The following is a 1,153,433-nucleotide window of genomic DNA, read 5'->3' on the forward strand; positions in this document are numbered from 1 at the left end:
CACCCCGCTAATGGCCACAGTCCACAGATTAGGTGGTTGAAGGGAAGTCCAGAACCAGGTATTATTGTCTACGATTCCAGAAATGCAGACATTGTAGACACTAAATATAAAGGCAGAACTGAATTAACCGGCGACCTTAGCAAGAAACAGTGTTCCTTATTGATCAATGATATCAGAAAGAGTGATGAAGGTGACTATTACTTGGCTCTAAGTTTGACCAACTCCCAGAATACTACAGACCGATACACTGCCTCAACTCCTGTATCTCTTTCTATTCCAGGTAGGTTTCTGTTTTCTTTTGCTTCATTCGTGTTTTTCCCCGTCTCCTCAATGCTATTTAATTTAAGCCTAAAATAACAATATATTGTCCTGTGATTGTTCTATATGACAGGTTTCAGCAACAGGGCTGGTCCATTGAGTAATATCCAGGTGTGTGTTACCTTTTCACATGAACAGAAATGTATTGCTGACATTCTGATTAACATCAGGAACTCGCTGAGCTGTTCAGTTGAGAAGTGTGACACTGGATGTTTTATCGAGCTGGACAGACCAAAAAGTCAAAATTCCCTCCTCACTGGCAGCACATCCATCAGTAAAGATTTGTGTTCCTAATGAAGATATCAACAGACACGGACCTGAAACGTTAACTCTGCTTCTCTCTCCACAGATGCTGCCAGACCTGCTGAGTATTTCCAGCACTTTGTGTTTTTGTTTCAGATTTCCAGCATCTGCAGTATTTTGTTTTTATATAATTGTTCCTGATGTTGTTCATTTTGAGTTGTGAGCAAGTCGTGGATGAAAAGCTGATCATTCCTAGACCAAGAATTTGAATAATTCATGTGATAAAGTGACAGAATATTAATTGAACACCCAGATATGAGAGCAAATTGACTCTGTAACTCTCTGGAATTCCGGGATCTTTCCTTACAGCAGAGAACAGGAGGGGAATAACAGAAGCAATGTATTAAGATGATAATTTCTCACATTGTGAGTTGAACTGTCTTGTATATTCTCCCCAGTTTATGAATTGGAATGTACGGTGTGGTGAATTTCCTTCTCTCCTTCCAGATAAACCATGGATATCAGTATCTGGAAAATTCATTGCTGGACAACCAGCACATGTGACCTGCTCAGTCAACTATAGTTGCCCATCCGCCAACTTTAAACTGATGTGGATTCCCGAGGAAAGTTTATCTTTTTTGCCAGCCACTGGAACTTCAGAACAAACTACTAACAGTTTCGACGGTTCCAGGACACGTTCATCAACTGTCACCTTCATCCCATTACTGGGTGATCATGGGAAAAGACTGGGATGTAAACTTCTAACTGCTGGTGGATTAGGAACTGTTGGAGGAACTCTTAGACTGGACGTTCAGTGTAAGTAGCTCCTTGTAACAGTCTCTATCACGAGGGACAAAGTATTTGATAAACTAATGGGACTAAAGGCAGACAAGTCGCCAGGACCTGATTGCCTGCATCTAAGGGGTTTAAAGGAAGCGGCTGCAGAGATAGTGGAGGCATTGTCGAAATATTTCGGAACTCACTGGATTGCGGGAGGGTCCCAGCGGATTGGAAAACCGCTAATGTGAGGCCCCTGTTCAAGAAGGGAGGGAGACAAAAAGCAGGTATAGACCAGTCAGCCTAACATCAGTCATTGGGAAAATGCTAGATTCCATTATTAAGGAAGAAATAGCAGGACATTTAGAAAAGCTTAACACAATCCAACAGGGTCAACATGGTTTTGTGAAAGGGAAATCATGTTTGACAAATTTGCTAGAGTTCTTTGAGGATATAACAAGCAGAGTTGATAAAGGGGAACTGGTTGATGTGGTGTATTTAAATTTACAGAAGGCTTTCGATAAGGTGTCACATAAAAGATTATTGCACAACTTAGGAGATCACAGTTTTTGGGGTAATGTATTAACATGGATTGAGGATTGGTTAACTCACAGAAGACAGAGAGTCGGGATTAATGGGATTTTTTTCAGGTTGGAAAGACGTAACTAGTGGAGTGCCACAAGTATCAGTCCTAGGGCCTCAATTATTTACTATTTATATTAATGACTTGGAGGAGGGGGCAGAGTGTAATATATCCAAATTTGCTGACTATACAAAAATAGGTGGGAGGGCATGTTGTGATGAGGACATAAGGAACCTGCAAGGGGATATAGATAGTTTGAGTGAGTGGGAAGAAACTTGGCAGATGGAGTTTAATAGAGGAAAGTGTGAGGTCATGCAGTAAAAGCAAGCAATAAAAACAAGAAATGCTGGAAACACGCAGCAGGTCTGGCAGCATCTGTGGAGAGAGAAGCAGAGTTAACGTTTCAGGACAGTGACCCTTCATCAGAACTGGCAAAGGTTAGAAATGTAATAGGTTTTAAGCAAATAAAGTGGGGGTGGGGCAGGAAATAACAAAAGCGAATTTGTTGATAGGACAAGGTCACAGAGAATAACTGACCAGAAGGTCATGGAGCAAAGGCAAACGGTATGTTAATGGTGTGTTGAAAGGCAAAGTGTTGGTGCAGAGAGGGTTTTAATTGACAGAAAAATGAACAGCTCGGGCCCAAAGCACAAACATGAAAAAAAACCAGTGGGAAGGCACATGGTAAGAAAAATGAATGATGAAACAAACTAAAATAAAATAAAAAGAAAAAAGAAAATAAAACTGAAAATAAAAAGGGGGCCCGTCATGCTCTGAAATTATTGAACTCAATGTTCAGTCCGGCAGGCTGTATCATGCCTAATCAATAAATCAGATGCTGTTCCTTGATGTTCACTGGAACACTGCAGCAATCCCAGGACAGATATGTGTGCTTGAGAGCAAGGGAGTTTGTTGAGGTCATGCACTTTGGTAGGAAGAATCAAAAAGCAGACTATTATTTAAATGGAGAGAGACTTCAAAAAGTGCAGCACAGAGGGACCTGGGTGTTCTTGTGCATGAAACACAAAAAGTTAGCATGCAGGTGCAGCAAGTAATTAAGAATACAAATGGAATTTTGGCCTTTATTGCTAGGGGGTTGGAGTTTAAAAATCGGGAAGTCTTGTTACAACTGTACAGGGTGTTGGTTCAAAAGAGATTCACTAGGCTGATCCCTGGGATGAAGGGGTTGACTTATCAAGAATGACTAAACAGGTTAGGCCTTTATTCATTAGAGTTTAGAAGAATGAGGGGTGATCTTTTTGAAACGTACAAGATTCTGAGGGTGTTGACAGGGTAGATGTTGAGAAGATGTTTCCACTAGTGGGGGAATCTCGAACTAGGGGACATAGTTACAGAATAAGGGGACACTCATTTAAAACTGAGATGCGAAGGAATTTCTTCTGTCACAGGGTAGTGAATGTCTGGAATTCTCTACTCCAGAGAGTTCTGGAGGCTAGATCACTGAAAGTATTTAAAAAGGAGGTAGATAGATTTTTGAAATATCGAGGAGTTGAGGGCTATGAGGTGCTGGCACAAAACAGGAGCTGAGGTCTGGGGCAAATCAGCCATGATCTTTTTTCCCCCCCAAAATATACTTTATCCATAAAAATCTGTAAATAAAAAACATTACAAAACAGTTCAAACCAGCACCAAGTTGGCATTCCAAAAAGTGCAAAGGAAGTCATTTTTTTCCAATATCGGAGTGAGTTGCCTCACAACCCTTCCATTGCATTTTACATGCCATGTACATTTGACAGATAAACCATATTCAGTGTACACAGCCTGAGGGGTTTCCCATGGATCCAGCCCCTCAATTCACTATGGCGGGAGGACCTTACACTGTGGTCTTTCCCTATTGAGCCTTTGCTGCGGCTGCCCCAAGCTTTAGTGCATCTATCAGCATGTAGTCCTGGACCTTGGTATGTGCCACTCTGCAACATTCGGAGGTGGACAACTGTTTGCACTGGAAGACCAGCAAGTTTCGGGCAGACCAAAGAGCGTCTTTCACCGAATTGATGGTCCTCCAGCAGCAGTTGATGTTTATCTCGGTCTGCGTCCCTGGGAACAGTTGGTAGAGCACCGATTCCTGTATTACAGAGCTGCTCGGCATCTCATACCCTGATCTGACTGAATGGCGGGATAGGCTTGAGGAGCCGAATGGCCTACTCCTGCTAGAATTTTTTATGTTCCTGTGTTATGCAATCATCCTGTTGGTAAACAGCTTCAGAACATATCTTTGTGTTCAGTGGAGTGATCGCCCGCCTGGAAAATTCAACATTTCAAAACTGGGATTGATAGATTACTTTTATTTAGTAAAGGTATTAAGGATTATGATAAACCAACGCGGGTGGGTGGAATTAAAATGTAGATCAGACAGGATCTATTTGAATAGCGGAACAGATTCGAAGAGATAAGTGGCCAATGTATAGTCTACCACACAGAGTATCTGCTATTTCTAGTCAGATGTAATATTTAGCATTGACCTCGACCAATGGAGTAATATTGCTGGTTCCATGTGTGTGTTTTCTGTCAGATACTATTCCAAACGCTACTGATTCCTGATACCGTTGAAGTCAGAAAGTAATTTAAACATCGTCTGTTGATTGGGGGAGGGGGTGTTGATTAGTGGGGTGTTCATTGAGGTTTGTGGGGGGGTTTATTGGGGGGGTTTGATTCGGGGGGTGTTTATTGGGGTTAGTGGGGGTATTCATTGGGGGAGTTTGATTCGGGGGGTGTTTATTGGGGTTAGTGGGGGTATTCATTGGGGGAGTTTGATTCGGGGGGTGTTTATTGGAGGGGGGGTTGATTAGTGGGGTGTTCATTGAGGTTTGTGGGGGTGTTTATTGGGGGGGTTTGATTCGGGGGGTGTTTATTGGGGTTAGTGGGGGTATTCATTGGGGGAGTTTGATTCGGGGGGTGTTTATTGGAGGGGGGGTTGATTCGGGGGGTGTTCATTGAGGTTTGTGGGGGTGTTTATTTGGGGGGGTTGATTCGGGGGGTGTTTATTTGGGGGGGGTTGATTCGGGGGGTGTTTATTGGGGTTTGTGGGGGTGTTTATTGGGGCGGTGGTTGATTCGGGGGGGGGCGGGGTGTTTATTTGGGGTGTTGGTGGTCGGGATGCTACAATTGAGCTGAACAGCACCTGGGAACAAATGGGACATTTCGCCGTTCTTTCTCAGGGAGGAGAGGCTGTTTGATTGATATTTGAGTGCAGTAGAAATCTACCCAACACTTTGAAGAGAAGTGGAGAAATATGTTCAGTGAATACATGATTAATTTGAAATATGATGAAGACTGGAATATCAAAAAGTACAAACTGTTTTTTTCCATTCACAGTTAACAAATTAAACACCATATCAGAATAATTTTCTTTGCTGTAATATGAATTATATTTTTACTCTGCTGCTCGGATATTTTCTTTTCACACCAACCACCTCGTGTATTTCAGATTCACTCTGGAAACCAACCATCAATTCTTCTCTAGTAACAGTAGAAGGAAGTTCATTATTATTGTATTGCACAGCCCGGGGGAAACCGCCGGTTAGTTTAAGATTGGTCCGAAATGGCAGAGAGATTAACAGGTCTTCCAGCGGTGAACTGAAACAGATGTTTCATCGTATTAGTTCTGAAGATGACGGGGAATATTGGTGTGTGGCTGAAAATAACCTGGGCACCGCAAACAGTTCCACACAAATTTCTGTACAATGTAAGTACTGAGTGAACCTATAAAATGTATAAAGGGACATTAATGATGCCGTTTACATGAGAGGACATTGGTATTTTTCCCCAGTGTACACATAACTATCTCAGTGATCAATATCAGTAATATTCTCAGAAAGATCAGTAAAATCAGCAGAGTTTGACCGAATTGATGGAGAAAAGAGCAGGGAAAAACATATTTCGGATTGGTGCAAAGCAAATGGTGGAATATGTGGGGTGTGCAGAGGGAATATTTCTATTTAGTGACACACTGATCCCTGCAGTGACTGGAGAGAGATGTGGATTAGCTCAGCAAATTTCAACATGAATTACAGGGGAGACTCTTTGTGTTATTGCACTGTCAGCTGGACCCTGAAGTGAGAGAAATTATTTTTCAATTATAAATGAGGAATTTTACAGCATTAAAAACAGACAGCAAACTGCATCAATGTTACTGAGGTGTTTCTGAGAACTGACGGATGCGGTGAGTTAGTCGGATATTGTTCAGAGATTGTTTCTCAGGAATACCTCATAACTTGCAGGACAGTGAGAGTTGAACTACCTGCTCATTGGCTCGATGTGAACTTATAATTAATTCACAAGTTTACTGAAAACCAGATAAATGGAAAGTCTGGTGAACAATCACACCAAAATAATGACGACTGATTCATGTTGAATCATGGGCTCGGGGTCCAGCAATGGTTTTCATATTTTAAAAAAAAGCCTTGATTATAATCCCACAATGGCCTCGCTCCTTCAACCTTCTCCAGCCTGACCACCCTCTGAGAACTCAGCATTCCTCCAGTTCTGGCCTCTTGTGCATCCCTGACTTTAACCGCTGTGCCAATGGCCGCAGTCTTCTCAGACACCTTGTTCCCACTGTTTGGAATCCCATCGTGAAACTTTCGCCCTCCTTTAAGAACTGCTCGCGTTAGCCAAATAGTGCAAGTTGATTCTATTGAAATATTATCATTATATTAAAAAAATGATCTGATGTGGAACTGTCATGTTTTTAGATAAACCCACAATAGTATCAGGTCCGACCTGCCACAGTTCCAAGAATGGGGTTTCTTGTACCTGCAGTGTCAGAGCCAACCCCCCAGCAAATATCACATGGAACCTCAATGGGAGAAACATCACTGGGAACAGTTCAAATGTGGAATTCCTCTCCTGGAGAGAGACTAGTCACCTGCTGCAGAGCTCCCTGAATCTGACTCAGCCAAATGGAAGTGGAAACCTGATCTCATGTATTGCAGCAAATGAACACGGCGTTAGTGACAGTGAATGTCAGCTTCATCCACCAGGTAAGTTCCTAAATACCCTGCTATTTAATTCCTGTAGACAGGTTACTGCATCACTGGTCAGTCATGAAGTTAATGATGTTAGTGTCAGGAAGTATCATTGAGCTGGAAATCCCAAACTTCACTGTCATTTCAAACTGAATTCATTGTTATTTTCAATTGTGTTTGGGTCTGATTCATGACTGATCACTATCTTAATTTTCTTGGAATATCCATATTAAGTTTATTCGCTGACTCTCTGAGTACATTTATTGCCGCACTGTTAATGTTAGCTGGGGTGTGGGGGGGAGGGGGGGGGAGGTGGGGATTTGATTCGGGGGGTGTTTATTGGGGTTAGTGGGGGTGTTTATTGGGGGGGTTGATTCTGGGGGTGTTTATTGGGGTTAGTGGGGGTGTTTATTGGGGAGTTTGATTCGGGGGGTGTTCATTGGGGTTAGTGGGGGTGTTTATTGGGGGGGTTGATTCTGGGGGTGTTTATTGGGGTTAGTGGGGGTGTTTATTGGGGAGTTTGATTCGGGGGGTGTTCATTGGGGTTAGTGGGGGTGTTTATTGGGGGGGTTGATTCTGGGGGTGTTTATTGGGGTTAGTGGGGGTGTTTATTGGGGAGTTTGATTCGGGGGGTGTTCATTGGGGTTAGTGGGGGTGTTTATTGGGGGGGTTGATTCTGGGGGTGTTTATTGGGGTTAGTGGGGGTGTTTATTGGGGGGGTTGATTCTGGGGGTGTTTATTGGGGTTAGTGGGGGTGTTTATTGGGGGGTGTTTGATTCTGGGGGTGTTTATTGGGGTTAGTGGGGGTATTCATTGGGGGGGGAGTTTGATTCGGGGGGTGTTTATTTGGGGTGTTGGTGGTCGGGATGCTACAATTGAGCTGAACAGCACCTGGGAACAAATGGGAAATTTCGCCGTTCTTTCTCAGGGAGGAGAGGCTGTTTGATTGATATTTGAGTGCAGTAGAAATCTACCCAACACTTTGAAGAGAAGTGGAGAAATATGTTCAGTGAATACATGATTAATTTGAAATATGATGAAGACTGGAATATCAAAAAGTACAAACTGTTTCTTTCCATTCACAGTTAACAAATTAAACACCATATTAGAATAATTTTCTTTGCTGTAATATGAATTATATTTTTACTCTGCTGCTCGGATATTTTCTTTTCACACCAACCACCTCGTGTATTTCAGATTCACTCTGGAAACCAACCATCAATTCTTCTCTAGTAACAGTAGAAGGAAGTTCATTATTATTGTATTGCACAGTCCGGGGGAAACCGCCGGTTAGTTTAAGATTGGTCCGAAATGGCAGAGAGATTAACAGGTCTTCCAGCGGTGAACTGAAACAGATGTTTCATCGTATTAGTTCTGAAGATGATGGGGAATATTGGTGTGTGGCTGAAAATAACCTGGGCACCGCAAACAGTTCCACACAAATTTCTGTACAATGTAAGTACTGAGTGAACCTATAAAATGTATAAAGGGACATTAATGATGCCGTTTACATGAGAGGACATTGGTATTTTCCCCCAGTGTACACATAACTATCTCAGTGATCAATATCAGTAATATTCTCAGAAAGATCAGTAAAATCAGCAGAGTTTGACCGAATTGATGGAGAAAAGAGCAGGGAAAAACATATTTCGGATTGGTGCAAAGCAAATGGTGGAATATGTGGGGTGTGCAGAGGGAATATTTCTATTTAGTGACACACTGATCCAAGCAGTGACTGTAGAGAGATGTGGATTAGCTCAGCAAATTTCAACATGAATTACGGGGAGACTCTTTGTGTTATTGCACTGTCAGCTGGACCCTGAAGTGAGAGAAATTATTTTTCAATTATAAATGAGGAATTTTACAGCATTAAAAACAGACAGCAAACTGCATCAATGTTACTGAGGTGTTTCTGAGAACTGACGGATGCGGTGAGTTAGTCGGATATTGTTCAGAGATTGTTTCTCAGGAATACCTCATAACTTGCAGGACAGTGAGAGTTGAACTACCTGCTCATTGGCTCGATGTGAACTTATAATTAATTCACAAGTTTACTGAAAACCAGATAAATGGAAAGTCTGGTGAACAATCACACCAAAATAATGACGACTGATTCATGTTGAATCATGGGCTCGGGGTCCAGCAATGGTTTTCATATTTTAAAAAAAAGCCTTGATTATAATCCCACAATGGCCTCGCTCCTTCAACCTTCTCCAGCCTGACCACCCTCTGAGAACTCAGCATTCCCCCAGTTCTGGCCTCTTGTGCATCCCTGACTTTAACCGCTGTGCCAATGGCCGCAGTCTTCTCAGACACCTTGTTCCCACTGTTTGGAATCCCATCGTGAAACTTTCGCCCTCCTTTAAGAACTGCTCTCGTTAGCCAAATAGTGCAAGTTGATTCTATTGAAATATTATCATTATATGAAAAAATGATCTGATGTGGAACTGTCGTGTTTTTAGATAAACCCACAATAGTATCAGGTCCGACCTGCCACAGTTCCAAGAGTGGGGTTTCTTGTACCTGCAGTGTCAGAGCCAACCCCCCAGCAAATATCACATGGAACCTCAATGGGAGAAACATCACTGGGAACAGTTCAAATGTGGAATTCCTCTCCTGGAGAGAGACTAGTCACCTGCTGCAGAGCTCCCTGAATCTGACTCAGCCAAATGGAAGTGGAAACCTGATCTCATGTATTGCAGCAAATGAACACGGCGTTAGTGACAGTGAATGTCAGCTTCATCCACCAGGTAAGTTCCTAAATACCCTGCTATTTAATTCCTGTAGACAGGTTACTCCATCACTCAGCCAACAGTGTTAGTATCAGCAAATAACTGCTCCACTGAGCTGGAATTATTAAACTTAGTTATAATATTGGACTGAATCGATTATTAATTTCACTTGTGTCTGGGTCCAGTTCATGACTGACCATAAAAAGTTACAAAGAGAATAATGCACGTTAAAAGTGTTCTCTGATTTTCTGCACCTTGCTTCTGAATGAATTACCCTCTTTCTGAAGTTCGGCTTCCTCTCACTGCAACAGTAGATGGTTACTGGGTATCATTCAGCTCATACAGGCTGAGTTCTTTCTGTTTCATACAGCTGAAATAAGCAATGCTTGGAGCTATTTCAGACTATCCCGGGATGCGTGTCCTGGTGATATTCAAAAGAACACAAGAACATTAGAACCTGAGCAGAAATAGGCCATTCAGCCCCTCGTGCCTGCTCTGCCAGTCAACAAGATCTTGACTGATCTTTGACCTGAATTCCACTGTCTCGCCACATCGCCCTATCCAGTGATTCACCTACAGCCTAAAATCAAGGTCTCAGCCCTGAATATACTCAACGAGTGAACAGCCACAGCTCTCTAATAATAGCTCTCCACAACTTCCCCAATATCAACTGGAATAGTCTTAGTGTAAAAGGCTTAAAGGGGGCGGAATTCTTAAAATGCATACAGGAGAGCTTTCTGAGCCAGTATGTAGAAAGTCCTACAAGAGAAGGGACAGTACTGGACCTAATCCTAGGGAATGAAGCCGGACAAGTAGTAGAAGTGTCAGTGGGGGAGCATTTCGGGGATAGAGACCATAACTCTGTATGATTTAAGATAGTTACGGAAAAGGACAAAGACGGACCGGAAATAAAGGTAGTGAATTGGGGGAAGGCTGATTTCAATATGATAAAACAGGATCTGGCCAAAGTGGACTGGGAGCAGCTACTTGTAGGAAAGTCTACATCAGGCCAGTGGGAGTCACTCAAAGAGGAAATAGTGAGATTTCAGAGCCAACATGTACCAGTTAAGGTGAAGGGTAGGACTAACAAGTCCAGGGAACCCTGGATGTCAAGGGATATAGAGGATTGGGGCAGGAAAAAAAAGGAGGCTTATGGCAGATTCAGAGTGCTGAAAACAGTGGAGGCACTAGAGGAGTATAGAAAATGTAGGGGGGGGGGTACTTAAAAAAGTAGTTAGGAGTGCGAAGACGGGACATGAAAAAACACTGGCGGGAAAAATAAAGGAAAATCCTAAGGCATTTTATAAGTATATTAAGGGCAAGAGGATAGCCAGGGAAAGAGTAGGGCCCATTAGGGACCAAAGTGGCAATCTGTGTGTGGAGCCGGAGGATATAGGTGAGGTTTTAAATGATTAATTTTCATCTGTGTTCACTATGGAGAAACGACAATGTAGGTGTAGAGATCAGGGAGGGGGATTGTGATATACTTGAACATATTAGTATTCAAAGGGAGGAGGTATTAGCTGTTTTAGCGGGCTTAAAAGTGGATAAATCCCTAGGCCCAGATATGTATCCCAGGCTGTTATGTGAGGCAAGGGAGGTGATAGCAGGGGCTCTGTCACAAATTTTCGAACCCTCTCTGGCCACAGGAGAGGTACCAGAGGATTGGAGGACAGCAAATGTGGTACCAGTATTTAAGAAGTGTAACAGGGATAAACCAGGTAATTACAGGCCAGTGAGTCTAACATCAGTGGTTGGGAAACTATTGGAAAAAATTCTGAGGGACAGGATTAATCTCCACTTGGAGAGGCAGGGATTAATCAAGGATAGTCAGCATGGCTTTGTCAGGGGGAGATTGTGTCTAACTAACTTGATTGAATTTTTCGAGGCGGTGACTAGATGTGTAGATGAGGGTAAAGCAGTTGATGTAGTCTACATGGACTTCAGTAAGGCTTTTGATAAGATCCTGCATGGGAGATTGGTTATGAAGGTAAGAGCCCATGGGATCCAGGGCAATTTGGCAAATTGGATCCAAAATTGGCTTCGTGGCAGGAGGCAGAGGGTGATGGTCGAGGGTTGTTTTTGCGAGTGGAAGCCTGTGACCAGTGGTGTACCACAGAGATCAGTGCTGGGACCCTTGCTGTTTGTAGTGTACATTAATGATTTAGACATGAATATAGGAGGTATGATCAGTAAGTTCGCAGATGACATGAAAATTGATGGTGTCATAAATAGTGAGGAGGAAGGCCTTAGATTACAGGATGATATAGATAGGCTGGTAAAATGGGCAGAGCTGTGGCAAATGGAATTTAATCCTGAGAAGTGTGAGGTGATGCATTTTGGGAGGACTAACAAGGCAAGGGAATATACAATAGATGGTAGGACCTTAGGAAGTACAGAGAGTCAGAGGGACCTTGGTGTACTTGTCCATAGATCACTGAAGGCAGCAGCACAGGTAGTCAAGGTAGTTGGGAAGACATATGGGATACTTGCCTTTATCAGCTGAGGCATAGAATATAATAGGTTATGATGGAGCTGTATAAAACGCTAGTTAGGCCACAGCTGGAGTACTGTGTACAGTTCTGGTCACCATACGAGAGGAAGGATGTGATTGTACTGGAGAGGGTGCAGAGGAGATTCACCAGGATGTTGCCTGGGCTGGAGCATTTCAGCTATGAAGAGAGACTGGATAGGCTAGGGTTGTTTTCCTTAGAGCAGAGAAGGCTGAGAGGGAACATGATTAAATTAAACAAGATTATGAGGGATATAGATAGGGTAGATAGGAAGAAACTTTTTCCCTTAGTGGAGGGGTCAATAACCAGGGGGCATAGACGTAAGGTAAGGGGAAGGAGGTTTAGAGGGGATTTGAGGAAAAATGTTTTCACTCAGAGGGTGGTTGGAATCTGGAACACACTGCCTGAAGAGGTGGTAGAGGCAGGAACTCTCACAACATTTAAGAAGTATTTAGATGAGCACTTGAAATGCCATAGCTTACAAGGCTATGGGCCAAGTGCTGGAAAATGGGATTAGAATAGATAGCTGCTTGATGGCTGGCACAGACACGATGGGCCGAAGGGCCTCTTTCAGTGCTGTATAACTCTATGACTCTAGGGTGGAGAATCCCAAAGATTTGCAACCCTCTGAGTTCAGAAATTTCTCCTCATCTCAGTGCTAAATGATCGACCTGGTATCCTGAGATTCTGCCCGCTAGTTCTATACTCTCAAGGAGGACTGTGAAGCGAGATAATCCTAAAAATAGAATACGAGGGACAATGGAAAAGGTTGATTAGAGATGGAATTGATATATTGAATAGGAAGAGAACCGCTTTGGTTATAATGTGGCTATATATACACTATTGGGTTAATACCTGGAGACCTACTGTAAATAAGAGTGTTAATTGCCTCCTGTGAACTTGCTTGTCACCCTGGTAATGTAAATCATGGTCTGCATGTCCGGTGCTCGATAGTTGTGTCAGGGCCCAATGTTACAATTCTGCAAAGCCTCTCAGTTGCATTATCAGGTTCACAACATTATCGAGGGTGAGATGTATCCACGACCTTGTGTCCATACAGTTCTTTAGCTTTCATTTCCTATGAGCTTAACCTATATGAAGCCAAGCTTAAAATATTTCTTACAGCTTTACACAGGACACAAAATAAGGCCAAAAGCATGGGTGAAATCCGATTTCAGTTTGTGTAAAGAGAAATCAGTTCAAATGTTGCCCTATCCTTGTTTATTGAAGACTTTCCAATACATTAATAAACTACATTAAGGATTTATATAGAGATTGACTTGGGATGATTTTTCAAATAGTCCATCCCATGATCACGGGGGTCAGTGACCTGAGTTTTTGGGAAAGGAGAGAATAATTCAGACTCCTACTTTTCTGCTGTCACTATGTAGGAAACATGCCTATACTTACAGGTAACATTTATTTTACTCCCATGTTATAATCCTGGAGCAATAATGAACAGCAAGATCTTTTTGAATATTTTAGGAACATTTCCTTGGACAATTGTCCTCTCAGTAGTAACGGTGACTGTGGTTATCATTCTGATTCTGATCGCAGTGAAGGTACACAGGTATGTGTTGTTCATAAGTACTTAAACTCATGTGTTGATCAGAGATTTTAAATGGGTTTTGGCATCAGGATTTCTGCATATGTGGAACGATCGCTTCAAATGGTTAACGCCTGAGAGCCTTGACCCTGAAAATCAGCTCAGGGTTGTGAGGGTGAGGGTTACTGGAGGCCATGTTTGTATGTGGGGAAAATAAGGGAATGTCAGAGGGTCGTTGTCCCCTGTCCAGTCTATCAGTGGTCTATTGCTGGTCTATCACTTCTGTAACAAACTGGAATAATCAGATTCCAGACTTTGTCTCGGTAGCTTTCAATGTGAAAATAAAGCATAAACATTGAATCTACCCTGGCACTGTAGTGGAATGGGACATTGTGAGAGATGCCATCTTGCATACCAGTCAATTAAACTGAAACATCCTCCGTCTGCACAGACACAAGTGGAAGATCCTGTGAAAATATTGGTGTAAGGGGAGGGAAGTTCTCTCTGAATCAGGTCAGATATATCTCCTCAGTCAACCCACAAAAAACTGATCATTTTCACCTGGCTGGTTATAGCATCTGCACTACACAAAATGGCTTCCATGTTTCTGTTGAAAACAATTGAATGCACTTCCAAAAATAACGAATTGGTTGCGAAGTATTTTGGGAGATGGTCAGGTGAAGGAGGCACTAGATAATTACAAGTTCATTCTTATTAGTTTGGGCTTTAATAGCCAAGCAACAATTTTCAATGATATACCTTGTAGCAACATTTCCAAGGACTTCACAGGGGTAGAAGAAAACATAATTGGGACATGAATTCAAAGAAGGAGATAGTATAAGAAGTGATGACAATCCTGGGCAAAGATGTTTGTTTATAAAGGGTCTTTATGGAGAGAAGTGGAAAAGCGGAGGGCTGTCCTGAGGTAATTCCAGTGTGTGGGTAAATGGCAGGTGAAGCCAAGGGGAAAGCTGGAGTCTAGAATTAAAACAGAGGAGGTAGAAGTGGTGGGGATTGTTCTAGGGTCAGAGAGAGTTACGGAGGTAAAGTGGGGTGTGGGTGCGGGGAGGCAGGGAAGTGGTTTGGGGAAGACCATAGAGGGGGGTTATAAAAAGTATTAAAGCAGGAAATGGGGCAGTTTTATAGTAGTTGTGTGTTGTTGAAAATATGTTAGGATCAATGTGTTATTTTTATCTGGCATTTTTCCCTGCTGAAGTTATTTAGTTTCAATATGTTTCTTGCAAGGGTAATGTCCAAATTTCTCAATTGGTAAAAATACAGGCTGTTAAAAGCTTGGAGAAAGTAACAAGTCAGGAGTGTGATGGAATACTCCCCACTTGCCTGGATGGGTGCAGCTCCAACAACACTCAAGAAGCTCAACACCATCCAGGACAAAGCAGCTCACTTGATTGGAACCCCATTCACCCCATCCCAGACATTCATTACCTCCACCACTAGTACACAGTGGCAGCAGTGTGTATCATATACAAGATGCACTGCAGCAATTCACCAAGCCTTCATTGACAGCACCTTCCAAACCTGCGACCTCCACCACTTAGAAGGACAAGGGCAGCAGATGCATGGGAACACCACCACCTGCAATTCCCCTCCAAATTACACACCATCCTGACTTAGATCCTTCACTGTCGCTGGGTCAAAATCCTAGAACTCCCTTCCTAACAGCACTGTGGGTATACCTACCTCACATGGACTGCAGTGGTTCAAGAAGGCAGCTCACCACCACCTTCTCAATGGGGAATTAGGGATGGGCAACAAATGCTGACCTTGTCAGTGATGCTTGCATCTCATGAAAGGAGAAAAAAAACTGGGACCAATTGAACTGAAAGAACTCGATAATTCAGAAGAAGCTGCAAATGCAAACATATTTTCCAAAATCACAGGAAATGTTTGTGTTTGAAAAGAGAGAATTGTCTCTTTCCTCAGACCAATGCTTGATCCCAACCACAGACAGGGTAATCAGTGTATCTCAAAGAACTCCAACATTCTTGTATGAGAGAAATTGTTAGTTATCTCCAATTTACTATGACAGAATGAGGAAACAATAACACGTTAAATTTGACAAAAACATTTGGAATATAGGGAAACAAATTCCAAGTTTCCAAACTGAAGTAATTTGATTTATTCCTGAAGTCAAATTTCCAATAGTCAGTATTTAACCCGTGTAATATCAGTAATTAATATTTTAGAGAGTACTAGAATTCATTGTCAGTGTGATAGGTGCTGATGATCCTCATGCCTTTAAGTGGGAGGAGGATCAGCTCCTGACTGGGGCAGAGCTCACTTTATATCAAAGGTAAATGTCTTTAAGGGTGATGCTTGATCCAGGTGATATCCTGGACTGGTTTCGACCACCTGACAGGGTTTGAGAGGAACGTTAGTAGGATATTGTTGCCCGTATTGCCCCTTTTTTGTCTCCGCTAGGAGATTGCATGGCTGTGAGAGTGAGTGTGAGGAGGGGGTGATGTGTGCAGCTAGAGGAAGGAATGAATATTTTTCCATGATGGTTCAGACATTGTGGTGTGGGGCAACTTTGAGAGGCCCCCAAGAACTTTCACCACCTGTTATTTCCATTTGTTAATACTTGAAAGTCCAGTTTGAAGTTTTAAAAGTTTTTAGAATCTTGCATTAAATTTTCCTGTCTGCTCTTTAGAGAACGTGTTGAGCCCCAATGTCTGAAAATCCTGCTTGTTAACAAGGCGTGGACTGACTCCATGAAACGTTTGTTTTGATCCTCACTACATTGTTAAGTCTATAGAGTCATAGAGTTATACAGCACGGAAACAGGCCCTTCGGCCCATTGTGTCTGTGCCAGCCATCAAGCACCTAACTATTCTAATCCCATTTTCCAGCAGATGGCCTGCAGCCTTGTATGCTATGGCATTTCAAGTGCTCATCTAAATACTTCTTAAATGTTGTGAGGGTTCATGCCTCAACTACCTCTTCAAGCAGTGAGTTCCAGATTCGAACCACCCTCTGGGTGAAAAACATTTTCCTCAAATCCCCTCTAAACCTCCTGCCCCTTACCTTAAATCTATGCCCCCTGGTTATTGACCCCTCCACTAAGGGAAAAAGTTTCTTCCTATCTAACCTATCAATGCCCCTCATAATTTTGTAAACCTCAATCAGGTCCCCCCTCAGCCTTCTCTGCTCTAAGGAAAACAACCCTAGCCTATCCAGTCTCTCTTCATAGCTGAAATGCTCCAGCCCAGGCAACATCCTGGTGAATCTTCTCTGCACTCTCTCCAGTGCAATCACATCCTTCCTATAGTGTGGTGCCCAGAACTGTACACAGGACTCCAGCTGTGGCCGAACTAGTGTTTTATACAGCTCCATCATAACCTCCCTGCTCTTATATTCTATTCCTCGGCTAATGAAGGCAAGCATCCCATATGCCTTCCTAACCACCTTATCTACCTGTGCTGCTGCCTTCAGTGATCTATGGACAAGTACACCAAGGTCCCTCTGACCCTCTGTACTTCCTAGGGTCCTACCATCCATTGTATATTCCCTTGCCTTGTTCGTCCTCCCAAAATGCATCACCTCACACTTCTCAGGATTAAATTCCATTTGCCACAGCTCTGCCCATCTTACCAGCCCATCTATATCGTCCTGTAATCTAAGGCTTTCCTCCTCACTATTTACGACACCACCAATTTTCGTGTCATCTGCGAACTTACGGATAACAATAGTTACAGATAAGAAGTTGACAAAATTTGAGAAATTAAAGCTGTTTGTAAAATAGCGTCTGCAATTTGTGACGATAAAAGCAGAATTAAAGAAAAGCAAGTTTTTAAAATGGGAACTAGATTTTTTTTGGTGCTTTTGATGTACTCTTCCAGTAGATCACTTCCTTCCTCCGCTAAAATTGGTGGCTTTTTCGAATTCAAATATTCTCCCAGGCCGACAGCTTCAGCCAATGATTTGCTCGATGTTGTGATTCGAGGCTCTGCGATAAGATTAGATTAGAGATACAGCACTGAAACAGGCCTTTCGGTCCACCGAGTCTGTGCCGACCATCAACCACCCATTTATACTAATCCTACATTCCTACCAAACATCCCCACCTGTCCCTATATTTCCCTACCTATACTAGTGACAATTTATAATGGCCAATTTACCTACCAACCTGCAAGTCTTTTGGCTTGTGGGAGGAAACCGGAGCACCCGGAGAAAACCCACGCAGACACAGGGAGAACTTGCAAACTCCACACAGGCAGGACCCAGAATCGAACCCGGGTCCCTGGAGCTGTGAGGCTGCAGTGCTAACCACTGTGCCACTGTGCCGCCCCATAAGTTTAGTTAACAGATAAGTTTAGGTAACAGAGCTTGTGACCGTGGGTCCTGATGGATAAGACTGTGGTGTATATCTCGATGTGATCAGAAGATTGGAGGTTTGATTCCTGCCGTTCAAACACAGTTTTCACAAACAGTAACATTCCCTTATAATTATTAGGTGTGCACACGCTTGTGTAAAAAACAATTTATTTGTTAGTTAAACAGTGTGAATTTAATGTGCAGAATGACTGTGTCCAATATTTGACCAGCTATGAACACTGTCTACATGTACAATGGGACACTGTACTGCTTGATAATTTATCCCAGTGGAGGCTGCACCAAGTCATTAAACAGCTTTATGGGATAGAGGGAAATAGTCATGTGGAAAGTGAAGGTGGAGGGACAGAAAGTAAACAGGAGTCAAACTGTCTGTGTTAATTCCGAAACCATAGACACACAAGTCCCTGATAATACAGCACACAACAATAATTCAATACACTGGCACTGGAAAATTTATTAAACTTAATTATAAGCTGTTATGAGATTTGCATTATTATTTATTTTTTTTATCAGGAAGAGGAGACGTGACATCACATGTGTCCCTGCAACCAACAGCGATTCAGTGACTTACGCTGTGGTGCAACAGGCATTGAACACCAAGGTAAGTGAGCAAATGGACACTGAGCAACATCCCAAGGAGAATCCGCCTGGCCCTTTGCTTTGTTTGTAACCAACGGGAATCACATTAAATGTACAATTCAACGGTACTTGTGCAAACTTGTTTGATGAAGTTTTTAAATAATGGACAGGCCTCCCTCAGTCCACTGACTGGAGCTGATGTGCTGGTCATGGGCTGGTAAATGAACATTTTCTGTCCCGGGGGATTTCTACTGAAATTAAAGATGGTCTCAGAACAGATTTCACCCTGCCTCAAATTCTCAACAAGATCACATAGTATGAGGGCTTTGAGAGGGTTAAACAGAACCACAGTTTTTGTTGTAATTATCTGCATTTTCTGCCCTGGATTTACACCCCGATTTTAATCGTGGGAGAGGGGGGAAACATTCAGTGCGCAGGGGCTGGACAAGCAACAGGCATCCATGTGCAAGTCTGGAGAGATTTTAAATCCAGGGTCTCACTTCCATATCCAACTTCCGACTCCCAAACCAAACCCGCTTTATGTTAGCAGCTGGCAGAAGAATATGGATTTCTCTCAAAGTTGTAACTAAAATATTTCCAAACATCACATTTATTTCCAAAAATATACTTTATTCATAAACTTGGTAAAAAAAATAAAATACAGAACAATTCAAAATGGGTATTTCATAAAATGCAATAAAGATCAGTTTCTTTCAATACAGTACATGAGGTGTCTCACTATCCTTTCATTCCACGTGATATTTACAATGTATATTTGCATTACATGCCAAAAACGTTCTCTGGTGTATACAGCCCGAGGGGTTTTCCCATGGGTCCAGCCCCTCAGTTCACTGTGACGGGAGGACCTTACACAGTGGTCTTTCCCCATTGAGCCTTTGCTGCGGCTGCCCCAAACTTTAGTGCGTCCCTCAGCACGTAGTCCTCGACCTTGGAATGTGCCAGTCTGCAACTCACAGTCGTGGACAACTGTTTGTGCTGGAAGACCAGCAAGTTTCGGGCAGACCAAAGAGCATCTTTTACCAAGATGATGGTCCTCCAGCAGCAGTTGATGTTTGTCTCGGTGTGCGTCCCTGGGAACAGCCCGTAGAGCACAGACTCCTGTGTTACAGAGCTGCTTGGGATGAACCTCGACAAAAACCACTGCATCTCTTTCCACACCTGCTTTGCAAAGACACATTCCAGAAGGAGGTGGGCAACTGTCTCTTCCCCACCACAGCCACCTTGAGGGCAGAGTGTGGAGGGGGTGAGACTCTGGGCATACAGGAAGGATCTGACGGGGGGCGGGGGGACCTTCTCATCACCAGCCAAGCTACATCTTGGTGCTTGTTTGAAAGTTCTGGTGCTGACAAATTCTGCCAAATGAGTTTGACAGTCTGCTCGGGGAACCATCCGACAGGATCCACCATCTCCGTTTCCCACAGGGCCTTGAGGATTGGTGGTCAAAGGTGTTTTTCTGCACAAACTTTTCTATGAGGAACAGATGGTGCGGCACGGTCCAACTGGATGGAGCGTTCCACGGCAATGTGGCCAGACCCATCCTTCACAACACCAGGGACAGATAGAACCTCAGCATGTAGTGACACTTGATATTCATTTACCAGGGTCTACACACAGCCACAGACAAAGGTGGCCATCAGGGTGAGAGTGATGTTGGATCCATTTTCCCCCCCTTCATTGCCAGGCCATTTGCGAAACATTTTTGTGTGCAAATTAACTGATTTAGTTTAAGTGTATCTCATCAGTTACCAGGCTCTGTAAATACAAGATATTTATTAGAATTTAATGTGTTTTACTCACTTAGCAGGAACAATACATTGGTACCAGAGATTGAATAAAACAGAAATTACACTGCATCTGTTTCAGTAGTTCCATATCTTAACGTACAGTTTTGTGTTACAGAACCATGGTCTGGACAGTAATAGTCATGTAGGAGTAGCAACATCTCAATCAGTTCAAAGTGAAGAGGTACTGTATGCAGCTGTCACTAACTCAAACATTCGCAAACCTGAAATTCATCTCCAAAATGAAGAGTCCTGTGAATACGCTGACATTAAATGGAAATAAAATCCAGGGAGATTCGCCCGATTCAGACAGGTGTGGTTCATCAATAGCTTCAAACAACTAGTTTTATGACTCTGAACAAGAACTTCACTTTGCCGAATGTGTTGTGAGAATAGAGATCTTTCAGAAATAAATTGCTAACATTTTAAAATCTCATTGTGAATAAATTTGATTTACAGTCTCAAATGTGTTTCCACATACTTCTGAAATGAAGCAGAATGGGGCTTGTTAGAGCAATATCACTTTAAAACTTTCACAGTTGCTGTAATAAAATAACTATTTTCGTATTTCAAACATTGTTTCATTTCCAACTCTCTTGTGCCTTGTTAAATAACCCTATTGCACAGGATGTTGGATATTGTGACCTGGAATGTTTTCAACTTCATCCCACAGTATCCAGTTAGAGACAAGTTCGGAACTCACCATGATTGTGACAATCTTCAAGAAAGGTGTTACGGCCAGACGAGGAGGGGTCTCAGGCTCCCCTCTTGCCCCTTCCTCTTGTTTGACCACAACAGGGTTTATTCCTTTTAAACAGTGGTGGTGCTTCGCACCTCTGTGAGTGCTTTACTTTTTTCCTGTGCTGTGATTGTGAAAGAACCAATCGGGCAGGTTTTCTTGAGTTTAAACAGGAAATAGTTACGTTTATTATACTTAACACTCCAATCCAATTTAAAAATACTAAAAATACGCTACACATTCACGCACACATTCATATGAGAATTACACACACACACAGACAAGTAGAATACAGGAGGGAAAATAGATTAGGTGGTTGGATTAAAATTCGGAATAAATGGAACTTATAATACAGTCTGTAAAATGGATGGTCAAGTAGTCCTTGGCTGAAGCTGTATTCTTGAAGTTCTTGGTTAGTCAAAGTGTATTTTGGCTGGCTTGCTTTGCTCAGGGTTGCTTGAAGGTAGCATTGCAGTTGGCTCTCTTCCCCTGGTTTCTGGCTGTAGCAGTTTGTAGGCTTGGAGGGTCCTCCAGTTGCAGTCGGTTTTCACTTGATGTTTTCTGGGGTAAGAGAGAGAGAGAGAGACCGGACAGCAGCAGCTTTCTATGCTGCTGTACACTCAGTTACTGCCTGTCTGCTTGTCTGTGTAACAAAACTTCCAGTTTCTTCAGAGATGAACAGATGGTCACATGGTTCTCTCACTTCCCCTTTGTTTTTAATGAAGTCCAAATTCTAAAACCCTAAACTTCTCTTAGGTGGGCTTGTCAGTGTTTACCCCCTGGAGGGACATCTTCATTTATGAATGCCTTGAGATGTTTTGGAATGTCCCGCTCATGAGGGTGATTTGGCTAATCTACTCAGTTAGCTAAAGTATTGTTCTGGTTGTGCTTCTTGTTAGACTTTTTGTCTCCAGTTCAATCTCCTGTTTTTCTGTCAGCAATCACCCCCTGTTGAATATAGTTGGTATCACACACTATCCACACCCAGTCATATACACTCACACCCATATACATACCCACTCACTCAGACACTCACACTCATATACATACCCACTCACTCATATACACACACACTCACACTCATATACACACTCATTTGCACTCATATACTTACCCACTCACTCAGACACTCACACTCATATACATACCCACTCACTCATATACACACACACTCACACTCATATACACACTCATTTGCACTCATATACTTACCCACTCACTCATACACACACACTCATACACACATGTTGACAGTTTCACACACACTGTCAGACTGTCAGATACGCACACAGGGTTACACAATCAGGCACAATCACATAGTCTCACACACACACACACACACACACACACAGTCAGACACACACACACACAATCAGGCACACTCACATAGTGACACACACACACACACTCACACACACACACACTCAGGCACACATACATGCACACACACACTCAACAAATGAGCTTCACCAGCAACTGGGTAACTGGATAGAAAGAAGTTGCATTGATCCGGCACCTGTCACAACCGTGGGACGTTCCAAAGCACTTCACACAAAATTAAGCTCTTTTCCAAGTGCAGTTACTGTTTTAATGTCGAAAAAGCGGCAGACAATATGTGCACAGCAAGATCCCACAAACAGCAATGGGATCAAGAACCAATCTGTTTTTAGTGATGTTGGTAGAGGGATAAATGTGGGTCGAACACTGGAGAGAGCTCCCCCTGCTGCTTCACAAACAGGGGCCCTGGGATCTTATACGTTCACCTGAGAGGGCAGACGGGGCCGAGGTTTGACGGCTCACCTGGAAGACGGAACCGCCGACAGTGAACTGATAGAAAACTGAACGGAATCACGGCGCAAGAGGAGAGTCGGGGAAGAGTCTCAGTTCAGTTCGGACACAGATAATCCCAGCTGAAGTCAGACTGCTACAGGGCAAAGGGTGAGGGGGATGGCACTGTAATCACCATCCAGAGGGTGAGGGGTTGGCACTGGAATCACCATCCAGAGGGTGAGGGGTTGGCACTGTAATCACCATCCAGAGGGTGAGGGGTTGGCACTGTAATCACCATCCAGAGGGTGAGGGGTTGGCACTGTAATCACCATCCAAAGGGTGAGGGGGTGACACCATAATCACCATCCAGAGGGTGAGGGGTTGACACCATAATCACCATCCAGAGGGTGAGGGGTTGGCACTGTAATCACCATCCAGAGGGTGAGGGGGTGACACCATAATCACCATCCAGAGGGTGAGGGGTTGGCACTGTAATCACCAACCAGAGGGTGAGGGGTTGGCACTGTAATCACCATCCAGAGGGTGAGGGGTTGGCACTGTAATCACCATCCAGAGGGTGAGGGGGTGACACCATAATCACCATCCAGAGGGTGAGGGGTTGGCACTGTAATCACCATCCAGAGGGTGAGGGGGATGGCACTGTAATCACCATCCAGAGGGTGAGGGATGACACTGTAATCACCATCCAGAGGGTGAGGGGTGACACTGCAATCACCATCCAGAGGGTGAGGGGGTGGCACTGTAATCACCATCCAGAGGGTGAGGGGGTGACACTGTAATCACCATCCAGAGGGTGAGGGTTAACAGTGTAATCACCATCCAGAGGGTGAGGGGGTGACACTGTAATCACCATCCAGAGGGTGAGAGGGTGGCACACTAATCACTATCTAGTGAGTGATGGGTGACACTGTAATCACCATCCAGAGGGTGAGGGGTGACACTGAAATCACCATCCAGAGGGTGAGGGAGTGACACTGTAATCACCATCCAGAGGGTCAGGGTTGGCACTGTAATCACCATCCAGAGGGTGAGGGGGTGACACTGTAATCACTATCCAGAGGGTGAGGGGGTGACACTGTAATCACCATCCAGCGGGTGAGCGGTGACACTGTAATCACCATCCAGAGGGTGAAAGGGTGACACTGTAATCACCATCCAGAGGGTGAGAGGGTGGCACTGTAATCACTATCCAGAGGGTGAGGGGTGACACTGTAATCACCATCCAGAGGGTGAGGGGGTGGCACTGTAATTACCATCCAGAGGGTGAGGGAGTGGCACTGTAATCACCATCCAGAGGGTGAGGGGCTGGCACTGTAATCACCATCCAGAGGGTGAGGGGTGACACTTTAATCACCATCCAGAGGGTGAGGGAGTGGCACTGTAATCACCATCCAGAAGGTGAGGGGCTGGCACTGTAATCATCATCCAGAGGGTGAGGGAGTGACACTGTAATCACCATCCAGAGGGTGAGGGGTTGGCACTGTAATCGCCATCCAGAGGGTGAGGGGGTGACACTGTAATCACCATCCAGAGGGTGAGGGGGTGACACTGTAATCACCATCCAGAGGGTGAGAGGGTAACAGTGTAATCACCATCCAGAGGGTGAGGGGGTGACACTGTAATCACCATCCAGAGGGTGAGGGGGTAACAGTGTAATCACCATCCAGTGAGTGATGGGTGACACTGTAATCACCATCCAGAGGGTGAAGGGTGACACTGAAATCACCATCCAGAGGGTGAGGGAGTGACACTGTAATCACCATCCAGAGGGTGAGGGGTTGGCACTGTAATCACCAACCAGAGGGTGAGGGGGTGACACTGTAATCACCATCCAGAGGGTGAGGGGGTGACACTGTAATCCCCATCCAGAGGGTGAGCGGTGACACTGTAATCACCATCCAGAGGGTGAGGGGTGACACTGTAATCACCATCCAGAGGGTGAGAGGGTGGCACTGTAATCACTGTCCAGAGGGTGAGGGGTGACACTGTAATCACCATCCAGAGGGTGAGGGGGTGACACTGTAATAACCATCCAGAGGGTGATGGGGGTGACACTGTAATCACTATCCAGAGGGTGAGAGGGTGGCACTGTAATCACTATCCAGAGGGTGAGGGGTGACACTGTAATCACCATCCAGAGGGTGATGGGGGTGACACTGTAATCACTATCCAGAGGGTGAGGGGTCACACTGCAATCACCATCCAGAGGGTGAGAGGGTGGCACTGTAATCACTATCCAGAGGGTGAGGGGTGACACTGTAATCACCATCGAGAGGGTGAGGGGGTGACACTGTAATCACCATCCAGAGGGTGATGGGGTGACACTGTAATCACCATCCAGAGGGTGAGGGAGTGACACTGTAATCACCATCGAGAGGGTGAGGGGGTGACACTTTAATCACCATCCAGAGGGTGAGGGGTGACACTGTAATCACCATCCAGTGGGTGATGAGTGACACTGTAATCACCATCCAGAGGGTGAGGGGGTGACACTATAATCACCAACCAGAGGATGAGAGTGTGGCACTGTAATCACTATCCAGAGTGTGAGGGGTGACACTGTAATCACCATCCAGAGGGTGAGGGGGAGACACTGTAATCACCATCCAGAGGGTGATGGGTGACACTGTAATCACCATCCAGAGGGTGAGGGGGTGACACTGTAATCACCATCCAGAGGGTGAGGGGGTGACATTGTAATCACCATCTAGAGGGTGAGGGGGTGACACTGTAATCACCATCCAGAGGGTGAGGGGTTGGCACTGTAATCACCATCCAGAGGGTGAGGGGTTGGCACTGTAATCACCATCCAGAGGGTGAGGGGGTGACACCATAATCACCATCCAGAGGGTGAGGGGTTGGCACTGTAATCACCATCCAGAGGGTGAGGGGGTGACATTGTAATCACCATCTAGAGGGTGAGGGGGTGGCACTGTAATCACCATTCAGAGGGTGAGGGAGTGGCACTGTAATCACCATCCAGAGGGTGAGGGGCTGGCACTGTGATCACCATCCAGAGGGTGAGGGGCTGAAACTGTAATCACCATCCAGAGGGTGAGGGAGTGACACTGTAATCACCATCCAGAGGGTGAGATGGTGGCACTCCGATCACTATCCAGTGAGTGATGGGTGACACTGTAATCACCATCCAGAGGGTGAGGGGTGACACTGAAATCACCATCCAGAGGGTGAGGGAGTGACACTGTAATCACCATCCAGAGGGTGAGGGGGTGACACTGTAATCACCATCCAGAGGGTGAGGGGGTGACACTGTAATCACCATCCAGAGGGGGAGAGGGTGGCACTCTAATCACTATCCAGAGGGTGAGGGGGTGACACTGTAATCACCATCCAGAGGGTGAGCGGTGACACTGTAATCACCATCCAGAGGGTGAGGGGGTGACACTGTAATCACCATCCAGAGGGTGAGAGGGTGGCACTGTAATCACTATCCAGAGGGTGAGGGGTGACACTGTAATCACCATCCAGAGGGTGAGGGGGTGGCACTGTAATCACCATCCAGAGGGTGAGGGGTGACACTGTAATCACCATCCAGAGGGTGAGGGAGTGGCACTGTAATCACCATCCAGAGGGTGAGGGGCTGGCACTGTAATCATCATCCAGAGGGTGAGGGAGTGACACTGTAATAACCATCCAGAGGGTGATGGGGGTGACACTGTAATCACCATCCAGCGGGTGAGCGGTGACACTGTAATCACCATCCAGAGGGTGAGAGGGTGACACTGTAATCACCATCCAGAGGGTGAGGGGGTAACAGTGTAATCACCATCCAGAGGGTGAGGGGGTGACACTGTAATCACCATCCAGAGGGTGATGGGGTAAAAGTGTAATCACCATCCAGTGAGTGATGGGTGACACTGTAATCACCATCCAGAGGGTGAGGGGTGACACTGAAATCACCATCCAGAGGGTGAGGGAGTGACACTGTAATCACCATCCAGAAGGTGAGGGGTTTGCACTGTAATCACCATCCAGAGGGTGAGGGGGTGACACTGTAATCACCATCCAGAGGGTGAGGGGGGTGACACTGTAATCACCATCCAGCGGGTGAGCGGTGACACTGTAATCACCATCCAGAGGGTGAGAGGGTGACACTGTAATCACCATCCAGAGGGTGAGGGGGTAACAGTGTAATCACCATCCAGAGGGTGAGGGGGTGACACTGTAATCACCATCCAGAGGGTGATGGGGTAACAGTGTAATCACCATCCAGTGAGTGATGGGTGACACTGTAATCACCATCCAGAGGGTGAGGGGTGACACTGAAATCACCATCCAGAGGGTGAGGGGGTGACACTGTAATCACCATCCAGAAGGTGAGGGGTTTGCACTGTAATCACCATCCAGAGGGTGAGGGGGTGACACTGTAATCACCATCCAGAGGGTGAGGGGGTGACACTGTAATCCCCATCCAGAGGGTGAGCCGTGACACTGTAATCACCATCCAGAGGGTGAGGGGTGACACTGTAATCACCATCCAGAGGGTGAGGGGGTGGCACTGTAATCACTATCCAGAGGGTGAGGGGTGACACTGTAATCACCATCCAGAGGGTGAGGGGGTGACACTGTAATAACCATCCAGAGGGTGATGGGGGTGACACTGTAATCACTATCCAGAGGGTGAGAGGGTGGCACTGTAATCACCATCCAGAGGGTGATGGGGGTGACACTGTAATCACTATCCAGAGGGTGAGGGGTCACACTGCAATCACCATCCAGAGGGTGAGAGGGTGGCACTGTAATCACTATCCACAGGGTGAGGGGTGACACTGTAATCACCATCGAGAGGGTGAGGGGGTGACACTGTAATCACCATCCAGAGGGTGATGGGGTGACACTGTAATCACCATCCAGAGGGTGAGGGAGTGACACTGTTATCACCATCCAGAGGGTGAGGGGGTGACACTTTAATCACCATCCAGAGGGTGAGGGGTGACACTGTAATCACCATCCAGTGGGTGATGAGTGACATTGTAATCACCATCCAGAGGGTGAGGGGTGACACTGTAATCACCAACCAGAGGATGAGTGTGTGGCACTGTAATCACTATCCAGAGTGTGAGGGCTGACACTGTAATCACCATCCAGAGGGTGAGGGGGAGACACTGTAATCACCATCCAGAGGGTGATGGGTGACACTGTCATCACCATCCAGAGGGTGAGGGAGTGACACTGTAATCACCATCCAGAGGGTGAGGGGGTGACATTGTAATCACCATCCAGAGATTGAGGGGGTGGCACTGTAATCACCATCCAGAGGGTGATGGGTGGCACTGCAATCACCATCCAGAGGGTGAGGGGGTGACACTGTAATCACAATCCAGAGGGTGAGGGGGTGACACTGTAATCACCATCCAGAGGGTGATGGGGTGACACTGTAATCACCATGCAGAGGGTGAGGGGTTGGCACTGTTATCACCATCCAGAGGGTGAGGGGTTGACACTGCAATCACCATCCAGAGGGTGAGTGGTGAAACTGTAATCACCATCCAGAGGGTGAGGGGGTGACACTGTAATCACCATCCAGAGGGTGATGGGGTGACACTGTAATCACCACGCAGAGGGTGAGGGGTTGGCACTGTAATCACCATCCAGAGGGTGTGAGTTTGGCACTGCAATCACTATCCAGAGGGTGAGGGGTGACACTGGAATCACTATCCAGAGGGTGAGGGGTGACACTGTAATCACCATCCAGAGGGTGAGCGGTGACACTGTAATCACCATCCAGAGGGTGAGGGGGTGACACTGTAATCACCATCCAGAGGGTGAGGGGGTGACACTGTAATCACCATCCAGCGGGTGAGCGGTGACACTGTAATCACTATCCAGAGGGTGAGGGGATGACACTGTAATCACCATCCAGAGGCTGAGAGGGTGGCACTGTAATCACTATCCAGAGGGTGATGGGTGACACTGTAATCACCATCCAGAGGGTGAGGGGTGACACTGTAATCACCATCCAGAGGGTGAGAGGGTGGCACTGTAATCACTATCCAGAGGGTGAGGGGGTGACACTGTAATCACCATCCAGAGGGTGAGAGGGTGGCTCTGTAATCACTATCCAGAGGGTGAGGGGTGACACTGTAATCACCACCCAGAGGGTGAGCGGTGACGCTGTAATCACTATCCAGAGGGTGAGGGGGTGACACTGTAATCACCATCCAGAGGGTGAGAGGGTGGCACTGTAATCACTATCCAGAGGGTGAGGGGTGACACTGTAATCACCATCCAGAGGGTGAGCGGTGAAACTGTAATCACCATCCAGAGGGTGAGGGGTGACACTGTAATCACCATCCAGAGGGTGAGAGAGTGGCACTGTAATCACTATCCAGAGGGTGAGGGGTGACACTGTAATCACCATCCAGAGGGTGAGGGGGTGACACTGTAATCACCATCCAGAGAGTGAGGGGTGACACTGTAATCACCATCCAGAGGGTGAGGGCGTGACATTGTAATCACCATCCAGAGGTTGAGGGGGTGGCACTGTAATCACCATCCAGAGGGTGAGGGGCGACACTGTAATCACTATCCAGAGGGTGAGGTGGTGACATTGTAATCACCATCCAGAGGTTGAGGGGGTGACATTGTAATCACCATCCAGAGGGTGAGGGGGTGACACTGTAATCACCATCCAGAGGGTGAGGGGGTGACATTGTAATCACCATCCAGAGGTTGAGGGGGTGGCACTGTAATCACCATCCAGAGGGTGAGGGGGTGACACTGTAATCACCATCCAGAGGGTGAGGGGTGACACTGTAATCACCATCCAGAGGGTGATGGGTGACATTGTAATCACCATCCAGAGGGTGAGGGGGTGACATTGTAATCACCATCCAGAGGGTGAGGGGGTGACATTGTAATCACCATCCAGAGGTTGAGGGGGTGGCACTGTAATCACCATCCAGAGGGTGAGGGGGTGGCACTGTAATCACCATCCAGAGGGTGAGGTGGTGGCACTGTAATCACCATCTGTGACCCTGTTCCTCTAAGCTGCGGTATCCACAGGAGCTGAGGATATCAACATTGAGATCCTTGTGTGTTGTCTCTCAAATTTAAAATCACACGGGACAGAAAGAGGCTATTCAGCCCATTGTACCTGTGCTGTCCCTTTTAAAGAGCTTTCCAATTAGCCCCACTCCCTCTGCTCTTTCCCATATCGTCCTGTAAATTTCCCACTTCCAGTATTTCGCCAATTCCCCTTTTGAAAGTTACTATTGAATCTGCTTCCACCACCCTTTCAGGCAGCGCGTTCCAGATCAGAACAACTCACTGTGTAAAAACATTTCTCCTCATCTCCCCCTCTGGTGCTTTTGCCCATTATCTTAACTCTTTGTCCTCTGGTTACTGACCCTCCTGCCACTGGAAACAGTTTCTCCTTATTTACTCCGTCAAAATCCTTCCTGATTTTGAAAATCTCTATTCAATCTCCCCTTAACCTTCTCTGCTCTAAGGAAAACAATCCCAGCTTCTCCAGTCTCTCCACATTAACTGAAGTCCCTCATCCCTGGAACCATTCCGGTAAATCTCCCTCCGCACCCTCTCCAGGGCCGTGATGTCCTTTCTAAATCCCAGAATTGGACAGAATGCTCCAGCTCGGTCCTAACCAATGATTTATAAAGGTTTAGCATCACTTCCTTGGCTTTGTACCTGCAGAAGATGATTGGACGAGAATATCTCGGACCATCACTGCGTTGAAAAACTCCGAGAGACTGACGAGTTTCCGAAAACACTTTATATTAAAGGGGGAACCCTGACAAAATGGTCAAAGCCAGATGAACCCTTTGGTTTACAGAAGGATTCACTTTGAATCGAGGAATCCGTACAGAGTTTTCCAGTATCTGCACCAGTCTCTCCTCCAGAACACTCCAGAGAATACATAAAGACAAAGACAGTTTGTAGCTGATTCATGAGTGAACAACTCTTTAATTGATAGCAAGTTTGTGGTACATATGTGATATTGGATAGATTGATTTTATCAGACAAGCAATACATGTTTAACAATGGCACATAGGTTACATTCAGCAATCAATCCCTTGAAAGAGAAACCCTCACCATCAAGATCTACTTTAAGGAGGGAATATAAAATCAGGGCACTCTTTAAAGTGACAGCCTCAGTATTAACTCTCTCTGACAAATGGCAGGTCATTTTCTTCTCGACTCTCACTCATTAATTTTAACCTTATTCTACCAGTTGGGGCACTAATGGGATTAAGTGCAATGCTGGTTCTATACCCTGCCTGCTTGTACTATCCACTGAAGTCACTGCAGAGTAATATTGAATGGCCTGTAAAACTGCTGTGGGTTTCCTGCCCACCGAGTTACCTACAAATCACTCCCATTGTATGCAGCCCCCCAAAGCGCTCGGCCAAGGACTGTACAGAATATTGACCAACATTTGTAGTGTTGACTGCAATGACTGCAACGCCTCTGGGTTTTAAGGTGAAACATTACAACAGATCCTTGCAGCGCACTCAAACCCCACGTTTAACATGGACCAGTCGACAAAACTTTCAGATGCTAGTTTCCTGTGAAAGGTGTCGGGTTGGGTTACTCCCTGGATATTAAGGATCATCTCTAACACAGTCCACCTGATATTCCTCCCATTTCAATCTCAATCAAGCCAGTTTAATCAGCACCCCATCCACCATTGTAAACGTACACTCCCCTCCACCACTGGGTGCACTGTGGCAGCAGTGTGTTCTACAAGATGCAGTGTAGTAACTCACTAAGCCTCCTTCGACAGCATCTTCCGAACCCGCGATCTCCACCACCCAGCAGTGCCTGGGCAGCAGGCGCATGGGGACACCACTGCCTGCAAGTTCCCTTTCCAGCCACACACCATCCTGGTTGGAAATATATATTATCGTTCCTGACACCGCGGGGAGCACCTTCACCACACGGACTGCAGTGGTTCAAGCGACGACCCACCACCACCTTCTCAAGGACAGTTAGGGATGGGCAATAAATGCCAGCCTTGTCAGCGATGTCCACAACCCATGAATGAATAAATGATTAAAAAATTGAATGGAGGAGATTTCAGTGACAGAGCCTCACAACCAGTTTTCCTGTTTCTGCGGGGTCCCTTCACTGTTCAAAGCCCAGCTGAAAAAGATGCTTTAAACTGTATCCCTCCCACACTTGCCAGACTTTCACTGAAACAGGAAGGTATCAGTCTGACCCTCCTGGTTTCAGGTGGGTTTTGTGAGCCGTTACTTTTGGAACTGTTCCTTAATCCTATTTCAGATTCTGATCCTATCCTGTTGGTGAAGGCTCCCTGTTTAAATCCATTAGTACAGCAATTAAGCATTGAAGCTGCAGTGTTGTATTCAATGCATGAACATCACATTGATGGGAAAAGGCTCATTAGTGTGAACTGCTGGTGGTGACTCACTGTGGAGAACATTTATCAACAGACTGGAGCCAGATCTCCAGGGTTCTGGGTTGGAAAGGGGAGGATTGGGATTGTCCGGAGCCTTGGTCAGATCCCCATCTGCAATAACTGCGTTCAGTTTTCGGTTCCTCACCTCGGGAAGGATAGATTGGCTTTGGAAGGGTTCGGGGGGATGGGTGCAGCACAGATTCCTGCAGCTCAGAACATTCAATTCTGAGGACAGGTTACATAATCTTCCCGAGTATTCCCTCGATTGAGGAGTGAACTAACCGAGGTGTTTAAAATGATGCAAAGTTTCAATAGGCCAGATACGGATAATTTATTTCCAATGATGGAGGAATCCAGAGTAAGGGAGCACAATCTTAAAGTTAGAGCCAGGCAGAGCAGGGAAGAACTTTCCCACACAAAGGGCAGTGGAATTGGGAATTCTCTCCCCCAAAGACAATGTACTCTGGGTGATAATTGGAGATTTAAAGACTGGGACTGATAGATTTTTGTTGGGGGTAAGGATATTAAGGGATATGGAGTAAAGTGGGGTAAATGGGGTTGAGGTACAGATCAGCCATGATCTAACTGAAAGGCAAAACAAGCTTGAAGGGCTGAATGGTTGACTCCTATTCTTACGTAACAGGCTCGAGGGACTGAATGGCCTCATCCTGTTCCTGTGTAACAGGCTCGAGGGGCTGAATGGCCTCCTCCTGTTCCTGTGTAACAGGCTCGAGGGGCTGAATGGCCTCCTCCTGTTCCTGTGTAACAGGCTCGAGGGGCTGAATGGGCCTCCTCCTGTGCCTAATGTTCCATTTTTTCATTATTTCTGTAATGTTTTGCCGTACCTTGCTTTCTAACTGAGAGACAAGGTTTATTCCTTTCTCTAAAGACGGTGCTGAATTTACTCAGACCACTGGGGACCAGCTTGTCCATGTTGATTTGTTTGTCCCACTCCACTCCTCCCCTCAGCACATGGGCTGTGATTGGGAAGTCAGCACCAGGGAACCATCCTCTGTTTGTGGGATGTAACAAATGGGGACTGTAATCTGGAGGCCCTTGCAGTTGTCTGGCAGTCCTATCTTCCTGGTGTACATATCATGGTGTAGAGTTGGAGGGAAGGCCAAGGAAGGCTCGAGTGATTTTGACTCAATGATTATCGCTATCAGGTTGAAAGCTTCCTATATCGCTCAGTAAAATGGTCCCAGCTATATCCTGGCTGATAGGAATATGTTATCATCAGGAGATGTGAAATGTCAATATGACAACCATGGGAGTGGGAATAATGATCTGCAGTTGCCTTGGCTCCGCATTGTGGATGGGAATGTGCACCTACGGGTGTTTTGATTGTAATTTCCCATCTCTTACCAAGGATGACAGGAGCAGTTCTTTCCCGATTAGCTCCAGAGTTTGTTACGTTGACAGAACTGCAATGGCACTGTTGTAATGTCGGAAATGTGGCAGCCAATTTGGGCACAGCAAGATCCCACAAACAGCAATGTGTTAAGTGACCAGCTTATCTGTTTGTTTGTTTTTTAAGTAATGCTGGTTGATGGGTAAATATTGATGCTGGACATCGGGAGCAGGCCCTAATTCATCTTCACAATCATGGCTCTGGGATCTTTTACATCCATTCAAGGGGCAGATGGGGCCTGGGTTTAGTGTCTCATCCGAAAGACGGCACCGCCAACAGTGCAGCATTCCCTCAGTACTGGCTCTGGGAATGTCGACCTGGATTATTGGCTCAAAGCTCCGGAGTGGGATTTGAACACATGACTTTCTGACTCAGAGCCATGGCTGACTCCAGGGGAAATCTCTCTATGTTTGTGGGATAAGGGAGTGAATTTCAGGGAATGACAATGCTCACCACCGGGATAGTTTAATTTGCTGCGTTGAGGCTCTGGTTTGAATTCCTTGGGGATTGTGTTTAAAGTGGTGTGGGAATTAAATCGACCGGAATACAGGGGATACATTTCTTGGCTCTGTGCCATGTCTGCACACAGTAGAAGTATCTCTTGCCTCCCCAGATAGCTTTCCCTGGCTTCAGGCAGTAACCCTTCTTCTTCTCCATTTGATGGGAATTCTTTCTCTTCTTCGAATAAACAGCTATAAAAAAAACCCATTGCAAACATTTAGTGAAAGTCTGGATAGTATTTATTCATCGCTCCCTCCACCACCGACTCACAGTGGCACAGGATCCATTCAGCACACCTACTCACTGCAGGATATGACAGACATGAGGTAATCGACTAATGGTAACTATCAGTCTCTCTCACTGAGTCTACAACAGACCCAGACGGACAGACAGAAAGAACAAACTAGCATTTGTACTGACACTTCACTATCGCAGGACATCCCAAAACACTTTACCGTCACTTTCGAAGTGTAGTCACAGTTATAATGCAGCAGACAATCTGTGCACAGCAAGCTCCCGCAAACAGCGATGTGATAATGACCGGATTATTGCTTTTAATGCTGTTGGTTAAGGAATATATACCGGGCCTGGACACTGGGGGCAGCATTGTTGCTCTTCTTCAGAATAGTATCATAGGATTTTTTACATTCACCGGAGAGGGCAGACAGGTGTTGGTTTAACACCTCACCTGAAAGATGTCAGTTCCAGCAGGGTAGAACTATCCCAGTACTGACACTGGGAGCGTCAACCCGTATTACACCCTCAACTCTCTGGAGTGGGACTTAAACACACAACCTCATGACCCAGAGGTGAAAGTTCCACCCACTGAGCAATGACTGACATCTACAGAATATCCCTCAGTGATGGAGAGTTTTGGGAACCATTGGTCCAAGATCACTCGTTCCTCCCAGGCTCGCTCCACTCTCACACATCAGACTCACACACTGCATCCCACATGATACTTTCCGAAATTACCCGCTCTCCATTTCTTCCTGATAATCTTTTTAGCCTCCTGACATGGGCACTTGTTCCCAATTCGAGGGTGGGATTTCTCCATCTTGTATCCAAAGTGGAGCTGGTTAACTGTAGGTTAGAATGATCATTTGCAGTCAATAATTAAACGGATGCTGTGACTGAGAGAAATATTTAATACAGTGAACGCGGAGCCAATGACCAGACTTCCTAATCCCAATCAGACCTCACCCTGTCTTGTTTTCCAGTCCCTGGTTTAACTGTCCCATGTTTTCCTGGTCTCTGTTTTAACTGTTCCCGTGTATTCCCAGTCCTGGGTTTAAGTGTTCCTGTGTTTTCCCGGTCCCTGGTTTAACTGTTCCTGTGCTTATCCGGTCCAGGTTTAAATATTCCTGTGTTTTCCCAGTCCTGGGTTTAACAGTTCCTGTGTTTATCCGGTCCATGGTTGAACTGCTCCGCAGCTTTCCCGGTCCCGGGTTTAACTTTTCCCTTGTTTATCCGGTCCCAGGATTAACTATTCTTTGTTTATCAGGTCCCTGGTTTAACTGTTTTCCTGTTTTCCCGGTCCTGGGTTTAACTTTTCCTGTGTTTACCCGGTCCCAGGTTTAACTATTCTGTGTTTATCAGGTCCCTGGTTTAACTGTTTTCCTGTTTTCCCAGTCCCTGGTTTAACTTTTCCCGCATTTATCCAGTCCCAGGCTTAACTGTTTTCCCGGTCCTGGGTTCGCCGTTTCCTGTGTTTACATGGTCCCGGGTTGAACTATTCTGTGTTTTCCCGGTCCCTGGTTTAACTGTTCCCATGTTCATCCACTCTTGGGTTTAACTGTTCCTGTGTTTTCCCGGTCCCTGGTTTAACTGTTCTCCTGCTTTCCCAGTCCCGGGTTTAACTTTTCCCATGTTTATCCGGTTCTGGGTTTAACTTTTCCTGCGGTTATCCGGGTCCCAGATGTAACTGTTTCCCTGTTTTCCCAGTCCCGACATTAACTTTTCCCATGTTTATCCGGCCCCAGGTTTAACTGTATCCCTGTTTTCCCAGCCCCCGGTTTAACTATTCTGTGTTTTTCCGGCCCCATATTTAACGATTCCCATGTTTTCCAAGCCCCCGGTTTACTGTTCCCATGTTTATTGAGTTTGAGAGTAATTGAGGTCCAGGTGATGTCTCCTCCTACCTTTACATACACAGTGGGTCTCATCACTGGTGGGAGAGCTCACACTGTCTGTGGACAATTCCCTGTTGGTCACATCCTCCTTCACCTCGGATGTATCTGAAAATAGAGAACTGCCAGTAAAAATATAAATCCTGGCAAATCACGTTTACCATCAAATCAATCTTCATGGTCTCCACTTGTCATTGTGGTCATCTTTTAAAACACACTAAACAGCCCTCTCCATCTGCAGACAGGTCACTAACTCAACAGAGAGTCTCTCTCAGCTTCACTTGGTTCAATGGTTCATTGTTGGGACAATTGTTTGCTTGTTTGCAGCTTTCCTGTTCTCACTGACATACACTGGCTCCTGCTTCAGAAACAGCTCGAATTTAAAATTCTCTTCCTTGTTTTCAAATGCCTTCATTGCCTCGCCCCTCCCTACCTCTGTAACCTCCTACAGCCCCACAACCCTCCCTATCTCTGTTACCTCCTCCAGCCCCACAACCCTCCCTACCTCTGTAACCTCCTCCAGCCCCACAACCCTCCCTATCTCTGTTACCTCCTCCAGCCGCACAACCCTCCCTATCTCTGTAACCTCCTCCAGCCCCACAACCCTCCCTATCTCTGTAACCTCCTCCAGCCCCACAACCCTCCCTATCTCTGTAACCTCCTCCAGCTCCTACAACCCTCCCTATCTCTGTAACCTCCTCCAGCTTCTACAACCCTCCCCATCTCTGTAACCTCCTCCAGCTTCTACAACCCTCCCTATCTCTATAACCTCCTCCAGCCCCACAACCCTCCCTATCTCTGTAACCTCCTCCAGCTCCTACAACCCTCCCTATCTCTGTAACCTCCTCCAGCTTCTACAACCCTCCCCATCTCTGTAACCTCCTCCAGCTTCTACAACCCTCCCCATCTCTGTAACCTCCTCCAGCTTCTACAACCCTCCCTATCTCTATAACCTCCTCCAGCCCCACAACCCTCCCTATCTCTGTAACCTCCTCCAGCCCCACAACCCTCCCTATCTCTGTAACCTCCTCCAGCTCCTACAACCCTCCCTATCTCTGTAACCTCCTCCAGTCCCACAACCCTCCCTACCTCTGTAACAAAAACAAGAAATGCTGGATTCACTCAGCAGGTCTGGCAGCATCTGTGGAAAGAGAAGCAGAGTTAACGTTTCGGGTCAGTGACCCTTCTTCGGAACTGACAAATATTAGAAAAGTCACAGATTATAAACAAGTGAGGTGGGGGTTGGGCAAGAGATAACAAAGGAGAAGGTGCAGATTGGACCAGGCCACATAGCTGACCAAAAGGTCACGGAGCAAAGGCAAACAATATGTCAATGGTGTGTTGAAAGACAAAGCATTAGTACACATTAGGTGTGAATATACTGAATATTGAACATCAGCAAGTGCAAACCTGAAGAAAAACAACCTGAAAAAAACAGTGGGTAAGCAAACTGAACAAACTAAGATGAAATGAAATAAATGCAAAAAAAGATTGTAAAAAATGTAAAAAGGAATGCAAAAAAAAAGGAAGAAAAAAATAACTAAAAATGACTAAAAATGAAAGTAAAGTGGGGGGCTGTCATGCTCTGAAATTATTGAACTCAATGTTCAGTCCGGCAGGCTGTAGTGTGCCTAATCGGTAGATGAGATGCTGTTCCTCGAGCTTGCGTTGATGTTCACTGGAACACTGCAGCAATCCCAGGACAGAGATGTGAGCATGAGAGCAGGGGGGAGTGTTGAAATGGCAAGCAACCGGAAGCTCAGGGTCCTGCTTGCGGACTGAGCGGAGATGTTCCGCAAAGCGGTCACCCAGTCTGCGCTTGGTCTCCCCAATGTAGAGGAGACCACATTGTGAGCAGCGAATACAGTATACTACATTGAAAGAAGTACAAGTAAATCGCTGCTTCACCTGAAAGGAGTGTTTGGGGCCTGGGATAGTGAGGAGAGAGGAGGTAAATGGGCAGGTATTACACCTCCTGCGATTGCAAGGGAAGGTGCCCTGGGACGGGGACGAGGTGGTGGGGGTAATGGAGGAGTGGACCAGGGTGTCGCGGAGGGAACGATCCCTTCGGAATGCTGACAGGGGAAGGGAGGGGAAGATGCGACTGGTAGTGGCATCACGCTGGAGGTGGCGAAAATGGCGGAGGATGATCCTTTGGATATGGAGGCTGGTGGGATGAAAAGTGAGGACAAGGGGAACCCTGTCACGGTTCTGGGAGGGAGGGGAAGGGGTGAGGGTAGAGGTGCGGGGAATGGGTCGGACACGGTTGAGGGCCCTGTCAACCACAGTGGGGTTCCTACCTCTGTAACCTCCTCCAGCCCCACAACCCTCCCTATCTCTGTAACCTCCTCCAGCCCCACAACCCTCCCTATCTCTGTAACCTCCTCCAGCCCCACAACCCTCCCCATCTCTGTAACCTCCTCCAGCCTCTACAACTCTCCCTACCTCTGTAACCTCCTCCAGTCCCTACAACTCTCCCTACCTCTGTAACCTCCTCCAGCCCCACAACCCTCCCTATCTCTGTAACCTCCTCCAGTCCCACAACCCTCCCTACCTCTGTAACCTCTTCCAGCCCCACAACCCTCCCAATCTCTGTAACCTCCTCCAGCCCCTACAACTCTCCCTATCTCTGTAACCTCCTCCAGCTCCGACAACCCTCCCTATCTCTGTAACCTCCTCCAGCCCCACAACCCTCCCTATCTCTGTAACCTCCTCCAGCCCCACAACCCTCCCTATCTCTGTAACCTCCTCCAGCCCCTACAACTCTCCCTATCTCTGTAACCTCCTCCAGCTCCTACAACCCTCCCTATCTCTGTAACCTCCTCCAGCTTCTACAACTCTCCCTATCTCTGTCACCTCCTCCAGCCCCACAACGCTCCCCATCTCTGTAACCTCCTCCAGCCCGATAACCCTCCCCATCTCTGTAAAATCCTCCAGCCCCACAACCCTCCCTATCTCTGTAACCTCCTCCAGCCTCTACAACTCTCCCCATCTCTGTAACCTCCTCCAGCTCCTACAACCATCCCTATCTCTGTAAACTCCTCCAGCCCCTACAACCCTCCCTATCTCGGTAACCTCCTCCAGCCTCTACAACACTCCCTATCTCGGTAACCTCCTCCAGCACCTACAACCCTCCTTTTCTCAGTAACTTCCTCCAGCCTCTACAACCCTCCCTATCCCTGTAACCTCCTCCAGCCCCTACAGCCCTCCCCATCTCTGTAACCTCCTCCAGTCCCACAATGCTCCCCATCTCTGTAACCTCCTCCAGCCCCTACATCCCTCCCTATCTCTGTAACCCCCTCCAGCCCCACAACGCTCCCCATCTCTGTAACCTCCTCCAGCCCTACAACCCTCCCCATCTCTGTAACCTCCTCCAGCCCCACAACCCTCCCTATCTCTGTAACCTCCTCCAGCCCCACAACCCTGCCCATCTCTGTAACCTCCTCCAGCCCCTACATCCCTCCCTATCTCTGTAACCTCCTCCAGCCTCACAATTCTCCCCATCTCTGTAACCTCCTCCATCCCTACATCCCTTCCTATCTCTGTAACCTCCTCCATCCCTACAACCTTCCCTATCTCTGTAACCTCCTCCATCCCTACAACCCTCCCTATCTCTGTGACCTCCTCCATCCCTACAACCCTCCCTATCTCTGTAAGCTCCTCCATTCCCCACAACCCTCCCTATCTCTGTAACCTCCTCCATTCCCCACAACCCTCCCTATCTCTGTAACCTCCTCCAGTCCCTATAACCCTCCCTATCTCTGTAACCTCCTCCATCCCTACATCCCTCCTCATCTCTGTAACCTCCTCCATCCCTACATCCCTCCTCCATCCCTACATCCCTCCCTATCTCTGTAACCTCCACCATCCCTACAACCCTCCCTATCTCTGTAACCTCCTCCATTCCCCACAGCCCTCCCTATCTCTGTAACCTCCTCCATCCCTACATCCCTCCTCCATCCCTACATCCCTCCCTATCTCTGTAACCTCCTCCATCCCTACAACCTTCCCTATCTCTGTAACCTCCTCCATCCCTACAACCCTCCCTATCTCTGTGACCTCCTCCATCCCTACAACCCTCCCTATCTCTGTAAGCTCCTCCATTCCCCACAACCCTCCCTATCTCTGTAACCTCCTCCATTCCCCACAACCCTCCCTATCTCTGTAACCTCCTCCAGTCCCTATAACCCTCCCTATCTCTGTAACCTCCTCCATCCCTACATCCCTCCTCATCTCTGTAACCTCCTCCATCCCTACATCCCTCCTCCATCCCTACATCCCTCCCTATCTCTGTAACCTCCACCATCCCTACAACCCTCCCTATCTCTGTAACCTCCTCCATTCCCCACAACCCTCCCTATCTCTGTAACCTCCTCCATCCCTACATCCCTCCTCCATCCCTACATCCCTCCCTATCTCTGTAACCTCCTCCATCCCTACAACCCTCCCTATCTCTGTAACCTCCTCCATTCCCCACAACCCTCCCTATCTCTGTAACCTCCTCCAGTCCCTATAACCCTCCCTATCTCTGTAACCTCCTCCAGCCCCACAATCCTCCGAGATCTTTGTGCTCCCGTAATTCTGGCCTCTCGTCCATCTCCTGATTTTAATCACTCCACCATTGGCGGCCGTGCCTCCAGCTGCCTGGGCCCTAAGCTCTGGAATTCCCTCCCAAAACCTCCCCGTCACTCTCTCTCCTCCTTTACGTCGGTCCTGAAAACCTATCTCTTTGACCAAGCTTTTGGTTGCCTGTCTAAATTTCTTCTTACCTGGCTCGGTGTGGAATTTTGTTTGATATTTGCTCTTGTGACGTGGCCTGGGATATTAAAGGTGCTATATAAATGGAAGCAGTTGTTGGAGCTGTTGAGGGATCATGATAGAGAAGCAGTGGTTGACTCCTGCTGTCTAATCTGGGACTACATCAGTGAACCACTCATGCCCCAGCCCTGGCTGTGGTCTATTAACTAACCTCTCTTGTGGAGAGTGGAATGACCTTGGGAGTAAAAGATTCGCCAACCTCTCCATCACTGGGGGTTTTCCTCACCTCATGTCTGGCTCTGTCGTAACCTCATTGATCGAGATTTATTGAAATGAGTAGTCAATAATTCCATTATCATTCTAGGAGTTGACTACTCGAATGGTAGAAGGCGAACTGGATTGGCCTTTTGATGGAGTAATTTCTGCATTCCAATTTTCCTACTGGGAATTCCTGGATTTTTGTTTTTGGTTTATACTGCCTTGCCCCCCCCACCCCCACTAGCTGTAAGAGAGCCCTTGAGATTTACAGTTCTAAGCTAAGAGGCCGTAGTGTGTAAGTGCGGGTAGCAAAGTGCTCGGTTTGGTGCCAGGTAATGTGTTGAGTTCGGTGGCCATTTAAGTGGACAATTCTGAGCCGATAATGAGGTCAGGTTAGCTGCAATCCATTGCAAATTGCAGCAGTACCTTTCTGCACAGCAGCCAGGGCAGATCAAGGAAGCTCAAGGCGACAGCACGTCATTTTCTAAAACGTTCTGGGAGCTTCAGAACGCCCATCAGTGACTCATAAATCATGTCCCCCGATGTCAGAGTCCATCTCTACCACAGGTCACAGTGTCCAGTGTGGACCTGATTGTGATACTGCACAAACCCCGTCACCCAGACCACAATCAACTCATCCTCTACTGAAATACCTCAATACAGACAGGGCGTTGGGACAGAGTCGCCTATCACAGCTCCTCACGGCTTTCCCCAGTCTCTCCACAAAACTGAACTCCCTCGTCCCTTATGACAGTGGCTGTTCGGCATTCCTCGCTTCTGACAACAAGAGTTGAATTTCTCAAACAAACGTTCAGATTTTGGGCCAATTTAGGCGCTAGCGTATGGGTCAGTGATAGAACTCTTCGCTCCCAGTTAGAAGATGGTGGGTTCAAGTCCCACACCAGAGACTTGAGTGCATAATCTAGGCTGGCACTCCAGTGCAGTACTGAGGGAGTGCTGCACTAGCTGAGACATTTAAACTAAGGCCCTGATCTGACCTCACAGCTGGATGTAAAAGTTGTCACGGCTACTATTCTAAGAAGAATGGGCGGGCGGGCGGTGGGTTCTCCCTGGTATCTTGGCCAGTATTTATCCTACAATCTCATTATCACATTGCAGTTTGTGGAAGCTTGCTGTGCACAAATTAGCTGCTGCTTTTCTTACACAACAGTGACTGCCCTTCGAGAGCAGTGAAGTAGCTGTAAAGTGCTCTGGGACACCCTGAGTGAAAGGCGCTATATAAATGCAATTACTAGTGTTCATGATACTGGGCGAGCAATCCAGAGAAAACTTGGCTTCAAATCCCATTGTTGCCAATTAAGAATTTGAATCAAGTTTTTTTTTTAAAACGGGGGAAATAAAAAAAAGCTGCTACAAGTAAAAGTGGCCACGAAGTTGTTAGATTGTCACGAAAATGGAACTGGTTCATCAATGTCCTTTACGGAAAGAGAGCTGGCACCCTTTCCCAGTCTGGCCTACACGTGACTCCAGACACACAGCAGCCCAGTTGATTCTGACCAATTCATCAGTGGCCTCACAAGCCCCCTCAGTTGTAATTCGGAGACAGATAATACTTGCCGGCTTACCAGAAACACCCTCAGACCGAGAATGAACTTTTTTTTTAAATTGTACATTTGAATAAACACCGGGATTTGTTTCTCTCTCCAAACCTAAGCCAAGTAATTACAAACATTAAGTGGTCTTACCATCTGAAAGGACAGAGATCGTGGCCAGGGCAAACACAACGAGTTGGAAAACAAGCTGCATCTTCAGATCGTAGGACTGACGCAGAGGTGCTGCGGACGAAAGTTTAATCGACACCTCAGAATGTTTGAGTTCTTATATTTCGCTCCTGTTCAGTCATGCATATCCCCGACAGCTGCTCAGAACGGAGAGGAGCTACTGGCAAGGTCCCCCACCTACTGATAACACCATTACCGGGAGCCTGGTGAACTGCGCAGAAATACACCCATCTTCCCTTGAATGTGGACCTCACAGTGTGTCGGGGAGTTTCCATGTGAAATATCATTTCCTTTAACGTCAGGGACAGTCTGAAATGTTCCATTATAAAACAAATTGAAAACAAAATGTAACATTTCGAGAACTCCTTTCACCAACTCAGAACGTCCCAAAAGTGTTTCGTAACCAATGAAGTTCTTTTTGAAGTGCAGTCATTGTTGTAATGTAGGAAACACAGCAAGATCCCACACACAGTATTGGGATAGATGACCAGATAGCCTGTTTTTTAGTGATTGGGGAATATATTTTTGTGCCAGGATACCCAGGAGAACTCTTTTTCTTTATTTGTTCATGCAATGTGGGCATCACTGGCATTTGTTGCCCTTCCCAAATTGCCCTTGAGAAGATGCCAATGAAGCCACCTTCTTCAATGCCAGACCAGGTAAGGATGGCAGATTTCCTTCTCTATAGGACATTAGTGAACCAGATGGGTTTTTATGACAATCCGGTTTCATGGTCATCATTACTCTTCCCTGCTCTTCTTAGAAATAGCAGGATCTTTAGGTCCACCTGAGAGATCAGGCAGGGTCTCGGTTTAACGTCTCGTCTGAAAGACAGTACCTCTGTCAGTGAGGCACTCCCTCAGTACTGGCACTGGGTGTATCGGCCTGGATTATGGGCTCATAGCGCCGGAGTGGGACTCGAACCCACGATTTCTTATCGCAAAAGTGAGCATTATCCTGAACATGCTGTCACTACAATGGCCAGTTAGGGGCAGTCGAGAATTAAAGTGATTCTTATCACTGTCCCAACATTATCGGCCATGGATTCCAAGGAGAAAAAGCTGATTCAGAGCTCAGGGTGAATGCATCATGTGTGTGTGACGCAGAGAATAGGGTTTGATCTCTGTGCTGAACCATCAAGGGCCATTTGGCTAAGGAAGGGAAAACTCGAACAGGATTCCCATTCCTGACTGCTCTCGGAGGAGTAGCTGACATTTCCTCTTCCGTGGCTACACTTAGATAGCAGCTGCAGCTCAGTGTGTGGCCCTCGCGCCTTGGAGTCAGCTAAAGCTGTGGGTTCAAGCCCCATTCTTGAGCATATAATCCAGGCCAGCACTCCCAGTGCAGTACTGAGGGAGTGCTGCCTTCTGGTTGAGACATTAAACCGAGGCCCTGTCCAGTCCTCTCAGGTGGATGTCGAAGATCCCACGGCCACTGTTTGGCACTAAGAGCAGGGGAGCTCTCACCGATGTCCTGGGCCGATAATTATTCCTCAACCAACATCTACAAATAGATGATCTGGTCATTATCATGCTGCTGTTTGTGGGAGCTTGCTGTGCACAAATTGGCTGCTGTGTTTCCTACACTACAACAGTGACAATACTTCAAGAGTATTGGCTGTCCTTAGGCTGTGATAGGTGCTATAGAAATGCAAGCTCTTTCTATCTTTCCAGCCGCTATAAGCACAGTCCCACCCCTGACCTGAGTCCAGTTACAGACTTGGCTCAATGTAAGAGGGGTCGGTGGGCTCCAGGTGGGGTTCCTCCTTCCTGGTCTCTCTAATCCTGCACCTCCTTTACCATTATACTATTCTGTGACCGTACTCTGTGCATGGCTGCTCAGATACAAACAATACTTTCCTTTAGGTCAGCTTGTACTATAGCTTACACAGTAACTTACAAAGACGGTGTTCCTGCAGGCCAGGGGAAAGCACATCTCCTATACTGGTGTGGTGTGAAATAATTACCCAGGCCTTCTTTTTAACTGAGGTTTAGATCTGTCTATGCCAGGGTGCCTGGACTTACTCCCATTCCTAATCTTCCGCCATTCCTAATCTTCCCTTTCAGAAAGTGTTTACCTGAGAAATGAGGCTTATTCCAAAAGTCTTGCCTGGATGGGTGCAGCACCAACAACTCTCAAGAAGCTCGACACCATCCAGGGCAAAGCAGCTGCTTGATTGACACCTTCAACATTCACTCCCTCCACCACCAACGCACAGTGGCAGCAGTGTGTACCATCTACGAGATGCAACTCACCAAGGCTCCTTCGACACAGCACCTTCCAAACCCGCGACCTCTACCACCTAGAAGGACAAGGGCAGCAGACGCATGGGAACACCACCACCTGCAAGTTCCCCTCCAAGTCACACACCATCCTGACTAGGAACTATATCACCATTCCTTCACTGTCACTGGGTCAAAATCCTGGAACTCCCTTCCTAACAGCACTGTGGGTGTACCTACCCCACATGGACTGTAGCGGTCAATTAGGGATGGGCAATAAATGCTCTCAGTCCATGAACAAATAAAAAAAGGATGTGTTGGCAGGATATCTGAGCAAAGGGAGTACTGCAGATAACCTACTGGCATAGATGTCTCTAAGGGGAAGCTAGATATGTACATGAAGGAGAAAGGAATAGAAAGATATGGTGATAGGGTGAGATGAAGAGATGTAGGAAGAGGGTCATGTTGAGCAGAAAGACCCAGCATAGACCTGTTGGGCCGAATGGTCTGTTTCTGTTGATAAAGTCTATATAATTGCTCCTACATAACTGCTCCCCATTCTCACTGCTCTCTGGGTAAAGAAGTTTCTGTGGAAATCTCTAACATCGTACGAAATCCTTTTTGCACCTTCTCCAGTGCGTCCACATCCTTTTTATAATATGGAGTGCAGAACTGAGCACAGTGCTCCAAGTGTGGTCTAACCAAGACTCAGTACAAGCCGAACATAACTTCTCTGGGGCTCCAGTTCTATTCCTCTAGAAATGAATCCCAGTGTTTTGTCTTTCTAATGACCTTATGAATCTGCAGCATTGCTGTTAGTGATTTGTGTGTCTGTTCTCATGGATCCCTTTTACAGATGAGGTGAAATCTTTGCCTGTTCTGCTGGTGGTCAGGGTCTGACATGCAGCAACCACCCTCATTCCTCACAGGAACAGCTCCGTGGCATAAAACAGCAGGCACATTTGGCACTAAGTTGAAAATTTGCATGGGGCACATAGATGCGGGAAAAACAAATTTATTCTCATGTAATAGAAGACACTTAAGATGTACTGATAGGAGGTAGTGAAGAAGCAGAAGGAGAATTTAATCTAGTGAAATGTCCCAAGAGGCTTCACAGAGGCATAAACAGGGAAAAATGGCTGCTGAGATGCAGGGGGAGATATTAGGAAGGGTGAAAAAAACCGTGGTTAGAGGGGTAGAATTCAAGGAGGGTCTTGAGTTCAGAAAGGTGGTGATGAAGAGGTTTTAGCAAGGGAATTCCAACGGTTGAAGGCACAGCCTCCAATGGCGGGACAAAGAGAGGAAGCAATTCACAAAAGACCCGAGTCAGATGAACAGAGAGTGTAAAGGAGGGCTGGGGGGAGGGAGTGATGGGGGTTATAAGGTGTGAGGAAGGTACAGAGAAAAGGACATGAAGAGATTTAAAGATGAGATTTTTAAATTTGATGTGTTGGTGGACCAAGAACCAAGGTAAGTCAGCGAGCACAGGGGAGCTCGGCGAATGGGCTTTGGTGCGAGTTAGGAGTCAGGCAGCAGAGTTTGAGTGTATGGAGGATGGAGAATGAGAGACCAGCCAAGAGAGCATTGGAATTGTCAAGTGACAATGGGAAGTGACAAAAGCACGGATGAGGGTTTCAGCAGCAGATAGGTTGAGGTAGGGGGCGAAGATGCATGATGTTACAGAGGTGGAGGCAGGTTATATTAGCGATGGAGAAGACATGGGGCTGAAAGCTTAGCTCAGGATCAAACAGGAGGCCAAGATTGTGAAAGGTCTGGCTCAGTCTTAGATAATAACTGGGGAAGGGGGGATGGAATGGCTGGTCAGGATAGAGAGTTTGTGCTGGAAACAGAAGACCATGGGAGTGTTTGATGGGGACAGTGTAGAGGGAGCTTTACACTGTATCTAACCCCCGTTTTTTTGTTTTTTTTAATATTTTATATGTCGAGGGGGCCTTTATTCCTCAGGCCCCCTTTATATACACACTTATATTTTTAAAATAACTTTATTAAAACCAGATAAATAAACAAAAAACTCAAATTAAAATGCCATTCTCGGCGTCGACAATGCACTCCAGTCCCTGCGGTGCCCACCGGTTGCGGAAGGCCTCAAGCGTACCGGCGGACACCGCATGCTCCTTTTCCAGGGACACCCGGGCGCGAACGTAACCGCGGAAGAGGGGCAGGCACCCAAGCCCCTCCGCACCGGGTGCCCAAAGATCAGGAGCGTGGGACTGAAGTGCAGCCAGAATTTGAGGAGCAGCCCCTTCAGATACTCAAATAGGGGCTGCAACCTCGCACACTCCGTATAAATGTGGAACACGGACTCGTCCAGGCCGCAGAAAGTACAGGTGGCCTGGGAGTCCGTGAACCGACTTAAAAGCCTATTGCACGGGACAGCTCTGTGCAGCACCCTCCACCCCAGGACCCCGATGTAAAGGGGGAAGACTCCCGCGTAGAGAGACCTCCATCGGGGTTTCCCCTCGCTGCCAGATGGCAACGCGGACCGCCAGGGCGTGTCCGGCCGGCTGACGAGGGCGAGGAAGTGGAGAGTGTGCAGGAGCAGCCCGTACAGGAAACCCCTCCGCGCCGATTGGAATGGCACGGAGGGCATTTCCGAGAGGCGGCTCGGGTTGTGCGGGACCGGCTCCCGAGGAGGGTTTCGGGGCCTGGGTCCGATGAGCAGTTCCGGCCGAGCGGGTGTCAGCTCGGACGGGATCGCTCCTCACTCCCGAGCCCCCTCGCCACCCGCAGTGAGGGGCGTCCCGGGGGTTTCGGCTACTCCTCCGCCCGCTGGACCGTCCCCGGAGTCGGCCGCCCGGACAGCCGAGGCGCTCTCCTCCGCCGGCGGGGGAGCGCCCTGACTGGAGGCGACAATGTTCCAGACTCGGAAGAGATCCCGGTAAAAGACAGGCAACTCCCTCAGAGAGGCGCGGCTAACGGACTCCACCGGGAGCTGCGTGTCGTCTTGAAGGCAGTGACACTGGCGGAAAAAATACGTCGCCAGCGCACACCATCTGGGAGGACGCTTGACGTACAGGTATCTCTGCAGGGTCCGAAGGCGGAGAGTCGCAGCCTGGGTGCGGACGCACACCAGCGACTGACCGCCCTCCTCGATCGGGAGACTCAGGACCGCGGCAGAGACCCAGTGTTTCCTCTTGCCCCAGAAGAAATCGACGAGTTTCTTCTGGATCTTGGTGGCAAATACAGGGGGCGGGGCCAAAGTGATCAACCGGTACCACAGCATGGAGGCCACCAGTTGGTTTATGACCAATGCTCGGCCCCTGTAGGAAAGCACTCGGAGCAGTCCTGTCCAGCGCCCCAGCCGAGCGGTGACTTTCGCCTCCAACCCCTGCCAGTTTGCCGGCCAGGCTTCCTCAGCGGGGCTAAGGTGGACTCCCAGATAGAGGAGGTGCGTGGTGCTCCACGCAAAAGGTGTCATCTCCTCCGGCAGGGAGCCCACCCGCCACTGACCAACCAGGAGTCCAGAACATTTCTCCCAATTGATCCTCGCGGAGGACGCGGCAGAAAAGGTCTGCTGGCAGTCGCGCATCCTCCGCAAGTCAACGGGATCTGTGATTGCGAGGAGCACGTCGTCGGCGTAAGCCGAGAGGACGACCCGCATGGCCGGCTCGCGCAGAGCCAATCCCGTCAACCTCCTGCGAAGCAGGCACAGGAAGGGCTCCACGCAGATGGTATACAATTGGCCGGACATGGGGCACCCCTGACGCAGTCCTCTCCCAAATCGAAGGGGCGCCGTCAAGGACCCGTTAACTTTGACTAGACACTCTGCGGCGGCGTATAAAAGTCGGACCCGGGCCACGAAATGCGGCCCGAGTCCGAAAGCGCGCAGAGTCCCGAAAAGGTAATCGTGATCCACCCTGTCGAACGCCTTCTCCTGATCGAGGGAGAGAAAGGCGACCGACTGACCAGTCCTCTGGGAAAGATGGATCAGGTCCCGGACCAGGTGGATGTTGTCCTGGATGGACCGGCCCGGGACCGTGTAGGACTGGTCGGGGTGGATCATGTGGGCCAGCACGGAGCACAGGTGGGTAGACATAGCCCGGGCAAAGATCTTATAATCCGTGCTGAGGAGGGAGACCGGACGCCAGTTTTTAAGCAGGCGGAGATCGCCCCTCTTCGGCAGCAGGACGATGACCGCCCTGCGCCACGAGAGGGGCATCTCCCCGGTCGCCAGGCTTTCCCCCAGGACCCGCACGTAATCGTCCCCCAGGACATCCCAGAACGCCCTGAGGAACTCCACGGTCAACCCATCCAGCCCTGGGGATTTGCCCCTCGAGAGTTGGTGGAGGGCGCCAGTCAGCTCCGCCAACGTGAGCGGAGCCTCCAATCCTTCGGCGCCCTCCGGGCTGACCTGCGGCAGGTCCTCCCACAAAACTCTGCGCGCATCCTCGCTGGACGGATCCGGAGAGAACAACGCACTGTAATACGTCCGGACCAGGAGGCCCATTCCCTCCGGATCCGTGATGGAGGATCCGTCGTCGGCCAGCAGCTCGACGAGCTGCTTACGGACCCCCCGCCATTTTTCCAGCGAGTAGAAGAAGGGTGAGGCGCGGTCCAAATCTTCCAGGATCTGGATCCGCGACCTCACGTACGCGCCTCGGGACCCTATGAGCTGCAGGTTCCTCAGCGCGCCCTTCTTCTCTTTGTACGCCTGCCACAGGGCCGGGTCCGCGACGGCATGACCGAGGCGGGATTCCAAGTCGAGCACCTCCCTCTCAAGGCGCCCGATCTCGGCTTCCCGCCTCTTGGTCGACCCCTTCGCGTACTCCTGACAGAAGACGCGGATGTGAGTCTTGCCCACATCCCACCATAGCCTCAAGGAGGGGAAGCCCCCCTGCTTCCTTCTCCAGTCGGCCCAGAATCGACAGAACGAGTCCCGAAATCGCACGTCCTCCAGCAGCCGGTTGTTAAAGTGCCAGTACGCGGACCCCGCCCGCGAGCGGAGCGGAGTGAACTCCGCCCACACCAGGTGGTGGTCCGAGCACAGCACCAGCCGCATGGAGGCCGCCGAAACACGGGAGACGTACGCCTGCGAAATGTAGAGGCGGTCGATTCGCGACCCCCCTCCTCCAGACCTCCACGTGAAGGCGCTGGAGTCGGGATGGAGATTCCGCCAGACGTCCACCAAGTTAAGGGAGCTGATCAGTCCCCTCAACTTCTCCACCGACGCTTGGCCGCGCTGGGGACCGGAGCGATCCCCCACCTCGAGGGTGCAGTTAAAATCCCCCCCGAGGATGATGCACTCGCCGCTATCGATGGAGCTCAAGAGAGCGGACACTTCTTCAAAGAAGCGCGCTTGCAAAGCGCCGGGCCTGGGCGCGTACACGTTCACAAAGTGGAGCGGCACGCTACCCAGGCGAACGGCAAGGTGGAGCAAGCGGCCCGGCACTAGCTCCTTGACCCCCAAGATCTCCGGCTGAAAAGTCGGGGCCAACAAGATAGCCACCCCACTAGAAATAAGGGTGAGGTGACTCATGTAGACCCCACCCTGCCACTCCAGGAGCCAGGTGGCTTCGTCTCCCGGAACAGTGTGGGTTTCCTGCAGAAAGCTCACCGCGTATCTCCCTTCCCTGAGGACTGAGAGATTGTGAAATCTGCGGTGAGACCCCTCTGCTGCCGTTGATGTTGAGGCTGGCTATGGTTATCTTCATGTCAAAGGTACTTAAAACCCGTCACCAACACCTCACTGTGAGGAGGGAGTGGAAGTGCACCTGGCCCTCCACTCCCCCAGCAACCCATTGAGGAACACATTAAAACGGCGCCTCTCAACCAGTTTCACGTCCGCGCGCTTGCCCGCTATCTTAAGGGCGGCACGGACGGACTGGTTGATCAGCGCCAGATTCGACCAACGGTCGAGGGCCAGCTGAACTTTATTGCGGCAACCTCTGCAAGCCGCGAGGAAATCCCGGAGTTCCGCCGTGGGGATGAGAGGAGATTCGGTGGGAGGCACGAGGGACTCCACCACCTCACTGGCGATGGAATCAAGATCATCCTCCGTGCCCCGCACCGAATCCCCATCCTCCTCCGGGTCGTCACCGCCAGCGGCCGACACATCTACCACACACTGTGGGGCGGACGTCCCGGCCGCGCCAGCTGGTCCCGCCTCCATCACGATCCCACCCCCAGGATCGATGGCGGAGGAGTCCTCTCTAGGTTCTATTGTGAAACTGGAGCCTGTAGGCACCAGCGGTTCAGGACCCCCCTCCACCTCCATCCCCAGGCCAATGAGTGGTCCAGGGGAGACAGAAGTTCCGGACTCCGGGAAACCAGCCGGAGCCAAGACTGGAGGCGGCGAGAGGAGGCCAACTCCCGCTCCGCCAGCACCCACAGGCCCAGCAGATGGGGCAGCATTCTCAGTTATAACTGGGTCGGGTGTCTCCTGGTTGGTGGTGGACTCCGGCTGGGAGGCCCGACCCTCTGGGGCCTCGCCCTCCCCTTCATTCAGGGCACCCGACCCAGTAGCAGTGGCGGAATGGCCGGTTCCCCCGGGCTCCCCCACCACAAGCAGGGCCCCACTTACTCCTTCAGGAGGGGCCTCACGTACCGGGGCCATCCCCTCCCCTCCATCCTGAGGAATAGGGAGCACCTGCCCGGACTTTGCAGCCTTGGTGGTGGCGGTAGGGGGAACCTGAGGACCAGAAACAGGAGGCAGCTCCCCTCCAACAGATGGGCCCTGCACCTCAGGGCCCTGTGTTATTTCTGTGGAGGGGTGCCTTCTCCTCTTTTTCGCACTTGGGCGCGGAGACTCAGAGACCTCCATGTCATCAGAGGCCTCCGCCTCCGCACCCTTTTTTCCCTTTTTAGTCACCCTGGGCCTGAGCCCAGCCCTGGGACAGGTGGATTCCATGGGAATGGGCTTTGGGCTGAGCTCAGGCTCGGGTTGAGTCAAAGTGTCCAGGGGACGCGCCTCACGATGTTTCTTTTTTCCCCGCGTCTTCCTTCCGCTCGGACGGACGCTCCTCTCCCCGCCAGAGGCTGTGAAAACCACAGCCTCCGGAACCGACTGAGCGGTGTTTGTTGGATGTGCGGGGGGAGTGGGAGGAGGTGCTGTGGAACCACTCTGGGCCGCCGAGGTGGAGCTGGCGGCCGGGAGGTTGGGGCAGTTCTTACGAACATGCCCCACCCCCTTGCAGGCGTGGCACCGCGCCCCGTCTGAGGTCCAAAAGACGCGGTAGGCCGTCCCCTGGTACTCCACATTAAATTGGCCCTCCGTGTCCTCCTCCCACGCCAGCTGCATAAATAACTGGCGGCGGAAGGAGTAGACATGTTGGAGGCTGTGCTCCCAAAGACCAAGCCGGACTGGGGTGATCCCCAACCTCACCTCCCCCAGATGGTGCAGGTGGGGGAGGAGGAGCTCACTGGGAATGAAGGGTGGGACGTTGGACAACATTATCCGATGCGCAGTGGCCCCCAGAGGGTCCACTGGCAGGAAGGTCCCCCCCACAGTGAGCCCTTTACTCAGGGCCAGGGACACCGCCCGCTCGGTCTTCAAAAAGAACACAGCCTTCCCATACATCTTTGAGGCCGCAACAATGGCCGAGGGGCCGACAACCATGGCCATTGCCTTAACGCAGGCCTCAATAGACATGTTGGGGTGGGGATAGCTCTTCACCCCATGGCTGCATGTCAATAATTTAAAGGGTGACGAGGCCACGTGGGCAGCCACAGAAGCTGCAGCTGCGTAGGTAGTAGAGGGCCCCGCCACCGGTGATGAAGGGCTTGCCATGGGTCTAAGAGCTAAACCCACCCCAAATTGTGGACTTGCACACTAAATAACAGCGACTCACAGAAAAATTTGAAAAGACAAACAAACAACAGGTTAGTGGAGAGGCTGAGGTAAGAGAGGAGAGGCAAAGGCAGGCTGGAAGGGATGACTTGCTTTCTGGAGGTGGTGCTCACAGTACACTTAAAACAAACAGTCTTTGAAGTTGGTCTTCCGGTCTTCTGGTTGGGGAGTCGTCTACACCTGGGTCAGCTGAAGCTGCCCAGGCACTATCTATCCCCTTCCGTCTGTTTAGCTGGGCAGCTTCAGCTGACCCAGGCTTGGCAATTGGGGTGGGGAGGGAGCTTCCCTGTGTGCTTTTGCAGCAGCACAGATTCCTGCTGAATTGGCAGCCCCACCCCTTGTTGTTCCAGCCACTTGTTCCTCCCCCAACAGTCCAAAGTAAATTACTGGTGTTCAGCACCCACCTCCAGACAAAGCCTTGTTTCCAAAAAATGTCTCTTTCTTCTCTTTAATGGAGACTGTTGTTGGAGTTTTCCTCTACTTGTTTGTAGCTGCTCTCCCTTGCTCAGTGCAGCTCCTCTCTCCACCTCTGCAACCTCCAACTGCCACCAGCACTCTCAGCTGCACCTCGTTGAGGCTCTCAACACTCAGGCTCCCAAATCAGAGAGCAGCCAATCCCCGTGCTGTACCTGTCCTGGGAGTGTTTGATGGGGACAGTGTCGAGGGAGCTTCACTCTGTATCTATCTGGGAGTGTTTGATGGGACAGTGTAGAGGGAGCTTTACTCTGTATCTATCTGGGAGTGTTTGATGGGGACAGTGTAGAGGGAGCTTTACTCTGTATCTAATCCCGTGCTGTACCAGTTCTGGGAATGTTTGATGGGGACAGTGTAGAGGGAGCTTTACTCTGTATCTATCTGGGAGTGTTTGATGGGGACAGTGTAGAGGGAGCTTTACTCTGTATCTATCTGGGAGTGTTTGCTGGGGACAGTGTAGAGGGAGCTTTACTCTGTATCTATCTGGGAGTGTTTGATGGGGACAGTGTAGAGGGAGCTTTACTCTGTATCTATCTGGGAGTGTTTGATGGGGACAGTGTAGAGGGAGCTTTACTCTGTATCTATCTGGGAGTGTTTGATGGGGACAGTGTGGAGGGAGCTTTACTCTGTATCTATCTGGGAGTGTTTGATGGGACAGTGTAGAGGGAGCTTGACTCTGTATCTATCTGGGAGTGTTTGCTGGGGACAGTGTAGAGGGAGCTTTATTCTGTATCTATCTGGGAGTGTTTGATGGGGACAGTGTAGAGGGAGCTTTACTCTGTATCTATCTGGGAGTGTTTGATGGGGACAGTGTAGAGGGAGCTTTACTCTGTATCTATCTGGGAGTGTTTGATGGGGACAGTGTAGAGGGAGCTTTACTCTGTATCTATCTGGGAGTGTTTGATGGGACAGTGTAGAGGGAGCTTTACTCTGTATCTATCTGGGAGTGTTTGATGGGGACAGTGTAGAGGGAGCTTTACTCTGTATCTATCTGGGAGTGTTTGATGGGGACAGTGTAGAGGGAGTTTTACTCTGTATCTATCTGGGAGTGTTTGATGGGGACAGTGTAGAGGGAGCTTTACTCTGTATCTAATCCCGTGCTGTACCAGTTCTGGGAATGTTTGATGGGGACAGTGTAGAGGGAGCTTTACTCTGTATCTATCTGGGAGTGTTTGATGGGGACAGTGTAGAGGGAGCTTTACTCTGTATCTATCTGGGAGTGTTTGATGGGGACAGTGTAGAGGGAGCTTTACTCTGTAACTAATCTGTGAAAGCTTGATCGGACAGGGGTCTGTATAGAGGGTGTTTTACTTAACATTTAACGTGCGCTGCTCCTGACACAGAAACTCTCAGTGTTAATATTGTGAAGCAATGTGACAACTATTATCTTAACAGCTAGAAAATCCTTTCTCTGAAATAATCAATGCTTGTGATGTGATGTCCAGAGATGATACAGAGACCAAGTTGATTGAAGCAAAAACCCAAAATGCAGGTAACACCCAAAATCTGTGGAGCAATGAAAACTGTTAAGACATGAGCAAGCAGATTGGCTGCTGCATTTTCTACATTACAACAGTGACTAGACTTTGAAGGTACTTACTTGCCTGTAAAGTGCTTCATCAGTTACATGTGAAAAATGAACTGACCTGCTGAATACCTCTGCTAGTTTCTGTTTGCCTTTCAGATTTCCAGTATCTGCAGTGTTTTTTGCTTTGTTTGTGGAGTTGAATGATCTGTGCTCATCAAACTGTTCTGATGGCTTCGGCTGAACACACATGCAGGGCCACATATTTCCCAGTTAGTTGTTAACTTTCAGTCACTGAACTGAATCGGACAAATCTCTTTCTAATGACTGTCTCCCACTGTTTCTTTGATGTTAGTGCTCAGGTTAAGGGCGGCACAGTGGCGCAGTGGTTAGCACCGCAGCCTCACAGCTCCAGCGACCCGGGTTCGATTCCGGGTACTGCCTGTGTGGAGTTTGCAAGTTCTCCCTGTGTCTGCGTGTGTTTTCTCCGGGTGCTCCGGTTTCCTCCCACCACCAAAAGACTTGCAGGTTGGTAGGTAAATTGGCCATTATAAATTGCCCCTAGCATAGATAGGTGGTAGGGGAATATAGGGACAGGTGGGGATGTGGTAGGAATATGGGATTAGTATAAATGGGTGGTTGATGGTCGGCATAGACTCGGTGGGCCGAAGGGCCTGTTTCAGTGCTGTATCTCTAAATTTAAAAAAAAATAAAATTAATGCTGGGGAATGGAAAACAGTTGCATTTCGGACATTCACTGTGACTGTCACAATGGAACACCGGAACAGATAAACTGGAGGAGGCCTTTCAGCCCCTCAGACTTGGTCCGTCATTCACTTACATCATGGCTAACCTGCATCTTATCTCCCTCTTTGGTTTCACAACCCTTAGTACCCTTTACTAACAAAAATCTTTCGATCTCAGCCTAACCTCAGAAGACAGGATTCCCAATGGGGCATATTCCATGTCTACATCAGTCATCCTGCACTGCAGTACCAGTGCTAAGTAAGTGCTAGGCTGTCAGAGGTGCTATCTTTCAGATGAGATATGAAACCAGGGCCCTGTCTACATGGACACTAAGAGATGGGGAGTTCTTTCTGGTGTCCTGGCTAACAATTATCCCTCGAACAACATCATTAAATGGTACCTCTGTCCATTATCACATTGCTGCTTGTGGGATCTTGCTGTGCGCAAACTTGCTGCTGTGTTTCCTACATTACAACAGTGACTACACTTTCAAAGTACTTCATGGGCTAGGAAGTGTTTTGGGATGTCCTGAAGTGTTTAAAAGCACTGTATAGATCTAAGTATTTACTGGGTGATAATCGTGATCTGGTATCTTTATTTAGGAAAACTGAGCCGATCACAGCAGATAAGGAACAGGTTCAGAAAGGAACATTGTGTAATCTGTCACAGAGGCATGAATCAAAGAATTTCCACCTGGCTGCATTTCTATCTGTTCTTATTATCTACCATCTGAATGTAAACAGAGCTTTATTCAGCAGAGGAGATTTACTGATGTGTGACATAGATTTTGGGGAACTGGAAAGTGTCAGGTTTGAACTCATGCTGGATTATTACTCCAGTAACCTCATTACTGCTGTACCTTATTCCCCTAAAGACTGGGCTTGTGTAGGAAACTGAGGGGGATTTTATATATTTGTTTATGGGAATTGTGCTGGCAGATTAGACAGGGGGCCCTGCTGTAAACCTACAGAATTACAGGGAACTCTAGACAGTGCTCTGGATATTGCAATCCAGTGAAAGAGAGACTTGCATTTCTGAAGCATGTCTTCCCCGTCCAAGACAGGACATCCCATAGTGCTTTAGAGCCAATTAATTAATTTCAAAGTGTAATATTACTTTACTATAGGAAATGTAATTTTCATAAGCAGTGTCCCACAAACTGCAATGTGATTCTGATCAGATAATATGGTTCTTTTTTAATTCATTAATTAGATGTCGCATTACTGGCAAGGCCAACATTTACTGCTTATCCCTAACTGCTCTTGTGTTAGTTAGTCATAGCAGTCAAGTGTAGGTACTCTCACAGTGCTGTGAGGAAGGGAGTTCCAGGATTTTGACCCAGAGACAGTGAAGGAACGTCGATATAGTTCCAAGTCAGGATGGTGTGTGGCTTGGAGGGGGAACTTGCAGGTGGTGGTGTTCCCTTGCTCCTGCTACCCTGGTCCTGCCAGCTAGTAGAGGTGGCGGGTTTGGAAGGTGCTGTCTAAGGAGCCTTGGCGAGTTGCTGCAGTGCATCTTGTAGATGGTACACACTGCTGCCACTGGGTGTCGGTGGTGGAGGGAGTGAATGTTTGTAGATGGGGTGCCAATCAAGCGGGCTGCTTTGTCCTGGATGGTGTCGAGCTTCTTGAGTGTTGTTGGAGCTGTACCCATCCAGGCAAGTGGAGAGTATTCCATCACACTCCTGACTTGTGCCTTGTAGATGGTGGACAGGCTTTGGGGAGTCAGGAGGTGAGTTACCCGTGTATTGAGCTGGTTAAAGGATAAATATTGGCCCAAAACAGCAGGGAATTTCCCTGCTGTACTTCGAGATAATGCAATGGGATCTTTAATGTTCACCTGAGAGAGCAGTTGGGGCCTCGGTTTAACATCTCACCTGAAAGATGGCAATACCAACTGTGTAGCACTCCCTCAGTACCGGCACTGCAGGATTAGCTTGGATTTTGTGCTGAAGTTTCTAGAGTGGGACTGGAATCCACAATGTTCTGACTCGGAGGTGAGAGTGTTACCCACCTGAGCCACTCGGGGTGGGGGCAGAGCGGGGGCTGAAATCTTGGCCCGCAGTTCGCCTTTGCTTTGGGCAGTTTGTCTAATGCACGCATATCCTCCTTTCAATGAGAATTCAAACCAGATATGCCCAAACAGTTCAGTGTCTCTTGTTGTCAGTGAAGTGTCAGAACATCACCCCTGTTCAGCATTGTGTTCTTGCAAAAGCAATGGGACGGAATGAAAACATTCAAGACAAAACTGGTCCAAAGCTTCAGATTCTCACAAACAATCTGCTGGCAGTGTGATTGCATATTTAACACATTGTACCCGAAACACACAAACAAACCCTTCAGAACTCTATTAGTATGCCTAGTGATAGGACCCCTGCCTATCCTGATTTATAGAAACAAGTGTCAGCTAAAGCAAGTCTATCAACTGTCAAACACTAAATACTGTTGTGTGTGACTGGGGATTATTAACAGTATGTATATTAAAAATTATCCCTAGTCTCTTCCCTTCTTGCCCTCAAGAGCTTGACACTTGCTGGGGTACGATTGTTTCTTTATGATTATGGGCACCCGCGGGTCCACCAGTGCTCTACTGGTTCGGGACCATGGTCCATGGGCACCCACAGGTCCACCAGTGCTCTACTGGTTCGGGACCATGGTCCATGGGCACCCGCAGGTCCACCAGTGCTCTACTGGTTCGGGACCATGGTCCATGGGCACCCGCAGGTCCACCAGTGCTCTACTGGTTCGGGACCATGGTCCATGGGCACCCGCAGGTCCACCAGTGCTCTACTGGTTCGGGACCATGGTCCATGGGCACCCACAGGTCCACCAGTGCTCTACTGGTTCGGGACCATGGTCCATGGGCACCCACAGGTCCACCAGTGCTCTACTGGTTCGGGACCATGGTCCATGGGCACCCACAGGTCCAACATTTAAAATTGAGTTTAAAAGCAGAGAGGTTATGTTGCAGCTGTATAAGGTACTGGTGAGGCCGCACCTGGAGTACTGTGTGCAGTTTTGGTCTCCTTACTTGAGAAAGGATATACTGGCACTGGAGAGGGTGCAGAGGAGGTTCACTAGGTTGATTCCGGAGTTGAGGGGGTTGGCTTATGAGGAGAGACTGAGTAGATTGGGATTATATTCATTGGAGTTCAGAAGAATGAGGAGGGATCTTATAGAAACATATAAAATCATGAAGGGAATAGATAATATACAAGTAGAGAGGATGTTTCCACTGGCAGGTGAAGCTAGGACAAGAGGGCATAGCCTCAAGATTAGAGGGAGCAGATTTAGGACTGAATTAAGAAGGAACTTCTTCACCCAGAGGGTTGTTAATCTATGGAATTCCTTGCCCAGTGAAGTAGTTGACGTTTCTTCAGTAAACGTCTTTAAAGCTAAGGTAGATATCTTTTTGAACAATAAAGGAATTAAGGGATACGATGGGAGCGCGGGTAAGTGGATCTGAGTCCACGAAAAGATCAGCCATGATCTTATTGAATGGCGGAGCAGGCTCGAGGGGCCGGACGGCCTACTCCTGCTCCTAGTTCTTATGATCTTATCTTATGATCAGTGCTCTACTGGTTTGGGGCCATGGTCCATGGGCACCCGCAGGTCCATCAGTGCCCTGCGGGTTCGGGGCCATGGTCCATGGGCATCCGCAGGTCCATCAGTGCCCTGCTGGTTCAGGGCAATGGTCCATGGGCACCCGCAGGTCCATCAGTGCCCTGCTGGTTCAGGGCAATGGTCCATGGGCACCCGCAGGTCCATCAGTGCCCTGCTGGTTCAGGGCAATGGTCCATGGGCATCCACAGTCCATCAGTGCTCTGCGGGTTCGGGGCCATGGTCCATGGGCACCCACAGGTCCACCAGTGCTCTACTGGTTTGGGACCATGGTCCATGGGCACCCACAGGTCCATCAGTGCTCTGCTGGGTTTGGGTCAATTGCCCACAGGTACCAAAGGGTCCTTTCAAGTCTTAACCAAGGGACTCTTCACATGTGACCTTGAGAGTGTTGAAGGATGTTCAACTTTGAAGGGTTGGGCATCAGTGCCAACCTGGTCCTTTCTGTGCTCAACTTCCCCACTATTATTTCCAAATGGGGGCCTGGGTGTTATTTTTCCCCACCTTCTAAACTGAGCCTGAAGTCTGCTATACTATCCCTCATGGCTATGGGAACAGTGAGTTGCAAAGGGACACTGATAGATTAAGTGAGTGAACAAAACCGTGGCAGATGGAGCTAAGTGTGGGGGAAGTGCGAGGTTATCCACTTTGAACTGAAGAAAAACCGATCAGAATATTTACTAAATGGCGAGAGACGAGGTACTGTGGAGGAGCAGGGAGATTGAGGGGCCCAGGTAGAGAAATCACTAAAATCTAGCAGAGAGCTAAAAGTAGAAATGAAAAAAGTTAATGATACAGAGTCACAGAGTTGGCCTTTATCTCAGGGGCCAGAATTCAAATGGGTGTAAGTTATGTAGAGTTACAGAAAGCTCTAGTTAGACCCCAGCTGGGGTAACTGCAGTCAATTCAGGGCCCCAGGAATTGATCTTGGAGGGGGTGCAGTACAGATTCACCAGAGTGATACCCACCACAAAAAGGATTAAATTATTAGGATAGGAGGCAAAATCTAAGCTTGTAGTCAATTGTGATCTAACTGAGGTGTTTATGCTGATTGAAGTATTTGTTTGAGTAGATAGAAAGAAACTATTTCAACAACAACTGCAAATGTCCTCTGGTGGGGGGAGAGTCCAGAACAAGGCAACAGAAGGTGATACTTCGAGCCAGGCCGTTCACGGGTGATTATGAAGAAGCATTTCCTCACACAAAGGGGAGTGGAAATCTGGAAGTCGCTACCCCAAAAAGCTGTCAAGGCTGGGGGTCAATGAAAATTTCAATCCTGTGATTGTTAGATATTTGTTGGGTAAGGAGATTAAGGGTTACAGAACCAAGGCGGGTAGACAGAGTTAAGATACCAATCAGCCAATGTGTAATTAAATTGTGGAACACACTCGAGGGGCTGAATGGCCTCTTCCTGTTCCTATGCTCCCAGTTTCCTATCGGTGATTGTGAGATTTGTTCTCCGAATTCAGTTTCTGAATTACACAGCAGCAGCCCGAACACATTGAAAAGGCATTGCAGGGAGAAGCAGATCTTATCACAGTATGAGAGTATTAGTTTATCTGTAATGATATTGTTCAAATGTGGAAGTGTCAGTTTTGTTTCGTCATTACTCTGTATTCACTGTCCAGCAGAATCAACTGAATTCTGCTCAGTTCATTTTCTGTTACAATGAACAAACTGCTCATCAAGATGCTAAATCTCTCACTGATAGTGATGTACATTGGGATTAATACTTACCTCCACCAGCTATGTGCAGTGATTTTTACTGGCTGTACACATTAGAGGGTAAATTCTTCACCTGGGAGTTGTCAATACTCTGAACATGGGCAATGTTTTTTGATTTATTGCCGTTGTTTCAGTGTGGTGACTGACAGGGACAGAAAGCAGAGAAATAATCTCTCCTTATCTTTCCTTGCATTTTTTTTAATCTCCCTCTCTTGTTCTCTCTTTTCCTTTTTTCTCTCTCTCTGTCTGTCTGTCTCTTTCCTTCTCTCCTTTATTCCTGTGACTTCCATTAACTCAATAGCATCAATCAGAAAGTCATCCCCACAGTCACATTAGGTTGGCATCGCTGTGAGTGAGCTGACTGTAAATGCCAAGAGGTCGAGTGCCCACAGACTCTCCCAATGATCAAAACCCAAACTCTGCTGTATTTCACTTCCCTCCTGAAACTGCCCTGACCAAGTGTTGCAGACTGGCACATTCCAAGGTCCAGGGCTATACACTAAAGCTTGGGGCAGCTGCCACAAAGGTTCAATGGGGAAAAGCCACTGTGTAAAGTCTTCCTGCCACAGTGAACCCAGGGGCTGGAACCCGTGTAAAACCCCTCGGGCTGTAGACACCAGGGAATGTTTGACATGAAATGTAAATGTACATTGTAAATATAACCTGTAATGGTAAGTCTAGTGAGGCACCTCATGTACTGTATTGAAAGAAACTGATCTGGATTGCACTTTGTTGTGTGAAATTTGAGTTGTAAAGTAATGCATTTTTACAAATTTTATGAATAAGGTATATATTTGGAAAAGAATTTCCCTTCTGAAACTGGAAACGTTTCATCTTGGAGTTATTTGTACAGCAATGTGATATTTAAACCACACATTCAATTAGTGTTGGGTTTTTTTGCGTTGATTCCGAATGTATTTTGCCTTGTTCTTGCCCTCTCTTTTCCTCCGATACATCAACTCTTGATGGGATTGGACTCCAGGGTCACAGGTAGACCCTCAAATGCCTCGTCGGAATAACCGTTCTTTGTCTGCGAAACTGTGCAGTGAGTGAAGGCCTTCACAGTTGAGCTTCATTCATTCTGTGTAACCATCTTTCCGATCAGCTGTTAAACCAAGGCCCAGCCTGCCATATCAGGTGGGTGTAAAAAAATCCAACAGCACTATTTGGAAGAAGAGCGCAAAGTCCTCCTCACTGTCCTGGGCAGATATTTAAATCTCAACCAATCCCTCCTTCCCTGCTCCCCCACCCACCCACCCCAAAAAAAAAATCCCTGGCCATTAGCTCATTGCTATTTGTGGGATCTCGCTGTGCATAAATTAGCTGCTGCGTTTCCGACATTACAGCGGTGACTACACGGGAAATGTACTTCATTGGCTCTGAAGCATGTTTGGAGGTTCTGGCATTGTGAAAGGCACTATATAAATGCAAGTCTTGCTTTAATACCGTCTCCAACAAGAATGATAAGACATGATTGAATCTGAGGATGAGAGAAGCTCACTACTCAAAGGGTAGTGGAAATATGGAACTCCCTCCCCTACAAAGCTGTTGAGGTTGGGGGTCAATTGTATTTTTCAAGATTGAGACTGATAGAGTTCAGGCAGGTAAGGGCATGAAGTATTATTGATCCAAGGCGGGTGAATGGGTTTACGATATGGATTATCCATGATCTAACTCAATGGCAGAATGGGCTCGAGGGGTTGAATAACCTCCTCCTGTTCCCGTGTTCATAGTGCAGCATCTAGAGCACTGTTCTGACGTATACCTGCTGAGATGGAGCTGTGTTGAACCTGGATTCTCCCTGTCAGTGCCCTGCTCAGGGACTTCAGAGTGGACAGGGGTTGGCAGGTACATTCAGAGGCTGTTAAAAGGCTTAATAGCTGGGAGATGTCCCTCTTGTTTGGAGCTGCACTGACTGAGAGCAGCTAGTTGCTGCAACCTGTCGGCTATCAGCACCTGCTCCCTAAGGGCATTTTCAACAACAACAACAACCTGCAATTATGTAGCGCCTTTACCACAGTAAAACACCCTAAGGCATTTCACAGGAGCATTATAAAGCAAAGACTGTACACCCAGCCACAAAATGAGATATTAGGGCAGGTGACCAAAAGCTTGGTAAAGAGGTAGGTTTTTAAGGAGCATGTCAAAGGAGGAAAGCAAGGTAGAGAGGATGGAGAGGTTTAGGAAGGGAATTCCAGAGTTTAGGGCCCAGGCAGCTGAAGGCTTCACCACCAATGCAAATGTTCATTGCAGGTAAAATGAAATTGCAAGAGTTGTGAGGAAACTCATATTCTGTATTGAAGGAATCTGATCTCTATTGCACTTTCTAAAATGTCAAATTTTTATGAATAAAGTATATTTTAGGGGGAAAAAACTAATAGTGGAGTGATTAAAATCGGGGATAATCAAAAGGCCCAAATTGGAGGATTGCAGAGATCTCAGAGGATGGTGGGACTGGAGGAGGTTACAGAGATAGGGAGGGTTGTAGGGGCTGGAGGAGGTTACAGAGATAGGGAGGGTTGTAGGGGCTGGAGGAGGTTACAGAGATAGGGAGGGTTGCAGGGGCTGGAGGAGATAACAGAGATAGGGAGGGTTGTAGGAGCTGGAGGGAGGTTGCAGACATAGGGAGGGTTGTAGGGACTGGAGGAGATTACAGAGATAGGGAGGGTTGTAGGAGCTGGAGGAGGTTGCAGAGATAGGGAGGGTTGTAGGGACTGGAGGAGATTACAGAGATAGGGAGGGTTGTAGGGGCTGGAGGAGGTTACAGAGATAGGGAGGGTTGTTGGGACTGGAGGAGGTTACAGAGCTAGGGAGGGTTGTAGGGGCTACAGGAGTTTACAGAGATATGGAGGGTTGTAGGGACTGGAGGAGATTACAGAGATAGGGAGGGTTGTAGCAGCTGGAGGAGGTTACAGAGATAGGGAGGGTTGCAGGGGCTGGAGGAGATTACAGAGATAGGGAGGGTTGTAGGGACTGGAGGAGATTACAGAGATAGGGAGGGTTGTAGGGACTGGAGGAGATTACAGAGATAGGGAGGGTTGCAGGGGCTGGAGGAGATTACAGAGATAGGGAGGGTTGTAGGAGCTGGAGGAGGTTGCAGAGATAGGGAGGGTTGTAGGGGCTGGAGGAGGTTACAGGGATAGGGAGGGGTGAGGCCAAGGAGGGATTTGAAAACAAGGGTGAGAATTTTAAAATCGAGGTGTTGCTTATCGAGGAGCCAGTGTAGGTCAGCGAGGACAGTGGGTGATGGGTGAAAGGGACACAGGCAGCAGAGGTTTTGCGTGACCTCAAGTTTACAGAAGGTAGAAAGTGGGAATAAAAGCAAACTTCTGCAGATGCTGGAAATCTGAAATAAAAATGGAAAGTGCTGGAAATACTCAGCAGGTCAGGCAGCACCTGTGGAGAGAGAAACAGAGTTAACGTTTCAGTACAGTGATCCTTCATCAGAACTGATGAAACGTGAAGGATATAGAGCTGCAATTCATAACTGCCCTTTTACAATGAGCAGTCTTTCCCAGGCCTGTTAATCAGGTCTGGACATGTACAAAGACACCTGTGCTCACAGATTGAGGCCCTTATTTTAACCTAACATGCCCAGTGAAAAGAGGAGAGTTTTGGGTTGTACTCCCGTTTTACACACCACACTTGTTTAAGTTTTTTTGTGAGCTAACAGGGAAAGTTGATGCAGGTAATGTGTTTGATGTTGTGTACATGGACTTCCAAAAGACGAAGAATAACGTGCCACATAGCAGGCTTGTCAGCAAAGTTAAAGCCCATGGAATAAATAAAAGGGATTGTAGCACCAGGATCCAAAATTGGCTGAGTGACAGGAAACAGAGTAGTTGTGAACAATTTTTTTCCGGACTGCAAGTCGGAATATAGTGGGGTTCCGCAGGGGTCAATTTTAGGACCCCGCTTTTCTTGATATATGTTAATGACCTAGATTTGGGTGTACAGGGCACAATTTCAAAATTTGCAGATGACACAAAACTTGGAATTAAAATTTGCAGGGCTTCGGGGAAAAGGTGAGGGAGTGTGACTAGGTGAGTTGCTCCTGCAGAGAGCTAGCACAGACACAATGGAGTGAACGGTCTCCTTCTCTGCTGTAACCATTCTATGATTCTATGACTCTATGATTTTATGCTCCCTCTCCGAGCTCACCTTGTTCTCTCGACCCTATTCCCTAAACGGCTGACCATCCAACTTCCCTTCCTGGCCCCCATGCTAGGTAACATTGTAAATGGTTTCCTCTCTTTGGGTGTTGTCCCCCTCTCCGACAAATCTGTCGTCACCATTCCTCTCCTCAAAAAACAACTAAACCTTGATCTCTATGTCCTTGCAAACTACTGCCCCATTCCCAACATCCTTTTCCTCTCCAAAGTCCTTGATCATTTTGTCACTTCCCAAATCCGTGCACCTCTTTCTTGGAATGCCATGTCTGAATCCCTCCAATCAGTTTTCTACCCCTGTCACAGCATTGATACAGCCCTGTCAATGTCACAAATGACCATTGATTGTGGTAAACCATTCCTCCTCATCATCCTCAACCTTTCCAGCCAATATATATTCCTCGAGCAACAGCACTAAAAATAGATGATCTGGTCATTATCACATTGCTGTTTGGGGGAGCTTGCTGCATTGCCTGCTGCATTCCTATATTACAACAGTGACTACACTTCAAAAGTACGTCATTGGCTGTAAAGTACTTTTGGATGTCCTAAGGTTGTGAAAGGTGCTATACAAACACAAGCATTTGCATTTTTGTTTAAGGTGATGTTGTGAACCTGAGAGCAAAAAAATAGGCATTAACAATTAGAGTGAAAAAATCCCCAAACACCAGAACTCATCCAATCCCCTGACAACAAATACACAGCAATAAAAAATACTATAATAAAAGTAAAATACTGCGGATGCTGGAAATCTGAAATAACAATTATTACACTGTCATAGACCTTAATAATTGAAAAACGATAAATGTTGCTGAAAACGAGCAATCTGTTCAGTCTTGACAGGATCATACTCGCCAGCATTGACAAGGAGAGAACTCTGCTGCCACATGCTGGTCACATTGGACATGACACGAAGCTCATTGAACAACAGCTGATGATCAACATAACAAGAACAGAATAACAGACGCCCGGGAGTGAGTTACAGGCTGGAATCTAATCGAGGGGTTCGGGTGGTTTATATATAGAATAACAGATACCCGGGAGTGAGTTACAGACTGGAATCTAATCGAGGGGTTCAGGTGGTTTATATATAGAATAACAGATACCCGGGAGTGAGTTACAGACTGGAATCTAATCGAGGGGTTCAGGTGGTTTATATATAGAATAACAGATACCCGGGAGTGAGTTACAGACTGGAATCTAATCGAGGGGTTCAGGTGGTTTATATATAGAATAACAGATACCCGGGAGTGAGTTACAGACTGGAATCTAATCGAGGGGTTCAGGTGGTTTATATATAGAATAACAGATACCCGGGAGGGAGTTACAGACTGGAATCTAATCGAGGGGTTCGGGTGGTTTATATATAGAATAACAGATATCCGGGAGTGAGTTACAGGCTGGAATCTAATCGAGGGGTTCGGGTGGTTTATATATAGAATAACAGACACCCGGGAGTGAGTTACAGGCTGGAATCTAATCGAGGGGTTCGGGTGGTTTATATATAGATTAACAGATACCCGGGAGGGAGTTACAGACTGGAATCTAATCGAGGGGTTCAGGTGGTTTATATATAGAATAACAGTCACCCAGGAGTGAGTTACAGACTGGAATCTAATCGAGGGGTTTGGGTGGTTTATATATAGAATAACAGACACCCGGGAGTGAGTTACAGGCTGGAATCTAATCGAGGGGTTCAGGTGGTTTATATATAGAATAACAGTCACCCAGGAGTGAGTTACAGACTGGAATCTAATCGAGGAGTTTGGGTGGTTTATATATAGAATAACAGACACCCGGGAGTGAGTTACAGGCTGGAATCTAATCGAGGGGTTCGGGTGGTTTATATATAGAATAACAGATACCCGGGAGTGAGTTACAGACTGGAATCTAATCGAGGGGTTTGGGTGGTTTATATATAGAATAACAGATACCCGGGAGTGAGTTACAGACTGGAATCTAATCGAGGGGTTCGGGTGGTTTATATATAGAATAACAGATACCCGGGAGTGAGTTACAGGCTGGAATCTAATCGAGGGGTTCGGGTGGTTTATATATAGAATAACAGTCAACCAGGAGTGGGTTACAGACTGGAATCTAATCGAGGGGTTTGGGGGGTTTATATATAGAATAACAGATACCCGGGAGTGAGTTACAGACTGGAATCTAATCGAGGGGTTCGGGTGATTTTTCTAAGGAATAACAGATACTCCGGAGTGAGTTACAGACTGGAATCTAATTGAGGGGTTCGGGTGGTTTATATATCGGATAACAGATATCCGGGTGTGAGTTACAGACTGGAATCTAATCGAGGGGTTCGGGGTGTTTATATATAGATTAACAGATACCTGGGAGTGAGTTACAGACTGGAATCTAATCGAGGGTTCGGGTGGTTTAAAAATAGAATAACAGATACCCGGACGTGAGTTACAGACTGGAATCTAATCGAGGGTTCGGGTGGTTTAAAAATAGAATAACAGATACCCGGAAGTGAGTTACAGACTGTAATCTAATTGAGGGTTCGGGTGGTTTATATATCGAATAACAGATACCCGGGAGTGAGTTACAGACTGGAATCTAATTGAGGGTTCGGGTGGTTTATATATAGAATAACAGAAACCCGGGTGTGAGTTACAGTCTGGAATCTAATCGATGGGTTCGGGTGGTTTATATATAGAATAACAGAAACCCGGGAGTGAGTTACAGTCTGGAATCTAATCGAGGGGTTCGGGTGGTTTATATATAGAATAACAGAAACCCGGGAGTGAGTTACAGGCTGGAATCTAATCGAGGGGTTTGGGTAGTTTATATATAGAATAACAGATACCCGGGAGTGAGTTACAGACTGGAATCTAATCGAGGGGTTTGGGGGGTTTATATATAGAATAACAGATACCCGGGGGTGAGTTACAGACTGGAATCTAATCGAGGGGTTCGGGTGGTTTATATATCGAATAACAGATATCCGGGAGTGAGTTACAGACTGGAATCTAATCGAGGGGTTCGGGGTGTTTATATATAGATTAACAGATACCTGGGAGTGAGTTACAGACTGGAATCTAATCGAGGGTTCGGGTGGTTTAAAAATAGAATAACAGATACTCCGGAGTGAGTTACAGACTGGAATCTAATCGAGGGGTTCGGGTGGTTTATATATCGAATAACAGATATCCGGGAGTGAGTTACAGACTGGAATTTAATCGAGGGGTTCGGGTGGTTTATATATAGAATAACAGATACCCGGGAGTGAGTTACAGACTGGAATCTAATTGAGGGTTCGGGTGGTTTATATATAGAATAACAGATACCCGGGAGTGAGTTACAGACTGGAATCTAATCGAGGGGTTTGGGTGGTTTATATATAGAATAACAGAAACCCGGGTGTGAGTTACAGTCTGGAATCTAATCGATGGGTTTGGGTGGTTTATATATAGAATAACAGAAACCCGGGAGTGAGTTACAGTCTGGAATCTAATCGAGGGGTTCGGGTGGTTTATATATAGAATAACAGAAACCCGGGAGTGAGTTACAGACTGGAATCTAATCGAGGGGTTTGGGTGGTTTATATATAGAATAACAGAAACCCGGGAGTGAGTTACAGTCTGGAATCTAATCGAGGGGTTTGGGTGGTTTATATATAGAATAACAGAAACCCGGGAGTGAGTTACAGACTGGAATTTAATCGAGGGGTTCGGGTGGTTTATATATAGAATAACAGAAACCCGGGAATGAGTTACAGTCTGGAATCTCATCGAGGGGTTCGGGTGGTTTATATATAGAATAACAGATACCTGGGAGTGAGTTACAGGCTTAAATCTAATCGATGGGTTGGGTTGGTTTATATATAGAATAACAGATACCTGGGAGTGAGTTACAGGCTTAAATCTAATCGAGGGGTTTGGGTGGTTTATATATAGAATAACAGATACCCGGGAGTGAGTTACAGACTGGAATCTAATCGAGGGGTTCGGGTGGTTTATATATTGAATAACAGATACCCGGGAGTGAGTTACTGACTGGAATCTAATCGAGGGGTTCAGGTGGTTGATATATAGAATAACAGTTACCCGGGAGTGAGTTACAGACTGGAATCTAATTGAGGGGTTTGGGTGGTTTATATATAGAATAACAGATACCCGGGAGTGAGTTACAGACTGGAATCTAATTGAGGGGTTCGGGTGGTTTATATATAGAATAACAGATACCCGGGAGTGAGTTACAGACTGGAATCTAATGGAGGGGTTTGGGGGGTTTATATATAGAATAACAGATACTCCGGTGTGAGTTACAGACTGGAATCTAATCGAGGGGTTCGGGTGGTTTATATATAGAATAACAGATACCCGGGAGTGAGTTACAGACTGGAATCTAATCGAGGGGTTCAGGTGGTTTATATATAGAATAACAGATACCTGGGAGTGAGTTACAGACTGGAATCTAATCGAGGGTTCGGGTGGTTTAAAAATAGAATAACAGATACCCGGAAGTGAGTTACAGACTGGAATCTAATCGAGGGGTTTGGGTGGTTTATATATAGAATAACAGATACTCCGGTGTGAGTTACAGACTGGAATCTAATGGAGGGGTTTGGGGGGTTTATATATAGAATAACAGATACTCCGGTGTGAGTTACAGACTGGAATCTAATCGAGGGGTTCGGGTGGTTTATATATAGAATAACAGATACCCGGGAGTGAGTTACAGACTGGAATCTAATCGAGGGGTTCAGGTGGTTTATATATAGAATAACAGATACCTGGGAGTGAGTTACAGACTGGAATCTAATCGAGGGTTCGGGTGGTTTAAAAATAGAATAACAGATACCCGGGAGTGAGTTACAGACTGGAATCTAATCGAGGGGTTCGGGTGATTTTTCTAAGGAATAACAGAAACCCGGGAGTGAGTTACAGACTGAAATCTAATCGAGGGGTTCGGGGGGTTTATATATAGAATAACAGATACTCCGGTGTGAGTTACAGACTGGAATCTAATCGAGGGGTTCGGGTGGTTTCTATATCGAATAACAGATACCCGGGAGTGAGTTACAGACTGGAATCTAATCGAGGGGTTCGGGGGGTTTATATATAGATTAACAGATACCTGGGAGTGAGTTACAGACTGGAATCTAATCGAGGGTTCGGGTGGTTTAAAAATAGAATAACAGATACCCGGAAGTGAGTTACAGACTGGAATCTAATCGAGGGGTTTGGGTGGTTTATATATAGATTAACAGATACCCGGGAGTGAGTTACAGACTGGAATCTAATCGAGGGTTTGGGTGGTTTAAAAATAGAATAACAGAAACCCGGGAGTGAGTTACAGTCTGGAATCTAATCGAGGGGTTCGGGTGGTTTATATATAGAATAACAGAAACCCGGGAGTGAGTTACAGACTGGAATCTAATCGAGGAGTTTGGGTGGTTTATATATAGAATAACAGAAACCCGGGAGTGAGTTACAGTCTGGAATCTAATCGAGGGGTTCGGGTGGTTTATATATAGAATAACAGAAACCCGGGAGTGAGTTACAGACTGGAATTTAATCGAGGGGTTCGGGTGGTTTATATATAGAATAACAGAAACCCGGGAATGAGTTACAGTCTGGAATCTCATCGAGGGGTTCGGGTGGTTTATATATAGAATAACAGATACCTGGGAGTGAGTTACAGGCTTAAATCTAATCGATGGGTTGGGTTGGTTTATATATAGGATAACAGATACCTGGGAGTGAGTTACAGGCTCATATCTAATCGAGGGGTTTGGGTGGTTTAAAAATAGAATAACAGATACCCGGAAGTGAGTTACAGACTGGAATTTAATCAAGGGGTTTGGGGGGTTTATATATAGAATAACAGATACCCGGAAGTGAGTTACAGACTGGAATCTAATTGAAGGGTTTGAGTGGTTTATATATAAAATAATATACGAACATACGAATTCGGAGCAGCAGCAGGCCATTCGGCCCCTCGCCCCTGCCTCGCCATTCAATAAGATCATTGCTGATCTGTTTGTGTCTCGAATTCCACAGTCCCATCTACGCCACCCCCCCCCCCCCGCCCCCCCCCCCCCCCACCCATAACCTTTGATTCTCTGGCCTAACAAGAATCTATCTACCATCGCCTTAAAAATATTCAATGACTCTGCCTCCACTTGCCTGGCTGGGTACAGCTCCAACAACACACAAGAAGCTCAACACCATCCAGTATAAAACAGTCCGCTTGATTGTCACCCCATCCACAAACATTCACTCCTTCCACCACCGACACACAATTGCAGCAGTGTGTACCATCTACAAGATGCACTGCAGCAACGCACCAAGGCTCCTTCGACAGCACCTTCCAAACCTGCGACCTCTGCCACCTAGAAGGACAAGGACAGCAGACCACCTGCAAGTTCCCCTCCCAAGTCACACACCATCCTGACTTCGAACTGTATTTATTTATTTATTTATTTAGAGATACAGCACCTGAACAGGCCCTTTGGACCACCGAGTCTGTGCCGACCATCAACCACCCATTTATACTAATCCTACATTAATCCCATTACCCTCTCACATCCCCACCTTCCCGCTACCACCTACCTATACTAGGGGCAATTTATAATGGCCAATTTACCTATCAACCTGTGGGAGGAAACCGGAGCACCAAGTGGAAACCCACGTGGTCACAGGGAGAACTTGTAAGCTCACCGTTCCTTCACTGTCGCTGGGTCAAAATCCTGGAACTCCCTTCCTAACAGAACTGTGGGTGTACCTACCCCACATGGACTGCAGCGGTTCAAGAAGGCAGCTCACCACCACCTTCTCAAGGGTAATTAGGGATGGGCAATAAATGCTGGCCTGGCCAGCGACGCCCACATCCCATGAATGAGTAAAAAAGTTATCAGCATTCCTCTAATTCTGGCCTCTATAGCATTTCTGATTTTAATCGCTCCCCCACTGGTAGCTGTGCCTTCAGTTGCCTGGGCCCCAGTCTCTAAAATTCCCTCCCTAATCCTCTCCGCCTCTCTACCTTGCTTTCCTCCTTTAAGACACTCCTTAAAATCCACCTGTTTGACCAAGCTGGGTCATTGGTCCTAATATCTCCTTATATGGCTCACTGTCATATTCTGTTTTATAATGGTTCCTGTAAAGTGTCTAGAGACTGCATTAAAGGTGCTATATAGATATAAGTTGTTGTTAGTGTAAATCCTGACTCCTGGTCATATGCATTTCCCTGCTATAGTTGGTTGCTAATGGTGTCCAACCCTATCTGCACGGATTAATCCAGACTGACAGGACTGGATAGTGATCAATGACAATTCCAGCACTTTTTCCTCAGTCACTTCTGCTGGCTGTCTGGGGAGATTAACTTAACTCAGCACCAAATTAAACTTGGCGCATTCCTGCTATACACAATCCATCAGGGGAGGGATACAACAACAACTTACATTTCTCTAACACTTGTACCTTTGCAATGTCCTTTGCAGATGACCAGCATGTGAGGCGCTTGTGAAAGAGTTCAGTTAAGTGGTCAAGTGTCAGGCATGGGCAGCACACTCCCCTCTGAGCCAGTAAGTCACGGGTTCAAGAATTTGAACACTTAACCCTGGCTGACACTCCCAGTGCCAATACTGAGGGAGTGCTGCACTGTTGGAGGTGCCGTCTTCCAGATGGGGCCATTAAACCGAAGCCCCGGTCTGTCCTCTCGGGTGGGTGTAAAAGATCCCATGGTCACTATTTCGAAGAAGAGCAGGGGAGATCTGGGTCGATATTTATCAACTTGTGGGATCTTGCTGTGGGCCAATTTGCTGTCACATTTCCTACATTACAACAGTGACTACACTTCAAAATCCCCTCATTGGCTGCAATGCATTTGGGATGTCCTGAGATTGTGAAATACCAGCATTTCTTGCCAAAGCATGATCTAAAAGACGAGGCTTTGAATCAAAGCCGTAGAAAAGGTGCAAGAGTTTAGTGAGGGAGTTGCAGAGAGCAGGGCTCGGACACCTGAACACTGGCAGTGGGTGCCCAGGAGACAGAACTGGAGGGACAAAGGTCTCGAGGGCTTGAGGAGGGACATTGAGGCTATGGAGCAACTTAAAGAGGAGTTTCAGTTGGAAGCACTGGGGTGTTGGAGAGCCAATGCACCTCAGAACTGGAGGAGGGGATGATGTGTGACTGGGACTCGAAGGGACAGGGTAGGACAGTTGGGTCCAGGTGAAGTCTCTATATGGACAGCATTTAGGAGGCCAGCCATTGGTGAGGTGCGCCTGGGCTTTCTGATTGGCCATTGTGCTGGCAGACGTGAGACAGATGGTGGGCTCCACCCACCCTGGGGATACTCCCCCAACCCCAATGATCCTGACTGCACATCCATCACCGGGGTCTTTACTGTGCGTCAATCTGTGTCAGGCCTGGAGAGAGAGAGCTGGCCAGCATGCTGCCTGTGCAAAAAAAGTTAAGCTCATTACCCTGCGCTTCCTTGCCGGGAGAGGTAGGGGCCTGGACTATCTTTCTGCAGGATACAGTAGTTTGTTGAGAAATCCGTCTTGGATTGGCTTTTCTCTCCACTATTGTCATGGAGTAGGAGGAGTGTTTGAGTGAGGGTTGTGGGGGGGAGGTGGGGGGCAGTGACATTGTTCTCTGCCAGTCCAGATCGATGGAAAAGATCATTGGGCTTGGTGGCAAACGGGCAGCCTTTTCAGACTGCTGGCAGAGACCAATTCCACCCCTTGTTCATGGAAAGAGAATAGCAGCACCTGGGATGGTCGAGTGAGATCCAGTAATGGACAACCAGCCAGTTATTCACTAAGTATGCAGGGGTGAGAACTGCATAATGCACATTGTGGGATGGGAGGGAGGATCATTAGGGATGGGAACTGTACAGTGGAGAGAGGGGAATGTCAGGAGTAGGAACTACACAGGGAGTTGGGGGGGAATACCAGGGGTAGGAACTCCAGAGTGCTCAGGTTGGATTGGGAACATCAGGGATGGGAACTGTACAGTGGAGAGGGGGGAACGTCAGGGGTAGAAACTGCACTTGGAGTTGGGTGGGGGGAGGGGAACATCATTTGTGGGAACTGCGGAGGAGGGCATGAGAGGGAACATCAGAGATTGGAACTGCACAGCGGGGGGGTGGGGGCGGGGAAGTATTAGGGATACGATCTGTACAGGGATGATGATTTTTTAGAAGTTTAGCCTTGGGATGTAGGCATCACTGGCCAGGCCAGCATTTATCACCCATCCCTAATTGCCCTTGAGAAGGTGGTGGTGAGCTGCCTTCTTGAACCACTGCAGTCCATTTGGGGTAGGTATACTCACAGTGCTGTTAGGAAGGGAGTTCCAGGATTTTGACCCAGCCGCATGTAAGATAGCATCACTGAGCAGTGTGCCTGCTGGGGATCTTTGGGAGGAAGTTCAGAATAATTGAAGAAGTGTGGTTTTCTGTTAATCACTGATAAAGGATCAATTATGCAATTTGTATTACCACACAGCTCTGATGAAAACACTGGGTTATCAGATATATTGCAGCACTAGCTTGAACTGAACTCCATATAACGCAAAACTCTTGTGCTTTGGAATTGTGGCAAAGCTACTAAAGGAGGAAGTGAAGCTGGGGGTCAGAATTCTCAAACTCGCTTGTTCATTCCTCAGCCTCGTTTCTTGTAGAAGCTGGTTGGCCCATGGGCAGAAGGCAAAGTGGTCACATGTTTCGTAACAACCTGTTAAACTGGAAATTTCGCAAATCTGGAACCCACACCACATCTACTGTTTTGACTGATGTGTGTGACGGGGAAAAGGGGAAGGTATGTGTCTTGAAGCAGTTCGCAGCCAGCGGAGCACATTTTCAAGTGTAGGCGGCGCACAGCAAGATCCCACAAGCAGGAGTGTGGCGATGACCAGATCCTCTCCTTTCGCACCTTGCCATCAAGTGGGTAGAGGGCTGGTTTCTCTGTATATTGTCCCTGGGGAATGGCCCGTTCACAGGTGCAATGAGCAAGAGATGGGGCCAGAGTCCTCTTATAGTGAGTCTCCCTCCTAGGGAACGTCTCCAAACTTGCGTCAGCTGAATCAGCAGACTTCAATACATAGTGTAAATAAGGCCAGGGGTCAGGACTGGAGGAGAGAAGCAGAAATAAAGCATAACAACTACTGAGAAAATGGTTTCCTTCTAATAAGATGTCCTGACTTCAATTCCTCATTGTACCAGTAGGTGTGAGTGGTGTTTCAGTGCAGCTTGAGGGTGGGGTTCAGTCTGTTGGTGAATGGGAATTAATCCTCTCGATTTCTCACTCCCACTAAAACACACACAAGCACAGTGGTGCGTGGAAACTCCAAACCTACATCTCCAAGGAACTATCTGGTGCCACGTGACATTATTACAAAACAACAAAGCTCGCTGAGATATCTATGTTACACAATCTGTTTTTATTGTTGGTGTTAACGTCCAGCAATTCTTTAAAAGGAAAGAGTAGATTTTATTGACCTGTTTTTCAGCAGGATCTAGTCACCTGCTCCTCCCACAAACGTTGTTTTCTTTTCTCCAGAGGCTCAAAAAGATTTGCATTTCTGTAGCGCCTTTCATGTCCCTCAGTTCATCCCAAAGTGCTTTGCAGCCAATGAAATGCCTTCGCAGTGTCGCCACTGTTGTAACGCAGGGGCTTTGGAAACGGATTGTACTTCATTAAACGGTGCTGTCTTTTGGGTCTGATGTTACACTGAGACCCCGTCCCCCCACATCAAATACCTCCCACCCCACCCCTTCCTGGCCACTATTTTGAGGGGAGGAGGGTTTCTCCTCAGAGGCCTGGCTGATCTTGCTGTGGGTAAATTGGTTGCTGCATTTGCTCCATTGCAACAGACTTCATTGACCGTGAAGTGCTTTGGGACGGGAAAGGCTCTATGTAAATGTCAGTTCTGATGAAGGGTCACTGACCTGAAACGTTAACTCTGCTTCTCGATCCACAGATGCTGCCAGACTTGCTGAGTATTTTCCAGCACCTTCTGGTTTTTATTTCAGATTTCCAGCATCTGCAGTATTTTGCTTTTATCGATATAAATGGCAGTTTATTTTTCTCACCAGCTCGAACGTCGCAGCACTTTCCCCACTCTGCTCCTGCTGGAGATGCAACGGGGGAGATGAGGAGGGGTGGTTTTGTGGATGTAAAACACCACGCCCCCCGATTCGCACTGACACATGAGGCTGCTTAGGCAGCCACCTCAGCTCCCTGCCGAGCCCTGCGGGTTAGAATGACAGGCGGCAGGACCAGGGGACTCCTGACCAGGTAAGTAATGTCCTCGGTTTTTCAGTGCTTGCCCAGATTCAGCACCTCTGACAGTGAAGTATTCCCTCAGGCCTGCACAGGCAGTGCCAGTCTGGATAATGGGTTCAATGGGACTACACAGCACAATCTGCTGCGTGGGGGCAGGTGCTGTACCCACTGAGACATGGCTGACACAAGTTCCACTTGTGCAGTATGTATGGTCAAAACAGATTCTTTTTTTCAAATGTGGCTTGAAGAGAAAGATAATTTTGAGGTAACTCCCCGTTCATTCATACAGATTGAGCTTCTGTTAGAAGGGATGGTCCCTGCAGCCAATACAATGAACAGTGTCTCATAGTTTGGGAGCCAAGCAAAATGAAATCAGGATGAAATCTGCTTATTCACCTGTGGTTCCCCCCACGCTGTATCACAATGGACTCCAGTGAGCTACAATGTGAAAAACCCAAGGTGTCCCTAATGTGAAGTAAGCTAGAGGGGAATCAGGCGGCCTAGTGACAGCAGCAGCGTTATTGGGTCTGTGCCCAACTCAACAATGTGGGGCTGGGTTGTCCCTGGGGGCTTCTGAACCCCACTGTCAGGCTCAAATGAGGGACAGAAGGCCTCACTGTGTGGGGAACTGTGATTTACCCTGTATCGGCCAATTAACGGCGAGAGGGTGGGCTCGCTGTCGTCTTGCAGTGTTTTGAAATTCCGTTGTGCATTGTGTACACATGGAGCTGCCGTAGAACACGTGCTAGCAAAGGGAAAGTGAAAGTAAGACAGAATAAAGAAGAAGCCTTCGCGTTCAACAGCTTGCTGCTACTGTCTCAGTCTCTGCCTCACATATGTTGTACTAAACTGGGCGAAGCCTCACTTCAGTCCCAAGGACATCACGCTCACAGGGCAGCCTGTCAAAGCTCAAGGGGACAATAGGAGGTCCTCCAGCTAGGAAGGATGGGGTGAGGTGGGGGGGGGGGTGGCGTTTTGGGGAGAACCTCTCCACAGGGCAGCCAGTTTTTTTCGTGAGCTGTCCCTTGAAATTTTTGAAGAATCTTTGAAAACGTGTGCTATTTATTTTGGAATAGGATCTTCGGGGGACCTTTGAGGCTGCTGCACGCAGATTTGCAGGAACACTGACCGACACTCTCCCTCCCAATCTCTTCCTCTTTCTCTCTGGTACTCTCTCTCCCTATTGCTATCCTTCCCTCTCTCTGTTACTCTCTATATCTATCCCTGTCTTTCTCACTGTTACACTCTCCATCTAGGATGGAGGAGGAGAAAGAGAGGCATTTTTAGAGGCAGATTTACTCTGTATCTAACCCCACACTATACCTGCCCCCTAGTTCCAGACTCCCCCACAAGGGGAACATCCTGCCAGCATCCGTCCCCTCAACATCTTGTATGTTTCAATATGATCACCTCTCATTCTTCTAAACTCCAATGTGTATAAGCCCAACCTGTTCCACCATTCCTCAAAGATAACCCCTTCATCCCAGGAATCAGCCCAGTGAACCTTCTCTGAACTGATTCCAATGCATCCAGGCCTGACCATTTATCCACTTTCAAAGCTGCCAAACACCTTAATATTTCCCCTCTCACTCTGTTTAATCCCATCCAATATTTCACACTCCTCCTCTTTAACTACAATGTCTGCATCGTTCCCCGTCTTTTATGAAGACAGACACAAGGTATTCATTAAGAACCATGCCCACATCATCCACCTCCACAGGCAGGAAGAAGGAGGAGAGGCAATCTAAACTAAAGGATACAGTTATAAAGGGGTTAACGTTATCTGCCTTTTCCTTTGCTTTGGGATAATCTTTGATTTCTATCGTTAGCAACGGTTGGAACAATTTACTGAGGTTCTGTCAAGGTCCCCTCACATTCTTTATCTGTGTCTCTCTGTCTCAGAGAAATGGTGAAAAAACTATTGATGTGTTTTGTTCAGTTACGTTTGATGTCAATGTTTCCCCAGGATGTTGATGTTGGGGATTCAGCGATGGGATAATGCTTTGAATGCCAAGGGGAGGTGGTTGGATTCTCTCTTGTTGCAGATGGTCATTGCCTGGCACTTGTGTGACATGAATGTTACTTGCCACTGGTCAGCCCAAGCCTGAATGTTGTCTGGGTCTTGGTGCATGTGGCTCTGGATTGCTTGATTATCTGAGGCAAAATACTGTGGATGCTGGAAATCTGGAAAACATCGAGCTGTATCACTACCTCTGTTTCTCTCTCCACAGATGCTGCCTGACCTGCTCAGGACATCCAGCATTTTCTGCTGGGATTTCACCATCTGAGGAGTTGCGAATGGAACTGAACACTGCGCAATCATCAGAGAACATCCCCACTTCTGAGCTTATGATGGAGGGCAGGTCATTGAGGAAGCAGCTGAAGATGGTTGGGTCTAGGACACTACCCTGAGGAACTCCTGCAGTGATGTCCTGGGACTGAGATGATTGACCTCCAACAACCACAACCATCTTCCTTTGTGCTCGGTATGACTGTAACCAGCAGATTCCCACTGACTTCAGTTTTACTCGGGCTCCGCGATGCCACGCTCAGTCAAACGCTGCATTGATGTTAAGGTCAGTCTCTCTTCCCAGTAGCAGACAGGAGTGAATCATTCCCATGGACCAGTTGTGTACTGAACATGCTCTGCTTCTTCACAGGACTGTACGTGGCCGATTAATGTAGCCCATCAAACACTGCCAGAGCAGGTTCAGCACAGCTTAGGAACAGAGTACAGTTCCTTCAAAGTGCTGCACTGTCAGAGGGACAGTGCTGAGGGAGTGCTGCACTGTCAGATGGACAGTACTGGGGGAGTGCTGCACTGTTGGAGGGTCAGTACTGGGGGAGTGCTGCACTGTCAGAGGGACAGTACTGGGGGAGTGCTGCACTGTTGGAGGGTCAGTAATGGGGGAGTGCTGCACTGTCAGAGGGTCAGTACTGGGGGAGTGCTGCACTGTCAGAGGGACAGTACTGGGGGAGTGCTGCACTGTCAGAGGGACAGTACTGGGGGAGTGCTGCACTGTCAGAGGGTCAGTACTGGGGGAGTGCTGCATTGTCGGAGGGTCAGTACTGGGGGAGTGCTGCACTGTCGGAGGGTCAGTACTGGGGGAGTGCTGCACTGTCGGAGGGTCAGTACTGGGGGAGTGCTGCACTGTCGGAGGGTCAGTACTGGGGGAGTGCTGCACTGTCGGAGGGTCAGTACTGGGGGAGTGCTGCACTGTCGGAGGGTCAGTACTGGGGGAGTGCTGCACTGTCGGAGGGTCAGTACTGGGGGAGTGCTGCACTGTCGGAGGGTCAGTACTGGGGGAGTGCTGCACTGTCGGAGGGTCAGTACTGGGGGAGTGCTGCACTGTCGGAGGGTCAGTACTGGGGGAGTGCTGCACTATTGGTGGTGTTGTCTATCAGATGAGATGTTAAACGAGGCCCCATCTGCTCTCTCAGGTGGACATAAAAGATCCCACAGATACAATTTTGAAGAATCTCTGTGAGTACTCCCTGGTTTCTGGGCCCAATATTAACCATCAACCTGTTATTTGTGGAAACTGACTGTGCCGAAATTGATCAGAGACTTTAGACAAGGAAACGGAAAAGGTCGTGGGGAGAGATCAAAATGGTCAAATTGACAGAGTTGGGAGAAGAGATCGGGAAAGTCAGTGGACAGAGATTAGAAGGGTTGGGGCGGGTGGGAGAAATAGGAAGAGTCGGAAGAGATGATTGGAATGGTTGGCGGAGGTCGAAAGGGTCGGGGAGGGGGAGATTGGGAGGGTGAGGGAGGAGATCGGGGGAATCCGGGGAGATTGGGAGGGTCGAGGGCAGAGATTGGGAGGATACCTGATCACTGTCCCACTCCTCTCCCCCCGCCCCGTACGCTGTCCCACTCCTCTATCCACCCCCTAAACACTGTCCCACTCCTCTCACCCCCCCTCGTACGTTGTCCCACTCCTCTCCCCCCACCCCGTACGCTGTCCCACTCCTCTATCCACCCCCTAAACACTGTCCCACTCCTCTCCCCCCCCGTACGCTGTCCCACTCCTCTATCCACCCCCCTAAACACTGTCCCACTCCTCTCCCCCCCCTCGTACGCTGTCCCACTCCTCTATCCACCCCCCTAAACACTGTCCCACTCCTCTCCCCCCCCTCGTACGCTGTCCCACTCCTCTATCCACCCCCTAAACACTGTCCCACTCCTCTCACCCCCCCCCTCGTACGCTGTCCCACTCCTCTATCCACCCCCTAAACACTGTCCCACTCCTCTCACCCCCCCCCTCGTACGCTGTCCCACTCCTCTATCCACCCCCTAAACACTGTCCCACTCCTCTCCCCCCACCCCGTACGCTGTCCCACTCCTCTATCCACCCCCCTAAACACTGTCCCACTCCTCTATCCACCCCCCTAAACACTGTCCACTCCTCTCACCCCCCCTCGTACGCTGTCCCACTCCTCTATCCACCCCCTAAACACTGTCCCACTCCTCTCCCCCCCCCCAAACACTGTCCCACTCCTCTCCCCCCCCGTACGCTGTCCCACTCCTCTATCCACCCCCTAAACACTGTCCCACTCCTCTCCCCCCCCGTACGCTGTCCCACTCCTCTATCCACCCCCCTAAACACTGTCCCACTCCTCTCCCCCCCCGTACGCTGTCCCACTCCTCTATCCACCCCCCTAAACACTATCCCACTCCTCTCCCCACCCCCCCCCCGTACGCTGTCCCACTCCTCTATCCACCCCCTAAACACTGTCCCACTCCTCTCCCCACCCCCCCCCGTACGCTGTCCCACTCCTCTATCCACCCCCTAAACACTGTCCCACTCCTCTCCCCACCCCCCCCCGTACGCTGTCCCACTCCTCTATCCACCCCCTAAACACTGTCCCACTCCTCTCCCCACCCCACCCCCATACGCTGTCCCACTCCAACCACCCCCTAAACACTGTCCCACTCCTCTCCCCACCCCACCCCCATACGCTGTCCCACTCCAACCACCCCCTAAACACTGTCCCACTCCTCTCCCCACCCCACCCCCATACGCTGTCCCACTCCAACCACCCCCTAAACACTGTCCCACTCCTCTCCCCCCCCCAAACACTGTCCCACTCCTCTCCCCACCCCCACCGCCCGTACGCTGTCCCACTCCTCTATCCACCCCCTAAACACTGTCCCACTCCTCTCCCCACCCCCACCCCCCGTACGCTGTCCCACTCCTCTATCCACCCCCTAAACACTGTCCCACTCCTCTCCCCACCCCCCCGTACGCTGTCCCACTCCTCTATCCACCCCCTAAACACTGTCCCACTCCTCTCCCCACCCCCCCCCCGTACGCTGTCCCACTCCTCTATCCACCCCTCTAAACACTGTCCCACTCCTCTCTCCCCCCCGAACGCTGTCCCACTCCTCTATCCACCCCCTAAACACTGTCCCACTCCTCTCCCCACCCCCCCCCGTACGCTGTCCCACTCCTCTATCCACCCCCTAAACACTGTCCCACTCCTCTCCCCACCCCCCCCCGTACGCTGTCCCACTCCTCTCTCCCCCCCGAACGCTGTCCCACTCCTCTATCCACCCCCTAAACACTGTCCCACTCCTCTCCCCACCCCCCCCCCGTACGCTGTCCCACTCCTCTATCCACCCCTCTAAACACTGTCCCACTCCTCTCCCCACCCCCCCCCGTACGCTGTCCCACTCCTCTCTCCCCCCCGAACGCTGTCCCAGTGCTTGACCCTCCTGACGACTGTCCACCTCTTGTATTCCCTCTGCTCCAATCACCTCCTCAGCCCCTACAGCTGTCACTAAGAAATGGAGATGTGAAATATTAATCTGCTGCTGCCCTGTGTGTCCTGGGGCAGGTGAATGGGATCACCATCACTCCATGTTCCCCTCCGAGTCGCACACATGATTGTCACTGGAACAAAGTCGTGGAACCCCCTCCCTGACAACACTTTCAGAGCTTCTTCACCACATGGGCTGCAGCAGTTCAAGAAGGCAGCTCACCACCACCTTCACAAGGGGCATCCAGGGATGTGCAATAAATACCAGCACTGGCCAGGCACTGGGAAGAAATATCTTTTGCAATGTAACTTTATATTGCAATAGGAGACTTGGGGCTTGAGAGGAATTAGCTTCAGTTGGGCTGCGAGAGATTGATTCATCCTGAAATTCTGTAATGTTCCCATGATTGATGGTGGTGAGGTCGAGGCGTATTTGAAGACCACAGCACAGAGGTAACAGAACACATCAAAGTAGCAGTACTGCAGAGAGGCTCAGCAATAATGTCCAACAGGAACAGTGATCTGCAGCAAGACATCAGGGACAGCAATCTCTCCCATTGGAGTCCATCAAAGGCAGGAGAATGAGACACTTCATCGGAAGTAGCATTGGTAGTATGACCATTCACTGAATTCGGTACTCAGAAGTGTGTGAGTACACAAAAGGCAGGAATGAGGCGGAATCAGGCTCGGGAGAAGTGAGAGAGTCCGTTCACGTCAGGGCTGTGGAGCACAGTGTGTTTTCCCACCACAATTGTGGTGAACAATCAACTGAATGTCAAGATTCATTTTAGAAACCATCGTCTGGGGCTGATGGTATACAGACTGCAGTCCAAGGAGATCATCAATCAATTTGTCAACAGATGCCACAGTAAAGGAAAAGCCTGTGATTTCTCAGAAGTGGAGTTATCCAAATGGATAACGGAATTGGTCAGTGCATCTACCCCGATGTGACCTTTTCAGAAAGAACGCTAAGACAAAGGAAAAGGATCTGACATTGGAAGTCTCCTGAAAGAAGACATGAAACAAACACCACCTTGAGGGAGAAACAGGGATGCATTTGTAAGAGGCCAATCCAAGTGCAGACATATCCACGAGATAGACACAGACATGAGTGACAAAGACAGCACTAGTGGTGATCAGCTTTTCACACAGTAATGAAAACCAGATGGACTCAGTTACTCAGCAGGAACCATTCAGCACCATTGACATCATCTAACCAAAGAATCGCCATCGCAAACTGCAACTCAGGATCAATACAGGGGCAAGTACAAATGTTTTGCCACTATTGTTTATTAAAGAAACCTGCTTGGCAGATTTTTCTGCTGGAACTAATATAAAGTATGTAATTGGCCGTATCGGTAACTGGGTAAAACATTTAAATATATTGCTGAAAATAGAGACATGTTGTCGAAGCTTTTCATCTTGCACTCATCAGGGCAATCTGAAAGAATACCAATGTAAGTTACATTGTGGAGTAGTGAAGTAGTGGAACTAGAGAAAGACAGTGCATTCCTCCAATCTCGGTTGTAACATGTAGCATCTCCTTTGAAACTTCCCACTGTATCAAAACAATCCAGGTACCTTTCTTTGTAAGTCTTGGATGGATTCAATGGGATCACATCTGTCTTGGACATCTGTCCTTGCCACACTGCTAATCTCATGGATTGTCACAATTCGAAGCTCACTACGTGCCAATGGCTCTGCAACTGCTGGAGCATTAGTGTCGACAATGTGACCATGAAGTACATTCCAGTGTCAGTGCTCCCATACAGTAACTCGGAGTACTGTTGTACACAGTGAGTCTTGCGTTTGTAGGTTGCATCTTGGCTTCCCATCTAACAGGTGCATGTTCTTCAGTATTCGCTGTATAATTGCAGCAAGACATCCCTGCTCCTGTACTCGAATCCTCTCGCTATGAAGGCCAACATACCATTTGGCCTTTTTTTACCACCTGTTGCACCTGCATGCTTACCTTCAGCGACTGGTGTACGAGAACACCCAGGTCTCGCTGCATATTCCCCTCTCTCAGTTTATAGCCGTTCAGATAATAATCTACCTTCCTGTTTTTGCAGCCAAAGTGGATAACCTCACATTTATCCACATTATTCTGCATCTGCCATGCATTAGCCCACTCACTCAACTTGTCCAAATCACCCTGAAGCCTCTCTGCATCCTCCTCACAACTCACCCTCCCACCCAGTTTTACGTCATCTGCAAATATGGAGATATTACATTTAGGTCCCTCATCTAAATCATTAATATGTATTGTGAATAGCTGGGGTCCTAGCACCAATCCCTGCGGTACCCCACTAGTCACTGCCTGCCATTCGGAAAAAGATCCATTTAGCCCTACTCTTTGTTTCCTGTCTGCCAACCAATTTTCTATCCATCGCAATACACTACCTCCAATCCCACGTGCTTTAATTTTACACACTAACCTCTTATGTGGGACTTTGTCGCAAGTCTTCTGAAAGTCCAAATAAACCACATCTACTGACTCCTCCTCATCAACTCTACTAACTAGTTACATCCTCGAAGAATTCTAGTCGATTTGTCAAGCATGATTTCCCTTTCGTAAATCCATGCTCTCTCTGTCTGATTCTACCACTGTTCTCCAAGTGGTCTGCTGTAAGATCTTTGATAATGGACTCCATTTTCCACACTACCGATGTGAATGTCCCCCACTATCAGTGTCAGACTGACTGGTCTATAATTCCCTGCTTTCTCTCTACCTCCCTTTTTAAATAGTGGGGTTACATTAGCTACCCTCCAATCTGTAGGAACTGTTCCAGAGTCGACAGAATCTTGGAAGATGACCACCAATGCATCCACAAGGAAGGCCTCGTATTCAACAACAGGAAGTGTATCATTAACGTGAGTCATATCAACTTCTTCAGCTTCATCTACCCTGATACAGGCGTAAGACTGAATCCCAGCAAGGTAGAGAATACCCAGTCCATGCCTAGTCTACAAGACAAGGAAGACTTACAGAGATGTCTCAGTTCTATTTAACTTCCTAGTTCCCTACATCTCAAACTTTTCAGAGAAGTCTTCACTTTATGGGAACTCAAAAAGGATACATCGTACTTGTGGCATGAGGACCAGAAGAAATCACTGTCGACACAGGCATGTTTACAGTATTATGACCCAAATATGGATACTATTCTTGAAGTCATTGAAAGGTCTTGAAGCATGCTTACTGCAAGAGAGTGGTCCAGTTGCTTTTGGATCAAAGAACTTGTCATCCACACATCCCAGTTATTCTAACATAGAAAGGGAAACACGAGCACTGGTATTCAGCATCACAAGCTTTCACAATTAGCTTTTTGGCAAGTCGAAACAGATCATAAACCATTGGCTATGACATTTTAGAAACCGTTCACCAGCACACCACCTCAACTACAACCGCTGCTAATAAACTGCAAGGCTATGACTGCAAGGTCAGATATAAGCCTGGGAATCATATGGTGACGTCTGACACTCTTTAGCAGACAACCCACTGCCAGAAACTGTGAAGGGATTCCATTAGATGTCCAGGTTGATCAAGTCGACATGGAATTTGAAGATAGATTGGATGCATTTCGGAAACCTGACATAATACAGGAAGTTCCTACAGAACTCAGAATCCTCTGGCCGTATCAAGGCAAGTTGGGGGTTTCTAGTGGTGTCATCTTCGAGGGAAGACAACTGCTAATTCCACTAATGCTTCACCTTGACATTATTTCACATTTGCACCTAGGTCATATGGGCGTTGAAAAATCCAGAAGACTTGCATGTGAAACAGTCTACTGGCCAGGAATTAACAACAAGTTAAGAGGTGGTGGTGTAGTGGTGCTGTCATTGTGTTACTGGTCGCGAGGTCCAGTCTAATATCTTTAGGGTGGCACGGTGGTGCAGTGGTTAGCACCGCAGCATCACAGCTCAAGGGACCCGGGTTCGATTCCGGGTACTGCCTGTGCGGAGTTTGCAAGTTCTCCCTGTGACCGCGTGGGTTTTCTCCGGGTGCTCCGGTTTCCTCCCACAGCCAACGACTTGCAGGTTGATAGGTAAATTAGCCATTGTAAATTGTCCTGACTGTAGGTAGGTGGTAGGGATTATGGGATTACTGTAGGGTTAATATAAATGGGTGGTTGTTGGTCAGCACAGACTCAGTGGGCTGAAGGGCCTTTTTCAGTGCTGTATCTCTAAAATAAATAAGTGAGCAGTATCTTATGTGACACATGCCGAGGGCATCCACCAAGCCAACATAAAGAGCCACTTCTCCTGCATGAAGTTCCAGCCCTTCCATGGACATGGATACCCACAGACCTCTTCTTTGGCCCTTCAGAGGAGATAGTATCAGACAATGGACCACAATATACCAACAAACTGTTCAAAGACATTTGTAAGAAATGGGCAGGGAACCATGTCACGTCATCACTGCATTACCCGGGTCGAATGGCTGAGCTGAAAGAATGGTACGCACAGTCAAATCTGATTGTGAAGTGTCAAGAAACTAAACAAGATCCAGGACAGAGGAAGGAACTCAGCTGCACTTTCTCGGAACGGTGCCATGGGATCTTTTGTGAGAACAGATGGGACCTCAGTTTAATGTCTCATCGGAAAGACAGTCACACAGGATGAGGCTCAACTGAGATGCCCTCTGCTCACTGCACAATTTCACAGACCAAGAACAGTTACTGGGACAAGGCACTTGGGGGATTACCCGTGACCGTGCAGTCAGTTCATTGCAAGAGTCTGCGGCTTGGCAGAGAGCAGACAAAGAGAAGTAAGCAAAATAAATTGGAACCAACTCCAAAAATCTAACAATAATTGAATGTGTGCTTTAAATATCACACTGCTCTACAAATAGCTCCAAGATGAAGCTTCAGCAGTTCAGAAGGGAAGTGGAACACAGCAGAGTTTGAGTTTTGACTGTTGGGAGAGTCTGTGGGTACTTGACTTCTTTGCCTTTACAGTTAGTTCATTCACAGCGATGTTAATCGAAGGAGACTGGGAACAAGTTTCTAGAACAAAGAAAGAACAAAGAAAATTACAGCACAGGAACAGGCCCTTCGGCCCTCCAAGTCTGCGCCAATCCAGATCCTCTATCTAAACATGTCGCCTATTTTCTAAGGGTCTGTATCTCTTTGCTTCCTGCCCATTCATGTATCTGTCTAGATACATCTTAAAAGACACTATCGTGCCCGCGTCTACCACCTCCGCTGGCAACGCGTTCCAGGCACTCACCACCCTCTGTGTAAAGAACTTTCCACGCATATCCCCCCTAAACTTTTCCCCTCTCACTTTGAACTCGTGACCCCTAGTAATTGAATCCCCCACTCTGGGAAAAAGCTTCTTGCTATCCACCCTGTCTATACCTCTCATGATTTTGTACACCTCAATCAGGTCCCCCCTCAACCTCCATCTTTCTAATGAAAATAATCCTAATCTACTCAACCTCTCTTCATAGCTAGCGCCCTCCATACCAGGCAACATCCTGGTGAACCTCCTCTGCACCCTCTCCAAAGCATCTACATCCTTTTGGTAATGTGGCGAACAGAACTGCACGCAGTATTCCAAATGTGGCCGAACCAAAGTCTTATACAACTGTAACATGACCTGCCAACTCTTGTACTCAATACCCCGTCCGATGAAGGAAAGCACTCTATTGACCTGCGTTGCCACCTTCAGGGAACAATGGACCTGAACACCCAAATCTCTCTGTACATCAATTTTCCCCAGGACTTTTCCATTTACTGTATAGTTCACTCTTGAATTGGATCTTCCAAAATGCATCACCTCGCATTTGCCCTGATTGAACTCCATCTGCCATTTCTCTGCCCAACTCTCCAATCTATCTATATTCTGCTGTATTCTCTGACAGTCCCCTTCACTATCTGCTACTCCACCAATCTTAGTGTCGTCTGCAAACTTGCTAATCAGACCACCTATACTTTCCTCCAAATCATTTATGTATATCACAAATAACAGTGGTCCCAGCACGGATCCCTGTGGAACACCACTGGTCACACGTCTCCATTTTGAGAAACTCCCTTCCACTACTACTCTCTGTCTCCTGTTGCCCAGCCAGTTCTTTATCCATCTAGCTAGTACACCCTGGACCCCATGCAGCTTCACTTTCTCCATCAGTCTACCATGGGGAACCTTATCAAACGCCTTACTGAAGTCCATGTATATGACATCTACAGTCCTTCCCTCATCAATCAACTTTGTCACTTCCTCAAAGACTTCTATTAAGTTGGTCAGACATGACCTTCCCTGCACAAAACCATGTTGCCTATCACTGATAAGCCCATTTTCTTCCAAATGGGAATAGATCCTATCCCTCAGTATCTTCTCCAGCAGCTTCCCTACCACTGACGTCAGGCTCACCGGTCTATAATTACCTGGATTATCCCTGCTACCCTTCTTAAATAAGGGGACAACATTAGCAATTCTCCAGTCCTCCGGGACCTCACCCGTGTTTAAGGATGCTGCAAAGATATCTGTTAAGGCCCCAGCTATTTCCTCTCTCGCTTCCCTCAGTAACCTGGGATAGATCCCATCCGGACCTGGGGACTTGTCCACCTTAATGCCTTTTAGAATACCCAACACTTCCTCCCTCCTTATGCCGACTTGACCTAGAGTAATCAAACATCTGTCCCTAACCTCAACATCCGTCATGTCCCTCTCCTCGGTGAATACCGATGCAAAGTACTCGTTTAGAATCTCACCCATTTTCTCAGACTCCACGCATAACTTTCCTCCTTTGTCCTCGAGTGGGCCAATCCTTTCTCTAGTTACCCTCTTGCTCCTTATATATGAATAAAAGGCTTTGGGATTTTCCTTAACCCTGTTTGCTAAAGATATTTCATGACCCCTTTTAGCCCTCTTAATTCCTCGTTTCTAGCACTGATTGTGTGGTGCGAATGTTAAATGACATTTATCAGCCTAAGACTGAATGTTGTCCAGATCTTGTTGCATGCAGGCATGGACTGCTTCAGTATCTGAGGCAAAATACTGCAGGTGCTGGAAATCTGGAAATCATTGACCTGAATCTCTAACTGTTTCTCTCTCCACAGATGTTGCCCGACCTCCTTAGTATTTCCGGCATTCTAGCACTGACTAGTTTACCAGAACGGAACACTAGTGCACATTGCACCGATTGTTCAGCTGGATAATCCTACTTATGGTGCTGGGAGGTGGGTTTATCTGGAGCAAAGTGGGAAGGATTCTAGACCCCAGTGAAGGTCTACCCACCACCCCTCCCCCTCCCCCACCTCCACCCATTCTCATTAGTCAGGTATACAATATTCAAGTGTGCCGTTGGTTGAAGATGATTACGGGATTTGGTTGGGAGGTTGAGAGGAACTATCCCCTCTCATTGACAGTTATGCATGTTGGGGTTAATGCTTAGCTCCTCCATTTATGTGCAGTGGCTCTTTTACCAACTGTGTGTTTTATTCCAGAAAGCCAGTTGGTGAAGTATAGTACTGGAGCCAATCTTTACTTAGTCTAATATTTATTTGCAGAGTGAAACATTACAAGCATGCACCTCCTAACTCAACCGTACCAGTTTCAGTAAGTGTCTCTTTATGTGAGCTCAAGTGAAACCTCAATTAATGCCCTCCACCTGCATATAATTAAACATAAATTGATATACAATTAACACAGTGCACAGTACAGGGTTAATTCTTTAACTGGGAGGTACCGACACTCTTGAACATTGGCGATGTTTTATTGATTTAATGCAGTTGTTTCAATACGGGTGACTGATAAAGATAAAAGGCAGAAAGAGATAATCTCTCTCTTTTTCTTTTGTTATCGCTCCTTCTCTCTCTATCTTTCCCACTTTTTTCTCTCTCTCTCTTTGTCTCTCTTTTTCTTTTATTCCATCTCTTTTTTTTCCTCTCTCTCTCTCTCTTTTATCCCTGCGACTTACATTAGCCCAATAGTGTCAATCAGAAACTCGTTCCCAGTCTCATTCAATTAGTGTCGCTCTGAGTGAGCTGACTGTCAGTGCAATGAGGTCAAGTGCCCACAGACTCTCCCAACGACACTCCCTCAGCACTGCGCTGGGAGTGTCAGCCTGGATTATGTGTTCATGTTTCTCACAACCCGGAACAGAGGAGTGTTGGCCAATGAGGCACGGCTGACAAAGAGCAACTAATGTTTTTTCTTGCCACAGGACATCACTGCAGGAGTTCCTTAGGGCAGTATCCAAAGTCCAACAACCTTCAACTGCTTCATCAATAATCTTCCCTCCAACATAAGGTCAGAAGTGGGGATGTTCGCTGATGATTGCACAGTGTTCAGTATAATTTGTAACTCCTCAGCTAATGAAATAAAAATAAAAAATGCCGGAAATACTAAGGAGGTCGGGCAACATCTGTGGAGAGAGAAACAGTTAGAGATTCAGGTCAATGATTTCCAGATTTCCAGCACCTGCAGTATTTTGCCTCAGATACTGAAGCAGTCCATGCCTGCATGCAACAAGATCTGGACAACATTCAGTCTTAGACTGATAAATGTCATTTAACATTCGCACCACACAAGTGCCAGGCAATGACCATCTCCAACAAGAGAGAATCGAATCATCTCCCCTTGACATTCAAAGCATTACCATCATCGAATCACTGACCATCAACATGCTCAGGGTCACCATTGATCAGAAATTTAACTGTGGTTACAAGAGCAGGAATTCTGTGGTGAGTAACTCACCTCCTGACTCCCCAAAGCCTGTCCACCATCTACAAGGCACAAGTCAGGAGTGTGATGGAATACTCTCCACTTGCCTGGATGGGTGCAGCTCCAACAACACTCAAGAAGCTCGACACCATCCAGGACAAAGCAGCTGCTTGATTGACACCCCATCCACCACCTTAAACATTCAGTCCTTCCACCACTGACGCACAGTGGCAGCAGTGTGTACCATCTACAAGATGCACTGCAGCAACTCACCAAGGCTCCTTCGACAGCACCTTCCAAACCTGCAACCTCTACCAACTAGAAGGACAAGGGCAGGAGATGCATGGGAACATCACCACCTGCAAGTTCCCCTCCAAGTCACACACCATCCTGACTTGGAACTATATCAGCCGTTCCCTCACTGTCGCTGGATCAAAATCCTGGAACTCCCTCCCTAACAGCACTGTGCGTGTACCTACCCCACATGGACTGCAGCGGTTCAAGAAGGCAGCTCACCACCACCTTCTCAAGGGCAATTAGGGATGGGCAATAAATGCTGGCCTGGCCAGCGATGCCCACATCCCATGATTGAATGAAAAAAAATATATAGATTGCTGTTTCTCAGCCGTGCCTCTCTCCCCTGTGTTCTGGGTTCGAGCCCCACTCCACAGACTTGATCCCATAATCCAGGCTGACACTCACAGTCCAGTACTGAGGAAGTGCTACATTGTTGGGGATGCCAGTTGTCAGGTGAGATGTTAAACCGAAGCCCTGGCTGTCCTCTTAGGTGGATGTAAAAGATAAGATCCATCGACAGAATTTTGGAGCAGAGGAGAGAAGTTTTCCTGGGTGTCCTGGCCCAATATTTATCCCGGAGGCAACATAACCGAAACAGATTACGTGATCATTATAATATTGCAGCTTGTGGGATCTTGCTGTGCACCAATCAGCTGTTGCATTTTTACATTACTGAAATAGTTACAGTTTGAAATTACATCATGGGCTCTAAATCGCAATATAAATGCAAGTTCTTTCTTTCTGTCGATAGAGAAGTTGGGAGGCAGCTTCAAAGTTACAGGAAATGTAGTAAATTTAAAGAGTGCCAGCAATTCTCAAAATAGAAAACCACTTTGTAAAGGAGAAATTCTGATCTGTTGGGAGACTCTTTTCTCACGTTTTCACAACTTCAAACGCCTGAATTCTGCACGATCCCCCTGCCCCCCCCCGGGGGTTGCACTGTTCCCCATTTTGATTCTGGTGAAATGCGACACATCGCTTCCTTGCCCTTTCTTCTGATCCACTCTTGACTCCAGCAAAGGCAGAAATGTATGTTCAGGACACCTGCTGGACTGTCCCTCTCATATGAGTGAGCTGGTGGCAGTGGGGGGAGTGCAGAAGTCAGGGGGTGAAGATGGTACAGCGGGATGGAGAGATGGTCAAATATCAATATGTGTCAGTACAGTAACCTTAGTGTTCCAGTGGCAGAGCCTTTATAAGTGTGAAAAGCTAACTCATCAGCATCAGAACCACAAACAGGATTTTGCCCAGTCAGCGTAAACTGTTAAGATCGAGTGTGACATCTGTTGACATGCGAGAATTGAACAAAATGTATTAACTCTTTCTGAATCTCAAATTTAAAGTTCTCGTCCCTCGTGTTCAAATCTCTCATCTCACCCTATTTCTGTAACCTCCCCCAGCCCTACAACTCGAGGAGGTCTCTGCACTCCACTATCTCCAGCCTCTTTCACAGTCCTGATTTTCATCGCTCCACGACTGGTGCCCGTGGCTTTAGCCTTGAAGATTCTAATCTCTGCACTTCCCTCTTTGAGCTTCTGCACCTCTCCATTTCCTTCCCCTCCTTGAAGATGCTGCTTAAAACTGATCTCTTTCACCAAGTTTTTGCTCACCACTTCTAATATCTCTTTAATGATATATAATACAAACATAAAATACTGCGGATGCTGGAAGTCTGAAATAAAAACAGAAAGTGCTGGAAAATACTCAGCAGCATCTGGCAGCGTCTGTAGAGAGAGAAGCAGAGTTAACGTTTCAGGTCTGTGTGACTTTTTATCAGAACTGGGAAAAGTTAGAAATGTAATAAGATTTAAGGAAGTGAAAGGGGAGAGGATGGGAAGAAGAAAAAAAGGGAAGGACAGGAGAGATTAAATGACAAAAGGTTTCATGGTGTAAAGGCCAAAGGGAGAGGTAGTGGGACAGGTGAAGAAGCAGATGTGTCAAGAGGAGATGTAAGTGGTACAATAGCTGCCGTCTGAACACAAAGTAAAGGAAATAAGAGAGAAACAAGAGAATAAAAGCAAACTAGCAAAGAAACACAAAACAAAATGGGGGTAGAGGTTATGATGTAAAATAGTTGAATCAATGTTGAGTCCAGAAGGCTGTAAAATACCCAGTTGAAAGATGAGATGCTGTTACTCAAGCTTGCTAATATCTCTTTATGTGGCTTGTTTGATAGTTTCTCCTGTAAAGCTTTGGGACGTTGACTTTGCTAAAGCCGCTGTATAAATGCAAGTTGTTGTAACGATGCCGGTTTTTTCTCACCCCCTTTGCTTAATTCTGCAAATATAGATATAATTAGTCAGTACAGCAAGGGGAGATCTTGGGCAGGGCAGGAAGGACGATAATATAGATCCTGAGTGGAGTGCAAAATGCTATTTTGCAGCTGACATGTGAAGTTCAGGACTTGGCAAGTCAGGGAGGGCAGAGAGCAGAGGACGTGAATGGGTAGAGGAGTGCAGCAGTTGTTTGGGAATGCTCACGAGAAAGAAAGACTTGCATTTATATAGCGCCTTTCATGACCTTAGGGGGTCCCAAATCACGTTACAGCCAAAGTACGTTTTGAACTACAGTCACAGTTGTAATGTTGGAAACCACAGCAGCTAATACATGCACAGCAAGCTCCCACAAACAGCAATGTGATAATGACCGGTTTTTTTAGGGATGTTGAGTGAGAGATAAATATGGACCAGGACACCAGGGATCAGTCTCTTTCTCTCCTTCAAAGCGGTGCCTTGGGATCTTTTTTATGTGCTGGTGAGTGGATCAAGTGAGATCCAGGAGTCAATATCAGCTTGAGAGCAGTGTGGAGGGCAGATGGGAGAGGCAGAGGAAGGGGTAATGTCCATTGACCCAGGGAAGAGGCTTGGCCACTCCAGGATGTGGAGGAACCTGCTGTCTATGCCTCTAAAGAAACCTACAGAGGTATTAAAATAGCTCAAAATCGTCTTAAAAGCTGGGACTACGATTTGAAAGTCACATTTGGAGTGCAACATGAGTCCAAGAAGCTTGAACTATAATATTAGAGAATTAATATAATAATATTTGAAAATAATTTTTAAATAATATAACGGAAGGATTAAAGTATCATTCGAACATGCACTGAACTTATTTCTTCCTATCTAGACTCTATCTTTTCTCCGCTGGTCCAGTCTCTTCCCACCTACATCCGTGACTCTTCTGACGCCCTACGTCATTTTGACAATTTCCAGTTTCCTGGTCCCAACCGCCTCCTCTTCACTATGGACGTCCAATCACTCTACACCTCCATCCCCCACCAGGATGGTTTGAGGGCTCTCCGCTTCTTCCTGGAACAGAGGCCCAACCAGTCCCCATCCACCAACACCCTCCTCCGCCTGGCTGAACTTGTTCTCACATTGAACAACTTCTCCTTCAACTCCATGCATTTCCTTCAAGTAAAAGGTGTCGCTATGGGTACCCGCATGGGTCCTAGTTATGCCTGTCTTTTTGTGGGATATGTCGAGCATTCTTTGTTCCAGTCCTACTCAGGCCCCCTCCCCCAACTCTTTTTCCGGTACATTGATGACTGTATCGGTGCCGTTTCCTGCTCCCGCCCCGAACTAGAAAACTTTATCAACTTTGCTTCCAATTTCCACCCTTCTCTTACCTTTACATGGTCCATCTCTGACACTTCCCTTCCCTTCCTCGACTTCTCTGTCTCCATCTCTGGGGATAGGTTGTCTACCAATATCCATTATAAGCCCACTGACTCCCACAGCTACCTCGACTACACTTCTTCACACCCTACCTCCTGTAAGGACTCCATTCCATTCTCCCAGTTTCTCCGTCTCCGACGCATCTGCTCTGATGATGCTACCTTCCATGACGGTGCTTCTGATATGACCTCCTTTTTCCTCAACCGAGGATTTCCCCCCACTGTGGTTGACAGGGCCCTCAACCGTGTCCGACCCATTCCCCGCACCTCTACCCTCACCCCTTCCCCTCCCTCCCAGAACCGTTCCCCTTGTCCTCACTTTTCATCCCACCAGCCTCCATATCCAAAGGATCATCCTCCGCCATTTTCGCCACCTCCAGCGTGATGCCACTACCAGTCGCATCTTCCCCTCCCTTCCCCTGTCAGCATTCCGAAGGGATCGTTCCCTCCGCGACACCCTGGTCCACTCCTCCATTACCCCCACCACCTCGTCCCCGTCCCAGGGCACCTTCCCTTGCAATCGCAGGAGGTGTAATACCTGCCCATTTACCTCCTCCCTCCTCACTATCCCAGGCCCCAAACACTCCTTTCAGGTGAAGCAGCGATTTACTTGTACTTCTTTCAATGTAGTATACTGTATTCGCTGCTCACAGTGTGGTCTCCTCTACATTGGGGAGACCAAGCGCAGACTGGGTGACCGCTTTGCGGAACATCTCCACTCAGTCCGCAAGCAGGACCCTGAGCTTCCGGTTGCTTGCCATTTCAACACTCCCCCCTGCTCTCATGCTCACATCTCTGTCCTGGGATTGCTGCAGTGTTCCAGTGAACATCAACGCAAGCTCGAGGAACAGCATCTCATCTACCGATTAGGCACACTACAGCCTGCCGGACTGAACATTGAATTCAATAATTTCAGAGCATGACAGCCCCCCACTTTACTTTCATATTTAGTCATCTTTAGTTATTTTTTCTTCCTTTTTTTTACATTCCTTTTTACATTTTTTACAATCTTTTTTTGCATTTATTTCATTTCATCTTAGTTTGTCCAGTTTGCTTACCCATTGTTTTTTTCAGGTTGTTTTTCTTCAGGTTTGCACTTGCTGCTGTTCAATATTCAGTATATTCACACCTAATCTGTACTAATGCTTTGTCTTTCAACACACCATTAACATATTGTTTGCCTTTGCTCCGTGACCTTTTGGTCAGCTATGTGGCCTGGTCCAATCTGCACCTTCTCCTTTGTTATCTCTTGCCCAAACCCCACCTCACTTGTTTATAATTTGTGACTTTTCTAATATTTGTCAGTTCCGAAGAAGGGTCACTGACCCGAAACGTTAACTCTGCTTCTCTTTCCACAGATGCTGCCAGACCTGATGAGTGATTCCAGCATTTCTTGTTTTTGTTTCAGATTTCCAGCATCCGCAGTATTTTGCTTTTATTTTTGTTTTTGTTAATTTTATTTCCACTGGCTTCGGTTGGGAGAGATGTAAATCAAGCTCCTGAATTGCTGTTACAAGTCAAAGTGACCCCTCACGAGCTGAACAATGTTATGGGAGGGGGTTCTGCTGAAAGAGGGAACGACAGGTTTGCTTCCACATTGAGTCTTCCATGACCTCCGGACGTCTTTTGGGACTGAGACATTTTGGAGGAGCTCTGAAAATGAGAAAGGGTAGTAGGATGTAAACAAGTTGTTCACCACTCACTAATGGAGTAACACCTCCTTCAGACAAGCATTACCAAGCTGGCTTTTCAACCAAGTCAGAAGTTATGCAGCATCTGCCCCTTGCTCTCGACTTACTGCAGCTTGACCACTTGTTGTTGAAATGTATGAATGTTGAGGTTTGACACAGAAGCTGCTTTAAACATTGTCTATTAGGAATAGAAGGAGGCCATTCAGCCCCCTCCCCCCCCCACCCCCCCCCCCCCCTCCAAGCCTGTTCGGCCATTCAGTGAAACCATGGCGGATCTGTGACCTAACTCCATCTATCCACCATGGTTCCATCACTTGGGAGAGTCCAGGGGATAGTGAAGAAACCGGATGATTCACCAGTTGTGAATTCCAGCAACCTCAAATGATGTTTGTTGGTTATGCTAATGATTGGTTTTTTTTGCTGCAAACGTAATGTTGCGCTGGAACAGAAAAAGATGTTTGTGATATTTGGACCCACATGGGAACATCCTCTTTCAGTGATGAATAGATTGTTCTGGAGGGTTGTAGACTTAAATGAGATGGAGCATCCTGTTTATTACAGATGTTGTAATGTTAGTTATACAAAGATCAGATACCGCTGAAAGTGTTCTCTTGAGTTTGCTTCACATCTCTCTCCCAGCTGCTGACTCCAATGAGTCCACCTCACGTCCAACTTTGCTTTGGGCCAAGGGATCAGTTTTTGGTTCCGTCTGCTACTCAGGGATCTCAATTTCCACGCCTTTCTGAAAAGAGAGGTTGTGGAAGAGGCAAAAAGTCACCACAATTCACAAGACAACACTGGGAGCTGCTGGGAAAGAGACAGACTTAACCAGATGCCTGTGATTTCCCATTGTCATGCTAGTCGTCTGTTCCATTTTAATTCAAGTATAGATGTCAGCCTTTTTTTGCAGCATCTCTCCACTACTCTGGTTAAAATAGCCTTTTTTGTTGCACGGGCAATGTATGTAAAAGCAAAGAAGTGGGGGATAATTGTAATGAAACTCACACTTGGGAAACTAACAGCATTGGGTGCAACTTTGGTTTTACACCAGGCCTGATCATAACCTCCACCGAAGACAGCAGAGACCAAGAGTAAAACCAGCTTTGCAGCTAATTCCATGGGATTCCCCCTCGGTGAGGTAGGTTGAGAGGCGTCCATGATGTTACTGTTTCACAAGGCATTGGGGAGAGTTACTTCTGCAATCCAGTGGTGTAGTTTGGTGAACAGCCTCAGGATTATTATTTGGAGAATGACTGGGAAAACGGGAAGGAATCTTTTCACTCAGTGGGTTATCAGTACATGGAATGCTTTTCTCACAAGCGGTTACTGAGTGAAGCACTAAAACGGTTAAAATTGAATTTGGAAACTATTTGAAAATGAAGATTATAAAAGGGTGTGTGGGGACAGGGCTATAGAAATGGGATTAGAGTTTAAATAAAAGCACCAGTGTGAGGGGTCAAATAGACTCCATCTCATCCTTGTGTTCAAATTCCGTAATGGCCTCGAACGCCACCTCTCTATAAACTTCTCCGAGCTGCCTTACCAATCCCTTAATCCCTTGTAGTTTCGGTGATTTGATAATTGGAGCAAAAGCTTTGACTAATCTAAGAATCGTCACCTAAAATAATAGAAACTACAGCAAAGAGAGGGGAGCAACAATTCAGACTCGTGAGTGTCGAGGACCTTCTGGTTATGGTTTACAGGATCAGCCAAGAACCCCTCTATTAATTGAAACCCTCACACCCTGGCTTTGTTTGCAAGTCAGTCCAACAATAACATCCACAAATTGTATTTATTTTGCCCTTTAAACCTAATAAAATGTTCCACGACACTACCCAGGAGCATAATCAGCTAAAAATTGACACTGAACCACATGAGGAGGTATTACAATGGGTGACTAAAAGCTTGGTCAAAGAAGCAGGTTTTAAGGAATGTTTGAAAGGAGGTGAGCAAGGTTTAGGGAGGGAATTCCGGAGCTTAGGGCCCCAGGCAGCTGAAGGCACGGCCGCCAATGGTAGAGCGATGGAAATCAGGGATGATCAAGGGGCCGGAATTGGAGGTGTGCAGGATTCTCGGAGGGTTGTAGTGGCTGGAGGAAGTTACAGAGATAGGGAGGGTTGTAGGGGCTGGAGGAGGTTACAGAGATAGGGAGGTTTGTAGGGGCTGGAGGAAGTGACAGAGATAGGGAGAGTTGTAGGGGCTGGAGGAGGTTACAGAGATAGGGAGGTTTGTAGGGGCTGGAGGAAGTGACAGAGATAGGGAGAGTTGTAGGGGCTGGAGGAGGTTTCAGAGATAGGGAGGGTTGCAGGGGCTGGAGGGGATACAGAGATAGGGAGGGTTGTAGGGGCTGGAGGAGGTTACCGAGATAGGGAGGTTTGTAGGGGCTGGAGGAGGTTACAGAGATAGGGAGGTTTGTAGGGGCTGGAGGAAGTGACAGAGATAGGGAGGGTTGTAGAGCTGGAGGAGGTTACAGAGAGAGGGAGAGTTATAGGGGCTGGAGGAGGTTTCAGAGATCGGGAAGATTATAGGGCTGGAGGAGGTTACAGAGATAGGGAGGCTTGTCGGGCTGGAGGAGGTTGCAGAGATAGGGAGGGTTGTGAGGATTGGAGGAGGTTACAGAGATAGGGAGGATTGTGAGGATTGGAGGAGGTTACAGTGATAGGGAGGATTGTGAGGATTGGAGTAGGTTACAGAGATAGGGAGGGTTGTGAGGATTGGAGGAGGTTACAGAGATAGGGAGTGACGAGGCCATGGAGGGAATTGAAAACGAGGACGGAGAATTTGAAAATCAGGGTGTTGGTCAGCGAGCACAGAGAGTGTGGGTGAATGGGGCCTGGTATGAGTTAGGATACAGAGCAGTATGATGATCTGAAGTTTACAGAGGGTGGAAGATGAGAGGCTGACGAGGAGAGTTTTGAATGGATTAGGAGCAGAGTCCTCTCGGTCATTTTCAAGGTGGAGTAAGTATCAGTGCTGGGACTGGAACTCTGTCCTGTATTCCATGACTGGCTGTATGGTAACACACACAATTCAAGAGCAGCAAGTCTTTCTCAGTATTGCCAGCAAACGGTTTCCAGTTGATTTTTGCAAAGCTATAATTCAGAAAATATACTTTAATTCCTGGAAGTTTTGGTAGGTTTCTTTTTACAACAGCAGGTTGCAGGACCAAGAGCAAGTACAAGCAGCCCAGAATTATTCTGTCCTGTGAGCAGCTTGGTTGTGTGAATTTGCAGTAAATGTTTCCTCCCCACTGACGCCAACAACAACTTTCATTTATATAGCCCCTTGAATGCAGTATAATGTCCCGAAGTGCTTGACAGGAACATAATGAGACGAGCCATGAAGCTGATATAAGGACAGATGAGCGAGGTTTGAAGGAATGTCTTACAGGTGGAGAGAGAGGTGGAGAAGTGGAGAGGTTTAGGGAGGGAATTCCCGAGCTTAGGGCCCAGGGAAAGTACGGCTGCCTCTGGTGGAGTGATTAAAATCACTCTTTCATCCTGGCCCTGAGGAGGAAAATTGAAGCCTTTATCTTACCAACGTTTCCTATCAGCTTCACTGATGGCCAGTTGGTACAGGTAGTGTGAAGCTGCTCTGAATGTCCAGCCTGTGCAGAGTTAACAAGTGTGTGGAGCCAACTTTAGCATGGTCAGACTGGGAGAGCAGCACTTTGACAAGAGCCAACACCTTCCGGACAGAATGACACAGACAGGAGGTAAAAAAAGAAACAATTAATATCGGGACAAAACAGTTAGTTCTTTAGCTCCAAATGTCTTACGTACAGAAAACAAATTACTGGTTGACAAAATTAGCAGGGTGAGGCCTTTCCTGCTGGCACACAAGAGAACATGGAAAAAACAAGCACTAATTTCTTCTTTGCAACGCTAGTTCACTTCCAATAAACAAAGCAAATCCAAACTTAAAACAACTGCCGCTAATTCGGGAAGCAGGTATTCTGACAGGAAGTGACTTGAGGAGGTCAAAGTCCAGGCAATATCCAACCTTGGTCTGAAAAACAGCATTGATCAACTTTACACCTGCACTATCAACTTCAGGTCAAAGTTCGTGCCCCGCACTGGGGGCAGAAACTTTAGTCCAGTACTAATGGATGGGGCTTTAATTCAAAGCCTTTGTATACCTGGGAATACTGGAATGGGACAATGGTGGGGTTGCTGTTCTTGGAGGATTCAATTGTTCAGGAAGATTATTAAGGGTTACAGATTCAAAGTGGATTGAATTAAAGTATAGATCAGCCTTCATCTAATTGGATGACGGAAAAGGCTCGAGGAGCTGAAAAGCCTCCTCCTGTTCCCATGTTCCGAAGTGGATAAAGGGCCAAGTCTGTCCAAACCGATCTTGTGATCTTCAGGATTATGAATTGCAACATTGTTTTGAACCGATGCCATCTGCAACATCAAAACTGACAACTTCCAACTTCATAGTATTGTCTGACTGTCTACATACTGTGCGCACGCTGCCCCCACTCACCACACTCCGCTCCCACTCACTGCACGCTGCCCCCACTCACCGCACTCCGCCCCCACTCACCGCATTCCGCCCCCACTCGCTGCACTCTGCCTCCACTCACTGCACGCTACCCCCACTCACTGCACGCTACCCCTACTCACCGCACTCTGCCCCCACTCACTGCACGCTACCCCCACTCACCGTACTCCACCCCCACTCACTGCACGCTGCCCCCACTCACCGCACTCCGCCCCCACTCACCGCATTCCGCCCCCACTCACTGCACTCTGCCCCCACTCACCGCACTCCGCCCCCACTCACCACACTCTGCCCCCACTCACCGTACTCTGCCCCCACTTACCACACTCTGCCCCCACTCACCGCATTCCGCCCCCACTCACTGCACTCTGCCTCCACTCACTGCACGCTACCCCCACTCACTGCACGCTACCCCTACTCACCGCACTCTGCCCCCACTCACTGCACGCTACCCCCACTCACCGTACTCCGCCCCCACTCACTGCACGCTGCCCCCACTCACCGTACTCTGCCCCCACTCACCGCACTCTGCCCCCATTCACCGCACTCTGCCCCCACTCACCGCATTCCGCCCCCCACTCGCTGCACTCTGCCCCCACTCACTGCACTCTGCCCCCACTCACTGCACGCTACCCCCACTCACTGTACTCCGCCCCCACTCACTGCACGCTGCCCCCATTCACCGCACTCCGCCCCCACTCACCGCATTCCGCCCTCACTCGCTGCACTCTGCCCCCACTCACTGCACTCTGCCCCCACTCACTGCACGCTACCCCCACTCACTGTACTCCGCCCCCACTCACTGCACTCCGCCCCCACTCACCGCACTCTGCCCCCACTCGCTGCACTCTGCCCCCACTCACTGCACGCTGCCCCCACTTACCGCATTCCGCCCCCACTCACCACACTCTGCCCCCACTCACTGCACGCTGCCCCCACTCACCGTACTCTGCCCCCACTCACCGCACTCTGCCCCCACTCACTGTACTCCGCCCCCACTCACTGCACGCTGCCCCCATTCACCGCACTCCTCCCCCACTCACCGCATTCCGCCCCCACTCGCCGCACTCTGCCCCCACTCACTGCACTCTGCCCCCACTCACTGCACGCTACCCCCACTCACTGTACTCCGCCCCCACTCACTGCACGCTGCCCCCACTCACTGCACGCTGCCCCCACTTACCGCATTCCGCCCCCACTCACTGCACTCCGCCCCCACTCACCGCATTCCGCCCCCACTCGCTGCACTCTGCCCCCACTCACTGCACTCTGCCCCCACTCACTGCACTCTGCCCCCACTCACTGCACGCTGCCCCCACTTACCACATTCCGCCCCCACTCACTGCACTCTGTCCCCACTCACTGCACGCTGCCCCAGTCACCGTACTCTGCCCCCACACACCGCACTCTGCCCCCACTCACAACACTCTGTCCCCACTCACCGTACTCTGCCCCCACCAACTGCACTCTGTCCCCACACATCGCACTCTGTCCCCACTCACCGCACTCTGCCCCCACTCACTGCACTGTGTCCCCACTCACCGCACTCTGCCACCACTCACTGCACTCTGTCCCCACACATCGCACTCTGTCCCCATGCACCGCACTCTGTTCCCACTTACCGCACTCTTCCCCCACTCACCGCACTCTGTCCCCACTCACCGCACTCTGCCCCCACTCATCGCACTCTGCCCCCACTACTGCACTCTGTCCCCACTCACCGCAATCCGCCCCCACACACCACACTCCGCCCGCACACACACACACACACATACACTGTCGCAGTGTTCCTCTCTCTCTCTCACACACAAACACACAGACCATCCCAATGTTACTCTCTCTCTCTCCCACACACACTGTCCCAGCGTTTCTCTCTCTCACACACACACACACTGTCACAGTGTTTTTCTCTCTCTCTCTCACACACACAGTCCCAGTGTTTCCCACTCTCTGTCACACACACACACACTTAACTGTCCCAGTCTCTCCCTCTCTGTCTCACACTGGCCCAGTGTTTCTCTCTCTTTCCCCTACACACTGGCACCCAGTTGTTTTCTCTCTCTCTCTCTGTTACACTGGCCCAGTGTTTCTCTCTCTCTCACACAAACACACATGCTGACTGTCCCAGTGTTTCTCTCCCTCACACGCACACACACACTGGCCCAGTGTTTCTCGCTCACACACACACATTGTCCCAGTGTTTCTCTCTCTCACACACACATATTGTCCCAGTGTTTCTATCTCTCTCTCTCACACTCACATTGTCCCAGTGTTTGTCTCTCTCACACACTGTCCCAGTGTTTCTCTCTCTCACACACTGTCCCAGTGTTTCTCTCTCTCTCTCACACACTGGCCCAGTGCTTTTCTCTCTCTCTCTCACACACACACAGACACACACACACACTGTCCTAGTGTTTTTCTCTCTCTCTCTCACACACTAGCCCAGTGTTTCCCTCTCTCTCTCACACACTGTCCCAGTGTTTCTCTCTCTCATACACACTGTCCCAGTGTTTCTCTCTCTCTCACATACACAGTCACAGTGTTTCACTCTCTCTCACACACACACAGATACAGACACACACACACACACACACACACTGTCCCAGTGTTTCTCTCTCTCACACACAGTCACAGTGTTTCTCTCTCTCTCTCTCTCTCTCACACTGGCCCAGTGTTTTTCTCTCTCTCTCGCACACTGACTGTTCCAGTGTTTCTCTCTCTCATACACACTGTCCCAGTGTTTCTCTCTCTCTCACACATGCAGTCACAGTGTTTCTCTCTCTCTCTCTCACACACACTGGCCCAGTGTTTCTCTCTCTCTCACACACACACAGACACAGACACACACACACACACTGGCCCAGGGTTTCTCTCTCTCTCACACACACACAGACACAGACACACACACACACACTGTCCCAGTGTTTCTCTCTCTCTCTCGCACACTGACTGTCCCAGTGTTTCTCTCTCTCATACACACTGTCCCAGTGTTTCTCTCTCTCTCACACATACAGTCACAGTGTTTCTCTCTCTCTCTCTCTCACACTGGCCCAGTGTTTCTCTCTCTCTCACACACACACACACACACTGTCCCAGTGTTTCTCTCTCTCACACACAGTCACAGTGTTTCTCTCTCTCTCTCTCTCTCTCACACACTGGCCCAGTGTTTTTCTCTCTCTCTCGCACACTGACTGTTCCAGTGTTTCTCTCTCTCATACACACTGTCCCAGTGTTTCTCTCTCTCTCACACATGCAGTCACAGTGTTTCTCTCTCTCTCTCACACACACACTGGCCCAGTGTTTCTCTCTCTCTCACACACATACAGACACAGACACACACACACACACACTGGCCCAGTGTTTCCCTCTCTCTCTCACACACTGTCCCAGTGTTTCTCTCTCTCATACACACTGTCCCAGTGTTTCTCTCTCTCTCACATACACAGTCACAGTGTTTCTCTCTCTCTCTCTCACACACTGGCCCAGTGTTTCTCTCTCTCGCACACACACACAGACACAGACACACACACACTGTCCCAGTGTTTCTCTCTCTCACACACAGTCACAGTGTTTCTCTCTCTCTCTCTCTCACACTGGCCCAGTGTTTTTCTCTCTCTCTCGCACACTGACTGTTCCAGTGTTTCTCTCTCTCATACACACTGTCCCAGTGTTTCTCTCTCTCTCACACATGCAGTCACAGTGTTTCTCTTTCTCTCTCACACACACTGGCCCAGTGTTTCTCTCTCTCTCACACACACACAGACACAGACACACACACACACACTGGCCCAGTGTTTTTCTCTCTCTCTCGCACACTGACCTGTTCCAGTGTTTCTCTCTCTCATACACACTGTCCCAGTGTTTCTCTCTCTCTCACACATGCAGTCACAGTGTTTCTCTCTCTCTCTCACACACACACTGGCCCAGTGTTTCTCTCTCTCTCACACACACACAGACACAGACACACACACACACACACTGGCCCAGTGTTTCCCTCTCTCTCTCTCACACTGTCCCAGTGTTTCTCTCTCTCATACACACTGTCCCAGTGTTTCTCTCTCTCTCACACACACAGTCACAGTGTTTCTCTCTCTCTCACACACACACAGACACAGACACACACACACACACTGTCCCAGTGTTTCTCTCTCTCACACACAGTCACAGTGTTTCTCTCTCTCTCTCTCACACTGGCCCAGTGTTTTTCTCTCTCTCTCGCACACTGACTGTTCCAGTGTTTCTCTCTCTCATACATACTGTCCCAGTGTTTCTCTCTCTCTCACACATGCAGTCACAGTGTTTCTCTCTCTCTCTCACACACACTGGCCCAGTGTTTCTCTCTCTCTCACACACACACAGACACAGACACACACACACACACTGGCCCAGTGTTTCTCTCTCTCTCACACACACACAGACACAGACACACACACACACACACTGGCCCAGTGTTTCTCTCTCTCTCACACACACACACACACTGGCCCAGTGTTTTCCCTCTACCCTGCTTCTGTGCATTTTTCACGGTCTTGTGCTAACAGCCTTGGCCCCTGTTTTATCCAGAACCCATGTTGCTTTCAGATCTACAGGCTGTGGGACGGGACTTCAACCATTGGACACTTACGTCTTAGCTGCTGACTCACAAGGTAATATAAAAACCTGCTGGTTCATTAAGGCTGGAAACTTCCGTGGCCTCCACAAGGGAAAAAGAAATTAAGAATTTTCTGAAGAGAAAGGGAAGACCAGCAGCTCTTTGCAAAGCTGCTGGGTCACTGCTCTCTGCAATCCCTGCGGAATCTGCACAGCAATAGGCAGTGCGGGCAAACATGTTATTTAATCTGCAGCAGAAAAACAGGCTGAAACAAAACACCTCCCAGCTCGAACCATCCTCAAACACAAGGAAGTGCTTCAAAAAAACACCATGGCTATAAATGGGATTGGCTCAATGCTGATTAGCAACCGTAGCGTAAAAGTCTGTTTCCTGCTGGGTCAATGGGGGAGGATATGAGATTGATTCCTGCTGGGTCAGTGGGGGAGGATATGAGATTGATTCCTGCTGGGTCAGTGGGGGAGGATATCAGATTGATTCCTGCTGGGTCAGTGGGGGAGAATATGAGTTTGATTCCTGCTGGGTCAGTGGGGGAGGATATGAGATTGATTCCTGCTGGGACAGTGGGGTAGGATATGAATTTGATTCCTGCTGGGTCAGTGGGGGAGGATATCAGATTGATTCCTGCTGGGTCAGTGGGGGAGGATATGAGTTTGATTCCTGCTGGGTCAGTGGGGGAGGATATCAGATTGATTCCTGCTGGGTCAGTGGGGGAGGATATCAGATTGATTCCTGCTGGGTCAGTGGGGGAGAATATGAGTTTGATTCCTGCTGGGTCAGTGGGGGAGGATATGAGTTTGATTCCTGCTGGGTCAGTGGGGGAGGATATGAGATTGATTCCTGCTGGGACAGTGGGGTAGGATATGAATTTGATTCCTGCTGGGTCAGTGGGGGAGGATATCAGATTGATTCCTGCTGGGTCAGTGGGGGAGGATATGAGTTTGATTTCTGCTGGGTCATTGGGGGAGGATATGAGATTGATTCCTGCTGGGTCAGTGGGGGAGGATATAAGATTGATTCCTGCTGGGTCAGTGGGGGAGAATATGAGTTTGATTCCTGCTGGGTCAGTGGGGGAGGATATGAGATTGATTCCTGCTGGGTCAGTGGGGTAGGATATGAATTTGATTCCACCTGGGTCAGTGGGGGAGGATATGAGATTGATTCCTGCTGGGTTAGTGGGGGAGGATATGAGTTTGATTCCTGCTGGGACAGTGGGGTAGGATATGAATTTGATTCCTGCTGGGTCAGTGGGGGAGGATATGAGATTGATCCTGCTGGGTCAGTGAGGGAGAATATGAGTTTGATTCCTGCTGGGTCAGTGGGGGAGGATATGAGATTGATTCCTGCTGGGTCAGTGGGGGAGGATATGAGATTGATTCCTGCTGGGTCAGTGGGGGAGAATATGAATTTGATTCCTGCTGGGTCAGTGGGGGAGGATATGAAATTGATTCCTGCTGGGTTAGTGGGGGAGGATATGGGTTTCATTTCTGCTGGGACAGTAGGGTAGGATATGAATTTGATTTGTGCTGGGTCAGTGGGGGATTCTTCTTTTCTTCTTCTTCTTCTTTGGCCTCCTTGTCTCAGGAGACAATGGGTAAGCGCCTGGAGGTGGTCAGTGGTTTGTGAAGCCGTGACTGGAGTGGCTATAAAGGCCAATTCTAGAGTGACAGACTCTTCCACAGGTGCTGCAGATAAAATTGTTTGTTGGGGCTGTTACACAGTTGGCTCCCCCCCTTGCGCTTCTGTCATTTTTCTTGCCAACTGCTAAGTCTCTTCGACTCGCCACACTTTAGCCCTGTCTTTATGGCTGCCCGCCAGCTCTGGCGAACGCTGGCAACTGACTCCCACGACTTGTGATCAATGTCACAGGATTTCATGTCACGTCTGCAGACGTCTTTAAAGCGGAGACATGGACGGCTGGTGGGTCTGATACCAGTGACGAGCTCGCTGTACAATCTGTCCTTGGGGATCCTGCCATCTTCCATGCGGCTCACATGGCCAAGCCATCGCAAGCGCCGCTGACTCAGTAGAGTGTATATGCTGGGGATGTTGGCCGCCTCGAGGACTTCTGTGTTGGAGATACGGTCCTGCCACCTGATGCCAAGTATTCTCCGGAGGCAGCGAAGATGGAATGAATTGAGACGTCGCTCTTGGCTGACATACGTTGTCCAGGCCTCGCTGCCGTAGAGCAAGGTGCTGAGGACACAGGCTTGATACACTCGGACTTTTGTGCTCCGTGTCAGTGTGCCATTTTACCACACTCTCTTGGCCAGTCTGGACATAGCAGTGGAAGCCTTTCCCATGCGCTTGTTGATTTCTGCATCGAGAGACAGGTTACTGGTGATAGTTGAGCCTAGGTAGGTGAACTCTTGAACCACTTCCAGAACGTGGTTGCCGATACTGATGGATGGAGCATTTCTGACGTCCTGTCCCATGATGTTCGTTTTCTTGAGGCTGATGGTTAGGCCAAATTCATTGCAGGCAGCCGCAAACCTGTCGATGAGACTCTGCAGGCACTCTTCAGTGTGAGATGTTAATTCAGCATCGTCAGCAAAGAGGAGTTCCCTGATGAGGACTTTCCGTACTTTGGTCTTCGCTCTTAGACGGGCAAGGTTGAACAACCTGCCACCTGATCTTGTGTGGAGGAAAATTCCTTCTTCTGAAGACTTGAACGCATGTGAGAGCAGCAGGGAGAAGAAGATCCCAAACAGTGTAAGTGCGAGAACACAGCCCTGTTTCACGCCACTCAGGATAGGAAAGGGGTCTGATGAGGTGCCGCTATGCTGAATTGTGCCTTTCATATTGTCATGGAATGAGGTGATGATACTTAGTAGCTTTGGTGGACATCCAATCTTTTCTAGTAGTTTGAAGAGACCACGTCTGCTGACGAGGTCAAAGGCTTTGGTGAGATCAATGAAAGCAACATAGAGGGGCATCTGTTGTTCACGGCATTTCTCCTGTAGCTGGCGAAGGGAGAACAGCATGTCAATGGTGGATCTCTCTGCTCGAAAGCCACACTGTGCCTCAGGGTAGACGCGCTCGGCCAGCTTCTGGAGCCTGTTTAAAGCGACTCGAGCAAAGACTTTCCCCACTATGCTGAGCAGGGATATTCCACGGTAGTTGTTGCAGTCACCGCGGTCACCTTTGTTTTTATAGAGGGTGATGATATTGGCATCGCGCATGTCCTGAGGTACTGCTCCCTCGTCCCAGCACAGGCAAAGCAGTTCATGGAGTGCTGAGAGTATGGCAGGCTTGGCACTCTTGATTATTTCAGGGGTAATGCTGTCCTTCCCAGGGGCTTTTCCGCTGGCTAGAGAATCAATGGCATCACTGAGTTCCGATTTTGTTGGCTGTATGTCCAGCTCATCCATGACTGGCAGAGACTGGGCTGCATTGAGGGCGGTCTCAGTGACAACATTTTCCCTGGAGTACAGTTCTAGGTAGTGTTCAACCCAGCGGTCCATTTGCTTGTGTTGGTCAGTGATTACGTCCCCTGATTTAGATTTGAGGGGGGCAATCTTCTTGATGGTTGGCCCAAAAGCTCTCTTAATGCCATCATACATTCCTCTGATGTTTCCGGTGTCTGAGGCCAGCTGAATATGACTGCATAGGTGTTGCCAGTAGTCATTTGCGCAGCAGCTGGCTGTTCTTTGTGCAATGCTTCTAGCAGCTTTAAGTGCCACGGATGTTAACTCGCTGGGAGCTTTCTTGTAGTTCAGCAGTGCAATGCACTTAGCGGCTATGACAGGTTCCAGCTCTTCAATGTGAGATTGAAACCAGTCTGCATTTCTCTTCACACGTTTGCCACAGGTGGTTATTGCTGAGTCATAGATGGCATCTCTGATGTGGGCCCACTTGGTCTCTGCATCCCCTGTGGGAGTGTTTTGAAGGGCTTTTACAAGTGAATTTAGAAATTTTTGTCACAGCTGTGGATAACAAATTCTGCTCGTGTTGATGCGCGGGCGGCCCTTCTGCTTGGAGTGATGCAGCTTCTTTGTTTATTATATATATTAGTCTTAATCCTGGTGGGTCAGTGGGGGAGGATATGAATTTGATTCCACCTGGGTCAGTGGGGGAGGATATGAGTTTGATTCCACCTGGGTCAGTGGGGGAGGATATGAGTTTGATTCCACCTGGGTCAGTGGGGGAGGATATGAGTTTGATTCCACCTGGGTCAGTGGGGGAGGATATGAATTTGATTCCTGCTGGGTCAGTGGGGGAGGATATGAATTTGATTCCACCTGGGTCAGTGGGGGAGGATATGAGTTTGATTCCACCTGGGTCAGTGGGGGAGGATATGAGTTTGATTCCACCTGGGTCAGTGGGGGAGGATATGAATTTGATTCCACCTGGGTCAGTGGGGGAGGATATGAGTTTGATTCCTGCTGGGTCAGTGGGGGAGGATATGAGTTTGATTCCTGCTGGGTCAGAGGGGGAGGATATGAATTTGATTCCACCTGGGTCAGTGGGGGAGGATATGAGTTTGATTCCTGCTGGGTCAGTGGGGGAGGATATGAGCTTGATTCCTGCTGGGTCAGTGGGGGAGGATATGAGTTTGATTCCTGCTGGGTCAGTGGGGTAGGATATGAATTTGATTCCTGCTGGGTCAGTGGGGGAGGATATGAGTTTAATTTCTGCTGGGTCAGTGGGGGAGGATATAAGATTGATTCCTGCTGAGTCAGTGGGGGAGGATATGAATTTGATTCCTTCTGCGTCAGTGGGGGAGGATATGAGTTTAATTTCTGCTGGGTCAGTGGGGTAGGATATGAATTTGATTCCACCTGGGTCAGTGGGGTAGGATATGAATTTGATTCCACCTGGGTCAGTGGGGGAGGATATGAATTTGATTCCACCTGGGTCAGTGGGGGAGGATATGAGTTTGATTCCTGCTGGGTCAGTGGGGGAGGATATGAGTTTGATTCCTGCTGGGTCAGAGGGGGAGGATATGAATTTGATTCCACCTGGGTCAGTGGGGGAGGATATGAGTTTGATTCCTGCTGGGTCAGTGGGGGAGGATATGAGCTTGATTCCTGCTGGGTCAGTGGGGGAGGATATGAGTTTGATTCCTGCTGGGTCAGTGGGGTAGGATATGAATTTGATTCCTGCTGGGTCAGTGGGGGAGGATATGAGTTTAATTTCTGCTGGGTCAGTGGGGGAGGATATAAGATTGATTCCTGCTGAGTCAGTGGGGGAGGATATGAATTTGATTCCTTCTGCGTCAGTGGGGGAGGATATGAGTTTAATTTCTGCTGGGTCAGTGGGGTAGGATATGAATTTGATTCCACCTGGGTCAGTGGGGTAGGATATGAATTTGATTCCACCTGGGTCAGTGGGGTAGGATATGAATTTGATTCCTGCTGGGTCAGTGGGGGAGGATATGAGTTTGATTCCTGCTGGGTCTTTGGGGTAGGATATGAATTTGATTCCTGCTGGGTCAGTGGGGTAGGATATGAATTTGATTCCTGCTGGGTCAGTGGGGGAGGATATGAGTTTAATTTCTGCTGGGTCAGTGGGGTAGGATATGAATTTGATTCCTGCTGGGTCAGTGGGGGAGGATATGAATTTGATTCCACCTGGGTCATTGGGTGAGGATATGAATTTGATTCCTGCTGGTCAGTGGGGGAGGATATGAGTTTAATTTCTGCTGGGTCAGTGGGGTAGGATATGAATTTGATTCCACCTGAGTCAGTGGGTGAGGATATGATTTTGATTCCTGCTGGGTCAGTGGGGGAGGATATGAATTTGATTCCACCTGGGTCAGTGGGGGAGGATATGATTTTGATTCCTGCTGGGTCAGTGGGGGAGGATATGTTTTTGATTCCACATGGGTCAATGGGGGAGGATATGATTTTGATTTCTGCTGGGTCAGTGGGGGAGGATATGAGTTTGATTCCTGCTGGGTCAGTGGGGGAGGATATGAGTTTGATTCCTACTGGGTCAGTGGGGATGTTATAAGTTTGATTGCACCTGGGCCAGTGGGGGAGGATATGAGTTTGATTTCTGCTGGGACAGTGGGGGAGGATACGAGTTTGATTCCTACTGGGTCAGTGGAGAAGTTATGAGTTTAATTCCTGCTGGGTCAGTGGGGGAGGAAATGATTTTGATTTCTGCTGGGACAGTGGGGGAGGATACGAGTTTGATTCCTACTGGGTCAGTGGGGAAGTTATGAGTTTAATTCCTACTGGGTCAGTGGTGGAGGATATGATTTTGATTCCTGTTGTTCAGTGGGGGAGGATATGAGTTTGATTCCTGTTGGGACAGTGGGGGAGGATATGAGTTTGATTCCTACTGGGTGAGTGGGGAAGTTATGAGTTTAATTGCTGCTGGGTCAGTGGGGGAGGAAATGATTTTGATTTCTGCTGGGACAGTGGGGGAGGATATGAGTTTGATTCCTGTTGGGACAGTAGGGGAGGATATGAGTTTGATTCCTACTGGGTCAGTGGGGATGTTATAAGTTTGATTCCACCTGGGTCAGTGGGGGAGGATATGAGTTTGATTCCTACTGGGTGAGTGGGGAAGTTATGAGTTTAATTCCTGCTGGGCCAGTGAGGGAGGATATGATTTTGATTTCTGCTGGGACAATGGGGGAGGATATGAGTTTGATTCCTACTGGGTCAGTGGGGATGTTATAAGTTTGATTCCAACTGGGCCAGTGGTGGAGGATATGAGTTTGATTTCTGCTGGGTTAGTGGGGGAGGATATCTGTCTTAATCCTGGTGGGTTAGTGGGAGGGGATTTGGGTCTTATTCCTGCTCGGATAATAGGGAAGGAGGTTGAATCCTTTTCCTGCTGGGCTAGCGGAGAGTGGGTCTGAGTTTGATTCCTGCTGGAGTGGACTGTGGCATATTCCAATTGCTACAAGGAGAAATACACTCTCTGACCCTCGCTGCCAAAGCAGGAAAATTTCTGTTTTTAACGTCTGTGTTGAAATCCCAGTTTACCTGCCCACGCAGCTGTCTCCCGTCACTGTTATTTCTCAGAGAGCTCAGCTGTGCTCTAACCTTCACATATCTCTAATCAACAGTGAAGACGTCAAAGCTCAGCTGATTGTACAAGCAAGTTATAAACAGCACACCTGATAATGATCTGATCATTTTACCAAATTGTGACTCTACAGAAGTCTCTGCATCGATTGGCTTGGTGCAGAGATGTCACTACCTCATGCTAGTCTTGTCCTGGGGCAAGTTCACCATGGATGAGTTGGTTTTCCTCATGGTCAGGTGGGACACCTGGCTCTTGCTCGAACTCACTCGTGGCAGTGGGACATTTTCCCTAAGTCATTAAGTGCAAAGAACAGATTCAAGAGCAAGCTTACAACTGCAAGGGTGGACAGTCAGGGAGGGGTGTTGCATTTGGGTCTCCAACCCTGGTTGAATTGTATCCCCAGAGGTTTTGTCACATGACCCTCCTGCCTGCAACTGCCCCGCCCTCATAGTTGTGCCATTGGTCATCCATGTCCATCCTCCCATGACCAATTGCAAAGCCAAAACCTTCTTTGTTACCTGATTGGATATTTCTTGACAGTCAACCAATATTTTTATTGTACAAATGTTCAAAGAGAATGAAAAAGCAGCGTTATTTTTAGCACCCAGGTTTTTCTCCTGGGCATTACTTGCGGCAGTGTCCTGGAGATGAATCTTCAATTCCTGCAGACTCCTGGACAATTATAGGACACCACAGTCCCTTAGGGAGTCTCACTTCGGTTCAGTGCTGTTCTTTGTCCATAACAGGAATGAGTGACTCAATCCCAAATAATGTGTTAAAATAATATTTTTTGTTAAATAATTGTTAAACAATTACTAATGATAAAGAACAAATAAGTTTATTCACAAAAAGAAGGAAAAGAAACACTCTGTAGAGAAGGACAATGTTATAACTCCAAATTAGTCTGTTTAAGACAGCTCCCTAAAATGGTACAGTCAACTTTCTTATGGCACAAATGCTATAACCCCAAATTAGTTTGTTCCGGGCAGCTCCAAAATGGGACAATTGCCCTTGGTACATACATCACCAAGTCTCCGAAAAACTTTTGCATGGGGGTGGAATCTCCGGTCAGTCACTCCGTCAACATCCCTTCCTCCGTAGTCTTTAGTAGTTGACCAGACTGCTCCGGCTGCAGCCTGAATGTTGGATGCTGTGCCCCCTTTAAGTCCAATTTCTGGCTCAATTCAGCCTTCTGAGGCCTCCACCCAGACTTTCTCAAAACAAGAGTATGATAACCATGAGTCCTTCTCAAATTCTTCTCTCAGGCACTTCGAGGCTGCTCGGGCTGTTTACATATCCTTTAATGGCGTCTCTCACCTGCCATCGATCAGTCCATCAATGAAACTCCATCTCCTGACTCCACACCATTGTGGGTCACTCCATGTGCAGGGCTATCCGTGGTCCTGTCTTGTAGGCCATTGAATACTGTAAGAGCTGACTCCTGTTTAAAGAATAGGAAACAACCTTTATTCCTTAACAATCTAGTAAAGAGAAAAACAGTAGTTTGGACAAAACAACAGCTGCTTTGACCAGCACGAAAACAAAACGCAGGAGTTCTTGGGAAAAACAAGTTCACAGTTCATAATATTATTACTGATTACCATTGATTATATCATTGACTTAATCAGAACACAATCATACTTAGTTTTAAATCAATGTCTGCAGAGTAACGTTTCAAAATTCAAGACAGGTTTAATACCGTTTTCTTTTATTAAGAGCAAAGCAGAAGTAAAATGCAAAAATATAGAAGTGCAAAAAGTAATGGCTGCAGGCCTCAGGCCTACACATTCCTGGAGGGTTGGCATCCCCATGTTGCACTGATCTAAAGGTTGTGCAAAAGGTCAGTTAGGCCCAGTGAGCAGCACTGTCAGTTCCAGTCTTAGTCCAGGCTGTAGTGCTGGTGTATTACTGAAGGAGTGCCTTTTGGCTAAGATCAAGTGTAGTATCTGTTCTTATCAGTGCTTATTTGATTGAGAAGAGACCATGATCATTGCCTTTTGATCCTGGGGAAGCTTTGAGTAAAATGGCTATAACCAATTTTCGAGCTTCGGGCCAGGGAGTGCGCAACACCGTACGGGTGGTCGTGAAGGACAAGGAAGGAGATGCACCGGTCGATCGCACCTTCTTCATCAAGAAAATTCTCTTCGATTGCTGCGGATTTCAAGCGACGGACGTCTTCTGCCTGCAGGATTTCCCCAGCAGTGGATACTTCGACGTGACGTTCCGGAACGTGGCGGGATGCATCAAGTTCCTGAAGGCGTTCAAGGAGAAAGGGGACCGGGCGCCACTGTCGATCCTCACAGCGGAGCCGCTCTTCACGCTTCCGTCACCACGGGACCGGGTGGTGACGATTCACCTCTACAACCCCCATGTTCCGGTGGTGGATGTACTCACCTTTCTCGCCAGGTACGTCGAGGTGGCCGGCAGCAGCACTGATGTCAAGGACCCCTTTGGGATCTGGACCAGCAAGCGGCAGGTCAAGGTGACCTTGAAGGTAGATCCCAGTGGAGCCATCATCCACCCTCCCTCCAGCTTCGCTATCGGGGGAAGTCGAGGCTTCTTGGTCTACGCTGGGCAGCCCAGAGTTTGCCGCACCTGTGGCAAATCTGGTCACATGGCAGCCAACTGCAGCACGGTTGTTTGCAAGAACTGCAAGGAGGAAGGCCATCAGACCAAGGACTGTAAGCAGACTAAGTGTTGCAACTTGTGCGGTGCGGCAGGCCATCTCTACAAGACTTGTCCCAAACGTTGCCTCAGCTATGCTCAGGCGACAAGGTCCAAGGAAAGGCCGGGAGAAGGTTCGACGAAGGCGTCCGCTGTTCGAAAGGAGACCAGCAACCTTCTCCGCAGTGAGGAACTTCAACCTGAGAAGGAAGGGGAGGCGGCTGAAACCAACGACCCAGCACCTACCCAGCGCCCGGAAACCCCTCCTCCACAGACAGAATCAATGGAGGAGGAGGCAGCAGATGGACAAACAGGTCAGTGGCAAGTGGTCCAGAGGAAAACCGCAAAGAAAAAACATCCCAAAGCCGCCACCCAAACCAGTGGCAAGAGGAGGCTCTCTTCTGAATCAGACTGCAACAACTCCTCTTCACTGGACGGGGAAATGCTGGAACGACAGCCCCTTCAAAAGAGGCGGCAGAACTCCGAGATGGATGATAAAGCATCCCAGCCCCCGGGCACTGGAAGCTGTCATGGGCCCAGCGTGCCCCAACCCCAATGCTCCACACGTAACGAAGTGGCCAACGCATCTCAGCTCTGCGACACCGGGAGCAAAGACACGTCTGGCGCACCTGAGCTCCGGGAGACCGGGAGCTGTGATGTTTTCGAGGAGGAACAGATGGAAGCAGCTGAGGACAACCCAATCCTCTCTGCCTACAAGACCCCCCCGATGTCACCCGAGCGACACAAACCCTGCATGAAAAATCAGGAGGGGTTTCTGAGCCCAACCAACGTGAAACTGCTTGCGCATACGATGGGTATGCAGGAACATCCCGAAGGGGAAGGACTGGGACTAGCGAGGACAAATGGTATGGGAAGCAACAACTAATTTTTAGTAAAAAATGGGTGTAAGAATTGCTTCCATTAATGTGCGTAGCATTAAATCTACTACGCGATGTGTTTCAACCTTGGATTACCTCGCCAAGGTCAAAGCTGACCTACTGTTTCTGCAGGAGTGTGGAATACCACACCTCAGCACCGACAGGCAGTGGTCGCGATGGTGGTCCCACGGGCCATCGATCTGGTCGGGGGGGTAATGATTGCCGTTCCTCCGGCCTGGGTATTCTGCTGCGGGGAGGTAACTTCACCATCTCCGAAGTTAAGGAGGTGGTGGGCGGTCGCCTCCTTGTAGCAGACGTGATGTACAACAACGCTCCGCTCCGGTTGATCAACGTGTACGCCCCGGTACAACGCAGCGAGCGGCTGACCGTCTTCCAGCAGCTCCCACTGCTGCTGGCGACGTCCAGGCCGGTCATCCTAGGCAGTGACTTCAACTGCATCATCGAGGCAGCTGGACGATCCGGCAGTGACGACAGCAAACTGGACGCTACGTCCAGATTCCTAATAGAAACAATTAAAGATGCCAAACTGCACGACGTCTTCAGCAAACCTGCAGACGGAGCGCAGCGCAGATACACATGGTCAAGATCGGACGGGTCTGCCCGTTCCAGGATTGACTTCCTGTTTGTGTCCCGTGCTGTCACGGTCGGATCCACCGACGTCAAGCCGGTGTTCTTCTCCGACCACTGCCTCTTACTGGCCGACTGTCACTTACAGGACGACCAGCGGGTTGGCAGAGGGACGTGGAAGCTCAATGCGACACTGCTGACCCCAGAGAACGTTGAGGAACTCAAAAGGGATTACAATGGTTGGAGGACCGTGAAACCCCTCTTTGAGTCTCCAGTTCACTGGTGGGAAGCGATTAAGGAGAATATCAAGAGGTTCTTCATCCACAAAGGTGTTCAGAAGGCGAGAGAGAGACAGAGGGAAATGTCCCGACTCCAGAAAATTATGCAAAATCTACTCCGGTTGCAGTCAATGGGGGTCGAGGTCAAGGAGGACCTCCAAGAGGTGAAGAGCCAGCAGGCCTCGCTCTTTGCCAAGGAGGCCTCCAAGATCATCTTCCGGTCCAGAGTCCGCTCCATCGAGCAGGATGAGACGTGCTCGCGTTACTTCTTCCAAAAGGTACACAGAGAGAGCTCTGTTATCAGCAGCCTGAAGGAAGAAGATGGCTCGGTAACGTCTTCGCAGTCCAACATACTAAGGATCAGCAAATCCTTTTATGCTGGGTTGTATGACGCGAAGCCCACAGACAGCAGAGCCTCCCAGTCCTTCCTGTCATCTATCACAGAGGTCTTAGATGACAGCAGGAGGGAGGGACTGGACAAGCCGCTAACTCTGGACGAGCTGACAAAGGCCGTCGAGTCTTTCGAGGCGAGTAAAACTCCCGGGAGCGACGGCTTACCGGTCGAGTTGTACTCGGCCCTGTGGGACTGGGTCGGCCCGGACCTGCTGGAAGTATACGAGAGTATGCTCCTGGCCGGCAGCATGTCAGAATCCATGAGAAAAGGCATCATCACCCTCATTTACAAGCAGAAGGGGGAGAGGGTAGAAATCAGAAATTGGCGGCCCATCTCACTGCTTAATGTTGATTACAAGATTCTGTCCAAAGTCATAGCCAGTCGAGTCAAGTCTGCTCTGGAGCTGGTGATTCACCCCGATCAGACCTGTACTGTACCCGGCAGGAAGATCTCTGATAGCCTCGCGCTACTCAGGGATACGATCGCCTACGTACGGGACAGGAGGGTGGACACCTGCCTCATCAGCCTGGACCAGGAGAAGGCTTTTGACAGGATATCGCACACCTACATGATGGACGTGCTTTCCAAAATGGGGTTTGGGGAGGGAATCTGCAATTGGATACAACTGCTCTACACAAACATCAGTAGCGCAGTGTCAATCAACGGGTGGGAATCGGAAAGTTTCCCGATCAAATCTGGAGTCAGACAGGGCTGTCCTCTGTCCCCGGTCTTGTTTGTTTGCTGTATTGAACCCTTTGCTGAGTCTATTAGGAAGGATGCGAGCATAAGAGGGGTGACAATCCCAGGCAGCGGAGGCACTCAGGTCAAAACCTCCCTGTACATGGATGACGTCGCCGTCTTCTGCTCGGATCCGCTGTCCGTGCGCAGACTGATGAGCATCTGCGACCAGTTCGAACTGGCCTCGGGAGCCAAAGTTAACCACGGCAAGAGCGAGGCCATGTTCTTTGGGAACTGGGCTGACCGATCCTTTGTCCCCTTCACCGTCAGGTCAGATTACCTGAAGGTGCTGGGGATATGGTTCGGAAGGGCCGGGGCGTGCACCAAAACATGGGAGGAGCGAGTAGCCAAGGTGCGACAAAAGTTGGGCATGTGGGGGCAGCGATCTCTCTCCATTGTGGGTAAGAACCTGGTCATCAGGTGCGAGGCGCTCACGTTGTTGCTCTACGTGGCGCAGGTCTGACCCATCCCCCACTCCTGCGCCGTGGCAGTCACCCGAGCCATTTTCCGCTTCGTCTGGGGATCTAAAATGGACCGGGTCCGGAGGGACACGATGTTCAAATCTCTGGACATGGGCGGGAAAAATGTACCCAACGGGGCCCTCATCCTGATGACCACCTTCGTGTGCGGCTGCATCAAGCTATGTGTAGATCCCCAGTACGCAAACTCCAAGTGTCACTACGTGCTGAGGTTCTATCTGTCCCCGGTGTTGCGAAGGATGGGCCTGGTCACATTGCCGTGGAACGCACCATGCAGTTGGGCGGCGCCGTACCACCTATCCTTCGTGGAGCAGTTTCTGCGGAAAAACACCTTTGACCACCGGTCCATCAGGCAGTGGTCTGCACGGAATGTCCTCAAGGCCCTACGGGAAAAGGAAACGGTGGATCCTGTCGGATGGTTCCCCGAGCAGACCGTCAAAGTCATTTGGCGGAATGCCTCATCACCAGAACTTTCAAACAAGCACCAAGACGTAGCTTGGCTGGTGGTGAGAAGGGCCCTCCCCGTCAGATCCTTCATGCACACCCGAAGTCTCGCCCCCTCCGCACAGTGCCCCCGCGTTGGCTGTGGTGGGGAAGAGACGGTCGCCCACCTCCTCCTGGAATGTGCCTTTGCAAAGCAGGTGTGGAAAGAGATGCAGTGGTTTTTGTCAAGGTTCATCCCAAGCAGCTCTGTAACACAGGAGTCTGTGCTCTACGGGCTGTTCCCAGGGACGCACACCGAGACAAACATCAACTGCTGCTGGAGGACTATCAATTCGGTGAAAGACGCCCTTTGGTCTGCCCGAAACTTGCTGGTCTTCCAGCGCAAAGAGTTGTCCACCACCGAATGTTGCAGACTGGCACATTCCAAGGTCCAGGACTACGTGCTGAGGGACGCACTAAAGCTTGGGGCAGCCGCAGCAAAGGCTCAATGGGGAAAGACCACAGTGTAAGGTTCCCCCACCAAGCTGGACTGAGGGGCTGGATCCATGGGAAACCCCTCGAACTGTATCGTTAATATTCTCAATTGCTGTAAATGTAAAACTGTAATTGACATGACAATTGTGAAACGGAAGGGTCGGGAAGAAACTCATGACATTATTGAAAGAAACTGATCTCTTTTGCAATGTTTGTATTTTTTCGTGCTGTTTGGAAACTGTTTGGCAATGTAATTTTTACAGATTTTTATGAATAAAGTATATTTTGGAAAAAAAAAGAAAAAAAAAAAAATTACTGAAGGAGTGCTGTACAGTCAGAGGTAATCTCATTTGGGTGAGATATTAAACTGAGGCCCTGTTTGCCCTCTCAGCAAGATCTCATGGCAATTTATTGAGGAAGAGCGGCAGAGGTTTCGCTGGGTCTATATTTATCCCTCGATCCACATCACAATTTATCTGATTATTATCACATTACTGCACGTGAGACTCTGCTGCTGCAGTTCCTACATAACAACAGCGGCTAAAGTTCAACAGTACTTATTGGTTCTAAAATGTTTGGTCCTAAGGTCGTGAAAGGTGCAAGATAAATGCAATACATTTTCAGTTTTCCTGCTACCATCCTGGGAGTCACATGATTGGATGTGTAACTTTTTGGGGTATACATGAAAGGTGAGGAGGCCAAGACTAGGCTCTCTCCCTCCATCCAGCAATTACGGGAGCTTTCCCCTGTTACTGCATAGACCGCAGCCTCTGTTCTGTCTGTGGTTTATGGAACCACTGGAGATAGCGGCAGTGAGTAAAGAAACCAACTGGTTTGCAAGGACCCGCTCCCCCATCAACATTTGCCTAAAATCTTCTGATTTACAGCATAGGTTATATATCCTTGTGCTCAAATCCCTTCATGGTCTCATTTCTCCCTATCCCTATAACTTCCTCCAGCTCTGGTCTCCTAAGCATCCCATAATTTCCATCACTCCAACATTGGCCTTCAGCTGCCTGGGCCTGAAACTCTGGAATTCCCTCCCTGAACCTCTCCACCTCTACCTCTCTCTCTTCCTTCCTTTAAAACCTACATCTTTGACCACGCCCTTGGCCATCTGCCCGACCATTATCTGGCTTGGTTTCAAACATTGTTTGGTAGCGCTCCTATGAAGCACATTGGGTCATTTTACTATGTTTAAAGTGCTATATAAATGCAGGTAGTTGTTGTGCACACATAACACGTCAAGAGATGCCCCTATGACTGAAACTTCAGGCGTAAGCTTTACAAATAGAGACACAGAACACACAAGTTATGCTAAACATTTATAAATCAGTGATTAGGCCACAGCTGGAGTATTGCATCTAATTGTGAGCACCACAAATTGGAGGTTATGTAGACAGACCAGAAAAGCTGGGATTATTCATGAAGGATTCTGGAGATCAAGAGAAACAGTTTCCAGTGGCAGAAGGGTTGACAAGACTTAAAGTAATTGGGAAAAGAAACAGAGATGGGATGAGAATTTTTTTTTACACAGCGAGTTGTTGTGATCTGGAACGCGCTGCCTGAAAGGGCGGTGGAAGCAGATTCAATAGTAACTTTCAAAAGGGGAATTGGAAAAATATTTGAAGGGGTGAAAATTTACACAGCTGCAGGGAGAGAACGGATCGGGGGTGTGGGGGGGGGTGGGGAGTGGGGTGGGTGAGGGGTAGCAGGACTAATTGGACAGCACTTTCAAAGAGCTAGCACTGGCACGATGGACCAAATGGCCTCCTTCTATGCTGCATCTTTTCCTGATTCTCTGATGTTAAGCTGGTAATTTGCATATTGTTGTCTTTGTTTAGAGGTCTTGGATTCATTCCAGTTGGAATAGGAGCCGAGCATTTGTCAAAGTTGTCGATGCACATTCCGGAGTATGACAGATGGTTAAACCCCAGAGGGCAGCAAACCCGGAGTGTTTCCATTCCACTTTGATCATTCATTCATCAGTGAGAGCACAGCAGCAGAAGGAAATTATTGCACTGAGCATCAACTTCCTGCGAACTCACTGACTGTCAAACTTGTTCCCATTTCAAACTTTAATCCCCAGTTTCCGAGAAACATAACCTATAACCATCTCCTTAGTTCAGTCAACAACTGCTAGAAATGATCTCTATAGATTTTCAGCCCTGAGTACAAGATGGCAGGATCATTATACAGCATTCAAAACACTGAGAGAATAACAGATACTCGGGAGTGAGTTACAGACTGGAATCTAATTGAGGGGTTCAGGGGGTTTATATATAGAATAACAGATACCCGGGAGTGAGTTACAGACTGGAATCTAATTGAGGGGTTCGGGGGGTTTATATATAGAATAACAGATACCCGGGAGTGAGTTACAGGCTGGAATCTAATCGAGGGGTTCGGGGGGTTTATATATAGAATAACAGATACCCGGGAGTGAGTTACAGACTGGAATCTAATCGAGGGGTTCGGGGGGTTTATATATAGAATAACAGATACCCGGGAGTGAGTTACAGACTGGAATCTAATTGAGGGGTTTGGGTGGTTTATATATAGATTAACAGATACCCGGGAGTGAGTTACAGACTGGAATCTAATCGAGGGGTTCGGGTGGTTTATATATAGAATAACAGATACCCGGGAGTGAGTTACAGACTGGAATCTAATCGAGGGGTTTGGGTGGTTTATATATAGATTAACAGATACCCGGGAGTGAGTTACAGACTGGAATCTAATCGAGGGGTTCGGGGGGTTTATATATAGAATAACAGATACCCGGGAGTGAGTTACAGACTGGAATCTAATCGAGGGGTTCGGGGGGTTTATATATAGAATAACAGATACCCGGGAGTGAGTTACAGACTGGAATCCAATCGAGGGGTTTGGGTGGTTTACATATAGATTAACAGATACGCGGGAGTGAGTTACAGACTGGAATCTAATCGAGGGGTTTGGGTGGTTTATATATAGATTAACAGATACCCGGGAGTGAGTTACAGACTGGAATCTAATCGAGGGGTTCGGGTGGTTTATATATAGAATAACAGATACCCGGGAGTGAGTTACAGACTGGAATCTAATCGAGGGGTTTGGGTGGTTTATATATAGATTATCAGATACCCGGGAGTGAGTTACAGACTGGAATCTAATCGAGGGGTTCGGGGGGTTTATATATAGAATAACAGATACCCGGGAGTGAGTTACAGACTGGAATCTAATCGAGGGATTTGGGTGGTTTATATATAGATTAACAGATACCCGGGAGTGAGTTACAGACTGGAATCTAATCGAGGGGTTCGGGTGGTTTATATATAGAATAACAGATACCCGGGAGTGAGTTACTGACTGGAATCTAATTGAGGGGTTCGGGTGGTTTATATATAGAATAACAGATACCCGGGAGTGAGTTACAGGCTGGAATCTAATCGAGGGTTTCGGGGGGGTTTTATATATAGAATAACAGATACCCGGGAGTGAGTTACAGGCTGGAATCTAATCGAGGGTTTCGGGGGGGTTTTATATATAGAATAACAGATACCCAGGAGTGAGTTACAGACTGGAATCTAATTGAGGGGTTCGGGTGGTTTATATATAGAATAACAGTTACCTGGGAGTGAGTTACAGACTGGAATCTAATTGAGGGGTTCGGGTGGTTTATATATAGAATAACAGTTACCTGGGAGTGAGTTACAGACTGGAATCTAATCGAGGGGTTCGGGTGGTTTATATATAGAATAACAGATACCCGGTGTGAGTTACAGGCTGGAATCTAATCGAGGGTTTCGGGGGGGGTTTTATATATAGAATAACAGATACCCGGGAGTGAGTTACAGGCTGGAATCTAATCGAGGGTTTCGGGGGGGTTTTATATATAGAATAACAGATATCCAGGAGTGAGTTACAGACTGGAATCTAATCGAGGGTTTCGGGTGGTTTATATATAGAATAACAGATACCCGGGAGTGAGTTACAGACTGGAATCTAATCGAGGGGTTCGGGTGGTTTACATATAGAATAACAGATACCCGGGAGTGAGTTACAGACTGGAATCTAATCGAGGGGTTCGGGTGGTTTATATATAGAATAACAGATACCCGGGAGTGAGTTGCACACTGGAATCTAATCGAGGGTTTCGGGTGGTTTATATATAGAATAACAGATATCCAGGAGTGAGTTACAGACTGGAATCTAATCGAGGGGTTCGGGTGGTTTATATATAGAATAACAGATACCCGGTGTGAGTTACAGGCTGGAATCTAATCGAGGGTTTCGGGGGGGTTTTATATATAGAATAACAGATACCCGGAAGTGAGTTACAGGCTGGAATCTAATCGAGGGTTTCGGGGGGGTTTTATATATAGAATAACAGGTACCCGGGAGTGAGTTGCAGACTGGAATCTAATTGAGGGGTTCGGGTGGTTTATATATAGAATAACAGTTACCCGGTGTGAGTTACAGGCTGGAATCTAATCGAGGGTTTCGGGGGGGTTTTATATATAGAATAACAGATACCCGGGAGTGAGTTGCAGACTGGAATCTAATCGAGGGTTTCGGGTGGTTTATATATAGAATAACAGATACCCGGGAGTGAGTTACAGACTGGAATCTAATCGAGGGTTTCGGGTGGTTTATATATAGAATAACAGATACCCGGGAGTGAGTTACAGACTGGAATCTAATCGAGGGGTTCGGGTGGTTTACATATAGAATAACAGATACCCGGGAGTGAGTTACAGACTGGAATCTAATCGAGGGGTTCGGGTGGTTTATATATAGAATAACAGATACCCGGGAGTGAGTTGCAGACTGGAATCTAATCGAGGGTTTCGGGTGGTTTATATATAGAATAACAGATATCCAGGAGTGAGTTACAGACTGGAATCTAATCGAGGGTTTCGGGGGGGTTTTATGTATAGAATAACAGATACCCGGGAGTGAGTTACAGACTGGAATCTAATCGAGGGTTTCGGGGGGGTTTTATATATTGAATAACAGATATCCAGGAGTGAGTTATAGGCTGGAATCTGATTCAGAGCTTTTCTGTTATTTCACGTTGCAAAAGCACTTTCCAGAAGGAGGTGGGCAATGGTCTCTTCCCCACGGCAGCCACTTCGAGGGCAGCGTGCGGAAGCGGTGAGACGCCAGGCGTGCAGGAAGGATCTGACGGGGAGGGCCCTTCTCACCAACAGTTACGTCTTGGTGCTTGTTTGAAAGTTCTGGTGATGACACATTCCACCAAAGGACTTTGGCGGTCTGCTCGGGGATCCATCCAACAGGATCCACTGTCTCCTTTTCCCACAGGGCCTGGAGGACATTCAGTGCAGACCACTGCCTGATAGACTTTTGGTCAAAGGTGTTTTTCTGTGTAAATCTTTCCACGTGGGACATGTGTTTTGCCACGGTCCAGCTGAATGAAACATTCCAAGGCAACATGACCAGACCCATCCTTCACCGGGACAGATAGAACCTCATTATTTAACCCTTTCAGCCACTGGACCACTCTGGTGAATCCGCACTGCAGCCCCTTCAAGGCCAGTATATTCTTCCTGAGGTGAGGTGCCCAGAACTGAACTGAAAAGCTGGTGACCAGGGTTAGGAAAAGGCCAAGTTTTCGCACACTGTTACTGGCGAGAGAGACATGAGAGACAGATCTGCTTCTTTCTTTGTAGATTTTTATCATTACCACCCAGGTATAAAATAGGTGCGTGACTCGAGTGTCCATTGTAGAAACAACCTGATTTTTTTCAATCAATGAAGACAGTGACTGGAAGTTTCGATAACAGGGGCCTGATATTGCCAGTTTCAAAACCAGGTAGGAGATTGAAAATCTGTACCGAGGATTTGAGGCTCTAACACTAACTGGAAAGAAGAAGGTGAAAGGGTTAATTCTGTCTGTTTAAACAAGTAGACTAATATTTCAGTGTTTGTGGTAATGGGGTGAGTGTAAGGTTATTGCTTTGCAGGAAAGGGTTGATATAAAGTCATTCTCCTTTGCCTGCTTTAATGCACTACAACAGGAAGCAGTAGGCCTCCAGGATTCCTGCTCCACTGATTCAATCAAGTGATTCCATTGATAAGGTTGGGGAGGGTTTTAGAGCTGACACTTTCACAGCCATGAGAGGCAGCTGCCAGCGAAGGATATACAGGGTGTGTCAGTGAGTCTCCTAATACACAAAGAAGAAAGAACTTGCATTTAAATAGCACCTTTCACAGCCTCAGGGTGTCCCAAAGTGCTTTACAGCCAATGAAGTACTTTTTGAATCTGGGATTAAAAAGCTAGTCTAATGGTGACCATGAAACCATTGTCGATTGTTGTAAAAACCCATCTGGTTCACTAATGCCCTTTAGGGAAGGAAATCTGCCGTCCTTACCTGGTCTGGCCAGCATGTGACTCCAGACCCACAGCAATGCGGTTGCCTCTTAACTGCCCTCTGAAATGGCCTAGCAAGCCACTCAGTTCAATAAATGCTGGCCTAGTCAGTGATGCCCACATCCCACGAATGAATTTAAAAAAAAAGTCAATTTGTACACAGCAAGATCCCGCAAATAGCACTGAGATAATGGCTGGGTAATCTACTTTAGTGATGTTGGTTGAAGGTTGGATATTAGCCCCAGGACACTGGGGAGAACTCCTCAGCCCAATTCCAATAGTGGCCCAGGGATCTTCTATATTCACCCAGGAGAGCAGGCAGGGCCTGGGTTTAAGACTGATCTGTCAGTCAGCACTTTCAACAGTGTCGCATCTCTTCAATGCTGCACCTGGGATGTGTCAGCCTGAGATTAGGAGCATGATGCACCAGCTTCTACTTAAGAGGTAGTCACACTGCCCACTGAGCCACAGCTGTGAGCGTTGCTGTGTGTCCCTGTTTCATAGCTTCACTCAACATACTGGGGTGAAGATTCCATTTTGCTGCTCCTTGACAGCCTCCGGGAGCATTTACTGATCCATTAGATGCACCCAGTCAGCAGTTTTCTAACCGCAAAGTGTGCTCAGCATGTCAAAGGAGCAGTGAAGCAGAATTGTGAAGCAAAGTGAGAAGGAATCGGAAGGGGACTGTTTACAATGTGCATCTTGCATGTTGGAAACTCAGAAAGTGTTTAAGTCGATCATTTTGACACAATGGTTTCTGCTCTACTTTCATGCTCCACATGTACGGGAGTTAAGCATAGGATATACGCAACATTAAAGTGCTTCCGTTTTTAACCATTGTTCTTTTTAATCTATTACCTCACTCAGGATGAACACTGGGAAGCTCCAGTCTGATATTCAGTGCTGCGTTATTGTAAATGAATGAAAGCAGCTCTGTGTTGCAAAAGAAACTTGGCCAGGAAATGGGATGGTCCTGGTGAAATTGACTCTTGTTCAACGTCGAACTGACTTTCTGACCCACTCTCCCTTTGGCCATCACAAGTAACCTCTACATTCACCTGGTTTGCATTATATACCTTCCCCCCTCACACCCCCCCACCACCACCTCTCTGCCTCGGTCTGTCTGCCACTGCCCCAAAGTGCCTCACAGGAACGTTATCAGACAACATTTCACACTGAGCCACGTAACGAGATGGTAGGGCAGGCGACCAAAGGCTTGATAGGTTTTAAAGAGCCTCTTAAAAGGAGAGAGAAAGGTTTGAGGGAGGGAATTCCCAGAGCCCACGTGGCTGAAGACACGGCCATCAATGGAAGGGAAAGGAAATCGGGGACACGTAAGAGGCCAGCATTGGAGGAACATAGTGATCTTGGAAATTATAGAGGAGGTTACAGAGATAAGGAGGGTTGTAGGGGCTGGAGGTGGTTACAGAGATAGGGAGGGTTGTAGGGGCTGGAGGTGGTTACAGAGATAGGGAGGGGTGTAGGGGCTGGAGGAGGTTACAGAGATATGGAGGGTTGTAGGGGCTGGAGGAGGTTACAGAGATAGGGAGGATTCTAGGGGCCGGAGGTGGTTACAGAGATAGGGAGGGTTGTAGGGGCTGGAGGAGGTTACAGAGATAGGGAGGGTTGTAGGGGCTGGAGGAGGTTACAGAGATATGGAGGGTTGTAGGGACTGGAGGAGGTTACAGTGATAGGGAGGGTTGTAGGGGCTGGAGGTGGTTACAGTGATAGGGAGAGTTGTAGGGACTGGAGGAGGTTACAGAGATAGGGAGGGTTGTAGGGACTGGAGGAGGTTACTGTGATAGGGAGGGTTGTAGGGACTGGAGGAGGTTACTGTGATAGGGAGGGTTGTAGGGACTGGAGGAGGTTACAGTGATAGGGAGGGTTGTAGGGACTGGAGGTGGTTACTGTGATAGGGAGGGTTGTAGGGACTGGAGGAGGTTACTGTGATAGGGAGGATTGTAGGGACTGGAGGTGGTTACAGTGATAGGGAGGGTTGTAGGGACTGGAGGTGGTTACTGTGATAGGGAGGGTTGTAGGGACTGGAGGAGGTTACAGTGATAGGGAGGATTGTCGGGACTGGAGGAGGTTACAGTGATAGGGAGGGTTGTAGGGACTGGAGGAGGTTACAGTGATAGGGAGGGTTGTAGGGGCTGGAGGAGGTTATGGAGATAGGGAGGGTTGTAGGGACTGGAGGAGGTTACAGTGATAGGGAGGGTTGTAGGGACTGGAGGAGGTTACAGTGATAGGGAGGGTTGTAGGGACTGGAGGAGGTTACAGTGATAGGGAGGGTTGTCGGGACTGGAGGAGGTTACAGTGATAGGGAGGGTTGTAGGGACTGGAGGAGGTTGCAGTGATAGGGAGGGTTGTCGGGACTGGAGGAGGTTGCAGTGATAGGGAGGGTTGTCGGGACTGGAGGAGGTTACTGTGATAGGGAGGGTTGTCGGGACTGGAGGAGGTTACTGTGATAGGGAGGGTTGTCGGGACTGGAGGAGGTTACTGTGATAGGGAGGGTTGTCGGGACTGGAGGAGGTTACAGTGATAGGGAGGGTTGTAGGGACTGGAGGAGGTTATGGAGATAGGGAGGGTTGTAGGGACTGGAGGAGGTTACAGTGATAGGGAGGGTTGTAGGGACTGGAGGAGGTTACAGTGATAGGGAGGGTTGTAGGGACTGGAGGAGGTTACAGTGATAGGGAGGGTTGTAGGGGCTGGAGCTGGTTACTGTGATAGGGAGGGTTGTAGGGACTGGAGGTGGTTACTGTGATAGGGAGGGTTGTAGGGGCTGGAGGAGGTTACAGTGATAGGGAGGATTGTAGGGGCTGGAGGAGGTTACTGTGATAGGGAGGGTTGTAGGGGCTGGAGGAGGTTACAGTGATAGGGAGGGTTGTAGGGGCTGGAGGAGGTTACAGTGATAGGGAGGATTGTCGGGGCTGGAGGAGGTTATAGTGATAGGGAGGATTGTCGGGGCTGGAGGAGGTTATAGTGATAGGGAGGGTTGTAGGGACTGGAGGAGGTTACTGTGATATGGAGGGTTGTAGGGACTGGAGGAGGTTACAGTGATAGGGAGGGTTGTAGGGGCTGGAGGAGGTTACAGTGATAGGGAGGATTGTAGGGGCTGGAGGAGGTTACAGTGATAGGGAGGATTGTCGGGGCTGGAGGAGGTTATAGTGATAGGGAGGGTTGTAGGGACTGGAGGAGGTTACAGTGATAGGGAGAGTTGTAGGGACTGGAGGAGGTTACAGTGACAGGGAGAGTTGTCGGGACTGGAGGAGGTTACTGTGATAGGGAGGGTTGTAGGGACTGGAGGAGGTTACAGTGATAGGGAGAGTTGTAGGGACTGGAGGAGGTTACAGTGACAGGGAGAGTTGTCGGGACTGGAGGAGGTTACTGTGATAGGGAGGGTTGTAGGGACTGGAGGAGGTTACAGTGATAGGGAGAGTTGTAGGGACTGGAGGAAGGGAGAAGTCCATGGGGAGGTTTGAAACCAAGGACTGGAAAACAAACTTCAGCTCATCCAAAATTCTGCTGGGCAAATCCTATCCCAAACCATGTTCTAATCTCATACCCGCTTCCTCCTTATCTTACATTGGTTTCCAGTTGCCCCAGTGTCTCAAATTCTAAATTCTTAACCTAATATTTAAATCCATCAGTGGCCTTATTTCTATTGTCTCAGTAACTTCTTCCTATCCTGCAACACCCACACCCAAACTCTCCCTTCTTCTGACTCCCATTTCTTGTGAATCATTCCCCGCCCCCACTTCCCTTCTCTTCTCCCTCCAATCTGTGCATCATCCACTGTCACCTCAGCCACCTCGGTCTCAGTTTCTGCAATTCCCTCACGACAACCCATTGATGCCTTGTCCTCTAAATCTCTCCATTTTCCACACAGCTTCTCTGAAACATCCTGGAATAATTTTTGGTTTTAAGGTGTCGGCTGTGTCTTCGTGGGTAGCATGTTCACATCTGGAAGTTTGTGGTTTCAAGTCCCACCCCAGAGATGAGCAAAGCTGGATCTGGGATGCAGTACTGGGAGAGTGCGGTGCTGTTGGAGGTGCTGTCTTTCAGATGAGAATTTAAACTGATACCCTGTAGTTATAACAGATCCCATGGCATTGTTCCCAGGAAGACCTGATGTCCAGGCAAATATTTATCCCCCAAAGTAAAACTGAGAAAAAAACAGGTTATCTGCTCATTAACACATTGCTGTTTTTGGCATCTTGCTATGTGTAAATTAGCTGCTATGTTTCCTGCATTGCTGCAGTGCAAAACATATGTTGTTGCCTGCAAAGCACTTTGGGATGCTATATAAATGCAAGATGGTGTTGATAAATCTGGGTAGAATATTTGATCTTGATTGGAAAGTTAACATGTTTTTTTTGTTCATTACACTGCCTCATCAGCATTTTCATGGCACAGTATTGATTTGTTCTTGTTCAGGCCTGATTTTGTTTGCATTGCAAGATTTTTATTTGCAAGCCTTTTGTTTTTACAGCCAACTTGTTTCAGAATGTTTCACTTGTGTAACTGTGGGCAGGCTGTGAGCTCTTGGGAACTCTGGTGACTTGTCTTCGATTTGGGGAAGGGGGAACAGTTCAACAGGAGATGAGAATGTGTCAGCAAACATCACAGATTCTGTGTGCACCCATTTTTACTGAAGGACCAGCACCTACTTGTCTGAAGATTTCCTCTTTGGTAAGTTGGACAAGTGTTGCCAACCTCCCTGGACTGTCCTGTGCTCTCCAGATATTAAAGATTAATTAAAACAACCTAAACGGAAAATCATAAGAGGCATTAAAAAAGACAATGTTGTGCCTTTTTCATTTTCTTTGAAAATTTTTGTTTATTGGTTGTAAAAATATTGGAAATAGCTGTTTGGATGATTCATCACAGTCAGCCAATCAGGTAATGAGGAATATATTTGCTTTCTAATTGGCTGTGATATTTGAGGTACAACATACTGGGCGTGTGAGGTGACAAATGGCTGGAGCAAGGCGGTTGGAGGTCATGTGATGGAACCTTCTGGAATATGTACAAACGGAGCTACAGCAGATCTGTCTCCACTTGCCTTCAGTCGGTACAGGAGACCACTGCATTGCTGAACCATCTCCTGTCTGACGGGGTTGGCTGCTCCTTTCGGTGTGAAGGACACTATTGTATGAAATGTTTATCCTATCACATCATTCCAAGGCACCCTTGCATCATATGCCTTTACGTCAGCTGTGTCCAAAAATGCATCCAGTATGTGGTTGCAAGGCGCAACAAGTTGGTTCCTTGCTCCGCAGAGAGCTTGACTGGGTTCACAGTTGTTGCTGCATTGCAGGGTTCTCAAGACTACACTGCATCTTAGTTGGTACCCGTGCTCCATTGGACAAGACTAAATATCCCAATCATACAGAGTTATAGAATTATGTAATGATAATGCACAGAAAGAGGTCACGGGCGCATCATGCCAGTGCCAGATCTCCGAAAGAACCACCTAATTATTCCCACTCCCCGCTGTTCTTTCCTCAGAGCCCTGCAACATTTTTCTTCTTCAAGTATTTTGAAAGTTACTACTTAATCTGCTTCCACTGCCCTTTCAGGTAGTGCTTTCCATCCAGATCATAATGGTTAGCATTCTTCCATCTACAAAAGGTGAAGGACACGTAGCAAACAATCCATTTAGGTGGGCTGTCTTCTCTTGGTGCATCTAGCAAGGGCACAGAATGTACTCTGAGTGGGGTTTTTCAATCACTGAAAGTGGCTCGGGAGCACCACTTTTGACCGAGCTGGCCGAGTCCTAGAGGACGTAGCTGCTAGACTGGGTCTGCGGCAGGTGATGAGGGAACCAACAAGAGGGAAAAATATACTTGACCTTGTGCTCACCAATCTACCTGTCACAGATGCATATGTCCATGGCAGTATTGGTAGGAGTGACTACCACACAGTCCTTGTGGAGACAAAGTCCCGTCTTCACATTGAGGATACCCACCATCGTGTTGTGTGGCACTACCACCATGCTAAATGGGATAGATTTCGAACAGATCTAGCAATGCAAAACTGGGCATCGATGAGGCGCTGTGGGCCATCAGCAGCAGCAGAATTGTATTCAACCACAATCTGTAACCTCATGGCCCGGCATATCCCCCACTCTACCATTACCATCAAGGAAGAGTGTAGGAGGACAGACCAGCAGCAGCACCAGGCAGCACAGGACTATTTGAATGCCAAACAGCGAAAGCAGCATGTAATAGACAGGGCTAAGCGATCACACAACCAACAGATCAGATCGAAGCTCGGCAGTCCTGCCACATCCAGTCGTGAATGGTGGTGGACAATTAAACAACTGACAGGAGGAAGAGGCTCCACAAATATCACCATTCTCAATGACGGGGGAGCCCAGAACATCAGTGCAAAAGACAAGGCTGAAACATTTGCAACAATCTTCAGCCAGAAGTGCCGAGTTGATGATCCATCTCTGAGGTCCCCAGTATCACAGGCCCCCTCCTGAGGTCCCCAGTATCACAGATGTCAATCTGATCCACTCCGTGTGATATCAAGAAATGACTGAAGGCACTGGATACTGCAGAGGCTATGGGCCCTGACAATATTCCAGCAATAGTACTGAAGACCTGTGCTCCAGAACTTGCCGTGCCCCGATTCCAGTAAAGCTACAATACTGGCATCTGCCCGGCAATGTGGAAAATTGTCCAGGTATGTCCTGTACACAAAAAGCAGGACAAATCCATCTTGGCCAATTACCCCCCCCCACCCCCCCCCCCCATCAGTCTACTCCCGATTATCAGTGAAGTGATGGAAGTCATCAACAGTGCTATCAAGCGGCACTTGCTCAACAATAACCTGCTCAGTAACGCTCAGTTTGGGTTCTACCAGGGCCACTCAGCTCCTGGCCTCATTACAGCCTTGGTCCAAATATGGCTAGAAGAGCTGAACTCAAGAGGTGAGGTGAGAGTGACTGCCCTTGACTTCAAGGCAGCATTTGACCGAGTATGGCATCAAGGAGCCCTAGCAAAACTGAAGTCAATGGGAATCAGGGGAAAAACCCTCCGCTGGCTGGAGTCATACCGAGCACAAAGGAAGATGGTTGCGGTTGTTGGAGGTCAATCATCTGAGCTCCAGGACATCACTGCAGGAGTTCGTCAGGGTAGTGTCCTTGGCCCAACCATCTTCAGCTGCTTCATCAATGACTTTCCTTCAATCATAAGGTCAGAAGTGGGGATGCTCGCTGATGATTGCACAATGTTTGGCACCATTTGTGACTCCTCAGATACTGAAGCAGCCCATGTCCAGATGTAGCAAGATCTGGACAATATCCAGGCTTGGGCTGATAAGTGGCAAGTAACATTTGTGCCACACAAGTACCAGGGAATGACCATCTCCAACAAGAGAGAATCTAACCATCTCCCCTTGACATTCAATGGCATTACCATCGCTAAATGCCCCCACTATCAACATCCTAGGGGTTACCATCGACCAGGAACTGAACTGGAGTAGCCACATAAATACTGTGGTTACAAGAGCAGGTCAGAGGTTGGGAATTCTGTGGTGATTAACTCACCTCCTGACTCCCCAAAGCCTGTCCACCATCTACAAGGCACAAGTCAGGAGTGTGATGGAATACTCTCCACTTGCCTGGATGGGTACAGCTCCAACAACATTCAAGAAGCTCGACACCATCCAGGACAAAGCAGCCCGCTTGATTGGCAACCCATCCACCACCTTAAACATTCACTCCCTCCACCACCGACGCACAGTGGCAGCAGTGTGTACCATCTACAAGATGCACAGCAGATACTCACCAAGACTCCTTAGACAGCACCTTCCAAACCCACGACCTCTATCACCTAGAAGGACAAGGGCAGCAGATGTATGGGAACACCACCACCTGCAAGTTCCCCTCCAAATCACACACCATCCTGACTTGGAACTATATCACCGTTCCTTCACTGTCACTGGGTCAAAATCCTGGAACTCCCTTCCTAACAGCACTGTGGGTGTATCTACCCCACAGGGACTGCAGCGGTTCAAGAAGGCAGCTCACCACCACCTTCTCAAGGGCACACATCCCACGAACAAATTTGTTTAAAACCTTTACTGATGGCTGTGAAGGCCAATCCTTGAGAGACAGGTTCTGCCACAAGTGCTGCATGTGAAGCTGCCGAGAGACTGTGAGTTGTTGTTTCTCATGTCGGTTGCCAAGATGCTGTAGTGACTGATCATCATGGTAGTGCACACCAGTCCACAGGATGTGTCGCCATTTCCCTCTTCCTCCAGCTACTGAGTCCCGAGTGCGATTGTCAACATTTAGGGCCTTCATGTAACCCTTGCAAGCATCCTTGCAGTGGAGCTTTGGGCATCAACTGGTTGTCTGGTCCCGCCTACCACACCATACAGATGGTCCTTGGGTGTGTGAACGTCTTCCGTCCTGCGGATGTGTCTGATTCACCGAAACCGCCTCTGTTTGATTAGTGCCAGCACACTTGGGAGCTCTGCCTTTGAGAGAACTGTCACTTCTGTGATTTTGTCCTGCCAGGATATACCCACAATGCACCGCAGACAGTGAAGATGGAGATTACTGAACTTTTATTCCTTGGAGCTGTAAGTCAGCCATGTTTCACAGCAATTGTACCCAGAAGCACAGTGCTGTTTCTGTGCCAGCAGATTTACTGTGCATATGATCATCTGCAGAGACCAACTACAAGAGAAGTGTAGGGAACAGAGCCTATCCCTTTACCTTACTTTTGTAGATGTCACTACGGCATTCAACAGCATCAGCAGAGCAGGGCTCTACAAGATTTTGGGAAAGATTGGCTCCCCACTGAAGCTCCTCAGTTTCATTCACTCCTTCCATGACAACATGCAGTGCACTATACAGTTTGATGGCTCCACTTCCAACAGTTTTGGCGTGAAGAATGGAGTGAAACGGGGTTTTGTCCTAGCCCCCACTCTGTTTGCTTTCTTCTTCTCCCTGCTCCATCCAGATCATAACAAAATGTTAACTTCTGGTTCTGTTTCAAATCAGCTTAAATCTGTGTCCTTTGGTTTCTGACTCAGAACAGCTTCTCCTTATTTACTCTATCAAAATCCTTCATGACACCTCTATTAAATCTCCCCTTAGGTTTCTCTGCTGGAAGGAAAACAAGCCCAGCTTCTCCAGTCTCTCCACATTAACTGAAGTCTTTCATCACTGGTACCATTCTAGTAAATCTCCTCTGCATTTTCTCTAACGCCTTGACATCTTTCCTAAAGTGCGGGTGCCCAGAACTGGACACAATACTCCGGCTGAGGCCTAAACCAGTGATTTATAAAGGTTTAGCATAACTTCCTTACTTTTGTACTCGATGTCTCTATTTATAAAGCCAAGGATCCCTTATGTTTTTGAACAGCCTTACACAAAGATTTGGACAGACACCACCAGGTCCCTCTGTTCCTGTACCCCCTTTAAAATGCACTGCCGTCCTCTGGGGGAAATAGCCTCGAATGTCAGAGAGGTCAATAGGTCAATCTTCCTCACAGTGACCTCATGCAGTAGTGATATTATCAGGGCTCCGAGGATTAGATCATGTAAACTCAGGTTGTATTCCCCGGAATTTAGAAGGTTAAGGGGTGATTTGATTGAGGTTTTTAGGATCTTGACAGGAATTGATAGGGTATATAGAGAGAAACTTTTCTCACTGAGACAAGGGGTCGTACCCTTGGGGGTCCAGCCATTCAGGAGAGAAGTTAAGAATCACTTCTTCACACAAAAAGCTCAATTAATAATTTAAAATCTGAGATTGATAAATTTTCACTAGCCAAGGGTATTAAGGGGTTTGGAGCTATAAGGCTGGATGGAGTGAGGATATAAATAAGCAATGATCTCATTGGATGACCAAACAGGATGTTCAATCCCACGTCACCAGCCAACAAGCAGGAAGTTGGATGTTGTTCCACTCCAACATTTCCCCTCAGCTTCCCCTTGTGTGCTTCAGAATGGGGTTTCCCTGGCTTCATGTTTCCCTGGCACTAGTTCCCCCCTCCCCCCCTCACCTTTCCAATTCAGCCTCAGCAAAGGCTAATCCATATGACAAATTCATACTGAGCTTTGACTAAAGTCGAAACAACATTTGGAAGAAAATGGGCTTATCAGTGATAGGCAACATGGTTTTGTGCAGGGAAGGTCATGTCTTACCAACTTAATAGAATTCTTTGAGGAAGTGACAAAGTTGATTGATGAGGGAAGGGCTGTAGATGTCATATACATGGACTTCAGTAAGGCGTTTGATAAGGTTCCCCATGGTAGGCTGATGGAGAAAGTGAAGTCGCATGGGGTCCAGGGTGTACTAGCTAGATGGATAAAGAACTGGCTGGGCAACAGGAGACAGAGAGTAGTAGTGGAAGGGAGTTTCTCAAAATGGAGACGTGTGATCAGTGGTGTTCCACAGGGATCCGTGCTGGGACCACTGTTATTTGTGATATACATAAATGATTTGGAGGAAAGTATAGGTGGTCTGATTAGCAAGTTTGCAGACGACACTAAGATTGGTGGAGTAGCAGATAGTGAAGGGGACTGTCAGAGAATACAGCAGAATATAGATAGATTGGAGAGTTGGGCAGAGAAATGGCAGATGGAGTTCAATCAGGGCAAATGCGAGGTGATGCATTTTGGAAGATCCAATTCAAGAGTGAACTATACAGTAAATGGAAAAGTCCTGGGGAAAATTGATGTACAGAGAGATTTGGGTGATCAGGTCCATTGTTCCCTGAAGGTGGCAACGCAGGTCAATAGAGTGCTTTCCTTCATCGGACGGGGTATTGAGTACAAGAGTTGGCAGGTCATGTTACAGTTGTATAAGACTTTGGTTCGGCCACATTTGGAATACTGCGTGCTGTTCGCCACATTACCAAAAGGATGCAGATGCTTTGGAGAGGGTGCAGAGGAGGTTCACCAGGATGTTGCCTGGTATGGAGGGCGCTAGCTATGAAGAGAGGTTGAGCAGATTAGGAATATTTTCATTAGAAAGACGGAGGTTGAGGGGGGACCTGATAGAGGTGTACAAAATCATGAGAGGTATAGACAGGGTGGATAGCAAGAAGCTTTTTCCCAGAGTGGGGGATTCAATTACTAGGGGTCACGAGTTCAAAGTGAGAGGGGAAAAGTTTAGGGGGGATATGCGTGGAAGGTTCTTTACGCAGAGGGTGGTGGGTGCCTGGAACGCGTTGCCAGCGGAGGTGGTAGACGCGGGCACGATAGCGTCTTTTAAGATGTATCTAGACAGATACATGAATGGGAAGGAAGCAAAGAGATACAGACCCTTAGAAAATAGGCGACATGTTTAGATAGAGGATCTGGATCGGTGCAGGCTTGGAGGGCCGAAGGGCCTGTTCCTGCGCTGTAATTTTCTTTGTTCTTTTTTTTTTAACATTGCCCCTTCTTTACACCTATCTGTAAGTGGGTGCATCCCTTTAAATTTGAGCTGCTGGCCAGACTTTGTGAGCTGGAAATTGTCTGTCACTGCCCAGTGTGTCTTAATTTTATTCAGGCTGCAAAAATCAGCCTTCACATTTGTTCGAGTTGGTTCCTCGGACTGTCTTGGGTAAGCGGCTGAAGGAGAACACAATATGCAGCAAGTATCGACACATAGTCAACACGAGAGGAAATGTGAAAGGTATTTTACCGGTGTCTGAAACTAGAGTGTGTCAACATCAATTCTTGGCAGTGCAGTGGCTGGCTTGGTCAGTGAATCCATTCTCTACATCTTGTGCATCACGTACAGTGATTTGAATTAAAGGCCTGCTCGGGTCTGCAAATGAAACCCAACCCGAGCCAAACAGAGCCACATCTGACCCGAGCCCGACCCGACTCAACCCGAGGCCTTCCATTTTTCCCCGACCGGACCACTGGAATATAATCAACTTTATTGAAGAGGTTGTGCTCTACCTTGGATGGAATCGCTCACTGCAGACTAGCGCGGAATGTTTCCTGCCTTGACGTCCTGGCTGTCACTGTGTCCGATCTGGCCCGACTCGACCCGAGCCCGAATGCTGGACCCGGAAGAGCGAACCGCCCCGGACGAACCTGATGTGTCGTCGGTTCCCGTCGTGTCCGGGTCAGGTAGCCATGCGCTGATTTGAATATTCCTTTAATTTGTTTATGTAATACTTATGTCACTGCATCTATTGTTTCAGTTTATCTGGAACGGATAATTTTTCTGCTAAACAAGCTATTATGCAAAACCAGGAAGTTTGAGCAGGGCAGTTCGATTTATTCTGAACAGTACATATCAGAACATAAGAAACAGGTGCAGGAGTAGAGCCTGCTCCACCATTCAATATGATCATGGCTGATCTACCTCAGCTCCCCTTTCCTGCCTGCTCCCATATTCCCTGATTCCTTAAGAGATCAAAATTCTATTTATCCCAGAGTTGAATATATTTAATGATGGATCATCCACAGCCCTCTGGCGTCAAGATTCACAAAATGAAGAAACTTCTCTTCACTTCATTCTTTGATGTGGAGACCAAAAGTGCACACAGTATTCCAGGTGTGGTCTCACCAAAGCCCTGTACAATTGCAGTAAGACTTATTTATTCTTTTGTGTGGCACCTTATTGAAAACCTTTTGGAAGTTGAAGTATGCTCCATCTCCTGGCTCCCCTTATCTACCCTACTAGTTACATCCTCAAAACAATGATGATAAGTTTGTCAAATACGATTTCCCTTTCATAAAACCATGTTTACTATTTGCATTGTTAAGATTTCCTTAATAATAGATTCCACCATTTTCCTGACGACTGATGTCAGGCTAAATGGCCTGTAGTTCCCTAATTTCTCTTCCCCTCCTATCTTGAATTGTGGTGTTACATTTGCTAACTTCCAATCCGCTGTGACTGTTCTAGAATCTGGGGAATTTTGGAAAATCATAACCAGCGCATCCACTATCTCTGCAGCTAGCTCAGATTCCTAGGATCCAGGACATCAGGTCCTGAGGATTTATCAGCTTTTAGTCCCTTCAGTCTGTTCAATACTTTTTCTCTGATGATATTAATTACTTTAAGTTCCTCACTCTTATTAACCCCTTTCTGAGATGTAATTTGTGTCTTCTACTGTGAAGGTATAAATGGTACAATTTTAAAGGGGGCGTTGGATCAGACAGACTTGTATCGAAACAAATCCCTAACGCAAGTTGTGACGGCTTTTTTTCTCAAAAAACACAGAATCATAGAAACTCACAGCATAGAAGCAGGCCATTCAGCCCATCATATGTGTGCTTGCTCTTTGAAAGAGAAGTTGTGCTCAGCCCCACATCCCTGCTCTTTGTCCGTAGTATCAAATGGTCAAGTGGTTTGATAACGCTCCAGTGAAGTGCCTTGGGATGTTTTGCTGCAATAAAGGCTCTATACAAATGCAGGTAGTTGTTGTTGTAGTGAGGGAGCAGATTGGAGAGGGCAAAAGTAGGCATACTGAAGTTTTAATCCAACAAGGTGAAGTAGTTGGCTGGAGGACGTTTACAGTAAATTATTTGTTTATAGAGAAAGCGTGAGGTACCTCTGTTGTTTTATGTATTGAGGGGTAGATGGAAAAATCTCTCGGTGTCGGACTCATCATTCATCTGTGTTATGTAAATAAAACCAGATATTGTTTCAAAGTCTGTATTTGGATGGCAAGAACATTTATCCAGACAGGAGAATTGATGTATATGTCAATAGCTGGTCAACAGAGTAAATGTTTTCTTTTACAAACCTTGAATCTCGCTATTGCTTACTTAGCTGTCAGGCAGCTCACATGAGGTCCATATATTGGACTGAGAGTCAAGCTGCACCCAAGAAAATATCTAGTGTGATAACGCAACAGTTATGACACGGCCCTACAGGGAACCATCCGACAGGATCCACCAACTCCTCCATTACTCCCACCACCTTGTCCCCGTCCCACGGCACCTTTCCCTGCAATCGCAGGAGGTGTAATACCTGTCCATTTACCTCCTCCCTCCTCACTATCCCAGGCCCTAAACACTCCTTTCAGGTGAAGCAGCAATTTACTTGTACTTCTTTCAATGTAGTATACTGTATTCGCTGCTCACAATGTGGTCTCCTCTACATTGGGGAGACCAAATGCAGACTGGGTGACCGCTTTGCGGAACACCTCCGCTCAGTCCGCAAGCAGGACCCTGAGCTTCCGGTTGCTTGCCATTTCAACACTCCCCCCTGCTCTCATGCTCACATCTCTGTCCTGGGCTCGCTGCAGTGTTCCAGTGAACATCAACGCAAGCTCGAGGAACAGCATCTCATTTACCGATTAGGCACACTACAGCCTGCCGGACTGAACATTGAGTTCAATAATTTCAGAGCATGACGGCCCCCCGCATTAGTAATTTTTTTCTTTTTTGTTTTTTTTGTGTTTATTTTATTTTATTTCATTTTAGTTTGTTCAGTTTGCTTACCCACTGTTTTTTTTTCATGTTTGTACTTGCGGCTGTTCAATTTTCAGTCTATTAACACCCTATCCATACTTTGTCTTTCAACACACCATTAACATATTGTTTGCCTTTGCTCCATGACCTTTTGGTCAGCAATTCTGTGACCTTGTCCTATCTACACCTTCTTTGTTATCTCTTGCCCCACCCCCGCTTTACTTGCTTAAAACCTTTTACATTTCTAACACTTGCCAGTTCTGAAGAAGGGTCACTGACCTGAAACGTTAACTCTGCTTCTCTCTCCACAGATGCTGCCAGAGCTGCTGAATATTTCCAGCATTTCTTGTTTTTATTCCAGCTGGGATTGTTTACCCACCTTTAATTTTTTTCAGTGGAAATATCATATAGTGTTTCAGCTTCTTTTTTCAAACTAATAGTGGCATCACTTTTGTTTCAGAGTCAAATGGTTGCGGATTCAAGGCCCCCTGTATATGTTTGAGTCCATAATCTGAGTGCAGGACTGAGGGAGTGCTACACTGTTGGAGGTGCTGTCCTTCAGATGAGATGTTAAACGGAAGCCCTATTTAAATGACTGAGTTGCTACTGATTGGTTACTCTTCATGTCAATCATGGCAAGTCACGCCCATTTTCATTTTAGCTCCAAAATTAGGGAAAACAAATGTTGTGGTTTCAAAAACACAGTGAACCAGTCGAGGCAATTTTTTACATGAAAACTTTAAAACTGAATAAGTTGTTAACTATTAAATGTTTTATGAGGTACTTTTAATTTGTTGATAGAAATAAATGTTTGGTAGCAAAATTGATGTCAATGGGAATCAGGGAGAAAACTCTCCACTGGTTGGAGTTACACCGAGCACGAAGGAAGATGGTTGTGGTTGTTGGAGGTCAATCATCTCAGTCCCAGGACATCACTGCAGGAGTTCCTCAGGGTCGTGTCCTAGGCCCAACCATCTTCAGCTGCTTCCTCAATGACCTTCTCGCCATCAGAAGGTCAGAAATGGGGATGTTTGTTGATGATTGCACAATGTTCAGCACCATTTACAACTCCTCAGATACTGAAGCAGCCCATGTCCATATGCAGCAAGACCTGGACAACATTCAGGCTTGGGCTCATAAGTGGCAAGTGACATTTGCACCACACAAGTGCCAGGCAATGCCCATCTCCAACAAGAGAGAATCAACCCTTTGACATTTAATGGCTTTGCCATTGTTGAATCCCTCACTATCAACATCCTGGAGGTCAACATTGACCAGAAACTTAACTGGACCAGCCATATAAATACTGTGGCTATTACAGCAGGTCAGAAGCTGGGACTTTTGAAGCGAGTAACTCACCTCCTGGCTCCCCAATGCCTGTCCACAATCTACAAGGCATAAGTCAGGAATGTGATGGAATACTCTCCACTTGCCTGAATGGGTGCAGCTCCAACAACACTCAAGAAGCTCGACACCATTCAGGACAAAGCAGTCTGCTTGACTAGCACCCATTCACCACCTTAAACATTCACTCCCTCCACCACCGATGCACAGTGGCAGCAGTGTGTACCATCTACAAGATGGACTGCAGCAACTCACCAAGCCTCCTTCGATAGCACCTTCCAAACCTGCAATCTCTACCATCTAAAAGGCAAGGGCAGCAGACACATGGGAACACCACCACTTGCAGGTTCCCCTCCAAGTCACACACCATCCTGACTTGGAAATATATCGCTGTTCATTCACCGTCGCTGGGTCAAAAACCCTCTCTAACAGAACTGTGGGAACCTGCACCGTATGCATTGCAGCGACTCAAGGTGGCTCACTGACACCTTCTCAAGGTCAATTAAGGATGGGCAACAAATGCTGGCCTTACCAGCAATGCTAACGTCCATGAAAAAATCCAAAACAAATTAGTGATTAGGCCTCAGCTGGAGTATTGTGTCCGATACTTCAGGAAGAATGTCAAGACGGTAAAGAGGGTGCAGAGGAGATTTACTAGAATAGTACAAATTATGAGGAACATCAGTAATGTGAAGGGATAACTATTTCTATTAGTTGAGGAATCTAAAACTAGGGGGCATGGTCCAAAAATTATAGCCAGACTTTTCAGGAGTGAAATTAGGAAACACTTCGACACACAAAGAGTGATAGAAGTTTGAAACTCTCTTCCAAAGATGGCATTTGATGCGAGATCATTTGTTATGAAGGGATATGGGGCAAAGGTCAGTCTATGGACCTAGATCACGGACCAGCCATGATCTCACTGTCTGGCAGAGTAGGCTTGAGGAGCCAAATGGTCACCCACTGTTTCTATGTTGTTAGATGAGAGAAGCTGGGATTGTTCTCCTTAGAGCAGAGATTTAATATCAATGTTCAAAATCAAGAAGTGTTTTGATAGTAAATAAGGAGAAACAGTTTCCACTGGCAGGAGGTTGGTAACTTTCCGGCAAGTTTAACCAGTGAGTAATTGAACCCTGCAGAGCAGTAAAGTCCCAGGAGTTAACTGCCTCAGGAGTAGCTCACTCGACTGGGACCTGAGCCAATAGACTATGAGTGACCATATTTAATATAATCCAACAATACCATTTATATTTCATCATTATTAAATATGATTTAAATCCAGAAAATAATCTATAAATAAATCCACTCATTCAGAGACAAACTCTTCTGAAAAACACAATCATCAAAATAATATAATAAAGATTCTATATTACTCCTGATATAATCCCTAAACACATTCCATAATAGATATGATTAAAAGCTACTTATATTTATAACTTTTTGGAATATAAATTAGGATATTGAATAAATATTTAATGACAAATATAAACACCAATTGGACGTCAAGTAAATTTAAATAGCAAATACATAATTTACAGTTTCAAACTGTATCACACTGGGGTACAGTATCAAACAGGGGTACAGTACTGGTGGGTACAAATCTATCACTGTGTAACACTGGGGTTTAGTACTGGTGAGTATAGATTTGTCACTGTACAATACTAGGCTTACTATGGTGGGTACAGGTCTATCACTGTATAACACGGGTACAGTACTGGTGGGTACAGGTCTGTCACTGTCTAACTCTGGGTTACAGTACTGGTGAGGACAGGTCTGTCACTGTATAACACTGGGGTACAGTACTGGTGGGGACAGGTCTGTCACTGTATAACACTGGGGTACAGTACTGGTGGGTACAGGTCTGTCACTGTATAACACTGGGGTACAGTACTGGTGGGTACAGGTCTGTCACTGTATAACAGTAAGGTACAGTACTGGTGGGTACAGGTCTGTCACTGTATAACACTGGGGTACAGTACTGGTGGGTACAGGTCTGTCACTGTATAACACTGGGGTACAGTACTGGTGAGGACAGGTCTGTCACTGCATAACACTGGGGTGCAGTACTGGTGGGTACAGGTCTGTCACTGTATAACACTGGGGTACAGTACTGGTGGGTACAGGTCTGTCACTGTATAACACTGGGGTACAGTACTAGTGGGTACAGGTCTGTCACTGTATAACACTGGGGTACAGTACTGGTGGGGACAGGTCTGTCACTGTATAACACTGGGGTACAGTACTGGTGGGTACAGGTCTGTCACTGTATAACACTGGGGTACAGTACTGGTGGGTACAGGTCTGTCTTTGTATGACATTGGGGTACAGTACTAGTGGGTACAGGTCTGTCACTGTATAACATTGGGGTACAGTACTGGTGGGTACAGGTCTGTCACTGTATAACACTGGGGTACAGTACTGGTGGGTACAGGTCTGTCACTGTATAACACTGGGGTACAGTACTGATGGGTACAGGTCTGTCACTGTATAACATTGGGGTACAGTACTGGTGGGTACAGGTCTGTCACTGTATAACACTGGGGTACAGTACTGGTGGGTACAGGTCTGTCACTGTATAACATTGGGGTACAGTACTGGTGGGTACAGGTCTGTCACTGTATAACACTGGGGTACAGTATTGGTGGGTACAGGTCTGTCACTGTATAACACTGGGGTACAGTACTGGTGGGTACAGGTCTGTCACTGTATAACATTGGGGTACAGTACTGGTGGGTACAGGTCTGTCACTGTATAACACTGGGGTACAGTACTGTTGGGTACAGGTCTGTCACTGTATAACACTGGGGTACAGTACTGGTGGGTACAGGTCTGTCACTGTATAACATTGGGGGTACAGTACTGGTGGGTACAGGTCTGTCACTGTATAACACTGGGGTACAGTACTGGTGGGTACAGGTCTGTCACTGTATAGCACTGGGGTACAGTACTGGTGGGTACAGGTCTGTCAGTGTATAACACTGGGGTACAGTACTGGTGGGTACAGGTCTGTCACTGTATAACACTGGGGTACAGTACTGGTGGGTACAGGTCTGTCACTGTATAACACTGGGGTGCAGTACTGGTGGGTACAGGTCTGTCACTGTATAACACTGGGGTACAGTACTGGTGGGTACAGGTCTGTCACTGTATAACACTGGGGTGCAGTACTGGTGGGTACAGGTCTGTCACTGTATAACACTGGGGTACAGTACTGGTGAGGACGGGTCTGTCTTTGTATAGCTCTTGGGTAGCGTACTGGTCTGCATTGTTTAGGACTGGCAGTTATGCCACCTTCTGTCGACTAGCTGACTGGCAATCAGTGGCATGGATAGTGCCTGGTACATGCCCACTTGGGCAAAGTACCAGGTAGTGATGAGTGCCTGGGCCATTCGGCTTTGACAATGAGCAACGAGCTGAGGAGAGCCAGGGCCAAGAGTCAACCATCGAGAGAAAGCCGGGAAGGAATTATCACATCATTGTTTCTGAAAATAAACTGAAGTGTTGCGTTGGTTCATACCGTGTACCTCAGCCTGTTGTGCATTTCATATTTTCCTGATTTCTTCTCCCCCACAGTAACGTGTTTGTTCAGTTACTATAATAAGAAAGCTAATGTGTGACACTCAGTGACGAGCAGTGCTCCAGGTCACCTCATTTGTTTCCTTCTGTTTTGTGAGCTTCTGTTTGGAGTACTCAATGAGAATTGGAATATCTATTTTTACAAAAACATTTGTTACACACAAAGTGATGGATAGCTGATCCTGATTGGTTGGGTCAATCAACTTATCATCAAGACTTCAGTTGACATCTAAACCCTGATTTGAAGTTATGGTTTTGAGTCACTCGCAAGTAGCTGTGTATTTTTTTGTGCGGTGTCGTCTCTGGTTTCAGCTCAATCTGAACCGGAATGATATGTCAAAGAACACCGGGGGAGTTCTCCCTGGTGACTGCGTAAGTTCCTATCCCTCAATCAGTATCACTAAAAAAAAAGCAGATGATCTGCTTATTATCACATTGCTGTTTGTGGGATCTTGCTGTGCACAAACTGGCTGCCCGTGTTTCCTGCATTACAACAGTGACTGCACCTCAAAAGTACTTCATTGGCTGTAGTGCGCTTTGGGATGTGAGGTCAGGAAAGGCACTATCGAAATTTCTATTTCATGGGATGGCAGAGCAGACTCAATGGGCCGAATGACCTCCTCCTGTTCCTGTGTTATTGTCTTGGTGGTGGGCATCATAGCCTACATTTGTGCTTCTTCTCAATCGATAATAACACTGGTAAGGTTGAAGCTGTGTGAGCTAATTTAGGTCTTACATTTCCCTCCAGTTTGATCACAGCACAGGTATTAATACAGAGGCGCAGATATTGATCCTGGGGTCTGGGCAATGCTAAGTTCCCAGGCATTGCTGACAGGATAAGTAGGTGGAGCCTGTTGCATAATGATTTCTGGGATTTTCCCGAGAGCCTGTTAGTGGTAGAGGCTCTGTGTTGCTGTGGTGACAAGGTAGGAGGGGCTGAAAGCAGCCCTCAAATCCCAATTTCCTCCAGTTACATTCAAAGGGTGAAGCTCGGCCTTGAGCCTGCCCCAATTCTGACCGAAGGACAAGGTGGCAAGAGGGTAAGTGGCCTACCCTTTGCCCGGGGACACTGAGGCCAGCGGGTGGACTGTGATGCCCGCTGGTGGGCAGGGCATACTGGAGAGGGGCGGGGTGGTCGTGTTGTCCAGTTAGCACACAGCTGAAAGGCACAGACCAGTTGGACCAGCTAGTCTTCGTCTGCCTGTCTTTATCACATGTTTGTGGGTTCGGAAGAAATTTTCTGGCATCGCTGGAACTCGCTCGTCAGCAGGAAGTGCCTTCAAGGGTTTCATATTTCCATGAAAAATCCCCACGTCAAACTATCCAAACCGGTTTGAAATTCCAGCCCTGAAATCAAATTACATGATTTACATTCAATGCAATTGGTCTATGTCAGTGTTTGTGTTCCACACAGGTCCCCTCCACACCCTGCTAATCTCATCAAAATCTCATCTCTTTCCTGTATTTATTTCATGATTTTCCAGGAAATCTATTGGCGACTATCTGATATTAAGGCCTCCAGTTTTGGTCTCCCCCACAAGGGGAAACACCTTCATATGTTTAAAGACCTCGATCAGGTCACCTCTCAGTCTTTGCTTTTCGAAAGAAACGAGCTCCAGCCTGTTCAGTCTTTCCGAGAAGTTACAAGCTCTCAGTTCTGGTATTGTAAAAGGCTTTAACTGGCATCTTGGAATTGACGTCGCAACAAGTGGATAATGGTTATCACATTCTGACCCCACATCCCATCAATGAATCCAAAAAAAGATAAACAACTGCAGCTTTAAAACTGGGCCTTTTAGTGGTAGGTGATGTATTTTTAATCAGCAAAAGATGCACATTTTCCATATCCTTTCACTTGGCTATATGAAGACTTTGCAGATCAGAGTGAGCGCAGTGGAAGTTTTACATCCAGGTGGGTTGCAACTTCATCTCGGACATTGTAGGCTGTATGGCAGTGGTGTCCAAGAGACAGCTCATGGGCCAAGGGTGGCTCACAAGCTTCTTTAATCTGGCCCTTGCACCTCTGCTAGTTCCAATCTTGAGATGATTTTCCTCACCTTTAACAACGCTAACTTGCATTTATATAGTGCCTTTAACGTAATTAAAAAGCCCCAAGGTGCTTCACAGGAGCGGTATTGGTGGCACCGAGCCACAAAAGGAGATATCAGGACTGCTGAGCAAAAGCTTTGCGAGAGAGGTAGGATTTAAGGAGAATCCGAAAGGAGAAGAGAGGGGTGGAGAGGTTTCGGGAGGGAATTCCAGAGCTTGGGACACAGGCAGCTGAAGGCACGGCCTCCAATGGTGGAGAGATGGAAGTCGCAGATGTGTGATGCGCCCGAATTGCAGCAGTACAGAGATCACGGAGGGTTGTAGGGCTGGAGGAGCTGAGGGAGAAAGGGAGGGACATCATTTACAATGTCCTTTGTGAATTTTTATCTCTGCTTTCAGGGTCCTTGAGGAAGTGAGACTCCATACTGAAACAAACAGCTGAGATGGGTGTTATGCAACACAGAGACTATGAAACCAGATACAAAAACAGTGCAGATAAAGGCTACATTCTTCGAAAGTCAGTCATCATTCAGTTCCAAATACAAAGCATTTAGCTTTCATTATTTCTTTCCAGTTTAATAATGGCACATATTTTACCAATGTTGCAGCACATTAAACAAAAACTATAACGACAGTGAATGACGAACATGATACAGTTCCTTTATTGCCAAGATAATTGTTATTTCTAGATGATTACCCTTTCGAAATGTCCATTAATTATGGTGAGGAATAAAACAGGAGCCTGATGCAAAAGGTATTGTGTGCATTAGAAAAAGATTGCCTGTTGCACTTCTGAAAGTATATCTCCACTGAACATAGAATCAGAGAAAGGTTGGAACACAGAGGGAGGCCATTTGGCCAACCTGTCCATACTGGCTCTTTGCAAAAGCAACTCACCGAATCTGACTATTCTGCCTTTTCCCCGTAACCCTGCAAATTATTTCCCTTCGGATAATTATCCAATTCCCTTTTGAAAGGCATGATTGAATCTGCCTCCACGACACTCACAGGCAGTATATTCCAGATCCTAACCACTCACAGGCAGTATATTCCAGATCCTAACCACTCACAGGCAGTATATTCCAGATCCTGACCACTCGCAGACAGTATATTCCAGATCCTAGCAACTCACAGGCAGTATATTCCAGATCCTAACCACTCCCAGGCAGTATATTCCAGATCCTAACCACTCACAGGCAGTATATTCCAGATCCTGACCACTCACAGGCAGTATATTCCAGATCCTAACCACTCCCAGGCAGTATATTCCAGATCCTAACCACTCACAGGCAGTATATTCCAGATCCTAACCACTCACAGGCAGTATATTCCAGATCCTAACCACTCACAGGCAGTATATTCCAGATCCTAACCACTCACAGGCAGTATATTCCAGATCCTAACCACTCACAGGCAGTATATTCCAGATCCTAACCACTCACAGGCACTATATTCCACATCCTAACCACTCCCAGGCAGTATATTCCAGATCCTAACCACTCGCAGGCAGTATATTCCAGATCCTAACTACTCCCAGGCAGTATATTCCAGATCCTGACCACTCGCAGACAGTATATTCCAGATCCTCACCACTCGCAGGCAGTATATTCCAGATCCTAACAACTCACAGGCAGTATATTCCAGATCCTAACCACTCACAGGCAGTATATTCCAGATACTAACCACTCCCAGGCAGTTAATTCCAGATCCTAACCACTCACAGGCAGTATATTCCAGATCCTAACCACTCCCAGCCAGTATATTCCAGATCCTAACAACTCACAGGCAGTATATTCCAGATACTAACAACACACAGGCAGTATATTCCAGATCCTAACCACTCCCAGGCAGTATATTCCAGATCCTAACTACTCACAGGCAGTATATTCCAGATCCTAACCACTCACAGGCAGTATATTCCAGATCCTGACCACTCGCAGACAGTATATTCCAGATCCTAGCAACTCACAGGCAGTATATTCCAGATCCTAACCACTCCCAGGCAGTATATTCCAGATCCTAACCACTCACAGGCAGTATATTCCAGATCCTAACCACTCACAGGCAGTATATTCCAGATCCTAACCACTCACAGGCAGTATATTCCAGATCCTAACCACTCCCAGGCAGTATATTCCAGATCCTAACCACTCACAGGCACTATATTCCACATCCTAACCACTCCCAGGCAGTATATTCCAGATCCTAACCACTCGCAGGCAGTATATTCCAGATCCTAACTACTCCCAGGCAGTATATTCCAGATCCTGACCACTCGCAGACAGTATATTCCAGATCCTCACCACTCGCAGGCAGTATATTCCAGATCCTAACAACTCACAGGCAGTATATTCCAGATCCTAACCACTCACAGGCAGTATATTCCAGATACTAACCACTCCCAGGCAGTTAATTCCAGATCCTAACCACTCACAGGCAGTATATTCCAGATCCTAACAACACACAGGCAGTATATTCCAGATCCTAACCACTCCCAGGCAGTATATTCCAGATCCTAACCACTCACAGGCAGTATATTCCAGATACTAACCACTCCCAGGCAGTTAATTCCAGATCCTAACCACTCCCAGGCAGTATATTCCAGATCCTAACAACTCACAGGCAGTATATTCCAGATCCTAACAACACACAGGCAGTATATTCCAGATCCTAACCACTCCCAGGCAGTATATTCCAGATCCTAACAACACACAGGCAGTATATTCCAGATCCTAACCACTCCCAGGCAGTATATTCCACATCCTAACCACTCCCAGGCAGTATATTCCAGATCCTAACAACACACAGGCAGTATATTCCAGATCCTAACCACTCCCAGGCAGTATATTCCACATCCTAACCACTCCCAGGCAGTATATTCCAGATCCTAACAACACACAGGCAGTATATTCCAGATCCTAACCACTCACAGGCAGTTAATTCCAGATCCTAACCACTCCCAGGCAGTATATTCCAGATCCTAACCACTCCCAGGCAGTATATTCCAGATCCTAACCACTCCCAGACATATATTCCACATCCTAACCACTCCCAGGCAGTATATTCCACATCCTAACCACTCGCAGGCAGTATATTCCAGATCCTAACAACTCACAGGCAGTATATTCCACATCCTAACCACTCCCAGGCAGTATATTCCGGATCCTAACCACTCCCAGGCAGTTAATTCCAGATCCTAACCACTCCCAGGCAGTATATTCCAGATCCTAACAACTCACAGGCAGTATATTCCACGTCCTAACCACTCCCAGGCAGTATATTCCAGATCCTAACCACTCCCAGGCAGTTAATTTTAGATCCTAACCACTCCCAGGCAGTATATTCCAGATCCTAACCACTCCCAGGCAGTATATTCCAGATCCTAACCACTCCCAGGCAGTATATTCCAGATCCGAACCACTCACAGGCAGTATATTCCAGATCCTAACCACTCCCAGGCAGTTAATTCTAGATCCTAACCACTCCCAGGCAGTATATTCCAGATCCTAACCACTCCCAGGCAGTATATTCCAGATCCTAACCACTCCCAGGCAGTTAATTCCAGATCCTAACCACTCCCAGGCAGTATATTCCAGATCCTAACCACTCACAGGCAGTATATTCCAGATCCTAACCACTCCCAGGCAGTATATTCCAGATCCTAACCACTCCCAGGCAGTATATTCCAGATCCTAACCACTCCCAGGCAGTATATTCCAGATCCTAACCACTCCCAGGCAGTTAATTCCAGATCCTAACCACTCACAGGCAGTATATTCCAGATCCTAACAACTCACAGGCAGTATATTCCACATCCTAACCACTCCCAGGCAGTATATTCCAGATCCTAACCACTCCCAGGCAGTTAATTCTAGATCCTAACCACTCCCAGGCAGCATATTCCAGATCCTAACAACTCACAGGCAGTATATTCCAGATCCTAACCACTCCCAGGCAGTTAATTCCAGATCCTAACCACTCGCAGGCAGTATATTCCAGATCCTAACCACTCCCAGGCAGTATATTCCAGATCCTAACCACTCACAGGCAGTATATTCCAGATCCTAACCACTCAGAGGCAGTATATTCCAGATCCTAACCACTCCCAGTCAGTATATTCCAGATCCTAACCACTCCCAGGCAGTTAATTCCAGATCCTAACCACTCGCAGGCAGTATATTCCAGATCCTAACCACTCCCAGGCAGTATATTCCAGATCCTAACCACTCACAGGCAGTATATTCCAGATCCTAACCACTCACAGGCAGTATATTCCAGATCCTAACCACTCCCAGGCAGTATATTCCAGATCCTAACCACTCACAGGCAGTATATTCCACATCCTAACCACTCACAGGCAGTATATTCCAGATCCTAACCACTCCCAGGCAGTATATTCCAGATCCTAACCACTCACAGGCAGTATATTCCAGATCCTAACCACTCACAGGCAGTATATTCCACATCCTAACCACTCACAGGCAGTATATTCCACATCCTAACCACTCACAGGCAGTATATTCCAGATCCTAACCACTCCCAGGCAGTATATTCCAGATCCTAACCACTCGCAGGCAGTATATTCCACATCCTAACCATTCACAGGCAGTATATTCCACATCCTAACCATTCACAGGCAGTATATTCCAGATCCTAACCACTCGCAGGCAGTATATTCCAGATCCTAACCACTCCCAGGCAGTATATTCCAGATCCTAACAACTCACAGGCAGTATATTCCAGATCCTAACCACTCCCAGGCAGTATATTCCAGATCCTAACCACTCACAGGCAGTATATTCCAGATCCTAACCACTCACAGGCAGTATATTCCAGATCCTAACCACTCGCAGGCAGTATATTCCAGATCCTAACCACTCGCAGGCAGTATATTCCAGATCCTAACCACTCACAGGCAGTATATTCCAGATCCTAACCACTCACAGGCAGTATATTCCAGATCCTAACCACTCGCAGGCAGTATATTCCAGATCCTAACCACACCCAGGCAGTATATTCCAGATACTAACAACTCACAGGCAGTATATTCCAGATCCTAACCACTCACAGGCAGTATATTCCAGATCCTAACCACTCCCAGGCGGTATATTCCAGATCCTAACCACTCGCAGGCAGTATATTCCACATCCTAACCACTCCCAGGCAGTATATTCCACATCCTAACCATTCACAGGCAGTATATTCCAGATCCTAACCACTCCCAGGCAGTATATTCCAGATCCAAACCACTCGCAGGCAGTATATTCCAGATCCTAACCACTCCCAGGCAGTATATTCCAGATCCTAACCACTCGCAGGCAGTATATTCCAGATCCTAACCACTCACAGGCAGTATATTCCAGATCCTAACCACTCCCAGGCAGTATATTCCAGATCCTAACCACTCCCAGGCAGTATATTCCAGATCCTAACCACTCGCAGGCAGTATATTCCAGATCCTAACCACTCCCAGGCAGTATATTCCAGATCCTAACCACTCGCAGGCAGTATATTCCAGATCCTAACCACTCACAGGCAGTATATTCCAGATCCTAACCACTCCCAGGCAGTATATTCCAGATCCTAACCACTCCCAGGCAGTATATTCCAGATCGTAACAACTCACAGGCAGTATATTCCAGATCCTAACCACTCCCAGGCAGTATATTCCACATCCTAACCATTCACAGGCAGTATATTCCAGATCCTAACCACTCCCAGGCAGTATATTCCAGATCCTAACCACTCGCAGGCAGTATATTCCAGATCCTAACCACTCACAGGCAGTATATTCCAGATCCTAACCACTCCCAGGCAGTATATTCCAGATCCTAACCACTCCCAGGCAGTATATTCCAGATCGTAACAACTCACAGGCAGTATATTCCAGATCCTAACCACTCCCAGGCAGTATATTCCACATCCTAACCATTCACAGGCAGTATATTCCAGATCCTAACCACTCCCAGGCAGTATATTCCAGATCCTAACCACTCACAGGCAGTATATTCCAGATCCTAACAACTCGCAGGCAGTATATTCCACATCCTAACCACTCCCAGGCAGTATATTCCACATCCTAACCATTCACAGGCAGTATATTCCAGATCCTAACCACTCCCAGGCAGTATATTCCAGATCCTAACCACTCCCAGGCAGTATATTCCAGATCCTAACCACTCCCAGGCAGTATATTCCACATCCTAACCATTCACAGGCAGTATATTCCAGATCCTAACCACTCCCAGGCAGTATATTCCAGATCCTAACAACTCACAGGCAGTATATTCCACATCCTAACCACTCCCAGGCAGTATATTCCACATCCTAACCATTCACAGGCAGTATATTCCAGATCCTAACCACTCCCAGGCAGTATATTCCAGATCCTAACAACTCGCAGGCAGTATATTCCACATCCTAACCACTCCCAGGCAGTATATTCCACATCCTAACCATTCACAGGCAGTATATTCCAGATCCTAACCACTCCCAGGCAGTATATTCCAGATCCTAACCACTCCCAGGCAGTATATTCCAGATCCTAACCACTCCCAGGCAGTATATTCCACATCCTAACCACTCCCAGGCAGTATATTCCAGATCCTAACCACTCCCAGGCAGTATATTCCACATCCTAACCATTCACAGGCAGTATATTCCAGATCCTAACCACTCACAGGCAGTATATTCCAGATCCTAACCACTCCCAGGCAGTATATTCCACATCCAAACCACTCCCAGGCAGTATATTCCAGATCCTAACCACTCCCAGGCAGTATATTCCAGATCCTAACAACTCGCAGGCAGTATATTCCACATCCTAACCACTCCCAGGCAGTATATTCCACATCCTAACCATTCACAGGCAGTATATTCCAGATCCTAACCACTCCCAGGCAGTATATTCCAGATCCTAACCACTCCCAGGCAGTATATTCCAGATCCTAACCACTCCCAGGCAGTATATTCCACATCCTAACCACTCCCAGGCAGTATATTCCAGATCCTAACCACTCCCAGGCAGTATATTCCACATCCTAACCATTCACAGGCAGTATATTCCAGATCCTAACCACTCACAGGCAGTATATTCCAGATCCTAACCACTCCCAGGCAGTATATTCCAGATGCTAACCACTCCCAGGCAGTATATTCCAGATCCTAACCACTCCCAGGCAGTATATTCCAGATCCTAACCACTCCCAGGCAGTATATTCCAGATCCTAACCACTCCCAGGCAGTATATTCCAGATCCTAACCACTCCCAGGCAGTATATTCCAGATCGTAACAACTCACAGGCAGTATATTCCAGATCCTAACCACTCCCAGGCAGTATATTCCACATCCTAACCATTCACAGGCAGTATATTCCAGATCCTAACCACTCCCAGGCAGTATATTCCAGATCCTAACCACTCGCAGGCAGTATATTCCAGATCCTAACCACTCACAGGCAGTATATTCCAGATCCTAACCACTCCCAGGCAGTATATTCCAGATCCTAACCACTCCCAGGCAGTATATTCCAGATCGTAACAACTCACAGGCAGTATATTCCAGATCCTAACCACTCCCAGGCAGTATATTCCACATCCTAACCATTCACAGGCAGTATATTCCAGATCCTAACCACTCCCAGGCAGTATATTCCAGATCCTAACCACTCACAGGCAGTATATTCCAGATCCTAACAACTCGCAGGCAGTATATTCCACATCCTAACCACTCCCAGGCAGTATATTCCACATCCTAACCATTCACAGGCAGTATATTCCAGATCCTAACCACTCCCAGGCAGTATATTCCAGATCCTAACCACTCCCAGGCAGTATATTCCACATCCTAACCATTCACAGGCAGTATATTCCAGATCCTAACCACTCCCAGGCAGTATATTCCAGATCCTAACAACTCACAGGCAGTATATTCCACATCCTAACCACTCCCAGGCAGTATATTCCACATCCTAACCATTCACAGGCAGTATATTCCAGATCCTAACCACTCCCAGGCAGTATATTCCAGATCCTAACAACTCGCAGGCAGTATATTCCACATCCTAACCACTCCCAGGCAGTATATTCCACATCCTAACCATTCACAGGCAGTATATTCCAGATCCTAACCACTCCCAGGCAGTATATTCCAGATCCTAACCACTCCCAGGCAGTATATTCCAGATCCTAACCACTCCCAGGCAGTATATTCCAGATCCTAACCACTCCCAGGCAGTATATTCCAGATCGTAACAACTCACAGGCAGTATATTCCAGATCCTAACCACTCCCAGGCAGTATATTCCACATCCTAACCATTCACAGGCAGTATATTCCAGATCCTAACCACTCCCAGGCAGTATATTCCAGATCCTAACCACTCGCAGGCAGTATATTCCAGATCCTAACCACTCACAGGCAGTATATTCCAGATCCTAACCACTCCCAGGCAGTATATTCCAGATCCTAACCACTCCCAGGCAGTATATTCCAGATCCTAACCACTCCCAGGCAGTATATTCCAGATCCTAACCACTCCCAGGCAGTATATTCCAGATCCTAACAACTCGCAGGCAGTATATTCCACATCCTAACCACTCCCAGGCAGTATATTCCACATCCTAACCATTCACAGGCAGTATATTCCAGATCCTAACCACTCCCAGGCAGTATATTCCAGATCCTAACCACTCCCAGGCAGTATATTCCAGATCCTAACCACTCCCAGGCAGTATATTCCACATCCTAACCACTCCCAGGCAGTATATTCCAGATCCTAACCACTCCCAGGCAGTATATTCCACATCCTAACCATTCACAGGCAGTATATTCCAGATCCTAACCACTCACAGGCAGTATATTCCAGATCCTAACCACTCCCAGGCAGTATATTCCAGATGCTAACCACTCCCAGGCAGTATATTCCAGATCCTAACCACTCCCAGGCAGTATATTCCAGATCCTAACCACTCCCAGGCAGTATATTCCAGATCCTAACCACTCCCAGGCAGTATATTCCAGATCCTAACCACTCCCAGGCAGTATATTCCAGATCGTAACAACTCACAGGCAGTATATTCCAGATCCTAACCACTCCCAGGCAGTATATTCCACATCCTAACCATTCACAGGCAGTATATTCCAGATCCTAACCACTCCCAGGCAGTATATTCCAGATCCTAACCACTCGCAGGCAGTATATTCCAGATCCTAACCACTCACAGGCAGTATATTCCAGATCCTAACCACTCCCAGGCAGTATATTCCAGATCCTAACCACTCCCAGGCAGTATATTCCAGATCGTAACAACTCACAGGCAGTATATTCCAGATCCTAACCACTCCCAGGCAGTATATTCCACATCCTAACCATTCACAGGCAGTATATTCCAGATCCTAACCACTCCCAGGCAGTATATTCCAGATCCTAACCACTCACAGGCAGTATATTCCAGATCCTAACAACTCGCAGGCAGTATATTCCACATCCTAACCACTCCCAGGCAGTATATTCCACATCCTAACCATTCACAGGCAGTATATTCCAGATCCTAACCACTCCCAGGCAGTATATTCCAGATCCTAACCACTCCCAGGCAGTATATTCCACATCCTAACCATTCACAGGCAGTATATTCCAGATCCTAACCACTCCCAGGCAGTATATTCCAGATCCTAACAACTCACAGGCAGTATATTCCACATCCTAACCACTCCCAGGCAGTATATTCCACATCCTAACCATTCACAGGCAGTATATTCCAGATCCTAACCACTCCCAGGCAGTATATTCCAGATCCTAACAACTCGCAGGCAGTATATTCCACATCCTAACCACTCCCAGGCAGTATATTCCACATCCTAACCATTCACAGGCAGTATATTCCAGATCCTAACCACTCCCAGGCAGTATATTCCAGATCCTAACCACTCCCAGGCAGTATATTCCAGATCCTAACCACTCCCAGGCAGTATATTCCAGATCCTAACCACTCCCAGGCAGTATATTCCAGATCGTAACAACTCACAGGCAGTATATTCCAGATCCTAACCACTCCCAGGCAGTATATTCCACATCCTAACCATTCACAGGCAGTATATTCCAGATCCTAACCACTCCCAGGCAGTATATTCCAGATCCTAACCACTCGCAGGCAGTATATTCCAGATCCTAACCACTCACAGGCAGTATATTCCAGATCCTAACCACTCCCAGGCAGTATATTCCAGATCCTAACCACTCCCAGGCAGTATATTCCAGATCGTAACAACTCACAGGCAGTATATTCCAGATCCTAACCACTCCCAGGCAGTATATTCCACATCCTAACCATTCACAGGCAGTATATTCCAGATCCTAACCACTCCCAGGCAGTATATTCCAGATCCTAACCACTCACAGGCAGTATATTCCAGATCCTAACAACTCGCAGGCAGTATATTCCACATCCTAACCACTCCCAGGCAGTATATTCCACATCCTAACCATTCACAGGCAGTATATTCCAGATCCTAACCACTCCCAGGCAGTATATTCCAGATCCTAACCACTCCCAGGCAGTATATTCCACATCCTAACCATTCACAGGCAGTATATTCCAGATCCTAACCACTCCCAGGCAGTATATTCCAGATCCTAACAACTCACAGGCAGTATATTCCACATCCTAACCACTCCCAGGCAGTATATTCCACATCCTAACCATTCACAGGCAGTATATTCCAGATCCTAACCACTCCCAGGCAGTATATTCCAGATCCTAACAACTCGCAGGCAGTATATTCCACATCCTAACCACTCCCAGGCAGTATATTCCACATCCTAACCATTCACAGGCAGTATATTCCAGATCCTAACCACTCCCAGGCAGTATATTCCAGATCCTAACCACTCCCAGGCAGTATATTCCAGATCCTAACCACTCCCAGGCAGTATATTCCACATCCTAACCACTCCCAGGCAGTATATTCCAGATCCTAACCACTCCCAGGCAGTATATTCCACATCCTAACCATTCACAGGCAGTATATTCCAGATCCTAACCACTCACAGGCAGTATATTCCAGATCCTAACCACTCCCAGGCAGTATATTCCACATCCTAACCACTCCCAGGCAGTATATTCCAGATCCTAACCACTCCCAGGCAGTATATTCCAGATCCTAACAACTCGCAGGCAGTATATTCCACATCCTAACCACTCCCAGGCAGTATATTCCACATCCTAACCATTCACAGGCAGTATATTCCAGATCCTAACCACTCCCAGGCAGTATATTCCAGATCCTAACCACTCCCAGGCAGTATATTCCAGATCCTAACCACTCCCAGGCAGTATATTCCACATCCTAACCACTCCCAGGCAGTATATTCCAGATCCTAACCACTCCCAGGCAGTATATTCCACATCCTAACCATTCACAGGCAGTATATTCCAGATCCTAACCACTCACAGGCAGTATATTCCAGATCCTAACCACTCCCAGGCGGTATATTCCAGATGCTAACCACTCCCAGGCAGTATATTCCAGATCCTAACCACTCCCAGGCAGTATATTCCAGATCCTGACCACTCGCAGACAGTATATTCCAGATCCTCACCACTCGCAGGCAGTATATTCCAGATCCTAACAACTCACAGGCAGTATATTCCAGATCCTAACAACTCACAGGCAGTATATTCCAGATCCTAACCACTCCCAGGCAGTATATTCCAGATCCTAACAACTCACAGGCAGTATATTCCAGATCCTAACCACTCCCAGGCAGTATATTCCAGATCCTAACAACTCACAGGCAGTATATTCCAGATACTAACCACTCCCAGGCAGTATATTCCAGATCCTAACCACTCCCAGACAGTATATTCCAGATCCTAACCACTCCCAGACAGTATATTCCACATCCTAACCACTCCCAGGCAGTATATTCCAGATCCTAACCACTCACAGGCAGTTAATTCCAGATCCTAACCACTCCCAGGCAGTATATTCCAGATCCTAACCACTCCCAGGCAGTATATTCCAGATCCTAACCACTCCCAGACATATATTCCACATCCTAACCACTCCCAGGCAGTATATTCCACATCCTAACCACTCGCAGGCAGTATATTCCAGATCCTAACAACTCACAGGCAGTATATTCCACATCCTAACCACTCCCAGGCAGTATATTCCGGATCCTAACCACTCCCAGGCAGTTAATTCCAGATCCTAACCACTCCCAGGCAGTATATTCCAGATCCTAACAACTCACAGGCAGTATATTCCACGTCCTAACCACTCCCAGGCAGTATATTCCAGATCCTAACCACTCCCAGGCAGTTAATTCTAGATCCTAGCCACTCCCAGGCAGTATATTCCAGATCCTAACCACTCCCAGGCAGTATATTACAGATCCTAACCACTCCCAGGCAGTATATTCCAGATCCTAACCACTCCCAGGCAGTTAATTCCAGATCCTAACCACTCACAGGCAGTATATTCCAGATCCTAACCACTCACAGGCAGTATATTCCAGATCCTAACCACTCCCAGGCAGTATATTCCAGATCCTAACCACTCCCAGGCAGTATATTCCAGATCCTAACCACTCCCAGGCAGTATATTCCAGATCCTAACCACTCCCAGGCAGTATATTCCAGATCCTAACCACTCCCAGGCAGTTAATTCCAGATCCTAACCACTCACAGGCAGTATATTCCAGATCCTAACAACTCACAGGCAGTATATTCCACATCCTAACCACTCCCAGGCAGTATATTCCAGATCCTAACCACTCCCAGGCAGTTAATTCTAGATCCTAACCACTCCCAGGCAGCATATTCCAGATCCTAACAACTCACAGGCAGTATATTACAGATCCTAACCACTCCCAGGCAGTATATTCCAGATCCTAACCACTCACAGGCAGTATATTCCAGATCCTAACCACTCCCAGGCAGTATATTCCAGATCCTAACCACTCCCAGGCAGTATATTCCAGATCCTAACCACTCCCAGGCAGTATATTCCAGATCCTAACCACTCCCAGGCAGTATATTCCAGATCCTAACCACTCGCAGGCAGTATATTCCAGATCCTAACCACTCACAGGCAGTATATTCCAGATCCTAACAACTCGCAGGCAGTATTTTCCAGATCCTAACCACTCACAGGCAGTATATTCCAGATCCTAACCACTCCCAGGCAGTATATTCCAGATCCTAACCACTCGCAGGCAGTATATTCCAGATCCTAACCACTCACAGGCAGTATATTCCAGATCCTAACAACTCGCAGGCAGTATATTCCAGATCCTAACCACTCACAGGCAGTATATTCCAGATCCTAACAACTCGCAGGCAGTATATTCCAGATCCTAACCACTCACAGGCAGTATATTCCAGATCCTAACCACTCCCAGGCAGTATATTCCAGATCCTAACCACTCCCAGGCAGTATATTCCAGATCCTAACCACTCCCAGGCAGTATATTCCAGATCCTAACCACTCCCAGGCAGTATATTCCAGATCCTAACCACTCCCAGGCAGTATATTCCAGATCCTAACCACTCGCAGGCAGTATATTCCAGATCCTAACCACTCCCAGGCAGTATATTCCAGATCCTAACCACTCACAGGCAGTATATTCCAGATCCTAACCACTCACAGGCAGTATATTCCAGATCCTAACCACTCCCAGGCAGTATATTCCAGATCCTAACCACTCCCAGGCAGTTAATTCCAGATCCTAACCACTCGCAGGCAGTATATTCCAGATCCTAACCACTCCCAGGCAGTATATTCCAGATCCTAACCACTCCCAGGCAGTATATTCCAGATCCTAACCACTCCCAGGCAGTTAATTCTAGATCCTAGCCACTCCCAGGCAGTATATTCCAGATCCTAACCACTCCCAGGCAGTATATTACAGATCCTAACCACTCCCAGGCAGTATATTCCAGATCCTAACCACTCCCAGGCAGTTAATTCCAGATCCTAACCACTCCCAGGCAGTATATTCCAGATCCTAACCACTCACAGGCAGTATATTCCAGATCCTAACCACTCCCAGGCAGTATATTCCAGATCCTAACCACTCCCAGGCAGTATATTCCAGATCCTAACCACTCCCAGGCAGTATATTCCAGATCCTAACCACTCCCAGGCAGTATATTCCAGATCCTAACCACTCCCTGGCAGTTAATTCCAGATCCTAACCACTCACAGGCAGTATATTCCAGATCCTAACAACTAACAGGCAGTATATTCCACATCCTAACCACTCCCAGGCAGTATATTCCAGATCCTAACCACTCCCAGGCAGTATATTACAGATCCTAACCACTCCCAGGCAGTATATTCCAGATCCTAACCACTCCCAGGCAGTTAATTCCAGATCCTAACCACTCCCAGGCAGTTAATTCCAGATCCTAACAACACACAGGCAGTATATTCCAGATCCTAACCACTCACAGGCAGTATATTCCAGATCCTAACCACTCCCAGGCAGTATATTCCAGATCCTAACCACTCCCAGGCAGTATATTCCAGATCCTAACCACTCCCAGGCAGTATATTCCAGATCCTAACCACTCCCAGGCAGTATATTCCAGATCCTAACCACTCCCAGGCAGTATATTCCAGATCCTAACCACTCCCAGGCAGTTAATTCCAGATCCTAACCACTCGCAGGCAGTATATTCCAGATCCTAACCACTCCCAGGCAGTATATTCCAGATCCTAACCACTCACAGGCAGTATATTCCAGATCCTAACCACTCACAGGCAGTATATTCCAGATCCTAACCACTCCCAGGCAGTATATTCCAGATCCTAACCACTCCCAGGCAGTTAATTCCAGTTCCTAACCACTCGCAGGCAGTATATTCCAGATCCTAACCACTCCCAGGCAGTATATTCCAGATCCTAACCACTCACAGGCAGTATATTCCACATCCTAACCACTCACAGGCAGTATATTCCAGATCCTAACCACTCACAGGCAGTATATTCCAGATCCTAACCACTCCCAGGCAGTATATTCCAGATCCTAACCACTCAGAGGCAGTATATTCCACATCCTAACCACTCACAGGCAGTATATTCCAGATCCTAACCACTCCCAGGCAGTATATTCCAGATCCTAACCACTCACAGGCAGTATATTCCAGATCCTAACCACTCACAGGCATTATATTCCACATCCTAACCACTCACAGGCAGTATATTCCACATCCTAACCACTCACAGGCAGTATATTCCAGATCCTAACCACTCCCAGGCAGTATATTCCACATCCTAACCACTCACAGGCAGTATATTCCACATCCTAACAACTCACAGGCAGTATATTCCAGATCCTAACCACTCACAGGCAGTATATTCCACATCCTAACCACTCACAGGCAGTATATTCCACATCCTAACCACTCACAGGCAGTATATTCCAGATCCTAACCACTCCCAGGCAGTATATTCCACATCCTAACCACTCACAGGCAGTATATTCCACATCCTAACAACTCACAGGCAGTATATTCCAGATCCTAACCACTCACAGGCAGTATATTCCAGATCCTAACCACTCACAGGCAGTATATTCCACATCCTAACCACTCACAGGCAGTATATTCCAGATCCTAACCACTCGCAGGCAGTATATTCCAGATCCTAACCACTCCCAGGCAGTATATTCCAGATCCTAACCACTCACAGGCAGTATATTCCAGATCCTAACCACTCACAGGCAGTATATTCCAGATCCTAACCACTCCCAGGCGGTATATTCCAGATCCTAACCACTCGCAGGCAGTATATTCCACATCCTAACCATTCACAGGCAGTATATTCCACATCCTAACCATTCACAGGCAGTATATTCCACATCCTAACCACTCGCAGGCAGTATATTCCAGATCCTAACCACTCGCAGGCAGTATATTCCAGATCCCAACCACTCGCAGGCAGTATATTCCAGATCCTAACCACTCCCAGGCAGTATATTCCAGATCCTAACCACTCACAGGCAGTATATTCCAGATCCTAACCACTCGCAGGCAGTATATTCCAGATCCTAACCACTCGCAGGCAGTATATTCCAGATCCTAACCACTCCCAGGCAGTATATTCCAGATCCTAACCACTCCCAGGCGGTATATTCCAGATCCTAACCACTCGCAGGCAGTATATTCCACATCCTAACCATTCACAGGCAGTATATTCCACATCCTAACCATTCACAGGCAGTATATTCCACATACTAACCACTCGCAGGCAGTATATTCCAGATCCTAACCACTCGCAGGCAGTATATTCCAGATCCTAACCACTCGCAGGCAGTATATTCCAGATCCTAACCAATCCCAGGCAGTATATTCCAGATCCTAACCACTCACAGGCAGTATATTCCAGATCCTAACCACTCCCAGGCAGTATATTCCAGATCCTAACAACTCACAGGCAGTATATTCCAGATCCTAACCACACCCAGGCAGTATATTCCAGATCCTAACAACTCCCAGGCAGTATATTCCAGATCCTAACCACTCGCAGGCAGTATATTCCAGATCCTAACCACTCCCAGGCGGTATATTCCAGATCCTAACCACACCCAGGCAGTATATTCCAGATCCTAACCACTCCCAGGCGGTATATTCCAGATGCTAACCACTCCCAGGCAGTATATTCCAGATCCTAACCACTCCCAGGCAGTATATTCCAGATCCTGACCACTCGCAGACAGTATATTCCAGATCCTCACCACTCGCAGGCAGTATATTCCAGATCCTAACAACTCACAGGCAGTATATTCCAGATCCTAACAACTCACAGGCAGTATATTCCAGATCCTAACCACTCCCAGGCAGTATATTCCAGATCCTAACAACTCACAGGCAGTATATTCCAGATCCTAACAACTCACAGGCAGTTAATTCCACATCCTAACCACTCCCAGGCAGTATATTCCAGATCCTAACCACTCCCAGACAGTATATTCCACATCCTAACCACTCCCAGGCAGTATATTCCAGATCCTAACCACTCACAGGCAGTTAATTCCAGATCCTAACCACTCCCAGGCAGTATATTCCAGATCCTAACCACTCCCAGGCAGTATATTCCAGATCCTAACCACTCCCAGACATATATTCCACATCCTAACCACTCCCAGGCAGTATATTCCACATCCTAACCACTCGCAGGCAGTATATTCCAGATCCTAACAACTCACAGGCAGTATATTCCACATCCTAACCACTCCCAGGCAGTATATTCCGGATCCTAACCACTCCCAGGCAGTTAATTCCAGATCCTAACCACTCCCAGGCAGTATATTCCAGATCCTAACAACTCACAGGCAGTATATTCCACGTCCTAACCACTCCCAGGCAGTATATTCCAGATCCTAACCACTCCCAGGCAGTTAATTCTAGATCCTAGCCACTCCCAGGCAGTATATTCCAGATCCTAACCACTCCCAGGCAGTATATTACAGATCCTAACCACTCCCAGGCAGTATATTCCAGATCCTAACCACTCCCAGGCAGTTAATTCCAGATCCTAACCACTCCCAGGCAGTATATTCCAGATCCTAACCACTCACAGGCAGTATATTCCAGATCCTAACCACTCCCAGGCAGTATATTCCAGATCCTAACCACTCCCAGGCAGTATATTCCAGATCCTAACCACTCCCAGGCAGTATATTCCAGATCCTAACCACTCCCAGGCAGTATATTCCAGATCCTAACCACTCCCAGGCAGTTAATTCCAGATCCTAACCACTCACAGGCAGTATATTCCAGATCCTAACAACTCACAGGCAGTATATTCCACATCCTAACCACTCCCAGGCAGTATATTCCAGATCCTAACCACTCCCAGGCAGTTAATTCTAGATCCTAACCACTCCCAGGCAGCATATTCCAGATCCTAACAACTCACAGGCAGTATATTCCAGATCCTAACCACTCCCAGGCAGTTAATTCCAGATCCTAACCACTCGCAGGCAGTATATTCCAGATCCTAACCACTCCCAGGCAGTATATTCCAGATCCTAACCACTCACAGGCAGTATATTCCAGATCCTAACCACTCACAGGCAGTATATTCCAGATCCTAACCACTCCCAGGCAGTATATTCCAGATCCTAACCACTCCCAGGCAGTTAATTCCAGATCCTAACCACTCGCAGGCAGTATATTCCAGATCCTAACCACTCCCAGGCAGTATATTCCACATCCTAACCACTCACAGGCAGTATATTCCAGATCCTAACCACTCACAGGCAGTATATTCCAGATCCTAACCACTCCCAGGCAGTATATTCCAGATCCTAACCACTCAGAGGCAGTATATTCCACATCCTAACCACTCACAGGCAGTATATTCCAGATCCTAACCACTCCCAGGCAGTATATTCCAGATCCTAACCACTCACAGGCAGTATATTCCAGATCCTAACCACTCACAGGCAGTATATTCCACATCCTAACCACTCACAGGCAGTATATTCCACATCCTAACCACTCACAGGCAGTATATTCCAGATCCTAACCACTCCCAGGCAGTATATTCCACATCCTAACCACTCACAGGCAGTATATTCCACATCCTAACAACTCACAGGCAGTATATTCCAGATCCTAACCACTCACAGGCAGTATATTCCACATCCTAACCACTCACAGGCAGTATATTCCACATCCTAACCACTCACAGGCAGTATATTCCAGATCCTAACCACTCCCAGGCAGTATATTCCACATCCTAACCACTCACAGGCAGTATATTCCACATCCTAACAACTCACAGGCAGTATATTCCAGATCCTAACCACTCACAGGCAGTATATTCCAGATCCTAACCACTCACAGGCAGTATATTCCACATCCTAACCACTCACAGGCAGTATATTCCAGATCCTAACCACTCGCAGGCAGTATATTCCAGATCCTAACCACTCCCAGGCAGTATATTCCAGATCCTAACCACTCACAGGCAGTATATTCCAGATCCTAACCACTCACAGGCAGTATAGTCCAGATCCTAACCACTCCCAGGCGGTATATTCCAGATCCTAACCACTCGCAGGCAGTATATTCCACATCCTAACCATTCACAGGCAGTATATTCCACATCCTAACCATTCACAGGCAGCATATTCCACATCCTAACCACTCGCAGGCAGTATATTCCAGATCCTAACCACTCGCAGGCAGTATATTCCAGATCCTGACCACTCGCAGACAGTATATTCCAGATCCTCACCACTCGCAGGCAGTATATTCCAGATCCTAACAACTCACAGGCAGTATATTCCAGATCCTAACAACTCACAGGCAGTATATTCCAGATCCTAACCACTCCCAGGCAGTATATTCCAGATCCTAACAACTCACAGGCAGTATATTCCAGATCCTAACCACTCCCAGGCAGTATATTCCAGATCCTAACAACTCACAGGCAGAATATTCCAGATCCTAACCACTCCCAGACAGTATATTCCACATCCTAACCACTCCCAGGCAGTATATTCCAGATCCTAACCACTCACAGGCAGTTAATTCCAGATCCTAACCACTCCCAGGCAGCATATTCCAGATCCTAACCACTCCCAGGCAGTATATTCCAGATCCTAACCACTCCCAGACATATATTCCACATCCTAACCACTCCCAGGCAGTATATTCCACATCCTAACCACTCGCAGGCATTATATTCCAGATCCTAACAACTCACAGGCAGTATATTCCACATCCTAACCACTCCCAGGCAGTATATTCCGGATCCTAACCACTCCCAGGCAGTTAATTCCAGATCCTAACCACTCCCAGGCAGTATATTCCAGATCCGAACAACTCACAGGCAGTATATTCCACGTCCTAACCACTCCCAGGCAGTATATTCCAGATCCTAACCACTCCCAGGCAGTTAATTCTAGATCCTAGCCACTCCCAGGCAGTATATTCCAGATCCTAACCACTCCCAGGCAGTATATTCCAGATCCTAACCACTCCCAGGCAGTTAATTCTAGATCCTAGCCACTCCCAGGCAGTATATTCCAGATCCTAACCACTCCCAGGCAGTATATTCCAGATCCTAACCATTCACAGGCAGTATATTCCAGATCCTAACCACTCCCAGGCAGTATATTACAGATCCTAACCACTCCCAGGCAGTATATTCCAGATCCTAACCACTCCCAGGCAGTTAATTCCAGATCCTAACCACTCCCAGGCAGTATATTCCAGATCCTAACCACTCACAGGCAGTATATTCCAGATCCTAACCACTCCCAGGCAGTATATTCCAGATCCTAACCACTCCCAGGCAGTATATTCCAGATCCTAACCACTCCCAGGCAGTATATTCCAGATCCTAACCACTCCCAGGCAGTATATTCCAGATCCTAACCACTCCCAGGCAGTTAATTCCAGATCCTAACCACTCACAGGCAGTATATTCCAGATCCTAACAACTCACAGGCAGTATATTCCACATCCTAACCACTCCCAGGCAGTATATTCCAGATCCTAACCACTCCCAGGCAGTTAATTCTAGATCCTAACCACTCCCAGGCAGCATATTCCAGATCCTAACCACTCCCAGGCAGTTAATTCCAGATCCTAACCACTCGCAGGCAGTATATTCCAGATCCTAACCACTCCCAGGCAGTATATTCCAGATCCTAACCACTCCCAGGCAGTATATTCCAGATCCTAACCACTCACAGGCAGTATATTCCAGATCCTAACCACTCCCAGGCAGTATATTCCAGATCCTAACCACTCCCAGGCAGTTAATTCCAGATCCTAACCACTCGCAGGCAGTATATTCCAGATCCTAACCACTCCCAGGCAGTATATTCCAGATCCTAACCACTCACAAGCAGTATATTCCACATCCTAACCACTCACAGGCAGTATATTCCAGATCCTAACCACTCACAGGCAGTATATTCCAGATCCTAGCCACTCCCAGGCAGTATATTCCAGATCCTAACCACTCAGAGGCAGTATATTCCACATCCTAACCACTCACAGGCAGTATATTCCAGATCCTAACCACTCCCAGGCAGTATATTCCAGATCCTAACCACTCACAGGCAGTATATTCCAGATCCTAACCACTCACAGGCAGTATATTCCACATCCTAACCACTCACAGGCAGTATATTCCACATCCTAACCACTCACAGGCAGTATATTCCAGATCCTAACCACTCCCAGGCAGTATATTCCACATCCTAACCACTCACAGGCAGTATATTCCACATCCTAACAACTCACAGGCAGTATATTCCAGATCCTAACCACTCACAGGCAGTATATTCCACATCCTAACCACTCACAGGCAGTATATTCCACATCCTAACCACTCACAGGCAGTATATTCCAGATCCTAACCACTCCCAGGCAGTATATTCCACATCCTAACCACTCACAGGCAGTATATTCCACATCCTAACAACTCACAGGCAGTATATTCCAGATCCTAACCACTCACAGGCAGTATATTCCAGATCCTAACCACTCACAGGCAGTATATTCCACATCCTAACCACTCACAGGCAGTATATTCCAGATCCTAACCACTCGCAGGCAGTATATTCCAGATCCTAACCACTCCCAGGCAGTATATTCCAGATCCTAACCACTCACAGGCAGTATATTCCAGATCCTAACCACTCACAGGCAGTATATTCCAGATCCTAACCACTCCCAGGCGGTATATTCCAGATCCTAACCACTCGCAGGCAGTATATTCCACATCCTAACCATTCACAGGCAGTATATTCCACATCCTAACCATTCACAGGCAGTATATTCCACATCCTAACCACTCGCAGGCAGTATATTCCAGATCCTAACCACTCGCAGGCAGTATATTCCAGATCCTAACCACTCGCAGGCAGTATATTCCAGATCCTAACCACTCCCAGGCAGTATATTCCAGATCCTAACCACTCACAGGCAGTATATTCCAGATCCTAACCACTCGCAGGCAGTATATTCCAGATCCTAACCACTCGCAGGCAGTATATTCCAGATCCTAACCACTCCCAGGCAGTATATTCCAGATCCTAACCACTCCCAGGCGGTATATTCCAGATCCTAACCACTCGCAGGCAGTATATTCCACATCCTAACCATTCACAGGCAGTATATTCCACATCCTAACCATTCACAGGCAGTATATTCCACATACTAACCACTCGCAGGCAGTATATTCCAGATCCTAACCACTCGCAGGCAGTATATTCCAGATCCTAACCACTCGCAGGCAGTATATTCCAGATCCTAACCAATCCCAGGCAGTATATTCCAGATCCTAACCACTCACAGGCAGTATATTCCAGATCCTAACCACTCCCAGGCAGTATATTCCAGATCCTAACAACTCACAGGCAGTATATTCCAGATCCTAACCACACCCAGGCAGTATATTCCAGATCCTAACCACTCCCAGGCAGTTAATTCCAGATCCTAACCACTCACAGGCAGTATATTCCAGATCCTAACAACTCACAGGCAGTATATTCCACATCCTAACCACTCCCAGGCAGTATATTCCAGATCCTAACCACTCCCAGGCAGTTAATTCTAGATCCTAACCACTCCCAGGCAGCATATTCCAGATCCTAACCACTCCCAGGCAGTTAATTCCAGATCCTAACCACTCGCAGGCAGTATATTCCAGATCCTAACCACTCCCAGGCAGTATATTCCAGATCCTAACCACTCACAGGCAGTATATTCCAGATCCTAACCACTCCCAGGCAGTATATTCCAGATCCTAACAACTCACAGGCAGTATATTCCAGATCCTAACCACACCCAGGCAGTATATTCCAGATCCTAACCACTCCCAGGCAGTTAATTCCAGATCCTAACCACTCACAGGCAGTATATTCCAGATCCTAACAACTCACAGGCAGTATATTCCACATCCTAACCACTCCCAGGCAGTATATTCCAGATCCTAACCACTCCCAGGCAGTTAATTCTAGATCCTAACCACTCCCAGGCAGCATATTCCAGATCCTAACCACTCCCAGGCAGTTAATTCCAGATCCTAACCACTCGCAGGCAGTATATTCCAGATCCTAACCACTCCCAGGCAGTATATTCCAGATCCTAACCACTCACAGGCAGTATATTCCAGATCCTAACCACTCACAGGCAGTATATTCCAGATCCTAACCACTCCCAGGCAGTATATTCCAGATCCTAACCACTCCCAGGCAGTTAATTCCAGATCCTAACCACTCGCAGGCAGTATATTCCAGATCCTAACCACTCCCAGGCAGTATATTCCAGATCCTAACCACTCACAGGCAGTATATTCCACATCCTAACCACTCACAGGCAGTATATTCCAGATCCTAACCACTCACAGGCAGTATATTCCAGATCCTAACCACTCCCAGGCAGTATATTCCAGATCCTAACCACTCAGAGGCAGTATATTCCACATCCTAACCACTCACAGGCAGTATATTCCAGATCCTAACCACTCCCAGGCAGTATATTCCAGATCCTAACCACTCACAGGCAGTATATTCCAGATCCTAACCACTCACAGGCAGTATATTCCACATCCTAACCACTCACAGGCAGTATATTCCACATCCTAACCACTCACAGGCAGTATATTCCAGATCCTAACCACTCCCAGGCAGTATATTCCACATCCTAACCACTCACAGGCAGTATATTCCACATCCTAACAACTCACAGGCAGTATATTCCAGATCCTAACCACTCACAGGCAGTATATTCCACATCCTAACCACTCACAGGCAGTATATTCCACATCCTAACCACTCACAGGCAGTATATTCCAGATCCTAACCTCTCCCAGGCAGTATATTCCACATCCTAACCACTCACAGGCAGTATATTCCACATCCTAACAACTCACAGGCAGTATATTCCAGATCCTAACCACTCACAGGCAGTATATTCCAGATCCTAACCACTCACAGGCAGTATATTCCACATCCTAACCACTCACAGGCAGTATATTCCAGATCCTAACCACTCGCAGGCAGTATATTCCAGATCCTAACCACTCCCAGGCAGTATATTCCAGATCCTAACCACTCACAGGCAGTATATTCCAGATCCTAACCACTCACAGGCAGTATATTCCAGATCCTAACCACTCCCAGGCGGTATATTCCAGATCCTAACCACTCGCAGGCAGTATATTCCACATCCTAACCATTCACAGGCAGTATATTCCACATCCTAACCATTCACAGGCAGTATATTCCACATCCTAACCACTCGCAGGCAGTATATTCCAGATCCTAACCACTCGCAGGCAGTATATTCCAGATCCTAACCACTCGCAGGCAGTATATTCCAGATCCTAACCACTCCCAGGCAGTATATTCCAGATCCTAACCACTCACAGGCAGTATATTCCAGATCCTAACCACTCGCAGGCAGTATATTCCAGATCCTAACCACTCGCAGGCAGTATATTCCAGATCCTAACCACTCCCAGGCAGTATATTCCAGATCCTAACCACTCCCAGGCGGTATATTCCAGATCCTAACCACTCGCAGGCAGTATATTCCACATCCTAACCATTCACAGGCAGTATATTCCACATCCTAACCATTCACAGGCAGTATATTCCACATACTAACCACTCGCAGGCAGTATATTCCAGATCCTAACCACTCGCAGGCAGTATATTCCAGATCCTAACCACTCGCAGGCAGTATATTCCAGATCCTAACCAATCCCAGGCAGTATATTCCAGATCCTAACCACTCACAGGCAGTATATTCCAGATCCTAACCACTCCCAGGCAGTATATTCCAGATCCTAACAACTCACAGGCAGTATATTCCAGATCCTAACCACACCCAGGCAGTATATTCCAGATCCTAACAACTCCCAGGCAGTATATTCCAGATCCTAACCACTCCCAGGCAGTATATTCCACATCCTAACCATTCACAGGCAGTATATTCCAGATCCTAACCACTCCCAGGCAGTATATTCCAGATCCTAACAACTCACAGGCAGTATATTCCAGATCCTAGCCACTCACAGGCAGTATATTCCAGATCCTAACCACTCCCAGGCGGTATATTCCAGATCCTAACCACTCACAGGCAGTATATTCCAGATCCTAACCACTCACAGGCAGTATATTCCAGATCCTAACAACTCACAGGCAGTATATTCCAGATCCTAACCACTCACAGGCGGTATATTCCAGATCCTAACAACTCACAGGCAGTATATTCCAGATCCTAACCACTCCCAGGCGGTATATTCCAGATCCTAACCACTCACAGGCAGTATATTCCAGATCCTAACCACTCCCAGGCAGTATATTCCAGATCCTAACCACTCGCAGACAGTACATTCCAGATCCTAACCACTCGCAGGCAGTATATTCCAGATCCTAACCACTCCCAGGCAGTATATTCCAGATCCTAACCACTCCCAGGCAGTATATTCCACATCCTAACCACTCACAGGCAGTATATTCCAGATCCTAACCACTCCCAGGCAGTATATTCCAGATCCTAACCACTCCCAGGCAGTATATTCCACATCCTAACCACTCACAGGCAGTATATTCCAGATCCTAACCACTCCCAGGCAGTATATTCCACATCCTAACCACTCCCAGGCAGTTAATTCCAGATCCTAACCACTCCCAGGCAGTATATTCCAGATCCTAACCACTCACAGGCAGTATATTCCAGATCCTTACCACTCCCAGGCAGTATATTCCAGATCCTAACAACTCGCAGGCAGTATATTCCAGATCCTAACAGCTCGCAGGCAGTATATTCCAGATCCTAACCACTCGCAGGCAGTATATTCCAGATCCTAACCACTCCCAGGCAGTATATTCCAGATCCTAACAGCTCGCAGGCAGTATATTCCAGATCCTAACCACTCCCAGGCAGTATATTCCAGATCCTAACAACTCGCAGGCAGTATATTCCAGATCCTAACCACTCCCAGGCAGTATATTCCAGATCCTAACCACCCCCAGGCAGTATATTCCAGATCCTAACAGCTCGCAGGCAGTATATTCCAGATCCTAACAGCTCGCAGGCAGTATATTCCAGATCCTAACCACTCACAGGCAGTATATTCCAGATCCTAACCACTCCCAGGCAGTATATTCCAGATCCTAACAGCTCGCAGGCAGTATATTCCAGATCCTAACCATTCACAGGCAGTATATTCCAGATCCTAACCACTCCCAGGCAGTATATTCCAGATCCTAACAACTCGCAGGCAGTATATTCCAGATCCTAACCACTCCCAGGCAGTTAATTCCAGATCCTAACCACTCCCAGGCAGTATATTCCAGATCCTAACCACCCCCAGGCAGTTAATTCCAGATCCTAACCACTCCCAGGCAGTATATTCCAGATCCTAACCACTCCCAGGCAGTATATTCCAGATCCTAACCACTCCCAGGCAGTATATTCCAGATCCTAACCATTCACAGACAGTATATTCTAGATCCTAACCACTCCCAGGCAGTATATTCCAGATCCTAACCACTCCCAGGCAGTATATTCCAGATCCTAACCACTCCCAGGCAGTATATTCCAGATCCTAACCATTCACAGGCAGTATATTCCAGATCCTAACCACTCCCAGGCAGTTAATTCCAGATCCTAACCACTCCCAGGCAGTATATTCCAGATCCTAACCACCCCCAGGCAGTTAATTCCAGATCCTAACCACTCCCAGGCAGTATATTCCAGATCCTAACCACTCCCAGGCAGTATATTCCAGATCCTAACCATTCACAGGCAGTATATTCCAGATCCTAACCACTCCCAGGCAGATAATTCCAGATCCTAACCACTCCCAGGAAGTATATTCCAGATCCTAACCATTCACAGGCAGTATATTCCAGATCCTAACCACTCCCAGGCAGTATATTCCAGATCCTAACAACTCGCAGGCAGTATATTCCAGATCCTAACAGCTCGCAGGCAGTATATTCCAGATCCTAACAGCTCGCAGGCAGTATATTCCAGATCCTAACAGCTCGCAGGCAGTATATTCCAGATCCTAACCACTCACAGGCAGTATATTCCAGATCCTAACCACTCCCAGGCAGTATATTCCAGATCCTAACAGCTCGCAGGCAGTATATTCCAGATCCTAACCATTCACAGGCAGTATATTCCAGATCCTAACCACTCCCAGGCAGTATATTCCAGATCCTAACAACTCGCAGGCAGTATATTCCAGATCCTAACCACTCCCAGGCAGTTAATTCCAGATCCTAACCACTCCCAGGCAGTATATTCCAGATCCTAACCACCCCCAGGCAGTTAATTCCAGATCCTAACCACTCCCAGGCAGTATATTCCAGATCCTAACCACTCCCAGGCAGTATATTCCAGATCCTAACCATTCACAGGCAGTATATTCCAGATCCTAACAACTCGCAGGCAGTATATTCCAGATCCTAACCATTCACAGGCAGTATATTCCACATCCTAACCACAGTATATTCCAGATCCTAACCACTCGCAGGCAGTATATTCCAGATCCTAACCACTCCCAGGCAGTATATTCCAGATCCTAACCACACCCAGGCAGTATATTCCAGATCCTAACCACTCCCAGGCAGTATATTCCAGATCCTAACCACTCGCAGGCAGTATATTCCAGATCCTAACAACTCACAGGCAGTATATTCCCGATCCTAACCACTCCCAGGCAGTATATTCCAGATCCTAACAACTCACAGGCAGTATATTCCCGATCCTAACCACCCCCAGGCAGTATATTCCAGATCCTAACCACTCGCAGGCAGTATATTCCAGATCCTAACAACTCACAGGCAGTATATTCCCGATCCTAACCACCCCCAGGCACTATATTCCAGATCCTAACCACTCACAGGCAGTATATTCCCGATCCTAACCACCCCCAGGCAGTATATTCCAGATCCTAACCACTCACAGGCAGTATATTCCAGATCCTAACAACTCACAGGCAGTATATTCCAGATCCTAACAACTCACAGGCAGTATATTCCAGATCCTAACAACTCACAGGCAGTATATTCCCGATCCTAACCACTCCCAGGCAGTATATTCCACATCCTAAACACCCCCAGGCAGTTAATTCCAGATCCGAACCACTCCCAGGCAGTTTATTCCGGATCCTAACCACTCCCAGGCAGTTTATTCCACATCCTAACCACTCCCAGGCAGTTTATTCCAGATCCTAACCACCCCCAGGCAGTTAATTCCAGATCCTTACTACTCCCAGGCAGTATATTCCAGATCCTAACCACTTGCAGGCAGTATATTCCAGATCCTAACAACTCACAGGCAGTATATTCCAGATCCTAACCACTCCCAGGCAGTATATTCCACATCCTAACCACTCACAGGCAGTATATTCCACATCCTAACCACTTGCAGGCAGTATATTCCAGATCCTAACCACTTGCAGGCAGTATATTCCACATCCTAACCACTCCCAGGCAGTATATTCCAGATCCTAACCACTCACAGGCAGTATAATCCACATCCTAACCACTCCCAGGCAGTATATTCCAGATCCTAACCACTCACAGGCAGTATATTCCACATCCTAACCACTCCCAGGCAGTATATTCCAGATCCTAACCACTCGCAGGCAGTATATTCCACATCCTAACCACTCACAGGCAGTATATTCCACATCCTAACCACTTGCAGGCAGTATATTCCAGATCCTAACCACTTGCAGGCAGTATATTCCACATCCTAACCTCTCCCAGGCAGTATATTCCAGATCCTAACCACTCACAGGCAGTATATTCCACATCCTAACCACTCCCAGGCAGTATATTCCAGATCCTAACCACTCACAGGCAGTATATTCCACATCCAAACCACTCGCAGGCAGTATATTCAAGATCCTAACCACTCCCAGGCAGTATATTCCAGATCCTAACCACTCACAGGCAGTATATTCCAGATCCTAACCACTCCCAGGCAGTTAATTCCAGATCCTAACCACTCACAGGCAGTATATTCCAGATCCTAACCACTCCCAGGCAGTATATTCCAGATCCTAACCACTCACAGGCAGTATATTCCAGATCCTAACCAATCCCAGGCAGTTAATTCCAGATCCTAACCACTCACAGGCAGTATATTCCAGATCCTAACCACTCCCAGGCAGTATATTCCAGATCCGAACCACTCACAGGCAGTATATTCCAGATCCTAACAACTCACAGGCAGTATATTCCAGATCCTAATCACTTGCAGGCAGTATATTCCAGATCCTAACCACTCACAGGCAGTATATTCCAGATCCTAACCACTCACAGGCAGTATATTCCAAATCCTAACAACTCACAGGCAGTATATTCCAGATCCTAACAACTCACAGGCAGTATATTCAACATCCTAACAACTCACAGGCAGTATATTCCAGATCCTAACCACTTGCAGGCAGTATATTCCAGATCCTAACAACTCACAGGCAGTATATTCAACATCCTAACAACTCACAGGCAGTATATTCCAGATCCTAACCACTCCCAGGCAGTATATTCCAGATCCTAACAACTCACAGGCAGTATATTCAACATCCTAACAACTCACAGGTAGTATATTCCAGATCCTAACCACTCCCAGGCAGTATATTCCAGATCCTAACAACTCACAGGCAGTATATTCCACATCCTAACAACTCACAGGCAGTATATTCCAGATCCTAACCACTTGCAGGCAGTATATTCCAGATCCTAACCACTCACAGGCAGTATATTCCAGATCCTAACCACTCGCAGGCAGTATATTCCAGATCCTAACCACTCACAGGCAGTATATTCCACATCCTAACCACTCACAGGCAGTATATTCCAGATCCTAACCACTCGCAGGCAGTATATTCCAGATCCTAACCACTCCCAGGCAGTATATTCCAGATCCTAACCACTCACAGGCAGTATATTCCAGATCCTAACCACTCACAGGCAGTATATTCCAGATCCTAACCACTCCCAGGCGGTATATTCCAGATCCTAACCACTCGCAGGCAGTATATTCCACATCCTAACCATTCACAGGCAGTATATTCCACATCCTAACCATTCACAGGCAGTACATTCCAGATCCTAACCACTCGCAGGCAGTATATTCCAGATCCTAACCACTCCCAGGCAGTATATTCCAGATCCTAACAACTCACAGGCAGTATATTCCAGATCCTAACCACTCACAGGCAGTATATTCCAGATCCTAACCACTCCCAGGCGGTATATTCCAGATCCTAACCACTCACAGGCAGTATATTCCAGATCCTAACCACTCACAGGCAGTATATTCCACATCCTAACCACTCACAGGCAGTATATTCCACATCCTAACCACTCACAGGCAGTATATTCCAGATCCTAACCACTCCCAGGCAGTATATTCAACATCCTAACCATTCACAGGCAGTATATTCCACATCCTAACCATTCACAGGCAGTATATTCCAGATCCTAACCACTCGCAGGCAGTATATTCCAGATCCTAACCACTCCCAGGCAGTATATTCCAGATCCTAACAACTCACAGGCAGTATATTCCAGATCCTAACCACTCACAGGCAGTATATTCCAGATCCTAACCACTCCCAGGCGGTATATTCCAGATCCTAACCACTCACAGGCAGTATATTCCAGATCCTAACCACTCCCAGGCAGTATATTCCAGATCCTAACAACTCACAGGCAGTATATTCCAGATCCTAACCACTCACAGGCAGTATATTCCAGATCCTAACCACTCCCAGGCGGTATATTCCAGATCCTAACCACTCGCAGGCAGTATATTCCACATCCTAACCACTCCCAGGCAGTATATTCCACATCCTAACCAGTCACAGGCAGAATATTCCAGATCCTAACCACTCCCAGGCAGTATATTCCAGATCCTAACAACTCACAGGCAGTATATTCCAGATCCTAACCACTCCCAGGCAGTATATTCCACATCCTAACCATTCACAGGCAGTATATTCCAGATCCTAACCACTCCCAGGCAGTATATTCCAGATCCTAACCACTCACAGGCAGTATATTCCAGATCCTAACAACTCGCAGGCAGTATATTCCACATCCTAACCACTCCCAGGCAGTATATTCCACATCCTAACCATTCACAGGCAGTATATTCCAGATCCTAACCACTCCCAGGCAGTATATTCCAGATCCTAACCACTCCCAGGCAGTATATTCCAGATCCTAACCACTCCCAGGCAGTATATTTCACATCCTAACCATTCACAGGCAGTATATTCCAGATCCTAACCACTCCCAGGCAGTATATTCCAGATCCTAACAACTCACAGGCAGTATATTCCAGATCCTAACCACTCACAGGCAGTATATTCCAGATCCTAACCACTCCCAGGCGGTATATTCCAGATCCTAACCACTCACAGGCAGTATATTCCAGATCCTAACCACTCCCAGGCAGTATATTCCAGATCCTAACCACTCCCAGGCAGTATATTCCACATCCTAACCATTCACAGGCAGTATATTCCAGATCCTAACCACTCCCAGGCAGTATATTCCAGATCCTAACAACTCACAGGCAGTATATTCCAGATCCTAACCACTCACAGGCAGTATATTCCAGATCCTAACCACTCCCAGGCGGTATATTCCAGATCCTAACCACTCACAGGCAGTATATTCCAGATCCTAACCACTCACAGGCAGTATATCCCAGATCCTAACCACTCACAGGCAGTATATTCCAGATCCTAACCACTCACAGGCAGTATATTCCAGATCCTAACCACTCCCAGGCAGTATATTCCAGATCCTAACCACTCGCAGACAGTATATTCCAGATCCTAACCACTCGCAGGCAGTATATTCCAGATCCTAACCACGCCCAGGCAGTATATTCCAGATCCTAACCACTCCCAGGCAGTATATTCCAGATCCTAACCACTCACAGGCAGTATATTCCAGATCCTAACCACTCCCAGGCAGTATATTCCAGATCCTAACCACTCACAGGCAGTTAATTCCAGATCCTAACCACTCCCAGGCAGTATATTCCAGATCCTAACCACTCCCAGGCAGTATATTCCAGATCCTAATCACTCACAGGCAGTATATTCCACATCCTAACCACTCACAGGCAGTATATTCCAGATCCTAACCACTCACAGGCAGTTAATTCCAGATCCTAACCACTCCCAGGCAGTATATTCCAGATCCTAACCACTCCCAGGCAGTATATTCCACATCCTAACCACTCACAGGCAGTATATTCCCGAACCTCACCACTCCCAGGCAGTATATTCCAGATCCTAACCACCCCCAGGCAGTATATTCCAGATCCTAACAACTCACAGGCAGTATATTCCCGAACCTCACCACTCCCAGGCAGTATATTCCAGATCCTAACAACTCACAGGCAGTATATTCCCGAACCTCACCACTCCCAGGCAGTATATTCCAGATCCTAACCACCCCCAGGCAGTATATTCCAGATCCTAACAACTCACAGGCAGTATATTCCCGATCCTAACCACTCCCAGGCAGTATATTCCAGATCCTAACCACTCCCAGGCTGTTTATTCCACATCCTAACCACTCCCAGGCAGAAGATTCCAGATCCTAACCACTCACAGGCAGTATATTCCAGATCCTAACCACTCCCAGGCAGTATATTCCAGATCCTAAACACCCCCAGGCAGTATATTCCAGATCCTAAACACCCCCAGGCAGTTAATTCCAGATCCGAACCACTCCCAGGCAGTTTATTCCAGATCCTAACCACTCCCAGGCAGTTTATTCCACATCCTAACCACTCCCAGGCAGAAGATTCCAGATCCTAACCAATCCCAGGCAATTTATTCCAGATCCTAACCACCCCCAGGCAGTTAATTCCAGATCCTTCCTACTCCCAGGCAGTATATTCCAGATCCTAACCACTCCCAGGCAGTATATTCCAGATCCTAACCACTCCCAGGCAGTATCTTCCAGATCCTAACCACTCCCAGGCAGTATATTCCAGAGTCTAACCACTTGCAGGCAGTATATTCCAGATCCTAACAACTCACAGGCAGTATATTCCAGATCCTAACCACTCCCAGGCAGTATATTCTACATCCTAACCAATCACAGGCAGTATATTCCAGATCCTAACAACTCACAGGCAGTATATTCCACATCCTAACCACTTGCAGGCAGTATATTCCAGATCCTAACCACTCCCAGGCAGTATATTCTACATCCTAACCACTCACAGGCTATATATTCCACATCCTAACTACTCCCAGGCAGTATATTCCAGATCCTAACCACTCCCAGGCAGTATATTCCAGATCCTAACCACTCCCAGGCAGTATATTCCAGATCCTAACCACTCCCAGGCAGTATATTCCACATCCTAACCACTCCCAGGCAGTATATTCCAGATCCTAACCACTTGCAGGCAGTATATTCCACATCCTAACCACTCCCAGGCAGTATATTCCAGATCCTAACCACTCACAGGCAGTATATTCCACATCCTAACCACTCCCAGGCAGTATATTCCAGATCCTAACCACTCGCAGGCAGTATATTCCACATCCTAACCACTCACAGGCAGTATATTCCACATCCTAACCACTCCCAGGCAGTATATTCCAGATCCTAACCACTCCCAGGAAGTATATTCCAGATCCTAACCACCCCCAGGCAGTTAATTCCAGATCCTAACCACTCCCAGGCAGTATATTCCACATCCTAACCACTCCCAGGCAGTATATTCCAGATCCTATCCACTCCCAGGAAGTATATTCCAGATCCTAACCACTCACAGGCAGTATATTCCACATCCTAACCACTCCCAGGCAGTATATTCCAGATCCTAACCACTCCCAGGAAGTATATTCCAGATCCTAACCACTCCCAGGAAGTATATTCCAGATCCTAACCACTCCCAGGCAGTATATTCCAGATCCTAACCACTCCCAGGCAGTATATTCCAGATCCTAACCACTCCCAGGAAGTATATTCCAGATCCTAACCACTCCCAGGCAGTATATTCCAGATCCTAACCACTCCCAGGAAGTATATTCCAGATCCTAACCACTCCCAGGCAGTATATTCCAGATCCTAACCACTCCCAGGAAGTATATTCCACATCCTAACCACTCCCAGGCAGTATATTCCAGATCCTAACCACTCCCAGGAAGTATATTCCAGATCCTAACCACCCCCAGGCAGTTAATTCCAGATCCTAACCACTCCCAGGCAGTATATTCCAGATCCTAACCACTCCCAGGAAGTATATTCCAGATCCTAACCACTCCCAGGCAGTATATTCCAGATCCTAACCACTCCCAAACAGTTAATTCCAGATCCTAACCATTCCCAGGCAGTATATTCCAGATCCTAACCACTCCCAGGAAGTATATTCCAGATCCTAACCACTCCCAGGCAGTATATTCCAGATCCTAACCACTCCCAGGCAGTTAATTCCAGATCCTAACCACTCCCAGGCAGTTAATTCCAGATCCTAACCACTCCCAGGCAGTATATTCCAGATCCTAACAGCTCGCAGGCAGTATATTCCAGATCCTAACCATTCACAGGCAGTATATTCCAGATCCTAACAGCTCGCAGGCAGTATATTCCAGATCCTAACCATTCACAGGCAGTATATTCCAGATCCTAACCACTCCCAGGCAGTATATTCCAGATCCTAACAACTCGCAGGCAGTATATTCCAGATCCTAACCATTCACAGGCAGTATATTCCACATCCTAACCACAGTATATTCCAGATCCTAACCACTCCCAGGCAGTATATTCCAGATCCTAACCATTCACAGGCAGTATATTCCAGATCCTAACCACTCCCAGGCAGTATATTCCAGATCCTAACAGCTCGCAGGCAGTATATTCCAGATCCTAACCACCCCCAGGCAGTATATTCCAGATCCTAACCACTCACAGGCAGTATATTCCAGATCCTAACCATTCACAGGCAGTATATTCCAGATCCTAACCACTCCCAGGCAGTATATTCCAGATCCTAACCATTCACAGGCAGTATATTCCAGATCCTAACCATTCACAGGCAGTATATTCCAGATCCTAACAGCTCGCAGGCAGTATATTCCAGATCCTAACCATTCACAGGCAGTATATTCCAGATCCTAACCACTCCCAGGCAGTATATTCCAGATCCTAACAGCTCGCAGGCAGTATATTCCAGATCCTAACCATTCACAGGCAGTATATTCCAGATCCTAACAGCTCGCAGGCAGTATATTCCAGATCCTAACCATTCACAGGCAGTATATTCCAGATCCTAACCACTCCCAGGCAGTATATTCCAGATCCTAACAACTCGCAGGCAGTATATTCCAGATCCTAACCATTCACAGGCAGTATATTCCACATCCTAACCACAGTATATTCCAGATCCTAACCACTCCCAGGCAGTATATTCCAGAGCCTAACCACTCGCAGGCAGCATATTCCAGATCCTAACAACTCACAGGCAGTATATTCCCGAACCTCACCACTCCCAGGCAGTATATTCCAGATCCTAACAACTCATAGGCAGTATATTCCCGATCCTAACCACTCCCAGGCAGTATATTCCAGATCCTAACCACTCGCAGGCAGTATATTCCAGATCCTAACCACCCCCAGGCAGTATATTCCAGATCCTAACAACTCACAGGCAGTATATTCCAGATCCTAACAACTCACAGGCAGTTAATTCCAGATTCTAACCACTCCCAGGCAGTATATTCCAGATCCTAACCACTCCCAGGCAGTATATTCCACATCCTAAACACCCCCAGGCAGTTAATTCCAGATCCGAACCACTCCCAGGCAGTTTATTCCAGATCCTAACCACTCCCAGGCAGAAGATTCCAGATCCTAACCACTCCCAGGCAATTTATTCCAGATCCTAACCACTCACAGGCAGTATATTCCCGATCCTCACCACTCCCAGGCAGTTAATTCCAGATCCTTACTACTCCCAGGCAGTATATTCCAGATCCTAACCACTCCCAGGCAGTATATTCCAGATCCTAACAACTCACAGTCAGTATATTCCCGATCCTAACCACTCCCAGGCAGTTAATTCCAGATCCTTACTACTCCCAGGCAGTATATTCCAGATCCTAACCACTCCCAGGCAGTATATTCCAGATCCTAACCACTCCCAGGCAGTATATTCCAGATCCTAACAACTCACAGGCAGTATATTCCCGATCCTCACCACTCCCAGGCAGTATATTCCAGATCCTAACAACTCACAGGCAGTATATTCCCGATCCTAACCACTCCCAGGCAGTTAATTCCAGATCCTTACTACTCCCAGGCAGTATATTCCAGATCCTAACCACTCCCAGGCAGTATATTCCAGATCCTATCCACTCCCAGGCAGTATATTCCAGATCCTAACCACTCCCAGGAAGTATATTCCAGATCCTAACCACCCCCAGGCAGTTAATTCCAGATCCTAACCACTCCCAGGCAGTATCTTCCAGATCCTAACCACTCCCAGGCAGTATATTCCAGATTCTAACCACTCCCAGGCAGTATATTCCAGATTCTAACCACTTGCAGGCAGTATATTCCATATCCTAACCACTCCCAGGCAGTATATTCCAGATCCTAACCACTCCCAGGCAGTATATTCCAGATTCTAACCACTTGCAGGCAGTATATTCCAGATCCTAACCACTCCCAGGCAGTATATTCCAGATTCTAACCACTTGCAGGCAGTATATTCCAGATCCTAACCACTCCCAGGCAGTATATTCCAGATCCTAACCACTCCCAGGAAGTATATTCCAGATCCTAACCACCCCCAGGCAGTTAATTCCAGATCCTAACCACTCCCAGGCAGTATCTTCCAGATCCTAACCACTCCCAGGCAGTATATTCCAGATTCTAACCACTCCCAGGCAGTATATTCCAGATTCTAACCACTTGCAGGCAGTATATTCCAGATCCTAACCACTCCCAGGCAGTATATTCCAGATCCTAACAACTCACAGGCAGTATATTCCAGATCCTAACCACTCCCAGGCAGTATATTCTACATCCTAACCACTCACAGGCAGTATATTCCACATCCTAACCACTTGCAGGCAGTATATTCCAGATCCTAACCACTTGCAGGCAGTATATTCCACATCCTAACCACTCCCAGGCAGTATATTCCAGATCCTAACCACTCACAGGCAGTATATTCCACATCCTAACCACTCCCAGGCAGTATATTCCAGATCCTAACCACTCACAGGCAGTATATTCCACATCCTAACCACTCCCAGGCAGTATATTCCAGATCCTAACCACTCGCAGGCAGTATATTCCACATCCTAACCACTCACAGGCAGTATATTCCACATCCTAACCACTTGCAGGCAGTATATTACAGATCCTAACCACTCCCAGGCAGTATATTCCACATCCTAACCACTCCCAGGCAGTATATTCCAGATCCTAACCACTCCCAGGCAGTATATTCCACATCCTAACCACTCCCAGGCAGTTAATTCCAGATCCTAACCACTCCCAGGCAGTATATTCCAGATCCTAACCACTCCCAGGCAGTATATTCCAGATCCTAACCACTCACAGGCAGTATATTCCAGATCCTAACCACTCACAGGCAGTATATTCCAGATCCTAACCACTCACAGGCAGTTAATTCCAGATCCTAACCACTCCCAGGCAGTATATTCCAGATCCTAACCACTCCCAGGCAGTTAATTCCAGATCCTAACCACTCCCAGGCAGTATATTCCAGATCCTAACCACTCCCAGGCAGTATATTCCAGATCCTAACCACTCCCAGGCAGTTAATTCCAGATCCTAACCACTCACAGGCAGTATATTCCAGATCCTAACCACTCCCAGGCAGTATATTCCAGATCCTAACCACTCACAGGCAGTATATTCCAGATCCTAACCACTCCCAGGCAGTTAATTCCAGATCCTAACCACTCACAGGCAGTATATTCCAGATCCTAACCACTCCCAGGCAGTATATTCCAGATCCGAACCACTCACAGGCAGTATATTCCAGATCCTAACAACTCACAGGCAGTATATTCCAGATCCTAACCACTTGCAGGCAGTATATTCCAGATCCTAACCACTTGCAGGCAGTATATTCCAGATCCTAACCACTCACAGGCAGTATATTCCAGATCCTAACCACTCACAGGCAGTATATTCCACATCCTAACCACTCACAGGCAGTATATTCCAGATCCTAACCACTCACAGGCAGTATATTCCACATCCTAACCACTCACAGGCAGTATATTCCAGATCCTAACAACTCACAGGCAGTATATTCAACATCCTAACAACTCACAGGCAGTATATTCCAGATCCTAACCATTCGCAGGCAGTATATTCCAGATCCTAACCACTCACAGGCAGTATATTCCACATCCTAACCACTCACAGGCAGTATATTCCAGATCCTAACCACTCACAGGCAGTATATTCCAGATCCTAACCACTCGCAGGCAGTATATTCCAGATCCTAACAACTCACAGGCAGTATATTCCAGATCCTAACCACTCCCAGGCAGTATATTCAACATCCTAACCACTCGCAGGCAGTATATTCCAGATCCTAACCACTCCCAGGCAGTATATTCAACATCCTAACAACTCACAGGCAGTATATTCAACATCCTAACTACTCGCAGGCAGTATATTCCAGATCCTAACCACTCACAGGCAGTATATTCCAGAACCTAACCACTCCCAGGCAGTATATTCCAGATCCTAACCACTCCCAGGCAGTATATTCCAGATCCTAACCACTCCCAGGCAGTATATTCCAGATCCTAACCACTCACAGGCAGTATATTCCAGATCCTAACAACTCACAGGCAGTATATTCCAGATCCTAACCACTCGTAAGCAGTATATTCCAGATCCTAACCACTTGCAGGCAGTATATTCCAGATCCTAACCACTCCCAGGCAGTATATTCCAGATCCTAACCACTCCCAGGCAGTTAATTCCAGATCCTTACCACTCACAGGCAGTATATTCCAGATCCTAACCACTCCCAGGCAGTATATTCCAGATCCTAACCACTCACAGGCAGTATATTCCAGATCCTAACCACTCCCAGGCAGTTAATTCCAGATCCTAACCACTCACAGGCAGTATATTCCAGATCCTAACCACTCCCAGGCAGTATATTCCAGATCCGAACCACTCACAGGCAGTATATTCCAGATCCTAACAACTCACAGGCAGTATATTCCAGATCCTAACCACTTGCAGGCAGTATATTCCAGATCCTAACCACTTGCAGGCAGTATATTCCAGATCCTAACCACTCACAGGCAGTATATTCCAGATCCTAACCACTCACAGGCAGTATATTCCACATCCTAACCACTCACAGGCAGTATATTCCAGATCCTAACCACTCACAGGCAGTATATTCCACATCCTAACCACTCACAGGCAGTATATTCCAGATCCTAACAACTCACAGGCAGTATATTCAACATCCTAACAACTCACAGGCAGTATATTCCAGATCCTAACCACTCGCAGGCAGTATATTCCAGATCCTAACCACTCACAGGCAGTATATTCCACATCCTAACCACTCACAGGCAGTATATTCCAGATCCTAACCACTCACAGGCAGTATATTCCAGATCCTAACCACTCGCAGGCAGTATATTCCAGATCCTAACAACTCACAGGCAGTATATTCCAGATCCTAACCACTCCCAGGCAGTATATTCAACATCCTAACCACTCACAGGCAGTATATTCCAGATCCTAACCACTCCCAGGCAGTATATTCAACATCCTAACAACTCACAGGCAGTATATTCAACATCCTAACTACTCGCAGGCAGTATATTCCAGATCCTAACCACTCACAGGCAGTATATTCCAGAACCTAACCACTCCCAGGCAGTATATTCCAGATCCTAACCACTCCCAGGCAGTATATTCCAGATCCTAACCACTCCCAGGCAGTATATTCCAGATCCTAACCACTCACAGGCAGTATATTCCAGATCCTAACAACTCACAGGCAGTATATTCCAGATCCTAACCACTCGTAAGCAGTATATTCCAGATCCTAACCACTTGCAGGCAGTATATTCCAGATCCTAACCACTCGTAAGCAGTATATTCCAGATCCTAACCACTCCCAGGCAGTATATTCCAGATCCTAACCACTTCCAGGCAGTATATTCCAGATCCTAACCACTCACAGGCAGTATATTCCAGATCCTAACAACTCACAGGCAGTATATTCCAGATCCTAACCACTCGTAAGCAGTATATTCCAGATCCTAACCACTTGCAGGCAGTATATTCCAGATCCTAACCACTCACAGGCAGTATATTCCAGATCCTAACCACTTGCAGGCAGTATATTCCAGATCCTAACAACTCCCAGGCGGTATATTCCAGATCCTAACCACTCACAGGCAGTATATTCCAGATCCTGACCACTCACAGGCAGTATATTCCAGATCCTAACCACTCACAGGCAGTATATTCCAGATCCTAACCACTCACAGGCAGTATATTCCAGATCCTAACCACTCACAGGCAGTATATTCCAGATCCTAACAACTCACAGGCAGTATATTCCAGATCCTAACCACTTGCAGGCAGTATATTCCAGATCCTAACCACTCACAGGCAGTATATTCCAGATCCTAACCACTCACAGGCAGTATATTCCAGATCCTAACAACTCACAGGCAGTATATTCCAGATCCTAACCACTTGCAGGCAGTATATTCCAGATCCTAACCACTCACAGGCAGTATATTCCAGATCCTAACCACTCACAGGCAGTATATGCCAGATCCTAACCACTCCCAGGCAGTATATTCCACATCCTAACCACTTGCAGGCAGTATATTCCAGATTCTAACCACTCCCAGGTAGTATATTCCAGATCCTAACCACTCACAGGCAGTATATTCCAGATCCTAACCACTCCCAGGCAGTATATTCCAGATCCTAACCACTCCCAGGCAGTATATTCCAGATCCTAACCACTCCCAGGCAGTATATTCCAGATCCTAACCACTCCCAGGCAGTATATTCCAGATCCTAACAACTCGCTGCATAAAAAAATTTTTTCCTCATGTTGCAGTTCGTTATTTTTGCCAGTCATCTTAAATCGGTGTCCACTGGTTCTCAGCCAATGCGAACAGTTTCTCTCTATCCACTCTGTCCAGACCCCACATGATTTTGAACACCCCAATCAAATCTTCCCTTAATCTTCTCTCAGGAGAACAGATCCAGTTTCTGAAACCTATCCACATAAGTGAAGATCCCCAACCCCGGAAATATTCATGTGAATCTTTTCTGCACCCTTTCTAATGCCTTCACTTCCTTGCTGGTGTCGTGTCCAGAACTTGACACAATCCTCCAGCTGAGGCTGAACCAGTCTTTTACAAAGGTTTATTGTAAATTCCTTGCTTCTGCTTTATGAACCACTTTCTCAACCTGCCCTGTCACCTTCAATGATTTGTGCACATATACTCCAAGATCCCTCTGCCCCTGCACCCCCTTTTAGAATTATACCCCTTATTTTATATTGCCTCTCCTCCTTCCTACCTAAATGAATCACTTCACACTTCTCTGCATTTAATTTCATCTGCCCCTTGTCTGCCCGTTTCACCAGTCTGCCCATGCCCTTTTGAAATTCCTCACAGTTCACAATACTCCCAGGTTTTGTGTCATCCACATTCTCCTGTGTTTATCCAGCTTCCCCTTAAACGTATCTGTGCTTTGTGTCTCAACCACTCCCTGTGATAGTGAGTTCCACATTCTCACCACTCTCTGGGTAAAGAAGTTTCTCCTGAATTCCCGATGGGATTTATTAGTGACTATTGGTGGTCCCTGGATCTGATCTCCCCACAAGTGGAAGCATCTTTCCGTCTACACAATCAAAACTGTTCATGATTTTAAAGACCTCTATCAGTCTTCCCTTTACTGGAGTATGGAGGCCCAGACTCCAATGTCTTTTGCAGTGCAAAACTTTATCGGTATTGTCAAAAGCAAGTCATTTCCTTCTGCTTCTCTAGGTGGTTAAGAGGATACTGCAGTTTGGTTTATTGTCCAGTCTCAACCGGGAACATGACAGCACTCTGAATCGCTCTGACATTGTCAAACAGCAATACAGGAGTTTCCAGCTGGAGCAGAGCAGAAGCTACTCATGAGCATGAGCAAAGTGGAGCAAGTTCAACAAGAGATTTCAGATATGTCGAGAGACTGGACAAGTTGGCGTTGTTCTCCTTAGAACAGGGGACGTTAAATAGACGTGTTTCAAATTGTGGGGGGTTTTGATCAAGTCGATCGGGCGAAACTGTTTCCAATGGCAGGACAGTCAGTAGCCAGAGGAAACAGAGTTAAAATAATCGGCAAAAACAGCCAGAGGAAGATGAGGAGAATTTTTTTTTTTAGGTACTGTGTTGTGATCTGGAATGCGCTGCTAGAAAAGAAAGTGGATGCAGATTCCATAAAACTTTTAAAAGGGGAATTGGATAAATACTTGTAAAGGAAAAAATTGCAGGGCTATGGGGAAAGAGTGGGACTAATTAGATAGTTCATTCAAAGAACTGTCACAGGCATGATGGACAGAATGGCCTTCATTTGCGGGGTCGGTCTATGATGCAGGGCCAGCCTTTCAGGTGGCCGATCGCCCAGGGCACCATGGTCAAGCGCGTGGCGACTGCAGGTGTTCTCCTGGTCTCCCTCCCATGCTCCTGCTCTCCCCCGATCCTCTAGTGCTTTCTCTGTAATCTGCTGGCCCCCTGATCCAATTCTCTCCATGCCCTTGCATTCCCTGACTTTCTGTTCTCTCCGAGCTCCTGCTCTCTCTGAGCTCCTGCTCTCTCCGAGCTCCTGCTCTCTCTGGGCTTCGGCTCTCTCGGAGCTCCTGCTCTCTCTGGGTTCCTGCTCTCTCTGGGCTCCTGCTCTCTCTGAGCTCCTGCTCCCTCTGAGCTCCTGCTCTCTCTGGGCTCCTGCTCTCTCTGAGCTCCTGCTCTCTCTCTGAGCTCCTGCTTTCTCTGGGCTTCGGCTCTCTCGGAGCTCCTGCTCTCTCTGAGCTCCTGCTCTCTCTGGGTTCCTGCTCTCTCTGGGCTCCGGCTTCCTCTGAGCTCCTGCTCTCTCTGAGCTCCTGCTCTCTCTGGGCTCCTGCTCTCTCTGGGCTCCTGCTCCCTCTGAGCTCCTGCTCTCTCTGAGCTCCTGCTCTCTCTGGGCTCCTGCTCCCTCTGAGCTCCTGCTCTCTCTGAGCTCCTGCTCTCTCTGGGCTCCTGCTCTCTCTGAGCTCCTGCTCTCTCTCTGAGCTCCTGCTTTCTCTGGGCTCCTGCTCTCTCTGGGCTCTTGCTCTCTCTGGGCTCCTGCTCTCTTTGGGCTCCTGCAGATTCTGAGCTCCTGCTCTCTCTGGGCTCCTGCTTTCTCTGGGCTCCTGCTCTCTCAGAGCTCCTGCTTTCTCTGAGCTCCTGCTCTCTCTGAGCTCCTGCTCTCTCTGTTCTCCTGCTCTCTCTGAGCTCCTGCTCTCTCTGTTATCCTGCTCTCTCTGAGCTCCTGCTCTCTATGAGCTCCTGTTGTCTCTGTTCTCCTGCTCTCTCTGAGTTCCTGCTCTCTCTGAGCTCCTGCTGTTTTTGGGCTCCTGCTCTCTCTGAGCTCCTGCACTCTCTGAGCTCCTGCTCTCTCTCTGGGCTCCTGCTCTCTCTGAGCTCCTGCTCTCTCTCTGAGCTCCTGCTCTCTCTGAGCTCCTGCTGTCTCTGGGCTCCTGCTCTCTCTGGGCTCCTGCTCTCTCTGTTCTCCTGCTCTCTCTGAGTTCCTGCTCTCTCTGAGCTCCTGCTGTTTTTGGGCTCCTGCTCTCTCTGAGCTCCTGCACTCTCTGTTCTCCTGCTCTCTCTCTGGGCTCCTGCTCTCTCTGAGCTCCTGCTCTCTCTCTGAGCTCCTGCTCTCTCTGAGCTCCTGCTGTCTCTGGGCTCCTGCTCTCTCTGAGCTCCTGCTTTCTCTGGGCTCCAACTCTCTCTGGGCTCCTGCTTTCTCTGAGCTCCTGCTTTCTCTGGGCTCCTGCTCTCTCTTGGCTCCAGCTCTCTCTGTTCTCCTGCTCTCTCTGGGCTTCTGCTTTCTCTGGGCTCCTGCTCTCTCTGGGCTCCTGCTTTCTCTGAGCTCCTGCTTTCTCTGGGCTCCAACTCTCTCTGAGCTCCTGCTGTCTCTGGGCTCCAGCTCTCTCTGTTATCCTGCTCTCTCTGGGCTCCAGCTCTCTCGGAGCTCCTGCTCTCTCTGGGCTCCAACTCTCTCTGAGCTCCTACTTTCTCTGAGCTCCTGCTTTCTCTGGGCTCCTGCTCTCTCTGGGCTCCTGCTTTCTCTGAGCTCCTGCTCTCTCTGGGCTCCAGCTCTCTCTGTTCTCCTGCTCTCTCTAGGCTCCTGCTTTCTATGGGCTCCTGCTTTCTCTGAGCTCCTGCTCTCTCTGGGCTCCAGCTCTCTCTGTTCTCCTGCTCTCTCTGTTCTCCTGCTGTCTCTGAGCTCCTGCTTTCTCTGGGCTCCTGCTCTCTCTGGGCTCCTGCTTTCTCGGAGCTCCTGCTCTCTCTGGGCTCCAGCTCTCTCTGTTCTCCTGCTCTCTCTAGGCTCCTGCTTTCTATGGGCTCCTGCTTTCTCTGAGCTCCTGCTCTCTCTGGGCTCCAGCTCTCTCTGTTCTCCTGCTTTCTCTGGGCCCCTGCTTTCTCTGGGCTCCTGCTCTCTCTGAGCTCCTGCTTTCTCTGGGCTCCTGCTCTCTCTGAGCTCCTGCTCTCTCTGGGCTCCTGCTGTCTCTGAGCTCCTGCTCTCTCTGAGCTCCTGCTTTCTCTGAGCTCCTGCTTTCTCTGGGCTCCTGCTTTCTCTGAGCTCCTGCTCTCTCTGAGCTCCTGCTTTCTCTGTTCTCCTGCTTTCTCTGAGCTCCTGCTCTCTCTGAGCTCCTGCTTTCTCTGTTCTCCTGCTTTCTCTGGGCTCCTGCTGTCTCTGGGCTCCAGCTCTCTCTGAGCTCCTGCTCTGTCTGAGCTCCTGCTGTCTCTGAGCTCCTGCTCTCTCTGAGCTCCTGCTCTCTCTGAGCTCCTGCTCTGTCTGAGCTCCTGCTGTCTCTGGGCTCCTGCTCTCTCTGAGCTCCTGCTGTCTCTGTTCTCCTGCTGTCTCTGAGCTCCTGCTCTCTCTGAGCTCCTGCTGTCTCTGTTCTCCTGCTCTCTCTGAGCTCCTGCTCTCTCTGAGCTCCTGCTGTCTCTGTTCTCCTGCTCTCTCTGAGCTCCTGCTCTCTCTGAGCTCCTGCTGTCTCTGTTCTCCTGCTCTCTCTGAGCTCCAGCTCTCTCTGAGCTCCTGCACTCTCTGAGCTCCTGCTCTCTCTGAGCTCCTGCTCTCTCTGAGCTCCTGCACTCTCTGAGCTCCAGCTCTCTCTGAGCTCCTGCTGTCTCTGAGCTCCTGCTCTCTCTGAGCTCCTGCTGTCTCTGAGCTCCTGCTCTCTCTGAGCTCCTGCTCTCTCTGAGCTCCTGCTCTCTCTGAGCTCCTGCTCTCTCTGAGCTCCTGCACTCTCTGAGCTCCTGCTCTCTCTGAGCTCCAGCTCTCTCTGAGCTCCTGCTGTCTCTGTTCTCCTGCTCTCTCTGAGCTCCTGCTCTCTCTGAGCTCCTGCTGTCTCTGTTCTCCTGCTCTCTCTGAGCTCCTGCTCTCTCTGAGCTCCTGCTGTCTCTGTTCTCCTGCTCTCTCTGAGCTCCAGCTCTCTCTGAGCTCCTGCACTCTCTGAGCTCCTGCTCTCTCTGAGCTCCTGCTCTCTCTGAGCTCCTGCTCTCTCTGAGCTCCTGCACTCTCTGAGCTCCTGCTCTCTCTGAGCTCCAGCTCTCTCTGAGCTCCTGCACTCTCTGAGCTCCTGCTCTCTCTGAGCTCCAGCTCTCTCTGAGCTCCTGCTGTCTCTGTTCTCCTGCTCTCTCTGAGCTCCTGCTCTCTCTGAGCTCCTGCTGTCTCTGAGCTCCTGCTCTCTCTGAGCTCCTGCTTTCTCTGAGCTCCTGCTTTCTCTGAGCTCCTGCTCTGTCTGAGCTCCTGCTGTCTCTGGGCTCCTACCAAGTGTAGACAGACTCTCTTGTGAGACGTGGGCACACTTGTATTACGGATTTTGTAAGCAAATACCTGCCTTCCTAAAAACAGTGTTAAAACAATCTTTACAGACAGTGCCTTCATATTATGAAGATTATATAATTTAGATGGAGGAGTGGTCCTTCACTGAAAATGTTTGAGAACAACTTCCTTAAGGTTGCTGACAGAACCACACCTGTCCTCAAATAGACTTCCAGCTGAAGTTGCAAAAGTTTTGTGATGAGCTCAGGAGCCAAAATTCATCAGGCCCGTTTTCAGGCCTACAATCAGTGCTGTGCACGCCCAGTCACATCAGTGCAAATAGAAGGCAAAATTGGTCAGTCCCCCTCATGACCATGACCATGAGGTGGTCTGCTAGCGCTAGTTATTCAGAGACGTGAATATGGAGCATTCCTTACATTATGTAAAGGCAGCATGCACCTTTTAAAAGGGAGGTGCATTTTAGCAGCAGGTAACTGGAAGGAGATAACACATCAAGGTGAAGCTTCAAATATCCTTTATTTCTCAGATACAGTATTGGAGGTCAAGGTGGAGGAGTCCCACAGAAGGAAGGAGGTCTCTTCCTATTATGCAGCTGGAATGTACCCCACCAAGATGCTCCAGTGGGCACAGGTGGCAAAGCAAGTCAGCGCCTGGAACATCACTCTGTGGGCCAGGCTGCAGTGCAGGAAAAAAGTTGAATGACCTGACTTGGGTTGCTAAGGTAAGACTCCTAACTCCTATCTTGCATCACTCTCTGCATAATCCTGCACTACCTGAAGTTAAAGGTCTCACCATCTCCCCTCCCCGATTACCAGCACTCTCCTCCATTCATTTCCTCACACTTCACTCCGTCTCCTCTTGCTCCTAATGCCTAACACTGCACCTTCTATTCTCCTCACTAGCCTGGTGCCTTCACCTCCTCACACTACTGCTACCCTTCACACACCAGCACCCCAATGTCACCTTGGCAAGCACGTCCTCAAAACATCTCACAAGGCGACCACTAGCACTCTCCCATCTTTCCCGCCATGCAAAGCTAGAAAACGATGGTAGAGAGGAGGTGAGGTCAAGGGTGACAGAGAATCAATTCAGGTCCTCTCCCCATTCAAGGGGTAAGTCAGAGAGATCGTGGGAATGGGTTGTGTCAGACTGTGGCAAGTAGTGAGGTGGGAGGATGCATCCTGCAGGCTTTCTTGGCGATCCTGCTCACTGAAATCGACGTCTAAGGAGCGTCGTAACCAATATGGCAGGTGTCAAGTTTTTGTGTAATTCTGGCGCAGGATGTCCCACGGTGAGATTGATTGGCGGAACGCCAATGTTGTACCTGAAAATTTGGTGGAACGCAAACGAGTTTAAGCTCGGTATGTCTTTGGACATGTCCTGGTACGATTGTTGGCCTTGTTCAGATGGTGAGGGCCTCAGATACACCTGCAACTGTCTGACATCAATCTCCTGTACTTCCTCTTCCACCTCTTTCAAATCCTGCAACAACAGAGTTATACATGCAGAGACAAGTGTGTAGGCAGTCTAACAGGAAATGTCCACAGGGAAACAAATAGATCTAACAACTGGAGTGCTCCTTTAAGAAGCAAACTTTACCACATCTCATGTCCTGATGCAGCTAAACAGTTGCATCACATCAATTGTTACAAGCTGGGTCACAAAGCACAGCAGGCACTGGCAGTAACTGAGAAAACCCAAGGCCTAGAGAGCTAAGAGGGTCCCTTCTGGTCCCCATTTCATACAGCATGATGGAGCGCTCCCCGAACATCGATTCTTTCCTTGGGTATAATTGACTTTGTGCACTTTATACACACACTCACACACATAGCCACTCATACACACAAACACACACAGCTACAAATACACATTCACACACAAACATACACTCAAACACGGACACTCATACACACAAACACACACACACACACACACACACACACACAGCTACAAATACACATTCACACACAAACATACACTCAAACACAGACACTCATACACACAAACACACACACAGCTACAAATACACATTCACACACAAACATACACACACACAAACATACACTCAAACACACACACACACAGCTACAAATACATATTCACACACAAACATACACACAAACACATACACACAGCTACAAATACACATTCACACACAAACATACACACACACAAACATACACTCAAACACACACACACACAGCTACAAATACACATTCACACACAAACATACACTCAAACACAGACACTCATACACACAAACACACACACAGCTACAAATACACATTCACACACAAACATACACACACACAAACATACACTCAAACACACACACACAGCTACAAATACATATTCACACACAAACATACACACAAACACATACACACAGCTACAAATACACATTCACACACAAACATACACACACACAAACATACACTCAAACACACACACACACAGCTACAAATACATATTCACACACAAACATACACACAAACACATACACACAGCTACAAATACACATTCACACACAAACATACACACACACAAACATACACTCAAACACACACACACACAGCTACAAATACACATTCACACACAAACATACACTCAAACACAGACACTCATACACACAAACACACACACAGCTACAAATACACATTCACACACAAACATACACACACACAAACATACACTCAAACACACACACACACACAGCTACAAATACATATTCACACACAAACATACACACAAACACATACACACAGCTACAAATACACATTCACACACAAACATACACACACACAAACATACACTCAAACACACACACACACAGCTACAAATACACATTCACACACAAACATACACTCAAACACAGACACTGATGCACACAGCTACAAATACACATTCACACACACACAAACATTCACTCAAACACACACACACAGCTACAAATACATATTCATACACAAATATACACACAAACACATATTCACACAAATACACATACACCATAGATACTTATAAACATACAGAAACACACAAACATACACTCATACAAACATACACATACATACAAACTCATACACACAAACACACAGAGACACATAAGCATACGCTCACACACAGACACACATACAAACACAAATATACACTCATGTAAACACATTCACACACAGATGCTCATACAGACACACACATACACACATAGAGATACAGACACACACTCACACACAAACACACACAGGCACATGTATGCACACTGACACACACATACATAAAAACATTGAAATTCACACAGCAACGCAGATTCATGCACACACACAAACATACAGACAAACACACATTGACAAATACACACTCACACATAGACAGACAGACACACACATACATTCATACACACACTCACACACACACTCACACAACACATGCACCACATATATAAATACATACAAACACGATACAGCCATGTAGTAATTAGGGATGGGCAATAATGCTGGTCTAGCCAGCGACGCCCACATCCCACAAAGGAATTTTAAAAAAACACACACACATTCTTTCTTACACAAACACCTACACTCACGTACTCACATAGATACCTACAGACATGAACACATACACCATACATGCACACAGATACATATGCACACATACACTCACACAGATACATATGCACACATACATGCATAAAGGCAAGTAGTGCCACAGCATTCCCATGACACATTTTTAAGTGTGAATCAGGCATAGACAGGCCTCACCCTCTGACAATAAGGGACATCAGGTCCCTAAACAAAGGCCACATTGTTGGTCCCATGAGAGTCACAGCTACTCTGCTTTGATCTGTGAGGTTGCAGATGGCACCAGATCTTGGAAAGTGCTTTACGCAAACAATTAGTGTCAATCCCCTGGAAGGCTCTTTGAGCTTAGCTCAGTGACTCATAAACTGGAAATAGATTGTTCTTTCTGGATCGTGTTTCATAATAATTTCTTGCTGTATCCCCTACACACAATTGCATATTAATAAAGTTAAACAAGTCTCAAACTCAAATGGATTATTTGGAATTTGTTTTACTTGTTTAATATATGGTGTACCAATAACTCAAACTGGGCCTGTATTCTCTAGTTTTTGGAAGAATGAGAGGCGGTCTCATTGAAACTTACAAAATTCTTACAGAGCGTGACAGGGTGGATGTGGATAGGATGTTTTCCCCTGGCTGGTGAGTCTAGAACCAGGGAACACAGTCTCAGAATAAGGGACAGGCCATTTAAGACTGAGATGAGGAGGAATTTCTTCACTCAGAGGGTGGTGAATCTTTGGAATTCTCTGCCTCAGAGGGCTGTGGAAGCTCAATCAGTGAGCATGTTCAAGACAGAGATTGAAGGATATTTGGATACGAATGACATCAGGGGATATGGGGATAACAAGGGAAAGTTGCGTTGAGGTAGATGATCAGCCATGATCTAACTGAATGGCGGAGCAGGCTCGATGGGCTGAATGGCCTACTCCTGCTGCTATGTTCAGTATGAGTGTGGGCTTGCTGGCAATATTCCCATCTCTGAGTCAGCTGGTTGTAGATTTGAGAGCTGCTCTGACAGCCCTGGGGATTAGAGATTAGAATGCAGTCTCTAAATACTAGGGGTACATGAGTCAGGACGGTGTGACCACTGTGTCTGGGGTAGTATTCCCCCCTCTGTACTCCAGAAGGGTTTGGACTGAGCCCCACTCCAGCTAGCTCAGATCTCTGGTGCTGTGTACCACAGCAATGGCCACCCAGTGGGAGACACTTTCCTCCAATGGGTGCAGGTGCCCATACCCCCAGTATAAAGGGTATCCGGGACTTGTTCATTCAGTGAGAACATACTTTGAAGAGAAAAGTTGGGAAGGTGAATATAAGACAAAAAATTTCGAGGTCAGTTATGTCAGATTTGTAGCCGAGCTCCAGAAAAGGACCATTAGGGGAAGGAATATTAAGGTTTGCTGTTGGGAATCCAAATGCTGTTGTGTGGTTAAGCACAACTTCATTCATTTCTGGTGCACTTTGATCTGCGAGATAGGAGTCCCTGGAGTATCTGTGGATCAGAGACAGGGCCCACAGTCAACATCCAGAAAGCCCTCCCAGACTAAACTCTGTACTTTCAGACCTTCCAACAATCGGAAATCAGATAACCATCTGCAGCCACCTTAGCCGATCATCCCCATCCTGTTGATATTTACTGCTGGGCAAATCAACCATTTCCGCACCTTAACTTTCGGACTCCTACAGCGCTCTGACTCACTGCGGAGACACACGAGCTTCTTTTAAAGGGATACAGGAACAGAGAGAAAGGGTTGCCTGGTTCACATCTGGAAATCTCTGAAGGTGGCAGGACGAGCCGATAAGGCTGTACATCAAGCAGATGGAATCCTTGGATTTATTTGTGGAAACATGGGGAGAACTTTAACCAAAGTAAAGGCAGGTTTGGGTCGGGGTGGGGGGTGCGGGAGTTAAAGTCCAAAGCCGCCTGCAACTCACCCACTTCTTGCTTTAACTGAGGCGGGAGGTGGCTGGGCAGACAATGCAGGCGGGTTGGCACTTACAATACGATAATGAGGCTGCAAGCCTCGTTGTTATTCTCTTTTCAGCTTTAACTGTGGTCGGCCTCAGGACACCTGGACGCTACATCAAGGCAAGGGCTGCCAGATTGAGGTCACCAGCGCCCCTGCCCAGATTGCATTTCCCCCACCTGCACAACTGATAGAACACCATTCCACCCCACCCTGACCGAACCCCTACCCCCTACCCCTCCCCCTCACACTGATCAGCGCCCCTCCCACCCACCCACTCACCCCCAGGATTCACCACCACCCACCCCCTCACCTTGTGCTGCAGCCTCCACCAAGCTGTTCCCTCTCCGACCAGAAACCTGTCAATCAGGCTGGCATCTGGGCAGAGAACCTATCAGTGAACTCCAACCTCCTGGTTAGGCCTCAGCTGGAGTATTGTGTCCCGTTCTGGGCACCGCACTTTAGGAAGGCCTTGGAAGAAGGTGCAGAGGAGATTTACTCGGATGGTTCTGGGGATGAGGGCTTCAGTTAATGTGGAGAGACTGAAGAAACTGGGATTCTTCTCCTTGGAGCAGAGATGGTTCAGGGGGAGATTTGATAAAGGTTTTCAAAATCAGGAAGGGTTTTGATAGAATAAATAAAGAGAAACTGTTTCTAGTGGCAGGAGGGTCAGTAACCAGAGGACACAGATTTAAGATAACTGGCAAAAGAACCAGTGGGGGCCGGGGTGTGCGATGAGGAGAATTTATTTGCAAGTAGTTGTGATCTGGAACGCGCTGCCTGAAGCAGGTGGAAGCAGTTTCAATAGTAACTTTCAAAAGGGAATTGGATAAATCATTGAAAATAATTGCAGGGCTATGGAGAAAGAGCAGAATGTGGGGCGAATTGGATTGCTCTTTCAAACAGCCAGCACAGGTACGATAGGCAAATGACCGCATTCTGTGCTGTATCATTCTTTTTTTTTCATTCATTCATGGGATGTGGGTGTCGCTAGCCAGGCCAGCATTTATTGCCCATCCCTAATTACCCTTGAGAAGGTGGTGGTGACCTGCCTTCTTGAACCGCTGCAGTCCCTGTGAGGTAGGTACACCCACAGTGCTGTTAGGAAGGGAGTTCCAGGATTTTGACCCAGCGACAGTGAAGGATATAGTTACAAGTCAGGTTGGTGTGTGACTTGGATCACCGCGTTGGGGTTTGAACTCATATTTCCAGATCATTCATCTCAACCTTTTGATTCTTAGTCCAGTAACATATCCAGAATGCTCCCTGTACTAGTTGATCCCAGCACTGCATTTCACTGTGAATGCACTAGCAGATTTTGACTGCATAAATTATATATAGTCAGGATGCCTTGTTGCAATAAGTGAGACAATGTTATAACTATCTTCCATTCATGGAAGATCGTGGTTCAGATTTCGTTGTCAAAACAGCAGTGAAGCTAATGACGCTGGCCCTTATTTTTGAATAAATGCTACAGCAACTTTGGGGAGGGGCAGAGGTACCAAAACGCCCCTCCACTATTAACTTCACGGAAACCCCATCTCGCTGTCTGCTGCACTACTGAAAGGCATTGAACAGTGTGAAGTTGCTATATTTGTGCAATATATATGACCTAAAGTAAACTTAACAGAAAACTAAGTCTTGTTCACTTCAATCTAAGTACCCATTTAACAACGTGACAAGTGTTAATTACTGCAAATCAACATCTCGGACATTATAAATTATTACCAAGTGTGGAGTCTCGTTCCTTCAGGTTTTAATTGTTGGTGAAGATTAAAGAATGTAAAATTTTACATTTATTTTTTACTTTTCTTTTCTCTTTTTTTCTCTCTTTCTTAGTCCAATCTTTCTGTCCCTCTCATTGTTTCTGTTTCAGGATCTGGTTTGACATTGAATTCACCCACTCTAAATTAAACTGCCTTCTTAGTCCTTGACCTGTTCTTTCCACAATCCTTCAACCTGGTTGGTTAAGGAAATACACAGCTGCTTGCTCTGTTCGGTCAAGTCCCACATGTCCTGATTCCCCCTCACTTCCAGCAAAAATCAATTTACAAACTGTGTAAGGATGTGTCTAATTAACGGCAGACATTTTGAAGTGTTCTGCTGAGATAGGATTTGGGCCAGCAACAAGGAGGATAACTTCTGCAATTCAAGTTGGGAAGCAGTCCAAAACATTGGGAGGGAGGATAACATCTGACAGAGCTTGAGGCACAATTGAAATTCCAGGATATTGAACTCAAAGCCAAACAACTTTGGAATTTTTGAAAGGTGGGTCTGCACTTGACTGAGCAGCTTACATGACTAAATATAGAGGAGTATTTTGGAATCTGGCCTGTGTGTGTACGTTTTATCTGGTATACTTCATTTGTCATTTGTTGAAGTTTCCTGTCCTGGAGAAGCGAGGGGCTCTTATCTCGACAGCACATAAGCAGCCTGCAATCCGTGACGCTAACCCGTGGAGTTAAGTGGGCCCTATCTCCACACAACTTCACCAGCCAGTGCGTCTCACCAAAAGAATTGACAACTTCCATAATCTGCTGAAGGCTAGTAGTCACCGAAACAGCTACTTCGTTGCGGACTGGTCAAGCAGCTGAGAATGACTGTCCTTCTGTGTTAGGAAACATCTGCCGTTTATCTGTGGAAAGCAGTCAAGGCAATCATATTATGGGCTGTCAGAAGAAAGTATATGACACTTGTAACAAGTTCACTTTGCTGCATGGTGCCGAGAGTTGGAGCCCATCAAATAGTAAAGAATAATGATTGGATGCTGTTAGGTAACTCTGTACAAGGAACATAGTGGGTGTCTGCTGGGAAGGACAGAGTGACCAACAGGTGAAACAATGAGAGGAAACAGTTTGCATTCAGTCGCAGAAGGTATTACAGCGAGGAAAGAGAAAAAGAGGGAAGAGAGAGAAAGAAAGAAAAGAAGGAAAGCAATAAAGAACAAACTTGTGTTTATATAAAGCCTCAGGACACCTCAAAGCACTTTACAGCCAATGAGATACATTGTGCTGTTGGAAACACAGCAGTCAATTTGCACACAGGAAGCTCCCACAAACAGCAATATGATAATGATCAGATTATCTGTTTTAATGATGTTGGTGAAGGCATTGGTTAACTATTGGCCGGGACACCGGGAGAATTCCCCGGCTTGTCTTTGAATAGTGCCACGGAATTTACATCCCCGAGAGCAAACAGGGCCTTGGTTTAGCTTCTCAGTTCCTGCGCTGCAAGTGTCAGCCTAGATGTAGGCCTCAAGTCTCTGGAGTGGGACTTGAACCCACAACTTTCTAACTGAAATGAGACTGCTACCCACTGAGCCATGGCTGGCAGCAGAGCATTAGTGATTTATCAGAGCATGCAGAGCCTTCCATTATTATCTGTCCAGTCACAGCCAAAGACTCACTTGCAATGGCGTCACTTCCCACTTCCTGTACCATTATCTCTGCTGTCCCCCAAGGATCCATCCTTGGCTCCCTTCCTATTTCTCATCTACATGCTGCCCCTCGGCGACATCAGCTGAAAATACAACATCAGATTCCACATGTATGCTGACAACACCCAATTTTACCTCATCACCACCTCTCTCGACCCCTCCATTGTCTATAAACTGTCAGACTGCTTGTCTGACGTCCAATACTAAATGAGCAAAAATGTCCTCCGACTATATATTGGGAAGACTGAAGCCATTGTCTTGGTCCCCACCACAAACTCTTCTCCGTAGCCACTGTCTCCATTCCCCTCCATGACAACTGTGTGAGGCGGGACCAGGTTGCTCGCAATCTTGGTGTCATATTTGACCCGAAGATGAGCTTCCGACCACATATCTGCACCATCACTAAGACCGACTATTTCCATCTCTGTAATAACTCCACCTTGCCTCAGCTCAACTACTACAGAAGCCATTACCTCTAGACTTGACTATTCCAATCTACTCCTGGCTGGCCTCCCATGTTCTACCCTCCATAAACTTGAGGTCATGCAAAACACTGCTGCCCATGTCCTGACTCGCACCATGTCTTGTTCACCTGTCAGCTCTGGACCCACTGACCGAAATTGGTCCCTGGTTAAGCAAATCCTTGTTGTTGAAATGCTTACCCTTGTTTTCAAATCCATCCATGGCCTCACACTGCTCCATCTCCAACACGTCCTCCAGCCTTACAACCCTCTGAGCTATCTGCACTCCTCCAAGTCTGGCCTCTTGAGCATCTCTGATTTCCATCGCTCCACCATTGGCGGCCGTGCCTTCAGTTTCCTGGGCCCTAAGCTCTAGAATTCCCTCCCTACACCTTCTCCATCTCTCATTCCTTTCTTCTTTTGGGCCTCCTTATCTCGAGAGACAATGGATACGCGCCTGGAGGTGGTCAGTGGTTTGTGAAGCAGCGCCTGGAGTGGCTATAAAGGCCAATTCTGGAGTGACAGGCTCTTCCACAGGTGCTGCAGAGAAATTTGTTTGTTGGGGCTGTTGCACAGTTGGCTCTCCCCTTGCGCCTCTGTCTTTTTTCCTGCCAACTACTAAGTCTCTTCGACTCGCCACAATTTAGCCCTGTCTTTATGGCTGCCCGCCAGCTCTGGCGAATGCTGGCAACTGACTCCCACAACTTGTGATCAATGTCACACGATTTCATGTCACGTTTGCAGACGTCTTTATAACGGAGACATGGACGGCCGGTGGGTCTGATACCAGTGGCGAGCTCGCTGTACAATGTGTCTTTGGGGATCCTGCCATCTTCCATGCGGCTCACATGGCCAAGCCATCTCAAGCGCCGCTGACTCAGTAGTGTGTATAAGCTGGGGGTGTTGGCCGCTTCAAGGACTTCTGTGTTGGAGATATAGTCCTGCCACCTGATGCCAAGTATTCTCCGAAGGCAGCGAAGATCCTTATGCTCCTTTAAACCTACCATTTTGACCAAACTTTTGGTCATCTGCCCTTATATCTCATAATGTGGCTCAGTGTCAAATTGTTTTTGATAATCACTCCTGTGAAGTGCGTTGGGTTGGTTTAATACATTGAAGGTGCTATATAAATGTACGTTGTTGTTGTTGCTGTGGTGCTGGTGCCCATGGACGTGAACCCTTGCATGAAGTAGACCTTCAGGAAAGGAGGAGAGAAAATATACAATAAGAAAAATGACCAAAGAAAATGTCAGACTGACCTTTACGGGGGATGTTCCTCGAATCCCTGTATGACATGATATTTCAGCATATTGAACGCTATGCAGATCCTCAAGCTAGTTTCAACACGCCCAACTATTGAAATAAATCTCTCCAACCAGCTTGTCCCTGGGAACAAAAGAACTAATTTCTGCAACCTCATCTAAATACATGGATTTATGAACTGCAGAAGTCACCAGAGAGACTTCTGCAGTTCATAAATGCAGCTCACCACCAGCTTCTCGAGGGCAATTAGAGATGGGGGATAAATGTCAGCCTTGTCAGCAACGCAGACAGCCCGAGAATCATCTTTTGAGAAAAGATGGGGTACAAACAAATCATTTCTGGAACTGGTCAGCAGGTCTGGCAGCATCTGCAGAGAGAAAACCATAGTTAACATTTCAGGTCAATGATCTTTCATCAAAACTGGGAGAAGTTAAAAGTAGAGGCAGGGAAAGTGGGAAGGTCTGTGACTGGGTGGGAGGCAAGAGTGTATAAGCATTTATTTCCAGCATTTCTTGTTTTTATTTCAGTGTATAAACATTTTCTGGTGAAAGATCATCAACCTGAAACATTAACTCTGTTTCTCTTTCCACAATACTGCCTGATCTGCTGAGCGTGTTCCAGCATTTTCTGTTTGTATTTCAGATTTCCGGACTCTGCAGTATTTTTCCCTTGTATACCAGAGACATAAAGTTATGCCAAAAATATAAAGATGACTAAGCATAACATCATGCGTGTCCAGGGAATTTCCAAGTTGCATTACACTATATAGTGTGTAAAAGGACAAATATGTTGGACCTTCGATGCAAATCAGCATTGTGAGTGACTTTAGGCAGTGTTCCTTATATTTCATCCATTGCCAAACCTACTATTTACATCACTGCAGCATGAACCATATTCACTCATTCCGAGCTTCCGGTTGCTGCCCATTTCAACACACGCCCCTGCTCTCATGCCCACACCTCTGTCCTGGGATTGCCGCAGTGTTCCAGTGAACATCAATGTAAGCTCGAGGAACAGCACCTCATTTACCAGTTAGGCACTCTACAGCCTGCCGGACTGAACATTGAGTTCAATAATTTCAGAGCATGACGGGCCCCCTTTTTATTTTTAGTTCTTTTTTCTTTGTTTGTTTATTTTATTTTAGTTTGTTTCTACGGTGCCTACCCACTATTTTTTCATGCTTGTGCTTGGGGTCAGGGCAGTTCATTTTTCTGTCAATTAACACCCTCTGTGTACTAACGCTTTGTCTTTCACCACACCACTAATATACCGTTTGCCTTTGCTCCATGACCTTCTGGTCAGTTATTCTCTGTGACCTTGTCCTATCAACACCTTCTCTTTTGTTATCTCTTACCTCATCCCCCACTTTACTTGCTTAAAACCTATTACATTTCTATTTATACATTACATTTCCAGCTCTGAAGAAGGGTCATTGACCTGAAACATTAACTGTGCTTCTCTCTCCACAGATGCTGCCAGACCTGCTGAGTATTTCAGGCATTTCTTGTTTTTAGATTTTGTTTTTAGATTCTTGTTTTTCAGATTTCCAGCATCTGCAGTATTTTACTTTTATATAACCATATTCACTCCTTCCTTTCCCCCGCTGCTATCGGAAAACTCATGCCCTCCTTTGCCACCTCTAGCAGCTCCAGGGATGATCTCCCATGTTCTTCAAACCTCACATGAACAGCAACATATTTGAATTTTGAGTGTGCCACCCCTTCCTGTCTCTCTAGCATGGACTCATCCAATTGGCATGGACTGGATGGGCTGAATGGCCTCCTCAGTGCTGTAAATGACGCTATGACTCTAGTAAGTGTCAGCTGTGGGTCAACATATGCGCTCATGCCTCTGAGGCAGAAGGTTGTGGTTTCCAGTTCCCATTCCAGAGACTTGAGCATATAATCCAGCCTGACACTCCCAGTGCCAGTACCGAGGGAGTGCTGCACTGCAGGAGGTGCTGTGTTTCAGGTAAGATGTTAGGCCTGTCTGCCCTCTCAGTTGGATGTAAAAATACCATGCCACCATTTTGAAGAAGAGCAGGGGAGTCCTACCCAGTGTCCTGGGCTAATATTTATCCCTCACCCAGCAACTGAAAGGGCATTTCAGAGGGCAGTTAAGAGTCAACCACATTGAGGTGGAACTGGAGTCATATGTAGGCCAGACCAGGTAAGGACGGCAGATTTCCTTACCTAAAGGAGATTCGTTTTTACAACTATTCATGATAGTTTCATGGCACTATTACCAAAACTAGCTTTCAATTCCAGATTTGGGCGGCACAGTGGCGCAGTAGTTAGCACTGCAGCCTCACAGCTCCAGCGACCCGGGTTTGATTCTGGGTACTGCCTGTGCGGAGTTTGTAAGTTCTCCCTGTGACCGCGTGGGTTTTCGCCGGGTGCTCCGGTTTCCTCCCACAGCCAAAGACTTGCAGTTGATAGGTAAATTGGCTGTTGTAAATTGCCCCTAGTGTAGGTAGGTGGTAGGGGAATTGTGGGGATGTGAGAGGGTAATGGGATTAATGTAGGATTAGTATAAATGGGTGGTTGATGGTCAGCACAGACTCAGTGGGCCGAAGGGCCTGTTTCAGTGCTGTATCTCTAAATAAATAATTTTTTCTTAATTAAAATTAAATTCCACCAGCTACTGCGATGGTGGGATTTGAACTTGTGTCCCCAGGGCATTCGCCTGGGCCTCTGGATTACTGGCATTACCACTACACAACCACGCCTCCCCCTCCAAGTAGAATAAGTACTTTGCCAAACCAGAAAGACAGCAGCAACAACTCCTTTTGTCCTAGTGTGTTCCGGAAGGATCAGGTCACATGAGCTGGAAGGCTGTTTTGAAACTAATTTGCTTTGTGGCTGCATTACACTTTAAAATAAGGAAAGGGTTCGACAGGAAGCTCAGAAAAATCTAACTAACAGTTAAGGAAATATCACACACCAATGTGTCCCGTTCTGTCTAATACCAGTCCACGCGTACTGGCCTGTAAAAACAGCTTTGTACGCACATGAAGCATTGCACGTACTTACAAACAACAATTGCTGGGCACAGTAAATTATCTACCATGGTAGAGCTACCATATCTCTAAGTTTTGATACTGGATGTTTCAGTTGGTTTACAGATACATTGGGGCCAGAGGGTTCTCAGCAGGGACAAAAGTGGGAGGTTGGAGGGACTATTCCATTGTACTTATTGCACAATTATAATGACGACCTTCAGGCATTTACAGGTATTGGAACTATTAAAAATGGAACAAGGAAGCTGTCCTGGGTGCAGGTATGTTTGCACAATGGTAGGGTGGAGGTGGTTATTTGAACAGGAAACAATGTGGTCGGGAATGCAGTGCTGCGTGCCCCACAAATAGGTGGAAGGCATTTCCTGGAAACCTTGTACTCTCGACACAAAACTGAAGAAGGCCATTTGCGCCTGTGCATGGCTCTTTGGTAGAGCTATCCAATTAATCTCAGTCCCCTGCTCTTTCCCCATAGCCCTGTAAATTTTTCAAGGGATGTGGCCTTCCCTGGCAGAGCCAGCATTTATTGTCCAACTCGAGTTGCCTGCTGAGAAGGCGGCACTGGGCTTTTGTCTTGAACTGCTGCTGTCCATGGGGTGAAAGTGCTCCCGCAGTGCTCCCACATGGAGCAGTTGAGGCAAATAACATAGATGCATTTAAGAGGAAGTTGGTAAACACATGAGGGAAAAAGGAATAGAAGGATATGCAGATGGGGTGAGTTGAAGAAAGGTGGCAGGAGGCTTGTCTGGAACATAAATAGCAACTTGGATCTGTTAGACTGAATGGCCTATTTCTCTACTGTAAATACTGTAATTCTATGTCATATGATTCAATGCAGGCTGCCTTGCAAAGCTGCACAATGATGTGTCAAAACACAGTGCACCTTATCTTCCAGAACAGCAAGGAATAATCAATTTGGCTAACAGCCCCATGGCAATGAGGAAGCTGACTCTGATGATTTAATGAGGGTTAAAGTATGATCATTTAAAAATCAACCCCACTGCTATCTTATTTTTGCTCTGATCAATGTCTAGTGGGAGCATAAATAAATGAACTAAAAATTGGGAAGTCACGCCATTGTTTTCAACATAAGTGAGACCGTTGATAAACTGGGTTGTTACTCTGCAGTAGTTATGAATCCCTGTTCTTGTTATGCTATGGCTTGCCTTTCATGCCACAGATTGACATCACAGGGACAAAATGTCAAGGAAAAACCACAATGATAAGAAACTAAAAACAATTCCGTTGGATCTTCTGATACTTCTTGTGGTTTGCAAATGATCAGTCACTTCTAATGATCAAAATCTGTTTTCGGAAACCATAGCATGTCTCAGTCAGGCTTAGATATTCCATGTTGTTTTTGGAGTAATTTCAGTTTACAATCGACAGCAGCAACTTTGGGGAGATGGTGGTGTATTAGTAATGTCACTGGACTAGTAAACCAGAGGCCCAAGCTAATGTCATGGGGACATAGGTTCAAATCCCAACATGGCAGCTGACGAAATTTTAAAAAAAAATCTGGAATTGAAAGTTAGTCTCAGTAATGGTGCCATGAAACTATCAATTGTTGTAAAAACCCATCTGGTTCATTAATGTCCTTTAGGGAATTTTCCATGGGCCTGCAAGCCCCCTTGGTGTCGGGAGACAGCCTCCCGGTGGCAGACTGGGATTCAGCACTCCAGGATACCTCTGAGGTACCCTCTGCCTACCTGGCCTACCAGCTGTGGCCGCAGGCTGCCCTGTGGAGGGGTTTCCCACAGCTCTGGCCATTTTTCATTTCAAATTTGTTGAAGTTCCTGAGAGGGCACCTCAAGATGGAGGTGCCCTCTCTCCCATACCTGAAATGACAGGCTGCAGTTCCTTCTGTGCTGGAGGGCCTCCTATTGGCCCTCCCAGCTTTGACAGCTTACCCAGCGTCCTTAATAGGACACCGAGCATGCCTCTGGCCACTAACTGGCCAATTCAGGCAAAAATCACTGTCAATTGACTGCCCACGACACAGTGCGAGGGCAGGACCCCCATTTGACCCTGACATCAGGGTCCTGATCCAAAACGCAAAATCCTGCCCATGATGTCTGCTTCAATCACTAACCCCAGTTGTGCATTCCATAGCCTCGCAACACTTTTCTGCTCTCTGTCCTAAATCCCTCATGTTTAGTCTTTCAGACCCCTCAATGTAATTCTCCCAGCCACTAGAAACAGTCTCCCCATGAATTTCTACAGAGATTAGAATCATGGAATACTACAGCACTGAAAGAAGGCCACTCACTCCATCATGCCTGTACTAACTCTTTGGTAGAGCCATTTAATTAGCCCCACTCCCCTTTGCTCTTTCCCAAGAACTCTAATTTTTTCCCCCTTGAATTATTTATCCAATTCCCTTTAGAAAGTTACTATTGAATCTGCTTTCACCGCCCTTTAAGGTAGTGCATTCCAGATCGCAACAACTCATGGCAGAAGACTAATCTTATGTCCCCTCCGGTTATTTTGCCAATCACCTTTAATTTATGGACTCTGATTACAGGCCCTTTTGCTACTGGCAACAGTTTCTTCTTATTTACTTTATCACATGATGATTTTAAACACCTCGATTAAATCTCCTTTTAAGCCTAAGAAAAACAGCCACAATTTCTCCAACTTCTCACTCATCCCTGGTATCATTCTCGAAGGCCTTGACATCCTTCCTTAGGTGCGGTGCCCAGAATTGAACACAATGCTCCAGCTGAGGCCGAAAGAGTGATTTATAAAGTGTCACAGAAACCTTGCTTACATTGATAATCAATCACCCGATAGTCTCCTCTGATCTAATAAAAAAACTATTTTCCCACCTTTTCTTCGGATTTATACTTCTTACGCCAGGCATGTGCCTCATTGTGGCCTCTTTGCATTGTGAAGGTGCTCCTTCAGGGGTGATTTTGACACTGGGTGATAATGTAAAATAGGTGATGTCTACTTCACTGCCTGCCATCCACCACGTTTGATTCTCATTTTTAAGACGTCCCTCACCAAGATATGACTGTCCTGAGACAGCCAGTGCCATTGTGGACTATACTTAGGGAAGTCAGCTCTCAGGATCACCTGCAGCAAAGAAAATCGGTGACATTTAACTACTGTCCTGATCGGCACAGCACCTGAACTCCAAACTCCCTCACCCAACTTCCTCTCCTTAACTAACTACCCTGCTGTCACTGCCCCCATACAGCTCCTCCCTCCCTCTCATCTCCCTCTCCCTGATCTCCCAATCACCTTCGGCCCCAAACCACGCGCACCCCGCCCCCACCAATCTTTTTACCATGTGAGGCAACGAGTATAATCGCACTCATTATTTTATCGTTCTCCTTTTCCATCAACTATTTGTTCTCTTTTTTAGAATAACTGACCACTGCTTTCTGAGCCACAGTCTTTGACAGAGAATGTCAAATTCTAACAGCTTGGCCGAGGTCAGATCATTTGGGAAATTTCAGTTCCATGTTGCTCAAGTTCCTATCGAGGAAAGCACACTCCACTGAGCTATAGCAAGCATATAGAAACTGCTCTGTGGCTCATTAACCTATTAACCTGCAACAGTTCACTGTAGGAATCAAAATAGCAGCAAGAAATGGGTGTCCTAAAATGACACACAAACCAGCAGTGTCTAACGGGTGATCCATTGTGACTGTGGGATCTGCTCGTGTCAAGTAGTGTTGCGTGAAAAGAAAAGGCACTCTGTTGCCTTCAAAATAACTGGCTGGGTCTTGATTTTCCAGCATGATACTTTACTACCTGGTAAATCTTGCAATGCAGAAGTTCACAGCCATTTAGAAATCAGGAAGGTCCTGACTCATGGGGCAGGATTTTTGTGCGGGCTTTGGGACCTCCGATCCCCATTGAAACCAAATGGGGTCCCGAGCCTGCAGCCGTTGGCAGCCAGATCAGGGGAGCTATTTTCCCGGAGGCAGCCTCCTAATTGGCTGCCTCCGAGCTCTCCATCCAAAGTCAGGATGGCGAGCGGGCTCCTGATGCTCCCGGCCCAATCACAGGGCCATTTGTTCCAGAGCCTCGGCAGCCCCACTGAGGGAGATGGGTGCTGCTGAGCCAGGGCGGAGAATCTGAGGTCGCCTTAAAATGGAGCCACCCTCGGATGGGTGAAAGTGAATACAATTTTCAGAGGGGCCAAGCAGGCAGGCCCTCAGATTGGAGTGGAAACCCTTCTGGTGCCAGCGTTTAAGCCCCCACTTTGGGGGATGGAGTATCTGATTCTGATGACCCCTGGACTTCATTAAGCTGGCGGCCTCTGCACGCAATGGTGGGGATGGGGGGGGGTGGGGAAGGGCGGGAAGGGGGCCCTCGGGGGGAGGGGGGCCCTCCGCCACCGGAAGAATGTCAGTGAGCACTCTAAATGGCCCCTAAATGGGGTATTTTCAGATTGGCAGCCTGCCACCTTGCAGCAGGCAGCATATCTGCATGCTGGTCTGCCCTGGGAAACTTCCCTCGCAGCGGGAATGCATCAGAGAGCGGCCCCAATGCAGGTCCCGCTATTTTCCCGAATCCCTACCCCACCCCCCCACACTCCATACACAACTTCCCCCACCCCAGGACCGAGAAAGTCCTACCCACAATAGCACCATAAAAAGCAAATTTAATTATTTTTTAAATTGCTTGTCGTGTCTGATCTGATTCACAGTGTGGGGTGGGATGCATGGGAGGGTCATAGACTTAGAAAATTGAGGATAACTTCAAGAAGCTGAGGATTCAGCCAAGTGCTGAAAGCAAGGTGCAGCCAAATTTTCCATGATTCAGTGATAGCTTTAATCTTCCCAGAAACTTTGCATCTTGCTATTTGTCTGCAATGCTGCAATCCACTTCTCTATGTTCTCTCCTGTTACAGAAAATTGTATGTGCTAAGGCTTGGTGGGAGCACCCTTACCTGTGAGCCAGAAGGCTGTGTGTGTTCAAATCACACTCCAGGGACTTAAACAAAAAATCCAGGACACTCCCAGTGCAGCTACAGGGCTGAATTTAATGGGCCCCCTGGGGATGGACTAGGAGGCAGAGGAGCCCTTGGAATGGGAGTGGAGGGACCATCATTTTTCCATTGCACCGCAAGTTTGTCAGGGATGGGATAGACTGAAGACAGCCTTCCACCCAGGGGCCAATAGAAGCCCTCAAGAGGCCTATTGAAAGCCACTTAAGGGCCTCATTCCCCCAGCTGCTGGCATTAAACCAGCAAACAACCTACCTCCCTGGACACTCCCTGTACTGAACACACACCCTCCCCACCCTCCATTGCTGGGGCCTCACTTACCTGAGTACTGGGTCTCCAGCACTTCCCCCGGGTCCAGTACCGGCAGTGGCCACTGCTCCTGGTGGCACTGCCGGACCCCTGATTGGCCAGCAGCTCTTGGAGGCGGGATCCATTTAAAGGGACTGGTGCCAGGTTGTTAATTGGCCTGGCGCTGTATGATTGTGCCGGGGGGCTTCAATTGGCCGAGGCAGGATTCCCCCATCTTTTCGGTCTGGAGCTAAGAGCCCCAATAGCACCACAAAATTCAGCCCACTGAGTGAGTGCTGCACTGTCAGAGCGTCTGTCTTTCAGATGAGACATTAAACAGAGGGCCCTGTACACTCTCTCGGGTGGACATAAAAGATCCCATGGCTACTGTTTCACTAGAAGAGCTGGGCAGTTCTCCCTGATACCCAGACAAATATACGTGTATTTAAATAATATATACGTATATTTATAATAAATAATTTATGTTCGCTGATGGATGTATTTATATATATATATATATATATATATATAAATACATCCATCAGCTAACATAAATTATTTGGTCATTAACACATTGCTGTTTGCGGAATCTTGCTGTGCACAAAAAGGCTGCTGAGTTTCCATTATAACAGTGACTACACTTCAGAAACGTACTCCGTTGGCTGTAAAGTGCTTTGGGTCATCCTGAGGTGATGAAGGCGCTATTTAGATGCCAGTCTTTCTTTAAGGTTTTGACAAAAGTGTTGGGCGAGGAAGTATCTGGGCAAGTTAGAAACTCACCCGCTGCTCCAGAAATGAAGCCAAGCGGCATTTTAACTCCAGGGCTCACTTGTATCCACGGGCAGGAGGTTAGCACAGGACAGTTGCTGCTCCCGTTCCATATCTGGAGTTCCCTGTTGGGAAGTGAGAACATGATCAGACACGGCTGTGAAATACTTGATCAGCTTGTGTTGTGTATCTAGCGTCAAACAAGATGAATGGCAGTTGGAGTACCAAAGGGCAGACTGTGCCCATAGTCACTATTACCCTAGCAAGACTTCTGGACTCTCTCAGAATGTTGTGTGCCTGGTTGATGGAGGCACGACTGGGGGTTATGGCTGCAACCATGAGCAAATGAGGCAGGCTTGGTGGACTAGCTGCTCTTTTCCTGTCCATTATTTTTGTACATTCATGTGGTTGTTGGTTAGATTTCAGACTTTCAGGAAATGAGAGCAGGAAAGTAAGAAACTAGGGTGGATTTGAAGGGTGTCGGGAGGGAGTATGACCTTCAAACACCAGACAGTGGCACCTATATTGTACCTTTAATCATTGCTCACACAGTGAGATATGACCTGATTCTGCACTGCATAAATTACAGAGCAATAAGGAAATAGATTGAAAACAAAATTCACTACACCTGTTATCTTGGAAACATATTATCTCTGACCTCCAATGACATACGATACTGCTGTGACAGCTTTAAATGGCTTTACTGCAAACTGCCATCTATTTCTCCTTCCCTCTTCCTCCCTTCGAACATATTTTTGGTTCAATTAGAATGTGAATTATGATGACTTGTGTCAGTCTGCTCATCACTCCAAAGGCAATTTGTTTTTATGCTGAGTCATTGCCGTTGCATTATTCCAAAAGTGAAGTCATAATAATAGAGCAGAACCTCCTCTTGAGCTGCTGGGCACGGGTGTGGGGGAAGGGAAGCCTTTGTGAAATAATCAGGCACCCTGATCAGACCTGTACTGTACCAGGCAGGAAGATCTCTGATAGCCTCGCATTACTCAGGGATACGATCGCCTATGTACGGGACAGGAGGGTGGACACCTACCTCATCAGCCTGGACCAGGAGAAGGCTTTCGACAGGATATCGCACACTTACATGATGGACGTGCTTTCCAAAATGGGGTTTGGGGAGGGAATCTGCAACTGGATCAAACTGCTCGACACAAACATCAGTAGCGCAGTCTCAATCAATGGGTGGGAATCGGAAAGTTTCCCGATCCAATCTGGAGTCAGACAGGGCTGTCCTCTCTCCCCGGTCTTGTTTGTTTGCTGTATTGAGACCTTTGCTGAGTCTATTAGGAAGGATGCGAGCATAAGAGAGGTGACAATCCCAGGCAGCGGAGGCACTCAGGTTAAAACCTCCCTGTACATGGATGATGTCGCTGTCTTCTGCTCGGATCCGCTGTCCGTGCGCAGACTGATGAGCGTCTGCTACCAGTTCAAACTGGCCTCGGGAGCCAAAGTTGACCACGGCAAGAGCAAGGCCATGTTCTTTGGGAACTGGGCTGACCAATCCTTTGTCCCCTTCACCGTCAGGTCTGACTACCTGAAGGTGCTGGAGATATGGTTTGGAAGGGCCGGGGCGTGCACGAAAACCTGGGAGGAGCGAGTAGCCAAGGTACAACAAAAGTTAAGGATGTGGGGGCAGCGATCTCTCTCCATTGTGGGTAAGAACCTGGTCATCAGGTGTGAGGCGCTCACGTTGTTGCTGTACGTGGCGCAGGTCTGGCCCATAACCCACTCCTGCACTGTGGCGGTCACCCGAGCCATTTTCCACTTCATCTGGGGATCTAAAATGGACCAGGTCCGGAGGGACACGATGTTCAAACCTCTGGATAAGGGCGGGAAAAATGTACCCAACATGGCCCGAATCCTGATGACCACCTTCGTGTGCGGCTGCATCAAGCTGTGTGTTGGCCTCCAGTACGCAAACTCCAAGTGTCACTACGTGCTGAGGTTCTATCTGTCCCCGGTGTTGCGAAGGATGGGCCGGGTCACATTGCCGCGGAATGCTCCATGCAGTTGGACCGTGCCGTACCACCTATCCATCGTGGAGCAGTTTCTGTGGGAAAACACCTTTGACCACCGATCCATCAAGCAGTGGTCTGCACGGAATGCCCTCAAGGCCCTACGGGAAAAGGAGACGGTGGTCCTGTCGGATGGTTCCCCGAGCAGACCGCCAAAGTCATTTGGCGGAATGCCTCATCACCAGAACTTTCAAACAAGCACCAAGATGTAGCTTGGCTGGTGGTGAGAAGAGCCCTCCCCGTCAGATCCTTCCTGCACGCCCGAAGTCTCACCCCCCCCTCTGCGCAATGCCCCCATGGTAGCTGTGGTGGGGAAGAGATGGTTGCCCACCTCCTTCTGGAATGTGTCTTTGCAAAGCAGGTGTGGAAAGAGATGCAGTGGTTTTTGTCGAGGTTCATCCCAAGCAGCTCGGTCTGTGCTCTACGGGCTGTTCCCAGGGACGCACACCGAGACAAACATCAACTGTTGCTGGAGGACTATCAATTCGGTGAAAGACGCCCTTTGGTCTGCCCGAAACTTGCTGGTCTTCCAGCGCAAAGAGTTGTCCACGACCGAATGTTGCAGACTGGCACATTCCAAGGTCCAGGACTACGTGCTGAGGGACGCACTAAAGCTTGGGGCAGCCGCAGCAAAGGCTCAATGGGGAAAGACCACAGTGTAAGGTCCACCCACCAAGCTGAACTGAGGGGCTGGATCCATGGGAAACCCCTCGAACTGTATCGGGAAAATTTTCATTTGCTGTAAAATGTAAAAATGTAATTGGCATGACAAATGTGAAATGGAAGGGTTGTGAGGCAACTCATGATTGTAATGAAGCAAACGGACCTCCTTTGCACTGTTTGTATTTTTTGACTTGGTGCTGTTTGAAACTGGTAATGTATTTTTTACAGATTTTTATGAATAAAGTATATTTTGGAAATATAAAAAAAAAATCAGGCACAAGCTGCTTACCATTTTCTGCCCATTCATTGTGAACATCATGAACAGCCCATGTCTGCTTTGGCGGTAAGGGTCTCTGCCCCAACAGGCTACACACGACACAGTAAACCAAATCTGGTATCTTCTGCCTTCAGCATAATGGGACCCCATTCAACAACAGGATAAAATGACCTCTGGGCAACAGAGTGCATGAAGTTAAACATAGTAATATGCCCCAATCTCAAATTATGTGTATATTAACTTTCAGAAACTTCTTAACCCAGAGAGTGGTGAAAATGTGGAACTTGCAACCACAGGGAGTAGTTGAGGTGAATTGTGTAGATCCATTTAAGAGGAAACTAAGTAAATGAATAGAAGGCTATGGTGATACAGTTAGATGAGGAAGGATGGGAGGGAAGAAGCATAAATGCCAGCAGGAACTGTGCTTTGTATTCTGTGTAATGTGAGTAGAGTTTTTCTTTAAGGGTCTTGACTCGCTTAAAAAAAAACTTACATTTATATAGCACCTTTCATGGCCACTGGACATCTTTACAGCCAATGAAACACTATTTTAAGTGTAGTCACTATTGTAATGTAGGAAATGTGCCAACAATTTACACACAGCAAAGTCCCACAAACAACAATGTGATAGAGACCAGATAATTTGTTTTTCTGATGTTGATTGAAGGATAAATATTGACCAGCACACCAGGATAACTTCCCTGTTGTTCTTTGAAATAGTACCATGGGATCTTTTACATCCACCCGAGCAGGCAGATAGGGCCTCAGTTTAACATCTCATCCAAAAGATGGCACCTCTGACAGTGCAACATACCCTCAGTACTGCACTGGAGTGTCACCCTTGATTTTGGTGCTCAATTGCCAGAGTGGGACTTGAATCTGGAACCTTGTGACTCAGGCAAGAATGTTAACCAGTGAGCCACAGCTGACACTAAGAGCTAAAGAAAAGAGCTGCGAGTCTGTAAGGGCCAATGCAATGATTATTTTTATTTGTCTGTTTTATTGTTCTACACTGTGGTTTTAATCTGCAATTGCTTCCATGCAGTCAGGCTTGTGTACAATCAAGCAGAAGAACAAGGAGAAAGATAAAAAGTGAACTGTAATTCCATGAGGTTAAAATCTGAGTTAAAATGCTTGATTTAAAAAAAATGGTCAGAAAATACCTTGGAAGTAACAAAAAAAATTGTGAGCAACAAATTTGACTTGGACAGTCCTGCTAAACTTCCAATTTTTTTGGTATGTAATACAAATGTTATATTGTAAAAATTATCTGGAATGGTAAGGGTAGTGAGGGCACCTGATCTTTATTGCACTTTATGGAATATCCAATTTGAATTGTTTATTCATTAAAAAAATTGTAAAAATACATTATATGAGTATATTTTTGGAAAAAAGGGAACTGAATATTGGACAGACCTATAACAGGTGGCTGACACGAGATCAATGGCTTTGCGCTGCCTCTCAAGTCGAATTTCTATCTCAAAATTTCTTAGGTGACAGCAGCTTGATTCTTTCTCAAATTCAGGGAATATTCATTTTAACCAGCTGAACAAAATCGCTTCTGGGCAACAGAGTACATGAGCAGATTAATCGGAACCTTCCACTCATTCTAAGAGTATAAAGAAAGTTAAAATCTGCTAGCTGATTCTGTTGTATGAGCTGTGGGGGAGTGAAGCTGCGTTAGTCTAACTGCTTCTCTCCTCATCGTTCTATTTTCCCTGCCTTTCTCGTAATTTTCCTCTCTTGGTCTGTCCTCCCTTGTTTCTCTTCCACTCTGCCTAGCTGTGTGATTTTTACAAAGAATGTCTTACCGAGAAACAGGCATTCAACCCAGTTGGTTTATGCTTGTGTTTCTGCTCCACATACCCTCCTCCCACCTGACTTCATCTCACCCTATCAGCATAATCTTCTATTCCTTTCTCCCTCATGTGATTATTTAGCTTTCTCTTAAATGCATCTGTGCTATTTGTCTCAATCGCTGTTTGTGGTAGCAAGTTCCACATTCTCACCACTCTCTGAGTAAACAAGTTTCTCTTGAATTCCTTGTTGGATTTTTGGTAACTATCTTATATTTTTGATCCATAATATTGAATTCTCCATGACCACCCTATTAAATCGCTTCATAATTTCTAGAGTAAAGAGCCCCAGCCTGAACGGTCTTTCCTTACAGTTATACCCTCTAAGTTCTGCTATCACCTTTGTAAATCTTTTTTACACCTTCTCCAGTGCCTATTTCCTTTTTGTAATAATGAGACCAGGACTGTTCACTGTACTCTAACTGTAGTCTAATCAAGGTTCTATGCAAATTTAACATAACCTACTTGGTTTGCATTTTTACAAGTTTTCTTTTGTGTTCATTTAATTAAGAGGCAAGGATAGCATAGTGGTGGTGAATGCCTTTGCTTTCTATTCTGCAATGGCAGAACCCAAGAATCCATAAGCAGGGTCTATATGCTGGGAAATCACAATATTTAGATGGGATATTGTGCCTAAAATTTCAAGCAAGACTCCTGATAAATGCAGGTTGTAGAAGGCCTGGTGGTGCTGTGAATTTGTGTAGCACTGTATGTAAGGGAAATTGATAATCTAACATCCTAATTATTGGCAACTTGGCAGTTGGAGCACCAAGGTACTAGCGCTGATCAATAGAAAGAAAAAATAAAAAGACTTGGATTTATATAATGCCGTCCAGGGCCTCCCAAAGTGCTTTACTACCGTTCAAGTACGCTTGAAGTGTAGTCACTGCTGTGACACGGGAAGCACAGCAGTCAATTTGTGCACAGCCAGTTCCCACAAACCGTAATTAAATAAATGACAATAGAGTCTGTTTTAGTGATTTTGGTTGATGGATAAATATTGCCCAGGGAAAACTAGCCTGTTCTTTGAAATAGTGGCCATAGATCTTTTGGTTCTAGCTGAGAGGGCAGACAAGTCTTTAGTTTAAATTTAATCTGAAAGATAACGACTCTGACAGTGCTGCACCTGTTTCAGTACCGGGAGGGTCAGCCTGGATTATGTGCTAAGGTCTCTGGAGTCAGGGTCAAACTCACAATCTCCTGACCCAAAGTCAGAAATATTACCCATTAAGCCACAGCTGCCCCTTAAGATGAATGGAGGTTCCATTGCATTCAGCTGGCTTGGTAGTCAGACTTTAGGCCACAGGAAGGTCTCTTGATCCTCAACTGGATAGTGTAAGTTTCAAATCTGCGCTGCCTGAACTAACGGGTGCAACCCTTGTCACTGCTTTGCTGGTTAACAGGAGACTTTAGAGCTAAGGCATGAAATTCAACCTTGGACTCAGGGGATTGATATTGTTTACTGACCATGTTACAAGCATGTTGGGGTAATTTTAACTTTGGTCAATAGTGTATAATTTATGATATGGAATTGGCTAACCCATTAAACACCATGTCCAATTTGCCTTCCATTGATTTAAGATTTAAGACCACTTTGACATCAGCACACACATCTTGCAATGATAAAAACGAGCCGACAACACTTAGGAAATGTTCAGAATTTATAATAGTTGGAATCCTTCCATCTATGAAAAGATGATGGACGCACAGCAAACAATCTACTTAAGTAGATTAGATGGTCTTCTCTTGGTGCACCTTTGCTGATGGCTGTGAAGGCCAATCCTTGAGAGGCAGCTTCTGCCCCAAGTGCTGTACATGAAGCTGCCAAGTGACACTGGGAGTTGCTTTTGACATTGGTGCCTGTTGTCAAGCAGCCGTAGCAACTGGTCATCGTGGTAGTGCACACCAGTCCACATGATGTGGCGCCATTTCCCTCTTTTGCCAGCCAGAGACTCCCAAGTGCGATAGTTGACATTTAGGGCCTTCATTTCACACTTGCAAGCATCCTTGAAGCGGAGCTTTGGACGCCCCACTGATCATCTGACCCCGGCTACCTCACATTACAGATGGTCCTTGGGTATGCGACCGTCTTCCATCCTGCGGACGTGTCCGACCCACCTCTGTTTGATTAGCGCCAACACACTTGGGAGCTCTGCCACATTTGTGATTTTGTCCTGCCAGGATACACTCATAATGTTGGATATTATTGAGCTTCTTTTCCTGGTAGCTGTAAGTCGCCCATGTTTCACAGCCATACAGCAAGGTGATGAGAACACAGGCCTTATAAACCATGAGCTTGGTCCTAAGCATCAGCTTGGTGTTATTCGATGTGCATTTCACAAGTCAACCAAAGGTGGTAGCTGCTTTCCCTATGCATGTATCAAGCTCTGCATCAAGGGACAGATGTCTGTTACTGTGGACCCAAGGTAGCAGAATTTGCTAACTACTTCCAGTGGGGATGTTATTAAGTGTGATCAGAGGTGGAGATGCAAAACCTTGTCCCATGACCACAGTTTTCTTGATGCTTGTAGTCAAGGAGAACAAATTGCAGACAAGGGAGAGACAGTCCATGAGTCTTTGTAGTTGAGGTTCCATGTGAGCCACTAGCCCAGCATCATCAGCGTCGAGGAGTTCTCTGATCAGGATGTGATGTGTTTTTGTCTTTGATTTCAGCCTTGATAGATTGTCGAGCTTGCCGACTGACCTAGTGTGCAAGTAGACTCCTTCCATAACTTAGGGAAGGCAAAGGGCAGCAGCATGGAGAGGAAGATGCCAAACAGAGTGGGCTAGGACACAACCCTGTTTCACTCTATTCTTCACTCCAAAACTGTTGGAAGTGGTGCCATTAAACTGTACAGTGCAGTGCACGTTGTCATGGAAGGAGTGGACGAGACTGACGAGCTGCTGTCGGTGAGTACTTCACCATCTGCCGACTTCAGGGGAACAACTTTGGTGATGGCAGGGCCAAGCACCCTCTTGATAAAAATGATCCAACCACACTTAGCAAATGTTCGGAATCAATAATATGAGCAGCAAAAGCAGTATAAATCCATTTAAAACCCTGAGTCATGCTTATTTTTCAGGAGTGATATACACCAGCATTAGTTTCATTTTTAAATTAATATGAAGCAGTACACCACACTCCTTATTTCTTGGTAAATGTATTAACATGCTTGGTTAACTGGCAACAGCAATCGTTTTAACACTCGACAGTCAACAACTAATATCTAGTGAGCAGATAAAAATGGATTGTGCCTCACAATGTGTGGGGAGTTTCCACACCTGTATAGTAACACCTTATGCTTGCCTGTAACCACAACAGGAGTAGCAGACAAACTGCTGCTTCCTGGGATTTACAGGAATGTAATTATATAAGCAGATTCTGTTGATTATACCATGCTCCAGGCACTCCATATATTTCTCTGGCGACCTCGGCTCCTGACTTGATTACTTAAACACTTCTTATTTTTTTATTTATTTAGAGATACAGCACTGAAACAGGCCCTTCGGTCCACCGAGTCTGTGCCGACCACTAACCACCCATTTATACTAATCCTACACTAATCCCATATTCCTACCACATCCTCACCTGTCCCTATATTCCCCGACCACCTACCTATACTTGGGGCAATTTATAATGGCCAATTTACCTATAAACCTGCAAGTCTTTTGGCTGTGGGAGGAAACCAGAGCACCTGCAGGAAACCCACGCAGACACAGGGAGAACTTGCAAACTCCACACAGGCAGTACCCAGAATTGAACCCGGGTCACTGGAGCTGTGAGGCTGCGGTGCTAACCACTGCGCCACTGTGCCGCCCAAAAAATTCTAGATTTATTAATTGAATTCAAATTGCACAATGTTCCCTGGCGTGATTCGAACCCATTCCCCACAGCACTAGCCTGGGCCTCTAGATTACTAGTCCAATGACATTACCACTACACCATCACCTCCCCCTCTCTCTCCAGAGGGTTGCCTTTTAAGGTCAAAATCCATCAAATTAGAGTCTTTGTTAGTTGGCACATGGCCCTCTCCCCTAGTGTGACCACACAATGGATCAGGATGTGGAATCCATGGCCACCCATTGATGTCTGGATGGGTATAATCTCATGATTATGTGGCTACTTCAAACTGTCTTTGTTTCAAAAGAACCCATTCATTTCAGGACTGTTTCTTGATGGTTTTAGGATAGGTGTAATTGACACCTCATAGTCTGGAATTTATCCTTTTGTCCTTTCGTGACAGCGAGACAGTTTGAATATACAGGCCACCTCAACTAACCTTTGGCGGCCATCTTGCAGCACATTGTCCACTTTTTAAAGGTAAAGTCAAATTCCAGTCGGCCTCTGGTAATTGACCTGTCACCTACCTTAATTGGCTACCCGCCACTTGCGGGATGGTAGCCCTTTTGCACCTGATCCCACCTCTGGGAAAATGACCCGGGGGTGGAATGGGGGCAGCCGGGGGAAGGTGTGAAACAGGAGGAAAAGGCAAAGGGGAAGGTGTCATGCCCAGTAGAGACATATATTCCTACTTCTAAGATATGACTTTATTCAATGTGGAATCTTTAAAATTGACTTTACCTTTAAAAAATGGACAATGTGCTGCAAGATGGCCGCCAAAGGTTAGATGAGGTGGCCTGTATATTCAAACTGTCTTGCTGTCTCAAAAGGACAAAAGGATACGTTCCAGACTATGAGGTGTCAATTACACCTATCCTGAAACCATCAAGAAACAGTCCTGAATTGAATGGGTTCTTCTAAAACAAAGAAGGCTTGAAGTAGCCACATAATCATGGGATTATATCCATCCAGACATCAATGGATGGCCATGGATTCCACATCCTGATCCATTGTGTGGTCACGCTAGGGGAGAGGGCCATGTGCCAACTAACAAAGACTCCAATTTGATGGAGTTAGACCTTAAAAGGCAACCCTCTGGAGAGAGGGGGAGGTCACAACAACCTTACAGAGTCCAGCCAAGTGCTATGGAAAGATCTAACTAAACAAGAAGAAGCCCAGCTACTAATTCAACATTTCAACCTCGTGCAGCAAAGAACTGTAAGTGACCTCCACCTCCAATCTGAAATCTTACAAAACCTCAACAAATTTATGACTACTAACAACACAAGTCTGCACCTTTAAAAGAGACTGTCACATTTGGAAGATTCAACAGGTTTACCGTAAACCACAAACACCTACCACACCTTGAACACTTACCCTTTGCCTTCTATCTTCTCTTGCAAATGCATGAAAGAGTGAATGTGTGCATGAATGGTGTTGTGAAACTTTCAGGGAATGAATATTGTTCAATAAATTGTTAATCTTCTGTTTTAAATCTGCAAGAAAACCTGTCAATCTGTTTATTTGGCAAGTAAAACACTCAGGGGAAAATTCATCATTTTAAACAAAACATGATTGTGGTCAGTTGGGAGGTGAACTTTAGGATCCACCCACACCCCTTACCACGTGCTCATAACAAAGGTCTGAGATTGGTGGAGGGCAGGAATGAATAAATGTTAAAAAGACCGATGGCGCAAGGTAAAAGGGGCTGAGCATGGGACAAGTACAGATGGATCCAGAGGATGGCTAAATGATACATAAATTCATCAACATATCCTTTCATTCCTTTCTCTCCCTTGTGTTTATCTAGCTTCCTCTTAAAATGCTTCTACGCTACGCCTTGTGATAGCACATTCCACATTTTAACCACTCTCTGGGTAAAGGATTTTAAAGGCACACGCAATGGGACAGTGCATCAGAAATCCTGGACCAGCAAGGACATGTCCCCAAAAGATTGCATGATTGATGCTTGTGACAATGAGCATCACAAGCCTAGGGCAATGCTACTGAAACACCTAGGACCAAATAGACTCAAGGGCCCAGGATATTTGCCTCCTATCCACCTGGGATCTCCCTGTGCCTCTGCAACCACAAAGAGCTAGATTGCAACTTTCTTCATTCATTTCATAGAATGAAGATTGAGCAAGCAGCAAAAATAGTTGGTTTGAGATGGCCTTTTTAATCATCAGGTGATCATAACGTTAATCATAACATGTGTCAGCTGTGGCTCAGTTGGTAGCTCTCTCATCATTGAGTCAGAAGATTGTGATTTAAAGTCCCCCTCCAGAGACTGGAGTACAAATATCTAAGCTGACAGTGTGGTGCTGCCTTTCATATAAGATGTTAAACTGAGGTCCCATCTACTCTCGTGGGGAATGTTAAAAATCCCATGGCACTATTTCAAAGAAGAACAGGGGAATTCTCCTTGACCGATATTTATCCCTCAATCAACATCATTAAAACAGATTATCTGGTCATTATCACATTGCTGTTTTGAGAACTTGATGTGTGCAAATTGGCTGCTGTGTTTCTTACATTATAACAGAGCTTGCACTTCAAAAGCTACTAAATTGACTATAAGACACTTTGGGATGACCGGGGGCTCATGAAAGGCACTATATAAATCAAGTCTTTCTTTCATCATTTACCTCCCTGAAAATGAACTGTGAGAATTTACACTTATGGGGGAGGGGAGGGCAGGCGTTAAAATTGGGCTGTGCAGCATCTGTTTTTTAGTTGCTAAGTAGTCACATAAGGAGCAAAATTAGGGTCCGAGATGCTAGTGTACATATTCAACAGGAAATGCGCAAGACGTCCGCCACGTTAGGAAAAGACAAACAAGAGGTGGCCTTTACCCATGTCTGAAGCAGGGGTTAGCTCTTTGCAGATGCAAATCGGGGGCCGAATGCTGCTTCTGGGGAAACCAATTCTAAACATCACATACGTATGCAAAGGCAAGTAATTGCCGATCCCGCTCTCAAGACCTCTGACCTCACTCTTGACATTGACTTCCAGGCCCTACCAACTGATCTCACCGAGACTTGGCCCCGGCTGTGACCTCCTAGCAAACTCCCCTGCACCGCCCATCCCCCACCCCCATCAATACTCGCAGCTCCCCAACAATTACCCCCATGCCTGCAATCTTGCTATCTAATCTCCCAGCGAACCCCAATCATGGACTTCCGAGGCTCACCCATCCCTCCTCCAAACTCGCACGCAATCCAAACACATCACTTACCTAGAAATTGGAGCAGTAACTTTTGTGGACTCTGCATTATGAACAAGTCCCGAGGACCAAAATCTGGGGCTCCTCGGACCTCATAATTTGGCGTGGGCTGTTAGCACTGTGCAGGTTAGGCACCCAATAATGGACAATCCCAAATTTCTCCCTCACTATGTCCAAAATCAGCAAAAATAAGATAAAAAAGTTTATTCCTGAAGATACAGCTTCCTGTGCATTATCATTGCCTGCAAAATGGCTCTCTTGAAAGGCCTACTCCTGCACTAAACCAAGGTCTCATTTCAAGTATTTGGCTTAAGTTCCAATTATTGGGGTTGGAATTTGTTCAAGTTTTTTTCCTGTAAATGCTTTAGTACCTCCCAATTGGTTGGAGTTCAAGTCAATCACAGGAAGCCCCTTCCAATTTGGATTTGGCTCCAGAATTTGCCAACGACCCAATGAGTTCCTACTGCTGCTTGCAGCAGCTTTATTTCACTAGAACTATGGGACACAGTTTAAAAATAAGGGGTCGCCCATTTAAAACTGAGATGCGGAGAAATTTTTTCTCTCAGAGGGTTGTGAGACTTTGGAACTCTCTGCTTCAGAGAGCGGTGGAGGCAGGGTCATTGACTATTTTTAAGGCAGAGGTAGATAAATTCTTGACTAACAAGGGAGTCAAAATATCGGAGGTAGGTGGGAAAGTGAGTTGAGGCCACAATCAGATCAGCCATGATCTTATTAAATAGCGGAGCAGGCCTACTCCTGCTCCTAACTCGTATGTGCATATGACCTGACCCATTCAAGATTAGTCACAACCAGTGCATCCCAGCCTATCACAACCTTGACTAGACCTGCAGTTCTTTACGGTCTGTCTAACCCTGCCTGGTGCTGTTCAGTGTTGTTGCTGGCCCACTCAACCAGCTTAGGTTCCTCATAGCTCAGCCTACCTTTCTTTTAATTCATTCATGGGATGAGTGTCGCTGGTAAGGCCAGCATTTGTTGCCCATTCCTAATTACCTTTGAGAAGGTGGTGATGAGCTCCCTTCTTGAGCTGCTGCAGTCCATGTGGTATAGGTGCTCCCACAGTGCTGTTTGGAAGGCAGTTCCAGGATTTTGACCCGGCAACAGTGAAGAAACAGAGATATATTTCCAAGTCAGGATGGTTTTTCACTTGGAGGGGAACTTGGAGGTGGTTGTGGTGTTCCCATGTGTCTGATGCCCTTTTCTTCTAGATGGTAGAGGTCGTGGGTTTGGAAGGTGCTGTCAAAGGAGCACCTGTGATCATTCTTGACATCTCCGATCGACCCTAAGATTTTCACACTCAATTCCTTCTGCCTCTGCATTTTTTTATCAAACTGTATCAGTGTTCGGATCTTCTATTATACTTGACAACTGTAAGGATGGTTGTGGTTAACAAATACAGAAAGAGAGCTAACACAGCAACAGCTGATTGGAACACTCGGGGTGAGCAACAGCTTTGATGGGGAGTGGGCTAGGAATCACTCAAGATCCCACATACTGTGAATGAGATAATTGCTTTTGTTAGTGTTATTTGAGGGGAAAAGTCAAGTTAGATGACAGCTACAACTTCAGGCTCTTCTTCCAATACTGCCATGGGATCATTTGTATCCAGTTACACCACAAATTGCCTCTACTGAACAGGGAGACAGATCAATAGTTTAATGCCTGCATTGAAGGTAAAACCTTGAACAATGTAGCACTTTGTCAGTATTGCACCGAAATATCAGTTTAGATTACGTACTTGAGTCTCAGAGTGGAATGTGAACGCACAATCTTCAGACTCTGAGGAGAGAATACTATCAATCAGCCAACTTGACACTGAACCACCATGTTGCTGCAGCCTACTATTAACTCTATGTTGACAGCTCTACACAATTTAGATGAAACATAATTGCTTAATTAACAGTTGCTTTGTCACATTCCTTGCAAGTTATCTTACTAGATTTGATGTCATCATGGAGTCACAATGTCAGGAAGACATAATTGCATCTAAATTATGGCTCTGTTGTGCACTGTTCCGTGACAAGTCTGGATCTCACAAAGGAACAGAAGTAGGGCATTCAGTCCTTTGATCCTGTTCCATTCTATTAGATCATGGCTGATCTGTACCTCAACTCCATTTACCCGCCTTAGCTCATTATCCCTTGATCCTTTTCCTCCTTTTGGGCCTCCTTATCTCGAGAGACAATGGATACGCGCCTGGAGGTGGTCAGTGGTTTGTGAAGCAGCGCCTGGAGTGGCTATAAAGGCCAATTCTAGAGTGACAGGTCTTCCACAGGTGCTGCAGAGAAATTTGTTTGTCGGGGCTGTTGCACAGTTGGCTCTCCCCTTGCGCCTCTGTCTTTTTTCCTGCCAACTACTAAGTCTCTTCGACTCGCCACATTTTTGCCCTGTCTTTATGGCTGCCCGCCAGCTCTGGTGAACGCTGGCAACTGACTCCCATGACTTGTGATCAATGTCACAGGATTTCATGTCGCGTTTGCAGACGTCTTTGAAGCGGAGACATGGATGGCCGGTGGGTCTGATACCAGTGGCGAGCTCGCTGTACAACGTGTCTTTGAGGATCCTGCCATCTTCCATGCGGCTCACATGGCCAAGCCATCTCAAGCGCCGCTGACTCAGTAGGGTGTACAAGCTGGGGATGTTGGCCGCCTCGAGGACTTCTGTGTTGGAGATACGGTCCTGCCACCTGATGCCAAGTATTCTCCGGAGTCAGCGAAGATGGAATGAATTGAGACGTCGCTCTTGGCTGACATACGTTGTCCAGGCCTCGCTGCCATAGAGCAAGGTACTGAGGACACAGGCTTGATACACTCGGACTTTTGTGTTCCGTGTCAGTGCGCCATTTTCCCACACTGTCTTGGCCAGTCTGGACATAGCAGTGGAAGCCTTTCCCATGCGCTTGTTGATTTCTGCATCTAGAGACAGGTTACTGGTGATAGCTGAGCCTAGGTAGGTGAACTCTTGAACCACTTCCAGAGCATGGTCGCCAATATTGATGGATGGAGCATTTCTGACATCCTGCCCCATGATGTTCGTTTTCTTGAGGCTGATGGTTAGGCCAAATTCATTGCAGGCAGCCGCAAACCTGTCGATGAGACTCTGCAGGCACTCTTCAGTGTGAGATGTTAAAGCAGCATCGTCAGCCCTTGATACTCTTACCTAAAACAAATGATCAATCTCAGTCTTGAAAGCTTGGATTGTCCCCCAACAATTCCTGCCTTTTGGGGGAGACAATTCAAGATTTCCACAACACTTAGTATGAATAAACTGCTCCCTGATATCACTCCTAAATGGCCTGCAGCTAGTTTAAATGTATGTCCCCTCATTCTTGATGTCCCCACCAGAGAAAATAGTTTCTCTGTATCTACTCTACTGAACCTTTTTAACATTTTGAACACTAATCAGATTAACCTCTCAATCCTCTATGCTCGAGAGTATACAAGCTAAGTTTCTGCAACCTGACATCATAATTTTACCTTCTAAGATCTGATATCATTCTGGTGAACCTGCACTGTACCCCACACCAAGGCCAATATATCCTTCCTGAGGTGCAGAGCCCAAAATTCAGTTCTCCAGATGAGGTCTGCCAAGGTTCGATAAAAGTGAAGCAGAACTTCCTTCACTTTGTAATCCAGGCTCCTTGACATAAAAGGCCAGCATTCCGTTAGCCTTTTTATATTGAGTTTACAGTGCAAAAACAGACCATTTGCCCAAATGGTCTTTGCTGGCATTTATTCACCACACAACTTTTGAATAATTTTTGTAGCTGTCCACCAGTTAATTTGTATACTTAGACTCTCAAATCTCATAGTTCTTTCAGTATTAAGAAAATATTCTGATACCTTCACACTTTCCCACATTAAACTCCATCAGCCATACAGTCTTAGAGTTATACAGCACGGAAACAGGCCCTTCAGCCCACCGTGTCTGCGCCGGTCATCAAGCAGCAGTCTGTGCTAATCCCATTTTCCAGCACTTGGCCCGTAGCCTTGCATGCTATGGCATTTCAAGTGCTCATCTAAATACTTCTTAAGTATTGTGAGAGTTCCTGCCTCTACCACCCCTTCAGGCAGTGTGCTCCAGATTCCAACCAAATATTTTCACAAATCGCCTCTAAATCTCCTGCCCCTTATCTTAAATCTATGTACCCTGGTTATTGATACCTCCACTGAGGGAAAAAGTTTCTTCCTATCTAACCTATCAATGCCCCTCATAATTTTGGATACCTCAATCAGGTTCCCCCTCAGCCTTCTCTGCTCTAAGAAAAACAACCCTTGTCTTTTCTGTCTCTCTTCATAGCTGAAATGCTCCAACCCAGGCAACATCCTGGTGAAGCTCCTCTGCACCTTCTCCAGTACAATCACATCCTTCCTATAGTGTGGTGCCCAGAATTGTATACAGTACTCCAGCTGTGACCTAACTAGCGTTTTATACAGCTCCATCATAACCTCCCTGCTCTTATATTCTATGCCTCGGCTAATAAAGGCAAGTATCCCATATGCCTTCCTAACCACCTTATCTACCTGTGCTGCTGCCTTCAGTGATCTAAGGACAAGTACACCAAGGTTCCCTCTGTTATTCCTAGGGTCCTACCATCCAATGTATATTCCCTTGCCTTGTTAGTCCTCTCAAAATGCATCACCTCACACTTCTCAGGATTAAATTCCATTTGCCACTGCTCCGCCCATCTTACCAGCCCATCTATATTGTCCTGTAATCTCAGGCTTTCCTCCTTACTATTTATGACACCACCAATTTTCGTGTCATCTGCGAACTTACTGATCATACCTCCTATACTCACGTCGAAATCATTAATGTACACTACAAACAGTAAGGGTCCCAGCACCGATTCCTGTGGTACACCACTGATCACAGGCTTCCAATCGCAAAAACAACCATCGACCATCATCCTCTGCCTCCTGCCACTAAACCAATTTTGGATCCAATTTGCCAAATTGCCCTGAATCCCATGGGCTCTTACCTTCTTGACTAATGTCCCTTGTGGGATTTTATCAAAAGCCTTACTGAAGTCCATGTAGACTACATCAATTGCTTTACCATCATCTACACACCTAGTCACCTCCTTGAAAAATTCAATCAAATTTGTTAGAATTGATCTCCCCCTGACAAAGCCATGCTGACTATCCTTGATTCGTCCCTGCCTCTCTCAGTGGAGATTAATTCTGTCCCTCAGAATTTTTTCCAATAGTTCCCCTACCACTGATGTTAGACTCACTGGCTTGTAATTACCTGATTTATCCCTGCTACCCTTCTTGAATAATGGTACCACGTTTGCTGTCCTCGAGTCCTCTGGCACCTCTCCTCTGGCCAGAGAAGATTGAAAATTTGTGTCAGAGCCCCTGCTATCTCCTCCCTTGCCGCATGTAACAGTCTGGGGTACATCTCATCTGGGCCTGGGGATTTATCCACTATTAAGCCGCTAATACCTTCTCCCTTTCAATGCTAATTTGTTCAATAGTTTTGCCAACCTTAATCTGCCTAAGTTCCTTTGCAATTCCTTGCTCCTATCACAACAACTTTGCTTCCTGGAAAGACTTGCATTTATATTGGACTTTTCATGACCACGGAACACCCCCCAAGCGCTTCACAACCTTTGAATTACATTTGAAGTGTCATTACTATAATAATGTAGGAAACACAGCAGCCAATTTGCACGCAGCACTGCTTTTGTGATGTTGACTGAGGGTTAAATATTGGCCAGGACACTGGGGATAACTCCCCTCATCGTCTTCGAAGAAGTTCTTATGGGATCTTTTCCGTCCAACAGAAAGAGTAGACCGGGCCTCAGTTTAGCATCTCATCCTGTGTCACCTGCAAACTTGGATATACAGCTCCCCAATCTTTCCTCCAAATCATTAAGAAATATGGTGAAAAAGGTTGAGGCCCCAATGCAGATCTCTGGGAATCCCACTTGTTACATCCTGCCCATCTGATTGGGTATCCTTTATCCCCACTCTCTGACATCGACCTTGCAACCAATTTCCAACTTAAGTCAAAAGGCTACCTCCACGTGGGGGTGGGCAGGTGCAGAGGGATTCAGACTGCATGCTATTTCCGTCAGGGTTGCACCCAAGGAGCTTAGGGAAAGGTCCAGGACCAATTTAGAGATAAGGGGTTGAGAGGGAGCGACGGATAACCTGCTCAAATAACTTGTGTGGGGGCAGGGGTAAGTAGAGCAATGCCAAACATGCCAAAGTGCAGAAAGAAAGATGGCACCCAAAATGCTTAGGAAAAGGTCTGGAAGAAACACATAGATAAGGAGTGGGTGAATACTATGGTGGGGTAAAGGGAGTGGCATCTCAACAACCCAGTGACTTGTGGAGCGTGGGGGTGGGAGTAGAGCAATGCCAAGCAAGCCTAAGTGCAGCAGAAAAAGATGACACCTCAATAGATTACCATTAAAGTATACAACCTAGTTACTCAGAGAAGAAAACGGGTTCTTTGCAGAAAACGAACGCAAAACGGCGGGCATGCCGGAAAGGCCGATGCGAAAGGGCGGGAAACCAGCTGATCTGGCGCGTGCTCAACGGTTGCAACGGTCGAAAAGGACTGCGCGCGAACGTGTGGCGCCTGGCGATTGGCTGAGGACGGAGCGAAGACGAGGCACGCGGCGGAACGGGGCCACCCCGAGCGTGACTGCAAGCAGGGGCAAAGCGAGGTGTTAAAAAGGGGGCGAGGAGCGACGGCTAGGAGCAGAAGCGGGAGGGAGGAGAGGGTAGCGGTTATTGCTGAGTAACAAGAGAGCCCGGCTTTCAGGCGCCTGGGAGGCCCGCCTCCTTCTGCAGGGTTATTTTGTCTTATCATGGAGTCAAAACCAATTTTGCCCTGGAATGCTCATCCTTTCACTATTAATTACTAGTCAGTTGGTAAAATTACCCTGAGAAGTTTCAGATTATAGAAACAAGAGTAGGCCATTCAGCCTCTTAACCCTATGACACTTCTCCCTCAGTTCCAAAAGGTAATGGAGCCAAAAAAAAAAGTATAGGATATCATTACAGTTGACATTGTTCAGCTCTGACAGGTGCCTTGCCAGGTGTGATTGCTGGGCAAGAGATTCATCTTAGGTGGTAGCCATTTGGTAGCACGTTTTGCCCTACCTCTCCCCTGCCCCAGCTGAATTTCAATCCCAAGATCCCAACATGTCTACGTTGCCATGCGTTTGACATTGGTTATGCTGTTTTCAGGCACTGAGCGCGTGCCCCAACTGGGAGGCCCAGCATTTGCTTGAAATTGGGCCTCAGACCTCTTTTCACATAATTTGGGTAGGGTGCTGTTGCCTGTTGCACCTCCAAAGGGAGCTAAGCTGCTTATCGTGCCCCAGTTCACAGTGGCCTGCCTCACTGGCAGCAGCACGCAAGACAAGTCGTGGGAGAAGGAGAACAGGAGGGGGCCAATTGTGGGCTGGCAGTGACTCTCAAAATGGCTGTGGAGCCAGAAGGAGTATCCCCTCCTCCTCCTCCTCCTGGCCCCACAGGAAGGATTTTAAAAACAAAACAAAAAAACTTACCTTCTGGTGGCGGTCGCTTCATAGCCTGCAGACTAATATGCATGGAATAGGTCTAGGACCTGCACTACTTATTGGTCACAAGTTTGAGGTGGGGAGGCTTTTATATACGTGAGGGGCCTATGTAAGCAGCCTAATGCATTCTTTAAGTGGCTGCTGGTGGCACTTAAAAATTGGCTCGATCTGATATTTGGTAGCTTGTCTTTCCGGTGTCTTGCTTTATTCCGTTTTAACAGGCGCAATGAGACTAAATTTCTTCCTCAAACTGAAGGACTTCAGTCTGTGTCTTTGATATCAAGGTATTTTACCATTTTTTTAAAGAAATGTTATTTGACATGACATTAACTCCTTTGATGGGATATCCAGTACTTTGTTGGAAATCTTTGCTTCTCCTCGAGATGCATTTCTTTCCTCATTAATCATCCTTTCCTTCTCTCTCATTGCTGGAATACTGTGGCAAAGGGACCTTGGCCAAGTCGCCATTGTGAGCCTTGAAACTGCAGGTCGCTATACCTCAACAAGCTCACTGAGTCATTACATGGGCCTTGTTAATTTTATTCCTGTGCTGTCTTGCATAATTACATTTTAAGTTAAACCAAGCTAACAAAATCAGCCTTTTTTGTGTAATTCATGTCTTTCAGCATTTTACATTGAAATGAAAGAACTTGAATTCTCCAGCAAGTAACACATCAGCTTGTAAAGCAAAGACACAAGAACAGGCTCAGGGTAAGGCAGTGCAGATATCGAGTACGTCAGCTGCGATAAAGTACACAAAAGTAGGTACCACAGAGAATTCACAGACAAATGTTAATTTTATGCACTGAGTATATAATGTATAATTTAATTTATGTGGGGTTGATTTGCATTGATTGTCTATGGCGGTTATTGTGCTGCAGGAATAATGAATGAATGTAATGGTCAGAGCTGACTCGTGGCTTGTAAGATTGGATTGAGGTTTTGGGAGCTGTAATATTGGATCGCTACTGAGGAGTTGCTATTATCTCTATGGTTTAGGGATACATTTCACAAAGTAAGGCGTAGCTGCCAACTGTCCATTTGTTGGCTTCAACATGAGGTCACTGTTTGCACTGTTCATATTGGGGGGTTGGGGGGGGTGGTCGGGTGGGAAAACAATGGATAATTAAAGTGACCCCAGAAAGGACTGTGGCGGTGACGGATGACAGGGTGAATTCAGCAATCAGCTACTTTTCAGGCCCTTGATTAAACCTCGCAAACAGGGACCGGCAATGTTGTCAGCTGTGTTTATAGTGTTGTCTTTGTAGACGTTGTGATTTTCCTCTTGTTTCTAGATAAAACTTGCTTATATGCCACGCCATGCAGCCTGAAGAACTTTTCTGAATTTATTGAAAAGGAAATTTGTCCTCTGTTTATATGGATTAACTAGTTTTTGGATAATCTGTCTCTTGAAAAGGCTGTCGAGTCACTTAAAATGTCATAAAGTGTTAGAAGTATTTCCTTATTTGACCTTTAAAAAAATACAATTATAAAGTTTGATAATTTGAAAAATTGACTGTGTTCTTTGATCTTTGGAAATGTTTTATTCTAGCCATGCTTGGTATATAGTGTTACAATCAGGTAAGGAGGGGCCAAAAGATTCCCCTCTTGTCCCTCTCCTTGTTTGACCGCAACAGGGTTTATTTCTTTTAAACAGTGGATATGTTGACTAAATCAGGTACTAAATGAGTACTTTGCATCAGTATTCACCAAAGAGAAGGACTTGGTGGATGATGAGCCTAGGGAAGGGAGTGTAGATAGTCTCAGTCATCTCATTATCAAAAAGGAGGAGGTGTTGGGTGTCTTGCAAAGCAGTAAGGTAGATAAGTCCCCAGAATACTAAGGGAGGCAAGGGAAGAAATTGCTGGGTCCTTGACAGAAATCTTTGCATCCTCATTGGCTACAGGTGAGGTCCGAGAGGACTGGAGAATAGCCAATGTTGTTCCTTTGTTTAAGAAGGGTAGCAAGGATAATCCAGGAAATTATAGGCCGGTGAGCCTTACGTCAGTGGTAGGGAAATTATTAGAGAGGATACTTCGGGACAGGATTTACTCCCATTTGGAAACAAACAAACTTATTAGCGAGAGACAGCATGGTTTTGTGAAGGGGAGGTCGTGTCTCACTAACTTGATTGAGTTTTTTGAGGAAGTGACAAAGATGATTGATGAAGGAAGGGCAGTGGATGTTATCTATATGGACTTCAGTAAAGCCTTTGACAAGGTCCCTCATGGCAGACTGGTACAAAAGGTGAAGTCACACGGGATCAGAGGGGAGCTGGCAAGATGGATACAGAACTGGCTCTGTCATAGAAGACAGAGGGTAGCAGTGGAAGGGTGCTTTTCTGAATGGAGGGCTGTGACTAGTGGTGTTCCGCAGGGATCAGTGCTGGGACCTTTGCTGTTTGTAGTATATATAAATGACTTGGAGGAAAATGAAGCTGGTCTGATTAGTAAGTTTGCAGACGACACAAAGGTTGGTGGAGTTGCGGATAGTGATGAGGATTGTCAGAGGATACAGCAGGATATAGATCGGTTGGAGACTTGGGCAGAGAAATGGCAGATGGAGTTTAATCCGGACAAATGTGAGGTAATGCATTTTGGAAGATCTAATGCAGGTGGGAAGTATACAGTAAATGGCAGAACCCTTAGGAGTATTGACAGGCAGAGAGATCTGGGCATACAGGTCCACAGGTCACTGAAAATGGCAACGCAGGTTGATAAGGTAGTCAAGAAGGTATACGGCATTCTTGCCTTCATCGGTCGGGGCATAGAGTATAAAAATTGGCAAGTCATGCTGCAGCTGCACAGAACTTTAGTTAGGCCACACTTAGAATATTGCGTGCAATTCTGGTCGCCACACTACCAGAAGGACGTGGAGGCTTTGGAGAGGGTACAGAAGAGGTTTACCAGGATGTTGCCTGGTCTGGAGGGCATTAGCTATGAGGAGAGGTTGGATAAACTTGGTTTATTTTCACTGGAACGACAGAGGTGGAGGGGTGACATGATAGAGGTTTACAAAGTTATGAGCGGCATGGACAGAGTGGATAGTCAGAAGCTTTTTCCCAGGGTGGAAGAGTCAGTTACTAGGGGACATAGGTTTAAGGTGAGAGGGGCAAAGTTTAGAGGGGATGTGCGAGGCAAGTTCTTTACACAGAGGGTGGTGAGTGCCTGGAACTTGCTGCCGGGGGAGGTGGTGGAAGCAGGTACGATAATGACGTTTAAGAGACATCTTGACAAATACATGAATAGGATGGGAATAGGGGGATACGGTCCCTGGAAATGCAGAAGGTTTTAGTTTAGGCAGGCATCAAGATCGGCGCAGGCTTGGAGGGCCGAATGGCCTGTTCCTGTGCTGTACTGTTCTTTGTTCTTTGTTTGTTTTCTTTAACCCTTTCATGTGCTATGATCATAAAAGAACCAACCGGACAGGTTTTCTTGAATTTAGACAAGAAAGGGGTTAGTTTATTGTTCTTAAAACCAAAACCCTATCTGAGTAAAATAATAAATTTCGCTCCAATTTACACACACACAAAAATAGGTTCGAGTGAAAAATAGGTTGGTTAGATTAGAATCCAGAAGAATAAAAAGAATACAGTCTGTGGAGTCTGGTAATTCAGTTGCCTTCCGGCTGAACTCGTGGTCCTGAAGTTTCTGGCTGGTAGAGGTGGCCAACTGATTCAGGGTTTTCTTGGAGATGGTGATGCAGCTGTTTTTTACCCCCTGGGTCTCTGTCTGCAGCAATGATAGCCCTAGATGTTTTGCAGCCAGCAGACAGGGTTCAGACTTTCAGGGTGGCACTGGTCAAACGCAGGTGCTTATCTGCTTTGGAGAGAAGAAACTGCAAGTTTTCACACAGATGGGGATTTCACATGATGGCCCAGTGTATTTGCTCTTTTGCATCTTAATTAGTTCAAATCGAAGAATTCCAATCTCTCTTGGATCCCATTGTTTCAGTGTTTACCCTTTGGAACATAGGAGCAGGAGTAGGCCATTTGCCCATCGAGCCTACTCCGCCATTCAATACAATCATGATTGATCATCCACTTCAATACCTTTTTCTCCATACTATCCCCATATCCCTTTGCGTCATTGGTATTTAGAAATCGGTCAGTCTCTGCTTTAAACATACTCAATGATTGAGCTTCTACAGCCCTCTGGGGTAGAGAATTCCAAAGATTCACAACCCTCTGAGTAAAGAAATTTCTCCTCATCTCTGTCCTAAGTGGCCTCCCCCTTATTTTGAAATTGTGGCTCCTGGTTCTACACGAATCACATTTACTGCTGCAGAAACACCTGTCTAATCCCCTGATTATCAAATCCCTTATCACTATTGCTCTTCTTCCTCCCCACCTGTGTAGCTGAGCCACCTGTGGTGCCACAGACTTTGCTCTGGCTGTACTCCCCTGAGGAACCATCGCCCGCACCTGTATCCAAAATGGAAAACCGATTAGAGAGCAAGATAGACTCAGTGGACTCCTGCAGTACCTGCCTGGTTCTCTTAGACTGCCTGGTGGTCACCCATTCCCTCTCTTCCTGCATGCGCCTAACCTGCGATGTTAACACCTCTTTAATAACGCTGTCCATGTAGTCCTCAGCCTCGCAGATGCTCAACAGCTGCCGCTCAAGTTCCGAAACCTGGAGCTCAAGCTTCTGCAGCCAGTGACACTTGCCACATACTACAGGATGTACATTCCACTTGGCTGAGCTGACCTGCCGTACCATAACTTTAAAAACTATTTGATACAAGTGGAATAATTTACCAGTTACTCACCAGTTTCTTCCCCTGTACTGAAGTAAGAGCCAGCTGGAGCCGGCAAAAGGGTAGCAAAAGCACTCACTCACTCACCCACCCACTCACACACATACACACTCACTCACTCACTCACTCGCTCACTCACTCACCACACACCCACATTACACTCTGTACACTCAAAGCAGCATTGAGGGAGCCCTGTGTTTATAGTGTCTGAAAACCAACTGATTCATACTGCTGTAAACCAGTTTAAGCCAGCTACCTAAGTAACTAGCTGCAGTCGCTCCCAGAGAGCTTGTATACTCCTGTTTTAACGCTGGAATAAAACTTAACTTCTCTTAACTTAAGGAATAATTTTTAATTAATTGCTAAATTGAAGCAAAAACTGGACTTTACATAGAAATTAACCCTTAAAACTCCTTCTCACCAGACTCACCAGCTCTCAGTGCAGAGCAAATTGCACTGAGGAAGCCTTGCTTTGAGGTTCGTCTCCACCAGTGTTAATGTTCCAAGATGTAGGATATCTTGTTAATGGAGGTAAGGCAGGTAGTTCATTCAAAATTCGCAAGCCACTGTTCTGGTGGGAGATTAACCAGACATTCATCTCCACCTTGATATCTTGGAATGTAAGATATTTCGATACAAATTGTGGTGGGCATTTTAGCTGCTAGCAATGATCTTTTTATCAGTTTTTTTGACTCCTGTTTCTTTTTAAAATTTAATTCAAGTTCTTTGTCTCCTGCGTTCTTTTTAACGTTTAATTCAGGTTTCCAACCGATGGAATTTAAAAAATCATCATTCGTCATAGCACATGTTCATGGCAACAGCTTTAAGAGACAGTAATATCACTATTGAGTTAATTAATTAACAAATGATGAATTGAAATAATGGCTTTGTTACCTAATTGACCTTTGTCAGGGTTTCTTATGCTACTTTGGTGTGTAATCGCTACTTTGTCACATATGTTGGATAAACTGATAGTAAACAGAATAGTAAAAAAAAATGAATGTTATAGATTACAGTCTTTAGATTTAAATTGAATACAATTTTTTATAATTTTGATGTGGTCTGCAAACACTTGCAATCAAGCATTCTTCCATTAGTGGGGATTTTAGTCAAAAATGTCCTCATTTTTTATACCCTTAAACAATGATGTGAAGTGTCCTTTGTTTCAGAACAATTTTTCACAGAATCACAGAATTGTTACAGTGCAGAAGGAGGCCATTCGGCCCATCATATCCACACCGGCTCTCTGAAAGAGCAACTCCCTCAGTTCCATTCCCCTGCCTTCTCCCTGTAACCCTGCACATTCTTCCTTTTCATATAATTGTCTAAATCCCTTTTGAATGCTTCAATTGAACCTGCTTCCACCATGTTCTCAGGCAGCGCATTCCAGACCTTAACAACTCACTGTGTTAAAAAGTTTGTCCTCATGTCACTGTTGCTTCTCTTACCAAATACTTTAAATCTGTGCCCTCTCGTTCTCGATCCTTTCACGGGTGGGAACAGTGTCTCTCTGTCTACTCTGTCCAGACCCCTCAAGATTTTGAATACCTCTATCAAATCACCTCTCAGCCTTCTCTTCTGCAAGAAAACAGTCCTAACTTCTCCAGTCTATCTTCATAACTGAAATTTCTCATCCCTGGAACCATCCTTGTGAATCTCTTCTGTACTCTCTCCAATGCCCTCATGTATTTCCTCAAGTGCGGCGCCCAGAATTGGATGCAACACTCCAGCTGAGGATGAACTAGTGTCTTATACAAATTCAACATAACTTCCTTGCTCTTGTACTCTATGTCCCTATTAATAAAGCCCAGGACACTGTATGCTTTATTAACCGTTCTCTCAACCTGTTCTGCCACCTTCAATGACTTATGCACATATACACCTAGGTCCCTCTGCTCCTGCACCCCCTTTAGAATTGTTACCTTTATTTTATATTGTCTCTCCATGTTCTTCCTACCAAAATGAATCACCTCACATTTCTCTGCATTGAACGTCATCTGCCACCTGTCTGCCCATTCCACCAACTTGTCTGTGTCCTTTTGAAGTTCTACACTATCCTCCTCACAGTTCACAATGCTTCCAAGTTTCGTATCATCTGCAAACTTTGAAATTGCACCCTGTACACCAAGGTCTAGGTCAGTTTTATTCTGAATTTTAAAGGATGTATTTTGTGGCTATCAAAAAGAAAAAGATATTTCATACAATTGTTCATCGTTCCATTCAAATTTATGATATGCACTACATGTGTGAGCAGTACATTTAAGAAGATTGGGTAATGGTCAGTCGTTCTGTTTAGTTGCTAAATTGAATTACAGACTATTCTATTCTTTTTTTAAAAAGCAGATATCAATACTCTATCCCTCTAAATTAAGTAAAGCACTGAAGTGCACCATTAAACTAATTTTATAGTTGGCAACCATCCGTTTTTGCACAGATAGCTTGCTTTTCCAGCCACTGCTTGCAGGAAACCAGCTGCTTCCTCATACTCTACTGCAGTGCATAATGGAAGAATTTAGATAGAGCAGGAGGTGAATGAGAGGGAAAGAAAGGGAAGCCTTCTATGGAATGAGAGACAATGGGGTAGAAATTTGACTTTGGCGCTAGTGCAAAATGGACGATATTGCATTAGCCGACTGTTATACATGCCATCTGATATCAGTCAATGGAATTGAATAGTACGTGGAGCACATAACAGACAGCCAAAGTGATATCTCCCCCTGTTTTGTGCCCAAGACAGATTTTTACTCCAGTGTAAGATTTTGAAGGTGGAGGTCCAGACAGCAACTCAGGAGATACAAGACCATCCTTTTCTAATGAGTGAGATTGTACCCAGGACAGTGAGGTGGCTTGTATCAGTTCCCTGTTTTATTTTGGCATTAAGCTGCCTTCATGTGAAACCTTGTGTGGTGGCTTTTGAATAAATATCTTACCACCAGAGTAAAAAAGACATTATTCCCCTGTGATTCTTTGTGCCTGAGCCTCAGCACCAAGTGCTGAACTCAGGATTGCTGGCCGTAGAGTGTTAGTCTGCGCCATTCCTATAATTTTCACAGAAAAGTATAGTACATGGAATGAAAGGGAACCAGAGTAGGAAGAGATAATATAGCTATACATAGATAAATAATACGAAAAGAATTGACAGAACTCAATGGAAGTGGCACTCGCTTCTTAAGCCAGGGTGAAGTAACCTGGAACAGGTTAAAGGCTCTATCTATTGAAGAGTTGAGGAATGTAGCTGGGTAGTTAGGGATTACTTTTCATTCAAAAGCTAAGAAATCCAAAATCCTAAGGCCTGTGGCCAGCCATTTTTCACTTGAACCTGAAGGTTCAGAAACAGGGTTAGAGTCAGAAACAGACAGGGTAATGTTTTCAAAAATACAATTAGAACAGAGGAGATTAGAATTCAAATTCCATAGAAAGAGCAAGAAAGGGAAAAAGAGAGAGCTTTCCAGAAGGAGAAAGAGGAAAGAGAGTTAAGGCGGCTTGAATTGACTAGGAGAAGACCCAATGCACCCAGTGAAGGCACGGCTAGTGAGGAAGCTACCCTCCAGCTCCAGACCATGTGCTGAGCTCTTAAAGTTATCTCAGTTAATTCCAAAGTTCAATGAAGGGGATGTGGAAGCATTTTTCGTCACTTTTGAAAAGCTTGCAAAATAGCAAGAAGTGGCCGGCAGAGAGCTGGACTCTGTTGTTATAAAGCAAAGTAACAGGAAAGGCCCATGAGGTTTATTTACTGTTGCCTGATGACAGTTCATTGGATTATGAGATGACTAAAAATGCTATCCTGGGGGCATATGAGCTAGTACCGGAAGCATACCGCCAGAAATTCTGAAATATCCAAAAGCAGCCTGACCAAACATACCTCAAGTTTGAAAGAGTTAAGCAGCTTGCTTTTGACCAGTGGATAAGGGCACTTAAGGTACAGCCCACATATAAAAACCTCAGAGTGGTGAACCTTCTTGAGGAGTTTAAAAACTCACTTCTCCTTTCTATTAAAACCCATGTAGAGGAACAAAAGTTTCAAAGAGCCAGGCAAGCTGCAATTCTGGTTGATGAGTTACCCTTGTACACAAGCCCTTATCCCAAGGGAAACCTTCCCTAGTCACCCCCACAAACCTGAACATGATAAAAGGTAGGAGGGAAGGTGATAGGAGCCCGAACAGCCCTGGGTGAGAACAGAAAGCTGGACACAAAGGGGGCCCTCCTCAGGCCAAAAAGGACGGTGCTGAGAGCAGGAGCAACACCTGAAGACCTGTGCGTTTCCACTGTAACAAGGCAGGTCACCTATGAGTTGACTACTGGAATTTAGCGGGGAAAACCTGTAGGATTAATCAGGGCATATTAGACCAGTGCAGGAGAAGGGGCCCTGATGGAAAGCACAGCAGAGCAGGCTGTGGGTTTAATGGTGGCAGTTAAGACACAGTAAACCTACTGCTATGAGTGCAGGAAAACTTAAAGTCCCTGAAAGTTACCAGAATTTTGTATCACATGGAAAAGTGATCCCTTGCGCCTCGAGTAGGGCAAGCTAGCCCATCGTCATACTCAGGGATACAGGGGCGACCAAATCCCTTCTGCTGGGAAAAGGCATAAACTTTCCCCCAGAGAGTGCAGTTAATGCTAGAGTATTAGTATCAGAGGGTGGTGTATGCCCATACCTTTATATCGGGTACACATGGAGTGCAACCTAGTTTCAGGACTGGTAACCGTGGGCATTGTTACTAGTTTGCCTGCGGATGGGCTGACCTGCTCCTGGGTAATGATCTGGCGGCGGCAAAGCTGGTAACTTCCCTAGTAGTTTTAGAGAGACTGAAAGAGGTCAGGGAGACAGAGCAGTTGTAGAAGACAGTCCCCAGCATTTTACCTGATTGCTCCTTCAGAGGAAGCTGAACTGGCACTGCAGACAGATGACCCTATTGTCTAGTTATCTGAAACCTTATTTGGGAAGTTAGAGGACCTAAAGTTAAACAGATCTTCCCTGGTTGAAGCTCAGCAAGCCGACCCAGTATGAAAGAAGTTAGCACAGACTGCCAAAACTGAAAATTAAGCAAAGGGAGCCCCTGAGTACTACTATTTAAAGAATGAGGTGCTGATGTGGAAGTGGAGACCTCCTCACAGACGAGGAGTAGACAGTGGTTCAGCAGATAGTGGTGCCACTGAGGTACCATAAAGAAATTCTAAGAATGGCCCACGAACTTCCAATGGCTGGACATGTCGGTGTACAAGCCCACATAAGACAGCATTTTGACTGGCCAAAAATCCACAAAGATGTGGTGGAGTTTTGTAAAACTTGCTCCACATACCAGGTTGTGGGGAAGCCCCAACCTGCAATAAAACCTGCCCCCATAATTCCCATACCAGCTTTTGGGGAACCCTTCAGCAGAGTGCAGGGATTTTGTGGGATCCCTGTCAAAAACAAAAGGGGACAGACAAGCACAGGTCTGTCAGACAGTCAGGAAGGAAGGGGATGAAAGAGACAGTGAGGTCAAGCTAGAGGAGGCCTGGGGGAATTCCCAAATTAACCCCCTACTGTCCGGTTAGCCAACCCTAAAATGTTAGAAAAATTAAACCTTACACTTTCCTATGTAAATTAGGCCAAAGAGGCACCCTATCAGAAACCTGCAGGGACAAGGAAAGTTTCCAAAAAGACAAATCAACAGGGAGGGAAATGCCTCAACTAGTTGAAGTGCCACAGGAGAATACAGTGAAAGCTGCACAGACGCCTGCGAGCAGGAATGTCCCAGAGGACATGGGGCAGATTAGCCAAAATGCCCTAAAGTAAACAGCACTGTGTGACTCACCAGAAAACTAAAAGTGAGGTCATTGTGGATCTACCCATTGAAGGACCCAATGATCAGGTCCCAAACCCAAAGCTAATCCAACACCATAATTTCAATTCAGAATTTAGCAAGGAAAGGGCCCAGAGGACATCTCAGACACCTCACAGGGGCTCAAAACCAATTTTATCCACTGTCACTATAGGGAGAAAAAAATAACAAGGTGCTGGAACATGAATGGTTAAAGCCACATGTTGCAGAAACAGCAGTTGAAAAGTTAAAGCTTGTACATACAGGAGAACTAGTCTTAAGCAATAATGGAAATTTGCAGATCCCAAGCTTCACCAACAACCACATGTTCATTGAGATGCAAATTCCCCAGGTATTACAAATTGATACTAGAGAAACTTTGACCCCATTTGATGACACATAATCATCCCAGATAAACTCCAAAAAGAAAATTAAATCAGCATAGCTGTTGCAGACAAAGTCAACTGCAGCAATTTTAAGGTTAATTTGTGAATTTGAGGAGTGAGTGTTGAGAATTAATGTGTTTTCTTTTTCCCCCACAACTAATGAAATGTTCCTGTTGTCACATTTCATTCTGCGTGGTGTGGAGGTGTCAAGAAATCACAATATGCCAAATGAGAATTATTAATTAATCGGTTGGAAACTTACATTAAACTTTTAATGGAAAAAATCCTACAGTTAACTTTTTAAAAAACTGACAGCCAAGACGGCGACCGCAATTTGCATCTGAAATACCTCACGTTCCAGGACATCGAATTGGGGACAAAAGTCTAAAAAGAAGCCCAGCCAAGACAAAGCTTTGGCTAACTGAGTAGATAATCCAGATCACCCTCGTTACGATGACTTTCAAAGACATCTTGAGGTATTCATGAGAGGAGATGTCTCTCAAGGGGGTAAACACTGACAATATCACCCGAGAGAGGTTTTGGGTTTTAGACTTTGGACCTCATTAAAAACAAAGGGGATTGAGAGAACCATGTGACCATTGCCCCAGGCTGTGTAAAATGGGGAGTTTTGTTACACAAATGAGCCAAACAGTAATTGAGTGTGCAGCAGCAAAAAAGGCTGTGTGCCTCCCTTTCTCTCTCTCTCTAGAAAACATCAAGTTTGAAAACCGTCTGCGACTGTGGTCCTTCCAAGCCTACAGACTGCTACAGCCAGAGACCAGAGGAAGAGAGCCCCTACAAGTCTGCCTCCAAGAAAACCCTGAGCAAAGTGGGCCAGCCACAAAGTGCACTTTGACCAGCCAAAGACTTCAAATATACAACTTCTTCTGGAAAACCACTGAATCATTCAAGCTCACAGACTGTGTATTTAAGTTTCATTTATTCTGGACTTTAATCGAACCACAAAACCTACTTTCCACTCTTCAATCTGTTTGTGTTTGTGTGATCCTCATGTGAATGCGTAGTTTTTTTTATTATTTTTAAATTGCATTTGGATTGTTAAGTATAATAAACTTACCGCTTTGTTGTTTTAACTCAAGAAAACCTGCCCGATTGGTTCTTTCCCAATCACATTAAAGGTAAAAGATAAAACACACACTGAGGTGGTAAGTGCAACCATTGTTTAAAAAAGGAATAAACCCTGTTACAGTCAAATAACAGGAAGGGCAAGGGGGTAACTGTGACACCCCTCCCCACCTGGCCATAACAATAAGTATATAAAAAGGAAGACAGCAGCTAAAGTAAACGCTGGTCCCTTAGAAGCAGAGACAGGAGAAACTATCATGTGGAATGAGGAAATAACAGAGGCAATGAACAAATATTTTGTGTCTGTCTTCAAAGTAGGAGACATAAGTTTCATACCAAAAATAGACAATAACCTAGGGGCTAAAAAGAGTGTGGAAATTGAGGAAATTAATAGTAGAGAAAAAGTATTGGATAAACTTTACGGGCTAAAATCAAGCGAATTCCCGGGACCTGATAACCTACACCCTAGAGTTCTAAAAGAAATAGCTGCAGAGATAGTGGATGCGCTAGCTCTGATTTTCCAAAATTCCTTAGATTCGGGAATGGTCCCATCAGATTGGAAGTTGGCAAATGTTACACCGCTTTTCAAGAAAGGAGGGAGAGAGAAAACAGGGAACTACAGGCCAGTTAGCCTAACATCAGTCGTTGGGATGCTGGACACTATTATTAAGGAAGTCTCAACAATGTACTTAGAAAACCATGGTATGATTAGAACAAGTCAACATGGTTTTACGAAAGGGAAATCCTGTTTGTGGCAAATTTATTAGAGTTTTTTGAGGATGTAACTAATAGGGTAGATAAAGGGCAAGCAGTATATGCAGTAGGCATACAATAAGGTGCCACACAAAAGGTTAATAGGCAAGATAAGGGCTCATGCAGTTGGGGATAATATATTAACATGGGTAGAGGAATAGTTAACGGACAGGAAGCAAAGAGTGTGCATAAACAGGGCATTTTCAAGTTGGCAGGCAGTGAATAGTGGCATGCCGCAAGGATCACTGCTGAGACCTCAGCTATTTACAATCTATATTAATGGCTCAGATGAAGAGACAGAGAGTAATGCATTTAAGTTTGTTGATAATACAAAACCAGGTAGAAAGGTAAGCTGTGGGGAGGACACAGAGAGGCTGCAAGGGGATATTGGCAGGTTAAATGAGTGGGCAACAAGATGGCAGATGGATTATAACGTAGGGAAGTGTGAAGTTATTCACTGGTTGTAAGAATAGTAAAACAATATTTTTTAAAAGCTTTGAAACTTGCAGTGTTGGTGTTCAAAAAGAGTTGGGTGTGCTCGCACAAGGAACGCAAAAAGTTAGCATGCAGATACAGCAAGCAATTAGGAAGGAAAATGGCATGTTGGCTATTATTGCAAGGGGATTGGAATATAGGAATAAAGAAGTCTTGCTGCAATTGTACAGGGTTTTGGTGAGACCACATCTGGAGTACTGTGTGCAGTTTTGGTCACCACATTTAAGAAAGGGTATACTTGCATTGGAGGAGGTACAGCAAAGGTTCATTAAATTAGTCCCTGGGATGAGAGGGTTGTTCTATGATGAGAGGCTGAGTAAATTGGACCTATATTCTCTGGACTTGAAGAGAATCAGGCGGTCTCGTTGAAACATGCAAGATTGTGAAGGGGCTGGATAGGGTAGATGCTAAGTAATGTAGCGTACATTAATGATTTAGACTTTAATATGGGAGGTAGGATCAGTAAGTTCGCAGATGACACAAAAATTGGTGGTGTTGTAAATAGTGAGGAGGAAAGCCTTAGATTACAGGACGATACAGATGGGCTGGTAAGATGGGCAGAGCAGTGGCAAATGGAATTTAATCCTGAGAAGTGTGAGGTGATGCATTTTGGGAGGACTAACAAGGCAAGGGAATATACAATGGATGGTAGGACCCTAGGAAGTACAGAGAGTCAGAGGGACCTTGGTGTACTTGTCCATAGATCACTGAAGACAGCAGCACAGGTAGATAAGGTGGTTAGGAAGGCATATAGGATACTTGCCTTTATTAACCGAGGCATAGAATATAAGAGCAGGGAGGTTATGATGGAGCTGTATAAAACGCTAGTTAGGCCACAGCTAGAGTACTGTGTACAATTCTGGTCGCCACATTATAGGAAGGATGTGATTGCACTGGAGAGGGTGCAGAGGAGATTCACCAGGATGTTGCCTGGGCTGGAGCATTTCAGCATTGAAGAGAGACTGAATAGGCTAGGGTTATTTTCCTTAAAGCAGAGGCGGTTGAGTGGGGACCTGATTGAGGTATCCAAAATTATGGGGGGCATAGATTGGGTATCTGGGAAGAAACTTTTTCCCTTAGCGGAGGTGTCAATAACCAGGGGGCATAGATTTAAGGTAAGGGGCAGGAGGTTTAGAGGGGAGTTGAGGAAAATATTTTTCACCCAAAGGGTGTTTGGAATCTGGAACACACTGCCTGAAGGGGTGGTACAGGCAGGAACCCTCACAACATTTAAGAAGTATTTAGATGAGCACTTGAAATGCCATATACAAGGCTATGGGCCAAGTCCTGGAAAATGGGATTAGAATAGATAGGCTTGATGGCTGGCATAGACACGGTAGGCCGGTTTCTGTGCTGTACATCTCTATGACTATTATTTCTGCTGGTCGGGGAATCTAAAACATGGGGACAGTCTCAGGATAAGGGGCCGATCATTTCGGACTGAGATGAGGAGAAATTACTTCACTCGAAGGGTTGTGAATCTTTGGAATTCTCAACCCCAGAGAATTGTGGATTCTCCATCGTTGAATACATTTAAGGCTGGGATAGTCAGATTTTTGGTCTCTCGGAATCGAGGAATAAAGTGGGCAGGAAATTGAAATTGAGGCAGAAGATCAGCCATGAATTGAATGGCGGAGCAGGCTCAACAGGCCACATGGTCTACTCCTGCTCTTATTTCTTGCATTCCTGGCGTCAGTTCCTAGCACTGGCTTCAATTTCTTTCACAAGATAGCGTCTTGCATTAAGTATGGGCTAAACTGGCATTTAGGCTGACCACCCTATCTTGTCCAGCTCTTTAGCAACCAAGTACTTGACAAAAATCGGCCCCATTAACTCTTTTTTCTTCCACAGATGCTGCCAGACCTGCTGAGTCTTTCCAGCATTTTCTGTTTTTATTTTAGATTTCTCATATCTGCCTTAGTTCTATGCTTGCTTGTAGGTTTTTTTTTCCGGTGATTAGAATGGCTGGATGGGCAAAGTAGTCCAGCAATGACTTATTGAAGCTTTTACTATGGAGAATAAAGGGAGTCACTTCATCTGCTTGCACACCTGTTGGCAGTGATACCATATGAAAATACAGAGTTTGCGATTTGTTGTATCCTAATTAGCAAATCCAAGTATTCGGGAAGACTCTGAAGTCTACATCCTCGCTTACATTCAAAATGTGAGCAATAAATCTCTAAGTGACTGTTATTTAAGCTGCTTAATTGAAGTGATTGAATAATTGAAAATTTTCAGGGAAAAATAATCACAAAGTGTTCTGGAATGGACTGTACTGCAATGCTGAGCTATGTATCCTAATGCATTTTTAAAAAAACAAATCTACAGCTTTCTGTGTGTATCTTCTATGTTGCCCAGCTAACATTTAGTAGCCTGGTATTACTGCCTCTACTTCCCCTACCAATAATGTGTTTTAACTTTGATCTCTGCCTTTTCTCCCCACTGCAACATTTCCATTTTCACAATAACCATCCGTGTCGCTTCTCTGCATGTGTGAAATATCAGTTTTTTTTGCTGTTGAATCATAACCATTCAGAGCTACATTGAAGTCGATTTTCTGTGGGGGTTCTCCTGGTCTACCTGAAATCTTCTGGTTCTTGTAAAGTTAAGAGAGAGAGCAAACTTTAAATCATGTGTGCCAGTGTATAAATTTCTATTGGTTGAATTTGAATGTAAATCCCAGAGGTGAAGGGAAAGTACAATGCAAACTTTACAATGATTGATATTTAATAAAATATACAACTTCAAAATGTTTTGAGTCAATTCTCTTTATTTTCTTCCAATAGATATCAGACATGAACAAAACAATATACAACGAAGAATGTAATTTGTTAGTTTTGGATCTGTGGACGAAGCAATAACATTTTTAAAATTTGGTGAAAAGCTAGCAAGATTAATTAACATTTTCACTCTTGACCTCTTGCTTTCCAAAAAGATTGTAAACTAAGAGAAGTTCAGCGGATAGTTTAATACATATCCTATCTGGCTGAAGATTGCAGTTTTTATAAGCCATTTGCCTTTAAGAACATATTTTGTTTGTTTTAAATCTGTTAAAATCATCAACTTTTGAACATTAACAGGAAGGCAATATATTATGTATGGAGCCAGAGGAAATGAGCGAGGTACTAATGAGTATTTTGCATCAGTATTCACCAAAGAGAAGGACTTGGTGGATGATGAGTCCAGGGAAGGGAGCGTAGATAGTCTGGGTCATGTCGTTATCAAAAAGGAGGTGGTGTTGGGCATCTTGTAAAGCATTAAGGTAGATAAGTCCCCAGGGCCTGATGGGATCTACCCCAGAATATGGAGGGAGGCAAGGGAAGAAATTGTTGGGGCCTTGACAGAAATCTTTGTTTCCTCATTGGCTACAGGTGAGGTCCCAGAGGACTGGAGAATAGCCAGTGTTGTTCCTTTGTTTGAGAAGGGTAGCAAGAATAATCCAGGAAATTATATGCCAGTGAGCCTTACGTCAGTGGTAGGGAAATTATTGGAGAGGATTTTCGGGACAGGATTTATTCCCATTTGGAAACGAATGAACTTATTAGCGAGAGGCAGCATGGTTTTGTGAAGGGGAGGTCGTGTCTCACTAACTTGATTGAGTTTTTTGAGGAAGTGATGAAGATGATTGATGAAGGAAGGGCAATTGATGTTGTCTATATGGACTTCAGTAAAGCCTTTGACAAGGTACCTCATGGCAGACTGATACAAAAGGTGAAGTCACACGGGATCAGAGGTGAGCTGGCAAGATGGATACAGAACTGGCTCGGTCATAGAAGACAGAGGGTAGCAGTGGAAGGTTGCTTTTCTGAATGGAGGGCTGTGACTAGTGGTGTTCCGCAAGGATCAGTGCTGGGACCTTTGCTCTTTGTAGTCTACGTAAATGATTTGGAGGAAAACGTAGCTAGTCTGATTAGTAAGTTTGCGGATGACACAAAGGTTGGTGGAGTTGCGGATAGTGATGAGGATTGTCAGAGGATACAGCAGGATATAGATCGGTTTGAGACTTGGGCGGAGAAATGGCAGATGGAGTTTAATCTGGACAAATGTGAGGTAATGCATTTTGGAAGATCTAATACAGGTGGGAAGTATACAGTAAATGGTAAACCCTTAGGAGTATTGACAGGCAGAGAGATCTGGGCGTACAGGGCCACAGGTACTGAAAGTAGCAACACGTGGATAAGGTAGTCAAGAAGGCATACGGCATGCTTGCCTTCATCGGTCGGGGCATAGAGTATAAAGATTGGCAAGTCATGTTGTAACTGTACAGAACCTTAGTTGGGCCACACTTGGAATATTGCGTGGAAGGACGTGGAGGCTTTGGAGAGGGTACAGAAGAGGTTTACCATGATGTTGCCTGGTCTGGAGGGCATTGGCTATGAGGAGAGGCTGGATAAACTCGGATTGTTTTCACTGGAACGGCGGAGGTGGAGGGGCGACATGATAGAAGTTTACAAAGTTATGAGTGGCATGGACAGAATGGATAGTCAGAAGCTTTATCCCAGGGTGGAAGAGTCAGTTACTAGGGGACATAGGTTTAAGGTGCGAGGGGCAAAGTTTAGAGGGGATGTGCAAGGCAAATTCTTTACAAAGAGGGTGGTGAGTGCCTGGAACTTGCTGCCGGGGGAGGTGGTGGAAGCAGGTACGATAGCAATGTTTAAGAGACATCTTGACAAATACATGAATACAATGGGAATAGAGGGATACGGTCCCCGGAAGTGCAGAAGGTTTTAGTTTAGATAGGCATCAAGATCGGCGCAGGCTTGGAGGGCTGAATGGCCTGTTCCTGTGCTGTACTGTTCTTTGCTCTTTATACTGTTTTGCTCTTGTTATACAGGACTCCTGACCCCAGTTTTATCATGGCCTGGATTGTCCTCCTGAATTGCAGAGGGACAAGATTTCTACCCACCCACATGATACTGCGGGAAGTTTTTATCATTTGACGGATACAGACCTAATTTTGTTTGCAGGTGCATTTGGAGTATTATCTCTGTTCCTGAGTGGCTTATTGTTCCTGGGAGGGCAGGAAATGGCTGTGCAGCTTCTATCTATAAAATCCTGTCAGGGGCAGGTGCATCAAAATAAATCAATTTCTGAGACATCTGTTCTGTCCACAGGTGCTGCCTAACCTGCTGAGTCTTTCCAGCATTTTCTGTTTTTGTTTCAGATTTACAAAAATCCATACACTCATGAAATTTACATCTGTTGTAAAATATTCTGATATAGCATCACAGTATTCGGAAGAGCGTTTTGTTGCATTACACTCATATGTTGGAGAAAAATATATATTTTAACAGCTTTAAAACAGCATTGTAAAATAGTTTTCAGGAAAGCTGGTAAGGAGCATGATAATTGAAGTCCATATGTACAAGCTGGTGGATATATATATATACAAATGAGTAATCATATAAATGGTGCAGTTTTGGGCCTTATATTCACAAAGATGTCAAATGTGGGTTTGAGTCTGCAATTCCTCACAAGAGTTGGAAATCTCAGCTGTTCCACCATGTGGCGACATTAAGAGAAGGCCAGACATTTCCCATAGGGAGAGAAAAGATTATTAGAGGAGAGTCACTCCTGAGGATCCTGTTTGCTGTTTTCCATTGTACGTAGCAGCATAGTAAGTTTAGTTGCTTCACCTTACTTGGGGAAAGTGCATGGCACAAAGAGGTGAAAAAACTTACAAGAAAAGTACATACATATATAGGCATATGGGCTTGGTTTTGAAATGATAAATTAAAACTGACAAAGTAGCCCACACAAAGCTTTTCTGTCGTATATGAATACTGTGCACACTTGAATAGTTAGGCTGTATCTTTAAATTGATAGATTTTAGTTACTTCTTTAATGGTGGTTAAAACAAGAACTTGTTCAGTTGTACCAAGTTGAACAAACATTGAGAGGCAAATAATTCAAATATAATTTGGAATAAAGTTGATCCAAATAGCAATTTGATTCTTAGAAAATGATTTCAGTTTTGAGTTATGAAGCCTGCTTACATATTCATTATTCAGTACAAAATAGGAGCTTGGATAAACCCGTCTACTGAAGTACAGTCTTTCCCATGTATGCAGTTTTACACGTACATGTTCATATTCATATATAGAGTACACTCAAAGTGCTAATAAGCTGTATTTTGAATGTGCAGGCCTTTGTAGATATGATCTGATCGACAATTATATATTAGCAAACCTTAGCAAACTATAATTGGAACTATTTGGTGTATCAGCAATTTGTCATGCTTTATTTGTGGAAAATGTGGCCCCAGTTTGAACTAATCTTTTGATTAATAAGTGCAGCAGTTTGAAATAAGTGCAGCTGTTGTTCAGGTCTTGTAAAAAGACAATGTTGAGATCTTGTAAAGAGACTTGCTCTGGAACTTTCCTGTTTCTAATAAATTAATTGGAAACCAGTTCAGTCCTGTCATTGCATGTCTGAGTCTGAAGCTACACCTCAATTACACTGTACCAGGAAAACCATTATAGATGTCATCCTGGTCTGCATTGAACATATTTCTCTGTGGCCAGTCATAGCATTGTATTGGGAAGACAGACTGGGTGAGATCACCTTCCAGTGCCCTTGGATAGAGTATAAGTGTGCGCCATAGAATGAATGGGATGAAAATAAATTGGGGTTGAGGAGAAACAGGAAGAATGAATGACGCTTTACTAACAAAATAGGAAAAATATGCTGATTGTCAGAATACATGGAAATAGTTCTGATAACTAGTTTTATGTGCAAATGATTGTATGCCTGGAATTAAAGGGCTAGCCACTGCTTTTAGCTAACATTTTATTTATATGTTACATTTTAGCATATATTAATAGTACTGATTATATTTAACTCCACCTTAAATATATTTATATAAATGCATTTCTTAAGCTATCATTGAGAGTTAAATATCATAGTTATTTAATACTTGTTTAAACCACTTTTTTTGGAGATTGTATTTTATATGCTTTTGTGATTATTTCTTGTGAGATTTTTCATTCCTCATAACATTAACTTCATAAAATGTGGGGCAGAATTTATGTTTGACTGTTTCAAACATTTGCATTTATAGTGGCGATGAAAACATTTCCCCTTTCAGTGTGATCTATTAGGTATAGGATGATACTTCTTTAGTGTGCTGGTCACAAGAGTCATCTCCAACCAGGAAGGATAAAATACACATCCTCAGTTTGCCCAGGCAGTACTGCAGTGTAGATAGCAATAGTGCTGCAGCTGAGTGTAACAATGCAACAGAAACAGATACATAAACTCTCAGCTACCTTCACACATCACGATATTGGAATTCCTACTTATGAGCCCATATCATTTCTTGCAAAACAGGAGCACTATCAGAAGATTGTCAGAGGCTAAGGAAAACTGGAAAAAAGAATTCGAGATTCTTATGGGATTTTACGTTGGGTGGACGGGAGCTGGCCACGGACTGAAAAGTAAAATCCATGTGGAGGCGGGCAAAGGCCCTTAAGTGGCCATTAAATGGCCACTTAAGGGCCTTGATTATTCTGGGGTGGGCGGCCCGTTTTTCGTCCCCCCCGGCCCTATGTAAAAGGTGACAGAGGCAGAAGTGGGTCGGGAAAGCCTCCCGGAGCCTCCCGTTCCATTTTACGCCACCATCCTCCCCCGCAACCCCCCCCCACTCCCCCCCCCCCCACAGCTTGTTGGGGTGGTGTAAAATTCAGGCCTTCTCTTTTATTTCAATACAACTGTTTTGATCCCATTTTATGATGCAGTGTTGCACTGGTGTCACAATATTTAATGTGATTCAGTCCCTTTAAGAATCCTTTTTATAAAATTACAAAATTAATTGATGTTATATGTCTTCCTATTCTGTTTTAGAAGTTTTTCACTCTTAATTTTTAGAAACTTGAGAAGTAAAGATATAAAATGCATCTATGTCAAATTTAGGGTTGGTAGCATTTTTTTTTCAATTAAAATCATATCCAGTCCTTTTTTAAAAAAATAAACTCATCTGAACTTCAATTCGGCATAATCAGTCTTATCAACGGCTGTTGCATTTGGGGCCTTTGGACCTTGTTGAAAAATGCTAGGTTGGGCATAAACAACATCTGGGTTTGTTGGCTGAAATAAAACAAAATAATGATAACACAATTAGGATAATGTATTCATTGCACATTTTGTACACTAATATATAGGTTTTGAAAATGGCAAGTGCTGTGGTGTTATTACTCAAATGTTGTGAAGACCAGATTGCTGCAAACTGCAGCATCAGGCATTTAACTAAAAAGACCTGAAGCTAATCTACTTTGATAATTGCAATAGAAAGTTCCTGATGTGTAAGATTTTCAAATGCTGATTTCCGTCTTCTAAGGCAAAAAGACACAATTGCTGGAAATAATGAACTTTCCTACTAGATTGAGTAAGAGCTGCCATTGATGATTTGCATGAACATGCTTCAGGTTAGCCTATTATTTCTCAGCTCAAAGTGAAGAAAATAAAAGAAAACATGTTTATTTGATCTTTTACACAAAACAGTTGTGTCTTGAGATTTATACATTATAAGTCTTTAAAGCTGTGTGACGTGCTTGAATAACTAGATTGTGATTGCAGAATGTTCTTATTAAAATGTATTGGACTCTAGTATATGATGGGACTTGATTCATAGGGATAGAAATTCTTCAGCGTCTAGTTTTATGCATAAAGATGGTGCTGAGATTTTAGCACATGCTTGAACTGGGAAGGCAGAGGCCGGCCGAAAATTGGGCCTTGGGCCTCATCTAAATAATCTGGATGAACTGCTGCCACCTGTAGTGGTGGTCGATTCCTAGACTGCATCCATGTCACAAAAACCTTAGCAATGGAGACCCAGCAATGACTGCTTTGCTCAGGGCAGCCCACTTTCACAGACTTAAAATACTACAATAGTTTGTGGAAGAAATTGACACTCATGACATATAATTGGGAACTGAACTTAGCTGTTGTGTTCCATGAAGCAAAATTTGTATGAAAAAAGGATTTCTCATGCGTGGCATTACCACATTCAGGACTGAGCTAATTTACTTTGCTTTATCTTTAATTTGTAATTAATCATTCAGCAATAATTATTCAATTAGTTTTTGTGTTAATAATAACTTCTAGTCACTTCTTTAATTTTTTTTTAAGGAAAGAACTTGCATTCACACAGCACCTTTCACACCCTTAAGATGTCCAGTCACATCTCACAACCAATTAAGTACTTCTGAAGTGTAGGCACTGTTATAATGTAGGAAATAGCCACATCCAATTTCTATATAGCAAAATCACACACACAGCAATGATAAAATTATAAATATAGAACAGTGATAATTGGGGACTTTGATTATCCTATTATAGACTGGGAAAATAACAGTGTAGAGGATAAAGACAGGGAGGAATTCCTGAAATGTGTATAAGAGAACCTTCTTGATCAGTATATTTCCAGCTCAACAAGGAAAGAAACAAATTTTGGATCTAGTTCTAGGGAATGAAGTGGGGTAAGTGGAGCATGTTTCAGTGGGAGAGCGTTGGGAAGTAGTGATCATAATATAATTAGATTTAGAATAGTTATGGGAACAGAGAAGGAACAATCAAACGTAAAAATACTGAACTGGAGGAGGGCTAATTTTAGTGAGTTGACAAAGGATCTGGCCCAGGAGGATTTGTAAAAAACAGAACTGAACATCAGGCGCTGCTTATAACTGGCAGCTAATCCGATACTGCCTGTTCTGGGTCACCACCGGAGATTAATTTCTACCCCACAGTTTCTCTCCATCTACTCAATCAAATCCTTTAAACGTCATAAACACCTCAATTAGATCACCCCTTAATAGATAAAAGTCTAGTCTATGGAACCTGTCCTCATAATTTAATCCTTTTAGTTGGGTTAAGCAACGCTATGAAAGATTCGAAACAAATTCAACAGTTAGCAACAGCTGCTGTTCACTCAGCTCCTAATCACAGAATCACATTAGCAGAGGTCATAGAATATGTTGGATCCTTGCCTTTCAGCTAAAGTATAGTTGTGGCAGAAATGCTGGCCAGAACAATTACCTGCTTTTCTTTAACCAGTGCCATGTGATCATTTACATCTTTTAAACAAGCATAACGACTCAGTGTAACATCTGAACAATAATGCTGAAGCATCGCCCTGGATTGTGTGTTAAGACTTGGAATGGTCCTTGTACCTACAACCCGCTGACTTGGACAAAATTGCAAATAGGTGAGCCAAACGGACGTGAATACAGAATAAAAGGGAGTGAACTAGAAATATAATTCTTTAATGCAACTATCATTCTGCTTAGGTTCCACATGTACACTGACGACACTTGGCTCTTACCTGATCACTACCTCTCTTGACCCCCTCCACTATCTCTAATTTGTTACGCTACTTGACTGACATCTAGCAATTGATGAACAAAAATCACCAACTAAATATTAAGAAGACCAAAGCTATTGTCCTTGGTTCTCGCCATAAACTCCATTCACTAGCTATGGACTTCATCCCTCTCCCCAGCAATTATCTGAGCTAGACCATTTGCAACCTAAAGGTAGGATTTAGCCTGAGATAACTTCCGGCCACATATTACCTTCATTATCAAGACTGTCTACTTCCACCTCCATAACATCTCCTGACTCCACCACACCCTCAGCTCTTTGCTGTTCAATCCATCATCCATGCCTTGTTACCTCTAGATTTGACTATTCCAGTGTTCTCCTGACCAGCTTCCCATCTTCTAGCATCTATAAACTTGAGCTCACCCAAAACTATGCTGCCTGTTTCCTAGATTGCACCAAGTTCCTTTCACACATCACCCCTGTGCTTGCTGAGTTACATTGGCTCTGGACCCGCAATGCCTCAGTTTTAAAATTCTCAACTGAGTTTTCAAATTCCTCCATGGCCTTGTCCCTCCTATCTCTGTAACCTCCAACTCTACAACCGTGCAACATTTCTGCATTCCTCCAATTCTGGGCTCAAATTCTGTTTGGTTACACTCTCGTGAAGCATCTTGGGACATTTTAATACATTAAAGGTGCATTATCAATGCAAGTTGTTAGAAATTAAGTGTATAGGGAATGATTAAGAAGGTGACTTTTTGGTATAATTTTCAAGATCGTAGTGCCTTTATATAGTGCCTTTAATATAGTAAAATGTCTCAAGATGTTTCACAGGAGCCTAATCAGACAAAAATTGACACAAGCTCAATGAAGAAGACACTAGACAGGTGACCAAATGCTTGGTCAAAGAGGTAAGTTTTAAACTGTCTTAAAAGGAGGAGAGGTGAAAGGCTTTAGGGATGGAATTCTAAAGGTTAGGGTGTTGATGGTTGCAGGCACGGATGGAAAAGGAAACAGGAAGTGTAGAATTCTTGGAGGATTGTCAGACTGGAGGAGATTAACAAAATAGGGGGGAGCAATACCATGGAGGGATTTGAACACAATGAGAAAATTTTACTCGATGTACTGGTAGACTAATGATGAGTGAACAAGACTTCATGTAATTTAGAATAAGGCAGCAGAGTTTTGGATGAGTTCAAGTTTATGGAAGATGGAATAGTCAAGCCTGAAAGTAACAAAGGCTTGGACAAGGGTTTCAGCAGCAGATAACGTAGCAAAGTAGGTGGTCAGAAGCTCAGTTCCAGGTCAGACCAAATACTGAGACTGCTATCAATCTGGTTCAGTTTGAGATGGTGGCCTGAGTGGGTGAGGGAATCGTTGACTAGGGAACAGAATTTGTGGTGTGGCCCGAAGACAATTGGCTGGATTTTGTGTAGGAGGAGAGGGTCCCTACGCCAGGCTGAAAAGGCGGGTGTGGGGCGGGGGGAAGCCTTCCTCTGCATTTTTGTGGCCCCGTAGAGCGATCCTCTGGTCCTTTTAAAGGTAAGTTTCAGGAAGCAGTATCCCTGTCCCTTTAAAGACTTTAAAGGGTCAGAGATCCCGCCTCCATGAGCTGCTGACCAAAGAGCAGCTCAGCAATATTCGCAGCACCAGTGGGAACGATGGCCACTGCTGGTACTGCAGAGGCCTTGGACGCAAGGTAAGTGAGGCGAGGTCACCGAGACCAGTCCAGAAGGCCCCAGCGGGGGTGGGCGGGGGGGGGGGGGGGGGGGCGGTGTGGGGAGGTGGGGAGTGGTCTTGCAGTCCATGAGGAGGGGGGCGATGAATTGGTTCCTGGTGGGGGTCCTCCTTGGGCCACAAATTGCCCACGGAGGAGGGACACCCCCAAAAGCCCGCAGGAAGGGCGCCTCATTTTAGAAGGCAAGATCGCTGGCTGGAACAGGCCCTTAATTGGCTGTTAATAGGCCAGTTAGAGACCTCAATTGGCCTCTAGGTGGGAAGGTCCTTGGCCTATCCTGCCCCCCGGGAAGATTGCCGGGCAACGGGCCCTGTGCCCCACCGCCTTCCGCCATAATACTCCATGCCCCACCCCCTGCCTCCATTCCCGCCTTGGGGTTGGGGTTTGGGGGTGGTGGTGAGCCTGTAAAATTCACCCAATGGCTTTGATTTTCTTAATGTTTAGTTGTTGAAAATTTCTGCTCATCCGGGGCTAGAAGTTGGACAAGCAGTCTGAAAACACAGAGGCAGTGGAGGAGCCTAGAGAGGCGGCGGTGAGGTAGAGCTAGGTGTCATCAACATACCTGTGGACCTTGACATTTGTCTTTGAACGATGCTGCTGAGGGGGAGGCATGTAGATGGGAAATGGGAAGGCGTTAAAAGGTAGATTCTTGGGGGACTCCAGAGATTACGTTGTGGCGATGGTAAGAGAAGCCATTGCAGAAGATTCTCTGGTGATGACTGGATAGGTATTGCGTGTAGTAAATTATTTTTACACTTCTCCACAAATGTCCCCATCCTCAATGATGGGGAAGCCTAGCTCATCAGTGTAAAATACAAGGCTGAAGCATGATCCATCTTGGCCTCCTCCTGAGGTCCCCAGCATCCCAGATGCCAGTCTTAGCCAATCCTGTTCACTCCACATGATATCAAGAAACGGCTGAAGGCACTAGATACTGCAAAGTCTATGGGCCCTGACAATATTCCGGCAATAGTATTGAAGACTTGTGCTCCAGAACTAGCCACACCCCTAGCCAAACTGTTCCAGTACAGCTACAACACTGGCATCTACCTGGCAATGTGTAAACTTTTCCATGTATTTCCTGTACACAAAAAAAGCAGGACAAATACAACCGGGCCGATTACGCCCCATCAGTCTACTCTCAATTGTCAGCAAAGCGATGGAAGGGGCCATCGACAGTGTTATCAAGTGGCACTTGTTCATCAATAACTTGCTCACTGACACTCAGTTTGGGTTCCATGAGGGACACACAGCTCCTGACCTCATTACAGCCTTAGTCCAAGCATAGCCAAAAGAGCTGAACTCCAGAGGTGAGGTGAGAGTGACTGCCTTTGACATCAAGATAGCATTTGACTGAGTATGGCATCAAGGAGCCCTAGCAAAACTGGAGTCAATGGGAATCACGGGGAAAACTCTCCACTGTGTGGAGTCATACCTAGCAGAAAAGAAACATGGTTGTGGTTGTGCTGATGACTGTACAATGTTCAGCACCATTCGCTACTCCTCAGATACTGAAGCAGCCCATGTCCATATGCAGACCTGGACAACATCCAGGCTTGGGTTGATAAGTGGCAAGTAACAGTCGCGCCACACAAGAGCCGGGCAATGACCATCTCAAACAAGAGAGAATCTAACCATCTCCCCTTGATGTTCAATGGCATTACCATCGCTGAATCCCCCACTATCAACATCCTGGGGTTACCATTAACCAGAAACTGAACTGGACTAGCCACATAAATACTGTGGCTACATAAGCCGATCAGAGGTGGAGAATTCTGCGGCGAGTAACTCACCTCCTAACTCCCCAAAGCCTGTCCACCATCTACAAGGCACAGGTCAGGAGTGTGATGGATACTCTCCACTTGCCTGGCTGGGTGCAGCTTCAACAACACTCAAGAAGCTCGACACCATCCAGGACAAAGCAGCCCGCTTGACTGGCACCCCTTCCACCACCTTCAATATTCACTTCCTTCACCACTGACACACAGTAGTAGCAGTACGTACCATCTACATAATGCACTGCAGCAACTCACCAAGGCTCCTTCGACAGCACCTTCCAAACCCGTGACCTCTACCACCTAGAAGGACAAGGGCAACAAAAGGCATGGGAACACCACCCAAGTTCCCCTCCAAGTCACACACCATCCTGATTTAGAACTATATTGCGGTTCCTTCACTGTCACTGAATCAAAATCCGGGAACTCCCTTCCCAACAGCACTGTAGGTGTACCTACACCCCAAGGACTGCAATGGTTCTTAAGGGTAATTAGGGATGGGCAATAAATTGTGGCCGAGACAGCGACACCCATGTCTCAGGAACAAATTAAAAAACTTTCCTCTGTGGTAGATAAAGCATTTGTTGCAGTCATAGAGAGATACAACACTGAAACAGCCCTTCAGCCCACCGGGTCTGTGCTGACCATCAACCACCCATTTATACTAATCCTACATTAATCCCATGTCCCCTACCACATCCTCACAATTCTCTTACCACCTACCTACAATAGGGACAATTTACAATGGCCAATTTACCTATTAGCCTGCAAGTCTTTGACTGTGGGAGGAAACTGGAGCACCCAGCAGAAACCCACGCGGCCACAGGGCGAACTTGCAAACTCCGCACAGGTAGCACCCAGAACTGAACCTGGGTCACTGGAGCTGTGAGGCTGCAGTGCTAACCACTGTGCCACTGTGCAGCCTGGATATGTAATATCCAACAAGGTGACATTTCATTGAAATTTTAAAGCTATCAGATTTTGTTAGAATAGGTAAATTGAAAAGAACGAAGTGGGAAACTTCTGATAGCTTTTGTAAACCAAGTAGTTCTGTAAAGTTACTGAATTTCAATATTACAGGAATCTGTTTTGTTATTTTGCTCCCATTCTGTCTCCCATTCTGTCTCCCCCAATCTAACCAAATTGGTCCCACCTCCATTCTCAGTTAAGAAAGCAGGACAATTCATAGAGCTGAATGGATGACTCCATTGATAGTAACTGGTCAATTTGCTGGGAAGCTTGCTTGTGCACTGCAGGGTGAGGTGAGCGCTTAAAGGTGATCCCCACCCCAGTAAGTCTCGAAATGTCATTAACCTGCAAAGTATTTTATAATTGGTTTCATGCAGCCTCATCATCAGAATGTTTCAAAACAGCACATAATGAACTACTTTCAAAGCACAGTGCTTTATAATTGTAGGAGAGGAAGATTATTCCATCAATATAAACATAATTCTTACATGAACCTTCCTGATCAGGAACTTGGAACAGCACTGCTTAAAATCAAGATCTATTTAGTAAAACAGTTTGCTTTATTTTTACTAAACTTGCAAGATCTAGAATGCACTCATACATCTGAGGTTGCTTTCCCACTCCATGCCATATTTTACAGTATTGGTTTTAAACATGATTTCAATTGCATTCAGCCTTAATTATTACATACCTAACAACCTACAAAATTTGGAAAAGCTGTCAAGCTGTTTCAAAAAACCTATCACAGCTCCTGAAAATTAACAACTCATGAAATAATCAACAACTGAAAAATAGCCTTGAATAAATGCATTTTTTCTGTGACAGATGAAAGGAAACAGTTAAACTGGGAGTACAGTGGGTCATGACCTTACAATGACATAAACTACAGCTATCACCAATATTCTCAGTTGTGACCAATACATTAAAAACAATTTTTGCAGTGTGGGATTTAGAGGGAGTACAATTAGGTAGGAGCGTGCAGCAGCCACCAAATGATAGGGGGGTAAGCAATGAGGAAGGTAAAGTCTAGAGTAGTCAACAGACTTAACGGAATATGCAGGAAGGTCAAAGGTGAGAAATTGGATAGTCTTTGAGGAAATTCAGAAGAATGTTTTCTCTATTAAAGTTTGACAAGTCTTAGTGTGAGATAGTACTGGTTCAAGTGGTCCTGGCTCCTCAGACTTTTCAAGCCTGGTTCCTGCTTATCCTCTTAGAACTTTGAATGTCAGTCCACATAGTGGATTCCTTTCTCAATGACTATGTTGTACAGAATGCAGCAAGCTATTGCAATCCTTGAGAAGTTTGCAAGACTCTCCTAAATTAATCTGGGCAGCAGAAGCTGTGCTTCACAATGTTTGTGGTTTGCTTGATGCACACTGGAATGGTGCCAGGGGTTTGTTGTATTTGTGTTCTATTGGTGTTTTATGCCACATAGGGTCAGGAGCCAAGACATCAGAACATGAGCCCAGACACCCCAATAACCTACCATTCACTCCCTGGCTTTCTGCGTATAACAGGAATATGGTGGAACACACAAGAAATAGGAGCAGGAGGAGACCATATGGCCCATTGAGCCTGCTCTTCCATTCAAAACGATCACAGCTGATCTTAGGATTCAACCCCACTTTCCCGCCCACTCTCTATATCCCTGGATTCCCTGAGAGACTAAAAATCTGTCTATCTCAGCTGTCACGGAACTGTATTTATTTTCTCCTCGGATTAAACATTGTGCCTTTAAGACTCTGTTTAAAAACAGTGCGCCTTTAAAAACTAAGAGGCACAGTGTGCCAGCAGCTGTGCCTGTCCTTAGGCCACAGCAGGAGAGAGAGGTCTCATGGTGTACTGGAACAATTTGACTGTGTAAAAACTGGCTGAGACCAGTTTTGAGAGACATGAGCGAAGCGTGCTTACTGAAGGAAAGAGCTGTCTATTTCTCTCAGCAGAAATTCTACAATGAGTTACTGGCCATGTTAATTGCCTAAGGAGGAAGAAACCCTTTGAAGAGACCATCTGTATTGCTGGAGGTAGCAAAATTCCTTTACTTCCAACCCAAGAAGTCTTTGCTTCCAAGATTGAATCTCTCTTGACTGTGGTTTTTGGAATTCACTGTAAATTTTCAACTGAGAGACTGTTGTTTTTTGGACCCATTGCTATATTCTCTATTGCTATATTCCTTGTTTAAAGAACTGTTTGATGTCTGCTGCAGCCGAAGTGTTTGAATGCCTATCTACTGAAGGATTGTTTCATCAAATCTGCGTGGAGACTTTGAGTGGCATTTGATTATTTTTACACTAGGATACCTCACCCATCAGGGACATAATCTGAACAGTAGTTATATTATTGGACAAAACATTAAATGGGAAATTATCAGAGCTTGTAACAAAGGTAATGTATTAATTGTGGGGGACTTTAATTTGCATATAGACGGGAACAATCAAATTGGCAACAGTAGTGGAGAAGATGAATTTGTAGAATATTTTTGTGACAGTTTCTTGAAGGCAATATACTGTAGAACTGACTGGGGATAATTCTATCTTGGATCTTGTGTTGTGTAATGAAACAGGGTTAATTAGCAACGTCGTAGTAAAAGATCCACTGGGAAACAGTGATCATAATACCATTGAATTTCATGTTAAGTTTGAAAGTGGCACATTTCAATCACAAACAAGAATCTTAAACTTAAAGCCAATTATGAAGGTATGAGGAGAGAACTGGCTAAGGTTAATTGGGCAAATAGACTAAAAGGGTATGGCGGTAAATGAAGAGTGGGAAACATTTAAGGAAACAATTCAAAAGATTCAACAAAAACACATTTCACTGAAAAACAAAAACTCGTCATTAAAGGCTCATTCAGGAAGGTAAGGAGAGTACTAGACTAAAACAAGAGGCTTACAATGTTGCAAAAAATAGTAGCAAGTCTGAGGATTGGGAGTGATTTAGAAATCAGCAAAGGGCCACCAAAAAGTTGATGTAAAAAGGGAAAAAATAGAATGAGAGTAAACTAGCTAGCAATATTAAAAAAAGATTGTAAGAGCTTTTATAAGTACATAAAAATGAAAAGAGTAGCTAATGTAGACATTGGTCCATTGGAGGCAGGGACAGGGGAAATCATCATGGAGATAAAACTATCTTGGATCTCGTATTGTGTAATGGTAGAGGCAATGAACAAATATTTTGTGTCTGTCTTCACAGTGGAAGACAGAAGTTCCATACCAGAAATAGGCAGTAACCTAGCAGCTAAAAAGAGTAAGGAAATTAAGGATATTGATATCAGCCAAGAAAAGGTATTGGAGAAACTTGAGGGACTAAAATATGACAAGTCCCCGGGACCAGATGGCTTATGCCTTAGGGTTATAAAAGAGATAGCTGTAGAGATAGTGGCTGCGCTAGCTCTGATTTTCCAGAATTCCTTAGATTCAGGAACGGTCCCATCAGATTGTAAGTTGGCAAATGTTACACTGCTTTTCAAGAAAGGAGGGAGAGAGAAAACAGGGAACTACAGGCCAGTTAGCCTAACATCAGTCATTGGGAAGATGCTGGAAACTACTATTAAAGAAGTCTTAACAATGCACTTGGAAAAGCACAGTATGATTAGAACAAGTCAGCTTGATTTTACTAAAGGGAAATCCTGTTTGACAGATTTATTTGTGTTTTTTGAGGATGTAACTAGTAGGGGAAATAAAGAGTTGATGTATTATACCTGGGTTTCCAAAAGTCATTCGATAAGGTGCCACACAAAAGGTTAGTAGGCAAGATAAGGGCTCATGCATTGGGAGTAATATATTAGCTTGGATAGATGTTTGGTAAACAGACAGGAAGCAGCAAGTAAATCAGCAGATAAGGCTAGAGGTTACAAAGATAATAAAAAAGGACAAAACTAATGGCTCTGTAGGTTACAGTCTATTTCTGGTATGGAACTTGTGTTTTCTACTGTGAAGACAGACACGAAATGTTTGTTCAATACCTCTGCCATTTCCTCATTCCCCTTCATAATTTCTCCTGTCTCTGCTTTTAAGGGACCAATGTTTACTTTAGCTACTCTCTTCCTTTTGATATACCTATAAAGGCTCTTACTGCCTAGTTTACTCTCATTCTATTTTTTCCTTTTCTATCAACTTTTTGGTGGCCATTTGCTGGTTTCTAAAACACTCCCAATCCTCAGACTTGCTACTCTTCTTTGCACTATTGTAACCCTCTTCTTTTAATCTAATACTATCTTTAACTTCCTGAGTGAGTCACAGATGGGTCTTTATTGCTGAGTTTTTGTTTTTCAATGGAATGTATTTTTGTTGAACGTTTTGAATTGTTTCTTTAAATTTTTCCCATTGTTCATTTACCGCCATACCTTTTAGTCTATTTGTCCAATTAACCTTAGTCAGTTCTCCCCTCATGTCTTTTGGCTTTGTTTAAGATTCTTGTTTGTGATCAAACGTAACATGGAATTCAATGGTATTATGATCACTGCTTCACTACACAATACTGGATCTAAGTTAGCTTTATCCCTAGTTGCCTCCACAACATATTGCTCCAAGAAACTGTCCTGAACATATTCTGTAAACTCATCTTCTCGACCACTCCTGCCAATTTAATTCTCCCTGTCTATAAGAAGATTACATTGTCTTTGATACAAGCTTCAATAATTCTTGTTCAATGCTCTGTCCAACAGTATAATTACTGTTAGGTGACCTATAAACTACTCCCACCAGTGTTTTCTGCTTCTTGCTATTCCTTATTTCCACCCCTACTGATTCTACTTCATGATCTTCTGAGACCTCAATGTCTGATTCACAACAACATAAATTATTCCCCAGGAAAAGAAGCTTATTTAAATGACTTAAGATTATTCAGGAATATTTCATGAAATCAGGTCTTTTCCAGGATGGTATTTTGCCTCCCTGGTGCCAGGGTCAAGGTTGTCACTGAGGAGCTGCAGAGCACTCTGAGGGGGGATGGTGAACAGCCAGAGGTTGTGATACATCTTGATACAAATGACATAGGTAGAGAGGAGGATGAGGTTCTGTAGGCAGATTTTAGGGATCTAGAAAGAAGACGAGCAAGCTGGGCCTCAAAGGTAGTAATCGCTGTATTACTACTGGTGCCATGTGCTCGTGAATATAGAAATAGGATGATAGAGCAGATGAATGCCTGGCTGGAGAGATGGTGCGGGAGGGAGGGCTTTAGATTCCTGGGATATTGGGACTGGTCCTATACAGGCTGGACTGGTTGCCCTCATCCCAGTGAGTTCATATAGAGAATTGGCCCGGTGGGGCGGTTTGCCAGTGCCGTTGGGGAGGGTTAAAACTAATTTGACAGGGGTTGGGAACCAGGATGTCGCATTAGAAAGGAGAAACAAGATGCACAAAGGATTGGGAGAGGCAGATAGCACTAGAGTAAGAAATAATAAAGTATTAGGTGAAGTCAGAGTAAGAGAGAATGCAGCAAGGTCATTGATTTTATATACTGCAAGGTGTACTCTATCCTCTATATTAACTCAAGAATGTGTTTAAAAAGATGAAATAACACTTTTTGCTGCCTTTTCCAATTACCGATTTGCCAAATAAAAGCATGAAGCACTGAGAATTTTACCATCTTTTGTTCCAAATGAAATCTACTACTCGAGAAATCAACATATTCCCACAAGAAGAAAAGATGGTCCTGCAAAAGCTGGAGTTCATTGGACTAACAGAAAAATTAAAATTAGACTTATGAAAGAGGCATTTGACAAATCAAGACTTAACAATATAAAGCTCCATTGTCTAGTAATCCCCATTGTTACCTGTGGTCAAGTAGCCTTCACCCTTGAGGAAACACTTATGACAAGAGTAGAATGTGAGCAAAGGGTGTCAGTGAGTGGGATGGATTATTGACTGTGGGATTACTTTGTGCTGGGGGCTGGGGTGGGCACAGGGTTTCAGAATTGGTATGCCAGATGACTGCATTGCCTCAGATCAGCTGATGCGTGCCTGAATGAACTTGTCCCATGCATCCCTGGCAGCTAATTTTGTAGCTGCAGGTACCCTGGCCTAAAGGCCTGCTTGGGTCTGGAAAAAAAAACCCGACCCGAACCCGACAGAAGCGCATCGGACCTGAGCCTGACCCGACCCTGACCATAGTACACTCACTGTACTTACCACTTTTGGATGGATGGAATGGAAGGAAGCTGCAGCATGAGCGTGATGACATCATAGAGATGCTCACTCGCTCACTGTGCAGACTCAGAGTCTTTGGAGTCCGGATGCACGTTTCCCTCCTTGACGTCCCGGACTCCCAGCTCAGGCAGGCTTTTCAAATATTGACGCTTACTTACTCGACTTCCTTTTTCCTCCCAGCAGAGAAAAAGGTAGTATGGCGTGTGTCCGACCCCGACCCGGACCCAGACCGACCCGGACTGACCCGAGCCCGAAAGCCGGACCCGGTAGAGCGACCCAACCTGCCTGAACCCGACACATGTCGTCGGGTCCTGTCGGGTTCAGGTCGGGTACCAGGCCTTGACCCTGGCTATATCAGGCTCCTCTTGTTGCTGTTTCTCCTCCTCCTCCACTATGCGCTTTGTTGTGAATGTGGCAGCACTCCACTATTGCCCTGGATGCCCTTGCTAGTGCGTACTGAGGGGCTTCCACAGACCTGTCCAGATACTGGAATCACATCTTCAGCATCCCGATGGCCTGCTCAATTATCAGTCTTGTGTTCACATGGCTTCTGTTGCATCTTACTTGTGCGTCTGTGGTAGGGCACCTCACAGGTGCCATCAGCAACGTCTGTAGAGAGCAGCCCTTGTCTACAAGGAGCCAACCACTGAATCTGCTTGGAGGTGCAAATATCTGTGGGAGACTTGACTGCCACAGAATGAAGACATCATCGCAGCTTCCCGAGTATCCTGCACAGACATGCATAATAATCTTTCGGTGGTTACATACCAACGGAACAATAATGGAGTGGTATCCGTTATGATTGATAAATACTGGTGGTTAATCTGAGGGTCCTTTGATTGCCATGTGTTCAATCTATGACTCCCTGTACCTGTGGGAATCCAGCCAAGGCAAAAAATCCGAGGGCCATCTCATTCTGACTTGCTTCATCAGTGGAAAAGTGGATATAAGTGGCAGCCCTGGCAGACTTGGCATCCATCACCTTGGAGATGCAGCAGTGCGCAGCAGACTGAGATCTACAGATGTCACCACCAGATCCCTGGAAACAGTCAGAGGTGAAAGATTTCAGGGTAGTGGTGATTTTGACCGCCACCTGCAATGCTTGCCCACCTGATCCATTTGGCAGAAGGTCTTCTTCCAAGAGGATGCAAACAACAGCAAAGTCTTGATTTGAGAACCTGAGCCTCCTGAGGCACTGCTGCTCAGTCATGTCCGGAAAGCTCATCCTATGCCATATATCCTGGGCTGCGGGTATCGTCTCCTGCGAGCTGGAGCTCTCTGTCCATCTCCTCAATCCTGTGGTGTGGCAGATGGCTGAAGAGAAGGCAGCTGCTGCTCCTGCTCCTAGTGTTGCTGGTGCTACTCCTCCTGTTCCTCATCAGCGGTCCAAAGTAAAGCTGCATAAGTGGCTTGCATGCTGTTGTGAAGGCTGACAGATGGGAAGTGCAAAAAACTCCTGGGTAGCAGGTCTTGCTCAACCTGACGAGTTCCAGGAAACCCAGTAAACCCCAGCACTGGCAGTTGAAGGCAGTATCCATGGTCAATTGGCTTTTAGGATGTGTTAATGGCAGACCTGCCTGTAGCATGGGGGTTTCCGGTAGGATCTTAAATGCCCTCCAGTTAAATGTGGATATCAGTAAGTTCTTGCCAGCTTCTAGACCTTACAGCAGTTTTTGAAGTTTTAATCTTTCGCATGCACCAACACCAGCCTATCCCAATGTCACCCTGGCAGAACAAGCTTCCCGTAGAAGACCAGGACGGTATTTCAGCCCAACAACTGTGCAACAGTTTGCGAACACTATGGCTTTGCAGGAACATACCAAAGGGCTGGGACTAGCACAGACACCTGGAGTGGTAAGCAACATACAGTTTTAAAGAGTCTGAAGATTGCCTCCATTAATGTGCATAGCGTTAAGTCCGCTATGTGATGAGTTTAGACCTTGGCGTACCTTGCCAAGGTCAAAGCCGACCTGCTGTTTCTGCAAGAGTGTGGAAACGGCACCTCAGCACTTTTCGGTGTTGGTCACTATAGTGGTCCCATGGGCCATCGATCTGGTCAGGGGGAAATGATTCCCGTTCCTCTGGCCTGGTTATTCCGTTGTTTGGAGGCAACTTCACCATCTCCAAAGTTAAGGACGTGGTGAGTGGTAGCCTACTCATAGCAGACGTAATGTACAGAAATGCTCCACTCAGGTTAATCAATGAGTACACCCTGGTTCAAAACAGTAAGCATCCGCCCACTGCGGCTGGCGATGTCCAGGCTGGTCCTTCTGGGCTTCAACTCTATCATCGATGCAGCTGGATGATCCAGCAGGGCCAACAGCAAACTGGACGCCACGTCCAGACTCCTGATAGAAATGGCAAAAAAAGACACGGTGCTGCACGACGTCTTCAGCAGCCCTGCAGATGAAACGCAGCGTAGATACACCTGGTCAAGACCAGACGGGTCCATCCATTCCAGAATAGATTTCCTATTTGTGTCCTATTCACGGTCAGATCCACCAAAGCCTTCTCTGTCCCCTACTAGCTGACTGTCACTTACAGGAAGGCCAGAGGGTTGGCAGGGGGACATGGAACCTGAGTATGAAATTGCTGACCCCAGAAAACATCATGGAACTCAATGAATTAAAAGGTTGGAGAACCGTGAAACCCTGCTTTGAATTCCCGATGCACTGGTGAGAAGCGACCAAGGCAAACATCAAGAGGTCCTCAAAGGTATTCAGAGGGCAAGAGAGAGAGAGACAGACAGAAATGTTCCAACTCCAGAAAAGAATGCAGAACCTGCTCCTGCTTCAGTCGATGGGGGTCGAGGCCAAGGAGGATCTCCACGAGGTGACGAGCCAGCAGACCTCGCTCTTTGCTGCGGAGGCCTCCAAGAATATCTTCCGGTCCCAGAATTCACTCTGTGGAGCAAGATGAGACATGTTCGCGCTTCTTCTTCAAAAAAGGAGAGCTTTGTGATCAGCAGCCTGTGGGAAGACGACGGCTCAGAAACGTCATTGCAGTTTGACAAACTAAAGGATCAGCAAATCCTTTTATGCCAGGCTGTATGATGTGAAGCCCAGAGACAGCACGGCCTCGAAGTCCGTCCTGTCCTCTAGAAGGACGTCTTAGATGGAAATATGCGGGAGAGTCTGGACAAGCCACTAATTTTAGACAAGCTGACAAAGGCTGTCAGGTCCTTTGAGACGAATAAAACTCCTGGCAGTGACGGCTTACTGGCCAACTCTGTGGGACTGGATTGGCTCAGACTTGCTGGAAGTGTCCGAGAGAATGCTTCTGGCTGGCAGCACATCAGAATTTATGAGAAAAGGCATCATCACCCTCATCTATAAGTGGAAGGGGAGAGGGAAAAAAAAATCAGAAATTGGAAACCCATTTCACTGCTTAATGTGGACTACAAAATTCTGTCCAAGGTCATCGCAAATTGAGTCAGGTCTGCTCTGAAGTTGGTGATTCAACCCGATCAGACCTGTACTGTACCAGGCAGGAAGATTTGTGACAGCCTCATGCTGCTCAGGGATACGATCGCCTATGTCGGGTCAGAGGGGTGGACACCTGCCTCGTCAGCTTGGACCAGGAGAAGGCCTTTGACAGGTTATTACACACCAACATGATGGACGTGCTCTCCAAAATGGAATTTGGGAAGGGAATCTGCAACTGGATCCAACTACTCTACACAAACATCAGTAACGCAGTCTCAACTAATGGGTGGGAATCGGAAGTTTTCTGATCAAATCTGGAGTCAGGCAGGGCTGTCTTCTCTACTGTCGTTTGCCCGATTGAACCTTTTGCTGAGTCCATTAAGAAGGATGCGGGCATAAGAGGGGTGACACTCTCAGGCAGCGGAGGAACTTAGTTCAAAGCATCCTTGTACATGGATGACAATCGCCATCTTCTGCTTGGATCCGCTGTCAGTTCACAGATTGATGAGCGTTTGCCACCAGTTCGCACTAGTCTTAGGAACCACAGTAAATCGCGGCAAGAGTGAGGCCATATTCTTGGGAACTAGGCCGACTGATCCTTTGTCCCCGTCACCATCTGGTTTGATTAACTGAAGGTGCTAGCAATATGGTTTGGATGGAGTGTGCTGCAAAAACTGGAAGGAGCGTATAGCCAAGGTGAAACAGAAACTGGTCATATGCGATGCTCCCTTTCCATTTCGGCTCAACCTGGTCATCAGATACGAGGTGCTCTCGATGTTGCTGTACATGGCACAGGTCTGGCTCATACCCTGCTCCTGCTCCATGGTTGTCAGCTGAGCCATCTTCTGCTTTACCTGGAAATCGAAAATGGACGGTATCTGCAGGGACACTATGTTCAAACCTCTAGATAAAGGGGGAAAAAACGTACCCAGAGTCACCTTGTCCTAATAGCCACCTTTGTGTGTGGCTACATCAAGCTGTGCATAGACCGCAAGTACACAAACACCAAGTGTCACAATGTGCTGAGGTTCTGTCTCCGGTGTTACGAAGGATGGGACTGGCCACGTTGCTGCTGAATGTTCTATGCAGTTGAACCCTACTGTACCACTTGTCCTTTGTGGAAAAGTTTGTACAGAAAAATACTTTTGACCACAAGTCCATAAGGCAGTGATCTGCACATAACATCCTCAAGGCCCTGTGGGAACAGGAGATAGTGGATCCTGTCGGATGGTTCCCTGATCAGACTGTCAAACTCATTTGGCACATTGTCTCATTGCCAGAACTTTCAAACAAGAACCAAATCGTAGCTTGGCAGGTGGTGAGAAGGGCCTTCCAGTCAGATTCTTCCTGCACACCAGGAGTCTCACCACCTCTGCACACTGCCCTCATGGCAACTGCAGTGGGGAAAGAGACTGGCACCCGTGGGAAAGTAGCAAATGTAACCCCACTATTTAAGAACGGACTGAGAGAGAGAAAGAAGGAGAACTACAAACCTGTTAGTTTGACATCAGTAATATGGAAGATTTTAGTTTAGAGATACAGCACTGAAACAGGCCCTTCGGCCCACCGAGTCTGTGCCGACCAACAACCACCCATTTATACTAACCCTTCAGTAATCCCATATTCCCTATCACCTACCTATACTAGGGGCAATTTACAATGGCCAATTTACCTATCACCTGCAAGTCTTTTGGATGTGGGAGGAAACCGGAGCACCCGGCGAAAACCCACGCAGACACAGGGAGAACTTGCAAACTCCGCACAGGCAGTACCCAGAATTTTAGAATTTGTTATAAAGGATGTGATAACTAGACACTTAGAAAACAATTTCATTGGGCAGGGTCAACTTGGATTTAAGAAAGGGAAATCATGTTTGACAAACCTGTTGGAGTTTTTTGAGGATGTTACTTGCAGCATAGATAAAGGAGAACCACTGGATGTGGAGCATTTGAATTTTTAGAAAGCTTTTGATAACATCCCACAAAGGAGGTTCGTAAATAACATTAGAGCTCATGGGATTGGGGGGTAATAAAAACATAGAAAATAGGAGCAGGAGTAGGCCATTCAGCCCTTTGAGCCTGCTCCACCATTCATTATGATCATAGCTGATCATCCAACTCAGTAACCTGTTCCCGCTTTTGCCCAATACCCTTTGATCCCTTGAGACCCAAGAGTTATATCTAACTCCTTCTTGAAAACATACAATGTTTTGGCCTCAACTGCTTTCTGTGGTAGCGAATTCCACAGGCTCACCACTCTCTACCATTTCTAAAGGGCAGCACAGTGGCGCAGTGGTTAACACCGCAGCCTCACAGCTCCAGGGACCCGGGTTCGATACCGGGTACTGCCTGTGTCGAGTTTGCAAGTTCTCCCTGTGTCTGCGTGGGTTTTCTCCGGGTGCTCCGGTTTCCTCCCACAAGCCAAAAGACTTGCAGGTTGATAGGTAAATTGGCCATTATAAATTGTCACTAGTATAGGTAGGTGGTAGGGAAATATAGGGACAGGTGGGGATGTTTGGTAGGAATATGGGATTAGTGTAGGATTAGTATAAATGGGTGGTTGATGTTCGGCACAGACTCGGTGGGCCGAAGGGCCTGTTTCAGTGCTGTATCTCTAATCTCTGGGTGAAGAAATTTCTCCTCATCTCAGTCCTGAAAGGTTTACCCCGTATCCTTAGACTATGACCTCTGGTTCTGGACTCCCCCACCATCGGGAACATCCTTCCTGCATCTACCCTGTCAAGTCCTGTTTGAATTTTATAGGTTTCTAAGAGATCCCCATCACTCTTCTGAACTCCAACGAATATTATCCTAACCGACTCAATCTCTCCTCATACGTCAGTCCCGCCATCCCAGGAATCAGTCTGGTAAACCTTCGCTGCACTCCCTCTGTAGCAAGAACATCCTTCCTCAGATAAGGACACCAAAACTGCACACAATATTCCAGGTGTGGCCTCACCAAGGCCCTGTATAATTGCAGCAAGACATCCCTGCTCCTGTACTCGAATCCTCTCGCTATGAAGGCCAACATATCATTTGCCTTTTTTACCGCCTGTTGCACCTGCATGCTTACCTTCAGCGACTGGTGTACGATAACACCCAGGTCTCGCTGCATATTCCCCTCTCTCAGTTTATAGCCGTTCAGATAAAAATCTGCCTTCCTGTTTTTGCTACCAAAGTGGATAACCTCACATTTATCCACATTATACTGCATCTGCCATGCATTAGCCCACTCAGTCAACTTGTCCAAATCACCCTGAAGCCTCTCTGCATCCTCCTCACAACTCGCCCTCCCACTCAGTGTTGTGCCATCTGCAAATTTGGAGATATTACATTTAGTTCCCTAATCTAAATCATTAATGTATATTGTGAATAGCTGGGGTCCTAGCACCGATTCCTGTGGTACCCCACTAGTCACTGCCTGCTATTCAGAAAAAGATCCATTTAGCCCTACTCTTTGTTTCCTGTGCCAACCAATTTTCTATCCATTGCAATACACTACCCCCAATCCCATGCGCTTTAATTTTACACGCTAATCTCTAATGTGGGACTTTGTTGAAAGCCCAAATAAACCATATCCACTGGCTCCCCCTCATCAACTCTACTAGTTACATCCTTGAAGAATCCTAGTAGATTTGTCAAGCATGATTTCCCTTTCGTAAATCCATGCTGACTCTGTCCGATTCTACCACTGTTCTCTAAGTGCTCTGCTGTAAAATCTTTGATAATGGAGTCTAGAATTTTCCCCACTACCGACTTCAGGCTGACTGGTCTATAATTCCCTACTTTCTCTCTACCTCCCTTTTTAAACAGTGGGGTTACATTAGCTACGCTCCAATCTGTAGGAACTATTCCAGAGTTTATCGACTGGTATAGATTGAGAATTGGTTAACAGACAGAAAACAGAGAGTAGGAGTAAATGGGTCAATCTCAGCATGGCAGGCTGTTATTAGTGGGACACCCAAGGATCAGTGCTGGATGTGGGGATCAAATGTAATATTTCCAAATTTGCTGATTGTACAAATTGTAGGTGGGAATGTAAGTTGTGAGGAGGATGCAAGGAGGCTTCAAAGGGACTTGGGTAGGCGAAATGAATGGGCATGAATGTGGCAGATGGAATATAATGTGAATAAGTGTGATGTGATCCACTTTGGTAGAAAAAAAACAGAAAGACAGAGTATTTCTTAAATGGAGAGAGGTTGGGAAGTGTTGATGTCCAAAGGGACCTGGATGTCCTTGTTCATGAATCACTAAAAGCTAGCATGCAGGTGCAGCAAGCAGTTCGGAAGGCAAATGGTATGTTGGCCTTCATCATTACAGGATTTGAGTACAGAAGTAAAAATGTCTTGCTGCAATTGTATAGAGCTTTGGTGAGACCGCACCTGGAGTATTATGTATATTTTTGGTCTCCTTATCTAAGGAAGGATATACTTGCCATAGAGGGAGTGCAACGTATTTTCACCAGACTAATCCCTGGGCTAGCAGGATTGTCTTATGAGGAGAGATTGAGGAGACTAGGCCTGTATTCTCTAGAGTTTCGATGAATGAGAGGTGGTCTTATTGAAACTTACAAAATTCTTACAGAGCGTGACAGGGTGGATGTAGATAGGATGTTTCCCCTGGCTGGTGAGTCTAGAACCAGGGAACATTGTTTCAGAATAAGGGGTAGGCCATTTAAGTTTGAGAAGGAGGAATTTCTTCACTCAGAAGGTGGTGAATCTTTGGAATTCTCTACCCCAGAGGGCTGTGGAAGCTCAATTAAGCATGTTAAAGACAGAAAAATTGATACATTTTTGGATACTAATGATATCAAGGGATATGGGGATAGTGCGGGAAAGTGGCATTGAGGTAGATGATCAGCCATGATGTAAATGAATGGTGGAGCAGGCTCAATGGATTGAATGACCTCTTCCTGCCCCTATGTTCCTATGCTCCTTCTGGAATGTGCCTTTGCAAAGAAAGTCTGAAAAGAGATGCAGTAGTTTCTATCCAGGTTCTGGAACGCAGGTCTCTGTGCTCTACAGGCTGTTCCCAGAGATGCACACTGAAATAAACACCAACTGCTGCTGCAGGACCATCAACTCGATGAAACACTCACTTTAGTCTGCCCAAAACCCGCTGTTCTCCCAGTGCAAAGAGCTGTCCATGACTGAGTATTGCAGGCTGGCACATTCCAAGGTCCAGGACTATGTGTTGTGGGACGCACTAAAACTTGGAGCAACGCCTCAAAGGCTCAGTGGGGAAAGGCCACTATGTCAGGTCCTCCCGCCAAAGTATACCAAGGGGCTGGAAACGGTGTAAGACTCCTCGGGCTATATGTACCAGAAACTGTTTGGCATGGAATGTAAAATGTACATTGTAAATATAACCTGTAAAAGGCATGTGTAGTGAAGCACCTCATGTACTGTATTGAAAGAAATTGATCTGAATGGCACTTTTTAAATGTTATTTAATATATTTTTAAAAATTTTATGAACAAAGTATACATTTGGAAAAATAAACCTGGTGGGTTAAAATTCCCATGTATTGAGTATCTTTGCTTTCAGAGAACTAACGGTTGCAGCCAGTCCATCCATGAAAAACTCTATCCAGGGTGTATAATAGGCAACCAATCCACAACCTCCAGTTTTCCGCCCACTCAGAGTTAAAATCACCCCTCCACTACCCAGCAAGAGATAGTTCGCAAGAATAGGAACATGAACTAATTTTTCTCTACCTAACCCAAAAGCACTGAAGCCAATTGTAGTGACCTTAATACTACTTCAGCTGGCATCAGCTATTTCCGTACAGATCAGGGATCAAACCCGGAAGTTTCCTTGTCTGTATAATAGAGCTATTATCTACATTAGTTTAATGAACTATTAAGGGAGCCATATTGACTTTGGTTTTCAGTTTTTTTTATCTCCATTAGTTGGTAAAGACTGTTGAAGGACAATGCAGTAATATTTTAAGTTGCTAAAACTCTAAACAAAGCAATAATACAGCTTCAAAAATGAATTTTGTTTTTACCTTTGTGGTGTCTGTACTGGTCCCATTGCTAGATTGCACTGGTTCTGTAAAGACAAAATATATATCATTATTAGTCATAATATCACCTGAAGAAATTTGGGATTTCAGTGATTGCTGTGTCCTTGTTGGATGAGCTTCCCATTTTTCCCAAAAAATTTGCATATTAGGAATTCATCTGCTTCATTTATTGATTAATAGGAAAATAATAGGATATTCAAAGGTAACCTGCAAAAGGAGTTCTCCATAACTGTTGCCAATACGACTCTGTTTAGCAGCCAGGAGGTTATAATCAAACCACTACAAAGTTCTCTTTTTCTGCATTACAACAGTAACTACACTTCAATAAAAGTACTTCATTGGCTGTAAAGCACTTTGAGACATCCAATGGTTGTGAAAGGAGCTATATCAATGCAAGTCTTTCTTTCATTCTTCCATTACTGCTTTCAAATTTTGAGCAAATGACTCACTAGTTCATTCTCTGAAACAAAGGGGAATCATCTTTGAACTAGAGACACTCCAACGATTGAAGTTGGAGCTGCAATTGATGAGTCAAGAAGTGTTGATGAACCTAGCATATTAATACAGTATTAATAAATAGAGCATTATACATGTAGAATGACAACTCAAATGGTTAAAAGAAAATATACTTAACAATCCTCCGAACACCATTATCCTCCTTAAATTATATTGCTTTGATCATTTTTTGTAAGTGTTTAACTAAAGATGGCAGCCACCCATTTCCATTTTGCTGAAGGCATGCATTTCAGTTAGTTTAGGAAATTGTACACCATTTCTAAGTCAGCTGCTGTAAATGGCACACAAGACGCTTTTGTTGCTGGTTGCCATTTTCCGTGAAGAGAAATCTGTAGATAAAGTTCTAAAAAAGTGACAATCAAGTTCAATTTATGTAGTATTATGTCTGGTTCCATTTTCATTAGTTATTTATATTTTTCTTCACAAAAATAATGATGTTATATGGAAAACAAGCAATGAAATAATTTTCCTGCCCATTATTTTATGTCATGTCTGAGAAATACAATATTTGAATATAAAATAATGTAATATTACCAAACTAGAAGGATAGGCAACAGTATCCTTGTTAACTGATGCATTTTTCCCAGGGATGCACTTTTGTAAGGATGAACTGCCTCCAACCAGAGTATTTACAGTTTGCAGCTGGTTGTTAGGGATCCAGTGTCTGGGACTAAGTCAGTAGAAAAAAACCTCTGAATCAAGGTAAGCACTTAGTCTATAGTTTAGACAAAAATCCCTAGGTGATATCCCTTGGCCCAGTTGACTACTGCCTGTAAGTGTGCTAGGAATCCACCTCTGTCACACAGGCACTGGTGGCTGTCATAGTGCGTGTTATACAAATACAGTTACAGGTTGCACAAGCTGCTATATGGAAAGCCTTATAAAGATGCATCAAAGCAATGCAAATGCTTTTTTCCAAGCAACACCAAAAGCTGCCAACTAATCTTGGTGGCTATTAGATCATGCCATCCTGGCACAGAAAATTTGGAAGTCCCTGGTGCAAAGAGGAACTGAATGGACATTGTTCTTATGAGGAATGCATATAGCAGATTATGGCTTGTAGAATGTAAAAGACTCATGGAAAATACACTTATATTGCTTTAATTTATCCTCTTGACCATGTCTGACTGATCTACCATTGCCAATAGCTCGGAAAGGTGCTTAAAAACGAATGAGTGCATTGCTATTCAAAAAAAATATATCTGCCCCAATGGCACATTGGTTCAGGAACAGAGTGACCTATGGGAATCACTTCTTGATGAAGGGTGTTAATTGGGGTCTTACTTGAACACTTATAAGCAGACATTCTCAGACTGGTGGAGGGTTTTAAGTGAGGAGCTACATGTTTGTAATCCATTTACTCTGCACAATAAATGTAAAATTGAGTAAAGATAGGCTCCAGCATTATCCTTCCATAACACACTTTCTGGTGTTGAACACCACTTTATTTATTTTCCTATACAATCAAAACTACAGATGTAGCACTGGCACGATTCTCCAGTTTGTACACCCCTGTGATAAGCTTCTGTAGTATTTTGCGAAACTGTTCCGAAGTGAGAAGTATTATACAGTTAATAGAGAATTAACATACTATCACTGATCCTTTTGAAATTCAAGTTAATGGGGAAAAAAACAGGCATGGTGTAAAACAAGCTGCTAATTCACCATGTTATGTCCCGGCAAGGCAAGGGTGGTCGTTTGAGGGGGAAGGCGGCGTCTTGGGTCCTGGGGGTAGTTGGGGAAGCGGGGGCGGCCCTCAATCGGGCACCCTGTGTGCATTTGTCAGGGCCCCATCTCCCCCACCGGGGCGCATAGAGGCCGTCAGCTTTCATCGGGCGGCCTTTCCCGGCTCCAGGACACCCGCTTGCCATGGGTAAAATCCCCATGGAGGCAGGCGAAGGCCCTTAAGTGGCAACTTAATGGCCCTGATTGACCTGGGGCGGGCAGCCCGTTTTCCGCCCCCCCCCCCCCCCCCACCCTACGTAAAATGGGGCGGAGCGGCAGCAGGTCGGGAAGGCCTCCCAGAGCCTTCCGCTCCATTTTACACTACCACCCATCCCCGGCCACCATCCGGCTCGCTGGGGTAGCGTAAAATTCAGGCCGCTGTATCTAATTCTGGGCACCGCACTTTAGGAGGGACATGAAGAATGGCTTCAGAGATCAGGGACTTCAGTAATATGGACTGATTGGAGAAGCTGGGGTTGTTCTCCTTAGAGAAGAGAAGGTTGAGAGGATGTGTTCAAAATTATGAGGGATCGAGATCGAGTAGATAGAAAGAAACTGTTCCCATTGGTGGAAGGGATGAACAAGAGGGCACAGATTTAAAGGAAGAAATTTTTTCAGGCTGTGAGTGGTTAGGAACTGGAATGCACTATCTGAGTGAGTGTGGTGAAGGCAGATTCAACCGTGGCTTTCAAAAGGGAACTGAATAAGCACCTGAAGAGAGAAAATTTTCAGGGCTATGGGGAAAGGGCAGAGGACTGGGACTAGCTGAGTTGCTCTTCCACAAAGCAAGCATGGACATGATGGACTGAATGGCCTCCTTCTGCACTGCAACCATTCTATGATTCTATTGCTTGGACCAATTTCGGCTCCATTATCTGCGAACCCAAACAGAAATTTGTTGGCAAAATGAACTGGGATAGAAAGAGCTCAAATCAAACAATATAGGATCCAACAAAACAATGAATCAGAATACAGATGCAACCTTATTTTCAGATGAGCAATATTGCAACTATGAATGTTATAATGATGCAACCACAAATAATGCATGATTAATAAAAATACTTCTTGCTTCAGTAAGAATTCCACACCCTTGTCTGCTGAGTGCCTACAGTAAAAATATTAGTTCAACTGAGCAATCGTGATGTCTTTTCAATACTAGTTCACACTCTGAAGATGGGATAAGAAATGCAAAGTATGTGCATGATGGGAGTCATCATATTAACCTTATTATGAAGAAGTAGGGAGTATAAATTAGGAAAATAAAGACACTTTGATTCGAATGTACTTACTTTGAATGTAGGGCTGTTTTCTTTCAACTGCTGCATATTCTGTTTGTGACGAAGGGGCTGCTTTGAAATATATAATAGAGCTTTCAGCTAAACATGTGCCGTTGCCAAATTTTGCCAAGATGACATCAACTTTTGTTATCAACTGATAGTAATATGCGAGTAATTTATTTGCAAAGCATGATATAGTTAATGCATTAGTTTCTGTTATTCAGGTGCAGAAATGTGTTAAAAAAGCGTTATTGAAGTAATTTAAAACACTTCAATCAATAAGAATTGCACTGGCATAGCGATGTGGTGAATGCTAAACTATTTTACTTACTGTTTCCTGGCGAAGCCATTTTGATTTCATTTTGTTGTGATCCACCTTTTGCCCTAAATGAATATTACACAACAGATCGGCTTGTAGGTTTCGCAGCAAAATGTTATATTTTGTAATTTACATTCACTAAGTATATGATTCACAACCAAGTTAAATGTTATATTTAGTAATATCCTCAATATTAATGAGAACTGTTAGATTTTGCTGACTAGCATTAAAAGTTCATTAACACAGAGGCAGATCTTTCTAACGTATATGTTATATGTATAAAGAGTCCAAAAATATTGTTGAAGCTAAATACTTCAAGTAATGGTGACAGGTAACTGAGAAATGCATCATCATTATCTGCAATTCAGTGATAGTAGATGTAGCTGTTTCTGGTTATGGACAGATGACAAACACACTGCCATTTCAGGGTGTTGCTAAATGGAGTCAAGGTCAAGCAACTATAGTTATAGGTAGAATAATATTTTGCTCCCAGATGTGGGTGCAGTAGCTTGTATCTCCTTGTCCTGACAGAGAGAGCGAGAGAGAGAGAGAGAGCGAGAGAGAGAGGTGTGCTAGTGAATGTGGTGCAATGTGTTTGGGTGATTTGGCTGTCATGGTTGAATAGCATGTGCAAGCTGTGAGACGTGGGTGTGAAACTAGAAACAGTGGAAAGTGTGTGAGGGTGAGGTGAGCATATGAATGGCTGGTATGAGTCATAACTGATAGAGATATTTTGTAGGTAAAAGATGGGGGTGTGATGCATTGGGATATGTGAGGCTAATGGTGCAGTTGGTGGGATATGGTATTTGACGATGCATTCAATGCCCTTGGCCACTTGTGTGAGGTCACTAAACATCGTATGGCACACTGTCCAGGTCCTTGGGGTGCTCTGCTGGCACTGACATTCACTTCCATCTGCTCCCACTGCCTTTGCAGTGTCTGTCTGGAGGTCCTCCTGGACCCCTGTGGAAATAGGACCTGTCTCCTCTCCTCCTCCGACACTAAAGCCACTAATGCAGCAGTGCAAAACCTTGGAGTCCACTGTCCGGCATGTTGTGCCATCCCTGTGTCTTTCCCAGGCCAAAGTCACTTCTGCAATGAATTCCAGTACCTACACTCATCACACTGCACCTCTCCTTTAAGGGGTGCAGGTTGGGCATGCAGCCACATAGAAGTGCGCTCATTGCTGGGCTGCACACTGTAATTATGTAAATTAGCAAGCAGTGCAAAGTTCAAGTAGTGCCTGCATTGGAAGGAACAGGTGTGGGTTGATCACGCATTGCGATTCCAGTTTTCATTTTTGGACCTTACCAATTTCCAGGCCATTATGTTTAAAAAAAAAATCTTCATTGTCATTCCAAAAAGTGTATGTTCCTATTCCTCATAGGAACCTATTCCTCGTAGGAACATAGAAACAGCAGTAGGCCATTCATTCGCTGGACCCTGTTCTGTCATTCAGTTCGATAATTGCTGATCTCTACCTCGACTCCATTTACCCTTGTTGGTTTCATTTACCCCGACACCCTTACCTAACAACAACATACTAATCTCAGTCATGAAAGCTCCAATTGACCCAGCATTTACAGCCTTTTGGGTGAATGAGTTCTGAATTTCCACTACCCTTTGTGTGAAAAAAGTGCTTCCTAATTTCTCTCCTAAATGGCCTTACTCTAATTTTAAGATTACACTCCATGTTATTGATTCTCCCACAGAGAATATAATTTCTCTGCATCCGCCTATCAAACCCCTTTATCATTTACCAGACCTTGAATAGATCATCCCCTAACCTACAAATATCAAGGGAATCCAAGCCAAATTTATGCAACTTATTCTCAAAATTTAATTCTTTTAGCCTTGGCATTTTCTGGTGAACCTGTGCTTTACGTTTTCCAAGACTAATATATCTGCCCTGTATCCAATGGAAAAAAACTGAAAGCAATCCTCCATGCAAGGTCTGACCAAAGCTCTAGGCAACTGAAGCATAATTTCTCCAGCTTGTCCAAGAATAGATGCACTGAGTGAATAGTTTTTTAAAATAATATCTATTTCAACACCTTTAAGCTAAAGACTAACATCACATTCACCTTTTTCGTTTTTCTATACCTATACAATATTTTAGTGATTTGTGTACATAGCTAAATCTCTTTGCTCATTCATAGCTCCTAGAGGAAGGAATTCGTCTAAGGCATCAGTGCAAACAGGCAATATCACATCTGACCCTTGTTATACAACCTGCCCGCTATTCAGTTCCAGTGACTTACATAGAAACATAGAAAATAGAGCATGAGTAGGCCAGTCGGCCCTTCGAGCCTGTTCTGCCATTCATTATGATCATGGCTGATCATCCAACTCAGTAACCTGTTCCAGCTTTCACCCCATACCCTTTGATCCCTTTAGACCCAAGAGCTATATCTAACTCCTTCTTGAAAACATACAATGTTTTGGCATCAACTGCTTTCTGTGGTAGTGAATTCCACAGGCTCACCACTCTCTGGGTGAAGAAATTTCTCCTCATCTCAGTCCTGAAAGGTTTACCCCGTATCCTTAGACTATGACCCCTGGTTCTGGAATCCCCCACCATCAGGAACATCCTTCCTGCATCTGCCCTGTCAAGTCCTGTTTGAATTTTATAGGTTTCTATGAGATCCCCATCACTCTTCTGAACTCCAGCGAATATAATCCTAACCGACTCAATCTCTCCTCATCCGTCAGTCCCGCCATCCCAGGAATCAGTCTGGTAAACTTTCGCTGCACTCCCTCTGTAGCAAGAACATCCTTCCTCAGATAAGGACACCAAAACTGCACACAATATTCCAGGTGTGGCCTCACCAAGGCCCTGTATAATTGCAGCAAGACATCCCTGCTCCTGTACTCGAATCCTCTCGCTATGAAGGCCAACATACCATTTGCCTTTTTTACCGCCTGTTGCACCTGCATGCTTACCTTCAGCGACTGGTGTACGATAACACCCAGGTCTCGCTGCATATTCCCCTCTCTCAGTTTATAGCCGTTCAGATAATAATCTGCCTTCCTGTTTTTGCAACCAAAGTGGATAACCTCACATTTATCCACATTATACTGCATCTGCCATGCATTAGCCCACTCACTCAACTTGTCCAAATCACCCTGAAGCCTCTCTGCATCCTCCTCACAACTCACCCTCCCACCCAGTTTTGTGTCATCTGTAAATTTGGAGATATTACATTTAGTTCCCTAATCTAAATCATTAATGTATATTGTGAATAGCTGGGGTCCTAGTACCGACCCCTGCAGTACCCGACTAGTCACTGCCTGCCATTCGGAAAAAGACCCATTTATCCCTACTCTTTGCTTCCTGTCCGCCAACCAATTTTCTATCCATTGCAATACACTGCCCCCAATGCCATGCGCTTTAATTTTATACGCTCATCTCTTCTGTGGGACTTTGTCGAAAGCCTTCTGAAAGTCACATCCACTGGCTCCCCCTCATCAACTCTACTAGTTACATCTTCAAAGAATTCTAGTAGATTTGTCAAGCATGATTTCCCTTTCGTAAATCCATGCTGACTCTGTCCGATTCTACCACTGTTCTCTAAGTGCTCTGCTGAAAAATCTTTGATAATGGACTCCAGAATTTTCCCCACTACCGACATCAGGCTGACTGGTCTATAATTTCCTGCTTTCTCTCTACCTCCCTTTTTAAATAGTAGGGTTACATTAGCTACCCTCCAATCTGTCGGAACTGTTCTAGAGTCTATAGAATCTTGGAAGTTGACCACCAATGCATCCACTATTTCCAGGGCCACTTCCTTAAGTACTCTTGGATGCATACCATGAGGTCCTGGGGATTTATCGGCCTTCAATCCCATCAATTTCCCCAACACCATTTCTCTACTAATACTGATTTCTTCCAGTTCCTCTTTCTCACTAAGCCTTGTGTTCCCCAACATTTCTGGTATGATATTTGTGTCCTCCTTTGTGAAGACAGAACCAAAGTATGCATTTAGTTGGTCAGCATTTCTTTATTCCCCATAATAAATTCCCCTGTTTCTGACTGTAAGGGACCTACATTTGTCTTCACCAATCTTTTTCTCATCGCATACCTATAGAAACTTTTACAGTCAGTTTTTATGTTCCTCACAAGCTTGCTCTCGTACTCTATTTTCCCCTTCTTAATCAATCCCTTGGTCCTCCTTTGCTGAATTCTAAACTGCTCCCAATCCTCAGGTCTGTTGTTTTTCCTGGCAAATTTATATGCCTCTTCCTTGGATCTCATGCTATCTCTAACTTCCCTTGTAAGCTATGGTTACCTTTCCCGTTTTACTTTTGCGCTAGACAGGGATAAACAATTGTTGCAGTTCATCCATGTGCTCTTTAAATGTTTGCCATTGCCTATCCACCGTCATCCCTTTCAGTAACGTTTCCCAATCCGTCATGGCCAACTCGCGCCTCATACCTTCGTAGTTTCCTTTACTAAGATTCAGGATCCTAGTCTCAGAAACAACTATGTCACTCTCCATCTTGATGAAGAATTCTATCATATTTTGGTTGCTCGTCCCCAAGGGGTCTCGCACCACTAGATGGTCAATTCTTCCTCTCTCATTGCACAATACCCAGTCTAGGATGGCCTGTTCTCCAGTTGGTTCCTCAACGTATTGGTCCAGAAAATCATCCCATATACACTGCAAGAATTCCTCCTCTATGGTCTTGTGACTAATTTGATTTGCCGAATCCATATGCAGATTAAACTTATCCATAATTACAGATGTTCCTTTATAGCATGCATCTCTAATTTCCTGCTTAATGCCATTCCCAACATCACCACTACAGTTTGGGGGTCTATATACAACCCCCACTAACATTTTTTGCCCGTTAGTGTTTCTCAGCTCTACCCATACAGATTCCACATCGTCAGAGCTAATATCTTTCCTCACTATTGCGTTAATTTCCTCTTTAACCAGCAATGCAACTCCACTGCCTTTTGCTTTTTGTCTGCCCTTCCTAAATACTGAATATCCCTGGATGTTCATTTCCCATCCCTGGTCACCTTGCAGCCATGTCTCCGTAATCCTGACTATATCATACCCGTTTACATAAAGCCTAGAGCCATTCACAATCAGAAGACTGACCAGAAAAAGTTAAAGTGTAGGTATACATGGGAATCAAGCCCGTGAAGGTTTGGCAGGGGGAGCAATCAGAGTACAAAAGGTTGATATTCCTGATATGTGCCAAATACTAGTTCCCTGACCAATCAGGGAAGGACAAGCAGGATGATGCATCCATCTGTTAATGCAAGGATTTCTAATTAAAGAGACCACAGCATGAGTTATAAGGGCTCACCAGCACTTGAATTTTTCAGACTATAGCAACCACACGAATGGAGAGGAGATGTGGGAAGGCTGCTTCCTGGGTCTCTCTCACTCTTAGCTGAAGGTCTTCTTGTGGGATCTGAGGGGCTGCAGTGAGGTGAGCTCTCCCAAGGATAGGAGGGAGAGGACAACCTCTCCAACCAAGCAGGAGTGGATGGAAGTGACTGAGGAAGTCAACAGCAGATGTACAGATGTACAGTCCATCCCACCTAGAGACAGTGCACCAAGAGGATCCAGGACATAAGGAGAGCATGACAGATGAGTGACACAACACTTTCAGGTGCCAAGTTCCACACTCTAACTTGCCCAGCATTCTCCTGCACAGCACAACACAACACCCCTTGTACTTCCACTCATTTCTATCTCTCCAGGCATCTCACATCGCCATCTGTACATCCAATATTCACCTTCACCCTCAGCCTATTGCCATTTCACACCCATTTCTTGCAGTCACCCTCCACAAATGTTGCCCTTCCCTCCTCTGCAAACAAGCCATTACGATTACTCACACCTCTCTGCTTTCTCTCCTTGAAGGAGGAGAGCAGTGACAGTCCAAGATTCCTGGTGTTCTGGTGTTCAGGCATGTTGCAAGACCTTTACCTGCAGACTCCATGTTGGGGGTTTCGCTTCATTCTAGCTGGATCCATTCCCTCTGCCCTTTGGAGGGGAAAGAAGCTGAGGAGAAGGCAGTTGGTGCTGCTGCTGGTGTTGTGCCTGCTACTGTTGGTGCTGTAGGCAATGGTGTTGCTTCTGCTCTTGCCCCTCATCAGAAGTGCAGGGTGGAGCAGGGAAATGAAGCTGAAGGTGAGTGAAGTGCCAGACAGGTGAAGTGCCTTCCATAAAATTGACAAATCACCAGTCAAGCAGTGAAAGCACTCACTGAGAGAAGAAGTACTTTGAACAGCAGCCTCTCACCTGGCTATGCCTGGAACTCTAAAGTCTGACTGATCAAAGCCTTCCCAGCTTGTCAGTTTCAATGAAGAAGCTCTTCCCACAGTGCACTTGCCTCAGTGACCCAGGTCAGTTGCTGAAAGGTTGGGAAACAAGTGCCCTGGCTGGGAAAGTCAGAATCCAGGGTTAAAGAAGCTCTTAATTTCCTTGATTGGTTTCCTGCCTGATGCAAGAAGTTTCTCACTGGCCTCAGAACCCGCCCTGGAGAAACCCAGAAGAGGGTGGGGTGATGTCGGGATCCTGACCCGACATCAATTTCAGGGATCATCTGGCTTTAGTCTATATTTTCCATTAAAAAGTGAACCATTTCTCTAAATGGCTTCACAGAATTACATAGAATTTACAGCATATAAATAGGTCTATATTGCTGTTTGTGTTCTACACGAACAATTTCCCACCTTTCTTCATCTTAGCCTATTAGCACATCCTTTTATTTCTTCCTGCCTTATGTACTTACTTCACTTCCCCTTAATTGCATCTTTGCTCCTCGCCTCAACCTCTCCATCTGGTAGGTTTCAGTTTGTGATCTTTAAACTTGTGCAAAATCAATCATTGGCTTAAGACACAAATAGTTAAAGATAATTCATTTGCAAATCCTTTCTGTGACAGTCAAATATGGAAAAATGTCTGACTCAAACATTGTACTGCAAACATTGTATACATCATACAGATTCCTGCAAAAGCCATTTTAGAACCCTTGTATCCACAGAGGAGGTTCCTTGGTTCCAATTTAAATAGGCTTCCAAAAAGGTCAACCAGCACAAATACTGCTGAACTATATTGTGTGTATATTCAAATAGCTTTGCGTTAAATCTGGAGTTTTAATAAGGATGGCTTAGAAAATAAGCATGTTGAACTCAATAAAAATGAAAGTATGATATTTCAGGACAAAAAGATATTGGTGCTTGCTCCTGTTCAGATGCATATCTCTGTAGTAGACAGGTACTACAAAATTGGTTCAGTATTCTCAGGAGTTGTATATAAATGTGCAAGGTTTTTTGTTGTGTATGAGACATATATAATTATTAGATTGGAAGTATTGGTGCTAGATTTAGGCTATTGTACTAATTAGCTGCATTTTTTGTGTTCTGTATCTTCTGTACTACTAATCAGGCAAGATAATTATTTTGCAATGACCTACATGTTTGCAGTCAGTGATATCTCAGTCTTACAAAATGCATGTAATGGTGCCAAACTGTCTCCATCTCTGCAAATGTTAATAAGCTCCTTTGATGAAATAGTCAGTGGCAAAAAATGTCAGGATCGCTCCAGATGGAAGCAGAGCACTTCTGGCCAAAGAGGAGATGTTAAAGGCCTGCTAGCATTTGACATAGTTCAGTATTTGTCTTCCTGGAATTCTTATAGATCATAAGAACTAGGAGCAGGAGTAGGCCATCCGGCCCCTCGAGCCTGCTCCGCCATTCAATAAGATCATGGCTGATCTTTTCGTGGACTCAGATCCACTTACTCGCACTCTCACCGTATCCCTTAATTCTTTTATTGTTCAAAAAGATATCTACCTTAGCTTTAAAAACGTTTACTGAAGAAGCATCAACTACTTCACTGGGCAAGGAATTCCATAGATTAACAACCCTCTGGGTGAAGAAGTTCCTTCTTAATTCAGTCCTAAATCTGCTCCCTCTAATCTTGAGGCTATGCCCTCTTGTCCTAGCTTCACCTGCCAGTGGAAACATCCTCTCGACTTGCATCAGTCCAAGTTAAGACACTCTGGCCTTGGCGATATTCTCCTTGGAATATTGTTGTTGCTACAGAGTCTGTGACAACAGGAACTTGTAATCTCATTCTCCAACACACAGGTTAGCATTACTGTTTGGACTGTTGCTCACAGGCAAGTAAATAGAATCAGCTAAATCTGATTGAATGGTGGAATCGGCTGAAGGAGCTGAATAGCCTACTCCTATTTATAGTTTCCTTTTTACATCTCGATGCCCCAGTTTCTTTAAATTTGGGAAAGCTACATTTTTAATGTGATCTCTCCAAATATATTTTACTGCATTTTGAGCATCCGAATTCCTGACCAGCCCCAACAGTCATAGAGTCATAAAGTCAGAATTATACAGCACAGAAACAGGCCCTTCAGCCCATCATGTCTGTGCTGGCCATCAAGTACCAATCTATTTTAATCCCATTTTCCAGCACTTGGCCCGTAGCCTTAGTGTCATAGAGTTATACAGCACAGAAACAGGCCCTTCGGCCCAATGCGTCTGTGCTGACCATCAAGCACCCATCCAGTCTAATCCCATTTTCTGCACTTAGCCCGTAGCCTTGTAAGCTATGGCATTTCAAGTACACATCTAAATACTTCTTAAACGTTGTGAGGGTTCCTGCCTCTACCACCACTTCAGGTAGTGTCTTCCAGATTCCAACTACCCTCTGGGTAAAAAATGTTTTCCTCAAATCCCTCTAAATCTCCTGCCCTTTAGCTTAAATCTATGCCCCCTGGTTATCGATCCCTCCGCTAAGGGAAAAGGTTTCTTCCTATTGTGAGAATAAGAAATACTGAAATGTTGTTTCTACAGCTTGTGGAAAGTTACCAAGAAGTCATTTGTGCACAACATAATGAAATCACTGAAAAAGAGAACTGATAAGGGTATGTGGAGACCTTAAGACAGTACATCACTGACAAAGAGAATTGATAAGGGTATGTAAGTACAGACCTTGGGACAGTACATCACTTAAAAATTGTGCTTAGGCAGATAACAGAGAAACAGCAAGAGTTAGAACAAAGTATGTAGTGAATAAGAAACTGCCCCACTAAGATAAAGGCTGACAGCTGCAAGTTAAAACACATAATGGAGAGCCAAATAAGGTAAAACAAAAACAAGAGTTAGGGGCTAGAAAGTTAGAGTAGGGGGAGAAGTAAACAGAGGAGGAGACTGTAGCAACCATAGGATAGGTTAGTGTCATAATATGTTATAACCAATAATGTAAAATAAAGGCGTGGACAAATGGATTTGTATTGTATAAACATGAACTGAATATGTTGATGGGTGTGCCTGCTTGTTGGACACCCGATCTTGCAAGAACGTTAAATAAACTTACTTCTTCAGAGTTTGACTTGGTGTAAATTATTATTAAGTGGGCTACGTTTCTCACAATTGGGGGCTCGTCCGGGATCTCTTCATCATTGCCGGGACCGCGGCCGACGACAGACGAGAAGACGCGTCCCGTTAATTTAAAAACGGTCTCGTTTCTGTCGTTGGTAGCAGACCCGAGTAATCGACTGAAAATGATCCTAGGGAAGTCACTCTGAACGAGTATTTAGTGCGGCAGGTACACACGTGAAGTCAGGCAACTCCGTGCACGGACCAAGGTAAGAAAAACGACTTTTAAGTATTATCTTGGTGACTTATGGTTAACTGTAGGATAAGACCTTCTAAGTACTAAAAGGCCTTGAGGAGTGAATTTTACAGTCCTGCAGTATAAGACCCTTCAGCTAGGAGGTGAGTACTGTATGGTATAAGACCCTTCAGTTAGGAGGTGAATACCGTAAGGTATAAGACCCTTCAGCTAGGAGGTGAATACCGCAGGGTACAAGATCCTTCAGTTAGGAGGTGAATACTGTGGGGCAGTATAAGACCCTTCAGCTAGGAGGTGAATACCGTAAGGTATAAGACCCTTCAGTTAGGAGGTGAATACTGGTTAACTGTAGGATAAGACCTTCTCAGTACTGCAGTATAAGACCCTTCAGCTAGGAGGTGAGTACTGTAGGGTACAAGACCCTTCAGTTAGGAGGTGAATACTGTGGGGCAGTATAAGACCCTTCAGCTAGGAGGTGAGTACCGTAGGGTATAAGACCCTTCAGTTAGGAGGTGAATACCGTAAGGTATAAGACCCTTCAGCTAAGAGGTGAATACCGTAGGGTACAAGACCCTTCAGTTAGGAGGTGAATACTGTGGGGCAGTATAAGACCCTTCAGCTAGGAGGTGAGTACCGTAGGGTATAAGACCCTTCAGTTAGGAGGTGAATACCGTAAGGTATAAGACCCTTCAGCTAAGAGGTGAATACCGTAGGGTACAAGACCCTTCAGTTAGGAGGTGAATACTGTGGGGCAGTATAAGACCCTTCAGCTAGGAGGTGAGTACCGTAGGGTATAAGACCCTTCAGTTAGGAGGTGAATACCGTAAGGTATAAGACCCTTCAGCTAGGAGGTGAATACCGTAGGGTACAAGACCCTTCAGTTAGGAGGTGAATACTGTGGGGCAGTATAAGACCCTTCAGCTAGGAGGTGAGTACCGTAGGGTATAAGACCCTTCAGTTAGGAGGTGAATACCGTAAGGTATAAGACCCTTCAGCTAGGAGGTGAATACCGTAGGGTACAAGACCCTTCAGTTAGGAGGTGAATACTGTGGGGCAGTATAAGACCCTTCAGCTAGGAGGTGAGTACTGTGTGGTATAAGACCCTTCAGTTAGGAGATGAATACCGTAAGGTATAAGACCCTTCAGCTAGGAGGTGAATACCGTAGGGTACAAGACCCTTCAGTTAGGAGGTGAATACTGTAAGGTATAAGACCCTTCAGCTAGGAGGTGAATACCGTAGGGTACAAGACCCTTCAGTTAACCTTGGGAAATAAATCGTCTAAAAAGGAAGACGATGGGAGACAAGGAAGGTCTGCCGGCAACATCCCTCCAGAAAGTCCATTGGGACGGATGTTGGAGTATTGGGATTTAGAGTCAAAAACCAAGGAGAAAAAGACCCAAATATGATCTAAGGACAGCAAGAAGGACCACCCCTAAACCCGACGATAACGACGACGATAGAGACAGAGAGTCTCCCAAGACAATGATGCCCTTGAGAAAGGTACCAATAGGAAATAATGAAATTGGATTTGTTAGTGCACCATTAACGTCAGGAGAGGTAAGAGTGTTTAAAAAGGAAATGAAAGTCCTCGTAGAAGACCCCTGAAAATTTGGGAAAGAGAAAACCCTCCCGGGGTAGGGGGAAACGAACCAGCTGAACAAAAATACCCTAATCAAGACCCGCAGTGGCAGAACAATAATATCGGCCATAGGGGCCAGATGAAAGACCTTAGAAATTTGATAGTAAAAGGCATTGTTGTAAACAAGTAGTTGAAGCCCCTGCAAAACGTATGCCTTTACAGAGTTACCGCAGGCCCCTCTTATGGCACAAGCAGGCGACATATTGAGTGCGACCCCTCTGGGTGTTGAAGGCTGTTTCTAGACAAATAGAGACCATTAAAGGCACCTAGGTGGGATCAAGGGATTGATTTTTTTAAATGTTTTGAAGAATCAAAGGGGGACTGTGAGAACAGAATTTAGATTTTAGAATTTTTAAGAACAGAGTTACATGGGGACATTTAAGATGAAACAATTAATCAGTCATGTATTGCTAACAAGGAAGCTGACTTCATAACTTCAGGGCTGCAGAGGCAACTTGGCCTTGCAGCTGGTACAGCGAGAGAGAGAGAGAGAGACATTATACTTCAACAGCACTCTTCTTATCACCCAGACATGACAATCCTAGGGAAAGGCTAGAATGAAAAACATACCGACCAGGCTAATACACGCCCCCTTGTTAGAGGGTGGCTCAGCCTACCCTGAAACAATTAATCAGTCATGTACTGCTAACAAGCTAGCTTCAGTGCTGTAGGGAGGGACAGCTTATCAGAAATGACTTCATAACTTTAGGGCTGCAGAGGCAGCTTGGCCTTGCAGCTGGTACAGCGAGAGAGAGAGAGAGAGAGAGAGAGAGACATTATACTTCAACAGCACTCTTCTTATCACCCAGACATGACAAAGTTAGAATGAAAAACATACCGACGAGGCTAATACACGCCCCCTTGTTAGAGGGTGGCTCAGCCTACCCTTCTGATTCAGCAGTTGCTGAGTTTTTTTATATTTGCTTTTAGGCATGGCACAATGCTTAATGGGAAACATAGCCAAGTTAGGAATGGTAGCTTTGCTGAGCTTTGATTTTAAGTGGCAGAAACCACAATGAAATAGCTAAAAGGGATGGCCAGAGTGTGTACAAGCTGTGGCAGCCACAGCACTTCAGACCAAGGAAGTCATTTTACCTCGAAGCTATTGCAAGAAATAGTTAGGGGATTGGGAATCCAATGGGACTTCCATACCCCTTGGCACCCTCCCTCTTCAGGGCGGGTGGAAAGAATGAATCAGACCTTAAAGAAACACCTGTCCAAACTGATACTTGAAACAAGGTTACCCTGGACAAAATGTTTACCTATAGCGATACTCAGAATTCGGACAGCCCCTAGAAAAGATGTGGGACTGTCCCCCTATGAAATGCTATTCGGAGTACCCTATATGGGAACCAGGGGCGAGATGCCAACCTTAGAAACTAAAGATTCGTTTCTAAAGAACTATATACTGGCGTTGTCTTCCTCATTGTCATTCCTCAGGAAGCAAGGCCTGTTAGCACAGACACCACCTCTCGAATTTGCAGTGCACAAGATCCAACCAGGAGATTGGGTTCTGGTGAAATCGTGGAAAGAGACTAAACTACAACTGAACTGGGAAAGACCATACCAGACTCTCCTAACCACTGAAACAGCCATAAGAACGGCAGAAAGAGGTTGGACCCACTACACAAGAATCAAGGGGCCGGTACAACCCCCGGCCGAGGAAGGAACTTGGACAACCGAATTAACAGAAGAACCATTGAAAATAAAGCTAAAAAGACTTTGAGTAACAAATTTTTTTTAATATAACGGCGCGAGCGCGGAAATACTGTCTGTAATATTGTGTGCCTTCTCTCTTTCTTTTCAAAAGTAGCCAGGAAATAAAATGGGTTGGATGTTTTTGTGTTACCCACTTCCAATTAGACAACAAGGTGTTTGGAGTAACAGTTAGAGAAGGGAAAAAGAAAGGTGAATTAAAATGTTGTTTTCAGGTAACAATAGATAAGACTGGTAAACCATCTAACAAACTAAAAGGGACCTCTCATAACGATCCTAACATAGTAAAAATAATAGAGGTAAAGGACCTGAGAAAGACGATTGAGATAGAAACCAGTTACGGGGACACAAATGCCTGGGTAGAATGGATAAAATTACCTGTAAAAAGTTTGAACAATAACAATTGCTATGCTTGTGCATCTGGTAGACCGATAGCTCAAGTAGTACCTTTCCCGCTGGGGTGGGAGCGTGACCGAAAGGGCATGGAATGCATGTTAGCCCTATATCAGGATAAGACGGCTTGGGGTATTCAAACTTGCATATCCTTGTCAATAATGTTCCCTCCCCTAGAGAAAGAAGATTCAAGGACTCCCCCTTCATTTTTAGCCACCGGTGTGAATCACACATCATGCGTACATCGACACGGTGCGGAGCTAACCAGAAATATGGGAGAGTTGAAGTCATGCATAGAGACTGAGGACGTAACTGGAAGAGTCAGGGGAGGGAACTAATCATCATTGAATGTCCCCAGAGCGGATTTATGGTGGTATTGCGGAGGAAAAATCCTGAGACAGACCCTACCCTCCCAGTGGAAGGGGACGTGCGCAATTGTTCAATTGGCAATACCATTCACCTTGGCATTTGAGAAACAAAAGATAATAACGAGGGAAAGGGGTAAAAGGGAAGCGATAGCGAACTCTTTTGACGACCAGGTATACATGGATTTCATAGGGGTCCCAAGAGGGGTACCTGATGAATTCAAGGCCCGAAACCAAATAACCGCCGGTTTCGAGTCTTTGTTTTGGTGGGTCACTATTAACAAAAATGTAGATTGGATAAATTATATTTATTACAACCAACAAAGATTTATAAATTATACTAGAGATGCGGTAAAAGGTATAGCTGAACAATTAGATGCCACTAGTAGAATGGCTTGGGAAAATCGACTGGCTCTAGATATGATCTTAGCAGAAAAAGGAGGCGTGTGTATAATGTTAGGAGGGAAATGTTGCACATTTATCCCAAATAACACAGCACCCGATGGTTCAATCACCCGAGCACTGCAAGGGTTAACAACTTTAGCAGAGGAGATGGTCGAAAATTTAGGAGCAGACACTTCCCTGACGGGGTGGCTTGAATCCTGGTTTGGAACATGGAAAGGCATGATAATCTCGGTTTTTACCTCCTTGATCATGGTTGTCGGAATACTAACAGCCATCGGGTGTTGTATTATTCCTTGTGCAAGAGGGCTGACTCAGCAATTGATTGAGACAGCTTTGACGAAGCAGATGTCAATACAAAGAGGCCAGGAAGAAAGTATATACCTGTTAGGTAATGACAAAGTGGATAGTATCAACGGAAATACAGACATTGAAAAGGCGGCTGAAATAATGCTCAGGGGATTTGAGAGGACATATGAGAACCCTCCGCAGTATGTAGAAAACAACAAGGATTAAGTAAAAGAAAAGGGGGAATTGTGAGAATAAGAAATACTGAAATGTTGTTTCTACAGCTTGTGGAAAGTTACCAAGAAGTCATTTGTGCACAACATAATGAAATCACTGAAAAAGAGAACTGATAAGGGTATGTGGAGACCTTAAGACAGTACATCACTGACAAAGAGAATTGATAAGGGTATGTAAGTACAGACCTTGGGACAGTACATCACTTAAAAATTGTGCTTAGGCAGATAACAGAGAAACAGCAAGAGTTAGAACAAAGGATGTAGTGAATAAGAAACTGCCCCACTAAGATAAAGGCTGACAGCTGCAAGTTAAAACACATAATGGAGAGCCAAATAAGGTAAAACAAAAACAAGAGTTAGGGGCTAGAAAGTTAGAGTAGGGGGAGAAGTAAACAGAGGAGGAGACTGTAGCAACCATAGGATAGGTTAGTGTCATAATATGTTATAACCAATAATGTAAAATAAAGGCGTGGACAAATGGATTTGTATTGTATAAACATGAACTGAATATGTTGATGGGTGTGCCTGCTTGTTGGACACCCGATCTTGCAAGAACGTTAAATAAACTTACTTCTTCAGAGTTTGACTTGGTGTAAATTATTATTAAGTGGGCTACGTTTCTCACACTATCTATCCTATCAATGCCCCTCAATTTTGTATACCTCAATCATGTCCCCCCTCAGCCTTCCCTGCTCTAAGGAAAACAATCCTAGCCTTTTCAGTCTCTCTTTATAGCTGAAATGCTCCATCCCAGGCAACATCCTGGTGAATCTCCTCTGCACCCTCTCTAATGCAATCACATCCTTCCTATAGTATGGTAACCAGAACTGTACACAGTACTCCAGCATTTTATACAGCTCCATCATAACCTCCCTGCTCTTATATTCTACGCCTCGGTTAATAAAGGCAAGTATCCCATATGCCTTCCTAACTACTTTATCTACCTGTGCTGCTGCCTTCCGTGATCTATGGACAGGTACACCAAGGTCCTTCTGACCCTCTGTACTTCCTAGGGTCTACCACCCATTGTATATTCCCTTGCCTTGTTAGTCCTTCCAATATGCATCACCTCACACTTCTCAGGATTAAATTCCATTTGCCACTACTTTGCCCATCTTACCAGCCCATCTATATCGTCCTGTAATCTAAGGCTTTCCTCCTCACTATTTACGACACCACCAATTTTCGTGTCATCTGCCAACTTACTGATTGTACCTCTTATATTCACGTCTAAATCATTAAAGTACACTACAAACAACAAGGGTCCCAGCACCGATCCCTGTGGTACACCACTGGTCGCAGGCTTCCAATCGCAAAAACAACCCTCGACCATCACTCTCTGCGTCCTGCCACGAAGCCAATTCTGGATCCACCCCCCCCGCTTTACTTGCTTAAAACTTTTCACATTTCTAATATCTGCTAGTTCTGAAGAAGGGTCACTGACGTGAAACGTTAACTCTGCTTCTCTCTCCACAGATACTGCCAGACTTGCTGAGTATTTCCAATATTTCTTGTTTTTATTTCAGATTTCCAGCATCTGCAGTACTTTGCTTTTATCTGGATCCAATTTGCCCTGGATCCTATGGACTCTTACCTGCTTAACCAATCTCCCATGCGGGACCTTATCAAAACCTTACTGAAGTCTGTATGGACTACATCAACTGCCTTACCTTCATCTACACATCTAGTTACCTCCTGAAAAAATTCAATCAAGTTTGTTAGACATGATCTCCCCCTGACAAAGCCATGCTGACTATCCCTGATTAACCCCTGCCTCTCCAAGTGGAGATTAATCCTAAAACTCAGAATTTTTTCCAATAGTTTCCCTACCACTGATGTTAGACTCATTGGCCTGTAATTACCTGGTTTATCCCTGCTACCCTTCTTGACTAATGGTACCACATTCGCTGTTCTCTAGTCCTCTGGTACCTCTCCTGTGGCCAGAGAGGATTTGAAAATTTGTGTCAGAGCTATCTCCTCCCTAGCCTCACATAACAGCCCAGGATACATCTCCTCTGGGCCTGGGGATTTATCCACTTTTAAGCGCACTAAAACAGCTAAATACTTCCTCCCTTTCAATGCTAATTTGTTCAAGTATATCACATTCCCCCTCCCTGATCTCTACACCTACATCGTCCTTCTTCATAGTGAACACAGATGAGGAGTAATCATTTAAAACTTCATCTATGTCCTCCGGCTCCACACGCAGACTGCAACTCTGGTCCCTAATGCGCCCTACTCTTTCCCTGGTTATCCTCTTGCCTTTAATATACTTATAATATGCCTTGGGATCTTCCTTTATCTTTCCTGCCAGTGTTTTTTCATGTCCCCTCTTCGCTCTCCTAATTACTATTTTTAAGTACCACCCCTACACTTACAGCGCTCTGAATCTGCAGTCAGCCTCCTTTTTCTTCCTTATCCAATCCTCTATATCCCTTGACATCCAGGGTTCTCTGGGCTTGTTGGTCCTCCCCTTCACCTTTACGGGAACATGTTGGCCCTGAACATTCAATATTTCCTTTTTGAATGACTCCCACTGGTCTGATGTAGACTTTCCTACAAGTAGCTGCTCCCAGTCCACTCTGGTCAGATCCTGTTTAATCATATTGAAATCGATCTTCTCCCAATTCAGTACTTTTATTTCCGGTCCCTCTTTGTCCTTTTCCATAACTACCTTAAATGTTACAGAGTTATGGTCACTTTCCCTGAAATGCTCCCCACTGACACTTCTACCACTTGTCTGGCTTCATTCTCCAGGGTTAGCTTCAGTACCACCCCTTCTTTTGTAGGACTTTCTAAGTGCTAGCTCAAAAAGCTCTCCTGTATGCACTTTAAGAATTCTGTCCCCTTTAAGCCTTTTGCACTAAGACTATCCCAGTTGATATTGGGGAAGTTGTTACTATTATTACCCTATTATTTTTACACTTCTTGAAGATTTGCCTTCATATCTGCTCCTCTATCTCTCCCTGACTGGAGGCCTGTAGTACACACCAAGCCAAGTGATTGTCCCCGTTTTGTTTTTAAGTTCTACTCATATGGCCTCATTTGAGGAACCTTCGAATATATTATCCCTCCTTACTGCAGTAATTGACTTCTTGATCAACAGTGAAATGCCACCTCCTCTTTTACACCCTCCCCTGTCACACCTGAAGATTCTATACCCTGGAATATTGAGCTGCCAGTCCCGCCCTTCCCTCAATAATGTCTCTGTGATAGCAATAATATCATATTCCCATGTGTTAATCTACGCCCTCAATTCATCTGCTTTACTTGTAAAACTCCTTGCGTTAAAATAGATGCAATCCAGCCTTGCATTATTTGCTTGTGCTTTAGCAGGTCTATATTTGCTTTGCCTTCCAGACTGACTCAGTTTCTCTTTTATATTTGACTGTGCATCACTCCCTACTGTACCTCCACTCTGTATCCCATCCCCCTGCCAAATTAGTTTAACACCCCCCCCCCCACCCAAACAGCACTAGCAAACCTCCCAGCAAGGATGTTGGTCCCGTTCTGGTTCAGGTGCAACCCATCCAACTTGTACAGGTCCCACCTTCACCAGAAACAGACCCAGTGATCCTGGAAACTAAAGCCCTCCCTCCTGCACTATCTCTTCAGCCACGCATTAATCTGCTCTATCTTCCTATTCCTATACTCACTAGTATGTGGCACCAGGAGTAATCCAGAGATTACAAACTTTAAGGTCCTGCTTTTTAATCTGCTACCTAACTCCCTAAATTCTTGTTGCAAGACCTCATCCCTCTTTCTACCTATGTCGTTGGTACCAAGCGACCTCTGACTGTTCACCCTCCCCCTTCAGAATGTCCTGCAGCTGCTCTGTGACATCCTTGATCCTAGCAACATACCCGTGCCCAACATAGGCAACATACCATCCTGGAGTCATGTTTGCAGCTGCAGAAACACCTAGCTGTTCCCCTTATGATTGAATCCCCTATCACTATAGCCCTGCCACTCTTCTTCCTCCCCTCCTGTGAAGCTGAGCCACCCATGGTGCCATGAACTTGTCTCTCCCCCAACAATATCCAAAGAGGTATATCTGTTCGAGGGGGGGGGGCGGGGGATGGCCACAGGGGATTCCTGCATTACCTGCCTCCCTCTACTCCACCTGGTGGTCATCCGTTCCCTTCCTGCCTTTGCAGCATTTGCCTGCGGTGTGACCACTTCGCTAAACATGCTATCCACAACAATCTCAGCATTGCAGATGATCCCCAGTGAATCCACCCGCAGCTCCAGCTCCATAATGCAGGTAGCCAGTAGCTGCAGATGGATACACTTCCTGCACACATGGTCGTCAGGGACACTGGAAGCATCCCTGATTTCCCACATAGCACGGGGGGAGCATATCACAGGTGCGAGCTCTCCTGCCATGACTTACATGTAGATTACTTATTTAGTCCCTTTAATTAAAAAATACTCATTACACTAGGAGCCTCGTTCTACTTCAAACACTACCCACGACAATCTAAAGTAGGCACAGTGGCGCAGTGGTTAGCACCGCAGCCTCACAGCTCCAGCGACCCAGGTTCAATTGTGGGTACTGCCTGTGTGGAGTTTGCAAGTTCTCCCTGTGTCTGCGTGGGTTTCCTCCGGGTGTTCCAGTTTCCTCCCACATGCCAAAGACTTGCAGGTTGATAGGTTAATTGGCCATTATAAATTTCCCCTAGTATAGGTAGGTGGTAGGGAAATATAGGGACAGGTGGGGATGTGGTAGGAATATGGAATTAGTGTAGGATTAGTATAAATGGGCGGTTGATGGTCGGCACAGACTCAGTGGGCCGAAGGGCCTGTTTCAGTGCTGCATCTCTAAATAAAAATAAAGTCCTTAATAAATTATAATGATTTTTTAAAAAAACACACTTTAGTAGTACTCATCCTATCACTTATACAGTAGGTTTTGAGGTTTTCTTTTAAAAAATAACTTTCCCGTTATTTTTTAAAGCTATTTACAGGCACTAACAGTAATGAGATGATATAGTATTTACAAGATACTACTTGGCACTAAACATTGGCGATTTATATCAAGTTAGATGAACAACATATTTCCAATTTACAGGATTTATCCACGAGACTAAAATGATCAAAAGTGCTAATTCTTCACCACAAATAAACAAAAGCATTAACAGGTGTAATGCATCTTCAAGAGCCTTGATCAGATCCTATTTGGAGAACAGTGATTAGTTTTGTCACTGCACCACGGGAAGGATACACTGACCTTGGAATGGGTACAGCGCAGATTCACCAGAATGATAGCAGGGCTTAGAGAATGTTAAATTTATGAGGACAGGTTGTATAACCTTAACTTATATTCCCTTCAGTGTAAAAGATTGAGGGGGTGATCTGATCGAAGTCTTTAAAATGTTGAAAGGATTTGATAGTTTCTCTGTGTCTACCCTATCTCCTCTCATGGGGGAAATCAAGAATGAGGGGGACATAATCTAAAATTAGAGTTAGCCATTTAGGAGGGAAATCAGGAAGCACGTTTTTGTATACAATGTAGTAGAAATCCGGAATGGTTTCCTCAAAAGGCTGTGGATGCTGGGAAAACTGCAGCTTTCAAGACTGAGGTTGATAGATTTTTGTTGGGCACGGGTATCGAGGGATAGGGAGCTAAAGTGAGTAAATGGAGTTAAGGTAAGCTATGATCTAACTGAATGGTGGAGCAGGCTCAATGGTCACTCATGTTCTTAAGGGATTAAATTCATCTGAAATAAATATTTTTTTTAGATCAAAAGTCCTGAAATATTGGTTAATGACTTATGATCCTTGCAACACTTTCATTTGTACAAGTAGACTCCTTCATTGAAAAAAAAAATGCCTCTTATTAGTGTTGGCCACAGCCTGCTGATGTCGTTACTAGGGATTTGGCATATTAAGTGTTGGGGTAAAAGAAAAGTTGAAACAAAAAGTAAACTGAATCATAAGTGAGAAACTGGACATAAATGACAAAGTACTGAAGTGAAACCATATAGATTCTATAAAACAAGAAGCACGTAAACTCTCCACAATGAGACTTATTAAGATCAAAGTAGAAACATGTATTTAATGGAACTATAATAACCCTAATACAGTCTCAGTGCCTGCACAAGTTGATGTCAGCAGAGCCCAGAAAGCTCAGTTGGGCACAAAGCCCCACCACTCAATTTAGTTTGAAAAGATGGGGGTGGAGATAGGGGGGTGGGGAAGAGAATTATGGGGAACAATTGATAATAAGTGAAGGCAGACAGAAGATTAACTGGTGTTTAAAACATGAGAAACAAATTCAGTGATGAATAACTGAAAATATGCTTTACAAATTCAGATATCAGGAATGTGAAATAAAATTATTTGTGTAAATAATCTGTTTAATTTCAAGTTAACATGTCTATAGGAAAAAAAATAAAGATATGTGCAAAATTTGAATAGAATATATTTACCTGCTTGTTTTCCTCTTGATCAGCCATATACTTATCCCAATGATCACAATAACAGCAACAACAGCAATCACTATGCCTATTATGGCTCCAACAGACAAGGTGGGTTCTTTCAAAATTGGATCTGAAAAAAAAAATGAGCATAATGACATAATAAGAAACATATATTGATTTTTGTTCTGTAATTTTATTCCTTCAGTTTCAAGAGTTAGAATGAATGATTGAATCTTGCATTGCTAAATGATGTGATCAACTCATTATTAAATAATTTTGCAAACCACAATCAATAAGTAGACTCTGCAGCTTTTGTTTGTACAAAATAATAGCACTACCAAGGTTGCCGAACACAACCCAATAGCAAAAATCACATTTAGATGATTTAAGGATTCGCATGAGATAAGGATCACAACTTCTGGCACTTAAAGGGGGCATAGTAGGAAATACAGTAAAGTGAAAATTACCAGGATGAAAGAATATTAAGAATGGCAGAGGGGTACACAAGTCAATTAACCTACAGCACCTTTTTTATTTAAAAAGTGTAGCAGGCTACTGCTTTGCCATTTGATTATCGGAAATTCATGAATGAAGAACATCAAGGGGAATGCTTGCTGTTCAAAATATCCCCATTTCTCTACAAGGAGGAATGTTGAAGAGGATCTCCCTTCCTGAGGCTGTGTTAGCAAAGTCACTGGCTGTCTACAGTGAAAATAGTGTAAAGTAGTATTTCAAAGTTGTCTGGGAAAACACGATGCATGTTAAGAATTATGCATGCTTGGCTGGTAGCATTGAGTTCCTGGTTCCCTTGTCTCTGGTTTGATGTTTTTAAATTGGCCTGTTCCAGGATGAGGACACTTCCTAATGGTGACCATCAGAATACTCTTCAATGGAAATGAAAGCTGAGTGGTTTTGTTTAACAGGTGACCAATCCCCTATGCCACTACTATGCCTAAGCAGCAAGTTAAAAAATCTACTCCCTGTCTTGGTTAATTATATAAGAGAAAAGAACAGGCTATGTTGATGGGGCTAGATAAAGGAGGGTAGGAGAAGGCATGTGTGGCATCTAAGCATGGTCCTGTTGGGACAAATGGCCTTTTACAGTGCCGTAAATACTATGCAGTGTAGTTCAGATAATTCTTCTATGACTACCAACTGTTATCCATCTATGTGGTACAGTTTATTAAGTATTAAATATTATGCCATTATTGTATAAATATTAATGGGATGCTATAGTCAGAAACACATGTACATTGTTTGCACTGGTAGTTACAGAATGGATTTATAGCTGGTATTAATTGAGTTATGCTATCTGATTGTGAATGGTAATCTCAGGATCGGGCGAGAGTTCTACAACGCACAAAATAATACTATTAAATTTTCCTATTAAATTTTCAATGTACCGATTCCATCAGTGGGGGTGGGGAGAAGTATTTATGTTGTGAAAACATCATAATTTTATGTTCAGTTTTTAGTAAAGTGTTTGGGAGCTTACAGGAGTACCTCTGACACTTAAAACCTAGTTTAACACCACACTGGGTCATATGTCATGCAGTATCAAGCTGAACATTCAGACCATCGAGCCTGCCCCGCCATACAATATGATCATGGCTGATCATCCACTTCAATGCCTTTTCCCCACACTATCCTCATATCCCCTTCTGGTCATTTGTTTTCGAAATCTGTCAATCTCTGCTTCAACATACTCAGTGACTGAGCTTCCATAGTCCTCTAGGATAGAGAATTCCAAAGATTCGCAACCCTCTGAGTAAAGAAATTTCTCCCCATCTCTGTCCTAAGTGGCATCCCCCTTATTTTGAAATTGTGTCCCCTGGTTCTAAACTCCCCAACCAGGGAAAACATCTTACCTGCATCCACTCTGTTTAAATATTTTGTAGGTTTCAATTAGATCACCTCTCATTCTTCGAAAACCTAGAGAATACAGGCCTAGTTTCCCCAGTCTCTCTTCATAGGACAGTCCTGCCATCCCAGGAAAAAGTCTGGTGAACCTTCATTGCACTCCCTCTATGGTAATATTAACTTTCCTAAGATAAGGGGACCAAAACTGCACACACTACTCCAGTCTAACCAAGATTCTGTACAATTTAAGCAAGACTTCAATACTCCGGTTCTCAAATCCTCTTGCGATAAAAGCAAACATACCATTAGCCTTCTTAATTGCTTGCTGCACCTGCATGTTAGCTTTCAGTGGCTTATTGACAAGGGCACCCAGGTCCCTTTGTACATCTACATTTTCTAATCTCTTACCATTTAAGAAATACTCTGTATATCTGTTCCTCCTACCAAAGTATATAACCTCACAATTTTCCACATTATATTCCATCTCCGCATTCTTGCCCACTCATAAGTCTTTCCAGATCCCCTTCAAGCCGCTTTGCATCTTCCTCACAACACACATTCCCATCAAAGTTTTGTGTCATTCACGAACTTGGAAATACATTTGGTCTACACATTCAAATCATTGATATAAATTGTGAACAGCTGGGGTCCAAGTACTGATCTTTGCAATCACAGTCTGCCACCGCGAGAATTACCCATTTCTGCCGGTTAACTAATCCTTAATCCATGCCAGTATATTACCTCCTATCTCATGTGCTTTAATTTTGCTAACCGACCTCCTGTGGGAGACTTTATCAGAGGTCTTTTGAAAATCCAAGTATACCATGTCCACCAACACCCCTTTATCTGTTAGTAACATCCTCAAAAAACTCCAACAGGTTTGTCAAACATGAATTCCCATTCATAAATCCATGTTGACGATCAGATCATTATTATGCAAGTGTCTATTTATCACATCCTTTAGAAGAGATTCTAACCTCATCCCAATGACTGATGTAAGGCTAACAGGTCTGTAATTCCCTGTTTTCTCTCTCCCTCCCTTCTTACATAGTGGGGTGACATTTGCTACCTTCCAATCTGCAGGAACTGCTCCAGAATCTATAGAATTTTGGGAGATGATCACCAATGCATCCACTATCTCCATAGCTACCTCTTTCAACACTCTGCGATGTAGAATATCAGGTCCTGGGGACTTATCAATGTTCAGCACCATTAATTTCTCCAATACAACCTTCTTCCTCATATTAATTGCCTTCAATTACTCACTCCCCCAATCCCTTGGATCTTTAATTCTGGGAGATTTCTTGTATCTTCCTCAGTGAAGAACAGACACAAAGTAATCATTTAGCTTCGATGTCATTTCTCAATCCCCTATTATACATTCTACTGACTGCCTGTAATGGACCCATATTTGTCTTAGCCAAACATTTCCTTTTTACGTACCTATAGAAGCTGAAGTGGTATTAAATGGTCTCTGAGATCAGTCTTGTATAACGTGCCAGTGGAAAAGCCCCTGGAAAGGACAGCATTGCCCCTGAAATAATCAAGAGTGCCAAGCCTGCTATGTTCTCAGCACTCCATGAACTGCTTTGCCTGTGCTGGGATGAGAGAGCAGTACCACAGGACATGCGCGATGCCAATATCATCACGGCACAGTGGCGCAGTGGTTAGCACTGCAGCCTCACAGCTCCAGGGACCCGGGTTCGATTCCGGGTACTGCCTGTGTGGAGTTTGCAAGTTCTCCCTGTGTCTGCGTGGGTTTTCTCCGGGTGCTCCGGTTTCCTCCCACAAGCCAAAAGACTTGCAGGTTGACAGGTAAATTGGCCATTATAAATTGTCACTAGTATAGGTAGGTGGTAGGGAAATATAGTGACAGGTGGGGATGTTTGGTAGGAATATAGGATTAGTATAAATGGGTGGTTGATGTTCGGCACAGACTCGGTGGACCGAAGGGCCTGTTTCAGTGCTGTATCTCTAATCGAAACAAGGGTGACTGCAGTGACTACAACAACTACCGTGGAATCTCCCTGCTCAGCATAGTGGGGAAAGCCTTTGCTTGAGTCATTTTAAACAGATTCCAGAAGCTGGCTGAGCGTGTCTACCCTGAGACACAGTGCTGCTTTCGAGCAGAGAGATCCATCATTGACATGCTGTTCTCCCTTTGCCAGCTACAGGAGAAATGCCACGAACAACGGATGCCCCTCTACATGGCTTTCATAGATCTCACCAAAGCCTTTGACCTCTTCAGCAGACGTGGTTGCTTCAGACTACGAGAAAAGTTCAGATGTCCACCAAAGCTACTAAGTATCGCCACCTCATTCTATGACAATATGAAAGGAACAATTCAGCATCGCAGTGTCTCATCAGACCCCTTTCCTATCCTGAGTGGCGTGAAATAGGGCTGTGTTCTCCTACCTACACTGTTTGGTATCTTCTTGTCACTACTGCTCTCACATGCGTTTAAGTCTTCAGAAGAAGGAATTTTTCTCCGCACAAGATCAGATGGCAGGTTGTTCAACCTTGCCCATCTAAGAGCGAAGACCAAAGTACGGAAAGTCCTCATCAGGGAACTCCTCTTTGCTGACAATACTGCATTAACATCCCACACGAAAAAGTGTCTGCAGACACTCATCGACAGGATTGTGGATGCCTGCAATGAATCTGGCCTAACCATCAGCCTCAAGAAAATGAACATCTTGGGACAGGACGTCAGGAATGCTCCATCCATCAATATTGCTGACCACGCTCTGGAAGTGGTTCAAGAGTTCACCTACCTAGGCTCAACTATCACCAGTAACCTGTCTCTCGATGCAGAAATCAACAAGCGCATAGGAAAGGCATCTGCTGCTATGTCCAGACTGGCCAAGAGGGTGTGGGAAAATGGCGCACAGACACAGAACACAAAAGTCCGAGTGTTTCAAGGCTGTGTCCTCAGTACATGGCTCTACGGCAGCGAGGCCTGGACAATGTATGTCAGCCAAGAGCGACGTCTCAACACATTCCATCTTCGCTGTCTCCGGAGAATCCTTGGCATCAGGTGGCAGGACTGTATCTCCAACACAGAAGTCCTCGAGGCAGCCAACATCCCCAGCATATACACCCCACTGAGCCAGTGGCACTTGAGATGGCTTGGCCATGTGAGCCACATGGAAGATGGCAAGATCCCCAAGGACAGATTGTACAGCGAGCTCGTCACTGGTATCAGACCCACCGGCCGTCCATGTCTCCGCTTTAAAGATGTCTGCAAACATGACATGAAGTCCTGCGCCATTGACCACAAGTCGTGGGAGTCAGTTGCCAGTGATCGCCAGAGCTGGCGGGCAGCCATAAAGGCGGGGTTAAAAAGTGGCGAGTTGAAGAAACTTAGCAGTTGGCAGGAAAAGAGACAGAAGTGTAAGGAGAGAGCCAACTGTATAACAGCCCCAACAACCAATTTTATCTGCAGTGACTGTGAAAGAATCTGTCACTCTAGAATTGGCCTTTATAGCCACTCCAGGTGCTGCTCCACAAACCACTGACAAGCTCCAGGCACTTACCTATTGTCTCTCAAGACCAGGAGGCCAAAGAAGTCTACAAGCATAATCTAAGGTGCAACTTGCAGTAAGTTACTGAGTTTCTGAGGCAGTAGGACAGAAACAGGAGTCAAATGGCATTCTGATAGAGTTGATGGGCAGTTCTTGAAAATAGGCTACCAAAGTTTTTCTCAAAATTGATTTAAACTTTATCTGTTGCTATGATGTCATTGGAGAAATTAAATTAACAGGTAGATGTCTAATGTTATGTTTAATGTCTTTAGAACTTATCCAAACTCCATGGTCTAACACCTTTGAATCATATTTCATTATGAAAATCTTAACAATTCTTTTGTTATTAAGTTAGAAATAACAGTATGGACGAACATTTGTAAAGTAAAGCACATCAGGGTTACAATTTTTTTCCAAAGATCTTGATGAAATAAATATATTGTGAAACATTTACTTACCTTGAACAGTTACCTGTACGGTAGCATTACTGTTCTTTAGGGTTATGACGTTATTAACCTGACAAGTATAATTCCCAGCATGATCCGAGCTTATTGAGGCAATGTTGTAAGTTTGTCCTGTCTTTAACAGCCTAGTCCCAATGTACCATTCATATGCACCAGCTGGGACTGATGGAGCAGAGCAATGAAATTCAAGAGGTTTTCCTAGTTCTGCCCAAATTGGCCCTGGGGGTGCAATAATGACATTCTCTGGTCCATCTACAAAAAAATTCAAGAAAATAATGGGGTTTCTGTGTAACTAAAATTATCACTAATATTAAATACAAACTAATGCTTTGAGCTCCCTGTGTACTTACAATTAATTAGCAGGATGGTATCTCCAGAATCGCTGCTAAAATCATTGCTTGCATTACATTTATATCTTCCTGAATCGTTTCTGTTAACGCTGACTATAGTCAGTGTAACATTGTCCGGAGATGTTAGTATTCTGTCATTATCCCAGATAGCCTGATTATCCTTATACCATGTCCACAATTGTACAAAGCCCGAAGCGTGACAAGTTAGTAAAATGGTATCGATGTTTTCTATTGGTTTTGAATTGTTGGACGATACAGTGACGTTAGAAACTCGTTCTGTAAATACAATCAAAAAGGAAACGGGGTTACATAATTTTCTACACCCCATTCAGTGGTTGACAGGGTAGTAAACTTCCCATCTTAAATTCATCATCTTTATTTTTTAATGGCTTTCAATTCAAATTCAATTAGAAACCAGACAAACTAGATCTGATTTAATGTCAAGATAAAATGTGACATGTAGGTAACGATAAAATCTGCAGTTATGTGTGATAATGATGATTTTAAATTGTTGTTTTGGTTAGAAAAGGACATAAATAACACTTGCAAAATGATGATAAATTAGTGAGATTGAGTAACACAGAGAAAAATATGGTTTATCGAAGCATAGCTAGAGTTCTGTCGAAGGTGAAAGAATACTGTCGCACTTCGAGATGAATTTGCTTTTTACCATTGCTTAAATTTTGTTTCGAGTTTAATGGTTCTGGTGTGTTTTCAGCATCTCTAGTTGATGGAAGTCAGTGCTCCCTCCTCATTCAAGTTCATTTTGTTGGTTTCTACACCATCTGTGGTGATTTTTGTCTCATTGGATTGTATTTTTATTGATCACATATATTCCCTTATCATCGAAAGTAATCGCACAATAGTGAGAAAAATACCATTCATTCCATTGAATGGCAAAAAATCTGATTAAAAACATGAGCTGAGAATTTACAGTTGGTAAAGATTTATGGCATTGGTTTAACATTCTGTCTTTGCTTTTTTAAAAGAAGATATTAAGCCATTAAAATAAACAAGTTAAGATCTATTTTAGCATTAAACAGAACTATCACGCAACTGCATGAAGCATTGATCCCTTATAATATCTATTGAGATTTGATTTGAAGACCAACAGTTAAGGCAGCAATTGCTTTCAATTATATTACAAGTCGAAAGCTTAATGTAATAAGATATTCCTCTGCAGATTATTCCAGCAGCAATGTTGACCATTAAAAATATAGAGAGTAACACTTGTCTAAAAAAGGTAGACAATAATATCACAAAACAAAATCGGCTTGGACACCACCACCCCCAACACCTCTCCCCTTTCCGATGGAGCATTTCCATGCAAGCACAGGAGATGCAACCCCTGCCCTTTTACCTCCTCCCTTCTCACAATCCAGGGCCCTAACCATTCCTTCCAAGCGATTTACTTTCAATTTAGTATACTGGATATGCTGCTCACAATGCGGTCTCCTCTATATTGGAGAGATTAAATGCAGACTAAGTGACCGCTTTGCAGAATACCTCCTTTCAGTCTGCAAGCATGACCCTGAGGTTCCTGTTACTTGTCTTTTCAGATGAAAGAAACTCTTTGGTCCACCCAAAACTTGCTGGTCTGCCAGTACAAAGAGTTGTCTATGACTGAATGTAGCGGACTGGCACATTTTTTTTTATTTCCAAAATATACTTTATTCATAAAAATCTGTAAAAAATACGTTACAAAACAGTTCCAAACAGCACCAAGTCAAAAAATACTAAGAGTGCAAAGGAGATCAGTTTCCTTCAATACAGAAGCGTAAGTGCCTTACAACCCTTCCATTTCATTTTTCAGGCCATGTACATTTTACAGCAAACAAATATTTTCCGGATACAGTTCGAGGGGTTTTCCATGGATCCAGCTCCTCAGTACAGCTTGGTGGGGGGACCTTACACAGAGGTCTTTCCCCGTTGAGTCTTTGCTGCGGCTGCCCCAAGCTTTGGGTCTATTAGGAAGGATGCGAGCATAAGAGGGGTGACAATCCCAGGCAGTGGAGGCACTCAGGTTAAAACCTCCCTGTACATGGATGACGTCGCCGTCTTCTGCTCGGATCCGCTGTTTGTGCGCAGACTGATGAGCATCTGCGACCAGTTTGAACTGGCTTCGGGGGCCAAAGTAAACCTCGGCAAGAGCGAGGCCATGTTCTTTGGGAACTGGGCTGACCAATCCTTTGTCCCCTTCAACAAGCTTTGTGCCTCCCTTAGACCATAGTCCTGGACCTTGGAATATGCCAGTCTGCAACACTCGGTCGTGGACAACTCTTTGCACTGGAAGACCAGCAAGTTTCGGGTAGACCAAAGGGCGTCTGTCACTGAATTGATAGTCGTCCAGCAGCAGTTAATGTTTATCTTGGTGTGCGTCCCTGGGAACAGCATGTAGAGCATAGACTCCTGTGTTACAGAGCTGCTTGGGATGAACCTCGACAAAGATCACTGCATCTCTTTCCACACCTGCTTTGCAAAGACACATTCCAGATGGAGGTGGGCAACTGTCTCTTCCCCACCACAGCCACCTCAAGGGCATTGTGCGGAGCGGGTGAGACTTCGGGCGTGCAGGAAGGATCTGACGGGGAGGGCGCTTCTCATCACCAGCCAAGCTACATCTTGGTGCTTCTTTGAAAGTTCTGGTGATGAGGCATTCCGCCAAATGACTTTGGCAGTCTGCTCGGGGAACCATACAACAGGATGCACCATCTCCTTTTCCCGGAGGGCCTTGAGGACATTCCGTGTGGACCACTGCCTGATGGATTCGTGGTCAAAGGTGTTTTTCCGCAGAAATTTTTCCATGAAGGATAGGTGGTATGGCACGGTCCAACTGGATGGAACGTTCCGCATTAATGTGACCAATCCCATCCTTCGCAACATCGGGGACAGATAGAACCTCAGCACGCAGTGACACTTGGAGTTTGCGTACTGGAGGTCTACACACAGCTTGATGCAGCCGCACACGAAGGTGGTCATCAGGATGAGGGCGATGTTGGGTACATTTTTCCCATCCTTATCCAGAGGTTTGAACATCGTGTCCCTCTGGATCCGGTCCATTTTGGATCTCCAGATGAAGCGGAAAATGGCTTGGGTGACCAGGAGCGCCAGAGCATAGGAGTGGGGTATGGGCCAGACCTGCGCCACGTACAGCAACAACATGAGCACCTCGCACCTGATGACCAGGTTCTTATCCATAATGGAGAGAGATCGCTGCTCCCACATGCTCAGCTTATGTTGTACCCTGGCTACTCACTCCTTCCAGGTTTTGGTGCACGCCCCGGCCCTTCCGAACCATATCCCCAGCACCTTCAGGTAGTCTGACCTAACAGTGAAGGGGACAAAGGATTGGTCAGCCCAGTTCCCAAAGAACATGGCCTCGCTCTTGCCGTTGTTTACTTTGGCTCCCGAGGTCAGTTCAAACTGGTCGCAGATGCTCATCAGTCTGCGCACAGACAGCGGATCCGAGCAGAAGACGGTGACGTCATCCATGTACAGGGAGGTTTTAACCTGAGTGCCTCCACTGCCTGTGATTGTCACCCCTCTTATGCTCGCATCCTTCCTAATAGACCCAGCAAAAGGTTCAATACGGCAAACAAACAAGGCAGGGGAGAGAGGACAGCCTCTCGGATCGGGAAACTTCCTGATTTCCACCCATTGATTGAGACTGCACTACTGATGTTCACGTAGAGCAGTTTGAATTGCAGATTCCCTCCCCAAACCCCATTTTGGAGACCACGTCCATCACGTAGGTGTGTGATATCCTGTCAAAAGCTTTCTCTTGGCCCAGGCTGATGAGGCAGGTGTCCACCCTCCTGTCCCGTACATAGGCAATCGTATCCCTGAGTAGCACAAGACTATCAGAGATCTTCCTGCCGGGTATAGTACAGGTCTGATCAAGATGAATGACCAACTCCAGAGCAGACTTGACTCGACTGCCTATGACTTTTGACAGAATCTTGTAGTCAACATTAAGCAGTGAGATGGGCCGCCAATTTCTGATTTCTGCCCTCTCCCCCTTCTGCTTGTAGATGAGGGTGGTGATGCCTTTCCTCATGGATTCTGGCATGCTGCTGGCCAGGAGCATATTTTCGTATACTTCCAGCAGGTCCGGGCCGACCCAGTCCCACAGGGCTGAATACAACTCAACCGGTAAGCCATCGCTTCCGGGAGTTTTACTCGTCTCGAAGGACTTGATGGCCTTTGTCGAGTCGTCCAGAGTTAGCGGCTTGTCTAGTCTCTCCCTCATGCTGTCATGTAAAACCTCTGTGATAGATGACAGGAAGGACTGGGAGGCTCTGCTGTCGGTGGGCTTCACGTCATACATCCCAGCATAAAACGATTTGCTGGTCGATAGTATGTCGGACTGCTAAGACGTTACCGAGCCATCCCCTTCCTTCAGGCTTCTGATCACAGAGCTCTCTCTGTGTACCTTTTGGAATAAGTAACATGAGCACATCTCATCCTGCTCAATGGAGCAGACTCTGGACCAGAAGATGATCTTGGAGGCCTTCGTGGCAAAGAGCGAGGCCTGCTGACTGTTCACCTCATGGAGATCCTCCTTGACCTCGACCCTCATCAACTGCAGCCAGAGCAGATTTTGCATATTTTTCTGGAGTCGGGACATTTCCCTCTGTCTCTCTCTCTCGCCCTCTGAACACCTTTGAAGATAAAGAACCTCTTGATGTTCTCCTTGATCGCCTCCCACCAGTGAACTGGAGACTCAAAGAGGGGTTTCACGGTTCTCCAACCTTTGTAATGCCTTTTGCGTTCCTCATCATTCTCTAGGGTTAGCAATGTAGCATTGAGCTTCCATGTCCCCCTGCCAACCCGCTGGTCGGCCTGTAAGTGACAGTCGGCCAGTAAGAGGCAGTGGTCGGAGAAGAACACCGGCTTGATGTCGGTGGATCTGACTGTGAGACAAGTCACAAACAGGAAGTCAATCCTGGAACGGGCGGACCCGTCCGATCTTGACCATGTGTATCTACGCTGCGCTCCGTCTGCTGGTTTACTGAAGACATCGTGCAGTTTGGCACGACTGGCACATTCCAAGGTCCAGGACTATGTGTTGCGGGACACACTAAAGCTTGAGGCAGCCACTGTGTAAGGTCCTTCCGCCATAGTATACCGAGGGGCTGGAGCCCGTGTAAAGCTCGTCGGACTGTATGCCCCAAAAATGTTTTTGCTATGTAATGCAAATGTACATTGCACATAAAATGGAATGGAAAGAGTTGTGAGGCACCTCATGTTCTGCATCAAGGAATCTGATCTCTATTGCACTTTCCGAAATGTCAAATTTGAACTGTTCTGTAATGTATTTTTTTTTACAAATATTTATGAATAATGTATATTTTTGGAAAAAAAAATTCAATTCTCTGATTCTTATCTTTCTATCCTTGGCCTGCCACAGTGATCCAATGAAGCTCAACACAAGCTCAAGGAACAGCACCTGATCTTTCGACGGGCATTTAAAGCCTTCGGGACTCAACACTGAATTCAGTAATTTTAGATCATAACCTCAGCCTCCATTTTTCTTTTCTAGTGCTTTTTTTGTTGGTTCAGTTCTTTTTCCCGCGTCCTTCGTTTCTTTCTTACTCGCTTTACTTTGTATTTGTACAGCTGCTATCCTGTCATTTACACCTCATCCAGACACATTGTTTCTTTACTTGTCTCGTTGCTCCCCACTTTGGCTTTGTACTATGAAACCTTTTGTCATTTAATCTCTCCTGCTGTCCACCCGATCACAGACCTTCCCTTTTGCTTTTCTTCCCCCCTCCCCCGTTTCACTTGCTCAAAACCCATTACATTTCTAACTTTTGTCACTTCTGATGAAAGGTCACACAGACCCGAAACGTAAACTCTGTTTTTCTCTCCACAGATACTGCCTGACCTGCTGAGTATTCCCAGCATCCACAGTATTTTGCTTGTAATAATATCACAAGGCATCCTGAGCTAATATTGCCAATCTTAAACTTAAATTTAGGTTTGTGGTACCATCTTTAATCTGGAAGCATTTTATTACAATTAATTTTATTGTTGGTATTCATTTAGCAGGATATCACATTACATTCCTGAAATGTGTACAAGATGGTTTTCTCAAACAGTATGTTGAAGAAGCAACTAGAGAATGGACTATTTTAGTATTGTGCAATGAGAAAGGCCTAATTAATAATCTTATTGTAAAGCAGCCTCAGGGAAGAGTGACCATAATATGAAAGAATTTAACATTAAGTTTGAAAGTGATGTAGTTCAATCCAAAACTAGGGTCTTAAATCTAAACAAAGGAAACTATGAAGGTATGAGGGGAAAGTTAGCTGTGGTAGATTGGGAAACTACATTAGAAGGTATAATAGTAGACAGGAAATGGCTACCATTTAAGGAATTAATACATGGTTTACAATAAATTTACATTCCTTTGAGGCACCAAAACCCAGCAGGAAAGGTGATATAACCATGGCTAACAAGAGAAGTTAAAGATTGTATTTAGTTCAAAGGAAGAGGCTGATAAAGTGCCAAAAAGTCGTAAGCCTGAGGATTGGGAGCATTTTAGAATTCAGCAAATTAGGACCAAGAAACTGATAAAGAAATAGAAAATGGAATATGAAAGTAAACTAGTGTGAAACACAGAAATAGACTGTAAAAGCTTCTATAGGTGTGTAAAAAGGAAAAAATAAGCAAAGGCAAATGTAGGCCCACTCAAGGCAGAGGCAGGAGAATTTATAATGGGGAATAAGGAAGTGGCAGAGAAACTAAACAAATCCATTGTGTCTGTCTTCTCGGAGGAAAATACTGAAAACCTCCCAGGAAGACTAGAGAACCAAGGGACTAGCAAGAATGAGGAACTGAAAGAAATTAGTATCAGTAAAAAAGTAGCACTGAAGAAATTAATAGGACTGAAAGTTGATAATCCCCTGGATCTGATGGTCTACATCCCAGAGTGTTGAAAGAGGTGGCTGTAGAGATAGTAGATGCGTTAATGATCATCTTCCAAAATTCTATAGATTCTGGAACAGTTTCTGCAGACTGGAAGGTAGCAAATGTAACCCCACTATTTAAGAAAGGAGGGAGAGAGAAAATGTGGAACTGCAAACCTGTTAGCCTAACATTATCAGTAGGAAAATTCTTATTATAAAGGATGTGATAACTTAGAAAATAATTGTCGGATTGGGCAGATTTATGAAAGGGAAATCATGTTTGACAATCCTGTTAGAATTTTTTGAAGATGTAACTAGTAGAGTAGATAAGGGGGAACCAATGGATGTGGTGTATTTGAATTTTCAGAAGGCTTTCGATAAGGTCCCACACAGGAGGTTAGTAAGCAAAACTAGAGCACATGGTATTGGGGGTAGTATACTGGCATGGAGTGAGAATTGGCTAACAGACAGAAAATAGAGAGTAGGAATAAATGGGTCATTTTCAGGTTAGCAGGCTGTGACTAGTGGGGTACCACAAGGATCAGTGCTTGGGCCCCAGCTATACACAATCTATATCTATGATTTGGATGTGGGGACCAATTGTAATATTTCCAAGTTTGCTGATGACACAAAACTAGGTGGGAATGTGAGTTATCAGGAGAATGCAAAGCGGCATCAAGGGGATTTTGACAGGCTAATTGAGTGGGCAAGAACATGGCAAATGGGATATAATGTGAAAAAATGTGAAGTTATCCACTTTGGTAGGAAAAACAGAAATGCAGAGTATTTCTTAAATGGTGAGAGATTGGGAAGTTATGTCCAAAGGAAGCTGGGTGTCTCTGTTCATAAGTCACTGAAAGCTAAATGGAGATGCAGCAAGCAATTGGGAAGGCATATGATATGTTGGCCTTTATTGTAAAAGGATTTGAGTACAGGGGTAAAGAAGTCTTGCTGCAATTGTACAGAGCCTTTGTGAAACCACACCTGGAGTATTGTGTACAGTTTTGGTCTCCTTACCTAAGGAAGGATATACTTGCCATAGACGGAGTACAAAGAAAGTTCACCAGACTGATCCCTGGGATAGCGGGATTGTCCTATGAGGAGAGATTGAGGCCTATATTCTCTAGAGTTTAGAGGAATGAGAGGTGATCTCAATGAAGCATACAAAATTCTTTGAGGGCTCGACAGGGTAGATGCAGGAAGGATCTTTCCCTCGGCCGAGGGGCGGGGGGAAGGGTCTAGAACCAGGGGACAGAGTCTTAGAATAAGAGATAGGCCACTTAGGACTGAGTTGAGGTGGAATCTCTTCACTCAGAGGGTGGTGAATCTTTGGAATTCTCTACCCCTGTGGGCTGTGGAGGCTCAGTCATTGAGTATATTCAAGACAGATCGATAGATTTCTAGATATTAAAGATATCAAGGGATATTGGAATACTGTGGGAAAATGGCATTGAGGTAGAAGATCAGTCGTGATCTAGTGGAATGGTGGAGCAGGCTCAAGTGGTCAAATGGCCTACTCTGCTCCTATTTCCTATGTTTTCTATGTTTATTTTGCCTGTGTCCTTGTGTGCTGTGTTTGTCTGAGCCACTGACCAAATCCAAGTGTTCTCATCCCCCAGAAAGAAGGCATCGCTAATACAGAACAACCTCTCTACAAGCTAAAAATGCATGTCATTGTTTCCAGAACTGAGTTCCACCAACTATATATCACAGTATTGTGATGATTGATTCTTTCTATTCAATGTGTTGGAAAGGGAAGGCCATAGGCATGGACAGGATTTCATTTCTTGTAATCTTGCAAATAGCAGGTCAAGCACAAGTGAATTGCTTATCGAATGCATTTAACGAAGGTGTTCCCGTCTCCACAAAACAAGATTGGGGAAAACAAGTAATAATTAAAAATAAAATCAGTTTTAATACTTCGGCACTCAAGCGGCATTAGATTGTTACTTTCCTTTTGAACTAACGGAAGGGAAATATTTGTTTAAGCATGTCAGTGATGTTAAAAATAATGCAAATGCATAAGATTGGGGAATCAAAGAGTAAAATGATTATACATTTGTATCTGTGGATTTGAAATGTTTAAAACTGAGCTAGTCACTGGGTAAATATTACAAATGATGCCTTTTGGTAAGTACAGTAACAGATTGATCATTAAACTTCTACTGCATGAACATGTAACTTGATTACTGAGACCTTGCTCATTCCAAGAGGATTTCCAGGTTTATCTATAGAAAAATGAATATTCAAGATAACATTAATGATTACGCATGACTTAGAGAAAACATTTCGGTTTGGAGAAATTTAATAGTTCTGCTGAGACTGTAGTAAAAGGACAATTAAGTAACTTCAATGTAAGCATCAAGAGGGTGAAATTCGAATTGGGAGGGAATGCAAAATGGGCGGTATCACATCTGTCACTATTGATGACGCTTTGTCTGAAATTATTGAAGTCAGATTTCACCCTAGGTGTTTATAAACTAATATTACAACATCATTAGATGTCTAAATGTTAAATTTCTGAAATCGTAGTAGACAAGAAGTATTCGTGTTGAAATTTATTCATGTCAGTATCTATTCTGCTTGTGGTTTACTTGAAGAAACACAACATAAATTTTAACTCTCTGTACTCAACTCTGTGAATGTCAGCAGCAGTCTCCCTTCAGCACCAGGTAAAAATTAAATTATGAGGAATAAGGTTCATTATTTGTAAACAATTAACGAGCAAACAACAGCCGACATGAATTCAGAGGCGGAAATATCCTGCCTTGCCAAATTGCTTAACATTACTGAGGAAGAAAGCAAAATACACGGTGTCTCTAGGCTTGCAAATGTTATTTGATGAAGTTCCACACAGGACTACTAGCTACGTTTAAGGATCTGAGATCTCAGGGCAAGTTTGGGGAAAGATCAAGATGCTGGCTGAAACACAGAAAATGGCAGAGTCTTACAGCACAGAAGTAGGCCATTCGGCACATGATGTCCGCATGGCTCTTTTGAAACAGCTACCCAATTCATCAAATTCCCCTGGTCTTTCCCCATTGCCCTGCAGTTATTTCCTGTTCAAATATATAATCCAATTGCTTTTTTTAAATTACTGTTGAAATTCCATCCGCCATCCCTTGAAGTAGTGCATTCTGCATCATGACAACTTGCCACATTAAAAAAAAATGTCATCTCACTCTGGTTCTTTTGCCAATCACATTAAATCTGTCTCCTCTGGATACTGACTCACTTTCTCCCTTTTTACTCTATCAAACATGCACACAATTTTGAAAACTCTATTAAACCTGCCCTTAACTTTCCCTCAGGGATAGACACCAATATGTTGCACCACGGACATTTGACAAAATTATTGACTCAGCCACGGAAATGGGGGCAATTAATCTGCATTAAAGTGTACAGCCAACCTCATGCAATCAAAACACAGTCTAATTTAAAACAGATTTATTCCTATTTAGTAAGATACCTGGCATTGCCTTTGCTTGCACAAGTAGTTAATGTCTGTCCGCACACTTGATGTAGCGATGTGGAGAATTGGGATAGATGTCCATCTGAGACAAGTGAACGTGATCTCTTCCTCTCTTTTTCTCATTCTCTCCCCCTCTCTGTGTCCATCTCTTTCCTGTCTCTTTCTGTCTCTCCCTCCCCCCTCGCCCCTCCCTCACCCCCCCCAACTCCTGCCTCACCCACCTTGCACTCCCTCGTTCTCTCTCTCCCCTCTCTCTCTCTTCCTCTCTCTCTCTCTGTCCCTCCTCCCCCACTCCCTTCGCCCACTATGCACCAGGAGCAGAAATGCATTGCCATTTGGCACCAGCCCCACACTCTGATAGAAACCAGGGCTTTTGAAGAGTTGAAAATGTGGATTATCTGCCTAAAAAAAAGCTTGCTCTGGCTCAAGGCCTTCCTTTTCCAGTTCTCTCATTGCATTCCTGTGCACTATCCTATCTGTTCTACTCACACGAACACTCTCCATGGCTGATTCCGCAGGTCAGACAGGCAGGGAGCACTTGATTGACGGCACCAATCTTCCCAGTGAGTCCTGTTCTACAGAGATCTGCTCTCAGGCAAACCATTTGTGTTTTTTATTGGTGGATTGGCGGGCCGGATACAAAACTTTGGCGGGCCATTGGATCTAGTCCAATCCCCAGTGATCTTGATCCTTTGTAATTACTTTCACTCCTTTGTAATTTTAAATGTCTTGCTTCAAGCCTTTAAACTTGTGTTTTAAAATGACCTAGCGACAAGATCCATGTACCTGGATTCTGTACTACAAGTACTACAGTTTTGGAGGAAGACAATTAAAACTACCTGAACAGTTGCCGACTCCTGCTTTCTCTGCTTGAATAACAACAACTTATATTTATATATCACCTTTAACATAATAAAACATGCCAAGGCACTTCACAGCAGCATTACAGAACAAAACATGACACTGAGCCACATAAGGAGATATTTAAGTCAGACGACCAAAAACTTGCTCAAAGAGGTCGGTTTTAAGAAGCGTCTTAAAGGAGCAGAATGCGGAGAAGTTTAGGGAGGGAATTCCAGAGCTTAGGGCCTGGGCAGCTGAAGACACAGCCACCAGTGGTGGAGTGATTGTTTGAAGGAGAATAATCCCGCCTTCTCCGGTATCTACATAACTAAAGACCCTCACCCTCGTATCATTCTGGTAAATCTCCTCTCCAAGGTCTTGACATACTTCATAAAGTGTGTTGTGCTTCATGGGGATGTAGAAGTAAAGTGTAAAGTACTGAATGTAGGAAGGAAAAGAATGGGTGATATGTGTACTATGTGAATGTGTGAAAATTGCTTGGGGTCAAGTTAAACTAATATAGGATTCCTTGTGGATTTGATACTCCAACCACTAAAGACCAGCAATCACAAGCAGCTCACTTTGGGAGGGATGGGAGGGATGTGAGGGCTTTGGAGGGGGTGCAGATGGGATTGACAAGAATGGTTCCAGGGATGGGGGACTTGGGTTGCCTGGGCTGGTCGCAGGGGCTAGGGCTGTTCTCCTTGGGGAGGAGGCAGTTTGGGGGGAGATTTGATAGAGATGTTTAGGATGATGTGGGGTCTGGCCAGAGTGGATAGAGAGAAGCTGTTCCCATTGATGAAGGAATCAAGAACCAGAGGATACAGATTTAAGGTGATTGGTGAAAGAAGCAAAGGCAATATGAGGAGACACATTTACATGGTTAGTGGTTGGGATTGGAATGCACTGCCCGAGAGTGTGGTGGAGGCAAATTCGATCATATGGCTTTCAAAGGGGATTGGATAAGCATCTGAAGATGAAAAATCTGCAGGGCTATGGGGAAAGATCAGAGGAATAGGACTAGCTGAGTTCCTTTTGCAGAGAACTAGCAAGGACACATAATGCTAAGAGAATGTCGAACTGTATAGTCAACACAATGGAGTACAAATTAGACAAGGACATGTCCAAACAATATAGTGCTCTGATCAGACTATTCCTTCAGGACTGTGTGCAGTTCTAGTGACTTGAGACACAGAAGACCAATTCATATGGTGGAAGCAGAGCAAAGATAACCTACGAGTGCTGATGGTAGGGCTGAGGGCAATAGTGGGCTGAGTTTAGAAACAATGAAGAAATTTGTGTGATGAGCCTTAAAAGGATTCAAAGAGATTATCTCATTGTAAAGAAGGAAAAGTAAATTCGATGGAAAAGGTAAATCCAAAAAAGTACTTCAAAATAAATTGGTAAAAGGCAGATTGTGAGCTGACATCAGGAATTTATTCATGCTCCTGAATGTATGGAAGGGGGTCCCAGATAAAGGAACAGAAGATAAATGTCTGATCCCATTTACAAACCACTTAGATGGTTTTAGGGTCTTTTCTGGATGGATGAACCAATGCCTTCCATATCCAGAAATATCTTGTGATGTTGTGAAATTATATACCTCACATGGCTGGTTGAGGTGGTGAGTGTTAGATTGCTTTATTGATGGGTAGATAGATCGGTAGATAAGGTATAATTTTGATCATAATTTATCAATAAAAGTTTCAAATTTATTTCACTTCAAAGTATTCAAAGCATGAAAAGCAGACAGACATTTATTTATTACTAGGTTCTATTGATCTGGAGCTGGACCACCAGTCTGAACCACCCACCAATCTGTAGAATTCCTTTCCTCACCAAGGGTAAATAATATTTCATTACCTACAGGATCACCTGTCAAAAACAATTACATATTGAAACTTTACAGTAACAGGCCTGGTTCGTCACACAGCTTCACCCGAAGAGGGATAAATGTATTCAGTGCATTTTTAAAAAAAAACATGCTATGGGAGAATGTGTTCGTGTTGATCAGGTTAATCAAATGATGATGTATAATAATAGCAACATTATCACATTCAACACATAATGTATAATATGATGAATGTTTACATTTGATTGCCTTTTTCCAGTGGGCATCAAAGGATTGGGTTGAGGAATGATATATGCTGCTAATGTATAGTGGTTGGCCTGTCCATTTTAGACCAAAAGGCATACTGAAGTAAAATACACTCAACAGGCACACTTTGATGGCCACCTTTGTCTGGCTGCACATAGCTGTGCAAAGAGCCGCAGTACGCAAACACCAAGTGTCACTACGTGCTGAGGTTCTATTTGTCCCTGGTGTTGCAAAGGAATGGGCTGGCCACAGGCTGTGGACCGCTCAATTCCATCGGACCATGTTGTGTCACCTGTCCCTCGTGGAAAAGTTTGTACAGAAAAACACCTTTGACCACAAATTAAACTCATTTGGCAGAATGCCTCATTGCCAAAACTTTTAAACAAGCGCCAAGATATAGTTTGGCTGGTGGTGAGAAGGGCCTTCCCCGTCAAACCCTCCCTGCACCGTCTCTGCACACTGCCCTTGAGGTGACTGTGCTGGGAAGAGACCATACCCACCTCCTTCTGGAATGTGCCTCACAAAGCAGTTCTAGAAAGAGATGCAGTGTTTTTTGTCGAGGTTCATCCCGAGCAATTCCGTAAGACAGGATTCAGTGCTCTACGAGCTCAGCATTCAGTGTTCCTAAGGATGCACACCGAGATAAACATCAACAGCTGCTGGAGGAATTTAACTCAGTGAAAGATGCTCTTTGGTCTGTCCAAAACGTGCTGGTTTTCTAGAACAAAGAACTGCCCACAACCGAGTGTTGCAGACTCGCACATTCCACATTCCTGTTACCGGGGGCACAGATTTAAGGTGATTGAAAAGATGCTGAGGGACGTACTAAAGCTTGGGGCAGCCACTGCAAAGGCTCAACATGGAAAAGGCACATATAAAGCCTCTGCCATAGTATACCGAGGGGCTGGAATCTGTGTAAAACCCCTCGGGCTATATGCACCAGGGAATGTTTGACAAGAAATGTAACCGTACACTGAAATATAACCTGTAATGGGAAGTTTAGTGAGGCACCGCATGTACTCTATTGAAAGAAACTGATCTGTATTGAACGTTATGTCATGCCAAATTTGAACTGTTAAGTAATGTAGCCATATAAATTTTAATAAATTTATATTTATGAATATATTTTAGGAAAAATAATCAATGTGAGCTTAGTTTGTGTCTGCTGAGAGGAATGTTGCTGTTGCTACATCTTTTGAGGGACCTAGATAGAGTAGACAGGAAGGACCTGTTTCCCCTAGTGGAGAGATCAATTACCAGGGGGCACAGATTTTAAGGTGATTGGTAGAAGGATTAGAGGGGACAGGAGGAAAACTTTTTCACCCACAGGGTGGTGGGTGTCTGGAATTCACTGCCAGGAATGGTGGTGGAGCCAGAAACCCTCAATTCTTTGAAAAGGTACCTAGACATGCACCAGAAGTGCTGTAACCTGCAAGGCTATGGACCAAGTGCTGGAAGGTGGGATTAGATTGGGCGGTAGGCTGAATGGCCTCCTTCTATGCTGTAATTTTTCTATTGTATTTTGGTTCTAAGCTAATTGGTATGATAGATCAACATTTTCAAGTTATAATTTGTTGCTGGTTACTAAGTAGGATATCTGAATCAATCAAGTGCATGTGGGATAGTGACTTTGCATCTTGAATATGTTCTACACTGCAATGCTGCTTTAGGAGACTGGTGGCTATAGGGTATATTCCAGCCAGGTAATTTAATATACTGTATTCGCTGCTCACAATGTGTTCTCCTCTACATTGGGGAAACCAAAAACAGATTGGGTGACCGCTTTGCAGAACACTTCTGCTCAGTCCGGAAACATAACCCTGAGCTTCCTGTCACTTGCCATTTCATTATACCTCCCCCTGCTCTCTTACCCACATCTCTGTCCTGGGCTTGCTGCAGTGCTTCAGTGGCCATCAATGCAAGTGGTGCAGTGGTTAGCACTGCAGCCTCACAGCTCCAGGGACCCAGGTTCTGGGTACTGCCTGTGTGGAGTTTGCAAGTTCTCCTTATGACCGTGCCAAAGACTTGCAGGTGATAGATAAACTGGCCATTGTAAATTGCCCCTAGTGTAGGGAGGTGATAGATAAACTGGCCATTGTAAATTGCCCCTAGTGTAGGTAGGTGGGAGGGTACAGGGGATTACTGTAGGATTAGTATAAATGGGTGGTTCTTGATCGGCACAGACTCGGTGGGCTGAAGGGCCTGTTTCAGTGCTGTATCTCTAAATAAAATAAACAGCACCTCATTTATGATTAGGTAAGCTACAGACTGAACATTGAGTTTAATAATTTCAGAGCATGACTGGCCCTTCTTTATTTTTATTTTTTATTTTATTTCACTTTGTTTCATTACTCATTTTTTACCATGTGCCTGCAACTGTTTTTTTCATGTTTGTGCTTTTGGCTAGGGCTGTTCATTATTCTGTCATTTAATACCCTCTCTGTACTAATGCTTTGTCTTTCATCATACCATTAGCACACTCTTTGCATTTGCCCCATGACCTCCTTGTCAGTTATTCTCTGTGACCCTCTGTCCTATCAACACCTTCCCTTTTGTTCTCTTTCCCCCCAGCCCCACTTAATTTGCTTAAAACCTATTACTTTTCTAACCTTTGCCAGTTCTGATGAAAGCTCATTGACCTGAAGCATTAACTCTGCTTCTCGCCACAGATGCTGCCAGACCTGCTGAGTACTTCCAGCACTTTTTGTTTTTATTTTGTGTTTATATTGACTATTCTCATGCCCAACGCCATCTGTGTGCATCTGTGCTTAAAGTAATGCAGTGAACACTCCTGGACATTATAATTACATTTGAAAGGATTTTTTCTACTCTTTCATGGGGTGCCAGTGTTGTTGGCAAACCCAGCATTTGTTTCCCATCCCTAATTACTCTTGACATGGATGTGCAAGTGTGTGTGAAATTATATTTTAAATAACCTTTGTGAAAGTTTCTAAAGGTGACCAGGGCTTCTGGAGACCCTTTGTGCACTTTTTATTATCAGATTTGGGTAACTTATGTATAGACGTGGATAAGACTATTTACAACATCAAAACCAGCCAGTGAAACTACCTCCTACGACAGTCTGACACTGCCCTCCTCCGAAGTCTCACACTTCTAAAAATAAGGCCTCACAGGAAAGTTTGGGATACATCTCTGGACTTTCACTACAAATGTAACATTACTGCTAAGCAGAAAATACTTTGCAACAATGCAAAATTTAAAATGTAAATGTCCACCTAAAAAGTGTTTGCGGGAGTATTGGAGACAGCAAACCAAAATGAGCTGAATATATCCTTTGGCTTGGAGATAAGAACATGATTAGGTAAGCAAATCTATATTATTAAAAATACATTTGGGATTCAGTAATATAATTAGAATGACACATTATGGCAAGTGTGAGATGCTACAAAATACAAAATAACAAATAGCTTTCATCCTTGATATGTCTCATTTTCTCAGAATTCGGTGTTGAAGTCTGCATTTGGAAATGTATTTACAAGTAGAGATAGATCAAGCATTAAAGCAGTTTGATATTTTGATTCTTATAGCATCAATATGAAGATTATTTGAATATGTTAGTTAAGTGAAACAAATGCAAAGTTATCACAAGTTTATCAATAAAACGAACAGGACCAAGGAACTGCATTTTCTTTATCAATGACCTATCCAAGTTCAATCTGTTTGTAGAATTAACTACTAGACAGCTTCACCATTGCACTGCAAACTAAAGAAATAAAATGGGGAAATGTGTTACTTACCTACTACAACTATTTGTTTTGTTGAGGCACTGTATCTTTTTGTCAAATTGTTAAAGCCTGACAGGTATAATTTCCACTGTCACTCAAAGTAATGCTAGTAATGATAAGTTGTTGCCCTTTTTGTGGGAGAGGTATCATTGAGATACCATTCCAATTCATCAGGTGGGCTTGAGTCCGCAGTACATGAAAAAGTAACGGTTCTTCAAATCAGAATTAATGGACTTTCACTACAAATGTAACATTTCTGCTAAGCAGAAAATACTTTGCAATCCGGAGATCCGGTCCCTCTAAAATAAATGCACAAATGTATTGTAATATAATTATGTTAAAATGAAAATTAGTAGTGGACTATAGTATATCACTACCATCACCACAGCAACTACACACCCTCATGTTTTTGACACACCCTCAATCCTACAAGTATATAAACTGAAGTCACTAAACTGTAGAGATAACATTTACTGTCAAATCATTCACATATGTGTTTTCAGCCTTTTAATTTCCAAAAACGTTCCAAGCACAGTTAACCCAACCCTCGCCCTGCATGCAACACCACCCCTGTGCCCAGCCTTGATGAGTAAATGCATGGTGAGTTACTGAGCTGTACAGGCGGTGTCAGTTCCAAATTGGATTCCGGGACTTTAAAACTCTTGGGTTGGGATCCTGGTATTAGAGTATATTTAAAAATTCTATGACATCATTCAAAGGCATGACTGGGGGGCTGATATTGGCTGGAGTCTTCTTGTTCCCACAGGAGTGGGTTGAGGGCGGGAGCGGCAGGCAAGTCAGAAATATTAGCATCGGGCCAGCAGGCCATCGGATTCCCACATCTGAGTGATCTTCCCAGAGGCAGGTTATCACCGGCAGAGGCTGCTGCATAAGTAACTATCCATTTGTGGGAGATTGGTGACGCTGCTGAGAGCCAAGCCCAGCAGGCGCCTGGAGGCGGCTGGCCTGAGGGGCCCGCGAATCTTCCTACACGCACTTCTCCACTGGAGCCGCAGCCACCAGCGGGCCACCAGTCATCCTGTGGAGGGGCTTTCTCTCCACGGGGGTGGCCTGGCCAGCTGTGGGCACTGTTTAATTTTATTAATTTGAATACCTCTTCAGATGGGGCCTCTGGGAAGATGCTAACCTGACAGCCGGTGCTAGATCTGGACCTGGAGATCATCCCAACCCTCAATTATTTTTTAAAGTGCACAAGATTACACCCATTCTTTGACAGAAATCCTGTCAGTTCTGCCTTTACTGATGTCAATTTAAAGTACACCTGCATGAAGCAGGTGTAATTGTTGCTCCAATGTAGTCATGGGGCCCAATGCCAGTTTCCCAGTGTGTCGTGGTAGGACCCACCAGCGTCAGCATCACAGTGTGAATGGTTAGGGTCCGATGCCAGTTTCAGTGACTCACTGAGGGCCCAATGCCAGTTCTGCATGAACTTGTAACTTGATTACTGAGTCTTTTCCCATTCTAACAAGGTTTTCTGGGTTTATCTATAGAAAGATGAACATTTAGAATTATAAGTAGTCGTTTGGTAGTACGGAACTTGAGTATTGTGGAAAATGGAGACATGTTGTTGAAGCTTTTTGTCTTGCATCCATTGGGACAATCTGAAAGAATACCAGTGTAAGGGAAAGCAATAACTTTATACTGATGAGAAGAGAGTGCTGATTGGTATAGGCGTTGCCATGGAGGATGCACCCATTTATGGTGAATGACAGTTAACTGCCAAGCTTTGTTTGAAATTTAAACCAGGCAGCCTGACTCTGATTGGTCAAGGCAGTGCCTTGGGGAATGAACCAGCGAATGGTTGTCACTTGTTTTGTTTAGCCGAAACAGGTGAAATGTGTGTACAGATTTTACTTGTCAACCAATCAGCACTCTCTTCTCATACAGTATAAAGTTGTTGCTGTTCCTGATATTGGTATTCTTGCAGATTGTCCTGATGAGTACAAGACTAAAAGCTTTGATAACATGTTTCTATTTTCAGCAATATTTAGAATTATATGAATGATTCCATATCATTTTGATAATATATTTCAATTTGGAGAAGTTTAGTAGTTCTGTTGGGGCCATACCAAAACGGCAATCATACAAAAACATCAAGAGGGTAAAATTCAACTTGCGAGGGAATGCAAAATGGATGGTATCACATCTATTGCCACTTGTAACTCTCATCTGAAATTCAGTACCACTGAAGTTGAATTTCACCCCCAGGTGTTTGTAAACTAATATTATGGCATTATTTTAGAGATACAGCACTGAAACAGGCCCTTCGGCCCACTGAGTCTGTGCTGACCATCAACCACCCATTTATACTAATCCTACATTAATCCCATATTCCTACCACATCCCCACCTTCCCTACACTAGGGGAAACTTACAATGGCCAATTTACCTATCAACCTGCAAGTTTTTGGCATGTGGGAGGAAACCAGAGCACCCAGCGAAAACCCACATGGTCACAGGGAGAACTTGCAAACTCCGCACAGGCAGTATTCAGAATCGAACCCAGGTCACTGGAGCTGTGAGGCTGCAGTGCTAACCACTGTGCCACCTGTATAAAATATCTAAATGTTAAATTTCTGAAATTTAAATGGAAATTAAGTATTTGTGCCGTAATTTATCAATGTCCATATCTATTCTTATGGTTTACTTGAAGAAACACAACAGAAATTTTAATTCTCTGCGCTCAACTCAGTGACTGTCAGCAGCAGTTCACAAATAGTCAGCAGTCTCCCTTCAGCGCCGTGTAAAAAAACTTCATTATTTGTAAATTGTAAACTTGCAAACAACAGCCAATGTGAATTCAGAAGGGGGATGTATCTTGCCAGACCAAACTCTTCAAGATTATTGAGGAAGCTGCCTGTGAAAAGGTAAAACAGGCTAGCATACGGCATTCGATAAATTTGCACATAAAAGACTATGAGATAAGCTCAAGGATGTGAGATTTCAGTGCATATTTGGGGAAGGACCAAGAAACATTTATAAATAGCAGATGACATTTATAAAATCTTGCAACACAGAGGTCGGCTATTCGGCCCATTATACCTGTGCCGCTTCTTTGAAACAGCTATCCAATTAGATCCATTCTCCAGGTCTTTCCCCATTGCCCTGCAATTATTTCCCATTCAAGTATATATCCGATTGCCTTTTTTAAAACTACTGTTGAATCTGCATCCACCCTGCTTAAGGCAGTGAATTCCAGATTATATCAAATCACTGCTTAAAAAATTCTCATCTCAACTTGGTTCTTTTGCCAGTTATCTTAAATCTGTCTCCTCTGGTTGCTGACCCTCCTGCAAGTGGAAGCAGTTTCTCCCAATTTATTCTATCAAGCCCCTCTTAATTTTGAAGCTCTCTTGAATCTTCCCTTAACTTTCTGTGCCCTAAGGGGAACAATCCCAACTTCTCTTGTTTCCCCACAGAACTGAAGTCGCTCATCCCTGGTATCATTTTGGTAAATCTCTGCAGCCTTGCCAAGGCCTTGACATCCTTCCTAAAATGTTCTACATCGATGGGGGATGAGAAGTAAATTGTAAAGTACTGTATGTAGGAAGAAAAACAAATGAGTGATATATATATGTATAGTGTGAATGTGGCTTAAATTGCTCAGGATTAAGTTAAAACATATCGGATTCTGAGTAGACTGATGCTCCAACCATTGAAGACTAGCAATCACAATGCTAAGACAATGCTGAACTGTATAGTCAATGCAATGGAATGCCTGTCAGACAAGGACATGTCCAAATGGTATAGCACCCTGATCAGACTGCACCTTGTGTACTGTGTGCAGTTCTCGTGACGTGAGACACAAGGTACCATTCATGTGGTCGAAGCAAAGCAAACATAACCCATGCTTGCTGGTGGTGGGGGCAGGGGTGATGGTGGGGGAGACTGAGTTTAGAAACAATGAAGAAATTTGTGCTGATGAGCTTTAAAAGGATTCAAAGAGGTTATCTCATTGTAAAGTGGGAAAAGTAAATTCTATGGAAAAGGTAAATCCAAACAAGTCCTTCAAAATAAATTGAGAGCAGGACCAAGAGGACACATGTTCAAATTGGTAGAAGGCAGATTGTAAGCTGGCGTCAAGAATTTATTCATGCTCCTTACTGCATTGAAGGGAGTCCCAGCAGAAGATAAAAGTCTGATCCCATTTAAAAAACAATTAGATAGCGCAGTGGGGGACTTTACGGTCTTTTTTGGATGCATGAACCGATGCTTTCCACATCTAGAAATATCTGGCGATGTTGTGATATTATATACCTCACATCACTTGTTGAGGTGGTGAGTTGTCAGATTGGTTAGTTGACAATAAGTAAATAGTTGGATAGATAAAGTATAACTCTGATCATAATTTAATCTGTCAGTAAAAGTTTCAAATTTATTTCACTTCAAAGTATCCAAAGTATGAAAAACAGACAGTTATTTATTACTGGGTTCCACTGACCTGGAGCTGAACCACCCACCAGTCTGAAGAATTAGTGTCCTCACCAACAATAATTAATTCATTAATTTCAGGATCACCTGTCAATAGCAATTACATTTTGAAACTTTACAGTAACAGGCCTGGTTCAGCACACAGCTTCACCCGAGGAGGATATAATGCATTATGTGGTGCAATACTTCTCTTGTTTAGAAAACATGCTATGGGAGAATGTTAGTGTTGATCAGGGTAATCAGATGATGATGTATAATCACTGCAGTATTGAAGCATTCAACAGATAATGCATTATACAATAATATAATGAATGTTTACATTGTGATAGTCTTTATCCAGTGGACAGCAAGGATTTGAGTTGAGGAATGATATATGCTGCTAAGGTGTTGTTGTTCGCATGGCCTGTCCCTTTAGGATCACAAGGGTATACTGAGGGAAAATGTTCTCAACAGGCAGCTATTCAGATTATGTCTGTTGAGCGTAATGTTTCTGTTGCTAACAACAAACTAATTGGTATTGTAGGTATTGGGGTGCAAAGTTTAATTGCCTCGATTTTTGGGCATGGGGGCTGCAGTTTGCAACATGCCCACACTTGTTGGAAATGGCTGTGTAAGACATAAAATTCATCTACCACCTCATTTCTATGATTGTGCCACGGAGAGATGTGGCCCCCATGCAGCCCTGGTCTCTGTTTCTGTACAGATGTCCTTTGCACACTCTAGGGGGCTGAGCAGCATTCAGTAAAAAGCATATGCTCCAGGCAGCTTTACTTATTTAAAGGTGCAGTCCCTTTAAAAGATAAGTTGTAGCAATGCACTGTAGGCTGTTGGATAATTGCTTTTGGCCACTGACTGAGAAGCCATGTCATGCTAAGAGAAGGGGAGGGCCCCAGATTTAGGGACGCTGTTCTGGACTCACTCAGCCAAGAGGCTGAAGCCAGCAAGGAGCCCATGTTTCTGGCTGGGGGTAAGAAGCCCTCCAGAGTGACCCTGAGAAGGGAGTGAGAGCATAATGCTATGGTAGTGAATGCACACTACAGACCTGGCAGCAGTGCCGAGAAAGGTTTCATGACCAACCGCTAACTCTGGATAAGCTGACAAAGGCTGTCAGTCCTTTGAGATGAGAAAAACTCTCGGATGTGACAGCTTACTGGTCCAGTTGTATTCAACTCTGTGGGACTGGATCAGCTGAAACCTGCTGGAAGTGTACGAGAATATGCTTCTGGCTGGCAGCATGTCAGAATCCATGAGGAAAGGCATCTACAAGTGGTGGGGGGAGAGGCAGCTTGCACGGGAAGCGGTCAACGGTGCCTACTGTCCTTCTAGGATGGAGGTGTGTTTGCAGATGCTGTGCAATTGCATTCCGTGCCCATGATTTGTTGGGTTTACTAATTAGGACATTTGAGGCAATCCAGTGCATTTCTGATATTCACTTTTCATATTTAATATGTTCACCACCACAATGCTGCTTTAGAAGATTGGTGGCTACAGGATACATTCCAGCCAGGCAGCATCCTGTTTATATTACATTGTGCGCGCATCTGTGCTTAAGATCTTGCATTGAACACTGCCCTACATTATAATCTACATTTTGAAAGGATGTGCAAGAAAGTCTTAACTTACCATATATTTTAAATAATCTCTGCAAAAGCTTCAATAATGGCCAGGACTCTTTGAGCACTTTTTAATACCAGAGTTTGGTAATGCTGTGTATAAATGTGGGTAATACTATTTACAGCATTGAACCCAGCCTGTGTGAAGTTACCATCCTACTGCAGTCTGATACTGCTCTCCTCCTGATTCACACACCACTTTCTAAATAAGGACCCACAATAAAGTTTGGGATCCATCTCTGAACTGTTACTGCAAATGTAATATTACTGCTAAGCAGACAATACTTTCAACAATACAAATGTAAATAACCATGTAAATAGTGTTTGCGGGAACATTAGAGGCAGCAAACCAGTCTATCCTTTGGCTTGGATATGAGCAAATCTACACAATCAAAATAATGTTCTGGGCACTGTAATATAAGAAGAATGGAAGGTTATAGCGAGTGTGAGCTGCATTCAGGTGCCACAAGAAATAAAATAACAAATGGTTTTCACCCTTGATATGTTTCACTTCCTCAGAATTCGGTGTTGAAGTCTCCATTTGGAAATGTATTTACAAGAAAGTGGAGACAGATCAAGCATTAAAACAATTTGATATTTTGATTATTATAGCATCAATATGAAGATTATTTGAAAATATTAGTTAAGTGAAACAAATGCAATGTTATCCACAAGTTTATCAATAAAACTAACAGGACCAAGGAACTGTATTTTCTTTATCAATTACCTATTCAAGTTCAGTCTGTAGAATTAACTACTAGACAGCTTCACCATTCCACTAAAAATTAAAGAAATAAAAATGGAGAAATTTGTTACCTACCTATTACAGCTATTTGTTTAGTTGAGGCACTGTACCTTTTTGTTAAATTGTTAAAGGCCTGACAGGTATAATTTCCACTGTCATTTAAAGTAATGCTAGTAATGATAAGTTGTTGCCCTTTTTGTTGAAGAGAGATACCATTCAGATACCATTCCAATTCAGCAGGTGGGCTTGAGTCCACAGAACATGAAAAAGTAACAGTTCTTCCAGTAATGTAAGCAGGTAAATCAGGGTTAATGGATATATTAAGGCGTTCCGGTCCATCTAAAATAAATGCACAAATGGATTGTAATAAAATTATACTAAAATGAAAAGCAGTAGTGGATTATACAATTATGGAATAGATCACCACCACCACAGAAACTAAACACCCTTGTATTTTCTACACACCGTCAATTTCACTGGTATAAATTAAAGTCAAATCATCCACATGCGTGTTTGTTTTTTCCTCTCTAATTTCCTAACATTTCACAAGATGGTTAACTCCCCTGCCCCCTCTCCCCTGCCTTCATGAGTAAATTAATGGTGAGGTACTGAGCTGTACAGGCTGAGTCAGTCCCAAATTGGATTCCAGGACTTTGAAATTCCTGGTTTGGGAGCCTGGTATCAGAGTATATTTTGGGGTAGGACCCAATTCAGACACACCTCCTTTCATTTGTTAAATTGTGTCGTGACATAATTCAGAGGCAAAACAGGTGGGCTGATATTCTGACCGAAATCCTTTCCGTTCTAAAATAAAAACAGACAATGCTGGAAACACTCAGCAGGTCTGACAGCATCTGTGGAGAGAGAAACAGAGTTAATGGTTTAGATCAATGATTTTTTAGCACTCATCGACCTGAAACGTTCGCCCTGTTTCTCTCTCTATAGATGCTGTCAGACCTGCTGAGTATTTCCAGCATTTTCTGTTTCTTGATTTGATTTCCAGCATCCACAGAAGTTTGCTCTAGCCTGTTCTGCCTTTGCTAACATCAATTTCAAGTACACCTACATGAATCAGCTGTAGCCATTGCCACCTCCAGCCTATAATGTGGTCGGGAGGAACGCGGGATGGAGGGAGCCAATTTGCTCATCTATAGTAGTGAAGCCCAATGCTAGTTTCCCTATGTGTAATGGTGGGGGCCCAATGCTCGTTTCCCAGGGTGTAATGGTGGGGTCTGATGCCAGTTTTTCAGTGTGCAGTGGTGGGTGGTCCAATGCTAGTTTCTTGGTGAGTAGTGGTCAGGGCCCAATGCCAGTTTCCCAATGTGAAGTGGATGGGGGCCCAATCCAGGTTTCCAGTGTGAAGTGGATGGGGGCCCAATCCAGGTTTCCAGTGTGTAGTGCTGGGGGCGCAATGCCAGTTTCCCCATGTGTAGTGGTGGGCGCCTACTGCCAGTTTCCCAGTGTGTAGTGGCATTACAAAAGTGGCAGTCAAGCATTTGGAAGAGAACATTTGGAAAATAAACTATTTTGGCCACAGTAGCTGTCTGGCATTGAAAAAGCTGCAGAGCACCATACAGATTTGGCATAGAGTCAATACAAGGGCACAATGGCAGCTGGAGTCCTGTCCCTCCATACATTCAGCATGCCTCCGGCAATTTCAGGCTCCTTCACCAAACCAGCTGAACTCAGCCAGGGTAGCAGTGGTAGAGTTGAAATTGGCAAAATCATGAAAGCATCCTGCTTCTGATGCTTTTTGGAGTTCAGGGGTGAAGAAGATCTGCTTCCTGTAGTGAGCTGGAATTTGGGCAATTGCCTGTTTTCTGTTAAAATGTGTAATCTGTAAAAACTTGCTTGAGACATACTGCAGCATTGTTGAATCAAAATTTATTGTTTTGAAATAAACTTTCTGAAGAAATTATACTTTGATTTGCTCAATTCTGATTTTCTTACCCCAAACAAATCTGAATTTCATTGTTTTGGGATCTAAAAATGAACTAGTTAACTTCATTGCAAATATCAACTGCAATTTAATCCCAAACTGATGCTGAAGTAACACATAATTATTCTGATAGTACTTAACTTAAACTCGTCTAGACTACATCATCTGGTATCTTCTTAGTAGAGTTAAAATTGAATAGCTATGGGCAGTGGCTCTGGAATCATTGCTCAATAGTGTGCACTCCCAAAAAATCTTTTATTTTACGTTATTTTGTAAATAAACTGATGCGTATGCAACAGAAACCGATCAACACCACGATCTATCAATGAATATTATTGTTATTACCAGTCCTGCCTCAAAAAGGTCAAATTATTTCAAGTATACTTATTTAAGTAGATAAACTCACAGCAAATTATCCTTGGTATTGTAGAAGTGCAAAAGATAATTTATTTTCTTTTTCCCAATCACAAATTCTGCAGGATTGGTAATAAATTATTAAAATAATGATCTGCCGGGACACTTACAGCTAACATTTAGATGATATAAGTCACTTGTCATTCCATTAATGAAGTTGAATGCATAGCATGTGAATCCTCCATCAGTTCGTAACACTCCAGATATAGTGAGGGTGCGATTATCATCACTTAGACCAAACCTGTTATCAGGAATAATAGTGCTATTGTCCTTAAGCCACTGATATGAAACCTCTGTGCCTGATGCGAAGCACGTCAGAGCCACGGTGTCATTGTGTTCTACTGGGTTGGTGGCATTGGCTGTAATGATAGGCTTGGAAACAGGTTCTGTCAAAACACAGGAGAGTAGTTATCGCAATCGAAAAGCAATTTGGAGGATGCTGGATTTAGCGTGAGATTCTAAATACAGCATTTCTACACTGAATTTTTTTCTGTGGGTTCTTCTAGAAAATAATTCCCATGATATTTTCAGCTTAAACTGTGCAAGTTCCATAAGTTAATACCTGACATTCAGGTACTGCACAACAGAGAAATAGAATTTGTATACCCATCAAATTGGCACTGTCATTCTCAAAATAAGAAAGTTTAAATTGCGATGCTTCACTTTTATCTGGAGTGTGATAGTATGCCCAATCCATACAACAGATATTCCTTAGTTCTTGTGTGTGAGCCAGTTTACAAAAGTGTCAATGTAAATAAATACAATGTCAAATGTTGGAATCTGACAGCTATTAGTTCGTACCTTGTGGAGCAATGAAATCTTGTATTAATGTGGATGGAATTCAACAAACTGGATATTTGAACAAAGAGGGCTGAGATTTTTCACGTTGTGGAAAGGCAAATTAACAATTCATGATTAATTAACAGCTGAAGAAAAACATTAGTGAAAAATATGATGGCATTCTTGCAAGAGCCCTCCATGTTATTAAAGGGTAAAAGACCAACAGAGGAAATTAAAGTAAACTTTTATTAAGAAGCAGTTAATGCTTTGAATAGACCATTAAATAGAAATTCTGTGCAAGTTGTGAGGATTTTTTTTTATTCATTCATGGGATGTGGGCGTCGCTGGCCAGGCCAGCATTTATTACCCATCCCTAATTGCCCTAACTGAGTGGCTTGCTAGGCCATTTCAGAGGGCATGTAAGAGTTAACCACATTGCTGTGGGTCTGGAGTCACATGTAGGCCAGACCAGGTAAGGACAGCAGATTTCCTTCCCTAAAGGACATTAGTGAACCAGATGGGTTTTTACAACAATCGACAATGGTTTCATGGTCATCATTAGACTAGCTTTTTAATTCCAGATTTATTAATTGAACTCAAATTCCACCTTCTGCTGTGGTGGGATTTGAACCCATATCCCCAGAGCAATACCCTGGGTCTCTGGGTTACTAGTCCAGTGATAATACCACTACGCCACCGCCTCCCCCTTTCCTCAGGGGCAATCTTAAATTTTCCTTTCAGAAATATTAGTTAGCCAAACGTTATTGTAGAGATGTGCCTCGATTGGCAGTTTCAGCAAATGCTGGTTACACTGTCACAGTTACCACTGATACCATCAGCTCGAGCTCTACACTCAATCCACTCTACAACAGCTTCAGTATCACCCTACATAAATCAGGATGATGGCCAACATCTCATGGTAGCCCATACTCCGCAATGAATGAAGTTGGAGTTGATTTCAAGCTGTTGCATTTCTCAACTTATTCATTACTTTCATATGTTCCTGAGACATGCACTTCTTTCCCAATTAAGATAATCTTTTTCATTTAAAATTAGAAAAAAAAGGCTTGCATTTTATAAAGTGGCTGATGACTTCAAGAAGTTGTAAAGTGCTTCACAGTTAATTAAGTATTTTTTAAATGTAGTTACTGTTGTAATGTTGGGAGATGCGGCAGCCAATTTGTGCAAGGTCCACAAGTAGCAATTAGATAAACTGTTATTGGTGTTGTTTGACGGGTAAATGTTGGCCACCACAGTGGGAGGACAGCCCTGCTCTTTTTCAAATAGTGCTATTAGATCTTTCTATCCACCTGAAAGTGCAGCACTCCTTTAGTATTGCACTGGTGTGTCAGCTGAGACTGCTCAACTCTTTAAGTGGGTCTTGAAGTTCTGCATTAAAGGCTTGTTTGGGTCTGCAAAAAAAAAACTCTACCTGAGACCGACAGAACCACATCCGACCTGAGCCCGACCCGGCCCGAGTCTTTCCATTTTTTCTCACGTCCAACCCGACCTGACCATCAGTTAACTTACTTTCCGTTTTTCACTTTGTTGCTGATCTGCACAAACTTAAAATAACTGCAACAAAACCACCTTTCTAGTCAAAAAATTACATTAACAGTGGAGCCTGTCGGATCTGCAAAGCTGTTCAGAAGGCAAGAGAGACAGAGGAAAATATACTGACCCCAGAAAAGCATGCAGCATCTGCTCCTGTTGTAGTCAATGAGGGTCGAGGTCAAGGAGGATCTCCAAAAGGTGAACAGCCAGTTGGTGTTGCCCTTTGCTGTGGAGGCCTCCATGATCCTCTTATGGTCCAGAGTCCGCTCCGTGGAGTGGAATGAGATGTGTTCACATTTCTTCTTCCAAAAGGTACACACACAGAGCTCTGTGATCAGCAGCCTGAAGGAGGAGGAGGCCCCAGTAACGTCATGACAGTCTGACATACTAAGGATCAGAAAATCCTTTTATGCCGGGCTGTACGACGTGAAGCCCACAGACAGCACAGCCGCCTAGTCCCTCCTGTCCTCTATCATGGAGATCTTAGAGGACAGTATGGGGAAGAGTCTGGACAAACCGCTAACTCTAGACAAGCTGACAAAGGCCCTCAAGTCCTTCGAGACGAGTAAAACTCCCAGAAGCGATGGCTTACCAGTCGAGTTGTATAGTTGATTAGATCAGCCCAGACCGCTGGAAGTGAACCAGCGTATACTTCCGGCTGGCAACATGTCAGAATCCATGAGGGAAAGCATCATCACCCTCATCTACAAGCGGAAGGGGAAGAGGGAGGAAATCAGAAATTGGCGGCCCATCTCACTGCTTAAAGTGGACTACAAAATTCTGTTCAAGGTCATCGCCAATCAGGGCAAGTCTGCTCTGAAGTTGGGGATTCACCCTGATCAGATCTATAATGTACCCGGCAGGAAGATCCTTGATAGCCTTGAGGACAATCACCTATATGCGGGATGAGGAGTGGACACCTGCCCCATCTGCTTGGACCAGGAGAAGGGCTTTGACAGGATATTGTACACCTACATGAAGGATGTGCTCTCTAAAATGGGGTTTGGGCAGGGAATCCACAATTGGATCCAAATCCTCTGCGCAAACGTCAATTTCAATCAATGCGTGGGAATTGGAAAGTTTCCTGTACAAATCTGGAATCAGGCAGAGCTGTCCTCTTTCCCCTGTCTTGTTTGTTTGTTGTATCGAACCTTGCCAAGTCCTTCAGGAAGGATGCGGGCATAACAGCGGTGAGAAACCCAGGCAGTGAAGGCACTCAGGTCAAAACCTCCCTGTACATGAACAATGTCATTGTCTTCTGCTCGGATCCACTGGCAGTTTGCAGACAGATGAGCACTTTCCACCAGTTTTGAAATGGCCTCGGGAAGCTCAAGTAAATCTTGGTAAAAGTGAGGCCATGTTCTTTGGGAACTAGTCCAGTATGTCAGACTGTCATGACGTTACTGGGGCCTCCTCCTCCTTCAGGCTGCTGATCACAGAGCTCTGTGTGTGTACTTTTTGTCCCATTCATTGTCAGGTCAGACTACCTGAAGGTGCTGGGGTTATGGTTTGGAGGGGCTGGGGCGTGCACCAAAAATGGGAAGGAATGTCTAACCATGGTGAAACAGGAACTGGGCATGTGGGAGCAGCAGTCCCTCTCCATTGCAGGCAAGAACCTGGTCATCAGGTGCGAGTTGCCCTTGGTGTTGCTGTACATGGTGCAATTCTGGCCCATAACTCACTCCTGTGCCATGGCGGTCACCTGAGTCATTGTCCACTTTATCTGTGTTTGCAGGGACACCATGTTCAAACCTCTAGTTAAAGGGGGAGAAAACATATTCAGCGTTGCCCTCATCCTAATGGCTATCTTTGTGTGCAGCTGCATTAAGCTGTGCATAAACACTCGGTACGCAAATGCCAAGTGTCACCTCATGCTGAGGTTCTATCTGTCCCCGGTGTTCCAAAGGATGGGTCTGGCCATGTTGCTGTGGAACAGTCCATTCAGTTGCACTGTGCTGTACCACCTGACCCTTGTGGAAAAGTTTGTACAGAAAAACACCTTTAACCAACAAGTCCAACAGGCAGTGGCCCGTACATAACGTCCTCAAGGCCCTGCGGGAAAAGGAGATGTTGGATGGTTTCCAGAGCAGACTATAAAAACTCATTTGGCAGAATGCCTCATCACCAGACATCAAGAGCTAGCTTGCTTGGTGGTGAGATTGGCCCACCCGTCAGATCCATCCTGCATGGCTTGAGTTTGACCGCCTCCAAACACTGCCGTCAAGGCAGCTGCAGTGGGGAAAAGACTATCGTTTACCGCCTTCTGGAATGTGCCTTTGCAAAGCTGATCGCGAAAGAGATGCGGTGGTTTTTGTCGGCGGTTCATCCCGAGCAGATCCATTATGCAGGTCTCAGTGCTCTTCAGCTGTTCTCAGGGACGCACACTGAGATAAACATCACCTGCTGCTGGAGGACCATCAACTCGGTGCAAGACGCTCTATGGTTTGCCTGAAACTCGCTGGTCTTCCAGTGCAAAGAGTTGTCCATGACCGACTGTTGCAGACTGGTACATTCCACGGTCCAGGACTACGTGCTGAGGGATTCACTAAAGCTTGGGGCAGCTGTGGCAAAGGATCAATGGAGAAAAGCCATTGTGTAAGGCCCTCCTGCCATAGTATACTGAGGGGCTGGAACCCATGTAAAACTCCTTGGGTTGTAGGCACCAGGGAATGTTTGGCATGAAATGTGAATGCACATTGTAAATATAACTTGTTATGCCAAGTGCAGTGAGGCACCTTAGATACTGTATTGAAAAAAACTATTTTTTTATTTATTTCATGGGATATGGGCGTCACTGGCAAGACCAGCATTTGTTGCCCATCTCTAATTCCCTTTGAGAAGGTAGTGGTGAGCTGCCTTCTTGAACTGCTGCAGTCCATATGGTGTAGGTACACCCACAGTGCTATTAGCGTGGAAGTTCCAGGATTTTGATCCAGCGACAGTAAAGGAATGGTGATATATTTCCAAGTCAGGATGGGGTGTGGCTTGGAGGGGAACTTGCAGATGGTGATGTTCCCATGTGTCTGCTGCCCTTGTCCTTCTAGGTGGAAGAGGTCGCGGGTTTTGAAGGTGCTATTGAAGGAGGCGTGGTGAGTTGCTGCAGTGCCTCTTATATATGGTACACACTACTGCCACTGTGTGTCGGTGGTGGAGGGAGTGAATGTTTGAGGTGGTGGATGGGGTGCCAATCAAGTGGGCTGTTTTGTCCTGGATGGTGTCGAGCTTCCTGAGTGTTGGAGCCGCACTCATCCAGGCAAGTGGACAGTATTCCATCACATTCCTGACTTGTGCCTTGTATATAGTGGACAGGTTTTGGGGAGTCAGGAGGTGGGTTACTCGCCACAGAATTTCCAGCCTCTGACCTGCTCTTGTAGCCACAATACTATGTGGCTGGTCCAGTTCAGTTTCTGGTCAATGGTAACCCCCATGGGGGGATTCAGTAATGGTAATGCTGTTGAATGTCAAGGGGAGATGTGTAGATTCTCTCTTGTTGGAGATCATCTTTGCCTGACAGTGGTGGGGCACAAATGTTACTTGCCACTTATCAGCCCAAGCCTGAATGTTGTCTAGGGTCTTGCTCTATATGGACACGGGCTGCTTCAGAATCTGAGGAATAGCGAATGGTACTGAACATCATACAATCATCAATGAACATCCCCACTTCTGACCTTATAATAGAGGGAAGGTCATTGATGAAGCAGCTGAAGATGGTTGGGCTGAGGACACTATCCTGGGGAGCTCCTGCAGCAATACCCTGGGCTGAGATGATTGGCCTCCAACAACCACAGCCATCATCCTTTGTGCTAGGTATGACACCAACCAGTGAAGAGTTTTCCTTCTGATTCCAATTGACTTCAGTTTGGCTGGGGCTCCTTGATGCCATATTCAGTCAAATGCTACCTTGATATCAAGGCCAATCACTCTCACCTCTGTATTACACTGTATGTTAATGTAAAATTTGAACTGTTATTTATATACTTTTACAAATTTTATGGATAAAGTATATTTTTGGGAAAAAATTATGGATTTTTTTTTTGTTAAACTGCTTCTTTAGCTACTTGAGTATTGTATAAATAAGCATAATAGCCTTATAGCACTTCCACCTGAATGCATTTAAATAATTTATCAATCAGGAACCTAACAAGGAATAAAGTAAAAGAAGCTTATCGATTTGCAAGTTAGAGTCATAGAGTTATACAGCATAGAAACAGGCCCTTCGGCCCATCGTGTCTGTGCCAGCCATCACGCACCTATCTATTCTAATCCTATTTTCCAGCACTTGGCCCATAGCCTTGTATGCTACGTTTCAAGTGCACATCTAAATACTACCTAAAAGTTGTTCACATTTAAATTTTCATGAGAAAAATAGGGTATAAATGCGGAAACAAAACTGGAATAGAATATTAATGAAGCAAAAGTTGCCATATTCAATCGTCCAATGCCAGCAGATTGAGAAGTAAAAGTTAACAAAATGAAAATTCTGGCAATAATTGATGTTTGCAAGGATAATATTGAAGCAAAACAGGGAGCCAACAGTCAAGAAAAATTACACCATATCTTTCTGTTTTAGTTATTATCAAATGTGAATAGACACATTTTTAAAGCACTCATAATTTTTATTCTGGTACTAGAACATTTTTTTTGTGAGTATTAATATTGTTGAACCAAGTTGTTATTATCTCACCATGTCATGCTCTTCATGTCTTTTAAATTGAACAATGATTATTGCACACACAATTACTGTGTGAAATTGTATTACTATTGCCGACTATACATTACTCAATACTAGAAAATACCATACAATAATGTACTCAAATATAATAATCAGCAAATACAATTTCTCTATTTCGACAAGTAGAACAATGAAACAAAAATAAAATTCACCACAAGAAAAAGGAACACTTCTACCTTCTCGAGGCATATTACGTACCTACCACAACCATGTCTGTTGTTGTCACACTGGATCTTTTTGTTGCATTGTTAAAGACCTCACAAGTGTAATTACCAGTGTTATTCAAGGAAATATCAGGAATGATTAGCTGCGGTCCATTTTGCTGAAGAGAAGTACCATTAAGATACCACAGAAATTCAGAAGCGGGGTTTGAAACGGCAGAACAGGAAAAATTCACATTTGACCCCAAAATGTAGAAAGCAAGTTGTGGGTTGATGGATATATTAAGGGATTCTGGTCCATCTAAAATAAACGCATAGGTCGATTGGAGTATGTTAGTTAGAAATTTCCGATGGTAAAACTAACATGCAACCCATCACCACAGAATTAAATCCTACTAAATCCCAGTGAAGCCTTTCCACAGCTAATTCTATCTACTACTAGCAATATCTATATCAAGATAAAGGAAATACATATGGAAACAAACTACTTTCAGCAAATGTAGGCAATGACTTATACTTGGCAGCATTTTAAATATTTTGTTTTAAATTGTCTACAAATATTACAGGACTATGATTACCGATTGGCAACAAGTCTGAAAAGTCACACAGTTATTTTACATTTGTTTCTTTACCCTTTTTAAATAGTCAGTTCCTTTTTCAGATTTACATTTTTCACTTATTTACATAATTTTTTTTAAAGTTATCAAATTTAGTCCAAAAAGGTAATTGATATCTTTAAGTTTGAGATTTAAAGAAAAGTACATGTTTATTTTCATTTGGCTAATTAGCTCTCCATCCTGAAAACATTACTTTGTTTCTGTTTTAGAATTCTGCCTGTCAGTTTCCCTCTGCTATCTCTGGAAAATGGTCATTATTCACGTGTGAGCCTTGGCTGTGATTGTTTTCAGTTGTAGAGAGCATTGTTGCCAATGTAATCCTATCATGGAACACAAGTCCAGTCTAAGAAATTTGTGATCTGGGATGGTAATCCTATCTAATTTTCCTCTCCTGAATTTAAGGTGTTGAAGCCCGTTACATTAATCCCTATTCAATATTCACATTTGCCCTGAATTTTTACCCTTGGCTGTGGTCAGGTAATTCAGGAGAATTGTACGAATTAAACTGGAAGTATTTGGTCTGAAATGATCAGCTACCTTTTAATACCTGCATGAGATATCGGCAAGCAATGTGTCATCTTTTTACATCAATTGCACTTTAATTTAGAGAAAAACGTTGGACGTGCAATCACCATTTTCAAATTTTACGCCAATTTCACTTTAATATAGATACTGTGGTAAAATGATCATTGAATCAATTTTAATGACTTGTACTGTGAAGCCCAAGTTTGTGTGACTTCAATAAGGTAATTTGACAATTGTAATTAATTTTACAGTTCTTGATGACAAATTCCTTACAGGTGACTGAATTCTGACGAGTTAGTTACGTGGTTAATTGCCAAGAGATGTGAGCGCTGAAATGAAGCTTGTTTTCATAATTATTTAATTATAATTTGATTGTATCAACGCAAGACGACTGACAGATATTCAGTAGAATGATGGAAACAATTGTGGATCATACTGTCTGGGATCCATATGGAATACATAATAAGGAAGGATTATTCATTTTTGGTTTCAACTATATTAGTCAATACAAAATGTAAACAGGCTTTAAAAAGGGGACAGCAGAACCTGTTGTCATTTCCATCAGTCAGCATTATCATGCTAATGAAAGTGAAGTTTGGTACAATTTAATAGAGGCACGATACATTGTTTCAAATGGTGCAGTGTAAAAAATCAGCAAGTTTGATCATCAATTAGATCAAATGAGATACTTAAGTGATTTATTGTGACACTTACAGTTAACATTTAGTAGATATGGATCACTTGTATTTTCACTAAACATGTTGGACACATGGCATGTGAATTCTTCATCAGATCTCAACACTCCAGATATAGTTAAGGTGCTGTTATCATCACTCAGATCAATCCTATCATCAGGGGTAATAGTCTTATTGTCATTAAGCCACTGATATGAAACTGCTGTCCCCGATGCATTACATGTTAGAGCCACTGTGTCATTGTATTCTACTGGGTTGGTGTCATTGGATGAGATAGTGGGCTTAGAAACAGGTTCTGTCAAAACACAGCAGATTGTTAACTGTACGTAATATAATGTAGAACAAACAGGATTCAGTTAATAGTTTCCAAAGAATGTAGCTGGCCATCATCTTTTGATGCCTGAATTGCTTTGAATATTTTATCATGATACATGGATATAACTCAATATAACAGAATGTGGAATCATTTGTATTTAATACACATTACATTCACCAGAAATGTACAATAATTTTAATGCTTCTCCAATGGGATGTCATAGTAAAAATGCAGCATGTATGGCTTTACAGCTCCATATAAATTTGGCAATGGCAATAAATATATTTTATGAGATAATTTAAGATTACGCTCATCTTTATTTTAATAAAAATACACAGATGTCACAGGAACTGAACTTGCTTAAATCAATATGTACAAAAGAGTAAAATGTGAATCAACAGAAATGAATAGATAGTGGTGTATGTTTTCCACTTTTCATTTTTTCTTCTTGGGAGGTGGGCAATCCTTAGAAGGCTCCATCTCTTGTCCATTGCCAGTTACCGTGGCAAGGCACTGGGGAGCCCTCTTCTTAAGTCACTGTAGTCCTGGTGATAGATGGCTGGTGGGAGGTGGAGAATTCCAGGATTTGGACCCAATGCCAATAAAGGAACTGTGATATTTGCCCAAGTCAGGATGGTGCAACTTGGCAGAGGACTTGGAGGTGCTGTTCATGTGATATTCCTGCTCTAGTCTTTTTCAGTGATAAAGGTAACAGGCTTGGAATTGTCACTGTGGTTGATAATTTGTTGCAGTGTCCTCTGAAACTAGCCACAATGCATTGATGATGGTGATTAATGCGTGGCTATTGAGTCCAGTAGCAAGAATGCTGATCAGGCAGATTGATCTGTCCTGTCTTGGTACTGAGCTCTTTGTGTGTTGCATCTGCACCCATCCACGTGAACAGTGAGTATGCCATCATATTCCTTGTAGGTGGTGGAACAGGAGATGTGTCACTTACTTCAATGTACCCAGCCCTTGCCATTCTTCTGTAGTCACATTGTTTATATGTCTAATGCAGTTAACCTTTTGGGATAATGTTGACTTAAAAGATTTTGACAGGGTTTGGAGGGGCGGGCAGGGTAGGGAGGTGGTGCGGGTGGTTGGGAATTCAGTGATAGTGGCTCATTGAATGTCATGTGGAAGTGATTAGGCTTTCCATTGCTGTAGGCAGTCACTGTATGGTACTTATGCAGTGTGACCATTACATGCCGCTTGTCAGCCCAAGCCTGCATGTTGTCTAAGTTCTCCTGCAAGATGGTTGAAACAGCTGCATTATCAGAGAAGTAATGAATGGAGATGAACGTTGTGGAATCATCAGTGAACAACCCATCCTGACCTGAAAAGATACTTAATAAAGCAGCTGAAGATGTCTGGGTTGAAAATGCTGCTTTCAGGAACTCCTGCCATTCTGGGCTGCGATCATTGGCCTTTGACAACCACAGGTTTTTCTGTATGAAAAACATACAGAATAGGGAAGACTTTCACGAGGGCCCCTTGGTGTCATACTTGGGTGAATGCTGCCTTGGCTTTAATCAGTTACTCTCACCTCTCCTATTGATTATTCCCTAAACCCTGGACAGTGCTGCTAATTGATAGAAACCTGCCACTTTTGTGAATGGATGTGTTGCTTCTTGCCAAAGTTAATGCAGTCGTGAGCTTCCAAACAGCACATCAGAAACTTCCATTTATACAGTGCCTTTAACGTAGTAAAATATCCAAAGGCGCATCAGAGTTATCAGACAGTGTTTGAAATTGAACCACATTTTTTTTATTTATTCATGGGATGTGGGCGTCGCTGGCCAGGCCAGCATTTATTGCCCACCCCTAATTGCCCTTGAGAAGGTGGTGGTGAGCTGCCTTCTTGAACCGCTGCAGTCCATGTGGGGTAGGTACATCCACAGTGCTGATAGGAAGGGAGTTCCAGGATTTTGACCCAGCGACAGTGAAGGAACAGCGATATAGTTCCAAGTCAGGATGGAGTGTGACTTGCAGGGGAACTTGCAGGTTGTGGTGTTCCCATGCATTTGCTGCCCTTGTCCTTCTAGTTGGTAGAGGTCACGGGTTTGGAAGGTGCTGTCTCAGGAGCCTTGGTGCGTTGCTGCAGTGCAACGTGTAGATGGTAAACACTGCTTCCACTGTGCGTCGGTGGTGGAGGGAGTGGATGTTTGTGAATGGGGGCTGCATGGTCCTGGATGGTGTCGAGCTTCTTGAGTGTTGTTGGAGCTGCACCCATCCAGGCAAGTGGAGAGTATTCCATCACACTCCTGACTTGTGCCTTGTAGATGGTGGACAGGCTTTGGGGAGTCAGGAGGTGAGTTACTTGCCGCAGGATTCCTAGCCTCTGACCTGCTCTTGTAGCCACGGTATTTATATGGCTAACTCCAGTGCAGTTTCTGGTCAGTGGTAGTCCTTAGGAAGTTGATAGTGGGGGATTCAGCGATGGTAATGACATTGAATGTCAAGGGGAGATGGTTAGATTCTCTCTTGTTGGAGATGGTCATTGCCTGGCACTTGTGTGGCACGAATGTTACTTGCCACTTATCAGCCCAACCCTGGATATTGTTCAAGTCTTGCTGCATTTCTACACAGACTGCTTCAATATCTGAGGAGTCACAAATGGTGCTAAACATTGTGCAACCATCAGCGAACATCCCGACTTCTGACCTTATGATTGAAGGAAGGTCATTGATGAAGCAGCTGAAGATGGTTGGGCCTAGGACACCACCCTGAGGAACTCCTGCAGTGATGTCCTGGAGCTCAGATGATTGACCGCTAACAACCACACCCATCTTCCTTTCAGCTAGGTATGACTCCAGCCAGCGGAGGATTTCCCCCCTGATTCCCATTGACCTCAGTTTTGCTCGGGCTCCTTGATGCCATACTCAGTCAAATGCTGCCTTGATGTCAAGGGCAGTCACTCTCACCTCACCTCTTGCGTTCAGCTCTTTTGTCCATGTTTGAACCAAGGTTGTAATGAGGGCAGGAGCTGAGTGGCCCTGGCGGAACCCAAATTGAGCGTCACTGAGCAGGTTATTGCTAAACAAGTGCTGCTTGATGGCGCTGTTGTTGGCACCTTTCATCACTTTACTGATGATTGAGAGTAGGCTGATGGGGCGGTAATTGCCTGGGTTGGACTTGTCCTGCTTTTTGTGTACGGGACATACCTGGGCAATTTTCCACATTGCAGGGTAGATGCCAGTATTGTAGCTGTACTGGAACAGCTTGGCTAGGGGCGCGGCAAGTTCTAGAGCACAGGTCTTCAATACTATTGCCGTAAGGTTGTATTGGATGACCAAAAACTAGGTCAAAGAGGTAGGTTTTAAGGAGTGTCTTGAAGGAGGTGGAGAGGTTTAGGGAGGGAATTACAGAGCTTAGGGTCAAGGCAGCTAAAGTCACAGCTGTCAATGGTAAAGCAAAGAAAATTGGGGATAAACCAGAAGGCGGAATTGGAGGAACCCACAGTTCCAAGAGGGTTGTAAGGATGAGGAGGTTACAGAAAGAGGGAGGAGGGATGCCATGAAGAGATTTGAGCACAAGAATGTTATATGTTTATGTACTGTGTGGCTGTTTCAACCAGATGGATCTAGCCCTTCATTCCTCCCTTCAGCTGCCAGGTTTCCCAAGGCCTGGGAAGCTCAGCCTGCAGGCATTAAAACTAAAAGTCAAGTTAAATTGGAGACACATGGCCTCCATAAAATATTTGTGACCAATGCATCTCCTGTGAGCGGAATGGTCGCCCACTTCTGTTAAAGCTGGAAGTGTCGGGGTAATGTTGCAGTATTTCTCATTTTTAACCCCCGCACCCCAGTTCCCCCCACTTCCCCCCAATGATAGGCCCATCCTGGTGGGTTAAAGCTGAGCCCAATACTCCAGCTGAGGCCTAACTAGTGATTTTGAAAGGTTTGGCATAACTTCCTTGCTTGTGTACTGCCTGTATTTCTAAAGTCCAGGATCTCATCTGGTTTTTAACAGCCTTATTGACTTGTTCTACCATGCTCTGTAACTTGCAATCCCTTTTAAAATTGTACCATTTAGTTTATATTGCCTCGCCTCATTCTTCCTTTTACAAAATGCACCACTTCCCACATCTTTAATTTAAATTTCAGCTGTCATGTGTCTGCCGATTTTACCAGTCATCTATGTCCTCCTGCAGTCAGTTACCACCCACTCATTGTTTACTATATTTCTGAATTTTTGTGTCATCTGCAATTGTTAAAATTGCGCCCCTGGTACCCAAGTCCAGGTCATTCATATATAGAACAAACAGCAGTGATCCTAATCCTGACCCCTGGGAGACAGCACTCTATACAGCTTTCAGACAACTATTAACCACTACTCTCAGCTTTCTTTCAGCCGACTTTGCAGCCATGCTGCCACTGTCCCTCTAATCGCTTGGGCCTTGATTTTGCTAATGTCTACCATGACACACTTTATTGAATGTCTTATGAAAGTCCATGAACAGAGCATCAACTGAAGTACCTTCATCAACCCTTTCCATAATTTCATGGAAAAACTCAAGCAAATTTATTAGACATGATTTGCCTTTAACAAATAGTTGTTCCCTAAAACAGGAAGCTCTATTCTGAACATCCTCTATTGCCAGGTAACACACATTTGCCAATGACTGAGGTTATGAAACAAAACACACGGGTAGATTTTCAACTTGTCGCCTGCGTGTTAAACTGGCATTGTAGATTGGCTGTCTATTGTAGAAATTGTCCCATTTTCTTTTCCAGTTCCTCAAACTCTATTTAAAAAAATATAGGCACAAACAGAAAATAGAGGCATTTTTCTTTTTTTTGTTATAATTTCACAACTGACACAGACTAACCATATAATTATGTGAAGTATAAAATTAAACAAGTTTTCAAGAAGACACAGTGATCTCCAATTCCAGCTACAACAACTACTGCTACTACTAGTACTACTACTACGAGTACTACCACATGACAACAACAGCAAACAAGAATAAAGTCCACAAGTGCAATCAACAATTCTACTTTATCCAGATAATCATCATTACGTACCTACCACAACGATGTCCCTTGTTGTCATGCTGTATCTTTTTGTTGCATTGTTAAAGGCCTCACAAGTATAATTACCAGTGTTACTCAAGGAAATATCAGAAATGATTAGCTGTGGTCCATTTTGCAGAAGAGAAGTACCATTAAGATACCACTGAAATTCAGAAGGAGGTTTTGAAATCGCAGAACAGGAAAAATTCACATTTGACCCCAAAATGTATATAGAAAGTTGTGGATTGATGGATATATCAAGAGATTCCGGTCCGTCTAAAATAAATGTACAAGTTGGTTGCAGCATGTTATTTAGAAATTTCAGATTGTAAAACCAGCATGCAACCCATCACCACAGAACTAAATCCTACTAAAGCCCAATGAAACCAATCCACTACTAATTCTAGCCACCATTCATATAATTCACTATATTGAAATAACACTAATAGGTATGAAAACAAAGCTATGAGGTAAGTGCACATGTAAAACAAAGCTTTGTTCCAAAATAGAGTCCACTTTTCAGGCTCATAATTTGCAGTAATTTGTTCTTAATTTATTTGTTCTTAATTTTACTTTTAAACATTAATCAACATTGAAGAAGAGTTAAAAGGTTTATATCCTGAATGTGGTCATCCCTATCTGTCTTACTCACATGGTTACGGATCACATGAGGGGGAGGCCACTGGGATTATAGTTTTTGTAAATACCAGAGATGACTGAGAAAGTTAAGGTTCAGAAACATCTCAGAAATACTGACCACAACAGAACTGAGTTTAGTGTCAAAGACATCTGGATATGAAAAGTAACATGATGATTCATAATATTTTAAAGGTGGACTTTGGGGGAATTTGGCTCAAATTTTTGGATGATGTGTGCCTCACCATGTGACAACCTAGCTATCTCTATTGGAGTCCCCATTGAGGTGTGTGTGTCTGTATTGGGGGAGGGTGCACACCTGTCATGTGACAATGCTTTCTCAGTGCACCTCCTCTGAGGATGCCTCAGATTCCTCTCACTCCTGCTCCTTGTGTCATATTTAATGGACCTTTGGGAGATGAAATGCATGAACTAGAATCGACATGAAGAAAGGCTTCAAAGTCACAATTGTGCTGATGTTCACATTTCAGCTAGTGGTGACAGTCAATCAACACTAGTGGTTGTGATGTGTCATGTGGCAGTGTCATTTCTAATTCTGCCACTAGGTAGTGGGGAGCCCCAATGGCCATGCACTCTGCCACCCTGCCGATCTCCAAGGTGTCCTCCACCACAGTGGCCAGTATGGCTATTACTAGAGGGCCACCCCCCCCCCGGTTCTCTGTCTCTTCCTGGAGTTATGCACTCTCTTCTGCAAGGTAAGAAAGCAGAGAACTGTGAGTGTGAGAATTGGATTGTGTGGACAGAATGGAACGACAACATTTATGGAGTGTGACTGTGAGGGACGGATGTGTGATGGCATCAAGATGAGGGTGAGTGTCAGTGTTGGCTGCTCCGAAGGGGATGTGAGGAGGTGCTTTGACAGAGAGGAATGAGTGGAGCTGCAAGGTACATTGGTCTAAGGAATGCTGTGCAGGAGAATGCTGGGTACATCTGAGAGTGGGGTTTTGCACCTTGAAAATGGAATGCCACTCACCTTTCCTGCCCTCATGAGGACATTGAACCTCTTGCGGCACTGAATCCAGATTCAAGGGATCATATTCCTGCTGCTGATTTTGTCCATCATTTCCAATCATGCCTGCTTGATTTGAGAGGCTGGCATCTTCCTCCCATCTATGGGAAACAACACTTCTCTGTGGGCCCTCACAGCCCACAGCAGGACCTCCAGGGAAGAGGCAGAGAACCAGTGGTGGGGGTGGAGCAGCATTCCCATGTCTTTCTTCCATTCTTTTGCTTTCTGAAGCCACTGAAATCTAAATAGAATACAGCCATTCTGATCCCCGTGAGGCTCCCTTAAATAGGAATTCTTCCATTGACTGGTGTGGGTTGTCATTATGCCCACTCTCTGTGATTGGGTGGGAGTCCCAGAAGTGGGTTACTAATGCCTTCGCTGAGTTAAACTGCCATGGCAAAGTCCGCCTCTCGGAAAAATGAGTTCCTGATATCTGCTGCTGCTCCCCTCACCACCTGCTCTCCCGTTGTGAGCAGATCGGTTTGGTGAAATTCAGCTCAAGGTCTTGGACCAGATATGTTGCACATAAAGAAACTGGGCAACAAAATTGATGCTGTTGTATTGGGAATCTTAGGGAATCATTAGAATTGGGAATTTAATGAAGCATTGGAGAGAAGGAAACTCAATGGTTATCTTTCAAGAGCCAACCAACAGTCCTGGAAATTACAAGCCAATAAGACTATGGGTCAAATGTTAGAGATTATTTTAAAGAAAAGTGTGACTTTATTGGCATTATCTTCCTAATAAAGTCACACTAACTTTCCCTGAACACTTCAAATTTCTCTGGATGTTTCGCAACACTTTTCTTTAGGATAATCTCTAACATTAAATTGTGCATGACATATGAACAAATCACAAGATGGAATACAAAGCCTATATAGGACTTTTGTTCAGCCCAATCTCAGAATAAGAAATAAGTCATTTAAGACTGAGATGAGGAGGAACTGCTTCACTCAGAGGGTTGTGAATCTGTGGAATTCTCTACCCCAGAGGGCTGTGGAGGCTCAGTAATTGAATATGTTCAAGACAGAGATCGATAGATTTCTAGATATCAAGAGATATGGTGTGTACCATCTACAAGATGCACTGCAGCAACGCACCAAGGCTCCTTAGACAGCACCTTCCAAACCCATGACCTCTACCACCTAGAAGGACAATGGCAGCAGATGCATGGGAACACCACCACCTTCAACTTCCCCTCCAAGCCGCACACCATCCTGACCTTGGTGATTTGGGTGGAAATAAGGAATAACAAGGTAAAGAAATCACGGGTGGGAGTGGTCTATGGGACCCGGGGAGTTGCCTCTCTGTAGGACAAAGTATTAATTAGGAAATAATGGAGGTATGTAAGAAGAACACTACAATTATCATGGGTGATTTTGATCTGCATATAGACTGGACAAATCAAATTGGCAAGGGTAACATGGGAGACGAATTTATAGGGTGCATCAGGAATTGTTTCTTACAACAATATGTTGCAGAACCTACCTGGGAACAGGCTATTTTAGATTTGGTAATGTGTAATGAAAAAGGATTAATAAGAGATCTCGTAGTTAAGGATCCTCTGGGGGAAGCGATCATAACATGATAGAATTTCAAATTCAGTTTGAGGGTGAGCAACTCGGGTCTCATACCAGTGTCTTCAACTTAAAGAAGGGCAATTACAGAGGTGTGAAGAAAGAGTTGTTTAAAGCGGGCTGGGAAAATACACTAAAGGGAAAGTCAGTAGATTTGCAGTAGCAGACTTTTAAGTAGATATTTCATAACACACGGCAAACATTTATTCCGGTCAGAAGGAAGGACTCGATGAACCACCCGTGGATAACAAAGGAAGTTAAGGAGAGTATCAAATCAAAAACAAAGGCGTACAAAGCGGTGAAAGCTAGTGGTAGGCCAGAGGATTGGGAATTTTTTAGGAACCAGCAGCGGATGACTAAAAAACTAATAAAGAGGGAGAAAATTGATTATGAACAGTAAGAACGTCTACAGATATATACAAAGGAAGAGAGTAGCTAAAGTAAGTGTGGGACCCTTAGAGGATGAGACTGGGGAACTAATCACAGGGAACAGGGAAATGGCAGATAATTTAAACCAATATTTTGCATCAGTCTTCACGGTGGAGGACATGATAAACATCCCAACAATAATAGATGAGCAAGGTGCAAATGGGAGGGAGGAACTTGTAACAATTTCTATCATGAGGGAAAAGGTGCTGGACAAACTGATGGGACTAAAGGCAGACAAGTCGCCAGGACCTGACGGCCTGCATCCAAAGGTTTTAAAAGAAGTGGCTGTAGAGATAGTGGTTGTAATATACCAAAACTCACTGGATTCTGGTAGGGTACCAGTGGATTAGAAAACTGCTAATGTGACGCCCCTATTCAACAAAGGAGGGGGACAGAAAGCAGGAAACTATAGACCATTAGGCTTAACATGTGTCATGGGGAAAATGCTAGAGTCCATTATTAAAGAAGAAGTAACAGGACATTTAGAAAAACATAATGCAATCAGACAGAGTCAACGTGGTTTTATGAAAGGGAAATCATGTTTGACAAATTTGTTAGAGTTCTTTGAGGATATAACAAGCAGAGTGAATAAAGGGGAACTGGTAGATGTAGTGTATTTGGATTTTCAGAAGGCTTTCGATAAGGTGCCACATAAACGATTATTGCACAAAATAAGAGCTCTGGGTATTGGGTGTAATGTGTTGGCATGGATTGAGGATTGGCTAACACACAGAAGGCAGAAAGTCGGGATTAATGGGTCTTTTTCAGGTTGGAAAGCCGTAACTAATGAGGTGCCACAGGATCGGTCCTAGGGCCTCAACTATTTATTATCTATATTAATGACTTGGAGGAAGGGACAGAGTGTAGTGTATCCAAATTTGCTGATGATACAAAAATAGGTGGGAAGGCATGTTGTGATGAGGATACAAAGAATATGCAAAGGGATATAGATAGGTTAAGTGAGTGGGCAAAAACTTGGCAGATGGAGTTCAATGTGGGAAAGGGTGAGGTCATCCACTTTGGTAGGAAGAATAAAAAGGCAGATTATTATTTAGATGGAGAAAGACTACAAAATACTGCAGTACAGAGGGATCTGGGTGTTCTTGTACATGAAACACAAAAAGTTAGCAGCAAGTAATTAGGAAGGCAAATGGAATTTTGGCCTTTATTGCTAGGGGGTTAGAGTTTAAAAATAGTGAAGTCTTGTCACAACTGTACAGGGTGTTGGTGAGGCCACACTTGGAGTACTGCGTGCAGTTTTGATCCCCGTATTTAAGGAAGGATAGACTAGTATTGGAGGCAGTTCAGAAAAGGTTCACTAGGCTGATTCCTGGGATGAAGGGTTTGTCTTATCAAGAGCAGCTAAACAGATTAGGCCTTTATTCATTGGAGTTTAGAAGAATGAAAGGTGATCTTATAGAAACATATAAGATTCTAAGGGGGCTTGACAGGGTAGATGTTGAAAATATGTTTCCACTGGTGGGGTAATCTCGAACTAGGGGACATAGTGACAGAATAAGGGGATACACATTTAAAACTGAGATGCAAAGGAATTTCTTCTCTCAGAGGGTGGTGAATCTATGTTTCCATCTCTGGAATTCTCTGCCTCAGAGGCTAGGACACGAAATGTATTTAAGGAGGAGGTAGATAGATTTTTGAAATCTCGGGGAGTCGAGGGTTATGTGGAGCAGGCCAAAAAGAGGAGTTGAGACCTGGGACAGATCAGCCATGTTCTTATTGAATGGCGGGCAGAGTTGAGGGGGTGAATGGCCTACTCCTGCTCCTATTTCTTATGCTCCTATATTTCTAATTATTGGGCTGAACTTAATCAGTCCTCAAGGGACAGGCTGGAGATGGGGGCCCTTAAAATGGTAAAGAAAGTTGGGGGATGGACTGCCTGTCACCTTCCCGAAACCATTGAATTTTATCCGGTGGGTAAGGTCGAATTAAACGGCCTCTGTCTGCTGATACTGGCATTTTACCAGCAGCTGGTGGGCTCCCTGCCACATGAGGAGACTGCCCAGTAAAACCAGGAGGCCTCCTGTGGGCTGAGGTGGGGGGTGCCTGTGGGCTGGGGTGGGGGGCCTCCAGCTTGGTCAGTCTGTGCACCGGTGGCAAAGAACACCCCCACACCAACAAACCTCCCTGCCCTCACCATCCATACCCCCTCCCTTCGCCGGGGCCTGCCTGACTGGTCCTAGCTAACTTCCCCTGGTTACCTGCTTCTGAGTCTGGAGTCCATTGTGCCTCTTCTAGCTGGGTACGGTCCCAGCAGTGGCCACAGCCCTCTGATTGCAGCTGTTAGAGGCAGGATCCCGGTCCTAAAGGGAGGGAACCCTGGTGCCAGGCAGTTAACTGCCTGAGTGCCATAAATTGTGGCTGGGGACCCCCCAACAGCCGAGGTGGGGTTCTCCAACCTCTCTGGCCATGTCAGGAGCCCCGCCGCCTGCAGGAAATTCAGCCCAATGTGTGTCACCATCAGATTACAAGGAGAACATTATACCACTGAGAACATAGGAACACAGGAACAGGAGAAGGCCATTCAGCCAATCGAACCTGCCCTACCATTCAATATGATCATGGCTGATCATCCACTTCAATGCCTTTTTCCCACACGATCCTCATATCCCCTTATGTTATTGTATTTAGAAATCTGTCAATCTCTGCTTTAAACATATTCAATGACTGAGCTTCCACAGACCTCTGGGGTAGAGAATCCAAAGATTCACAACCCTCTGAGTAAAGAAATTTCTCCTCATCTCTGTCCTAAGTGGCTTCCTCCTTATTTTGAAATTGTACCCTGGTTCTGAACTCCCCAACCAGGGGAAACATCTTACCTGCATCGACCCTGTCTATCCAAAGACCAAAGAACAGTACAGCACAGGAACAGGCCATTCAGCCCTCCAAGCCTGCGCTGATCTTGATGCCTGCCTAAACTAAAACCTTCTGCACTTCCAGGTCCGTAGCCCTCTATTCCCATCCCATTCATGTATTTGTCAAGATGCCTCTTAAACGTCTGTATGGTACCTGCTTCCACCACCTCCCCCAGCAACAGGTTCCAGGCACTCACCACCCTCTGTGTAAAGAACTTGCCTCCCACATCCCCTCTAAACTTTGCCCCTCTCACCTTAAACCTATGTCCCCTAGTAACTGACTCTTCCACCCTGGGAAAAAGCTTCTGACTATCCACTCTGTCCATGCCGCTTCTAACTTTGTAAACCTCTATCATGTCGCCCCTCCACCTCTGTCGTTCCAGTGAAAACAATCCGAGTTTATCCAACCTCTCCTCATGGCTAATGCCCTCCAGACCAGGCAACATCCTGGTAAACCTCTTCTGTACCCTCTCCAAAGCCTCCACGTCCTTCTGGTAGTGTGGCGACCAGAATTGCACGCAATATTCTAAGTGTGGCCTAACTAAAGTTCTGTACAGCTGCAGCATGACTTGCTATTTTTATACTCTATGCCCCGACCGATGAAGGCAAGCATGCCGTATGCCTTCTTGACTACCTTATCCACCTGCGTTGCCACTTTCAGTGACCTGTGGACCTGTACGCCCAGATCTCTCTGCCTGTCAATACTCCTAAGGGTTCTGTCATTTACTGTATACTTCCCACCTGCATTAGACCTTCCAAAATGCATTACCTCACATTTGTCCAGATTAAACTCCATCTGCCATTTCTCTGCCCAAGTCTCCAACCGATCTATATCCTGCTGTATCCCCTGACAATCCTCATCACTGTCCACAACTCCACCAACCTTTGTGTCGTCCGCAAACTTACTAATCAGACCAGCTACATTTTCCTCCAAATCATTTATATATACTACAAACAGCAAAGGTCCCAGCACTGATCCCTGCGGAACACCACTAGTCACATCCCTCCATTCAGAAAAGCACCCTTCCACTGCTACCCTCTTATCTTCTATGACCGAGCCAGTTCTGTATCCATCTTGCCAGCTCCCCTCTGATCCCATGTGACTTCACCTTTTGTATCAGTCTGCCATGAGGGACCTTGTCAAAGGCTTTAATGAAGTCCATATAGATAACAACATACACTGCCCTTACTTCATCAATCATCTTTGTCACTTCCTCAAAAAACTCAATCAAAGTAGTGAGACATGACCTCCCCTTCACAAAACCATGCTGCCTCTCGCTAATAAGTCCATTTGTTTCCAAACGGGAGTAAATCCTGTCCCAAAGAATCCTCTCTAATAATTTCCCTACCATTGACATAAGGCTCACCGGCCTACAATTTCCTGAATTATCCTTGCTACCTTTCTTAAACAAAGGAACAACATTGGCTATTCTCCAGTCCTCTGGGACCTCACCTGTATCCCTTTAAGTATTTTGTAGGTTTCAATGAGATCACCTCTCATTCTTCGAAACTCTAGAGAATACAGGCCCAGTTTCCACAATCTCTCTTCATAGGACAGTCTCGCTGTCCCAGGAACCTTCTTTGCACTCCCTCTGTGGCAATAATATCCTTCCTAAGGTAAGGGACCAAAACTGCACACAGTATTCCAGGTGTGGTTTAACTAAGGTTCGATACAATTGAAGCAAAACTTCACTACTCCTGTACTCAAATCCTCTTGCGATAAAGGCTAACATACCATTAGCCTTCCTAATTGCTTGCTGCACCTGCATGTTAGCTTTCAGTGACTTATTGACAAGGACACTCAGGTCCCTTTGTACATGTACACTTCCTAATCTCTCACCATTTAAGAAATACTCTGCATATCTATTCCACCGACCAAAGTGGATAACCTCACATTTTTCTGCATTATATTCCATGTGCCATGTTCTTGCCCACTCACTAAGTCTGTCCAAATCCCTTTGAAGATGCTTTGTATCTTCCTCACAACAGATTTCCACCAAGTTTTTTGTCATCTGCGAACTTGGAAATACTACATTTAGTCACCTCATCCAAATCATTGATATATATTGTGAACAGCTGGGGCCCAAGCACTGATCCCTGCAGTACCCCACTAGTCACAGCCTGCCAACGCGAAAATGACCCGTTTATTCCTGCTCTCTGCTTTCTGCCTGTTAACCAATCCTTAATCCATGCCAGTAGAAAGATACAGCAAAGTGCCCTTCTTGATATCTGGCTTCAGATACTATATGAAGGTAGTACAGAAATGTTTTCTTCAAAGTTGAAAAGATACACTGAGAAGGATCTTATTGAGTTATTCAAGATCCAAGTATGGACAAGTTGAACCCGGAGAATCTGTTTACTATGACCATCAAAGACAACAAGGGGACACAGGATTTAATTCAGAAGAGGAATGGTGAAAGTTCAACTACTTCCCACAGAGGGTGATGAATCTTTGGAATGGTCTGCCCAGGGAGGTGATTCAGGCTGAGAACATCAGTAAATTTAAGAGTTGGACAGACAGTGGTGATAAAATCAGTCAAGGAATTTAGCCAGTGAACATTCAGATGGACTAAACTGGGCTATTCACCTTCCTGTTAATTCATAGGTTTACAATTTTTTTTAACTTATTTATTTACCCTTTTTAAAAAAGGTGTGTCTGATTTAAATTTAGAATATTCCACTTGTTGACAACATTGCTCAAATTTCAAAGTTTATTCACAAAAGAAATGCACATGAAAGTATTTTATCTGTGTATTACCCCTAGTAAAAAAAAGGTTTATAATTTTGATAGTGTTAGTGCACGTAGAGAATCCTCCCAACAGGCTCCCCCAACCATATGTCTAAATTAGTTGCCTTTTAATTTTAGAGAAAGACAATGGGCTGAATTTTACGGATCACCTGACATAGGGGGTCATGGTGGGGAGGCCGGAAAATGCCTCCAGCAGAGGCCCACCAGGGGCATCGACGGCAGGAAGGCCCTGCCTGAAATTCCTGGCGGCAGCAAGGCCTTGTGGCAACCTCTCCGCCGTTCGGTAACGGGAGCCAAATTTAAACATGTAAGGTAATTTAAATAAAGGAATAAATTGCCTTCTTGCTCCCACCGTCTGTCCTGGTGCGATATTAGTGCCAGTAGCCGGCACTGCTGTGCCTTTGGATCCCCATCCGGCAATTCGAGGCGGATCATTGGTGGGGAGGGGGGAGCAGGTAAGTTTTTCAGTGTGGGAGAGGGGGGAGCAGGGTCACATTGGTGTCGGGGAAGGTGGGAAGGGGTAAAGTGTAACGTTGATGCTCTTTTGGGTGAGGGGGGGAAGTCAGGTGCACAGGTAAGTGTTTTGAGATGAGAGGGCAATTAATTCACTCTATGGTTACTGCGGGGGTGGGGAGAGGGGCAGGATAAATTTATTTAATTTTTAAAAATCACTTCCTTAATTATTTAAATTGAACGATTAGGGCTCGAAGCCCTTTAAAAATGGCGTCAGCACCTGTACAAAGGCTGCTGACGCCATTGCCGGGGATGGACTGCCCACCCCCTCTGTGTCATCGGTGTGGGCGGTCTGCCCCGGCTATTTAAATGAGCCGCCGCGCTTAATATCGCAGTGGTTCCGCAACGTGCAGCCCTGCGGGTGGACCGCCAGTGTTTTCGTCCTGCCCAATCAGTGATGCTATGCCATTTTAGATTTTATATTGATTTTAAGTATAAAACGTGATTTGGAAAGTTGGGATATGTTTAATTTTAACACTTACAGCTTGTTCTGATTCCGTTGATAAGGATAAGAGTAATTTGTTTGAGTTTTTGACAACAAGGTAATTATCAGTGACTTTGCATTGCAAATACAACAATTCATTCAGTAATTTAATTGTTGAGAGATTATGATCAAAACTAAAGCTTTCTTTCACACATCCTTTGCCAATTCTAACATGATTCTATCACTCACAAGATGACTGATAGGTTTTCAGTAAATTCAGCAAATTCCAGGCAAATCAGTCCTGGATCATGATATTTGTAATAGGTAATATATAATCTTTATATTAAGTTGAATATATAGCACATTACGGAATGTAAATTACTATTTTGAGTAGATATCATGACATTGAATGCCCCATCAATCAACTTTCTCATATATTACCAAACCTACTGAAGATACAATTGATTAGAATTGTATATAGTTTAAACCCAAAATGTAACGGAGAGGCCATATTTCATTTGCAAAGTACATATTAGAAACCTCAATCAGAAAAGTAAAACTGACCTCTTCCAATGCTCCCCCATACTAAACTCACTAGGTTTGGTAATAATTAACAAAGAAAATTAGGTATTTAAATAATTTGCTGTGACACTTACAGCTAACATTTAGATAATATGGCTCACTTCTTCTTTCATCAATAGCACTATATGCACGGCATATAAATCCTCCATCATACCTCAAGACTCCAGATATAGTAAGGGTTTTATTATCTCCACTTAGACCAATCCTACCACCAGGGTTAATAATTTTATTTCCTTTGAGCCAGTTATATGAATCCACAGGCCCTGAAGCACTGCATGTCAGAGTCACTGTATCATTGCGCTCTACAGGATGTGTGTTATTGGATATGACGACAGGCTTAATAATAGATTCTGTCAAAATACAGGAGATTATTGTTCATATGCATAATATGATGAAGAGAAGCTAGATAGTCATTTCAGTTATATTAATTCTTTTTGGAATTTCTAATACTGTTGCATCCTTGTGAATGAAGACTAAAATTACAATGTACAACAATGTCAAACGGTCGTGCTTTGTACATAGGTATACAACTATATAAATATGCTGCTTTATATTATGCAAATACAAAATGGAAGAACAGTGCAAGAAAACCATAGATTGTTACCTTGGAAATTGAACTCAAAGAATTATGCAAAAAATATTAAATGAGTATTTATGACCGAGAAGTTGATATAATTTCAAATAACACCCGATGTTAGTTTTAGAATATTACAACATAAACAAGCCTATAAGTAAGTTCACTGAATTAGTACAGTTATAATGAGTGCATTAAATCAAACAGGAAAACACAGACAGAGGAATGTTAACTAGATGAAACCTTCAAGATGACAGCTCACTCCAAGTAATCACCAGAGCAATTCTTCCCCAAATGTGACAAATTGAAAAATTTCTTCTTCAATAAGGTAGATGTTTTACCTACTGCTTGAGAGTCCTGGACCAGGATAAGTCTATGGAAACATCATTCACTTTGGGGCCAACTGAAAATGTTTGTGATATCAGTCCATTAAAGGAGGAGATGAACGGTGTCCCATTGCTTCTGGGCTTGCTGCCACCTCAATTAAATAGAACCCTTGAACATTTTTTTTTAAATTACTCAGGAGCACAGACTCCCTTCAAAACCTTCAGTAGAATGGTAATGTCCATAAGAATGAAATGATTGCCATGTGATATTACTGCTCTGCTTAAGAATTTGTAGTTGTGTTTTCCAAGCACTTTTTTCCCTGATAGTTTTTTTAAAGTATCAATGACTTTTTTATGTTTTTTAAGTACTATTGCCTGAATATTTATGAGAGCTGGGGAGTGCAGTGGTGGTGGGGAGACCCAGAAATTCTGGTGACATGGAGATCCTGATGAATTCAATGGTAGAACCTCATCCCAAAGGTCCTTCAGATCTGGAGTCAGACAGGGCTGTACTGTCTCTCCTGTCTTGTTTGTTTTCTGTATCGAACCCTTTGCTGAATTCATCAGGAAAGATGCAGGCATAAGTGCGGTGACAGTCCCAGGAAGCAGAGGCGCGCAGGTGAAAACCTCCCTGTACATGGATGACGTCACCGTCTTCTGCTCGGACTGTGCGCAAGCTGGTGAGCATCTGCGACCAGTTTGAATTGGCCTTTGGAGCCAAAGTAAATCGCGGCAAGAGCGAGGCCATGTTCTTTGGCAACTGGGCCGACCAATCCCCTTCATCGTGTGGTCAGATTACCTGAAGATGCTGGGGATATGGTTTGGAGGGGCCGGGGCATGCGCCAAAAACTGGAAGGAGCATGCAGCCATAGTGAAACCGAAACTGGGCATGTGTGAGTGACACTCTCGCTCCATTGTGAGTAAAAACCTGACCATCAGGCGTGAGGCGCTCATGGTGTTGCTGTATGTTGCACAGGTCTGGCCCATACCCCACTTTTGCAGGGTGGTGGTTACCTGAGCCATATTCCGTTTTATCTGGAGATTGAAAATGAACATGAGCTTCTCATGTTCTGTACAGAAAGAATCTGGTCCCTATTGCACTTTCTGAACTGTCAAATTTGATCTGTTTCATAATTTATTTTTACAAATTTTTATGAATAAAGTATATTTTTGGAAAAAAGGTTCTGAAACATCAACTGCTGATGGATGACTATCAACTTGGTGAAAGACTCATTTGGTCTGCTTGAAATTTACTGGTCTTCCAGTGCAAAGAGCTGTCCATGACCAAGTGTTGCAGACTGGTACATTCCAAGGTTCAGGCCTATGTGCTGAGTGATGCACTAAACCTTGGGGCAGCCACTGCAAAACCTCAATGGGGAAATGCCACTGTGTAAGGTCCTCCCATCATAGCATACCAAGGGGCTGGAAACTGTGTAAAACCCCTCAGGCTGTCTACATCAAAAATGTTGCCATTCCAGTTTATATGCAATGTACATTTGCATTACGTAGCAATGGGCGGCACAGTGGCGCAGTGGTTAGCACCGCAGCCTCACAGCTCCAGCGACCCGGGTTCAATTCTGGGTACTGCCTGTGTGGAGTTTGCAAGTTCTCCCTGTGTCTGCGTGGGTTTTCTCCGGGTGCTCCGGTTTCCTCCCACAAGCCAAAAGACTTGCAGGTTGGTAGGTAAATTGGCTATTATAAATTGCCACTAGTAGAGGTAGGTGGTAGGGAAATATAGGGACAGGGGGGGATGTGGTAGGAATATGGGATTAGTGTAGGATTCGTATAAATGGGTGGTTGATGGTCAGCACAGACTCGGTGGGCCGAAGGGCCTGTTTCAGTGCTGTATCTCTAAAAAAAAAAAAAACATTTTCTGGTGCATACAGCCCGAGGGATTTTACACGGATTGCAGCCCCTCAGTATATTATTGCCGCAGGTCTTTACACAGTGGCCTTTCCCATTAAGCTTTTGCGGTAGCTAGCCCAAGCTTTAGTGCACCTTTCAGCACGTAGTCCTGGACCTTGGAATTGCCAGTCTGTAACACTTGGTCATGGACACCTCTTTGCACTGGAAGACGAGAATGTTTCGGGCAGACCAAAGAGCGTCTTTCACCGAGTTGCTGGTCCTCCAGCAGCAGTTGAAGTTTATATCGGTGTGCGTCCCTGGCAACAGATAATAGAGAACAGAGTCCTGTGTTACAGAGCTGCTCGGGATGAACCTTGACAAAAACCACTGCATCTCTTTCCACACCTGTTATGTAAAGGCACATTCCAGAAGGAAGTGGATGACAGTCTCTTCTCCACCACATCCACCTCGAGGGCAGCGTGTGGAGATGGTGAGACTCTGGGCATGCAGGAAGGATCTGATGGGGAAGGGCCCTTCTCACCATCAGCCAAGCTACGTCTTGGTCCTTGTTTGAAAGTTCAGGCGATACGACAGACTGACAGTCTGCTCAGGGAACCATCCAACAGGATCCAACATCTTCTTTTCCCGTAGGGCCTCGAGGACATTACATGCAGAACACTGCCTGATGGACTTATGGTCAAAGGTGTTCTTCTGCACAGAGTTTTCCACAAGAGACAAGTGGTACGGCATGGTCCAACTGAATGGAGTGTTCCGTGGCAATGTGGCCAGACCCATCCTTCGCAACACTGGGGACAGATAGAACCTCAGCACGTAGTGACCAAAAATGTTTTTGCTATGTAATGCAAATGTACATTGCATATAAAATGGAATGGCAAGAGTTGGGAGGCATCTCATGTTCTGTATCCTAGGAATCTGATTTCCATTGCACTTTCTGAAATGTCAAATTTGAACTGTTTTGTTATGTATTTTTTACAACTTTTTATGAATAAAGTATATGTTTGGAACAAAATCCCCCAGGTCTGTCAAAATGAGTAAAACTCCTGGAAGTGACAGCTTACTGATCAAGCTGAAAACTACAGGCCAGTTAGCTTAACATCTGTTGTACGGAACATGTTAGAAGCTATTATTAAAGACAATGTAGCAGGGCAGTTAGAAAAGTTCAAGGTAATCAGGTTTTGTGAAAGAAAATTATATTTAACCATGTTATTGGGAGTTCTTTGAGGAAGTAATGTGCTGTGGATAAAGGGGAACCGGTTGATGTACTGTACTTGGATTTCCAGAAAGATTTGCTAAGTTGCCACATCAAAGGTTATTGCGGAAAATAAAAGCTCATGGTGCAGGGGGGTAACATATTGGCATGTATAGAAGATTGGCTAGATAACAGGAAACCAAGAGTAGGCATAAATGGGTCATTTTCTGGTTGGCAAGATGTAATGAATGGTGTGCCACAGGGATCAGTGCTGGGGTCTCAACTTTTTACAATTATATAAACGACTTAGATGAAGGGACCGAAGGTATGGCTGCTAAATTTGCTGATAACACAAAGATAGGTCGGAAAGTAAGTTGTGAAGAGGACATAAGGAGGCTACAAAGGGATATAGAGTGGGCAAAGATCTGGCAAATGGAGTATAATGTGGGAAAATGTGAAATTGTCCATTTTGGCAGGAAGAATAAAAAAGAAGCATATTATCTCAATGGTGAGAGATTGCAGAGCTCTGAGATGCAGAGGGATCTGGGTGTCCTAGTGCATGAATCACAAAAGGTTAGTATATAGAAAGTAATTAGGAAAGCTAATAGAATGTTATTGTTTATTGCGAGGGGAATTGTATACAAAAGTAGGGAGGTTATGCTTCAGTCATATAGGGCATTGATGAGACCACATCTGGAGTACTGTGCACAGTATTGGTCACCTTATTTAAGGAAGAATGTAAATGCCTTGGAAGCAGTTCAGGAAGATTCATTAGATTAATACCTGGAATGGGTGGGTTGTCTTTTGAGGAAAGGTTGGACGGGCTGGGCTTGTATCCACTGGCGTTTAGAAGAGTAAGTGGCGACTTGATTGAAACATATAAGATCCCGAGGGTCTTGACAGGGTGGATGTAGAAAGGATGTTCCCTTTTGTGGGAGAATTTAACTAGGGGTCACTGTTTAAAAATAAGGGGTTGCCCATTTAAGACAGAGATGGGGAAAAAATTTTCTCTCAGTGGGTCATGAATCTTTGGCACTCTCTTCCTCAAAAGGCGGTGGAAGCAAAGTCTTTGAATATTTTTAAGGCAGATGTGGATAGATTTGTGATAAGCAAGGGTGTGAAAGGTTATCAGGGGTAGGCTGGAATGTGAAGTAATCAGATCAGCCATGATGTTGAATGGCGGAGCAGGTTGAGGGGCCGAGAGACTATCTCCTGCTCCTAATTCATTTATTCCTATGTTCGTATTCTGTGGGACTGGATCGGCCCAGCCCTGCTGGAAGTGTACGAGAGTATGTTTCTGGCAGGTAGAATGTCAGAATCCATGAGGAAGGCATCACCACCCTCATCTACTAGTGGAAGGGGAGAGGAAAGAAATCAGAAATTGGCAGCCCATCTCATTGCCTAATGTGGAATACAAACTTCGGTCCAAGGTCATCGCCAGTTGGGTGAGGTCTGCTCTGGAGTTGGTAATTCATCCTGATCAGACCTGTACCTAGCAGGAAGATCTCTGATAGGTTCACACTACTCAGAGATACGATCCCCTATGTACCAGACAGAGGGGTGGAAACCTGCCTCATCAGCTTGGAACAGGAGAAGACCTTTGACAGAATATTGCACACCTACATAATGGACATACTCTCCAGAATGGGGGTTGGGGAGCGAATCCACAATTGGATCCAATTGCTCGACACAAACATCAGTAATGCAGTCTCAATCAATGGGTGGGAATCGGAAAGTTTTCCGATTAAATTTGGAGTCAGACAGGGCTGTCCTCTCTCTCTTGTCTTGTTTGTTTGCTAAATTGAACCCTCTGCTGAGTCCATCAGGAAGGATATGGGCATAAGAGATAGTGGAGACACTCAGGTCAAAGTCTCCCTGTACATGGATGATGTTGCCGTCTTCTGCTCGAATCCGCTGTCAGCTCGTGGACCGATGAGCATCTGCGACCAGTTAAAACTGGCCTCAGGAGCCAAAGTAAGTTGCAGCAAGCGTGAGGCCATTTTCTTTAGGAACTAGTTCGTCCGGTCCCTTGCCCCCTTCGCTATCAGTTCAGACTGTCTGAAGGTGCTGGGGATATGGTTTAGAGGGGATGGGGTGTGCGCCAAAAACTGGAAGGAGTGAGCAGCCATGATGAAACAGAAACTGGTCATGTGGGAGCGGCGCGCCATCTCCATTGAAGGTAAAAACCTGGTCATCGGGTGTGAGGGCTCGGTGTTGCTGTATGTGGTGCAGGTCTGGCCCATACCTCACCCCTGCGCCATGGCGGTCACTCGAGCTATCTTAAGCTTTATCTGGGGGATTGAAAGTGGACCATGTCCAGAGGACACGATGTTCAAACCTCTGGATAAATGGGGGGAGATACTTATCTAACACATCTTCATCCTGATGGCCACCTTTATGTGCGGCTTCATCAAGCTGTATGTAGACCCCTGGTATGCAAACACCAAGTGTCACTATGTGCTGAGGTTCTATCTGTCCCCAGTGTTGCGAAGGATGGGTCTGGCCATGTTGCAGCGGAACGCCCCATTCAGTTGGACCATGGCAATACCAGCTATCCCTCACGGAAAAGTTTGTGCAGAAAAACACCTTTGACCACAAGTCCATCAGACAGTGGTCAGCATGTAATGTCCTTGAGGGCCTTTGAGAAAAGGAGATGGTGAATCCGATAAGATGGTTCCTCGAGCAGATTATCAAACTCATTTGCCAGAACTTTCAAACAAGCACCAAGCTATTGCTTGGCTGGCAGTGAGAAGCACCCTCCCCATCATGACATTTTGGAAGGACAGGAAGCTAATTAAAGGCGGAGGTGTGGCCCTGTTAATTAATGATGCTATTAGCGCAATAGAGAGGGATGAGCTAAATTCAAGAAACTAGGATGTAGAAGGGTTTGGGTGGAGATGAGAAATGATAAAGGCAAGAAGTCACTTGTGGGAGTGGTGTACAGGCCCCCTAACAGTAAATTCATGGTAGGGGTATAAAGGAAGAAATAATGGAAGCTTGTGAGAAAGGTATGGCGATAATCATGGGGGATTTTAATCTACATACAGAGTGGAAAAATCAGTTGGGCCTAGATGAGGGGTTCATAGAATGTTTTCAGGATAGTTTCTTAGACCAGCATGTTCTGGAGCCAGTCAGAGAGCAGGCTATACTAGACCTGCTAGAGATAAGGTTAATTAATTACCTCATAGTGAAGGTGCCCCTAGGCAACAGCGATCATAATATGAGTGAATTTTACATTCAGTTTGAGGGAGAGAAGAGTGGATCTAAGACTAGGATCCTTAACTTCAATAATGGGATTAGCTTCCATGAAAGTTGATCGATCACCAGGGCCAGATTAAATATTCAAAGGAGGAAGACTGCAAACAGTGGAAGGTCTGACCATCATTTTTCAGTCCTCACTGGATACAGCTGTGGTGCCAAAGGATTGGAGGACTGCTGACGTTGTGCCTCTGTTTAAAAAGGGAGCGAAGGATAGACCAAATAATTCCAGGCCAGTCGTCTAACCTCAGTAGTGGACAAATTATTGGAATCTATTCTGAGAGTCAGGATAAACTATCACTTAGAAAGGCACAGGTTAATCAAGGATAGTCAGCATGGATTTGTTAAGGGAAGATCTTGTCTGACCAACCTTCTTGAATTTTTTGAAGAAGTAACAAGGAAGATAAATGAGGGTAGTGCAGTTGATGTGGTCTACATGGATTTTAGCAAGGCTTTTGACAAGGTCCCACATGGCAGACTGGTTAAAAAAAAATCCCATGGGATCCAGGGAAATGCAACAAGGTGGATACCAAATTGGTTCAGTGGCAGGAAGCAAAGGATAATTGTTGATACACTGGAAGGCTGTTTCTAGTGGTGTTCTGCAGGGCTCAGGACTGGGTACCCTGCCTTTTGTGGTATATATTAATGATTTGGATGCAAATGTGAGGGGCATGATCAAGAAGTTTGCAGACAACACAAAGATTGGTCGTGTGGTAGAAAGCGAAGAGGATAGCTGTAGGCTGCAGGAAGATATTGATCGTCTGGTTAGATGGGCAGAAAAGTGACAAATGATCCTAACTCTCCATTGATCCTCAGCAACCTGGAGCAGCACAGTGGTGCAATTGCCAGTACCGCAGCCTCACAGCCCCAGACACCTGGGTTCGGTTCTGGGTACTGCCTGTGTGGAGCATGCAAATTCTCCCTATGACTGTGTGGTTTTCCTCCAGGTGCTCTGGTTTCCTCCCACATGCCAAAGACTTGTGGGTTGATAGGTAAATTGGCCATTCTAAAAAAAAATTGTCCCTGGTGTAGGTAGGTGGTTGGAGAATTGAGGGAAGGTGGGGATGTGAGAGGGAAAAATGGGATTAATATAGGATTAGTATAAATGGGTGGTTGATGGTCAGCATGGACTCAGTGGGCCAAAGGGCCTGTTTCTGTGCTGTATCTCACTATGACTCTGTGAAGTGATGCATTTGGAGGGAGGGGTCAAATAAGGCAAAGGAACACATAATTAATGGGAAAATACTGAGAGGTGTACAGAAAGTGAGGGACCTTGGAGTAAATGTCCACAAATCCCTGAAGGTAGCAGGACAGGTTGATAAGCTGGTTAAGAAGGCAGATAGAATCCTTTTCTTTATTAGTCGAGGTATAGAATACAAGAGCTGGGAGGTTATGATGGAACTGTAAAATCATTGGTTAGGCCACAACTTGAGTACTGTGTGCAGTTCTGGTCACCTCAGTACAGAAAGGATGTAGTTGCAGTAGGGAGGGTACAGAGGAGATTTACGAGCATGTTGCTGGGACTGGAAAAATGCAGCTATGAGGAAAGATTGGATAGGCTGGTGTTATTCTCCTTGTAACAGAGAAGGCTGAGGGGAAATATGATTTAAATGTACAAAATTCTGAGGGGCCTGGATAGAGTGGAGGTGAAGGGCTATTTACCTTAGCAGAGAGGTCAGTGACTAGGGGGCATAAGTGATTAGTAGAAAGATTAGAAAGGAGATGAGGAAAAGCTTTTTCACCTAGAGATTGGTGGGGGTCTGGAACTCACTGCCTGAAAGGGTAGTTGAGGCAGAAACCCTCAACTCATTCAAAAGACGTCTGGATATGCACCTCAAGTGCCTTTATCTGCAGAGCTACGGACCAAATGCTGGAAGGCGGAATTAGAATGGTGGAATGTTTTTCAGCTGGCACAGACCCGATGGGCCAAGTGACCTCTTTCTGTGCCGTAAACTTTCTAGAATTCTATGAATCGATAAGGGAAATTATGAGAGCATGAAAATAGAGTTAGCTGAAGTGAACGGGCAAATCAGATTCAGGGATCGGTCAATAGAGATGCACTGGAAGACATTTAAGGGGATATTTCAGAATACACAGAATAGATGCATTCCAACAAGAAAGAAAAATTCCAAGAGTAAGACCCACCATCCATGGTTAACTAAAACAGTTAAAGATAGTATCAAACTTTAAAAAAAAGTATATAATTGCACAAAGATGGGTGGCAGATCAGAGATCGGACAGAATACAAAAAACAGCAAATAATGAGTAAAAGATTAATAACGAGAGAAAAATTAGAGTACAAGAGAAAGCTAGCTAGAAATATGAAAACAGATAGTAAGCGTTTCTTTGTGGATTTTTTAAAAAGTAGAGTTAACAAAGTGAGCATTCGTCCTATAGAAAGTGAGTCTGGGAAATTAATAGTGGAAAATAAGGAGATGGCAGGTGAATTGAACATGTACTTTGCATCAGTCTTCACTATAGAGGATACAAATAACATCCCAGAAGTAGCTGTAAATCACGAATTGGAAGGGAGGGAGGAACTCAAGAAAATTACAATCACCAGGGAAATAGTACAGAACAAATTGTTGGAGCTGCGGGCTGACAAGTCCCTGGGTCCTGATGGACACCATCCTTAAAAGAAGTGGCTAGTGAGATAGTTGATGCATTGGTTTTAATTTTCCAAAATTCCCAAGAATTGGGGAAGATTGGAAAAAGCAAATGTAACTCCTTTGTTCAAAAAGGGAGGGAGACAGAAAGCAGGAAATCTCGTGATATGCTCCTCCTGCACTATGTGGGAAATCAGGGACGCTTCCAGTGTCCCTGATGACCATGTGTGCAGGAAGTGTATCCAGCTGCAGCTACTGGCTACCCACATTACGAAGTTGAAGCTGCGGGTGGATTCACTGTGGAGCATCCGTGATGCTGAGGACGTTGTGGATAGCACGTTTAGCAAGGTGGTCACGCCACAGGTAATGGCTGCACAGGCAGAAAAGGGATGGGTGACCACCAGGCAGAGTAGAAGCTACAGGCAGGTAGTGCAGGAGTCTCCTGTGGCCATCCCCCTCTCAAACAGATATACCACTTTGTATACTGTTGGTGGGGGGGAATAGCCTCCCAGGGGAAAACAGCAACAGCCAAGTTTGTGGCACCATGGAAGGCTCTGCTGCATAGCAGGGAAGGAAAAGGAGTAGAAGAGCTATAGTGATAGGGGATTCTATCATAAGCGGTACAGATAGGCATTTCTGTGGCTGCAAATGTGACTCCAGGATGGTATGTTGCCTCCCTAGTGTTAGGGTCAAGGATGTCACGGAGTGGTTACAGGACATTCTGAAGGGGAGGGTGAACAGTCAGAGATCGTGGTACACATTGGTACCAATGATATTGGTAGAAAGAAGGATGAGGTCCTGCACCAAGAATTTAGGGAGCTAAGTAGCAGATTAAAAAGCAGGACCTCAAAGGTTGTAATCTCTGCATTACTCCCGGTGCCACGTGCTAGTGAGTATAGGAATAGGAGGATACAGCAGATGAATGCGTGGCTGAAGAGAAGGTACGGGAAGGAGGGCTTTAGTTCCCTGGATCACTGGGTCTGTTTCTAGCAAAGGTGGGACCTGTACAAGTTGGACGGGTTGCACCTGAACCGGAACGGGACCAACATCCTTGCTGGGAGGTTTGCTAGTGCTGTTGGTGGGGTGGGGGGTGGGTGGGGTGTTTAAACTAATTTGGCAGGGAAATGGGATACAGAGTGGAGGTACAGTAGGGGGTGATGCTCAGTCAAATATAGAAGAGAAACTGAGTCAGTCTGGAAGTCAGAGCAAATATAGACCTGTTAAGGCACACGGGAAAATTGCAAGGCTGGATTGCATCTATTTTAATGCAAGGAGTCTTACCAGTAAGACAGATGAATTGAGGGCATTGATTAGCACATGGGGTTATGATATTATTGCTATCACAGAGACATGGTTGAGGGAGGGACAGGACTGGCAGCTCAATATTCCACGGTATAGAATCTTCAGGTGTGACAGGGGAGCGAATAAAAGAGGAGGTGGCATTGCATTGTTAATCAAGAAGTCGATTACTGCAGTAAGGAGGGATGATATCTTAGAAGGTTCTTCAAATGAGGCCATATGAGTAGAACTTAAAAACAAAAAGGGGGCAATCACTTGGCTCGGAGTGCACTACAGGCCTCCAAACAGTCAGGGAGAGATAGAGGAGCAGATATGTAGGCAAATCTCAGAGCAGTGTAAAAATAATAGGGTAATAATAGTCGGGGATTTCAACTTACCTAATATCAACTGGATAGTCATAGTGTAAAAGGTTTAAAGGGGGTGGAATTCTTAAAATGCATACAGGAGAGTTTTTTGAGACAGTACGTAGAAATTCCTACAAGAGAAGGGGTAGTACTGGACCTAATCCGAGGGAATGAAGCTGGACAAGTGGTAGAAGGATCAGTGGGGAATCATTTCGGGGATAGTGACCATAACTCTGTAAGATTTAAGGTGGTCATGGAAAAGGACAAAGATGGACCGGAAATAAAGGTACTGAATTGGGGGAAGGCCGATTTCAATTTGATAAAGCAGGATCTGGCCAAAGTGAACTGGGAGAGGCTACTTGTAGGAAAGTATTTATCAGACCAGTGGGAGTCATTCAAAGAGGAAGTAGTGAGGATCCAGCATGTACCTGTTAAGGTGAAGGGTAGGACCATCAAGTCCAGGGAACCCTGGATGTCAAGGGATATTGAGGATTGGATCAGGGGAAAAAAAGGAGGCTTATGGCAGATTCAGAGCGCTGAAAACAGCAGAAGCACTGGAGGAGTATAGAAAGTGGGGTGGGGGGGGGGGTACTTAAAAAAGTAATTAGGAGAGCGAAGAGGGAACATGAAAAAACACTGGCGGCAAAATAAAAGAAATCCTAAGGCATTTTATAAGTATATTAAGGGCAAGAGGATAACTAGGAAAGAATTGGGCCCATTAGGGACCAAAGTAGCAATCTGTGTGTGGAGCTGGAGGACATAGGTGAGGTTTAAATGATTACTTTGTATCTGTGTTCACTATGGAGAAGGACAATGAGGGTGTAGACATCAGGGTTGTGATATAATTGAACATATTAGCATTGAAAGGGAGGAAGTATTAGCTGTTTTAGCAGGCTTAAAAGTGGATAAATCCCCACGCCTAGATGAGATGTATCCCAGGCTGTTATGTGAGGCAAGGGAGGAGATAGCAGGGGCTCTGACACAAATTTTCAAATCCTGTCTGGCCACAGTAAAGATACCAGACGACTGGAGGACAGCGAATGTGGTGCCTTTATTCAAGAAGGGTAGCAGGGATAAACCAGGTAATTACAGGCTGGTGAGTCTAACATCAGTGGTTGGGGAAATATTGGAAAAAATTCTGAGGGACAGGATTAATCACCACTTGGAGAGGCAGGGATCAATCAGGGGCAGTCAGCATGGCTTTGTCAGGGGGAGATCGTGTCTAACTAACTTGATTGAATTTTTCGAGGCGGTAACTAGACGTGTAGATGAGCGTAAAGCAGTTGATCTAGTCTACATGGACTTCAGTAAGGCTTTTAATAAGGTCCTGCATGGGAGATCGGTTAAGAAGGTAACAGCCCATGGGATCCAGGGCAATTTGGTAAAGTGGATCCAAAATTGGCTTAGTTGTAGGAGGCAGAGGGTGATGGCCGAGGGTTCTTTTTGCGAGTGGAAGCCTGTGACCAGTGGTGTACTGCAGGGATTGGTGCTGGGACCCTTGCTGTTTGTAGTGTACATTAATGATTTAGACAGGAATATAGGAGGTATGATCAGTATGTTCGCAGATGACACGAAAATTGGTGGTGACGTAAATAGTGAGGAGGAAAACCTTAGATTACAGGACGATATAGATGGGCTGGTAAGATGGGAAGAGCAGTGGCAAATGGAATTTAATCCTGAGAAGTGTAAGGTGATGCATTTTGGGAGGACTAACAAGGCAAGGGAATATACAATGGTTGGTAGGATCTTAGGAAGTACGGAAGGACAGAGGGACCTTGGTGTACTTGTCCATAGATCACTGAAGGCAGCAGCACAGGCAGATAAGGTGGTTAGGAAGGCATATAGGATACTTGCCTTTATTAGCCGAGGCACAGAATATAAGAGCAGGGAGGTTATGATGGAGCTGTAAAATACGCTAGTTAGGCCAGAGCTGCAGTACTGTGTACAGTTCTGGTCACCACACTATAGGAAGGATGTTAATTGCACTGGAGAGGGTGCAGAGGAGATTCACCAGGATGTTATCTGAGTTGGAGCATTTCAGCTACGAAGAGAGACAGAAAAGGCTAGGGTTGTTTTCCTTAGAACAGAGAAGGCTGAGGGGGTACATGATTGAGGTATGTAAAATTATGAGGGGCAATGATAGGTTAAATAGGAAGAAACGTTTTCCCTTTGCGGAGGGGTCAATAACCGGGGGGCATAGATTTAAGGTAAGGGGTAGGAGGTTTAGAGGAGATTTGAGGAAAATTTTTTTTACCTAGAGGGTATTTGGAATCTGGAACACGCTGCCTGAAGAGGTGGTAGAGGCAGAAACCCTCACAACATTTAAGAAGTATTTAGATGAGCACTTGAACCGCCATAGCATACAAGGCTACGGGCCAAGTCCTGGAAAATAGGATTCGAATAGTTAAGTACTTGATGGCCAGCACGGACACAATGGGCTGAAGGGCCTGTTTCTGTGCTGTATAACTCTATGACTCTATGAAACTACTTAACATCTGTCATAGAGAAAATGTTAGGAGCTATTAAAGGTTTTATAGCAAGGCACTTTGAAAATTACAAGGTAATCAGGCAGAGACAACATGGTTTTCTGAAAGGGAATTCATGTTTAACCAATTTATTTGAGTTCTTTGAAGAAGTAGCATGTGCTTTGGATAAAGGGAAACCAGTGGATGTACTGAACTTAGATTTCCAGAAGGCATTTGATAAGGTGCCACATCAAAGGTTATTGTGGAAAATAAAAACTTATGGTGTATGAGTAACCTATTGACATGGATAGAAGATTGGCTGGCTAGCAGTAAACAGAGGGTAGGCATAAATGGGTTATTTTCTGATGGGCAAGATGTAATGAGCAGTGTGTGTCGCAGGGATTAGTGCTAGGCCTCAACTTTTTACAATTTATATAAATGACTTGGATGAAGGGTCCAAAGGTATGGTTGCTAAATTTGCTGATGCGACAATGATTGGTAGGAAATTAGGTTGTGAAGAGGATATAAGGAAGCTACAAAGGGATATAGATAGGTTAAGTGAGTGTGCAAAGATCTGGCAAATGAAGTAAAATGTGGGAAAATGTGAAATTGGCCATTTTGGTAGGAAGAATAAAAAAGAAACATATCTCAATGGTGAGAGATTGCACAGCTCTGAGGTGCAAAGGGATCTGGGTACCGTGGTTCAGGAATTGCACCAGGTTAGTTTTCAGGTGCAGCAAGTAATTAGGAAAGCTCATAGAATGTTATTGTTTATTGCGAGGGCAATTGAATACTGAAGTAGGGAGGTTCTGCTTCAGTTATACAGGGTATTGGTGAGAACACATCTGGAATACTATGTACAGTATTGGCCTCCTTATTTAAGGAAGGATGTAAATGCGTTGGAAACAGTTCATAGAAGGTTTACTAGACTAATGCCTGGAATAGGTGGGTTGTCCTATGAGGAAAGGTTGGTCAGGCTGGGTTTGTATCCGCTGCAGTTTAGAAGAGTAAGAGGCGACTTGATTGAAACATATAAGATCCTGAGTGGTCTTGACCGGGTGGATGTAGAAAGAATGTTTCCTCTTGTGGAAGAATCTAGAACTAAGGGTCACTGTTTAAAAATAACAGGGGTCGCCCATTTAAGACAGAGCTGAGGAGAAACCTTTTATCTCAGAAGGGCATGAGTCTTTGGAAGTCTCTTCCTGAAAAGGTGATGGAACCAGAGTCTTTGAATATTTTTAAGGCAGAGTTAGATCGATTCTTGATAAGCAAGGGGGTGAAGGTTATCAGGGGTAGGCGGGAATGTGGAGTTGAGGTTACAATCAAATCAGCCATGATCATGTTGAATGGCAGAGCAGGCTCAAGGGGCTGAGTGGCCTACTCCTACTTCTAATTAGTATGTTCATATGTCAAATCTTTCCTGCATGCCTGGAGTCTCACCGCCTCCGCATGCTGCCCTTGAGGCAGCTGCGGTGAGGAAGGGAGCATCATCCACCTCCTTCTGGAATGTTTCTTTGCAAAGCAGATCTGGAAAGAGATGCAGTGGGTTTTTGTAGAGGTTCATCTCAAGCAGCTCCATAATGCAGGACTCTGTGCTCTGAACATCAGCTGCTTTTGGAAGACCATCAACTTGGTGAAAGATGCTTTTTGGTCTGCCCAAAACTTGCTGGTCTGCCAGTGCAAAGAACTGCCCATGACCAAGTGTTGCAGACTGGCACATTCCAAGGTCCAGGACTACGTGTTGAGGGATGCACAAAAGCTTAGGGCAGATGCCGCAAAGGCTCAGTGGGGAAAGGCCATGGTGTAAGGCCCTCCTGTCATAGTATAACAAGGGGCTGGAAACTGTGTACAACCCCTCAAGTCTATGCACCGGAGAATATTTTGGGACATAATGCAAATATAAATTGTAAATGTAACCTGGAATTGCAAGTGTAGTGAGGCACCTCATGTACTGTATGGAAAGAAACTGATCTTTATTGCACTTTATGAAATGTCTAATATGAATTGTTTTGTAATGTATTTTTACAAATTTTATAAATAAAGTATATTTTGGAAAAAAAAATCAATTACTTCTACTGTTTCCCTCCCAGCAGCCGACCAGATCGCTAGCCTGGCCAGCTGCTGTGTGGGAAAACCAGCAGCAGGAGGCTTCAACCTGGACCACTGGGTTTCAGGAAGCTCGAGAATGGAAGTTGGGAGTGACGGGAATGTTGTTGATCGCCCCATGAGGAGACGTCGCTATCAGCAGTCGTGAGGCTGGAAGGTTTGCTTGAGTGGCTGGTGGGACCATGATCTTCCTGGCCCACAAGCAGTGCTCTAAAAAGCAATAACCTTCTACAGCTAGCAGCTCCCATCTTAGTTTAGCTGTCAGATGTTCAGAACTCTGGAAAACCCGGCCCAATGCTGTTAAATTTAAATCTGGCTCCCAACTGCACTATGCAAACCTGATATTATAATGAACTGTTGTGCCTCTCCAAAAAGGGACACACTCACGTATGCAATCCACTGCCATAAGGCAAGTTGGGGACACATTCATTGATATTTAATTTTTAACCAATTCCCCCCCCCCCCCCGCCCCCCAACCTGTTCCAGCCTGTCATGGGAAGAGCTAATATTAACCCCTATCAATGCTCACAGACTTTCTCCCTTGGGGATAACCATGCATCTATTTCCAATGTCGTCATTATCCATATGTTCATGCATTATCTGTCTGGGGGAAAGAGCACGTGTGTATCAATTGGTACTGAAGAGGCTCCCACAACACCTGGATGATTTATGACTGAAAGTTGCAGGAGCTCAAGGAAAAAAACAAAAGACTGCAGATATTCTCTCAGTAGGATTCCCATCTCCCAAGAAAAGCCCATTAAAACGCCCATTACCACAAGCACACACTTCTATACTTGCCTGTGACCATGTGCTCTGAAACCCAGTTACCTAACCTCAACTGCCTTTGCCCAAAGAGTCTTCTTCAAACTGTAACTTTTCACTTCCCAGTTTATCTGGCACTCTTCTCTCTCCCACAGATCAGTTTACTCTCCCATCCAGAGTCACTTTTGGGTGCTTCTCTCCTTCTGTGTTGGCAGCACTCTTGGCCCGTTGAGTCAGAAGGTTGTGGGTTTAAGTCCCACTCCAGGACTCGTGCACAATAATCTAGGCTGACACTCTAGTTGCGGTACTGAGCGGGTGCTGTGCTGTTGGAGGTGCTGTCCTTTGGTTGAGATGTTAAACAAAGATCCCATCTGCCTTTTCAGGTAGGTGTGAAAGATACCATGGTACTATTTTAAAGAGTCCTGGCCAATATTTATTCCTCATTTTTTTTATTCTTTAATGGAATGTGGGCCAGCATTTATTGCCCATCTCTAATTGCCCTCGACAACTAAGTGGCTTGCTAGGATATTTCAGAGGGCAGTTGAGAGTCAAACACATTGCAAAAAACAGATTATCTGGTCAAGATCATATTGCTGTTTCTGGGAGTTTGCTGTGTACAAATTGACTGCCCTGTTTCCTACATTAAAACAATGACTACACTTCAAAATACTTCATTGGCTGTAAAGTGCTTTGGGACATCCGGTGGTCATGAAAAGCACTATATAAATGTAAGGCTTTCTTCCCTTCTAGTACATGCTGGCATTTTCCACCCAGTTCCCTCCTTATTTCCTGCTAGCACTTGGTTGCCTACCCTCTACCATCTCTGGTCTCCACCTGCTGCTGCACTGGATTGGAGCCTGGAATTCTTGCAATAACTTTGCAAAATTGGAAATCACTCCCTGAGCCTCCCATCCACCACAGCAGCAGCAGCAGAAGCAGAAAATTGAAACAGGGAGTACCCCAAGGTGGGCGAATAAAAGTATAGAAAGTTGCATACACATGCTTCAACCAAGGTGAAGAACAACTTTGGTGCTGCCTGGTACCAATATTTAGGCAGAGACAGCCAAATCAGATTAAATCAATTGAAGTTGATTAGTGGGCCACAGGCTCTGGAGAATATCTTCACTTTTAGCAGTACCTGCTGAAGATTCCATTATTCCCAACATCTCAATTAGAACTTTGAGATTTGTGCCTTTTCAATGTTGTCCCTCAAGATCAGAAGATAAAGATGGCCACACCAAAACATTTCCTAAAAAACCCTCTTTACCTTCTTCCTGTTTTCATGTTAGTTTATATTGAGGGATTATAACGAGATTTGCACAAGCAGACTCCAATTGTGCTAAATACATAAAGTACACCTATCCACCACAATAAGATTATATTTATTTCCTCTTATAATTACCTTGTATATCCCCAATTTTCATTTCTCCACACTTTGGCAGTTGGAATTCCCTCCCTAAACCTCTGCCTCTCACTTCTCTCTTTGAAACCTAACTCTTGGACCAGGTTTTTGGCCACCTATCCTTGCGTGACTCGGTGTCAAATTTTGTTTGATAATGGTTCCTGTGAAGCACCTTGGAATGTTTCACTGCATTAAAGGTGCTACATAAATGCAAGCTGTTATGCTTACAGGATTTCTGTTGTGGATTAATACAGCAGTAGCATCTTTGTTGTTCTAACATTTCAAGGAGAATAGTAAAATTTGTATATGACTAAATTTGTCCTGTTTGTGTTTAATACTTAATAAATATGTTTTTATGCAAAATATAATCCTTTGGTTCAGCATCGCTGGCTCCTCCTGTGCATGGACATCTTTTTCCCTAAAAACCAGGGTTTGCCTGTCAAATATTCAGAAAATGTAGTGAGACTGATGGATTGAACATATCATGTGTCATCATGAGCAGCACAGTGGCGCAGTGGTTGGCACCCCAGCCTCACAGCTCCAGGAACCCGGGTTCAGTTCTGGGTACTGCCTGTGTGGAATTTGCAAGTTCTCCCTGTGTCTGCGTGGGTTTCCTCCCACTGCCAAAGACTTGCAGGTGATAGGTAAATTGGCCATTGTAAATTGCCCCTAGTGTAGGTAGGTGGTAGGGAATATGGGATTACCGTAGGGTTAGTATAAATGGGTGGCTCTTGGTCGGCACGGACTCGGTGGGCCGAAGGGCCTGTTTCAGTGCTGTATCTCTAAATAATAAAATTTTTAAAATAAATAAATAATAAAATGACATCTTCTCCACTTTGGTTGGCAGAAATATAGCAAATATAAATCCACAAGGTGGTTTACCAGGACGCAACCTGGGATAAGGGACTTCAGTTATGAGGAGAGATTGGAAATGTCAGGACTGTTCTCCTTGTAAAAGAGAAAGTTAAGAGGTGACCTAATAGAGGTTTAAGATGAGAGGGTTTGATAGAGTAGATAGAGAAAAACTATTCCCTCTGGTGAATGGGTCAATAATCAGAGGACATAGATTTAAAATCATTGGCAAAAAAATGAGAGGGGAAATGAGAATTTTTTTCATTCAGATTTGGCAGGATTGGGAATGTTTGACCCGAAAAAGTGCTAGAAGCTGATTCCATAAATAATTTTACAAGTGAGGTGTACAAGTATATGAAAATAAAAAACTTAGTGTTACAGACAAGAAGCAGGGCTGTGGGACTAAGCATGACTGCCCTTTCTGAGAGCCAGCACAGGCATAACTGGCCGACTGGCCGCCTTCTGTGCTGTACGCTGTGATGATTCTACAAATTTGTGACTTTTGGTTACTGAACTTTTCATCAAGAAATTATGGCCCTGTCTCTCCTCACAAACTTGACTCAAGTCTCAAACAGCAATATAGCAGCCTGTCCTTTACTTTTACAATATTACTTGGGAGGAAGAGTGTTTAATGAAATATCAATTGGACAAGATAAATACAACTGTAAATTATTGTGGTCAGCAGTCTGTTTCTCAAACCTGTGCTTTCAATGATTATCAGAACCATAGGACAGGCTCGTACTAATAATAAATTAGTAATATTAGACTATGCAGTATGATCAAGATAAAATTTACAATCCTTTGAATTTCACAAAGTCTGCAATGTAGTTGAATCCAATTTAATTTGAAACTGAAAACTTAAATCCTGATTGCCTTGGAATATTTAATTGTACTATTGTACTCTAGGAAAGTACACCTAACATCACCTCTTCTACGTTACCTCAAGGATCTCAATTTCATTAATTGTTCAATAGGAAACTCATAACATTTACCACTGAGGATTAAGTTATTATGATTTTATAACCTTCTGTGATGCCTCAAGAAACATATCTCTCTAATCCAGAATATGATCTTTTCAAATCAAAACTTAGTTTTCAAGAGGACAGAACATTATTGAAACATAATTTTTTTATATTTTATACATGTTTTACTTTGCCAGAGCTGGACATTCAACCAATTACATCTGTTGAGTGGTTCTTTAGCTACTTCAGAATGTGAATGGAACATTATATTCTGATTGGCCAATTACAATTCAGATTACTTCCCAAACAAAAACAAGAAATGCTGGATTCACCCAGCAGGTCTGGCAGCATCTGTGGAAAGAGAAGCAGAGTTAACGTTTCGGGTCAGTGACCCTTCTTCGGAACTGACAGTTCCGAAGAAGGGTCACTGACCCGAAACGTTAACTCTGCTTCTCTTTCCACAGATGCTGCCAGACCTGCTGGGTGAATCCAGCATTTCTTGTTTTTGTTTCAGATTTCCAGCATCCGCAGTATTTTGCCTTTATTTTACAGATTACTTCCCAGTTCTCTTGACTTGATTTTTGCACTAAGCTTGAGTAAATATGCACCTACTATAAAACAAAGATTTGCATTTATATAGCACAATTCATCAAGGCCAATGAAGTTATTCTGAAGCGTTAAAATGTCAGAAACTACAAACTAAACTCAACCTTTCTGCACAAAATAACTGGCACAGCTTTTCCACAAGGCAAAAATTAGATCTTCCATTGATGGGTTATACACAACCCACACAAAAATGATCAAGATATCTTCAAACCTCACCATGCTGCAGAACAAATAGCTCAGGTAAAAAATATTAAGAGGGAAAATTAGAAGCAGAAATAAATTGATATGTTAGATAAAGTAGAGAACATCACGTAACTTCCAATCACTGGGTTCAAACAATAAACATGGTAATATATCAGCAGTTTTCTTAACTTTTGATCAAGAGTCTGTAATGGGAACTGTTACATGAGAAATAATCCCCAGAATCTCTCAATATGCCTCCCAACCCATCTCCTGGAACAGCAAATTTGGAACCTGAAGCAATCACCAACGGCTGCAAAATTTACTCTTAGATTGAAACAGCTTCCCCATATGGAATTGTTCATCAAAATCAGCCTAAAAGATCTTCACAATGCATCAGCTGAATTGAATGCTGATCCACACCTTATTCAGGCCTCACATACATTGGTATAAATTGTGGAAACATAAATAAATATGCAAGGGAGATAGCTGGCTGACCTGCAAAACAAAATACCAGGGCCGCAGCCTTTGGATTTTGCATGACTCTAGCATATGTTTGTAGATGATGAAGCAAGATAACTTCCATCAGTGTCATAGACATTTCCTCTGATAATTAGAGCTATCAGAAAAGAAAATTATTGTCCTTTCTTAAGTTATACCATTTAAATAGGCATAGGTCAAAGGTTACTGGAGTATCAAGCAAGTCAAAGCCTGGGATTTTATGTTTCAGCACTCTTGACTATACTAACCATGGCTCTGTTGCTAATACTCTTGCCTCTCAGTTAGAAGGTTGTGTATTCAAGTCCTATTCAGAGACTCGCACACAAAGTCTGAGCTGACAATTCAGTACAGTACTAAGGGAATGCTGAATTGTCAGAGCTGCTGCCTTTTGGATAAGACATTAAACCGATTTCTATCTGCCCTCTCAGGTGGAGGTAAAGTATTCCAGTGAAGAGTAGGGGTGTTATTTCTGGATTTCTGGTCAATATTTATCCCTCAACTAAATCCTAAAACAAATTATTTGGTCATTTTCATATTGCTTTCTATGGGAGCTTCTTTTGCACGAACTGGCGATTGTGTTTCCTACGTTGCAAGCGTGACTGCACTTCAGAAGTACTTTTTTGACTCCACAGTATTTTGGGAGGTCTTGAGGTTGTGAAAGGCAGAAATGTCTTTCTTTCTTTACCTGTCAGAGTTCATGAGCTGAGGTGAGGAATTCTGCAGTATGTGCTACAGCTGGACATCAGCCACCCAGTAGGCGTATTTCACTTACACAACAAAGGTAAATTACCCCTGCCACAGTAAGCAGTAACAGAAACTATTTTCAAATTAATGGAACCTAGCTATTATTCATTTTCGTATATTTATTTTTTATTTATTTAGAGATACAGCACTGAAACAGGCCCTGCAGCCCACCAAGTCCCTGCTGACCATCAACCACCCATTTATACTAATCCCATTGACATGCTGTTCTCCCTTCGTCAGATACAGGAGAAATGCCGTGAACAACAGATGCCCCTCTACATTGCTTTCATTGATCTCACCAAAGCCTTTGACCTCGTCAGCAGACGTGGTCTCTTCAGACTACTAGAAAAGATTGGATGTCCACCAAAGCTACTAAGTATCATCACCTCATTCCATGACAATGTGAAAGGCACAATTCAACATGGTGGCTCCTCATCAGAGCCCTTTCCTATCCTGAGTGGTGTGAAACAGGGCTGTGTTCTCGCACCCACACTTTTTGGGATTTTCTTCTCCCTGCTGCTTTCACATGCGTTCAAATCCTCTGAAGAAGGAATTTTCCTCCACACAAGATCAGGGGGCAGGTTGTTCAACCTTGCCCGTCTAAGAGCGAAGTCCAAAGTACGGAAAGTCCTCATCAGAGAACTCCTCTTTGCTGGACGATGCTGCTTTAACATCTCACACTGAAGAGTGCCTGCAGAGTCTCATCGACAGGTTTGCGGCTGCCTGCAATGAATTTGGCCTAACCATGAGCCTCAAGAAAATGAACATCATGGGGCAGGACGTCAGAAATGCTCCATCCATCAATATTGGCGACCACGCTCTGGAAGTGGTTCAAGAGTTCACCTACCTGGGCTCAACTATCACCAGTAACCTGTCTCTAGATGCAGAAATCAACAAGAGCATGGGTAAGGCTTCCACTGCTATGTCCAGACTGGCCAAGAGAGTGTGGGAAAATGGCGCACTGACACGGAACACAAAAGTCCGAGTGTATCAGGCCTGTGTCCTCAGTACCTTGCTCTATGGCAGCGAGGCCTGAACAACGTATGCCAGCCAAGAGCGACGTCTCAATTCATTCCATCTTCGCTGCCTCCGGAGAATACTTGGCATCAGGTGGCAGGACTATATCTCCAACGCGGCCAACACCCCCAGCTTATACACACTACTGAGTCAGCGGCGCTTGAGATGGCTTGGCCATGTGAGCCGCATGGAAGATGGCAGGATCCCCAAAGACACATTGTACAGCGAGCTCGCCACTGATATCAGACCCACCGGCCGTCCATGTCTCCGCTATAAAGACGTCTGCAAACATGACATGAAATCGTGTGACATTGATCACAAGTCGTGGGAGTCAGTTGCCAGCGTTCGCCAGAGCTGGCGGGCAGCCATAAAGACAGGGCTAAATTGTGGCGAGTCGAAGAGACTTAGTAGTTGGCAGGAAAAAAGACAGAGGCGCAAGGGGAGAGTCAACTGTGCAACAGCCCCAACAAACAAATTTCTCTGCAGCACCTGTGGAAGAGCCTGTCACTCCAGAATTGGCCTTTATAGCCACTCCAAGCGCTGCTTCACAAACCACTGACCACCTCCAGGCGCGTATCCATTGTCTCTCGAGATAAGGAGGCCCAAAAGGACAATAATCCCATATTCTCCTGCCACATCCCCACTTTCCCTCAATTCCCCTACCACCTACCTATACTAGGGGCAATTTATAATGGCCAATTTACCTGTCAATCTGCAGGTCTTTGGCCATGGGAGGAAACAGGAGCACTCGGCGAAAACCCACGCGGTCACAGGGAGAACTTGCAAACTCTGCACAGGCAGGACCCAAAATTGAACCCGGGTCGCTGGAGCTGTAAGGCTGCGGTGCTAACCACTGCACCACCCTATATCATGCTGAGTTTTTTAAAAATCTAAAACAGGACAGATTTTGCTGTGTGTTACAACTGTTTTACTTTCATTCTGCGATACCATTTTTCGGAATTATCTGAAGTAAAACCTTCTGCATCTGTCAATTTTATTTCCTTCTGTTGACTTTTCTGACACAGGTCAATTAAGCTTATTTGTGGACAGAAAGAGGAAAATACATGGGGAAAAAATACCAGAAATATTAACCAAAAGTTTCCGTAGCATCAGCATGATGGGAAACAGTAATTTAGTTTTACTTATTATGTGATACTGTAAGACAGAGAATGTCGAGGAATCATTAATTCGTTCCAACAAATCTTGAAATATTAAGATGTGGAATTTCCACAAGTTTCAAAATCATCAAAATGCACCCAGAATGCTCTGAACACTGCACCAGTTTTGCCAAGGTGAAGTTATGTTAAGGTTACCATGCAAACCTAATAGTAGAAGTCCAAATGTAAAATCTCCCAGTGCAATCAAGCTGTGTAATTGATCATAATTAATTCGTAACTGTAACTTGGCAGTAACACTGGATTCTATGGATGTCTATACCTTTGGGATTTTGGGTGCAATGTGATGAACACTGTGAACAGGCGCAATCAGTGGAGACCCATCATTCAAACCTGTGGGGAGGGGGAGGTGATGAGGAAAGTGGTTGTATGGGTTCAGATTCCTTGTGCACCTGTCAATTTTATTGAAAAGATTGTGAATACACCAGCTTTAAGTGATAATGGGTGTAACTCACTTGCATTTAAAATTGCACTATCTTTAGTTCTGTTTTGTTTGATTCTACCCAGATTATGCTGATAGCTTGGTGTAAATCATATGGAAATGCCACGCCTAAATGAGGGTAAGAAATTTAGGGTTAGGGGAGGTGGTGGCGTAGTGGTATTGTCACTGGACTAGTAACCCAGAGACCCAGGGTATTGCTCGGGACATGGGTTCACATCCCACTACAGCAGAAATGGGAATTTGAATTCAATTAATAAATCTGGAATTAAAAAACTAGTCTAATGATGGCCATGAAACCATTGTCGATTGTTGTAAAAACCCATCTGGTTCACTAAAGTCCTTCAGGGAAGGAAATCTGCTGTTCTTACCTGGTCTGGCCTACATGTGACTCTGGACCCACAGCAATGTGGTTGACTCTTACACGACCTCTGAAATGGCCTAGCAAGCCACTCAGTTGTATCTAACCACTAAGAAGTCAATAAAAAGGAATGAAACCGGATGGACCACTCGGCATTAACCTAAGCACCGGAAACGACAACGGCAAACCCAGCCCTGTCGACCCTGCAAAGTCCTCCTTACTAACATCTGGGGGCTTGTGCCAAAGTTGGGAGAGCTGTCCCACAGACTAGTCAAGCAACAGCCTGTCATAGTCATACTCACGGAATCATACCTTACAGACAATGTCATAGACACTGCCATCACCATCCCCGGGTATGTCCTGTCCCACCGGCAGGACAGACCCAGCAAAGGTGGTGGCACAGTGGTATACAGTAGGGAGGGAGTTGCCCTGGGAGTCCTCAACATCGACTCTGGACCCCATGAAGTCTCATGGCATCGGGTTAAACATGGACAAGGAAACCTCCTGCTGATTACCACCTACCACCCTCCCTCAGCTGATGAGTCAGTACTCCTCCATGTTGAACAGCACTTGGAGGAAGCACTGAGGGTGGCAAGGGCACAGAATGTACTCTGGGTGGGGGACTTCAGTGTCCATCACCAAGAGTGGCTTCGTAGCACCACTACTGACCGAGCTGGCTGAGTCCTAAAGGACATATCTGCTAGACTGGGTATGTGGCAGGTGGTGAGGGAACCAACAAGAGGGCAAAACATACTTGACCTCATCCTCACCAATCTGCCTGTCGCAGATACATCTATCCATGACAGTATTGGTAGGCGTGACCACTGCACAGTCCTTGTGGAGATGAAATACTGCCTTCACACTGAGGATACCCTCCATCATGTTGTGTGGCACTACCAATCTGCTAAATGGGATAGATTTCGAACAGATCTAGCAATGCAAAACTGGGCATCCATGAGGCGCTGTGGGCCATCAGCAGCAGCAGAATCGTACTCAACCACAATCTGTAACCTCATGGCCCAGCATATCCCCCATTCTACCATTACCATCAAGCCAGAAGACCAACCCTGGTTCAATGAAGAGTGCAGGAGAGCATGCCAGGAGCAGCACCAGGCATACCTCAAAATAAGGTGTCAACCTGGTAAAGCTACAACGCAGCCTCACAGCTCCAGTGACCCGGGTTCAATTCCAGGTACTGCCTGTGTGGAGTTTGCAAGTTCTCCCTGTGTCTGCGTGGATTTTCTCCGGGTGCTCCGGTTTCCTCCCACAAGCCAAAAGACTTGCAGGTTGGTAGGTAAATTGGCCATTATAAATTGCCACTAGTATAGGTAGGTGGTAGGGAAATATAGGGACAGGTGGGGATGTGATAGGAATATGGGATTAGTGTAGATTAGTGTAAAATGGGTGGTTGATGGTCGGCACAGACTCGGTGGGCCGAAGGGCCTGTTTCAGTGCTGTATCTCTAAACTAAACTAAACAGGACTATCTGTGTGCCAAACTGCATAAGCAGCATGCGATAGACAGAGCTATGCGATCCCATAACCAATGGATCAGATCTAAGCTCTGCAGTCCTGCCACATCTAGTGGTTAATGGTGGTGGACAATTAAACAACTAACTGGAGGAGGTGGCTCCACAAATATCCCCATCCTCAATGATGGGGGAGCCCAGCAGATCAGTGCAAAAGATAAGGCTGAAGCATTTGCAACAATCTTCAGCCAGAAGTGCCGAGTTGATGATCCATCTCGGCCTCCTCTTGAAGTCCCCAGCATCACAGATGCCAGACTTCAGCCAATTCGATTCACTCTGCGTGATATCAAGAAACGACTGAAGGCACTGGATACTGCAAAGGCTATGGGCCCTGACAATATTCCGGCAATAGTACTGAAGACCTGTGCTCCAGAACTTGCTGCACCCCTACCCAAGCTGTTCCAGTACAGCTACAACACTGGCATCTACCCTGCAATGTGAAAAATTGCCCAGGTATGTCCTGTACACAAAAAGCAGGACAAGTCCAACCTGGCCAATTACCGCCCCATCAGCCTACTCTCAATCATCAGTAAAGTGATGGAAGTGCCATCAAGCGGCACTTGCTCAGCAATAACCTGCTCAGTGACGCTCAGTTTGAGTTCCGCCAGGGCCACTCAGCTCCTGACCTCATTACAGCCTTGGTTCAAACATGGATAAAAAAGCTGAACTCAAGAGATGAGGTGAGAGTGACTACCCTTGACATCAAGGCAACATTTGACCGAGTATGACATCAAGGAGCCCTAGCAAAACTGAGGTCAATGGGAATCAGGGGGAAAACCCTTTGCTGGTTGGAGTCATACCTAGCTCAAAGGAAGATGGTTGTGGTTGTTGGAAGTCAATCATCTGAGCTCCAGGACATCACTGCAGGAGTTGTGTCCTAGGCCCAACCATCTTCAGCTGCTTCATCAATGACCTTCCTTCAATCATCAGGTCAGAAGTGGAGATGTTCGCTGATGATTGCACAATGTTCAGCACCATTTGTGACTCCTCAGATACTGAAGCAGTCTGTGTAGAAATGCAGCAAGACCTGGACAATATCCAGGCTTGGGCTGATAAGTGGCAAGTAACATTCGCGCCACACAAGTGCCAGGCAATGACCATCTCCAACAAGAGAGAATCTAACCATCTCCCCTTGACATTCAATGGCATTACGATCGCTGAATCCCCCACTATCAACATCCTGGGGGCTACCATTGACCAGAAACTGCACTGGAGTTAGCCATATAAATACCGTGGCTACAAGAGCAGGTCAGAGGCTAGGAATCCTGAGGCGAGTAACTCACCTCCTGACTCCCGAAAGCCTGTCCACCATCTACAAGGCACAAGTCAGGAATGTGATGGAATACTCTCTACTTGCCTGGATGGGTGCAGCTCCAACAACACTCAAGAAGCTCGACACCATCCAGGACAAAGCAGCTCGCTTGATTGACACCCCATCCACAAACATTCACTCCCTCCACCACCGACGCACAGTGGCAGCAGTGTGTACCATCTACAAGATGCACTGCAGCAATGCACCAAGGCTCCTTGGACAGCACCTTCCAAACCCACAACCTCTACTAACTAGAAGGGCAAGGGCAGCAAATACATGGGAACACCACAACCTGCAAGTTCCCCTCCAAGTCACACACCATCCTGACTTGGAATTATATCGCCGTTCCTTTACTGTCGCTGGGTAAAAATCCTGGAACTCCCTTCCTAACAGCACTGTGGGTGTACCTACCTCACATGGACTGCAGCGGTTCAAGAAGGCAGCTCACCACCACCTTCTCAAGGGCAGTTAGGAATGGGCAATAAATGCTGGTCTGGCCAGCAATGCCCACATCCCATGAATGAATAAATAAAAATTAGGGTAAGGTTATTTAATATTTGGAGCATTAATGTGAGATTTCTTCATTTTGTAACAATGTGCAGTCATAGGGTGATAGATTAATTGGCCATTATAAATTGCCCCTAGTATAGGTAGGTGGTAGGGAAATATAGGGACAGGTGGGGATGTGGTAGGAATACAGAATTAGGGTAGGATTAGTATAAATGGGTGGTTGATGGTCGGCACAGACTCGGTGTGCCGAAGGGCCTGGTTCAGTGCTGTATCTCTAAACTAAACTAAACTAAACTACAAATCCAGCCTGACCAGAGATGACTGGAATGAGAGGCCTGAGAAAAGAAAGACTTGCATTTATATATCGCTTTGAGACATCCAGTGGTTGTGAAAAGCACTTCATAGCTGATTAAGAACTTTTGAAGTGTAATGATGGAAACACAGCAGCCAACTTGCACACAGCAGGATCCCACAAACAGCAATGTGATAATGACCAGATAATCCGTTTTTTGTGATGTTGATTGATGGATAAATATTGGCCAGGATACTGCCCTGTTTTTCTTCGAAATCTGGTCATGGGATCTTTTAAATCCAACCGAGCAAGCAGAAGGGGTCACAGTTTAATGTCTCATTCAAAAGGCAGTACTTCTGAAAGTTCAATACTCTACTGGAGTATTAAGCCTGAAGTGGGATTTGAATCCAAAGTCTTATAATTTACAGGGCAGAGGGCAACCCACTGAGCCACACCGTTAATGGTGAACAATAGTAAAGGAAATGCACCCATGGACCCGGACCTTTTTCGATAAGCTTTTTTCAATGCTGTGGATTGGAAGCTGTCGATATCTTCTACCTTCAGGACTTCCTCAGCAGTGGCTACTTTGACGTGACATTCAAGCTACCTAACAGCTTGAGAAGAGAGATTCCCTGCATCTCAGTGCACTTGACTCTGTGGTTAGGTGCGCCTTAATTCTAGATTTACACTATACAACTTCAGTGCACTGACTAAATTTGTAGCGCCATAAAACAGCTCGAGAAAAAGGGATACATTTACATTGCAGCCCAGTTGAGGCACCAGAAGTCTTTGTGATCAGGTCGTACTGCATGATTTTATGCTGATAGACAGACGCCTCAGGAGAACAACATAACGTAATTCCAACATGTTAATTATTTAATATATGTACTGCCTGAATGTCCCCGATCGGAAAATACAAGAAGTCAGTGATTATGCAGGGTATATTGCAAACTTTACATAAATTATGCTGTTAAGCTAAGGGTGTTTTACATATATTAAATTATCACACGAACAGAATTCCAATAATAATTTTTAAACAAACAATCCTCCAATTTAAACATGTTACTTACCAAGAACACGCAGAGTGATGCTTGCTGTTGTTTGACTGCCGGTATTTGGAACCATGGTCACAGTGTATTCTCCACTGTCCGAATCTGTCACTGATTTCAGCAGGAGTGACCCGTTAGTGGGGAATATCTCAGCCCGGGATTCGTATTCATTACTGAGAGAAACACCTGTACCGATCCACGTACCGATACTTTTCACTCCGAACATCCAGTTCCCATTCTTCACCGCAGCTGACGGCTTCACTGAAAATAATGCATCGCCTCCGACGGTCACATTAATCCGACTGTTTTCTATCAGGATGGTAAAATCCTGGGATTCAGCTGAGGAAAGAACATCACATGAAGGAAGTAAAGAGAAACAGTCAAACTCGACACAATATCTACTTTTTTAAAGTGATAATAACGTCATTTCTTGTATCTCAATCTGATTTTCTCTGACAATCCCTTTGCTGTCTTGTTTCTCTAATCACTAAAAGAAATGATACGAGACAGTGATCCTTACCCACAGATATCAATAAGCAAACAGCTACCGCAGTAAGTGACAGTCTCACCATCTTGAGAGAACAGTCCCAATCCCTGTTACACTCAGTGACTGACCTGCTCTTCCTGGTTTGCAGAACACATCAGTTGAGTCATTTAGTGAAGTGTCAATGCTGATTGGACCGAGTGCTGTTCACCTGACTGGAAACATTTTTCATGATAATTCAATCTAAATGTTATGCAGCTTTTCAGATGCAGACGGGCGTTCTGTGTATTTGCAATATACTCTGTTTTTCTATCAAATTCTGTAATATTTTATACTTGTAAACACTTCTCCCAACGAAGACAAAACAGCTCGGTCGTTCATCGTCCGTACCAACAAAACGCATTCCTCCAGGATCAAATTCTGAGCAAGTTTATGGAGAATGGGTCACTCCTTTTAGATAGTGACCGTTAAAGTCCAAAATTGTTCGTGAAGCAAGTTAGAATCTTTGATATATTTTCACCCATGTAAAATTAGAGATCTTGTGGGCCAGTGTTAGGTGTTGGGACTGTACCCAGGGGTCACTAGTTTGAATTATGTCGCATACAAAAAATAACTGCACGAATAATCCCAGTTATCGACCGAACAGGGTTGCTGCACTGAAGTATGAAAATGCCACCCAATGGGCAGGAACTGAGGAAAGTGATACAGGCGTCCACTATGGTTCAATTTTGACTGTGAGCAACTTTGCAAACCTTTTACAATTGAAATACAAACGCAGCTTTTCAGATATATATTTGATACTTGTGGTTAATTTATATGAATCGCCATGTCTAAAATCATATAAAAATAACTGTAGAATTATGAGACAAAAGCAGAAAATGATGGATGAATTAAGCCAGTCAGGAAGCATCTGTGTAGCGAGAACGTATGCTCAGTTTGATGTGAGGACGCTTCCTCTGAACAATCGGGGATGGACAATGTTGGCCTTGCTAGCGACGTCCTCATTTAGAGAATGGATAAAAAAACTGGAAGATTTTACATCGACGAGATTTTAAAAGGAACAAAACAAAGGGAAAGAAAAAACACAGACACAAAACATATTTACACCCGCCAGAAGAAATAGAATGAAATGTAAAGAACTTAATGAGAAAATAGGAGATAGTTAACTGGCAGAAATTATATTAACAAGAAACAACAGAAGATATAATTGAAGAAATTAGTATTTATGAGACACGGAGCAGATGACATGGACTGGAGATGGCAGGTAGAAATAGAAACACAGAAAATGGCGAAGTGGAACCGAAAAAAATCAGGTGGACACCAAGGGTGCAGCTCACCCTGTCAGTACAGTGAAAGTATCAGTTCAACACCAAGGGTACAGCCCGCCCCATCCCCCCGATTCGAAAGAATCATAGTTTCTGTGATATCCTGGTTCCTGATTCCACTGCACCTACCAGCTGCTATTTTACCCCGTCACCTACTCGTACAAGCAAAGGAGATGCAACAATTTACCATTCACCTCCTACACCATTGTTCGGGGCCTCACACACTTTCTGGGCTGCACAACAATTTATATATACTTCCTCCAACCCAGTACATTGTACCAAAACAAAAGCAAAATGATGTGGATGCTGGAATTAAAAACAGCAAATGCTGACAATACTCCAAATAAAAACAAAAAAAACTGCTGGAAATACTCAGTGGGTCAGGCAGCACCTGTGGAGAGAGAGAGAGAAACAGTTAATGCTTCAACATTGGCTCTGTTTCATTCTCCAGAGATACTGCCTGACCTGCTGAGTATTTCCAGCATTGTCTGTTTTTAATTATAACATATTGTGCCCACTAATCACACTATGGTCTCCTCTATGCTCGGGAGACCAAACGCAGATTTGATGATCACTTTGCTGAGCTGCTCTGTTCTGCCTTCAAGTGTGAATCAGACCTTGTTGTTTGTTCTTCATTTCCCTATCCCACTCCCAAACTTGCTGATTGAATGAAGCATATTGCAAGCCTGATGAATAACATTTTATCTTATCCTCTATATTAGGCACTTTGCAGTCCTCTAAGGTAAATGATAACTTTACTAACTTCAGACCTCAGCTCTCACTTCTGCTGCTTCTTCGTCGGGCTGTGCTCAGTAGTGGGATGGCTGTATCAGCGGATTCTTTTGGAGAAAAGGGACGGGTTAGTGATGAGATAGGGATTCTCCATCGGAACACCATGCTAGCTGGGTGGTCTGTACCCTTTGTTTTCACTTACTTTATACCTGGGCCGCTGGAGCCTACACTGCCACGTCGCTTTTAGAATCATAGAATGTTTACGGCACAGAAAGAGGCCACTTGGCCCATCGTGTCTGTGCCAGCCGATAAACGATCCACCCATTCTAATCCCACCTTCCAACATTTGGTCTGTAGCCCTGCAGATTAAGGCACTTGAGGTGCATATCCAGACTCCTTTTAAATGAGTTGAGGGTTTCTGCCTCAACTACCCTTTCAGGCAGTGAGTTCCAGACCCCCACCACTCTCTGGGTGAAAATGTATTTCCTCAACTCCCCTGTAATGTTTCTACCAATTACTTTAAATCTATGCCCCCGCGTCACTGACCTCTCTGCTAAGGTGAATAGACCCTTCACCTCCACTATATCCAGGACGTCAAAAATTTGTATATTTCAATCAGATCTCCCATCTCCTTCTCTATTCCAAGGAGAACAACCTCAGCCTATCCAATCTTTCCTCATAGCTGCATTTTTCCAATCCTCGTAAATTTCCTCTGTACCCTCTCTAGTTGTACTTTCATTTCTATATACCTTACCCCCAAACTCCCCAACTGTTTGTGTCTTTAAATTCTTTCATTGTTCTTACTCATGAAAATAATACTTCGGTTATTTAACCATTTCTCGTTCGCCAATTAAGCACTGGATTGACCATTTTATTCGTTCTGATGTGTGTGGTTTCCCCTCCTGTCTTTTTTGTGACTGCTTTTCCATAATATCTTTCCGTTTTAACCACATGAAACATTAACTTGTCTGTTCTCGCCACAGATTTATGTCTATAAAACCATTCTGTGTAGATAGTACACTTGTTGTAGTACTACTTCGAGCTTCAATGAAATAACTTCCTCAACAAATCCGAAGTAAATTAATTAAACTTTAAAATTACATTGATTATAAATGTAGTGGATCAGCTACTCTAATTTCAGTATAGAATTTAATAAACTTCCTACTCTGTAGTGTCAAAGCAAGGTAACCTCACCATTCAGCGTTTCAGTGATATTTGGAAACAGAACAGCGAAAGACTGGAGATAGTTATTCATTATTTAGACATTAGTAATAACCTGTAACAATACTCTTTCAAGCTGGTCTGTGGTATGGTTAGAGGTGCAACAGCGCAGAACACAGGTGAATGAGCGTTACTACAGGATAACGAGATTGAAGTAGCGCTTGCCAATTCTAAAGATTTACGTTTGTAAACAAAGCGCTAAAAATCATAAATTTATAGCAGTAACGCTAGAACAATTGAATAGTTGCAGTAATTATGCGGTTTATTGAAGGGTTCACTGGGAAACATGTGAAAAAAATCCTGAAGGTTTGAAATAATAATGTGCTTTTATGTAGGGCCTTTCACGACATCAAGACTTCCCAAAAAGATTTACAGCCAATTAAGTACTTTTGAAGCATTGTCACTGTTGTAGATGTAGGAAACACGGAATTCAATTTGTGCACAGCAATGTGCAAAAGATCAGATAATGTTTACAGTGATATAAAAGCAAATTACTGCAAATGCTGGAAATCTGAAATAAAAACAGTAAGTGCTGGAAATACTCAACAGGTCTAGCAGCATCTGTGGAGAGAGAAGCAGAGTTAACGTTTCAGGTCTGTGACCTTTCATCAGAATGTTTATAGTGATGTTGGTTGAGGGATTAATATTGGCCAGGATACCAGGGAGCGCTCCCCAGCTCGTCTTCAAAATACCATGAGATCTTTTACCTCTGCCTGTGAAGAGAGATTTGAACGTTTCATCCAAAGACGGTACCTCTGACCATGTGGCACTCCCTCAATGCTGCCCTGCAGTGTCAGGCTACATTTTATGTTCAAGTTTCTGGAGTGGGACTTGAACTGAGACAGGGACCAGACAGAATGCAAATACATTTCAATTTTGTCACATATTGAACTTTTCACAGCTCTGGCAGATTTATCATCCCAACAAATCATACTACTTTAACGAACCCAACCCAAAACCACATTAACCTCTCTGCAAAACAGTGCAAAGGTTGAAATACTTAATTATATGAAATAATTGGGTGAAGTCATCTGCCTTCCACCTTGAGATGTTATACTTCAGCCTAGACCAATGAATTAAATTGTCAATTTTATGATTACAATATCCAGATACAGAATGATTAGGGTTGAGAACATTGGACCCAGTATAGTTTTCCATATGGCAAATCCCCAAAATCCTCCCATTGCAGAATCTCTTTAGTTGCTAAATGAGTCCATCAGGGTTTTCTCCTCTATTCTATTGAAGTTGTCATTCCATTTGTTGATCACTCTGTGTGAGGAATAACTTCCTGATATTTCTCCGGAAGTTACTGGATTTATATATTCCATTTCCTTAACTATTTCACACTCTCATTTAGGGGCTCATTGCCAGCCTGAAAACCCCATGTTTCTCCAGCCTTTCCTTAAACTCAGACCTTTAACTATAGCAATTAGTGGTCAGCCGCATAGCTCTTCTCTGCAATTCCCCTTTGTTACTTGACCTAAACTGGACACGGTACTCAAGGTGTGGTCTGACTGCTATACTGTAGAGTTTGATCACAACTTCCTCTGACTTCTAACTTACTGATTTGGTTATATAGTTCACTCTTTTATTTTCTTTCTTGATTTCTGTTCTGCATTGGTTGGAGATATTAAGCATTCAGTCTATTAGGACACTTAGGTCTCTTCCAATTTCATTGTCAGTTATTTCAATACCATTCATCCAGTATGTGTGTTGTCCATTGTTTCAACAACAGCAACTTGTATTTTATAGCATTTTAAACATAAGAAAACATCCCAAGGCACTTCACAGAGTCATTATAAAACAAATATATGACACCAAGCCACATAAGGAGATATTAGGGCAGATGACCAAAAGCTTGGTCAAAGATGCAGGTTTTAAGGAGTGTCTTAAAGCAGGAAAGTGAGGTAGAGAGGCGGGAGGGTATTCCAGAGCTTAGGACCAAGGCAACTGAAGGCACAGCCACCAATGATGAAGCAATTAAAATTGGAGAAGCTCAAGAGGCTGGAATCAGAGCAGCACAGATATCTCAGACAGTTGTCGAACTGTGGAAGATTACAGAGCTAGTGAGGGGCCAGCCATGAAGCAACTTGAAAACAAGGATGAGAATTTTAAAATAGAGGTGTTTCTTAATCGGGAGCCAGTGTAGGTCAGCGAACACGGGGTGATGGGTGAATGGGATTTGATGTGAGTTAGGACACAGGCAACAGAGTTCTGGATGACCGAAAGTTTACGGAGGGTAGAACATGGGAGGCTGGCCAGGAATGTGTTAGAATAGTCAGGACTGGCAGTAACAAAGGTATGAATGAGAGTTTCAGCTGCAGAAGAACTGAGGCAAGGACAGAGTCTGGCAATGTTACAGAGGAGGAACAGGACTGTTTTGTGGTTGAAAGCTCATCTCAGACTCAAATATGACACTGAGATGGCGAACAATTTGGTTCAGCCTCAGGCAGTTGCCTGAGAGTGGGAGTTTATGGTGGGAACCGGAGACAATGGGTTCAGTCTCCCCAACATTTAATTGGAGGAAATTTTTGCTTGTTCAGTACTGGATGTCAGATGAGCAGTCTGACAATAGTGAGACTGTGGTGGGGTCAAGAGAGGTGGTGATGAGGTAAAGCTGTGTGTCGCCAGTGTACATGTGGAAACTGACATTGTGTTTTTGGATGGTGTCGCCGAGGGACAGTATCTAGATGAGAAACAGAAGGGTGCCAAGGATAGTTCAGAGGTACAAACAAGAATTGCCGGAAATACTCAGCAGGTCTGGCAGCATCTGTGGAGAGAGAAGCAGAGTTAACGTATCAGGTCAATGACCCTTCTTCAGAACTGGCAAATATTAGAAATGTAATAGGGTTTAAGCAAATAAAGTGGAGGATGGGGCAAGAGATAACTAAAGAGAAGGTGTTGATAGGACAAGGTCACAGAGAATAACTGACCAGAAGGTCATGGAGAAATTAACACCCTCTCTGCACTAATGCTTTGTCGTTCAACACACCATTAACATACCGTTTTCCTTTGCTCCATAACCTTCTGGTCAGTTATTCTCTGTGACCTTGTCCTATCTTATTCCTCTTTCCTACTTCTATATGCTGGTGCCGAACCACCTGCCAATTTCATTTAAACCCTCCCCAACCGCACTCACCACGATGACGTTGGTCCCAGTTTTGTTGAGGTGCAACCCGTTCATTTGAAAAGGTGCCTTCTGCCCCAGAACTGGCCCCAATGTCCCAAGAATCTTAAGCCCTCCCTCCTGCACTATCCTTCAAGTCCACACATTGATCCTCCCTATATTCCTATTCCTACTCTTGCTATTGCGCATCACTGGGAGTAAATCCAGAGACTTTCAAGTTCCTTGTTTTTAACTTTCTCCTTAGCTCCTGAAAACCCGACCATAGGACCTCAATATCTGCCCTCTCTATGTCGTTGGTACCAATGTGTACCAGACCTTCATACTCACTGCCCCCCTGCAGAATATTCAGCAAACTATCTGTGATGTCCTTTACTCTAGCACCAGGGAGGCAACACACTCATGATTACAGTTACAGAAATGCCTGTCTGTCCCCTAACTTTGGAATCTCCTATAACAACTGTGTTTCTACTCTTTGCTGTTCTCTCCTGTACATTACCTTGCCCATTGGTGCCACGGTCTGTACTGCACTCCTTCAAGGTGCTGTCACTCCCAGCAGTCTCCAGTGCTGAGTACCAGTTTGAGAGTGGCACACACTCCGAAGACTCCTGCAATTCCTGCCTCTTCCTACTCTGGATGGCTATCCATCTACTATCCTGAACTCTTACCACCAGGAACGTATGATCCAGGAAACTCTCATCCTGTCTGCTGTTCGGCAGTCACTCCAGCTGCTCCTCAAGTTCGGAAACCCCAAGCTGGAGCTCAGTTGGGTACTGTTGTAATGTAGGAAATGCATTAATCTGTGCAGAGCAAGGACTTACAAACAGAAATGTGAAAATGACCACATATTTTGGGGATGTTGCTTGAGGGATAAATATTGGCCAGAGCAGAGGGGAAAACTCTCCTGCATTCTTCTAAATGGTGGCATAAGATCCTTTACATCCACCTGAGAGCGCAGGCGGGGTCTCAGGTTAACATTTCATCTGAAATGCAGCAGCTGTGATAGCACTCCTTGGAATGGGACTTGAATCCACAACCTTCTAACTCAGTCACAGGAGTAGTGCCATGGCTGTTCAGGAACTCATCCCCATTATACTTGCCTTTGATACATATCCCCGATACTCTCAAGATCAAGAGGTTATGCACCCATGCTATTGACGATGCTGTGTGGATGATTGCAATAGCGGAGGTCAGGAAAATTAGACTGGCACCTTGCTGCTCCTTCAGGGGGAAGGGACGGGCAAGCAGTCAATGTTATTTTCTTTCAAATGTTACTGAAATGCAGTGTTGTCACATACTTGGCAGTAATTGATTTCTCTGCAATTGTTTATTGCTGAGCAAAAGCAATAAGCTGTACCACCACATTGGCTTTATGCAGTCATATTTTATGTTGGCTCCAGTAAAGACAGAACTGTTGGAGTTTCTGGTGACAATGTGATCCTGCTTCTTTCAGTGATGCTAACATGGTAGGGAGCTGGTACAAAAAGCATTCAATCCTACCGGAATTTCTCATCTTAGAAGAGAAGCTAATGATCTGGATCCCACCGCAAATTGCATTCTCCCCAGAATCTTCCTTTGACATCGCAGTGCCAGGAATTTTGGAGCTTTTTTATTCCATGACTGTTGGGGAAATTATTTTAATGCTAGTTGATTTAGTTTACTACATAGAAAAGTATCTCGTGAAACATTTCCAGAACTGATTCATGTTCTATGTAAAACAGGCCTACAGCAGTTCAGGACATTGTAATCTACTTGACCTCATCTTCATAAATCTACCTGTCGCAGATGCATCTGTCCACGACAATATTGATAGGAGTAACCACTGCATTGTCCTTATGGAGTTGAAGTCCCATATTTACACCGAGGACACCCTCCATCATGTTGTTTGGCACTACCACCATGCTGTATGAGATATATTCAGATAAGATTCAGGAGCTCAAAACTGGGCATCCATTAGGGGCTGTAGACCATCAGCAGCAGCAGAATTGTATTCTACCAAATCTGTATCTCATAGCCCGGCATATTCCTCACTGTACCATTACCATCATGCTGAAGGGAGACTGTAGGACATAAGCACTTAAGAAATAGGAGCAGAAATAGGCTATTCAGTCTCTCGAGTTTGTTCCTCCATTTATTAAGATCATGGCCAATCCTCGACCTCAACTCCAATTTCCTGTTGGATTTCCTTATCATTGGTTCCCTTGGAGTCCAAAAATTGATCAGTCTCAGATTTGACTATAATCAACATCTGAAGATCCACAGCCTTATGCGGTAGAGAATTCCAAAGATTCACAATCCTCTAAGTAAAGAAATTTCTCCTCACCTCAGTCCAAAATCGTCGACCCTTTATCCTGACTCTCTGTGAACTACTTCTGACATCCACTCAGTTAAGCACAGATAGTTAAAATTTGTTGTCTTTCTTCAATTAAAACTCAGACAGAACAGATATAGACGTTGATATATTACAATCAAAGTACTTTATCTAGAATCATAGAATCATAAGGTGCTGAAAGGAGGCCATTTTGTTTAGTTTTTGCACAGATCTAATTTGTCTGGCTTCCCCAAGGACAGATTGTACAGTAAGCTCGTCACTGGTATCAGACCCACCGGCTGTCCATGTCTCCGCTTTAAAGACGTCTGCAAACATGACATGAAGTCCTGTGACATTGGCCACAAGTCATGGGAGTCAGTTGCCAGTGATCGCCAGAGCTGGTGGACACCTATAAAGGCGGGGTTAAAGAGTGGCGAGTCGAAGAGACTTAGCTGTTGGCAAGAAAAAAGACAGAAGCGCAAGGAGAGAGCCAACTGTGTAACAGCCCCGACAACCAATTTTATCTGCAGCACCTGTGGAAAAGTCTGTCACTCTAGAATTGGCCTTTATAGCCACTCCAGGCGCTGCTTCACAAACCACTGACCACCTCCAGGCACTTACCCATTGTCTCTCGAGACCAGGAGGCCAAAGAAGAAGAAAGAAGAATTGGATATAAGATCGAATCTGAATTAAAATTACAAAGGAAGGAAGGTGAAGAATTTAGAACGGCGAGTTTACTGCTCGAAAGACCACTGAACAGGGTATACAAAATGATGTATCCCCATTTTCTTTTAATTGTTTCTAACAATTGTACCAGCGAACAATTCAAAACCAGTAGAAAATATTGATACCAATTTACTAACTTGTCACACCTCGGGCTTTGGATAGTCAGGGATCTGGTTTAAGAATAATCTGTGCTATCTCGGATAATGAATGAATACTAACATCTCCAGATAATGTTACACTGACTATAATCAGTGTTAACAGAAAGGATTCAGAAACAGATAAATCTAATTCAAGCAATGATTTTAACAATGACTCTGGAGATACCATCCTGCAAATTCATTGTAAGTTTGCAGAGAGCTCAAAGCATTAGCTTGTATTTAATATTAGTGATTATTTTAATGATACAAAAACACATATTTTCTTGAATTTTTTGCAGATGGTCTCGAATACATTATTATTACATGCCAGGACCAATTGGGGGAAAATCTCTTACATGTGATTGTTCTGCCCTATCAGTCCCAGCTGATGCATATGAATGGTACCAGGGGGCCTGTCTATTGAAGACAGGGCAAACTTACAACATTGACTCAATAAGCTTGAATCATGGTTACTAACATATAACAAAAAAGACAATTACACCACCATACAGGTAATTGTACAAAGTAAATAAATGCAACATTGCACATTTCATTATTTAAGAAATTTGGCCAGACTTGTAACCTGAATGCATTTTCTTGATTTGAAGGAGTCTGATGTGTTGTTGAAGCTGTCTTGGAAATTGTAAGGAAATTCTCAGTAAGATTTTGATTGGGATATATTATCCAAGGGTATGTAAGCTGTCCCAAATGGAATAATCCAAAAGGTTTCATACATAATAGCACACACTTTGTTCTCAGCAGCAAAAGAATTGTGCTTTCAGTCACCTTGCTAACATTTGCCCACAGAGTTTCCTTGGGCTTGTCAGTGAAGATTTCCCTAATTCTGTGTTTATTTTAGCACAATGCCCTCTACAAGGGATCTATAATACGTATGAGCAGGAGAAGAAGCAGTGAGGCTCTTCAAACAACTTGATTGTAGAACCCTCACTAAGACACAAGGGGGTGAATGTTCCCTTTTACCACCAAAATGAAAATTGAGTGGCATGTAAAATGGGCATTATTGCTACAACCTGTGGTAAAAGGGAACATTCACCCCAAACTGTAATTTTGGGGATAAGTAATTTAGGTAAGTCATTCTCATCTTTATCATGGAATATATGATGTTATGCTAACCATACTTAATTCTGAACCAACTACATGTGATTTTTTTTTGTGTACCTTTAACCATTTTTTAAAATTGCTTTTGTACAGGAGAGAGCTATGGAACCACTTGATGAAAATGCTACTTATATGGTAAGGACATTATATTTTTTATTCCTTTCAAGCATTCACTTAGTTTTTTCTATAATTCATGTCAGTTCTCGTGCCAAGCTCTATTTCTTGGCCAAAATGTTAGTTAAAAATTACTACCGCTTTCTTTTCTTTTGGGCCTCCTTATCTCGAGAGACAATGGATACGCGCCTGGAGGTGGTCAGTGGTTTGTGAAGCAGCGCCTGGAGTGGCTATAAAGGCCAATTCTGGAGTAACAGGCTCTTCCACAGGTGCTGCAGAGAAATTTGTTTGTTGGGGCTGTTGCACAGTTGGCTCTCCCCTTGCGCCTCTGTCTTTTTTCCTGCCAACTACTAAGTCTCTTCGACTCGCCACAATTTAGCCCTGTCTTTATGGCTGCCCGCCAGCTCTGGCGAATGCTGGCAACTGACTCCCACGACTTGTGATCAATGTCACACGATTTCATGTCGCGTTTGCAGACGTCTTTATAACGGAGACATGGACGGCCGGTGGGTCTGATACCAGTGGCGAGCTCGCTGTACAATGTGTCTTTGGGGATCCTGCCATCTTCCATGCGGCTCACATGGCCAAGCCATCTCAAGCGCCGCTGACTCAGTAGTGTGTATAAGCTGGGGATGTTGGCTGCTTCAAGGACTTCTGTGTTGGAGATATAGTCCTGCCACCTGATGCCAAGTATTCTCCGAAGGCAGCGAAGATGGAATGAATTGAGACGTCGCTCTTGGCTGGCATACGTTGTCCAGGCCTCGCTGCCGTAGAGCAAGGTACTGAGGACACAGGCCTGATACACTCGGACTTTTGTGTTCCGTGTCAGTGCGCCATTTTCCCACACTCTCTTGGCCAGTCTGAACATAGCAGTGGAAGCCTTACCCATGCGCTTGTTGATTTCTGCATCTAGAGACAGGTTACTGGTGATAGTTGAGCCTAGGTAGGTGAACTCTTGAACCACTTCCAGAGCGTGGTCGCCAATATTGATGGATGGAGCATTTCTGACATCCTGCCCCATGATGTTCGTTTTCTTGAGGCTGATGGTTAGGCCAAATTCATTGCAGGCAGACGCAAACCTGTCGATGAGACTCTGCAGGCATTCTTCAGTGTGAGATGTTAAAGCAGCATCGTCAGCAAAGAGGAGTTCTCTGATGAGGACTTTCTGTACTTTGGACTTCGCTCTTAGACGGGCAAGGTTGAACAACCTGCCCCCTGATCTTGTGTGGAGGAAAATTCCTTCTTCAGAGGATTTGAACGCATGTGAAAGCAGCAGGGAGAAGAAAATCCCAAAAAGTGTGGGTGCGAGAACACAGCCCTGTTTCACACCACTCAGGATAGGAAAGGGCTCTGATGAGGAGCCACCATGTTGAATTGTGCCTTTCATATTGTCATGGAATGAGGTGATGACACTTAGTAGCTTTGGTGGACATCCGATCTTTTCTAGTAGTCTGAAGAGACCACGTCTACTGACGAGGTCAAAGGCTTTGGTGAGATCAATGAAAGCAATGTAGAGGGGCATCTGTTGTTCACGGCATTTCTCCTGTATCTGACGAAGGGAGAACAGCATGTCAATAGTCGATCTCTCTGCACGAAAGCCACACTGTGCCTCAGGGTAGACGCGCTCGGCCAGCTTCTGGAGCCTGTTCAGAGCGACTCGAGCAAAGACTTTCCCCACTATGCTGAGCAGGGAGATTCCACGGTAGTTGTTGCAGTCACCGCGGTCACCTTTGTTTTTATAGTGGGTGATGATGTTGGCATCGCGCATGTCCTGGGGTACTGCTCCCTCGTCCCAGCACAGGCATAGCAGTTCATGTAGTGCTGAGAGTATAGCAGGCTTGGCACTCTTGATTATTTCAGGGGTAATGCTGTCCTTCCCAGGGGCTTTTCCACTGGCTAGGGAATCAATGGCATCACTGAGTTCCGATTTGGTTGGCTGTATGTCCAGCTCATCCATGACTGGTAGAGGCTGGGCTGCATTGAGGGCAGTCTCAGTGACAGCATTCTCCCTGGAGTACAGTTCTAGGTAGTGCTCAACCCAGCGGTCCATCTGTTTGCGTTGGTCAGTGATTATGTCCCCCGATTTAGATTTGAGGGGGGTGATCTTCTTGATGGTTGGCCCAAGAGCTCTCTTCATGCCATCATACATTCCTCTGATGTTTCCGGTGTCTGAGGCCAGCTGAATATGACTGCATAGGTGTTGCCAGTAGTCGTTTGCGCAACGCCTAGCTGTTCTTTGTGCAGTACTTCTGGCTGCTTTAAGTGCTGCGGATGTTAAATCGCTGGGGGCTTTCTTGTAGTTCAAAAGTGCAATGTGCTTAGCGGCTATGACAGGTTCCAGCTCTTCATTATGAGATTGAAACCAGTCTGCATTTCTCTTCGCACTTTTGCCGTAGGTGGTCAAAGCTGACTCATAGATGGCGTCTCTGATGTGGGCCCACTTGGTCTCAGCATCCCCTGTGGGAGTGTTTTGAAGGGCTGTTACAAGTGAATTTAGAAATTTTTGTAACAGCTGTGGGTGAGAAATTCTGCTCGTGTTGATGCGCGGGTGGCCCTTCTGCTTGGAATGATGCAACTTCTTTGGTCTGAGTCTAACCTTGCTGCACACCAGGGAGTGGTCGGTGTCGCAGTCCGCACTGTGGAAGCTGCGTGTGATTTGAACACTGTTTAAGGCGGCTCGCCTTGTGACAATGAGGTCTAGCTGGTGCCAACGACGTGATCTTGGGTGCCTCCATGAAACCTGGTGACAGGGTTTAGTGTGAAAGAACGAGTTGGTGATGCAGAGGTTATGATAGGTACACAACTCAAGCAGTCTCTGCCCGTTCTCATTCATCCTTCCAACGCCATAGCGCCCAAGGCAGGAGGGCCATGAGTCATGGTCGGCCCCAACCCTGGCATTAAAGTCCCCCAGCAGGAATAGGTGTTCGGTGTTGGGGATGCTGCTAATGATGTTATGGAGTTGTTCATAGAACTGGTCTTTAGCTTCAGGTGCGGAACAGAGTGTTGGAGCATAGATGCTGAGTAGGTGTACTGGACCAGAGGTGGTGAGCAGTCGGATGGACAGTATGCGTTCCGAGCCATTTGAGGGAGGCTCCGCTTTACTTTTAACAGAATTAACAGGGGTGGTGCAGTGGTTAACACCACAGCCTCACAGCACCATTGACCTGGGTTCAGTTCTGGGTACTGCCTGTACGGAGTTTGCAAGTTCTCCCTGTGACCGTGTGGGTTTCTGCCAGGTGCTCTGGTTTCCTCCCACAGCCAGAAACTTGCAGCTTGATAGGTAAATTGGCCATTGTAAATTGCCCCTAGTGTAGGTGATAGGAGAATTGAGGGAAGGTGGGCATGTGGTAGGGAGTATGGGATTAATGTAGGGTTAGTGTAAGTGGGTGGTTGATGATTGGCACAGACTCAGTGGGCTGAAGGGCCTGTTTCAGTGCTGTATGACTCTAATTACAGGATCAGTCATTTTAATGTGATCTGATGAGGTATGCGGGTAGAAGATTTTATAAGTGATCCACCACGTTAAGAAAACATGAAATATAAACATTTTTTTAATTTGTTCTCAGGATGGGGGTATCACATGGCAAAGCAATGTTTATATCTGATACGCAGATGCCCTAATGGCATGAAGTGTTAACTATGTAGTGTTGGACATGAAACACGTGTAGGCTTAGTAGGTTGACATGATTGTTTCCTGAAAGGACATTACTGAACCAGTTGGGTTTTACAGCAAATGTGATTTCATTACATTTTTATGTTATGCCATAGAGAGCTTTGAACTCTAGACTTTTGGGTGAGTAGTCCACTTGGATACTGTGCCTATTTGAGAGTAATGTATGTCGGATGAGTACATTGTGAGAGTATTGAATACTGATCTTTGCTTTGTTTCCCTAAATGTTGTTGTTTTGGACCAAAGACTTCAGACATTGTACAGAATGCAAACTAATTTACATTGCAACAGAGAATGTTGATTTCAGGTAATGATTGTAAAGCTTTGGATCAGTGATTTCTCTGATCTAAGGACAACATACTGTTTTGTATCGAGCGTTAAATAACTTAGTTGAGTAGGGTTCATGTTTGTTCCATGCTTTAGCAGACATCTCATAAGTTGGTGAACAGGGGGATGGGGGACTCGGTAACATTAATCTAACATTCCAGATGTGGAGAGCAGGAAAATCAATATTTACGTTCCTGATCAACAACTACAGATACCTTTTGGAAAATGTGCCTTTGCTTGTGTCTATCAACTCCAGTTTCTCCACGTGCTGTTAAGGTGGTATTTTTCTAAACTAATCAATTCACAACTGGAGCCATTATGTTATATGTATATTTTAAAAGGATGTTGAATTTATCCTTGACTGGGCATGCATTCCAAGCTTGCAGGACACAAGAAAAAAATTCCTAATTTCTTTCAATTTCTAGCAGCCAGACAAATTTCACTTTCTGAGCGCACCTCACAACTTGTCCAGTGCATTTGGTGGCTTTATGTAATATCACACACTTGACAATCTACTCCTGCCTTGCAGGAGCAAAGATTGCTGCTTCACATTAGCAATGAAATCAGTTGCTACTTACCAAAAGCAATACATTTTTCTGAAATTATTCATACATACTTAGAATCAACATTATCTGTATTTTTGTTTCCACAGCATTAACTTTATTATAGCGCATTATTGGTTTGTGACTTGCTGCAATAGAAGGACAACTAATTCAGGAAGATATTGCTGCAAGATTCTTTTCTTACGTTCTTTGAAAAAATCTTGTTTTCTGCCATCACCAAGATTCTGATTGAAATATTCTCCCAGCCTCTACTGAGCGACTCTTCATATTTATGATTTCAATCTCTATCTCAGCTCAACATGCCTTTTCTCCTCTGTTTTCAGTCCCCTTCTTCCCTCAGTAATCCTCTCCCTCCATATAAACCATCTTTCTGATATCCATTGCCACTCTCAAACTAGCCATCAAACGTGGCCTCTCTACTTCAATAGTCTTGATTACATCCTTACTCATCTCTGACTGTTTTGCTCCGTGTTTTCCTCTAGAAAAGGTTGTCCCCAAATCCTTGATGATGCCTTTTTCAAACGGCTAACTGCATTCATCATGATGCATTTGCAACTGTTGATGTTTTCAACCTGTGCCTCAGCTCCACGTTTGTCCTCTTGTACTCTTTTCCATCCTGATTGTTCTCCTTAGTATGGTGCTAATTGTCATTTCATCAGAGATTCAGACATACGTGCTTCAACTGGTTGAGCCATCCATAACTGATTCTCACTGGACCACATCAAGCCACACTTAACTGTCCCAAAACTTCCCATTACTCTGGGGTCAGTCTGGAGAACAATGGTAAGACTCAGCTTCTGTTTGCCTCTTCCGTCCATGTCCACATTTCCTGCAACTCCATGTTCGAAACTCACAAATCAGTTTTCTGCCCTGTCAGAGCAATAACGTTGCCCTAATCAGTCACAAATGGCATCCTCTGCTACTTTGAACATCATGCATTTTCCCTGCTCATCCTCCTCAATCTTCCTGCAGCCTACAACAGGTAAGCACTCCAGCCTCCTCCAACAACTCTCCACTGTTGTCCAGCTCAGTGGGAGTGCTCACGCTTGATTTCACTCTTACCTATCAAACTGTAACCTGAGTACCTGTAGCGATGGCTTCACTTCCCATGCCAAACTATTACATCTCTAGGTACTCAATGTCCATGTTTTGCTCCTTCCCCTGACCTATCTTCATGCTGCCCCACACTGACATCATCCACAGGTATCTGGCCAGATGAAGCTGCAACCTCCACCATCTAGAAGGACAAGTACATCAGGTGCTTGGGACCATTGCCTCCAAGTTCTGCTCCAAATCACACACCATTCTGATTTGAATATGTATAGCAATTTCTTCATGGGTGCTGGGTTAAATTTGTGATATTCCCTACCAACAGCACTATGGGTGGATTTTCACCACATGGACTGTAGTGTTTCAAGTACAAGGGCTATTCACACCTTTTCAAGGGCAACAAGGGTTAGGCAATAAGTGCTGGTCTTGTTAGTGATGCCCATTTCCCCAGAAGTAATTTTAAGAATTAAGATAAAGTCCTTTTGTTTTGATTGTTTAAATATCTACACTGCCCTGCCCTCACCAACCCCACCACCTCCCAACAGCCAACCCGCACACCCTCCATGGAGTTGCAGGAAATTTGGACATGGACGGAAGAGGCAAACAAAAGCTGAGTCTTACCATTGTTCTCCAGACTGACCCCAGAGTAATGGGAAGTTTTGGGACAGTTAAGTGTGGCTTGATGTGGTCCAGTGAGAATCAGTTATGGATGGCTCAACCAGTTGAAGCACGTATGTCTGAATCCCATGGGATGTGGGCATTGCTGGCAAGGCCAGCATATGTTGCCCATCCCTAATTGCCCATGAGAAGGTGGTGGTGAGCTGCATTCTTGAACCGTTGCAGTTTTGAATTTTGATTCCCCCACCAGAAGCAATAATTATTCTGTATTTACCTGATCAAATCCCTTTAACATTTTACAAATGTCAATAAGATCATCCCTCAGTCTCCTGTACTCAAGTCAATGTTATGCAACTTAGCCTAATAATGTAAACATTTATTACTCAGTATAATTCTGGTGAATCTACACTGCCCTGCTGTCACCAGCCCCACCACCTCCCAACAGCCAACCCGCACGCCCTCCAAGGCCAATATAGTCTTCCTGAAATATGGTGCCCAGAACTGAACACAGTACTCTGCCTAGGGCTCTATAGCAATGAAGCATGATATTCTCCCCTTTGTATTTCAGCCTCCTTAAGCAACAACATTCCATTAATCATTTTGATTTTTGTACCTGTTATTTAATGTTTTGGTGTCCCAAATCTCTTTGTTCTTCTACATTTCATGGTTTAGACCACATCGGAAGTGCTGTGTACAGTTATGTATACACTATTTAAGAAGGGAGGGAGAGAGAGAACAGGGAACTGCAGACCTGTTAGCCTTACATCAGCAGTAGAGAAAATGCTAGAATCTATTCTAAAGGATGTGATAAATGGCGACTTGGATAATACTGATCTGAATGGCACAGTCAACATGGATTTATGAATGGGAAATCATGTTTGACAAACCTGTTGGAGTTTTTTGAGGATTATACTAACTGAATTGATAAAGGGAAGTCGGTGGACGTAGTCTCCTTGGATTTTCAGGAGGCTTTTGATAAAGTCCCCCACAGGAGGTTAGTTAGCAAAATTAAATCACATGAGATAGGAGGTAATATACTGGCATGGATTAAGGATTAGTTAACAGGCAGAAAACAGAGAGTAGTAATAAGTGGAACATTTGCTCTTTGGCAGGCTGTGACTGGTGGGGTATCGCGAAGATCATTACTTGGGCCCCAGCTGTTCACAATATATATCAATGATTTGGATGTGGGGACCAAATGTAATATTTCCAAGTTTGCAGATGACACAGAACTAGGTGGGAATGTGTGTTGTGAGGAAGATGCAAAGTGGCTTCAAGGGGATTTGGACAGACTTAGTGAGTGGGCAAGAACATGGCAGATGGAATATAATGTGGAAAAATGTGAGGTTATCCCCTTTGGTAGGAGGAACAGATGTGCAGAGTATCTCTTAAATGGTAAGAGATTAGAAAGTGTAGATGTACAAAGGGACCTGGGTGTCCTTGTCAATAAGTCACTGAAAGCTAACATGCAAGTGCAGCAAGCAATTAAGAAGGCTAATGGTATGTTAGCCTTTATCGCAAGAGGATTTGAGTACAGGAGTAGTGAAGTCTTGCTTCAATTGTTTAGAACTTTTGTTAGACCGTGCCTGGAGCACTGTGTGCAGTTTTGGTTCCTTACCTTAGGAAGGTTATTATTGCCATAGAGGAAGTGCAATGAAGGTTCACCGGACACCTGGGATGGCGAGACTGACCTATGAAGAGAGATTGGGGAAACTGGGCCTGTATTCTGTAGAGTTTCAAAGAATGAGAGGTGATCTCATTGAACCCTACAAAATACTTATAGGGATAGACAGAGTAGATGCAGGTAAGATGACTCCCCTAGTTGGGGGCTCTAGAATCAGGGGACACAATTTCAAAAAAAGGGGGAAGCCACTTAGGGCCAAGATGAGGAGAAATTTCTTTACGCAGAGTGTTGTGAATCTTTGGAATTCTCTACTCCAGAGGACTGTCGATGCTCAGTCATTGAGTATGTTTAAAGCTGGGACTGACAGATTTCTAAATATCAATGACATAAAGGGATATGGGGATAGTGTGGGGAAAAAGGCATTGAGGTGGATGATCAGCCATGGTCATGTTTGAATGGCAGAGCAGGCTCGATGGGCTGAATGGCCTACTCTCTATTCTATGTTCCTAGGGGCACTGCACCTTCGAAAGAATACTCCTCAGATTTTGCAACTAGAACGATGGTGAAACTGTACATGGAAGTTTCACACGGAATTACAGAGGTTGCTGTCAGTGATTCCTTGATCCTCAACAGAGTGTGCTGTTGAAGTCCCCACAGATGGAAACCTTTAAAAATCAATTGAATTGACATGACCTCCCGCTTTTACACTATTAGTTTCACTATAAAAAAAACCTTGTAAAAGCTATGCCTTGTTGAATGACGTGTAACTATGGTTGTAATGATTTACTACATTCATAATTATTGTTGAACCTTCTTTCTGACCCTGAAAAACTAATTTTATATTTGTGAAATGTCAAATTTCTCCATTATGATAAAAATGACTGATTTTTAAAATAAATATTGTTATTGTTTGTTTATGATATTTCAGCTTCCAACTTGATCCCATGTATATGTCTGATGTTTATTTTGCTGTCTGTAAAATGATTAAAAAGTGAAAGATAACCATTGCTTTTTACTTCCTGGTTTTCTGTCTGTGAGAATTTTTCAGTGTGATTGGCTGCTTAGCCTCCTTGATGACATCACTGATACTGGATGACGACAATGCCCTTGAGCTGATGTCAGAATAACATTAACATCGGGAAAGGTGAAATCCATGCCACAGAGATTGCTACATCTTTGTAGGCAGCTTTATTCAAGGTCAGCGATGAGTGCCATCACTTCGTCACTGACCACAAAATCTGGGCCACTGGCCTTGGTAGAAATGCAGTGCAGATTCACCAGAATGTTACCAGGGCTCCAAGGATTAAATTATGAGGAGAGATCATATAGACTTGGCCCATATTCCCTCGAAATTAGTAGATTAAGGGGTGATTTGATTGAGGTTTTTTTGGATTTTGAAAGGAATTGATAAGGTAGATTGACAGCAACTTTGTCCACTGGTGGGAAAGTCTCATACAAGGGAACATAACCTTCAAATCTGAGCCAAGTCATTCAGGAGAGAAGTTCGGAAACATGGCTTCAAAGCATGTAGTAGTTTGGTGCGCTCGCTCACAAAAAAGCAGTAGATATCCGCTCAATTAATAATTTTAAATCTGAACTTGACAAATCTTGCTACCTAAGGGTATTAAGAGATATGGAGCCAGTATGGATGGTTTGAGTTAGGATATAGATTAGCCATGATCTCATTAACATGGGATGGTGGGACTGTCATCTGCATGTAAGAAACCAAAACTGCACATAGTGCTCCAGGTGCGGTTTAAACAAGGTTCTATCTAATTGAAGCAAGACTTCAATACTTCTGTACTCAAATCCTCTTGCGATTAAAGCTAACATACCATTAGCCTTCTTAATTGCTTGCTGCACCTGCATGTTAACATGGCTTTCTCCTGTTTCTATGCTTCTCAACATTTAGAAAATAATCTTGGCTACAAACTTGATGATCCCTTACTTTGCTACATCAAACTCCATTTGCCATAGTTGTGCCCAATCGTGTAATTTTTGAAAATACCGGTTACCATCAACACTACTTCATGTCTATCCTATGCTAGTAGAGTCTGCTAGGGGACTAGGGAACACAGTTTAATGTTTTGGGCAAGAGTTTCAGGGAAGATGTGAAGAAGAACATTTTTATGCAGCGGGTGGTAATGACCTGGACCTCGCTGTGTATGAGGGGGATGGACGACCAATGATTTCAAAAGGAAATTGCACGGACACTTAAGGGAAATAAACTTGCAGGGCTATGGGGATACAGTGGGGGAATGGGACAGACTGAAATAAAAACAGAAAGTGCTGGAAATACTCAGCAGGTCTGGTAGCATATGTGGAGAGAGAAGCAGAGTTAACATTTCAGGTCTGTAACCTTTCATCAGAACTGGCAAAGGTTAGAAAGGTTTTTAAGTAATTGAAGCAGTGGGGGGGGGGGGGTGCAGGGGGGGTGGGGATGGCTCAAGAGAACAAAAGGGAAGGTGTGTGATAGGGGAGAGGGCAGGAGAGACTAACTGACAAGGAGGTCATGGGGCAAAGGGAGTGTGCTAATGATGTGGTGAAAGACAAAGCATTAGTGCTGATGTTCCTCGAGCTTGCGTTGATGTTCTCTGGAACACTGCAGCAGGCCAAGGACAGAAATGTGGGCATGGGAGTAGGGTGGTGAATTGAAATGGCAAGCAACCGGAAGCTTGGGGTCATGCTTGCGAACTGATTAGAGGTGTTCCGCAAAGTCACCCAATCTGCGTTTGGTCTCTCCAGTGTAGAGGCGATTGCACTGTGAGCTGCGAATACAGTATACTACATTGAAAGAAGTACAAGTAAATCACTGCTTCACCAGATAGGAGTGTTTGGCGCCTTGGATGGTGAGGAGAGAGGAGGTAAAAGGGCAGGTATTACACCTCCTGCGATTGCATGGGAAGGTACCGTAGGAAGGGGACGAGGTGTCGAGGTAATGGAGGAGTGGACCAGGGTGTCATGGAGGGAGCAATCCCTTCGGAATGCTGACAGGGGAGGGGAGGATGCGTTTGGTGGTGGCATCAGGCTGGAGGTGGCAGAAGTGGCGGAGGATGATCCTTTGGATGTGGAGGCTGGTGGGGTGGAAAGTGAGGACAAGGGGAACCCTGTCACGGTTCTGGGAGGGAGGGGAATGCGTGAGGGCAGAAGTACAGAAAATTAGTTGGAAACGATTGAAGGCCCTGTCAAACACAATGGGGGGGTGGGGGGGGATCTTCGGTTGAGGAAAAAGAAAGGCATATCAGAAGCACTGTTGCAGAAGGTTGAATTATCAGAACAGATATGTCGGAGATGGAGAAACTGGGAGAATGGAATGGAGTCCTACAAGAGGCAGAGTGTGAAGAAGTGTAGTCGAGATAGCTGTGGGGAGTCGGTGGGCTTATAATGTATATTAGTGAACAGTCCATCTCCAGAGATGGAGACAGAGAAGTCGAGGAAAGGAAGGGACGTGTCAGAGATGGACCATGTATAGGTGAGAGAAAGGTGGAAATTGGAAGCAAAGTTGATGAACTTTTCCAGCAGGAAACGGCACCAATACAGTCATCTAAGGTTACAACAGGATATAGATAAACTGGGAAAGTGGGCAAGGGAGTGGCAAATGGAATTTAACATAGACAAGTGTGAAGTGATGCATTTTGGGAAGTTAAACCAGGGCAGGACATATACAGAGAATGGCAGGGCCCTGGGGAGTGCTCTTGAGCAGAGAGACCTTGGGGTGCAAGTACATAGTTCCCTGAAAGTGGCAACACAGGTAGACAGGGTGGTGAAGAAGGCATATGGCATGCTTGCCTTCATCGGCCGAGGCATTGAGTACAAGAGTTGGGACGTCATGTTACAGTTGTACATAACGTTGGTTAGGCCGCATTTGGAGTACTGTGTGCAGTTCTGGTCGCCGCACTACAGGAAAGATGTGATTAAGCTAGAGAGAGTGCAGAAAAGATTCACAAGGATGTTGCCTGGTTTGGAGGGCTTGAGTTATAAAGAGAGATTGGATAGGCTGGGTCTGTTTTCCCTGGAGCGAAGGAGGCTGAGAGGGGACATGATAGAGGTATATAAAATTATGAGAGGCATAGATAGGGTAGATAGCCAGAGTCTGTTTCCCATGGTAGGGGTGAGTAAAACTAGAGGGCATAGATTTCAGGTGAGAGGGAGGAGGTTTAAAGGGGATCAAAGGGGTAAATTTTTCACACAAAGAATAGTGGGTATCTGGAATGAGCTGCCAGAGGAGGTGGTGGAGGCAGGAACAATAGCGACACTTAAGAGGCATCTGGACAGGTACTTGAATGAGCAAGGCATAGAGGGATATGGAATTAATGCAGGCAGGTGGGATTAGTATAGATAGGCATTATGGTTGGCATGGACGTGGTGGGCCAAAGGGCCTGTTTCTATGCTGTCCGACTCTATGACTCAATGCACTGGAAAAAGAGTTGGGGGAGGGTGCCTGAGTAGGACTGGAACCAGGAATGTTCAACACAGCCTACAAAAAGACAGGCATAACTAGGACCCATGCGGGTACCCATAGCAACCCCTTTTATTTGGAGGAAGTGAGTGGAATTGAAGGGCGGCACAGTGGCGCAGTGGTTAGCACCGCAGCCTCACAGCTCCAGGGACCCGGGTTCGATTCCGGGTAATGCCTGTGTGGAGTTTGCAAGTTCTCCCTGTGTCTGCGTGGGTTTTCTCCGGGTGCTCCGGTTTCCTCCCACAAGCCAAAAGACTTGCAGGTCGATAGGTAAATTGGACATTATAAATTGTCACTAGTATAGGTAGGTGGTCGGGAAATATAGGGACAGGTGGGGATGTTTGGTAGGAATATGGGATTAGTGTAGGATTAGTATAAATGGGTGGTTGATGTTTGGCACAGACTCGGTGGGCCGAAGGGCCTGTTTCAGTGCTGTATCTCTAATCTAATCTAAAATCTAGAAGTGGTTCAATGTGAGAGCAAGTTCAGCCAGGCGGAGGAGGGTGGTGGTGGATAGGGACTGGTTGAGCCTCTGTTCAAGGAAGAAGCGGAGAGTCCTCAAACTTTTCTTGTTGGGGATGGAGGTGTAGAGAGATTGGACGTCCATAGTGAAGAGGAGGCAGTTAGCGCCAGGAAATTGGAAATTGTCAAAATGACATAGGGTGTCAGACGAGTCATGGATGTAGGTGGGAAGAGACTGAACCAGGGGAGAAAAGATAGAGTCAAGATAGGAAGAAATAAGTTCAATGGGGCAGGAACAGACTGAAATGATGAGTCTGCCAGGACAGTCCTGTTTGTGGATTTTGGGAAGGAGGTAGAAGCGGGCTGTGCGGGGTTGTGAGACTATGAGGTTGGAAGCTGTAGGGGGAAGATCTCCGGAGGAGATGAGGTCAATGACAGTCCTGTAGACAGTAGCTTGATGTTCAGTGGTGGTGTCATGGTCCAGGGGTAGATAGGAAGAAGTGTCTGTGAGTTGCTGCTTAGCCTCTGCAAGATAGAGGTCGGTACGCCAGACAATAACAGCACGACCCTTGTCTGCAGGTTTGATCGCAATGTCAGGGTTAGACCTGAGAGAACGGAGTGCAGCAAGTTCAGAGGGAGACAGGTTAGAGTGACTGAGGGGAGCGGAGAAATTGAGATGGCCCATGTAACGCTGAGATGAAACGATCAAGAGCAGGTAAGAGGACAGAGGGAGAGGTCCAGATGGAGGGAGAATGATGGAGGTGGGTGAATGGGTTTGCTGGTTGAGGGAGGACTCCTGGTCAAACAGTGAGCCCGGAGGCGAAAGCGACAGAAGAAGTGCTTAATGTCATGCCAAGCTCGAAATTCTTTGAGGTGGGGGTGTAAGGGGATAAAACAGAGTCCTTTTTTGAGCACAGATCGTTTGGCGTCAGAGATTTCAGATTTCCAGCATCTGCAGTATTTTGCTTTTATTTTAATGGGACAGACTGGATTGATTGCTCTACAGAGAGCTGGCATGGACTTGAATGGCCTCCTTCTGTGCTGTAATGATTCTATGACTCTCTAAGTGATGTAACCTCCACATCTGAATGCAATAAATCCCATTTTCCAGCTCCCTAGTTCCATGTCTATCTCTCTTTGATTGACTCTGTCTCCGTTGCTCTGTGACTATCTCTCTTTCTCATCTGCCTGCTTCCATCTCCATCTCTATCTCTCTTAGTTTCTCTCTATTTCTGTCTATGTCTCTCTCTATCCCATTGTCTATCATTCCCTCTCACACACACTGAATCTGTCTCCGGTTCATTTCTGTCCATCTCTGTCTGACTTCCTCTCCCTCACACACATGCTGAGTCTCTCTCTCTCTCTCTCTTTGCCTCTATCCGTCATTCTCTCTGTATAGTGCAGTATTGAGAGTGGTAAAGTGAACTGGTTTTGAGAAACAGAACTTGCAGCTTTCCTTTGTAGTTTGAACTGTTGTATGGCTCTGTTTCAAGAACTTGTTGGGCTCAGCGACAAGCTGTTCCTCTTTTCCTCCGAATTCTTCTGTCTTTCCTTTGGCCCTGCGAGCACTTCAGCTTCATGTCAAGTTGCTATGACCGGACAGAATGTTTGAAACTCAGCTTTCAAAGTTAACAAACACAGAAAGTTCTGGAAATACTCAGCAGGTCAGCCAGCATCTGTGGAGAGAGAAACAGAGTTAACGTTTCAGGTCTGTGACCTTTCATCAGAACATTGATGAAAGGGTTCTGATGAAAGGTCACAGACCTGAAACATTAACTCTGTTTCTGTCTCTACAGGTGCTGCCAGACCTGTTGAGTATTTCCAGCACTTTCTGTTTTTATTTCAGATTTCCAGCATCCGCAGTATTTTGCTTTTATTCAAAGTTAACACTTTGGGAGCTATGCTACAGGGTGACATATAAACTTTATGTACAGTACATTCCTTTTCTAAATGATAGCAGCAACTTAGATATTGATGTAGGTTGTACTTAGTAAGCTGTAACTGTTTTTAATCCCAAAAGAATTACAGACCTAAATCTTCTAAATGTAAACTACATAATTTACAAGGATGATGCCAGAAGTGACAGGTTATAATTATCAGAAAAGACTGAACAGGCTGGGGCTTTTTACTATAGAAAGGAAAAGCCTTAGCGGCGATCTAGTAGAGGTCCTCAGAATTATGACGGTGTTTGATAGGGTAGATATAGGGAAGACGTTTGCATCTGTTGAGAATCCAAAATTCAAGGCCATGAATATGGGATAGTCATGAATAAATCCAGCAAGGAATTCAGAAGAAAATCTATGCTAAGAGAATGGTTAGATGTGGAACTTGGTACCACATGGAGCAGATGAGACGGATAGCATAGATGTGTTTAAAGAGAAGCTAAACAAATACATGATGGAGAAAGGAATAGAAGGGTTTGTTGATATGGTTAGATGAAGAAGGATGGAAGGAGGATCATGTGGCCCATAAATATTGGCTTGGACCTGTTGAGCTGATTGGCGTGTTAAATGCTCTAATTGTCTGTATACTATTTCACACATTATGAAAAATTTATCCCAAACAGTGGTGAATTTAACCTTTTATCTCTCAGCATTGTTGTATATTTCAGTCCCCTGCCCCCTTCATCAACTGCATTTGCAATAAACAAGCTTTTTTTCATATTACCAGCAGGAGCCTGTTATTGCCTGCCTGCATCCATCCATTTGCCATTTTCTTTGTTTTCTGTTTATTCATGTGATATGGGCGTTGTTGGAAAAACAGCATTTATTCTCCATCCCAAATTGCTCTTGAGAAGCTGATGGTGAGCAGCTTTCCTGGAGCTTGTGAGTTCCAGGATTTTTACCCTGGGAAAAGGGCATGACAGTGTGACTAATGTGACAGCTCTTTTAGAGAGTACATACAGGGATGGTGGGACAAATAGGCTTCTTCTCTGCAGTATGATTCAATGAATTAAACAGAATTTACAACATGGAAAGGAATATGAATTTCCCTTGAATGCCGGGTACATTATTCTCTTCTCTGTGGAGTGACACAAGTAACTGTTCAACAAGTCTGCTATTTTCATTTGCAAAATTACCCTTATCTATTTTTAAAGGAACCACATTACCCCTGACTACCCTTTTCCTTCTAATAGAATAATAATCTTTTTGTGTTAATCTTGCTATTTCTAACAAGTCTCTTTTCATATTCTGTTTCACAGCTCTTACTATCACACATTTTTGCCTTCCTTTGCTATTGTTTATACCTTGCCCAGTCCCTTGCATCTACAAGATTCTTTGCACTTGTGTTTGTTCTAAAAGCTAACTCTTGTTCCTTTTTTTATTTCTGATGCTAAAATGTCCAGACATCTATCCGACTTCAGGAACAGAAGGCTAACCTTTCTGAAGATGTAGCATCATGGAATTTTGATCCAGCAAGGTTCAGATCAGAGACCCGCACCACATGTACCTTAGAGGGTAGGTTAGAGGAGGGGTCTTCATGTGGTGAATCATGGGCCATACACGTACAGGAGCTATTGCAGGGGGATCGGACACCACAATTTGCCAGCTTCTCGAGGAGATCTACTGCTGAGGACTCAAATGCTGAATTGAGGGTCCAGGCTACTGTAGAAGACTGATGGCCACGCACCAGAAAATGTTGGTTGCATTGGGAAGTCTGTGAGCCAGCTTACACACAATGGTTCAGAGCATGGAGGAGTCCAGTTCTAACTTGTGTTATTGCTTCCAGCAGAGCATGGAAAAAAATTCTGTTCAATAAGGGAAAAGTGGTCAGCTGCATGAAAAGATCACTGGCGCCCATCACGCTGGTGACAACACTGACAGCTTCCATGGGAGCTCACCTTGTGGTCATGGAAGGTCATATGAACAATGATGGACAGATAAAGACCCTTAGTTCCATTAATCTGGTCCATACAACTGAGGTATCTTGTGTATCACAACATGTACACTCCACCCCCGCCCAAAACTATGTGATCTCTTGGGATACGAGACCAAAAGTCAATTTAGGGAAAAGATCTGGGAAATTCCTCTCTGACCCATTAGGGGAACGAAACTGATCCAAGAGATCCCTCTGGCCCTGAATCCCCTGTCGTATTTACCATTTGCAAGAGGAAATGCCCACCTCAGCCAGAGACAGGTCCAGCTCTCGCTTGAAGGAATTCAGTATAGCAGTGGCCACAGCATGAGATGTCATCCCGTTCCAGTGGTCCATTATTCTCTGGGAAAGTCATCTTCTCCTCACATCTAATCTAGATTTGGCCTCATACAACTTAACATTGTGACCCCTGGTCCTCCCTAATCAATTTAATTGGACCATCCTGGCCCTGGGGACTAGTGTCAACAGAGCTTTCACAGTATTGCATTACTTCTGTTCTCATGCAGAGCCACAAGAGTACTGATGCGCAGTCACCTGCTGAGATCTTTCAGGTCACAGCATGCCTGCAGCATGGTACCCACTCCACCAGTGCCCTGTTAATATCACACAGCCAGCTGGATCACACTGCCCTGGCTAAAGCTGACCACCTGTAATCTGCAGATAGGCCCTCAAGACCCAAAGCTGCTTAAGTGTCAATTGTGAAATCACAGCATCCTTCCAGCTCAAAGCTGTGTCTCTACCCAGGTCGCTTTCTTTAAAACATTCTTGGGATATGGGTCCACTGGTAAGGCCAGCATTTATTGTCCATCCCCAGTTTCCCTAGAAATGCTGCAGTCCATGGGGTGAAGATGCACCCACAGTGCTGTTGTATAGGGAGTTCCAGGATTTTGACCCAGGCCTGATGAGCGGCGATACAAATCCAAGTTAGAATGGAGGGGAACTTGGAAGTGACGGTGTTGCCATGCACTGGCAGTCCTTGCTCTTTGAGATTGCAGCTGTGAAAGGTGATATCGAAGTAACCTTAGTGATTTGCTGCAGTGCATTCTGTAAAGAGCACACACTGCAGCAACAGTGAAGGGACTGATGGTGAAGGGACTGGTGTTTAAACTGGTGAATGGGCTGCTGATCTAGTGGACTGCTTTGCTAGGATGGTAGTGGAATTCCTATGTATTGTTGCAGATGCAGCCATCCAGGTAGGTGGTGAGTATTCCTTCACACTGTTGGCTTCTGTCTTGTAGGTGGTGGAAAGGTTTGGAGTGTCAGCAGGTGAGCCAGTCATCATGGTAAACCCAGCCTCTGGCCAGCTCTTGTAGCCACAGTATTTATGAGGCTTGTCCGGGTAGGTTTCTGATCAATGATGACTCCCATAATATTGATGGTGGGGGATTCAGCATTCGTGATTCCAATGAATGTTAAGCAAGGTGGTTACACTCTCATGTTTAAAATAGTCAGTGCCTGACTTTTGTGTGGTATGAGTGCTACTTGTCACGCATCAGCACAAGTCTGGATGCTGTCTAGGTTGTGTTTCATTTAGATATGTACTGCTTCGTAATTTGTGGAATTGCGAATGGAACTGAGCACCGTGCAATATTCAGGGATCAGCCCCACTTCTGACCTTATAATGAAGGAAAGGTTATTGATGAATCAGCTGAAAATATTGGACCTAAGACTCCGAAGAAGTCTTTACAGGAGTCATAAGCCACATCTAGAGGGGCTACTCCTTGACATCCAGTAACTAACCTGTGATCTGATGGCCTGTTTGCAATAAAGGCAGCACACAGAGAAACTCTCTATTTATTTCTAACACTCACAATATAAAAAAAACCTCAAAAAACTTTCTCAAATTTGTCCTGTGTCTTTTCTTCAAATAAGTTCTCCACTAGCTGCTAGAATCTTAGAAAAATATTGCATCAGTTTACCTGATTTAGCAATGCTGACACATCCTAGAAAATTAGATAAAATATAGTGTATTATCTAAATTCAGTTCACAAGATCACAGCATTGGAGAAAAGTACAAGCCCAAGCTAAGGCTTTTGGGAGATGCTGAGGAATTTTATGTGGCAACATGAATGAAGCTGCAAAAGATACTCTCTGTATTATACTCAATCATGTTATCCCAAAATATGTATTTTTGTAAATGTTTAAACCTTTATCTTGGACATTCAGAATTTTACTTACTGAGAAAGAGTGATTGATTAAAACTTTCAGACCATTTCTTTTCACAGGCATCTTAAGCAATTTGTGAGTAAAAGTCACCCTGTGATCAGACTGGCCAGTGATAGGGTGCCAAATTTACCAGGGAAATTTCCATTATGAATGTGATGTAGGAATTTATAATGGTAAAAACACTGACACAGAAGTGTGACAAAGAGAGTGACAATCGGGAGTAAGATTTTTTAGACAGGGAGTGCGTGGAAAAGTAGCATTTTTTTTCTAATAGGATTTAGATGTCAAATTATTGTATAAAATGAGGAACAAAATGCGCACTATTAAAACAGAACTAAATTATACATGTGTTGCCTTGTTCTGCTCCACCCTGTAACATTGCCTCATCTGAACATTTCACTCTTGGATATGCAACGTCTTGGAAGATCTGCCATGTTAAATAGGGAAAATTAAGATTAAAGCTCCCTATTGTATTTTACCAACACCTTCTGATTTCAGATTTTGCCAATGTCCCTTAAACTTTGAGGGAATGTTTTTATTCTCTCTCTGAGGAATGTTCAATGTGGGTATCAGCTTGAAAATATAGAGATGTGCTAGTTACCAGTGATGAGATGGGAAATCTGCAGTGAAAACAGCAAATGCTGCAAATACACAGCAGGTCTGTCACTGTCTCAAAATGATCATAGCACATAAGGAGGTCATTTGGCTTGGCTATATAAAAGAGCTAAGCAATTTGTTTCACTAACATAATTTAATCCACAGCCCTACAATTCTTTACCTTTTCAAGTATTTATCCAATTCCTTTTTGAAATTTACCATTGAATCTGCTTCCATCCTCTTTGCAGGCAGTGCATTTCATTTGGTGAAAGAAGGGATAATGGTCAGTATTTTGCAATAAGAATAATGAGGAGGCTAACAGCACTCACCATTATTATGGAGTTAATCGGATAGCAATTTCTGGAATCTGCACATGCACAGTTAAACAGGGAAATCAGGAACTTTTTGTCGATTTACCCTGTTCCTCCACTGGCTGCAATACACTGCTACAGTGCAAGAGAATTGGCATTGAAGTCCACATAAGGGCATGAAGTTTCGGAACTTTCAAATTAGGAGCTGTGAAAATAGTAGCCTCAATCAGAGTGAGTATAACAGTGAGTGAATTAATAAGAGTAGTAGCACAGAGCAGTTCCAGAGGCATTAATTAAAATTAATAGTTTAAACAAGGTACCAACTAGATTCTAAAAGAGGGAATAGAATTTTTTTTTAGATAATGAATGGGTAGCTGCAATCAGTTCCTTGCAATTCCTGCACCATGTAGGAACTCCAGGACATTTCACGTGTCTTGGATGACCACGTTGTAGGAAGTGTCTCCAGTTGCTTCAGCTTGACCTCAGGATTTCCAAGCTTGAGGGACAGCTGGAACCACTACGGAGCATTAGGGAGCATGAGAATTTCCTGGATTGTACTTTCCAGGAGGTGGTCACTCTACAGGCAGTAAGTGTTTAGGGGATGTGATGGCATAGTGGCAATGTCCAGAGACCAAGGCTAATGCTCTGGGGATATGGGTTTGAATCCCACCATGGCAGATGGTGAAATTTAAATTCAATTAATCAATCTGGAATTAAAAAGCGAGTCGAATAGCGGTCATGAAACCATTGTCAATTGTAAAAACCCATCTGGTTCACTAATGCCCTTTAGGGAAGGAAATCTGCCGTCCTTACCTGGTTGGCTTACATGTGGCTCCAGACCCAATGTGGTTAACTCTTAAATGCCCTCTGAAATGGCTACTCAGTTCAAGGGCTATTAGGGATGGGCAATAAATGCTGGCCTAAATGGGCGAAAAGTTGTGATACTGGTTGGTACCAATGACATAGAAAGGGCAGGCATTGAGGTCCTGTGGTCAGATTTTCAGAAGTTAGGGAGGAATGTAGAGGGTAGGACTTTGAAGCCGTAATCTCTGGATTACTCCAAATGCCACACACAAGCAAGAGTAGATATAGGAAGGTAGGGATGATTAATGCCTGGCTTGAAGCATGGTGCAAGAGGGAGGGCTTCAGATCTTTGGGGCATTGGGACCAGTTCTGGGGCAGAAGGCACCTATTCAAAAGGGACAGGTTGAACCTCAACAAGACTGGGATCAATGAGCTCATGGGGAGGTTCACTAGTGGGGTTGTGGAGGATTTAAAGTAAATTGGCAGGGTGATGGGCACCAGCATATGGAAGTAGAAAAGAGGAATAAGGTGCATAATATGAGAGGGTTGGACAGTACAAGAGAAGGGAGTAGTTCCATATTAGATAGGACCAGACTGAGAAGGGCTATGAGGAATGCAATGACAGGATTTCATTGCATGCATGTTGTTACGACCGTGCAGGACAAAGCCCCCAATTAAAATATGTGATTCTGATTGTGGTGGAAGCAATGCATTCTTAATTCAGTCCCGTCACTCCACAGGTCGCAGCATATTTCTTTAAGCTTTCCAAATCGGAAAAAGCGGCCAAATTGAAAATTCTAGTAACCCCCCGAATGAAGCAGACCAAACCAAATATCTTTAGATATCAAATAATTAACTGTTTATTTTAAAAAAACTAAAAATCTTAAATACTACTAAGATAAGCCAATGTCTAAAGACCTTATAACTTCTAACTCCAGCATTCGCATTTGTATAAAGTTACAACTGAAAAAATAAAAATAAAGTCTTTGCAAGTTACATTCCTGACGAATGAAGTCTTCCAATGTAGAAACAGTCCAAGGTTGCTTGAAGTCTTCACAGTGGTCTGATGGAGAAAAAAGGCCCTTCAAAGATAGGAATTTAGCAATTCGGCTGTTGTAGCATTAACTGTCCCTCAATGATGAACACAGCAATACCGATACTTTGTAAAGAAAGAAAAGCTTTTCTTATTTTCTCAGGGAATAAATTTTGCTTGTTGCTTGGTAGAATCTTGAGAGAGAAATATCACAGCTCCTTCTGTTTAAATCTCTGCTCAAACCAGTCTGTGCACGCTAGTTTTCAAAAGTCAAATTGCAACATTGAATCACGTGACCTCTCTCTTGTTGCTGTTGCTTGGCAACCAAAATGCACTCGGGCAGACTGAGTCACTGGAACTTTCTGTCTTAAAGGTGCACTGATCTTTTTACAGTCTTAAAGGCACACACAATATTTCTGAGGAGAAAAGAAAAAGATCGTGACAATGTAAATGTACAAAGTGTGGTGAATAAGGTTGGTGAGCTACAAGCACAAATAGCAGTATGGGTATATGATGTCTCAGAAATAATGGAAATGTGGCTTAAAAATGGTGAGGACTGGGCACTTAGCATACAAGGATATAGAGTTTTCAGAAAAGGTACAGAAGGAGAAAGGGGAGGTGGGGTGAGGTGGCAGTACAGATTAGGGGAGACATTGTAGTGTTGGAAAGAAGGCATGTCCTTAAGGGGACGAGAACAGAATCAATTTGGTTAGAGTTGAGAAGCAAAAAGGGTATGGTCACATTACTGGAGGTATTCTATAGGCCTCTGAATATTGAGAGAGATAGAGGAGCAAATCTGTAGGAAAATCACAAGGATGTGCAAGAACTATATATGGGTGATACTGAGGGACTTTAGTTAACCAAATGTCAATTGGGATAATGTTAGAATAAAGGGAAAGGAGGGGGTTTCTGGATTGTGTTCAGGAGAACTTCCTTGATCAGTATGTTTTCAGACCAACTAGAAAGGAGGCATTGCTGGAACTTGTGCTGGGAAATGACATGGGCCGAGTGAACCAAGTGTCTGTGGGGGAGCATTTGGGTAAGACTGATCATTGTATCATAAGGTTTAGACACTTAATGCAGAAAAGCAAGAAATGATATGAGGTAGAATGTCTAGGTTGGAAGAGGGCTAATTTCAATGCGGTGGGAAGGAATCTTTATTGGATAAAATAGAACCAAAGACTGACAGGAAAAACTTAACAGAACAATGGGTTACCTTTAAGGAACACATGCTTCAGGTACATTCCAACAAAAGCGAAAGGTAGGGATCCAAAAACAGGGCTCCTTGGATGACGAGGGCGATACAGATTATGATGCAACAAAAATGAGGGTGTATGATGCATGTCCGGTGAATTCTTCATGTGAGAACCAGGTCAAATATAATGAGTTGAGAGGGGAGGTGAAGAGGAAAATAAGACTGGCAAAGAGAGAATATGAGACTAGAATGGCAGTCAACCTAAAAGGGAACCCAAAAATCTTCTACCAGCATGTAAATAGTATTCGCGTAGTGTTACGTCCAGGTGAGAAGAGGTCTAGGGTTCCCTCTCAGCCTTCACCTGGTCTTAGATTTAATTAGCCCTAAGTTGGAATTTTTTTTTTTCTCAGGAGAGTCAGTAGTGGGTGGGTCTATCCTGAACTCTCTTTCAGTGTTTTGATGAGTCATGCAAAGGCTTTGATTTCAGGGGATAGGTGGTTCTCTTTTTCTCAGACTGTGGGGCAGGATTCTTTGCTAATCTCCCCTTTGTCCTCTGGGACACTCCTGCCTGCAGGTATTTGTGCAGGCTCTGCTGCAGTCCTCTGTGGCACTTTGACTAGGTGAGGCATTACCCTCGCAGTTTCTCTGCCCCCTAGAGGTCTTTCTTTGTCTCTGCATGTTCCTGTAAATGCTGTTAGCAATTCTGGTGGGACGATTCTGGTGTCTGCATTTATATAGGAGGATGTGGGGTCTAACTTTTCAAATTTTCTGGGTTTAGCTGACCGGACAGTAGGGGTTTTCATCTGGGATTTCTCCCGGACTTCCTTTAACCTGCCCTCTTGGTCGCTTTTTCCCCTTCCCTTTCTAACGTTTTGCCAGCCTTGTGTCTGCCTGTCCCCTTTAGTTCTTGGCAGGGTTCCCTTACAGTTCACCAGCCCTCTGCTGGAGAGTCCTCCTAACACTGGTACAGGACTTAGGGGTGCAGGTTTCACTGTAGGTTGGGGTTTCCCCTCAACCTGGCCCATATGGCAACTCCTGCAATACTCCACCACATCTTTGCGGAGTTTTGGCCAGTCAAACTGCTGTCTTATGCGGGCTTTGGTCTTTCGTATACCGGCATGTACAGCCACTGTAGTCTCGTGGGCCCTTAATATTTCTCTCCGGTACCTCTGCGGCACCGCTAACTGGTGACCTACAGCCCACTCCTTCCTCTGAGGTCTGTGAGGAGAACTCCATTTTCTCATCAGTACCTCATTCTTTAAGTTGTAGCAATCAGGGACTCCCTCTGCTTCAATTTCAGACTGGGCAGCCTGTGCTAACTCTTTCAATACTGGGTCGGCTCGCTGAGCCTCAGCTAGGGAAGATTTATTTAATTCATTCCCTGGGTCTCCTAACTTTCCAAAGAAAGTCTCAGATAGACAGACCTCATGGTCATCTGTCTGCAATGCCAATGCAGTCTCCTCTGGGGGAGCTAGTTTGATCATGGCCTCACTCATTACACATTCAGGGAAACTGCAGGGGACGGTCTTCTGCCACTGCCCTGTCTCTCTGACCTCCTGCGGTCTTTCATTCACTACTGGGGGTGGAGGGAGGGGTCTACCACCTTCACCCCCGCCAGATCATTACCTAGGAGCAGGTCAACTCTGTCCACAGGCAAACTAGGGACAATCCTTGTGGTCACTGGTCCCGAAACTAGGTCGCACTCCAGGTGCACCCGGTGTACAGGTACCGGCATATACTGCCCTCCAATACCATTCACCACCATTCTGGTGTTCACTGCACACTCTGGGGGAAATGTCAGGCCTTTTTCCAGTAAAAGGGATCTAGTGGCACCTGTGTCCCCGAGAAGTACTTGCCCCACTCGAGGGATATGGGGTTACTTTCCCTTCAAACACAAAACCCTGATAGCCTTCAGGAATCCTATTAACTTTCCCTGCACTTGCAGTACTAACCTTCCTGGGTTGCAGTTTTACTGCAGTTAAAGCTGCAGCTTGCCCTGTTGTGCTCTCCTCCAAGATTCCTTCTTCACTGAGTGGATGTGCCCTGATTAACCCTACAGGTTTTCCCTTTAGTTTCCAGCAGTCAGCTTTTAGATGACCTGCCTTATTACAATGGAAGCACCCAGATCTCTGGGTCTCACTCCTGCTCACAGCACCTTCCTTTTTGGCTGGAGGAGGGCCCCCTGTGTCTCCTGCCTTTCTTTCTCTCCCAGCACTGCTTGGGCTCCTATCACCTTCCCACCTTTTGACCTTTTCGGATTTGTGAGGGTGGCTAGGAAAGGGAAACCAACTTATAAATTAAAGCAAACTCATCAGCCAGAACAGCCGCTTGCCGGGCTCTCTGAACCCACTGCTCCTCTACATTGATCTTTGAGAGTGGGAGAGAGTGTTTAAATTCCTCTAACAAAATTACTTCTCTGAGATTCTCATAGCTGAGCTGTGCTTTAAAAGCCCTCAGCCATTGGTCAAAAGCTAGCTGCTTACTTCTTACAAACTCCAGATAAGTTTGTTCAGCTTGCTTCTTGAGGGTTCTACACTTTTGGTGGATAGGCTATGGGTACCATTTCATATGCTCCGAGGATAGCATTTTTTGTCAGTTCATAATTTGATAAACTTTCATCTGGCAACAGGGAATAAACCTCATGGGCTTTTCCGGTTAGCTTGCTTTGTAATAAAAAAGGGCAGGTCTCAGCTGGCCATATTAGCTGCCTTGTCACTTTCTCAAAGGACACAAAAAATTCTTCCACATCTCCCTCATTGAATTTAGGGATTATTTGAGATAGTTTTAACAATTCTGTACCTAGCCCTGAATTACGCACCTCCATATTGGCTATGCTTTCACTGGGGTTATTCTGTCGCCCCCTAGTTAACTCACGCTGCTTCAGCTCGCTTCGCACTCCTTCCGGAAGATTCTTTCTCTTTCTCTATCCTCCCTCTCTTTGTCTTCATGTTCCTTCTGGATGGCTTTTTCTTTCTCTCTCTCCTGTCTCTCTTTTTCTTTTGCATTTAATTCAAGTTTCCTCTGTTCCAATTGTATCTTTGCTAACAACACCCAGTCTGGGTCTGCTTCTTACCCTGTTTCTGCTTCTTCAAATTCAAGGAAAAAATGGTCATCAACTAGTCTTAGGAGTTCAGACTTCCTAGCCTTGCCACGTACAGTGATCCCACACTGTTCAGCCATTTTCCTCAACTCCTCCGTAGACAGTGCTTTTAACTTATCCCAAATTACTTCACCCTGGCTTGGGGAGCTACTCGCTTCAGTTGCAGACATGTTAGTATTCAATCACACACAACCACAAGAAAACCTGTATTGAAATCTTGCTCTTTTTTGATTGGGAACAATTTGGCTTCCTACTTCCAATTTCTCTCATTTGTCTGTGGGTAAAATCCAGGACAGTAGCTCCCAAATTTCTATTACGACCAGGTGACAAGGGGTCTAGAGTTTCCTCTCAGCTTTCACCTGGTCTTACTGTAACAGGGTTTAATTTTAAACACACCATGTTTTTAACTCCCCCTCGGTGAATCCTTGTTCACTGCTTTCCAATTGTAAGGCAGGGAAACCAGCCGAACAGGTTTTCTTAGGTTTAAAGAAGAAAGGTTGAAATTTATTGAACTTAAACTCAAATTCGGTCAACGCTAATGTATACACGACGCGACCACACTAACATGCATATGCGATACACACATGCAGATAGAGACAGAAAAGAGCAGAACAAAGTGGAAAACTTTGAGGCAATATCTGAAGATGGTTTTGGTTACTGCTCTTCAAGCTCGTTGTAAAATCCTTGATTGCAGGTAGGTCTTGCTTCTTACTTTTTGTTGGGGCCCAGTATTCTTCTTAAACCTTGTTCGATGTAGGAGACTTTTCTCTCTTGAGGTTCAAGTGTCTTCAGTGGATTTGAAGGTGACAAGATGTATTGAGAGAGCGGTTAGCAAAGCATATGGGATCTTGGGCTTCACAAATAGAGGCATAGTGTACAAAAGCAGGAAAATTATGCTGAACCTTTATAAAGCTCTAGTTAGGCCCCAACTGGAGTATTGTATTGTGATGAGTCTCAATTACTGCCAAACAACCTCTCTGACACTGAGAATCTGAATTTAAAAGTGCAGAGTCCAATTGGTTTGAAATTGAATTATGGCCTTGGATTGAAGACTGACCACGCTGAGGAATGTGAACTTACCTAGTTTGTTGGCTACAGTGAGAATTTCAATCTCTGCTTGCAGCATGGCCCACTGATGAAAGGATCTGCAAGGCCTACCAGTGAGATGCATTCCCGATGAAGCCACACACCCCCAGGACATCACAAGTGGAAGACAGGTGCCTTGAGATCATTCTTCAGCTCAAAGGCAGGTGAGAGTTTTATGATGATTTTAAATGCTTTTAAACAGTTTATGTACTTTTTAAAACCTTTATAAACGTTTAAATATTTAAAGAAACTGACTGCCCAGAACTTTTCAGCTTGACTCAATTTATTTTCTCCTCTGGTTTCTGCAGTTTTACCAGCTCGGTTTAATTACATCATTTCTTTGCCTATGAGACTTTATATAAAAATTATAATATTTTATATCTTTTCTTATCTGTGAGATTTTTGCATCATTTAATTTTGATCCCTTTTACCTCCCATGTCTTTTATTTGAACTTCAGCCCGAGTATCACTTGCAGTTTTCCCAAGGAGTTTAAATTCTCTCCCTCTCTCCTTCTCCCGACCTCTTGCTCCTTTCCCATGTCAGAGCTGATTGCACTGTGGGATCTGGGAGATGAAAAGGGGCCAGACGGGTCTCTGATACCCGGCAGCAGCAGGTTGGTTGACTGCTTAATGGGCTTGGAGAGGACCAACACCATGAGCATCCACCCCCAAAACCTGGGCATTGAGTGTCCAGAGCTGGACATGAGCAGAAGAATCGCCTATTGCTGCTGTTAGACCAGGAGCTGAGACTGACCGAGAAACCAGCAGACGGAAACGACTTCAACCGCTGCAGCCAGACTCAGCCCAGCAACCTGTGTGGGAACTTTGCCTGGGGATGAACAAGCAGAGCCTGCAGTGTGCAAGTAAGTCAGAAATAATACACACACCCAAAAGTATCTTGATATTTTACAAACATAGGGTAGACAAAGAAAAGCTGTTCCTATTAGCTGATGGTACAATGACTAGAGGATACATGGACTTTTCGCTCATCAGCAGGCTTTATGCCTGCTAACATCATCTCTAATTTAAATAGTGTTAAATCCAGTGTTACTTGTGGACAATCAGCTCAATTTCTTCCAAAGCGTCATGGTGGGACCATCATTGAGGTTACGGAGGAGCGCATTCTTGAGTACTATAACTTTCTGTTGCCAGTATAGGTCTATGCATCTGCACATGCTGGTAGTTGCAACTTCCTTCTGATCCTGACGTTCGCTACTGTTGGGACTGCAAAATCCGGGCCATTGTTGGGGGTTATAATTATGTTTTAGCTTTGTCTTTCTGCCCTTTTGTATCTATCTCTCTTAACCCCATATTTCTTTCCCTATCTTTATCATAGAATCATAGAATAGTACATCACACAACGAAGCAATGCAGCCCACTGAGTCTGCACCAGCTCTTTCAAAAAGTGATCCAATCTTAGAATCATGGAAATTTACTGCACAAAAGGAGGCCACTCAGCCTACTGTGTTTGTGCTAGTCAAAAAAAGATCTATTCAGCCTAAACCTACCTCCCAATACTTGGCCTGTAGCCTTGTCGGTTACAGCACTTCAAGTGCATATCCAAATATGTTTGAAATGTGATGAGGATTTCTGCCTCTACCCCTTTCAGGCAGTGAGTTCCACACCCCCACCACACACACGGAGAAAGGAATTATCCTAAATTCCCCTCTAATCTTTCTAACAATTATTTAAAAACTATGCTTCCAGGTTATTGACCTTTATGCTAAGGGGAATATGTCCTTCCTATCCACTCTATCTAGGTCCCTCACAATTTTTTGCACCTTAATTAAATCTTCCCTCAGCTCTCCTGTTCCAAGGAAAACAACCCCAGCCGAAACAATCTTTCTTTCTAGCTAAAATTCTCCATTCCTGGCAACATCCTTGTAAATTTCCTCCATATCCTCTCTCGTGTGATCACATCCTTCCTATAATCTGGTGATCAGAACTGTATGCAATACTCCAGCTGAGGCCGAACTGGTACTTAATACACTTCTAGCATACCATCTCTGCTCTTATATTCTATGCCTCAGCCAATAAAGGAAAGTATCCCATTATGCCTTATTATCCACCTTAACTACCTGCCCTGCTACCTCCAGGGATCTGTGGACAAACACTCCAATATCCTCCATTCCTCTACACCTCAGTATCTTTACCATTTATTGTGTACTCCCTTGCCTTGTTGGTCTCCCTCAAATGCATCAGCTCACACTTCTCTGGTATTCCATTTGCCACTTTTCTGTCTATCTGACCAGTCCATTGCTATCTTACTGAATTCTACAGCTTTCTTCCTCATTATCAACCATACAGTCAATCATCTGCAAACTTCCTAACCATACCCCCTGCATTTCAATCTAAATTGTTGATATAATGAGCCTTGTGGAACCCCACAGGACACAGTATTCCAATCACAAAAATACCCGTCGACCATAACCTGCCATTGAGCCAATTTTGGATACAGATTGGCACTTTCCCTTGGATCCCTTGGGCTTTTCCTTTTCTGACCAATCTGCCACATGGGATCTTGTCAGAAATATTACTGAAATCCATGTAAACTACATGAGACTATAGCTGGTGGCTGCACTAAAAAAATATTTTGCCTCTGACTGTCACATTTATCTGACTATTTTCTGTCAGGATGGTAAAACCCTGGAGTGTAACTGAGGAAACAAAATCACGTTCAGGGAGGAGTAAAGATAAACAGTCAAACTCAACAGTATATATGCCTTTCTAAAGAGATAATAATGTAATCATTTGTATCTTACTCTGATATTCCATGATACTGCCTTGCTAGGAACTTAGGAACGGGAGTAGGCCATCTAGCTCCTCGAACCTAGTCTGCCCTTCAGTGAGATCGTGACTGATCAGCAACTTAACGCCATATAGCTGCTTTTGCCCCGTATTAACTGGGCATCCATGAGGCACTGTGGACCATCAGCAGCAGCAGAATTGTATTCAACCACAATCTATAACCACGTGGCCTGGCACTCACTCTACTCACTCACGCATGTCCCTCACTCTACAATTACCAACAAGCCAGGGAATCAACACCGGTTCAATGAGGAATATAGAAGAGCATGCCAGGAACAGCACCATGCATGCCTAAAAATAAGGTGCCAACCTGGTGAAGTTACAGCACAGGAATACATGCATGCTAAACAGCATAAGTAGCATGTGATAGAGCTAAGCGATCCCACAACCAATGGATCAGATCAAAGCTCTGCAGTCCTGCCACATCCAGTTGTGAAGGGTGGTGGACAATTAAAAACTAACTGGAGGAGGAAGCTCCACAAACACCTCATCTTCAATGATGATGGAACCCAGCATGTCAGTGCAAAAGACAAGGCTGAAGCATTTGCATCCCTCTTCAGCTGGAAGTGCCAAGTGAATGATCCATCTCAGCCTCCTCCTGAAGTTCCCGACATCATAGATGGCAGTGTTCTGCCAATTCAATTCACTCCACGTGATATATAGAAAAGGCTGAAGGCACTGGATACAGTAAAGGCTATGGGCCCTGGCCAACATCCCAGCAGTAGTACTGAAGACTTGTGCTCCAGAACTAGCTGCACCCCTAGCCAAGCTCTTCAAATATAGCTACAACCCTGGCATCTACCCAACAATATAGAAAATTGCCCAGGTATGTCCTGTCCTCAAAAAGCAGGACAAATCCAACCTGTCCAATTACTGCCCCATCAGTCTACTCTCGATCATCAGCAAAATGATGGAAGGTGTTGTCAACTGTGCTATCAATGGCACTTATACAGCAATAACCTGCTCACTGATGCTTAGTTTGGGTTCTGCCAGGGTAGAGCAGGGCTACCCAACCCTAACCCGACAGGACCTGACAACATGTGTCAAGTTTGGGTCGGGTCGCTCTTCTGGGTCCAGCATTCGGGCTCAGCTTGGGTCGGGCCAGGTCGCACACAGTGACAGCCAGGATGTCAAGGCGGGAAACACTCCGCACTAGTCTGCAGTGAGCTATTCCATCGAAGGTGGAGCATAACCTCTCTAATATAATCAACTTTATTCTGGTGGTCATGTCCAGTGTTCAGTACCATTTGTGACTCCTCAGATACTGAAGCAGTCCATGTCCACATGCAGCAAGACCGGGACAACATTCAGGCTTGGACTGTTAAGTGGAAAGTAACATTTGCGCCATACAATTGCCAAGCAATGACCATCTCAAACAAGAGAAATCTAACCACTGACAGTAAATGGCATTACCATCGCTCAGTCAACATCCTGGAGGGTTACCATTGACCAGAAGTTTAAATGGACCAGATTTAATACTGTGGCTGTAGGAGCCGGTCAGAGGCTGGCAATTCTGTGATGAGTAACTCACCTCCTGTCTCCCCAAAGCCTGTCTAGCATCTACAAGGCACAAGTCAGGAGTGTAATGGAATACTCTCCACGTGCCTGGATGAGTGCAGCGACAGTAACACGCAAGAAGCTTGACATCATCCAGGACAAAGCAGCCCACTTTATTGTCACCCCATCCACCGCCTTTAACATTCACTGCCTACGCCACTGACACACCGTGGCGGCAGTGTGTAGCATATACAACAGGGTTGTCCAACCTTTTCGGGCGGAGGGCAGCATTATGATTTTTGCTTGGCCCAGGGGGCCGGTGAGCAAATTTCAAAAGATAAACGCACTAAAAATTTATCTTACTAATAAAAACAACAACAAATGTGCATTTTTGTGAAGAGTGCTTTAAATGAGAAGACTAATTTGTTGACTTACTTTCTCGTCACTATGCTGAAAACTAATTTAGTGAACATACCTGGCATTGTTTTTGCTTGCGTAAGTAGTCAATCTCTGCCCACACACTTGATCTAGTGATGCAGAGTATTCTGGATAGATGTCCATTTTTCAGGAGTGTGTGTGTGTCTGTATGTGTGTGTGTGTGTGTGTGTGTGTGTGTGTGTGTGTGTCTCATTCTGTCTTCTGCACAACCCCCTCCCCCACCTCCCCTCTAGGACTAGGAGACACAGATTTAAAGTTTGTGCAAAAGATGCAGGGGGAATATGAGGAAGCACTTTTTTACACAGGGGGTGTTAATGACCTGAAAACCGCTGCCCACAAGGGAGGTGGAAGCGGAGATGATCAATGACTTTAAGAGGAAGTTGGATGGACACCTGAGAGGAATAGACTTGCAGGGCTATTGGAATCAAGCCAGGGAGTAGGACTGACTGCATAGCTCCATGGAGAGCCGGCATGTGCTCGATGGACACAATGGCCTCTTTCTGTACCGTAAGTAAATGACTCTCGACTCTTTGTCCCCACTCACTATCTCTGTCTCTCTTCCCTCACCCCCCCTCTCTGTCTATCTGTCTATCTCTCGGTTTCCCTCTCATTCCTCTCTCTGTCTCCTTCTCTGCCCTCTCTGTCTCCTTCTCCTCCCTCTCTCTGTATCTCTCCCCCCCTCCACCCCCATGTTTCCAGTTCCCCACTCCCCACTCAGTATTCCCCACTCAGTGTTGCCCCCATTCCACTGAGTGTTCCCTGCTCAATGTTCCCTTCTCCCCCATCTCTCTGTCCCCCTCTCTCTTTCTATTCTACCTCTCTCCCCCTTTCTCTCTCTCTCTCCCTGCCCCCCTCTGTCTCTCTTCCCCATCTCTGTCACTCTACCCCTCTTTCCCTTTGTCCCCCCCTCTCTGTTCGTGCCCATTTCTCTCTCTCTCTCGCTGTTCCCCCCTCTCTCTGTCTCTCCCCACCACCCTCTCCCCCCTCTCTCTGTCTCTTACACAGTTGCAGAGTGGAACGCTTAGCAGATGGTTGTCCAGCTGTTTTAAAAACATCGCTGTCATTTTCACAGCTGACAGCTGCTGACATCGGGAACAGCGGATTCTCAGCAGACTGGAGATTTTCCGGCAGCCTTTTTCCTCTTCACTGTAGCTGGGTAAAAATCCTGGAACTCCCTTCCTACCAGCACTGTGCTGTACCTATACCACATGGACTGCAGCATTTCAAGAAGGCGGATCACCACCACCTTCTCATGGATAATTTGGGACAGACAATAAATGCTGGCCTAGCCAGTGATGCTCACATCCCACAAAAGAATGTTTCAAAATCCCTTAATACTTTTGGATAACTACCTTGTTTCTCTAATTTCTCAAATAAATAATTTGAGAAAGTGATCCTCACCTACAGATATTAACAAGCAAACACCCACCATGGTAAATGGAGGTCTCACCATCCTGACAGAGCAGTGCCTGTCCCTGTTAAACTCAGAGACTCACATGTCTGGTGTACAGTTTACATTTAACAAAGCGTGAATGCTGATTGGATCTTGCGCTGTTCACCTGACTGGAAACATTTCGCAAAGAGTCCAAACTAAATGTTATTTATCAATGTGAATTGGTGGCAATATACGGGAAATAGGAGGAAGAGTCGGGTAAGCTTTGGTATCTTTCGGTAATTCTTCTCAGAACTTCAAACAAAACGATCTGGATTTTCACAGTCAGCAGCAAAGGAGCAGAGCCCACCATTCATCAAGCTTACAGCTGCCCATAAACTTTTTGCAGGCTTTTGAGCAGCAACTTCTGGTTCCTACAGATCATTTTTGGCGTTGCCTCTTCTCTGAGGGATCTGTGGTGTTGTGAGTAAGGCCAAGCAACAGTGTTTGTCTTCAACCAATCAAAGACACGCATAGTCTGAACCAGGAAGTATGCATTAGAATATGTAATTGATTGTAAAATCATGTACATGAAAGGGAAATAAAACACTTGTTCAGCCCAAGCTGGAGTATTGTGTCCAATTCTTGTCACCATACTTTAGAAAGAACCTTCGGAGAAGATACAGAAGAGATATACTAGAATAGTTCCAGGGATTAGGAATTACAGTTATGTGGATAGACTGGAGAGGCTGGGGTCGTTCTCCATTGAGCAGAGGAGATTTGATAGTGGTGTTTAAAATCATAAAGTGAGTAAAGAGAAACCATTTCTTATAACTGAAGGCTGGAGAACCATAGAGCACAGATTTAAGGGATTGGCAAAAGAACCAGAGGAGACATGAGGAAAAATTATTTTACACAATGAGTGGCTAGGATTGGGAATGCAATGCTCGTTGGGGTGGTAGATACAGTTTGTATAGAGGCTTTCGAAAGAGATTTGGATAAATACTTGTAGGAGAAATGTATTACAGGGATATGTGAAAATAGATTAGTCCTGGATATTCTTATCCTGCCATATTAATTTACAGGAATGAAACAACATCACTGTCTCCCCACTGTATTGCCTGCTAAAATGTATTCTTGCATGCAACATGAAAATGCTGGAACTGCACAGCAGATCATTCAAGAGAAAACCGGGTAATAATTCATGTGGCAATGTTGCAAAGTGGCGATATATTTAACAAATTGTCTTAGTTCTCAAGAGTTAAACAGATGGAAATGGAATTAGAAATTGTGAAACATTTTGGGTTGCATCATTTGCAACACCAGTGGATTGGACCAATTTTCTCATTCCTCCCCAGTTGGAGACAAGACACCCCGACATTTTGTCTGGAATGTCTAATTTGATCCTGTCTGCTGCAGAGCAATTAAAGGTACCTGCAACAGGCAATTTCAACCTTTTCAAGGGCAATTAGGGATGGGTAATAAATGCTGACCTTGCCAGTGACATCCACATCCAATGAAGTATTAAATAAAAGCTGATTAAGTCATTATCAGGCAGGTAACAGAGATCACATTGCGTAAACTACTGCTTTCAGATAACAGAAAGCATTTACTCTCGGGCCAGGAGAATACTCAATGCCCACACTGCTGTGTTCAGTGAATGCAAATACAGCACTGACACTGCTGATTTCAGAGAACACTCGCAGAGCACTTAGAGTCATAGAGAGAGTCATAGAGTTATACAGCACAGAAACAGGCCCTTTGGCCCATCATGTCTGTGCTGTCAATCAAGCACCTATCTATTCTAATCCCATTTTCCAGCATTTGGCCCGTAGCCTTGTATGCTATGGCGTTTCAAGTGCTCATCTAAATACTTCTTAAATGTTGTGAGGGTTCTTGTCTCTACCACCCCTTCAGGAAGTGCGTTCCAGAATCCAACCACCCTCTGGGTGAAAAGATTTTCCTCAAATCCCGTCTAAACCTCCTGCCCCTTACCTTAAATCTATGCCCCCTAGTTATTGACCCCTCCACTAAGGGAAAAAGTTTCTTCCTATCTATCCTATCAATGCCCTCATAATTTTATATACCTCAATCAGGTCCCCCCTCAGCCTTCTCTGCTGTAAGGAAAACAACCCTAACCTGTCCAGTCTCTCTTCGTAGCTGAAATGCTGCAGCCCAGGCAACATCCTGGTGAATCTCCTCTGCACCCTCTCCAGTGCAATCACATCCTTCCTATAGTGTAGTGCCCAGAACTTTACACAGTACACCAGCTGTGGCCTAACTAGCGTTTTATACAGCTCCATCATAACCTCCCTGCTCTTATATTCTGTGCCTCGGCTAATAAAGGCAACTATCCCATATGCCTTCCTAACCACCTTATCTACCTGTGCTTCTGCCTTCAGTGATCTATGGATAAGTACACCAAGGTCCCTCTGACCCTCTGTACTTCCTAGGGTCCTACCATCCATTGTATATTCCCTTGCCTTGTTAGTCCTCCCAAAATGCATCACCTCACACTTCTCAGGATTAAATTCCATTTGCCACTGCTCTGCCCAACTTACCAGCCCATCTATATCGTCCTGTAATCTAAGGCTTTCCTCCTCACTATTTACAACACCATCAATTTTCTTGTCATCCGCGAACTTACTTATTATACCTCCTATATTCCTGTCTAAATCATTAATGTACACTACAAACAGCAAGGGTCCCAGCACCGATCCCTGCGGTACACCACTGGTCACAGGCTTCCACTTGCAAAAAGAACCCTCTACCATCACCCTCTGCCTCCTGCCACTAAGCCAATTTTGGATCCAATTTGCCAAATTGCCCTGGATCCCATGGGCTCTTACCTTCTTAACCAATCTCCCACGTGAGACCTTATCAAAAGCCTTACTGAAATCCATGTAGACTACATCAACTGCTTTACGCTCATCTACACATCTCATCACCTCCACGAAAAATTCAATCAAGTTTGTTGGACACGATCTCCCCCTGACAAAGCCATGCTGACTATCTCTGATTAATCCCTGCCTCTCCAAGTGGAGATTAATCCTGTCCCTCAAAATTTTTTCCAATAGTATCCCTACCACTGATGTTAGACTCACTGGCCTGTAATTACCTGGTTTATCCCTGCTACCCTTCTTGAATAATGGCACCACATTCGCGGTCCTCCTGTCCTCCGGCACCTCTCCTTTGGCTAGAGAGGATCTGAAAATTTGTGTCAGAGCCCCTGCTATCTTCTCCCTTGCCTCACATAACAGCCTGGGATACATCTCATCTGGGCTTGAGGATTTATCCACTTTTAAGCCTGCTACAACAGCTAATACTTCCTCCCTTTCAATACTAATTTGTTCAAGTATATCACAATACCCCTCCCTGATTTCTACACTTACATCGTCCTTCTCCATAGTGAACACAGATAGAAAGTAATCATTTAAAACCTCACCTATGTGCTCCGGCTCCACACACAGATTGTCACTTTGGTCCCTAATGGGCCCTACTCTTTCCCTGGTTATCCTCTTGCGCTTAATATACTTATGGAATACCTTGGGATTTTCCTTTATCTTGCCCACCAGTGTTTTTTTATGTCCCCTCTTCACTCTCCTAATTACTTTTTTAAGTACCCTTCCACACTTTCTATACTCCTGTAGGGCCTCCGCTGTTTTCAGTGCTCTGAATCTGCCATAACCCTCCTTGTTTTTCCTTCTCCAAACTTCTATATGCCTTGACATCCAGGGTTCCTGGACTTGTTGGTCCTACCTTCACCTTTACGGGAACATGTTGGCCCTGTACTCTCACTGTTTCCTTTTTGAATGACTCCCACTGGTCTGATGTAGACTTTCCTACAAGTAGCTGCTCCCAGTCCACTTTGGCCAGATCCTGTTTTATCATATTGAAATTGACCTTCCCCCAATTCAGTACTTTTATTTCCGGTCCCTCTTTGTCCTTTTCCATAACTACCTTAAATCTTACAGAAACAAAAACAAGAAATGCTGGATTCACTCAGCAGGTCTGGCAGCATCTGTGGAAAGAGAAGCAGAGTTAACGTTTCGGGTCAGTGACCCTTCTTCGGAACCCGAAGTTCCGAAGAAGGGTCACTGACCCGAAACGTTATCTCTGCTTCTCTTTCCACAGATGCTGCCAGACCTGCTGAGTGAATCCAGCATTTCTTGTTTTTGTTTCAGATTTCCAGCATCCGCAGTATTTTGCTTTTAAATCTTACAGAGTTATGTTTACTATCCCCGAAATGCTCCCCCACTGATACTTCTCCCACTTGTCCAGCTTCATTCCCTAGGATTAGGTCCAGTACCGCCACTTCTCTTGAAGGATTTTCTACGTACTGACTCAAAAAGCTGTCCTGTATGCACTATAAGAATTCCACCCCCTTTAAGTCTTTTGCACTAAGACTATCCCAGTTGATATTGGGGAAGTTGAAATCCCCTACTATTATTACCCTATTATTTTTACACCTCTCTGAGATTTGCCTACATATCTGCTCCTCTATCTCTCCCTGACTGTTTGGAGGCCTGTAGTCAAGTGATTGCCTCCTTTTTGCTTTTAAGTTCTATCCATATGGCCTAATTTGAGGAACCTTCTAAGATATCATCCCTCCTTACTGCAGTAATTGATTCCTTGATCAACAATACAATGCCACCTCCTGTTTTACACCCTACCCTTACTGCAGACTTCAGATAGGAAGGGGTGAGGCCATGGAGCGATTTCAATTTTGGGGTGAGAATTTTAAAATCACAATGTTTGTGGACCATGAGACAATGTTGGACTGATGTGCAGTGAGTTAGGATACGTGAGGCAGAATTTTGGATGATCACAGAGGATGGAAGATGGGAGGCCGGTCAAGAGTCCACATGAATAGTGGAGTCTGCCAAATAAAACAGAAATGTACTGTCATACATGTTGGTAGGCAATACCAGCACCTTTAATATATTTCTTCATTCTCGAGGTGCAAGCAAGGCCAGCCAGCATTAATTGCCCATCCCTAGTTATTCTTAAGAAGGTGGTAGTGAGCTGCCTCCTTGCATTGTTGTAATCCATAAGGTGGAGGTGCTCCGAGAGAAGGTGCAGTTAGAGAGAGGGAATTCCAGGATTTTGACTTGGAGATGATGAAGGAATGATAATATATTTCTAGGGCAGGATGGTGTGTGGTTTGGATTGAACTTACAGCCAGTGACATTCCTATATGCCTGTTGCCCTTATCCATTGAGGTGGTAGAGATTGTGGGTTTTGGGAATTGCTGTCAAAGAAGCTTTGGTGAGTTGTGGTCGTGTATCTTGCATGACAGCTATCATACACTGGTGATAGTGGAAGTGAATGATTAAGGTGGTGGATAGGATGCTGATCAGTTGGGCTGATTTTGTCTGGGATGATGTTGAGCTTCTTAACTGTTGTTAGAGCTGCACACATCCAGGTGTTGGAAAGTATTCCATCACACGCCTGCCATGTAGATGGTGGAAAGGCTTTAGGGAGTCAGGAAGTGAGTCACTCACCACTGAATACCCAGCCTCTGACCTGCTCTTGTCACCACAGTATTTATGTAGCTGGTGCAATTAAAATGGTGGCCCCCCAGGATGTTGATTGGGGGGATTTGATGATGAATATCAAAAGGAAGTGTTTACACTCTCTTTTGTTGGAAGTGGTTATTGCTTGGCACTTGTGTGATGTGAATGTTACTTGCCACCTATCAGCTCAATCCTGTATATTGTCCAGGTCTTGCTGCATGCAGACATGGATTGCTTCATTATCTCAGGAGTTGCAAATGGCACTAAACACTGCTTGAGCATCAGGGAACATCCACACTTCTGACCTTATGATGGAAGGAAGGTCATTGATGAATCAGCTGAAGGTGGTTGGGTCTAGCACACTACTTTGAGAAACTCTGCAGTGATGTCCTGAGGCTGAGAGGATTAACCTCAAACAACCACAATCATCTTCCTGATCATGTATTTATGCAATTCCCTTTTGAAAGTTACTCTTGAATCTGCTTCCATCACCTTCCCGATCATAAAAGAGGGAATAATGTTTTAATGTTTTAATTCCTAAGCAAAGATCTGCACACTTTAACCTGAGTGCTCTGCACATTTCCAACAATTTCTCTGAATATATAACAGCTCGGATTCTGTGGAATGAGTTTCCAGTCAGGTGAACAGCACTCGGTTCAATCAGCATTGACACTTCACTAAATGACTCACTGTTGTGTTCTGTAAACCAGGAAGAGCAGGTCGGTCACTGGGTGTAACAGGGACTGGGACTGTTCTCTCAGGATGGTGAGACTGTCACTTACTGCGGTAGCTGTTTGCTTATTGATATCTGTGGGTAAGGATCACTGTCTCGTCTCATTTCTTTTAGTGATTAGAGAAACAAGACAGCAAAGGGATTGTCAGAGAAAATCAGATTGAGATACAAGAAACGGCGTTATTATCACTTTAAAAAAGTCGATACTGTGTCGAGTTTGACTGTTTCTCTTTACTTCCTTAATGTGATTTTCTTTCCTCAGCTGAATCCCAGGATTTGACCATCCTGTTAGAAAACAGTCCGATTAATGTGGCCGTCGGCAGCGATCCATTATTTTCAGTGCAGACGTCAGATCCGATAAAGAACGGGAGCTGGGAATTCGGAGTGAAAAGTATTGGTTGGTGGAACGGTACAACTGTTTATATAAGTAGTGAATACGAATCGCGGGCTGAGATATTCCCCACTAACGGGTCACTCCTGCTGAAATCAGTGACAGATTCAGACAGTGGAGAATACACTGTGACCGTGGTTCTAATTACCGGCAGTCAAGCAACAGCAAGCATCACTCTGCGTGTTGTTGGTAAGTGAGAGTTTTTATGAGGAGAGGGTTATTGATCAAGTTTTCACTGGGAACTGAAACACCGCCTCCGTTCCACTCCCATCGACTTCTTCCGTCTTAGGCAGTCCCTCGGGAACGAGGATGACTTTCTTCCACTCCAGGGTTGTGGGTCCTGAGGTGACTGAATAGTCCTAGTCTGGATCCACACACACTGCCGCAGGTGGAGCAGGTGTTGTTTGGTGAGGTGATTGAATGTAATGCTCAAATTTCTGAACGTTCCTTCCGCTGTTTGCTCATGGTCCCTGCTTAGGAATGTCCACGTTGTTCAAACTGGGTGGCACCATCCCGGATGCTTCTTCTCCATTTTGGGCGGTCTCAGGCAAGAGATTCCCACCAATCAGTGGAGATGTCACATTTTTTCGGTGAGGCTTTAAAGACATCCTTGTAGTGTTTCCTCTGCCCTCCTGGTAACCTCTTGCTGTGACAGAGCTCAGAGTAAAGGCCTGCTCAGTTTGCAAATGAGACCCGACCTGAGCCCGACAGAACCCTATCTGACCCTGACCCGGCCCGAGTCCTTCCATTTTTTCCCGCATCCGACCTGACCCAACCCAACCATCAATTAACTTACCTTCCATTTTTCACTTTGTTCCTTACCTGCACAAGTTTAAAATAACTGTAACAAAACCACCTTTAAAGTCCAAAAAGTAAATTAACATTAAAGTCATTTACCTGAGGTGGTGATAGAGCGTGTCCAATCCGGCCCGACTCGACCCGAACCCGAATGCCGGACCCAGAAGTGCGACCCGACCCAATCCGAACCTGACACATGTCGTTGAGTCCCGTCATGTTCGGGTTGGGTAGCAGGCCTTTAGCTCAGAGTAGAAAACTTGTTTTGGGAGTCTTGTGTCAGGCATGCAGACAATGTGGCCCACCCAGCGTAACTGACTAGCCATGACCAGTGTCTCAATACTGGGGATGCTGGCCTGAGAGAGGATGCTGATATTTGGAGCGCCTGTCCTGCCACTGAATTTGCAGGATTTTGCAGAGACACAACTGGTGCTATCTCTCCAGGGCTTTGAGATGTCTGCTGTACAGTGTCCATGTCTCCGACATATACAGGAGAGCAGGTAACACTGCGGCATTGTAGACCATGAGATTGGTGCCAAGTTTGAGGTCTTTGTCGTCAAACACTCTTTTCCTCAGATGAGCGAAGGCTGCACTGGCACACTGGAGGTGATGCTGTGTTTCATCGTTGATGTCTGCCCTTGCTGAGAGGAGGCTCCCAAGGTATGAGAAGTGATCCATATTGTCCAGTGGTTCGCCGTGGATCTTGATAGTCTGGGGACAGTGGTGCACTGTGGGAGCAGGCTGTTAGAGGACCTTTGTCTTCCGGATGTTTAGCTGAAGGCCCATTCTTTCATACGCCTTCATAAATGCATGACCGAGGGTATGAAGCTTGGCCTCTGAGTGTGCGCATATGCAAGTGTCGTCAGCATACTGCAGCTTGATGACAGAGGTTGTAGAAGCCTTGGTTCTGGACTGGAGGTGACATAGGTTAAATAGTTTCCCACTCATCCTGTAGAGTAGATCTACTCCCACAGGGAGCTTCAAGGAGATGAGGTGGAGTATTCTGGTGAGGAAGATGGAAAAGAACATTGGTGCAATGACACAGCCTTGCTTGACCCTGGTTTGCAGTCGGATTGGCTCAGTGGCAGATCCATTGGCAAGGATTAAAGCTTGCATGTCGTTGTGCAGCAGGCGGAGGATGGTGACGAATTTCTCCAGGCAGCCAAATTGGAGGAGGATGTTCCATAATCCCTCCCGGTTGATAGAGTTGAAGGCCTTTGTGAGGTCAAAGAGGAATTCTGCTCCAGCCTTGATCACAACTGTCCCGCGTTCCCAAGGAAGACAAGCTGGTCCTCCTCGGAGACTTCAATACCAGAGTTGAGAGGGACACAAACCTTGGAAAGATGTGATTGGCAAGGAAGGTGTTGGAAGGACCAACATCAACGGAGTCCTTCTGATGAAATGCCTTCTACATGGCCTGATCATAACAAACACCTGAGACAAATACAAGACCTGATGGCAGCACCCTCACTCCTGGCATCTGCATTTGCTTGACTATATCATCTGTTTGAGGGACTGCAAGGATGTTTGTATTACCCATGGCATTATAGGAGCTGATTACTGCTGGACTAACCATAGCCTAATCTGAGCTACTATCTCCATAAACCCAGTCTGAAAATGGCAGAGGCAGCAGAAGCACTGCCGCAGGAAAATCAATGTTGATGGTATCAAGGACTCTGTGAAGACAGACCTACTGAGGCAGCATCTTACAAGCAACTTGGCAATGCCCAACAAACAGGAACCACAGAATGTCCGCAATGCCTGGTCTGCACACAAAGCTACCATAATCAGCACTTGCAAAGATACTCTTGGCTTCACGACCAGGAAACATCAAGACTGGCTTGATGAGAACAACCAGGAGATCCAGGATCTCCTAAATCGCAAGCACAAGGCATATCTGAACTGAAAGCATTGCCAAAATTCGAGGGGAAAAAACGCAGGTATGCAGACAGTTGAAGGCCGAGGTTCAACAAAATACCCGTGTCCTAAAGAAGAGCTGGTGGGCTGAAAGAGTGCAGGCAGTACAGCAACTCGCTGATAACCACAAGGTGTGGACTCTTCAGCGCAGTCAATACCATTTAAGGTCCAAGGACCCAAGTACCTAGCCCACTGAAAGCAAAGAATGGGGAGGCACTGACAGAGAGACAGTCAGTGCTTGTTAGAAGGAGCACTTCGAAGGTCTCCTCAATCATGACTCAGTCCTTGATGCGAGTGCCCTCGACCACATTCCACAATATACCAAAGAAGGGTCACTGACCCGAAACGTTAACTCTGCTTCTCTTTCCACTGATGCTGCCAGACCTGCTGAGTGGTTCCAGCATTTCTTGTTTTTATTCCACAATATACGACCCACCATGACCTCAGCACATCCCCAGCCTGACATGAGATCGATGTCAGATCCGATGTCTGCGGTCTCACTCACTTTTCCTCCCTGTTACCAGTCGTTGCTGTTGAAGTTTGCTGATTCTCTGCAGAAGGCCAGCAGATCGGATCGGGGAGAGGGCGGTGCATTGACGTGGGGGGAAGAGGAGAATAACATCAACTTGTATTTATATAGATAGTGCTTTGAAATCATAATGTGTGACAAAGCATTTCACAGGAGGGATTATCAAAATTCAACACCGAGTTACATAAGGAGCTGTTAGGACAGAAGAGGGAAAGATGGTCAAAGTGCAGGGTTTTAAGGAGCATCTGAAATGGGGAGAGAGAGGGATGGAGAGGTTTAGCGAGGGAATTCCAGAGCTTAGGGCCCAGACAGTTGAAGGCACAGCCGCCAATTAAAGCCTGGCTACCTGACCCGAACCCGACTAGACCCAACTACATGTGTCGGGTTCGGGTCGGATCGGGCTGGACAGTGCTGCTTCCAGGAAGTCACGGGATCAGGCTTACCCATGATTCCCCACAACTCCATATGCAGGAAGAGCCTGCTGCTGGAACGGATGAAGGATATTTGTTTCGGTTTAGGTCGGGTCGGGCACAAAAGAAATTAAAGGACTCGGGCTCGGGTCGGGTTCGGGTTCGGGTTGACTGTGGTCGGGTTGGGCCCAGGTCAGGTTTTAATTTTACACCCAAGCCAGCTTTACCACCAATGGTGAAGTGATTAAAATCAGGGACGCTCAAGAGGTCAGAATTGGGGGAACACAGAGATCTGAGGATTGTAGGACTGGAGGAGGTTACAGAGACTGGGAGGGGTCTGACCATGGAGGGGTTTGAACACCAGGATGAGAATTTTAAAATTGAGACATTATCCTGAAGCCAGTGTAGGTTGGCGAGGCAAAAGGTGATGGATGAATGAGACGTGGTATGAGTATATGGGCAGCAGAATTTTGGGTGACCTCAGGTTGACAGAAGGAGAAGCCATTGCAGATGATTCTGTGGTTACAATTAGATAGAGAAAATGGAACCAGGTGAATACAGTCCTATCTAGCTGGAGGACAGTGACAAAGTCTGCAGACAGGTCGAGAAGAACGAGGAAGGAAGGCTGGTTTACCTTTGTCACAGCTACAGAGCATATCATTTCTGACTTTGATAAGAGCAGTTTTGTGAATGTGGCAGGGGCAGAAACCTGATTGAAGGGATTCAACCATGGAGTTCCGAGAAAGACAGATATGGATTTGGGAGGAGACAACATGTTCAAGGACTTTGGAGAGGAAAGGGAGTTTAGAGATTGGATGGTAGCTTGCAAGATGGAGGCATGAAGAGTTATTTTTTGGAGGAGAGGGTTGATAGTGGCAGATTTGAAGGAGCAGGAGATATTACAGTCAGAGAGCGAACCTTTACCAATATCAAGACAGAGGATCAGAGCAGGGGAGAGGAGAAGGATCGGAGCGAAGAAGAGGATGGGGGTTCAGAGTGGGGGAGAGGATGGGGGTTCGGAGTGGGGGAGAGGATGGGGGTTCGGAGTGGGGGAGAGGATGGGGGTTCGGAGTGGGGGAGAGGATGGGGGATCGGGGCGGAGGAGAGGATGGGGGTTCGGAGTGGGGGAGAGGATGGGGGATCGGGGCGGAGGAGAGGATGGGGGTTCGGAGTGGGGAGAGGTTGGGGGTTCAGAGTGGGGAGAGGATGGGGGATCGGGGCGGAAGACAGGATGGGGGTTCGAAGCGGGGGAGAAGATGGGGGATTGGAGCAGGGGAGAGGATGGGGGATGGGGGATCGGGGCAGGGGAGAGGATGGGGGATCAGAGCGGAGGAGAGGATGGGGGTTCTGAGCGGGGGAAGAGAACAGGGGATCAGATCGGGGGAGAGGATGGGGGTTCAGAGCAGGGGAAGATGGTGGGGGGTTGGAGACGGGGAGGAGACGGGGGATCGGAGCTGGGGAGGGGACGGGGGAGCAGTGTGGGGCTGAGGATAGGGGATCCTAGTAGGTGAGGGGCCATGGGATTATAGTGGGGGAGGGGACAGGAGATCGGAGCACTGGAGGGGCAGAGGATTGGAGCAGGGGAGAGGATGGGATCAGAGCAGAGAGGGGACAGGGGATTGGAGCAGGGGAGATGGTAGGGGATTGGTGCGGGGCTGAGAACGGGTTTGGAGCAGAGGAAGGGACAGGGGATCGTAGCACTGGAAAGGGGACAGGAGATCGGAGCACTGGAGAGGACAGGGGATAGGAGCGGGGGAGGGTACAGGGGATCGGAGCAGGGCTGAGGATAGGGGATCAGAGATAGGGAGCGGACAGGGGATTGGTGGGTGGCGGTGAGGATGGGTCAGAACGGGTAGAGGAAAGGGGATCAGAGTAGGGGAGAGAAAGAGGACGGGGGATCGGAGTGGGGAGAGGGAGGACAGGAGATCGGTGTGGGGAGAGGGTGGACAGGGGATCGGAGTGGGGAGAGGGAGGACAGGAGATCCATGTGGGGAGAGGGAGGTCAGGGGATCGGTGTGGGGAGAGGGTGGACAGGGGATCGGAGTGGGGAGAGGGAGGACAGGAGATCCATGTGGGGAGAGGGAGGTCAGGGGATCGGTGTGGGGAGAGGGTGGACAGGGGATCAGTGCAGGGAAGAGTACAGGGATCGGAGCAGGGGAGAGGATGGATGTTCGGAGCGGGGGAGAGGATGGGGGATCGGGGCAGGGAAGAGAACGGGATCGGAGCAGGGGTGAGGATGGAGGTTCGGAGCGGGTAGAGGATGCGGGATTGGAGCAGGGAAGAGAACAGGGATCGGGGCGGGGGAGAGGACAGGGGATTGGAGTGGGCAGAGGGAGGACAGGAGATCAGTGTGGGGAGAGGGAGGACAGGGAATCGGAGTGCGGAGAGGGAGGGCAGGAGATTGGAGTGGGGAGAGGGAGGACAGAGGATCGGAGTGGGGAGAGGGAGGTCAGGGAATCGGAGTGCGGAGAGGGAGGTCTGGGGATCAGAGTGGGGAGAGGGAGGGCAGGAGATTGGAGTGGGGAGAGGGAGGACAGAGGATCGGAGTGCGGAGAGGGTGGACAGGAGATCGGAGTGGGGAGAGGGAGGTCAGGGGATCGGAGTGGGGAGAGGGAGGACAGGGGATCGGAGTGGGGAGAGGGGATCGGAGTGGGAAGAGGGAGGTCAGGGGATTGGAGTGGGGAGAGGGAGGTCAGGGGATCGGAGTGGGGAGAGGGCGGACAGGGGATCGGAGTGGGGAGAGGGAGGTCAGGGGATTGGAGTTGGGAGAGGGAGGTCAGGGGAGTGGAGTGGGGAGAGGGAGGTCAGGGGATCGGAGTGGGGAGAGGGCGGACAGGGGATCGGAGTGGGGAGAGGAAGGACAGGGGATTGGAGTGGGGAGAGGGAGGATAGGGGAACGGAGTGGGGAGAGGGAGGTCAGGGGATTGGAGTGGGGAGAGGGCGGACAGGGGATTGGAGTGGGAAGAGGGAGGACAGGGGATTGGAGTGGGGAGAGGGAGGTCAGAGAATCGGAGTGGGAAGAGGGCGGACAGGGGATTGGAGTGGGGAGAGGGAGGACAGGGGATTGGAGTGGGGAGAGGGCGATGAGAGGAACGGAGTGGGGAGAGGGAGGACCGGGGATCGGAGTGGGGAGAGGGAGGTCAGGGGATCGTAGTGGGGAGAGGGCGAAGAGAGGATCGGCGTGGGGAGAGGCCGAAGAGAGGATCGGAGTGGGGAGAGGGAGGTCAGGGGATCGGAGTTGGGAGAGGGAGGACAGGGGATCGGAGTGGGGAGAGGGAGGTCAGGGGATCGGAGTGGGGAGAGGGAGGTCAGGGGATCGGAGTGGGGTGAGGGTGGACAGGGGATCAGAGTGGGGAGAGGGCGAACAGGGGATCGGCGTGGGGAGAGGGAGGACAGGGGATCGGAGTGGGGAGAGGGAGGTCAGGGGATTGGAGTGGGGAGAGGGTGGACAGGAGATCGGAGTGGGGAGAGGGAGGATTGGATCGGAGTGGGGAGAGAGAGGACGGGGGATCGGAGTGGGGAGAGGGAGGACAGGGGATTGAGGTGGGGAGAGGGAGGTCAGGGGATCGGTGTGGGGAGAGGGCGGACAGTGGATCAGTGCAGGGAAGAGTACAGGGATCGGAGCAGGGGAGAGGATGGATGTTCGGAGCGGGGGAGAGGATGGGGGATCGGGGCAGGGAAGAGAACGGGATCGGAGCAGGGGTGAGGATGGAGGTTCGGAGCGGGTAGAGGATGCGGGATCGGAGCAGGGAAGAGAACAGGGATCGGGGCGGGGGAGAGGACAGGGGATTGGAGTGGGCAGAGGGAGGACAGGAGATCAGTGTGGGGAGAGGGAGGACAGGGAATCGGAGTGTGGAGAGGGAGGGCAGGAGATTGGAGTGGGGAGAGGGAGGACAGAGGATCGGAGTGGGGCGAGGGAGGTCAGGGAATCGGAGTGCGGAGAGGGAGGTCTGGGGATCGGAGTGGGGAGAGGGAGGGCAGGAGATTGGAGTGGGGAGAGGGAGGACAGAGGATCGGAGTGCAGAGAGGGTGGACAGGAGATCGGAGTGGGGAGAGGGAGTTCAGGGGATCGGAGTGGGGAGAGGGAGGACAGGGGATCGGAGTGGGGAGAGGGGATCGGAGTGGGAAGAGGGAGGTCAGGGGATTGGAGTGGGGAGAGGGAGGTCAGGGGATCGGAGTGGGGAGAGGGCGGACAGGGGATCGGAGTGGGGAGAGGGAGGTCAGGGGATTGGAGTGGGGAGAGGGAGGTCAGGGGATTGGAGTTGGGAGAGGGAGGTCAGGGGAGTGGAGTGGTGAGAGGGAGGTCAGGGGATTGGAGTGGGGAGAGGGAGGTCAGGGGATCGGAGTGGGGAGAGGGCGGACAGGGGATCGGAGTGGGGAGCGGAAGGACAGGGGATTGGAGTGGGGAGAGGGAGGATAGGGGAACGGAGTGGGGAGAGGGCGGTCAGGGGATTGGAGTGGGGAGAGGGCGGACAGGGGATTGGAGTGGGAAGAGGGAGGACAGGGGATTGGAGTGGGGAGAGGGAGGTCAGAGAATCGGAGTGGGAAGAGGGCGGACAGGGGATTGGAGTGGGGAGAGGGAGGACAGGGGATTGGAGTGGGGAGAGGGCGATGAGAGGAACGGAGTGGGGAGAGGGAGGACCGGGGATCGGAGTGGGGAGAGGGAGGTCAGGGGATCGTAGTGGGGAGAGGGCGAAGAGAGGATCGGCGTGGGGAGAGGCCGAAGAGAGGATCGGAGTGGGGAGAGGGAGGTCAGGGGATCGGATTTGGGAGAGGGAGGACAGGGGATCGGAGTGGGGAGAGGGAGGTCAGGTGATCGGAGTGGGGAGAGGGAGGTCAGGGGATCGGAGTGGGGTGAGGGTGGACAGGGGATCAGAGTGGGGAGAGGGCGAACAGGGGATCGGCGTGGGGAGAGGGAGGACAGGGGATCGGAGTGGGGAGAGGGAGGTCAGGGGATTGGAGTGGGGAGAGGGTGGACAGGAGATCGGAGTGGGGAGAGGGAGGATTGGATCGGAGTGGGGAGAGAGAGGACGGGGGATCGGAGTGGGGGGAGGGAGGACAGGGGATTGAGGTGGGGAGAGGGAGGTCAGGGGATCGGAGTGGGGAGAGAGAGGACAGAGGATCGGAGTGGGGAGAGGAAGGTCAGGGTATCGGAGTGGGGAGAGGGCGAACAGGAGATCGGAGTGGGGAGAGGGAGGGCAGGGGATCGGAGTGGGGAGAGAGAGGACAGGAGATCCGTGTGGGGAGAGAGAGGACAGGGGATCGGAGTGGGGAGAGGGAGGACAGGGGATCGGAGTGGGGAGAGGGAGGTCAGGCTATCGGAGTGGGGAGAGGGCGAACAGGAGATCGGAGTGGGGAGATGGAGGTCAGGGGATTGGAGTGGGGCAGGAGAGAACAGGGGATTGGAGTGCGGAGAGGGAGGACAGGGGATTGGAGTGGGGAGAGGGAGGTCAGAGGATCGGAGTGGGGAGAGGGAGGACAGGGGATTGGAGTGGGGCGAGGGAGGGTAGTCATACAGATTGTTTTTAAATAACACATTTAAGCCTTGAAATATTAGTTTACAAATACAATGGGCTGAATTTTGCCACAGAGGCAGAGATGGGTTCGGAGGACTTTCAGGCAATTTTGTGCAAGTGGATGGTGTGCCAGTTGCCTGACTTTTTCCACCTCTGTGCAATTTTTCTGGAGGCAGCTTTTCAGGGATCACGGCTGTCTGCCTGGAAGCAGTGGGCAGTCAATTAAGGTGATTAAGCGGGGAATTGACACGAGGCATAATTTTCTCAGCAGCACATGGGCCCCATTCTGTATCAGCACCTCATCCAAGCAGGTGAGGCAGCTGCACAGCAGGAAGCCATTGTCCAAAGTGACAGCCATTCAATCCTTTGTATAAAAGGGGGAATCATCAAAGAGGATCTCGTGCATTGTCCCACATTTTCCATTGTGGAAGCAGTGCTCTCGGACTGCGATTGGTGAAAGTGAGGGGGGAATTTGGAGTTGGGGTCAGTCTGGATCACTGTAAGGTGCCAGGGAAATTCTGTAGCCGAGGTGGTTCCAATTGAGGCTGTCTCTGGACATGGGGGCCATCACAGAATCACAGAATTGTTACAGTGCAGAAGGTGGCTATTCATAGAACATAGAACAGTACAGCACAGTACAGGTCCTTCGGCCCACGATGTTGTGCCGAACATTTAACCTACTCTAAGATCAAACTAACTACCTACCCTTCATTCTACTATCATCCATGTACCTATCCAAGAGTCGCTTAAATGTCCCTAATGTATCTGCTTCTACTACCACCGCTGGCAGCGCATTCCACGCACCCACCACTCTCTGTGTAAAGACATCTCCCCGAAACCTTCCTCCAATCACCTTAAAATTATGCCCCCTGGTGATAGCCCTTTCCACCCTGGGAAAAAGTCTCTCGTTATCCACTCTATCTATGCCTCTCATCATCTTGTACCCCTCTATCAAGTCACCTCTCATCCTTCTTCGCTCCAATGAGAAAAGCCCTAGCTCCCTCAATCTTTCTTCGCAAGACATGCCTTCCAGTCCAGGCAGCATCCTGGTAAATCTCCTCTGCACCCTCTCTAAAGCTTCCACATCCTTCCTATAATGAGGCGACCAGAACTGAACACAATATTCCAGGTTGAACCAGGGCCTTATAGAGCTGTAGCATAACCTCGCAGCTCTTAAACTCAGTCCCCCTGTTAATGAAGGCCAACACACCATATGCCTTCTTAACAACCCTATCAACTTGGGTGGCAACTTTGAGCGATCTATGGACATGGACCCCAAGATCCCTCTGTTCCTCCACACTACCAAGAATCCTGTCTTTAAGCCTGTATTCTGCATTCAAATTCGACCTTCCAAAATGAACCACTTCACATTTTTCCAGGTTGAATTCCATCTGCCACTTCTCAGCCCAGCTCTGCATCCTGTCAGTGTCCCGTTGCAACCTACAACAGCCTTCCACACTATCCACAACTCCAGCAACCTTCGTGTCATCGGCAAACTTGCTAACCCAGCCTTCCACTTCCTCATCCAAGTCATTTATAAAAATCACAAAGAGCAGAGGTCCCAGAACAGATCCTTGTGAAACACCACTGGTCACTGAGCTCCATGCTGAATACTTTCCATCTACTACCACCCTCTGTCTTCTATGGGCCAGCCAATTTTGTATCCAGGCAGCCAACTTTCCCTGTATCCCATGGCTCCTCACTTTCTGAATGACCCTACCATGGGGAACCTTATCAAACGCCTTGCTAAAATCCATATACACCACATCCACTGCTCTTCCTTCATCAATGTGTTTTGTCACATCTTCAAAGAATTCAATAAGGCTTTGTGAGGCATGACCTGCCCCTCACAAAGCCATGCTGACTGCCTCTAATCAAACCATGCTTTTCCAAATAATCATAAATCCTGTCTCTCAGAATCCTCTCCAATAATTTGCCCACTACCGATGTAAGACTGACTGGTCTATAATTCCCAGGGATATCCCTATTCCCTTTCTTGAACAAGGGAACAACATTTGCCACCCTCCAATCATCCGGTACTACTCCAGAGGACAGTGAGGACGCAAAGATCATTGCCAAAGGCGCAGCAATCTCGTCCCTCGCTTCCCGTAATATCCTTGGGTGTATCCCATCTGGCCCCGGGGACTTATCTGTCCTCATATCATTCAAAATTTCCAGCACATCCTCCCTCTTAACCTCAACCTGTTCGAGCATATCAGCCTGTTCCACGCTGTCCTCACAAACGACCAGGTCCCTCTCACTAGTGAATACTGAAGCAAAGTATTCATTTAGGACCTCCCCTACCTCCTCCGACTCCAGGCACAAGTTCCCTCCACTATCCCTGATCGGCCCTACTCTCACTCTGGCCATCCTCTTGTTCCTCACATAAGTGTAGAACGCCTTGGGATTTTCCTTAATCCTACCCGCCAAGACTTTTTCATGTCCCCTTCTGGCTCTCCTAAGTCCATTCTTCAGTTCCTTCCTGGCTACCTTGTAACCGTCTAGAGCCCTGTCTGATCCTTGCTTCCTCAACCTTAAGTAAGCTTCCTTCTTCCTCTTGACTAGCTGTTCCACATCTCTTGTCATCCAAGGTTCCTTCACCCTACCATCCCTTCCTTGCCTCATCGGGACAAACCTATCCAGCAGTCGCAGCAAGTGCTCCCTGAACAACCTCCACATTTCTGTCGTGCATTTCCCTGAGAACATCTGTTCCCAGTTGATGATCCCCAGTTCCTGCCTAATCGCATTGTAATTCCCCCTCCCCCAATTAAATATTTTCCCATCCCGTCTGCTCCTGTCCCTCTCCATGACTATAGTAAAGGTGAGGGAGTTGTGATCACTATCACCGAAATGCTCTCCCACCGAGAGATCTGCCACCTGGCCTGGTTCGTTGCCAAGCACCAAGTCCAACATAGCCTCCCCTCTAGTCGGCCTATCTACGTATTGAGTCAGGAAACCTTCCTGGACACACCTGACAAAAACTGCTCCATCCAAACTATTTGCACTAAGGAGGTTCCAATCAATATTAGGGAAGTTGAAGTTACCCATGACAACAACCCTGTTACTTCTGCACCTTTCCAAAATCTGCCTCCCAATCTGTTCCTCCGTGTCTCTGTTGCTATTGGGGGGTCTATAGAAAACTCCCAACAAAGTGACTGCTCCTTTCCTGTTTCTGACTTCCACCCATAATGGCTCAGTAGACAAACCCTCCTCGACGACCTCCCTTTCTGCAGCTGTGATACTATCCCTGATTATCAATGCCACTTCCCCACCTCTTTTACCTCCTTCCCTATTCCTTTTGAAACATCTAAACCCCGGAACATCCATTCCTGCCCCTGTGATATCCATGTCTCCGTAATGGCCATAACATCGTAGCTCCAAGTACTGATCCATGCTTTAAGTTCATCACCCTTATTCCTGACATTTTTGCGTTAAAATAGACACACTTCAACCCATCATACTGGCTGCAACTTTGTCGTGTCAATTGTCTAACCTTCCTCACAGACTCTCTGCACTCGGTATCTGCCTGTTCAACAGCTACCCCATCCACTGATCCGTAGCTCCGGTTCCCATCCCCCTGCCAAACTAGTTAAACCCTCCAGAAGAGCTCTAGCAAACCTCCCGCCCAGGATATTGGTGCCCCTCCAGTTCAGATGCAACCCGTCCTTCTTGTACAGGTCCCACCTTCCCCAGAAGGTATCCCAATGATCCACATATCTGAAATCCCTCCCTCCTACACCAGTTCTGTAGCCACGTGTTCAGCTGCACTTGCTCCCTGTTTCTCGCCTCACTAGCACGTGGCACCAGTAACAATCCTGCGATTACTACTCTGCTCGTCCTGCCTTTCAGCTTCCAACCTAACTCCCTATATTCGCTTTTCAGGTCCTCATCCCTTTTCCTAGCTATGTCATTGGTACTGATATGCACCACGACCTCTGGCTGCTCCCCCTCCCCTGTATAATAATAATCCTGTCGACTCGATCCGAGACATCCCTGACACTGGCACCCGGGAGGCAACATACCATCCGGGAATCTGGTTCACGACCACAGAATCTCCTGACTGTTCCTCTAACCATTGAATCTCCTATCACTATTGCTCTCCTATTCTCCCCCCTTCCCTTCTGAGCCACTGAGCCAGGCTCAGTGCCAGAGACCTGGCCACTATTCGGCCCATCGTGTCTGCACCGGCTCTCTGAAAGAGCAATTCACTCAGTTCCATTCCCCTGCCTTCTCCCTCTAACCCTGCATATTCTTCCTTTTCATACAATAGTCTAATTCCCTTTTGAATGCCTCAATTGAACCTGCCTCCACCACACTCTCAGGCAGTGCATTCCAGACCTTAACCGCTCGCTGCATGAAAAAGTTCAACTCATGTTACTTTTGCTTATCTTAGCAAATACTTGAAATCTGTGCCCTATCGTTCTAGATCCTTTCATGAGTGGGAACAGTTTCTCCCTATTTACTCTGTCCAGACCCCTCATGATTTTGAATACCTCTATCAAATCACCTCTCAGCTTTCTCTTCTTCGAGGAATACAGTCCTAACTTCTCCAATCTATCTTCATAACTGAAGTTTCTCATCCCTGGAACCATTCTTGTGAATCTTTTCTGTACTCTCTCCAATGCCTTCACGTCTTTCCTAAAGTGCGGCACCCAGAACTGGACACAATACTCCAGTTGAGGCTGAATCAGTGTCTTATACAAGTTCAACATAACTTCCTTGCTCTTGTACTCTATGCCCTTTTTAATAAAGCCCAGGATACTGTATGCTTTATTAACAACTTTCTCAATCTATCCTGCCACCTTCAATGACGTATGCACATATGCAACTATGTCCCTCTGCTCCTGCACCCCCTTTCGAACTGTACCCTTTATTTTATATTGTCTCTCCATGTTCTTGGTCCGAAAATGAAACAGTTCACATTTCTCTGCATTGAACTTCATCTACCACCTGTCTGCCCATTCCACCAACTTGTCTATGTTCTTTTGGAGTTCTACAGTATCCTCCTCCACAGTTCACAATGCTTACAAGTTTCGTATCATCTGCAGACTTTGAAATTGTGCCCTGTACACCAAGATCTAGGTCATTAATATATATCAGGAAAAGCAAGGGTCCCAACACTGACCCCTGGGGAACTCCACTACAAACCTTCCTCCAGCCTGAAAAACATCCATTAACCCCTACTTTTTGTTTCCTGTAACTCAGCTAATTCCGTATTCATGTTGTTCCTATCCCTTTTATTCCATGAGCTATAAGTTTGCTCACAGGTCTGTGTTGTGGAACTGTATCAAACCCCTTTTGAACATCCATGTACACCAGATCAACAGCATTGCCCTCATCAACCCTCTCTGTTACCTCCTCAAAAAACTCCAGAAAGTTAGTTAAACATGATTTTCTTTAATTAACCTGTATTTGTCCATGACTGTTAATTTTGTCCCGAGTTATTTTCTCTAGGAGTTTCCTCACCACTGAAGTTAAACTGACTGTCCTGTAGTTGCTGGGCTTATTTTTACACCCTTTCTTGAACAAGGGTGTAACGTGTGCGATTCTCCAGTCCTCTGGTACCACACCCGAGTCTAAGGAAGACTGAAAACTTATGACCAGTGCCTCTGCGATTTCCACTCTCACTTCCCTTAGTATCCTTGATGCATCTCATCTGGTCCTGGTGTATTATCCACTTTAAGTACAGACAGCCTATCTAATACGTCCTCTTTATCAATTTTAAACCTTTCTAATGTCTAAATTACCTCCTCTTTCGCCATTGCCTGGGTGCATCTTCTTCCTTGGTAAAGGCAGATGCAAAGTATTCATTTAATACCTCAGCTATGCCCTCTGCCTCCATGTGTAAATCCCATTTATAATTCCTAATTGGCCCCCTCCTCCTTTTAGCACCCTTTTATTATTTATATGTGCATATAAAACTTTGGGATTCCTTTTAACGTTAGCTGCCAGTCTCTTTTCAGTCTCTCTCTTTGCTTCTCTTATTTGCTTTTTCACTTCCCTTCTGGACCTTCTACATTCAGCCTGGTTCTCAATAGTATTTTTGACCTGGCACCTGTCATAAGCACAGTTTTTCTTCCTTATCTTAATCTCTATCTCTTTTGTCATCCAGGGAGGTCTGGATTTGCTGCCCTATCTTTCCCCTTCGAGGGAACATACCTTGACCTTGCCCAAAGTATCTCTTCTTTGAAGATCGTCCATTGTTCAGCTACTGTTCTTCCTGCCAACTTTTGACTCCAATGTATTTGCCCCAGCTCCATTCTTACTCTATTGAAGTTGGTTTTCTCCCAGTTAATTATTCTTACCCAGGATTGCTTTTTGTCCTTTTCCATAGTCAACATAAACCTTATGATACAATTGTCACTGTCCTCTAAATGCTCTCCTACTGATACTTGATTCACTTGGCCCATCTCATTCCCAAGAACCAGGTCTAGCAGTGCCTCCTTTTTCACTGGACGAGCAACATACTGCTGTGGAAAATTTTCCTGAATAAACTCTAGGAACTCTTGCCCCTCACTGTCCTTTACATTACTACTATCCCACTGTATATTTGGATAATTAAAGTCCCCCATTATAACTACTCTGTAATTTTTGCACCTCTCTGTAATTTCCTTGCAAATTTGGTCCTCCACGTCCTTCCCACTAGCTGGTAGCCTATAGACAACACCGAGCAATGTAACTGCACCTTTTTTGTTCCTTAGCTCGATCCAAATTGATTCTGTCCTCGACCCCTCTGGGACATCCTTTTTCTCCAACACTGCAATACTCTCCTTAATCAATACCACCATCCATCGCACCCTTTTCCCTTTCCTATCTTTCCTGAACATCTTGTAACAGGAATATTTAACACCCAGTCCTGCCCTTCTTTGAGCCAGGTCTGTTATCGCCACAACATCATATTTCCACATGGCAGTCTATGCCTGTACCTCATCAATCTTATTAACCACACTCTGTGCCTTCACATACATGGTGCATTAACCCGGATTTAGATTTTATTAATTTCTCCCTTACTCTGATCCACCTACTAACTTATTATCTTACTTTCATGCTATCTATCTCTTTCAGTATTCTGTGCACCTTGGTATTTCACTCTGATATTTGCTCCTGGTTCCCACACTCCTGACAAGTTAACAGTTTGGCTTCCCTCCAATCTGAGCTCCCTCTCAGGTTCCCAGCCCCCTGCGAATTCAACAAAAGAGGACCAATAAACTAATAAAGGAAGAGAAAATAGAATATGAAAATAAACTAGCAAGAAGCATAAGAATGGACTGGAAAAGCTTCTCCAGATATGTAACAGGGAAAAGATTAGCAAAGACAAATGTGGGCCCATTACAGGCAGCAATAGTGGAATTTATAATGGGGAATAAGGAAATGGCAGAGCAAGTAAACCAATATATTGTGTCTGTCTTCATAGAAGATATAAAAATCTCCCAGAAATACAAAAGAACTAAGGCACTAGCAAGAATAAGGAACCGAAGGAAATTAGTATTAGTTAAAAAGTGATACCTGAGAAATTAATGGGACTGAAATTTGATAAATGCTCTGGACCTGATGATCTACATCCCAGTGTGTTGAAAGACATGACTGTAGAAATAGTAGATGCATTGATGATCATCTTCCAAAATTCTATAGATTCTGGAGCGCTTCCTGAAGATTGGAACTCAGCAAATGTAACCCCACTATTTAAGAAAGGAGGGAGAGAGAAAACCGTGAACAGCAGAACTGTTAGCCTGACATCAGTAGCAGGGAAAATGCTAGAATTTATTATTCAGGATGTGATAGTTGGACACTTAGAAAATAATGGCAGGATTGGGCAGAGTCAGCACGAATTTATGAAAGGGAAATCATGTTTGATAAATCTGTTGGAGTTTTTTGAGGATATAACTAGCAGAATAGATGAGGAGGAACCAGGGGATGTGGTGTATTTGGACTTTCAAGAGGCTTTTGATAAGGTCCCACACAAGAGTCTAGTAAGCAGAATTAGAACACATGTGATTGGGGATAATATACTGGCATGGATTGAGAATTGGTTAACAAACAGAAAACAGAGGGTAGGAATAAACGGCTCATTTTCAGGATTGCAGGCTGTAACTAATTGGGTATTACAAGGACCAATGCTTGGGCCTCAGCAATTTCACAATTGATATCAGTGATTTGGATGTGGGGACCAATTATAATATTTCCAAGTTTGCTAGTGGGAATGTGAGTTGTGAGGAGGATGCAAAGAGGCTTCAAGGAGATATCGACAGTCTAAGTGAGTCTAAGAACATGGCAGATGGAATATAATGTGGAAAAATGTGAATTTATCCACTTTGGTAGGAAAAACAGAAATGCAGAGTATTTCTTAAATGGTGAGAGATTGGGAAGTGATGTCCAAAGGGACCTGGGTGGCCTTGTTCATGAGTCACTGAAAGCTAGCATGCAGGTGCAGCAAGCGATTGGAAAGACAAATGGTATGTTGGCCTTTGTTGCAAGAGGATTTGAGTACAGGAGTAAAGAAGTCTTGCTGCAATTGTATAGAGCCTTGGTGAGACTGCACCTGGAGTACTGTGTACAGTTTGGTCTCCTTACCTAAGGAAGGATATCCTTACCAAACAGGGAGTGCAAGGATGCTTCATCAGATTGATTCCTGGGATGGCAGGATTGTCCTTTGGGGGAGATTGAGGAGACTGGACCTATTTTCTGTAGAGTTTAGAAGAATGAAAGGAAATCTCATTGAAGCATGCAAAATCTTTACAGGGCTCGACAGGTTTGATGCAGGAAGGATATTTCCCCTGGCGGTGGGGGGCGGTGTCTAGAAGCAGGGGCATATTTGCAGAATAAGAGCTAGCCCAATTAGGACTGAGATGAGGGGGAATTTCTTCACTCAGAGGGTGGTGAATGTTTGGAATTCTCTACCCCAGAGGGCTGTGGAAGTTCAACATTGAGTATGTTCAAGACAGAGATTGATAGATTTATAGATATTAAAGATATTAAGGGACATGTGGATAGTACAGGAAAATGGAATTGAGATAGATGATCAGCCATGATCTATTTGAATGGTGGAGCAGGCTCTAGGAACCAAATAGCCTACTCCTGCTGCTATTTCCTATGGTCCTATGAGCCTTTGCAGCGGCTACACTCAAGCTTTAGTGCGTCCCTCAGCACGTAATCCTGGACCTTGGAATGTGCCAGTCTGCAACACTCGGTCATGGACAGGTTTTTGTGCTGGAAGACCAGCAAACTTCGATTGGACCAAAGAGCATCTTTCACCTAGTTGATGGTCCTCTAGTAGCAGTTGATGTTTATCTTGGTATGCGCCCCTGGGAACTACATCTCTCTGCATTTTCTTTGTGAAGGCACATTCCAGAGGAGGTGAATGGCGGTCTCTTCCCCAGCACAGCCACCTTGAGGGCAGTGTGTGGAGTTGGTGAGACTCCAGAGGTGTAGGAAGGATCTGGTGGGGAGGGCCCTTTTCACAACCTGCCAAGCTATGTCTTGGTGCTTGCTTGAATGTTCTGGTGATGAGGCATTCTGCCAAATGAGTTTGACAGTCTGCTCGGGGATCCATCCGATAGGATCCACCATCTTCTTTTCCCGCAGGGCCTCGAGGATGTTACGTGCAGACCACTGCCTGATGGACATATGGACAAAGGTGTTTCTCTGCACAAACTTTTTCACAAGGGGCAGGTGTGATGGCGCGGTCCAAATGAATGGAGTGTTCTGCGGCAATGTGACCAGACTCATCTTTCGCCATACTGGGGCCAGATAAAACCTCAGTAGGTAGTGACATTTTTTTTATTATTCATTCACGGGATATATGTGTTGCTGGCAAGGCCAGCATTTATTGCCCATCTCTAATTGCCCTTGACAGTGTGGTGGAGGCATTGGTCATAATATACCAAAACTCACTGGATTCCGGTAGGGTACCAGCAGATTGGAAAACCGCTAATGTGACGCCCCTATTTAAGAAAGGAGGGATACAGAAAGCAGGAAACTATAGACCAGTTAGCTTAACATATGTCATTGGGAAAATGCTAGAGTCCATTATTAAGGAAGAAATAGCAGGACATTTAGAAAAACATAATGCAATCAAACAGAGTCAACATGGTTTTATGAAAGGAAAATCATATTTGACAAATTTGTTAGAGTTCTTTGAGGATATAACAAGCAGAGTGGATAAAGGGGAACTGGTAGATGTAGTGTATTTGGATTTTCAGAAGGCGTTCGATAAGGTGCCACATAAAAGGTTATTGCACAAAATAAGAGCTCAAGGTATTGGGCGTAATGTGTTGGCATGGATTGAGGATTGGCTAACACACAGAAGGCAGAGAGTCGGGATTAATGGGTCTTTTCCAGGTTGGAAAGCCGTAACTAGTGGGGTGCCACAAGAATCGGTCCTAGGGCCTCAAGTATTTACTATCTATATTATTGACTTGGAGGAAGGGACAGAGTGTAGTGTATCCAAATTTGCTTATGATACAAAAATAGGTGAGAAGGCATGTTGTGATGAGGACACAAAGAATATGCAAAGGGATATAGATAGGTTAAGTGAGTGGGCTAAAACTTGGCAGATGGAGTTCAATGTGGGAAAGGGTGAGGTCATTCACTTTGGTAGGAAGAATAAAAGGTCAGATTATTATTTAGATGGAGAAAGACTACAAAATACTTCAGTACAGAGGGATCTGGGTGTTCTTGTACATGAAACACAAAAAGTTAGCAGCAAATAATTAGGAAGGCAAGTGGAATTTTGGCCTTTATTGCAAGGGGGTTAGAGTTTAAAAATTGTGAAGTCTTGTTACAACTGTACAGGGTGTTGGTGAGGCCACACCTGGAGTACTGCATACAGTTTTGGACCCCGTATTTAAGGAAGGATATACTGGCATTGGAGGCAGTTCAGAAAAGGTTCACTAGGCTGATTCCTGGGATGAAGGGGTTGTCTTACCAAGAACGGCTAAACAGGTTAGGCCTTTATTCATTGGAGTTTAGGAAAATTAAAGGTGATCTTATTGAAACATATAAGATTCTAAGGGGGCTTGACAGGGTAGATGTTGAGAATATGTTTCCACTGCTGTGAGAATCGCGAACTAGGGGACATCTTCTTTTTCTTCTTTGGCCTCCTTATCTCGAGAGACAATGGGTAAGCGCCTGGAGGTGGTCAGTGGTGTGTGGAGCAGCGCCTGGAGTGGCTATAAAGGCCAATTCTAGAGTGACAGGCTCTTCCACAGGTGCTGCAGAAAAATTTGTTTGTCGGGGCTGTTACACAGTTGGCTCTCTCCTTGCGCCTGTCTTTTTTCCTGCCAACTGCGAAGTCTCTTTGACTCACCACACTTTAGCTCCGCCTTTATGGCTGCCCGCCAGCTCTGGCGAACGCTGGCAACTGACTCCCACGACTTGTGATCAATGTCACAGGACTTCATGTCGCGTTTGCAGACGTCTTTAAAGCGGAGACATGGACGGCCAGTGGGTCTGATACCAGTGGCGAGCTCGCTGTACAATGTGTCTTTGGGTATCCTGCCATCTTCCATGCGACTCACATGGCCAAGCCATCTCAAGCGCCGCTGACTCAGTAGTGTGTATAAGCTGGGGATGTTGGCTGCCTTGAGGACTTCTGTGTTGGAGATACGGTCCTGCCACCTGATGCCAAATATTCTCCGAAGGCAGTGAAGATGGAATGAATTGAGACGTCGCTCTTGGCTGACATACGTTGCCCAGGCCTCGCTGCCATAGAGCAAGGTACTGAGGACACAGGCTTGATACACTCGGACTTTTGTGTTCCGTGTCAGTGCGCCATTTTCCCACACTCTCTTGGCCAGTCTGGACATAGCAGTGGAAGCCTTTCCCATGTGCTTGTTGATTTCTGCATCTAGAGACAGCTTACTGGTGATAGTTGAGCCTTGGTAGGTGAACTCTTGAATCACTTCCAGAGCGTGGTCGCCAATATTGATGGATGGAGCATTTCTGACATCCTGCCCCATGATGTTCGTTTTCTTGAGGCTGATGGTTAGGCCAAATTCGTTGCAGGCAGCCGCAAACCTGTCGATGAGACTCTGCAGGCACTCTTCAGTGTGAGATGTTAAAGCAGCATCGTCAGCAAAGAGGAGTTCCCTGATGAGGACTTTCCGTACTTTGGACTTCACTCTTCGACGGGCAAGGTTGAACAACCTGCCCCCTGATCTTGTGTGGAGGAAAATTCCTTCTTCAGAGGACTGGAACGCTTGTGAAAGCAGCAGGGAGAAGAAAATCCCAAAAAGTGTGGGTGCGAGTACACAGCCCTGTTTCACGCCACTCAGGATAGGAAAGGGGTCTGATGAGGAGCCACCATGTTGAATTGTGCCTTTCATATTGTGATGGAATGAGGTGAGGATACTTAGTTCCAGAATAAGGGGTCACACATTAAAACTGAGATGCGAATGAATTTCTTCTCTCAGAGGGTGGTGAATCTCTGGAATTCTCTACTTCAGAGAGTTGTGGAGGCTAGATCATTAAATGTATTTAAGGAAGAGGTAGATAGATTTTTGAAATCTTGGGGAGTCGAGGGTTATGTGGAGCAGGCCCAAAAGAGGAGTTGAGGCCTGGGACAAATCAACCATGATCTTATTGAATGGCGGGGCAGGCTTAAGGGGCTGAATGGCCTACTCCTGCTCCTATTTCTTAGGTTCTTATGGTGAGTGGTCTTCTTGAACTGCTGCAGTCCATGTGGTTTAGGTAAACTCACAGTGCTGCTAGGAGGGGTGTTCCAGGATTTTGACCCAGTGACTGTGATGGAATGGCAATATAGTCGCATATCAGAAAGGTGTGTGGCTTGAGGGTAACTTGCAGGTGGTAGCATTCCCATGTAACTGCTGCTCTTGTCCTTCTAGGTGGTAGAGGTTGGGGTTTGGAAGTTGCTGTCTAAGGAGCCTTGGTGAGTTGCTGCTGTTCATCTTGTAGATGGTACACACTACTGCCATTGTGCGTCAGTGAATGTTTGTAGCTGGGGTGCCAATCAAGCAGACATCATTGGCCTGGATGGTGTCCAGCTTCTTGAGTGTTGATGGAGCTGCACACATCCAGGCAAGTGGAGAGTATTCCATCACACTCCTGACTGTGCCTTGTAGATGGTGGACAGGCTTTGGGGAGTCAGGTGTGAGTTACTCGCCACAAAATTCCCAGCCTCTGACCTGCTCTTGTAACCACAATATTTATATTGCCAATCTAGTTCAGTTTTTGGTCAATGGTAACCCCCCCAGGTTGTTGCTCGTGGGGGATTCAGTGATGGTAATGCTGTTGAATATCAAGGGGAGATGTTTGGATTCTCTCTTGCTGGAGATGATCATTGCCTCCAATAAGAGAGAATCCAACCATCTGCCCTTGACATTTGGTGTTTATGTACCGGGGGGCTTGATGCACCTGCAGACAAACGTGGATGAGGGAGACGAGACGTTGGGTACATTTTTCACTCTTTTATCCAGAGGTTTGAACGTTGTGTTCCAGTAGACACAGTCCATTTTCAAACTCCAGATAAAGCAGAAGATGTTGGAAATCTGAAACAAAACAGAAAATGCTGGACCACCACAGCACAGGAGTGGGGTATGGGCCAGACCTGCGCCATGGACAGCAACACTAAGAGTGCCTTACACTTGATGACCAGGTTCTTACCTGCACTGAAGAGAGAATGAAGCGCCCACATGCCATGTTTCTGTTTCACCATGGCTATACGCTTCTTCCAGTTTTTGGGACACGCCCTGGGCCTTCTGAATCATATCCCCAGCACCTTCAGGTCACCTGACCTGATAGTGAAGGGGACAAAGGATCAGTCAATCCAGTTACCAAAGAACATGGCCTCGCACTTGTCGTGATTAACTTTGGCTCCTGAGGCCAGTTCAAACTCATTAGCCTGTGAAATGACAAGAACCGAGCAGAAGATGGCGGTGTCATCCATGTACAGGAAGGCTTTCACGTAAGTGCCGCCGCTGCCTGGGATTGTCACTGCTCTTATGCCCACATTCTTTCTGCTGGTAAAGGTTCAGTACAGCAAACAAACAAGATGAGGGAAAGGAGACGCCCTGCCTGGGACAGCCCTGCCTGACTCCCAAGTTTAATTGGAAAACTTTCTAATTACTACCCATTTATTGAAACTGCGCTACTGATGTTTGTGTAGCGCAGTTTGATCCAATTGTGGATTCCTTCCACAAACCCAATTTTGGAGAGCATGTTCATCATGTAGACATGTGGTATCTGTCAAAAGCCTTCTCCTGGTCCAAGCTGATGAAGCAAGGGTCCATACATAGGTGACCGTATCCCTGAGGCATTGAGATCTTATGCCAGGGTTACAACATGATTCTATCTCCCTATCTCTGTAGCCTCATCCAGCCCTATAAGCCTTAGAGTTGTCTGCATTCTTCTGATTCTGGGCATTTGGCATCCCCTATTTTAATTGCTCTATGCTTGGCCCTAGGCTCTGGCATTCCCTCCTTCCAAAACCATAACCTATATCATTTCTAATCTTTGTCAGTCCGGATGTTAGATCACAGTCCTGAAACGTTAACTCTGTTTCTCTCTCCACAGATGCTGCCTGACCCGCTGAGTATTTCCAGCATTTTCTTTTTTGTTTCAGATTTCCAACATTTGCAGTATTTTGCTTTTTTGCACAATTTCTCTTTGCTGTTCAACTGGAAGCATTAACAGCTCCTTAAAAATGTTTCTTTTCTTTTCCTTTTCTTCCCCCTTTAATCGCACAGAGGACCTTGCAAACAATGTCAGCACATTCTTCACTAACCTTTTTTTCCCTTTGCTGTATAAGTTGTTCATTTGCCTTTTCACAAAGTGATAAATCTCAGCCCATATGTGACTGTTGCCTCTTTGTTCAAATATCCAGTGTTTTGAATTCCATCTACATTAATACAACACATTGCTCCACATGGTAAGGACTAAAGCTGGTTAGATCCAACATTTTACATTTCATCCTCTCTGTTTAAATTGACACTTTTTATAAGCTGATTCACACATGAGAACTAAGGAATATCTAATTAGGCAATAGGTACTAATTTGTCTTTTGGTTGCAGTAAGATTTATTCATTGAAACGTGTATGTCCAAACCTCATTGCTTCAATGAAGCAAGGATAATTTATTATGAGTTTATTTACCTGGAGAAGTACACTTGAAATAATTTGACCTTTTAGAGACAGAACTTGTAAGAAAAATGATAGGCAGTGATATTTATCAGCTCATGTTGCATAGACATCTGCTTATTTACAAAATAATCTTAAATGAAAGAACTCTTTTGCACTTACACACCATTGAATTAAGATAACACTACCCATTGCTATTAAGTCTATTGCTAGTGATATCATCTATACCAGCTTCATGTAAGCAGTATGAGAATAGTTTTGTGATACTTCAGCGGGAGCTTGGGATTAAACTGCTGTTTAATATTTGCCATGAAGTTAATTATTTAATTTTTAGATCCCAAAAACTGGAAATCTGGTTTTGTGGAAAAGCGTAAATGAGCAAATCAAAATATAATTTTGCAGAAATTTTCCTTCAAAATAATAAATTGTGATCCAACATTGGTACAATTTGTGCAGGACAGAAACAGTCCAGTGGGTGATTTTACAGTAAATGTTGTCTCTACAATTTGTTGACTTAAGTTTATATACCAGTGTGATTGATAGTGTGTAGAAAACACATGGGTGTGTAGTTTCTGTGGTGGTGGTCTTCATATTTATACAGTCCGCTACTGCTTTTCATTTTAGCATAATTTTATTGCAATCCATTTGTGCACTTATTTTAGATGGACCAGATCTCCCTAATATATCCACTAACCCTGATTTACCTCTTTACATTACTAGAAGAACTGTTACTTTTTCATGTTCTGTGGACTCAAGCCCACCCACTGAATTGGAATGGTATCTGAATGGTACCTCTCTTCAACAAAAAGAGCAACAACTTATCATTGATAGCATTACTTTAAATGACAGTGGAAATTATACCTGTCAGGCCTTTAACAATGTAACCAAAAGGTACAGTGCCTTAACTAAACAAATAGCTGTAATAGGTAGGTAACACATTTCTCCATTTTATTAGATTTGTTTGTTGTCCACCAGTGGAATGGTGAAGCTGTCTAATAGTTAATTCTACAAATAGACTGAACTTGAATAGGTCATTGATTAAGAAAATGGAGTTCCTCGGTCCTGTTTTGTGATAAACTTCTGGCTATCAATGTATCGGTTACACTAACAAACATTTCTAAATAATCTTCAAATTGATGCTATAAGAATCAAATTATCAAATAGTTTTAATCCTTAATCTGTCTCCCACTTTCTTACTTATACATTTCTAACTGGAGACTTTGACATTGAATATAGGAGAGATAGAGACACACTCACATATCAAGGGTGGAAGCTGTTTCGTATTTTGCTTCTTAAAGGATCTTAAAAGGACCTGCATTCGCCAAGAACTTTCATTCTAATTGGTTTTCCAAATGTCTATCAAATCTCCCTGTCGCCTTCTCTACTGTAAGGAGAACAACACCAGCTTCTCCATTATATCCACATAATTGTACACCCTCAACTCTGGACCCATTCTAGTAAATCTCTTCTGCACCCTCTGCAAAGCCATTCAGCTTTCAGAAAATTAACATTTAAATATAACATTCCACAAATATATTAATTTAAGAACATTTAGGAGGTGAAATGTTACTTTGGGGACACAAAATGGTTGTTATTGCATCTGGCACCCATTACACGTTCCATCCCGAATTCACTTCCATTGACTTGGTGACCACCACCAATTATTGATGCTGCAAATACACAAGAATCATTTTACTCAAAATAAAATTTAAACAAAGGTTCCTCTAAAAAGTAAGTTCCTTCCACAGTTCTTTTCTCCTTCTAAACAACTCTTATTCTTCAATAAACTATTATTTTTCTGTGAATTCTTCAGCCTCACTAATTTATCACCAATTCATGAGTGTTATTTATGTTTTTGTAAACCAATAACACCTATAATTGCAGAATTTAGTTATCCGTATATCAGATTTAACAACGTTAAATTAGATCTAGTTTGTCTGGTTTCTAGTTGAATATCAGATCGAATTGGAATTAAGTCATTAAAGAAGAAAAGTGACGTGTTTAAGAAGATGAATTTATTACCGGAACAACCGCTGAATGAGGTGTAGAAAATGATGTAACCCGTTTCCTTTTTAATTGTATTTACAGAACCAGTTATAACCGTCACTGTATCATCCAACAATTCAAAACCAGTGGAAAACATCGATACCATTTTACTAACTTGTCACGCCTTGGGCTTTGTACAATCACGGATATGGTATAAGGATAATCACACGATCCAGGATAATGACAGAATACTAACATCTCCGGACAATGTTACACTGACTATACTCCGTGTTAACAGAAAGGATTCAGGAATATACAAATGTAATGCAAGCAATGATTTTAGCAGAGATTCTGGAGATACTGTCCTGCAAATTAATTGTAAGCACACAGGGAGCTCAAAACAGTAGTTTGTATTTAATATTAGTGACTATCTTAGTTACACAGAAACCACATACTTGATGTTTTTTTTTAATAGATGGACCAGAGAATGTCATTATTGCACCCCCAGGGCCAATTTGGGCTGAACAGGGGGAACCTCTTGAATTTAATTGTTCTGCTCTATCAGTCCCAGCTGGTGCATATGAATGGTACAATGGGACTAGGCTGTTAAAGACAGGACAAATTTACAACATTGACTCAATAAGCTCGAATCATGCTGGGAATTATACTTGTCAGGTTAATAACATCATAACCCAAAAAAGCAGTAATGCTACTGTACAGGTAACTGTCCAAGGTAAGTAAATATTTCACTGCACTTTTTATTACTTTGAAACTTTTACCAGAACTGTAACTGTGAATGCATTTCCTTCATCTGAAATAGTCTGATGTACTGTTCTAGCTGCCTAAGGGATAAGGAAATTCTGAGTAAGATTTTGATCAGGGTATGTTATCCAGGGATATGTAAACTATTCTAAAGAGAATAGTCCAAATGTTCTCATACATAATGTAATATGATTTGTTCTTGTTCTTTGGCCTCCTTATCTCAAGAGACAATGGATAAGCGCCTGGAGGTGGTCAGTGGTTTGTGAAGCAGCGCCTGGAGTGGCTATAAAGGCCAATTCTAGAGTGACAGGCTCTTCCACAGGTGCTGCAGAGAAATTTGTTTGTCGGGGCTGTTACACAGTTGGTTCTCCCCTTGCGCCTCTGTCTTTTTTCCTGCCAACTACTAAGTCTCTTCGACTCGCCACACTTTAGCCCCGTCTTTATGGCTGCCCGCCAGCTCTGGCGGACGCTGGCAACTGACTCCCACGACTTGTGATCAATGTCACAGGATTTCATGTCGCGTTTGCAGACGTCTTTAAAGCGGAGACATGGACGGCCGGTGGGTCTGATACCAGTGGCGAGCTCGCTGTACAATGTGTCTTTGGGGATCCTGCCATCTTCCATGCGGCTCACATGGCCAAGCCATCTCAAGCGCCGTTGACTCAGTAGTGTGTATGATGTGTCATGTATATAATTCTTGTGTTATCAGCACATACACATTCATTTGTGCATGTGTAACTTTTTGTTTCACAAGGGCACTCGATTCTAGTCGATGCCCAGAAATAGCCTGTCCACATTATCCCAAATACTGCCTTGTTTTGTGACTTCACTGTCCCTGCTATTTCCCCTTAAATTTTCAACTGTTGCTTGAAATGTGTATCTAGCTCCCGCTTCGGTGTCATGATTGAATAAGGAACAGTAGCTCCATATTTTAATAATCTTTGCATGAGTAATCGATTATCACCTTCTCCTTTTTGGTTTCTAGATCAAAACTAATGTCGATGCACCGTTTCCTAGTTTATGGAAATGAGACTGCAGTCTTTCTCTATTTAAACTCCTTTCACAATTTTGAGCACTTGCATTCTCTCCTGCCTTAATCTTCGCAGTTGCAGTGAAAAAAATCTAGATTTTGAATCCTTCAGCTTATCTATATCCTTTCATTATTTCCCAGTTATACCCAGAACTGCACACAATGCTCTATAACCAAACGTTGGTTAATGCATTGTGAAGACTTTTCGTCACCTCATTGATTTTTGCATTCAATAGATTTAGGTGCATAAAACCTAGAATATTATTTGTGGAGTTTAAATCCTGCTTTTAGATAATTGTGTAGCTGCACCACAACAGAACTCAGTTCCTGCTCTTCTTCTTTCTTTGGCCTCCTTGGCTCGAGAGACAATGGGTAAGCGCCTGGAGGTGGTCAGCGGTTTGTGAAGCAGCGCCTGGAGTGGCTATAAAGGCCAATTCTAGAGTGACAGACTCTTCCACAGGTGCTGCAGATAAAATTGGCTGTCGGGGCTGTTACACGGTTGGCTCTCCCCTTGCGCTTCTGTCTTTTTTCCTGCCAACTGCTCGGTCCCTTCGACTCGCCACACTTTAGCCCCGCCATTGTGGCTGCCCGCCAACTCTGGCGATCACTGGCAACTGACTCCCACGACTTGTGATCAATGTTACAGGACTTCATGTTGCGTTTGCAGACGTCTTTAAAGTGGAGACATGGACAGCCAGTGGGTCTGATACCAGTGGCGAGCTCGCTGTGCAGTGTGTCCTTGGGGATCCTGCCATCTTCCATGTGGCTCACATGTCCAAGCCATCTCAAGCTCCGCTGGCTCAGTAGGGTGTATATGCTGGGGATGTTGGCCACCTCGAGGACTTCTGTGTTGGAGATACAGTCCTGCCACCTGGTGCCAAGGATTCGCCGGAGGCAGCAAAGATGGAATGAATTGAGACGGCGCTCTTGGCTGACGTACGTTGTCCAGGCCTCGCTGCCGTAGAGCAAGGTACTGAGGACACAGGCTTGATACACTCAGACTTTTGTGTTCCGTGTCAGTGCGCCATTTTCCCACACTCTCTTGGACATAGCAGTGGAAGCCTTTCCCATGCGCTTGTTGATTTCTGCATCGAGAGACAGGTTACTGGTGATAGTTGAGCCTAGGTAGGTGAACTCTTGAATCACTTCCAGAGCATGGTCGCCGATATTGATGGATGGAACATTTCTGACGTCCTGTCCCATGATGTTCGTTTTCTTGAGGTTGATGGTTCGGCCAAATTCGTTGCAGGCAGCCGCAAACCTGTCGATGAGACTCTGCAGACACTCTTCAGTGTGAGATGTTAATGCAGCATCGTCAGCAAAGAGGAGTTCCCTGATGAGGACTTTCCGTACTTTGGTCTTCGCTCTTAGGCGGACAAGGTTGAACAACCTGCCACCTGATCTTGTGTGGAGGAAAATTCCTTCTTCAGAGGACTTGAACGTGTGTGAGAGCAGCAGGGAGAAGAAAATCCCAAACAGTGTAGGTGCGAGAACACAGCCCTGTTTCACGCCACTCAGGATCGGAAAGGGGTCTGATGAGGCGCCGCTATGCTATATTGTGCCTTTCATATTGTCATGGAATGAGGTGATGATACTTAGTAGCTTTGGTGGACATCCGATCTTTTCTAGTAGTCTGAAGAGACCACGTCTGCTGACGAAGTCAAAGGCTTTGGTGAGATCAATGAAAGCAACGTAGAGGGGCATCTGTTGTTCGCGGCATTTCTCCTGTAGCTGGCGAAGGGAGAACAGCATGTCAATGGTGGATCTCTCTGCTCGAAAGCCACACTGTGCCTCAGGGTATACACGCTCAGCCAGCTTCTGGAGCCTGTTTAAAGCGACTCGAGCGAAGACCTTTCCCACTATGCTGAGCAGGGAGATTCCACGGTAGTTGTTGCAGTCAACACAGTCACCCTTGTTCTTAGAGAGGGTGATGATATTGGCATCGCACATGTCCTGTGGTACTGCTCCCTCGTCCCAGCACAGGTTGCATTTGATTAAGAATCTACCATTTAGCTTTCATTTCCTTTCAGTTCTTGGAGGGAAAATCGGGCATGGTGTGTAACAGGTGGTGGCTCTGCTATCGCTTGTTTTTACCAGTAGCTGAGGTTCCCAATCCCAGTGGCTTCAGTGTCAAGGAAAATGTGACTCAGACTAAAATGGACTATTGAATCAGTCTCACCAATTCTGCACATTGTTGAATACCTAATGCCAATTTCATCCAGTTTTTGATTGTGACAAGAAAATCCACCCGATTGCAAGACTCTGAGAATGGAAGATAAAAAAAAAAGTTTGAAAGATACGTTGCAGCTGAGACAACATTTTAGTTTGGGGAGTGACAAAGAACCTAATGCTTCGTGGAGTTTTGGAAGAAAACACGAACAACAACCGGGATTGTATTCAGTGCTGGGCTGGGCCAAGGAACAGCAAGAGCTGTAGAGAATAACGAAAAATGTATTGTGAGATCAACAGCATAGGGACTGAACTAACTTGTCAATCATGCAGTTACACAGACTTGTATTTAAATGAGGTGACTATTAACTGTGCCAGATTTAATCATGGCCATTTTTATTCTTTGTAATATTTGCAACTTGGAAACAGTCAAACACTATGGCAATAAAATATGAAATATATACACATTGCAACTGAAGTGTAATTCTTTCTGGCGTGTGACAATCACGTTCAATATTTTCCCTAATTGTATTTTCAGCTCAAACCAATGGCGACAATAATATCAGCAGCGGCGGCAAAGCAGGGATAGCGATTGCTGTTCTTCTTAGTCTGGGTTTGATCAGCGGGTTAATTGCATGGTTGGTCAGAAGGAAAGCAGGCAGGTAAATCTTGCACTCAAATTTTACCTGTACCGTGAGTAGTTTTGGATTAAAGTTAAGTAGGTTTTGTAAAAAGTTGTTTCCAAATATTTCTGTGTCACTGTTCAAATGTATATAGTTATAAGGTATATTCCTGCAGTTAATGATGATGGTTTATTTTTCAGACTGATCGAAATTTGCTGAATTATCTCCTCATTTTGGTATTATAACTGCTCCACTGTTGACTTAGTTTTGCATCTCCCAGCCTTCAAACTGTAGTACAGAGAATCATTTAGATTTCCAACAACTTTTCTCTTCTTCCACAATAACCCCATGTTTTGATATTTGACTATAAATAATAACATAAATAATCGTTTAACAATAAGGACACAATGTACAGCTTTATACTGGGAATCTCCAAGTTCTGTTTAAATGATTTGCTCTATCCCACTTCACCTGAAGATATATGAACCTGATTGCTGATCCAGAGATCGATTACAATGCATGAAATTTGTTCCCTCCAGTTAGCAGAACAGTTCTCATTCATCATTTATAAATAGAATTTCTGTTGCAGATCATATTTAATGAATCATTGCAATAAAATATCTTCTTGAAAAGTTCACATTTTGGTCTGTTGCATAACATTTGTTTAGGATGAAAGGTCCAACACAGGAGCAAAATGATACGAACATTAATTCAACAGTAAACCGTAAGTGAAATATTTCAGCATTTCCAGGTTGCTGTGTCAATGCAAATTGTAACAGTTTTTGTTGTTTCGAAATTTAATTTAACTAACCATATATCATACAGATTTTGAAGCTAAAGCTTTGTGTTTGCACCTACATGAGGATAACCTCACTGAACAAGCCCTCTTGCAAAAGAAATAATCGCATGCTGGTTTGGAACAAAGATGACATTAGCACATGTTTAACTCAATGTTCTGTTTAACACCGGTTTTCAACACAACACTAAATTGTGAATGGTGAAAGGAAACAATCCTTTATAACGTCCAATCTCCTTCTGTCTCTATTTTCACGTGATTTTCTCATCTTGCATAAACTTGTGTATTCCTTTTAACAGCTCAAGACCTAATCGATTTATCCAGACATACAGAGTTGTCCATGAGATGGAAGTTTTACTGAGGCTAAAACATTTGTTGTTTACTAATCAGGCGCTCCATTTGTAATGCCACTCAGCTCCACTAACACCCACATAATGAAGTATTGGGGATAATTTTTCCCTTGTGTCTGAGTGATAGCGAATTGGCAGCCCATTTTATATCTCTCCCGATTTATCTTGAAAAATATAGGCCGGAATTTTAAGGTGGATGGACGGGAGCTGGACTCTGATGTGAAAGTCGTTGGCGAACCCACTTCTGCCTAGCCCGAAAATCCGTCCTGTATTTTATGGATCCCCAGGCTTTAGTTGTCCCGAGGCGGGACTTGCATCCACTTGAGGGAGGAGGTCCCGCCTCAGTGAGCTGCCAGCCAATCAGTGGGCCGGCAGGAGTGGTTGTCACTGCTGGGATTGCAGCCAAGCCGATGCCATGGATCGAGGAGGGAAGGTAGGTAGGGGCATGCCTCACCAGGGGGATCGGTCCTTCCCTGGTGAGGCTGGAGTGGTGCTCTGGGGGGAGGGGAGGTGTCTTGGGCCCCAAGGTAGGTTGGGAGGCAGGGGGTGACCCTCAATCGGGCACCCTATGCCCGACTGCCATGCCCCCACGAAAAGGCAAGCAGCTATCACTGGGTGGCCTTTCACATCTCCGGCACACCCGCTTGCCTTGGGAGGCGGGCGAGGGCCCTTAAAGGGCCATTAAGTGGCCACATAAGGGTCTTGATTGGCCGCGGGCGGGAGGGTGGGCCGTTTCCCACCCCCCCGCCCCGTCCCCCCCGCCACCTGACCTCTGTAAACTTGTCCAGAGGCAGAATCGGGTCGGGTAGGCCTCCCGGAGCCTGCCGCTCAATTTTACGCCGCCCGCATGCCACCATCTGACCCGCTGTTCCGGCCATAAATTGGGATTCCGACTCGCTATCTCATTTCACACGATCGCACAAAGTCAAAATGACCCTTGTTATTTGGTAGATTGACTTGATTTGTATTCCTTGATTAAGTCTGTTCCAGCTGTACCCTTTAATCATAAAATTAATCTTACTACCCCAGTAACCTTTAAGTTGGTAAGCACAGAATCCACTCAAAAAAACAGCAACAGAAGAAAAAGAACGAAAAGCTGTAATTTCTTCCCATATAAATCATTTGTTCTAATTCTGATGGGATCTAGAATGGTTCATTGATCTGATCTGGAATGTACTGCCTGAAAGGGTGGTTGAAGCAAATTCACTGGTAACTTTCAAAAGGGAATTGGATGAATACCTTATGGGAAAATTATTTGCAAGGTGATGGCAAAAGGGCTGGTGAATCAGATTAACTTGACAGCTCTTTCAAAGTGCTGATATTGGCACGATGGGCTGAAGGGTTTCTTTCTATGCTGTGTTATTCCATGATTATATGATGATATTTTCAGGACTGATTATACGTTTTGTATTCTCACAGACATTTATGCTACAGTCATTGAGAATTCAGTAAGGCCCGATGAAAATACCCCAGGAACGCAAAAGGTTGGTATAATTGTATTAACATCATCACATTGGTGAACTCATTAAACTAAAGACAATTTATGCTCATTTACAACCATCACAACCACAGAGGGTGGCGGGGGGGCGGTGAGGGGGGGAATCCTCGGTTGAGGATAAAGGACGGTTGACAGAAATGGGCCTTCAACCATGTCTGGCTCATTTCCTGCACTTCTGTCCTCACCCCTTCCCCTCCCTCCCAGACCGTGACCGGGTTCCCCTTGTCCTCACTTTCCACCTCACCAGCTTGTGTACCTGTTTACAACTTGTTTTTCCAAATTGTTTTTGTACAGGAGAGAGCTACACAACCACTTGATGAAAACTCTACGTACACGGTAAGGACATTATTTTATGTATTTCTTCAAAGCATTCACTTGCACTTAATTCTATATTTCACTTCAGTTCTCTGTTGTCACGCTGTATTTCTGTTAACTAACAACTACCTTTTTATTTTAACAGAAACTAAAACTGCAGGATCGGTCAGTTTATGATGAACTGGTGAGGTATGTGGGTAGAAAAATTTACAATTTTAACATTGACCATAGGGTTTTACAACAAATATAATTTCATAGCAGTTTTCCAGTGCTAGCTCACAAATGACCAGATATGGTGAGTTCAATTTCAGAACATTCCATGGTGAGCTTTGAACTCGAGACTTCTGGGTGGACGGTCCACTCAGATACTGTGCCCTTCTTGATAATAACGCATGTAGTTTGGGTTTATTGTGAATGTGCTGAATATTGATCTTCGGATCGTTTCCCTAAATGTTGTTGTTTTGAACCAAAGATTTCAGACATTGAACAGAATGCAAACAAAGTAACAACTGAGAATGCTGATTTCAGATAATTATTGTAACGTAGAGCTTCCAATTAGTGAGCTTCCCTGCTTCTAAAGATAACCTACTATTCTGTGCCAAGCACTAAAGATGTACGGTGGCATACTGGTATTGTGACTGGACTAGTAACCCAGAGACCCAGGTATTGCTCTGGGGACATGGGTTCGAATCCCACCGCAGCAGAAGGGGGAATTTGAATTCAATTAATAAATTTGGAACTTAAAGCTAGTCTAATGATGGCCATTGTTGATTGTTGTAAAAACCCATTAGGTTCACTAATGTCCTTTCGGGAAGGAAATCTGCTTTCCTTACCTGGTCTGGCCTGCATGTGACTCCAGATCCACAGCAATGTGGTTGACTCTTACATGCCCTTGAAATGGCCGAGCAAGCCACTCAGTTCAAGGGCAATTAGGGATGGGCAATAAATGCTGGCCTGGCCTGCGACGCCCACATCCCATGAAAGAATATATATTTTTTAAAAATTGTTTTGGGCTTTGGCAGACATCACATGATTTGGGGGTTTTGGAGACTCTAACATTCCAGATGAGGAGAGCAGGAAAATCAATGTTTATGCTCTTGATCAACACTGAAGACCCAGCTCGTAAAACATACCTGTGTTTGGGCCAATCAGATCATGTTTCTCCATGTGCTGTCAAGGCTCTACTCTTCTGTGCTAATCAATCCACAGCTGAACAACACCACTGAAGAGCCATTATTTTATACAGCTATGTTAAAACTACATTAAAGTTATCCCCTATGAGGCATGCATTCCAAGTGTACATGACACAAGAAAAAAATCCTAATTACTTCCAATTTTCAGCAGGCAAACAAGTTTCACCTCCTGACCACAGCTCACATTATCTTTTCCAGTACATTCAGTAGCTTTATGTAATATCTCACACCCAACAATCCACTCTAACCTTGCAGGAGCATAGATTGCACCTTCACATAAGCAATGAAATCTGTTGCTATTTCCCAAAAACAGGACATTTCACTGAAATTATACATACTTAGAATCAACATTATTTGTATATTTGTTTCCACAGGCAGTAACTTTATTGGTGACCAGGACACTGTCGATTTGTGACTTGTTGCAACAGAAGGACAGCAAATTCATGAAGATGTTGTTTCAAAGATACTTTTCTCATGTTCTTTGAAAATTCTTCTTCACTGCCACCCCCAAAATTCTCAACTGAACCATTCCTCATAGTAATGATTTCAATCTCCATCTTACCTCAGCTTTCCTTTTCTTCTCTGATTTCAGTCCTCTTCCAACCTCAGTACAACTATCCTTCCAAATGACTATAAATTGATATCCATTGCCACCACTCAACCTAGCATTGAACATGGCCTCTCTACTTCAATGTTCTCAATCATCTGCTTGTCCATCTCTGACTACTTGCCTTCCTGTTTTTCTTCTGGAAAAAGCCGTCCCTAAATTATTGTTCATGTCACTTTCAAACTTCTAACTGCCTTACCTTTGGTCTTCCATTCATGATGATGCATCTGCAGCTGTTGATGTTCTTGACCAATACTTTAGCTCCAAGTTTAATGCCCCTTGTTTCCAGGAAGAACTTTACTCTTTCCCATCCCAGTTGTTCCCCTTGGTATGGCACTACTCTTTGTTTCATCAGTGATTCAGGTATATGTGCTTCTGTACACAACTGGTTGAGCCATCCATAATCAGATCTCACTCAATCACAGCAAGCCACACTTTCCTGTGCTGAAACCGCCCATTACTCTGGGATCATTCTGGAGAACAATGATAAATCTCGGCTTCTGTTTGCCTCTCCTATCCACGTCCATCTTTTCTGCAACTCCATGTTTGAAACTCTCAAATCAGTTTTCCACCTTGAGAGATCAATGACACGGCCCTAGTCAATCACAAATGGCATCCTCTGTTACTTTGACCATCATGCATTTCCCTCCTCATCCTCCTCAATCTTCCTGCTGCCTATAACGGGTGAGCATTCCAACCTCCTCCAACACCTCTCCTCTGTTGTCTAGCTCAGTGGGAGAGCTGGTGCTTGATTTCACTCTTACCTATCAAATTGTAACCACAGCATCTGCAGCAGTGGCTTTGCTTCTCACCCCAAACTATTGCTTCTCAAGGCACTCAATGTCTATCTTTTACCACTTCCACTGACTCATCTTCATGCTGTCCCACATTGACATCATCCACAGGCATCCAGTCGGGTTTCACAAAGTGGCAACCTCCACCACCAGAAAGGACTAATGCATCAGGTGCTTGGGACCATCACCTCCAGGTCACACACCATCCTGACCTAGATATATGTACTGATTTCTTCATGGGTGCTGGGTCAAAATTCTGACATTCCTTACCAAACAGAACTATGGGTGTATTTTCACCTCTGGGACAGCGGTGCTTCAAGCAGAAGTGTCATTGTCACCTTTTCGAGGCCAACTCGGGATGAGTAATTCATGTTGGTCTTGTTAGCAATGCCCATTTCCCAGGAATAATTTTTAAAATTAAGATTTTATCCTCTTGGTCTTGATCCCCAAACAAGAGGCAACAGTTTCTCTGTACCTATCCTCTGAAATCCCTTTAACATGTTAAACACATCAACTAGATCATCCTGCAGTCTCGCATACTCAAGCAAATAGAAAACAGTGTTATACAACCGGTCCTCAGAATTCAACCATTTAGTCCCTGGTATCACTCTAGTCAACCTGCATGGTTTCTTCTCTTTGTACTGGATCCTCCTTGTGATAAGCACCAATATTCCATTGGACAGTTTGATTTTTGTAACTGTCTTTTAATGATTTGTGTACCTGGACTACTGAATAAATTTGTTGTTCTACATTTCCTGGTTCAGATCATATCTGGAATGCTGTGTATAGTGATGGGCACCCCACCTTAGAAAGGAGATTTTATGGATTTTGCAGTTGTCATGACAGCAAAATTGCACATGCACAGTTAAACACTGAATTGCTGTCAGTAATTCACTGATCCTCAACAGGGTGCACTGATGAAGTCCCCATTGATGAACATCTTTAGAAATCACTGAATGGATGTGAAATTCCACTTTTATGCTATTTGTCTTGCTGTAAAAAAACAAACCCTTGGAGAAGAGATGTCTTGTTGAAAGGTGTTTAACTGCAAACTGAGTACATGATTGTTGCCGAACCATCTCTCTGGCCCTAAAAATCTATTTTATGTTGTGGAATGTCAAATTTCTTCATTGTGAAAAAAATTCAACAGGTTTAATTTTTTTTTTTGAAGTCTGTGATATTTCAGCTTCTAACTTAATCCCATGTGTCTGACCCAATTTTTATTTTGCTGTCTGTAAAATACTTAAAAAAGTGAAATAAACAGTGTTTTTTACTTCCTGATTTGCTCTGTGTGAGAATTCTTTGATGTGATTGCTTAGCTTGCTTGATGACAGTATTGTTGCTGGATGCCTGTAATACCCTTCAGGTGACACCAGAATGAAATTTGCATCGAGGTTGGTAAAATCCATGCCACAGAGATTGCTGGATCCTTGTGGGCAGCTTTCTTCAGGTCCAGCAGTGAGTGCCCTCACTTCACAACTGACTGGGCAATTAGCTTTGGTAGAAATGTGGCACAGATTCACCAGAATGTTAAATTATGAGGATCATAGACTTGTATTTCCTTGGAATTAGAAGGCTAAAGGGTAATTGAGGTTTTTGGTTTGTGAAAGGAATTTTGTTCACTGCTGGGGAATTCTGGGACAAGGAGTCATATCCTTAAAATCAGAGCCAGAAAACTCAGGAGAGAGGTTCGGTAACAATGCTGCAAACAAGTGATGGCAGAAGTTTGGAGCTCTCACCAAAAAAAAGTTATCTCAATGAATAATTCCAAATCTGAGAGTGATAGATTTTTGTAAGTCAAATGTAGTAAGAGATATGGAATTATTCAGTTCACACAAGTCAGTTGTGATCTCATTAAATGGTGGAATGGGCTTGTTGGATGCAATGGCCTACTTCTGTTCCCACATTTCTCACTGTTCAGAAATTAATCCAATTCTTCTTTCTTCATTCCAATGTAGGTGGCCTCACATTTTCCCATTTTGAGTATCATTGCCATAGTTGTGTTGACCCACTTAACCTGTATCTGTACATCTGTCTATTCTTTTTTAAAAGAATGCAGTCATGCCACATCTAATCGTGAATCGTAGTGGACAATTAAACAACGAACAGCAGTAAGAGGCACTACAAATATCCCCAACCTCAAGGATGGGGGAGCCCAGCACATCAGTGCAAAAACAAGGCTGAAGCATTTGCATCCATCTTCAGCCAGAAGTGCCGAGTGGATGATCCATCTCGGCCCCTTCCTGAAGTCCCCAGCATCACAGAAGCCAGACTTCAGCCAATCCAATTCACTCCATGTGATATGAAGAAACGGCTGAAGGCACTGGATACTGCAAAGGCTATGAGCCCTGACAACATTCCAGCAATTGTACTGAAGACTTGTGCTCCAGAACTAGCTACCCCCTTGGCCAGGCTGTTCCAGTACAGCTACAACACTGGCATCTACCTGGCAATGTGGAAAATTGCCCAAGTATGTCCTCGATACAAAATGCAGGACAAATCCTGGCCAATTACCGCCTTATCAGTCTACTCCCAATCATCAGCAAAGTGATGGAAGGGATCATCGACAGTGCTATCAAGCAGCACTTGCTCAGCAATGTCCAGCTCACTGACGCTCAGTTTGGGTTCTGCCGGGGCCATTTGGCTCCTGACCTCATTACAGCCTTTTTCCAAACATGGACAAAAGAGTTGAATTCCAGAGGCGAGGTGAGAGTGATTGCTCTTGACGTCAAGGCACCATTTGACTGAGTAGGGCCTTAAGGAGCTCTAGCAAAACTGGAGTCAATGGAAATCAGGTGGAAACTATCCACCAGTTGGAGTCATGCCTAGTACAAAGGAGGATGGTTGCGGTTGTTGGAGGTCAATCATCTCAACCCAAGACGTCACCACAGGAATTCCTCAAGGTTGTGTCCTAGCCGCAACCACCTTCAGCTGCTTCATCAATGACCTTCCCTCCATCACAATGCCAGAAGCGGGAATGTTTGCTGATGATTGCACAATATTCAGCACCATTCACGACTCCTCAGATATTGAACCAGCCCATGTCCAGATGCAGCAAGACCTGGACTACATCCAGCCTTGGGCTGATAAGTGGAAAGCAACATCCACTCCACACAAGTGCCAGGCAATCACCATCTCAAATAAGAGAGTATCTAACCATCTCCCCTTGATTTCAATGGTATTACCATCACTGAATCCCCCACAATCAACATCCTGGGGGCAACCATTGACCAAAACCTGAACTGGACCAGCCACATAAATACTGTGACTCTCAGTGCAGGTCAGAGGCAGGGACTTCTGCGGCGAGTAACTCACCTCCTGTCTCCCCAATGCCTGCCCACTATCTACAAGGCACAAGTCAGGAGTGTGATGGAATATGCCTCAGTTACCTGGATGAGTGCATCTCCAACCTCACTCAAGAAGTTCAACACCATGCCAGGCAAAGCTGCCCACCTAATTGGCACCCCATTCACCACCTTCAACATTCACTCCCTTTACCACTGATGCACAGTGGCAGCAGTGTGTACCATCTACAAGATGCACTGAAGAAACTCACCAAGGCTCCTTCGACAGCACCTTCCAAACCCGCGATCTCTACCACCTAGAAGGACAAGGGCAGCAGATACATGAAAATACCACCGCCTGCAAGTTCCCCTCCAAGCTACGCACCATCCTGACTTGGAACTATATCACTGTTCCTTCACTGTCGCTGTCAAAATCCTGGAACTCCCTTCCAAACAGCACTATTGGTGTACCTACACCCAAGGACTGTAGCAGTTCGAGAAGGTGGCTCAGCATCATCTTCTCAAGGGAATTAGGAATGGGCAATAAATGCTGGCCTTGCCAGCGATGCCCACATCCCACCAACGAATATAAAAAATCCCAACGTTTTTTGGACAATTGGGACAAGCTGGAGCATGCCAAAGTTGGAAGCATAATAACAATGTAGTGAATTAGAAGATATAACCACTTTTTAAAAAATATATTGAAAGCAATATGAGATTCAGTGGAGCTGTTAGTTTTCGATGAGGCTCTAACAGTTGGTGTGTCAGTTGCTGAGGATGTAAACATTGAACTACATTTTTAACACTCTCAGAAAAATACAGAAGTTGTTTTTGGGAAAGTAGAATTTCTGACTGAATGCAAGAAAGAACTAAAATCTGAGAAAGCCGATTTGAAAATAAACACAAGTACATAAGAATTATGAGCAGAGTAGGCCACTCAGCTCCCTGAACCTGCTCCACCATTCAATAAGATCAAGGCTGACCTGATTGTGGCTTCAAACCCACTTTCCTGTCTGCTCCCAAATGTTCCATTGTGTTTTAAAATGCAAATGTTTATTGTGTACAAGATTAAATTTTAATCCAACTTTTACTTTCCTGTGCCAATTAGCTGTGTTTCACTGAACTCAGCAACATGTTCTTGATAAATGACCAGGAACCAGAACACAACTCAGCAGAGCAGTAGGTGGTGAGATCTTTCCTTGAATGTATGAGTTCATATAAAGTGCAGTATCAATTAGGGTTTCTCAACTATCACCAGTAACCTGTCTCTAGATGCAGAAATCAACAAGCGCATGGGAAAGACTTCCACTGCTATGTCCAGACTGGCCAAGAGAGTGTGGGAAAATGGCGCACTGACACGGAACACAAAAGTCCGAGTGTATCAGGCCTGTGTCCTCAGTACCTTGCTCTATGGCAGCGAGGCCTGGACAACGTATGTCAGTCAAGAGCGCCGTCTCAATTCATTCCATCTTCGCTGCCTCCGGAGAATACTTGGCATCAGGTGGCAGGACCGTATCTCCAACACAGAAGTCCTCGAGGAGGCCAACATCCCCAGCTTGTACACACTACTGAGTCAGCGGCGCTTGAGATGGCTTGGCCATGTGAGCCGCATGGAAGATGGCAGGATCCCCAAAGACACATTGTACAGCGAGCTCGCCACTGGTATCAGACCCACCGGCCGTCCATGTCTCCGCTTTAAAGACGTCTGCAAACGCGACATGACATCCTGTGACATTGATCACAAGTCGTGGGAGTCAGTTGCTAGCATTCGCCAGAGCTGGCGGGCAGCCATAAAGACGGGGCTAAAGTGTGGCGAGTCGAAGAGACTTAGTAGTTGGCAGGAAAAAAGACAGAAGCGCAAGGGGAGAGCCAACTGTGTAACAGCCCCGACAAACAAATTTCTCTGCAGCACCTGTGGAAGAGCCTGTCACTCCAGAATTGGCCTTTATAGCCACTCCAGGCGCTGCTTCACAAACACTGACCACCTCCAGGCGCTTACCCATTGTCTCTCAAGATAAGGAGGCCAAAGAAGAAGACAAGACATACCTGGTCAATTTTCCACATTGCCGGGTAGATGCCAGTGTTGTCGCTGCACAGGAACAGCTTGGCTAGGGCGTGGCAAGTTCTGGATCACAGGTCTTCAGTACTATTTCCGGAATATTGTCAGGGCCCATAGCCTTTGCAGTATCCAGTGCCCTCAGTCGTTTCTTGATATCACGCGGAGCGAATCGAATTAGCTGAAGTCTGGCATTTGTGATGCTGCAGACTTGAGGAGGAGGCCGAGATGGATCATCAACTCGGCACTTCTGGCTGAAGATTGTTTCAAATGCCTGTGCCTTATCTTTCGCACTGATGTGCTAGGCTCCCCCATCATTGAGGATGGGGATATTTGTGGAGCCACCTTCTCCAGTTAGTTGTTTAATTGTCCACGACCATTCACAAATGGATGTGGCAGGACTGCAGAGCTCAGATCTGATCTGTTGGTTATGGGATCGCTTAGCTCAGTCTATCGCATGCTGCTTATGCAGTTTGGCATGCAGCAGTCCTGGGTTCTAGCTTCACCATGACATCTCATTTTGAGTTATGCCTGGTGCTGCTCCTGACATGCCCTCCTGCACTCTTCATTGAACCAGGGTTGCTCTCCTGGCTTGATGTTAATGGTAGAGTGGGGGATATGTCGGGCCATGAGGTAACAGATTGTGGTTGAGTACAATTCTGCAGCTGCTGATGGCCAACAGCGCCTCATGGCTGCCCAGTTTTGCATTGCTAGATCTGTTCAAAATCTATCCCATTTAGCACGGTGGTAGTGTCACACAACACCATGGAGGGTATCCTCAATGTGAAGGTGGGAGTTCATCTCCACAAGGACTGTGCAGTGGTCACTCCTACCAATACTGTCATGGGCAGATGCATCTACGTAGGCAGATTGGTAAGGACGAGGTCAAGCATCTCTTTCACTTTTGTTGGTTCCCTCATCACCTGCCGCAGACTAGCAGCTATATCCTTTAGGACTTTGCCAGCTCGGTCAGTAGTGGTGTTACTGAGCCATTCTTGGTGATGGACATTGAAGTCCCCATTCAGAGTACGTTCTGCGCCCTTGCCACCCTCAGTGCTTCCTCCAAGTGCTATTCAACATGGAGGAGTACTGATTCATCAGCTGGGGAGGGCAGTAGGTGGTAATCAGCAGGAGGTTTTCTTGCTCATGATTGCCATGAGATTTCATGGAGTCTGGAGTCGATGTTGAGGACTCCCAGGGCAACTCCCTCCCGACTATGCTGCCGCTTCCGCTGGATCTGTCATGCTGGTGGGACAGGACATACCTGAGAATGATGATACCGTTGTCTGGGACATTGTCTGTAAGGCATGATTCTGTGACTATGTCAGGCTATTGCTTGTCTACTATGTGGGCCAGCTCTGCCAACTTTGGCACAAGCCCCCTGTTGTTAGTAAGGAGGACTTTGCAAGGTCGAGAGGGCTGCGTATGGCATTATCATTTCCGATGCCGAGGTTGATGTTGGGTGGTCCATCCGGTTTCATTCCTTATCAACTTTGTAGCGGTTAGGTACAACTGAGTGTCTTGCTAGGCCTTTTAAGAGTCAACCACATTGCTGTGGGTCTGGAGTTATATGTAGGCCAGACCAGGTAGATTTCCTTCCACTGAAGAACATTAGTGAACCAGATGGGTTTTTACAGAAATCGACCAGTTTTTTATTCCAGATTTATTTATTGAATTCAAATTCCACCTTCTGCCATGGTGGGATTCACACCCATGTCCCCAGAGCAATACCCTGGGTTTCTGTATTACTAGTCCAGTGACAATATCACTATGCCACCACCTCTCCTATTCTTGTGCTATTGAGAAAGATGCCAGAATGACGATTGGCAGCATCAAGGCAAAGTGGGTGCAATGTATGACATCCTGGTAACTGGGGAAGCCTGCAATACAATTCGATTTGACTGCTTCCCAGTTGCATTCTATTTTGCAATTTATTTAGGAATAAAAAGTGGTTTTATCTCTTGTGAAATTGCAAATGAATACGGAGTACATTTTTAACTTGGCCCCTGGGTAAAATGGGTGTAGCAGATCAGTCACCCATTATAGAAACCACATGATTTTGAATTCCACTGATTTAAATGGAAGCAAGAATTGAACGATTTCTTTATTTAGTGTTAATCACAATCCCAGTTGTACAGCTGAGCGACAAGCTGAAAATCTATGGTTTCTTTCTTAGCTGTCTGTATTGTCTTTATGTTCTTGTTTCTATTTCAGTCCCTCCTCTTTATCTTCCACTTCAGCATCTCTCTCTCTCTCTCTCTCTCTGTTGTTGGGTCATTCGTTTTTACTATTTTTTTCTTACAGTGCTCTGTTCTGCTTCTGTCTTATTCCTGTATTCTTCAGTGTGGTTGGGTGCAGCTCCAACTAGAGGCCTGCTCAGTTAGGGAAAGAGGAACTCAATCGAACCACAGTGGACCCGAGCCCGACCTGGCCCGAGTCTCTCCGATTTTGCCCCGAGCCCGGCCCGACCCGAGCCTGACCCAACCATCTGTTTACTTACCTTCCTGACACCCAACATGTAAGAAGCTGTAGCACATGCGTGATGACGTCATAGTGATGTCACTTGCTCACTGCGCAGTCTCAGTTTCGTCCTGGACTCCCAGTTCAGGTAAGTTTTTTAAGTTCAATACTTACCAGCACAGCACTTACCTTGTGTGCCCAGCCCAACCCGACCCAACCTGACCTGGACTCAGCCCGACCCGACCCGAGCCCAAAAGCCATACCCTGAAGATAGGCTCGACCCGAGCCAACCCGAACCCGACACATAGGACACAAAACTGTGTGGGAGGGTGAATTGTGAGGAGGATGCAGAGAGGCTTTAGGGTGATTTGGACAAGTTAAGTGAGTGGGCAAATGCATGGCAGATGCAGTAGAATGTGGATAAGTGTGAGGTTATCCACTTTGGTAGCAAAAACAGGAAGGCAGATTATTATCTGTATGGTTATAAACTGAGAGAGAGGAGAATATGCAATGAGACCTGGGTGTTCTCGTACAACAGTCGCTGAAGGTAAGGCAAATGGTATGTTGGCCTTCATAGCAAGAGGATTCGAGTACAGGAGCAGGGATGTCTAGCTTGCAATTATACAGGGCCTTGGTGAGGCCATACCTGGAATATTGTGAATATTGAGGAAGGATGTTCTTGCTATAGAGGGAGTGCAGTGAAGGTTTACCAGACTGATTCCTGGGATGGTGGGACTGACGTATGAGGAGAGATTGAGTTGGTGAGGATTATTTTCGCTAGAGTTTAGAATAGTGAGGGGAGATCTCATAGAAACCTATAAAATTCTAACAGGACTTGACAGGGTAGATGCAGGAAGCATGTTCCTGATGGTGGGGGTGTCCAGAACCAGGGGTCATAGTCTAAGGATATGGCGTATACCTTTCAGGACTGAGATGAGCAGACGTTACTTCACCCAGAGAGTGGTGAGCCTATGGAATTCACTCCCACGGAAGTGTTTTCAAGAAGGAGTTAGATATAGCTTTTGGGGCGAGAGGGATTAGGGGATATGGGGAGAAAGTGGGAACAGGTTACTGAGTTGGATGATCAGCCATGATCATAATGAATGGTGGAGCAGGCTCTAAGGGCTGAATGGCCTACTCCTGTTACTAATTTCTATGTTTCTATATTGTTGGTTTCCGTCAGCTACCAGGCCTCTAGCTCCAACAACACTCTAAAAGTTCAACACCATCCAGGACAAAGCAGCCCGCTTGATTGACACCCCATCCACAAACATTCACTCCCTTCAGCAGCAATGCACAGTGGCAGCAGTGTGTACCATCTACAAGATGCACTGCAGCAATTCACCAAGGCACCTTTGGGGTGGCACAGTGGTTAGCACCGCAGCCTCACAGCTCCAGCGACCCGGGTTCAATTCTAGGTACTGCCTGTGTGGAGTTTGCAAGTTCTCCCTGTGTCTGCGTGGGTTTCCTCCGGGTGCTCCGGTTTCCTCCCACATGCCAAAGACTTGCAGGTTGATAGGTTAATTGGCCATTATAAATTGCCCCTAGTATAGGTAGGTGGTAGGGAAATATATAGGGACAGGTGGGGATGTGGTAGGAATATGGGATTAGTGTAGGATTAGTATAAATGGGTGGTTGATGGTCGGCACAGACTCGGTGGACCGAAGGGCCTGTTTCAGTGCTGTATCTCTAAACCAAACTAAACTAAACTAAACCTTTGAAAGCACCTTCCAACCCCACAACCTCCACCACATAGAAGGACAAGGGATAGAAGGACAAGGGCAGCAGTTTCATTGGAACACCACATCCTGCAAGTTCCCCTCCAAGCCACACATCATCCTGACTTGGAACTATATTGCCTTTACTTCAGTGTCGCTGGATCAAAATCCTGGAACTGCCTTCCGAACAGCACCGTGGGTGTACCTAACCCACAGGCAATGCAGCAGTTCAAGAAGGCAGCTCACCACCACCTTCTGAAGAGCGCTTAGAGATGGGCAATAAATACTGGCCTTGTCAGTGACGCCCATATCCCAGGAACGAATAAAAAAAAACTGTGCGCTTAGTGTGGTACAGAAATACAAATCAGTGGCTGTAGGTTGAATTTAAGATGCAAATGCAGGGAAAATGTAGCCCTCAGTGGCAAAGTTCCAAACCATTTATGTTTAACTCAGTTATGTTTAACTCACCTCCTCATTGCTCTTCCATTGCTAACCTATTCAACTCATTCCCTCCTCCATCGACCACTCTCTCAATCCTATTACTGTCTCTACTCCTTGCTTTTTGAATGCTGAGTCATCCTTCATGTTCCAGTTTCATTCACTTTACTTTCATATCTCCATTCACTCCCCAACTCCCACTTGCTTTCCCAAAAGTGGAAGGGGTGAAGCCAGGCTTCTCACTTTCGACCTGTTTCTCTCCTTGACACACCCTCAAGTCCCTTCCTATCCACACCCTCAGGTCCCTTCCTATCCTCACCCTCAAGTCCCTTACTATCTGTATCCCCAAAAAGGGTTTTATTTACTATCCAAACTGAAATTTAAAAAGAAATCAAATTGGAATCAGGCAATACACTCTATCTGTCTTTCTTTCCTCTCTGTATCATGTAGCTGTTGAGTCAATGAACACAGATGACATAACTTTCTGCCTTCAAAATGATTTTTTGGAAAATAGTGGCAAAAATGTTCTCTCAAACACTAATTATCCATGCAAAACATTTTCTTTGGGACACAGTGTGAGAGATCCACAGTTCTGGAATCAGTACTCATTCTTTCCTTGTCGCACACACAAATGTCTTTTTATTAATAACACCCTTGATATGATAAAAGAATATCTTTGCAAAATTTTTCAGATTTCTCCTGCAGCCTTTCTTCAAATACATTAACCATAAACTGCTAGAAGATCAGAAAATGTTGTCCATCAGTTTAGCTGATTGAACAATGTTAATGAATCCTGGAAAATTAGATATCAGAGAGTGTATAATCCAAAAACAAGAAATGCTGGAATCACTCAGCAGGTCTGGCAGCATCTGTGGAAAGAGAAGCAGAGTTAACGTTTCGGGTCAGTGACCCTTCTTTGGAACTGACAAATATTAGAAAAGTCACAGATTATAAGCAAGTGGGGCAAGAGATAACAAAGGAGAAGGTGCAGATTGGACCAGGCCACATAGCTGACCAAAAGGTCACAGAGCAAAGGCAAACAATATGTTAATGGTGTGTTGAAAGACAAAGCATTAGTACAGATTAGGTGTGAATACACTGAATATTGAACAGCAGCAATTGCAAACCTGAAAAAAACAGTGGGTAAGCAAACTGAACAAACTAAGATGAAATGAAATAAATGCAAAAAAAGATTGTAAAAAATGTAAAAAGGAATGTAAAAAAAAAGGAAGAAAAAATAACTAAAAATGAAAGTAAAATGGGGGGCTGTCATGCTCTGAAATTATTGAACTCAATGTTCAGTCCAGCAGGCTGTGCCTAATCAGTAGATGAGATGCTGTTCCTCGAGCTTGCGTTGATGTTCACTGGAACACTGCAGCAATCCCAGGACAGAGATGTGAGCATGAGAGCAGGGGGGAGTGTTGAAATGGCAAGCAACCGGAAGCTCAGGGCAGTGTATTCACACCTAATCTGTACTAATGCTTTGTCTTTCAACACACCATTAACATATTGTTTGCCTTTGCTCCGTGACCTTTTGGTCAGCTATGTGGCCTGGTCCAATCTGCAGCTTCTCCTTTGTTATCTCTTGCCCCACTTGCTTATAATCTGTGACTTTTCTAATATTTGTCCGTTCCGAAGAAGGGTCACTGACCCGAAACGTTAACTCTGCTTCTCTTTCCACAGATGCTGCCAGACCTGCTGAGTGATTCCAGCATTTCTTGTTTTTGTTTCAGATTTCCAGCATCCGCAGTATTTTGCTTTTATTTTAGTGTATAATCCAAGTTCAGCTGCCAAGATCATTGGAGAAAAATATACGGCCAAGCTGTGCATTTGGAAGATGCTGAGAAATTCTGATTAAAAACTTGAAGGAATTGGCAAAAAATACTCAATGGATCAATTCAATCAAGTTATCTTAAAATATCCCTGTTTTAAAATATTAAATCCTGGACATTCAAAATGTCACTTTCTGAGGAGGAATAGCTGATTAAAATGTTCAAACATTTCTTCCAGATGCAGACTGAGCAGATTGTGTGTAAAAGCCACCCAGTGGTCAGATTGTTCAGTAAGAGGGTGTCAAATTTACATAGGTAATTTCCATTCTGAATGTGGCCAGGGGAAATTTATAATGGTAATCAAATGGACACAAAGGTATGGCAGAAGAGTGACGAAAGGGAGAGCGTTTTTTTTTGGGATAGAAAGCGTAAGCGAAGTAAGATTTATTTTCGAATAAGAAATCCATATCAGATTATTTGATAAAATTGTAGGACGGAATGTAAGTATAACATTAAAACAGAAGTTGAATTGTCTGTGTGACTGCCTTTGTTCACTTCTCCCTGTCCTCCAGGTGGTGGCGAGCTGCCTTCTTGAACCGCTGCAGTTCATTTGGGGTGGATATACCCACAGTGCTGTTCGAAAGGGAGTTCCAGGATTTTGACCCAGCGACAGTGAAGGAATGGCGATATAGTTCCAAGTCAGGATGGTGTGTGACTTGGAGGGGAATTTGCAGGTGGTGGTGTTCCCATGTATTTGCTGCCCTTGTCCTTCTAGTTGGTAGAGGTCGCATGTTTGGAAGGTGCTGTCTAAGGAGCCTTGGCTGGGATCATGGAAAGAGTGATCCGATTATTCTTTCATTGTAATCCTGAATTTTCTTCCCTGTTCAAGTGCTGATTCAATTCCCTTTTGCAACTTACTACTGGATCTACTTTTTTACCGAAAATATGGTTTATGCATAAAATTTGTGGAAAAAGTACATTACAAAACAATTCATTGTAGACATTTCAGAAAGTGCAAAAAAGATCAGTTTATTTTGATACAGAATGTGGGGTGCTTCATAAATCTTGCCACTCCATTTTCTGTGCAATGACATTTATATTACATACCAAAAACATTTTCTGGTGCATACAGGGGTTTAACTTGGGGTGAAACCCCTCCTTATACTATGGTGGGAGGACCTTACATAGTGGTCTTTCCCCATTGAGCCTTTGCAGCAGCTGCCCCAAGCTTACTTAGTTTGTTACTCAGCACATAGTCCTGGACCTTAAAAAGTGCCCATCTGCAACACTCGGTTGTTGACAAGTCTTTGCACTGAAAAACCAGCAAGTTTCGGGAAGTCCAAAGAGCGTCTTTCACTGAGTTCCTGGACCTCGAGCAGCAACTGATTTTTTATCTCAGTTTGCGACCCTGGGAATAGCCCGGAGAGCACAGAGTCCTGAGTTAAGGAGCGACTTGGGATGAACCTCAACGTAAAGCACTGCATCTCTTTCCAGACCTATTTACAAAGGCACATTTCAGAAGGAGGTGGCCGACAGTCTCTTCCTCACCACAGCCACCTCGAGGACAGTGTGCAGAGGCGGTGAGAGTTCGGGCATGCAAAAAGGATCTGACAGGGAGGGATCTTCTCACTACCAGCCAAGCTATGTCTTGGTGCTTGTTTGATATGTGTTTGATCACCTGCTCGGGGAAACATCCGACAGGATCCACCATCTCGTTTTCCTGCAGGGCCTTGAGGATGTTAAGTGCCAACCAGTGTCTGATGGACTTGTGGTCAAACATGCTTTTCTGCACAAACCTTTCCACAAGGGACAGGGGGTAAGGCAATGGTCCAAGTGAATGGAGCATTCCACAGTAAATTGGGCAGACCCATCCTTCACAACAGTGGGAACAGACCGAACTTCAGCACGTAGTGACACTTGGTGTTTGTACCAAGGATCGATTCAAAGCTTGATGCAGCCACAGACAAAGTTAGCTATCAGGATGAGGGCAACATTGGGTATGTTTTCCCTTTATCTATAAGTTTGGACATCATGTCCCTGCAGACATGGTCCACTTTCGACCTCCAGATCAAGAGGAAAATAGCTCGGGTGACCGCCACACAGCAGGAGTGGGGTATGGGGCAGACCTGCGACACATACAGTAACAATGCGAGTGCCTCGTGCCTAATGACCAGGTTCTTACCTGCAATTGAGAGAGAACGCTGCTCCTACATGCCCAGTTTCTGCTTCACCATGGCTACACGCACCTTCCAGTTTTTCACGCACAACCCTGCACCATTAAACCACATCCCCAGCACCTTCAAAAAGTCTGACCTGACGGTGAAGGGCACAGAGGATGAGGCGGCCCAGTTCCCAAAGAACATGGCTTCGCATTTGCCATGATTTACTTTCGCTCCCAAGGCCAGTTCGAGCTGGTCGTAGATGCTCATCAGACTGTGAACTGACAGCGGATCCGAGCAGAAGACGGTGACATCATCCATGTACAGAGAGGCTTTGACCTGAGTGTCTCTGCTGTCTGGGATTATCACCCCTCTTACGGATCAAAGTGCACCCCACCCTTTCAGGTGCTGCATTCCAGGTGACAAAAGGGGAACAAAGCTTTGATTCCTGAGCAAACAATTTCTATGAGTATTTCACAGCTCGGATTCTGTGGAATGAGTTTCCAGTCAGGTGAACAGCACTCGGTCCAATCAGCATTGACACTTCACTAAATGACTCAACTGATGTGTTCTGCAAACCAGGAAGAGCAGGTCAGTCACTGAGTGTAACAGGGACTGGGGCTGTTCTCTCAAGATGGTGAGACTGTCACTTACTGCGGTAGCTGTTTGCTTTTTGATATCTGTGGGTAAGGATCACTGTCTCGTATCATTTCTTTTAGTGATTAGAGAAACAAGACAGCAAAGGGATTGTCAGAGAAAATCAGATTGAGATACAAGAAATGACGTTATTATCACTTTAAAAAAGTAGATATTGTGTCGAGTTTGACTGTTTCTCTTTACTTCCTTCATGTGATTTTCTTTCCTCAGCTGTATCCCAGGATTTTACCATCCTGATCGAAAACAGTCGGATTAATGTGACCGTCGGAGGCGATGTATTATTTTCAGTGAAGCCGTCAGCTGCGGTGAAGAATGGGAACTGGGTATTCGGAGTGAACAGTATCGGTGCGTGGATCGGTACAGGTGTTTCTCTCAGTAATGAATACGAATCCCGGGCTGAGATATTCCCCACTAACGGGACACTCCTGCTGAAATCAGTGACAGATTCGGACAGTGGAGAATACACTGTGACCATGGTTCCAAATACCGGCAGTCAAACATCAGCAAGCATCACTCTGCGTGTTCTTGGTAAGTGAGAGTTTTTATGAGGAGAGGGTTATTGATAAAGTTTTCACTGTGACTGCAGACACGGTGCCTGGGAACTGAAACACCGCCTCCGTCCCACCCCTATCGTAGCCGCACATGGACACCCGATGTCTGCGGTCTCACTCACTTTTCCTCCCTGTTACCAGTCATTGCTGTTGAAGTTTGCTGATTCTCTGCAGAAGGCCAGCAGATCGGATCAGGGAGAGGGCGGTGCATTGACGTGGGGGGAAGAGGAGAATAACATCAACTTGTATTATATAGATAGTGCTTTGAAATCATAATGTGTGACAAAGCATTTCACAGGAGGGATTATCAAAATTCAACACCGAGTTACATCAGGAGCTGTTAGGACAGAAGAGGGAAAGATGGTCAAAGTGCAGGGTTTTAAGGAGTCTCTGGAATTGGGAGAAAGAGAAGTGGAGAGGTTTAGGGAGGGAATTCCAGAGCTTTGGGCCCAGGCAGCTGAAGGTACAGCCACCAATGGTGGAGTGATTAAAATCAAAGATATTGAAGAGGTCAGAATTGGTGGAACACAGAGATCTGAGGATTGTAGGACTGCAGGAGGTTACAGAGACTGGGAGGGGTCAGTCCATGGAGGGATTTGAACACCAGGATGAGAATTTTAAAATTGAGACATTATCCAGAAGCCAGTGTAGGTTGGTGAGGCAGAGGGTGAGAGTTCTGCTGAAAGGTCACAGCCCTGAAACGCTAACTCTGCTTCTCTGTGCACAGCTGCTGCCTGATCTGCTGAGTATTTCCAGCACTTTCTGTTTTTATTCCTTGACCAGTATTTTTTGGGATCAACTGGAAAGGAGGCATTGCTGGATCTGGTGTCGGGGAACGAGGTGAGCCAAGTGGACCATGTTTCTGTTGGGGAATACTTGTGCAAGAGTGATCGTCCGTTTCACAAGGATTTGATTAATAATGGAAAAGAGCAAGGAACCATCTAAAGTAGAACTTCTAAACTGATAGAGAGCTACCTTCGATATGATGTGAGGGGATGGAACCAGAGTAAAATGGAATCAAAGATTGACAGGAAAAGCTGTAAAGGAACCAAAAGGGCTCCTTGGATGAAGAGAGAAATAGAAAAAATGATAAAAACAATAAAATGGTTGTATGATGCATGTCGGTTGAAGTCTTCAAGCGAGAACCAGACCAAATATAATAATTTCAGAGGGGAAGTGAAGAGGAAAATAAGACTGGCAAAGAGAGAATATGAGAATGGAATAGCAGTCAACATAAAAAGAAACCATCCACTCAGAAGTGGGCTGGAGCAGTGATGATGTGCAGTGGCCTCAGTAACACAGGCAAACCCCCTGATGCAGAGGGACACAGAGGTGCTGTTGGAGAGACATGAAGGCGCTACCTGCAACATACGCTGAACAACCAAAGGTTCAGCTTCATGAACATGTCTGAGCACCAATGCTGCCGATGGATACACCTACTGAAACAGGTGGTTGCTGATCTGTGCACACTCCAGGCGGAAAACCTTTAGGTGGACATCCACAACCAGTAGATGTCAAGGTTTCAATGGTCTTGAATTCTCCAGCATCTGGCTTGTTTCAGGGGTCAACAGCAGACCTCCATGGGATATCGCAAGTGTCTGCCCATAGCAGCATCGCTCAGGTGATGGATATCCTGTATGAGGAGGCATTGAACAACATCGTATTCACCACAGAGGTGGCCAGTCAGGCACAGAGGGATGTGACAGGATTCACTCGGATGTAGGGCATGATCGACTGCACCCATGTGACCATGAAGGCCCCAGCGGAGCAGCCCAGTGCTTTCACCAAAAGGTAGAGGTTCCATTCCTTCAAAGTGCAGCTGGTGTTTGCTCATTGCAGGTATTTCCTGCAGGTGTGCACCAGGTTTCCTGGCAGCTTCCATGATTCATTCATCCTGAGGCAGTTGCAGATGCCACAGCTGTTTATTCCACGAGACAGTCTCTGCGGAGGGCTCCTGGCTGATGAGGATATCCATTGAAGAGATGGCTGCTGACACCTGTGTGCAACTCCACAATGGAGGCCCCGGAACAATACAACCACTGCCAGGACAACAAGGGCCACCATTGATCAGGCCATTGTCTTCCTTAAGATGTGGTTCTGATGCCTTTACCGTTTGAGGGTTCCGACGACAAGCGGAAAAGATGAGGGGAGCTTAGTCTCAGCCCTTTGGAGCCCCCCACTGGCGCAATTCAACGACACTGCTTGACACCATGGTCCCTGTTCCTTTGAGGACGGGGATCCTGCCTCCAGAGCTGCTGGAAATCAGAGGGCCAGCAGCTCAGTAGTATCGGCAGTGTCACTGGGATTGGAATCAGGCCTAACGCTGGAGTCCTGGACCCAAGGTAACTGTGAAGGGGTTGCTGGCACAGATCTAGCAGTCCTTTTACATTTCTGGATTGAATTTTGCAAATGTTTAAAATGTTACTGACAGATGGGAAAAATCTAAATCTGACCAGGAAACACTATTTAAAAATAATGAAACTAATGCAAAATTACTATTCATGTGGTGACTTTTAAATATGTTGCCAAACAGTAATCGTAGTTGTGTAATGTTTGAGAACAATTTAATATCAAACATTTAAAATGCTGCCAAGTATGAACCATGACCAGCATTTGCTGAAAATAGTTTGTTTCCATAACTATTTGCTTCATCTTGATACAGATAGGAATAACTAGTAGCAGGTAGAATAAGTAGCAGAGTTGCTTCACTGGGATTTAGTAGAACTTAATTCTATGGTGATTGACTGCATGCTAGTTTTGTGGTCTTCAGCTTTTAAAGAAAGTAATTTTACATGGAACTGGTTAGCTTACATTCTGTATCTTTACTATGGCATTGCACTGGAGAAGCATTTGAATCATTGCCAATTCATGATGAATATAATGTGTATTAAATACAAATGATTTCACATTCTGTTATATTAAGTTATCTCCATGTATCATGATAAAATATACAATTCAGGTATCAAAAGATGATGCCTCGCTATTTTCGTTGGAAACTACTAACTGCATCCTGCTTGTTCTCCATTATGTTACATACAATTAACAATCTGCTGTGTTTTGACAGAACCTGTTTCCAAGTCCTCTATCTCATCCAATGACACAAACCCAGTAGAATACAATAACACAGGGGCTGTCATATGCCATGCATCCGGGATGTATCAGTGGCTTAAGACCAATAAGCCAATTAACCCCAGCAATAGGATCGGTCTGAGTACTGATAGCAGCACCTTGATTATATCACAGGTGTTGACATCTGATGAAGATTCCCATTTCCCAAAATATATTTTATTCATAAATACATGACATAACATTTCAAAATGGACATTACATAACGTGCAATACAGATCAGCTTTTTTCAATAGAGTATAGGAGGTGCCTCACTACATTTGCCATTTCACTTTATATTTACAATATACATTTGCATTACATGTCAAAACATTCTCTGTGCATTCAGCCCGAGGGGTTTTACACAGTTCCCAGCCCCTTGGTGTACTATGGCGGGAGGGCCTTACACAGTGGGTTTTACTTTAAGTTTGAAAGTGATGTAGTTCAATCCAAAACTAGGGTCTTAAATCTAAACAAAGGAAACTATGAAGGTATGAGGGACAAGTTAGCTGTGGTAGATAGGGAAACGACATTAGAAGGTATGACAGTAGGCAGGCAATTGCTAGCATTTAAAGAATTAATACATGGTTTGCAATACATTTACATTCCTTTGAGGCATAAACACCCAGCAGGAAAGATGATCCAACCATGGCTAACAAGAGACGTTAAAGATTGTATGACAGCAAAGGAAAAGGCTTATAAAGTTGTCAAAAAGTAGTAAGCCTGAGCAATGGGAGCATTTTAGAATTCAGTAAAGGAGGACCAAGGAACTGATAAAGAGAAAATAGAATATGAAAATAAACTAGCAAGAAGTATAAAAACAGACTGTAAAAGCTTCTATAGGTATGTAAAAAGGAAAAGATTTGCAAAGACAAATGTGGGTCCATTACAGGCAGAGATAGTAGAATTTATAATGGGGCATAAGGAAATGGCAGAGCAATTAAAAAATACTTTGTTAATAAAAGCAAAATACTGCGGATGCTGGAAATCTGAAACAAAAACAAGAAATGCTGGATTCACTCAGCAGGTCTGGCAGCATCTGTGGAAAGAGAAGCAGAGTTAACGTTTCGGGTCAGTGACCCTTCTTCGGAACTGACAAATATTAGAAAAGTCACAGATTATAAACAAGTGAGGTGGGGGTTGGGCAAGAGATAACAAAGGAGAAGGTGCAGATTGGACCAGGCCACATAGCTGACCAAAAGGTCACGGAGCAAAGGCAAACAATATGTTAATGGTGTTTTGAAAGACAAAGCATTAGTACAGATTAGGTGTACTGAATATACTGAATATAGACCATCAGCAAGTGCAAACCTGAAGAAAAACAACCTGAAAAAAACAGTGGGTAAGCAAACTGAACAAATTAAGATGAAATGAAATAAATGCAAAAAATGTAAAAAGGAATGCAAAAAAAAGGAAGAAAAAATAACTAAAAATAACTAAAAATGAAAGTAAAATATGGGGCTGTCATGCTCTGAAATTATTGAACTCAATGTTCAGTCCGGCAGGCTGTAGTGTGCCTAATCGGTAGATGAGATGCTGTTCCTCGAGCTTGCGTTGATGTTCACTGGAACACTGCAGCAATCCCAGGACAGAGATGTGAGCATGAGAGCAGGGGGGAGTGTTGAAATGACAAGCAACCGGAAGCTCAGGGTCCTGCTTGCGGACTGAGCGGAGATGTTCCGCAAAGCGGTCACCCAGTCTGCGCTTGGTCTCCCCAATGTAGAGGAGACCACACTGTGAGCAGCGAATACAGTATACTACATTGAAAGAAGTACAAGTAAATCGCTGCTTCACCTGAAAATACTTTGTGTCTGTCTTCATAGAAGATACAAAAAACCTTCCAGAAATACTAAAGAACCAAGGGACTAGCAAGAATGAGGAACTGAAAGAAATTAATATTTGTAAAAAAGTAGTACGTGAGAAATTGATGGGACTGAAAGTTGATAAATACTCTGGACCTGATTATCTACATACCAGAGTGTTGAAAGAGGTGGATGTAGAGATAGTGGATGCATTGGTGATCATCTTCCAATATTCTATAGATTCTGGAGCGATTCCTGAAGATTGGAAGGTAGCAAATGTAACCCCACTATTTAAGAAAGGAGGGAGAGAGAAAACAGGGAACTGCAGACCTGTTAGCCTGACATCAGCAGTAGAGAAAATGCTAGAATTTATTATAAAGGATGTGATAAATGGACACTTGGAAAATAATGGTAGAATTAGGCAGAGTCAACTTGGATTTATGAAAGGGAAATCATGTTTGACAACCTATTGGAGTTTTTTGAGGATGTAAGTAGCAGAATAGATAAGGGGGAACCAATGGATATGATGTATTTGGATTTTCAGGAAGCTTTCGATAAGGTCCCACACAAGAGGATAGTAAGCAAAATTAGAGCACATGGGATTTGGGGTGATATACTGGCATGGATTGTGAATTGGTTAACGGACAGAAAACAGAGGGTAGGAATAAACGGGTCATTTTCAGGGTTGCAGGCTGTGACTAGTGGGGTACCGCAAGGATCAATACTTGGGCCCCAGCAAATCACAATCTCTATCAATGATTTGAATGTGGGGACCAATTATAATATTTCCAAGTTTGCTGATAACACAAAACTAGTGGGAACGTGGGTTCTGTTGAGGGTGCAAATAGGCTTCAAGGGGATTTAGACAGTCCAAGTGCGTGGGCGAACATGACAGATGGAATATAATATGGAAAAGTGTGAAGTTATCCACTTTAGGTAGGAAAAACAGAAATGCAGAGTATTTCTTAAATGGTGAGAGTTTGGGAAGTATTGATGCTCAAAGGGACCTGGGTGTCATTGTTCATAAGTCACTGAAAGCTAACATGCAGGTGCAGCAAGTAATTGGGAAAGCAAATGGTATGTTGGCCTTTATTGTAAGAGGATTTGAGTACAAAAGTAAAGAAGAATTGCTGCAGTTGTATAGAGCCTTGGTGAGACCGCACCGGGCGTAATGTGTACAGTTGCTGCAGTTCATCTTGTAGATGGTACACACTGCGGCCACACTGTGTGTTGGAGGTGGAGGGAGTGAATGTTGAAGGTGATGGATGGGGTGCCAATCAAGCAGGCTGCTTTGTCTTGGATGGTGCCGAGCTTCTTGAGTGTTGTTGGAGCTGCACTTATTAGGCAAGTGGAGAATATTCTATCACCCTCCTGGCTTGTGCCTTGTAGATGGTGGACAGGCTCTGGTGAGTCAGGGGCGAGTTACTCACCACAGACTGAAGTCCCTGGATACTATAAAGGCTATGGGCCCTGACAGCATTCCAGCAATAGTTCTGAAGCTCTGTGCTCCAGAACTTGCTGCGTCCCTAGCCAAGCTGTTTCAGTTCAGCTACAACACGACATCTACCTGGCAATGTGGACAATTACCCAGGTATGTCCTGCAGGCAAAAAGCAGGACAAATCCAACCCGACCAATTACCAACCCATTACTCTACTCTCTCATCAGTAAAGTGATGGAAGGTGTTGTCAACAGTGCTGTCAAGCGGCACTTGCTTAGCAATAACCTGCCCAGTGATGCTCAGTTTGTGTTCTGCCAAGGCCACTCAGCTTCTGACCTCATTACAGCCTTGGTTCAAACATGGACAAAAGAGATGAACTTAGAGGTGAGGTGAGAGTGTCTGCCCTTGACATCAAGGCAGCATTTGACCAAGTATGGCATTGAGGAGCCCTAGCAGAACTGGAGACAATGGGAATCAGGAGGAAATCTCTCCGACTGGTTGGAGTCGTACTTAGCACAAAGGAAGATGGTTGTGGTTGTTGGAGGTCAATCAGCTCAGCTCCAGGACATCACTGCAGGAGTTCCTCAGGGTAGTGTCTGAGGCCCAACCATCTTCAGCTGCTTAATCAATGACCTTCCTTCAATCATAAGGTCAGAAGTCAGGATGTAGGCCAATGATTGCACAATGTTCAGCACCATTCATGGCTCCTCAGATACTGAAGCAGTCCATGTAGAACTGCAACAAGACCTGAACAATATCTAGGCTTGGGCTGATAAGTGGCAAGTAGCATTCGCGCCACACAAATGCCAGGCAACGACCATCTCCAACAAGAGAGAATGTAACCATCTCCCCTTGACATTCTGTGGCATTACGATCGCTGAATGTCCCACTATCAACATCCTAGGGGTTACCATTGACCAGAAATTGAACTGGAGTAGCCATATAAATACCGTGACTACAAGAGCAGGTCAGAGGTTAGGAACTCTGTGGCAAGTAACTCACCTCCTGACTCTGCAAAGCGCAGGTCAGGAGTGTGATGAATAATCTCCACTTACCTGGATGGGTGCAGTTCCAACAACACTCAAGAAGCTCAACACCATCCAGGATAAAGCAGCCCGCTTCACTGGCACCCCATCTACAAACATTCACTCCCTCCACCACCAACGCACAGTGGCAGCAGTGTGTATCATCGACAAGATGCACTGCAACAACATACAAAGGGTCCTTAGACAGCATCTTCCAAACCCGCAACCTCTACCACCTGGAATGACAAGGGCAGCAGATACATGTGAACACCAACGCCTGCAAGTTCCTCTCCAAGCCACACACCACCCTGACTTGGAACTATATCGCCGTTCAATCACTGTTCTGGGTCAAAATCCTGGAACTCCCTTCCTAACAGCACTGTGGGTGTACCTACCCCACATGGACAGCAGCAGTTCACGAAGGCAGCTCACCGTCACCTTCTCACGGGCAATTAGGGATGGGCAATAAATGCTGGCCTAGCCAGCGACACCCACATCCCAGGAACAAATAATCATTAAAAAAATTCCCAGCCTCTAATCTCCTCTTGTAACCACAGTATTTAAAAACAAGAAATGCTGGAATCACTCAGCAGGTCTGGCAACATCTGTGGAAAGAGAAGCAGAGTTACCGTTTCGGGTCAGTGACCCTTCTTGGGAACTGACAAATATTAGAAAAGTCACAGACTATAAGCAAGTGAGGTGGGGGTGGGGCAAGAGATAACAAAGGAGAAGGTGTAGATTGGACCAGGCCACATAGCTGACCAAAAGGTCACGGAGCAAAGGCAAACAATATGTTAATGGTGTGTTGAAAGACAAAGCATTAGTACAGATTAGGTGTAAATACACTGAATATTGAACAGCAGCAAGTGAAAACCTGGAAAAAAAAAAGTGGGGAAGCAAACTGAACAAACTAAGATGAAATGAAATAAAAGCAAAAAAAAGGATTGGAAAAAAAGGTTAATAAAAATGTAAAACAAAGGAAGAAAAAATAACTAAAAATGAAAGTAAAATATGGGGCTGTCATGCTCTGAAATTATTGAACTCAATGTTGAGTCCGACAGGCTGTAGTGTGCCTAATCGGTAGATGAGATGCTGTTCCTCGAGCTTGCGTTGATGTTCACTGGAACACTGCAGCAATCCCAGGACAGAGATGTGAGCATGAGAGCAGGGGGGAGTGTTGAAATGGCAAGCAACCGGAAGCTCAGGGTCCTGCTTGCGGACTGAGCGGAGATGTTCCGCAAAGCGGTCACCCAGTCTGCGCTTGGTCTCCCCAATGTAGAGGAGACCACACTGTGAGCAGCGAATACAGTATACTACATTGAAAGAAGTACAAGTAAATCACTGCTTCACCTGAAAGGAGTGTTTGGGGCCTGGGATAGTGAGGAGAGAGGAGGTAAATGGGCAGGTATTACACCTCCTGCAATTGCAGGGGAAGGTGCCCTGGGACGGGGACGAGGTGGTGGGGGTAATGGAGGAGTGGACCAGGGTGTCGCGGAGGGAACGATCCCTTCGGAATGCTGACAGGGGAAGGGAGGGGAAGATGCGACTGGTAGTGGCATCACGCTGGATGTGGCGAAAATGGCGGAGGATGATCCTTTGGATATGAAGGCTGGTGGGATGAAAAGTGAGGACAAGGGGAACCCTGTCACGGTTCTGGGAGGGAGGGGAAGTGGTGAGGGTAGAGGTGCGGGGAATGGGTCGGACACGGTCGAGGGCCCTGTCAACCACAGTGGGGGGAAATCCTCGGTTGAGGAAAAAGGAGGTCATATCAGAAGCACCGTCATGGAAGGTAGCATCATCAGAGCAGATGCGTCGGAGACGGAGAAACTGGGAGAATGGAATGGAGTCCTTACAGGAGGTAGGGTGTGAAGAAGTGTAGTCGAGGTAGCTGTGGGAGTCGGTGGGCTTATAATGGATATTGGTAGACAAACTATCCCCAGAGATGGAGACAGAGAAGTCGAGGAAGGGAAGGGAAGTGTCAGAGATGGACCATGTAAAGGTGAGAGAAGGGTGGAAATTGGAAGCAAAGTTGATAAAGTTTTCTAGTTCGGGGCGGGAGCAGGAAACGGCACCGATACAGTCATCAATGTACCGGAAAAAGAGTTGGGGGAGGGGGCCTGAGTAGGACTGGAACAAAGAATGCTCGACATATCCCACAAAAAGACAGGCATAACGAGGACCCATGCGGGTACCCATAGCGGCACCTTTTACTTGAAGGAAGTGCGTGGAGTTGAAGGAGAAGTTGTTCAATGTGAGAACAAGTTCAGCCAGGCAGAGGAGGGTGGTGGTGGATGGGGTGAGGTTGGGCCTCTGTTCCAGGAAGAAGCGGAGAGCCCTCAAACCATCCTGGTGGGGGATGGAGGTGTTGAGCAATTGGACGTCCATGGTGAAGAGGAGGCGGTTGGGACCAGGAAACTGGAAATTGTCAAAATGACGTAGGGCGTCAGAAGAGTCACGGATGTAGGTGGGAAGAGACTGGACCAGCGGAGAAAAGATAGAGTCCAGATGGGAAGAAATACTCACAGACACCTCTTCCTACCTCCCTCTGGACAGCAACAGAGAGTGCCTCACACCTGATGACCAGGTTCTTACCCACAGTGGAGAGGGAACGAAGCTCCCGCATGCCCATTTTCTGTTCCACCATGGCTTCCAGTTTTTCGGACATGCCGCAACCTTTCCGAACCATGTTCAGGTCACCTGACCTGACAGTAAAGGGGGCAAAGGACCAGTTACCAAAGAACATGGCCTCATACTTGTGATTTACTTTGGCTCCCGAGGCCAGTTCCAACTCATCAGCCTGTGAACTGACAGCGATTCCGAACAGAAGATGACGGCGTCGTCCATATACAGGGAGGCTTTGACCTGAATGCTATGATTGTCACACCTCTTGTGTCCGCATCCTTTCTGCTAGTAAAGGTTTAATACAGCAAACAAACAAGACAGGGGAGAGAGGACAACCCTACCTGACTGCAAGTTTAATCGGAAAACTTTGATTGCCACCCATTTATTGAAACTGTGCTACTGATGTTTGTGTAGAACAGTTGGATCCAATTACAGATTCCCTCCCCAAACCCAATTTTGGTGAGCACGTCCATCATGTCGGTGTGCGATATCCTGTCAAAGGCCTTCTCCTGGTCCAAGCTGATGAGGCAGGTGTCCACCCACTATTCCATACCTAGGTGATTGTATCCCTGAGTAGCACAAGATGTTGAGATCTGATGACAGTTCACATGCCATGGGTACAACATAATTCTTTCTCCCTATCTCTGTAGACCCCTCCAGCCCTATAAGCCTTAGAGTTGTCTGCATTCTTCTGATTCTGGGGTTTTGACGTCCCCTATTTTAATTGCTCCACAGTTGGCAGTTGTTCTTTCAGCTGCCTTGGTCCCAGGCTCTGGAATTTCCTCCTTACACCTCTTCAGCTCCCTACCTTTCTTCTCTTTTAACATGCTCCTTACAACATACCTATTTGATCAGTACAAATTTACGTACTGATATTGCATACAGTAATTACTGCCAGCTGAAGACATTAACAGTATGACGTGGTGAAAGAACAAGGCAGCCATTTGTTCTGGGCGTTCTCATGAACAGGTATTTCATCTGTAGCTTATTCTGCGGCTGGTCTGATATTCAGTTCTATTGAAGTCAATGGAACTGAGTATTGGACAGGGTGTATAATGAGCGAGTGACATGTTCACCACCCACCCCCCTTCCCCAGCTCCGATTTGCACTGCGTGCTAAGATTATTTTCTATTCCAACAACTTTAATTGACTGAACAATATTAATACTAACAAAATAATATGTTGTTCGATTTTCATCAAAAGAATTGTTTAGTTGTTGAAAAATGGTACTTTAAAAAGCACCATAAATTCATTAGCATTTGGTAATAACTAAAACATAAAGAAATGGTGTAAGTTTTCCTCAGTATTTGCTCAGTGTTTACTTCAACATTATCATTGCACACATCACATTGTCAGAATTTTCATTCTGTAAACTTTTACTTCTCGATGTGCTGGCATTGGACTACTGAATGTGGCAACATCTGCTTCATTAATATTCGAATCCAGATTTGGTTCCTTATTTGAAATCTATTTTTGTCAAGACGTGTTCAAACCTGTAGGTTTGTTCTTGATTTTTTTCCCCTGTTTCTTTCCTGATTGACAATTTATTTTATCGTATTCAGCTACAGCAGCTATCAGGCTATGATGCTGGCTTGTACAATTCTCAAGTAGTTAAAGGAACTGTTTAACTTGAAAACAGAAGGGAGAAATCACATTAATCAGCAGTATGGTCAGCAAAGGAGAAGCAAGAGTCAGTGTCAGAAGGAGCATGTGAAAAGAGGAGAGAGGTAGGGAGCTGAAGAGGTGTAAGGAGGAAGTTCCAGAGCCTCGGGCCAAGGCAGCTGAAAGAACATCTGCCAACTGTGGAGCAATTAAAATAGGAGATCCCAAAAGCCCAGAATCAGAAGAATGCAGACAGCTCTAAAGCTTATAGGGTTGGCGGAAGCTACAGAGATAGGGAGATCGAGTCATGTTGTAACCATGGCATGTGAATCGTCATCTGATCTTTTTTTTAACTGTATGCAGCCTTTGCCCAACACAGTTCCAATCCACAAATGGTGACTCACAATAGAATCCCCAAAAACAATCAACATACTTAAACAAATGATCTGATGTCTGATTTGTTCCCCGATTCATTTCTATCTGCAAGTTATTCACCAATTCTTTTCATTCCTCTATTTCTAAAACTAATACTTAAATGTTCTCCATCTGCAAATTAAAATTAGTGAGTTTACATCTGAGAAGTCAGCTATTTTACACTGTATTGGGTGTGTCTCTGTGGCAGCAGTCTCACTTCTGAGGTAGAGGTTTGTGGGTTCAAGGCCCACTTCAAGACCTCAACACAATCTCAGCTGACATACCAAAGGCAGTACTGAAGGAGAGCTGCCCTGTCAGAGGTGCTGTCTTTTGGAAGAGATGTTAAACTGAGATCCTGTCTGCTCTCCCAGGTGGACATAAAAGAGCCCATGACACTATTCGGGGAGCAGCAGGGGACTTCTCCTGGTGAAGTGGAAACATTCACCCTGAACCAACAACACTGAAACAGTTTATCAATTTGCAGTTTCTGGGACCTTGTACAAATTGACTGACACTTCCCCCTGCATTGTAACAGTAACAACACTTCAAAAGTATCTAATTTTCTATTCAGCATTTTGGGACATTTTGAAATCATCAAAGATGTTTCATGAAATGCAAGCACTTACTTTCCTGTTTTTAATTGGGTGGGGGGTGGGGGGGGGGGGGGGGGGTGGAGTTTGCGGACATGCTAACCTGCCATTTACACTTCATCCAGACACATCTTTTGTTTCTTTACTTGTCCCAATTATACTCCCTTTGGCATTGTACCATGAAACCTTTTGTTATTTAATCTCTCCTGCCCTCCACCCGATCAGACCTTCCTTTTTGTTTTTCCTCCCCTTACACCTTTCATTTGCTCAAATACTATTTCATTTCTAACCTTTGTAAGTCCCTATGTAAGGACACAGTCCTGAAATGTTAACTCTGTTTCTCTTTCCACAGATGCTGCCTGACCTGCTGAGTATTTCCAGCATTTTCTGTTTTTGTTTCAAATTTCCAGCATCTGCAGTATTTTGCTTTTGTGCACAACCTCTGTTTGATATTCAATAGGAAGCCTTCACAGCTCCTGTTTCTTTCATTTTCCTTTCCTTTTTTCCCCCTTTAATAGCATGGAGGACTTTGCAAATAAGGTCAACACATTTTCACAAACTTTTTTTTCCTTTTGCTGTATAAGTTGTTCACTTGCCTTTTCACAAAGTAAAAAAATCTCAGCCTATATGTAACTGTTGCCTCTGTTTAAATATCCAGTTTTTTTGTGTTCCATCCACATTAATACCACACATTGCTCCACATGGTATGGACCTATGCTGGTTAGATTCCAGCATTTTATATTTCATCCTCTCTGTTTAATTTGTCACTTTTATAAGCTGATTCACACATGAGAACTAAGGAATATCTATTGTACTAATTAGACATATGTCACACTGCAGATAACAGTGAAGCATCACAATGTAAACCTATTTAATTTGAGAATGACAGTAACAACAAAGAGTCAGGTTGATGGAGTACAAAGTCTCAGATATCATCACATGGAACTTGTAGACTTTAAACTGAAACTATCAGGATTATTTTCTATAAAAACCCACAGATAAAAATTCAGTGCACAAATGCTGTCTTTAGATTCTAATACTAAATCCAGAATCCTCCAAATTACCTTTCGATGATGCTAACTACTCTCCTGTGTTTTGACAGAACCTGTTTCCAAGCCTATTATTACAGCCAATGCCACCAACCCAGTAGAACTCAATGACACCGTGGCTCTGACGTGCTTTGCATCAGGCACAGAGGTTTCATATCAGTGGCTTGAGGACAACAGCACTATTATTCCTGATAACAGGTTTGGTCTAAGTGATGATAATCGCACCCTCACTATATCTGGAGTGTTACGAACTGATGGAGGATTCACATGCTATGCATTCAACTTCATTAATGGAATGACAAGTGACCTATATCATCTAGACGTTAGCTGTAAGTGTCCCAACAATTCATTATTTTACCAATCCTAGTGAACTGGTAATTGTGAAATAGAACACTTTGTCTTTTGGTTGCAGTAAGGTTTATTCATTGAAATGTGTTTGTCCATAGTTCATCACTTCAATGAAGCAAGTTTAATTGAACATGAGTTTATTTACCTGGAGAAGTATACTTGAAATAATTTGACCTTTTAGAGACAGAACTTGGAAGAAAAATGGTCCTCACTGACAGGCAGTGATATTTATCAGTTTATGTTGCCTCTGCTTATTTACAAAATAATCTTGAACAAAAGAACTCTTTTGGGAGTGCACACCATTGAATTATGATTCTCAGATAACATTGCCCATCGCTATTAAGTCTATTGCTAGTGATGTAATCTATACCAGCTTTTTGCCATAACGTTAGTTATTTAATTTTTAGATCCCAGAAACTGGAAATCTGTTTTTGGGAAATAAATCATAATTGAGCAAATCAAAATATAATTTTATAGAAATTTTATTTCAAAATAAATTGTGATCCAACATTGGTACAATATGTGCGGAGCAGATTTTTACAGATCGTGCATTTTGAGGGAAAATTTGCAGTTACCCAAATTCACCCTCACTACAGGAAGCAGATCCTTTCCGTTTCTGAACTCCAAAACATACACGTTCAACAGGAGTCACTGGATAGCTTCAGAAGCAGGAAACTTTGGTGATTTTGCCACTTTCAACTCTTGTGCTGCAATTCCTGGACCTAGCTGGATTCAACTGGTTTGATAAAGATCAGGGGCCTGAAATTGCTGAAGACATGCTGCATAGCTGTGACTGGCGTTGACTCCATCCCAAATCAGTGTGGTGCCCTGCAGATCTACCACTCTATCAAAATTCACTTTCAAATGCTTCATTGCCACTTTTGTAATGTAAATTCATTGTTCTGTAGTTGATTATGACTGGGAAACTGATTTCCAGGCCCTGCCTCTGAACACTGGGAAAATTGGCATTGGACCTCCCGCAAGACCACACACTGGTGAACCAGCATTAGTCCCCCACTATTACACACTGCAGTAGTGCCATTGGACCCCAAAACTACATACTGGGGAAGGTGGCATTGGGCTCCAGCACTACACACTGTGAAGCTGGCGTTGGAAACCCGTCAATTGTTCTCCTTCAGAAAGCCAGATGGTGAAGGTAGAACTGGAGGTGAATCTTTTCATTCTTTATAAGCTTTTGTTTTTAGAGACGCACATTAAAAACATGCGCCTCCAAACACCATCCACCATAGTTTCAGTCTGCTCCTATATATAGGAGCACAAATGAATCCCACTGCCATGCTAGGCCCGCACCTACCAAGAATGAGGAGCATTTATTTTGTCATGAACATTGATTTTAAACTGTTACTGGAGTGAAGAAAGGACTTGTTAAACAGATCAGCCGTGGCTGGAAAAGATATTTGCATATTAACAGGCGGTGCTTGGAAGGACAAAGGACCATTCCCTGACACATTCAACCCACAATGGACTTTGATCACCAGGTATTGTGTAAGAGGAACATTCCAAAGACTGCTAAGGTGATACAATCCAAGATGTGGTCTGACCAGTTAGTCACATGACTAACTGGCTTGGCAACCTGGGTTTTTCTGAATTGTAAAAACAGTTTGAACTGAAAGGGTCCATTTGCTCCTGGACTGAGAAGGTCTGTCCTATCTGCTCCCATCTCTTTCTCACAAGCCTCTGAATCCACTGAAGACACATGAACCCCAAGAGAGCAGCAAACAAGGTTTAAGAAGAATACAGGGCCCCAACAAAAAGCAAGATCTACCTACAAACAAGGACTCTACAATGAGCTTGAAGAATCATAATAAAAACTCTTCAGATATTGCCTCAAACTTTTCCACTTTATTTTTTTTTCTGCTCTTTTCTGTCTCTATTTGCATGTGTGTATCACATATGCATGCGATCGTGGGCGCATTGTGTATCCATAGGCGTTAACCAAATTCGAGTTTATGTTAAATAAATTTCAACTTTTCTCCTTTCAACCTAAGAAAACCTGTTTGTGCTGGTTTCTTTGTCTTATAATTGGAAAGCGGTGAACAAGGATTCACCAAGGGGGAGCTAAAAACACTGTGTTAAAAATAAAACCCTGGTACGGTAAGACTAGGTGAAGACTGAGACGGACCCTCAGACACCTTTCTCACCTGATCGTAACACCCACTTTATGCCCACCACGTGAACACAATGAAATTCTCATTTGCTATACAATTAACACCATTGCAAGCTTGGAAACTGACATTGAACCCTCATTATTACACTGGGAGAGTGGCATTGGAGCCCCCACCATGACACACAGTGGAAACTTGCTTTGAGTCTCCACCACTGCATTCTGGGAAATGCACAACAGGTGCCCACCAGTACACACTGGAACTGGTATTGCGTTTCCACCACTACATTGGTGCAGTAATCGGTGTCAGTAAATGCAAAACGAGCAGGATTTCTGCCAGAGGCTGCCAACCCATCAATCCTGCCTGTCAATGATGCCATGATGGAATTAGTTTCACAAATGAAAGGTGGTGTGTCTGGTCCAAACTATACTCTAATACCAGGCCCTTTACTCAGGAATTTCAAAGCCCAGAATCTATCTTAGGACTGACTTCATTTGTACAAATCAATAACTCACCATGTGTTTATTCAACAAACCAGAGTTATGGTGTTTAACTGGTCTTGCAACATGCTATGAAATTAAAGGGCAGGAAACAGACATGTGAGTAATTTTCCAGTAAATGTTGTCTCTCCAACTTATTGACTTAAGTTTATATACCAGTGTGATTGATAGTGTGTAGAAAACACCTGGATGTGTAGTTTCTGTGGTGGTGGTCTTCAGTGTTCCTGCTATTTCTCCTTAAATTTTAAATTGTTTCTTGAAATGTTTATCTAGCTCCAGCTTCGGTGTCATGGTTGAATCATGATCAATAGCTCCATATTTTAATAATCTTTACATGAGTAATTATCACCTCCCCTTTTCTGTTTCGAAATCAAAACTAAAGTCTGTGTACAGTTTCCTCGTTTACGGAAATGTGGCCACAGTCTTTCTCTACTTACATTCCTTTCACAATTTTGTGCACTTCTATCATATCCTCTCATAATCTTCACAGTTGCAGTGAAAAATAATCTAGATTTTGTGTCCTTCATCTCATCTATATCCTTTCATCAATTGCATCCCAGTTATACCCAAAACTGAACACAATGCTTTATAACTATGATAAAAACAAGAAATGCTGGAAATACTCAGCAAGTCTGGCAGCATCTGTGGAGAGAGAAGCAGAGTTAATGTTTCAGGTCAGTTATCATGAAGAGTCACTGACCTGAAACATTAACTCTGCTTCTCTCTCCACAGACGCTGCCAGACCTGCTGAGTATTTCCAGCATTCTTTGTTTTCATTTCAGATTTCCGGCATCTGCAGTATTTTGTTTTTACTCTATAACTATGTCCTGGTAAATGCATTGTGAAGACTTATCGTCATCTCCTTGATTTTTGCATTCAATAGATTTAGATGCATAAAACCGAGAATACTATTTGTGAAGTTTAAATCCTGCTTTTAGATAGTTGTGTAGCAGCACCACAACAGAACTCAGTTCCTGCTTTCCATGAAGAATCTACCGTACTACTTTGGTTTTCCTTTCCGTTCAGTGAAAATCGGGAATGGTGTGTAACAGGTGGTGGTTCCGCTATCGCTTGTTTTACCAGGAGTTCAGGTCTCCCAACCCCAGTGGCTTCAGTATAAAGGAAAATGTGGCACAGAGTAAAATGGGCTGTTGCATCATTCTCGCCAATTTTGGGCATTGCTGAATATCCAGTGCCAATTTCATTTAGTTTTGATTATTACAAGAAAATCCACCAGTTCAAGACGCAGAAAATGGAAGTTAAAAAAAAAAGTTTGAAAGATACGTTGCAGCTGAGGCAACATTTTAGTTTGGGGAGTGACAAGGGACCTAATGCCTCTTGGAGTTTTGGAAGACAATGTGGACGACAACCGGGATTGCTTTCAGTGCTGGGCTGGGCCAAGGAGCAAGAGCTGTAGAGAATAACTAAAATATATGGTGAGATCAACAGCATAGGGACGGAACCAACTTGTCACTCATGCAGTTACACAGAGTTGTATTTAAATGAGGTGACTATTAACTGTGCAGGATTTAATCATGGCCATTTTTATTGTTTGTAACCTTTGCAACTTGGAAACTGTCAAACACTATGGTAATAAAATCTGAAATATATACACATTGCGACTGAAGTGTAAATCTTTCAGACGTGACAATTACGTTCAATATTTTCTCAAATTGTATTTTCAGCTCAAACCAATCACGATAATAACATAAGCAGCGGCGGCAAAGCAGGCGGTGCGATTGCTGTTCTTCTTAGTCTGGGTTTCATCATTGGGTTAATTGTACGTTCGGTCAGAAGGAAAGCATGCAGGTAAATACTGTATTCAAATTTTACCTGTATCATGAGTAGTTTTGTCCATAGCTAGGTGGATTAAAGTTGTCAGTTTTGTAAAAAGTTGCTTCCAAATACTTTGAAATATTATATAAATGTAAATAGTGTCATGGAATTGTATTTAATTTTTCCCTCTGTTTGAAACATTGTGCCTTTCCGACTGTTTACAAACAGTATACCTTTAAGACAGAGAGAGAACTTTTAGATTTCTGATGCACAGTGTGCCAGCTGCACTTGTTACCTCGGCAACTGCAGGAGAGTGAGGAGGTGTTATGGTATTATCTTTCAATTTAACTGTGTGTAAAAACCAGCTCAAACCCGTTTTGTTGGACACCATTGAAGCATGCTTACTGGAGGAAGAAGCTATCTATTTCTCTCAAAAGAAATACGACAGTGAGCTACATACAGGCTGTGTTAATTGCTAAGGAGGAAAAAACTCTTTGAAGACACCATTTGTATTGCTGGAGGTAGCAAAATTCTATTTCTTTACTTCCAATCCAAGAAATCTTTGCTTCAAGATTGAATCTCTCTTGACTCATTGTATTTTCTGGAATTTGCAGTAAAGTTTTGACTGAGAGACTGTTGGTTTTAAAATCCGAGTGGACCCATTGCTATACTCCTTGTTTAAAGAACAGTTTGACACCTGCTGCAGCGGAAGTGCTTTGAATGCCTATCTATTGAAGGACTGTTTCATTGCATCCGCATGGAGATTCCAGTAGTATTTGATTATTTTTACACTAGGATACCTCACCCATCAGGAACGTAACCCACAAAGTCATACAATCCAGTTATTTATTTATTCTTAAGAAACAGCTAATTTATAAAAACATCATTTTTTAATCAACCGGTTAACTGTTGATTTTTGAGTGTTTGTGTGTGAATAGGGGGAGTTAGGTTAAAATTTGAAATTATCAGGTCTTTAGACATCGGGTTATCTTAATAGTGTTTAAGATTTAGTTTTAATAATTAGTTAATTTGTTGTTGTCCAAAGATACCTGCTTTGTTCTGTTTTATTCTGGAGGTTATTAGAGTGTTTAATTTGGCTGTTTTCCGGTTGGGTGGGAAAACGTTAATAATATACTGTGACCTGTGAGTGATAGGACTGAATTGACAGTGCATTGCTTTCGCCACAGTCGTAACAATAGTTACAAAGGGCTGCGTTTTATCCTTGTCGGACGAGAGCAGTCCACTGACTGAAAAGTCGGTGGCGAACCCACCTCTGCCTGGCCAAGTGATCCAGACCGCATATTATGGTCCCCAGGCCTTTAATTGGTCTAAGGTTGGGCTTCCACCTCATTGAGACAAGAAGTCCCGCCTAATGGAGGTGATGGCCAATCAGCAGGTCGGCAGTGCTTAGTCCCAGCAGCGCCACCAGGGGCGGTGGCCATTGCCAGGACTGCAACTCAGTTTTGTGAAGAACAGGAAGGACAGCCTCAGTGAAAAGGTAAGTTTTTGGGGCCTTGCCGAGGGTGATCGGTCGGGCCCTGGCGAGGCAAGGCTGATCGATTGAGGAGACGGGAGGCATGTTGGGTGTTTGGGGTGGTTGGGCATTGGGGAAGCCTTCCATCAGGCACAGGGTGCCTGATCTTGAGGAACTACCACAGGCCAACAGATGGTCACCTGCTTTTGTCAGGTGGTTTTTCTCAGGTCTGGGCCACCCAACCAGCCAAGGGTAAAATCCCCTTGGCTGTGGGTGAAGGCCCTTAAATGACCGTTAACTGGTCACCTAAGGGCCTTGATTGGCCTGGGGAGAGCCACCCTCTCCCACCACCAGTCCGCTTTTTGGGGGGGGGGAGGGGTGGCGGGGGGGAGGTTAAAATTCCAGATAAGGTATGTTTCCACTGTTAATGTTAATGGTTTATTTTTCTGCTGAATTATCTCCTAATTTTGGTCTTATAACTCCTCTACTGTTGATGCAGTGACTTTTACAGATTACAGAGAATCTTTTAGATTTCCACCAACTTTACTCTTCTTCTCCAATAACCCCATGTTTTGATATTTGGCGATAAATAATAATATAAAAATTTAAAAATAAGGACACAATGTACAGCTTTATGCTGGGAATCCCCAAGTTCTGATTAAATGATTTGCTCTATCCCACTTCACCTGAGGATATTTGGCCTTGACTCCGATGTGGGGATCGATTCTGAAGCATGAAATCTGTTCCTTCCAGTTAGCAGAACAATTTTCATTAATCATTTATAAATAGAATTTTTGATGCAGATCATATTTAATGAATCATTGCAATAAAACATCCTCCTGAAAAGTTCACATTTTGGTCTGTTGCACATTTGTTTAGGATGAAAGGTCCAACACAGGAGCAAAATGATACGAACATTAATTCAACAGTAAACCGTAAGTGAAATATTTCAGCATTTCCACATTGCAAATTCCAACAGTTCTTGTTGATTTAATTAATTTAATGAGCCATATATCACACAGATTTTAAAGTTTTATATTTGCACATCTTGAAAATATTTTCAAGATGGCTCCTGGGCTGGAAGCTCCCTAGGAAGCTCCCTTGCTGTTCAACTCTATCCATGGCCATCTGCTCCCATCCCTAACGTTTTCTCCCCCAATCTGCCCTCTTAAACTGTTTAAATTCCCCTGGCTCTTTAAATCAGTTCATTTTAGCCCTATCTAAAAGTTAACAGTTAGTTTAGTTTATGTTACCTGGGCCCACTGCCCTCCCCCAGCCACACCTGCTCTTTGTTTTCTCAATGAAATTGATCCGGATGAAACTGACGAGCACAGCTGCCGATACTTTAATCTCCGATCCTGCTGTCTTCACAGTCCAGAGTGTCTGCAGCCACGGCATGCGGTAAGTCCATTGAGGTGAAGAAGGAGCTGCGGGACCCGAGACAAGTCCTGTGAAAAGGTGCCCCGAACACCCAAAAAATCCACGAACGGCCCCCCCCCGGCCGCAACTTCAAAGCGCCCGCGGGAGATGGCTCGGAGAGCATCTGCAGCGCACTGTCGGCAATGCTGCATGCCTTTATTTAAACCACTGCAAAAAAAAAACCCTTAGCAAATGTAATCACCTCTAAGTCTGCCAAATGATGCTTCACCTCCCGAAGGACGTGGATGAGCTTTCCGGACGTCGATGGTGGGCACTGAGGAAATGGCTTATTACCTGCACCAGATTCCACCCCCCCCTCCCCCCCCCCTTTTACCCCCCTTCCACCCCCCCCACCCCCGTCCCCTTCCCTGCTCCACCCTCTCAGCTCACCCCCTCACAACCCCGTCCCAGCCCGCCCCCCCCTCGCACCATCTTCACCCCGCACCCCCTTCCCCTGCACCCCCCCCCCACCCCCTCCCTCTACCCCTCCCCCTTGCATCCCCTCCTCCCACCGGCACCATCCTACACCTGTGTAGGGGCCCCAACAACCCCACTGCCTTGTGGGCGTCTCGGGAGAGTCCAAGGCTAAGGGAGTAAACCCTAACAGAAAATCCGGAGCGGAACCCCGTAGGCGGTCATGTGTCACCTTTGGCATGTTTCCGGCAGTTCCTGCAGCCATACTGGTGCCAAACGTCGTGTCCTGCACTCCTTTGGACCCCACCAGAAAGGCCGAGAGGGGGGTTTTGACGACTGGGCAACTCTCAACCTCCATAAATTTGCCCAGGCATGCGCCATGGAGAGGTCACTCCATAGTTGCCTCACAGCGACTGAAACAACACGGAAGGCAGCAGTTACGGGTTATAAGTCCAGATAAATTGGCGTAGAAACTGGGCGCCACGGGTTGCCTTTGTCGGTGGGAGAGGTCATTGCACCTCACTGGACAGCTACCGCCCGCCTCAAACCGGGCAGCCCCCGGTCAATAAGGTTCTGTCCCGCCACAGTCTGCCTGCTTCAATGGGTGCTTGGAGCTCAGGGTCATTGCCCGAAAGGTGGACTGATACACCGCACCAAACAACATGAAAAAAGGAAAGAAGGTACCAGCCCTTCGCTTTGCAAGCTGGAACGTCAGAACTATGTGTCCTGGCCTGTCGGAAGACCTTACACAAATCAACGATTCTCGGAAGACCGCCATCATTAACAACGAGCTCAGTAGACTCAATGTGGACATTGCAGCACTTCAGGAGACTCGCCTCCCCGCGAGTGGCTCTCTAGCAGAGCAAGACTACACCTTCTTCTGAGAACTCCTCTTTGCTGACGATGCTGCTTTAACATCTCACACTGAAGAATGCCTGCAGAGTCTCATCGACAGGTTTGCGTCTGCCTGCAATGAATTTGGCCTAACCATCAGCCTCAAGAAAACGAACATCATGGGGCAGGATGTCAGAAATGCTCCATCCATCAATATTGGCGACCACGCTCTGGAAGTGGTTCAAGAGTTCACCTACCTAGGCTCAACTATCACCAGTAACCTGTCTCTAGATGCAGAAATCAACAAGCGCATGGGTAAGGCTTCCACTGCTATGTTCAGACTGGCCAAGAGAGTGTGGGAAAATGGCGCACTGACACGGAACACAAAAGTCCGAGTGTATCAGGCCTGTGTCCTCAGTACCTTGCTCTACGGCAGCGAGGCCTGGACAACGTATGCCAGCCAAGAGCGACGTCTCAATTCATTCCATCTTCGCTGCCTTCGGAGAATACTTGGCATCAGGTGGCAGGACTATATCTCCAACACAGAAGTCCTTGAAGCGGCCAACATCCCCAGCTTATACACACTACTGAGTCAGCGGCGCTTGAGATGGCTTGGCCATGTGAGCCGCATGGAAGATGGCAGGATCCCCAAAGACACATTGTACAGCGAGCTCGCCACTGGTATCAGACCCACCGGCCGTCCATGTCTCCGTTATAAAGACGTCTGCAAACGCGACATGAAATCGTGTGACATTGATCACAAGTCGTGGGAGTCAGTTGCCAGCATTCGCCAGAGCTGGCGGGCAGCCATAAAGACAGGGCTAAATTGTGGCGAGTCGAAGAGACTTAGTAGTTGGCAGGAAAAAAGACAGAGGCGCAAGGGGAGAGCCAACTGTGCAACAGCCCCAACAAACAAATTTCTCTGCAGCACCTGTGGAAGAGCCTGTCACTCCAGAATTGGCCTTTATAGCCACTCCAGGCGCTGCTTCACAAACCACTGACCACCTCCAGGCGCGTATCCATTGTCTCTCGAGATAAGGAGGCCCAAAAGAAAGAAAAGAAGAATTTGCACATAAATGAGGATAACCTAATAGAACAATACCTCTTGTGTACTTTGCAAACAAAGTTATTGCATGGCATGTTTAGTGCTAGTTTGGAACTAGATGACAAAACAATAATGTTTAACTCAACGTTCTGTTTAACACCGGTTTTCAACACAACAGTAAGTTGAGAATGATGAAAGGAAACAATCTTTTATAATGTCCAAGCACTGTTTCTGTATCTATTTTCATGTGATTGTCTCATCTTGCACAAACTTGTGTATTCCTTTTAACAGCTCAAGACCTAGTCGATTTATCCAGACATACAGAGTTGTCCATGAGATGGATGTTTTGCTGAAGCTAAAACATTTGTTGTTACGAATTGGCTGCTCCATTTGTAATGCCACTCAGCTCCACTAACACCCACATAATGAAGCATTGGGGATAGTTTTGCCCTTGTGTCTGAGTGATAGCGAATCAGCAGCCCATTTTATATCTCTACTGATTTATCTTGAAAAATATAGGCCTGAATTTTTCGTTGGGTGGATGAGAGCTGGCCTCCGATGTAAAGGTTGGTGGCGAACCTGCTTCTGCTTCACCTGGGGATCCATTCCGTATTTTACGCCTCGCGAAGCTTTAAGTGTTCCGAGGCGGGACTTCCACCCGCTTGAGGGAGGAAGTCCTGCCTCATTGAGCTGCTGGGCGATCAGCGGGCCGGCAGCTCTTCGTCCCAGCAGCACCACTAGGAGCAGTGGGCACTGCTGGGAGTGCAGCCCAGCATCAAGAAAAGATGTCGGGAAGCCGAGAGGAATGGTGAGTTTTGATTACCTTGCTGGGGGTAATCAGTCGGGCCCCAGCGAGGCAAGGATGGACAGTTGGGGTGAAGGGGGATGTGTTGGGTGTTGGACGTGGTTGGGGTCTGTGGGGGGCGGTCATCCATTGGGCATCCGATCACAGCCGCCTGGTTTTCCCAGGTGGCTTTTCGCAGCTCCAGGATGCCCGTTGCCATGCGTAATATCCATATGGAGGCAGGCGAAGGCCCTTAAATGGCTGTTAAGTGGCCACTTAAGGGCCTTGATTGGCCTGGGTGGGCGGGCCGTTTCCCCACCCCCCCACCCTCCCTCACTACCCTCTGTAAAGCGGGAGGAGGTGGGAGCAGGTCGGGAAAGCCTCCCAAAGTCTGCTGCTCCATTTTATGCCACCCCCTCCCCCCCTTCTTCTTTCTTTTCTTTTGGGCCTCCTTATCTCGAGAGACAATGGATACGCGCCTGGAGGTGGTCAGTGGTTTGTGAAGCAGCGCCTGGAGTGGCTATAAAGGCCAATTCTGGAGTAACAGGCTCTTCCACAGGTGCTGCAGAGAAATTTGTTTGTTGGGGCTGTTGCACAGTTGGCTCTCCCCTTGCGCCTCTGTCTTTTTTCCTGCCAACTACTAAGTCTCTTCGACTCGCCACAATTTAGCCCTGTCTTTATGGCTGCCCGCCAGCTCTGGCGAATGCTGGCAACTGACTCCCACGACTTGTGATCAATGTCACACGATTTCATGTCGCGTTTGCAGACGTCTTTATAACGGAGATATGGACGGCCGGTGGGTCTGATACCAGTGGCGAGCTCGCTGTACAATGTGTCTTTGGGGATCCTGCCATCTTCCATGCGGCTCACATGGCCAAGCCATCTCAAGCGCCGCTGACTCAGTAGTGTGTATAAGCTGGGGATGTTGGCCGCTTCAAGGACTTCTGTGTTGGAGATATAGTCCTGCCACCTGATGCCAAGTATTCTCCGAAGGCAGCGAAGATGGAATGAATTGAGACGTCGCTCTTGGCTGGCATACGTTGTCCAGGCCTCGCTGCCGTAGAGCAAGGTGCTGAGGACACAGGCCTGATACACTCGGACTTTTGTGTTCCGTGTCAGTGCGCCATTTTCCCACACTCTCTTGGCCAGTCTGAACATAGCAGTGGAAGCCTTGCCCATGCGCTTGTTGATTTCTGCATCTAGAGACAGGTTACTGGTGATAGTTGAGCCTAGGTAGGTGAACTCTTGAACCACTTCCAGAGCGTGGTCGCCAATATTGATGGATGGAGCATTTCTGACATCCTGCCCCATGATGTTCGTTTTCTTGAGGCTGATGGTTAGGCCAAATTCATTGCAGGCAGACGCAAACCTGTCGATGAGACTCTGCAGGCATTCTTCAGTGTGAGATGTTAAAGCAGCATCGTCAGCAAAGAGGAGTTCTCTGATGAGGACTTTCCGTACTTTGGACTTCGCTCTTAGACGGGCAAGGTTGAACAACCTGCCCCCTGATCTTGTGTGGAGGAAAATTCCTTCTTCAGAGGATTTGAACGCATGTGAAAGCAGCAGGGAGAAGAAAATCCCAAAAAGTGTGGGTGCGAGAACACAGCCCTGTTTCACACCACTCAGGATAGGAAAGGGCTCTGATGAGGAGCCACCATGTTGAATTGTGCCTTTCATATTGTCATGGAATGAGGTGATGATACTTAGTAGCTTTGGTGGACATCCGATCTTTTCTAGTAGTCTGAAGAGACCACGTCTGCTGACGAGGTCAAAGGCTTTGGTGAGATCAATGAAAGCAATGTAGAGGGGCATCTGTTGTTCACGGCATTTCTCCTGTATCTGACGAAGGGAGAACAGCATGTCAATAGTCGATCTCTCTGCACGAAAGCCACACTGTGCCCCTCCCCCCCACACCCGCTACTATCCAGCTCATTGGGGTAGCATAAAATTCCGGCCATAGAACAGGATTCCGACTCGCAATCTCATTTCATACAATCGCACAAAGTCAAAATTACCCTTGTTATTTGGTAGGGTGACTTGATAAAGTCTGTTCCAACTGTACCCTTTAATGGTAAAATTAACATGACAACCCCAGTAACCTTCTGGTTGGTAAATACAGAATCCACTCAAAAAACAGTAACAGAAGAAAAATAAATATTGGCTGCAATTTCTTGCAATATAAATCATCTTGTTCTAATTCTGCTGGAATCTGGAATGGTTCATTGATTTAGGAATAATGTTCGTGCCTTGAAGAGGGTGCCGTGGAGATTTACTAGAATATTACCAAGGAAGGTAGGACTTTGTTACCTGGAGAGATTGAGATGCTGGGCTTGTTCTTTTTCAGAGTGTAGAAGTCAAGGGGAGTGGTGTTCAAAATCATGAAGCATTTTGATAAGAGTAAATAAAGAGAAACTGTTGCCAGTGATAGACAGTTAGGTAACTGGAGGATAGGGATTCTAGGTAATTGTCAAAAAATGAAAGCTGCAAAATTCGGAGTGTTTTGAAGCAGTGAATTATTATGATCTGGAATGTACTGCCTGAAAGGGTAGTGGAAGAAAATTCACTGGTATGTTTCAAAAGGGAATTGGATGAATGCTTAATGGGAAAATATTTACAAGGCTATGGCAAAGGGGCTGGGGAATTGGATTAACTTGACAGCTTTTTCAAAGAGTTGATACTGACATGATGAGCCGAATGGATTCTTTCTGTGCTGTGTCATTCTATGATTATATGATTATATTTTCAGGACTGATTAAATGTTTTGTATTCTCACAGACATCTGTGGTACAATCAGTGAGAATTCAGCAGGGACCTATGAAAATATTCCAGGAACTCAAAAGGTTGGGACAATTGTATGAATATAGTTATACTGAGCTCATTAAACTAAAGACAAACTATGTTTATTTACAACCATCAAAATCTTACTTCATGTGGTAGAAGTAAACTGGAGTTATATATAATCCAGACTGGGTTAGGGGTTTCAGCCTTCCTTGTCTTACTCCATGACCAATTGGTTTTGAAGACAATTCAAAAAGGTTCCTGGTGCTGGATGGAATATTGGGGTGAACTTTCAATTTGAACACGAAAATGGAAATCGAATGATATATAAAATGGGTGTTCAGTGTGCGATTGCTCTTCTTCCAACACATGGTAAAAGTGAACATTCACCTCCTGAAATTTAGTTTGGGAGATAGATAATTTCTGGAAGTGTTATAACTTTTATCGTGGAATATATGATACGCGAACCATACTGAATTCTGAAGTAACCACATTGCTTACTTGTGTACCTGTTTACAACATATTTTTCCAAATTGTTTTTGTACAGGAGAGAGCTACACAACCACTTGATGAAAAATCTACATACATGGTAAGGACGTTATTTTGTGTATTTCTTTTAAGCATTCACTGACACTTTATTCTCTATTTCACTTCAGTTCTGTTTTGCCACGCTCTATTTCTGTGAACTAACAATTGACTTTTTATTTCAACAGGGTTTACAACTGCAGGATCGATCCGTTGATAATGAACTGATGAGGTATGTGTGTAGACAATTATACAATTTCAACATTTACCATGTTAAAAAGCAAATGAAATGTAGGTATTTTTATTTGCTCTAAGGATAGGGGTATCACGTGGCAAGGCAGTGTTTAAGTCTGATGACCAGGTGCCCTAATGACATTTAATGTCAACCATGCATTGTCAGACTGGAGACTGATGTAGATAGGCCGGATGACATGATTCTTTCCCGGAAGGACATTATTGAACTAGTAGGGTTTGACAACAAGTATAATTTCATAGCAGTTTTCTAGTGCTAGCTCACAAGTTACCAGATATGGTGAGTTCCATTTCAGAACATGTTATGGTGAGCTTTGAACTCTCGACTTCTGGGTGGACAGTCCACTCAGATACTGTACACTTCTTGAGAATAACTTCTTTGGGTGGCACAGTTGCGCAGTGGTTAGCACCACAGCCTCACAGCTCCAGCGACCTGGGTTCAATTCTGGGTACTGCCTGTGTGGAGTTTGTAAGTTCTCCCTGAATCTGCGTGTGTTTTCGACGGGTACTCCAGTTTCCTCCCACCACAAAAGACTAGCAGGTTGATAGGTAAATTGGCCATTATAAATTGCCCCTAGTATTGGTAGGTGGTAGGGGAATATAGGAACAGGTGGGGATGTGGTAGGAATATGGGATTAGTGTAGGATTAGTATAAATGGGTGGTTGTTGGTCGGCACAGACTCTGTGGGCCGAAGGGCCTGTTTCAGTGCTGTATCTCTAAATAAATAAAAAAATAAATAAGGCATTTAGTTTGGGTATATTGTGAATGTGCTGAATATTAATCTTTGGATTGTTTCCCTTAATGTTGTCGTTTTGGACTAAAGACTTCAGACATTGAACAGAATGCAAACAAAGTAACAATTGAGAATGCTGATTTCAGATCATGATTGCAATGTAAAGCTTCTGATTAATGATCTTTCTTGCTTCTAAAGATAACCTACTATCCTGTGTCAAGCACTAAAGATCTTGATTAAGTAAGTTTCATATTTGTTCTGTGCAGACATCACATGAGATAGTGGACAGGGGGTTAAGAGACTCTAATATTCCAGATGGGGAGAGCGAGAAAATCAATGGCTTGGATTCTATGTGGCCGCCACCGAGCCGCAAAAGATGGCGGCCCCCATACACGGCGTTTCCTCCGCGGAGCTGTCATTGTTCCATATGCGGCGGCTCATTAACATGGTCAGGGCAGTCGCCTTCCGATGACATGATAGGTGGGCGAACCATCCCTGGCAATGGCGTCAGGCGCCACTGTGCAGGTGCCAGAACCCATTTTTAAAGGGCTTCAAGCCCTTCAGTTACATTTAAATTTTGAAAGGCACAGGGTTGTTTCAAAATTGAACAAAAAATTTGTTCACACCTGAAATCCCCTCTCCTCCCATGAATAACCAATTGATTTTTTGACCTATTCCCCCAAAAAAGTGTTTTCACTCACGACCTGTCCCCCACAACTTCTTTCCGTTTGGTCCTAAACCCCTTCCCACCATTCCCGAAACCAATCGGAGTGGTTTTCACCACTCCATCACCCCGCCCACCATGAAATTTTCACTCCTACCCCCTCCCCCATCCCCACCAGTGTCTCGCCTTGAATCCCCAAACAGGGTTTGGAAGGTGCAGGAGTGCCAGCTAGCGGCACGAAGATCGCAACGGGACCAGAGGCAGAGGTGGGCTTGCAATTAAGTCAGGTATGTAAATTTATTTTACTATGTAAATCACGGTCCCGTCGTCAAGCGGCAATGTGATATCTACGTAATATCTCATACCCAATCCACTCTACACTTGCAGGAGCTTAGATTGCTGCTTCACATAAGCAATGAAATCTGTTGCTATTTCCTAAAACAGTACATTTCACTGAAATTATTCATACATACTTAGAATCAAGGTTATTTGTATTTGTGTTTCCACAGGCATTAACTTTATTGGTGACGAGAGCACTGTTGGTTTGTAACTTGCTGCAACAGAAGAACAACAAATTCCTGAAGATATTTCAAGATACATCTCTCATGTTCTGTTAAAATTCTTGTTGCCAACGTCACTTTCAAACTGCTAACTGCCTCCTCTTTTGGTCTTCCATTTATTGTGATGCATCTGTTAGTTTAGTTCCAAGCTCAATGCCCCTTGTTTCCAGTAAGAACTTTACCATTTCCCATCCCACTTGTCCCCCGTGGTATGGCACTACTTTTCATTTCATCAGGGATTCAGGCATGTGTGCTTGTGCACACAACTGGTTGAGCAATTCATAATCAGATCTCAATGGACCACTTCAAGCCACACTTTCCTGTGCCAAAATCACCCATAGCTCTGGGATCAATCTGGAGAACAATGATAAACCTCAGTTTCTGTTTGCCTCGCTCATCCATGTCCATCTTTTCTGCAACTCCATGTCTGAAGCTCACAAATCAGTTTTCCACCTTGTCAGATCAATGACACTGCCCTAGTCAATCACAAATGGAATCCTCTGTTACTTTGACCATCGTGCATTTCCCTCCTCATCCTCCTCAATCTTCCTGCAGCCTATAATGAGTGAGAATTCCAACCTCCTCCAACACCTCTCCTCTGTTGCCCAGCTCAGTGAGAGAGCTTTCACTGGATTTCACTCTGACCTATCAAAGTTTATGGTATTTCAGCTTCTAAATTAATCCCATGTATATGACCCAATTTTTATTTTGCTGTCCGTAAAATACTTAAAAAGTGAGATAATCAGTGCATTTTATTTCCTGATTTGCTGCCTATGAGAATTCTTTGATGTGATTGGCTGCTTAGCTTTCTTCATGACATTATTGTTGCCAGACTCCAGTGATACCCTTCAGGTGACACCAGAATGAAATTTTCATCAGGGACGGTAAAATCCATGCCACAGAGATTGCTGGATCCTTGTGGACAGCTTTCTTCAGGTCCAGCAGTGAGTGCCCTCACTTTGCCACTGACTGGGCGATTGGCTTTGGTAGAAATGCGGCACAGATTCACCAGAATGTTAAATTATAAGGAGGGATCACATAGTCTAGGCTTGTATTCCCTTGGGATTAGAGGTCTGAAGGGTAATTGAGGTTTTTGGGTTGTGAAAGGAATTTTGTCCACTGGTGGGAAGTCCAGGACAAGGAGTCATATCCTTAAAATCAGAGCCAGATAATTTAGGATAGAAGTTTGTTAACCCTGCTGCAAACAAGTGGAGACAGAAGTTTGGAGCTCTCACAAAATTATTTTTTATCTCAGCGAATAATTCCAAATCTGAGAGTGATAGATTTTTGTAAGTCAAATGTAGTAAAAGATATGGAATCATTCAGTTCATACAAATCAGTTGTGATCTCATTAAATGGTGGAAGAGGCTTGTTGGATGCAATGGCCGACTTCTGTTCCCACATTTCTCACCGTTCAGAAATTAATCCGATTTGTCTTTCTTCATTCCAAAGTTGATGGCCTCACATTTTCCCATATTGAAAATCATTGCTATAGTTGTGTTGACCCACTTAACCTGTATCTGTACATCTGTCTATTGGTTTTGAAAAGACTGCAGTCCTGCCACATCCAATCGTGAATGGTGGTGGACAATTAAACAATGAACAGGAGGAAGAGGCACTACAAATGTCTCCAACCTCAAGTCCAACCTCAATCAGTGCAAAGACAAGGCTGAAATATTTGCATCCATCTTCAGCCAGACGTGCCGAGTGAATAATCCATCTCGGCCTCCTCCTAAGGTCCCCAGATTCACAGAAGCCAGTCTTCAGCCAATCCGATTCACTCCATATGATATGAAGAAATGGCTGACGGCACTGGATACTGCAAAGGCTATGAGCCCTGACAACATTCCGGCAATAGTACTGAAGACTTGTGCTCCAGAGCTAGCTGCTCCCCTAGCCAAGCTGTCCCAGTAAAGCTACAACACAGGCATCTACCTAGCAAATTGAAAAATTGCCAAAGTATGTCCTGTGCACAAAATTCAGGACAAATCCAACCCGACCGATTACTGCCTTATCAGTCTACTCCCAATCATCAACAAACTGATGGAAGGGGTCGTTGTCAGTGCTATCAAATGGCACTTGCTCAGCAATAACCTGCTCGCTGACGCTCAGTTTGGGTTCTGCCAGGGCCGCTCAGTTCTTGACCTCACTATAGCCTTAGTCCAAACATGGACAGAAGAACTGAACTCCAGAGGTGAGGTGAGAGTGACTGACCTTGACATCAAGGCAGTATTTGACTGAGTACAGCATTAAGGAGTCCTAGCAAAACTGGAGTCAATGGAAATCAGGGGGAAAACTCTCCGCTAGTTGGAGTCATGCTAAGTGCAAAGGAAGATGGTTGTGGTTGTTGGAGGTTGATTCCAGGGCATCACTACAGGAGTTCCTCAGGATTCTGCCCTAGACCCAGCCATCTTCAGCTGCTTCATCAATGACCTTCCCTCCATCACAGTGCCAGAAGTGGGGATGTTTGCTGATGATTGCACAATTTTAGCACCATTTGCGACTCCTCATACTGAAACAACCCATGTCCAGATGCAGCAAAACCTGGACAACATCCAGGATTGGGTTGATAAGTGGCAAGTAACATTAACGTGACACAAGTGCCAGGCAATAATCATCTCAAACAAGAGCGAATCTAACTATCTTTCCTTGATTTTCAATGGTATTACTATCGCTGAATCCCCCACTATCAACATCCTGGGGATTACCATTGACCAGAAACTGAACTGGACCAGTCACAAAAATACTGTGGCTACAAGAGCAGGTCAGAGGCAGGGAATTCTGCAGCCAGTATCTCACCTCCTGTCTCCCCAGTACCTGTCCACCATCTACAAGGCACAAGTCAGGAGTGTGATGGAATCCTCCCCAGTTGCCTGGATGGGTGCATCTCCAACCACACTCAAGCAGCTTGACAGCATCTGGAACAAAGCAACCTGCATAATTGGCACTCCACCACCTTCAACATTGACTCCCTTCACCACCGATGCAGAATGGCAGCAGTGTGTACCATCTACAAGATGCATTGTAGCAATTCACCAAGGCTCCTTAGATAGCACCTTCCAAGATCTCTAACACCTAGAAGGACAAGGGTAGCAGATGCATGAGAACACCACCATCTGCAAGTTCCCCTCCAAGCCACACACTATCCTGACTCGGAACGATATCTCAGTCTCTTTACTGTTGCTGGGTCAAAATCCTGGAACTCCCTTCCTAACAGCACTGCTGGTGTACCTACCCCAAAGACTGTAGCAGTTCAAGAAGACAGCTCACCAACACCTTCTCAGGGGCAATTAGGAATGGGCAATAAATGCTGGCCTCGCCATGAACGAATATAAAAAAACACATTTGTTGGACAATTGGGACAAGCTGGAGCATGCCAAAGTTGGATGCATAGTAACAATGTATTGAATTAGAAGATATAAACACTTCTTTTTATACTTAATGCAGCGTGAGATTCAACGGAACCATCGGCTTTCAATGAGGCTTTAACAGTTTGTTTGTGTGTCAGTGGCTGAGAGAGTAAGCACTGAAGCACATTGTTCATACCCTCAGAAAAATACAAAAGTTGTTTTTGGGAAAGTAGAATTTCCGAAGAAAATTCCGTGTGGAAGAAAGAACTAAAAACTGAGAAAGCTAATTTGAAATTAAACATAAAAACATAAGAATTAGGAGCAGGTGTAGGCCATTCGGCTCCTCAACCCTGTTCCGCCATTCAATAAGATCAAGGCTGATCTTATTGTGGCCTCAACCCCACATTCCTGTCTGCTCCCATAACCCTTGACTCCCTTGTCCATCAAAAATCTATCTGAAAACAATAAACTGAAGGTTGGCTCCAGTGAGATTTGAACTCACAACCCCTGAGATCCCATTGTGTTTTAAAATACAAATGTTTTTAGCATACGATATTAAATTCGAATGCAATTTTAACCTTCCTGTGTCAATCAGCTGTGCTTCACTGAACTCAGCAATGTGTTCTTGATAAATGACCAGGGACCGCAACACAACCCAGCAGAGCAGTGGGTGGTGAGATATTTCCTTGAATGTATGAGATCAGGCAGATGAAATCATATAAAGCCCTGTATCATTGAAGGTTTCACAAATATCGACATAGAGGAAAAAAAATCAAACAGGCAATTGTACGTTTATACAAGTCAGGCCGCAGTTTGACAACTAAATGTGATTTTGCACATCCTCTTGTCAAGGAGACAATAGCCTTCGGGATTAAACAGTGTATATTCTGAAGGTGGTAATAGATCTCAAAAACTATGGTTATACCTGAACATTGCACCTTACCAAAGTTTTTCAAGAAAGGGTCCCATGGGCAACAAAATTAGTGTGGTTTTATGTCATGTGTGCTTCCTATGCACAAACAGGGCAACACTGACCTTTCAATTTATACAATCCTATTATTTGTTGTCATTTTGTGAATTACAAATGTGAAGGGCTCATTTTGGTTCCAAAGATTAAGACTATCTATTCCACTGCCTCTGTTGTTTCCACTCACTTCCCCTTGTCCACCAAACCAAACATTCCCGAGGCTTGATGTTTATTCTTGCCCTGAAGATTCTTTCTGATCTCCCCTGATGCCTTGTTGCAGGTCATCACATCCATGAGCCCCATCTCCTACTCACATTCCCTTCCTGCCCCTCTACCCCATTCTGGCTGTCAGTTTAACAATCACTCTGGTCAGGTATTCTACATTTCCAGACTGATATTAACATCTTCCAACAAGAAAACTATAATCACATTCCCCCAGTACTTGGAAACTAACACCCATATTGATATTCTCTTTCCTCACCAAAAGACCTTGAATATGGTTTTGCCTCCCACATCCATGCCTATTGTCCCCCAACTCCCTGCTTATGTCTCTTCAGTTAGGCATTCACTCCTATTGCAGCAATGAAACTGTCCTAAACACACTGTCTTTGACTGGTCATGGTGCATTACTCTTCCTGATCCTGCTGACCCCTCTGCACTCTTCAAAACGGTCATCAAAACGGTCATCCTCATTTGTCCAGTCCAGTGGGACTGCTGTTCCTTGATTTCACTCGTACCTATCCAATAGCAGAACTTCCAGGAATGGATTCACTTCTTTCCCATTCCCTCTGTTTCCTCGGAATTACCCCGCTGAATTATTTTTGGATGCTTTTTCTTCATCTATATACTATTCGCTAGCGACATCATTCTTGGATACAGGATCTGCTTGCATATATACACTCTAAAACACCCATCTGTACTTCTCCACCACCCTTTCAACTCTCCACTGCATCCGTGACACCAGACTGCTTGTTGAATACCTGGTCTTGGATGAGATGCAGCTTCTTCCAGTGAAGCAATAGGAAGATGAAAGTCATTGTCTTCAGCTCCCATGTAAGTTATGTGCTCTTTCCATCCCCTTTCCTGGCTATTGCTGCAAGACTATTTGTAACCAGATTTTCAGTTCACCTCCAAGTTCCACGTCCAACCCCAGATTCTCTCCACGATGGTCTCATGTCCTACATCCTCTGTAATTTCGGGTCTGACCGACATTAGCTCCCATTCCCCAACGCCTCCATTTCAAATTGTTCATTCTCCTGTTTAAATTCCTTCATGCCTTTCCTGTCTCTTTAATCACTCACATCCCTTCAATATCCCAGAACTATCCGCTCTTCTCACTCGGGCTATTTGTGTCTATCCCTCCCTCCTGTCACATTGATCAATCTGCCTGCAGTCACCTCGGCCCCAGACTCCAGAATTCCATCTCTAAACCACTCCACCTCCCTCCACCCTCCTCGCTCCACCTCCTGGTCTTTAAGACCATCCTAAAAACCTAACTCTTTGACCAAGGTACTGATCACTGCCGCTAATATGCGCTTCTCTGATTTGATGGCCATTTATCAATTGTATGTCTGAGATGTGCTGCTGTGTTTTTCTACATTAACCAATTTATAAAGGTATGAATTGTTGCCATTGTTTAATAAATGTCTCAAAAATGATGCAGTGTTTAATAGACTAAATGTGGAAAGGCTATGTTGGTGTTTGCGGATTTAATAAGCAAGGATCATCTCCTGGAAATTCTCAATGGAAAAGGATTGGTGTGGTGTGACAAAAGGACAAGTCTGTGGAATCGAAGGGTCTATTGTTGTGCTGTGATTTTTAATGGTCTATGTGCTTGGTGAAAGGTTGCAGAGAATATGTTGGAGTCCGGTACTGTTGTGGGCTCTGGATGGGTGAACTGGATTGAAAAATTGGTGATCAACTTGAAAGATTTTGTAAAACTGATGAGACTGTGGGTAAAGAGTTGGGCGAAGCAGCCAGGAAATTAAAGAAGGACTGAGATATTTGTGATAGGTGAAATTCAAGCCAGAGCACAGAAATATCTTGTTATTAATCGTGGATATGTAGAGTTACTTCCTTGTTTACATTGAAAATAGCTGAAGGATAACAGGAGCCAAATGTACAGGTAGTGGCATGGTAATGATCTTATTTTACTGGGATGGAATGGGATTTAGTTGAGACAAATAAATTGGAAAAAGATTACATCAGCAAAGTGGGACATATGTGTATAGGTGATATAAAGGAGCAGGTGATATAAATTCCTACCAGGGTGTGTGTCACTGACTGGTATTCCTTAGATGGCAGAGTTAGTGAAATATGAGTTATCTAACAAGGTGCATAATCAATATGCGGTACTAAAATGTGTAAAAAGTCCCTGTGGATAAATGTTTCCCTCTTATTTCTTTTCTCAAAGAAATCTTCAAGTCAGCTCCATGCATCAGCAGCACTAATCCAGTTTATTTCAGCAAGGTGACAACTGGCCCCATTTTCTCCGGCCTGTAGAATGACATTCGGGCAGAACATTTCCAAGTGTCCCGATCCTCCAAAGAGAAAACCACTAAAAAAGATTGGACAGACCAGATTAGAGGAGCCGAACGGTTCACCACAAACCACTACACAGTAACACATATAATTAGGATGTGCAAGGACTATAGCCTACATCTCTTAATGCAATAAATTCCACTTTCCATCTGTCTCTCTCCTCCTTTGTCTGTCTCTGTCTCCCTCTCCCTGTCTCCTTCGCCCTCTCTCGACCTCTGTCTCTTTGCGAATCCCTCTCTCTGTCCATTTTTCTCTCTCACACCCTGAATCATTCTCCCTGTCTAATGTCTGTCTGTCTGCCCTTCTGTGTCTCTCTCACACACACACGGAATCTGTCTCTGTCTCTATCCACCCCTTCTGTCTGTCCGGTATTCTGCTGAGAATGCTAAATTGAGCAGTTTGGAGAAGCAACACAAATCAACTGCCACCTCTTCCCTGTTGTTTGAAGTGTTTGAGCTATTGTGTGACCGGGTTTCAGGAACTTGTTCATCTCAGAGACAAGCTGTTCCTCTTTTCCTCCGCCCTCTTCCCTCTTTCCTGGCCCTGCGATTTCACAGTAGGACAGCTGTGCAAGTACCTCCACTACACCTGTCAAGTTCCCCTGGCCTGAGAAAATGCCTGAAACTCAGCTTTCAAACATCATGCTTTGGAAACAATGCTACAGGGTGACATAGGCATATTAAGTAGGTGAATAGTGCAGTCCTTTACTGAATGATGATCCCAGTAATTTAGATAATTGGGACTGACAGGGTATTTCTGTGGAAAGCTGGCAGAGCCTCGATGGGCCGAATGGCCTCCCTCAGTGCCGTATATGACTCTAATTGCCACAATTTGGAAATATTGATGCTGCATGTACTTCTGTAGCTGTAATGACTTTAAATAACAAAGGAATTACAAATCTAAATCCTCCGAGTGTAAAGTACTTAATTTACAAGGATGATACGAGAACGGAAAGGTTATAAATATCAGGCAAGGCTGAACAGGCCGGGGAACTCTTCTATGGAGAAGAGAAGACATAATGGCAGTCTACTAGAGATCCTGCAAATTGTGAAGGTGTTTGATGGGTAAACGTGGAGATGTTTCCACTTGTAGGAGAATCCAAATCCCACTGGCATACATATAGGACAGTCACAAATTAATCCATTCAGGAATTCAGGAAAATCCCTCTACACCCAGAGAGTGGTTATATTGTGGGACTTGCTGATACATGGAGTAGTTGAGACGAGTAGCATAGATACATTTTAGGAAAAATTAGACAAGTGTTTCAGGGAGGGTGGAACAGAAGGTTATGTTGTTAGGGTTAGAATAGGTGAAGAGGAGTTGGGAGGAATCTGGTGTGGACTAGTTGGGCCGAATGACCTGTTAAGTGATCTAATTCAATGTGTAACATTACACCTCTTCTGAAAACGTCTCCCAAATGTTGGTGAATAATTGTGTTTTAACCTCTTATCCATTTTTAACTTTTACTCCTCAGTGTTATTGTACAGGACAGCTCACTGGCCCTTCGTCCTCACCATTTGCCAGAAACAAGTTTTTCCCCCCATGTTTACTAATCAAAAGCTCATCTTTGTGTATATGTCTCCATCTGTGGTTTTCTACCCTTCAAATTACTGCTCATGTTTTTGCATTCTGTTCGAAAAAACATGAGGGGTGAAATTCGACCTCGATCTATTTTGGTTTGTTCCCATAGATAGAGAGAGAGGGGATAGAGAGAGGGGGGCCAGAGAGAGAGAGAGAGATGGGGACAGATAGAGGGGAGACAGAAAGAGAGGGGGGGCAGAGAGAGAGAGAGACGTGGCCAGAGAGAGAGAGGGGCCAGAGAGTTACACACTCTGCTGGTGTGTCATTAATTTTTACGATTGGTTTCTTTAAGTGCTCTGTTCTGCTTCTGTCTCATTCCTGTATTCTTCACTGTGGTTGGGTGCAGCTACAACGAGAGGCCTGCTCAGGTCGGGAAAAAAGAACCCGACCAAACCACAGCGGACCCGAGCCCGACCTGGCCTGAGTCCCTCCATTTTGCCCCGAGCCCGAACCCGACCAACCATCTGTTTACTTACCTTCCTGACACCCAACCTGCAAGAAGCTGTAGCACATGCGTGATGACATCATAATGACGTCACTTGCTCACTGCACAGACACAGATTCGTCCCGGACTTCCAGTTCGGGTAAGTATTTTAATTTCAATACTTGCCAACAGAGCACTTACCTTGTGTGTCCAGCCTGACCCGACCCGACTCGACTTGGACTCAGCCCGACCCGACCCAAGCCCTAAAACCATACCCCGAAGATGGGCCCGAACCCAACACATAGGACACAAAATTGGGTGGGAGGGTGAGTTGTGAGGAGGATGCAGAGAGGCTTCAGGGTGATTTGGACAAGTTGCGTGAGTGGCTAATGCATGGCAGATACAGTATAATGTGGATAATTGTGAGGTTATCCACTTTGGTAGCAAAAACAGGAAGGCAGATTATTATCTGAACCGTTATAAACTGAGAGAGGGGAATATGCAATGAGACGTGAGTGTTCTCGTACACCAGTCACTGAAGGTAAGGCAAATGGTATTTTTTTTTTAATTCATTCATGGGATGTGGGCATCACTGGCCAGGCCAGCATTCATTGCCATCCCTAACTGCCCTTGAGAAGGAGGTGGTGAGTTGCCTTCTTGAACCGCAGTCCATTTGGGGTAGGTATACCCTCTGTTAGGCAGGGAGTTCCAGGATTTTGACCCATGGACAATGAAGAAAGAGCGATATAGTTCCAAGTCAGGATGGTGTGTGACTTGGAGGGGAACTTGCAGGTGGTGAACATGCTGTCCTTCATAGCAAGAGGATTTGCGTACAGGAGCAGGGATGGCTTGCTGCAATTATACAGGGCCTTGGTGAGGCCACGCCTGGAATATTGTGTGCAGTTCTGGTCTCCTTATCTGAGGAAGGATGTTGTTGCTATAGAGGGAGTGCAGCGAAGGTTTACCAGACTTATTCCTGGGATGGCGGGACTGACGTATGAGGAGAGATTGGGTCAGTTAGGATTATATTCGCGAGAGTTCAGAAGAGTGAGGGGGGATCTCCTAGAAACCTATAAAATTCTAACAGGACTTGACAGGGTAGATGCAGGAAGGATGATCCCAATGGTGGGGGAGTCCAGAACCAGGGGTCATAGTCTAAGGATATGGGGTATACCTTTCAGGACTGAGATGAGGAGAAATTATTTCACCCAGAGAGTGGTGAGCCTGTGGAATTCGCTACCACAGAAGCAGTTGAGGCCAAAACAATTAATGATTTCAAGAAGGAGTTAGATATAGCTCTTGGGGCAAAAGGGAACAAAGGTTATGGGGAGAAAGCGGGAACAGGTGGCTGGGTTGGATGATCAGCCATGATCATAATGAATGGCGGAGCAGGTTCGAAGGACCGAATGGCCTACTCCTGCTCCTATTTTCTATATTTCTATATCGTCGGTTCCCGTCAGGTAGCAGGCCTCTAGCTCCAACAACACTCTAAATGTTCAACACCATCTAGGACAAAGCAGCCCACTTGATTGACACCCCCATCCACAAACATTCACTCCCTTCAGCACCGACGCACAGTGGCAGCAGTGTGTACCATCTACAAGATGCACTGCAGCAATGCACCAAGGCACCTTCGAAATCACCTTCCAAACCCACAACCTCCACCACAGAGAAGGACAAGGGCAGCAGTTTCACTGGAACACCACCACCTGCAAGTTCCCCTCCAAGCCACACTCCATCCTGACTTGGAACTATATCGCCGTTCCTTCAGTGTCGCTGGGTCAAAATCCTGGAACTCCCTTCTGAACAGCACTGTGGGTGTACCTACCTCACATGGACTGCAGCGGTTCAAGAAGGCAGCTCACCACCAACTTCTCAAGAGCACTTAGGGATGGGCAATAAATGCTGGTCTAGTCAGTGACGCCCATATCCCACGAATAAAAAAAAAACTGTGCGCTTAGTGTGGTACAGAAATACAAATCAATGGCTGTAGGCTGAATTTAAGATGTAAATGCAGGGAAAATGTAGCCCTCAGTGGCAAAGTTCCAACCCATTTATGTTTAACTCACCTCCTCACTGCTCTTCCATTGCTAACCTATTCAACTCATTCCCTCCTCCATCGACCACTCTCTCAATCCTATCACTGTCTCTGCTCCTTGCTTTTTGAATGCTGAGTCATCCTTCATGTTCCAGTTTCATTCACTTTACTTTCATATCTCCATTCACTCCCCAACTCCCACTTGCTTTCCCAAAAGTGGAAGGGGTGAAGCCAGGCTCCTCACTTTTGACCTGTTTCTCTCCTCAACACACCCTCAGGTCCCTTCCTATCCACACCCTCAAGTCTCTTACTATCTGTATCCCCAAAAAGGGTTTTATTTGCTATCCAAACTGAAATTTAAAAAGAAATCAAATTGGAATCAGGCAATACACTCTATCTGTCTTTCTCTCCTCTCTGTATCATGTAGCTGTTCAGTCAATGAACACAGATGACATAACTTTCTGCCTTCAAAATGATTTTTTGGAAAATCGTGGCAAAAATGTTCTCTCAAACACTAATTATCCATGCAAAACATTTTCTTTGGGACACAATGTGAGAGCTCCACAGTTCTGGAATCAGTACTCATTCTTTCCTTGTCGCACACACAAATGTCTTTTTATTTATAACACCCTTGACATGAGAAAAGAATATCTTCGCAAACTTCTTCAGATTTCTCCTGCAGCTTTTCTTCAAATAAGTTAACCATAAACTGTTAGAGGATTAGGAAACATGTTCCATCAGTTTAGCTGATTGAACAATGTAAATGAATCCTGGAAAATTAGATATCAGAGAGTGCATAATCCAAGTTCAGCTGCCAAGATCATTGGAGAAAAATATAAGGCCAAGCTGTGCATTTGGAAGATGCTGAGAAATTTTGAGAAAAAACTTGAATGAATTGGCAAAAAACACTCAATGGATCAATTCAATCAAGTTATCTTAAAATATTCCTTTTTTAAAATATTAAATCCTGGACAATCAAAATGTCCCTTTCTGAGGAGGAATAGCTGATTAAAATTTTCAAACCTTTCTTCCAGATGCAGACTGAGCAGATTGTGTGTAAAAGCCACCCAGTGGTCAGATTGTTCAGTAAGAGGGTGTCAAATTTACATCGGTAATTTCTGTTCTGAATGTGACCAGGGGAATTTATAATGGTAATCAAATGGACACAAAAGTACAGCAAAAAGAGTAACGAAAGGGAGAGCATTTTTTTTGGGAAACAGAGCGCAAGCAAAAGTAAGATTTATTTTCTGATAAGAAATCCATATCAAATTATTTGATAAAATGTAGGACAGAATGTAAGTATAACATTAAAACAGAAGTTGAATTGTCTGTGTGACTGCCTTTGTCCACTTCTCCCTGTCCTCTAACATTGCCTCACCTGAACACTGCATTCCCGATGTTTCATGCCATGGGTGATCAGCTGGTTATATGTTAGGTGGAAAATTTAGATCAAAGATTCTATTGCAGTTTCCTGATATCCTTTGACTTTAAAATTTGACAATCTACCAAGAATTAACCACTCCCTAAACTTTGGTGGATTTTTAATGGTCTTGTGAAGGAATGTTCACTGTTGGTATGAACTTAGTCACTCCATTCGGCTTTTTAAAAATTCATTCATGGGATGTGGGCGTCACTGGCCAGACCAGCATTTATTGCCCATCCCTAATTGCCCTTGAGAAGGTGGTGGTGAGCTGCCTTCCTGCACTGCTGCAGTCCATTTGGGGTAGGTATACCCACACTGCTGTTAGAAAGGTAGTTCCAGGATTTTGACCCAGCAACAGTGAAGGAATGGCGATATAGTTCCAAGTCAGGATGGTGTGTGACTTGGAGGAGAACTTGCAGGTGGTGGCGTTCCCGTGTATTTGCTGCCCTTGTCCTTTAGTTGGTAGAGGTCGCAGGTTTGGAAGGTGCTGTCTAAGGAGCCTTGGCTGGGATCATGGAAAGAGCGATCCGATTATTCTTTCATTATAATCCTGGATTTTCTTCCCTGTTCAAGTACTGATTCAATTCCCTTTTGCAACTTACTACTGGATCTACTTTTTTACCGAAAATATGGTTTATGCATAAAATTTGTGGAAAAAGTACATTACAAAACAATTCATTGTCGACATTTCAGAAAGTGCAAAAAAGATCAGTTTATTTTGATACAGAATGTGGGGTACTTCATAAATCTTGCCACTCCATTTTCTGTACAATGACATTTACATTACATACCAAAAACATTTTCTGGTGCATACAGGGGTTTAACTTGGGGTGAAACCCCTCCTTATACTATGGTGGGAGGACCTTACATTGTGGTCTTTCCCCATTGAGTCTTTGCAGCGGCTGCCCCAAGCTTTAGTTCATTCCTCAGCACATAGTCCTGGACCTCAAAAAGTGCCCATTTGCAACACTCGGTTGTTGACAACTCTTTGCACTGAAAAACCAGCAAGTTTCGGGAAGACCAAAGAGCGTCTTTCACTGAGTTACAGGACCTCTAGCAGCAATTGATTTTCTATCTCAGTGTGCGACCCTGGGAATAGCCCGGAGACCACAGAGTCCTAAGTTAAGGAGCTACTTGGGATGAACCTTGACGAAAAGCACTGCATCTCTTTCCAGACCTATTTGCAAAGGTACATTTCAGAAGGAGGTGGCCGACAGTCTCTTCCTCACCACAGCCACTTCGAGGACAGTGTGCAGAGGCGGTGAGAGTTCGGGCATGCAGGAAGGATCTGACAGGGAGGGATCTTCTCACTACCAGCCAAGCTATGTCTTGGTGCTTGTTTGATATGTGTTTGATCACCTGCTCGGGGAAGCATCCGACAGGATCCACCATCTCGTTTTCCTGCAGGGCCTTGAGGATGTTAAGTGCCAACCAGTGTCTGATGGACTTGTGGTCAAACGTGCTTTTCTGCACAAAACCTTCCACAAGGGACAGGGGGTAAGGCAATGGTCCAACTGAATGGAACATTCCACAGTAACGTGGCCAGACCCATCCTTCACAACAGCAGGAACAGACCAAACTTCAGCACATAGTGACAGTTGGTGTTTGTACCAAGGATCTACTCAAAGCTTGATGCAACCACAAAGTTAGCCGTCAGGATGAGGACAACATTGGGTATATCTATAAGTTTGGACATCGTGTCCCTGCAGACACGGTCCACTTTCAATCTCCAGATTAAGCGGAAAGTAGCTCGAGTGACCGCCACAGTGCAGGAGTGGGGTATGGGCCAGACCTGCGACATGTACAGTAACAATGTGAGTGCCTCGTATCTAATGACAAGATTCTTACCTGCAATGCAGAGAGAACGCTGCTCCTACATGCCCAGTTTCTGTTTCACCATGGCTACACGCACCTTCCAGTTTTTCACGCACACGCCTGCACCTCTAAACTACATCCCTTGCACCTTCAGGAAGTCTGACCTGACGGTGAAGGGCACAGAGGATGAGGCGGCCCAGTTCCCAAAGAACATGGCTTCGCATTTGCCATTATTTACTTTCGCTCCCAAGGCCAGTTCGAACTGGTCGTAGATGCTCATCAGACTGTGAACTGACAGTGGATCCGAGCAGAAGACGGTGACATCATCCATGTACAGAGAGGCTTTGACCTGAGTGTCTCTGCTGCCTGGGATTATCACCCCTCTTATGGATATAAGTCCATCTCACCCTTTCAGGTATAAAAACAAGAAATGCTGGAACCACTCAGCAGGTCTGGCAGCATCTGTGGAAAGAGAAGCAGAGTTAACGTTTCGGGTCAGTGACCCTTCATCGGAACCCTTTCAGGTGCTGCATTCCAGGTGACAAAAGAGGAACAAAGCTTTGATTCCTGAGCAAACAATTTCTCTGAATATATAACAGCTCGGATTCTGTGGAATGAGTTTCCAGTCAGGTGAACAGCACTCGGTCCAATCAGCATTGACACTTCACTAAATGACTCAACTGATGTGTTCTGTAAACCAGGAAGAGCGGGTCAGTCACTGAGTGTAACAGGGAGTGGGACTGTTCTCTCAAGATGGTGAGACTGTCACTTACTGCGGTAGCTGTTTGCTTATTGATATCTGTGGGTAAGGATCACTGTCTCGTCTCATTTCTTTTCGTGATTAGAGAAACAAGACAGCAAAGGGATTGTCAGAGAAAATCAGATTGAGATACAAGAAATGACGTTATTATCACTTTAGAAAAGGAGATATTGTGTCGAGTTTGACTGTTTCTCTTTACTTCCTTCATGTGATTTTCTTTCCTCAGCTGTATCCCAGGATTTTACCATCCTGATAGAAAACAGTCGGATTAATGTGACCGTCGGAGGCGATGCATTATTTTCAGTGAAGCCGTCAGCTGCGGTGAAGAATGGGAACTGGATGTTCGGAGTGAAAAGTATCGGTGCGTGGATCGGTACAGGTGTTTCTCTCAGTAATGAATACGAATCCCGGGCTGAGATATTCCCCACTAACGGGTCACTCCTGCTGAAATCAGTGACAGATTCGGACAGTGGAGAATACACTGTGACCATGGTTCCAAATACCGGTAGTCAAACAACAGCAAGCATCACTCTGCGTGTTCTTGGTAAGTGAGAGTTTTTCTGAGGAGAGGGTTATTGATAAAGTTTTCATTGTGACTGCAGACACGGTGCCTGGGAACTGAAACACCGCCTCCGTCCCACCCCTATCGTAGCCGCACATGGACACCCGATGTCTGCGGTCTCACTCACTTTTCCTCCCTGTTACCAGTCGTTGCTGTTGAAGTTTGCTGATTCTCTGCAGAAGGCCAGCAGATCGGATCGGGGAGAGGGCGGTGCATTGACGTGGGGGAGAGGAGAATAACATCAACTTGTATTTATATAGATAGTGCTTTGAAATCATAATGTGTGACAAAGCATTTCACAGGAGGGATTATCAAAATTCAACACCGAGTTACATCAGGAGCTGTTAGGACAGAAGAGGGAAAGATGGTCAAAGTGCAGGGTTTTAAGGAGTCTCTGGAATTGGGAGAAAGAGAGGTGGAGAGGTTTAGGGAGGGAATTCCAGAGCTTAGGGCCCAGGCAGCTGAAGGTACAGCCACCAATGGTGGAGTGATTAAAATCAAAGATATTGAAGAGGTCAGAATTGGTGGAACACAGAGATCTGAGGATTGTAGAACTGGAGGAGGTGACAGAGACTGGGAGGGGTCAGTCCATGGAGGGATTTGAACACCAGGATGAGAATTTTAAAATTGAGACATTATCCAGAAGCCAGTGTAGGTTGGTGAGGCAGAGGGTGAGAGTTCTGCTGAAAGGTCACAGCCCTGAAACGCTAACTCTGCTTCTCTGTGCACAGCTGCTGCCTGATCTGCTGAGTATTTCCAGCACTTTCTGTTTTTATTCCTTGTGCAAGAGTGATCGTCGTTTCACAAGGATTTGATTAATAATGGAAAAGAGCAAGGAACCATCTAAAGCAGAACTTCTAAACTGATAGAGAGCTACCTTCGATATGATGTGAGGGGATGGAACCAGAGTAAAATGGAACCAAAGATTGACAGGAAAAGCTGTAAAGGAACCAAAAGGGCTCCTTGGATGAAGAGAGAAATAGAAAATATGATAAAAACAAAAAAAATGGTTGTATGATGCATGTCGGTTGAAGTCTTCAAGCGAGAACCAGACCAAATATAATAATTTCAGAGGGGAAGTGAAGAGGAAAATAAGACTGGCAAAGAGAGAATATGAGAATGGAATAGCAGTTAACATAAAAAGAAACCATCCACTCAGAAGTGGGCTGGAGCAGTGATGATGTGCAGTGGCCTCAGTAACACAGGCAACCCCCTGATGCAGAGGGACACAGAGGTGCTGCAGGAGAGACATGAAGGCACAACCTGAAACATAGGGTGAACAACCAAAGGTTCAGCTTCATGAACATGTCTGAGCACCAATGCTGCCGATGGATACACCTACTGAAACAGGTGGTTGCTGATCTGTGCACACTCCAGGAGGAAAACCTTTAGGTGGACATCCACAACCAGTAGATGTCAAGGTTTCAGTGGTCTTGAATACTCCAGCATCTGGCTTGTTTCAGGGGTCAACAGCAGACCTCCATGGGATATCGCAAGTGTCTGCCCATAGCAGCATCTCTCAGGTGATGGATATCCTGTATGAGGAGGCATTGAACATCATCGTATTCACCACAGAGGTGGCCAGTCAGGCACAGAGGGATGTGACAGGATTCACTCGGATGTAGGGCATGATCGACTGCACCCATGTGACCATGAAGGCCCCAGCGGAGCAGCCCAGTGCTTTCACCAAAAGGTAGAGATTCCATTCCTTCAAAGTGCAGCTGGTGTTTGCTCATTGCAGGTATTTCCTGCAGGTGTGCACCAGGTTTCCTGGCAGCTTCCATGATTCATTCATCCTGAGGCAGTTGCAGATGCCACAGCTGTTCATTCCACCAGACAGTCTCTGCGGAGGGCTCCTGGCTGATGAGGATATCCATTGAAGAGATGGCTGCTGACACCTGTGTGCAACTCCACAATGGAGGCCCCGGAACAATACAACCACTGCCAGAACAAAAAGGGCCACCATTGATCAGGCCATTGTCTTCCTTAAGATGTGGTTCTGATGCCTTTACCGTTTGAGGGTTCCGACGACAAGCGGAAAAGGTGAGGGGAGCCTAGTCTCAGCCCTTTGGAGCCCCCCAATGGCGCAATTCAACGACACTGCTTGACACCATGGTCCCTGTTCCTTTGAGGACGGGGATCCTGCCTCCAGAGCTGCTGGAAATCAGAGGGCCAGCAGCTCAGTAGTATCGGCAGTGTCACTGGGAGTGGAATCAGGCCTAATGCTGGAGTCCTGGACCCAAGGTAACTGTGAAGGGGTTGCTGGCACAGATCCAGCAGTCCTTTTACATTTCTGGATTGAATTTTGCAAATGTTTAAAATGTTACTGACAGATGGGAAAAATCTAAATCTGACCAGGAAACACTATTTAAAAATAATGAAACTAATGCAAAATTACTATTCATGTGGTGACTTTTAAATATGTTGCCAAACAGTAATCGTAGTTGTGTAATGTTTGAGAACAATTTAATATCAAACATTTAAAATGCTGCCAAGTATGAACCATGACCAGCATTTGCTGAAAATAGTTTGTTTCCATAACTATTTGCTTCATCTTGATACAGATAGGAATAACTAGTAGCAGGTAGAATAAGTAGCAGAGTTGCTTCACTGGGATTTAGTAGAACTTAGTTCTATGGTGATTGACTGCATGCTAGTTTTGTGGTCTTCTGCTTTTAAAGAAAGTAATTTTACATGGAACTGGTTAGCTTACATTCTGTATCGTTACTATGGCATTGCACTGGAGAAGCATTTGAATCATTGCCAATTCATGATGAATATAATGTGTATTAAATACAAATGATTTCACATTCTGTTATATTAAGTTATATCCATGTATCATGATTAAAATATACAATTCCGGTATCAAAAGATGATGCCTCGCTATTTTCGTTGGAAACTACTAACTGAATCCTGCTTGTTCTCCATTATATTACATACAATTAACAATCTGCTGTGTTTTGACAGAACCTGTTTCTAAGTCCTCTATCTCATCCAATGACACAAACCCAGTAGAATACAATAACACAGGGGCTCTAATATGCCATGCATCCGGGATGTATCAGTGGCTTAAGACCAATAAGCCAATTAACCCCAGCAATAGGATCGGTCTGAGTACTGATAGCAGCACCTTGATTATATCACAGGTGTTGACATCTGATGAAGATTCCCATTTCCCAAAATATATTTATTCATAAATACATGACATAACATTTCAAAATGGACATTACATAACGTGCAATACAGATCAGCTTTTTTCAATAGAGTATAGGAGGTGCCTCACTACATTTGCCATTTCACTTTATATTTACAATATACATTTGCATTACATGTCAAAATATTCTCTGTGCATCCAGCCCGAGGGGTTTTACACAGTTCCCAGCCCCTTGGTGTACTATGGCGGGAGGGCCTTACACAGTGGCCTATCCCCATAATATGATAGAGTTTTACTTTAAGTTTGAAAGTGATGTAGTTCAATCCAAAACTAGGGTCTTAAATCTAAACAAAGGAAACTATGAAGGTATGAGGGACAAGTTAGCTGTGGTAGATAGGGAAACTACATTAGAAGGTATGACAGTAGGCAGGCAATTGCTAGCATTTAAAGAATTAATACATGGTTTGCAATACATTTACATTCCTTTGAGGCATAAACACCGAGCAGGAAAGATGATCCAACCATGGCTAACAAGAGACGTTAAAGATTGTATGACAGCAAAGGAAAAGGCTTATAAAGTTGTCAAAAAGTAGTAAGCCTGAGCAATGGGAGCATTTTAGAATTCAGTAAAGGAGGACCAAGGAACTGATAAAGAGAAAATAGAATATGAAAATAAACTAGCAAGAAGTATAAAAACAGACTGTAAAAGCTTCTATAGGTATGTAAAAAGGAAAAGATTTGCAAAGACAAATGTGGGTCCATTACAGGCAGAGATAGTAGAATTTATAATGGGGCATAAGGAAATGGCAGAGCAATTAAAAAATACTTTGTGTCTGTCTTCATAGAAGATACAAAAAACCTTCCAGAAATACTAAAGAACCAAGGGACGAGCAAGAATGAGGAACTGAAAGAAATTAATATTTGTAAAAAAGTAGTACGTGAGAAATTGATGGGACTGAAAGTTGATAAATACTCTGGACCTGATTATCTACATACCAGAGTGTTGAAAGAGGTGGATGTAGAGATAGTGGATGCATTGGTGATCATCTTCCAATATTCTATAGATTCTGGAGCGCTTCCTGAAGATTGTAAGGTAGCAAATGTAACCCCACTATTTAAGAAAGGAGGGAGAGAGAAAACAGGGAACTGCAGACCTGTTAGCCTGACATCAGCAGTAGAGAAAATGCTAGAATTTATTATAAAGGATGTGATAAATGGACACTTGGAAAATAATGGTAGAATTAGGCAGAGTCAACTTGGATTTATGAAAGGGAAATCATGTTTGACAACCTATTGGAGTTTTTTGAGGATGTAAGTAGCAGAATAGATAAGGGGGAACCAATGGATATGATGTATTTGGATTTTCAGGAAGCTTTTGATAAGGTCCCACACAAGAGGATAGTAAGCAAAATTAGAGCACATGGGATTTGGGGTGATATACTGGCATGGATTGTGAATTGGTTAACCGACAGAAAACAGAGGGTAGGAATAAACGGGTCATTTTCAGGGTTGCAGGCTGTGACTAGTGGGGTACCGCAAGGATCAATACTTGGGCCCCAGCAAATCACAGTCTCTATCAATGATTTGAATGTGGGGACCAATTATAATATTTCCAAGTTTGCTGATAACACAAAACTAGTGGGAACGTGGGTTCTGTTGAGGGTGCAAATAGGCTTCAAGGGGATTTAGACAGTCCAAGTGCGTGGGCGAACATGACAGATGGAATATAATATGGAAAAGTGTGAAGTTATCCACTTTAGGTAGGAAAAACAGAAATGCAGAGTATTTCTTAAATGGTGAGAGTTTGGGAAGTATTGATGCTCAAAGGGACCTGGGTGTCATTGTTCATAAGTCACTGAAAGCTAACATGCAGGTGCAGCAAGTAATTGGGAAAGCAAATGGTATGTTGGCCTTTATTGTAAGAGGATTTGAGTACAAAAGTAAAGAAGAATTGCTGCAGTTGTATAGAGCCTTGGTGAGACCGCACCGGGCGTAATGTGTACAGTTGCTGCAGTTCATCTTGTAGATGGTACACACTGCGGCCACACTGTGTGTTGGAGGTGGAGGGAGTGAATGTTGAAGGTGATGGATGGGGTGCCAATCAAGCAGGCTGCTTTGTCTTGGATGGTGCCGAGCTTCTTGAGTGTTGTTGGAGCTGCACTTATTAGGCAAGTGGAGAATATTCTATCACCCTCCTGGCTTGTGCCTTGTAGATGGTGGACAGGCTCTGGTGAGTCAGGGGCGAGTTACTCACCACAGACTGAAGTCCCTGGATACTACAAAGGCTATGGGCCCTGACAGCATTCCAGCAATAGATCTGAAGCTCTGTGCTCCAGAACTTGCTGCATTCCTAGCCAAGCTGTTTCAGTTCAGCTACAACACGACATCTACCTGGCAATGTGGACACTTACCCAGGTATGTCCTGCAGGCAAAAAGCAGGACAAATCCAACCCGACCTATTACCAACCCATTACTCTACTCTCTCATCAGTAAAGTGATGGAAGGTGTTGTCAACAGTACTGTCAAGCGGCACTTGCTTAGCAATATCCTGCTCAGTGACGCTCAGTTTGTGTTCTGCCAGGGCCACTCAGCTTCTGACCTCATTACAACCTTGGTTCAAACATGGACAAAAGAGATGAACTTAGAGGTGAGGTGGGGTGTCTGCCCTTGACATCAAGGCAGCATTTGACCAAGTATGGCATTGAGGAGCCCTAGCAGAACTGGAGACAATGGGAATCAGGAGGAAATCTCTCCGACTGGTTGGAGTCGTACTTAGCACAAAGGAAGATGGTTGTGGTTGTTGGAGGTCAATCAGCTCAGCTCCAGGACATCACTGCAGGAGTTCCTCAGGGTAGTGTCTGAGGCCCAACCATCTTCAGCTGCTTAATCAATGACCTTCCTTCAATCATAAGGTCAGAAGTGAGGATGTACGCCAATGATTGCACAATGTTCAGCACCATTCATGGCTCCTCAGATACTGAAGCAGTCCATGTAGAACTGCAACAAGACCTGAACAATATCTAGGCTTGGGCTGATAAGTGGCAAGTAGCATTCGCGCCACACAAATGCCAGGCAATGACCATCTCCAACAAGAGAGAATGTAACCATCTCCCCTTGACATTCAGTGGCATTATGATCGCTGAATGTCCCACTATCAACATCCTAGGCATTACCATTGACCAGAAATTGAACTGGAGTAGCCATATAAATACCGTGACTACAAGAGCAGGTCAGAGGTTAGGAACTCTGTGGCAAGTAACTCACCTCCTGACTCTGCAAAGCGCAGGTCAGGAGTGTGATGAATAATCTCCACTTACCTGGATGGGTGCAGTTCCAACAACACTCAAGAAGCTCAACACCATCCAGGATAAAGCAGCCCGCCTCACTGGCACCCCATCTACAAACATTCACTCCCTCCACCACCAACGCACAGTGGCAGCAGTGTGTATCATCGACAAGATGCACTGCAGCAACATCCAAAGGGTCCTTAGACAGCACCTTCCAAACCCACAACCTCTACCACCTGGAATGACAAGGGCAGCAGATACATGTGAACACCAACGCCTGCAAGTTCCTCTCCAAGCCACACACCACCCTGACTTGGAACTATATCGCCGTTCAATCACTGTTCTGGGTCAAAATCCTGGAACTCCCTTCCTAACAGCACTGTGGGTGTACCTACCCCACATGGACAGCAGCAGTTCACGAAGGCAGCTCACCGTCACCTTCTCACGGGCAATTAGGGATGGGCAATAAATGCTGGCCTAGCCAGCGACACCCACATCCCAGGAACAAATAATCATTAAAAAAATTCTCTGCCTCTGACCTCCTCTTGTAACCACAATATTTATATTGCCGGTCCAGTTTAGTTTTGGTCAATGGTAACCCCCCAGGTTATTGATAGTGGGGATTCAGCGATGGTAATGCTGTTGAATGTCAAGGGGAGATGGTTGGATTCTCTCTTGCTGGGGATGGTCATTGCCTCCAACAAGAGAGAATCCCACCATCTCCCCATGACACTTGGTTTTTACGTACTGTGGGTCTATGCACAGCTTGATGCACCAACAGGCAAATGTGGATGAGGGAGACATCACGTACGTTTTTCCCTCTTTTATATAGAAGTTTGAACATCATGTTCCAGTAGACACAGTCATTTTCAATCTCCAGATAAAGTGGAAGAATTCTCGTGTGACTCCCACGGTGCAAGAGTTGGGTATGGGCCAGACCTGGGCCATTGACAGCAACAGAGAGTGCCTCACACCTGATGACCAGGTTCTTACCCACAGTGGAGAGGGAACAAAGCTCCCACATGCCCATTTTCTGTTCCACCATGGCTATACGCTCCTTCCAGTTTTTCGGACATGCCGCAACCTTTCCGAACCATGTTCAGGTCACTTGACCTGACAGTAAAGGGGGCAAAGGACCAGTTACCAAAGAACATGGCCTCATACTTGTGATTTACTTTGTCTCCCGAGGCCAGTTCCAACTCATCAGCCTGTGAACTGACAGCGATTACGAACAGAAGATGACGGCGTCGTCCATATACAGGGAGGCTTTGACCTGAATGCTATGATTGTCACCCCTCTTGTGTCCGCATCCTTTCTGCTAGTAAAGGTTTAATACAGCAAACAAACAAGACAGGGGAGAGAGGACAACCCTACCTGACTGCAAGTTTAATCGGAAAACTTTGATTGCCACCCATTTATTGAAACTGTGCTACTGATGTTTGTGTAGAACAGTTGGATCCAATTACAGATTCCCTCCCCAAACCCAATTTTGGTGAGCACGTCCATCATGTCGGTGTGCGATATCCTGTCAAAGGCCTTCTCCTGGTCCAAGCTGATGAGGCAGGTGTCCACCCACTATTCCATACCTAGGTGATTGTATCCCTGAGTAGCACAAGATGTTGAGATCTGATGACAGTTCACATGCCATGGGTACAACATCATTCTTTCTCCCTATCTCTGTAGACCCCTCCAGCCCTATAAGCCTTAGAGTTGTCTGCATTCTTCTGATTCTGGGGTTTTGACGTCCCCTATTTTAATTGCTCCACAGTTGGCAGTTGTTCTTTCAGCTGCCTTGGTCCCAGGCTCTGGAATTTCCTCCTTACACCTCTTCAGCTCCCTACCTTTCTTCTCTTTTAACATGCTCCTTATAACATACCTATTTGATCAGTACAAATTTATGTACTGTTATTGCATACAGTAATTACTGCCAGCTGAAAACATTAACAGTATGACGTGGTGAAAGAACAAGGCAGCCATTTGTTCTGGGCGTTCTCATGAACAGGTATTTCATCTGTAGCTTATTCTGCGGCTGGTCTGATATTCAGTTCTATTGAAGTCAATGGAACTGAGTATTGGACAGGGCGTATAATGAGCGAGTGACATGTTCACCACCCACCCCCCTTCCCCAGCTCCGATTTGCACTGCGTGCTAAGATTATTTTCTTTTCCAACAACTTTAATTGACTGAACAATATTAATACTAACAAAATAATATGTTGTTCGATTTTCATCAAAAGAATTGTTTAGTTGTTGAAAAATGGTACTTTAAAAAGCACCATAAATTCATTAGCATTTGGTAATAACTAAAACATAAAGAAATGGTGTAAGTTTTCCTCAGTATTAGTTAGCTCAGTGTTTACTTCAACATTATCATTGCACACATCACATTGTCAGAATTTTCATTCTGTAAACTTTTACTTCTCGATGTGCTGGCATTGGACTACTGAATGTGGCAACATCTGCTTCATTAATATTCAAATCCAGATTTGGTTCCTTATTTGAAATCTATTTTTGTCAAGACGTTTTCAAACCTGTAGGTTTGTTCTTGATTTTTTTTCCCTGTTTCTTTCCTGATTGACAATTTATTTTATAGTATTCAGCTGCAGCAGCTATCAGGCTATGATGCTGGCTTGTCCAATTCTCAAGTAGTTAAAGGAACTGTTTAACTTGAAAACAGAAGGGAGAAATCACATTAATCAGCAGTATGGTCAGCAAAGGAGAAGGAAGAGTCAGTGTCAGAAGGAGCATGTGAAAAGAGGAGAGAGGTAGGGAGCTGAAGAGGTGTAAGGAGGAAGTTCCAGAGCCTCGGGCCAAGGCAGCTGAAAGAACATCTGCCAACTGTGGAGCAATTAAAATAGGAGATCCCAGTTCATCACTTCAATGAAGCAAGTTTAATTTAACATGAGTTTATTTACCTGGAGAAGTATACTTGAAATAATTTGACCTTTTAGAGACAGAACTTGTAAGAAAAATGGTACTCACTGACAGGCAGTGATATTTATCAGTTTATGTTGCATCTGCTTATTTACAAAATAATCTTGAACAAAAGAACTCTTTTGGGAGTGCACACCATTGAATTATGATTCTCAGATAACATTGCCCATCGCTATTAAGTCTATTGCTAGTGATGTAATCTATACCAGCTTTTTGCCATAACGTTAGTTATTTAATTTTTAGATCCCAGAAACTGGAAATCTGTTTTTGGGAAATAAATCATAATTGAGCAAATCAAAATATAATTTTATAGACATTTTATTTCAAAATAAATTGTGATCCAACATTGGTACAATATGTGCGGAGCAGATTTTTACAGATCGTGCATTTTGAGGGAAAATTTGCAGTTACCCAAATTCACCCTCACTACAGGAAGCAGATCCTGTCCATTTCTGAACTCCAAAACATACACGTTCAACAGGAGTCACTGGATAGCTTCAGAAGCAGGAAACTTTGGTGATTTTGCCACTTTCAACTCTTGTGCTGCAATTCCTGGACCTAGCTGGATTCAACTGGTTTGATAAAGATCAGGGGCCTGAAATTGCTGAAGACATGCTGCATAGCTGTGACTGGCGTTGACTCCATCCCAAATCAGTGTGGTGCCCTGCAGATCTACCACTCTATCAAAATTCACTTTCAAATGCTTCATTGCCACTTTTGTAATGTAAATTCATTGTTCTGTAGTTCATTCTGACTGGGAAACTGATTTCCAGGTCCTGCCTCTGAACACTGGGAAAACTGGCATTGGACCTCCCGCAAGACCACACACTGGTGAACCAGCATTAGTCCCCCACTATTACACACTGCAGTAGTGCCATTGGACCCCAAAACTACATACTGGGGAAGGTGGCATTGGGCTCCAGCACTACACACTGTGAAGCTGGCATTGGAAACCCATCAATTGTTCTACTTCAGAAAGCCAGATGGTGAAGGTAGAACTGGAGGTGAATCTTTTCATTCTTTATAAGCTTTTGTTTTTAGAGACGCACATTAAAAACATGCACCTCCAAACACCATCCACCATAGTTTCAGTCTGCTCCTATATATAGGAGCACAATTGAATCCCACTGCTTTGCTAGGCCCGCACCTACCAAGAATGAGGAGCATTTATTTCGTCATGAACATTGTTGGAGAAAATCCAGATTGTACCCAATTGTTGAACAAATTCTCCGGACTCAGACATTGAGAATCAAACCCTTTATTGCATGATATTATGGGGGACACACCTTACCTAAATGCGGTCCAACGCTACTCCCAAAGAGCTACAGATCGCCGTGGATTTATATAGTAGAAAAGAGGCAGAGCTAACAGTTTCACAATTAGATAAACACCCACAAGACTGCCTACGTAACGGTGCACCATGCAGGGTCAGACATAAAACCGCAAGATAACCACAGGACTGCCTACGTGACTATACACCATGCACAGTCCAAGGTCAGCAAAACATCAGTTTCAACAATAACAAGCTAGTTCCTTAATTCAATGCCCATTCCAGACACCATATCTGGCCGTAATGTCTGATTGTGGTTAGCTGCTCTGTCTACAATTTATGACCGTTGGTTGTGGTTAGATTAGCTGTGTCCTGCTTTTCTGCTTCTACAAAGTTAAGTAATAATTAACAAAGCTAAGAAAATTTCTCCAACAATCCCTCCTTTTATCATACCATGATAACACAATATCATCGTATGTGGAGGGGAGAGGTATTTAAAGTAGTCATTGAAGCATAATATCTTTTTCTGCCATCGCGCTGTAGCAGCCACAAGGCCAAGTTAGCAATACATAACTGATTAATCTCAGCTTAAATGTCCCCATAATATTCTGTTCTTAAAATTCTAAAATTCCGTTCTCACAGTCCCCTCTTGACTCTTCTACAACCCTTTTAAGAATCCTTCTCTTGATCCCACCTCGGTGCCTTTAATGGTCTCTATTTGTCTAGAAACAGCCTTCAACACCCGGAGGGGTCGCACTCAATACGTCGCCTGCTTATATCACAAGGGGGCAGCGGGAATTTTGTAAAGGCATAAGTTTTGCAGGGGCTTCAAATACTTGCTTGCAACATAAAAGGTGGTACACTTGTACAATTAAAAATTCATTTAAACATCACTGTTACATAATCGATTGTATAAACATAATACAATTTCAGAAAGTACATTGATCATTCATTTCCTCACTTTAAGTATATATGAAAAGGTTATACAATTACCCTTTTTATGGCATAACTAATTGTCCCTCCTTTTACAGAGCAAGTTCAAACACTAATTGCTTTTCGGGTAGCTGTCCAACCTGTGTTCATACATCCTCTTGCATTGCCTAATTAATTTCTTAAGTTGCCAAATTAAGTATGTCACATCTAACACCATGATACCCAAAACCACTATCAGGACATGGGAGATAATTCTAAACCAGGGGTGTATCTGCACGTCTGACCCCCAGTTCCATAAGTCCTCCTTCCAGGTAGAATCATTTATCTTGTCAATCTCATCTTGTAGCATCTTCTTCGACTGTTGTTCCAGCTTGCAATGGCTTCCAGCTGCTGTCTCTCTTTACCCAAGCGTGTGAGCAATGGCTGAATAGTATATTCATATTCTCGGAGGTAATTTGTCAAATCCTCCTTAATACTTTCTGTCACAGTTATCGTTTCTGTCTTTTGCTCATGTATCTGTACCAACTCCGTCTTCCCTACTCGGGTTGGTATTTGTGGGTTGAACCAAAATGTACTGTTGCTCACCGGACAAGTCCGTTTATGTCCATACTGGTACTCCTTCGCTGTGGTGGTTAAGCAACATCTCCCCTTTCCCATATAGGCCACATGGGTTAGTCCTGACAATGCTTTCCTAGTCTTCATGGTGCAATTTACAGTGGTATTAAATCCACATTTTGATTCTGCCGTTTTATATATAGGATGAGGACATATGATCACCTGGTTTTCCAGACTACACTCAGACAATGGACAATGTTGTTCCAATTACCTCTTTTCCAATTTCCACAACATATGGTAAAATATCATTGTATTTTATGTAATCTTTTCCCCTTATCACTCCTATATTTTCTACTTCATGTAATTGTATCCCTAACTTATCTCTCAGAATTACAGGTATTTCCAACACAACTCCAATACTCATAGATCCTGTATTTACACATCCCTGACCTTTCCATACCTTAAGTTTTCTGAGTTGGCACCTGATAATTTTATCATTTGTGTGACTAGCTAAGTCCTCCAACTGGGTGTAATTGATCCAAACTGGTACCTGTCCTGCATCAATTTGCCTCCAATTTTCCTTCGTTTGTTCTAACATCCACGGACCATATGTACTACAAACACTTTCATTATTTGAAATGTCGTGGACCTCCTTTACCTTTTCTATGATATCATTAATAGTATGAGCATGACCTTCCCGTACTCTCACCAGTCCTGTCACCGTTTTTGACAGATCCTGTCCTACTTTAGCTACACCACTTCTGTGCCTTTTGTTCCTTTTTAAAAAAAATATCCTTTACTAGCTGACTGAGAGTTCTAACCTTCTGGTCCACATTTTCCAAATCTATAGTATTGACAATTGAAGTTCCTGTATTAAGGACTGTGGCTGCGTCATTCACTAAACTGCGTTTATGGCTCTTTCCCTTTATTATTTTCTCATTACCAAATTCCTGTCTCAACAATTGTTACAGTAATACCTTGTACAACTCTCGGGTCTTCTCAGGGCACCAGTCAGGTAGCTGGATATCTGAGAAAATCAATATTACCGGTACCAACTCAAGCTTTACATTATCAAATACAATTTTATTAGGTTTTATTATCGCAAGTCTATTTTCTAGTCCTGTAGTCAAGACTGGGCAAGGGAGACCAGTCACTTGTGGCTGTTGGGTCGTAACCTTACTCGTCGGTAATTCGGATGTGGGGTTAACCGTGGGGGTTGGTGCTTCTTGTCTGTTTAACCTCATAACCAGAAATAGGAACAGTCCTTTTTTTTTAGAGCTTTAATATCTTGCGCTAGGGGAGTTCGAGGATTGTCTGCACTCACTTTTGCTCTGTCTCATGCTTTCCCTGTGTTATTATTATTCCCAAATAAGAAACCTTTTCCTTCATTATCGGTGCCATTTTCAGCTTAACTTTCACTCTAACCTTCTGAAGGAAGGTGGAATATCGATGGATTATTATAAAATCCCTGGGAGGGACACGTCCAGATGTACTGTTGTCCCTTGAACGTAAATGCAAATTTATTTTGACACTCTTGTGCCAACTGTATGGACCAGAACCCATTGCTAATGTCCAACACAGTAAACCACTGATTTGTTATTTTCTAAAACTTTGATTGTCCTCTTAAATATCAGATAAATTTCCCTTTTAGTGCATTAAAATAACCGCTCATATCAATTAAATTTTGTTTATTGATTCCAATTTCTTATGCCCAGACTTGGTTGTACTTTTTGTACGTTAAGGACAGAAGTGTTTGCAAATATCTTTCCTTCTCAAGCATTTTATCTCATTGATAAAGATGCTATGATATTTGATGTCTGCAATTCAGTTTTAAATTCTCAAAGCTGCTGGATCTCTTGTTGTGGCATCAGTTCTCATGTGGCCTTGGAACCTGCCGTCACCTGCTTAAAAAGAATCCATTGTGGCTCTGCCCCTGAGCCCAATGGGTTAATTTGTCCAATTCTATCTGTCTATTAGAAATGTAAAATTTAACAATGTCCAATATGTATAAATTTGACTCTCAGCAATGCAAAAAGCTGCAGCGGGTTAAGTTCTTTGTTTGTCTCCAAGGGGGCGGAGCAAAACATTCTCAGCTACGTCACTTTACGAAACCTTTCTTTTCTGATCGAAAAGAACTATCTATTTTAAACCTTTTCAATCCTTTTGGTATCCTTAGGGTTTAAAAACAACAAAATCATGTGTAACATTTTTCAACTTCAAAGGAAAGCATCTCCATCAGGAAAGACAGCATTTTAGATTAAACTCCAATTGTTTCCAAGCTTTTTGTATCTCTTGTAAGAGGTTCCTAATCCAAGGATTTTTACGACAAAGATGATTCCAATTCCAATTCATTGCAATAATATTTAAAAATCAAAACTGCCGATGTTATATGAGTGAGTCCCCTGTCCGGAACTTAAGACTCCTCCAAAACTCGACATTGTGGTTGCAAATGACATTTCCAGTTCTTCAACTTAAACAGGTCAATTAACCTTAACAGTATTAATTCAATTCAGACTTATTAACTTATAATACTTATTAACTACACACAACAGAACAGAATAGCACGTGCTTATTTTAAAAGATAGGTAAATTACATCATTTTCTTGCTCTTTCTTCAGGCGCCTTTTCAAATGACTGTAATAAAACCAAAAACGAAAGAAAAAGTTATTTAACATTCTTACAACAAAAGACTTAACACTAGGTCCTTACACAAACTTTAATCTTTTTAAATAGACAGAATCTTTCCTATACCTCCTTTTCTATCCTTTCTTTCCCTTAAAACAATATAACAGTCAGTAAAACATGTCTTCAAATTTAGACTGTAAAATAAAACAATAGCAGAGTTTCCAATTAAAACAATGTTCCAAACCCCAAATTAGATTTCTGCCAGACATCTTCAGACCTTCATGGCTGAAGCTTATCCCTCAGAAAATTGTTCATTGCCTTTTCACAGTTGCAAAACCAACTAAAAATAAAACTTTAACTTAAAATATAATTCAATTTTATATCCCATTCCTGGGTGCACAATCTTAAATCGAAATGAACACACTCAACAATCACTTTTCACATTCATTCAATTCCAAACAACTTAATAGACTCATGCTTTTAACATTAAAGCCAGACAACAAAGAGTTAACGATAGTCAGTTCTACAGAATACAAGCTGTTCTTCCCAGATATTCAATTCATTCGCCGAAGCTTCCGACATTCTCACAGTCGAATCAAAGACACAGTTACTTGTTTTACTCTAAAACATACCTATCTTTAAAACACATATTTACCGTGGCGCTTCTGCGTCTCCTTCGAGGGGGCAAACGGACGTGGGTTGCCTTTCTCCAGAGGACATGGTTTACTTGTCCCCGGTGGCAACCCTTCCTTCTTGGAAGCCGTTGAGTCCACTCTTACTTCTACTTTCTCAAAACCTTCTAAATTTACGAGTTCTTTTCTATGAATCAAGTAGCATTAAAACACAGGAAAACAAACAAGACACAACAAAACGAATAGACACAAGGATACGAACAGGCACAGTTAATGTTAAATTCTCAAGGTCAGCTAACCGGCACACCCCTGTCTCTCAGGCCAACGCTCTTTCGTTCTCCCTCCATCTCACAGCCTCTCTCTTTAGGGCCAGATTCCGGCTCGTGTACTCAGGAGCAACGATCACGTGCCTGTCGGGTCAATTTGGTAGTTTAGTTACAGCCCCAGTCGTTCACCGTCCCAGACGGTTGTCCTAACTCCTTTTGTCCCACAGCCTCTTTATTCCACCCGGTGGAGGAACAGCTCGTGCAAACTCAAATTAGGATCACCAAATTCCCAGAATTTGGTACTACTACTACACCGAATTCGCCACATTTTACTGGATTTTCTACTTTCTCCTTTTCAACTTCCCTTCGTGGAATTTTAGATCTTTTCTGATCAGGTTTCAGCCAATTCTTCCTTGACCCCTTTAGTCCCCCACTCCCAGTTATCTGGCCTTCACGTGGGGCCCAGTCGCCCTCTTAATTCCGGCTCAGGCTGGGTGATTGAGACACTAGGGTCGCAGAAAAGTTGACTTACCCCTGATCCTGTCGATTAGTTTTTTTTTCACTAGGTTCTTTTGGATCCTGTGAACTCAGGGATCCTGCCGACTACGCCAAACTGTTGGAGAAAATCCAGATTGTGCCCAATTGTTGAACAAATTCTCCGGACTCAGACATTGAGAATCAAACCCTTTATTGCATGGTATCATGGGGGAGCACACCTTACCTAAATGTGGTCCAGCGCTACTCCCAAAGAGCTACAGATCGCCGTGGATTTATATAGTATAAAAGAGGCAGAGCTAACAGTTTCACAATTAGATAAACACCCACAAGACTGCCTGCGTAACGGTGCACCATGCAGGGTCAGACATAAAACCGCAAGATAACCACAGGACTGCCTACGTGACTATACACCATGCACAGTCCGAGGTCAGCAAAACATCAGTTTCAACAATAACAAGCTAGTTCCTTAATTCAATGCCCATTCCAGACACCATATCTGGCCGTAATGTCTGATTGTGGTTAGCTGCTCTGTCTACAATTTATGACCGTTGGTTGTGGTTAGATTAGCTGTGTCCTGCTTTTCTGCTTCTACAAAGTTAAGTAATAATTAGCAAAGCTAAGAAAATTTCTGCAACAAACATTGATTTTAAACTGTTACTGGAGTGAAGAAAGGACTTGTTAAACAGATCAGCCGTGGCTGGAAAAGATATTTGCATATTAACAGGCGGTGCTTGGAAGGACAAAGGACCATTCCCTGACACATTCAACCCACAATGGACTTTGATCACCAGGTATTGTGTAAGAGGAACATTCCAAAGACTGCTAAGGTGATACAATCCAAGATGTGGTCTGACCAGTTAGTCACATGACTAACTGGCTTGGCAACCTGGGTTTTTCTGAATTGTAATAACAGTTTGAACTGAAAGGGTCCATTTGCTCCTGGACTGAGAAGGTCTGTCCTATCTGCTCCCATCTCTTTCTCACAAGCCTCTGTCCACTGAAGACACATGAACCCCAAGAGAGAAAAGACTCCGACAGCAAAGAAGGTTTAGGAAGAATACAGGGCCCCAACAAAAAAGCAAGATCTACCTACAAACTAGGACTCTACAATGAGCTTGAAGAACCATAATAAAAACTCTTCCGATATTGCCTCAAACTTTTCCACTTGATTTTTTTTTCTGCTCTTTTCTGTCTCTATTTGCATGTGTGTATCGCATATGCATGCTATCGTGGGCGCATTGTGTATCCATAGGCGTTAACCTAATTAGAGTTTATGTTAAATAAATCTCAACTTTTCTCCTTTCAACCGAAGAAAACCTGCTTGTGCTGGTTTCTTTGTCTTATAATTGGAAAGCGGTGAACAAGGATTCACCAAGGGGGAGCTAAAAACACTGTGTTAAAAATAAAACCCTGGTACGGTAAGACTAGGTGAAGACTGAGACGGACCCTCAGACACCTTTCTCACCTGATCGTAACACCCACTTTATGCCCACCACGTGAACACAATTAAATTCTCATTTGCTATACAATTAACACCATTGCAAGCTTGGAAACTGACATTGAACCCTCATTATTACACTGGGAAAGTGGCATTGGAGCCCCCACCATGACACACAGTGGAAACTTGCTTTGAGTCTCCACCACTGCATACTGGGAAATGCACAACAGGTGCCCACCAGTACACACTGGAACTGGCATTGCGTTTCCACCACTACATTGGTGCAGTAATCGGTGTCAGTAAATGCAAAACGAGCAGGATTTCTGCCAGAGGCTGCCAACCCATCAATCCTGCCTGTCAATGATGCCATGATGGAATTAGTTTCACAAATGAAAGGTGATGTGTCTGGTCCAAACTATACTCTAATACCAGGCCCTTTACTCAGGAATTTCAATGCCCAGAATCTATCTGAGGACTGACTTCATTTGTACAAATCAATAACTCACCATGTGTTTATTCAACAAACCAGAGTTATGGTGTTTAACTGGTCTTGCAACATGCTATGAAATTAAAGGGCAGGAAACAGACATGTGAGTAATTTTCCAGTAAATGTTGTCTCTCCAACTTATTGACTTAAGTTTATATACCAGTGTGATTGATAGTGTGTAGAAAACACATGGGTGTGTAGTTTCTGTGGTGGTGGTCTTCATATTTATACAGTCCGCTACTGCTTTTCATTTTTTGCATAATTTTATTACAATCCATTTGTGCATTTATTTTAGATGGACCAGATCTTCCTAATATATCCATTAACCCTGATTTACCTCTTTACATTACTGGAAGAACTGTTACTTTTTCATGTTCTGTGGACTCAAACCCACCCGCTGAATTGGAATGGTATCTGAATGGTACCTCTCTTCAACAAAAAGGGCAACAACTTATCATTACTAGCATTACTTTAAATGACAGTGGAAATTATATCTGTCAGGCCTTTAACAATGTAACCAAAAGGTACAGTGCCTCAACTAAACAAATGGCTGTAATAGGTAGGTAACACATTTTTCCATTTTATTAGATTAGTTTGTTGTCCACCAGTGGAATGGTGAAGCTGTCTGATAGTTAATTCTACAAATAGACTGAACTTGAATAGGTCATTGATTAAGAAAATGAGGTTCCTCGGTCCTGTTTTGTGATAAACTTCTGGCTATCAATGTATCGGTTACACGAACAAACATTTCTAAATAATCTTCAAATTGACGCAATAAGAATCAAATTATCAAATAGTTGTAATGCTTGATCTGTCTCCCACTTTCTTACATATACATTTCTAACTGGAGACTTTGACATTGAATATAGGAGAGATAGAGACACACTCACATATCAAGGGTGGAAGCTGTTTCGTATTTTGCTTCTTAAAGGATCTTAAAAAGACCTGCATTAGCCAAGAACTTTCATTCTAATTGGTTTTCCAAATGTCTATCAAATCTCCCTGTCGCCTTCTCTACTGGAAGGAGAACAACACCAGCTTCTCCATTATATCCACATAATTGTACACCCTCAACTCTGGACCCATTCTAGTAAATCTCTTCTGCACCCTCTGCAAAGCCATTCAGCTTTCAGAAAATTAACATTTAAATATAACATGCTACAAATATATTAATTTAAAACTATTTAAGTGGTGAAATTCTACTTTGATGGGGACACAAAATGGTTGTTATTGCAGGCACCCATTATACTTTCCATCCCCTATTCACTTCCATTGACTTGGTGAGCCACTAACTATTGATTCTGCAAATACATAAGAATCATTGAACTCAAAATAAAATTGAAACAAAGGTTCCTCGAAAAATTAAGTTCCTGCCGCAGTTCTTTCCTCTTTCTACTTCTTCAACCTCACTAATTTATCACCAATTCACAGGTGTTATTTATGTTTTTGTAAACCAAAAACACCTATCCATATATCAGATATTATCTGAATGTTATATTAGATCTAGTTTGTCTGGTTATGAATTTACTACAGGAATAACCACTGAGTGTGGTGTAGAAAATTGTGTATCCCCATTTCCTTTTTAATTGTATTTACAGAACGAGTTTCCACTGTCACTGTATCGTCCAACAATTCAAAACCAGTGGAAAACATCGATACCATTTTACTAACTTGTCACACTTCGGGCTTTATACAATCACGGATATGGTTTAAGGATAATCACCCTGTCCAGGATAATGACAGAATACTAACATCTCCAGACAATGTTACACTGACTATACTCCATGTTAACAGAAAGGATTCAGGAATATATAAATGTCATGCAAGCAATGATTTTAGCAGCAATTCTGGAGATACCATCCTGCAAATTAATTGTAAGTACACAAGGAGCTCAAAGCATTAGTTTGTATTTAATATTAGTGATTATTTTAGTTACACAGAAACCACATACTTGATTTTTTTTTATAGATGGACCAGAGAATGTCATTATTGCACCCCCAGGGGCAATTTGGGTTGAACTGGGAAAACCTTTTGAATTTCATTGTTCTGCTCTATCAGTCCCAGCTGGTGCATATGAATGGTACAATGGGACTAGGCTGTTAAAGACAGGACAAACTTACAACATTGCCTCAATAAGCTCGGATCATGCTGGGAATTATACTTGTCAGGTTAATAACATCATAACCCAAAAAAGCAGTAATGCTATAGTACAGGTAACTGTCCAAGGTAAGTAAATGTTACACTGCACTTTTCATTACTTTAAAACTTTTACCAGAACTGTAATTGTGAATGCATTTCCTTCATCTGAAATAGTCTGATGTACTGTTCTAGCTGCCTTAGAGATAAGGAAATTCTGAGGAAGATTTTGATCAGTTTATATTATCCAAAGATTGTAAACTATTCCAAAGAGAATAGTCCAAATGTTCTCATACATAATGTAATATGACTTCTTGTTTCACAAGGGTACTCAATTCTAGTCAATGCTCAGAAATAGCCTGTGCTACATTGTCCCAAATACTGCCCTGTTTTGCAATTTCAGTGTTCCTGCTATTTCTCCTTACATTTTAAATTGTTTCTTGAAATGTTTATTGAGCTCCAGCTTCGGTGTCATGGTTGAATCATGATCAATAGCTCCATATTTTAATAATCTTTACATGAGTAATTATCACCTCCCCTTTTCTGTTTCTCAATCAAAACTAAATTCTGTGTACAGTTTCCTCGTTTACGGAAATGTGGCTACAGTCTTTCTCTACTTACATTCCTTTCACAATTTTGTGCACTTCTATCATATCCTCTCATAATCTTCACAGTTGCAGTGAAAAAAAAATCTAGATTTTGTGTCCTTCATCTCATCTATATCCTTTCATCACTTGCATCCCAGTTATATCCAAAACTGAACACAATGCTCTATAGCTATGATAAAAACAAGAAATGCTGGAAATACTCAGCAAGTCTGGCAGCGTCTGTGGAGAGAGAAGCAGAGTTAATGTTTCAGGTCAGTTATCATGAAGAGTCACTGACCTGCAACATTAACTCTGCTTCTCTCTCCACAGACGCTGCCAGACCTGCTGAGTATTTCCAGCATTCTTTGTATTCATTTCAGATTTCCGGCATCTGCAGTATTTTGTTTTTACTCTATCACTATGTCCTGGTAAATGCATTGTGAAGACTTATCGTCATCTCCTTGATTTTTGCATTCAATAGATTTAGATGCATAAAACCTAGAATACTATTTGTGAAGTTTAAATCCTGCTTTTAGATAGTTGTGTAGCAGCACCACAACAGAACTCAGTTCCTGCTTTCCATGAAGAATCTACCATACTACTTTGGTTTTCCTTTCCGTTCAGTGAAAATCGGGAATGGTGTGTAACAGGTGGTGGTTCCGCTATCGCTTGTTTTACCAGTAGTTAAGGTCTCCCAACCCCAGTGGCTTCAGTATGAAGGAAAATGTGGCACAGAGTAAAATGGGCTGTTGCATCATTCGCGCCAATTTTGGGCATTGCTGAATATCCAGTGCCAATTTCATTTAGTTTTGATTATTACATGAAAATCCACCAGATCAAGACGCAGAAAATGGAAGTTAAAAAAAAAAGTTTGAAAGATACGTTGCAGCTGAGGCAACATTTTAGTTTGGGGAGTGACAAGGGACCTAATGCCTCTTGGAGTTTTGGAAGACAATGTGGACGACAACCGGGATTGCTTTCAGTGCTGGGCTGGGCCAAGGAGCAAGAGCTGTAGAGAACAACTAAAATATATGGTGAGATCAACAGCATAGGGACTGAACCAACTTGTCACTCATGCAGTTACACAGAGTTGTATTTAAATGAGGTGACTATTAACTGTGCAGGATTTAATCATGGCCATTTTTATTGTTTGTAACCTTTGCAACTTGGAAACTGTCAAACACTATGGTAATAAAATCTGAAATATATACACATTGCGACTGAAGTGTAAATCTTTCAGGCATTTGACAATTACGTTCAATATTTTCTCAAATTGTATTTTCAGCTCAAACCAATCACGACAATAACATAAGCAGCGGCGGCAAAGCAGGGATAGCGATTGCTGTTCTTCTTAGTCTGGGTTTGATCAGTGGGTTAATTGTATGGTTGGTCAGAAGGAAAGCAAGCAGGTAAATACTGTATTCAAATTTTACCTGTACCATGAGTAGTTTTGTCCATAGCTAGGTGGATTAAAGTTGTCGGTTTTGTAAAAAGTTGCTTCCAAATACTTTGAAATATTATATAAATGTATATAGTGTCATGGAATTGTATTTAATTTTTCCCTCTGTTTGAAACATTGTGCCTTTCTGACTGTTTACAAACAGTGTACCTTTAAGACAGAGAGAGAACTTTTAGATTTCTGATGCACAGTGTGCCAGCTGCACTTGTTACCTAGGCAACTGCAGGAGAGTGAGGTGGTCTTATGGTATTATCTTTCAATTTAACTGTGTGTAAAAACCAGCTCAAACCAGTTTTGTTGGACACCATTGAAGCATGCTTACTGGAGGAAGAAGCTATCTATTTCTCTCAAAAGAAATACGACAGTGAGCTACATACAGGCTGTGTTAATTGCTAAGGAGGAAAAAACTCTTTGAAGACACCATTTGTATTGCTGGAGGTAGCAAAATTCTATTTCTTTACTTCCAATCCAAGAAATCTTTGCTTCAAGATTGAATCTCTCTTGACTCATTGTGTTTTCTGGAATTTGCAGTAAAGTTTTGACTGAGAGACTGTTGGTTTTAAAATCCAAGTGGGCCCATTGCTATACTCCTTGTTTAAAGAACAGTTTGACACCTGCTGCAGCGGAAGTGCTTTGAATGCCTATCTATTGAAGGACTGTTTCATTGAATCCGCATGGAGATTCCAGTAGCATTTGATTATTTTTACACTAGGATACCTCACCCATCAGGAACGTAACCCACAAAGTCATACAATCCAGTTATTTATTTATTCTTAAGAAACAGCTAATTTATAAAAACATCATTTTTTAATCAACCGGTTAACTGTTGATTTTTGAGTGTTTGTGTGTGAATAGGGGGAGTTAGGTTAAAATTTGAAATTATAAGGTCTTTAGACATCGGGTTATCTTAATAGTGTTTAAGATTTAGTTTTAATAATTAGTTAATTTGTTGTTGTCCAAAGATACCTGCTTTGTTCTGTTTTATTCTGGGGGTTATTAGAGTGTTTAATTTGGCTGTTTTCCGGTTGGGTGGGAAAACGTTAATAATATACTGTGACCTGTGAGTGATAGGACTGAATTGACAGTGCATTGCTTTCGCCACAGTCATAACAATAGTTACAAAGGGCTGAGTTTTATCCTTGTCGGACGAGAGCAGTCCACTGACTGAAAAGTCGGTGGCAAACCCACCTCTGCCTGGCCAAGTGATCCAGACCGCATATTATGGTCCCCAGGCCTTTAATTGGTCTAAGGTTGGGCTTCCACCTCATTGAGACAAGAAGTCCCGCCTAATGGAGGTGATGGCCAATCAGCAGGTCGGCAGCACTTAGTCCCAGCAGCGCCATCGGGGGCGGTGGCCATTGCCAGGACTGCAACTCAGTTTCGTGAAGAACAGGAAGGACAGCCTCAGTGAAAAGGTAAGTTTTTGGGGACTTGCCGAGGGTGATCGGTCGGGCCCTGGCGAGGCAAGGCTGATCGATTGAGGAGATGGGGGGCATGTTGGGTGTTTGGGGTGGTTGGGCATTGGGGAAGCCTTCCATCAGGCACAGGGTGCCTGATCTTGAGGAACCCCCACAGGCCAACAGATACTCACCTGCTTTTGTCAGGTGGTTTTTCTCAGGTCTGGGCCACCCAACCAGCCACGGGTAAAATCCCCTTGGCTGTGGGTGAAGGCCCTTAAATGACCGTTAACTGGTCACCTAAGGGCCTTGATTGGCCTGGGGAGGGCCACCCTCTCCCACCACCAGTCCGCGTTTTTGGAGGGGGGAGGGGTGGCGGGGGGGAGGTTAAAATTCCAGATAAGGTATGTTTCCACTGTTAATGTTAATGGTTTATTTTTCTGCTGAATTATCTCCTAATTTTGGTCTTACAACTCCTCCACTGTTGATGCAGTGACTTAGTTTTGCATCTCCCACCCTTCAAACTGTAGTACAGAGAATCTTTTAGATTTCCACCAACTTTACTCTTCTTCCCCAATAACCCCATGTTTTGATATTTGGCGATAAATAATAATATAAAAATTTAAAAATAAGGGCACAATGTACAGCTTTATGATGGGAATCCCCAAGTTCTGATTAAATGATTTGCTCTATCCCACTTCACCTGAGGATATTTGGCCTTGACTCCGATGTGGGGATCGATTCTGAAGCATGAAATCTGTTCCTTCCAGTTAGCAGAACAATTTTCATTAATCATTTATAAATAGAATTTTTGATGCAGATCATATTTAATGAATCATTGCAATAAAACATCCTCCTGAAAAGTTCACATTTTGGTCTGTTGCACATTTGTTTAGGGTGAAAGGTCCAACACAGGAGCAAAATGATACGAACATTAATTCAACAGTAAACCGTAAGTGAAATATTTCAGCATTTCCACATTGCAAATTCCAACAGTTCTTGTTGATTTAATTAATTTAATGAGCCATATATCACACAGATTTTAAAGTTTTATATTTGCACATAAATGAGGATAACCTAATAGAACAATACCTCTTGTGCACTTTGCAAACAAAGTTATTGCATAGCATGTTTAGTGCTAGTTTGGAACTAGTTGACAAAACAATAATGTTTAACTCAACGTTCTGTTTAACACCGGTTTTCAACACAACAGTAAGTTGAGAATGATGAAAGGAAACAATCTTTTATAATGTCCAAGCACTGTTTCTGTATCTATTTTCATGTGATTGTCTCATCTTGCACAAACTTGTGTATTCCTTTTAACAGCTCAAGACCTAGTCGATTTATCCAGGCATACAGAGTTGTCCATGAGATGGATGTTTTGCTGAAGCTAAAACATTTGTTGTTACGAATTGGGTGCTCCTTTTGTAATGCCACTCAGCTCCACTAACACCCACATAATGAAGCATTGGGGATAGTTTTGCCCTTGTGTCTGAGTGATAGCGAATCAGCAGCCCATTTTATATCTCTACTGATTTATCTTGAAAAATATAGGCCTGAATTTTTCGTTGGGTGGATGAGAGCTGGCCTCCGATGTAAAGGTTGGTGGCGAACCTGCTTCCGCTTCACCTGGGGATCCATTCCGTATTTTATGGGTCGCGAAGCTTTAAGTATTCCGAGGTGGGACTTCCACCCGCTTGAGGGAGGAAGTCCTGCCTCATTGAGCTGCTGGGCAATCAGCGGGCCGGCAGCTCTTCGTCCCAGCAGCACCACTGGGAGCAGTGGGCACTGCTGGGACTACAGCCCGGCATCAACAAAAGATGTCGGGAAGCCGGGAGGAATGGTAAGTTTTGGTTACCTTGCTGGGGGTAATCAGTCGGGCTCCAGCGAGGCAAGGATGGACAGTTGGGGTGAAAGGGGATGTGTTGGGTGTTGGACGTGGTTGGGGTCTGTGGGGGGCGGCCCTCCATCAGGAATCCGATCACTGCCGCCTGGTTTTCCCAGGTGGCTTTTCACGGCTCCAGGATGCCCGCCTGCCACGCGTAAAATCCATATGGAGGCAGGCGAAGGCCCTTAAATGGCTGTTAAGTGGCCACTTAAGGGCCTTGATTGGCCTGGGGTGGGCGGGCCGTTTCCCCACCCCCCCAACCCTCCCTCACTACCCTCTGTAAAGCGGGAGGAGGTGAGAGCAGGTCAGGAAAGCCTCCCGAAGTCTGCTGCTCCATTTTACCACCCCCCTGCTCATTGGGGTAGCTTAAAACTTAGGCCATAGAACAGGATTCCGACTCGCCATCTCATTTCACACGATTGCACAAAGTCAAAATTACCCTTGTTATTTGGTAGGGTGACTTGATAAAGTCTGTTCCAACTGTACCCTTTAATGGTAAAATTAACATGACAACCCCAGTAACCTTCTGGTTGGTAAATACAGAATCCACTCAAAAAACAGTAACAGAAGAAAAAGAAATATTGGCTGCAATTTCTTGCAATATAAATCATCTTGTTCTAATTCTGCTGGAATCTAGAATGGTTCATTGATTTAGGAATAATGTTCGTGCCTTGAAGAGGGTGCCGTGGAGATTTACTAGAATATTACCAAGGAAGGTAGGACTTTGTTACCTGGAGAGATTGAGATGCTGGGCTTGTTCTTTTTAAGAGTGTAGAAGTCAAGGGGAGTGGTGTTCAAAATCATGAAGCATTTTGATAAGAGTAAATAAAGAGAAACTGTTGCCAGTGATCGACATTTAGCTAGCTGGAGGATAGGGATTCAAGGTAATTGTCAAAAAAAGAAAGCTGCAAAATTCGGAGTGTTTTGAAGCAGTGAATTATTATGATCTGGAATGTACTGCCTGAAAGGGTAGTGGAAGAAAATTCACTGGTATGTTTTAAAAGGGAATTGGATGAATGCTTAATGGGAAAATATTTACAAGGCTATGGCAAAGGGGCTGGGGAATTGGATTAACTTGACAGCTCTTTCAAAGAGTTGATACTGACACGATGAGCCAAATGGATCCTTTCTGTGCTGTGTCATTCTATGATTATATGATTATATTTTCAGGACTGATTAAATGTTTTGTATTCTCACAGACATCTATGCTGCAATCAGTGAGAATTCAGCAGGGACCTATGAAAATATTCCAGGAGCGCAAAAGGTTGGGACAATTGTATGAATATAGTTATACTGAGCTCATTAAACTGAAGACAATCTATGTTTATTTACAACCATCAAAATCTTACTTCATGTGGTAGAAGTAAACTGGAGTCATATATAATCCAGACTGGGTTAGGGGTTTCAGCCTTCCTTGTCTTACTCCATTGGTGGACCAATTGGTTTTGAAGACAATTCAAAAAGGTTCCTGGTCCTAGATGGAATATTGGGGTGAACTTTCAATTTGAACACGAAAATGGAAATCAAGTGATATATAAAATGGGTGTTCAGTGTGCGATTGCTCCTCTTCCAACACGTGGTAAAAGTGAACAATCATCTCCTGAAATTTAGTTTGGGAGATAGATAATTTAGGTAATTGTTATAACTTTTATCGTGGGATATATGAACCGCTAACCAGACTGAATTCTGAAGTAACCACATTGCGTTCTTGTGTAAAAGCAAAATACTGCAGATGCTGGAAATCTGAAATAAAAACAAAAAGTGCTGGAACCACTCAGCAGGTCTGGCAGCTTTTCAGCTTTCTTGTGAACCAGTTTACAACATATTTTTCGAAATTGTTTTTGTCCAGGAGAGAGCTACACAACCACTTGATGAAAACTCTACTTACATGGCAAGGACATTATTTTGTGTATTTCTTTAAAGTATTCACTTACACTTTATTCTATATTTCACTTCAGTTCTCTTTTGCCACGCTCTATTTCTGTTAACTAACAACTAGCTTTTTATTTTAACAGGGCTTACAACTGCAGAATCGGTCAGTTTATAGTGAATTGAAGAGGTATGTGGGTAGAAAATTTAACAATTTTAACATTTACCATGTTAAAAAGCAAATGAAATGTAGATCTTTTTATTTGCGCTAAGGATAGGGGTATCACCTGGCAAGGCAGTGTTTAAGCCTAATGGCATTTAGTATCAACCATGTAGTGTCAAACTGGAGACTGATGTCGATAGACCGGATGACATGATTCTTTCCCGGAAGGACATTATTGAACTAGTAGGGTTTGACAACAAATATAATTTCATAGCAGTTTTCTGGTGCTAACTCACAAATTACCAGATATGATGAGTTCAATTTCAGAACATGTTATGGTGAGCTTTGAACTCTAGACTTCTGGGTGGACAGTCCACTCAGATACTGTACACTTCTTGAGAATAACGCATTTAGTTTGGTTTAGTTGTGAATGTGCTGAATATTAATCTTTGGATTGTTTCCCTTAATGTTGTGGTTTTGGACTAAAGACTTCAGACATTGAACAGAATGCAAACAAAGTAACAATTGAGAATGCTGATTTCAGATCATGATTGCAATGTAAAGCTTCTGATTAATGATCTTTCTTGCTTCTAAAGATAACCTACTATCCTGTGTCAAGCACTAAAGATCTTGATTAAGTAAGTTTCATATTTGTTCTGTGCAGACATCACATGAGATAGTGGACAAGGGAGTGAAGAGACTCTAATATTCCAGATGGGGAGAACGAGAAAATCAATGGCCTGGATTCGATGTGGCCGCCACCGAGCCGCAGAAAATGGCGGCCCCCACACACGGCGTTGGCTCCGCGGAGCTGTCACTATCTTATATGCGGCGGCTCATTAACATGGTCAGGGCAGTCACCCCCCGATGACGTGAGTAGGCGGGCGAGCCATCCCTGGCAACGGTGTCTGGCGCCACCACACAGGTGCCAGCACCCTTTTTTAAAGGGCTTCAAGACCTTCAGTTACATTTAAATTTTTAAAGGCACAGGGTTGTTTCAAACTTGAACTAAAAATTTGTTCACACCTGCAATCCCCTCTCCCCCCATGAATAAACTGTTAATGTTTGGTCCTATCCCCCCAAAAAAGTGAGTTTTCACTCATGACCTGTCCCCCCCCGAATTTTATTCCCTTTGGCCCGAAACCCCTTCCCACCCTTCCCGCAACCAATTGGAGTGGGTTTTCACCGCTCCACTACCCCTCCCACCGTGAAATTTTCACTCATCCTCCCCTCCCCACCAGTGTCTCGCCTTGAATCCCCAAACAGGGTTGGGAAGGCGCAGGAGTGCCAATTAGCAGCACAAAGTTCACAACAGGACCAGAGGCAGAGGTGGGGTTGCAATTAAGTCAGGTATGTAAATTTATTTTACTACGTAAATCACGGTCCCGTCGTCAAGCGGCAATGTGATATCTACGTAATATCTCATACCCAATCCACTCTACACTTGCAGGAGCTTAGATTGCTGCTTCACATAAGCAATGAAATCTGTTGCTATTTCCTAAAACAGTACATTTCACTGAAATTATTCATACATACTTAGAATCAAGGTTATTTGTATTTGTGTTTTCACAGGCATTAACTCATTGGTGACCAGGACACTGTCGATTTGTGACTTGTTGCAACAGCAGGACAACAAATTCCTGAAGATGTTGTTTCAAGATACATCTCTCATGTTCTGTTAAAATTCTGATTGCCAATGTCACTTTACAACTGCTAACTGCCTCTTCTTTGGTCTTCCATTCATTGTGATGCATCTGCAGCTGTTGATGTTCTTGACCAATACTTCAGCTCCAAGTTTAATGCCCCTTGTTTCCAGTAAGAATTGTCTGGCACAGACACGAAAGGCCAAAGGGCCTGTTTCTGTGCTGTATAACTCTATGACTCCAAGACTCTTAACTTTACTCTTTCCCGTCCCACTTGTTCCCTGTGGTATGGCGTTACTCTTTGTTTCATCAGGGATTCAGGCATGTGTGATTCTGCACACAACTGGTTGAGCCATCCATTATCAGATCTCACTGGACCACATCAAGCCACTCTTTCCTGTGCCAAAACCGCCTATTACTCTGGGATCATTCTGGCGAACAATGATAAGCCTTGACTTCTGTTTGCCTCTCCTATCCATGTCCATCTTTTCTGCAACTCCATGTCTGAAGCTCACAAATCAGTTTTACACCTTGTCAGATCAATGACACTGCCCTAGTCAATCACAAATGGCATCCTCTGTTACTTTGACCATCATGCATTTCCCTCCTCATCGTCCTCAATCTTTCTGCTGCCAGCATTCCAGCCTCCTCCAACACCTGTCCTCTTGCCTATCAAATTGTAACCACAGCATCTGCAGCAGTGGCTTTGCTTCCCACCCCAAACTATTACATTTCGAGGCACTTAATCTCTTTCTTTTACCACGTCCCCAGACTCATCTTCACGCTGCCCCACATTGACATCATCCACAGGCATTCGGTCAGGTTTCACAAAGCCGAAACCTCCGCTGCCTAGAAGGACAAGTGCATCAGGTGCTTGGGACCATCACCTCCAGGTCACACACCATCCTGACCTGGATATATGTATTGATTTCTTCATGGGTGCTGGGTCAAATTTCTGACATTCCTTACCAAACAGCACTATGGGTGTATTTTCACCACTGGGACTGCACTGCTTCAAGCAGAAGTGCTATTGAAGGGCAAATCGGGATGAGCAACTCATGTTGATCTTGTTAGCAATGCCCATTTCCCAATAATAAGTTTTTAAATTAAGATTTTATCCTCTTGGTCTTTATTCCCACATCAGAGGCAATAGTTTCTCTGTACTATCCTCTGAAATCCCTTTAACATGTTAAACACGTCAACTAGATCATCCCGCAGTCTCGTATACTCAAGGAAATAGAAGACAGTGTTATACAACTGGCCCTCATAATTCAACCATTTAATCCCTGGTATCATTCTAGTGAACCTGCATGGTTTCTTCTCTCCATACTGGATCCTCCTTGAGATAAGCACCAATATTCCATTAAGCAGTTTGATTTTTGTAACTGTCATTTAATAATTTGTGTATCTGGACTACTGAATACCTTTGCTCTACATTTCCTGGTTTCGACCATATCTGGAATGCTGTGTATAGTTATGGGAAACCCACCTTAGAAAGGACATTTTCTGGATTTTGTAGTTGGAATGACAGCAAATTTGCACATGCACAGTTAAACAGTGAATTCCAGAAGTTGCTGTCAGTAATTCACTGATCCTCAACAGGGTGCACAGTTGAAGTCCCCACAGATGGACATCTTTAGGAATTACTTGAATGAACATGAACTTCTGCTTTTATGCTCTTCATCTTGCTGTAAAAAATAAATCTTTGGAGAAGTGATGTTTTGTTGAAATGTTACTAGGTGTTTAACTACATACTAAGCATATAAGTACTGCTGAACAATCTCCCTGGTCCTGAAAATCTAATTTTGATTGTGGAATGTCAAATTTCTCCATTATGACAAAATTTGACAGATTTCTTAAAATAACAAATATTTTTCAAAGTTTGTGATATTTCAGCTTCGATCTTAATCCCATGTATATAACCTAATTTTTATTTTTCTGTCTGTAAAATACTGAAAAAATACTGAAAGTTAATCAATGCATTTTACTTCCTGGTTTGCTGTCTATGAGAATTCTTTGATGTGATTGCCTGCTTAGCTTGCTTGATGGCATCATAGTTGCTGGGTTCCAGTGATACCCTTGAGCTGACACCAGAATGAAGTTTGCGTCGGGGTTGGTAAAGTCCATGCCACAGAGATTGCTGGATCCTTGTGGGCAGCTTTCTTCAGGCCCAGCAGTGAGTGCCCTCATTTCACCACTGACTGGCTTTGGTACAAATGCAGCATAGATTCACCACAGTTAAATTATGAGGAGGGATCACATAGACTAGGCTTGTATTCCCTTGGAATTAGAGGGCTAAAGGGTAATTGAGGTTCTTGGATTGTGAAAGGAATTGATAGGGTTGATAGAGAGCAATGTTGTCCACTGGTGGGGATGTCTAGGACAAGGAGTCATAACCTTAAAATCAGAGCCAGATAATTCAGGAGAGAAGTTAGGCAACAATGCTGCAAACAAGTAGTGGCAGAAGTTTGGAGCTCTGTCTCTCATACAGTGATAGATTTTTGTAAGTCAAGTGTAGCAAGAGATCTGGGATTATTCACTTCATACAATCAGTCATGATCTCATCAAATGGTGGAACAGGCTTGTAGGACTGAATGGCCTATTTCTGTTCCTATGTTACTCACCGTTTAGAAAATAATCTGATTCTCCTTTCTTCATTCCAAAGTAGATGGCCTCAGATTTCCCACATTGAACTTCATTGCCATAGTTGTGTTGACTCTCTTCATCTGTATCTGTACAACTATTCTTTTTGAAAATTCCTATTCCGATTGAAACTACTCACTGTCCATCCTAACCTAGTACCATTTGCAAATTTACAAATACACCTCTCTTTTCATTGAGCTGTCATTTGTAAATCTGGTTAAAGGTTGTGGTCCCAGAACATAGGTCTGGAAACACGCTTTGTGACACCTTGCTTAATTTGAGTAGCTTGATCCAAATTCACTGTGTCCTACCTCCCACCAAGAAGTTACAAAACAAAGAAGTTCAGAATATACTGGAGGCTTTTTTGCTTGTTGTCTGCGCCAGTCATTTGTGAAATAATAATATTTTGACATATTTGGAGACAAAATGGATCTTTGCTGAACTACACATTTATTGGACAAATGGGACAAGTATGCCAAAGTTGGAAGCATAATAAAAATGTAGTGAATTAGAAGCTATTATCACTATTTTTACATTTAATGCAGTGTGAGATTAAATGGAACCGTCAGCTTTCGAGAAGGCTTTAAAAGTTTTTCGGTGTCAGGTGATGAATTAAATACTGAACTATATTGTTAACACCCTCAGAAAAAATACAATTTTTCTATGGTTCTAGGTGCAAGTGAGCATAGGAACAGGAGAATTGAGCGATTGAACATGTGGCTGGAGAACTGGTGTAGCAGGGAGGGCATCAGATTTCTGAGACAGTGGGACCAGTTCTGGGGCAGGAGGGGCCTTTACTGATGGACGGCTTGCATCTTAGCAGGACTGGGATGAATATCCTCGCAGGGAGATTTGCTAGTGCTCTTGGGGAGGGTTTAGACCAAATTGTCAGGGGGATGGGAACCTGAGAGGGTGCTCAAATTGGAGGGAGGCAAAACTGGTAACTTGTCAGGGGTGTGGGAACCAGGAGCAAGTATCAGAGAGGAATACCAAGGTGCACAGAATACTGGGGGAGATAGATAGCACTAGAGTAGGCAATAGTAAGTTATTAGGTGGGGATCAGAGTAAGAGAGAAAGTAATAAAGTCTGAATCAGGGTTAATGTGCCATGTATGTGAATGCGCTGAGTGTGGCTAATAAGAATGATGAGGTACAGGCACAGATTGCCACATGGAAATATGACGTTGTGGCTATAACAGAGACCTGGCTCAACGAAGGCGGGACTGGGTGTTAAATATTCCTGGATACAAGGTGTTCAGGAAAGATAGGAAAGGTAAAAAATGGGGAGGGGTGGCAGTATTGATGAAGGAGAGCTGGAGAAAAAGGATGTCCCTGGGGGGGGGGGTCGAGGACAGAATTAATTTGGCTAGCGCTAAGGAACAAAAAGATATGGTTACATTGTTCGGTGTTGTCTCTCGGTCACTAGTTAGTGGGATGGACGTGGAGGAACAAATTTGCAAAGAAATTACAGAGAGGTTATAGGGTAACCAAAAATTATAGGGTAGTTATGATGGGGGACTTTAATTATCCAAAAGTAGACTGGGATAATAGTGTAAAGGGCAATGAGGGGCAAGAGTTCCCAGACTGTGTTCAGGAACATTTTCCACAACAATATGTTGCTAGTCCAATGAGAAAGGAGTACTGTAGACCTAGTCCTCAGGTGGGCCAAGTGAATCAAGTATCAGTAGGAGAATCTTTAGGAGATAGTGATTGTCGAATCATAAGGTTTATACTGACTATGGAAAAGAACAAAGAGCAATCCAGAGTAAGAATAATTAACTGGGGAAGGCCAACTTCAATGGGATAAGAATGTTGCTGGGGTGAATAAATTGGAGTCAAAAGCTAGCAGGAAAACCAGTGGATGAACAATGTGCTACCTTCAAAGAAGAGATAGTTCGGGCAGGGTCAAGGTATGTTCCCTCAAAGGGGAAAAGTAGGGCAAACAAATCCAAAGCTCCCTGGATGACAAAAGAGGTACAGATTAAGAAAAAGAAGAAAAAGTGTGCATATGACAGATGCCAGGGAGAAAATCCTATTGAGAACCAGGCTGAATATAGAAGGTCCAGAGGGAAAGTGAAAAAGCAAAGAGACAGCATGAAAAGAGACTGGCAGCTAGCATTTAAGGAAATACCAAAGTTTTCTATCGGCATAGATATAGTGAAAGGGTGGTAAAAGTAGGAGTGGGGCCGATTAGGGACCAGGAAGGGGATTTACACATGGAGGCAGAGGGCATAGCTGAGGTTTTAAATGAATACTTTGCATCTGTCTTTACCAAGAAAGAAGATGCAATGCAGGTGATGTTGAACGAGGAGGTAAGTCAGACACTAGAGGGGTTTAAATTTTGATAAAGAGGAAGTATTCGGCTGTCTGCACTTAAAGTGGATAAAGCACAGGACCAGATGAGATGTGTCCAAGGATACTGAGGGAAGTGAGGGTGGAAATTAGAGAGGCACTGGCCATAATTTTTCAGTCTCCCTGAGACTTGGTGCCAGAGGACTGTAAAATTGTAAACGTTACACCCTTGTTCAAAAAAGGGCATAAAAATAAGCCCTGCAACTACAGGCCAGTCAGTTTAACTTCAGTGGTGGGAAAACTCCTAGAAGAAATAATTCGGGACAAAATCAATAGTCACATAGACAAATGCGAGTTAATTAGGGAAAGCCAGCATGGATTTCTTAAGGGAAAATCATGTTTAACTAACTTGCTGGAGATTTTTGAGGAAGTAACAGGGAGGGTTGATGAGGGTAGTACAGTTGATGTGGTGTACATGGACTTTTGAAAGGTGTTTGATACCATGCCACACAGCAGACCAGTGAGCAAACTTGTCACTTGTGGAATAATAGGGACGGTAGCAACATGGATACAAAATTGACTGAGTGACAGGAAACAAAGAGTCGTGGTTAATGGATGTTTTTTGAGCTGGAGGAAGGTTTGTAGTAGAGTTCCCCAGGGATCAGTGTTGGGACCCTTGCTTTGTCTGAAATATATTAATGCCCTAGACCTTGGTGCACAGGGCACAATTTTAAAGTTTGTGGATGATACAAAACTTCGAAGCATTGTGAACTGTGAGGAGGATAGTACTGAACTTCAAAAAGACATAGACAAGTTTGTGGAATGGGCAGACAGGTGACGGATGAAGTTCAATGCAGAAGAAATGTGAAGTGATTCATTTTGGTAGGGAGAACATAGAAAGACAATATAAAATAAAGGGTACAATTCTAAAGGGGGTGCAGGAGCAGAGGGGCCTGGGTGTATATGTGCATAAGTCATTGAAGGTGGCAGGACAGGTTGAGAGAGTGGTCGATAAAGTATACAGCATCCTGGGCGTTATTAATAGGGGCATAGAGTACAAGAGCAAGGAGGTTATGTTGAATGTCTATAAAGCACTAGTTCGGCCTCAGCTGGAGTACTGCATTCAGTTCTGGGCACCGTACTTTAGGAAAGGCGTGAGAGCATTATAAAGAGTACAGAAAGGATTCACGAGAATGGTTCCAGGGATGAGGAATTTCAGTTATGAAGATAGATTGGAAAAGTTTTAAGACTGTTTTCTTTGGAGAAGAGAAGGTGGAGAGGTGATTTGATAGAGGTATTCAAAATCATGAGGGGTCTGGACAGAGCATATAGAGAGAAACTGTTCCCACTCATGAAAGAATTGAGAACAAGCGAGCACAGATTTAAAGTATTTGGTAAGAGAAGCAAAAGTGACATGAGGAAAAACTTTTTCACACAGCGAATGGTTAAGGTCTGGAATGTGCTGCCTGAGAATGTGATGGATGTAGGTTCAATTGAAGCATTCAAAAGGTAATTAGACAGTTATGTGAAAAGGATGAATGTGCAGGGTGATGGGGAGAAGGCGGGGGAATGGAATTGAGGGAATTGCTCTTTCGGAGAGCCAGTGCGAACACAATGGGTCAAATGGCCTCCTTCTGCACTGTAACGATTCTGTGAATACGGAAGTTGTTTTTGGGAAAGTAGAATTTCCAACTGAGTGCAAGAAAGAACTAAAAATGGAGAAAGAAATAAGAGCAGGAGTAGGCCATTCAGCCCCTCGAGCCTGCTCTGCCATTCGATAAGATCATGGTTGATCGGATTGTGGCCTCAACTGCACTTTCCTGTCTGCTCCCATAACCTTTGACTCCCTTGTCCATCAAAAATCTATCTGACTCATCCTGGAAAACGTTCCCTTTCAGCCTTAACCTGGTTTTACTGTAACATGGTTTAATTTTTACACACCCTGTGTTTTCAGCTCCCCTTTGGTGAATCCTTGTTCACCAATTATAAGGCAAAGAAACCAGCACAAACAGACTTTCTTAGGTTTAAAAAAGAAAAGTTGAAATTTATTAAACAAACTCTAATTTGGTTAACGCCTACGGATACACCATGCACCCACGCTAGCATGCATATGCGATACACACATGCAAATAGAGACAGAAAAGAGCAGAAGAAAATTAAAGTGGAAAAGTTTGAGGCAATATCTGAAGAGTTGTTACGGTTCTTTGAGCTCACTGTAGAGTCCTTGATTGTCGGTAGATCTTGCTTTTTGTTGGGGCCCAGTATTCTTCTTAAACCTTGTTTGCTGCAGGAGACTTTTGTCTCTTGGGATTCATGTGTCTTCAGTGGATTCAGAGGCTTGTGAGAAAGAGATGGGAGCAGACAGGAGAGAGATCTTCTCAGTCCAGGAGCAAACAGACTTTCTGCCCAAACTCTTGATACAAATTCAAAAAACTCAGGTTTCCCAGCAGGTTAGTCATGTGACTAGCTGGTTTGACCAGGTCCATTTGTGTATTTGGCCATCGTAGCAGTCAACCTTGAATGCGAGCTCCTCCACCTTCAATGTCTGGTGATCAAAAGTCTATTGTGGGTTGAATGTGTCAGGGAATGGCTGCTTTGTCCTTCCAAACACTGTCTGTTAATATGTATTTTCCAGTCACAGTTGATCTGTTTAACAAAGTACTTTCTTCACTCCAGTTTAAAATCAATGTTCATGACAAAATAAATGTGCCTCATTCTTGGTAGGTGGGGGCCTAGCATGACTATATATATATATATATATATATATATATACACACACACACAAAGTGATTCCTGACAACGCTGGCCGCCACTGACGTCATCAGGCTGCGCTGCAGTGCGCACATGCGCAGACGGTCTCCTGCTCTCTGCACATGCGTTGCGTTCCGGCTTGCCAAGACTGGTTAGCACATGCGCCGATGATGTCATCGCGCGATGTGTGCATCTTCGGGCAACGCGCCTGGTCGGCCTCTGCGCATGCGCTTTTTGCAACACCAACGGGTATTCACGCATGAGTCAACCTTCGGATATTCACGCAAGCATCAAGCTTCGGCGCGAGTTTCTGAAAGTGGAAGGAGGAGAGGTTTGGTCAGGCATTTTCTCGCAATTATTTAGTCATTTTTATGATTTCAGACTGCTTCATTTTTATCAAAAAGAGGAGATTGCTCCAAGGTAAGTTGTCTGAAAACATTTCCATTGTCTGGGGCAGTACATGTGCCCCTGTCCACTGCACTGCACTAAAACCCTTTCCATTATCTGGGGCTGTGTGCAGGCAACACATGTGCTCCAGTCACTGTTGTAATTGGCTCTGAAAACATTTCCATTGTCTGGGGCACTGTATGTGCTCCAGTCCACTGCACTGCACTAAAATCCTTTCCATTGTCTGGGGCTGTGTGCAGGCAGCACATGTGCTCCAGTCCCTGTTGTAAGTTGCTCTGTTCCTGCACCCATCAGAGCAGTGCACATGGTCACACAGCCACCTGCTCCTTCACCCATCAGAGCCGTGCACATGGACACACAGCCACCCGTTTCCCCATCCGCCCTTGAAACAACCACGTAGAGCCTTGTGAGACTCTGCAATTGCCAGCTGCTGCCTGTCAAGCAGAGACGGCGTCCAAAACGGTCAAGCACTTGGGGAACATTCAGCAAGAAGAGACTGAGCACTAAAAGAAATAAGCATGCCGTGTCCAGTGGTAGCACAAATGTGAATGCTCTTGCTGTGTACACAACTGGTGAGGTGGGAGTGCAGCCACACCGTTCTCCATCCTCAATGTTGCTTTAAGGCAAAGGTAGATAAGAGTGAAAGAAATGGAAGGTGATGCTGATAGTGGTAGGCAGGATTAAATGGGAGTGGATGGGAAGGCGCAGGAGTAGCATAACCACTAGCAGGGAACAGCTGGGATAAATGACCTGCTTTATCTTCATAGTCTAAAAGAAATGTGCTTCTTTTTCCAGTACCCTCACATCATTCATGTTTTCCCTGAGAGCAGCAATGAACCATCATGAGACAGGGGCAGTAACATCATCCTGACTCCTACAGCTGAGGTGGGTACTAAGTGATTCATTGGCGGTGTTATCAGTACATGCCTATACTGCAGAGCATAAAGCATGCTCAACAATAATTTCATTGGGGTGGGTGGGTGGGGGGGGGGGAAGCTCTGACACTGATGTTCTTTCCTTATTTCTTTTCGTGTAAAACATGAAACCGAGGTGGCTCTGTAGCTCAGGGGTTAGAGCACTGGTCTTGTAAACCAGGGGTCGTGAGTTCAAATCTCACTGGGGCCTCAGTGTATTTATTAGGGCGGCACAGTGGCGCAGTGGTTAGCACCGCAGCCTCACAACTCCAGGGACCTGGGTTCAATTCTGGGCACTGCCTATGCAGAGTTTGCAAGTTCTCCCTGTGACCGCTTGGGTTTTCGCCGGGTGCTCCAGTTTTCTCCCACAGCCAAAGACTTGCAGGTGGTAGGTAAATTGGCCATTGTAAATTGCCCCTGGTGTAGGTAGGTGGTAGGGAATATGGGATTACTGTAGGGTTAGTATAAATGGGTGGTTGTTGGTCGGCACAGACTCGGTGGGCCAAAGGGCCTGTTTCAGTGCTGAATCTCTAAATAAATAAAATAAAACAAAAATGCCATCGAGAAAACAATCCTTGAGACTTAAGGATGGCATTCAAGCAACGAAGGCAACTGGATCATGCTGCGGAGCTGGTCACAATGTGGAAAGGAACCTTGCATTTTTGGATGTAGTGGGAGCACACATTGGGATGTGTTTGGGTAACATTCACCAAGAACAGACTGAGGTCAGACTCTTGTGACTTTGCCTTCTTCACATGGACAATACAGTAGTGGAATAGAGAGCCACACGTTCATTCACCACAAGGCTCTCCAGGAACAATGTTTAGTTTTGCATAAAACGCACTCCTCCTTCCCCCCCCCCCCCCCCGCCCCCCCGCTGCTGTCTCCGGCCGCTGTGCTTCCCTCCGTCACCGGCTCGCCCACTCGCCAGCCGCTCGCTCCTACCAGGCCCACTCTGCTCCCTCCACTCCTACCAGGCCCACTCCGCTTTCCCCTCCCCGGTCCGGTCCACCCCCCACCTCCCCGGCCCGCTCATTCACTCTCTCACTCAGCCATTGTGTGCTGACATGTGTTTGTTAGCTTGCCTCTGTGTGATTATTTGAGCAGCACCATCTTTAGTCCTGGCAGCTGTCTAAAGTCCAGATTGTGATGCTTTAGTGGCAAATGCTGCATTTGCGCATGTGGCACTGCAGCGCCATCTAGTGGTAGTGTTGTCTGCAAATGCAGCCTATGGAGTGATTTCCTTTATTGACCGAGGTATAGAATACAAACGCAAACAAGTAATGCTGGAACTGTATATAATGCTGGTTAGGTCACAGCTGGAATATTGCGTTCAGTTCTGGTCATCACTTTACAGAAAGGACATAATTGCTCTGGAGAGAGTACAGGGGAGATTTACAAGAATGTTGCCAGGGCTTGAAAGGTGCAGCTATGAGGAAAGATTGGATAGGCTAGGGTTGTTTTCCTTAGAGCAGAGGAGGCTGAGGGATGACTTAATTGAAGTGTACAAAATTATGAGGGGCCTTGATAGAGTAGACAGGAAAGACCTGTTTCCCCTAGTGGAGAGGTCAATTACCAGGGGCTACAGATTTCAGGTGATTGCTAGAAGGATTAAAGGGGACATGAGATAAAATCTTTTCACCCAGAGGTTGGTGGGTGTCTGGAATTCACTGCCCAGATCAGTGGTGGAGGCAGAAATCCTCAATTCTTTTTAAAAGGTACCTGCAAGGCTATGGGCCAGGTGCTGGAAGGTGGGATTAGATTGGATGGCTGGTTTTCTCAGCCGGTACAGACACGATGGGCTGAATGGCCTCTTTCTGCTCCGTATCCTTTCTATGGTTGTATGGTTCTATGATCTTAAAGACCTCCATCACGCCACCACTCAGAATATCAGAACGAAAGGTTAGCCACCTGTCACGCTAACTTTGCTTCTCTTTCCACAGACATTGCCTGACCTGCTGAGTACTTGCAACATTTTTCTGCTTTTATACCAAGCGATACTGCACCATCTGTGGCTGTGAAAGCAATGGCATTGGCTCACTCCAGGCTGCACAGGAGACATCAGCAACACCAGTCAGTTCGATACCTGTACAACCATCATGCAGGGAACGTATCACCTTCCACCTGCAGACTGCTGATCAGGAGGACAGAACTCAGATTTCCCCCCATTGATGGGTTTTCCCTGGTGCAAGATCTCATTGACTGCACACATGTTGACATGTCTTCTGCCCGGTAAGAACCAACTTTTTTATTTATATAAAAACAGGATTGGTTCCACTTCTTTAATGTTACGCTGGACTGTGACCCCAGGAAATGAATAATGGAGGTCAGTGCTGGGTATCCTGGAAGTAGTCACAGTGTCGTCATTCTGTTAGTCCTCAAGCTCTGCATTAATTCACCACCCCCTCCACAGCAAATCACCCCCCCCAACCCAGGCCAACCCAGCCCCAGCTGTCATTCTTCTGGAGTAGACAGACAGGTGACAGGCTGGTTCCTAGGAGACAGGTGTTTTCCCATTATAACTAAACCATAGAATCACAAAATGCATAAGGAAAGCACGCAGCCTATGTCGGCTCTTTGAAACAGCTGTGCAATTTATTCCCACACCCCAGCTGGTTTTTTTCAATAACCCTCCAAATCACTCCTCTTCAATTGTAGGGCTAATTGCTGCTGAAAGTTGCATGGAATATGCTTCCACCGCCCTGTCACATAGTATATTCAAGATATTAATATATATTTCTATTAAAGCATTTCTCCACATTCCCCCTCTGCTTCCCCGAGAACAGAACGAAGGAGCCCCTATCCGTGCTCTCCGCACTACTATCCACACTCACCTTCATGTATTGAAAGGCTAAGGTGTCCCAGAGCCCAGACCCCCGATCACAGTAACCAGAGCTGCCAATGAAGCTGATAGAACTGTCATCAGAGGCTCAATTATTGTGGGTTCAATGGCACTTTCCATCGAGAAGACCACTCACTCCATGGTTGGTTCATGGTCTGAAAGCAACATTGGATGACCAAGTACAAACTGGACCGGGGCTCTCACATGCTATGTGCGATTGTGCATAAGCTGGCTGGCAGGCTGTCCAGTGCACTTAAACGGCACTGAGGTAAAGGGATCACTCAGTGAATGTAGGTTATGCATGTGGTTTGGATGAGAGCTATCCCTCCATCTATCTGCTTCCTGGACCTGGCCATCCCTCTGCCCATGCTACTGCACCCTAGTGTTTGACGAATCTCCCAATGCCGCATGAGGCATTAAGGACAGAAGGTCGAGCAAGGTGCACGACACTTAGTGGAGACGTGTGCAGGTAACTGGGGGGGTGAAAGGATGATGACTGCGGGGACTTCAGATCATGCAGCCTGATGCAGAGAATGATGCAACATAGGAATCCCGGGTTTCCTCCGGGTGCTCCGGTTTCCTCCCACATTCCAAAGACTTGCAGGTTGACAGGTAAATTGGCCATTATAAATTGCCCCTTGTATAGGTAGGTGTTAGGGAAATATAGGGACAGATGGGGATGTGGTAGGAATATGGTTGATGGTCGGTACAGACTCGGTGGGCCGAAGGGCCTGTTTCAGTGCTGTATCTCTAAATAAAATAAAATAAATAAAATAAAAACCTTACCTTAACAACCTGGCCATTGTCATCAAAGTCTCCCTATACTGTGGCATAACAATCCTGACACTGACACCCTCTGTCACCTATGCTCACAGCTGCCTTGCAACTTGCCAGGATATCATTCTACACTTTGTTAGGAAGAAATTGTCCCTCCTCCACCTCATTTCAGTGTCAGAAAAGCAAGGTGTCCTTCAATCACTTATATCTCCAGCAAATTCCTGCAGCTAAAGTCCGCCTCCCTTTTAAAAAGTATAGTTTAAATAGCGGCAGAAACAGACAAAGCTGTCCTAGTGAGGAATGCATTGTAATATGAAGGGAAGTAACACAGTTCATGAACAGCTCTGAACCGAGATAAAGCTTTCACTTACCAAGTACATACAGAGTGATGGTTGCAGTTGCTGAAGTGCCGCTCTTTGGAATCATGGTAACAGTGTACTCTCCACTGTCTGAAGCTGTCACTGACCTCAGGAGGAGAGCTCCATTTGGGAGGAATATCTTAGCCCGTCCTCTGTATTCATTCGTTAAAACCTCAGTTGTTTTGATCCAGTGACCGACAGCTGTCGCCTGGAATCTCCAGCTCCCAAACTTCACCTCAGCTGAAGGCCACGCTAAAAAAAATGCGTTGGATCCGACTGTCGCATTTTTTGGATTGTATTCGGTTTTGATAGCAAAACCCTGGGGCTGAGCTGCAGAAAGAAAATCACATTAAGGAAGAAGAAAATGGAAGCCCTCAGAAGCCAGTACAGTTTATAAAGCAAGTGCATTTTGATAGGAAGAAGAGACAATGTAAAATAAAATGTACAATTCTAAAGGAGTGCAGGAGCAGAGGGACCTGGGGATACATGTGCACATATAATAGAAGGTTGCATGGCAGGTTGAGAAAGCGGTTAATAAAGCATATAGGATCCTGGGTTTTATAAAGAGGAGCACAGAGTACAAAAACAAGGAAGTTATGATAAAACTGTACAGTGGTGCAGTGGTTAGCACCGCAGCCTCACAGCTCCAGCGACCCGGGTTCAGTTCTGGGTACTCCCTGTGTGGAGTTTGCAAGTTCTCCCTGTGTCTGCGTGGGTTTCCTCCCACAAGCTAAAAGACTTGCAAGTTGATAGGTTAATTGGCCATTATAAATTGCCCCTAGTATAGGTAGGTGGTAGGGGAATATAGGGACTGAGGGGAATATGGGATTAGTGTAGGATTAGTATAAATGGGTGGTTAATGGTCGGCACAGACTTGGTGGGCCGAAGGGCCTGTTTCAGTGCTGTATCTCTAAATCTTTAAAAAAAAAAATCTAAAAACACTGGTTCAGCCTCAACTGGAGTATTGTGTCCAGTTCTGGGCACCACACATCGGGAAAGATGTGAAGGCATTAGAGAGGGTGCAGAAAAGATTCATGAGAATGGTTCCAGGGATGAGGAACTTCAGTTACTTGGATAGGTTGCAGAAGCTGGGTCTGTTCTCCTTGGAGAAGAGAAGATTAAGAGGAGATTTGATCGAGGTGTTCAAAATCATGAGGGGTCTGGACAGAGTCGATAGAGAGAAACTGTCCCCCACTGGTGGAAGGATCCAGAACCAGAGGAGACTGATTTAAGGTGATTGGCAAAAGTAGCAACAGTGACATGAGGAAAAACGTTTGTACACAGTGAGTGGTTTGGATCTGGAATGTACTGTCTGAGAGTGTGGTGGAGGCAAGTTCGATTGAGGCCTTCAAAAGAGAACTGGATAATTATCTGAAGAGAAATGAATTGCAGGGCTATGGGGAAAGGCAGGGGAATGGGACTAGTTGAGTTGCCCTTGTAGAGAGCCAGCATGGACACAGTGGGCTGAATAGCCTCCTTCTATGCTTCTATGATTCTAAGTAATAGAAACCTCCCATTGTACAAATGTAGAAGCTTAATCCAATTTTATAGTGCAATATACCTGGCATTTAATTGGTGACTAAAATATTCAGGTGTAATGAACTGACTTGTCCCCTCAGTGTTATGTTAATGACCTTGGGTTAGAAATTATTCTAGTGGGTGGTGCAAAATGAGTGAGGTCACATCCAATATCTGGCTAATATTCTCTGTCCAATGATTAGTACCAGTGACCAGTGCAGCACAATATCTGATGAGGTACAATACCCTGCTTTCAGCAATGCCACCCAAGACCATTTTCAACCTGGTGATTTCCAGGATCTGGGTGGGAGTCAGTACAAGGGCCCAGTGGCATCCAGACTTTGAGTCATCCCACTTTTACCAGAGAAATTGGGCATTAGAAGTATCTGTCCTGCCATTTTCAAAGGACAGCTTGCAAACAGGGACAACACCTGACTGATGAGAGGTAAACTCTGCTTGGGAAAATGATAAAAGCCTTTGTGCGTCAACACATAAAATAGTAAGAAAATACTCCAAGTCATAACATCCTCTCTGTCACTTTTTCTACAGCTGTTCAGTCAGTTGCCACTATCTCAGAAGGAGGGTTGAAACCCAGACTGGTGCCGATGTGGGGTTCAGTCTGCTGAGATTGCAAGTACCTGTTCTCATTGGAAGGAGGAGTCACTGGTACAAAGCAAGAGCTGAGTGTGGTGCGAGGTATTTCAACGGAAGCATTCCTACATGATTCGCTGGCATACAGCTGGCAGGATTCATCACCCTTTCACCTCCTCAGCATTCTCGATATTGAGCCCGTTTCTGGGCCTCTAACTTTTAAGAGTTGGCAACTTTGCAGGGTGAAGTTATAGAGCACGCAATAGAGTAGTGGATCTGGTGGCTCTCTCGAGTCTATATTCCCGTATACCTGTAGACTGGGGAGGGTGGGGCGGGGGGGAATGTTGCTGGTAAATGGAATCATATCAGATACCAGGAGGTAAGGCACAGAACTACAAGATGCTCTGCCTGTGGTTGAAAAGTAGATTCACATTCAGCAAGTGGAAACCCTTTGTGCCAAAGTATTTTTGGGTACTGATATGGAGGATGCAGCCAATTCTGCTCTTTGTACCTTGGCAATGCCCGTGTACCTGCATTGCTGTCATCATATGCAATGAAATGAAATTTCATTCCATAACAAACAGCAGGACTGTGTCGTCCGTAGTGAGCAACTTGGCCAGATATCCTCCTGTCACCTGCTCATGAAGAGGTTCTCCCTGCTCCTGTTGAGTTCGTCCATTTCAGCATTGGAAAAAAATCACTGGGCCATTGTCTCATCTGTATTTCCTGCCATCATCCAATAAACTGCTGGGAGCCAAATATCACCTCTCCTTTACCAACTGCCTTGAAAACCAGTAGCAATATATTAAACTGTCCCAGTCAGGAATGCATTGTGATACGAACATAGTGACAAAGCTTAGGAACAGATCACTAACCGAAAATTCTCGGCACTTACCCAGTACATTCAGAGTGATAGCTGTATTTGCAGGAACGCCGACACTTGGGACCATGCTGACACTGTATACTCCACTGTCTGAAGCTGTCACTGACTTCAGCAGGAGTGATCCATCTGGCAGGACTATCTGTGCCCGTGTTCTGTATTGGGCCGCTGTAATCTTAGTTGCACCGACCCACGAGGTGCACAACAGGTGTGGAATGCGAGAGGCCACTTTCTGCAATGCCGCCTAGGACAACTTTCAACCCACTGCCTCACCAGGATTGGGATGGGAGTCAGGGTCCCCAGAAATTCTAACCCATCCTCCTGTCAGCCAGTGATACTGGGTATGAGAAATATCAGCCCTGCCATTTTCAAAGGCAGCTTGCACCCAGCCACACCATCTGACTGACGAAAGGTAAACTCTGCTCAGGAAAATCAATAATAAAACACTTGAGAGTGAAGAATGCTTTAAAATACACGGTCGGAACAGCATCTTTTATTGTACAACTATTCAACCAGTTTTCAGAAGTGATGGCCCTTTCACCTGCTTGGTATCCTCCACTCCACCCTGGTTCTGTGCCTCTACATTAACCCCCACCACTGATTCTAAAACTTATCAACTTTTCAGGGTGAGGTTATGAAGCATACAATAGGCCAGAGGGAATCTGCTGACTTGGTCAGGGCTGTGTACCTGCAGCCTGCCTGTAACAGCAAAACCACTGCTGAGGATGTTGGTTTGTTCAATGAGAGTTCAAGTTCAGGTTATGGCTCTGTGCCAGACTGCGGGGATGGGAGAGGTCAATCGATGCAATTTAAGGATGTTGAGAAAGCTATATCAAATATACCAAGACTGAGTTATTTGCCCCTCTCTGTTACAGTTCTTGATTTTTATGCAAAGTAAACCTTACCACAAACTTCAATGCATGACAGTCTACAGGTGAGTCTTTGCACAAAACTATCCTAGTTGCAAAGGACAAGATATGCCTTTGACTGTTGGACATGGTCTTAAATCAAGCCCAATCGAATGGGATAAAACTCTCTCTGATGGTTGGAAAAGGCCCCACTAAAATATATGTTGCCAATTGGAAAAGTACAACAGCACAAAGGGGAAGGAGTCTGTACAATAGGTATTAAATTGAATTTGAACAGTAATGAAGCAAGCTTTGAACAATGATACACTGAATTCCTTCAAGCGTGAAATTGCTGAGATTCGAAGCAGTTGCTTGAACTGCAGCCAGATTAACTGTGTTAAAATGGCAAATCTCACTGTATGGGCAAGCTATAATTTTAAGACTGTGCCCCCTTGTTCTAGATTCCCTCACCACTGGAAATAGCCTCTCTACATCAGTCCTATCAAATCATTTCATCATTTAGAATGCCTCAATTCGGTCACCCTTCAACCTTCTAAACTCAAGGCCATATAAGCACCATTTCTGCAATGTGTCTTCATAATTTATTCCTTAAGCCCAGGTATCATGGTCATAAATCTGCGTTGTAACCCCTCCAAAGACAGCATATTCTTCCTCAGGTGCAGTGCCAAGAACAGAACACCGTATCCAGATGGGATCTGACCAAGGCAAGTCAGAGACGTTTATGGCATTGGAGACCATTCAGCCCATTGAGTGAGGCAAAACTTCCCCTCCCCCCCCACCCACTTTACATTCAGTCTCCTCAGAGGTAAATGCTAATATTCCACAAGCCTTTTGCATATTTTTTCTTTTATCTTTGCACAAGTTTTTTCGTCATTTTTTCAGCTTTGTTTGTGAGGTTTGAAAGTGCACTGCAAGTGTAGAAGTAACTTCAACAGCATTGTATATTCCATGCCAAGAATACTAACTTCCATCTCATTTCCATTGTATATTCAGAAGGATGCTGAGCTCCACAATGCAAGTGAACCAGAATTCACAGGAAGACAAATGGAAAGTACAGAAATGTACTTCATGCTATGATATCAATCAGCTAATATAATCTTTTTACAAACTTGTGGGGACTGGTGGAATATTAAACTTTTATTGTCTTACATCTGAGACCTGACCAAGTTCATTACAACGGAGTGTCCAAGAAAAATTTGGTGCAACTGAGATTTTTTCAATTCAGTTGCATATCTGTGGCCACATCAAGGTAAATGTCACCATAACCCATGGGCCATTGCTTGATGTCCTTTCTGAGATGCACATCTGCTGCATCTTGGATGAGTCAGGAGTGGCAAAGTAACAAGGTTTTTGCCAAGGCAAATGCCTCCGCCAACTTGTAGATAGTCCAAATCATGGTGACTCGGGTGGAGGGTTGGCATAGGTGGGTGGTCACATGACACTACAACATCAAGATCTTTTTTCTCATTGTAATTCATGACCTTGTGACTGCAACATTGAGAAATACTTGAGTAAGAACATCCATTCTCATGTTGATGCAGTTTTCCCCTAGGAGGCAGATATCCTAAATCTGGATTGGGCATTTTGATGCATTTGTGTATAGAGTTTAACAATGATTAGAAAGTAGATCCCTGTATACCAATGGCTCAAAAATGTTAACCTAATGTCTAGGTTTGTGTGCATGAATCTCTAGACCATTTCAGAAGCACCCAAATTTGACCTCATCGAATCATACAGGACTGAAGGAGTTGTTCAGCCCATCGTGCCTCTGCTTGCTCTTTGAAACAGCTATCCAATTCGTTCCATTCCTTGCTCCTTCCCCACAACCCCGCAAAAATTTCCCCAGTCAAGTATTTATCGAACTGGAAGTTACTATTGAGCCCACTTCCACCATTCTTTAAGGCAGTGTATTCCAGATCATCGTATCTTGCTGCATATAAAGATTTCTCCTCATCTCCCTCTGGTTCCTCTTCCCTGTGGGAAATGGAAATGTCATAACCTTCAACAGGGGCTAACAGGTTCAAGACAGCTCATTAAAATTTGCTATTGGAGTGTGGGTGTCAGTTGAGCAGCAGATTTATTACACAACCAGAAGGACATTAAGAGTCAACAAGACAGGGGGTGAATTTTAATGGGGGCTTTCCTCCTTGAACCCTGAAAGGCAGTGCTCATGGTGAAAGAACCTCTATAAATTAACCCCATAGCATGGTTGAGTGGAGTTTTCCATGAGCCAGATTACCTCTAGGTGGAAGCTCACTTCCTGAAAACAAGCTAAACAGTTGGGTTTTTAGCATGAGAACAGCAGTTCCTGTCCTGAGGGTGTACAGCGTCTGTCCCTGAGGTATAGTGTCTGTCCTTGAGACTGAATAAAGTATGTAGCTCTGCTCCATCACCAAAGAGTCAAATTGTAAAAATAAAGGCAGCAATTTTTCTAATGGCACTCCATTGGTCTGCACGATATGTGTACCCCCTTTCCAATCAGGGTTCTAGAACTTACAAAAGGAGAGAGACCGAGGGGATCAGCCCCAAATTCCACCCTCCTTCAACCCAACATGCATTTGCGTAATGTCTTTCTAAGTCCAAGTACCAGGGTCAGGAGCATCACTCTCTGCCTTTCACACATTCTGATCTACTGTTAGAAAGCTCTCATCCTTTTTCCCTTGCCTCACAGGATGGGGCTCGCAATCTTTTGACATGCTTATTTGTCCCAGTTGATAAAGCTCTTCCTGACATTTTTACTATTAGATAACGAGAGCATTAGCGCTGTCTTTGATGGCGGCTTCTACCATTTCTTCATAAATGCACCTTCAGCATTATTTTTTAAGTGCTAACACCAGCATTTAAGCAACTCTCTTACATCTGGCAGTTTTCCAAGTTCTGTAAAAAAAAACTTCATCATGGATTTCCTGAATGATCCTTGACCTCAGAAAGCAGCTCCAGTCTACTGGTTTTAGACAATCTCTGGTTGACTTTATGATCTAGGAGCTCTCTACTGGGTGGCACATAAGGTTTACCCGGAGCAGGCAGGTGTAGAATTTGTCTTCTTCAGACTGCCAGTGAGGTCACATTTCTGACAAGCGTCTGAGAGATGGCCCATGATGACTTGGACGTCCTTTTCTGTGGGGACACAAGAATCATCAGCGAGCAAGAGATGTCAAACAAGTTCTTTAGAGATCTTAGATTTGAACTGCAGGTGATGGATACACACAGTCTCGCCTGATACAGAGTATATACTTGCCCTAAAGAACTAGCAGGGAAAATTCTGCATTCTCCCAGAGCTGAATAGGAATCAATTAGAACTCTCTATGCTTTACCTACCTCTAAATCTCCCCAAGTCTGCCCTGGCCTCAATGTACCCGAGAGACCCTGTGTCTGGACTCCTCCTACAGATCAGATGCTGACAGATTCAAGCTGTACTGTGCTGAGTTTGATGATTTCAGTTGAGGCTTGGGCGAGTTGCTACCCTACAAGTGGTCTCCATGCCCCAGGACTACAGGGGCCAGGGTGGGGTGTAGGGGCAGGAGAATAAATAAGCGCCAAGTTCCTGCTCCTAATCAGTGTAGCAGTGACCTCTGAACAGTACACGTGCACACACACCGAGCGAAGACAACATTGGCTGGGAGGTGCTTCAAACTATTGACTCACTGCCAAGGTCCTCCAATTTATTGAATCTAACTGGGTAGGATCACTTTTGATGAATGGGTACCCGAGTGAGGCACTGGGCAGTAACCAGCATCTCAGTTGAGAAATCTAGGACTGGATTGCAGAGTATGAATTGCAGACCATGACCAGGACTTTTTGACGCTTTCAGCAGAAAGCCTATTGTTCTGCGGGAATTAACGTGTTGAACTTTTGTTACTCTGCAAAGTCTCAGAGGGTGTTTTTCAGCAAAAGCTGATCACTTACTGTAGTGATGATTAGGTACTTAGTGTTTTTTCCCACATTCACAATTACCACTTCCCCTCCTCTTCCATACGTTTCCTATGACAGGCACTTTGGAAAAGAAAACAGTCTTCTGGGTCCAGCCCAGCCACACACTAGTTCACATTCAATACGTTTAACTCTTTCACTGCTACAGAACCAACAGCAGAGTCAAAGGTCATACCGATATGGGGAGTGCTCTCGCCTATTAGTCAGGTTAAAGGCTGTTGTCCTACTCCAGATCTAGATTGGTGTTTTTGTGCAGTGCTTAAGGGAGTACTACACTGTGGGAGGTGCCATCTTTCGGATTAAACATTAAACCAAGACCATGTCTGCCCTCTCAGCTGGATGTAAGAGATCCCATAGCACAATTCGAATCAGAGCAGGGAGTTCTCTGGTGCCCTGGCCAGTTTTTATCCCTCAACCTCCATCACTGAAACAGATTACCTGGTCATCACACTGCTGCTTGTGGGAGCTTGCTGTGCGCAAACACATTTTCGATACTACAACAGTGACGACACTTAAAAACACTAAAATCAGCTACAGAGTGCCTTGGGAAATCTTGTGGTTTTGAAAGGAGTTGTATCAATGCAAGTTCATTCTTTCATTTTCCTCGACTGGCCTCTGCCAGTGTTTATACTCACCTCAAGCTCACTCCCACTCGAATTACCTTCTCACACCCCCTTGTTCTGGACTCCCCCACAAGTGGAAACAGTTTCTCCATGTTCATCCCATCAAATTCCTTTAAAATTTCAAGACCTCTGTCAGGCAGTTCCTTCAGGACAGAAGGGAATCACTGAAGAAGAGATTAATATTGTTCTGCTCGATGTCTTGTGTCCTAACTATTGAAACAGTTTACACAAAATAGCTAGACTCCATCTTCTCCCTCGTTTCTCAATGTAAAACCTCCCAGAATGTTTCTAAAAAAAGCAAAGAGTAAATGTATTAAAATTTCAAATAAAAGACAAATATGTCTTTTCGCAAGTAAAATGTAATATTTCACCTGCCGGTCAGTGAGAATCTGGACCAATTTCACCTGCACCAGTGAGAATCTGGACCAATTTCACCTGCACCAGTCACACTCTGACAACATTTTCAGTTTCTCCCAATTTGGTGTCATTTTCAACAACGTCATACATTTATTTCGATGTTTTAACAGAACAATGTCCCAAAGCATTTTACAAACATGCAAAAAAAAAAGGGGATCGAGACATAGAAGGAGATAGTCGGAGGGGTGGTCAAAAGCTCGGTCAGATTGTTCGGATCTCAGGAGGGTTGTAACGGAGGAGAGTGAGGAGTAGAGTGATGTAATTTAGCGATACAATTCCAGCTTGTCAGATCAAGGCAAATTCAGACACAAGCATCAAAGCTGGGCTGAAGGGAGGGAGGAAATGCCTCAGCCCAGAGTTAGAGAAATGGAGATTTTGGAGGGGACGTTTTAGGGCTGGAAAAAGTTACAGAAATAGGGAGGGGTGAGGCCATTAGACATGAGTATGAGAATTTTGAAGGAGTTGAGACACTGTGAGCCCCCTGTAGGACAAGAGCGAGTGAGAGAGAGATTTGATGTGAGGCAGGATATAGGCAGCCGGAGTCTGGATGAGCTGAAGTTTGCAGAGGGTGGAGGAAACAATGTTGGCCAGAAATGCATTGGAACAGTCGAGTCTGGAGGTGGAAAAGGCATGGATGAGGGTTTCAGCACAGGATGAGCTGAGATGTGGCTAAGGCGGGCAATCTTGTTTTCGTGGAGCTGTATAGAAGGAAGCCATTCGGCCCATCGAGTCCATGCTGGCTCTCCGCAGAGCAATCTAGTCAGTCCCACTCCCCTGCTCGATCCCCGTAGCCCTGTAAGTTTATTTCCTTCAAGTGCCCATCCAATTTACTTTTGAAATCATTGTTTGTCTCCATTTCCACCATTCTCATGGGCAGCGAGTTCCAGGTCATTACCACCCGCTGAGTAAAAAGGTTCTTCCTCACATTCCCCCTGCATCTCTTGCCCAAAACCTTCAATCTGTGACCTAGTCCTTGTACCATTAGCTAATGGGAATAGTCTTTCCTTGTCTAATTTACCTAAGCCTGTCATAATTTTGTACACCTCTATCAAATCTCCCCTCAATCTCCTTTGCTCCAGACAGAACAACCACAGCTTTTTCAACCGAACCTTCCATCCTTCCTGAAGTGTAGTGACCAGAACTGGATCCAATACTCTAGCTGGGGCCTAACCAGAGCTTTATAAAGGGTCAGCATAACTTCCCTGCTTTTGTACACTACACCTCCATTTATGAAGCCCAGGATCCTATTTGCTTTGCTAACCACACTCTCAATGTGTCCTGCCATCTTCAAAGATCGATGCACATGCGTCCCCAGGTCCCTCTGTTCCTGCACACTTTAGAACTGTTCATTAAGTATATATTGCCTCACCCTATCCCTTCTGCCAAAATGCATCACCTCACACTTGTCTGTATTAAATTCCATCTATCACTTGTCTGCTCATTCTGCTAGCCTATGTCCTGTTGCAGGCAGTTTGTATCATTCCCACTGTTTGCCACTCAATTATAAAGGGGTTGCAGGATCAGTGGAACCTGGGGGTATATGTGCAGAAGTCATTGAAGGCTGTCAGACAGGTTGAAAAAACAGTTAACAAAGCATACGGGATCCTGGGCTTTATAAATAGGGGCATAGAGTACAAAGGAAGTTATGATAAACATGTATGAAACACTGTTTCGACCCCAACTGGAGTACTGTGTCCAGTTCTGGGCACCACACTTTAGGAAGGATGTGATGGCATTAGAGAGGGTGCAGAAAAGATTCACGAGAATGGTTCCAGGGATGAGGATCTTCAGTTACGTGGATAGATTGGAGACGAGAAGATTAAGAGGAGATTTGATCAAGGTGTTCAAAATCATGAGGGGCCTGGACAGAGTAGATAGAGAGAAACTGTTCACATTGGCTGAAAGATCGAGAAGCAGAGGAGACTGATTTAAGGTGATTGGCAAAAGAAGCAACAGCGATATGAGGAAAAACTTTTTTCTGCAGTGAGTGGTTAGGATCGGGAATGTATTGTCCGAGAGTGTGAGGGCAGATTCAATCATAGCTTTCCAAAGGGAATTGGATAATTATCTGAAGAGACAAAATTTGCTGAGCCATGGGGAAAAAGGTGGGGGAGTGGGAATAGGCGAGTTGCTCTTCCGGGGAGCTGGCATGGATATGACAGGCTGAATGGCCTCCTTCTGTGCTGTGACCATTCCATGGTTCTATGAGGGGCAGTTCCAAAGATATTTTGTTCCAGCTACAGCACAGCACTCACTAAGCTGTTCATGTGGTTATTGATAAAGAGGATGAGTTGTACAGGAGTCTTCTTCTGTCCTACTGGCTGATCCGGACAGGCTATGCCTGTAATTTTTACCAGACTGTCCACAAGTTATGTTTGGTGTTTTCGCTTCTCTATTGTGAAGATACCCCAGAAATGACATTGTGGCCAACTCACATGTAGAGGGCTATGGGGGGGGACATGATTTGGAGGCTGAGCAGCCCTTGAAATTAGGGGAGAATGTGTAAACAACATGACAAGCAACTGACCCCAATCTGTGAAATGGGCAGGAAACCATAATCTTTACCAGTACATCGCACCCACCAGTCATTCAAACTGCTGCCTCAGGGCCTCACTGTCCTATAAAATTGCCCCATTAATCCTTCGTGTATTATCTCTTCTGTGCGTGTGCCAAGGCAACAAGCATGGACATTCAAAGATATTGCACAATGGGTTATGAGGCAATTTGAGGGCAACTTGAGATAGCCTGTTCTGGCCTAGATAACAGAATTGTTACAGTACAGAAGGAAGCCATTCAGCCCATCATGTCCGCACCCGCTTCCTGAAAGAGCAACTCCCTCAGTTCCATTTCCCTGCCTTCTCCCCATCACCCTGCACATTCTTCCTTTTCATATAAATCTAATTCTCTTTTGAATGCTTCAATTGAACTTACCTCCACCACGTTCTCAGGCAGCACATTCCAGACCTTAACCACTCGCTGCGTGGAAACGATTTTCCTCATGTCACTTTCACTTCTCTTACCAAATACATTACATCTGTGCCCTCTCATTCTCGATCCTTTCATGAGTGGGAACAGTTTCTCCCTATCTACTCTGTCAAGATACCTCATGATTTTGAATACCTCTAACAAATTAACTCTCAGCCTTCTCTTCTCAAAGAAAAACAGTCCTAACTTCTCCAATCTATCTTCATAACTGAAATTCCTCATCCCTGGAACCATTCTCATGAATCTTTCCTTTACTCTCTCCAATGCTCTCAAGTCTTTCCTAAAGTGCAGCCCCCAGAACTAGACGTAATACTCCAGCTAAAGCTGAACTAGTGCCGTATACAAGTTCAACATAACTTCCTTGCTCTTGTACTCTATGCCCTATTAATAAAGCCCAGGATACTGTATGCTTTATTAACCACTCTCGCAACCTGCCCTGCCACCTTCAATGACTTATGCACATATACACCCAGCTCACTCTGCTCCTGCACTCCCTTTAGAATTGTACCCTTTATTCTATATTGTCTCTCCATGTTCTTCCTACCAAAATGAATCACTTCACATTTCTCTGCATTGAACTTCATCTATCACCTGTCTGCCCATTCCACCAACTTGTCTACATACTTTTGAAGTTCTACATTATCCTCCTCACAGTTCACAATGCTTCCAAGTTTTGTATCGTCTACAAACTTTGAAATAGTGCCCTGTGCACCAAGGCCCAGCTCATTTAGCATTATGATCAGATGCCAGAAACACGTAGGGGTAGATTTTTAACGTGAGGCCCGGGTGTAAAAGACTACCACATAAGAGTTGGGCTGAACGGCTTGTTTCTGTGCTGTATATTCTGTGTAAAAACCGGTGTGCAGATCAGCGTTTTGTTATTGAAACCACCCAATTTTAAAGAGTTGGCATCTATAATTATTTCCCTTTGCCTCTATATAAGTAGTAAAGATTTCTGTGTTTGATTTGAGGAGGGGGCATGTGCCCAGCCTACTCTTCATATGAATACTGATTTCGCGCCAAATATGTAGACGTCACCAGAGTGCGTCAAAACGTCATGACGCAGTACGCACGCAGCAACCGTTATTTTAAACGGCATCGATGGCAGCCATGTTGGTACAGGAGAAAATCGCAGCGGGAGGAAGAAAACGCCCTGAACCATGATATTATACCCACAAAATGTGAAATGTAACTTAAGACCCCATATATAACTATATCTCTTATGGTAGCCAAGGTAATAAGCGTTTCGCTTCGGCAATTTTGCCTTCCTTGCGTAGATGACGGCGCAATGGTTCACCCGGCCTGGCGAAGCCTCCTCAAGATGGCTAGAGCGCCTGCGCAGAGTGGAGCAACGATTGACAGCCGCTCCGGGAGGATCCGATGAAGGGTCACTGACCCGAAACGTTAACTCTGCTTCTCTTTCCACAGATACTGCCAGACCTGCTGAGTGGTTCCTGCATTTCTTGTTTTTATATCCGGGAGGATGGTGACAGCGCCTGCGCAGAATGGAGGAACGAGTGACAGCCTCTCCGGGAGGATGGTTACAGCGCCTGCGCAGAGTGGAGGAATGATTGACAGCTGTTGCTGGCGGTGAGAGATTAAAGAGAAAATGATCGATGAAGACAAGTTAATTTTTTTTTAAAGTTGTAAATTATTATAGGAGCAGAAAAAATGTCCAGAGTTTGGATGAAAGGTTCTTCTTTGTGCCTCCTTATCTCGAGAGACGATGGATACGCGCCTGGAGGTGGTCAGTGGTTTGTGAAGCAGCGCCTGGAGTGGCTATAAAGGCCAATTCTAGAGTGGCAGGCCCTTCCACAGGTGCTGCAGAGAAATTTGTTTGTCGGGGCTGTTGCACAGTTGGCTCTCCCCTTGCGCCTCTGTCTTTTTTCCTGCCAACTACTAAGTCTCTTCGACTCGCCACATTTTAGCCCTGTCTTTATGGCTGCCCGCCAGCTCTGGCGAACGCTGGCAACAGACTCCCATGACTTGTGATCAATGTCACAGGATTTCATGTCGCGTTTGCAGACGTCTTTAAAGCGGAGACATGGACGGCCGGTGGGTCTGATACCAGTGGCGAGCTCGCTGTACAACGTGTCTTTGGGGATCCTGCCATCTTCCATGCGGCTGAAATGTTAACTCTTGAAATGTTAACTCTTTTCCCCTCACCACAGATGCTGCCAGACCTGTTGAGTATTTCCAGCATTATTTTGTGCTAAAATTGAATTGTCATGCAAGTTTGTGTGTGGGGAGGGGAATAATAATGCGATATTACAACAACTTTTGTGTAGAAAAACATGCCAAGGGGCTCAAAGATGTAAGAATAGATAGTGAAGGAACAAGATTAGGAGGGTGATCAGAATGTCACACGCACAAGAAGTGTGATGATACAAAAATTATGGACAAAATCTGAAGAGTTCTGAAAACTGACTTCATCTTTTAAAAAATGGACCTTTCTTTGAAGGCTGTGTTTGCTGACAATGTAACCATTAGGTGGCACAGTACTGGCACTTGCACAATTGCAGCCTCATCAACTGCGACATCACAGGAAGCTGCCAGTAATAAAGATGGTGCTACTCAATTTATCATAAAAAGAATTAAACCCAAACCCCCCCCCCCCCCAATGACGGCGATCACCGCCTACAACCCCCCCCCCCCAATGACGGCGATCACCGCCTACATCACACCCCTTACAGTACCTCGCTCGCTTCCTAACTCGCCACCTCTCCCCCTCGGCTGCTCGCTCCTGGCATCGCCACTTCATCCGCACGCTCCCTGCCTCGCCACTTCACCACCACCACCTGCCCCCAACCCTGGCCGTTCACTCCCCGCCTCGCCACTTCACCACCACCACCCACTCCCAACCCTGGCCATTCACTCCCCACTTCGCCACTTCACCACCACCACCCACTCCCAACCCCGGCCATTCACTCCCCACTTCGCCACTTCACCACCACCACCCACCCCCAACCCTGGCAGTTCACTCCCTGCCTCGCCACTTCACCACCACCACCCACCCCCAACCCTGGCCGTTCACTCCCTGCCTCGCCACTTCACCACCACCACCCACTCCCAGCCCCGGCCATTCACTCCCCGCTTCGCCACTTCACCATCACCACCCGCCCCCAACCCCGGCCATTCACTCCCCGCTTCGCAACTTCACCACCACCACCCGGCCCCAACCCTGGCCATTCACTCCCGCTTCGCCACTTCACCACCCGCCCCCAACCCCGGCCTTTCACTCCCCGCTTTGCCACTTCACCACAACCACCCGCCCCCAACCCTGGCCATTCACTCCCCGCTTCGCAACTTCACTACCACCACCCGCCCCCAACCCCGGCCGCTTAGTCCCCACCTCATCACTTCCCCCCCCACCCTGCCGCTTGTGCCACTCGCTCCCCACTTCCCCCCCCCCCCCCCCTCAGCCGCTTGCTCCCCAGCTCGCTGCTTCCCCCCTCGGCTGCTCATTCCCAACCCCACAGTTTCTGCTGCTCACTCCCCGACTCGCCGCTTTTCCCCCCCCTCGGCTGCTCATTCCCAAACTCACAGTTTCAGCCACTTGCTCCCCTACTCTCCGCTTCCCCCCCGGCTCGGCTGCTCATTCCCAAACTCTCAGTTTCAGCCACTTGCTCCCCTACTCTCCGCTTCCCCCCATCTCGGCTGCTCATTCCCAAACTCTCAGTTTCAGCCACTTGCTCCCCGACTCGCCGCTTCCCCCCACCTCGGCTGCTCGCTCCCGGCCTCGCCGCTTTGGCCACTCACTCCCTGCCTCGCTGCTTTCCCCTCTTAGCCACTCTCTCCCAGGCTCCTCACTTCCACCCCCTCGGCTGCTCGCTCACTGTCATGCTGCCCAGAGAAGCCGCAGCATTGGGGACGGGAAGCAAGCAGCTGAGGGGAGGACAAGCAGCAAGGCCGGGAGTGAGAGGCCGAGGCAGGGGGGGAAGTAGGGAGTGAGAGTGGCCGAAGCGGAGAAGTGACGAGGTGGAGAGTGAGTGGCCAAAGTGGGGAGGCCAGGATCGAGTGGCTGAAAACGCAAAGCCTGGAATGAGCAGCCAAGGCGGGGCGAGCAGTGAGGCAGTGGGTGAGCGGCTGACAGTGGGGGGAGAAGCAGCGATGGCTGGGGCGGGGTGGGTGGAGGTGAAGAGGTGGGATGTAGCGTCGAGTAGTTGAGAGTGGTAGGGAGTGGGAAACTGAAAGCAGCGATTGAGGAGGGGATGGCAGGAGGGAACAGGATACTGTCGGTGGGGGGAATGGAGGTGGCGATCCCGGCCATTGACTAGTGAGGCGGCACTCGGATGTCATTACATCTGAGGTGATGTTGGTACATGCATGCACACATTCATACTGGCAAGCTGGCAAATGTTCGGAAACACTGATGATGTTGGTGATTGTTCTGAGCATGCTTTGAAGTGTATCCTGACAACGCATTCTCTTTAAACATTGAACAATGCTCCAAAATGGCCACCGGAGGTGTCCCTGTCAGACAGTTTGAATATCCAAATGAAAATCTTCAAAGCTAAGAGGTGTCAATTGCACCCATCCTAAAACATTCCAGAATTGAATGTTTCTACTGAAAGAAAGAGAGTGTGAAGCAGCAATGTCCTGGGCTATCACCATGGTTGTGCGGTTGCCGTCACCATGGTTGCGCGATCACCATGGGGGAGAGATGAAAGTGTCTCCTAACTGGAGGCAAGAAGTAACAAAGCTTTAGCTTAAAAAACAGCCTATAGAGAGAGAGACAACCCTGAAAGAAAGAGGGCTGTATCCAGAAGCTTTTCCAGCAAATCAGAAGGCACGAACCTGACTGTAGAACTCAGCATCTATACTATACAACGCGAAGTCATACACAGTCTTCACTTGAACTTTCAACCAAGAGAGAAATCTACAATCACCTCAGGCCTGCAACCAATGAGAACTTATTTTCATGAGAATTCAACAGTTTACCGTGAACTCCTCTGAAACCTACCCAACCCTGCTTACCTCTCTTTTCCTCTCTATCTGTCTCTTCTTCTGTGTGCAGGTGAATGCCGGAGTGGATGCGGTTGCAACAATTTCAGGATAAGGCGTATTGATCATAAACAATTGATTTTCTGTTTTAAATCTACAAGAAAAACTGTCGCTGCCTGTTTATTTGATTAAATAAAACATCAGGGGGTTAAACCCTAATAAAAAAAAACACACACTTGCTGTGGTCAGGTGGGAGTTGAACAGTGGGAACCACCCTAACCTAACCATGTGGCCTTAACTAGAAGCTTTTCAGAGAAGCATGTTTTAAGGATGGCCTAAAGAACAGGCAAAGGGATTTAGGGAGGGAATTCCAGAGAGTGCAATTCCTAGGTAGTTGTAGTAATGGCTATCAATGTGGAAGTTGGGGCAGGGAATACACAAGAGGCTATAGTCAAAGGAATAGACAGGTCTGTGGATTGTAGGGCTGGAAAAAAATAGCAAGACTTGTAGAGTGCCTTTTAGGACCGCTGGACGTCCCAAAGCACTTTACAACCAATGAAGTACTTTTTGACATATAGTCACTGTTGTAGTGTAGGAAACATGGCAGATAATTTGTGCACAGCAAACTCCCACAAGCAACAATTTGATAATGACCAGATGATCTGTCTTTGTGATGTTGGTTGAGGGATAAATATTGGCCAGAACACTGGGAGAACTCCCCTGCTCTTCTTCAACATAGTGCCCTGGGATCTTTTACCTCCCACCTGGGAGGGCAGATGAGGCCTTGCTTTAAAGTCTCGCGCAGAAGATGTCACCTCCAAAAGCCAGCAGTCCCTCAGTCCTGCACTGGAGTGACAGCCTAGAATTTTGTACTCAAGTCTTGGAGTGGAACTTGAACCCAAAATACCCCCGACTCAGGAGCGAGAATGCTCCCAACTCAGCCACGGCTAGAGGAAGTTACTGATATGTGGAGGGGCAAGACTTTGATTTGATTTAAACATAAGGATGCAAATTTTAAATTGCAAGCTTCGGGGGACTGGAAGCCAACATAGGTTAGAGAGAGGAAATGGATGAGCAGAATTCAATATGGAATAGGATGCAGACAATAGGATTTTGCATTAACTAAGGTTTGCTGGGTATGGAGGTTGAGGGCTGAGGAGAGCTTTAGGAATGGGCAATAAATGCTGATCTTGCCAGCCATGCCCACATCACGTGAACGAATAAATGAAATACAAAAAATTGGTGAATCAAATCTCAAGGTGTTGAAGGTAACTATTAACAAAATATTAAGAGCTCCCCAGTGGCTCAGGATGTAAATATATCATGTTGACAAGGAAATTCACAAGTTTAATCTTTAGTCTCTGTGGAGTTACTTTCCTCGGGGTGTCTCCCGCTCTGATAGCCATGGCTTTATTTCTCTACTACAAATCATCCCCTTAAATCCTTCTTCCTGCTTCTCTGCTCAAACAGCCCATGCACTTATCGGTCACTCAGGGCGACCATCCTTTCAGCTGACTGAGACTTACCTTTACCCGCAAAGCCAAACTAGCCCCCAGGTTCTACTCTGCCCTAGCCTTGAACCTGAATCTTTCTCTGGTCTCTTTCCCCCCCATCATCCCTCATGAGACCCACCGCCTGGTTGTGACCCTTTCGCCACTAAACACCAGGGCAGTCAAACTCCCTTCCTGAACACCATGCGAGTTGATTATCGTAAATGGTTCCCTCTCCTCGGGATACTGTTGCCCTCCTTTTTAAAGTTGCCATCATTACAACAATAACTACTTGCATTTATAAAGCGCTTTTAACGTAATAAACCATCCCAAGGTACTTACCCCATCCTCAAAAGAAGATCCTTGACCCGTTTGCTGTGAAAACTATCACCCCATGCCCAACTTCCCTTTCCTCTCCAAAGCCTTTAAATATGTCGTTGACTCCCAGATCCATGCCCATCTTTTCTACAACTCCATTGTGAATTTCTTCAGTCAGATTTCTGGCCCTGCACAGCATTGAAACTGCCCTGATCAAAGTCACAAATGATATCTTCTTTGACTGTGGTACATTATCCCTGCTTGATCTCTCTGCAGCTTTTGCTGAAGATGGCCAGACCGTCCTCCTCCAATGCCTTGTTTCCATTGTCCCACTCAGCAGGACTGCTCTCATTTGGTTCCACTCTTGTCTATGCAATCGTAGTCAAAGCATCTCTGGAAATTGCTTCTCTCATTCTTCTGCTATAAACTTTAGCTTAAAACTCTGCTGTTCGTATCCTATCCAGCAAATTCCTTGGAATTCCCCGAGATCTATCTTTGCTACTCCCATCTTCCTCATCTACATGCTGTCCCATTGGTAACATGGGTTCAGCTTCCACATGTACTCTGATGATGCCCTGCCTTACCTATCCATCACCTGTCTTGACCTGTTCACTGCCTCTGTTATCAGACTGTTGATCTGATATCCAGTGCTGAAAGGGCTGTAAGTTCCCCTCCAGTTACACATCGGGGATATTAAAGCCATTGCCTTTTGACACCCCCCCCCCCCCCCCCCCCCCACATTACAAATGGCTTACTCTTGTCATCGATTCAATACTCCCTCTTTGGCCACTACCTCAGACTGAACCAGATGCTTCATAACTTCAGCCATGAGCTGAGCTTCCAACTGCACATCTTCACCATCACAAAGGCCACCTACTTCCATCTCCATAACATTGCCCATCTCCACCTGGGCGTCACCTCAATTGCTGCTGAAACCATCATCCATTTCTTTGTCACCTCTAGGCCCAATTATTCTAATACTTTCCTGAATGGCCCCTCATCTTCCATGCTACATAAACTTCAGTTGAAAAGTCTGCTGCCTGTACCCTATTCCATGCCAAGTTCCACTCACTCATCACCATTAACCTTGCTGACCGACATTGTCATCCCGTGCATCTTCAATTTTAAATTCTCACTTTCATGTTTAAATCCCTTCATCACCTTCACCTTCCCTATCTCTATAACCTGTTGTAATCTCCTCTGCCACCAACACCCCACCTACCCCAGAACTCTCCATTCCTCTGATTCTGTGCCTTCAGCCCCATGCTCTGGAATTCTGTCCCTCTGCCTGCCCTCTTCTCTCTCCTTCTCTGGCTTGCTGTCCATTTTTTTAATGATTGTCCTTCCGTGAAGCGCCTCGGGTCATTTTCCTACGGTAAATGCACTATGTAGATGCAAGTAGTTGTTCAGCAGAATGGCCTGATTGGGAAAAAAGCTAACAGCTTAAGTGGGCGCACCTTTTAAAATGGTGACAAAGGGAGAGGGAAGAAAGACACAGAATTAAAAATAACATTGTGGGACTGGTTTTTATGAAATCAACTTCCCTGGGAAGGCTGGAATTTCTTTCGTAACTCTCCCACTATCATCGCTTGCTTCTATCTGGGGCTGCAGGTTAACTGAACAGCCAACGATAAACTGACTGGCATCCTGAATAATATTTCCTGTTTACTTAAAAAAAAGTGCCCGAAAACATCAGGCACTTTTGACCCAATAATTCCCTGTCACAAGTGACAGCTTGTTACTGGCAGATTTAAAAAACGCACTCACTTGCTGTTAAATACTGAAAGGTTGCACAAACTAATGGAACTGCATTAATTTGAAATTAGGACTTTAGAATATTTTCATTGCAGGTTTGTGTTTGTCAAACACTTTTACAAAGTGAAATAATTTTTTTCAATAAAAGAGGATAAAGACAAAGGAACAATTCAGCATACTGGATAAAAATACCACTGTTAAATTCCTTGTTCCTCATGTCCTCAACACTTACCTAGTCTTTGGTTTCAAAGTATGGACCGCAAGTTGCAAGGTTTATATTGGAGGGTTTTGGGACCTACGTTCTAGAATTAACGTGAAGTGGTTTCAGTACACACTTGTCGTGTAAATAAACTGTCACTCCAAATTTATTGCAGCTATGCAGTATTAAAACTGTTTAAGTATACAGCAGTAGTGTACAACAGTTTGTGCGGAAAAACACCTTTGACCAGCAATCCATCAGGCAGAGGTCTGCACGGAATGTCCTCAAGGTCCTATGGGATAAGGAGATGGTGGATCCTGTTGGATGGTTCCCCTAGCAGACTGCCTGGCTGGTGTTGAGAAGGGCCTTCCCCGTCAGATCCTTCCTGCATGCCTGGAGTCTCACCCCCTCCACACGCTGCCCTCGAGGAGGCTGCGGTGGGGAAGAGACTGTTGTCCACCTCCTTCTGGAATGTGTCTTTGCAAAGCAGGTGTGGAAAGCGATGCAGTGAATTTTGTCAAGGTTCATCCCAAGCAGCTCTGTAAAACAGGAGTCTGTGCTCTACGGGCTGTTCCCAGGGACACACACCGAGACAAACATCAACTGCCGCTGGAGGACTATCAATTCGGTGAAAGACGCTCTTTGGTCTTCCTGAAACTTGCTGGTCTTCCAGTGCAAAGAGTTGTCCACCACCGAGTGTTGCAGACTGCACATTCCAAGGTCCAGGACTACTTGCTGAGGGACGCACTAAAGCTTGGGGCAGATGCTGCAAAGGCTCAATGGGGAAAGACCACTGTGTAAAGACCTCCTGCCAAAGTGAACTGAGGGACTGGACCGATGTAAAACCCATCAGGCTGTATACACTGAATATGTAAATATAGCTGTAAAATGTAAATGGCATGTATGTGAATATAGCTGTAAAATGTAAATGGCATGTAAAATGGAATGGAAGGGTTGTGAGGCAACTCATTCCAATATTGAAGAAAACTGATTTCCTTTGCACAATTTGGAATGTCAACTTGGTGCTGGTTTGAATGTTTTGTAATTTTTTTTCTGCAGATTTTTATGAATAAAGTATATTGTGGGGGGAAAGAAGTATACAGCAGCAGGAGGAATTGTGTTGTCTGAACAGTGGGGAGGATTCCAGTGCTGCCGTTTGGAATTTTTTTGTGACGAAGCTCATTAACCCATTCCAAATCAAAATTGTCCCTGACTGCAGACTGAAACTGCTCTGAATGTGATCTTTGGGCTGCTTGGCTTCTGTACCATTTAAATAAAATAAGATTCTCTCTGTAAAGAAACAAACAGCTTGCATTGGTTTATCTTGAGTTTTTTTTTAAAAGCCTGCTTCCTTGAAGCAACATTGGATTGACTTCTGATTGACAGAGTGTCAGGAATCTTTCAACAGACAATTTGCACCTGAAAGAGAGAGTCTTTTTATCCATAGGGATGCATTTGGTTCAGCATTACTATCAATCTCTTCAAGGATTTTCTCTTTCATTGCATTAACAGGATGTTGCTTCATACAGTAGATGATGCCCTGGTCCACAGTTCTGGATCAGACAGACAGAGATTTAATAGGAGGTGTTCAAAATAGGAAGAAACTGTTTCCACTGGTGGGAAGGTTGAAAACAGAGGACATAGATTTAAGATCATTTGCAAAAGAACTGGGGGAGATGAGAATTTTTTACGCAGCGAGCTGTTGTGATCTTGAATGCGCTGCCTGAAGGAGTAGTGGAAGCAGATTCAATAGTAACTTTCAAAAGGGGATTGGATATATACTTAAAGAGGAAAGAAAAATACAGGGCTGGAGGAAGAGCAGGGTGTAGGATTAATTAAATTTACGTGTTTCTTTCCTATAGGATTCAGTGAACAAGTTGGGCATGAAAGGGTGATTCTTGATTCTGCAAGTTAACTGTTATATTAGTCAGCTGTGAAGTGAGTTGTTGTAAACATTTCATTTTGCTCGATTTTGTATTGGTGTTAAGATTTCTAGTTAAGTGAAGGCAACACCCGTGAGAAAGTGAGATAACACTCACCAGGATGCATTGCAGGAAGGAATTCAAATACCTGGAAAAATGCCTAAACCATTATACCTATCCAATTTGTGGACAGAGCTGGACTGGGAAATGTAGGTACAATAGCTTAGTTGGATGGCATTGGATTAACAATCCAGGGTTTCTGATCCGAACGTGGCAAGATATGAAATTGAATTCAGTAAATTTGATAATTTGTGGACTGACACCAGATTTTTGTTTAAAACCAAACTGGTTTATTCATGTCTTTCAGGGAAGGAAACCTGCTACCTCGACTGAAGTCTGTCTTCCAAGTAACTTTAGCCCCATACTACATAGTTGGATATTGGCCATGGCTCAGCAGTAGCACTTGTGTCTCTCGGTCAGAAAGTTGTGGGTTCCAGTCCCACTCCAAAGACCTGAACATAAAATCTAGTTATGACACTCCAGTGCAGTACTGAGGGAGTGCTGTACAATCAGAGGTGCCGTCTGTCTGATGAGGCCCCACCTGCCCTCTCAGGTGAACGTAAATAATACAATTTCAAAGAAGTGCAGGTGAGTTCTCCCAGTGTCCTGGGCTAATATTTATCCATCAATCAACTTCACTAAAACATATTAACTGGTTATTATTATGTTGATGTGTATGGGACCTTGCTTTGTATGAATTGACTGCAACGTTTCCTGCAATACAACAGTGACTACATTTAAAAGTACCTGGTTGTAAATCACTTTGAGATGTCCTCTGGTCATGCATATAAATGCAAGGCTTGTTTTCTTTCATAGTTGACTCTTAATGCCCTTGGGGCAACGAAGGATGGACATTAAATATTTCCTTGCCAGTGTCACCACATCGCAAAAATCAAATGAGAGGGACAAAAATGACCCCCTGGTATTACTTGAGTAAATAATTGAATTACAGTCAGCTGGTCCACTACATCTGCTATTGGTGCTTCAATGCCAAATGGGTCATATTTCAGAGCATTCTGTGTCTTCTGACAGACCATACACATGCTAATGCCACTCATTCACACTGGAAGAAAACAAGGCAGAGTAGTTCCATTATCCTTCATCATCGCAGTGTATCTAGGGTTTCCATCCATATAGGATTTGACAAGACATTCCTGGGCTGGGATTTTATCTGGGTAACAGGGGGTCTTGTCGTTTGGCAAAAGCGATGTCGAGAGCCCCTCGATGCCTCTTCTGTGAGAGGCCCGCTGAATCAAGTGCCAATTAGGCACTTAACTGGGCAGCAGTGGGCCTTCCACAGGATCAACGACCCTGATGGCGGATGTCCCGACCTCTTAGAGCTGCCAGCCAATCAGAAGCCAGCAGTTCTTTAACTGAACAGTGCCACCATCACCATGGAGGCAGTGTCTGTTGCGGGTGAGTCACCTACCTGAGGCCCAGGAGCTGTGCTGGACCAAGGCCACTTGTAGGTCTGGGTAGGAGGGGTCTCACGGGGCGGGGGTCATGGGTGAGGGGGTTGTGGGGGGGGGTGGTCAGTAGCAAGGGCAGGGGGTTAGTTCTCAGCGGACCACCCCCTTGATGATACTGGGTCCCTTGTTCAAGCACTAATGAAGGAGCACCCCCCCCCCCACCGCCACTATCCCACCTGATTACTTACTCTCCCTGCCTCCAAATCTGCTGTGGGGCAGAGCATAAAATTCCCCCCCTTAGTCAGATGTACAGAAATCTCTGGGATGAACAGCATACTGAAGGTCTTGTATTTTTTTTTAAAATGAAGGCTGTTTCTTTTCCTGATTAATGTGGAGACAAAGGCCATTAATTCTATTATGAATTTTTGTCATAAGCAAAAAGACACAGCTTTCAGTTGTTATGTCGAGCAGCTGCCAGGAATTATTTCTGTACACCAAAGTGCTCAACTGGAATGAGAAATAGCAATGCATTATTCCTCCACACTGCCTGGGATAACTCCAGTTAGGTCACTGCTTTACTGTCAAGAATCTGGCACAAGAATGTTCATTTGGGAAGGAGGGCTGTTACCTGTGGAACCCCAGTAGGAGACCAATGGTTCAGCATGGAACCAAGATAGATGCAGATCTTTGTTCCACTGTCCATTCTTTCTATTTTGTGTCCTCCCCCAAAATAAAATGAATTCATAATCATTTAAAATATCAAAAAAGAACAAAGTGAACTTGCATTTGTTTTGTGCAAAATCTCAGAAATAGCAATGAGATGAATAATTAATTGGTTTGGAGAAGTAAATGTTGGTCAGGACACCTGGAGAATTCTCTCTTTTCTTTTGCTCCCACCCCCCACCCCCAGCCATTTGATCTTTTGCATCCACCTGAACAAGCCGATGGGGCCTCCGTTTAACGTTTCATCCAAAAGCCCTGGCTTCCAACAATGTCATGCTCTCTCTCTCTCAGTATTGGAGTGTCAGCCTGGATTATGTGTTTAGGTCCTGGAGTGGGACTTAGACTCCCTGTCATCTGACTTTTGGGCGAGAGGACTGCCCGTAGAGCCAAGCTGACACTTAGTGTGTGAGCTACCAGCCTTTCATTGGCCAATGTGTGAGAGCCATCAATTTGTGATTGGCTACCTATGGAATAATATTCCTAGTTTATTTTACTATCTTTATACATTTTTGTATTTTACACAATATCAAAGTTCAGTTTTGTTCAGTAATTCCAGCATGAGACCATTGGCACTTAGTTTGAAGCTGGGATGTAGACTTTGATCCCAGACTGGTTATTCATTTATCAGTTGTTGTTGAGGTATTCTATGGCTAAGTTCCTTGATAAGTTCCATATTGTTCAATTTTGGAAAGACTGATGAACTCCTGCTCCCACTTGCACTTGTTCTCTTGTTAATGAGTCATTGGAGATGAATCAAGAAAACCCACGAATATTTTCAGTAAATGGACAAGCTTGACCTCTTCCTCTGAATTGAAAGAGGAACTACCGCACCAAAAGACGACTCATGCAGAGAGACAAAAGTAGTGGAACAAGAATTCTGCTTTGGTATGGATCGATATTTGCCTCAAGCATGTTTAATTCAAGTTAATGATTCGCCTTTTGGAAAACAAAGGAAATAAAAGTGAAATCCCCTATTGATCCAACTCCAAATGACACAATCCTTTACTTTCTGTTCTTCTTACATATCCAAATAAGCATTTTGTCTTGTTTTTGAATTGTTGATAACAGACGCATTACCTCGCGCACAATCACCTCCAATTATTCCCCCACCTCCCCTATTTCTGGATCCATCCAGATGATTAACCTCACTTGGGGTCGCTGGGTATTAATCTCAACTGCACTTTTATTTTAACTCACCAGGAGATGGACACTATATTTCGGACATCCTGCCTCATCCATTAGTTCCCTTTATTCCCCTCCACCCCCACTTCCCACAATGCTCAGGTTTATATTCCCAAATTGAGATATTCAAGTATATAGGGATACAGATGTTCCATTGATTGGTGAAGCTGGACAGTAGCTAGACAAAGAAACTCACATGACACTCTATAGTAGGCAAAGTTACCTGTAATGTAAATCGCACATGGCATTAAAACAGTTTACATAAGCATTAAAAAAGCATCAAACAGTACATATAGCTTTAAGCCCAAGGATCTGTGCATCAAGGTAGAAGAGTGATCAGCTCCCTCCGAAACTCTTGATGTTTCTTCATCTTGGACGTCCTTCCTCTAAGCTTCTCAAGGCTCCTACGACTCGAAGTCTTGCTTCACACAGACTTGTCTTTCCCTTCCAATTGATTTCCAGTGGCAGCAGCCTTTAATCAACGATTGCTTAAGTTTAATTCTTTTGTTCTTATCTATTGCTTCTTGGGTTATGTGACAATTTCTGCAGAGGCTGTCTTTTCATTTTAAAATTAAAATGTCCCAATGATTTAAAATGTACAATGTCCTAGGCATTAATGTTAACCCATTTTTAACCCTTCAGTTGTGTTGGAACTGGGTTGTTTATCTCACAGTTGAAACGCGGTTTATGTGCATAGATCTTTGAAGGTGGCGGGATATATTGAAATGTAATTAGCAAAGCATGTGGGATCTTGGGCTTTATAAATAGAGACATTGAGTACAAAAGCAGGGAAGTTCTGCTGAACCTGTCTAAAAGCTCTGGTTAGGCCACAACTCAAGTATTGCATCCTGTTCTGGTCACCACACTTTAGGAAGGATGTGAGGATCCTTAAGAGGGTGCAGAGGAGATTTACCAGAATGGTTCCAGGGATGAGGGATTTTAGCTACAAGGTTAGTTTGGAGAAGCTGGAACTGTTCTCCTTGGAGCAAAGGAGATTGAGGGGAGATTTGATAGAGTTATACAAGATTATGACAGGTTTAGACCTTCAAGGTCACCTTGACCTGCCGCTTGCTAGTCCAAATCCCAAACTGGTCCTTGACATCAGTACTGCTGCCGGCCACCTTGACACCTGTCGAGGAAGGTGAGTACATCCACAACAGGAACATGGGGCTGGTAGAGGTGACCACCCGGTCACGTTGTGACAGCAGTGTGAAAAGTGGCTCCACTGTGAGGATTGACAACAGCGCCTGGTTTTCCCTTCTCCTTGAACACCTTCAGGAACTTGGTGCATCTCGCCACATTCCAGAATCACATTGAAATATCCACTGCTGGGGAAGTCCTGCAGGCTGAAGATGTCCACAGCTTGGAATCCACAGCAATCAATGAGAATTTCTTAATGAAGAAGGTACATCTCCTTTATTATCCTTCACCACCACCCAAACAGTGTTACACACTCCCTGGCCCGAAACTCTAGAATTGGTTACAGCCATTTTGCTCAAAAACCTACCTGGAACAGAATCAAAGGGAGCTCTGGACTTGTTTGTCTTACTTATTCCCCTCATGGGAATGTACCTCGACAGTACCCAAACTATGCCCTCTTTAAGACAAGATCGCAATGCTTCTTTATCTTGGTTCTCATTCCGTATGAGTTAGTTTAGCAGAAAAACACAGCAGTAAACGAGGTTGCAACAGTTGAAAAGTCCAAAAAAGCACAGTATGTGTCGAAATTACCAATTTCCTGTAGTGTGTTTCACCATTATTGAGCAGCGGGTCTCATTATTTGTTTAGCATGCCCATATCCAAATTATTAAAAAGAAAGAAAAAATTGCATTTAGGTAGAACCTTTCATGGTCATCTCAAATCACTTTACTGCCAAATAATTAATTTGAACGAAGTAGAGTCACTTTTATGCAAACAAATGATGCCCTTTTTACCAGTATCAGCCGGGAGTGTGCATGTATGGACAGTGGGTGAGGAGAGAATCGGACTTGTTGCAAAGCTCCTTCTCAGACTCTAACATGAAAACTAGCTGCATGGGTGAAGTGGGAGGATTGGAACTTTGAAGCTGCCCTTTCTGTCTCTAGTACTGAAGGAGTGAAGGGCTAAAACTGGGGGAGGGGAGAAGATTATACCATCCCTGAATGTGCATTCTGCATCATAAACTAAATAAATGATCATTGAAAACTGATAATTGTCCAGCAGCTAGCGTGCTCTATTGATTTAAGTTTCCACAATATTCAGATCTTCAAAAAAAAATAACCGACTGAAAATCTAAAACGTCCAGTGAGGTTCGTTCCCTGGATCATCTCTCATTGAGCTGCATTAACTCCCACTCTCGCCTTCTACCTCCTTTTGATAGTCTGTAATTATTACTTTGCTATCCTTGTCAACAGCTCTAATAGTTACATCGGAGTCTTCCCATATTCATGCAGTGATTCACAACTATTTAAATCCAGATCTTCCGATCCTTTTCAGTGAGGTAACTCTGACCCTCACTCCTGGCCACCTTTGCTTTAGTTAATACCTAATCTGATTCATTGAACAGGGATTGCTGGCTGCACACTGTCTCGAACAGGAGCAGACACTGTTCTGTCAGGATGGAGAGAACCCGACTCACTGCACTTGCTGTTTGGTTATTTCTCTCTGCTGGTGAGGGTCACTTTCTCACATCGGTGTCGGGGATTAAACTGGAAGGAAGGATAAGTTAAATATAACTTCAGTGAATAATAGCGACTCTGATTGGACAATCTGCACCATTCAGTCTGCATTTAAGTTTTCGTTGAAATAAATTGGTTGCATGTTCACACAGGTTTCTTGACTTTTTCCCCCCCTGTAGTTGAATCTCAGCCTCTGACCATCTTGGTTGATGAGAGTCTTATTAATGCAGCAGTCGGACAGCCTGTGCTCCTGTCAGTGAGACCGTCAGTGAAGGTGAGAAGTGGGACCTGGAAGCACAATGGGACAGATGTCGGAGTGTGGATCATAACAAATCCAGATATAAATAATGTTTACACAGGACGGGTGGAGTTATTATTCCCGAATGCTTCTCTCCTGCTCAAGTCAGTGAGTGTTTCAGACAGTGGAGTGTACATTGTCACCATGAACTCATTCTCTAACACAGCAGCAACAGCGAGAATGGATCTTTTTGTGTTTGGTAAGTAACGACCATATTTCATCAAGTCTTCAGGAAATGATAAGGCAGTAACTTCACGTTCACAAGCTGCAGGAAACAAGTGAATACTTGGTGGGTCGAGATAGTTACATTCTGAAAGCAGGTCGAATTCTGGCGGTGGAGTGACTGAAAAACATCAAGCAAATTTTGAGACCCATGGGGTTTTTGTTTAACTTCGCGGCCTCCTCTCCCTGTCGCCGGTCGGCTGCCCTCCGGCTAGTGGAAGGGAGGGTCTCACAGTTGCGAAGGGGATAGTCCAAGAGGAGGCACAGACTTTCCTTGTGGACCCACCTTGGAGGGTTTCTGCTCCATGTATGAATCTGGCAGCACCTTCCACACTCGAGCCCAGCTTTAAAATGCAATCCTGGTCCCGTTGACTCAACAGCACCTCAGTTTTCATTAACAGTGACTCCCTAACTTTGGCAATCCACCACAGCTGTTTTGTGCAGTGCGCTCTTTGAAATTCCCCCAAAGAGCTGTCGATGCTGCTTCAATTGACAAGTTTAAAACTGGGGTCAATAGGTTATTAGCAAGGGTATCAAGAAATATACATACATCTTTGAAGGTGGCAGGACAAGTTGGTAAGGCTATTAAAAAAAAAAGCATTCTTGGCTTTATAAATGGAGCCAAAGAGTACAACAGAATGAAGTTAGACTAAGCCTTTAAAAATCACTGGTTACACCGGAACTTGGAGTATAGTGTTCTATTCCGGGCATCCGACATTAGAAAGGACATCAAAGTCTTGCAGAGGATGCAAAGGAGATTTACTGCAATCGTATGAGGGATGAGCAACTTCAGTTATGTAGTGAGACTAGAAAAACTGGCATTTTATTCCTTTAGAGCAAAGAGTATTTGGGGAGATTTAGTCGAGGCGTTCAAAATTTATGAGGTATTTTGCGAGAGTAAATAAGGTGAAACTTTGTACTGGACCGTTACTAACCAGAGGACATAGATGTAAGATAATTGAGGAAAGATCCATGGGGATATGAGCAGATTTTTTTAAAAACACAGCGAGTTGTTGTGATCTGGAATGAACTTTCAAAAGGGAATTGGAGAAACAGTTAACAAGGAAAAGAAAGTTGTTGGGCTATGGGGAAAGTGAAGAAGAGGTGGGGCTAATTTTACAGCACATTTAGAAAGCTGACACACAGGCACAATGGGCAAAATAGCCTCCTTCGATGCTGTATGGTTCCTTGACATGGATCTGTTTGAGTAGCTGCATCTACCTGCATCTGCCCTGTCTATCCCTTTAAATATTTTGTAGATTTCAATCTTTGTAGGTTACCATCCTGACTTGGAACTAGATCACTGTTCCTTCACTGTCGCTGGGTCAAAGTCCTGGAATTCCCTTCCTAACAGCACTATGGGTGTACCTACCCCACATGGACTGCAGCAGTTCAAGAAGGCAGGTCACCACCACCTTCTCAAGGGCAATTAGGGATGGGCAATAAATGCTGGCCTGGCCAGCGACACCCACATCCCATGAATGAATAAAAAAAATGAGATCACCTCTCATTCTTCAAACTCGAGAGAATACAGGCCCAGTTTCCCCAATCTCTCTTGGACAGTCCCACCATCCCGGGAACAAGTCTGGTGAATCTTCAATGCACTCCCTCTATGGCAATAATATCCTTCCTGAGGTAAAGGGACCAAAACTGCACACAGTACTCCAAATGCAGTCTAAACAAGGTTCTATACAATTGAAGCAAGACTTCACTACTCCTGTACTCAAATCCTGTTGCAATAAAGGCTAACATACTATTAGCATTCCTAATTGCTTGTTGCACCTGCATGTTAGCTTTCAGTGACTTATTGCCAAGGACACCCAGGTCCCGTTGTATATCTACACTTTCTAATCTCTTACCATTTCAGAATTACTCTGCACATCTAATCCTCCTACCAAAAGGGATAACCTCACATTTTTCCACATTATATTTCATCTGCCACATTCTTGCCCACTCAGTAAGTCTTTCCAAATCTGCTTGAAGCCAGTTTGCATCTTCCTCACAGTACACATTCCCACCTAGTTTTGTGTCATTCATGAACTTGGAAATACTACAATAGATGGAGCTGTTTTATTTCTATCCAAGGCTGGTTGTTAATTCTTCATTTCCAATTCTATTCACAGAACCAATCTCCTCTGTATATATTACATCCAATGGTTCAAACCCAGTGCGAGAGAATGACACAGTTTGGCTGACCTGTAATGTACTTGGAAATTATAACCAAATAATTTGGTCTTTCAATGGGACAGATGTCGAAAGCAATGAGAGGATAATATTTTCCTCAGAAAATGCTACGTTGATGATACTTGGTGTTAAAGCAAGCAATTCCGGTGAATACCAATGTATTGCACGCAACCCTGTGAGTGAAAAAGCAAGTGAGCCCTACTTCTTGCACATTAGCTGTGAGTATAGTGGATTCACATCTATTCATATTGAACAATTACATTCTGTATTTTGTCTGATAACAGTCTGTGAGCATCCTGGGACACTTTACTATGTTAAAGCATTATTCTAGAAATGCAAATGGACAACTCTAGGTGTAAGACGATTAGTTAGATTTATTTCCTCTACCTTTACCTCAAATTTTTGTGCCATAACTTGCTGGAAGTGCGGGCTGAAGATGGTATAAGCTGGAGGAGGTTACAGTAATAGGAGCTGGGGGCGGTTACTGAGATAGGGAGGCCAACCTCCTCTTTCCAATGAAATCACAAGAGAACGCTCCTCTTTTCAATAAAATGATAGAAAATACAACAACTACGACCGCAACGAAACCTCTCCTCCTTCCACTTTCAGAAACTCGCGGCGACGGTTGATGCATGCGTGAATGCCTGATGGTGTTGCAGTACATGTAAAGCACATGGGCCTAGGCCGACCAGGCGTGTTACACGATGACATAAGTGTTACGCAATGACGTTTTCCACGCATGCACCAACCAGTTCTGGCTAGACCCTGCAGAGAGCAGGCGACCATTTGCGCATGTGTGCATCTTGGCGCAGTCTGATGATGTCAGTGGGCCGCTGCGTTGTCAGGAATCACTTTGGTAGATTACGGCACTTGAGGTGCATATGCAGACTCCATTGAATTCTCTCATTGTTAAACGTAGTTAACACTCAATTACCAGACTTAATTTTCTGCAGTGACTTTAATTGACAATTAAGGTGCAAATATTGCAAGTTTTTAGAAATACCTGTGAGGTGAAGGACAAGGTACAATTTGTGGAAAGCAAATTGCAGAGTGACATAAATCAACCAGCAAGTTCTGGAAATTTGCAATTCAGAGCACCTCAATCACTGAACTTGTTGGCCGAATTGCACATTAATAACGGTTCACGTCATTAACACGCCATTATTTTTCCCAACAAGGATTTAGCCCATTATTTTGCAATATTTCCATAATAATTCCCATGGTCAATTGATGTTTTATGCGCATAAGATGGTGACAGAACTTAATGAAAGTTACTCCATAGCACTGCATTTTGGCCAACTCCGCGGTTACATCATTACAGGTCATGGTTTATGTTCAGGGCTTCCATTCTAAATGTTGCATTGCTCAAGGGACCGGTTTCAGTGTTGACTTAAAAAAAAGACTCAAAATGGTGACAACAGAAGGTTGAACAGGAAACAGAAGCAGGCACCAGCTTTTCAATGATGTGACTTGATACATATGGTCCAAGCAGCATCAAATGACTCGATCAGAAATAATATGAATGTGTTGAAAATCTCTTAACTTTCCTTGTTTAGCTGCAGTCAGTCTGACCTCTGATGATTGACAAAAGGAAGCTATTTTAATGGTTGTTACATACTGAATCATTTAGTACCATTTAAAACAAAAACCCTTTCATCATTAAAAGAGTAAGATTCCACCAACAGCAACACATCAGTGACCAGATGATCTGTTTTAGAGATGTCGCTCGGATGGACGGGTAAATATTGATCAGGATAGCTGGAGAACATCCCTGCTTTTCTTTGAATATTGCCATGGAATCTTTTGCCTTCACTGGAGAGAGCAGGTGGGACCTGGGTTTGATATCTTACTTGGTAGGTTGCATTTCTGTCAGTGTAGCACTCCCTCAGTCCTGCACTGTAATGTCATCTCAGTTTAAGTGCTCAGTTTGCTGGAGTTGAGCTCAAACTCCTGACTTCTTGACTCAGAGTGCTATCACTGAGAAAGCTTCTCTTAAAGGAGATATGATCCATTCGACTAGATTACCATGCAGGTGATGAAAATGTCATTCGTGAGGGAAGAATTCTTTTGTCCTTGAAAATTTCATTTCAAATGGTCTTTTTATGATTCTACCAGAGAGTAAAAAACACATTATGATATTACTACAAAGAGCTGAACAAATTCCTAGTCTTGAGTCCACTTGGAGGGACATAATACCTCCAACTGTAATGCAGTGAACAACATTCTTTTCCAGATCCTTCAGATCAGGAAGACCGTAATGATAGCATGCTCATATGGGTTATAATTCCGGCTATACTCGTACCTTTTCTGATGACGTAAGTAACCCTAGCCTGCATCATTTTATCTTGTCTGATTTAGCTGTGATATCTGCTTAAAGAAAGGCTGGCAACAGTTTCAAATAAATGTATAATGTGTATAATTATGTTCATCCTTTGACCATGGGAAATGTAGTTAAGTTGCATCATTCTGATTTTTGCAGATTCTGTGCAATCCTTACCAGGATCAGGATAAACTGTTGTGATGGACAAGGCTCCTGCTCCTTTTTCAGCAGGTGAGAGTCCAGTTTCTTTACAAGGTGGCTGTAGGTTTTCAGTCTGTCACTGGTGTGTAAAACTGGCACTGTGGGTTGACCATGTGTTTTGGAACCAGCCCAGTTTTTCTTTACAGTTTTTCTAACAGGTGGTTGGCCCACAAAGAGTCATTTTAAATTTGAGAGTGTTAGCTGGGCTGTGCTGAACGGCCTCGGCCTAATTTTTTTTCTCTTTCCATTGATTTTGATGGGAGGGGCACTTGGGCATGTTGTATGGTGGCTAATTCTGTATCACCCCCAGTGAGTTTTATGCCCAGGGGGCAAGTTAAAAATATACCCCAGGTTTTCCTCCATCTGCTAGGTGCACCAAAACGCACCTTGGCGGTGGGGGGTGGGTGGGAGCTTTAATTTAATCATTGACAAAAGTTAAAAGTACATTCCTCTTCAATATAAACATATTGGATAGTTTTGCTGCACCAAGTACACAGAGAAAATAAGCTGTCACAAAATATTGGGGTTTACCATTGCCTGTAACTGACTTCGAATACAGATTTCCATAAAATAGCAACAGAAGAATGTCCTATCAACTGTTAAATGTTAGTAATTTGCATAGAATTTATATCCCAGAAACAGGCCATTCAGCCTGACCACTCCGTGCCGGTATTTATGCTCGACAGGAGACTTCTCACAATATTCCTTCTCACAATCAGCACAATCTCATGCATTTATCTAAAATCCTCTTAAATGCATTTTCCTGCCCAAGTGGGTCCTATTCTAGACCATCATGTCTTCATCTTTATTCTGTCACTGATTTTGATCATAGAATTGCTGTGAAAGTATATAAATATTTTGCAAATTGACCTTCTTCCCCACCATCCCCCCCCCCCCCCCACCCCCCACCCCCCACCCACCAAGTCTCTTTCTAACCATCATGTAAATGAACATTGGTTGGGCCACAGTCAGGGACCTGTGCACAGTTCTGGTCTCCATATTCGAAAAAGGATATCAAGGCATTGGAAAAGGTGCAGAAACAATTTACAAGGATGATGCCAGAACTAAACATTATAACTATCAGGGAAGTCTGAAAAGGCTGGAGCTCTCTTTGGAAAAGAAAAGACCTCTATTAGAAGTGTCTGCAAAATTATTAAGGGATTTGATGTTTCCACTTGTAGAGGAATCTAATACCAGGGGTCATAAATATAAGGTCATCAAGAATAAATCCAATAGGTGATTCAATGGAAATGTATTTATCGAGAGTAGTGAGAATGTGGAATTCACTACCACATGGAGTAGTTGAGGTGAATAACATTGATGCATTTAGCGGGAAGCATGAGGCAGAAAGTAATGGAAGGTTAGGGGTATGATGAAGGGTGAGAGAAGGATCATAAACACAGGCACAGAACAATATGTAAATATAAAATCAGTTTCCTTTGTCTGCATCCTAATAATTCAGTTCCTTGGTAAGATATCAATTGACCCTACATTAGATCGGGTGTTTTTTTCTCTCTGGTAGGCTGCTCCAGGACTACTTTAGGGGTTGAGAAAACCTGTTCTTCCAGATGTCATACTGATGTTAATCACTTCTGACCAAATGCAACAAATCTTCCCCTCCACCCCTAAAGTTTGACTCCCTCCCTCATTAGATGATGGGCAATCAATAGTATCCACTTTTGTATACACATCTATAGGAATCGTTATTTATATGGCCAATACTCTGTCAAATAGAATAATTCCTGTACTATTAACCTTTGTCATCAAATATAAATAGTAGACAATTCACTTTCAGTACAAATGATCGGAATTATCTAAACAGGTATTGCATAATTTACATTGTTTCTCTAACAGATACATCTTTTATTTCTGGGTGTCATGCTGCAATAATGATGCTTTGGAGGACATCAGTGACAACCAAGAAACTGGGTAAGATGACCTCCCTGTGAGAAACAAGGGCATTCTATCTGAGAATAGGGTTAGAGTATTCTACAAGCTTAAAATCCACGCAAACAGATATTCCACTCACATCAGTCCGACACTGGCGAGGTAAAGCTTGAAGTATGGTGTGGTCTGAAGCCTGAAACAAGCACTGAGAGATTTTCTGGAGGGCAGAATGTTTTACTGCTTCAGTGTGACACCACAGAAAGCTTGCTGCCCAGGGTAAAACAGATGACAGATCCTGTTGGCAGGTGGTGGGGGGATTGCAAAATGTTGGGAATACTTGTTCCCAGTCAGGCAGCAGCATCTTCTCCTTAACAAGACAGTTAAACAGGTAATGTAAACCTTATTCTGTCTGTCTGACTGGAACACAAAGTGATCTCTGATTCATAGCCGCAATGTAAATACACCTTCAATGTGAAATTTGTGTATAAAATGTGTTCTTTTTTTTGGTCCAAACCTCATGATTTGGAGAGTAACTGTCTCATTCTTGGAATTCTAAGCTTCTGTTGGTGTCCATTACTGTGTTTACTTTGTTTCTGGATCCTTCAGTGATTATTGTGCTCTTTGGACACTCCAGTATCTTTTGTTTTGTTTATTTAAATATGCTCTGTATGTTTCATTTCCCATATTTTACACTGCCGTCTGTTAGAGCCCCTCTTTTCCTCCTCCACCACCACCACGTTATCTCTTTATTCCAACATCCATGTGAATTTGCACTTACTGTCACTTTGCTATTCTCACTATTTCTGAGTTTTCTTTTGGTCACGGGTGCAATCTTCTGCATCTGCTTCTATCCATCCAATCAATCCATCCCTCCCCTTGAACCTCTTCAAATTCTCCTCCAGTTCTTTTTATGGCTTTCCGTTCTGCTGTATAACATTCACTTGTCTTTCATTCTGCACCTCGAAAGTTAATTAAATGTCTGCTTTCCTTGTTCGCCCCTGTTCATCTTGTACGTATTACTTTAAAGTAAGGAAATTGTCTGGCTATTAGAGGACGTAATAGCCAGCATAAAATGAATTTTTGGTTGTCATGTTCTGTAATATTGACGATATTAAATAGAAAGATTTGCGACACAGAGGGAGGCCATTCAGCCCATTGTGCCCATGCCCTTTTTCTCAATTTGTCAAAGATCCAGTATGTAGAATATCAGGATGTTTGTTTCTCTATTTTACAGCAATCTTGCAGGTACCTGGATAGCATGCTGCTCTAGTAGATCAGAGAAAGGGTGTGATTCACCTTGCATGGAGGAACCCAGGTAATAGCCTATTAACAGAGAGAATCATTACAATGAAAGGAAGGGAGAATTGAACCCCCTTCTGCATATGCAGAGATTACTAAAGAATTTATTCTGTAGTCTGAATGTTCCCACCCCTTAATATATTTTGCCACTCTACCATGTTTTCACCCATCGACATAAATTCGTTTATATAATAAAAGCAAAATACTGCAGATGCTGGAAATCTGAAATAAAAGAATAAAAAAATGGAAGCAATCAGGAGATCAAGCAGCATCTGTGGAGAGAGCAACAGAGTGAAGGTAACAAATCAGGGATCTAATGGCCATCAACTTGAAATGTTGACTTTGTTTCTTTTTCCACATCTGCTTGCTGGCATGCTGAGTGCTTCCAGCATTTTCTATTATTGGTTCATTTATATAAAGCATTGTTATATTTCAGTTGTACATGGTGCCCTGCACAGGTGGCAGTCACCATGCACAAACTGCAAATTTTGCCGAGTGGAGTTTTTGATTATCTTGAGAGACGTAGCCAACTATTGTTTAACGAATGTAATTTGTGCCTTAGTTTTTTTTTCTCTTGGAGACCAATCCACACACCCACTATTTGTTGTCTTTCCAAGATTAGAATGGCTGCTTTCAATCTGTAGAATGCAGTCCCCTGCATTTCTCTAACATTTGATAAAGTTTGTTAATAGCCTTGCATGCACTAGAATATCTCAGTGAATAATCACCAGTCACATCCACATCCTTTCCCTTTCCCAGTTTTATTACTGGGCATGTCGTTTTGATCATGCAAATTTGCTGTTTCTTGTTCATATATGAAATCCCACGACAATTTACACATTCCAATCTGCCCTATGTAATGATCTGCTGAATTAGTCTGGATATTTTTGAATGCTATTTATCTCTCCTTCACACCTACCCTGTGGCCAATTGCTGGAGCAAATATTGTAACATTACAAGTATTTTCTGTAACATTGCAAGTATTTTCTGTATGGCAACGGTTGGAGAACTACTGCTGTGCACTGACCATCCATTCATACGCAGGACCCTGAGTGGCCTTTCGATGTCATGCTGCAGCAGTGTTTCACGAAACAAGAGTGAATTGCAGGATGAAACTAAAACAGAGTAAGTCTTAACTTTGGAGAAGAAATGTAGAATTTGATTTAATTTAAACTGCAAGAGCCACAACTAAACCAAATTGCTTGCAGTGGACCTGCCTGCAAAAGTTACTTTCCTGTCCAATCCCCTTCTTTTGTTTCATTGTTAAATCAAAAAGGGTGTTTGCATCAAAAGGCCTGTGCCAGTGTTTCTAATCCAGATGAGCCTGCCCAACATTAATTACCTTTACCCACTCTGCTCAAAGCCTCCTCTTAATTGTATCACTTTTATCTGCTTCAACCATTCCATGTGGCACTGAGTTCCGGTCTTACCACTCTGAAGAAATTCCTTCTAAATTCTTTATTCAACCTGTTAGTGACTACCTTTTATATTTATGATCCCTAGTTTTGGATTTTCCAGCAAGCAGGAACATTTTCTCTATATATCCCCTCTCAAACTCCTTCATGATTTTGAAGGCCTCTATCTGCTCAGCCTTCTCTTTTCTAGAGAAAAGAAACCCAGCCTGTTGAGTCTTTCCTGATGGATACAACTTCTCAGTTCTGGTATCATCATTGTAATTTCCTTTTTGCAGGTTCTCCAGTGCCTCTGTATCCTTTTTTGTAATGTGGAGACCAGAACTGTACACAGTACTTTGACATACCTAGTTTCTAAACAAGTTGAACATGACTTCTCTACTTTTCAATTTTATGCCATTAGAAACAAACCCCGGGCTTGTCTTCCTATAGTATTTTGTTATTACCCAAACACCCCATTTGGTTTCATCTGAAAATTTCAACATCATACTTGCCAACCCAAGTCCAGCTCATTTATATGTAAGGAAGGCAACAGTGGGGTCTCAGTTTAACATCTCTTCTAAAAGACCTCAGCACTGATCTTTTCCAGTACTGCACTGAAATGTGAGTCTAGATTATGGGCTGAAGTGCTAGAACGGGGTTTGAACCTGCAACCTCATGAGTCCAAGGACTTTCGACAGAGCCAAGATGACACTATAATCACAGTCCATGACCAATAGCCTACAAATTGCTGTTGAGCATCTTTGGTTATTTTACTAATTTGCCACTGCCAAATGTATTCATCAAAAAAGTTGTGCATCTGATCTTGCACCCTGTTCTTCAAAGTAACTTACAGATGGTTTCACAGAATCATACAGCACATATGGAGGCCATTCGGCCCATTATGCCTGTGCTGCCTCTGTGAAAGAGCTGTTTAATAAGTCCCACAGCCCTGCTGTTTCTTCATAGCCTACATTTTCTTCCCTTATCGAGTGTATATTCAATTCCCTTTTGAAAGTTACTATGGAATCATCTTCCACCACCCTTTCAGACAGTGCATTCCAGATCATCATAACATCGCTGTGTTTAAAACAAAAATCTCATACTCTGGTTGTCAATTAACACAAATCTGTGTCCTCTGGTTACTGACTCTCCGGCCAGTGGAAACCATTTCACCTTATTTACTCTATCGAAACCCCTCATAATTTCGAACATCTCAATTTATATCGCTCCTTAACCTTCTTTCCTCTAAGAACAATCCCAGCTTATCTCATCTCTCCACATGACTGTAGTCCCTTACTCCTTGTGCCTTGCTAATAGATCTCCTCTGCACCCTCTCCAAGGCCTTGGAAGCCGTCTTGAAGTGTGGTGCCCAGAATTTGACTTAATGCTGCAGCTGAGGTCTAAGTAGTGATTTATAAAGGGTTTTAATAACTTCCTTGCTTTTATACTCTTGTGCTTCTATTTTTAAAGCCAGGGTCCTGTATGCTTTTTTTGAACAGCCTTATTTTACTTTCAAAGATTCGTGTATGTGAACACTTTTGCAGCTTCCCCATTACAATTAGTACCAGTTAGCTTATGCCGCTGCTCTTTTCATTCCTTGTAAATTGAATCACTTCACACTACTCTGCATTAAATTTAACCTATTCATTTCACTAGTCTATGTCCTGCCAAAGTCTGCTACTATCCTCCTGACTGTTTACTACATTTCTAAGTTTTGTGTCATTTGTAAACCTTGAAATTATGCCTCCCTTACCCAAGTCCAGATTATTAATATATATCAAAAGGATTACAGCTCTAATATCCACCTCTGGGGGCAGCATTGTAAACTTCCCTGCGATGTTTTTTCAAAAAACTTCTAAAAATCTGCATACACAACATCAGTTGCACAATCCTCTTTGTTATTTAGTTGAAGAACTCTATCAAATTTGTCTGTCACAATTTGCCTTTAATAAATCTGTGTGGTTATCTTATTAACTCAAATTACTCGTCACTTGGAAGAATATTTTTCCCAGATTGTGATCCAAAGAAGTTCACCACCACCACCACCGACTTTGGGCCGACCAACATGTAAAAAAAAAATGAAAACTTGCATTTTGCAACCTCAGGATGTTCAAAAGCGTTTTACAGCCAATGAAGTACATTTGAAGTGTTGTCACAGTTGCAATGTAGGAAGTGTACCAGCCAATTTGAGCACAGCAAGATCCCACAGACAGCAATGAGATAAAGACCAGATAATCTGTTCTATAATATGTAGTTGCTCCTCCTCTCCTGTTTGGCACAGGTGTGTAGTGTAACATTTACAGCCCTTCAGTCCTCTAGCACCATCCCATATCCAAGGAGATTTGAAAGATTGTGGGCACCCTTAGTTTGCTCAGTAGCCTAGGATGCATACCAGCCAGATGGGGTGGCATTTTTCCTTAGTACCTGCTCTTTATCTATATTTTGATCCTATTCAATTTCTCTGCTACCTCCTCCTTTACCGAGGCATTGACAGTGTACTCTTCTTTTGTGAAGACAGATGCAAAGTATTCATTTAGAACCTCATCCATGCCTTCTTCCTTCACAAGAAGATTCATTTTGGTCCCTAATTGGTAGTACAGTTCCTTTGGCTATCTTTTTACTCTGTGTTTATATAAAAGACTTTAATGTTCCATTTTACATTACCTGCTAGTCTTTCCTCGCATACTTTCTTTGCCCCTCTTGTTTCATTTTTCACTTCTTCCTCTGCATGATTTTTCTACTACATTATGAACCTAACATTTATCATAAGCCTTGGTTTTCTGACATGACCAGCTGTGGCTTTATTTTCCAGAAATCACTGTGGCGCCTTGCTGTCCTGCTGTAGCGGCAGGTCACCAGATGAATCGGGGTGGATAAGGTAAAAGTTAAGATTTCATGGGGTTGGAGGCATGCTCATTTCTGTACAACTTTTCAATTCTTATGTTCGACAGACTGGCCAATGACAGCTGGTCAAATTGCATCACCAAATATGCTTTTCCTTGTAGCCTGTATGTATTTGGGTAACGCATGTAAAAACGATTGGTTCCTTGTGATTCTGCAGTATTTCCCCTAGGTACATTGGGGGTGAACTTCAACTTTGGTTGGGACACAAAGTGGGCAGTAGCAGAAGGGCAATCCATTATACCACAATGTGTAATTGTATCCCTGTTATTTGTTTATAAGCATGGGGTCCACAGAATTGAACAGGAAGACCGAGCTGGGTTCGGTTAATATTTGGTAGTCTGTTGAAAGTAATTCAGATTTTCCTGCTCAACCCAGATGTCAAAGGATGCTGAATAATTATTTGAGTCTAAAATTTGCTGGAAAGAGGAATACACTTCCACTAGTGCTAGCTTCTTTTTCCCAGCATAACATTTCCAAACAGCATTATTAACAGGTGGACCTTAACAATAAATGTGGGGTGAGCTATTGAGCTGTATAGTAGTGGTGAGGGGTATCCCAGCCAAATCCCGCCTTGTCCTCAGAGATTCCACCTCAGTGATGCACTTGCAGCAGAGAGTCACTGGACAGTGTTCAAGAATGGAAATTCTGGCCAATTTCACCATCTCTACCCCTGACCCAGAGGCCCTCAGGCCAGTTGTCCTCCCTTTGCTGCTGCCCTAACTGAGCAAAGAGGGGGAATGAAACATTGGGCCTTCCCTGTTCTGGAGTTCAAATTTCTGACTGGATTAATTCACTTGTCTGTTGGACCAGCATTGGAAGTATTTTAAATGTATTTGGCACGAATGACACTTGACACTGAATTAATTCATGAAGCATCCTGAACAAAACCTACACAGCTCTGTTTCCTAATATTCCACTTCCCTTAGGAATTTAATCATGTAAAAGCATTTTATATATATATATATATATATATATATATATATTTTATACAGATTGTATAACACTGATTTCAAATGGTTGACTTTATTCAACTTGTGTTTATAACATCTGTGACTGCTTCTCAAAACTAGCTATACTTAGATCTTCACTAAAACCTGTGTTTGCTCTGAAGGCATTGCTGTTGTACGTGGATTTCATGCTGCAAAAGTGGATTAAAGGGCAATGTTGAAGCCAGGTCAGTGGATGCTAATGCCCGAGAGCATTGTTTATGAGCTCACATTGATGGTTAAGATTCCACTGTGTGATATCAGTGACTGAGTTTCCTATGAAATTCTTCCTAGCAAAGTCTATTCATTTTAATTACAATAATACTTCCAATAAAAACAGTTTTCCTGTGCTTTAAGTTGTTCCTTATTAAAATCTGAACCATTAGACATAAATCTCATTATATTCAGTTATGATGCTGGGCTATTTCTAAAATTTCTTGCCTTCCTTTTTTGAATTTTTATGATTTGATTCAGTGCCACATTGATTCTAGATAAGTTACAGCTCACCTGTCTTTATTTTGGGCTGCTTCATGTTGTTTTTCAATAAACTGTTACTTATTTCAGGAATATAATCACCCTACTACTAATTCCAGTTTTTAAAAAATTCGTTCATGGCTGTAGGCATTGGTGATAAAGTCGGCATTTATTATCCATCCCTAATTGTCCTCGAAGATTGTGGTGAGCTGCCTTCTTGAACAGCAGCAATTTGTATAATGTCAGTATAAGGATAATATTCATATAAAAAGTCCCGAACATTAATCAACTCAATTCAGTACTATTTTCTTTTTTACTTACAGCAATTACCGTGGGATATGGATGTCATGTTGTGACCGTGGATTACAAAAGGACGAGCAATCACAGGAACACAATCGAATCAGGTAAGTCCCTCCCTTCCCCTGGCAATACATGACATGAACGGCAAGACTTGGAATTTCGTGATGTCTGAACAGGATTACTGTGCTGAAAGTGTCTGCACCTTGTATATCTTCAAACGTGCATCATTCCTCCTCACTCTTTTACTGGATTGGTGAAGGTATCTCTGGGAAGTTAGAGGTGGGCGGTGGGGGTACGGAAAGAGCACCTGAGCAGTGGGGTGAGTTGGGCACCATGAATGGTTTTTTATGGTCTGAAGAGAATGTGCTCGTCTCCCACCCCCCCCCCCCCCCCCCCCCCCCCCCCCCACCACCGCTTGGAACTGAGCAACATGCTGTATCAGCCTTAACCTTTTCATAACCTACTGGTTTTACTGGAGTTGATCTTTATCTTTCTAATCTCCATTGCTCATTTCACTAGTTCCCTGCCAGTGTTTCTGCTCTCTCTAAAACAAAAGCAAAATACTGTGTTCTGAAGAAAGGTGATCGACTGGAAACATTAACTCTGTTTCACTCTCCACAGATGCTGCCCGACATGCTGTGTTTCCAGCATTTTCTGTTTTATGTCTGTTCTCCCTGTTGATTTAAACTTTATCACCTATGTGGTACGTTTCTTGACTGCTCATTCTACTTTTTCTGTGCTCTCATTTTGCTTTCCTCTCCCTGTGCGCGCATCTCTCTCTCTCTCTCTCCTGTTTTCTGTAATTCAAGAATAAGCTTCAATGACTTGGATACAATTTGTGTACCGATCCACCTGTGGACATTCTCTGCTTATATTATATATTTCAATATTTCAATCTCTGCATAAACATGTCACTGAAAACAACATTTTTTTTCAGTTCCTCAATTTAATGAGACTGCTTAGACAGGAAGAGTGGGAGCAATGCAGATGTATTTTAGAATTCTTTGTCTTTCGTTACAGAGAGCTCTGTGATTGCTGGATAGCATGCTGCAACAAGAGGTCAGAGGAGTCCATAGGAATATATACTAATCCTATAACCAGGTGAAAATCTTAAACCTTTGTACAAGCAAAGTTAGCCTACCTAAAAATCCAAAGGAGCTGGATTTCAATGATCACATTAAAGTTAGTTTATTGCATTCTGTCAGTTTATCAATCCAAGAAAATTACATCAAGAATTTGGTCTGGGGCATAGCTATGTAATGGTGCCAATATATTTCATACTTAACTAGTTGGGATGTGACTGGGTACATACAGACAGATCTGTCATTCCATCTTCTGTCAGTTTTGAGACCATCCTTCATTTAAATGTAGTACCAGTTACCTCTGTCTGTCTATTTCAAGGATTGATCTGTATGAGTCAGTCACAAATTATTGGCTAATTTTCTCTGTCACCCAAAAATCTGTTGAGTCCACTAAGGCCCTAGTCAGAATAACATAGCAATATACCCATCTAATAACAATGAAAATGCACACTTTCAAACTCTTGAATCTTTTTGACATTTTTACTTTTATTTAGCACCACAGGGCAACAACAATCGAGTAAGTTCAGCTGGACATCAACAGCTAATGGTAAGTTTAAAAATGTATGATACTCATGCAACTGTAGTGAACTTGTGATGTACTTGAAGGTTTGTTTAAATCAGAGGTTCTCGACCAGGGGCTGAGGCCCCCTTAGACTGTCAACCTCAGAGCCAGTTTACTAACTGCAGTACAACTCTACCAACCTCAGCAACAGTCTACAAACTTGGGCATCACGGAGCCAGGATGTGCTCGTGTGCTTATCGAAGATCCCTCCAAGTCCTGACAGGATTGTTGCTCAACACCAGCAACAAATTTCACATTAAGGAAGTAAAACAATAACAATAATAAATATGTCTTTAACTGTATAATTTGTATGCAGGAAAAAATAGTTACTACAGGAATTTTTGAAACACTGGAGGGTGATCTCTGAAGCAAACACATTGTGAACCCTGATTTAAGTGATGTTTGCATATGTAGAAGATTGAATATCCTTTCTGTCCTTCTCTCAAACATAACGGAAAAATGAGAATGCAGTTCTAATTGCTTGTGCTGTACATTGTTAATGCAGTGATAGTTGCTGAAGGTGCGTTTTCAAACCAATTAGTGAATGAATATTCAATCAGACACTTGGGAGTAGCAACATGGATTTAAAAAAATGCAGGGAACTAAATGTCTGGACATTTGTGTCTGAAAGTTAAGCTCTTTCCTTTTTACATAGCCCCTGCAGCAGGAGAGCCAGCACGAAGAGACATTAATAAGGAGCATCCTGTAACTAAATGCAAGTACAGTTTTAAGCATATTTTCAAAGTGTTTTGTTTTGTACTGAATTTCCATCAAGCATGCACATAAGCTTACTAACTGTAATTTAATGGAAACAGCCCATTGAGATACAAGAATTGCAATGCTACCAAGCTCCATTCCATAGTAACTCCTGGCACTGTGCTGGATAAAGTTATACTGAAGTTGTAGACTGTCACTAAGGTCAGTAAAGCACCAATAGAGCTGATAGAGTGCTGATGAGACTGGTGGTGTAGACAGTCGTGCCAGTTCTCACTTCTCCTCTTGTCCATTACTAATGAACTGAATGGAGCCCCCACAGTGAGATGGGACACCGTCTCCTTAACTGCATGACCAGTGGAAATAATACTGCTATGAGATGATTTTGGTAAAATGTATTTTATCTTTAAAATCAAAGATTTATTATTTTATCAAGTGAAATTATTGAAACTTGTGTGATTGAATGCAGCTTTGGTTACTTTCTTAAGAGTTGTACATATAATGAGTAGTTGGCTACTATTGGTCTGTTGGCTTTGGCTCAATGGTGGAACTCTCTTTTGATTCCAAAGGCTGCAGGTTCATGCCCCACTCCAGATACTTCAGCTCATAAGCTAGGCTGACACTTCCGTGCAGTAGTGAGAGAGTGCTGCACTGTCTGAGGTGCTGTTAAACTGTCTGTTATCTCATATGGGTATTAAATGTCCCACAGCACTATTGGAAGAAGAGGAGGGAAATTCTCATCACACCCTGGCCAATATTTATTCTTAAAAACAACAATGGAAAGAGTCATCAATCATTTGCTTTTCTCTCTCCTCTCTTTTTATGGGTGAATCACATCTATTGCAATGGTACTGCCACAGCAACAGATCATTAAAGAAATTACAGTTGTTTAGAATTACCAAAACATTCCTTGGAAATGATGTTTTGTGATAGTACTTCAACGTACTTTTGACTTTCATGTTTTTAGCTCCAGTTTAAACTCTTGTCTCTTAATGCAGCAACTGCAAAGGAATTCCCAGTATATGCAGTAGTTAATAAGGAAAAAAAGATGGGAAATGGTACGTACGTTTGAAGTGCATGGTTAATGTCCAGAGCCTTGTTTATTGCTGCCCATGTGCATAGACATTGAAATTTCTCTGTGCAATCACAAGGGTAAGAACGTGTAATGTGTTTCACAGCTATTGTAATCGAGATATTAACTTGTTTCAATGTAAGAGCCTAGGCCTTATATTTATAACAGAGAACAAAGGAATTCATCCACATTACCTTTGGGAATCGGGAAGCATTTACGCACAACTGTCCCTCAGGCGATGAAGTGTGTTATGTAGAGTACACCCAGTATTCTCTCAGGGTAGTCTCAAACCTTTGTATCGAGCTCCCCTGATGGCCCAGTGGGTGTATTTAGTCCCAAAGGGTGGCACTTAGTTGCAATACTGAGAAAGTCCCAGCTTTGTTTCTTGTCTACGCTGCGTTAACTGAGTATGCACAAATTCAATCTCATTTATTATCAAGCCTATCTCCTGTGATGTGTGATTCTCTACTGATATCAGAGCAGTTTGTGCTGTGTTGCGCTGCATCACTTTATACAGAATAGTCTCTTGAATTTCATTGCTGAGGCTCATAAATGGAAAATGGCCATTGGGGTCTTTTACTGCAGGACAACTTGAGAAAGGAAGGAAAGAGTTTGGGTTGATATATTGGTGAAAATGTCGGACAAAAATATTGGATGCCTAACTGTGATCGGTGTCTAATAGTTGAAGAAATGCCACGGGCAGTGATTTTTAATGAATTTGGATTGGGAGGGTTTTCATCCAAACTTCAGGCAGTAGCTTTGTACTGAATATACTATTTCAGTAAAGCTGAAGCACGCAATTTCAGTTGCCACCAGAGATATAGCAAATACTGACATGTCATTACAGATTTTTTTTAAATTCTTTCATGGGCTGTGAGTGTCACTGGCAAAGCAAAACCAGCATTTGTTGCCCATCCCTAATTGCCCTTAACAATGGAGTTGGCTTGCTTGTGGGTTTGTAGTCACATGTAGGCCAGACCAGCTAAGGATGGCAGAATTCCTTCCATTAGTGATAGTTTCATGGCACCATTCCCAAGACAAGCTTTCAGTTCCAGATTTTATTTAATAATTAATTGAATTTAAATTCCACCACCTGCCTTGGTGGATTTGAACCCCTGTCCCCAGAGCATTAGCCTGGGCCTTAGTCCAGTGACATTACCACTACAACACCATCTCACCTGAAGTTTAATCTGTTTATGAACAAAGCTAATAATGGGTGATGATCTTCTTGCTGGGGGATGGGGATGTGGGAAACAGCACTTCATGCCTGTAGTGCTGAACAGTCTCAATGTAATCAGCATGCCGAGTCAATTGTGATCTCTACTGTACACTGGGCCTCTCTCTAACAGGTCTTGTCTGCATTCTACATTTGTGCTTGTTGGTCTTAATGTGCAACAAGTCCCATTCACCTATTGCCGCCTACTCACATTAGCTCCCGGATAAACAATGCCTTAAGTTTAAAATTCTCATGCTGGCTTTCAAATCCCTTCATGGCCTTGATGCACATCACCCCTCTGCCACCCCCCCCCCCACCCCACCCCCCACCACCTCTGTGATCTCCTCAAGCCCCACAACCCTTTAATATATCTGCGCTCCTCTTGTTCTGGCCTCTCCCTGATTTTAATCACTCCACCATTGGCTGGATCTTCAGTTGTCTAGGTCCCAAGCTCTAGACTACCCTCCCTACAACTCTCTGCCTTTCTATCTCTCTTTCCCCTTTTAAGACACTCATTGAAACCTACCTCTTTGACCAAGCTTTTGGTCACCTGCCCTAATATCTCCTTATGTGGCTCAGTGTCATGTTTTGTTTTATAATGCTCCTGTGAAACACCATGGAACATTTTAACATATGTTAAAGCTGAGAAGTACAATATTACTTGGATTTGACACGACAGGGAGCGTACCTCCAATGTGGTGTCAAACTAGATTTGAAAGGTGCTTATAGGTCACTTTGACCTTCTGAATACTGGGTAAACCCATGTGTTGTCCCTGCTTCATCTGCCCCCTGCCATCCCAAATTGAAATTTAAATGTTTATACAGTGGGACCACTGCTGCATGAACTTTCTTCAGTATTGTGCATAGTTTGGGGCATCTTATTACAGAAAGGATATCGAAGTATTGGAGAAAGTACAATAAAGATTTACAAGGATGATATCAGAACTCAGAGGTTATACCTGTCAGGAAAAAATTGGGGCTCGTTTTTCTAGAAAAGAGTAAAGCGATTGGTGATCTGCTAGAGGTCTTTAAAATTATGAAGGGATTTGATAGGATAGTAGTAGAAATGATGTTTCCACATTTGAGGGAGTACAAAACTAGGGGCTCTAAATATCAGACAATCACCAATCTATCAATAATTCAGGAGAAAATTATTTGCCAAGGGAGTGATGAGAACGTGGAACTTACTACCACATGGTGTGGTTGAGGCAAATGGCATAGATGCATTGAAGGGGAAGCCAGATAAATACATGAGGAAGAAAGGAGTAAAGGTTTTATGTCGAATGGGTGAGATAAAGTAAAGTGGGAGGAGACTATGTGGAGCATGAACACTGACATAGACTTGATGGGCAGAATGGCCTATTGCTGTGCTGTAAGATTCTATGGGAGGGAGAAAAAAGGGCATATATATGGGCATTAAACTTTCCAAATGTTCAGTAAGGAGAGTTATATTCAGAGATTAATGAATCCAGTCTGCCTCCTCACTGTTTGTTCTTTATTTCTCAGATACTGTTAACCATGGACAAAATCTACCAATCACAAAGGTAGGGGCTTAAAAACTTTTAAATGTTTTACTGAATACATTTTAAATTTTAAAAAAAAACACTGGTTATTGTGCACATATAGTTGGCAAGTTGCAGGTATTGCAAGTACAGTAAGATTGTACCATGTGTCAGTGTCTGCATTCCCCAATCCCAATCAGTAATAAGTTATCACTAATGGCATGAACTAACCACATTTGTAGTCTTTTTTTTCTAACTGATTTATTATTTCTGAATCCCAGAACATGTGCCGTATAGTAAGAATGCACTCACGTTTTATAATATGGGGTTTCAATTACTCTGTCCTGTTATAGTCTTTGGCTTAGACTAAAATTACAGTGTAATTCTAGAGACCAGATCTGACCCTACTCTGGAAACAAGTAGGCTTGTTTGTGGCACACCATCTGTAATTTGTTAGCGAGATTTTGTTTGAGACATTTCCAACCATCTAGTTTTAATCAGCAGCTGTATGACACAGGAGTAACTGTGGTGAGGCCGAATAAATGGAAGACCAATGCTGTATTTAACTACAGTAAAAGGCCATTATTATGTAGGCATTCTGTGTGTCCGACATCACTCCAGTTAAGCCGACAGCCTGTGCAATGTTTTAACGTCTGTTAACCAGCCATAAGACAGATTTGGGAGGTGGCTGGGGGGGGGAGCGGGGAGGAGGAGAAGGCTCGGTGTCCTGCAGGAATAGGGTTCAGAAGTGCCCAGACTGCCAATACACAACCAGCACTGATGGGCTTAATGCATCCTGGCTTTTTAAAAAAATATGCAGCATTGCTTTATATAACGATGTCAGTCAGATTTTGGATTTCATTGCTGTGCCTTTTATAATACCCAAATATAATGTTGTTCACTTTGCTTTCCAGCCAGTTGAACGTCCCTGCCAGTATGCAGACCTGAAAATTCCAGACGCTGGCTCCAATACCCAGAATGTAACTTTTTCCAAGAGTGAAGTGAATTATTCTTCTCTGAAATTCTAAGCATCTGGACATGTTTGCCAGATTTGCATTATTTGCATATTTTTTGTTAACACTTTTCACTTCTGAATTAGCACAATACTCCAGAACAATGTGAGGTTGATCAAACGCAAAATACTGCGGATGCTGGAAATCTGAAATACAAACATAAAAAGCTGGAAATACTCGGCAGGTCAGGCAGCATCTGTGGAGAAAAAAACAGAGTTAACGTTACAGACTGATGACCTTGCACCAGAAGTTCTGATGAAAAGTCATTGACCTGAAATGTTAACACTGTCTTTCTCTCCACAGATGCTGCCTGACCTGCGTATTTCCAGCATTTTCTTGATATTTGATATGTGAATGTCACTAATATTCATTCATCTGCTTCTGCCACGCCTGAGCCAAGAACACACATCTCCCAGTAGTTTTCCCACCATCTCCACTCAGACCCTCTCTAAGCTCATCCTGTCTGAGTCCCATCTCCTGCTCTGTTGACGTTCTCCCCACCAAACTGCTGACCGTCTAACATCTCTTCCTGCCCCCAATACTAGCTGACATTATAAATCGTTCCTTCTTCACTGGGTACTGTCCCCTGACTTTCAAATCTGTCATTACCACCCGCTCCTTAAGGCATCCACCCTTGACACCCCCTACCCCCTCATCTCATAAACACCCAATCTTTGAACATGTTGTCTCCCACCAAATCCATGCCCGCACACCATTCTTGCACCTTTAGTTTTAAATCTTTCTAAGCAGGTTTCCACCTGTGCTGAAGTACTGAAATGATGCTAATCAATGTCACAAATGAACTCCTGTGTGGCTGTCTGTGATTATTGTCACTTCTCATCCTTCTTGACACTTCTGCAGTCTTTCACATGGTTGACCACACTATCTGCCCCCAGTGCCTATCCTCCACAGTGCAGCTAAGTGTATTTGCTGTTGCCTGGTTATACTCAAAGAGCAGCAGCCAGGAAATCCCATGTAGTGGCTTCCTTTCCTACCTGCGCACTGTTAGCTCAGGAATCCCATCATGATCTATTCTTGGTGCCCTCCTGTTTCATACATGCTGGCCCTCGGTGATATCATCCAAAGACCTGACCTCAGCTTCCATATGCACGCTGACGACACCCAGCTCCATGTCATTGCAACGTGTGTGTGTCTGCCTCTGACTCAGCTAAACTGCAGCTGGAACCCTCAACCATACATTTTCAACCCTCTCCTGATGGCCTCCACCAAACACCACTCTGCCCAAACATCTTCCACCATCTATAAACACCGTCCTTTCCAAACCCGGGCCGCCCATGTCTTAAGCTGCGGCAAGTCCCTTTCGTCCATCAGCCCTGTGTTCGCTGACCTTCATTGACCCCTGGTTCATCAACAGATTGAGTTTAAAAACTCTCATCTTTTGTGTTCAAATCCCTCCATGCTCTTGCACCGCTGACTGCAGCCAATCCTCCAGCAACTCTGTGTTTCTCTCACTCTGGCCTCTTGCACATGCCCTTTCCCTCACTGCTGTCTGCCATGCCTTCAGCTGTCCCAGACTGAAGTCTGGAATTTGGTCCCTAAACTTTGCTATCTCTCTGTCTCTTTTTATGCTCCTCCCTAAAACCTATCTTTTTGACCAAGGTTGTAGTCACTCCTCCTAATGTCTTCTCCTTTGACTTGGTTTTAGTTTGTATCCAATTAGGCTGCTGTAAAGAACCTTGGAATATTTTCCAACTTTAAATCTGTAAGGTAAATGTGGGAGGAGGATAGAGGGAGGGTGGAGGAGAAGAATGGAAGAAGGATGATGGAGAAGGACAGCAGCAGATGGTTAGGACACCTCCCAGTCACTTGGGAACTCAGCCTCGCTGGCTGGCACGAAACCAAAACCCAGCAGCTGGAAGGACTCAGCAGGGTGGGCAGGTTCTCATCCGCTCAATAGTTACAACATCTTTTTTTCTGTGTTGTAGTGCAGGAATGAAAATTTCTAGCCTGGCTTCAAAAAGAATGGTCTCAGCCAATCTCAGTGTCGGTTATAGATATAACATTCAAAACAAACCAGTCTTCAGTAAATTCACAGCAACAGCCAATTAATAGAGATGTAAATGCAGGCTGTTCAGTGGATCCAGTTATTTTCAGGGAATCGATCTTTATTTTTTTGAGTAACTGTTTTCATTGGTACAAATTGTGTTCAGTAATAGTACTTGAAGCTGACAGTGTTCTATCTGAACCCTTTGTTTTTCCCCTTACTATATCAATATGTTTTATAGAATGATGGAAATTTGTAGTTATATTGTCAATAAACTGCCCAGGAGTTATACACTGTCCATTATCATGTTACAGAGTAAAGAGTATATTCTACTGCTATGTTAATTCTGGTTTAAATTGTATTTGTTAAAGTATTTTACCATCACCAAGAACAACAAGGACCTCCAGAGCCCCTGATCAAGTTTCTGCAATACCATCTGCTGTGTTGGACTTGAGGAAGGAACTTTTGCTGGAACACCGGGAGAACTAACTCCCTGTATTTCTTCCAAGGCTGTCGTGGGCTCCTTAAAGGGCCTGAGTTTAACCTTAGGATCGCAGTGTTGTTGAGGCTGTGTCATTCTCAGTGTTGCAATGAAGTGTGAGTACAGTTAGGAACACTTGGTCTGGGTGAACACCTGCAAATCTCACTTGGCTGCTCTCAGTTGAGCCAGATAAAGTCACGTGCACTAATGTTCTTTATAACTGTTCAATACAATTGTACCACAGTGTGCATAGATAGTGCCCTTGTGTATTTCTAGTCAAGCCTTTGTGTGGGTTTCTGTATATTGCTGCCAAGCTAATTTGACCTAATTTCAAAAACTGGTGGGCAAAATAGGACAATTAACTTTAAAAAAATCAAACACATTCACTGAAAGTTACATTTTAAATAAATTGCAGATCGTGATATTATTATAAATGATATCCCATCAATTTGAAAATAATTTAATAAAATCTCAATGTGGGTGTCATCTCCATTTATTGCCCTTAAGAAGGTGGTGGTGGGCTGCCTTCTTGAACTGCTACAGTCCATGTGGTGAAGGGAAGTTCCACGATTGTGATACAGCAACTCATTAGAACTTGGTGAAAGAAACAGACAGACAGTTTTCAATCCAGTGATAAGGTACAGTGACATTGAAACAGAGATCGAGGCACAAACTTCTGGTTGGGAGAGGCAGAGTCGCAATATGATTTTCCTGTCTTGTTCCTTAATGTTCTGTTTGCTCCATGTATGGATGTAATCCATGCTCTCATGCAGCAAGACCTGGACAATGTTCAGGCTTGGGCTGATAAATGGTAAGTAATATATGTGTCTCACAAGTGCCAGGTAATGACCATCTCCAACAAGAGAGAATCTAACTAGCTCCCATTGACATTCAATGGTATTACCATCACGGGATTCCCCACCATCATCCTGAGGGAGGCAGTCACCATTGTAATTTGTAAAAATGACTGCATAATACACAAACTGGAACTAAATGTTCGTATTTTATCAAAGCTACAGTGGAATAAAATACCCCAATTCCTCCTGCTTCCTGATTGTATAACTATTATATTAAGATAGATTTTTTGCTCCAGTCCCATTATCCCATTGATTGATTCCCATTTTGCCTCCTATGAACACGAGAGTATGAACAAAAACTAGTCCATTGTCCAGACCCGTCCAGCTGGTTTCCTTTCCCAACCGCTGCAAGATTACTTCAATGATGTCTTCACGCCTCCCACACACACACACACGCCAACTTCTTCAAATATTTCCCTAACGGCCTGTGCAACTTTTTGATCTGCACCCAAATGCTGTAGCAGTAGATTACACTTCCTGGAACATCAACAGCAATCTTTTGAATCTAAGTTTACGATCAGCCTGAGGAGGACGAGAGTCTCCTGTTTCCATTGACCAAAGTGGCCCGAGGAGAAATGAGTTTGGGTATGCTCTGTGAAAACACACAACATAAATCTCTCTGCAATTCAAAACCAAAGAAAGTCTTGCGGATATCAGAATGCGCTTTGTAGCCAAGCAGGTACTTTTGAATTATCCATTAACCAATGACCTCGAATGAGACACTTGGCAAACTGCAATGATTTTGGGAATGTCCCCTAAGCACTTCCTGGTTTGCGGGCCAGGTCACATATTATTGAAAATAAACAGGCGCCTTGGGCACATTGGTTAATGAGAGAAATATTAAACAGTTGGTGATTGTGACGGTGAGAACACTTGAATAAGGATGGAGCTGAAAAGTGTTCAGTCAATGGTTGCTTGTTTGTTTATCACTCCTGGATGAAGCAGGTTACTGTATACGAGAGAAGCAACAAAGTGGGAAGGCAGGTTCTCCCTAATTCAATGCCCAGGCTCCCACTATCTGCCTTCTCACTGTTTTGGATGCAGTTTCTAATTATTATTTTACTGCTCTTAACTGCTCCGGTAGTTGCCTCGGTGTTTTTCTACATTAATATTGTGACTCTCATTTATTCTTTTGCACCTTTTCAGTGAGTTAACTCTGACCCTCACTCCTGGCCACCTTTGCTTTAGTTAATACCTAATCTGATTCATTGAACAGGGATTGCTGGCTGCACACTGTCTCGAACAGGAGCAGACACTGTTCTGTCAGGATGGAGAGAACCCGACTCACTGCACTTGCTGTTTGGTTATTTCTCTCTGCTGGTGAGGGTCACTTTCTCACATCGGTGTCGGGGATTAAACTGGAAGGAAGGATAAGTTAAATATAACTTCAGTGAATAATAGCGACTCTGATTGGACAATCTGCACCATTCAGCCTGCATTTAAGTTTTTGTTGAAATAAATTGGTTGCATGTTCACACAGGTTTCTTGACTTTTCCCCCCCTGTAGTTGAATCTCAGCCTCTGACCATCTTGGTTGATGAGAGTCTTATTAATGCAGCAGTCGGACAGCCTGTGCTCCTGTCAGTGAGACCGTCAGTGAGGGTGAGAAGTGGGAACTGGAAGCACAATGGGACAGATGTCGGAGTGTGGATCATAACAAATCCAGATATAAATAATGTTTACACAGGACGGGTGGAGTTATTATTCCCGAATGCTTCTCTCCTGCTCAAGTCAGTGAGTGTTTCAGACAGTGGAGTGTACATTGTCATCATGAACTCATTCTCTAACACAGCAGCAACAGCGAGAATGGATCTTTTTGTGTTTGGTAAGTAACGACCATATTTCATCAAGTCTTCAGGAAATGATAAGGCAGTAACTTCACGTTCACAAGCTGCAGGAAACAAGTGAATACTTGGTGGGTCGAGATAGTTATATTATAAATCTTGGAGGTCGAATTGAGTGGGAGGGAGGGTCTCACAGTTGGGGAGGGGATAGTCCAGGGCAGAGGAGGCACAGAGTTTCCTTGTGGGCCCCACTCACATTCGACAGCCTCTTTTAACCTATAGGTCTGTATGAACCTGATTGTCCCACTCAGGCCCTCAGCAAAATGCAAAGCAGGGCCCAATGCAGCATTCCAGTGTAGATGAAAAACCAATTCCCTAAACTCTGGTAGACCACTACAGCTGTGAGCTTTTTGAAAGTCTCTTGCTGAAAAGGCTGTCGATGCTGGGTCAAGTGAATTTTTCTTTTATTCATTCGTGGGATGTCAGCATTTATTGCCCGTCCCTACTTGCTCTTGAGAAAGTGGTAGTGAGCTGCCTTCTTGAACTGCTGCAGTAACTGAATTCCGTTTACTACGACAAACCCCTAACAATCTAATTAGACGATTGATGCACAATTAACAAATATGTCCATGATAGAAGGAAAACTAAAACAAAAAAGGGGAGGAACTTATGGTATTCAATATTCATCTAAAATGGTGATGGGGAAAATAATAGGACTTTGGATAGGTAAATTTGCATAAATTATTCAGGTTTGGGTACAAAAATAAGGAGGCGATCAAATTGAAGAAGTGTCAGTTATTACCTTTCACAATTCTCTTGTTTAGGGAGTTGTGCCATTAAGACTAGAAAATTGACAGTCACCACTTTTTAAGCAGGATGGGACATAGACAGATTAAGTGAATGGGCAAAATTGTGGAGATATGGGCAAAGTGTGAAGCCATTCACTTTGGACTGCATAAAGATAAATCGGATTGACTTTCAAAATGATAAGCGAAGAATTGTAAAACAGCAAACAAATTTGGGAGTCCAAGTACACGTACAATTTAAAATTCATAAACAGGTACAAAAACCAACAGTGAGACTGGATTAGAAATAGGTGGAAGTTACATTACAGTTGTATAGGGCCTTGGAGAGACCGTGTCTGGAGTGCTGCATTCAGTTTTGGGCACTACACCTCAGCAAGCCTATATTGGGGTGCAGTACTCATTCAGCTGAATGATAGAGGGTTAAATTGAGGACTGGTTACATTAACATGACTTGGTACTTCTTGACTATAGAAGATTGAAAGGTGGGCCTTCAAGTTGTTTAAACCATAAAATAAATCAACAGTTCAGATAAAGAGGAACTATTTCCTCTGATGGGGGAACTCAGAATAGAAATTATAGAGGTTTGAGGGGCAAATTGGGAAAATACATTAAAAGGTACGACAGTACATAGGCAATGGATAGTCGTTAAAGAAATATTACATCATTTACAGCAACTACACATTCCTTCAAGGCACAAAAACCCCAAAAGTAAAGGCAGTCAACAGTGGATCAGAAAGGGAATTAAGGATTGTATAAGATTGAAAGAAAAGGCCTATAAAGTTGCCAGAAATAGTAGTAAACCTGAGGATTGGGAGGATCTTAGAACACAGCAAAGGAGGATGAAGAAACTGATAAAGAAAGGGAGAATAGAATATGAATGTAAGTTAGCAAAAAACATAAAAATGGACTGTAAAAGCTTCTACAGGTACATAAAAAGAAAATGTTTGGCTAAGACAAATGTGGGTCCATTACAGGCAGAGTCAGGAGAATTTATAATGGGGATTATAGAGAAATGGCAGAGAAGCTAAATGATTACTTTGTGTCTGTCTTCACTGAGGAAGATACAAGAAATCTCCCAGAATTAGCAATACAAGGGATTAAGGGGAATGAGGAATTGAAGGAAATTAGTATCAATAAGAAAGATTAAGAATGATAACTGGATTCCAAGGGTTAAATTACGTGGTAATATTACACACACCAGTGTTGTATTCCCTGGAATTTAAGAGGATCAAGGTAATTTGATCAAAGTTGAGATATTAACGGGAACTGATGGGGTGTTTGGGAGAAACTATTTCAGCAGCTTGGGAACATAGGAACAGGAGTAAGCCATTCAGCCCATCAAGCCTGCACCACCATTCAATATAATCATGGCTGATCATCTACTTTAAGGCCTTTTCCCCACACTATCCCCATATGTCATTGGTATTTAGAAATTTGTCAGTCTCTAAACATACTCAATGCCCTTGGGGATAGAGAATTCCAAAGATTCACAACCCTCTGAAGTAAAGAAATTTCTCCTCATCTCTGTCCTAAGTGGCTTCCCATTATCTTGGTTCTAAACTCCCCAACTAGGGGAAACATCTTACCCTTTAAGTATTTTGTAGGTTTCGATGAGATCACCTCTCATTCTTTGAAACTCTAGAGAATTATAGGCCCAGTTTCTCCAGTCCCACCATCCCAGGAACAAGTCTGGCAAATCTTCATTGCAATAATATCCTTCCTAAGGTAAGGGGTCCAAAACTGCACACAGTACTCCAGGTGCGGTCTAACCAAGGTTCTATAAAATTGAAGCAAGACTTCACCATCCTATATGCAAATCCTCTTGTGATAAAGGCTAACATACCATTAGCCTTCCTAATTTCTTGTTGCACCTGCATGTTAGCTTTCAGTGACGTATTGACAAGGACACCCGGGTCCTTTTGTGCATCTACACTTTCTAATCTCTTACCATTTAAAAACACTCTGCATATCTGTTCCTCCTACCAAAGTGGATAACCTCACATTTTTCCACATTATATTCTATGTGCCATGTTCTTGCCCACTCACTAAGTCTGTCCAAATCCCCTTGAAGCCAGTTTGCATCTTCCTCACAGTACACATTCCCACCTAGTTTTGTGTCAACTACGAACTTGGAAATACTACAATAGATGGAGCTATTTTATTTCTATCCAAGGCTGGTTGTTAATTCTTCATTTCCAATTCTATTCACAGAACCAATCTCCTCCGTATATATCACATCCACTGGTTCAAACCCAGTGCGAGAGAATGACACAGTTTGGCTGACCTGTAATGTACTTGGAAATTATAACCAAAGAATTTGGTCTTTCAATGGGACAGATGTCGAAAGCAATGAGAGGATAATATTTTCCTCAGAAAATGCTACGTTGATGATACTTGGTGTTAACGCGAGAAATTCCGGTGAATACCAGTGTATTGCACGCAACCCTGTGAGTGAAAAAGCCAGTGAGCCCTACTTCTTGCACATTAGCCGTGAGTATAGTGGATTCACATCTATTCATATTGAACAATTACATTCTGTATTTTGTCTGTGAGCATCCTGGGACACTTTACTATGGTAAAACACTACTATAGAAATGCAAATGGACAACTCTAGGCGTAAGGCGTTAGATTTATTTCCTGTACCCTTTACCTCAAATTTATGTGCCGTAACTTGCTGGAAGTGTGAGCTGAAGATGGTGCAGTGAAGCCAACCGGGTATCTGGGATCTTAGTGAATGGTGGAACCAAGAGCTTATCTCCTTCAGCAATAAAAATTCAGGATCCAGAGGAATGATAGAATGAGGGTGAATTACAATCAAATCAGGTACAGAGTGAAATAACAACAAGAAATGCTGGAAATATTCTGTGGAGAGAGAAACAGAGTTAACGTTTCAGGTCAGCGACCCTTCTTCAGAATAGGTACAGAGTGAAATCTGAGAGGGAAAGAAAGATTGAATTAAGTGAGAGAGAGGAAAAAAGACAAAGGAAATGTAAGAAAACAGTTAAAACATTCTGAAATGTGATTTTTAAAAAGAGAATCTAAGTTTAACACGAGATGGACTGAGAAACTGATTGGCATGAATTAACAATTATCTCATTGTTAAAAGGGTAGTTAACACTCAATCACCAGACTTAATTTTCTGCAGTGACTTTAATTGGCAATTGAGTTCCCTCTCTGTCTCTCTCTGCTTTCACTGGTCTCTCTATCTCTCTCCCTGTGTCGTCCCCCCACCCCCACCCCCACCCCCGTGTTATTTCCTCCCAATGTTTCATAGTTCAATTCAAAGTAACAAAAATAAACAGGACCTCGATTTTCGCACTGAATGTCATTGTGTCTTTTGTAGGGTCCGATCAGTCATTTGTCGAAACCTGCAACAGCAACAAGTGGGAAGCTGCTGTGGCAGTTCTGGGAGTTATTTCAGTCACAGCTCTAATCACTGTAGGTGTTTTGGTCTTAAAATTGCAGAAAATAGCGCAAAAAGAAATGTCAGGTGAGTTAACCTTGCAATGAAATAGATTTATTCTCCTTGAACTCCGAACGGCTATTAATATTGATCGTGTCATCAATATCATGGATATTGGGTGGGGTGATCTTGGAGAAGGAAGGCGCTCATGTGTTTGATAATTTAGTTGATTTATTTGTTAGATACCCCTGTGCCTAGTAAGATTGGAAAATGTTTCCTGAGATATATTAATGACCTAGACCATGGTGTACAGGGCACAATTTATAAATTTGTGGATGATACGAAACTTGGAAGCATTGTGAACTGTGAGAAGGATAGTGTAGAACTTCAAAATGGTACAGACAAGTTGGTGAAAGGGGCAGACAGGTGGCAGATGATGTCCAATGCAGAGAAATGTGAAGTGATTCATTTTGTTAGGAAGAACATGGAGAGACAATCTAGAATAAAGATAACAATTCTAAAGGGGGTGCAGGAGCAGCGGGACCTGGGTGTATATGTGCATAAATCATTGAAGGTGGCAGGACAGGTTGAAAGAGTACAATGAAGGATACAGTATCCTGGGCATTATTAATAGGGGCGTAGAGTACAAGAGCAAGGAGGTTATGTTGAACTTGTATAAGACACTGATTCAGCCTCCGCTGGAGTATTGAACAAAAAACAAAGAACAGTACAGCACAGGAACAGGCCATTCAGCCCTCCAAGCCTGCGCCGATCTTGATGCCTGCCTAAACTAACACCTTCTGCACTTCTGGGGCCCATATCCCTCTATTCCCTCCCTATTCATATATTTGTCAAGATGTCTCTTAAACGTCGCTATCGTATCTGCTTCCACCACCTCCCCTGGCAGCAAGTTCCAGGCACTCACCACCCTCTGTGTAAAAATCTTGCCTCGCACATCCCCTCTAAACTTTGCCCCTCGCACCTTAATCCTATGTCCCCTAGTAACTGACTCTTCCACCCTGGGAAAAAGCTTCTGACTATCCACTCTGTCCATGCCGCTCATAACTTTGTAAACCTCTACCATGTTGCCCCTCCACCTCCGTCGTTCCAGTGAAAACAATCCAAGTTTTTCCAAACTCTCCTCATAGCTAATGCCCTCCAGACCAGGCAACATCCTGGTAAACCTCCTCTGTACCCTCTCCAAAGCCTCCATGTCCTTCTGGTAGTGTGGCGACCAGAATTGCATGCAATATTCTAAGTGTGGCCTAACTAAAGTTCTGTACAGCTGCAACATGACTTGCCAATTTTTATACTCTATGCCCCGACTGATGAAGGCAAGCATGCCATATGCCTTCTTGACTACCTTATCCACCTGCGTTGCCACTTTCAGTGACCTATGGACCTGTACGCCCAGATCTCTCTGCCTGTCAATACTCCTAAGGGTTCTGCCATTTACTGTATACTTCCCAGCTGTATTAGACCTTCCAAAATGCATTACCTCACATTTGTCCGGATTAAACTCCATCTGCCATTTCTCCGCCCACGTCTCCAACCGATCTATATCCTGCCGTATCCTCTGACAATCCTCATCATTATCCGCAACTCCACCAACCTTTGTGTCGTCCGCAAACTTACTAATCAGACCAGCTACACTTTCCTCCAAATCATTTATATATACTACAAACAGCAAAGGTTCCAGCACTGATCCCTGCGGAACACCACTAGTCACATCCCTCCATTCAGAAAAGCACCCATCCACTGCTGCCCTCTGTCTTCTATGACTGAGCCAGTTCTGTATCCATCTTGCCAGCTCCCTTCTGATCCCATGTGACTTCACCTTTTGTATCAGTCTGCCATGAGGGACCTTGCCAAAGGCTTTACTAAAGTCCATATAGACAACATCCACCACCCTTCCCTCATCAATCTTCTTCATCACTTCCATCCAATTCTGGGTGCCACACTTTAGGAAGGATGTGAAAACATTACAGAGAGTGCAGAAAAGATTCACAAAAATGGTTCCAGGGAGGAGGAATTTCAGACTGGAGAAGTTAGGACTGTGATCTTGGAGAAGAGAAGGCTGAGAGGTGATTTGATAGATGTATTCAAAATCATGAGGGGTCTGGACAGAGTAGATAGAGAGAAACTGTTCCCGCTGGTGAAAGGATCGAGAACAAGAGGGCACAGATTTAAAGTAATCGGCAAAAAAAAAAGCAAAAGTGACATGAGGAAAAACTTTTTCACGCAGCAAGTGGTTAAGATCTGGAATGTGCTGCCTAAGAACATGATGGAGACAGGTTCAATTGAAGCATTCAAAAGGGAATTAGACAGTTATATGCAGGGTTAGGGGGAGAAGGCGGGGGAGTGGCATCAGGTGAATTGCTCATTCGAAGACTCGGTACGATGGGCCGAATGGCCTCCATCTGTACTGTAACAATTCCATGATTCTATGCACACGAGATTCTCAGTTCAGCAGTTCTCGGGAAATGATGAACAATTTCCAACCTAAATAATTGAATTCAAATAGAGAAATATTGAACCAAATTATAGCACATTAATAGTTCACTCTCACAAGTCACAAATTCCAGGCTGCACCAAGTGCAGGAAATTCTGTTCCTAAACTCTCAAATTTCCTACAACGTTCAACTGCTGCCAGCTGAATTGTGTTCGAATTTATACTCTGCTGGCTCTCATTGTGGCTGTTTTAACACTAGTAAATTCTCCCCTACATTGGCTGCGCTCAGTTACTGCTTGTAACATGTGAGATGCTGGGGGGGAAGTTGGAAGAATCTTTTTCTGAAACTCATTCCAAAACATCACCTAGTGACCAGAGTTCACAACTTTGTCAAAACAGTTGGCCGAGGTCCATTGGCAGGCACACACAATATTACTTTGTACCTTTCACTGTGGAACAAAAGTATCTGAAGAAAATGTCTTGAGCAATAATATTGGTGTTCAATGTGATTTCAGAAAGCTATACTCTTGCTACTGTATGTGGCGGACTCAGTCAAATGCCAACATATGAAAGCTTCATGCCATCAGTAAATGACGAGGTAAGTGCTTGTGTCAATTGCATTGTTAGTTGTATCCCTTAGACAAGAGATGTTGTGACTGCATTGTTGGTATTTCAAAAAAGAAAATCAGTACTGAGGAGAAACAGGATCAAAACAATTGGACAGAGACCCAGAGGGGAGATAATGATTGTTATTACATACAGCTAGTTGTTACATCCTGGAATGCACTTCTGGAGGTAAATTGAAAGATATCTTTGCAAATAGTTGTTTAACCCTGTCTAGAATCTTCTAAGGGAGGAAAATAAACCCTGGAGAAAGTTCACATTGAGACTGTGGTTGCTCAGGAATGACAAAGCCATGGTCTATTGCTGAAGCCATCGCACCTTATTGGAATGCATGTTTGCAATGTCTGTCATCAATAGAGCAGATTTTCCTCATTCAGCGCCGGAGCTTAATCCCATCCAATTTTCCGGAATCTGTAACTGGCAGGATATCCAACGGTGACAGGCAGACCGACAGGAAAACCTCCCCTGATGCGGCTGATTTGGTGGTTTGATACTCCCATAGTGTAGCAGTATTCAAATGGGGTGATTCGCTGACAGGTTGTGGGCCCACACTTGCAGCTTTCAGCTCCATTCATTGCAGTTGATGGGACATTAGAGGCTTGGAGACCTGCCATTTCCTGGCAGGATCTCCTGGTGATGGCTGTTCCACGGCGGGAACAGTCAACCTGGATTCAGCCTTTTCATTTCAACACTGTTATTGCTCAGAACATTGAACCTGAAGAATCACAGTTCCCAAGAGATATAACTGAATTGCTAAATAATCCTCAGTGTGCTAAGAAGTACAGTGACAACCAATTTAAGCTTGTCAGTTGGGCTGCATATATTAATACACAGGGCCCTGTTTTTGCAGACTGAAAGAACATGTACGCACATTGCACCTGTTTCAACTGAACACAATAAGTGACCGCCATTGGCTGGTTCATGCCTCAGGGCAATGCCTTGACCAATCAGTGTTAAGCTGACTGTTTGAAATTTCAAACAAAGCTTCACAGTTAACTGTCAGTCACCATAAGCTGATGCATTTTCCATGGCAACACCTCTACCAATCAGAGGCCACTTGCCAACCAATCAGCATTCTCTTCTCATATAGTATAAATTTGTTGCTTTCCCTTACATTGGTATTCTTGCGAATTGTCCTGATGAGTGCAAGACGAAAAGCTTTGACAACATGTCTCTGTTTTCAACAATACTCAAGCTGTGTAACTGACTATCACACCTCTTATTTTTGCAATATCTTACAGAGAGAATGTAGAAATCAGGATCAATCGGATTCAAACTACATGGTATGTTTCTCCGATTTCCTTAATTTCAGGCACTTTTATTGTTGAGACCAACATACAGAGACTTTTTGTCTCTCTTTCCACAGAGCTTGCAGCGCAGAAACGTGTCAGTTTACGATCAGCTCAAAAGGTACATTCATTTCTATAGCTTCCCAAATAAGTCAGTTGTGGATTTAAGTCCTCAGTGAAATGTTACAGGTCGATGTTCAGCTGCAATGGTCCCCAGAGTCTCCTGCCTTGGATAGGCGCCCAGTTTCAGCAGCTGTTCGGGAAGCCCCTGGAGACACTTTGTACATTCAAGGTTCTTTAGCGATGCCAATTGCCTTCGATCTGAGATAACTGACCGCCCTGTGCAGACACAGGCTGGAACAACCTGGGGTGCAAAATTGCCCAAAGGCAAATCCTTATTGTCCAATTGTCTGACCTGCCTGGTTTGTACTCTGAAGCTGACACACAAGTGCAGTACTGGCCAGGTGTTTTGTGATAGTACTTCAACGTACTTTTGACTTTCATGTTTTTAGCTCCAGTTTAAACTCTTGTCTCTTAATGCAGCAACTGCAAAGGAATTCCCAGTATATGCAGTAGTTAATAAGGAAAAAAAGATGGGAAATGGTACGTACGTTTGAAGTGCATGGTTAATGTCCAGAGCCTTGTTTATTGCTGCCCATGTGCATAGACATTGAAATTTCTCTGTGCAATCACAAGGGTAAGAACGTGTAATGTGTTTCACAGCTATTGTAATCGAGATATTAACTTGTTTCAATGTAAGAGCCTAGGCCTTATATTTATAACAGAGAACAAAGGAATTCATCCACATTACCTTTGGGAATCGGGAAGCATTTACGCACAACTGTCCCTCAGGCGATGAAGTGTGTTATGTAGAGTACACCCAGTATTCTCTCAGGGTAGTCTCAAACCTTTGTATCGAGCTCCCCTGATGGCCCAGTGGGTGTATTTAGTCCCAAAGGGTGGCACTTAGTTGCAATACTGAGAAAGTCCCAGCTTTGTTTCTTGTCTACGCTGCGTTAACTGAGTATGCACAAATTCAATCTCATTTATTATCAAGCCTATCTCCTGTGATGTGTGATTCTCTACTGATATCAGAGCAGTTTGTGCTGTGTTGCGCTGCATCACTTTATACAGAATAGTCTCTTGAATTTCATTGCTGAGGCTCATAAATGGAAAATGGCCATTGGGGTCTTTTACTGCAGGACAACTTGAGAAAGGAAGGAAAGAGTTTGGGTTGATATATTGGTGAAAATGTCGGACAAAAATATTGGATGCCTAACTGTGATCGGTGTCTAATAGTTGAAGAAATGCCACGGGCAGTGATTTTTAATGAATTTGGATTGGGAGGGTTTTCATCCAAACTTCAGGCAGTAGCTTTGTACTGAATATACTATTTCAGTAAAGCTGAAGCACGCAATTTCAGTTGCCACCAGAGATATAGCAAATACTGACATGTCATTACAGATTTTTTAAAAATTCTTTCATGGGCTGTGAGTGTCACTGGCAAAGCAAAACCAGCATTTGTTGCCCATCCCTAATTGCCCTTAACAATGGAGTTGGCTTGCTTGTGGGTTTGTAGTCACATGTAGGCCAGACCAGCTAAGGATGGCAGAATTCCTTCCATTAGTGATAGTTTCATGGCACCATTCCCAAGACAAGCTTTCAGTTCCAGATTTTATTTAATAATTAATTGAATTTAAATTCCACCACCTGCCTTGGTGGATTTGAACCCCTGTCCCCAGAGCATTAGCCTGGGCCTTAGTCCAGTGACATTACCACTACAACACCATCTCACCTGAAGTTTAATCTGTTTATGAACAAAGCTAATAATGGGTGATGATCATCTTGCTGGGGGATGGGGATGTGGGAAACAGCACTTCATGCCTGTAGTGCTGAACAGTCTCAATGTAATCAGCATGCCGAGTCAATTGTGATCTCTACTGTACACTGGGCCTCTCTCTAACAGGTCTTGTCTGCATTCTACATTTGTGCTTGTTGGTCTTAATGTGCAACAAGTCCCATTCACCTATTGCCGCCTACTCACATTAGCTCCCGGATAAACAATGCCTTAAGTTTAAAATTCTCATGCTGGCTTTCAAATCCCTTCATGGCCTTGATGCACATCACCCCTCTGCCACCCACCCCCCCCCCCACCCCACCCCCCACCACCTCTGTGATCTCCTCAAGCCCCACAACCCTTTAATATATCTGCGCTCCTCTTGTTCTGGCCTCTCCCTGATTTTAATCACTCCACCATTGGCTGGATCTTCAGTTGTCTAGGTCCCAAGCTCTAGACTACCCTCCCTACAACTCTCTGCCTTTCTATCTCTCTTTCCCCTTTTAAGACACTCATTGAAACCTACCTCTTTGACCAAGCTTTTGGTCACCTGCCCTAATATCTCCTTATGTGGCTCAGTGTCATGTTTTGTTTTATAATGCTCCTGTGAAACACCATGGAACATTTTAACATATGTTAAAGCTGAGAAGTACAATATTACTTGGATTTGACACAACAGGGAGCGTACCTCCAATGTGGTGTCAAACTAGATTTGAAAGGTGCTTATAGGTCACTTTGACCTTCTGAATACTGGGTAAACCCATGTGTTGTCCCTGCTTCATCTGCCCCCTGCCATCCCAAATTGAAATTTAAATGTTTATACAGTGGGACCACTGCTGAATGAACTTTCTTCAGTATTGTGCATAGTTTGGGGCATCTTATTACAGAAAGGATATCGAAGTATTGGAGAAAGTACAATAAAGATTTACAAGGATGATATCAGAACTCAGAGGTTATACCTGTCAGGAAAAAATTGGGGCTCGTTTCTCTAGAAAAGAGTAAAGCGATTGGTGATCTGCTAGAGGTCTTTAAAATTATGAAGGGATTTGATAGGATAGTAGTAGAAATGATGTTTCCACATTTGAGGGAGTACAAAACTAGGGGCTCTAAATATCAGACAATCACCAATCTATCAATAATTCAGGAGAAAATTATTTGCCAAGGGAGTGATGAGAACGTGGAACTTACTACCACATGGTGTGGTTGAGGCAAATGGCATAGATGCATTGAAGGGGAAGCCAGATAAATACATGAGGAAGAAAGGAGTAAAGGTTTTATGTCGAATGGGTGAGATAAAGTAAAGTGGGAGGAGACTATGTGGAGCATGAACACTGACATAGACTTGATGGGCAGAATGGCCTATTGCTGTGCTGTAAGATTCTATGGGAGGGAGAAAAAAGGGCATATATATGGGCATTAAACTTTCCAAATGTTCAGTAAGGAGAGTTATATTCAGAGATTAATGAATCCAGTCTGCCTCCTCACTGTTTGTTCTTTATTTCTCAGATACTGTTAACCATGGACAAAATCTACCAATCACAAAGGTAGGGGCTTAAAAACTTTTAAATGTTTTACTGAATACATTTTAAATTTAAAAAAAAAACACTGGTTATTGTGCACATATAGTTGGCAAGTTGCAGGTATTGCAAGTACAGTAAGATTGTACCATGTGTCAGTGTCTGCATTCCCCAATCCCAATCAGTAATAAGTTATCACTAATGGCATGAACTAACCACATTTGTAGTCTTTTTTTTCTAACTGATTTATTATTTCTGAATCCCAGAACATGTGCCGTATAGTAAGAATGCACTCACGTTTTATAATATGGGGTTTCAATTACTCTGTCCTGTTATAGTCTTTGGCTTAGACTAAAATTACAGTGTAATTCTAGAGACCAGATCTGACCCTACTCTGGAAACAAGTAGGCTTGTTTGTGGCACACCATCTGTAATTTGTTAGCGAGATTTTGTTTGAGACATTTCCAACCATCTAGTTTTAATCAGCAGCTGTATGACACAGGAGTAACTGTGGTGAGGCCGAATAAATGGAAGACCAATGCTGTATTTAACTACAGTAAAAGGCCATTATTATGTAGGCATTCTGTGTGTCCGACATCACTCCAGTTAAGCCGACAGCCTGTGCAATGTTTTAACGTCTGTTAACCAGCCATAAGACAGATTTGGGAGGTGGCTGGGGGGGGGAGCGGGGAGGAGGAGAAGGCTCGGTGTCCTGCAGGAATAGGGTTCAGAAGTGCCCAGACTGCCAATACACAACCAGCACTGATGGGCTTAATGCATCCTGGCTTTTTAAAAAAATATGCAGCATTGCTTTATATAACGATGTCAGTCAGATTTTGGATTTCATTGCTGTGCCTTTTATAATACCCAAATATAATGTTGTTCACTTTGCTTTCCAGCCAGTTGAACGTCCCTGCCAGTATGCAGACCTGAAAATTCCAGACGCTGGCTCCAATACCCAGAATGTAACTTTTTCCAAGAGTGAAGTGAATTATTCTTCTCTGAAATTCTAAGCATCTGGACATGTTTGCCAGATTTGCATTATTTGCATATTTTTTGTTAACACTTTTCACTTCTGAATTAGCACAATACTCCAGAACAATGTGAGGTTGATCAAACGCAAAATACTGCGGATGCTGGAAATCTGAAATACAAACATAAAAAGCTGGAAATACTCGGCAGGTCAGGCAGCATCTGTGGAGAAAAAAACAGAGTTAACGTTACAGACTGATGACCTTGCACCAGAAGTTCTGATGAAAAGTCATTGACCTGAAATGTTAACACTGTCTTTCTCTCCACAGATGCTGCCTGACCTGCGTATTTCCAGCATTTTCTTGATATTTGATATGTGAATGTCACTAATATTCATTCATCTGCTTCTGCCACGCCTGAGCCAAGAACACACATCTCCCAGTAGTTTTCCCACCATCTCCACTCAGACCCTCTCTAAGCTCATCCTGTCTGAGTCCCATCTCCTGCTCTGTTGACGTTCTCCCTACCAAACTGCTGACCGTCTAACATCTCTTCCTGCCCCCAATACTAGCTGACATTATAAATCGTTCCTTCTTCACTGGGTACTGTCCCCTGACTTTCAAATCTGTCATTACCACCCGCTCCTTAAGGCATCCACCCTTGACACCCCCTACCCCCTCATCTCATAAACACCCAATCTTTGAACATGTTGTCTCCCACCAAATCCATGCCCGCACACCATTCTTGCACCTTTAGTTTTAAATCTTTCTAAGCAGGTTTCCACCTGTGCTGAAGTACTGAAATGATGCTAATCAATGTCACAAATGAACTCCTGTGTGGCTGTCTGTGATTATTGTCACTTCTCATCCTTCTTGACACTTCTGCAGTCTTTCACATGGTTGACCACACTATCTGCCCCCAGTGCCTATCCTCCACAGTGCAGCTAAGTGTATTTGCTGTTGCCTGGTTATACTCAAAGAGCAGCAGCCAGGAAATCCCATGTAGTGGCTTCCTTTCCTACCTGCGCACTGTTAGCTCAGGAATCCCATCATGATCTATTCTTGGTGCCCTCCTGTTTCATACATGCTGGCCCTCGGTGATATCATCCAAAGACCTGACCTCAGCTTCCATATGCACGCTGACGACACCCAGCTCCATGTCATTGCAACGTGTGTGTGTCTGCCTCTGACTCAGCTAAACTGCAGCTGGAACCCTCAACCATACATTTTCAACCCTCTCCTGATGGCCTCCACCAAACACCACTCTGCCCAAACATCTTCCACCATCTATAAACACCGTCCTTTCCAAACCCGGGCCGCCCATGTCTTAAGCTGCGGCAAGTCCCTTTCGTCCATCAGCCCTGTGTTCGCTGACCTTCATTGACCCCTGGTTCATCAACAGATTGAGTTTAAAAACTCTCATCTTTTGTGTTCAAATCCCTCCATGCTCTTGCACCGCTGACTGCAGCCAATCCTCCAGCAACTCTGTGTTTCTCTCACTCTGGCCTCTTGCACATGCCCTTTCCCTCACTGCTGTCTGCCATGCCTTCAGCTGTCCCAGACTGAAGTCTGGAATTTGGTCCCTAAACTTTGCTATCTCTCTGTCTCTTTTTATGCTCCTCCCTAAAACCTATCTTTTTGACCAAGGTTGTAGTCACTCCTCCTAATGTCTTCTCCTTTGACTTGGTTTTAGTTTGTATCCAATTAGGCTGCTGTAAAGAACCTTGGAATATTTTCCAACTTTAAATCTGTAAGGTAAATGTGGGAGGAGGATAGAGGGAGGGTGGAGGAGAAGAATGGAAGAAGGATGATGGAGAAGGACAGCAGCAGATGGTTAGGACACCTCCCAGTCACTTGGGAACTCAGCCTCGCTGGCTGGCACGAAACCAAAACCCAGCAGCTGGAAGGACTCAGCAGGGTGGGCAGGTTCTCATCCGCTCAATAGTTACAACATCTTTTTTTCTGTGTTGTAGTGCAGGAATGAAAATTTCTAGCCTGGCTTCAAAAAGAATGGTCTCAGCCAATCTCAGTGTCGGTTATAGATATAACATTCAAAACAAACCAGTCTTCAGTAAATTCACAGCAACAGCCAATTAATAGAGATGTAAATGCAGGCTGTTCAGTGGATCCAGTTATTTTCAGGGAATCGATCTTTATTTTTTTGAGTAACTGTTTTCATTGGTACAAATTGTGTTCAGTAATAGTACTTGAAGCTGACAGTGTTCTATCCGAACCCTTTGTTTTTCCCCTTACTATATCAATATGTTTTATAGAATGATGGAAATTTGTAGTTATATTGTCAATAAACTGCCCAGGAGTTATACACTGTCCATTATCATGTTACAGAGTAAAGAGTATATTCTACTGCTATGTTAATTCTGGTTTAAATTGTATTTGTTAAAGTATTTTACCATCACCAAGAACAACAAGGACCTCCAGAGCCCCTGATCAAGTTTCTGCAATACCATCTGCTGTGTTGGACTTGAGGAAGGAACTTTTGCTGGAACACCGGGAGAACTAACTCCCTGTATTTCTTCCAAGGCTGTCGTGGGCTCCTTAAAGGGCCTGAGTTTAACCTTAGGATCGCAGTGTTGTTGAGGCTGTGTCATTCTCAGTGTTGCAATGAAGTGTGAGTACAGTTAGGAACACTTGGTCTGGGTGAACACCTGCAAATCTCACTTGGCTGCTCTCAGTTGAGCCAGATAAAGTCACGTGCACTAATGTTCTTTATAACTGTTCAATACAATTGTACCACAGTGTGCATAGATAGTGCCCTTGTGTATTTCTAGTCAAGCCTTTGTGTGGGTTTCTGTATATTGCTGCCAAGCTAATTTGACCTAATTTCAAAAACTGGTGGGCAAAATAGGACAATTAACTTTAAAAAAATCAAACACATTCACTGAAAGTTACATTTTAAATAAATTGCAGATCGTGATATTATTATAAATGATATCCCATCAATTTGAAAATAATTTAATAAAATCTCAATGTGGGTGTCATCTCCATTTATTGCCCTTAAGAAGGTGGTGGTGGGCTGCCTTCTTGAACTGCTACAGTCCATGTGGTGAAGGGAAGTTCCACGATTGTGATACAGCAACTCATTAGAACTTGGTGAAAGAAACAGACAGACAGTTTTCAATCCAGTGATAAGGTACAGTGACATTGAAACAGAGATCGAGGCACAAACTTCTGGTTGGGAGAGGCAGAGTCGCAATATGATTTTCCTGTCTTGTTCCTTAATGTTCTGTTTGCTCCATGTATGGATGTAATCCATGCTCTCATGCAGCAAGACCTGGACAATGTTCAGGCTTGGGCTGATAAATGGTAAGTAATATATGTGTCTCACAAGTGCCAGGTAATGACCATCTCCAACAAGAGAGAATCTAACTAGCTCCCATTGACATTCAATGGTATTACCATCACGGGATTCCCCACCATCATCCTGAGGGAGGCAGTCACCATTGTAATTTGTAAAAATGACTGCATAATACACAAACTGGAACTAAATGTTCGTATTTTATCAAAGCTACAGTGGAATAAAATACCCCAATTCCTCCTGCTTCCTGATTGTATAACTATTATATTAAGATAGATTTTTTGCTCCAGTCCCATTATCCCATTGATTGATTCCCATTTTGCCACCTATGAACACGAGAGTATGAACAAAAACTAGTCCATTGTCCAGACCCGTCCAGCTGGTTTCCTTTCCCAACCGCTGCAAGATTACTTCAATGATGTCTTCACGCCTCCCACACACACACACACGCCAACTTCTTCAAATATTTCCCTAACGGCCTGTGCAACTTTTTGATCTGCACCCAAATGCTGTAGCAGTAGATTACACTTCCTGGAACATCAACAGCAATCTTTTGAATCTAAGTTTACGATCAGCCTGAGGAGGACGAGAGTCTCCTGTTTCCATTGACCAAAGTGGCCCGAGGAGAAATGAGTTTGGGTATGCTCTGTGAAAACACACAACATAAATCTCTCTGCAATTCAAAACCAAAGAAAGTCTTGCGGATATCAGAATGCGCTTTGTAGCCAAGCAGGTACTTTTGAATTATCCATTAACCAATGACCTCGAATGAGACACTTGGCAAACTGCAATGATTTTGGGAATGTCCCCTAAGCACTTCCTGGTTTGCGGGCCAGGTCACATATTATTGAAAATAAACAGGCGCCTTGGGCACATTGGTTAATGAGAGAAATATTAAACAGTTGGTGATTGTGACGGTGAGAACACTTGAATAAGGATGGAGCTGAAAAGTGTTCAGTCAATGGTTGCTTGTTTGTTTATCACTCCTGGATGAAGCAGGTTACTGTATACGAGAGAAGCAACAAAGTGGGAAGGCAGGTTCTCCCTAATTCAATGCCCAGGCTCCCACTATCTGCCTTCTCACTGTTTTGGATGCAGTTTCTAATTATTATTTTACTGCTCTTAACTGCTCCGGTAGTTGCCTCGGTGTTTTTCTACATTAATATTGTGACTCTCATTTATTCTTTTGCACCTTTTCAGTGAGTTAACTCTGACCCTCACTCCTGGCCACCTTTGCTTTAGTTAATACCTAATCTGATTCATTGAACAGGGATTGCTGGCTGCACACTGTCTCGAACAGGAGCAGACACTGTTCTGTCAGGATGGAGAGAACCCGACTCACTGCACTTGCTGTTTGGTTATTTCTCTCTGCTGGTGAGGGTCACTTTCTCACATCGGTGTCGGGGATTAAACTGGAAGGAAGGATAAGTTAAATATAACTTCAGTGAATAATAGCGACTCTGATTGGACAATCTGCACCATTCAGCCTGCATTTAAGTTTTTGTTGAAATAAATTGGTTGCATGTTCACACAGGTTTCTTGACTTTTCCCCCCCTGTAGTTGAATCTCAGCCTCTGACCATCTTGGTTGATGAGAGTCTTATTAATGCAGCAGTCGGACAGCCTGTGCTCCTGTCAGTGAGACCGTCAGTGAGGGTGAGAAGTGGGAACTGGAAGCACAATGGGACAGATGTCGGAGTGTGGATCATAACAAATCCAGATATAAATAATGTTTACACAGGACGGGTGGAGTTATTATTCCCGAATGCTTCTCTCCTGCTCAAGTCAGTGAGTGTTTCAGACAGTGGAGTGTACATTGTCATCATGAACTCATTCTCTAACACAGCAGCAACAGCGAGAATGGATCTTTTTGTGTTTGGTAAGTAACGACCATATTTCATCAAGTCTTCAGGAAATGATAAGGCAGTAACTTCACGTTCACAAGCTGCAGGAAACAAGTGAATACTTGGTGGGTCGAGATAGTTATATTATAAATCTTGGAGGTCGAATTGAGTGGGAGGGAGGGTCTCACAGTTGGGGAGGGGATAGTCCAGGGCAGAGGAGGCACAGAGTTTCCTTGTGGGCCCCACTCACATTCGACAGCCTCTTTTAACCTATAGGTCTGTATGAACCTGATTGTCCCACTCAGGCCCTCAGCAAAATGCAAAGCAGGGCCCAATGCAGCATTCCAGTGTAGATGAAAAACCAATTCCCTAAACTCTGGTAGACCACTACAGCTGTGAGCTTTTTGAAAGTCTCTTGCTGAAAAGGCTGTCGATGCTGGGTCAAGTGAATTTTTCTTTTATTCATTCGTGGGATGTCAGCATTTATTGCCCGTCCCTACTTGCTCTTGAGAAAGTGGTAGTGAGCTGCCTTCTTGAACTGCTGCAGTAACTGAATTCCGTTTACTACGACAAACCCCTAACAATCTAATTAGACGATTGATGCACAATTAACAAATATGTCCATGATAGAAGGAAAACTAAAACAAAAAAGGGGAGGAACTTATGGTATTCAATATTCATCTAAAATGGTGATGGGGAAAATAATAGGACTTTGGATAGGTAAATTTGCATAAATTATTCAGGTTTGGGTACAAAAATAAGGAGGCGATCAAATTGAAGAAGTGTCAGTTATTACCTTTCACAATTCTCTTGTTTAGGGAGTTGTGCCATTAAGACTAGAAAATTGACAGTCACCACTTTTTAAGCAGGATGGGACATAGACAGATTAAGTGAATGGGCAAAATTGTGGAGATATGGGCAAAGTGTGAAGCCATTCACTTTGGACTGCATAAAGATAAATCGGATTGACTTTCAAAATGATAAGCGAAGAATTGTAAAACAGCAAACAAATTTGGGAGTCCAAGTACACGTACAATTTAAAATTCATAAACAGGTACAAAAACCAACAGTGAGACTGGATTAGAAATAGGTGGAAGTTACATTACAGTTGTATAGGGCCTTGGAGAGACCGTGTCTGGAGTGCTGCATTCAGTTTTGGGCACTACACCTCAGCAAGCCTATATTGGGGTGCAGTACTCATTCAGCTGAATGATAGAGGGTTAAATTGAGGACTGGTTACATTAACATGACTTGGTACTTCTTGACTATAGAAGATTGAAAGGTGGGCCTTCAAGTTGTTTAAACCATAAAATAAATCAACAGTTCAGATAAAGAGGAACTATTTCCTCTGATGGGGGAACTCAGAATAGAAATTATAGAGGTTTGAGGGGCAAATTGGGAAAATACATTAAAAGGTACGACAGTACATAGGCAATGGATAGTCGTTAAAGAAATATTACATCATTTACAGCAACTACACATTCCTTCAAGGCACAAAAACCCCAAAAGTAAAGGCAGTCAACAGTGGATCAGAAAGGGAATTAAGGATTGTATAAGATTGAAAGAAAAGGCCTATAAAGTTGCCAGAAATAGTAGTAAACCTGAGGATTGGGAGGATCTTAGAACACAGCAAAGGAGGATGAAGAAACTGATAAAGAAAGGGAGAATAGAATATGAATGTAAGTTAGCAAAAAACATAAAAATGGACTGTAAAAGCTTCTACAGGTACATAAAAAGAAAATGTTTGGCTAAGACAAATGTGGGTCCATTACAGGCAGAGTCAGGAGAATTTATAATGGGGATTATAGAGAAATGGCAGAGAAGCTAAATGATTACTTTGTGTCTGTCTTCACTGAGGAAGATACAAGAAATCTCCCAGAATTAGCAATACAAGGGATTAAGGGGAATGAGGAATTGAAGGAAATTAGTATCAATAAGAAAGATTAAGAATGATAACTGGATTCCAAGGGTTAAATTACGTGGTAATATTACACACACCAGTGTTGTATTCCCTGGAATTTAAGAGGATCAAGGTAATTTGATCAAAGTTGAGATATTAACGGGAACTGATGGGGTGTTTGGGAGAAACTATTTCAGCAGCTTGGGAACATAGGAACAGGAGTAAGCCATTCAGCCCATCAAGCCTGCACCACCATTCAATATAATCATGGCTGATCATCTACTTTAAGGCCTTTTCCCCACACTATCCCCATATGTCATTGGTATTTAGAAATTTGTCAGTCTCTAAACATACTCAATGCCCTTGGGGATAGAGAATTCCAAAGATTCACAACCCTCTGAAGTAAAGAAATTTCTCCTCATCTCTGTCCTAAGTGGCTTCCCATTATCTTGGTTCTAAACTCCCCAACTAGGGGAAACATCTTACCCTTTAAGTATTTTGTAGGTTTCGATGAGATCACCTCTCATTCTTTGAAACTCTAGAGAATTATAGGCCCAGTTTCTCCAGTCCCACCATCCCAGGAACAAGTCTGGCAAATCTTCATTGCAATAATATCCTTCCTAAGGTAAGGGGTCCAAAACTGCACACAGTACTCCAGGTGCGGTCTAACCAAGGTTCTATAAAATTGAAGCAAGACTTCACCATCCTATATGCAAATCCTCTTGTGATAAAGGCTAACATACCATTAGCCTTCCTAATTTCTTGTTGCACCTGCATGTTAGCTTTCAGTGACGTATTGACAAGGACACCCGGGTCCTTTTGTGCATCTACACTTTCTAATCTCTTACCATTTAAAAACACTCTGCATATCTGTTCCTCCTACCAAAGTGGATAACCTCACATTTTTCCACATTATATTCTATGTGCCATGTTCTTGCCCACTCACTAAGTCTGTCCAAATCCCCTTGAAGCCAGTTTGCATCTTCCTCACAGTACACATTCCCACCTAGTTTTGTGTCAACTACGAACTTGGAAATACTACAATAGATGGAGCTATTTTATTTCTATCCAAGGCTGGTTGTTAATTCTTCATTTCCAATTCTATTCACAGAACCAATCTCCTCCGTATATATCACATCCACTGGTTCAAACCCAGTGCGAGAGAATGACACAGTTTGGCTGACCTGTAATGTACTTGGAAATTATAACCAAAGAATTTGGTCTTTCAATGGGACAGATGTCGAAAGCAATGAGAGGATAATATTTTCCTCAGAAAATGCTACGTTGATGATACTTGGTGTTAACGCGAGAAATTCCGGTGAATACCAGTGTATTGCACGCAACCCTGTGAGTGAAAAAGCCAGTGAGCCCTACTTCTTGCACATTAGCCGTGAGTATAGTGGATTCACATCTATTCATATTGAACAATTACATTCTGTATTTTGTCTGTGAGCATCCTGGGACACTTTACTATGGTAAAACACTACTATAGAAATGCAAATGGACAACTCTAGGCGTAAGGCGTTAGATTTATTTCCTGTACCCTTTACCTCAAATTTATGTGCCGTAACTTGCTGGAAGTGTGAGCTGAAGATGGTGCAGTGAAGCCAACCGGGTATCTGGGATCTTAGTGAATGGTGGAACCAAGAGCTTATCTCCTTCAGCAATAAAAATTCAGGATCCAGAGGAATGATAGAATGAGGGTGAATTACAATCAAATCAGGTACAGAGTGAAATAACAACAAGAAATGCTGGAAATATTCTGTGGAGAGAGAAACAGAGTTAACGTTTCAGGTCAGCGACCCTTCTTCAGAATAGGTACAGAGTGAAATCTGAGAGGGAAAGAAAGATTGAATTAAGTGAGAGAGAGGAAAAAAGACAAAGGAAATGTAAGAAAACAGTTAAAACATTCTGAAATGTGATTTTTAAAAAGAGAATCTAAGTTTAACACGAGATGGACTGAGAAACTGATTGGCATGAATTAACAATTATCTCATTGTTAAAAGGGTAGTTAACACTCAATCACCAGACTTAATTTTCTGCAGTGACTTTAATTGGCAATTGAGTTCCCTCTCTGTCTCTCTCTGCTTTCACTGGTCTCTCTATCTCTCTCCCTGTGTCGTCCCCCCACCCCCGTGTTATTTCCTCCCAATGTTTCATAGTTCAATTCAAAGTAACAAAAATAAACAGGACCTCGATTTTCGCACTGAATGTCATTGTGTCTTTTGTAGGGTCCGATCAGTCATTTGTCGAAACCTGCAACAGCAACAAGTGGGAAGCTGCTGTGGCAGTTCTGGGAGTTATTTCAGTCACAGCTCTAATCACTGTAGGTGTTTTGGTCTTAAAATTGCAGAAAATAGCGCAAAAAGAAATGTCAGGTGAGTTAACCTTGCAATGAAATAGATTTATTCTCCTTGAACTCCGAACGGCTATTAATATTGATCGTGTCATCAATATCATGGATATTGGGTGGGGTGATCTTGGAGAAGGAAGGCGCTCATGTGTTTGATAATTTAGTTGATTTATTTGTTAGATACCCCTGTGCCTAGTAAGATTGGAAAATGTTTCCTGAGATATATTAATGACCTAGACCATGGTGTACAGGGCACAATTTATAAATTTGTGGATGATACGAAACTTGGAAGCATTGTGAACTGTGAGAAGGATAGTGTAGAACTTCAAAATGGTACAGACAAGTTGGTGAAAGGGGCAGACAGGTGGCAGATGATGTCCAATGCAGAGAAATGTGAAGTGATTCATTTTGTTAGGAAGAACATGGAGAGACAATCTAGAATAAAGATAACAATTCTAAAGGGGGTGCAGGAGCAGCGGGACCTGGGTGTATATGTGCATAAATCATTGAAGGTGGCAGGACAGGTTGAAAGAGTACAATGAAGGATACAGTATCCTGGGCATTATTAATAGGGGCGTAGAGTACAAGAGCAAGGAGGTTATGTTGAACTTGTATAAGACACTGATTCAGCCTCCGCTGGAGTATTGAACAAAAAACAAAGAACAGTACAGCACAGGAACAGGCCATTCAGCCCTCCAAGCCTGCGCCGATCTTGATGCCTGCCTAAACTAACACCTTCTGCACTTCCGGGGCCCATATCCCTCTATTCCCTCCCTATTCATATATTTGTCAAGATGTCTCTTAAACGTCGCTATCGTATCTGCTTCCACCACCTCCCCTGGCAGCAAGTTCCAGGCACTCACCACCCTCTGTGTAAAAATCTTGCCTCGCACATCCCCTCTAAACTTTGCCCCTCGCACCTTAATCCTATGTCCCCTAGTAACTGACTCTTCCACCCTGGGAAAAAGCTTCTGACTATCCACTCTGTCCATGCCGCTCATAACTTTGTAAACCTCTACCATGTTGCCCCTCCACCTCCGTCGTTCCAGTGAAAACAATCCAAGTTTTTCCAAACTCTCCTCATAGCTAATGCCCTCCAGACCAGGCAACATCCTGGTAAACCTCCTCTGTACCCTCTCCAAAGCCTCCATGTCCTTCTGGTAGTGTGGCGACCAGAATTGCATGCAATATTCTAAGTGTGGCCTAACTAAAGTTCTGTACAGCTGCAACATGACTTGCCAATTTTTATACTCTATGCCCCGACTGATGAAGGCAAGCATGCCATATGCCTTCTTGACTACCTTATCCACCTGCGTTGCCACTTTCAGTGACCTATGGACCTGTACGCCCAGATCTCTCTGCCTGTCAATACTCCTAAGGGTTCTGCCATTTACTGTATACTTCCCAGCTGTATTAGACCTTCCAAAATGCATTACCTCACATTTGTCCGGATTAAACTCCATCTGCCATTTCTCCGCCCACGTCTCCAACCGATCTATATCCTGCCGTATCCTCTGACAATCCTCATCATTATCCGCAACTCCACCAACCTTTGTGTCGTCCGCAAACTTACTAATCAGACCAGCTACACTTTCCTCCAAATCATTTATATATACTACAAACAGCAAAGGTTCCAGCACTGATCCCTGCGGAACACCACTAGTCACATCCCTCCATTCAGAAAAGCACCCATCCACTGCTGCCCTCTGTCTTCTATGACTGAGCCAGTTCTGTATCCATCTTGCCAGCTCCCTTCTGATCCCATGTGACTTCACCTTTTGTATCAGTCTGCCATGAGGGACCTTGCCAAAGGCTTTACTAAAGTCCATATAGACAACATCCACCACCCTTCCCTCATCAATCTTCTTCATCACTTCCATCCAATTCTGGGTGCCACACTTTAGGAAGGATGTGAAAACATTACAGAGAGTGCAGAAAAGATTCACAAAAATGGTTCCAGGGAGGAGGAATTTCAGACTGGAGAAGTTAGGACTGTGATCTTGGAGAAGAGAAGGCTGAGAGGTGATTTGATAGAGGTATTCAAAATCATGAGGGGTCTGGACAGAGTAGATAGAGAGAAACTGTTCCCGCTGGTGAAAGGATCGAGAACAAGAGGGCACAGATTTAAAGTAATCGGCAAAAAAAAAAGCAAAAGTGACATGAGGAAAAACTTTTTCACGCAGCAAGTGGTTAAGATCTGGAATGTGCTGCCTAAGAACATGATGGAGACAGGTTCAATTGAAGCATTCAAAAGGGAATTAGACAGTTATATGCAGGGTTAGGGGGAGAAGGCGGGGGAGTGGCATCAGGTGAATTGCTCATTCGAAGACTCGGTACGATGGGCCGAATGGCCTCCATCTGTACTGTAACAATTCCATGATTCTATGCACACGAGATTCTCAGTTCAGCAGTTCTCGGGAAATGATGAACAATTTCCAACCTAAATAATTGAATTCAAATAGAGAAATATTGAACCAAATTATAGCACATTAATAGTTCACTCTCACAAGTCACAAATTCCAGGCTGCACCAAGTGCAGGAAATTCTGTTCCTAAACTCTCAAATTTCCTACAACGTTCAACTGCTGCCAGCTGAATTGTGTTCGAATTTATACTCTGCTGGCTCTCATTGTGGCTGTTTTAACACTAGTAAATTCTCCCCTACATTGGCTGCGCTCAGTTACTGCTTGTAACATGTGAGATGCTGGGGGGGAAGTTGGAAGAATCTTTTTCTGAAACTCATTCCAAAACATCACCTAGTGACCAGAGTTCACAACTTTGTCAAAACAGTTGGCCGAGGTCCATTGGCAGGCACACACAATATTACTTTGTACCTTTCACTGTGGAACAAAAGTATCTGAAGAAAATGTCTTGAGCAATAATATTGGTGTTCAATGTGATTTCAGAAAGCTATACTCTTGCTACTGTATGTGGCGGACTCAGTCAAATGCCAACATATGAAAGCTTCATGCCATCAGTAAATGACGAGGTAAGTGCTTGTGTCAATTGCATTGTTAGTTGTATCCCTTAGACAAGAGATGTTGTGACTGCATTGTTGGTATTTCAAAAAAGAAAATCAGTACTGAGGAGAAACTGGTCCCCATGGCAGGATCAAAACAATTGGACAGAGACCCAGAGGGGAGATAATGATTGTTATTACATACAGCTAGTTGTTACATCCTGGAATGCACTTCTGGAGGTAAATTGAAAGATATCTTTGCAAATAGTTGTTTAACCCTGTCTAGAATCTTCTAAGGGAGGAAAATAAACCCTGGAGAAAGTTCACATTGAGACTGTGGTTGCTCAGGAATGACAAAGCCATGGTCTATTGCTGAAGCCATCGCACCTTATTGGAATGCATGTTTGCAATGTCTGTCATCAATAGAGCAGATTTTCCTCATTCAGCGCCGGAGCTTAATCCCATCCAATTTTCCGGAATCTGTAACTGGCAGGATATCCAACGGTGACAGGCAGACCGACAGGAAAACCTCCCCTGATGCGGCTGATTTGGTGGTTTGATACTCCCATAGTGTAGCAGTATTCAAATGGGGTGATTCGCTGACAGGTTGTGGGCCCACACTTGCAGCTTTCAGCTCCATTCATTGCAGTTGATGGGACATTAGAGGCTTGGAGACCTGCCATTTCCTGGCAGGATCTCCTGGTGATGGCTGTTCCACGGCGGGAACAGTCAACCTGGATTCAGCCTTTTCATTTCAACACTGTTATTGCTCAGAACATTGAACCTGAAGAATCACAGTTCCCAAGAGATATAACTGAATTGCTAAATAATCCTCAGTGTGCTAAGAAGTACAGTGACAACCAATTTAAGCTTGTCAGTTGGGCTGCATATATTAATACACAGGGCCCTGTTTTTGCAGACTGAAAGAACATGTACGCACATTGCACCTGTTTCAACTGAACACAATAAGTGACCGCCATTGGCTGGTTCATGCCTCAGGGCAATGCCTTGACCAATCAGTGTTAAGCTGACTGTTTGAAATTTCAAACAAAGCTTCACAGTTAACTGTCAGTCACCATAAGCTGATGCATTTTCCATGGCAACACCTCTACCAATCAGAGGCCACTTGCCAACCAATCAGCATTCTCTTCTCATATAGTATAAATTTGTTGCTTTCCCTTACATTGGTATTCTTGCGAATTGTCCTGATGAGTGCAAGACGAAAAGCTTTGACAACATGTCTCTGTTTTCAACAATACTCAAGCTGTGTAACTGACTATCACACCTCTTATTTTTGCAATATCTTACAGAGAGAATGTAGAAATCAGGATCAATCGGATTCAAACTACATGGTATGTTTCTCCGATTTCCTTAATTTCAGGCACTTTTATTGTTGAGACCAACATACAGAGACTTTTTGTCTCTCTTTCCACAGAGCTTGCAGCGCAGAAACGTGTCAGTTTACGATCAGCTCGAAAGGTACATTCATTTCTATAGCTTCCCAAATAAGTCAGTTGTGGATTTAAGTCCTCAGTGAAATGTTACAGGTCGATGTTCAGCTGCAATGGTCCCCAGAGTCTCCTGCCTTGGATAGGCGCCCAGTTTCAGCAGCTGTTCGGGAAGCCCCTGGAGACACTTTGTACATTCAAGGTTCTTTAGCGATGCCAATTGCCTTCGATCTGAGATAACTGACCGCCCTGTGCAGACACAGGCTGGAACAACCTGGGGTGCAAAATTGCCCAAAGGCAAATCCTTATTGTCCAATTGTCTGACCTGCCTGGTTTGTACTCTGAAGCTGACACACAAGTGCAGTACTGGCCAGGTGTTTTGTGATAGTACTTCAACGTACTTTTGACTTTCATGTTTTTAGCTCCAGTTTAAACTCTTGTCTCTTAATGCAGCAACTGCAAAGGAATTCCCAGTATATGCAGTAGTTAATAAGGAAAAAAAGATGGGAAATGGTACGTACGTTTGAAGTGCATGGTTAATGTCCAGAGCCTTGTTTATTGCTGCCCATGTGCATAGACATTGAAATTTCTCTGTGCAATCACAAGGGTAAGAACGTGTAATGTGTTTCACAGCTATTGTAATCGAGATATTAACTTGTTTCAATGTAAGAGCCTAGGCCTTATATTTATAACAGAGAACAAAGGAATTCATCCACATTACCTTTGGGAATCGGGAAGCATTTACGCACAACTGTCCCTCAGGCGATGAAGTGTGTTATGTAGAGTACACCCAGTATTCTCTCAGGGTAGTCTCAAACCTTTGTATCGAGCTCCCCTGATGGCCCAGTGGGTGTATTTAGTCCCAAAGGGTGGCACTTAGTTGCAATACTGAGAAAGTCCCAGCTTTGTTTCTTGTCTACGCTGCGTTAACTGAGTATGCACAAATTCAATCTCATTTATTATCAAGCCTATCTCCTGTGATGTGTGATTCTCTACTGATATCAGAGCAGTTTGTGCTGTGTTGCGCTGCATCACTTTATACAGAATAGTCTCTTGAATTTCATTGCTGAGGCTCATAAATGGAAAATGGCCATTGGGGTCTTTTACTGCAGGACAACTTGAGAAAGGAAGGAAAGAGTTTGGGTTGATATATTGGTGAAAATGTCGGACAAAAATATTGGATGCCTAACTGTGATCGGTGTCTAATAGTTGAAGAAATGCCACGGGCAGTGATTTTTAATGAATTTGGATTGGGAGGGTTTTCATCCAAACTTCAGGCAGTAGCTTTGTACTGAATATACTATTTCAGTAAAGCTGAAGCACGCAATTTCAGTTGCCACCAGAGATATAGCAAATACTGACATGTCATTACAGATTTTTTTAAAATTCTTTCATGGGCTGTGAGTGTCACTGGCAAAGCAAAACCAGCATTTGTTGCCCATCCCTAATTGCCCTTAACAATGGAGTTGGCTTGCTTGTGGGTTTGTAGTCACATGTAGGCCAGACCAGCTAAGGATGGCAGAATTCCTTCCATTAGTGATAGTTTCATGGCACCATTCCCAAGACAAGCTTTCAGTTCCAGATTTTATTTAATAATTAATTGAATTTAAATTCCACCACCTGCCTTGGTGGATTTGAACCCCTGTCCCCAGAGCATTAGCCTGGGCCTTAGTCCAGTGACATTACCACTACAACACCATCTCACCTGAAGTTTAATCTGTTTATGAACAAAGCTAATAATGGGTGATGATCTTCTTGCTGGGGGATGGGGATGTGGGAAACAGCACTTCATGCCTGTAGTGCTGAACAGTCTCAATGTAATCAGCATGCCGAGTCAATTGTGATCTCTACTGTACACTGGGCCTCTCTCTAACAGGTCTTGTCTGCATTCTACATTTGTGCTTGTTGGTCTTAATGTGCAACAAGTCCCATTCACCTATTGCCGCCTACTCACATTAGCTCCCGGATAAACAATGCCTTAAGTTTAAAATTCTCATGCTGGCTTTCAAATCCCTTCATGGCCTTGATGCACATCACCCCTCTGCCACCCCCCCCCCCCCCCCCACCCCACCCCCCACCACCTCTGTGATCTCCTCAAGCCCCACAACCCTTTAATATATCTGCGCTCCTCTTGTTCTGGCCTCTCCCTGATTTTAATCACTCCACCATTGGCTGGATCTTCAGTTGTCTAGGTCCCAAGCTCTAGACTACCCTCCCTACAACTCTCTGCCTTTCTATCTCTCTTTCCCCTTTTAAGACACTCGTTGAAACCTACCTCTTTGACCAAGCTTTTGGTCACCTGCCCTAATATCTCCTTATGTGGCTCAGTGTCATGTTTTGTTTTATAATGCTCCTGTGAAACACCATGGAACATTTTAACATATGTTAAAGCTGAGAAGTACAATATTACTTGGATTTGACACAACAGGGAGCGTACCTCCAATGTGGTGTCAAACTAGATTTGAAAGAATAGGTCACTTTGACCTTCTGAATACTGGGTAAACCCATGTGTTGTCCCTGCTTCATCTGCCCCCTGCCATCCCAAATTGAAATTTAAATGTTTATACAGTGGGACCACTGCTGCATGAACTTTCTTCAGTATTGTGCATAGTTTGGGGCATCTTATTACAGAAAGGATATCGAAGTATTGGAGAAAGTACAATAAAGATTTACAAGGATGATATCAGAACTCAGAGGTTATACCTGTCAGGAAAAAATTGGGGCTCGTTTCTCTAGAAAAGAGTAAAGCGATTGGTGATCTGCTAGAGGTCTTTAAAATTATGAAGGGATTTGATAGGATAGTAGTAGAAATGATGTTTCCACATTTGAGGGAGTACAAAACTAGGGGCTCTAAATATCAGACAATCACCAATCTATCAATAATTCAGGAGAAAATTATTTGCCAAGGGAGTGATGAGAACGTGGAACTTACTACCACATGGTGTGGTTGAGGCAAATGGCATAGATGCATTGAAGGGGAAGCCAGATAAATACATGAGGAAGAAAGGAGTAAAGGTTTTATGTCGAATGGGTGAGATAAAGTAAAGTGGGAGGAGACTATGTGGAGCATGAACACTGACATAGACTTGATGGGCAGAATGGCCTATTGCTGTGCTGTAAGATTCTATGGGAGGGAGAAAAAAGGGCATATATATGGGCATTAAACTTTCCAAATGTTCAGTAAGGAGAGTTATATTCAGAGATTAATGAATCCAGTCTGCCTCCTCACTGTTTGTTCTTTATTTCTCAGATACTGTTAACCATGGACAAAATCTACCAATCACAAAGGTAGGGGCTTAAAAACTTTTAAATGTTTTACTGAATACATTTTAAATTTAAAAAAAAAACACTGGTTATTGTGCACATATAGTTGGCAAGTTGCAGGTATTGCAAGTACAGTAAGATTGTACCATGTGTCAGTGTCTGCATTCCCCAATCCCAATCAGTAATAAGTTATCACTAATGGCATGAACTAACCACATTTGTAGTCTTTTTTTTCTAACTGATTTATTATTTCTGAATCCCAGAACATGTGCCGTATAGTAAGAATGCACTCACGTTTTATAATATGGGGTTTCAATTACTCTGTCCTGTTATAGTCTTTGGCTTAGACTAAAATTACAGTGTAATTCTAGAGACCAGATCTGACCCTACTCTGGAAACAAGTAGGCTTGTTTGTGGCACACCATCTGTAATTTGTTAGCGAGATTTTGTTTGAGACATTTCCAACCATCTAGTTTTAATCAGCAGCTGTATGACACAGGAGTAACTGTGGTGAGGCCGAATAAATGGAAGACCAATGCTGTATTTAACTACAGTAAAAGGCCATTATTATGTAGGCATTCTGTGTGTCCGACATCACTCCAGTTAAGCCGACAGCCTGTGCAATGTTTTAACGTCTGTTAACCAGCCATAAGACAGATTTGGGAGGTGGCTGGGGGGGGGAGCGGGGAGGAGGAGAAGGCTCGGTGTCCTGCAGGAATAGGGTTCAGAAGTGCCCAGACTGCCAATACACAACCAGCACTGATGGGCTTAATGCATCCTGGCTTTTTAAAAAAATATGCAGCATTGCTTTATATAACGATGTCAGTCAGATTTTGGATTTCATTGCTGTGCCTTTTATAATACCCAAATATAATGTTGTTCACTTTGCTTTCCAGCCAGTTGAACGTCCCTGCCAGTATGCAGACCTGAAAATTCCAGACGCTGGCTCCAATACCCAGAATGTAACTTTTTCCAAGAGTGAAGTGAATTATTCTTCTCTGAAATTCTAAGCATCTGGACATGTTTGCCAGATTTGCATTATTTGCATATTTTTTGTTAACACTTTTCACTTCTGAATTAGCACAATACTCCAGAACAATGTGAGGTTGATCAAACGCAAAATACTGCGGATGCTGGAAATCTGAAATACAAACATAAAAAGCTGGAAATACTCGGCAGGTCAGGCAGCATCTGTGGAGAAAAAAACAGAGTTAACGTTACAGACTGATGACCTTGCACCAGAAGTTCTGATGAAAAGTCATTGACCTGAAATGTTAACACTGTCTTTCTCTCCACAGATGCTGCCTGACCTGCGTATTTCCAGCATTTTCTTGATATTTGATATGTGAATGTCACTAATATTCATTCATCTGCTTCTGCCACGCCTGAGCCAAGAACACACATCTCCCAGTAGTTTTCCCACCATCTCCACTCAGACCCTCTCTAAGCTCATCCTGTCTGAGTCCCATCTCCTGCTCTGTTGACGTTCTCCCCACCAAACTGCTGACCGTCTAACATCTCTTCCTGCCCCCAATACTAGCTGACATTATAAATCGTTCCTTCTTCACTGGGTACTGTCCCCTGACTTTCAAATCTGTCATTACCACCCGCTCCTTAAGGCATCCACCCTTGACACCCCCTACCCCCTCATCTCATAAACACCCAATCTTTGAACATGTTGTCTCCCACCAAATCCATGCCCGCACACCTTTCTTGCACCTTTAGTTTTAAATCTTTCTAAGCAGGTTTCCACCTGTGCTGAAGTACTGAAATGATGCTAATCAATGTCACAAATGAACTCCTGTGTGGCTGTCTGTGATTATTGTCACTTCTCATCCTTCTTGACACTTCTGCAGTCTTTCACATGGTTGACCACACTATCTGCCCCCAGTGCCTATCCTCCACAGTGCAGCTAAGTGTATTTGCTGTTGCCTGGTTATACTCAAAGAGCAGCAGCCAGGAAATCCCATGTAGTGGCTTCCTTTCCTACCTGCGCACTGTTAGCTCAGGAATCCCATCATGATCTATTCTTGGTGCCCTCCTGTTTCATACATGCTGGCCCTCGGTGATATCATCCAAAGACCTGACCTCAGCTTCCATATGCACGCTGACGACACCCAGCTCCATGTCATTGCAACGTGTGTGTGTCTGCCTCTGACTCAGCTAAACTGCAGCTGGAACCCTCAACCATACATTTTCAACCCTCTCCTGATGGCCTCCACCAAACACCACTCTGCCCAAACATCTTCCACCATCTATAAACACCGTCCTTTCCAAACCCGGGCCGCCCATGTCTTAAGCTGCGGCAAGTCCCTTTCGTCCATCAGCCCTGTGTTCGCTGACCTTCATTGACCCCTGGTTCATCAACAGATTGAGTTTAAAAACTCTCATCTTTTGTGTTCAAATCCCTCCATGCTCTTGCACCGCTGACTGCAGCCAATCCTCCAGCAACTCTGTGTTTCTCTCACTCTGGCCTCTTGCACATGCCCTTTCCCTCACTGCTGTCTGCCATGCCTTCAGCTGTCCCAGACTGAAGTCTGGAATTTGGTCCCTAAACTTTGCTATCTCTCTGTCTCTTTTTATGCTCCTCCCTAAAACCTATCTTTTTGACCAAGGTTGTAGTCACTCCTCCTAATGTCTTCTCCTTTGACTTGGTTTTAGTTTGTATCCAATTAGGCTGCTGTAAAGAACCTTGGAATATTTTCCAACTTTAAATCTGTAAGGTAAATGTGGGAGGAGGATAGAGGGAGGGTGGAGGAGAAGAATGGAAGAAGGATGATGGAGAAGGACAGCAGCAGATGGTTAGGACACCTCCCAGTCACTTGGGAACTCAGCCTCGCTGGCTGGCACGAAACCAAAACCCAGCAGCTGGAAGGACTCAGCAGGGTGGGCAGGTTCTCATCCGCTCAATAGTTACAACATCTTTTTTTCTGTGTTGTAGTGCAGGAATGAAAATTTCTAGCCTGGCTTCAAAAAGAATGGTCTCAGCCAATCTCAGTGTCGGTTATAGATATAACATTCAAAACAAACCAGTCTTCAGTAAATTCACAGCAACAGCCAATTAATAGAGATGTAAATGCAGGCTGTTCAGTGGATCCAGTTATTTTCAGGGAATCGATCTTTATTTTTTTGAGTAACTGTTTTCATTGGTACAAATTGTGTTCAGTAATAGTACTTGAAGCTGACAGTGTTCTATCTGAACCCTTTGTTTTTCCCCTTACTATATCAATATGTTTTATAGAATGATGGAAATTTGTAGTTATATTGTCAATAAACTGCCCAGGAGTTATACACTGTCCATTATCATGTTACAGAGTAAAGAGTATATTCTACTGCTATGTTAATTCTGGTTTAAATTGTATTTGTTAAAGTATTTTACCATCACCAAGAACAACAAGGACCTCCAGAGCCCCTGATCAAGTTTCTGCAATACCATCTGCTGTGTTGGACTTGAGGAAGGAACTTTTGCTGGAACACCGGGAGAACTAACTCCCTGTATTTCTTCCAAGGCTGTCGTGGGCTCCTTAAAGGGCCTGAGTTTAACCTTAGGATCGCAGTGTTGTTGAGGCTGTGTCATTCTCAGTGTTGCAATGAAGTGTGAGTACAGTTAGGAACACTTGGTCTGGGTGAACACCTGCAAATCTCACTTGGCTGCTCTCAGTTGAGCCAGATAAAGTCACGTGCACTAATGTTCTTTATAACTGTTCAATACAATTGTACCACAGTGTGCATAGATAGTGCCCTTGTGTATTTCTAGTCAAGCCTTTGTGTGGGTTTCTGTATATTGCTGCCAAGCTAATTTGACCTAATTTCAAAAACTGGTGGGCAAAATAGGACAATTAACTTTAAAAAAATCAAACACATTCACTGAAAGTTACATTTTAAATAAATTGCAGATCGTGATATTATTATAAATGATATCCCATCAATTTGAAAATAATTTAATAAAATCTCAATGTGGGTGTCATCTCCATTTATTGCCCTTAAGAAGGTGGTGGTGGGCTGCCTTCTTGAACTGCTACAGTCCATGTGGTGAAGGGAAGTTCCACGATTGTGATACAGCAACTCATTAGAACTTGGTGAAAGAAACAGACAGACAGTTTTCAATCCAGTGATAAGGTACAGTGACATTGAAACAGAGATCGAGGCACAAACTTCTGGTTGGGAGAGGCAGAGTCGCAATATGATTTTCCTGTCTTGTTCCTTAATGTTCTGTTTGCTCCATGTATGGATGTAATCCATGCTCTCATGCAGCAAGACCTGGACAATGTTCAGGCTTGGGCTGATAAATGGTAAGTAATATATGTGTCACACAAGTGCCAGGTAATGACCATCTCCAACAAGAGAGAATCTAACTAGCTCCCATTGACATTCAATGGTATTACCATCACGGGATTCCCCACCATCATCCTGAGGGAGGCAGTCACCATTGTAATTTGTAAAAATGACTGCATAATACACAAACTGGAACTAAATGTTCGTATTTTATCAAAGCTACAGTGGAATAAAATACCCCAATTCCTCCTGCTTCCTGATTGTATAACTATTATATTAAGATAGATTTTTTGCTCCAGTCCCATTATCCCATTGATTGATTCCCATTTTGCCACCTATGAACACGAGAGTATGAACAAAAACTAGTCCATTGTCCAGACCCGTCCAGCTGGTTTCCTTTCCCAACCGCTGCAAGATTACTTCAATGATGTCTTCACGCCTCCCACACACACACACACGCCAACTTCTTCAAATATTTCCCTAACGGCCTGTGCAACTTTTTGATCTGCACCCAAATGCTGTAGCAGTAGATTACACTTCCTGGAACATCAACAGCAATCTTTTGAATCTAAGTTTACGATCAGCCTGAGGAGGACGAGAGTCTCCTGTTTCCATTGACCAAAGTGGCCCGAGGAGAAATGAGTTTGGGTATGCTCTGTGAAAACACACAACATAAATCTCTCTGCAATTCAAAACCAAAGAAAGTCTTGCGGATATCAGAATGCGCTTTGTAGCCAAGCAGGTACTTTTGAATTATCCATTAACCAATGACCTCGAATGAGACACTTGGCAAACTGCAATGATTTTGGGAATGTCCCCTAAGCACTTCCTGGTTTGCGGGCCAGGTCACATATTATTGAAAATAAACAGGCGCCTTGGGCACATTGGTTAATGAGAGAAATATTAAACAGTTGGTGATTGTGACGGTGAGAACACTTGAATAAGGATGGAGCTGAAAAGTGTTCAGTCAATGGTTGCTTGTTTGTTTATCACTCCTGGATGAAGCAGGTTACTGTATACGAGAGAAGCAACAAAGTGGGAAGGCAGGTTCTCCCTAATTCAATGCCCAGGCTCCCACTATCTGCCTTCTCACTGTTTTGGATGCAGTTTCTAATTATTATTTTACTGCTCTTAACTGCTCCGGTAGTTGCCTCGGTGTTTTTCTACATTAATATTGTGACTCTCATTTATTCTTTTGCACCTTTTCAGTGAGTTAACTCTGACCCTCACTCCTGGCCACCTTTGCTTTAGTTAATACCTAATCTGATTCATTGAACAGGGATTGCTGGCTGCACACTGTCTCGAACAGGAGCAGACACTGTTCTGTCAGGATGGAGAGAACCCGACTCACTGCACTTGCTGTTTGGTTATTTCTCTCTGCTGGTGAGGGTCACTTTCTCACATCGGTGTCGGGGATTAAACTGGAAGGAAGGATAAGTTAAATATAACTTCAGTGAATAATAGCGACTCTGATTGGACAATCTGCACCATTCAGCCTGCATTTAAGTTTTTGTTGAAATAAATTGGTTGCATGTTCACACAGGTTTCTTGACTTTTCCCCCCCTGTAGTTGAATCTCAGCCTCTGACCATCTTGGTTGATGAGAGTCTTATTAATGCAGCAGTCGGACAGCCTGTGCTCCTGTCAGTGAGACCGTCAGTGAGGGTGAGAAGTGGGACCTGGAAGCACAATGGGACAGATGTCGGAGTGTGGATCATAACAAATCCAGATATAAATAATGTTTACACAGGACGGGTGGAGTTATTATTCCCGAATGCTTCTCTCCTGCTCAAGTCAGTGAGTGTTTCAGACAGTGGAGTGTACATTGTCATCATGAACTCATTCTCTAACACAGCAGCAACAGCGAGAATGGATCTTTTTGTGTTTGGTAAGTAACGACCATATTTCATCAAGTCTTCAGGAAATGATAAGGCAGTAACTTCACGTTCACAAGCTGCAGGAAACAAGTGAATACTTGGTGGGTCGAGATAGTTATATTATAAATCTTGGAGGTCGAATTGAGTGGGAGGGAGGGTCTCACAGTTGGGGAGGGGATAGTCCAGGGCAGAGGAGGCACAGAGTTTCCTTGTGGGCCCCACTCACATTCGACAGCCTCTTTTAACCTGTAGGTCTGTATGAACCTGATTGTCCCACTCAGGCCCTCAGCAAAATGCAAAGCAGGGCCCAATGCAGCATTCCAGTGTAGATGAAAAACCAATTCCCTAAACTCTGGTAGACCACTACAGCTGTGAGCTTTTTGAAAGTCTCTTGCTGAAAAGGCTGTCGATGCTGGGTCAAGTGAATTTTTCTTTTATTCATTCGTGGGATGTCAGCATTTATTGCCCGTCCCTACTTGCTCTTGAGAAAGTGGTAGTGAGCTGCCTTCTTGAACTGCTGCAGTAACTGAATTCCGTTTACTACGACAAACCCCTAACAATCTAATTAGACGATTGATGCACAATTAACAAATATGTCCATGATAGAAGGAAAACTAAAACAAAAAAGGGGAGGAACTTATGGTATTCAATATTCATCTAAAATGGTGATGGGGAAAATAATAGGACTTTGGATAGGTAAATTTGCATAAATTATTCAGGTTTGGGTACAAAAATAAGGAGGCGATCAAATTGAAGAAGTGTCAGTTATTACCTTTCACAATTCTCTTGTTTAGGGAGTTGTGCCATTAAGACTAGAAAATTGACAGTCACCACTTTTTAAGCAGGATGGGACATAGACAGATTAAGTGAATGGGCAAAATTGTGGAGATATGGGCAAAGTGTGAAGCCATTCACTTTGGACTGCATAAAGATAAATCGGATTGACTTTCAAAATGATAAGCGAAGAATTGTAAAACAGCAAACAAATTTGGGAGTCCAAGTACACGTACAATTTAAAATTCATAAACAGGTACAAAAACCAACAGTGAGACTGGATTAGAAATAGGTGGAAGTTACATTACAGTTGTATAGGGCCTTGGAGAGACCGTGTCTGGAGTGCTGCATTCAGTTTTGGGCACTACACCTCAGCAAGCCTATATTGGGGTGCAGTACTCATTCAGCTGAATGATAGAGGGTTAAATTGAGGACTGGTTACATTAACATGACTTGGTACTTCTTGACTATAGAAGATTGAAAGGTGGGCCTTCAAGTTGTTTAAACCATAAAATAAATCAACAGTTCAGATAAAGAGGAACTATTTCCTCTGATGGGGGAACTCAGAATAGAAATTATAGAGGTTTGAGGGGCAAATTGGGAAAATACATTAAAAGGTACGACAGTACATAGGCAATGGATAGTCGTTAAAGAAATATTACATCATTTACAGCAACTACACATTCCTTCAAGGCACAAAAACCCCAAAAGTAAAGGCAGTCAACAGTGGATCAGAAAGGGAATTAAGGATTGTATAAGATTGAAAGAAAAGGCCTATAAAGTTGCCAGAAATAGTAGTAAACCTGAGGATTGGGAGGATCTTAGAACACAGCAAAGGAGGATGAAGAAACTGATAAAGAAAGGGAGAATAGAATATGAATGTAAGTTAGCAAAAAACATAAAAATGGACTGTAAAAGCTTCTACAGGTACATAAAAAGAAAATGTTTGGCTAAGACAAATGTGGGTCCATTACAGGCAGAGTCAGGAGAATTTATAATGGGGATTATAGAGAAATGGCAGAGAAGCTAAATGATTACTTTGTGTCTGTCTTCACTGAGGAAGATACAAGAAATCTCCCAGAATTAGCAATACAAGGGATTAAGGGGAATGAGGAATTGAAGGAAATTAGTATCAATAAGAAAGATTAAGAATGATAACTGGATTCCAAGGGTTAAATTACGTGGTAATATTACACACACCAGTGTTGTATTCCCTGGAATTTAAGAGGATCAAGGTAATTTGATCAAAGTTGAGATATTAACGGGAACTGATGGGGTGTTTGGGAGAAACTATTTCAGCAGCTTGGGAACATAGGAACAGGAGTAAGCCATTCAGCCCATCAAGCCTGCACCACCATTCAATATAATCATGGCTGATCATCTACTTTAAGGCCTTTTCCCCACACTATCCCCATATGTCATTGGTATTTAGAAATTTGTCAGTCTCTAAACATACTCAATGCCCTTGGGGATAGAGAATTCCAAAGATTCACAACCCTCTGAAGTAAAGAAATTTCTCCTCATCTCTGTCCTAAGTGGCTTCCCATTATCTTGGTTCTAAACTCCCCAACTAGGGGAAACATCTTACCCTTTAAGTATTTTGTAGGTTTCGATGAGATCACCTCTCATTCTTTGAAACTCTAGAGAATTATAGGCCCAGTTTCTCCAGTCCCACCATCCCAGGAACAAGTCTGGCAAATCTTCATTGCAATAATATCCTTCCTAAGGTAAGGGGTCCAAAACTGCACACAGTACTCCAGGTGCGGTCTAACCAAGGTTCTATAAAATTGAAGCAAGACTTCACCATCCTATATGCAAATCCTCTTGTGATAAAGGCTAACATACCATTAGCCTTCCTAATTTCTTGTTGCACCTGCATGTTAGCTTTCAGTGACGTATTGACAAGGACACCCGGGTCCTTTTGTGCATCTACACTTTCTAATCTCTTACCATTTAAAAACACTCTGCATATCTGTTCCTCCTACCAAAGTGGATAACCTCACATTTTTCCACATTATATTCTATGTGCCATGTTCTTGCCCACTCACTAAGTCTGTCCAAATCCCCTTGAAGCCAGTTTGCATCTTCCTCACAGTACACATTCCCACCTAGTTTTGTGTCAACTACGAACTTGGAAATACTACAATAGATGGAGCTATTTTATTTCTATCCAAGGCTGGTTGTTAATTCTTCATTTCCAATTCTATTCACAGAACCAATCTCCTCCGTATATATCACATCCAATGGTTCAAACCCAGTGCGAGAGAATGACACAGTTTGGCTGACCTGTAATGTACTTGGAAATTATAACCAAAGAATTTGGTCTTTCAATGGGACAGATGTCGAAAGCAATGAGAGGATAATATTTTCCTCAGAAAATGCTACGTTGATGATACTTGGTGTTAACGCGAGAAATTCCGGTGAATACCAGTGTATTGCACGCAACCCTGTGAGTGAAAAAGCCAGTGAGCCCTACTTCTTGCACATTAGCCGTGAGTATAGTGGATTCACATCTATTCATATTGAACAATTACATTCTGTATTTTGTCTGTGAGCATCCTGGGACACTTTACTATGGTAAAACACTACTATAGAAATGCAAATGGACAACTCTAGGCGTAAGGCGTTAGATTTATTTCCTGTACCCTTTACCTCAAATTTATGTGCCGTAACTTGCTGGAAGTGTGAGCTGAAGATGGTGCAGTGAAGCCAACCGGGTATCTGGGATCTTAGTGAATGGTGGAACCAAGAGCTTATCTCCTTCAGCAATAAAAATTCAGGATCCAGAGGAATGATAGAATGAGGGTGAATTACAATCAAATCAGGTACAGAGTGAAATAACAACAAGAAATGCTGGAAATATTCTGTGGAGAGAGAAACAGAGTTAACGTTTCAGGTCAGCGACCCTTCTTCAGAATAGGTACAGAGTGAAATCTGAGAGGGAAAGAAAGATTGAATTAAGTGAGAGAGAGGAAAAAAGACAAAGGAAATGTAAGAAAACAGTTAAAACATTCTGAAATGTGATTTTTAAAAAGAGAATCTAAGTTTAACACGAGATGGACTGAGAAACTGATTGGCATGAATTAACAATTATCTCATTGTTAAAAGGGTAGTTAACACTCAATCACCAGACTTAATTTTCTGCAGTGACTTTAATTGGCAATTGAGTTCCCTCTCTGTCTCTCTCTGCTTTCACTGGTCTCTCTATCTCTCTCCCTGTGTCGTCCCCCCACCCCCACCCCCGTGTTATTTCCTCCCAATGTTTCATAGTTCAATTCAAAGTAACAAAAATAAACAGGACCTCGATTTTCGCACTGAATGTCATTGTGTCTTTTGTAGGGTCCGATCAGTCATTTGTCGAAACCTGCAACAGCAACAAGTGGGAAGCTGCTGTGGCAGTTCTGGGAGTTATTTCAGTCACAGCTCTAATCACTGTAGGTGTTTTGGTCTTAAAATTGCAGAAAATAGCGCAAAAAGAAATGTCAGGTGAGTTAACCTTGCAATGAAATAGATTTATTCTCCTTGAACTCCGAACGGCTATTAATATTGATCGTGTCATCAATATCATGGATATTGGGTGGGGTGATCTTGGAGAAGGAAGGCGCTCATGTGTTTGATAATTTAGTTGATTTATTTGTTAGATACCCCTGTGCCTAGTAAGATTGGAAAATGTTTCCTGAGATATATTAATGACCTAGACCATGGTGTACAGGGCACAATTTATAAATTTGTGGATGATACGAAACTTGGAAGCATTGTGAACTGTGAGAAGGATAGTGTAGAACTTCAAAATGGTACAGACAAGTTGGTGAAAGGGGCAGACAGGTGGCAGATGATGTCCAATGCAGAGAAATGTGAAGTGATTCATTTTGTTAGGAAGAACATGGAGAGACAATCTAGAATAAAGATAACAATTCTAAAGGGGGTGCAGGAGCAGCGGGACCTGGGTGTATATGTGCATAAATCATTGAAGGTGGCAGGACAGGTTGAAAGAGTACAATGAAGGATACAGTATCCTGGGCATTATTAATAGGGGCGTAGAGTACAAGAGCAAGGAGGTTATGTTGAACTTGTATAAGACACTGATTCAGCCTCCGCTGGAGTATTGAACAAAAAACAAAGAACAGTACAGCACAGGAACAGGCCATTCAGCCCTCCAAGCCTGCGCCGATCTTGATGCCTGCCTAAACTAACACCTTCTGCACTTCCGGGGCCCATATCCCTCTATTCCCTCCCTATTCATATATTTGTCAAGATGTCTCTTAAACGTCGCTATCGTATCTGCTTCCACCACCTCCCCTGGCAGCAAGTTCCAGGCACTCACCACCCTCTGTGTAAAAATCTTGCCTCGCACATCCCCTCTAAACTTTGCCCCTCGCACCTTAATCCTATGTCCCCTAGTAACTGACTCTTCCACCCTGGGAAAAAGCTTCTGACTATCCACTCTGTCCATGCCGCTCATAACTTTGTAAACCTCTACCATGTTGCCCCTCCACCTCCGTCGTTCCAGTGAAAACAATCCAAGTTTTTCCAAACTCTCCTCATAGCTAATGCCCTCCAGACCAGGCAACATCCTGGTAAACCTCCTCTGTACCCTCTCCAAAGCCTCCATGTCCTTCTGGTAGTGTGGCGACCAGAATTGCATGCAATATTCTAAGTGTGGCCTAACTAAAGTTCTGTACAGCTGCAACATGACTTGCCAATTTTTATACTCTATGCCCCGACTGATGAAGGCAAGCATGCCATATGCCTTCTTGACTACCTTATCCACCTGCGTTGCCACTTTCAGTGACCTATGGACCTGTACGCCCAGATCTCTCTGCCTGTCAATACTCCTAAGGGTTCTGCCATTTACTGTATACTTCCCAGCTGTATTAGACCTTCCAAAATGCATTACCTCACATTTGTCCGGATTAAACTCCATCTGCCATTTCTCCGCCCACGTCTCCAACCGATCTATATCCTGCCGTATCCTCTGACAATCCTCATCATTATCCGCAACTCCACCAACCTTTGTGTCGTCCGCAAACTTACTAATCAGACCAGCTACACTTTCCTCCAAATCATTTATATATACTACAAACAGCAAAGGTTCCAGCACTGATCCCTGCGGAACACCACTAGTCACATCCCTCCATTCAGAAAAGCACCCATCCACTGCTGCCCTCTGTCTTCTATGACTGAGCCAGTTCTGTATCCATCTTGCCAGCTCCCTTCTGATCCCATGTGACTTCACCTTTTGTATCAGTCTGCCATGAGGGACCTTGCCAAAGGCTTTACTAAAGTCCATATAGACAACATCCACCACCCTTCCCTCATCAATCTTCTTCATCACTTCCATCCAATTCTGGGTGCCACACTTTAGGAAGGATGTGAAAACATTACAGAGAGTGCAGAAAAGATTCACAAAAATGGTTCCAGGGAGGAGGAATTTCAGACTGGAGAAGTTAGGACTGTGATCTTGGAGAAGAGAAGGCTGAGAGGTGATTTGATAGAGGTATTCAAAATCATGAGGGGTCTGGACAGAGTAGATAGAGAGAAACTGTTCCCGCTGGTGAAAGGATCGAGAACAAGAGGGCACAGATTTAAAGTAATCGGCAAAAAAAAAAGCAAAAGTGACATGAGGAAAAACTTTTTCACGCAGCAAGTGGTTAAGATCTGGAATGTGCTGCCTAAGAACATGATGGAGACAGGTTCAATTGAAGCATTCAAAAGGGAATTAGACAGTTATATGCAGGGTTAGGGGGAGAAGGCGGGGGAGTGGCATCAGGTGAATTGCTCATTCGAAGACTCGGTACGATGGGCCGAATGGCCTCCATCTGTACTGTAACAATTCCATGATTCTATGCACACGAGATTCTCAGTTCAGCAGTTCTCGGGAAATGATGAACAATTTCCAACCTAAATAATTGAATTCAAATAGAGAAATATTGAACCAAATTATAGCACATTAATAGTTCACTCTCACAAGTCACAAATTCCAGGCTGCACCAAGTGCAGGAAATTCTGTTCCTAAACTCTCAAATTTCCTACAACGTTCAACTGCTGCCAGCTGAATTGTGTTCGAATTTATACTCTGCTGGCTCTCATTGTGGCTGTTTTAACACTAGTAAATTCTCCCCTACATTGGCTGCGCTCAGTTACTGCTTGTAACATGTGAGATGCTGGGGGGGAAGTTGGAAGAATCTTTTTCTGAAACTCATTCCAAAACATCACCTAGTGACCAGAGTTCACAACTTTGTCAAAACAGTTGGCCGAGGTCCATTGGCAGGCACACACAATATTACTTTGTACCTTTCACTGTGGAACAAAAGTATCTGAAGAAAATGTCTTGAGCAATAATATTGGTGTTCAATGTGATTTCAGAAAGCTATACTCTTGCTACTGTATGTGGCGGACTCAGTCAAATGCCAACATATGAAAGCTTCATGCCATCAGTAAATGACGAGGTAAGTGCTTGTGTCAATTGCATTGTTAGTTGTATCCCTTAGACAAGAGATGTTGTGACTGCATTGTTGGTATTTCAAAAAAGAAAATCAGTACTGAGGAGAAACTGGTCCCCATGGCAGGATCAAAACAATTGGACAGAGACCCAGAGGGGAGATAATGATTGTTATTACATACAGCTAGTTGTTACATCCTGGAATGCACTTCTGGAGGTAAATTGAAAGATATCTTTGCAAATAGTTGTTTAACCCTGTCTAGAATCTTCTAAGGGAGGAAAATAAACCCTGGAGAAAGTTCACATTGAGACTGTGGTTGCTCAGGAATGACAAAGCCATGGTCTATTGCTGAAGCCATCGCACCTTATTGGAATGCATGTTTGCAATGTCTGTCATCAATAGAGCAGATTTTCCTCATTCAGCGCCGGAGCTTAATCCCATCCAATTTTCCGGAATCTGTAACTGGCAGGATATCCAACGGTGACAGGCAGACCGACAGGAAAACCTCCCCTGATGCGGCTGATTTGGTGGTTTGATACTCCCATAGTGTAGCAGTATTCAAATGGGGTGATTCGCTGACAGGTTGTGGGCCCACACTTGCAGCTTTCAGCTCCATTCATTGCAGTTGATGGGACATTAGAGGCTTGGAGACCTGCCATTTCCTGGCAGGATCTCCTGGTGATGGCTGTTCCACGGCGGGAACAGTCAACCTGGATTCAGCCTTTTCATTTCAACACTGTTATTGCTCAGAACATTGAACCTGAAGAATCACAGTTCCCAAGAGATATAACTGAATTGCTAAATAATCCTCAGTGTGCTAAGAAGTACAGTGACAACCAATTTAAGCTTGTCAGTTGGGCTGCATATATTAATACACAGGGCCCTGTTTTTGCAGACTGAAAGAACATGTACGCACATTGCACCTGTTTCAACTGAACACAATAAGTGACCGCCATTGGCTGGTTCATGCCTCAGGGCAATGCCTTGACCAATCAGTGTTAAGCTGACTGTTTGAAATTTCAAACAAAGCTTCACAGTTAACTGTCAGTCACCATAAGCTGATGCATTTTCCATGGCAACACCTCTACCAATCAGAGGCCACTTGCCAACCAATCAGCATTCTCTTCTCATATAGTATAAATTTGTTGCTTTCCCTTACATTGGTATTCTTGCGAATTGTCCTGATGAGTGCAAGACGAAAAGCTTTGACAACATGTCTCTGTTTTCAACAATACTCAAGCTGTGTAACTGACTATCACACCTCTTATTTTTGCAATATCTTACAGAGAGAATGTAGAAATCAGGATCAATCGGATTCAAACTACATGGTATGTTTCTCCGATTTCCTTAATTTCAGGCACTTTTATTGTTGAGACCAACATACAGAGACTTTTTGTCTCTCTTTCCACAGAGCTTGCAGCGCAGAAACGTGTCAGTTTACGATCAGCTCGAAAGGTACATTCATTTCTATAGCTTCCCAAATAAGTCAGTTGTGGATTTAAGTCCTCAGTGAAATGTTACAGGTCGATGTTCAGCTGCAATGGTCCCCAGAGTCTCCTGCCTTGGATAGGCGCCCAGTTTCAGCAGCTGTTCGGGAAGCCCCTGGAGACACTTTGTACATTCAAGGTTCTTTAGCGATGCCAATTGCCTTCGATCTGAGATAACTGACCGCCCTGTGCAGACACAGGCTGGAACAACCTGGGGTGCAAAATTGCCCAAAGGCAAATCCTTATTGTCCAATTGTCTGACCTGCCTGGTTTGTACTCTGAAGCTGACACACAAGTGCAGTACTGGCCAGGTGCTGCAGTGTCGGAGGTGCTATCTTTTGATTGAGAGGGTTCACCACCACCTCTCGGGTAAAACCTCTGTGGGTTAAAGATCCCATTGTACCATTTGGAAGCAGAGGAGGTGAGTATTCCCACATGTCCACGGCCAATATCTATCCCTCAACTAACATCATTCAAAACCAATTACCTAGTCATGAGCACATTGCTGTTTGTGGGATCTTGCCGTGCACAAATTAGCTGCCACATTTCTTACATTACAACAGTATCAACTCTTCAAAGAAAGGCCCTCACTGGCTGCAGAGTGCATTGGAACATCCCAAGGTCCTGAATGGTGCTATATAAATACAAGTCTTCTTTTGGCCCTGGCTGCTGAACCCAGTCAGAGGTGACTGCTGCAGTTGCCTGGCGGCACAATGTACAAACAAAACCCCCCATTCTGGGCTGGTAAACTTTAAATGTACTGCTCACAACATTGGAATGGGTTCTGCTGAGGCTTGTAACTTGCAGCCGAGACGAGTTCTGCCTGGTATTGCACTGCCACAAGGCGAACAGACAGCCTGCAATGGAGCACCCCCATTATACCAGTATCCCGTCAACTAATGGGCTCAGGATCAGAGTTATACTGTTGCTGTTCCCTTACTACCACACTGTGCACTCAGAGTGCTCATTGTAGTTAGTTTAAAGTTTAAAACCTGACACTGAAAGTGTTTCTACCAGTGCATTTATAGCTGAAGTACAATGTTAATTTAGTAATGACCATGTACTTATATTACTTTTTATTTAATCCTAATATTTAAATACTTTCTATATTGTTTCATTTTCTAGTGTTTAAATGGATTGCTGGAATATCACACACTTCATATTTGGTTGGTTTCTCAGAGCGAATGCTCCAGAGCATGTCCTTTTTGTTGAAGCAGAGTGGAATGTTATATTAAAATAATACAAATATTATATTAAAGTCTGTGGACAAGGTGGGCTGGTGGTTTTTCATGACATACTTTAAACAAACTAAACTCAAGCAGTGGGACAGCAGCTGTTCATCATTTTGCCATTCACACCTCATCTCGGCACATCTTTTATTATTTTACTTGTCCCATTACCACTCCCTTTGACTTTGCAACACCAAACCCTTTTGTCAATTAATCTCTCTGGTCTTCCACCCAATGACAGACCTTCCCGTCTGATCTTTTTCCACCCTCACACCTTTCACTAGCTCAAAACCTATTACATTTCTAATGTTTTACAGTTCTGATGGAAGGTCGTTGGGATGAAACAGTAACTCTGTTTCTCTCTCCATCGATGTAGAGGATTTCCAGCCTTTTCTGTTTATTTTATTTCAGATTTCCAGCATCTGCGGTATTTTGCTTTTGTGTTGTAATGTGTTTGATGGTTGTTTTCAGACATTAAAGTAATGAGCAGACATATGCAACTCCCTGTTCATTTCCAATTTCTAAGTTGTGTGATCAGCCCAGCACAGAGACCATTCCTGAACTTCAAGGCAAAGCTAGGAGAAAGACAAACATTGTAAAAATGTGTAGCCTGGGTTCACTTTCATAAGTACTTTCCCTCAATCACTTTCTCCGCTATTAATTTAAACTGAACTCCTGTTAAGTTAACAGACAGGTATCGGGGTGAAAGGAACAGTGTGAGTCTGTGTTCTTAGTAGAATTTACTCAAATTAATTGGGTTCACAACATTGAATATCAGATGCCACAGTGTTATAATATATACAATAATTAGATATACACTTATCTGCAGTTTAGTCAAAGGACTGACAGTTTGGAACTCTCTATGCAAGCTGCAGACCTGTGAGTCTAAATATCTGGTCCAACTTTGACACCTTTTTGGTACTCCTTTATGCATTGCCCAGCACAGTTCCATGTAAGGTGAACTGTCATGACATCTTCCCTTGTGCCTTATCAATAATATTTTTGCTTAAACAAGTAGACCAGTGTAGCCCTATCATGTTATCTTATCACTCCTTTACTAATCCACCAAGTGAACCCTCTAATTCTAAACCTGTACCATTCCATGTCATTCTTCAGCTTTCTTCGTCGCTGTATCTATCTGAAGAACTGACTTGTTATCAACTGACTAAATGTCTCTGCACCCGAATGATTTTAATTAGGTTTATTGGTGAAACTGACAGATTAAGGTGGACTTTAAAGTAACTAACAGTTCAGAAGTCACTGTTTCTAAGGTGTCTGATGCTTCCTCGCCTAACAAGCAAATGCTAAAGGTTATCATTACTACAGTGTGGAGAGAAAGCAATACCAGTATAACATTAGCAGAATTCAGGGCAGTCCGATTAAGCATTTCCCTACAGTGGCAAAACAAACATCGATGCCTTAAAGTGGGTGACAGAAATTTGGGCTCTCACTGTATTATTGTTATTCACTGGATCGCATGCAAGGCAACACTGATCTAAATTGAAATCTTTCTGCTGGAAAACTGAAGTATTAGAGCAGAGAAACCTTGTTACCGCTATATGTATGATTGAAATATTGTATTAGGTATATTAGACTACAATTGCAAGAATACCCCCCCCCCCCCCCCCCCCACTGTCCCATAAACTGGCAATGGTTTCAAGCAGGTGCTGATCTGAAATATTTGCACAACTCAAACATCAGTTCTCGGTCTGACTCCCTGGACATACAAACCAGGAAATGTGGATTTTCTCCAGTCAGTTAATTGGGATGTTGCATTTTGAAACTATCCAGATTGTCTGTTGGAGCTCCTGAGGGCTTTGTAAATTTACTTTTCATGCACATTGGGTAATGCACAGTTGGCAATTGAACTCTGGTCTCCCAACCACACATTACAATCCAGAGATATGGGGCTGAGATGGGCATAAGAATTAAGCCTGAAAAACCTGCATAAATCAGCATCTGCCCTTCCAGTGAAAGGAGGCAGAGTCGGGATGCAGTTTGCTTGCCTTGTTTCTTAATGATTAGCATTTGATGAAGTCTCATGCCACCATACAAAGTAATCTAAATCCTTTCCCTATCCACTTGTGAAACATTCTGAACCTCACCCAAATGCTGCAACAGCAAATTACACTTCCTGGTACCTGAAGATCAATCTTCCATATCAGGGTTTAATCCAGGCTGGGTGGGGCAAAAGCCTCCTGTGCCAATTGACCGAGAGGGCTACAGTTCTATTACGTTTGTGCAATTTCTGTGCAGCATCAAAGTGGAAAACACATTTGACAACCACTAATCATTGAGCAGAGGATTGCTCCAGAAAAGAAAGTTGTTACAATCCACTTTGGTTGGGCAGATGGAGATGGTGAGGGCAGGGGGGGGCAGTAACTGCAGTGAGACAGGGACACCAGCAGATGGCGATGGTGAGAGGGGGCAGTATCTGAGTGCAGTGAGACAGGGACACCAGCAGATGGAGATGGTGAGCGGGGGCAGTAACTGCAGTGAGACAGGGACACCAGCAGATGGAGATGGTGAGGGGGGCAGTATCTGAGTGCAGTGAGACAGAGACACCAGCTGATGGAGATGGTGAGAGGGGGCAGTAACTGCAGTGAGACAGGGACACCAGCTGATGGAGATGGTGAGAGGGGGCAGTAACTGCAATGAGACAGGGACACCAGCAGATGGAGATGGTGATACACAATGGAATAAAGTTGCGGTAAATTTTAGAATTGAATTTGATATGATATTTCAAGGCTGTAAGGGGCTGGGCGGGGTGGGGGGGGGGGGGTGGTCCTTTCATTTTGTAAATACTTAATGAGGAAGCTCACACCTGATGGGATCTTTTAAACGCAAAAAATGTTCATGTCAGTAATATTTCTCAGAAGTTTGGTCTGACTTTTTAAGCGATTTAAGAGGATTTATCAAAATTTTTCATTGTTTGTAATGTCAATACTTTTTTTAAAAACAGGCTTGATCAGACTTTTCATTGGTTTAAAAAGTCATTTACATTAAACAATCAGATAGATCTAGTAAAAAGATCAAGGTGAAAACTTTTAAAAGTTCTGGTAAATCTCATTGAACATGGCATTTTAGGATGATTTATCAGACTTTTAAATATTTCAATGTATTTTAGAAAAGATTTAATTGGCTTCCTCAACATATGTGTGAACAATATTTGATTATAATTATTGCACTTCTTAAATATGCTTGTTTTTTTAATTTTGCAAAATGATTCCTGCCAAAGCAATCCTAGTTAATCCTTTACTCCAGTATCTTTTCACTGACACAGCCTGGTTTATAAAGATTTTGTAGTGATTGTCACACTGGTATTGTTCAGAATTTTTTTGACAGCACAGTTGGATGAAACATTGGGCTCAGTTACAAACAAAAAACATTTATTTAAATGCTGATAAAAACGGGTTAGATTCATATTGATGCGAATACACTCCATGGACCAGTTAGAAGGCATTTCATGAGGGCTAACTGGTAAATACCCGTAAACCTTGGTGATTCAGCAGAGTCTATTCCTTATTTCTGTGATTGATATTTTTCGCGGAAGCAAGAAAGGCAGGTGTTAAAAGTTGGTAACTGGTACAAATAGCACTAGAACAAAACTCTATTGCAAGCCTATCATTACAGTCATCTTGTCCTTTGAAAATAACCCACCAGGGCAAACATTTAGGGGCCGGGTTATTAAAGCCAAGGTGGACTCCAGATTGTACCAGCCCCTACCACGTTGCAGGAACAAGGTGCAAATGGCAATATGAAAGTGACATTTGACCACAGAAGTTCAGCAGTTTGTGCACATCACGAGGGAAATTGCCAGCATTTGATTTTGATATTTCCTTCATGTAGACTCCCAGCTCTTCCACATATTATGTGCCTGCCCACTAGAAAGGAACTCAGAAACAATTGTAAGGTATGAAAATTGATAGTTTGGTGAAAAGTTTCACGAAAACTGCAGTCAAACACATTAGGAAACTGCAAGTACGCACACTAGTATATCACAAAATAGGAGAAGGATGTTGAATGTGTCCCGAACATTGAACTGTTTCCCTCTATACACAGCTATGTGGAACTACACAAAAGTTATGAGAAACTGCAAATAGGTTATCAGCCCAACCAGTCCATGTGAATGTTTACCATTCAGTTCTACCACATTGTCCTAATCACATTCAGCCACATCACTTTATTCTCCAAGCAGCCCCAGCCTTACATCAGCTTTTTGCTTGCAACTACCAAGACCACTTGCTTTTATTCCTTGGATCCAAATTCCTCTAGCTAAGAATGATTAAATATGTGTAGTTACTCCTCTGCTATCTCTTCCCCAGATTCTTTGAAAATCCTAGGGAGCGTACTTGTTTCCATTTTCGATAAAGCCACAATTGATTGAGACTTTTAAAGAAGGAGAAAGTTCAAACATTTCATGACACATTCACTATTTGAATTCAGAAACTATATAGAGTAACAGAAGAGGAGAACCGAAAAGGCGGCAAAATGGCCAACAAAGCATACAAGCAGTGCTCTGTGCCCTGGATTGTTTGGGACATTCATAAACCAAATTCCATGATGGAATCATATGTGATAAATTATCAAACAAAAAGAATTCAAACACGAGTTCTTGAAATCCACGCCAATAAATCCAGTGTGCAGAAAAAATGTGGATTGGAAAATGGGCTTTAAGTTATGATGACTTCAAGATTGTCACTGCATAAAGTGCAAGAGACGAATATATATGTTGGACAATTGTCCAATGATTAGACTTGCTTACTGCGAATGCTGATATTTCTCTGCAGGCCTTTTTATAAACTATAGTTAATAACGCATCATAAAATACAGCTGGAAGGTGAAGATGCCGATCTTCCCCAGGATCCCAGACAAAAATTACTGCCGGCCAACACCACTGAAAACAGACTGTCTGATCAGTAGCGGATTTTTGTTTATGAGACCTCACAATGAGCAGATTGACTGCAGCCTTTCTTACATTACAACAGTGAGTATACTTCAACAAGTAACTAATTGGCTGCGCGGCACAGCCCGAGGGGGTGAAAAGCACTACATAAATGCAAGTCTTTTCTTCCTTTACTGGGGGACCAATTTTTTTTTTTTTTAATATGTCCACGATTTTAGCTGACAGTGGTGAATATTCTGGCAAGAGCTGGCATTCTACCAGAGCAGGAAATCGTTTTGTTTAACACGTTCTCGGATGAAACTGAGCAAAGTAAAATCATATACTTGAACTTCGGTTTCTGAAGATTATACAGGCACAAACAGCAATAAAGATCAGTAACCCAATAACAACAATGGCAGCGATCCAGGACTTATTCTTATAATCTTCAAGATCATCGATTTCTGAAAGAAAGTGGAAAATCATTGTCACAATGTAGACCATCAAATAAGCAATCCACACACAGGGAACATCCTTCATGTGCAAACTTACACTTACATCATCATTAAAGATATTCACAATTTAGCTCCAGTTATCAATGATGGTAAAAGTGAAATTATCTCGCAGTAAACCATGTGCCCAGTACTTTTCCCCATCTTTGAGCAGTTGTGTGCAGTATCCGAGTGGTTATGAAACTAGAACTACCGGTCCAAATGACGCTTTCTCCAAGGAAAGTTATGCAGCTGAATTGGACAAATCTGGCAATTTGCAGGTAGAAACCCAGAAGTAATAATAAAAGCTGCCTGGTTGTGATAACAATTCAATTGGTTCAGTGGAATGCTCAAGGGGCAGAAACCTACCCTGACTGGGTTACTCTCTCACTGCATAACACACTCTTACAAAGCTTCACTCCATCACGATATAACTCACTCTTCCAAAGCTTCACTCCCTCGCTATACGACTCACTCTTACAAAGCTTCACTCCCTCACTATACAACTCACTCTTACAAAGCTTAATTCACTCACTATACAACTCACTCTGACAAAGCTTCACTCTCTCACGTTACAATTCACTCTTACGAAGCTTCACTCCCTCACTAAACAACACACTCTTACAAAGCTTCATTCTCTCACTATACAACTCACTCTTACAAAGCTTCATTCTCTCACTATACAACTCACTCTTACAAAGCTTCATTCTCTCACCATACAACTCACTTTTACAAAGCTTCATTCCATCACTATACAACTCACTCTTACAAAGCTTCACTCCCTCCCTATACAACTCACTCTTACGAAGCTTCACTCCCTCACTAAACAACACACTCTTACAAAGCTTCATTCTCTCACTATACAACTCACTCTTACAAAGCTTCATTCTCTCACTATACAACTCACTTTTACAAAGCTTCACTCCCTCACGAAACAATTCACTTTTACAAAGCTTCATTCTCTCACTATACAACTCACTTTTACAAAGCTTCACTCCCTCACTATACAACTCTAAAACTCACTCTTACAAAGCTTCACTCCCTCACTATACAACTCACTCTTACAAAGCTTCACTCCATCACTATGCAACTCACTCTCACAAAGCCTCACACCCTCACTATACAACTCACTCTCACAAAGCTTCACTCCCTCACTATACGACTCACTCTCTCACTATACAACTCACTCTTACAAAGCTTCATCCCCGCACTATACAACTCACTCTTACAAAGCTTCACTCCCTCACCATACAACTCACTCTTACAAAGCTTCACTCCCTCACTACACAACTCACTCTTACAAAGCTTCACTCCCTCACTATACAACTCACTCTTACAAAGCTTCACTCCCTCACTAGACAACTCACTCTTACAAAATTTCACTCCATCACTAAACAACTCACTTTTACAAAGCTTCATTCTCTCACTATCCAACTCACTCTTACAAAGTTTCATCCCCGCACTATACAACTCACTCTTACAAAGCTTCACACCCTCACTAAACAACTCACTTTTACAAAGCTTCATTCTCTCACTATACAACTCACTCTGACAAAGCTTCATCCCCGCACTATACAACTCACTCTGACAAAGCTTCTCTCCCTCACTATACAACTCACTCTTACAAAGCTTCACTCCATCACTATACAACTCAGTCTCACAAAGCCTCACACCCTCACCAAACAACTCACTCTTACAAAGCTTCACTCCCTCACTATACAACTCACTCTTACAAAGTTTCACTCCATCACTAAACAACTCACTTTTACAAAGCTTCATTCTCTCACTATACGACTCACTCGTACAATGCTTCACTCCCTCACTATACAACTCACTCTTACAAAGCTTCACTGCATCACTATACAACTCACTCACACAAAGCCTCACACCCTCACTAAACAACTCACTCTGACAAAGTTTCACTCCCTCACTATACAACTCACTCTTACAAAGCTTCACTCCCTCACTACACGACTCACTCTCTCACTATACAACTCACTCTTACAAAGCTTCATCCCAGCACTATACAACTCACTCTTACAAAGCTTCACTCCCTCACCATACAACTGACTTTTACAAAGCTTCATTCTCTCACTATACAACTCACTCTCACAAAGCTTCACTCCATCACTAAACAACTGACTTTTACAAAGCTTCACTCTCTCACGATACAACTCACTCTTAGAAAGCTTCACTCCCTCAATAAACAACTGACTTTTACAAAGCTTCATTCTGTCACTATCCAACTCACTCTTATAAAGCTTCACTCCCTCCCTATACAACTCACTCTTACAAAGTTTCACTCCATCACTAAACAACTCACTCTTACAAAGCTTCACTCCCTCACTAGACAACTCACTCTTACAAAGCTTCACTCTCACATTACACAACTCACTCTTACAAAGCTTCACTCCATCACTATACAACTCACTCTTACAAAGCTTCATTCTCTCACGATACAACTCACTCTTACAAAGCTTCACTCCCTCACTATACAACTCACTCTTACAAAGCTTCACTCCCTCACTGTGCAACTCACTCTTACAAAGCTTCACTCCCTCACGAAACAACTTACTGTGACAAAGCTTCACTCTCTCATCATACAACTCACTCTTACAAAGCTTCACTCCCTCACTAAACAACTCACTCTGACAAAGCTTCACTCTCTCACTGCACAACTCACTCCGACAAAGCTTTACTCCATCACTATACAACTCACTCTTACAAAGCTTCATTCTCTCACTCTACAACTCACTCTTACAAAGCTTTACTCCCTCACTATACAACTCACTCTTACAAAGCTTCACTCCTTCACTATACAACTCACTCTTCCAAAGCTTCACTCCCTCCCGAACGACTCACTCTTAAAAAGTTTCACTCCCTCACGTTACAACTCACTCTTACAAAGCTTCACTCCCTCACTATACAACTCACTCTTACAAAGCTTCACTCCCTCACTATACAACTCACTCTTAGAAAGCTTCACTCTCTCACTATACAACTCACTCTTACAAAGCTTAATTCTCTCACTATGCAACTCACTCTTACAAAGCTTCACTCTCTCGCGTCACAATTCACTCTTACCAAGCTTCATTCTCTCACTAAACAACTCACTCTCACAAAGCTTCACTCCCTCACTAAACAACACACTCTTACAAAGCTTCAATCCATCACTATACAACTCACTCTTAGAAAGCTTCACTCCCTCACTAAACAATTCACTTTTACAAAGTTCATTCTCTCACTACACAACTCACTTTTACAAAGCTTCATTCTCTCACTCTACAACTCACTCTTACAAAGCTTCACTCCCTCACTAAACAACTCACTTTTACAAAGCTTCATTCTCTCACTATCCAACTCACTCTTACAAAGCTTCACTGCCTCACTATACAACTCACTCTTACAAAGCTTCATCCCCGCACTATACAACTCACTCTTACAAAGCTTCACTCCCTCACTAAACAACTCACTTTTACAAAGCTTCATTCTCTCACTATACAACTCACTTTTACAAAGCTTCACTCTCTCATTATACAACTCACTCTTGCAAAGCTTCATCCCCGCACTATCCAACTTAATCTTACAAAGCTTCACTGCCTCACTAAACAACTCACTTTTACAAAGCTTCATTCTCTCACAAGACAACTCACTCTTACAAAGCTTCACTCCCTCACTATACAACTCACTCTTACAAAGCTTCAATCCATCACTATACAACTCACTCTCTCACTATGCAACTCACTCTTACAAAGCTTCATCCCCGCACTACACAACTCACTCTTCCTAAGCTTCACACCCTCACCAAACAACTCACTCGTACAATGCTTCACTCCCTCACTATACAACTCACTCTTACAAAGCTTCACTGCATCACTATGCAACTCACTCTCACAAAGCCTCACACCCTCACTAAACAACTCACTCTTACAAAGCTTCACTCCCTCACTATACAACTCACTCTTACAAAGCTTCACTCCATCACTATACAACTCACTCTCACAAAGCTTCACTCCCTCACTACACGACTCACTCTCTCACTATACAACTCACTCTTACAAAGCTTCATCCCCGCACTATACAACTCACTCTTACAAAGCTTCACTCCCTCACTATCCAACTCACTCTTAGAAAGCTTCACTCCCTCACTATGCAACTCACTCTTACAAAGTTTCACTCCATCACTAAACAACTCACTTTTACAAAGCTTCATTCTCTCACTATACAACTCACTCTTACAAAGATTCACTCCATCACGAAACAACTGACTTTTACAAAGCTTCATTCTCTCACTATACAACTCACTCTCACAAAGCTTCACTCCATCACTAAACAACTGACTTTTACAAAGCTTCACTCTCTCACGATACAACTCACTCTTAGAAAGCTTCACTCCCTCAATAAACAACTGACTTTTACAAAGCTTCATTCTGTCACTACACAACTCACTCTTATAAAGCTTCACTCCCTCACTATACAACTCACTCTTACAAAGTTTCACTCCATCACTAAACAACTCACTCTTACAAAGCTTCACTCCCTCACTATACAACTCACTCTTACAAAGCTTCACTCCCTCACTATACAACTCACTCTTACAAAGCTTCACTCTCACATTACACAACTCACTCTTACAAAGCTTCACTCCATCACTATACAACTCACTCTTACAAAGCTTGACTCTCTCATTCCACAAGTCACTCTTACAAAGCTTCATTCTCTCACTAGACAACTCACTCTTACCAAGCTTCACTCCCTCACTATACAATTCACTCTTACAAAGCTTCATTCTCTCACGATACAACTCACTCTTACAAAGCTTCACTCTCTCATTAGACAACTCACTCTTACAAAGCTTCACTCCCTCACTAAACAACTCACTCTTAAAGCTTCACTCTCTCACTGCACAACTCACTCTTACAAAGTTTCACTCCATCACTAAACAACTCACTCTTACAAAGCTTCACTCCCTCACTATACAACTCACTCTTACAAAGCTTCACTCTCTCACTATACAACTCACTCTTACAAAGCTTCACTCTCACATTACACAACTCACTCTTACAAAGCTTCACTCCATCACTATACAACTCACTCTTACAAAGCTTGACTCTCTCATTCCACAAGTCACTCTTACAAAGCTTCATTCTCTCACTAGACAACTCACTCTTACCAAGCTTCACTCCCTCACTATACAATTCACTCTTACAAAGCTTCATTCTCTCACGATACAACTCACTCTTACAAAGCTTCACTCTCTCATTAGACAACTCACTCTTACAAAGCTTCACTCCCTCACTAAACAACTCACTCTTACAAAGCTTCACTCTCTCACTGCACAACTCACTCCTACAAAGCTTCATTCTCTCACTCGACAACTCACTCTTACAAAGCTTTACTCCCTCACTATACAACTCACTCTTACAAAGCTTCACTCCTTCACTATACAACTCACTCTTCCAAAGCTTCACTCCCTCCCTATACGACTCACTCTTACAAAGCTTCACTCCATCACGTTACAACTCACTCTTACAAAGCTTCACTCCCTCACGTTACAACTCACTGTTACAAAGCTTCACTCCCTCACTAAACAACTCACTTTTACAAAGCTTCATTCTCTCACTATACAACTCACTCTTACAAAGCTTCACTCCCTTACTAAACAACTCACTTTTACAAAGCTTCATTCTCACACTATACAACTCACTTTTACAAAGCTTCACTCTCTGATTATTCAACTCACTCTGACAAAGCTTCATCCCCGCACTATACAACTCACTCTTACAAAGATTCACTGCCTCACTGAACAACTCACTTTTACAAAGCTTCATTCTCTCACTATACAATTCACTCTTACAAAGCTTCACTCCATCACTATGCAACTCACTCTCTCACTATTCAACTCACTCTGACAAAGCTTCATCCCTGCACTATACAACTCACTCTTCCTAAGCTTCACTCCCTCACCAAACAACTCACTCTTACAAAGCTTCATTCTCTCACTATACAACTCACTCTTACAAAGTTTCACTCCATCACGAAACAACTGACTTTTACAAAGCTTCATTCTCTCACTATACAACTCACTCTCACAAAGCTTCACTCCCACACTAAACAACTGACTTTTACAAAGCTTCACTCTCTCACGAAACAACTCACTCTTAGAAAGCTTCACTCCATCACTAAACAACTGACTTTTACAAAGCATCACTCTCTCACGATACAACTCACTCTTAGAAAGCTTCACTCCCTCACTAAACAACTGACTTTTACAAAGCTTCATTCTGTCACTATACAACTCACTTTTACAAAGCTTCACTCCCTCACTATACAACTCACACTTACAAAGCTTCACTCCATCACTATCCAACTCACTCTTAGAAAGCTTCACTCTCACATTACACAACTCACTCTTGCAAAGCTTCACTCCATCACTATACAACTCACTCTTACAAAGCTTGACTCTCTCATTACAAAACTCACTCTGACAAAGCTTCATTCTCTCACGATACAACTCACTCTTACCAAGTTTCACTCCATCACTAAACAACTCACTTTTACAAAGCTGCACTCCCTCACGAAACTGACTTTTACAAAGCTTCATTCTGTCACTGTCCAACTCACTCTTATAAAGCTTCACTCCCTCACTATCCAACTCACTCTTACAAAGTTTCACTCCATCACTAAACAACTCACTTTTACAAAGCTTCACTCCCTCACTATACAACTCACTCTTAGAAAGCTTCACTCCCTCACTAAACAATTCACTTTTACAAAGCTTCATTCTCTCACTACACAACTCACTTTTGCAAAGCTTCATTCTCTCACTCTACAACTCACTCTTACAAAGCTTCACTCCCTCACTAAACAACTCACTTTTACAAAGCTTCATTCTCTCACTATCCAACTCACTCTTACAAAGCTTCACTCCCTCACTATACAACTCACTCTTACAAAGCTTCATCCCCGCACTATACAACTCACTCTTACAAAGCTTCACTCCCTCACTAAACAACTCACTTTTACAAAGCTTCATTCTCTCACTATACAACTCACTTTTACAAAGCTTCACTCTCTCATTATACAACTCACTCTTGCAAAGCTTCATCCCCGCACTATCCAACTCAATCTTACAAAGCTTCACTGCCTCACTAAACAACTCACTTTTACAAAGCTTCATTCTCTCACTATACAACTCACTCTTACAAAGCTTCACTCCCTCACTATACAACTCACTCTCTCACTATGCAACTCACTCTTACAAAGCTTCATCCCCGCACTACACAACTCACTCTTCCTAAGCTTCACTCCCTCACCAAACAACTCACTCGTACAATGCTTCACTCCCTCACTATACAACTCACTCTTACAAAGCTTCACTGCATCACTATGCAACTCACTCTCACAAAGCCTCACACCCTCACTAAACAACTCACTCTTACAAAGCTTCACTCCCTCACTATACAACTCACTCTTACAAAGCTTCACTCCATCACTATACAACTCACTCTCACAAAGCTTCACTCCCTCACTACACGACTCACTCTCTCACTATACAACTCACTCTTACAAAGCTTCACTCCCTCACTATACAACTCACTCTTAGAAAGCTTCACTCCCTCACTATGCAACTCACTCTTACAAAGTTTCACTCCATCACTAAACAACTCACTTTTACAAAGCTTCATTCTCTCACTATACAACTCACTCTTACAAAGATTCACTCCATCACGAAACAACTGACTTTTACAAAGCTTCATTCTCTCACTATACAACTCACTCTCACAAAGCTTCACTCCATCACTAAACAACTGACTTTTACAAAGCTTCACTCTCTCACGATACAACTCACTCTTAGAAAGCTTCACTCCCTCAATAAACAACTGACTTTTACAAAGCTTCATTCTGTCACTACACAACTCACTCTTATAAAGCTTCACTCCCTCACTATACAACTCACTCTTACAAAGTTTCACTCCATCACTAAACAACTCACTCTTACAAAGCTTCACTCCCTCACTATACAACTCACTCTTACAAAGCTTCACTCCCTCACTATACAACTCACTCTTACAAAGCTTCACTCTCACATTACACAACTCACTCTTACAAAGCTTCACTCCATCACTATACAACTCACTCTTACAAAGCTTGACTCTCTCATTCCACAAGTCACTCTTACAAAGCTTCATTCTCTCACTAGACAACTCACTCTTACCAAGCTTCACTCCCTCACAAGACAATTCACTCTTACAAAGCTTCATTCTCTCACGATACAACTCACTCTTACAAAGCTTCACTCTCTCATTAGACAACTCACTCTTACAAAGCTTCACTCCCTCACTAAACAACTCACTCTTACAAAGCTTCACTCTCTCACTGCACAACTCACTCTTACAAAGTTTCACTCCATCACTAAACAACTCACTCTTACAAAGCTTCACTCCCTCACTATACAACTCACTCTTACAAAGCTTCACTCCCTCACTATACAACTCACTCTTACAAAGCTTCACTCCCTCACTATACAACTCACTCTTACAAAGCTTCACTCCCTCACTATACAACTCACTCTTACAAAGCTTCACTCTCACATTACACAACTCACTCTTACAAAGCTTCACTCCATCACTATACAACTCACTCTTACAAAGCTTGACTCTCTCATTCCACAAGTCACTCTTACAAAGCTTCATTCTCTCACTAGACAACTCACTCTTACCAAGCTTCACTCCCTCACTATACAATTCACTCTTACAAAGCTTCATTCTCTCACGATACAACTCGCTCTTGCAAAGCTTCACTCTCTCATTAGACAACGCACTCTTACAAAGCTTCACTCCCTCACTAAACAACTCACTCTTACAAAGCTTCACTCTCTCACTGCACAACTCACTCCTACAAAGCTTCATTCTCTCACTCGACAACTCACTCTTACAAAGCTTTACTCCCTCACTATACAACTCACTCTTACAAAGCTTCACTCCTTCACTATACAACTCACTCTTCCAAAGCTTCACTCCCTCCCTATACGACTCACTCTTACAAAGCTTCACTCCATCACGTTACAACTCACTCTTACAAAGCTTCACTCCCTCACGTTACAACTCACTGTTACAAAGCTTCACTCCCTCACTAAACAACTCACTTTTACAAAGCTTCATTCTCTCACTATACAACTCACTCTTACAAAGCTTCACTCCCTCACTAAACAACTCACTTTTACAAAGCTTCATTCTCTCACTATACAACTCACTTTTACAAAGCTTCACTCTCTGATTATTCAACTCACTCTTACAAAGCTTCATCCCCGCACTATACAACTCACTCTTACAAAGATTCACTGCCTCACTGAACAACTCACTTTTACAAAGCTTCATTCTCTCACTATACAATTCACTCTTACAAAGCTTCACTCCATCACTATGCAACTCACTCTCTCACTATTCAACTCACTCTGACAAAGCTTCATCCCTGCACTATACAACTCACTCTTCCTAAGCTTCACTCCATCACGAAACAACTGACTTTTACAAAGCTTCATTCTCTCACTATACAACTCACTCTCACAAAGCTTCACTCCCACACTAAACAACTGACTTTTACAAAGCTTCACTCTCTCACGAAACAACTCACTCTTAGAAAGCTTCACTCCATCACTAAACAACTGACTTTTACAAAGCATCACTCTCTCACGATACAACTCACTCTTAGAAAGCTTCACTCCCTCACTAAACAACTGACTTTTACAAAGCTTCATTCTGTCACTATACAACTCACTTTTACAAAGCTTCACTCCCTCACTATACAACTCACACTTACAAAGCTTCACTCCATCACTATCCAACTCACTCTTAGAAAGTTTCACTCCATCACTAAACAACTCACTTTTACAAAGCTGCACTCCCTCACGAAACTGACTTTTACAAAGCTTCATTCTGTCACTGTCCAACTCACTCTTATAAAGCTTCACTCCCTCACTATCCAACTCACTCTTACAAAGTTTCACTCCATCACTAAACAACTCACTTTTACAAAGCTTCACTCCCTCACTATACAACTCACACTTACAAAGCTTCACTCCATTACTATACAACTCACTCTTACAAAGCTTCACTCTCACATTACACAACTCACTCTTCCAAAGCTTCACTCCATCACTATACAACTCACTCTGACAAAGCTTGACTCTCTCATTACACAACTCACTCTTACAAAGCTTCATACTCTCACTATACAACTCACTCTCACAAAGCTTCACTCCCTCACTCTCTCACTATACAACTCACTCTTACAAAGCTTCATCCCCACACTATACAACTCACTCTTACAAAGCTTCACTCCCTCACCATACAACTCACTCTTACAAAGCTTCACTCCCTCACTATACAACTCACTCTTAGAAAGCTTCACTCCCTCACTATACAACTCACTCTTACAAAGTTTCACTCCATCACTAAACAACTCACTTTTACAAAGCTTCATTCTCTCACTATCCAACTCACTCTTACAAAGTTTCACTCCATCACGAAACAACTGACTTTTACAAAGCTTCATTCTCTCACTATACAACTCACTCTCACAAAGCTTCACTCCATCACTAAACAACTGACTTTTACAAAGCTTCACTCTCTCACGATACAACTCACTCTTAGAAAGCTTCACTCCCTCAATAAACAACTGACTTTTACAAAGCTTCATTCTGTCACTATACAACTCACTCTTATGAAGCTTCACTCCCTCCCTATACAACTCACTCTTACAAAGTTTCACTCCATCACTAAACAACTCATTCTTACAAAGCTTCATTCTCTCACGATACAACTCACTCTTCCAAAGCTTCACTCTCTCATTACACAACTCACTCTTACAAAGCTTCACTCCCTCACTGTGCAACTCACTCTTACAAAGCTTCACTCCCTCACTAAACAACTCACTCTGACAAAGCATCACTGCCTCACGAAACAACTTACTGTGACAAAGCTTCACTCTCTCATTAGACAACTCACTCTTACAAAGCTTCACTCTCTCACTGCACAACTCACTCCGACAAAGCTTTACTCCATCACTAAACAACTCATTCTGACAAAGCTTCATTCTCTCACTACACAACTCACTCTTACAAAGCTTTACTCTCTCACTATGCAACTCACTCTTACAAAGCTTCACTCCTTCACTATACAACTCACTCTTCCAAAGCTTCACTCCCTCACTATACAACTCCACAACTCACTCTTACAAAGCTTCATCCCCGCACTATACAACTCACTCTTACAAAGCTTCATCCCCGCACTATACAACTCACTCTTACAAAGCTTCACTCCCTCACTAAACAACTCACTTTTACAAAGCTTCATTCTCTCACTATACAACTCACTCTTACAAAGCTTCACTCCCTCACTATACAACTCACTCTTACAAAGCTTCACTCCATCACTATACAACTCACTCTCTCACTATACAACTCACTCTTACAAAGCTTCATCCCCGCACTATACAACTCACTCTTCCAAAGCTTCACTCTCTCATTACACAACTCACTCTGACAAAGCTTCATTCTCACTATACAACACACTCTTACAAAGTTTAACTCCATCACGAAACAACTGACTTTTACAAAGCTTCATTCTCTCACTATACAACTCACTCTCACAAAGCTTCACTCCCTCACTAAACAACTCACTCTGACAAAGCATCACTGCCTCACGAAACAACTTACTGTGACAAAGCTTCACTCTCTCATTAGACAACTCACTCTTACAAAGCTTCACTCTCTCACTGCACAACTCACTCCTACAAAGCTTTACTCCATCACTAAACAACTCATTCTTACAAAGCTTCATTCTCTCACTACACAACTCACTCTTACAAAGCTTTACTCTCTCACTATGCAACTCACTCTTACAAAGCTTCACTCCTTCACTATACAACTCACTCTTCCAAAGCTTCACTCCCTCACTATACAACTCCACAACTCACTCTTGCAAAGCTTCACTCCCTCACTATACAACTCATTCTTACAAAGCTTCATCCCCGCATTATACAACTCACTTTTACAAAGCTTCACTCTCTCATTATACAACTCACTCTTACAAAGCTTCATCCCCGCACTATACAACTCACTCTTACAAAGCTTCACTCCCTCACTAAACAACTCACTTTTACAAAGCTTCATTCTCTCACTATACAACTCACTCTTACAAAGCTTCACTCCCTCACTATACAACTCACTCTTACAAAGCTTCACTCCATCACTATACAACTCACTCTCTCACTATACAACTCACTCTTACAAAGCTTCATCCCCGCACTATACAACTCACTCTTCCAAAGCTTCACTCCCTCACCAAACAACTCACTCTGACAAAGCTTCATCCCCGCACTATGCAACTCACTCTTACAAAGCTTCACTGCATCACTATACAACTCACTCTCACAAAGCCTCACACCCTCACTAAACAATTCACTCTTACAAAGCTTCACTCCCTCACGATACAACTCACTCTTACAAAGCTTCACTCCATCACTATACAACTCACTCTCACAAAGCTTCACTCCCTCACTATACGACTCACTCTCTCACTATACAACTCACTCTTACAAAGCTTCATCCCCGCACTATACAACTCACTCTTACAAAGCTTCACTCCCTCACCAGACAACTCACTCTTGCAAAGCTTCACTCCCTCACTATACAACTCACTCTTAGAAAGCTTCACTCCCTCACTATACAACTCACTCTTACAAAGTTTCACTCCATCACTAAACAACTCACTTTTACAAAGCTTCATTCTCTCACTATACAACTCACTCTTACAAAGTTTCACTCCATCACGAAACAACTGACTTTTACAAAGCTTCATTCTCTCACTATACAACTCACTCTCACAAAGCTTCACTCCATCATTAAACAACTGACTTTTACAAAGCTTCACTCTCTCACGATACAACTCACTCTTAGAAAGCTTCACTCCCTCAATAAACAACTCACTCTTACAAAGTTTCACTCCATCACTAAACAACTCACTCTTACAAAGCTTCACTCCCTCACTAAACAACTCACTCTGACCAAGCTTCACTCCCTCACTATACAATTCACTCTTACAAAGCTTCATTCTCTCACGATACAACTCACTCTTACAAAGCTTCACTCCCTCACTATACAACTCACTCTTACAAAGCTTCACTCCCTCACTAAACAACTCACTATTACAAAGCATCACTCCCTCACGAAACAACTTCGTGTGACAAAGCTTCACTCTCTCATTATACAACTCACTCTTACAAAGCTTCACTCCCTCACTAAACAACTCACTCTTACAAAGCTTCACTCTCTCACTGCACAACTCACTCGAACAAAGCTTCATTCTCTCACTCTACAACTCACTCTGACAAAGCTTTACTCCCTCACTATACAACTCACTCTTACAAAGCTTCACTCCATCACGTTACAACTCACTCTTACAAAGCTTCACTCCATCACGTTACAACTCACTCTTACAAAGCTTCACTCCATCACGTTACAACTCACTCTTACAAAGCTTCACTCCATCACTATACAACTCACTCTTAGAAAGCTTCACTCTCTCACTTTACAACTCACCCTTACAACGCTTAATTCTCTTACTATACAACTCACTCTTACTAAGCTTCATTCTCTCACTGTACAACTCACTTTTACAAAGCTTCACTCCCTCACTAAACAATTCACTTTTACAAAGCTTCATTCTCTCACTATACAACTCACTCTTACAAAGCTTCACTCCCTCACTAAACAACTCACTTTTACAAAGCTTCACTCTCTCACTATACAACTCACTTTTACAAAGCTTCATTCTCTCACTATACAACTCACTCTTACAAAGCTTCACTCCCTCACTAAACAACTCACTTTTACAAAGCTTCATTCTCTCACTACACAACTCACTCTTACAAAGCTTCACTCCCTCACTATACAACTCTACAACTCACTCTTACAAAGCTTCACTCCCTCACTATGCAACTCACTCTTACAAAGCTTCATCCCCGCACTATACAACTCACTCTTACAAAGCTTCACTCCCTCACTAAACAACTCACTTTTACAAAGCTTCATTCTCTCACTATGCAACTCACTTTTACAAAGCTTCACTCTCTCATTATACAACTCACTCTTACAAAGCTTCATCCCCGCACTATACAACTCACTCTTACAAAGCTTCACTGCCTCACTAAAGAACTCACTTTTACAAAGCTTCATTCTCTCACTATACAACTCACTCTTACAAAGCTTCACTCCCTCACTATACAACTCACTCTTACAAAGCTTCACTCCATCACTATACAACTCACTCTCTCACTATACAACTCACTCTTACAAAGCTTCATCCCCGCACTATACAACTCACTCTTCCTAAGCTTCACTCCATCACCAAACAACTCACTCTTACAAAGCTTCATTCTCTCACTATACAACTCACTCTCACAAAGCTTCACTCCCACACTAAACAACTGACTTTTACAAAGCTTCACTCTCTCACGAAACAACTCACTCTTAGAAAGCTTCACTCCATCACTAAACAACTGACTTTGACAAAGCATCACTCTCTCACGATACAACTCACTCTTAGAAAGCTTCACTCCCTCACTAAACAACTGACTTTTACAAAGCTTCATTCTGTCACTGTACAACTCACTCTTACCAAGCTTCACTCCCTCACTATACAATTCACTCTTACAAAGCTTCATTCTCTCACTATACAACTCACTCTTACAAAGCTTCACTCCCTCACTATACAACTCACTCTTACAAAGCTTCACTCCCTCACTATACAACTCACTCTTACAAAGCTTCACTCCCTCACTATACAACTCACTCTTACAAAGCTTCACTCCATCAATATACAACTCACTTTTACAAAGCTTCACTCCCTCACTAAACAACTCACTCTTACAAAGCATCACTCCCTCACGAAACAACTCACTCTTACAAAGCTTCACTCTCTCACTGTACAACTCACTCCTACAAAGCTTTACTCCATCACGATACAACTCACTCTTACAAAGCTTCATTCTCTCACTCGACAACTCACTCTTACAAAGCTTTACTCCCTCACTATACAACTCACTCTTACAAAGCTTCACTCCTTCACTATACAACTCACTCTTCCAAAGCTTCACTCCCTCCCGATACGACTCACTCTTACAAAGCTTCACTCCATCACGTTACAACTCACTCTTACAAGGCTTCACTCCCTCACGTTACAACTCACTCTTGCAAAGCTTCACTCCCTCACTATACAACTCACTCTTAGAAAGCTTCACTCTCTCACTATCCAACTCACTCTTACAAAGCTTAATTCTCTCACTATACAACTCACTCTTACAAAGCTTCACTCTCTCACGTTACAATTCACTCTTACTAAGCTTCATTCTCTCACTAAACAACTCACTCTCACAAAGCTTCACTCCCTCACTAAACAACACACTCTTACAAAGCTTCATTCTCTCACTATACAACTCACTCTTACAAAGCTTCATTCTCTCACATACAACTCACTCTTACAAAGCTTCAATCCATCACTATACAACTCACTCTTAGAAAGCTTCACTCCCTCACTATACAACTCACTCTTACAAAGCTTCACTCCATCAATATACAACTCACTTTTACAAAGCTTCATTCTCTCACTATACAACTCACTTTTACAAAGCTTCCTTCTCTCACTATACAACTCACTCTTACAAAGCTTCACTCCCTCACTAAACAACTCACTTTTACAAAGCTTCATTCTCTCACGATACAACTCACTCTTACAAAGCTTCACTCCCTCACTATACAACTCTACAACTCACTCTTACAAAGCTTCACTCCCTCACTAAACAACTCACTTTTACAAAGCTTCATTCTCTCACTATACAACTCACTCTTACAAAGCTTCACTCCCTCACTATACAACTCACTCTTACAAAGCTTCACTCCATCACTATACAACTCACTCTCTCACTATACAACTCACTCTTACAAAGCTTCATCCCCGCACTATACAACTCACTCTTCCAAAGCTTCACTCCCTCACCAAACAACTCACTCTGACAAAGCTTCATTCTCACTATACAACACACTCTTACAAAGTTTAACTCCATCACGAAACAACTGACTTTTACAAAGCTTCATTCTCTCACTATACAACTCACTCTCACAAAGCTTCACTCCCTCACTATGCAACTCACTCTTACAAAGCTTCACTCCTTCACTATACAACTCACTCTTCCAAAGCTTCACTCCCTCACTATACAACTCCACAACTCACTCTTGCAAAGCTTCACTCCCTCACTATACAACTCATTCTTACAAAGCTTCATCCCCGCATTATACAACTCACTTTTACAAAGCTTCACTCTCTCATTATACAACTCACTCTTACAAAGCTTCATCCCCGCACTATACAACTCACTCTTACAAAGCTTCACTCCCTCACTAAACAACTCACTTTTACAAAGCTTCATTCTCTCACTATACAACTCACTCTTACAAAGCTTCACTCCCTCACTATACAACTCACTCTTACAAAGCTTCACTCCATCACTATACAACTCACTCTCTCACTATACAACTCACTCTTACAAAGCTTCATCCCCGCACTATACAACTCACTCTTCCAAAGCTTCACTCCCTCACCAAACAACTCACTCTGACAAAGCTTCATCCCCGCACTATGCAACTCACTCTTACAAAGCTTCACTGCATCACTATACAACTCACTCTCACAAAGCCTCACACCCTCACTAAACAATTCACTCTTACAAAGCTTCACTCCCTCACGATACAACTCACTCTTACAAAGCTTCACTCCATCACTATACAACTCACTCTCACAAAGCTTCACTCCCTCACTATACGACTCACTCTCTCACTATACAACTCACTCTTACAAAGCTTCATCCCCGCACTATACAACTCACTCTTACAAAGCTTCACTCCCTCACCAGACAACTCACTCTTGCAAAGCTTCACTCCCTCACTATACAACTCACTCTTAGAAAGCTTCACTCCCTCACTATACAACTCACTCTTACAAAGTTTCACTCCATCACTAAACAACTCACTTTTACAAAGCTTCATTCTCTCACTATACAACTCACTCTTACAAAGTTTCACTCCATCACGAAACAACTGACTTTTACAAAGCTTCATTCTCTCACTATACAACTCACTCTCACAAAGCTTCACTCCATCATTAAACAACTGACTTTTACAAAGCTTCACTCTCTCACGATACAACTCACTCTTAGAAAGCTTCACTCCCTCAATAAACAACTCACTCTTACAAAGTTTCACTCCATCACTAAACAACTCACTCTTACAAAGCTTCACTCCCTCACTAAACAACTCACTCTGACCAAGCTTCACTCCCTCACTATACAATTCACTCTTACAAAGCTTCATTCTCTCACGATACAACTCACTCTTACAAAGCTTCACTCCCTCACTATACAACTCACTCTTACAAAGCTTCACTCCCTCACTGTGCAACTCACTCTGACAAAGCTTCACTCCCTCACTAAACAACTCACTATTACAAAGCATCACTCCCTCACGAAACAACTTCGTGTGACAAAGCTTCACTCTCTCATTATACAACTCACTCTTACAAAGCTTCACTCCCTCACTAAACAACTCACTCTTACAAAGCTTCACTCTCTCACTGCACAACTCACTCGAACAAAGCTTCATTCTCTCACTCTACAACTCACTCTGACAAAGCTTTACTCCCTCACTATACAACTCACTCTTACAAAGCTTCACTCCTTCACTATGCAACACACTCTTCCAAAGCTTCACTCCCTCCCTATACGACTCACTCTTACAAAGCTTCACTCCATCACGTTACAACTCACTCTTACAAAGCTTCACTCCATCACGTTACAACTCACTGTTACAAAGCTTCACTCCCTCACTATACAACTCACTCTTAGAAAGCTTCACTCTCTCACTATACAACTCACCCTTACAACGCTTAATTCTCTTACTATACAACTCACTCTTACTAAGCTTCATTCTCTCACTGTACAACTCACTTTTACAAAGCTTCACTCCCTCACTAAACAATTCACTTTTACAAAGCTTCATTCTCTCACTATACAACTCACTCTTACAAAGCTTCACTCCCTCACTAAACAACTCACTTTTACAAAGCTTCACTCTCTCACTATACAACTCACTTTTACAAAGCTTCATTCTCTCACTATACAACTCACTCTTACAAAGCTTCACTCCCTCACTAAACAACTCACTTTTACAAAGCTTCATTCTCTCACTACACAACTCACTCTTACAAAGCTTCACTCCCTCACTATACAACTCTACAACTCACTCTTACAAAGCTTCACTCCCTCACTATGCAACTCACTCTTACAAAGCTTCATCCCCGCACTATACAACTCACTCTTACAAAGCTTCACTCCCTCACTAAACAACTCACTTTTACAAAGCTTCATTCTCTCACTATGCAACTCACTTTTACAAAGCTTCACTCTCTCATTATACAACTCACTCTTACAAAGCTTCATCCCCGCACTATACAACTCACTCTTACAAAGCTTCACTCCCTCACTAAACAACTCACTTTTACAAAGCTTCATTCTCTCACTATACAACTCACTTTTACAAAGCTTCATTCTCTCACTATACAACTCACTCTTACAAAGCTTCACTCCCTCACTATACAACTCACTCTTACAAAGCTTCACTCCCTCACTATACAACTCACTCTCTCACTATACAACTCACTCTTACAAAGCTTCATCCCCGCACTATACAACTCACTCTTACAAAGCTTCACTCCCTCACTAAACAACTCACTTTTACAAAGCTTCATTCTCTCACTATACAACTCACTTTTACAAAGCTTCATTCTCTCACTATACAACTCACTCTTACAAAGCTTCACTCCCTCACTAAACAACTCACTTTTACAAAGCTTCATTCTCTCACTACACAACTCACTCTTACAAAGCTTCACTCCCTCACTATACAACTCTACAACTCACTCTTACAAAGCTTCACTCCCTCACTATGCAACTCACTCTTACAAAGCTTCATCCCCGCACTATACAACTCACTCTTACAAAGCTTCACTCCCTCACTAAACAACTCACTTTTACAAAGCTTCATTCTCTCACTATGCAACTCACTTTTACAAAGCTTCACTCTCTCATTATACAACTCACTCTTACAAAGCTTCATCCCCGCACTATACAACTCACTCTTACAAAGCTTCACTGCCTCACTAAAGAACTCACTTTTACAAAGCTTCATTCTCTCACTATACAACTCACTCTTACAAAGCTTCACTCCCTCACTATACAACTCACTCTCACAAAGCTTCACTCCCACACTAAATAACTGACTTTTACAAAGCTTCACTCTCTCACGAAGCAACTCACTCTTAGAAAGCTTCACTCCATCACTAAACAACTGACTTTGACAAAGCATCACTCTCTCACGATACAACTCACTCTTAGAAAGCTTCACTCCCTCACTAAACAACTGACTTTTACAAAGCTTCATTCTGTCACTGTACAACTCACTCTTACAAAGTTTCACTCCATCACTAAACAACTCACTTTTACAAAGCTTCACTCCCTCACTATACAACTCACACTTACAAAGCTTCACTCCATCACTATACAACTCACTCTTACAAAGCTTCACTCTCACATGACACAACTCACTCTTACAAAGCTTCATTCTCTCACTATACAACTCACTCTTACCAAGCTTCACTCCCTCACTATACAATTCACTCTTACAAAGCTTCATTCTCTCACTATACAACTCACTCTTACAAAGCTTCACTCCCTCACTATACAACTCACTCTTACAAAGCTTCACTCCCTCACTATACAACTCACTCTTACAAAGCTTCACTCCCTCACTATACAACTCACTCTTACAAAGCTTCACTCCATCAATATACAACTCACTTTTACAAAGCTTCACTCCCTCACTAAACAACTCACTCTTACAAAGCATCACTCCCTCACGAAACAACTCACTCTTACAAAGCTTCACTCTCTCACTGTACAACTCACTCCTACAAAGCTTTACTCCATCACTATACAACTCACTCTTACAAAGCTTCATTCTCTCACTCGACAACTCACTCTTACAAAGCTTTACTCCCTCACTATACAACTCACTCTTACAAAGCTTCACTCCTTCACTATACAACTCACTCTTCCAAAGCTTCACTCCCTCCCGATACGACTCACTCTTACAAAGCTTCACTCCATCACGTTACAACTCACTCTTACAAGGCTTCACTCCCTCACGTTACAACTCACTCTTGCAAAGCTTCACTCCCTCACTATACAACTCACTCTTAGAAAGCTTCACTCTCTCACTATCCAACTCACTCTTACAAAGCTTAATTCTCTCACTATACAACTCACTCTTACAAAGCTTCACTCTCTCACGTTACAATTCACTCTTACTAAGCTTCATTCTCTCACTAAACAACTCACTCTCACAAAGCTTCACTCCCTCACTAAACAACACACTCTTACAAAGCTTCATTCTCTCACTATACAACTCACTCTTACAAAGCTTCATTCTCTCACATACAACTCACTCTTACAAAGCTTCAATCCATCACTATACAACTCACTCTTAGAAAGCTTCACTCCCTCACTATACAACTCACTTTTACAAAGCTTCATTCTCTCACTATACAACTCACTTTTACAAAGCTTCCTTCTCTCACTATACAACTCACTCTTACAAAGCTTCACTCCCTCACTAAACAACTCACTTTTACAAAGCTTCATTCTCTCACGATACAACTCACTCTTACAAAGCTTCACTCCCTCACTATACAACTCTACAACTCACTCTTACAAAGCTTCATCCCCGCACTATACAACTCACTCTTACAAAGCTTCACTCCCTCACTAAACAACTCACTTTTACAAAGCTTCATTCTCTCACTATACAACTCACTTTTACAAAGCTTCACTCTCTCATTTTCCAACTCACTCTTACAAAGCTTCATCCCCGCACTATACAACTCACTCTTACAAAGCTTCACTGCCTCACTAAACAACTCACTTTTACAAAGCTTCATTCTCTCACTATACAACTCACTCTTACAAAGCTTCATCCCCTCACTATACAACTCACTCTTACAAAGCTTCACTCCCTCACCAAACAACTCACTCTTACAAAGCTTCATTCTCTCACTATACAACTCACTCTTACAAAGTTTCACTCCATCACGAAACAACTGACTTTTACAAAGCTTCATTCTCTCACTATACAACTCACTGTCACAAAGCTTCACTCCCACACTAAACAACTGACTTTTACAAAGCTTCACTCTCTCACGAAACAACTCACTCTTAGAAAGCTTCACTCCCTCACTAAACAACTGACTTTTACAAAGCTTCATTCTGTCACTATACAACTCACTTTTACAAAGCTTCACTCCCTCACTATACAACTCACACTTACAAAGCTTCACTCCATCACTATCCAACTCACTCTTACAAAGCTTCACTCTCACATTACACAACTCACTCTTGCAAAGCTTCACTCCATCACTATACAACTCACTCTTACAAAGCTTGACTCTCTCATTACAAAACTCACTCTGACAAAGCTTCATTCTCTCACTATACAACTCACTCTTACCAAGCTTCACTCCCTCACTATACAACTCACTCTTACAAAGCTTCACTCTCTCACTATACGACTCACTCTTACAAAGCTTCACTCCCTCACTATACGACTCACTCTTACAAAGCTTCACTCCCTCACTATACAACTCACTCTCTCACTGTACAACTCACTCTCACAAAGCTTCACTCCCTCACTAAACAACACACTCTTACAAAGCTTCACTCCATCACTATACAACTCACTCTTACAAAGCTTCACTCTCACATGACACAACTCTCTCTTACAAAGCTTCACTCCATCACTATACAACTCACTCTTACAAAGCTTAATTCTCTCACTATACAACTCACTCTTACAAAGCTTCACTCCATCACGTTACAACTCACTCTTACAAAGCTTCACTCCCTCACGTTACAACTCACTCTTGCAAAGCTTCACTCCCTCACTATACAACTCACTCTTAGAAAGCTTCACTCTCTCACTATCCAACTCACTCTTACAAAGCTTAATTCTCTCACTATACAACTCACTCTTACAAAGCTTAATTCTCTCACTATACAACTCACTCTTACAAAGCTTCACTCTCTCACGTTACAATTCACTCTTACAAAGCTTCATTCTCTCACTATACAACTCACTCTTACAAAGCTTCATTCTCTCACATACAACTCACTCTTACAAAGCTTCTATCCATCACTATACAACTCACTCTTAGAAAGCTTCACTCCCTCACTAAACAATTCACTTTTACAAAGCTTCATTCTCTCACAATACAACTCACTTTTACAAAGCTTCATTCTCTCACTATACAACTCACTCTTACAAAGCTTCACTCCCTCACTAAACAACTCACTTTTACAAAGCTTCATTCTCTCACTATACAACTCACTCTTACAAAGCTTCACTCCCTCACTATACAACTCTACAACTCACTCTTACAAAGCTTCATCCCCGCACTATACAACTCACTCTTACAAAGCTTCACTCCCTCACTAAACAACTCACTCTTACAAAGCTTAATTCTCTCACTATACAACTCACTCTTACAAAGCTTCACTCTCTCACGTTACAATTCACTCTTACTAAGCTTCATTCTCTCACTAAACAACTCACTCTCACAAAGCTTCACTCCCTCACTAAACAACACACTCTTACAAAGCTTCATTCTCTCACTATACAACTCACTCTTACAAAGCTTCATTCTCTCACATACAACTCACTCTTACAAAGCTTCAATCCATCACTATACAACTCACTCTTAGAAAGCTTCACTCCCTCACTATACAACTCACTTTTACAAAGCTTCATTCTCTCACTATACAACTCACTTTTACAAAGCTTCCTTCTCTCACTATACAACTCACTCTTACAAAGCTTCACTCCCTCACTAAACAACTCACTTTTACAAAGCTTCATTCTCTCACTATACAACTCACTTTTACAAAGCTTCACTCTCTCATTTTCCAACTCACTCTTACAAAGCTTCATCCCCGCACTATACAACTCACTCTTACAAAGCTTCACTGCCTCACTAAACAACTCACTTTTACAAAGCTTCATTCTCTCACTATACAACTCACTCTTACAAAGCTTCATCCCCTCACTATACAACTCACTCTTACAAAGCTTCACTCCCTCACCAAACAACTCACTCTTACAAAGCTTCATTCTCTCACTATACAACTCACTCTTACAAAGTTTCACTCCATCACGAAACAACTGACTTTTACAAAGCTTCATTCTCTCACTATACAACTCACTGTCACAAAGCTTCACTCCCACACTAAACAACTGACTTTTACAAAGCTTCACTCTCTCACGAAACAACTCACTCTTAGAAAGCTTCACTCCCTCACTAAACAACTGACTTTTACAAAGCTTCATTCTGTCACTATACAACTCACTTTTACAAAGCTTCACTCCCTCACTATACAACTCACACTTACAAAGCTTCACTCCATCACTATCCAACTCACTCTTACAAAGCTTCACTCTCACATTACACAACTCACTCTTGCAAAGCTTCACTCCATCACTATACAACTCACTCTTACAAAGCTTGACTCTCTCATTACAAAACTCACTCTGACAAAGCTTCATTCTCTCACTATACAACTCACTCTTACCAAGCTTCACTCCCTCACTATACAACTCACTCTTACAAAGCTTCACTCTCTCACTATACGACTCACTCTTACAAAGCTTCACTCCCTCACTATACGACTCACTCGTACAAAGCTTCACTCCCTCACGATACGACTCACTCTTACAAAGCTTCACTCCCTCACTATACGACTCACTCTTACAAAGCTTCACTCCCTCACTATACAACTCACTCTTACAAAGCTTCACTCCATCACTAAACAACTCACTCTTACAAAGCTTCACTCCCTCACTAAACAACTCACTCTTACAAAGCATCACTCCCTCACGAAACAACTTCCTCTGACAAAGCTTCACTCTCTCATTATACAACTCACTCTTTCAAAGCTTCACTCCCTCACTAAACAACTCACTCTTACAAAGCTTCACTCTCTCACTGTACAACTCACTCTTACAAAGCTTTACTCCATCACTATACAACTCACTCTCACAAAGCTTCATTCTCTCACTCCACAACTCACTCTTACAAAGCTTCATTCTCTCACTATACAACTCACTCTTACAAAGCTTCATTCTCTCACTATACAACTTACTCTTCCAAAGCTTCACTCCCTCACTATCCAACTCACTCTTACAAAGCTTCACTCCCTCACTATACAACTCACTCTTACAAAGCTTCATTCTCTCACTATACAACTCACTTTTACAAAGCTTCCTTCTCTCACTATACAACTCACTCTTACAAAGCTTCACTCCCTCACTAAACAACTCACTTTTACAAAGCTTCATTCTCTCACGATACAACTCACTCTTACAAAGCTTCACTCCCTCACTATACAACTCTACAACTCACTCTTACAAAGCTTCATCCCCGCACTATACAACTCACTCTTACAAAGCTTCACTCCCTCACTAAACAACTCACTTTTACAAAGCTTCATTCTCTCACTATACAACTCACTTTTACAAAGCTTCACTCTCTCATTTTCCAACTCACTCTTACAAAGCTTCATCCCCGCACTATACAACTCACTCTTACAAAGCTTCACTGCCTCACTAAACAACTCACTTTTACAAAGCTTCATTCTCTCACTATACAACTCACTCTTACAAAGCTTCATCCCCTCACTATACAACTCACTCTTACAAAGCTTCACTCCCTCACCAAACAACTCACTCTTACAAAGCTTCATTCTCTCACTATACAACTCACTCTTACAAAGTTTCACTCCATCACGAAACAACTGACTTTTACAAAGCTTCATTCTCTCACTATACAACTCACTGTCACAAAGCTTCACTCCCACACTAAACAACTGACTTTTACAAAGCTTCACTCTCTCACGAAACAACTCACTCTTAGAAAGCTTCACTCCCTCACTAAACAACTGACTTTTACAAAGCTTCATTCTGTCACTATACAACTCACTTTTACAAAGCTTCACTCCCTCACTATACAACTCACACTTACAAAGCTTCACTCCATCACTATCCAACTCACTCTTACAAAGCTTCACTCTCACATTACACAACTCACTCTTGCAAAGCTTCACTCCATCACTATACAACTCACTCTTACAAAGCTTGACTCTCTCATTACAAAACTCACTCTGACAAAGCTTCATTCTCTCACTATACAACTCACTCTTACCAAGCTTCACTCCCTCACTATACAACTCACTCTTACAAAGCTTCACTCTCTCACTATACGACTCACTCTTACAAAGCTTCACTCCCTCACTATACGACTCACTCTTACAAAGCTTCACTCTCTCACTATACGACTCACTCGTACAAAGCTTCACTCCCTCACGATACGACTCACTCTTACAAAGCTTCACTCCCTCACTATACGACTCACTCTTACAAAGCTTCACTCCCTCACTATGCAACTCACTCTCTCACTGTACAACTCACTCTTATAAAGCTTCACTCCATCACTAAATAACTCACTTTTACAAAGCTTCACTCTCGCATTACACTACTCACTCTTCCAAAGCTTCACTCCATCACTATACAACTCTACAACTCACTCTTCCAAAGCTTCACTCCCTCACTAAACAACTCACTTTCACAAAGCTTCATTCTCTCACTATACAACTCACTTTTACAAAGCTTCACTCTCTCATTTTCCAACTCACTCTTACAAAGCTTCATCCCCGCACTATACAACTCACTCTTACAAAGCTTCACTGCCTCACTAAACAACTCACTTTTACAAAGCTTCATTCTCTCACTATACAACTCACTCTTACAAAGCTTCACTCCCTCACTATACAACTCACTCTCTCACTATACAACTCACTCTTACAAAGCTTCACTCCCTCACTATACAACTCACTCTCTCACTATACAACTCACTCTTACAAAGCTTCACTCCATCATTATACAACTCACTCTTACAAAGCTTCACTCCCTCACTATACAACTCACTCTTACAAAGTTTCACTCCATCACTAAACAACTGACTTTTACAAAGCTTCACTCTCTCACGAAACAACTCACTCTTAGAAAGCTTCACTCCCTCACTATACAACTCACTCTTACAAAGCTTCACTCCATCACTAAACAACTCACTCTTACAAAGCTTCACTCCCTCACTAAACAACTCACTCTTACAAAGCATCACTCCCTCACGAAACAACTTCCTCTGACAAAGCTTCACTCTCTCATTATACAACTCACTCTTTCAAAGCTTCACTCCCTCACTAAACAACTCACTCTTACAAAGCTTCACTCTCTCACTGTACAACTCACTCTTACAAAGCTTTACTCCATCACTATACAACTCACTCTCACAAAGCTTCATTCTCTCACTCCACAACTCACTCTTACAAAGCTTCATTCTCTCACTATACAACTCACTCTTACAAAGCTTCATTCTCTCACTATACAACTTACTCTTCCAAAGCTTCACTCCCTCACTATCCAACTCACTCTTACAAAGCTTCACTCCCTCACTATACAACTCACTCTTACAAAGCTTCACTCCTTCAAGATACAACTCACTCTTACAAAGCTTCATTCAATCACTATGCAACTCACTCTTACAAAGCTTCACTCCCTCACTAGACAACTCACTCTTAGAAAGCATCACTCCCTCATGAACCAACTTACTGTTGCAAAGCTTCACTCTCTCATTACACAACTCACTCTTACAAACCTTCACTCCATCACTAAACAACTCACTTTTACAAAGCTTCACTCCCTCACTATACAACTCACACTTACAAAGCTTCACTCCATCACTATACAACTCACTCTTACAAAGCTTCACTCTCACATGACACAACTCTCTCTTACAAAGCTTCACTCCATCACTATACAACTCACTCTGACAAAGCTTGACTCTCTCATTACACAACTCACTCTTACAAAGCTTCATTCTCTCACTATACAACTCACTCTTACCAAGCTTCACTCCCTCACTATACAATTCACTCTTACAAAGCTTCATTCTCTCACTATACAACTCACTCTTACAAAGCTTCACTCCCTCACTATACAACTCACTCTTACAAAGCTTCACTCCCTCACTATACAACTCACTCTTACAAAGCTTCACTCCATCAATATACAACTCACTCTTACAAAGCTTCACTCCCTCACTAAACAACTCACTCTTACAAAGCATCACTCCCTCACGAAACAACTCACTCTTACAGAGCTTCACTCTCTCACTGTACAACTCACTCCTACAAAGCTTTACTCCCTCACTATACAACTCACTCTTACAGAGCTTCACTCCTTCACTATACAACTCACTCTTCCAAAGCTTCACTCCCTCCCGATACGACTCACTCTTACAAAGCTTCACTCCATCACGTTACAACTCACTCTTACAAAGCTTCACTCCCTCACGTTACAACTCACTCTTGCAAAGCTTCACTCCCTCACTATACAACTCACTCTTAGAAAGCTTCACTCTCTCACTATCCAACTCACTCTTACAAAGCTTAATTCTCTCACTATACAACTCACTCTTACAAAGCTTCACTCTCTCACGTTACAATTCACTCTTACAAAGCTTCATTCTCTCACTATACAACTCACTCTTACAAAGCTTCATTCTCTCACATACAACTCACTCTTACAAAGCTTCTATCCATCACTATACAACTCACTCTTAGAAAGCTTCACTCCCTCACTAAACAATTCACTTTTACAAAGCTTCATTCTCTCACTATACAACTCACTTTTACAAAGCTTCATTCTCTCACTATACAACTCACTCTTACAAAGCTTCACTCCCTCACTAAACAACTCACTTTTACAAAGCTTCATTCTCTCACTATACAACTCACTCTTACAAAGCTTCACTCCCTCACTATACAACTCTACAACTCACTCTTACAAAGCTTCATCCCCGCACTATACAACTCACTCTTACAAAGCTTCACTCCCTCACTAAACAACTCACTTTTACAAAGCTTCATTCTCTCACTATACAACTCACTTTTACAAAGCTTCACTCTCTCATTTTCCAACTCACTCTTACAAAGCTTCATCCCCGCACTATACAACTCACTCTTAGAAAGCTTCACTGCCTCACTAAACAACTCACTTTTACAAAGCTTCATTCTCTCACTATACAACTCACTCTTACAAAGCTTCACTCCCTCACTATACAACTCACTCTTACAAAGCTTCACTCCATCACTATACAACTCACTCTCTCACTATACAACTCACTCTTTCAAAGCTTCATCCCCGCACTATACAACTCACTCTTCCTAAGCTTCACTCCCTCACCAAACAACTCACTCTTACAAAGCTTCATTCTCTCACTATACAACTCACTCTTACAAAGTTTCACTCCATCACGAAACAACTGACTTTTACAAAGCTTCATTCTCTCACTGTACAACTCACTGTCACAAAGCTTCACTCCCACACTAAACAACTGACTTTTACAAAGCATCACTCTCTCACGATACAACTCACTCTTAGAAAGCTTCACTCCCTCACTAAACAACTGACTTTTACAAAGCTTCATTCTGTCACTATACAACTCACTTTTACAAAGCTTCACTCCCTCACTATACAACTCACACTTACAAAGCTTCACTCCATCACTATCCAACTCACTCTTACAAAGCTTCACTCTCACATTACACAACTCACTCTTGCAAAGCTTCACTCCATCACTATACAACTCACTCTTACAAAGCTTGACTCTCTCATTACAAAACTCACTCTGACAAAGCTTCATTCTCTCACTATACAACTCACTCTTACCAAGCTTCACTCCCTCACTATACAATTCACTCTTACAAAGCTTCATTCTCTCACCATACAACTCACTCTTACAAAGCTTCACTCCCTCACTATACAACTCACTCTTACAAAGCTTCACTCCCTCACTATACAACTCACTCTTACAAAGCTTCACTCCATCACTAAACAACTCACTCTTACAAAGCTTCACTCCCTCACTAAACAACTTACTCTGACAAAGCTTCACTCTCTCATCATACAACTCACTCTTTCAAAGCTTCACTCCTTCACTATACAACTCACTCTTCCAAAGCTTCACTCCCTCCCGATACGACTCACTCTTACAAAGCTTCACTCCCTCACTATACAACTCACTCTTAGAAAGCTTCACTCTCTCACTATCCAACTCACTCTTACAAAGCTTAATTCTCTCACTATACAACTCACTCTTACAAAGCTTCACTCTCTCACGTTACAATTCACTCTTACTAAGCTTCATTCTCTCACTAAACAACTCACTCTCACAAAGCTTCACTCCCTCACTAAACAACACACTCTTACAAAGCTTCATTCTCTCACGATACAACGCACTCTTACAAAGCTTCATTCTCTCACATACAACTCACTCTTACAAAGCTTCAATCCATCACTATACAACTCACTCTTAGAAAGCTTCACTCCCTCACTAAACAATTCACTTTTACAAAGCTTCATTCTCTCACTATACAACTCACTTTTACAAAGCTTCATTCTCTCACTATACAACTCACTCTTACAAAGCTTCACTCCCTCACTAAACAACTCACTTTTACAAAGCTTCATTCTCTCACTATACAACTCACTCTTACAAAGCTTCACTCCCTCACTATACAACTCTACAACTCACTCTTAGAAAGCTTCATCCCCGCACTATACAACTCACTCTTACAATGCTTCACTGCCTCACTAAACAACTCACTTTTACAAAGCTTCATTCTCTCACTATACAACTCACTCTTACAAAGCTTCATTCTCTCACTAAACAACTCACTTTTACAAAGCTTCATTCTCTCACTATACAACTCACTCTTACAAAGCTTCACTCCCTCACTATACAACTCTACAACTCACTCTTACAAAGCTTCATCCCCGCACTATACAACTCACTCTTACAAAGCTTCACTGCCTCACTAAACAACTCACTTTTACAAAGCTTCATTCTCTCACTATACAACTCACTCTTACAAAGCTTCACTCCCTCACTATACAACTCACTCTTACAAAGCTTCACTCCATCACTATACAACTCACTCTCTCACTATACAACTCACTCTTCCTAAGCTTCACTCCCTCACCAAACAACTCACTCTTACAAAGCTTCATTCTCTCACTATACAACTCACTCTTACAAAGTTTCACTCCATCACGAAACAACTGACTTTTACAAAGCTTCATTCTCTCACTATACAACTCACTCTTAGAAAGCTTCACTCCCTCACTAAACAACTGACTTTTACAAAGCTTCATTCTGTCACTATCCAACTCACTTTTACAAAGCTTCACTCCCTCACTATACAACTCACACTTACAAAGCTTCACTCCATCACTATCCAACTCACTCTTACAAAGCTTCACTCTCACATTACACAACTCACTCTTGCAAAGCTTCACTCCCTCACTATACAACTCACTCTTACAAAGCTTGACTCTCTCATTACAAAACTCACTCTGACAAAGCTTCATTCTCTCACTATACAACTCACTCTTACCAAGCTTCACTCCCTCACTATACAATTTACTCTTACAAAGCTTCATTCTCTCACCATACAACTCACTCTTACAAAGCTTCACTCCCTCACTATACAACTCACTCTTAGAAAGCTTCAGTCCATCACTATCCAACTCACTCTTACAAAGCTTCACTCTCACATTACACAACTCACTCTTGCAAAGCTTCACTCCATCACTATACAACTCACTCTTACAAAGCTTGACTCCCTCACTAAACAACTCACTCTTACAAAGCTTCATTCTCTCACCATACAACTCACTCTTACAAAGCTTCACTCCCTCACTATACAACTCACTCTTACAAAGCTTCACTCCCTCACTATACAACTCACTCTTACAAAGCTTCACTCCATCACTAAACAACTCACTCTTACAAAGCTTCACTCCCTCACTAAACAACTCACTCTTACAAAGCATCACTCCCTCACGAAACAACTTACTCTGACAAAGCTTCACTCTCTCATCATACAACTCACTCTTTCAAAGCTTCACTCCTTCACTATTCAACTCAACTCACTCTTCCAAAGCTTCACTCCCTCCCAATACGACTCACTCTTACAAAGCTTCACTCCCTCACTATACAACTCACTCTTAGAAAGCTTCACTCTCTCACTATCCAACTCACTCTTACAAAGCTTAATTCTCTCACTATACAACTCACTCTTACAAAGCTTCACTCTCTCACGTTACAATTCACTCTTACTAAGCTTCATTCTCTCACTAAACAACTCACTCTCACAAAGCTTCACTCCCTCACTAAACAACACACTCTTACAAAGCTTCATTCTCTCACGATACAACTCACTCTTACAAAGCTTCATTCTCTCACATACAACTCACTCTTACAAAGCTTCAATCCATCACTATACAACTCACTCTTAGAAAGCTTCACTCCCTCACTGAACAATTCACTTTTACAAAGCTTCATTCTCTCACTATACAACTCACTTTTACAAAGCTTCATTCTCTCACTATACAACTCACTCTTACAAAGCTTCACTCCCTCACTAAACAACTCACTTTTACAAAGCTTCATTCTCTCACTATACAACTCACTCTTACAAAGCTTCACTCCCTCACTATACAACTCTACAACTCACTCTTAGAAAGCTTCATCCCCGCACTATACAACTCACTCTTCCAAAGCTTCACTGCCTCAATAAACAACTCACTTTTACAAAGCTTCATTCTCTCACTATACAACTCACTCTTACAAAGCTTCATTCTCTCACTAAACAACTCACTTTTACAAAGCTTCATTCTCTCACTATACAACTCACTCTTACAAAGCTTCACTCCCTCACTATACAACTCTACAACTCACTCTTACAAAGCTTCATCCCCGCACTATACAACTCACTCTTACAAAGCTTCACTGCCTCACTAAACAACTCACTTTTACAAAGCTTCATTCTCTCACTATACAACTCACTCTTACAAAGCTTCACTCCCTCACTATACAACTCACTCTTACAAAGCTTCACTCCATCACTATACAACTCACTCTCTCACTATACAACTCACTCTTACAAAGCTTCATCCCCGCACTATACAACTCACTCTTCCTAAGCTTCACTCCCTCACCAAACAACTCACTCTTACAAAGCTTCATTCTCTCACTATACAACTCACTCTTACAAAGTTTCACTCCATCACGAAACAACTGACTTTTACAAAGCTTCATTCTCTCACTATACAACTCACTGTCACAAAGCTTCACTCCCACACTAAACAACTGACTTTTACAAAGCTTCACTCTCTCACGAAACAACTCACTCTTAGAAAGCTTCACTCCATCACTAAACAACTGACTTTTACAAAGCATCACTCTCTCACGATACAACTCACTCTTAGAAAGCTTCACTCCCTCACTAAACAACTGACTTTTACAAAGCTTCATTCTGTCACTATACAACTCACTTTTACAAAGCTTCACTCCCTCACTATACAACTCACACTTACAAAGCTTCACTCCATCACTATCCAACTCACTCTTACAAAGCTTCACTCTCACATTACACAACTCACTCTTGCAAAGCTTCACTCCATCACTATACAACTCACTCTTACAAAGCTTGACTCTCTCATTACAAAACTCACTCTGACAAAGCTTCATTCTCTCACTATACAACTCACTCTTACCAAGCTTCACTCCCTCACTATACAATTCACTCTTACAAAGCTTCATTCTCTCACCATACAACTCACTCTTACAAAGCTTCACTCCCTCACTATACAACTCACTCTTACAAAGCTTCACTCCCTCACTATACAACTCACTCTTACAAAGCTTCACTCCATCACTAAACAACTCACTCTTACAAAGCTTCACTCCCTCACTAAACAACTCACTCTTACAAAGCATCACTCCCTCACGAAACAACTCACTCTTACAAAGCATCACTCCCTCACTGTGCAACTCACTCTTACAAAGCTTCATTCTCTCACTATACAACTTACTCTTCCAAAGCTTCACTCCCTCACTATCCAACTCAGTCTGACAAAGCTTCACACCCTCACTATACAACTCACTCTGACAAAGCTTCACTCCCTCACTATACAACTCACTCTTACAAAGCTTCACTCCATCACTATACAACTCACTCTTACAAAGCTTCACTCCCTCAAGATACAACTCACACTTACAAAGCTTCATTCAATCACTATGCAACTCACTCTTACAAAGCTTCACTCCCTCACTATCCAACTCAGTCTGACAAAGCTTCACTCCCTCACTATACAACTCACTCTGACAAAGCTTCACTCCCTCACTATACAACTCACTCTTACAAAGCTTCACTCCCTCACTATACAACTCACTCTTACAAAGCTTCACTCCCTCAAGATACAACTCACTCTTACAAAGCTTCATTCAATCACTATGCAACTCACTCTTACAAAGCTTCACTCCCTCACTAGACAACTCACTCTTAGAAAGCATCACTCCCATATGAACCAACTTACTGTTGCAAAGCTTCACTCTCTCATTATACAACTCACTCTTACAAACCTTCACTCCCTCACTAAACAAACTCACTCTTACAAAGCTTCACTCTCTCACTGTACAACTCACTCTTACAAAGCTTCATTCTCTCACTATACAACTCACTCTTACAAAGCTTCATTCTCTCACTATTCAGCTCACTTTTACAAAGCTTCATTCTCTCACGATCCAACTCACTCTTACAAAGCTTCATTCTCTCACTATACAACTTAATGTTACAAAGCTTCACTCTCTCATTATACAACTCACTCTTACAAAGCTTCACTCCCTGACTATACAACTCACTCTTTCAAAGCTTAATTCCCGCACTATACAACTCACTCTTACAAAGCTTAATTCCCGCACTATACAACTCACTCTTACAAAGCTTAATTCCCGCACTATACAACTGACTCTTACAAAGCTTCACTCCCTCACGTTACAACTCACTCTTTCAAAGCTTCACTCCATCACTATGCAACTCACTCTTACAAAGCTCAATTCTCTCACGATACAACTCACTCTCACAAAGCTTCACTCCCTCACTAAACAACACAGTCTTACAAAGCTTCATTCTCTCACTATACAACTCACTCTTACAAAGCTTCACTCCATCACTATACAACTCACTCTTACAAAGCTTCACTCCCTCACTAAACAATTCACTTTTACAAAGATTCATCCCCGCACTATACAACTTTTTCTTACAAAGCTTCACTCTCTCACTAAACAACTCACTTTTACAAAGCTTCATTCTCTCACTACAAAACTCACTTTTACAAAGCTTCACTCTCTCATTATACAACTCACTCTTACAAAGCTTCATCCCCGCACTACACAACTCACTCTTCCTAAGCTTCACTGCCTCACTAAACAACTCACTTTTACAAAGCTTCATTCTCTCACTATACAACTCACTCTTACAAAGCTTCACTCCCTCACTGTGCAACTCACTCTTACAAAGCTTCACTCCATCACTAGACAACTCACTCTCTCACTATCCAACTCACTCTTACAAAGCTTCATCCCCGCACCATACAACTCACTCTTCCTAAGCTTCACACCCTCACCTAAACAACTCACTCTTACAAAGCTTCATTCTCTCATAAAACAACTCACTCTTACAAAGTTTCACTCCCACACTAAACAACTGACTTTTACAAAGCTTCACTCTCTCACGAAACAACTCACTCTTAGAAAGCTTAATTCCCGCACTATACATCTCACTCTGACAAAGCTTCACTCCCTCACTAAACAACTCACTCTTACAAAGCATCACTCCCTCACGAAACAACTTACTGTTACAAAGCTTCACTCTCTCATTATAGAACTCATTCTTACAAACCTTCACTCCCTCACGAAACAAACTCACTCTTACAAAGCTTCACGACATCACGATAGAACTCACTTTTACAAAGCTTCATTCTCTCACGATACAACTCACTCTTACAAAGCTTCATTCTCTCACGATACAACTCACTCTTACAAAGCTTCATTCTCTCACTATGCAACTTACTGTTACAAAGCTTCACTCGCTCATGAAAAACTCACTCTTACAAAGCTTCACTCCATCGCTATACAACTCACTCTTACAAAGCTTAATTCCCGCACTATACATCTCACTCTTACAAAGCTTCACTCCATCGCTATACAACTCACTCTTACAAAGCTTAATTCCCGCACTATACATCTCACTCTTACAAAGCTTCACTCCCTCACGTTACAACTCACTCTTACAAAGCTTCACTCCATCACTATACAACTCACTCTTCCAAAGCTTAATTCTCTCACGATACAACTCACTCTCACAAAGCTTCACTCCCTCACTAAACAACACAGTCTTACAAAGCTTCATTCTCTCACTATACAACTCACTCTTACACAGCTTCACTCCATCACTATACAACTCACTCTTCCAAAGCTTCACTCCCTCACTATGCAACTCACTTTTACAAAGCTTCATTATATCACTAAACAATTCACTTTTACAAAGCTTCATTCTCTCACAATACAACTCACTTTTACAAAGCTTCACTCCCTCACTATCCAACTTTTTCTTACAAAGCTTCACTCTCTCACTAAACAACTCACTTTTACAAAGCTTCATTCTCTCACTATACAACTCACTCTTACAAAGCTTCACTCCCTCACTAAACAACTCACTTTTACAAAGCTTCATTCTCTCACTATACAACTCACTCTGACAAAGCTTCATCCCCGCACTATACATCTCACTCTTACAAAGCTTCACTCCATCACTATACAACTCACTCTTACAAAGCTTAATTCTCTCACGATACAACTCACTCTCACAAAGCTTCACTCCCTCACTAAACAACTCACTCTTCCAAAGCTTCACTCCCTCACTATGCAACTCACTTTTACAAAGCTTCATTCTCTCACTATACAACTCACTCTTACAAAGCTTCACTCCCTCACTATACAACTCACTCTTACAAAGCTTCACTCCCTCACGAAACAACTCACTTTTACAAAGCTTCACTCCCTCATTACACAACTCACTCTTACAAAGCTTCATCCCCGCACTATACATCTCACTCTGACAAAGCTTCACTCCCTCACTAAACAACTCACTCTTACAAAGCATCACTCCCTCACGAAACAACTTCCTGTTACAAAGCTTCACTCTCTCATTATAGAACTCACTCTTACAAACCTTCACTCCCTCACTAAACAAACTCACTCTTACAAAGCTTCACTCTCTCACTGTACAACTCACTCTTACAAAGCTTCACGACATCACTATACAACTCACTCTTACAAAGCTTCATTCTCTCACGATACAACTCACTCTTACAAAGCTTCACGACATCACTATACAACTCACTCTTACAAAGCTTCACTCTCTCACTATACATCTCACTCTTGCAAAGCTTCACTCCCTCACTATACAACTCACTCTTACAAAGCTTAATTCCCGCACTATACATCTCACTCTTGCAAAGCTTCACTCCCTCACTAAACAAACTCACTCTTGCAAAGCTTCACGACATCACTATACAACTCACTCTTACAAAGCTTCATTCTCTCACGATACAACTCACCCTTACAAAGCTTCATTCTCTCACGATACAACTCACTCTCACAAAGCTTCACTCCCACACTAAACAACTGACTTTTACAAAGCTTCACTCTCACAGTACACAACTCCCTCTTACAAAGCTTCACTCTCTCATTACACAACTCACTCTTACAAAGTTTCACTCCATCACAAAACAACTCACTTTTACAAAGCTTCATTCTCTCACTATACAACTCACTCTTACAAAGCTTCACTCCCTCACTACACAACTCACTCTTTCAAAGCTTCACTCCATCACTATACAATTCAGTCTTACAAAGCTTCACCCTCTCATGACACAACTCACTCTTATAAAGCTTCATTCTCCCACTATACAACTCACTCTTACAAAGCTTCACTCCCTCACTATACAACTCCCTCTTACAAAGCTTCACTCTCTCATTACACGACTCACTCTGACAAAGATTCACTGCATCACTACACAACTCACTCTTTCAAAGCTTCATCCATCACTATACAATTCAGTCTTACAAAGCTTCACTCTCCCATTACACAACTCACTCTTACAAAGCTTCACTCCCTCACTATACAAATCACTCTTACAAAGCTTCACTCCCTCACGATACAACTCACTCTTGCAAAGCTTCACTCCCTCACTATACAACTCACTCTTACAAAGCTTCATTCTCTCACTATACAACTGACTCTTACAAAGCTTCACTCCCTCACTATACAACTCTACAACTCACTCTTACAAAGCTTCACTCCCTCACTATACAACTCACTCTTACAAAGCTTCATCCCCGCACTATACAACTCACTATTACAAAGCTTCACTCTCTCATGATACAACTCACTCTTTCAAAGCTTCATCCCCGCACCATACAACTCACTCTTACAAAGCTTCACTCCCTCACTATACAACTCACTCTTACAAAGCTTCACTCCATCACTATACAACTCACTCTCACAAAGCCTCACACCCTCACTAAACAACTCACTCTGACAAAGCTTCACTCCCTCACTATAGAACTCACTCTTACAAAGCTTCACTCCATCACTATACAACTCACTCTTACAAAGCTTCACTCCCTCACCATGCAACTCACTCTTACAAAGCTTCACTCCCTCACTATCCAACTCACTCTTACAAAGCTTCACTCCATCACTATACAACTCACTCTTCCAAAGCTTAATTCTCTCACGATACAACTCACTCTCACAAAGCTTCACTCCCTCACTAAACAACACAGTCTTACAAAGCTTCATTCTCTCACTATACAACTCACTCTTACACAGCTTCACTCCATCACTATACAACTCACTCTTCCAAAGCTTCACTCCCTCACTATGCAACTCACTTTTACAAAGCTTCATTATATCACTAAACAATTCACTTTTACAAAGCTTCATTCTCTCACAATACAACTCACTTTTACAAAGCTTCACTCCCTCACTATCCAACTTTTTCTTACAAAGCTTCACTCTCTCACTAAACAACTCACTTTTACAAAGCTTCATTCTCTCACTATACAACTCACTCTTACAAAGCTTCATCCCTCACTAAACAACTCACTTTTACAAAGCTTCATTCTCTCACTATACAACTCACTCTGACAAAGCTTCATCCCCGCACTATACATCTCACTCTTACAAAGCTTCACTCCATCACCATACAACTCACTCTTACAAAGCTTAATTCTCTCACGATACAACTCACTCTCACAAAGCTTCACTCCCTCACTAAACAACACAGTCTTACAAAGCTTCATTCTCTCACTAGACAACTCACTCTTACAAAGCTTCACTCCATCACTATACAACTCACTCTTCCAAAGCTTCACTCCCTCACTATGCAACTCACTTTTACAAAGCTTCATTCCATCACTAAACAATTCACTTTTACAAAGCTTCATTCTCTCACAATACAACTCACTTTTACAAAGCTTCACTCCCTCACTATCCAACTTTTTCTTACAAAGCTTCACTCTCTCACTAAACAACTGACTTTTACAAAGCTTCATTCTCTCACTATACAACTCACTCTTACAAAGCTTCACTCCCTCACTATACAACTCACTCTTACAAAGCTTCACTCCCTCACGAAACAACTCACTTTTACAAAGCTTCACTCCCTCATTACACAACTCACTCTTACAAAGCTTCATCCCCGCACTATACATCTCACTCTGACAAAGCTTCACTCCCTCACTAAACAACTCACTCTTACAAAGCATCACTCCCTCACGAAACAACTTCCTGTTACAAAGCTTCACTCTCTCATTATAGAACTCACTCTTACAAACCTTCACTCCCTCACTAAACAAACTCACTCTTACAAAGCTTCACTCTCTCACTGTACAACTCACTCTTACAAAGCTTCACAACATCACTATACAACTCACTCTTACAAAGCTTCACTCTCTCACTATACATCTCACTCTTGCAAAGCTTCACTCCCTCACTAAACAACTCACTCTTACAAAGCTTCACTCCATCACTATACAACTCACTCTTACAAAGCTTAATTCCCGCACTATACATCTCACTCTTGCAAAGCTTCACTCCCTCACTAAACAAACTCACTCTTGCAAAGCTTCACGACATCACTATACAACTCACTCTTACAAAGCTTCATTCTCTCACGATACAACTCACCCTTACAAAGCTTCATTCTCTCACTATACAACTCACTCTCACAAAGCTTCACTCCCACACTAAACAACTGACTTTTACAAAGCTTCACTCTCTCACGATACAACTCACTCTTATAAAGCTTCACTCCCTCACTATACAACTCAATCTTACAAAGCTTCACTCTCACAGTACACAACTCCCTCTTACAAAGCTTCACTCTCTCATTACACAACTCACTCTTACAAAGTTTCACTCCATCACAAAACAACTCACTTTTACAAAGCTTCATTCTCTCACTATACAACTCACTCTTACAAAGCTTCACTCCCTCACTACACAACTCACTCTTTCAAAGCTTCACTCCATCACTATACAATTCAGTCTTACAAAGCTTCACTCTCCCATTACACAACTCACTCTTACAAAGCTTCACTCCATCACAATGCAACTCACTCTTGCAAAGCTTCACCCTCTCATGACACAACTCACTCTTATAAAGCTTCATTCTCCCACTATACAACTCACTCTTACAAAGCTTCACTCCCTCACTATACAACTCCCTCTTACAAAGCTTCACTCTCTCATTACACGACTCACTCTGACAAAGATTCACTGCATCACTACACAACTCACTCTTTCAAAGCTTCACTCCATCACTATACAATTCAGTCTTACAAAGCTTCACTCTCCCATTACACAACTCACTCTTACAAAGCTTCACTCCCTCACTATACAATTCACTCTTACAAAGCTTCACTCCCTCACGATACAACTCACTCTTACAAAGCTTCACTCCCTCACGATACAACTCACTCTTACAAAGCTTCATTCTCTCACTATACAACTGACTCTTACAAAGCTTCACTCCCTCACTATACAACTCTACAACTCACTCTTACAAAGCTTCACTCCCTCACTATACAACTCACTATTACAAAGCTTCACTCTCTCATGATACAACTCACTCTTTCAAAGCTTCATCCCCGCACTATACAACTCACTCTGACAAAGCTTCACTCCATCACTATACAACTCACTCTTACAAAGCTTCACTCCCTCACCATGCAACTCACTCTTACAAAGCTTCACTCCCTCACTATCCAACTCACTCTTACAAAGTTTCACTCCATCACTATACAACTCAATCTTACAAAGCTTCACTCTCACATTACACAACTCACTCTTACAAAGCTTCACTCTCACATTACACAACTCACTCTGACAAAGATTCACTCCATCACTATACAACTCACTCTTACAAAGCTTCACTCTCTCATTACACAACTCACTCTTACAAAGCTTCATTCTCTCACTATACAACTCACTCTTACAAAGCTTCACTCCCTCACTATACAACTCAATCTTACAAAGCTTCACTCTCATTACACAACTCACTCTTACAAAGCTTCACTCTCACATTACACAACTCACTCTGACAAAGCTTCACTCCATCACTATACAACTCACTCTGACAAAGCTTCACTCTCTCATTACACAACTCACTCTTACAAAGCTTCATTCTCTCACTATACAACTCACTCTTGCAAAGCTTCACTCCATCACTATACAACTCACTCTTACAAAGCTTCACTCTCTCACTGTACAACTTACTGTTACAAAGCTTAATTCCCGCACTATACAACTCACTTTTACAAAGCTTCACTCTCTCACTATACAACTCACTCTGACAAAGCTTCACTCCCTCACTATCCAACTCACTCTTACAAAGCATCACTCCCTCATGAACCAACTTACTGTTACAAAGCTTCACTCTCTCACTGTACAACTTACTGTTACAAAGCTTAATTCCCGCATTATACAACTCACTCTTACAAAGCTTCACTCTCTCACTATACGACTCACTCTTACAAAGCTTCACTCTCTCACTATGCAACTCAATCTGACAAAGCTTCACTCCCTCACTTTCCAACTCACTCTTAGAAAGCATCACTCCCTCATGAACCAACTCACTCTTACAAAGCTTCACTCTCTCACTATACGACTCACTCTTACAAAGCTTCACTCCCTCACGTTACAACTCACTCTTTCAAAGCTGCACTCCATCACTATGCAACTCACTCTTACAAAGTTTCACTCCATCACTAAATAACTCACTTTTACAAAGCTTCACTCTCTCACTATACAACTCAGTCTTACAAAGCTTCACTCTCGCATTACACTACTCACTCTTCCAAAGCTTCACTCCATCACTATACAACTCACTCTTACAAAGCATCACTCCCTCACGAAACAACTTACTGTGACAAAGCTTCACTCTCTCATTACACAACTCACTCTTACAAAGCTTCATTCTCTCACTGTACAACTCACTCTTACAAAGCTTCACTCCATCACTATGCAATTCACTCTTACAAAGCTTCACTCCATCACTATACAACTCACTCTTACAAAGCTTCACTCCATCACTATGCAACTCATTCTTCCAAAGCTTCACTCCCTCACTATACAACTCACTCTGACAAAGCTTCACTCCATCACTCTACAACTCACTCTTACAAAGCTTCACGCCATCACTATGCAACTCACTCTTACAAAGCTTCACTCCATCACTCTACAACTCACTCTTACAAAGCTTCACTCCATCACTCTACAACTCACTCTTACAAAGCTTCATTCCCTCACTATACAACTCAATCTCACAAAGCTTCATTCCCGCACTATGCAAATCTCTCTTATAAAGCTTCATTCTCTCACTATACAACTCAATCTCACAAAGCTTCATTCCCGCACTATACAACTCTCTCTTATAAAGCTTCATTCTCTCACTATACAACTCACTCTTACAAAGCTTCACTCTCTCACGATACAACTCACTCTTACAAAGCTTCACTCCCTCACTAAACAACTGACTCTTACAAAGCTTCACTCGCTCATTACACAACTCACTCTTGCAAAGCTTCACTCCATCCCTATACAACTCACTCTTACAAAGCTTCACTCCCTCACTGTACAACTCACTCTGACAAAGCTTCACTCCATCACCAAACAACTGAATCTTCCAAAGCTTCACTCTCTCATTACACAACTCACTCTTACAAAGCTTCACTCCATCACTATACAACTCACCCTTGCAAAGCTTCACTCTCTCACGTTACAACTCACCCTTACAAAGCTTCATTCCCTCACTATGCAACTCACTCTTACAAAGCTTCATTCCCTCACTATACAACTCACTCTTACAAAGCTTCACTCTCTCACTATACAACACACTCTTACAAAGCTTCACTCCCTCACTGCACAACTCACTCTTGCAAAGCTTCATTCCCTCACTATGCAACTCACTCTCACCAAAGCTTCACTCCCTCACGTTACAACTCACTCTTACAAAGCTTCACTCTCTCACATTACAACTCACTCTTCCAAAGCTTCACTCTCACGTTACAACTCACTCTTACAAAGCTTCACTCCCTCACTATAAAACTGACTCTTACAAAGCTTCACTCCCTCACTATAAAACTCACTCTTACAAAGCTTCATTCCCTCATTATACAACTCACTCTTACAAAGCTTCACTCTCTCATGTTAGAACTCACTCTGACAAAGCTTCACTCTCTCACTATACAACTCACACTGACAAAGCTTCACTTTCTCACATTACAACTCACTCTTACAAAGCTTCACTCTCTCACGTTACAACTCACTCTGACAAAGCTTCACTCTATCACTATACAACTCACTCTTACAAAGCTTCACTCTATCACTATACAACTCACTCTTACAAAGCTTCACTCTCTCACTATACAACTCACTCTTACAAAGCTTCACTCCCTCACTATACAAATCACTGACAAAGCTTCATTCTCTCACTATACAACTCACTCTTACAAAGCTTCACTCTCTCACTGTACAACTCACTGTTACACAGCTTCATTCACTCACTAAACAATTCACTCTTACAAAGCTTCACTCTCTCACTATACAACTCACTCTTACAAAGCTTCACTCCCTCACTAAACAACTGACTCTTTCAAAACTTCACTCTCTCATTATGCAACTCACTCTTACAAAGCTTCATTCTCTCACTCTACAACTCACTCTTACAAAGCTTTACTCCCTCACTATACAACTCACTCTTACAAAGCTTCACTCCTTCACTATACAACTCACTCTTCCAAAGCTTCACTCCCTCCCGATACGACTCACTCTTACAAAGCTTCACTCCATCACGTTAGAACTCTGGTACAAAGCTTCACTCTCTCACGTTACAACTCACTCTTACAAAGCTTCACTCCCTCACTATGCAACTCACTCTTACAAAGCTTCAATCCCTCACTATACAACTCACTCTCACAAAGCTTCACTCCATCACTATACAACTCACTCTCAAAAAGCTTCATTCCCGCACTATACAACTCACTCTTATATAGCTTCATTCCATCACTAAACAGCTCGCTCTTACAAAGCTTCATTCCCGCACTATACAACTCACTCTTATAAAGCATCATTCCCTCACTATACAACTCACTCTTAATAAGCTTCACTCCCTCACTATACGAGTCACTCTCTCACTAAACAACTCACTCTTCCAAAGTTTCACTCCCTCACTATGCAACTCACTCTTACAAAGCTTCACTCCATCACTATGCAACTCACTCTTACAAAGCGTCACTCTCTCACTGTACAACTCACTCTTCCAAAGTTTCACTCCCTCACTATACAACTCACACTTAAAAAGCTTCACTCCATCACTATACAACTCACTCTTACAAAGCTTCACTCCATCACTATGCAACTCACTCTTACAAAGCTTCACTCCATCACTATACAACTCGCTCTGACAAAGCTTCACTCCATCACTGTACAACTCACTCTCACAAAGCTTCAATCCCGCACTATGCAACTCACTCTTATAAAGTTTCACTCCATCACTATGCAACTCACTCTTACAAAGCTTCACTCCATCACTATACAACTCACTCTCACAAAGCTTCATTCCCACACGATACAACTCACTCTCACAAAGCTTCATTCCCGCACTATACAACTCACTCTTACAATGCTTCACTCCATCACTATACAACTCACTCTCAAAAAGCTTCATTCCAGCACTACACAACTCACTCTTATAAAGCTTCATTCCATCACTAAACAGCTCACTCTTACAATGCTTCTGTCCATCATTGTACAACTCACTTTTACAATGCTTCACTCCCTCACTATTCAACTCACTCTAACAAAGCTTCATTCTCTCACTATACAACTCACTCTTACAAAGCTTCACTCCATCACGATACAACTCACTCTGACAAAGCTTCACTCCATCACGATACAACTCACTCTTACAAAGCTTCATTCTCTCACGAGACAACTCACTCTGACAAAGCTTCACTCCATCACGATACAACTCACTCTGAGAAAGCTTCACTCCATCACGATACAACTCACTCTTACAAAGCTTCATTCTCTCACTATACAACTCACTCTTACAAAGCTTCACTCCCTCACTAAACAACTGACTCTTACAAAGCTTCACTCTCTCATTACACAACACACTCTTACAAAGCTTCACTCCCTCACTGTACAACTCACTCTTAGAAAGCTTCACTCCATCAATATACAACTCACTCTCACAAAGCTTCATTCCCGCACTATACAACTCACTCTTATAAAGCTTCATTCTCTCACTTTGCAACTCACTCTTACAAAGCTTCACTCCATCACTATACAACTCACTCTTACAAAGCTTCACTCTCTCACTATACAACTCACTCTTGCAAAGCTTCACTCCCTCACTAAACAACTGACTCTTACAAAGCTTCACTCTCTCATTACACAACTCACTCTTACAAAGCTTCACTCCCTCACTAAACAACTGACTCTTACAAAGCTTCACTCTCTCATTACATAACTCACTCTTGCAAAGCTTCACTCCATCACTATACAACTCACTCTTACAAAGCTTCACTCTCTCATGTTACAACTCACTCTTACAAAGATTCATGCCCTCACTATACAACTCACTCTTGCAAAGCTTCACTCCCTCACTAAACAACTGATTCTTACAAAGCTTCACTCTCTCATTACACAACTCACTCTTGCAAAGCTTCACTCCACCACTATACAACTCACTCTGACAAAGCTTCACTCCCTCACTGCACAACTCACTCTGACAAAGCTTCACTCCCTCACTAAACAACTGTCTCTTACAAAGCTTCACTCTCTCATTACACAACTCACTCTTACAAAGCTTCACTATCTCACTTTCCAACTCACTCTTACAAAGCTTCCCTCTCTCACGATCCAACTCACTCTTACAAAGCTTCACTCCCTCACTGTACAACTCACTCTTACAAAGCTTCATTCCCTCACTATACAGTTCACTCTTCCAAAGCTTCATTCTCACTATACAACTCACTCTTACAAAGCTTCACTCCCTCACTGTACAACTCACTCTTAAAAAGGTTCACTCTCTCACGACACAACTCACTCTGACAAAGCTTCACTCTCTCACGTTACAACTCACTCTGACAAAGCTTCACTCTCTCACTATTCAACTCACTCTTACAAAGCTTCATTCTCTCACAACACAACTCTCTCTTACAAAGCTTCACTCCCTCACTATGCAACTCACTCTTACAAAGCTTCACTCCCTCACTATGCAACTCACTCTTACAAAGCTTCACTCTCTCACTATACAATTCAGTCTTACAAAACTTCACTCTCTCATTATACAACTCACTCTTACAAAGCTTGACTCTCTCACGTTACAACTTTCTCTTGCAAAGCTTCACGCTCTCAGGTTGCAACTCACTCTTACAAAGCTTCACTCCAACACTGTACAACTCATACAGACAAAGCTTCACTCCCTCACGATACAACTCACTCTTGCAAAGCTTCACTCCATCACTATACAACTCAGTCTTACAAAGCTTCACTCCCTCACTGTGCAACTCACTCTTACAAAGCTTCACTCCCTCACTAAACAACTGACTCTTACAAAGCTTCACTCTCTCATTACATAACTCACTCTTGCAAAGCTTCACTCCATCACTATACAACTCACTCTTACAAAGCTTCACTCTCTCATGTTACAACTCACTCTTACAAAGATTCATGCCCTCACGATACAACTCACTCTTGCAAAGCTTCACTCCCTCACTAAACAACTGACTCTTACAAAGCTTCACTCTCTCATTACACAACTCACTCTTGCAAAGCTTCACTCCACCACTATACAACTCACTCTTACAAAGCTTCACTCCCTCACTGCACAACTCACTCTGACAAAGCTTCACTCCCTCACTAAGCAACTGTCTCTTACAAAGCTTCACTCTCTCATTACACAACTCACTCTTACAAAGCTTCACTCCCTCACTGTACAACTCACTCTTACAAAGCTTCATTCCCTCACTATACAGCTCACTCTTACAAAGCTTCATTCTCACTTTACAACTCACTCTTCCAAAGCTTCACTCCCTCACTGTACAACTCACTCTTACAAAGCTTCACTCCCTCACTGTACAACTCACTCTGACAAAGCTTCATTCCCTCACTATACAACTCACTCTTACTAAGCTTCACTCTCTCACGTTACAACTCACTCTTAAAAAGCTTCACTCTCTCACTATACAACTCACTCTGACAAAGCTTCACTCTCTCACGTTACAACTCACTCTGACAAAGCTTCACTCTCTCACTATTCAACTCACTCTTACAAAGCTTCATTCTCTCACAACACAACTCTCTCTTACAAAGCTTCACTCCCTCACTATGCAACTCACTCTTACAAAGCTTCACTCCCTCACTATGCAACTCACTCTTATAAAGCTTCACTCTCTCACTATACAATTCACTCTGACAAAACTTCACTCTCTCATTATACAACTCACTCTTACAAAGCTTCACTCTCTCACGTTACAACTCTCTCTTGCAAAGCTTCACGCTCTCAGGTTGCAACTCACTCTTACAAAGCTTCACTCCAACACTGTACAACTCATACAGACAAAGCTTCACTCCCTCACGATACAACTCACTCTTACAAAGCTTCACTCCATTACTATACAACTCACTCTTACAAAGCTTCACTCTCTCACATTACAACTCTCTCTTACAAAACTTCACTCTCTCATTATACAAAACACTCTTACAAAGCTTCACTCTCTCACTATGCAACTCACTCTTACAAAACTTCACTCTCTCATTATACAACTCACTCTTACAAAGCTTCAATCTCTCACGTTACAACTCTCTCTTACAAAGCTTCACTCTCTCACTATACAACTCACTCTTGCAAAGCTTCACTCTCTCACGCTACAACTCTCTCTTTCAAAGCTTCACTCTCTCACTACACAACTCACTCTTCCAAAGCTTCACTCCGTCACTGTGCAACTCACTCTTCCAAAGCTTCGCTCCCTCACTAAACAACTGACTCTTAGAAAACTTCACTCTCTCATTATACAACTCACTCTTATAAAGCTTCACTCTCTCACGTTACAACTCACTCTTACAATGCTTCACTCCATCATTATGCAACTCACTCTCACAACGCTTCATTCCCGCACTATACAACTCACTCTTACAAAGCTTCATTCTCTCATTATACAACTCACTCTGACAATGCTTCAGTCCATCATTATACAACTCACTTTTCCAATGCTTCACTCCCTCACTATACAATTCACTCTTACAAAGCTTCACTCCCTCACTAAACAACTGACTCTTACAAAGCTTCACTCTCTCATTACACAACTCACTCTTACAAAGCTTCACTCCAACACTATACAACTCACTCTTACAAAGCTTCACTCCATCACGATACAACTCACTCTTACAAAGCTTCACTCCCTCACTAAACAACTGACTCTTACAAAGCTTCACTCTCTCATTACACAACTCACTCTTATAAAGCTTCATTCTCTCACTATACAACTCACTCTTACAAAGCTTCACTCCCTCACTGTACAACTCACTCTTACAAAGCTACACTCCCTCACAAAAGAACTGACTCTTACAAAGCTTCACTCTCTCATTACACAACTTACTCTTAGAAAGCTTCACTCCATGACTATACAACTCACTCTTACAAAGCTTCACTCCATCACGATACAACTCACTCTTACAAAGCTTCACTCCCTCACTATACAACTCACTCTGACAAAGCTTCAATCCATTACTATACAACTCACTCTTACAAAGCTTCACTCTCTCACGTGACAACTCTCTCTTACAAAGCTTCACTCTCTCATTACACAACTTACTCTTAGAAAGCTTCACTCCATGACTATACAACTCACTCTTACAAAGCTTCACTCCATCACGATACAACTCACTCTTACAAAGCTTCACTCCCTCACTATACAACTCACTCTGACAAAGCTTCAATCCATTACTATACAACTCACTCTTACAAAGCTTCACTCTCTCACGTGACAACTCTCTCTTACAAAGCTTCACTCTCTCAGGTTACAACTCACTCTTGCAAAGCTTCACTCCCTCACTATACAACTCACTCTTACAAAACTTCACTCTCGCATTATTCAACTCACTCTTACAAAGCTTCACTCCCTCACTGTACAACTCACTCTTACAAAACTTCACTCTCTCATTATTCAACTCACTCTTTCAATGCTTCACTCCCTCACTGTCCAACTCACTCTTACAAAACTTCACTCTCTCATTATCCAACTCAATCTGACAAAGCTTCACTCTCTCACGTTACAACTCTCTCTTACAAAGCTTCACTGTCTCACAAAACAACTCACTCTTCCAAAGCTTCACGCCCTCACTGTGGAACTCACTCTTACAAAGCTTCACTCTCTCATTACACAACTCACTCTTAAAAAGCTTCACTCTCTCACGTTACAACTCACTCTTATAATGCTTCACTCCCTCACTATGCAACTCACTCTGACAAAGCTTCATTCTCTCACTAAACAACTGACTCTTCCAAAGCTTCACTCTCTCATTATAGAACTCATTCTTCCAAAGCTTCACTCTCTCACTGTACATCTCACTCTTACAAAGCATCACTCCATTACTATACAACTCACTCTTGCAATGCTTCTCTCTCTCACGATACAACTCACTCTGACAAAGGTTCACTCCATCACTGCACAACTCACTCTGACAAAGCTTCACTCCATCACTGTACGACTCACTCTGACAAAGCTTCACTCCCTCACTATACAACTCACTCTGACAAAGCTTCACTCCCTCACTATACGACTCACTCTCTCACTATACAACTCACTCTCTCACTATACAACTCACTCTTACAAAGTTTCACTCCCTCACTATACAACTCACTCTTACAAAGCTTCATTCTCTCACTATACAACTCACTCTTGCAAAGCTTCACTCTCTCATTACACAACTCATTCTTATAAAGCTTCATTCTCTCACTATACAACTCACTCTTACAAAGCTTCACTCCCTCACTGTACAACTCACTCTTACAAAGCTACACTCCCTCACAAAACAACTGACTCTTACAAAGCTTCACTCTCTCACTATACAACTCACTCTGACAAAGCTTCAATCCATTACTGTACAACTCACTCTTACAAAGCTTCACTCTCTCACGAGACAACTCTCTCTTACAAAGCTTCACTCTCTCACGTCACAACTCACTCTGACAAAGCTTCACTCCCTCACTATACAACTCACTCTTACAAAGCTTCACTCCCTCACTATACAACTCACTCTTGCAAAGCTTCACTCCCTCACTATACGATTCAGTCCCTCACTATACAACTCATTCTTACAAAGCTTCACTCTCTCACTATACAACTCACTCTTACAAAGCTTCACTCCATCACTATGCAACTCACTGTTACAAAGCTTCACTCCATCACTATGCAACTCACTCTTACAAAGCTTCACCCCATCACTACACAACTCACTCTTACAAAGCTTCACTCTCTCACGTGACAACTCTATCTTACAAAGCTTCACTCTCTCAGGTTACAACTCACTCTTGCAAAGCTTCACTCCCTCACTATACAACTCACTCATACAAAACTTCACTCTCGCATTATTCAACTCACTCTTACAAAGCTTCACTCCCTCACTGTACAACTCACTCTTACAAAACTTCACTCTCTCATTATTCAACTCACTCTTACAAAGCTTCACTCTCTCACGTTACAACTCACACTGACAAAGCTTCACTTTCTCACATTACAACTCACTCTTACAAAGCTTCACTCTCTCACGTTACAACTCACTCTGACAAAGCTTCACTCTATCACTATACAACTCACTCTTACAAAGCTTCACTCTATCACTATACAACTCACTCTTACAAAGCTTCACTCTCTCACTATACAACTCACTCTTACAAAGCTTCACTCCCTCACTATACAAATCACTGACAAAGCTTCATTCTCTCACTATACAACTCACTCTTACAAAGCTTCACTCTCTCACTGTACAACTCACTGTTACACAGCTTCATTCACTCACTAAACAATTCACTCTTACAAAGCTTCACTCTCTCACTATACAACTCACTCTTACAAAGCTTCACTCCCTCACTAAACAACTGACTCTTTCAAAACTTCACTCTCTCATTATGCAACTCACTCTTACAAAGCTTCATTCTCTCACTCTACAACTCACTCTTACAAAGCTTTACTCCCTCACTATACAACTCACTCTTACAAAGCTTCACTCCTTCACTATACAACTCACTCTTCCAAAGCTTCACTCCCTCCCGATACGACTCACTCTTACAAAGCTTCACTCCATCACGTTAGAACTCTGGTACAAAGCTTCACTCTCTCACGTTACAACTCACTCTTACAAAGCTTCACTCCCTCACTATGCAACTCACTCTTACAAAGCTTCAATCCCTCACTATACAACTCACTCTCACAAAGCTTCACTCCATCACTATACAACTCACTCTCAAAAAGCTTCATTCCCGCACTATACAACTCACTCTTATATAGCTTCATTCCATCACTAAACAGCTCGCTCTTACAAAGCTTCATTCCCGCACTATACAACTCACTCTTATAAAGCATCATTCCCTCACTATACAACTCACTCTTAATAAGCTTCACTCCCTCACTATACGAGTCACTCTCTCACTAAACAACTCACTCTTCCAAAGTTTCACTCCCTCACTATGCAACTCACTCTTACAAAGCTTCACTCCATCACTATGCAACTCACTCTTACAAAGCGTCACTCTCTCACTGTACAACTCACTCTTCCAAAGTTTCACTCCCTCACTATACAACTCACACTTAAAAAGCTTCACTCCATCACTATACAACTCACTCTTACAAAGCTTCACTCCATCACTATGCAACTCACTCTTACAAAGCTTCACTCCATCACTATACAACTCGCTCTGACAAAGCTTCACTCCATCACTGTACAACTCACTCTCACAAAGCTTCAATCCCGCACTATGCAACTCACTCTTATAAAGTTTCACTCCATCACTATGCAACTCACTCTTACAAAGCTTCACTCCATCACTATACAACTCACTCTCACAAAGCTTCATTCCCACACGATACAACTCACTCTCACAAAGCTTCATTCCCGCACTATACAACTCACTCTTACAATGCTTCACTCCATCACTATACAACTCACTCTCAAAAAGCTTCATTCCAGCACTACACAACTCACTCTTATAAAGCTTCATTCCATCACTAAACAGCTCACTCTTACAATGCTTCTGTCCATCATTGTACAACTCACTTTTACAATGCTTCACTCCCTCACTATTCAACTCACTCTAACAAAGCTTCATTCTCTCACTATACAACTCACTCTTACAAAGCTTCACTCCATCACGATACAACTCACTCTGACAAAGCTTCACTCCATCACGATACAACTCACTCTTACAAAGCTTCATTCTCTCACGAGACAACTCACTCTGACAAAGCTTCACTCCATCACGATACAACTCACTCTGAGAAAGCTTCACTCCATCACGATACAACTCACTCTTACAAAGCTTCATTCTCTCACTATACAACTCACTCTTACAAAGCTTCACTCCCTCACTAAACAACTGACTCTTACAAAGCTTCACTCTCTCATTACACAACTCACTGTTATAAAGCTTCATTCTCTCACTATACAACACACTCTTACAAAGCTTCACTCCCTCACTGTACAACTCACTCTTAGAAAGCTTCACTCCATCAATATACAACTCACTCTCACAAAGCTTCATTCCCGCACTATACAACTCACTCTTATAAAGCTTCATTCTCTCACTTTGCAACTCACTCTTACAAAGCTTCACTCCATCACTATACAACTCACTCTTACAAAGCTTCACTCTCTCACTATACAACTCACTCTTGCAAAGCTTCACTCCCTCACTAAACAACTGACTCTTACAAAGCTTCACTCTCTCATTACACAACTCACTCTTACAAAGCTTCACTCCCTCACTAAACAACTGACTCTTACAAAGCTTCACTCTCTCATTACATAACTCACTCTTGCAAAGCTTCACTCCATCACTATACAACTCACTCTTACAAAGCTTCACTCTCTCATGTTACAACTCACTCTTACAAAGATTCATGCCCTCACTATACAACTCACTCTTGCAAAGCTTCACTCCCTCACTAAACAACTGATTCTTACAAAGCTTCACTCTCTCATTACACAACTCACTCTTGCAAAGCTTCACTCCACCACTATACAACTCACTCTGACAAAGCTTCACTCCCTCACTGCACAACTCACTCTGACAAAGCTTCACTCCCTCACTAAACAACTGTCTCTTACAAAGCTTCACTCTCTCATTACACAACTCACTCTTACAAAGCTTCACTATCTCACTTTCCAACTCACTCTTACAAAGCTTCCCTCTCTCACGATCCAACTCACTCTTACAAAGCTTCACTCCCTCACTGTACAACTCACTCTTACAAAGCTTCATTCCCTCACTATACAGTTCACTCTTCCAAAGCTTCATTCTCACTATACAACTCACTCTTACAAAGCTTCACTCCCTCACTGTACAACTCACTCTTAAAAAGGTTCACTCTCTCACGACACAACTCACTCTGACAAAGCTTCACTCTCTCACGTTACAACTCACTCTGACAAAGCTTCACTCTCTCACTATTCAACTCACTCTTACAAAGCTTCATTCTCTCACAACACAACTCTCTCTTACAAAGCTTCACTCCCTCACTATGCAACTCACTCTTACAAAGCTTCACTCCCTCACTATGCAACTCACTCTTACAAAGATTCACTCTCTCACTATACAATTCAGTCTTACAAAACTTCACTCTCTCATTATACAACTCACTCTTACAAAGCTTGACTCTCTCACGTTACAACTTTCTCTTGCAAAGCTTCACGCTCTCAGGTTGCAACTCACTCTTACAAAGCTTCACTCCAACACTGTACAACTCATACAGACAAAGCTTCACTCCCTCACGATACAACTCACTCTTGCAAAGCTTCACTCCATCACTATACAACTCAGTCTTACAAAGCTTCACTCCCTCACTGTGCAACTCACTCTTACAAAGCTTCACTCCCTCACTAAACAACTGACTCTTACAAAGCTTCACTCTCTCATTACATAACTCACTCTTGCAAAGCTTCACTCCATCACTATACAACTCACTCTTACAAAGCTTCACTCTCTCATGTTACAACTCACTCTTACAAAGATTCATGCCCTCACGATACAACTCACTCTTGCAAAGCTTCACTCCCTCACTAAACAACTGACTCTTACAAAGCTTCACTCTCTCATTACTCAACTCACTCTTGCAAAGCTTCACTCCACCACTATACAACTCACTCTTACAAAGCTTCACTCCCTCACTGCACAACTCACTCTGACAAAGCTTCACTCCCTCACTAAGCAACTGTCTCTTACAAAGCTTCACTCTCTCATTACACAACTCACTCTTACAAAGCTTCACTCCCTCACTGTACAACTCACTCTTACAAAGCTTCATTCCCTCACTATACAGCTCACTCTTACAAAGCTTCATTCTCACTTTACAACTCACTCTTCCAAAGCTTCACTCCCTCACTGTACAACTCACTCTTACAAAGCTTCACTCCCTCACTGTACAACTCACTCTGACAAAGCTTCATTCCCTCACTATACAACTCACTCTTACTAAGCTTCACTCTCTCACGTTACAACTCACTCTTAAAAAGCTTCACTCTCTCACTATACAACTCACTCTGACAAAGCTTCACTCTCTCACGTTACAACTCACTCTGACAAAGCTTCACTCTCTCACTATTCAACTCACTCTTACAAAGCTTCATTCTCTCACAACACAACTCTCTCTTACAAAGCTTCACTCCCTCACTATGCAACTCACTCTTACAAAGCTTCACTCCCTCACTATGCAACTCACTCTTATAAAGCTTCACTCTCTCACTATACAATTCACTCTGACAAAACTTCACTCTCTCATTATACAACTCACTCTTACAAAGCTTCACTCTCTCACGTTACAACTCTCTCTTGCAAAGCTTCACGCTCTCAGGTTGCAACTCACTCTTACAAAGCTTCACTCCAACACTGTACAACTCATACAGACAAAGCTTCACTCCCTCACGATACAACTCACTCTTACAAAGCTTCACTCCATTACTATACAACTCACTCTTACAAAGCTTCACTCTCTCACATTACAACTCTCTCTTACAAAACTTCACTCTCTCATTATACAAAACACTCTTACAAAGCTTCACTCTCTCACTATGCAACTCACTCTTACAAAACTTCACTCTCTCATTATACAACTCACTCTTACAAAGCTTCAATCTCTCACGTTACAACTCTCTCTTACAAAGCTTCACTCTCTCACTATACAACTCACTCTTGCAAAGCTTCACTCTCTCACGCTACAACTCTCTCTTTCAAAGCTTCACTCTCTCACTACACAACTCACTCTTCCAAAGCTTCACTCCGTCACTGTGCAACTCACTCTTCCAAAGCTTCGCTCCCTCACTAAACAACTGACTCTTAGAAAACTTCACTCTCTCATTATACAACTCACTCTTATAAAGCTTCACTCTCTCACGTTACAACTCACTCTTACAATGCTTCACTCCATCATTATGCAACTCACTCTCACAACGCTTCATTCCCGCACTATACAACTCACTCTTACAAAGCTTCATTCTCTCATTATACAACTCACTCTGACAATGCTTCAGTCCATCATTATACAACTCACTTTTCCAATGCTTCACTCCCTCACTATACAATTCACTCTTACAAAGCTTCACTCCCTCACTAAACAACTGACTCTTACAAAGCTTCACTCTCTCATTACACAACTCACTCTTACAAAGCTTCACTCCAACACTATACAACTCACTCTTACAAAGCTTCACTCCATCACGATACAACTCACTCTTACAAAGCTTCACTCCCTCACTAAACAACTGACTCTTACAAAGCTTCACTCTCTCATTACACAACTCACTCTTATAAAGCTTCATTCTCTCACTATACAACTCACTCTTACAAAGCTTCACTCCCTCACTGTACAACTCACTCTTACAAAGCTACACTCCCTCACAAAAGAACTGACTCTTACAAAGCTTCACTCTCTCATTACACAACTTACTCTTAGAAAGCTTCACTCCATGACTATACAACTCACTCTTACAAAGCTTCACTCCATCACGATACAACTCACTCTTACAAAGCTTCACTCCCTCACTATACAACTCACTCTGACAAAGCTTCAATCCATTACTATACAACTCACTCTTACAAAGCTTCACTCTCTCACGTGACAACTCTCTCTTACAAAGCTTCACTCTCTCATTACACAACTTACTCTTAGAAAGCTTCACTCCATGACTATACAACTCACTCTTACAAAGCTTCACTCCATCACGATACAACTCACTCTTACAAAGCTTCACTCCCTCACTATACAACTCACTCTGACAAAGCTTCAATCCATTACTATACAACTCACTCTTACAAAGCTTCACTCTCTCACGTGACAACTCTCTCTTACAAAGCTTCACTCTCTCAGGTTACAACTCACTCTTGCAAAGCTTCACTCCCTCACTATACAACTCACTCTTACAAAACTTCACTCTCGCATTATTCAACTCACTCTTACAAAGCTTCACTCCCTCACTGTACAACTCACTCTTACAAAACTTCACTCTCTCATTATTCAACTCACTCTTTCAATGCTTCACTCCCTCACTGTCCAACTCACTCTTACAAAACTTCACTCTCTCATTATCCAACTCAATCTGACAAAGCTTCACTCTCTCACGTTACAACTCTCTCTTACAAAGCTTCACTGTCTCACAAAACAACTCACTCTTCCAAAGCTTCACGCCCTCACTGTGGAACTCACTCTTACAAAGCTTCACTCTCTCATTACACAACTCACTCTTAAAAAGCTTCACTCTCTCACGTTACAACTCACTCTTATAATGCTTCACTCCCTCACTATGCAACTCACTCTGACAAAGCTTCATTCTCTCACTAAACAACTGACTCTTCCAAAGCTTCACTCTCTCATTATAGAACTCATTCTTCCAAAGCTTCACTCTCTCACTGTACATCTCACTCTTACAAAGCATCACTCCATTACTATACAACTCACTCTTGCAATGCTTCTCTCTCTCACGATACAACTCACTCTGACAAAGGTTCACTCCATCACTGCACAACTCACTCTGACAAAGCTTCACTCCATCACTGTACGACTCACTCTGACAAAGCTTCACTCCCTCACTATACAACTCACTCTGACAAAGCTTCACTCCCTCACTATACGACTCACTCTCTCACTATACAACTCACTCTCTCACTATACAACTCACTCTTACAAAGTTTCACTCCCTCACTATACAACTCACTCTTACAAAGCTTCATTCTCTCACTATACAACTCACTCTTGCAAAGCTTCACTCTCTCATTACACAACTCATTCTTATAAAGCTTCATTCTCTCACTATACAACTCACTCTTACAAAGCTTCACTCCCTCACTGTACAACTCACTCTTACAAAGCTACACTCCCTCACAAAACAACTGACTCTTACAAAGCTTCACTCTCTCACTATACAACTCACTCTGACAAAGCTTCAATCCATTACTGTACAACTCACTCTTACAAAGCTTCACTCTCTCACGAGACAACTCTCTCTTACAAAGCTTCACTCTCTCACGTCACAACTCACTCTGACAAAGCTTCACTCCCTCACTATACAACTCACTCTTACAAAGCTTCACTCCCTCACTATACAACTCACTCTTGCAAAGCTTCACTCCCTCACTATACGATTCAGTCCCTCACTATACAACTCATTCTTACAAAGCTTCACTCTCTCACTATACAACTCACTCTTACAAAGCTTCACTCCATCACTATGCAACTCACTGTTACAAAGCTTCACTCCATCACTATGCAACTCACTCTTACAAAGCTTCACCCCATCACTACACAACTCACTCTTACAAAGCTTCACTCTCTCACGTGACAACTCTATCTTACAAAGCTTCACTCTCTCAGGTTACAACTCACTCTTGCAAAGCTTCACTCCCTCACTATACAACTCACTCATACAAAACTTCACTCTCGCATTATTCAACTCACTCTTACAAAGCTTCACTCCCTCACTGTACAACTCACTCTTACAAAACTTCACTCTCTCATTATTCAACTCACTCTTTCAAAGCTTCACTCCCTCACTGTCCAACTCACTCTTACAAAACTTCACTCTCTCATTATCCAACTCACTCTCACAAAGCTTCACTCTCTCACGTTACAACTCTCTCTTACAAAGCTTCACTGTCTCACAAAACAACTCACTCTTCCAAAGCTTCACGCCCTCACTGTAGAACTCATTCATGGAAAGATTCACTCCCTCACTATACAACTCACTCTTACAAAGCTTCACTCTCTCACTATACATCTCACTCTTACAAAGCATCACTCCATTACTATACAACTCACTCTTGCAATGCTTCTCTCTCTCACTATACAACTCACTCTGACAAAGGTTCACTCCATCACTGCACAACTCACTCTGACAAAGCTTCACTCCATCACTATACGATTCACTCTGACAAAGCTTCACTCCCTCACGATACAACTCACTCTGACAAAGCTTCACTCCCTCACTATACGACTCACTCTCTCACTATACAACTCACTCTTACAAAGTTTCACTCCCTCACTATACAACTCACTCTTACAAAGCTTCACTCCCTCACTATACAACTCACTCTTCCGAAGCTTCATTCTCTCATGTCACAACTCACTCTGACAAAGCTTCACTCCCTCACCAGACAACTCACTCTTACAAAGCTTCACTCCCTCACTATACAACTCTCTCTTGCAAAGCTTCACTCCCTCACTATACGACTCAGTCCCTCACTATACAACTCACTCTTACAAAGTTTCACTCCATCACGATGCAACTCACTCTTGCAAAGCTTCACTCCATCACGATACAACTCACTCTTCCAAACCTTCACTCCATCACTATGCAACTCACTCTTACAAAGCTTCACTCCAGCACTATGCAACTCACTCTTGCAAAGCTTCAATCCATCACTATACAACTCACTCTTACAAAGCTTCACTCCATCACTATACAACTAACTATTACAAAGCTTCACTCCATCACGATGCAACTCACTCTTACAAAGCTTCACTCTCTCACTATACAACTCACTCTTACAAAGCATCACTCCATCACTATACAACTCACTCTTACAAAGCTTCACTCCCTCACTATACAACTCACTCTGACAAAGCTTCACTCCCTCACTATACGACTCACTCTCTCACTATACAACTCACTCTCTCACTATACAACTCACTCTTACAAAGTTTCACTCCCTCACTATACAACTCACTCTGACAAAGCTTCACTCCCTCACTATACAACTCACTCTTCCAAAGCTTCATTCTCTCACGTCACAACTCACTCTGACAAAGCTTCACTCCCTCACTATACAACTCACTCTTGCAAAGCTTCACTCTCTCATTACACAACTCACTCTTACAAAGCTTCATTCTCTCACGTCACATTTCACTCTGAGAAAGCTTCACTCCCTCACTATACAACTCACTCTTACAAAGCTTCACTCCCTCACTATACAACTCACTCTTGCAAAGCTTCACTCCCTCACTACACGACTCAGTCCCTCACTATACAACTCACTCTTACAAAGTTTCACTCCATCACTATGCAACTCACTCTTACAAAGCTTCACTCGATCACTATGCAACTCACTCTTGCAAAGCTTCACTCCATCACTATGCAACTCACTCTTACAAAGCTTCACTCGATCACTATGCAACTCACTCTTGCAAAGCTTCAATCCATCACTTTCCAACTCACTCTTACAAAGCTTCACTCCATCACTATACAACTCACTCTTACAAAGCTTCACTCCATCACTATGCAACTCACTCTTACAAAGCTTCACTCCATCACGATACAACTCACTCTTACAAAGCTTCACTCCATCATTATGCAACTCACTCTTACAAAGCTTCACTCGATCACTATGCAACTCACTCTTGCAAAGCTTCAATCCATCACTTTCCAACTCACTCTTACAAAGCTTCACTCCATCACTATACAACTCACTCTTACAAAGCTTCACTCCATCACTATGCAACTCACTCTTACAAAGCTTCACTCCATCACTATACCACTCACTCTTACAAAGCTTCACTCTATCACTATGCAACTCACTCTTACAAAGCTTCATTCTCTCACTATACAACTCACTCTTACAAAGCATCACTCGCTCACTATTCAACTCACTTTTACAAAGCTTCACTCCATCACTATGCAACTCATTCTTACAAAGCTTCACTCCATCACTATTCAACTCACTCTTACAAAGCTTCACTCCATCACTATGCAACTCACACTTACAAAGCTTCACTCCATCACTGTCCAACTCACTCTCACAAAGCTTCATTCCCGCACTATACAACTCACTCTTATAAAATTGCACTCCATCATTATGCAACTCACTCTCACAAAGCTTCATTCCCGCACTATACAACTCACTCTTACAAAGCTTCATTCTCTCATTATACAACTCACTCTGACAATGCTTCAGTCCATCATTATACAACTCACTTTTCCAATGCTTCACTCCCTCACTATACAATTCACTCTTACAAAGCTTCACTCCCTCACTAAACAACTGACTCTTACAAAGCTTCACTCTCTCATTACACAACTCACTCTTACAAAGCTTCACTCCAACACTATACAACTCACTCTTACAAAGCTTCACTCCATCACGATACAACTCACTCTTACAAAGCTTCACTCCCTCACTAAACAACTGACTCTTACAAAGCTTCACTCTCTCATTACACAACTCACTCTTATAAAGCTTCATTCTCTCACTATACAACTCACTCTTACAAAGCTTCACTCCCTCACTGTACAACTCACTCTTACAAAGCTACACTCCCTCACAAAAGAACTGACTCTTACAAAGCTTCACTCTCTCATTACACAACTTACTCTTAGAAAGCTTCACTCCATGACTATACAACTCACTCTTACAAAGCTTCACTCCATCACGATACAACTCACTCTTACAAAGCTTCACTCCCTCACTATACAACTCACTCTGACAAAGCTTCAATCCATTACTATACAACTCACTCTTACAAAGCTTCACTCTCTCACGTGACAACTCTCTCTTACAAAGCTTCACTCTCTCATTACACAACTTACTCTTAGAAAGCTTCACTCCATGACTATACAACTCACTCTTACAAAGCTTCACTCCATCACGATACAACTCACTCTTACAAAGCTTCACTCCCTCACTATACAACTCACTCTGACAAAGCTTCAATCCATTACTATACAACTCACTCTTACAAAGCTTCACTCTCTCACGTGACAACTCTCTCTTACAAAGCTTCACTCTCTCAGGTTACAACTCACTCTTGCAAAGCTTCACTCCCTCACTATACAACTCACTCTTACAAAACTTCACTCTCGCATTATTCAACTCACTCTTACAAAGCTTCACTCCCTCACTGTACAACTCACTCTTACAAAACTTCACTCTCTCATTATTCAACTCACTCTTTCAATGCTTCACTCCCTCACTGTCCAACTCACTCTTACAAAACTTCACTCTCTCATTATCCAACTCAATCTGACAAAGCTTCACTCTCTCACGTTACAACTCTCTCTTACAAAGCTTCACTGTCTCACAAAACAACTCACTCTTCCAAAGCTTCACGCCCTCACTGTGGAACTCACTCTTACAAAGCTTCACTCTCTCATTACACAACTCACTCTTAAAAAGCTTCACTCTCTCACGTTACAACTCACTCTTATAATGCTTCACTCCCTCACTATGCAACTCACTCTGACAAAGCTTCATTCTCTCACTAAACAACTGACTCTTCCAAAGCTTCACTCTCTCATTATAGAACTCATTCTTCCAAAGCTTCACTCTCTCACTGTACATCTCACTCTTACAAAGCATCACTCCATTACTATACAACTCACTCTTGCAATGCTTCTCTCTCTCACGATACAACTCACTCTGACAAAGGTTCACTCCATCACTGCACAACTCACTCTGACAAAGCTTCACTCCATCACTGTACGAATCACTCTGACAAAACTTCACTCTCTCACTATACATCTCACTCTTACAAAGCATCACTCCATTACTATACAACTCACTCTTGCAATGCTTCTCTCTCTCACGATACAACTCACTCTGACAAAGGTTCACTCCATCACTGCACAACTCACTCTGACAAAGCTTCACTCCATCACTGTACGACTCACTCTGACAAAGCTTCACTCCCTCACTATACAACTCACTCTGACAAAGCTTCACTCCCTCACTATACGACTCACTCTCTCACTATACAACCCACTCTCTCACTATACAACTCACTCTTACAAAGCTTCATTCTCTCACTATACAACTCACTCTTGCAAAGATTCACTCTCTCATTACACAACTCACTCTTATAAAGCTTCATTCTCTCACTATACAACTCACTCTTACAAAGCTTCACTCCCTCACTGTACAACTCACTCTTACAAAGCTACACTCCCTCACAAAACAACTGACTCTTACAAAGCTTCACTCTCTCACTATACAACTCACTCTGACAAAGCTTCAATCCATTACTGTACAACTCACTCTTACAAAGCTTCACTCTCTCACGTGACAACTCTCTCTTACAAAGCTTCACTCTCTCATTACACAACTCACTCTTGCAAAGCTTCACTCCCTCACTATACAACTCACTCTTCCAAAGCTTCATTCTCTCACGTCACAACTCACTCTGACAAAGCTTCACTCCCTCACTATACAACTCACTCTTACAAAGCTTCACTCCCTCACTATACAACTCACTCTTGCAAAGCTTCACTCCCTCACTATACGATTCAGTCCCTCACTATACAACTCATTCTTACAAAGCTTCACTCTCTCACTATAAAACTCACTCTTACAAAGCTTCACTCCATCACTATGCAACTCACTGTTACAAAGCTTCACTCCATCACTATGCAACTCACTCTTACAAAGCTTCACCCCATCACTACACAACTCACTCTTACAAAGCTTCACTCTCTCACGTGACAACTCTATCTTACAAAGCTTCACTCTCTCAGGTTACAACTCACTCTTGCAAAGCTTCACTCCCTCACTATACAACTCACTCATACAAAACTTCACTCTCGCATTATTCAACTCACTCTTACAAAGCTTCACTCCCTCACTGTCCAACTCACTCTTACAAAACTTCACTCTCTCATTATCCAACTCACTCTCACAAAGCTTCACTCTCTCACGTTACAACTCTCTCTTACAAAGCTTCACTGTCTCACAAAACAACTCACTCTTCCAAAGCTTCACGCCCTCACTGTAGAACTCATTCATGGAAAGATTCACTCCCTCACTATACAACTCACTCTTACAAAGCTTCACTCTCTCACTATACATCTCACTCTTACAAAGCATCACTCCATTACTATACAACTCACTCTTGCAATGCTTCTCTCTCTCACTATACAACTCACTCTGACAAAGGTTCACTCCATCACTGCACAACTCATTCTGACAAAGCTTCACTCCATCACTATACGACTCACTCTGACAAAGCTTCACTCCCTCACGATACAACTCACTCTGACAAAGCTTCACTCCCTCACTATACGACTCACTCTCTCACTATACAACTCACTCTTACAAAGTTTCACTCCCTCACTATACAACTCACTCTTACAAAGCTTCACTCCCTCACTATACAACTCACTCTTCCGAAGCTTCATTCTCTCATGTCACAACTCACTCTGACAAAGCTTCACTCCCTCACCAGACAACTCACTCTTACAAAGCTTCACTCCCTCACTATACAACTCTCTCTTGCAAAGCTTCACTCCCTCACTATACGACTCAGTCCCTCACTATACAACTCACTCTTACAAAGTTTCACTCCATCACGATGCAACTCACTCTTGCAAAGCTTCACTCCATCACGATACAACTCACTCTTCCAAACCTTCACTCCATCACTATGCAACTCACTCTTACAAAGCTTCACTCCAGCACTATGCAACTCACTCTTGCAAAGCTTCAATCCATCACTATACAACTCACTCTTACAAAGCTTCACTCCATCACTATACAACTAACTATTACAAAGCTTCACTCCATCACGATGCAACTCACTCTTACAAAGCTTCACTCGCTCACTATACAACTCACTCTTACAAAGCATCACTCCATCACTATACAACTCACTCTTACAAAGCTTCACTCCATCACTATACAACTCACTCTTATAAAGCTTCACTCCATCACTATGCAACTCACTCTTACAAAGCTTCACTCCATCACTATACAACTCATTCTTACAAAGCTTCACTCTCTCACTATACAACTCACTCTTACAAAGCTTCACTCCATCACTATACAACTCACTCTTACAAAGCTTCACTCCATCACTATGCAACTCACTCTTACAAAGCTTCACTCCATCACTATACAACTCATTCTTACAAAGCTTCACTCTCTCACTATACAACTCACTCTTACAAAGCTTCACTCCATCACTATGCAACTCACTCTTACAAAGCTTCACTCCATCACTATGCAACTCACTCTTTCAAAGCTTCACCCCATCACTATACAACTCACTCTTACAAAGCTTCACTCCATCACTATGCAACTCACTCTTACAAAGCTTCACTCCATCACTATACAACTCACTCTTACAAAGCTTCACTCTCTCACTCTTACAAAGCTTCACTCTCTCACTATACAACTCACTCTTACAAAGCTTCACTCCATCACTATACAACTCACTCTTACAAAGCTTCACTCCATCACTATGCAACTCATTCTTACAAAGCTACACTCCATCACTATGCAGCTCAATCTTACAAAGCTTCACTCCATCACTACACAACTCACTCTTACAAAGCTTCACTCCATCACTGTCCAACTCACTCTCACAAAGCTTCATTCCCGCACTATACAACTCACTCTTATAAAATTTCACTCCATCACTATGCAACTCACTCTCACAAAGCTTCATTCCCGCACTATACAACTCACTCTTACAAAGCTTCATTCTCTCACCATACAACTCACTCTTACAAAGCTTCATTCTCTCACTATACAACTCACTCTTTCAAAGCTTCATTCTCTCACTATACAACTCACTCTTGCAATGCTTCAGTCCATCATTATACAACTCACTTTTACAATGCTTCACTCCCTCACTATACAACTCACTCTGACAAAGCTTCACTCCCTCACTAAACAACTGACTCTTACAAAGCTTCACTCTCTCATTACACAACTCACTCTTGCAAAGCTTCACTCCATCACTATACAACTCACTCTTACAAAGCTTCACTCTCTCATGTTACAACTCACTCTTACAAAGCTTCATTCCCTCACTATACAACTCACTCTGACAAAGCTTCACTCCCTCACTAAACAACTGACTCTTACAAAGCTTCACTTTCTCATAACACAACTCACTCTTGCAAAGCTTCACTCCCTCACTGTACAACTCATTCTTGCCAAGCTTCACTCCCTCACAAAACAACTGACACTTACAAAGCTTCACTCCATCACTATCCAACTCACTCTTGCAAAGCTTCACTCCATCACTATACAACTCACTCTTACAAAGCTTCACTCTCTCATGTTACAACTCACTCTGACAAAGCTTCATTCCCTCACTCAACAACTCACTCTGACAACGCTTCATTCCCTCTCTATACAACTCACTCTTACAATGCTTCACTCTCTCACGTTACAACTCACTCTTAAAAAGCTTCACTCTCACTATACAACTCACTCTTACAAAGCTTCATTCTCTCACCACACAACTCTCTCTTACAAAGCTTCACTCCCTCACTATACAACTCACTCTTACAAAGCTTCACTCCCTCACTATACAACTCACTCTTACAACGTTTCACTCCCTCCTGTTGCAACTCTCTCTGACAAAGCTTCACTCTCTCACGTTACAACTCTCTCTTACAAAGCTTCACTCTCTCACTATGCAACTCACTCTTCCAAAGCTTCACTCCCTCACTGTACAACTCACTCTTACAAAGCTTCACTCCCTCACTAAACAACTGTCGCTTACAAAACTTCACTCTCTCATTATACAACTCACTCTTACAAAGCTTCACTCTCTCACGTTACAACTCACTCTTACATAGCTTCATTCTCTCACTAAACAACTCACTCTTCCAAAGCTTCACTCTCTCATTATAGAACTCATTCTTCCAAAGCTTCACTCCCTCACTATACAACTCACTCTTACAAAGCTTCACTCCATCACTATGCAACTCACTCTTACAAAGCTTCACTTCATCACTATACAACTCACTCTTACAAAGCTTCACTCTCTCACTATACAACTCACTCTTACAAAGCTTCACTCCATCACTATTCAACTCACTCTTACAAAGCTTCACTCCATCACTATACAACTCACTCTTACAAAGCTTCACTCCATCACTATACAACTCACTCTTACGAAGCTTCAGTCCATCACTGTCCAACTCACTCTCACAAAGCTTCATTCCCGCACGAGACAACTCACTCTGACAAAATTTCACTCCATCACTTTCCAACTCACTCTTACAAAGCTTCACTCCATCACTATACAACTCACTCTTACAAAGCTTCATTCTCTCATTATACAACTCACTTTTACAATGCTTCACTCCCTCACTGTGCAACTCACTCTTACAAAGCTTCACTCTCTCATGTTACAACTCACTCTTACAATGCTTCATTCCCTCACTATACAACTCACTCTTACAAAGCTTCACTCCCTCACTAAACAACTGACTCTTACAAAGCTTCACTCTCTCATTACACAACTCACTCTTGCAAAGCTTCACTCCATCACTACACAACTCACTCTTACAAAGCTTCACTCCCTCACTGCACAACTCACTCTTCCAAAGCTTCACTCCCTCACAAAACAACTGACTCTTCCAAAGCTTCACTCCATCACTAAACAACTGACTCTTCCAAAGCTTCATTCTCACTATACAACTCACTCTTACAAAGCTTCACTCCCTCACTGTACAACTCACTCTTGCAAAGCTTCACTCCCTCACTGTACAACTCACTCTGACAAAGCTTCATTCCCTCACTAAACAACTCACTCTTACAAAGCTTCATTCCCTCACTATACAACTCACTCTTACAAAGCTTCACTCTCTCACGTTACAACTCTCTCTTAAAAAGCTTCACTCTCTCACTGTACAACTCACTCTGACAAAGGTTCACTCTCTCACGTTACAACTCACTCTTACAAAGCTTCACTCTCTCACTATGCAACTCACTCTTACAAAGTTTCATTCTCTCACTATACAACTCTCTCTTACAAAGCTTCACTCCCTCACTATGCAACTCACTCTTACAAAACTTCACTCTCTCATTACACAACTCACTCTTAAAAAGCTTCACTCTCTCACTTTACAACTCACTCTTACAATGCTTCACTCCCTCACTATGCAACTCACTCTTACAAAGCTTCATTCTCTCACTAAACAACTGACTCTTCCAAAGCTTCACTCTCTCATTATAGAACTCATTCTTCCAAAGCTTCACTACAACACTGTACAACTCATTCATGGAAAGATTCACTCCCTCACTATACAACTCACTCTTACAAAGCTTCACTCTCTCACTATACATCTCACTCTTACAAAGCATCACTCCATTACTATACAACTCAATCTTGCAATGCTTCTCTCTCTCAGTATACAACTCACTCTGACAAAGGTTCACTCCATCACTGCACAACTCACTCTGACAAAGCTTCACTCCATCACTATACGACTCACTCTGACAAAGCTTCACTCCCTCACGATACAACTCACTCTGACAAAGCTTCACTCCCTCATTACACGACTCACTCTCTCACTATACAACTCTCTCTTACAAAGTTTCACTCCCTCACTATACAACTCACTCTTACAAAGCTTCACTCCCTCACTGTACAACTCACTCTGACAAAGCTTCATTCCCTCACTAAACAACTCACTCTTACAAAGCTTCATTCCCTCACTATACAACTCACTCTTACAAAGCTTCACTCTCTCACGTTACAACTCTCTCTTAAAAAGCTTCACTCTCTCACTGTACAACTCACTCTGACAAAGGTTCACTCTCTCACGTTACAACTCACTCTTACAAAGCTTCACTCTCTCACTATGCAACTCACTCTTACAAAGTTTCATTCTCTCACTATACAACTCTCTCTTACAAAGCTTCACTCCCTCACTATGCAACTCACTCTTACAAAACTTCACTCTCTCATTACACAACTCACTCTTAAAAAGCTTCACTCTCTCACTTTACAACTCACTCTTACAATGCTTCACTCCCTCACTATGCAACTCACTCTTACAAAGCTTCATTCTCTCACTAAACAACTGACTCTTCCAAAGCTTCACTCTCTCATTATAGAACTCATTCTTCCAAAGCTTCACTACAACACTGTACAACTCATTCATGGAAAGATTCACTCCCTCACTATACAACTCACTCTTACAAAGCTTCACTCTCTCACTATACATCTCACTCTTACAAAGCATCACTCCATTACTATACAACTCAATCTTGCAATGCTTCTCTCTCTCAGTATACAACTCACTCTGACAAAGGTTCACTCCATCACTGCACAACTCACTCTGACAAAGCTTCACTCCATCACTATACGACTCACTCTGACAAAGCTTCACTCCCTCACGATACAACTCACTCTGACAAAGCTTCACTCCCTCATTACACGACTCACTCTCTCACTATACAACTCTCTCTTACAAAGTTTCACTCCCTCACTATACAACTCACTCTTACAAAGCTTCATTCTCTCACGTCACAACTCACTCTGACAAAGCTTCACTCCCTCACTATACAACTCACTCTTACAAAGCTTCACTCCCTCACTATACAACTCTCTCTTGCAAAGCTTCACTCCCTCACTATACGACTCAGTCCCTCACTATACAACTCACTCTTACAAAGTTTCACTCCATCACGATGCAACTCACTCTTGCAAAGCTTCACTCCATCACGATACAACTCACTCTTCCAAAGCTTCACTCCATCACTATGCAACTCACTCTTACAAAGCTTCACTCCAGCACTATGCAACTCACTCTTGCAAAGCTTCAATCCATCACTATACAACTCACTCTTACAAAGCTTCACTCCATCACTATACAACTAACTCTTACAAAGCTTCACTCCATCACGATGCAACTCACTCTTACAAAGCTTCACTCTCTCACTATACAACTCACTCTTACAAAGCATCACTCCATCACTATACAACTCACTCTTACAAAGCTTCACTCCATCACTATACAACTCACTCTTACGAAGCTTCAGTCCATCACTGTCCAACTCACTCTCACAAAGCTTCATTCCCGCACGAGACAACTCACTCTGACAAAATTTCACTCCATCACTTTCCAACTCACTCTTACAAAGCTTCACTCCATCACTATACAACTCACTCTTACAAAGCTTCATTCTCTCATTATACAACTCACTTTTACAATGCTTCACTCCCTCACTGTGCAACTCACTCTTACAAAGCTTCACTCTCTCATGTTACAACTCACTCTTACAATGCTTCATTCCCTCACTATACAACTCACTCTTACAAAGCTTCACTCCCTCACTAAACAACTGACTCTTACAAAGCTTCACTCTCTCATTACACAACTCACTCTTGCAAAGCTTCACTCCATCACTACACAACTCACTCTTACAAAGCTTCACTCCCTCACTGCACAACTCACTCTTCCAAAGCTTCACTCCCTCACAAAACAACTGACTCTTCCAAAGCTTCACTCCATCACTAAACAACTGACTCTTCCAAAGCTTCATTCTCACTATACAACTCACTCTTACAAAGCTTCACTCCCTCACTGTACAACTCACTCTTGCAAAGCTTCACTCCCTCACTGTACAACTCACTCTGACAAAGCTTCATTCCCTCACTAAACAACTCACTCTTACAAAGCTTCATTCCCTCACTATACAACTCACTCTTACAAAGCTTCACTCTCTCACGTTACAACTCTCTCTTAAAAAGCTTCACTCTCTCACTGTACAACTCACTCTGACAAAGGTTCACTCTCTCACGTTACAACTCACTCTTACAAAGCTTCACTCTCTCACTATGCAACTCACTCTTACAAAGTTTCATTCTCTCACTATACAACTCTCTCTTACAAAGCTTCACTCCCTCACTATGCAACTCACTCTTACAAAACTTCACTCTCTCATTACACAACTCACTCTTAAAAAGCTTCACTCTCTCACTTTACAACTCACTCTTACAATGCTTCACTCCCTCACTATGCAACTCACTCTTACAAAGCTTCATTCTCTCACTAAACAACTGACTCTTCCAAAGCTTCACTCTCTCATTATAGAACTCATTCTTCCAAAGCTTCACTACAACACTGTACAACTCATTCATGGAAAGATTCACTCCCTCACTATACAACTCACTCTTACAAAGCTTCACTCTCTCACTATACATCTCACTCTTACAAAGCATCACTCCATTACTATACAACTCAATCTTGCAATGCTTCTCTCTCTCAGTATACAACTCACTCTGACAAAGGTTCACTCCATCACTGCACAACTCACTCTGACAAAGCTTCACTCCATCACTATACGACTCACTCTGACAAAGCTTCACTCCCTCACGATACAACTCACTCTGACAAAGCTTCACTCCCTCATTACACGACTCACTCTCTCACTATACAACTCTCTCTTACAAAGTTTCACTCCCTCACTATACAACTCACTCTTACAAAGCTTCATTCTCTCACGTCACAACTCACTCTGACAAAGCTTCACTCCCTCACTATACAACTCACTCTTACAAAGCTTCACTCCCTCACTATACAACTCTCTCTTGCAAAGCTTCACTCCCTCACTATACGACTCAGTCCCTCACTATACAACTCACTCTTACAAAGTTTCACTCCATCACGATGCAACTCACTCTTGCAAAGCTTCACTCCATCACGATACAACTCACTCTTCCAAAGCTTCACTCCATCACTATGCAACTCACTCTTACAAAGCTTCACTCCAGCACTATGCAACTCACTCTTGCAAAGCTTCAATCCATCACTATACAACTCACTCTTACAAAGCTTCACTCCATCACTATACAACTAACTCTTACAAAGCTTCACTCCATCACGATGCAACTCACTCTTACAAAGCTTCACTCTCTCACTATACAACTCACTCTTACAAAGCATCACTCCATCACTATACAACTCACTCTTACAAAGCTTCACTCCATCACTATACAACTCACTCTTACAAAGCTTCACTCCATCACTATGCAACTCACTCTTACAAAGCTTCACTCCATCACTATACAACTCATTCTTACAAAGCTTCACTCTCTCACTATACAACTCACTCTTACAAAGCTTCACTCCATCACTATACAACTCACTCTTACAAAGCTTCACTCCATCACTATGCAACTCACTCTTACAAAGCTTCACTCCATCACTATGCAACTCACTCTTGCAAAGCTTCACTCCATCACTATACAACTCATTCTTACAAAGCTTCACTCTCTCACTATACAACTCACTCTTACAAAGCTTCACACCATCACTATGCAACTCACTCTTACAAAGCTTCACTCCATCACTATGCATCTCACTCTTTCAAAGCTTCACCCCATCACTATACAACTCACTCTTACAAAGCTTCACTCCATCACTATGCAACTCACTCTTACAAAGCTTCACTCCATCACTATACAACTCACTCTTACAAAGCTTCACTCTCTCACTATGCAACTCACTCTTACAAAGCTTCACTCTCTCACTATACAACTCACTCTTACAAAGCTTCACTCCATCACTATACAACTCACTCTTACAAAGCTTCACTCCATCACTATGCAACTCATTCTTACAAAGCTACACTCCATCACTATGCAGCTCACTCTTACAAAGCTTCACTCCATCACTACACAACTCACTCTTACAAAGCTTCACTCCATCACTGTCCAACTCACTCTCACAAAGCTTCATTCCCGCACTATACAACTCACTCTTATAAAATTTCACTCCATCACTATGCAACTCACTCTCACAAAGCTTCATTCCCGCACTATACAACTCACTCTTACAAAGCTTCATTCTCTCACCATACAACTCACTCTTACAAAGCTTCATTCTCTCACTATACAACTCACTCTTTCAAAGCTTCATTCTCTCACTATACAACTCACTCTTGCAATGCTTCAGTCCATCATTATACAACTCACTTTTACAATGCTTCACTCCCTCACTATACAACTCACTCTGACAAAGCTTCACTCCCTCACTAAACAACTGACTCTTACAAAGCTTCACTCTCTCATTACACAACTCACTCTTGCAAAGCTTCACTCCATCACTATACAACTCACTCTTACAAAGCTTCACTCTCTCATGTTACAACTCACTCTTACAAAGCTTCATTCCCTCACTATACAACTCACTCTGACAAAGCTTCACTCCCTCACTAAACAACTGACTCTTACAAAGCTTCTCTTTCTCATAACACAACTCACTCTTGCAAAGCTTCACTCCATCACTATACAACTCACTCTTACAAAGCTTCACTCCCTCACTGTACAACTCATTCTTGCCAAGCTTCACTCCCTCACAAAACAACTGACACTTACAAAGCTTCACTCTCTCATTACACAACTCACTCTTACAAAGCTTCACTCCATCACTATCCAACTCACTCTTGCAAAGCTTCACTCCATCACTATACAACTCACTCTTACAAAGCTTCACTCTCTCATGTTACAACTCACTCTTACAAAGCTTCATTCCCTCACTCAACAACTCACTCTGACAAAGCTTCATTCCCTCTCTATACAACTCACTCTTACAAAGCTTCACTCTCTCACGTTGCAACTCACTCTTAAAAAGCTTCACTCTCACTATACAACTCACTCTTACAAAGCTTCATTCTCTCACTACACAACTCTCTCTTACAAAGCTTCACTCCCTCACTATACAACTCACTCTTACAAAGCTTCACTCCCTCACTAAACAACTGACTCTTACAAAGCTTCATTCTCTCACTACACAACTCTCTCTTACAAAGCTTCACTCTCTCACGTTACAACTCTCTCTTACAAAGCTTCACTCTCTCACGTTACAACTCTCTCTTACAAAGCTTCACTCTCTCACTATGCAACTCACTCTTCCAAAGCTTCACTCCCTCACTGTACAACTCACTCTTACAAAGCTTCACTCCATCACTAAACAACTGTCGCTTACAAAACTTCACTCTCTCATTATACAACTCACTCTTACAAAGCTTCACTCTCTCACGTTACAACTCACTCTTACATAGCTTCATTCTCTCACTAAACAACTCACTCTTCCAAAGCTTCACTCTCTCATTATAGAACTCATTCTTCCAAAGCTTCACTCCCTCACTATACAACTCACTCTTACAAAGCTTCACTCCATCACTATGCAACTCACTCTTACAAAGCTTCACTCCATCACTATACAACTCACTCTTACAAAGCTTCACTCTCTCACTATACAACTCACTCTTACGAAGCTTCAGTCCATCACTGTCCAACTCACTCTCACAAAGCTTCATTCCCGCACGAGACAACTCACTCTGACAAAATTTCACTCCATCACGATACAACTCACTCTTACAAAGCTTCACTCCATCACTATACAACTCACTCTTACAAAGCTTCATTCTCTCATTATACAACTCACTTTTACAATGCTTCACTCCCTCACTGTGCAACTCACTCTTACAAAGCTTCACTCTCTCACTATACAACTCACTCTTACAAAGCTTCATTCTCTCACTAAACAACTGACTCTTACAAAGCTTCACTCTCTCATTACACAACTCACTCTTGCAAAGCTTCACTCCATCACTACACAACTCACTCTTACAAAGCTTCACTCCCTCACTGCACAACTCTCTCTTACAAAACTTCACTCTCTCACGTTACAACTCACTCTTCCAAAACTTCACTCTCTCATTAGACAACTCACTCTTACAAAGCTTCACTCTCTCACGTTACAACTCTCTCTTACAAAACTTCACTCTCTCACGTTACAACTCACTCTTACAAAGCTTCACTCCATCACTATGCAACTCACTCTTACAAAGCTTCACTCTCTCACTATACAACTCACTCTTACAAAGCTTCACTCTCTCATTACACAACTCACTCTTACAAAGCTTCACTCCATCACTATACAACTCACTCTTGCAAAGCTTCACTCCATCACTAAACAACTGACTCTTCCAAAGCTTCATTCTCACTATACAACTCACTCTTACAAAGCTTCACTCCCTCACTGTACAACTCACTCTTGCAAAGCTTCACTCCCTCACTGTACAACTCACTCTGACAAAGCTTCATTCCCTCACTAAACAACTCACTCTTACAAAGCTTCACTCTCTCACGTTACAACTCTCTCTTAAAAAGCTTCACTCTCTCACTGTACAACTCACTCTGACAAAGCTTCACTCTCTCACGTTACAACTCACTCTTACAAAGCTTCACTCTCTCACTATGCAACTCACTCTTACAAAGTTTCATTCTCTCACTATACAACTCTCTCTTACAAAGCTTCACTCCCTCACTATACAACTCACTCTGACAAAGCTTCACTCCCTCACTATACAACTCACTCTTACAAAGTTTCACTCCCTCACTGTCCAACTCACTCTTACAAAGCTTCACTCTCTCACTATACAATTCACTCTTACAAAACTTCACTCTCTCATTATACAACTCTCTCTGACAAAGCTTCATTCCCTCACTATACAACTCACTCTGACAAAGCTTCACTCCCTCACTATACAACTCACTATTACAAAGTTTCACTCACTCATTGCACAACTCACTCTTACAAAGCTTCACTCCCTCACTATACAACTCACTCTTACAAAACTTCACTCTCTCATTATACAACTCACTCTTACAAAGCTTCACTCTCTCACGTTACAACTCACTCTTACAATGCTTCACTCCCTCACGATGCAACTCACTCTTACATAGCTTCATTTTCTCACTAAACAACTGACTCTTCCAAAGCTTCACTCTCTCATTATAGAACTCATTCTTCCAAAGCTTCACTCCCTCACTATTCAACACACTCTTACAAAGCTTCACTCCATCACTATGCAACTCACTCTTACAAAGCTTCACTCCATCACGATACAACTCACTCTTACAAAGCTTCACTCCATCACGATACATCTCACTCTTACAAAGCTTCACTCCATCACGATACAACTCACTCTTACAAAGCTTCACTCCATCACGATGCAACTCATTCTTACAAAGCTGCACTCCATCACTATGCCACTCACTCTTACAAAGCTTCACTCCATCACTATACAACTCACTCTTACAAAGCTTCACTCCATCACGATACAACTCACTCTTACAAAGCTTCACTCCATCACTATGCAACTCATTCTTACAAAGCTGCACTCCATCACTATACAACTCACTCTAACAAAGCTTCACTCTCTCACTATACAACTCACTCTTACAAAGCTTCACTCCATCACTATACAACTCACTCTTACAAAGCTTCACTCCATCACTATGCAACTCACTCTTACAAAGCTTCACTCCATCACTATACAACTCACTCTTACAAAGCTTCACTCCATCACTACACAACTCACTCTTACAAAGCTTCACTCCATCACTATGCAACTCACTCTTACAAAGCCTCACTCCATCACTATACAACTCATTCTTACAAAGCTTCACTCTCTCACTATACAACTCACTCTTACAAAGCTTCACTCCATCAATATGCAACTCACTGTTACAAAGCTTCACTCCATCACTATACAACTCATTCTTACAAAGCTTCACTCTCTCACTATACAACTCACTCTGACAAAGCTTCACTCCATCAATATGCAACTCACTGTTACAAAGCTTCACCCCATCACTACACAACTCACTCTTACAAAGCTTCACTCCATCACTATACAACTCACTCTAACAAAGCTTCACTCTCTCACTATACAACTCACTCTTGCAAAGCTTCACTCCATCACGATACAACTCACTCTTCCAAAGCTTCACTCTCTCACTATACAACTCACTCTTACAAAGCATCACTCCATCACTATACAACTCACTCTTACAAAGCTTCACTCCATCACTACACAACTCACTCTTACAAAGCTTCACTACATCACTATGCAACTCACTCTTACAAAGCCTCACTCCATCACTATACAACTCATTCTTACAAAGCTTCACTCTCTCACTATACAACTCACTCTTACACAGCTTCACTCCATCAATATGCAACTCACTGTTACAAAGCTTCACTCCATCACTATACAACTCATTCTTACAAAGCTTCACTCTCTCACTATACAACTCACTCTTACAAAGCTTCACTCCATCAATATGCAACTCACTGTTACAAAGCTTCACCCCATCACTACACAACTCACTCTTACAAAGCTTCACTCTCTCACGTGACAACTCTATCTTACAAAGCTTCACTCTCTCAGGTTACAACTCACTCTTGCAAAGCTTCACTCCCTCACTATACAACTCACTCTTACAAAACTTCACTCTCGCATTATTCAACTCACTCTTACAAAGCTTCACTCCCTCACTGTACAACTCACTCTTACAAAACTTCACTCTCTCATTATCCAACTCACTCTGACAAAGCTTCACTCTCTCACGTTACAACTCTCTCTTACAAAGCTTCACTGTCTCACAAAACAACTCACTCTTCCAAAGCTTCACGCCCTCACTGTAGAACTCACTCTTACAAAGCTTCACTCCCTCACTAAACAACTGACTCTTACAAAACTTCACTCTCTCATTACACAACTCACTCTTAAAAAGCTTCACTCTCTCACGTTACAACTCACTCTTACAATGCTTCACTCCCTCACTATGCAACTCACTCTTACAAAGCTTCATTCTCTCACTAAACAACTGACTCTTCCAAAGCTTCACTCTCTCATTATAGAACTCATTCTTCCAAAGCTTCACTCCAACACTGTACAACTCATTCATACAAAGATTCACTCCCTCACTATACATCTCACTCTTACAAAGCATCACTCCATTACTATACAACTCACTCTTGCAATGCTTCTCTCTCTCACTATACAACTCACTCTGACAAAGGTTCACTCCATCACTGCAGAACTCACTCTGACAAAGCTTCACTCCATCACTATACGACTCACTCTGACAAAGCTTCACTCCCTCACTATACGACTCATTCTCTCACTATACAACTCACTCTTACAAAGTTTCACTCCCTCACTATACAACTCACTCTTACAAAGCTTCACTCCCTCACTATACAACTTATTCTTCCAAAGCTTCATTCTCTCACGTCACAACTCACTCTGACAAAGCTTCACTCCCTCACTATACAACTCTCTCTTGCAAAGCTTCACTCCCTCACTATACGACTCAGTCCCTCACTATACAACTCACTCTTACAAAGTTTCACTCCATCACGATGCAACTCACTCTTGCAAAGCTTCACTCCATCACGATACAACTCACTCTTCCAAAGCTTCACTCCATCACTATGCAACTCACTCTTACAAAGCTTCACTCCAGCACTATGCAACTCACTCTTGCAAAGCTTCAATCCATCACTATACAACTCACTCTTACAAAGCTTCACTCCATCACTATACAACTAACTCTTACAAAGCTTCACTCCATCAATATGCAACTCACTCTTACAAAGCTTCACTCTCTCACTATACAACTCACTCTTACAAAGCTTCACTCCATCACTATGCAACTCACTCTTACAAAGCTTCACTCCATCACTATACAACTCACTCTTACAAAGCTTCACTCTCTCACTATACAACTCACTCTTACGAAGCTTCAGTCCATCACTGTCCAACTCACTCTCACAAAGCTTCATTCCCGCACGAGACAACTCACTCTGACAAAATTTCACTCCATCACGATACAACTCACTCTTACAAAGCTTCACTCCATCACTATACAACTCACTCTTACAAAGCTTCATTCTCTCATTATACAACTCACTTTTACAATGCTTCACTCCCTCACTGTGCAACTCACTCTTACAAAGCTTCACTCTCTCACTATACAACTCACTCTTACAAAGCTTCATTCTCTCACTAAACAACTGACTCTTACAAAGCTTCACTCTCTCATTACACAACTCACTCTTGCAAAGCTTCACTCCATCACTACACAACTCACTCTTACAAAGCTTCACTCCCTCACTGCACAACTCTCTCTTACAAAACTTCACTCTCTCACGTTACAACTCACTCTTCCAAAACTTCACTCTCTCATTAGACAACTCACTCTTACAAAGCTTCACTCTCTCACGTTACAACTCTCTCTTACAAAACTTCACTCTCTCACGTTACAACTCACTCTTACAAAGCTTCACTCCATCACTATGCAACTCACTCTTACAAAGCTTCACTCTCTCACTATACAACTCACTCTTACAAAGCTTCACTCTCACATTACACAACTCACTCTTACAAAGCTTCACTCCATCACTATACAACTCACTCTTGCAAAGCTTCACTCCATCACTAAACAACTGACTCTTCCAAAGCTTCATTCTCACTATACAACTCACTCTTACAAAGCTTCACTCCCTCACTGTACAACTCACTCTTGCAAAGCTTCACTCCCTCACTGTACAACTCACTCTGACAAAGCTTCATTCCCTCACTAAACAACTCACTCTTACAAAGCTTCACTCTCTCACGTTACAACTCTCTCTTAAAAAGCTTCACTCTCTCACTGTACAACTCACTCTGACAAAGCTTCACTCTCTCACGTTACAACTCACTCTTACAAAGCTTCACTCTCTCACTATGCAACTCACTCTTACAAAGTTTCATTCTCTCACTATACAACTCTCTCTTACAAAGCTTCACTCCCTCACTATACAATTCACTCTTACAAAACTTCACTCTCTCATTATACAACTCTCTCTGACAAAGCTTCACTCCCTCACTATACAACTCACTATTACAAAGTTTCACTCACTCATTGCACAACTCACTCTTACAAAGCTTCACTCCCTCACTATACAACTCACTCTTACAAAACTTCACTCTCTCATTATACAACTCACTCTTACAAAGCTTCACTCTCTCACGTTACAACTCACTCTTACAATGCTTCACTCCCTCACGATGCAACTCACTCTTACATAGCTTCACTCTCTCACTATGCAACTCACTCTTACAAAGTTTCATTCTCTCACTATACAACTCTCTCTTACAAAGCTTCACTCCCTCACTATACAACTCACTCTGACAAAGCTTCACTCCCTCACTATACAACTCACTCTTACAAAGTTTCACTCCCTCACTGTCCAACTCACTCTTACAAAGCTTAACTCTCTCACTATACAATTCACTCTTACAAAACTTCACTCTCTCATTATACAACTCTCTCTGACAAAGCTTCATTCCCTCACTATACAACTCACTCTGACAAAGCTTCACTCCCTCACTATACAACTCACTATTACAAAGTTTCACTCACTCATTGCACAACTCACTCTTACAAAGCTTCACTCCCTCACTATACAACTCACTCTTACAAAACTTCACTCTCTCATTATACAACTCACTCTTACAAAGCTTCACTCTCTCACGTTACAACTCACTCTTACAATGCTTCACTCCCTCACGATGCAACTCACTCTTACATAGCTTCATTTTCTCACTAAACAACTGACTCTTCCAAAGCTTCACTCTCTCATTATAGAACTCATTCTTCCAAAGCTTCACTCCCTCACTATTCAACTCACTCTTACAAAGCTTCACTCCATCACTATGCAACTCACTCTTACAAAGCTTCACTCCATCACGACACAACTCACTCTTACAAAGCTTCACTCCATCACGATACATCTCACTCTTACAAAGCTTCACTCCATCACGATACAACTCACTCTTACAAAGCTTCACTCCATCACGATGCAACTCATTCTTACAAAGCTGCACTCCATCACTATGCCACTCACTCTTACAAAGCTTCACTCCATCACTATACAACTCACTCTTACAAAGCTTCACTCCATCACGATACAACTCACTCTTACAAAGCTTCACTCCATCACTATGCAACTCATTCTTACAAAGCTGCACTCCATCACTATACAACTCACTCTAACAAAGCTTCACTCTCTCACTATACAACTCACTCTTACAAAGCTTCACTCCATCACTATACAACTCACTCTTACAAAGCTTCACTCCATCACTATGCAACTCACTCTTACAAAGCTTCACTCCATCACTATACAACTCACTCTTACAAAGCTTCACTCCATCACTACACAACTCACTCTTACAAAGCTTCACTCCATCACTATGCAACTCACTCTTACAAAGCCTCACTCCATCACTATACAACTCATTCTTACAAAGCTTCACTCTCTCACTATACAACTCACTCTTACAAAGCTTCACTCCATCAATATGCAACTCACTGTTACAAAGCTTCACTCCATCACTATACAACTCATTCTTACAAAGCTTCACTCTCTCACTATACAACTCACTCTGACAAAGCTTCACTCCATCAATATGCAACTCACTGTTACAAAGCTTCACCCCATCACTACACAACTCACTCTTACAAAGCTTCACTCCATCACTATACAACTCACTCTAACAAAGCTTCACTCTCTCACTATACAACTCACTCTTGCAAAGCTTCACTCCATCACGATACAACTCACTCTTCCAAAGCTTCACTCTCTCACTATACAACTCACTCTTACAAAGCATCACTCCATCACTATACAACTCACTCTTACAAAGCTTCACTCCATCACTACACAACTCACTCTTACAAAGCTTCACTACATCACTATGCAACTCACTCTTACAAAGCCTCACTCCATCACTATACAACTCATTCTTACAAAGCTTCACTCTCTCACTATACAACTCACTCTTACAAAGCTTCACTCCATCAATATGCAACTCACTGTTACAAAGCTTCACTCCATCACTATACAACTCATTCTTACAAAGCTTCACTCTCTCACTATACAACTCACTCTTACAAAGCTTCACTCCATCAATATGCAACTCACTGTTACAAAGCTTCACCCCATCACTACACAACTCACTCTTACAAAGCTTCACTCTCTCACGTGACAACTCTATCTTACAAAGCTTCACTCTCTCAGGTTACAACTCACTCTTGCAAAGCTTCACTCCCTCACTATACAACTCACTCTTACAAAACTTCACTCTCGCATTATTCAACTCACTCTTACAAAGCTTCACTCCCTCACTGTACAACTCACTCTTACAAAACTTCACTCTCTCATTATCCAACTCACTCTGACAAAGCTTCACTCTCTCACGTTACAACTCTCTCTTACAAAGCTTCACTGTCTCACAAAACAACTCACTCTTCCAAAGCTTCACGCCCTCACTGTAGAACTCACTCTTACAAAGCTTCACTCCCTCACTAAACAACTGACTCTTACAAAACTTCACTCTCTCATTACACAACTCACTCTTAAAAAGCTTCACTCTCTCACGTTACAACTCACTCTTACAATGCTTCACTCCCTCACTATGCAACTCACTCTTACAAAGCTTCATTCTCTCACTAAACAACTGACTCTTCCAAAGCTTCACTCTCTCATTATAGAACTCATTCTTCCAAAGCTTCACTCCAACACTGTACAACTCATTCATACAAAGATTCACTCCCTCACTATACATCTCACTCTTACAAAGCATCACTCCATTACTATACAACTCACTCTTGCAATGCTTCTCTCTCTCACTATACAACTCACTCTGACAAAGGTTCACTCCATCACTGCAGAACTCACTCTGACAAAGCTTCACTCCATCACTATACGACTCACTCTGACAAAGCTTCACTCCCTCACTATACGACTCATTCTCTCACTATACAACTCACTCTTACAAAGTTTCACTCCCTCACTATACAACTCACTCTTACAAAGCTTCACTCCCTCACTATACAACTTATTCTTCCAAAGCTTCATTCTCTCACGTCACAACTCACTCTGACAAAGCTTCACTCCCTCACTATACAACTCTCTCTTGCAAAGCTTCACTCCCTCACTATACGACTCAGTCCCTCACTATACAACTCACTCTTACAAAGTTTCACTCCATCACGATGCAACTCACTCTTGCAAAGCTTCACTCCATCACGATACAACTCACTCTTCCAAAGCTTCACTCCATCACTATGCAACTCACTCTTACAAAGCTTCACTCCAGCACTATGCAACTCACTCTTGCAAAGGTTCAATCCATCACTATACAACTCACTCTTACAAAGCTTCACTCCATCACTATACAACTAACTCTTACAAAGCTTCACTCCATCAATATGCAACTCACTCTTACAAAGCTTCACTCTCTCACTATACAACTCACTCTTACAAAGCATCACTCCATCACTATACAACTCACTCTTACAAAGCTTCACTCCATCACTATACAACTCACTCTTACAAAGCTTCACTCCATCACTATGCAACTCACTCTTACAAAGCTTCACTCCATCACTATACAACTCATTCTTACAAAGCTTCACTCTCTCACTATACAACTCACTCTTACAAAGCTTCACTCCATCACTATACAACTCACTCTTACAAAGCTTCACTCCATCACTATGCAACTCACTCTTACAAATCTTCACTCCATCACTATACAACTCATTCTTACAAAGCTTCACTCTCTCACTATACAACTCACTCTTACAAAGCTTCACTCCATCACTATGCAACTCACTCTTACAAAGCTTCACTCCATCACTATGCAACTCACTCTTACAAAGCTTCACCCCATCACTATACAACTCACTCTTACAAAGCTTCACTCCATCACTATGCAACTCACTCTTACAAAGCTTCACTCTCTCACTATACAACTCACTCTTACAAAGCTTCACTCTCTCACTATACAACTCACTCTTACAAAGCTTCACTCCATCACTATACAACTCACTCTTACAAAGCTTCACTCCATCACTATGCAACTCATTCTTACAAAGCTACACTCCATCACTATGCAACTCACTCTTACAAAGCTTCACTCCATCACTACACAACTCACTCTTACAAAGCTTCACTCCATCACTGTCCAACTCACTCTCACAAAGCTTCATTCCCGCACTATACAACTCACTCTTACAAAGCTTCATTCTCTCACCATACAACTCACTCTTACAAAGCTTCATTCTCTCACTATACAACTCACTCTTTCAAAGCTTCATTCTCTCACTATACAACTCACTCTTGCAATGCTTCAGTCCATCATTATACAACTCACTTTTACAATGCTTCACTCCCTCACTATACAACTCACTCTGACAAAGCTTCACTCCCTCACTAAACAACTGACTCTTACAAAGCTTCACTCTCTCATGTTACAACTCACTCTTACAAAGCTTCATTCCCTCACTATACAACTCACTCTGACAAAGCTTCACTCCCTCACTAAACAACTGACTCTTACAAAGCTTCACTCTCTCATTACACAACTCACTCTTGCAAAGCTTCACTCCATCACTATACAACTCACTCTTACAAAGCTTCACTCTCTCATGTTACAACTCACTCTTACAAAGCTTCATTCTCTCACTAAACAACTGACTCTTCCAAAGCTTCACTCTCTCATTATACAACTCACTCTTACAAAGCTTCACTCTCTCAAGTTACAACTCACTCTTACATAGCTTCATTCTCTCACTAAACAACTCACTCTTCCAAAGCTTCACTCCCTCACTATACAACTCACTCTTACAAAGCTTCACTCCATCACTATGCAACTCACTCTTACAAAGCTTCACTCCATCACTATACAACTCACTCTTACAAAGCTTCACTCTCTCACTATACAACTCACTCTTACAAAGCATCACTCCATCACTATTCAACTCACTCTTACAAAGCTTCACTCCATCACTATACAACTCACTCTTACAAAGCTTCACTCCATCACTCTTCAACTCACTCTTACAAAGCTTCATTCTCTCATTATACAACTCACTTTTACAATGCTTCACTCCCTCACTGTGCAACTCACTCTTACAAAGCTTCACTCTCTCATGTTACAACTCACTCTTACAATGCTTCATTCCCTCACTATACAACTCACTCTTACAAAGCTTCACTCCCTCACTAAACAACTGACTCTTACAAAGCTTCACTCTCTCATTACACAACTCACTCTTGCAAAGCTTCACTCCATCACTACACAACTCACTCTTACAAAGCTTCACTCCCTCACTGCACAACTCACTCTTACAAAGCTTCACTCCCTCACAAAACAACTGACTCTTACAAAGCTTCACTCTCTCATTACACAACTCACTCTTACAAAGCTTCACTCCATCACTATACAACTCACTCTTGCAAAGCTTCACTCCATCACTAAACAACTGACTCTTACAAAGCTTCACTCTCTCATGTTACAACTCACTCTTACAAAGCTTCATTCCCTCACTATACAACTCACTCTTGCAAAGCTTCATTCTCACTATACAACTCACTCTTACAAAGCTTCACTCCCTCACTGTACAACTCACTCTTGCAAAGCTTCACTCCCTCACTGTACAACTCACTCTGACAAAGCTTCATTCCCTCACTAAACAACTCACTCTTACAAAGCTTCATTCCCTCACTATACAACTCACTCTTACAAAGCTTCACTCTCTCACGTTACCACTCTCTCTTAAAAAGCTTCACTCTCTCACTATACAACTCACTCTGACAAAGCTTCACTCTCTCACGTTACAACTCACTCTTACAAAGCTTCACTCTCTCACTATGCAACTCACTCTGACAAAGCTTCACTCCCTCACTATACAACTCACTCTGTCAAAGCTTCACTCCCTCACTATACAACTCACTATTACAAAGTTTCACTCCCTCATTGCACAACTCACTCTTACAAAGCTTCACTCCCTCACTATACAACTCACTCTTACAAAACTTCACTCTCTCATTATACAACTCACTCTTTCAAAGCTTCACTCTCTCACGTTACAACTCACTCTTACAATGCTTCACTCCCTCACTATGCAACTCACTCTTACATAGCTTCATTTTCTCACTAAACAACTGACTCTTCCAAAGCTTCACTCTCTCATTATAGAACTCATTCTTCCAAAGCTTCACTCCCTCACTATTCAACTCACTCTTACAAAGCTTCACTCCATCACTATGCAACTCACTCTTACAAAGCTTCACTCCATCACGATACAACTCACTCTTACAAAGCTTCACTCCATCACGATACAACTCACTCTTACAAAGCTTCACTCCATCACTATACAACTCACTCTTACAAAGCTTCACTCCATCACGATGCAACTCATTCTTACAAAGCTGCACTCCATCACTATGCAACTCACTCTTACAAAGCTTCACTCCATCACTATGCAACTCACTCTGACAAAGCTTCACTCCATCACTATACAACTCACTCTAACAAAGCTTCATTCTCTCACTATACAACTCACTCTTACAAAGCTTCACTCCATCACTATACAACTCACTCTTACAAAGCTTCACTCCATCACTATGCAACTCATTCTTACAAAGCTTCACTCCATCACAACACAACTCACTTACAAACCTTCACTCCATCACTGTCCAACTCACTCTCACAAAGCTTCATTCCCGCACTATACAACTCACTCTTACAAAGCTTCATTCTCTCACTATACAACTCAGTCTTACAAAGCTTCAGTTAATCATTATGCAACTCACTTTTACAAAGCTTCACTCCCTCACTATACAACTCACTCTTACAAAGCTTCATTCTCTCACGTCACAACTCACTCTGACAAAGCTTCACTCCCTCACTATACAACTCACTCTTGCAAAGCTTCACTCCATCACTATACGACTCAGTCCCTCATTATACAACTCACTCTTACAAAACTTCACTCTCTCACGTTACAACTCTCTCTTACAAAGCTTCACTCTCTCACGTTACAACTCTCTCTTACAAAGCTTCACCCTCTCACTATACAACTCACTCTTGCAAAGCTTCACTCCATCACTATACGACTCAGTCCCTCATTATACAACACACTCTTACAAAACTTCACTCTCTCATTATGCAACTCACTCTTACAAAGCTTCACTCTCTCACGTTACAACTCACTCTTACAATGCTTCACTCCCTCACTATGCAACTCACTCTTCCAAAGCTTCATTCTCTCACTAAACAACTGACTCTTCCAAAGCTTTACTCTCTCATTATAGAATTCATTCTTCCAAAGCTTCACTCCCTCACTATTCAACTCACTCTTACAATGCTTCATTCCCTCACTATACAACTCACTCTGACAAAGCTTCACTCTCTCACGTTACAACTCACTCTTACAAAGCTTCACTCTCTCACTATGCAACTCACTCTGACAAAGCTTCACTCCCTCACTATACAACTCACTCTGTCAAAGCTTCACTCCCTCACTATACAACTCACTATTACAAAGTTTCACTCCCTCATTGCACAACTCACTCTTACAAAGCTTCACTCCCTCACTATACAACTCACTCTTACAAAACTTCACTCTCTCATTATACAACTCACTCTTTCAAAGCTTCACTCTCTCACGTTACAACTCACTCTTACAATGCTTCACTCCCTCACTATGCAACTCACTCTTACATAGCTTCATTTTCTCACTAAACAACTGACTCTTCCAAAGCTTCACTCTCTCATTATAGAACTCATTCTTCCAAAGCTTCACTCCCTCACTATTCAACTCACTCTTACAAAGCTTCACTCCATCACTATGCAACTCACTCTTACAAAGCTTCACTCCATCACGATACAACTCACTCTTACAAAGCTTCACTCCATCACGATACAACTCACTCTTACAAAGCTTCACTCCATCACTATACAACTCACTCTTACAAAGCTTCACTCCATCACGATGCAACTCATTCTTACAAAGCTGCACTCCATCACTATGCAACTCACTCTTACAAAGCTTCACTCCATCACTATGCAACTCACTCTGACAAAGCTTCACTCCATCACTATACAACTCACTCTAACAAAGCTTCATTCTCTCACTATACAACTCACTCTTACAAAGCTTCACTCCATCACTATACAACTCACTCTTACAAAGCTTCACTCCATCACTATGCAACTCATTCTTACAAAGCTTCACTCCATCACAACACAACTCACTTACAAACCTTCACTCCATCACTGTCCAACTCACTCTCACAAAGCTTCATTCCCGCACTATACAACTCACTCTTACAAAGCTTCATTCTCTCACTATACAACTCAGTCTTACAAAGCTTCAGTTAATCATTATGCAACTCACTTTTACAAAGCTTCACTCCCTCACTATACAACTCACTCTTACAAAGCTTCATTCTCTCACGTCACAACTCACTCTGACAAAGCTTCACTCCCTCACTATACAACTCACTCTTGCAAAGCTTCACTCCATCACTATACGACTCAGTCCCTCATTATACAACTCACTCTTACAAAACTTCACTCTCTCACGTTACAACTCTCTCTTACAAAGCTTCACTCTCTCACGTTACAACTCTCTCTTACAAAGCTTCACCCTCTCACTATACAACTCACTCTTGCAAAGCTTCACTCCATCACTATACGACTCAGTCCCTCATTATACAACACACTCTTACAAAACTTCACTCTCTCATTATGCAACTCACTCTTACAAAGCTTCACTCTCTCACGTTACAACTCACTCTTACAATGCTTCACTCCCTCACTATGCAACTCACTCTTCCAAAGCTTCATTCTCTCACTAAACAACTGACTCTTCCAAAGCTTTACTCTCTCATTATAGAATTCATTCTTCCAAAGCTTCACTCCCTCACTATTCAACTCACTCTTACAAAGCTTCACTCCATCACTATGCAACTCACTCTTACAAAGCTTCACTCTCTCACTATACAACACACTCTTACAAAGCTTCACTCCATCACGATACAACTCACTCTGACAAAGCTTCACTCCATCACGAAACAACTCACTCTTGCAAAGCTTCACTCTCTCACGTTACAACTCACTCTGACAAAGCTTCACTCTCTCACGTTACAACTCACTCTTACAAAGCTTCACTCCCTCACTAAACAACTGACTCTTACAAAGCTTCACTCTCTCATTACACAACTCACTCTTATAAAGCTTCATTCTCTCACTATACAACTAACTCTGACAAAGCTTCACTCCCTCACTGTCCAACTCACTCTGACAAAGCTTCACTCCATCACTATACAACTCACTCTTACAAAGCTTCAATCTCTCACTATGCAACTCACTCTTCCAAAGCTTCACTCCCTCACTAAACAACTGACTCTTACAAAGCTTCACTCTCTCATTACACAACTCACTCTTGCAAAGCTTCACTCCATCACTATGCAACTCACTCTTACAAAGCTTCACTCCCTCACTGTACAACTCACTCTTACAAAGCTTCACTCTCTCATGTTACAACTCACTCTTACAAAGCTTCATTCCCTCACTATACAACTCACTCTTGCAAAGCTTCACTCCCTCACTAAACAACTGACTCTTACAAAGCTTCACTCTCTCATTACACAACTCACTCTTGCAAAGCTTCACTCCATCACTATACAACTCACACTTACAAAGCTTCACTCCCTCACTATACAACTCACTCTTACAAAGCTTCACTCCATCACTATGCAACTGACTCTGACAAAGCTTCACTCTCTCATTGCACAACTCACTCTTCCAAAGCTTCACTCCATCACTATGCAACTCACTCTTAAAAAGGTTCACTCTCTCACTTTCCAACTCACTCTTACAAAGCTTCATTCCCTCACTATCCAACTCACTCTTACAAAGCTTCACTCTCTCACTATACAACTCACTCTTACAAAGCTTCACTCTCTCACGTTACAACTCACTCTGACAAAGCTTCACTCTCTCACGTTACAACTCACTCTTACAAAGCTTCACTCTCTCACGATACAACTCACTCTTACAAAGCTTCATTCTCTCACTATACAACTCTCTCTTACAAAGCTTCACTCCCTCACTATACAACTCACTCTTACAAAGCTTCACTCCCTCACTATACAACTCACTCTTACAAAGCTTCACTCTTTCACGTTACAACTCACTGACAAAGCTTCACTCTCTCACGTTACAACTCACTCTTACAAAGCTTCACTCCATCACTATGCAACTCACTCTTACAAAGCTTCACTCCATCACTGTCCAACTCACTCTCACAAAGCTTCATTCCTGCACTATACAACTCACTCTTACAAAGCTTCATTCTCTCACTATACAACTCACTCTTGCAAAGCTTCATTCTCTCACTATACAACTCACTCTTACAATGCTTCAGTCCATCATTATACAACTCAATTTTACAATGCTTCACTCCCTCACTATCCAACTCATTATTACAAAGCTTCACTCCCTCACCAAACAACTGACTCTTACAAAGCTTCACTCTCTCATTACACAACTCAGTCTTGCAAAGCTTCACTCCATCACTATGCAACTCACTCTTTCAAAGCTTCACTCTCTCATGTTACAACTCACTCTGACAAAGCTTCATTCCCTCACTATACAACTCACTCTTACAAAGCTTCACTCCCTCACTAAACAACTGACTCTCAGAAAGCTTCACTCTCTCATTACACAACTCACTCTTGCAAAGCTTCACTCCATCACTATACAACTCACTCTTACAAAGCTTCACTCCCTCACAAAACAACTGACTCTTACAAAGCTTCTCTCTCTCATTACACAACTCACTCTTACAAAGCTTCACTCCATCACAAGACAACTCACTCTTCCAAAGCTTCACTCTCTCACTATACAACTCACTCTTACAAAGCTTCACTCCCTCACTGTACAACTCACTCTGACAAAGCTTCACTCCCTCACTGAACAACTCACTCTTAGAAAGCTTCACTCTCTCATTACACAACTCACTCTTATAAAGCTTCACTCTCTCATTACACAACTCACTCTTACAAAGCTTCACTCCATCACATGACAACTCACTCTTACAAAGCTTCACTCTCTCACTATACAACTCACTCTGACAAAGCTTCACTCCCTCACTGTACAACTCACTCTGACAAAGCTTAACTCTCTCACGTTACAACTCACTCTTACAAAGCTTCACTCTCTCACTATACAACTCACTCTTACAAAGCTTCACTCTGTCATGTTACAACTCTCTCTTACAAAGCTTCACTCTGTCATGTTACAACTCTCTCTTACAAAGCTTCACTCTCTCAGGTTACAACTCACTCTTACAAAGCTTCACTCCCTCACTATACAACTCACTGCCACAAAACTTCACTCTCTCATTATGCAACTCACTCTTCCAAAGCTTCACTCCCTCACTAAACAACTCACTCTTACAAAACTTCACTCTCTCATTATACAACTCACTCTTTCAAAGCTTCACTCTCTCACGTTACAACTCTCTCTTTCAAAGCTTCACTCTCTCACTATACAACTCTCTCTTACAAAGCTTCACTCTCTCACGTTACAACTCTCTCTTACAAAGCTTCACTCTCTCACGTTACAACTCTCTCTTCCAAAGCTTCACTCCTTCACTGTACAACTCACTCTTACAAAGTTTAATTCTCTCACTAAACAACAGACTCTTCCAAAGCTTCACTCTCTCATTACAGAACTCATTCTTCCAAAGCTTCACTCCAACACTCTACAACACATTCATACAAAGATTCACTCCCTCATGATACAACTCACTCTTACAAAGCTTCACTCCATTACTATACAACTCACTCTTACAAAGCTTCACTCTCTCACGTTACAACTGTCTCTTACAAAGCTTCACTCTCTCAGGTTACAACTCACTCTTACAAAGCTTCACTCCCTCACTATACAACTCACTCTTACAAAACTTCACTCTCTCATTATACAACTCACTCTTACAAAGCTTCACTCTCTCATTATACAACTCACTCTTACAAAGCTTCACTCTCTCACGTTACAACTCTCTCTTACAAAGCTTCACTCTCTCACGTTACAACTCTCTCTTACAAAGCTTCACTCTCTCACGTGACAACTCTCTCTTACAAAGCTTCACTCTCTCACGTTACAACTCACTCTTGCAATGCTTCACTCCCTCACTATGCAACTCACTCTTACAAAACATCATTCTCTCACTAAACAACTCACTCTTCCAAAGCTTCACTCTCTCATTATAGAACTCATTCTTCCAAAGCTTCACTCCAACACTGTACAACTCATTCATACAAAGATTCACTCCCTCACTATACAACTCACTCTTACAAAGCTTCACTCTCTCACTATGCAACTCACTCTTTCAAAGCTTCACTCCATTACTATACAACTCACTCTTGCAATGCTTCTATCTCTCACTATACAACTCACTCTTACAAAGGTTCACTCCATCACTGTACAACTCACTCTGACAAAGCTTCACTCCATCACTATACGACTCACTCTGACAAAGCTTCACTCCCTCACTACACAACTCACTCTTACAAAGCTTCACTCCCTCAATATACGACTCATTCTCTCACTATACAACTCTCTCTTACAAAGTTTCACTCCCTCACTATACAAATCACTCTTACAAAGCTTCACTCCCTCACTATGCAACTCACTCTTACAAAGCTTCACTCCCTCACTTTCCAACTCACTCTTACATAGATTCATTCTCTCACGTCACAACTCACTCTGACAAAGCTTCACTCCCTCACTATACAACTCACTCTAACAAAGCTTCACTCCCTCACTATACAACTCACTCTTGCAAAGCTTCACTCCCTCACTATACGACTCAGTCCCTCACTATACAACTCACTCTTACAAAGTTTCACTCCATCACTATGCAACTCACTCTTTCAAAGCTTCACTCCATCACGATACAACTCACTCTTACAAAGCTTCACTCCATCACTATGCAACTCACTCTTACAAAGCTTCACTCCATCACTCTGTAACTCACTCTTGCAAAGCTTGAATCCATCACTATACAACTCACTCTTACAAAGCTTCACTCTCTCACTATACAACTCACTCTTACAAAGCTTCACTCCATCACTATGCAACTCACTTTTACAATGCTTCACGCCCTCACTATACAACTCACTCTTACAAAGCTTCACTCCCTCACTAAACAACTGACTCTTACAAAGCTTCACTCTCTCATTACACAACTCACTCTTGCAAAGCTTCACTCCATCACTGTACAACTCACTCTTTCAAAGCTTCACTCTCTCATGTTACAACTCACTCTTACAAAGCTTCACTCTCTCATTACACAACTCACTCTTGCAAAGCTTCACTCCATCACTATACAACTCACTCTTACAAAGCTTCACTCCATCACTATCCAACTCACTCTTCCAAAGCTTCACTCTCTCACTATACAACTCACTCTTGCAAAGCTTCACTCCATTACTATACAACTCACTCTTACAAAGCTTCACTCTCTCACGTTACAACTGTCTCTTACAAAGCTTCACTCTCTCAGGTTACAACTCACTCTTACAAAGCTTCACTCCCTCACTATACAACTCACTCTTACAAAGCTTCACTCTCTCACGTTACAACTGTCTCTTACAAAGCTTCACTCTCTCAGGTTACAACTCACTCTTACAAAGCTTCACTCCCTCACTATACAACTCACTCTTGCAAAGCTTCACTCCATTACTATACAACTCACTCTTACAAAGCTTCACTCTCTCACGTTACAACTGTCTCTTACAAAGCTTCACTCTCTCACGTTACAACTCTCTCTTTCAAAGCTTCACTCTCTCACTATACAACTCTCTCTTACAAAGCTTCACTCTCTCACGTTACAACTCACTCTTACAAAGCTTCATTCTCTCACTAAACAACAGACTCTTCCAAAGCTTCACTCTCTCATTATAGAACTCATTCTTCCAAAGCTTCACTCCAACACTCTACAACACATTCATACAAAGATTCACTCCCTCATGATACAACTCACTCTTACAAAGCTTCACTCCCTCACTATACAACTCACTCTTCCAAAGCTTCACTCCATTACTATACAACTCACTCTTACAAAGCTTCTCTCTCTCACGTTACAACTGTCTCTTACAAAGCTTCACTCTCTCAGGTTACAACTCACTCTTACAAAGCTTCACTCCCTCACTATACAACTCACTCTTACAAAACTTCACTCTCTCATTATACAACTCACTCTTACAAAGCTTCACTCTCTCACGTGACAACTCTCTCTTACAAAGCTTCACTCTCTCACGTTACAACTCACTCTTGCAATGCTTCACTCCCTCACTATGCAACTCACTCTTACAAAACATCATTCTCTCACTAAACAACTGACTCTTCCAAAGCTTCACTCTCTCATTATAGAACTCATTCTTCCAAAGCTTCACTCTCTCAATGTGCAACTCACTCTTTCAAAGCTTCACTCCATTACTATACAACTCACTCTTGCAATGCTTCTCTCTCTCACTATCCAACTCACTCTTACAAAGGTTCACTCCATCACTGTGCAACTCAGTCTGACAAAGCTTCACTCCATCACTATACGACTCACTCTGACAAAGCTTCACTCCCTCACTACACAACTCACTCTTACAAAGCTTCACTCCCTCAATATACGACTCACTCTCTCACTATACAACTCTCTCTTACAAAGTTTCACTCCCTCACTATACAAATCACTCTTACAAAGCTTCACTCCCTCACTATGCAACTCACTCTTACAAAGCTTCACTCCCTCACTATACAACTCACTCTTACATAGATTCATTCTCTCACGTCACAACTCACTCTGACAAAGCTTCACTCCCTCACTATACAACTCACTCTTACAAAGCTTCACTACCTCACTATACAACTCAATCTTGCAAAGCTTCACTCCCTCACTATACGACTCAGTCCCTCACTATACAACTCACTCTTACAAAGTTTCACTCCATCACTATGCAACTCACTCTTTCAAAGCTTCACTCCATCACGATACAACTCACTCTTACAAAGCTTCACTCCATCACTATGCAACTCACTCTTGCAAAGCTTCAATTCATCACTATACAACTCACTCTTACAAAGCTTCACTCCATCACTATACAACTCACTCTTACAAAGCTTCACTCCATCACTATGCAACTCACTCTCACGAAGCTTCACTCCATCACTATGCAACTCACTCTTACAAAGCTTCACTCCATCACTATGCAACTCATTCTTACAAAGCTTCACTCTCTCACTATACAACTCACTCTTACAAAGCTTCACTCCATCACTATGCAACACACTGTTACAAAGCTTCACACCATCACTATGCAACTCACTGTTACAAAGCTTCACTCCATCACTATACAACTCACTCTTACAAAGCATCACTCTCTCACTATACAACTCACTCTTACAAAGCTTCACTCCATCACTATGCAACTCACTCTTACAAAGCTTCACTCCATCACTATACAACTCACTCTTACAAAGCTTCACTCTCTCACTATACAACTCACTCGTACAAAGCTTCACTCCCTCACTATACAACTCACTCTTCCAAAGCTTCACTCTCTCATTGGACAACTCACTCTTCCAAAGCTTCACTCTCTCACGTTACAACTCACTCTTACAAAGCTTCACTCCCTCACTATACAACTCACTCTTACAAAGCTTCACTCCTTCACGTTACAACTCACTCTTACAAAGCTTCACTCTCTCACTATACAACTGACTCTTAGAAAGCTTCACTCCCTCACTGTGCAACTCACTCTTACAAAGCTTCATTCCCTCACTATACAACACACTCTTACAAAGCTTTACTCTCACTATACAACTGACTCTTACAAAGCTTCACTCCCTCACTGTACAACTCACTCTGACAAAGCTTCACTCCCTCACTGTGCATCTCACTCTGACAAAGCTTCATTCCCTCACTATACAACTCACTCTTACAAAGCTTCACTCCTTCACGTTACAACTCACTCTTACAAAGCTTCACTCTCTCACGTTACAACTCTCTCTTACAAAACTTCACTCTATCACGTTACAACTCACTCTTACAAAGCTTCACTCCCTCACTATACAACTCACTCTTACAAAACTTCACTCTGTCATTATACAACTCACTCTTACAAAGCTTCACTCTCTCATTAGACAACTCACTCGTACAAAGCTTCACTCTCTCACGTTACAACTCTCTCTTACAAAGCTTCACTCTCTCACGTTACAACTCACTCTTCCAAAACTTCACTCTCTCACGTTACAACTCACTCTTACAAAGCTTCACTCTCTCACGTTACAACTCTCTCTTACAAAACTTCACTCTCTCACGTTACAACTCACTCTTACAAAGCTTCACTCTCTCACTATGCAACTCACTCTTACAAAGCTTCACTCCCTCACTGTACAACTCACTCTTACAAAGCTTCACTCCCTCACAAAACAACTGACTCTTACAAAGCTTCACTCACTCATTACACAACTCACTCTTACAAAGCTTCACTCCATCACTATTCAACTCACTCTTACAAAGCTTCACTCTCTCACTATACAACTGACTCTTACAAAGCTTCACTCCCTCACTGTGCAACTCACTCTTACAAAGCTTCATTCCCTCACTATACAACTCACTCTTACAAAGCTTTACTCTCACGAGACAACTGACTCTTACAAAGCTTCACTCCCTCACTGTACAACTCACTCTGACAAAGCTTCACTCCCTCACTGTGCATCTCACTCTGACAAAGCTTCATTCCCTCACTATACAACTCACTCTTACAAAGCTTCACTCCTTCACGTTACAACTCACTCTTACAAAGCTTCACTCTCTCACGTTACAACTCACTCTTACAAAGCTTCACTCTCTCACGTTACAACTCACTCTTACAAAGCTTCACTCTCTCACGTTACAAAACACTCTTACAAAGCTTCACTCTCTCACGTTACAACTCACTATTACAAAGCTTCATTCCCTCACTATACAACTCACTCTTACAAAGTTTCACTCCCTCACTATACAACTCACTCTTACAAAGTTTCACTCCCTCACTGCACAACTCACTCTTACAAAGCTTCACTCTCTCACAAGACAAGTCACTCTTACAAAGCTTCACCCCCTCACTAAACAACTGACTCTTACAAAACTTCACTCTCTCATTGGACAACTCACTCTTACAAAGCTTCACTCTCTCACGTTACAACTCTCTCTTACAAAACTTCACTCTATCACGTTACAACTCACTCTTACAAAGCTTCACTCCCTCACTATACAACTCACTCTTACAAAACTTCACTCTCTCATTATACAACTCACTCTTACAAAGCTTCACTCTCTCATTAGACAACTCACTCGTACAAAGCTTCACTCTCTCACGTTACAACTCTCTCTTACAAAGCTTCACTCTCTCACGTTACAACTCACTCTTCCAAAACTTCACTCTCTCATTAGACAACTCACTCTTACAAAGCTTCACTCTCTCACGTTACAACTCTCTCTTACAAAACTTCACTCTCTCACGTTACAACTCACTCTTACAAAGCTTCACTCTCTCACTATACAACTCACTCTTACAAAGCTTCACTCTCTCACTATGCAACTCACTCTTACAAAGCTTCACTCCATCACTATACAACTCACTCTTACAAAGCTTCACTCCATCACTATGCAACTCACTCTTACAAAGCTTCACTCCATCACTATGCAACTCATTCTTACAAAGCTTCACTCCATCACTATGCAACTCACTCTTACAAAGCTTCACTCCATCACTATACAACTCACCCTTACAAAGCTTCACTCCATCACGGTCCAACTCACTCACACAAAGCTTCATTCCTGCACTATACAACTCACTCTTACAAAGCTTCATTCTCTCACTATACAACTGACTCTTACAAAGCTTCATTCTCTCACTATACAACTCACTCTTCCAATGCTTCAGTCCATCATTATAATACTCACTTTTACAATGCTTCACTCCCTCACTATACAACTGACTCTTACAAAGCTTCACTCTCTCATTACACAACTCAGTCTTGCAAAGCTTCACTCCATCACTATACAACTCACTCTTGCAAAGCTTCACTCTCTCATGTTACAACTCACTCTTACAAAGCTTCATTCCCTCACTATACAACTCACTCTTACAAAGCTTCACTCCCTCACTAAACAACTGACTCTTACAAAGCTTCACTCTCTCATTACACAACTCACTCTTGCAAAGCTTCACTCCATCACTATACAACTCACTCTTGCAAAGCTTCACTCCGTCACTGTACAACTCACTCTTACAAAGCTTCACTCCCTCACAAAACAACTGACTCTTACTAAGCTTCACTCTCTCATTACACAACTCACTCTTACAAAGCTTCACTCCTTCACTATACAACTCACTCTTACAAAGCTTCACTGCCTCACTGTACAACTCACTCTTCCAAAGCTTCATTCCCTCAGTATACAACTCACTCTTACAAAGCTTTACTCTCACTATACAACTCACTCTTACAAAGCTTCACTCTCTCATGTTACAACTCACTCTTACAATGCTTCACTCCCTCACTATGCAACTGACTCTTACAAAGCTTCATTCTCTCACTAAACAACTGACTCTTCCAAAGCTTCACTCTCTCACTAAACAACTCACTCTTACAAAGCTTCACTCTCTCACGACACAACTCACTCTCACAAAGCTTCACTCCATCACTATGCAACTCACTCTCACAAAGCTTCATTCCTGCACTGTACAACTCACTCTTACAAAGCTTCATTCTCTCACTATACAACTCACTCTTGCAAAGCTTCATTCTCTCACTATACAACTCACTCTGACAATGCTTCAGTCCATCATTATACAACTCACTTTTGCAATGCTTCACTCCCTCACTATACAACTCACTCTTACAAAAATTCACTCCCTCACTAAACAACTGACTCTTACAAAGCTTCACTCTCTCATGTTACAACTCACTCTTACAAAGCTTCATTCCCTCACTAAACAACTGACTCTGAGAAAGCTTCACTCTCTCATTACACAACTCACTCTTGCAAAGCTTCACTCCATCACTATACAACTCACTCTTACAAAGCTTCACTCTCTCATGTTACAACTCACTCTTACAAAGCTTCATTCCCTCACTATGCAACTCACTCTTACAAAGCTTCACTCCCTCACTAAACAACTGACTCTTAGAAAGCTTCACTCTCTCATTACACAACTCACTCTTACAAAGCTTCACTCCATCACTATACAACTCACTCTTACAAAGCTTCATTCCCTCACTATACAACTCACTCTTGCAAAGCTTCATTCCCTCACTATACAACTCACTCTTACAAAGCTTCACTCCCTCACTATACAACTCACTCTTACAAAGTTTCACTCCCTCACTGCACAACTCACTCTTACAAAGCTTCACTCTCTCACAAGACAAGTCACTCTTACAAAGCTTCACCCCCTCACTAAACAACTGACTCTTACAAAACTTCACTCTCTCATTGGACAACTCACTCTTACAAAGCTTCACTCTCTCACGTTACAACTCACTCTTACAAAGCTTCACTCCCTCACTATACAACTCACTCTTACAAAACTTCACTCTCTCATTATACAACTCACTCTTACAAAGCTTCACTCTCTCATTAGACAACTCACTCTTACAAAGCTTCACTCTCTCACGTTACAACTCACTCTTCCAAAACTTCACTCTCTCATTAGACAACTCACTCTTACAAAGCTTCACTCTCTCACGTTACAACTCTCTCTTACAAAACTTCACTCTCTCACGTTACAACTCACTCTTACAAAGCTTCACTCCATCACTATGCAACTCAGTCTTACAAAGCTTCACTCTCTCACTATACAACTCACTCTTACAAAGCTTCACTCCATCACTATACAACTCACTCTTACAAAGCTTCACTCCATCACTATGCGACTCATTCTTACAAAGCTTCACTCCATCACTATGCAACTCACTCTTACAAAGCTTCACTCCATCACTATACAACTCACCCTTACAAAGCTTCACTCTCTCATTAGACAACTCACTCTTGCAAAGCTTCACTCTCTCACGTTACAACTCTCTCTTACAAAACTTCACTCTCTCACGTTACAACTCACTCTTCCAAAACTTCACTCTCTCATTAGACAAGTCACTCTTACAAAGCATCACTCCATCACTATACAACTCACCCTTACAAAGCTTCACTCTCTCACTATACAACTCACTCTTACAAAGCTTCACTCCATCACTATGCAACTCACTCTTACAAAGCTTCACTCCATCACTATACAACTCACTCTTACAAAGCTTCACTCTCTCACTCTGCAACTCACTCGTACAAAGCTTCACTCCATCACTATACAACTCACTCTTACAAAGCTTCACTCCATCACTATGCAACTCACTCTTACAAATCTTCACTCCATCACTATTCAACTCACTCTTACAAAGCTTCACTCTCTCAGTATACAACTGACTCTTACAAAGCTTCACTCCCTCACTGTGCAACTCACTCTTACAAAGCTTCATTCCCTCACTATACAACTCACTCTTACAAAGCTTTACTCTCACTACACAACTGACTCTTACAAAGCTTCACTCCCTCATTACACAACTCACTCTTGCAAAGCTTCACTCCATCACTATACAACTCACTCTTACAAAACTTCACTCTCTCATTATACAACTCACTCTGACAAAGCTTCACTCTCTCATTAGACAACTCACTCTTGCAAAGCTTCACTCTCTCACGTTACAACTCTCTCTTACAAAACTTCACTCTCTCACGTTACAACTCACTCTTCCAAAACTTGACTCTCTCATTAGACAAGTCACTCTTACAAAGCATCACTCCATCACTATACAACTCACTCTTACAAAGCTTCACTCTCTCACTATGCAACTCACTCTTACAAAGCTTCACTCCATCACTATACAACTCACTCTTACAAAGCTTCACTCTCTCACTCTGCAACTCACTCGTACAAAGCTTCACTCCATCACTATACAACTCACTCTGACAAAGCTTCACTCCATCACTATGCAACTCACTCTTACAAAGCTTCACTCTCTCATGTTACAACTCACTCTTACAAATCTTCATTCCCTCACTATACAACTCACTCTTACAAAGCTTCACTCCCTCACGAAACAACTGACTCTTACTAAGCTTCACTCTCTCATTACACAACTCACTCTTACAAAGCTTCACTCCTTCACTATACAACTCACTCTTACAAAGCTTCACTGCCTCACTGTACAACTCACTCTTCCAAAGCTTCATTCCCTCAGTATACAACTCACTCTTACAAAGCTTTACTCTCACTATACAACTCACTCTTACAAAGCTTCACTCTCTCATGTTACAACTCACTCTTACAATGCTTCACTCCCTCACTATGCAACTGACTCTTACAAAGCTTCATTCTCTCACTAAACAACTGACTCTTCCAAAGCTTCACTCTCTCACTAAACAACTCACTCTTACAAAGCTTCACTCTCTCACGACACAACTCACTCTCACAAAGCTTCACTCCATCACTATGCAACTCACTCTCACAAAGCTTCATTCCTGCACTGTACAACTCACTCTTACAAAGCTTCATTCTCTCACTATACAACTCACTCTTGCAAAGCTTCATTCTCTCACTATACAACTCACTCTGACAATGCTTCAGTCCATCATTATACAACTCACTTTTGCAATGCTTCACTCCCTCACTATACAACTCACTCTTACAAAAATTCACTCCCTCACTAAACAACTGACTCTTACAAAGCTTCACTCTCTCATGTTACAACTCACTCTTACAAAGCTTCATTCCCTCACTAAACAACTGACTCTGAGAAAGCTTCACTCTCTCATTACACAACTCACTCTTGCAAAGCTTCACTCCATCACTATACAACTCACTCTTACAAAGCTTCACTCTCTCATGTTACAACTCACTCTTACAAAGCTTCATTCCCTCACTATGCAACTCACTCTTACAAAGCTTCACTCCCTCACTAAACAACTGACTCTTAGAAAGCTTCACTCTCTCATTACACAACTCACTCTTACAAAGCTTCACTCCATCACTATACAACTCACTCTTACAAAGCTTCATTCCCTCACTATACAACTCACTCTTGCAAAGCTTCATTCCCTCACTATACAACTCACTCTTACAAAGCTTCACTCCCTCACTATACAACTCACTCTTACAAAGTTTCACTCCCTCACTGCACAACTCACTCTTACAAAGCTTCACTCTCTCACAAGACAAGTCACTCTTACAAAGCTTCACCCCCTCACTAAACAACTGACTCTTACAAAACTTCACTCTCTCATTGGACAACTCACTCTTACAAAGCTTCACTCTCTCACGTTACAACTCACTCTTACAAAGCTTCACTCCCTCACTATACAACTCACTCTTACAAAACTTCACTCTCTCATTATACAACTCACTCTTACAAAGCTTCACTCTCTCATTAGACAACTCACTCTTACAAAGCTTCACTCTCTCACGTTACAACTCACTCTTCCAAAACTTCACTCTCTCATTAGACAACTCACTCTTACAAAGCTTCACTCTCTCACGTTACAACTCTCTCTTACAAAACTTCACTCTCTCACGTTACAACTCACTCTTACAAAGCTTCACTCCATCACTATGCAACTCAGTCTTACAAAGCTTCACTCTCTCACTATACAACTCACTCTTACAAAGCTTCACTCCATCACTATACAACTCACTCTTACAAAGCTTCACTCCATCACTATGCGACTCATTCTTACAAAGCTTCACTCCATCACTATGCAACTCACTCTTACAAAGCTTCACTCCATCACTATACAACTCACCCTTACAAAGCTTCACTCTCTCATTAGACAACTCACTCTTGCAAAGCTTCACTCTCTCACGTTACAACTCTCTCTTACAAAACTTCACTCTCTCACGTTACAACTCACTCTTCCAAAACTTCACTCTCTCATTAGACAAGTCACTCTTACAAAGCATCACTCCATCACTATACAACTCACCCTTACAAAGCTTCACTCTCTCACTATACAACTCACTCTTACAAAGCTTCACTCCATCACTATGCAACTCACTCTTACAAAGCTTCACTCCATCACTATACAACTCACTCTTACAAAGCTTCACTCTCTCACTCTGCAACTCACTCGTACAAAGCTTCACTCCATCACTATACAACTCACTCTTACAAAGCTTCACTCCATCACTATGCAACTCACTCTTACAAATCTTCACTCCATCACTATTCAACTCACTCTTACAAAGCTTCACTCTCTCAGTATACAACTGACTCTTACAAAGCTTCACTCCCTCACTGTGCAACTCACTCTTACAAAGCTTCATTCCCTCACTATACAACTCACTCTTACAAAGCTTTACTCTCACTACACAACTGACTCTTACAAAGCTTCACTCCCTCATTACACAACTCACTCTTGCAAAGCTTCACTCCATCACTATACAACTCACTCTTACAAAACTTCACTCTCTCATTATACAACTCACTCTGACAAAGCTTCACTCTCTCATTAGACAACTCACTCTTGCAAAGCTTCACTCTCTCACGTTACAACTCTCTCTTACAAAACTTCACTCTCTCACGTTACAACTCACTCTTCCAAAACTTGACTCTCTCATTAGACAAGTCACTCTTACAAAGCATCACTCCATCACTATACAACTCACTCTTACAAAGCTTCACTCTCTCACTATGCAACTCACTCTTACAAAGCTTCACTCCATCACTATACAACTCACTCTTACAAAGCTTCACTCTCTCACTCTGCAACTCACTCGTACAAAGCTTCACTCCATCACTATACAACTCACTCTGACAAAGCTTCACTCCATCACTATGCAACTCACTCTTACAAAGCTTCACTCTCTCATGTTACAACTCACTCTTACAAATCTTCATTCCCTCACTATACAACTCACTCTTACAAAGCTTCACTCCCTCACGAAACAACTGACTGACAAAGCTTCACTCTCTCACTATACAACTCACTCGTACAAAGCTTCACTCCATCACTATGCAACTCACTCTTACAAAGCTTCACTCCATCACTATACAGCTCACTCTTACAAAGCTTCATTCCCTCACTATACAACTCACTCTTACAAAGCTTCACTCCATCACTATTCAACTCACTCTTACAAAGCTTCACTCTCTCACTATACAACTGACTCTTACAAAGCTTCACTCCCTCACTGTGCAACTCACTCTTACAAAGCTTCATTCCCTCACTATACAACTCACTCTTACAAAGCTTTACTCTCACTACACAACTGACTCTTACAAAGCTTCATTCCCTCACTGTGCAACTCACTCTTACAAAGCTTCATTCTCTCACGACACAACTCACTCTTACAATGCTTCAGTCCATCACTATACAACTCACTCTTACAAAGCTTCACTCCCTCACTAAACAACTGACTCTTACAAAGCTTCACTCTCTCATGTTACAACTCACTCTTACAAAGCTTCATTCCCTCTCTATACAACTCACTCTTACAAAGCTTCACTCCCTCACTAAACAACTCTCTCTTACAAAGCTTCACTCCCTCATTACACAACTCACTCTTGCAAAGCTTCACTCCATCACTATACAACGCACTCTTACAAAGCTTCATTCCCTCACTATACAACTCACTCTTACAAAGCTTCACTCCCTCACTAAACAACTGACTCTTAGAAAGCTTCACTCTCTCATTACACAACTCACTCTTGCAAAGCTTCACTCCATCACTATACAACTCACTCTTACAAAACTTCACTCTCTCATTATACAACTCACTCTTACAAAGCTTCACTCTCTCATTAGACAACTCACTCTTGCAAAGCTTCACTCTCTCACGTTACAACTCTCTCTTACAAAACTTCACTCTCTCACGTTACAACTCACTCTTCCAAAACTTCACTCTCTCATTAGACAAGTCACTCTTACAAAGCATCACTCCATCACTATACAACTCACTCTTATAAAGCTTCACTCTCTCACTATACAACTCACTCTTACAAAGCTTCACTCCATCACTATGCAACTCACTCTTACAAAGCTTCACTCCATCACTATACAACTCACTCTTACAAAGCTTCACTCTCTCACTCTGCAACTCACTCGAACAAAGCTTCACTCCATCACTATACAACTCACTCTTACAAAGCTTCACTCCATCACTATGCAACTCACACTTCCAAAGCTTCACTCCCTCACTATACAACTCACTCTTACAAAGCTTCACTCTCTCACGTTACAACTCACTCTTACAAAGCTTCACTCTCTCACGTTACAACTCACTCTTACAAAGCTTCACTCCATCACTATGCAACTCACTCTTCCAAAGCTTCACTCCATCACTATACAACTCATTCTAACAAAGCTTCACTCTCTCACTATACAACTCACTCTTACAAAGCTTCACTCCATCACTATGCAACACACTGTTACAAAGCTTCACTCCATCACTATGCAACTCACTGTTACAAAGCTTCACTCCATCACTATACAACTCACTCTTACAAAGCTTCACTCTCTCACTATACAACTCACTCTTACAAAGTTTCACTCCATCACTATGCAACTCACTCTTACAAAGCTTCACTCCATCACTATGCAACTCACTCTTACAAAGCTTCACTCTCTCACTATGCAACTCACTCGTACAAAGCTTCACTCCATCACTATACAACTCACTCTTACAAAGCTTCACTCTCTCACTCTGCAACTCACTCGTACAAAGCTTCATTCCCTCACTATACAACTCACTCTTACAAAGCTTTACTCTCACTATACAACTGACTCTTACAAAGCTTCACTCCCTCACTGTACAACTCACTCTTACAAAGCTTCACTCCCTCACTGTGCATCTCACTCTGACAAAGCTTCATTCCCTCACTATACAACTCACTCTGACAAAGCTTCATTCTCTCACGTTACAACTCACTCTTACAAAGCTTCATTCCCTCACTATACAACTCACTCTTACAAAGTTTCACTCCCTCAATGCACAACTCACTCTTACAAAACTTCACTCTCTCACAAGACAAGTCACTCTTATAAAGCTTCACCCCCTCACTAAACAACTGACTCTTACAAAACTTCACTCTCTCATTGGACAACTCACTCTTACAAAGCTTCACTCTCTCACGTTACAACTCTCTCTTACAAAACTTCACTCTATCACGTTACAACTCACTCTTACAAAGCTTCACTCCCTCACTATACAATTCACTCTTACAAAACTTCACTCTCTCATTATACAACTCACTCTTACAAAGCTTCACTCTCTCATTAGACAACTCACTCTTACAAAGCTTCACTCTCTCACGTTACAACTCTCTCTTACAAAACTTCACTCTCTCACGTTACAACTCACTCTCCCAAAACTTCACTCTCTCATTAGACAACTCACTCTTCCAAAGCATCACTCTCTCACGTTACAACTCTCTCTTACAAAACTTCACTCTCTCACATTACAACTCACTCTTACAAAGCTTCACTCCATCACCATACAACTCACTCTTACAAAGCTTCACTCTCTCACTATACAACTCACTCTTACAAAGCTTCACTCTCTCACTATACAACTCACTCTCACAAAGCTTCATTCCTGCACTATACAAAGCTTCATTCTCTCACGATGCAACTCACTCTTGCAAAGCTTCATTCTCTCACTATACAACTCACTCTTACAATGCTTCAGTCCATCATTATGCAACTCACTTTTCCAATGCTTCACTCCCTCACTATACAACTCACTCTTACAAAGCTTCACTCCCTCATGTTACAACTCACTCTTACAAATCTTCATTCCCTCACTATACAACTCACTCTTACAAAGCTTCACTCCATCACTATTCAACTCACTCTTACAAAGCTTCACTCTCTCACTATACAACTGACCCTAACAAAGCTTCACTCCCTCACTGTGCAACTCACTCTTACAAAGCTTCATTCCCTCACTATACAACTCACTCTTACAAAGCTTCATTCCCTCACTATACAACTCACTCTTACAAAGCTTTACTCTCACTACACAACTGACTCTTACAAAGCTTCACTCCCTCACTGTGCAACTCACTCTTACAAAGCTTCATTCTCTCACTATACAACTCACTCTTACAAAGCTTCACTCCCTCACTATACAGCTCACTCTTACAAAGCTTCACTCCCTCACTAAACAACTGACTCTTACAAAGCTTCACTCTCTCATGTTACAACTCACTCTTACAAAGCTTCACTCCATCACTAAACAACTGACTCTTACAAAGCTTCATTCTCTCACTAAACAACTGACTCTTACAAAGCTTCACTCTCTCATGTTACAACTCACTCTTACAAAGCTTCACTCCCTCACTGTGCAACTCACTCTTACAAAGCTTCATTCTCTCACTATACAACTCACTCTTACAAAGCTTCACTCCCTCACTATACAACTCACTCTTACAAAGCTTCACTCCCTCATTACACAACTCACTCTTACAAAGCTTCACTCTCTCACTATACAACTCACTGTTACAAAGCTTCATTCCCTCACTATACAACTCACTCTTACAAAGCTTTACTCTCACTATACAACTGACTCTTACAAAGCTTCACTCCCTCACTGGACAACTCACTCTTTCAAAGTTTCACTCCCTCACTGTGCATCTCACTCTGACAAAGCTTCATTCCCTCACTATACAACTCTCTCTTACAAAACTTCACTCTCTCACGTTACAACTCACTCTTACAAAGCTTCACTCCATCACTATACAACTCACTCTTACAAAGCTTCACTCTCTCACTATACAGCTCACTCTTACAAAGCTTCACTCTCTCACTATACAACTCACTCTTACAAAGCTTCGCTCCATCAATATGCAACTCACTCTTACAAAGCTTCACTCTATCACTATACAACTCACTCTTACAAAGCTTCACTCCATCACTATACAACTCACTCGTACAAAGCTTCACTCCATCACTATGCAACTCACTCTTACAAAGCTTCAATCTCTCATGTTACAACTCACTCTTACAAATCTTGATTCCCTCACTATCCAACTCACTCTTGCAAAGCTTCACTCCATCACTATACAGCTCACTCTTACAAAGCTTCATTCCCTCACTATACAACTCACTCTTACAAAGCTTCACTCCATCACTATTCAACTCACTCTTACAAAGCTTCACTCTCTCACTATACAACTGACTCTTACAAAGCTTCACTCCCTCACTGTGCAACTCACTCTTAGAAAGCTTCATTCCCTCACTATACAACTCACTCTTACAAAGCTTTACTCTCACTACACAACTGACTCTTACAAAGCTTCACTCCCTCACTGTGCAACTCACTCTTACAAAGCTTCATTCTCTCACGACACAACTCACTCTTACAATGCTTCAGTCCATCACTATACAACTGACTCTTACAAAGCTTCACTCTCTCATGTTGCAACTCACTATTACAAAGCTTCATTCCCTCACTATACAACTCACTCTTACAAAGCTTCACTCCCTCACTAAACAACTGACTCTTACAAAGCTTCACTCCCTCATTACACAACTCACTCTTGCAAAGCTTCACTCCATCACTATACAACTCACTCTTACAAAGCTTCATTACCTCACTATACAACTCACTCTTACAAAGCTTCACTCCCTCACTAAACAACTGACTCTTAGAAAGCTTCACTCTCTCATTACACAACTCACTCTTGCAAAGCTTCACTCCATCACTATACAACTCACTCTTACAAAACTTGACTCTCTCATTATACAACTCACTCTTACAAAGCTTCACTCTCTCATTCGACAACTCACTCTTACAAAGCTACACTCTCTCACGTTACAACTCTCTCTTACAAAACTTCACTCTCTCACGTTACAACTCACTCTTACAAAGCTTCACTCCCTCACTAAACAACTGACTCTTAGAAAGCTTCACTCTCTCATTACACAACTGACTCTGACAAAGCATCACTCCATCACTATACAACTCACTCTTACAAAGCTTCACTCCATCACTATGCAACTCACTCTTACAAAGCTTCACTCCATCACTATACAACTCACTCTTACAAAGCTTCACTCTCTCTCTGCAACTCACTCGTACAAAGCTTCACTCCATCACTATGCAACTCACTCTTACAAAGCTTCACTCCATCACTATGCAACTCACTCGTACAAAGCTTCACTCCATCACTATCCAACTCACTCTTACAAAGCTTCACTCCATCACTATGCAACTCACTCTCACAAAGCTTCATTCCTGCACTATCCAACTCACTCTTACAAAGCTTCATTCTCTCACTATACAACTCACTCTTGCAAAGCTTCATTCTCTCACTATACAACTCACTCTTACAATGCTTCAGTCCATCATTATACAACTCACTTTTACAATGCATCACTCCCTCACTATACAACTCACTCTTACAAAGCTTCACTCTCTCATTACACAACTCACTCTTGCAAAGCTTCATTCCCTCACTATACAACTCACTCTTACAAAGCTTCATTCCCTCACTATACAACTCACTCTTACAAAGCTTCATTCCCTCACTATCCAACTCACTCTTACAAAGCTTCACTCTCTCACTATACAACTCACTCTTACAAAGCTTCACTCTCTCACGTTACAACTCACTCTGACAAAGCATCACTCTCTCACGTTACAACTCTCTCTTACAAAAGTTCACTCTCTCACGTTACAACTCACTCTTACAGAGCTTCACTCCATCACTATACAACTCACTCTTACAAAGCTTCACTCTCTCACTATACAACTCACTCTTACAAAGCTTCACTCTCTCACTATACAACTCACTCTTACAAAGCTTCACTCCATCACTATGCAACTCACTCTTACAAAGCTTCATTCCCTCACAATACAACTCACTCTTACAAAGCTTCACTCTCTCACTATACAACTCACTCGTACAAAGCTTCACTCCATCACTATACAACTCACTCTTACAAAGCTTCAGTCCATCACTATGCAACTCACCCTTAGAAAGCTTCACTCCATCACTATACAACTCACCCTTACAAAGCTTCACTCCATCACTGTCCAACTCACTCTCACAAAGCTTCATTCCTGCACTATACAAAGCTTCATTCTCTCACTATGCAACTCACTCTTGCAAAGCTTCATTCTCTCACTATACAACTCACTCTGACAATGCTTCAGTCCATCATTATGCAACTCACTTTTCCAATGCTTCACTCCCTCACTATACAACTCACTCTTACAAAGCTTCACTCCCTCACTCAAGAACTGACTCTTACAAAGCTTCACTCTCTCATGTTACAACTCACTCTTACAAATCTTCATTCCCTCACTATACAACTCACTCTTACAAAGCTTCACTCCCTCACTAAACAACTGACTCTTACAAAGCTTCACTCTCTCATTACACAACTCACTCTTGCAAAGCTTCACTCCATCACTATACAGCTCACTCTTACAAAGCTTCATTCCCTCACTATACAACTCACTCTTACAAAGCTTCACTCCCTCACAAAACAACTGACTCTTACAAAGCTTCACTCTCTCATTACACAACTCACTCTTACAAAGCTTCACTCCATCACTATTCAACTCACTCCTACAAAGCTTCACTCTCTCACTATACAACTGACTCTTACAAAGCTTCACTCCCTCACTGTGCAACTCACTCTTACAAAGCTTCATTCCCTCACTATACAACTCACTCTTACAAAGCTTCATTCCCTCACTATACAACTCACTCTTACAAAGCTTCACTCCATCACTATTCAACTCACTCCTACAAAGCTTCACTCTCTCACTATACAACTGACTCTTACAAAGCTTCACTCCCTCACTGTGCAACTCACTCTTACAAAGCTTCATTCCCTCACTATACAACTCACTCTTACAAAGCTTCATTCTCTCACTATACAACTCACTCTTACAATGCTTCCGTCCATCATTATACAACTCACTTTTACAAAGCTTCACTCCCTCACTATACAACTCACTCTTACAAAGCTTCACTCCCTCACTAAACAACTGACTCTTACAAAGCTTCACTCCCTCACTGTGCAACTCACTCTTACAAAGCTTCATTCTGTCACTATACAACTCACTCTTACAAAGCTTCACTCCCTCACTATACAACTCATTCTTACAAAGCTTCACTCCCTCACTAAACAACTGACTCTTACAAAGCTTCACTCTCTCATGTTACAACTCACTCTTACAAAGCTTCACTCCATCACTAAACAACTGACTCTTACAAAGCTTCACTCTCTCATGTTACAACTCACTCTTACAAAGCTTCACTCCCTCACTATACAACTCACTCTTACAAAGCTTCACTCCCTCACTAAACAACTGACTCTTACAAAGCTTCACTCTCTCATGTTACAACTCACTCTTACAAAGCTTCACTCCATCACTAAACAACTGACTCTTACAAAGCTTCACTCTCTCATGTTACAACTCACTCTTACAAAGCTTCACTCCCTCACTATACAACTCACTCTTACAAAGCTTCACTCCCTCACTAAACAACTGACTCTTACAAAGTTTCACTCCCTCATTACACAACTCACTCTTACAAAGCTTCACTCCCTCACAAAACAACTGACTCTTACAAAGCTTCACTCTCTCATTACACAACTCACTCTTACAAAGCTTCACTCCATCACTATTCAACTCACTCTTACAAAGCTTCACTCTCTCACTATACAACTCACTCTTACAAAGCTTCACTCCCTCACTGTGCAACTCACTCTTACAAAGCATCATTCCCTCACTATACAACTCACTCTTACAAAGCTTCACTCCCTCACTGTGCATCTCACTCTGACAAAGCTTCATTCCCTCACTATACAACTCACTCTTACAAAACTTCACTCTCTCACGTTACAACTCACTCTTACAAAGCTTCACTCTCTCACGTTACAACTCACTCTTACAAAGCTTCACTCCATCACTATGCAACTCACTCTTACAAAGCTTCACTCCATCACTATACAACTCACTCTTACAAAGCTTCACTCTCTCACTATACAACTCACTCGTACAAAGCTTCACTCCATCACTATGCAACTCACTCTTACAAAGCTTCACTCTCTCATGTTACAACTCACTCTTACAAATCTTCATTCCCTCACTATACAACTCACTCTTACAAAGCTTCACTCCCTCACTAAACAACTGACTCTGACAAAGCTTCACTCTCTCACTATACAACTCACTCGTACAAAGCTTCACTCCATCACTATGCAACTCACTCTTACAAAGCTTCACTCTCTCATGTTACAACTCACTCTTACAAATCTTCATTCCCTCACTGTGCAACTCACTCTTACAAAGCTTCATTTCCTCACTATACAACTCACTCTTACAAAGCTTTACTCTCTCATGTTACAACTCACTCTTACAAAGCTTCATTCCCTCACTAAACAACTGACTCTTACAAAGCTTCACTCTCTCATGTTACAACTCACTCTTACAAAGCTTCATTCCCTCACTATACAACTCACTCTTACAAAGCTTCACTCCCTCACTAAACAACTGACTCTTACAAAGCTTCACTCCCTCATTACACAACTCACTCTTGCAAAGCTTCACTCCATCACTATACAACTCACTCTTACAAAGCTTCATTCCCTCACTATACAACTCACTCTTACAAAGCTTCACTCCCTCACTAAACAACTGACTCTTAGAAAGCTTCACTCTCTCATTACACAACTCACTCTTGCAAAGCTTCACTCCATCACTATACAACTCACTCTTACAAAACTTCACTCTCTCATTATACAACTCACTCTTACAAAGCTTCACTCTCTCATTAGACAACTCACTCTTACAAAGCTTCACTCTCTCACGTTACAACTCTCTCTTACAAAACTTCACTCTCTCATTAGACAACTCACTCTTACAAAGCATCACTCCATCACTATACAACTCACTCTTACAAAGCTTCACTCTCTCACTATACAACTCACTCTTACAAAGCTTCACTCTCTCACTCTGCAACTCACTCGTACAAAGCTTCACTCCATCACTATACAACTCACTCTTACAAAGCTTCACTCCATCACTATGCAACTCATTCTTACAAAGCTTCACTCCATCACTATGCAACTCACTCTTACAAAGCTTCACTCCATCACTATACAACTCACTCTTACAAAGCTTCACTCTCTCACTCCTACAAAGCTTCACTCCATCACTATCCAACTCACTCTTACAAAGCTTCACTCCATCACTATGCAACTCACTCTCACAAAGCTTCATTCCTGCACTATCCAACTCACTCTTACAAAGCTTCATTCTCTCACTATACAACTCACTCTAGCAAAGCTTCATTCTCTCACTATACAACTCACTCTTACAATGCTTCACTCCCTCACTATACAACTCACTCTTACAAAGCTTCACTCTCTCATGTTCCAACTCACTCTTACAAAGCTTCATTCCCTCACTATACAACTCACTCTTACAAAGCTTCACTCTCTCATGTTCCAACTCACTCTTCCAAAGCTTCATTCCCTCACTATGCAACTCACTCTTGCAAAGCTTCAGTCCCTCACTAAACAACTGACTCTTACAAAGCTTCACTCTCTCATTACACAACTCACTCTTACAAAGCTTCATTCCCTCACTATACAACTCACTCTTACAAAGCTTCACTCCCTCACTAAACAACTGTCTCTTAGAAAGCTTCACTCTCTCATTACACAACTCACTCTTGCAAAGCTTCACTCCCTCACTATACAACTCACTCTTGCAAAGCTTCATTCCCTCACTATACAACTCACTCTTACAAAGCTTCATTCCCTCACTATACAACTCACTCTTACAAAGCTTCATTCCCTCACTATACAACTCACTCTTACAAAGCTTCATTCCCTCACTATGCAACTCACTCTTACAAAGCTTCATTCCCTCACTATACAACTCACTCTTACAAAGCTTCATTCCCTCACTATACAACTCACTCTTACAAAGCTTCACTCCATCACTATTCAACTCACTCCTACAAAGCTTCACTCTCTCACTATACAACTGACTCTTACAAAGCTTCACTCCCTCACTGTGCAACTCACTCTTACAAAGCTTCATTCCCTCACTATACAACTCACTCTTACAAAGCTTCATTCTCTCACTATACAACTCACTCTTACAATGCTTCCGTCCATCATTATACAACTCACTTTTACAAAGCTTCACTCCCTCACTATACAACTCACTCTTACAAAGCTTCACTCCCTCACTAAACAACTGACTCTTACAAAGCTTCACTCCCTCACTGTGCAACTCACTCTTACAAAGCTTCATTCTGTCACTATACAACTCACTCTTACAAAGCTTCACTCCCTCACTATACAACTCATTCTTACAAAGCTTCACTCCCTCACTAAACAACTGACTCTTACAAAGCTTCACTCTCTCATGTTACAACTCACTCTTACAAAGCTTCACTCCATCACTAAACAACTGACTCTTACAAAGCTTCACTCTCTCATGTTACAACTCACTCTTACAAAGCTTCACTCCCTCACTATACAACTCACTCTTACAAAGCTTCACTCCCTCACTAAACAACTGACTCTTACAAAGCTTCACTCTCTCATGTTACAACTCACTCTTACAAAGCTTCACTCCATCACTAAACAACTGACTCTTACAAAGCTTCACTCTCTCATGTTACAACTCACTCTTACAAAGCTTCACTCCCTCACTATACAACTCACTCTTACAAAGCTTCACTCCCTCACTAAACAACTGACTCTTACAAAGTTTCACTCCCTCATTACACAACTCACTCTTACAAAGCTTCACTCCCTCACAAAACAACTGACTCTTACAAAGCTTCACTCTCTCATTACACAACTCACTCTTACAAAGCTTCACTCCATCACTATTCAACTCACTCTTACAAAGCTTCACTCTCTCACTATACAACTCACTCTTACAAAGCTTCACTCCCTCACTGTGCAACTCACTCTTACAAAGCTTCATTCTGTCACTATACAACTCACTCTTACAAAGCTTCACTCCCTCACTATACAACTCATTCTTACAAAGCTTCACTCCCTCACTAAACAACTGACTCTTACAAAGCTTCACTCTCTCATGTTACAACTCACTCTTACAAAGCTTCACTCCATCACTAAACAACTGACTCTTACAAAGCTTCACTCTCTCATGTTACAACTCACTCTTACAAAGCTTCACTCCCTCACTATACAACTCACTCTTACAAAGCTTCACTCCCTCACTAAACAACTGACTCTTACAAAGCTTCACTCTCTCATGTTACAACTCACTCTTACAAAGCTTCACTCCATCACTAAACAACTGACTCTTACAAAGCTTCACTCTCTCATGTTACAACTCACTCTTACAAAGCTTCACTCCCTCACTATACAACTCACTCTTACAAAGCTTCACTCCCTCACTAAACAACTGACTCTTACAAAGTTTCACTCCCTCATTACACAACTCACTCTTACAAAGCTTCACTCCCTCACAAAACAACTGACTCTTACAAAGCTTCACTCTCTCATTACACAACTCACTCTTACAAAGCTTCACTCCATCACTATTCAACTCACTCTTACAAAGCTTCACTCTCTCACTATACAACTCACTCTTACAAAGCTTCACTCCCTCACTGTGCAACTCACTCTTACAAAGCATCATTCCCTCACTATACAACTCACTCTTACAAAGCTTCACTCCCTCACTGTGCATCTCACTCTGACAAAGCTTCATTCCCTCACTATACAACTCACTCTTACAAAACTTCACTCTCTCACGTTACAACTCACTCTTACAAAGCTTCACTCTCTCACGTTACAACTCACTCTTACAAAGCTTCACTCCATCACTATGCAACTCACTCTTACAAAGCTTCACTCCATCACTATACAACTCACTCTTACAAAGCTTCACTCTCTCACTATACAACTCACTCGTACAAAGCTTCACTCCATCACTATGCAACTCACTCTTACAAAGCTTCACTCTCTCATGTTACAACTCACTCTTACAAATCTTCATTCCCTCACTATACAACTCACTCTTACAAAGCTTCACTCCCTCACTAAACAACTGACTCTGACAAAGCTTCACTCTCTCACTATACAACTCACTCGTACAAAGCTTCACTCCATCACTATGCAACTCACTCTTACAAAGCTTCACTCTCTCATGTTACAACTCACTCTTACAAATCTTCATTCCCTCACTGTGCAACTCACTCTTACAAAGCTTCATTTCCTCACTATACAACTCACTCTTACAAAGCTTTACTCTCTCATGATACAACTCACTCTTACAAAGCTTCATTCCCTCACTAAACAACTGACTCTTACAAAGCTTCACTCTCTCATGTTACAACTCACTCTTACAAAGCTTCATTCCCTCACTATACAACTCACTCTTACAAAGCTTCACTCCCTCACTAAACAACTGACTCTTACAAAGCTTCACTCCCTCATTACACAACTCACTCTTGCAAAGCTTCACTCCATCACTATACAACTCACTCTTACAAAGCTTCATTCCCTCACTATACAACTCACTCTTACAAAGCTTCACTCCCTCACTAAACAACTGACTCTTAGAAAGCTTCACTCTCTCATTACACAACTCACTCTTGCAAAGCTTCACTCCATCACTATACAACTCACTCTTACAAAACTTCACTCTCTCATTATACAACTCACTCTTACAAAGCTTCACTCTCTCACTATACAACTCACTCGTACAAAGCTTCACTCCATCACTATGCAACTCACTCTTACAAAGCTTCACTCTCTCATGTTACAACTCACTCTTACAAATCTTCATTCCCTCACTATACAACTCACTCTTACAAAGCTTCACTCCCTCACTAAACAACTGACTCTGACAAAGCTTCACTCTCTCACTATACAACTCACTCGTACAAAGCTTCACTCCATCACTATGCAACTCACTCTTACAAAGCTTCACTCTCTCATGTTACAACTCACTCTTACAAATCTTCATTCCCTCACTGTGCAACTCACTCTTACAAAGCTTCATTTCCTCACTATACAACTCACTCTTACAAAGCTTTACTCTCTCATGTTACAACTCACTCTTACAAAGCTTCATTCCCTCACTAAACAACTGACTCTTACAAAGCTTCACTCTCTCATGTTACAACTCACTCTTACAAAGCTTCATTCCCTCACTATACAACTCACTCTTACAAAGCTTCACTCCCTCACTAAACAACTGACTCTTACAAAGCTTCACTCCCTCATTACACAACTCACTCTTGCAAAGCTTCACTCCATCACTATACAACTCACTCTTACAAAGCTTCATTCCCTCACTATACAACTCACTCTTACAAAGCTTCACTCCCTCACTAAACAACTGACTCTTAGAAAGCTTCACTCTCTCATTACACAACTCACTCTTGCAAAGCTTCACTCCATCACTATACAACTCACTCTTACAAAACTTCACTCTCTCATTATACAACTCACTCTTACAAAGCTTCACTCTCTCATTAGACAACTCACTCTTACAAAGCTTCACTCTCTCACGTTACAACTCTCTCTTACAAAACTTCACTCTCTCATTAGACAACTCACTCTTACAAAGCATCACTCCATCACTATACAACTCACTCTTACAAAGCTTCACTCTCTCACTATACAACTCACTCTTACAAAGCTTCACTCTCTCACTCTGCAACTCACTCGTACAAAGCTTCACTCCATCACTATACAACTCACTCTTACAAAGCTTCACTCCATCACTATGCAACTCATTCTTACAAAGCTTCACTCCATCACTATGCAACTCACTCTTACAAAGCTTCACTCCATCACTATACAACTCACTCTTACAAAGCTTCACTCTCTCACTCCTACAAAGCTTCACTCCATCACTATCCAACTCACTCTTACAAAGCTTCACTCCATCACTATGCAACTCACTCTCACAAAGCTTCATTCCTGCACTATCCAACTCACTCTTACAAAGCTTCATTCTCTCACTATACAACTCACTCTAGCAAAGCTTCATTCTCTCACTATACAACTCACTCTTACAATGCTTCACTCCCTCACTATACAACTCACTCTTACAAAGCTTCACTCTCTCATGTTCCAACTCACTCTTACAAAGCTTCATTCCCTCACTATACAACTCACTCTTACAAAGCTTCACTCTCTCATGTTCCAACTCACTCTTCCAAAGCTTCATTCCCTCACTATGCAACTCACTCTTGCAAAGCTTCAGTCCCTCACTAAACAACTGACTCTTACAAAGCTTCACTCTCTCATTACACAACTCACTCTTACAAAGCTTCATTCCCTCACTATACAACTCACTCTTACAAAGCTTCACTCCCTCACTAAACAACTGTCTCTTAGAAAGCTTCACTCTCTCATTACACAACTCACTCTTGCAAAGCTTCACTCCCTCACTATACAACTCACTCTTGCAAAGCTTCATTCCCTCACTATACAACTCACTCTTACAAAGCTTCATTCCCTCACTATACAACTCACTCTTACAAAGCTTCATTCCCTCACTATACAACTCACTCTTACAAAGCTTCATTCCCTCACTATGCAACTCACTCTTACAAAGCTTCATTCCCTCACTATACAACTCACTCTTACAAAACTTCACTCTCTCATTATACAACTCACTCTTACAAAGCTTCACTCTCTCATTAGACAACTCACTCTTACAAAGCTTCACTCTCTCATTAGACAACTCACTCTTACAAAGCTTCACTCTCTCACTATACAACTCACTCTTACAAATCTTCACTCCATCACTATACAACTCACTCTTACAAAGCTTCACTCTCTCACTATACAACTCACTCGTACAAAGCTTCACTCCATCACTATACAACTCACTCTGACAAAGCTTCACTCCATCACTATGCAACTCATTATTACAAAGCTTCACTCCATCACTATGCAACTCACTCTTACAAAGCTTCACTCCATCACTATACAACTCACTCTCACAAAGCTTCATTCCTGCACTATACAACTCACTCTTACAAAGCTTCATTCTCTCACTATACAACTCACTCTTGCAAAGCTTCATTCTCTCACTATACAACTCACTCTTACAATGCTTCAGTCCATCATTATACAACTCACTTTTACAATGCTTCACTCGCTCACTATACAACTCACTCTTACAAAGCTTCACTCCCTCACTAAACAACATACTCTTACAAAGCTTCACTCTCTCATGTTACAACTCACTCTTACAAAGCTTCATTCCCTCACTATACAACTGACTCTTACAAAGCTTCACTCTCTCATTACACAACTCACTCTTGCAAAGCTTCACTCTATCACTATACAACTCACTCTTACAAAGCTTCACTCCATCACTATACAACTCACTTTTACAAAGCTTCACTCCCTCACTAAACAACTGACTCTCAAAAAGCTTCACTCTCTCATTACACAACTCACTCTTGCAAAGCTTCACTCCATCACTATACAACTCACTCTTACAAAGCTTCACTCCCTCACTGTACAACTCACTCTTACAAAGCTTCACTCCCTCACAAAACAACTTACTCTTACAAAGCTTCACTCTCTCATGTTACAACTCACTCTTACAAAGCTTCACTCCATCACTATTCAACTCACTCCTACAAAGCTTCACTCTCTCACTATACAACTGACTCTTACAAAGCTTCACTCCCTCACTGTGCAACTCACTCTTACAAAGCTTCATTCCCTCACTATACAACTCACTCTTACAAAGCTTCATTCCCTCACTATACAACTCACTCTTACAAAGCTTTACTCTCACTACACAACTGACTCTTACAAAGCTTCACTCCCTCACTGTGCAACTCACTCTTACAAAGCTTCATTCTCTCACTATACAACTCACTCTTACAATGCTTCCGTCCATCATTATACAACTCACTTTTACAAAGCTTCACTCCCTCACTATACAACTCACTCTTACAAAGCTTCACTCCCTCACTGTGCAACTCACTCTTACAAAGCTTCATTCTCTCACTATACAACTCACTCTTACAAAGCTTCACTCCCTCACTATACAACTCATTCTTACAAAGCTTCACTCCATCACTAAACAACTGACTCTTACAAAGCTTCACTCTCTCATGTTACAACTCACTCTTACAAAGCTTCACTCCATCACTAAACAACTGACTCTTACAAAGCTTCACTCTCTCATGTTACAACTCACTCTTACAAAGCTTCACTCCCTCACTATACAACTCACTCTTACAAAGCTTCACTCCCTCACTAAACAACTGACTCTTACAAAGCTTCACTCTCTCATGTTACAACTCATTCTTACAAAGCTTCACTCCATCACTAAACAACTGACTCTTACAAAGCTTCACTCTCTCATGTTACAACTCACTCTTACAAAGCTTCACTCCCTCACTGTGCAACTCACTCTTACAAAGCTTCATTCTCTCACTATACAACTCACTCTTACAAAGCTTCACTCCCTCACTATACAACTCACTCTTACAAAGCTTCACTCCCTCACTAAACAACTGACTCTTACAAAGTTTCACTCCCTCATTACACAACTCACTCTTACAAAGCTTCACTCCCTCACAAAACAACTGACTCTTACAAAGCTTCACTCTCTCATTACACAACTCACTCTTACAAAGCTTCACTCCATCACTATTCAACTCACTCTTACAAAGCTTCACTCTCTCACTATACAACTCACTCTTACAAAGCTTCACTCCCTCACTGTGCAACTCACTCTTACAAAGCTTCATTCCCTCACTATACAACTCACTCTTACAAAGCTTCACTCCCTCACTGTGCATCTCACTCTGACAAAGCTTCATTCCCTCACTATACAACTCACTCTTACAAAACTTCACTCTCTCACGTTACAACTCACTCTTACAAAGCTTCACTCTCTCACTATACAACTCACTCTTACAAAGCTTCACTCCATCACTATGCAACTCACTCTTACAAAGCTTCACTCCATCACTATACAACTCACTCTTACAAAGCTTCACTCTCTCACTATACAACTCACTCGTACAAAGCTTCACTCCATCACTATGCAACTCACTCTTACAAAGCTTCACTCTCTCATGTTACAACTCACTCTTACAAATCTTCATTCCCTCACTATACAACTCACTCTTACAAAGCTTCACTCCCTCACTAATCAACTGACTCTGACAAAGCTTCACTCTCTCACTATACAACTCACTCGTACAAAGCTTCACTCCATCACTATGCAACTCACTCTTACAAAGCTTCACTCTCTCATGTTACAACTCACTCTTACAAATCTTCATTCCCTCACTATACAACTCACTCTTGCAAAGCTTCACTCCATCACTATACAGCTCACTCTTACAAAGCTTCATTCCGTCACTATACAACTCACTCTTACAAATCTTCACTCCATCACTATTCAACTCACTCTTACAAAGCTTCACTCTCTCACTATACAACTGACTCTTACAAAGCTTCACTCCCTCACTGTGCAACTCACTCTTACAAAGCTTCATTCCCTCACTATACAACTCACTCTTACAAAGCTTTACTCTCTCATGTTACAACTCACTCTTACAAAGCTTCATTCCCTCACTATACAACTGACTCTTACAAAGCTTCACTCTCTCATTACACAACTCACTCTTGCAAAGCTTCACTCTATCACTATACAACTGACTCTTACAAAGCTTCACTCCCTCACTGTGCAACTCACTCTTACAAAGCTTCATTCCCTCACTATACAACTCACTCTTACAAAGCTTCATTCCCTCACTATACAACTCACTCTTACAAAGCTTTACTCTCACTACACAACTGACTCTTACAAAGCTTCACTCCCTCACTGTGCAACTCACTCTTACAAAGCTTCATTCTCTCACTATACAACTCACTCTTACAATGCTTCCGTCCATCATTATACAACTCACTTTTACAAAGCTTCACTCCCTCACTATACAACTCACTCTTACAAAGCTTCACTCCCTCACTAAACAACTGACTCTTACAAAGCTTCACTCCCTCACTGTGCAACTCACTCTTACAAAGCTTCATTCTCTCACTATACAACTCACTCTTACAAAGCTTCACTCCCTCACTATACAACTCATTCTTACAAAGCTTCACTCCATCACTAAACAACTGACTCTTACAAAGCTTCACTCTCTCATGTTACAACTCACTCTTACAAAGCTTCACTCCATCACTAAACAACTGACTCTTACAAAGCTTCACTCTCTCGTTACAACTCACTCTTACAAAGCTTCACTCCCTCACTATACAACTCACTCTTACAAAGCTTCACTCCCTCACTAAACAACTGACTCTTACAAAGCTTCACTCTCTCATGTTACAACTCATTCTTACAAAGCTTCACTCCATCACTGTGCAACTCACTCTTACAAAGCTTCATTCTCTCACTATACAACTCACTCTTACAAAGCTTCACTCCCTCACTATACAACTCACTGTTACAAAGCTTCACTCCCTCACTAAACAACTGACTCTTACAAAGTTTCACTCCCTCATTACACAACTCACTCTTACAAAGCTTCACTCCCTCACAAAACAACTGACTCTTACAAAGCTTCACTCTCTCATTACACAACTCACTCTTACAAAGCTTCACTCCATCACTATTCAACTCACTCTTACAAAGCTTCACTCTCTCACTATACAACTCACTCTTACAAAGCTTCACTCCCTCACTGTGCAACTCACTCTTAGAAAGCTTCATTCCCTCACTATACAACTCACTCTTACAAAGCTTCACTCCCTCACTGTGCATCTCACTCTGACAAAGCTTCATTCCCTCACTATACAACTCACTCTTACAAAACTTCACTCTCTCACGTTACAACTCACTCTTACAAAGCTTCACTCTCTCACTATACAACTCACTCTTACAAAGCTTCACTCCATCACTATGCAACTCACTCTTACAAAGCTTCACTCCATCACTATACAACTCACTCTTACAAAGCTTCACTCTCTCACTATACAACTCACTCGTACAAAGCTTCACTCCATCACTATGCAACTCACTCTTACAAAGCTTCACTCTCTCATGTTACAACTCACTCTTACAAATCTTCATTCCCTCACTATACAACTCACTCTTACAAAGCTTCACTCCCTCACTAAACAACTGACTCTGACAAAGCTTCACTCTCTCACTATACAACTCACTCGTACAAAGCTTCACTCCATCACTATGCAACTCACTCTTACAAAGCTTCACTCTCTCATGTTACAACTCACTCTTACAAATCTTCATTCCCTCACTATACAACTCACTCTTGCAAAGCTTCACTCCATCACTATACAGCTCACTCTTACAAAGCTTCATTCCGTCACTATACAACTCACTCTTACAAATCTTCACTCCATCACTATTCAACTCACTCTTACAAAGCTTCACTCTCTCACTATACAACTGACTCTTACAAAGCTTCACTCCCTCACTGTGCAACTCACTCTTACAAAGCTTCATTCCCTCACTATACAACTCACTCTTACAAAGCTTTACTCTCTCATGTTACAACTCACTCTTACAAAGCTTCATTCCCTCACTAAACAACTGACTCTTACAAAGCTTCACTCTCTCATGTTGCAACTCACTCTTACAAAGCTTCATTCCCTCACTATACAACTCACTCTTACAAAGCTTCACTCCCTCACTAAACAACTGACTCTTACAAAGCTTCACTCCCTCATTACACAACTCACTCTTGCAAAGCTTCACTCCATCACTATACAACTCACTCTTACAAAACTTCACTCTCTCATTATACAACTCACTCTTACAAAGCTTCACTCTCTCATTAGACAACTCACTCTTACAAAGCTTCACTCTCTCACGTTACAACTCTCTCTTACAAAACTTCACTCTCTCATTAGGCAACTCACTCTTACAAAGCATCACTCCATCACTATACAACTCACTCTTACAAAGCTTCACTCTCTCACTATACAACTCACTCTTACAAAGCTTCACTCCATCACTATGCAACTCACTCTTACAAAGCTTCACTCCATCACTATACAACTCACTCTTACAAAGCTTCACTCTCTCACTCTGCAACTCACTCGTACAAAGCTTCACTCCATCACTATACAACTCACTCTTACAAAGCTTCACTCCATCACTATGCAACTCATTCTTACAAAGCTTCACTCCATCACTATGCAACTCACTCTTACAAAGCTTCACTCCATCACTATACAACTCACTCTTACAAAGCTTCACTCTCTCACTCCTACAAAGCTTCACTCCATCACTATCCAACTCACTCTTACAAAGCTTCACTCCATCACTATGCAACTCACTCTCACAAAGCTTCATTCCTGCACTATCCAACTCACTCTTACAAAGCTTCATTCTCTCACTATACACCTCACTCTAGCAAAGCTTCATTCTCTCACTATACAACTCACTCTTACAATGCTTCACTCCCTCACTATACAACTCACTCTTACAAAGCTTCACTCTCTCATGTTCCAACTCACTCTTACAAAGCTTCATTCCCTCACTATACAACTCACTCTTACAAAGCTTCACTCTCTCATGTTCCAACTCACTCTTACAAAGCTTCATTCCCTCACTATGCAACTCACTCTTGCAAAGCTTCAGTCCCTCACTAAACAACTGACTCTTACAAAGCTTCACTCTCTCATTACACAACTCACTCTTACAAAGCTTCATTCCCTCACTATACAACTCACTCTTACAAAGCTTCACTCCCTCACTAAACAACTGTCTCTTAGAAAGCTTCACTCTCTCATTACACAACTCACTCTTGCAAAGCTTCACTCCATCACTATACAACTCACTCTTGCAAAGCTTCATTCCCTCACTATACAACTCACTCTTACAAAGCTTCATTCCCTCACTATACAACTCACTCTTACAAAGCTTCATTCCCTCACTATGCAACTCACTCTTACAAAGCTTCATTCCCTCACTATACAACTCACTCTTACAAAACTTCACTCCCTCATTATACAACTCACTCTCACAAAGCTTCATTCCTGCACTATACAACTCACTCTTACAAAGCTTCATTCTCTCACTATACAACTCACTCTTGCAAAGCTTCATTCTCTCACTATACAACTCACTCTTACAATGCTTCAGTCCATCATTATACAACTCACTTTTACAATGCTTCACTAGCTCACTATACAACTCACTCTTACAAAGCTTCACTCCCTCACTAAACAACATACTCTTACAAAGCTTCACTCTCTCATGTTACAACTCACTCTTACAAAGCTTCATTCCCTCACTATACAACTGACTCTTACAAAGCTTCACTCTCTCATTACACAACTCACTCTTGCAAAGCTTCACTCTATCACTATACAACTCACTCTTACAAAGCTTCACTATCTCACTATACAACTCACTCGTACAAAGCTTCACTCCATCACTATACAACTCACTCTGACAAAGCTTCACTCCATCACTATGCAACTCATTATTACAAAGCTTCACTCCATCACTATGCAACTCACTCTTACAAAGCTTCACTCCATCACTATACAACTCACTCTCACAAAGCTTCATTCCTGCACTATACAACTCACTCTTACAAAGCTTCATTCTCTCACTATACAACTCACTCTTGCAAAGCTTCATTCTATCACTATACAACTCACTCTTACAATGCTTCAGTCCATCATTATACAACTCACTTTTACAATGCTTCACTCGCTCACTATACAACTCACTCTTACAAAGCTTCACTCCCTCACTAAACAACATACTCTTACAAAGCTTCACTCTCTCATGTTACAACTCACTCTTACAAAGCTTCATTCCCTCACTATACAACTGACTCTTACAAAGCTTCACTCTCTCATTACACAACTCACTCTTGCAAAGCTTCACTCTATCACTATACAACTCACTCTTCCAAAGCTTCACTCCATCACTATACAACTCACTTTTACAAGGCTTCACTCCCTCACTGTACAACTCACTCTTACAAAGCTTCATTCCCTCACTATACAACTCACTCTTACAAAGCTTTACTCTCACGACACAACTGACTCTTACAAAGCTTCACTCCCTCACTGTGCAACTCACTCTTACAAAGCTTCATTCTCTCACTATACAACTCACTCTTACAATGCTTCCGTCCATCATTATACAACTCACTTTTACAAAGCTTCACTCCCTCACTATACAACTCACTCTTACAAAGCTTCACTCCCTCACTAAACAACTGACTCTTACAAAGCTTCACTCCCTCACTGTGCAACTCACTCTTACAAAGCTTCATTCTCTCACTATACAACTCACTCTTACAAAGCTTCACTCCCTCACTATACAACTCATTCTTACAAAGCTTCACTCCCTCACTAAACAACTGACTCTTACAAAGCTTCACTCTCTCATGTTACAACTCACTCTTACAAAGCTTCACTCCATCACTAAACAACTGACTCTTACAAAGCTTCACTCTCTCATGTTACAACTCACTCTTACAAAGCTTCACTTGCTCACTATACAACTCACTCTTACAAAGCTTCACTCCCTCACTAAACAACTGACTCTTACAAAGCTTCACTCTCTCATGTTACAACTCATTCTTACAAAGCTTCACTCCATCACTAAACAACTGACTCTTACAAAGCTTCACTCTCTCATGTTACAACTCACTCTTACAAAGCTTCAATCCCTCACTGTGCAACTCACTCTTACAAAGCTTCATTCTCTCACTATACAACTCACTCTTACAAAGCTTCACTCCCTCACTATACAACTCACTCTTACAAAGCTTCACTCCCTCACTAAACAACTGACTCTTACAAAGTTTCACTCCCTCATTACACAACTCACTCTTACAAAGCTTCACTCCCTCACAAAACAACTGACTCTTACAAAGCTTCACTCTCTCATTACACAACTCACTCTTACAAAGCTTCACTCCATCACTATTCAACTCACTCTTACAAAGCTTCACTCTCTCACTATACAACTCACTCTTACAAAACTTCACTCTCTCACGTTACAACTCACTCTTACAAAGCTTCACTCTCTCACTATACAACTCACTCTTACAAAGCTTCACTCCATCACTATGCAACTCACTCTTACAAAGCTTCACTCCATCACTATACAACTCACTCTTACAAAGCTTCACTCTCTCACTATACAACTCACTCGTACAAAGCTTCACTCCATCACTATGCAATTCACTCTTACAAAGCTTCACTCTCTCATGTTACAACTCACTCTTACAAATCTTCATTCCCTCACTATACAACTCACTCTTACAAAGCTTCACTCCCTCACTAAACAACTGACTCTGACAAAGCTTCACTCTCTCACTATACAACTCACTCGTACAAAGCTTCACTCCATCACTATGCAACTCACTCTTACAAAGCTTCACTCTCTCATGTTACAACTCACTCTTACAAATCTTCATTCCCTCACTATACAACTCACTCTTGCAAAGCTTCACTCCATCACTATACAGCTCACTCTTACAAAGCTTCATTCCGTCACTATACAACTCACTCTTACAAATCTTCACTCCATCACTATTCAACTCACTCTTACAAAGCTTCACTCTCTCACTATACAACTGACTCTTACAAAGCTTCACTCCCTCACTGTGCAACTCACTCTTACAAAGCTTCATTCCCTCACTATACAACTCACTCTTACAAAGCTTTACTCTCTCATGTTACAACTCACTCTTACAAAGCTTCATTCCCTCACTAAACAACTGACTCTTACAAAGCTTCACTCTCTCATGTTGCAACTCACTCTTACAAAGCTTCATTCCCTCACTATACAACTCACTCTTACAAAGCTTCACTCCCTCACTAAACAACTGACTCTTACAAAGCTTCACTCCCTCATTACACAACTCACTCTTGCAAAGCTTCACTCCATCACTATACAACTCACTCTTACAAAACTTCACTCTCTCATTATACAACTCACTCTTACAAAGCTTCACTCTCTCATTAGACAACTCACTCTTACAAAGCTTCACTCTCTCACGTTACAACTCTCTCTTACAAAACTTCACTCTCTCATTAGGCAACTCACTCTTACAAAGCATCACTCCATCACTATACAACTCACTCTTACAAAGCTTCACTCTCTCACTATACAACTCACTCTTACAAAGCTTCACTCCATCACTATGCAACTCACTCTTACAAAGCTTCACTCCATCACTATACAACTCACTCTTACAAAGCTTCACTCTCTCACTCTGCAACTCACTCGTACAAAGCTTCACTCCATCACTATACAACTCACTCTTACAAAGCTTCACTCCATCACTATGCAACTCATTCTTACAAAGCTTCACTCCATCACTATGCAACTCACTCTTACAAAGCTTCACTCCATCACTATACAACTCACTCTTACAAAGCTTCACTCTCTCACTCCTACAAAGCTTCACTCCATCACTATCCAACTCACTCTTACAAAGCTTCACTCCATCACTATGCAACTCACTCTCACAAAGCTTCATTCCTGCACTATCCAACTCACTCTTACAAAGCTTCATTCTCTCACTATACACCTCACTCTAGCAAAGCTTCATTCTCTCACTATACAACTCACTCTTACAATGCTTCACTCCCTCACTATACAACTCACTCTTACAAAGCTTCACTCTCTCATGTTCCAACTCACTCTTACAAAGCTTCATTCCCTCACTATACAACTCACTCTTACAAAGCTTCACTCTCTCATGTTCCAACTCACTCTTACAAAGCTTCATTCCCTCACTATGCAACTCACTCTTGCAAAGCTTCAGTCCCTCACTAAACAACTGACTCTTACAAAGCTTCACTCTCTCATTACACAACTCACTCTTACAAAGCTTCATTCCCTCACTATACAACTCACTCTTACAAAGCTTCACTCCCTCACTAAACAACTGTCTCTTAGAAAGCTTCACTCTCTCATTACACAACTCACTCTTGCAAAGCTTCACTCCATCACTATACAACTCACTCTTGCAAAGCTTCATTCCCTCACTATACAACTCACTCTTACAAAGCTTCATTCCCTCACTATACAACTCACTCTTACAAAGCTTCATTCCCTCACTATGCAACTCACTCTTACAAAGCTTCATTCCCTCACTATACAACTCACTCTTACAAAACTTCACTCTCTCATTATACAACTCACTCTCACAAAGCTTCATTCCTGCACTATACAACTCACTCTTACAAAGCTTCATTCTCTCACTATACAACTCACTCTTGCAAAGCTTCATTCTCTCACTATACAACTCACTCTAACAATGCTTCAGTCCATCATTATACAACTCACTTTTACAATGCTTCACTCGCTCACTATACAACTCACTCTTACAAAGCTTCACTCCCTCACTAAACAACATACTCTTACAAAGCTTCACTCTCTCATGTTACAACTCACTCTTACAAAGCTTCATTCCCTCACTATACAACTGACTCTTACAAAGCTTCACTCTCTCATTACACAACTCACTCTTGCAAAGCTTCACTCTATCACTATACAACTCACTCTTACAAAGCTTCACTCCATCACTATACAACTCACTTTTACAAAGCTTCACTCCCTCACTAAACAACTGACTCTCAAAAAGCTTCACTCTCTCATTACACAACTCACTCTTGCAAAGCTTCACTCCATCACTATACAACTCACTCTTACAAAGCTTCACTCCCTCACTGTACAACTCACTCTTACAAAGCTTCACTCCCTCACAAAACAACTTACTCTTACAAAGCTTCACTCTCTCATGTTACAACTCACTCTTACAAAGCTTCACTCCATCACTATTCAACTCACTCCTACAAAGCTTCACTCTCTCACTATACAACTGACTCTTACAAAGCTTCACTCCCTCACTGTGCAACTCACTCTTACAAAGCTTCATTCCCTCACTATACAACTCACTCTTACAAAGCTTCATTCCCTCACTATACAACTCACTCTTACAAAGCTTTACTCTCACTACACAACTGACTCTTACAAAGCTTCACTCCCTCACTGTGCAACTCACTCTTACAAAGCTTCATTCTCTCACTATACAACTCACTCTTACAATGCTTCCGTCCATCATTATACAACTCACTTTTACAAAGCTTCACTCCCTCACTATACAACTCACTCTTACAAAGCTTCACTCCCTCACTAAACAACTGACTCTTACAAAGCTTCACTCCCTCACTGTGCAACTCACTCTTACAAAGCTTCATTCTCTCACTATACAACTCACTCTTACAAAGCTTCACTCCCTCACTATACAACTCATTCTTACAAAGCTTCACTCCCTCACTAAACAACTGACTCTTACAAAGCTTCACTCTCTCATGTTACAACTCACTCTTACAAAGCTTCACTCCATCACGAAACAACTGACTCTTACAAAGCTTCACTCTCTCATGTTACAACTCACTCTTACAAAGCTTCACTCCCTCACTATACAACTCACTCTTACAAAGCTTCACTCCCTCACTAAACAACTGACTCTTACAAAGCTTCACTCTCTCATGTTACAACTCACTCATACAAAGCTTCACTGCCTCACTGTGCAACTCACTCTTACAAAGCTTCATTCTCTCACTATACAACTCACTCTTACAAAGCTTCACTCCCTCACTATACAACTCACTCTTACAAAGCTTCACTCCCTCACTAAACAACTGACTCTTACAAAGTTTCACTCCCTCATTACACAACTCACTCTTACAAAGCTTCACTCCCTCACAAAACAACTGACTCTTACAAAGCTTCACTCTCTCATTACACAACTCACTCTTACAAAGCTTCACTCCATCACTATTCAACTCACTCTTACAAAGCTTCACTCTCTCACTATACAACTCACTCTTACAAAGCTTCACTCCCTCACTGTGCAACTCACTCTTACAAAGCTTCATTCCCTCACTATACAACTCACTCTTACAAAGCTTCACTCCCTCACTGTGCATCTCACTCTGACAAAGCTTCATTCCCTCACTATACAACTCACTCTTACAAAACTTCACTCTCTCACGTTACAACTCACTCTCTCACTATACAACTCACTCTTACAAAGCTTCACTCCATCACTATGCAACTCACTCTTACAAAGCTTCACTCCATCACTATACAACTCACTCTTACAAAGCTTCACTCTCTCACTATACAACTCACTCGTACAAAGCTTCACTCCATCACTATGCAACTCACTCTTACAAAGCTTCACTCTCTCATGTTACAACTCACTCTTACAAATCTTCATTCCCTCACTATACAACTCACTCTTACAAAGCTTCACTCCCTCACTAAACAACTGACTCTGACAAAGCTTTACTCTCTCATGTTACAACTCACTCTTACAAAGCTTCATTCCCTCACGAAACAACTGACTCTTACAAAGCTTCACTCTCTCATGTTGCAACTCACTCTTACAAAGCTTCATTCCCTCACTCTTCAACTCACTCTTACAAAGCTTCACTCCCTCACTAAACAACTGACTCTTACAAAGCTTCACTCCCTCATTACACAACTCACTCTTGCAAAGCTTCACTCCATCACTATACAACTCACTCTTACAAAGCTTCATTCCCTCACTATACAACTCACTCTTACAAAGCTTCACTCCCTCACTAAACAACTGACTCTTAGAAAGCTTCACTCTCTCATTACACAACTCACTCTTGCAAAGCTTCACTCCATCACTATACAACTCACTCTTACAAAACTTCACTCTCTCATTATACAACTCACTCTTACAAAGCTTCACTCTCTCATTAGACAACTCACTCTTACAAAGCTTCACTCTCTCACGTTACAACTCTCTCTTACAAAACTTCACTCTCTCATTAGGCAACTCACTCTTACAAAGCATCACTCCATCACTATACAACTCACTCTTACAAAGCTTCACTCTCTCACTATACAACTCACTCTTACAAAGCTTCACTCCATCACTATGCAACTCACTCTTACAAAGCTTCACTCCATCACTATACAACTCACTCTTACAAAGCTTCACTCTCTCACTCTGCAACTCACTCGTACAAAGCTTCACTCCATCACTATACAACTCACTCTTACAAAGCTTCACTCCATCACTATGCAACTCATTCTTACAAAGCTTCACTCCATCACTATGCAACTCACTCTTACAAAGCTTCACTCCATCACTATACAACTCACTCTTACAAAGCTTCACTCTCTCACTCCTACAAAGCTTCACTCCATCACTATCCAACTCACTCTTACAAAGCTTCACTCCATCACTATGCAACTCACTCTCACAAAGCTTCATTCCTGCACTATCCAACTCACTCTTACAAAGCTTCATTCTCTCACTATACACCTCACTCTAGCAAAGCTTCATTCTCTCACTATACAACTCACTCTTACAATGCTTCACTCCCTCACTATACAACTCACTCTTACAAAGCTTCACTCTCTCATGTTCCAACTCACTCTTACAAAGCTTCATTCCCTCACTATACAACTCACTCTTACAAAGCTTCACTCTCTCATGTTCCAACTCACTCTTACAAAGCTTCATTCCCTCACTATGCAACTCACTCTTGCAAAGCTTCAGTCCCTCACTAAACAACTGACTCTTACAAAGCTTCACTCTCTCATTACACAACTCACTCTTACAAAGCTTCATTCCCTCACTATACAACTCACTCTTACAAAGCTTCACTCCCTCACTAAACAACTGTCTCTTAGAAAGCTTCACTCTCTCATTACACAACTCACTCTTGCAAAGCTTCACTCCATCACTATACAACTCACTCTTGCAAAGCTTCATTCCCTCACTATCCAACTCACTCTTACAAAGCTTCATTCCCTCACTATACAACTCACTCTTACAAAGCTTCATTCCCTCACTATGCAACTCACTCTTACAAAGCTTCATTCCCTCACTATACAACTCACTCTTACAAAACTTCACTCTCTCATTATACAACTCACTCTTACAAAGCTTCACTCTCTCATTAGACAACTCACTCTTACAAAGCTTCACTCTCTCACTATACAACTCACTCTTACAAATCTTCACTCCATCACGTTACAACTCTCTCTTACAAAACTTCACTCTCTCACGTTACAACTCACTCTAACAAAGCTTCACTCCATCACTATACAACTCACTCTTACAAAGCTTCACTCTCTCACTATACAACTCACTCGTACAAAGCTTCACTCCATCACTATACAACTCACTCTGACAAAGCTTCACTCCATCAGTATGCAACTCATTATTACAAAGCTTCACTCCATCACTATGCAACTCACTCTTACAAAGCTTCACTCCATCACTATACAACTCACTCTCACAAAGCTTCATTCCTGCACTATACAACTCACTCTTACAAAGCTTCATTCTCTCACTATACAACTCACTCTTGCAAAGCTTCATTCTCTCACTATACAACTCACTCTTACAATGCTTCAGTCCATCATTATACAACTCACTTTTACAATGCTTCACTCCCTCACTATACAACTCACTCTTACAAAGCTTCACTCCCTCACTAAACAACTGACCCTTAAAAAGCTTCACTCTCCCATTACACAACTCACTCTTGCAAAGCTTCACTCCATCACTATACAACTCACTCTTACAAAGCTTCACTCCCTCACTGTACAACTCACTCTTACAAAGCTTCACTCCCTCACAAAACAACTTACTCTTACAAAGCTTCACTCTCTCATGTTACAACTCACTCTTACAAATCTTCATTCCCTCACTATACAACTCACTCTTGCAAAGCTTCACTCCATCACTTTACAGCTCACTCTTACAAAGCTTCATTCCCTCACTATACAACTCACTCTTACAAATCTTCACGCCATCACTATTCAACTCACTCTTACAAAGCTTCACTCTCTCAGTATACAACTGACTCTTACAAAGCTTCACTCCCTCACTGTGCAAGTCACTCTTACAAAGCTTTACTCTCACTACACAACTGACTCTTACAAAGCTTCACTCCCTCACTGTGCAACTCACTCTTACAAAGCTTCATTCTCTCACGACACAACTCACTCTTACAAAGCTTCACTCCCTCACTAAACAACTGACTCTTACAAAGCTTCACTCTCTCATGTTACAACTCACTCTTACAAAGCTTCACTCCCTCACTAAACAACTGACTCTTACAAAGCTTCACTCCCTCATTACACAACTCACTATTGCAAAGCTTCACTCCATCACTATACAACTCACTCTTACAAAGCTTCATTCCCTCACTATAAAACTCACTCTTACAAAGCTTCACTCCCTCACTAAACAACTGACTCTTAGAAAGCTTCACTCTCTCATTACACAACTCACTCTTGCAAAGCTTCACTCCATCACTATGCAACTTACTCTTACAAAACTACACTCTCTCACGTTACAACTCACTCTTCCAAAACTTCACTCTCTCATTAGACAACTCACTCTTACAAAGCATCACTCCATCACTATACAACTCACTCTTACAAAGCTTCACTCTCTCACTATACAACTCACTCTTCCAAAGCTTCACTCTCTCACTCTGCAACTCACTCGTACAAAGCTTCACTCCATCACTATACAACTCACTCTTACAAAGCTTCACTCCATCACTATACAACTCACTTTTACAAAGCTTCACTCCCTCACTAAACAACTGACTCTTAAAAAGCTTCACTCTCTCATTACACAACTCACTCTTGCAAAGCTTCACTCCATCACTATACAACTCACTCTTACAAAGCTTCACTCCCTCACTGTACAACTCACTCTTACAAAGCTTCACTCCCTCACAAAACAACTTACTCTTACAAAGCTTCACTCTCTCATTACACAACTCAATCTTACAAAGCTTCACTCCATCACTATTCAACTCACTCTTACAAAGCTTCACTCTCTCACTATACAACTGACTCTTACAAAGCTTCACTCCCTCACTGTGCAACTGACTCTTACAAAGCTTCATTCCCTCACTATACAACTCACTCTTACAAAGCTTTACTCTCACTATGCAACTGACTCTTACAAAGTTTCACTCCCTCACTGTACAACTCACTCTTACAAAGCTTCATTCTCTCACTATACAACTCACTCTTACAATGCTTCACTCCCTCACTGTGCATCTCACTCTGACAAAGCTTCATTCCCTCACTATACAACTCACTCTTACAAAGCTTCACTCTCTCACGTTACAACTCACTCTTACAAAGCTTCACTCTCTCACGTTACAAGTCACTCTTCCAAAGCTTCATTCCCTCACTATACAACTCACTCTTACAAAGCTTCACTCCCTCACTATACAACTCACTCTTACAAAGTTTCACTCCCTCACTGCACAACTCACTCTCACAAAGCTTCACTCCCTCACTGTACAACTCACTCTTACAAAGCTTCATTGTCTCACTATACAACTCACTCTTACAATGCTTCACTGCCTCACTGTGCATCTCACTCTGACAAAGCTTCATTCCCTCACTATACAACTCACTCTTACAAAGCTTCACTCTCTCACGTTACAACTCACTCTTGCAAAGCTTCACTCTCTCACGTTACAAGTCACTCTTACAAAGCTTCATTCCCTCACTATACAACTCACTCTTACAAAGCTTCACTCCCTCACTGTACAACTCACTCTTACAAAGCTTCACTCCCCCACAAAACAACTTACTCTTACAAAGCTTTACTCTCACTATACAACTGACTCTTACAAAGCTTCACTCCCTCACTAAACAACTGACTCTTACAAAGCTTCACTCTCTCACTAAACAACTCACTCTGACAAAGCTTCACTCCCTCACTAAACAACTGACTCTTACAAAGCTTCACTCTCACATTACACAACTCACTCTTGCAAAGCTTCACTCCATCACTATACAACTCACTCTTACAAAGCTTCACTCCCTCACAAAACAAATTACTCTTACAAAGCTTCACTCTCTCATTACACAACTCAATCTTACAAAGCTTCACTCCATCACTATTCAACTCACTCTTACAAAGCTTCACTCTCTCACTATACAACTGACTCTTACAAAGCTTCACTCCGTCACTGTGCAACTGACTCTTACAAAGCTTCATTCCCTCACTATACAACTCACTCTTACAAAGCTTTACTCTCACTATGCAACTGACTCTTACAAAGTTTCACTCCCTCACTGTACAACTCACTCTTACAAAGCTTCATTCTCTCACTATACAACTCACTCTTACAATGCTTCACTCCCTCACTGTGCATCTCACTCTGACAAAGCTTCATTCCCTCACTATACAACTCACTCTTACAAAGCTTCACTCTCTCACGTTACAACTCACTCTTACAAAGCTTCACTCTCTCACGTTACAAGTCACTCTTCCAAAGCTTCATTCCCTCACTATACAACTCACTCTTACAAAGCTTCACTCCCTCACTATACAACTCACTCTTACAAAGTTTCACTCCCTCACTGCACAACTCACTCTCACAAAGCTTCACTCCCTCACTGTACAACTCACTCTTACAAAGCTTCATTGTCTCACTATACAACTCACTCTTACAATGCTTCACTGCCTCACTGTGCATCTCACTCTGACAAAGCTTCATTCCCTCACTATACAACTCACTCTTACAAAGCTTCACTCTCTCACGTTACAACTCACTCTTGCAAAGCTTCACTCTCTCACGTTACAAGTCACTCTTACAAAGCTTCATTCCCTCACTATACAACTCACTCTTACAAAGCTTCACTCCCTCACTGTACAACTCACTCTTACAAAGCTTCACTCCCTCACAAAACAACTTACTCTTACAAAGCTTTACTCTCACTATACAACTGACTCTTACAAAGCTTCACTCCCTCACTAAACAACTGACTCTTACAAAGCTTCACTCTCTCACTAAACAACTCACTCTGACAAAGCTTCACTCCCTCACTAAACAACTGACTCTTACAAAGCTTCACTCTCACATTACACAACTCACTCTTGCAAAGCTTCACTCCATCACTATACAACTCACTCTTACAAAACTTCACTCTCTCATTATACAACTCACTCTTACAAAGCTTCACTCTCTCACGTTACAACTCTCTCTTCCAAAACTTCACTCTATCACATTGCAACTCACTCTTACAAAGCTTCACTCCCTCACTATACAACTCACTCTTACAAAACCTCACTCTCTCATTATACAACTCACTCTTACAAAGCTTCACTCTCACATTAGACAACTCACTCTTAGAAAGCTTCACTCTCTCACGTTACAACTCTCTCTTACAAAACTTCACTCTCTCACGTTACAACTCACTCTTTCAAAACTTCACTCTCTCATTAGACAACTCACTCTTACAAAGCTTCACTCCATCACTATACAACTCACTCTTACAAAGCTTCACTCTCTCACTATACAATTCACTCCTACAAAGCTTCACTCCATTACTATACAACTCACTCTTACAAAGCTTCACTTCATCACTATGCAACTCATTCTTACAAAGCTTCACTCCATCACTATGCAACTCACTCTTACAAAGCTTCACTCCATCACTAAACAACTGACTCTTAGAAAGCTTCACTCTCTCATTACACAACTCACTCTTGCAAAGCTTCACTCCATCACTATACAACTCACTCTGACAAAGCTTCACTCCCTCACTGTCCAACTCACTCTTACAAAGCTTCACTCCCTCACAAAACAACTTACTCTTACAAAGCTTCACTCACTCATTACACAACTCACTCTTACAAAGCTTCACTCCATCACTATTCAACTCACTCTTACAAAGCTTCACTCTCTCACTATACAACTGACTCTTACAAAGCTTCACTCCCTCACTGTGCAACTCACTCTTACAAAGCTTCATTCCCTCACTATACAACTCACTCGTACAAAGCTTTACTCTCACTATACAACTGACTCTTACAAAGCTTCACTCCCTCACTGTACAACTCACTCTTACAAAGCTTCACTCCCTCACTGTGCATCTCACTCTGACAAAGCTTCATTCCCTCACTATACAACTCACTCTTACAAAGCTTCACTCCTTCACGTTACAACTCACTCTAACAAAGCTTCACTCTCTCACGTTACAACTCACTCTTACAAAGCTTCACTCTCTCACGTTACAACTCACTCTTACAAAGCTTCATTCCCTCACTATACAACTCACTCTTACAAAGCTTCACTCCCTCACTATACAACTCACTCTCACAAAGCTTCACTCTCTCACAAGACAAGTCACTCTTACAAAGCTTCACCCCCTCACTAAACAACTGACTCTTACAAAACTTCACTCTCTCATTGGACAACTCACTCTTACAAAGCTTCACTCTCTCACGTTACAACTCTCTCTTCCAAAACTTCACTCTATCACATTGCAACTCACTCTTACAAAGCTTCACTCCCTCACTGAACAACTCACTCTTACGAAGCTTCACTCTCTCATTAGACAACTCACTCTCACAAAACTTCACTCTCTCACTTTACAACTCACTCTTCCAAAACTTCACTCCATCACTATACAACTCACTCTTACAAAGATTCACTCCATCACTATGCAACTCATTCTTACAAAGCTTCACTCCATCACTATGCAACTCACTCTTACAAAGCTTCACTCCATCACTGTCCAACTCACTCTCACAAAGCTTCATTCCTGCACTATGCAACTCACTCTTCCAAAGCTTCATTCTCTGACTATACAACTCACTCTTACAAAGCTTCATTCTCTCACAAAACAACTCACTCTTACAATGCTTCAGTCCATCATTATCCAACTCACTTTTACAATGCTTCACTCCCTCACTATACAACTCACTCTTACAAAGCTTCACTCCCTCACTAAACAACTGACTCTTACAAAGCTTCACTCTCTCACTAAACAACTCACTCTGACAAAGCTTCACTCCCTCACTAAACAACTGACTCTTACAAAGCTTCACTCTCTCATTACACAACTCACTCTTGCAAAGCTTCACTCCATCACTATACAACTCACTCTTGCAAAGCTTCACTCCCTCACTGTACAACTCACTCTTACAAAGCTTCACTCCCTCACAAAACAACTGACTCTTACTGAGCTTCACTCTCCCATTACACAACTCACTCTTACAAAGCTTCACTCCATCACTATACAACTGACTCTTACAAAGCTTCACTCCCTCACTAAACAACTGACTCTTACAAAGCTTCACTCTCTCACTAAACAACTCACTCTGACAAAGCTTCACTCCCTCACTAAACAACTGACTCTTACAAAGCTTCACTCTCACATTACACAACTCACTCTTGCAAAGCTTCACTCCATCACTATACAACTCACTCTTACAAAACTTCACTCTCTCATTATACAACTCACTCTTACAAAGCTTCACTCTCTCACGTTACAACTCTCTCTTCCAAAACTTCACTCTATCACATTGCAACTCACTCTTACAAAGCTTCACTCCCTCACTATACAACTCACTCTTACAAAACCTCACTCTCTCATTATACAACTCACTCTTACAAAGCTTCACTCTCACATTAGACAACTCACTCTTAGAAAGCTTCACTCTCTCACGTTACAACTCTCTCTTACAAAACTTCACTCTCTCACGTTACAACTCACTCTTTCAAAACTTCACTCTCTCATTAGACAACTCACTCTTACAAAGCTTCACTCCATCACTATACAACTCACTCTTACAAAGCTTCACTCTCTCACTATACAATTCACTCCTACAAAGCTTCACTCCATTACTATACAACTCACTCTTACAAAGCTTCACTTCATCACTATGCAACTCATTCTTACAAAGCTTCACTCCATCACTATGCAACTCACTCTTACAAAGCTTCACTCCATCACTAAACAACTGACTCTTAGAAAGCTTCACTCTCTCATTACACAACTCACTCTTGCAAAGCTTCACTCCATCACTATACAACTCACTCTGACAAAGCTTCACTCCCTCACTGTCCAACTCACTCTTACAAAGCTTCACTCCCTCACAAAACAACTTACTCTTACAAAGCTTCACTCACTCATTACACAACTCACTCTTACAAAGCTTCACTCCATCACTATTCAACTCACTCTTACAAAGCTTCACTCTCTCACTATACAACTGACTCTTACAAAGCTTCACTCCCTCACTGTGCAACTCACTCTTACAAAGCTTCATTCCCTCACTATACAACTCACTCGTACAAAGCTTTACTCTCACTATACAACTGACTCTTACAAAGCTTCACTCCCTCACTGTACAACTCACTCTTACAAAGCTTCACTCCCTCACTGTGCATCTCACTCTGACAAAGCTTCATTCCCTCACTATACAACTCACTCTTACAAAGCTTCACTCCTTCACGTTACAACTCACTCTAACAAAGCTTCACTCTCTCACGTTACAACTCACTCTTACAAAGCTTCACTCTCTCACGTTACAACTCACTCTTACAAAGCTTCATTCCCTCACTATACAACTCACTCTTACAAAGCTTCACTCCCTCACTATACAACTCACTCTCACAAAGCTTCACTCTCTCACAAGACAAGTCACTCTTACAAAGCTTCACCCCCTCACTAAACAACTGACTCTTACAAAACTTCACTCTCTCATTGGACAACTCACTCTTACAAAGCTTCACTCTCTCACGTTACAACTCTCTCTTCCAAAACTTCACTCTATCACATTGCAACTCACTCTTACAAAGCTTCACTCCCTCACTGAACAACTCACTCTTACGAAGCTTCACTCTCTCATTAGACAACTCACTCTTACAAAACTTCACTCTCTCACTTTACAACTCACTCTTCCAAAACTTCACTCCATCACTATACAACTCACTCTTACAAAGATTCACTCCATCACTATGCAACTCATTCTTACAAAGCTTCACTCCATCACTATGCAACTCACTCTTACAAAGCTTCACTCCATCACTGTCCAACTCACTCTCACAAAGCTTCATTCCTGCACTATGCAACTCACTCTTCCAAAGCTTCATTCTCTGACTATACAACTCACTCTTACAAAGCTTCATTCTCTCACAAAACAACTCACTCTTACAATGCTTCAGTCCATCATTATCCAACTCACTTTTACAATGCTTCACTCCCTCACTATACAACTCACTCTTACAAAGCTTCACTCCCTCACTAAACAACTGACTCTTACAAAGCTTCACTCTCTCACTAAACAACTCACTCTGACAAAGCTTCACTCCCTCACTAAACAACTGACTCTTACAAAGCTTCACTCTCTCATTACACAACTCACTCTTGCAAAGCTTCACTCCATCACTATACAACTCACTCTTGCAAAGCTTCACTCCCTCACTGTACAACTCACTCTTACAAAGCTTCACTCCCTCACAAAACAACTGACTCTTACTGAGCTTCACTCTCCCATTACACAACTCACTCTTACAAAGCTTCACTCCATCACTATACAACTGACTCTTACAAAGCTTCACTCCCTCACTAAACAACTGACTCTTACAAAGCTTCACTCTCTCACTAAACAACTCACTCTGACAAAGCTTCACTCCCTCACTAAACAACTGACTCTTACAAAGCTTCACTCTCACATTACACAACTCACTCTTGCAAAGCTTCACTCCATCACTATACAACTCACTCTTACAAAACTTCACTCTCTCATTATACAACTCACTCTTACAAAGCTTCACTCTCACATTAGACAACTCACTCTTAGAAAGCTTCACTCTCTCACGTTACAACTCTCTCTTACAAAACTTCACTCTCTCACGTTACAACTCACTCTTTCAAAACTTCACTCTCTCATTAGACAACTCACTCTTACAAAGCTTCACTCCATCACTATACAACTCACTCTTACAAAGCTTCACTCTCTCACTATACAATTCACTCCTACAAAGCTTCACTCCATTACTATACAACTCACTCTTACAAAGCTTCACTTCATCACTATGCAACTCATTCTTACAAAGCTTCACTCCATCACTATGCAACTCACTCTTACAAAGCTTCACTCCATCACTAAACAACTGACTCTTAGAAAGCTTCACTCTCTCATTACACAACTCACTCTTGCAAAGCTTCACTCCATCACTATACAACTCACTCTGACAAAGCTTCACTCCCTCACTGTCCAACTCACTCTTACAAAGCTTCACTCCCTCACAAAACAACTTACTCTTACAAAGCTTCACTCACTCATTACACAACTCACTCTTACAAAGCTTCACTCCATCACTATTCAACTCACTCTTACAAAGCTTCACTCTCTCACTATACAACTGACTCTTACAAAGCTTCACTCCCTCACTGTGCAACTCACTCTTACAAAGCTTCATTCCCTCACTATACAACTCACTCGTACAAAGCTTTACTCTCACTATACAACTGACTCTTACAAAGCTTCACTCCCTCACTGTACAACTCACTCTTACAAAGCTTCACTCCCTCACTGTGCATCTCACTCTGACAAAGCTTCATTCCCTCACTATACAACTCACTCTTACAAAGCTTCACTCCTTCACGTTACAACTCACTCTAACAAAGCTTCACTCTCTCACGTTACAACTCACTCTTACAAAGCTTCACTCTCTCACGTTACAACTCACTCTTACAAAGCTTCATTCCCTCACTATACAACTCACTCTTACAAAGCTTCACTCCCTCACTATACAACTCACTCTCACAAAGCTTCACTCTCTCACAAGACAAGTCACTCTTACAAAGCTTCACCCCCTCACTAAACAACTGACTCTTACAAAACTTCACTCTCTCATTGGACAACTCACTCTTACAAAGCTTCACTCTCTCACGTTACAACTCTCTCTTCCAAAACTTCACTCTATCACATTGCAACTCACTCTTACAAAGCTTCACTCCCTCACTGAACAACTCACTCTTACGAAGCTTCACTCTCTCATTAGACAACTCACTCTTACAAAACTTCACTCTCTCACTTTACAACTCACTCTTCCAAAACTTCACTCCATCACTATACAACTCACTCTTACAAAGATTCACTCCATCACTATGCAACTCATTCTTACAAAGCTTCACTCCATCACTATGCAACTCACTCTTACAAAGCTTCACTCCATCACTGTCCAACTCACTCTCACAAAGCTTCATTCCTGCACTATGCAACTCACTCTTCCAAAGCTTCATTCTCTGACTATACAACTCACTCTTACAAAGCTTCATTCTCTCACAAAACAACTCACTCTTACAATGCTTCAGTCCATCATTATCCAACTCACTTTTACAATGCTTCACTCCCTCACTATACAACTCACTCTTACAAAGCTTCACTCCCTCACTAAACAACTGACTCTTACAAAGCTTCACTCTCTCACTAAACAACTCACTCTGACAAAGCTTCACTCCCTCACTAAACAACTGACTCTTACAAAGCTTCACTCTCTCATTACACAACTCACTCTTGCAAAGCTTCACTCCATCACTATACAACTCACTCTTGCAAAGCTTCACTCCCTCACTGTACAACTCACTCTTACAAAGCTTCACTCCCTCACAAAACAACTGACTCTTACTGAGCTTCACTCTCCCATTACACAACTCACTCTTACAAAGCTTCACTCCATCACTATACAACTCACTCTTACAAAGCTTCACTCTCTCACTATACAACTCACTCTTACAAAGCTTCACTGCCTCACTGTACAACTCACTCTTACAAAGCTTCATTCCCTCACTATACAACTCACTCATACAAAGCTTTACTCTCACTATACAACTCACTCTTACAAAGCTTCACTCCCTCACTGTACAACTCACTCTTACAAAGCTTCACTCCCTCACTGTGCAACTCACTCTGACAAAGCTTCATTCCCTCACTATGCAACTCACTCTTACAAAGCTTCACTCCTTCACGTTACAACTCACTCTTACAAAGCTTCACTCTCTCACGTTGCAACTCACTCTTACAAAGCTTCACTCTCTCACGTTACAACTCACTCTTACAAAGCTTCATTCCCTCACTATAAAACTCACTCTTACAAAGTTTCACTCCCTCACTGTACAACTCACTCTTACAAAGCTTCATTCCCTCACTATACAACTCACTCTTACAAAGCTTCACTCCCTCACTATACAACTCACTCTTACAAAGCTTCACTCTCTCACGTTACAACTCACTCTTACAAAGCTTCACTCTCTCACGTTACAACTCACTCTTACAAAGCTTCACTCTCTCACGTTACAACTCACTCTTACAAAGCTTCACTCTCTCACGTTACAACTCACTCTTACAAAGCTTCACTCTCTCACTATACAACTCACTCTGACAAAGCTTCACTCCCTCACTATACAACTCACTCTTACAAAGCTTCACTCCCTCACTAAACAACTGACTCTTAGAAAGCATCACTCTCTCATTGGACAACTCACTCTTACAAAGCTTCACTCCCTCACTATACAACTCACTCTTACAAAACTTCACTCTCTCATTATACAACTCACTCTTACAAAGCTTCACTCCCTCACTATACAACTCACTCTGACAAAACTTTACTCTCTCATTATACAACTCACTCTTACAAAGCTTCACTCTCTCACGTTACAACTCACTCTTACAAAGCTTCACTCTCTCACGTTACAACTCACTCTTCCAAAGCTTCACTCCCTCACTATACAACTCACTCTTACAAAGCTTTACTCTCACTATACAACTCACTCTTACAAAGCTTCACTCCCTCACTGTACAACTCACTCTTACAAAGCTTCACTCCCTCACTGTGCAACTCACTCTGACAAAGCTTCATTCCCTCACTATGCAACTCACTCTTACAAAGCTTCACTCCTTCACGTGACAACTCACTCTTACAAAGCTTCACTCTCTCACGTTACAACTCACTGTTACAAAGCTTCACTCTCACGTTACAACTCACTCTTACAAAGCTTCATTCCCTCACTATACAACTCACTCTTACAAAGCTTCACTCCCTCACTATGCAACTCACTCTTACAAAGCTTCATTCCCTCACTATACAACTCACTCTTACAAAGCTTCACTCCCTCACTCTACAACTCACTCTTACAAAGCTTCACTCTCTCACGTTACAACTCACTCTCACAAAGCTGCACTCTCTCACGTTACAACTCACTCTTACAAAGCTTCACTCTCTCACGTTACAACTCACTCTTACAAAGCTTCATTCCCTCACTATACAACTCACTCTTACAAAGCTTCATTCCCTCACTATACAACTCACTCTTACAAACTTCACTCCCTCACTATACAACTCACTCTTACAAACTTCACTCCCTCACTATACAACTCACTCTTCCAAAGCTTCACTCCCTCACTATACAACTCACTCTTACAAAGTTTCACTCCCTCACTAAACAACTGACTCTTAGAAAGCATCACTCCCTCATTGGACAACTCACTCTTACAAAGCTTCACTCTCTCACGTTACAACTCTCTCTTACAAAACTTCACTCTCTCACGTAACAACTCAGCTCTTACAAAGCTTCACTCCCTCACTATACAACTCACTCTTACAAAACTTCACTCTCTCATTCTGCAACTCACTCTTACAAAGCTTCACTCCCTCACTATCCAACTCACTCTTACAAAACTTTACTCTCTCATTATACAACTCACTCTTACAAAGCTTCACTCTCTCATGTTACAACTCACTCTTACAATGCTTCACTCCCTCACTATGCAACTGACTCTTACAAAGCTTCATTCTCTCACTAAACAACTGACTCTTCCAAAGCTTCACTCTCTCACTATACAACTCACTCTTACAAAGCTTCACTCTCTCACTATACAACTCACTCTTACAAAACTTTACTCTCTCATTATACAACTCACTCTTACAAAGCTTCACTCTCTCACGTTACAACTCTCTCTTACAAAGCTTCACTCTCTCACTATGCAACTCACTCTTACAAAGCTTCACTCTCTCACTATACAACTCACTCTTGCAAAGCTTCACTCTCTCACTACACAACTCACTCTTACAATGCTTCACTCCCTCACTATGCAACTCACTCTTACAAAGCTTCATTCTCTCACTAAACAAATGACTCTTCCAAAGCTTCACTCTTTCACTATACAACTCACTCTTACAAAGCTTCACTCCATCACTATGCAACTCACTCTTACAAAGCTTCACTCCATCACTATGCAACTCACTCTTGCAAAGCTTCACTCCATCACTATGCAACTCACTCTGACAAAGCTTCACTCTCTCACTATACAACTCACTCTTACAAAGCTTCACTCCCTCACTGTACAACTCACTCTTACAAAGCTTCATTCTCTCACTATACAACTCACTCTTACAAAGCTTCACTCTCTCACTATACAACTCACTCTTACAAAGCTTCACTCCATCACTATGCAACTCACTCTTACAAAGCTTCACTCCATCACTATGCAACTCACTCTTACAAAGCTTCACTCCATCACTATGCAACTCACTCTTTCAAAGCTTCACTCCATCACTATGCAACTCACTCTTTCAAAGCTTCACTCCATCACTATGCAACTCACTCTTACAAAGCTTCACTCCATCACTATGCAACTCACTCTTACAAAGCTTCACTCCATCACTATGCAACTCACTCTTACAAAGCTTCACTCCATCACTATGCAACTCACTCTTGCAAAGCATCACTCCCTCACTTTTCGACTCACTCTCTCACTATGCAATCACTCTTGCAAAGCTTCATTCTCTCACTATGCAACTCACTCTTACAAAGCTTCACTCCCTCACTAAACAACTCACTCTTACAAAGCTTCACTCTCTCACTATGCAACTCACTCTTACAAAGCTTCACTCCCTCACTATACAACTCTCTCTTACAAAACTTCACTCTCTCACGTTACAACTCAGCTCTTACAAAGCTTCACTCCCTCACTATACAACTCACTCTTACAAAACTTCACTCTCTCATTATACAACTCACTCTTACAAAGCTTCACTCCCTCACTATACAACTCACTCTTACAAAACTTTACTCTCTCATTATACAACTCACTCTTACAAAGCTTCACTCTCTCACGTTACAACTCACTCTTACAAAGCTTCACTCTCTCACGTTACAACTCACTCTTCCAAAGCTTCACTCCCTCACTATACAACTCACTCTTACAAAGCTTTACTCTCACTATACAACTCACTCTTACAAAGCTTCACTCCCTCACTGTACAACTCACTCTTACAAAGCTTCACTCCCTCACTGTGCAACTCACTCTGACAAAGCTTCATTCCCTCACTATGCAACTCACTCTTACAAAGCTTCACTCCTTCACGTGACAACTCACTCTTACAAAGCTTCACTCTCTCACGTTACAACTCACTGTTACAAAGCTTCACTCTCACGTTACAACTCACTCTTACAAAGCTTCATTCCCTCACTATACAACTCACTCTTACAAAGCTTCACTCCCTCACTATGCAACTCACTCTTACAAAGCTTCATTCCCTCACTATACAACTCACTCTTACAAAGCTTCACTCCCTCACTATACAACTCACTCTTACAAAGCTTCACTCTCTCACGTTACAACTCACTCTCACAAAGCTGCACTCTCTCACGTTACAACTCACTCTTACAAAGCTTCACTCTCTCACGTTACAACTCACTCTTACAAAGCTTCATTCCCTCACTATACAACTCACTCTTACAAAGCTTCATTCCCTCACTATACAACTCACTCTTACAAACTTCACTCCCTCACTATACAACTCACTCTTACAAACTTCACTCCCTCACTATACAACTCACTCTTCCAAAGCTTCACTCCCTCACTATACAACTCACTCTTACAAAGTTTCACTCCCTCACTAAACAACTGACTCTTAGAAAGCATCACTCTCTCATTGGACAACTCACTCTTACAAAGCTTCACTCTCTCACGTTACAACTCTCTCTTACAAAACTTCACTCTCTCACGTTACAACTCAGCTCTTACAAAGCTTCACTCCCTCACTATACAACTCACTCTTACAAAACTTCACTCTCTCATTATGCAACTCACTCTTACAAAGCTTCACTCCCTCACTATACAACTCACTCTTACAAAACTTTACTCTCTCATTATACAACTCACTCTTACAAAGCTTCACTCTCTCACGTTACAACTCACTCTTACAATGCTTCACTCCCTCACTATGCAACTGACTCTTACAAAGCTTCATTCTCTCACTAAACAACTGACTCTTCCAAAGCTTCACTCTCTCACTATACAACTCACTCTTACAAAGCTTCACTCTCTCACTATACAACTCACTCTTACAAAACTTTACTCTCTCATTATACAACTCACTCTTACAAAGCTTCACTCTCTCACGTTACAACTCTCTCTTACAAAGCTTCACTCTCTCACTATGCAACTCACTCTTACAAAGCTTCACTCTCTCACTATACAACTCACTCTTGCAAAGCTTCACTCTCTCACTACACAACTCACTCTTACAATGCTTCACTCCCTCACTATGCAACTCACTCTTACAAAGCTTCATTCTCTCACTAAACAAATGACTCTTCCAAAGCTTCACTCTTTCACTATACAACTCACTCTTACAAAGCTTCACTCCATCACTATGCAACTCACTCTTACAAAGCTTCACTCCATCACTATGCAACTCACTCTGACAAAGCTTCACTCTCTCACTATACAACTCACTCTTACAAAGCTTCACTCCATCACTATGCAACTCACTCTGACAAAGCTTCACTCTCTCACTATACAACTCACTCTTACAAAGCTTCACTCCCTCACTGTACAACTCACTCTTACAAAGCTTCATTCTCTCACTATACAACTCACTCTTACAAAGCTTCACTCTCTCACTATACAACTCACTCTTACAAAGCTTCACTCCATCACTATGCAACTCACTCTTACAAAGCTTCACTCCATCACTATGCAACTCACTCTTACAAAGCTTCACTCCATCACTATGCAACTCACTCTTTCAAAGCTTCACTCCATCACTATGCAACTCACTCTTTCAAAGCTTCACTCCATCACTATGCAACTCACTCTTACAAAGCTTCACTCCATCACTATGCAACTCACTCTTACAAAGCTTCACTCCATCACTATGCAACTCACTCTTACAAAGCTTCACTCCATCACTATGCAACTCACTCTTGCAAAGCATCACTCCCTCACTTTTCGACTCACTCTCTCACTATGCAATCACTCTTGCAAAGCTTCATTCTCTCACTATGCAACTCACTCTTACAAAGCTTCACTCTCTCACTAAACAACTCACTCTTACAAAGCTTCACTCTCTCACTATGCAACTCACTCTTACAAAGTTTCACTCCATCACTATACAACTCACTCTTACAAAGCTTCACTGCATCACTATGCAACTCACTCTTACAAAGCATCACTCCCTCACTATACGACACACTCTCTCACTATGCAACTCACTCTTGCAAAGCTTCATTCTCTCACTATGCAACTCACTCTTACAAAGCTTCACTCTCTCACTATACAACTCACTCTTACAAAGCTTCACTCTCTCACGATACAACTCACTCTCTCACTATGCAACTCACTCTTACAAAGCTTCATTCTCTCACAATACAACTCACTCTTACAAAGCTTCATTCTCTCACTATACAACTCACTCTTACAAAGCTTCACTCTCTCACGTTACAACTCTCTCTTACAAAACTTCACTCTCTCACGTAACAACTCAGCTCTTACAAAGCTTCACTCCCTCACTATACAACTCACTCTTACAAAACTTCACTCTCTCATTCTGCAACTCACTCTTACAAAGCTTCACTCCCTCACTATCCAACTCACTCTTACAAAACTTTACTCTCTCATTATACAACTCACTCTTACAAAGCTTCACTCTCTCATGTTACAACTCACTCTTACAATGCTTCACTCCCTCACTATGCAACTGACTCTTACAAAGCTTCATTCTCTCACTAAACAACTGACTCTTCCAAAGCTTCACTCTCTCACTATACAACTCACTCTTACAAAGCTTCACTCTCTCACTATACAACTCACTCTTACAAAACTTTACTCTCTCATTATACAACTCACTCTTACAAAGCTTCACTCTCTCACGTTACAACTCTCTCTTACAAAGCTTCACTCTCTCACTATGCAACTCACTCTTACAAAGCTTCACTCTCTCACTATACAACTCACTCTTGCAAAGCTTCACTCTCTCACTACACAACTCACTCTTACAATGCTTCACTCCCTCACTATGCAACTCACTCTTACAAAGCTTCATTCTCTCACTAAACAAATGACTCTTCCAAAGCTTCACTCTTTCACTATACAACTCACTCTTACAAAGCTTCACTCCATCACTATGCAACTCACTCTTACAAAGCTTCACTCCATCACTATGCAACTCACTCTTGCAAAGCTTCACTCCATCACTATGCAACTCACTCTGACAAAGCTTCACTCTCTCACTATACAACTCACTCTTACAAAGCTTCACTCCCTCACTGTACAACTCACTCTTACAAAGCTTCATTCTCTCACTATACAACTCACTCTTACAAAGCTTCACTCTCTCACTATACAACTCACTCTTACAAAGCTTCACTCCATCACTATGCAACTCACTCTTACAAAGCTTCACTCCATCACTATGCAACTCACTCTTACAAAGCTTCACTCCATCACTATGCAACTCACTCTTTCAAAGCTTCACTCCATCACTATGCAACTCACTCTTTCAAAGCTTCACTCCATCACTATGCAACTCACTCTTACAAAGCTTCACTCCATCACTATGCAACTCACTCTTACAAAGCTTCACTCCATCACTATGCAACTCACTCTTACAAAGCTTCACTCCATCACTATGCAACTCACTCTTGCAAAGCATCACTCCCTCACTTTTCGACTCACTCTCTCACTATGCAATCACTCTTGCAAAGCTTCATTCTCTCACTATGCAACTCACTCTTACAAAGCTTCACTCCCTCACTAAACAACTCACTCTTACAAAGCTTCACTCTCTCACTATGCAACTCACTCTTACAAAGCTTCACTCCCTCACTATACAACTCTCTCTTACAAAACTTCACTCTCTCACGTTACAACTCAGCTCTTACAAAGCTTCACTCCCTCACTATACAACTCACTCTTACAAAACTTCACTCTCTCATTATACAACTCACTCTTACAAAGCTTCACTCCCTCACTATACAACTCACTCTTACAAAACTTTACTCTCTCATTATACAACTCACTCTTACAAAGCTTCACTCTCTCACGTTACAACTCACTCTTACAAAGCTTCACTCTCTCACGTTACAACTCACTCTTCCAAAGCTTCACTCCCTCACTATACAACTCACTCTTACAAAGCTTTACTCTCACTATACAACTCACTCTTACAAAGCTTCACTCCCTCACTGTACAACTCACTCTTACAAAGCTTCACTCCCTCACTGTGCAACTCACTCTGACAAAGCTTCATTCCCTCACTATGCAACTCACTCTTACAAAGCTTCACTCCTTCACGTGACAACTCACTCTTACAAAGCTTCACTCTCTCACGTTACAACTCACTGTTACAAAGCTTCACTCTCACGTTACAACTCACTCTTACAAAGCTTCATTCCCTCACTATACAACTCACTCTTACAAAGCTTCACTCCCTCACTATGCAACTCACTCTTACAAAGCTTCATTCCCTCACTATACAACTCACTCTTACAAAGCTTCACTCCCTCACTATACAACTCACTCTTACAAAGCTTCACTCTCTCACGTTACAACTCACTCTCACAAAGCTGCACTCTCTCACGTTACAACTCACTCTTACAAAGCTTCACTCTCTCACGTTACAACTCACTCTTACAAAGCTTCATTCCCTCACTATACAACTCACTCTTACAAAGCTTCATTCCCTCACTATACAACTCACTCTTACAAACTTCACTCCCTCACTATACAACTCACTCTTACAAAGTTTCACTCCCTCACTAAACAACTGACTCTTAGAAAGCATCACTCTCTCATTGGACAACTCACTCTTACAAAGCTTCACTCTCTCACGTTACAACTCACTGTTACAAAGCTTCACTCTCACGTTACAACTCACTCTTACAAAGCTTCATTCCCTCACTATACAACTCACTCTTACAAAGCTTCACTCCCTCACTATGCAACTCACTCTTACAAAGCTTCATTCCCTCACTATACAACTCACTCTTACAAAGCTTCACTCCCTCACTATACAACTCACTCTTACAAAGCTTCACTCTCTCACGTTACAACTCACTCTCACAAAGCTGCACTCTCTCACGTTACAACTCACTCTTACAAAGCTTCACTCTCTCACGTTACAACTCACTCTTACAAAGCTTCATTCCCTCACTATACAACTCACTCTTACAAAGCTTCATTCCCTCACTATACAACTCACTCTTACAAACTTCACTCCCTCACTATACAACTCACTCTTACAAACTTCACTCCCTCACTATACAACTCACTCTTCCAAAGCTTCACTCCCTCACTATACAACTCACTCTTACAAAGTTTCACTCCCTCACTAAACAACTGACTCTTAGAAAGCATCACTCTCTCATTGGACAACTCACTCTTACAAAGCTTCACTCTCTCACGTTACAACTCTCTCTTACAAAACTTCACTCTCTCACGTTACAACTCAGCTCTTACAAAGCTTCACTCCCTCACTATACAACTCACTCTTACAAAACTTCACTCTCTCATTATGCAACTCACTCTTACAAAGCTTCACTCCCTCACTATACAACTCACTCTTACAAAACTTTACTCTCTCATTATACAACTCACTCTTACAAAGCTTCACTCTCTCACGTTACAACTCACTCTTACAATGCTTCACTCCCTCACTATGCAACTGACTCTTACAAAGCTTCATTCTCTCACTAAACAACTGACTCTTCCAAAGCTTCACTCTCTCACTATACAACTCACTCTTACAAAGCTTCACTCTCTCACTATACAACTCACTCTTACAAAACTTTACTCTCTCATTATACAACTCACTCTTACAAAGCTTCACTCTCTCACGTTACAACTCTCTCTTACAAAGCTTCACTCTCTCACTATGCAACTCACTCTTACAAAGCTTCACTCTCTCACTATACAACTCACTCTTGCAAAGCTTCACTCTCTCACTACACAACTCACTCTTACAATGCTTCACTCCCTCACTATGCAACTCACTCTTACAAAGCTTCATTCTCTCACTAAACAAATGACTCTTCCAAAGCTTCACTCTTTCACTATACAACTCACTCTTACAAAGCTTCACTCCATCACTATGCAACTCACTCTTACAAAGCTTCACTCCATCACTATGCAACTCACTCTGACAAAGCTTCACTCTCTCACTATACAACTCACTCTTACAAAGCTTCACTCCATCACTATGCAACTCACTCTGACAAAGCTTCACTCTCTCACTATACAACTCACTCTTACAAAGCTTCACTCCCTCACTGTACAACTCACTCTTACAAAGCTTCATTCTCTCACTATACAACTCACTCTTACAAAGCTTCACTCTCTCACTATACAACTCACTCTTACAAAGCTTCACTCCATCACTATGCAACTCACTCTTACAAAGCTTCACTCCATCACTATGCAACTCACTCTTACAAAGCTTCACTCCATCACTATGCAACTCACTCTTTCAAAGCTTCACTCCATCACTATGCAACTCACTCTTTCAAAGCTTCACTCCATCACTATGCAACTCACTCTTACAAAGCTTCACTCCATCACTATGCAACTCACTCTTACAAAGCTTCACTCCATCACTATGCAACTCACTCTTACAAAGCTTCACTCCATCACTATGCAACTCACTCTTGCAAAGCATCACTCCCTCACTTTTCGACTCACTCTCTCACTATGCAATCACTCTTGCAAAGCTTCATTCTCTCACTATGCAACTCACTCTTACAAAGCTTCACTCTCTCACTAAACAACTCACTCTTACAAAGCTTCACTCTCTCACTATGCAACTCACTCTTACAAAGTTTCACTCCATCACTATACAACTCACTCTTACAAAGCTTCACTGCATCACTATGCAACTCACTCTTACAAAGCATCACTCCCTCACTATACGACACACTCTCTCACTATGCAACTCACTCTTGCAAAGCTTCATTCTCTCACTATGCAACTCACTCTTACAAAGCTTCACTCTCTCACTATACAACTCACTCTTACAAAGCTTCACTCTCTCACGATACAACTCACTCTCTCACTATGCAACTCACTCTTACAAAGCTTCATTCTCTCACAATACAACTCACTCTTACAAAGCTTCATTCTCTCACTATACAACTCACTCTTACAAAGCTTCACTCTCTCACGTTACAACTCTCTCTTACAAAACTTCACTCTCTCACGTAACAACTCAGCTCTTACAAAGCTTCACTCCCTCACTATACAACTCACTCTTACAAAACTTCACTCTCTCATTCTGCAACTCACTCTTACAAAGCTTCACTCCCTCACTATCCAACTCACTCTTACAAAACTTTACTCTCTCATTATACAACTCACTCTTACAAAGCTTCACTCTCTCATGTTACAACTCACTCTTACAATGCTTCACTCCCTCACTATGCAACTGACTCTTACAAAGCTTCATTCTCTCACTAAACAACTGACTCTTCCAAAGCTTCACTCTCTCACTATACAACTCACTCTTACAAAGCTTCACTCTCTCACTATACAACTCACTCTTACAAAACTTTACTCTCTCATTATACAACTCACTCTTACAAAGCTTCACTCTCTCACGTTACAACTCTCTCTTACAAAGCTTCACTCTCTCACTATGCAACTCACTCTTACAAAGCTTCACTCTCTCACTATACAACTCACTCTTGCAAAGCTTCACTCTCTCACTACACAACTCACTCTTACAATGCTTCACTCCCTCACTATGCAACTCACTCTTACAAAGCTTCATTCTCTCACTAAACAAATGACTCTTCCAAAGCTTCACTCTTTCACTATACAACTCACTCTTACAAAGCTTCACTCCATCACTATGCAACTCACTCTTACAAAGCTTCACTCCATCACTATGCAACTCACTCTTGCAAAGCTTCACTCCATCACTATGCAACTCACTCTGACAAAGCTTCACTCTCTCACTATACAACTCACTCTTACAAAGCTTCACTCCCTCACTGTACAACTCACTCTTACAAAGCTTCATTCTCTCACTATACAACTCACTCTTACAAAGCTTCACTCTCTCACTATACAACTCACTCTTACAAAGCTTCACTCCATCACTATGCAACTCACTCTTACAAAGCTTCACTCCATCACTATGCAACTCACTCTTACAAAGCTTCACTCCATCACTATGCAACTCACTCTTTCAAAGCTTCACTCCATCACTATGCAACTCACTCTTTCAAAGCTTCACTCCATCACTATGCAACTCACTCTTACAAAGCTTCACTCCATCACTATGCAACTCACTCTTACAAAGCTTCACTCCATCACTATGCAACTCACTCTTACAAAGCTTCACTCCATCACTATGCAACTCACTCTTGCAAAGCATCACTCCCTCACTTTTCGACTCACTCTCTCACTATGCAATCACTCTTGCAAAGCTTCATTCTCTCACTATGCAACTCACTCTTACAAAGCTTCACTCCCTCACTAAACAACTCACTCTTACAAAGCTTCACTCTCTCACTATGCAACTCACTCTTACAAAGCTTCACTCCCTCACTATACAACTCTCTCTTACAAAACTTCACTCTCTCACGTTACAACTCAGCTCTTACAAAGCTTCACTCCCTCACTATACAACTCACTCTTACAAAACTTCACTCTCTCATTATACAACTCACTCTTACAAAGCTTCACTCCCTCACTATACAACTCACTCTTACAAAACTTTACTCTCTCATTATACAACTCACTCTTACAAAGCTTCACTCTCTCACGTTACAACTCACTCTTACAAAGCTTCACTCTCTCACGTTACAACTCACTCTTCCAAAGCTTCACTCCCTCACTATACAACTCACTCTTACAAAGCTTTACTCTCACTATACAACTCACTCTTACAAAGCTTCACTCCCTCACTGTACAACTCACTCTTACAAAGCTTCACTCCCTCACTGTGCAACTCACTCTGACAAAGCTTCATTCCCTCACTATGCAACTCACTCTTACAAAGCTTCACTCCTTCACGTGACAACTCACTCTTACAAAGCTTCACTCTCTCACGTTACAACTCACTGTTACAAAGCTTCACTCTCACGTTACAACTCACTCTTACAAAGCTTCATTCCCTCACTATACAACTCACTCTTACAAAGCTTCACTCCCTCACTATGCAACTCACTCTTACAAAGCTTCATTCCCTCACTATACAACTCACTCTTACAAAGCTTCACTCCCTCACTATACAACTCACTCTTACAAAGCTTCACTCTCTCACGTTACAACTCACTCTCACAAAGCTGCACTCTCTCACGTTACAACTCACTCTTACAAAGCTTCACTCTCTCACGTTACAACTCACTCTTACAAAGCTTCATTCCCTCACTATACAACTCACTCTTACAAAGCTTCATTCCCTCACTATACAACTCACTCTTACAAACTTCACTCCCTCACTATACAACTCACTCTTACAAACTTCACTCCCTCACTATACAACTCACTCTTCCAAAGCTTCACTCCCTCACTATACAACTCACTCTTACAAAGTTTCACTCCCTCACTAAACAACTGACTCTTAGAAAGCATCACTCTCTCATTGGACAACTCACTCTTACAAAGCTTCACTCTCTCACGTTACAACTCTCTCTTACAAAACTTCACTCTCTCACGTTACAACTCAGCTCTTACAAAGCTTCACTCCCTCACTATACAACTCACTCTTACAAAACTTCACTCTCTCATTATGCAACTCACTCTTACAAAGCTTCACTCCCTCACTATACAACTCACTCTTACAAAACTTTACTCTCTCATTATACAACTCACTCTTACAAAGCTTCACTCTCTCACGTTACAACTCACTCTTACAATGCTTCACTCCCTCACTATGCAACTGACTCTTACAAAGCTTCATTCTCTCACTAAACAACTGACTCTTCCAAAGCTTCACTCTCTCACTATACAACTCACTCTTACAAAGCTTCACTCTCTCACTATACAACTCACTCTTACAAAACTTTACTCTCTCATTATACAACTCACTCTTACAAAGCTTCACTCTCTCACGTTACAACTCTCTCTTACAAAGCTTCACTCTCTCACTATGCAACTCACTCTTACAAAGCTTCACTCTCTCACTATACAACTCACTCTTGCAAAGCTTCACTCTCTCACTACACAACTCACTCTTACAATGCTTCACTCCCTCACTATGCAACTCACTCTTACAAAGCTTCATTCTCTCACTAAACAAATGACTCTTCCAAAGCTTCACTCTTTCACTATACAACTCACTCTTACAAAGCTTCACTCCATCACTATGCAACTCACTCTTACAAAGCTTCACTCCATCACTATGCAACTCACTCTGACAAAGCTTCACTCTCTCACTATACAACTCACTCTTACAAAGCTTCACTCCATCACTATGCAACTCACTCTGACAAAGCTTCACTCTCTCACTATACAACTCACTCTTACAAAGCTTCACTCCCTCACTGTACAACTCACTCTTACAAAGCTTCATTCTCTCACTATACAACTCACTCTTACAAAGCTTCACTCTCTCACTATACAACTCACTCTTACAAAGCTTCACTCCATCACTATGCAACTCACTCTTACAAAGCTTCACTCCATCACTATGCAACTCACTCTTACAAAGCTTCACTCCATCACTATGCAACTCACTCTTTCAAAGCTTCACTCCATCACTATGCAACTCACTCTTTCAAAGCTTCACTCCATCACTATGCAACTCACTCTTACAAAGCTTCACTCCATCACTATGCAACTCACTCTTACAAAGCTTCACTCCATCACTATGCAACTCACTCTTACAAAGCTTCACTCCATCACTATGCAACTCACTCTTGCAAAGCATCACTCCCTCACTTTTCGACTCACTCTCTCACTATGCAATCACTCTTGCAAAGCTTCATTCTCTCACTATGCAACTCACTCTTACAAAGCTTCACTCTCTCACTAAACAACTCACTCTTACAAAGCTTCACTCTCTCACTATGCAACTCACTCTTACAAAGTTTCACTCCATCACTATACAACTCACTCTTACAAAGCTTCACTGCATCACTATGCAACTCACTCTTACAAAGCATCACTCCCTCACTATACGACACACTCTCTCACTATGCAACTCACTCTTGCAAAGCTTCATTCTCTCACTATGCAACTCACTCTTACAAAGCTTCACTCTCTCACTATACAACTCACTCTTACAAAGCTTCACTCTCTCACGATACAACTCACTCTCTCACTATGCAACTCACTCTTACAAAGCTTCATTCTCTCACAATACAACTCACTCTTACAAAGCTTCATTCTCTCACTATACAACTCACTCTTACAAAGCTTCATTCTCTCACTATACAACTCACTCTTACAAAGCTTCATTCTCTCACTATCCAACTCACTCTTTCAAAGTTTCACTCCATCACTATGCAACTCACTCTTGCAAAGCTTCACTCCCTCACTATACAACTCACTCTTCCAAAGCTTCATTCTCTCACGTCACAACTCACTCTTACAAAGCTTCACTCCCTCACTATACGACTCACTCCCTCACTATACAACTCACTCTTACAAAGTTTCACTTTCTCACTATACAACTCACTCTTTCAAAACTTCCCTCCATCACGAGACAACTCACTCTGACAATGCTTCACTCCATCACTATGCAACTCACTCTTCCAAAGCTTCATTCTCTCACTAAACAACTGACTCTTCCAAAGCTTCACTCTCTCATTATCGAACTCATTCTTCCAAAGCTTCATTCCAACACTGTACAACTCATTCAAACAAAGCTTCACTCCCTCACTATACAACTCACTCTTACAATGCTTCTCTCTCTCACTATACAACTCACTCGTACAAAGCTTCACTCCATCACTATGCTCACTCCCTCACTATACAACTCACTCTTACAAAGCTTCACTCCCTCACTATACAACTCACTCTTACAAAGCTTCACTCCCTCACTATCCAACTCTCTCTTACAAAGCTTCACTCCCTCACTATACAACTCTCTCTTACAAAGCTTCACTCCCTCACTATACAACTCACTCTTACAAAGCTTCATTCCAACACTGTACAACTGATTCATACAAAGCTTCACTCCCTCACTATACAACTCACTCTTACAAAGCTTCACTCCATTGCTATGCAACTCACTCTTACAATGCTTCTCTCTCTCACTATACAACTCACTCTTGCAAAGCTTCACTCCCTCACTATACAACTCACTCTTACAAAGCTTCACTCCCTCACTATACAACTCTCTCTTACAAAGCTTTACTCCCTCACTATGCAACTCACTCTTACAAAGCTTCACTCGATCACTATACAACTCTCTCTTACAAAGCTTCACTCCATCACTATACAACTCACTCTTACAAAGCTTCCCTCCCTCACTATACAACTCACTCTTACAAAGGGTAGATTTAGATTCATGCTGGGGGGCTAACGCAGGCTGATGGATCACCCATTATACACACCATCTGATAGTCCTTTTCCTTCAATCAGAAAATTTAATTACAACAGTATTACGATTCCTTGAAAGCACATATATTATATCCCGAAGCTCTGACAGAGCAGCAAGTTTGATCAAACTGCCTCCAACTCGAGACGGGACATCTGAACAGAGTCATAAATACTACAGCTGCAGACCAAATGGGTTTTTGACACCTTCCTGGGGACTGGGAGCAGGGTCAATAGCAGAGTATTGCATTAGCCGGGCTCCAATAACTATATCCCAATATACCAAAAAGTTTTCTTTTCTCTCCCCCAAAGGGCTGTGGAAGTTCAGTCATTGAGTATGTTTAAAGCAGAGATTGACAGATTTTAAATATCAGTGATATAAAGGGCTATGATGATAGTGTGGGGAAAAAGGCATTGGAGCGGATTCGTCGTGATCGTATAGAATGGCGGAGCAGGCTTGATGGGCTGAATGGCCTACTCCTGCTCCTATATTCCGACAACGTGAATGTGCTCATATTTTTCAATTTTGATGGACACAAATGTTCCAAAAGTAGCTACTCACCTGACAGAAAAATTGGTATTGTTTTTTGTTTGCTGAGGTTTGTTTCCTTGTTATAGGTCTCACATGTATAATTACCGGTGTTATTCTGTCTAACGTTACTGATGATCAACTGGTTTTTGCTCTGTGACAGTGAAACTCCATTGAGATACCATCTAAATTCTGAAGTTGGGAATGAGTCCACTGAGCAGGTGAGTGTAACGTTAGATCCGTAGGAAAAGATTCGCGTCTTTGGGTTCATTAATATCTGGGGTTCATCTGGTCCGTCTGTGAAACATTAACATATTGTCTAATCAATATAACTGTAGGTAGAAGCAAGGTACTGAGACAACCAAAGATTTCAAAATGTTACTACCCGATTGAATTTCTGAATTTTCTGGGGTACAGATTAGATCATACCCCCCGGCATATTAAAAATAGTCATATACAGTTCTGTTAAAAGGCTCTTCGGTACTTACAGTAAATAATGAGTTGAAACAAATCACTTTCTTTGTTAATGATAGGACTCTCTGCTTTACATGTGTAGTTCCCTGTATCAGATCTGTCCACTGCACTGATTGTTAATGTCTTGTTTCCCTCTGAGAGTTTCATGTTTCCACTATCCGAGAGCACATACTGGTTCTTCCTCCAAATCAGAGAATGTAAATGGCCAGATACATCACAACTCAGAGTCACCGTGTCGTTGTGTTCAATCGGATGTGAATTGTTGGCAGTAATTTTTGGTTTGGAAATGCCTTCTGGAAAAACAAAAGTTGCAGGTTTATTCATGTTTATTTCACACTTTATCTGGGACTGAATTTACCTCGTGAGAGGTAAAATTACAAGTTGAAACAACAATGTCTTTCCTGTTCCTTGTTGAAGCATGTTGCACAATGAGCAAATCGATATATGGAACAAGAAGGAGATGAATGATGAACACATCTTCCCCTTAACTAAAATAACAGACCCATTGAGATAACTCTTCTTTATTAGAGTATACTTCATAAATAAGTGTGCAAGGTCACAGGGACGGCACTGGTTACACAACGCAATTAAACATGAAGAAAGAAAGAAATAGCAGGGGAGCAGTTAAAGAATTGTTGGTAAAACCCTGTAAAATTACAATCTGAATCTCAAATGCCTCACATGTCACTGTGCACTGCACAGAAAGGGGCAGAGAAATTGCTTGTTGAATCCTATCTGATATTGTATCCCATTCCTAACATCATTGAATCAATTAATCCAGAATCATCACTGGGTAAGAACACGACCAGATACTGAACTGGAGTAGCCATATAAATACTGTGGCTACAAGAGCAGGTCAGAGGCTAGGAATTCTGTGGTGAGTAACTCACCTCCTGACTCCCCAAAGCCTGTCCACCATCTGCAAGGCACAAGTCAGGAGTGTGATGGAATACTCTCCATTTGCCTGGATGGGTGCAGCTCCAACAACACTCAAGAAGCTTGACACCATCCAGGACAAAGCAGCCCGCTTGATTGGCACCCCATCCACAAACATTCACTCCCTCCACCACCGACGCACAGTGGCAGCAGTGTGTACCATCTACAAGATGCACTGCAGCAACTCACCCAGGCTCCTTCGACAGCACCTTCCAAACCCGCGACCTCTACCAACTAGAAGGACAAGGGCAGCAGATGCATGGGAACACCACCACCTGCAAGTTCCCCTCCATGTCACACACCATCCTGACTTGGAACAATATCACCGTTCCTTCACTGGAATTCCCTTCCTAACAGCACTGTGGGTGTACCTACCCCACATGGACTGCAGCGGTTCAAGAAGGCAGCTCACCCCCACCTTCTCAAGGGTAATTAGGGATGGACAATAAATGCTGGCCTGGCCAGCGACGCCCACATCCCATGAATGAATTAAAAACAAAACTTCCCATTGAAATTGGTCAGTTTATTTATTACTTCAAAATATTTCCCCGCAAAAACAGCAGTGAAATTGCACAAAACTACTTGCAGTATGGTCCACCATGGCCTCGACTGTCCAATCAGCCCTCTACTTTTTTCCAGGAAGAGTTGAAATTCTTCAGACGAGACCCCATGGGCTCAGGTTCAGTTGCAATTTAAAACACATCATCCCTCGCCTCAGTCAATGAAACACTGGGGTAGATTTTCAACTTTAAACCTGGCATAAAGCTGGTATTGGCGGAGAAAGTGCCCAATCTTTGTTAAAATGGTGGGGCCGGGGATGGTAACTTTAACCTAAACCACCCAGTGGAAAGCTAACACAATCAGATTCATTGCCCATATTATACAGCATCTAATTCTTCTAACCAGATAAAGCAAAATAGAGAATTGTTTATATTCGTGTAAGAAAGAAATGTGTTTTCTCTATACATATTGAGGAACAGATCTGATTGACTATATAGTCTGGCTCTTTAATGTTGTTGCTTCACATTTATACTCTTTCTAGCCCATTCACTGCCCTGTTGCACAGCCAATGTTTTTGCCATCTGAAGATGCGGTTATGTAAGTACTTGTGGCAATGAAGCCAGGAACAAACAACTGGAAACGCACACCACAAACATCTGGCAGAGGACTTATATCGGACAGAGGAGACTGGTTTTTTTTTTGTCAATTTCACCAGAGCTTTCGACATAGTTCCCTACAGGACATTAGCCCCCAGGGCAGTAGCGTATTTGTATCAGCCTGAAAGGAGATAATTGACTGAGCTTTCCCATGGAGTAGTGCTGAGTGACAGCAGTCTGGAATACAGAGAAATGACGCAGAAGTGGGAAAGAGGGACAACTCTCCAAGTATGCAGCTGATACTGAACTGGGAGAGACTTAAATCTACCGAGGTCATCACAACAGAGCAAACTGCGATAGAATTTGAAAGCTCGCTGACTAAAGGCAGAGAATATCTAATGCAGCCAAATTCAAATGAATGGGATGAGGAAAGGGAGAATAAAAAGCAACAATATGGGCTAATAGATATTAATTGGACAAGGCACCAGGTGGATGAGGGACTCGGTGAGACTGATGCACAGATAATTGAAGCCATCACAGTGCAAATCAGATTTTGAGGAACATAGCCAGTGGAGTAGAAGGCAAGTCTAAGGCGATAATCCTGAGAATTGTTTTGGGCAATAGTGGACGGGTGATGTCTAAGACAGGATTGGCTGCAAACCATTTTGTGCTGTCGTCCAAGATACATTTCAGCCACTCTGAGGCTGTGCAGAGAGCTAACGCATCATGTACAGTTCTGATCACTTTATTATAAAACAAGCATCCTTGTATTGGAGGGCAAACGCTAAAGGCCAATGAAATTGATCACTGGGACTAAGCACAGAAATTGTGATTTCGTAGAAAATGAACCTCATTGTGTCCATGCAAATTGAACCCAACAAGACAAATTACAGTCACCAACATCCTGCACCCCAATGATGGCTGATAATTGGGTGGGATTGATATTCAGAGGGATTGATATACAGAAGCGCTGTGGACCATCAGCAGCAGCAGAATTTTACTCAACCACAATCTGTTACCTCATGGCCCGGCATATCCCCCACTCTACCGTTACCATCAAGCCAGGAGACCAACCCTGATTCAATGAAGAGTGCAGGAGGGCATGCCAGGAGCAGCACCAGGCATACCTCAAAATGAGGTGTCATTAGACTGAATAGGCTGGGGTTGTTTTCCTTGGAGCGGAGAAGGCCGAGGGGGGAAACCTGATTGAGGTATACAAAATTATGAGGGGCATCGATAGGATAGATGGGTAGAAACTTTTTCCCTTAGCGAAGAGGTCAATAACAAGGGGCCATAGATTTAAGGTAAGGGGTAGAAGGTTTAGAGGGGAGTTGAGGAGAATTTTTTTTACCCAGAGGGTGTTTGGAATCTGGAACACATTGCCTGAGGAGGTGGTAGAGGCAGGAACCCTCACAACATTCAAGAAGTATTTAGACGAACACTTGAAACGCCATAACATGCAAGGCTATGGGCCAAGTGCGGGAAATGGGATTAGTTAGGACGGGTGCTTGATGGTCAACGCAGGCGCGTTGGGCCGAAGGGCCTGTTTCTGTGCTGTAAAAGTCTATGACTCTATGACCCCCGGCTGCCCAAAACACAAGAAGAAGCCAATTTCCTGCACTGCAATCTGATCAGAATATCATCTTACAGCCGTACGTTCAACAGATCCCTGGCTCTTCACAGTCGATATTTATATTTGGAGCTCTGTAACAGACTTTTCAGTGGCATTTCAACTGAATCCACCCAGTGGGAAACTGACAGCATCAAATCAGCTGTCTGCCTTCCACCACACCTCAATTCACTGCCCATTGACTTCAGGGTAAAGCTGGGTGGATGACACAATCCTGTCAATTTCCAGCCTTATGGGTTAGGTCCATCTTCCCCCACCTTGTCCCCAGGTTTTTGCCTGAACAGGTCACTCAACTGGCTCACAACGCCCTACCAAGAGGACTAGGGGGACCCTCTATATAGCATGGCTGGGTGGCCCTCTCTGGGATTATACTCGCATGGGCAGGGGTCACAGGATCATATGAGACAGATGCATTTCGTGGCAAGTTAGAAGGAAATGTTACACGGCTGTAAATAGTGGCATTGAAGTGAAAATGCCAAGTGGTCTTATTCATGGTTACAGAGCCTGAACACAATAAAAGTCAATACACATTCATAGACTGGACAAGAAAGCATAGCCCCAAAATTTACAAGAGGAAAGGTTCAAATAATAGTTTAGATTTAAATAGTTTGCACAAAAGGATAATTTCACATTGAATACAGTGTGAAATAGCTGTCATTTAAGTGACCATCCTTCATTCCTTTCCTATTCATTTCAGTAGAAGGAATATTCAGGCACGTTGCAGACAATTTGGCATCAGCCGGTTTACACTGAAGTTACCCCCAGAGAGTGTGAGTGGATTGAACTTTCAAGGGAAACTCTCCGGGACACGGACATGAATATCTGTGCTTCACATGATTACCGTGATTGGCATTTTATCTCCTTCATCTTTCCCTCTCTTAATTTCTTCGGACATCCAACCGAGCTGAATAATGCACAGGCATCTTCTATTGCAATCTTAAACTATATACTTTAAACGACATGAGGTACTATTAGCACTGAGTCCTTGTGTACGCCCTAAATTTTGGATATTTACAAATGGCAAATCCCACTCTTGCATCAGGAATGCAAAATTAATTCCTTACCGACTGCTGTGATTTGTTTGGTTGCCTCTGCGTATTTATTGGTGTGATTATTATGAGCCCTGCAGGTGTAATTCCCAAAGTCACTTTTGGCAATGTGAAACAAAACCAGCTGTTGATTTGACCATTGAAGAGATCTGCCATCAAGTAGCCATTCAAATGCTGCAGGTGGAACAGAATCCGCATAACACCAGAGAGTAAGATTTGACCCGGGAACATAGGCTTCTTCCTCGTCTACAATGGTTAGTTGAGGTGTATCTGGTCCATCTAGAATGAGATAATGTATTGCTATAGTTAATGGAACACATACTAGATTAGGATAAGTTCATAACAATGTCAGAAAGATATTAAGAAGAACTGGTTACCAATGACCAACTGCTGATGGTAAGCCAACAACTTCAGGGAAAGATGCACCTCATGGTCGTACATAATGATTTATATTCATCGAATGGACTGAACAATATTTGGTCAAAAACAGGAAGAATTCATGTCCATGTCCCTCAGTGTTTGCTCCTGGTATCATTACCTATGGTTGGCCAATCTAACTGCCAACAGAAACTATGTTGGGTAGTTTGCCTGACTGGTAAGTGTGTGAGTGAACTGGGCACGCAGATAAACAAAGGCAATTGGGTGTCTAAAATGTACCACATGGATTTACCCTTCTTTCTTTCGTATGTTCATATGTTCATTATTGAAAGATAAGTTCAGCTGTAAAATTCACCTTCGATGAACATTTCCTAACAAGAATTGTGACAAAATGCATTGAAGCCGGTGTAAAAGAAAGTCTAGCAGTGTGTAAAAGGTGTGCTCATTCTGCTACTGCTCAGCAAAGTGGAAATCAATTCCCTGGTGCCTGCCTTCAATGAAGTCCAGGAGGTGAGGTCAGCAATGTCAAACATCTTGACTTTACCTTTCAAACAGCCATTCCAATTGGGAATTAGGTCATTAACGTTTCGGGTTATGATTTCGAATGACATGTTTCATTGTTTATTTTACTGGGGATAATGCCAGCGATGAATGGGGTAAAAATTTAACCTGCTTCTCAGGCATAAAACTGGAATTGTGAATTCTCCACCCGTGATAGAAAACACCTTGGAGTTCAATTCGTACAACATTAAAACAAAGTCTTTTAAACATTTTTTTAAATTATTGGCTGACAGAACAATGCTAGCAATGATACTTTCTTAAGTTGAATAAAATAGTTCAATTGACAGATAAATATATGAGCAAAATAGAACATAGAACATAGAACAGTATAGCACAGTACAGGCCCTTCGGCCCACGATGTTGTGCCGAACATTTAACCTACTCTAATATCAAACTAACTACCTACCCTTCATTCTACTATCATCCATGTACCTATCCAAGAGTCGCTTAAATGCCCCTAATGTATCTGCTTCTACTACCACCGCTGGCAGCGCATTCCACGCACCCACCACTCTTTGTGTAAAGAACCTACCTCTGACATCTCCCCGAAACCTTCCTCCAATCACCTTAAAATTATGCCCCCTCGTGATAGCCCTTTCCACCCCGGGAAAAAGTCTCTGGCTATCCACTCTATCTATGCCTCTCATCATCTTGTACCCCTCTATCAAGTCAGGGCGGTGCAGTGGTTAGCACCGCAGCCTCACAGCTCCAGCGACCCGGGTTCAATTCCGGGTACTGCCTGTGTGGAGTTTGCAAGTTCTCCCTGTGTCTGCGTGGGTTTCCTCCGGGTGCTCCGGTTTCCTCCCACATGCCAAAGACTTGCAGGTTGATAGGTAAATTGGCCATTAGAAATTGCCCCTAGTATAGGTAGGTGGTAGGGAAATATATAGGGATAGTTGGGGATGTGATAGGAATATGGGATTAGCGTAGGATTAGTGTAAGCGGGTGGTTAATGGTCGGCACAGACTCAGTGGGCCGAAGGGCCTGTTTCAGTGCTGTATCTCTAAACATAAACATAAACCTCTCATCCTTCTACGCTCCAATGAGAAAAGCCCTAGCTCCCTCAATCTTTCTTCGTAGGACATGCCCTCCAGTCCAGGCAGCATCCTGGTAAATCTCCTCTGCACCCTCTCTAAAGCTTCCACATCCTTCCTATAATGAGGCGACCAGAACTGAACACAATATTCCAAGTGTGGTCGAACCAGGGCCTTATAGAGCTGCAGCATAACCTCGCGGCTCTTAAACTCAATCCCCCTGTTAATGAAAGCCAACACACCATACGCCGTCTTAACAACCCTATCAACTTGGGTGGCAACTTTGAGCGATCTATGGACATGGACCCCAAGATCCCTCTGTTCCTCCACACTACCAAGAATCCTGTCTTTAAGCCTGTATTCCACATTCAAATTTGACCTTCCAAAATGAATCACTTCACACTTTTCCAGGTTGAACTCCATCTGCCACTTCTCAGCCCAGCTCTGCATCCTGTCAATGTCCCGTTGCAACCTAGAACAGCCTTCCACACTATCCACAACTCCAGCAACCTTCGTGTCATCGGCAAACTTGCTAACCCAGCCTTCCACTTCCTCATCCAAGTCATTTATAAAAAATCACAAAGAGCAGAGGTCCCAGAACAGATCCCTGCGGAACACCACTGGTCACCGAGATCCATGCTGAATACCTTCCATCTACTACCACCCTCTGTCTTCTATGGGCCAGCCAATTTTGTATCCAGACAGCCAACTTCCCCTGTATCCCATGCCTCCTCACTTTCTGAATGAGCCTACCATGGGGAACCTTATCAAACACCTTGCTAAAATCCAAATACACCACATCCACTGCTCTTCCTTGATCAATGTGTTTTGTCACATCTTCAAAGAATTCAATAAGGCTTGTGAGGCATGACCTGACCCTCACAAAGCCATGCTGACTGTCTCTAATCAAACCAGGCCTTTCCAAATAATCATAAATCCTGTCTCTCAGAATCCTCTCCAATAATTTGCCCACTACCGGCGTAAGACTGACTGGTCTATAATTCCCAGGTTATCCCTAATCACTTTCTTAAACAAGGGAACAACATTTGCCATCCTCCAATCATCCGGCACTACTCCAGTGGACAGTGAAGACGCAAAGATCATCGCCAAAGGCGCAGCAATCTCTTCCCTCGCTTCCCGTAATATCCTTGGGTATATCCCGTCTGGCCCCGGGGACTTATCTGTCCTCATATCATTCATAATTTCCAGCACATCCTCCCTCTTAACCTCAACCTGTTCAAGCATATCAGCCTGTTCCACGCTGTCCTCACAAACGACCAGGTCCCTCTCACTAGTGAATACTGAAGCAAAGTATTCATTTAGGACCTCCCCTACCTCCTCCGACTCCAGGCACAAGTTCCCTCCACTATCCCTGATCGGCCCTACCCTCACTCTGGCCATCCTCTTGTTCCTCACATAAAAGTGTGGAACGCCTTGGGATTTTCCTTAATCTTACCCGCCAAGACTTTTCATGTCCCCTTCCAGCTCTCCTAAGTCCATTCTTCAGTTCCTTCCTGGCTACCTTGTAACCCTCTGGAGCCCTGTCTGATCCTTGCTTCCTCAACCTTAAGTTAAAATAGTTCCAAAACACCATTGGCCATCACTGTTTCTGTACTTACAGCAAATGCTTAGTGAAAATGGGTCGCTTGTTTGGTTATTCAAGTGTCCCCATGCCTGGCACGTGTAATTGCCTGAATCCGATCTATTTACTGATGCTATAGTCATTGTCACATTGTCCGCTGATAGCTTTATCCTCTCGTTATTCTGAATAAACTGGTTGGTCTTAATCCAGTAAATGAGTCTTACATCACCAGTTACACTACAAATCAGGGTCACTGTGTCACTATGTTCGATTGGGTTTAACACATCCGCAGAAATGTTTGGCTTGGAAACAGGTTCTGAAAAAAAAAGCACCTGATTATTTCTCTATGGTTGTGTAGTCATTGATTTTATTACATACAACATTTCAGTCAAATGTATAGAAATAATCGTTACATTTCAAAAGATCTCCTTTTAATGCAATTTTTAATAACTGTTGATAGGGGCAGATATTCACTTTGGGTCATTGTGCAAGACCAAAGGTACCACATATACATCCCGCCAATTCTGTTCCATTCACTTCAGTAGCACAGAATATCAGGCGTTGCGTAAATTTCTGCCAACATTTTAGCTACAGGGTAACCAGGGAAAGGGTTGGCCCACTCAAGGATAGAGAAGGGAATCTATGTGTGGAGCCAGAGGAAATGGGCGAGGTACTAAATGAGTACTTTGCATCAGTATTCACCAAAGAGAAGGACTTGGTGGATGACGAGCCTAGGGAAGGGAGTGTAGATAGTCTCAGTCATCTCATTATCAAAAAGGAGGAGGTGTTGGGTGTCTTGCAAAGCATTAAGGTAGATAAGTCCCCAGGGCCTGATGGGATCTACCCCAGAATACTGAGGGAGGCAAGGGAAGAAATTGCTGGGGCCTTGACAGAAATCTTTGCATCCTCATTGGCTACAGGTGAGGTCCCAGAGGACTGGAGAATAGCCAATGTTTAAGAAGGGTGGCAAGGATAATCCAGGAAAATATAGGCCGGTGAGCCTTACGTCAGCGGTAGGGAAATTATTAGAGAGGATTCTTCGGGACAGGATTTACTCCCATTTGGAAACAAATGGACTTATTAGCGAGAGGCAGCATGGTTTTGTGAAGGGGAGGTCGTGTCGCACTAATTTGATTGAGTTTTTTGAGGAAGTGACGAAGATGATTGATGAAGGAAGGTCAGTGGATGTTATCTATATGGACTTCAGTAAAGCCTTTGACAAGGTCCCTCATGGCAGACAGATACAAAAGGTGAAGTCACATGGGATCAGAGGGGAGCTGGCAAGATGGATACAGAACTGGCTCGGTCATCGAAGACAGAGGGTAGCAGTGGAAGGGTGCTTTTCTGAATGGAGGGATGTGACTAGTGGTGTTCCGCAGGGATCAGTGCTGGGACCTTTGCTGTTTGTAGTATATATAAATGATTTGGAGGAAAATGTAGCTGGTCTGATTAGTAAGTTTGCGGGCGACACAAAGGTTGGTGGAGTTGCGGATAATGATGAGGATTGTCAGAGGATACAGCAGGATATAGATCGGTTGGAGACTTGGGCGGAGAAATGGCAGATGGAGTTTAATTCGGACAAATGTGAGGTAATGCATTTTGGAAGGTCTAATGCAGGTGGGAAGTATACAGTAAATGGCAGAACCCTTAGGAGTATTGACAGGTAGAGAGATCTGGGCGTACAGGTCCACAGGTCACTGAAAGTGGCAACGCAGGTGGATAAGGTAGTCAAGAAGGCATACGGCATGCTTGCCTTCATCGGTCGGGGCATAGAGTATAAAAATAGGCAAGTCATGCTGCAGCTGTACAGAACTTTAGTTAGGCCACACTTAGAATATTGCGTGCAATTCTGGTCGCCACACTATCAGAAGGACGTGGAGGCTTTGGAGAGGGTACAGAAGAGGTTTACCAGGATGTTGCCTGCTCTAGAGGGCATTAGCTATGAGGAGAGGTTGGATAAACTCGGATTGTTTTCACTGGAATGACGGAGGTGGAGGGGCGACATGATCGAGGTTTACAAAGTTATAAGCGGCATGGACAGAGTGGATAGTCAGAAGCTTTTTCCCAGGGTGGAAGAGTCAGTTACTAGGGGACATAGGTTTAAGGAGAGAGGGGCAAAGTTTAGATGGGATGTGCGAGGCAAGTTCTTTACACAGAGGGTGGTGAGTGCTTGGAACTTGTTGTCGGGGGAGGTGGTGGAAGCAGGTACCATAGAGACGTTTATGAGGCATCTTGACAAATACATGAATAGGATGGGAATAGAGGGATACGGATCCCGGAAGTGCAGAAGGTTTTAGTTTAGGCAGGCATCAAGATCGGCGCAGGCTTGGAGGGCCGAATGGCCTGTTCCTGTGCTGTACTGTTCTCTGTTCTTTATTTTACATTCGTGGGTCGAAGGAACAGACTGGTTTTAAATCACAAAGCTGAAACCGGCAAAGCCCCTATTAATTATTTGGAACCTACTGAGGTCCAGTAAACTTACTTAGAGAACTCTGTGACCGCAGAGTAAAAATTCAGATATTGACAGTAAATATCATGAAAAACTAATGCATTTCAACTTCCATTCTGAAATAGGGAAGCAATTCATCTCATGCCGGGATGCAGTGTTGGGTCTGTCACCAGTTATCGGCCCTGCCCGAAATTCAGTTCCATTGAAGCCAACTGGACCGAATATTGGGCGGGACGTAAAACGGGAGCCAGATGTGATATCGCCCATTTTACGCCCCTGCCAAGTTGAAATTTACCCCCATTTCGCTTTGATTGGTGAGCTTCCATAGCCTGAGATGTGTAATGCAAGGTTATGAATTTCTCTTTTTTCACATATGATTACTGGAAACACTACACATAACATGGGTCAGCTAGAGGTCGAGCAATTCTGAAATAAAATCAACTCGATATTCATTTAGCGCCACAAACAAGCTTTTAAAATTTGGCTTTCGTTTCTTCTGCCAAATTCCTATCCATTCTGCAACTCACTGTGCATGTGAGCAACACATATAGGGCTTGATCTGAATTCCTTGTAAAGACAGTGGCGGGCGGCACAGTGGCGCAGTGGTTAGCACCGCAGCCTCGCAGCTCCAGGTTCGATTCTGGGTACTGCCTGTGTGGAGTTTGCAAGTTCTCCCTGTGTCTGCGTGGGTTTTCTCCGGGTGCTCCGGTTTCCTCCCACAAGCCAAAAGACTTGCAGGTTGATAGGTAAATTGGCCATTATAAATTGTCACTAGTATAGGTAGGTGGTAGGGAAATATAGGGACAGGTGGGGATGCTTGGTAGGAATATGGGATTAGTGTAGGATTAGTATAAATGGGTGGTTGATGTTCGGCACAGACTCGGTGGGCCGAAGGGCCTGTTTCAGTGCTGTATCTCTAATCTAATCAGATACACACTGCCTCTGCTTCAAACTCAGATAGATGAATATATCCAGCAGGATTTCCAGAGACCTTTGCAACCTGCAGCAAGTACCTCATTGCAAAATCACAGTTGCATTGTCTACTTTCTTGTCATCTTTGATAAGACAGACAGACCCCAGACTCAGCGGCTCCACCAAGAACGCTCCAAAAATTCTGCCAAGATTCTCAAAGTGCTAAACGTAGGCTCGCACAGATTAGAACAGGTGCTCTTAGTTTGCAGTAAATGGGCCAAAACATAACTTCAGTGGGGCACAAAACTAGTCGTAGCGGATTGGATGGGCATCATGCACGCTACAGAACCTGCTCTCCAGTGAAGACAATAGAGACTAAAATCTGATAGGTGTAAAACCAGTGTATGACCTGATCCTGTCAGTTTTCTGCCAGACAGGTTCGGTTAAAATTACCTGCAATATATGCGACATAGGCTGGGCTCTTGATTACCAGTCTAGTAGCATTATCACTGCACCATTGCCTCTCCTGGTTGACGGGATGTATTAGAGGTGGCCACCCATTTTGCGCTGCCGCTGATGTTACATTTGACCCACACCCTCTGTTTAATGCAGTGAGGCAAAATAATCAGTATCCTTTTACAATATAAGCAAAACGCGCTCCCATTCCATTTGAAACACATCCTTCTCCATCGACATGACACCTTTTCAATTTCAACAGTGGCTTAAGGGCTTTATAACTAACTGAGCGTTTCTCACCGAGGACATTCACTGTCGCTGTTACATTGATATATTTTCCAGTCACGTTGTTGTAGGCCTGACACATGTAGTTGCCAGCATTATTTCCGGCCATGTTAAAGATGGTCATCGCCTGTCCCTTTTGTAACAGGGGTCTGCCATTGAAAAACCACTCAAATTCGGGAGGCGGAACTGACTGCACAGAACACGTGAAAGTGACATTTGATCCCAAAGTAATGTCTTGTTGGTCTGGATCAATGGATATTTGAGGTTCTTCTGGCCCATCTAGAACGGGTATAAATGATATGTAAATTAGCATGGATGGCACAGAGACCAAATAACAGTAAAACGAGAGATATACCAATGAAACGCCCCTGTGGGGAAGATGAGTGGAGCCACATGAGGAATGAAACTGTAAGTTTGGAACATGAGACACTTTCATCATTTATCAATGCCAGAAATGAACAGAAATGAATTAATTAGGATTTCACTTTCGTTCTTAATATGCACAACGGTTTAGGGATTTCCGGTCTTGGGAATTTCCTGGAGGGACAACACCTTGCATTATTTCTGTGTGCATAACAGCAGCTGCAATGCTAAGATAAGACCCGGCTTCTTTCCACAAGCTGTAAATTTAAGACGCTTAAAATAGAATCTGTGGGGCCATGACAGGGTGGGGAGCAGGGGGGGTGGTGGTGAAACGACACCTCTAAGGAGGAATCATCAAGTTATCAACTGTCAGATATGTTGAGTAAAACATGTATGGGAAGAACACATGAAAGAGAAACACTTGAGAATCACAGTTTAACCAGGCAGACCATTTTGCAATTGGTGTTTGAAGTCTTTACATCAATACACATAAATGACGCCCCAAACCCCATCCCACATGCAACACACACAGCTATCCATATCCGCTCAGGACAATTCCAGGCTTGGATACAGGTTCTGTAAAACATATTAAATACACCTGTAGAGCACAATGTTAAATTCATAATTATCAACTAGGACACCATGATTATACAGACAGAGAGCTAAAAAGAAAGACAGATAGATATTTATACTTACAGTAAACCATCAGATATAATGCATCACTTGTTTTATTACTAACACTGTTGTGCGCCTCACACTGATATTCTCCAGAATCGGACCTATTCACTGCTGTTATTGTTAATGTATGATTGTCCCATGACAAATTCATCCTGTCATTATACTGGAGGTAATGACCGTCTTTTATCCACCGAGTCGAAGGTGAATCACCAGACACGTTACAGTTCAGAGTGACAGTTCCATTGTACTCCAAGATTTGGGAAACGCTCGGGACAATTCCAGGCTTGGATACAGGTTCTGCAAAACATAATCCAGACGTCTGTAGAGCACAATGTTAAATTCATAATTATCAAAAGGACAGCATGATTATCATCTACAAATCAGTATTTAATCTTTCTGTAGAACGGAAACATAGATGTTATTGTCCCTCTTTGTGTTTCTATGCATTAGGTTTAAAATATGCACTCACATTGTTAAGGCATCTGCAACGATACACAGTGCAGGCTTGCACCACAATACTAAACATCCGTTCTTATCAAACAAGTGCACTTACAAAACTTAGACAACATGAGAATTAGAAATATAATTAGATCATGTGGGAAAAACAGGTCATTGCTGCAAGTTTATTGCTACTGGCTATATATTAGGAAAACACATTGTTCTTTGCTCGTGTAATAAAGGGAAATAACAAATTGTCTCATTGTTCAGTTTTTGTCTGCAAACAATTGGTTGGGTTGCTCTGTACTTGCCATAAATCGCTAGGATATGAGTCATAAGCGAGTTTCTGGTTCAGAACTGAAACGGACGTGGTGAGATACAAGCTCCTGGGCAAGATGTGGGCAATATTGTAGCTGTAGGGAATCAAGAAACGCTTCAGCTGCAGGAGGTCGTTTTTTCTTTCAGATGAATGCAGGAACATTGAAACATTGCACCTAATCGCCCCTTGGGCTTGTTCGACCATCCACATCAATGATGTCCTTTAACTCCATTGACCTGCCCTCCCTGGATAGCCCTACCGAACAAAAATCTATCAGTCTCAAGCTTCAAAATTTCAATTAACCAAACATCCACCCCACCCAACACTGAGTTCTCCTGGTGTTTTGACCATTATGTATGCCTCAGCCAAAAATAGCCCAACTGCTCATTGATCTCATTTGCTGTTCATTTACGTGTGCAAATGTCTGCCTTGTTTTGCTTACTTTACAATCGTGACTACTACGTAAGTGGCTAGAAAGCACGTTGGGACGTCCTGGTGTGGTGAAAAGCTCTATATAAATGCAAACTCTTCTGCTTTCATTGCTTTGACAATGACAATGACTCCAATTACACCTATCCGTAAGGTGCATTCTTAAAAACATGGGTCTTCTGGGATTTCCTGTCCCACTTTCCAGCATTAATTCTTACGTTTACATTTATTATCGAACTGTCAATGTACATCTTTCACTTTGAAAATATCCCCCCACCCCCAAACAACGTTACAGCACTGGTGGGTGAATTTAATCAAAGGATGATAAATTTATATAGATTTCCAGATATGGGAATGAGCTGTTGATGGAAACATAAGAAGGAAGCATACATTACTTTCAAACGATATCTTCCTGCCCTGTTCAAATTATCGCCTGCCCATCTGCAATGCCAGGAGATAGACCAATTTTTTTTTGAATGATTTGGCCAATAAAAAATACATGTGAGATGTGTTGCAGTGAGGGAAAACCTTTTTAAGGGTTTGACATACGTGCTAGCCTATCAGAATACTTGGAATTTTCCAAAAGATACATAAATTGATATAAGTTGCACTTGCTGTTGTTGATGTGGGGTGCAAGCTTCCCTCCTTTTGGGACACAGTCCACTTCAGTCTAGTCTCGACTGTGGAGTAAAGTACTGCTGAAACATAGCCAGGTGCAATCACCTGATTTGTTATCACATATCTCTGGTAAGTGTGCATTTCACATCTAGTTAGCATATTAGCTTGGAGGATTATGTGGAGCCAAATGGCCAGGACACCATGGATAAACCCCCGTTCTTCTTTGAAATAATGCCTTGGGAACTTTTTACATCCAATTGAGAGAGCAGATATGTCTCGTTTAACTTCCCATCCACAAGATGTCACCTCCGACAGTGTAATATTCTCTCAGCATTGTATTAAAGTGTTAGCCTGGATTTTTGTGCTCAATTCTCTGGAGTGGGACTTCAAACCAGAACCTTCTGACACAAAGGTTAGAGTGTTACCAGCTGAGGCAGAATATTTGCAGTTCAATTACCAGGAGGATGAATGAAATACTGCTTTCCTGCAATCAATAAATGTACCAAATTCTTCACTTCCAGGAAGACAACCAAAACTCTAAAAATACACATACCCCTTGGCTAAGAGTGAGATGCGTTAATAGATCATCAAACAGCTGCAGATTTGAACCCCTTCATCCCATTTAAAGATTTATTTTGTAAACTGCATTCAAATTCTCATCACTAGCATGCTTGGATTTGAACTCAGGTCTTGTGGATTATTAGTCAAGGCAGCTGGACAACTAGTCCAGTGGTGGAACTAATGCACAGCCATTACTGTAATTCAACCCCAGCTGACCGGTCTCACTTGCTCGTCATGAGCATAAACCATCAGTGCTATCTCTGGAAATGAGCCATTGTCTTCTACTTGGAAGGTTTTCCTTTCATTCTCTACCATTGTAAATCTTCTCATTCCTTACCTTCATCTTCCATCTGGGCACCCATTGGTGGAACGTTTTAACATATATGAAAGAGGAGCATCCAAGTGAAAGTGTTCTTACCAGAACTACTGCTGGTGCAGTGGGCTGTAACAGGCTGTGAGTCGACTGTATAGATTCCTCCAGTGATACCCAATTTCAATAGATTTCATGGCATTACATTGAAGCACAGACACAGGTCGTGTGGTCTAATCCAGTGTACATACTCCACACAAACCTTCTTCCACCCTGCATCTAGTCTGATCAGCGTATCCTTCTATTAATGTCTGATTTTTGTACCATATAACTTTACCTCAAATACCTCTCTTCAATTAGTTTACAGCCATCCATGGCGATGAAGAATATTTCATGTGTTTGTGCAATATTAGACACAAAGCTTCTATATTACTTCTCATCATATAATGTTGGTTCAATTTCCTCCCAACTGTTGTCAGATAAGCCACCCCACCCCACCATCCCCACCCGCCAAGAACGAGGAAAATTAATTTCGCCACATGTTAATTGATTTTAAACAGTTGTTGGTGAAGAAAGAACTTGCTTTAAAAAACAATTGGAGGCTTTGGCTGGAGAAAGACATTAGCATATCCACAGACAGTACTTCAAAGAACACAGGGGCTATTCCCTGCTCCAATTTAATCCACAATGGACTTTTGATTACCAGACGCCGAAGGCAGAAAGGCCAGCATTCCAGGTTAACTGCTAAGATGGCCAAATACACAAACAGATGTGGTCGGACTGGTTATGTCACACGGCTGACTGTTGGAGTTGTTTGAATTTTGAACTTGCCACAGGACTGCTTGAAAATCAGAAGGCTGTTTGCTCCTGGACCGAAAAGACCTCCCTCCTGTCTGCTCTCATCTCGATCTCACCAACTTCGGAAACCACTGAAGACATATGAACCCCAAGAGAGAAAAGTCTCCGACAGTGAATGAGGTTTAAGAAGAATACCAGGCCCCAATGAAAAGTAAGAGCTGTCTACAATCAAGGACTCTACGGTGAGCTAGTAACACAGAAACAATAACAAGAAACCCCCTTTTGGGACTGCCTCAAACCTATCCATTTTATTTTTGTTCTGCTCTTTTCTGTCTCTATTTGCATGCATGTAACACATGTGCATGCTAGCGTGGGTGCATTGTATATCCGTAGGCGTTAACTGTATTAGAATTTAAGTTTAAGGTTTAATAGATTTCACTTTTCTTCTTTAAACTGAAGAAGGCCTGTTTGTGTTCATTTCTTTGCTTTATAATTAGAAAGCTGTGAACAAGGATTCACAAAGGGGGAGCTCAAAACAGTGTTTAAAATTAAACCCTGTTACAATAAGACCGACAGTCAACAGAAAACTGTCGTACTTTAAAAAAAACATTTTACTGTATTAAATTTTTACGGACTTTTTTATGTAAAGAAAATGTTTAAAAAAACTTTTTTTTGCTTTCAATTTAATGTCAGCAAAAAGAATTGTGACGATGAGTGTGTTTGGAAAAAAGGTAACACTGTCCATTTTGTATATCAAGTGCACTGGGGAAGTAAATCCTTCTAAGTATGCATTTGGGCACAGCAAAGTGAGCCACAGATGGGCCTAGCTTTCCTAGTGATATCAGGCAGAATTCCTGCAATAAATTCCTCCTCTTTAGTTCCTTAGGTCATGACCAGACTGGTTACTGAATGCCACAAGATGCCATCCCACCACACACGGAATGCTTTTCCTAGCCAGCGGCACCTTACATTATTTTGTTTGCATTGCCCCCTGTGTTTATGTTTACATTTCATTCTTTTATTTTTATCATTTTGTTTTGTTGCACGCATCTCTCACAGTGTCGTCCCTCGAAGGGGACACACCTGACATAACCCAGTACAGTAGGGCTAGTCCAATCCCACTGTTTCACGGGACAGAATTCAAATGGGATCATTTTGTATCATAAAAATGTTTCCACATTTATCCATATTCAAATCCATTTATCATACATCAGCCAATCTACATAATTAGTTTCAGTCTTTCGGGAAATAGTCAATGTTCTTCCAGCCAGAGAAAGCAATCACAATCACAAAAATCAAAGTTGACATTCCTGTGCGATACTGAGGGAGTGCTGCACTGTCAGAGGTGCCGTCTTTCAGATCATAAGCTAAACTAAGGCCCCATCTGTCTGCTCAGGTGGATATAGGAAATCCCATGGCACTATTTCGAAGTGGAGCAGGGGAATTATCCCCCATGTCCTGGCCAATATTTATCACTCAAATAACATTACAAACACAGATGATCTGGTCATTATCACATTGCTGTTTGTGGGAGCTTGCTGTGTGCAAATTAGCTGCTGCGTTTCCTACACAACAACAGTGACTACACTTCAAATGTACCTCATTGGCTGTAAAGCACTTTGAGACATCTGGTGTTGTGAAAAAAAATGCTACATAAATGCAAGTTTTTCTTTTTTAGCAATAAAAAAAACTACTAGAGAAACTCTAGTCCTAGTCATTCACATATATCACAGACAGAGATCTCAGATGAGATTCCTCAATTTCTATTGGTTAACTTTTTTCTAAGGAGAGCATTTCTTGCCAAACGAATTATGATTCAATCTAAATACAGTTTTCCTTAGAGCAGAGAAGGCTGAGGGGGGGACCTGGTTGAGGTATACAAAATTATGAGGGGCGTAGATAGGAAGAAACTTTTTCCCTTAGCGGAGGTGTCAATAACCAGGGGGCGCAGATTTAAGGTAAGGGGAAGGAGGTTTAGAGGGGATTTGAGGAAATTTTTTTCACCTAGAGGGTGGTTGGAATCTGGAACGCACTGCCTGAAGGGGTGGTAGAGGTAGGAACCCTCACAACATTTAAGAAGTATTTAGATGAGCACTTGAAAAGCCCTAGCACACAAGGCTGGAAAATGGGATTAGAATACATAAGTGCTTGATGGCCGGGATGGACACGATGGGCCGAAGGGCCTGTTTCTGTGCTGTACAACTCTATGACTCTTTCCTGCCTCCCCAAAACCTTTCCCCCATCTACAAAGTACAAGCCAGCAATGTGATGGCATACTCTCCATTTGGCTGGGTAAATGCAGCTCCAAAAAAGTTCAAGAAGCCTGAAGTCATCGAGGTAGAAACAGCCCGCTTGATTGGTACTTCAGTCACAATCATAAACATTCACTTCCTTCACCACCCAAGCACTGTGGCTGCAGTGTACACCATCTACAAGATGCACTGCTGCAACTCACCAAGGCTCCTTTGACAACACCTCCCAAACCTACGACCTAGAAGGACAAGGGCAGCAGGAGGAACTACCTGCAAGTTCCCATCCAAACCACAAAACATTCTGACTTGGAAATATATCACTGTTCCTTCATCATCACTGGATCAAAAACCATTGAACTCACTACTTAACAGCACTTTAGGAGTATCACCACCACACAGGCTGCAGTGGTTCATGGTGAAGGATCACCAGCACCTCTCAGTTAAGAATGGGCAATAAATGCTCACCTCGACAGTGATGCCCACATCCCAGGAGAGGATGGACAAAACCTTCTTCCTTTAACTGTCAACAGAATTAAACCTCCTGCTCCTTACCATAAATCTATGCCCCCTGGTTATTGACCCCTCCGCTAAGGGAAAAAGTTTCTTCCTATCTATCCTATCAATACCCCTCATAATTTTGTATACCTCAATCAGGTCCCCCCTCAGCCTTCTCTGCTCTAAGGAAAACAACCCCAGCCTATCCAGCCTATGTGTCTTCAATGGATCTTCAGTTCCGTGAGAAAGATATGGGAGCAGACTAGAGAGAGGTCTTTTCAGAGCAGGAGCAAACAGCTTTCTCAGTTCCAAAACTCTGTGGCAAGTTCAAATTCAAAAAGCTCCAACAGTCAGTTAGTCATATGACTAAACCGGGCTGACCACGTCCGTTTGTGTATTCGGCCATCTTAGCAGTTAACCTGGAATGCTAGCCTCTCCACCTTCAAAGTCTGGTAATCAAAAGTCAGGGGAGTTGAGGAAAAAATTTTTCACCCAGAGGGTGGGTGGAATCTGGAACACACTGCCTGAAGGGGTGGTAGAGGCAGGAACCCTCACAACATTTAAGAAGTATTTAGATGAGCACTTGAAACGCCACAGCAGACAAGGCTACGGGCCAAGTGTGGGAAAACAGGATTAGATTGGATGGGTGCTTGATGGTTGGTGCAGACACGTTGGGCCGAAGGGCCTGTTTCTGTGCTGTATAACTCTACAACTCTCTAATTGTAAGCCATGACCAACTATTATTAAGTCTCTGACAAGGATACATTGCAACAAGTTTTCATTAAATATCCTTCAGGGAAGGAAATCTGCCAGCCTTACGCGGTCTGGCCTACATGTGACTCCAGACCCACAGCAATGTGAGTGACTCTTAACTTCCTTCTGAAATGGCCTAGCAAGCCATTCAGTTGTCAAGGGCAATTAGGGTTGGGCAACAAATGCTGGCCTTGCCAACGACGTCCACGACCCATGAAAGAATTTTTTAAAATGCTCAAAATTGTATTTATTAGAATGTCTCTCCAGCATTTTTCTGACAATGGATATTAGGATATCTAGTAATTAACAAGCTTGTGTCTACATTTTTTGAATATTACCACTGCAGTACCATCTTCCAATCTTCGGTTAATTCTGCACCTAGTTTGCTCTGGAATATATCAGTCAAATACCATGAATTTTTTCCCTTGATTTCGGTGGGACAATATAATATAAATACCATTTGGTCAGGGGCATGTACAGACACTTATTCCTTTCATTATCTACATAACACATTCCTTACTCCCTTCTAGATTTATCACATCGGTTTATGTATTGTGAATAGAATGGCCCAGTTTTCCTTAGTAAAAACTACTCAAAAGAACCAGTTCAACTATACCTTAACTATCTGAAACACTTTTACTTAATTTACATGCTAAAGGCCTCACTCGTCCTCTTTCCACGATTAACAGAGATGTTAATGTTTCTGATTCTCTCTTACGTCTCTCGGTAATACACATTTCCGCAGCTGGTTTCCTAATATTTTCTTTAACAAGTCCCAATTGCCTAATGTAGAACTTCCAATATTTCCTATCATTTGTTTCCTTTGATTGTATAAGTATTTTTATTTCATGGAATCGCAAAAAGCAACAAAATTTACTGCACAGAATGAGGCCATTCGGTCCATCGTGCCCTGTGCTGGCCAAAATAAAGCTATTCAGCTTAATCTAGTTTTCCAGCCATTGGCCTGTAGCCTCGCATATCCAAGTACTTTCTAAATGTGATCAGGTTTTCTGCCTCTACCACCCTTTCAGTCAGTGAGTTCCAGAGCCCCTCCCCCCCAAAAATTCTCCCCTCAAATTCCTTCTAAATATTTTATCAATTACTTTAAATCTATGCCCCCTGGTTATTGATCTCTCTATTAAGGGAACTAGGTCCTTCATATCCACTCTATCCAGGCCCTTCATAATATTATGCACCTCAATGTAATTGCATCTCAGTCTCCTCTGTTCCAAAGGAAACCCCAGCCTATCAAATCTTTACTCTTAGTTAAAATTTTCCACTCCTGGCAACACCCTTGTACATCTCCTCTGTCCCCTAGCCACTGTGATCACTTCCTTCCTGTAACGTGGTGCACGCAGTATTCTGGTTGTGGCTTACCTGATGCTTTATACAGTTCTAGCATAACCTCCCTGCTCTTATATTCTATGCCTCAGCTAATCAAGGAATGTGTCTAGTTTACCCTCTTAACCACCTTATCTACCTGTCCTGCCACCTTCAGGGATCTGTGGACATTCACTCCAAGGTCCCTCTGTGCCTCTGCGCTTTTCAGTATCCTGCCATTTTATTGTGTAGACCCTTGCCTTGTTTGCCCTCCCCAAATGCATTATGATGTTTTATTGATACATTAAGAGTAAGAGGATTACCTCACACTTCTCTGGATTTGCTACTTTTCTGCCTATCTAACCAGCACATTTATATCTTCATGCAGTCTACAGCTTTCTTCCTCATTAGCAGCCACATGGCCAATTTTCATATCATCTGCAAACATCTTATTTATGCTCCAAATATTTAAGTCTAAAACATTGATATACATGATGAAAAGCAAGGGACATAGTACTGCGCCCTGCAGAACTCCCCTGGAACAGTTTTCCAGTCACAAAATACACCCTTTGCTTCCTATCACTCAGCCAATTTTGGATCCAACTTGGCACTTATCCTTGGATACCCATGGGACTTGGTCAAAAGCAATGCTAAAATCCATGAAGACTACAAAAAACATGCTACCCTCATCGACCTTCGTTGTTACCTCCCCCAAAAGATTCAAACAAGTTAGGCAGACACGACATTCCCTGAATAGATCCGTGCTGTCTGTCCTGGGTAAATCTGTGCCTTTCTAAATGACGATAAATGCCCCTTACAATTTTTCCCAATAATTTTCCCATCATCGAGCTTAGACGAACTGGCCTGTAATTAGCCGGCCAATCCCTTCCTCCTTTTTTTTTAGAAAAGGTACAACATTAATAGTCCTGCAGTCATTTGGCATCATGCCTATAGCCAGAGAGGATTGGAAAATGAAGCTCTGTTTTTGCTCCCTTACTTCCCATAGCAACCGGGAATACATTTCACATGGACCTGTTTATCTATTTTCAAAAATGCCCTTAACTTTTTCTCTCTTACTTTGTTTATCCCATCCAATATTTCACCCTACTCCTTTTTTATGAAGACAACACAGTACTAACAATCAGGATCTACACACCAATTATCTTTTAGGCCTCTATTAGACCCTACTCCTTCCTGCATTATCGTCTTGCTATTTATGCATTTGAAAAATATTTATGGATTTTCCTTTATTTTACTTGCCAATATTTGATGCCCTCTCTGTACTTTATTAATTTCCTTTTGAATTTTTACTCCTGTCGTTTGAAACCCCCCGTAGGCTTCCTGCAGTATTGAGCTATCAGTATTTGACATAAGATTCCCTTTTGCCTTATCGTACCCTGCATGTCCCTTGACATCTGGGATGCGGAGGTGGGGTTAGATTTGGGAGTTCGACTGATTTTCTTTGTGGGAGCATGTATATTCTGAATTCTCACCATCTGCTCCTTGAATGGCTCCCACTGCTCTGACACTGATCTACCTTCAAGTAGCTGGTTCCAGTCCACTTTTGCTAAATTGGATCTCAGCTTAGTAACCTTTACTCCTATTCTATCTTAGTCCTCTTCCATATCTACACTGAAGCTAACTGAATTATGATCACTACCACCAACCTGCTCTCTCACCAATATTCCTTCCACCTTCATTCCCTAAACATATGCCCAGAACTTCCCTTTGTCTTGTTGTCCTTGCTGTGTGATGACTAAACAAGTTCTCTAAAATGCATTTTAAGAATTTACCTGCACCCTCTATGCCTTTACATTGTTTGGGAATCCTTCTAAACTGTAATTTTTATTTTTTTATTTAGAGATACAGCACTGAAACAGGCCCTTCGGCCCACCGAGTCTGTGCCGACCATCAACCACCCATTTATACTAATCCTACACTAATCCCATATTCCTACCACATCCCCACCTATCCCTATATTCCCCTACCACCTACCTATACTAGGGGCAATTTATAATGGCCAATTTACCTATCAACCTGCAAATCTTTTGGTGGTGGGAGGAAACCGGAGCACCCGGAGGAAACCCACACAGACCTTGCAAACTCCACACAGGCAGTACCCAGAATTGAACCCAGGTCGTCTGGAGCTGTGAGGCTGCAGTGCTAACCACTGCGCCACTGTGCCTCCCAAACACTGTTTTGAGCCCTTGCTTGCTTTTAAACATGATGAGCATTTTTATCTACATAGTCGCACTAAATACACTGGTAAAGAGAGGAGGATGTTTGAGAAGGAATTGTGCACCAGCTGTGCAAATACAATATAGTTTACAAATTCCAGAAGAAATTATTGAAAGAAGTACAGACAGAAAGGGAAGGCAAGATGCACAAGAGCTTGGAAGTGGTAGCAAAGGTGATCTATAATATTTTGTGACCAGGAATCACCAATTGTAACTCCCAAGGGCCAGGGTTAGGTACATAATGGAATGAATGGGAAGGAAAAGAGATTAATTGTTCAGCTATTCTACTTGAGGGTGTTGTCATCTAAAACTCTTCCTAAGATTCCCAAATCTGCTTTCTAAAAGTTTTCACACCAAGAACTCAATACTACAGAAAGCCAAGAGGAGTATAGAAAATGGAGGGGTGAAATCAAAAAGGAAATTAGGAAAGCAAAGAGAGAGGGCATGAAAGAATATTGGCAAGCAAAATCAAGGTGAACCCAAAGATGTTTTATCAATACATTAAGAATAAGGGGATAACTAAGGAGAGAGTAGGGCCCATAAAAGACCAAAAAGGTAACCTATGTGTAGGGGCGGAAGATGGTTCTTAATGAATACTTTGCGTCTGTCTTCACAAAAGAGGGGGACGATGCAGATATTGTAGTTAAGGAAGAAGAGTGTGAAGTATTGGATGTGATAAACATAGGGAGAGAGGAAGTATTAATGGGATTAGCATCCTTGAAAGTTGATAAATCCCCAGGGCCAGATGAAATGTACCCTAGGCTGTTAAAAGAAGTAAGAAAGGAAATAGAAGAGGGTCTGACCATCATTTTCCAGTCTTCACCGGATACAGGTGTGGTGCCAGAGGATTGGAGAATTGTTAATGTTGCACCTCTGTTTAAAAAGGGAGCGAAGGATAGCCTTGCAGACTGAACATTGAGTTCAATAACTTCAGAGCATGACTGGCCTTTTTTAATATTTTATTTTTTAACCATGTGCCTGTTTTTCATGAAGTTAGAACTGCTCATTATTCTGCTATTACCACTCTCTCTGGACTAATGCTTTGTCTTTCACCACAAGCATTAACACACTATTTGCTCTTGTCCCAGGACAGCTTTGTTATTTAATCTTCCTCTGCCCTATCAAACAACTTCCCCTTTGTTTTCTCCCCCACCCGCCTCTCCTTCACTTGCTTAAAACCCAATTCTTTTCTAACCTTTGCCAGTTCTGATGAAAGGTCACTGGCCTGAAACGTTAACTTTGCTTCTCTCTCCATAGATGCTGCCAGACCCGCTGAGTATTTCCAGCACTTTTTATTTTTGTTTCAGATTTCCAGCATCTGCAGTATTTTGCTTTTATTTTAGTGTTGGATGATATGCAGGCTTTGAACAGGGTGCAGAGCAGGGACACAAGTTTAATTGCCAGTTCAAAACATCTTAGTTACCTAGATAGACTGACAGAACTGAGCCTTTATCCTTTAAAGAGGTGTAGATCTAGGGGTGATTTGATAGCGATTCATAAGATGATGGCATGATTAGACTGTATGTGTCGAAAAATTATTTCAACTAAAGTAGATTAGGGAAGACCAGGGTCACACTCTTAAGTTATGTAAGGGAAGAGCTAGATAGAATGTTAGGAGGTTCCTCTTTTCCCAGAGAATATTGGACTTGAGGAACAGGTTGTCAGCTCATGAACAGAGATTCTCAGGATGTCTTCGAGGGAGGTGTGACCTGCTTTTGCCTGGACTGGAGATAATGTCATGGAGAGCTAAGTACAGTAACACTATTCCAGTCCAGAATTGTTCCTGGACTAATTTAGATCATCTAATGAGATTGGAGAACACTTTTACAGATTGCCTTTCCTTGAATTGACCCGGGTTTTTTTTGTCTGCTTCTGGTCACTTTCAAGTGATTACACATCTTCTGGGTGGGGTAGAGTCAGTATGTATTTGAATGCATAAGGTATCACAATTGTGTGGGATAAGTGGCTGGACCAGTATGTGTTTTCCTGTGTGTCATCTCCTGTATGTTCATATGAATGAATAGCCTACAGATGAATCACTCTGTTCCAGGTTCCTAACCATAACTAGTGCATTTCTGGACATCAACAGTGATGCAGCATTTGTCTCCAGTAACTTGTCTCACATATTGTGTCGACAATTTTGCAATCTTACCACTTTCCTACATGTCGCCTTGGATCTGCCCATTCAACCTGTGGGCTGTTAGAATCTCCCATGATTTTAATACAATGGTGTACTCCAGTTATCTCTGCATATAGCCCACAGGCTGTCTGAGCAGGGTGTGGGAGTGGTCCTAGCTCGTAATTATTCAGCGCTATCCACATTATTGACTATTATCCTGTTCTGCTGCTAGATCCACCCTGGAGCCGTTATATGGCCCATCACCGAAAAAGACTCCTCCATCTCTCTGATCAGAAAATTATAGTACTTTCCAGCCCGGAAGGAGGATATTCAGCCCCTCGTGCTATGCTGGCTGTTACATTGAGCTCTCCAATTAATCCCATGATCCTGTTCACCAGAGCCCTGCAGTATTTTTCTTTTCAATGATGTATTTAATTTCAAATTTACTGTTGAATTTTCCTCAACCACCCTTTGAGGTGGTGCATCCTGGATCATTAAACAAAAAACACAATTTCTGTGGAGAAACGCTTCTCTATCTCCCCCTCTGCTTCTTTTGGAAATCACCATGAGTCTGTCTTCCCTGGTTACCGACAATCTCCCCCCAATGGAAAACCCGTTTCATTTATTTACTCTATCAAAAGCCTCATAATTTGAACTTAACCTTATCTGCTCTGAGGAGAACAATCCCAGCCTGACTGGCCTTTCCACGGAACTGAAGTTGCTCATTCCTACTCCACCTGAGTAAATCTCCTCTGTACACTCTGCAAGGCCTTGATATCCTCGGTAAAATGTGAAGCCCACAGCATGACACGATGCCCTAACTGAGGCCTGACTAGTACTTTATACAGGTTGATATAGCGAGGGCAGAAATGATTGAAGTTTCTAAGATCCTGACCGGTCTTGATAAGGTGAATGTGGAGCAGATGCTTCCTTTTGCGGGTGAGTCCAGAACTAGGGGGCATTATTTTAAAATTAAGGGTCGTCCTTTCAGGACAGAGGTGAGGAGAATTTTTTTCTCTCAGAGGGTTGTGCGACTTTGGAACTCTCTGCCTCAGAAGGAGGTGGAGGCGGGGTCATTGAATAATTTTGAAGGCGGAGGTAGATGGATTCCTGTTAGGCAAGGGAATGAAAGTTTATTTGGGGGGGATGGTTGGTGAGTAGATGGGAGGGTGGAATTAGAAACACAAACAGATCAGTCATGACCTTATTGAAGGACGGAGCTGCTCGAGGGGCCGAATGGCCTACCTCTCTTAGTTCGTCTGCTCGTAGGTATGCTAACTTATCATTGCAGCTGCATCTTTAGAAAAGAGGATAAATTACCTGTAGTCCAGCTCTTAACCACCCTCTCTTACCATCAATGCGTCGAAATTATAACTTAGATTTAATCCGAATTGTTTTTTGAAGGCGTTATTTTCCTCAGTTTATCTCCCCATGACTGTCTGCCATTGTAAGTAATTCCCTGTCTTTAGGCTAAAAAGTCCTGCACAACAATCAGAGTGAGATGCATTAAACATTGCACCAGTTTCAGAATCACAGATGTATGTTATGCTAATGACAGGAAAAAAATACAATTGCATTCATGAATCCACCCCCGGTCCATCACTGTTACAGACCATCCCCGGTCATTGTTACAGACCATCCCCGGTCCATCACTGTTACTGACCAACCCCGGTCATTGTTACAGACCACCCCCGGTCCATCACTGGTACAGACCATCCCCGGTCTATCACTGTTACAGACCAACCCCGGTCATTGTTACAGACCACCCCCGGTCCATCACTGTTACTGACCACACCCGGTCATTGTTACAGACCACCCCCGGTCCATCACTGTTACTGACCACCCCCGGTCATTGTTACAGACCACCCCCGGTCCATCACTGTTACTGACCAACCCCGGTCATTGTTACAGACCACCCCCGGTCCATCACTGTTACTGACCACCCCCGGTCATTGTTACAGACCACCCCTGGTCCATCACTGATACTGACCACCCCCGGTCATTGTTACAGACCACCCTCGGTCCATCACTGTTACTGACCATCCCCGGTCATTGTTACAGACCACCCCTGGTCCATCACTGTTACTGACCACACCCGGTCATTGTTACAGACCACCCCCGGTCCATCACTGTTACTGACCATCCCCGGTCATTGTTACAGACCACCCTCGGTCCATCACTGTTACTGACCATCCCCGGTCATTGTTACAGACCATCCCTGGTCCATCACTGTTACTGACCACACCCGGTCATTGTTACAGACCACCCCCGGTCCATCACTGTTACTGACCAACCCCGGTCATTGTTACAGACCACCCCCGGTCCATCACTGTAACTGACCATCCCCGGTCATTGTTACAGACCACCCCCGGTCCATCACTGTTACTGACCACCCCCGGTCATTGTTACAGACCACCCCCGGTCCATCACTGTTACTGACCATCCCCGGTCATTGTTACAGACCACCCCCGGTCCATCACTGTTACTGACCACCCCCAGTCATTGTTACAGACCACCCCCGGTCCATCACTGTTACTGACCACCCCCGGTCATTGTTACAGACCACCCCCGGTCCATCACTGTTACTGACCATCCCCGGTCATTGTTACAGACCACCCCTGGTCCATCACTGTTACTGACCATCCCCGGTCATTGTTACAGACCACCCCCGGTCCATCACTGTTACTGACCACCCCCGGTCATTGTTACAGACCACCCCCGGTCCATCACTGTTACTGACCACCCCCGGTCATTGTTACAGACCACCCCCGGTACATCACTGTTACTGACCAAATCCGGTCATTGTTACAGACCACCCCCGGTCCATCACTGTTACTGACCAACCCCGGTCATTGTTACAGACCACCCCTGGTCCATCACTGTTACTGACCACCCCCGGTCATTGTTACAGACCATCCCCGGTCCATCACTGTTACTGACCACCCCCGGTCATTGTTACAGACCATCCCCGGTCCATCACTGTTACTGACCAACCCCGGTCATTGTTACAGACCATCCCCGGTCCATCACTGTTACTGACCAACCCCGGTCATTGTTACAGACCATCCCCGGTCCATCACTGTTACTGACCAACCCCGGTCATTGTTACAGACCACCCCCGGTCCATCATTGTTACAGACCATCCCCGGTCCATCACTGTTACAGACCACCCCCGGTCCATCACTGTTACAGACCATCCCCGGTCTATCACTGGTACAGACCATCCCCGGTCTATCACTGTTACAGACCAACCCCGGTCATTGTTACAGACCACCCCCGGTCCATCACTGTTACTGACCAACCCCGGTCATTGTTACAGACCACCCCCGGTCCATCACTGTTACTGACCAACCCCGGTCATTGTTACAGACCACCCCCGGTCCATCACTGTTACTGACCACCCCCGGTCATTGTTACAGACCACCCCCGGTCCATCACTGTTACTGACCAACCCCGGTCATTGTTACAGACCACCCCCGGTCCATCACTGTTACTGACCACCCCCGGTCATTGTTACAGACCACCCCTGGTCCATCACTGTTACTGACCACCCCCGGTCATTGTTACAGACCACCCTCGGTCCATCACTGTTACTGACCATCCCCGGTCATTGTTACAGACCACCCCTGGTCCATCACTGTTACTGACCACACCCGGTCATTGTTACAGACCACCCCCGGTCCATCACTGTTACTGACCATCCCCGGTCATTGTTACAGACCACCCTCGGTCCATCACTGTTACTGACCATCCCCGGTCATTGTTACAGACCATCCCTGGTCCATCACTGTTACTGACCACACCCGGTCATTGTTACAGACCACCCCCGGTCCATCACTGTTACTGACCAACCCCGGTCATTGTTACAGACCACCCCCGGTCCATCACTGTTACTGACCATCCCCGGTCATTGTTACAGACCACCCCCAGTCCATCACTGTCACAGACCAACCTTGGTCCCTCACTGTTACAGACCAAACCCGGTCCATCACTGTCACAGACCAACCTCGGTCCCTCACTGTCACAGACCAACCCCGGTCCATCACTGTTACTGACCACACACGGTCCATCACTGTCACAGACCAACCTCGGTCCCTCACTGTCACAGACCAACCCCGGTCCATCACTGTTACTGACCAACCTCGGTCCCTCACTGTCACAGACCAACCCCGGTCCATCACTGTTACTGACCACACACGGTCCATCACTGTTACAGACCAACCCCGGTCCATCACTGTTACTGACCACCCCCAATCCATCACTGTTACTGACCACACACGGTCCATCACTGTTACTGACCACACACGGTCCATCACTGTTACTGACCACCCCCGGTCCATCACTGTTACTGACCACACACGGTCCATCACTGTTACAGACCAACCCCGGTCCATCACTGTTACTGACCACCCCCGGTCCATCACTGTTACTGACCACACACGGTCCATCACTGTTACTGACCACCCACGGTCCATCACTGTTACTGACCACCCACGGTCCATCACTGTTACTGACCAACCCCGGTCCATCACTGTTACTGACCAACCCCGGTCCATCACTGTTACTGACCAACCCCGGTCCATCACTGTTACTGACCAACCCCGGTCCATCACTGTTACTGACCACCCCCGGTCCATCACTGTTACTGACCAACCCCGGTCCATCACTGTTACTGACCACCCCCGGTCCATCACTGTTACTGACCAACCCCGGTCCATCACTGTTACTGACCAACCCCGGTCCATCACTGTTACTGACCACTCACGGTCCATCAATGTTACTGACCACCCACGGTCCATCACTGTTACTGACCACCCACGGTCCATCACTGTTACTGACCACCCACGGTCCATCACTGTTACTGACCAACCCCGGTCCATCACTGTTACTGACCACCCCCGGTCCATCACTGTTACTGACCAACCCCGGTCCATCACTGTTACTGACCACCCACGGTCCATCACTGTTACTGACCAACCCCGGTCCATCACTGTTACTGACCAACCCCGGTCCATCACTGTTACAGACCAACCTCGGTCCCTCACTGTTACAGACCAACCTCGGTCCATCACTGTTACAGACCAACCTCGGTCCATCACTGTTACAGACCAACCCCGGTCCATCACTGTTACAGACCAACCCCGGTCCATCACTGTTACTGACCACACACGGTCCATCACTGTTACAGACCAACCCCGGTCCATCACTGTTACTGACCACACACGGTCCATCACTGTTACTGACCACCCCCGGTCCATCACTGTTACTGACCACACACGGTCCATCACTGTTACTGACCAACCCCGGTCCATCACTGTTACTGACCACCCACGGTCCATCACTGTTACTGACCAACCCGAGTCCATCACTGTTACTGACCAACCCCGGTCCATCACTGTTACTGACCACCCACGGTCCATCACTGTTACTGACCAACCCCGGTCCATCACTGTTACTGACCACCCACGGTCCATCACTGTTACTGACCAACCCCAGTCCATCACTGTTACTGACCAACCCGAGTCCATCACTGTTACTGACCACCCACGGTCCATCACTGTTACTGACCAACCCCGGTCCATCACTGTTACTGACCAACCCCGGTCCATCACTGTTACTGACCACCCTCGGTCCATCACTGTTACTGACCACCTCCAGTCATTGTCACTGACCACGCCCGGTCCATCACTGTTACTGACCACCCCCGGTCCATCACTGTTACTGACCACCCCCGGTCCATCATTGTTACTGACCAACCCCGGTCCATCACTGTTACTGACCACCCCCGGTCCATCATTGTTACTGACCACCTCCGGTCCATCATTGTTACTGACCACCCCCGATCCATCACTGTTACTGACCACCCCCGGTCCATCACTGTTACTGACCAACCCCAGTCCATCACTGTTACTGACCAACCCGAGTCCATCACTGTTACTGACCACCCACGGTCCATCACTGTTACTGACCAACCCCGGTCCATCACTGTTACTGACCAACCCCGGTCCATCACTGTTACTGACCACCCTCGGTCCATCACTGTTACTGACCACCTCCAGTCATTGTCACTGACCACGCCCGGTCCATCACTGTTACTGACCACCCCCGGTCCATCACTGTTACTGACCACCCCCGGTCCATCATTGTTACTGACCAACCCCGGTCCATCACTGTTACTGACCACCCCCGGTCCATCATTGTTACTGACCACCTCCGGTCCATCATTGTTACTGACCACCCCCGATCCATCACTGTTACTGACCACCCCCGGTCCATCACTGTTACTGACCACCCCCGGTCCATCACTGTTACTGACCAACCCCGGTCCATCACTGTTACTGACCAACCCCGGTCCATCATTGTTACTGACCAACCCCGGTCCATCACTGTTACTGACCACCCCCGGTCCATCATTGTTACTGACCACCCCCGGTCCATCACTGTTACTGACCACCCCCGGTCCATCACTGTTACTGACCACCCCCGGTCCATCATTGTTACTGACCAACCCCGGTCCATCACTGTTACTGACCACCCCCGGTCCATCATTGTTACTGACCACCTCCGGTCCATCATTGTTACTGACCACCCCCGGTCCATCACTGTTACTGACCACCCCCGGTCCATCATTGTTACTGACCAACCCCGGTCCATCACTGTTACTGACCACCCCCGGTCCATCACTGTTACTGACCACCCCCGGTCCATCACTGTTACTGACCACCCTCAGTCCATCACTGTTACTGACCACCCTCGGTCCATCACTGTTACAGACCACCTCCAGTCATTGTTACTGACCACCCCCGGTCCATCACTGTTACTGACCACCCCCGGTCCATCACTGTCACTGACCACCCCCGGTCCATCACTGTTGCTGACCACCCCCGATCCATCACTGTCACTGACCACCCCCGGTCCATCACTGTTGCTGACCACCCCCGATCCATCACTGTCACTGACCACCCCCGGTCCATCACTGTCACTGACCACCCCCGGTCCATCACTGTTACTGACCACCCCCGGTCCATCACTGTCACTGACCACCCCCGGTCCATCACTGTTGCTGACCAACCCCAGGTCCATCATTGTTACGTACCAAGCACCTTCAGCTGGATGCGGGATATTATCGATTCGTTCGAGAATAAGGGGTTCACGGTGACCACGTATTCTCCACTGTCGTTCAGCGACAATGATTTCAGTGAGAGGGATCCGTTCTCGGATAACTCAGCTCGGCCCCAGTAGTCATTGCTGACATCTGTGCTGTTGCCGATCCAGAGGGCGACATCCAGGCAGTTAAAACGCCAGCTCCCGCTCCTCACATTCCAGACTGAGCCCAGACTCAGGAGGATCTGACCTCCTGCCGCCACATCGGTCTGCAACTCCTGCTGCTCTCCAATGGTAAAAGTCTGCGACTTCACTGAAAGAGAGAGAGAGAGAGAGAACTGGTAAGAAACCAAACACTGGGAAACAAACCCACGTTTTCATGACATGCAGCACCCGTGCGAAATGTGAACAGACAAGGCTCTGCTTTTTTTTCCCATTGGAACATGACTCTCACCCGAGTAAATAAGCGCGTAGAGGAGCAGGGGGAATTGGTGGCCCCACATTTTGACAGGGTCTGTTTCAACTGCTGCTCTCCTCTCTGCTTCGTTCTACTCAGTGAAGATGGAAACAAGCGCAGACACACAAGGAATACGAAAGTGGCTCCTGTCCAACACTTTGTTCTTATCTCCGCTGAAACACCCTCGGGCAGTCCAAACAACTCTCATAAAGGCAGGAAATAACGGGCTGCTACAACCCTTTGTCACTTCCTTTCACAAGCTCTGCTTGCTTACATTGGTATTTGCACGGACGGTGTGTGACTGGATATTCACCAACCCCCTCATCCCACCGCATGTGAAAGGAGAAATAATCTCAGTTAAAAATGTTGAGCTACTCGACCCAGAATGTAGAAATAAACAGTAAATTCAGAAAAATCCTTGGCTGCTGGCCCACTTTAAAAAAAAAGTTTTCCATTTGCTGGAATGTTTTAACTGGTGCCCAGAATCTGAACTTGCTCTCTGCTAAACACATATTTCAAATGGTACGTAATCAAGGCAGGGATAAAAGTCTGGTAATTGCAGTTCTGCTGACAGTTTCTTTCACAAGCTTTTCCAGTTTGTTTTGGCAGTGACTCCATTCTCTCAGCCCCTCTGCATTTTCCCCCACTGACTAACACGAGGGAAGGATATCACAGGGCGGTGCCACTCCCTTCAGAGCGGTTACTGAATGCAGCACTTGCTGTGAACCCGGAGTCTGAACTAAAAACATCGAAACGGAGAACATTTACGGCCATTCGGCCCCTCGAGCCTGTGCCAGCCGAAAATGCATTTGGGGAGGTCAAACAAGGCGCAGGAATACACGATTAATGGGAAAATATTGAGAGGACCTTGGAGCGAATGTCCACAGATCCCTGAAGGTAGCAGGACAGGTCGATAAGGTGGTTAAGGAGGCATACGGAATCCTTTCCTTTATTAGCCGAGGTCTAGAATATCACAGACAAGTATCCCATATGCCTTCCTAACCACCTTATCTACCTGTGCTGCTGTCTTCAGTGATCTATGGACAAGTACACCAAGGTCCCTCTGACCCTCTGTACTTCCTAGGGTCCTCCCATCCATTGTATATTCCCTTGCCTTGTTAGTCCTCCCAAAATGCATCACCTCACACTTCTCAGGATTAAATTCCATTTGTCTCTGCTCTGCCCATCTTACCAGCCCATCTATATCGTCTTTCCTCCTCACTATTTACGTCACCACCAATTTTCATGTCATCTACGAACTTATTGTTCGTACCTCCTATATTCAAGTCTAAATCATTAATGTACACTACAAACAGCAAGGGTCCCAGCACCGATTCCTGCGGTACACCACTGGTCACAGGCTTCCACTTGCAAAAACAACCCTCTACCATCACCCTCTGCCTCCTGCCACTAAGCTAATTTTGGATCCAATTTGCCAAATTGTCCTGGATCCCATGGGCTCTTACCTTCTTGACCAATTTCCCATGCGGCACCTTATCAAAAGCCTTATTGAACTCCATGTAGACTACATCAACTGCTTTACCCTCGTCTACACATCTTGTCACCTCCTCAAAAATTTAATCAAGTTTGTAAGACTTGATCTTCCCCTGACAAAGCCATGCTGACTATCCTTGATTAATCCCTGCCTCTCCAAGTGGAGATTAATCCTGTCCCTCAGAATTTTTTCCAATAGTTTCCCTACTACTGATGTTAGACTCACCGGCCTATAATTACCTGGTTTATCCCTGCTACCCTTCTTGAATAATGGTACCACATTCGCTGTCCTCCAGTCCACTGGCACCTCTTCTGTGGCCAGAGAGGATTTGAAAATTTGTGTCAGAGCCCCTGCTATCTTCTCCTTTGCCTCACACAACAGCCTGGGATACATCTCATCTGGGCCTGGGGATTTATCCACTTTTAAGCCCACTAAAACAGCTAATACCTCCTCCCTTTCAATGCTAATTTGTTCAAGTATATCACAATCCCCCTCCCTGATCTCTACACCTACATCATCCTTCTCCATTGAGAACACAGATGAAAAGTAATCATTTAAAACCTCACCTATGTGCTCTGGCTCCACAGACAGATTGCCACTTAGGTCCCTAATGGGCCCTACTCTTTCCCTGGTTATCCTCTTGCCCTTAATATACTTATAAAACGCCTTGGGATTTTCCTTTATCTTGCCCGCCAGTGTTTTCTCATGCCCCCTCTTCGTTCTCCTAATATTTTTTTTTAAGTACCCCCTACACTTTCTATACTCCTGTTGGGGTAGAATGACTAAATGAATCACTCGACACCCAGATCCGATCCAAGCGTCAAAGAGTTTATTGTTTTACACCAGCGGGGAGCAGGCCTCTGGGCAGTCCAGGTACCTCTCCACTGAATAAAGGAAGTAACAGGTCTTACACATTTACTCAGTCCATCCCCGCTGGATACAATCCAGTCATAACATACATTGCCAATAGGATTAATAATTAGTCATCATGTGGCTGTGTGATCAGCTCATGGTCAGTTCTTGACCACCGCATGATGTTCACCAGACACCTTATCAACTGTCCTTGAGCCTCCATAATGAATCTCAGTTCATCCTTATCATCCCTGATTTCTCTGTGCAGCTAGCAGTTATACAAAGCAGCTGCCTCTGCACTGATAGGAGAGGCCCTGCTAGGTCAGCCTAACTGTCTGTGTTTGCAGTAATATTCACAGGAATGTGGTTGAGCTAACCTTGCCCCACAATGCCTTGGGTAAATATTCCATTTTACAATAATATGTGGCTATACATCTCATATATGCAGCTGCTTCGGCCACGAGTACCCCCAACACTCCTCTAGTGCCTCCGCTGTTTTCAGACCTCTGAATCTGCCATAAGCCCTCTTTTTTTCCCCTTATCCAATCCTTTATATCCCGTGACATGCAGGGTTCCCTGGACTTATTGGTCCTACCCTTCACCTTTACGGTAACATATAGGCCCTGAGCTCTCACCATTTTCTTTTGTAATGACTCACACTGGTCTGATGTAGACTTTCCTACAAGTAGCTGCTCCCAGTCCACTTTGGCCAGATCCTGTTTTACCATACTGAAATCGACCTTCCCCCAATTCAGTACCTTTATTTCCGGTCCCTCTTTGTCCTTTTTCATAACTACCTTAAATCTTACAGAGTTATGGTCTTTATCCCCGAAATGCTCCCCCACTGATACATCTCCCACTTGTCCAGCTTCATTCCCTAGGATTAGGTCCAGTACCGCCCCTTCTCTTGTCGGACTTTCTACGTACTGACTCAGAAAGCTCTCCTGTATGCATTTTAAGAATTCCACCCCCTTTAAGCCTTTCGCACTAAGACTATCCCAGTTAAAATTGGGGAAGTTGAAATCCCCTATTATTTTTACACCTCTCTGATATTTGCCTACATATCAACTCCTCTATAAAGGCTGGCTCAGGTCTGCAAAGGAAACCCAATCCGAGCCCAACAGAACAACATCCGACCCCGAGCCCAACCCGGCCCGAGTCCCTTCAGTTTTTCCCGCGCCCGACCCGACTATCAGTTAACCTACCTTCCGTTTTTCACTTTGTTGCTTATCTGCACAAGCTTAAAATAACTGTCACAAAACCACCTTTCTAGTCCAAAAATTAAATTAACATTGGAGCCACTGACCAGAGGTGGTGATAGAGTGTGTCCGATCCAGCCCAACCTGACCCAAGCACGAATGTCGGACCCGGAAGTGTGACCCGACACATGTTGTCGGGTTCGGGTCGGATAGCCATGCTCTACTCCTCTATCTCTCTCTGACTGTTTGGAGGCCTGTAGTACACTCCCAGCCAAGTGATTACCCCTTTTTTGTTTTTAAGTTCCACCCATGTGGCCTCATTTGAGGAACCTTCTAAGATTTCATCCCTCCTTACTGCAGTCATTGACTCCTTGATCAACAGTGCAATACCACCTCCTCTTTTACACCCCGACCTATCACGCCTGAAGATTCTATACCCTGGAATATTGAGCTGCCAGTCCGGACCCTCCCTCAACCATGTCTCTGTGATAGCAATAATATTCCCATGTGTTAACCAACGCCCTCATTTCATCTGCAGAACTGGTAAGACTCGTTGCGTGAAAATAGATGCAATCTAGCCTTGCATTTTTCTCTTGTGCCTTAACAGGTCTATATTCGCTCTGCCTTCCAGACTGTCTTAATTTCTCTTCTATATTTGACTGTGCATCACCCCCTACTGTACCTCCACTCTGTATCCCACCCCCCTGCCAAATTAGTTTAAACCCTCCCCTCCGCCAACAGCACTAGCAAACCTCCCAGCAAGGATGTTGGTCTCGTTCCAGTTCAGGTGAAACCCGTCCAACTTGTACAGGTCCCACCTTCACCAGAAACAGGCCCAGTGATCCAGGAAACTAAAGCCCTCCCTCCTGCACCATCTCTTCAGCCACACATTCATATGCTGTGTCCTCCTATTCCTATACTCACTAGCATGTGGCACCGGGAGTAATCCCGAGATTACAACCTTTGAGGTCCTGCTTTTTAATCTGCTACCTAGCTCCCTAAATTCTTGTTGCAGGACCTCATCCCTCTTTCTACCTATGTCGTTGGTATCAATGTGAACTGTGACTTCTGACTGTTCACCCTCCCCATTCAGAATGTCCTGCAGCTGCTCGGTAACACCCTTTACCCGAGCACCAGGGAGGCAACATACCATCCTGGAGTCTCATTTCCAGCCACAGAAACGTCTATCTGTACCCCTTACGATAGAATCCCCTATCTCTATAGCTCTCCCACACTTTTTCCTCCCTTCATGTGCAGCTAAGCCACCCGTGGTGCCACAGACTTGGCTCTTGCTGCATTCCCCTGAGAAGCTATCTCCCCCAACATTATCCAAAGCGGAAAATCTGTTGGAGAGGGAGAAGGACCCAGGGAACTCCTGCACTACCTGCCTAGTTCTTCGACTCTGCCTGGCAGTCACCCATTCTCTTTCTGCCTGAGCAGTCTTTACCTGCAGCGTGACCACCTCCTTGTACGTGCTATCCATGATGATCTCAGCCTCGCGAATGCTCCACAGTGTCCCCAGCCGCTGCTTCAGATCTGAAATCGGATAGGGGCATCAGCACCTTTTCACTCTAACCTCATGCAAAGTTGTGGAAATGTAGAGATGCAGTACCATAAAGGGGGCCCTGGATCCATGGGAGAGGTTCCTGATGTCCTCACTTGTGGTGGACAGAAAATCTGATTCCAAGCCGCTGACCCACTGCCTTTGCTGTTTCTGGACAGCCACCAGGCCCTGACTACCCCTGCTGACGATGAGGCACAGAGGTGAGCAGTTGAACCCTCAAGGGTCAAAGCTGCTTGTAGTCGCCCAGCATGGCCATCACAGTCGGTGTTCTCACTAGGTGAGCCCCAGCCTGCCAAGTCTCAGGCTCCTGCGACAGGAGGACACTCTCATAACACCTGGAGAATGGGTTAACCTGCACAGAAGCCATATGGGGCTGTTCTGCGGTAATTCCATTTTAATATTAGGTTGGCAATCCGGGAAAGGACTGCTGATGAAGACCCTGCCAGTTGCGGCCAGGCTTGGAAGGCCACTTGGCTGTGTTCGGGGAGCCCGTCCACGGTGACGATCAGGAAGAACAGCGGCCACATGGTCCCGGCAGCGGCTCCCGCTCACTCGGTGACTCCACGCAGTTTCCACACAAACTTTCCCCTCAACTCCGGCTCGGCTCCTGGATCCCGATCCCGATCCCAGTAGTAGCACACCATTATAAAAGGGACAATGGTGGAAGCCGATGCAACGTTTTATAACCTGCACCCCCTCCCCCCCCTCCCAGCTCACCCCCCATTGCACCCCCTTCCCCCCAACCCCCTCGCACCCCCTTCCCAGCTCCCCCCGCACCATCTTCCCCTCCCCCTGCACCCCTCTCCCATACCCCCTGCAGCGCCCCTCCCAGCTCCCCCCGCACCCCCTTCCCTCCACCCCTTCCCACCGCACTCCTCCTCCTCGCACCCTCCCCCCCCCACTGCACCTCCTCCCACCGGCATCCACCTACCCGTGTAGGGGCCCCAACAACCCCACTGCCTTGTGGGCATCTCAGGAGAGACCAAGGCTGAGGGAGTAAACCCTAACAGAAAATCCGGAGCGGAACCCCGAAGACGGTCATGTGTCACCTTTGGTATGTTTCCGGCAGTTCCTGCAGCCGTACCGGTGCCAAACGTCATGCTCTGCACTCCTTTGGACCCCACCAGGAAGGCCGAGAGGGGGGTTTTGACGCTTGGGCAACTCACAACCTCCATACATCCGCCCAGGCATGCGCTATGGAGAGGTCACTCCATAGTCGCCTCACAGCGACCAAATCAACACGGAAGGCAGCAGTTACGGGTTATAAGTCCAGCTCAATTGGTGTAGAGATTGGGCGCCACGGGTTGCCTTTGTCGGTGGGAGAGGTCATCGCATCTCACTGGACAGCTACCGCCCGCCTCAAACCGGGCAGCCCCCGGTCAGTAAGGTTCTGTCCCGCCACAGTGCACCTGCTTCAGTGGGTGCTTGGAGCTCAGGGTCATTGCCCGACAATTTGACTGTAACACCGCACCAAACAGCACGACCAAAAAAGGAAAGAAGGTACCAGCCCTTCGTTTTGCAAGCTGGAACGTCAGAACTATGTGTCCTGGCCTGTCGGAAGACTTTACACAAATCAACGATTCTCGGAAGACCGCCATCATCAAGAACGAGCTCAGTAGACTCAATGTGGACATTGCAGCACTTCAGGAGACACGCCTCCCTGTGAGCGGATCTCTAATTGAGCAAGACTACACCTTCTTCTGGCAGGGTAGGGATCCTGAAGAACCAAGACAGCATGGAGTGGGCTTCGCCATCAGAAACTCTTTGCTCAGCATGATAGAGCCTCCCTCAAATGGCTCGGAACGTATACTGTCCATCCAACTGTTCACCATCTCTGGTCCAGTACACCTACTCAGCATCTACGCTCCAACACTCTGCTCCTCACCTGAAGCTAAAGACCAATTCTATGAGGAACTCCATAATATCATTAGTAGCATCCCCAACATCGAACACCTATTCCTGCTGGGGGACTTTAATGCCAGGGTTGGGGCCAACCATGACTCATGGCTCTCCTGCCTTGGGCGCTATGGCATTGGAAGGATGAATGAGAATGGACAGAGACTGCTTGAGTTGTGTACCTATCATAACCTCTGCATCACCAACTCGTTCTTTCACACTAAACCCTGTCACCAGGTTTCTTGGAGGCACCCAAGATCACGTCATTGGCACCAGCTGGATCTCATCATCACAAGGCGAGTTTCTTTAAACAGCGTTCAAATCACACGCAGCTTCCACAGTGCGGACTGCAACACCGACCACTCCCTGGTGTGCAGCAAGGTTAGCCTCAAACCAAAGAAGCTGCATCACTCCAAGCAGAAGGGCCGCCCGCGCATCAACACCAGCAGAATTTCTCATCCACAGCTGTTACGTAAGTTTCTAAATTCACTCGAAAAAGCCCTTCAAAACACTCCCACAGGGGATGCAGAGACCAAGTGGGCCCACATCAGAATCGCCATCTATGACTCAGCAATGACCACCTATGGCAATTGTGTGAAGAGAAATGCAGACTGGTTTCAATCTCACATTGAAGAGCTGGAACTTGTCATAGCCGCTAAGCACAATGCACTGCTGAACTACAAGGAAGCCCCCAGCGAGTTAACATCCGTAGCACTTAAAGCAGCCAGAAGGACTGCACAAAGAACAGCCAGGTGCTGCGCAAGTGACTACTGGCAACACCTATGCAGTCATATTCAGCTAGCCTCTGACACAGGAAATATCAGAGGAATGTATGATGGCATTAAGAGAGCTTTTGGGCCAACCGTCAAGAAGATTGCCTCCCTCAAATCTATGTCAGGGGACACAATCACTGACCAACGCAAACAAATGTACTGCTGGATGGAGCACTACCTAGAACTGTACTCCAGGGAGAATGTTGTCACTGAGACCGCCCTCAATGGAACCCTGTCTCTGCCAGTCATGGATGAGCTGGACGTACAGCCAACAAAATCGGAACTCAGTGATGCCATTGATTCTCTAGCCAGCGGAAAAGCCCCTGGGAAGGATGGCATTACCCCTGAAATCATCAAGATTGCCAAGCCTGCCATACTCTCAGCACTCCATGAACTGCTTTGCCTGTGCAGGGATGAGGGAGCAGTACCTCAGGACATGCACGATGCCAATATCATCACCCTCTATAAGAACAAAGGTGACCGCAGTGACTGCAACAACTACCGTGGAATCTCCCTGCTCAGCATAGTGGGGAATGTCTTCGTTCGAGTCGCTTTAAACAGGCTCCAGAAGCTGGCCGAGCGCGTCTATCCTGAGGCACAGTGTGGCTTTCGAGCAGAGAGATCCACCATTGACATGCTGTTCTCCCTTCGCCAGCTACAGGAGAAATGCCGTGAACAACAGATGCCCCTCTACGTTGCTTTCATTGATCTCACCAAAGCCTTTGACCTCGTCAGCAGAAGTGGTCTCTTCAGACTACTAGAAAAGATTGGATGTCCACCAAAGCTACTAAGTATCATCACCTCATTCCATGACAATATGAAAGGCACAATTCAGCATAGCGGCGCCTCATCAGACCCCTTTCCTATCCTGAGTGGCGTGAAACAGGGCTGTGTTCTCGCACCTACACTGTTTGGGATCTTCTTCTCCCTGCTGCTCTCACATGCGTTCAAGTCTTCAGAAGAAGGAATTTTCCTCCACACAAGATCAGGTGGCAGGTTGTTCAACCTTGTCCGCCTAAGAGCGAAGACCAAAGTACGGAAAGTCCTCATCAGGGAACTCCTCTTTGCTGACGATGCTGAATTAACATTTCACACTGAAGAGTGCCCGCAGAGACTCATCGACAGGTTTGCAGCTGCCTGCAATGAATTTGGCCTAACCATCAGGCTCAAGAAAATGAACATCATGGGATAGGACGTCAGAAATGCCCCATCTATCAATATCGGCGACCACACTCTGGAAGTGGTTCAAGAGTTCACCTACCTAGGCTCAACTATCACCAGTAACCTGTCTCTCGATGCAGAATTAAACAAGCGCATGGGAAAGGCTTCCTCTGCCATGTCCAGACTGGCCAAGAGAGTGTGGGAAAATGGCACACTGACACAGAACACAAAAGTCCAAGTGTATCAAGCCTGTGTCCTCAGTACCTTGCTCTATGGCAGCGAGGCCTGGACAACGTACGACAGCCAAGAGCGACATCTCAATTCATTCCATCTTCGCTGCCTCCGGAGAATCCTTGGCATCAGGTAGCAGGACCGTATCTCCAACACAGAAGTCCTTGAGGCAGCCAACATCCCCAGCATATACACCCTACTAAGCCAACGGCGCCTGAGATGGCTTGGCCATGTGAGACGCATGGAAGATGGCAGGATCCCCAAGGACACATTGTACAGCGAGCTCGTCACTGGTATCAGACCCACCGGCCGTCCATGCCTCCGCTTTAAAGACGTCTGCAAATGCGACATGAAGTCCTGTGACATTGATCACAAGTCAAGGGAGTCAGTTGCCAGCGATCGCCAGAGCTGGCGGGCAACCATAAAGGCGGGTCTAAAGCGTGGCGAGTCGAAGAGACTTAGCAGTTGGCAGGAAAAAAGACAGAAGCGCAAGGAGAGCCAACTGTGTAACAGCCCCGACAACCAATTTTATCTGCAGCACCTGTGGAAGAGTCTGTCACTCTAGAATTGGCCTTTATAGCCACTCCAGGCGCTGCTTCACAAACCACTGACCACCTCCAGGCGCTTATCCATTGTCTCTCGAGACAAGGAAGCCAAAGAAAGAAAGAAAGAATATTAGGTAAATTTGTTTAACGAAGCAATGATTTTTATTGCATTGGTAATTGTCTTCATATTATTTGTAGTGCAAAAACAAGATGGATAAGGTGGGCATTTAGAACATGAATGGTTCAAATTGTGGGAGGTTTGTTTTTTTATACTGGCAGGAGGGTTTGCTTAATGATATCTTAGTTCAGTAACTAGTTGTCTTACTAGGGCTTGGTTAACTTTATTATTCTCCTCCCCTTCCAGACCTTACTTCTTCCTCCCATGGCTGCTTCAAATCTTGGACCCACTCAATTGCATAGAACATGCAGCGAATTACCCCAAACCTGGAGACTCCACCAGCTGCAGGTTGAAACGGCACATATTGAGTTTCTATCTTGAATCGTTTGCTATGTTTTGTTTTGTATCACTTCTGTTTTTAGGTGCATTTTAGGTAGAGCAACACTAGCTTGCTGTCTTTCAATTATTGAAGGAACCAGGGTGGAAATAATTTGTGAGGAGACGGCACTAACATCTGGCGACCCCTGTTGGAGTGATGACAGTGTGGAATCCAGCAACCTCTGGCGGGAATTTCACCTCCAGTGCTATGCAACTGTTTGCAGTGTTCTTTTCCGAGCCTGGGTCAGTGCGGAGCTGCAGCAATGTTGTCAGGCTGTCTGGAATTTTCACAGCCACCCAAACAGCAAACAAATGGCACTGACATAAAAACACTTCTAAATAGAGCAGATTCAATATATTAAAAGCAAAATACTGCGGATGCTGGAAATCTGAAACAAAAACAAGAAATGCTGGAACTACTCAGCAGGTCTGGCAGCATCTGGAGAAAGAGAAGCAGAGTTAACGTTTCGGGTCAGTGACCCTTCTTCGGAACTAAGATTGGGACATGCATATGGGGGTGAAGGTAGAATGGGAAACATTCTAAACACAAACACTTTATTGGAATAAGAAAATCTCATTAAAAAAGATTGAAAATCTACTGATCAATCCATGATTACCAAACTACTTTTTCCGGCCAAGTTCAGTTGTTCAGCAGATTATATTAAACTAATATTATATTAAACTGATTATATTAAACTGGAGGCACAGTGGCGCAGTGGTTCGCACCGTAGCCTCACAGCTCCAGGGACCCAGGTTCGATTCTGGGTACTGCCTATGCGGAGTTTGCAAATTCTCCCTGTGACCATGTCGGTTTTCGCTGGGTGCTCCGGTTTCCTCCCACAGCCAAAGACTTGCAGGTTGATAGGTAAATTGGCCATTGTAAATTGCCCCTAGTGTAGGTAGGGAATATGGGATTATTGTACGGTTAGTATAAATGGGTGGTTGTTGGTCGGCACAGACTCGGTGGGCCGAAGGGCCTGTTTCAGTGCTGTATCTCTAAATAAAAATAATGATATGAATCAGGTGTGATTTTTTTTTAAATGGCGTTCCTATTAGTGATGGAGGAGCAGGAAGTTTGAGCTGCTTGCTGATTTCAATGATTGCTGCTTTGCAGGGGGTCCAAAGAGCAGAGTAAGTGGAAATGCTGAAGTTGCAGTCAGTAAACCACTGACCCCCACCTCCCCAGCAAAATCCAGCCCTCCAGAACTTTTGTTAAATGGACAAAGGTTCTGAGGAACACTCCATAGCTGTTGTGAGAAATGGTGAAACAGAGAAATGGGCTGCAGAGTTCCTTGGTGTGGGTGGAATACCAGCAGGCTGAATAAGGACAGAGGACAGTAACAGCAACAACTTTAGGGAAGGAAATCTGCTGTCCTTACCAGGTCTGGCCTGCACGTGACTCCAGACCCACAGCAATGTGGTTGACTCTTAAATGCCTCTGAAATGGCCTAGCAAGCCACTCAGTGCAAATGCAATTAGGAATGGGCAATCAATGCAGGCCTAGCCAGTGACGCCCACATCCCACAATCGAATAAAAAAAAAAATTGTATTTCTACAGCACCACTGATATAGAGAAAAGTCCCGAAGTGCTTCACAATGATGCAGAAAACGGGTTTTGATTGCGATTGAGAGGGTGAGGAAAAGCTTCATCAAAGAGATGGATAGTAAGGAGGTGGAGGAATTGGGGAGATGTAGACCTGCAAGAGTTAAGCAAGCGAATTCCACAGCATGATGTCTGAACAGCTTAAGATCCATCCTCCATGATGGGTCGAGAAGGGCCCAGTTATTAACAAAAACAAAGAACAGTACAGCACAGGAACAGGCCATTCGGCCCTCCAAGCCTACGCCGATCTTGATGCCTGTCTAAACTAACACCTTCTGCACTTCCGGGGACCGTATCCCTCTATTCCCATCCTATTCATGTATTTGTCAAGATGCCTCTTAAACGTCGCTATCATACCTGCTTCCACCACCTCCCCCGGCAGCAAGTTCCAGGCACTCACCACCTTCTGTGTCAAGAACTTGCCTCGCACATCCCCTCTAAACTTTGCCCCTCGTACCTTAAACCTATGTACCCTAGTAATTGATTCTTCCACCCTGGGAAAAAGCTTCTGACTATCCATTCAGTCCATGCCACTCATAACTTTGTAAACCTCTATCATGTCACCCCTCCATCTCCGTCGTTCCAGTGAAAACAATCCGGGTTTATCCAACCTTTCCTCATAGCTAATGCCCTCCAGACCAGGCAACATCCTGGTAAACCTCTTCTGTACCCTCTCCAAAGCCTCCACGTCCTTCTGGTAGTGTGGCGACCAGAATTGCACGCAATATTCTAAGTGTGGCCTAACTAAAGTTCTGTACAGCTGCAGCATGACTTGCCAATTTTTATACTCTATGCCCCGACCGATGAAGGCAAGCATGCCATATGCCTTCTTGACTACCTTATCCACCTGCGTTGCCACTTTCAGTGACCTGTGAACCTGTACGCCCAGATCTCTCTGCCTGTCAATACTCCTAAGGGTTCTGCCATTTACTGTATACTTCCCACCAGTCTTCCAAAATGCATTACCTCAAATTTGTCCAGATTAAACTCCATCTGCCATTTCTCCACCCAAATATCCAACCGATCTATATCCTGCTGTATCCTCTGACAATCTTCATCATTATCCGCAACTCCACCAACCTTTGTGTCGTCTGCAAACTTACTAATCAGACCAGCTACATTTTCCTCCAAATCATTTATATATAATACAAACAGCAAAGGTCCCAGCACTGATCCCTGCGGAACACCACTAGTCACAGCCCTCCATTCAGAAAAGCACCCTTCCACTGATACCCTCTGTCTTCTATGACCGAGTCAGTTCTGTATCCATCTTGCCAGCTCCCCTCTGATCCCATGTGACTTCATCTTTTGCACCAGTCTGCCATTAAAGATTAGAGTGAGGGGAATGAGAATTTTGGAGGGGCGTTGTAAATTTGTGGAGATTACAGTGATGGATAGGTGCATGACAATAAAAGGATGTTAAATGCAAGGATAAATTGGAGGCGTTGGTATTGCAGGAGTCTTGGAAGGACTGGAGTGACCAGTGAGTGGCACTGGATATTAGGTAGGATATCGGCAGCAAAGGTTTAGATAAACTGAACTTAATAGAGGATTAAGGAAGGGATGTTGGCCTGGAGATCACTGGAAAAGCCCAGGATGGACCTGACAAAGACATGGATGAGACATTCAGCGGCAGATGAGCAGTGACAGGACAAAGGCTGGGCATGTTATAGAGTATGAAGAAAACAGCCTTTGTGATGGAGAAGACAGACATGGAGTTGGAAACTCAGCTGGTGCTTGACTAGGAAAGCTGCAACAAAGAGTGGGATCAAAGAGTGGTGGTCAGAGCAGGGATGGAATCGGTGTTGGGGGGTGCAGGGTTTGTGACGGACACTAAATAGTTGCTTCTGTCTTCCTAATATTTAGCTGGAGGAGATTGATATTGTTGAAACAATCTGGCAACACAGAGGCAATGGACGGGTCAAAGTAGAATTGGATGTCATATATATGCATGCGAAAGCTTATTCCATGTTTGTGCATGATATTTCCAAGGGGCAACAAACAGAGATGAAGAGGAGGAGAGCAACAGATCCTGGAACTCTAGAGGAAACTGCGTGGGCTTAGGAAGAGAAGCCATTCCTGGTGAATCCCTGGCTGCAATTGGATAGATAAACATGGACTCAAGCGAAGGTAGCCCAATGAGCTAGACAATGGAGGAGGTTCAATGTCAGGGAAAGGAGTGTTCAGCTGTGCCAAAGATTGAACAGAAGTCGAGGAGGACGAAAAGGCATAATGCACTATTGTCACAATCATCAAGCGGCACAGTGGCGCAGTGGTTAGCACCGCAGCCTCACAGCTCCAATGACCTGGGTTCGGTTCTGGGTACTGCCTGTGTGGTGTTTGCAAGTTCTTCCTGTGACCCCGTGGGTTTCCTCCAGGTTCTCCGGTTTCCTCCCATATGCTAGTGTAGGTAGGTGGAAGGAGAATTGAGGGTAGGTGGAAGGAGAATTGAGGGAAGGTGGGGATGTGAGAGGGAAAAATGAGATTAATATAGGATTCGTATAGGGTGGTTGATGGTCGGCACGGACTCGGTGGGCCGAAGGGTCTGTTTCGGTGCTGTATCTCTCTATGACTCTATAATTGGAACATATGCAAAAAAAAAAATACAGTATGCAATTTAATTATCAGATTGCATTAAATTTGGTCCAAAAGTGTGGACTATCTGGCAGAAAAAACACATGCCCCCGGGAATATCAAAACTCAAGCTCCAAGTGACCGATTTAGATGCATTCAACATGAAACACTATTTTCCACTCGGACTTGCACAATTTCAGTTGTAAATTTAAATATTTTCGATAACTACACAAGTTTCTGGTCACTTCTTATATATTAAACTGTATTTTTGTTTCAATGGTACTTGGCCAGCTGAACATAACATGTTGAAAGTGAAGATTGCCAAGGTAAATATTTTTATGATTTGCTTGGTTCTTTTTTGTGGGAGTTGTTGGTGCCCAATTGAGAGTTCTGAAAATAATGAGTCATTTGGTTCTTTGGTCTTGTTTTTGTTAGTGCTTTGCATTTGTTGCATTCCTCATCTCTCTCTGGTTAGTCATGATAGTTCCTGTTTCAGCCAATCATCCTAACTAGGAAACAGATATTTGAGTTAGTCGGAAGACGTGCGGCAGAATCTGGCATTGGTTTTCAAGTGTCATGTACATTCCGATGCATATTGTGATTGCAGACTTTTAACTATTGGATCCTAAGGAGCAGAAATTTGTCTCGGGGAGTGGTGCAAAACGGGCGCTATCTGATCGTCCACCCGTTAAACACAGCGCCTGTACTCACTTCCATTGCACTCAATGGGATTTGATATCAGGCACTGCATAGAATGGCAGCCGATCCAATACCAGATGTTTTGCGCCACTGTCCGAGACAAATTTCTGGTCTTTTTTTATGGTCAGCTAATTCATCTAGCCTGTGATGCACAACAAGAGTCAAAAGCAAGCACTTACATCAAGTGAAGTAATGGTGGGGAGCAAAGGGTAATTGGATGAGGATATGTTTTAATTCATAATTCACGTTTCGATGCAAAGTAATACTGAAACTTTATCAAGCTCTAGTTAAGCCACAACTCGAGTATTGCATCCTGTTCTGGTCACCACACTTTAGGAAGGATGTGAGATTCCTTGAGCGGGTGCAGAGGAGATTTACCAGCATGATGAGGGATATTAGCCAACATGGTTAAGTTGGAGAAGCTGAGGTTGTTCTCCTTGGAGCAAAGGAGATTGAGGGGACATTTGATAGAGGTGGACAAGATTATGAGAGGTTTAGATAAGGTAGACAAAGAAAATGTTTGTTCCCATTAGCTAGGGGATACAGATTTAAGGTTTTGAGTGAGAGATGCAGGGGGATGTGAGAAAGGACTTCTGTTACGCAATGAGTAGTAATGACCTAAAACCCGCTGCCTCCCAGGGTGGTGGAAGAGAGGAAGATGAATGATTTCAAAAGGAAATTGGTTGGGCACTTGAGGGAAATACACTTGCAGAGCTATGGGGATAGAACGAGGGAATGGAACTGCTTGGATTGCTCTACAGAGAGCTGGCATGGACTCGATAGGCCAAATGGTCTCCTTCTGTTCAGTAATGACTCTAACACATTATGTTCCTATTTTAGTACAATATTCCAATTTTACATCATCAGTTACAATTGCATAGCAAACCGTGTGATAATTTGTTAAGCCAAAAAGAGTTAATTAGAGCATGGGATTTTCTCTGCAGTTCAGAGATGGGATTGGGAGGAAACTGAGGTGGTGAAGAACTGCATCTTATATATTAGTAATAGGCGACATAGATAGCAGTAAATGCCAGAAACTTGAAATAATAATGATGATTTCAAAAATATTGGAATATCACAGCACAAATGCCAACCTTTGTTTCTCTTCCCTGACTTGATTGCAATGTTATGCATTTGTAGGGCTTTCTACTTGCAAAATGTATTAAACTCTTCACTCTCCAGATATTTAATTGTGGCTATATGATAATGAGGATGCTGAATTTATCTGAAATTGCTAAAATACTTAGAAAGGCATCATAGAAAAACTACCAATATCAAAATTTGAGAGATTTTAACTGACGCCCAACTGTAATTGGGTCATAGAATGCAGACAAAGACCTTCTCTTACTTGTAACATTTTTTTGTATTTATTATGCTGAAAAATCTCGATCTTCAATGTAGGGATATCAGTTTATATGCACAGAGCTATCAAACTCAAATAATATCCATTTAGGACACTTTTGGTCATTCTGAAGCTGTAATCATCAAGTTGACTAGTGAACCTGTGAACTAGTGAACATCCCTTCTAAACATATGTCAGCTCACACTCCAATTGCTGAATAAAACGATTCTTAACTTGCTCCTGTAATATTGTCCAACTAGGAATTCTTACCCTTTGTGAGAAACCATCAATTTCTCATCTTCAGCCTTGAGTAGAGAAGCATTTTTTCCCCCATTTGTGGCCTCAATGAGTTCTAACTGAACTGATCTATTTGCTACTTCCGATGCTATGGCACCATCACTGGTTGGAGAGTGCAACTACAGCATAGCAGGTTCACATCAGATGTTTCCAATATACATGAACATCGGAAATTGCAAGGAAAATTTTATCACTTATGTTTTCAAGTGCCCATGTGATGCACAGAAGAAATGTAAGACTTTGAATACATTCTAGGTGCAGCTGTTTGAAATGGCTGTTAATTGGGATCCTGGTCTAGCTGCTGCTAAAGAATGCAGGGTGGAACCTGCAGGGCAAAGGAGGTGACACGAAAACATCAACATCACTTGTACCGGCTGTAGGCCTCCTTCATCCCTTGCACCAGACAGTGAGAGAGCTTACACATCTTCCGAGCGCTGCTTTGTCATTGTGAAAGTTATTGGAGCCTACAACCATCCGAAAGGGAACTTTCACTTCATGGTTCTAATGATGGGAGGGGTTTTATGGTCACTAACTATTTTGTCTTAAAGGATTCAGCACCTACCCACCATAAAAATGCATTCTTTGTATCGAGCGTCAGAGGGGAGACTAGCTGCAGCTAAAAAAAGAAATTACTGGATTCCCACGTCGATTATACCTTTTTTGATGAAATAATTTAGAAAATGTTTGAGCCATATGTCAAAAAAAAAAATCACATACCACTAAAAACGTGTGTATCTTCGCGCTTTTTGGCGAAACGGCCGTAGTTAACATTTTGATCATATGTTTATGTCAACATGAAGCATTTTTTTTTAACATGAAGCATTGATGTAAACAATTAGGAATGAAAAACCTGTATCTAAATTTGCCAGTAAGCATATAGTTGCAGACTTTGGTCAGTCTGTGGTGCTATGGAGCGAACTTCTAAAGTCTCCCAATTCTGCCTAGATCTTGTACTCAACAAGCATCAATTGTCTACGGTATTACTGTGGCCAAATTATTAGTTTTTGCAAAATGACAAAATAAAACTTATAATTGCTCAACATGAATAGACCAAGTATCTTCATCGAGGCACTTTCGCGGATAAAATTATTCTCTTGATACAATGGAGAATTGTCCTGTAGACAAACCAAAACACTTGGATAAAATGGCCAAGTACATTTTCAAACTGTGCCCCCTAGTTCTAGATTCTCCCACAAGGGGAAACATCCTCTCAGCATCTACACTGTCAGGTCCCCGCAGAATCTTATATGGTTCAGTAAGATCACCTTTCATTCTTCTAAACTCCAATGAGTACAGGTCAGCCAAAGAGAGTCATTCTGAGACATTGGGTGAAAGATATGCAAAGTAGATGGGGGTCTATGAATACAATCGGAAACCATCTAGGATAAAATGAAAGAAAGGAAGAAATAGTTGCATCCAGAGAGCCTCATTACATCTTTCAGAAACATCGTTAAATAAAGCACAGAATAGAAACAGAAAAAGCTAGAAATACTCAGCAGGTCTGGCAGCATTATTAGTATTCCAATATCTCATGGGTTCCCCACATGATAAAGTCTGAAAACCACTGTGGTCATTGCTATGGTTTAAAATCACAGTTCATGTATCACTGGGTTCTCTTTTAAATGTGAACAGATAAAACCAATGACCATATCATGGACTCCCTTGTACCATAGATGTTTATTGTTGAGAAGTTGAATTCAAACTAGACGTTGATTGCATCTGACAGGAAGCGTTTTCTTCCTACTCCACGATTACCACGGAAGAAGATGGATCCCAGGAAATGGTGAAAGAGAAGGTAATTCAGATACTTGAAGGGTTTAAAATTGATAAAGAGGAGGTATTAGATGTACTTAAAGTGGATAGAGCACCAAGACGGATGAGATGCATCCAAGGATACAGAGGGAAGTGAGGGTGGAAATCACAGAGGCACCGGCCATAATTTTCCAGTCTTCCTTAGACTCAGTGGTGGTGCCAGAGGACTGGAGAATTGTAAATGTTACAACCCTTGTTCAAAAAAGGATGTAAAGATAAGTCCAGCAACTACAGGCCAGTCAGTTTAACCTCGGTGGTGGGGAAACTTCTAGAAACAATAATTCAGGACAAAATTAATAGTCACTTGGGCAAATGTGAGTTAATTAAGGAAATCCAGCATGGATTTGTTAAGGGAAAATCGTGTTTAACTAACTTGCTGGAGTTTTTTAAAAGGGGGTAACAGAGAGAGTTGATGAGGGTAATGCAGTTGATGCGGTGTACATAGACTTTCAAAAAACATTTGACACAGTGCTGCACAACAGACTTGTGAGCAAAGTTATAGCTCATGGAATAAAAGGGACGGTAGCAACATGGATATGGAATTGGCTGAGTGACAGGAAACAGAGAGTAGTGGTTAATGAATGTTTTTTTGGGCCAGAGGAAGGTTTGTAGTGGAGTTCCCCAGGGATCAGTGTTGGGACCCGTGCTTTTCCTGATATATGTTAATCACCTAGATCTTGGTGTACAGGGCACAATTTCAAAGTTTTCTGATGATACGAAACTTGGAAGCATTGTAAACTTTGAGGAGGATAGCATAGAACTTCAAAAGGACACAGACAAGTTGGTGGAATGGGCAGACAGGTGGCAGATGAAGTTCAATGCAGAGAAATGTGAAGTGATTCATTTTGGTAGGAAGAACATGGAGAGACGATATAAAATAAAGGATACAATTCTAAAGGGGGTGTAGGAGAAGAGGAACCTGTGTGTATATGTGCATAAATCATTGAATGTGGCAGGACAGGTTGATAGAGTGGTTAATAGAGCATACAGTATCCTGGGCTTTATTAATAGGGACATAGAGTACAAGAGCAAGGAGGTTATGTTAAACTTTTCTAGAACACTGGTTTGGGTACAACTGGAAAATTGTGTCCAGGTCTGGGTGCCAAACCTCAGGAAAACTGTGAAGGCACTTGAGAGAGTGCAGAAAAGGATCATAAGATGGTTCCAGGGATGAGGAACTTATGTTACGTAGATAGAATGGAGACGTCGGGACTGTTTTCTTTGGAAATGAGAAGGTTGAGAGGAGATTTCATAGGGGTATTCAAAATCATGAGGGGTCTGGACAGAGTAGATAGTGAAACATTGTTCCCATTGGTGGAAGGATTGAGAATGAGAGGGCACAGATTTAAGGTAGATGGGAAAAGAAACAATGGTGACATGAGGGAAAACATTTTCATGCAGCGAGTGGTTAAGGTCTGGAATGTGCTGCCTGAGAATGTGGTGGAGGTAGGTTCAATTGAAGCATTCAAGAGGGAATTAGACTGTTATCTAAAAAGGAAGAATGTGCAGGTTTACAGGGAGAAGGCAGGGGAGTGGCACTAGGCAAATTGTTCCTTCAGAGAGCCAGTGCAGACACAATGGGCTGAATGATCTCTTTCTGGTGCTGTAACAATTCTGTAATTGTTCTGCTCTTAAACTGTTGCTGCAACTGGTGTCTGCCAGTGGGAGTTCTGCTAATAGATAGGAAGAAAGAAAGACTTGCTTTCCAAAGCACCTTTTATGACTTCAGCACATCTGAAAGCGTTTTAAAGCCAATGAAGAAATTTGGGAGTGTAGTCACTGTTTTCAGGTAGGGAATATGGGGACCTTGCAATTGGTTTGACCCAGGATTGTCCAACATATGGCCCATGGGTCAGGATCCAGCCTGTAAAAAGTTTTCCATCTGGCCTGCCGACCTATTTCAGAGATGAGAAATTTCCCATTGGCTTCTTCTTTCAGACCAGCTTTTTTAAAAAAAAACACTTGTGTCAGTTTCACAGCTGACAGGTGCTGACATTGGGAACAGCAGCTTCTGAACTTCGGTTAGATTAGGGATTTTCGGCGGGCTTTGAAAAAAAAAAGTCAGAACCTACCAGAAAACACTGAATCTGTCCAAAGTCCAGAAGGTCTAATCCCATTCCAAGCACCTTTCAGCTGTGAAACTGACGTGATTTTTTAAAACTGACCAACCACGCCATGTTCCTGCTCTCTGCAACTTTCAGACGGGGGGGGGGGGGGGGGGGTAGAGAGACAGACGGGAGGCAGGGGTGGTGATGGGACAGAGAGAGAGTGGTAAAGAAAGAGGGAGGGGGATACAGAGAGAAAGGAGGACAGAGAGGGGGGCAGGGATAGAGAGAGGGGGACAGAGAGAGAGAGGGGAGGGGGACAGAGAGGGGGAGAGCATGAACATGACCACTCCTGAGAGACGGATATCTATCCAGAATACTCTGCATCGCGACATCAAGTGTGCAGGCAGAGATTGACTACTTGTGTGAACAAAACAGTACCAGGTATCTCACTAAATATCAGTGTCCAACATAGTGCAGAGAAAGTAAGTCAATAAACTAATCTCGTTTAAAGCTTCTTCACAGAAATGCACATTTTGTTGTTTTGATTAGCAGTAAAATACATCTTTAATGCCTTTATCTTTTCAAAGTTGTCTCACCGGCCCCCTGTGTAAAACAAAAATTGTTGCAAGGAGCATTAGAATTGGACATGTGCAGATCCTTTTGGGTGGTGCCGGCTGAGTCACATGACCAGCCCTTTTCCACTCTCCAAATGGGCGTTTTGCCTCTTTTAGTCATGTGGGTGATGTTTGCGGTTCTCTGGTTCAGGCAAAAGCTGCAGAAATGCGGAACAGGTCATATTGCTGTCTCTCCCTCGCCAATGCATGAGAACGTCCACCAAGTCCGCTTAGTACCAGCTGCCAAAAACCACAGGAAAGTCTTTTGCTGGGGCAAATACAAAGGTGAACTTCACTTTTGCACCTACTTGTGTTGAGGTGCAGAATGAATCGCGGCAAACTGCGGATGTGGAGTCAGTTCGCTGTTCTTCTACTGTCTGTTATTCAAGGTATTCCGATGCGATTGTCCCCATGTTTGTTTCAAATGCTGCAGTTCACTCCATTCTCATTGAGTTCTGAAGAGTTTTTATTTGAAGACCGCTTGTATCTCGAATAATCTTCAAGCCTTTACTTTGGTGGCAGCCAGCTCCGCCCCGAATGTGCCAATTTACCACCTTCATATCAAGGTGATGCTGGTCCCCATCAGGTCCGAGTAAGATTGACCACCGCTCTCTGAATGCGAACCGATCTGATTTGTTGGCCCGCCGATATGTATGAGTGATAAGTTGTACATTAATGGTTCCCTGGTGATTTAACAGAGTAGGGTAAATTGGAGACGCTCAATTTTCATGTAAAAACGAGGACTTGCTTTGAACCGGCACTAAAACAGGACCATTGGAAAGAGAATCCCACTCTAGCGTTAGATTTTGCACTTCGTAACGGTAGATTAAAAGAAAGAATTTGCATTTATATAGCGTCTTGAACGTTGCAAAGCCCTCACAGCCCTCGCTTTTGAAGCGCAGTACACAGCAAGATTAATCTTACTCATGGTTTTGAACACCTCTATCAAATCTCCTCTCAATCTCCTTTATCCGAAGGAGAACATCCCCAGCTTCTCCAACCTATCCACATAACTGAAGTGTCTCATCCCTGGGACCATTCTCATAAACCCTTCCAGCACACACACTCCAAGGAGGGAAGTGTAAAGAGGCTTCAAGGGGATTTAGACTGGCTAAGTGAGTGGGCAAGAAGATGACATATAATGTAGAAAAATGCAAAGTTATCCACTTTGATTGGAAAAACAGAAATGCAGGGTATTTCTTAAATGGTGAGAGATTGGGAAGTGTTGATGTCCAAAGGGACCTGGGTGTCCTTGTTCATGAGTCACTGAAAGCTAACATGCAGGTGCAGCAAGCAATTAGGAAGGCAAATGGTATGTTGGCCTTTATTGCAAGAGGATTTGAGTACAGGAGCAAAGAGGTCTGACTGCAATTGTATAGAGCCTTGGTGAGACTGCACCTGGAGCATTGTGTACTGTTTTGGTCTCCTTACCATAGAGGGATTGCAATGAAGGTTCACCAGATTGATTCCCAGGATGAAGAGAGATTGAGGAAACTGGGCCTGTGTTCTCTAGAGTTTCAAAGAATGAGAGGTGATCTCATTGAAACATGCAACATTCTTACAGGGCTCAACAGGGTAGATGCCGGAATGATGTTTCCCTTGGCTGGGGGTCTAGAAACAAGGGACACAGTCTCAGAATGAGGGGCAGCTCATTACGGACTGAGATAAAGAGGGATTTCTTCACTCAGAGGGTGGTGAATCTTTTGAATTCTCTACCCCACAGAGCAGTGGAAGCTCAGTCATTGAGTGTGTTCAAGACAGAGATCGATAGATTTCTAGATATTAAAGATAGCAAGGGATATGGGAATAGTGTGGGAAAATGGGTTGAGATAGAAGATCAGTCATGATCTAACGGAATGGCGAAGCAGGCTGTAGGGGCCGAATGGCCTACTCCTGCTCCTGTTTCCTATGTTCCAACTGGACTCCCAGCCAGGTCCTGGAGATAATCAGGTAGAAATTCTTCTTGGATGGTATCACATCAACCGCCTTGTTATTTCCCATCAGATGTTCAGCTCCATTGTCTATGGAAATCAACAACGAGTGGGATATATAACCGGATGCCAGTGTGATATCGCCTCTATTAATTAAACCCCCTTCGAGGAGTTTTTACTTCCCAGGCCATTAATGGGGATGGCTGAAAGCTGGTTAAAATTGGGTGGTTTCTATAATGTGCGGCCATTCAGCACACGGGTGGATAAGTTAAATGAGGACACCTGAATATTTTAGCCATTAGGGCAAGGGCAGGCAAATTCTGGTATAAAATCGGGGTAAGCTTCAGCAGACCTTATAAGTGAGGATGTCACGATCCCTTTACAAGACTGAACGAGTTTCAGAATGCTCCCAGCTATTTCTTCCTTCATGTGATTTTCCTTGTGTTTTTTTTTTCCAGTTAAGCCTGAGGTTTTCACCATCCTGAAGGGAACCAATCAGATTAATGTGACCGCTGGAGACAACGCATTTTTCTCAGTGCGGCCGTCCAGGCAGATCTTGTATCAGATCTGGACATTTGGAAGCAAAGCAGTTGCTTTGTGGTTAAAAGGAAGCCCGGTTGTATATCCCTTCTATGAATCCCGGGCTAAGTTATTCCCGTCAAATGGATCACTCCTGCTCAAGTCAGTGACAGCTTCAGACAGTGGAGAGTACTCTGTCCACATGCTTTCAGACATGGGCGACGAGGCAAAAGCAACCATCACCCTGAATATACTGGGTAAGTGAAAGTGACAGAGATCTGCTGATAAACCATTCTACTGCATTCCTCACTGGGGCAGTTCCCTGCCTTCCTCTTGCTATTTAAAGGCACCTGTACCTGCTCAAGGGGAGGTGGACTTTATCTGCAGGCAGCTGAAAGGCAGTTGAGGAGATGGAGACAATGGTCATTGTAAGATTTTATAAGGTAAGGGTGTTTTATACCCCCTTCTAAGGTGGGAACAGACTTGGCAGCGAAACAGCTTCACTGAGATAAAGGTGAGGACAAGTTTGTTAAGTTCTCAGATAAACCATAGTCACAAAGTCAGGCAGTAATTAACAGTCTAACCTGTATTAGAGACTGGACGACAGAGCACATGACTCTCTCTCTCTTGCAGCTTGTGGTCGTCAAATCTTTGGCTCTCTCTCCCTCCCGTAGGTTCTCTTGTTGATGTTCAAAATTCTCTGCCGCATAGTGGCAGAGTCACAAGCTAGCTTATTCTGGAAGCTTTCCAGTTAACCCTCCCCTCCTATCAATCAGTGATCAGTCTTGTATTAAAGGATGTCTTTCTCAACCAACCAAGGATCATTTCGTGATGGAGGCTAACCTTCTGCATTTACTCATATAATAACACAAAGAGTCTTTGTGTTAACCACCTTATCTCAATACTTGTACTTTTCTGAGGATGCCTTATCTCACGATGAGAAAAACCTATCCAGAGGCTGTCACTGCCTGCTGTCAAGGTCTGACATTTTTACTGCAAGTAAGCATTTTAAAACTTGTCACAAGACAGAATCTCTCTGCCTTGACATCTTGTCTATACTGTACCTTATTTCCTAAGTTTTCCACTTTACCATACTACAAAAAAGGATTCTAATAAAGCTAAATGTTAGTTTATAATAACAAGTCATTTGTTAGTTTATAATAGCTAGATTTGAACAATTAGTATGTTGGTTAGTAACTTTTAACAACCTAACAATCTTACATCATGCAAATGAGGGCAATGAGTATGTACTATCCAGAAACAAAAACAAGAAATGCTGGAGTCACTCAGCAGGTCTGGCAGCATCTGTGGAAAGAGAAGCAGAGTTAACGTTTCGGGTCAGTGACCCTTCTTCGGAACTGACAAATATTAGAAAAGTCACAGATTATAAACAAGTGAGGTGGGGGTGGGGCAAGAGATAACAAAGGAGAAGGTGCAGATTGGACCAGGCCACATAACTGACCAAAAGGTCACGGAGCAAAGGCAAACAATATGTTAATGGTGTGTTGAAAGACAAAGCATTAGTACAGATTAGGTGTGAATATACTGAATATTGAACAGCAGCAAGTGCAAACCTGAAGAAAAACAACCTGAAAAAAACAGTGGGTAAGCAAACTGAACAAACTAAGATGAAATGAAATAAATGCAAAAAAAGATTGTAAAAAATGTAAAAAGGAATGTAAAAAAAAAAGGGGGAAGAAAAAATAACTAAAAATGAAAGTAAAATGGGGGGCTGTCATGCTCTGAAATTATTGAACTCAATGTTCAGTCCGGCAGGCTGTAGTGTGCCTAATCGGTAGATGAGATGCTGTTCCTCAAGCTTGCGTTGATGTTCACTGGAACACTGCAGCAATCCCAGGACAGAGATGTGAGCATGAGAGCAGGGGGGAGTGTTGAAATGGCAAGCAACCGGAAGCTCAGGGTCCTGCTTGCGGACTGAGCGGAGATGTTCCGCAAAGCGGTCACCCAGTCTGCGCTTGGTCTCCCCAATGTAGAGGAGACCACACTGTGAGCAGCGAATACAGTATACTACATTGAAAGAAGTACAAGTAAATGTACTATCCAGATACTGAGTAGGAGGTCCTGGTAGAGGCAGCCGGCAGTAGGAGGGCAACCTTGTCCTGACCAGGTGGAAGAGGGATCTCCCACCTAGCTGCTCGGCAGCAAGAGGCACCGCCCCACTCTGTCAAGGAATAGCATAGCAGGAAGACTGAAACCTTGTCTTTACCAAGGCAGCAGGTGTTTCAGAGCCGAAGGACAGAGTTGGGTACGTACACGTAGCCTTGTGTATTCCATATCAGCACCCCAAAAAATGCTTCGGCAGGAGGAGGTTAATGTAGAGACACGGAGACAGGGCAGATAGCGAGGATGTGAAGGAGATGAAAGAGTCGTCTATCGCGTTAGCGGTACAGCTGCAAACCAGGAAGGAACCCTTCAGTTGAAACACCTCCCACCACCTCCTCACCTGCCCTGTGCAGAGTGTCCCTCCTTTCATCAGAATTGGTCTTTACAACATCCAGCAGACTGAACCTAATTTACCCACCGGTAATGGGTTGGAACACCCCATCTTCAGAGAGTGTGGCGGCTGGGCTTTTAAAAAAAATTAGTTTGAGCTATTTTAAAGCATTGTTCACGTACAAAGGTTTAAAAATCATTCTTTTCTTCATTCTTCGTTTGCAACCTGTCCCTGCACATCTGCTGTCAGGTTTCACTCCCATTCCTCAATGAAGCGGTGTATTTGAATGGAGCATATTAGACAGACATAGGAAGTGATATCGCCAAATCTGCACCACACACCAGGAGGGTAACCACTCATTCACTAAGAGGTTTTAGTGCAGCCCACTTAGGACATTGGGAACAAAAATCTGCGCCGTTTAGCACCGCCGAATCTACACTAGCAGAAATTTGAACAACTGCACTCGAATATTTTAGTCATTCGGGAAACGCCGGGTATGTTCTGCTACAAAATCAGATTTAAATTCTCCTTCCAGGTAAGAAACGTTACCCCATCGCTTTATAAAACCCGGCTGGTTTCTGAGGGCCTGCATTTGCTTCTTGCTCAATGTGAATTTTCTTTCTGCAGCTCAGCCCCAGGGTTTTGTGATCAAAACAGAAAGCAGCCACATTCATGTGACAACAATCGGCGGCAACGCGTTTTTTTCAGTGCAGCCTTCAGCTGAGGTCCAGAGTGGGAGCTGGAAATTCGGGGCGACAGCGATCGCTCAGTGGATCGGTACAACCAAGATGTTCACCACCCAGTACAGAGAACGGGCTGAGATATGGCTGCCAAATGGATCGCTCCAGCTGAAGTCAGTGACCGCTTCAGACAGTGGAGTGTACACTGTTAGCATGGTCCGAAGGAGCAGCAGTTCGGCAACAGCAAGCATCATCCTACATGTAGCGAGTAAGTGACCCGAACTTTGCGGGTGGCGAGCTGTTCATAAACTATTTGACTCTGTTCGTGGTCACAATGAATTCCTGGCTGGGCAGCTGAGTGTATTCCAGCTGATATCTAAAGGCAGTCTGCATCTATTAAAGGAGGTGCACACTGGGGGAGGCAGGTTTCCTGAGACTGAAATGGAGGTTCTGGTGAATGAGCTCAACACAAGGTGGCAGGAAGATATTTCGCCACTGGGTCTGAACTTCACCTTCCAGGTGAAGGCCAGAACTAGATGCACAAACATAGCCTTGTGTCCTCCATATCAATATCTGGAAGATCCAATATACAGGAAAGCTGTCCATTGCTCAATATGAATCGACAGGACACAGCCAATCATATTGCTCTGGGCCCTGTTAGATGATCGGATGCCTTTTTACCACTAATAGTCCTCAATCCCAGCCTGTCTTCCATTCAGGTCACTGGGATTCAGGTTTATGGATGAGGTGTATCTCTGTATACAAGCCTCAGGACACCTCTCCCATCCCCGCAGTCTGGCACAGAGCCATAACCTGAACTTGAACTCTCATTGAACAAACCAACATCCTCAGCAGTGGTTTTGCTGTTACAGGCAGGCTGCAGGTACACAGCCCTGACCAAGTCAGCAGATTCCCTCTGGCCTATATTGTATGCTTCATAACCTCACCCTGAAAAGTTGATAAGTTTTAGAATCAGTGGTGGGGGTTAATGTAGAGGCACAGAACCAGGGTGGAGTGGAGGATGCCAAGCAGGTGAAAGGGCCATCACTTCTGAAAACTGGTTGAATAGTTGTACAATAAAAGATGCTGTTCCGACCGTGTATTTTAAAGCATTCTTCACTCTCAAGTGTTTTATTATTGATTTTCCTGAGCAGAGTTTACCTTTCGTCAGTCAGATGGTGTGGCTGGGTGCAAGCTGCCTTTGAAAATGGCAGGGCTGATATTTCTCATACCCAGTATCACTGGCTGACAGGAGGATGGGTTAGAATTTCTGGGGACCCTGACTCCCATCCCAATCCTGGTGAGGCAGTGGGTTGAAAGTTGTCCTAGGCGGCATTGCAGAAAGTGACCTCTCGCATTCCACACCTGTTGTGCACCTCGTGGGTCGGTGCAACTAAGATTACAGCGGCCCAATACAGAACACAGGGCACAGATAGTCCTGCCAGATGGATCACTCCTGCTGAAGTCAGTGACAGCTTCAGACAGTGGAGTATACAGTGTCAGCATGGTCCCAAGTGTCGGCGTTCCTGCAAATACAGCCATCACTCTGAATGTACTGGGTAAGTGCCGAGAATTTTCGGTTAGTGATCTGTTCCTAAGCTTTGTCACTATGTTCGTATCACAATGCATTCCTGACTGGGACAGTTTAATATATTGCTACTGGTTTTCAAGGCAGTTGGTAAAGGAGAGGTGATATTTGGCTCCCGGCAGTTTATTGGATGATGGCAGGAAATACAGATGAGACAATGGCCCAGTGATTTTTTTCCAATGCTGAAATGGACGAACTCAACAGGAGCAGGGAGAACCTCTTCATGAGCAGGTGACAGGAGGATATCTGGCCAAGTTGCTCACTATGGAGGGCACAGTCCTGCTGTTTGTTATGGAATGAAATTTCATTTCATTGCATATGATGACAGCAATGCAGGTACACGGGCATTGCCAAGGTACAAAGAGCAGAATTGGCTGCATCCTCCATATCAGTACCCAAAAATACTTTGGCACAAAGGGTTTCCACTTGCTGAATGTGAATCTACTTTTCAACCACAGGCAGAGCATCTTGTAGTTCTGTGCCTTACCTCCTGGTATCTGATATGATTCCATTTACCAGCAACATTCCCCCCCGCCCCACCCTCCCCAGTCTACAGGTATACTGGAATATAGACTCGAGAGAGCCACCAGATCCACTACTCTATTGCGTGCTCTATAACTTCACCCTGCAAAGTTGTCAACTCTTAAAAGTTAGAGGCCCAGAAACGGGCTCAATATCGAGAATGCTGAGGAGGTGAAAGGGTGATGAATCCTTTCGTTTAGTTTAGAGATACAGCACTGAAACAGGCCCTTCGGCCCACCGAGTCTGTGCCGACCATCAACCACCCATTTATACTAATCCTACACTAATCCCATATTCCTACCACATCCCCACCTGTCCCTATATTTCCCTACCATCTACCTACACTAGGGGCAATTTATAATGGTCAATTAACCTATCAACCAGCAAGTCTTTGGCAGCTGTATGCCAGCGAATCATGTAGGAATGCTTCCGTTGAAATACCTCGCACCACACTCAGCTCTTGCTTTGTACCAGTGACTCCTCCTTCCAATGAGAACAGGTACTTGCAATCTCAGCAGACTGAACCCCACATCGGCACCAGTCTGGGTTTCAACCCTCCTTCTGAGATAGTGGCAACTGACTGAACAGCTGTAGAAAAAGTGACAGAGAGGATGTTATGACTTGGAGTATTTTCTTACTATTTTATGTGTTGACGCACAAAGGCTTTTATCATTTTCCAAAGCAGAGTTTACCTCTCATCAGTCAGGTGTTGTACCTGTTTGCAAGCTGTCCTTTGAAAATGGCAGGACAGATACTTCTAATACCCAATTTCTCTGGTAAAAGTGGGATGATTCAAAGTCTGGATGCCACTGGGCCCTTGTACTGACTCCCACCCAGATCCTGGAAATCACCAGGTTGAAAATGGTCTTGGGTGGCATTGCTGAAAGCAGGGTATTGTACCCCATCAGATATTGTGCTGCACTGTTCACTGGTACTAATCATTGGACAGAGAATATTAGCCAGATATTGGATGTGACCTCACTCATTTTGCACCACCCACTAGAATAATTTCTAACCCAAGGTCATTAACATAACACTGAGGGGACAAGTCAGTTCATTACACCTGAATATTTTAGTCACCAATTAAATGCCAGGTATATTGCACTATAAAATTGGATTAAGCTTCTACATTTGTACAATGGGAGGTTTCTATTACTTAGAGTCATAGAAGCATAGATGGAGGCTATTCAGCCCACTGTGTCCATGCTGGCTCTCTACAAGGGCAACTCAACTAGTCCCATTCCCCTGCCTTTCCCCATAGCCCTGCAATTCATTTCTCTTCAGATAATTATCCAGTTCTCTTTTGAAGGCCTCAATCGAACTTGCCTCCACCACACTCTCAGACAGTACATTCCAGATCCAAACCACTCACTGTGCACAAACGTTTTTCCTCATGTCACTGTTGCAACTTTTGCCAATCACCTTAAATCAGTCTCCTCTGGTTCTGGATCCTTCCACCAGTGGGGGACAGTTTCTCTCTATCGACTCTGTCCAGACCCCTCATGATTTTGAACACCTCGATCAAATCTCCTCTTAATCTTCTCTTCTCCAAGGAGAACAGACCCAGCTTCTGCAACCTATCCAAGTAACTGAAGTTCCTCATCCCTGGAACCATTCTCATGAATCTTTTCTGCACCCTCTCTAATGCCTTCACATCTTTCCCGATGTGTGGTGCCCAGAACTGGACACAATACTCCAGTTGAGGCTGAACCAGTGTTCTCTACAGGTTTATCATAACTTCCTTGTTTTTGTACTCTGTGCTCCTCTTTATAAAACCCAGGATCCTATATGCTTTATTAACCGCTTTCTCAACCTGCCGTGCAACCTTCTATTATATGTGCACATGTATCCCCAGGTCCCTCTACTCCTGCACTCCTTTAGAATTGTACATTTTATTTTACATTGTCTCTTCTTCCTATCAAAATGCACTTGCTTTATAAACTGAACTGGCTTCTGAGGGCTTCCATTTTCTTCTTCCTTAATGTGATTTTCTTTCTGCAGCTCAGCCCCAGGGTTTTGCTATCAAAACCGAATACAATCTGATAAATGCGACAGTCGGATCCAACGCATTTTTATTAGTGTGGCCTTCAGCTGAGGTGAAGTTTGGGAGCTGGAGATTCCAGGCGACAGCTGTCGGTCACTGGATCGAAACAACTGAGGTTTTAACGAATGAATACAGAGGACGGGCTGAGATATTCCTCCCAAATGGAGCTCTCCTCCTGAGGTCAGTGACAGCTTCAGACAGTGGAGAGTACACTGTTACCATGATTCCAAAGAGCGGCACTTCAGCAACTGCAACCATCACTCTGTATGTACTTGGTAAGTGAAAGCTTTATCTCGGTTCAGAGCTGTTCATGAACTGTGTTACTTCCCTTCATATTACAATGCATTCCTCACTAGGACAGCGTTGTCTGTTTCTGCCGCTATTTAAACTATACTTTTTAAAAGGGAGGCGGACTTTGGCTGCAGGAATTTGCTGGAGATATAAGTGATTGAAGGACACCTTGCTTTTCTGACACTGAAATGAGGTGGAGGAGGGACAATTTCTTCCTAACAAAGTGTAGAATGATATCCTGGTAAGTTGCGAGGCAGCTGTGAGCATAGGTGACAGAGGGTGTCAGTGTCAGGATTGTTATGCCACAGTATAGGGAGACTTTGATGACAATGGCCAGGTTGTTAAGGTAAGGTTGCTGATTCCTATGTTGCATCATTCTCTGCATCAGGCTGCATGATCTGAAGTCCCCGCATTCATCATCCTTTCACCACCCCCCCCCCACCCCCCCCAGTTACCTGCACACGTCTCCACTAAGTGTCGTGCACCTTGCTCGACCTTCTGTCCTTAATGCCTCATGCGGCATTGGGAGATTCGTCAAACACTAGGGTGCAGTAGCATGGGCAGAGGGATGGCCAGGTCCAGGAAGCAGATAGATGGAGGGACAGCTCTCATCCAAACCACATGCATAACCTACATTCACTGAGTGATCCCTATACCTCAGTGCCGTTTAAGTGCACTGGACAGCCTGCCAGCCAGCTTATGCACAATCGCACATAGCATGTGAGAGCCCCGGTCCAGTTTGTACTTGGTCATCCAATGTTGCTTTCAGACCATGAACCAACCATGGAGTGAGTGGTCTTCTCGATGGAAAGTGCCATTGAACCCACAATAATTGAGCCTCTGATGACAGTTCTATCAGCTTCATTGGCAGCTCTGGTTACTGTGATCGGGGGTCTGGGCTCTGGGACACCTTAGCCTTTCAATACATGAAGGTGAGTGTGGATAGTAGTGCGGAGAGCACGGATAGGGGCTCCTTCGTTCTGTTCTCGGGGAACCAGAGGGGGAATGTGGAGAAATGCTTTAATACAAATATATATTAATATCTTGAATATACTATGTGACAGGGCGGTGGAAGCATATTCCATGCAACTTTCAGCAGCAATTAGCCCTACAATTGAAGAGGAGTGATTTGGAGGGTTATTGAAAAAAACCAGCTGGGGTGTGGGAATAAATTGCACAGCTGTTTCAAAGAGCCGACGTAGGCTGCGTGCTTTCCTTATGCATTTTGTGATTCTATGGTTTAGTTAAAATGGGAAAACACCTGTCTCCTAGGAACCAGCCTGTCACCCGCCTGTCTACTCCAGAAGAATGACAGCTGGGGCTGGGGGGGGGGGTGATTTGCTGTGGAGGGGGTGGTGAATTAATGCAGAGCTTGAGGACTAACAGAATGACGACACTGTGACTACTTCCAGGATACCCAGCACTGACCTCCATTATTCATTTCCTGGGGTCACAGTCCAGCGTAACATTAAAGAAGTGGAACCAATCCTGTTTTTATATAAATAAAAAAGTTGGTTCTTACCGGGCAGAAGACATGTCAACATGTGTGCAGTCAATGAGATCTTGCACCAGGGAAAACCCATCAATGGGGGGAAATCTGAGTTCTGTCCTCCTGATCAGCAGTCTCCAGGTGGAAGGTGATACGTTCCCTGCATGATGGTTGTACAGGTATCGAACTGACTGGTGTTGCTGATGTCTCCTGTGCAGCCTGGAGTGAGCCAATGCCATTGCTTTCACAGCCACAGATGGTGCAGTGTCGCTTGGTATAAAAGCAGAAAAATGTTGCAAGTACTCAGCAGGTCAGGCAATGTCTGTGGAAAGAGAAGCAAAGTTAGCGTGACAGGTGGCTAACCTTTCGTTCTGATATTCTGAGTGGTGGCGTGATGGAGGTCTTTAAGATCATAGAACCATACAACCATAGAAAGGATACGGAGCAGAAAGAGGCCATTCAGCCCATCGTGTCTGTACCGGCTGAGAAAACCAGCCATCCAATCTAATCCCACCTTCCAGCACCTGGCCCATAGCCTTGCAGGTTACAGCACTTCAGGTCCAGGTACCTTTTAAAAAGAATTGAGGATTTATGCCTCCACCACTGATCCGGGCAGTGAATTCCAGACACCCACCACCCTCTGGGTGAAAGGATTTTACCTCATGTCCCCTCTAATCCTTCTAGCAATCGCCTGAAATCTGTGGCCCCTGGTAATTGACCTCTCCACTAGGGGAAACAGGTCTTTCCTGTCTACTCTATCTCGGCCCCTCATAATTTTGTACACCTCAATTAGTCACCCCTCAGCCTCTTCTGTTCTAAGGAAAACAACCCCAGCCTATCCAATCTTTCCTCATAGCTGCACCTTTCAAGCCCTGGCAACATTCTTGTAAATCTCCTCTGTACTCTCTCCAGAGCAATTATGTCCTTTCTGTAAAGTGGTGACTAGAACTGAACGCAATATTCCAGCTGTGACCTAACCAGTGTTTTATACAGTTCCAGAATTACTTGTTTGCTTTTGTATTCTATACCTTGGTCAATAAAGAAAATCATTCTCTTTGCCTTCTTCACCACTTTATCTACCTGTCCCGCCATCTTCAGGGACCTATGGACATGCGCTCCAAGGTGTCTCACTTCCTCTACCCCTCTCAATATCCTCCTGTTTATTGTGTATTCCCTCGCTTTGTTTGCCCTCCCCAAATGCATTACCTCACACTTTTCTGGATTGAATTCCATTTGTCACTTTTCCGCCCACTCAACCAAACCATTAATATCATTCTGGAGTCTACAGTTATCCTCTTCACTGTCAACTACAAGGCAATTTTTGTGGCATTTGGGAAATTTCCCAATCATGCCTCCCACATTTAAGTCTAAATCATTAACATATACCACAAACGGCAAGGGACCCAACACTGAGCCCTGTGGAACCCCACTGGAAACTGCCTTCCATTCGCAAGAACATCCATTGACCATTACCCATTGTTTCCTGTCACTGAGCCAATTTTGGATCCAACTCCCCACATTCTCCTGTATCTCATGGGCTTTCATTTTTCTGACTGGTCTGCCATGTAGGACCTTGTCAAATGCCTTACTAAAATCCATGTAGACCACATCCACTGCACTATCCTCATCAATCCTCCTGGTCACTTCCTCAAAAAATTCAATTAATCATCAAAGGGTTTAGTGTACTGAAAAAGTTTCCACTTGTGGGGAATCCAAAACTAGGGGGCTTGGTATCTGATTTTCACAAATAAATCTAATAGGAAATTCAACAGGAACCTCTTTACGCAGAGAATGGTTAGAATGTAGAACTCACTGCCACTTGGAGTAGTTGAGGTGAATAGTATAGATTATTTTAAGCAGAAGTTAGACAGTCAGTGGGGGAAAGAAACAGAAGGTAATGCTATTAAGGTTAGATGGAGATGGGTGGGAGACTGGCCCATGAACATCATAAGTACTGACGTGGACAGTCAGTCCTCATGGCTGGTTTCAGGGCCGTAAATTCTATGCTGTTCTAGTTCCAATAACCTTGATGGAAGTTTACGTCGGGGTGGGGGGAGGGAGGACACATACAGAGCGGCAGATACAGTCCACACCGCACCTTGACTCCTTCCCTCCAAATGTACTACAGCTCAGGTGAGTCTCTGCCCCAAAGGGCACTCCATTTGATTTCATTGGCTTGAAACTGTCAATTCTTTGAAGGGCCGGGATAAATGTGTTATGGTTTGTAGCTAGGGATTGTTGCTCTAAGTGTTCCCTGTTGACTTTGGATGTTTACTCTTAAAAAAAAACTTATACCATGGAACTATTGCTCAAAGTAGCAATACTGGTGCTGCACTTTAATTAAAATTACGTGGAGCCTCTTCATAATAGATCAGGCTGAATGTGCTGGGTGGTTAACCCGATTGGATGTCTAAGACAGGAACAACATCACACCTGCAGTTCCATTGTAGGTTCATTTATGTTCTGATTGTGCAACTTTAGCAAAGGGTAAAAGAGGCCTGGAAATTCAGATTGGGCATAAAATTGGCAGCATTACATTGACTGTGAGTTATATGCTGCAGCTGATATTCAGTTTCATTGAGTGGAGCTGACTATCTTGTAGGATATTGTATAAGTTTCCAGGTGAATTTTACTTAGAGGACCAGCAATTTGTTTCACCTGGGATTCTTGACCAAGGTAGACCCATTAGGTACTGACTTATGCTCTTTAATCAAGTCAGAAAGTTTATTAAGCTTAACTAAGATTTACAAAGTTCATACTTCACGACGGCAGTAGGTATACAGCTGCAATTCAGCACTGATGGTTCTAGCTTCTGAGTCCGCTGGGAAACAGTCTTCTCTCCTTCTTCTCTTGCTGTGTTCTGTTGATTTTATTCAATCTGCTAGGTGTGCCACTGACGTCCCAAGCTCTCCTCTTTTTATCCCTCTTCATGGGTCTCTGTCTTGTCACAACGGGTCATGGTTTTCTGTAGCCAACATGTTTGGGTTAAGACTACATCATTGCTTGTCCCGAGTCCCATGATGGCTTACCACATAGACCCTCACAGATGGGTTCCAAATTTCAACCTTTGCGAGACACCTAAAGTTCCTGTTGGAGAAAATCCAGATTATGCCCAATTATTCAACAAATTCTCCAGACTCAGACTTTGAGAATAAACACTTTATTCATGATATCATGGGGATCACACCTTCCCTAAAGGCGGTCCAGTGCTACTCCACAGAACAAAGGAAATCCACAACGGATATACAGTTACTCAGCCCATCCCGGCTGGACACAATCCAATCAGAACGTTTATTGATTACATACATTACACATAGTACCAATTAGATTACTGATTCGGCATCATGTGGCAACATGATCAGCTTATGCCGGCCCTGATCACCAATTGATGAGCTCAGGTCCCATCCATTATCCTGAAGTCTCCCAACTGTCACTTTTAATTGGGCCTGCATTCCTGAGTGCTTTGTGCAGTCTGCAGTTACACTGATAAGAGGGGCCCTCTTGTTGTCTGTGCCATGCTGTACCAAGCTCCAACTGTGAACTAACTAATCTGTCCCACAATGCCTCGGTCGAAAACTCCATTTTGTATCAATATGTGGCTATACTTTCAACTCATATATGAAAGAATATATGTATACGTATTCACCAGGATTATATTAATCTACTTACAAAATAATAGTTATAGAAACAAAACTCAGCAAAATTGCTCCCACAGTTCCCCTTTTTGCTGAGAGTTCTATTTTTGCAGCCTTGCGGTTTTAATGATGAGACACTTTGTCCCCATTTTATCTTTACCAGACTTTGCAAATGTCAGTTCAGCTTTAAACAGGTACACATTGACCTATTTCAGCCCAGCCTGCCCATCATGCCTTGCAGTCAAGTCTTGACATTGTTAACTTGCTTTATGATTAACTATATTATCATGATTCCCTATTTTTACATTGTGAAGTTCCTATGTCGAGCAATTACATTTCTTATATTCTTAAAGCAATGTTTTATAACCGATACATCCTTGTGAGAGAAAATATCTAAAATTCTGAGTATCTACAAGTTGAGCAGGCGGTAATTCTGATATTGACCGTTTCCCCCTGTGGCACATGGCGAATCTCTACTGTTTCACCAAGTTCACAACCTCACTGTTTGTCAGGACACTGTCTCACAAAATAAAATAAAGTCATTGCATTTTCTCATAATGTTTCAGTAGCAAACTGCACTTTGAGTGCTTCAATTTTTAAAAAAATTATAAAGCAGATTTGTCCACCACTGAATGTAAACTGAAGATAATTAAATACTATAGTGATATCATCTGGTCTTAAAGTGAGGCAAAAGGTCCAAAAATCTCAGCTTTGCCCTTACTATCAAGTTTAATGACTCTAAATGTATGACACGTTGGATCACAATACAATGAAAAGAATAAAACAAAGTAATGTTTGTATGTTTCAGTAGTATGTTACATTGCTGAATGTCTATGTGCTCTTATTGAAATAACTGTTTCAATGTTTGTTTGTAGATGATGCTCAAAGTCAAACTGAGCCTCCCACCATCGCAGCGATCACTATGGGGGTTTTACTTAGTGTGAGTTTAATTTTACTGGTCGTCTTATTCACCGACAAGAAGCGTGGATGTCTGGGCGCAGGAAACTCTGGTGTGTTTCTATCATTCTATCCCATCTATGTTGCACTATACATGCAGATCTGTAAATTAAAAAAACACGGGGTAACTGAAAGAATGTCTTTCAAAAGGTAAAGTAGAAATTCGTTTCGGGTGGTAATGCAAAACTGGTGGTGGCAAATAGGCCGCTCGATATACGCCCAGCCGAATATTCATTGACTGTGATAGAAGTGAATATCGGACGGGGCGTATAACAGGCCGCTGATGAGGGACCGACCTTTGTGTTCTACTGCCGGTAAAGAATGTTTAACCCTATAGTTTGGAATCTTTAACACATTCAAATGTGAAATAACTGAATTATTTGTACAAGAAGGTTTGCAAACATAACCCGTTCTGCAGCCTTGGTATAGGTAATTCTGTCCAAAACTACACCAGAAACCCAAGTTGCAATTCCTTTCCTTACCTTTTATTTCCCGGTTGCAACAAGTATCACAAATGGCAAGATTTGTTCTGGTTTGTTTCAGTTTGTACAAATTCCGCCAATGTTCTTAGATTTACAACCTGCTTTCTCAGTGGTTCTGCTCTCTTTATTCAAAGAATGACGTTCTGCGTGTGAACTCCGTTAACCAGACAAAGGCTCAGTGGGGTAGATTTTAACTTTGTGCTTTAAATGGGTGTGAACGAGAAGCATACTGCCCACCCTCAACACATAGTTTTACTTTGGTTGATTGTATATAACGGGCAGCCATGCTTCCATCCAAGGCGAATTTCTACTGCAATGTGTTATCAAAGAGCAGAGGCATGATATCCTATTGGGCTCTATTAGTTCTCTGGCTTGTGTTTCTCCTCCAAGAAGCTGTTTTAATTTCAGGAGACTAAACAAACTGTTGTGGAAGAAGTGGTGAGCCATCTGGAGTTAACATCTCCAAGTACACATTGCCATTAGTGATAAACCCATTGGAACACTTTTGAGTATCAGTGCAATGTAGTCAGCACCATTGAATGTAATAGAATGGAATATCGAATGGGTATGTAACAGATGGCTGATGTGATACCGCCCTTGTTGCACCACTGCGCCAGAAAAATGTACCCCAAGTGTTGTGATTGCATTAGTTCTCGATGTCGAACTGGGTATTAACACGTTTGTTACCGACATCAGTCTGGATAAGTCTGTTTGTAGAAACTGACATCGACTTCTGATTGAAATCCAAATGCCCTGATCATTGTCCTTACCTGGTGTTAGAGGTGAGGAAATGAATGTGGTGACAGCTGAGAAAATGAGCAATGTTGTCAGTGCTGTTCATATGTACTGAATTAGACACGTTAAAGAAATCTCTGGCCCTCTCCATCATGCTATCTCTTTTGCTCTCTCTCTCTCTGTATTTTCCCCACACAGCACCACCCCCCCCCCTCCCCCGCCCTTTTTTTGTTGCCTTTCTGATGTGAGCATTCAAAAATCAACCAGGGAGCAGGCTATTTAAACCTGGTAATGTGTAATGAGTCAGGATTAATTAATGACCTCCTAGTAAAGGAACCTGTGGGCAAAAGTGATCATAACATTGTCGAATTTTACATTCAGTTTGAGGGTGAGAAACTTGGATCTGAAGCTGGTGTCTTGAAATTGAATAAAAGCAATTACAAGGGTATGAAGACCGAGTTAGCTAAAGTGGACTGGGAAAATAGGGTAAAAGGTAAAACAGTAGAGAAGCAGTGGTAGACATCTAAGGAGATATTTCATAATTCTCAACATGATATATTCCAACGAGAAAGAAAGACTATGAGAAGAATGCACCATCCATGGCTAACTAAGGAAGTTAAGGATGGTGTCAAATTGAAAGAAATGGTGTACAATGCTGTGAAGATTCCAGGTAGGGCAGAAGATTGGGAAAAATATAGAAACCAGCAAAAGATGGCTAAAAATAAAGAGAGAGAAATTGGAGTATGAGAGTTAGGGGAATGGAGTATAAAAATAGGGAAGTCTTGCTACAAGTGTACAGGGCACTAATGAGACAGCACCGAGAGTACTGTGTACAGTACTGGTCTCATTACTTAAGGAGGGAAATACTTCCGTTGGAAGCAGTTCAGAGACAGTTCACTAGGCTGATTCCTGGGATGAAGGTGTTGTCTTATGAGGAAAGGTTGAGCAGGTTAGGCATGTACTCAATGGAGTTTAGAAGAATGAGAGGTGATTTTATTGAACATATAAGGATTGTGAGGGAGCTTGACACAGCAGAGGCTGAGAGGATGTTTCCCCTCGTGTGGTAATCTAGGGGATGAAGCCTGCGTTTGTTACCTGGTCTGGCTCATATCTGACTCCAGACCCAACCAACTTTTAACTGCCGTCTGATGTAAGCTGGCAAGCCACGCAGTTGTATCAAACCATTCCCACAGTGGTTCAAAAAGAAAGGCCTCCACCAAATTTTCAAGTACACCTAGGGACTGGAAATAAATGCTAGCCTTGCCAGCAACATTCAGATCTCAGAAATGAACTTAAGAAAAGGTATGTGAAATGCTAACTGTCTCATTTCAATATTCACCCAGAAACCTCTTCCACAGCCCATGAGGCCACATCTGCTGGAGCAGCGTATGAAAATTTTCCAAGCCCAGAGGACATAGAGGTTAGTGAACTTCTTGTAAAGCGGATTATTGAATTTATATCCTGTACACCAGTCAAAGTAAAGAACTTAGAGAGGCTGAATTACTAATAGTTTTATGGAATGTGAGATTAATAGTGTTATCCAATCTTGAGCTAAGCAAACATAAAGTATCCCTGTTAATCATTGTAAGCAGCAGTAGTTGCAATTTTGTGCTTTCTGGTGAATCTGGGATAGAAACTTGTCTGGAGAGGTAATGCTACGTTGGCGGTGGAAGTCTTTTTTTTTGAGATACAGCATTGAAACAGGCCCTTCGGCCCACCGAGTCTGTGCCGACCATCAACCACCCATTTATACTAATCCTACACTAATCCCATATTCCTACCACATCCCCACCTATCCCTATATTCCCCTACCACCTACCTATACTAGGGGCAATTTATAATGGCCAATTTACCTATCAACCTGCAAGTCTTTTGGTGGTGGGAGGAAACCGGAGCACCCGGAGGAAACCCACGCAGGCACAGGGAGAACTTGCAAACTCCACACAGGCAGTACCCAGAACGAACCCGGGTCGCTGGGGCTGTGAGGCTGCGGTGCTAACCACTGCGCCACTATGCTGTCAATGGAACTGAACATCAGACAGAGCATCGAAGAGGCAGATGCTTGTGTTGCGCTATCACCCAAGACAAGTTTCTCCCACTAAGTTTTGATATGCAACATTTTGTTCCCTATTTTCAATAAAAGAAGCAAAAAGGGAAGTGTGCAATGTTCACTGCATGATGTGGTAACATACGGACATATTACGACAAACATTGTGTCTGTAGATACTTTAGGGTGAATTTTCTTGATTTTTGATTGTGCTCTTGTATCTACATGTGAAATAAATGCTTGATATGTTACATAGCGGTGGGAGTTTTGGAAAGCCATTTAGATCTCAATGCATTTCTCGTATAATTATAATTACAGAATAGAGATGGGAAGTCACTGGACAAAAACTCCACATATATGGTAAGGATGTGCTTTTCTTCATTTTTAAGCCATTTCCCCTTTTTTTTTTGTTTTACCCTTAGGATATGGGCAAAGCTGTTAGGATATGGGCAAAGCTGCAGTTATTGACAAACCTTACTTCCTCCTAGAAGCTGACGGCCAGCTGCATAGTGTGGGACTGGGGCTATTAGCAAAGATTAGAGTGCATGGAATTGGAGCTTGCCTTTTGAATTGAGTTGCAAATGGTTTGGGATCTAGAAGGTAGATAGTGTGGATATAGGGTAGGTACTCTGATGGGATGTAACACATGAAGTTTCCATTGATCTGTTCAGGGGCCTCAACATTTCACCATATTGATTAATAGACTTGGATAGAGGAATAGGGAGTTGCATATCCAAGTTTGCAACTGACACTAGGTTAGGATGGACAGCAGGTAGATCAGATAGGAGAAAGTTGTGAAGGGACACAAAATGACTGGGTGGGAAAACTTTAGCAAATTGAGTTCAATGTGAGCATCTGTGAGATCATTCACTTTGGATGCAAGAAGATTAACCATGATACTTCTAACTGGTGATAAAGTAAGCAATGTGGAGCAGACAATGAAAATTGAGAGTTCAAGCAACAAATAATTAAAACGAAGTAGACAGGAACAAAAAAAAAGGTTAGTGGTATTTATCTCAAGGAGCCTGGAAAACAAAGGGGCAGAAGTTATGTTTCGGTTCTATCGAGTCTCAATTAAATTTCATCTGGAGTTCTGCATTTAATTTTAGGCACGGTCACTCAGGAACAGTATATTGACGTTGAAGAGGATGCAGTGTCATTTTAAAAATTTGTGGGTATAGTCTAGGCCATTGAGAAGTGAAATCAGTTAGCACTTTTTCACACAAAAAGGTTGTAACGTTTTAGAACATTCTTGTCCAAATAGCTGAAGATGCTAGGACAATTGGAGCTTTCAAAACTGATGGATATTTGTTAGGTAGTGGTAGACAAGGATTAAGGATTAAAAACAGGGGAAATGGAGTTGAGGAACAGAACAATCAAGATGTAATGAAATGATGAAGCAGGATCGAGGGATTCAATGGCCAACTACTGTTTATGATGCTCCAAGGTAAAGCCTCACACAAATTCAGAATACAGGGTCCTTCCTCTGAAGAACATCAATGAATACTTGAGCTTTTACAAGGCTTTGTTTGCATGTATAGAACTTTTATTTTGGCTGGTAACTATAAATGGCCAAGGTCTTGAATTCAGTATGATAGCCCACTATCCTGTGATTTGAAGTCACCATCTCTGGGTCACTCGTGCTGGAATATAACCATAACAACACCTTAAGTATATAAGCCACGCACTACTTTTCTGTCAATAGAAAAATAGCATTCTTGAGTAATTCAATCTGGAGTGCAATGGGTGATCGTGAATCAGTCACAAATTATACATCCCACCTGAAGGCAAGATATGTAACGGGAGGCTCATTTGAACCCATCCACTTTACACTAATGGCAACAGTTAAAATTGATCCTGATATTGCAGCAGTGCCTGAAGTAACCTAGGGTCACTCAGTTGAATTTAATTTTAAATAAGCTAAATATAATTTCCATATTTTATACTTATTTTCTTCCTTTTCACAGGATTTAAAACTGGAAGATCAATCGATTTACCACGACTTGAGGAAGTAGGTTGCTGAAAAAAAAGGTCCAAGTGATCAAACATCGAGTGAAAAGTAAGTGAAGTACAGAATGAAGGAAACTATTTGAGTGACAGCTGATTCAGATTGTGGACATCCACACTGAGCACTGTCAGAACATTTCCATCAGTCTGATCATTAAGGTAGATATTCGACTTGGCTGGGGACATAAAATGGGCAGTTTCACATCTGTTGCCCGTTGTATGCCTTGCTAATTCAAATCAATTAAACTAAATATTGAAGAGAATGTGGACTGAGAGTTAAATGCCGTACTGTCTCACCCAAGTCGAATTTCACCCCCTCCCCCAATAGAGAATCAGAAATATATACTACTGCCCTTCTAAACATGTTGCATTTATGCACCATTACATTGTAAGTTGTCAATGTGTGTTTTGTTTTGTTTCCATAGGCATTAATCCTGTTGGGGAAACAGCAAAAATTGTTTGTTTGATACTTGTGCAAACAAGGAAAATCAGAAATGCACAACACTGCACCAAGATAACCACATGCTACTTGGACTGGAAACCCTCCGATCCTTGGTAGACAAGTTCATATTGTTGAAAATGATGCATAGAGTTAGTTTCAAGCTTCTTCTGGTCAAAATGTAATGAATCTCAGGTTTATTTTCCATTGCTGCTCGGACCAGTTAAATATTGTGCATTTCTATTGTTACAATTTATATTTTTTTCTCTTGCCGCTGCTCTTTTGCTTTGTTGATGTCTTCGAATACTACAAGATCCTTTGTATCAGAATGATGTTAAAGGAACTTGGAACAGTATTTACAAGCAGAACATCAACATTTTTGGATATACATTGTCATGCGAGGCCCCTACCTACCAAGAATGAGGCACATTAATTTTGTCATGAACATTGATTTTAAACTATTACTGGACTTATGAAAGGACTTATTAAACAGATCAGCTGTGGCTGGAAAAGACATTTGCATATTAGCAGACTGTGTTTGGAAAGACAAAACAGCCATTCCCTGACATTCAACCCACAATGGACTTTTGATCACCAGCCGTTGAAGGTGGGGGACCTTGCATTCCAGGTTGACTGCTAAGATGGCCAAATACACAAATGGACATGGTCAAATCAGCTAGTCACATGACTAACCTGCTGGACAACCTGAGTTTTTTGAATTTGTACAAACAGTTTGGGAAAAAGTCTGTTTGCTCCTGGACTGAGGAGATCTCTGTTCTACCTGCTCCCATCTCTTTCTTACAAGCTTCTGAATCCACTGAAGACACGTGAACCCCAAGAGAGAAAAGTCTCCTACAGTAAACAAGGTTTAAGAAGAATACTGGGGCCCAACGAAAAGCAAGATCTACCTACAATCAAGGACGTTACAGTGAGCTTGAAGAACCATACCAAAACTCTTCAGATATTGCCTCAAAGCTTTTCCGCTTTATTCTGTTTTCTTTCTATCTCTATCTGCGTGTGTGCATGCTAGCGTGGGTGCTTCGTATATCCGTAGGCGCCAACCGAATTAGAGTTTAAGTTTAATAAAATTTCACTTTTCTTTAAACCTGAGAAAGCCTGTTGTGCTGGCTTCCTTGCCTTATAATTGGAAAGTGGTGAACAGTGATTCACTAAAGGGGAGCTAAAAACAGTGTGTTTAAAATTTAAACCCTGTTGCAGTAAGACCAGATGAAGGCTGAAAGGGAACCCTAGACCTCTTTTCCACCTGGTCGCAACAACATATACATTAGAAAGTGTGGCAGGGAAGTATTTTAAATAACAATAGCTTAAGTGCTTGAAGGGCACAAATTTTCAGTCCTGCACAATAAAAACAGGGAAATAGGACTAATCTTCCAAAGGGACAACATGGGCTCAATGGCAATCATCTGTGCTGTGTCATTCCCAGGATCATTCCACACTATTCGTTTTAATGACTGTTAGTTGAAGGTAAGGATTTAGTAATCCTGATGAGAGAAGAAAAACCTGGAGATCTGATGAACAACTAGGTTACTAGTATTACTAACTAGCAGGTTATATCTTATTAGGTGTAGATTGCTGGATACATCAATTCACTAGGTAAATAATTTTAGTAGTCATTCAGTAAGATCATGGTTAAACTTTTACATCAACTTCACTTTCTCCCCCCTATCCCCAGATCCCTGGATTCTCTCAGTGCCCAAAAATCTGTTGATCTCAGTCTTGAATAATCTCATCTGAGCATTCACAGACCTTTTGGGGTAGAGAATCCCAAAGTTTTACAACTCTAAATGAAGAAATCTCTTCTCCCCTCAGTCTGAATTGGCCACCCCTTATCTTGAGATTAAGGTCCCTAGTTCTCGACACTCCAGCCAGAGCAAACAGAGTCTCAGCACCTACCCTGTCAAGCGTTCTAAGAATTGTATACATTTCAATGAGATCACCTCTCATTCTTCCAAACTTCAAAGAATCTAAGTCCATTCTTCTCAACCTCTCCTCATAAGACAACCCTTATCCCAAGAATCAATCCAGTAAACCTTTGCTGCACCCCACTCTAAGGCAAGTATATCCTTCCTCCAGTCAAGAGACAAAAACTGTAAACTGTACTCCAGATCTACTATAGAAAACCCTATAGAATTGAAGTAAGCTTTCCTAATGCTTCTATTCTAACTCCCCTGCAATAAAGACTAACGTACAATTTGCCTTCCTAATTGTGTTGTTGTACCTGCAAATTAACTTTCTGTTGTTCATGTTCAAAGTCCCCTTAATCCTTTTGAGTGCCAATGAGACAAATGAAAATAGCTGGGCTTTGGACAATGCCTTGAAGAACACCTGCAGTGTGACCTGGGGCTGAGTTGATTGGCCTCCACAAGCGACAACCATCTTGCTTTGTATGACTCCATTGCTTTCAGTTTTACTCGGGCTCCTTGGTGCCACGTTCAGTCAAATGCAACCTTGATATCAAGGGCAGTCACTCACAATTCACCTCTGCAATTCAGCTCTTTCCTCCATCTTTGAACTAAGACAGTAATGAGTTCTGGAGCTGAGTAGTCCTCAAAAAACCCAAGTGAGTATCAATAAACAGCTTATTGGTGAGTAATTGCTGCTTGATATCACTGATGGTGATTGAGAATAGTTCAAAAGAATGGTGATTGACTGGGTTAGATTTGACCAACCTTTTAAAGACAGGATATAGCGTGGCAATTTTCCACATTGTCAGGGAGATGTCAGTGTTGCAGCTGTACCTAAACAGCTTGGCTAGAGAGAGGTGGCTAATTCTGGAGCATTACAGGCCTGATATTGTTGGTTCACCTCTTTGCCATGTCTGGTGCATTCACCCATTTCTTGATATCATTGAAGGGAGGTCATTCTCTAAATTGCATTCATAGAAAGGATAGTAATAATTGTAACTCTCTTCTCCAAAAGGAGTGGATGCTCAGACAATTGGAGCTTTCAAGACTAAGAGATATATTTTTGTTAAGCCTGGTTCTTAGGGGATAGGGAACAAGGATGGTTAAATTCAGATCAGTCACAATGTAATTGAATAGTGGAGCAGGCCTCAGTGCTAGAAATATCTGTTCCTAATGTTCCTAACTTAGTTCCGATTTTAATGTCTCCATACGGACAGTATTGCATTGAATTGAACTGAAATTATTTATATTCAAATCATAAAGGTCAGTGCAATTTGGCAAGCAGAGAGGTCAAGATTGCTCAGAGCATTGGAGCTTCTTGGCAGTGCAGACCGAGGAGCTGGGAAATACTAAACTAAAGTGACATTGTATTACTCTGGGTGGGAGGATGTACCTGCACTGTGATAGATAATACAGGTGATTCCATTAGAACTACAGACCTATGAATGTTGAATTGAAAAGTTGACACAAAACAGGCAAGAGGCGTGTGTTTGCACAAGAAATTTAATATTTTACATACATTGTTCAGTTGCTTTTGTAAAATTGAAAATGATGAAGAATTTCAACTTGACCCCAGCTTAATCTCTGGGATATCTATGGTAACAATGAAAATAAATATTGGATCATTTCTATGCAGGCCAGCCGCTAGCTTTGCGGGCGAGTGACATGTCAAAAATCTACCCAGTTGTCTGTTGTTACTGCATTGTCCTTTGACCAATTCACACAGATCCTGCTGTTTATTTTATTATTTTTTTTTGCAATTGGACCTTCCAAACTCAGAACGAGAAGTGAACTCAGTTGGTAGATTTGATTCTGAATAGGACGCAATATAAAATTTAAACTCCAATAAAACATTAGAGTTGATTTCCAGCTTGGCATATGTAAATAAAACAGTTGTTATAGATCATTATAGACCCCAATCCATTTGGAAATAAATACCAGGGCTCTTTGGTCATGAGCGGTTGGTGCCCAGTACCAGTTTAATGCCTGATGGCAAATTACAAATCTAACAGATGGCATTTCTCCTTAAAATCAGCAAGCCCATAAAATTCACCGACCAAGGTTATAAAGCTGTCACTCCCCTTCTGGCTGAGAGAGGGAGACACTTCATGTAACTGCTGTTTCCCAATTATTGAATTATCTACGTTTAATACTGCACTTAAGACTTTTTGTAACTGCTTTCTTGCATTGTGCAGGCTTTGATAAAGAGGAGCTACAGCAGATGGGGGAAGAGAGTTTGAGAGAGCGAGCTTCAGATTCTGCGACAGATGGCTGAAGTCATTGTTTTCAATGATTGGGTGAAGGAAGGGAAGGATAAATACAAATCCAATGACAGCAAAATCTTGGTGAGGATGGGAAGAGCATAGAGTTGGACAAAACTCCAGAGATAGAAAAGGGTGAGGCCATGAAAGGATTTAAATACCAGGATGAGAATTTTAAATCAGCGGGCTTAGAGGCAATGTTGGTTAGCGGACACTGTTGACGACGCAGAGGGGCAATTGGCCAGAAATGGCCTGCTCTGTGATGGAGACAATGCAAGCAGAGAGGCTGCACTGGACGGTAAGGTTGACAAGTATCTGGGTATGAGAGTTTAAATGGAGAGGGAGGATTCGTGAAGACAGAAAGGAAGTGAAAGCAGAGCAGAGAGGGCAAGGTGAGTTGGATTGGACATTGAAATCATGAATATGAGGAGTCGTCCAGTAGTGAGGTAGAGCGAGGCTCTTTTAAAGAGAAAGTTGAGATGGGGATGGAAGAGAATAAGTGTTTTCAAAGGAAGGTGGGAGATGTATCGCGCAGCACCATCTTCAATTAGTTGTTCTCCTGTTATAGCAAGTCATAAAGCAGCAGTGCTGTACGAATCAGCAATAGAGTTAACGTCTGAGGAAACAAAATTAGAAAAAAATGACTAAGTAGGTACAAACATGTTATAAAATAGGAACAAATTTCACTGTTTCTATGAAGTGGCAATCTATATTCCTTCAAGCATTGAGTGGGTGGGTGTGAGATATTGCACAAAGCCCTTGAATGCACTGGGATGAAGATGTGCACAGAGAGCTGGAAATTGGAAACAATTAAGATGTTTTGTGCCATGTATGCCTGGAATGCATGACAAATACAGAAGAAATGAAACGCTGTTTTTAACTGTACACATAAATAGCGGCTCTCCAGTGACGTTGCTCAGAAGTGGATTGATCCGAGCAGAACAGTAGCGTCTTGACAGCATGTGGAGAAAAACATGAGCTGACTGGTCCCAAAACAGACACATTTTGACTGGAGTAGCTGATAAAGAGCAGAAACACTGGTTTTCCTACGCTCCAATTCGGGAACATTCGATGAATGTTAGTGTTCCCGCCCCCAAACCATGGCCCACCGTCTCATGAGATGTCTGACAAAACATAGATAAACTTGGTCACAATGTTTAGTGCTCGATAGAGCAGAGCAAGTTGTCTTTAGAATCGGCAGACGATCACAAATCTGAAGCTCAACACTGAATAGTTGAAATTAGCATTCTCAATGTTACTTTGTTTACAGTGTGTTCAATATATAAAGTCTTTGGTCCCACACAACAATTCGAGAATTGAGACAAGGATCAATATTCAGTACACTGAAAATATACTCAAAGTACGTACTTTATTCTGATATAGACCACAGCATTTGAGTGGACTGCTCAATATGGCGAGTTCTGAAATTGAACTCGACAGAGCTGTAAACTTGTGAGCCAGCAGCTGAAATGCGATGAAATTGAATTTGTTGTTAAAACAAAACCCAGCTAGTTCTGTAACATCCTTTCCTGAAAGAACTGTGTTACCCTACCCAGTGTACATGACCCTCCCATCCTACTCTACATGTTTGACACAATGTCCTTAGTGCACCTCGGGATCAGACACAAACACTGCCTCACCATCTGATACCTATACTCGGAGAACAAGTCAAAATGTCTATACTTCATTTTTTCGACATGGTGGATCAATTGTAAAGTTTTCCACCCACATACCTCAGATTACTGTAAACTGATCTATCTTCCAGCTGTAATCCCTGTTAACATTAAAGAAACAGATCTTTTTAGCTGTCATGTTGTCTGAGAAATTCATGAAATCAGCAATAGAAAAATTATAAGTGACTGTTCAAAAGGAAAAAAAAAAAATGTCCTTACCATGTAAGGAGAGTTATCATCAAGAGGTTTTGTAGTTCTGTCCTGTACAAAAACAGTTCCAAACATTATAAACACAGTTACACAAAATAGATTACATGGAGTTGCTGCTGAAATAAGTATGGTTAGCACAACATCATCTCTCCCACAGTCAAAGTTTTGAACAACTTACCTAATGCATCTAACCCCCCCCCAAACCTAAATGTCAGCGGGTGTAGGTTTTCTTTTACTGTTGTGTGGAACAAGAGAGCTAGTCCGCCCAACATCCATTTTGCACACAGTCCGTTGTCGTTAGGTGTTAAAATGTTAACATTAAACCTAATATTCTGACTAGTACCAGGACCATTTTATTTTATTTTAGTGAAGAAAAGGGACTGAGGCAACTAAGCCAGCAACCCCTACGCAGTCTGGTTTATATGGTGGCTCCAGCTTACCCCTACTACATGAACAATGATCGTCACAGTTATAAAGAAGCTTTGAATGCCATTGTTTACTGAGCTCACCAATATAATAGTATATTAATACAATTGTACCAACCTTTTGCTTTCTTGGAATATTTTCATAAGTCCCTGTTGAGTTGTCGCCGATTGTAGCAGGGACGTCTATGGGAATATGAAGCATTTAAACAGCCTTGAAAATACAGTCATAGAATGTTCCAGCGCATAGAAATGATCGGCCTATTGTACCTGTGCCAGCTCTTGAAAATAGCTGTCCAATTAATCTCATTACTCTACCCACAGCCCTATAAATATTTCCCCATCAAGATTTTCAATAATTCTCTTTTGAAATTTACTGTTGAATCTGCTTCCACCAATATTTCAGGCAGTGCCAACCACAGCATAACAACTCAATGCAAAAATAAAACTCTCCTCATCTCATATGTCTTTTCTAATAATTACCTTGAATCCGTGTTCTCTAGTTACTGAGCCTTCCACCAGTGGCAACACTTTCTCATTATTGACTCTAACAATACCTTCCTGATTTTGAGCACCTCTGTTAAATTTCTGCTCAACCTTCTCAGCTCTAAGAAGAACTTCACCACCTTCTCTGGTCTCACCACAGAACTGAAGACCCACTTCCTTTGTAACATTCGAGTAAATCTCCTCTGCACCCTCTTCAAGGCGCTAACATTCTTCCTCTATCAATTAATCATTCTAGATGCCAATAGAATTAAACAAAAGAATCGATTTACATTCTATAGAATTGCAGTTTTTGTTACTGATTTGTGAGTGAATTCTGTTTTGCATTTCTCAAGATAAATCAGGAGACGTAAAATTAGCGTCCTATTCGCTATCGTCTGTTCTACGCTCAGACACGAGCAGAATTATCCTCAGTACTTCATTATTTGGGTGTTGGTGGAGCTGATTGGTAATACAAATGGAGCACCCAATTAGTTAACGAAAAACGTTTTAGCTTCAGTATAGCTTTCATCTCCTGATCAATTCTTTAAGTCTGTAAAAATCTGATGTCTTGAGCTGGTATAAGGAATACAAAAGTCAGTGCACGATGAGACCATCACATGAAAATAGATACAGAAACAGAGATTGGATGTTATCAAAGTAAAGGGATTTTTCTGGAAGATATACTTTGCATATATTTCCTTTCACTATTCACATCTTAGTATTGTGTTGGAAGTCTATGTTAAACAGAACGTGAGCTGAACTCATGCTTCTGACATCTTTTTCCAAACTAGCATTTTGCATGCTGGGCAATTACTTCATTTGCAAAGTACACAAAAGGGATTGGATTATCCTCACGTAAGTGCAAAGTTAACGTTTCAAAACCTGCATGATGTATGGTTAGCTAAATAAATTGCAAATCAACAAGAACTATTACAACTTGCTTTCCACAGCAACGTGGAAATGCCAAAGTATTCCACTTACCGTCTACTGTTGAATTAATGTTCGTGTCATTTTGCCCCTGTGTTGGACCTTTCATCCTAAACAAATGTTGTGTTACAGAGCAAAATGTGAACTTTTTTCAGCAGTATATTGTATTGCAATGATTCATTAAATATGATCTGCAACAGAAATTGTATTTATGAATTACTAATTATTCATGAAAACTGATTTGCTAACTGGAAGGGACAAATTTTATGTTTAGTAATCAAAATCCACATCAGGAGTGAAGACCAAATATCTTCATGTGAAGTGGGATAGAGCAAATAATTTGGGCAGGTCTTTGGTCGGGAGATATCATCCAAATTGCTAGTATAAAGTCATATATTGTGGTCTTATTTTTTAAACTATAATTTATATTAATTATAGTCGACTATCAAAACTTGGGACTATTGAGAAAGCAGATTAAAGTTGGTAGAAGCTGAATAGATACAGCTTGAGGAGTTGAGAGACACAGAATTTAATCACTGTAGAATCAACAGAGGAAGGGTGTAATACAGCGTGAGGAGTTTTCAAGGCCAACTCCTATCTATCAAAATATCAACAATTCATACTAACTGTGCAAACATGCCTGAGAATTACATACACTTGAACTGTGATATAAAAATATTTGGTATCAACATTTTACAAACCTACATTACTTCAATGCACAAAACTACTAAAGGTGAAGGTAAAATTTGAACACACTATTTACCCGCCTGTTTTCCTTGTGACCATGTAGACACTTAGCACGCTGATGAAACCCACAATAAGAAAAACAGCAATCACTATCCCTGCTATGCCGCCACTGTTTATGTTATTTATGTCATTGCTGTTGTTGGCTTGATCTGAAAAATACAATAAGACAAAATAATTAGCACACGCCAGAAAAAAATGCACTTCAGTATCAATGTGCATTTATTTCAGATTTTACAGGCATAGTGTATCAAGTGATACAATGAATAAACATGGCCATGATTGAACACAGCTCATGATCACCTAATTTAAATACATCTCTGTGCAATTCCATGACCAGAAAGCTGGTTCAGACTCTATGCTGTTGATCCCATCATACATACCATTTCCAGTTACCCTCCACAGCTCTTGCTGCTCATTGGTCCAGCCTAACACTGGGGCTGCACTGAATGAAATCCCGCATGTTGTCCACATTCTTTCAAAACTTCCAAAGGCATTAAGTTCCTTATCAATATTCAAAGCTAATTATGTTGCCTTAGGTACAACCTATATTTCATACCTTTTCAACTTCCATTCCCTGAAGCTTCCAATTTGTTGTATTTTCCTGTGGGTGAAATTGGAATTGGATATTTGGCGGTGGACAAAACGGATGATAACAATTCAACAGCCCATTTATTCTTCACCCAGTTTTCTTTTTCATTGGAGTAAATAGGGTTGAGGATTTAACTTTTGTCAATATGATGATGAAAACAGATGAAAGGGGAGCAACCATCTGTTGTACACCATTCCCGTTTTTCCCTTCCCGAAAGGACAATCGGAGCTAAATCATAAATTATTAATGGCTGCAGGAACTGAGATATGTCGAGATGAGCTGCAGAGATATTTAAAAAGAGGATTTCATCCTAAGGTGCCACTAAATGGACATTTCGAATACTGTGTTTTATACATATCAGTGTATTAAATACAAAAATCACAGAGGTGAGGATGAATCGGCAAAATACATTCATCAGGCCATAGTTCTGAATGCATTTCTGGGTAGATGGATGAGATGATGGAGTCAAACAGTAAATTCTTTTCACTGCAATGGAGGAGAGAAGTGATCAAAATTGTGAAAGGAATTTAAATAGGGAAAGACTGTTGTCACTGTTTTGTAAACCAGTAAAAACGGCATAAACCTTAACTTCAAGCTGGAAACACACAAGCAGATGTTATAAACTATTGTTCAATTAAAGAGTTATTCTAATATAGAAGATAAGTGACTACAGAAGGAGATGCAATAAAGACACAGAAGCATGAGCTAGATAAACATTTCAAGATACAGTTGAAAAGGTAAGAGGGATACTGAAGCTGCAAATAGAGAAAGGTTGTGGGTTTAGGGAAATGTACAAGATATTTCCAGGGATCAGCGAGATAGCCCCATTGTAAAGGGAGCAGTGTCCTTGGCATGAAGAGGCATAGTGAATTTGTATAATGCTGGTTACAGACCATATTACATCATGCATAAGATCCGCCTGTGTTAGTTTACATACCCTTGGATAACAGACAGTAAACAAAATCTTTCCTAGAATATCCTTATCTCTTTAAATAGCTCGAACAATGCATCAGAGTAGCTCAGGTGAAGGAAATGCATTCAGGGTTACAATTCTGGTAAAAGATCTAAAACAATGAAATGTGCAGTGAAACCTTTACTTAGGTTGCACAAATACCTGTAGGGTAACATTACTGTTTTCTTTGGTTAAGGTGTTATTCATGTAACAAGTTAAACTTCCACCATTATCTGAGCTTATTCAGTTAATGTTGTAAGTCTGTCTTATCTTTTACAGCCTATTCCAATTGTACTATTCATGTACACCAGTTAGGACTGATAGAGTCGAACAATGAAATGCAAAACATTCCCCAGTTCTACCCAAACTGGTCCTGGGGAAGTAATAATGACATTCTGTGGTCCATCTACAAGAAATTCAAGACAATATATAGCAGACGTGGTCTCTTCAGACTACTAGAAAAGATTGGATGTCCACCAAAGCTACTAAGTATCACCACCTCATTCCATGACAATATGAAAGGCACAATTCAACATGGCGGCACCTCATCAGTCCCTTTCCTATCCTGAGTGGCGTGAAACAGGGCTGCGTTTTTGCACCCACACTTTTCGGGATTTTCTTCTCCCTGCTGCTTTCACATGCATTCAAGCCTTCTGAAGAAGGAATTTTCCTCCACACAAGATCAGGGGGCAGGTTGTTCAACCTTGCCCGTCTAAGAGCGAAGTCCAAAGTATGGAAAGTCCTCATCAGGGAACTCCTCTTTGCTGACGATGCTGCTTTAACATCTCACACTGAAGAGTGCCTGCAGAGTCTCATCGACAGGTTTGCGGCTGCCTGCAATGAATTTGGCCTAACCATCAGCCTCAAGAAAACGAACATCATGGGGCAGGATGTCAGAAATGCTCCATCCATCAATATTGGCGACCACGCTCTGGAAGTGGTTCAAGAGTTCACCTACCTAGGCTCAACTATCACCAGTAACCTGTCTCTAGATATAGAAATCAACAAGCGCATGGGAAAGGCTTCCACTGCTATGTCCAGACTGGCCAAGACAGTGTGGGAAAATGGCGCACTGACACGGAACACAAAAGTCCGAGTGTATCAAGCCTGTGTCCTCAGTACCTTGCTCTATGGCAGCAAGGCCTGGACAATGTATGTCAGCCAAGAGCGACGTCTCAATTCATTCCATCTTCGCTGCCTCCGGAGAATACTTGGCATCAGGTGGCAGGACCGTATCTCCAACACAGAAGTCCTCGAGGTGGCCAACATCCCCAGCTGAGACACACTACTGAGTCAGTGGCGCTTGAGATGGCTTGGCCATGTGAGCCGCATGGAAGATGGCAGGATCCCCAAAGACACATTGTACAGCGAGCTCGCCACTGGTATCAGACCCACCGGCCGTCCATGTCTCCGTTTCAAAGACGTCTTCAAACGCAACATGAAGTCCTGTGACATTGATCACAAGTCGTGGGAGTCAGTTGCCAGCGTTCGCCAGAGCTGGCGGGCAGCCATAAAGGCGGGGCTAAAGTGTGGCGAGTCGAAGAGACTCAGCAGTTGGCAGGAAAAAAGACAAAAGCTTAAGGGGAGAGCCAACTGTGTAACAGCCCCGACAAACAAATTTTTCTGTAGCACCTGTGGAAGAGCCTGTCACTCTCGAATTGGCCTTTATAGCCACTCCAGGCGCTGCTCCACACACCACTGACCACCTCCAGGCGCTTACCTATTGTCTCTCGAGATATGGAGGCCAAAGAAGATATAGTTCTGTAAAATAATCGCTAATATTAAAGAAAGACTTGCATTTATATAGTGTTTTTCACGATCAGCGGAAATCTCAAAGCCCTTTACAGACAATGAAGTACTTTTGAAGTCCAGTCACTATTGTAATATAGGAAATGTGGCAACCAATTCATATAGATCAAACTCCCACAAACAGCAATGTTGTAATGACCAGATAATCCCTGTTTATGATATTGACTGAGGAATAAATATTGCCCAGGACACTGGGGATAATTCCCTTGCCCATCCCTAATTACCCTTAACAACTAAATGGCTTGCTGGGTCATTTAAGAGTTAACCACTAAAATAAAAGCAAAATATTGCAGATGATGGAAATTAGAAATAAAACCAAAAAGTGCTGGAAATACTCAGCAGGTCTGGCAGCATCTGTGGAGAAAGAAGCAAACTTAACATTTCAGGTCAGTGACCTTTCATCAGAATATATCATATAAGAGTTAACCACATTGCTGTGGGTCTGGAGTCATATGTCGGCCAGATCAGATAAGGACAGATTTCCTGCTGAAAGGACATTAGTGAACCAGATGGATTTTTGGCTGTGGTGGGGAAGAGACTGTTGCCACCTCCTTCTGGAATGTGCCTTTGCAAAGCAGATGTGGAAGGAGATGCAGTGGTTTCTGTCAAGGTTCATCCCAAGCAGCTCTGTACCACAGGAATCTGTGCTCTACGGGCTGTTCCCAGGGACACACACCAAGATAAACATCAGCTGCTGCTGGAGGACCATCAACTTGGTGAAAGACGCTCTTTGGTCTGCCCAAAATGTGCTGGTCTTGCAGTGCAAAGAGTTGTCCACGACCGAGTGTTGCAGACTGGCACATTCCAAGGTACACGACTATGTGCTGAGGGATGCACTAAAGCTTGGGGCAGCCGCAGCAAAGGCTCAATGGTGAAAGGCGACTGTGTAAGGTCTCCCATCATAGTGAACGAGGGGCTGGGAATCGTGTAAAACCCTTCAAGCTGTACACACCAAAATGTGGTTTTGCTGTGTAATGCAAATGTACAATTGTTTGTCAAATGGAATGGAAAGAATTGTGAGGCAACTCACTTTCTGTATGGGAGGGGACTGAGTTCCTTACACTTTCTGGAATGTCAAATTGGAACTGTTTTGTAATGTATTCTTTACAGATTTTTATGAATACAGTATATTTTTTGAAAAAAACAATGAAGGATAACTTCAAAGATCCATTACTGAGATTACATTTCAGTTCCAGATTTTTATTAATTGAATTTGATCAGCTGTTGTGGTGAGATTGGAACCTGTGACACAAGGGAATTAGCCTGAGCTTTAAGCATTGTGAGGTCTGAGACATTTCTACGACATTACCATTGCCACAAGCTGTAATAAGTTAGTAAAATGGCCTTGATGTTTTCTATTGGTTTTGAATTGCTGACCAATCCAGTGACATTAGAAATTGGTTCTGTAAATAAAAGCAAGTGGGAAATGAGGATATGTCATTTTCTACACCCCATTCATTGGTTGTCCTGGTAGTAAATTTACCACCTTAAATTCATCACCTTCCTTCTTTCATAGTTTTTAAATCCAATTCAATCTGATATTCAATTAGAAACAAGACAAAGTGGATTTGACTTAATGGCAAGGTAGAATCTAACATATAGATAACTATACAATCTCTAGCTCTGGGCACTACCGATGCTTTTAACTTAAAAAGGACTGCACTTGCCTGCTTTCATTCTTATCCATCCAATCTTGGCCAGAGAATCACATGCTCCTCTTCCCATTCCTGCATCATTCCCTCTCTTCTTCCCCAAAGATCTATCCTACTATTCTTCATCAGCACGCTGCCCCTCGGCCTCTCCCTCCTATTTCCCATCTACATGCTACCCGTTAGAGACATCATCTGAAAACATGTCACTTTCCACATGTGCTCTGAAACGCCCAGCTGTACCTCACCACAACCGCTCTCAACCCCTCTAGTTTCTCTAAATTGTCAGACTGCTTGTCTATGCAGGATGCACAGAAATTTCTACAGAACCAAATATTTGTAAGACTGAAGCCATTGTCTTCAGTTCCTACCACAAACTCCATTCCCTCGCCACCAATTCCACCCTACTCCCTGACAACTGCCTGAGGTTGAACCAGACTGTATGAAACGTTGGTGATATATATGGTAATGAGATGAGTTCCACCCACATATCCACACCAGCACTAAGACCACATATTTCCATCTCTGTAACATTGCCCTATTCTCTCCTGCCTCAACTTGCTGCTACTGACATCCTATCCACGCCTCTGTTAAATCTAGCCTTCATTATTTCAACCCACTCCTGGCAAGCCACCCATATTCTACTCTTAGTAAACTTGAGATCATCCAAAACTATGCTGCTCTTATCATAATTCACACCAAGTCCCATTCACCCATCATGCTTATGCTTGCTGACCTACATTCACTCCCTTTTAAGCAACGCCTGGCTTTTAGAATTTTCATCCTTGTTTTCAAATCCCTCAATAGCTTCTTCACTTCCAATATCTGTGAGCTCCTTCAGCCCCGCAACTCTGAGATATCTGTATTCCCCAACACCGCCCTCCTGAGCATCCTCGATTGTAAGCATGTGCTAAGAATTACGCTGGCAACCAATTTAAGATTGTCAGTCGGGCTTGCCACGTGGTGCATTTGCTTGTACTGGAAGCTACATGTATTAATACACAGGGCCCTGTTCTTTGCAGATAGAAAGAACATGTAGACACATTGTGTATGTTTCATCTAAACAAAATATTGGCTGGTTCATTCCTCAGGGCAATGCCTTGACCAATCAGAGTCAAGCTGCCTGGTTTAAATTTTTTTAAAAAGCTTGGCAGTTAACTGTCATTCACCATAAACTGGTGCATTCTCCATGGCAACACCTCCACCAATCAGAGTCCACTTGCCAACCAATCAGCACCTCTCTTCTCAAACAGTATAAAGTTGTTGCTTTCCCTGACATGGTATTCTTGTGCGTTGTCCTGATGAGTGCAAGATGAAAAGCTTCGACAACATGTCTCTATTTTCAGCAATACGCAAATTGATAATTGCAAAACCTTTGCATGAACTTGTAACCTGATTACAGAATCCCTGTTCATTCTGAAAAGCTTTAGCAGTTTATCTGTTACCCAAAATTTATATCCAAGGTAATATTAATGATGCCGTACGATTTGAGAAAACATTTCAATTTGGAGAAGTTTTATAGTTCTGTCATGTCTGTAGCAAAACATTATGTAAGTAACATCAAGAAGTTCAACTTGGGAGGGATGCAAAACAAATGGGATCACATATTTCACCACTTACACACCCTGTCTGAAATTCAGTTCCATTTAGGTCAATAGAACTGTTTAGTGAATGGGAGGAATAACAGGAGACGGATGCAATACAGGTCATTATGCACCCTTATCCAAGTCGAATTTCATCCCCCTAAATGTTGGCATACTTTCATTTCATGGTAAGCTGATGTCTACATGTTAAATATCTCAAATGTAAGTATATGTAAAGTATTTTGTTGTAATTTATCAATGTCTATATCTGTTCTGGTCACGCTTCATTTGAAGAAACACAAAATAAGTGTTAACCATCTGTGCTGAACCTGATGGCTATCTGAAACAGGTCACAGATAGTCAGCAGTCTCCCTTCAGTACCATGTAAAGAATTGAATTACTACCAGTAATCATTTGTAATAATGAACTGGCAAACAACAGTCAACATGAATTAAGAAAGGAGAAATCCTGCATGATCAAGCTGGATGAAGCTGCATGTGAAGTAGACTGTGCAAAGGCTGTTTACTCCGCTTGCAAACGACATTTGACAAAGCTCCACACAAAAAGAAATATGAGTTAAGCTCAAGCATCGGAGACTTCAGGGCAAGATTAAAAACTGGCTGCAACATGCAACAACAGAAGATGACATTTATCAAATCATGCAGCAAAGAAGAAGACCATTCGGCCCATCGTGCCTTTGCAGGCTCTTTGGAAGTTCTATACAAATAGTCCCACTCCTCTGCTCTTGTCCCAGTGCCCTGCATTCCTTTCCTTTACATGTATATATCCAATTCTCTTTTGAAGGGAATTATTGAATCTGCTTTCACCACCCTTTAACACACTCCAGAGCTTAACAACTTACTGTAAAAAGAAAGTTTCTCATATTCTCCGTTTGCTTTGCCAATTATCTTGAATCTGTGTCCTCTGGTTATCAGACCCCCACCACTGTCACTGGAAACAGTGGGCCAGAAAACTAGACCTTTAGATACTTTACAATACGGGGGGGGGGGGGGGGGGACAATATTTCTTACAGCATTAAACCCACTGTGGAACCTCCCCTTATTGGATCAACTTCCATTGGAAAATTTAGGCTCAGTCCTTAGCTTATTCTGCAAGGGTAACACCACAGTAAAGCAGCAATCACTCTGCAACAATGCAACAGCTAAATGCACATGAGGATGAAAGATTTTCCCATTGATTTAGAACATTTCCCGTGGCATTACATAGAGGAAGTCAAACTCTTGCAGTCTTCAGGTGAAGAGGAGTTAAAAGGTGACGCATAGTCGGACCAACGGTTCAGACATAATTCAGTCCTCGGTTTTAATCAAACAGTCTGTACTCACTCTTATGAGGCTTTGATTTGATATATCAAGTTCGGTAGAAAAACTGATGGTCAGACAAGGAGATTGGGTGGACGTTTTGTAGATTCCCTGCACCACGGGCTGAGTCACTGAGGGAAACTGAACAAAGGTACCAAAGGAACATGACTAGTCGGGGTGGGGTGGTTGTCATTACAGAGCGATAAGTTTACATAGGCAGTTCCAATTATAAATGTGACGATCTGAATTTATAATGATAAAAGTGACAACACATGACAATGAGCAGTACGGTCTTGAACACAATGAATTTATTTAATGGAATACGATTTAATATGTATGTAGGCTACCCATTCTGTATTTCTTGTCATATTGTGTGGTCCATTTTTTTGAAAACATGTTTCTATGAGGAGATTTAATGTTTGAAGTGCAGGCAATAGGAAACCAATACACTTGTTTCAATGTTGAGGAACAGTAAGTTATTCTATGTATTACTAAACCCTGTATCAGCTCAGTTGCTGCTGAAATCCTCATCTATGCCTTTGTTACCTCTGGATTTGACTGTTCCAATACACTCCAAGCTGACTTCCCATCTTCCACTCTCCAAATATTTGAGCTCATCCCAAACTCTGCTGCCTGGACCCTAACTCACCCGCCGGCCCGAACATCAATCAGACCCATTCTCGCTGACCGACATTGGCTCCAATCTTCCTGTTAACATTTAGTTGCTGTGCATGACCTGTTTATTTTTAGTGTGCAGTTCCTTTGACTGTTTTGCACAGTTGTTCACACTGGTTATTTATCTCAGAAAAAGGCCTGTGCGGTATCTTTCAGACTGCTGCAGGGCCCCGCACCCACACAGTTTAGTGGGAACATTGACTCGCGACCCGATCAGCAATATCTCAGATTCAAAACTCTTGTCGTGGCTTTTAAATTCCACTAAGACCTCTCCCCTCCGTATCTCTGACCTCCTTCCACCCTCTGAGATCTCGGCACTTCCCCAATTCTGGTCGGTTGCACAGGCGCCAGTCACAGGGAACAGTTCATGAACAACTCTTTTCCCATAAAAACTCTCACCTACCAAGAACACGCAGAGTGATGCTTGCTGTTGTTGCATTGCCGATAATTGGAAACATGGTAACAGTGTACTCTCCTCTGTCCGAAACTGTCACTGCCTTCAGCAGGAGTGATCCATTCACGGGGAATAACTCAGTCCAATATCTGTAACCATTACTTATAACAACAGTTGTACCGATCCACTGCGCGATAACATCCCCCTCGAATACCCAGTTCCCATTCTTCACCGCAGCTGACGGCTTCACTGAAAAAAATGCATCGCTTTCGACGGTCACATTAATCTGACTGTTTTCTAACAGGATGGTCAAATCCTAGGATTCAGCTGAGGAAAGAAAATCACATGAAGGAAGTAAAGAGAAACAGTCAAACTCGACACAATATCTACTTTTTTAAAGTGATAATAACGTCATTTCTTGTATCTCAATCTGATTTTCTCTGACAATCCCTTTGCTGTCTTGTTTCTCTAATCACTAAAAGAAATGAGACGAGACAGTGATCCTTACCCACAGATATCAATAAGCAAACAGCTACCGCAGTAAGTGACAGTCTCACCATCCTGAGAGAACAGTCCCAGTCCCTGTTACACTCAGTGACTGACCTGCTCTTCCTGGTTTGCAGAACACATCAGTTGAGTCATTCAGTGAAGTGTCAATGCTGATTGGACCGAGTGCTGTTCACCTGACTGGAAACTCATTCCACAGAATCCGAGCAATTCAGAGCAATTTAGATTAGATTAGATTAGAGAGACAGCACTGAAACAGGCCCTTCGGCCCACCGAGTCTGTGCCGACCATCAACCACCCATTTATACTAATCCTACATTCCTACCAAACATCCCCATCTGTCCCTATATTTCCCTACCACCTACCTATACTAGTGACAATTTATAATGGCCAATTTACCTACCAACCTGCAAGTCTTTTGGCTTGTGGGAGGAAACCGGAGCACCCGGAGAAAACCCACGCAGACACAGGGAGAACTTGCAAACTCCACACAGGCAGTGCCCAGAATCGAACCCGGGTCCCTGGAGCTGTGAGGCTGCAGTGCTAACCACTGCGCCACTGTGCCGCCCATATTTGTTGGAAATGCGCAGAGGACTCACGTTCACTTAAAGTGTGCAGATCTTTGCTCAGGAATTAAAACTTTGCTCCTGTTTTGTCTTGAGGAATGCACAGCTTGAAAGGGCAGGGTGGACTTAGATCCATAAGAGAGGTGACAATCCCAGGTATCCGAGGCACTCCGGTTAAAACCTCCCTGTACATGGATGATGTCGCTGTCTTCTGCTCGGATCCGCTGTCCGTGCGCAGACTGATGAGCATCTGCGACCAGTTCGAACTGGCCTCGGGAGCCAAAGTTAACCACGGCAAGAGCGAGGCCATATTCTTTGGGAACTGGGCTGATCGATCCTTTGTCCCCTTCACCATCAGGTCAGACTACCTGAAGGTGCTGGGGATATGGTTTGGAAAGGCCGGGGCGTGCACCAAAACCTGGGAGGAGCGAGTAGCCAAGGTACAACACAAGCTGAACATGTGGGGGCAACGATCTCTCTCCACGGTGGGTAAGAACCTGGTCATCAGGTGCGAGGCGCTCACGTTGTTGCTGTACGTGGCACAGGTCTGGCCCATACCCCACTCCTGCGCTGTGGCGGTCACCCGAGCCATTTTCTGCTTCGTCTGGGGATCTAAAATGGACCAGGTCCGGAGGGACACGATGGTCAAATCTCTGGATAAGGGTGGGAAAAATGTACCCAACGTGGCCCTCATCCTGATGACCACCTTCGTGTGCGGCTGCATCAAGCTGTGTGTAGATCCCCAGTACGCAAACTCCAAGTGTCACTACGTGCTGAGGTTCTATCTGTCCCTGGTGTTGTGAAGGATGGGCCTGATCACATTGCCGCGGAACGCTCCATCCAGTTGGACTGTGCCGTACCACCTATCCTTCGTGGAAAAGTTTGTGCAGAAAAACAACTTTGACCACCAGTCCATCTGCACGGAATGTCCTCGAGACCCTGTGGGAAAAGGAGATGGCGAATCCTGTTGGATGGTTCCCCGAGCAGACTGCAAAGGTAATTTGGCAGAATGCCTCATCACCAGAACTTTCAAACAAGCACCAAGACGTAGCTTGGCTGGTGGTGAGAAGGGCCCTCCCCGTCGGATCCTTCCTGCATACCCGGAATCTCACCACCTCCGCACAAAGCCCTTGAGGTGGCTGCAGTGGGGAAGAGATGATTTCCCAACTCCTTCTGGAATGTGTCTTTGCAAAGCAGGTGTGGAGAGAGATGCAGTGGTTTCTGTCAAGATTCATCCCAAGCAGCTCTGTAACACAGGAGTCTGTGCTCTCCGGGCTGTTCCCAGGGACGCACACCGAGATAAACATCAACTGCTGCTGGAGGACCATCAACTCGATGAAAGACACTCTCTGGTCTGCCTGAAACATGCTGGTCTTCCAGTGAAAAGAGTTGTCCACGACTGAGTGTTGCAGACTGGCACATTCCAAGGTTCAGGACTACGTGCTGAGGGACTCACTAAAGCTTGGGGCAGCCGCAGCAAAGGCTCAATGGGGAAAGACCACGGTGTAAGGTCCTACCGTCACAGTGAACTGAGGGACTGGAACCCGTGTAAAACCCCTCGGCCTGCCTGCACCAAAATATGGTTTTGCTGTGTAATGCAAATGTACTATGCAGTAAAATGGAATGGAAGGGTTGAGAGGCAACTCACGTTCTGTATTGAAGAAAACTGATTTATTTTGCACTTTCTGGAACTTCAACTTGGAACTGTTTTGAACTGTTTTGTAATTTTTTTTTTACAGATTTTTATGAATAAAGTATATTTTTGGGGAAAAAAAAGGATTGGCTGTCAGTTCGCAGGTTGATGAGCATTTGCGACTCGTTCAAACTGGCCTTAGGAGCCAAGGTAAATCACAGCAAGAGCGGGGCCATGTTTTGTGGGCACTGTGGTAGAGGGAGAGTGGAGGTGCTTTGCAAAGGGGTCACCCAGTCTGATTTTGGTCTCCCCAGTGTAGCGGCAACTACATATTGAGCAGCGAATACAGTATACTAAATTGAGAGAAGTACAAATAAATCATTGTTTCACCTGAAAGGAGTGTTTGGGGCCTTGGATGGTGAGGAGAGAGGAGGTAAAAGGGCAGGTATTACAGTTCTGTATCCTTAGAGTTATGATTCTAAATTAGGATTATGTTTGTGTACCGTGGGTCTATTCACAGCTTGATGCAGTCACAGGCAAAGGTAGTTATCAGGATGAGGGCGACATTGGGTACATTTATCTAAAGGTTTGAACATCATGTCCCTGCAGATATGGTCCACTTTTGATCTCCAGATAAAGTGGAACATGGATTGGGTGACTGCCATGGTGCAGGGGTATGGGCCAGAGCTGTGCTACGTCCAGCAACACCGAGAGCACCTCGCACCTAATGACCAGGTTTTTATCTGCAACGCAGAGGGACCACCGACCACATGACCAGTTTCTGTTTCATCATGCCTGCTCGCTCTTTCCAGTTTTTGACACACACCCCGGCCCCTCCGAACCATATCGCCAGCACTTTCAGGTAGTCTGACCTCACAGTGAAGGGAACAAAGGATCAGTCGGTCGGTTCCCAAGCATGACCTCGAGCTTCCTGTTGCTTACCATTTCAACACACTCTGACTCTATGACACCAACCTGTCATGTCCACATTTCTGTGCTTGGTCTGCTGCAGTGTTCCAGTGAACGTCAACATAAGCTCGAGGAACAGCACCTAATTTCCCAAAATAGGCATTCTACAGCCTTTCTGACTGAACATTGAGTTCAATAATTTCAGTGCATTCCCTTTATTATTATTTTATCTTATGTTGCTTCATCATTTTTACCAAGTGTCTGCCTTATACCTTACGTGCCTTCATGTTTGTGCTTTTGGATAGAGCTGTTCATTATTCTGTCATTAACACTCTCTCTGCACTAACACTTTGTCCTGCACCACACCATTAACACACTCCCTTTACCTTTGCCTCATGACCTCCTTGTCAGTTATTGTCTTCTGCCCTCTTGTTCTCTTTCCCCCCAACCCCCACCCCTATTTTCACTTGTTTAAAACCTATTACATTTCTAATCTTTGGCAGTTCTGATGAAAGGTCACTGGCCTGAAACGTTAACTCTGCTTCTCTCTCCACAGATGTTGCAGGATCTGCTGAGTATTTCCACCACTTTCTATGTAACTCTTACAAATGCCCTGGATTCTAGAGCTGGTCAGAGGGCTTGGGAATTCTCCAGCGTGTACCTCACCTCCTGACACCCCAGTACAGTCCTGACCATGTATTGTGGTTTGTGGTAGAATGCTGCATAACTTTAAGATAATGAGTGACCAGCCCTTATCATCACCTGGGCAGCAAAACGTGCAGCAGGATGAGAAGAAGTATTAACATGAAGAGGAGAAAGAGCATGGGCAGCGTGACCACCAATCCCCTCCCGCACCCCGACTTAGAGAGGAACTCATCCAACAGTGTTTTATATGAACCTTCCCTTCCTATCCCCAATACACCAACAGCTCTGCAATCGTTTTCACTGTTACTTACTATCACCATCCAATAGCCTTCCTTCAATGAAACCTAATGGATGTTCCTCTTACATCAATACAACTATTACCACAAACAGCATATCCAGAAAAAAACACTCAAACTGCATTATTCTGTCTGTATACAATAGTTAGCAGGAAAATCAATAATCAAACATGTGCAATTTCTTACTGCTGATGTGTTGCACATTTTGCTCTTTTATATCTGGTAGTGCTCCTGTGAGATGTATTCACAGAGGTTACAACATTCAGCTGGAAGACGGCTGAGATTTTATTGAGGACACTCAAGCAGCTCTGGGGCTTGTGGGCCCAGGTTCAGATTACAGCACCTTGGTATTGGCCAGGTCAGTGTAGACCTGCTGACTGTGTGACACTGAAAGGGTACAGGTGGAATGACTGCTGGGGTGCAGGCATGCTGTGATGCTGTGATAGGTCAACAGGTGTTTCTGCAATGCAGTCAAAGCCATTCTTCCCAGGACTGTTCATCATCGCTTCAAACACTCTACATGAGAACAGAGTTCAGAAGTGTTGAAATTCTGTGGAAGATCCATTGACACGAGCTCCCAGAGCCAAGATGTTCCAATGAAATAGATTATGGAGGACAAAGGGTCACAATTTTAAGTTGTATAAGGCCAGATCTTGGTTAGATGCCTTGAGGTGATTCCTTCCCCAGAGAATAGTGCAAAAGGCTGCCATCACATGCCTTGGGTACAGAGTTTCTGAATTCAGTCAAGCAAGAGCTGGATCTGTTTCTGGCTAGAAGTGCAGGGGCAATAACACAAGTTAGAACTGGACCCCTCCATACTCTGAACCATTGTGCAAAAGCTGGCTGGCAGGCTGCTGAATGCACCCATCATTTCCTGGTGAATAGCCATCAATCTTTGACAGTAGCCTGGACCTACAAATTAAGCATTTGAGTCCTCTGCAGTAGAGCTAGTAAGTGATTTCCTCCTCCAGTGGGCTGGCAATTGTGCTGTTCTATCACCCTGCAGTACCTCCTGTGCATTGATGAATCATGATTCACCACATTGATAAGTAATCTTGTTTTAGAGTGAGCTGATAACTATTCCCCTGCAATAGCTCCTTTGCATTAGTGGCCTGCCTGATGATTTCTCAAATCTCCAGTCACCATATACCCGGATGCCGGATCCAAAAGGGACAACTGACATCCTTCCATATCTTCTCTTTTTTTCTTTAACAATTAACACGAATTTGTCCAAAGTATTCTCGTTTTGTCTTCACTAACCTAATATTTTAAGTACATGTGGTGCTAGTCTCTGATCTAATACTTGCTGGCATCAGACTGAGTGAAACTGCATTTTCAGGAAGGATGGCCTTCTGTTCCTGAAGTCACATAGATGGCTGGACACTTTTAGCTCCTGAAATAAAAGAGAGGAACGAGGGTTTGCTTTTACACAGAAGGGAGAATAGAGTGAGATAAGTGGCTGCTGAAAGAGGCTACTGTTGTCATGTAGATTTTGTCGAGTGAAACAGAAGTAAGAAGTGTTATGAGAGTGCTTCTTTTTTTAATAAAAATATGTTTTTAAGGACTCATATTCAAATTGTGGAAATGGATTCATTTGGAAGCCCGAAGAAATACTGGACTTAGTTTTTTTTCACTGGGACTATTGAAAAGACACTTGACTGAAAACACTTACTGGAAGAATCAAGGAACGCTAAAAACAACCTCTACTGGAGATCACCTGCTCTAAGATAAATAAACAACAGGAATCTTGGGCTAAAGGGAGATGTTCAGCAAAAGTATATTCCAGTGAAAAGGAAGGACTGGAAGAAAAGGGGTAATCTGCCATGGGTGTCTAAGGAAATAAGGGAGGCTATCAATTTGAAAAAGAAGGCATACAAAGTGGCCAAAAGCAGCATGAAACTAGAAGATTGGGAAAACTTTAAAGGTCAACAGAAAGCTACAAAAAGAGCTATAAAGAAAAGTAAGATGGAACATGAGAAAAAACTAGCACAGAATATAAAGACAGATAGAAAAAGTTTCTATCAATATATAAAACGAAAAAGAGTGGCTAAAGTAAACGTTGGTCCTTTAGAGGATGAGAAGGGGAATTTAGTTATGGGATATGATGAAATGGCCGAGGCATTGAACAGGTATTTTGTATCCGTGTTCTCAGTGGAGGACATTAGTAACGTGCCAGTAATTGACAAAGAGACGAACGTAGGTGTGGACCTGGAACAATCATTATCACGGAAGAGGTAGTGTTGGGCAAGCTAATGGAGCTAAGGTTTGATAAGTCTCCTGGCCCTGATGGAATGCATCCCAGGGTACTAAAAGAGATGGCGGGAGAAATAGCAGGTGCACTGACGGTAATTTTCCAAAATTCGCTGGACTCTGGGGTAGTCCCAGTTGATTGGAAAACAGCAGATGTGACGCCACTGTTTAAAAAGGGAGGTAGACAAAAGATGGGGAATTATAGACCGATTAGCTTAACCTCTGTAGTGGGGAAGAAATAGCAGGGCATCTCGATCGAAATTGTCCCGTTGGGCAGACACAGCATGGGTTCATGAAGGGCAGGTCATGCTTGACAAAGCTTTTGGAATTCTATGATGACATTACGAGCAAGGTGGACAATGGGGACCCAGTGGATGTGGTGTACCTAGATTTCCAAAAGGCCTTCGACAAGGTGCCGCACAAGAGGCTGCTGCATAAGATAAGGATGCATGGCGTCAGGGGTAAAGTATTAGCATGGATAGAGGATTGGTTGACTAACAGGAAGCAGAGAGTGGGGATAAAGGAGTGCTATTCTGGTTGGCAATCAGTCACTAGTGGTGTGCCTCAGGGATCGGTGTTGGGACCGCAATTATTTACAATTTATATAGATGATTTGGAGTTGGGGACCACGTGTAGGGTGTCAAAGTTTGCAGATGACACTAAGATGAGTGGCAGAGCAAAGTGTGCAGATGACTGTGAAACTTTGCAGAGGAACATAGATACATTGAGTGAGTGGGCAAAGGTCTGGCAGATGGAATACAATGTTAATAAATGTGAAGTCATTCATTTCGGTAGGAGTAACAGTAAAAAGGATTATTACTTGAATGGTAAAAAGTTGCAGCATGCTGCTATGCAGAGGGACCTAGGTGTCCTTGTGCATGAATCGCAAAAGGTTGGTCTGCAGGTACAGCAAGTAATTAGGAAGGCAAATGGAATTTTGTCCTTCATTGCTAAAGGGATTGAGTTTAAAAGCAGAGAGGTTATGTTGCAGCTGTATAAGGTACTGGTGAGGCCGCACCTGGAGTACTGTGTGCAGTTTTGGTCTCCTTACTTGAGAAAGGATATACTGGCACTGGAGAGGGTGCAGAGGAGGTTCACTAGGTTGATTACGGAGTTGAGGGGGTTGGCTTATGAAGAGAGACTGAGTAGATTGGGATTATATTCATATATTATAGAAACATATAAAATCATGAAGGGAATAGGTAAGATACAAGTAGAGAGGATGTTTCCACTGGCAGGTGAAGCTAGAACAAGAGGGCATAGCCTCAAGATTAGAGGGAGCAGATTTAGGACTGAATTAAGAAGGAACTTCTTCACCCAGAGGGTTGTTAATCTATGGAATTCCTTGCCCAGTGAAGTAGTTGACGCTTCTTCAGTAAACGTCTTTAAAGCTAAGGTAGATATCTTATTGAACAATAAAGGAATTAAGGGATACGATGGGAGCGCGGGTAAGTGGATCTGAGTCCACGAAAAGATCAGCCATGATCTTATTGAATGGCGGAGCAGGCTCGAGGGGCCGGACGGCCTACTCCTGCTCCTAGTTCTTATGATCTTAAGTTTACAGAGAAGCCACATGCCAAGGTTTATGGAGGTCAAGAGTTGACTTTCTGTTTTGGGATTTGGATTGTTTTCAGTTCAGTTGGGGTGTGAATGTTTTGAAGAGAGTTGGTGTTTTGCCTGCCGAGGAAAAGGACAGCCCCAACTCATCTTGCCTGCACCTCTCTAAGAAACTCTAAGAAGTCCAGTGTGTCAGCTCCTCTTTCCTCTAGTCTTTGGGGGGGGAAAAAACCTGCAATTCAAGTGTGTACTGGTTGAAATCCCTGTTGCTGCATTTCTCCTGGATAGCCTGCCAAACAGACCTTCAACATCGCCTCAAAAGAACTGTTCTAGGAAGATCCCAGTGACAGTGTCCATGCATAGTTGGGATGCCAGAATAAAGGGACAACTGACATTATTCCACATCTCTTTTTTTCTTCCAGAATTAGTAAGTATTTGGACAAAGCATTTTTCTTTGTAACAGAGCTCTTAAAATAAAATCTCTATTTTTTTGGTTAACTAGTGTGTAAGTGTGGGGGCGGGGGGGATTTTAAAAAGGGAACTTTCATGTTTCAATCTGCTTGTTAATGCTTTGCTTCATTACTGCTCAAGTCTTGTTTAATAATAAATGGATCATTTTGTTGTTTATTAAAGAAATCTGGTTGGTGTATTTTATCCAGCGATAAAAGGTAGAGTATGTGATTGACTGCATCAGTATCTGGGTAAACATTTAAATATATGTTGTGATATGTGGAGAAGTGGAACTAGAAAAGACAGTGCACTTCTCCCACCTTGCTTCTAACACCATGCTGGAAATTTTATGCAATTCATAGAATGATACAGCACAGTAGGAAGCTATTTGGCCCACTGCACCGGTGCCAGCTCTCTGAAAGAGCAATACAATTAGTCCCATCGGCCTGAAATTGTTTCCCTTTAAGTTTTAATCCATGTCACAATGTTCCTGTCCCTAAAACATGGGTTGGACGATAGGCAATGTGTCTCAGTTAATTTGTGTTTTAGTTTAATTACACCAATAGCTGATGTCAATGCTCCCAGATCCTGGGTCCTGCAAAGCCTTTCTCTAAATGCCTTTGCAGAAATAAACAGTTTCAATTTCCTTTCCAGGTCTAACGGCTGGAATGTGGTTAGTCAGGAGGAAGTCAAGATGTTGCGGCCACTGGTGCTGTGGAAGGGGTTGTGCAAACGTTGCTTTTTCCTTCTATCTCACTATGGCAGCCATCGGAGCTGACACCGTTTGTCGAGTTCAGAAGTACCACTTTGAAAATTAACTCTTATAAAGTTACACTCACTGGTCGTGTTATTGCACGAGGGTGTTTCTATGTATTGTTTAAGGAATAACTGTGAGATGCACAAAATGAAAACAGGCACAACACATTATTCTGTTTGATGTATTTCGGAATATTCGATGTAAATCTGCAGGGTTGTGAGTTGAACTAAAATAGCACCATGGATTTTAATTGGAATGAAATAAATGAGCAGTCTCATTGCTTTGAGGTGAGGCAGTGTGAAAAACATCTTTTGCCAGCAGGGACAGTGTTCATTGGTTGATACTTTGCCGTTTTTCAGCCCATCGTGCCTGTGCTGGCTCTTTGGAAGAGCTATCCAATCAATTCCACGCCCCTCTCTCTTCCCCATAGACCTGCATTTCCTCCCTACCAGTATTGAAGTTACGGTTATTCAAGGTACCTCTCTCTTAAAGACATATATCCAAGATAGTTGGTGTTCTCCCTGTAAATACTTGTGCTCTGGATTAGTTTCACACAGTTGTGATATAAACAAAGACTCCAGTTGCCTCATCCGGAGACAGCAACAAAGTGAAGAAAGAAAGACTTGCATTTATATAGCTCCTTTCACGACCACCAGACGTCTCAAAGCGCTTTACAGCCAATGAAATACTTTTTGAAGTGGAGGCACTGTTGAACTGCAGAAAATGCAGTAGCCAGTGTGTGCACAGCAAGATCCCACAAAGAGCAATGTCTATTTTTGTCATGTTAATTGATTGATATAAAAAATCAACGCTGAGTAAAATCTGTAAACCATCACAACAGAAGGACTCAAAACCCAGCATCAACGGAAAGTAGATCTGAGATTAACTATATTCTGACCAGAAGCAGCACAAAAGGTTGTCCATGGCCAAGTGCTGCAGACTGGCACATTCCAAGGTCCAGGATTATGTGCTGAAGGACGCACTAAAGCTTGGGGGCAGCCGCTGTAAAGGCTCATAGGAACATAGGAAATAGCAGCAGGAGTCGGCTATTTGGTCCCTAGAGCCTGCTCCACCATTCAGATAGGTCATGACTGATCATCTACTTCAATTCCATTTTCCTGTACTATCCACATAACCCTTGATATCTTTAATATCTAGAAATCTATCAATCTCTGTCATGAACATACTCAATGCTGGGACTCCACAACCCTCTGGGGTAGAGAATTCCAGAGATTCACCATTCTCTGAGTGAAGAAATTCCTCCTCATCTCAGTCCTAAATTGTCTGCCCCTGATTCTGCGACTGTGCCCCTGGTTCTAGATACCTCCCCTCCAACCTCCACCCCCCCCCCGACCCCCTCGCTACCCCACCAGGGGAAACATCCTTCCTGTATCAAACCTGTCAACCCTGTAGGATTTTGTTTGCTTCAATGAGATTGCCTCTCATTCTTTGAAACTCGACAGAAAACAGGCCCAATCTCCTCAATCTCTCCTCAAAGCACATTCTTGTCATCCCAGGAATCAGTCTGATGAAGCTTCCTTGCACTCTGTCTATGGCAAGTATATCCTTCCTTAGGTAAGGAGACAAAACTGTTCACAATACTCCAGGTGCAGTCTCACCAAGTCTCTATACAATTGCAGCAAGACTTCTTTACTCCTGTACTCAAATCTTCTACTGATGAAGGCCAACATTGCATTTGCTTTCCCAATTACTTGCTGCACCTGCATGTTAGCTTTCAGTGACTTATGAACAATGACACCCAGGTCCCTTTCGACATCAATACTTCCCAAACTCTCACCATTTAAGAAATACTCTGCATTTCTGTTTTTCCTATCAAAGTGGCTAACTTCACATTTATCCACATTATATTCCATTTGCCATGTTCTTGCCCACTCACTTAGCCTGTCTAAATCCCCTGAAGCCTCTTTGCATCCTCCTCACAACTCCCACTCCCACCAGTTTTGTGTCATCAGCAAACTTGGAAATATTACAATTGGTAAGGGACCCTTGCAGTACCCACTAGTCACAGCCTGCTACCCTGAAAATGACCCATTTATTCCTACCTTCTGTTTTCTGTCCATTAACCAATTCTCAATCCATGCCAGTATATTACCACCCCAATCCCATGCGTTCTAATTTTGCTTACTAACCTCTTGTGGTGGACCTTATTGAAAGCCTCCTAAAAATACAAATACAATATATCCACTGATTCCCCCTTGTGTATTCTGCGAGTTACATCCTCAAAAAACACCAACAGGTTCGTCAAACATGATTTGCCTTTCATAAATCCATGATGACTCTGCCCAGTCCTACCATTATTTCCTAAGTGTCCATTCATCACATACTTTAGAATAAATTCTAACATTTTCCCCACTACTGATGTCAGGTGAACAGGTCTGCAGATCATGGCTTTCTCGCTCCCTCCTTTCTTAAAATAGTGAGGTTACATTTGCTACCTCCCAATCTTCAGGAAACGCTCCAGAATCTATAGATGATCAATGCATCCACTATCTCTACAGCCACCTCATTCAACACTCTGTATGTAGATCCTCAGGTCCAGGCGATTTACCAACTTTCATGCCCATTAATTTCTCACCTGCTACTTTTTTACGAATATTAATTTCTTTCAGTTCCTCATTCTCGACAGTCCCTTGGTTCTTTAGTATTTCTGGGGCTTTTCAATGTATCTTCCTCCGTGAAGACAGATAACAAGTCTTTTGTTAATTGCTCTGCCATTTCCTTATGCCCCATTATAAATTGTACTATCTCTGCCTGCAATGGGCCCACATTTGTCTTGACTAATCTTTTCCTTTTTACATACCTATAGAAGCTTTTACTGTCTGTCTTTATGCTTCTTGCTAATTTATATTCATATATTATTTTCTCTTTCTTTATCAGTTTCTTGGTCCTCCTTTGCTGAATTCTAAAATGCCCCCAATGCTCAGGCTTACTACTTTTTTGACAACTTTATAAGCCTTTTCCAATGCTCTAATTCAATCTTTAACTTCTCTTGTTAGCCATGGTTCGATCACTTTTAGAGTCATAGAGTTATACAGCACAGAAAGAGGCCCTTTCCTGCTGGATGTTTATGCCTCAAAGGAATGGAAAGGTATTGCAAACCATGTATTAATTCTTTAAATGCTAGCCATTGCCTGTCTACTGTTACAGTTGCTAATGTAGTTTCCCATTCTACCACAGCTAACCAGTTTGGGTAGAACTAGCCAGTTCCATGTAAAAGTACTTTCTTTAAAAACAGAAGACCACAAAACTAGCATGCAGTCAATCACCAGAGAACTAAGTTCTACTAAATCCCAGTGAAGCAACTCTGCTACTTATTCTACCTGCTACTAGTTATTCCTATCTGTATCAAGATGAAGCAAATAGTTATGGAAACAAACTATTTTCAGCAATTGTCGGCCATGGTTCATACTTGGCAGCATTTTAAATGTTTTATATTAAATTGTTCACAAACATTACACAACTACAATTAATGTTTGGTAACATATTTAAAAGCCACCACATAAATTGTAATTTTGCATTAGTTTCTTTTTTTTTTAAATAGTGCGTTCCTGGTCAAATTTAGATTTTTTTACCATCTGTTAGCAACATTTTAAACATTTGTAAAATTCAATCTAAAAATGTAAAAGATCAGTAAACTACAAATGACCTGCAGATTGGCACCAACAACCCCGCCACAGTTACCTTGGGTCCATGACTCCAGCATTCAGCCTAATTCCAGGTCTGGTGTAGTAACAGCAATGGCCACCACTCCCAGAGGCACTGCCGATACTACTGAGCTTCCAGCCCTCTGATTTCCAGCAGCTCTGGGAGATGGGATCCCCGTCCTCAAAGGAACAGGGACCACAGTGTAAGGCAGTTCAGTGCCGTTAAATTGTGCCAGTGTGGGGCTCAAAAGGGCTGAGACTAGGCTCCCTTCACCTTTTCCTCCTATCGTCGGGACCCTCAAATTGTAAAGGCACCGTAACCACATCTTAAGGAAGACAATGGCCTGTTCAATGGTGGCCCTTGTTGTTCTGGCAGTGGTTGTATTGTTCCGGGGCCTCCATTGTGGAGTTGCACACAGGTGTCAGCAGCCATCTCTTCAATGGATATCCTCATCAGCCAGGAGCCCTCCGCAGAGACTGTCTGGTGGAATAAACAGCTGCAGCATCTGCAACTGCCTCAGGATGAATGAATGATGGAAGCTGCCAGGAAACCTGATGCACACCTGCAGGACATACCTGCAATGAGCAAACACCAGCTGCACTTTGAAGGAATGGAACCTCTTCCTGTTGGTGAAAGCACTGGGCTGCTCCGCTGGGGCCTTCATGGTCACATGGGTGCAGTCGATCATGCCCTACATCCGAGTGAATCCTGTCACATCCCTCTGTGCCTGACTGGCCACCTCTGTGGTGAATACGATGTTGTTCAATGCCTCCTCATACAGGATATCCATCACCTGAGCGATGCTGCTATGGGCAGACACTTGCGACATCCCTTGGAGATCTGACCCCTGAAACAAGTCAGATGCTGGAGAATTCAAGGCCACTGAAACCTTGACATCTACTGGTTGTGGGTGTCCACCTAAAGGTTTTCCTCCTGGAGTGTGCACAGATCAGCAACCACCTGTTTCAATTGGTGTATCCATCGGCAGCATTGCTGCTCAGACATGTTCATGAAGCTGAACCTTTGGCTGTTCACCCTATGTTGCAGGTTGCGCCTTCATGTCTCTCCTGCAGCACCTCTGTGTCCCTCTGCATCAGGGGGTTGCCTGTGTTACTGAGGCCACTGCACATCATCACTGCTCCAGCCCACTTCTGAGTAGATGGTTCCTTTTTATGTTAACTGCTATTCCATTCTCATATTCTCTCTTTGCCAGTCTTATTTTCCTCTTCACTTCCCCTCTGAAATTATTATATTTGGCCTGGTTCTCACTTGAAGAATTCAACCAACAGGCATCATGCAGCCTCTTTTTTGTTTCATCATATTTTCGATCTCTCTCTTCATCCAAGGAGCCCTGGCTTTGCTTCCCTTATCTTTCACCCTTATTGGAATGTACCTGGCCTGTTCCTGTAACATCTCCTCCATAAAGATCACCCATTGTTTTTCCAGTTAATCCTTGGTTCCATTCTATTCTAGTTAGATCCCCTCTCATTACATTGAAGGTAGCTCTCTATCAGTTTAGAAGTTCTACTTTAGATGGTTCCTTGTTCTTCTCCATTATTTATCAAAACTTTATGAAATGACGATCACTCTTACACAAGTGTTCCCCAACAGAAACCTGGCTCACCTCATTCCCCAACACATGATCCAGCAATGCCTTCATCCTGCTGTTCAAATCCCTCCATGGCCTGACCCCTCCCAGTCTCTGTAACCTCCTCCAGTCCTACAATCCTCAGATCTCTGTGTTCCACCAATTCTGACCTCTTCAATATCTTTGATTTTAATCACTCCACCATTGGTGGCTGTACCTTCAGCTGCCTGGGCCCGAAGCTCTGGAATTCCCTCCCTAAACCTCTCCACCTCTCTTTCTCCCAATTCCAGAGACTCCTTAAAACCCTGCACTTTGACCATCTTTCCCTCTTCTGTCCTCACAGCTCCTGATGTAACTCGGTGTTGAATTTTGATAATCCCTCCTGTGAAATGCTTTGTCACACATTATGATTTCAAAGCACTATTTATATAAATACAAGTTGATGTTATTCTCCTCTCCCCCCACGTCAATGCACCGCCCTCTCCCCGATCCGATCTGCTGGCCTTCTGCAGAGAATCAGCAAACTTCAACCGCAACGACTGGTAACAGGGAGGAAAAGTGAGTGAGACCGCAGACATCGGGTGTCCATGTGCGGCTACGATAGGGGTGGGACGGAGGCGGTGTTTCAGTTCCCAGGCACCGTGTCTGCAGTCAGAGTGAAAACTTTATCAATAACCCTCTCCTCAGAAAAACTCTCACTTACCAAGAACACGCAGAGTGATGCTTGCTGTTGTTTGACTGCCGGTATTTGGAACCATGGTCACAGTGTATTCTCCACTGTCCGAATCTGTCACTGATTTCAGCAGGAGTGACCCGTTAGTGGGGAATATCTCAGCCCGGGATTCGTATTCATCACTGAGAGAAACACCTGTACCGATCCACACACCGATACTGTTCACTCCGAACATCCAGTTCCCATTCTTCACCGCAGCTGACGGCTTCACTGAAAAAAATGCATCGTCTCCGACGGTCACATTAATCCGACTGTTTTCTATCAGGATGGTAAAATCCTGGGATTCAGCTGAGGAAAGAAAATCACATGAAGGAAGTAAAGAGAAACAGTCAAACTCGACACAATATCTACTTTTTTAAAGTGATAATAACGTCATTTCTTGTATCTCAATCTGATTTTCTCTGACAATCCCTTTGCTGTCTTGTTTCTCTAATCACGAAAAGAAATGAGACGAGACAGTGATCCTTACCCACAGATATCAATAAGCAAACAGCTACCGCAGTAAGTGACAGTCTCACCATCCTGAGAGAACAGTCCCACTCCCTGTTACACTCAGTGACTGACCTGCTCTTCCTGGTTGACAGAACACATCAGTTGAGTCATTTAGTGAAGTGTCAATGCTGATTGGACCGAGTGCTGTTCACCTGACTGGAAACTCATTCCAGAGAATCCGAGCAATTCATAGCAATTGTTGGAAATGTGCAGAGGACTCACGTTCACTTAAAGTGTGCAGATCTTTGCTCAGGAATTAAAACTTTGCTCCTGTTTTGTCTTGAGGAATGCACAGCTTGAAAGGGCAGGGTGGACTTAGATCCATAAGAGAGGTGACAATCCCAGGTATCCGAGGCACTCCGGTTAAAACCTCCCTGTACATGGATGACGTCGCTGTCTTCTGCTCGGATCCGCTGTCCGTGCGCAGACTGATGAGCATCTGCGACCAGTTCGAACTGGCCTCGGGAGCCAAAGTTAACCACGGCAAGAGCGAGGCCATATTCTTTGGGAACTGGGCTGATCGATCCTTTGTCCCCTTCACCATCAGGTCAGACTACCTGAAGGTGCTGGGGATATGGTTTGGAAAGGCCGGGGCGTGCACCAAAACCTGGGAGGAGCGAGTAGCCAAGGTACAACACAAGCTGAACATGTGGGGGCAGTGATCTCTCTCCACTGTGGGTAAGAACCTGGTCATCAGGTGCGAGGCGCTCACGTTGTTGCTGTACGTAGCACAGGTCTGGCCCATACCCCACTCCTGCGCTGTGGCGGTCACCCGAGCCATTTTCTGCTTCATCTGGGGATCCAAAAATGGACCAGGTCCGGAGGGACACGATGGTCAAATCTCTGGATAAGGGTGGGAAAAATGTACCCAACGTGGCCCTCATCCTGATGACCACCTTCGTGTGCGGCTGCATCAAGCTGTGTGTAGATCCCCAGTACGCAAACTCCAAGTGTCACTACGTGCTGAGGTTCTATCTGTCCCTGGTGTTGTGAAGGATGGGTCTGGTCACATTGCCGCGGAACGCTCCATCCAGTTGGACTGTGCCGTACCACCTATCCTTCGTGGAAAAGTTTGTGCAGAAAAACAACTTTGACCACCAGTCCATCTGCACGGAATGTCCTCGAGACCCTGTGGGAAAAGGAGATGGCGAATCCTGTTGGATGGTTCCCCGAGCAGACTGCAAAGGTAATTTGGCAGAATGCCTCATCACCAGAACTTTCAAACAAGCACCAAGACGTAGCATGGCTGGTGGTGAGAAGGGCCCTCCCCGTCGGATCCTTCCTGCATACCCGGAATCTCACCACCTCCGCACAAAGCCCTTGAGGTGGCTGCAGTGGGGAAGAGATGATTTCCCAACTCCTTCTGGAATGTGCCTTTGCAAAGCAGGTGTGGAGAGAGATGCAGTGGTTTCTGTCAAGATTCATCCCAAGCAGCTCTGTAACACAGGAGTCTGTGCTCTACGGGCTGTTCCCAGGGACGCACACCGAGATAAACATCAACTGCTGCTGGAGGACCATCAACTCGATGAAAGACACTCTCTGGTCTGCCTGAAACATGCTGGTCTTCCAGTGAAAAGAGTTGTCCACGACTGAGTGTTGCAGACTGGCACATTCCAAGGTTCAGGACTACGTGCTGAGGGACGCACTAAAGCTTGGGGCAGCCGCAGCAAAGGCTCAATGGGGAAAGACCACGGTGTAAGGTCCTACCATCACAGTGAACTGAGGGACTGGAACCCGTGTAAAACCCCTCGGCCTGCCTGCACCAAAATATGGTTTTGCTGTGTCATGCAAATGTACTATGCAGTAAAATGGAATGGAAGGGTTGAGAGGCAACTCACGTTCTGTATTGAAGAAAACTGATTTATTTTGCACTTTCTGGAACTTCAACTTGGAACTGTTTTGAACTGTTTTGTAATTTTTGTTTTACAGATTTTTATGAATAAAGTATATTTTTGGAAGAAAAAAGGATTGGCTGTCAGTTCGCAGGTTGATGAGCATTTGCGACTCGTTCAAACTGGCCTTAGGAGCCAAGGTAAATCACAGCAAGAGCGGGGCCATGTTTTGTGGGCACTGTGGTAGAGGGAGAGTGGAGGTGCTTTGCAAAGGGGTCACCCAGTCTGATTTTGGTCTCCCCAGTGTAGCGGCAACCACATATTGAGCAGCGAATACAGTATACTAAATTGAGAGAAGTACAAATAAATCACTGTTTCACCTGAAAGGAGTGTTTGGGGCCTTGGATGGTGAGGAGAGAGGAGGTAAAAGGGCAGGTATTACAGTTCTGTATCCTTAGAGTTATGATTCTAAATTAGGATTATGTTTGTGTACCGTGGGTCTATTCACAGCTTGATGCAGTCACAGGCAAAGGTAGTTATCAGGATGAGGGCGACATTGGGTACATTTATCTAAAGGTTTGAACATCATGTCCCTGCAGATATGGTCCACTTTTGATCTCCAGATAAAGTGGAACATGGATTGGGTGACTGCCATGGTGCAGGGGTATGGGCCAGAGCTATGCTACGTCCAGCAACACCGAGAGCACCTCGCACCTAATGACCAGGTTTTTATCTGCAACGCAGAGGGACCACCGACCACATGACCAGTTTCTGTTTCATCATGCCTGCTCGCTCTTTCCAGTTTTTGACACACACCCCGGCCCCTCCGAACCATATCGCCAGCACTTTCAGGTAGTCTGACCTCACAGTGAAGGGAACAAAGGATCAGTCGGTCGGTTCCCAAGCATGACCTCGAGCTTCCTGTTGCTTACCATTTCAACACACTCTGACTCTATGACACCAACCTGTCATGTCCACATTTCTGTGCTTGGTCTGCTGCAGTGTTCCAGTGAACGTCAACATAAGCTCGAGGAACAGCACCTAATTTCCCAAATAGGCATTCTCCAGCCTTTCTGACTGAACATTGAGTTCAATAATTTCAGTGCATTCCCTTTATTATTATTTTATCTTATGTTGCTTCATCATTTTTACCATGTGTCTGCCTTATACCTTATGTGCCTTCATGTTTGTGCTTTTGGATAGAGCTGTTCATTATTCTGTCATTAACACTCTCTCTGCACTAACACTTTGTCCTGCACCACACCATTAACACACTCCCTTTACCTTTGCCTCATGACCTCCTTGTCAGTTATTGTCTTCTGCCCTCTTGTTCTCTTTCCCCACAACCCCCACCCCTATTTTCACTTGTTTAAAACCTATTACATTTCTAATCTTTGGCAGTTCTGATGAAAGGTCACTGGCCTGAAACGTTAACTCTGCTTCTCTCTCCACAGATGTTGCAAGATCTGCTGAGTATTTCCACCACTTTCTATGTAACTCTTACAAATGCCCTGGATTCTAGAGCTGGTCAGAGGGCTTGGGAATTCTCCAGCGTGTACCTCACCTCCTGACACCCCAGTACAGTCCTGACCATGTATTGTGGTTTGTGGTAGAATGCTGCATAACTTTAAGATAATGAGTGACCAGCCCTTATCATCACCTGGGCAGCAAAACGTGCAGCAGGATGAGAAGAAGTATTAACATGAAGAGGAGAAAGAGCATGGGCAGCGTGACCACCAATCCCCTCCCGCACCCCGACTTAGAGAGGAACTCATCCAACAGTGTTTTATATGAACCTTCCCTTCCTATCCCCAATACACCAACAGCTCTGCAATCGTTTTCACTGTTACTTACTATCACCATCCAATAGCCTTCCTTCAATGAAACCTAATGGATGTTCCTCTTACATCAATACAACTATTACCACAAACAGCATATCCAGAAAAAAACACTCAAACTGCATTATTCTGTCTGTATACAATAGTTAGCAGGAAAATCAATAATCAAACATGTGCAATTTCTTACTGCTGATGTGTTGCACATCTTGCTCTTTTATATCTGGTAGTGCTCCTGTGAGATGTATTCACAGAGGTTACAACATTCAGCTGGAAGACGGCTGAGATTTTATTGAGGACACTCAAGCAGCTCTGGGGCTTGTGGGCCCAGGTTCAGATTACAGCACCTTGGTATTGGCCAGGTCAGTGTAGACCTGCTGACTGTGTGACACTGAAAGGGTACAGGTGGAATGACTGCTGGGGTGCAGGCATGCTGTGATGCTGTGATAGGTCAACAGGTGTTTTTGCAATGCAGTCAAAGCCATTCTTCCCAGGACTGTTCATCATCGCTTCAAACACTCTACATGAGAACAGAGTTCAGAAGTGTTGAAATTCTGTGGAAGATCCATTGACACGAGCTCCCAGAGCCAAGATGTTCCAATGAAATAGATTAGGGAGGACAAAGGGTCACAATTTTAAGTTGTATAAGGCCAGATCTTGGTTAGATGCCTTGAGGTGATTCCTTCCCCAGAGAATAGTGCAAAAGGCTGCCATCACATGCCTTGGGTACAGAGTTTCTGAATTCAGTCAAGCAAGAGCTGGATCTGTTTCTGGCTAGAAGTGCAGGGGCAATAACACAAGTTAGAACTGGACCCCTCCATACTCTGAACCATTGTGCAAAAGCTGGCTGGCAGGCTGCTGAATGCACCCATCATTTCCTGGTGAATAGCCATCAATCTTTGACAGTAGCCTGGACCTACAAATTAAGCATTTGAGTCCTCTGCAGTAGAGCTAGTAAGTGATTTCCTCCTCCAGTGGGCTGGCAATTGTGCTGTTCTATCACCCTGCAGTACCTCCTGTGCATTGATGAATCATGATTCACCACATTGATAAGTAATCTTGTTTTAGAGTGAGCTGATAACTATTCCCCTGCAATAGCTCCTTTGCATTAGTGGCCTGCCTGATGATTTCTCAAATCTCCAGTCACCATATACCCGGATGCCGGATCCAAAAGGGACAACTGACATCCTTCCATATCTTCTCTTTTTTTCTTCAACAATTAACACGAATTTGTCCAAAGTATTCTCGTTTTGTCTTCTCTAACCTAATATTTTAAGTACATGTGGTGCTAGTCTCTGATCTAATACTTGCTGGCATCAGACTGAGTGAAACTGCATTTTCAGGAAGGATGGCCTTCTGTTCCTGAAGTCACATAGATGGCTGGACACTTTTAGCTCCTGAAATAAAAGAGAGGAACGAGGGTTTGCTTTTACACAGAAGGGAGAATAGAGTGAGATAAGTGGCTGCTGAAAGAGGCTACTGTTGTCATGTAGATTTTGTCGAGTGAAACAGAAGTAAGAAGTGTTATGAGAGTGCTTCTTTTTTTAATAAAAATATGTTTTTAAGGACTCATATTCAAATTGTGGAAATGGATTCATTTGGAAGCCCGAAGAAATACTGGACTTAGTTTTTTTTCACTGGGAATATTGAAAAGACACTTGACTGAAAACACTTACTGGAAGAATCAAGGAACGCTAAAAACAACCTCTACTGGAGATCACCTGCTCTAAGATAAATAAACAACAGGAATCTTGGGCTAAAGGGAGATGTTCAGCAAAAGTATATTCCAGTGAAAAGGAAGGACTGGAAGAAAAGGGGTAATCTGCCATGGGTGTCTAAGGAAATAAGGGAGGCTATCAATTTGAAAAAGAAGGCATACAAAGTGGCCAAAAGCAGCATGAAACTAGAAGATTGGGAAAACTTTAAAGGTCAACAGAAAGCTACAAAAAGAGCTATAAAGAAAAGTAAGATGGAACATGAGAAAAAACTAGCACAGAATATAAAGACAGATAGAAAAAGTTTCTATCAATATATAAAATGAAAAAGACTGGCTAAAGTAAACGTTGGTCCTTTAAAGGATGAGAAGGGGAATTTAGTTATGGGATATGATGAAATGGCCGAGGCATTGAACAGGTATTTTGTATCGGTCTTCTCAGTGGAGGACATTAGTAACATGCCAGTAATTGACAAAGAGACGAACGTAGGTGTGGACCTGGGAACAATCATTATCACGGAAGAGGTAGTGTTGGGCAAGCTAATGGAGCTAAGGTTTGATAAGTCTCCTGGCCCTGATGGAATGCATCCCAGGGTACTAAAAGAGATGGCGGGAGAAATAGCAGGTGCACTGACGGTAATTTTCCAAAATTCGCTGGACTCTGGGGTAATCCCAGTTGATTGGAAAACAGCAGATGTGACGCCACTGTTTAAAAAGGGAGGTAGACAAAAGATGGGGAATTATAGACCGATTAGCTTAACCTCTGTAGTGGGGAAGAAATAGCGGGGCATCTCGATAGAAATTGTCCCGTTGGGCAGACACAGCATGGGTTCATGAAGGGCAGGTCATGCTTGACAAAGCTTTTGGAATTCTATGATGACATTACGAGCAAGGTGGACAATGGGGACCCAGTGGATGTGGTGTACCTAGATTTCCAAAAGGCCTTCGACAAGGTGCCGCACAAGAGGCTGCTGCATAAGATAAGGATGCATGGCGTCAGGGGTAAAGTATTAGCATGGATAGAGGATTGGTTGACTAACAGGAAGCAGAGAGTGGGGATAAAGGAGTGCTATTCTGGTTGGCAATCAGTCACTAGTGGTGTGCCTCAGGGATCGGTGTTGGGACCGCAATTATTTACAATTTATATAGATGATTTGGAGTTGGGGACCACGTGTAGGGTGTCAAAGTTTGCAGATGACACTAAGATGAGTGGCAGAGCAAAGTGTGCAGATGACTGTGAAACTTTGCAGAGGAACATAGATACATTGAGTGAGTGGGCAAAGGTCTGGCAGATGGAATACAATGTTAATAAATGTGAAGTCATTCATTTCGGTAGGAGTAACAGTAAAAAGGATTATTACTTGAATGGTAAAAAGTTGCAGCATGCTGCTATGCAGAGGGACCTAGGTGTCCTTGTGCATGAATCGCAAAAGGTTGGTCTGCAGGTACAGCAAGTAATTAGGAAGGCAAACGGAATTTTGTCCTTCATTGCTAAAGGGATTGAGTTTAAAAGCAGAGAGGTTATGTTGCAGCTGTATAAGGTACTGGTGAGGCCGCACCTGGAGTACTGTGTGCAGTTTTGGTCTCCTTACTTGAGAAAGGATATACTGGCACTGGAGAGGGTGCAGAGGAGGTTCACTAGGTTGATTACGGAGTTGAGGGGGTTGGCTTATGAAGAGAGACTGAGTAGATTGGGATTATATTCATATATTATAGAAACATATAAAATCATGAAGGGAATAGGTAAGATACAAGTAGAGAGGATGTTTCCACTGGCAGGTGAAGCTAGAACAAGAGGGCATAGCCTCAAGATTAGAGGGAGCAGATTTAGGACTGAATTAAGAAGGAACTTCTTCACCCAGAGGGTTGTTAATCTATGGAATTCCTTGCCCAGTGAAGTAGTTGACGCTTCTTCAGTAAACGTCTTTAAAGCTAAGGTAGATATCTTATTGAACAATAAAGGAATTAAGGGATACGATGGGAGCGCGGGTAAGTGGATCTGAGTCCACGAAAAGATCAGCCATGATCTTATTGAATGGCGGAGCAGGCTCGAGGGGCCGGACGGCCTACTCCTGCTCCTAGTTCTTATGATCTTAAGTTTACAGAGAAGCCACATGCCAAGGTTTATGGAGGTCAAGAGTTGACTTTCTGTTTTGGGATTTGGATTGTTTTCAGTTCAGTTGGGGTGTGAATGTTTTGAAGAGAGTTGGTGTTTTGCCTGCCGAGGAAAAGGACAGCCCCAACTCATCTTGCCTGCACCTCTCTAAGAAACTCTAAGAAGTCCAGTGTGTCAGCTCCTCTTTCCTCTAGTCTTTGGGGGGGGAAAAAACCTGCAATTCAAGTGTGTACTGGTTGAAATCCCTGTTGCTGCATTTCTCCTGGATAGCCTGCCAAACAGACCTTCAACATCGCCTCAAAAGAACTGTTCTAGGAAGATCCCAGTGACAGTGTCCATGCATAGTTGGGATGCCAGAATAAAGGGACAACTGACATTATTCCACATCTCTTTTTTTCTTCCAGAATTAGTAAGTATTTGGACAAAGCATTTTTCTTTGTAACAGAGCTCTTAAAATAAAATCTCTATTTTTTTGGTTAACTAGTGTGTAAGTGTGGGGGCGGGGGGGATTTTAAAAAGGGAACTTTCATGTTTCAATCTGCTTGTTAATGCTTTGCTTCATTACTGCTCAAGTCTTGTTTAATAATAAATGGATCATTTTGTTGTTTATTAAAGAAATCTGGTTGGTGTATTTTATCCAGCGATAAAAGGTAGAGTATGTGATTGACTGCATCAGTATCTGGGTAAACATTTAAATATATGTTGTGATATGTGGAGAAGTGGAACTAGAAAAGACAGTGCACTTCTCCCACCTTGCTTCTAACACCATGCTGGAAATTTTATGCAATTCATAGAATGATACAGCACAGTAGGAAGCTATTTGGCCCACTGCACCGGTGCCAGCTCTCTGAAAGAGCAATACAATTAGTCCCATCGGCCTGAAATTGTTTCCCTTTAAGTTTTCATCCATGTCACAATGTTCCTGTCCCAAAAACATGGGTTGGACGATAGGCAATGTGTCTCAGTTAATTTGTGTTTTAGTTTAATTACACCAATAGCTGATGTCAATGCTCCCAGATCCTGGGTCCTGCAAAGCCTTTCTCTAAATGCCTTTGCAGAAATAAACAGTTTCAATTTCCTTTCCAGGTCTAACGGCTGGAATGTGGTTAGTCAGGAGGAAGTCAAGATGTTGCGGCCACTGGTGCTGTGGAAGGGGTTGTGCAAACGTTGCTTTTTCCTTCTATCTCACTATGGCAGCCATCGGAGCTGACACCGTTTGTAGAGTTCAGAAGTACCACTTTGAAAATTAACTCTTACAAAGTTACACTCACTGGTCGTGTTATTGCACGAGGGTGTTTCTATGTATTGTTTAAGGAATAACTGTGAGATGCACAAAATGAAAACAGGCACAGCACATTATTCTGTTTGATGTATTTCGGAATATTCGATGTAAATCTGCAAGGTTGTGAGTTGAACTAAAATAGCACCATGGATTTTAATTGGAATGAAATAAATGAGCAGTCTCATTGCTTTGAGGTGAGGCAGTGTGAAAAACATCTTTTGCCAGCAGGGACAGTGTTCATTGGTTGATACTTTGCCGTATTTCAGCCCATCGTGCCTGTGCTGGCTCTTTGGAAGAGCTATCCAATCAATTCCACGCCCCTCTCTCTTCCCCATAGACCTGCATTTCCTCCCTACCAGTATTGAAGTTACGGTTATTCAAGGTACCTCTCTCTTAAAGACATATATCCGAGATAGTTGGTGTTCTCCCTGTAAATACTTGTGCTCTGGATTAGTTTCACACAGTTGTGATATAAACAAAGACTCCAGTTGCCTCATCCGGAGACAGCAACAAAGTGAAGAAAGAAAGACTTGCATTTATATAGCTCCTTTCACGACCACCAGACGTCTCAAAGCGCTTTACAGCCAATGAAATACTTTTTGAAGTGGAGGCACTGTTGAACTGCAGAAAATGCAGTAGCCAGTGTGTGCACAGCAAGATCCCACAAAGAGCAATGTCTATTTTTGTCATGTTAATTGATTGATATAAAAAATCAACGCTGAGAAAAATCTGTAAACCATCACAACAGAAGGACTCAAAACCCAGCATCAACGGAAAGTAGATCTGAGATTAACTATATTCTGACCAGAAGCAGCACAAAAGGCTGTCCATGGCCAAGTGCTGCAGACTGGCACATTCCAAGGTCCAGGATTATGTGCTGAAGGACGCACTAAAGCTTGGGGGCAGCCGCTGCAAAGGCTCATAGGAACATAGGAAATGGCAGCAGGAGTCGGCTATTTGGTCCCTAGAGCCTGCTCCACCATTCAGATAGATCATGACTGATCATCTACTTCAATGCCATTTTCCTGTACTATCCACATATCCCTTGATATCTTTAATATCTAGAAATCTATCAATCTCTGTCATGAACATACTCAATGCTGGGACTCCACAACCCTCTGGGGTAGAGAATTCCAGAGATTCACCATTCTCTGAGTGAAGAAATTCCTCCTCATCTCAGTCCTAAATTGTCTGCCCCTGATTCTGCGACTGTGCCCCTGGTTCTAGATACCTCCCCTCCAACCTCCAACCCCCCTGACCCCCTCGCTACCCCACCAGGGGAAACATCCTTCCTGTATCAAACCTGTCAACCATGTAGGATTTTGTTTGCTTCAATGAGATTGCCTCTCATTCTTTGAAACTCGACAGAAAACAGGCCCAATCTCCTCAATCTCTCCTCAAAGCACATTCTTGTCATCCCAGGAATCAGTCTGATGAAGCTTCCTTGCACTCTGTCTATGGCAAGTATATCCTTCCTTAGGTAAGGAGACAAAACTGTTCACAATACTCCAGGTGCAGTCTCACCAAGTCTCTATACAATTGCAGCAAGACTTCTTTACTCCTGTACTCAAATCTTCTACTGATGAAGGCCAACATTGCATTTGCTTTCCCAATTACTTGCTGCACCTGCATGTTAGCTTTCAGTGACTTATGAACAATGACACCCAGGTCCCTTTCGACATCAATACTTCCCAAACTCTCACCATTTAAGAAATACTCTGCATTTCTGTTTTTCCTATCAAAGTGGCTAACTTCACATTTATCTACATTATATTCCATTTGCTATGTTCTTGCCCACTCACTTAGCCTGTCTAAATCCCCTGAAGCCTCTTTGCATCCTCCTCACAACTCCCACTCCCACCAGTTTTGTGTCATCAGCAAACTTGGAAATATTACAATTGGTAAGGGACCCTTGCAGTACCCACTAGTCACAGCCTGCAACCCTGAAAATGACCCATTTATTCCTACCTTCTGTTTTCTGTCCATTAACCAATTCTCAATCCATGCCAGTATATTACCACCCCAATCCCATGCGTTCTAATTTTGCTTACTAACCTCTTGTGGTGGACCTTATTGAAAGCCTCCTAAAAATACAAATACAATATATCCACTGATTCCCCCTTGTGTATTCTGCGAGTTACATCCTCAAAAAACACCAACAGGTTCGTCAAACATGATTTGCCTTTCATAAATCCATGATGACTCTGCCCAGTCCTACCATTATTTCCTAAGTGTCCATTCATCACATACTTTAGAATAAATTCTAACATTTTCCCCACTACTGATGTCAGGTGAACAGGTCTGCAGATCATGGCTTTCTCGCTCCCTCCTTTCTTAAAATAGTGAGGTTACATTTGCTACCTCCCAATCTTCAGGAAACGCTCCAGAATCTATAGATGATCAATGCATCCACTATCTCTACAGCCACCTCATTCAACACTCTGTATGTAGATCCTCAGGTCCAGGCGATTTACCAACTTTCATGCCCATTAATTTCTCACCTGCTACTTTTTTACGAATATTAATTTCTTTCAGTTCCTCATTCTCGACAGTCCCTTGGTTCTTTAGTATTTCTGGGGCTTTTCAATGTATCTTCCTCCGTGAAGACAGATAACAAGTCTTTTGTTAATTGCTCTGCCATTTCCTTATGCCCCATTATAAATTGTACTATCTCTGCCTGCAATGGGCCCACATTTGTCTTGACTAATCTTTTCCTTTTTACATACCTATAGAAGCTTTTACTGTCTGTCTTTATGCTTCTTGCTAATTTATATTCATATATTATTTTCTCTTTCTTTATCAGTTTCTTGGTCCTCCTTTGCTGAATTCTAAAATGCCCCCAATGCTCAGGCTTACTACTTTTTTGACAACTTTATAAGCCTTTTCCAATGCTCTAATTCAATCTTTAACTTCTCTTGTTAGCCATGGTTCGATCACTTTTAGAGTCATAGAGTTATACAGCACAGAAAGAGGCCCTTTCCTGCTGGATGTTTATGCCTCAAAGGAATGGAAAGGTATTGCAAACCATGTATTAATTCTTTAAATGCTAGCCATTGCCTGTCTACTGTTACAGTTGCTAATGTAGTTTCCCATTCTACCACAGCTAACCAGTTTGGGTAGAACTAGCCAGTTCCATGTAAAAGTACTTTCTTTAAAAACAGAAGACCACAAAACTAGCATGCAGTCAATCACCAGAGAACTAAGTTCTACTAAATCCCAGTGAAGCAACTCTGCTACTTATTCTACCTGCTACTAGTTATTCCTATCTGTATCAAGATGAAGCAAATAGTTATGGAAACAAACTATTTTCAGCAATTGTCGGCCATGGTTCATACTTGGCAGCATTTTAAATGTTTTATATTAAATTGTTCACAAACATTACACAACTACAATTAATGTTTGGTAACATATTTAAAAGCCACCACATAAATTGTAATTTTGCATTAGTTTCTTTTTTTTTAAATAGTGCGTTCCTGGTCAAATTTAGATTTTTTTACCATCTGTTAGCAACATTTTAAACATTTGTAAAATTCAATCTAAAAATGTAAAAGATCAGTAAACTACAAATGACCTGCAGATTGGCACCAACAACCCCGCCACAGTTACCTTGGGTCCATGACTCCAGCATTCAGCCTAATTCCAGGTCTGGTGTAGTAACAGCAATGGCCACCACTCCCAGAGGCACTGCCGATACTACTGAGCTTCCAGCCCTCTGATTTCCAGCAGCTCTGGGAGATGGGATCCCCGTCCTCAAAGGAACAGGGACCACAGTGTAAGGCAGTTCAGTGCCGTTAAATTGTGCCAGTGTGGGGCTCAAAAGGGCTGAGACTAGGCTCCCTTCACCTTTTCCTCCTATCGTCGGGACCCTCAAATTGTAAAGGCACCGTAACCACATCTTAAGGAAGACAATGGCCTGTTCAATGGTGGCCCTTGTTGTTCTGGCAGTGGTTGTATTGTTCCGGGGCCTCCATTGTGGAGTTGCACACAGGTGTCAGCAGCCATCTCTTCAATGGATATCCTCATCAGCCAGGAGCCCTCCGCAGAGACTGTCTGGTGGAATAAGCAGCTGCAGCATCTGCAACTGCCTCAGGATGAATGAATCATGGATGCTGCCAGGAAACCTGGTGCACACCTGCAGGACATACCTGCAATGAGCAAACACCAGCTGCACTTTGAAGGAATGGATCCTCTACCTGTTGGTGAAAGCACTGGGCTGCTCCGCTGGGGCCTTCATGGTCACATGGGTGCAGTCGATCATGCTCTACATCCGAGTGAATCCTGTCACATCACTCTGTGCCTGACTGGCCACCTCTGTGGTGAATACGATGATGTTCAATGCCTCCTCATACAGGATATCCATCACCTGAGCGATGCTGCTATGGGCAGACACTTGCGACATCCCTTGGAGATCTGACCCCTGAAACAAGTCAGATGCTGGAGAATTCAAGGCCACTGAAACCTTGACATCTACTGGTTGTGGGTGTCCACCTAAAGGTTTTCCTCCTGGAGTGTGCACAGATCAGCAACCACCTGTTTCAATTGGTGTATCCATCGGCAGCATTGCTGCTCAGACATGTTCATGAAGCTGAACCTTTGGCTGTTCACCCTATGTTGCAGGTAGTGCCTTCATGTCTCACCTGCAGCACCTCTGTGTCCCTCTGCATCAGGGGGTTGCCTGTGTTACTGCGGCCACTGCACATCATCACTGCTCTTGCCCACTTCTGAGTGGATGGTTCCTTTTTATGTTAACTGCTATTCCATTCTCATATTCTCTCTTTGCCAGTCTTATTTTCCTCTTCACGTCCCCTCTGAAATTATTATATTTGGCCTGGTTCTCACTTGAAGAATTCAACCAACAGGCATCATGCAGCCTCTTTTTTGTTTCATCATATTTTCGATCTCTCTCTTCATCCAAGGAGCCCTGGCTTTGCTTCCCTTATCGGAATGTACCTGGCCTGTTCCTGTAACATCTCCTCCATAAAGATCACCCATTGTTTTTCCAGTTAATCCTTGGTTCCATTCTATTCTAGTTAGATCCCCTCTCATTACATTGAAGGTAGCTCTCTATCAGTTTAGAAGTTCTACTTTAGATGGTTCCTTGTTCTTCTCCATTATTTATCAAAACTTTATGAAATGACGATCACTCTTACACAAGTGTTCCCCAACAGAAACCTGGCTCACCTCATTCCCCAACACCTGATCCAGCAATGCCTTCATCCTGCTGTTCAAATCCCTCCATGGACTGACCCCTCCCAGTCTCTGTAACCTCCTCCAGTCCTACAATCCTCAGATCTCTGTGTTCCACCAATTCTGGTCTCTTCAATATCTTTGATTTTAATCACTCCACCATTGGTGGCTGTACCTTCAGCTGCCTGGGCCCAAAGCTCTGGAATTCCCTCCCTAAACCTCTCCACCTCTCTTTCTCCCAATTCCAGAGACTCCTTAAAACCCTGCACTTTGACCATCTTTCCCTCTTCTGTCCTAACAGCTCCTGATGTAACTCGGTGTTGAATTTTGATAATCCCTCCTGTGAAATGCTTTGTTACACATTATGATTTCAAAGCACTATCTATATAAATACAAGTTGATGTTATTCTCCTCTCCCCCACGTCAATGCACCGCCCTCTCCCCGATCCGATCTGCTGGCCTTCTGCAGAGAATCAGCAAACTTCAACAGCAACGACTGGTAACAGGGAGGAAAAGTGAGTGAGACCGCAGACATCGGGTGTCCATGTGCGGCTACGATAGGGGTGGGACGGAGGCGGTGTTTCAGTTCCCAGGCGCCGTGTCTGCAGTCACAGTGAAAACTTTATCAATAACCCTCTCCTCATAAAAACTCTCACTTACCAAGAACACGCAGAGTGATGCTTGCTGTTGTTTGACTGCCGGTATTTGGAACCATGGTCACAGTGTATTCTCCACTGTCCGAATCTGTCACTGATTTCAGCAGGAGTGACCCGTTAGTGGGGAATATCTCAGCCCGGGATTCGTATTCATTAGTGAGAGAAACACCTGTCCCGATCCACGTACCGATACTTTTCACTCCGAATACCCAGTTCCCATTCTTCACCGCAGCTGACGGTTTCACTGAAAATAATACATCGCCTCCGACGGTCACATTAATCCGACTGTTTTCTATCAGGATGGTAAAATCCTGGGATACAGCTGAGGAAAGAAAATCACATGAAGGAAGTAAAGAGAAACAGTCAAACTCGACACAATATCTACTTTCCAAAGTGATAATAACGCCGTTTCTTGTATCTCAATCTGATTTTCTCTGACAATCCCTTTGCTGTCTTGTTTCACTAATCACGAAAAGAAATGATACGAGACAGTGATCCTTACCCACAGATATCAATAAGCAAACAGCTACCGCAGTAAGTGACAGTCTCACCATCCTGAGAGAACAGCCCCAGTCCCTGTTACACTCAGTGACTGACCTGCTCTTCCTGGTTTGCAGAACACATCAGTTGAGTCATTTAGTGAAGTGTCAATGCTGATTGGACCGAGTGCTGTTCACCTGACTGGAAACTCATTCCACAGAATCCGAGCTGTTATATATTCAGAGAAATTGTTTGCTCAGGAACTAAAACTTTGCTCCTCTTTCGTCACCTGGAATGCACCACCTGAAAGGGTGAGACGGACTTCGATCCATAAGAGGGGTGAGAATCCCAGGCAGCAGAGACACTCAGGTCAAAGCCTCTCTGTACATGGATGATGTCACTGTCTGTCTGGTCACAGGCTGATGAGCATCTGCGACCATTTCAAACTGGCCTTTGGAGCCAAATTAAATTGCAGCCATGTTCTTTGGGAAATGGGTCAATTGTTCCTTTTTCCCCTTCACCATCAGGTCAGACTACCTGAAGATGCTGGGATATGGTTCAGACCAACAACTGAAAGGAGCGAGCAGGCATGATGAAACAGAAACTGGGCATGTGGGAATGATGCTCCCTCTCCATCGGGTGTGCGAGGTTCTCACATTGTTACCGTACATCGCACAGATCTGGCCCAATCCCCACTCCGGTGCCGTGACAGTCACCCGAGCCATCTTCCACTTTATCTGGAAATCAAAAATAGATCATATCCACAGGGACATGATGTTCAAATCTCTAGGTAAATGGTGATGAAACGTACCCAATGTCACCCTCATCCTGATGACTACCTTTGTCTTTGGCTGCATCAAGCTATTCATCAAACCTCCTAACACAAACAGCAAGCGTCACTACATGCTGAGGTTCGATCAAGTTCCTGGTTGTGAAGGATGGGTCTGGCCTCATTGGTGCAGAACACTCCATTCAGTTGGACTGTGCCGTACCACCTGTCCCTCGTGGAAAAGTTTGTGAAAACTTTGACCACAGGTCCATCAGGCAATGGTCTGCATATAATGTCCTCAAGGTCCTGCGGGAAAAGCAGATGGTGGATCCTGTCCGATCGTTCCCCGAGCAGACTGTCAAACTCATTCGGCAGAATGCCTCATGACCAGAACTTTCAAACAAGCACCAAGACATAGCTTGACTGGTGATGAGAAAGGCCCTCCCTGTCAGATCCTTCCTGCACGCCCGGACACTCACTGGCTCCGCTTGCTGCCTCGAGGCAGTTGCGGTGGGGAAGAGACCATTGTCCACCTCCTTCTGGAATGTGCCTTTGCAAAGCGGGTCTGGAAAGAGATGCAGTAGTTTTTGTTGAGGTTCATCCCGAGCTGCTCTGTAACACAGGGCACTGTGCTGTATGAGCTGTTCCCGGGGATGCACACCGAGAGAAACATCAACTGCTGCTGGAGGACCATCAACTCGGTGAAAGACACACTTTGGTCTGCCCGAAACTTGCTGGTCTTCCAGTGCAAAGAGTTGTCCACCACTGAGTGTTCCAGACTGGCACATTCCAAGGTCCAGGACTACGTGCTGAGGGACACATAAATCCCGCTGATGAAACCCACAATAAGAAAAACTGCAATCACTATCCCTGCTACGCCACCACTGTTTATGTTATTTATATCATTGCTGTTGTTGGCTTGATCTAAAAAATGCAACAAGACAAAATAATGAATGTAATTATCACACGCCAGAAAAAATTGCACTTCAGTATCAATGTGCATTTATTTCAGATTTTACAGGCGGAGTGTATCAATGAATAAACATGGCCATGATTGAACACAGCTCATGATCAGCTCATTTAAATACATCTCTGTGCAATTCCATGACCAGAAAGCTGGTTCAGACTCTATGCTGTTGATCCCACCATACATACCATTTCCAGTTACACTCTACAGCTGTTGCTGCTCATTGGTCCAGCCTGACACTGGGGCTGCACTGAATGAAATCCCGCATGTTGTCCACATTCTTTCAAAACTTCCAAAGGCATTAAGTTCCTTATCAATATTCAAAGCTAATTATGTTGCCTTAGGTACAACCTATATTTCATACCTTTTCAACTTCCATTCCCTGAAGCTTCCAATTTGTTGTATTTTCCTGTGGGTGAAATTGGAATTGGATATTGAGCGGTGGACAAAACTGATGATAACAATTCAACAGCCCATTTATTCTTCACCCGGTTTTCTTTTTCATTGGAGTAAATAGGGTTGAGGATTTAACTTTTGTCAATATGATGATGAAAACAGATGAAAGGGGAGCAACCATCTGTTGTACACCATTCCCATTTTTCCCTTCCCGAAATGAAAATCGGAGCTAAATCATAAATTATGAACGGATGCAGGAACTGAGTTATGTCGAGATGAGCTGCAGAGATATTTAAAAAGAGGATTTCATCCTAAGGTGACACTAAATGGACATTTCGAATACTGTGTTTTATACATATCAGTGTATTAAATACAAAAATCACAGAGGGTGAGGATGAATCGGCAAAATACATTCATCAGGCCATAGTTCTGAATGCATTTTTGGGCAGGTGGATGAGATGATGGACTCAAACAGTAAATTCTTTTCACTGCAACGGAGGAAATAATAGAAGTGATCAAAATTGTGAAAGGAATTTAAATAGGGAAAGACTGTTGTCACTGTTTTGTAAACCAGTAAAAATGGCATAAACCTTAACTTCAAGCTGGAAACACAGAAGCGGACGTTATAAACTGTTGTTCAATTAAAGAGTTTTCGAATACAGAAGATAAGTGACTACAGAAGGAGATTCAATAAAGACACCGAAGCATGAGCTCGATAAACATTTCAAGAAATAGTTAAAGGGTAGGTGGTGGTGTAGTGGTATTATCACTGGACTAGTAACCCAGTGACCCAGGGTATTTCTCTGGGGACATGGGTTCGAATCCCACCACAGCAGAAGGTGGAATTTGAATTTAATTAATAAATCTGGAATTAAAAGCTAGTCTAATGATGGCCTTGAAACCATTGTCGATTGTTGTAAAAACCCATCTGGTTCACTAATGTCCTTTAGTCTGCTGTCCTTACCTGGTCTGGCCTACATGGGACTCCAGACCCACAGCAATGTGGTTAACTCTTACATGCCCTCTGAAATGGCCTAGCAAGCCACTCAGTTGTACTTAACCTCTACAAAGTCTATAAAAAGGAATGAAACCGGACGGAGCACCCGGCATCGAACTAGGCACCGGAAACGACAACGGCAAACCCAGCCCTGTCGACCCTGCAAAGTCCTCCTTACTAACATCTGGGGGCTTGTGCCAAAGTTGGGAGAGCTGTCCCACAGACTAGTCAAGCAACGGCCTGACATAGTCATACTCACAGAATCATACCTTACAATGTCCCAGACACTGCCATCACCATCCCCGGGTATGTCCTGGCCCGCCGGCAGTACAGACCCACCAGAGGTGGTGGCACAGTGGTATACAGTAGGGAGGGAGTTGCCCTGGGAGTCCTCAACATCAACTCCGGACCCCATGAAGTCTCATGGCATCAGGTCAAACATGGGCAAGGTAACCTCCTACTGATTACCACCTACCGCCCTCCCTCAGCCGATGACTCAGTACTCCTCCATGTTGACCACCACTTGGAGGAAGCACTGAGGGTGGCAAGGGTACAAAATGTACTCTGGGTGGGGGACTTCAATGTCCATCACCAAGAGTGGCTCGGTAGCACCATTACTGACCGAGCTGGCCGAGTCCTAAAGGACATAGCTGCTATACTGGGTCTGCGGCAGATGGTGGGGGAACCAACACGAGGGAAAAACATACTTGACCTCGTCCTCACCAATGTGCCTGTCGCAGATGCTTCTGTCCATGACAGTATTGGTAGGAGTGACCACCGCACAGTACTTGTGGAGATGAAGTCCCGCCTTCACATTGAGGATACCGTCCATCGTGTTGTGTGGCACTATCACCGTGCTAAATGGGATAGATTTCAAACAGATCTAGCAATGCAAAACTGGGCATCCATGAGACACTGTGGGCCATCAGCAGCAGCAGATTTGTACTCAACCACAATCTGTAACCTCATGGCCTGGCATATCCCCCACTCTACCATTCCCATCAAGCCAGGAGACCAACCCTGGTACAATGAAGAGTGCAGGAGGGCATGCCAGGAGCAGCACCAGGCATACCTCAAAATGAGGTGTCAACCTGGTGAAGCTACAACCCAGGACTACTTGCATGCCAAACTGCGTTAGCAGCATGCGATAGACAGAGCTAAGCGATCCCATAACCAATGGATCAGCTCTAAGCTCTGCAGGCCTGCCACATCCAGCCGTGAATGGTGGTGGACAATTAAACAATTAACTGGAGGAGGTGGCTCCACAATTATCCCCATCCTCAAGGATGGGGGAGCCCAGCACATCAGTGCGAAAGATAAGGCTGAAGCATTTGCAACAATCTTCAGCCAGAAGTGCCGAGTTGATGATCCATCTTGGCCTCCTCCTGAAGTCCCCAGCATCACAGATGCCAGACTTCAGCCAATTCAATTCACTCCGCGTGATACCAAGAAACGACTGAAGGCACTGGATACTGCAAAAGCTATGGGCCCTGACAATATTCCAGCAATAGTACTGAAGATCTGTGCTCTAGAACTTGCCACGCCCCTAGCCAAGCTGTTCCAGTACAGCTACAACACTGGCATCTGCCCTGCAATGTGGAAAATTGCCCAGGTATGTCCTGTACACAAAAAGCAGGACAAGTCCAACCCGGCCAACTACCGCCCCATCAGCCTACTCTCTTCTTTTGGGCCTCCTTATCTCGAGAGACAATGGATATGCGCCTGGAGGTGGTCAGTGGTTTGTGAAGCAGCGCCTGGAGTGGCTATAAAGGCCAATTCTGGAGTGACAGGCTCTTCCACAGGTGCTGCAGAGAAATTTGTTTGTCGGGGCTGTTGCACAGTTGGCTCTCCCCTTGCGCCTCTGTCTTTTTCCTGCCAACTACTAAGTCTCTTCGACTCGCCACATTTTAGCCCTGTCTTTATGGCTGCCCACCAGCTCTGGTGAATGCTGGCAACTGACTCCCACGACTTGTGATCAATGTCACATGATTTCATGTCGCGTTTGCAGACGTCTTTATAGCGGAGACATGGACGGCCGGTGAGTCTGATACCAGTGGCGAGCTCGCTGTACAATGTGTCTTTGGGGATCCTGCCATCTTCCATGCGGCTCACATGGCCAAGCCATCTCAAGCGCCGCTGACTCAGTAGTGTGTATAAGCTGGGGGTGTTGGCCGCTTCAAGGACTTCTGTGTTGGAGATATAGTCCTGCCACCTGATGCCAAGTATTCTCCGGAGGCAGCGAAGATGGAATGAATTGAGACGTCGCTCTTGGCTGGCATACGTTGTCCAGGCCTCGCTGCCGTAGAGCAAGGTACTGAGGACACAGGCCTGATACACTCGGACTTTTGTGTTCCGTGTCAGTGCGCCATTTTCCCACACTCTCTTGGCCAGTCTGGACATAGCAGTGGAAGCCTTACCCATGTGCTTGTTGATTTCTGCATCTAGAGATAGGTTACTGGTGATAGTTGAGCCTAGGTAGGTGAACTCTTGAACCACTTCCAGAGCGTGGTCGCCAATATTGATGGATGGAGCATTTCTGACGTCCTGCCCCATGATGTTCGTTTTCTTGAGGCTGATGGTTAGGCCAAATTCATTGCAGGCAGACACAAACCTGTCGATGAGACTCTGCAGGCACTCTTCAGTGTGAGATGTTAATTCAGCATCATCAGCAAAGAGGAGTTCTCTGATGAGGACTTTCCGTACTTTGGACTTCGCTCTGAGACGGGCAAGGTTGAACAACCTGCCCCCTGATCTTGTGTGGAGGAAAATTCCTTCTTCAGAGGACTTGAACGCTTGTGAAAGCAGCAGGGAGAAGAAAATCCCAAAAAGCCTACTCTCAATCATCAGTAAAGTGACGGAAGGTGTCATCAACAGTGCCATCAAGCGGCACTTGCTTAGCAATAACCTGCTCAGTGACGCTCAGTTTGGGTTCTGCCAGGGCCACTCAGCTCCTGACGTCATTGCAGCCTTGGTTCAAACATGGACAAAAGAGCTGAACTCAAGAGGTGAGGTGAGAGTGACTGCCTTTGACATCAAGGCAGCATTTGACCGAGTATGGCATCAAGGAGCCCCAGCAAAACAGGTCAATGGGAATCAGGGGGAAAATCCTCCGCTGGCTGGAGTCATAGCTACCGCAAAGGAAGATGGTTGTGGCTTGTAAACCGTGGAGCGGAGTCAACTCCCCCTTGGCCCCTTTATTCCCTGCACCCACTTGATCATGGCCGTCATGTGGGACTAAGTCCTCTTAATTCAGGCTCAGGCTGGGTTTTTGGAATATCGGGTTACAGGAGAGCCACCCGCCACTTAATCCACAGCTCCAGTTAATGGCTTAGTACAAAGAGGAGGAAACGCAGTCCTTTCTTTAACTATCAATTTACTTTATTCACGTTGTTGTACAATGTAATAATAAGGCTTGTACACTTAGACAAGAGCATGTAACTCAAACTGAGTTATACAGTTAATAACAAAGCTAGCTAGAATTGATAAGCACACCCACTAGGTTCCTCTGACCTTTCCCTGACCTAGTCACAGAAAACAAAGGATAATACCCGAAAAAAGGAGAGTTAACGCTGGCCAGGCGTTCTGTTCTCTCTCTCTTTTACGTCGTCACCGCGTTGCTCACGCAGGGTCTTCCACTTCCATGAAGGTTGGTCTCCGGAGTTTATCGCTGGCTCTATGCCCAAAAAGCTCTCTTCTTATTCTCTTTCTCTGTCCCTCCAAAACTGAGCTGTGACTTTCCAGTTGATTTAAGCCTGCTCACCTATCTTCTACTAATTGGCCCAGGCCCCGGTATCACACCGTGTCCAAATAAGGCTCTTTTCCTGTGATCCCTCCTTTGTCTTGTCACATAAATTAATTAGTTTAAACTGGTTTTTACCAGCACAGGCCAGTGTCTGAGCTCCAGGTTACTACAGGTCACAAACAATCCCAGCAGTAACTGATTCTGTATTTCTTGCAGCCCCTGGCCAACAGGTTGTTGGAGGTCAATCATCTGAGCTCCAGGACATCACTGCAGGAGTTCCTCAGGGTATTGTCCTAGGCCCAACCATCTTCAGCTGCTTCATCAATGACCTTCCTTCAATCATAAGGTCAGAAGTGGAGATGTTCGCTGATGATTGCACAATGTTCAGCACCATTCGTGACTCCTCAGATACTGAAGCAGTCCGTGTAGAAATGCAGCAAGACCTGGACAATATCCAGGTTTGGGCTGATAAGTAGCAAGTAACATTCGTGCCACACAAGTGCCAGGCAATGACCATCTCCAACAAGAGAGAATCTAACCATCTCCCCTTGACATTCAACAGCATTACCATCGCTGAATCCCCCACTATCAACATCCTAAGGGCTACCATTGACCAGAAACTGAACTGGAGTAGCCATATAAATACCGTGGCTACAAGAACAGGTCAGAGGCTAGGAATCCTGGGGCGAGTAACTCACCTCCTGACTCCCCAAAGCCTGTCCATCTACAAGGCACAAGTCAGGAGTGTGATGGAATACTCTCCACTTGCCTGGATGGGTGCAGCTCCAACAACACTCAAGAAGCTCGACGCCATCCAGGACAAAGCAGCCCGCTTGATTGGCACACCATCTACAAACATTCACTCTCTCCACCACCAACGCACAGTAGCAGCAGTGTGTACCATCTACCAGATGCATTGCAGCAATGCACCAAGGCTCCTTAGACAGCACCTTCCAAACCCGCGACCTCTACCAACTAGAAGGACAAGAGCAGCAAATACATGGGAACACCACCACCTGCAAGTTCTCATCCAAGTCACACACCATCCTGACTTGGAACTATATCGCCATTCCTTCACTGTCGCTGGGTTAAAATCCTGGAACTCCCTTCCTAACAGCACTGTGGGTCTACCTACCCCAAATGGACTGCAGCGGTTCAAGAAGGCAGCTCACCACCACCTTCTCAAGGGCAATTAGGGATGGGCAATAAATGCTGGCCTGGCCAGTGACGCCCACATCCCATGAATGAATAAAAAAAAAAGGCAAGAGGGATACTGAAGTCGCAAATAGAGGAAGGTTGTGGGTATCGGGAAATGTACAAGATATTTCCAGGGATCAGCTAGATAGCCCCATTGTAAAGGGAGCAGTGTCCTTGGCATAAAGAGGCATAGTGAATTTGTATAATGCTGGTTACAGACCATATTACATCATGCATAACGTCATTTGGACTATTCTGCCTGTGTTAGTTTACATAGATACATAGTTACATAGATAACAGACAGTAAACAAAATATTTCCTAGAATATCCTTATCTCTAAAATAGCTTGAACAATGCATCAGAGTAGCTCAGGTGAAGGAAATGCATTCAGGGTTACAATTCTGGTAAAAAATCTAAAACAATGAAATGTGCAGTGAAACCTTTACTTAGCTTGCACAAATACCTGTAGGGTAACATTACTGTTTTCTTTGGTTAAGGTGTTATTCATGTAACAAGTTAAACTTCCACCATTATCTGAGCTTATTCAGTTAATGTTGTAAGTCTGTCTTATCTTTTACAGCCTATTCCCATTGTACTATTCATGTACACCAGTTAGGACTGATAGGGCAGAACAATGAAATGCAAAACATTCCCCAGTTCTACCCAAACTGGTCCTGGGGAAGTAATAATGACATTGTGTCCATCTACAAGAAATTCAAGACAATGTATAGTTTCTGTATAAGTAAAATAATCGCTAATATTAAAGAAAGACTTGCATTTATTAGTGCTTTTCACAATCAGCGGAAATCTCAAAGCCCTTTACAGACAATGAAGTACTTTTGAAGTATAGTCACTATTGTAATATAGGAAATGTGGCAATCAATTCATATAGATCAAACTCCCACAAACAGCAATGACAAATACATGAATAGGATGGGAATAGAGGGATACGGTCCCCGGAAGTGCAGAAGGTTTTAGTTTCGGCAGGCATCAATGATCGGCGCAGGCATGGAGGGGCGAATGGCCTGTTCCTGTGCTGTACTGTTCTTTGTTGTAATGATTAGATCATCCGTGTTTATGATATTGACTGAGGGATAAATATTGGCCAGGACACCAGGGATAATTCCCTTGCCCATCCCTAATTACCCTCGACAACTAAATGGTTTTCTGGGCCATTTAAGAGTTAACCACATTGTTGTGGGTCTGGAACCATATGTAGGCCAGAGCAGATAAGGACAGTTGATTTCCTTCCTAAAGGACATGAGTGAACCAGATGGGTTTTTAAAACAATCAACGATAACATCAAGGCACCATTACTGAGACTAGCTTTCATTTCAGATTTTTATTAATTCATTGAATTTGACCAGCTGTTGAACCTCTGGCCCAAGGAAATTAGCCTGAACTGTAAGTGAAATGTCCATGACATTTCAACTACACCACTGTCTCCCTGAGCTGTAGTCAGTTAGTAAAATGGTCTTGATGTTTTCCACTGGTTTTGAATTGCTGACCGATACAGTGACGTTAGAAATTGGTTCTGTAAATACAATTAAGTGAGAAACGAGGTTATGTCATTTTCTAAACCCTATTGATTGCTTGTCCTGGTAGTAAATTTACCACCTTAAATTCATCACCTTCCTTCTTTCATGGTTTTTAGCTCCAATTCGATCCGATATTGAATTAGAAACAAGACAAAGTAGATTTGATTTAATGGCAAGGTAGAATCTACCATATACATAACTATACAATGTCTAGTTATAGGCACTACTGATGCTTTTAATTTGTTTCTTGGTTAAAAAGGACTGCACTCACCTGCTTCCATTCTTATCCATCCAATCGTAGCCAGAGAATCACATGCAATGGCTCCTCTTCCCATTCCTGTACCGTTACCTCTATTCTTCCCTAAAGATCTATCCTACTGTTCCTCATCTGCACGCTGCCCCTCGGCCTCTCCCTCCTATTTCCCATCTACATGCTACCCCTTACAGACATCATCTGAAAACAGTGTCAATTTCCACATGTGCCCTGAAACACCCAGCTGTGCCTCACCACGACCTCTCTCAACCCCTCCAGTTTCTCTAAATTGTCAGACTGCTTGTCTGAAATCCAGTACTGGATGAGCAGAAATTTCTTCCAATCCAAATATTTGTAAGACTGAAGCCATTGTCTCCAGTCCCTGCCACACACTCCATTCCCTCGCTAACAATTCCACCCTACTCCCTGGCAACAATTTTAAGTTGTATAAGGCCATATCTCAGTTTGATGCCCCAAGGTGGTGATTTCCCAGTGAACAGTGGACCTTTGGAGAATGACCTGCTATGGAAGCTGTCAGTGTTGCCATCAGTAGCTCCATCATGATGGGCATCATTGTTCTTTCCATGGAGCTGATCACTTTCCCCTTGTTGTACAGAATGTTCACCATGCTCCTCTCAAAGTAATAACACAAGTTAGAACTGGACTCCTCCATGCTCTGAACCATTGTGTGTAAACTGGCGAATAGCCATCAGTCTTCGACAGTAGCCTGGACCTACAAATTAAGCATTTGAGTCCTCTGCAGTATAGCTAGTAAGCGATCGCCTCCTCCAGTGGGCTTGCAACTGCGCTGTTCTATCACCCTGCAGTACCTTCTGTGCATTTATGGCTCATGATTCACCACGTTGATAAGTGATCTTGTTTTAGGGTGAGCTGGTAATTATTCCCCTGCAATAGCTCTTTTGCATTTCTGGCCTACCAGATGATTTCTCGACATCCCCAAGACGCATTGCTTCTGAAATGATCCCGGTAACCCGTCACCATATACCCGGATTCCAGACCATAGGGAATCCTTCCATATCTTCTCTTTATTCTTCAACAATTAACAAGAATTTGGCCAAAGTATTCTTGTTTTGTCTTCTCTAACCTAATATTTTAAGTACATGCGGTGCTAGTCTCTGATCTAATACTTGCTGGCATCAGACTGAGTGAAACTGCATTTTCAGGAAGGATGGCCTTCTGTTCCTGAAGTCACATAGATGGCTGGACACTTTTAGCTCCTGAAATAAAAGAGAGGAACGAGGGTTTGCTTTTACACTGAAGGGAGAATAGATTGAGATAAGTGGCTGCTGAAAGAGGCTACAGTTGTCACGTAGATTTTGTCGAGTGAAACAGAAGTAAGAAGTGTTATGAGTGATTTTTAAAAATATGTTTTTCAGGCCTCATATTTAAATTGTGGAAATGGATTCATTTGGAAGCCCGAAGAAATACTGGACTTAGTTTTTTTCACTGGGGTTACTGAAAAGACACTTGACTGAAAACACTTACTGGAAGAATCAAGGAACGCTAAAACAACCTCTGCTGGAGACCACCTGCTCTAAGATAAATGAACAACAGGAATCTTGGTCGAAAGGGAGATGTTTACAGAGAAGCCACATGCCAAGTTTACGGAGGTCAAGTGGTTGACTTTCTGTTTTGGGGTTTGGATTGTTTTCAGTTCAGTTGGGGTGTGAATGTTTTGAAGAGAGTTGGTGTTTTGCCTGCCAAGGAAAAGGACAGTCCCAACTCATCTTGCCTGCACCTCTCTAAGAAACCCAGTGTGTCAGCTCCTCTTTCCTCTCATCTTTGGAAAAACCCTGCGGATCAAGTGTGTGCTGGATGAAAACCAGATGATTTTTTGACATTTCCAAAATGCACTGCTTCTGAAAAGATCCCAGTGACCTGTCACTGTATACCTGGACGCCAGACTAAAATGGATAACTGACATCCTTCTATATCTTCTTTTTCTTCAACAATTAGCAAAAGTATTCTTTTTTGCCTTTTTTTTTGGTACCTGAGCTCTGCTTAACCAGTTTGTATGTGTGTGTGTGTGTGTGTAAAGTGCTAAGGTAGAAAGGGAACTTTCATACTTCAATCTGTATGTTAATGCTTTGCTTCGTTATTGGATAAGTCTTGTCTTACAATAAACTGATCAGTTTGTTATTTATTAAAGAAACCTAGTTGGTGTGTTTTATTCTGGGATAAAGAGTAGAGTATATGATTGACTATATCGGTAACTGGGTAAACATTTTAAAATATCTGTTGTGACCTGTGGAGAAGCGGGACTAGAAAAGACAGTGCACTCCTCCCACCTCAGTCGTAACAGAAGGGAAGAAGAGGATAGGCGCATGAGGGTAGATCATATCAGATTTAGTAATGTCCAAACTTGGACATAATAATCTAACAGTAAAGGAACAGCAAAGATTAATGATTTTGGTGAGGCAAACATTATGGATGAGACAGAGACTGATAACAGCAAACTGGTGAAACTGTTGTCGAGAAAAACTGTAGACAAATAGTGGAAGGTACAAATGATTATTCATCTAAATACAGGAGAAGCCGATACACCTAAAGGGCAACAGCTCTACTTATGAAATAAACAGCACTGGTCAACAAAATAAGTGAGAGATAACACAAAATTAATAGAAAGAACAATCAAAAGTGCAAAGTGTAGATCCAGGGAACTGGGTGAGGTATAAAGAATAGCAAAGAAAGACAAAAATGATAGTAAAAACGATAAAATGGAATACGGAAAGAGACTTACAAGAGATCAAGATTAACACAAAATATTTCAACAATTAGATTAGAAGAAACAGGGTAGTAAAAAAGGGAAGAGTTTCTTTCTGTCAGTGTAAATAGCAGAAAGAGGATAATATACCTGGCATTGCAGGGAAACGAATAATTGTTTCCATTGTTACAAAAGTACTTCCACTTTTTGTTAAATTTTAGGGACTTGTGTTTTAAGACTGAAATTGATTCCATAGATGCTGGACTTTGTGGGGGTTTTTTTTAATGAAAAGAGGTTATTGGAAGGTCTTTTGGATTTGGTTTGTAAACAAATCTTACTGGGAGTCACCTGTCTTCAGATTCGTACCCAGCAGGGACTTTTAAACCTGGGAAACTACTTACAGAGAAGTAACAGGTCAAGAACCTGGGAAACTACTTACAGAGAAGTAACAGGTCAAGATTTATAGTGGTCAGGAGGCTTGACTTTTGAGATATTGTTTTGGTTTTGCTTTGGACAATCAGTTGGAGTGTGGACAGTGTTTTGAGAGGAGTTAAAAAAAACAACCAGCCAAGGACAAAACCCCAGCTCAGTCTTTCCCATCTCTTTGAAATGGCTGCCAGCTTTTCCATCACTTTGAGAAGCTCTGAGAAGAGCGTGTAAGAAATAGAGAAATTGATGCTGCATTCTTTCTGGAAGGCCTGCCCGAAATCCCTGTTGCTGCATTCCTCCGAGACAGACTGCCAAACAGAACTTCAACGTCGCCTGAAAAGAACTGTTGCAGGAAGATCCCAGTGACAGCCCTCCATCCGTAGTTCAGATGCCAGAATAAAGGGACAACTGACATCCTTCCACATCTCTTTTCTTTCTTGAAGAATTCGCAAGTAGTTGGACAAAGCATTATTTTATTTATAACAGAACTCTAAAGAGGAAATCTCTATTTTTCGGTTAAGTTTTATTAAGTGTGGGGGAGGGGGGATTTTTAAAAAGGGAACTTTCATGTTTCAATCTGCATGTTAATGCTTTGCTTTGTTCCAGGTCAAGTCATGTTTTATGATAAACTGATAATTTTGTTGTTTATTAAAGGAACCTGGTTAGTGTATTTTATTCAGGGATAAAAAGTAGAGTTTATGATTGGCATCGGTATCTGGGCAAACATTTAAATAAATGTTGTGATATGTGGCGAAGTGAAACAAGAAGACAGTGCACTCCTCCCACCTCAGTTGCAACACCATGCTGTAAATTTTATACAATTCATAGAATGATACAGCACAGTAGGAGGCTATTTGTCCCACCGTACCTGTGCCAGCTCTCTGAAAGAGCTATAGAATTAGTCCCATCGGCCTGAAATTTTTTCCCTTTACGTTTTTATCCATGCATACTTTTAATCCATGATTGTAGGCAATGTGTCTCAGTTAATCTGCATTTTATTTTAATTACACCAATAGCTTATGTCAATGCTCCCAAATCCTGGGTCCGACAAAGCCTTTCTCTAAATGCCTCTGCAGAAATAAACAGCTTCAATTTCCTTTCCAAGTCTAATGGCTGGGATGTGGCGAGTCAGGAGGAAGTCAAGATGTTGTGGCCACTGGTGCTGTAGAAGAGGTTGTGCAAACGGGCTATTCCCCTTTTTATCTCACTATGGCAGCCTTCCCTGGACCACATAATAATACTGATTTTTCGAAGCTGATACGGTTTGTAGCGTACAGAAATGCCACTTTGAAAGTTAACTCTTACAAAATGACACTCACTGGTCGTATTATTGTACAGGGCAGTTTCTATGTATTGTTTAAGGAATAACTGCGAGACGGACAAAATGAAAACAGGCAGATCACATTATTCTGTTTGATATATTTATGAATATTTAATGTAAATCTGCAGGTTTGCGAGTTGAACTAAAATAGCACCATGGATTTTAATTGGAATGAAATAAATGAGCAGTCTCATTGCTTTGAGGTTCCACTTCCCTCTCCCTTCCCCATAGACCTGCATTTCCCCCCTACCAGTACTGAAGTTACAGTTATTCAAGATACCTCTCTTGAAAAGACATATATCCGAGATAGTTTTTTTTTAGAGATACAGCACTGAAACAGGCCCTTCGGCCCACCGAGTCTGTGCCGACCATCAACCACCCACTTATACTAATCCTACCCTAATTCCATATTCCTACCACATCCCCACCTGTTCCTATATTTCCCTACCACCTACCTATACTAGGGGCAATTTATAATGGCCAATTAACCTATAACCCTGTTGTTCTCCCTGTAAATACTTGTTCTCTGGATTAGTTTCGCACAGTTGTGATATAAACAAAAACTCTAGGTGCCTTATCCGGAGACAGCAACAAAGTGGAAATCATAGAAAGAAAGATTTGCATTTATATAGCTCCTTTCATGACCACCAGGCATCTCAAAGAGCTTGACAGCCAATGAAGTCCTTTTTGAAGTGGAGTCACTGTTGTGCTGCAGAAAACGCAGCAGCCAGTGTGCGCACAGCAAGATCCCACAAACAGCGATGTCTATTTTTGTGGTGTTAATTGATTGATATAAAAGACAGCACTCAGAAAAAATGTGTAAACCATGAAAGTAGATCTGAGATCAACCATATTCTGAGCAGAAGAAGCTTGAAACTGATTCCGTGCATCACTTCAACGAAATGAAAGCGTGTATAAAATTTCTGAGGGTTTCGGGACAGATACCATGGGGCTGTCTCGGAGCAGAACTTTGTCTCACTGGTTAACCTGGTTTGCCCCAGTAACAAACTAACAACTTCGATGATTCCCCCAACAGATTTAATGTCCACGGGAACAGAACAAAATAGATCGAGGTCGAATTTCACCCCTCGTCTGTTTCTAACACAACGCAAAAATGTGAGCAATTATTTGCAGGGTAGAAAAGGGCAGATGGAGACGTACACGCAAATTGGCTTTCGGCTGGTAAACACAGGGGAAAAAAACTTATTTATGACAAATGGAGAGGACAAAGAACCAGTATACTTTAACCTACAATAACACTGTGGAATAAAAAGTTCAAAATGGATAAGATGTTAAAACTTAATGATTCACCGCGGTTTGGGAGACGTTTTCAGAAGAGGTGAAACGTTACACATTGAATTAGATCACTAAGAGTGGAGAGTGGAATTTATTGCGTTAAGAGATGGAGGTTACAGTCCTTGCACATACTAATTATATGTGTTACTGTGCAGTGGTTTGTGGTGAACCGTTCACCTCCTCTAATCTGGTCTGTCCAATCTTTTTTAGTGGTTTTCTCTTTGGAGGATCGGGACACTTGGAAATGTTCTGCCCGAATGTCATTCTGCAGGCCGGAGAAAATGGGGCCAGTTGTCACCTTGCTGAAATAAACTGGATTAGTGCTGCTGATGCATGGAGCTGACTTGAAGATTTCTTTGAGAAAAGAAATAAGAGGGAGACATTTATCCACAGGGACTTTTTACACATTTTCGTACCGCATATTGATTATGCACCTTGTTAGATAACTCATATTTCACTAACTCTGCCATCTAAGGAATACCAGTCAGTGACACACACCCTGGTAGGAATTTATATCACCTGCTCCTTTATATCACCTATACACATATGTCCCACTTTGCTGATGTAATCTTTTTCCAATTTATTTGTCTCAACTAAATCCCATTCCATCCCAGTAAAATAAGATCATTACCATGCCACTACCTGTACATTTGGCTCCTGTTATCCTTCAGCTATTTTCAATGTAAACAAGGAAGTAACTCTACATATCCACGATTAATAACAAGATATTTCTGTGCTCTGGCTTGAATTTCACCTATCACAAATATCTCAGTCCTTCTTTAATTTCCTGGCTGCTTCGCCCAACTCTTTACCCACAGTCTCGTCAGTTTTACAAAATCTTTCAAGTTGATCACCAATTTTTCAATCCAGTTCACCCATCCAGAGCCCACAACAGTACCGGACTCCAACATATTCTCTGCAACCTTTCACCAAGCACATAGACCATTAAAAATCACAGCACAACAATAGACCCTTCGATTCCACAGACTTGTCCTTTTGTCACACCACACCAATCCTTTTCCATTGAGAATTTCCAGGAGATGATCCTTGCTTATTAAATCCGCAAACACCAACATAGCCTTTCCACATTTAGTCTATTAAACACTGCATCATTTTTGAGACATTTATTAAACAATGGCAACAATTCATACCTTTATAAATTGGTTAATGTAGAAAAACACAGCAGCACATCACAGACATACAATTGATAAATGGCCATCAAATCAGAGAAGCGCATATTAGCGGCAGTGATCAGTACCTTGGTCAAATAGTTGGGTTTTTAGGATGGTCTTAAAGACCAGGAGGTGGAGCGGGGAGGGTGGAGGGAGGTGGAGTAGTTTAGAGATGGAATTCTGGAGCCTGGGACCGAGGTGACAGCAGGCAGATTGATCAATGTGACAGGAGGGAGGGATAGACACAAATAGCCCGAGTGAGAGGAGCGGATAGTTCTGGGATATTGAAGGGAGGCAAATGATTAAAGAGACATAAAGGAATTTAAACAGAAGGACGAACAATTTGAAATGGATGCGTTGGGGACTGGGAGCTAATGTCGGTCAGACCCGAAGTTACAGAGGACGGAGGACGTGAGTCCATCATGGACAGAATCTGGGGTTGAATGTGGAATTGGAGTTGAATTGAACATCCGGTTACAAACAGTCTTGCAACAATAGCCGGGAAAGGGGATGGAAAGAGTACATAACTTACATGGGCGCTGAAGATAATGACCTTCATCTTCCTATTGCTTCACTGGAAGAAGCTGCATCTCAGCCAAGACTAGGTATTCAACAAGCAGTATGGCATCAGATGCAGTGGAGAGTTGAGAGGGTGGTGGTGAAGTACAGATGGGTGTTTTAGAGTGTATAGGTGCAAGCAGATCCTATATCCAAGAATGATGTCACTAGGGGACAGTATATAGATGAGGAAAAAGTGTCGAAGAATAATTCAGTGGGGTAATTCAGAGGCAACAGAGGGAATGGGAAAGGGAAGCCATTGCTGGAAGTTCTCTACCTAGTATTGGATAGGTACGAGTGAAATCAAGGAAGAACAGTCCCACTGGGCTGGACAAAGGACGATGAGGTTTTGATGACCGTGTTGAAAGGTGCAGAGTGGTCAGCAGGACGAGGAAGAGTAATGCACCATGACCATCAAAGACAGTGTGCTTAGAACAGTTTCAGCACTGCATTAGGAGTGGAAGACTAACTGGAGAGACATAAGCAGGGTTGTGGGAAGCAAAACTATACCAAGGTCTTTTGGTGAGGAAAGAGAATATCAATATGGGTGTTTGTTTCCAAGTACTGGGGGAGTGTGCATATTTAATGTCAGTCTTGAAATGTAGAATACCTGACCAGAGTGACTGTTAAACTGACAGCCAGAATGGGGTAGAGGGGCAGGAAGGGAATGTGAGTAGGTGGATGTGATGACCTGCAACAAGGCATCAGGGGAGATCAGAAAGAATCTTCAGGGCAAGAATTAAGCCTTAGGAAAGTTTGATTTGGTGGACAAGGGGAAGTGAGTGGAAACAACAGAGGCAGTGGAACAGATAGTCTTAATCCTTGTGAACAAAATGCGTTCTTCGCACTTGTAATTAGCATAAAAATTACAATAAATAATAGAATTGTGTAGATTGAAAGGTCAGCGTTCCCCTGTTTATGTATAGAAAACACACACGACATAATTAAATAAATATGTGAATTAAATTATATCAATATCCCACCTACCTAGTTCACCTACCTAGGCTCAACAATCACCTGTAACCAGTCTCTCGATGCAGAAATCAACAAGCGCATGGGAAAGGCATCTGCTGCTATGCCCAGACTGCCCAAGAGGGTGTGGAAAAATGGCGCACTGACACAGAACACAAAAGTCCAAGTGTTTCAAGCCTGTGTCCTCAGTACCTTGCTCTATGGCAGCGAGGCCTGGACAACGCATGTCAGCCAACAGCGACATCTCAACTCATTCCATCTTCGCTGCCTCCGGAGAATCCTTGGCATCTGGTGGCAGGACCGTATCTCCAACGCAGAAGTCCTCGAGGCGGCCAACATCCCCAGCATAAACACCCTACTGAGCCAACGGCGCTTGAGATGGCTTGGCCATGTGAGCTGCACGGAAGATGGCAGGATCCCCAAGGACGCACTGTACAGCTAACTTGTCACTGGTATCAGACCCACCGGCCGTCCATGTCTTTGCTTTAAAGACGTCTGTAAATGTGACATGAAGTCATGTGACATTGACCACAAGTCGTGGGAGTTGGCTGCCAGTGATCGCCAGAGCTGGCGGACGGCCGTAAAGGCAGGGCTAAAGAGTGGCGAGTCAGAGACTTAGCAGTTGGCAGGAGAAAAGACAGAAGTGCAAGGGGAGAGCAAACTGTGTAACAGCCCCGACAACCAATTTTATCCGCAGCGCCTGTGGAAGAGTCTGTCACTCTAGAATTGGCCTTTATAGCTACTCCAGATGCTGCTTCAGAAACCACTGGCCACCTCTAGGCGCTTACCCATTGCCTCTCGAGACAAGGAGACCAAAGACAATATCCCACTCGAGAGTGATCTATGCGAATAATTATTCTTCACAAAACTATAATGGATGTGATACATTTTATTGCCCATGGGATCCTTTCTTGAACAACTTTGATCAGATGCAATGTTCAGGTATAACCATAGATTGTGAGATCTAGTACCATCTTCAGGAATATACATTGTTTAATCCCTAAGGCTGTTATTTCCTTTATAATAGGATGCGCAAAATTGCATGCAGTTGTCAAACTGTGGCCTAACTTGTCATCTTCTTCTTTAGCCTCCTTGTCTGAAGAGACAATGGGTAAGCTCCTAGAGGTGGTCAGTGGTTTGTGGAGCAGCCTAACATGTATAAGCATACAATTGCCTGTTGATTTTTTTCCTCTATGTCGATATTTGTGAAACCCTAATCGATACAGGGCTTTATATGGTTTCATCTGACTGAACACGTACATTTAAGGAAATATCTCACCACCCACTTCTCTGCTGGGTTGTGTTGTGGTCCCTGGTCATTTATCAAGAACACAATGTTGAGTTCAGTGAAGCACAGCTGATTAACACAGGAAGGTTCAAATTAAAATGTAATCTCGTACGCTATTAACATTTGTATTTTAAAACACAATGGAACATTTTGAAAATGATGTTCTGAAAGCCTTCAGTTTTCATATATGATACATATAGATCAATTAGTTTGATTTTTTCATTACCCAGCATCTGGCTCCATATATCAGAGGTCATCAGTTCAAACCTCACTGGAGCTGACCTTCAGTTTATTGCTTCCAAGGCTCAGTCAGATAGACTTTTGATGGACAAGGGAGTCAAGGGTTATGGGGGCCACAATCAGATCAGCTTTGATCTTATTGAACGGTGGAGCAGGCTCGAGGGGCTGCGTGACCTACTCCTGCTCCTAATTCTTTTGTTCTTGTGTTTAATTTCAAATTTGTTTTCTCAGTTTTTAGTTCTTTCTTGCACTCAGCCGGAAACTCTACTTTCCCAAAAACAACTTCTGTATTTTTCTGAGGGTGTGAACAATGTAGTTCAGCATTTACTTCCTCAGCAACTGACACACCAACTGTTAAAGCCTCATCGAAAGCCAACAGTTCCATTGAATCTCACACTGCATTAAATATAAAAACACAGTGTTAATATCTCCTAATTCACTACATTGTTATTATGCTTCCAACTTTGGCATGCTCCAGCTTGTCCAATAAATGTGGGTTTTTTATATTCATTCGTGGGATGTGGGAATCGTTGGCGAAGCCAGCATTTATTGCCCATTCCTAATTGCGCCTGAGAATGTAATGGGAATAGGAAATTTATTTTATTCATTCATGGGATGTGGTGGGCATTACTGGCCAGGCCAGCATTTATTGCCCATCCCTAATTGCCCTTGAGATTGTGAGCCGCCTCCTTGAACCGCTGCAGTCCTTGGGGTATAGGTACACCCACAGTACTGTTAGGAAGGGAATTCCAGGATTTTGACACAACAATAATGAAGTCAGGATGGTGTGTGGCTTGGAGGGGAAATTGCAGGTGGTGGCGTTCCCATGCATCTCCTCCCCTTGTCCTTCTAGCTGGTAGAGGTCGCAGTTTTGGAAGGTGCTATCGAAGGAGACTTGGTGAGTTGCTGCAGTGCATCATGTAGATGGTACACACTGCTGCCACTGTGCATCAGTGGCGAAGGGAGTGAATGTTGAAGGTTGTGGATGGGGTGCTAATCAAGCAGGCCGGTTTATCCTGGATGGTGGCGAGATACTTGAGTGTTGTTGGAGCTGCACCCATCCAGGCAAGTGGCGAGTATTCCATCACACTCCAGACTTGTGCCTTGTAGAAGGTGGACAGGCATTGGGAAGTCAGGAGGTGAGTTACTCGCCACAGAGTTCCTAGCCTCTGACCTGCTCTTGTAGCCACAGTATTTATGTGGCTGGTCCAGTTCTGTTTCTGGTCAATAGTAACTCCCAGGATGCCTATAGTGAGGGATTCAGTGATGAGAATGCCATTGAACATCAAGGGGAGATGGTTAAATTCTCTATGTTTAAGATTGTCTGTGCGTGGCACGAATGTTACTTGTTACTTCTCAGCCCAAGCCTGGATATTGTCCAGGTCTTGCTGCATTTCTACACGGACAGCTTCAGTATCTGAGGAGTCGCGAGTGGTGCTGAACATTGTGCAATCATCAGCAAACATCCCCACTTCTGACCTTATGATTGAAGGAAGGTCATTGATGAAGCAGCTGAAGATGGTTGGGCCTAGGACACTACCCTGAGGAACTCCTGCAGTGATGTACTGGGACTGAGATGATTGACCCCCGACAACCACAACCGTCTTCCTTTGTGCTAGGTATGACTCCAACAAGCAGAGAGGTTCCCTCTGATTCCCATTGCCTCCAGTTTTGCTCAGGCTCCTTCACGTCGTACTCAATCAAATGCTGCCTTGATGTCAAGAGCAGTCACTCTCACCTCACCTCTGGAGTTGAGCTCTTTTGTCCATGCTTGGACAAAGGCTGTCATGAGGTCAGGAGTCAAATGGTCCTGATAGGACCCAAAGAAAGCATCAGTGAGCAGGTTATTGCTGAGCAAGTGCCACTTGATAGCACTGTCGACGACCCCTTCCATCACTTTGCTAATGATCGTGAATGGACTGATAAGGCAGTAATTGGCCAGGTTGGATTTATCCTGCGTTTTGTGTCGAGGACATACTTGGGCAATTTTCCACATTGCAGGGTAGATGCCAGTGTTGTAGCTGTACTGGAACAGCTTGGCTAGGGGCGTGGCTACTTCAGTCTTCAGTACAATTGCCAGAATGTTGTCAGGGCTCATAGCCTTTGCAGTATCCAGTGCCTTCAGCCATTTCTGGATATCACATGAAGTGAATTAGATTGGCTGATGACTGGCATCTGTGATGCTGGGGACCTCAGGAGGAGGCCGAGATGGATCATTCACTTGGCACTTCTGGCTGAAGATGGATGCAAATGCTTCAGCCTTGTCTGTGCACTGATGTGCTGGGCTCCCCCATCCTTGAGGATGGGGATAGTTGTGGAGCCACCTCCTCCTCTCAGTTGTTTAATTGTCCACCACCATTGGATGTGACAGGACTGCAGTCTTTTCAAAAAGAATTGACAAATGCACAGATACAGATTAAGTGGGTCAACACAACTATGGCAATGAAGTTCAACGTGGGAAAATGTGAGGCCATCAACTTTGGAATGAAGAAAGAAGAATCGGATTAATTTCTGAACGGTGAGAAATGTGGGAACAGAAGTAGGCCATTGTATCCAACAAGCCTCTTCCACCATTTAATGAGATCACAACTGACTTGTATGAACTGAATAATTCCATATTTCTTACTACATCTGACTTACAAAAATCTCAGATTTGGAATTATTCATTGAGATAACACTTTTTTTTTGAGAGAGCTCCAAACTTCTGTCTCCACTTGTTTGCAGCATTGTTACCGAACTTCTATCCTGAATTATCTGGCTCTGCTTTTAAGGAAAGAACTCCTTGTCCTAGACTTCCCACCAGTGGACAAAATTCCTTTCACAATCCAAAAATCTAAATTCCTTTAACTTTCTAATTCCAAGGAAATACAAGCCTAGTCTATATGATCCTCATAATTTAACATTCTGGTGAATCTGTGCCACATTTCTATCAAAGCCAATCGCCCAGTCAGTGGTGAAGTGAGGGCACTCGCTGCTGGACCTGACGAAAGCTGCCCACAAGGATCCAGCAATCTCTGTGGCATGGATTTTACCAACCCTGACGCAAATTTCATTCTAAATGGCTGAATTCTGAGGACCAGTTGTATAACACTGTCTTCTATTTCCTTGAGTATACGAGACTGCGGGATGATCTAGCTGATGTGTTGAACATGTTAAAGGGATTTCAGAGGACAGGTACACAGAAACTATTGCCTCTGGTGTGGGAATCAAGACCAAGAGGACTAAAGCTTAATTTTTAAAATTATTCCTGGGAAATAGGCTTTGCGAACAAGACCAGTATGAGTTACTCAGCCTGAGTTACCCTTGAAAAGGTGACAATGACACTTCTGCTTGAAGCACTGCGGTCACCTAAAGGGTATCAGCAGCGGCCAGCAACAATAATGTCATCAAGCAAGCTAAGCAGCCAATCACATTAAAGAATTCTCACAGGCAGCAAATCAGGAAGTGAAAAGCACTGATTATATTTCACTTTTTACATGTTTTACAGACAGCAAAATAAAAATTGGGTCATACACATGGGATTAAGAAGCTGAAATATCGCAAACAAATTTTAAATAAATTAAAAATTTGTTGAATTTTTTTTTCATAATGAAGAAATTTGATATTCCACAATAAAAAATAGATTTGCAGGGCCAGAGAGATAGTTCAGCAGCAGTTATGTACTGAGGATGCAGTTAAATACCTTTCAACAAGCCATCACTTCTCCAAGGGTTTGTTTTTTTACAGTAAGACGGGTAAGATGGAAGTGGAAGTTCACATCCATTCAAGCAATTTCTAAAGATGTTCATCTCTGGGGACTTCACCAGTGCACCCTGTTGAGGATTAGTGAATTGCTGACAGCAACTTCTGGAATTCAGTGTTTAACTGTGCATGTGCAATTTTGCTGTCATTACAACTTCAAAATATAGAAAATGTCCTTTCTAATTTGGGGTGCCCATAACTGTACACAGCACTCCAGATATGGTCTAAATCAGGAAATGTAGAACAAGAAGATATTCAGTAGTCCAAGTACACAAATCATTAAAAGACAGTTACAAAAATCAAACTGTCTAATGGAATATTGGTGCTTATCGCAAGGAGGATCCAGTACGAAGAGAAGAAACTATGCAGGTTCACTAGGATGATACCAGGGATTAAATGGTTGAATTCTGAGGACCAGTTGTATAACACTGTCTTCTATTTCCTTGAATATAGGAGACTGCAGGATGATCTAGTTGACGTGTTTAACCTGTTAAAGGGATTTCAGAGGATAGTACAGAGAAACTATTGCCTCTTGTTTGGGAATCAAGACCAAAAGGATAAAAGCTTAACTTTAAAAATTATTCCTGGGAAATGGGCATTGCTAACAAGACCAACATGAATTACTCATCATTAGTTGCCCTTGAAAAGGTGACAATGACACTTCTGCTTGAAGCACCGCTGTCCCAGAGGTGAAAATACACCCATAGTGCTGTTTGGTAAGGAATGTCAGAATTTTGACCCAGCACCCATGAAGAAATCAGTACATATATCCAGGTCAGGATGGTGTGTGACCTGGAGGTGATGGTCCCAAGCACCTGATGCACCAGTCTTTTTTGGTGGTGGAGGTTGCCACATTGTGAAACCTGACCGGATGCCTGTGGATGATGTCAATGTGGGACAGCATGAAGATGAGTCAGGGGAAGTGGTAAAAGATAGACATTGAGTGCCTTGAGATGTAATATTTTGGGGTGAGAAGCAAAGCCACTGCTGCAGATGCTGTGGTTACAATTTGATAGGTCAGAGTGAAATCAAGCACAAGCTCTCCCACTGAGCTAGACAACAGAGGAGAGGTGTTGGAGGAGGTTGGAATGCTCACCCGTTATAGGCAGCAGGAAGATTGAGGAGGATGAGGAGGGAAATGCATGATGGTCAAAGTAACAGAGGATGCCATTTGTGATTGACTAGGGCCGTGTCATTGATCTCTCAAGGTGGAAAACTGATTTGAGAGTTTCAAACATGGAGTTGCAGAAAAGATGGACGTGGATAGGAGAGGCAAACAGAAGCCGATAAACAGATTTATCATTGTTCTCCAGAATGATCCCAGAGTAATGGGCGGTTTCAGCACAGGAAAGTGTGGCTTGCTGTGGTTGAGTGAGATCTGATTATGGATGGCTCAACCAGTTGTGTACAGAAGCACATATACCTGAATCACTGATGAAACAAAGAGTAGTGCCATACCAAGGGGAACAACTGGGATGGGAAAGAGTAAAGTTCTTCCTGGAAACAAGGGGCATTAAACTTGGAGCTGAAGTATTGGTCAAGAACATCAACAGCTGCAGATGCATCATCATGAATGGAAGACCAAAGGTAAGGCAGTTAGAAGTTTGAAAGTGACATCGACAATAATTTGGGGACAGCTTTTTCCAGAAGAAAAACAGGAAGGCAAGTAGTCAGAGATGGACAAGCAGATGATTGAGAACATTGAAGTAGAGAGGCCATGTTCAATGCTAGGTTGAGTGGTGGCAATGGATATCAATTTATAGTCATTTGGAAGGATAGTTGTACTGAGGTTGGAAGAGGACTGAAATCAGAGAAGAAAAGGAAAGCTGAGGTAAGATGGAGATTGAAATCATGACTATGAGGAATGATTCAGTTGAGAATTTTGGGGGTGGCAGTGAAGAAGAATTTTCAAAGAACATGAGAAAAGTATCTTTGAAACAGCATCTTTATGAATTTGCTGTCCTTCTGTTGCAACAAGTCACAAATCGATAGTGTCCTGGTCACCAATAAAGTTACTGCCTGTGGAAACAAATATACAAATAATGTTGATTCTAAGTATGTATAATTTCAGTGAAATGTCCTGTTTTTGGGAAATAGCAACAGATTTCATTGCTTATGTGAAGGTGCAATCTATGCTCCTGCAAGGTTAGAGTGGATTGTTGGGTGTGAGATATTACATAAAGCTACTGAATGTACTGGAAAAGATAATGTGAGCTGTGGTCAGGAGGTGAAACTTGTTTGCCTGCTGAAAATTGGAAGTAATTAGGATTTTTTTCTTGTGTCATGTACACTTGGAATGCATGCCTCATAGGGGATAACTTTAATGTAGTTTTAACATAGCTGTATAAAATAATGGCTCTTCAGTGGTGTTGTTCAGCTGTGGATTGATTAGCACAGAAGAGTAGAGCCTTGACAGCACGTGGAGAAACATGATCTGATTGGCCCAAACACAGGTATGTTTTACGAGCTGGGTCTTCAGTGTTGATCAAGAGCATAAACATTGATTTTCCTGCTCTCCTCATCTGGAATGTTAGCGTCTCCCAAACCCCTGCCCACTATCTCATGTGATGTCTGCCAAAGCCCAAAACAAATATGAAACTTACTTTATCAAGATCTTTAGTGCTTGGCACAGGATAGTAGGTTATCTTTAGAAGCAGGGAAGCTCACTAATTGGAAGCTTTACATTGCAATCGTGATTTGAAATCAGCATTCTCCATTGTTACTTTGCATTCTGCTCAATGTCTGAAATCTTTGGTTCAAAACAGCAACATTTAGGGAAACAATCCGAAGATCAATACTCAGCACATTCACAATAAACCCAAACTACATGCGTTATTCTCAAGAAGGGCACAGTATCTGAGTGGACTGTCCACCCAGAAGTCTAGAGTTCAAAGCTCACCATGAAATGTTCTGAAATTGAACTCACCATATCTGGTCATTTGTGAGCTAGCACTGGAAAACTGCTATGAAATTATATTTGTTGTAAAACCCTATGGTCAATGTTAAAATTGTAAATTTTTCTACCCACATACCTCACCAGTTCACTATAAACTGACCGATTCTGCAGTTTTAAGTCCTGTTAAAATAAAAAGGTAGTTGTTAGTTAACAGAAATACAGCGTGGCAATAGAGAACTGAAGTGAAATATAGAATTAAGTGCAAGAAAATGCTTTGAAGGAATACATAAAATAATGTCCTTACCGTGTACGTAGAGTTTTCAGCAAGTGGTTTTGTAGCTCTCTCCTAAAAAAAGCAATTTGGAAAAACAAGTTGTAAACAGGTACACAAGCTGGTGAGGTGGAAAGTGAGGACAAGGGGAACCCGGTCACGGTCTGGGAGGGAGGGGATGGGGTGAGGACAGAAGTGCAGGAAATGAGCCAGACATGGTTGAAGGCCCATTTCTGTCAACCACAGACGTCCTTTATCCTCAACCGAGGATTCCCCCCCACCACTGTGGTTGACAGGGCCCTTTACCTTGTCCAGCCCATTTCCCGCCCTCACCCTTCCCCTCCCTCATAGAACTGTGACAGGGTTCCCCTTGTCCCCTCACTTTCCACCCCACCAGCCTCCACATCCAGATGATCATCCTCCGCCATTTCCACCACCTCCAGCATGATGCCACCACCAAATGCATCTTCCCCTCCTCTCCCCTGTCAGCATTCCAAAGGGATCAATCCCTCCACAACACCCTGGTCCACTCCTCCATTACCCCCGACACCTCGTCCCCTTCCGACGCCACCTTCCCATGCAACCACAGGAGGTATAATACCTGCCCATTTACCTCCTCCCTCCAAGGCCCCAAACACTCCTTCCAGGTGAAGCTGCGTTACACTTGTATTTCTTTCAATTTAGTATACTGTATTCACTGCTCACAATGTGATCTCCTCTATACTGGTGAGTCCAAATGCAGATTGGGTGACCGCTTTGCAGAACACCTCCATTCAGTCCGAAAGCATGACCCCAAGTTTCCGGTTGCCATTTCAACACTCACCCCGCTCTCATGCCAACATTTCTGTCTTTGGCCTGCTCTAGTATTCCAGTGAACATCAACGCAAGCTCGAGGAGCAGCACCTGAGCTTTCAGTTAGGCACTCTGCAGCCTTGCGGACTGAACATTGAGCTCAATAACTTCACGGCATGACTGGCCTTTTTTTAATATTTTATTTTTTTAACCATGTGCCTGCTTTTCATGTAGTTAGAGCTGCTCATTATTCTGCTATTGCCACTCTCTCTGGACTAATGCTTTGTCTTTCACCACAAACATTAACACACTCTTTGCCTTTGTCCCCAGGACAACTTTGTTATTTAATCTCTCCTGCCCTTCTCCTTTGTTCTCTTCCCCCTACCCCCCACCCCTTTACTTGCTTAAAACCTAATTATTTTCCACCCTTTGCCAGTTCTGATGAAAGGTCACTGCCCTGACACTTTTCTTCTCTCTCTACAGAGGCTGCCAGACCTGCTGAGTATTTCCAGCACTTCTAATTTTTATTTTAGATTTCCAGCATCTGCAGTATTTTGCTTTTATTTACACAAGAAAGCTATGTGGTTACTTCAGAATTCAGTATGGCTAGCCTATCATATATCACACAATAAAAGTTAGAACAACTTACCTAAACTGTCTGTCTCCCAAACTAAATTTCAGGAGGTGAATGTTCACTTTTACCACGTGTTGGAAGAAGAGCAATAGTGCACTGAAAACCCATTTTACATACCACTCAATTTTCATTTTCATGGCAAAATTGAAAGTTCACCCCAATATTCCATCTAGCACCAGGAACTTTTTTGAATTGCCTTAAAAACCAATTGGTTCGCTAATGGAGTAAGACAAGAAAGGCTGAAACCCCTAACCCAGTCTGGATTATATAGGACTCCAGTTTACGACATGAACTATGACTTTGATGGTTGTAAATGAGCATAAATTGTCTTTAGCTTAATGAGTTCACCAATGTGATGATGTTAATACAATTATACCAACCTTTTGCGTTCCTGGGGTATTTTCATAGGGCCTTACTGAATTCTCAATGACTGTAGCACAAATGTCTGTGAGAATACAAAATGTATAATCAGCCCTGAAAATATAATCATATAATCATAGAATGACAAAGCATAGAAAGAAACCCTTCAGCCCATCATACCAATACAGGCTCTTTGAAAGAGCTGTCATGTAAATCTGATTCGCCAGCCCCTTTGCCATCACCTTGTTAATAATTTTCCCATCAAGTATTCATCCAATTCCCTTTTGAAAGTTACCAGAGAATTTGCTTCAACCACCCTTTCAGGCAGTACATTCCAGATCAGAACAATTCAGCCTGAAAAACACTCGAATCTTTATCCTCCAGTTACTGAACTTTCTACAACTGGCAACAGTTTCTCATTACTTACTCTGTCACAATGCTTCATGATTTTGAACACCTCTGTTAAATCTCCTCTTTGACTCCTACTCTCTAAAAAGAACAACCCCATCGTCTCCAGGGAACTAAATCCTACATCCATGGTAACATTCTGGTAAATCTCCAATGCAGCCTCTGCAAGGCACTAACGTTAGTCCTAAAACAATGACTATTCTAGATTCCATCAGAATTAGAACAACTGATTTATATGGTAAGAAATTACGGCTTTTAGTTCTTTTTCTTCTGTTGCTGGATTTTTGAGTGGATTCTGTGCTTATCAACTTAAAGGTTACTGGGGTAGTACATTAATTTTACGATTAAAGGGCACAGCTGGAACAGACTTAATCAAGGAATACAAATCAAGTCAACCTACCAAATAACAAGGGTCATTTTGACTTTGTGCATTCGTGTGAAATGAGACAGCAAGTCGGCATTCCATTTTATATTTTTCAAGATAAATCGGGAGAGATATAAAATGGGCTGCTGATTCGCTATCACTCAGACACAAGGGCAAAACTATCCCCAATACTTCATTATGTGGGTGTTAGTGGAGCTGAGTGGCATTACAAATGGAGCGCCTGATTAGTAAACAACAAATGGTTTAGCCTCAGCAAAACTTCCATCTCACGGTCAACTCTGTATGTCTGGATAAATCGATTAGGTCTTGAACTGTTGAAAGGAATACACAAGTTTATGCAAGATGAGAAAATCACCTGAAAAGAGAGACAGAAACAGAGATTGGACATTATAAAAGATTGTTTCCTTTCACCATTCACAATTTAGTGTTGTGTTGAAAACCGGTGTTAAACAGAACGTTGAGTTAAACATGTGTTAATGTCATCTTGTTCCGAACCAGCATGCGATTATTTCTTTTGCATAGTACACAAGAGGGTTAGGTTATCCTCATGTAGGTGCAAACGCAAAGCTTAAGCTTCAAAATCTGTATGATATACAGATATCATAAATTAAATTTCAAATCAACAAGAACTGTTACAATTTTCATTGACACAGCAACCTGGAAATGCTGAAATATTTCACTTACGGTTTACTGTTGAATTAATGTTCGTATCATTTTGCTCCTGTGTTGGACCTTTCATCCTAAACAAATGTGCAACAGACCAAAATGTGAACTTTTCAGGAAGATATTTTATTGCAATGATTAAATATGATCTTCAACAGAAATTCTATTTATAAATGATGAATGAAAACTGTTCTACTAACTGGAAGGAACAAATTTCATGTAACGGAATCGATTCCCACTTCGGAGTTAAGGCCAAATATCTTCAGGTGAAATGGGATAGAGTAAATCATTTAATCAGAACTTGAAGATATAACACCGATTCCCAGTATAAAGCTGTACACTGTGTCCTTATTGTTAAACTATTATTTATATTATTATTTATAGTCAAATATCAAAACATGGGGTTATTGAGGAAGAACAGTAAAGTTGGTGGAAATCTAAAAAATTATCTGGACTGCAGTTTGAAGGCTGGGAGATGCAAAACTAATTCACTGCATCAACAGTGGAGCAGTTATAATACCAAAATGAGGAGATGATTGAGCAGATTTCTATCAGTCTGAAAAATAAACCATTATCATTAACTGCGGAAACATACCTCATAACTATTAAAGTGACTCCTGACAATGCAGAAGCCCAACGACGTCATCAGAATGCTCCAAGCTGCGCACATACGCAAATGGTCTCCTGCGCTCAGTGAGATGCTCCGCATGCACAGCCTACATCTGGTCAGGTACTGGCTCCCCACACCCCCACTCAGCTACTCTCTCCCGCCCCGCTGGCCGTGCTCCCCCTTGGCCACTTGCTCCAGGCTTCGATGCTTTCTCCCCTTCCCCCCAGTGGCCGGTTCACCCCACTCTCCAGCCGCTCGCTGCCCGTTTCCAACTCCCATTCCTCCAGACACTCGCTCCAGGCTGCACCACATCCCTCGTCTCAGCCACTCACTCCGACGTTTGATCGTTCCTCAACGCGTTGCCCGAAGGAGGAAGGCGGGCCAAGAGCAGTGACGCGGCGATGGAGGGGTGAGTGGGAGTGGCTGACAGGTGGGAAGCAGCACAGCCTAGAGCTAGTGGCTGGAGAAAGGCAGTGGGAAGCGGGGTGAGAGGAGCAAGCAGTGGGAGAGCAGGATGGGGAGGAAGCGGGGAGTGAGTGGCCAGAGAGCGGGGGGGTGGGGGGGGGGGGTGGGGTGGAGGGCAGGAGGTAAGGAGCGAGGAGTGGCAACAATCAGCAAATGTGAAGGGCGGGAATAGCGGAGAGGTCTGGAGCGAGCTGCTGAGCGGGGTGGGGGTGGGGGGTGGTTCTGGGGGGGGGATGCAAGGCTGTACTGAGTGTAGGGAGAATCACAGATTGCGGACTGGAGGGGGCAGAAATTCACAGTTATTTCCTCCATAAACTTCACCATGTAAATGTTGACTTTACCAACCATAGAAAGTTGATTTAAATTCCAAATTTCAATGGCAGTATCCTCCCAGAGTTCTGTCTTGAATAGCTGTGATAAATTGAGTAGCGCTATCTTTAATTCTGGCAGATGCCTGAACGTCACAGACGTTTGTAGCATGTTATATTTAAATGTTAATTTTCTGAAAGCTGAATGGCTTTGCAGAGGGTGCAGAAGAGATTTACTAGAATGGGTCCAGAGTTGAGGATGTACAATTATGTGGATATAATGGAGAAGCTGGTGTTGTTCTCCTTACAGTAGAGAAGGCGACAGGGAGATTTGATAGACATTTGGAAAACCAATTAGAATGAAAGTTCTTGGCTAATGCAGGTCTTTTTAAGATCCTTTAAGAAGCAAAATACGAAACAGCTTCCACCCTTGATATGTGAGTGTCTCTATCTCTCCTATATTCAATGTCAAAGTCTCCAGTTAGAAATGTATATGTCAGAAAGTGGGAGACAGATCAAGGATTACAACTATTTGATAATTTGATTCTTATTCCGTCAATTTGAAGATTATTTAGAAATGTTTGTTAGTGTAACCGATACATTGATAGCCAGAAGTTTATCACAAAACAGGACCGAGGAACCTCATTTTCTTAATCAATGACCTATTCAAGTTCAGTCTATTTGTAGAATTAACTATCAGACAGCTTCACCATTCCACTGGTGGACAACAAACTAATCTAATAAAATGGAGAAATGTGTTACCTACCTATTACAGCCATTTGTTTAGTTGAGGCACTGTACCTTTTGGTTACATTGTTAAAGGCCTGACAGGTATAATTTCCACTGTCATTTAAAGTAATGCTTGTAATGATAAGTTGTTGCCCTTTTTGTTGAAGAGAGGTACCATTCAGATACCATTCCAATTCAGCAGGTGGGCTTGAGTCCACAGAACATGAAAAAGTAACAGTTCTTCCAGTAATGTAAAGAGGTAAATCAGGGTTAATGGATATATTAGGAAGATCTGGTCCATCTAAAATAAGTGCACAAATGTACTGCAATAAAATTATGCTAAAATGAAAAGCAGTAGCGGACTGTATAAATATGAAGATCACCACCACAGAAACTACACATCCATGTGTTTTCTACACACTATCAATCACACTGGTATATAAACTTAAGTCAACAAATTGTAGAGACAACATTTACTGTAAAATCACTCACTGGTCTGTTTCTGTCCTGCACAAATTGTACCAATGTTGAATCACAATTTATTGTTTTGAAGGAAAATTTCTGCAAAATTATATTTTGATTTGCTCATTTACGCTTTTCCACAAAAACAGATTTGCAGTTTTTGGGATCTAAAAATGAAATAATTAACTTCATGGCAAATATTAAACAGCAATTTAATCCCAAGCTCCCGCTGAAGTATCACAAAACTATTCTCATACTGCTTACATGAAGCTGGTATAGATGATATCACTAGCAATAGACTTAATAGCGAAGGTGCAATGTTATCTGGGAATCATAATTCAATGGTGTGTATTCCCAAAAGAGTTCTTTTGTTCAAGATTATTTTGTAAATAAGTAGATGCAACATAAACTGATAAATATCACTGCCTGTCAGTGAGTACCATTTTTCTTACAAGTTCTGTCTCTAAAAGGTCAAATTATTTCAAGTATACTTCTCCAGGTAAATAAACTCATGTTAAATTAAACTTGCTTCGTTGAAGTGATGAACTATGGACAAACACATTTCAATGAATAAACCTTACTGCAACCAAAAGACAAAGTGTTCTCTGTCACAATCACCAGTTCACTAGGATTGGTAAAATAATGAATTGTTGGGACACTTACAGCTAACGTTTAGATGATATAGGTCACTTGTCATTCCATTAATGGAGTTGAATGCATAGCATGTGAATCCTCCATCAGTTCGTAACACTCCAGATATAGTGAGGGTGCGATTATCATCACTTAGACCAAACCTGTTATCAGGAATAATAGTGATGTTGTCCTCAAGCCACTGATATGAAACCTCTGTGCCTGATGCAAAGCACGTCAGAGCCACGGTGTCATTGTGTTCTACTGGGTTGGTGGCATTGGCTGTAATAATAGGCTTGGAAACAGGTTCTGTCAAAACACAGGAGAGTAGTTAGCATCATCGAAAGGTAATTTGGAGGATTCTGGATTTAGTATTAGAATCTAAAGACAGCATTTGCACACTGAATTTTTATCTGTGGGTTTTTATGGAAAATAATCCTGATAGTTTCAGTTTAAAGTCTACAAGTTCCATGTGATGATATCTGAGACTTTGTACTCCATCAACCTGACTCTTTGTTGTTACTGTCATTCTCAAATTAAATAGGTTTACATTGTGATGCTTCACTGTTATCTGCAGTGTGACATATGTCTAATTAGTACAATAGATATTCCTTAGTTCTCATGTGTGAATCAGCTTATAAAAGTGACAAATTAAACAGAGAGGATGAAATATAAAATGCTGGAATCTAACCAGCATAGGTCCATACCATGTGGAGCAATGTGTGGTATTAATGTGGATGGAACACAAAAAAACTGGATATTTAAACAAAGAGGCAACAGTTATATATAGGCTGAGATTTTTTACTTTGTGGAAAGGCAAATGAACAACTTATACAGCAAAGGGGAAAAAAAGTTAGTGAAGAATGTGTTGACATTGTTTTAAGGTCCTTCGTGCTATTAAAGGGGGGAAAAAAAGGAAAAGAAAAGAAACAATTTTAAGGAGCTGTTTACGCTTCCAAATGCTTCCAAAGATAAATTGTGCAAAAAGGCAAAACACTGTAAATGCTGGAAATCTGAAACAAAACAGAAAATGCTGGAAATACTCAACGGGTCAGGCAGCATCTGTGGAGAGAGAAACAGAGTTAGCGCTTCAGGACTGTGATCGAACACCCGGACTGACAAAGGTTAGAAATGAAATTGGTTTTGGTTTTGGAAGGAGGGAAGACCAGAGCCGAGGGCCACGACAGCTGAAAGAACAATTGCCAACAGTAGAGCAATTAAAATAGGGAACGTCAAAAGCCCAGAATCAGAAGAATGCAGACAACTCTAAGGCTTATAGGGCTGGAGGGGTCTACAGAGATAGGGAGATAGAATCATGTTGTAACCACGGCATGTGAATCATCATCAGATCTCAATGTCTTGCGATACTCAGGGATACAATCACCTACGTACGGAACAGTGGGTGGACACTTGCTTCATCAGCTTGGACCAGGAGAAAGCCTTTAACAGGATACCACATGTCTACATGATGAACGTGCTCCCCAAAGTTGGGTTTGTGGAAGGAATCCACAATTGGATCAAACTGCGCTACACAAACATCAGTAGCACAGTTTCAATAAATGGGTAGTAATTAGAAAGTTTTCCAATTAAACTTGGCAGTCAGGCAGGGCTGTCCCAGGCAGGGCGTCTCCTTTCCCTCGTCTTGTTTGTTTGCTGTTTTGAACCTTTACCAGCAGAAAGAACTTGGGCGTAAGAGCAGTGACAATCCCAGACAGTGGCGACACTCAGGTCAAAGCCTCCCTGTGCATGGACGATGCCACCATCGGTTCCTCTGTCAGCTCACAGGCTGATGAGCTTGAACTGGCCTCAGGAGCCAAAGTTAATCACGATAAGTGCGAGGCCATGTTCTTTGGTAACTGGGCCGACTGATCCTTTGTCCCCTTCACGGTCAGGTCAGGCAACCTGAAGGTACTGGGGATATGGTTCGGAAGAGCCGGGGCGTGTCCCAAAAACTGGAAGGTGTGTAGTTTAGTTTAGTTTAGTTTAGTTTAGAGATACAGCACTGAAACAGGCCCTTCGGCCCACCGAGTCTGTGCCGACCATCAACCACCCATTTATACTAATCCCACACTAATTTCATATTCCTACCACATCCCCACCTGTCCCTATATTTTCCCTACCACCTACCTGTACTAGGGGCAATTGCTAGTGGCCAATTTACCTATCAACCTGCAAGTCTTTGGCAGGTGGGAGGAAACCGGAGCACCCGGAGGAAACCCACGCAGACACAGGGAGAACTTGCAAACTCCACACAGGCAGTACCCGGAATTGAACCCGGGTCCCTGGAGCTGTGAGGCTGCAGTGCTAACCACTGTGCCGCCATGGTGAAACAGAAAAACTGCACATGGGAGCTTCATTCGCTCTCCAACTTCAATAGAGTAAGAATGGAGCTGGGGCAAATACATTGGAGTCAAAAGTTGGCAGGAAGAACAGTAGCTGAACAATGGACTACCTTCCAAGAAGAGATAATTTGGTCACAGTCAAAGTATGTTTTCTCGAAGGGGAAAGGTAGGGCAGCAAATTCAGACCTCCCTGGATGACAAAAGAGGCAGAAATTAAATTAAGGAAGAAAAACTGTGCTTATGACAGATGCCAGGTCGAAAGTACTATTGAGAACCAGGCTGAATATAGAAGATCCAGAAGGGAAGTGATAAATCAAATAAGAGAAGCAAAGAGAGAGACTGAAAAGAGACTGGCAGCTAACGTTAAAAGGAATCCCAAAGTTTTCTATGCACATATAAATAGTAAAAGGGTGCTAAAAGGAGGAGGGGGCCAATTAGGGATTATAAACGGGACTTACACATGGAGGCAGAGGGCATAGCTGAGGTATTAAATGAATACTTTGCACCTGCCTTTACCAAGGAAGAAGATGCAACCCAGGCAATGGTGAAAGAGGAGGTAATTTAGACATTAGAAAGGTTTAAAATTGATAAAGAGGACGTATTAGATAGGCTGTCTGTACTTAAAGTGGATAATACACCAGGACCAGATGAGATGCATCAAGGATACTGAAGGAAGTGAGAGTGGAAATCGCAGAGACACTGGTCATAGGTTTTCAGTGTTTCTTAGACTCGGGGGTGGTGCCAGAGGACTGGAGAATTGCAAACGTTACATCCTTGTTCAAAAAAGGGTGTAAAGATAAGCTCAGCAACTACAGGCCAGTCAGCTTAACTTCAGTAGTGAGGAAACTCCTAGAGAAAATAATTCGGGACAAAATTAACAGTCACGGAAAAATGCAGGTTAATTAAAGAAAGCAAGCATGGATCTCTTAAGGGAAAATCATGTTTAACTAACTTGCTTGAGTTTTTGAGGAGCTAACAGAAAGGGTTGATGAGGGCAATGCTGTTGATGTGGTGTACATGGATTATCAAAAGGCGTTTGATACAGTTCCACACCATAGACCTGTGAGCAAACTTATAGCTCATGGTATAAAAGGGACAGTAGCAACATGGATACGGAATTGGCTGAGTGACCGGAAACAAAAAGTAGGGGTTAATGGATGTTTTTCGGGCTGGAGGAAGGTTTGTAGTGGAGTTCCCCAGGGGTCAGTGCTGGGACCCTTGCTTTTCCTGATATATATTAATGACCTAGACCTTGGTGTACAGGGCACAATTTCAAAGTCTGCAGATGATACGAAACTTGTAGGCATTTTGAAATGTGAGGAGGATAGTGTAGAACTCCATATGAACATAGACAAGTTGGTGGAATGGGCAGACAGGTGGCAGATGAAGTTCATTGTACAGAAATGTGAAATGTTTCATTTTGGTAGCAAGAACATGGAGAGACAATATAAAATAAAGGGTACAGTTCTAAAGGGGGTGCAGGAGCAGAGGGACATGGGTGTATATGTGCATAAGTCATTGAAGGTGGCTGGATAGATTGAGAAAGTGGTTAATAAAGCATACAGTATCCTGGGCTTTATTAAAAAGGGCATAGAGTACAAGAGCAAGGAAGTTATGTTGAACTTGTATAAGACACTGGTTCAGCCTCAACTGGAAAGACGTGAGGGCATTGGAGAGAGTACAGAAAAGATTCACAAGAATGGTTCCAGGGATGAGGAACTTCAGCTAAGAGGTGATTTGATAGAGGTATTCAAAATCAAGAAGGGTCTGGACAGAGTAAATAGGGAGAAACTGTTCCCACTCATGAAAGGATCTAGAACGATAGGGCACAGATTTCAAGTATTTGCTAAGATAAGCAAAAGTACATGAGAAAATCTTTTTCAAGCAGCTAGTGGTTAAGGTCTGGAATGCACTGCCTGAGAGTGTGGTGGAGGCAGGTTCAATTGAGGCATTCAAAAGGGAATTAGACTGTTATATGAAAAGGAAGAATATGCAGGGTTAGAGGGAGAAGGCAGGGGAATGGAACTGAGTGAATTGCTCTTACAGAAAGCTGGTGTGGACACGATGGGCCGAATAGCCTCCTTCTGCACTGTAACAATTCCGGGCAGACAGCCGTGATCCCTGAAAATCTGCCTCCAGAAAAACTGCACGGAGGTGGAAAAAGTCAGGCAACTGGGACACCATCCACTTGCACGAAAATGCCAGCAAGCCCTCCCAACGCATCTCTGCCATTGTGGCAAATTTCAGCCCATTGTGTTTATAAACTAATATTTCAAGGCTTAAATGTGTTATTTTTAAAAATCTGTACGGTTGTGAAGTATTTTAGTTGGATAGCAATATTCCTATCATTGTGATTGAGTTTCAATTTTCCCTGCGTAAATACAACAGAATATCCATCCTGAACTCAGTGGGTGTGAGGGGCAGCTCACAGTTAATCAAAAGTCTTCCACCAGTACCATGTTCAAAACATTGAATTATCAGAAATATATTTAATTATATGTGAATAATAACTGACCAAACAAAATGTCCTGCGTAACCAGCCTTTTTAGTACATCCTGTCTATCAATGTACACCCCAACCATTATCTCTACCATCTCCGCTCCTGTCAATAATCTTTAAGCATCCCCTTCCTTAGTAAACAGCAATACAAAGTACTCAAGGTTCCCTTATTTTAGCCTTGCCCTGCATCTCTAAGCACGCATCACCCTCTCTGTCCCGAATGTGACTCATCCCGCCTCTTCCTACCCATTTAATATTTACAAGTGGGTCGAAGATTTTTGGGTTCCTTTTAGTGTTAACTGCCTTTCCATATTCATATTCTCTCTTTGCCACTCTTACTTCCAGTCACTCTTCACTTCCCCTCTCAAATTTGGCCTAGTTCTTGCTCGAAGACTTCAACCAACATGTATCATTCAGTCTCTTTTTTGTTTCATCATATTCTCTTTCTCCCTCTTCATCCAAGGAACCCTGGCTTTGGTTCACTTACCTTTTGCACGTGTTGGAATGCACCCAAGTCTGTATCTGAAATATCTCCTCCTCAAAGATCACCCATTTTTCCTTTACAGTTTTTCTTGTCAATCTTTAGTTCCATTTTACGCTGACTAGATCCCCTCTCATAGCATTGAAGGTAGCGATTTAGAAGTTCTACTCTAGATTGTTCCTTGCTCTTCTCTATATTAATCTAAACCTTATGGGACAGCTCTGATTTCCCTGCAAATTTCACTCTTCTATCTCTCTCTCTCACTATTTAGAGGCCTATAGAATACCCTCCATAGCCTGACAATGCCTTTCCTGCTTCTCAACTTCCCCAATCAGTACTGCGACATCACCTCTCTTTTTCTTTCTTGATCTTTTCAGAACATTTTGTATCCTTGACTATTAAGCGCCCAGTCCTCACCATTTTTAAGCCATGTTTCCGTTATTGTCACTTCATGACAATCCCACATGACTATTTGTGCGTTTAGCTTACCAACCTTATTCACCAAACTTTGTACATTTAACATACATGCATTGTAAACCTGTTTTTGTATTCATCATAGTCCTTCTTAGTCTGTTCCTATCTAATGTGTTACTGCTACCTTCTCTAGTACATCCAATACTGTCACTTTATGTACTTTAGCCCTCTTTTCTGCTTCTATATACAGGTTCCCACCCCCCTGCCAATTTAGTTAAACCCTCCCCAACCACACTGGTGAACCTTCCTGTGAGGACATTGGTCCCTGTTCTGTTGAGGTGCAACCCGTCCCTTTCGAATTGGTGCCTCCAGCCCAGAACTGGTCCCAATACTCCAAGAATCTGAAGCCCTCCCTCCTACACCATGTCTCAAGCCAGGCATTACCTATCTATTTCTACTCTCGCTCGTGCAGCACTGAGAGTAATTAGGGAAAATGGCATTGAGGTAGAAGATCAGCTGTGATCTAGTTGAATGGTGCAGCAGGTTCGAGGGGCCAAATGGCCTACTCTTGCTCCTATTTCCTAAGCAATTCAGAGATTACTACCTTCGTGATCCTACTTTTTAAATTTCTGCCCTAGTTCCTGAAAATCTGACCAGACAATCTCAATATCAGCCCTCTCTATGTTGTTGGTACCAATGTGGACCACAACTTCTGGCTCACTCTCTTCCCCCTGCAGAATATTCCATATCCTCTCTGTGATGTCCTTTCCACTGGCACCAGAGAGGCAACACACCATATGGGACTCGCGATGGCAGTTAAAGAAATGCCTGGCTGTCCCTTAAATACAGAATCTCCTATAATGACTGTATTTCTACTCTTTGCTGTTCCTTCCTGTGCAGTCTGTTGCCCATTGGTGCCACAGTATGGACTGCACTCCTTCAAGGTGCCATCATCCCAGCACTCTCCAACACTGAGTGCTGGTTTGAGAGTGGCACACACCCCGAAGACTCTGGTACTTCCTGCCTCTTCCTACTCTTCCAGGTGGTTGCCCACTTACTGTCCTGAGCTTTCACTGCTTGTGGCATAATCAAACATTCTGTATTCACTTTTATCAGGTTTTATTTACAGCTCAATACAAAAACTAACGGGAAGAGAAGTAGATTCAGTGGAAGCATTGTAGATCCTTTGCACTACGAACTGAGGAGCTGAGAAAGCTAAACTAAGGTAGTACAGGAATACCATTAGTGGAAAGGCGCAGTTACAGGCGATAAGTTTACATAGGCAGTTCCAATTAAAAATGTGAAGATCTGAATTTATGAAGGAAAAAGTGACAAAACATCAGAATGAGAAGTACAATTTTTTAGCTAATGGAAGTTATTTAATACATTATAATTTGGCATATATGTGTAGACTGCTGATTTTATATTTCTTATCCATTTTGTGTGGTCCATCTATTGTAAACATATTACAATAAGGAGATTTAATGATTGAAGTGCAGACAATAACATATCATAACACTTATATCAATGCTGAGGGAAATTAAACTAGTCTATGTTTCACTAAACCCTGCCTCTGCTGCTGAAATCCTCATCCATGCTTTTGTTACCTCTAGTCTTGACTCTTCCAAGACACTCCTAGAGGGCCTCTCATCTTCCACCCTCCATAAACTTGAGCTTATCGAAAACTTTGCTTCCCACATCCTAACTTGGATTAACACCCGTTCGCTCAGCCCCTCTGTCCTGCTCCCTGTCCTCTCCCTCCCCCCCCCTTGATCCCTCGTCCTCCGTCTCCCCACTCCGATCCCCCGTCCTCTCTCTCCCCACTCCGATCCCCCTTCCTCTCCCTCTGCCCACTCCGATCCCCCGTCCTCTCCCTCTCACCGCTCCAATCCCCCATCCTCTCCCTCTCCCCGCTCCAATCCCCCATCCTCTCCCTCTCACCGCTCCGATTCCCTGTCCTCCGTCTCTCCACTCCGATCCCCCGTCCTCCCTCTCCCCACTTGATCCCCCGTCCTCCGTCTCCCCACTCCAATCCCCCGTCCTCTCCCTCCCCCCCACTCCGATCCCCTGTCCTCTCTCTCCCCACTCCGATCCCCTGTCCTCTCTCTCCCCACTCCGATCTCCTGTCCTCTCCCTCTCCCCACTCTGATCCCGTCCTCTCCCTCTCCCCACTCCGATCCTCCGTCCTCTCTCTCCCCACTCCGAACCCCCGTCCGCCCTCTCCCCACTCCGCTCATCTGCTGCTGAAACTCTCATTCATGCCTTTGTTATCTCTGGACTGGATTGGACTATTCTGATGCATTTCTGGCTGGCCTCCATATTAGAATATAAGAAATTGGAGAAGGATTAGGCCATTCAGCCCCTCAAGCCTGCCCCGCCATTAAATAAGATCATGGCTGATTTACCCCAGACCTCAACTCCTCTTTGGTGCCAGCTCCTCATTGCCCTCAACTCCCCGACATTTCAAAAATCTATCTACCTCTTTTTTAAATACTTTCAGTGATCTCGCCTCCACAACTCTCTGGGATAGAGAATTCCAGACATTCACTACCCTCTGAGAGAAGAAATTCCTTCGCATCTCAGTTTTAAATGAGTGTCCTCTTATTCTGTAACTATGTCTCCGAGTTTGAGATTCCCCCACTAGTGGAAACATCTTCTCAACATCTACCCTGTCAACACCCTCAGAATCTTGTACGTTTAAATAAGATCACCCCTCATTCTTCTAAACTCGAATGAATGAAGGCCTAACCTGTTTAGCCGTTCTTGATAAGTCAACCCTTTCATCCCAGGAATCAGCCTAGTAAATCTCTTTTGAACTTCCTCCAATGCTAGTATATCCTTTCTTCAATACGGGGACCAAAACTGTACGCAGTACTCCAGGTGTGGTCTCACCAACACCCTGTACAGTTGTAACAAGACTTCCCTATTTTTAAACTCCAACCCCCTAGCAATAAAGGCCAAAATTCCACTTGCTTTCTTAATTACTTGCTGCACCTGCATGCTAACTTTTTGTGTTTCATGCACAAGAACACCCAAATCCCTCTGTGCTGCACTTTTTTGAAGTCTCTCTCTATTTAAGTAATAGTCTGCCTTTTGATTCTTACTATCAAAGTGCATAACCTCACACTTTCTTACATTAAACTCCATCCGCCAAGTTTTTGCCCACTCAACCTATCTATATCCCCTTGCAGATTCCTTATGTCCTCATCATAACATGCCCTCCCACCTATTTTTGTATCGTCAGCAAATTTGGATATATTCCACTTTGCCCCCTCCTCCAAGTCATTAATATAAATAGTAAATAATTGAGGCCCTAGGACTGATCCTTGTGGCACTCCACTAGTTACGTCTTTCCAACTTGAAAAAGACCCATTAATCCCGACTCTCTGTCTTCTGTGAGTTAACCAATCCTCAATCCATGTTAATACCTTACCCCAAAAACCGTGAGCTCCTAAGTTGTGCAATAATCTTTTATGTGACACCTTATCGAAAGCCTTCTGTAAATTTAAATACACCACATCAACCAGTTCCCCTTTATCAACTCTGCTTGTTATATCCTCAAAGAACTCTAGCAAATTTGTCAAACATGATTTCCCTTTCACAAAACCATGTTGACCCTGTTGGATTGTGTTAAGCTTTTCTAAATGTCCTGCTATTTCTTCCTTAATAATGGACCCTCGTATTTTCCCAGCGACCAATGCTAGACTAACTGGTCAATAGTTTCCTGTTTTTTGTCTCCCTCCCTTCTTGAACAGGGGCCTCACATTAGCGGTTTTCCAATCTGCTGGGACCCTCCCGAAATCCAGTGAATTCTGGAATATTTCGACCAATGCCTCCACTATCTCTGCAGCCACTTCCTTTAAAATCCTTAGATGCAGGCCATCAGGTCCTGGTGACTTGTCTGCCTTTAGTCCCATTAGTTTGTCAAATACTTTGTCTCTTGTGATAGAGACTGTTACAAGATCTTTCCTCCCATTAGCTCCTTGCTTATCTGATATCTGTGGGATGTTTATAGTGTCCTCCACCATGAAGACCGATGCAAAATATTGGTTTAAATTATCTGCCATTTCCCTGTTCCCCATTATCAATTCTCCAGTCACATTCTCCAAGGGTCCCACTCTCACTTTAGCTACTCCCTTACTTTTTATATACCCGTAGAAACTCTTGCTGTTTGTTTTTATATTTCTTGCCAATTTACTTTCATAATCAATTTTCTCCCTCTTTATTAGCTTTTTAGTCATCCACTGCTGGTTCGTAAAAAATTCCCAATCCTCTGGCCTACCACGAGTTTTCACCACTTTGTATGCCTTACTTTTTGATTGGATACTCTCCTTGACCGCCTTTTTTAACCACAGGTGGTTCATCCTTCTCATCGACTCCTCCTTTTTGACCGGGATAAATTTTTGCTGAGCGTTATGAAATAGATGCTTAAATGTCTGCCAATGCTCATCCTCTTAGTCTATTTTCCCAGGCCGCTTTGGACAACTCTTTCTTCATACCTCTGTAATTGCCCTTGTTTAAGTTGAGGACACTGGTTTGAGACCCCAGTTGCTCGCCCTCAAACTGAATTTGAAATTCCACCATGTTGTGATCGCTGCCCCCTAGAGGATCCTTAACTACAGTATCTCTTGTTAATCCTACCTCATTACACATTACTAGATCTAAAATAGCCTGTTCCCGGGTAGGTTCTGTAACGTATTGCTCTAAATAACAATCCCTGATGCATTCTACAAATTCATCTTCCATGTTACCTCTGCCAATCTGATTTGTCCAGTCAATATGCAGATTAAAATCACCCATGACAATTGTAGCTCCTTTCTGATACACCTTCGTTATTTCCCGATTCATACTTTGTCCTACAATGAGGCAACTCTTCGGGGGCCTATAGACAACTCCCACCCGTGACTTCTTCCCCTTGCTATTCCTTATTTCCACCCAAACTGATTCCACATCACAATCTATTGCACCTATATCACTACCCACCAGCGCACTGATACCTTCCTTTATTAACAAACTACCCCACCTCCTTTTCCTTTTTGCCTATTTTTCCAGAACGTTGAATACCCTGGAATATTGAGTTTCCTGCAACCACGTCTCTGTAACAGCTATCAAGTCATATTCATTCATTTATATTTGTGCCATCAACTCATCTATCTTGTCACAAATGCTGCGTGCATTCAGAGAAAGAGCCTTAAGCTTTGACCTTTTACCATTATTACTCATTCTGGTTCTAATTTCTGCTGCACTCTTCTGCTTATATTTTCTGCCCCTTCCTGCCACACTTTGATTACCACACACCTCTTCACTACCCTGCACCTCTGCTCATTCCACTCTCTGTAAATCTGAGGTCATCCAAAATTCTGCTACCCAGATCCTAACTCATACCAAGTCTCATTCATCCATCAGCCTCTGCCTCACTGACCTACACTGGCCTCCAGATAATGCCTCAATTTTAAAATTTTCAGCCTGGTGCTCAAATCCCTCCATGGACTGACCCCTCCCAGTCTCTGCAACTTCCTCCAGTCCCACAATCCTCAGATCTCTGTGTTCCACCAATTCTGGTCTCTTCAATATCTTTGATTTTAATCACTCCACCATTGGTGGCTGTACCTTCAGCTGCCTGGGCCCTAAGCTCTGGAATTCCCTCCCTAAACCTCTCCACCTCTCTTTCTCCCAATTCCAGAGACTCCTTAAAACCCTGCACTTTGACCATCTTTCCCTCTTCTGCCCTAACAGCTCCTTATGTAACTCGGTGTTGAATTTTGATAATCCCTCCTGTGAAATGCTTTGTCTCACATTATGATTTCAAAGCACTATCTATATAAATACAAGTTGATGTTATTCTCCTCTCCCCCCACGTCAATGCACCGCCCTCTCCCCGATCCGATCTGCTGGCCTTCTGCAGAGAATCAGCAAACTTCAACAGCAATGACTGGTAACAGGGAGGAAAAGTGAGTGAGACCGCAGACATCGGGTGTCGGCGAGACATTGGTCGTCTCAATTTCTCTGCCCCCCTCACTCACTCTAACCTGTCCCCCTCTGAACTTGAGGCACTCCGTTCTCTCAGGTTTAACCCCAACATGGTCATCAAACCTGCAGACAAGGGTGGTGCTGTTGTTGTATGGCGTACCGACCTCTACCTTGCAGAAGCTCAACGCCAACTCACGGACACTTCTTCCTACCTCCCTCTGGACCATGACCCCACCACCGAACATCAAGCCACCGTCCAAAGGACTGTCACTGACCTCATCTCCTCTGGAGATCTTCCCTCTACGGCTTCCAACCTCATAGTCCCACAACCCCGCACAGCCCGCTTCTACCTCCTTCCCAAAATCCACAAACGGGACTGTCCCGGCAGACCCATTGTGTCAGCCTGCTCCTGCCCCACTGAACTTATTTCTTCCTATCTAGACTCTGTTTTTTCTCCGCTGGTCCGGTCTCTTCCCACCTACATCCGTGACTCTTCTGACGCCCTACGTCATTTTGACAATTTCCAGTTTCCTGGTCCCAACCGCCTCCTCTTCACTATGGACGTCCAATCGCTCTGCACCTCCATCCCCCACCAGGATGGTTTGAGGGCTCTCCGCTTCTTCCTGGAACAGAGGCCCAACCAGTCCCCATCCACCACCACCCTCCTCCGCCTGGCTGAACTTGTTCTCACATTGAACAACTTCTCCTTCAACTCCATGCACTTCCTTCAAGTAAAAGGTGTCGCTATGGGTACCCGCATGGGTCCTAGTTATGCCTGTCTTTTTGTGGGATATGTCGAGCATCCTTTGTTCCAGTCCTACTCAGGCCCCCTCCCCCAACTCTTTTTCCGGTACATTGATGACTGTATCGGTGCCGTTTCCTGCTCCCGCCCCGAACTAGAAAACCTTATCAACTTTGCTTCCAATTTCCACCCTTCTCTCACCTTTACATGGTCCATCTCTGACACTTCCCTTCCCTTCCTCGACTTCTCTGTCTCCATCTCTGGGGATAGGTTGTCTACCAATATCCATTATAAGCCCACCGACTCCCACAGCTACCTCGACTACACTTCTTCACACCCTACCTCCTGTAAGGACTCCATTCCATTCTCCCAGTTTCTCCGTCTCCGACGCATCTGCTCTGATGATGCTACCTTCCATGACGGTGCTTCTGATATGACCTCCTTTTTCCTCAACCAAGGATTTCCCCCCACTGTGGTTGACAGGGCCCTCAACCGTGTCCGACCCATTCCCCGCACCTCTACCCTCACCCCTTCCCCTCCCTCCCAGAACCGTGACAGGGTTCCCCTTGTCCTCACTTTTCATCCCACCAGCCTCCATATCCAAAGGAGCATCCTCCGCCATTTTCGCCACCTCCAGCGTGATGCCACTACCAGTCGCATCTTCCCCTCCCTTCCCCTGTCAGCATTCCGAAGGGATCGTTCCCTCCGCGACACCCTGGTCCACTCCTCCATTACCCCCACCACCTCGTCCCCGTCCCAGGGCACCTTCCCTTGCAATCGCAGGAGGTGTAATACCTGCCCATTTACCTCCTCTCTCCTCACTATCCCAGGCCCCAAACACTCCTTTCAGGTGAAGCAGCGATTTACTTGTACTTCTTTCAATGTCGTATACTGTATTCGCTGCTCACAGTGTGGTCTCCTCTACATTGGGGAGACCAAGCGCAGACTGGGTGACCGCTTTGCGGAACATCTCCGCTCAGTCCGCAAGCAGGACCCTGAGCTTCCGGTTGCTTGCCATTTCAACACTCCCCCCTGCTCTCATGCTCACATCTCTGTCCTGGGATTGCTGCAGTGTTCCAGTGAACATCAACGCAAGCTCGAGGAACAGCATCTCATCGACCGATTAGGCACACTACAGCCTGCCGGACTGAACATTGAGTTCAATAATTTCAGAGCATGACAGCCCCCCATTTTACTTTCATTTTTAGTTATTTTTTCTTCCTTTTTTTTACATTCCTTTTTACATTTTTTACAATCTTTTTTTGCATTTATTTCATTTCATCTTAGTTTGTTCAGTTTGCTTACCCACTGTTTTTTTTCAGGTTGTTTTTCTTCAGGTTTGCACTTGCTGCTGTTCAATATTCAGTGTATTCACACCTAATCTGTACTAATGCTTTGTCTTTCAACACACCATTAACATATTGTTTGCCTTTTCTCCGTGACCTTTTGGTCAGCTATGTGGCCTGGTCCAATCTGCACCTTCTCCTTTGTTATCTCTTGCCCAACCCCTACCTCACTTGCTTATAACCTGTGACTTTTCTAATATTTGTCAGTTCCGATGAAGGGTCACTGACCCGAAACGTTAACTCTGCTTCTCTTTCCACAGATGCTGCCAGACCTGCTGAGTGATTCCAGCATTCCTTGTTTTTGTATCGGGTGTCCATGTGCGGCTACGATAGGGGTGGGACGGAGGCGGTGTTTCAGTTCCCAGGCACCGTGTCTGCAGTCACAGTGTATTCTCCACTGTCCGAATCTGTCACTGATTTCAGCAGGAGTGACCCATTAGCGGGGAATATCTAACCCCGGGATCTGTATTCATTTACTGAGATATTACACGCCGATATTATTCCCTCCAAAGCGGTTACTGACAACGCAAAGGGGCTCCCGATGACGACGTCCGACGGCGCCAAGATGCGCACATGCGCAAACGGGCTCCTGCTCTCCGCGCGTGCGCATTGCCAGGACCGGTTCGTGCATGCGCAGATGACATTATCGTATAACACGGAAGAGAGAGCAAGAGGGAGAGGGGGAGGTAAGCATTGTGAGCTGTGAGGAGGATAGTGTAGAACTGCAAAAGGATGCAGACAAGTTGGTGGAATGGGCAGACAGGTGGCAGATGAAGTTCAATGCAGAGAAATGTGAAGTGATTCATTTTGGTAGGAAGAACATGGAGAGACAATATAGAATAAAGGGTACAATTCTAAAGGGGGTGCAGGTGCAGAGGGGCCTGGGTGTATATGTGCATCAGTCATTGAAAGTGGCAGGACAGGTTGAGAGAGCAGTTAATAAAGCATACAGTATCCTGGGCTTTATTAATAGAGTACAAGAGCAAGGAGGTTATGTTGAACATCTATAAGACGCTAGTTCGGCCTCAGCTGGAGTATTACATCCAATTCTGGGTGCTACACTTTAGGAAAGACTTCAGGGCATTGGAGAGAGTACAGAAAAGATTCAAGAAAATGGTTCCAGGGATGAGGAATTTGAGTTATGAAGATAGATTGGAGAAGTAAGGACTGTTTTCCTCGGAGAAGAGAAGGCTGAGAGGTGATTTGATCGAGGTCTTCAAAATCATGAGGGGTCTGGACAGAGTAGAGAGAGAGAAACTGTTCCCACTTGTGAAAGGATCGAGAACGAGAGGGCACAGACTTAAAATACATTCCCGATCCGAACCGCTCACTGCGGAAAGAAGATTTTCCTCATGTCGCTGTTGCTTCTTTTGTCAATCACCTTATTTTATTTTATTTAGAGATACAGCACTGAAACAGGCCCTTTGGCCCACCGAGTTTGTGCCGACCATCAACCACCCATTTATACTAACCCTACACTAATCCCATATTCCTACCACATCCCCCTGCCACCTACCTATACTAGGGGCAATTTATAATGGCCAATTTACCGATCAACCTGCAAGTCTTTGGCTGTGGGAGGAAACCGGAGCACCCGGAGGAAACCCACGCAGTTCACAGGGAGAACTTGCAAACTCCGCACAGGCAGTACCCAGAACTGAACCCGGGTCGCTGGAGCTGTGAGGCTGCGGTGCTAACCACTGCGCAACTGTGCCGCCCAAATCAGTCTCCTCTGCTTCTCGATCTTTCAGCCAATGTGAACAGTTTCTCTCTATCTACTCTGTCCAGGCCCCTCATGATTTCGAACACCTCGATCAAATCTCCTCTTAATCTTCTCTTCTCCAATCTATCCACGTAACTGAAGATCCTCATCCCTGGAACCATTCTCGTGAATCTTTTCTGCACCCTCTCTAATGCCTTCACATCCTTCCTAAAGTGTGGTGCCCAGAACTGGACACAGTACTCCAGTTGGGGTCGAAACAGGGTTTTATACAGGTTTATCATAACTTCCTTTGTACTCTATGCCCCTATTTATAAAGCCCAGGATCCCGTATGCTTTGTTAACTGTTTTTTCAACCTGTCTGACAGCCTTCAATGACTTATGCACATGTACCCCCAGGTTCCACTGATCCTGCAACCCCTTTATAATTGAGTGGCAAACAGTGGGAATGATACAAACTGCCTGCAACAGGACATAGGCTAGCAGAATGAGCAGACAAGTGACAGATGGAATTTAATACAGACAAGTGTGAGGTGATGCATTTTGGCAGAAGGGATAGGGTGAGGCAATATATACTTAATGAACAGTTCTAAAGAGTGTGCAGGAACAGAGGGACCTGGGGACGCATGTGCATCGATCTTTGAAGATGGCAGGACATATTGAGAGTGTGGTTAGCAAAGCAAATAGGATCCTGGGCTTCATAAATGGAGGTGTAGTGTACAAAAGCAGGGAAGTTATGCTGACCCTTTATAAAGCTCTGGTTAGGCCCCAGCGAGAGTATTGGATCCAGTTCTAGTCACTACACTTCAGGAAGGATGGAAGGTTCGGTTGAAAAAGCTGTGGTTGTTCTCTCTGGAGCAAAGGAGATTGAGGGGAGATTTGATAGAGGTGTACAAAATTATGACAGGCTTGGGTAAATTAGACAAGGAAAGACTATTCCCATTAGCGAATGGTACAAGGACTAGGGGGTCACAGATTGAAGGTTTTGGGCAAGAGATGCAGGGGGAATGTGAGGAAGAACCTTTTTACTCAGCGGGTGGTAATGACCTGGAACTCGCTGCCCATGAGAATGGTGGAAACGGAGACAAACAATGATTTCAAAAGTAAATTGGATGGGCACTTGAAGGAAATAAACTTACAGGGCTACGGGGATCGAGCAGGGGAGTGGGACTGACTAGATTGCTCTGCGGAGAGCCAGCATGGACTCGATGGGCCGAATGGCTTCCTTCTATACAGCTCCACGAAAACAAGATTGCCCGCCTTAGCCACATCTCAGCTCATCCTGTGCTGAAACCCTCATCCATGCCTTTTCCACCTCCAGACTCGACTGTTCCAATGCATTTCTGGCCAACATTGTTTCCTCCACCCTCTGCAAACTTCAGCTCATCCAGACTCCGGCTGCCTATATCCTGCCCCACATCAAATCTCTCTCTCGCTCTCTCTCTCATCGCTCCTGTCCTACAGGGGGCTCACAGTGTCTCAACTCCTTCAAAATTCTCATACTCATGTCTAATGGCCTCACCCCTCCCTATTTCTGTAACTTTTTCCAGCCCTAAAACGTCCCCTCCAAAATCTCCATTTCTCTAACTCTGGGCTGAGGCATTTCCTCCCTCCCTTCAGCCCAGCTTTGATGCTTGTGTCTGAATTTGCCTTGATCTGACAAGCTGGAATTGTATCGCTAAATTACATCACTCTCCTCCGTTACAACCCTCCTGAGATCCGAACAATCTGACCGAGCTTTTGACCACCCCTCCGACTATCTCCTTCTATGTCTCGATCCCCTTTATTATTGCCTCTTTGGAAAGCGCTTTGGGACATTTTTCTATGTTAAAACATCAAAATAAATGCACGGCATTGTTGAAAATTGGGAGAAACTGAAAATTTTGTTAAGAGTGTGACTGGTTCAGGAGAAACTGCTCCAGATTCTGACCGGTTCAGGAGAAACTGCTCCAGATTCTGACCGGTTCGGGTGAAACTGCTCCAGATTTTGACAGGTTCAGGAGAAACTGCTCCAGATTCTGACCGGTTCAGGAGAAACTGCTCCAGATTGTGACCGGTTCAGGAGAAACTGCTCCAGATTCTGACCGGTTCAGGAGAAACTGGTCCAGATTCTCACCGGTTCAGGAGAAACTGCTCCAAATTGTGACCGGTTCAGGAGAAACTGCTCCAGATTGTGACCGGGTCAGGAGAAACTGCTCCAGATTCTGACCGGTTCGGGTGAAACTGCTCCAGATTTTGACAGGTTCAGGAGAAACTGCTCCAGATTCTGACCGGTTCAGGAGAAACTGCTCCAGATTGTGACCGGTTCAGGAGAAACTGCTCCAGATTCTGACCGGTTCAGGAGAAACTGGTCCAGATTCTCACCGGTTCAGGAGAAACTGGTCCAGATTCTGACCGGTTCAGGAGAAACTGCTCCAGATTGTGACCGGGTCAGGAGAAACTGCTCCAGATTCTGACCGGTTCAGGAGAAACGGCTCCAGATTCTGACCGGTTCAAGAAAAACTGCTCCAGATTCTGACCGGTTCAAGAAAAACTGCTCCAGATTCTGACCGGTTCAGGAGAAACTGCTCCAGATTCTGACCGGTTCAGGAGAAACTGCTCCAGATTCTGACCGGTTCAAGAGAAACTGCTCCAGATTCTGACCGGTTCGGGAGAAAATGCTCCAGATTGTGACCGGTTCAGGAGAAACTGCTCCAGATTGTGACCGGTTCAGGAAAAACTGCTCCAGATTCTGACCGGTTCAGGAGAAACTGCTCCAGATTCTGACCGGTTCAGGTGAAACTGCTCCAGATTCTGACCAGTTCGGGTGAAAGTGCTCCAGATTGTGACCTGTTCAGGAGAAACTGGTCTATATTCTCACCGGTTCATGAGAAACTGCTCCAGATTCTGACCGGTTCAGGAGAAACTGGTCCAGATTCCCGCCGGTTCATGTGAAACTGTCCCAGATTCTCACTGGTTCAGGTGAAGCTGCTCCAGACTCTGATCGGTTCAGGTGAAACTGCTTCAAATTCTGATCGGCTCGGGTGAAACTGCTCCAGATTCCGACTGACCGGCAGGTGAAATGTTACATTTTGCTTGCGAAAAGACATATTTGTCTTTTATTTGAAATTTTAATACATTTACTCTTTGCTTTTTTTTAGAAACATTCTGGGAGGTTTTACATTGAGAAACGAGGGAGAAGATGGAGTCTAGCTATTTTGTGTAAACTATTTCAATAGTTAGGACACAAGACATCGAGCAGAACAATATTAATCTCTTCTTCAGTGATTCCCTTCTGTCCTGAAGGAACTGCCTGACAGACGTCTTGAAATTTTAAAGGAATTTGATGGGATGAACATGGAGAAACTGTTTCCACGTGTGTGGGAAACCAGAACAAGGGGGTGTGAGAAGGTAATTCGAGTGGGAGTGAGCTTGAGGTGAGTATAAACACTGGCAGAGGCCAGTTGAGGAAAATGAAAGAATGAACTTGCATTGATACAACTCCTTTCAAAACCACAAGATTTCCCAAGGCACTTTGTAGCTGATTTTAGTGTTTTTAAGTGTCGTCACTGTTGTAGTGTCGAAAATGTGTTTGCGCACAGCAAGCTCCCACAAGCAGCAGTGTGATGACCAGGTCATCTGTTTCAGTGATGGAGGTTGAGGGATAAAAACTGGCCAGGGCACCAGAGAGAACTCCCTGCTCTGATTCGAATTGTGCTATGGGATCTCTTACATCCAGCTGAGAGGGCAGACATGGTCTTGGTTTAATGTTTAATCCGAAAGATGGCATCTCCCACAGTGTAGTACTCCCTTAAGCACTGCACGAAAACACCAATCTAGATCTGGAGTAGGACAACAGCCTTTAACCTGACTAATAGGCGAGAGCACTCCCCACATCGGTATGACCTTTGACTCTGCTGTTGGTTCTGTAGCAGTGAAAGAGTTAAACGTATTGAATGTGAACTAGTGTGTGGCTGGGCTGGACCCAGAAGACTGTTTTCTTTTCCAAAGTGCCTGTCATAGGAAACGTATGGGAGAGGAGGGGAAGTGGTAATTGTGAATGTGGGAAAAAACACTAAGTACCTAATCATCACTACAGTAAGTGATCAGCTTTTGCTGAAAAACACCCTCTGAGACTTTGCAGAGTAACAAAAGTTCAACAAGTTAATTCCCGCAGAACAATAGGCTTTCTGCTGAAAGCGTCAAAAAGTCCTGGTCATGGTCTGCAATTCATACTCTGCAATCCAGTCCTAGATTTCTCGACTGAGATGCTGGTTACTGCCCAGTGCCTCACTCGGGTACCCATTCATCAAAAGTGATCCTACCCAGTTAGATTCAATAAATTGGAGGACCTTGGCAGTGAGTCAATAGTTTGAAGCACCTCCCAGCCAATGCTGTCTTCGCTCGGTGTGTGTGCACGTGTACTGTTCAGAGGTCACTGCTACACTGATTAGGAGCAGGAACTTGGCGCTTATTTATTCTCCTGCCCCTACACCCCACCCTGGCCCCTGTAGTCCTGGGGCATGGAGACCACTTGTAGGGTAGCAACTCGCCCAAGCCTCAACTGAAATCATCAAACTCAGCACAGTACAGCTTGAATCTGTCAGCATCTGATCTGTAGGAGGAGTCCAGACACAGGGTCTCTCGGGTACATTGAGGCCAGGGCAGACTTGGGGAGATTTAGAGGTAGGTAAAGCATAGAGAGTTCTAATTGATTCCTATTCAGCTCTGGGAGAATGCAGAATTTTCCCTGCTAGTTATTTAGGGCAAGTATATACTCTGTATCAGGCGAGACTGTGTGTATCCATCACCTGCAGTTCAAATCTAAGATCTCGAAAGAACTTGTTTGACATCTCTTGCTCGCTGATGATTCTTGTGTCCTCACAGAAAAGGACGTCCAAGTCATCATGGGCCATCTCTCAGACGCTTGTCAGAAATGTGACCTCACTGGCAGTCTGAAGAAGACAAATTCTACACCTGCCTGCTCCGGGTAAACCTTATGTGCCACCCAGTAAAGAGCTCCTAGATCATAAAGTCAACCAGAGATTGTCTAAAACCAGTAGACTGGAGCTGCTTTCTGAGGTCAAGGGTCATTCAGGAAATCCATGATGAATTTTTTTTACAGAATTTGGAAAACTGCCAGATGTAAGAGAGTTGCTTAAATGCTGGTGTTAGCACTTAAAAAATAATGCTGAAGGTGTATTTATGAAGAAATGGTAGAAGCCGCCATCAAAGACAGCGCTAATGCTCTCGTTATCTAATAGTAAGAATGTCAGGAAGAGCTTTATCAACTGGGACAAATAAGCATGTCAAAAGATTGCGAGCCCCATCCTGTGAGGCAAGGGAAAAAGGATGAGAGCTTTCTAACAGTAGATCAGAATGTGTGAAAGGCAGAGAGTGATGCTCCTGACCCTGGTACTTGGACTTAGAAAGACATTACGCAAATGCATGTCAGGTTGAAGGAGGGTGGAATTTGGGGCTGATCCCCTCGGTCTCTCTCCTTTTGTAAGTTCTAGAACCCTGATTGGAAAGGGGGTGCACGTATCGTGCAGACCAATGGAGTGCCATTAGAAAAATTGCTGCCTTTATTTTTACAATTTGACTCTTTGGTGATGGAGCAGAGCTACATACTTTATTCAGTCTCAAGGACAGACACTACCTCAGGGACAGACGCTGTACACCCTCAGGACAGGAACTGCTGTTCTCATGCTAAAAACCCAACTGTTTAACTTGTTTTCAGGAAGTGAGCTTCCACCTAGAGGTAATCTGGCTCATGGAAAACTCCACTCAACCATGCTATGGGGTTAATTTATAGAGGTTCTTTCATCATGAGCACTGCCTTTCAGGGTTCAAGGAGGAAAGCCCCCATTAAAATTCACCCCCTGTCTTGTTGACTCTTAATGCCCTTCTGGTTGTGTAATAAATCTGCTGCTCAACTGACACCCACACTCCAATAGCAAATTTTAATGAGCTGTCTTGAACCTGTTAGCCCCTGTTGAAGGTTATGACATTTCCATTTCCCACAGGGAAGAGGAACCAGAGGGAGATGAGGAGAAATCTTTATATGCAGCAAGATACGATGATCTGGAATACACTGCCTTAAAGAATGGTGGAAGTGGGCTCAATAGTAACTTCCAGTTCGATAAATACTTGACTGGGGAAATTTTTGCGGGGTTGTGGGGAAGGAGCAAGGAATGGAACGAATTGGATAGCTGTTTCAAAGAGCAAGCAGAGGCACGATGGGCTGAACAACTCCTTCAGTCCTGTATGATTCGATGAGGTCAAATTTGGGTGCTTCTGAAATGGTCTAGAGATTCATGCACACAAACCTAGACATTAGATTAACATTTTTGAGCCATTGGTATACAGGGATCTACTTTCTAATCATTGTTAAACTCTATACACAAATGCATCAAAATGCCCAATCCAGATTTAGGATACCTGCCTCCTAGGGGAAAACTGCATCAGCATGAGAATGGATGTTCTTACTCAAGTATTTCTCAATGTTGCAGTCACAAGGTCATGAATTACAATGAGGAAAAAAGATCTTGATGTTGTAGTGTCATGTGACCACCCACCTATGCCAACCCTCCACCCGAGTCACCATGATTTGGACTATCTACAAGTTGGCGGAGGCATTTGCCTTGGCAAAAACCTTGTTACTTTGCCACTCCTGACTCATCCAAGATGCAGCAGATGTGCATCTCAGAAAGGACATCAAGCAATGGCCCATGGGTTATGGTGACATTTACCTTGATGTGGCCACAGATATGCAACTGAATTGAAAAAATCTCAGTTGCACCAAATTTTTCTTGGACACTCCGTTGTAATGAACTTGGTCAGGTCTCAGATGTAAGACAATAAAAGTTTAATATTCCACCAGACCCCACAAGTTTGTAAAAAGATTATATTAGCTGATTGATATCATAGCATGAAGTACATTTCTGTACTTTCCATTTGTCTTCCTGTGAATTCTGGTTCACTTGCATTGTGGAGCTCAGCATCCTTCTGAATATACAATGGAAATGAGATGGAAGTTAGTATTCTTGGCATGGAATATACAATGCTGTTGAAGTTACTTCTACACTTGCAGTGCACTTTCAAACCTCACAAACAAAGCTGAAAAAATGACGAAAAAGCTTGTGCAAAGATAAAAGAAAAAATATGCAAAAAGCTTGTGGAATATTAGCATTTACCTCTGAGGAGACTGAATGTAAAGTGGGTGGGGGGGAGGGGAAGTTTTGCCTCACTCAATGGGCTGAATGGCCTCCAATGCCATAAACGTCTCTGACTTACCTTGAGCCTTGGTCAGATCCCATCTGGATACGGTGTTCTGTTCTTGGCACTGCACCTGAGGAAGAATATGCTGTCTTTGGAGGGGTTACAACGCAGATTTATGACCATGATACCTGGGCTTAAGGGATAAATTATGAAGACGCATTGCAGAAATGGTGCTTATATGGCCTTGAGTTTAGAAGGTTGAAGGGTGACCGAATTGAGGTATTCTAAATGATGAAATGATTTGATAGGACTGATGTAGAGAGGCTATTTCCAGTGGTGAGGGAATCTAGAACAAGGGGGCACAGTCTTAAAATTACAGCTTGCCCATACAGTGAGATTTTCCATTTTAACACAGTTAATCTGGCTGCAGTTCAAGCAACTGCTTCGAATCTCAGCAATTTCACGCTTGAAGGAATTCAGTGTATCATTGTTCAAAGCTTGCTTCATTACTGTTCAAATTCAATTTAATACCTATTGTACAGACTCCTTCCCCTTTGTGCTGTTGTCTTTTCCCATTTGGCAACATATATTTTAGTGGGGCCTTTTCCAACCATCAGAAGAGAGTTTTATCCCATTCGATTGGGCTTGATTTAAGACCAGGTCTAACAGTCAAAGGCATGTCTTGTCCCTTGCAACTAGGATACATGGTGTTTTGTGCAAAGACTCACCTGTAGACTGTCATGCATTGAAGTGTATGGATAGGTTTACTTTGCATAAAAATCAAGAGCTGTAACAGAGAGGGGCAAATAACTCAGTCTTGGTATATTTGATATAGCTTTCTCAACATCCTTAAATTGCCGTATCGAGCAATCGCAAACACAAACAATCAGAATGCATCACAATAACAGTCATGTTAATCTATCTAATCATATCTCAAAATATATCTCCTTCCATGCTTATTTTTTATGTAAATCATTACTTACTGTTCTTGCTTTTGTTGCACATCTGAGTCAGCCTTTTATATTATAAATTCCAATGTCTGTATTTATAATGGTATCTGTCAATGTAAACTGTTTGTAGTGTAATTGCACCCTCACGTAAGGAGGAGGAGGTCGTTCACTCCCTTGAGCCTACTCCGCCATTCTATGAGATCATGGCTGGTGTGTATTTAACTCCATTTACCAGTCTTGGTTCCATATCCCTAAATACACTTGGCTAGCAAAAATCTATTAATCTCGGATTTCAAATTATTAATTGAGCTAGCGTCTACTGCCTTTTGTGGGAGAGAGTTCCATATTTCTACTACTCTTTGTGCAAAGAAGTGGTTCCTAACTTCTCGTTTGAATGGGCTGTCTCTGATTTTAAGCTTCTGTCCACTTGTCCAAGCCTTCCTCAAAAGTAGTATCAAGTAGTGTCCTGAGTATTGATGAAAACAGAGACATTTTGTCAAAGCTTTTCGTCTTGCAGTCATCAGGACAATTTGGAAGAATACCAATGTACGGGAAAGCAACAAATTTATAATGTATGAGAAGAGAGTGCTGATCAATTGGCAAGTGGACTCTGATTGGTAGTGGCGTTGCCATGGAGAATGCACCAGTTTATGGTGATTGACCATTAACTGCCAAGCTCTGTTTAAAATTTTATACAGGCAGCTTGACTCTATCTACCCCATTCCTGCCAAAATCCTAAAAACCTCAAACAAATTGTGCCTTAACCTTATATATTCCAGGAATACAAGCCTATGTTTATGTAATCTCTCCTCAATTTAACCCTTCAAGCCCTGGTAACATTTTGGTGAATCTGCACTGCACTCTTTCCAAGGCTGGCACCTACTTTCTGGTGAGTGGTGTCCAGAAATGTATGCAGTCCTATGAGTGTGGTCTAACCCAGGCTTTGCATAACTAGCAAAACTTCCTCCCCTTTATAGTCCAGCCCTCTAAATATAAATTCTAATATCCCATTAACCTTTTAGATTTTTTTTTGTATCTGATCACTACATTTTGTCTGTGCACATGGGCCCTTACATATCTTTGGTCCTCCACTCTTCCTAGTTTCCCGTCAGTAGTGGTATGATAGAACCTCAGGTTTGCATTTCCCAGTTCCTCAGTCAGTGATGCAGAGAACGATGCTGGAACCAACTTTGCCTCCCAAATTAAGTTTTTCTATTTAACTCCATTTGACTTTACATAATAGTACCTTTGATACAAATATGGGCACAATGTATGTAAAATGGGAGGAAATTATGTTTGCTTAAGTTATCCCTCACCCCTTTAACCCTGCTTCAGATGAAGACTGCTTTTAACCTTAATCCCCCGTGTACAATGCCACAGCAACTGATTAGTTAGAAAAATATGTTTCAGCACGTGAAACGAAGCAAAAGATTTGAAAGTTGCTTTCAAGTTTGATCATTTTACTTACATCTAAAAAGAACGCATTGAGGGAAACACTGGATACGGCTCTAGTTTTGCCAAGTTGAATTTCCGCCAAGTTTCCGCAAATTTGCATTCGACTGCTTGTAAAACTTTCCATGAATCAGCGCAAATGAGCAGCGTTTTCTTCGTATTTGTTCTTGGGATGTAAACATTGCTGGTGAGGCCAGCCATTTATTGCCCAGCTCTAACTGCCCTTGGGAAGGTGCTGGTGAGCCACCTTCTTGAACCACTGCAGTCCATGTGGTGTAGGTCCACCCACAGCGCTATCTGCAGCAGTTTGATGCAACTGAGCAGCTTGCTACACCATTTCAGAGGGGAGTTGAGTGTCAACCTTTGGATCTGGAGTGACGTGTAGGCCAGACCAGGCAAGGATGGCAGACTTCCTCCCCTGAAGGGCATTAGTGGGTTTTTTACAACAATCCAGTACTTTCATGGTCATTGTTAATGAGACTGGCTTTCTATTCCAGATTTATTAATTGAATTTAAATTCCCCCAGTTGCCATGGTGACATTTGTCCAGGTCTGTGGATTACTGGTCCAGTAACATTACCACTATGCTACTATCCCCTGGTGATCAATCATAATTGATATTCATGTGAACATGATCAAAAAGGCCTCAAGATTGCTGAATAAACTAATTTCATTGAAAATGTCAGCAAGCACCTGCTGCAGTTGAACAATCAAGCCAAACTATGGTTCCGATTGACTACTTGTCATGAGGCTAATATTCTAGGGGCAAGACAATTGAATTTGAATTCATGTAAACAGTACTTGTACAATCAGTATGAGTAACACACCTATAGAATCAAAGCAAAATACTGCAGATGCTGGAAATCTGAAATAAAAACAAGAAATGCTGGAAATACTCAGCAGGTCTGGCAGCATCTGTGGAGAGAGAAGCAGAGTTAACATTTCAGGTCCGTGACCCTTCTTCGGAACTTGAGTAACACACCTGAGTGAGGCTTCAATTGACTGTTGGTGCTACAGGTCATTAAATGATGGATTAATGTGCCCATCGGCACTTGTGGACCTGGGATTCTGGGCGGAATAGGGATGAACATCCCTAAACGGGCACAATAGGTGGAATCTAGCCTTGCCAATCTGGGGACATATCCAATTTTGTTGGCGGGGAATGCTTCAGGCAAATAGAAACCAGCATAAAAGACTGCAGAAAATCAATTATAAGTGGTGAGGGGCATAACTCAGGTTTTAAGTTCTGCAGTTTTTTGTGCAGTTTCTGTAAATTCCACTGAGATCGCACTGATATCTGGAATAGCATTTATGTGGGAATGAGTGAAACATTAAAATGGTGCATGATAATGTTGAATGAATAATCTTACCTGGCTGTTGTCCTGGGACACACGTATGCTTGTTTACGAGAATGGCAAAGATTATAATACTGTTGAAAGCCAGCATCATTCCGAAAGATAGACACACCCTGTATCCTTTGCAGAATACTGCCAGAATATCTGCAAAACAGAGGTCAGACTAATACAGTCAGTGGGCAAATGGAAAGCAAAATAGACCGACTTGGTTCCTTAAAGGCAATATAGAACAGAATTGAAGTATCAGATTCTCCGAGTTGCCGAGAAATTTTGTGTGTCCAGGAGTCTCCTAAATGACCCAAATATATCTATTCATGCTTACTCAGTCAACACATGTTTTGACCTCATGAATCCTTATTGATCATCAGTGACTTCTCACTGCTCACCTCCTCACTCTCTGCACCCTGTGTCACAGTATTACTGACTCTCTACCCCATCCTCTCAGCTCACCTCTTGCACATTGTGTTATTATTACTGACTCCTCAATCTGTCCTTTCATCAACCTCCTGTTAAAGGTATTACAGTATTATTGATGAATCCTCATTCTCCCCTATCCCTTACCTCCTGTTAAAGCATGATTCGTGACTCCCTCACTCTGTATGTAGACAGATTTTGGAAAGATGTAAAGGTAACGGGGTTGTAGTGCTGGGTGATTTTAACTTCCCTTATATTGACTGGGACTCACTTAGTGCTAGGGGCTTGGATGGGGCAGAATTTGTGAGGAGCATCCAGGAGGGCTTCTTGAAACAATACGTAGATAGTCCAACTAGGGATGGGGCCGTACTGGACCTGGTATTGGGGAATGAGCCCGGCCAGGTGGTTGAAGTTTCAGTAGGGGAGCATTTCGGGAACAGTGACCATAATTCCATACGTTTTAAGGTACTTGTGGATAAGGATAAGAGTAGTCCTCGGGTGAAGGTGCTAAATTGGGGGAAGGCTAATTATAACAATATTAGGCAGGAATGGAAGAATTTAGATTGGGGGTGGCTGTTTGAGGGTAAATCAACATTTAACATGTGGGAGTCTTTCAAACGTCAGTTGCTTAACATCCAGGACCAGCATGTTCCTGTGAGGAAGAAGGATAAGTTTAGCAAATTTCGGGAACCTTGGATAACGCGGGATATTGTGAGCCTCGTCAAAAAGAAAAAGGAAGCATTCGTAAGGGCTGGAAGGCTAGGAACAGACGAATCCCTTGTGGAATATAAAGACAGTAGGACGGAACTTAAGCAAGGAGTCAGGCGGGCTAAAAGGGGTTATGAGAAGTCATTGGCAAACAGGATTAAGGAAAATCCCAAGGCTTTTTATACGTATATAAAGAGCAAGAGGGTAACCAGGGAAAGGGTTGGCCCACTCAAGGACAGAGAAGGGAATCTATGTGTGGAGCCAGAGGAAATGGGCGAGGTACTAAATGAGTACTTTGCATCAGTATTCACCAAGGAGAAGGACTTGGTGGATGATGAGCCTAGGGAAGGGAGTGCAGATAGTCTCAGTCATCTCATTATCAAAAAGGAGGTGGTGTTGGGTGTCTTGCAAAGCATTAAGGTAAATAAGTCCCCAGGGCCTGATGGGATTTACCCCAGAATACTGAGGGAGGCAAGGAAAGAAATTGCTGGGGCCTTGACAGAAATCTTTGCATCCTCATTGGCTACAGGTGAGGTCCCAGAGGACTGGAGAATAGCCAATGTTGTTCCTTTGTTTAAGAAGGGTAGCAAGGATAATCCAGGAAATTATAGGCCGGTGAGCCTTACATCAGTGGTAGGGAAATTATTAGAGAGGATACTTCGGGACAGGATTTACTCCCATTTGGAAACAAATGGACTTATTAGCGAGAGACAGCATGGTTTTGTGAAGAGGAGGTCTTGTCTCACTAATTTGATTGAGTTTTTTGAGGAAGTGACGAAGATGATTGATGAAGGAAGGGCCCACTCAAGTGGATGTTATCTATATGGACTTCAGTAAAGCCTTTGACAAGGTCCCTCATGGCAGACTGATACAAAAGGTGAAGTCACATGGGATCAGAGGGGAGCTGGCAAGATGGATACAGAACTGGCTCAGTCATAGAAGGCAGAGGGTATCAGTGGAAGGGTGCTTTTCTGAATGGAGGGATGTGACCACTGGTGTTCCGCAAGGATCAGTGCTGGGACCTTTGCTGTTTGTAGTATATATAAATAATTTGGAGGAAAATGTAGCTGGTCTGATTAGTAAGTTTGCGGACGACACAAAGGTTGGTGGAGTTGTGGACAGTGATGAGGATTGTCAGAGGATACAGCAGGATATAGATCGGTTGGAGACTTAGGCAGAGAAATGGCAGATGGAGTTTAATTCGGACAAATGTGAGGTAATGCATTTAGGAAGGTCTAATGCAGGTGGGAAGTATACAGTAAATGGCAGAACCCTTGGGAGTATTGACATGCAGAGAGATCTGGGCGTACAAGTCCACAGGTCACTGAAAGTGGCAACGCAGGTGGACAAGGTAGTCAAGAAGGCATACGGCATGCTTGCCTTCATTGGTCGGGGCATAGAGTATAAAAATTGGCAAGTCATGCGGCAGCTGTACAGAACTTTAGTTAGGCCACATTTAGAATATTGTGTGCAATTCTGGTCACCACACTACCAGAAGGATGTGGAGGCTTTGGAGAGGGTACAGAAGAGGTTTACCAGGATGTTGCCTGGTCTGGAGGGCATTAGTTATGAGGAGAGGTTGGAAAAACTCGGATTGTTTTCACTGGAACGACGAAGGTGGAGGGGCGACATGATAGAGGTTTACAAAGTTATAAGCGGCATGGACAGAGTGGATAGTCAGAAGCTTTTTCCCAGGGTGGAAGAGTCAGTTACTAGGGGACATAGGTTTAAGGTGAGAGGGGCAAAGTTGAGAGGGGATGTGCGTGGCAAGTTTTGTACACAGAGGGTGGTGAGTGCCTCGAACTTGTTGCCGGGGGAGGTGGTGGAAGCAGGTACCATAGAGACGTTTAAGAGGCATCTTGACAAATACATGAATAGGATGGGAATAGAGGGATACGGACCCCGGAAGTGCAGAAGGTTTTAGTTTAGGCAGGCATCAAGATCAGCGCAGGCTTGGAGGGCCGAATGGCCTGTTCCTGTGCTGTGCTGTTCTTTGTTCTTTGTTCTATCCCATACTTTCATTTCACCTCCAAACATTATGATCTCATATTATTAGTGACCCTCACACTGATAGAAGCCCAAGCAGTCCTGGGAGAGAAAGGAAAGCAGGAGACATGGGGGCCCTCCTCTAGCTAAAAATAGTGCTGTGAGCAAGAGACCCAGAGACCTGTGTGCTTCCATTGTAATAAAGCAGGGCATTTAAAAGCTGACTGCTGGAAACTAAAGGGAAAACCGGGAGGGTTAATCAGGCCACACCCGCTCAGTGAAGAAGGGAAGCTGATGGAAAGCACAGCAGAACAAGCTGCGGATTTAACTGCAGTAAGATTGAGACCCAGGAAGTCTACCGCTGCAAGTGCAGGAAAATTTAATAGGATTCCTGAGGGTTATCAAGGTTTTGTGCCCGAAGGGAAAGTAACCCCATACCCCTCGAGTGGGGCAAGCAAGCCCATAGTAATTCTCAGGGTCACAGGGGCCACTAGATCCCTTTTACTGGGAAAAGGCCTGATCTTTCCCCCAGAGAGACAGTGAACACCAAAATGGTGGTGAATGGTATTGGAGGTCTGTACCTGTACACCGGGTGCACCTGGAGTGCGACCTAGTTTCAGGACCGGTGACTGTAGGGATTGTCCCTCATTTGCCTCTGGATGGGGTTGACAAAGAACAAAGAACAGTACAGCACAGGAACAGGCCATTCGGCCCTCCAAGCCTGCGCTGATCTTGATGCCTGCCTGAACTAACACCTTCTGCACTTCCGGGGCCCATATCCCTCTATTCCCTTCCTATTCATGTATTTGTCAAGATGTCTCTTAAACGTCGCTATCACATCTGCTTCCACCACCTCCCCTGGCAGCAAGTTCCAGGCACTCAGCACCCTCTGTGTAAAAAACATGCCTCGCACATCCCCTCTAAACTTTGCCCCTCGCACCTTAAACCTATGTCCCCTCTTCCACCCTGGGAAAAAGCTTCTGACTATCCACTCTGTCCATGCCGCTCATAACTTTGTAAACCTCTATCATGTCCCCCCTCCACCTCCGTCGTTCCAGTGAAAACAATCCGAGTTTTTCCAACCTCTCCTCATAGCTAATGCCCTCCAGACCAGGCAACATCCTGGTAAACCTCCTCTGTACCCTCTCCAAAGCCTCCACGTCCTTCTGGTAGTGTGGCGACCCGAATTGCACACAATATTCTAAGTGTGGCCTAACTAAAGTTCTGTACAGCTGCAGCATAACTTGCCAATTTTTATACTCTCTGCCCCAACCGATGAAGGCAAGCATGCCGTATGTCTTCTTGACTACCTTATCCACCTGCGTTGCCACTTTCAGTGACCTGTGGACCTGTACGCCCAGATCTCTCTGCCTGTCAATACTCCTAAGGGTTCTGCCATTTACTGTATACTTCCCACCTGCATTAGACCTTCCAAAATGCATTACCTCACATTTGTCCGGATTAAACTCCATCTGCCATTTCTCCGCCCACGTCTCCAACCGATCTATATCCTGCTGTATCCTCTGACAATCCTCATCATTATCCGCAACTCCACCAACCTTTGTGTCGTCCACAAACTTACTAATCAGACCAGCTACGTTTTCCTCCAAATCATTTATATATACTGACCTGCTCCTAGGTAATGATTTGGTGGGGGTGAAGGTGGTAGCCCTCCCCACATCCCCCCCCCCCCCCCACCAGTAGTGATAGAAAGACTGCAGGAACAGGAGGTCAGAGAGACAGGGCAGTGGCAGGAGACAGACCCCTGCAGTTTCCCTGAATGTGTAGTGGATCAGGCCATGATCAAACCAGCTCCCCCCAGAGGAGACTGTATTGGCACTGCAGGCAGAGGACCATGAGGTCTGTCTGTCTGAGACTTTCTTTGGAAAGTTAGGAGATCCAGGGAATGAATTAAATGGATTTTCCCTAGCTGAGGCTCAGCGAGCCGACCCAGTATTGCAAGGGTTAGCACAGGCTGCCGAGTCTGAAAGTGAAGCAGAGCGAGCCCTTCATTGTTACTTATGACCAGGTGAGAAAGGGGTCTAGGGTTCCCTTTCAGCCTTCACCTGGTCTTACCGTAACAAGGTTTTATTTTAAACACACAGTGTTTTTAGCTCCCCCTTGGTGAATCCTTGTTCACCGCTTTCCAATTATAAGGCAAAAAAAAGCACAAACAGGCTTTCTTAGGCTTAAAGAAGAAATGTTGAAATTTATTATACAAGCTCAAATTTGGTTAACGCCTACGGATAGAAGATACGCCCACATTAGAATGCATACGCGATACATGCAAATAGAGACAGAAAAAAGCAGAAGAAAAATAAAGTGAAAAAGCTTGAGGCAATATCTGAAGAGTTGCTACGTTTCTTCGAGCTCACTGTAGAGTCCTTGATTGTCAGTAGATCTTGCATTTCTTTGGGGCCCAGTATTCTTAAACCCTGTTCGCTGCAGGAGACTTTTCTCTCTTGGGGTTCACGTGTCTTCAGTGGATTCAGAGGCTTGTGAGAAAGAGATGGGAGCAGACAGGATAGAGATCTTCTCAGTCCAGGAGCAAACAAACTTTCGCCCCAAACTGATTGTACAAATTCAAAAAACTCAGATTGCCCAGCAGGTTAGTCATGTGACTAGCTGATTTGACCATGTCTGTTTGTGGATTCGGCCATCTTAGCAGTCAACCTGGAATGTGAGCTCCCCCACCTGCAACGTCTGGTGATCAAAAGTCCATTGTGGGTTGAATGTGTCAGGGAATGGCTGCTTTGTCCTTCCAAACACTGTCTGCTAATATGCAAATATCTTTTCCAGCCACAGTTGATCTGTTGAACAAGTCCTTTCTTCACTCCAGTAACAGTTTAAAATCAATGTTCATGACCGAATTAATGTGCCTCATTCTCGGCAGGTGGGAGCCTAGCATGACACCTCCACACCCAGTGGAATGAAATGCGATTTGAGAAAAGACAAAAATGTAAGATACAGAAAAAAACATGCATTTCTCTCTTTCGTTCCCATTCATTCATAAATCCTAAAACTGATTACAACCTGTCTTCTCTTGGTGCCAGTGCTGCTTTAACTGTGCCCCATCTCAACCGGAGTTTTTTGAATTTGTACAAACAGTTTAGGGCCAAAGTCTGTTTGCTCCTGGACGGAGATGATCTCTCTCCTGTCTGCTCCCATCTGTTCTTCACAAGCCTTTGAATCCACTGAAGACATGTGAAGCCCAAGAGAGAAAAGTCTCCTACAGTGAACAAGGTTTAAGAAGAATACTGGGCCCCAACGAAAAACATGATCTACCTACAATCAAGGACTCTACAGTGAGCTCGAGGAACTGTAACAACAACTCTTCAGATATTGCTTCAAACCTTTCCACGTTATTTCTCTTCTGCTCTTTTCTGTCTCTATTTGCATGTACGTATTGCGTATGCATGCTAGCGTGGGCGTGTTGTGTATCCATAGGCGCTAAGCGAATTAAAGTTTAATAAAATTTCACTTTTCTTCTTTAAACCTGAGAAAGCCTGTTTGTGCTGGTTTCTTTCCCTTACAATTGGAAAGCAGCGAACAAGGATTCACCAAGGTGGAGCTAAAAACACAGTGCATTTAAAATTAAACCCTGTTACAAGAAGACCAGGTGAAAGCTGAGAGGGACCCCTAGACCCCTTTCTCTCCTGGTCGTAACACTCTCAACTCATCTTCATTGTATTACAGGATTATTAGCAACCCCTCACTCTCCCCATTTCTTTGATCCCACATAGTGTGTTCCCATATTGATGACTTCCCCTCACCCTCCTTTGTGTCGTCACGTGCCCCTGTGTACATGTTTGGATGCCTATCTATTAATTAATATATGAATGTAATATAACTACCAGTACCCTGGGCCTTGGTGATGTGCAGTATCTCGAACTTACCATAGGTTTCGTATCTAGCAGCTTGCTGTTTTTTATGGATATGCATGGCAAAGGCACAAATGAAAATCAAAGTCAGAAGAATTGACATGGTCAAAATTGTGTTGTAGGTTTGACATGTTGCTCTGGAGGCTGTTAAAAAAAAAGGCATTCGTGGTCAGTTTTATCTAAGTACAAATATAATCGTGAACTCAACTTATTTGTCAATATAACCCAGTGTTCTGATGGCTTTGCTCTTTGCTGTTTAGCTATGAGAAGTGACTATTCAACCAATATCTCAACTGTTATTCAAGTTCTCCCCCGGCAAGTTTCATCCCACTCCATGGAATACACTTTCATTACCTTGGATATCTATGTAATAAACTGCAGTTAGCATTGCTCATTCCACAACCAAATTCCATTTGGAAGATTTTACCTGTTGCTTGTAAATTAACCTTTCTTTCATTGAGACTGAAATTCTATGTCATTTATGCAGAAAGTTTAATTTCCCTATTCCACTCAAAACGGGAAAAATCAGAAGCAAACTGAAGATGCCTCATCTTTCGTAAATCACGGGGCTAAGCCTCAACTGTGGTATTGCATTCAATTCTGGGCAGCAAGCCCTGAGGAGAGGGTATGGAGTAGATCTTCTTAATTGGTAGCAGGGATGCAGGACGTCAGTTACACGGAGAGTCTGCAGAAGCTGCACAATTGAATAGCAACAATAACCCGCATTGATACAGCATCTCAGAACACAACACAGGAGGAGGCCATTTGTCCCATCTTACCTGTGTTGACTCTTTAAAAGAGGTCCCACTCCCCTGCTTTCCCAGCAATATTTGTATTAAACTAAATAACTTCAATAACACCAAAATAAATCATTAATACCAACTGCATAAATGATACAAGAGGGGCAACCCTGGTCGTGACTGATCAAAGGTGTTATTTTCAAACGGTAGCCTCAATTAGGGCAAAAGCTTTCAGCACAATTCAGCTGATTCAGACGTTAATGTACAGAAATATCCGAGGAAAAATACCGAGCCAAATCAGGAAGTATTAGGAGGCGTGACCGAAAGTTTGACCTGCGAGGTGGCTCGAAATGAGGGACGTGAAGGAGGAGAGTGAGATGGTTTGAGGAAATAAAGAGTAATGAATTCAGGTCAACATTTTGACCATTCAGTTGCAATTAATCCAGATCATATTTCAGAGATTTTATAATTAAACTTAATAAGGGGGTTAGGGTGTTATCCTTGGCTGAAATCGGGCAGAGCTTGATAGAAAACCCTATTCACCTGCAGAACTTTGGTTGTGAAACAAAAATAGCATTTATATAAGCACTGTTCACCACATAAGAGAGCCCCAAAGCATGCACAGCCATTAATTACTTTTGAAGTGTAGTCACTGTTGTAATGTAGGGAAACACAATTTGAGCACAGCAAGGTCCTACAAACAGCAAAGTGAGAATAACTGGATAATCTGTTTCTTAACTGTTGTTGGTTGAAGAATGAATCTAGACCCCAGGACACTAGGGAGATCTCCCAGAGTAAGGGAGAAAGTGATAAAGTCTGAATCAGGGTTAATGTGCATGTATGTGAATATGGTAAATAAGACTGGTGACTTACAGGCACAGACTGCCATGTGGAAATATAATGTTGTGGCTATAACAGAGATCTGGCTCAAAGAAGGGAAGGACTGGGTGTTAAATATTCCTGGATACAAAGTGTTTAGGAAAGATAGGAAAGGAAGAAAAAGGGGGAGGAGTGGTGGTATTGATTAAGGAGAGCATTGCAGTGCTGGAGAAAAAGGATGTCCCAGAGGGGGGTCAATGACTGAATCAATTTGGCGAGAGCTAAGGAACAAAAGGGTGCAGTTACCTTGCTCAGTGTAGTCTTTAGGCCACCAACTAGTGGAAGTGATGTGGAGGAACAAATTTGCAAGGAAATTACAGAGAGGTGCAAAAATTATAGAGTAGTTATAACGGGGGACTTTAATTATCCGAATATAGACTGGGACAGTAGTAGTGTAAAGGGCAGTGAGGGGCAAGAGTTCTAGAGTGTGTTCAGGAAAATTTTCTACAGCAGTATGTTTCCAGTCCAACGAGAAAGGAGGCACTGCTAGTTCTTGGGAATGAGGTGGATCAAGTGTCAGAAGCTCTAGGGGACAGTGATCATTGTATCATAAGGTTTAGGTTGGCTCTGGACAAGGACAAAAAACAATCCAGAGTAAGAATAATTAACTGGGGAAAAGCCAACTTCAATGGGGTAAGAATGGATCTAGGCCAGATATTGGAATCAAAGATTGGCAGGAAAAACGGTAACTGAGCAATGGGCTATCCTCAAAGAAGAGATAATCTATTGAACAAGATGACGTTCTTGTACTTGTGTCGATACAGATTAAACTCAGCATAGAAAAGTCAGGGCTTGTCTAATGTCATCTAAGAACCTTCTGAATAAGTCTTAATTACTGCCAAGCAGCCTCTCTAGCACTGAACATTTACTTTTACAAGTGTTGAGTCCCATTCCTTCAGCTTTTAATTGTTATTAGGGATTTAAAATTAAAAACAACTAATTTCATGTTTTTACTTTATCTTCCACTTTTTTCTCTCAATGCAATTGCACATGCCCTATCCAATATGTTTAATATACCTGTCAAACTCAATGGGTTTTACAAATGGAAAGACAAGGACAAATATAATCTTCAGGTCAAATAGGGTCAGAGGTCAGGAGATAAAGGTACACTGACATAATTCAGCCCCCATTTTAAAGTCAGATATTTCGTGCTTATTGTTATATGTCCTACATGATAGCCATGACTACACAACATAATATAATTTATTGGCTGTAACGAACTTTGAATCGTCCATACAAATTTGTACAGCCACATTTACAATGGGAACTGCCTTTGTAAACATATTACACTAGAATGACACTCACCTTCCTGTCCTATCACTGTGAAACCTCCACTGGGGAGGGTGCAAATTGCAAGGTAACAAGTTTACATAGTTATTTTCGTGATAAATGAGATATGGGAGGGGGAATGGTCACTTTCACCTGGGCAGAAAACTAGGAATAGCAGATTCTATTGATTTCAATGGTAAGGAAAGTTAGGCCGGGTTAAAATCAAGCTCGTTTTCCGCCTGTCAATGGAAGTGAAAATTACCCCAACATATTTATAACAGGGAAAGTTAAGAAGTGTGAATAAATGTCAGTTTTGTAATCTGAAGTATTGCAGATAGATAGATCACTAATTAAATGCGCGGAACAAGTCACAAAGTGTCCCCAAATAATTCTGCAATCAAACAGTTGCAGCAGCTACTCACTGAACACTTTCAGGGTGATATTTGCTGATGTTCGACCACCAGAAGGTGACTCCAGAGTAACAATAAAAATCATAGGGGTGTAAAAGTCGACATCTTTTAGAAGGAGAGATGCATTTGGTAAGAGGTACATGTTCAAATAATCATTTTCAGTTGTATTTTTCATTGTCGTATTCCACCGAAAAAGCACCCAGTTTCTAAGGGCCCAGCTGCCGTTTTTCACTTCACCAGATATAGTCACCGACAGGAGGACACTGGCTCCAGCTTCTGCATTAATTTTGCTGAGCACTGCTGAGACATTGAGTGGCTGAGGCTCCACTGGGAGAAAGAATAATAGTTTAATAAGCAATGTTAAATTTATTCAAAACCAACTGACAGTTCATTCTGTACAGTGACAACATCATGTTTTATGTACAGCTCCAAGAGAATGAGCCAGGCTTTTTTTTTTAAATCATCCTCGTCAGGATTTAAAGTTAGACATTTTAATTACGGTGAATTCTTTAAAGATTTACTTTCTCAATGAAGTCTTAAAAATCTTTTTTTGAAAGTAGGATTGACTTACTAATCACATTCAGGTGGATATTAGCTGATCTTGTGGTACCAGTGGATGTGCTCATAGTGACACTGTAGTCCCCAGTGTCTGAAACACTCACTGACTTCAACTGGAGGGAAGTCTTGGCGAATATTGCTGCCCGTGTTTTGTATTCAGAGTCGACCTCTGGAAATGCATCCTTCCAACAAACAACATCCTTCCCATCAAACTTCCAGCTCCCATTCTTCACCTCTTCTGAAGGGGTCACTGACAGAAGGACAGTATCTCCAGCAGTTGTATTAATCTCGCTGTGTTTGACAGCAATGTTGAAAGGTATGGGCTTAGCTAGGAGAAAATATTCAGTGCAAACATCAATTAACTGAACTTAGATTTATGAACAACCTCTCTGTCCTTGAAAATTTTAAGTTTACGAAATGTCAAATTACTCCATTCTGATAAGATCCTTTTTTGAAAAATTATGTTTCAGCTTCTACCTTAGTCCCATGTGATCATTCCAATCTTTATTTTTCTGTCTGTGAAATGATCATGAGGATAATCTGTGGTTTGTACTTCCTGGATTGCTGTCTGTGGGAATTCTTCAATGTGTCCTCGGTTCAACCATCTTCAATAACCTTCCCTTTCTCAATGTCATAGGTCGGGATGTGTGATGACGACTGCACAATGTTCAACACCATTCACAACTCCTCAAATACTGAAACAGCCCGTGTGCAGATGTAGCAAGAACTGGATAACATGCAGGCTTGGGCTGATAAGCGGCAAGTAGAATGTGTGCCACACAAATGCCAGGCAATGAACATCTCAAACAAGAGAGAATTTAACCATCTCGCCGTATCTCTCTACCCCAGGCTTAAATGTATTCAACGATGGAGAATCCACAACCCTCTGGGGTAGAGAATTCCAAACATTCACAACCCTATGTGTGAAATAATTTATTCTCATCTCAGTCTGAAATGATTGGCCCCTTATCCTGAGACTCTGCACCACCCCCCACTTTAGATTCCTCGACCAGCAGAAAAAAATCTGTGTCTACCCTATCCAGGCCTTTTAGAATCTTGTATGTTTCAATGAGATCACCTCTCATTCTTCTAAATGCTGGAAAATATAGTCCCAATTTACTCAGCCTCTCATCATAGGATAAACCCCCTCATCCCAGGGAACAATGTAGTGAACCTTCACTGCAACTGCTTCCAATAAAAGTATATCCTTTCTTAAATATGGAGACCAAAACTACACACAGTACTTCAGATGTAGTCTCAGCAAAACCCTGTACAACTGTAATAAGGTTTCTTTATTCATGTACTCTAATCTTCTTGCAACATACCATTTACCTTCCTAATTGCTTCTTGTACCTGCATGATAGCTTTTTGCGTTCCTTGTATAAGCACGCCCAAGTCTCTTTGAAAAGCAACACTTCCAAGTTTCACTCCGTTTGCGACCAAAGTGAATAACTTCACACTTCCTTACATTATACTCCATCTGTCATCTTGCTACCCACGCACTTAACCTGTCTATATCTCTTTGCAGCCTCTGTGTCCTCCCCACAGTTTACCTTTCCACCTACCTTCATATCATTAGCATCTCTTTATCCAAGTCATTAATATAAATTGTAAATAACCGTGTTCCCAGCACTGGTCCATTGTGGCAAACCACTATTCACTGCTTTCCAACTTGGAAAATATCCTGTTGATGCTCACTCTCTGCTTCCTGTCTGTCAACCAGTTCTCTAGCCATGCTAATATATTACCCCGAACTCCATGAGCCCTTATCTTGCCTATTAACCTTTTGCGGGGCAACTTATCGAATGCCTTTTGGAAATTCAAGTATCCTACATCTACTGCCTCCCCTGTTAGTTCATTCCTCAAAAAGCTCGAATAAATTTGTCAAACAGGATTTCTCTTTAGTAAAACCATGTTGACTCTCTCTCTCTCTCTCTGATTCTGCTGTGTATTGTTGAGTAAAGTCCCAATGAACTTACCAAACACATTCAGAGTGATCTTGGCAGTGGCTTCTTTGCCAGTGGCTGAGTCCATAGTAACCCAGTAATCTCCAGTGTCTGTAAGTGTGACTGAGTGCAGCATGAGCGAGGTGTTATACAGCAGCTCCACATTGCGCTTTGTGTACGCGATATTGAGATAGGAGGCCTCGACCGTCCAAATGACGATTGACGCAGAGCCCACCTTCCAGAAGCCACTCACCACGGGAGAGGAAGGTTTCACCGACAGAATCACCGCATCGCCCACCGTGACATTGATCTCATCTTTATCCTGCAGGATGCGGAAAGGCTGCAGCTCGGCTGTGGAAATAGTCACAAGAAAGAAAGTTTCAGCAAGAATCCAAATGTACTCGGATTTACCCTCATACACCCATCATCTGTGCTCTTTTACTGACACCATTTAGCTTCATTATGTTTGCCCCCCCCCCCCCCCCTGTTTAAAGGAGCTTCAACCATTCGATTCCTTTCACGGGTAACGCTGTGAAGAAAGGGATTCTCACCGGCAGATATCAATAAGCAAACTGCAAATACAGTGAACCAGGGTCTCTGCATCCTGACACAACCGTTTCTCAGTCACTTGCTGCTCGCTTCTTCACTTCTGGGCACATCACATGAGCACTTAAAAAGAGCAAAAACAGCTGAGTGCTGGTGACTGCTCACATCCCCTTGTAAACACCCATTTTAATCAAAGCCAAGTCACAGACAGCAGTTCTCTGTCAGACCTATTGTTCTCCTGTTCCTCCACAAAGCAATATTTTCTTAATAATCACTGCCAGAAATTAGTGGAGGTGGTGGTTGAGAAAGGGGGGAATTTGCAGGAGGGCTGTCCGAGAAATCCACAGAAAGAGAAAAGGCCAAAGAAAGCGTGAGAGAAAAAAAACAGTGACAGAGAGAGAAAACCAGAGAGAGAGAGAAAAAACCAGAGAGAGAGAGAAAAAACCAGAGAGAGCGAAAACCAGTGAAAGACAGTCAGAGAGAAAGAGAGAAAAAATTCCAGATAAAGAGAGAGAGAGAACAAGCCAGAGAGAGAGGAAAAAGCATGAGAAATAGAGGGGGAAGAGAGAGCCAGAGCCACAGAAAGAGAGGGAGAGAAAGCCAGAGAAAGAAACAGGGAGGAGGAGGAGGAGGGGAGGAGGAGGAGGAGGGGGGGGGGGGGGAAGAGAGAGAGAGAGGGAAAGGGGGAGAGAAAGAGGGAAAGGGGGAGAGAGAGGCCGGGGGGAGGGGGAAACAGGGGGAGAGAGGGAAATGGGGAGACAGCGCAGGAAACAGGGAGAGAGAGAAAGAGGGAGGAGGGAGAGAAAGCCAAAGAGAGAGAAAGGAAAAGCCAAATAAGTAGAGGGAGAGAGAGAGTGAAAAGCCGGAGAAAGAGGGGGGGAGAGAGAGAGAGACAGGGACAGAGGGGGAGAGAGCAGGAAACATAGAGGGAGAGGGAAACAGAAAGAAAGAGAGAGAAAGCCAGAGTGAAAGAGAGAAAGGCATCTCCATCTGCTGGTGTCCCTGTCTCACTGCAGGTACTGCCTCCCCCTCACCATCTCCATCTGCTGGTGTCCCTGGCTCACTGCAGGTACTGCCTCCCGCTCACCATCTCCATCTGCTGGTGTCCCTGTCTCAGTGCAGGTACTGCCTCCCCCTCACCATCGCCATCTGCTGGTGGCCCTGTCTCAGTGCAGGTACTGCCTCCCCCTCACCATCTCCATCTGCTGGTGTCCCTGTCTCAGTGCAGTTACTGCCCCCTCTCACCATCGCCATCTGCTGGTGTCCCTGGCTCACTGCAGGTACTGCCTCCCCCTCACCATCTCCATCTGCTGGTGTCCCTGTCTCAGTGCAGTTACTGCCCCCTCCCACCATCTCCAGTTGCTGGTGTCCCTGTCTCACTGCACTCAGTTCCTGCCCCCTCTCAGGATCTCTGTCTGCTGGTGTCCCTGTCTTTCTGAACTCAGTTGTCCCCCACCCTCACCAGAATTGCCCCTTTCTAATGAAGGGACACACCTGAAATATTAACTTGTCTATTCCTTCCACGGGTGCTGCTTGATCTGTAGAATGTTGTCAGTTTCATTTGTTTGTTTTCTTCTTGTGCCTCCTTGTCTTGAGAGACAATGGGTAAGTGCCTGGAGGTGGTCAGTGGTTTGTGGAGCAGCGTCTGAAGTGGCTATAAAGGCCAATTCTAGAGTGATAGATTCTTCCACAGGTGCTGCAGATAAAATTGGTTGTCGGGGCTGTTACACAGTTGGCTCTCTCCTTGTGCTTCTGTCTTTTTTCCTGCCAACTGCTAAGTCTCTTCGACTCGCCACTCTTTAGCCCCGTCTTTATGGCTGCCCGCCAGCTCTGGTGATCACTGGCAACTGACTCCCACGACTTGTGATCAATGTCACAGGACTTCATGTCGCGTTTGCAGACGTCTTTAAAGCGGAGACATGGACAGCCGGTGGGTCTGATACCAGTGACAAGCTCGCTGTACAATGTGTCCTTGGGGATCCTGCCATCTTCCATGTGGCTCACATGGCCAAGCCATCTCAAATGCTGCTGGCTCAGTAGGGTGTATATGCTGGGGATGTTGGCTGCCTCAAGGACTTCTGTGTTGGAGATACGGTCCTGCCACCTGGTGCCAAGGATTCTCCGGAGGCAGCGAAGATGGAATGAATTGAGACGTCGCTCTTGGCTGACATACGTTGTCCAGGCCTCGCTGCCATAGAGCAAGGTACTGAGGACACAGGCTTGATACACTCGTACTTTTGTGTTCTGTGTCAGTGCGCCATTTTCCCACACTCTCTTGGCCAGTCTGGACATAGCAGCGGACGCCTTTCCCATGCGCTTGTTGATTTCTGCATCGAGAGACAGGTTACCGGAGATAGTTGAGCCTAGGTAGGTAGACTCTTGAACCACTTCCAGAGCGTAGTCGCCGATATTGATGGATGGAGCATTTCTGACGTCCTGTCCCATGATGTTCATTTTCTTGAGGCTGATGGTTAGGCCAAATCCGTTGCAGGCAGCCGCAAACCTGTCGATGAGACTCTGCAGACACTCTTCAGTGTGTGATGTTAATTCAGCATCGTCAGCAAAGAGGAGTTCCCTGATGAGGACTTTCCGTACTTTGGTCTTCGCTCTTAGACGGGCAAGGTTGAACAACCTGCCCCCTGATCTTGTGTGGAGGAAAATTCCTTCTTCTGAAGACTTGAACGCATGTGAAAGCAGCAGGGAGAAGAAGATCCCAAACAGTGTCGGTATCGGGAACACGGCCCTGTTTCACGCCACTCAGGATAGGAAAGGGGTCTGATGAGATGCTGCTATGCTGAATTGTGCCTTTCATATTGTCATGGAATGAGGTGATGATACTTAGTAGCTTTGGTGGACATCCAATCTTTTCTAGTAGTCTGAAGAGACCACGTCTGCTGACGAGGTTAAAGGCTTAGGTGAGATCAATGAAAGCAACATAGAGGGGCATCTGTTGTTCGCGGCATTTCTCCTGTAGCTGGCGAAGGGAGAGCAGCATGTCAATGGTGGATCTCATGCTCGAAAGCCACACTGTGTCTCAGGGTAGATTGGAATCTGTCTTATCTGAGTGATTAGAAACATAGAAAAATAGATGCAGGTGTTGGCCATTTGGCCCTTCAATATGATCATGGCTGATCATCCAAACTCAGTAACCTGTTCCTGCTTTCTCCCCGTATCCCTTGATCCCATTAGCCCTAAGAACTATATCTAATGCTTTCTTGAATTTATTTAATGATTTGGCCTCAACTGCTTTCTGTGGTAGAGAATTCCACAGGTTCTCCACTCTCTGGGTGAAGAAATCTCTCCTCATCTCAGTCCTGAAAGGTTTACCCCTTAGACTTAGACTGTGACCACTGGTTCTGAACTCCCCCGCCATCGGGTACATCCTTCCTGCATCTAAGTCTATCCAGTCCTGTTAGCATTTTGTAGGTTTCTATGCGATCTCCTATCATTCTTCTAAACTCTAGCAAATATAAGCCTAATCAAACCAATCTCTCTTCATACGTCAGTCCTGCCATCCCAGGAATCAGTCTGGTAAACCTTCGCTGCACTCCCTCTATAGCAAGAACATCCTTCCTCAGATAAGGAGACCAAAACTGTACACAATACTCCAGATGTGGTCTCACCAAGGCCCTGTATAATTGCAGCAAGACATCCTTGCTCCTGTACTCCAATCATTTCACTATGAAGGCCAACATACCATTGCCTTCTTAACTGCCTGCTGCACCTGCATGCTTACTTTCAGCGACTGGTGTTGAAGGACACCCAGGTCTCGCTGCCCCTCCCCCTTTCCCAATCTCTCGCTGTTAGATAATAATCTGCCTCTGCGTTTTTTCCACCAAAGTGGATAAGCCCACATTTATCCACATTATACTGCATCTGCCATGTATTTGCCCACTCACTCAACCTGTCCAAATCACACTGGAGCTTCTCTGCATCTTCCTCACAGCTCACACTCCCACCCAGCTTTGTGTTGTCGGCAAACTTGGATATTTTACATTTAATTCCCTCATCTATATCATTAATATATATTGTGAATAGCTGGGGTCCTAGCACTGATCCCTGCAGTACTCCACTAGTCACTGCCTGCCACTTGGAAAAAGACCCATTTATTCCTACTCTTTGTTTTCTGTCTGCCAACCAGTTCTCTATCCATGTCTTTACCTTACCACCAATCCAGTGGGTATCTGGAATGAGCTGCCAGAGGAGGTGGTGGAGGCAGGAGCAGCAGCAACATTTAAGAGGCATCTGGACAGGTACTTGAATGAGCAAGGCATAGAGGGATATGGAATTAATGCATGCAGGTGGGATTAGTATAGATAGGCATCATGGTCGGCATGGACGCGGTGGGCCGAAGGGACTGTTTCTGTGCTGTACGACTATGACTCTAATCCCATGTGCTTTAATTTTGCAGGCTGATCTCTCATGTGGGACCTTATCGAAAGCCTTCTGAAAGTCCAAATACACCACATCCACTGGTTCTCCCTTATCTATTCTACTAGTTACATCCTCAAAAATTTCCAGTTGATTTGTCAAGCAGGATTTCCCTTTCGTAAATCCATGTTGACTTTGTCCAGTCCTGTCATTGTTTTCCCAAGTGCTCTGCTATTACATCTTTTATGATGGACTCTTGCATTTTCCCCACTACTGATGTCAGGCGAACCCGTCTATAATTCCCCATTTTCTCTCTAACTCCTTTTTTAAATAGTGGGGTTACATTAGCTACCCTCCAATCCATTGGAACTGTTCCAGAGTCTATAGAATTTTGAAAAATGACCAGAAATGCATCTACTATTCCTAGGGCCACTTCCTTAAGTACTTTGGGATGTAGATTATCCGGCCCGAGGGATTTATCGGCCTTCAATCCCATCAATTTCCCTAACACCGTTTCCCTACGAATACTGATTTCATACAGCTCCTCCTTCTCATTACACCCTATGTTCCCCAACATTTCTGGGAGGTAATTTGTGTCCTCCTTTGTGAAGGCAGAACCAACATATGTATTTAATTGGTCTGCCATTTCTTTGTTCCCCATTATAAGTTCCCCTGTTTCTGACTGTAAGGGACCCACATTTGTCTTCACTAATCTTTTTCTCTTCACATATCTACAGAAGCTTTTAGTCAGTTTTTATGTTCTACGCAGGCTTATGCTGATTAATAATTAGAAGTGTCCTTTGCAGAGATGTGTTACTATGTGACGCCAAATCAAATGAACAGACACTGAAACATGCAGAAATGGTTCAAATATGTTATTTTATTTTGATTTAGAGCACAAAAGTTTGCAATAGGTTCTAAAATATTTCCCAAATTGCAAGGATCTTTTGAAAACGAGTCGCAAATTACTTAGTACGTAATAGTCTAAAATATTCACATTATGAGTTATAATCATTCATCTGCACTGTCATAGAGAGATACAGCACTGAAATAGGCCCTTCGGCCCATCGAGTCTGTGCCGATCAACAACCACCCATTTATACTAATCCTACAATAATCCCATATTCCCTACCACATCCCCAGCTTCCCTCAATTCTCCTACCACCTACCTACACTGGGGCAATTTACAATGGCCAATTTACCTATCAACCTGCAAGTCTTTGGCTGTGGGAGGAAACCGGGCACCCGATGGAAACCCACGCGGTCACAGGGAGAACTTGCAAACTCCGCACAGGCAGTACCCAGAATCAAACCCGTGTCCCTGGAGCTGTGAGGCTGCGGTGCTCACCACTGCACCACTGTGCTGTTATCTTTGACATGTTATGCCAATTGATAAAACACAGAGCCAATAAAATAGGTGATGATATTTGATATGGACATCCAAGGGATTCAACAAAGAGAGTTGCAGTGACCCCAATATTGGATGAACTGTCACTTTGTCCTGTGGATTTCAGGGAGAACTCGCTGGGGAGCTTTCAGCAGTCACAGTGGCGCAGTGGTTAGCACCGCAGCCTCACAGCTCCAGGGACCCGGGTTCAATTCTGGGTACTGCCTGTGTGGAGTTTGCAAGTTCTCCCTGTGTCTGCGTGGGTTTTCTCCGGGTGCTCCGGTTTCCTCCCACAAGCCAAAAGACTTGCAGGTTGATAGGTAAATTGGCCATTATAAATTGTCACTAGTATAGGTAGGTGGTAGGGAAATATAGGGACAGGTGGGGATGTGGTAGGAATATGGGATTCGTGTAGGATTAGTATAAATGGGTGGTTGATGGTCGGCACAGACTCGGTGGGCTGAAGGGCCTGTTTCAGTGCTGTATCTCTAATCTAATCATAATCTAAAAAATCTAAACAACTCAAAGTTGATAACTGCAAGCAGGCGGATTAGATACTCTGAATCAATAATTGGGGAAGTCATTGTGACATGATTGGGTGTTAATCTATCTGTTAATAGGAGAAAGTTAAGTTTAATATATTACCTGGAGGAGCAAAAATAATACATATGATCCCATGTTCAAGCTACTGAATACAATTTGTATCATCCAAAAGAGGCACAATTGAAAAACTGGAACATCTACTGCACCATCCCGTAGCCCAGGAGTACTGAAGGAGATAATGCAGATCCTGCCACTGATTGGAGCTAAGACCCTTTCACTCTCTAGACAGGGAATTGAACCTGGAACTTTATTTCAGATTGAGCTGAGGAAGTCAGCGATGAGAATATTCAAATTGTAGCAGCAGAGGCAAGTTTCAATGTTTGTATGTCCACATGATGTTGACATTAACCCTTTTTTCCCCCTCTCGAGTTGGTAATCGGTGTTTCCATGACTTGGTCACAAGGCAATGGTTTATGAATCTAATCTTCACTGTACTAATTAATATCTCGGTCTCAATCAAGGACAACAGCAACAGGAACCGTTAAAAAAAAGCCTTGATTAATCAGTGGTGAAAACGGTTGAAAAAGTGTACGATCCAAAAGTAGTTTTGTGACAATGGTAACAATACTCATATTGAGAGAGACTCCAAGTGACTCACCGTCCTAATTTTGGCAAGCCACTCAGTTGTCAAGGGCACGTAGGGACGGGCAATAAATGCCAGTGATCCCTACATCCTGTAAAAGAATAAAAGACAATCTTGTGAGCAGGCCAGCATTCTTGACCTAACTGCACTGCGGGAGTACCTTCACCAGAAGGACTGCAACGCTTTAAGTCAAAGGCCCACCATCACATTCGCAGGTGAACCAGGGTCCTGGAATAAATGCCAACATTACTACCAATCGTAAAATATCTCACAAGAGTGCTGAGAGAGAAAAAGCGGCATTTTACTTGAATTAAAGGACAGAATTGAAAAATTATTCCAACAAACCTCGAAATCCTGCAGGGGAAAATTAACGCTTGGTACAGCATAGAAATCAAAACTAAAAAGAAAGAAATCACATCAAGCATAATATAGACATCTTAAAGCGAATCACCAACCTCCATTGACAATATTGTACGTTTGGAATATTCTGCTAAATATAAATTTGGAAGCTTATAGGAGATCCAAAATCCAATTCTGGAATGGTGGCAAGTGGTAACATGCCAAACAATGATCCCTCTGTTGAGCTGCTAAGGACCATAGGAACTTGGGAATGCTAGATAAAAATGACCATCATTGAGATAACTCACCTTCCACCATTATGAAACAATACTAATGGAAGTGTTGACTAGTAACAATCAATCAATATCAATTAGTTCACAACAGAATGAGCTATGAGGTGCAATAAACCACAGTGGTGGAGAGCTTCAGGATATATCGGCCCAAATTCGCCCTGTTCTGCCCAAGCATGTCACACTTACCATGTGTCGTGTCTCAAATTGCTCGCATGCAGTATCCCAAAATATTGTTTTCTGTATGACATCTATCCAATTTCCTTTGAATGAATTAATACTACTTGTTTTCAATGTCTCCCTCTGACCAGGGATTTTGTTTCCAGGAATTTCAAACACCTGTCCTCTGCCTCTACTCTTCTGGGTGAAATGAAACACCTTGCCCTGGTCTGCATATCTAATCCCTTTAAAAACCTACAATCCGTAATCATAATCACATCTCCATTGTTTCTTTTCCGGTGAGAGCTTACCCACTTTACCCAATTGCTCCCAATCATCCAATCCCTCCAACCCCTCAATCATTCCGAATGTTCTCCTCTGTATCCTTTTCAATAGTTGCAATATCTGGTCTACTAACTGACAGGCCATTGCTCTAAAGTCGGTTGGTGATTCACTTCAAAACTGGCTTAGTGTTCAAAATTTCATTCCGGTGTCTTGGCGTCTTGGTCAGTTTCACTGGTATAACTTGGGTTATTGTGACCAGTAGTCGTAACGCCAGGAGGTTTCTCATCGTTTCCTCGATTTCTTTCGATACGTTCACAAACTTTGAAAAGGAGATCATTGTGTAAGTTGGATTTCCTCCTCTTTTTTCATCATAAAGATACACATCTGTTTATCTACACAAAGGCACAAACCAGCACAACACTGGGAGATGGGCACCTATTACCGACTCAACATTAACCACAGCCATTGAAAGGTCAAATCCCCTCTCTTTACAATCGCCAATCACAGCATAAACCCATTTGGAATATTTTCCAGGTTACAAAACCCATCCAAATGAACACATATACTCAAAACAGAGAAGAACAAATATTTAGCATCAAAACAACAGCTTGTTTTTTTTTGTGGGGTGCGGTAGCATAGTGCTTATGTTCCTAGACCAGTAATCCAGAGGTCTGCACTCCTGCTCCTACACTCCTATGTCAAGCAGCATCAGAGAAGAGAGAAACAGAATTTCATGCCCTCCACCCCCAACCGAAAGTGGGATGGTGGCGGGAGAGGGAGGGGGGGCGCCTTCCTGACTCTCACCCAACCAATTGCCCCCAACGAGGCCACAAACACGTCCGAGTTCTCTCGGGCTCCTATCATCTTCCATCTGCCGCTGGGTTGCAGTCCCAGCAATGGCCACCGTTCCCGGTAGCGCTGCTGGGACTAAGAGCTGCTGGCTGGCTGGCTGATTGGCTGGCAGCTCCAATAGGCGGGACTTCCTGCCTCACTGAGGTGGAAGTCCCGTTTCAGACCAATTAAAGGCCTGGGGACCGCAAAATGCAGTCCGGATCCCCAGGCCAGGCAGAGGCAGGTTCACCACCGACTTTTCAGGGTAAAATTCCAGCCAGAGTTCATGTTTCAAGTTGAGACCGTTTCATCTGAATTGGAAGAGGTTATAGATGAACAAATTGGAGTAAACTCAGAGCCAGGGAAGCTGGGGCTGGCAGGATACAGAACAGAAGGGAAGGCCAGGGCAGGAATGATTAAATGTCAAAAGCAATGAAGATGTAAGGTAAAGGAGGTGGGAATGAGACAAGAATGGAAAGGAAAGATGGATCCAAAAGGAAGTGCAAAGTGTTACAGCAGAATAACAGGGAAGGACAGAGGTATGAAAAACAGTCTGGCGAAAATAGGGAGTTATACTTGATTTGGCTTCAATTTTTAATCCACATGATTTAGTGCCCTGCCTGTCGTTCCTAAATAATGTAAAATAGGAATGTTCAAGTCAGCAATCTAATTGGAGCGGCATTGGACATGTTCTCAGTATGTTAAAGAAACAGATCATAAGGTTTAGAAACTTACGCTTTTTGCATCCTACACATATGCAGATTAGCAGGATGCAGAAGAGAAACAGGAGGGCTAGAGTACCGAAGGCTATTCCGACATAACTTCCTATTCCTATAAAGTAAAAGAACACAAAGAATAAGATCACCGTCACACCACCAATGTCAAATATCAACTCGAAGAATCAATAAAATGTTCAATGATCTAATTCGGTAGTAACAAAAAAGAACTTGCATTAAGTGGTCTCTTTGATGTCGGTTACCATCTCCAAGTGCATCACAGCAGCATTATCCCAAATAAATTGACACTCAGGCGAGCAAATGCTTAGTCAAAGAGACAGGTTTTAAGGAGCTTTTTAAGGCAGTAGCGAGGGGTAGAGAGGCGGTCAGGTTTAGGGAAGAAATCGCAGAATGAAGGGCCTCAATAGCTGAAGGCACAGCCATAAATGGTGAAGCTAACAAAAGATCAGGAATCTGCAAGAGTGCAGTATTGGATGAGCCGATGAGGGTTGATGTGCTGTAGGAGGTAGCATTGAGAGGGAAGATTGAAGACACGGAAGGATTTATAAACAAGGATGAACATTTTAAAATTAACGCATTGTGGAAACAAACAGGAATGTAGATCAACGAACACGGGAATGATGTGTAAACGCTTTCAGTTACGCCCTTTTTTGTGATTAACAAGTTTAACAAACAGTAAGACACATTGTCCTAAACAGAGAGTAGTGGTGAATGGTTGTTTTTCAGACTGGAATATGTTAATGACCTAGACTCGGTTGTCCATGGTGCAATTTCAAAAGTTGCAGATGATACAAAACTTGCAAGTATTGTGAACTGTGAGGAGGATAGTGACAGAGCTAAAGATAATCAGGCCGGCGGAAAGGGCAGCCAGGTGGCAGATGCAGTTTAATTCAGAGCAGCAGCAAGTGTACATTTTGGTTGAAAGAATGAGGAAAGGCAATACAAAATAAAGAGCATATTTCCCTGTATTCCCTCTGTATTGTGTTGAAATCTGGAAGTACTCACCACGTCCAATATAGCAGTAGGAGGACAAATACCGATGCCCGGCTATGCATTTGTAAATTGTATTCCATTCATCTACAAACTGTTCCCGCGTGATATTTATAGTGAACCGTGGAGTGTTCTTGGTTTCTCGGTATAAATCACGAGGCCCAGTCCAGGTGAGAGTGGGGAATGGGAGACCACCATTATAATAACAGTCCAAGATAACAAAATCCCCAGAGTGGGAGGATGTGCATGACAAGTGCGTATTTCGTCCAGCTAAAACGTATTCTGAAATAAAGAGATACACATTATCACAGATTCTTCTCAGTTCCTTTAAATCTGACCCTCCTACCAGTGGAAACACTTTCTCCCTATTTAACTCTACCCAAGCTCATGATACTGCTTTGAAATCTCCCCTTAACCATCTCTGCCCAGTGGAGAACAATTTGCAATATTTGTAATCTGTAACATAACCGGAGCAATGGTTCCTAGATCGGACTAGTCACCCTTTGACAAGTTGTGTAACCTGGTAACTTGCTCATTAACAACAAACACTGAGACAGAAAAGTCAGCTCTCCGTATTAACAGCTATCTGTCAAAAATATACCCTGTAGAAAACCGGGGAATTATCACTTTTCATGAGTTGGAATTAGAGGAATATTAATTTACCACCAGATCCGTTCCCAGTTCTGGACGGAAGTTCCGTTATCGAACCGCAAGTAATTGCGAAGTAACGTTTCTGGAACTTTCCGAAATAATGGCAGAGAGAAGTTGGTGTGAGCCAGGGGAGAATATTTAACTCGCGTGCCACTCGAAGTTACATAAAAATATCGTGATAGATCATTCCATTCGTTAAAACATGACGTTATGACCATCCCAACTCACCAACATTAAACTCTCACATAAACGATGTCCTGTTAAAATGATTACCTGTCCCATTAACATCAACACCAAATCTACACCAGCAAACGCGATCAGGTTTGAGTGGGAATCTGTACTTACCTGGAACAAGGGCTAGGTGCAAGAGGCCAATTAAAGCGATGTTACTTCCTGCCATAATCAGGGTCGTTAAACAGATGGAAATACCTCCCTCAGATCAAAGTCTCTCTCCAGATATCAATTACCGATCGATAACACTCAAACTCAGCTCGACCGCTACTCAGGTTGCACGGAATGTTCCGCCAGTCAGCTCGTTCCTGCTTTTAACAGATGTTTCCTCCGTGACGAAAGGTGGTTTGCCCTCATGTGGATATCGGAAAATGATGACTGCAGTGGCCGAATTTCACAAAAGCATTGTTCAATCAGAGGCGTCATGGTGATTGCAATTGAGAAAAAGGATAGAACAGTGAGTGAGTCAACTGAGTTAGTTAACGTGTATTCCCCCTCCCCGCAACTGAAGGCAGAAATGACTGCAGATGAAATCTTGTGTACATTTCGTTCCCTTTTGTTTCCGATTCAATGTTGAGAAGTGTCAGGGTTGAGTTTGAGGAAGTTTCACTGTGTTGCGATTGTTATTTGCTTGTTGGCGGATTTCTCGCCTGCAGTTTCTGCTTCTGTTATATTGTCGTTTTGTTGCACCACTTCTGCAGTAAATTCAAATCTAACCTCACTACTCTACTCTCCCTCCTTCAGATCACATTCTACCCTCTCTCAACACGACAGTGACTCCAGGACAATAACGTGCTTGTGAAAATAGTGGAGCTCACCAATGGTGCAATTCTCACACCTCATTTCTGTGTATGAAACCAACACCATAGGAACGCCGTGATCATGTTATAGAACCCGCTGTTAAAACTCTTCATTCTCACAGTCCAAACAGTGATTTTTTTTAAAACTGTACTTTCCTCTTGTAAAACGAGCGATATTGGATGCCTCTAATTGTCTGACAATCTCTTCCTACGCACTCTGACAAGTGCTGTCAAGAAAGACTATAATAGACTGAAAAAAAACAAGAGAAGGCTGAGGGTTTTACCTAATCGAGGTTTTAAAGCATTTTGAAGGCATTTGATAGGATACAACACTCAGGGCCACAGATATTAGGAAGTCTGCAATCGTCCTCAATATTTAAGAAATTTAACAATCTGTGCTAGCGAATTTTTCAATTCCTCTCTGAATTTATGCTGGTTGCTGTTTGTACAGATCAGAACCAGGAGTCTATATCCAACTTCATGCAGAATGAAGGCAGGATCATCATAACCTGGGTAAGAATAAGTATTTGTGATTCGATAATAGAAGAAATGTATAATAAAAGTCACCCACAGGAGTATAAAAGTATGATGTTGGATTTTTTTTTTCGGTTCGCCAGCTCAGGGTCATTGGAATTTGAAAGCCACCCTTTTCAGGAAATGTCCCTGGATGCATAAATCAGGACGATTTGATGGATAAATTGCATTAGGAGAAGATTGTCCAGGGCAATAGACCCAGAGGATTGGCTTGCACCTGAAGTGGGGCAAATTCAAGACTAACTCACAACATTATTTCAGTGAGCCAGTGATCAATTATGGAACAGCATTATAATCCTAATGTGAGCTGAAAGGCGAAATTGGTCATGTATTGTTAACACAAAGCTCGGTGGCAAAGTAATGTTACAAAGGTTTATAAAGCTGGAAAATGGCCAGTGAACATAAATTGTATTAAAATTTTCCACTTTTCACCTCCAGCTTATATACAGTTCAGCGATAAAGACCTCCACATTCTGACAGAGTTTGTGCTGCTGCATTAAAGTGTCACTTGTTTTCCTTTGCTTCCTAACTTTATTTCCCCTGCTTTCCAGGGGGATTTTTGTTCGCTTGTCCAAATTCAGGAGGTTCCAACTCCCCTGCAGCTGCTGTCCCTGGAGAAACTAATTGTATTCAAAATCTTTCCCTCCGTTTGGAGATATGAAGAGAGACTGTTTACACTGACAGAGGGGAGAAACAAACGGGCAGGGAGTTGTTCTGGTCTGCAATTCACAGTTTGACAGGTTTCTGAAAGCAGATTCAATATTAACTTTCAAAAGACAATTGGATCAAAACTTCAATTACACTGAATTATAGTAGAGAAGATACCACAGAAAGAGAAGTGAGAGAGATGTCATAACGTTATTGATGAAGTACTAGTTTTTATTTGTAAATGATTGTTTTATTTGATGCTGTTTCATTTCTGCATTACCTTTAATCACTCAAATTTTCCAAACAGGAACCAGTTTAATGTTACGAGTGTTGAGTTGGAAAATAGCCATTTAATACATTGCATTGAAATTAATTTATTCAGCAACTCAAGTTTACAGAACTTGTTGAAACTTTCAAACTCTCAGTAACATAAAATCTCCCATCAGCAATGGCACAACATCTCCATCTGCTGGTGTCCCTGTCTCACTGCAGTTACTGCCCCTCTCAGAGATTGGCTGCAGCATTTCCCACAACAGTGGCTGCAAATTGCTTTGGGATATCCTGGGGTTGTGAAAGACGCTGTGGAAATTAAAATCTCTGTTTTATCCCATTATCATTCCTATACCCACTCTCTCTGAGAAAGTGAGGAGACAGTCATGTTATTTTAAATAACTTGTGGGAGGCAAGCTTTAAGCGAGAGATTTGGCCTAATTTAAAATCACAGCTAAAATCTAGCTGGGGAATGAACTCTTTCCTCTCCCTGAATGATTTGCAGGATCCTCACCTACAAAGTCACACTTTACAATCTCCTCCTTGATGTGAGGAAACATCAGCTGGAAATTTGCGGCTGTCACCTCGGACATCTTCCCCCTTTCCCCCACTCAATTGTCCATTTTCTTCTGGCTCCGGCGCGCCACGTGGTTCCTTTACCCCGCCTTTCTGACGTCAGAGGCCGCCCTGAATGGATACACGCACGGAAACAGCCAATCACCGCTCGGCGCTTCGGCACCGCCCCCGTTTTTAAATTATAGGCCAAAGGGCGGGGCTTAGTCCAATATCAGCTGCAGGCAGATTTAAAGGGGTGCCTGACCCGTTATCTTTACTGTTTTTTATTTTATTTATTGATACAGCACTGAAACAGGCCCATTGGCCCACCGAGTCTGTGCCGACCAACAACCACCCATTTATACTAACCCTGCAGTAATCCCAGAATCCCTACCACCTACCGACAGTCGGGGCAATTTACAATGGCCAATTTACCTATCAACCTGCAAGTCTTTGGCTGTGGGAGGAAGCCGGAGCACCCGGAGAAAACCCACGCAGTCACAGGGAGAACTTGCAAACTCCGCACAGGCAGTACCCAGAATCGAACCCGGGTTCCTGGAGCTGTGAGGCTGCGGTGCTAACCACTGCGCCACTGTGCCACCCATCTTTGTGAGATTCAGTGCCAACTGTGGGAGTGGGTGGTGGGGAAATACACCCAACACCCCCACTTTCAGAGGGATATTCTGCCATGACAGGTATCACATAACTTTTATACTTTTATGGTCCCAGGTGGTCGAGCTTGTGGGTTTGGAAGGTGTTGCTGAAGAAGCCTTAGCGACTGTGTGTACGTATTCACACACGCATACATAAACTCAGACAGAAACACATACAACATTCACACACACATATACACTCACAAATATTTCGGCATCCATTCAGCCCCACTGTTAGTCATGCCCCCACCCCCCAATTCCCAACTGGCCTGTGATTCCTCCCTCAGCCGATTATCGTTCCTTCGCCCATCACCCAACTACCTCCACCCTCGAGACAGTGATTCCAACTTGAGTCGATTATCTCTCCCCTCTTCCTCTCCACCCTGTGACTGCGAATTGTCCCTTTGTCACTTATTCCTCCCTCCTTCCCCAGGGAATGCGATTCCTCCCTCGGTTGATTATCCATCCCTCCTCACACTGCCAGAGAATGTGATTCCACCCTCAGTCAATCAACCCTCCTTCCTTCTCCCTGCCACATGACTGTAATTCCTGCCTCAATCGATCATCCCTCCCTACCCCTCCTCACCCTGTGACTGCAATTCGTCCCTCAGTCGATTATTCCACCTTCCTGCCCCGGGAGTCTAACTCCTCCCTCAGTCAATCAATCCTCCATCCTCACCTGGGACTACGATTCCTCTTCAGTCGATTATTTCTCCCTCCTCACCCCACCAGAATATATGATTCCTCCCTCAGTCGATGATCCCTCCCTTCAGTGATACTTTCTTTAATATACGTTCACGGGATGTCGGCGGCGCTGGCCAGGCCAGCATTTATTGCCCATCCCTAACTGCCCTTGAGAAGGTGGTGGTGAGGCCAACGAGAGATGGGTCTGTTTTACATTTAGTTTTAGGGAATGAAGAAGGGCCAGTGGAAGGCGATTTAGAAAAAATGGACTGGAGAAAGCTACTTGAAGGTAAATCAGTGTCAGAGCAGTGAGAGTGAATCATTTCATCTTGGAGGATTTATTATTCCAGATTTATTTTTTATTTTCAGAGAAATTCAAATTCACTAAAGACATTCACCTTCCTACTGTTACCTGACTGTCTCAGCTTTTGTATATTGTCCCCAGTCTTGTTCTTTCATGTGTCTGATGTTAGTCAGACATTGATAAACCACTTCATTCTCTCAGGACATTTGCTGTAAAGACCTCCAGTCGTGTGTATCTGCAAGGGACACAATCCACAATCTAATTCACACCCTATTCAATCAACCAAAATCCTCAACTCCATTCAAACACCCAATATCCTGTCTCTGCACAGATAATTGACAGTTCCACAATGAAGGAATGTCTGAATGGAAACAGCTTCTGACACATTTCCCATTGCAATTCTTCACACTTACCATAGAAATACCAGAGAAGTGTGACTTGTTACCTGGATCAGTGAGACTGAAATATATCCGGGTACTATTCAACCAAGAAGGATTCAGAGAAAAGTAAGAATCGGTATTGAAAGAGAAAGAGAGTGAGAGAGAGATAGACTGTCAGCTCCTGTATGTGTAAGGTACTGTGGGTAAAACATCAGGTCTCTCTGTTGCTGCACCCATTTTAACATTGTACCATTTCTTTTATATTGCCTCACCCACAGTCTTCCATCCAAAATCCATCACTTCACATTTCTCAGCATTGAAGTTAACCTGCCATGTTTCTGTCCAGTTCACCATCTGACACAAATTTTCAAATCCTCTCTGGCCACAGGAGAAGTGCCAGAGGATTGGAGGACAGTGAATGTGGTATACATATTGAAGAAGGAAGTGGCCTGGGAAATAGTGGATGCATTGGTGGTCATCTTCCAAAATTCTATAGACTATGGAGCAGTTCCTACAGATTGGAGGGTGACAAATGTAACCCCACTCTTTAAAAAAGGAGGGAGAGAAAAATCAGGGAATTACAGACCAGTTAGTCTTGCATCAGTAGTGCAAATAATGTGCTAACGTGGATCGAGAATTGGTTGACAGACAGGAAACAGAGAGTAGGAATAAACAGGTCTTTTTCCAGGTGGCATGCAGTGACTAGTGCGGTACTGCAGGGATCAGTGCTTGAGTCCCAGCTATTCACAATACATATTAATGACTCGGGTGAGGGAACTAAATGTAACATTTCCAAGTCTTCAGACAACACAAAGCTGGGGAGAAGAGTGAGCTGTGAGGAGGATGCAAAGAGGCTCCAATGTGATTTGGACAAGTTGGGTGAGTGGGCAAATGCATGGTAGATGCAGTATAACGTGGATAAATGTGAGGTTATCCAGTTTGGTTGTAAAAACAGAAAGGCAGATTATTATCTGAATGGTGATAGATTGGGAAAGGGGGAGGTGCAACGAGATAGGGTGTCCTTGTACACCAGTCACTGAAAGCAAGTATTCAGGTGCAGCAAGCAGTTAGGAAGGTGAAGGGTATGTTAGCCTTCATTGCAAGAGGATTTGAGTACAGGAGCAAGGATGTCTTACTGCAGTTATGCAGGGCCTTGGTGAGACCACATCTGGAGTATTGTGTGCAGGTTTGGTCTCCTTATCTGAGGAAGGATGCTCTTGCCATGGAGGGAGTGCAAAGAAGATTTAATAGGCTGATTCTTGGGATGGCAGGAGTAACGTATGAGGAGAGATTGGGTTGACTTAGCCTGCATTCACTGGTGTTTAGAAGAATGAGAGGGGATCTCATAGAAATCTATAAAATTCTAACAGGACTAGACAGGCTAGATGCAGGGAGGATGTTCCCGATGGTTGAGGAGTCCAGAACCAGGGGTCACAGTCTCAAGATATGCAGTATGCCATTTAGAACTGAGATGAGGAGAAAGTTCTTCACTCAGAGAGTGGTGAACCTGTGGAATTCTCTACCGTAGAAGGCAGTGGAGGGCCAATCATTAAATATATTCAAGAAGGAGATAGATATATTTCTTAATGCCAAAGAGATCAAGGGATATGGGGAGAAAGTGGGAACAGGGTTCTGAATTAGACAATCAGCCATGATCTTTTTTGAATGGTGGAGAAGGCCCGAAGGGCCGAATGGCCTACTCCTGCTGCTATTTTCTATTTTTCTATCGGCATCTGCTGGTGTCCCTGTCTCAATGCACTTACTGTCCCTCTCACCGTCTCCATCGGCTCTTGTTCTTGGAACCTGTACCACAGTGAGAGTCAGTGTGTGTGGAACGCGTACCCCAGTGAGAGTCAGTGTGTGTGGAATCCTTACCCCACTGAGAGTCAGTGTGTGTGGATCCCGTACCCCAGTGAGAGTCAGTGTGTGTGGAACCCGTACCCCAGTGAGAGTCAGTGTGTGTGGAACCCGTACCCCAGTGAGAGTCAGTGTGTGTGGAACCCGTACCCCAGTGAGAGTCAGTGTGTGTGGAACCCGTACCCCAGTGAGAATCAGTGTGTGTGGAACCCATACCCAGTGAGAGTCAGTGTGTGTGGAACCCGTACCCCAGTGAGAGTCAGTGTGTGTGGAACCCATACCCCAGTGAGAGTCAGTGTGTGTGGAACCCGTACCCCAGTGAGAGTCAGTGTGTGTGGAACCCGTACCCCACTGAGAGTCAGTGTGTGTGGATCCCGTACCCCAGTGAGAATCAGTGTGTGTGGAACCCATACCCAGTGAGAGTCAGTGTGTGTGGAACCCGTACCCCAGTGAGAGTCAGTGTGTGTGGAACCCATACCCCAGTGAGAGTCAGTGTGTGTGGAACCCGTACCCCAGTGAGAATCAGTGTGTGTGGAACCCGTACCCCAGTGAGAGTCAGTGTGTGTGGAACACATACCCAGTGAGAGTCAGTGTGTGTGGAACCCGTACCCCAGTGAGAGTCAGTGTGTGTGGAACCCATACCCCAGTGAGAGTCAGTGTGTGTGGAACCCGTACCCCAGTGAGAATCAGTGTGTGTGGAACCCGTACCCCAGTGAGAGTCAGTGTGTGTGGAACCCGTACCCCAGTGAGAGTCAGTGTGTGTGGAACCCGTACCCCAGTGAGAGTCAGTGTGTGTGGAACCCGTACCCCAGTGAGAATCAGTGTGTGTGGAACCCGTACCCCAGTGAGAGTCAGTGTGTGTGGAACCCATACCCAGTGAGAGTCGGTGTGTGTGGAACCCGTACCCCAGTGAGAATCAGTGTGTGTGGAACCCGTACCCCAGTGAGAGTCAGTGTGTGTGGAACCCGTACCCCAGTGAGAGTCAGTGTGTGTGGAACCCATACCCCAGTGAGAGTCAGTGTGTGTGGAACCCGTACCTCAGTGAGAGTCAGTGTGTGTGGAACCCGTACCCCAGTGAGAATCAGTGTGTGTAGAAACCGTACCCCAGTGAGAGTCAGTGTGTGTGTAACCCGAACCCCAGTGAGAGTCAGTGTGTGTGGAACCCGTACCCCAGTGAGAATCAGTGTGTGTAGAAACCGTACCCCAGTGAGAGTCAGTGTGTGTGTAACCCGAACCCCAGTGAGAGTCAGTGTGTGTGTAACCCGAACCCCAGTGAGAATCAGTGTGTGTAGAAACCGTACCCCAGTGAGAGTCAGTGTGTGTGTAACCCGAACCCCAGTGAGAGTCAGTGTGTGTGGAACCCCTGCCCCAGTGAGAGTCAGTGTGTGTGGAACCCGTACCCCAGTGAGAGTCAGTGTGTGTGGAACCCGTACCCCAGTGAGAGTCGGTGTGTGTGGAACCCGTACCCCAGTGAGAGTCAGTGTGTGTGGAACCCCTGCCCCAGTGAGAGTCAGTGTGTGTGGAACCCGTACCCCAGTGAGAGTCAGTGTGTGTGGAACCCGTACCCCAGTGAGAGTCAGTGTGTGTGGAACCCGTACCCAGTGAGAGTCAGTGTGTGTGGAACCCGTACCCCAGTGAGAGTCAGTGTGTGTGGAACCCGTACCCCACTGAGAGTCAGTGTGTGTGGAACCCGTACCCCAGTGAGAGTCAGTGTGTGTGTAACCCGTACCCCAGTGAGAGTCAGTGTGTGTGGAACCCGTACCCCAGTGAGAGTCAGTGTGTGTGTAACCCGTACCTCAGTGAGAGTCAGTGTGTGTGGAACCCGTACCCCAGTGAGAGTCAGTGTGTGTGGAACCCCTGCCCCAGTGAGAGTCAGTGTGTGTGGAACCCGTACCCCAGTGAGAGTCAGTGTGTGTGGAACCCCTGCCCCAGTGAGAGTCAGTGTGTGTGAAACCCGTACCTCAGTGAGAGTCAGTGTGTGTGGAACCCGTACCCCAGTGAGAGTCAGTGTGTGTGGAACCCCTGCCCCAGTGAGAGTCAGTGTGTGTGAAACCCGTACCTCAGTGAGAGTCAGTGTGTGTGGAACCCGTACCCCAGTGAGAGTCAGTGTGTGTGGAACCCCTGCCCCAGTGAGAGTCAGTGTGTGTGGAACCCGTACCCCAGTGAGAGTCAGTGTGTGTGAAACCCGTACCCCAGTGAGAGTCAGTGTGTGTAGAACCCGTACCCCAGTGAGAGTCAGTGTGTGTGGAGCCCGTACCCCAGTGAGAGTCAGTGTGTGTGGAGCCCGTACCCCAGTGAGAGTCAGTGTGTGTGGAACCCCTGCCCCAGTGAGAGTCAGTGTGTGTGGAGCCCGTACCCCAGTGAGAGTCAGTGTGTGTGGAGCCCGTACCCCAGTGAGAGTCAGTGTGTGTGGAACCCCTGCCCCAGTGAGAGTCAGTGTGTGTGGAACCCGTACCCCAGTGAGAGTCAGTGTGTGTGGAATCCGTACCCCAGTGAGAGTCAGTGTGTGTGGGACCCGTACCCCAGAGAGAGTCAGCGTGTGTGGAACCCGTACCCCAGTGAGAGTCAGTGTGTGTGGAACCCGTACCCCAGAGAGAGTCAGCGTGTGTGGGACCCGTACCCCAGAGAGAGTCAGTGTGTGTGGAACCCATACCCAGTGAGAATCAGTGTGTGTGGAATCCGTACCCCAGTGAGAGTCAGTGTGTGTGGGACCCGTACCCCAGAGAGAGTCAGTGTGTGTGGAACCCATACCCAGTGAGAATCAGTGTGTGTGGAATCCGTACCCCAGTGAGAGTCAGTGTGTGTGGAACCCGTACCCCAGTGAGAGTCAGTGTGTGTGGAACCCGTACCCCAGAGAGAGTCAGCGTGTGTGGAACCCGTACCCCAGTGAGTGTCAGTGTGTGTGGAACCCAGTGAGAGTCAGTGTGTGTAGAACCCGTACCCCAGAGAGACTCAATGTGTGTGGAACCCGTACCCCAGTGAGAGTCAGTGTGTGTGGGACCCGTACTCCAGTGGGAGTCAGTGTGTGTGGGACCCGTACCCCAGTTAGAGTCAGTGTGTGTAGAACCCGTCCCCCAGTGAGAGTCAGTGTGTGTGGAACCCGTACCCCAGTGAGAGTCAGTGTGTGTGGAACCCATACCCAGTGAGAATCAGTGTGTGTGGAATCCGTACCCCAGTGAGAGTCAGTGTGTGTGGAACCCGTACCCCAGTGAGAGTCAGTGTGTGTGGAACCCGTACCCCAGAGAGAGTCAGCGTGTGTGGAACCCGTACCCCAGTGAGTGTCAGTGTGTGTGGAATCCGTACCCCAGTGAGAGTCAGTGTGTGTGGAATCCGTACCCCAGTGAGAGTCAGTGTGTGTTGAACCCGTACCCCAGAGAGACTCAATGTGTGTGGAACCCGTACCCCAGTGAGAGTCAGTGTGTGTGGGACCCGTACTCCAGTGGGAGTCAGTGTGTGTGGGACCCGTACCCCAGTTAGAGTCAGTGTGTGTAGAACCCGTCCCCCAGTGAGAGTCAGTGTGTGTGGAACCCGTACCCCAGTGAGAGTCAGTGTGTGTGGAACCCATACCCAGTGAGAGTCAGTGTGTGTGGAACCCGTACCCCAGTGAGAGTCAGTGTGTGTGGAACCCGTACCCCAGTGAGAGTCAGTGTGTGTGGAACCCATACCCAGTGAGAGTCAGTGTGTGTGGAACCCGTACCCCAGTGAGAGTCAGTGTGTGTGGAACCCATACCCAGTGAGAGTCAGTGTGTGTGGAACCCGTACCCCAGTGAGAATCAGTGTGTGTAGAACCCGTACCCCAGTGAAAGTCAATGTGTGTGGAACCCGTACCCCAGTGAGAGTCAGTGTGTGTGGAACCCGTACCCCAGTGAGAGTCAGTGTGTGTGGAACCCGTACCCCAGTGAGAGTCAGTGTGTGTGGAACCCGTACCCCAGTGAGAGTCAGTGCGTGTGGAACCTGTACCCCAGTGAGAGTCAGTGTGTGTGGAACCCATACCCAGTGAGAGTCAGTGTGTGTGGAACCCGTACCCCAGTGAGAATCAGTGTGTGTAGAACCCGTACCCCAGTGAGAGTCAGTGTGTGTGGAACCCGTACCCCAGAGAGAGTCATTGTGTGTGGAACCCGTACCCCAGTGAGAGTCAGTGTGTGTGGGACCCGTACCCCAGTGAGAGTCAGTGTGTGTGGGACCCGTACCCCAGTGAGAGTCAGTGTGTGTGGGACCCGTACTCCAGTGAGAGTCAGTGTGTGTGGGACCCGTACCCCAGTGAGAGTCAGTGTGTGTGGAACCCATACCCAGTGAGAGTCAGTGTGTGTGGAACCCGTACCCCAGTGAGAGTCAGTGCGTGTGGAACCTGTACCCCAGTGAGAGTCAGTGTGTGTGGAACCCATACCCAGTGAGAGTCAGTGTGTGTGGAACCCGTACCCCAGTGAGAATCAGTGTGTGTAGAACCCGTACCCCAGTGAAAGTCAATGTGTGTGGAACCCGTACCCCAGTGAGAGTCAGTGTGTGTGGAACCCGTACCCCAGTGAGAGTCAGTGCGTGTGGAACCTGTACCCCAGTGAGAGTCAGTGTGTGTGGAACCCATACCCAGTGAGAGTCAGTGTGTGTGGAACCCGTACCCCAGTGAGAATCAGTGTGTGTAGAACCCGTACCCCAGTGAGAGTCAGTGTGTGTGGAACCCGTACCCCAGAGAGAGTCAATGTGTGTGGAACCCGTACCCCAGTGAGAGTCAGTGTGTGTGGAACCCGTATCCCAGAGAGTGTCAGTGTGTGTGGGACCCGTACCCCAGTGAGAGTCAGTGTGTGTGGGACCCGTACCCCAGTGAGAGTCAGTGTGTGTGGGACCCGTACTCCAGTGAGAGTCAGTGTGTGTGGGACCCGTACCCCAGTGAGAGTCAGTGTGTGTGGAACACGTACCCCAGTGAGAGTCAGTGTGTGTGGAACCCGTACCCCAGTGAGAGTCAGTGTGTGTGGAACCCGTATCCCAGAGAGTGTCAGTGTGTGTGGAACCCGTACCCCAGTGAGAGTCAGTGTGTGTGGAACCCGTACCCCAGTGAGAGTCAGTGTGTGTGGAACCCGTACCCCAGTGAGAGTCAGTGTGTGTAGAACCCATACCCAGTGAGAGTCAGTGTGTGTGGAACCCGTACCCCAGTGAGTCAGTGTGTGTGGAACCCGTACCCCAGTGAGAGTCAGTGTCTGTGGAACCCGTACCCCAGTGAGAGTCAGTGTGTGTGGAACCCGTACCCCAGTGAGAGTCAGTGTGTGTGGAACCCGTATCCCAGAGAGTGTCAGTGTGTGTGGAACCCGTACCCCAGTGAGAGTCAGTGTGTGTGGAACCCGTACCCCAGTGAGAGTCAGTGTGTGTGGAACCCGTACCCCAGTGAGAGTCAGTGTCTGTGGAACCCGTACCCCAGTGAGAGTCAGTGTGTGTGGAACCCGTACCCCAGTGAGAGTCAGTGTGTGTGGAACCCGTATCCCAGAGAGTGTCAGTGTGTGTGGAACCCGTACCCCAGTGAGAGTCAGTGTGTGTGGAATCCGTACCCCAGTGAGAGTCAGTGTGTGTGGAACCCGTACCCCAGTGAGAGTCAGTGTGTGTGGAACCCGTACCCCAGTGAGAGTCAGTGCCTGTGGAACCAGTACCCCAGAAAGAGTCAGTGCGTGTGGAACCCGTACCCCAGTGAGAGTCAGTGTGTGTGGAACCCGTACCCCAGTGAGAGTCAGTGTGTGTGGAACCCGTACCCCAGTGAGAGTTAGTGTGTGTGGAGCCCGTACCCCAGTGAGAGTCAGTGTGTGTGGAACCTGTACCCCAGTGAGAGTCAGTGTGTGTGGAATCCGTACCCCAGTGAGAGTCAGTGTGTGTGGAACCCGTACCCCAGTGAGAGTCAGTGTGTGTGGAACCCGTACCCCAGTGAGAGTCAGTGTGTGTGGAACCCGTACCCCAGTGAGAGTCAGTGTGTGTGGAATCAGAACCCCAGTGAGAGTCAGTGTGTGTGGAACCCATACCCCAGAGAGAGTCAGTGTGTGTGGAATCAGAACCCCAGTGAGAGTCAGTGTGTGTGGAACCCATACCCCAGTGAGAGTCAGTGTGTGTGGAACCCGTACCCCAGTGAGAGTCAGTGTGTGTGGAACCCGTACCCCAGTGAGAGTCAGTGTGTGTGGAAACCGTACCCCAGTGAGAGTCAGTGTGTGTGGAACCCGTACCCCAGTGAGAGTCAGTGTGTGTGGAACCCGTACCCCAGTGAGAGTCAGTGTGTGTAGAACCCGTACCCCAGTGAGAGACAGTGTGTGTGGAACCCATACCCAGTGAGAGTCGGTGTGTGTAGAAACCGTACCCCAGTGAGAGTCAGTGTGTGTGGAACCCGTACCCCAGTGAGAGTCAGTGTGTGTGGAACCCGTACCCCAGTGAGAGTCAGTGTGTGTGGAACCCGTACCCCAGTGAGAGTCAGTGTGTGTGGAACCCATACCCAGTGAGAGTCAGTGTGTGTGGAACCCGTAGCCCAGAGAGAATCAATGTGTGTGGAACCCGTACCCCAGTGAGAGTCAGTGTGTGTGGGACCCGTACCCCAGTGAGAGTCGGTGTGTGTGGAAGCCGTATCCCAGTGAGAGTCAGTGTGTGTAGAACCCGTACCCCAGTGAGAGTCAGTGTGTGTGGGACCCGTACCCCAGTGAGAGTCGGTGTGTGTGGAAGCCGTATCCCAGTGAGAGTCAGTGTGTGTAGAACCCGTACCCCAGTGAGAGTCAGTGTGTGTGGAACCCGTACCCCAGTGAGAGTCAGTGTGTGTGGAACCCGTACCCCAGTGAGAGTCGGTGTGTGTGGAAGCCATACCCCAGTGAGAGTCAGTGTGTGTGGGACCCGTACCCCAGAGAGAGTCAGTGTGTGTGGAACCCGTACCCCAGTGAGAGTCAGTGTGTGTGGAACCCGTACCCCAGTGAGAGTCAGTGTGTGTAGAACCCGTACCCCAGTGAGAGTCAGTGTGTGTAGAACCCGTACCCCAGTGAGAGTCAGTGTGTGTGGAACCCGTACCCCAGTGAGAGTCAGTGTGTGTGGAACCCGTACCCCAGTGAGAGTCGGTGTGTGTGGAAGCCATACCCCAGTGAGAGTCAGTGTGTGTGGGACCCGTACCCCAGAGAGAGTCAGTGTGTGTGGAACCCGTACCCCAGTGAGAGTCAGTGTGTGTGGAACCCGTACCCCAGTGAGAGTCAGTGTGTGTAGAACCCGTACCCCAGTGAGAGTCAGTGTGTGTGGAACCCGTACCCCAGTGAGAGTCAGTGTGTGTGGAACCCGTACCCCAGTGAGAGTCAGTGTGTGTGGAACCCGTACCCCAGTGAGAGTCAGTGTGTGTAGAACCCGTACCCCAGTGAGAGTCAGTGTGTGTGGAACCCGTACCCCAGTGAGAATCAGTGTGTGTGGAACCCGTACCCCAGTGAGAGTCAATGTGTGTGGAACCCATACCCCAGTGAGAGTCGGTGTGTGTGGAAGCCATACCCCAGTGAGAGTCAGTGTGTGTGGAACCCGTACCCCAGTGAGAGTCAGTGTGTGTGGAACCCGTACCCCAGTGAGAGTCGGTGTGTGTGGAAGCCATACCCCAGTGAGAGTCAGTGTGTGTGGGACCCGTACCCCAGTGAGAGTCAATGTGTGTGGAACCCGTACCCCAGTGAGAGTCAGTGTGTGTGGAACCCGTACCCCAGTGAGAGTCAGTGTGTGTGGGACCCGTACCCCAGAGAGAGTCAGTGTGTGTGGAACCCGTACCCCAGTGAGAGTCGGTGTGTGTGGAAGCCGTACCCAGTGAGAGTCAGTGTGTGTGGAACCCGTACCCCAGTGAGAGTCAGTGTGTGTGGAACCCGTACCCCAGTGAGAGTCAGTGTGTGTCGAACCCGTACCCCAGTGAGAGTCAGTGTGTGTGGAACCCGTACCCCAGTGAGAATCAGTGTGTGTAGAACCCGTACCCCAGTGAGAATCAGTGTGTGTAGAACCCGTACCCCAGTGAGAGTCAATGTGTGTGGAACCCGTACCCCAGTGAGAGTCAGTGTGTGTGGAACCCGTACCCCAGTGAGAATCAGTGTGTGTAGAACCCGTACCCCAGTGAGAGTCAGTGTGTGTGGAACCCGTACCCCAGTGAGAGTCAGTGTGTGTGGAACCCGTACCCCAGTGAGAATCAGTGTGTGTGGAACCCGTACCCCAGTGAGAGTCAGTGTGTGTGGAACCCGTACCCCAGTGAGAGTCAGTGTGTGTGGAACCCGTACCCCAGTGAGAATCAGTGTGTGTGGAACCCGTACCCCAGTGAGAGTCAGTGCGTGTGGAACCCGTACCCCAGTGAGAGTCAGTGTCTGTGGAACCCTTATCCCAGTGAGAGTCAGTGTGTGTAGAACCCGTACCCCAGTGAGAGTCAGTGTGTGTGGAACCCGTACCCCAGTGAGAGTCAGTGTGTGTGGAACCCGTACCCCAGTGAGAGTCAGTGTCAGTGGAACCCGTACCCCAGTGAGAGTCAGTGTCTGTGCAACCCGTACCCCAGTGAGAGTCAGTGTGTGTGGAACCCGTACCCCAGTGAGAGTCAGTGTGTGTGGAACCCGTACCCCAGTGAGAGTCAGTGTGTGTGGAACCCGTACCCCAGTGAGAGTCAGTGTGTGTGGAATCCGTACCCCAGTGAGAATCAGTGTGTGTGGAACCCGTACCCCAGTGAGAGTCAGTGTGTGTAGAACCCGTACCCCAGTGAGAGTCAGTGTGTGTAGAACCCGTACCCCAGTGAGAGTCAGTGTGTGTGGAACCCGTACCCCAGTGAGAGTCAGTGTGTGTGGAACCCGTACCCCAGTGAGAGTCAGTGTGTGTGGAACCTGTACCCCAGTGAGATTCAGTGTGTGTGGAATCTGTACCCCAGTGAGAGTCAGTGTGTGTGGAACCCGTACCCCAGTGAGAGTCAGTGTGTGTGGAACCCGTACCCCAGTGAGAGTCAGTGTGTGTGGAATCTGTACCCCAGTGAGAGTCAGTGTGTGTGGAACCCGTACCCCAGTGAGAGTCAGTGTGTGTGGAACCCGTACCCCAGTGAGAGTCAGTGTGTGTGGAACCTGTACCCCAGTGAGAGTCAGTGTGTATGGAATCTGTACCCCAGAGGGATTCAGTTTTCTTCTGCACAAATCCCAGTAAGATAACATGCGGATACAGCAAACAATTAGGAAAGCAAATATTTTGTTGGCCTTTATCGTAACGTGTTTATAATATAAGAGTGAGGAAGTCTTGGTCTAATTGTACATGACTTTGATGAGATCACATCTGGAGCACTATTCACAGTTTTGGTCTCCACACCAAAGGAATTATTTGCTTTAGCTGTCATGGAATAAAGGTTCACTGGGTTGCTTGCTGAGATAAGACAGCTGTACTGAACAGAGGGATTGATTGGGAAAAGACTTCTTTTCTCTGGGGTTTAGAAGTATGAGAGGTGATCTCTTTGAAATGTATCCAATTCTGAGGGGACTTGACAGCGGAGATGCCGAGAAGCTGTCTCCCCAGGTTGTACTGTGCAGAACTGGGTTCCGTATCTCAGACTAAGTAGTTTGCCATTTGGGACTGAGAAAACAAGATTTTCTTTTCAGACAGAGGGTTGTGAATCTCTGGAGTTAACTATCTCAGAGTCTGTGAATGCTCAGCCTTTGACTATATTAAAGTCTGAGAATGATATATTTTGGGGCGCTAATGGAATCAAGGAATATTGTGATAGAAAATTCACCATGATCTTATTGAAATTTGGAACATGCTCAATTGGTCGCAAGTCCTACTCCTGCCCCTTTTTCTCCTGGTCTTAAGTTCATAATTAAATTGTAACTCTGGCAAGACCTTAGTTGCTTTGCTTACCAAAACCAACAGTGCTGAGCAAATCTGTTTGACTGGATCTGTCACCATTTTCTTTAACTCGTCTCTGAATTTAACCTGGGTCACTGTATAAATAAATGTGTTCGTGCAGCAACTCAGAAGTAGAAGCATATATCCAGTTTCTTGAAAGATATAAACAGGATCATCATAGCCTGTGTAAGAATAACTTTTAGTAATTCGATAATACATGTAATGAATTGTGAACGTCAGCCATAACAGTATAAAATTGGCGGATATACTGAAGAGTAAAATGATGGATTTCTTCCTGTTCTGCATCTCAGGATCAGGATTATTTGCAGAGCTGGTGTTGCCTCTCAGTGTCCTGCGGCCTCTGCTGGCCACTAATATATATCTTACTGTCAGAGCATTTAGAAGCAAAATAATGAAAAATGGCAGAAAAGGAGTCGCTATGGAGCTGAAATAAGAAAATGCTTGCCATAGGGGTGAGGTGTAAAAGACTGACCTGATTCGGCAATACCAGGGCAATCCATTATTGACATACAGAGGTTCATATATGAAGTACCAGGGGATGTTTCTTAAACAGCTCAGAACAAGGACCATGCCTATAATTACAGCTGCCATCTCCTTGGTGCAATATTTGGTTTTCAGCTTCTGGCAACAAATGGCTATAAACCGGTCAAAGGTGAATGTGACTGTGAAACAGACTGAAAGATCATTGTTTATAGATGCTCGGGTGCTTTTTGTCCGACATACCGGAGTAAGCAACAGATAATTTCCAGGAAAGTACTTGTTAATGATCTGATTGAGTATAACCCTTGTGATAACAAGCATCAGATCCGCCGCTGCCATGGCCACCAGGTAGTAGGTGATGCATTTGGAGAGACCGCACTTTCCCCGAGCCAGGATCCCAATTACCACGAGATTAACTGTAGGGAAGGGTAGAAAACAAGAGATGTTATTGGCATGAATTAATGCAAAGAACCAGAGTGTATCCACATTCGAAATTGGGCTAGATCTTGACTTTGGGCGATAATACAAACTGGTGGCAGCAGTGCACCATCTGGTTTTACATCTCTCTCCATTAAAGATAATGGGAATAAAAATGAGAAGCACTGTTAAACCACTACCTCATTGTTTCTCATTGTACACTGTGGCACAATTTCAAGATCTGCCCCTTTGCTACCGCACCCAGAAAGGAAACAAATATTCGAGACATATATATATATATATATGTAACATTTATGATAAATCATAACATTTAGAAATCAATAAAAATTGAAGTGGTCTGTTTTCATGTAGCATGATATTGGGAAGTCATACGAACAAGTCAGTCAAACCAGAAAATCAAACATGGGTTTTTCAAATAGACTAGAATTAAGTTTTAAAACAAAAATCCAGTCATGAATTCTAAATTGAATGCCATAAATTTAATTAAAATCAATAATTTTCCAATAAGTAACAATATTAAGAACAAAGCACAATCAGTTAATTGAGTAAAATACTACAACTCAGTAGAAAGTGAGTTTCAGATTAACAGTACAAATAATAAATATTGAAACTGGAACTGTCCAATAAAAGCAGGAACGAGAATGAGGAACAGACACCTGGGTGTCCCATTAAACATGCGATCCCCGTAGGGTGGTGGAATGAATAAACCGATTGAGTTCAGATTGTTGTTTCAAAAAGGTTATTGCAATATCAAATCAGGCAAAAGATTCTGGTCATGAGAAAGGGCCACTAATTGACCAACGTTGCTGTACAGACTCCAGGCATTTTTGGAAATGCCAAACCCTTGCTCTTGTGGCCTTGAACCAGAAGAAATGGTTTGTCAAACTTACAAAACAAGGAGTAGCAAAGGCGAGTAAAGGTGAAGTGAGGATTAGAGAACATAGCGAAGTGTAGCTGATGTGAAATAACAATGTGGTGCTTTGAGGCAAGGTCTGGGAAACAAAATGATTGAGATTCCTTTAAGAATAACAAATTTATTACTAACTCAGGAAGGAAGAGCCTGTGACTTCCATGGAACATAGATAAGTTATTAAATCAATCATATATGTCATTGCCGTGTCATTTTGGGTGACTGTGTTGTCAGACGTTTTGCCCAACATCCAGATCTGAATGAGTCCAAATTTGCACCAAAGTAACATTTGGAAGATTGCTTTCGGCCCGGCACAAACTCTGTTGCTCAGAAATCAATTTTTATTCCCCTCACTGACCATTGTCCCAGGTAAAACAAAACTTTTGTAACCTCTATTGGTTCTTTGACAATGTGTTGAGCTCTCCCAGATGTCAGCACAGACTCGCTGGGAAGAAGGGCCTGTTTCACTGCTGTATCTCTCTATGACTCTATGACTCTATGATATATTTTTCTATTACAGTGATCCATTACCTTCCACTTCTCAAATATTTCTCATCTCTGCCCCATCTGAACCCATTTGCCGTTGAAAACCTCCGTCATGCTTTAGTTAGCTCCATATCAATGCTAGCCTGGCTGACCTCCAAACTTATGCACTCCATAAGCCAGCACAAATCAAAAATTCTGCTTCCTACATCCTAATTCGTACCAAGTCCTGTTCACCCAAGACACCTGTACTCACTGACCTACACTGACCCTCCTCCACCACTCTGCATTTTGGAATTCTAATCTTTGTGGTCAGAGCTCTCCATAGCTTCTCCCCTCTCTAACTCCGCAATCTACCCCAGGCCTGCAAGACTTTGAGGAATTTGTCTCCCTCTAATCCATATCCCTTTTCCATCACCCCATCATTGGCAGCAATGCATTTCAGTTATTTAGGCCCTTGGCTCTGCAACTCTCTACCTAAACCTTTCCACCTCTCTGAAACTTTCAGACCGTTCGTGAAAGTTCCCTCTTTCAACAAGTGCTTTCTTACCTCACCTAATTTCTCCTTTCCCTCGCTTTCTACACTTTTCTGTATCTTTGAAGTGTGTGATTGCTTTTTGCTAGTTAATGTTGTATAATTGCAAGTTGCTATTTTTGATTGTGTTAGATATTAATCTCAAACTACTTTCATCACTATTTGGGTGGAAGAACAAAAGATCAGATAAAACATTTCCTAATGGTGACTCTGCCATATCAGACAAAGGATTTTCAGACAACATATTTAGTTTTTTGTTGTCTACTATGTTACAGCTCAATGTTCGTATCACTGGCTACAAACGATAATTACATATGCACATTGTTTGAATTCAGGCAGTCTTCATTTGATTATTAAATGAAATAATCAAGTTAGCTGTATGGCTGGACATGATGGGCCGAAGGGCCTGTTTCTGTGCTGTATCACTCTATGACTCTATGATGAAAGTGAACTTCACGAAAATACCACTGAAAATATCAGTCAGGTTATCAATCCAAATATTATTTGTTTAAATATTAATGTTATAAATGAAATGTACTGGATACCTGACTTAAATCAAACCAACTGGCATTATAACTATTTGTATAAATTTAACCATTGCCTTATCTTTTGAAAAAAAATTACAAGTACCAATAAAAGCAACACAGTTTATTTGTTGCATACACTAATCCTAATAACATAACATTGCTCATTCTCATAATACAACTATTATTTAGTTGTACAATACAACTATTAATGCAACAGCTTTAGAACTATACATGTGCCAAACTTCAAACTCCCTTTAAAATTGATGAACAGAATTTATATGTTGCAGTATGTCCTCAAGGTAGATTGTACTGTAATTAAGCGTAATGCTCCTGAGCTGTATTGATGGGTTTGTGAAAAAGCAAAATGTCTTATTTCATGCTGAGCTGCAGAAACATGGAAATCTAGGATACTTCCTCATCTCATCTGTCCTTTGATCTCAGAAATTGTGATGTAGGTAATGCAAGCAGACTCAGAAATGCTGGTGGAGGAGGTAACACAGCCAATGTTCTCCATCACGAGTAGAAATCGTGTGAGTGGATGTTCTAGTGAGGACCTGTCTAATCAGTGAAATCACCTCTGTGGTTAAAATCTGTTAAATCTCCCTATCACGCGGTATATGAAGAAAAGGATGGGCATACAAAGTCTGACTGAGAAAGATAAATGAACACAATAATTTCATCTCAAAGTTCAATATTGTTATATTTGGAAATAGTATATCGATTTATACCCAATGGAAGTTTCAGAGAAATGCAGCACCAATCAACACACATTTATAATCTGATGAACAGTTCAATTTGGATGCAGGATAACAAGTTAGTTGGAAAGAAACAAAAACAAGAAATGCTGGATTCACTCAGCAGGTCTGGCAGCATCTGTGGAAAGAGAAGCAGAGTTAACGTTTCGGGTCAGTGACCCTTCTTCGGAACTGACAAATATTAGAAAAGTCACAGATTATAAACAAGTGAGGTGGGGGTTGGGCAAGAGATAACAAAGGAGAAGGTTAGTTGGAAAGAAAATGCTTGCTAAATTCAATCTGTGCTGGAGAAGAAATAACCATAGTTGTATGAAATATTAAGTTGAAGATATAATATAACCCGAGACTAACTTCATCCTTGAGTGGTTACCTCAGAATATGTGGAAAATCAAACACCAGATCCATAACAAGAGTATTCAAACAGTTTCAGACAGGTTTGCAAGATTACGACTTATCTGGGACACCAACAGCAGCAAGAAGAGGATAGTAAATTGCATACACTAGACCAGTTGCAGGCTCATGCATGTTCTTTCAGAAGAAATAATGTCTCAACACAGGTTTTGTAGCACACTCAATATATAGATCGTGGAAGCCTCCAGTGATGCAATTAGGTAAATTCATTACTGGTATTAGTTCCATGTGTTTGCACAAACAAACTCAGTGAATTGTTTTGCTCTAATGTTTGTGACTGAACATGGTTAAAGGTTATTACCCAGTTTTTATGGGAATCACCCAAAGGACCAATTACTATTTTGGTTACATTGTTTCTGAAAATAGAATTAAAATGTGATACACCAATGTTTCAGAAGATTCTCAAGCCCAGATTCTACCTCTGGCCGATGTTGATTGGACTGAGTTATCCACAGAGTGATAGTGGGACTGATGAAATTGCTGACAGTCCACAAGAAGGACAGGTTGAAAATAAGCACACATAATGCTTCCAAATTAATATCCATCCATTCCTCCTGGGTAGTGTGTATTTGTTATTATGATCAATGGGGGAAGGCACTGAATGCCAGCACATTGATTGGAAGTACCTTACCCAAGGGTTAACATGTGCTCTTCCAAATGTGTGATTAATAAGGTACAGTTAAGAAGCATAACCTTCCATAATCCAAGATTGCCTGGAGGCGGAAGCACGCTGGCCCACCAACATGACATCGACCTGGTGGACGTATCTCCTGGCCCAGCCTCCAGGCCCGACTCCAGGTGTCACACAAGATTTTGCCCAGTAACATGCCAGGTGTGATGAGCCATTCCTGCTCTGCTTGGGATTTAGTACCACGTTGGCTGAGATTAGTAAACTCAGCACTGGCCGGGCAAGAAGCCTGGGCTCTTTCTGCTCTCCATGGTGTCAATACTGCAATGAGTTAGATTGACATACACAGAATGGACGGTAAGGAAGCTGGGATATTTCTGTGAGGCTCAGTGTCACACTGGTTGAAATCAGCTACCCGAGCACAGATCGGGTATGTAGCCTGGGCCCCTTCTACACCATATTGCCTCAGTATCACTCCAGATAAGAAGAGCTACAAGGCAAGGATGGGAACTGGGCCATTTTTGCCAATAGCAAATCCAGAAAGGGCCTAAATTGAAACCCATGTCGTTGCTGCCCCATGGACAGGTAGCAATCCAGAGCAAAAATAGGAAGGATTGCCAATTTCAAGGGGGGCGTACGATCTGGCCCAGGTAAATTGTAATGAAAGATTGGCAAAACTGTAATGGAAGAATGGGATGCCTTTAAAGAGATGGTGCAGTTACAGTCGAGGCATTTTGCCACGAAATAGAAAAGTAGGAAAAATAAAGCCAGAGCTCCCTGCATGATGAAAGTGATAGGGATTAAGATGAAGCAGAAAAAGTGTAGAATCATAGAAAGTTTAAGGCACAGAAAGAGGTCATTTCGTCGATCGTGTCTGTGCTGGCCAAAAAACGATCCAAATATTCTAATCCCACCTTCCAGCATTTGGTCCATAACCCTGCAGCTTATGGCACTTGAGGTGCATATTCAGACCCCTTTTGAATGAATGGAGAGTTTCTGCCTCAACAACCCTTTCAGGCAGTGAGTACCAGACTATCACCAACCTCTGGATGAAAAGGTTTTTCCTCATCTCTCCTCTATTTCCAGCAATCACTTTAAATCTATGCTCCCTCGTCACTGACCTCTCTACTAAGTATACCAAGACCCTTCACCTCTATCCAGGCCCCTCAAAATCTTGTACATTTCTATCAGATCTCCCCTCAGCATTCTCCATTCCAAGGAAAACAACCTCAGCCTATCCAATCTTTCCTCATAGCTGCATTTTCCCAGTCATGGTAATATCCTCATAAATCTCCTCTGTACCCTCTCTAGTGCAAATACATCCTTTCTGTAATGATGTGACCAGAACTGCACACAGTACTCAAGTTGTGGCCTAACCAATGAGTTATACAGTTCCAGCATAACCTCCCTGCTCTTGTATTCTATACCTCGGCTAATAAAGGAAAGGATTCCATATGCCTTCTTAACCACCTTATCGACCTGTCCTGCTACCTTCAGGGATCTGTGGACATTCACTCCAAGGACCCTCACTTCCTCTACACTTCTCACTAATTTCCCATTAATCGTGTATTCCTTTGCCTTGTTTGACCTCTCCAAATGCATCACCTCTCACTTCTCCAGGTTGAATTCCATTTGCCACTTTTCTGCACATCTGACCAGACCATCAAAATCTTCCTGCAGGCAACAGATATCCTCCTCACTATCTACCACATGGCCAATCTTTGTGTCATATGCAAATTTCTTGATCATGCCCCCTACATTTACATCCAAATCATTAATATATACCATAAGAAGTCGGGGACCCAGTACTGAGCCCTGTGGAATGCCATTGGAAACAGCCCTCCAGTCGCAAAAACACCCGTCAACAATGATCCTTTGTTTCCTACCACTGAGCCAATTTTGTATCCACCTTGCTGCATTTCCCAGGATCCCATGGAATTTTATCTTTTTAACCAGTCAGCCATGTGGGACCTTGTCAAAAGCTTTGATAAAATCCATGTAGATCACATCAACTGCACTACCCTCATCTATCTTCCTTGTTACTTCTTCAAAAAGTTCCATCGAGTTGGTCAAACAAGATCTTCCCTTAACAAATCTATGCTGACTATCCTTGATTAACCTGTGCTTTTCTAAGTGACTGTTTATCCTGTCTCTCAGACTAGATTCCAACAATTTGCCCACTACTGATATTAGACTGACTGGCCTGTAATTATTCGGTCTAACCCTCCCTCTCCTTTTAAACAGAGGTACAGATTAGGTTAGGGTTAGCAGTTTTCCAATCTTTCGGCACCACACCTGTATCCAGTGAGGACTGAAAAATAATGGTCAAACCTTCCGCTATTTCCTCTCTTTCTTCTTTTAACAGCCTGGGCTACATTTCATCTGGCCCTGCTGATTTATCAACTTTCAAGGATGCTAATCCCATTAATACTTCCTCTCTCCTTATACTTATCACATCCAATACTTCACACTCCTCCTCCTTAACTACAATATCTGCATCGTCCCCCTCTTTTGTGAAGACAGACACAAAGTATTCATTGCTAACAACACCACCATCTTCCGCCCCATCTTCCACCTTTTTGGTCTTTTATGGGCCCTACTCTCAGCATAGAAAGAGAGGTGAGAGAGAGAGCGATGTCATAACGTTAGTGATGAAGAATTCAGCACAACTTATTTGGAGAGTTTTTATTTGTTGATGTTGTTTTATTTATGCATTACCTTTCATCACTCAAAATAATTTTCCAAACAGGAACCAGTTTGATGTTACGACTGTTTACAGAGTTGGAAAATAGCCATTTAACACAAATTGTATTGAAATTATTTTATTCAGCATCTCAAGTTTACAGCAAGTAAATTCCTCAAACTTGTTGAAACTCTCAGTCAGGCAGAATCTCCCATCAGCAATGGCTCAACATCTCCATCTGCTGGTGTCCCTGTCTCATGGCAGTTACTGTTCCCCCTCTCACCATCTCCATCTGCTGGTGTCCCTGACTCACTACATTTATTGTCACCCTCTCACCATCTCCATCTGCTGGTGACCCTGTCTCACTGCAGTTACTGCCCCTGCTCACCATCTCCATCTGCTGGTGTCCCTGTCTCACTGCAGTTACTGCCCCCTCTCACCATCTCCATCTGCTGGTGTCCCTGTCTCACTGCAGTTACTGCCCCTGCTCACCATCTCCATCTGCTGGTGTCCCTGTCTCACTGCAGTTACTGCCCCCTCTCACCATCTCCATCTGCTCGTGTTCCTGTCTCACTGCAGTTACTGCCCCCTCTCACCATCTCCATCTGCTGGTGTCCCTGTCTCACTGCAGTTACTGCAGATGGAGATGGTGAGAGGGAAGTAACTGAGTACAGTGAGACAGAGCCACCAGCAGATGGTGAGTTCATAGAACATGGATGAGGATTTTTAAATCAAGACAATGACTGATGCAGAGGTACGGAATTTCATCAAGCAGAGGGGTGGTGCATGAATGAAATTTGGAGCGAGTTAAGATACAGATATGGCGGCACAGTGGCGCAGTGGTTAGCACCGCAGCCTCACAGCTCCAGGGACCCGGGTTCGATTCCGGGTACTGCCTGTGTGGAGTTTGCAAGTTCTACCTGTGTCTGCGTGGGTTTTCTCCGGGTGCTCCGGTTTCCTCCCACAAGCCAAAAGACTTGCAGGTTGATAGGTAAATTGGCCATTATAAATTGTCACTAGTATAGGTAGGTGGTAGGGAAATATAGGGACAGGTGGGGATGTTTGGTGGGAATATGGGATTAGTGTAGGATTAGTATAAATGGGTGGTTGATGTTCGGCACAGACTCGGTGGGCCGAAGGGCCTGTTTCAGTGCTGTATCTCTAATCTAAAAAAAAAGATAGCACAGTTTTGGATGATCACAAGTTTATGGAGCATGGAATATGGGATCTGGCCAGGAGAGCATTGGATAGTGAAGTAATATATTAGCACGGGTTAAGGAATGGTTAACAGGCAGAAAATGGAGAGTTGGAATAAACGTGTAATTTCTGGTCGGCAGTTGTAACTGGTGGGGCGCTGCAAAGACCAATGCTTGGGCTCAATTTTTTCTAATACATAGAAATGAGATAGATGAGGCGACTGATTGTGAGTTATCATATTTTCTGATACACAGCTAGTGGGAAAGAAAGCTGTGAGAAAGATGCAAAGAGGCTGCAAATGGATACAGACAGGTTTGGTTAGTGGGCAAGAAGGTGGAAAATTGAGTATGATGTAAAGGAAATATGACAATATTCACTTTGATAGGAAGAATCAAAATGCAGAATATTAGTTAAATCTGAAAATTAATAAAGTTGGTATTCAGAGGGAATCGGTACTAATAGACACAAATCCCAGGAAAGTACCATGCACATACGGCAAACATTTAGGAAAGCAAATATTTTGTTGGTCTTTATTGTAACGTGTTTGTCGTATAAGAGTTAGGAAGTCTTGGTGTAATTGTACATGGCTTTGATGAGATCTCATCTGGAGTACTGTTCGCAGTTTTGGTCTCCGTACCTAAGGAATTTCTTGCCTTAGCTATCATGGAGTAAAGATTTACGAGATTCCTTCCTGGGATGAGAGAGCTGTACTGAGAGGAGAGATTGATTGGGAAAATATTTATTTTCTCTGGGCTTTAGAAGCATGAGAGTTGATCTCTTTGAAACGTATCCAATGGGCGGCACAGTGGCGCAGTGGTTAGCACCGCAGCCTCACAGCTCCAGAGACCCGGGTTCGATTCCGGGTACTGCCTGTGTGGAGTTTGCAAGTTCTCCCTCTGTCTGCGTGGGTTTTCTCCGGGTGCTCCGGTTTCCTCCCACAAGCCAAAAGACTTGCAGGTTGATAAGTAAATTGGCCATTATAAATTATCACTCGTATAGGTAGGTGGTAGGGAAATATAGGGACAGGTGGGGATGTTTCGTAGGAATATGGGATTAGTGTAGGATTAGTATAAATGGGTGGTTGATGTTCGGCACAGACTCGGTGGGCCGAAGGGCCTGTTTCAGTGCTGTATCTCTAATCTCTAAGCTAATCTAAAATTCCTCGGGGACTTGACAGTGGAGATGCTGGGAAGCTGTATCCCTTGGCTGCAAAGTCTCGAACTGGGGTCAATGTTTCAGGATATGTAGTTTGTCATTTGGGACTGATGAAACCGGATGATTTTTCTCCAGTCAGAGGGTTGTGAATATTTAGAGTTCTCTATGTCAGAGGGCTGTGGATGCTCAGTCATTGAATATATTCAAGTCTGAGATCGATGAATTTTGGGGCACTAACACCATCAAGGGATATTGTGACCGGGAATGAAAGCAGACTTGAGATAAAAGATCTAACCTGATCATACTGAATGGTGGAATTGCTGGATTGATCACATGGCCGAATCCTGTCCATTTTTCTTCTGTTCTTAAGTTCAAAATTGATTGGTAATACCAGCAAGACCTTAGTTGCTCTACTTATCGAAACAAAAATGCTGAGCAAATCAGATTCACTGGATATGTCACCATTTTCTTTAACTCTTCTCTGAATTTAACCTGGGTCACTGTGTAAATAAATGTGTTCGTACAACAGCTCAAAAATAGGAGCATATATCCGGTGTTTTCAAGGATATAAACAAGATCATCATAGCCTGTGTAAGAATAACTTTTAGTAATTCGATAATACACGTAATGTATCGTGTATGTCAGCCATAACAGTATAAAATTGGCGGATATACTGACGAGTAAAATTATGGATTTCTTCCTGTTCTGCATTTCAGGATCAGGATTATTTGCAGAGCTGGTGTTTCCTCTCAGTGCCCTGCGGCCTCTGCTGGCCACTAATATATATCTTACTGTCAGAGCATTCAGAAGCAAAATAATGAAAAATGGCAGAAAAGGAGACGCTATGTAGTTTGAATAAGAAAATGCTTGCCATAGGGGTGAGGTGTAATAGACTGATCTGATCCGGCAATACCAGGGCAATCCATTATTGACATACAGAGGTTCATATATGAAGTACCGGGGGATGTTTTTTAAACAACTCAGAACAAACACCATGCCTATAATTACAGCTGCCGTTTCCTTGGTGCAATATTTGGTTTTCAGCTTCTGGCAGCAAATGGCTATAAAGCGGTCAAAGGTGAATGAGACAGTGAACCAGACAGAAATGTCTCTGGTTACATAAACTAGGACGGCTTTTGTCTGACATACTGGTGTAAGGAACAGATAGTTTCCGGGAAAGTAAATGCCAATGATCTGATTGAGTATCACGCTTGTGATAACAACCAGCAGATCCGCCGCTGCCATGGCGACCAGGTAGTAGGTGATGCATTTGGAGAGACCGCACTTTCCCCGGGCCAGGATCACAATTGCCACGAGATTAACTGGAGGGAAGGGTAGAAAACAAAAGATGTTATTGGCATGAATTAATGCAAAGAACCAGAGTGTATCCACATTAGAAACTGTGCTAGACCTGGACTTTCTGTGCTAATGCAAAAATGGTGATAGCGATTTGCCAACTGGTTTTACATTGTTCTCCATTAAATACAACAGGAATAAACATCAGAAGTCATATAAAAGCACTGCCTTCTCATTATCTCTCGTTGTTCACTACCGCACAAATTGAATATCTGCCCTTTTCTACTGCAGCCCACAAGGAAAGAAATTTCGAGTCAGTATATATTTATGTACTATATTTATATATGTCAAATTATAACATTTAGAAATCAAATAAAAATTCAAATGGTCTGGGTTAAGGTAACCGGATATTTTTAAGTCATAGGAAGAAGCCAGGAAATGAAACATGGGTATTTCAAATGGACTAGAATTAAGTTTGAAAACCAAAATAAAAACAAGTAATAAATTCCAAATTGAATGCCACAATTTAGTTCGAATAAACTATTTTCAAATATTTAGCAACATTAAGAGCAATGAATAAAAAATCTATAATTGAATAAAATACAAATTGCAACTCAGTAGAAAGTGAGTTTCAGATCAACAGCACAAATAATTAATATCGACACAGACACAGCCCCATAAAAGCAAAAACTGTCATGAGGAACAGACACCTGGATTCTCCACTAAAGCATGACATGTGACAAGATGAATGAACTGATTACGTTCGGTTTATTGCCTCAGAAAGGCTATTGAAGCATCAGATAAGGCAAAAAGATTTTGGATCGAGGAAAGGGCCGCTAACTGACCAACACTGCTCTGCAGACTCGAGGGATGTTTCAAAGTGGCAAAATCTAGCTCTTGTAGCTTTGTGACCAGAAGACCTGGTTTGTCAAATTTATAAAACAGGGAGTAGGAAGTACAGTAATAGTGGAGAGAGGATCAATGAAAATAGCAAAGTGTAGCTGATGTGAAATCACAATGTGGTGATTTCAGGCAATGTCTGGGTGTCTAAATGATTGAGCTTCCTTTAAAAATAGTAACCTCAAAACTAACACAGAAAGGATGAGCCTGTGACCTCTGTGGAGAATAGGAAAGTCATTAAGTCGATGAAATATGTCATTGGCCATGTAACGTTGGGTGACTGTGTTGGCAGACGTTTTGCCAGATCTCCAGATCTGAATGAGGCCAAATTTGTTGTGAAAACTACATTGAGAAGATTGAAGCCATTGCTTTCCTCTCGACACAACCTCTGTTGTTCAGAAATCGATTTTACCGCCCTCACTGATCACTGTCCCAAGGTGAATGAGACTTCTTGCAACCTCTGGTGGCTCTTTGACAATGTGTTGAGCTTCCCACATGATATCCTTTCCTAGCACCAAGATCCATTACCTCCCACTTCCGTTATATTGCCCATCCCTGCTCCATTTGAATCGATTTACTGCTGAAATCCTCCATCATGCTTTAGTTCACTCTATTCTCATCTATTTCAATGCTAGCCTGGCTGACCTCCCATCTTATACCCTCCATAAACGGATGTTCGTTCAGTTTTCTGCTTCCGATGTACTAACTCGCACCAAGTTCCATTCACCTGTACTCACTGACCTTCGCTGACTCCCCGTCCAACACCTCTATTTTAGAAGTCTAATCTTCCTGGTCAGATCTCTCCAGAGCTTCTCCCCTCTCTAACTCAGAAATCAGCTGCAGTCCTGCACAATTTTGGGACCCCCTGTCCATCTCCCCATCATTGGCAGTAGTGTGTTTCAGGTATTCAGGACCTCGGCTCTAGACCTCTCCACCTAAACCTCTCACTGAATCTATAATTGCAAGTTGCACTTGTTAATTGTGTTAGCTATTAATCACAAACTACTTTGATCATTATATTGGTGGAAGAACAAAAGGTGTGAGAGAACATTTTTTTGATTCATTCATGGGATGTGGGCGTCGCTGGCCAGGCCAGCATTTATTGCACATCCCTAATTGCCCTTGAGAAGGTTGTGGTGAGCTGCCTTCTTGAACCGCTGCAGTCCATGTGGGGTAGGTACACCCACAGTGCTGTTAGGAAGGGAGTTCCAGGATTTTGACCCAGCGACAGTGAAGGAACGGCGATATAGTTCCACGTCAGGATGGTGTGTGACTTGGAGGGGAACTTGCAGGTGGTGGTGTCCCCATGCATCTGCAGCCCTTGTCCTTCGAGGTGGTAGAGGTCGCGGGTTTGGAAGGTGCTGCTGAAGGAGTTGTGGTGAGTTGCTGCAGTGCGTCTTGCAGATGGTACACACCTCTGCCATTGTGTGTTAATGATGAAGGCAGTGTATGTTCAAGGTGGATGGGGTGCCAATCAAGCGGGCTGCTTTGTCCTGGATGGTGTTGAGCTTCTTGAGTGTTGTTGGAGCTGTACCCATCCAGGCAAGTGGAGAGTGTTCCATCAGACTCCTGACTTGTGCCTTGTAGATGGTGGACAGGCTTTGGGGAGTCAGGAGGTGAGTTCCTCGCCGCAGTATTCCCAGCCTCTGACCTGCTCTTGTAGCCATGGTATTTATATGGCTACTCCAGTTCAGTTTCTTGTCAATGGTAGCCCCTAGGATGTTGATAGTGGGGGATTCAGCGATGGTAGTGCCATTGAATGTCAAGGGGAGATGGTTAGATTCTCTCTTGTTGGATATGGTCATTGCCTGGCACTTGTGTGACGCGAATGTTCCTTGTCATTTATCAGCCCAAGCCTGGATATTGTCCAGGTCTTGCTGCATCTTTCACACGGACTGCTTCAGTGTTTGAGGAGTCACGAATGGTGCTGAACATTATGCAATCATCAGCGAACATCCCCACTTCAGACCTTGTGATTGAAGGTCATTGAAGAAGCAGTTGAAGATGGTTGGGCGTAGGATACTACCCTGAGGAACTCCTGCAGTGATGTCCTGGAGCTCAGATGATTGACCTCCAACAACCACAACCAACTTCCTTTGCGCTAGGTATGACTCCAACCAGCAGAGAATGTTGCCCCTGATTCCCACTAACTCCAGATTTGCTAGGGCTCCTTGATGCCATACTCGGTCAAATGCTGCCTTGATGTCAAAGGCAGTCACTCTCACCTTACCTAATGACGTCTCTACCATATCAGACAAAGGAATTTAGTTTTTATAATCTGCTATGTTCCAGCTCAATGTTAAAAACACTGGTTTATTAGGATAATTAAATAAGCATATCTTTTGAATTCAGGTGGTATTCATTTCATTATTCAGTGAATAATCAATTTAGCTGGACGATGAAGCTACAAATTCAAATAGTTGTTTAAATATTAATGTTATAAATTAAATTCACTGGGTGCCCGAGTTAAATCAATGCATTCGGCATTAGAACTATTTATCAAAATTTAAATTTTGTCTTATCTGTTGAAAAAAGTCACAAGTATCAATAAAAACAACTAAGTTTACTCAATTCTCTGCTGCGTACTCAAATCCCAACAGCCCAACGTTGCTCATTCTCGTAATACAACTATTATTTATGGAGAATGCCATGTAACGGCCTTAAGACTTCACGTGCACCAAACTTCACTGGTCCCATTACAATTGATGAGTAGAACTTATATGTTGCAGTATGTCATAGTCGTAGAGAGATACAGCACTGAAACAGGCCCTTCGGCCCACCGAGTCTGTGCCCACCAACAACCGCCCATTTCTACTAATCCTCCATTGATCCCATATTCCCTACCACATTCCCACCATTCTCCTACCACCTACCTACACTAGGGGCAATTTACAATGGACAATTTACCTATCAACCTGCAAGTCTTTGGCTGTACCCAGAACCGAATCAAGGTCGCTGGAGCTGTGAGGCTGCGGTGCGAACCACTGCGCCGCCACGTCCTCGCGATAAAGTGCATTGCAAGTAAGCTAAATGCTCCTGAGCTACATTTATGGGTTTGTGGGCCAGTACAATGCCTTATTTCATACAAAGCTGCACAAACAGGGAAATCTAGGATGCTTCTGCCACTCATCTGTCCCTGGGTCTCTGAGATTGTGATGTAGGTAACACAGCCAGACTCAGGGATGCCAGTGGAGGAAGGAACACAGCCAATGCTCACCATCACGAGTAGAGAGCATGTGAGTGGATGTTTTAGTGAGGACCTGTTTAATCAGCAAAATCACTTCTGTGGTTGAAAGTCTCTTAAACCTCCCTACCACGTGGCATATGAAGAAGACGACGGGCATATAAAGTCTAACAGAGCCTACGGAACCTGAGCAGGTGAAGATGAATGAAAACAATAATTTCTTCTCAAAATTCAATATTGCTATATTTGGACTTTGGATGTTGATCTATACCCAACAGAAGCTCTTTGACAACATGTTGAGCTTCTCACATGATATCCTTTTCCATGACCAAGATCCATTACCTCCCACTTCCGTTATATTACCCATCTCTGCTCCATCTGAATCCATTTGCTGCTGAAATCCTCCATCGTGCTTTTGTTAACTCCACTCCAGACTATTTCAATGCTATCCTGGATGATTTCCCATCTTGTACCCTCCACAAGGAAACATTGATTCAAAATTCTGCTGCCTGTGTTCGAATTCAAATCAAGCCCATTCACCCGAGATACCTGTACTCACTGACCTACACTGACTCCCCGTCCACCAACTTCTATTGTAGAATTCTAATCTTTGTGATCAGAGTTCTCCAGGCTTCTCCCCTCTGTAACTCACCAATCTACTCCAGTCCTCCAAGACTTTGAGGAATTTACCTTCCAATTCGAAAGCTGCGATGGAACATTTGCCAATGGTTCCGAAGAAGGGTCACTGACCCGAAACGTTGTTCAATACTCTGTTTATTCAAATACTCAGAACACAATGCTGCTTATTCCTGTAACACAACTATTATTATTTAAGGGGATTTTATGCAACAACTTTAAAACTTTTCATATGCTGAATTTCACTGCTCCTTTTACATGTGATGAACAGAACTTATATGCTGCAGAATGTCCTCGAGACAGATTGCATTGCAAGTAAGCAAAATGCACCTGAGCTCTATTGATGGGCTCGTGGGCCAGTACAATGTCTTATTTCACATTGAGCTGCACAAATAAGGAAATCTAGGATCGTTCCTCATCTCAGCTGTCCGTTGATCTCAGAGGTTGTGATGTAGGTAACGCAATCAGACTGAGAAATGCTGCTGGAGGAAGGAACACAGCCAATGTTTACCATCACGAGTAGAAAGTGTCAGTGGATGTTCTAGTGGGGGCCTGTTTAATCAATGAAATCACTTCTGTGTTTAAAAGTCTGTAAAATCTCCCTATCACGTGGCATAAGAAGAAGGGGACAGGCATACAAAGCCTGATGGAACCTCGGAAGCAGAGCAGGAAAAGATAAATTAAAACAATAATTTCTTCTCGATGTTCAATATTGCTCACTTTGGACTTTGAGATGTTGATCTACACCCAATAGAAGTTTAAGCAAAATGTAGCACATGTTTATAACCTGATGAACAGTTCATTTTGGATGTCAGATAACAAGTTAGTTGACAAAATGCAGTCTGCGCCAGAAATGAAATGACCATAGTTTCATGAAATATTACATTGAAGATATAATATAAACAGAGGATAACTTCAACCTTGAGCTTTTACCTCAGAATATGTGACTATTTAGAAAACACATCCAGCAGATACACAGCAAGATTATTAAAACATTTTAAGACAGGTTTGCACAGCTGGGAAGGTTACAACTTACCTGGGACACCAACAGCAGCAAGAACGGGATAGAAAATTGCATAGACTAGACCAGTTGGTGGCTCATGCATTTTGTGGCCGAAGAGATTACGTCTCAACTGTATCAACACATGGTTTGCAGTACAGTCAATATATAGATCATGGAAGCCTCCAGTGAGACAATTAGATCACTTCATTACTGATATTAGTTCCATGCATTTGCACAAACAAACTGCGTGAGTTGTTTTTATTCTAATGTTTACGACTGAACATGGTAAAAGGTTATTACCTCATCCCACCTGCTGCTCAAACTCTCATCCGTGCCTTTGGTACCTGCAGACTGGACTGTTCCAACACCCTCCTGGCCGCCTCACATCTTCCACCCTCTGTACACTTCAGCTCATCCAAAACTCCGGGAGAATCTAGAACTAGGGATCGCCCACTAAAGACAGAGATGAGGAAACATTTTTTCTCTCAGAGAGTTGTGAGTCTTTGGAATTCTCTTCCTCAAAAGGCGGTTGAAGCAGAGTCTTTGGATATTTTTCAGGCAGAAGTGGCGCAGTGGGCGCAGTGGTTAGCACTGCAGCCTCACAGCTCCAGGGACCCGGGTTCGATTCTGGGTACTGCCTGTGTGGAGTTTGCAAGTTCACTGTGTCTGCGTGGGTTTTCTCCGGGTGCTCCGGTTTCCTCCCAGAAGTCAAAAGACTTGCAGGTTGATAGGTAAATTGGCCATTATAAATTGTCACTAGTATAGGTAGATGGAAGGGAAATATAGGGACAGGTGGGGATGTTTGGTAGGAATGTAGGATTAGTATAAATGGGTGGTTGATGGTCGGCACAGACTCGGTGGGCCGAAGGGCCTGTTTCAGTGCTGTATCTCTAATCTAAAGAAGTAGACAGGTTCTTGAGAAGCAAGGTGGGGTGAAAGTTTATCGGGGGTAGGGAGGAATGTGGACTTGAAGTTACAATCAGATTCCCAGTCCAGGAACTCTTCAATTTTCTCGTCTGAGTCAGAAGGTAGGAGGATCAGCACTGAGGGAACGCTGCACTGTCAGAGGTGGAGCAGACAGAGAGTGCTGCAGTGTCAGAGGGACCGTACTGAGGGAGCACTTGGCTGTAGGAGGTGCAGTCTGCCCTCTCAGGTGGACGTAGAAGATCCCATGTGCACTATTGCAAGTAAAGCAGGGGAATTCTCCCTGATGTCATCGGTCAATATTTATCCCTCAGCCAACAGCACTAAAACAGATGATCTGGTCATTATCATTTTTCTGTTTGTGGGATCTTGCTGTGTGCAAGTTGGCTGCCGCGTTTCCTACATGACGACAGTGACTACACTTCAAAAACAGAACTTCATTGGCTGTGGTGATTTGGGACGTCTTGAGGTGGTGAAAGGTACTGGAGAAATTCTTTTCTAACATCTGCTTCTTTGGCTTTGTTTCATTTTTCTTTGTCCGATCAATTGTTTCATGACTTGGAATGTTAAAGGCGCTATACAAATGTAAGTTATTGATTGTGTTATTACAGAAATTTACTTTTTAAAATCATCTGGACACTGCATTAGAATCACAACGATACAACACAGGAGACCATTCAGGCCATCGAACCAGTGCTGACTCATTGAAAGATTCTAACCAAATAGTTGCACTCCCCTCCTCTTTCCCCCATTGGCCTGTAAATTTGACCCCTTCCACTATTTCTCCAATTCCCCTTTTGAAAGTTACTACTGAATCTGCTTCCACTGTCCTTTCAGGCAGCGCGTTCCAGATAAAAACAACTTGCTGCTTAAAAACATTTCTCCTCATCTCTCCCTCTGGTTCTTTTGTCAATCATCCTAAATCTGTGTCCTCCGGTTACTGACCCACCTGCCACTGGAAGCAGTTTCTCCTGATTTATTCTATAAAGCCCCAGACAATTTTGAACACCTCTTAAATCTCCCCTTAATCTTCTCTGCTCTAAGGAGAACAGCACCAGCTTCTCCAACTCTCTTCAAGTTAGTTAGTTAAGTTGTACAACCAGAGTAGTCCTTACCTCAGTTGTGCAGATGGTGAGTTGATGGAATGTAAACCTGTCAGTTCAGTGTCGATCGCTAGACAAAAACCACACAAATTCCACAGTTAGATAATGTCAGCTAAACAGTTCCTTTTGTAAGATGTAAACAGGCACACCCACATCCATCAGGGAAAGTCCAGGCAGAACCATCGAGATCTCTCCCGGTGAGCAGGACAGCTAACCACTGATTACACACTCTACCCCCCAGTTGTTGAACTCGAGAGCACAGCAAGGGGCCATGCAGCCCATCGCCGAGTACTGCAGCTCTCAGAATGTAGGACTGAGAGATCACTGCACTGTTGGAGGGTCAGTATTGAGGGAGCTCTGTACTGTCGGAGGGTCAGTACTGAGGGAGTGCTGCATTGTCACAGGGGCAGTACAGAGGAACTGCTGCACTTTCAGAGCTATTGTCTTACACAAAAACTTAAATCGAGCCTCATGTGCCCTCCTCGATGGGGGCAAAAGACCCCATACACACTATTTCAAATCAGAGCAGGGCAGGTCTCCCCAACTTCATGAGCCCAACACTTATCCCTCAAACAACATAACTAAAAACAGATTCCTTGCTTGTTAACACACTGCTATTTATGGGAGCTTGCTGTGCAGAGATTGGCTGCAGCATTTCCCAAAACATTGGCTGTAAATTGCTTTGGGGACATCCTAGGGTTGTGAAAGACGCTGTGGAAATTGAAATCTCTGTTTTATCCCATTATCATTCCCATACCCACTCTCTCTGAGAAAGTGAGGAGACAGTCATGTTATTTTAAATAACTTGAGGGAGGCACGCTTTAAGAGAGAGATTTGGCTTAATTTAAAGTCACAGCTAAAATTGAGCTGGGGGATGAACTCTTTCCTCTCCTCGAGTGATTTGCAGGATCCTCACCTACAAAGTCATACTTTGCAATCTCCTCCTTGATCTGAGGAAACATCAGCTGAAAATTTGCAGCTGTCACGTCGCACATATTCTCTCCCTTTCCCCCACTCAATTGTCCATTTACTTCTGGCTCCAACGCGCCGCGTGGTTCCTTCGCCACGCCTTTCTGACGTCAGAGGCCGCCCTGAATGGATACACGCGCGGAAACAGCCAATCACTGCTCAGCGCTTAGTGCTCGGCCCTGCCCCCTTTTTCAAAATATAGTCCAAAGGGCGGGGCTTAGTCCAATATCAGCTGCAGGCAGATTTAAAGGGGTTCTGAAATGACCTCCTTTTTCCTCAACCGAGGATTTCCCCCCACTGTGGTTGACAGGGCCCTCAACCGTGTCCGACCCATTCCCCGCACCTCTACCCTCACCCCTTCCCCTCCCTCCCAGAACTGAGACAGGGTTCCCCTTGTCCTCACTTTTCATCCCACCAGCCTCCATATCCAAAGGATCATCCTCCGCCATTTCCGCCACCTCCAGCGTGATGCCACTACCAGTCGCATCTTCCCCTCCCTTCCCCTGTCAGCATTCCGAAGGGATCATTCCCTCCGCGACACCTTGGTCCACTCCTCCATTACCCCTACCACCTCGTCCCCGTCCCAGGGCACCTTCCCCTGCAATCGCAGGAGGTGTAATACCTGCCCATTTACCTCCTCTCTCCTCACTATCCCAGGCCCCAAACACTCCTTTCAGGTGAAGCAGCGATTTACTTGTACTTCTTTCAATGTAGTATACTGTATTCGCTGCTCACAGTGTGGTCTCCTCTACATTGGGGAGACCAAGCGCAGACTGGGTGACCGCTTTGCGGAACATCTCCACTCAGTCCGCAAGCAGGACCCGGAGCTTCCGGTTGCTTGCCATTTCAACACTCCCCCCTGCTCTCATGCTCACATCTCTGTCCTGGGATTGCTGCAGTGTTCCAGTGAACATCAACACAAGCTCGAGGAACAGCATCTCATCTACCGATTAGGCACACTACAGCCTGCCGGACTGAACATTGAGTTCAATAATTTCAGAGCATGACAGCCCCCCATTTTACTTTCATTTTCAGTTATTTTTTCTTCCTTGTTTTTACATTCTTTTTTACATTTTTTACAATTTGTTTTTGCATTTATTTCATTTCATCTTAGTTTGTTCAGTTTGCTTACCCACTGTTTTTTTCAGGTTTGCACTTGCTGCTGTTCAATATTCAGTGTATTTACACCTAATCTGTACTAATGCTTTGTCTTTCAACACACCATTAACATATTGTTTGCCTTTGCTCCGTGACCTTTTGGTCAGCTATGTGGCTTGGTCCAATCTACACCTTCTCCTTTGTTATCTCTTGCCCCACCCCCACCTCACTTGCTTATAATCTGTGACTTTTCTAATATTTGTCAGTTCCGAAGAAGGGTCACTGACCCGAAACGTTAGCTCTGCTTCTCTTTCCACATATGCTGCCAGACCTGCTGAGTGATTCCAGCATTTCTTGTTTTTATTTCAGATTTCCAGCTTCCGCAGTATTTTGCTTTTATATTAGATTTAAAGGGGTGCCTGACACGTTCTCTTTACTGTTTGTGAGATTCAGTCCCAACTGTGGGAGTGGGTGGTCGGGAAATACACCCAACATCCCCACCTTCAGAGGGATATTCTGCCATGACATAACTTTTATATCACATAACTTTTATACTTTTATGGTCCCATGTGTCTGCTGCCTTTCTGCCTCCGGGTGTTCGAGTTTGCGGGTTTGGGAGGTGCTGCTGAAGAAGCCTTGGCGACTGTGTGTACGTATTCACACACACATAAACTCAGATAGAAACACATACAACACTCACACACACATATACACTCACGAATATTTGGAATCCATTCAGCCTCACTGTTAGTCAGGCCCTCCCGCACACCCCCCCCACCCCCGACAATTCCCACTCGTACTGCGATTCCTCCCTCAGTTGTTTATTGTTCCTTCCACCACCAGCCACCTACCCCCACCCTCGAGACTGTGATTCCAATCTCAGTCGATTATCTTTCCCTCATCTTCCTCCCACCCCAGGACTGCGATTCCTTGCTCCATCATCCCTCCCTCTCCCTCCCCACTCTGTGACTGCGAATTGTCCCTTTGTCAATTATTCCTCCCTCCACCCCCAGGGAATGCCATTCCTCCCTCGGTTGATTATCCATCTCTCCTCACCCCATCAGAGAATGTCATTCCACCCTCGGTCGATCAACCCCCCTTCCTCCTCCCTGCCACATGACTGCAATTCCTGCCTCGGTTGCTGGAGCTGCACCAATCCAGACAAGTGGAGAGTATTTCATCACACTCCTGACTTGTGCCCTGTAGATGGTGGATCTTATTGAAGCATACAAGATTCTGAAGGGACTTCACAGGGCAGATGCAGGGAGGATGTTTCCCTTGTGGGGGAGTCTAGAACTAGGGGGCATAGTTTAAAAATAAAGAGTCTCCAATTTATGACAAAGGGGAGGAGGATTTTTCTCAGAGTGGTTGGTTAGACTTTGGAATTCTTACAATATTTAAGAAGTATTTAGATGAGCACTTGAAATGCCATAGCATACAAGGCTACGGGCCAAGTGCTGGGAAATGAGATTAGAATAGATTGGTGCTCCTATTTCTTATGATCTTGTGTACAAAATGGAGGGTGTTCTCCCCGAATGCGTAAAATGGAGAGCGGGCCCACATACACCTCACCCATATTAAACCAATTACAGTGTAGAACCCGTACCCCAGTGAGAGTCAGTGTGTATGGAACCCGTACCCCAGTGAGAGTCAGTGTGTGTGGAACCAAATATGGTGTGGAACCCGGACCCCAGTGAGAGTCAGTGTGTGTGGAACCCGTACCCCAGTGAGAGTCAGTGTGTGTAGAACCCGTACCCCAGTGAGTGTCAGTGGTGTGGGACCCGTACCCCAGTGAGAGTCAGTGTGTGTGGAACCCGTACCCCAGTGAGAGTCAGTGTGTGTGGAACCCGTACCCCAGTGAGAGTCAGTGTGTGTGGAACCCGTACCCCGGTGAGAGTCAGTGTGTATGGAATCTGTACCCCAGAGGGATTCAGTTTTCTTCTGCACAAATCCCAGTAAGATAACATGCGGATACAGCAAACAATTAGGAAAGCAAGTATTTTGTTGGCCTTTATCGTAACGTGTTTGTAATATAAGAGTGAGGAAGTCTTGGTCTAATTGTACATGACTCTGATGAGATCACATCTGGAGCACTATTCACAGTTTTGGTCTCCACACCAAAGGAATTATTTGCTTTAGCTGTCATGGAATAAAGGTTCACTGGGTTGCTTGCTGAGATAAGACAGCTGTACTGAACAGAGGGATTGATTGGGAAAAGACTTCTTTTCTCTGGGGTTTAGAAGCATGAGAGGTGATCTCTTTGAAATGTATCCAATTCTGAGGGGACTTGACAGCGGAGATGCCGAGAAGCTGTCTCCCCAGGTTGTACTGTGCAGAACTGGGTTCGGCCTCTCAGACTAAGTAGTTTGCCATTTGGGACTGAGAAAACAAGATTTTCTTTTTAGACAGAGGGTTGTGAATCTCTGGAGTTAACTATCTCAGAGTCTGTGAATGCTCAGCCGTTGACTATATTAAAGTCTGAGAACGATATATTTTGGGGCGCCAATGGAATCAAGGAATATTGTGATAGAAAATTCACCATGATCTTATTGAAATTTGGAACATGCTCAATTGGTCGCAAGTCCTACTCCTGCCCCTTTTTCTCCTGGTCTTAAGTTCATAATTTAATTGTAACGCTGGCAATAGTTGCTCTGCTTACCAAAACTAACAGTGCTGAGCAAATCTGTTTGACTGGATCTGTCACCATTTTCTTTAACTCTTCTCTGAATTTAACCTGGGTCACTGTATGATTAAATGTGTTCGTGCAGCAACTCAGAAGTAGAAGCAGATATCCAGTTTCTTGAAAGATATAAACAGGATCATCATAGCCTGTGTAAGAATAACTTTTAGTAATTCGATAATACATGTAATGAATTGTGAATGTCAGCCATAACAGTATAAAATTGGCGGATATACTGAAGAGTAAAATGATGGATTTCTTCCTGTTCTGCATCTCAGGATCAGGATTATTTGCAGAGCTGGTGTTGCCTCTCAGTGTCCTGCGGCCTCTGCTGGCCACTAATATATATCTTACTGTCAGAGCATTCAGAAGCAAAATAATGAAAAATGGCAGAAAAGGAGTCGCTATGTAGTTTGAATAAGAAAATGCTTGCCATAGGGGTGAGGTGTAAAAGACTGACCTGATCCAGCAATACCAGGGCAAACCGTTATTGACATACAGAGGTTCATATATGAAGTACCGGGGGATGTTTCTTAAACAGCTCAGAACAAGGACCATGCCTATAATTACAGCTGCCATCTCCTTGGTGCAATATTTGGTTTTCAGCTTCTGGCAACAAATGGCTATAAACCGGTCAAAGGTGAATGTGACTGTGAAACAGACTGAAAGATCATTGTTTATAGATGCTCGGGTGCTTTTTGTCCGACATACCGGAGTAAGCAACAGATAATTTCCAGGAAAGTACTTGTTAATGATCTGATTGAGTATAACCCTTGTGATAACAAGCATCAGATCCGCCGCTGCCATGGCCACCAGGTAGTAGGTGATGCATTTGGAGAGACCGCACTTTCCCCGAGCCAGGATCCCAATTACCACGAGATTAACTGTAGGGAAGGGTAGAAAACAAGAGATGTTATTGGCATGAATTAATGCAAAGAACCAGAGTGTATCCACATTCGAAATTGGGCTAGATCTTGACTTTGGGCGATAATACAAACTGGTGGCAGCAGTGCACCATCTGGTTTTACATCTCTCTCCATTAAAGATAATGGGAATAAAAATGAGAAGCACTGTTAAACCACTACCTCATTGTTTCTCATTGTACACTGTGGCACAATTTCAAGATCTGCCCCTTTGCTACCGCACCCAGAAAGGAAACAAATATTCGAGACATATATATATATATATATATATATATATATATATATATATGTAACATTTATGATAAATCATAACATTTAGAAATCAATAAAAATTGAAGTGGTCTGTTTTCATGTAGCATGATATTGGGAAGTCATACGAACAAGTCAGTCAAACCAGAAAATCAAACATGGGTTTTTCAAATAGACTAGAATTAAGTTTTAAAACAAAAATCCAGTCATGAATTCTAAATTGAATGCCATAAATTTAATTAAAATCAATAATTTTCCAATAAGTAACAATATTAAGAACAAAGCACAATCAGTTAATTGAGTAAAATACAAATTACAACTCAGTAGAAAGTGAGTTTCAGATTAACAGTACAAATAATAAATATTGAAACTGGAACTGTCCAATAAAAGCAGGAACTGGAATGAAGAACAGACACCTGGGTGTCCCATTAAACATGCGATCCCCGTAGGGTGGTGGAATGAATAAACCGATTGAGTTCAGATTGTTGTTTCAAAAAGGTTATTGCAATATCAAATCAGGCAAAAGATTCTGGTCATGAGAAAGGGCCACTAATTGACCAACGTTGCTGTACAGACTCCAGGCATTTTTGGAAATGCCAAACCCTTGCTCTTGTGGCCTTGAACCAGAAGAAATGGTTTGTCAAACTTACAAAACAAGGAGTAGCAAAGGCGAGTAAAGGTGAAGTGAGGATTAGAGAACATAGCGAAGTGTAGCTGATGTGAAATAACAATGTGGTGCTTTGAGGCAAGGTCTGGGAAACAAAATGATTGAGATTCCTTTAAGAATAACAAATTTATTACTAACTCAGGAAGGAAGAGCCTGTGACTTCCATGGAACATAGATAAGTTATTAAATCAATCATATATGTCATTGCCGTGTCATTTTGGGTGACTGTGTTGTCAGACGTTTTGCCCAACATCCAGATCTGAATGAGTCCAAATTTGCACCAAAGTAACATTTGGAAGATTGCTTTCGGCCCGGCACAAACTCTGTTGCTCAGAAATAAATTTTTATTCCCCTCACTGACCATTGTCCCAGGTAAAACAAAACTTTTGTAACCTCTATTGGTTCTTTGACAATGTGTTGAGCTCTCCCAGATGTCAGCACAGACTCGGTGGGCCGAAGGGCCTGTTTCACTGCTGTATCTCTCTATGACTCTATGATATATTTTTCTATTACAGTGATCCATTACCTTCCACTTCTCAAATATTTCTCATCTCTGCCCCATCTGAACCCATTTGCCGTTGAAAACCTCCGTCATGCTTTAGTTAGCTCCATATCAATGCTAGCCTGGCTGACCTCCAAACTTATGCACTCCATAAGCCAGCACAAATCAAAACTTCTGCTTCCTACATCCTAATTCGTACCAAGTCCTGTTCACCCAAGACACCTGTACTCACTGACCTACACTGACCCTCCTCCACCACTCTGCATTTTCGAATTCTAATCTTTGTGGTCAGAGCTCTCCATAGCTTCTCCCCTCTCTAACTCCGCAATCTACCCCAGGCCTGCAAGACTTTGAGGAATTTGTCTCCCTCTAATCCATATCCCTTTTCCATCACCCCATCATTGGCAGCAATGCATTTCAGTTATTTAGGCCCTTGGCTCTGCAACTCTCTACCTAAACCTTTCCACCTCTCTGAAACTTTCAGACCGTTCGTGAAAGTTCCCTCTTTCAACAAGTGCTTTCTTACCTCACCTAATTTCTCCTTTCCCTCGCTTTCTACACTTTTCTGTATCTTTGAAGTGTGTGATTGCTTTTTGCTAGTTAATGTTGTATAATTGCAAGTTGCTATTTTTGATTGTGTTAGATATTAATCTCAAACTACTTTCATCACTATTTGGGTGGAAGAACAAAAGATCAGATAAAACATTTCCTAATGGTGACTCTGCCATATCAGACAAAGGATTTTCAGACAACATATTTAGTTTTTTGTTGTCTACTATGTTACAGCTCAATGTTCGTATCACTGGCTACAAATGATAATTACATATGCACATTGTTTGAATTCAGGCAGTCTTCATTTGATTATTAAATGAAATAATCAAGTTAGCTGTATGGCTGGACATGATGGGCCGAAGGGCCTGTTTCTGTGCTGTATCACTCTATGACTCTATGATGAAAGTGAACTTCACGAAAATACCACTGAAAATATCAGTCAGGTTATCAATCCAAATATTATTTGTTTAAATATTAATGTTATAAATGAAATGTACTGGATACCTGACTTAAATCAAACCAACTGGCATTATAACTATTTGTATAAATTTAACCATTGCCTTATCTTTTGAAAAAAAATTACAAGTACCAATAAAAGCAACACAGTTTATTTGTTGCATACACTAATCCTAATAACATAACATTGCTCATTCTCATAATACAACTATTATTTAGTTGTACAATACAACTATTAATGCAACAGCTTTAGAACTATACATGTGCCAAACTTCAAACTCCCTTTAAAATTGATGAACAGAATTTATATGTTGCAGTATGTCCTCAAGGTAGATTGTACTGTAAGTAAGCGTAATGCTCCTGAGCTGTATTGATGGGTTCGTGGAAAAGCAAAATGTCTTATTTCATGCTGAGCTGCAGAAACATGGAAATCTAGGATACTTCCTCATCTCATCTGTCCTTTGATCTCAGAAATTGTGATGTAGGTAATGCAAGCAGACTCAGAAATGCTGGTGGAGGAGGTAACACAGCCAATGTTCTCCATCACGAGTAGAAATCGTGTGAGTGGATGTTCTAGTGAGGACCTGTCTAATCAGTGAAATCACCTCTGTGGTTAAAATCTGTTAAATTTCCCTATCACGCGGTATATGAAGAAAAGGATGGGCATACAAAGTCTGACTGAGAAAGATAAATGAACACAATAATTTCATCTCAAAGTTCAATATTGTTATATTTGGAAATAGTATATCGATTTATACCCAATAGAAGTTTCAGAGAAATGCAGCACCAATCAACACACATTTATAATCTGATGAACAGTTCAATTTGGATGCAGGATAACAAGTTAGTTGGAAAGAAAATGCTTGCTAAATTCAATCTGTGCTGGAGAAGAAATAACCATAGTTGTATGAAATATTAAGTTGAAGATATAATATAACCCGAGACTAACTTCATCCTTGAGTGGTTACCTCAGAATATGTGGAAAATCAAACACCAGATCCATAACAAGAGTATTCAAACAGTTTCAGACAGGTTTGCAAGATTACGACTTATCTGGGACACCAACAGCAGCAAGAAGAGGATAGTAAATTGCATACACTAGACCAGTTGCAGGCTCATGCATGTTCTTTCAGAAGAAATAATGTCTCAACACAGGTTTTGTAGCACACTCAATATATAGATCGTGGAAGCCTCCAGTGATGCAATTAGGTAAATTCATTACTGGTATTAGTTCCATGTGTTTGCACAAACAAACTCAGTGAATTGTTTTGCTCTAATGTTTGTGACTGAACATGGTTAAAGGTTATTACCCAGTTTTTATGGGAATCACCCAAAGGACCAATTACTATTTTGGTTACATTGTTTCTGAAAATAGAATTAAAATGTGATACACCAATGTTTCAGAAGATTCTCAAGCCCAGATTCTACCTCTGGCCGATGTTGATTGGACTGAGTTATCCACAGAGTGATAGTGGGACTGATGAAATTGCTGACAGTCCACAAGAAGGACAGGTTGAAAATAAGCACACATAATGCTTCCAAATTAATATCCATCCATTCCTCCTGGGTAGGGTGTATTTGTTATTATGATCAATGGGGGAAGGCACTGAATGCCAGCACATTGATTGGAAGTACCTTACCCAAGGGTTAACATGTGCTCTTCCATATGTGTGATTAATAAGGTACAGTTAAGAAGCATAACCTTCCATAATCCAAGATTGCCTGGAGGCGGAAGCACGCTGGCCCACCAACATGACATCGACCTGGTGGACGTATCTCCTGGCCCAGCCTCCAGGCCCGACTCCATGTGTCACACAAGATTTTGCCCAGTAACATGCCAGGTGTGATGAGCCATTCCTGCTCTGCTTGGGATTTAGTACCACGTTGGCTGAGATTAGTAAACTCAGCACTGGCCGGGCAAGAAGCCTGGGCTCTTTCTGCTCTCCATGGTGTCAATACTGCAATGAGTTAGATTGACATACACAGAATGGGCGGTAAGGAAGCTGGGATATTTCTGTGAGGCTCAGTGTCACACTGGTTGAAATCAGCTACCCGAGCACAGATCGGGTATGTAGCCTGGGCCCCTTCTACACCATATTGCCTCAGTATCACTCCAGATAAGAAGAGCTACAAGGCAAGGATGGGAACTGGGCCATTTTTGCCAATAGCAAATCCAGAAAGGGCCTAAATTGAAACCCATGTCGTTGCTGCCCCATGGACAGGTAGCAATCCAGAGCAAAAATAGGAAGGATTGCCAATTTCAAGGGGGGCGTACGATCTGGCCCAGGTAAATTGTAATGAAAGATTGGCAAAACTGTAATGGAAGAATGGGATGCCTTTAAAGAGATGGTGCAGTTACAGTCGAGGCATTTTGCCACGAAATAGAAAAGTAGGAAAAATAAAGCCAGAGCTCCCTGCATGATGAAAGTGATAGGGATTAAGATGAAGCAGAAAAACTGTAGAATCATAGAAAGTTTAAGGCACAGAAAGAGGTCATTTCGTCGATCGTGTCTGTGCTGGCCAAAAAACGATCCAAATATTCTAATCCCACCTTCCAGCATTTGGTCCATAACCCTGCAGCTTATGGCACTTGAGGTGCATATTCAGACCCCTTTTGAATGAATGGAGAGTTTCTGCCTCAACAACCCTTTCAGGCAGTGAGTACCAGACCATCACCAACCTCTGGATGAAAAGGTTTTTCCTCATCTCTCCTCTATTTCCAGCAATCACTTTAAATCTATGCTCCCTCGTCACTGACCTCTCTACTAAGTATACCAAGACCCTTCACCTCTATCCAGGCCCCTCAAAATCTTGTACATTTCTATCAGATCTCCCCTCAGCATTCTCCATTCCAAGGAAAACAACCTCAGCCTATCCAATCTTTCCTCATAGCTGCATTTTCCCAGTCATGGTAATATCCTCATAAATCTCCTCTGTACCCTCTCTAGTGCAAATACATCCTTTCTGTAATGATGTGACCAGAACTGCACACAGTACTCAAGTTGTGGCCTAACCAATGAGTTATACAGTTCCAGCATAACCTCCCTGCTCTTGTATTCTATACCTCGGCTAATAAAGGAAAGGATTCCATATGCCTTCTTAACCACCTTATCGACCTGTCCTGCTACCTTCAGGGATCTGTGGACATTCACTCCAAGGACCCTCACTTCCTCTACACTTCTCACTAATTTCCCATTAATCGTGTATTCCTTTGCCTTGTTTGACCTCTCCAAATGCATCACCTCTCACTTCTCCAGGTTGAATTCCATTTGCCACTTTTCTGCACATCTGACCAGACCATCAAAATCTTCCTGCAGGCAATAGATATCCTCCTCACTATCTACCACATGGCCAATCTTTGTGTCATATGCAAATTTCTTGATCATGCCCCCTACATTTACATCCAAATCATTAATATATACCATAAGAAGTCGGGGACCCAGTACTGAGCCCTGTGGAATGCCATTGGAAACAGCCCTCCAGTCGCAAAAACACCCGTCAACAATGATCCTTTGTTTCCTACCACTGAGCCAATTTTGTATCCACCTTGCTGCATTTCCCAGGATCCCGTGGAATTTTATCTTTTTAACCAGTCAGCCATGTGGGACCTTGTCAAAAGCTTTGATAAAATCCATGTAGATCACATCAACTGCACTACCCTCATCTATCTTCCTTGTTACTTCTTCAAAAAGTTCCATCGAGTTGGTCAAACAAGATCTTCCCTTAACAAATCTATGCTGACTATCCTTGATTAACATGTGCTTTTCTAAGTGACTGTTTATCCTGTCTCTCAGACTAGATTCCAACAATTTGCCCACTACTGATATTAGACTGACTGGCCTGTAATTATTCGGTCTAACCCTCCCTCTCCTTTTAAACAGAGGTACAGATTAGGTTAGGGTTAGCAGTTTTCCAATCTTTCGGCACCACACCTGTATCCAGTGAGGACTGAAAAATAATGGTCAAACCTTCTGCTATTTCCTCTCTTTCTTCTTTTAACAGCCTGGGCTACATTTCATCTGGCCCTGCTGATTTATCAACTTTCAAGGATGCTAATCCCATTAATACTTCCTCTCTCCTTATACTTATCACATCCAATACTTCACACTCCTCCTCCTTAACTACAATATCTGCATCGTCCCCCTCTTTTGTGAAGACAGACACAAAGTATTCATTGCTAACAACACCACCATCTTCCGCCCCATCTTCCACCTTTTTGGTCTTTTATGGGCCCTACTCTCAGCATAGAAAGAGAGGTGAGAGAGGGAGCGATGTCATAACGTTAGTGATGAAGAATTCAGCACAACTTATTTGGAGAGTTTTTATTTGTTGATGTTGTTTTATTTATGCATTACCTTTCATCACTCAAAATAATTTTCCAAACAGGAACCAGTTTAATGTTACGACTGTTTACAGAGTTGGAAAATAGCCATTTAACACAAATTGTATTGAAATTATTTTATTCAGCATCTCAAGTTTACAGCAAGTAAATTCCTCAAACTTGTTGAAACTCTCAGTCAGGCAGAATCTCCCATCAGCAATGGCTCAACATCTCCATCTGCTGGTGTCCCTGTCTCATGGCAGTTACTGTTCCCCCTCTCACCATCTCCATCTGCTCGTGTCCCTGTCTCACTGCAGTTACTGCCCCCTCTCACCATCTCCATCTGCTGGTGTCCCTGTCTCACTGCAGTTACTGCAGATGGAGATGGTGAGAGGGAAGTAACTGAGTACAGTGAGACAGAGCCACCAGCAGATGGTGAGTTCATAGAACATGGATGAGGATTTTTAAATCAAGACAATGACTGATGCAGAGGTACGGAATTTCATCAAGCAGAGGGGTGGTGCATGAATGAAATTTGGAGCGAGTTAAGATACAGATAGCACAGTTTTGGATGAGCACAAGTTTATGGAGCATGGAATATGGGATCTGGCCAGGAGAGCATTGGATAGTGAAGTAATATATTAGCACGGGTTAAGGAATGGTTAACAGGCAGAAAATGGAGAGTTGGAATAAACGTGTAATTTCTGGTCGGCAGTTGTAACTGGTGGGGTGCTGCAAAGACCAATGCTTGGGCTCAATTTTTTCTAATACATAGAAATGAGATAGATGAGGCGACTGATTGTGAGTTATCATATTTTCTGATACACAGCTAGTGGGAAAGAAAGCTGTGAGAAAGATGCAAAGAGGCTGCAAATGGATACAGACAGGTTTGGTTAGTGGGCAAGAAGGTGGAAAATTGAGTATGATGTAAAGGAAATATGACAATATTCACTTTGATAGGAAGAATCAAAATGCAGAATATTAGTTAAATCTGAAAATTAATAAAGTTGGTATTCAGAGGGAATCGGTACTAATAGACACAAATCCCAGGAAAGTACCATGCACATACGGCAAACATTTAGGAAAGCAAATATTTTGTTGGTCTTTATTGTAACGTGTTTGTCGTATGAGAGTTAGGAAGTCTTGGTGTAATTGTACATGGCTTTGATGAGATCTCATCTGGAGTACTGTTCGCAGTTTTGGTCTCCGTACCTAAGGAATTTCTTGCCTTAGCTATCATGGAGTAAAGATTTATGAGATTCCTTCCTGGGATGAGAGAGCTGTACTGAGAGGAGAGATTGATTGGGAAAAGATTTATTTTCTCTGGGCTTTAGAAGCATGAGAGTTGATCTCTTTGAAACGTATCCAATTGACGGCACAGTGGTGCAGTGGTTAGCACTGCAGCCTCACAGCTCCAGAGACCCGGGTTCGATTCTGGGTACTGCCTGTGTGGAGTTTGCAAGTTCTCCCTGTGTCTGCGTGGGTTTTCTCCGGGTGCTCCGGTTTCCTCCCACAAGCCAAAAGACTTGCAGGTTGATAGGTAAATTGGCCATTATAAATTATCACTCGTATAGGCAGGTGGGAGGGAAATATAGGGACAGGTTTGGTAGGAATGTAGGATTAGTATAAATGGGTGGTTGATGTTCGGCACAGACTCGGTGGGCCGAAGGGCCTGTTTCAGTGCTGTATCTCTAATCTCTAATCTAATCTAAAATTCCTCGGGGACTTGACAGTGGAGATGCTGAGAAGCTGCATCCCTTGGCTGCAAAGTCTCGAACTGGGGTCAATGTTTCAGGATATGTAGTTTGTCATTTGGGACTGATGAAACCGGATGATTTTTCTCCAGTCAGAGGGTTGTGAATATTTAGAGTTCTCTATGTCAGAGGGCTGTGGATGCTCAGTCATTGAATATATTCAAGTCTGAGATCGATGAATTTTGGGGCACTAACACCATCAAGGGATATTGTGACCGGGAATGAAAGCAGACTTGAGATAAAAGATCTAACCTGATCATACTGAATGGTGGAATTGCTGGATTGATCACATGGCCGAATCCTGTCCATTTTTCTTCTGTTCTTAAGTTCAAAATTGATTGGTAATACCAGCAAGACCTTAGTTGCTCTACTTATCGAAACAAAAATGCTGAGCAAATCAGATTCACTGGATATGTCACCATTTTCTTTAACTCTTCTCTGAATTTAACCTGGGTCACTGTGTAAATAAATGTGTTCGTACAACAGCTCAAAAATAGGAGCATATATCCGGTGTTTTCAAGGATTTAAACAAGATCATCATAGCCTGTGTAAGAATAACTTTTAGTAATTCGATAATACACGTAATGTATCGTGTATGTCAGCCATAACAGTATAAAATTGGCGGATATACTGACGAGTAAAATGATGGATTTCTTCCTGTTCTGCATTTCAGGATCAGGATTATTTGCAGAGCTGGTGTTTCCTCTCAGTGCCCTGCGGCCTCTGCTGGCCACTAATATATATCTTACTGTCAGAGCATTCAGAAGCAAAATAATGAAAAATGGCAGAAAAGGAGACGCTATGTAGTTTGAATAAGAAAATGCTTGCCATAGGGGTGAGGTGTAATAGACTGATCTGATCCGGCAATACCAGGGCAATCCATTATTGACATACAGAGGTTCATATATGAAGCACCGGGGGATGCTTTTTAAACAACTCAGAACAAACACCATGCCTATAATTACAGCTGCCGTTTCCTTGGTGCAATATTTGGTTTTCAGCTTCTGGCAGCAAATGGCTATAAAGCGGTCAAAGGTGAATGAGACAGTGAACCAGACAGAAATGTCTCTGGTTACATAAACTAGGACGGCTTTTGTCTGACAGACTGGTGTAAGGAACAGATAGTTTCCGGGAAAGTAAATGCCAATGATCTGATTGAGTATCACGCTTGTGATAACAACCAGCAGATCCGCCGCTGCCATGGCGACCAGGTAGTAGGTGATGCATTTGGAGAGACCGCACTTTCCCCGGGCCAGGATCACAATTGCCACGAGATTAACTGGAGGGAAGGGTAGAAAACAAAAGATGTTATTGGCATGAATTAATGCAAAGAACCAGAGTGTATCCACATTCGAAACTGTGCTAGACCTGGACTTTCTGTGCTAATGCAAAAATGGTGATAGCGATTTGCCAACTGGTTTTACATTGCTCTCCATTAAATACAACAGGAATAAACATCAGAAGTCATATAAAAGCACTGCCTTCTCATTATCTCTCGTTGTTCACTATCGCACAAATTGAATATCTGCCCTTTTCTACTGCTGCCCGCAAAGAAAGAAATTTCGAGTCAGTATATATTCATGTACTATATATATATGTCAAATTATAACATTTAGAAATCAAATAAAAATTCAAATGGTCTGGGTTAAGGTAACAGGATATTTTTAAGTCATCGGAAGAAGCCAGGAAATGAAACATGGGTATTTCAAATGGACTAGAATTAAGTTTGAAAACCAAAATAAAAACAAGTAATAAATTCCAAATTGAATGCCACAATTTAGTTCGAATAAACTATTTTCAAATATTTAGCAACATTAAGAGCAATGAATAAAAAATCTATAATTGAATAAAATACAAATTACAACTCAGTAGAAAGTGAGTTTCAGATCAACAGCACAAATAATTAATATCGACACAGACACAGCCCCATAAAAGCAAAAACTGTCATGAGGAACAGACACCTGGATTCTCCACTAAAGCATGACATGTGACAAGATGAATGAACTGATTACGTTCGGTTTATTGCCTCAGAAAGGCTATTGAAGCATCAGATAAGGCAAAAAGCTTTTGGATCGAGGAAAGGGCCGCTAACTGACCAACACTGCTCTGCAGACTCGAGGGATGTTTCAAAGTGGCAAAATCTAGCTCTTGTAGCTTTGTGACCAGAAGACCTGGTTTGTCAAATTTATAAAACAGGGAGTAGGAAGTACAGTAATAGTGGAGAGAGGATCAATGAAAATAGCAAAGTGTAGCTGATGTGAAATCACAATGTGGTGATTTCAGGCAATGTCTGGGTGTCTAAATGATTGAGCTTCCTTTAAAAATAGTAACCTCAAAACTAACACAGAAAGGATGAGCCTGTGACCTCTGTGGAGAATAGGAAAGTCATTAAGTCGATGAAATATGTCATTGGCCATGTAACGTTGGGTGACTGTGTTGGCAGACGTTTTGCCAGATCTCCAGATCTGAATGAGGCCAAATTTGTTGTGAAAACTACATTGAGAAGATTGAAGCCATTGCTTTCCTCTCGACACAACCTCTGTTGTTCAGAAATCGATTTTACCGGCCTCACTGATCACTGTCCCAAGGTGAACTAGACTTCTTGTAACCTCTGGTGGCTCTTTGACAATGTGTTGAGCTTCCCACATGATATCCTTTCCTAGCACCAAGATCCATTACCTCCCACTTCCGTTATATTGCCCATCTCTGCTCCATTTGAATCGATTTACTGCTGAAATCCTCCATCATGCTTTAGTTCACTCTATTCTCATCTATTTCAATGCTAGCCTGGCTGACCTCCCATCTTATACCCTCCATAAACGGATGTTCATTCAGTTTTCTGCTTCCGATGTACTAACTCGCACCAAGTTCCATTCACCTGTACTCACTGACCTTCGCTGACTCCCCGTCCAACACCTCTATTTTAGAAGTCTAATCTTCCTGGTCAGATCTCTCCAGAGCTTCTCCCCTCTCTAACTCAGAAATCAGCTGCAGTCCTGCACAATTTTGGGACCCCCTGTCCATCTCCCCATCATTGGCAGTAGTGTGTTTCAGGTATTCAGGACCTCGGTTCTAGACCTCTCCACCTAAACCTCTCACTGAATCTATAATTGCAAGTTGCACTTGTTAACTGTGTTAGATATTAATCACAAACTACTTTGATCATTATATTGGTGGAAGAACAAAAGGTGTGAGAGAACATTTTTTTGATTCATTCATGGGATGTGGGCGTCGCTGGCCAGGCCAGCATTTATTGCACATCCCTAATTGCCCTTGAGAAGGTGGTGGTGAGCTGCCTTCTTGAACCGCTGCAGTCCATGTGGGGTAGGTACACCCACAGTGCTGTTAGGAAGGGAGTTCCAGGATTTTGACCCAGTGACAGTGAAGGAACGGCGATATAGTTCCACGTCAGGATGGTGTGTGACTTGGAGGGGAACTTGCAGGTGGTGGTGTCCCCATGCATCTGCAGCCCTTGTCCTTCGAGGTGGTAGAGGTCGCGGGTTTGGAAGGTGCTGCTGAAGGAGTTGTGGTGAGTTGCTGCAGTGCGTCTTGCAGATGGTACACACCTCTGCCATTGTGTGTTAATGATGAAGGCAGTGTATGTTCAAGGTGGATGGGGTGCCAATCAAGCGGGCTGCTTTGTCCTGGATGGTGTTGAGCTTCTTGAGTGTTGTTGGAGCTGTACCCATCCAGGCAAGTGGAGAGTGTTCCATCAGACTCCTGACTTGTGCCTTGTAGATGGTGGACAGGCTTTGGGGAGTCAGGAGGTGAGTTCCTCGCCGCAGTATTCCCAGCCTCTGACCTGCTCTTGTAGCCATGGTATTTATATGGCTACTCCAGTTCAGTTTCTTGTCAATGGTAGCCCCTAGGATGTTGATAGTGGGGGATTCAGCGATGGTAGTGCCATTGAATGTCAAGGGGAGATGGTTAGATTCTCTCTTGTTGGATATGGTCATTGCCTGGCACTTGTGTGACGCGAATGTTCCTTGTCATTTATCAGCCCAAGCCTGGATATTGTCCAGGTCTTGCTGCATCTTTCACACGGACTGCTTCAGTGTTTGAGGAGTCACGAATGGTGCTGAACATTATGCAATCATCAGCGAACATCCCCACTTCAGACCTTGTGATTGAAGGTCATTGAAGAAGCAGTTGAAGATGGTTGGGCGTAGGATACTACCCTGAGGAACTCCTGCAGTGATGTCCTGGAGCTCAGATGATTGACCTCCAACAACCACAACCAACTTCCTTTGCGCTAAGAATGACTCCAACCAGCAGAGAATGTTGCCCCTGATTCCCACTAACTCCAGATTTGCTAGGGCTCCTTGATGCCATACTCGGTCAAATGCTGCCTTGATGTCAAGGGCAGTCACTCTCACCTTACCTAATGACGTCTCTACCATATCAGACAAAGGAATTTAGTTTTTATAATCTGCTATGTTCCAGCTCAATGTTAAAAACACTGGTTTATTAGGATAATTAAATAAGCATATCTTTTGAATTCAGGTGGTATTCATTTCATTATTCAGTGAATAATCAATTTAGCTGGACGATGAAGCTACAAATTCAAATAGTTGTTTAAATATTAATGTTATAAATTAAATTCACTGGGTGCCCGAGTTAAATCAATGCATTCGGCATTAGAACTATTTATCAAAATTTAAATTTTGTCTTATCTGTTGAAAAAAGTCACAAGTATCAATAAAAACAACTAAGTTTACTCAATTCTCTGCTGCGTACTCAAATCCCAACAGCCCAACGTTGCTCATTCTCGTAATACAACTATTATTTATGGAGAATGCCATGTAACGGCCTTAAGACTTCACGTGCACCAAACTTCACTGGTCCCATTACAATTGATGAGTAGAACTTATATGTTGCAGTATGTCATAGAGTCGTAGAGAGATACAGCACTGAAACAGGCCCTTCGGCCCACCGAGTCTGTGCCGACCAACAACCGCCCATTTCTACTAATCCTCCATTGATCCCATATTCCCTACCACATTCCCACCATTCTCCTACCACCTACCTACACTAGGGGCAATTTACAATGGACAATTTACCTATCAACCTGCAAGTCTTTGGCTGTACCCAGAACCGAATCAAGGTCGCTGGAGCTGTGAGGCTGCGGTGCGAACCACTGCGCCGCCACGTCCTCGAGATAAAGTGCATTGCAAGTAAGCTAAATGCTCCTGAGCTACATTGATGGGTTTGTGGGCCAGTACAATGCCTTATTTCATACAAAGCTGCACAAACAGGGAAATCTAGGATGCTTCTGCCACTCATCTGTCCCTGGGTCTCTGAGATTGTGATGTAGGTAACACAGCCAGACTCAGGGATGCCAGTGGAGGAAGGAACACAGCCAATGCTCACCATCACGAGTAGAGAGCATGTGAGTGGATGTTTTAGTGAGGACCTGTTTAATCAACAAAATCACTTCTGTGGTTGAAAGTCTCTTAAACCTCCCTACCACGTGGCATATGAAGAAGACGACGGGCATATAAAGTCTAACAGAGCCTACGGAACCTGAGCAGGTGAAGATGAATGAAAACAATAATTTCTTCTCAAAATTCAATATTGCTATATTTGGACTTTGGATGTTGATCTATACCCAACAGAAGCTCTTTGACAACATGTTGAGCTTCTCACATGATATCCTTTTCCATGACCAAGATCCATTACCTCCCACTTCCGTTATATTACCCATCTCTGCTCCATCTGAATCCATTTGCTGCTGAAATCCTCCATCGTGCTTTTGTTAACTCCACTCCAGACTATTTCAATGCTATCCTGGATGATTTCCCATCTTGTACCCTCCACAAGGAAACATTGATTCAAAATTCTGCTGCCTGTGTTCGAATTCAAATCAAGCCCATTCACCTGAGATACCTGTACTCACTGACCTACACTGACTCCCCGTCCACCAACTTCTATTGTAGAATTCTAATCTTTGTGATCAGAGTTCTCCAGGCTTCTCCCCTCTGTAACTCACCAATCTACTCCAGTCCTCCAAGACTTTGAGGAATTTACCTTCCAATTCGAAAGCTGCGATGGAACATTTGCCAATGGTTCCGAAGAAGGGTCACTGACCCGAAACGTTGTTCAATACTCTGTTTATTCAAATACTCAGAACACAGTGCTGCTTATTCCTGTAACACAACTATTATTATTTAAGGGGATTTTATGCAACAACTTTAAAACTTTTCATATGCTGAATTTCACTGCTCCTTTTACATGTGATGAACAGAACTTATATGCTGCAGAATGTCCTCGAGACAGATTGCATTGCAAGTAAGCAAAATGCACCTGAGCTCTATTGATGGGCTCGTGGGCCAGTACAATGTCTTATTTCACATTGAGCTGCACAAATAAGGAAATCTAGGATCGTTCCTCATCTCAGCTGTCCGTTGATCTCAGAGGTTGTGATGTAGGTAACGCAATCAGACTGAGAAATGCTGCTGGAGGAAGGAACACAGCCAATGTTTACCATCACGAGTAGAAAGTGTCAGTGGATGTTCTAGTGGGGGCCTGTTTAATCAATGAAATCACTTCTGTGTTTAAAAGTCTGTAAAATCTCCCTATCACGTGGCATAAGAAGAAGGGGACAGGCATACAAAGCCTGATGGAACCTCGGAAGCAGAGCAGGAAAAGATAAATTAAAACAATAATTTCTTCTCGATGTTCAATATTGCTCACTTTGGACTTTGAGATGTTGATCTACACCCAATAGAAGTTTAAGCAAAATGTAGCACATGTTTATAACCTGATGAACAGTTCATTTTGGATGTCAGATAACAAGTTAGTTGACAAAATGCAGTCTGCGCCAGAAATGAAATGACCATAGTTTCATGAAATATTACATTGAAGATATAATATAAACAGAGGATAACTTCAACCTTGAGCTTTTACCTCAGAATATGTGACTATTTAGAAAACACATCCAGCAGATACACAGCAAGATTATTAAAACATTTTAAGACAGGTTTGCACAGCTGGGAAGGTTACAACTTACCTGGGACACCAACAGCAGCAAGAACGGGATAGAAAATTGCATAGACTAGACCAGTTGGTGGCTCATGCATTTTGTGGCCGAAGAGATTACGTCTCAACTGTATCAACACATGGTTTGCAGTACAGTCAATATATAGATCATGGAAGCCTCCAGTGAGACAATTAGATCACTTCATTACTGATATTAGTTCCATGCATTTGCACAAACAAACTGCGTGAGTTGTTTTTATTCTAATGTTTACGACTGAACATGGTAAAAGGTTATTACCTCATCCCACCTGCTGCTCAAACTCTCATCCGTGCCTTTGGTACCTGCAGACTGGACTGTTCCAACACCCTCCTGGCCGCCTCACATCTTCCACCCTCTGTACACTTCAGCTCATCCAAAACTCCGGGAGAATCTAGAACTAGGGGTCGCCCACTAAAGACAGAGATGAGGAAACATTTTTTCTCTCAGAGAGTTGTGAGTCTTTGGAATTCTCTTCCTCAAAAGGCGGTTGAAGCAGAGTCTTTGGATATTTTTCAGGCAGAAGTGGCGCAGTGGCGCAGTGGTTAGCACTGCAGCCTCACAGCTCCAGGGACCCGGGTTCGATTCTGGGTACTGCCTGTGTGGAGTTTGCAAGTTCACTGTGTCTGCGTGGGTTTTCTCCGGGTGCTCCGGTTTCCTCCCAGAAGTCAAAAGACTTGCAGGTTGATAGGTAAATTGGCCATTATAAATTGTCACTAGTATAGGTAGATGGAAGGGAAATATAGGGACAGGTGGGGATGTTTGGTAGGAATGTAGGATTAGTATAAATGGGTGGTTGATGGTCGGCACAGACTCGGTGGGCCGAAGGGCCTGTTTCAGTGCTGTATCTCTAATCTAAAGAAGTAGACAGGTTCTTGAGAAGCAAGGTGGGGTGAAAGTTTATCAGGGGTAGGGGGGAATGTGGACTTGAAGTTACAATCAGATTCCCAGTCCAGGAACTCTTCAATTTTCTCGTCTGAGTCAGAAGGTAGGAGGATCAGCACTGAGGGAACGCTGCACTGTCAGAGGTGGAGCAGACAGAGAGTGCTGCAGTGTCAGAGGGGCCGTACTGAGGGAGCACTTGGCTGTAGGAGGTGCAGTCTGCCCTCTCAGGTGGACGTAGAAGATCCCATGTGCACTATTGCAAGTAAAGCAGGGGAATTCTCCCTGATGTCATCGGTCAATATTTATCCCTCAGCCAACAGCACTAAAACAGATGATCTGGTCATTATCATTTTTCTGTTTGTGGGATCTTGCTGTGTGCAAGTTGGCTGCCGCGTTTCCTACATGACGACAGTGACTACACTTCAAAAACAGAACTTCATTGGCTGTGGTGATTTGGGACGTCTTGAGGTGGTGAAAGGTACTGGAGAAATTCTTTTCTAACATCTGCTTCTTTGGCTTGGTTTCATTTTTCTTTGTCCGATCAATTGTTTCATGACTTGGAATGTTAAAGGCGCTATACAAATGTAAGTTATTGATTGTGTTATTACAGAAATTTACTTTTTAAAATCATCTGGACACTGCGTTAGAATCACAACGATACAACACAGGAGACCATTCAGGCCATCGAACCAGTGCTGACTCATTGAAAGATTCTAACCAAATAGTTGCACTCCCCTCCTCTTTCCCCCATTGGCCTGTAAATTTGACCCCTTCCACTATTTCTCCAATTCCCCTTTTGAAAGTTACTACTGAATCTGCTTCCACTGTCCTTTCAGGCAGCGCGTTCCAGATAAAAACAACTTGCTGCTTAAAAACATTTCTCCTCATCTCTCCCTCTGGTTCTTTTGTCAATCATCCTAAATCTGTGTCCTCCGGTTACTGACCCACCTGCCACTGGAAGCAGTTTCTCCTGATTTATTCTATAAAGCCCCAGACAATTTTGAACACCTCTTAAATCTCCCCTTAATCTTCTCTGCTCTAAGGAGAACAGCACCAGCTTCTCCAACTCTCTTCAAGTTAGTTAGTTAAGTTGTACAACCAGAGTAGTCCTTACCTCAGTTGTGCAGATGGTGAGTTGATGGAATGTAAACCTGTCAGTTCAGTGTCGATCGCTAGACAAAAACCACACAAATTCCACAGTTAGATAATGTCAGCTAAACAGTTCCTTTTGTAAGATGTAAACAGGCACACCCACATCCATCAGGGAAAGTCCAGGCAGAACCATCGAGATCTCTCCCGGTGAGCAGGACAGCTAACCACTGATTACACACTCTACCCCCCAGTTGTTGAACTCGAGAGCACAGCAAGGGGCCATGCAGCCCATCGCCGAGTACTGCAGCTCTTAGAATGTAGGACTGAGAGATCACTGCACTGTTGGAGGGTCAGTATTGAGGGAGCTCTGTACTGTCGGAGGGTCGGTACTGAGGGAGTGCTGCACTGTCACAGGGGCAGTACAGAGGAACTGCTGCACTTTCAGAGCTATTGTCTTACACAAAAACTTAAATCGAGCCTCATGTGCCCTCCTAGATGGGGGCAAAAGACCCCACTACACACTATTTCAAATCAGAGCAGGGCAGGTCTCCCCAACTTCATGAGCCCAACACTTATCCCTCAAACAACATAACTAAAAACAGATTCCTTGCTTGTTAACACACTGCTATTTATGGGAGCTTGCTGTGCAGAGATTGGCTGCAGCATTTCCCAAAACATTGGCTGTAAATTGCTTTGGGGACATCCTAGGGTTGTGAAAGACGCTGTGGAAATTGAAATCTCTGTTTTATCCCATTATCATTCCCATACCCACTCTCTCTGAGAAAGTGAGGAGACAGTCATGCTATTTTAAATAACTTGAGGGAGGCACGCTTTAAGAGAGAGATTTGGCTTAATTTAAAGTCACAGCTAAAATCGAGCTGGGGGATGAACTCTTTCCTCTCCTCGAGTGATTTGCAGGATCCTCACCTACAAAGTCATACTTTGCAATCTCCTCCTTGATCTGAGGAAACATCAGCTGAAAATTTGCAGCTGTCACGTCGCACATATTCTCTCCCTTTCCCCCACTCAATTGTCCATTTACTTCTGGCTCCAACGCGCCGCGTGGTTCCTTCGCCACGCCTTTCTGACGTCAGAGGCCGCCCTGAATGGATACACGCGCGGAAACAGCCAATCACTGCTCAGCGCTTAGTGCTCGGCCCTGCCCCCTTTTTCAAAATATAGTCCAAAGGGCGGGGCTTAGTCCAATATCAGCTGCAGGCAGATTTAAAGGGGTTCTGATATGACCTCCTTTTTCCTCAACCGAGGATTTCCCCCCACTGTGGTTGACAGGGCCCTCAACCGTGTCCGACCCATTCCCCGCACCTCTACCCTCACCCCTTCCCCTCCCTCCCAGAACCGTGACAGGGTTCCCCTTGTCCTCACTTTTCATCCCACTAGCCTCCATATCCAAAGGATCATCCTCCGCCATTTCCGCCACCTCCAGCGTGATGCCACTACCAGTCGCATCTTCCCCTCCCTTCCCCTGTCAGCATTCCGAAGGGATCATTCCCTCCGCGACACCTTGGTCCACTCCTCCATTACCCCCACCACCTCGTCCCCGTCCCAGGGCACCTTCCCCTGCAATCGCAGGAGGTGTAATACCTGCCCATTTACCTCCTCTCTCCTCACTATCCCAGGCCCCAAACACTCCTTTCAGGTGAAGCAGCGATTTACTTGTACTTCTTTCAATGTAGTATACTGTATTCGCTGCTCACAGTGTGGTCTCCTCTACATTGGGGAGACCAAGCGCAGACTGGGTGACCGCTTTGCGGAACATCTCCACTCAGTCCGCAAGCAGGACCCGGAGCTTCCGGTTGCTTGCCATTTCAACACTCCCCCCTGCTCTCATGCTCACATCTCTGTCCTGGGATTGCTGCAGTGTTCCAGTGAACATCAACGCAAGCTCGAGGAACAGCATCTCATCTACCGATTAGGCACACTACAGCCTGCCGGACTGAACATTGAGTTCAATAATTTCAGAGCATGACAGCCCCCCATTTTACTTTCATTTTCAGTTATTTTTTCTTCCTTGTTTTTACATTCTTTTTTACATTTTTTACAATTTGTTTTTGCATTTATTTCATTTCATCTTAGTTTGTTCAGTTTGCTTACCCACTGTTTTTTTTCAGGTTTGCACTTGCTGCTGTTCAATATTCAGTGTATTTACACCTAATCTGTACTAATGCTTTGTCTTTCAACACACCATTAACATATTGTTTGCCTTTGCTCCGTGACCTTTTGGTCAGCTATGTGGCCTGGTCCAATCTACACCTTCTCCTTTGTTATCTCTTGCCCCACCCCCACCTCACTTGCTTATAATCTGTGACTTTTCTAATATTTGTCAGTTCCGAAGAAGGGTCACTGACCCGAAACGTTAACTCTGCTTCTCTTTCCACAGATGCTGCCAGACCTGCTGAGTGATTCCAGCATTTCTTGTTTTTATTTCAGATTTCCAGCTTCCGCAGTATTTTGCTTTTATATTAGATTTAAAGGGGTGCCTGACACGTTCTCTTTACTGTTTGTGAGATTCAGTCCCAACTGTGGGAGTGGGTGGTCGGGAAATACACCCAACATCCCCACCTTCAGAGGGATATTCTGCCATGACATAACTTTTATATCACATAACTTTTATACTTTTATGGTCCCATGTGTCTGCTGCCTTTCTGCCTCCGGGTGTTCGAGTTTGCGGGTTTGGGAGGTGCTGCTGAAGAAGCCTTGGCGACTGTGTGTACGTATTCACACACACATAAACTCAGATAGAAACACATACAACACTCACACACACATATACACTCACTTATATTTGGAATCCATTCAGCCTCACTGTTAGTCAGGCCCTCCCGCACATCCCCCCCACCCCCCCGACAATTCCCACTCGTACTGCGATTCCTCCCTCAGTTGTTTATCGTTCCTTCCACCACCAGCCACCTACCCCCACCCTCGAGACTGTGATTCCAATCTCAGTCGATTATCTTTCCCTCATCTTCCTCCCACCCCAGGACTGCGATTCCCTGCTCCATCATCCCTCCCTCTCCCTCCCCACTCTGTGACTGCGAATTGTCCCTTTGTCAATTATTCCTCCCTCCACCCCCAGGGAATGCCATTCCTCCCTCGGTTGATTATCCATCTCTCCTCACCCCATCAGAGAATGTCATTCCACCCTCGGTCGATCAACCCCCCTTCCTCCTCCCTGCCACATGACTGCAATTCCTGCCTCGGTTGCTGGAGCTGCACCAATCCAGACAAGTGGAGAGTATTTCATCACACTCCTGACTTGTGCCCTGTAGATGGTGGATCTTATTGAAGCATACAAGATTCTGAAGGGACTTCACAGGGCAGATGCAGGGAGGATGTTTCCCTTGTGGGGGAGTCTAGAACTAGGGGGCATAGTTTAAAAATAAAGAGTCTCCAATTTATGACAAAGGGGAGGAGGATTTTTCTCAGAGTGGTTGGTTAGACTTTGGAATTCTTACAATATTTAAGAAGTATTTAGATGAGCACTTGAAATGCCATAGCATACAAGGCTACGGGCCAAGTGCTGGGAAATGAGATTAGAATAGATTGGTGCTCCTATTTCTTATGATCTTGTGTACAAAATGGAGGGTGTTCTCCCCGAATGCGTAAAATGGAGAGCGGGCCCACATACACCTCACCCATATTAAACCAATTACAGTGTGGAACCCGTACCCCAGTGAGAGTCAGTGTGTATGGAACCCGTACCCCAGTGAGAGTCAGTGTGTGTGGAACCAAATATGGTGTGGAACCCGGACCCCAGTGAGAGTCAGTGTGTGTGGAACCCGTACCCCAGTGAGTGTCAGTGGTGTGGGACCCGTACCCCAGTGAGAGTCAGTGTGTGTGGAACCCGTACCCCAGTGAGAGTCAGTGTGTGTGGAACCCGTACCCCAGTGAGAGTCAGTGTGTGTGGAACCCGTACCCCAGTGAGAGTCAGTGTGTGTGGAACCCGTACCCCAGTGAGAGTCAGTGTATGTGGAACCCGTACCCCAGTGAGAGTCTGTGGTGTGGATCCCGTACCCCAGTGAGAGTCAGTGGTGTGGAATCCGTACCCCAGTGAGAGTCAGTGTATGTGGAACCCGTACCCCAGTGAGAGTCTGTGGTGTAGAACCCGTACCCCAGTGAGAGTCAGTGGTGTGGGACCCATACCCCAGTGAGAGTCAGTGTGTGTGGAATCCGTACCCCAGTGAGAGTCAGTGGGCGTGGAACCCGTACCCCAGTGAGAGTCAGTGTGTGTGGAACCCGGACCCCAGTGAGAGTCAGTGTATGTGGAACCTGTACCCCAGTGAGAGTCAGTGGGCTTGGAACCCGTACCCCAGTGGGAGTCAGTGTGTGTGGAACCCGTACCCCAGTGAGAGACAGTGTGTGTGGAACCCGTACCCCAGTGAGAGACAGTGTGTGTGGAACCCGTACCCAAGTGAGAGTCAGTGTGTGTGGAACCCGTACCCCAGTGAGAGTCAGTGTGTGTGGAACCCGTACCCCAGTGAGAGACAGTGTGCGTGGAACCCGTACCCCAGTGAGAGTCAGTGTGTGTGGAACCCGTACCCCAGTGAGAGTCAGTGTGTGTGGAAACCGTACCCCAGTGAGAGTCAGTGTGTGTGGAACCCGTACCCCACTGAGAGTCAGTGGGCGTGGAACCCGTACCCCAGTGAGAGTCAGTGTGTGTGGAACCCGTACCCCGGTGAGAGTCAGTGTGTATGGAATCTGTACCCCAGAGGGATTCAGTTTTCTTCTGCACAAATCCCAGTAAGATAACATGCGGATACAGCAAACAATTAGGAAAGCAAGTATTTTGTTGGCCTTTATCGTAACGTGTTTGTAATATAAGAGTGAGGAAGTCTTGGTCTAATTGTACATGACTTTGATGAGATCACATCTGGAGCACTATTCACAGTTTTGGTCTCCACACCAAAGGAATTATTTGCTTTAGCTGTCATGGAATAAAGGTTCACTGGGTTGCTTGCTGAGATAAGACAGCTGTACTGAGAAGAGGGATTGGTTGGGAAAAGAATTCTTTTCTCTGGGGTTTAGAAGCATGAGAGGTGATCTCTTTGAAACGTATCCAATTCTGAGGGGACTTGACAGCGGAGATGCCGAGAAGCTGTATCCCCAGGTTGTACTGTGCAGAACTGGGTTCGGCCTCTCAGACTAAGTAGTTTGCCATTTGGGACTGAGAAAACAAGATTTTCTTTTCAGACAGAGGGTTGTGAATCTCTGGAGTTAACTATCTCAGAGTCTGTGAATGCTCAGCCTTTGACTATATTAAAGTCTGAGAATGATATATTTTGGGGCGCCAATGGAATCAAGGAATATTGTGATAGAAAATTCACCATGATCTTATTGAAATTTGGAACATGCTCAATTGGTCGCAAGTCCTACTCCTGCCCCTTTTTCTCCTGTTCTTAAGTTCATAATTAAATTGTAACTCTGGCAAGACCTTAGTTGCTTTGCTTACCAAAACCAACAGTGCTGAGCAAATCTGTTTGACTGGATCTGTCACCATTTTCTTTAACTCGTCTCTGAATTTAACCTGGGTCACTGTATAAATAAATGTGTTCGTGCAGCAACTCAGAAGTAGAAGCATATATCCAGTTTCTTGAAAGATATAAACAGGATCATCATAGCCTGTGTAAGAATAACTTTTAGTAATTCGATAATACATGTAATGAATTGTGAATGTCAGCCATAACAGTATAAAATTGGCGGATATACTGAAGAGTAAAATGATGGATTTCTTCCTGTTCTGCATCTCAGGATCAGGATTATTTGCAGAGCTGGTGTTTCCTCTCAGTGCCCTGCGGCCTCTGCTGGCCACTAATATATATCTTACTGTCAGAGCATTTAGAAGCAAAATAATGAAAAATGGCAGAAAAGGAGTCGCTATGGAGCTGAAATAAGAAAATGCTTGCCATAGGGGTGAGGTGTAAAAGACTGACCTGATCCGGCAATACCAGGGCAATCCGTTATTGACATACAGAGGTTCATGTATGAAGTACCGGGGGATGTTTCTTAAACAGCTCAGAACAAGGACCATGCCTATAATTACAGCTGCCATCTCCTTGGTGCAATATTTGGTTTTCAGCTTCTGGCAACAAATGGCTATAAACCGGTCAAATGTGAATGCGACGGTGAGCCAGACAGAAAGATCATTGCTTATAGATGCTAGGGTGGTTTTTGTCCGACATACTGGAGTAAGCAACAGATAATTTCCAGGAAAGTACTTGTTAATGATCTGATTGAGTATAACCCTTGTGATAACAAGCATCAGATCCGCCGCTGCCATGGCCACCAGGTAGTAGGTGATGCATTTGGAGAGACCGCACTTTCCCCGAGCCAGGATCCCAATTACCACGAGATTAACTGTAGGGAAGGGTAGAAAACAAGAGATGTTATTGGCATGAATTAATGCAAAGAACCAGAGTGTATCCACATTCGAAATTGGGCTAGATCTTGACTTTGGGCGATAATACAAACTGGTGGCAGCAGTGCACCATCTGGTTTTACATCTCTCTCCATTAAAGATAATGGGAATAAAAATGAGAAGCACTGTTAAACCACGGCCACCTCATTTCTCGTTGTACACTATCGCACAATTTCAAGATCTGCCCCTTTGCTACCGCACCCAGAAAGGAAACAAATATTCCAGTAAATATATATGTGTGACATATATGTCAAATCATAACATTTAAAATTTTAGAAGCCACTCTCACCAGGAAATCAAACATGGGTATTTCAAATGGAGAAAAATTAACTTTTAAAACAAACATGAAATCCAGTAATGAATTCTAAATTGAATGCCATAAAGTTAGTTTAAATCAATAATTTTTCAATAAGTAACAATATTAAGAACAAAGCACAATCAGTTAATTGAGTAAAATACAAAATACAACTCAGTAGAAAGCGAGTTTCAGATTAACAGTACAAATAATAAATATTGAAGCTGGAACTGGCCAATAAAAGCAGGAACTGGAATGAAGAAACGATACTTGGGTGCCCGGGAAAGCATGCGATCTGTAATGTGGCGGAATGAATAAACCGAATGAGTTCAGATTGTTGCTTCAAGAAAGGCTATTGAAATATCAGGTGACGCAAAACACTCTTGGAATGAGGAAAGGGCCGCTAACTGACCAAACTAACCAGAAGAACTGGTTTGTCAAACTTACAATACAGGGAGTAGCAAAGGGGAGTAATTGAGGAGTGAGGATTAGTGAATATAGCAAAGTGTAGCTGATGTGAAATAATAATGTGGCGCTCTGGCAAATTTAGAAGTTATTAGATCAATTAAATCTGTCATTGGCCATGTAATGTGGCGTGACTGCGTTGGCAGGGATATCCAGATCTGAATGAGTCCAAATTTTCATGAAAGCAACGTTGGGAAGATTGAAGCCATTGCTTTCGGCCCGGCCCAAACTCTGTTGCTCAGAAATCGATTGCTATCCCCCTCATTGACCACTGTCCCAGACTTTCTGTAACCTCAGTTGACTCTTTGACAATGTGGTTGAGCTTCCCAGATGATATTCTTTTCGATTACCAAGATCCATTACCTCCCACCTCTGCAATATTGCCCATCTCGGCTCCATCTGAATGCATTTGCCGTTGAAATCCTCCATCGTGCTTTTGTTAATTCCACTCTAGTCCTTATCAATGCTGGCCTGGCTGACCTCCCATCTTATACCCCCCACAAGCTAACACTCATTCAAAATTCTGCTTCCTCCATCCTAATTCTTATCAAGTGTATGTTCACACAGATACCTGTACTCACTGACTTACCTTGACTCACTGTCCACCAACCTCTATTTCAGAATTCTGATCTTGGTGGTCTGGTCTCTCCTGTCTAACTCAGCAATCTACTCCAGGCCTGCAAGACTTTGACGAATTTGCTTTCTTCCAATCCGGACCCCTTGTCTATTGCCCCATCATTGGAAACAGTGCATTTTAGGTATTTAGGCCCTCGGCTCTGGAACTCTCCATCTGAACCTCCCCATCTCTCTGAAACTTTCAGACCATTTTAAAAAGATACGTCTTTCAACGAGTGTTTTCTTATCTCACCTAATTTTTCGGGTGAGTACGTTTTGCTAGTTAATGTTGTTGTATAATTGCAAGTTGCTAATGTTGATTGTGTTAGATATTAATCTCAAACTACTTTCATTTCTATAAAAGCAAAATACTGCGGATGCTGGAAATCTGAAATAAAAACAAGAAATGCTGGAACCACTCAGCAGGTCTGGCAGCATCTGTGGAAAGAGAAGCAGAGTTAACGTTTCGGGTCAGTGACCCTTCTTGGGAACTGACAAATATTAGAAAAGTCACAGGTTATCAGCAAGTGAGGTGGGGGTGGGGCAAGAGGTAACAAACTAGATTGGACCAGGCCACATAGCTGACCAAAAGGTCACGGAGCAAAGGCAAACAATATGTTAATGGTGTGTTGAAAGACAAAGCATTAGTACAGATTAGGTGTGAATACACTGAATATTGAACAGCAGCAAGTGAAAACCTGAAAAAAAACAGTGGGAAAGCAAACTGAACAAACTAAGATGAAATGAAATAAATGCAAAAAAAATTGTAAAAAATGTAAAAAAGAATGTAAAAAAAAGGAAGAAAAAATAACTAAAAATGAAAGTAAGATGGGGGGGGCTGTCATGCTCTGAAATTATTGAACTCAATGTTCAGTCCGGCAGGCTGTAGCGTGCCGAATCGGTAGATGAGATGCTGTTCGTTGAGCTTGCTTTGATGTTCATTGGAACACTGCAGCAATCCCAGGACAGAGATGTGAGCATGAGAGCAGGGGGGAGTGTTGAAATGGCCAGCAACTGGAAGCTCGGGGTCCTGCTTGCGGACTGAGCGGAGATGTTCCGCAAAGTGGTCACCCAGTCTGCGCTTGGTCTCCCCAATGTAGGAAAAGTTTAAAGTTTAATCAATGCTCTGTTGTTCACTCAAATCTTGACACAATGTTGCTCATTCTCATAATACAACATTGATTTATAGATAATGCCATGAAACTGCTTTAAAACTTTATATGTGCCTAACTTCACTGTACCCTTTACAATTGATGAGCAAAACTTATATGTTGCGGTATGTCCTCACAATAGATTGTATTGTAAGTAAGCTTAATGCTTATTAGCTGTATTGGTGGGGTTGTGGAAAAGTGTGATGTCTTATTTCATACTGAGCTGCACAAAAAGGGAAATTTAGGATACTTTCTGCCCTCATCTGTCGTTGAACTCAGAAATTGTGATGTAGGTAACGTAACCAGACTCAGGAATGCTAGTGAAGGAAGTAACACAGCCAATGTTCACCATCACGAGCAGAAAGCGTGTGAGTGGATGTTCTATTGAGGACCAGTCTAAGCACTGAAATCACCTCTGTGGTTAAAAATCTGTTAAATCTCGCATCACACAGCATACAAAGGCTGACAGAGCCTATGGAACCAGAGCAGGCTGAGATAAATGAAAACTATAGTTTTTCTCGACGTTCAGTATTACTATATTTGGACTTTGGATGTCAATCTGCACCCAATAGAAGCTTAAGTGAAATGGAACACCTATCCACCCAAGTTTATAATCTGATGAATGGTTCATTTTGAATAAAGGTTAATGAATTAGTTTAAAAAATGCTTAATAAATTCAATCTGTGCTGCAAATGAAATAAATATAGATACTTTAAATATTATGTTGAAGATATAATATTGCCCGAGGCTAACTTAGTCCTTGAGTGGTTAACTCAGAATATGTGGAAAACACATCCACCAGGTACGCAACCAGAATGTTAAAACAGTTTAAGACAGGCTGACAAGGTTACAACTTACTTGGGACACCAACAGCAGCAAGAATAGGATAGTAAATTGCATACACTAGACCAGTTGCCGGCTGATGTATTTTCTGTCAGATGGAATTACATCTCAATTGCATTAACACATGATTTGAGGCAGAGTCAATATATAGATCATGGAAGCCTCCAGTGAGACAATTAGGTAACTTCATGACTGGTATTTGTTCCATGCATTTGTACAAACAGCCCCAGTGAATTGTTTTATTCCAATGATTATGAGTAAACATGGTTAAAGGTAAATGTGTTTTTTATGGGAAACACCCAAAGACCAATTACTATTTTGGTTACTTTCCTTCTGAACGTACAATTGAATGGTGATACAAGCAATGATTCAGAATGGTTCTCAATCCTAGATTCGACTTCTGGAGTGTATGGATTTTGCTGCATTATCCACAGAGTGATGGTGGGGCTGATGATATTGCTGAGAGTCCACAAGCTGGACAGAGTGAAAATAAACTCATGTAATGCTTCCAAATTAATATCAATTGATCCCTCCTGGGTAGTGTTTATTTATTGATTATGATGATCAGTTTAATGTTACAAGGGTTTACAAAATTGGAAAACCACCATTGACCACAAATTGTATGAAAGCTCTTTCACTTTTCACCTCCAGTTTTTATGAAGTTCAGCAATAACTACCCCAAATATCTGGCAAAGAGTTTTTGCTGCTGCAATAAAGTGTCAGTTCTTTCACTTTCCATCTGGACTGTTTTTGTCCTCTGCTTTCCTTGGGAATTTGGAGGAATTTCGTCACTTGTTCATCACTGTGCAAATTCAGGAGCTACCAGCGAGTCTGCAGCTGCCCCGGAGAAACAAATAACATTCAAAATCTTTCACTCAGTTTGGATAAATGAGGAGAGACTGTTTCCAATAGCAGATAGGGGTCAGGAAGCAGAGAGCACAGAATGAAGGCGAATAATGATGGGAGAGCGATAGGAGGAGAGAATCAGGGGAAATAATCTACAGCAAGTTGTTCTGGTCTGGAATTCACTGTCTGACAGGTTGGTGGAAGCAGATTTAATATTCACTTTCAAAAGACAACTGGATCAATACTTCAATTCCTCTTAGTGATAGCAAAGAAGAGAGCATCACAAAAAGAGAAGTGAGATATCATAGGTTTAGTGATGAAGAACCCAACGCAGCTTATTTAGAGATTTTTTTATTTGTAAATAATTGCTTGGACTTTATTTGATGTTGTTGTTGTATTTCTGCATTAACCTTTAATCACTCAAAATAATTTTCCAAACAGTAACCAGCTTAACCATACAAGCGTTTATATAGTAGGAAGATAGCCATTTAACACAAATTGTAATTAAATTATTTTATTAAGCATCTCAAGGTTGCATAAAATGTCACATTCACACAAACTTAAATTCCTCGAACTTAGAGAAAACTTTGAAACTCTCAATAAACACAGAATCTCCCCGTCAGCGATGGCTCACCATCTCCATCTACTGGTGTCCCTGTCTCACTGCAGTTACTGCCCCCTCTCACCATCTCCATCTGCTGGTGTCCCTGTCTCACTGCAGTTACTGCCCCCTCTCACCATCTCCATCTGCTGGTGTCCCTGTCTCACTGCAGTTACTGCCCCCTCTCACCATCTCCATCTGCTGGTGTCCCTGTCTCACTGCAGTTACTGGCCCCTCTCACCATCTCCATCTGTTGGTGTCTCTGTCTCACTGCAGTTACTGGCCCATCTCTCCATCACCATCTGCTGGTGTCCCTGTCTCACTGCAGTTACTGCCCCTCTCACCATCACCATCTGCTGGTGTCCCTGTCTCACTGCAGTTACTGCCCCTCTCACCATCTCCATCTGCTGGTGTCCCTGTCTCACTGCAGTTACTGCTCCTCTCACCATCTCACAATCACTGTGATTTGCAGCTTTGTCCACTTTGCCATCTGTCCAGGGTGGGTTTAGTTAAATCCAGCTGAATTTTTCAGTGACACCTTTTTAAGAAACAATTTATGAATCTTCTGCAGGGCAAGTCCCGCCTCAATTAGGTCAGATTATCAATAAAATATAGTCTCAGAATCAGATTTAAATTCAGGGCTCTGGGCTGTAAATATAAAATGTACTTTCTGTGCTGTGGGGAGTGCAGGGAACGGAGTATGAAATGGGGTTTAATGCCGATATTTGAAACCTTTCAGCTCTTTCTGTAATTTCACTAATTTAACAATGAGATTGAGAGGGTATTTCACCGCCTTCTTCAGCTCCTGTCTGAATTTAGTCTGGGTCACAGCGTAAATACACGTGTTTGTGCAGGAACTGAGAAGCTGCAGCATCCATGATGTGTGTTCTGTGATAAAGAGGTTAGTGTAGGAGGGATTATACGGAATATCTGCAATTTGCCTGTAAATGATAAACACAACCCTGGTCATCCATATAAAACTGCCAGACGTACTGAAGAGTAAAATAATTAATTTTCTACGATTCTCCATCTCTGGGTCCTTGTGATTCTCTCCATTGCTGTGACCCCGGAATCCACTGCGGACTTTACTGGACAATAAAATCCGTCTGACAATCAGAACATTGAGCAGCAAAATCAGAAAGACCGGGACACAAGGGGTTAAAATGAGGTCAAACAATTCAAATGCCACCCATATGGGGGAAGTGAAGAAGCTCAGTTTAAAGACACAACCCATGGGAACATTATCAATAATGTAATATTGTTCCTGTGTAAAGTACCAGGGGAGAGACACTAAACAGCCCAGCACACTTACTGTTCCTCCAACCACAGCCGCCGTTTGCTCGCTGCAATATTTTGTTTTCAGCTTCTCACAACAAATGGCCACAAATTGATCAAAGGTGAAAGTGACTGACACCAAATAGAAACAACTGTGGCTGCAGAAAGCAGAATGGCAATGAAAGAACACACAGGAGTAATTCTCAGGAATGAATCTGGGAAATAAATTAAAACAATCCATTTTAATATGGGATCGGTGATAACGACCAGGAGATCAGACACTGCCATTCCCACCAAATAGACAGTGATACATTTGGAGAGACCGCACTTTCCTCGGGACAGGATCACAATCGCCACCAAGTTAACTGGAAGAGAGAGAAAAGGAAGCAGAGAAATTACTGATCAGACCTGGAGACAAAGCAGCAGTTTGACAGGATCTGGCCTGATATTTATAACTTTGTTGTTGCATTGAACAGTGGAAACTGATTCATTGACCTGGGCAGTGCTTTGTCACAGTGAAATGTTAGAAAACACAATTATTAACAATGAATTGGGAAATTGATACAGAAAGTGAATAAAGTCAGCACTGGATCGACTGGAAGTACTGAGTGAGGATGTAGTACCGGCGGGGGAATGTGAAAGGGTTTTACAGAGATAGAATCCAATGGGTTAATTGGGAATTTATCTCCGGACTGTTGATTGGGAAGGTTTGTGGAGAGCTAGATGTGCAGCTGGTTTGTTGCTCTGGGTTCAGAGAACCGAGAGGGACTGTTACCAAATGGGAAAAAGCTGAAAACTACAGTGTGAATGCTCATATCAGCCATGATCTAGAATGGCAGAGCAGGCTTGAAGGGCTGAATGGCCTCCTCCTGCTCCTATGTCCCTCTATTCCTATCAGGATGGACGAGGCAGCTGGAGGTGGATCCAGTGAGTGTGATCGGGAGGGAGAGAAGGAAAAGGACATGTTGGAGCTGGAGGGGAGACAGGAGCAGATGGTTTGGGAAAGTGGATAAACTGAAGTAATGGATGAGGAGACTGAGGATTCAATACAGTGAGAGGAGAGGCTGAGATTCACAGGGAGAGACTGCAGCAGAGTGTTAGAGGAAATCTAATCTATAGATCCCAGTAACACAACTCAGTTAATACATTTAAACAAACATCCCTGTGGTTATTGGTGTTGGAGAACAGTTCATTGTTTATACAATATAGTCAATATATTTAATTTGTACAGGTAATTAAATATCAATTAAAATATATTTCTGATATCACACTCGCTCTTTATTGAATTCAGCAGTCACAGAGATTTTAAAGTGCAGTATTTAAATAATGAATTACCATCAGTGAAGAACTGATTCTATTGTGTTTATTCAGTCAGTAAGTAATGAATAGGAACTTTCTACAAAACAAACTTTGACACTGATGTTAAAATGTGGTGGATAAAACACAATCATTTCAATGTCAGTGACATTTTCTTAGCAAGATCTCGCTCAGGAATAAACCTGAACTCTGTACACATACTAGACGGATGCTACAATTATTTGTGGTGTCATTTACATTTGGCATATTATTGTATTGACCTTGTTCACTCCTGGAGTTTCTATTGGAAATATAACTGATCTGTCTGCAGTGGACACTGAATCCAGGGACAAAAGCAATCCTGTTTCATTCTGTTCCGGCCTTTTCCCAGTTAAAATGAGTCTCTGACTCGGGACCGTGTTCAGCGATACAACCTAGAAACTACTGTGGGTGATATTCGGGGGCAGACACTGTGCACGTCCATTGGGGAGGCAGTCGCATAAATATCAGTAATATTTAGTGATAATAGTAGTTATCAGTAATAATGCAGAGTAATCTAGTAATCCAGAGGCCCAACCCAATGGCCTGGTAACTGAGGTTCACATCCAACCACGGCAGCTGCTGGAATTTAAATTCAATTAATTAACAGAAGTCTGCAATTGAAACCTACTCTCTGTAATGGTACTGTGAAACTATCATTGATTGTTGTAAAAACCCAATTGGTTCACTGATTCCTTTCAGAAAAGGAAATCTGCCATCGTTACCCGGTCTGGCCTGCATGTGGCTACAGAGCCAGAGCAATGGAGCTGACTCTGAACTGCCCTCTGAAACGGCCCAGCAGGTTGTCAAGGGCAACAAATACTGATCTTGCCAGCGGAGCTCACATCACATGAAAGAATAAAAGAAAATCTTCTCTCTGCTATTTCACTGTAAATATTTACCTGTTTATTCTATAATGGTTAATTGCTCTGGTAGAATTACAACTGTGCCAACTCCTGACTCCTTTCCTCCAATTCACTGCTGACCAGACACTCAAATTCCATCTTCCCTCACTATCAACTGTTCCAAATCCCTGCTTCCATGTCCAACCCTCACCAAGTCCATCTCACCCAACACCTTCAGTCTCACTCACCTGCATTGTCTCCCAGTCCTCTAAGTACCAAACCACATCAGGGGAGATTAAGGCTGAGGACCAAAAGCTTGGTCAAAGAGGTTAATTTTAAGGAATGTCTCTGAGCAGTTATGAGAGGTGGAGAGGTTTAGGGAGGGAATTCCCCAGTGTTAACAGGCAGCGACATTAATTCCTAATTGTTGGTAGAGATTTGTTAGGAAAGGGTATTAATGTTTATGGAGCTGAGACTGCTCGATGTGGATAAGGGGCAAATCAGCCATGACCTGAGTGAATGGGCAGGACAGTCTTGAGGGGCCAAACAGCCTCCTCCTGTCTTCCTAAGGGCTTTATTTATATTACATCCTGAAATAAACTGCGTCGTGACGGTCATTTTGAGCAAATAAAATTGAATTAATTAACAATAGGTTCTCCTTTAAAATTATTAATCCGAATTCACAATATTACTTGTGTGAATTTCAATAATTTGCTGTTTATTAACATCACTGAATAAATGAATATTGAAAGATTCAATGTCATTTTGTTCCCATCCTTGTTCAAACTCCTACTGACTCACTCGAAGGTCTAAACCTCAACAGCAGTTTTGGCAGTACAGGTTTCCTTTAAGAGGTTGGGACTGACCCTCTCCCTGCTCCTCCCCACTCCACCTCGGGGTCACAGTGCTGGGTCAGGGGTCACAGATTGCATGGACACTGGAAATGACCCATGACCCCAAAGACAAGGAAAGGAAAGCAAAAATTCTCCTGGATATGGCAGGAAGAATTGAAACAGAACATTTTTGAAATGGTGAGAAAGTATTAAATGTTGGTGCTCAGAGGGATTTGGGTGTCCTTGTACACAAATCACAGAAAGTTAACATGCAGCTACAGCCATCAGTTAGGAAGGCAAATGGAATGTTGGCCTTTATTACAAGGAGGTTAGAGTATAAGAGTGAGGAAGTCTTGCTGTAATGGTACAGGGTTTGGTGAGCCCACACCTGGAGTACTGTGTACATTCCTGGTCTCAGTACTGAAGGAAATATATACTTGTCTTGGAGGTGAGGAGGAGAGAGAGAGAGACAGAGACGGGGTGAGGGAGAAGTCGAGGAATAAAAAGTCCCAAAGGCACTACACGGGGTCCGTTATAAAACAAAATCTGCCACCAAACCCACATAAGGAGAGATTAAGGATGATGACTAAAAGCTTGATCAAAGAGGTTAGTTTTAAGGAACGTCTATAAGCAGGTATGAGTGGTAGAGAGGCAGAGAGGTTTAGGGAAGGAATCCTCCAGTGTTCACAGGCAGTGGCAATAATTCCTGATTGTCAGTAGAGATTTGTTAGGAAAGGGTATTAATGTTTCCGGAGCCGAGACTGTTCGATGTGGATAAGGAGCAAATCAGCCATGACCTGAGTGAATGGACAGGACAGGCTCGAGGGGCCGAACGGCCTCCTCCTGTCTTCCTCAGGGCTTTATTAATGCCAATGCATTGATGGTTTTCTGTTTGAGAAAAGATGACCAGGTCGGGGTTCTTGTGGACTCCCCAAAACCATCCTGCCAGCCTTGGAATGACTCATGGATTCATGTCTAAGGGAACTAAGGTCTAAGGTCTAATGTCTAAGGTCAATGGTTCTGGTAGAATTTCCCTCTTTGCTGATGGGTTAATAAAGCAGATGGAATCCTGTGCTTTATAAACAGAAGTCTGGAGTATAAAAGTCAGGAAGTGATTCTAAACCTTAATAAAATAATAGTTTATCCCCAGCTGGAATATTGTGTCCAATTCTGGGACCACACTTTAGGAAGGACATGAAGGCTTTGGTGAGTGTACAGAAGAGATTTACTAGAACGGTTCCAGGGATCAGATTATTACAGTTCTACTGATAGACTGGAGAAGATGGGGTTGTTCTCCTTAGAGCAGAGAAGCTTAAAAGGAGATTTGATCGAGGTGTTTAAAATTGTGAAAGCTTTAGATCGAGGAAATAAAGAGAAACTGTTTCCAGTGGCTGAAGGACTAATAACCAGAGAGCACAGATTGAAGGTGATTGGCATAAAAACAGAGGTGGCATGAGAAAAATCCTTGTTTTTTACACGAGTGCTTCAGATTTGAAATGCAATGTCTGATAGTGTGGTGGAGACAGATTCAATAGTAGCTTTCAAAAGGAGAATTGGAGAAATAATTGAAAGAGGAAAAAATCAACAGGCACTTGGAGAGGTTTGAGTTAATTAGGGAAAGGCAGCATGGATTTGTAAAAGGCAGAATGTACTTGACTAATCTAATTGAATTGTTTGATGAAGTAACAGAGAAATTTGATGAAGGGAATGCAATGGATTTCATATGGATTTTAAGAAAGCATTTGACAAAGTAGCACATGAAAGTCTGCTTAACAAAACTGAGGCTCAGGGAATAGTCATGGAGTGGCCATCCATCTGTATCCAATAATAGGCAAACATGCGGATAATTAGGAGGATGGGGAGAACTCCACTGGAAGGTTTTGCTTCTTAACTATACCCTATTAATTTCACATATGGAAGAGCACATGCTAAGGCTTGGGTAAGGTAATTCCAAAGTGCTGACATTCACTACATTCACCTATTGATCATAATAACAAATGAACACTAGCCAGGAGGGATCAATGGATATTAATTTGGAAGCATTACATGGGATTTATTTTCAATCTGTCCAGCTTGTGGACTGTCAGGCAATTTCATCAGCCCCACCATCACTTTGTGGATAACTCAGCAAAAACAATACACTCCAGAGATTGAATCTGGATTGGAGAACCATTCTGAATCCATGCTTGTATCAACTTTCGGTTGTATACTCAGAAGCAAAGTAACCAAATTAGGAATTGGTCCTTTTGGTGTTTCCCATATAAATGCATAATAACCTTTAACCATGTTCAGTCGTAAACATTAGAATAAAAAGAACTCGCACAGTTTGTGCAAATACACGGAACTAATATCAGTAATGAAGTGATCTAATTGTCTCACTGGAGGCTTCCATGATCTATATATTGAGTGTACTGCAAACCATGTGTTGATACAGTTGAGACGTAATCTCCTCAGCCACAAAATGCATGAGCCTGCAACTGGTCTAGTCTATGCAATTTTCTATCCCGTTCTTGCTGCTGTTGGTGTCCCAGGTAAGATGCAACCTTGCCAGCCGTGCAAACCTGTCTTAAAATGTTTTAATAATCTTGCTGTGTATCTGGTGGATGTGTTTTCTAAATAGTCACATATTCTGAGCTAAATGCTAAAGGACTAAGTTATCCTCTGTTTATATTATATCTTCAATATAATATTTAACTAATCTATGGTTATTTCATCTCAGGCACAGACTGCATTTTTTCAACTAACCTGTTATCTGACATCCAAAATAAACTTGTGTTGATTGGTGCTACATTTTGCCTAAACTTCTATTGGATGTAGATCAACATCTCAAAGTCATAATATAGCAATATTGAACTTCGAGAAGAAATTATTGTTTTCCTTTATCTTTTCCTGCTCAGGTTCCGAGCTTCTATCAGCCTTTGCATGCCTGTCCTCTTCTTCATATGCCACGTGACAGGGAGATTTAACAGACTTCTAAACACAAGTGATTTCACCGATTCAACAGGTCCTCAATAGAACTTTCTACTCGTGATGGTGAACATTGGCTGTGTTAATTCCTCCGCCAGCATTTCTCAGTCTGCTTGTGTTACCTACATCACAACCTCTGGGATCAACGGACAGCTGAGATGAGGAACTATCCTAGATTTCCCTGTTTCTCGGGCACCCAGTGAATTTAATTTATAACATTAATATTTAAACAACTATTATTTGAATCTGTAGCTTCATCGTACAGCTAAATTGATTATTCGCTGAATAATCACCCGAGTATCACCTGAATTCAAAAGATATGCATATTTAATTATCATTACAAACCAGTGTTTTTAACATTGAGCTGTAACATAGATTACAAAAACTAAACTCCTTTGTCTGATATGGTAGAGAAGTCATTAGCAAATGTTCTATCACACCTTTTGTTCTTCCACCAATATAATGAGCAAAGTAGTTTGAGATTAATATCTAACACAGTTAACAAGTGCAACTTGCAAGTATACAACAGCATTAACTAGCAAGCGTACTCACCCACTTCAAAGATACCGAGAAATGTAGAAAACGAGACAAAGGAGAAATTAGGTGAGGTAAGAAACACTTGGTGAAGAGACTGAAAGTTTCAGTGAGAGGTTTAGGTGGAGAGTTCTAGAACCGAGGTCCTGAATACCTGAAATACACTACTGCCAATGATGGGGCAATGGACAGGGGGTCCCAATTGGAAGAAGCTAAATTTCTCAAAGTTGTGCAGGGCTGCAGTAGATTGCTGAGTTAGAGAGGGGAGAAGCTATGGAGCGATCTGACCAGGAAGATTAGAATTCTAAAATAGAGGTTGTTGGACGGGGAGTCAGCGAAGGTCAGTGAGTACAGGTGTCTTGGGTGAATGGAACTTGGTGCGAGTTAGGACATAGGAAGCAGAAAACTGAATGAACATCAGTTTATGGAGGGTATAAGATGGGAGGTCAGCCAGGCTAGCATTGAAATAGACGAGAATAGAGTGAACTAAAGCATGATGGAGGATTTCAGCAGTAAATCGATTCAGATGGAGCAGAGATGGGCAATATAACGGAAGTGGGAGGTAATGGATCTTTTTGATAGGAAAGGATATCATGTGGGAAGCTCAACACATTGTCAAAGAGCCACCAGAGGTTACAAGAAGTCTAGTTCACCTTGGGACAGTGATCAGTGAGGGCGGTAAAATCGATTTCTGAACAACAGAGGTTGTGTCGAGAGGAAAGCAATGGCTTCAATCTTCTCAATGTAGTTTTCACAACAAATTAGGCCTCATTCAGATCTGGAGATCTGGCAAAACGTCTGCCAACACAGTCACCCAACACTACATGGCCAATGACATATTTCATTGACTTAATAGCTTTCCTATTCTCCACAGAGGTCACAGGCTCATCATTTCTGTGTTAGTTTTGAGGTTACTATTTTTAAAGGAAGCTCAATCATTTAGACACCCAGACATTGCCTGAAATCACCACATTGTGATTTCACATCAGCTACACTTTGCTATTTTCATTGATCCTCTCTCCACTATTACTGTACTTCCTACTCCCTGTTTTATAAATTTGACAAACCAGGTCTTCTGGTCACAAAGCTACAAGAGCTAGATTTTGCCACTTTGAAAAATCCCTCGAGTCTGCAGAGCAGTGTTGGTCAGTTAGCGGCCCTTTCCTCGACCCAAAATCTTTTTGCCTTGTTTGAAGTTTCAATAGCCTTTCTGAGGCAATAAACCAAACTTCATCAGTTCATTCAACTTGTCACATGTCATGCTTTAGTGGAGAATCCAGGCATCCGTTCCTCATGACAGTTTTTGGTTTTATGGGGCTGTGTCTGTGTCGATATTAATTATTTGTGCTGTTGATCTGAAACTCACTTTCTACTGAGTTGTAATTTGTATTTTATTCAATTATAGATTTTTTATTCATTGCTCTTAATGTTGCTAAATATTTGAAAATAGTTTATTCGAACTAAATTGTCGCCTTCAATTTGGAATTTATTACTTGTTTTTATTTTGGTTTTCAAACTTAATTCTAGTCCATTTGAAATACCCATGTTTCATTTCCTGGCTTCTTCCTATGACTTAAAAATATCCTGTTACCTTAACCCAGACCATTTGAATTTTTATTTGATTTCTAAATGTTATAATTTGACATATATATATAGTACATAAATATATACTGACTCAAATTTCTTTCCTTGTGGGCTGCAGTAGAAAAGGGCAGATATTCAATTTGTGCGGTAGTGAACAACGAGAGATAATGAGAAGGCAGTGCTTTTATATGACTTCTGATGTTTATTCCTGTTGTATTTAATGGAGAACAATGTAAAACCAGTTGGCAAATCGCTGTCACCATTTTTGCATTAGCACAGAAAGTCCAGGTCTAGCACAGTTTCGAATGTGGATACACTCTGGTTCTTTGCATTAATTCATGCCAATAACATCTTTTGTTTTCTACCCTTCCCTCCAGTTAATCTCGTGGCAATTGTGATCCTGGCCCGGGGAAAGTGCGGTCTCTCCAAATGCATCACCTACTACCTGGTCGCCATGGCAGCGGCGGATCTGCTGGTTGTTATCACAAGCGTGATACTCAATCAGATCATTGGCATTTACTTTCCCGGAAACTATCTGTTCCTTACACCGGTATGTCAGACAAAAGCCGTCCTACTTTATGCAACCAGAGACATTTCTGTCTGGTTCACTGTCGCATTCACCTTTGACCGCTTTATAGCCATTTGCTGCCAGAAGCTGAAAACCAAATATTGCACCAAGGAAACGGCAGCTGTAATTATAGGCATGGTGTTTGTTCTGAGTTGTTTAAAAAACATCCCCCGGTACTTCGTATATGAACCTCTGTATGTCAATAATGGATTGCCCTGGTATTGCCGGATCAGGTCAGTCTTTTACACCTCACCCCTATGGCAAGCATTTTCTTATTTCAACTTTATAGCGACTCCTTTTCTGCCATTTTTCATTATTTTGCTTCTAAATGCTCTGACAGTAAGATATATATTAGTGGCCAGCAGAGTCCGCAGGGCACTGAGAGGAAACACCAGCTTTGCAAATAATCCTGATCCTGAAATGCAGAACAGGAAGAAATCCATCATTTTACTCGTCAGTATATCCGCCAATTTTATACTGTTATGGCTGACACACACGATATATTACGTGTATTATCAAATTACTAAAAATTATTCTTACACAGGCTATGATGATCTTGTTTATATCCTTGAAAACACCGGATATATGCTCCTATTTTTGAGCTGTTGTACGAACACATTTATTTATGCAGTGACCCAGGTTAAATTCAGAGAAGAGTTAAAGAAAATGGTGACATATCCAGTGAATCTGATTTGCTCAGCATTTTTGTTTCGATAAGTGGAGCAACTAAGGTCTTGCTGGTATTACCAATCAATTTTGAACTTAAGAACAGAAGAAAAATGGACAGGATTCGGCCATGTGATCAATCCAGCAATTCCACCATTCAGTATGATCAGGTTAGATCTTTTATCTCAAGTCTGCTTTCATTCCCTATCACAATATCCCTTGATGGTGTTAGTGCCCCAAAATTCATCGATCTCAGACTTGAATATATTCAATGACTGAGCATCCACAGCCCTCTGACATAGTGAACTCCAAATATTCACAACCCTCTGACTGGCGAAAAGTCATCCGGTTTCACCAGTCCCAAATGGCAAACTACATATCCTGAAACATTGACTCCAGTTCGAGACTCTGCAGCCAAGAGGTGCAGCTTCTCAGCATCTCTGCTGTCAAGTCCCCGAGGAATTGGATTCGTTTCAAAGAGTTCACCTCTCATGCTTCTAAAGCCCAGAGAAAAGAAGTCTTTTCCCAATCAATCTCTCCTCTCAGTACAGCTCTCTCATCCCAGGAAGGAATCTAGTAAATCTTTACTCCACGATAGCTAAGGCAAGAAATTCTTCAGGTATGGAGACTAAAACTGCAAACAGTACTCCAGATGTGATCTCATCAGAGCCATGTACAATTACACCAAGACTTCCTAACTCTCATACTACAAACATGTTACAATAAAGACCAACAAAATATTTGTTTTCCGAAATGTTTGCTGTACGTGCATGTTATTGTCCTGGGATTTGTGTACACAAGCACCGAATCCCTCTGAATACCAACTTTATTAATGTTCACATTTAACTAATATTCTGCATTTTGATTCTTCCTATCAAAGTGGATATAGTCATATTTCCTTACATTCTGCTCCATTTTCCACCTTCTTGCCCACTCACCAATTATAGATTATAATGCGGTTGATTTAACCGAGGAGGTGGGGCTGAAATAAACATTCATGATAAATCATCACTGAACAATCCCAGCATGATACAGCACAAAAGGAGGCCATTCAGTCCATCATTCCTGTGCTAGCTTTTTGAAAGAATGATCCAATTAGTCCCACTTCCACTCCACTCTTTCCTCAAAGCCCTGTATATGTTTCCTTTTCAAGTATTCTCTGATTCCCCTTTGGAAAGTTACTATTACAATAAGGAATTCAGGAAAAACTTCTTTACCCAGAGAGTGGTGAGAATGCGGAACTTGCTCCCACAGGGAGTGGTTGAGGTGAACAGTACAGACACATTTAAGGGGAAGCTGGATAAACACACAATGGAGAAGGGTTAGAAGGATATGTTTATCGGGTGAGATGAAGAATGGGTAGGAGGAGGCTTATTGGTTAAAAAAAACCCTCCCAGTTTCTGTAACCTCTTCCAGTCCCGACAACCCTCCCCATCTCTGTAACCTCCTCCAGTCCCTGCAACCCTCCCCATCTCTGTAACCTCCTCCAGTCCCTACAACCCTCCCTATCTCCATAACCTCCTCCAGCCCCTACAACCCTCCCTATCTCTGTAACCTCCTCCAGTCCCTACAACCTTCCCTATTTCTGGATCCTCCTCCAGCCCCTACAACCCTCCCTATCTCTGTAACCTCCGCCAGTCCCTACCACCTTCCCCATCTCTGTAACCTCCTCCAGCCCCTACAACCCTCCCTATCTATGTAACATCAACATCTGACATGTGGGAGTCTTTCAAACGTCAGCTGATTAGAATCCAGGACCAGCATGTTCCTGTGAGGAAGAAAGACAAGTTTGGCAACTTTCGGGAAGCTTGGATAACGCAGGATATTGTGAGCCTAGTCAAAAAGAAAAAGGAAGCATTTGTAAGGGCTGGAAGGCTAGGAACAGACGAAGCACTTGAGAAATATACAGACAGTAGGAACGAACTTAAGCAAGGAGTTAGGAGGGCTAAAAGGGGTCATGAAAAGCCATTGGCAAACAGGATTAAGGAAAATCCCAAGGCTTTTTATACATATATAAAGAGCAAGAGGGTAACCAGGGAAAGGGTTGGCCCACTCAAGGACAGAGATGGGAATCTATGTGTGGAGCCAGAGGAAATGGGTGAGGTGCTAAATGAGTACTTTGCATCAGTATTCACCAAAGAGAAGGACTTGGTGGATGATGAGCCTAGGGAAGGGAGTGCAGATAGTCTCAGTCATCTCATTATCAAAAAAGAGGAGGTGTTGGGTGTCTTGCAAAGCATTAAGGTAGATAAGTCCCCAGGGCCTGATTGGATCTACCCACTAATACTGAGGGAGGCAAGGGAAGAAATTGCTGGGGCCTTGACAGAAATCTTTGCATCCTCATTGGCTACAGGTGAGGTCCCAGAGGACTGGAGAATAGCCAATGTTGTTCCTTTGTTTAAGAAGGGTGGCAAGGATAATCCAGGAAATTATAGGCCGGTGAGCTTTACGTCAGTGGGAGGGAAACTATTAGAGAGGATTCTTCGGGACAGGATTTACTCCCATTTGGAAACAAACAAACTTATTAGCGAGAGACAGCATGGTTTTGTGAAGGGGAGGTCATGTCTTACTAATTTGATTGAGTTTTTTGAGGAAGTGACGAAGATGATTGATGAAGGAAGGGCAGTGGATGTTGTCTATATGGACTTTAGTAAAGCCTTTGACAAGGTCCCTCATGGCAGACTGGTGCAAAAGGTAAAGTCACACGGGATCAGAGGTGAGCTGGCAAGATGGATACAGAACTGGCTCGGTCATAGAAGACAGAGGGTATCAGTGGATGGGTGTTTTTCTGAATGGAGGGATGTGACTAGTGGTGTTCCGCAGGGATCAGTGCTGGGACCTTTGCTGTTTGTAGTATATATAAATGATTTGGAGGAAAATATAGCTGGTCTGATTAGTAAGTTTGTGGACGACACAAAGGTTGGTGGAGTTACGGATAATGATTAGGATTGTCAGAGGATACAGCAGGATATAGATCGGTTGGAGACTTGGGCGGAGAAATGGCAGATGGAGTTTAATCTGGACAAATGTGAGGTAATTCATTTTGGAAGGTCTAATGCAGGTAGGAAGTATACAGTAAATGGCAGAACCCTTAGGAGTATTGACAGGCAGAGAGATCTGGGTGTACAGGTCCACAGGTCACTGAAAGTGGCAACACAGGTGGATAAGGTAGTCAAGAAGGCATACGGCATGCTTGCCTTCATTGGTCGGGGCATAGAGTATAAAAATTGGCAAGTCATGCTGCAGCTGCACAGAACTTTAGTTAGGCCACACTTAGAATACTGCGTGCAATTCTGGTCGCCACACTACCAGAAGGACATGGAGGCCTTGGAGAGGGTACAGAAGAGGTTTACCAGGATGTTGCCTGGTCTGGAGGACAATAGCTATGAGGAGAGGTTGGAAAAACTCGGATTGTTTTCACTGGAACGACGGAGGTGGAGGGGCGACATGATAGAGGTTTACAAAGTTATGAGCGGCATGGACAGAGTGGATAGTCAGAAGCTTTTTCCCAGGGTGGAAGAGTCAGTTCCTAGGGGAAATAGGTTTAAGGTGCGAGGGGCAAAGTTTAGAGGGGATGTGCGAGGGGCAAGTTTTTTACACAAAGGGTGGTGAGTGCCTGGAACTTGCTGCCAGGGGAGGTGGTGGAAGCAGGTACGATAGCGATGTTTGAGAGACATCTTGACAAATACATGAATAGGAAGGGAATAGAGGGATATGGGCCCCGGATGTGCAGAAGGTGTTAGTTCAGGCAGGCATCAAGTTCGGCACAGGCTTGGAGGGCCGAATGGCCTGTTCCTGTGCTGTACTGTTCTTTGTTCTTTGTTCTTTTTCTTTGTAATCTCCTCCGGCCCCTACAACCTTCCCTATCTCCGTAACTTCCTCCAGCCATGACAACCCTCCCTATCTCTGCAACCTCCACCAGTCCCTACAACCCTCCCTATTTCTGTAACCTCCTCCAGTCCCTGCAACCCTCCCTATCTTCGCAAACTGCTCCAGCCCTTACAACCCTCCCTATCTCCATAACCTCCTCCAGCCCCTACAACCCTCCCTATCTCCGTAACCTTAAAAAAAAATGTTTTATTAATTCATGGGATGTGGGCGTCGCTGGCCAGGCCAACATTTATTGCTCATCCCTAATTGCCCTTGAGAAGGTGGTGGTGAGCTGCCTTCATGAACTTCTGCAGCCCATGTGGGGTAGGTACACCCACAGTGCTGTGAGGAAGGGAGTTCCAGGAATTTGACCCAGTGACAGTGAATGAACGGTGATATAGTTCCAAGTCAGGATGGTGTGTGACTTGGAGGAGAACTTGCAGGTGGTGGTGTTCCCATGCATTTGCTACCCTTGTCCTTCTAGTTGGTAGAGGTCGCAGGTTTGGAAGGTGCTGTCAAAGGAGCCTTGGTGCGTTGCTGCAGTGCATCTTGTAGATCGTACACACTGCTGCCACTGTGCATCAGTGGTGGAGGGAGTGAATGTTTGTAGATGGGGTGCCAATCAAGCAGGCTGCTTTGTCCTGGATGTTGTCGAGCTTCTTGAGTGTTGTTGGAGCTGCACCCATCCAGGCAAGTGGAGAGTATTCCATCATACTCCTGACTTGTGCCTTGTACATAGTGAACAGGCTTTGGGGAGTTATGAGGTGAGTTACTCGCCGCAGGATTCCGAGCCTCTGACCTGCTCTTGTAGCCATGATATTTATGTGGCGACTCCAGTGCAGTTTCTGGTCAATGGTAACCCCCAGTGCGACACTTGTTCAGCAATAACCTGCTCAGCAATAACCTGCCTAGTGACGCTCAGTTTGGGTTCCGCCAGGGCCACTCAGCTCCTGACCTTATTACAGCCTTGGTTGAAACATGGACAAAAGAGCTGAACTCAAGAGGTGAGGTGAGAGTGACTGCCCTTGACATCAAGGCAGCATTTGACCGAGCATTAAGTTCCAACGGCCTTTCTCCTCATCTCCCCTCTGGCTGGCTTTTGGCCAATTATTGCCAAGAGCTGGAAGGTAGGATTAGACGGAATAACTCTTTTACAGCCAGCACAGACATGATGGGCCAAATGGCCTCCTTCTGTGCAAAAATCTTTCTACGTTCAATCTTTGTCCTCCGGTTACTGAGAGAGTGAGAACAGAGGGTAGAAACAGGAGAGAGAGGAGGAAGTAAAAAGAAGAAATGCTGGAAATACTCAGCAGGTCTGGCAGCATCTGTGGAGAGAGCAGCAGAGTTAATGTTTCAGGTCAGTGACCTTTCATCAGGGTTGTGATATGAGGAGAAACGCAGAGCAAGAGAAGCTGTTGTGCTTGGCTTGGCATCGGAACTGTTTAATATTTATATGCAAATGATTTGCAATTTGGTGAATTTAAAAAGCTCAATTAAATGCATTGAGGCCCCAATGAGATTTGGACTCACGACCCCTGGTTAACAAGGCCAATGCACTAACCCCTGAGCTATGGAGCCAGCTGACTGAGCATGTTGGACATTCCCCAGTTAGTGCTGCGTGTTTGAAGAATGAGGTCGGAGTCAGTAACATGCTCAGATTGTCACATAATCACTGAATTCTTATAGCACAGATGGAGGCCATTCAACCCATTGTGTCTGCACTGGCTCTCCAAAAGAACAATTTGCCTCATGCCATTACCCGCCTTTTCCCTGTAGCCATGCACTTTCTTCCTTTTCACATAACAATCCAATTTCCTCTTGAATGCCTCAATTGAATCTGCCTTCACCACACTCTCAGGCAGTACATTCCAGACCCAAACTACTTGCTGTGTGAAAAATTTTTCCTCTGTGGATAACTCAACTAAATCAACATCGGCCAGAGGTCGAAACTGGGCTGGAGAACCTTCTGAAACATTGCTTGTGTCAAATTTCAATTCTATTTTCAGAAACAATGTAACCAAAATAGTAATTTGTCCTTTGGGTGTTTCCCATAAAAAACTGGGTAATAACCTTTAACCATGTTCAGTCATAAACATTAGAGCCAAACAATTCACTGAGTTTGTTTGTGCAAACACATGGAACTAATACCAGTAATGAATTTACCTAATTGCATCACTGGAGACTTCCATGATTTATATATTGAGTGTGCTGCAAAACCTGTGTTGAGATGTTATTTCTTCTGAAAGAAAATGCATGAGCCAGCAACTGGTCTAGTGTATGCAATTTACTATCCTATTCTTGTCGCTGTTGGTGTCCCAGGTAAGTCGTAATCTTTCTAGCCTTGCAAACCTGTCTTAAACTGTTTGAATACTCTCGTTATGGATCTGGTGTTTGAGTTTTCGACATATTCTGAGATAACCACTCAAGGATGAAGTTAGCCTCAGGATATATTACATCTTCAACTTAATATTTCATATAACTATGGTTATTTCTTCTCCAGCACAGATTGAATTTATCAAGCATTTTTTTCCAACTAATTTGTTATCCTGCATCCAAAATGAACTGTTCATCAGATAATAAATTTGTGTTGATTACTGCTGCATTTCTCTGAAATTTCTATTGGGTATAGATCAACATACAAAGTCCAAATATAACAATATTAAACTTTGAGAAGAAATTATTGTTTTCATTTATCTTCTCCTGTCAGACTTTGTATGCCGCGTGATAGGGAGATTTAACAGATTTTAACCACAGAGGTGATTTCACTGATGAGACAGGTCCTCACTAGAACATCCACTCACACGATTTCTACTCGTGATGGAGAACATTGGCTGTGTTACCTCCTCCACCGGCATTTCTGAATCTGGTTGCATTACCTACATCACAATTTCTGAGATCAAAGGACAGATGAGATGAGGAAGTATCCTAGATTTCCATGTTTCTGCAGCTCAGTATGAAATAAGACATTTTGCTTTTTCACAAACCCATCAATACAGCTCAGGAGCATTACGCTTAATTACAGTACAATCTATCTTGAGGACATACTGCAACATATAAATTCTGTTCATCAATTTTAAAGGGAGTTTGAAGTTTGGCACATGTATAGTTCTAAAGCTGTTGCATTAATAGTTGTATTGTACAACTAAATAATAGTTGTATTATGAGAATGAGCAATGTTATGTTATTAGGATTAGTGTATGCAACAAATAAACTGTGTTGCTTTTATTGGTACTTGTAATTTTTTTCAAAAGATAAGGCAATGGTTAAATTTTGATAAATAGTTCTAATGCCAGTTTCTTTGATTTAAGTTAGGTACCCAGTACATTTCATTGATAACATTAATATTTAAACAAATAATATTTGGATTTATAACCTGACTGATATTTTCAGTGGTATTTTTGTGAAGTTCACTTTCATCATAGAGTCATAGAGTTATACAGCACAGAAACAGGCCCTTCGGCCCATCATGTCCAGCCATACAGCTAACTTGATTATTTGGCTTAATAATGAAATGAAGACTGCCTGAATTCAAACAATGTGCATATGTAATTATCGTTATAAGCCAGTGATACGAACATAGTAGAACACAAAAAACTAAATATGTTGTCTGAAAATCCTTTGTCTGATATGGCAGAGTCACCATTAGCAAATGTTTTATCATATCTTTTGTTCTTCCACCCAAATAGTGATGAAAGTAGTTTGAGATTAATATCTAACACAATCAACAATAGCAACTTGCAATTATACAACAACATTAACTAGCAAAAAGCAATCACACAATTCAAAGATACAGAAAAATGTAGAAAACGAGGAAAAGGAGAAATTAGGTGAGGTAAGAAGACACTTCTTGAAAGAGGTAACTTTTATGAATGGTCTGAAAGCTTCAGAGAGGTGGAAAGGTTTAGGTTGGAGAGTTCCAGAGCTGAGGGCCTAAATACCTGAAATGCATTGCTGCCAATGATGGGGTGATGGACAAGGGATATGGATTGGAGGGAGGTAAATTCCTCAAAGTCTTGCAGGCCTGGGGTAGATTGCGGAGTTAGAGAGGGGAGAAGCTATGGAGAGCTCTGACCACGAAGATTAGAATTCCAAAATACAGGCTGGTGGAGGGGAATCAGCGTAGGTCAGTGAGTACAGGTGTCTTGGGTGAACGGGACTTGGTACGAATTAGGATGTAGGAAGCAGAATTTTGAATGTGTGCTGGCTTACGGAGTGCATAAGATTAGAGGTCAGCCTGGCTAGCATTGATATGGAGCTAACTAAAGCATGATGGAGGATTTCAACGGCAAATGGATTCAGATGGGGCAGAGATGAGAAATATTTGAGAAGTGGGAGGTAATGGATCACTGTAATAGAAAAATATATCATAGAGTCATAGAGAGATACAGCACTGAAACAGGCCCTTCGGCCCACCGAGTCTGTGCTGACATCTGGGAGAGCTCAACACATTGTCAAAGAACCAATAGAGGTTACAAAAGTTTTGTTTTACCTGGGGCAGTGGTCAGTGAGGGGAATAAAAATTGATTTCTGAGCAACAGAGTTTGTGCCGGGCCGAAAGCAATCTTCCAAATGTTACTTTGGCGCAAATTTGGACTCATTCAGATCTGGATGTTGGGCAAAACGTCTGACAACACAGTCACCCAAAATGACACGGCAATGACATATATGATTGATTTAATAACTTATCTATGTTCCATGGAAGTCACAGGCTCTTCCTTCCTGAGTTAGTAATAAATTTGTTATTCTTAAAGGAATCTCAATCATTTTGTTTCCCAGACCTTGCCTCAAAGCACCACATTATTATTTCACATCAGCTACACTTCGCTATGTTCTCTAATCCTCACTTCACCTTTACTCGCCTTTGCTACTCCTTGTTTTGTAAGTTTGACAAACCATTTCTTCTGGTTCAAGGCCACAAGAGCAAGGGTTTGGCATTTCCAAAAATGCCTGGAGTCTGTACAGCAACGTTGGTCAATTAGTGGCCCTTTCTCATGACCAGAATCTTTTGCCTGATCTGAGATTTCGAAAGCCTTTTTGAAACAACAATCTGAACTCAATCGGTTTATTCATTCCACCACCCTACGGGGATCGCATGTTTAATGGGACACCCAGGTGTCTGTTCCTCATTCTCGTTCCTGCTTTTATTGGACAGTTCCAGTTTCAATATTTATTATTTGTACTGTTAATCTGAAACTCACTTTCTACTGAGTTGTAGTATTTTACTCAATTAACTGATTGTGCTTTGTTCTTAATATTGTTACTTATTGGAAAATTATTTATTTTAATTAAATTTATGGCATTCAATTTAGAATTCATGACTGGATTTCTTTTTGTTTTAAACCTTAATTCTAGTCTATTTGAAAAACCCATGTTTGATTTTCTGGTTGGACTGACTTGTTCGTGTGACTTCCCAATATCATGCTACATGAAACCAGACCACTTCAATTTTTATTGATATCTAAATGTTATGATTTATCATAAGTGTTACATATATATGACTCGAATATTTGTTTCCTTTCTGGGTGCGGTAGCAAAGGGGCAGATCTTGAAATTGTGCGATAGTGTACAACGAGAAATGAGGTGGCCGTGGTTTAACAGTGCTTCTCATTTTTATTCCCATTATCTTCAATGGAGAGAGATGTAAAACCAGATGGTGCACTGCTGCCACCAGTTTGTATTATCACCCAAAGTCAAGATCTAGCCCAATTTCTAATGTGGATACACTCTGGTTCTTTGCATTAATTCATGCCAATAACATCTCTTGTTTTCTACCCTTCCCTACAGTTAATCTCATGGCAACTGTGATCCTGGCCCGGGGAAAGTGCGGTCTCTCCAAATGCATCACCTACTACCTGGTGGCCATGGCAGCGGCGGATCTGATGCTTGTTATCACAAGGGTTATACTCAATCAGATCATTAACAAGTACTTTCCTGGAAATTATCTGTTGCTTACTCCAGTATGTCGGACAAAAACCACCCTAGCATCTATAAGCAATGATCTTTCTGTCTGGCTCACCGTCGCATTCACATTTGACCGGTTTATAGCCATTTGTTGCCAGAAGCTGAAAACCAAATATTGCACCAAGGAGATGGCAGCTGTAATTATAGGCGTGGTCCTTGTTCTGAGCTGTTTAAGAAACATCCCCTGGTACTTCATATATGAACCTCTGTATGTCAATAATGGATTGCCCTGGTATTGCCGGATCAGGTCAGTCTTTTACACCTCACCCCTATGGCAAGCATTTTCTTATTTCAGCTCCATAGCGACTCCTTTTCTGCCATTTTTCATTATTTTGCTTCTCAATGTTCTGACAGCAAGATATATATTAGTGGCCAGCAGAGGCCGCAGGACACTGAGAGGAAACACCAGCTCTGCAAATAATCCTGATCCTGAGATGCAGAACAGGAAGAAATCCATCATTTTACTCTTCAGTATATCCGCCAATTTTATACTGTTATGGCTGACGTTCACAATTCATTACATGTATTATCGAATTACTAAAAGTTATTCTTACACAGGCTATGATGATCCTGTTTATATCTTTCAAGAAACCGGATATATGCTTCTACTTCTGAGTTGCTGCACGAACACATTTATTTATGCAGTGACCCAGGTTAAATTCAGAGAAGAGTTAAAGAAAATGGTGACATATCCAGTCAAACAGATTTGCTCAGCATTTTGTTTTGGTAACCAAAGGAGGACTTGCTAGAATTACAATTTAATTTTGAACTTAACAATAGACAAAGGGTTCATTCAGGTCATGTGAACAATCGAGCATGTTCCACCATTCAATAGGTTCATGGGGGATCATCTTTCTCAGTTCCATTTTCATGCCCTCTCACATTATCCCTTTCTTCCGTTCATGCCCCAAAACATATCGATCTCGGTCTTGGAAATACTCAACAACTGAGCATCTATTCTAAAGCAAAGAACAAATGGGTCTTTACCAGTCAATCCCTTCTCTCAGTACAGCTCTCTCATCCCAGGAAGCAATCCAGTGAATCTTTATTCCATGATAGCGAAGGCATGTACATCCTTAGCTACGGAAACCAAAACTGCGAACAGTACTCCAGATGTGATCTCGTCAAATCCATGTATAATTCTATCAGGACTTTCTAGCTCTTATACAATAAACATGCTACAATAAAGGCCAACAGAACATTTGCTTTTCTAATTGTTTGCTGTATCCGCATGTTATTTTCCTGGGATTTGTGTACAAGAACACCGAATCTCTCTGCGGTACGGGTTCCACACACACTGAGTCTCACTGGAGTACGGGTTAGACGGACACTGACTCTCACTGGGGTATGTGTTCAACACACACTGACTCTCATTGGGGTATGGGTGTCACAGAACTGACTCTCACTGGGGTACGGGTTCCACAGACACTGACCCTCACTGGGGAATGGGTTACACACACACTGACTCTCACTGGGGTACGGGTTCCACAGATACTGACTCTCACTGGGTTACGGGTTCCACACACACTGACTCTCACTGGGGTACGGGTTCCACACACACTGACTCTCACTGGCGTACAGTTCCACACATACTGACTCTCACGGGGTAGGGTTAGACGGACACTGACTCTCACTGGATTACGGGTTCCACACACACTGACTCTCACTGGGGTACGGTTCCACACATACTGACTCTCACTGGGGTACGGGTTAGACGTACACTGACTCTCACTGGGGTACAGGTTCCACTAACCCTGATTCTCGCTGGGGTACAGGTCCGCAGATACTAAATCTCATGACAGTACAGCTTCCAAAATCACGAGTAGATGGAGATTGTGGGAGGGGGCAGCAACTGCATTGAGACAGGGACAACAGCAGATGGAGATGGTGAGAGGGGGCAGTAACTGCAGTGAGACAGGGACACCAGCAGATGCAGATAGAAACATAGAAAATAGGATTAGGAGTAGGCCATTCTGCCCTTCGGGCCTGCTTCCCCCATTCAAAAAAGATCGAGTGATCATCTAATTCAGTACCCTGTTCCCGCTTTCTCCCCATATCTCTTGATCCCTTTGGCATTAAGAAATATCTCTATCTCCTTCTTGAATATATTTCATGATCTGGTCTCCACTGCCTTCTGCGGTAGAGAATTCCACAGGTTCACCACCCTCTGAGTGAAGAAATTTCTCCTCATCTCAGTTCTAAATGGCATACTCCGTATCCTGAGACTGTGACCTGTGGTTCTGGACTCCTCAGCCATCGGGAACATTCTCCCTGCATCTAATCTGTCTAGTCCTGTTAGAATTTTATAGGTTTCTATGAGATCCCCTCTCATTCTTCTAAACTCTAGTGAATACAAGCCTAATCGACCCAATCTCTCCTCTTACGTCAATCCTGCCATCCCAGGAATCAGCCTAGTAAATCTTCTTTGCACTCCCTCCATGGCAAGAACATCCTTCCTCAGATAAGCAGACCAAAACTGCATACAATACTCCAGATGTGATCTCATCAAGGCGCTGTATAACTGATGTAAGACATCCTTGCTCCTGTACTCAAATCCTCTTACAATGAAGGCCAGCATATCATTTGCCTTCCTAACTGTTTGCTGTACCTGAATGCTTGCTTTCAGTGACTGGTGTACAAGGACAACCGGGTCTCATTGCACCTCCCCCTTTCCCAATCTATCACCATTCAGATAATAACCTGCCTTTCTGTTTTTACAACTAAAGTGGATAACCTCACATTTATCCACATTATACTGCATCTGCCATGCATTTGCCCACTCACCCAACTTATCCAAATCACATTGGAGCCTCTTTGCATCCTCCTCACAGCTCACTTTCCCCCACAGCTTTGTGTCGTCTGCAAACTTAGAAATGTTTATAGAGAGATACAGCACTGAAACAGGCCCTTCGGCCCACCGAGTCTGTGCTGACCAACAATCACCCATTTTATACTAATCCTACATTAATCCCATATTTCCTAACAGATCCCCACCATTCTCTCACCACCTACCTACACTAGGGGAAATTTACAATGGCCAATTTACCTATCAACCTACAAGTCTTTGGCTGTGGGAGGAAACCAGAGCACCCGGTGGAAACCCATGCGGTCACAGGGAGAACTTGCAATCTCAGCATAGGCAGTACCCAGAACCAAACCCGGGTCGCTGGAGCTGTGAGGCTGCCGTGCTAACTAACCACTGCGCCACCCTAAATGTTACATTTAGTTCCCTCACCCAAGTCATTAATATATATTGTGAATAGCTGCATGCACATAGTCGCCAAGGCTTCTTCAGCAGCACTTCCCAAACCCACAAATTCGGCCACCTGGATGCAGAAGATCAGCAGACACATGGGACCATAAAAGTATAAAAGTTACGTGATACCTGTCATGGCAGAATATCCCTCTGAAGGTGGGGATGTTGGGTGTATTTCCCCACCACCCATTCCCACAGTTGGCACTGAATCGTACAAACAGTAAAGAGAACGGGTCAGATACCCCTTTAAATCTGCATGCAGCTGCTATTGGACTAAGCCCCGCCCTTTGGACTATAGTTTGAAAAAAGGGGCGGGGCCGAAGCGCCGAGCGATGATTTGGTTGTTTCCACGCATGTATCCATTCAGGGCGGCCTCTGACGTCAATAAGGCGCGGCGAAGGAACCACGTGGCGCGCTGGAGCCAGAAGTAAATGTACAATTGAGTGGGGAAAAGGGGGAAGAAGATGTCCGAGGTGACAGCCGCAAATTTTCAGTTGATGTTTCCTCAGATCAAGGAGGAGATTGCAAAGTGTGACTTCGTAGGTGAGGATCCTGCAAATCATTCAGGGAGAGGAAAGAGTTCATTCCCCAGCTCGATTTTAGCTGTGATTTTAAATTAGGCCAAATCTCTCTCAGAGCTTGCCTCCCACAAGTTATTTAAAATAACATGACTGTCTCCTCACTTTCTCAGAGAGAGTGGGTATAGGAATGATAATGGGATAAAACAGAGATTTTAATTTCCCCAGCGTCTTTCACAACCCCAGGATATCCCAAAGCAATTTACAACCACTGTTTTGGGAAATGCTGGAGCCAATCTCTGCACAGCAAGCTCCTATAAATAGCAGCGTGTTAATGAGCGAGTAATCTGTTTTTAGTAATGTTGCTTGAGGGATAAATGTTGGCCCATGAAGTCGGGGAGATCTCCCCTGCTCTAATTTGAAAGTGTTTAGTGGGGACTTTTACCTCCATCTGGGAGGGCACATGAGGCTCGATTTAAGTTCTCATCTGAAAGACAGCAGCTCTGAAAGTGCAGCACTCCCTCAATACTGACCCTCCGACAGTGCAGCACTCCCTCAATACTGACCCTCCGACAGTGCAGAGCTCCCTCAATACTGACGCTCTGACAGTGCAGCACTCCCTCAATACTGACCCTCTGACAGTGCAGCACTCCCTCAATACTGACCCTCTGACAGTGCAGCACTCCCTCAGTACTGACCCTCCGACAGTGCAGTGATCTCTCAGTCCTGCATTCTGAAAGAGCAGCACTGGGTGATGGGCCGCATGGCCTCTGCTGTGCTCTGCAGTTCAATGACTGGGATACAGTGTGTAATCAGTGGTTGGCTGCCCTGCTCGCGGAGAGAGACTCGATGATTCTGCTAAGAAACTTCCTGATTAATGTGGTTGTGTCTATTCACACCTTACAAAAGGAACTGTTAAGCTGACATTATCTAACTGTGGAATTTGTGTGGTTTTTGTCTAGCGATCGACACTGAACTGACAGGTTTACATTCCATCAGCTCACCATCTGCACAACTGAGGTAAGGACTACTCTGGTTGTACAACTTAACTAACTAACTTGAAGAGAGTTGGAGAAGCTGGTGCTGTTCTCCTTAGAGCAGAGAAGATTAAGGGGAGATTTAAGAGGTGTTCAAAATTGTCTGGGGCTTTATAGAATAAATCAGGAGAAACTGCTTCCAGTGGCAGGCGGGTCAGTAACCGGAGGACACAGATTTAGGATGATTGAAAAGAACCAGAGGGAGAGATGAGGAGAAATGTTTTGAAGCAGCAAGTTGTTTTTATCTGGGAACGCGCTGCCTGAAAGGACAGTGGAAGCAGATTCAGTAGTAACTTTCAAAAGGGAAATTGGAGAAATAGTGGACAGGGACAAATTTACAGGCTAATGGGGGAAAGAGGAGGGGAGTGCAACCATTTGGATAGAATCTTTCAAAGAGTCAGCACTGGTACGATGGCCCGAATGGTCTCCTGTGTTGTATCATTGTGATTCTAACGCAGTGTCCAGATGATTGTAAAAAGTAAATTTCTGTAATAACACAATCAATAACTTACATTTGTATAGCGCCTTTAACATTCCAAGTCGTGAAAGAATTGATCGGACAGCAAAAATGAAACCGAGTCGAATAAGCAGATCTCCAGTACCTTTCACCACTTCAAGACATCTCAAATCACCACAGCCAATGAAGTTCTGTTTTTGAAGTTTAGTCACTGTCGTCATGTAGGAAACGCGGCAGCCACTTTGCACACAGCAAGATCCCACAAACAGAAAAATGATAATGACCAGATCATCTGTTTTAGTGCTGTTGGCTGAGGGATAAATATTGACCGATGACATCAGGGAGAATTCCCCTGCTTTACTTGCAATAGTGCACATGGGATCTTCTACGTCCACCTGAGAGGGCAAACTGCCAAGTGCTCCCTCAGTACTGCTCCTCTGACACTGCAGCACTCTCTGTCTGCTCCACCTCCGACAGTGCAGGGCTCTCTTGGTACCGACCCTCCGACAGTGCAGTGCTCCCTCAGTACTGACCCTCCGACAGAGCAGCGTTCCCTCAGTACTGTCCCTTCTACCTTCTGACTCAGAGGCGAGAAAATTGAGGAGTTCCTGGACTGTGTAGGTCAGCGAGCACTGTGGGGTGATGGGTGAACGGGACTTGGTGAGAGTGAGGATACGGGGAATGCGGACATACGAATTCGGAGCAGGAGTAGGTCACTCGGCCCTTCGAGCTTGCTCTGCCATTCAACGAAATCATGGCTAATCTGATTGTAACTTCAACTCCACATTCCCCCCTACCCCCAATAACCTTTCACTCCACCTTGCTTCTCAAGAATCTATCTACCTCTGCCTGAAAAGTATTCAAAGACTCTGCTTCCACCGCCTTTTGAGGAAGAGAGTTCCAAAGACTCACGGCCCTCTGAGGGAAAAAATGTTTCCTCATCTCTTAATTTAGTGGGAGACCCCTAGTTCTAGATTCTCCTGGAGTTTTGGATGAGCTGAAGTGTACAGAGGGTGGAAGATGTGAGGCGGCCAGGAGGGTGTTGGAACAGTCCAGTCTGCAGGTAACAAAGGCACGGATGAGGGTTTGAGCAGCGTTGGGTGATGTTACGGAGGTGGCAGTAGGTGGTTTTGGTGTTGGGGGACAGATAAGGAGGTCGGAAGCTCATCCTGGGGTCAGGTAGGAAGGCGAGATTCTCCAGCCTCGGAGAGTGAAGAGGAGTTTCGTCAGCATCCTCAGAAAATCAGAAATAAAAACAGAAAATGCTGGAAATCCTCAGCAGGTCAGGCAGCATCTGTTGGAGAGAGAAACAGTTAACATTTCAGGCCGGTGACCTTTCCTCAGAACTGGAAAACGTTAGAGATACAACTGGTTTCCGCAATTCCAAAGGCAGGGAAAGTGGGAATGGGCGAGGGGAAAGATGGGAAGACTGAGTTTCATTGGAGCAGCGTTGGAGACTGAGGACAGAGGGGTGGTGGGGGGGGGGTGTCTGAGTGGGACGGAGAATGAAGTTTGTAACTGGAGTTTCTGTTGCCTTCAGTTTGTTTGATTCACCGGAGGAACGCTATCAGAAACTGAAGCCGAGTGTGATGAAATTCACCGTGTCCCAGATCGGTAAGTGTTGCTGGCAAATCGGACACTCATCAGGAGGAAATGGATATATACTTGGAAGAGGAATCATTGTTGGGGTGGGGAGGTAAAGAGCAGGGGGTGGGTCAGGAGTGTGTGACAAATTAGACAGCTCTTTCAAAGAGCCAGCATGGGTTTCGATGGGCCGAAATGCCTCCTCCTGGGCTAGGTGACAAAAAAAAGCAAAGGTCAAAATCACCTGTCGTCTTTCTCATCTCTCAAGGAGGGGAGTGGATTAACGGGGAAGATTGACCAGGCCAGGGCTCTTTTCACCAGATAAGAGAAGGCCTGTTTCTGTGCTGTGAATTCTATGTCATGTGTTCTCTAATGAGTGGTATATAAAATATAAGATCAGGATAACATCCAGCCTGGGTGCATTTATTCTGATATTCAGATCATCTTCAACATTTAATCATCTTTCTCCCTCTCTCTGTTTGAAGGTCTTTCCTTGTTTACCCAGCAGTCTGATTCAACCAATGGGTGAGTGGATTCATCTGGGGTTAGGGGTGGGGCACTGTGGGGGGGGTCAGAGACTGACCTTTCACCCTCTGTGACCTGGGGTCAAAACTGCCTCATGTTGCTGCGAGATGGACAGGGAGGGCTTGCATGCTCTACAAACCCTCCCTATCTCTGTAACCTCCTCCAGCCCCTACGATCCTCCCTAACTCTGTAACCTCCTCCAGACCCGACAACTCTCCCTACCTCTGTAACCTCCTCCAGCCCCTGCGACCCTCCCTATCTCTGTAACCTCCTCCAGCCCCTGCGACCCTCCCTGTCTCTGTAACCTCCTC

General features: G+C 43.9%; 10 protein-coding genes, 2 long non-coding RNA genes and 1 other non-coding gene across 23 annotated transcripts in view; 9 read left to right on the plus strand and 4 right to left on the minus strand.

The window, feature by feature from the left end:
- The window catches only part of LOC137352874 (myelin-associated glycoprotein-like), a 21,221-nt gene extending 501 nt beyond the window's left edge, over positions 1 to 20,720 (plus strand). Inside the window, exons 2-8 of the mRNA XM_068018724.1 lie at positions 1 to 280; positions 1,069 to 1,377; positions 6,637 to 6,924; positions 9,372 to 9,659; positions 13,640 to 13,724; positions 18,570 to 18,657; positions 20,556 to 20,720. The exon at positions 1 to 280 is cut by the window's left edge and continues 89 nt beyond it. Of these exons, the coding sequence (XP_067874825.1) occupies positions 1 to 280; positions 1,069 to 1,377; positions 6,637 to 6,924; positions 9,372 to 9,659; positions 13,640 to 13,724; positions 18,570 to 18,657; positions 20,556 to 20,720 (1,503 nt within the window). The remainder of the gene's footprint in view (positions 281 to 1,068; positions 1,378 to 6,636; positions 6,925 to 9,371; positions 9,660 to 13,639; positions 13,725 to 18,569; positions 18,658 to 20,555) is intronic.
- A 228,201-nt stretch (positions 20,721 to 248,921) lies between these two features.
- On the minus strand, positions 248,922 to 970,745 carry LOC137352710 (carcinoembryonic antigen-related cell adhesion molecule 5-like). 2 transcript variants are annotated; one of them, XM_068018445.1, is made up of 17 exons: positions 970,655 to 970,745; positions 970,157 to 970,474; positions 955,009 to 955,326; positions 388,875 to 389,192; positions 359,203 to 359,478; positions 348,328 to 348,591; positions 343,004 to 343,279; positions 341,185 to 341,448; positions 334,031 to 334,306; positions 331,643 to 331,906; positions 307,686 to 307,961; positions 307,330 to 307,587; positions 301,497 to 301,617; positions 280,418 to 280,470; positions 280,099 to 280,158; positions 276,551 to 276,594; positions 248,922 to 254,254 (listed from the first exon to the last, which is right to left on the minus strand). In XM_068018445.1, the coding sequence occupies exons 1-17, from the start codon at positions 970,704 to 970,706 to the stop codon at positions 254,141 to 254,143; spliced, it is 3,552 nt and encodes a 1,183-aa protein (XP_067874546.1). In that variant the 5' UTR covers positions 970,707 to 970,745; the 3' UTR covers positions 248,922 to 254,140. The 2 variants fall into 2 exon arrangements, with proteins under 2 accessions (XP_067874546.1, XP_067874547.1); XM_068018446.1 differs by lacking the exons at positions 348,328 to 348,591; positions 359,203 to 359,478.
- LOC137352906 (uncharacterized) lies at positions 439,451 to 667,419 on the plus strand. The gene is made up of 52 exons (XM_068018751.1): positions 439,451 to 439,532; positions 439,714 to 440,031; positions 490,979 to 491,296; positions 536,326 to 536,643; positions 555,035 to 555,298; positions 556,338 to 556,613; positions 556,708 to 556,965; positions 558,748 to 558,871; positions 561,215 to 561,270; positions 563,406 to 563,470; positions 564,056 to 564,097; positions 564,222 to 564,265; positions 570,147 to 570,288; positions 570,800 to 570,835; positions 573,948 to 573,986; positions 579,179 to 579,250; positions 581,560 to 581,694; positions 582,481 to 582,649; positions 585,707 to 585,780; positions 586,803 to 586,861; positions 601,675 to 601,782; positions 605,960 to 606,086; positions 607,210 to 607,330; positions 607,518 to 607,835; positions 609,982 to 610,260; positions 612,276 to 612,357; positions 612,522 to 612,593; positions 614,418 to 614,492; positions 615,685 to 615,765; positions 616,794 to 616,874; positions 619,956 to 620,021; positions 621,159 to 621,221; positions 621,831 to 621,911; positions 622,828 to 622,908; positions 623,384 to 623,436; positions 624,107 to 624,166; positions 625,164 to 625,223; positions 627,960 to 627,997; positions 628,870 to 628,965; positions 629,055 to 629,152; positions 629,272 to 629,287; positions 647,107 to 647,204; positions 651,562 to 651,683; positions 651,870 to 652,187; positions 655,164 to 655,442; positions 656,284 to 656,430; positions 659,311 to 659,393; positions 660,674 to 660,715; positions 660,799 to 660,842; positions 661,265 to 661,324; positions 664,062 to 664,099; positions 664,972 to 667,419. The coding sequence occupies exons 1-50, from the start codon at positions 439,481 to 439,483 to the stop codon at positions 661,299 to 661,301; spliced, it is 6,087 nt and encodes a 2,028-aa protein (XP_067874852.1). The 5' UTR covers positions 439,451 to 439,480; the 3' UTR covers positions 661,302 to 661,324; positions 664,062 to 664,099; positions 664,972 to 667,419.
- LOC137352682 (carcinoembryonic antigen-related cell adhesion molecule 5-like) lies at positions 463,200 to 473,748 on the plus strand. The gene is made up of 9 exons (XM_068018400.1): positions 463,200 to 463,261; positions 464,726 to 465,027; positions 466,190 to 466,465; positions 466,563 to 466,820; positions 470,587 to 470,710; positions 471,340 to 471,395; positions 473,237 to 473,301; positions 473,610 to 473,651; positions 473,719 to 473,748. The coding sequence occupies exons 1-9, from the start codon at positions 463,200 to 463,202 to the stop codon at positions 473,746 to 473,748; spliced, it is 1,215 nt and encodes a 404-aa protein (XP_067874501.1).
- trnat-ugu (transfer RNA threonine (anticodon UGU)) lies at positions 575,027 to 575,099 on the plus strand. Its single transcript has one exon. It is a non-coding gene; the product is annotated as a tRNA-Thr (tRNA).
- Positions 591,791 to 600,639, plus strand: LOC137352717 (uncharacterized). Its single transcript, XR_010969768.1, has 3 exons — positions 591,791 to 591,913; positions 592,108 to 592,269; positions 600,445 to 600,639. It is a non-coding gene; the product is annotated as an uncharacterized lncRNA (long non-coding RNA).
- Positions 633,515 to 650,523, plus strand: LOC137352715 (carcinoembryonic antigen-related cell adhesion molecule 7-like). Of its 4 annotated transcripts, XR_010969766.1 has the most exons (10): positions 633,523 to 633,631; positions 633,818 to 634,135; positions 637,112 to 637,390; positions 638,244 to 638,390; positions 641,271 to 641,353; positions 642,621 to 642,662; positions 642,746 to 642,789; positions 643,212 to 643,271; positions 646,012 to 646,049; positions 646,922 to 650,520. XR_010969766.1 is itself a non-coding variant. In XM_068018457.1 (9 exons), the coding sequence occupies exons 1-8, from the start codon at positions 633,580 to 633,582 to the stop codon at positions 646,019 to 646,021; spliced, it is 975 nt and encodes a 324-aa protein (XP_067874558.1). In that variant the 5' UTR covers positions 633,523 to 633,579; the 3' UTR covers positions 646,022 to 646,049; positions 646,922 to 650,518. The 4 variants fall into 4 exon arrangements, 2 of the variants coding, with proteins under 2 accessions (XP_067874558.1, XP_067874557.1); XR_010969767.1 differs by lacking the exon at positions 638,244 to 638,390 and having other exon boundaries at positions 633,515 to 633,631; positions 646,922 to 650,523; XM_068018457.1 differs by lacking the exon at positions 643,212 to 643,271 and having other exon boundaries at positions 646,922 to 650,518.
- Positions 669,602 to 680,188, plus strand: LOC137352716 (carcinoembryonic antigen-related cell adhesion molecule 6-like). Of its 2 annotated transcripts, XM_068018458.1 has the most exons (8): positions 669,610 to 669,733; positions 669,920 to 670,237; positions 673,214 to 673,492; positions 674,340 to 674,486; positions 677,367 to 677,449; positions 678,730 to 678,771; positions 678,855 to 678,898; positions 680,056 to 680,188. In XM_068018458.1, the coding sequence occupies exons 1-8, from the start codon at positions 669,682 to 669,684 to the stop codon at positions 680,060 to 680,062; spliced, it is 972 nt and encodes a 323-aa protein (XP_067874559.1). In that variant the 5' UTR covers positions 669,610 to 669,681; the 3' UTR covers positions 680,063 to 680,188. The 2 variants fall into 2 exon arrangements, with proteins under 2 accessions (XP_067874560.1, XP_067874559.1); XM_068018459.1 differs by lacking the exon at positions 674,340 to 674,486 and having other exon boundaries at positions 669,602 to 669,733.
- Positions 683,528 to 879,167, minus strand: LOC137352711 (carcinoembryonic antigen-related cell adhesion molecule 5-like). 2 transcript variants are annotated; one of them, XM_068018448.1, is made up of 9 exons: positions 878,836 to 879,167; positions 878,374 to 878,694; positions 858,647 to 858,925; positions 857,603 to 857,866; positions 853,523 to 853,801; positions 849,946 to 850,209; positions 845,233 to 845,508; positions 844,778 to 845,041; positions 683,528 to 685,505 (listed from the first exon to the last, which is right to left on the minus strand). In XM_068018448.1, the coding sequence occupies exons 1-9, from the start codon at positions 878,882 to 878,884 to the stop codon at positions 685,381 to 685,383; spliced, it is 2,121 nt and encodes a 706-aa protein (XP_067874549.1). In that variant the 5' UTR covers positions 878,885 to 879,167; the 3' UTR covers positions 683,528 to 685,380. The 2 variants fall into 2 exon arrangements, with proteins under 2 accessions (XP_067874549.1, XP_067874548.1); XM_068018447.1 differs by having other exon boundaries at positions 845,233 to 845,511; positions 878,836 to 879,164.
- Positions 900,238 to 922,987, plus strand: LOC137352713 (pregnancy-specific glycoprotein 22-like). Of its 3 annotated transcripts, none has more exons than XM_068018450.1 (9): positions 900,238 to 900,428; positions 902,429 to 902,746; positions 905,572 to 905,892; positions 909,736 to 910,053; positions 916,069 to 916,203; positions 918,711 to 918,787; positions 919,733 to 919,774; positions 921,382 to 921,473; positions 921,847 to 922,987. In XM_068018450.1, exons 1-8 carry the CDS (start codon positions 900,365 to 900,367, stop codon positions 921,427 to 921,429), a joined length of 1,323 nt encoding a protein of 440 aa, XP_067874551.1. In that variant the 5' UTR covers positions 900,238 to 900,364; the 3' UTR covers positions 921,430 to 921,473; positions 921,847 to 922,987. The 3 variants fall into 3 exon arrangements, with proteins under 3 accessions (XP_067874551.1, XP_067874550.1, XP_067874552.1); XM_068018449.1 differs by having other exon boundaries at positions 900,239 to 900,324; XM_068018451.1 differs by lacking the exon at positions 921,847 to 922,987 and having other exon boundaries at positions 900,239 to 900,324; positions 916,069 to 916,133; positions 921,382 to 921,424.
- Positions 970,746 to 996,875: 26,130 nt separating the features above from the next.
- Positions 996,876 to 999,265, minus strand: LOC137352718 (uncharacterized). The gene is made up of 4 exons (XR_010969769.1): positions 999,207 to 999,265; positions 997,434 to 997,475; positions 997,266 to 997,309; positions 996,876 to 996,982 (listed from the first exon to the last, which is right to left on the minus strand). It is a non-coding gene; the product is annotated as an uncharacterized lncRNA (long non-coding RNA).
- Positions 999,266 to 1,026,192: 26,927 nt separating this feature from the next.
- On the minus strand, positions 1,026,193 to 1,047,351 carry LOC137352714 (matrix-remodeling-associated protein 5-like). Of its 3 annotated transcripts, none has more exons than XM_068018452.1 (8): positions 1,045,148 to 1,047,351; positions 1,043,659 to 1,043,776; positions 1,043,141 to 1,043,458; positions 1,041,175 to 1,041,489; positions 1,040,616 to 1,040,930; positions 1,037,321 to 1,037,449; positions 1,030,332 to 1,030,460; positions 1,026,193 to 1,027,347 (listed from the first exon to the last, which is right to left on the minus strand). In XM_068018452.1, the coding sequence occupies exons 2-8, from the start codon at positions 1,043,708 to 1,043,710 to the stop codon at positions 1,027,325 to 1,027,327; spliced, it is 1,281 nt and encodes a 426-aa protein (XP_067874553.1). In that variant the 5' UTR covers positions 1,043,711 to 1,043,776; positions 1,045,148 to 1,047,351; the 3' UTR covers positions 1,026,193 to 1,027,324. The 3 variants fall into 3 exon arrangements, with proteins under 3 accessions (XP_067874553.1, XP_067874556.1, XP_067874555.1); XM_068018455.1 differs by lacking the exon at positions 1,045,148 to 1,047,351 and adding an exon at positions 1,043,881 to 1,044,289; XM_068018454.1 differs by lacking the exon at positions 1,045,148 to 1,047,351 and having other exon boundaries at positions 1,043,659 to 1,044,289.
- An 87,758-nt stretch (positions 1,047,352 to 1,135,109) lies between these two features.
- LOC137352922 (neuropeptides capa receptor-like) lies at positions 1,135,110 to 1,146,917 on the plus strand. Its single transcript, XM_068018777.1, has 2 exons — positions 1,135,110 to 1,135,230; positions 1,145,569 to 1,146,917. The coding sequence occupies exons 1-2, from the start codon at positions 1,135,110 to 1,135,112 to the stop codon at positions 1,146,492 to 1,146,494; spliced, it is 1,047 nt and encodes a 348-aa protein (XP_067874878.1). The 3' UTR covers positions 1,146,495 to 1,146,917.
- The last annotated feature ends 6,516 nt before the right edge of the window (positions 1,146,918 to 1,153,433 follow it).

This window comes from Heterodontus francisci, chromosome 39, assembly GCF_036365525.1.
Source record: "Heterodontus francisci isolate sHetFra1 chromosome 39, sHetFra1.hap1, whole genome shotgun sequence".
NCBI classification, from domain to species: domain Eukaryota; kingdom Metazoa; phylum Chordata; class Chondrichthyes; order Heterodontiformes; family Heterodontidae; genus Heterodontus; species Heterodontus francisci.

Coding starts and splice junctions, on each gene's coding strand:
- LOC137352714 (XM_068018452.1), bottom strand. CDS start 1,043,710: ATGCAGAGACCCTGGTTCACTGTATTTGCAGTTTGCTTATTGATATCT. Junction 1,043,459..1,043,658: donor TTGCTTATTGATATCTGCCG/GTGAGAATCCCT, acceptor CTATTTCCACAG/CCGAGCTGCAGCCTTTCCGC. Junction 1,037,450..1,040,615: donor TATCACCCTGAAAGTGTTCA/GTGAGTAGCTGC, acceptor TTTTTTTAACAG/CCTCCAGAGCAACATGTCAA.
- LOC137352716 (XM_068018458.1), top strand. CDS start 669,682: ATGGAGAGAACCCGACTCACTGCACTTGCTGTTTGGTTATTTCTCTCT. Junction 669,734..669,919: donor TTGGTTATTTCTCTCTGCTG/GTGAGGGTCACT, acceptor CCCCCCCTGTAG/TTGAATCTCAGCCTCTGACC. Junction 677,450..678,729: donor TGCCATCAGTAAATGACGAG/GTAAGTGCTTGT, acceptor AATATCTTACAG/AGAGAATGTAGAAATCAGGA.
- LOC137352922 (XM_068018777.1), top strand. CDS start 1,135,110: ATGCATCACCTACTACCTGGTCGCCATGGCAGCGGCGGATCTGCTGGT. Junction 1,135,231..1,145,568: donor ACTATCTGTTCCTTACACCG/GTATGTCAGACA, acceptor CCTTCCCTACAG/TTAATCTCATGGCAACTGTG.
- LOC137352715 (XM_068018456.1), top strand. CDS start 633,580: ATGGAGAGAACCCGACTCACTGCACTTGCTGTTTGGTTATTTCTCTCT. Junction 638,391..641,270: donor AGCGCAAAAAGAAATGTCAG/GTGAGTTAACCT, acceptor ATGTGATTTCAG/AAAGCTATACTCTTGCTACT. Junction 646,050..646,921: donor AAAATCTACCAATCACAAAG/GTAGGGGCTTAA, acceptor TTTGCTTTCCAG/CCAGTTGAACGTCCCTGCCA.
- LOC137352713 (XM_068018449.1), top strand. CDS start 900,243: ATGCATGAGAACGTCCACCAAGTCCGCTTAGTACCAGCTGCCAAAAAC. Junction 905,893..909,735: donor CATCATCCTACATGTAGCGA/GTAAGTGACCCG, acceptor TTCTTTCTGCAG/CTCAGCCCCAGGGTTTTGCT. Junction 918,788..919,732: donor CAAGCCCAGAGGACATAGAG/GTTAGTGAACTT, acceptor TTATAATTACAG/AATAGAGATGGGAAGTCACT.
- LOC137352682 (XM_068018400.1), top strand. CDS start 463,200: ATGTGGTATCTGTCAAAAGCCTTCTCCTGGTCCAAGCTGATGAAGCAA. Junction 470,711..471,339: donor GTCAGAAGGAAAGCAGGCAG/GTAAATCTTGCA, acceptor ACATTTGTTTAG/GATGAAAGGTCCAACACAGG. Junction 471,396..473,236: donor CATTAATTCAACAGTAAACC/GTAAGTGAAATA, acceptor GTATTCTCACAG/ACATTTATGCTACAGTCATT.
- LOC137352906 (XM_068018751.1), top strand. CDS start 439,481: ATGGTGAGACTGTCACTTACTGCGGTAGCTGTTTGCTTATTGATATCT. Junction 491,297..536,325: donor CATCACTCTGCGTGTTCTTG/GTAAGTGAGAGT, acceptor TTCTTTCCTCAG/CTGTATCCCAGGATTTTACC. Junction 625,224..627,959: donor GGAAAAAAAGATGGGAAATG/GTACGTACGTTT, acceptor TTTATTTCTCAG/ATACTGTTAACCATGGACAA.
- LOC137352711 (XM_068018447.1), bottom strand. CDS start 878,884: ATGTGGGGCCACCAATTCCCCCTGCTCCTCTACGCGCTTATTTACTCG. Junction 858,926..878,373: donor CATCCAGCTGAAGGTGCTTG/GTACGTAACAAT, acceptor TATGTTTTGCAG/AACCTGTATCCAAGCCTGGA. Junction 845,042..845,232: donor GTTTCAACTCATTATTTACT/GTAAGTACCGAA, acceptor AATGTTTCACAG/ACGGACCAGATGAACCCCAG.
- LOC137352710 (XM_068018445.1), bottom strand. CDS start 970,706: ATGGTGAGACTGTCACTTACTGCGGTAGCTGTTTGCTTATTGATATCT. Junction 970,475..970,654: donor TTGCTTATTGATATCTGTGG/GTAAGGATCACT, acceptor TTCTTTCCTCAG/CTGTATCCCAGGATTTTACC. Junction 343,280..348,327: donor AAGGGACATCGTTGTGGTAG/GTACGTAATGAT, acceptor GTGTTTTGACAG/AACCTGTTTCTAAGCCCACT.